The 1153433-nt window shown below is 41.2% G+C and overlaps 17 protein-coding genes, 12 long non-coding RNA genes and 1 pseudogene across 61 annotated transcripts in view; 13 read left to right on the top strand and 17 right to left on the bottom strand.

Annotated features, from left to right (window-relative positions):
• Positions 1-216269, bottom strand: part of PDE4B (phosphodiesterase 4B) — a 256742-nt gene extending 40473 nt beyond the window's left edge. The window contains exons 1-7 of one of the 4 annotated variants that reach the window (XM_083742993.1): positions 215970-216269; positions 176498-176611; positions 173128-173357; positions 15787-15981; positions 12422-12458; positions 11733-11803; positions 10121-10170 (exon numbers count right to left, since the gene is read on the bottom strand). In XM_083742993.1, coding sequence (XP_083599119.1) covers positions 10121-10170; positions 11733-11803; positions 12422-12458; positions 15787-15981; positions 173128-173357; positions 176498-176539 — 625 coding nt within the window. In that variant the 5' untranslated portion in view covers positions 176540-176611; positions 215970-216269. Of the gene's footprint in view, positions 1568-4588; positions 4784-10120; positions 10171-11732; positions 11804-12421; positions 12459-15786; positions 15982-148745; positions 149373-173127; positions 173358-176497; positions 176612-215969 lie in introns of those variants that run through there. The other 3 variants (XM_083742994.1, XM_083742997.1, XM_083742996.1) reach the window with 3 other exon arrangements.
• Positions 433-76888, top strand: LOC310846499. The gene is made up of 3 exons (XR_014565350.1): positions 433-563; positions 21957-22460; positions 76873-76888. It is a non-coding gene; the product is annotated as an uncharacterized lncRNA (long non-coding RNA).
• Positions 49944-51206, top strand: LOC310846519. The gene is made up of 2 exons (XR_014565376.1): positions 49944-50007; positions 51062-51206. It is a non-coding gene; the product is annotated as an uncharacterized lncRNA (long non-coding RNA).
• Positions 216217-280085, top strand: LOC310846498. 4 transcript variants are annotated; one of them, XR_014565349.1, is made up of 8 exons: positions 216309-216435; positions 217095-217162; positions 218801-218909; positions 222614-222770; positions 226297-226426; positions 229771-229938; positions 236172-236213; positions 279780-280085. It is a non-coding gene; the product is annotated as an uncharacterized lncRNA (long non-coding RNA). The 4 variants fall into 4 exon arrangements; XR_014565346.1 differs by lacking the exon at positions 222614-222770 and having other exon boundaries at positions 216217-216316; XR_014565348.1 differs by lacking the exon at positions 222614-222770.
• On the bottom strand, positions 226441-241329 carry LOC310846505. 2 transcript variants are annotated; one of them, XR_014565360.1, is made up of 4 exons: positions 239169-241329; positions 229732-230112; positions 228730-228855; positions 226441-226735 (listed from the first exon to the last, which is right to left on the bottom strand). It is a non-coding gene; the product is annotated as an uncharacterized lncRNA (long non-coding RNA). The 2 variants fall into 2 exon arrangements; XR_014565361.1 differs by lacking the exon at positions 239169-241329 and adding an exon at positions 237046-237177.
• On the bottom strand, positions 241339-245763 carry LOC310847707 (leptin receptor-like; the record flags this gene model as incomplete). Its single annotated transcript, XM_083745769.1, has 2 exons — positions 241339-244686; positions 245653-245763. 2 exons carry the CDS (start codon positions 245761-245763, stop codon positions 243871-243873), a joined length of 927 nt encoding a protein of 308 aa, XP_083601895.1. The 3' UTR covers positions 241339-243870.
• Positions 244700-305924, bottom strand: LEPR (leptin receptor). Of its 2 annotated transcripts, none has more exons than XM_083742951.1 (19): positions 305242-305924; positions 289151-289209; positions 287332-287640; positions 286408-286531; positions 279645-279850; positions 275427-275572; positions 274305-274449; positions 269978-270271; positions 269774-269891; positions 257676-257875; positions 255364-255512; positions 254339-254498; positions 254136-254218; positions 252815-253031; positions 252166-252348; positions 251418-251513; positions 250821-250923; positions 250318-250393; positions 244700-249278 (listed from the first exon to the last, which is right to left on the bottom strand). In XM_083742951.1, the coding sequence occupies exons 2-19, from the start codon at positions 289188-289190 to the stop codon at positions 249261-249263; spliced, it is 2667 nt and encodes an 888-aa protein (XP_083599077.1). In that variant the 5' UTR covers positions 289191-289209; positions 305242-305924; the 3' UTR covers positions 244700-249260. The 2 variants fall into 2 exon arrangements, with proteins under 2 accessions (XP_083599077.1, XP_083599078.1); XM_083742952.1 differs by lacking the exon at positions 305242-305924 and adding an exon at positions 305095-305118.
• On the top strand, positions 263439-265589 carry LOC310846484 (uncharacterized protein). Its single transcript, XM_083743130.1, has 2 exons — positions 263439-263553; positions 264577-265589. Exons 1-2 carry the CDS (start codon positions 263517-263519, stop codon positions 265455-265457), a joined length of 918 nt encoding a protein of 305 aa, XP_083599256.1. The 5' UTR covers positions 263439-263516; the 3' UTR covers positions 265458-265589.
• A 27940-nt stretch (positions 305925-333864) lies between the features above and the next one.
• Positions 333865-344272, bottom strand: LEPROT (leptin receptor overlapping transcript). Its single transcript, XM_083742888.1, has 4 exons — positions 343864-344272; positions 342059-342134; positions 340653-340839; positions 333865-335877 (listed from the first exon to the last, which is right to left on the bottom strand). The coding sequence occupies exons 1-4, from the start codon at positions 343877-343879 to the stop codon at positions 335761-335763; spliced, it is 396 nt and encodes a 131-aa protein (XP_083599014.1). The 5' UTR covers positions 343880-344272; the 3' UTR covers positions 333865-335760.
• Positions 344273-344405: 133 nt separating this feature from the next.
• Positions 344406-465142, top strand: LOC310846425. The gene is made up of 9 exons (XR_014565288.1): positions 344406-344706; positions 353035-353128; positions 425264-425330; positions 441516-441649; positions 443357-444630; positions 446805-446883; positions 451747-451855; positions 456752-456909; positions 462902-465142. It is a non-coding gene; the product is annotated as an uncharacterized lncRNA (long non-coding RNA).
• On the bottom strand, positions 346260-395954 carry DNAJC6 (DnaJ heat shock protein family (Hsp40) member C6). 6 transcript variants are annotated; one of them, XM_083742858.1, is made up of 20 exons: positions 395685-395954; positions 384401-384578; positions 373140-373290; positions 369656-369705; positions 369374-369522; positions 367182-367316; positions 366076-366209; positions 365014-365208; positions 364215-364332; positions 363085-363164; positions 361359-361552; positions 361169-361249; positions 360169-360615; positions 357705-357857; positions 356686-356757; positions 355505-355639; positions 351664-351930; positions 350695-350840; positions 349245-349421; positions 346260-348258 (listed from the first exon to the last, which is right to left on the bottom strand). In XM_083742858.1, exons 2-20 carry the CDS (start codon positions 384411-384413, stop codon positions 348157-348159), a joined length of 2799 nt encoding a protein of 932 aa, XP_083598984.1. In that variant the 5' UTR covers positions 384414-384578; positions 395685-395954; the 3' UTR covers positions 346260-348156. The 6 variants fall into 6 exon arrangements, with proteins under 6 accessions (XP_083598984.1, XP_083598985.1, XP_083598981.1 ...); XM_083742859.1 differs by having other exon boundaries at positions 367194-367316; positions 395685-395953; XM_083742855.1 differs by lacking the exon at positions 395685-395954 and having other exon boundaries at positions 357705-357854; positions 384401-384931.
• AK4 (adenylate kinase 4) lies at positions 401721-436182 on the bottom strand. Of its 5 annotated transcripts, XR_014565286.1 has the most exons (7): positions 435849-436168; positions 434869-435023; positions 414806-414925; positions 410733-410905; positions 409695-409813; positions 405330-408263; positions 401721-405219 (listed from the first exon to the last, which is right to left on the bottom strand). XR_014565286.1 is itself a non-coding variant. In XM_083742884.1 (6 exons), exons 2-6 carry the CDS (start codon positions 435011-435013, stop codon positions 408149-408151), a joined length of 672 nt encoding a protein of 223 aa, XP_083599010.1. In that variant the 5' UTR covers positions 435014-435023; positions 435849-436182; the 3' UTR covers positions 401721-408148. The 5 variants fall into 5 exon arrangements, 4 of the variants coding, with proteins under 4 accessions (XP_083599010.1, XP_083599011.1, XP_083599013.1 ...); XM_083742884.1 differs by having other exon boundaries at positions 401721-408263; positions 435849-436182; XM_083742885.1 differs by having other exon boundaries at positions 401721-408263; positions 435960-436162.
• Positions 465143-472769: 7627 nt separating the features above from the next.
• Positions 472770-474294, top strand: LOC310846430. Its single transcript, XR_014565293.1, has 2 exons — positions 472770-472816; positions 473941-474294. It is a non-coding gene; the product is annotated as an uncharacterized lncRNA (long non-coding RNA).
• A 2612-nt stretch (positions 474295-476906) lies between these two features.
• On the top strand, positions 476907-509562 carry JAK1 (Janus kinase 1). The gene is made up of 25 exons (XM_083742845.1): positions 476907-477221; positions 485139-485216; positions 486752-486950; positions 488525-488648; positions 490548-490701; positions 491445-491608; positions 493029-493368; positions 494253-494435; positions 495210-495367; positions 496086-496209; positions 496916-497105; positions 497384-497490; positions 498260-498400; positions 499182-499269; positions 499545-499672; positions 499952-500087; positions 501241-501392; positions 501748-501898; positions 502685-502779; positions 503742-503934; positions 504611-504735; positions 505721-505893; positions 506613-506730; positions 507906-508016; positions 508193-509562. The coding sequence occupies exons 2-25, from the start codon at positions 485211-485213 to the stop codon at positions 508292-508294; spliced, it is 3462 nt and encodes a 1153-aa protein (XP_083598971.1). The 5' UTR covers positions 476907-477221; positions 485139-485210; the 3' UTR covers positions 508295-509562.
• A 610-nt stretch (positions 509563-510172) lies between these two features.
• On the bottom strand, positions 510173-556118 carry RAVER2 (ribonucleoprotein, PTB binding 2). 4 transcript variants are annotated; one of them, XM_083742866.1, is made up of 14 exons: positions 555071-556118; positions 537364-537430; positions 533604-534073; positions 530963-531154; positions 527874-528000; positions 526020-526105; positions 522687-522785; positions 522328-522439; positions 520405-520670; positions 517893-518004; positions 516007-516155; positions 513800-513889; positions 512326-512451; positions 510173-511722 (listed from the first exon to the last, which is right to left on the bottom strand). In XM_083742866.1, the coding sequence occupies exons 1-14, from the start codon at positions 555503-555505 to the stop codon at positions 511576-511578; spliced, it is 2478 nt and encodes an 825-aa protein (XP_083598992.1). In that variant the 5' UTR covers positions 555506-556118; the 3' UTR covers positions 510173-511575. The 4 variants fall into 4 exon arrangements, with proteins under 4 accessions (XP_083598992.1, XP_083598989.1, XP_083598991.1 ...); XM_083742863.1 differs by having other exon boundaries at positions 526020-526102; positions 555071-555362; XM_083742865.1 differs by lacking the exon at positions 522687-522785 and having other exon boundaries at positions 526020-526102; positions 555071-555366.
• A 7432-nt stretch (positions 556119-563550) lies between these two features.
• Positions 563551-686300, bottom strand: CACHD1 (cache domain containing 1). The gene is made up of 27 exons (XM_083742844.1): positions 685439-686300; positions 642054-642116; positions 627236-627384; positions 621151-621257; positions 611783-611909; positions 608964-609108; positions 607853-608069; positions 604010-604159; positions 603535-603768; positions 599520-599669; positions 599129-599252; positions 596821-596938; positions 594170-594338; positions 591096-591238; positions 590153-590334; positions 588680-588790; positions 582845-582967; positions 581212-581311; positions 580939-581055; positions 579303-579463; positions 576433-576519; positions 576174-576290; positions 575689-575840; positions 574090-574251; positions 572818-572895; positions 571725-571826; positions 563551-565988 (listed from the first exon to the last, which is right to left on the bottom strand). Exons 1-27 carry the CDS (start codon positions 685679-685681, stop codon positions 565750-565752), a joined length of 3870 nt encoding a protein of 1289 aa, XP_083598970.1. The 5' UTR covers positions 685682-686300; the 3' UTR covers positions 563551-565749.
• Positions 591248-602142, top strand: LOC310846433. The gene is made up of 3 exons (XR_014565296.1): positions 591248-591727; positions 593197-593265; positions 601282-602142. It is a non-coding gene; the product is annotated as an uncharacterized lncRNA (long non-coding RNA).
• Positions 686301-700235: 13935 nt separating the features above from the next.
• On the bottom strand, positions 700236-700737 carry LOC310847481 (general transcription factor IIH subunit 5 pseudogene; annotated as a pseudogene). The gene has a single exon. The product of its transcript is annotated as a general transcription factor IIH subunit 5 pseudogene (transcript).
• A 12791-nt stretch (positions 700738-713528) lies between these two features.
• On the bottom strand, positions 713529-741522 carry UBE2U (ubiquitin conjugating enzyme E2 U). Of its 4 annotated transcripts, none has more exons than XM_083742881.1 (12): positions 741451-741522; positions 741075-741176; positions 737868-737949; positions 736200-736292; positions 734741-734838; positions 732978-733104; positions 731478-731547; positions 728352-728440; positions 727631-727712; positions 719568-719665; positions 717455-717597; positions 713529-716590 (listed from the first exon to the last, which is right to left on the bottom strand). In XM_083742881.1, exons 1-11 carry the CDS (start codon positions 741505-741507, stop codon positions 717470-717472), a joined length of 1026 nt encoding a protein of 341 aa, XP_083599007.1. In that variant the 5' UTR covers positions 741508-741522; the 3' UTR covers positions 713529-716590; positions 717455-717469. The 4 variants fall into 4 exon arrangements, with proteins under 4 accessions (XP_083599007.1, XP_083599006.1, XP_083599005.1 ...); XM_083742880.1 differs by having other exon boundaries at positions 713529-716587; XM_083742879.1 differs by lacking the exon at positions 713529-716590 and having other exon boundaries at positions 717451-717597.
• A 6389-nt stretch (positions 741523-747911) lies between these two features.
• ROR1 (receptor tyrosine kinase like orphan receptor 1) lies at positions 747912-910074 on the bottom strand. Of its 3 annotated transcripts, none has more exons than XM_083742860.1 (10): positions 909355-910074; positions 797914-797985; positions 784448-784735; positions 783261-783291; positions 761353-761480; positions 759529-759846; positions 758195-758440; positions 752826-753037; positions 749635-751424; positions 747912-748868 (listed from the first exon to the last, which is right to left on the bottom strand). In XM_083742860.1, the coding sequence occupies exons 1-9, from the start codon at positions 909458-909460 to the stop codon at positions 750000-750002; spliced, it is 2826 nt and encodes a 941-aa protein (XP_083598986.1). In that variant the 5' UTR covers positions 909461-910074; the 3' UTR covers positions 747912-748868; positions 749635-749999. The 3 variants fall into 3 exon arrangements, with proteins under 3 accessions (XP_083598986.1, XP_083598987.1, XP_083598988.1); XM_083742861.1 differs by lacking the exon at positions 909355-910074 and adding an exon at positions 862843-862954; XM_083742862.1 differs by lacking the exons at positions 783261-783291; positions 784448-784735; positions 797914-797985; positions 909355-910074 and adding an exon at positions 761737-771340 and having other exon boundaries at positions 761353-761658.
• On the top strand, positions 750736-753154 carry LOC310846424. Its single transcript, XR_014565287.1, has 2 exons — positions 750736-750847; positions 752797-753154. It is a non-coding gene; the product is annotated as an uncharacterized lncRNA (long non-coding RNA).
• A 686-nt stretch (positions 910075-910760) lies between the features above and the next one.
• On the top strand, positions 910761-930395 carry LOC310846426. Of its 2 annotated transcripts, none has more exons than XR_014565289.1 (3): positions 910761-910817; positions 912266-912338; positions 929850-930395. It is a non-coding gene; the product is annotated as an uncharacterized lncRNA (long non-coding RNA). The 2 variants fall into 2 exon arrangements; XR_014565290.1 differs by lacking the exon at positions 929850-930395 and adding an exon at positions 926113-927984.
• A 144-nt stretch (positions 930396-930539) lies between these two features.
• PGM1 (phosphoglucomutase 1) lies at positions 930540-963110 on the bottom strand. The gene is made up of 11 exons (XM_083742873.1): positions 962176-963110; positions 941174-941336; positions 940230-940376; positions 939376-939501; positions 938505-938695; positions 937303-937457; positions 935554-935669; positions 934331-934466; positions 933717-933900; positions 931846-931980; positions 930540-931232 (listed from the first exon to the last, which is right to left on the bottom strand). Exons 1-11 carry the CDS (start codon positions 962419-962421, stop codon positions 931143-931145), a joined length of 1689 nt encoding a protein of 562 aa, XP_083598999.1. The 5' UTR covers positions 962422-963110; the 3' UTR covers positions 930540-931142.
• LOC310846431 lies at positions 945251-991341 on the top strand. The gene is made up of 3 exons (XR_014565294.1): positions 945251-950710; positions 990021-990148; positions 991040-991341. It is a non-coding gene; the product is annotated as an uncharacterized lncRNA (long non-coding RNA).
• Positions 965154-999748, bottom strand: EFCAB7 (EF-hand calcium binding domain 7). 6 transcript variants are annotated; one of them, XR_014565282.1, is made up of 16 exons: positions 999255-999661; positions 998953-999053; positions 993591-993778; positions 989214-989425; positions 988933-989019; positions 986829-987024; positions 985831-985955; positions 982198-982339; positions 981625-981734; positions 980027-980178; positions 979731-979864; positions 975249-975397; positions 974242-974451; positions 971948-972055; positions 970320-970511; positions 965154-965224 (listed from the first exon to the last, which is right to left on the bottom strand). XR_014565282.1 is itself a non-coding variant. In XM_083742870.1 (15 exons), the coding sequence occupies exons 3-15, from the start codon at positions 993775-993777 to the stop codon at positions 970437-970439; spliced, it is 1887 nt and encodes a 628-aa protein (XP_083598996.1). In that variant the 5' UTR covers position 993778; positions 995382-995444; positions 999529-999746; the 3' UTR covers positions 969887-970436. The 6 variants fall into 6 exon arrangements, 5 of the variants coding, with proteins under 5 accessions (XP_083598996.1, XP_083598995.1, XP_083598997.1 ...); XM_083742870.1 differs by lacking the exons at positions 965154-965224; positions 998953-999053 and adding an exon at positions 995382-995444 and having other exon boundaries at positions 969887-970511; positions 999529-999746; XM_083742869.1 differs by lacking the exons at positions 965154-965224; positions 998953-999053 and having other exon boundaries at positions 969887-970511; positions 999529-999746.
• LOC310846434 lies at positions 975516-979724 on the bottom strand. The gene is made up of 2 exons (XR_014565297.1): positions 976469-979724; positions 975516-976165 (listed from the first exon to the last, which is right to left on the bottom strand). It is a non-coding gene; the product is annotated as an uncharacterized lncRNA (long non-coding RNA).
• ITGB3BP (integrin subunit beta 3 binding protein) lies at positions 997337-1030970 on the top strand. The gene is given in 11 exon segments (XM_083742883.1): positions 997337-997400; positions 997403-997430; positions 1005163-1005205; positions 1009169-1009304; positions 1012916-1012991; positions 1014099-1014177; positions 1015337-1015430; positions 1016641-1016694; positions 1020876-1020901; positions 1025632-1025685; positions 1029588-1030970. Coding segments are annotated over 11 exon segments (702 nt in total). The 5' UTR covers positions 997337-997351; the 3' UTR covers positions 1029651-1030970.
• A 3668-nt stretch (positions 1030971-1034638) lies between these two features.
• ALG6 (ALG6 alpha-1,3-glucosyltransferase) lies at positions 1034639-1060008 on the bottom strand. The gene is made up of 14 exons (XM_083742889.1): positions 1059907-1060008; positions 1055242-1055326; positions 1051391-1051480; positions 1049984-1050072; positions 1045857-1045939; positions 1044434-1044498; positions 1043232-1043417; positions 1042578-1042713; positions 1040775-1040860; positions 1040042-1040126; positions 1037958-1038028; positions 1036138-1036206; positions 1035812-1036010; positions 1034639-1035198 (listed from the first exon to the last, which is right to left on the bottom strand). The coding sequence occupies exons 1-14, from the start codon at positions 1059986-1059988 to the stop codon at positions 1035001-1035003; spliced, it is 1524 nt and encodes a 507-aa protein (XP_083599015.1). The 5' UTR covers positions 1059989-1060008; the 3' UTR covers positions 1034639-1035000.
• Positions 1060009-1078034: 18026 nt separating this feature from the next.
• FOXD3 (forkhead box D3) lies at positions 1078035-1081401 on the bottom strand. The gene has a single exon (XM_083742878.1). The coding sequence runs from the start codon at positions 1080152-1080154 to the stop codon at positions 1078802-1078804; it is 1353 nt and encodes a 450-aa protein (XP_083599004.1). The 5' UTR covers positions 1080155-1081401; the 3' UTR covers positions 1078035-1078801.
• Positions 1081402-1108119: 26718 nt separating this feature from the next.
• LOC310846428 lies at positions 1108120-1115570 on the top strand. The gene is made up of 4 exons (XR_014565291.1): positions 1108120-1108185; positions 1109413-1109880; positions 1113097-1113254; positions 1114182-1115570. It is a non-coding gene; the product is annotated as an uncharacterized lncRNA (long non-coding RNA).
• The last annotated feature ends 37863 nt before the right edge of the window (positions 1115571-1153433 follow it).

The following is a 1153433-nucleotide window of genomic DNA, read 5'->3' as shown; positions in this document are numbered from 1 at the left end:
GGTCGTCCACCACATGTTTAAGGGTGCCATATAATCCTCCGTTGTGGAGCTCTAAAAGGCCTTTTAAAGAAAACTCTTGCCTGTCAGATCCATTCTGTCTGGGACAGCTGCATATCCTGCACTATGTATCTAAAGAGGATGGGGCAGGCAGCTCTAGGATGTATGTATTGCCCTGGTTAACATAATGAATGAATCTGTCAGTCACTCTCGTCTTGGAAGAGTGCTTGCCTCCCCTCCTCCCCTCTGGAACCTCAGAAGGGTTCCTTGGCTACGCTCGGGGAGTCCCACTGACATCACTGTTGCTTGCTCAGCTGCCATAGATGGCAGTTGGACTGGGTGGAATGGCTGAGGGCATGATGGGTGTAGCACGTGTGGAATGCCTAACATGAGAGTCCACAGGTGTGGGTGACAGGGAACAGTTTACATCGGTTGCTATGGAACCGTGATTGGCTTACACATCTTCAGAGCCCACAGGAGGCTCGCTGAGGAGAAATGGCAGCGATTTTTTAATAGACTCCATGAAATCAATCCTTGAAGAACGTCTGGAGTCAAAGGCTAAAAAGGTTTGGCTGACTTAATGTTACATGATATATGTAAGCAAGTCCATCTACAAGAATGTAAAATTAGCGTTGCTTTTCAGTCGGAGCTGATCACAAGAAACTACTCTTTAAGTCTCTCATTTAAGGTTGTTTATGTACATAGTAACAGAATGGCAACCCCTGAGCAAATCTACCAACAATGAAAAACAACGAAATTTTCTAAAAGACGGAAGAGGGATTGTGAAGCAGAGAGACGTGAAGGGAGAAACGCTGCCTCTTATTTTTCTGAACTTCTAAAAAGAAAACCTGATGTTCTTCTTTTAAAACGTGTCTGCCTCTAGGTCTTTGGCACAAGCTTACTGCTGGGAGGGCCAGCAATCTATTTAATGACTGCATTGACGTCAATAGCATAACTGAAATACTTAGTAAGATGCATGATTCCAACTTTCAGGGGGTGTGTATTTCTAAGCAATGGGAAAATGAGAAGTGGATTCTCTGTGGGAATGAACTAGCCTTGCAGTGCAGGAAATGAAGCCACTACTGTAGCCAGGATCATTGGACACTAGTCAGTTAATTTGGGGTGGGGTGGGGGGAGTTTAAGTATTATCTGACAAAAGAACTATTCTTCATTTTCTCCAGCAGACTTCGTGTATATTTTAAAGATCGCAATATTTTCATTTACAATGCAAAATGACAGCTTATCTTGTTGGCTGTTCCCAGCTATTTGCAACAACATCAAGCTTCATTAGAAATTTACTTTTTATTTTTTAAAAAAGCTTTCACATTAAAAACAAAACAATTGAGAGGCACCGTTGAGTTTCCTAATTTAGATTTCTACCAGTAGGAATCTACTGTGTTATGTTTTCAAAAACACACAGTGTAATCTAGCCAGTCTAAATTCTTTTAAAGCCAGAGGAAGGACCATAGTTCAATGGAAGAGGCCATGCTTTTCATGCAAAAGATCCTGGGTTCAAAACCTGGCATTTTCACAAAGAAATAGCAGAGACTTGTCTGGAACCCTGAACAGCTGATGGCAGTAAGTATATATACAATAGTGAGCAAAATGGACTAATGGTTTAAGTTGGTATAAGGCAGTTTCCTATCTTTACCACCCATTTATTGGAAAGTGACCCCCTCTGAACTTTATCAGACAGTCTCATCTCTGAGTAGTCATGTTTAGGATTGTTGTGCAAGCCCAGACATTTCAGTGACACATGCTTAGCTTTCCTGTTGAATCGGGAATTGTGGGTAGGAAGGTGGAAATATCTAAATTAATGGTTCTTGTTAGCCTGAGTAGCACTGAGTTAGAAACAAAAGAGGAATGTAAATGGGTAAAATTGATGGTAATTGCAGCCAGACAGGTTATAGCGAGTAATTGGAAAAATGCAGAAGAGCTAGGGGTGAACCAATGGAGGGAAAAATAGAAAAATATTATAATCTTAGAATATCTAACTGTGAAGATATCGTAAAATGAAAGGGTTTAAGGTCAGTGAGAAGGAGGAGGATTGGTCTGAGAAAATATTGACTTATTTGGGCAGGTTTGAACAATTTGGGGCAATTAAAATGTTAAAAGTTAAATAAACCTTGTGGAGGGAGGAGTGTTAAGGTATATAGAACTGTACATATGGTTGATTTGAATATGTTATTATTGATTATGTATACCCAATGTATCAGCCACCTGGGAGTTTTCACTGTTTGTTTTCACTGTTTGTGTTTTGGTTGTTGGTAAAAAAAAAACACAACCGAAAAAAAAACTTTCCTATTGAAGTCTGTGTTACTTGCATGATCCCTCTTTACTTCTATCCCTCTTTACTTATGTGATGGTGATACTAGCCATTTTCCAAGTATGTGTTAAATTTAGATATTTAGCATGAAACCACCCTACTATAAATTCTATATTAACATTTTTATTTTTTACATCTGAACTGGTTTTCATAGAAGTAACGTAACTTCTGATCTTTAAAGTCTTTTTGTCACAAAGGCAGTAATTTCATATCCCTGTATTCCTAGTATAGAGCTGTCCTATTACTAGAGGTCAACTTAAATGGCTTCAATTTAGACCTACCAGGATACAGTGAGTAGTATATGGGTCTGAGAGATTTGGGTTCAAATCCTACACAGACTCATTCTGTGGCCTTAGGGAAATCACTGCTCTACCGTGATTCCTTTGTGCCTACCTCATAAGGTTATTTGTGCAAGAAAACCACAATGAAGACTATGAAGTACTCTGCAAGTGATATATGACAAACAGTTATAGTATTTTATCCTGCATAACTGAGTAGGTGCATGAATTAGCGTCTATATCCCAAAGCATCAGCATGCATACCCTGAGCTAGGTGAGAAAATCCTCAGAGATTGTCATGAGATTTGGGGCTATGATGGCAAATTCCTGCAGCTCATTTACTATATGCACATCCATAATCTATATGGATTAAAATAAAAAGTTCTCAAAATAGTTGTACAATTTGGCTACGATGACATTTTAGATAATTTACAACCTAGCCATTTATCTTTTTCTTTGGACTTTCATGCACAAGAAGACACCCATATAAAAAAGTACATTTGATTGTTCATGTAAAGGCATGTAAGGAGTTTAAGAAAAGGCCAGCTGATGCAGTAATAAAGGAAAAACAGCATTTCACACCTGCTCGTTACAGCAGAGCTTTTACTATACTTAAAACCCATGAGCCTTGGGAAACTATGCAATTTGTTGCACACACCGACAAGCTAATGTTGCAAAGCATAAAAGCCAGATTTTGTACTGTTGGGCATGTAATTCATTACCATGCTGCATTTATTTTCTTTTGAAAACACTTGAGGAGCTTTCTCTTTTTGTCTCTCTCACTCCCCACCCTCAATCTGTTTCTGTAACAATTCACTTTCATAATAAAATGATTCCATCCTTTAAAAATTATGCTACAGCCCCATCAGACTCAAGTAATACCTGCATAGTCCAATATTATATATGTCTACTCAGAAGTAAGAACTCCACTGTGTTCAGTGAGGCTCACTGACAGGAACTCATACTGGAGATGCCGATTTAATCTGTAAAATAATTCATCTCAGGGTGGTCTATAACGTAATTTAGCTTTCAGTTCAAGTAAAACATTTATACCTAATTTGTTTATTTAGAACTGTCCCCTTCTTTAAATAAACATTTATACAAAAGTTACATTACAGCTTTGTCTACTGCCAAAATATCACAGAATGATCACTCCAATATTCACAAGACAGTGATGCGGGATTGAGGATTTAGAACTATCCTAAACTTTCATTTTTCTTTCAACAGCAATGTTGATGATTAAAGAGTTTGCTTGTCCATTTGTACGAAAGGTCAAAATTGATTTTATTTTCTATAGTATTTTCACAGGTAAACATACTCCTTTTAAAAAAGAACGGATGCTAAGTCTTTTCCCCACTCCTTGTCCGTTTCACCTGAACTCCACCATACCTCCGGACTCATGGCATGGTTTAAGTTTCAAACATTTGGAATACCTTGATGGATTGTGTGTGTGTGTGTGAGAGAGTGACTTAAATTCACAAACTGTTCAACTATAACATAGGAAAGTGCCTTATACTTTGGTTTACCTAGTTCATTATTGTCTACAGTGACGTCCAGCATCTCCCAGTATTTGAGATACAGGTCTTTCCTAGTCATAGAAGGTGGTGTCATGGATGAAATCTGCAATCTTTTGCATGCAAAGCATTTGTTCAACCACTGACCTATGGTTCTTCCCCATGCTTCTTTGCCAGCACCCACACTTGAGGGGAAAAATACGTATTTACCTGGTGGAGGGTAGAAGAGCTAAAGGCACCATAGCAGCAAATAGCGCAAGGAGCTTGACTATAAGTTCCAGCGTTCTTGGCAGGCAAGGATGTGTAGAACAGGTCATTTCAAGGCAAGGAGAGATTCCAAAATGCTCAGCAGTACTGTGCTGAAATCTGTCCTGTTCAATTTCTCGAAATCGTTCTTCATATGCAAAAGAGGCTTCCATTTTTTCTACCTCATTGTTCAGGCAGCTTAGAATTTCTGTGGGTTTTGAGCTTACCTTATTCCTGCAAGGTGGCCAAGGATAGTATATCTGTTTGCCTTTCCAGTAAACATTTCTCCAGCACTCTGCGTGTCTCTGGCTGCTGTACTTCCTGAGCTGAAAAAGCCCTCTGGAAGGAAGTCTTCTCCTGGGCTTTGATTAAGTGCAGGCGCCCAGGAGGCAGCAAAGTCAGACCACCGGAGAGATGATTTGAGGAATGAAAGGTCACTCACAATTCCTTCTCGGCCACCGCAAAAGTAAGGCAAGCATGACAAAAACCCACAACTCATCCATGATAATTTCATTGAAAGTTTCTTTTGCCTTTGATTATTTTTTGAATACAATTTCTTTTCTCACTAGCTGCTGGAGAATGGCTGAAAAAAACATATAGAAGAAATGCTACATCATGTTACTACCACTCAGCTATAATGAATATGCCCCATGCATCTACAGTGGTACCTCGGATTAAGAACTTAATTCATTCCGGAGGTCTGTTCTTAACCTGAAACTGTTCTTAACCTTAACTTTAACTAATGGGGCCTCCCACTGCCGCCGTGCGATTTCTGTTCTCATCCTGAAGAAAAGTTCTTAACCCGAGGTACTATTTCTGGGTTAGCGGAGTCTGTAACCTGAAGTGTCTGTAACCTGAAGCATCTGTAACCCGAGGTACCACTGAATTCCCATCTGCATCCGAAGCTGACATAGCATGAGACTGCTTCCAGCTGATAGTGGAACTGCAACTTCTCAGAAGCATTAACAGCATGGAAGCAGCATGTAACTGTATGAATGCAGTGGTACATTTTTGCATATATATTTTTGCTGCCAAGGGTTGTGGTACAGCAACTTGGATCAGTAACAATATCTATTATATTACTGTTGCCTTGAACTAAAAGTTTTTCACACAGTTGCAGAACAGATGTTCCCACAAACTAGATTTATTTATTTGTCAAATACTTGCCTTTTTGACCCCTTAAGAGTCTTTTTAATTTGTGAAAACAGTTCTGTGTGTTCCTGTGGTCTGTAATTACAACAAAATTAAAGGAGGGGGGAGGAATCTGGCTGGATTTTAGGACAAAGCACAGGGTGTATTCCTAATGCATGTTATTCATCCTCTCTGTGGCTTTAAGACTAAGGAAAACATCTCATGACAAGACTGGACAGCTGTTTAAAAGAACATTAAATTAGTAGTATAGTGTAGTAACAGAATGTGAGCTGGGAAAACTCCAGTTCAAATCCTGCCCGAGCCACAAGCTCACTGAGTAGGCATAGGCAAGCCAGTATTTTTTCTGCCTCAGCTCCCCACTGGCAAAATGGAGATAGTAGCAAAGGCCTACCTTACAGGGTTGCCATAAAGTTTTCTGCCATGTTGTGCATGAAGCATTTTCAATATTAAAAATGCACTAAACATTATATCTGTGTTGAATATTACTCTGTCCTGTCCGAGAGATGGCTCCGTCGGTAGAGCGTGTGACTCTTCCTCTCAGGGTTGTGGGTTCAAATTTCACATTGGGCAAAATATTCCTGCATTGCAGGGCGTTGGGCTAGATTTATCTTTGTGGTCCCTTCAAACTCTACAATTCCACAATTCTACGATTCTATGCTCCGCTGTGGGGCAAAGAAACTCATTGTATAATCTTTTAAGAAAACATAATGAGTGAAGAATTGCCGTTTGCTTGCCAAGTTCTGGAAATTCTATTTAGTGCCAAGAAATGTGTTGTGTTCATTTCCAGTGCAAATGCTGAACGAGGTCTGCCTCCTTCACCAAGGAACATTACACTTGTCAGCTGGCTTTAAGCATTTTGTGCTTCTCATAGCAGGATACAAGTCACACTTCTAAAGCAAAGAGAACAATCTCCTCTGATTCAACTGATGTTAGTTGATTGTGTGTGTTCTATGATGATGTGAAGGGAGTACCTAGCCTTGTTAACAAGAGAAGCAACCCGTGATGGAAAATAATATTGATCTGCTAGGAAACACCACTCGTATACTTTAAATATCTGTGCATCTTTCTTAGACACTTGGACAAAATAAAAATAAATTTGCACCTAGTTTGTTACAGGCATGAGGAAACTGACCCTGCAGATGTTGCTGGACTACATGATTCCTGACCACTGGCCATGTTCTGGGGCTGATGGGAGTTCCTCACCCCTACTCTATATTGTTTCAAATAATGGGCAAGGTAAACATGTATCTCCACTAAAATAAAACTTAAAAGCAAAGTACCGTAATCTATAGTGTAGTTTGCACTAAAAAAAAAAAAAGATTACCAAATTAGTGCAATTAATATAAAGAGACATGGTCGTATCCAACCAAGATGTCCTTTTTGCTTGCACAATGCAAATTCCTCTCCCTCTTCTGTTCATGCTCCATACCCATTCCAGATGTGCTCCGGGGACCAGAAGAACCCCCAGAACAGATTATGGAGGCACACAGGGGGAAGAGTGGAAGTCCTTGCACAAATGGGGGGACCTTGTTGGAAACAACCCCACAGTAGATGAATGCATATATTGAACTGGTGGTTAAGGACACGTGAAATTCTGAAATTGCTATGAACACAGTGGGCAGCATTCAGGGGGGGAAAGGTACGCAAAGATCATTATTATCTCTTTAAACTACTGACTAGGATTAAATCTTAGGACTTATAATTGGGAAAATATTTTGAAGAGTCCAAGAATGTTTTCATGATTATCACAGCCTGAATTTTTATAGTCACAAGCCACATGAGTTGACACACCAGGGAATTATAACTTGGTGTGTATTGTTTTCACTAGGCATTGAACTGTTTCTATTATTTGTATTTTTTTTCTTCTCCCTGTGACTAAATATCATCATTTTGACCAGATATGTGTAGCAGGGATCTTTAAGGGGATCCTTTGATTGATATTTCCATTTTAAAAGAAAGCAGAAACAAAAAAGACCATATGTGAAATTATTGTCTTTCAAAGGAATACTTGTGAAATGATAAAAAGTAACATTGTGTTGGCATTTGGGGTGCATGGAAGAACTGGGAGCTTCTTCACTCATGATTACACAAGCAATATTCAGTATTGTTATACCTGAGCAGTCAAATGCCATACAACCATTGCTAAGGCATGAATGATGAGGATTGAACTGCATTTTTCAATGAGAAAAGATTGCTGTTTCAGCTTGAGGATGATTCAATACCCCGCCCCTCTGCACGAGAATCACAACAAAAAATGGGAAACAACACTGCTCCTTGTTTCTCAAACAACCGGAAAGTGTCAACAGAACCCCCACAGAGACGATAGTGTTTTGTTGGGTAAAATAATTTACTCTGCCATAGCATGAAACAGAAGCCAGAAGAAATAAATATATATAGATATAGATATGTATATATATATTGCTGACCCTACTGAAAAAAGTATTTAACTTCTTGATCTCTAGTCTTTCTTTTTTCTGAAAGCTGGCAAGAAATATGTCACATTTATCCAAACGAACAGAAACTCTCTTATTAAGTTTAATGGTTGCTGTCTGGGATTCTAAATGGCCATCTGTTTCCAAATTAATCACACTTCCTAAATTCGGGCATCATTTCCTCTCCCCGCCTTTTAGAGTAAACTAAACATTTAAAAATGTATGGATTTGCTTATGTACCATTGGGAGATAAGAACATATGTTGTTATTAGATGCATTATCCAAATATCAAGGCATGGTATTGATAGGAGCCCAATCACACAGAGGAATTGCTGAACGAAGTGTTGGCTTTAGAAGCATAGTGGTAAAGTTCTACAGCCAACAGAACTGGGGCCAGGACTGGCAGTCTTGTGTCCTGGAAGCATGAAGTGAGTACTGGCATGTATAAAGAGCTGAGATGATGGTGACCTATGCCAATGACAATGTGTCCTATGAAGGAAGTTGGAAGGAACAAAAGGATGAGTGACAAAAACCATGAGTAATTTCTAGAATTGTTAAGAGAAGCTGTCTTTGAGCTTCGTAGCAGTATCCTTGGTTCCAGCTGATGCCTCTTGCACAAGAAGACAACAAGGCATAGCACTTGCACCAGTATCCCAGCACTGATCATCAGTAAAGGGTTTTTGTTGTTCTTGTTGGCAGCCATCTGTCTCAAGAGACAATGGAGAATGCCTCCGGGGCTGAAGTCAAACGGCTGCGCTAGCAGCAGCTAAGTGACTTCTCCAGGGCACAAGCCTGGGCAGTGTGTATGGAGATACTAGGCTGCCCAGATGACAAGACCCCTCCCCCCGGCCTCACTGATGTAGTCCAAAGGAAAGCAGAGCAATATGTTTGACACCAGCTTGGCTGCAGGAGTTGCTGGAAGGAGGCATACAAGGTCCATCCAATCATCTTAGGGACTCCACTCCCAAAGATATCCCACAAGGCAGCAGAGGTTTAGGATCAGAGTTTTCCTTCTCCTAGATGGGCTACCTTCTCAGATTGACGAGACCCATCTGCCCTTCACTTCCCCCTACAGCACGTGCAGAAAACTGCCTTCTTGACTGTTGGGACCCACTAATGGTCTTGTCCACTCAATCCGCCAGAGCCTGTCTTTGCATGTAGGGAAAGTCCCTAACTCACTAAGGGTTTCTTGAATGAAGGCTTATGCTTAGGGCTCTTGCATGGCCCAAGAAGGCAAATACAGTTATGAGTAGGCCTGCTGCCTGAACTTTGAAAAGGCTTTTTCATAGTTCAAGATGACTTATGAATGATTAATGAAATGCAATACAGTATTTCAGCTTAAGAACACACTGCCAACAGTTAGGTACAGCCAACATGGGGTCACCAACTTGTTGCCTTGTGGTGCACCTATGGCTGCAAAAGTCTTCCCAGTTGTCCACATGACCCCCTTTCCCCTGCTGAAATTAGGCTTCAAAGAAGCATTGGAGCCAATGGAATGGGTTGCTCTGCATGTTTAGTTGCAGGATGTGTGTGCTGCCCGTGAGTTTCTTCTGTTTGCAAAAGTGCCCCCAAAAGTTAGTGACCCCTGCTGTATCTGCACAAAGAATTTAAGACAGTGAGATGCATCACTCTGCTACAGAAGTCTCTATGTAAAGTTGTATAACCAGGTTGGTCACAAATCAAGTGTAAAGCCACCACGGAATCTTTTCCTCTATCTCTTCTTTTCTATTACTGTTTCCCCCTTCTTCCAGCTAATGTGTTGCATGCATATCTTGCCATCTGCTGGATTTTCTGTATCCAGTTTTCTCAATGGACAGTCACTAATCTTTCCACAATAACAATCTTCTTAGTCACAAACCATTGCACATTTTTTAAAAAGTGCTTCTCCTGGATTACCCACTCGGGTTACAGTGATAGAATTGTCAAATAGTTTTCTATCCACCTCTCATGAATGACCAGAACAAATACAAAGAAACAAGGGGGAAGCACTGCAGTTCTGATTATATTCTGTACAATTATGACACAGATTTGCTCTATGCTGTAACTGTACCTAGCCCTGATGATTGAAATATTATATATCTAATGGGTTTTAATGGAATCAATAGTACTGTTAACTGTTTATTAAAATAAAAAATTATTGCCACTTAAACACTGTTCGTTCAACAGAATACATACCCTGAATGTTAACCCTGGAGACTGGTGGTTGATTTGCTGCCGGTGACCTCCTGTATAGGTATAAATAATGCATCGTGAGATTCATATTGCCAGGGCTGGTAGGTACCTGTTAATACAGTCAGAAGGGTTTTTTTCTTCTTCCCCATTTCACATGAACAATTGATGGTTATGTGAATTGTGTGAATGTAGAATATTTTCATATGGATCAGCTTTTAGCAATGTTTTTTCTTCTCTCCATGTATCCATAAGCAGCAAACTGGAATGTTTTGCATAGAGGATACAGCATATTGCTTGATCCATGTGGCACTTGCCACGTGGCGCAACTGCCACATAGATTCATTTGCAAGCAACTTCCACATGAGGGCAAGTTTAGGAAAAGTGAGGTTGCACTCTATGAAATCATGAGCTGAAAGAAGCAGTGCTTTTGATATGCATACTTATTGCATTGGGATGCCTTTACAAGTCTAGAGAAAGAGAGAGAGAGAGAGAGAGAGAGAGAGAGAGTACTAGTTTTATGTGACATTCTAGGTTGCTTTAATACCACTTAAAGCCTCTCCAAGGCCAACAAAAATAGACATCCTGTGAAAAAGCCAATTCTCTCAAATAACCATCAGTTTAAACTGGTTTCAAATGAGAATAAATTATAACGAATTCTGTTACAAGTGCCTCCATGACAGTAAAGAGATGATGGAGGTTTTGAAGTTATAGAAGGAATGCTTCATTTGCTTCAGACATAGCCATATGAGAAATAGCTATCTGATGTGACACTGTTTCACATCGTATAATGCAGAAGGGGCATGTAATGTCTGACTTCAATCTTTATTGAATTCAACACTTCTTAGCTTACAGCACAATCCTAACAATGTCTACTCAGAAGTCAGTCTTACTGAATTCAGTCAGGCTTACACCCAAGTGACAGTGGTTATGTTTGCAGCCTTTCCCCTGCAATCTAGAGGGCTAAGAAAGTAGACTAGAAGTTGGAAATTCTTAGTTTAACTTTCACCTCGGCATGAACCCGTTAGGTGGCTTGACACAAGCCACTATTTTTCTCAGCCGTGTCCTCGTCCCAACATTAGTATAATGACACTACTGTCTAATAATGGGCCATACTGATTGGGGCTGATGGGAGCTGGAGTCCAGCAACATCATATCTGCCTTATTACTGTTGTCATACAAACCTCAATAGAATACAATGTTTTAAGCAGTTGTGCCATTGGCCATGCTTAGGAGTGCCCGATTTATACCATACTGCTTTGCACTCACAAATAGTTCAACAGGCTAGGTAAAATTCCTGGACACATTTTAAACTATTAGTGACTAAAATCCAGTTTCATTAAAATCAGTTTGATTTGGTCATGAGTTCAATATGAGACAGGCTGCATGCATTACATTGGGCTTCATGCTTTTTCACTATAGCTCCCTCACTGAACAAAGTGTTAATCAGGTCCCAGCATTGGTAAAAATCAGTCTGAGATTGAAGATATGCCTTATGGTACAATTCTGGGCATATTTTGTCAAACCTAGATTTCAGTGGTCTTTCTCTTAGTAAGCATCCATAGGATGGGAGCTCAGTGAATTTTGTAGCACTTTTTTTTTAAAGGAGACAACTTACTTGTTTGATGCTCCTTGCAGATTTGTCAATAACGTGAAGTTATTTCTCACACTTCTCAAACTAGCCAAGACCTACAAAAAAATAAGGTCACACTAAATATTAAAACAAGTGCAAGCATTCAGAATGTACGTATAAACATTTAGAGAGTTAAATACTCTAAAGCTTCATTGATTTAAGTAGTGGGAGAGAACTAAACACATGATTGACACCTTCCCATTAAAACAATGGGATTTCACAGTACTGAATTTGACTGGATCGTGCCTAACAAGCAAAAAAGCCGCTAAGTATTCAACATCATTATACAATATACACAGCTGATCTCATACATCCTTAATCAGGACAGTTATTTGTAGGAAACAATTAGCACATGAAGCTGATGCAAAAGAAGTGATAACTATAATGCAACTATCACAATCTAGTAATGCCATGATATTTGGAACAGGATGCCTGGGTCAGGGTGGGGCCGGAATAGGAGGCTGTGATCAAGACATTATGGTTGACTATACAGTAAGACCTGTGAAGCCTGACAAATCAGAAGGCCAGATGCAGTGACGAAGGAGGAGGAATCACATGGGCCAGGATCCTTATGAAGCAAAAGTGCAATACTCATAAGTTCACTCTAGGCTCTCAAATGCCTCAGATAGGCCACCATCCACACTAGAATCAGTGTCACAATATTTGGAACATACCTGAGCAAAAGGTGTAACTATCAGGTCATCTCCATGTCTAGCAAGAAATGAAAAGAAAAAGAATCCCATACAGTATTTTAATAAACAACCACATAGTCAAGAAACATGATGCATTCTCATATTGTTTGAAATCTTTGGGCAACATCCCGTGTTACAGTTGCATACTCATGCTGTACATACAGATTAAGATGTGCACTGAAACACACATGTAGCAACTTTGAATCACTATGGAAATTCTGTTTCTTCACTGCTACACACAACCTTCCTAGTGTTGCATCTGATTTGGCCCTCGCTCCCTTGCCTTCTAACCCCCGTCTCTGTGACGCACATCCATCTTGCATCTCTTGGTCACGTATGACGTTTTCCACATCTCTTTCCTACCTCCTTAGTGTACCTCACTAAATGAGGTAAGTGATTATGAAAGGGTGGGCAGGCTGCAGATACCTTTTGGGTTGGTTGCAGACTACGTTTAGGCTGTAAAGTATATTTTGACACTATCTGCACTCATCACAAAGCCAAACCTGTTGAGAACTAGTCAGCCAATCTGTGGGTTCCTGGAGAGAAGATGGTGGTTACTTTGGTCCTCTTCTGATCCTGCTGCTACCCAGGGATAAGCTATGGCTGGACTAAGCTTTACATCTGAGCCCTTTCTTATAGCTTATGTTGCTGCAGAGAAAGCACAAACTGTAGGCAAGTTACTGCTCATGGTTTTTCTGGCTTCAGATGCAATGCTAAGCCAAACCAAACCATGGCTTTATTCACGGAAGGACCAGAGGAAGAGCAAAGAGCAAAGAAACAGTGATATTCTGTATGGGAACCTGAATTTTGTTCTTTTGCATTAAGCTTCGATTTGCATGGTTTGGCTTAGTGGTACATGCAAACAATGCCAGATGTGCATGTATATGTTAAGGGGAATGTAACCTGAATGGTTAATGTGCATAATAACTAGCCATTGTGCATATTCACCAGGCCTCATGAAGAATGTGCACAGAATCCGTCCATGAGGAGGGAACTGTGCACATTTCCCAGCCAAAATACATAATACCCAATGGGCATTGGGGGGAATGGGCATATAGTACATTGCATAATCTCCAACAGGCTTTGGGGTAGGTCCATTTCTTGAATGTATTTTGTATGTTCTTCGGACATATGCACATTATCAAATTAGTATGTGCAGTCTCCAAGAAACAAATCCTCTTCTTTATTTCTTGTTCAGAAGTCTGCAATCTGTACTCCCCAAGCTAGGCTGCTTCTGACCCACTGTGTAATGTTACATGGTCCACAAGATACCCTCACACTGATTGACCAAGAATCAGGAAGGGGGGGCTTGAAAGCTTATTAATTGATTGATTGATTGATTGATTGATTGATTGCATTTTCATCCCACCTTTCCTCTAAAGGAGCCCTTTTTCCTGCAATCCAGCACCCCTTTTAACCACTATCAGCTGTTTCCCAGACAGCTGAGTAGAACCTTCCACCCTCCTTCCAGGGTGTAGGGTGGTGGCATGTAAGATCAGATGTACTTTACACTTTCTCTCCCAGCTTTCTTTTACCTGCTGGGTAACCCTTCTTCAGGTGGTTACATCTTCTTTCCTTTCTGATTCCTATTAGGATTGGCCCTAGCTACTATAAAGAAACCCATTAGCTTAATAGCAGCACTGAAGGAGGGGAGCTTCCATGAGAAATGTGGGAAGGGGAGAGAAGTTGTAAAAGTTCCCTTTCTTGTTGCATAATATTGTACTGTATAATATTGCATAACATTGTATGCATAATAGCTGGAAACTGTACAAAATTCAGCCAAGATTTACAAATTCTCCAGGGCCTGTTGAAGATTGTGTATACTGAACTGAAAATGAGCACAAATCCCTCTTCATGGAAGGAATAAATGTACTTTCTCCATGAGGCCTGATGAATTTGCACAATGGCCAGTTATTATGCACATTAACCTAACCACTCAATTTACATTCCTATTAAGATATATATACAGTAAATCTGCAATTTACGCAGGGATTACGTTTCAGGGATTGCAGCTAAAGCCCAATCACATATAGCCAAAGGACACTGGGGTCCAAAGACATTGGGTTCTTTTTTCCTAGGGTCTGATCCCATTTTTTAAATAATTGCCAAACACATAAAGCTGAATGCACGCAAGATAAATGCACATACATTGTGGGCTTACTGTATCTATACCATTGCTTATATATATCTATATATTTATGCCAACCTCAACTTATTTATAAGCTGGAAAGATACTATGAAAGGATTATCTGCTTATGATAACATATATTCAATAAGAAACTCTTTACCACCTATACTATACCTACTATACCTCTGTTTTATGTATCCATACAAGGCTGCTTCTAATGTTCTCCAATTATAGTGTATATTCATAAGAAGAAAATAATCCGAGCAGGAACTACCACTCAGTTCTTGCAATACACGGCAATAAGAGCCAGGAAATTCAAAGTTAGGGCTGTATACTCCCTCTCAGCTGGAAAAAGAGCAAAGCCATCTGAGTAAAGGTCAACTTTAAATTTTCTGGCTTTCATTGGTTTTAATGCTATTTGCAGGGATTTTCAGTGGATTTTCAGCATGGTAGTTACAATGCATGGTAGAAAGGGCATTAAAATCTTTGGGGTTTTCATTAAATATATATTCTCATTTATAATCAACCATATACACGCTAAACATTGTATTAATTAAAAAAAACTTTATCCTTTTGACTTAGAAATGGCATGTTACAATTGTGCTGATGTGTTTATATTGCTCTGGATATTTTATTTATATATACTGTATACAATTAGAGATTATATTCTTTACTTTTTGTGCATTAGTTGTTTTACTTGCATCTCAAACAAAAAAACATTTTTTCAACAGTCCCTATCATAACTTAGCATTATAAATAAATCACACTAAAGACATAATGCCCTACCATTTGGTTTATGTTTTTAAAGACTTAAAATGAAATTCTATACTCAAAAGTAAACGACACTGAATTCTTTGAGATTTACTCCCAAGTAAGCATGTATAGGATTGCAACTTTAAATGCATAAGGAAAGAGGATGGAAAAGGTAGAGGAGGAGAACCATTTGATAATTCCAGAATAAGGAGGTAAGTTTTTGTTGAAAGCCAACTAAAGCCAAACTTATCTTCACCTATAAACCCTTAAATCTACAACACCAAGTAGTTTTAATAACATTGCTGCAGGACTGTACAACCACATATAGCTAATGTAAGACATGCTCAATAGAAACTAGTAGCCAAGGGCAATCAGAATTTACTGCTTAACCTAGGCCATCAAATTGTTAATATGCATTGGTACGGCACATGGTCCTACTAGAGTATATTGTGATATGTGTACTTACTGTTCACTTGGTAGAGAGGAATTCCTGGACATAGTCTTTGGTGAGAGGTCATAGTCACTGTCTGATCTATAAAGAAATGACTCTCTGCGCTGGCTGTGCCCTGGAAATGTGGTATGGAGCACAAGTCCCGACGAAGAGCCAGCCTGAGGGTCCAGTGGGCTGCGACCTGGTGAGGGGCCATTTTCCACATCAAAGCTGTGAATAAAGCAAGCATGGCTGTTACAGGATAGCATATTCTTCACCTTAGATCATTACTTTATTCAATGTGTTCAAATACAAACTATATCATTCACTCCTCCATGTTGCAACAGGGAAACGGAGATGCAGAAATGCAAAGCCACCAGAACAATATTTTCCATGGGCGGCTGCCATTGTACTTCTCTTTGTCTTTTTACTACCATTTAGTTTTCATTTTGTTAACAGCATCTCTTGTTAAAATCGTCCCACCATGTACTGCACACCATCATCTGCCTTTCCCAAACATTCTCTTCATGCATCATCTCCCCTAAAGCTCTCTGAGAAATCTATACATCCTTTATGTGAGCTTAAAGCCACCTTTGAATAACCTTTGAGAGCACTCACTGTGGACACAGAGAAAAGCAAATGAGATGTCAAAATGCAGAACACACAAGATTTGCAGTAAAACAGCAATTCTGTAAATTTATCTCCCAGATGAGATAAATAACAACAACAACAAAGGCAAAATCAACCAAACAAAGGTGATTTCAGATTTGTCTGTAAGAATTGGTTATTCTTGGCACCAGACGTTCAATGGTAGAGTGGTACCTTGGTTGTCAAAGTTAATCTATTCCGGGAGTCTGTTCAACTCCCGGAACCATTCAAAAACCAAGGCACGGCTTCTGATTGGCTGCAGGAGCTTCGGAAGCCACATCGGACATTCGGCTTCCAAAAAACATTCGCAAACCGGAACACTCACTTCCGGTTTGTGGCATTCAGGAGCTGATTTGTTTAGGAGCCAAGCTGTTTGAGAACCAAGGTACCACTGTATAATGCTTCATTATACAGCGGTTCGTCAGGAACAGTAGGCATAATCACATCATGTGGCTGTAAGCTGTTTGTGGCCAATGTGAAAAAGTATTCTCTTTTGTCTTCTCTGAAGGTCCTGGAAATTAACTGCACTGCAAGATGTACACCTGGACAAAACATGCATTTACTGAAGAATGCTGCTATATACAGAATCCTCAGAGCTCCAACCCTTACTCCAGAGTATAATGGATGGAGCCATTGCTACAAGAGCTCAGATAGCCTATCCATCAATTACAGCAATCTCTTTTTATAGGCCTGACACCAATGTCTTTAATTATTGTTCCCTCGAAGACAAAAGTGTAAGGGCTCCCTCACCCAAATCCCCTTTCTCCTCTAACCTCTCTTTGGAGGGTACCAACCTCTTAACGCTGTTCCCCTAAGCTGCAAGCAGGATAGAATGGATCCCAACAATCCTCTCCTTCTCTCAGCTTTTCCTCTTCCTACTTCTTCATTAAGCCCATGCCTCCCACAAAGCATTTCTGCTTTATCACTGCATGATGGGAGGAGCGCTGCGCTGATCAGCCTGATCTGGTTTATTGCCAGCGGAGGTTCCTGCAAAGACTCACACAGACATAACACTATTCATGTTTCCTCCTCACAGATGTACTGGAAATCTTGAGGGGGGATATTTTAGGAGAAATGCGTACTAAAATGTGTAGAATTTAAATGCTGGCATTTCATGTGTTCTTTAAAAAAGTTCTTTTTACACACAAAACAAAATAGAACTTACCTGTGATACATTTCCAGTGAAACTGAAAGAGGACAAACTCAGGCTGATCTGAGCAGCAGCCCTTGTGTTCATGGTTTACTGTTTAGAATATGAGCCAGCCTACTAGTCTCGAATGTTTCCAGATGTGAGCTGATTAAAAATTGAATATACTGAATCATTTGCAAGGGAATGCTAAAAATGTTCATTCATGCTGGAGAAAATAGTCTCATGAATCCACCATGAGGAGATACACACACACACACACAATGCTGCCATTTGTGATGCCTGATATTATACTTTGAATTTATACTGTGGAACTCTTGCGATGTCTTTTTCATAGGCCGTGAAACTTATTTTGGCTCATTACTCAATAGGGGAGATAAACGGCTTGAACTATAGTAACTTAGTTGACTATATAACTCAGTTGATTCATTAGTGTGAGGAGGGGGAGTTAATATTTTTTGTTTTCAAAACACTGTGTCTAACATTGCTGTTCTGAAGTCCTTATTTTGGAACTGATAAGGACTGCATCCTCCTATTTTCTTCTCAATATCAAGATACTCCTACCCTAATTACTGTTGAACAGATAAAAGTCATGCAGTATGAGATGCAATTAGTGCCTTAAGCTGTTTACATGTTCTGCACTTGAACTGTGTCTTGTGATGGCTAAAAGCAAGCAAGCTGAACACGAGAAAGTTGGAAAACATCTAATTTTCCTTGCTTAGTCATGTAGTTGGTTGTTTGCCATGGGCACCTTTGCAAACCAGAGAAACTGCTGTGGGTACCACGTGTTGCAGAACTCTCCCCTCCCCAGCTGTAACCCCCTGAAACTGCCCTCACACCATGATTAATCTTGAGAAGAGTGTTCTTTCAGCTAAAGAAGGCTTCTTTCATGCCGAACTTCAATGAGGAGATGTCAGCACTAAAGAACACCTCTGTAGGAACAGATGCACTTACAGGTGCCCATATTAGTGGATGGTGATATTGAATGGGGAAAGTATTCTCCTGTACCATACAGTTTCCTGACTAGTACCTTCTTTTTCTGCACCGTTTTTAGGTTATACAGTTCCAGGTACGTTTATGCAGCATGAAACATTCATTTGCACTTTCCATGAAGTGGTGGTGAAGGATTTCTTCTCTCCCCCTTTTAATTATGCATGTTTTGGTGTGTGAGGATTTATGCTCTATTGAGAAAGTGCACCGCAATATCCTTGCGGTTTTTCATGTGAAAGAGAGAACACTTTAATATATATATATATATATATATATATATATATATATATATATATATGCTTTCGTAGATTTTCACGGGTACAGGAATGCAGGTTTTGGTGTCCTCGGGTGTCTTCCCGTGTAAAAGTTGGGGTGTCTAGGCGACGTTTCGACGAGGTCTCACTCGTCATCTTCAGGCTGGTGCTTTCGGCTTCTTGTTACTGGAACAGAGCGGGATCTCAATGTTTGAGTTCCTATAAATACTGTAGAGGGGGTGTGGTGTCTAGCCTCCAATGTTCTGGGCAGAGAGGAAGTTCCCAGGCTAGTGTGCCTTTTCTTCTTTTGTTCCTTAATTACTTGAGAGATACCTTGAGTGATTTCTTGAGTGATATCCTGAGTACCACTTAGGTGGGTCATTAGGTGTGGATTAGTTGCTAAAGTCTTTGTGTCTTGACCTCTTGAACTTTGTGAAGAGTTTTCCTGAGAAGATGGCTGTATTGCACTTAGTTGTGCTTTGGCTTGGCTTCGTGTATAGGGGCGAGCTGTGGTTTTGTGGCTTGTGTCAGCCAGATCTGTGTAGGGATTGCAGGGGGGTGCAGCATCCGGAGGTGCCACCATGGATTGGCTACTGGATGGTGTCAGTAATTCATCTGTGGAGAGGGTCTGGGTTTGGGTCTGGTGTGGTTGATTGGTGTTGGCGTTCTGTGTGCCTCTGGATCTGGTGTCAGTTTTTGTGGAGAGGGCTAATTTCCAGATGTCTGGCAAGCGGGATGTGTCGTCACGCTTGTTCATGTTGTGAGGGTGTTTCTCTATCTCGATGGCTTCCATGATTATTCTCTTGTGGTGATGTTCCGTGTTAAAGAGCAATTTGGAATCTGCAAAATTAATTTCGTGTCCTGTTTCTTTCATGTGTTGGAAAAGAGAGGAAGTTTTTTCTTCTTTTTTGACGGCATTCTTGTGTTCTGCGATACGTGCATTTATTCGTCTGTTTGTTTGTCCAATGTACGTGGCTGGGCAGACTTTGCAGGGTATTTCATAGATCCCTTGGTTTTCCAACTGGATTTTATCCTTGGGGTTTCTGAGGATATTGGCTATTTTTTGGTTGGTGCAAAAGGCTGTTTTGATATTGTGTTTATGGAGGATTTTGCTAATTTTATCTGTAGTGCCCTTGATATAAGGAAGGAGGGCCATGCCATTGTTTTCTTCTGTGTCTTGGTTTTTGGGGGGTGTTTCCTTTTGGATTAGCTTCGTAATCCTGTTTTGCTGGTATCCATTGGCAATTAACACATTTGAGAGATTCTGTAACTCAGTTGTCAAGTGGTCTTTGCCTGGCTGACAAAGACCACTTGACAACTGAGTTACAGAATCTCTCAAATGTGTTAATTGCCAATGGATACCAGCAAAACAGGATTACGAAGCTAATCCAAAAGGAAACACCCCCCAAAAACCAAGACACAGAAGAAAACAATGGCATGGCCCTCCTTCCTTATATCAAGGGCACTACAGATAAAATTAGCAAAATCCTCCATAAACACAATATCAAAACAGCCTTTTGCACCAACCAAAAAATAGCCAATATCCTCAGAAACCCCAAGGATAAAATCCAGTTGGAAAACCAAGGGATCTATGAAATACCCTGCAAAGTCTGCCCAGCCACGTACATTGGACAAACAAACAGACGAATAAATGCACGTATCGCAGAACGCAAGAATGCCGTCAAAAAAGAAGAAAAAACTTCCTCTCTTTTCCAACACATGAAAGAAACAGGACACGAAATTAATTTTGCAGATTCCAAATTGCTCTTTAACACGGAACATCACCACAAGAGAATAATCATGGAAGCCATCGAGATAGAGAAACACCCTCACAACATGAACAAGCGTGACGACACATCCCGCTTGCCAGACATCTGGAAATTAGCCCTCTCCACAAAAACTGACACCAGATCCAGAGGCACACAGAACGCCAACACCAATCAACCACACCAGACCCAAACCCAGACCCTCTCCACAGATGAATTACTGACACCATCCAGTAGCCAATCCATGGTGGCACCTCCGGATGCTGCACCCCCCTGCAATCCCTACACAGATCTGGCTGACACAAGCCACAAAACCACAGCTCGCCCCTATACACGAAGCCAAGCCAAAGCACAACTAAGTGCAATACAGCCATCTTCTCAGGAAAACTCTTCACAAAGTTCAAGAGGTCAAGACACAAAGACTTTAGCAACTAATCCACACCTAATGACCCACCTAAGTGGTACTCAGGATATCACTCAAGAAATCACTCAAGGTATCTCTCAAGTAATTAAGGAACAAAAGAAGAAAAGGCACACTAGCCTGGGAACTTCCTCTCTGCCCAGAACATTGGAGGCTAGACACCACACCCCCTCTACAGTATTTATAGGAACTCAAACATTGAGATCCCGCTCTGTTCCAGTAACAAGAAGCCGAAAGCACCAGCCTGAAGATGACGAGTGAGACCTCGTCGAAACGTCGCCTAGACACCCCAACTTTTACACGGGAAGACACCCGAGGACACCAAAACCTGCATATATATATATATATACACACACACACACATGTATATATAGAGGGAAACCAGTGCAGAGATTACCATATTTAGTACGAACTTTACAATTTCTAAAACAATTGCGGCTCCAATCTGGTGGAACGCTCTGTCAGAAGAGACTAGGGCCCTGCGGGACCTGACATCTTTCCGCAGGGCCTGCAAGACAGAGCTGTTCCACCAGGCCTTTGTCAGGGCGCAGCCTGACTCTCTCCTCTGGCAATCTGTACAGAATTTTGCTTAACGGTTGCCATCAATTTGATTTTAATTATTTTTAGAATGAAATGTTTTTAGAATGTTGGATTATTTGATTGTTGTTAGCCGCCCTGAGCCTGGCTTCGGCTGGGGAGGGCGGGATATAAATAAAATTATTATTATTATTATTATTATTATTATTATTATTATTATTATTATTATTATCATCATCATGTATGTCCACATTATGTGCTTTTCCTGCCCCAGACTGAACTGTTTGCTACCCTTTGCTTTCTCTTTATAACATCAAATCACACTGCAGCTTTGATAGTGCGAAATGTTTACAAAATTGACTAATCCCAAACAATCACTCATGTTTAATTACTACAATTCTAATGTTTTTAGAAATTCAGCTATGTTTCATATCAATCCCCAGAAATTCCACTGCTAACCTGACAGACCAACAACAAGCATCTGGGTCTAATTTGCTCAAAGAGCATGTGGGATGAGATCTGAATCTCCGATGTGAGCCCAGCAGAGAATGTTTTCACAACTGCAAAATCTTTGAACCCAGAAGAACTCCTAACTCATCCACTAAGACTTTCTCTTTATTATCTCTTAAGGGAAAGGGTGGGAGACGAGTTTACTATACTGGGATATTAAACATGCATGGACAAACTCAAAATTGGTCTAAAAATCTCCTGGCAAACTTGCTGAATGCAAGACCCTGCACTTCCAACTTCACTTTCTGAAAGTTTGTGTAATACAGTGGTACCTCGGGTTACATACGCTTCAGGTTACACACTTCGCTAACCCAGAAATATTACCTCGGGTTAAGAACTTTGCTTCAGGATGAGAACAGAAATCGTGCAGCAGCGGCATGGCAGCAGCAGGAGGCCCCATTAGCTAAAGTGGTGCTTCAGGTTAAGAACAGTTTCAGGTTAAGAACAGACCTCCAGAACGAATTAAGTTCTTAACCCGAGGTACCACTGTACTTTTTTTTATTTTGTGAACCGCCCTGATATCTTATGATACAGGTCTAATAAATAAGTCTAATAAATAATATAATAAAATGAAATAATAAAATGAGTTAGTGTAGCCACTATAGTTTCCTAATAAATTCTGCAGAACTTCTAGCTTCAGCTATCTCATTTGCTTTACATTTACTCTAAAGCTGATATTTTTCCCGGCCCATTTATTTTGCCTTTCACAGAAGTGGCTTCCTACACTGCAGGAACATTTTCAGGCCTCCTCCCCATTCAGCAATACATGAGAAACTTTCCTCCCACAAGTTCTCTGGCACATGCAGAGAACCTCAGGGAGGGGGAATCAGTGTTGACTGCCAATTAGCGCTGGTAGTACGCCAAGCAAAACTTTGTGGAGCTCTGTGTGTGTGTCTTTTTAGATAGCTAGAGATATATAAACAGTTTAGCAGGACTGCACTAGCACTCTTGTGACTCAGAACAAAGAACTTGTATATCCATAACTGGATCTTCTCACATAATTTTATTTTCCAAAAAGCAGCTGTGGGAGGCCTGATTTGGATGGGGGCTGCAAAATAGAGCAGTGGGGAACCTAATCTTTTCTCCTCGTTTCAATTCTCTGCTGCAATACATTCCCCCTTCCAAACCGCCATTAACTGCCGACAGAAAACAAAGACAGGCACCCTCTGTGGCACGAATTCTAGCTTCCAAATATTGCAATTTTTAGACTTTCAAAATCAACATACACTAAGCAAAGAAAGCTAGTATACATGCCATTATCATGTATCATGTCAGCAAGATTGTGGCTGTCTCTGGCGAATACATGCGCACACCATAATGATCAGGAACCATTCACCTAATTTGCACCAGATTAATAAAGTGGCATTTAGAAGCCCATGGCATGTAGACAACACCTCTGTCATTTAAGAAATTATTTCCATGGAACTCAGAATTCCAATTCAAATGTCTCCCAAGTTCTCTTAGAATTCATATTCCCAGTCTTCAGAAGGTCAGCAATGTTTAAAATATTTTCATCTTATATATCTCATTTATTGTCCCTATTTGCAATCGCAAATACCATTAATTATCTACAAAAGATCTTATTTTGTAATCGTATCATGGCAGGAAAGTTACTCCATTGCAATTTATGATATTATGAGAGTACAAGGACAATTTGGGAGAACTTCATAATGATATCTCTTTCCTTTGTGGGGAAAAATGAAGGTATCTTAGAAGCTTCAGTTATAACTTATTTCATGTGTATTTGTTTCTAACCTGCTGCTTGATTCACAATTTATTCTCCTTTTCTTACACAGTCCGTGCGAGCCAAAACAGTCACACCCAGAATGTTAGCTTTTCAGGTAGAGTGTTAACTTTTCAGCAGCGTACTCAGTTGACGCTGAGTGATTAAGTTTATAAATTATGCTCACCATCCATTCACAAAACTAAGAAACAAAATCACATACAGAATGTCTCTAGATATTCCATTAAAACGTTATCTGTTTCATTTGAAATAGTCATTTGATTCAGATACCAGATCAATCCATGCATGCAAATACATTCCTCTGTCTCCTCAGCAACGTATAGCACACAACATGAGGGCAATAGCATGGTTCATGTGCATTCGCAGCTTTATTTAGGCCATCTGAAAGGTCAGTGTTACTCAACTGTCATTTCTCCTGTTTCGATACACTTTTAAATGTGTTTCACATGTAGAAACTCATCCGCTTCGTACAGATAAAAGGTAAATGGATGTGACATCACAATGATTTCTCCCTTAACTTCTGGTTAACAGCCACATTCTTATTCACACTTTTTCGTACTTGAATTAAAACTAAATCTCAGTGTAATCAGGAAGAGGATTGAATGGTGCCAGCAATATTTAATATGATCCATAGCTTGATGAAAAGTAAACAATGAGTTGAATCCAAGTAAGCTATATTTCAGTAAGTCACCTCTGAATAGGACGTAACTGGATTCAACACTATCTTCTTTCTTGTTAATTCTGAATACAGTGGTACCTTGGGTTACATACGCTTCAGGTTACAGACTCCGCTAACCCAGAAATAGTACCTCGGGTTAAGAACTTTGCTTCAGGATGAGAACAGAAATTGTGCTCCAGTAGCGCGGCAGCAGCAGGAGGCCCCATTAGCTAAAGTGGTGCTTCAGGTTAAGAACAGTTTCAGGTTAAGAACGGACCTCTGGAACGAATTAAGTACTTAACCCGAGGTACCACTGTATAGAAAGAGGCAAAAATAAAACCTTCTTTAAAAAAAATCAAACTCAAGCGATTACTGTAATATAATAATGATTGTGTCTTTGAAAGTATTATCCTCCTATTTCCTAGACCTGGAGTGGGGAACCTTTCTGCATTAGAGGGCCAAACTCCCTCTTGGGCAGGCTTTCAGGGGCCACATGCCTGTGCTGGAAAGGGCTAGAGGAAAAGTGGGTGGAACAAGGAATGCCCATGTTGTATTTGTACAGTAGGTTAGTTTCTACATGCATCTCTCTCTACTCTCTGTCCAGGCAAGCAAATTATTGGAGTTCAAGGACATATTCCAGCTGGGGAAGCACACTCAAGGAGGCCTGGGAAGAGGGGCTGTGGCTGAGGAGGGAGGGAACCTGTGGATAATTTTAAGGGTCAGATGGAGATGGTTGGTGGGCTGCATTTGGCTCCTTCCCCTGACCATTCTCATGCCTTTCATAGAGAGTATTAAAGTGTTGGGCGGAATCTTGAATGATAGCCTAGTGTGGCCACTCCTTAATGCCTTTTTGCTTACATTTCTGTAAACATATAAATGGCTGTACAGTGGAGCCTCGGTTTCCGAACGCCTCCGTTGTCGTACGTTTTGGTTCTCGAATGCCAAAAACCTGAAAGTAAATGCTTCTGTTTTCAAACATTTTTCAGAGCCTGAACGTGTAATGCAGCTTCCGCTGAGTGCAAAGAAGCTCTTGCAACCAATGGGAAGCTGCACCTCGGTTTTTGAATGTTTTGGAAGCCGAACAGGCTTCCGGAACGGATTTCGTTCAAGAACCAAGGTACCACTGTATTTGTCTTTCTCACTGATAAAGGAAAGCAATGGTTGGTTTCTACAACTGTAGGGTCCTTTAGATCACTACATTTTTAAAGAACACCCCAAAGGTGACACCAGGGGTCAGCAAACGTTTTCAGCAGGGCGCTGGTCCACTGTCCCTCAGACTTTGTGGGGGGCCAGGCTATATTTTTTTTGGGGTGGGGAATGAACGAATTCCCATGCCCCACAAATAACCCAGAGATGCATTTTAAATAAAAGCACACATTCTACTCATGTAAAAACATGCTGATTCCCTGACCCTTGTTATTTTAAGGAGGCAAAATGTAACACTGCAGTAGGCTCTCAAGATGGAGCAGTTTTGGGTAACAACTGACCTCAAAGTTAACCACTCAAAGATGAGATGATCACAAGCTCGATGGATGCTTCTGCAACCTCAGGCCTCTCCCTCTCCGCTTCATGTCCTGAGTCTGCATGGCTTCCAGCATCTGGCTCTTCTCTCTCAATCAAGCCTGTTGCTTCTTCAGCATCCAACCATTCTGTCCCCCTTCATCCTCAGACTTGTCCTCAGGGTCCCACCACCACTTCCCTGACTCTGAGCCTCCTCCTCTAGGGCTTCCCTAGGGCATTTTCTGGCTAGAGCTTCCCACCATTCTTCAACATCCAGCCAGTCCCTGAAATCAACTCACGCCATCATGATTTAAACTCTAAATACTGTAGATGTGTCAATAGTGAATACTATTAATTATCCCCATATTAGGAATCATAGCAAGCAGCTGCTATTCAGTGAGTGCCATCTACTGGAATACTGCATCCCAGCTGTAGTTCTAGTCATTGGCATCATAATTACTCAAAAAACCCACCCCATCTGAAGGCAGAGGTGGGCAACTGGATGAAGTTGGCAATACTATGTAGAACTATCTAGAGAAAACATGTTTAAATAATGGAGAAAGAGATGTACTGATCAGACTAGATTGTGACTCTTGCCTTTTTAAATATTGCTGGCTATCAGCTGCCACAAGGTCTAAGCACCAACTTGTCAGATTTTCTGTTCATGATGCCCACTAGGAAATGCCATTTCCAACACATCACCATTTGGTCTTTGAGCTCTTTATCACATTACCTTTAATTAATTTAGAATTAGAATTAACGTAGATCATTCTATAAATCACACCAGTACAGCATTGTAACTGTTATACCATAGTAACTTGCATTTTAGCCAGATTAGGAGATTTAGTGAAAATCCTATCTTTAACCACCTTATTTAACTTGAAATACAAGAATACATTCTTAAAAGAAAATAAGATAATAATCTTTCTGTAGTCTTTGGAGATCCATATTAATCTTTATCAGACAGAATGGAAAGGTACAACAGAAAGATCTCAGGTACAACAAATTACTACTGTGGAATATTATTTATAAAACACCATTCAAACAGTCCAAAGACCGCTTACAATGATAACCATACATACATACTATTGCATATATAAAAATGTTTTTATTACCTTTTTATTATAATTTTAGAGTGGCTGGGGAATAGAGGTGGTGTCTGACGGGACCTTGCCATTTCCCCAAATAAAACCCTGCCCCATAGTTGCCATTTGACCCATATTGTACTTGATGCTTTGCCATGTTAAGTAAAAACAAAAACAAAAACAAGGTGGGTTTGGGTTTTTTTTTAATGAGGGAAGTGACTTAATCAGCAAAATGGCACAGTGAAAATAGTTATTTCCCTTCCTTCCCCCCTTGCCCTGCACCTTAATTTGCTAATCTTCTGGGAATTGTTGAGGAGGGGATCCAACTGCATAACATGTAATGGGACTATTCAGAAAGCTAGCATATGTATTTGAGGCATGCTAGCAGAATAAGGAGTAGAAAACAATCCAAGAAGAACAAATTGCATTCGTTATTGCTAAAGCAGAAGTTATAAAACCAGCAAAAGCAAGATAAAAAATAAAGGAAAGTTTCCCTCCCCACCTCCTACTGCCTTCTAGATGTTAACCGAAGGCAGGGCAGTAGGTGGCTCTGTAGCATTACTTGTCAGCACCAAGTATTCTAAGTAGGAGGGAGGCATGCAAGCAAAATATTACAGATCTGTGTTACTGTATTAATTCACTGAAATATGCATTTTAGGAGATACCAAAGCACGACACATTGCGCACAATGCAAATACACATTGATTTGCTCCAGTATTAAGTGCAAAAGAACTCCGATGTGCGATTCTGTGAAAAATACTGTGGGTTAAACACACCCACCCACCCATCCCGAAACCACATTTTCTAGACTGTTACATAAGACCTAGACATTATTTTTTTGCCTCAGCTAAAAGTGCAGAGCTTTAACTATAGAGATGCTAAAAGAAAACTTCAAGCGTTATTTTTCTAAAGGAAGACCAATTTGATATTAATTGAAAGTGAGTGGCGAGAGGTGGACTAAGTTTGTCATTAGTGAAGGCTGCTTCTGCCTGCCATAAACCACCCTCCTTGCCCTGAGAGCTGAAAGGAAAACTATAAGGGGCTTTCTGGTCTTTTGAGTATGGGTAGAAAAGTTGGTGTGGGGACGTATTGCTTGTGACTATTACTGTCAGCAGCTTTAGAAATATTTTGAGCACAAACCTGTGGAAAATATGGTATATACCGTACTTTTCCATGTATAAGACAAGGTTTTCCCCCTCTAAATTTATGTTCAAAAATGTGCCTCATCTTATACATGGATAGTGAATGGGGTGGACAGGTGATTGGCTGCAGTTGTGGTCAGCGATGATTGTTGGCTGCTAGAAGGGCTGCTTTGGATTGGCTGCTGCTTCTCTAATTGGGTTGGCGATTGGTTTCTGCAGCAAACACTGCTGTGGATTGGCTGTCGCTGCCGCGATTGGCAGCTGCTGTTCTGGGACGCACGCGATTGCCAGCAGACAGGTTTTCTCAGTCAGGTAAGAGATTTTTTGCTGGGGAAGAGTCTATTTGCAATTGGCTATCGCTGTGGCAAGTGGACGATTGTCAGTGTTGATGCTGCGTGTGAGCGATTTTTGGCAATTTCTCCCCCTAAAACTGTAAGACTCAGGTCAACCCCCACCAAAAGCTAAACAACTCTGAGCCATCTCCCCCGCCCCATTTTCTTAAATTTGAGTCCCCCAAAATGGGGGGGGTCTTATACAAGGGGGCGTCTTATAGACGGAAAAGTATGGTAAATAAAATATGGCTATATTCATAAAACCTTGAGTTACAATACGCCCCACCATGAACGAGCTGTGCAATTCCTAATTACAGCAAAAATCAAGAGCTTGGACATTTTCTTACAACTTACCAGTAGGAAGTAAGTAGCTCTGACTGTTTCCTCTAAGGAAGACTGCTGAGCAGGTATAAATTATGATTGCCAGGCTCTTCACACATACTTTTTGGTCACAAACATTTTGATCCAGCAAGGAGTTCAGATAACTAGGAACTGGGGCCGTTTGACCAAATATCGGTTCAGAAATGCAAATATTGAAATGTAGTTGTCATTATTTTTATTAGGACCCATGGAAGGTATTGGGGGGGGGGGAGTCAGGAGATTCAGAGTAATCTCAGTATTTGGATTTTGAATTGTTGTTTGTTGTGTGTGTGTGTTTGTGTGTGTGTGTGTGTGTGTGTACACACACACACACACACACACACACATAAATAAAAAATACATTATTTAAAAAGAAAGAAAGGAATGCAAATATGTTTCCATCCCCATCCCCTAAGCCTTAGCGGCGTTAGTTCTTCAGTTCAATAAATATCATTGCAGTTGGCCTCTTTTCTAAATCCCAAATCTGAGATAGCCACAAGATTTAAAACCTCAGGTTTCATTTAAAATTAAAGTAAATCACGGCACAAGGCCTCAGGGAAGCAGAAATGGTTGAAAATAGGTCCCAGGCTCTGCAAATTAGTTTCACAGATGAAGGGGGAAATTATCAGAATAATATTCTGGTCAACAGCCTGGTTTTCTCTGGATCTCAAGGGATTATCAAATGGGTGTTAAAACAATATGCTACTGTCCTGCCTCATGGCCTAGTTCTACATTAGTTCAGAAATGTATCATGTGCAGCCACTCTCATTTGCACGCATGCTCCTCCTTCAGTTGCTGGCCGTGGTGCAACTAGTAATGACATGACTCCATGCCTTTCAAATTTCCAAGTTTATTAAGCCAATGCGGAGCCAGAGCAGGCAGCATGTCAACAACAGCAATGGCCCTGCCATTTGGCAGAATGAGGCAGCTGCCTAGGTCCAGTGATGCTGGAGAATGTGGCAGGGAGGGATCTTGAGAAGTCATCCAACCCAACCACAACCATGTAACAATGCTATAAAGCCAACAATGATCAAGATAAACTGATGGTCAAGTTGTATCACCTGATTCAGTAGTATGCCCTGATGCAGACATCCTGTTTGGATGTTGTCTTTATTGGACAAAACAAAGCACATGCAGAGATGTTAGAGAGTGTCCAAGGTGACAAACTCAAGAAAGGAACAAATTCTTGTTGCTGCTGATACATTTTACACAACACTCACCTGAAGTGGATTTAAAACACACACATACATCTATATTTAACTTCCCTCCCTGCAAGCACCTGTTATGGGGGAGAGAGAAACATAATCACAGGGCTAAAAAGGACCCATGTAGTCCTCTAATGAGGTCTCCTGGGCTTCACTATTTCCCACATGAACGGAATGTTCACGCAAAACTATATACAAGGCTCTCTTGTAGCTATATTCTGCAAGGCCAATAGTGCTGGGAAAACTGTCCTTCAGGGAAAGTTGTCCAGCATTGGCAATCTTTTAACTGAATAACATCTGCTAAGGTTTCTAAGGAATCCAGTGCTCCCCAGAAGATAGTGTGAAAGCCACAAGCCCAGATACACAATCCTTAGATTTTCATACTCCACAGTCCATTCAGATATTAGGTAAAAAGGTCAAGGTAAAGGACCCCTAGAGGGTTAAGTTTAGTCAAAGGCAACTGTGGGGTTGCGGTGCTAATCTTGCTTTCAGGCCGAGGGAACCGGTGTTTATCCATAGACAACTTTCTGGGTTATGTGGCCAGCATGACTAAACCTCTTCTGGTGCAATGGAACACCATGATGGAAACCAGAACGCGCGGAAACGCTGTTTACCTTCCCGCCGAAGCGGTACCTATTTATCTACTTGCACTGGCATGCTTCTGAACTGCTAGGTTGGCAAGAGCTGGGACAGAGCAATGGGAGCTAACAGTGTCCTGGGGAATCAAACCACCAACCTTCTGATCAGGAAGCCCAAGAGGCTCCATGGTTTAGACTACAGCGCCACCTGCGTTCCTATATCATCCAGATATTAGCACACCACTAACAGAGGAAGCAAGGTACACCCTGCCAGGTACTAGACAGTTGCAGCCAGTTGCTCACACAGTTGGACTAAGCCACATATTCTAATATACTTTACAAACAACCCCATGGATCACCAACCATTCTCACATGTATTTAAATACCAGCTTCTCATCGAATGTAAAATTGGTCCAAAACTGAGGACTGTGCATCTGCACATCTGCACATTTTTACATGTATGCATAAAGGGATTCACACATGTGCTCCACAGAGCAATTTCCAGTCCTGAAAGACCTTTCTGAAAAGTGCTTTAGCACTTAAGGCTGGATGATGTCCAAAACACCAATCAATCGTGAGACTAAGAGAATTATCTGTCTACCAGCCCCAGGGAAAGTCTGGTAAAGAGCAAGATCAAAAAAGCAAGAGAAATCTAGTGGGCATTGCCTTTATGCAACACCATGAAGGTCACATGCGACATACTCTATTAATCAGCCACATCAACCAAAAAGACTATTTGAGCAAGGTAAACAAAACAAAAATGGCCAATATTAGAGAGTCGCTGACACAGCTGAACCGAACAGAAAGGATGGCCAGCTCAAGTTGGACATGAAATGTGTTTAAATTTCACACATGAAATTTATAGTAAGGCTGCATTCTGCAAATTGAAAAAATATACTATTCCACAATGTTTTATTTTTCAGATACTGTCATCTAAATACAGCTAACTCGGGTATTTCACAGTAATCTGACTGTTCTGGAGCTTTCTCTCTCTATTTGCTTCACTTTATTTACTTCTGTTCTCTGAATATGGTTTATTGAGTGATCAGAATTACACAGATTCATGTGCAAGGAACTGATGTGTGTGTGTTATATGTCATTTGATGTTTACACATTCTCTCCTATTCCTCCAGCAATGCCTAGCCTCGTTCACATTTCATGCAAAGCCATGGTTTGTTTAAGCTGTGTGATATTCAACAAACCATGGCCTGTTTACTGAAGGCTTGGCTTGCTTTCTCCCTGCCTACTCTTCACTGCCTGCCAATATCCTAAGTAATTTTGCAGTGCCCTAACCTGGCATTACCAGACCCCTCTCCACTGGCTGCCTGTATGAAAGAGTTGAGATCTCCATCAAACTGTTTGGCTGATCGCAGCAGCAGCAGCAGCAGCAGCAGCAGCAGCAGCAGCAGCAGCAGAAGCGCCATACCAGCACCCCCTGCCTTCCCCTTTCAAAGGAACACCTGGCATTTCTCAAGTCAAGAAGCTCTTTAACCTTTTCCTTGTACTGCTCTGCTCAGAAATTTGTTTTTCGCTGTTTTGTAACTCCCCATCCACTTTTGGATAAAGTGAATTCCTGGGGGGGGGGGAAGGAGTCTTTGGGGTGGGATGGGGTAACCCAGTACAGGGCAGTTTTGAAATTCATCAACATTCCTGACATACCCTTGCCCCAAAAGAATGCCCTCACCATAGGATATCCCAACCTGGAAAGAAGTCCCCTATCAGTAATCGCCAACATTCTTGAAGCTACCAAACATTTGGGTTAAACCACAGAGCCTAGGACTTGCCGATCAGAAGGTCGGCGGTTCAAATCCCCGCAACGGGGTGAGCTCCCGTTGCTCGGTCCCTGCTCCTGCCAACCTAGCAGTTCAAAAGCACATCAAAGTGCAAGTAGATAAATAGGTACCGCTCTGGCAGGAAGGTAAACGGCGTTTCAGTGCGCTGCTCTGGTTCGCCAGAAGCGGCTTAGTCATGCTGGCCACATGACCCGGAAGCTGTAAGTCGGCTCCCTCGGACAATAAACCCCAGAGTCAGTCACGACTGGACCTAATGGTCAGGGGTCCCTTTACCTTAACCTTTAAACACCACAAACCCACAGGAAATGAGTCCACCTGTATGCCGTACTAATAATCAGTAAGCACTTTTAGAAGTTCAACCAGAAAGCCAAAAATCCTTTCCTCTGTCCACCTTGACTGTTCCCTTTCTGCCAATGAAGATACTTGTTTTCATGACGGATCATACTTTCTTCATCACGAAATTAGGAAAGCAAGCACCAAATCCTGTGACTGAATGCAAAACGGGGTAGTCTGGGAGGGAACGCATGCTTGAACAAGGCGGTGTGAGTAAAGGTCTGTGGTACAAGTCGGTAGTAACTTGAACTTTGGGGAAAGTGTGGGTTAGTGGTCCCAAATGAATTGGGATATGTCAGGCATGGGAAGGTTCAAGTTGCAGCTGCAAGGAAAGAGAGTGTGCTCCAAATTCTATCTTATGAACTTCAATTTGGAGGTTTCTGTGCACTTTTTTCTGTTGCTTCGCATGGTAAGTTAAACTGAGAGGTGGTCATTAGTCTAAAGATAACCAGTGAAGTTTCATGGCTGAATGAAGATTCGAACCTGGGCCTAGTTTCAGTGTTGCCCCCAACCTGCAGAAGATGACCATGGAGACGGAAATGCAAAATTTGTGTGTATGAATCCTAGCCCATAAGTACGCCCAATATGCAAGACCATTCAACATATTTAGGTAAAGGTAAAGGTACCCCTGCCCGTACGGGCCAGTCTTGACAGACTCTAGGGTTGTGCTCTCATCTCACTCTATAGGCCAGGAGCCAGCGCTGTCCGCAGACACTTCCGGGTCACGTGGCCAGCGTGACGAAGCTGCTCCGGCAAACCGGCACCAGAGCAGCACACGGAACGCCGTTTACCTTCCCTCTATAAAGTGGTACCTATTTATCTACTTGCACTTAATTGTGCTTTCGAACTGCTAGGTGGGCAGGAGCAGTTTAATATCCTTCTGATTTCTCTCTCCAGGTACTTACAAGCTCAAAGGTGCTCTTAAGAGAATGAATAGCTGTGTCAATGCTGTTTTGCCCTATCTTTTGAACATATATTTAATTAATGTTTACAATATCTAATATCGATTGTACAATTTTAGAAAAGTTTGAGTTAAGGGAAGAATTAAGGCTCTCCTAAATTCTCTCATGCTCCAAAAAGTGTGAAAATTGTATCTTAAAGCTTCCCCACTTAATTTAGTAAGCCCTAAATATGTTGAGGACATGGGTGGCGCTGTGGGTAAAACCTCAGCGCCTAGGACTTGCCAATTGCATGGTCGGCGGTTCGACGGGAGAGAGAAATCAGAAGGATATTAAACTGTGTAAAATATTTGCAAGTTTAATTCATTTTTTTATAAATTTATGCTGGCAAGCAGATTAGCATTTCACACAGTTCACCCTGTGTCCTTACGTTCACCCGATTATGTGAGCCTGCAGAAAGCCATTGCTCTGAAATCTTACTACGGAGTTCCACATGTTGTGAGGCAACACTATTTTAATATAACTTACTAACTGAAAAGTGGAGTAGAATTGGACATAGGTGAGTTGATTGGGGGGGGGACTACAGTGGTACCTCTGTTTACATATTTAATTCGTTCTGGAGGTCTGTTCTTAACCTGAAACTGTTCTTAACCTGAAGCACCACTTTAGCTAATGGGGCCTCCTGCTGCCACTGCGCTGCCAGAGCACGATTTCTGTTCTCATCCTGAAGCAAAGTTCTTAACCGAAGGTACTATTTCTGGGTTAGTGGAGTCTGTAACCTGAAGCGTATGTAACCTGAAGCGTATGTAACCCGAGGTACCACTGTATACTGCCATGCCCTAGGCTCCTTAGATCATCTTCAGAGATATTCATAGCCGCTTATTTTCTTCCTGTCAGGCCAGTGGGTTTTTCGGTAAAGCCGATCTTGTGCAATAAATTGTGCCAACTTAAGCTTGGACATACTGTCCAGCTTTGAAGGATAAAGTGAATTGTAAGGGGGGAGGGAGAGAAACTCCTCTTCTACACTATCTAAAAGAATCTGTGCCAATCTATTCTCCATGAAGATAAAGAACCCAAGCTGCAATCGTTAGTAGTGGAGCACCCCAGGATTGCTATTTGCCCAGGAGAGATGTCTAAATCTGACCAAAACATTGTCGACAAACTGGATTTACCAATAGCTACTCCCTTTATCAAAGCTCCAGGCTGCTCTGACTAGGCTTTTAACTTGCTCGCAACACAGCTCAAAATAGAACTTAACTTTGGTGGACATGTGAAACACCTCCTCTTCTTGATAGAACATCATCCACAGAGCAATGCACAATATGTAATTAGAAAAACCAAACTTCTGTCACATTTGAGCATTATTTATAACCCAGGTTTTCTGTTACTTACTTGAGAACATTTATATTTATAGCTGTATGTTCCAAGCTATATTAATTCATATTCTTCTTTCTGAATGTGTCTGCAATATTTCCTATGCTTTCAACTATTTTAAAAACATTTATTTTAAGGACAGATTGTTATTTAAGGTATGTACACCATACATTTAAACCCCACTACTCCCCACAGAAATCCTGTGAACTGTAGCTTACCCACCACAGAGCCACTATTCCCAGCACCCTTAACACACTACAGTTCCCAGGATCCTTTGGTAGGGTGAACTAATGCTCTTTAAATGTATGGTTCGTAAGTCAGCAGAAACCTAACTTTTGAACAGGTACAGGACCAGCATCTTCCCTCACGGGAATCTGTCTGCTAGTATATTTTATGCTGCTTCTGTTGCCCTTTTGGGCAGAAAAACAGCCTATACAGTGGTACCTTGGGTTACATACGCTTCAGGTTACAGACTCCGCTAACTCAGAAATAGTACCTTGGGTTAAGAACTTTGCTTCAGGATGAGAACAGAAATTGTGCTCCGGCGGCGCGGCAGCAGATGGAGGCCCCATCAGCTAAAGTGGAACCTCAGGTTAAGAACAGTTTCAGGTTAAGAACGGACCTCTGGAACGTATTAAGTACTTAACCCTGCGGTATCAGTGTACATCTAATTATAAACCAATAAGCAAACTCACGTTGAGGCTAATGACTTCTGTTCTAGATCAATCCAACTTTACTTTTTATATGAGAATACAGTACTGCATAGGCCGGAACCACACACCCACTGTTAGGCACTTCAGTCTCACTGAAGTAGGCTGCAAGATTGCAGCAAAAGATTGCTCAACTGAGATAACAACAGTGATGGAGCAAGCAATAAAAGAAACAGCCACTTCCTTCCCAGGAAAAATGTACTGTCTAAATACACCAAAATCCAGTTAATCTTTCAAAAATTTATGACAAGCATATAAAGGCATAGCCTTTTGCGCACAAAACTATTTCACACACTCATAAAAGTTGCTCTCCCAATAATTTTTTTATTCATTTTCTGCATTATATGTAACAAAAGGGTGAATTTTTATAAATAATGAAGTGCGAAAGGCTAGAGCGGAGCACTCTAGGTAGCTCCGAATAATACTTCAAAATGACAACTCCAAGAAAGGATAACTGCATGCCATTATCTGCTGGTGGTGCATTGTGATAGAGAAGCATTAGCCCCAACCAGCTGAGTGCTACTTTGTGTAACTACAGCATGTGCCAGACTGGCCTTTCAAAAACGTCTCCCCTTGGGAATTATATATATATATTAAAAACAGGAATTCAAAGTTACCCGCTGAAGTTCAACCATTCGGGGAAGAAAGCAACATGGACTAGACAGGCTTTGCACTTGCAGAGCTTAATCACGTTTAACTTCTATGGAGAGCTTAGGGGCTACTACTGCACTTAACTACAGAAGACAAATTTGGGCCTCAAACTTTCTCTACTCCAGCAAAATCTGGGCTTCGGAGCAAGTTATAATCTAAATATGGCAAGCCAAGGCAGAAAGGCTTAAATAGGGACCCAAAGATGGGGTGTAAACGTAAGGAACAAAATATGCGTATGTATCTAGAACGTTGTGTCTCTACTACAGCACTTCCCATGGCAGAAGAGAGTTTTAAACCACATTTAAAGCAGCACAGCAGCTTCTCTGTGCAGTGTTGAAAAAATGCAGCTGTGAAACTAGGAAATAAACTATATGCCCTCCACATATAAATATCATTCCCTTATTTGGATATTGATTCTACTTCTTACTATACAGATTATGATGATGATGGCTCAGCTCAGAGGCAACATTAAGCTGTGGTTAAGCAGGAGTGAGCACTCCCTTCCCTCTCATCCCCTGATGTTTGGTGCCAGGCCTGGTGTCAACACCTGGCACGGCGAGGCGAATTCTGGAGGAGCCCGTGAGCCCTGAGAGCTCACTGCAGCTGATGCTGGCCTCCTTTTAATAAAAGAAAAACGCAAACATAATTATGGCCTGGCACTATGACTAGAAGTACTAACATGTACTATGTTGGGGGGAGAGCCCACAGACACCGGACGTAATGAGGACGGCAGCAGTGGCTTCAGCTGCTTTGATCAGTGCTTCTCTTCACAGATTCAGGCTGAAGTAGTGCCAAGTAGGCTGGAGCCGTGTAGCTTTCAGCTGGAGCTGTCCATTCTGCTGCCCACTGCTGCCTGTCACCTTCACTCCCTTGTAAGCATGCAACATGCGGGTATGTGTTAACGTTAGGGAAGGAATGTAGGTGGCTGCTTTACATTAAGTCACACCAGTTTAATACCCAGCTCGATATTTTCTACACAAAATAGCAGTGGCTCTTCAGAGTTTCAGACAGGGGAAATTCCCAACGCCACCTGGAGAGGCCAGGAAGCTGGTGTTCTACCACTGAGCCACATGTATTTGGGTAACCCACTTTGCCCTGTGCCCCATCAAACCAGGTGCCAGTCCTGTCTGGCCTGGATGAAAGGAGAGCAGAAGTATAAACTATTAGGTTCCAAAGGAGTTTGTCCTTCTCAGATCTAGCGACAAACTCTAGTTCACTAAAAAATATGAAGCAGGTGCTTCCGATCTCCTCCTTGCAGCTTTGCTGGAGGAAAGGGAAAGGAGGACAGCATGAGCCCAAGTGTCAAGGTGCTACGAGTGGCTCCTGGCTGGTTGCCCAGGAAAGTATAAAGACAATGAAAAGTTCCTTACAGTCCTTTTTGATTTCAATCTTTAAAGAGATAGGCTATAGAACCCAGCCTCTTGGATAGTGGTCTTGGCCCGAGTGAATCTCTATCCCCCCTGTGTCTCTCTCACTTCCTCATTTGTCATCCTCATCACCTCCTCTATGGGTACTGCTAAGTGCCCTCTGTCTTTGAGCTCTTTGTTCTCCTACTTTTAAGGCTCACTGGGTTCTGGGAGATGGAGGGCCTGGAATGTTTTCAAAAGACAACGTGTCAGCCAGGTGTTGCTCTGGATCTCCCATGATTTCCTAGCTTTCCCCCTCATCTGCCTCCGAGCTGTGACCTCCCTCACACATACTGTCTTCCTCTTCCTCCTCCCTGGAAGGGTCAGGATGGGGAGGCGGTCTCCACCATTCCTCCTCTGCCCAGTCCCTGACACCAAAGCTCATTCACCTAATCCAGTGGGTTTAACATTATGCCCAAACTGAATGTCAGGAGCACTGCCAGGTCTGAGGGGAACCCAGGTATGACATCCTAAATGGGGTCTCCATACCATCATGGCCATTCTCACAAAAGAAGAAACCCTGTTTTCCCAAGGGGACTGTACCACTTGGTTTAGTTTAGTTTAGTTTGGTTCCAAAGCAGCTTACTCCTGAAAGCTGCTGAATGAGGCCCTGGATGGTCACTGAGGGAGCAGGATGCTGGATGGGACAGGCCTTGGGCTGATCCAGAAGGACTCTTATGTCCTCAGCTGCAGGGGGAGGGGGGCAGAATGCAATCAGTTCTGTAGCTCCAGTTAGGGAGGTTATTTTCCTGTTTTCTACCATGTGGAAGAAAGAAAGCAGAAAGGGTCATACCTCTGACTTGCTTCAAAATCCAGTAGTTGGGGGGGGGGAGATATTGGGAGACCTGGAACTGAAAATGATATGTTTCTTTTATTAGTTTTCAGATAGGGGATTCACAATACTGACTTCTTGCAATATACTGCAGGGTGTTGTTTTTCCTGGGGGAGCTATTTCTCCCGTGAGTCTTAACCCAGGTAGTGGTTTATACACTCCAATGAAGGGAATTTAAATAGAGTATCACATGCTGGAGAGTCTGCAGAAATGAGGAATTATGCATCAATATCAAGGAAGCGACATTATTACTTTTTTTAAAAAAAGCAGTAAGATTTAATCTTGCAGTTCTCCATTTAACTGTGAAGACTTAATTTCTAGATATAACCATGCTCTTATAATATTTTCATAATTACAAACTAATAAATAAAAATCATCCAGAAGGAATAATAACAATTTCTTGATGAGCTAACCACACGGTGCTTGGAAGAGAAGAGTAATAAATAGATTCTCTTATCATTACCTCTGCTGCAGTCGATGACTCAACACTGCTACTGGCATTATATCCCAGAATAGTCATGCTTCTTTTTGCACCAAATAAGAAATTAACTATGCTGGACTTTTCAGCAAACTCATTTTTTTGTAAATTGACAGGAAGGACCCTGTTTTAAAAGACAGAGGGGCTATTTTTGAATGTTTCTATTAAGCACATAACATGGTTTAAAGGATTGAATTAAGTCACTCGTTAATTGTTTCAAAACATTAGTATCTGCATTGTTGTTGTTTAGTCATTTAGTCGTGTCTAACTCTTCATGACCCCCTGGACCAGAGCACGCCAGGCTCTCCTGTCTTCCACTGCCTCCCGCAGTTTGTCAAACTCATGTTTGTAGCTAGTATCTGCATAGTGTTTTTTAAATTTATGTAGTTTCTTTTCATTGCATGTCTCAAAGCATCTTACAGAACAATAGAATACATATATGTTGCAATCTTTCTTCACAGGGGGGCTGCTCCACCCCCTTGATCATTTTTGACTGCCCTTTTTGAGCCTTTTCCAGATCTACGATAACCCTTTTGAGGCAAGGCAATATAGATTTGTACAGTGGCATTATGACATTGAAAATAAAACGGTCAGTCTCTTTCCCTGTGATCTCTGGCACGACATTCACCTTTTTCACTGATCAACAGCTTCAACATCTTGGCTATGCATGCACACCTCTGTGCTCCAGCTCAGCCACTGCCAGTTCAGACATCAGGAGCACATTTGTGTGCATCACTTCATACTTCCTTAAGCTGAATTGCATTTCCCTTTTTACTGCCCATTCACTCAGTTTGGAGAGACCTTTTGGGACCTCTTTGCAATCCACCCTTAATAATTTGACATCAAAAGCAAACCTAGCTACTGCTCACCCCTAATTATAGATCATTTATAGAAAGTACTACAACTCTCCTTTCTGATACGTGTGGCTCCACTTCCCATATCTCTCCAATGGCAGAACTATCCATTTATTCCTGCTCTGCTTCCAGTTTCTTAATCATTACTGATCTACAAGAGGACCTCACTTCTTATTCCATGATTGCTAAGCTTATGCAAGAGTCTTCAGCCAGTATGCTTCCTGATGCTCTCAGAAAACTCTATAAACAATTGGTGAGACAGGGTTTAACCTTGCAGAAGCTTCTTTCTAACTCACTGATTCTCCCCCTTAAATTGTACCCAGCTAAAATGTGTAGTTCCAGCTTTAGTATTTTCTCTTCATGAGTATAGATTAATAATTTTAAAGTCAACATAGACCTAGCCAACATTTGAGGGGCATTTCCAATATTTGTGTTCTCTTGTCTATTATCTGAGAAAGCAGGCTCCACAGGGACATGTCATACAACTGTCAAAAGAAATATTTTATCTAAAAATGTCTTACCTGGATATGTATTAATCTTTGTGTGTGTGTGTGTGTGTGTGTGTGTGTGTGTAAATGATTCTGTCACAGCACAGGGAATACAGCGAGTCCAGAAACAGCTAGGTGACAGATACTGCCCAGAAATTTGTGTCAGACTAAAAAATTTCACTAACTTTTGCAGACATTAGCAGTAAATCTTCAGAAGGAACACCCAACTTTTGAACTAGAAAAATGCCATGTCTTATATTGAGTGTTAGTGTTGGGAAAATCACATTTCCGGAGCTACACAATTCTGTATTGTATGGAGAGAACACTTTGGACACAGTTTTCTTTCCACAGCTCCATAAAACATTTTACCACAGCATTGAACTACAGCAGTAGCTTTCCTTACATTTCTATATCATCACCACTTCTTAGCCAGCCAGCTCCACGGGAACAGATTTGCATATGAGGCACATCATCCACAGAAACAATATGTTTTTCAGTTTAATAGGAAACCACTGAAGAAGATGGAGAACAATTGAACAATGCAACCTTAGTGCTGGACAGACTATTCAGCATGATGCATACATAATTATGCATGTATATTTCTACTAGAGTGTATGGGGTGTGAGGGGAGGGGTAGTACCTCTGGTGGGGCTCCTTCTGGGACAGTTTGTCCACCTTTGGTCCCAACCCTGCACTCAGCTCCCACCTGTGGCTCCTAGAAGCTGTCTGAATGCAACAGCGCCCACACCCCAGGAAATGGCTTCAACAGGTTGGGGTAGCTGATGGGTCTCAAACCTTGGTGAGTTAGGGACTTCCCCTGCATATGAAGACAGCCTCCAGTGGATTTTAGTGTACAAGACCAATAATAGGTCCAGTTGCTGGCTTGCCATATGTCCTCTTTTTCCAGGACACATCCTCTTTTTCATGTCTATGTAAAATGATAGTAGTCATAACAATCCATAGTTAAAAGTAGAAGTCGGTAAATGTGTTCTCTTTTTTGCTCTTCAAAATATGGCAACCCTAAATAACGCGGTTTCTGCATATGCTGTAAAGGGAAGTGAGGGGCAGGTGGGGCTTGTCAACCTGGGAAGGTGCCCATCTAGGAGAAAAAAAGCTCTGATCCTATCCCTCTTCTGCCTTGCGGCTAGACTCATTCATTAGAAAGACTTTAGAAATAAACCCCAAGGGACAATCTGTATCCACTGCCTTACAGGACATTTTTGGGAGAAGATAAAGCTAAGGCGTAAACTCTTCACAAATCCAGAGTGCAGCCCCGAAGATGGTTGGATAGTGCCTTGTACACCCCCTTCCAGCAACTCTTGGTGCCAAACATATTGCCCTGCTTCACTTTGGACCACATCAGTGAGGCCCCGAGGGAGGAGACTGTCTTCTGGGCAGCCCAGGACCTCCATACACGCTGCCCAGACTTGTGCCTTGGAGAGGTCACTTCAGTGCTGCTAATACAATACAGTAGACAGCAGTTCCCACTCTCTGCAGCCACAGCAGGCACTGTGATTCTCCAGCAGTTTGACTTCACCTCTGGAGGGATACTCCATTGTCTACCAAGGCAGATGGATACCAACAACAATATTTGTACTAATAAAGTACTAATAAAGTTATAAAAAACCAAACATCTGGAAGCAAGCAATGCTCAATACTTAAACAGGGGACAGGAACGGACATAATCAGATACATAGATAGATAGATAGATAGATGATAGATAGATAGATAGATAGATAGATAGATAGATAGATAGATAGATAGTATTTATACCGGGGTAGGCAACCTAAAGCCCGGGGGCCAGATACGGCCCAATCACCTTCTCAATCTGGCCTGCAGACGGTCTGGGAATCAGCGTGTTTTTACATGAGTAGAATGTGTCCTTTTATTTAAAATGCATCTCTGGGTTATTTGTGGGGCATAGGAATTTGTTCAACCCCCCCCAATATAGTCCGGCCCACCACATGGTCTGAGGGATGGTGGACTGACCCACAGCTGAAAAAGGTTGCTGACCCCTGATTTATACCCTGCACATCTGGCTGGGTTTCCCCAGCCACTCTGGGTGGCTCCCAACAGAATATTAAAACACCAAACATTAAAAACTTCCCTAAACAAGGCTGCCTTCAGATGTCTTCTAAAAGTCTGAGAGTTGTTTGTTTCCTTGACATCTGATGGGAGGGCATTCCACAGGGTGGGCGCCACTACTGAGAAGGCCCTCTTATTCCCCCATGTTTCTGCCTTGCCTGTCCCTGGCTCTTAAATACAACATAGTCCCTCTACACTTCATACACAAAGAACCATAAAATCTGGCTGCTTTACTTGCCTCCTTCCTACTCAAGAGCAAATTTATGAATCTTTATAGTGGGCAATTGCAACCAATGGGAAATTGATGTTTTCCAAAGACTAATTACAACATAAAGTATACTTAGAAGGTCTGTATTTACAGATAAAAATGGACCTTATCGTTCTAAAATAAGTGAAATTAAATCTATCACTTTTTACTCTATTGTTTTTCAACATTACTGCCTGTCACGAGGCAGCTTTGGAAAAGGAATATATTCCTGTTCTTTCTTCTCCCACCCCAAATAATCTATTTGCGGTCTTTGGAGAGGAGCTGCCCACATGTTAATTCTCCATCCTCATTGCCTTTTTCAACACTTCCCAAATTAGCATCATCTCTTGTATTAATTAACAGGCTGTTTCTCCTCATCGTTCACATCATTAATAAACAAGCTAAATTAAAGCAAACAGGAAAACTACTTTAATCAACCCACACATCTTCAGAATTTCAGTAGAATATCCGATATATTTCCATTTGTTTCTTCCTGCACAATTTTTATATGCAAGCTAAGTAAAACTTGGAAGCAAAATTTTACCCAAACAAATTTTCCTCTTGATTGGAAAGCTACAGTCAGTGGAGAGCAATTATAGCAAATTTGCCAACAAAGAATTGTCTGAGGCTCAGACAATAACGATCTCACTCAGAGAAGCGGTGGAAGTTTTGAAGTGGTGCCTGGAGCCACTTTTGGAATATGAACCGCTGGAAGCCTTGCTCTAGACGAGACAGAGGTACTATTAATTGAGAGTTGTTCCATTCCAGGAAATATTCGGCCCTTTTGGATAGGCCTGCACATCCTTTAAAAGTCAGGTTCCTAATTTAGGGTGCTCCAGTGGTGCCTGTCATTGTAGATGACTTGTACAAGTTTGTATATTAAGAGATATTCAGCAAAATGTTATGTGTCTTACAGAGGTAAGGAGCGAGTGCGAGGAGGGAGGGATAGAATGTTGGGGTATGCTGTGCTGATTGGCTGATGGTAAGGGCGTACACATGAGGGAAGCGAGAAGGGGAAGGGTGGCTGGTGTTGCTGCTGAAGAGTAGGGGAATAGGGCAGGGTTAGGATTTACATTAGGAATAGAGTTCTAAGCGCATGTTAGTTACGATGCACAAACACTGTATCCAAGCACTGTATTGAAAACAAACCGTATAAGCACATGCTATATTCAGCTGTTGCTACAATAATAAAGACTCGTTCATTCAAACTACGTCTCATATTTGGCCAAGCTATCAAGGCTGTGACAAAGTCAGCCAGAAATATTAGGTCTATATCGTGGCAGCAGAAAACCAGTAGTTAGGAGATTGCTTGAGGTATTGGAAGCCCAGAGTGTGAAGAGGTGTGTATGAATCTGAACTTACGATACGGTCCATCACTGTAGACCTTGGCATGAGTATAAGATTGACAATAAGCCTGATATGACAGTAGATCCTTCATGATGAGCTTTAGTGAGCTTTGAACAAGCCTGATTCCAGCCCTCTGCTGAAAGGCATTCAGGAATATCCCCGAGTTCCCAGACTTTTGACTTATAAGATGCACCACATGCAAATTTTATTCAACTTAGAGTAAACCAACTGAAATTAATGGACCAGAGTTCATTGTTTTAAATGGGCTTACTTTGAGTAGGACTAAAATTTGATACAAGCCTTTGAGCTGGATTCATTGTGATTTACAGTGTGCAGAGTTACCTTTGAAGAGAATTTGGAAACACTAATTGGTCCGTAACACAACTATCAGAATACTTCTTGGCAGTATCCAACTGAACAGTTGTGCAAGCACTTATGGCTACACAACCAAAATGCACCCCTCTCCTCTCGTGAGCCTCTATAAACCTGCTCCAAAGGGTGGGAAGAAACCTATAGCAGATTTAGGGAGTGCACAAGAGAGAGGAAATGAAGTTCTGTTCTACAGCCAAAAGTGCTTGTGGAACAGTATAGTTGGAAAGAGCCCAGAATGTTTCAAGAGCTGATTTTACCTATCTGCCTAATCCCAATTGCTTTGCTTCTACTCTACGTTTCACACATGAGAGGCAGGGTCCTTTCCTCTACGGGTGCCAAGAGACTGGCACATGTAGCCAAAGGATGTTTGCCCAGCCACTGATGGCAAGCAGCCCAGCCTTTTCTTATTAAGCAGGCTTTTAAATGTATTGCTTGTGAATCTTGATCTTTTAAACTATCATTTTAAATTTTACAATGTGACGAAGTAAATCATAAATAATACTGCATTTTATAATGGTTTTTTTGGTGTTCTAAATGTATTTTTGGGCCAACTTGAGTACTATTGTTACTGTTATTAGAAAGGTAGGATAGAAATGTTTGAAAATAAATAAAATAATCTACATACAATTAAGTTACCAAACGTTATCTAAAAATGCACTGTTGGTAGCCTTGAAGGTGAAGATAATTGCCTTTGAACTGCTGGAAAAAACTGAGCTTCCCTGCTGCCACAGACCTTTGCTCAGAGAGCCACCAGACAGCACAATCAAACTGACATTGGGCCCCAGGCTTGTTTCCTTTGCCCAGTTCTCCTAAAGAGCTACTTTATGTGGCTGACGTCAACTACATCATATTTTTAAAGGAGAGATGTGAAATTAACATGCACAAAGTATTTCTGCAGAAATTCCAGTTTAGGGTACACAGGCATATTCATTTTTTCTGGAAGGCCATCTCACATTCTCTGCTTGATTATCTATCAGGCTTGTTGCAAAATGGTTCAGCTTTCTTCAGAGAGTGCTTTTAGCTGTATTTGCAAGTATATTTGCTCAGTGAAAAATTAAAGGTTTCTTGTCTAGAGTAGTAATCCATGTGAGACTTATTGGCTCTGGAAGCCAATAAACCTCTTGATCCCACAGGATTTCTGCACCAACCCATACATCTACCAGAGTCCTATCAGCAGAATAAGAGCACTTGTTTCCTTTGCACCTGCACAAACCACAATCCAAACTCCAGTGATTTTCCCGCTGTGCTGCAGCAGTCCTGGCAACTTCCTGTGATATATAATCACAAGATGAACACTAAGGCTTTGTACCAGGTATTCTGTATGGATACAACACTGTGACCCAGCTTTATGTAAGAGATAGGGATTTAGATAGCAAATGGGATGAGAACTACATATTATTAGTATCATGTGAGATATCCACTTTTCAACAGAAAATGTTGTATGCAGCTATTATGGGAATCTTAGGGTCAGAAAGTGGAACTTAGCCCAGTGAGCTGCCAACATAGACTACGGGATTTGCATGAGCAAAACAGGCAGGGTTGTTTTTTCCAGGGGGAACTGACATAGTTCCAGCACCTCTCAGATGGGTTCAGGAACCCCTCAGTTGAGTTCCGGCACTTCTCAGGCGGGTGCGACTGCCATTCTAAGAGAAAGAGGGAGGCATTCATGGTGAGTTCTGACACCTATTTTTGTAGAAAAATTGCAATGAATCAAGATAAGGATATGCAACATCAGCCCATGCAATTGGCAGGCCAAATGAAGCCTCAAGATTGGGCAAGCCTCATACAAAATGCTGTAAGACTGGCCTATTTCATGTTTGAAAACTAAGGTTAAGAACTTGAAGGAGAAAGCCCCTTTACAGGGTCTTCCAGCAAATAAGTCTATTTAATTTCCCCAGTAATGTCTGGGATTTTAAATGCAGTATTTACGTCCCGGGGAAATTCTGAAAGGCAGAGTTTTGTCCTGGATCTTAGGCAAGTCAATTGAAAAATCATGGTTTTTGGCATTTTTTTTTAAAAAAAGCTCAGTTTTGGTGGTCTCCTCAAAAGAAGATCCATTTTGTGGTCCAGCCCCCCAAAAAAGCTCAACAAATTTTGGGGTGTCCTGGTTTTTACTTTTTGAAATATGGCATTCCTAACAGAATGGGCACCTTTGTGGAGACACAGTGCAGCACCATAGTGGCTGTTTGTCCTGCCTCTGTTTCTGTATTCTGGGAGCATGAATGATGGGAAGGAAGAAGAAAGCCTCTGAAAGGCACTGCAGTGTGAGGGAACAGAAGAGCCACAGGCATTTGCATGACATGAGGATGTGTTGGTACCAGGGAAAGTACTCCAGTGACTCAAAAGTGAGGACTTGAAGATGGTCCACATCTTCTGAAGCGCAACACAGGAGTTTTACTTGGTGTTACAGCGCCTCTCTTAACCTTCACAAAACGGGAAGAAGGGCATGAGGTGAAAATGTACAGGAGAAGAATCCAATACCTTAAGCTATAATACCATACCCACGCAGACTGTGATGTTGTCTATCTCACACAATCAAATTATGCTATAACCAATACTATGTTGTTGTTGTTCATCATACTGTACACATGCCCTCCAACATTTCTCTGATAAAAAAGGATGTCCTATTCCTAATAATAATAATAATAATAATAATAATGATAATTTTACTATTTATACCCCGCCCTTCTGACTGGGTTGCCCCAGCCACTCTGGGTGGCTTCCGACATATATAAAAACAAAAGAAAACATTAAACATTAAAAAAAACTTCCCTATACAGGGCTGCCTTCAGTTGGCTTGGAGGTCGGATAACTCCATACCTTCCAACATGTGGCTGATGAAAATAGGGACATCCTACCATACCCTCCGGCATTTCCATGTGCTGCGCTGGCTCGCCAGATGCAGCTTGTCACGCTGGCCACGTGACCCGGAAGTGTCTGCGGACAGCGCTGGCTCCCGGCCTCTAGAGTGAGATGAGCGCACAACCCTAGAGTCTATCAAGACTGGCCCGTACGGGCAGGGGTACCTTTACCCTTTACCATACCCTCGAATATTTATTCAATGAAAATTGGGATGTCCTCAGGAAAAGTGGTACATTCTGGGATCTAAACAGAAACTGTAATCTGGGACTGTCCCTGGAAAACAGGAACACTTGGAAGGTCGGCTGTACAAACTACAAACTTTAAGAAATATAAGATGAATTAACGTTTGCATTACTTCCCCCCCCCCCTTCAATGCAGACATTCAGCTGCCTGCAAAGCTCTAAATGGTTTATTTGGGCAACGTTGCTCCTTTTTAATAATGCACACTCCTAACACACTAATGCCTTTTGTATCATTACTAATGAACGCAAGTAATTTCAGTACTTTAAATCTGTAAAAAGCTACATCTAATCTGTAAAGATATTAGTGCAGTGCAAATAATGCTAACAACAACAACAACAAAATCCTTTTCACGTAGAGAAAATTCCCTAGTATGTATATTAGCAAGCAAAAGCATCTTATTTCAGCTGCTTATTTTACTCATTCTTTTAAAAAAAAAACTTCCACAGCTTTAAATGAATTAATTGCAGTTAAACTAGATAATTCTTTCTTGTTTTTACCCCCTCTCCCCACCCCAAAAAAACCTATAAATATGACATAAGCAGATTAATACTGAACACAATGGGTTGTTGGGAGGCAGAGGTGGCATTTTCGTTTTTTAAAAAGCCTTCCTACAATTGAAGCATCTTGTTTAAATCCTTATACACATTTACAAATTTCAGCCTTTCAAGGCTGAAAGATGCAGATAAGCAAAGCTCTGTCATTTTACATCTTTCTACATCTGCATTCTGCACTTGCCTTTTAAAAAGGCATCTCTCCACATCCTAGCTAACGAAATGTTTTGTTTTTAAAAGTGAAAAGAATCAATGTGGGAAATGAAACAAGCTAGAATGAGAAGAGACAATCCCTAACTTTTCCTGAGCAGTGGATTATAGAATCAGTGCATTTTTGTTCCATTTATGTGCAAGTTTACTAGGCGTCTTGGACTGGTTTGAAACCTCCGAATGACGTCAATGGGCCAGAGAAATTAGAGCTAAGCTAGACAGCTGCACTGCACTGAATCTACTGAGACTTTATTCTTTTCTCTCATGGTGACACCCGAGACAGATATTATCAATCAGGCACTCCTGGCTCAACACCAAAGCAGCAGTGTTTCAGCATTCTGAACCTTGCAATTGCAGCAATTAGAATAGCACAGAGCATCTTAGAAATATTATTGCCCAGCATGATTATTAATAATCCAAATAAAACATAAGGTTTCATATATAACTGCAGAGCCATTAAGTATGAAATCTGCTTACTGATCTGTAACATCCTTTAAGGGGGGAAATCCCAGTAGTAAAAACTGGGAAATCACATTAAAAGGTTTTAATTTACTTCCCTTAAAAGTTTTCTTTCTTTTCTGCAGTGAGGAATTATAAAACCAGCACAGCAGATGAAGCAGTAACACCTCTTTCATAATCTAAAGTAACCTGATCTCTCTCTCTCTCTCTCTCTCTCTCTCTCTCTCTCTCTCTCTCTCTCTCCCTCTCTCTCTCTCGTTCAGTAATACATAGCAATTATTCTAGTCTCCCTTGACTATTAAATATAACCAATAGACCTATATATAGAGACAAATATTTTCCCCTCCAGAACGCTTCGGTTATTTCTTTATGGCCTACTCTAACTTATATTGATTTTACAATATTCTCAGCTTTAGTACAGATTTCTTTCCAACAAATGCTGCGCTGCCTAAAAAGAGTCAGCAATGGAGGCGTGAAGACCGTCGCTGCCTTGGTGAGGAAAACCTCATGTTTCAGTGAAGAAACTGACACCTGTCTACAGCAATTGACAGGGTAGAAGGAATTTAACCTCCCAAGGTACCCCACAGTGGTAGGCCACCTCCAAAGAGAAATGGGATTATTCCTTTGGGTTGTCCCTCTTTGGAGTGCTGTGAGAGTGCCAAGCCTCCCACCCCCTGTCTTGGATTGCCCCTGGTCTGGGGGGTAGGGGGTCCCTCTGGAGGGGAGTGAGCTCCCTTGTGAGCCTCAGGGCTGTCTTAAGCATATACGGCGCCGGGGTGCAAAGATCCGCCCGGCGCCCCCCCCCCCCCGGTTGCCCAGTCCCAGGTGCACAGGAGAGCAGAGCCGGCCGCCCACCTCAGCATCTCACCGGCTTAGGCGCCCCCAAACTTGTGGCGCAGAGCCACCCACAGCTTTAAATTTCAAGGCAAACTGGCATGGAAGAGTATGTTTAAACCTCTTCCCTGTTGGCCAGTTCATACCATAATTCTTCCCAACCAGGCTTTTTGCATGGAGGGAAAAATATGGCTATCTGTATCTCTTTTCAGTTGAAAGAAAAACTGATCAGCAGGCAAAGTGTTAAGTTGCATTTTTTTTCTCCTCTCCCCTCCCGAGTTTGTTTGCAGAAATTGCCTGCTTCAAAGTGTGGTGACAAAAAGAAAAAAGCTAAGATAAAAGGTACATATAGGTAAGTGTAACATGTTGTTTGTCCCTGAACCTCACCCCAGGTTCATTTTCTACTCCAAAGCCTTTCAACTGCAGATTGGATTTGGTACTAGGGGGAAATATATGCTCTCTCATGCGCATCTTACAATTGTGGCCGCATGTGATGAGTTACAAAGAAGATAATTTGTGAGGAGCAACTATGATGAGAATGCTCACCCACGTTCCTAATTCTACTACTTTCCTAAACTAAGGAAATGAGTGTGGAGACGGCTGATAAAGAGTCAAGTTAATCAGTTTTGGGTCAGGCACTTTTCATTTAATCTGCATTGTGCTTTGTGTGCCAGTTGCAGAAAGGCAGGGCAGAAAGGAGAGTTTTGCAGACAGAGCATTATGCATGCCAGGGAACTGTGCTCAGTTTTTATAATCACCAGAGCTAGAAATACAGGCGTACAGCCCTCAGGAAGTGGAACTATTGAACAAAGCTTCCAACAGGGCTATGGGCAGACATGGCATTTGCCAGTGGCTTAGTGCCAGATTTACGTATAAGCTAAACAAGCTATAGCTTTGGGCCCCACTCTCTTGGAGGTCCCAAAAAAATTTAAAGGAAAAAAACCTGGATGTACATTTCCAAAATATAAGATAAAAAACAAATGAAATAAAACCTACATACAGCAACAGTGTTTTGTGCTGTGTAGGTGCCTATGATGTAAGTAATGGGCCCCGCCTGCTCCCTAAAATATCACTGGTTTGCTCATTTCTATATATAGGGTGCCTACATTCTGCATGGACTGGTTGCATGGCAACCTGTGCAAATGGCTTTAGATACCCATTAGGTCCATAAATCCCCATATATCATATATTGCACACACAAAACAGCAGCAATTTGTTGTTGACAAAGGACATATACAGGGCCCCATTATAGCTTAGGGTCTAATCAAACCTAAATCCGGCCCTGAGGTGGCTTATAGTTTTAAGAAATTTTAAAGTGCTGATAGCATTGCCTTCAGTTGCCTCTTCCTAGTAATTAGAGGGTACAGTTGCTAACATCACAGATGCAGTTTTATACAAACTTTCAGGAATCTGGCACCTGGGACTCATGATCATGAAGACTTTAAACCACATCACATCAGGAACACCCCGTGAAGTATGCTTTTAGATTCAAGCATGTGCACACATACTCAGATTTTCTTTATGGATTAGATTATAAATCCATATTTCATCTGCTGCTTGTGGGCTATGTTCTGTTAAGCTTGCAGCTGGAAGCTGATCCTACAGTTCACAGTGAGTAATTGCATATAAGCTATTGATGGCCATAGGGAAAGACTGCTGAAGGTTACTGTGCTAGCAAAGCTGTGATGATCTGATGTGTTTTCCAGTTCAGTCACAGTGAAATAGGCTTCACAATCATTATAGCACAAAGCCAGGCATCGCAAGTCCCATTCTTAACTCATTAAACCCCGCACTCAGTAGAAATCAATTGGAATTTCTGCTGAAGGAATACTGGGATACAAAAGAGGAAGAGACATGTAATCACTAGGATAGTGAAGTTTGCCAAATAACCTTTTTTTGTAAACAGCTTCCTGAATTGATTATATATAGACTACACAAACAGCTTCCTGAATTGATTATATATAGACTACACACACATTCCCAATTATGTGAATATAAACATGCCTGTATTTATGTTCTAAATCTCACACATTTGCAAACAAGGTCCATATTTAATATAGTCCCATATAAGACATTATTTAACTAGAAAATGTGACATCCATGAATATACCATGAGATGGACCAGAAATTTGAAATGTATTACATAAAAAAGGAAAACTTACAAGATAGGGGGGGAAACTAATGTCTCAATGTCAGGGTTTTTTTAGCAGTGATGAGTGGGATAAAAATAGGTAAGGTAAAGGTACCCCTGCACGTATGGGCCAGTCTTGACAGACTCTAGGGTTGTGCGCTCATCTCATTCTAGAGGCCGGGAGCCAGCGCTGTCCGCAGACACTTCCGGGTCAGGTGGCCAGCGTGACGGCACCAGAGCAGCACACGGAACGCCGTTTACCTTCCCGCTATAAAGCGGTACCTATTTATCTACTTGCACTTAAGGGTGCTTTTGAACTGCTAGGTGGGGAGGAGCTGGGACCAAACGACGGGAGCTCACCCCGCCGCGGGGATTCGAACCGCCGACCATGCGATCGGCAGCATGTTAATGAAATCTGTAGAATTAATCAAAATGGGAAGCAATAGTTGTATATATAGGATAAACCTCATGACCCAACGCTTCGCGTATACTGCATTCCCAAAGTGACTACTTTTAAAGCAAACCAATATCCTTTATACTATATTCTACCAACTGCCATGGATGCTTCAGTTGAGATTCCTGCATTTCAGGGGGTTGAGCTAGATGACCCTGAGGGTCCCTTCCAACTTCACAATTCTATGATTCTATGAAGACAATAGAAAGGGTAATGTAACCAACATCTTATTAGGATGGTAAAAACACACACAATCCCTATATTAAAAAAGCTCTGTGAGCAAGAAGAAGAAGCACTGAAGCACAATACTTTATTAACACAAACACGCCCCCCCCCCAATTGCTTCATCTCATGAAATTTTCTTAATCAAAACTATGGTTAAACAAAAAATTTTAAATTCGGAGCGAGCGGGGGAGGTGCAAAAAGGAAGTCCGTCTCCCCCCTGTCGTAGAGGATTTAAAGCAAAGGATTTAACAACTAAGATCGAGTGCTACATTATTTTGATAAAGTCATTAACTTCATGATGGAAAATTATAAGACTGGGCTGGAGGAGAAAAGTAGAATGTGAGCTAAAATGCAACCCCCCCCCCCCGGGAACCGGGAGCGATCCGCGAGAGCGCCGGGAGAGGAGAAACAGAGGCTTTGACAGCTGTCAAAGGAGCTGTCAAAGCTGAAGAATAAAAAGAGAACTTTGTTATGAGGACTTTGCCGGTTACATTTGTTACAAATTAGATATAAATTGTTTAAAACAAGGAATAACAAGTTACTTTGACTGTTGGGTGTGATCTGGAAGGAAACTGAGTTACTATAATCCCTCTAGAGGGGCTGTAGGACACTACAAGTATTGCTGGCATGGAATTTGAATTGGACTTTTTATCTCCTGGGAAACTGCAGAAATGGAACACTATTTTGTCTACAGAGGTCTCTACACTAAAGGAGACAATAGATTTATCTATTGAAGAATGTAAGGGACTTGACGTAAAGTTTTGTTCCTGAATAACAAAGCCTCTGTAGGGGATTTAGAAGCTTTTGGAATTGGAACATTTTTGCAGGAGAGCAGGAAAAGAAACTAGAGGAAAGTGAGGAGAGAGATTAATAAGAACAACATGAACAACAAGAATTGGACAAAGCTGGAAGTGGGAACATTTGGGACATCCAGATTTGAAAGGTCTAAAGAAACAAAATTGGAGTTTTTACTCTTAAATACAGAGATCTGGATGGAAAAAATGGACCTTTTTGAGATAGAGCTTTTCCAAGATTGGACGCTCGAAACTAAAGATGATCAAAAAGATGGCAAAGACTATTAAAAAGACGGCAAAGTGGACTTGTGAAGGATTTCGGCCTAGATGTGGGATCTCCAGGATGACAACAGGCATTGATGGACATTGGGGAACGCAACCGGGAAAGGGGGGAGGGAAATTTGGAATCCAAAGGGTGTTAAATTATACTTTATTCTTTTTTCTATTTTCTTTTATTTTGATCTGTTCTGCATATTAAAGAGGGGAACTCATGGAAGGGAGTGGGGTCGATTTTAGGGGATGGAAAAACATTCTTAACATTGGGTTAACTATAATAAGTTTAAAATTTGGGGTAAGAACTTGCTGAATCTATTTGAAGGAATTGGAATACAAGAGGGGGTGGGGTGGGGAAGTCCTGGCAAGATGCTAATGAAAATAAGGTTATAAAATGGATGTTTTATTTCTTTTCTTTTTTCTGTTATATTTGAAAATGTTCAATAAATATTATTAAAAACAAAAAACAAAACAAAACTATGGTTAAACAATGCATTCTTTGTCTTTATTTGACTGCAGTTTCTTGAGTATGTGAAAATATTTGTCTTTCCCATTTTCCATTGTGCTTACAGTCTCCTGCTATCTCTCTCCTAAATAGGAAATTTGAGAGAGTAGGAGACCAATTATAGCTTCCTTTAATGCCAAAATTTAAGAATTAATAATGTGCTAGTTCCAGCACATTCGGAGATGGAGTATTATGCTTTAAAAAAATCTGATTTAACTCCGGCATCAATAGCTGAATTTTATTCATGAGAAGTCAGAATGACTGCAATGTGGAAGTCTGCATTAGGGACCCTGAGATCTCCTGCTCCTGGTCTGTCACAAATTTCCTATTAAACCACACCTTCCATTGCCAAACACCCCCACTTCACTGCCTGATATATACAATAAAGCTAATGTGACCATCCATTTTTGCCTGTAGTATCCTTTGGATTTGTAATGTTCATTAATGGGAAAGAGATTGGAGTTACTGAAATTCCTTTTAAGCCTGCTAAAACATCCCATCCACTGAATATGCTAGAGACAGGCTTCTAGCACCACAGAGGCTCAGTCTTCACTGCAGACCTTACTCCTGTGTAATCGAAGACACAGACAAAGCAATCTAACCATCCAGTGCGAACAGTGGCAGGTTGTTGGCACAACCTTCTATTTATTAGGTAAAGGGTAAAGGGACCCCTGACTATTAGGGTCCAGTCGTGGCCGACTCTGGGGTTGCGGCGCTCATCTCGCTTTATTGGCCGAGGGAGCCGGCGTACAACTTCCAGGTCATGTGGCCAGCATGACTAAGCCACTTCTGGTGAACCAGAGCAGCGCACGGAAACGCCGTTTACCTTCCCGCTGGAGCGGTACCTATTTATCTACTTGCACTTTGACGTGCTTTCGAACTGCTAGGTTGGCAAGAGCAGGGACCGAGAAACGGGAGCTCACCCCGTCACGGGGATTCGAACCGCCGACCTTCTAATGGTTCTGTGGTTTAACATACAGTGTCACCCACATCCCTTCTATTTATTACATCCACATATATTACTGTACACTCCTCAGCCACTCACCCCGAGATACAGGCAAATGGCTCTTTAATCCACACTCCCCCAGTGCGAAAAACATAGGCTTGATGGAGTTCTCCTTTATGAACCTGAACAGCTATGCTCATACCCTCCTCCTTACCAAGCCAAGACTAGAGAAAAATACCTAAGAGGATGAGAGAGGAATTATTAGAGAGGCTGTGTTGCATTTTACTGATGAGGAAGGGGCTATTTGCCTGTGAGGTAGTGGGTCATGCCAGTCCTACAGCCCTTTCAATCTGTGTTTGGATTTTTTAAAGTATTATTTCCAAAACACAACAACAGAAAGCAAAATAAACAGAGTTGCATTATGTATTGCTGATACAGGGCAATCCGTTTAACATTACAGTATTTTTGGAAATGTTGTGCATACTGCATTTGTCTTTACTTAGCCTCTCAGTGCAGTTCAAAATATGCTTCCTTTTAAAAATTAGTTGCCAGCCAGGGCCACAGAAACCATATCAGAATATATGAACACACAAAAGCTCCTCTACAAACAAATCACATAAACAAAGCTTTTGGGAAGGCAGGGCTAAGTGATGGTGTTTGCTCAGATCAGAAATTTATAGTGAGATAATGCAACAGAGAGCTACACGGTTTTAGGACGTCCGCAGCACGGCTCTGGTTAGATTCAGTTCCATCATTACCTTCATTTCTCCTCCTCCTTCCCCCCTCATGTAATTACAGCTATGAGTCAACAGTGCAAAGTGATGGGAGCTTGAAGGTTGTGCAAAAAGTACTGGTTGCCTATATCTGTTAGGAAGACAGAGGTTTAGAAATAGAATTCAGGGGAAGAGGGCCCTGGTGGAGACTGGGGGGGGGGGGAGTTTTTGTGTGGGCAGAGGTGGGTGGCTCAGAGACTTGGAGTCAGAGAATGAGGGTTTGCATAAGCCTGGTGGAGAATGGGGGGCAGGAACTGGGAAGTTAGAGTTTTTGTACAGGCAGAGGCAGGTCAGTCAGAGAGAGGGAGTTCCGGTTCCCTCCTGTTTGGTGGAGAACTTTGAAGTCATTTCTGCACTAGGTAAAGTAATTTTCAGCCCCCCAATTCTCCCCTGACCTGTCCTTTATTTTGCCCAGCCAAAGGTGGCAACCTTACCTGCCCTATGCTCCTTAAGGTAGCTTCCTGCTTCCAGGTGCTAGTGTAGCAGAGAACAAGTCCCATCACCAATGTTAAATTAAGATTCAAATGCTGGTCTGTTTGCCTTCTACTGTGTATGTGGATGGGGGCCATGTTACCATCTTGCTCTGGATGGCTGTACTAAGTAGCATACCATTAATGAAGACACATCACCTAATGAATGCATCACCTAAAGAGGGCACAGCTTAGCATGTTAATTTAGATGTATAAATGCAAATACAGAAATAGTTATTATAATTTAAATAGAAATAGTCAGTCTCACCACAGGGGAGAATACTGACCAGGTGGCATGTGTGCAGCCTCCTGATTCAGGTGCTAACTGCTGATGGGGAACTTCAAGGCCCCTATTTCTAACTTCTTCTGGTTCTTTATCTTGAAACCACACTTGGACTGGACAGCCCTTGAAATACAGGCCATGTTCAAATAGAGAACTGCCCTCTGACAGCTTTTCAAATACAGGACTTTCCTCTGTAAAGCCACACTAGTACTCAGACTAGCTGAAATAACTAGGTAGAGGAGGTTCCTGCCTAATTTTTTCAAATACACAAACATTTGGACCACCCTTCACCTCTTCTTGGACAGTATAAAATGTCACTCTATGAGGTTCTTTGCACTTGGTTCCATGAAGGCACAGTTCTTGACTAATTGCTTAAAAAGGGGGGGGGGGGGTAGCATTGTTACTTGGACCTGCATTCTGGCCAACAGCCTTGCTGTAATACTTAACAGATTGGAAGTTATTCAAAGCAATTAATATGCCTGCTTCCCGGCATCAGTAACACAGCCTGAAGTTTCAAGAACCAGCTATGATTTAGGGTGGAGGAGGAAATAGATTAAGCCTTCAAACTTTGCCTGCATAGGTATTCCATTAATATTATTTATTACCTTTACACCTACACTGTCTTGAAAGTTCAATGCAACTGACAACAGCATATCCACATTTAATTAATCCTCAAAACAATTCCTGGAGGTAGGTCTGCATTATTTCCATATTGCACATTGGGAACTGAACAAAGAACCATCAGTTTACTCAAGGCCACTTGATGAGTGGATAGCTGATGAATGGAATTTGAACTTGTGATGTTGCCAAAATTCACTATATCAGCCTTCTGAATATGAATGGTAAGAATTGTGCTGCGTGAGATGTATTTTCTGTTTGGTTTTCGAAGCCCAATTACAAGTTTATCTTGGGGGCAAGGGGAGGGTTCACCCCATTACGTATTTCAATCCAGATTCAATTTTGGCTATCTAAACCTAGATTTAGTTCAGGGGCCCATTATTCATATGATTTGCAGAATCTGACAAGACAAAACATTAACACTTAAAGCAAAACTTCTATTTAAAAGTTCATAAATCCAAATGACAGTGCTTCAGTTATTTAAATAACAACAACAACAAAAGCTTAATAAGCTTTCATGAGAAATGACAGCTTTTGGTAATATTTAAAACGTCCAATCACTTCAGAAACTGTTGATTGAAATATTTTGAGTCTAATTTAAAAATTGCACGTGTCTCAAGCAGATAAAAAAGCATAGGACTTTATGTAGTGGCATTCCTTCTGCTCAAACACAACATAAACTATAATACATGATTATATATTACATTTTCAGGGTCCGAAACCTGCTGATCTTCCAGTTACACTCCTAGTAGACTGATAATAATGCTGGACACAAAGTTAAAACTATTGGGGTGAGTACTGACTACAAGAGACTGCCTGATTTGGGTCAAAATCTGAAAGTCTGAAGCTTTGTATCTAAAGGTAAAGGTACCCCTGCCCGTATGGGCCAGTCTTGACAGACTCTGGGGTTGTGCGCCCATCTCACTTAAGAGGCCAGGGGCCAGCGCTGTCCGGAGACACTTCCAGGTCACGTGGCCAGCGTGACATCGCTGCTCTGGTGAGCCAGAGCCGCACACGGAAACGCCGATTACCTTCCCACTGGTAAGCGGTCCCTATTTATCTACTTGCACCCGGAGGTGCTTTCGAACTGCTAGGTTGGCAGGCGCTGGGACCGAGCAGCGGGAGCGCACCCCGCCGCAGGGATTCGAACCGCCAACCTTTCGATCGGCAAGTCCTAGGCGCTGAGGCTTTAACCCACAGCGCCACCTGCGTCCCAGGTGTATCTACCCAGTCACTATTATGTGGAAATCAAGAAATAAATATAACTTGTTTTTTATTTGACAGAATTAGGTGAAATTTGCAACTTAGCAGCCTCTGCGGTGTGTGATATATGTTACTCTATGCAGAATGTTTCTCTGCTATTGTAGATTTAGTCTTTGCATAATCTGGAAGCAGCACTTGTGAGTCAGGAGATAATATTTTGTGTGATATGTAATAATCACACCACACTGGCTTATAAACTGTTGTAAATATTACCAGGGTACTCTGTAGTACAGAATTAGATCAACACTATTATGTGCAAATGCTCACACTGCCCAGTGCCTCCTTTATGCTAGAGCAGGCTGGAGTATTTCCTGAACATTTAAGCTTCTTGTGGCTCAAGAGGATTCATTCTGAGCAATCTAAAGCAAACCTTTTAACTCACCCCCAATGCGTTTGCACTGTGTGGAAAGTCAAAGGACTCTACAACATCTTCTGTAATCCTCTCATGCGTATGTTAGCCATGTCTCTCAATTCCCCAATATCCTATTTTAGGAAAGTACAGGTCTGTATCCAATGCTAATCTTTGTCAGAGTAGGCCCATTCAAATTAATGGATATAACAAAATTAGGTCCACTGATTTCACTGGGTCTATTCTGAGTAGGACTGGCAATAGATACAAACTACAGAACAGCCCAATAAACAAAATTAGGATGTACGTCAGCAGAACTCTGAATGGATGAGAAAAATTATTGTCAAAAACTTATTATTTATGCCACAGGGAAAGATTAAAGTAGCAAAAACAAAAACACGGGGGCCCTGTTAACTAAACTTTCAACACAGTGAGACCATGTCATTGTGCCACACTTTTTTGCAGATCCAGTGTCAATGTCAGATATATTTTAAGGGATGAGAAGCTTCGGAGGCAGAGGTTCTTAGAACTGGTAAGAATATGTGTGGTGGTATGGTCAAACGAGGTAAACCTGAAAGTGTCCAGTTCAAATTTCACATCAGACATGAATGAATTATGTGGTCTTAAGCTAGCCACTATCTTTTAGTCCCACTACTAGGAGGAACTGCCCCAAATTGCAGTTGTATACTAATGTAAGACTACTATCTGTATATCAACATAAAAAACCCCACCCTTTAATTCAAGAATTCACAAATGTATTCTATCTAAGAGGATGTATTTTTTGGAAACACCATTCTACCTCCAATTGCATTGCAATGGCTGAATTCAAACAACATTAATAAACATCTGCATTCAAAAAAAAAGCAGTTTGTATTTTAACATTGGCAAAGAAAACTGTATTGATAAAACTATGTCAAAAATGCAACACTTAAAATGTTAAACTGAAATTAAAAGCTACATGTTCACAGTCTATACCATTAATTCAAGTTGATTCATTTGTTGTGCAGTCCTTGTAAACAAGACACGTCGACTTAACTAGAACTTTATCCATAGGATCGGTAGTTCATGTCTATTTACAGCCATTTCCCGCAATCCTGTCAACAACATTTAAGGCAAATTTTGCTATCACACCACAAAGAGAGTATTGTACCAAAATTGAGGCGTACTGATGCAATGAACCACAAAACACCAGTAACATTTATGAAAATAATCACAAATTTTTCTTATCTTTCTTCCTGCCTTGCTGTATATTCTAATGCATGTTTATATAACACAATTGTGGGTTCAGTATATTTATAGCTATTTTTCACAAACATAAGTAAATTCATTGGTAAAACAAACTTACCATATCCATGAATGACGGCGACTGCAGAAATTATTAATATTTAACATCTTCCAATTTTTTGTTGTGTTCTTAAATTTAATCAGAAGCTGGTTTTCTAATTTCTCCATAATTTGCTTAACTTGCACACAGAGCGCTCCAAAAGGTTTTTATACTCTGTAATTGAGTATCAGCTTGCATTTCAGTTTGGATGTCATACATATACAAATATATATATGTATAAATGCAAATAATTTGCTATTCAAAATTCAAGGGTGCATTCAGAACATCTTCCGTGGCCTTCCATAGTTCCCTGCTTATATCAGAGAGAAACATCTATTCTTGGCAAAAAATATCTTGACTGCAGTTTCCTGTTTTCATTTATATAATCCTCCCCCAACGATAATGAAATCCAAAAATGAGAAGGATAAGCAGGAAGTTTATTCACTGTCCAACCATCAGCTTCAAAGTGAAGTCCACAGTGAAATCCAACATTTGTGGATATGTTTTTAAACTTCACTTACTCGTCATCAAGTTATTGAACTTCACATTACTCCTGCAGCTGCAGTACTTCTCATTTGACTAGCTCAACACTGCTTAGCATTTCTGAGTGAGCTGGAAGCAGTCCTAACACAGAAAATTGAATTTCGTCAGTGGCATAATACACTGGTAAAGCAGCAAAGGGTGAAAAGTGTTTAGAAAATATATTTCTCATCCTTAGCCATTGAAAGTAAAAAGAAAGAGACTGCTACTTATAGCATCAGCACTTACAGCTAAAGATACCAAGTGGACATTTTACAAGATTTCAAAGTCTGTAGCCTTTGAGCATGTGTGCGTGCGCACATGTGCAAATAGAGGCACAAGGAACTTTGTCTATCAACTTGTTAACTTTCAAATCAACAGCCCAGTCAGTGATAGCCAAGCATGAAGGGTCTACTTTTAACAGCTTTCCATGGTAGCTGCCTCCATGTAGCAAGCAGTTTTCCTGCCATGGTTCACTTTTTGTTATTGCTGCAAGCCTAAAAAAAATGCAGTTATGTGGACAACAATCCCATGTCTCACATTGGGGAGCTGTTGCAATTTAAGATGGGGTGGGGATGTGCTGGTTCCCAGGGCTTCTGAGAATGTAAGTTATGTTCTGGAATTACTAGAAGATTAAATTGAGTCCTGTGGGCCAAGTTAGTCAATACTTTAGGGTGTTATTTTTAATTATTTATAGATAACATTTGTATCCTGTATCTTCCATCCAAACAGGATGCCTCATGGCATAAAACAGTAAAAATAAAATAAAAATACAGTATCAAAAGGTAAATTAACAAGCAATCCCATATCAGCACAAAACCAGCAGGAAAATACATCAGCAGATAGTGCCATAAAGTACATGTTTTGACTTGATGTCTCAGTACACCCATTCAGGCAGATAGTGCCATAAAGTGCATGTTTTGACTTGATGTCTCAGTACACCCATTCAGGTCGAGGGAGACGGTGTTTGTCCAGACAGCTTTCCAGGTTATGTGGCCAGCCTGACTAAACCACTTCTGGCACAACAGAACACTGTGATGTAAGCCAGAGTGCTTGGAGATGCCATTTACCTTCCCACCACAGCGGTACCTATTTATCTACTTCCACTGGTGTGCTTTCAAACTGCTAGGTTGGCAGGAGATGGCACAGAGCAACAGGAGCTCACTCCGTTGTGGGGATTCAAATCACTGACCTTCTGATTGGCAAGGCCAAGAGGCTCAGTGGTTTAGACCACAGTGCCACCCGCATTGAAAAGGTGGCTGAATCTTCGGTCCTTGTTCTCCAAACCACATGTGAGTGAAGTGGCATATAACAGGGCATGTCCTGATGTCCGCAGCTAGTTGCCAGGTTCATGCAGGGAATATCCAGGTCCTTTTAAAGTGCTAAACAGTAAGCGCCAGGCAGGGGGCACATGTGGATAAGTGGAGTGTGTCAGTGCACGTTAACAAACTAGGTGGGAAAAAGCACACATAAAAGGTGTGAAAGGAGTCATACACCACTGACAGCTTTGCTAATTACTGAATATATATATATATATAGTATTTTTTAAAAGGCTGTTTTCAGGGGAAGCCCCATACAAATGGGCACAGGATTTCCATGTTCTTAATTGTTTTTAAAAATAGTAGAGGGGGGGGGGAGGCATTACATAGAAGCACAATTTTTGCAGGGAGCCCCTGATTACAAGGAGGCTTTCATCAGATTCAAAGGTAATTCTAAAAGATGTGTTATCACACCGTACAAAAGAAACGTAGGCAGCCTAGCAGCAGGCTAACAGCATGAATGCCACTGAAACAACCTCAGCTATCAGCTGAACAGCTAGCCGCTAGCTGCCAGCAGCATTTAACAATGAGTCACACATTGCTGCTGGAAGAATATCATTATTGGCCTGACTTTTGAAACCAGTGTTGGACAATAATGCCTGCACATTCAAGTGATGGGCATAAAGAAAAGAAAAATAAGCACTTACGCCATTTTATTAATTGTGGTTTTCAGCAAGAAAGTTTAAACCTTGTTTTAAAAAGGAAACACTGCTGCATATGAAACACTAAAACAAGTTTCAATGGATTAAAGAAAAATAAAATGCTGGCCAGAAACATCACGTGCCCTTTACAGTGGATTTCCCACCCTAGGAAGAAGTAGAATGCTTTATTTCATTGCCCTGACTGACATTTAAAATTAACCACTTTACCCACGTGACAGTACTGATGGTATAATTAGTGCTCATATAAGAGGACTCGTAGAAAGTTGTGGCTGCGCTTTGTATTTCCTATATCTTCTGTGTACCCATTCCCTTTTCATATACCCCATTTTCTTGCACACTGTATAGCTTTCCACCAACATGGCTATTGAGGCCTACTTGGCCCGCCTCAGTGGGTTTGCCTATGTCAATGCTACAGTACTAGGAGCTTAAGCTACAGAGCATTGTGATCAGTTCATACCAATGAGTTGTGAACGGATCAAAAGAGAACTCTGTAAATACAGCAGCGTGGATGAATGGGTGGTTCTTGAATTTCCAAGCACTGTGGATAGCACCAACAGCATCAGCGAAAGCTTTTATCAAAAGTTATAAAAAAGACTAAGTTGTTGTTCAGCATCACACGGGATCTTCTGACGCTCTTTGATTCTCAGTCCAGTGTTTCTACAGCAAACCTAAGCTGTCTACTTGGCTCCAGGAAGATGGGCTAAAGTGCATCCTGGAACTTTGCATGGATGCCTGCTTGGAAAGATAGAAACAAAGCATGTTAATGGTGACTTCTGCTGGTTTCAGTTGGAATGGATAGTCCCTGTGCATGCGGCCTCTCAGTAGGACCATCTATCTGGTGTGCTTGTTTCCTTCTCTTGTCCTCCAGCCCATATACTCTTCTCATCCCTTCCCCACGATGTGCTCATTTGATCCACTCCTCAAATGGCTGTTGACTCCCTCCCTCGGCAATCTTCACGGAGCTCTGGCCCAATGGTGGCCAGTGGCTTGAATTTAATTAATTTTATAATGAATTATTTTAGAATGTTGTTTGTGCTGCACTTATTGTTCTTAGCCGCCCTGAGCCCGGCTTCGGCTGGGGAGGGCGGGATATAAATAAAATTTATTATTATTATTATTTATTATTATAGGTGCAGCTGCTTCAATGAAGAGGATGCTAGTGGACTTAAATCCACATTTTGTTGTGACCTTTAGTCTTCAGTTCCTGCTTACTTCAGCTGAGCTGTTTCTGTTCATGGGCAGAGGACATATTTGGAGAGCTATAGAGATCTCTCTACCTATGGACAAAGAGCTTGGAGCCCTATCCCAGGATTTCTTTTGTTTTCTGATATCTCCTCAATGCATGTGGTGACAGGCAGCTTACTGCTGTATTAGCTGTCTGCAGGTTCCGTGCTTTTTTGTTATGATGGTCATAACATATGAATTGTGCATCGCTCATGCAAGGTTCCCACTTTTACGTGATGTCCCCCAGAGTGCAGCATCATGAGACAGAGTCCTTGGTGTTCAGTAGCCCCCTGACTTCCTTGAGAAGTTTTTTGAGGATGCATAGTGGAAGTGAATGATGAACAATGTTGGATACAATCTATGCACTCGCACACATGCAACAGCAGCAGAATTCTGGATGCAATTTATCACTTTCAAAATTCAATTACTTTTGCTCCTAGAAGTGAAATGGAGTTTTGGCCCATTTTCATGCTCTAGAAATTGCAGAGTCTGTTAGCCCACAGCATAAAAGGACGATATTAACATGCTTTGTATTGTTGTCCAGAAATGGCATGTATATTTTATGCTCAAGCAATGTGTCAGAAAAGAGGAAGTCTGAAAAAGATGCATGAGAAAGAAACTCCCACACACCCCAGCTAGATACTGGGTACATTATTATTGATTTTTGCTATTTCCTCCTGATACATAATACATATTTATGGACATGGCAGCTAATTTATTAATCCAATAAAATACTGACAATAAGGATAACTATAGAATCACAGGACTGAAAGGAACTCATGTATAATATCACCCCACTCTCTGTGTGCATGAAATTCAGCCACCATTCACCTCCTAACCATATCACCTAAATTATAGTAAGTCACAGAGAACAAAAGATCTCACACCTGAGATTTTTCGATGATGCAACTAATCAACTAGGCAAATCATCCGGACGGAACAACCAAAATTAGCCCTTAGCGTTTCTGTTAAACTACACAAAACTAAGAATATATTATTTGTTCCAATTTTTAAATATGAGCCCTACATTAAACAAAGCTTTATTAATTTCCAAATGAATCTGAATTACAGGTGTAATGGATATTTGACTTGCCTGAAGTGACCTGGGACACATCTGAGTCAACATCAAGGATCACTTAATGATTGTCTGGGAAAGCTTCTTTAGCATACAGATGCTGAGTGGCTCTAAGCAAGCCATAGACTGGTAAGAGGTAAAGTAAGAGGGCAGGGAGGAAGAGAGCAGGGGCTCTAAATTAGATGAACACAGACTTGTACAACTTTAGCAAAAGACAGAATTTTTTCCATGGAGCCTCTTTTATTCCAGGAATATCATCTGGATGAAGCAGAGTAAAGTGGAACATTTTTGGAAGCCTAGCTTCTTCACAGGAAGATGTAAATTATGAAACAGTTAAAGTTAAAGGTAAAGGTAAAGGTAAAGGGACCCCTGACCATTAGGTCCAGTCGTGGCCGACACTGGGGTTGCGGCGCTCATCTCGCTTTATTGGCCGAGGGTGCTGGCGTACAGCTTCCGGGTCATGTGGCCAGCATGACTAAGCCGCTTCTGGCGAGCTAGAGCAGCGCACGGAAACGCCGTTTACCTTCCCGCTGGAGCGGTACCTATTTATCTACTTGCATTCTGAGGTGCTTTCGAACTGCTAGGTTGGCAGGAGCAGGGACTGAGCAACGGGAGCTCACCCTGTTGCGGGGATTCAAACTGCCGACCTTCTGATCGGCAAGTCCTAGGCTCTGTGGTTTAACCCACAGTGCCACCTGCGTCCCTTATGAAACAGTTAAGCATCCAGCAAAACAATTCTCTTTATATATAAAAGGGTTGGGGAACCTGTAGCCCAGATGTTGCTGGACTACCCTCCTGTCATCATTGACCATTGGCCATGTTGGCTGGAAATGTTGGGGGCTGTAGTGCCATGAAACCTGTAGGACCGCATGTTCCCCATCCCTGCTATGTAATATGCACTGACAAGTCTACTGCCTCTGATAGCTCAGTCATTAGAGCACGAGACTCTTAATTTCAGGGCTGTGTGTTTGAGCCCCACATTGGGCAAAAGATTCCTGAATTGCAGGGGGTTGGACTACATGACCCTCGTGGTCCCTTCTAATTAACTGTGAAAGGTATGGGAGCCCAAATTTCGAAAGGCTGGCTGCCCCCAGTCAGTGATAGCTGTAGGACTATAAACAAAACATTACAATCTAATTTAATAACAAATATTGAAACGCTAAACTATAAAACTGGCAAGTCCTTTAGGCAAGAGAACCTGTTAATAGAAAGGCAGGCCACCGAATGGTTCTGCCCATTAAATTAACTTCCTCTTGCACACAATGTTCAGTAAACATACTTGGCTTCATTCAAAATCAGCTCAATATTTATGAGCTATCTCTGAAAGCATTCCAAAAACAGCTCATCTATGTTGGCAAGTTCTCTCCTGGCTTGTAATGATTGCTGATGCTCTTCTGTGCATGTGCCTATTGTATTGACTCTGGAAAAGGTAAAAAAAAGAAGAAGTGTGGAACTTAAATGCACATAACCCTGTGAAAACAAACACAACCTAAAAACTAGGAAATGTTTTAGAGCTAGATGGGAACATCACTGCTTAAAATGTTTACAAAATCAAGATAATTGACCTGAAGAGAGAGGGCACACCAAACAGAAACTTGCTTGACTGAATGGTCTGGTCAGCTAGTTCACAGAAAGTGATGAGAGTTTCACTGAGAGTAAGCTTACTGAAGAACACTTAGCACAGATGCCCACCTAGAAGCTAATGTGCAAAACTTCATTTTACACTGTGAGCCAGTGTCAGGCTTCAGGGGATCCGGTCCCCTTCCCTCACGGCTGGCAGCCAGAAATGGGGAAAAAAGAAGTTCTTACCATGGTATTTTATTCACTATTCACAGAGAGAGACGGATGATGGTGACTCTCAAACAATGGCATTGCTCCGAGTAAAGTCCCACCCCCTCCGTCTCTCCTATTCTACTTCATCCCTGCACTGGCTGATCTGTGCTTTCTGCCTCTGAGCTTTCTGTTCTACTAGAGTCGTACCTTGGTTTTTGAAAAGCTTAGTTCTCGAACGTTTTGGCTCCCGAACGCCACCAGTGACTATTCCGGTTTGCGAACTATTTTTGGAAGCCGAATGTCCGATGGGGCTTCCGTGGCTTCCGATTGGCTGCAAGAGCTTCCTGCAGCCAATCTGAAGCCGCGCTTTGGTTTCCAAATGTTTTGGAAGTCAAATGGACTTCTGGAACGGATTCTGTTCAACTTCCAAGGTACGACTGTACACTCAACGCATGCTGGGTCCTGGGAGAGGGAGGATTAGGAATGCTTTCCAAGGACACTAAGTCCTAGGTCTAGTCTCTGACAGCCAGAGAGGTTTTTATGGAAATATATCCAGGCAATATGTGTGGTAGAATTTGTATGTTGAATCGGGTAACTGTTATGCCTTGGGTGACATAACATATGTCTCCCCTTCCCCCAGGTATGTTCTTGTTAATGAGAATAGACTGACAGCTGTTCCACGGGAACAGGAAGTTTCGGGGGCACGTTTAATTCACTGAAAATAGTTCTAGTATCCTTCCCCACAAAAAAGGGACTTCTCGCAGGTATTTTAAAAACATGTCCACTTCTTTGTTTCATTCTGAGATGCCACAGGCACCAATTTCCCGGCATGATCATCATAACCAAACTGGAATGGGAAAGAACAGCTTTGGAAGCAATGCATGGCTGGCTGGCTGGCACCTCCTGTGATAAAACTTTTGCCACGCAAATTCAGTTCGGCAACCAAGTTTGTCTGCTACCCAAAGATACACAGGAATGCCAAAGAATGTGGAAATTCACAATTTACCAAAACCAAAGCAGTTTGTAGTCTATAATGCATAGCTCCCAACACCTAAGTGTCCTAGTTTAACTGCGGCTGACAAGGATTGGCTTAGATATGCCATTTTGGTTTGAATTCAAGTTGGACAGCAAAAGAAGAAAGGCAGAATCAGTAGCACAGCTTTTCTAGGTCCACCCCAATAGGAGGTGACTTACGAAAATCTTCTCTGTGTATGCATGGCAGCTGCAAGCACTTGAGAAGTACATCTAAAGCAGAACATGCTTTAGATGGGACAGGGATGACATGGGGATGGTGCTGTGTGTACAGTGCCCCCAAAACACATCTGTATCAGGCAGTGAATGCACATTATCATTAGGTGTGTACACACTCTAGAGTTGTTCATGTATGCCAAAAAGTAACCTGACTTAGCATAGTGGCTCAGAGGCAGAGCTGAGAAAGGAATCAGAAAGTACGCAGTTTGGATCTCACACCTGCCATGAAATTGCCACGTGGTTTTAGGCAAGCTCTACTCTTTCTCAGCCTCAGTCCTTTTCCCTGTCACCAGCTATATGGTGAGGAGGTTTACACAATGTTATGCCTATGCTTGGGGGGGAGGGGAGAATTCAGCCTTGGAAAAAATATCTCCCCCTCTTCAAGAGTTTCATTTTAACTTTTTTTATTTATTTACAAACCCTCGGAGGCTAATTTATGCAGCACAATAGCGCTGATTGATTTTTAAAAGGATGAAATTGCTTGTGGCTTCCAACAAATTACTCAGCTAGACCAAATCCATTCAACTCAGTCATTATCACTGACTATACTGCTTAATACTGCAGAAACTCTGATTTGCAATTCAAATTTCTATGTCTTCAACAGATAGCATGTCTGTAAGTGTGATCTGCACCCTGTAAAGTGGTAAACAGGGATCACACGCTGCCAGTTAAGCAAATCCTCGTGCAAGAAGAAGTAAAGAAAAATAAAATTTACTGGAGAAAACGAACTCAAAGAGCCAAATGTTTATGGCTAGTGCTAGTTCTATAAGTATATTGTTCTACATTTCATTATAATGTGATATGTTGTCAGTGTCAGAACTGCTACACATGGTCTAAACATGCTGATCAGGGATGCAGAATCACCCCACTGCTTTTGCAAGCATTCCAATCAAATGTTGTTGTGTGCTGGCGGGCGGGGTGGGGGGACATAATTAAGGGCTTTAAGAGTTTTCAATGCAGAATACAAAGACTTGCGCATCTACATCTTCCACCTTCCATTTCTTCAGTGCCAAGACCCAACCTGCCCCATGGCAGAAAATTACAGTGGTGGCGTGTGTGGCTTCTACGAAGGCCCCAGGGGAAGCTTCTTTTTCCACCAGGGCCTGCGATTACAGGTCCTAGAAATATATCAGTGCTAATAATAATATGTGCAATAGCTGTTTCACACTGGGGGTTCTGGGGCTTGAAGTCCTTGTTCTAGATGGGGAAAATAAATGCTCAGCTCCCTCGAAGTATCTACTGCCGCTGCTTCTACCTCTGTCTTTCCCTGCCTGTAGGTGAGTTTCTGCTCCTTGGAACATGGGGAACATGTAGAAAAGGATCGCAGATCAAGGCCAGCATAGTGTGGCAAGAACAACTGTGCTTGCCTTAATTCTGCTTGCAAGTGTTTGATCGGGGTGCTCAATTACACGAGGGCCTGCCCAAATGCTCATCACATCTCTATCGCAAAGAACCGGTGTTAAGAGATTGCTGCATTTTATTTAATATTTCTTTTAAAGCCTGTACTTGAAACAGAATATATTAGTCTCAAGTAGTTCTGTGTGCCCAAGGTTGCTTTGGGGTTTGGTTTCTCATGCAGTCTTCCTATCCCCTGCCCCTCAAATGCCGCATAAGAAACTACTTCTGAAACTAAGAGCATTGTTTTATAAAGAATATCATGTCAAAGGATGGGAGGAGTTAGAAATGGCATGCAGGTACTGTAAGGCACCTTTCCCCAACCTGGTGCTCTCCATATGTTTTGGACTACAAACTCCATGATCCTCAGCAAGCATCTGGAAAGTCCCTGGTTGGAAAAATACATGTAAAGTAGATCGTTGATCACAGCCATTTTTTCCGCACTAATTTCTAAAAACACTGAGAAATAATCCAGTTGTAAGAAGTCGTTGGGTTGCTGTTACAGATGTCATAATGCCAATTAATGTGTCAGAAAGTCATTTATTCTCTCACCTAACCAGAAAAAGCAAGATGAAATAGAAATCAGAAGCAAAATTTCTCTAGGGAAATCCCCAATGCTACATGTCTGAACAAGTGGGATGCATTTAATGTGGCATATTGGAACAACACTGTTAAACGGTGAAGGTTGGGGCAAATGGGGCAGGCCTCCCCCACCACAATCTTCATTCCTCCAAGCCAACCTGCCCACCTTTTTACTTATATCAAGTGCAGGGGTGGCCCTCACTGTCTGCTCCCTCCTCCTCCTCTGGCTGCTTAAAAACCATATTTTTAAAAGAGCCCCTCCCCCGGCAAAGAAATCCGGGAAATTGTAGTTTACCCTTCACAATTCCCAGCACCTTAACAAACTATTCTCCCAAGATTCATTGTATGGTGTAGATTCAACCTCGGTCATAGTTTTCACCTTGCAGAACTCAGCAGGGTGAAGGAGGACTACGAAGGTAGAAATAGTTGTTTCTGGTTCTGGCTCCCTCTTCTGTTGGTTTTCCTGCCTCCCGCCCCAAAAGTCCCCATGGCCACTAGCCACGCCTGCTTCTAAAGTATTGGAAAGAGGCAAAGAGTAAAACACCAAATGACACTTGGTGCTGTATTAAACTATCATGGGAACATTCTAGCTGAAGCTGTATTCTCTAACTAAATAATACTGAGCGGTTTTTAATAATAAAAAACCCTAAATAATGTATCACAAATAATCACTGAATGGCAGATATATTACAAAACGACATCTAGCTTTTATACATCTCCATTATAGATGATAGATGATAGATAGATAGATAGATAGATAGATAGAGAGACAGATAGATGATAGATAGATAGACAGATAGGTGATTGATAGATAGATAGATGATAGATAGATAGATAGATAGATAGATAGATGATAGATAGACAGATAGATAGATATAGCTATATGTTAAAAAAAAATACAAACAATTTTAAACCGAATGCAAGAATGTGTTCTGATAAATGCACATTAAAACACATCTCCATCTGAATTACATTTTGTATTTAAAAAATAGCTTAAGGGAGAGTTCATTACTCATTTCCCTTTGTATACATCTGAAGCTTTTAAAATATTTCACTACACCGGAGATCTGTAACTCAAGAGATATACCTTAAAGAGACTAAAATTATGAGTAAATGTAATCAAAAGGAAAACATGCACACACACACACACACACACACACACACTACACATCCGCCTTCTACATGAAATGACATTTATCAACCCTGCATACATGTCTGTATGGTTGCCTTTAACATTTACCAAGAAATGATGACATATGATTTTCTTCCAATTCTAATTTAAAAGAAATCTACCATTTGTATACTTCCATTTCAGGGCTATTTGGATTAATAAGTAAGGTTAGTTTGGGAAGATGTATTAGTTATTAATGGAAAACAATTATTATGATATACTGCAAATAATATCCAGTAGTGAACTTTCCCCTGCATACATTATACATCCTATTTCAGAATAAGTCAGTGCCAAACTATAACAGCCTTTCCTGGTTGCAAAACATTGCCACTATTTTTCTGACCTATGGATACTGCCTAGCAGTGTTATTCCAAGCACGCTGTACTGTACGTACCCCCTTCATCCCACAACAGGCAACAAGAAGCAGTGTTAGAAATGGAAAGATGAAAGCTAGGAGCTGAATGGCACCTTAAACCTGGGTCATGGACGCAAATAACAAGAATACAAAGCTGAAAATGAATGAACTGCAGCTAAAATCTTATATTCATTTTTACATGGTCTAGTCCTCATCTGAAGATTGCAAAAAAACAAAGCCATGCTTCCCCCTGCCTGCCCCCCTAATATTCTCAAGGGGGTCTCTTCTCCAGTCTTCAGAGAGTGGCTGGAAGTGGGAAGGCAGAAAAAGGTCCTCCTTTCCTTCCACTCTGCAGTTTTAACCTGAAATCTTAAGGCACAGATCTGTGCCCAGAGCCCAGAAACTGCTTGCACTCATGTAATTCCTTGTCGCAAAACGCACCTAGAGCAACGGGAGTTTCGAACACTGGCAAGTAGATATCTCTCTGGAGACTTTTGCTGAAAAGTGGCTTGTAAGTAACAATGGACAAAAAACAAACAAAACAGCAGCAGCAGCAGAGCCATCGTTTGTCTCTCAAAATAGCAGGCAAGAGCTTATTTGAACACAAGAACTCACAGAACTGAAAACCCCCTGGGTTCTCCCTACAGAATCCTCTAAAGCTCCGTAACAGAACTACAGGTTCAATTGTTTGCAACTGCAGCCAGGAAATAAGGAGGCATGATTCAGGGTGAAATTGGTTAAACATGGAGCACATTTATTGAACGAACCTAAAAAAAGATCTGCAGGGTGTGCTAAGTGATAACCAATCAGGCAAACCCAACCTGCAATGTGAAAAAAGGAGACACTATCCATTCCATTGGGACGCAGGTGGCGCTGTGGGTTAAAGCCTCAGCGCCTAGGACTTGCCGATCGAAAGGTCGGCGGTTCGAATCCCTGCGGCGGGGTGCACTCCCGCTGCTCGGTCCCAGCGCCTGCCAACCTAGCAGTTCGAAAGCACCTCCGGGTGCAAGTAGATAGATAGGGACCGCTTACCAGCGGGAAGGTAAACGGCGTTTCCGTGTGCGGCTCTGGCTCGCCAGAGCAGCGATGTCACGCTGGCCACGTGACCCGGAAGTGTCTCCGGACAGCGCTGGCCCCTGGCCTCTTGAGTGAGATGGGCGCACAACCCCAGAGTCTGTCTAGACTGGCCCGTACGGGCAGGGGTACCTTTACCTTTACCTTTATCCATTCCATTGGCCCATTCCAAAAAGGTGCCTTAGGATGCTCACCAAAACCTATCCTACCTGTTGAATTCCCGCACATACCCAGCAAAATGTGACCAAATCAACCTATTTTTACAAGCATCCAACCCAAAGGAGCAGGGCTGGGGGAGCAACAGAGAGAGAGACAGTAGATAGTGCAGAGTAGGGGGGCTCCTTGTTGACTGAGTCAATTAGCCCAAAAATCCTGCAAGGAATCTGTTACAGGTCCCACTTGGCTCCAAATACTACCAGATATTCCTGCAATGTGCTTAGGAAGGGTGGGTAGATGCCAAAGAAGTCTGAAGATGCCAGAGAGGGGGCAGAGGGGCTTCAAACAGTCCAGTAAGAGGTGCTCCCCCATGGCAACATTACGTGTTTGTACCTGCTAAGTGTTGTGAGGCTCACCAGTGCCCCTCCCTGGAAAAGCTGATGGACCAAGTGGTGAGCAAGATTCCTGGAAGGAAGGAAGGAAGGAAGGAAGGAAGGAAGGAAGGAAGGAAGGACAAGTCTCTAGTGTGGACAATAACATCAGCGATCTTGCATTTCTGAGAACTGAAATGCACGCAAGAATAACCAGTTCATCTCATCTACGACTTTTTAAAAGAATCACTTAGAAAACAGCACTGTGAAAACAGGCAAGGTTTGGGTGAATTCTGGAAGCTTAATGTCAGATTTTACAAGTGGGACCCGTAAAAAACATTGCACTGCATACTCCAAGATTCCAGCCAGCCATGCCCTCCCTCCAGGAGACTATTCCATCCCCACCCTTGTCTTGCATTTTTATTTTCTGACACACAACACTCCATTGCTACTGAGTATACTTGGTCCATGCTGGATTGTGCTTTGCCCCCTTGGGTTGTTTGTTTTTGGGGTTTTTTAAAGATACAAGTGCATTGGTGCTTTGCAAATCTCGAGTTTCTGCTTAGCAAGCAGGTCACCCCTGCCATTTCTCAGTTCTCCCATTTTAGCTCCAGTCCTGTCAGCATTCACCAGCTGAGTTTGCTGTTAGATGGAGTGATGGGTCTTCTAATGCTAAAATGATGGAGAACGAAGCAGAGGAATCCAGTCATTCATGAACAGTGTAGCCATGCACATTTTGGATTTAACGTCCCCAGGAGCATCAGCTTTACATCTATCTGACCACAGCACTAGCTGTTTGAACTAACAGCAAGAGAAGGCAGTTATTCTGAATGCTTATTTAAGAAGCAATTTACTGAGAAGCCAGAAGGGAAAGTAAACACATATGGGTACCACATTACTTCTTTTCTCAATACCATTTGACTTTTAATTTATGTTGACTTCAGACATATCTACACATACAAAATCAGAACTTTTTGCCCTTGCCTTCTTTTCCTCCTTTCAGTCACATTAACTAAAACCAGGAGGCCATGAGAAAAATAAAACTGTCCAGGATTCTTGTTAAAACTGCTTATACTCATAAATTGTGACTTTTAAAGCAGTGTTGTGGCATATTAATAATTGTGGCATCCTATCTGAAAACGTATCAGTCAAAACAACACAATTTGCTGTACAGATTGGCATGTCTAGTTTGCTAGATGTCGTGTATCTTGTTTAATTTGCCCCAATAGGAATATACCCGACTTAAATCTGTATTGCATGCCGCATAAAGGGATATAAATTATCAGCCGGAGTAACATGTTATATGTAATATAGGAAGCAGAATGGTAAATCAATCTATGGCATAATCATTACAGCCCAGGTAATTTTGGTCCCTGACAACATTCAGCAAGGAAAACAGCTTTGAAGATAGTGTTCAACTTCAATTATACCGCTGCTTCCACTGGGTTTCTTTGAATTACTTTCAGTCAGAGCTTTGGCTGTGCATTGCCTACATCCTAGCATCCTAGGGTCATGGGCTCTCCAAGTGTGAGTGGGCCTATGGAGATACAGGCTATTATTAGGATACACAGAAGATAAAAATGAAAGAGGAAAACAAAAAGCAAGTAGAGGAAGAATTGCATGAGAAGTAAGGGGAAAAACAGGCCGATTAGAAACAAAATTTATGGGGGTAGGGAAAATACAACTATCCTATCCACCTAAGTGCTAGGACCCTTCAATAATCAACTTAGCTTGTTCTCAAACACTTAATTCCCAGTTTCAAAAGCCTGATTTCATAGACTCATAGAACTGAAAGGGGATCCTGAGGGTCATCAAGTCCAACCCCCAGCAATGCAGGAATCTCAACTGGATCATACATGACGGGTGGCCATCCAATCTCTGCTTAAAAACCTCCAAAGAAGGAGAGTCCAACACCTCTCATCCCAATCATCCCTATAACTGCACATCCACAGTTTCCGACAAACACTTGGACCTTAACAAGTCTTCAAGAGATTTACTTCACTGTCAGGAAGACCTCTGTGTGTTTAACAGTTAAGCAAACGGAAGAGCTTTACCTGTTAGTTCCATGTGCCCCTCAGGTGTCCCATAGAGCTCTATATCTAGCCCGGCAAGTCTTAGGAAATACTTGGTATTTTGGTCAATAATATAGTGCCACTTCTTTTCTCTTTTTTGCAATATACAAAATGATTTTCATAGAGGGCTTGGTTTTTTTAATGGATTAACGAAGACAAATTTTAACAGAGCTAAAGACTATTGAACAGCATGTTTTCATACAAAAAAACTGCTCTATATTTCAACAAGGACTATATTTTGTATGATGAAATATGCTTTAAAATGTTCAAGTAGCTCTTTTTAAGAAACACTCGTTATTTTAGGAAAATACAAAATTAATTATACTTAGGAAATGTTTGAAAAATCTCATTAACTTTTTTCAAGCCTGGCTATAGAACACTGTTACAGCATTTTCCGCAATGAAAACTGAAGCATATTTGTTTCCTTGGAAACAAAGCCTTTCACCTTCCTTCACAGAACCTTAACCCAAAGAGAACTCGTTAATGAGGGCCAAGGTTTAGTTATTTTAAGCCAGAAAAAATGATAACACAAAGCTATATTTTTATCATTGGAACTTCAAAAAGGCCACTTAACCCAGCTGATTGAATGAACAAAATCTTCACATAATCTAAAGCAATTAAACCATTGAATTAAGCACAAATATATTATTTGTCTGAATGACTATAGTTTATTTGCATTTTAGTGTTCTGTTGAAACACACATGGTGAAATGATAGAGCAGTGGGATACACATTCAATCATGATTAAACACCTTGGGTTTTTTTCTAATCTTCACTAATAACAGGGGTCATATTTAGCTGGAAAAAAGTGAATTATTCTATGAACCCTGTGGAGCTATCATCAGAGAGTGAGGATCCTGAAGAGGTGGAGGCAAAGATAATTAATTGGAGCTAAATGACCTGGAGGAGAGCCTGCATAGGATGAGGGAGGTGGCATTGGTACCTCAAGAAATGCCAGTGCTGGTGGATGGAGCAGAGAGCAGGAGCTGGATCCCAGGAAAGTGGGATCAAGTGGGTTGTCAGAGAGCTGTTCCACCCCTGTGATTTCAGACACCTTTAGTCAGGCCATCCCCAGTCCATCCAGTCTGTCTGTAAGGAGCCTCTCACTCCTTACTCCTTACTCGAGGAGTTGTATGAGAGGAAATTGGATACTGAGTCCACTGCCAAGGGCATGGAAATTCCAGCACCAGCATGAATAAAACTCACACATTCCATGCCACTCACAGAAGTGCCCATTTGCTTTTCCAGAGCATTTGCCACATTAGGGCTTGCACCTGCCCACTCTTCAAACCGAGAAGGCACAGAGAATGCAGCTTGTTGGATCAATGTCTCAGATCCTGCTTAGCCTTGCCTTTCACCTGCTGTGCCTTTAACTCTAGTACTGCCAATGTGTCACTCAAATCTATGCACAGAAGAGCTTAGCAGAAACAGGCAGGTTTGTAGTTTGCCCTGCTTCCAAGACTTTCAGTTCCCATGTGTTTTGCTAGGGACCTTCTCTGCAGGTCTTGAGTTTTTCTGAGTGGGTAATGAATTCAGGGAAAATTGAACTGAAGGGAAGCGATATTGTTTATTTTGTAGAATATTAATCTGAGAAAATCAATTAATTTAAGATAACTATGTAGATATTATTGAGGGCAATTTAATCAGGGGTAATTAAAGAGAATACAGTGGTACCTCGGGTTACAGATGCTTCAGGTTACAGACTCCACTAACCCAGAAATAGTACCTTGGGTTAAGAACTTTGCTTCAGGATGAGAACAGAAATCGCGCAGCGGCAGTGGGAGGCCCCATTAGCTAAAGTGGTACCTCAGGACCTCCAGAACAAATTAAGTTCTTAACCTGAGGTACCACTGTATAACTGATTTGGAGCAAGATTTGTTGGAAAAATGAGTTAAATAGGAACTAATTTGGGATGATCTGGAGTGGAATACCAATTAATTGAGGCAATTATCTGGGATGGTTTGGATGGGAAATTAGTTGGTTTGCCCCCTGGGACATTTAAAGTCTAAATCTGCAACCATAAAGTAGAATTTGCAAATTGTATGCAATTAAAAAAATAATACATTTTTTAAAATAACACAGCCTCAATTTTGTAGTGCTTTTTAAGTTTGCGGAAAACTTTTCTTCTCTCTCAGGCCATCCCACATTTTATTTATGAAGTTTTTAATTCTTGTTGGTTTTTATGTTTTAATACTACTTTATGATTGATATTCTATTTCTGTACACTATGTACCTATGCATTTGAGATGTAAACTTATCGTGGTTTACTGTTATTATCTGTATATTTTTTCTCTTTTGTTTTCTCCACTTTAATTTTATTTTCCCCTTTTATTTTTTATTTTCCCTGTTAAATTTGCAGATAAAAAAAATTGCTTATTTCTTTACTTTAACTCTTTCAGTAGTTTACTGTCAATATTTTCCATAGAAAATACATTTTTTGGGAATCTGCATGTAAATATTTATGTGTATTAATGCACCATGTAACAGCAATGTTTAACAAATGAAATAATTTCAAATAGAAGGGAATATACCAATGCCTCGCTTGCTCTCAGACGAATGAATGAAGGAGAGCTGCCTGTCATGTGAAGTGCATCAATTTATTTTAAATTTCGGGCAACCATGCTGTTTAGTTGTACCTTCAGAACTGAACTAGGTCTGTTGATGAATGCTAATGAAGTGCCTAAGGCAGTACAGTACACCAGAGAGACAACCTTCACTGTTGGAGGTGACAAGCAAACCACAGACGTCAAGATGTCCTGACAGGTAATCAGGAAAAAAACGTTTGGAGTATTCAAAACACTGCCTGCACATAAACTCTATAATTAAATTACATTCTTTTGAAGTTGCTGTGAAAGGACTCCCAAACCTAGACTTAAGATAGTTTTAAGAGTTTGAACCTGTTAAAGGGATAAATCGTTAGTAAAGGATTCATTAGATCCCTGATGATTCTGCTCATCATGAGTGAGGCACATGAGTCAAACACTCCCTTGGCCACAAATACAGATACATGCTGAAGCTCCAGGATAGGAAGAGGGGCAGATAAGCATGCTAGATTTTACTAGTGTCTTCAAAACACATACAGTGGTGCCTCGCAAGACGAAAAGAATCCGTTCTGCGAGTCTCTTCGTCTAGCGGTTTTTTCGTCTTGCGAAGCAAACCCATTGACGGATTAGCGGATTAGCGCTTTTAGCGGCTTTTAGCGGCTTTTAGCGGCTTATTGGCTTAGCGGATAAGCGGCTTAGCGGCTTAGAAAAAGGGGGGGAAAGGGGGAAAAAACCGCAGGAACTCGCAAGACATTTTCGTCTTGCGAAGCAAGCCCAAAGGAAATTCGTTTTGCGAAGCACCTCCAAAATGGAAAACTCTTTTGTCTAGCGATTTTTCTGTCTTGCGAGGCATTCGTCTTGTGGGGCACCACTGTACAGTGGTTCCTCAGGTTAAGTACTTAATTCATTCCAGAGGTCCGTACTTAACCTGAAACTGTTCTTAACCTGAAGCACCAACTTTAGCTAATGGAGCCTCCTGCTGCCACCGCACCGCTGGAGCACGATTTCTGTTCTCATCCTGAAGCAAAGTTCTTAACCTGAAACACTATTTCTGGGTTAGTGGAGTCTGTAACCTGAAGCATATGTAACCTGAGGTACCACTGTAGTTGCTTGGGTAAGGAAAAGAAAAGCATGTAACCAGGGTAAAAAACAGGGAGAGAAACGCAGGACACTCTACATGAAGATATTGTTTTCTGGGACAATAAACCCTTCTAAAACAAAAGGAACTTCTGGTCTCGATAGCCTTGTTTTGTTCTGCCATTCCTGTGGTTCTGGCTTTCAGTAGCAGTTCCTGATGCCTGTGCCAACTTTTAACTTCGACTTAAAGATTAATAATAGTCTTTTAACTTAAATGTCACGGGCACCTTTAACTCCCTCTATCTTGCACTCTTCAATAAGCAATGCCAGCTACAAGGAGGCCAAATATATAGTTCGTCTTTAAAAAGCTAGTAGACTGCCAAACTTAAGGAAATACCAATTTGGTAATAGCGTGGAATGATATATTTCCTAAAGTGATCATTACAGTAATAGCTAGGGCAGATATATATGCACTTCAAAAAGCAGCTTCATTCCAGATGAATACTTTTCTGTATCAGACTATTACCTACTAAATACAGTGTCCAGAGACATTCTGTGCAGCTATCCACTACATATTCACTCCTTAGCTGAGCTGTAAAATTGCAGATAAAATGAAACAGCTACAGACTTAGCCTTTACAGTACCACTTCGTGCTTAGAATTTTGCATGCAAGTATAAGTAACAAACTACAAAAATATAATGCACCTCAGATAACAACATTTTACAAGGGCTAAAAATTCTTACTAGGGTTATAGTTACAAACATAACCCTAATAATAAATAAATAAATAAATAAATAAATAAATAAATAAATTATTCAATGTTTGCAATAAATAATAATATAGAAATGGGATCACTGTTGGTGGGAGAAATCCAATACTATTAACTGCAAACGGTTTCACACTAAAGGCTGCATACAAATTATGGAAAGTTTAGTTTGTTAAGGGTGCTAGGATCTGTAGCTCTGGGGGGGGGGTAAGCTACATTTCCCAGGATTCTTAAGGGGAAAGACGTGTGCTTTAAATATATGACCTTCATACAGCAAAAAAGTAGAAGCTTGATTTATACATTTGTTAAAACCTGGTATCACACAGGCATCCTTTAACTGGCTAGTGAGAATGATATGGGGAGTAAAGGGAAGATACTAGCTCTAAAATGGGATTTTACTCTCCTGGTATGCCCAACGGAGAGCCTCAAGGTCCATAAATAACAACACCCTAGTGGTCCCGGGCCCTAAGGAAGTTAGATTGGCTTCGACCAGAGCCAGGGCCTTTTCAACTCTGGCTCCAGCCTGGTGGAACGCTCTGCCTCATGAGACCAGGGCCCTGCAGGATCTGATTTCTTTCCGCAGGGCCTGTAAGACAGAGTTGTTCCACCTGGCCTTTGGCTTGGAGCCAGTTTGATTCCCTCCCTCCCCCCCCCCTCTCTTTTTTCCCCTTCTTTTCCTTCTCCTCCTGCGATGAGGCTACATTTTAATATTTTAATGTTCCATTATTTTAATTGTTGTGTTTTATTTTTGTTTTTAAGTTTGTAATCATTCATCTTGTTTTTATTATTGCTTGTAAGCCGCTCTGAGCCCAGCCTTGGCTGGGGAGGGCGGGGTATAAATAAAAAATTATTATTATTATTATTATTATTATTATTATTATTATTATTATTAGATCAAGCAAACTAAAACTTCACAAGCTATCAAAGCTCACTGTTACCATGCTGATGGTATGACTAAAAAAGTGGTGTACAGTCGTACCTTGGTTTTTGAACAGCTTAGTTCTTGAAAGTTTTGGCTCCCGAACGCCACAAACCTGGAAGTGACTGTTCTGGTTTGCGAACTATTTTTGGAAACCGAATGTCCGATGCGGCTTCCGCGGCTTCTGATTGGCTGCAGGAGGTTCCTGCAGCCAATCAGAAGCCACGCTTTGGTTTCCGAACATTTTGGAAGTTAAACGGACTTCCGGAACAGATTCCATTTGACTTCCAAGGTACAACTGTATATGCCTTTAGAAAAAGTTAACTCAATACGGCTGATCTTAAGACAGCAGCAAATTATACAGTGTAATAACACAGTCAAGAACACACCCTTGTATCCCACATTAAATAATCCAAACACCTCCAGTATCCATAGTCTGCAAATCAATCCTGCTTGTTATAATCCCTCTTCACCCATAAGGTTGATATCCAAGATTGCTTAATGCAAGCGAGTTACTCTTGCTTGCTCTCATTTTCATTTGCAACCTGCAGATGAGTGAACTATATGATCTGGGACCCTGGGAGTCCTCCTTTCCCCAATGGTGCTTCAAACCTGCAGGAGTTGAAGGGAGTGGGCAGGGGGGTGCATTGACAGTTGGAAGGCAACGCCCGGAGAGCAGGAGGAGAAATGCATCTGGAGCAAATAAGATATGCAGGCTTGACTGATAAGCGAAAGGAGTGCACTGCCAAAATGCTCTGGCAACACCCAATGAGGCCATAAGGCAAAGGGGGGAATATGATATGATAAGTTACTGGTGGTGGGGTGGTTGGGAGGTGCTGCGAGGGTATAAAAACTGCTTGCTTACGTGTATTAGGCCCTCCCAGCCTTTGGAAATAATTCCGCTGGTGGCCTCTGCGCAGATCACAATAAACTTTTTCTCCGAAGCAACTGAATCCCTGGTGCTTCTTTGTCACCTCTGCGTCCTGGGTAAGCGGGCAAATGGATCCCAAGTAATTAAGGCTTCAGAGTCTGTCTCTTTATAGCAAGACAATTTAACTGTGTGCACACAACATATTTTCAACATATACCAGTGGCTGAGGCATTGAAAGTTCCAGAACGTGGGATATCATGGAGAGCAAAAGGAAAGAGATCTGAGCAACAACCTTCGTAGCTGAGAATTTGGGAGAAATACCTTACAGGGTTTGTCTGTTTTCATTTTAACTATTTCAGCCCAATTCTATTCAGAGCCTAATCATTTTAATTAGCAAGGATTCTGGCATGTTTAACTTTGAATAGGATTGCATTGCAATGCTCCAAAAGTAAGCCCAATTACTTGGAATTAGGCCCCTCTTAAATCACTTTGCAAACATTGCAAACTAGCTGGCTGCCTACCTGCTAAGCATTATCCTGCAATGAGCTTCATTGTTTCTACCTTTTCAATTTATAATAATCTGACAGGCTCTCTACAAGATGCTTGCAACCACTGCAGAGATGGAGACCACCCAGCCAGCACCATAATCAATAGAGGAAAGCAACCTGTGGGTGGTTTCCCAAGATAGTCAGTTTCCAGAAATAGAGAGCTGAGACTTTGCAAAGAAACCAGCTCAGAATTGCTAAGCAGTCTCTTCAAGCCCTCTGTTCCCAACCCTTGACAATTCCACTTGAAGCTCCATAATGGCTGATTTTGTTTTTTTCTCCCCAGTCAGCAAGTTCCTTCCTTTTATTCTCTGTCCCCAGTTCTTCATGCACCTTCGAAGTGTTTTTAAGGGAGTGGCGAACTCAAGCCAGGCCAATGCATAAATTATTTAAACGGGATCCCAATTGCAGGAAAACTAGAAGCTCAATGTTCAGGACAAGCTATATTCTAAACTCCCCCTGCCCTGCTGCACAAGCAGCCAAGCACATTGCCCACCCCAAACTTCTTGTAACCCCAAATAAACATGGAAGAGGGAACAGAAAATAGGAATTAATAGAGAAAGAGACTGGAAGGAAGAAAATATAACAGAAATAAACTACCTAGTAAACTGACATAAACTACCTAGGAAACTTTCCTATAAGCAATCACTGATCACTTAGAAACTTCTTCGAAGACTAAAGAGCTTATAAAGTGTTTCACAATTAACATACAATTGCACGTCAATTTAAAGCAGAGCTGAGCCGAACCTTATTAGCTGAGCAGAAGGCTGTATTTTAAGAAAGTGTCTACTGTACTTCGCACTGTTTACATTTGCAATGGCAATTTTTGTTTCCAATTTCTCAATATTCCCACAACACACAAATATGAAATATCACAGAAGAGAAATAAAAAAAAAAACATGCAGCCTTCCATGTTTAGAATCTATTTTTGTAACCGTTAGTTTTCCACTGCTGCAAAACAATGCTGTTTACCTTCAAGTAAGTGAACAATTTGTTGCCTTGCATTTTAAATTAGCTGCAACAGGCTACATGGAAGCATTAAGTATCTAATGCTGCCCACAGATTTAAACAGGGGTGATGACAGAATAATTAGGGGACGAAGGGTGGTGCAGACAATTACTGGCAGAGAGGAGTTATGCATACCTCTGTACAGTAGTACCTCAGGTTACAGATGCTTCAGGTTACATACGCTTCAGGTTACAGACTCCGCTTAACCAGATGTAGTACCTCAGGTTAAGAACTTTGCTTCAGGATGAGAACAGAAATTGCGCGGCAGCAGCGGGAGGCCCCATTAGCTAAAGTGGTACCTCAGGTTAAGAACAGTTTCAGGTTAAGAACGGACCTCCAGAATGCATTAAGTTCTTAACCCAAGGTACCACTGTATAACAAAAACATACAATCATGGCAGTAACTTTTGTCTTCTAATTCAATTATGTGTGACTGTAGGTAGAAGCAGTGAATGGGACAATCAGATATGAGATATGGGGTCCCAGTGGACCATGACCACGTTATTCGTCAAAACAGGGTGAGATTTGAGTCGAGAGCATCAGACTGAGGTCTCTCACAGGCAAAAAGAGGAAGACTCTTCAGGTTCTATGATACTGTTTTGTAGCACCTGAAGCAGAGATGAGGATTCTTTCCTGACTAAGGGCCCGCACTCCCTTCTGGGCAAGCTTCCACCCTCCCAGTGGTGGGTGGGGCAGAGGCAAAAGTGGGTGGAACCATTAATGCAAATTTTACCTTGGTATGATAGGCTTAAAAAGTAGAGACATCACTTTGCCAACAAAGGTCCGTATAGTAAAAGCTATGGTTTTTCCAGTAGTGATGTATGGAAGTGAGAGCTGGACTATAAAGAAGGCTGATGCTTATGATGGTGCTGGAGGAGACTCTTGAGAGTCTCATGGACTGCAAGAAGATCAAACCTATCCATTCTGAAGGAAATCAGCCCTGAGTGCTCACTGGAAGGACAGATCGTGAAGCTGAGGCTCCAATACTTTGGCCAGCTCATGAGAAGAGAAGGCTTCCTGGAAAAGACCCTGATGTTGGGAAAGATAGAGGGCACAAGGAGAAGGGGATGACAGAGGACGAGATGGTTGGATACAAGAAAGAAGATTCCACCTAAACATTAGGAAGAACTTCCTGACAGTAAGAGCTGTTCGACAGTGGAATTTGCTGCCAAGGAGTGTGGTGGAGTCTCCTTCTTTGGAGGTCTTTAAGCAGAGACTTGACAACCATATGTCAGGAGTGCTCTGATGGTGTTTCCTGCTTGGCAGGGGGTTGGACTCGATGGCCCTTGTGGTCTCTTCCAACTCTATGATTCTATGATTCTATTCTATGATTCTATGATAGTGTTCTCAAAGCTACCAGCATGAGTTTGACCAAACTGCGGGAGGCAGTGGAAGACAGGAGTGCCTGGCGTGCTCTGGTCCATGGGGTCACAAAGAGTCGGACACGACTAAACGACTAAACAACAACAAAATGATAGGCTAGTTTCTATGCACATTCACGCTCCCCTCTTTGTTCTCTATCCAGGCAAGCAAGAGGCATTATCAGAATGCAAAGACACATTCCAACGAGGCAGAAACACTTGGGGAACATGCAGAACAGGGCTGAGGAGGCGGGTGTTGCCAAGGGAAAGTCCCATGAGCAAGATAGTGAGGCCTGAAGGACCACATTCAGCACCTGGGCCTTAAGTTCCACACCCCTAACCTGGAGTTGATTCCTCTCCTTTCTTCTGCCTGACATTGTGCTGCCTGGGTTGTGTGGCTGGAGGTCTGGCCCAACCCTGTTACCAGTGGCCCTTCACAGTCTGAGGTTTTGAACTTGAGACCAGATAGCTGCAGCCTTACCTTTATCAGTCACTAACAATGGACCTCCTCGGGTTCTGTAAAGCTTACCGTATTTTTCGCTCTATAAGACGCACCAGACCACAAGATGCACCTAGTTTTTGGAGGAGGAAAACAAGAAAAAAAATATTCTGAATATCAGAAGCCAGAACAGTAAGAGGGATCGCTGTGCAGTGAAAGCAGCAATCCCTCTTGCTGTTCTAGCTTCTGGGATAGCTGTGCAGCCTGCATTCGCTCCATAAGACGCACACACATTTCCCCTTACTTTTTAGGAGGGAAAAAGTGAATCTTATAGAGCAAAAAATACGGTAATATGGATATTTTTTGTCACATTAAGTTTAAAAAAAACACACACCACTGTGCATGTTTGAGATAAATTCTGAAGTCAAAAGGGTCCTTAGGCTGAAAATTTTAGGTGCAGGGGACACCACTCATTGTGCACCCTGTGAGCTAATTTTCCAGATCAAGTCATAAGTTCAGTCTGATTCCACTCTTCCAGATGACTTGCACATTGAGCATTCACCCTGATTTGTTTGTCTGGCTTTTTGTTTGCTCATTTCGGAATTGGGTTTGTTGCATAAGAACACCTAATCCACTTCAACTGAACAACCTAAATTTGCTGGTTTAGGATAGAATCATGCCTGCAAAATAGTCATAGCTTTCCTTGATAGGGAATAATAATAATATTAATATTTGTTGTTACTGCTTCTGTGTTACTAACCTCTACTCCTCATAGAGAAGCTGCTCAGGCTTTTATACTGCTTCTTTGGTACAACCACCACTGAAATAAATAGAGCTTATCCTTCCAACCCTCCACCAATAAAGTGTTTTGAGGATTTGTATCTAAAGCTGCAGCCCTGGGGCTATTTAGTCTAAGAGCGAACGACATTCTGACACATGCTGTGCTGCTGCTGTTATGAGCCATTTTGCTTACAAACAGGGACTCCAGAGAGTTGCAGCTTCCAAAAAGATTAAGGTCCCAACTATTAGTTTGGTATAGCCATTCCCAAAGTGATATTTATTGATACAGATGCTCTCTTGGAAGTCACACTGCCTATAGCTAATGAACATTTGTTATGCACCCATGACTTACAGAATCTAGGGGCAGAACAGAATTAAAATTGCTGAAAACATAAAACAATAAGGGTATTGCTGAGGAAATAACCACTAAACTTATTATTTCATAATTTTCCAGTTTGAATTAGTTTCTGGGAGTAAATAAAACAACCAAAAGAAAGCCAGTGCAGCTTTAGAATATGCGCCGTAAGAAAAACATTCACCTTTGCTATCAGAGCTAGAAAATCAAGTTATGATAAATGCACTGGGGAAATTCAAACACAAAACTAGTGGCTGAGAAACAGTGCTTCTTAGTTTAAAATAATTCATGGAAAAATCTGGCAGCATCTCATGCCATCTTGACTTTGTCACTGGAAATGAATAGAATATTCATGACTTCTTGACAGTGTAAGCAAACTTCTATGATGTGTCCCGCCCCCACCTTGCTGCATATCAGGATAGAGCCGTATGCTAACATGGGGAAGATTTAATATTCAGACCTGATTTTCCTGCTGTCATTCCTGTTTTTCTTGACTATAGTTAATGCCACATTTGGAAAAAAAAAGGGGGGGGGAACAGTGCACTTAACTTGAACATTCAGTGGTACAAAGCTGGTAAGGTTCTGAAGATGCTCTTTCATTAACTACTCACCAGCAACAAGAGGCCATATAAAAGAGATATAAGCACAGGGACCTGTGGCAGACACAGGTGCCAATTCTGTCCCCAAGCTTACTTTGTAAATGCAATTATAGGACTTAATAAGGCCATCCACAACATTAGAGGTCCATTCACCTGCTCACCCCCTAATGTGAGAAGCCATCATCTGCCAGCAATGTCCTTGTGCATTCTACACAGTGCAAGCAGGCCATTCTGTATATACAAAAGAAGGGACACAAATCTTCCATCAGAAATGGCAGTATCAAAAGCACAGTAGGGAAACATTTCAGCCTCCCAACACACTCTGCAACTGACCTTAAGGTGGCTACACTGGAACAAAGAACTTCAAAGGGTGTCTGCAAAACGATGCTGATGAAACCATCCAGAGAATACAGTGCTGTCACTTGTGGACTGAATCACATGTCAATTGGCTCAGCAATGCCAGGATGTTTACTGTTAATAAAATTATTATCACAGTCTGTCCTTTTCTGCATTTCTATTATTTACAAACTCATTTTGTACAAAGAAAAGTGTGTGTGTGTGTGTGTGTGTGTGTGTGTGTACACACCTAAAATTCAGGATAACACTTCATATATCTGATGAAGTGGACTACATCCACAATACATGTGTAAATCTTTAAGGTGCCACAAGGCTATTTGTTGTTTTTTTAGTTAAATATGCCACTTTTCTATGGCAAGTGTAAAAAAAAAAAAAATGCTTCAAACAATTTTAGAGAGACAGTGGGTTTTCAAGGAGAAAAAAGAAAAACAATGACTCACACACTTTCCACCTCTTGTAATCTTGCTAAATAAAGTAACAGGAGAACAAAGCTGGTATGCAGCCTCTGGCTACATTTGTGCATGCATCAAGCGAGATGGCACAGGATCAAGAAGCGAACAAGCCTATCTTGAAATCACCTTTGCACTGCTGCTGTTCAGCCTCAGTCATAGCCAAAGAGAAATGCAAGAGAGGGGCTTGAAATATTTCCTGGCAGCGCTACGACCTTCAGTAAACAACAAGCAATCGATTTTTGAATGAAAATAAAATGGTTAAAACCTATTTCCTAGCTATCCACTTTCTTTTTTATTGTTCTCCTTCCCTTTTTTCCACAACCTGGAGTTCATCCACAATTTACAATTGCTTCAGCAGCCTGGTAAGTCCAGATACTGCACCCCAAGAAAAGGCTGAAATGGGGATGTTAGCACTGACTAAGTCGATCTCTCAGACAAAATCAGAATTGCATCATATTTTTATTTTATTTTTAAATGTCGTTTTAGATGAAAACACACACTCCAATACCAACTACAATGTAAAAGCAACGATAAATACCCCAGCACGATGTGCATTTGTTATGAACATTGGCTCAGTCACATGGGAAGCAACCTCTAGATGACAGAATTTCCTGTATCCACCCCTTCATTTATTCCCATTTGCAGGTCATAGTCAGGAAAGGCATATTCCAAATATTATTTTGCATTGTGTTACTAACTCTACGGTGAACTATAGAATTTCATTGCCTCTTCCGAGAGACCAGTTGTCTTTAGTCATCCCTCAACTGTCACCTAAAAGCAGCCACTGCACAAAGCTGCTTGAAATATTCCCATCCCAGGTGGTTGGTGGTAAGAATGTTAACTTTAAGAGGTGGCCTAGTATTGATTTTGTAAGTTGCCCTGGGAGTCTTTTTGGTTTAAGAACAGAACAACAATGTTAAGCAAATAATATAACTAACAAGAGAGTAGCTGTATTAATCTACTACAGGAAGACACCACAAAAAGCCTTTTAACTCCTTAGGTCAAACTGTATGTGACACAGCCACCTTGTAAGGCGCAGAAGAGATGTAACATTCATCTTCTTCTTTTCTCACTATTTCCCAATTTCTAATCACCCAGACTCCTGTTGTCCCAATGCCACAGGATTTCAAATATATTTGCCCTCTCGAAGTATCCAAATTGTCCCACCGGAAGAATAGCAGCTCTGTAGTTAAACCCTATAGTTTTGTGTTGTCCCTTGCAATTATTTTGTTGTCCTCTCCTCTATCCTCAGGAAAACAATTCAGCAGGAATTTTAGGGAAGGCAACAGAGCTTGCCAAGAAAGGGGAAAGGACTGCAATAAATACTGGCCAGGGAAGCCAGCAGATAGCTGCTAAATTCCTTCTCAGTATTGACACTCAGGCCATGTGCTATTTGTCCTATTGGGGATCTGCTCTTGCCACTTGTCAGGGATCATTACTTCAGCATAAAAGACCTACACTTGCTGTGCCTGTGGTTATCTTATATTCTTGGTGTATTGTGCTGAGTGTATAGTATTATGGACTGATGAAGCTGTTGAGAAACCTGCTTAACATCCGGAGTACAGGTCTTCTGATCAATTGTACTACTTTTGCCGTGGGATGGTGAGGAGGTGCTCGTCTGCAACTACTACTTATGTATGACCCCTGCCTCTACATATGGCCATGTGAAGAACCCTTTCTTGAAACCGTTCCCACGTACATGACTTTGCGCTTCCAGTAGATAACTAACTGTAGAACGATTTGCTTGTTTCAACTGTGCTATGACACTATTATTATATACATTATTAGCAGAGTTGTGCCACTAGTTGACTGTATAAGTATCTCCAGGCTTTGATATGCACGTTGCACTTTAATTTGCTGAACTAAGTAAAATTGCCCTTTATATTTGCAAGCTGGTTTGGTGTTTTGGTTTTGTTGTATTACATAGAAAATAGAAACCATGCAAACCAGTGAACCAGAGAAATATTTTATGCAGCTTTTTTTTTTTTGAAGGCTCAGAGCCTGACATGTGAAAACTAAAGCAGAAATGCAAAGGCTATATTTTAGTTTAAGCATTACTGTTATTAAAACCATGATAAATAGTAATGTAACATTAAATGCAATATTGCACAGCAAGCCTCTCTTTCACTTACTACCAGTGTGACTTAAAATTAATCACATATTTTCTAAAAAGAGACAAGTGGCTGCAATTGGGTCATTGCAACCCATGGAGCAAATAATATGCCAATATAAGAAGTACAAATGTGTGCAGTATTCACCAGGTAACAAAGAACGGCTTAAACAACAAAAATTCCCATGGCGCATTGAAGCCTAACACATTCATTTTGCCATAACCTTTTGTGGACTAGAGCTCATTTTGTCAGTTGGCAGGCATGTTTACTCATTGGGATGAAGAGAAACAAGTTTGAAAACCGTGGTACAGTGATAAATACATTTTTGTATATAGTTGGAGCTACATCGAAATGTTGTGGGTCTACTGCTGCTGTTTGCATTACACAGGGCCACTGCTTATACCATTTCCCCTTCACTGTCAACTTAGGACACAAATCCATACATCTGACAACATGGAACCCTGTTGATTTTGCTATAAAAGACAGAATCAGCTATCCCTTTGGATTAGAATGGCTTCTATCCTTGGATCATAATGGATAAATAAAAAGTTTCCTAAAGAGTTCTTTAAACAGATAAAAGGCACACCGCTGAGGTACGAAGTTTTTGGCAGGCAGAGATATGAGAAGTTCTGTGGGACTCCATTTTCAAAACAACATTTGAATTGCACCCTATTGCCTTCAAGAGTTATGGACCTAAGAGACAGAAATAGACTCCACAGAAGTGACTTCCAGATTTGTATTAAAAACGTTTCTCAGATAAAACCACCTGCATATATTTTCCCCCATTCAGATAATGCCACCCATTAAAGTTGGAAAGTATACTTTTGGCAACTACAATGAAACTGAACGAAATAGGATTTTTGAAAACTTAGGAAAATGGGATGTGAAATACTTGCTCATTTTTTTGAGTTTGCTCAACTACAAGTGTAAATGCTGCAGACTTACGGTATCCCGTAAGAAACCAAGAGAACAATCATAAATCCATTAAAATGAATGCCGTCATCTAGATTAGATTACTTTGGATTGCGTTCTAATATTTATAGCAGGCTTAGGCAACTATTTGGCTTGTGCCAGTAGCTGTTGCTGATGGGACAGGTATGGCAGAAGGATACTCATCGGCAGCAAGGATACTCATCGCTAAGAGTTGGAAAACTCAAGATCTACCCACACTGGAAGAGTGGCAGATGCAGCTGATGGACTATATGCAACTGGCCGAGATGACTGGCAGAATCCGAGACCTGGGAGAAGAGAGGGTTGAAGAAGACTGAAAGAAATTTAAGATTTATTTACAAAAATATTGTAATTTGGTTGAATGTTAAGAAGGATGCTAGATCACAAATAAATGTCCACCACTGAATTAGATCTGAATTCGACGATAAGTGAGATTAAGGAAAATATAAATCTTTTGGAAAACTGTTAGATCCTATTTAAATGAGCGGATATAAGATTGTAAACAAGATGGTAATTTGCTTGGAAAATTTTTTTTTTAACGATGTAAGTGGGAGCGGGAGACGTGAGGGAGTCCAAAGAAGTGACGAAATTATGTTATGATATAAGTAATGTTGTTTATTATTTATGCATTTGTATTCAAAAACTTTAATAAATATTTATTAAAAAAAAAAGGAGGTACGGCAGAAGATAGGGAACACAAGAGTAGGCAAAGCCAATGGCAGGTGGAGTCCACTAGTTCTATCCTCCCCCCCCCTGCTGACTTGTACAATGGCAACACAGAGTTAAGATGAGGAAGCCAAGATGCAGTGTCTTCACCCCCTGGATTGGACATAAGAAGACAGGCAGGTGTGGGCAGGCTGAGGGTAGACTGAGGTTGGTGGGACACTGCTGTGTTTGCCCTAATGGACCAGTCTTCACCAAGTACACTGCAAATATTGGAAGTGGGAGAAGAGTCACTTCATTTCAATACATGGCTTTGGGAGACTAAGCGTACCCTAAGCATTTCAGTTGGGAAGGACCCATATCCTCCAGAGTGCTTTTCGGTGTACTGATCCAACTGTAAGTCAAATCATCTCAGATTTTATTGCTGATGGGAAACCAGAATCATGAATGATTCTCACATCTATTCACGGTTTGTGCTACTAATGTAATGAGTCAGCTCTTTAGGAGAAACCTACTCATAAGCAATGGAGGCCTATTTTTCTAGAATAATGGCTCAGCATGACTTGCTCAACGCCACACAATGGAAGAGAAATAATCAATCCAGTTCCAGTTATTTCAACAAACATGGATATTAAAAGGTAAGCCTCAACTGAGTTTAAAAGAGCTGAATTCCAGAGTGTGTTTAGAGAGGCAAATAGCTGCTGAGAGTTCCAAGACTGTCAGAAAAGCCACAAAATGTGAAGTAGAAAATGTTTTCTGAATTGTTAATAGAAGGTCATAACCTCCACACAGCTACCTGAATTAAAGAATTAAAGCTAAGAGCTGTTCCAAGTTGAGTTAAATACCCTTAACTGTCTCTTCCTGCTGTTGCTGGACCAGCACACAGTGTATTGCAAGCTAGCTAGCCTCTTACTGATAATCCTATGGTATGTGATAGCCTCTCCTATGCAGTATATGTTCTGCTGATTGTGCTAAATTATCCATGCTTCAGGTATCTCTCACCTCCACTTTGTGAAATTCTACATAAATGTGATATATACCATATTTTTCCGTGTATAAGACAATGCTTTTTTGCTAAAAAAAGGGCAAAAATTGGGTGTTGTCTTATACACGGATAGTAAATGCAGAGGGGGGATGTGCGATTAATGGCAGCAGCAAGCATAAGAATGGCAGCGGCAATTGGGCGGGTGATGGTGGCTGTGGCAAGGCCTGCTGGTGATTGACTGCAGCAATTGGGCAGGCGATTGGCGGCTGTGACGAGGCAGACAGGCAATTGGCAAGTGGGTGGGTGGGCTGTTGGTGGCGGCAAGCGGGCAGACAATTGGCGGCTACGAAGAGGTGTGCGATCGGCAGTGGCTGTGGCAAGTGATTGGCAGTGGCAGGCAGGCGGGTGAGAGATTGGCGGAAGTGACCTTCCCCCCTAGAATAAGTGCCCATATCTGTTCAATGTCTGAATGTCTGGAAGTGACGCAGGTTGTTCACTTCCTGGCTAATCTTGTGTTCATTGTACATGCATTTGTATATGTGTGAATAAGGCAACAAATGTGAGTGGGTGCTTCCTGCTCAAATCCCCCCAAATCTGGTGGGAACTACAAAAAATATTTCTTTTTGCTATTAGGAGATTGGCATTAATTGTACATACAGGTTAGTGAACATACATGAATGGATCTAAGCGATCAGTTTTTCTATGTGTTTCATCTGGTTTCTTTTGATAGTTTTATATCATAACCCTCTCAAGTGGCAGAAGGTTTGCACTCCTCTGGAATTTTAAGAAAGTTGCTTATGGTTTTGCAAAATACAGTTTAGTCTGCAACAGGAATCAGAAATTGTTAATCAGAAACTTTACACCATGGAAGCAGAATTTGTTTTTGACCCACTGAGAGCAACACTGCAGTTATATACTAACCTATGTAATGGAAACTCAACAGTCCTCACCCCACTGAAAAGCTACTTTGGGGGGGGGGCACTGAATCCTCTTCTGCGATTTAATGACTCCAAATTGCACCCCTTCAGCTGTTTTTATCCCCCATAATTTCAAATACACGTTTGCCCTTGCAAATAGGCAGCTAATGGAAGAGCCACTTTGAGAGCATGATCAGCAGCAGACAAGTGGTAGGCAGAGAAAGAATTAAACAATCTCTTCTACCTGATTGAAACATTTCATTTGTGCATTTGATTCCTTGTTTGTTGCAGACATATGCAGGTTATGGCCAATACTTTTGTTTCAATAAAATTACAAAAACCTAAAACTTGATGGTTCTGTGTACAGAAATAGTGGAATTAAATTAGCATAAACAAATAGCACACATCCTAAGTCAGGATCCTGACCATGGGGAGCATAGCACAAATAAAGTCAGCACTCCAGGCACCTGTGAATTGCTCTCTGTAGAGGCTTGCAGTTGCAAAGGACAGACATATTCAACATTTCCTGTGAAGGGAAAAACTAAATTATAATAGTCGTTTGCCTGGATGATAAGTCATAGGAAAATAAGAAGCTGCCTTATGCTGAGTCCCAGGTACTGGTCCATTTAGATCAGTATGGCCTACATTGAATGGCAGTGGCTTTCCAGGGTTTCAGCCCTAACAGGAGATGACAGCGACTGAACCTGGAACTGTCTACATGCTTTTCCTCTCCCAACCCCACCGTCACACTTGATATCCATGGCTGACTATAGGAAAGTGGGGCTTGACCTTGCCTTGAAACAGTGGACACTCTCTGTTCTTAAAAGACTTACCAAACTGAACAGAAAACTCTATAGATGTAGAAACCATAGTTACGATTTAAGGGTGATTTTTACAAAGTGCTGTAAGGAAAAGAAAAGGCACTCTATTTATTATAAGACAAAGCTGACCCAATCATATGCAAGCCATCTTCAGGGACAGCAATTATGGTCACTAATTTGTGAATGGGAACAATATCAAGTCTAGCAAGTAGCTAGAAAGGAACAGCTGCATGAATTGGTGAGCAGGGGGACAGGTTGTGTAGCCCTAGGCACAAAGAAGGAAGCAGAAGGAGGGATAACAAAAGGTCAGGAATGCATGAAAAAAACCTGATATTCTCAGTGCCAGATTTATGCACAAAGTATGGGTTTTGGGTCTCAGATTATGAGAAGCATCTAAATACAGATAAATGTCTAATCTCAAGTTTTACATAGAATAAGAAAATTGTAGAATTGAATAACAGATTTAAAAAGTTAATTTTTAGTTGCCTTGTCGCCTATGTACCAGTATATATGAAAATGTAAAACATTATTATTTATATTTTTTTATCATTTCTGTTAGAATAATGCATTTTTTTGTTGGTTAGTGCTATGGGCTTTCTTAAACTTGACATAGTTAAGAGTATCTGGAGGTTATTTAATATGTCACAAAACCGCTCACCTTCGCAGGAGGGCAGAGTTGTGGGCTGGCCATGAGCACTCCCCATGCACAGCGGGGGGGGGGGCATGGTGATGCCGCTCACGTCATTGGGAGTCCCTGCCACATCACGCCCCCACAGCCAACAAATCAGGTCGACTGTGGGGAGTGGCTTACTGGATTTAAACCTCCGCACGGCCGGTGCCCATTCTCCTTTTTCCCCTCCTGCATCAGATCTCCTGCCCTATTTTCATGCGTTTGTCATCTAGGCCTTGCTATGGACTACGGTTGGTCACCTGTTGAGGGGGCCAGGTAGGAATTTTCCTACTTGGCAAATTGGCACCAGCCATGTGGTTTTCTCCTGCCTTGTAGCAATCGTCACAACTTTGTAAAGTTTTGTGGTTAGGCATTGGTAAACCTAGTTTATGGGAGGGGAGGTTTTGAACTTCACCTGCCCCTCCTCTTTAAGGGTATTCCGTTAAAGGGATCCAGGGATGTGGATCTTGTCCAAAGCCCAGGTATGGGATAGGGCCATGCCACGACCCCATTGGGGACCCTGGGGGAGCTCACAGTTGATGTACATCAATAGAGCTCCCCATACTGGTGGGTGACCCTTATGGGACTACCTGCATGTCGGGCAGGAGTCAGATATAGTCGGTTCAGTTGCAGTGCCTCAGCCAATACCACTTACATCTGTAACCAATAAAGTTGTAGCCTTATTTATCCCATTAACCCAAAATATTGGTGTCCATGTGTTTCATTATCTAAGAAATGGGGTGGTGCTCAGGGCCTCGCCATGCAAAAAGACCAGCATAGTCATTAGCTACAGAAGCAAGTTAGTTCTCATGAAATTCTTCCATTTGCGCTTTCACTTTCGGGACTGAGCATGTCACAAAGATGATACTATACTCTTTGAAAGTAAGCCACTGGAGCCATGTGTCAGAATAGGTGAAATGACATTTAAGTCACTCATGGCACAGAGACGACTGAACTTCAAGTGTCCTAAGTGGAGAGGGACTATTTTAGAGGGCACTCAGTTATAGGTTACATACAGAGGTTTCCTTTTATGGTGAATTGCAATTCTCTGACTGCTCTTCTGCTCTTTCTTCTGGTACCGGCATCTTTTATGCTGAGAAGACAACCAAACAAACTAGGAAGCAGACATGGGGGCTGAGGTAATTACAGCTACATGACAAACTATCTGTAGGATTTATATTGCTTTCTAACCCCAGGACTAAAACATGCTCCCGACTATTAGCTAATCTATCTGAATAAAGGTATTTTTTGACCTTCTTTCCTTATTTCATCAATGTCTCTCAGTATTGTCTCATACTTGATTAAAAACATGACTACATCTTTTCTGCATGAAATTAATTAGAAAACCAGGACGTTCTGTTGCCATTCATTTCACCACGATCAAACGTCCCCTTTAAAAAGCATTTGGTGAGGTTTACTGTAATGTTGCAATATGTTCAGCTTTCACATGCTGATGTACAACTACTGTCCAACATGAAAAGTGTACAAACAAAATCTGCTGCTAAAGTAATCCAGATCAGTTAAGTAGTTTTAAAATTGTTGTTCTGCCTCCATTACCTGTGTGAAAATACTGTGTTCAGCGAGTCTTTACCAACTTCTTATTCCTTCTCTTATCCCTCAGATATTTTATTCTAACATTCAGCACTAGGATGTCATCCCAACACATGGTACACCCCCCTCCCTTTCACATGGTAATTCACATGGTGTTCATCCCAAGCGAGAACACTGTGCCTACGTGTTTGATTTACAAGGCCTTAACAACTTTGGCTCAGGGTACCTTAAGTACCACCTGATTCCTTTAACTGCTTCCTAGCCACTGAGGTCTTTGGGAAGCCACACACTTACTACTGTGCCTCCATCACCACCCCATGTCAAACTTCCAATGACTAGTAAGGCATTTTAAGAAAGTTGTCCAATTTTATGGTTCATTTTAACTGATTTTATCTTTATTGTTTCTTTTAACCTTACTATATTGCTACAGATATACAATGTATACTGTGTATGTAAACAGAAAATAAATAAGTCAATGCATTTCATATAAAAATATCCTGGAAGGATAAATTAGGCTTGAGGGAGCTTGAATTGTGAGGTCCTCCCTGAACTCTACAAGAAGGTTCCACTCTCTAGACACCTTTTCCCAGCGTTATATAGCTAAACAATGTTCAGGTTTGGGTCTAACATCCAGTCATGCACCACTGCCCTCAAATGCTATACAAAACAGTGGAAGAAGGCTCCAGAGAGGTGTCATGGAACATTTTTTTCATTTTCTCCTCCTCTATCCTGAAACATGTCGCTACAGAAGCCGTGCCACTTGTAGGATTCTCAAGACCAAAAAGTTGGTTTATGGGCATATCCACTCCGGTTTTATCTTTATTAATACATAGCAACTAAGGCAGCATGTTGAATCTAAGTGGTTGGTTTTACAGGTGTGAAAATCCTTCTTTCCACATGGCATTGTTGCACGCCACTCTAATCTTCAAGTGGTGCGAGATTCCAGACTTTCCAGGTCCTTACCCAGGGTTCATGTTTTCTTTTGGGAATGAGGCACAGCAGAAACTGTGGTGTCTTTAAGATATATGGCTTCTTTACACATATATAAAACCTGAGTGTTCTATGGAGATGCAGCATCACACTCTCTCTCGCTCTCTGCTTGCTGCTCTGCTTCTCAGTCATATCACCGCTAAACTCTCTGCTCTCAACTCTGGCTTTTGTCGTTCTCACGATCTACAAATTGAGGGAGGGGCCCCATCCATTTGCCACCTCCCACAAAGCCCTTTTCTTTGTTCTCCTTACACCTCACCATAATTACACCTCACCATAATTTCTTTTGAGTGCTTTGATTACAAGTTTACCAAAAGAGCAACTGTTCTTTCTGCCCAGCTGACACACAAAAAGTACCCCATCTCTTCCTTCCCACCTCTCATTTCGCTTTTATCCTCTTCCTTATTTTCCCATTTATTTGACTGAACACGGAAGATTAGATTTTCCATTACCTCTGCAAAGGCCCAAGACTGTAACAATAAGAACATAAATTAATTACGAAGCACCTCTGTTCTTTCCAACTGTTTTATATTTCCCAAAGGGACAATATATCTTCCCTCCTCTCAAAAGTTAGTTTCTGCAATCGAAATCTTAATCAAAATTATTCTCCATTTCTACTATCAATCTATATTTATTTTTACAAATAATGGAAAAGCTTAAAATTAGTGAAAGGAAAAAAATAATTGATTGAAAATTATTTTGTCAAACATTTCCTGTGTGCAAACCTATACCTGTGTGAACAATATCTCTGTGTTGAAAAATGTTATTGCCCCTCTGTTTCTAAATAAGCTCTTGCCCTATCATAGCTCTGGGTTTTCAAATAATTGAATAAAAATGGGACCAGGATACAACCTTGTTTTGTGCTGAAGTTCTTTGTTAAAAGGTTATTTGGGGGAAGATCTAAATCTGTAATAGACTTTTTAGTAAAAACAACAGATGGCAATCAAACTGGTGTTCAGTAATTAGTTCAAAGCAGACCTTTCTCAATGGTTGACATCACTGAAAAGAAGTTGCACTGGGCTAAAGAGGCATCTAGGTTGATGGTGACAGCATGACAGCAAACAAAGATTCCTTATAAACAGTCACATATTTGAAAACAACAAGGAAGAAGACAAAACCTATTGTCAGTGGTTCAGTATCCAGTGCTAAAACCTGCCCACAGCAGCCCATTACTTTCTTTAAGAAGGGAATAATAGTATGTAATTTGTAAACCATGTCAACTAAATGTAAAGGGAAGTGATTGGTGGGAAGCAATCTATCTCCTTTTTTAAAAAATAAATGAGATACTATCAAGCTCACATTCCAGCCCAAATAAAGTAATGAAATTAATTCATGAAATCAAAGAGCTTACAAATGACAGCAACCCACAAGGCCAGTGTTATTTTTTTGAAGATCTCATTGGGAATCTTGTTTTCGTTCGATACCTCATGGCTGGAAAGATGAGCAATTAATTTATCTGCATCTAAAACAGCTATCAAACTTACAAATAATCAGTACTGGTCCAGCGAATTTCTAAACCTTGGGCAACTTTAATATAGCAGCAAAACAAGCAAACAAATGTTGTTTCTAAGCCATATTTGAGATATTAACATGAAACAAACAGCTCCAATCCTAGCAATTGTTGCCAACATCTACAAGAAACGGATGTATTGAACAGAAATGTTTGAACAGGACCAAAATGGTATTTGTGTATATTGCTTTTTTGCCTTTATTTGTGTTCTAGAATCCCTTTTCTTTTAAGAATAAGAATATTTTTCTCATTTATACCCCACCCATCTGGCTGGGTTTCCCACCACTCTGGGCAGCTTACAATGTATCTAAAAACATAATAAACATAATAAATATATCAATCCTTAAAAACTTCCCCTAAACAGGGCTGCCTTCATATGTCCTCTAAAAGTCAGATAGTTGTTTATTTCCTTGACATCTGAAGGGAGGGCATTCCACAGGAAGAGTGCTACTACCGAGAAGGCCCTCTGCCTTGTTCCCTGTTACTTCACCTCTCGCAGTGAGGGAACCAGCAGAAGACCCTCGGAGCAGAATATCAGTGTCTGGGCTGAGCGATGGGGGTGGTGGTGTTAGAAACTTCAGAATCTAGACCAGAATGGAAAAATCCAGGCAGCAATATTTTTTAAAACACAAGTTTTATTGACTTTGGTTTAATTTGTCAGACAAATAAAGCAAAGGGGTGCATTCAGGAAAAATGAGAGAATGCCCCCGAACACCAGGGGCAGACAACTTTTATACCTTTTGGCAAAAGCACAGTTCAGCCCTTGACCCAGCCCTCAAGCATTCCCCTTTTTCCTATTCATTGAAGCTCAACCAATTAAAGAATTGATGGTGGCCCTTTGGTTCCAGGCTGCATTATCCACTAGGTGGCGCTGCGAGCTTATAATCCTCTTGACCTATTGGCAATTCCCGTAAATGCTCCTTGACCCCCGCCTCTTTCTGTGGTTTTTAACAAGTTCAGGCCTCAGTCTTCTTTTAGAACTTTGTGGTGGGCTAGACATCCTGCTTCTTGCTCTCTCTTCGGTGTTTACCAGAATTTTGGTCAGCAGCTAGCTACAGGTGTGAAATGTTCTGACCACACATGCTGCATTTGCAAAGAATGCTTTTGCAAACAGAAGAGAGATAGCTTTTAGCCTTTTTAGCTTGCTCCTTTTAAAATGGCGTTTTTGGATTATAAAATGGCTCCAGCCTGGCTCTCCAAAGTGGACCTCTGGTCTCCACTCCTTCATTCCCCCCTTTCCATCACGAAAATGCCGACCGTTACGGTCTCCATTTTCGTTTTGATGGATCTATAGGTCACTCGTGGCATCTGTTGGGGCCAAGGTGCATACCAGACATTCTGACTTATTGGCAGAATGGGCTACCATCTCAGCCATTTGTAACCTCCTATTGTAGGGGTTATGGACGCCCCATGGCCAATACACAGGTAGGTTCTCTAATTCTCCAACCAGATACGATATTGTTCATGCCAGCAAGAATACAGGAACGTCCAAAGAAATAGGGCAATACATACCACTCCTACCCACCAACCTCAATATTTCCATAGTTCCTCCCACCAATACTCGGGGCCATTCCTAATATTCTTTTACCACTGAAGGGCCCACTGATATTCATATTCAATAAACGCTTGGGCCTCTGGGGTCATTTTCCACCTTATTTCGGAAGCTCCTGCCACTTGGATCAACTTCCCAACTATTCCCGGTGGGTGGGGACCCCTGTGGTTTCCTGGGAGAGTACTATATCCAAAAGGGGCTTCTTCTTCCACGTAAATGATGTTGCACCCACAAGAATATATCCACCCCTGCAATGGCCTGACACACACAGGGTGACTATATCAAGGGGTTCTGGTCCCAATACCAAAAGTCCTAGTGGTGCCTCTAAATTTGCTGGAGAGCAAGTTTCTACGTTGGGGATGCTGCCCTCAGGCACCCCTCCCATCCAATTCTTCTGGAACTAGGTGCCCTGTCTGTCTACTGGGTGGCAACTCTTATGCAGCCACAAGAATACCCTGCCACATTCAAGGGTATTAGGTATGGAGTTACCAGGCCCAGTAGTTCAGGCAGTATTCTGGGATTTTGGGAGACTCGAGCCACCACGATAATCAGAGGTGGGGCGGCAGGATTTACAGACACCTGTTCGGCAATTTTAATGTGCACCTGATTCAGACACCCTCCCATGCAACACCCGGAGTAAGATTTGGGCCTGGTTTATCAAATGGGGTTGATATATTGCTTTACCATGCAACCAGCGGGCTATTCTCCCACAACCACAAGAGCAGTCTAGAACTCGATAGATTTCGACCGATCCTGCAGCTCTCCGGAGGAGCCACATCCAAGTGCGCTGGGCAATGCAGTGAATAAAGAGCCACAGTGGGAGAGTGGGATGCTGTACTGCGGCCGCCCTATTGAACCCTTGTTCCCAAGAGCCAACGAGTATGCCGTCTCTTACCACCGGCAAGACGAACCAGTCATAGCAGAGGCCAGCAGACCAATAGGGTTGGTATGGCTCGGTAGGGTCAGGGCAATAAGACATAGAGCAAGTCAATAAAGAAAATAAGAGAGAAAAGAGAAAGTCTTTGTGACTGTCCTTGTGATGAGTAGTCACAGGATCTCGTTGCCCGTGGCCCAACGCTTTTCCTGGTAGCGTCAGACACAAGGTGATGATCAGCTTCAGAGGGTCAGCAGGATTTCAGACGCGTGTGATGTACCCAGGGGATCACCTCGGCTACTTTCACTGCAGTAGGGGATGAGGGGGTCGCCAGACGCTGTCACCCAGAGGAACTGGTGAACCGGCTCAGCGAGACTGCCGCGGAACTGCACGATGTACGCTCGAGGGAATACCTGGAAAGGAAGCAAACACACACACGACAAACAAAGGGATTGTACTTGTCCTTGAGTGATGTGAATTTTTTCATCTGCCCCAAACTGGCGGGGATGTCTTGGACGAAAGGGGGTGGCCTGCCATACAAAAGTTCAAAGGGTAATAGTCTCAGTCTCTTGGTTGGCGCACAGGACACAATTTTGGGATGTAGCAGCAGTTAGTTATAGCAGCAGTTAGTTGTAGCAGGTTGGTGATGTAGAGTATTCTCCCAAGGTGTGCTTTAGCAGCTGGGCTTCCCAAATGGGTGGATTCGTGGCAATTCTTCACAATCACGCTGGCCAGATGCTGGGGCACCAAAAACACGGCTGTCTGGTCCTTCCTGGAGCGTTGCTCCTTCTTGACATGCCCACTGATGTTCATCAAGGGTGTAACGCTGTTCCACATCATCTGGAGTGAGTTCTGGGATTATTCTTTTGGCATAGCAGGCATTTCCTGGAAATCTGGGCTGCCAGTTGATAAAGGTTGGCTGTATAGACATACTTTTCCAGCTGCTTGGTTGTGGCATCTGGCCCCATGTGGGTGGACTCATAGTATCTGGTTTGTCAGCAGTACTTAAGATCACTTCTGGGACCACTGCTCCAATAACTGAGGCGGGGGCCGGTTCCCGGGCTGCTTCCTTGGCCACTCTGTCTGCCAATCGATTTCCTCTGGCCACTTCTCTTGGTCCAGTCTTATGTCCATAATCTCAATGCAATCGTGCGTCTGCTCCTCACCTTCTCCTACCGGCAACAGGGTAGCTGGGTTGAGGGCGGTGGTGCCCACTGGTGGAGGTCTCAGAGCTGCCTCACAAGCTGCATTATCTACTTTCCGGTTGCCTCTAGTGACCATGTCCCGACCTCTGCTATGGCCTTTGCAGTGCATCACATCAATCTCTTTGGGGGCCCATACAGCTTCTAGTAACGTCTCAACTTCTGGACCGTATTTCAGAGCTTTCCCGTGGGCTCCATTCAAGCCCCGCTCTTTCCATAGGGCGCCATGCGCATGCAGGGTTAAGAAGGCATATTTAGAATCAGTATAGATGTTAGCCTTGCATCCAGCTGCCAATTGCATGGCAATGCCTTTCGCTGTTGGACTTCACCTCAAAGGACAAATAACTCTTGGAGACTTTGGCCTCCTCAGAACTCTTGGAATGCTTGCCTGGCCTGCACCCCCACTTTTGGGTGCTCTATTGCCTGAGGAACAGCTTGCAACTGCCTTTTCAGCCTTTCTCCAACACACAGTCCATCACACAGATGCGTTGAACCGTAGAAACAACTTCCCAAAGCAGCCTCAGCCCCCTCTGGGCTTGGTACTCAGCCCCCTCTGGGCTTGGTACTCTTTCTGGGCATCCTCTAGGCCCCTCTGGGCTTTCTGGGCGTCCCACAGACCCTTCTGGGCTTCCAGATCCCTCTGGTCTGGCTTCTACTGCGGCCTGACATGCCGTCTTCAGTGCTTGCCACACAACCCAGGGCTTTCTCCCTTGTAGTATTGACAACAGCCAAGCACCAACGCTGGCTCTAAATGGCTAGCACCCTTTGGTCTCTCTCTAGAACATCAGCCACGTCTCCTTCACAAGCCTCCACTGCGCCTGTAAACTTCTTAATGGACTGGGCAAAGCCTGTTTCAGCCTGTGTACTTTCCCATAGCTGCTTTTCTGCCAGCCAATAGTACATGCATTTTGACCAGGCTTCCCAATTAGCTCCATGCAGCCTTTCACAGGGGTAACTCTCATGGCCTTGGTGTTGCTGAGCAGGCATCTTCCTCCCTGGCTGCGGGTCTCTGAATGGCTACAGCGGACCCCTCGGGTCCCTGGGCTGTGAGCCATTGCCGTGGCTATCACTGCTGCCTTTTCTTTCCTCCACTGCTTTTTCTCCCTCTTCTCAGCCTCTCCTCTTTGTTCAAACACCTTCTGGGCGATGGCCATGATCTGAGATCTGGACATGCCCTGGAACCCAGGCTGTTTTTGGATTTTGGTTCTAATGTCCTTTGCACATTGTCCTATGATAGGTACTTAGAGCATTGCGATTGTCCACATTATTTGGGTCCCACTGTGGGTTGGTTAAGGGATATCGTTGAGGCCACTCTGCCTCCTGAACCTGCTGTTCTTTTAGGTGTTCTAGAGCCTGTGTATTAATTCTCCTCCTTTCCTCTGAAGTAAAGAGAGTGTTCAGCAATTGCTGACAGTCTGTCCAGGTAGGCTCATGTGCTGCAAATATAGAGGACAGCAAGTCCACAATTGCCTGGGGCTTCTCAGCAAACGCAGGGGTGTGGGTCTGGTCTTCCAATTCATCAAATCAATGGTGGTGAAGGGGACATATTGAAGGGTGAATGTCCTAGGCTGCGGTGGCGGGGCAGGTGGGGCAGGGACATTTTGAGCACCGTCTTGCCCTGCCGGAGGTGCAGGGGGTGGAGGTGGTGGATTGTCAAAAACCACGCGAAGGGGGGTCAGGACTGCTGTCCCTGCCTCTACACTGGACGTGGGCTGATTGGATCTGCACTGTTTTAGGTACTTTCCAAAGGCTTTTTCTCGACCCCTGCGATAAGCGTCTGCAGCATCTCGATACATAGTGGTCGAACTTCTGTATTTGCTCATCTTTTCCCTCAATTCTTTAAGGTTGGGGTATATTTTATCCAGGATCTGGTTGCTGGGCTCTGCCTCGTCTACTTCTGGGGTGTCTGGCAGCCCCCCCTTTCCTGCTTCGGCTCCCGGGGCCGCATATCGGGGCAGCAGTGGAGCTTTGAGGATATGGGGCTGTCCCTGTCCTCCCAAGGGGGGCCACCACGGCACTTGGATCATATGGGGGTGGGGCCAGGACTTTTGCCTCGGATCCCTGGTAAATGGGCTTCTTGAGGCGTTTTCCTGCCTGTGCTCCTTAATTTTGCATTGATCAGTCTTATATTTCTTCAGCCAGGGGGTTGGGGGGGTTCTCTATTATCACGTGAACCTCTAGAACTTCATCCATGTTCACAAACTCATCCAAGTTAAATGGAGAAAGCTCTTCTTCCTCTTTTGGTTCTGTGCAGTTTTTTTTGTTTGTTTGTTTTTTAACTTCTAATATTTCTTCCAACAGACACCTGCCACATGGCTGCTCACACCCTGTGTCAGCTTCAGGTGTCCGGCTTGTTTCTTCATCTCTTCCTTCATCTTTTTCTGTGGCAACTAACTTGTCAACTGTGGTGGCCACAAAGATGCAGGTCCTCTCTTGAGGCTCCTCTGCCTGAGCCTCAAACTAGGGGTCTATTGCAGTGTTCTCTGAGACACACCTAAACACTGAGCCATCCAGCTGGTGCCTGGTTAAGGACACCAATTAAATTGCCCTCCCTGTCTCAACTGTAACTGCTATAGGTCTGAAACCATTTCGTATTTCCTAGCCATAGACCACCTCTCACTGGTCATCAGAGAAGCTAGGGGGCTGCTGGTGGTTTCCCTGATGTGTTCCAAACTGCCGCTGGTCACAGAGGTACCCAGCTCTTCCCTAACTAAGTTCTGGGATTTAGGTTGGCCTCCCTGGTCAAGCTGTAGTTACTATAGGGATCAAAACTATTGGAGGTCTGCAAGGCTCATGTGCTTCCCAGTTCAGTAATGGGCTTTGGAGAAACTAGGAGGCTTGCCTTACTACCAAAGCCACAGCTCAGCAGAGAATTCTCCAGCTCTGCCTGGCTGAACCCTTGCCTTCATTGAGGTCCAGAGATCTGAAACCTTTGTATACACTCTAGTTCTGTATACTAACTTGGATAACCTAAGGGATCTCTGGAGCGATCCCCTCCATCGCTCCCAAAGCTGAATCTGAGTCTGAAACTCTTCCCTAAATAGATACTCAGCCTCAAAGATACCCCTTGTTGCCCTGTCTCAGTTAGGGCCCCTATGTTACTTCCCAGTTCACACAGAGTGCGCAAGCATTCTGGCGTCATCACAACGCCATAGTCTCCGCTGAATCCTTTCTTGAAATTGTTCAGCATACACTGTAGGGGAGTTACCGGACCTTTTGAGCCACCCATCCCATATTTAATATGGCCCTTGTGCAGCGTCCCCAAACACCAAACACACAGACACGCAGTTCCCAACTTTCCTCGCCCAGTCGAGCTCGCGCTGCTGGGAAACGAAGTACTTATTGGTTCTACCCCAGGGGAATACCCTGGGGTTGCACACACACACGCACCAAGTGCCTCTTTCACTGGACGCTGTACCACACACTAGCCTCCCGGTCCCCCCCTTTTTCCTTTCTGCCTTCCTTTAAATCCTTAAGCGTGGGTGGGTATTAGGGGCCAATCCTTCCCTTACTGCCACCAAGCACGCTTGGACATGTGATCAAGATGTCCCTTCTCCTTAGAAAAGGAGGTTTCCTATGTCCTCAGGGCCCTTTGCCATGTACTCACCCCAGCCGGCTGGTTCCTCCTGCCCTGTCAACCTCGGTCCTTCAATCCGTTGTCTCCTCTCACAGGATCCAGCAGAAGGGTCAAATTGGCTTCGCCCTCCTCCGAAGAAAAACCTCGGTGGCGCCAGGAAAGCGGCCTATTGGCTCTTCCCCTGCGTCCTGCCTAGAAAAGGACAAGGGAGCTGCCTTCTGGTCTTTTTGAGGACTTAAGGTCCTTGATCCGAGTCACGGCACCAGAAATGTTAGAAACTTCAGAATCTAGACCAGAATGGAAAAATCCAGGCAGCAATATTTTTTAAAACACAAGTTTTATTGACTTTGGTTTAATTTGTCAGACAAATAAAGCAAAGGGGTGCATTCAGGAAAAATGAGAGAATGCCCCCGAACACCAGGGGCAGACAACTTTTATACCTTTTGGCAAAAGCACAGTTCAGCCCTTGACCCAGCCCTCAAACATTCCCCTTTTTCCTATTCATTGAAGCTCAACCAATTAAAGAATTGATGGTGGCCCTTTGGTTCCAGGCTGCATTATCCACTAGGTGGCGCTGCGAGCTTATAATCCTCTTGACCTATTGGCAATTCCCGTAAATGCTCCTTGACCCCCGCCTCTTTCTGTGGTTTTTAACAAGTTCAGGCCTCAGTCTTCTTTTAGAACTTTGTGGTGGGCTAGACATCCTGCTTCTTGCTCTCTCTTCGGTGTTTACCAGAATTTTGGTCAGCAGCTAGCTACAGGTGTGAAATGTTCTGACCACACATGCTGCATTTGCAAAGAATGCTTTTGCAAACAGAAGAGAGATAGCTTTTAGCCTTTTTAGCTTGCTCCTTTTAAAATGGCGTTTTTGGATTATAAAATGGCTCCAGCCTGGCTCTCCAAAGTGGACCTCTGGTCTCCACTCCTTCAGTGGTACTCCTTCAGGTATTCTGGGCCAAGGTCGTTTAGGGCTTTAAAGTTCAAAAATGTACTGGGAGCCAGTGAAGATCCTTTAGGACCTGTGTTGTATGGTCCTGGTGGCTACTCCCAGTCACCAGTCTAGCTGCCACATTCTGGATTAATTGTAGTTTCTGAGTCACCTTCAAAGGTAGCCCCACGTAGAGTGCATCATAGTACTCCAAGCAGGAGATAACCAGAGCATGCACCACTCTGGTGAGACAGTCTGCAGGCAAGTAGGGTCTCAGCCTGCATACCAGATGGAGCTGGTAAACAGCTGCCCTGGACACAGAATTGACCTGTGCCTCCATGGACAGCTGTGAGTACAAAACGACTCCCATGCTGTGCACCTGGTCTTTCAGGGGCATGGTTACCCCATTCAGGAGCAGGGAGTCCCCCACACCCACCCGCCCCCTGTCCCCAGAAAACTGTACTTCTGTCTTGAGAGGATTTAACCTCAATCTGTTAGCCACCATCCATCCACCAACTGTCTCCAGATTTAATAGCCAAATGGGAATCTTCCATTTCGATTTTTCTAACAACTTGATCAACAATTTCTGGCTTCATAACATTTGTGTTCAAAACAGGATGCAATTTTAGGTTTAATTGTAGGTAACGTAGTCATCACTACAAGAGTTGATTAAACTCTGTCAATTAACTAATCAAACAATACAGTATGAGGGGATATTATATTATTTTTAAAAAAATATTTTGCTTACTAAAGGTTCTGACTGTAATGCAGTCATAATAATTATTATTACAGTATTATCAATTCCCAATTATAAATATAATAATTATAATTAAGTAGTGAATAGGTTGAATATCATTTGGAAGCTTAGTGTTCACCATATAAGTATTAAACTTGGCCATGATTTGTATGAAAGGCCTTCAACATCTTCATCTATGACTGCATGTAACTATCAGACCTACACTGGAACAATGAGTTGAAAATCAGGTAAAATCCTATTTTCTAATCCAGGTGGCCCCTACCTTTTACAATTTAATGAAGTTATGTAAAAGCTGTTTTCAGCTGTTTTCCTGCTGAAACATCCTTAGGGTGTTTTAAAGAGGAAAATGTAGTCATTCATGTGAAGGCCCAGAATAGAAGCAATTAACTGGTCCTCATCTCTGTTCAAGCCTTAAATCTCCAACCAGCATAATAACGACATTTGCATAACTATTTCCTAACCATTCAAGGGGTGGACAGAGATCCAGCCACAAAGAATCATTATAGTATTGAGACCTGGGAGAAAAGATAGACATTAACCAGGAAGAAAGAAAAATAATTACCAGCCCAAACCCCAATCACAAAAATGGTGTAGGTATTCAAAAGTAGATACTTTCACTTTTAGGTCTCAGCTTCAAGCCCTTTTCTGTCTTAAATTTTATTCCACGGTACAGCTGCTTTATCCCACTTTCTGCATCCCTCTTCCTTGCTCTTTATATTCCAAGACCTTATGTGAAACAGCATTTTAAGACAGATTTTTATGTAGAATCACAAAACAATAGCAAGGGTGTCATACTGTTTTATGAGTTAATAATATAAATCCCACGTTGGGATGAACTCTTTGAATTTTGGCTCCCTACTCTGTGCTCCAGGGAACCTTGATATTGTTTCTCAATTTTATTATTCTTACGCTTCTATAGAAAACTTTTTCAGACATATGCTTAAGTACCCATGAGGGTCAAATGCAGTAAAATAAACTAAGAATACTAATTACAGAATAATTACAAGCATACAGAGATATTTTGTGGCTCAGATAATGAATAACTGACTTATGCTTGTGCGTTAAGACAGGAGAAATTAACACAAATGAAAATTAAGAAATAACATTTGCAAGTCCTGTGGGGTTAAATATACATTTCCTCTTCAAGGAACTTAATACACACAACGTAATACACATGAACCTTGCACCCAGAGTTTTAACACCCTGAGCCTTGATTAAATTCTAACACTTACATTCCATAAATTTAGGATCAGTGCCCACAAACTCATAACACTGTCTTTGCAGAGCGGTATGGGAAAATGCTGTATCCTTGAAATCCAGCAACACAAGATCACAGTTACCCAAAAGCAAAACAGTCCTTACAATACAACCTTGGGAAATATAAATTCAGCTTACCTTCGTGCTCAGCACAGCCTCAGGGAGAGGGTGGAGTAAGGGGGCCCATCATCCACGCAGCTACCAGTGGCCCCAGCTGGCCATAGGGGGCTCACAGGATGCTCTGCTCAAAATGGCCAATCATGGCAGGGGGTGGGGTGGGCAGGGAAAAAGCCAGTTTAAATGCCAGCTGTGTTTGAGCAGGCAGTGCAGTCAGCAACCAGAGTACCCAGCAGAAAAATGAATTGAGTTGGATCCATAGCCTATGTTCTGGAGTGGTGTCACCCATATCCCTCTTATCAGGATCAAAATTCAGGGCAGTAAAGGGTTCCAGAGGGAAGACTCTGTCCGACGGTCCAGACAGGAGCCATTGGGCCATAGAAAACCTAATGGCATCCTGGCAGGATCACCGCATTTTGATCTTTTTCATGGGCAGATCCCTAAACCCAGAATTGACCCTGAAGGAGTAATCAATCAGCAGATGGGTTGGTTGGTTTAGGACATATCCAGTTTCTAGACCAAAACCTACTACACCTGTATTCAATAAAGTTGTGGTCAATTTTTATTCCTACTTATTGTCTTGTCATCATTTCTGCTATTACATATCACCCCACCGGGGTCACTGTCCTGCTGTGCAAATGGCCCACAAATGGCTACCTCAAGAGAATTTATTTCAAGATTAATTCAGCAACTTGCAATTAAATAATAGATTATTTATCTTGTCAATCATGCTCTGATATGTTTTCATCTTTGTATAGCATATAAACATTATTTCAAATGACAAGAGAAATATACATTGAGAAAATTGGGATTACATAACACCACAGGTTTTAAAATACATTTAGAGACAATTTTAGAAGGAAGTTGAGTAGCATTTAATGGAGCAGGGAAATAAACTAGATCTATGGAACATTCAATTTTCCTTAAGAAAGTTTTACCCTTTCCTCTCATGCTATTAAAATTTTTTTTTTTTTTCTTTCCAGTTCTGGCTAGATTCATGGGAGGAAATGGGATGTTCATCAACTTTAGACTTGCCTCCAAATGTCACCTAAAACAATTTGAAATGAATGCGAGTGAAGGATGAGTGCATGTTGTGAAGAGAAGGACTGAGGCAAAATTTCTTTATAACCGCTGAGGAAAATAAAAAGAATTTGAGCCAGGTTAGCAACGTTTCTCAGAGTAGTTTTGCACATCTCTCATTTCAAGATAGAGACAGTTTGACAGAAACATGGAATACTCATAATATGTAATGCTGGGAAAGTTATGAAGTAAACAGTTTTTAATATTTATGTGGTGAGCACTAGGTCTCCCTCCCTTTCCCCTTCATTTAGTTTTTTCTTAGAAGCAGACTACATGCTACATCTAAATGATTATAACAAAGGTCCAGCAGCCTTTTTAAGAAGGAAGGAAGGAAGGAAGGAAGGAAGGAAGGAAGGAAAGAGGGGACAATGGAGGCATATAATTTGGATAAAAAAAAATGGCTTCCAGGTGGAAAAATCAAAATTGGAAACAGAACTGTTAGATTCCAAAACTAAGAATTTGTCAAGAATGTATAACTTGCTGTTGAAATGGAATACTCAGGATGAAACGGTGAAATCTGTTATGATTAAATGGGCACAAGATGTTGGACACAACATTACGATGGCTGACTGGGAACAGTTATGGACCACAGGTATGAAGTTCACGGCATGTAATGCCTTAAGAAAGAATATAATGAAAATGATATACAGGTGGTACATGACACCAGTCAAGCTTGCGAAAATTTATCATTTGCCCGATAATAAATGTTGGAAATGTAAAGCGACTAAAGGAACATTCTTTCACCTTTGGTGGACATGCCCAAGGATTAAGGCTTTCTGGGAGATGATCTACAACGAAATGAAAAAGGTTTTTAAATATACCTTTCTGAAGAAACCAGAGGCCTTTCTCCTGGGCATGGTCGGCCAATTGGTGCCAAAGAAGGATAGAACTTTCTTTATGTATGCAACAACAGCAGCAAGAATACTTATTGCAAAGCATTGGAAGACACAAGATCTACCCACCTTGGAAGAATGGCAGATGAAGGTGATGGACTACATGGAACTGGCGGAAATGACTGGCAGAATCTGAGACCAGGGAGAAGAGTCAGTGGAGGAAGATTGGAAGAAATTCAAAGACTATTTACAGAAAAATTGCAAGATTAATGAATGTTAGAATAATGTTGGAATGAATTTATGTGATTTTAGCAGAAATGTTACAAAGATTTAGGAAAAATAGACTGTTAATTGGTGAAAGGAGAGAAAGTAAAGTTATATTAATTTCAAGATAAATTTACAGGACAAAAATTTGAAAAGAGGGAAAGGATTTGCTGAAATGGATAATTGACTTAGAATACAAAAAAGGGAGGTGTGAGGAGGTCAGGGAACTAAGTTAATGAAAGACCAGTAATAGGAAGATTTGTGGTATTTTTTATGGATTTTTCTTTTTTGCTTAATGGATTGCAACTCTCTGTTTTATATTCTTTTTGATTTTTTTCTTCTTCTTTGTATTTTATCTTTTCTTGTTTAAAATGAGGTTGTTGGGTTTTTTTACTTTTCTTGTTGTATTTCCAAAAACTTAAATAAATATTTTATTAAAGAAAGAAAGAAAGAGGGGGACAATTTCAAGAGCGGGCAGTTTTGAGTGGAGTTTTGAGAGGTTCTGAAACCTTCTATTGTCAGCAAATTTTCTGCTCATGATCACTTACTGGCTTCCCTATCCTGTATGATCCAGAGGCATGATTACCATCTGGACCCAAAGAGCTGCACGGAGAGTTTCATCCACTAAAAGGAGCGTTGGACTTGTTTTTCTGAAAAAGCACGTCCTCTAATGCCACACAGCACCACCTCATTTTTCTACCTGGGCAAAAGACAAGATGGCGCTATTCCAGCCAACAAAAGCTGACTGAACTGTGAGATGAATCTTAATCTGGCAATGGAATAGAATCCTACAGTGCACCTGAAGGCAACGCAGGTGTGTTCAAGTAGTATGATGGACCTGTGGTATACACAGCAACTCTGATGCTACATGATAAAACTGATATATTGTGACATAACATGGGGATTTCATGTTCAAAAATGGAGGACAGAAGAGAAGGCAAACCTACCTCTGGGTGTGACTAAATTAGTTCCTTGCCTGGTGGGTTCATTGAATTTTGCCCACCCACAAAAGTATGCCCAGTAATCTCCATGGAGGGAGTAGGCCAGAGCACATATAATTTTACATACATAAACTCCCCAGGCCCACCATTGAAATGAATGAGGGAGCTTGAAAGAACTCCCTGTGCATGTCACAGAACACATTGGACTCTGGTATGGTATCTATAGCAAATCTTCATATTATTTACAAAGCAGCACTATTTCTGAGGCAAACCCATTTGAAAAATGGGCACATTTTTCGCTTTTGCTACCAAAATTGTTACTTTGAAATAATTTCCATATTAATTTTGAAGATAACCATATTTTCTGAAAACAGTAAGAATTTCATTAGCTAATTCTCTGTAGTGTAAAACACACACACACATCCTCAGACAAGTGAAAGGAATGAAGTTATTTTGAGTTGTGTAACTAGAGGAAAAGAAACAACAGACATTCTCTTATACTGCATTTCTCTAAATATCTATGTTTCCATGGCAACAAGCTCTATCCTTCTGTGTTTACTAATCTATTCTGCTCAATCAATACTTTATGGTAATTGTTTCCAGGGAAAATGTCTACTCTATTTTATAAGAATGCACACTGGCAAAATATAATTTCTAAAAGCAGTGTCTGTGCATTAATAAACAACAAACCTTTGAAAGCAAGTTAGAAATGTAACATTATATTATAAATGTAAAATTATGTTAGCTATGAAACTAATAACCTTGACTATGAGATGCATTATTAGATTGAACCTGCAAAATCAATATTCCTTAGCTCAATGCTTGATCCTCTTGGGAAATTTCTGCAATACGTCAGACTTTTGCAAACTATTTATCACCAAACCATGGATCTCACCACTGCCAAATCAGCAGGTGTCGACTCTGTCCTAATCTCCTTAACCTCTCCAGTGCAAATCCCCTTCATGCACTAGGGCTTCCATGAATATCCTCAGCTAATTCATCTTACTTGTCTTACTGTTTCCAAACAAGAAAGTTCTTCATCTGCATTCCTCTGCTCAGATAACATTCTTCAAGGGTCACTTGACTTTCCATCTCTCTCTCTCCTTGTATACTCTCTATACTCACCAACACCACCAGTTAATCACGAAAACTTGACTTTATCCTTCCTCACATTGGTACTCCTGATCATAGCACTTCGCCTTGTCTTATGTTGCAATAAATAAGACCCTTCTTCCATAATCCTTTTGACAAAATGATTCACACTTTAATTATCTGTAACTTCCTCCTCTCTGGCTTTCCATTCACACATCTTAGCTCTCTCACCTTTATCAATAATTCTGCCATCAGAATTGTTGAAGAGGCTATGGGGCACTCAAATATTCCTCCATTTATGTTGGGAGTGCCCACCTGTACAGGAATGCTGGTTAGAGGTAAATAACCTCCAGGAACCTACAGTTTTACCACAGTGTGAAACACAGCTCCCTTAGGAGTTTGTGAATATTTCATATTTCATATGTCTCTTAGTTCTGACTTTGTATCAATTTAGAAAGTCTGTACAATGTCCCTGCCCCGCCTTCATTGGGCATTATTGTATGGTGTGCATATATATAAACAAAACCTCCAAACTAACCAAATCAGTCATACTTGGATGATATATCCCTCTACAAATCCTTACAGTGCTTTCCTGTCCAACTATAGGCCTAACACAAATATTCAGAGCATGGCATTCCCCACTTTTCCCTTACATCCCAATATAACCTTGCCTGTGGCCTTCACTCCTCCAGCTGTGCCACTTTCAACCATGCATGACACCCCACCTCAAATCCTTATCGTTGAATTGTGCTGTACCATAACATCTGCATGATGTCACCTCTTAATTCTTCATTCTTCCTCAAAAATCACATCTAAGTACCTGTAAAATGTATGTGAGCATATTCATCTACTGTTTACTTTGCCTCCATTTATCTCCCCTCCCTCTATTTTCTGTGTCCGCTGTGGTGAATTTCAGATAGTAAGCTCCTCAGCCAGAGACTCTGGGTGTTTGTCATTATTCTGTAAAACACCATGCACATCAATGGGGCTGTATACATAAACAACAACTAATGGTGCAAATGTTTACTAAATATGGAAGACTTGAGTTGGCACATATCTGTGATATCTGTTTCCAGACATCCCCATTCAAATTTTTGATAGATAGGCCCAAAGAAAGGCAAACAGAAACATGGGACAATCAAAACAGAGGCTTATCTTTTTGGAAAAAGTCAGTCTCGTGGCATCCAGCAAAATACCAGCTCTTTGCAACTATAATTTCATTTTATGAACTTGTAAAATAAGGTTCTGCCTATACAAAAATATTACAAATTGCAACAAATGATGTAACGATTTCATAGGTCAAATATAATAACAAAGGATCAAATATGGTGAGTGAAAATTTAACACACAGAGGTCAATGGGAACTTCGCCGCTAAGCAGTAGTCCTGTATGCTAGAAGACATCTGTGTAATAACCAACGTGGATCAGATTTTGCAAGACTTGGCAGCACTGAAGTATGTACTAGCTGTGATAGAATCAGAAGCAAGCCAGTGGTTTCAAGGGAAAGACTCAGAAAATCCAATAGTTGGATGATGATAAATATATGCCAAGGTCAAAAATATGTAAACAATATCAGGAATGAAAACCAAGCAATAACTTCTAATGGTGCAGAAACAGAAGGGAAATGGAGGAGAAGCAGGTAACAGGCAGGAATATTCTGAAGCAAGGTTAAGCTAGGTTGCAGTTCAGAGGTAGAGCATCTGCTTTGTATGCAGAAAGCATCAGTTCAATTCTTGACTACGGGTGGGAACGAAGCTGATAAGAAAATGAGCAAGAGCTGCAGCTCACTGGGTTGTGAATGCAACCTGCCATTTCTCCTGTGTAAGCTCATGATTGGTACAGATTTTTAAAAACATATTTCACACATAATTCCCCCGACTGCTTTTGAATCCAGAGCATGTTTTTTTGTTCCCCAAAATGAAAATAAATCTTTTTTTAAATATCACCTTTCCCTCCTTCCCAATCAGCTGCCTGCTTTAAAGGTTCTGGATAGCTCTATGGTAAAAGTAATACACCTGTTTGTTTTAACAAATTCACCACTTGCTTGAAGGGTAAGCTGTGTTGAATTAAATGGAGCTTACTTCTGAGTAGGCAGATTTGGGACAGGAGAGTTGGAATCAATCAGAATTGCGCAACTCGCCATACTGGGCCCAGGCCATACAAATACTATGAAATGTGAACCAGTACAATCTAAGCTTAAGTGACAAAACCAGTCATCACTAAATATATAGGCATAGAAGCCAGTCTGATCTCTATCTTTCACATCTTCAGGTAGAGATAAGAATGTCACCAGTTTGAATCCCTGGAGAGCTGCTGCCTAATGCTGTAAAACAATATTGAGTTAGACCACAGACCAATGGCCTTACTCACTGTAATGTAGCTTCCTGTGTTCTTAACGTCCAGGTTAATCTGTGCAGACCCATTTATTCTCAATTACTGAACATTTCTGAAGGTCGGTGGTGGAATATCACATACCTAATAAGTGCAGCTTTTGAGGCCTGGTGTCATTCTCTTCCATATATGACATACTTCTTTTGTTGTTATGTTAAACATTTAATTTAATTTACTTCTCCCATTAACTACTTTGAATGTAGAATTCTCAGAATTTCTTCCAAACTCACATTATCATAATAATCCATTAAAAATGATTGTAATAAAAGAAAGAACTAATGTGGGGGGATGTTACTGATTAACCTGATGCTAGACAACGTTTAGATTCTTCAAGCAACGTACTTCTAAAAAATTAAAAGGAAATTAATTATTATGCTCTTATTTTGAATTTTGTAATAAATCATGCTAAACTTAATTACTGTTAACTACGAAGTTTGATTGAACATACGTTTAATGTACTGCTTTGGCACAGCTTAAAAGGTTGTGTCAAATGAAAAATGGAGCCTTATAGGGTTCATGCTGCAATATGGTAAATCTCAAATCAAAAGCTGAGCAGCAAGAGGAAGACAAAAGCAATCAGTTCTATGAAAGATAAAGGTAGGAAAAACAGAAAATAACCTGTCCCTTTCCAGTTAAGAAAAGGAAAAATACAAACCTGCTTGAAAATTTGCTAAGAGGAGAATTGATGAATGGGATTACTCCATCTGTTAGGTAAAGGTAAAGGTACCCCTGCCCGTACGGGCCAGTCGTGTCCGACTCTAGGGTTGTGCGCTCATCTCACTCTATAGGCTGGGGGCCAGCGCCGTCCGGAGACACTTCCGGGTCACGTGGCCAGCGTGACGAAGCTGCTCTGGCGAGCCTGCACCAGCGCAGCAGACGGAAACGCCATTTACCTTCCCGCTATAAAGCGGTACCTATTTATCTACTTGCACTTAGGGGTGCTTTCGAACTGCTAGGTGGGCAGGAGCTGGGACCGAAAGACGGGAGCTCACCCCGCCGTGGGGATTCGAACCGCGGACCATATGATCGGCAAGTCCTAGGCACTGAGGTTTTACCCACAGCACCACCCTGTTAGGAGTATCCTCTAAATCAGAACTTTCCAAACTGTGTGTCACTGCAGTGTGTTGGCTGCAGTGTGCAGGTGTGTCACACAGACACTCCCTGCACTCCTCTCGGGGCTGGAATGGGGTTAGTTTAACCTCCAGTTTGCTAGTAAACATTTTGTGTCACAAAATGTTGCATGTCTAAGAAGTGCGTCACCCAGTCCTATTTTTCTAGAAAAAGAGGTGCTGGAACTCAAAATGAATGCCTCCCTTGTTCTCTTAGAAATGCAATGGTGCCCACCTGAGATAACACGGAACTGAGTTCTGGCAAGTTCCAGCTGAAAAAAAAGTCCTGGTGTCACCAACATGGAAATTTTGGAAAACTCTGCTCTAAATTCTTGGAGGCTACCCTTTTCTACACACAGTAACTCAGTTGCTAAAACAATTTGGGCCCCTCCATTCCTCATCCAGACAAGTAGAAAAGTTGGTATCAGAAGCAAGCGCTTCCCATGTCTGAAGAATGTGCATTTGAATGGCATGAGCTTATCAATTGTGGGTTCAAGAAAACTATACTTATATGTAGTCAAAATGTTTCAATGGTAGTTGAACCTTTTCCCACTACAAATCTCTTACCACTCTTACCCCGACTCAGACTCTCAACTAACCTTTTGTTTAGACCCACCCCAATATTCGCTGCATGATTCTGTCATTTCTTTCTTAACAAATCTTGATCCAGAGGAAGGAAACCCATGAGTAAGTGCAGCCAAAGGGAGAAAAGTTATATTGGGGGGGGGGACCTTATGATATAGGAAAACACTAATTTTTAATAACTTTTTACCTTGTCTAAGACAAAGTTAAAACATAATCTCTAATGGCAAGAAACTGTCAAATATAATAAAATAGATCATTCAGCCTGTAGTGGCTATCTAAACTGTTCAATCATTAATCCTACCAAACGCTTCGACAAAAAAAAAAAAAAAAGTTCCATTCCCGCACCATAAAGGGGGCAAATACACAATTTTATCAATTAAGTTAGTGGTTATTCAAATTGCTGTTAAAAAGAGCACCCTCACCCTCAAAATAATGTGTCAAGCACTGTAACTTGCAAAACTTGGTTATTTGCAATAGTAAAACTGAGTTAGTACAGCAGTTGTGGATGAATCTACTGAAACAATAAGATTAAAATAATACACTTATTTTACATCTAACTTTCTGGTTTTCAATTTGAAGTAAAAACAGGCAAAGAAAAGTTTTCTGTAAATGTGGTGCCATACTATATTTAATTCTAGCAGAGGAGTATAATTTCTGAAAGTAGTTTATGGAACTGACATTTTACAAAAGACAAGATGCATAAACTTACCCATAAGATTTAAATAATTATAGATTGACAACACAAACTTTGCGGAGAGAACAAAATGAATTAGTTAGTTCTGCCATAAGGTTCAAATTACAGTCGTACCTTGGAAGTTGAACAGAATCCTTGCCGGAAGTCTGTTCGGCTTCTAAAACACGGCTTGTGATTGGCTGCAGGAAGCTCCTGCAGCCAATTGGAAGCCCCGTTGGATGTTCGGCTTCCAAAAGAATGTTCGAAAACTGGAACAATCACTTCCGGTTTTCAGTTGTTCAGGAGATGGAACGTTTGACTCCCAAGGCGTTCAGGAGCCAAAGTACAACTGTACAACACTCAAGTAAGGATGATTTTAAAGGGTGTGTGAAAACAGAATCACATAATGTACAGAATCAATTAGGCTAATGGTAGGACTGGCTCTGCTTTGTCTGGGCAAATGTGACTGATCTTCATATATTACACAACACACTGCTGACTGCGCATCACAAGGTATAGAAAGAATTTTTGACATATTAATTGCTTAGGCCAGGTCACTTTCCCTACAGTGGCCCAGGGTCAACAAGGCTGTTTATTCAGCTTAATGTGGCTGTTTTGATGTTATATTATCAGCATTGTGGTGCTTGAGTTGGGCATTGTTTCATTGTCCCAACTTTCTACACAAATGTCCAGTGCAGACCCATGGGTAAATGAGTATAGAGAAAATAAAATAACCCCAGGAAGAAAGTCTTTGTACAAGTAGGGTGAAACAGAGAGGGCACCTCAGCAGACCCCAAAATATAACATTTATTGTTATCGTTACACCCTGTAATGTTTCAACTTAAAAACTTCCATGTTGACCTGCAAGATCTGTGTCAAAAGAACTTGCCTGCAAAAGCTGAGTTTGAGTTCCCATGTTTCCTCAATCAAGGTGTTGCCTCTAAATCCCAAGTTTGGTATCTGTGTTTTCATTTAAACTGCAACGTCAGCTAGTTCAAATATTAAATCAATACGAAATCACAACAGTCAAAGGTAAAAATACACCTGGATCATGGGTTTAAATTCTTTACAATACAACATTTCAGAAAAGCAGCCAAGCAGATTTCATGAATGAATAAACAGAATGCACAAGTTGATTTAAGGGAAGGGAGAGGTTCATGACTCATGCTTTGCTAAAGGGGAAAGAACTGTGCTGCAATATTAAATGCATTGTGATTTTACTGTTATGAATACATTATAGCAGCATTGTATAACAGGTAATAGTTATGATACTGTACATAAATGGATCTGTTTCTCCTCTTGTTCTTCCTTCCTTCGTGGATATTCACCCCTCAACAAAACTAGCCATGTGGCATAAAAAGTAGATATCAATTAGAATATCTACTTTTTTCTAGATGCTGCTATATAGGAACCTATTTCTGCTGAACAAGAGGCATAACTTTAATAAGCCCATGCATTTCAGTGCTCCAAGTGTATTTGAGTCAATACTCCATGCTTTATGTCCTCAACTTCCAGGTTCGTAATGCAATTTAGGCTTCTGCGTCATCTTCCTACCGCTTGCTGTCAAAACTGAAAAATATTAACTGCACCATACTTAATTTCTCCCCAGCTACAATAATTTTCATATTATTTTTTTTAAAAAAACAACCACCACCAAATTGTCCCTTAAGCTCAACACCTTTTAAAAATGCCTTAGATCTTCTAATTTTATTGTAAAATATGGTTTGTTTCTGATGGTTGCATTTTAAAGTAATCCGATCTTTATTACAATCACAGATTACACCCTAAATCACAGTTTTCATTTTGTATTGTGCTTTAAATGGTTGTGATCCACTTTGATTTTTTAATAATATTTTTATTAGTTTTATATAATACAGAAAAAAGAATAAAGAACGTATTATAAAAGTAAAAAAGAAAGGTTACAAATTTTTCTTACTCCTTTTTCCAAATCTGTTGGACTTCCCCACGTCCTCCCAACCCTGCATTCTCTGTAATGCATAACGTCTGCAATTTGTTAACTTGTTTCAATACTTATTATATCTTCCTTTTTATCATGTTACCCAATTTCAAATGTATTATAACCCAAATCATGTACATTTTCATTTTAACACAATAAAGTTGTTTCATTATTCTATCTCTGACTCCTTGTACCTTAATTTCCATTTCTTTAATTTAACATTACTGAAGCTAGAATTTCCTAGAGGGTGCGTTTTTTAACATTCATACAACTTATAATGTTTTTCCAAATAGTCTTTAAATTTTCTCCAATCCTCCTCGAATGTTTCTTCTCCCAAGTCTCGGATTCTGCCAGTCATTTCGGCCAGTTCCATATAGTCCATCAACTGCGTGTGCCATTCCTCCAGTGTGGGTAAATCTTGTGTCTTCCAATATTTTGCAATCAGAATCCTTGCTGCTGTAGTAGCATACATAAAAAAAGTTCTGTCCTTCTTAAACACTCTCCGGTCCACCATGCCCAGAAGGAAGGCCTCTGGTTTCTTAGGTAAGGTAAATCTCAGTACCTTTTTTAGTTCATTATGGATCATTTCCCAGAAGGCCTTCACTTTCGGGCAGGTCCACCAGAGATGAAAGAATGTCCCTTCCGCCTCTTTACATTTCCAGCATTTATTATCAGACAGGTGATATATCTTAGCAAGCTTGACTGGGGTCATGTACCACCGGTATATCATTTTCATAATGTTTTCCTTCAAGGCACTACATGCCGTAAATTTCATTCCGGTGTTCCATAACCTTTCCCAGTCTTCAAACATAATGTTATGCCCCAAATCCTGCGCCCACTTTATCATGGCGGATTTGACTGTCTCATCCTGAGTATTCCATTTAAGCAGCAGGTTATACATTCTCGAAAGTAGTTTACTTTTTGGTTCTAACAATTCTGTCTCTAGTTTCGATTTTTCCACCTGGAATCCAACCTTCTTATCTACTTTGAAGACCTCTTGAATTTGTGCATAATGCAACCAATCTCGCACCTTGTTTTTTAGTTTTTCCAAGCTCTGCAACCTCCAATTGTCTCCAATCTTTTCAATGATTTCCCCATATTTAGGCCAATTGGCTTCCATATTAGGTCTCTTACGTTGTGATCCACTTTGAGAACATGTATGAGGGGCAAGATATAAATAAATTAAAAATCCAAATATACAGTACACATTTATCTGTAAGATGTACATGGAACAACATTCTCCGCCCCCCAACACCTTCTGAATGGTATTCCAGAAGCCATATTTGTGTCTCATTTTACACAGATCAAAAACATAAAGATGCTTAACATCAGTTTCACTATTTGAAATCCTTATTGAAGACAGGAAACATTTCTATGAATATTTTTCCATGAATTTAAACTGTTACTCTAAACAGGAGTTCAAAAGTCCAAAGTAGCAATTAATCTCCCTGTTCATCCATTTCATAATTATCTCTAGCATTTGTATATCCTCTAGGAAAATATATATATACCCAGCAGAGGAGAGTTACACAGCCTTTTGCAAATCCCAAGAGACATCATGTCAAGTTAGAGTATACAAAAGCCTTACTTATTGCATACTATTTACATTACTATTTTCATGCTCTGATGCCCATGACCTCCTATCCCAAACTTTATTGCAAATAAAGAAATGTTTATTTTGCTTGCATAGCAAGTATTATCAGCATTCTGCTTTAATCCTTACTTTATTATACTATTTTGAAGCAAATTGCAGGGTTTACATTGTCATTTTAAATAAAAACAGCAAACAAATTCAAAAGGAAGGAATGGACTTTCTGTGCCAAGTTGCAGCACCATTTGACTCACATGACAGCTGGAATTACTGTCTCTGGAACCCCTTTCTAAACACAGCACCATATCAGCCAATCTCCTGAAGTTAAAGCAGGAAATGAGTAGGACATTTCCCTTTCTTTTGAATAGCAAATAGTTGTTGACTAGAGAGAAAACACAACATTGCTGACTACTCAGCTGGGGGCTTGAACAAATCTTAGCGCGCTCACTGCCAATCAGTCTTGTGATGGACCACTCTGAGTCAGCTGAAGCACCTTAAACTTTTACTCCAAAAAGCTGCTCAGATTCATGCAAACACAGCAAACTATTTTTCTGTAAGGTAAGATGCAGCAGCAGCAGCAGAGCCAATTATCAGCAGCAACCTCAGTATTGGGAAGCCAGGGAAACCACACTGCCACCCCTCCCCCCGCAACTTCTGCTGGCTGCATGAGAAAGAACACAACCACATGGCTAGACAGATCACATGGACCTGCTCTGGATGCTTCAGTTGAGATTGCAGGGGTTGGACTAGATAACCCGTGGGATCCCTTCCAACTCTACAATTCTATGACCTTTCTATTAGCTTCCCAGTACTCTACAGATGCCTACACAGGAGATTCTTGCTAGAACAAAGGTGACTAATGCATGTACCTTGGGCTAGATATGGTTTTGAGTGGCCTCTGGTCCCCCTCCAGAGTTGGCCTATGTCAGGGCATTTTGTTTGTCGCTGCTAATGTGAGAACTGCTAGCAGTAGCTTCCATCGATCTGGGGAAAACTGGAGCCTCCAATATGGTGAGAACCCCCAACTGGCAGCACTTTATGGAACAAACCTAATGCCCCATCTCCTTCAAATCATTACAAGGTAGGGACAGGATTGTTCTCTTATTTCCTTACATTCCCTCCTCAAAACTCACATTTTCCAAGAAGCCTTTACATCAGAGGTCAGCAGGGACCAGTCCACTGTCCCTCAGACCTTGTGGGGGGCCGGACTATATATATATTTTTTTTGGGGGGGGGAATGAACGAATTCGTATGCCCCACAAATAACCCAGAGGTGCATTTTAAATAAAAGGACACATTCTACCCATGTAAAAACATGCTGATTCCTGGGCCAGATTGAGAAGGTGATTGGGCTGCATCCGGCCCCCGCGCCTTAGGTTGCCTACCCCTGCTTTACACCATCTCCCCTAATCACTATACCTTATTGTAACTAAGTCAAAGTATGTGTAATTGAAATAGCGTGTTGTTGCCAGCCTATCCACAATCAATTTTCCTCCTTCCCTGCTGTCTATTTTATATGCATATGCAATGAGGTAGGGACCTGTCATACCTCTGCTTTGTAAAGCACCATGCACACAGATGGCGACAGATATATATTCATCTATAGGAAACACGTGTATCAGATGGCTAACATGGTTCCCATGCAAGCATGATAAGCCCCAAACTACAGAGGTTCATAGAAATGCATGTAACAGAGCTCCAGATTTTGAGGTCTGCATGAGGCTGATGAGTAATGAGAATTGGATCAAAGCAGGTTTATCACTGATCCCTTCCTCATCTTTAAACCAACAATGGACACCTCACCCAGCAAGCTGGCTGAAATTACTTTGTCTACACTGGGATGTCAAACTTTTATTTTCTGGTCTAAGGGAAGATCTGTAGAACACGAGAGAATCCAATCTAAAAAGGGCAAGATTAGAAACATGAAGGTAAAGAATAGCGGAACAAATCAACGACACAGGCCTTGCAGACTTCAAGACTCCAGTTATTTTTCAGAGTTCCCTGCTTCAGCCCTTTCCATCATATACAGTATGTGTCTTTACCTACTTTTAAATGCATATACTTTTACCCAACACTTCATCCTTTTGTCTGCATTATGGTGGCTGTCACTTCCTCCTCCCTCTATGTTTATATACAACTTCTCCATCTCTCTGCTACAGTGACAATAGAAACTACTTTAATGGCTTCTCTAATGCATTAACTACTGTTATGTTATGCCACAGTCAGCTCCATTTTTTCATTAGGTCTCCCCCCACCTGCAGTTAAGAGTCAGGAATAAATAAAACTGAATGAGTCAGCAGAGTTGCCTCTCAGGAAAACCTGCTGAAAAGATTCTGTATTTCCAACCTCCTGCACTTGAGCCTTAGCTGAAGACAACTGTACAAGCAGATGGCAGCGATTAAAAAACACACCTGCCCATGCCCATTGTGCCAAATCTCACCCTCTTTCTCTAAAAAGGAACCCTTTCTCCCAAAATAAAACAACCATTGGGATTTTGGAAGGATTCTAAAGTGCAGTCTAAAAAACATCCAGTTCATTCAAAACAGCTACGAAGGCAAGAAGACTGCTTGCAGTCGATTTAAATCTAAAAAGTATACGTTTCCCTGCAGCAGCCATTTAGCAACGGGCCCTTGCACAGAGAATAGAGCAGCTCTAGCTTTGTTTCACAAATGGTTTGAATGACGTCATTAGTGTCATGGTTACAACATTGCTGCATAAAGCATTGGTCATGCTTCTTGCCACTGATATAATGGATCATTTCGAAGAGCAGAGCTGTTCGCAGATTCCCTCTCCAAATCTGTAAAATAAGGCTAATTCCTCCCTTGCAGGAATACAGGATTTGATATTCTCCCGTGAAGAAGGCTAAGGAAACATGTTCCAGTTTTCGCCTTATTGTTACTGTTCTACATAAATAGGGATTCAGTCTAAATCAATGCACCTGTGAATATTATCTGTATCTGCTTAGCAAAGTTACTTTTTCCATAGCCTGACTCATTTTTAGGCAATATCCACTGCCAAACATAACGAAGAGAATATGTTTTGGTTTTTTTTTTACAAATTTCATGTAGCCTGATGGTAACAGTCTTGTAGCCACAATTAGCAATTTGAAACATAAGAAAAGCAAAATAAATGAATACACTTGCAGACAGCAGGTGGACACGTGCTTTTTAAAAAGAGGAATTCACATACATAATAAATACAGAATTCATTCTTTTAATATAAGTCAGTATAACGGAGAGCTCCTGAAAGCTTCAGAAATCTCTTTTCTGAAACTGGTAGGTTCTCCAAGCCTGCACTACTTACAAAAGGAACTTAACAAAACTCCTTCTATTTTGATAAACATTTGAAACCACAAAATTAATTTATCAAGCACTAGGAATTCCACACAATCTACGGATGCATGAAAACATCGCCACAAAAAGAAAACAAGTTGTCTTTATAAGGTCCATTCAGGCTAATTGTTGTCAAATCACAACATCTCTCCACAATTCCAGCTGTTTTGAGATTATCGTTATTTTCCAGACCTTGGTATATTGTACTAAAAACATATTTCAACAGCCACAATGGACCACTTTAAAGCAACACTGATATACCATTGCAGTTTTAAGCAACTTTCCTGGGCCTCAGTTTTAAAATAAAAAGCCATTGCAATGCTACTCCTCACACCATTGGTGTATCATCAGAGGTCTCATACCATGCATGAGGAGTCCACGTTGTGTCTCTTTCCTACACCACTATCAACTCTTGAAAATTTGTTTAATTTAGGAAGGGCTGCAGTGTGGCCTCATCCCTGTCCTGACTGGACCCAGGTGTCTCATGTGATGCATGCAGCAGTAAGGAACTGAAGTGCTTGCAGCCCACATTCTGCTAAAGCAATAGTAAAATAATGTAATGGAAGAAGAAGAAGAAGAAGAGTTTGGATTTGATATCCCGCCTTTCACTCCCTTTAAGGAGTCTCAAAGCGGCTAACATTCTCCTTTCCCTTCCTCCCCCACAACAAACACTCTGTGAGGTGAGTGGGGCTGAGAGACTTCAAGGAAGTGTGACTGGCCCAAGGTCACCCAGCAGCTGCATGTGGAGGAGCGGAGACGCGAACCCGGTTCCCCAGGATTACGAGACTACCGCTCTTAACCACTACACCACACTGGCTCTCTGGGAATGTGATAGGCCAGTTTAGCAGGGGGTAAGTTTAATTTTGCCAATATTCCTGTAAAGCTGGAAAATTTAAGTTTGGAACTGAGACTGGAAGACAGCGACTTTCCTAGGGCCATCCAGTAAGTTCATAGCTCAACTAATGTCTCTAGGTTCAAACACAAAACCTCATGGGCTTTAAGACTACAATTCCCCACATCAACTGAGGTACATGAAGGGGCCTACTGCAGATGACAAAACCTTGATGGTAGAAAGCGAGGAGGAATTAAAATAACCTTTTAATGAGGGTGAAAGAGGAGAGCGCAAAATATGGTCTGAAGCTCAACATCAAAAAAACTAAAATCATGGCCACTGGTCCCATCCATAGCTGTCAACTTTTCACTTTTCTTGCGAGGAATCCTATTCGGAATAAGGGAATTTCCCTTTAAAAAAGGGAAACGTAGGCAGCTATGGTCCCACCACCTCTTGGCAAATAGAAGGGGAAGAAATGGAGGCAGCAAGAGATTTTACTTTATTGGGCTCCATGATCACTACAGATGGTGACAGCAGTGATGAAATTAAAAGACGCCTGCTTTTTGGGAGAAAAGCTATGACAAACCTAGACAGCATCTTAAAAAACAGAGACATCACCTTGCCAACAAAGGTCTGTAAAGTTAAAGCTATGGTTTTCCCAGTAGTGATGTATGGAGGTGAGAGCTGGACCATAAAGAAGGCTGATCCCTCAAAGAATTGATGCTTTTGAATTATGGTGCTGGAGGAGACTCTTGAGAGTCCCATAGACTGCAAGAAGATCAAACCTATCCATTCTGAAGGAAATCAGCCCTGAGTGCTCACTGGAAGGACAGATCCTGAAGCTGAGGCTCCAATACTTTGGCCATCTCATGAGAAGAGAAGACGCCCTGGAAAAGACCCTGATGTTGGGAAAGATTTGAGGGCAGAAGCAGAAGGGAACGACAGAGGACAAGATGGTTGGACAGTATTCTCGAAACTACTAACATGAGTTTGACCAAACTGCGGGAGACAGTGGAAGGCAGGAGTGCCTGGTGTGCTCTGGTCCATGGGCTCACGAAGAGTCAGACATGCCTAAACAACAACAACTGCATGATACATTGCAAGTCTAGCTTACTTCTCCTAAACCTTCCCCGCCTCCCAGCTTCTTTGAAACACTTTAGACAGTCCAGTATGATAACTGGTTATCTGCAAAGGATGGCTTTATTTCAGGACTGTTGCTTCACAGGCCAGCTTCTACCATGTCCAAAGTTACTCTCAACATGCCCTTCCGTAGGCCTCTTCTCTTGAGGTGCCTGAACTTGGCAGGCAGAGCTTAAGAATTCATATGGCTTCCTGTGCAGGAAGGGGACTAGGCAGATCTGGAATACAGCTATTTCCTCTTCAGCTCCACCCAATGGAGGTAAGGGAAGGTGCCTAAATAATGGACCCTGCTGGAGGAGTAAGGGCCAAGCCTCTCAACTTTGTGTGGGGAACTCTCATCCAGCCTATTCTCTGGACTTTAACTACTCTGCTTCCCCTTCTGTGGGGCTTTTTACTGCCTCCAAGTTTCCCCACCCCATCTGGCTGATGCCCTGCATCTGTATTCCTTCCATTCCATCAGTTAGATGAGGAGCACCCCACTCCACACATGCAGACCCTCCAGGCAATGGCCAGGTATGGTCTCCTCAGAAGTCAGTACCTGGTGGTTGTTGTTTGGTGATAGGGATTGGAGCCTACTTAAGGGCAAGGTGCCAGCAAAGGACTTCCAAGTCCCAGTGGCTCATCACAGGGACTTAAAAGCCTGACTAGGTAATTACATTTGCTGTAATGGAATAATCATTACAACAAAGATTGTATAACATACAGAATTGGACATCCCAGCATGCTTGGGAATGAGTCAGTGACTATTTAAGCATAGTTTAGCCTTAATATTTCTTCATACGAATTCCATTCAATACCTTTACAAAGATATAGACGGATAAAAAAATATACATGTAAGTGAGAAGGTTGTTGATATATTTCCATAAACTGGTGTTTGATTATGAACTCGGTGGAACCAAAAATTCAACAAAGCCATGCTGCAAACAAAATCGTTCTAACACAATTTGTAAGTCTGAAAGATTTCTAGCCATCTGTAATGATAATAATGGGATTCATCTTGATGTTATTAGGGCAGAAAATTGTAACTTAATAGGAAATTCACACGAGATGACAACCTTTAGTTTCCTATACTGTCTTTCCATTTCAAAGGAGCAGCTGGAGTGCATGAGTAAGATACACAAATGAATTAGGGCAAAGAATATCAACTCAAGCACTGAGCACCAGCTAGCAGCATAGAAGTGTAGCTGCATTGAGTCAGGAACTACAGACAAACCCAAGATTTGATTGGGTTAGGGTTCAGGTTCAGGTTCTTATAGGGCTTCTTCTAAATGCAATCTTCAATTGGATGCTCTGAAGCAAGGATCATCATCCAGTACAGATTTAATTAAAGCGATCAGAATCAGCAAATATGATGCAATGAATCAGACCTGATTCCTTTGCAATCTGAAAAAAATATGATTATGCTTTCACATAATCTCCCTTAGGCCTGGAAGTGGAACTCTGTCAATGTTCCCATAAAAGGAGTGGAATGAAAGCTATGGAGCTCTTATCTCAGTAGATGGGAGCTAAGTGACATTTGTGGTGGGTTGGGATAGAGGTGCAGAAGAATAAGGGAATAGGAATATCAGTTCAGGGAACTTGGCAGGATGCAAGCTGTCATGAGAAGATATTGCTGCTGGAAAGGCCAGAATAGCTTATCGCGCTTGCATGTCACAGCCTCTAAAAGGTGAGGAAGGCTGGTAAGGAAGACAAGAGAAGAGCTGGAATGCCAATGTGGGGGAAAAGAAGTGCTAGGGAGGTTTGGGCAAGTGAACCACCTCAGGAATGACTGGCAGCCACTTGTCTGCTAGGGCTCCCTTTGTTACTGGGAGGGATTTGGGACACAGCCCCTGGGAGTGTGATCTGTGGCAGAAACAGCTCGTTCTAAGGAAGGGACAGGTACCTTAAATGACGATACCAGAACACACAGAGAGACAAGTTTGAAGTCTCCAGTTGCAATAGGTATCCTGTTGCTTCTTGAGTAATACTCCTGTTTAATTGTCCTTCCCTCAAAACAGCTTCCATTCCATTTGAAAACAGAAGCTGCAATCAGGTGTGTACGCGTCAATGCACTAGAGTTCAGTGCAGGGAACCAAATCAGGTAATGGACACTGGGTGAAGACACCCCTGCCCACTCCTGGTGTGAACAGAAACATATAAACACAACTTGAAACACAGGGTGGGGGTGGGTGCAACCTTGCTGCATTTCCAGCCACTAATGTGTACATTTTCTACTATGGCTATCAAGCTGCTCCTTTTTGCTCTAGGCTCCTTTATGGGGCAAAGCTCTGCCCACAGATTAAAAATTGCTAGGCAATGTGTTTATTCCCCCAGGCCCCACCCTCCTATACAAGGCCCACATCACCTGGGCCACAATGGCCACCAATTCCTCAAAGTGGATCTAACTGCTGACCAAGAATCTACCTGCTTCTGGGAACGAGACTGCCAATCAACTATTCTCCTAAAGAGAGAGAGAGAGGACAATGATGCGTAAACATACACACAAAAATGCCAGCAGGGCTGCAGGCAAAAAGCATCCACTCTATTCTGTTGGACATCAATAATTCAATACTAAAGCAACTAACTCTCGCATCAAAATCTGTTCTTTACTGAAGTGCTCTGTCTCTAAACGCTAATATCAATACACAAAACTGAGATGTAGAAGATTCCAATGATGTTGGTTAATGGTTTAGAGTTTCACTGAATTTCGAGAGGGAGTAAAAGTCTATTGATTAATTACATTTCGTATTATGCGTGATTGTTTCATATAAACAAGTTTCAGAATTAATGCCTGTTACTGCAATCACCCATTCAGTACTATCACAGCTAACACTGAAAGCAAAAGTGAATCGTTTGAGCAGCTGGGCTCTTCAAAAGAAAGCAATATCTCTAAGAACTTTAATTGAGTAATAAGTCAATTATGCGACTCGGCTTGTGGAACTTCTAGTCTATGTTGCAATGAAGACTACATCTGTTAATGTTTATATATTCCTCGTCAGTGGCCAAGAAAAAGAAAGGAAGATACATCCCATAAAACAGCATCCTGTACATTATACAACCTGTTAGAGTATAACGACAACAGCAGCCATCTTTCACAGTGAACATTGCAAAAAGACCCTCTAATAAGCCAACAAAAACATAGGCCCATTACCAGCCAACTGATAAGTCCATTTTAAGCAGAGGGAGCTAGACTTCATACTGACTTATTACCCCATTAGCACACACACAAAAAGATGGGTTATCGCTTTTCCTGGCTGTTGATTAGCGAAATGGGCAAAGGTACAACGATGTTTGAACACAGCAGACCTACAAGTAATTGCATATAGAAAGCTCACCTCATTATAGTCACTTCCTCCCCAATTTCTGCTTATTTGATGATGTTGTCACTGAATAGGGCAGATATGATATAAATATTTTACCACATGACCCTGGAAAACTTGTTTACTTTGTATGATATATGAAGAAGCATTTCATAATTCAAGACTTTGTGTTATTGCCCCAACTCTATTCATTATTTTCATTGCCATGATGCTACACTTTGTCAAAGGGAAACTCCCCACCGGAGTAGAAATCATACATTGAACAGATGGAAAGCTCTTCAATCTGAGCAGGCTGAAAGCAAAGAGTAAGGTTACCGTAACTTCCGTCATAGAGCTTCAGTATGCTGATGACAACGTAGTGTTTGCATGCTCAGAGGATGACCTCCATCCTAAATATCTTTGAAGAAGCTTATGAAAAGTTTGGCCTATCGCTCAACATCCAAAAAAACAAAGTGCTGCACAAACAAGTACAAAATAATCCCTCTGCAGCACCACAAATCCAACTCAGTGGTGTAACGTGGGAAAATGTCAATCATTTCTCTTACCTGGGCAGTTATCTTTCCACAAGGGCCAACACTGATGCTGAAATCCAGCACCGCTTGAACTCTGCAAGTGCAGCTTTCTCCCGATTGAAGTGCAGAGTGTTTGAGGACTGGGACATTCGCAGGGAAACCAAAATGCTTGTTTACAAAGCTATTGTATGACCAACCTTACTGTATGTTTGTGAAACATGGACCACTTACAAACTCCATCTCCAACTCCTCGAAAGATTCCATCAAGGGTGTCTCTGAAAATTTTTACACATCACTTGGGAAGACAGGCAAACTAATACCAGTGTACTGAAAGAAGCAAAGATCACCAGTGTTGAAGCAATGATTCTTCAACATTAACTTCGTTGGACTGGTCATGTTGTGCGGATGCCTGAATATCGTCTTCCAAAGAAACTATTCTATTCCGAACTTAAAAATGGAAAGCTTAATGCTGGTGGTCAACAAAAGAGGTTTAAAGACTGTCTCAAGGCAAATCTTAAAAAACATAGTATAAACACTGACAACTGGGAAATACTGGCCTGTGAGCACTCCAGTTGGAAAACAGCCTTTACCAAAGGTGTCATGGGCTTTGAAGACACTTGAACTCAGGACACAAAGGAAAAACATGCTAAGAGGAAGGCATGCTTGGCAAATCCACACTGTGATCAACTCCCACCCTGAGACCAATGTCCCCACTGTGGAAAGACGTGTGGATGCAGAATTGGCCTCCACTGTCACTTACGGACTCATTGTTAAAACCGTGTTTATGGAAGACAATCTTACTCGGCTACGAGTGATTGCAAAAGAAGAAGAATCCAAGACTCATCTATAGAAAGAATGTGCAAATAAAAAATAACCGTTGTTTACTGGCTTGCTTTGGGCATGCATTCTTTGATGCTAGAAACAAAACAGTATGAATTATTGAAGATAAGAAGTCAGACACATTGTGGGATAATTTGTGGACACTTATTAATCTCTTTCAGACTTTGATAGGGATGAGAGAGAGAAAAAAGGTCATAGTGAATTCTAGTAAATCACTTCAGATATTCAGTGTAAGTTCTGCCTTGCCCAAACTCCAGAATTTGTTGACAACCTATTGTATACTAAGAAACTTGGTTCAGCTGGGACTCTTCACATACCTTAATCTGCGGTTTTTTATTTTACTTTAAGAGTAGTATAGAGGGCTATTGTGGTGGGCTGAGGAAGCATTGGAGAAAGTGGGAGCAAAGAGAAATCTTCACCTCAAGCAGGCAGCTGCTCCCTGACACAGTTAATTCCGAACTCAAATACCAGAGCCAAGGTGAAATGCCATGTATGTTTTGGCATAATCTGGTCAAGAACCTCCCACCAGCAGTAAAACTGAGGACCAGCAGCAAGCCTACCCACCCAATCTCAAATTAATTAAGAAGTTAGGGGGTTACATTCCGTGAGAAATTTTATCTCCTTCCTCTCTTGGTCTGTAAGAACATAAGAAGAGCTTGCTGGTACAGGCCAATGACCCATCTAGTTAAGCATCCTGTTCTTACCATGGCCAAACGGATACCTGTCAGTGAAGACACCCCCTCAGTGGAGACACATGTACAGAAAACCATTTGTGAGATGGCTATGTCTACTCCACTTCTATCTTCAAGGATGTGGAGGCGACAATGCCATTTGCACAAGTGGATCATGAATGCCCGGCCTCTATGGAGGAGTTCCTATTTGTTTGCCTGGTCCCAGATCTCAGGACAACAATCACGCAAAGAAGCTATGCCCACTCCGCTCTTCAGAAGGTGAGTGCTGGAGGAATGATCAAAGGCTTTGCTAGGCCTGGCCTAGCCTAGTACTCTGACATGCTTTACCTGGTTTGAACATATAGATCTGGAGGCCAGTGTTGGGAGGCTGCACTGACTTCGTAACATACAGACACAGCTAACAGTTCAAGTTCTGAGTATGAAGTGGCAGTATCAAAAGAACCTGGACATTTAATAAAACTTCTACTTTACAATACCTAGGCAAATCTTAACTGAGATTTCTATTTAATAGGAAAGTGCAAAAGCAAGTATGCAGATCCATTTTGTTTGTACTCTTTAAAAGCTTCATTCACAAGTAGATAATCAACTCACCTCTACTTTGGAATATGATATAGGTGCTAAATTGTGAAAATTGTATAGTCCTCTTGTTTGTTGCCAGTATAACTGTGGCCTCATCATGTAGCATGACCTAGATCCATAGCGCCTCAAACACCAATGGCTGCTAGGACAAGTATTTACATTGTCAAGCATGTTAAAAGGTTAATCAGAAGATGGCCAAAACTAAGTTTTATTAGCATACTGAGAATGTCAGGATTCTGCAAATGTTGTATAGATTTTCTTCAGGTGACAACAGCTTTCCATGAAACACCTGGCCTTTGGAAGGTTTTCTATATCTATCCTGTCTCAATCCTACCTGGCAGATGTAATTCTCACATCCAAACATATTAGTTATGTTTAGGAGAGGAATTGAAAATAATTGTGTCTGAAATGGACCTCTGGCATTTCTTTGTTCAATAGAACATTTTTTTCCTTTATGTACACTCTTGTGCCTTCATAGCATATGCTCAGTTAAAAATTAATCTCCCTTCTCTATCAGTTTCCCCCTCTATAACTAAGTAACAATTATCCCTAATTATCATAGCCACATCCTTTATTTTATTAGAACCAGATGCTACATAATTAATTTCCAAATCTATCCAGATCTTTAGTCTATGATCTGTTAGTAGGCACTTCTTTGGCTAGAATAGAAAAGACTGCATTTATTTATGAATGAAAGCTTTTCTCAGATTTTATTCTGCCTCTGATAAAAGAGTCCCAGCTCAAAACGCACATGGGATTAACTGGCGATACCTGTGGCTTTTGTTTCCCCACCTCTGGCACATTCAGAAGCAATAGAAATCTTACACTTAACACATTTAGCATTTGTTTCTTTTTCTAGGAAGAAGGGGGAAAATAATGCCTCAATGCCTTTCACTAAAAGAGTGGAATCTAACAAAAATATAGCTTGCATTGCACTGATGATAACAGGTGAATAATATGCAGTAGGATTCTATCTCAGTTTGTCTCACAGCAAATCAGTGTGTGAAGGACAGGAAAACTGAGAAATGTTTAGTGTGGGAAAAGGCTTAAAGATATAATGGCTGAATTTTGAGTTATCAAGGATGGTATTCTGTTTCTACATGGATTTTTTTTTTAATAAACAGTCTGCCCAATAGCAGCCTGTGATGGGATAATGAGCTGCTTGTGCGTAAAAGCTTGATCCCTCTGGGGTTTGGCTGGTCACCCAAACCTAGGCACTAACGGAGCCCCCAAAGCATGACTCCGTCAGTCGCTGGTAGAATCCGACAGTGGGCGTCTACGGAACTTACTCCAACATAAAAGCTGTTTGACGGACATGCGCCTCCTGGACTCTCTGCGTGACAGCTTCCGGCGAGGGGTGGGGGTTGCTAAAGGGGGCCTTGTTACCTCCTCACTGTTCTCACTAGAAGTATCCCAGAGCCTCTCCCCCGATTCCCTTTCCGCTGGAACTCCTGCTCTCCCCCTACTGGTTCCTTCTTCTGCTGTAGAGTCTCTCCTATTCTCCTGGAGCCTCTCCACCACCTGTCCCTCCGATGGCAGTTCCCTGACACAGCCTTCCCTGTACCCTCAAATGCTTTGAAGTGGTCCTCCATTGCAGTAGAATCTCATGTGGTGTGTGAGGTTGCCACCAGAAGGAAATCATGCCCTTGTTGTGTGTGTGTGTAAAAGCTGTCTGATAGCAATCTTTAATCCAAAGCTCCTCCATTCTTCTCAGGGATCCCAAAAGCAAGTTTCCAACTATGGCAAGCTTGTACCTGAGTTAGTTAATTCCAACCTACTAGTATCAAGGGGGGGGGGGGATTTTAGAAAAAAGGAAAGCTACCTGACAAAAAATAGGACAATATTGTTTTCTCCACCCTACTCAGGCCAGCACAAGCTGGCATTGGACGGTCACTTACCCAAACCCCACCAGTTAACTCTATCAGTTAACTCTATCAGTTAATAGATGGTTTATAATTATATAATTATTTAAAGTAATATTATTCATCTCTTCCTTCCCCCTCTTTCTTTTTACTCTATCAAGAAGTAATATTTAGTTTTACTACTAAAACTAGTAGTATATAGGTAGTATATGCTACCTATATATTATTGTGATCATACAGTATATACTGGTATGATATTGTTATAATTATGCTTTGGTGTGCCCCACCCACCCAATAAAACTTAGGAAACTTGGGAAATCCAGAGCTAAAGCCAACCCAAACCGGCAGCCTGTTGGTTCTCAAGTCATGGAGAACATCTGTTCCCCTCAACTCAGAACAAAATAAATAGCGGAATTCACAGTGAATATTGGCATAAATAGCATCTACAGTTAGAATATACAATTGAAACTTGCCAAGGATTTTGAGAAAGTGAGGCCTGGAACAAAATACCGTGGTACCTCGAGTTAAGTACTTAATTCATTCCGAAGGTCCATACTTAACCTAAAACTGTTCTTAACCTGAAGCACCACTTTAGCTAATGGGGCCTCCCGTGGCTGCTGCACCTTCGGAGCACAATTTCTGTTCTCATCCTGAAGCAAAGTTCTTAACCTGAAGCACTATTTCTGGGTTAGCCCAGTCTGTAACCTGAAGCGTATGTAACCCGAGGTACCACTGTATTGCAGCGTAGGAATGGGTTCTGCCCAGGGTTACAGCCAGCCACATCTTTTCATTCCATTCCATGCTCGCACTGCCCCCCTCGCCTGTTTTACCATTCCTTCATGGGAGCTGAGCATAGAATGGGGCTCATATATACAAGTTAAGGCACAGCCCATGTGTGAGTTTCCTGCGAATGATGCTGCTTGCTTAGCAAAGGCTAGCATGTAGAATTACCTGCAGTGCTGGTTTCCTGAAGCAGAAGGCTGACACAAACATCATAACAATGACCTTGGGCTGCAAGTAAGAAACCTGTCAAGTTGAAGGGGGACCTATGGCAGCCTGGACAGACAAGGAGAAATATTTTATTCAACTTTTGATACGCTCTTTCTTGCACAGTCTCACAAAAGGCTACTGTGAAATAATAATAAAAAATAGAATAGGGAATCCAAAGCCATCTACTTGGATAATGTGTTTAGAGATACTATTTCTCTGTATTTGTTAAGGCGCATAGTGGGAAAGAGTCAAAATTCAGCCAAGAAAAGTTGCATTATTATAACCTCAGAAGAGGTAAAGTCAATGATGTCCAGGGGATTATCTCTCTCTGTATATACAAGTGATTCTGAGAATAGCAGCACAGAGCCCAAACATGGCAAATCCATCTGCCCAGCTCAATTCTAGCAGTTTAGCAAACGGTTACCTGAAATAATGGATTTTTTTAAAAAAATCAAGCTTGCAAGAAATACAAAAAGGTTAATTAGAGATTTTCAAGGAGGGAGGGAGGGAAACATGTGCCAACAATAAAGAAAAACAAGATGAAAAATCTTGGGAGGTATGGGAAACTTATACATGCATAGAATCGTAGAGCTGCAGAGTTGGAAGGGACCACAAGGGTCATCTAGTAGTCCAACGTCTACAACCCTGAGATTAAGAGTCTCATGCTCTACCGACTGTTCTTATATTGTAAAAAGACAGAAACCAGCTTTAAATCATGCAAAACTGAGGTTTCAGGCAAAGTCAACAAGCAATAAAAATGTACATAATGTACAGCTGAAAACAAGATTAGCAATTTGCAGTATTTTAACAAAAAATGCAGTTTACGTTATATGTTAGTGCTCCTTGTAAGCAGTTGGATGCATGGATTGGGACCTGAGAACCATGGCATGCTGAGGCAGATCCCAAAGACACCTAGGCAGAATTTCGGAAGTGAGACTACCTGAACCTATCACAGAAGAGTAAATCCAAAGGAAGCAAGTTGATCCCAGGACCAGATCAAAATCCAAAGAGGAGAGGGGAGCAGAAAAAACCACAACAACTCTTGGACTAAAAAACCCAAGAACCAGAAAAAAGAACCACCAAGGACAAAATCTAGTTGTTATTAGAGTTGGATGGGGGGGGGGGGAGATTCATTTCTAAAAAGGGGAGAGGGGTGAGAGACGCATTTAAAGCTGACTTTATCAAATTCACACTTTTCAGAACAATATGTGAACCAAGATGCAACCATCCTTCAAAATTCACACATATCCAAATTTTGCAACATAGTTCTCCAACCAAACAGTGTTTACAAAAATGCATATATTAGGAGGAAGTATACAAAAAGAAAATAGAGGATAGTAGTGCAAATAACATACAAAGATGCATTCTACCAGGGAAAATTTTTCTTGCAGAAATGTGCACATTAGCCAAAGCTGCATATTAAAATGTGTTTCCTCACCAGGACTTTTGAAAATAAATAAATATACTGCAAATTGCTGTAAAATGTGTGTAACTGAATCTAAGATCGGAACAATGAAAAATGGAGAAAACGTAAATGGACAGATTCTTCCATCTGTCACTGTTACCTAGGCAAAGATCTAGGCCTGATCTTAGAAACATTGATAGTTGGACCATGGCAGAGATAACCAATCAGCCATAGTGTGACAGGCTGGGCTGGGGGATAGAACCAGGGAAGACAGTACTATCCCCTTTTCCTTCACCCTCCAGCCTTCTCCAGCCTGCTGCCCCATGATCTTTTGGACTACCACTTCCACTGGCAGAGGCTGATGGGAGTTGTAGTCAAAAACACCAGTTGGAGGAGGGCACCAGTTTGGGGAAGGCTGCTCTGTGCCACATCACAACCCTCCCTCATCCAGCATACATCAAATGTATTTTATCATGCTCAGTTACTAAACGACTGTGGTTTTATTCTCAGTTACTCTCTTTCAGCTTAGTCACTCCTATTCTCATTTATTATCTTCTTGCATGATTAAGTGTGGTGACTGACCTTTAGGGAATTTTGATGGGTCTCTTTTGTATGCCAGCATAGCTGTGGAATGGTTTTAATTATGGTACAATCATGATGCAACTGTGTAAGGAGCAAGCACTTCATTCAATATTTTATACAGTTCTGTGTTAATAAAAATGTGTAGTAAGAGTAGATTTGCAATTCATTAGTCTTTTCAGCTTAAACAAACGACATAGGAAATACTGCAGTGAAAATATACTACTTATCGAAAACAGCATAAAAGGTTTTTTAAAAAAGATTAAGTGGGTTCTTCAGGTTTTAAATAAAATAAATAAAAATAAACTTAGCTGAACTGCAATGTGCAATTCTCCAGTGATACATCTTGGGAGCATTTTGTTAAACTTAGTGTTCCTAGTCCTAACAAATTCAGAGATTCATAATAAGACACAATTCAGAATCTTTTAAGAGATCTCAGGTTTGAATTTTTTGAAAAAACAAACATTGGCCTTATCTCATTGCATAATTTCCCCACAGTGTGTAGGAACAGTATATCAAAACAGTGTTTGATCTTCCTCTGAATCAGGTTTATGCACAATTCTTATGGGAATATATTCCTGAACATAAAGTCTGTGTGTGAACTGCACAGCATTTGCTCCTGAAAAATGTCTACAGAGAAGTCTAGTACTTCTTGCTGGGTTCATGTGATCATAGCTACGCTTTAGCCTAAATGCCACAGTTTTACCAACCGAAGAGACTGAAGACAATGCAATGCGGGCACCTATGAATAATAGTCTCCAAAGAAGTTCTGTTAGAGCGAGGATTCCCATTTGTGAAACAGAACTTCCCCTCCCTCTCCTCTCCCTGTGTAGACCCTCCAAGTGTCCCTATTTTCCAGGGACGTCCCTGATTTAGAGAAGCTGTCCTGGTTTCTGATTTGATCCTGGAATGTCCCTTCCTTCGAATTTTTCCTTCGAATGTCCCTATTTTCATTGGAGAAATGTTGGAGGGTGTGGAGTTATCCGATCCCTGAGCCGTCTGAAGGTAATCCTGTATAGGGAAGGTTTTTTAAAAAAATGTTTAATGTTTTATTATGTTTTTATATATGTTGGAAGCTTCCCAGAGTGGCTGGGGCAACCCAATAAGATGTGTGGGGTATAAATAATAAAATCATCATTATGGAATAGGACATCCCTAGTTTCATCAGATAAATGTTGGAGGATATGCCTGTGTATCCTCCTAAAGTCTACTCCAGAAGGTTAGAGGACCTCCTGAACAGGTGTTTTTTTTAAACTGCCAAGCGTATAAAGCTGAACACACGTAAGTTAAATGTGTGTAACTTATGAGTTACCTGTATACAGGTTTTTTCTGTTTCCAGAAAGCTTCCAGAGAATTTCAAATTGAATGCCTATGTGAAGGAACAGCATTACTGAAATCCTGAACATATCTAAGCTTATTATCTCTGCAAAATAAAAAATAATATATGCAGTGTATTATTTGCTGCCTGAAATGCCATTTTAACTTTGCATCACTATCAGCAAAGTCCATGAAGATTACTAAGGCTAGATTTTAATTTGTTCATAAGGATTAACCACCACCACTTGTTTATGGATCACAATTACAAGGAAATCAGTTTACATCACAGAAGACTTAGAGTTAACACACACAAAAATCTGCATTCATTCTCCAGAAACAGAGTTTATAAATTAATTACTACTATGGGGTTATACTTGCAATATTGGTTTCCGTCATGTAGCAATTGTAAGATTGGATTTTGAAAATATATCAAGAAAAATTCTCAACTTTAGAGCCACCTACGGCAATTAAATATGTATTCTGCACTAATGAGCATCAGAGCTTAGACGCTGTAGTGAAAAGCTGAATGCAAGGCATGGTTTGATAAAGATGCTTTGACTATTATCCAGCAAAGTATCCCTAGGTGCTGTCTAGTACTCAGCATGGAAGTCTGACCCATTTATCCACATGCCTAAATAAGGATCTGACACTTACCTTGTACTGAATTTTAAGAGGTCACAATTTGCTCATTTTATCTGCACTCTGTGAAGCTTCAGTACTACCAACAAATTACCAATGGGAGGGTTTTGAACCTAAGCACAATGACACACCTTCCACAGAATTTATTAGCTTACTGAACTACTTACTGAACAAATATATTCTATTCTTTAAGCACACAATCTGTATAACAGTTTTGAGAACAAGGGCATTTAAAGGAAAAGCCAATGCGCCTGAACAGTCTTCCTCTCATAATTTTCCAAAATCAGAAATTATACATCATCTAAAACAGATGTTGGGAACCTCAGGCCTGGAGACAAATACAACCTCTCTGTCCCACGGGACTCACCCACAACCTTCCCTGGCCTTGCTTCACAACCTCCTTTGTGGTGTTTTTTGTTTTGTTTTTTTGTCTGTTTCTTTTTGCCTGGGTGGAATGTGCCTCTTGAATTCTTAATAATGGCTCTTGCTTGTCTGGATGAGGAGAAGGGAAGGGTTTGTGTAGAAGCTACTTTACAGTACAAAGGTCAAATTTACATTCATTTCTCTGCCCACTTTTGCCTCTGATCCTACCCATCACTGGCCCCCAAAAGGCTGCCCAAAAAAGGAATATGGCCCTTAGGCTTAAAAATGTTCCCTATCCATCTTCTAAGGCAATATAAAGTTCATTTCAAGGAGTTAATGGGTGGCAATATGCAAGGGTTATTAGGAACACATTTTCAAATATTACGTTTGTTTTAAATGTGTTTAAAAATTGTATGCTATGATTTGTGGTTTTGTGCATGCATTGGGATTTAATTGTTTCCCCTTCCAATGGCATTTTCATGGCCTCGTATGTAGCATGCCAGTCTGAGGAGTCCCTCAACATTAGTGAGTAGCTTTTCAGGGACATCAGGGAGACGGCAGTAGAAAGCAGGAAGTGAAATGCATTCGGGCAACCATGATGGACTGCACACAGTCTTTTGGTTCCCAGCATAGATCTTTGTCAGGATGCTGTCAGCAGCTCCCGCCTGTTTGCCAAGGAAAGTATAAAGACAAGGAAAAGTTTCTTACCGTCCTTTTCTATTCCAATAAAACCCAGCCTCTTGGATAATGGTGTTGCATCAACGCCTCCAGGGAACTGGGTTAGTCCATTCTTGCCAACTCATCCAGCAGGGTTTCACTCAGCCCTGCATGGTAAATAGCCATCAAAGCTTCCTGATTCCATGCTAGCTCCTGTGACAGCAAACTGAACTCTGTACTACTCCATTATTGAGTAATGAAAACATTGGGGCCTAATTTGAACAGTAGATTGCTTGGTATCTCATCACTGATTTCCACACTGTGGCTGCACACCAAATAATCTATCAGGAGAGCTGTGGCCTGGCCAGGATGCAGGCCTGTTATAGTTGCTGGGGTTGACCAGGCATGTGGGCTTCACCTGTCCTGAGCTTTCTCCAGCTGAGGAATCACACACACCCTCCCCAAGCTAACGAGCCCCATCTGGGCTATGGGTGCTTGCCTGCCTTCCCTCGGAACTGACAGTTGTAAGTTTTGGAATCCTGAGATCAGGGGTGGTATGTCCTATTTTATCACTTTATTGTCTTGCTTTGAAATCAGAACGGTTTTCTGATTCATCTGTCTGTTCGCTGTCAATTGTGCACAGTTGATATAAAGCTGAGTACAAGTGGTAAAGGTAAAGGTACCCCTGCCCGTACGGGCCAGTCTTGACAGACTCTGGGGTTGTGCGCCCATCTCACTCAAGAGGCCAGGGGCCAGCGCTGTCCGGAGACACTTCCGGGTCACGTGGCCAGCGTGACAAAGCTGCATCTGGCGAGCCAGAGCCGCACACGGAAACGCCGTTTACCTTCCCGCTGGTAAGCGGTCCCTGTTTACCTACTTGCACCCGGAGGTGCTTTCGAACTGCTAGGTTGGCAGGCGCTGGGACCGAGCAGCGGGAGCGCACCCTGCCGCAGGGATTCGAACCGCCGACCTTTCGATCAGCAAGTCCTAGGCGCTGAGGCTTTAACCCACAGCGCCACCTGCATCCCGAGTACAAGTGGGGTATGCAATAAAATATTGCAGTGTGGATCACTCCTGTTAAGGGTTCCAGGAAGGCATGCCCCTTTTCAAGCTACTCCATTCACCGACCATTTCCATATTTTTCTCCCACTCGAATAAACAGTTAGCATCTTGGGCCCACCAAACAAGATAAAGTTGTTTGGAGTTTAGTCTATTTTTTTGTTTTTTTTTAAAATGTATTTCTTGGGACTCCAAGACTGCTGATATCTCCCTAGTGTGTGTGCTTAAATGGTTCCATTTTGGTTGGATAAAGAAACACAGTTTGAAAATGAATCTTATAGCAATAATCCTGTTCAGGCATTTTCCATACATAGAACATAGACAGAACATTTCTACTGCAAAAGGAAGCAGTGGGACTGTGCCAGTTGATTTTCTTCCGACTTCTTGCAGGGCACACACAAGAGGCTGAAGGCAGGATTGGCAGCATGGTTCTTCGGCCTCCTTCTCCATGCCTGAACAATGCCTGGACAGAGCTAGTGTCAGGGAGGGTTGAGACTTGTCTCAGTGGTCTATAAATGCACATTTTGTAGACAGTAGTGGTCCAAGCATTAAATTTAAAAGAATTTTTTTTATAAATAGCGAGTAATTTGGAGATGAATTAAATGGATTTTGTATCAGCAGCACTTTAGCAGCATTTATTTTGAAATTTAGGAAATGAATATTATAACAGCACTCTGAGGATACTTGAATGAAAATGCCTTGAAGACCTCTTCAAGACAAGCACTATCACATTCTATTTATTCCTGAACATCCTTCACCTACTTTTCAAACTGATTTCTTTTTACTGAAGCCCTAAGCTTACCTTTAATTGCATCTACAATTACGCTGTGATACAACAGCTTTCAGTAGACAAGTTATATAAATAAGCAGCTATGCAAAATTCAGCCGCAATAGGAAAATTGGAAGCATCCATGTTTATGAGCACCCATGTTTGGAGGCATGAGCCTCTGAATGTCAAACACTGAATACAAACAATACAAACAGGTCTATTGCCTCCACTCCCTGTTTGGATACTTCCCTGCCCCTTATGCCTTTCAGCTGTTGGAAACAGTGCAGGGTGCTGGAATTATATATTTATTTTAGGCATTTATTTATTTTTATTTAAGGTATTTATAGACAACCCTTCGCTAACATTTCTCCCAGGACCCTTCATAGTGCAGAACAGCAGCAAACAGCAAGGTACATGAAACAAAATAATTAAAATGTACAACAACAATTAAATGTCCATTAAAGCAGCAGAGTGGAAATTTCATTTCCGGTGTTTAAAACACAGCATACTTCCAATACTTAAAATACAAAACCATTAAAATGCCCGAGAGAACAAAAACGTCTTAACCTGACAGATACCTAAAGGGTAACAGAGCAAGGGAAGGTGAGGTTGTTTGAGAATGGACTTCCACAACTGGGGCACCTTCAGACCTTGCTTTGACAACATGAGATTGCTCCTAAGTTCTTAAATCAAAGCTAGCTTCGATTTTTGTGCTTCGCTTTTTGGGGAACACTTGTAAGCAGGAAGGCATAACGTTCAGAAAAATGCTCATATTTTCGGTGTTCAGCTCCAGTCATGCTCAGTGACAGCAGAAGAATAGTGGAGAAAACTCTTTAGACTTTTTAACTGGAATAACTGTCATAGGCAGGCAAACAAATCGTATAGCACAGCTTCCAAAACCAACAGGATACTACTATCCTTGTACATGTCCCTTTGCAAAGAAACTATCCTTATAGGCTTCATGTCAACAGGATCTGGTATCTGAGCAGGAGATCCAACTTAATTCTGCCTTAGGCTGCAATCCTAAACATATCTATACTAAGCAATAAGTCCCACTGAGTTAAAGAGAGCTAACCTAGTAAACACATTTTCAAGTCTCAAGAGAGATCAGGCATGAAAAAGAATAATTAGAATGAAGGTACAAGTGGATTTGATTGGGAGTCATATGCTGAATGAAAAACTAATGAAAAACGTAAGACTAACCATATTTCATTAAACCTACTAATTTCTTAAATACTTTGAGCATAAGCAACTAATGAGAGCATATAGGCTGTTTGTAATTTGACTTAGACTATTGCTCTTCAGAACTAAGCAGCATGAAGTTCTGAATGAAGACTGTACTTTACTGTGGTGGGTAGGGAATAAAGATAAAACAACCCGTCTGGAAGTACGGTGTGGTATAGTATCAATTTATTATTGTTGTTATTATTTGCAGAATTTGGATAGATAAATTTTCAAGATGAGAGCAAGAGTTTCATGTGATACTGAGGACAGTCCTAGTTGCGATCCAGAAAATGCTGTTAGAACAGAACGCTGGAGAACACTCATTCAATTTGAGACCAGCAACAGGCCCAAGCAACTCTGTCAACTCTTACAAATATGGAAGTTCAGAAAACAGAAAGGCTTATTTGTGTAGATGAGAGGAGATGAGAGTTTGTTTGTCTCAAATTAGACCTAATATATATGAGATTACCTGGCAAAAGCAAGCTCACAACACTCATTGAGCTTGTATACATATTTAAGGTACATATATGGAAGAGTCATTTATTACTATATTTTGGGAATGATTCCAGCTCTTATGTAGCTGCATTGTTTCATACTTTCTGGATGACCCACGATCGTATTATAAAGTACTTGTGTTCTGTGTTATAAATCAAGCACTGCCAAGAGTTGCTTCTTTTTGTTTTCCAATGAATTTCTTATCAATAAAAAAAAAATAGTTGTGGTGTGAGCAAATGTTTATTCTGAAAGTGTTGTCCAGAGAAAAAAGCTGTAGAAACACTGTTCTAGCAGCACCAGTAGTTTGTTTTTTGGGTTTTTTTGACCCACACAAAATGACCACTTTGTCTTGCCATAAAAATCACAACAGCAAGCAATAAAGTAAAGCAAAGCAATTATTGTTGTAGCACACCTGGATATAAATTTCGGCAGCAGAAGGAACACAGCCTAACTTAAAGGATTTTGATGCTTTGTGGAATAAGTGTACAGATCTACAAAGGTATTCATCCTCCTCGCACCGTATTCTCACAGCTGCCCAAACAATGATATATTGTTATATTTTAATGGGTATATGCACATATATAATTGGCACATCAACCATACCTCATAACTACTAACGTTCTGGCATATATTCCTCCAGATTTCAAAAAAAGAGAAAAAGAAAAAGAGGGTTCAAATAATAAATGCATCGCCATGAGTCCACTGCATATCAATATAAGTAATTATTTACATTGCTAAGAAAAAATGGCACATGGGGGAACCTTGGAGGGGGAAAATCTTACACAACCAGCAACATGGTGGTTATTCTGTTAAAGGCAACCAACATTCCAATGAATGACAAGCGAGTGTAGGCAGATCATTTCATCTGATGTTCTTCTGTCTGTTGCGGTGTTACATGACAAAGCCTGAGATGACTCAGTATTATCTATTGCTTTTTAGTTGGATGTACTATTGGCAGGATGGGCCATTTCTGAGAGTGCAAGTGGAACCTGGCTCACAAGAGTTCACACCTTCACTTGGCTTCCCTTTAGTTAGTGTGGAGATCCTGGTTCTGTGCAAAGAAAAACTTCTCAGGAAAGTGGATTTGTTTTGCAATACGTTCAAGCATTATGGGCTGGGCAAATCTGCAGTCTGAGCCAGGGAATGACGAACTTTGGCAACATCAGTATGTGTTGCTTAGTGGATCACTTACTCAAAGAAGATAGTGGATCACTTACTCAAAGAAGATACTTTAAGCTTACAATGGCTATCCTCAAGCACAGGTTCTTCTTGACTGTGACATCTGTTGGATGTCTTCCCCAGGGAAGCTCACCTCGTGTATTTTAAAACCTTATTTTGCCAGAGCTTTTAAAACCTCGGGGACTTGAATCTGGTTTTATTTTATTTTACTGCTATAATTTTTAATGTTTTGCTTCTGCCACTATTGTTGTGATTACTTGAATTTATTGTTTTAATACTTTATATTATATTGTTTTAATACTTTATATTAAAACTTTTCTGCTCTTATACAGTATTTTGTTGGCTGTCCTTGGATCATTAGAGCTGAAAGACATCGCAAAAATAAAACACTGAAAGCCATGCTAGAGGCTGATGCAGCCATGAGGCTGAAATTTAATGTAAAAATCTGGATCCTTGTGATTCTACAAGCTTCACAAAACAACTTCCAAACCATTTGTTCTAGTGGGTGAGTAGGCAGAATTCTCTTATTTGCAAATACAAGTAGTACTACAGATTGTTTGGCAGATTAATAAATGTCATCATTTGTGTACATACAAATTCAGCGTTCACTAGGCTTGCAACGAACGCTAATACTATCAAAATACAGCAACCGTACTAATTAAACATCAAGCAAGACACTCAGACCCATCCAAAATGAAAGACAAAAGCACAGCATTTGTCCATTTTAAAAGATATTATGTTATGTTCCAAATGTCTGCCTCTGAAAGCAGGGACAAGGATAATGTAATTTGCAAGTACACGATTTACACATGTTTACAGTCTCCTCTCACAATATAAACACATGTAAAACAAAAAAGACATTTAAGTGTTTAAAGTTACTGCCATCTCTTTATAAAGCAGCTGCAAACCTGCATAAGCACACTCCTGAGTAATTATCAGGAGGTTAATGGAAATGTTTCTGTGAAAGCTATTGCAGTGCTACAGCTTATGCAACATTAAAATATGCCATCAACTATAACCAAAATCCTTTAAGTAGCCAAAAGAAGCAGCAGGAAACAGTTGGGCAGTCCAGAATAAGAAATAAGTTTATTAACAAATCTATTTATCTAGTAGTTTAGGACCACATTTTAAGAACAAGAAAAGTAACTCATATCATTAAATATTAGGCTCAACACAGCTTCCTACCCTGGCCCATGTGTAAAGGGCAGTGCACATAAGCCTCACTGCACACAACCAGTACCTGCACCAAGTCTCTTGAACTATACCATGGCTGCCCCAGTCACAGAACTCTATACCAGATATGGTGCTTCCATAGAAGGCTTGCCACACCCAGAAAGTGTCCAGATGTTTGGCCCTCTGTTAGCCTGCATACATAAGCTGCTCTGCTTGGACCCCACAAAGGATATGGACAGAAAAAGAAACAGCAACAGCAGAGAGGCAAGTATTTCACCTTTATTGAGATTCTTCTGCTTAGGAGGCTGCACCACAGAAACTGGAGAGGAACCTGAAATGGCTTCACAGGTCTTGCAACAAAACAGTAGTTGAAGGACCAAGGGTGCCAGTACCCAACAATCTAATCATGACAACCTCCCATATCGAATGAAGATTGGTTCATAGGTAGGGAACGAGTATAAGTAATGCAAAAAAACAATGGAAAATGGAAAATGCAACCCACTTTGCATTTGTTCGTACAAAGCCAGCAGGACAGGGGCTTTACAAACATCCTTCAGACGAGAGAGGTCCACAACTGCCATAGGGCTGCATAGAGTTCTGTAGGGCTGCTTACCGCAGAACAGCTCACACTCCCTGAAGGAAGGCCATTTCGATTCCCCATGAGATGAAATCCTCAGAAGAGTCATGTCAGAGAGTAACTGTTGCATGGGCTCATATGGAAGGAGACATCTGATGAGGTAATCAAAACTTTAGAGCCTTTAGGGCTTCAAAGTTAAGAACTAGCACTATGAATTATGTGCTGTGAGAGCCTTGGTCTATACTGGATAAACAGCTGGGTCAGCACATTTTGCTCTAGCTAAGGTTTCTGAACTGTCTTCAAGGGCAGTTCCACATGAAGTGTGTTACCACCATCTCACCTAGAAACCACCAAAACTTTAATGGCAGCAGCCTGGTCTCTATTTTCCAGCACCAGGCATAGCCAGTGAATCAGCTGGAACCAATCAAAAGTGCTCTTGGCACAGCTGTCACCTGGGATTCCAACAATACTGGTCAAGCAGTGTTGTTTCCCATTGGCCTTCTTTGTGGCCAACATATATCAGATGTAATAAAAATAAGGAACACTACCAAGTGCTCTGCTGCTTCTGCCAGATACAGAGAGATGAAGAGTGTACCATCTTTATTTTTATAACTCTGTCACTGTTTAACAATCTGAAGAGAAAACAAGTGGAAATCTTTTCCCAGAATCTATCTACAGTGCTATTAAATGCCCAGCTGCCCATATATCTGCTGACGTATTTGACTGACCTCTTTCTCATCATCCTTCCAATAACCCATTTGTACTGTCTCTAAGCCGGATAGTGTCTTCAGACCAAGTTAAACAAACCATACTCCAACTGCAGCACTGGCAAACGGATAGCTAAGATATTAGGACAGTGAACTACACAGAACTGACTCGTGCAGTTAATTTCGAACCATGAGAAAATTGAATTCTATGACATTTCTTTTTGGTATGGTAAGCCCCAAAGAAGGATACATTCCAAGATAATTTGATTTATAATAACATGCTGACTGAAATGTACTCCCATTGCTTTTCTCTATGGTATAGTCTATTATGAATATATTGGCTTCAATCTGTGGTCATGTGGCATCAGGCTTCCTTTTCCCAATGTACTTGTATTGGTCAATATTCAAAACAGCTGCTACAGCTGTTCATTTGCTATAAACAAATGCCAAAAAGAGAAGGAAAGCTCATTTTTAGCAAGTTATTGTTTTAATGCATCAGTAAGCATTTTCCTAACACAAATATAAACTAAAATATTTTAAATTATTCCCCCCTGCACTGTAAGTAGATGAAATTATCAAAGGGAATAGGTATATTTCATATATGTATACATACTTATATAGCACATACAATTTTTTGTCACCACCTAGCCCTCATCCTGCCTTAGTTTATAAATTAGGTATCAACAAATATGTTTATAGACATGAGAAAGGGGTTTTTTATTTTAAAAAACCCACACAATCAAGTTACAACATACTTGGGAATGTTAATCAAACATATACCTAAAAATGCGGGAACTAGGTGCATATCCATGAAACATATCCAGAGTTCATGTCAGGAAGAGAAAAGCCACAGCACAGATTAATCAAATCTAATCAGGTTCCTAATCCTTTATTATTTTCTCTCCCATGATCAATAGAACAATTTCCTACTTATTTTCTGTGATAACAAATTCCAGATCAGAGCGTCAGCTACATCACCACACAAAGGGCTGAAAAACCAAAAACTGTCAGTTTAAGAAAACTGGCTGCCAGCTAGACCTTTCTTGAAGATGCTTTGTGAGAGGGAGATTTTTGCCCTACAGTCAAATGACAGTCATGTCAAAATTCTAGCACATCACAGTCTTTTACATTGGAGCGTAAGGTTCCAAAAACAATCCATTGCAGGATAAGATTCTCAACACTGGGGGAGACTGCTTGGAAAAGATATATTCTGAAAGTCACATTTAGCAAAGCTTAACTAGAATCCTCATGAGCAACATATTGTTTGCTTTGAAAAACATTATGTGAAGGACAGTTGCAGAAATAATGTAAATATACATAATTTGACTATTGCAGCAGGTACTGTAAACAGATAACAGGCTTTCTTTTTTTAAAAAAAAAAGTGTAGAAAGCAAAGCCACAAACACCCTTTTAAATAGATATGAATATCAAGGTAGCCTTACCACGTATGTGCCACTGTAAAACGTCGCCGTTGACGGATGCTTTTATTCACCAGCAACTTTCTGAAAAAGCATGGAGAGTTCCTTGGAGAGCTGCGGGGGGATATTTTTGGAGAGGTGGGTCTGTTCCCTGGCACTCTGGGAAGCTCCAGTTCCAAATGCATTTGTTCTTTGAAAGTCTTTATGTAAATCTCCGTCTCTGGAGCAGCAAGTTCCTTAGAAGAATCTTTTGCTGTCATAGCTTGGATGTTGTGTTAGCTTTCACCATTCAGAAAACACAACAATAGCACAGCCCAGAGACATTGCTGCAGATTCAAATGCTGATAAATCGAGAACCTCCGTGCCAGTCATTCAGCCAGCTGAGGTCTGAATGAAAAGGCTGCCTAAAGCAACAGCAGCATAATCGAAGAACAGATAAGTCAATCCCTTCAGAAAAGAGCTTGATCAGTCCTGGCTTTCCCTCTGAAAATGCGCCAGAGTGCTTTCTGTGTCAGTAGCCTCCTTGTGGATGTGGTTTGTCTGCAAGCTACATGGTGTGACACTCGCTGAATTCATTCAGCTGCATATACCAGCTCATGAAAAATGCATAAGGACTCCCCATCAGTCCTTTCCCACATTATGTTAGGTTTAAAATATCTGATCAACACAAACTTTGCTTCCCTCCCCCCATTTCTGAAAAATGACACAGTATATTTTCCTGCTTGTTACAGGATGGCTGTTTGAAATCCAGCATGTTTTATTTTAAAGGGTTTTCATTCAGAATTATTTGCTCACAGCCCACACGGCAGTTGCTCCACCTACAACATGCTTATTGGTTCAACTTATTTTGACAAGTGGATGCAAGTCTGCCCTTCCTTATTCTATACATAAAGGGCACTTTATCAGTTGGAATCTTGGGCACACACACCAAGAGCCTCCAGCTCATGATCTCTAAACAAAAGCAAGGCTAGAATTGGCCATATTATTAGCAGAATGTAAAAATAAAGATCTTCATCCAAAGGCTCTACAGTCAATAGACAGCAAATTAAAACATTTTTTAAACCCGCAAGGGATGGGGGGAAGCAAAAGCAAAAAAATAGGTAGAGTTTTGCTCAATCTTATTTTCTATAAAAGTTTAAGAGCCTCCTGGGAAGTGGCAATCACTGCTATTGTGAAAAGCAAGAGCAGCAAGGTAAGATCACGCTCACTGTTGCTTTATGGTGAAATCGCACCTGAGCCCTAAACAAAAACGAGAGTTAAATAGTCACTATGAACTGTTTAGGAAGAAGGCGCTAATGCTACTGCTTCTTAAATTATCTATTTATAGAAGTATTTAAATACTGCTCTCTCATAAAACTTTGGGGCAGCATACAGAAATACAGAAGGAAATAAAATCTGGCAGAGGTAAGTTGAAAAGGCTACATAGCTTTAAAAATTATTAAAGGAGAACTTCAGGCAGATGAAAGGAAAGGTGAGTGTCCGGCTGATTCTGCAGCTTCTTAAATCTGGTATTTCTATTGCAATAGATCCTGGTCAACCTCATTCTCTTCTTTAGACCCTTTTAGAGTTTAGACCCTTATCTATACCCATTCTATTGTACCTTTGATTCTATTAGCGAGCACAAGCACCATAGGGCGCAGACAATGTTGGGCGGGATGCTTGCTGTTCACACAGGTTATTTCATTGTTTTGTACTTTCTATGCAGTTTGTGTTGTTCTTGCCATCAAATGCTTCCCTTGGCTGATGTGCACTTTTTAATTAAAACAACATTACAATCAGTGTTCTAATCACACTGCAGGAAGTTTCCCCTCCCCCTACACTGTGAAAGACACGTTACTGAATATTACCATATCCGTAAAGACCTGGTGTGTGGGTGTGTGGGTGTGTGGGTGTGTGGGTGGATGTCACACCATATCTTTCAAACACGCCATCCGGCTGTTGGTAGTTGCCATCTACTAGCGCAAGAAGATCTAACCTATCCATTCTGAAGGAAATCCTCCCTGAGTGCTCACTGGAAAGACAGATCCTGAAGCTGAGGTTCCAATACTTTGGCCACCTCATGAGAAGAGAAGACTCCCTGGAAAAGACCCTGATGTTGGGAAAGATTGAGGGCAGATGCAAAAGGAGACAACAGAGGACAAGATGGTTGGATAGTGTTCTCGAAGCTACTAACATGAGTTTGACCAAACTGCGGGAGGCAGTGGAAGACAGGAGTGCCTGGCGTGCTCTGGTCCATGGCCTCACGAAGATTCGGACATGACTAAACGACTAAACAACAACAAAGCAAAAACTGTATGCAGTTTTTGCTCAAACTTCACATAGCGTTATACGGACTTCACTCATTCCTGAAGCACAGACCAACAAAAACAAACTAGGCAGTGCTGCAAATGATGCTCCAACAGTTAGAGCCTGACAGAATATAGAGCAGCTCTCATAATCAGTCACTGGGGGGAGTGTCTTAGATGTCGGTTCAATGGTGTCAGCAACTTTTCCTCTTGTTGTTGGACTCTATGACAGGAATGGCCTCCCACACTACAATTCCCACCAACCCTGCCCATTGGCCATGTTGGCTGGGGCTCATGGGAGTTGGAGTCTAAGCGCAGATGGATGGCTACAAGTTCTCCACTCTGTTCCCAAATACAGTGGTACCTCTGCTCACACCCTGGGCAGAACGCAACCCGCGTCTGCGTGGGTCACGATTCGTGATTCGCAGCTTCTGCACATGTGTGTGACATCATTTTGAGCGTATGCGCATACGGTGAAACCCGGAAGTAACCTGTTCTGTTACTTCCAGGTCACTGCGGGACGCAACCTGAAAAGATTTAACCCAAAGCGTCTTTAACCTGAGGTATGACTGTACCTCCCACAAGGACGACCCAAGACAAAGATGAATAGCACCATCTTTTTCTGTATCTGTATCTAATTCCATTCCCCTCCCCAAACATTACACTGTGTAAAAAAAAGGAATGACATACTTTGTAATGAGAGATCCATACTTCTCAGCCTATATTATAATAATGCTACATGTCAGGGAGTGCACATTAGTAACCATAAAAATTGTAAAATAAAAATCAACTTTTTTCAGACGATTATTTAAATTTGAGTTCAATGAAGAAAATAAAAAATATGGAGGCAGCAGGAAACATGCAGAAGAAACATAAGTGTGCTTTCCTGAGCTGCCACTATTGTTGTATCTTTTCACCAGCAAAAGGTTTCTCACAGGGGGTATTTTTTGCATTATCAATGCATTTTTTACACCAATGGAAAATGAGTAGCTTTTTAGCTTGTTGAAAATGCAATATGTGGATCAATAGACAAACATTTACATTATTCTCTTCTTTCTGCCTCCACTGATAGCCAATGAAGGGCAAATGCGCTAAATTTGAATAAAGCTGGGGGGGTAGTTATTTAATGTATTGTGCAATATTACACTTAGAAAGAGTAATACCAACGTTTTACACATAATACACGTCTGACAGAAGAATAGCATTTTCAAACCAAGGCAAAACCTTAGGTAAAGGTAAAGGGACCCCTGACCATTAGGTCCAGTCATGGCGGACTCTGGGGTTGCGGCGCTCATCTCGCTTTATTGGCCGAGGGAGCCGGCGTACAGCTTCCGGGTCATGTGGCCAGCATGACTAAGCCACTTCTGGCGAACCAGAGCAGCGCACGGAAATGTCATTTACCTTCCTGCCGGAGTGGTACCTACTTGCACTTTGATGTGCTTTCGAACTGCTAGGTTGGCAGGAGCTGGGACCGAGCAACAGGAGCTCACCCCATCGCGGGGATTTGAACCGCTAACCTTCTGATTGGCAAGCCCTAGGCTCTGTGGTTTAACCCACATTCTTAAGGCATGGCCAAATTGTGCATGACTGCCCTACATTCAGTCTAGACACAAAGGAACAGTGTCCCAAATTCCTCACTGCTGCCTCCAATGGGGGATTTTGCAAAGATGCCACCACTAATCACTATTTGTGGTATTTGAAATCAGATAAAGTGACAACAAGACCTTCTTTGGCCACTACAATGAAGCCATCCATGAGTCACAGGAGATGCTCATCGCTCCCCTTCCAGCCCTTACTTAAACAATTTTAAAAAAAAATTCATTCCCCAAGGCTGAAGATTGATCATGCGGTGAGTCCTAGGACAGGAAGGGAGCACCTTTCTTGGACTCGTCTCCAGGCAACTCAGCTTAAAGGCTGAGCAGGAAGCTGCCCATCACTCTCATTCACCCACCCCAGCCAATCTGCATTCCACACACACTGACTTTCTCGCATATATCTGAGCCAGACCAAGCAGGAAGCAATGGTTTGATTTGCAAATAAGGGGTTAAACATGTGGCAGGGGAAGGGAGGAAATACTTATCTCAACCAACCTCCCCTTACATTTCACCTCTTCTTCCCAAACCACACATGAGAGCAGCATTGGGGGGGGGGGGATTGCTTTGGGAGAATTTGGAAGATCTGCAGTAAGCACCATATCACAGGGTCTCAGAAGTCAGGGGAGGAAGTAGAAGAACACAACTGGGAAGCTCAGAGGGTGTAAGAGAATCAGCTGAAGAAAACCATGCCCTCTCCAATGTTAGTCACCACTGCTGGCAAAATAGGAAGAAGGGTAGCCCTTTTCAAAAGCTTTGGTTGGGAGGGCCAGCAGTTCACCAGTCCTACCTTAAAGTGTGGGGTGGGGAGGAGAGAGGGATTAATTGTGTTTAGAGTGCTGAGGCTATAATACACACAAGACATTCATTCCCACATATGAGCTACATCTCAGACATAGCAGAACTAGGATACCATTCCCACCAGGCTTCTGATCTATCCATTTAACTCTTATAATCAGTGTAATCTCATTTCAGGGCTGTGTTTCAATTTAGAAGCAAACACCTAATTTTGCATATCTTTCTGGCGCTTCTCTATATAGTGGTGACTGTCACGGTTTTTAGTTCCCTCAGTCGTTCAGATCATGTTGAAAAAGCTATTATATTCCCAGCTTGTTACTTTTTCAGAAATGGGCATTAAAGCTTGTATCAAGAGAAAAAACAAACACCTATGTCATAATGTGTGAGTTGGTGGCTTATCTGTTTTGCAGATAAGGAAAGCATCGCCATGCCTTGAAAAGGAACAAATTAATTAGGTTACAACTGTTAATGCAACTCAGCAGAAAGGCTCCATGGTAAGGCCTTAATAATGCCACCTCCTAATTTTACTGATGAAAGAATCCATAAGGAAAAGAAAACAAGTAACTAGCTCACAAGACATTTTTTTCACAATGAAAGCAGAATAGTTTCTTCTTGCTCAGAAACTGGAATCTGTTTTAAAATAGTACTCAGATAATGGAGGCAGGAAAATGGTACCCTCTTTGGAGATGTTTCAGGAATACGATATTCTCAAATTCCTTTATAAATAGCATGGACCACATAGATCGAAATTAAAGGGTGGATCAGGACTGGCTTATTCACTTCTCCAAATGGTGCAACGCAGGTATCAGCAATTTAAAACCATCAAAATACACACGCATATTTTGTGAGGAAACATGCAGCCCAAGAAATTTTTTTTGAGAAGATTTAATTTTGCAGATTCATGTGGAATGGAATGGAATTATAGGCAAAAGTAGGAATGCAAATCAGATTTGGACACATCCTGAATCACAAGGTGAAGTGAGATCCCTCCTCAGTATTTTGGGTTTGTCAGAGGTGACGTGGGATCTCTACAAGGAAGCACAAGTAGAACCAGAAACAAGTAGAAGCAGTTTGTAGCTCCTCTGGAATCCAAAAAGAAAAACAATACTGCAGAGAAGTATCTTCTGCAAGGAAAATAGCATCTGTAAGCTTACCCTGATGCCAGGCTGAGATGATGGTGGAAGAGAGAGCAAACATCAGAATAGAGAGGGGGTGCAGAGGAAGAGCCCAGGTGGAATGTTTTTACCAGTACTCTCCAATCCCAGTGCTTTGGGAAGAGGGGGGAGTTCTGCAAGAGTGAAACGTCTGTTCTAAGCTTATGCCAAGACGCTCCCCATCCCAGGAGTGGCAGGGAGGGAGGGAGGATCTCCTTTGTACATGACAGCTCTAACTTATAATCAAAAGGAATTATTAGGCAAATTCCCATCCTACACACACCCTAACTACTTTAAATGTGCCCCACACAAAAGCCTCAGGACCTACTTATTTACAATTTAGCAGGTCTATTGCCCAGTGGTACCTCTCTCTCGTTTCTGCAATTTTCAGGCCGATTGCCTGCAAAACACTTCAGCTGTGTAAACACAACATTTAATCCTAGAACCAATGGATAAGCAGGACTTGTTTTTTTCTTGTCCCTAGTCTGCACACAATCTAGATCTATTGCACATTTCTCTCTCCTCCCCAACTGCCTCTTGAGAAACTGGTTTCACTCCCAAAAAACAAAATATTATTGTGAAACAGATGAAAACGGATGTAAGCAGTCTTGATGATGGCAAATGTGTGTGTATCTACACCTTCCTAATTACATTGTGGGTGGCCATACACCAAGTCCGCAATGCCACCTCATTCTTCATTAACCGAGGGCATGTGAAGAAGGAAAAAGTCTGCATAACCTAATCAATGGGAGGGTTTTCGGGTATCCACTTCAACCCCTGTGGATGATAAAATAAATCTAGACTGAATGTTGAGGACAAGTATGAACAATGCCAAATTAAAGTAAACTACCTTTTTGTGCTCACAATTAATTAGTGTATACATAGCCTAGAATAAATCCATTTTCATCCATCCTAAAACTATAACAAGCTATCCTTGTGGGAGAAACCACTGCAGTTACCCTTCTGATATTTCACAGGATTCGCATCTTCAAAAGCAACCAGCAAATTTCACAATAAAATTTGATCCAATTAGATTTTCATATTTTGGTTATTATCTCCATAGAATTATCAACAACTATGAATTCTACTTAAGATTCTCAACATTAAAAGCTCTCTCACTATCTGCATAGTTATAAGTCTAAAGTATCATGCTATATTGGTGTGGCAGAGCACAACATTGAAGTATTTTGTATGCCTTGCTGGGGAAAGATGGGAGGTTTCATTGACTCTTTACAATACTGATGGCAGAGTAATTGGGTGCTTCTCCCAGAAGGTACATTCCATGAAAGCACATTATTTGGATAAAATTAGTTACAAGGCTCCTCTTTCTGTCACTTAGGTCATTGTACCATCTAAAAGGGATTAGCAACAATGAGTCAAACTAAAAGAAAGGAAAACTTCATATAACAGCTGCTAGGAATCTTCTTAGCACAATGTTCTCTAAAAGCCAAAAGATAATGCTAACCCTGTCAACTAAAAAAAAGGGGTGATTTCAAACAAATTATAGATAAGATAACACTAGCTCCCCCACATCACCCAAACCCAGAAAGGAAGCTTTGGAAAATTCCATGCAAATGATGTTTCTATTTAGCAAAGCAATGCCAGCTTTTAGTACAAGCAATTGCTTGCAATGAACGCTGAGAGAAAATATGGCTGGAATTCAACCTGCACAGATTGGGTCCAGTATCTGGGCAGTCTTCAGCAAGTCAGCTCACAACCAGTGCTGTTACACTTCTCAAAGGTCTATGATGAAGATGAGAAAGACTGCGAGGCAGTTTGCAGAGTTATGATTATCATTACTGCGATCTTATACACTATCTGTCCTGAATAGGTGCTACCTATAATTATGTTTATAGGTGGAGAACCTACCTAGCTGTGTGGGCAGGAGGAACCCACCGATAGCATCTCTCTGATCAGTACATTTCTTCTGGGTATACAGTATGTGGAATAATATCTGCCTGCGGCGATAGCCAAAATTACATTTAGCTGCTGTTTACTTTCACTAGCCCAGCAGAGCCACTGCAATTAAGGTTAAGTGAATCAGATTCTGTGCCTTCTAAGGCAGCATAAAAATTGCCCTGCACTTCAATCAGTTTCTTGTTCAAACACTGGGGTGACAACTAGAGTATCTTGGGTACCATGGTAGACAATTATATATAGAAGGTTTTTTATTATTTCTGATGAAAAGGAAGATAAGCAGTTACCTGTGACAATCTAGCAGTTGGGGGAAAACCTGATAATGCAAACTTGAAACAAAGAAAATGCAAAGAAATCTCTGTATCCATCAGCTACAATATTATTCCTTAAAGGATGCCAGTAAATCAGAGGGAGTATTAGTAGATGGAAATTACCAATCCAGAACTGTGCATGTATGGCTTGCTTGGCATTGAGGACATATCAAAAATATTTACCAAGTGAATGAAGATAAGCACGGTTTTCTCAGCTTGGAGCGTCATTATGTGCAATCAAGAGGAAAAGAAATATGCTGTAGTTAAATTTCAGAACTGTGGGTGCTGACACTACAGAAGTGAAACAGTACTAATTCCAGGAGGAGGAGAAGGAGTAAGGCAGCTACAAATGCTTCTGCAGTTATAAAGGCTTACTGCACACTTTGGAGACAACCTTCACAGAAGCATGTATAGTTGGCTGGCAGCCCGTTCAGTTCTTTGTAATCAGCAGAGTGTGGTAAATCATCCTGCATTATTTCACAAAGCTTTGCAAGTGTCTGTGCTGTCATATATGAGTACCTCACATAAACATGATGATCAACCTTTTTCTAAAATGTGCAGGATGTCAACCATACTCTGCTACAATGCTATGGGTCCACAGAAGATAGAAATAACTAGGAGAGCCTTGTTAATTAGACAAAAAGCTGTACAACAAAATCTTTTTGGTGTACTTGGAATATTTCCTGTAGAATGTTTAATTCAGAGTAAGAAAAAGGGGTTGGTGCTGAGGACGGGGGGTGGTGGTGTAACTATGAGCAATATTATCCTGATGCAAATAGATTTTGGGTGAAGGAGGACTATTTGTAGAACAAGCGGAACCCATTTTCTTGTATTTTGTGAGAAAGAATTCTCCCACTCTCCTCATCCCACAGCTTGTTTGCAACATCTGCTACTTCACAGCTGAATGCTTCCAGAAGCCAGCCTCTGAAAAGCTCTTTTAAAAACAGGCAACATATTTTGAGGACCTTCCTCATCTTTTGCTTGACATTTCCAAGATGGTGGGCTAACCAAAAACTGCAGTACATGAATAGTTATAAACTGTATGATTCAGTGAAAACAAGGTTTGATTGCTCAAAAGGGAGAAATTATCAATCCATAAGAATGCAAATTATTATTCCCCACAGCAAACATTAGCCCACCACAGAACTGGGATTTCAAGTTGATTAAAGTACACATCCCACATAACTAATCCCACTCAACTCTTTGAAGTGTCTCTGATGGCTGGACAAAACTTCATGTTTATTTTAACAACCATGAAGATGCATCACTCTTTTAGTGGACATCTTCTAAGAACAGGCTGTTGCAGAAAAGATGTATGCCAAAATCAGGTAGTTGAACAGAAAATCCATTTGTTCTATCAACTCCCTTCTTATGACAAACTGAAGTTACTTTTAATTAAAGCATGAGTCTTTTAGATTTCATGAATCATGAGAATGATCAATGCTTTGCCCCTCAGGCAGCTGCTGTATGAAGAGTCAGGAAACTGAAGTCAAAAATTAAGTTTTGAAGCAAGTCAGATACAGCTGAGTGGTAAAGATTCAGCTTGAATCCAGGCCAGGGGGAACAAAATGACCAAGACATAAAAAACATCTCAAGAATCCATCTGACCCCTAATCCTGGATTTAATTTACCCTTTTGTTTTGTGTAGAATTGCCATCCTTTATTGATTCCCTTTCTACAGAATATCCAGGCCACGCCACTGTCAAATACTTGCATGTCTTTTCAGAGCTGATTTGTGGTGACTTTTTAGAATCTACAACACAACTGCAAAACCAGCCTGTACACTGTGGGCAGGTAAAATGACAGACATGCATCTCATTGCTTGGAGCAGTGCAAGAAGGGGTAGAAGAGAAAGGGACTGCGCAGTTAGCTGCTGAAGGAAACCAAAATGTTCAGTTTCATTTATACACAAGGTTCCACATGAGGAAAACTGGGAATCCTTAGGGACTGAACCATGCTACCCAGAAGCGTAAATAGTGTTGGCACCATCTCCCCTTAACCGCTACAATTTGCTGCTACTGAGGAAGGGAACAGCAGGCGCACAATGGCTAGCGATAATTTTTATTACTTGTTTTTACAAAAGTATGCAAATAAATGAGGATGAAAAAATGGTTGGGATTGACAATCCTTAAACAACTGAGAGCAGGGGCTTAAAGTATGCTAGTTCAGAAAAAGGAAAGGAAAGGCAATTTTAGCTATATAAGGAATGTTAAACTCCAACCACCAGGGAGACAATTGGTGATTAAAGGAAATAGTTCCAAATATACTTTCTAGAAAGTAGGGAGTTACTTCTCAGTAAAAAATGGCTTCAATCATTCCCGTTGTTGACAAGCATGGATCTGAGCTTCTGTTTTGTTATTTTGCATTAGTTGTTTGGGGGTTTTAATTTTTAAAAAACTAACCCATGGTTATAAGTACAAATAATAAATAGGTAAACAGCAAATATGAATGTAATTTATTGAGTGTAATGGTAAAAATGACAGTATATTATGTGCTGTATAGAACCAAGTTATAACTGCACTTCCAAATGGTCGCAGAATAGTAATACCTCAACTGCGCTAAAGGGTCCATGTCACTCACACAGACCTTGTTTCTTGGCCCCAGCCATTTCTGACAACTGGAGAAAGTTCATCTGAATTTCCACCATCCACCAGAACTTCTCCCATTCTGACCTGAATGGAAGTTGATCATGTACTGTAATTTCCATTGGTTGAAACAGGGAAGGGTAGAAGAAGTTTGCAGTGAATTGCGCTCACCATGTTCAATTTAATATGGTATTGACATAAAAATTATTCATGTGTGGATTCCTGTTTGTGGAAGGATCTGAAGTAAATTAGTGCACCCAGGATGGTATCCATTTCTTTCCTCGGTGCTCCCCTTTGCAACCTTAGAATGGAGGAGGGGTCTGCAACTCTTGCAGGAAACCTTGAGCAAAGAACTCTGGATCCTTCCTCCTCTGGCCTAGTTCCTGCGGTCCGTCTTCCTACATGGTTTCATATTCCTTGCTCAGTTATCTCAGATAGCTAGCTTTGCTTCTATGGTTGTGTATGCCAGCCATTGTCATAAGCCACATCACATCAAGTGACATATAAATTCAGGGTAGCTACCCAAAGGGATCCACTGTAGATCTTACCCATCACTTGCACTTAGAGGGGTTCCTTAGCGATATCAAATCCAGGCTTCTCCCTGGCTTCCTCTCATTTTACTTCCTTAAAAAAACAGAAGATGAAGAAGATAATGGGCTTAAATATATCTGGCATGCTGACATGGTGTGCCACAAAGTACACATGCACACCACTCCCCAACAGGTAACCTCAGGCCATGGAACAGAAACTAATACTAAATGCTATTATTGCACCAAGAATATTCTTCTGTATGGCAAAAACATATGCATGTGGTGGTGGTGTGTGTTTGTGTATGTAAATTACTATTTGAAGTATAAAGCAGGCAGGAGCTAATGTAATTGTAGCTGGTGTTCTCTCAATGAGAACTTCCTCAGCAAGTTTGAATCTAGTTGGTTTAGAATATTTATCAAAGAATATTTAACCGTCTGCTCTATTATTCATAATGGGTAATCACAGTTGGCAGGATGTGATGTGGGCTGCTTTGGGGATTCTCTTCTGAAGTGCACAGATGTATTTTTTACTAATGAATTCAAAATCCAAGCAAGCTTTCCACAGAGAAAAATATATACATGCAGACACACTTCAATAATTGGAGATTCTGATACAGCACCGGGGAGCAAGCAGAAAGCGGTTTGCATACATTGATGTGTCAATTTTGACTGCTGTTTCCATCCCTTAACTTGACCATTCCAAGCAACTCTCCTGTGATTGTCATCCAATAATGAGATACAAATGAAACAGCAACTTTGACAGATACATATCCATTACGTATCTAAAGTGAAATAGTTCCTGCCACTAAACAGTTCTCAAGTGTTAGTGGCTTCTGATCACTATGACCACATGTGTGTTTCAACTAACATCCTAGAAGAAGCTGAACCACAAATACCCAATACAATCTATTGTAATGTAGTTGAGTTTTTTGGGATAGATGTTCAGCCGTGGGCTTTTAGAAATGTTAATTGGGTTTTTACCGACATCTCAGGTAAGGCAGACAGATGAGGAAAGGGCACCTAGTGCAATATATATATATATATATGACCAAATACTTCTGGTATAGCAGCTTAAGTTATGCAGAACTCTTCTTCATGTAGAACAGAGTATTGTCTAGCATTATCTTCAGATGTACAATTCCAGATTATAGGAAGAGCAGATGAAGTACAGAACTGCTATGTACCTCCAGGCATCTGTTACCGGTTACATAAAAGCCATCGAAGCACCCTACAGATTCATTTGGGGGAATGGGCTAAAAAGTAGAAAGAAAGGCTAATGTTTGTGTCAAATACGGCTGCTAGAAAATCTGTCTGATTCATTATTTTTCAAATAATGTACTGGAAAGAGAAGCACATCAGGATTCCTTCATTTTTCTGTTTAAATTCTGCTATATATAGTTCAAATGCATAAGTAGTGCAATGCAGCAATGCTTTTAGGCATCACCATCTCCTCCGCAGCCTTACATTCCTAAATTCTGCAAGCCTTAAATTCAGTTAGAACCATGAACAGACTTGCTGAAAGGGACCACTTGGAGACTGTTTGCAGTAAGAAGGTTCAAATAAAGATTCAAACTAGAATTACATGCTTGTAACGACAGAATCCAGATGGAAGCTGAAAACAGGAATATAGATAGGGCATGTAGGGCCATAGGCCTTAAAAATAAAAAGCAGTGTAAGGAAGGTAGAGCTGGACCATAAAATGAATTGCAACTGAAAATAAGCTCTTTTAAGTGTTTAGATTTGAAAGTATATTTTGAAATGAGAATGTGGGAACAAAATATCAGTCAAGGCAGTGGCATTTGACGATGTTCATATGATGGTGGCTGAAATTTCTGGCCATAGCAATTTGGGGGGGAGACACAGGACAAGTCGTCTCAATAATTAACTAGTGTTTGAGGGTGGCTGCCTGCTAGACACAAGTTATGGCTGGCGGGTAGGCAGGGCTGGAGTTCCAAAAGAAGTTGAAATACCCATCATTAATGTCATTAGCCTGTATTTATCTGACCAAATGTGCATCTAGGGCCTCTCCAGGACTTTATGCTATTTGTTGATATGCAGTGGGCAATTGTGAGTGACTAAGACATGGTTCAGACACAACAATCTTGGGCTGATAAACTGTGGTATGTCTGATCCATGTTTCATATCCTGGTTTGTAAGCAGTGCTTAAACTACACTGCCGGCAGACAACTCAATTGGATAGGATATGATGCTGATAACACCAAGGTCATCGGCTCGAACCCCATAGGGGACAGCTTCATATTCCTGCATGCAGGGGGTTGGACTAGATGATCCACAGAGTCCCTCCCAACTCTACAATTATATGATCATGGGAAGCTGTGGTTTTAACAAGCCAGGCTAGGAAGAGGGGTAAGAAGAGAAGGAGAAAGGAGCATATGGGCTCATGGACTTTTTCTTCAGGCCAAGATAATTACATCTTAAATGAGGTGTAAAAGTTTTTTTGGGTTTTTTAGTATTAATTGACTTCTCCCAGAATGGTAGGACTGTCCACATGTTTGCAACCTCGTGAATAGAACCAAATGGTCCAAATGTCCTGGAAGGCCTATAAACACCATCTTGATAGTCAGGGGAATCATCGGTGCAAGCTGTAAAAGGAGATCCTATATGCTTATCTGCTTGCTTGAGCCTTTGCTTTTGGTTTAGTAAGCTGGGAGAGGGAATGGCAGTGGGGAACGAGCCTCTAAACCCGGAGTGGTTGATTGGGCTATTGTTGCAGCTTTTCTTTTAAGTAACCCATACATGACTAGCCCTTCACAGACAAAGTCATAATGCTTGGTGCTTCAGTGTCCATCCTGCAGCAGTGGCCAGGAACCCTGCATTGCATTGCTATGCATAAGTCTCTTGACAGATCTCTATAAATACAGCTCTAGAACTAAAAACTCTAGAATTTTGTTCTTCGGAATCCCTGCAACTAGGTTCTTTGGGGCATCAGTCAATCCTTTTCCCCAGCCTGTACTTGGACTCACGGAACAGAACATCTCAAGAGTAGAAAACTAATGATGTGTATTTTGTATCTGTGTAATTTTGTTTTAAGAACAAGTGTGCATATCTCATATCTATGTAAACATATTTTGAGTTACAGCCACTAAAAGAAATTATTTACATTTCAGGAGTGTTAGCCTTATTCTGCAAAAAACAAACAAAACAAAAAAAGATTTCCAATTGTGATAAAGCTTATAGTAATTTTGCTAACTTGACCACTACTGCATATTCATACAATTTAGCATCCGATTCTAAAATAGTGGGAACTGATGTTGTTTCTCATCATTAACATAAGATTGTCATGTAGCTATGACAAGATAGAAGATAATTTCCCACATACACTTTGGTATGAATATGCAGAAGATCATTTCTCATGGACACATTGCAAATTGATGGTATATATGCAAATGAAAGTGGCTAATACACAATCCCAACCCAAACAAGCCACAGTATGTTGGTTCACACAGATATAACTCTATTTTCTTGCATTTGACTATAATGGCTTAATTTATATGTTCTACTTCAACCAGTTTTTGGATGAGGATACAAGTTAATAAATACATGTTAGTGACTTCTCTATAAATTGTTATATGCACCAGATGTTTTAGGCTCACAACAGTTCATTCCCTAGAAAACTATCCCATGATTCAAACTTGCAATGTTATAAAATGTTTCCACTGTCCTCATTTCAGCTCAAAAAATTTCATTTCGATCACATTCTTTTCCCCTCTTTTTTTAAAGCATTTCCCCCTAAATATGGTTATTACTATTTTAGGATTTTGTGGGCTGCATCTAAGCACTGATTTTTTTCAGCAGCTCAATTCTTTTGCTAATTAGTCCTGCTGAAACAGCTCTCCCAGTTTTAGATACACTTCGAGCTGTCCCACTTTACTTTTGCTGGGAGTACATTACTGTAAGAGAATCATTAAAACATATTCTCTTCCTCTGCATGTGCAGCTACCTGTATCCAGAGCTTTCTGTATTTTCAGATACCTGCACTGCATCTTGGAATGATTTTCCGCAGCAATAACGAGCCTATTGCGTACCCAAACAATAAATTTCATTCCCAACGAAGACATAGCTGCCTTTGTCCAAACAAGCAGAATCATCTATTCACATTTTAAACCACAACCTGTAGTAAATAATCCCACAAGTGTTTCATGTGATTATATAAGGGGGTTATCGTCACGCTAAACGATAATAATCATACCATACTCATGCAGCTACCCTAAACAGAGAATATTCCTGCTGAGCTGAAAGATCCAAGATATTCATCTGTGACAGCAACTGATGAAAGCTAAATATAGACAGCCAAAACACTTCTCTGTATATTTTCAGTTAAAATGACTTTACTGATAAACCACAGACAGCACAAATTAACTCTTTGTCAATTAGTTTCTTGATATGATTCTATATGCTACAGTACCTGCAACATGCACTAGATTTAAGCACAGCTAAGAAATTCTGAAAAGAAAATGGCTGAAAACCAGGACTTAAGTCAATTTCTAAAGGACAGCCTTCCCAGGATCTTTAGTTGTTTTTGATTTCCATTAAAATAGGTAAAGGTAAAGGTACCCCTGACCATTAGGTCCAGTCGTGGCTGACTCTGGGGTTGCGGTGCTCATTTCGCTTTATTGGCCGAGGGAGCCGGTGTACAACTTCCGGGTCATGTAGCCAGCATGACTAAGCCGCTTCTGGTGAACCAGAGCAGCGCACGGAAACGCCATTTACCTTCCCGCCAGACCTATTTATCTACTTGCACTTTGATACTCCTGTGATATTTTGGTTTCTCTCAATTTCTCATTTTTCCATTCTTAGTTCTCCACAATTCTACACCTGTCGGCACTTAAAAAAAAACATTTTCACAAAAATTCATCAGCATTTTGCGAATTGCTTTCGATATACGTATCTTTGCAAGCAAATTTCCCTAATATAATGAGTTTTGTATGTTATTTTCACTAGTATATGCATTTTTATGAACACCTTCCCCTAATATACACATCTTGCTACATATGTGGTTGGAGAACTGCACTGGAAATTTTAAAATATGATAATTTTAAAGGATAACTGCACTTTGGTTCACATATTCATTCAGGAGTGCAAGTCAGAAATTTTTGCATTGAAGTGTAAACTGACCCGAATTTCTCATTTCTTTATTGAACCTTACAATTTAGAAATGGGCTATCCAAAATTCAGTTTAAGATGTATCTTATGAAATGTATCATAGATATAATAAAAACTTCTCTATTGTTTTCAATCACAATAAGACGCTAGTCTGAGTGGACAGGCAGATTTTTCCACTTCAAACTGCAATGTGCTCAAAAATGTGCAGATGAAAACTGACTATAATGGCTCTCATCTGTGGGCAGGACTTTTACATCCTTTCATCTTTATTTACCACCTTCCCACCTTTGTTTTAACTTACCTTGGCTCAAATGGTGGCTTAAGGTTTTGAATTTTCTTGATCATACTTTGTACGGGTACTCACAGTTAAAGACCAACAGTTGTGGGAAAACAACATGGATAATGTGAACAAAACTTATATTGCAAGCAAGCACAAAGCAGTATGTCCAATACCCTGTCCTAATATTTGGCTGAGCCACAGATGCTAGATCTAACTCATTTATTTCCTGCCTGGCATTATTAAATTCAAGTTCTCTCTCGTCCAAGAAAATAATTCCTGTTTTGGTCTGTTGGCTTTACAAAAAGCACAGTCATGGCAAGAAATTTATCACAAATATTTATTCTGAACACTTTCATAGAATAGAAATATGTTATTGCGGTGAGCTATGCCAAGCTAAATAGCAGTAAACATGACCAAAAGGCATATAACCTTTCACTTCAATATGCAAGGAATACTTTCCCATTTTGTTGGCATATTTCCATAGTTCAGTGGACATGCCTTTCAGATTTTTTTTTTAAAGAAGGCATAAATGACAAGAGAGAGTAATTGTGTTCAACACATATCAAGGTCTATGCTGAAACCAATAAGATTCCTAACCATTTGGGGCAAGGCTTCAGGGTAATCTCCATTTTAAGAAAAGAAGCCCCCAAAGCACACCGAAATATTTTTTCCTAGATGAAGTCTTCAAGTCTATATCCAGCTCTAAAACAATTCAACATTCACGATATCTACTTGGTTGTCAAGGAAACTTGCGATAATCATAGTAATTCTCTTTTCCAAACTAAGCTATCATTTATATTGTCCAGAAACAGTAGATTGTAATTAAAAACCATTTTCCTATGGAGTACATTAGATGTTACAAACAGCACATGATCTATTTTTTTCTTTTTAAGAAATGTCACCTTGTTCTAAAGAAAAACATGGCAGACATTGAAGGACAAAATGGTTTGTGTGTGTGTGCAGATATGTGCAAAATGAAAAATAAGCTTCCCTGTCATCCAAAACCAGCCTTTTCCAACTTGGTTCCCTCCAGATATTTTGAACTACAACTTCCATCAGCCCTTGTTAGTATGTCCATGAGAAGGGCTTGCTGGATCAGATGAGCGGCTCATCTAATCCAGCATTCTCTTCCCACAGCAGCAAAACCAGATGCCTATGGGAAGCCCAAATGCAGGACCTGAGCACAACAGCACTCTCCCCACCCCACATGCCCCAAACATCTGGAGGGAACCAGGTTGAGGAAGGCTTCTCTAAACCTTACCAAACAAGCATAGATCAAGACTAAAACATTAACTAATCTGTATGGACAATATCACTGAACTGGTATTAGAAAAATATTTGTCAGTATTTAAAAACCTATGCTATATTTATGTGGCACCATATAAATCAGTTCCACACACTCCTGGCTTATATAACATAATGCTAATTGCCTTCTTAGGAGTTCAAATGTTGGTAAGCAGCTGACATACAGTAATACCTCGGGTTGAATGTGCTTCAGGTTGAGCGCTTCGGGTTGCGCTCCGCAGCAACCCGGAAGTAACGGATAGCATTACTTCCGGGTTTCACCACTCACACATGCGCAGACGCTAAAAATGACATCACGCGCATGTGCGGAAGCCGCAAAACGTTATGCGCAGATGCACTGTCGCATCTTATGTTCTATTCAGGATGCGAACGGGGCTCCGGAACGGATCCCGTTCGCATCCTGAGGTACCACTGTACTCTCTACACTTTGTTCTTTATACTCCAGCATTTTGCTCATTTTAACCCACCCCTAACATTTTTTCATCACTGAATTCTGTTCCAACTTCTTCGATTTCTACAAAGAACTGGGGTAAGGAAGGAAGCTTTAACTACTGTTTAAATCCAGACCTCTTGTGTTTCCTTACTACAATTCTTGCACATGTAATAATTAACCAAAGCTTGCTGCTTCTCATCCCTCATGTTCCATAGGCTAACCAGAAAAAGCAAGGATAAAAACAACAACTTCTGCCCCATGAAGTCCTCGATTTTATATGGGCAACTGCAGCACCTCTAACAGAGATTCTTGAAGTGAGAGGATCATAACAAGCTCAATCTTAACAAAAAATACCCACTGAGGAACCTTGCTGGCAGGAAGCAGCAGCAACAGGTAACCTTTCTTGCAATCCAATTCTAGAAAGCCAAAGCAACCTTTGTCTGGCTCTTTGAGAGGCTCCTAACCCTTTACACCCTGGGTGACTAAATTATTTGGTTACTACCACAATATGTTTGGTCCCTTCTGCACTTCTATTAATTTAAAAAACCAAATATGTGAATTCTTTACTGGAATCATATCAGTTTCAATTCTAAACAGTACATAAAACGACCTTCAAACTTGGGGATTCCTTCAGATAATGCTGGATACAGGTAACTGCTGTGCAAGAAATAAGTGTGGCCCAGTTCACTCTGCCAGTGTCAGGCAACCATGTGTTAGATGTTAGTTTTGCATAGCAGCGGGTATATGAAACCTGATACTTGTTGGGTCTGATACGTGTCATAAATGGCCCTTGAAAATATGAAAAATGAGCACACAAACTGGGAGCAAACATTTTGAGTTCTGCTACATAGCATCTTTCCAAATGCTATCATTCATGTCTGGATGTCCTGAAGACAGGATAGGTATGGCCACTGAACAGCATGGGTGAAGCTCCTACACGTGGACTCATTCCTGTTGGACCTTTCTCTGAAGCAACCTCATATACCCAAACCAGATTCCTTGTTTTATTGAAAGTCAGGAATGCCAGATTAGGCCCTTATAAACTCCCTTTAGCAGAGATTTGCATACTTCCCAATAGAAGATCATCTCAATCTTTAATAATGTAAGAAATATTTTAAAATAAATAAATACCCTACTGCTATTCATCAAAAGGTCCCAGGGTGATGTACAAAACTATGAATCAAACTAATTCACACAACATAGAAAGACAATTTAAAACCAGCAAATAAACTTAACAAATACAGTAAGAGAAGAAGAAAAACAGAAAGAAACAAGCAGACAGCAGAGTAAGACAGAATTCCAAAATTTATCTAAGCTTCCCAAACAGGAAGCACCTGTTTTAAGCACCTTGTGTTTAAAAGCCTTTAATGTCATTGCCAGATGTGCTCCTTGGAAAGGGAATCCCAAAGTCATGACTCCAACACGGGGGGGGGGGGGCGGGTGAAACAACCCTCTCCATTAAGGAAAAACAATGTACATCTGCTGGTGATCTTAAGACCTTGGCAGGCTGGTATAGGAAGAGGTACTCCTTCAGGTATTGGGCCCCAAGCCCTTTTAAGACTTTACAGGTTTTGAGGGAAGATACAGTAGATCAACTGGAGACTATCCGATGGTTGATAAGAGAGTTGTAGTTAAGTTTCAGCACGATAGCTTTTGAAGCAACCTTCGTTGCTAAATCAGTGTAGAGGGAAACTGCAGCCGAGGTTCTGACCGAAGCCTGGCAGACTCCACAAGGAAGAAGTTGTGGATGTGACTGAGCAGTGCAAGTATGGTCCACGGTGCCTAGTTAATGAGTGATAACTGGGGGAGTGAAAGTGAGGTAGGAGCCTCATAGTGTAATAGACTTATCTTTTGTTAAGATGAGAAACTCCGACGCTCACTTCAGCATCTTCTTAAAGAGGCAGTGACCCTGTATTATGTTTGATATGCCATTAAAGTGAGTTACCTAGCAGCACATGCATTCTTATTTAAAGTAACTGCAACTAAGTTAACCATCTAGAATGAGATGTTGATCCTTTCACACTGTTTTCTTTCTTACCAATGCATAGAATGTACATAGACTACCAATTCAAGCATAGGGAAATATATTTTGTTAGCTCCAATTTATCTACGTGAGAGAAATAAGTATATATGTTTTGCACAATTTGTAAAAATATATGTTTTGATAATGATAATACATAAATTCATACTGGTGCCTAGACGGTGTTTTAAGGCAACACATAACAGGATAAAAATTGACCTGCAGTATCAGAAGTCACATGCCAGAAAGCTTGCCAGAATGATTAAAAACATGACTAATTGCCAAGAGATTTTCTGAAGATGTCAATGATTAATGAGTCACTTTGATGTAACTTTTGAAAAACCCAGTCAATATAAAATGTGAATGCCAGTTCCAAGAAATGCTAATGTTGCAGACAATATGCACAAGAAAGCTTTTCCACACACTCTTTCCTTCAACATTCTTGAGTATTTGGGGAGGGGTGTTAAGGGAGGGGTAGCACCTCTTGTGGGGGACATGCCATGCTCCTTCTGGAGTAGTTGGTCCAACACTAGCCCTTACCCTACACTCAGCTCTCACCTATGGCTCCTAGAAGCTGTCAGCAAGTGACAGCAGCCACAGGTGGGAAATGGCTTCTACCAGCCTGTTAAACCAGGTGAGTGTAGCCGATGGGTCTCAAACCCTCATCTGGCAGATTGAGTGGACAAGACCAACAATGGGTCCAATAGTCAAGAAGATAGTTACAGGGAAAGATGGACAGATGGAGCTCTTCAACCTGGGATGGTAGCCCATCTAGGAGAAGAAAAGCTCTGATCCTAAACATTCGCTGCCTTGAGGCAATACCCATTTCATGCTGTAGGTTTTGGGAGTAAGCCTTGAGGAAAAATCTGTACCCAATGCCTTGAGGGACATCTTCAGAAGAAGAAAAGGCTACGGTGTAAACCTTACACAAATCCTAAAACAGTTGCCTCCTTCTAGCAACTCCTGCAGCTTAGCCGGTGCCGAATGTATTGCTCTGCTTTCCTTTGGACCACATCAGTCATGCCAAGAGAGGGGGCTTCTAATCTGGGCAGCCCAGGACTTCCATACACACTGCCCAGGCTTGCACCCTGAAGAGGTCACTTTGGTGCTGCTAATGCAGCAAAAAAACAATGTAAGAGGCGGCAGCAGCTACAAGTTACCAGTCTCTGCAGCCATGGTAGGTGCTGTGATTCCCCAGCAGTTTGGCTTCACCCTCAGAAGTACACTCCACTGTCCCTTGAGACAGACGGATGCCAACAACAACTTGAGTCTTGATATGCATAGACAGTCCAATCTTATTTTTCACTTTGGCTATGGAGTAAGTGGACTGCATCACAGCATGAAGAGGTGTCTATTGTGAGGCAAGGACGCCACAATTTTCTAGCTGTACCCACCTGCCTCTGTTCCAATTTTATTTCATTTCACATTGTTTAGCAGAATTGAAGCATAGATAAACAGAAGAGCCTTCCCTTTCAAAATGCAGTGGCATCAAGAAATAAGAGTTTATGAATCTGCGTGGGGAGTTGAAAAGAAATTGTATAAGTTATCTCACGCATATCTCGAAATGTCCAAGCTCTTCCTCAGGTGCAGTTTCCCTTCACTACATCCATCCTCTGCAGGTGCTTGTCATTACAACCAGTGCACAAACAACTTAAAAAACACTTGGGGGTGTGCACTTATGTAATCACAGACAAATGAAGGGGTAAGCATTGCATCTCCAACACCCATCATGTAAACAGGTGCCGACGCTTGGGAATGAGAAGAGTGGAGAGGGTTTGGCTCACTGCTCCAAGGCAACTGTGCAGTATTTTACCGGAAAAGGTATTTGTGACACTACAGCAGACATTCTGTAATGACACTTAGGTTTAGGATTCTGCTGCACAATGCCTATTAAATCTGACATGACCTATACTGCCGTATATCAGAAACTTAAAATCCCCCCAAAAAACAAGCCAGTGCTAATTCAATAATACTTTTAAAACACAAATAAGGAGATATTTCATCCATGATGGCTGTAACCAGTTTGAAGATATTTTATTAAATGCATACTGTATCAGAAAAGAGGTGCAGCAATGCCCTCTTGTGTTGTAAAGAACTAATCACGAACCAGTAATTTCTGGTTGGACTTAGCTAAAACTAAACGAGAACCTGTTTTTAAGAAAAATGCACATGAACTTTGTTTATTACATCTTTTAAAGGAGAAAGTGTTAAAACTGTGCCAAATCTATAATCATAAGTGCGTAGAAGGACAACCATATGGGGCTTGCTCTTTCTGGAAATAGTATATTTTAAGGATGGAAATAGTTAAGTAGAACATATAACAAATTTGGTAAGACCGGAACACCTGCGTTTTATCTTTCACCCAATCCCACATACCGCATATTCATGGCAATCTATACACTTATTCAGGCTGCCAAAGCCAGCCTTGGATATTCATTTACTATCATTGTAAGGAGATGAATGAGAAATCAAATATAAGCAAAGATCAGCTAGATATTCAGATCAACACTGGTCTTGCCAATCTACACTTTCCCTTCAAATCAAATAAATGCAACCAAAGGAAAAACCTGAAGTAAACACCCTTGGCTCAGCTCCTCAGTTTGTATGGAATATTTATGACCAACTGTTCAAAAGTGAGAGGGGTTTTTTTGTGGGCAGGGTGTGAGTCTGTTAGCACATATGAGGCTGCGGAAAGGTTTTTCAGCTGGGAAGCGAGTAGACTGAACTATAAAACTGTTGAAATGATCATAGTCTGTTGGCGAACCATACAGCTGATGGGGGAAACACAGCTCCAGGCCTCTCTCTTTCTTTCAGAGGAAGAGGAATAACATCATCGTTCAGGGTGACAGGATAACTGATGGATGCTTCTTACTCCCATGAATGAAGTGAGGCCATAAATGGTTTAACTAGTCAAAGGCCTGGGAGAAGATAGGTGTTTTTTTACCTGGCATCTAAAGGTGCCAGCCAAACCTCCCTGAGAAGAATATCCCACAAGCATAGAGCCAAGGCAGAAAAAGCCTGTTCTTATGTTGCCACCCTCAAAACTTCTCATAGAGGAGGCACACAAATAAGGGCCTCAGATGATTGTTGCAGGGTCTGGGTTGGTTCATAAGGGGAGAGGCTGTCCTTACGGTATTGCAGTCCTGAGCCATTTAAGACTTTAAGTAACATACTTTAGACTGAACCTGTTCATTAATAGTGTTGGGATTTTGCAACATATCCAGGTTGGAAAAGTTTTAAGTTTTTAAAATAAATGTATGCAAAGGTAATAAGATCAAAGAATGTTTCATCTTTCTAAAGTAATAGAAAGCTATACATACAGATTAAAGGCAAACGGAGACAAGCTGTTCAAACATAATGCATTGGGTATGCTAAGAAAAGACACATGCCTTTTCCTTGCTATTCATTTTGGATTTGTGAAAGGAAACGGCTTCACGCCCCCCATGAATTTTTGTTGAACAAGGCATCACTAACATCCAACAGAATTCATTAAGTAGATCTTGCTGAAAGATACACATTCTGCTCATGCCCTCAAATATATTCTAATAGTCTCTGGAAAGTTTTCAGATAAAGTTTCCTTGAGAATATGGACTGCTATTCTTAAAACCTTTTGAAGATATTATAAAGGCAAAATACAGCAATACAGTAATTAAATTAGCATTAAGATTTCAAGCATATATATATTGCATCTTTATACTGGAAAAATATTTTACAAGTAGGACCTGCAACAAACTGTTAGAAGCTCTAGAAAGCCAATTCACCCTCACTACTCCTCAATTCTCTTTTACCCTCATCGTTTCAGCATTCCATGGCTCTAGATGTACACTTAACATGGTCAAAGGATCAAGGAATAAAGTTTCCTAAAATAGCAACTTTGTTTAAAATTCTAGAAGAGTGCGTGGTAAACTGCTTCACCTCTGAATGGTTTTTATAAAATGCACATGCCATGGAAATCCGGTCGGTTTTGAAACACGAGCATTTCTTGTTATGAAACAGTCTTTCTAACAAAAGAAAGGCCTTAAGATAATACGTAACAAACTTCCCAGATGTAATCTCTCTTCGAGAAACTTACCTATCCTGGTAAGTGGTAATGGCAATGCTGGGAAGGTTCAGTAGGGGCAAAGTCGTAGGTCTAGAAATGTTATCTGGTGTTCTTGCTCTTTCACTCTGCCTTTGGGACAGTGGTGGCAACTGCAAATTACCAGAGCAGCATCTTCTTCCTCTCCAGAGATCTATGCCAAGGGTGTTACTAGATGCGCTATAAGACTTGCTCAGGCCGCATTCTAAGTAATCTTTCACATTCTGTAAAAAAAATTAAAATAGAGATTTTTATTTATACAGGGATTCCATTTCATGAATTAGAATATCAATAATGTTTACAAATACAAAATGGAAATGTACACTGTTCATTCACATGAAAAACATATAAAATAGTTTCTTAACATATAGTGTGTGTGTGTGTGTGTGTATATATACAGATAAATAAGCATATTCAATTCTGCACTAATATATTTTGGCAAGCTGTGTGATTGGCTTCCAGCCTGTGACTACAACAGTGAAATTACAAAATAGCTGTAAATGAGTAAAAAGTCAGTTCAAAATGGTGTTGGGTGCAATTCACCCACCAGCCTAAACAGGTAACTTAAGCACATGCTAAACTTTTTCCTACTGAAATCAAAGGGGCATAATGGCCTGATTCATGTGTCATGCCAAGCCAAAGTTTAACTTCACACAGATATGCAGGCTTCCAGAGAGCAGAATGTCACACACCTCTGATCCTATTTGCTGCTTTGTTGCCATGAACCAAGCCAATGTATTGCTTAGTACAGAGGTGAGGAACCTTTGGCCCATGGGCCAGTTTGGGCATGTCAGAAGGTCCAAGCTGGCCCATAAGTCCGTTTTCCCCAAACCATACCTACCTGTCCACTAACTGATATGAATTATGATGTTATCAGGTGGGTAAGGTAGAATTCTGTGTTAACTGCATGCTCCTGTTCCCAGAAGGGAACGGGGTGCACAACCAAAGCAGCAGGATTTAACCCCTGCTCATCCAAGGACAAAACAGAGCCTGCTTAAAAAACAACAAACCCCTTCATTTCAGCAGCACCTGACATCATTGTGCCACTGGGTAATTGACAGGTCAGTGGCTATCTACCTGTTAAATATGGCCTGTGAGACTGATCCTGATAATGATCTAGGCCCATGGAGCCAGAAAAGTTCCCTACTCTTGACTTGGTGTGTCATCCAAACCCAGGCTTGTTCGTAAGCTCTTTCCAAATTAACCATGGGGTGTAACCAAGAAAAAACCTTGTTACAGGTGATGCTTAGTGAAGAAAAGGCTTGACCAACTGCACAATTTGTGAAGCCAAACAACAGACCAGAATACCATATCGGCCCAAATATAACCCGTACCCACAAATATGGCGCACCTTTAAAATTGAAGGGGGAGGAGAAAAAAAGAAAATCCCCGGGCTGCTTCCTGCCGGTGGTCTCCCTCCCCTTCCCCCTTCTTTCCAGAGGCTCAGGGGAGGCTTGGGAGCAGCGGGCAGGCTGTGCGCCATTGCTCCGCACTCCTGGCGGTTCTCGGGGGGGGGGAGCCGTGCCGCTTTGCCAACAGCCTCCCACCCCGACAGCTCGGAGGAGGCTTGGGAGCAGTGGGCAGGCTGCGTGCCATTGCCCCGCTGTCCTGGGCTGTTTCCTGGGTGGGGGACCTTTGCTGGTGGCATAAGGTCACAATGATAAGCCGCGCTTGAACTTTTCCCTGGCAGAATTTGGGGGGGGGGGACTGTGGCTTACATTCAAGCCAGTTTGGTAATACAAGAGCTTCTGAAAGCAATCTTAGTTCCATCACAATAGTTTAAACAATTGGGGAAAGGTAAATAGTTGACTAAAAATATTGAGTAGTAACTTCTTTCTTGTCACTAACATGGCACATTCTTGTAGCTAATAAACTTATATAGCTTTGCTACTTCCCTTTTTTAAAGGGTTGCAATCCACACAAAAGTAAAGTGGGGGAGAGGGGAATTTAGCAGCCTAGTTAAAGAATTTTTCTCTCCAACCTCTCATACTTTAAAACTAGTCCAGAACAAATGTGGAAAAAAGAGCACATCAGAGCATGAGAAATTCATGTGGACCTTTTGAACATTAAGAATGTTGGGGGCGGGGGATTCAAACATGATTTTTGCAGGGTGAGGTATCTCACCTTCCAGTGACCCGCATTTCCTCCCAGGGAAGAACTTGTTTTCATAAAGAAATATATATGCTCAATGTTTGAGGTTTGAGACAGAACTCAGCAAAGAGTCCTGGGTGGGGCCCTCCAGCTTTGCCAGTCTGGTGGTGGTGGCGGCAGCAGCACTGCGATCAGCACCAGAAAGCTTTGAGACATGGTTTGAAGTTCCCACACTTCTCTGGAGCAACACTAAGAACATAAGAAGAACTCTCTTCTGAAACAGATCAACACCCACAAAGAGGACATGAGGGCAATAGTACTCTTCCACTCATGTCCCCCATAAGTTGGTATTCATAGGCATCCTGGCTGTGATACTGAATATAATACAGTGGTACCTCAGGTTACAGATGCTTCAGGTTACAGATGCAGCTAACCCAGAAATAGTACCTCAGGTTAAGAACTTTGCTTCAGGATGAGAACAGAAATTGTGCGGTGGCGGCGCGGTGGCAGCAGGAGGCCCCATTAGCTAAAGTGGTATCTCAGGTTAAAAACAGACCTCCAGAACGAATTAAGTTCTTAACCCGAGGTACCACTGTATATAGTTATCGTGGCTAGTAGCCATTGATAGCCTTAAAGCAGGCATAGGCAAACTCGGCCCTCCAGATGTTTTTGGGACTACAACTCCCATCATCCCTAGCTAACAGGACCAGTGGTCAGGGATGATGGGAGTTATAGTCCCAAATCATCTGGAAGGCCGACTTTGCCTATGCCTGCCTTAGAGGCTTTGGGGGAAATTAAAACAGTAGGTACAAGCCTGCTGGCACAGGAGACTCAGGGAAGGTGCCAACACAGCAATGGGCATGGAGGCCAAAGATGCTGCATGATGCTACTGGGCCTGCCTTTCTCCCAATGCCATTTTCCTCTTAAGTGGGAGCAAATTCTGCACCCAATGGATCTAGCTTTATCTCAGCTATGAGCAAGCCAACTTTCAGTTCTCTATGCAGCCCAATATACTGTTTTTCTGCGAAATCATAAATCATGTGTCACAAAGGGCACTGTCACTTCTTGCTGATATATATTTAAAGCAGCAGGAAGTGTGTGACTGGCTGATGTTCTCAAAGAAATGCCTTAATGTAAGCGCCTGTATCTGTTGTGAATAAGAAGTCTTTTAAATAGGAGGCAAAGTAATACATATACAAACAACTGTGTCAACTAGAATGCGAATTAACTAGGTGAAGGTAGCCCCCTGTACATATATAAAGAACACACTTACACCATCTGTGGTGACTGTCATTACACTCCTGCTTTTCTTCATGATAGCGATCGAAAATTGTCCCAGTTATGTCAAGCACTCTTCTCAGTGGTGTTTTCCGCCAGACCAATAAACCTAGCAAAAGAGAAGATAATCATATTCTCGGTCCGTGCTGAAGGATCAATCACACATTTTTTTCCACAATTGACTCGGCCTTCATATGTGGATTTGTCATGAAAATACTTGGACACAGTAGAATTCCATAAATATAATTATTTTGCAAAATAATAATTGAGTTCAGTTTTGGGAAGATACATTCATACATACATACATACATACATACATACTTTTATGTGTATGCCACCTTTCCACAGTTCAAGCCATGCTCAAGACAGCTTACAAAATGAAAAGGAATACATAACTACAACATAGCAAAAGTACTCATAAACAATAAATAAAACATAAAAAATACAAAAACAAACTAAACAATTTCCTCATCAATCACAGCAAAATCTAAAATAAAAATACAAAAAACCAACAGCAACAACTTCCCCCACCACCAGTCAAACCCCCCAAACATCCCAGCTCCAGAATGCATTGTCACATTTTAGATTAAAAAGAAGCAGATGGATTATAAGTTCTTAATTTATCATTACACCATTAATCTATAAGGAAACCATGTGTGTATTTATCACTCTAGATGAGTGACTGTAAAAATACTAAGGACCCAAATAATCTTTACAGGTCAATCACCATGATTTTCCCTGTATAGAAGGATGGTGCTTAGAAACAATCCATTTCTCATTTTAATCATTTCCTGAAGCCATGCCAAGCCATGTCATTTTAGGACAATCACAAAAAGATTAATTCACACAATAGGAAGAACTTATAGCACCACAATAAAGCACATGCCTTGCACATAAATGGCTCTAGGTTTCAATCCCTGGCATTTCTAGTTAAAGCTAGCTGTGGTGAGAAAGATCTGCTGAGTCCTTGGAAACCTGTTGACAGAGCAAGCAGTACTGGGTAAGAAAGACCAATAGCGTGACACAGCATAACTCAGCTTCATTATCAATGAACCACCTGAAAGTTCCAGCTCTTTGCAGGATAGGAACTGAATAGTGCCTTCAATTTGTACAAGCACTATAAAACAGGTAAAAAGGTAAAAGATAAAGGACCCCTGGATGGTTAAGTCCAGTCAAAGGCGACTATGGGGTTGCGGTGCTCATCTCACTTTTAGGCAAGGGAGCCGGCGTTTGTCCACAGACAGTTTCCTGGGTCATGTGGCCAGCATGACTAAACCGCTACTGGCGCATGGAGGACCATGATGAGTACCAGAGCGCACAGAAACACTGTTTACCTTCCCACCACATTTATCTGCTTGCACTGGCATGCTTTCGAACTGCTACATTGGCAGGAGCTGGGACAGAGCTGGGACGCAGGTGGCGCTGTGGTCTAAACCACCGAGCCTCTTGGGCTTGCTGATCGGAAGGTTGTTGGTTTTAATCCCCACGATGGGGTGAACTTGGAAACTGGTAACTGATAATGTTGACTCTTTTGAGAGTTCCTGGGTTTCACAACTGTACAAAGAAACAGAAAATCAAAAAGTTTTCTAAAAGATAGAAAATCTGTAGACCTCAAGGTCCTTCTAGTGTTATGAGTTTGACGGGGAGGAAGTAGGCTGTAGGCAGAAACCCTTCATCCCCTGCATCCAGCAAGTGTTGAAATATAAGCTGGGCTAGCTTCCTGTTGAAGTGATTGTCTGGGTGATGGGCCATTAAGGAAAGCAAAGGGGCTCTGTGGGAGACAGCAAATGGGTGGGTCCCCTGCCCCAGCTCATGTTTATTTAAAAGGACGAAGCCAGAATCAGAGTTGAGTGGCAGTGATGTGAGCTAGAAGTAAAGCAGCAAGCTGGAGAGAGAATCAGAGCAATATGTGAGAGCAATGTTCGATTTCTGTTTGAATCCAAGACTGTGGCTGTGGAAGAAGCAATACCCTATTGGGTGTTAATGCTATGGGAGCCAGTGTGGTGTAGTGGTTAAGAGTTGTAGTCTCATAATCTGGTGAACCGGGTTTGCGTCCCCATTCCTCCACATGCAGCTGCTGGGTGACCTTGGGCCAGTCACACTTCTTTGAAGTCTCTCAGCCCCACTTACCTCACGGAGTGTTTGTTGTGGGGGAGGAAGGGAAAGGAGAATGTTAGCTGCTTTGAGACTCCTTCGGGTAGTGATAAAGTGGGATATCAAATCCAAACTCTTCTTCTTCTCTTCTATGAACCCCTCCATCATAGGCTCAGGTTGTATGTATGTGTAAAAAAACCAAACCATATATCATAAAGACACCACAGTCTCCGCTGTGCCTCATTCCCAAAAGAAAACATGAACGCTGGGCAAGTGCTGGAACTCCTAAACTGTCGTACCACTTGAAGATTGTGGTGGTGTGCAACACCATTTCTCATGAGAACTGGTGCAGCAGGAACATACATTTCTCCATAAATACCCTGCAGAACATCTCTTTCTTCTAGAAGCAATGTGCAGTGAAACAACAGTGTGGTCCCTCTTGACTTTCTACACATAACATATAAAACTGATTGAAGAAATGAATATGAATCCAATTATTGGATATCTGTGCCGAGGCAAACGTGGGCTATGAGTGCCCAACAGCAACATTCCACAGAGGCCCTTTGAGCTAACAAATCAATGCAGTATCTCAATGCTTACATAATTCCTTCAAGATATGAATATACATCCTCTGGATTCCCCCATACACACCTCTAACACAGAGTTCAGTAAACAAAAACAAAAACATCAAGTCAGGGATCTGGGTCACCATAAGAGATTGTGTTTATACCATTATGTTTTCACCAGGAACCAATGAAGCCCAGATATTCAAATGGCATGAGTAGTTCTCCCAATCTGCCATATTAAGCTTGAGATCATTATCTGATATTTTAACTGTAATAACTGTAATAATTTGGCTTAATTGCTCACATTATTCAAATTCTATGACTGGGCCCACATGGGCAGTGACCATTCCTATTGTGCTGCCTGATCATGTGATCCAGAGTAACCTTTTCATTTCTCACATTGCAAGACTGACCTATTTTTAGGTCTGGCAGCTACATCTAATGCCAAATAATTTCTTCATGGCTTATTTACTAGCAACTTATAGAGAGCAGCACTCTTTGGTGTGTGACATCACCATCAAATTTATGCTCCATATCTTGTGTACTTGGGGATATAAATCCCCAAATCTCAGGTATTGAAGAAAATGTATTTCAGCCATTCAGATAAAACAAGGGTCCTTGTATGCTCTCTAGAAACTCCAAAATATTAGTTACTTTCAGCACTCATATTACAGTTCATATTAGTTACTTTCAGCACTCTTTAAAAAAAACTGATCAGTCTACACTTAAAAACAGAAAGTATGGTAATTTCTTAACTCAATTTGATTTTAGAAAACAGCAATATAACCAGCTGATGAAAACAAGAGTGCAACACTGTCTTTTTAGTGTTTGTTAAAAAATAATAATCATAGTTTTCTGTTGCTAGAGGTCAGTACTCAGAACAAGATGACTCAATGTTCGTTACCTACCTCCTTTTCAACATGTCAAATTTCATTAATTCCAACAGAGAGAAACTATTATCCACACCTAGTTTTAAAGTAAGATTATTATCACCTCTAAATTATGGACAGCATGTTCAGAAGGACCAATTTACTGCAGTCATAATTGTTTTGTTTGGATTTTGTCTGAAGCAGATACACGATGACAGGATTGTAATTACAGAGACCAAACTGTATTTCTGATCCTATAAAGATTCCTATCTTTTTGGCGGGGGGGGGGGGACTACTGCCTATTCAACAGGTTAAAGAAGAGAGTTCTGTGGGGTTTTGGAGGGCATTCAACTTTAAAAAATAAATAATGGTGAGAAAAAACAAATATGCTTTTAGAAGGAAATGATACTGATCACTGCAACAAACTCTTACAGACAAACCAAAACAGATGATTTAGGGATAAAAAGCAGAGCCCTGAGAGTGAATTAAGAGGAAAAGCTTTTAGGAAGCAACAAATGAAAGAGATTATCCAGTCACACAGATGTAATTATATCACTTGTCAGCTGGGATCACACTGAAACCATCCAATTTCCTTAGCAATCAGCAGCACCTTAGGATCTGCTAGCAACTTTTAACAAAGAAGGCGGGTAGTATAGTTCAGGTTTCACTTTGACTGAAAATCTAAAATCACCTGCTTTGCACACATGGAAGAAGCAGGTTCTGCAGTGATCATGGTTCTCAGAAACTGTGCCTTCATGTAAAATTGCTGAAATTTTTAAAACTAAAGTACATCCAAAGTTATTTCAAACTTTTTTATATATAAACAAAACCCGTTTCTTTAATCCTATTCATAGTTTTAAAGGTTTGAACAATTATAAATTTGCTCAATAGCTCAAATAAGGAAAGTTGTGAATTAGACATAGGTTCCCTGCAGGATAGTAGCTGTTCACTGGGGAGGGGCAACAGCAGGCAGACACAGTCTCAAAACAGCACATAATCCTCATTTCATTATGCTAGACGACCAACATGGTGTTGGTACAAAGCTCCCAGATTTGCTTATTTTCCTCAGTCTGACCCAATTGTTAAGAGGGCAGGTCAACACATTTGGAAACAAAGATCTTACACATTTGACAAGCCTACATAGTACGACAGGCCTGTTTCATTTATGGCAATAGCCAGGCAAGTCATGTGATGCATTGCTATTGCAGGAAACAATGGTCTTATTTCAGTGCCAGGTGAAAATGTTCCTCTTCTTGTAGGCCTTTAGCTAATTAAACCATCTATGGCCTTTTAATGGTTGGACAGTGTTCTCGAAGCCACCAACATGAGTTTGACCAAACTGCGGGAGGCAGTGGAAGACAGGAGTGCCTGGCGTGCTCTGGTCCATGGGGTCACGAAGAGTCGGACGCAACTAAACAACTAAATAACAACAGACTTCCGGAGGCGGCGCGAAACAGCAATGGCGGTCCTCTTTGCGCTGGGAAGAGGGGCTCCGCGAAAAAGGGTCGTCCGCTGCGGCAAAGCGGAGACCCATTAAGAAAAACCGCAGGCAGAGCGAGCCTGCGGCCGTGGGACTCGGCGGGCGCCTGGAGCCCCCCCAGAAGCGGGGAAGGAGCCTCGTAAGAGGCTCCGGAACGTGAAAGGGGGAGCGGCGCTGTGAGTTCATGGCTCTTTTCGTGGAAGCAAAGCCGCGCTGCTGCTGCTGATGAGCGCTGACCTTTCTTCTTGAAATTATCGGAATTGGAGCAACATACCCGTGAGTAAGGGTCCTAAATTTTCCAACTAAATTGAAGAAATTCGGCCGAAAGCGGGAGGCGAGTAACAGGAAGTCCGCCTCCCGACTCTGCTAATTAGATCAAAGCAAGGGCTCGGAAACGAGCTGAAGTATTTAAAAAGGGATTGTAAAAGTGGAAGAAAGGGTGCATTGAGAGACTCTGTATTTTGAAGATAAAAAGGAAAGAACTGTGGGTTGTATAGACTTTTATTCTTTAGAACTATCCTCCAATTTCTGGGCTAAACGGGGCTGAAAGAGATAACCCCGTCACCGGGCTGCCAGTGCATAGAAAAAGAACTGTCAAACTGCTGTCAAACTGACGACATTGTTGCAGAGATCGAAATTGTTGCATAGACTGAGATACTAACATTAAACATTGTTGCATGGACCTGTATCGATACTTTATGGCTGGATTTTAAGAGATTAGAAGTTCTGGAAACCTTCCTTTTGTGTTTGGGAATTACAAAACTCAATATGGGGAATTGAGGAACTTCAATGGCGGAAAATAGTTCCTTTCTTTTTTGAAGCTTTGAAATACTCCCCCTATAGGACTGTGGAAATATAGTTGCATGGGAACTGAGTTTTATTGAAACCTTTTGTGGTTCTTTTTATTTATATTTGGGACTTGTTTTTCCCATGGGACAAAAGACCATTTGACCTTGAACAGAGGCAGGTGTGGAATGAGCGGCACAGGGAGAACAAGAGCAGCTAAAGCTAAAGATAAAGAAAAAGAGAAAAAATCTGGGCAACTTTTGCAAACAACTTTAACTCATCACCGCAGATCATCTGTCCCAACTGTGCTGACAGCACAGGAGGTGGAACTAGTGCAGCCTGCTGCAGAAGACATGGCAACTGGAGGATCTGAAACAGTTTTAAAACAAATTTTGGAACAATTGGCAGTCTTAAACCAAAAAGTGGACAATCAAACATCAAAGATTGACCAAGCTACATCCTCTATTGGCAAATTAACTGAACAGGTTTCGCAGCACACTCAGGCAATTGAGAAATTGCAAGGAGCTACGGCAGAAAATTATAAATTAGCTGTGGAAGCCAACCAAAAAGCAGAACAGGCGAACTTAAAGGTGGATGAAATCAAAGGAGAGGTAAGACCTTTGAGAAGGCAGGTAGGGGAACAACAAGCCTACCTGGCATTGGTTGAATTGAAAAGTAAAGATAGTAATCTCAGGATAAGGGCTATCCCGGAATTGGAACAAAATAATCTAGAGGGATTTTTGACACTTTTGTTCTCCAAATTCTGGGGAATTGAGGAAGAAAAGGACTTTAAAATTGTGACAGCCTTTAGACTGGGAAAATCAGTAAAGAAAGACAAGCCCAGAGACTGTTTGGTTGCTCTGAGATCAAGAGAAGAAAGGGATAAGATATTAGGCCTACATTTTAAGAAATCTTTGGAGGTAGAAGGTAAAAGGGCCGAAATTTACAGAGATATACCCAAATATCTCTTGGAACTTAGGACTACCTATATAGATTTGACCAAATTGTTGAGACACAACGGAATTCCTTACAGGTGGGAGTTTCCACAAGGACTTTCATTTACTTACAAAGGAAGGAAAATAAAGATTAAATCACCTGAAGACCAGCAGAAGTTCCTACACGACCACGAGGAGGACCTGCAAAAAGGAGCTGCAGCTTCTTGGCCTCCACCACCACCGGGACCATCTCCAAGAGTTATACCACCAGGACCAGGACCAGCATTACCTCCCCCGGGATCGGGAGGAAGCTTAGATACCCCATTGTAGAACCCGTCAATTGATTCAGGATGTCTCTACAGCTTCTTAGTTGGAACATAAATGGCGGAAACTCCCCGGAAAAAAGAAGGAAAGTCTTTCACATTTTGAAAAAGGAACAACTGGACGTTATCTGCCTACAGGAAACACATGTGACAAGGCTCCATAGAAAAGTGTTAATTAACAAAAGACTAGGCCAAGAATTTATTTCTTCAGACAAAGTTAAGAAGAGAGGAGTGGTGATTTACGCAAAGGAGAGCCTGTCACCGAAATTTTTATTCAAAGATGAATATGGCCGAATTTTGGCGATTGAAATACAGACGCAAGGAGAAAAAATTTTGATATTAGGAATATATGCTCCAAATGAGGGAAAGTCGGAATTCTTCAGGAAGCTGCATGAGACTATGCTGGATTATTTGGACTATAGTAACATCATTATGCTGGGTGATATGAATGGGGTTGTGTCTGTAAATATGGATAAGTCACAAAGTGCCAACATATCGAAAGACGGCAGACTACCCAAAACTTTTTTTGAAATGACAGACAATATGGACTTAGTAGACATTTGGAGGGTTAAGAACCCTCTAGGGAAAGAAGGGACTTTCTTTTCTGAAGCTCATCTGACATGGACACGAATCGACCAAATCTGGACAACTAGAGGACTGGCACCTAAGACTAGAAAAGTGGAAATCTGCCCAAAAACCTGCTCCGACCATAATGCTTTGAAAGTGGAATTGAGACTAAATACAACCGGATCCTTTAGATGGAAAATGAATGACACTATACTAAGAGATCAGGAGATTGTTAAGAAGGCCCAAAAAACTCTAAAGGACTATTTTGAGATAAATTTGAATACTACTGTGGAAAAAAGAACAATCTGGGACGCAAGTAAGGCAGTCATGAGAGGGTTTCTTATACAACAAAACACGATTAAGAAAAGGCTCTGGAATGAAAAGAAGGAGAAGATATTGGAGAGAATAAGAGAAGGAGAGAAAAAATTAAGATCTAGGCCTAAGTCGAAGGACGTGTTAAGAGAAGTGAAATTCTTCCAGGCGCAATATTCAAAACTGATAAACCAAGAGGTGGAATGGAAAATTAAACAAATGAAACAAAGATCCTTCGAATCGGCGAATAGGTGTGGGAAACTGCTAGCTTGGCAGTTGAAAAAGAGACAAAAGCTTAATACGGTTACAAATCTAGAGATCGAAGGGAGAATGGTTCAGAAACCCGAGGAAATCAGAAAGTGCTTCCAGAGGTATTTCAAAGAACTTTATACACAAGGGCCGCAAAAAGCCTCAGAGGTGGATCAATTTCTAAAAACTAATGGATTACAAAAAATACCCCTGGAAATGAGAACAAACCTGAACTGTAATATTACACAGCAAGAAATTGAAAGTGCCATTCAAAATCTTCAACTTGGCAAGTCCCCAGGCCCGGACGGCCTAACCTCCAAATATTATAAAGTTTTAAAGGACTATTTGATACAACCTTTGATGGAGGTTTGCAACCAGATAATGGAGGGAGGGAGGGCACCGGAAACGTGGAAAGAAGCTTTCATCACATTGGTACCTAAATCAGAGACTGAAAAGACCCAACTTAAGAACTACCGCCCCATCTCACTCCTAAATGTGGATTATAAAATTTTTGCAGATATTTTGGCAAATAGACTTAAAAAAGTACTAAATGAAGTGATTCATAAAGACCAGGCTGGCTTTCTCCCTGGTAGGCATTTGTTTGACAACACAAGAAACATTATTGACATTTTGGAACTTCTACAAACAAATTTGAACACCAGAGCGGTTTTGATTTTTGTTGATGCAGAGAAGGCCTTTGATAATATTTCTTGGATGTTTATGAAGAAAAATTTGGAAGGGATGGGAGTGGGGCGGGGGTTCGAAAATGGTATAGAAGCAATCTATACAGAACAAAAAGCTAAATTGATAGTAAACAATGTGGTGACAGAGGAGTTTAAAATTGAAAAAGGGACACGCCAGGGGTGCCCTCTATCCCCCCTATTGTTTATTTCAGTCCTGGAGGTGTTGCTAAATATGATTAGAAAGGACCGGTTGGTCCAGGGAATTGAGGTCGGAGTGAAACAATATAAATTGAAAGCATTTGCAGATGACTTGGTATTAACACTTCAGGAACCAGTCTCCAGCACTAAAAGAGTGTTAGAATTAATTTCTGATTTTGGTCGGGTGGCGGGGTTTAAATTAAATAAGCAAAAAACCAAGGTTTTAGCAAAAAATTTGACAGCTACAGAAACAGATGAGTTCTCCAAAGAAACGGATCTGAATGTGGTTAAAAAAGTAAAATACCTAGGGGTGTACTTGACCTCCAAAAATTTGAATTTGTTTAAAGATAATTATGAGAAATGCTGGTCAGAAATCAAAAGAGACTTGGATATATGGTCAAGATTGAAACTTTCCTTGTTAGGCCGAATAGCTGCTGTAAAGATGAATGTATTGCCGAAAATGTTATTTTTGTTTCAGGCCCTACAGATCGTGGACAAGGTGGAATGTTTTGGAAAGTGGCAGAAGGATATTTCTAAGTTTGTTTGGCAGGGCAAAAAGCCCCGAATAAAGTTTAAAATATTAACTGATGCGAAAGAAAGAGGGGGATTTGCCCTGCCAGACTTGAGGCTATATTATGAATCTGCAGCCTTCTGCTGGTTGAAAGATTGGATTTTATTGGAGAACACTGATGTCCTGGATCTGGAAGGGTTTGACAATGCGTTTGGGTGGCATGCATATCTGTGGTATGACAAGGCCAAAGTGCACAAATTGTTTAAAAACCATATTGTCAGAAGAGCAATTTGGAGGGTCTGGATAAAATACAAAGACTTATTGGAGAGTAAAACTCCGAGGTGGCTCTCACCGGTGGAGGCCAAGGCACGTAAGAGACCTAACATGGAGGCCCACTGGCCTAAATATTGGGAAATAATTGAAAAAACTGGAGACAATTGGAGGTTGCTAAGTTTGGAGAAATTGAAAACTAAGGTACGAGATTGGTTGCACTATGCGCAAATTCAAGAGGTATTTAAAATAGATTAAAAAGTTGGATTCCAGGTGGAAAAATCGAAACTAGAGACTGAATTGTTAGAGCCAAAAAGTAAACTACTTTCGAGAATGTATAACTTGCTGCTTAAGTGGAATACACAGGATGAGACAGTCAAATCCGCTATGATAAAATGGGCTCAGGATGTGGGGCATAACATTATGTTTGCAGACTGGGAAAGGTTATGGAACACCGGTTTGAAATTCACGGCATGTACTGCCTTGAAGGAAAATATTATGAAAATGGTATACCGGTGGTACATGACCCCAGTCAAGTTAGCCAAGATATATCATCTGTCTGACAACAAATGTTGGAAATGTGGAGAGGCGGAAGGGACATTCTTTCATCTCTGGTGGACCTGCCCGAAAGTGAAGGCCTTCTGGGAAATGATCCATAATGAACTAAAAAAGGTATTGAGATTTACCTTACCTAAAAAACCAGAGGCCTTCCTTCTGGGCATGGTGGACCAGAGAGTGCTTAAGAAGGACAGAACCTTTTTTATGTATGCTACCACAGCAGCAAGGATCCTGATTGCAAAATACTGGAAGACACAAGATTTACCCACGCTGGAGGAATGGCAATCGCAGTTGATGGACTATATGAAACTGGCTGAAATGACTGGCAGAATCCGAGACGTGGGAGAAGAAACAACTGAGGAGGATTGGGAAAAGTTTAAGGACTATTTGAAAAAACACTATAAGCTGTATGAATGTTAAAAAAAATGCACCTTTCAGGAAATTCTAGCTTCAGCAAATGTAAGTTATTGGAATGAAAATTAAGACACAAGAATTCAGAGGTAAAATAATGAAACAACTTTATTGTGTTTAATATAAAACGCACAAGAATTGAGTTACAGTATATTTGAAATCAGGGAACATGATAAAATGGAAGATACAATAAGTTTTGAAATAAGTTAACAAATTGCTGATGCTTTATAAGACAGAGAACGCAGGGTTCGGAGGATGTGGGGAAGTCCTATAGGTTAGATGGAAAAAGAATATGGAAATTTGTTATTTATATCTCTCTTTCTTATAACCACTCTTTATTCTTTTTTCTGTATTTCTGTACTTTTAAAAAAGCAATAAAAAACGTTTTAAAAAAAACAACAACTAAATAACAACAACAACAATGGTATTTTAAACTGGGGGGGGTATTGCTTTTGTTTGTTACTATGTTATGCATTTTTGTGCTTTTAGATTGTAAACCACCCTGAGATCCTTGGATGAAGGACGGTGGTAGCAACTACTACTACTACTACTACTACTACTACTACTACTACTTCATATCTATGGCTTCTCTCTCACACACACACACAATCAGCTTCCATTAGGGAGTCTCCTACTTTGATGTCACAATGGTTAGAGGACTGTAAAGATAAATCTCCCCCCTGCAGCCGGAATCAAATCATTAAAAATGAGTATAACATATTTAGTCTCCATTTAAAATTCCAGTAACTCTTTCGATCTGTCAGAGAAGGTACAATTATACTGCCATTGGTTTTCATTTTCTCCAAACATGATGGGAAAATCTATACTAATATAAACGTGTTACATTGCTTCTTGACACAAGGTTTAAATTTTTGTGCAGAGCTAAACTGAAAGTGCAAGTAATTCTTTCAGTATTCTGACAATGAAAGCATAACTCTACCGAGATTTTTTAAAAAACATTTACTTGTCAATGAGTTAAAATGCATGTCTAAGAGATAAAAGGTATTTTTAAAAAACTTTATAGATTTTGAGTATTGTGTTATTTATGAACTAGAAATGTGTATTATTAGTGATTTAAATGCTCTCCATTCTAAGAATGCCAAAGGTCAGTGGCTTCAACCCAGAGAGCCATGAGGGGAGTATTGTTTTCTCCTTCGTTCTGCAGGGAAAAGACTTTAAAATGTGCCTTTAAAGAACCACTTGAAGGTTGGGATACTGAGGACATTTACCCCATTGATACTGTAGATTAGTAGCTCCTCGTATGTGCCTTGATCCACACGACTTCACCTCAATCAGCACCCACCTCACTTCTTTTCAACAGTAAATTCTAATGTGCCATTTCATGAGATGATCTGAATTAGGAAAATAATCCAACCCCAAATTATATCTCATTCTGAAGCTGGACACAGTGCAGCAGGCTGTTATGTTGGGCAGTCAAGTCAAAACTTTCCTCCCTCCCTCCTCCTCTTCCCCACAGCCTCTGCTTCTTGCATTTCTCTCATTTGCTAAATTCATGCCCATTTTCCCCCTCCATTTTGCTCCATCTCTACTTTATTCAAACCTCTGTGTTGTTTAGAACCATTGTTTTCCTCTACTGCGGTGCAACCTGCTTTCTCTTTTTCTCCTCACCCTGATTTCATGATTTCATGCAAATCCAGGGCTGCGATGCAGGACTATAATTCCTCCAGTGGGGCTACATGATGACAGACTTACATTTTCATGTATATAGGAAGGAAGGAATAATGCTTTGCTACAGCTTTGGAATGGGGGGGGGGGTGCAGCATTGTTGCATTTGGACCTGAATGTGTAAATGGAAAGTTGCTGGTTATAATAATAAGAATTGCAAATTCCAACATTGTGCACTGGCAATTTCTATCTAGCTGGGTATAAAACATTTGGAGCTTACTCTCCACAGCTTTTAAACCATTACTTTCCCCCAAGACTGTAAGTCTCAATGAGTGCATGCATATTAATAGTAACCATTTCAGGACACTGCACAATTATCACACAGAAATAAGAAAAACTACCTTCGATTTCCAGAATATCCTTTCCTCATTCCAACATGCAAGTTACAGTGAAGGGTGTTGAGTAAAGAGTAACTGGAGTGCCATTTAATAAATTTCAAAAGGAGCATGTAGATGTTCTGGTAACCAAATCCTATTAGTAGCTACAGATATGATGTCAGACAAAGCAATTTGTGCCAAGAAGGATAAATTATGAAATAGCATCTATTTTAGGAGGATTTGTTGCTTTTCTCCCACCCACCTCCCAACGTTTATTTAGGGCACTTCCCTACATCAATTCCCCCACCAATGACAGCAGCAAATATGCTAAGACTAGAAGCAATTTGCTGAGAACAAGCTGATGGTTCGTGGTACACTGCCATGGTCACTCACACAAGCTGTGGGTGCTGCCCGTGTAACTAACTGGACGTCACATGAGGAAACAGGATGTCGCTGTGGGAGATTTCAACAGTAAAACATAACAAATCATGTTTGCTTGTTAGTATATGAAAGGATTAAGGACAACAGAGTTTTAAGTGCTACGGTAGGCTCAATTAGGTCACATACCCTCTTCTCCTGAGAGGAAACAAAGCCTATTTACTGTTTCCTCTCCCCCTCTTTGCTGCAATGACTTTTCTTAGCAGTCCTGGCCAACGTAAGTTCCCTTAGTTTTCTCTCTCTCTCTCCTCAACCAACGTTTTGTCTTACTTTTCAAACCACGGTACTCTCAGGTTTTCTCTTTCTGTCCCAGTTCCAAAGACGACACAAATGATAGCTTGGAAAGTGTAAGGGTGCCTATAGTACAGCCTATTTGCTCTTTATCGACCTATAGTAGAGCCTTTATTGGCCTATAGTAGAGCCTATTTGCTCTTTATCGACCAGGAATTCAGTGCAAAACTGCATAGTAGTGTCTATATCTGTGTCTTGGCAATTTCATGAGGCATGGATCTTTAAATTCATGATGCAGGAGTAACTTAATTGGCAAAGTAAAGGAAACTGTTGAAATAGCATTGAGTTATTAGAGACTCCCATATGCCAACTTTCAGGTTTCATGAAGGACAGGAATGAAGATGACGCTCTTTTAAAAAAAAAAAAGCCAATCACAGAGATAAAGCAATATCCCCACCCCCCACCCCCCCCAAAAAAATCAGTGGCAAATAGCTACCATTCATCACACCACCTACCTGCTATTTCTATTCACCAACAGGAAGTCAATTATTCTTTTATACAGATAGCCCTCAGCACTAAACATTCCTGCACTGAAGTGACTCATGAGAACAAATTACAAAGCTATTTCTGAAAAGAAAGAAAGAAAATGTGGCAATCTATGGCTGGGACTGACAAAACTATAAAAACCTGCAGATGTATCTTATACAAAAAAATAAACCACCATTCTCCCTGCAAGTGATCTATAGACTTGCTGGGAGTCTTGGCTGGCTAGTTACAGACTGTGTGACACCGTTAATTGAACGGAAAAGGACACTGTATTCCTAGGGGTGGGGAGAGCTGTTTCCTGGCGAACAGCTTCAAGCCTCACTCTGGACACAGCTCTCATTTTCCAGCAAAGCTTCACTGTGTAGGCCTACCTCATGCTGCATCTTTCTGTTCGCAACTTATACAAGATGGCAGCAGATGAACTGTGACCTTTACAAAATATAACTTCTCCCAAATACGTATAGCAATTAGCAGCTTTAAGTCACGGAACTTAGTTGGGAGCCTTTGGGACCTCTAGATTTCTCAAGCAGCGACCTAGCTCAGTGACAGAGTGTGGCTGAGAGGAATTTACTACTCCAAAGCTGAACATAGACCCTACCCTGATACTGGGAGCCCTAGATACCTATTGCAATTGTTGTTGGTTCTTTTCCCACTCAGTAGCAATCTGAAGGGGAAAGTATTGACTGTTGTTAATTGTTGTTGTTGCTGCTGCTGCTGTTTATTAAGTTATTAAATCCATAGATCTCAGGGTGGTTCAGAACATAAAACTGCAATATAAAAACCACAAAATACATAGTAAAAATAAGAACAACAACAAACCAATAATCCCCTTTCTCAAAGCACATTTAAAAGAGGACCGGATGCCAATCAGCCAAAGGCCTGGCCGAAGTGAACATTTTCGTCTAGCACCTGAAGACGAAAAGCATGCAAAGGGGGCGGAAGTGGAGACAGACCTAAAACTAGATAAAGATGGCATCAAGTTGCCTCCTTGAGGAGAGCATTCCCCAAGCAGGAGACCACTGTTCCCATGTTGTCATGAGAACTGTTGTCACTGTTCTCATGTTGTCACTCTCTGTACCTCACCAACAGGGCACTTTTTTTGCATGAAACAGATGGTTCTAGGTTCAATCTTTTGCATTTCCACTAAAACCAGTAACTCAGGTAGACTCCACGAAGGATCTTAACCCAATATCCTGTAAGCCACAAACAGCACTTAACTAGATGGATGAGTGGTTTGAATCGATATAAAAGAGCTTCTTGTATTTGTACAGCTACAGTGTGATCTCTCAGGTCAAAATACTGGTTACACAAGCCGACTGGTTACTTTTAACAAGCAGATTAAAAAAAAAAAAGCACCCCCAACTCACATTGCTTCTAATGGATTTCATAGCACAAATCATCTACATTTTACAGATAAGGGGAATTAGGGCAGAAAGAGATTAAGGAACTTGCCCAAGGTCACACATAAACAACCCCAATGGGGACTGTGCCAGTGAAGCACTATATAGAGATCAAACTGCCAATACCGGCTTCAGAAATGCTCATTAAAGAATAAATAAATAAATCTGAGACTATTACCAGTAAATAGATAAAAATGCCAACCAGAAATATGCAAATACGTATGAGAATGCATTCAGAAATTATCTCTACCCACCTATCTGTCTATCTATCTATCTGCTTAGAATACACAACATTCACCGGAAGATATGAAAACCATGTTCAGAAGAGCTGGTTTTCTTCATATTCGTTTTTTAAAGAAGGGAGAACACTATTAAAAATGTATTTTATTAGGGAGATGTTGAGAACACCCCATGGCATGCGTCCTCAGAACACCTGGGAAGCAATATTTTGTGTAATAGTCCTGATCAGTCTACGAGCGGGCAACTGAAAGTTCTCTGGTTTTCAAAAATTCTATGCATATCCATAGACAATATATATAGTGTTTGATCTGCAAAGGATACCATTTCGCCTCTCCTACCAAAAAGGTTTAGCACAGGAATAGCATCCCGATCTCTCACAAATGCTCCTTCATAGCAATAAAGCTTTGGACATGACATCTCTTTTATTCTTGTACTCCGTGTGAAACAAGCCAGATGGTAGCTTATAATCAGCAGCATCCTTAAGTGATATAAATATAGGACATTTATAAAGTTGTCTTTGTCTACAAAACTATCAGTTTTGTCTTGCTGCTTCACACTGTTCTTTTGTAGGTGTATTATTTATATGCTTTTGCAGACCTCTGCTCCAATTTCTTCCATTCAATATTCTTAAATAATAATAAAAAAACACCTTTGCATATGAATGGGGCTGTACAGGAAAGCACTTAAGGTCACACTGCAGCAAAGAATGGGAAGTACAGCAATGGGTGCACCGATGAATATGCACACAATGAACTGGGCAAATAATTCTAGAAGCATCAGATAAAAGCAAGGGCTTTTGCATTTCCAGTGCTTACATTATATCTCCATCGACACTCCAGCATGCTCTGCCATTAAGGATCTTTCCCCCACCCTCAACTAAGAGTACATGACTAGTAAGCCTCTCCACAGAAAAAAAATATTTCTAACAGTGCTGTTTCCTGAACTTGCGTGGGGGAACCCTGATCCCCTCCCAGTGAGGCTGAATGGAGCCACCAACACAGGCCTGTTGTGTATGGTGATGAGGCAGACTGCCACACCAGCCTGAAACTGATGCAATGACTGGGCCTTGGCTGAGTCTGATGTCATTCCTTGAAAGCAGCAGGGCCAACTAGGGATCAAATATACTGCTGGAATGTCCCATTTGGGGTTTTCCCAGTGACTGCCTCCAGTGGCGATCACATGGCCGGCAGTCCTACCCACTCCCACATTCTGCAGGCAGAAGGAGAGAGGCGACAATGGGATCAATCCACAGGCAGTAGTTGGTGAGAGGCTGGGAGGGCCGAGGTGGTAAGATAGCCTCCTCAAACTAACACACACACACAGAGAGAGAAAGAGAGGCATGAAAATAATTTGAATTACTCTACAAGTCTTTTTTTTTTATGGCAGAGGCAAATTTCTAAAACCTTCTCTAGCTTTATATCCTTTTTAAGGAAGCGAAGAAAAGATAAATTTTCAAAGACCAATCATTCAAATAAGCACAAGGACATCTTGTGTGTGGTTACAACTTTCTCCAGGTGGGTAAGCTATCACAGAGAAGGCCTTTTTGTTAGTAGCACCCCGGTTATGGAACAGTCTTCAAAGGAATTCTCGACGGATGCCATCTTTATGGGGTTTTGGCACCCGGTTCAATCAGGTCTTTTAAACAACTCATGTAGTCTGAGTTTCTTTTTCAAAATCTGTGTTTTGACTTTAGGAGGTGCCATGAGATTTGTTTTTTTTTTTTTGTATGTGTATTGATTTTATGTCTTACTTTGTATTAAATTATTGGGTTTTTTTACTTATTTTAAGTCTCTCAGAGAACTTTGCGTTATAGCATGGTGTACAAGTGCTATATATAAACAAATACATTTTACAGGGGCTCCAGGCAACAAGTTAGTTCGTTTATGTCCAAGATTAATCCATCACAGACTCTTTAGTATTTGCAGATAATCTTCTCTTACTCAAGGATCAAGCCTTGAATTACTTTGAGACTTAGGTTGTGGAGGATTTTACTCTCTACTAAAATCCTTTTCAAACAAATTGCCTTCACTTCCATGTACAATAGAATGCACCTACTTCAATAAACTATTCCCCATATATAATTCCCCATATATAATTATGTAGCCACTCCAAAAGTAGTACCAGATAGCATATTTTTGTGCCTTATAATTCAGTCATCTTTTTACCTCAGATAAGCCCTAAACCATCTTGACAGCCTGCAAAAAATCCCCAACTCTTTAATTGCTGCATGGTCTGGCAACAACTGAATAGTAAACCATCTCCCCAAAAGCTAGATTCATGCAATTTTTGTTCAGAGCCTCATGATCTTATTATTGAACATCTAGAAAGAGCAACAGGAGTTTTTGATGCTGACTTCAACAGGAGAGGAGCTGCATATAGTAACATACATGCAAAAAATAATAATCTGTAAACCCATTAAAAACTTTATAAATGTTTAGTTGTTATGTAAATACTTGAAGCAGCAATTACATTTGTAGCAGGCAGGGCCTGAGAAGCAGTTTAATGTTATAAGAACACCTGTGCCCCCAACTGTGTACTTGCCATGCTCAAATTACTATGAGAGTATGGGTTCTCTGGATGTTAGAGGTCTCTAGAACAGTGATGGGGGACATCTGGTCCTCCAGATGTTGCTGTACTGCAATTCCCATCATCCCAGGCTACCAGCTATAATGGCTGGAACAGGATAGAGTTGGAGTTCAACATATCTAGAGCAGGGTTTCCCAAACTTGGGAAACAACTTGGATTACAACTCCCATCATCCCTAGCTAGCAGGACCAGTGGTTAGGGATGATGCAAAACCAGCTGGAGACCCAAGTTTGGGAAACTCTGATCAAGAGCGTCATGAATTCCCCAATCCTGTTCTAAGGTGTTTCCTTATTTGATGTGGGGGGGGGGGGAATACACTCCTCAGATTTTATTCTACCCCTGCTACCAATTGGTATACATCTTGTTTTTCAAATTGCAAGGATTGAAACACTGCTCAAGAAAGCTAGCTCTTGCAGCTCAGTATAGAATCTTCAATTAATATTTCAGATGCAAAGAAACGTTATCAAGAAACTATCGTGCACAAGCCAACACACGAAATACTTCAGAAAGGGACCAGCATTAAATATGACAAACTTGCATTGCCAATCTATTTGCTTCTTAAGCTCTGGGAGTGGGAGGAGAAATAAAGAATTCTCTGATCTCCCCCCATGAAGTTATGTGAATAGCAGGGCAGGATAAAGACTGTCACATGTGCTATACAATTCAGACCAGGTAAGCTACTCCTACTGGGATTCTAGGAACTTTCAATGTAACATCATGAAAGACTCTTATTAAAATCCTTTCAGACAATAAATCACATCGGTTGGTATTGTATCATCAAAAACCTGCATTTATATTCCATTCTCTAAAGCACAGTGAAAATGTAAAGCTAGAAAAAGTGAAACCAGACGTGAGTATAAATGTGCTTCCTCTTATGCCTCCCCCCTCTTGCACCTAAATGGCTATGCTCCACTCGACTCAGGTTTGGCATCACTTTCCCTATTGCTAATCCTCATTAAAATGAGCCAAGGGATATTTATTATTTTTACTGTTTATTAAATTTGCATAATGCCCTTTGTCCAAAGATTATAGGGCAGTTCACAACATAAAAATACAAAATGAGAATACATAATACATAATACATAATAAAACAAAACACATTTAAAAGGCCCTAGAATGTTTAAATGGCCCAAGGCTTGGTTTTAGAGAAATGGTTTTGCCTGACTCCTAAAGATATGCAATAAAGGCACCAGGTGAGTCTTCCTGGGGAGAGCGTTCCACAAACGGGGAGCCACCACAGAAAAGGCCTGTTCACCACACCCTGGACCTCTCCCATAGGAGGCACACAAAGAAGGGCCTCAGGTGATGATTGCAAGGTCTGGGTTGGTTCATATGGGCAAATACAGTCCTGGGTTGGTTCATATGGACAAATACAGCCTTAAAGCTGTTAAGGCTTTATAAGTCTTGGGGCCAAACTATAAAAGGATCCACACTCCCTCGAAAAACTCTGTCGGACAGCACAATGAGGATATAATGGAGGCAGTTTAGGATATTCCTAAACTGCTTTTGTTAAGAGCCTATGTTATATCAGATGCATTAGTCACATCACAGCAATGGACCAGATGGTATGGAAAATACTTAGAATTTAATCAGAGCTGAATGACAGCCATACTAAGCTGTCCTTAGGAACAAAACAAAACAAAAAATGCTTTGAGATATAGAAGCCGCTTTTTAATTTTAAATGTTTAAATGTTTGGAGATACTGGTGTGAACTGGGGATATTCCTTGGTTGTATATCCTCTGGAAGTCTTTCAAGGCAATTGTTAAAAAATATTGCAGAACACAGTTATACCTTTAAACAAGAAAAGTACACTTATATTATAGCTGCAACACAAACACAGCAACTCAAGACCTTTTGTTTCTCAAACAGAACAACAATTTTCTTTAAACTGCTGGATTTTAAAGGTTAGCTTCTTGAAAACTACGTATTATTTCTGTTATGGTGAATTAAAAACCTTTAGATGCACAGCACCCTACAGTGAGGCAACAGTGTCAGCTAAATAATCCATAAGTCACAGTAGGACTCATTAAGGAATCACACATCAGAAGAAGCTGGCCCAGGTATTCCTGCCAGAAGCATTCCAAGAAAAGTAGCAGTTCTGCTTACTTAGAGACACAAACCTGAAACACACAAATTAAGTGTTCTGCATATTGACCTTCAAAGTGATACACTCTTTTAAATGCTATTGACTACTTCTGCTCTTCATATATACAGTCAAAACAAAAAAAATTCCTTCCAGTAGCACCTTAAAGACCAACTAAGTCAGTTCTTGGTATGAGCTTTCGTGTGCATGCACACTTCTTCAGATACACTCAGATACACTTCAGATACATCTGAAGAAGTGTGCATGCACACGAAAGCTCATACCAAGAACTGACTTAGTTGGTCTTTAAGGTGCTACTGGAAGGAATTTTTTTTTTGTTTTGACTATGGCAGACCAACACGGCTACCTATCTGTAACTGAAACATATATACAGTGTGAGTTCATGAAACACATTATCAATTTTTATCCTGGGAAAATGTCAAATTGCTTAAAGGTTGTTTCCAAGAAATGGTCTGAGGGCAGCCAGCACTTTTCTAGGGATGAGACGAAGCATCTCTGGTCCTTAAAACTGCATGGATGATGATCAACTGACTAGGGAGCATATATAACCACTCTTTGGAGGAAGAACATGTTAAAAGTGTAATAGATATATATTCTGCACAGCAGGAGCCCATGATATGCTTACAGCATTTTAAATTATATCTAAATTACCATTGAGAAAATGAGATAACCATGATTTGTAAGCCAATACATTATAACAGCCCAACCTGGTGCTCACCAAATGTATTGGACCAGCTGGGGGATGATGGTAATTCAAAACACTTGGAGGGCAGAAGGTTAGGGAAGTCTGGATTATTAGTACAGTAAGCCTGCAATTTGCGTACATTTAGATTTTGCACATGCGACAAAAATATTAAAAAGGGGACAGGGTTCCAGGGGAAATGACTTTGGGAATCCCATCCGCCATTGAACCCAATGGGTTTTGATTGTACACAATTTTGGTTTTACCTTTTTATGATCCCCAGAACATAATCCCCACATAAGTTGTGGACCTACTGTATGTATTAGAGAAAAGTGTGCAACTGGGGTGTTGTGCAAACGGGCCACTTAGTGAGGTGTTGGGTTTTGTTTTTAAGTGAGTAATTTCTCTTTATGCCCCAAAGCCATGTTTTCTCACCAGCAATAAAATAAAGCACTCTTTTCATTTTTGGACATTTAGCATCTCCCTCAATTTTGCTTGTCATCCGCAGTACAGATTAGTCACATTCAAAAAAGAATTTCATTTTGCATGAGTAATAGATGTTCAATGAAATCTCTATGTGGCCTTTAACGCATGTTGCACACTCATGCACATATTCCTGTAGGCGGATTTTTGCTGTGTGACTACAATAAATCTGTCTGTTTTCTACCAGGAGTAACATGTTAGCATACTAGTCTCTACTGATAAAGGTTCAAATGTGAAAAGTGGCTCATAAATGATGCACCGTCATAAACTATTGTAAGATTTTTTCATAATGAACATTCTTCACATTCTCTGTGATAATATCGCATAACCATCACCATTCCCTGCTCTGGAAAGCACAGTTGAGGAACATAGGCAGGGAGGATTAAGGCACAATTTTGTGAGCAAGGCTAGATAGCTCATGAAAACCTTAACCACGCTATGCCTTATGCAATCAGCCTCGTCACTTTTATAAGAATTTTAAAGTAACTGTTTTGCATTCCAAAGTGAATGTAAAACAAGCTGGTCTATATTTGTACTGGGTGCAGATGAGTAGAGATAGGTCTTTAGTTTGTGCCTTTGAACATTTAGCATCTCCTTGGCACAGCCACTAGGAGAAAACCAGAGACTTTTCCTTCCATTTTAAATTAACTGTGGTCAACTCTGGTATAAGGCAGGGGTGAGAAAGCCTGTGACCCTCCAGATAGTGTTGGACTACAACTCCCATGATCACTGGCCATGATGGCTACCGCTGATGATAATTAGAGATCAACAAAACTGTCAAGGTAAGGAAGTATCTCATCCCTGGTTTAAGGAAACAAGACAATATAAAATTGTGGTTTTCAAGCCTGACTCATTTCCCGAAATCATACTTAAGCTTATCCAGGTTTGTCTGGATTTGGACTTAATAAACTGCACTTAATAAAAAATGGACAGGAAAAAACTAAATGTACTAGAAAGGAGATAGGATCTGCTAGACCAAATAATTTCAGATGGTTTCTTAACCATTTTCATTTCAAAATATCTAATGAAACCAATTCTGCAGTTTGCCAGAGAATTTGTTCCTGAAAAGTTAGGAATTTTATCCTTGCTTGTATCTCTTTCACATCACCCCTATCTCAACATCAGTAGCAAATATCATGTATTCTACCTCCTTATTCAACTCCCATAATCTCATTGCCTTAACACTTTATTCTTTAGACCAAGCATCCTCCAAAATGTCTTGCATTTTCAGTAATTTTAAGAATTATATTAAAAACCGCAACCTATTGCAAAAAAAACAAGCACATCTGTATTATTGTTTTCAAAGTACCAGATTAAATGTTTTTGTTAGGTTACAATTATCCTAATACAACAGCAAGTCGTTGAAGACGTGTGATCAATTTGTGCTTCATTAAAATCTCCATGTCCTTCTGAATAGCCTGGCCACTTTACTATTTTTTTCAAAAAATTATATCCTGCCTTATCTTGTCAAAAGGCAACCCAAAATGGCTAACGCTATAGAATCACTGGAACAATGAAAGACATAAATCAACAGGGAAACAATATATAGAGGAAAAACAGGAAAAGCAAGAGCTACAGCAGCAATTAAAAAACAGCATAAATATAACAATATATAATAATCCAAGCAAACAACCCAACAGAACTGAAACAACAACAATCAAACAGTTTTAAATTTAACTCAGAGACGTTTTGAAACAGTTGGGATTTGGCCCAATGTCTGAAACAGTTTAGTGACCATATACTGTAGGTATAGGCCTTTCTGAGGAGGGTATTCCACAAAGTTGGTACCATAACTGAAAATGCCTTGCTGCTCACCTGGAACAAGGCCTCCAATATTAAGATTAAAACCAGCACCTTCAGTTATTACTAGAGACAAACAGGTGACCCAAGTACCGTATTTTTCGCTCTATAAGATGTACCAGACCACAAGACGCACCTAGTTTTTGGAGGAGGAAAACAAGAAAAAAAATATTCTGAATCTCAGAAGCCAGAACAGCAAGAGGGATCACTGTGCAGTGAAAGCAGCAATCCCTCTTGCTGTTCTGGCTCCTGGGATAGCTGTGCATCCTGCATTCCCCCCCTAAGACGCACACACATTTCCCCTTACTTTTTAGGAGGGAAAAAGTGAGTCTTATAGAGCAAAAAATACGGTAAATGGAATACGATTGTACTGATATGCCCCAATTAATTATGTCAGTAGCATGGTACCAGTGCCCAGATATTCATGGGCAGCCTCACATACAGTGTGTTACAGTAGTTGAGCCTGGAGGTAGAATCATAAACTCATAGACTTGTAGATTTGGAAGGGACCACAAGGGTCATCTAGTCCAACCCCCTGCATTTGTCCAACGTGGGGCTAGAACCCACAACCCTGAGATTAAGAGTCTCATGCTCTACCAACTGAGATGACTAGAGCATGACACGTGTGACTTCTCCAGGAAGGGCACAGAATGTTAAAAGGTAGTCACTACCATCTGCTGATCTTCCAAAAAGTAGCAACAAATGAAAAGGCACCCATACACTATAAGCCTGACCTTTCAATTGAAGGGTAGCCCCATTCAGAAATGGGCTGCACATCTCATCCCAATGCAGATGGACCATCAGCCTACCGTACTTCCGTCTTATATAAATTAAGTTTCTCTTGGTTCTGATTATTTCCCCATTTAAACTTGTGTATTTATTCTCTTTTCATATGGATAATACTTCTCACAAAATTGGAACCTGTATCTATGAAGACTTTTCTCCTGGTCCAATGTAGCCTGATTATTAGCATGATATTAATATATTTAATGAAGCAAACATCAGCTTATCTGCTTTCATAAAAATGTTGACAAGCGTCGGGGACAGATGCGTATAGGACCCTGCTTCTACTTTTCAGCTTCATGTTGATCTGGTGATAACATCTACTTGAACATGGCATTTTAATCACCAGGTTCCTGGCCAGACACAGCCTCACTTTTGCCTTCTGTCAGGGCACACAGGCCTTTTTTAAGTAGGTCCAGGGAAGGTAGGGATGGGGTTGCTACAACAATTATTTCAGGGCATTGAGAATTACTTCAAGAACTAGCCCTAGCCTCCCTGATGGCAGGCAAATATTCAGAAGCTCCAAGGAGGCGGGATTGACCCAACAAAGTATTTAATACCTTGGAACCAATATGTTAGTAAACCAGGTTGGTTTAAAGTTGAAACATCCAGGTTTCTATCAACATAATGCATTATTTGTCTGTGGGGTGTCTTTAGTAAGTCATTCAATTTCAAACTCACATATTGTTTTCTTGGAATACAGTCTCACAGTCTTTCAAACCCATTTAGAGTTCTAATGGCTGCAAGCTGATACTCACATAAATTGCCATGAACTTAGATAATATATTCCTGCTGTGCACTGCAATACAAAGTTTTCGACCGGTATAGTATTGTGCTCCACGCATCAGTTATAACTCAAGGAGAAGATAAAGCAGGGGTGGGAAACCCCTCCTGACTACAACTCTCATCATCCCTGACCATTGACTGTGCTATCTCAGGCTATGGAAGGTCGAACACCATAAAGACATGGGTTCCCCATCCCTGCTATAAAGGGGATAAAATCCTTACACTGCGGCATCTAAAAAGTTTTTTGTGATTTTTTTGGCCGTACTTTAAAAACCAAGCATTTACATAGTTGCACATTTGTTTTCCTATAGACATAAGCAGGAAAAATATAACTTAAGTATTCACTGAGCCATAAAGCATTGTTTTTACTCTGTTGAATTTAGATTGCTGTTTATTGTGAATTGGTTGTTGCCTTCTTTTTATTTTATGAGAAAATGCTGTTGTCTATAAAGAAGTGAGCATACAACTATGATCTAAAAGACTTTCTTAAATATAGAACTGCCATAAGACATTTCCATTGAGCCATTCACAGCCACAAGAGAGAGAAAATGTAGAGAGACTTTGAGTGATGCTTTCAATAACAAATCCAGCATAGACTGTGCAGAGTACAATTTAAATATTCCAGTTATGCAAACTGAATAATTATGTTCGTATAGCTATAGGATAAACTGCAGGGGTCACCAACCTATTTGGGTCAATCAGCACATTTGGAATTTTGAGGGGGTGTTGTGGAAACCCCCCGTCACTTCTCCCTCAGGCAGAAACCATCTGTGTGTGCACATATAGACACTGCCTCAAAGATGGATCCAGTAGGATTTAAACTGATTCTCTTTAATTTGCACAATTTTACAGTCTTTAAAAAAAAGAGCTATCAAATTAATATTCACATTGGTAGAGTGTGCAGTAAAAAAATCACATTTTTCTAGGCATGGATCCTTATGGATCTTCATGGGGTTTTTTTACATAGGATGTCAGTGAAACCACCAAAAAATCACAGAGCATATCCAGGTGGCCCATGATTTGATGGTGGTTTTGCAGGGATCTCTTTAATAATAACAACAACAACAACCAAGGTCCCTAAGGATCTGTACCTTAGATCCATGTTTTTGCACAATGGCAGTGCTGAAAAAGCACAAGAGCCATTATTTCTGTCACTGGAGACAGATGTGACCTGTACTTTGATGGCCGATGGCGGGCTGTCTCCTTTCACTCACTCTCATCTGACTCTGAAGCTCCTTACTTTCTCTCTTCCCATTTTCCCCTCCCCCATCCCACAAGATCGCTCCCCTTTCCTTCAACTGCTTTCTGTTCAACAGCTCAGGTTGCCCATCTGAGCCTTGAAAAGCACATAAAGTTGTGAGAGAAAGCATTGTTCTCCCAGCTTCTTCATTCAATTCTGTAGTATTGGAGGGGGGTAGCTAACCACCCTCACTACATCTCACCTAACAATACAACAAATGGGGGGGATGCTCAGAGGCTTCGCCGAGGTGTGTCCCCCCCAAATCGTGCCTTTTTGCCATGCTGACATCCCAAGGATTAAAGGATTATCTAACAGTAAGCGTTATAGAAACACTTTACTGATTTGGATTATCTTAGAAGACTGGCCCTACTATCAGAACTAAAAGAACACCAGCCTCTCTATAGGCCTGTAAGATCATTTCGATCATGGAATCACATCCTACAGAATATCATAGGCCAATGACTCCAAACCAGGCATTTGTCCATTGTCCCTCCCATGTGAAGCAGCAATCATCTTCTAAAAGCTGATCTTTTTGTCCAAGTTATCCCTGAGCTGTAAGATTGGACCCCAAACTATGTCCCTGAATCCCCCAAATCTCTGTTTTACTTGTTTTTTATAGATGTCTAATATGGTTTCAAATTGCATTTTTGTTTTGTTTTATATGGTACATAGTGCATACCACTTAAAAGAGATTTTTTTAAAAAATATAGGCAGTTTAGAAATGCTTTAAAAATAAATAAGGCAGAGTAATGCAGCTGATTTTGAGTATCAAGAAAGAGCAGTCGGCTGTTATAGTATTTAATTTAATGCTGTATTTTTATTGCCAAGGATTGAAGCAGGGAGAGACTTGTGGAATTTTCTGACTCAATTGGCAAAATTACTTCACCTGTCTTTGTTACAGTGCACCCTGTGCTTGGTTTATGTGTCATTTTACATAGTTGCTTTGTTCGATTGCCTCTTAAAACATTTTGTTCAGAAATGGATAGCTTCGCCACTTATACTTTTCATATCCCACAGCTCTTTGCTATTTATAGGGACCCTTAGAAACATGGCCATCACGTATAGCTCTTTATCAGTACAGTCTGTCATATTCTTGACAAGTGCTTTGCAAATTGTTATCCAGTTGAGAACGGATGCTGCTGCTTCCAGTTTCTTTTGTAACATGCTATGCATTTTCAGATGTGAGATTTCCATGCTGACGCAACAGCAATAAAGCACATCCATAATGCATTCAGACCAAACTAATCAACTGCCTAATGATTAACTATATTTCAACTGGAAAGACACCCCCCGCATCAGTACGGGGTCAAATTAAATGCAACAATAGATTGTCTCTTTCAGTTTTAGCAAATAGCCTTCTGAAAAGTTCAGCCTGGATTGGCACCATGGCACTGGGAGACAAATTTATAATCCTTCCCCTTATTGTCACATTCTTTTTTAAAAAAAAAACCACGACTCCCAGCTGCTATTTACCAACTTAAGGAAAACTAGCAAGTTCAGATGTTCAGTGGTAAAAGAAGTGCGGAAGAGTTAACTTTTTCTATGACTTTTCTATGCAATTATAGTGATTGCTATTTGGTTGTTCCTAGGCTGCTGGTGGTGGTAATGTTTTCTGTTCTTTTTGCGTAAGGGCAGTCATGATGGCCTCATCAATAGGATTTAGTAGCGATGGCATTCAAGGACATATTCGTCCTATATTGGACTGAGGCTTGGGAAGCTAGGAATGCAGGTAGCTTTGGCTGCTAAGCCTGGGTTTTTCTTTCTCTCTTTTTTCACAGCTTTCTTCCCCCAAAAAGATGTGGGTCATTGAGTATAGCTGCTTCTTGTACTGCATAGCAAGGCATACTGCTGCACATTGACATCTTGGAACCTTAGCAGAATGACTCATATCAAATGATTTAAAACCTGAGAGATGCTATGGCTTCTTTGTCCCCTGAGTTGATGGGCGTGTTGAAGTCCTGAGCCCCTGCTTATGTAACTGGTGATTAATTTGGGAAATAATGACTTGGGTTCAGTCTCAACTGGTTTACTGCCTCTCAAAAGTGATTGGGCATGACTGAGATACTGAAGCTTTGACTTTGTCTTAAGATCATGGCAAGGATCATGACAATGGGAAGTACTCCAGGGATGTGGGCAAGATATCCTACGGCCAAGAAGAGAGCTTCACTTAAATCAATTTCACTGAATTGCCAATGCAGTTTCTTAGTGGTGGTGGGTGTCGAAACAACAAGAAAAAGTTACGTAGGTACAACCACTTTACTGGTGTGATGAAATTCACCTTTCCTTCTTTCTTTCAAATCCATCTGACTAGGGATGAGACATTTTCTTCAAATATCATTTGATATCATGTCCTCTTTCATTGTTTATATTGAGTTGTTGTGGGATCTATGTTGGGGTTCTTGCTGTGTTTTGAGCTCTGGTTTGGAGATGGGGGGTGGAAGCCAAGCAAAAGAAGCCCCGTCTCTGGCAGGTGCACAAGTACTGTGACAGGTGGGCGAGCTGGTCCCCCTTCCTTGACCAAAAAGCAAGACAGCTTAATCTGGAACAGCTCAGAAGTAAGATGGCCTCTGGGGTCAAATGGCAGGGCAGTCATGGCAAGCCTCAGGGACATAGGCAATAAGGGCTCTGCTGGTAGTTTATTCAACAATGTTGTGGCCTGTTTTAAATCCATTCATTTCACCACCCAACCCATTCTTGTGGGACACTGCTTATAGATGCACACATATCAAAGACAAACATGCCATTTTGCAATTTCACTTTTTATTTCTTCCAGCATTTTTCTCAGTAGCTGATTTTAGTAGTTTCTTCTTTTTTTTAAAAAAAAAGAAACATTTTGCTATCTTAAATGATAACAGTTCTTTTCAAATTCCTGTACATTATTATACCAGATCCTTTCCCTCTCCCTTCTCCATATAGTCCTAACTTCATTTAATCACTTTTATTTGTTTTAAATCAGCTTGGAAACAAACTTGGAAATGTTGTGATGTTCTTTTTGAGACATCTCCTTTGAATACTTAAACTTTAACCTTACAAAGTATATTACCAATTCAGCAGATATAATAAAGGATCTGTTTCCACACAACTTTTCTCATTACTAAATGAGACTACAATACAAAAAAAAGAGCATGGTTGTACTGCTCATTAAGGCTGAAGACAATTTATGCGCAGATTTTCCCCCCAGAGGGGGACCCAAACCTGCTACAGGTCAAACCTCAAACAGACATGTATTTCATATCTGGAGAAAAGGGACTACAATGTAATCACTTATTAAGACACCAAGAAATGTATCTTCACCTTCTTGCTCTACTTTTCAATTGACATGAGGGGGAGATAATTTTCTTTTCTGCTGTCATGGGATACATTAACTGTATATGCAGTAATACACCATCTTCCTCCGTGCTTGTGTGTGTTCCGCAGTGAACATTTAGATAGTAAAGGGCCATGCCAAAACACCGAAAGCAACTGACTTACCCAACTTTTCCTCAGCCTTGTTTCTATGTGAATGCATTTTCAAAGATGGTGGTATAAAAATAGGACGTTGCCTCCTTGTTTATAGGGTTTGTTACAAGAAACATAAAAGAGACCTGCTGAATTAGACCAAAAGCCTATCTAATCCCAATTTCCCATTTCCTGAAGTTTCCAACTAGATGCCAACGAGAAGCCCATAGGCAGGGAACAGCAATAGTCCTCTGCTGCTGTTCTTCTGGTATTCAAAGGCATGTGGCCTCTTATTCTGGTGGCAATACATAGCCATTGTGACAAAATCATTGATAGTTTTATCCTTCATGAAATCATCCAATCCCCTTTAAAGTCCACAGCTTAAGTATGTACTGTGTGGAGAAGTGTGCCCTGAATCTTCTAGCATTCAGCTTCATTGAACAATTTCTAGTCTAGACAAATACTGTACCTCCTCCTGTCAAAGTTCACTTTGCCATGAATAATTCTGTGCACATCTATCATGACCCTGTTACTCACTTTTTCTTAAATGCCCTGCTGCACAGGAAAAGCAGCTGAGTGTCAACAGTACCAGAACCAAATTCAAAGGTAGTCAAAAGCGCAGAGACAGCACAAGAAATGGGGGCCCAAACACAGGGAGTCCAATGACTTGTCAGGGCTGCACACATGTAATTCTCACATTCTGTGCTTGAAACCTAAGGCTCTTAAGCCTGAGCCTTCAGAGTCCCACCCAGAGCACAGCTGCAGGACATCGGAGTCACCTGAGGATTTGGTCAGCTCACGAGGACTGCCTTACTCATGAGTATCTCATTTTCTTCTGAGGAGTCCTTGTTCCTTATGTGGGCACTCCAACATCCAGTGGTTGACTGAGCTTTCACCTTCAGGAACCTGCACTCCCTAGGACTCACATGTCCACTCAGCTTCTACCTCCGATACTGTGATGGGGCTGTACCTTGAGGAGAAGATTCGGCTGCCATGTTCCCTAAGCGCGACAGATCCTGCCAGATCTCTGAAGTCCCTTGATATGGGCAACTTCTCTATGATGTTTGTCTTTAGGAGCTTCAGGTCACTCTGCAAAGAGGATTCCTCCAGCAGGGGCATGACATCAAACTATAAAGTCCCCCAAGTTGGGATGTTTCCTCATAAGGGAGTTGCTACAGCCCAATGATCACGTTGGTTGTTCTTTTCTGCATCTTCTTGATCTCAACAATATCCTTTTTGAGATAAGGCGGCCAGAATGGTGTGCAATATCCCACGTGTGACTGCACGACAGATAAAGGCATTGACAAGTACAATATTGTGAGTTTTTCCTTTCTGTGCCTTTCTTAATGATTCCCAGCATGGAATTTGAGTTTTTCATAGCTGTTGTACGCTGGGTCAACATTTTCATTGAGTTTTCCACCACTGACCCAAGATCTCTTTCCAGATAAGTCACCATCAGTTCAGGTCCCATCAGTGAATTTGTAACGTTAGGATTTTTTAATTATTATTTTGCCCCAGTGTGCATTATTTGAAACTTACTTTCATTGTCCTGTGTAGTTTTCATAACTTGTTTATGAAAGGAAGTCACTTCAGCTACTGCAGCAGAATCAGAGATTTGCTTAACAGCAGTGAAAGATCTGGATAGACTATAAATCCACTCCCATTTGGTGCCATATTTGCCTGTATTTATCACCATGTAATAATTTGCAACACAGGCAAACAAATATGTGAATCTATCTCTCTTCTGTGTTTTCTAACAATTCTGAGTCTTTCTATGGACGGTATTGTTAATTAAAGAGATAGTCAACATGATGCCCTTCAGATGTTGCTGGACTACAACTCCTTTTATCCTTTACCATTGGCTGCAGCTGATACAAGTTGAAGTCCAAAAACAGGCATGTTGGCTACCCCTGGTTCGTTATCTGCAAAGGACCAATTTCAAAATAAAAATATCCATTCCAATATGAATCAAGTTAACTGAATTGCTTCTGGAAAATGCTCTATGCCTCTAAAGGTCCATGTCTATACTGCATGAAAAGTGATTTTTTGCTCATTTTCTTACATCAACCTATAGGATCCAAATTGTGAGATATATCCAATTAATTCGGATGTTTGCAGTACTCTAGCCAGAAAAGTAGCATGGCTTACCTCATGTCAAATTGTCTTGTCTTCAAAGAGACACACAGTCTCCTGAAAACACACAAATCTGATGGCATCAGAGAAAAGTGCCTCATTAATTTTGTTTGTGCAAATAAGAAACAATTTCATTTCAAGCTTTAAATGCAAAACAGAAGCTAGAAAGCATTTGGGAGGTCCTTCAACGCAGAACTGAACACCAAATATAGCACACAATATACTGTATGAACTAATCTATAGCAGCCCAACACTGCAGCTTTAGGCTGTACTACAGACATGTACAGGGACACAGTAGTGGTGGAACTTGGAACGAACGAACTGTTCAACAATACCCAGGGCTGTCCCTATCATTAGACAGAGTGAAGCAGCCATCTCAGGCACTGGCGGAGGAATGGGGGTGCAGAGGGAGTGGACCGCCCCTGGCACCACTATTCTGGTAGGGTGCCATTGCGGCGCCCCTCCCCCCCGGACAGCCGCCACACACACACCTGGTCACCATGCCCCCACAGTCGGCACATCATGCCCCCAGAACACGCACCATGCCCCTGCGGGCAGCGCCCTTGTGGGTTGTCTACACGCCCCCAGGATGTGCGTCACACCCCTGTGGGGGCGCCAGCCACATCCCCACCCGCTCTCCGACCCCGGTAGCGGAGCATGCGGCTTAGCCACTGATCTGAGGTAGCAGATGCAGGGGGCAGAGAGTGGCAGTGAGAGATTGGAAGACAGCTGTGTATGCCGCACAACCTGCCTTTTGACCAATTAAATAGCCTCCTGTCCTCAAGTGTTGTTTCATGGCTAGTGTTCAACCCTAGCTTCAACACTGTTCCACTGCTACTGTAGAAGTGAGATTCAGCTACCAGTCTGATCAGCTTAAGAACATGGAAATGTGGCTGAAGCACCCGAATGCCTTGGGCTGGCCTTGTACCCCATCTGAACCGATTCCACTTCAGAACTACATTTATAACGCTAAAACGTTACAGGATGTATAAATGTTAGGGTACAAATGGAAAAAGCTGGAATGAAAATCAAAGCACACTTTTCAAATATTAGATAGACAATGGGCAACAGTGCTGACAGTCTAACTGCAAAAAAAGGAAGTGTCAGGGGGGGAAGCAGCAGCCTTCTGAAAATGTTCTAAATATGATGACAATCAGCCTATGGTGGGATGATATCCCTCCTACACATCATGACTATTGCCAGATTTAGAACAGTTGCATAGGTACTAATAGTTCTTTTCCTAAATATACATAAGATTTCATAACTCAGAGCCTTTTTGCTCAGATGTTAAGTGAGGGGTAGTACCTCTGGTGGGGGACACACCATGCTCCTTCTGGTGTAGTTTGCCCACTTCAGTCCCTACCCTGCATTCAGCTCTCCTCTGTGGCTCCTAGAAGCTGTCAGCATGTGACAGTGGTCACATTCCGGGAAACGGCTTCAACTAGCCAGGTGAGGATAGCTGATGGGTCTCAGCCCCTTGGTTTGTTAGGGACTTCCCCCTGCATGTGAAGACAGGCTTTGGTGAATGGAAGGATGAGACTAATAGTGGGTCCAATGGTCAAAAAGATGGTTTCTGCAGGTGCTATAGAGGGAAGTTAGGGGCAGATGGGCCTCATCAACCTAGAAAGATAATCCATCTAAGAGGGGGAAAATTCTGACCCTAAACCTCTGCTGCCTTGCGGGATATCTACAGGAAAAGAAAAGGCTAAGGAGTAAACCCTACACAAATCCAGAGTATAGTCCCTAAGAGAGTTGGATGGCACCTTGTACGCCTCCTTTCAGCAACTCATGCAACCCAGCTGGTACCAAAGTATTGCTCTGTTTTCCTTTGGACCATGTCTGCAAGGCCAAGAGGGAGGTCTTGTCATCTGGGCAGCCCAGGATCTCCATACACACTTCCCAGGTTTACACCCGGGGGGGGGGGGGGGGTAATTTCAGTGCTGCTAATGCAGTGGTTTGACTTCACCCCCAGAGGCACATTCCATTGTCTCTCGAGACACATGGATGCCAGCAACAACTTTTTCACATGCAGGAAGATGGTGACTTGAGGATGCTATCAATGAGTGCTTCCCACATATGCATTCTGAGGGATAGTTGGGTAGAAGACTGTGTAATAAAGGTAAAAAGGTATACAAAGGACTGAATTAATTCCTAAATTGAAGCCTTGAGGACACACAGATAATACTATGTTCCACTGAGGATTTCTTTCAGGTAAAGACATTTAGAATTAGGTGTTCTGACTGCATTATACACTGCAGCTAATTGCAGCTTCCCATGCAGCCTTTTACCTGAACCCTAAGCATACACATTCATAAACATTACATTAACTGGGCTGTAATTGACAGGTAAGTAAAAGTGGGTTGTAATCTTAGGCTGGAATTTAAAAAGGCATAAATGCACCCTGTTTCATTTCAGTGCCATGTTGCCTCCATTTGCCTGCAAAAATTTGTACCCCTGACATCAGAAAACAGCTTGATTTTCAGTCACAAGTTTCTAAGGAGTTTCTAAGGAGAAATCAGGAGGAAAACAGAATTAATTTTTCCCCTTTGTAAAAAACCCCCACCAAAACCTAATATATATGAGTTTGCTTCAAAGCCCTAGTAATAAAAGTAAAGGGCTTTTTAGATTACAGTACAGTGGATAATCCTTAAGAACAAAATATACAATAACAAAATGTACTAATCAATATACCCAGAGAATTCAGATCATCTTCAAGTGAAAATGACTTTTCCACAAAATTTTCATCCAGATAACCAATTCTTGCAGCAGTGTGCTACACTGCTACCATTTTTATGCACAAGTTTTATTTTACCCAACATATTCTTGAACAGGACAACCTACAGCTATCATAGCTTTTTTTCCCTCACCATGCTAAAAAATCTGAGGACTAATATATATCACTCATCATCACTCAGTGTGTGTTAGGTGAATATGTGAATGGTCTCATTGAAAGAGTACTGTATTGTGTTTGAGGTAACATCAGCAAATATGAAACTTCAACACATGTTCTTTGACCTGAAACGGCTGTTTAACATTATACAAATAATCAAGAGATGAAAAACACGTATCTGAGCTCACCCTGAGATTATCTGGCTAAAATTTTAAGAAAATAGGCATAAGTGTACAAATAATATTTGTATACTTTATTAGCTGTGTAGATTATCATAAAAACAACTATGCTGAATAGCTTCCAAGCAGAGTGAAGCTAACAATAAAATCTTCATAAAGTGGTTGATGAAATGGAGATGAATTAAAATCATTTAAGATTTTCTAAACAGAAGACCTTCTAATTAACCCCCTAAAGGGTGCACCACTTTAGCAACAACTTCACTTTCAATGATAAACAGCACTTAGACATACAAGGTCCACCTATGCTACCCACGTGGCTCCCTTTTAACACCATATTATCCATGGGCAAACTGGAACAAGCCATCTTTAAGGAACTTGCCAACGAAGATGATACACTAAGTATATATTTGCAGTATGGACCAGTGGCATGGAAAGTGTGTGACAATTCAGGAACTGTATCAGTTCTGTTTATCCAGGAATCAATTTTTTATGCAATAGCACTACAGTGGTACCTTGGTTTGCAACCGCTTTGGATTACAACCGTTTTGGATTACAACCACGTCAAACCTGGAAGTGTTCCTTTTTTTGGATTACAACCAATTTTGGTTTTGCCCCATTGGCGAAAGCGCACCTTGGGTTACAACCTGTTTTGGTTTACAACCGGACCTCCAGAACGGATTATGGTTTGTAATCCAAGGTACCACTGTACTGAAAAAATGCACACACGTCTTTCATCAGGGTTCTCCTCACCAAACAAAACAAGATATCTATACACTGATATTCATATCTGCTGAAACTGGGATTCCTGCCATCCAAAAACAAATCAAGTGCTCACAAATATTAAAAAGAAGTATTCTGAATATGCCATTATCCATAAAAGCCACAAAGCATCTGTCTATCCAAACAATCCATCTACTGTAAACAGTGGCGTAGCGTGGGTTGTCAGCACCCGGGGCAAGGCAAGTAATTTGCGCCCCCTAACCCTAACCCCCAGATGTTGCGCCCGGTGCGGCCGGCCCCCCCTGCACCCCCACGCTACGCCACTGACTGTAAAGATGAAGAAGATACTAAGAAGGAGCACCCTAAGACTTGGGTGGCATACTTTTAATCTACTATCTCCTAAGTAAACCCCTTGCCAGCCACTTCACAATACCTTGAAAAAGCTAACAGAAAGCCTTCTTTCATTCCACAAGTCTCCAAATGTCTGCCATCAACCCAGGGTCATATCACTGTGAATCCAGTCATTGAAATACCTGTGTTCATCTTGAAGAAATTGTTGCTTTCAAAAGCAGAATGACTGGCAAGAAATTCAAGAGAACGTTGTATGTTGTAGAAGGCAGATGTCACTGCCACACGCAATGCATTGGAAAGACTACATAATTTTGCACCCATTTCAGAAATGGCAGGTCACCCATCACAACAAAGGAACTTGAATAACTGATAGAAAAGCATTTTAAACGTAGATACTACCTTTCAGACTTAGAAATATTTCCAATTGAGAGATCATCCAGTCATGACACCCCACTGGTCACACTAGAAGCAAGACATAACTCCTTAAGTCAGAGCATCCCAACATTCTATAGCCTTAATTTAAAGGACAACATTGGCAAGTGTATATGCTGTTTTGTTTCTAAAACATGATCTCCCTAAGAACTCTTTCTCTCCTTTGCATTCTTCGAATTATTACCTTGGTCCCCAGTATCTGGTCTGTTATGCAGATATATTATGCACAAAGTTGATCAAGTAAATATTAGTATATAGCATCAGATAAAAAAGTTTTGGCCTGCAATAACTTTTAATTTGTAATATTTTTAACTTTATCTGATGGTTATGTTTATCTTTCCTTTGTTAGACGCAACTCTTGAGTGTGTTTGCAGGAGTTAGATGTAAATAGCAAAGTATTGTTATTAATGTTCTTGTAATAACAAATACATTTGCCCTTAAGATGTAATGGGTGATTTTCTGCTTCTACATACTTAACTACCCTTTCAAACTAAATATACATAACACAAATCTTGCAGGTAACAAAATGAAAGAGGAAGGGAGAGAATTTTTGTTTTTTGTTTTCAGTTGCATGTATAACTAAAGCCAAAACTAACAACATTATTTAAATATGAAGTACAGTATTGATTTCTTTAGATATGTGACCCCCGGTAAAGATTGCGAAAATGTAAAAAGATCCTCTAATGTTGGAAATGTGAAGATAATGAAGGTACGTTTTTGCATATGTGGTGGACCTGTAAAAAGGCAAAAGACTTCTGGGAAATGATATATAATGAATTAAAAAAGATGTTTAAGAAAACTTTTCATAAAAAACCGGAAGACTTTTTGCTTGGAATAACGGGGGAAGAAATACCAAAGAATGTAAAGAGACTATTTATGTATGCTACAATGGCTGCTAGAATGCTATTTGCCCAAAAGTGGAAAGAGGAGGGTGTACCAACAAAGGAAGAATCGATAATTAAGATGATGGACTATGCCGAAATGAAAAACTTACCATGAAAATCAGACACCAAGACAAGAAGAAATTCGAGAGAGATTGGAAGAAAATTATAGACTATGTTAAACAACACTGTAAATATGTCAAAACATTAGCAGGATTGGCGTAGCATTTATGAACTAATTTGATATTTTACTTAAATATGAAGAAGCGAAAATTAATTGGGAAAGTAATTATATGCAAGGGAAAGAAATGAAAAAAATTGGAAACCGGGGGGGGGGGTGGCGGGAAGTCAAACAAGATGAATTTGGTGTTAAGATGAATGGGAAAATGTTGTTATTTTAAAAAAATATATTGGAAAATAAAAATATATTTTTTTAAAAAAAGATTTCTTAATAGTGCATATGGTTTAAAAACCCACTGTTACCCAACCAACGTATTAGGTATATTGGCTCCTAAATAGTATAGTTCCAGTAAAAGGATTTTCTTCTTCCATATAGATAATGACACCTTGAAATATATACAACTGCTGACAATGAACATGAAATAATACAACCTTCTAATTCAGCATTCACTAGCTTTTTCTGTAAATCTTATGCTTAATCTTCAAAGCAGTTACTTTATGGGACCCTCCATGAGTGTCCCTGCACAGCAACCGAATTGATTGCTCTCTTTTTCTTGTTCAGGAAATACATACAATGCTCCATCAATTCCATGCCACCTGTTACCCTCACTGTGAACTAACCTCCTAAAAACACAAATATGTCCTCCAAACAATATGTAAATCAAAAACGGAGGGACAGTTCTCTAGGTCTTCCTATACCCACAAGTCCCTCCACATCGCACTACATAAAAGAAAAACATTAACTTATATAAGAAGATGTAAAATAAAGCAAGGAAAATGGACCACACAATTATTGTTATTACAAGAAAAAATCTTGAACAGAGATAAACTTAGACTGATTCATTTTGTTTTTCTAAACATAATATATGATAGAAGGCAAAAATACCAAAATGTGTGGGCCAGTGTCCTGCCATTCCATTACAAATCTTATGAATGTGATAGCAACAGGTTAGAAAGAGCTGAGAACTTAAGGATTAATAACCGAAAATACTTTTCAAAAGGAAAAAAATGGATGAAGCATGCACACACACACTTTGCTTATTAGTGAGGATACCCATTTTTTTCACATGTCTCAATATTATATAAATGCAGCAGTAAAATTCAGAAATGATGCAGTCCTAATTAGATCTACTGTATAATGTGTAAACATTATGGCCAAAGAGATGCGAGTGTAACCTGAACACATCCACCATGTATGTATATCACCGGTGAACGAGTATGCTAAGGTAAAACCAATATTCCTTGATGCATCATATTAAAGATCAAAAGCAGACTAAGGGATACAACCGTAAGTAGAAGGCATGAACTAGTGTTGTCACAACCATTCAAATATCTCCCACAGTTCTGCAACCCATTTATCCATCCCCCCCACCCAGCCACCCCCCCAGAAAGTAGGTCAAAAAGAAAAGCAAGGAAATAATCACAGCGCAGCTATAAGCAAAACAGTGCAAATTGCCCTGCTTTCCACTGAACAGCTAACCCTCAGTTATGATACCACACACTCACTGCACGGTTTGGGCAGAGTTTTTGTTCCAGAGATTGTTTGGTGCAAGTTCAGAGGATCACCCGCCCGCCCCCCAACCTCCAACGGCCGGGTGCTTCGCCTCAGCTGTCAGCACAGGGAAGAGGCAGGCTAGTCTTAAGCTGTCGCCCCCTAGAAGTCTCCTCGACAGGCACCTTGGCACCCCGAAGTTCACCGGCGCTGTTCTTTCTGTGGGTGCTCTGGCGGCGAAAAGGCGCCAGGAGTTTGTCCTCGCCAGCGCGAGCCAGAGAGCCTTGCATATGTGCTGCACGTTCCAGAAGCCAGAACACCGTCGGCAAGCAGGCGGGGAGGCATTTTGGTCTCCCTTTGGGTGGTTTAAACTAATTTTAATACTATTTTTATATTTTAAAAAACCCTAAATGCCTCCTCCGCCCGTCTCCCCACCGCCATCCCGGTCATCTTTTGGTACCCCTCTGACGGGGAAGCGAGTGTGCTGCACACCTCCCCACACCGCCTAGGTAAACAACCCACGCCAGTACCCACGGGTTTTTTGGGTAAGGGCTGAGGGGCCGAAAACGTTGCTGCACCATCTCGGCGTCCCTTGGCTACTTGCCTCCCCCCCCCCCCCGCCCCGAAGTATCTTACCTTTGCCGCTATCCTTCCTAGCGGAGGCGGCAGTGGCAGCGGCGGCGGCGGCGGCGCGCGCTCCCTCTCCGCCTGCCCGCCCCGCGCGCCCCGAAACGAGGCTCCCTCGCTGCTTCCGCCGGAGAGGCGAAAAGGCGCTTTCTTTTCTGCGCCTCCCGACTAGCGCTCGTTGTTGCTCCTCCACCTGATGCTCCCCCAGCAGCGCCCAGCAGCAGCAGCAGCCGCCTCGGTCTCTCCTCTGCGGCGCCTCTTCGTGAGCAGCAGCGGCAACAGCGGCACCTAAGGCTGCCTTAGAGCTCTGCCAGGCTGCCCAAAGCAGCGCGCTGAACGGCAGCGTAACACAGTTGGTGTGTGTGTGAAGGAGGGGAGGGGGCGGGACACCACTTGTCGAGGCTGCTCTGCTCAGCCAGGCAGCTCCAGGCGCTGACAGACCCTCTCCAAACACGCAAACACCAGTTGCGCCCTGGTCAGTGGGGACGGCAGAGAGCTCGCGTTGCTCTGGGAGGAAGGGGTGGGGGAGGGAAATATTAAATCTCAGGCAGGAGGCTGAAAGATTAGCTTCAGAGATCCGTGGGGGCACAAATGATCTTCTACCCCTTCTTCAATGAGCAAGGGGCGTACTAGCCGTCAGGCAAGGGAAGTCATAAAATGCGGCCTACACGGGATGTTATATATATCGCAAAGTGGTCTGCACCGCTTTGTCAGACTTCAGTACTCGTCCTTACAAGCTGTTTAGAAGTTTCTCAAATAAGAAGTGTTTGTCTGTGGCCATATTTGCCCAAACTGATACTTCACTGCACATGACATTCCTGTGTTTTTCTCATAAAATTTGCACACCATCATTATTTGAACATTACCCATTTCCACCTGCAATTTCCTACAAGGAGGTGGTCTTGCCCAAACCTGGAATAGCCTGTATTTGCTTTACATAGTACAGTATTTTACATAGCACACATTTGCACAGTTGTTTCTTGCCACACACAAAATGTTTTACATGCACATATGGTATGTACTAAAGGTTTGAAACCAGATTGATTTCCTTATCTCGCCTTAGAAGCCCCACAGTTTTGTACAGTATGCAACAATTCTTAACTGGATATTCTTTGTCCCTTCATGTGACTACAGTTCTCCGGATTTATACTGATATGAGACAGAAACTGAATGAACATGTATTCCAGCTAGCAATAAAAGAGGTAAGGCAAAGCAGCATTTGACCATAAAACTGATAGGTCCAATCTCCTTCCACTCCTCCAAGAATACTACTTCTATAAACCATTTCCACAAGGGAAGAAGAGGGGCTGTTTGCACAACTGGCAAGGCTTGAGCAGGCCCTCTGCATAGGGCCAGTGGTGGCCACCACACATGCTGACCTAGGCCTCCATCAGGCACTACCACCCCCAGTTCTGCTCCTTAGTAGTGCTGCAGTTGCCAGTTACTCAGCCTATCCTGGACGGGATTACCTTGTAGTGTTTTGAGGGTGGAGGCCAGGGTATGCCATGTTATATCACCCAAAACATGGCTTGTGCAGACTGGAGCTGAGTGAGCCCTTGGCACCCATCGCAAAAGCTCTGGTGCCATCAAGTAAGCCCATTCAGGGTGAGTGGGTGAATCACTGGCAGTTCTGTGGCTGCAGCACTGCCTGTGGGAGCAAGAGTTGGTGGCCACTGGTAGCAACAGTGGTGGGTAAGCATTGATAAAGGCTGGTTCAGTGGGGGAAACAGGGTACTGCCCCACCAACCTCAGTCCACCTTCAGCCAGCTTCCAGACTTACAACAAATCTGGGTGATGGAACTGCTTGTCAGCTTCCTCATCCATTGTCTCAGAATCCAGCCACAGTATACATTGAAAGCAGTACCATACCACTTTAAATGCTTCCTAGGAACTGTTGTTTGTTAGGGGTGCTGAGGGTTGTTTGGACACTCCTATTCCCCTCAGAGAGTTATAATTCCCAGGGTTCCCTGGGAAGAGGGATTGATTGTTAAACCACTGTGGCAAAAATGTTGCGAGGTCTGTGGACTGAGCATGCTATGATGTCAGTGAAGCAAGGCATGAGATTCTACAAGGACCTACTTCACTGAAAGACAATATGATTGCAACTTTCAAGTGCTATTCACAGGGGAAAAAATCCTAAAGGGCCTGTCCATGGAATATAGAGGAATAATTACAAATACAGAATTCTCCATCTGAGAGGTGGATTGGGGATTATCTGATGTCTTTAATGGGAAACTGTGGTGAGAGTCCTAAGCAAAGGTGATCAAAGCCATCTGTTTGTTGTTGACAGAAGAGTGCCTCCCAGCGAAGACTGATGAAGAGGTGTTGTTGTTTTTAGCAGTTTATGCAATCAAACTGCTGTGAAACATGCTATGAATTTTTTTACCACTTTAAGTTCTTATGCACCTTATAGCATAGTAGTATTAATTGCTATTTATTTTACAATATATGATCAAGCTTCTAGGAACTATGAGCACAGTTCTTTTAGCCCCTATGAAAATTTGTTAATTTTGTACAATTTGGTTTAGTACTGCCATGCAGTGGCTGTTAGATATATTATAGTTGTCATGAGATTACATTAGGATGATCATTATATTTGTTATTAATTGATATGTTTTAACTGAAGGACAGTTTGTTTTATGATGATTTTAAGTGTTATTTATTTAACTTGAGTTATTTATTGATTTACTTATATTTGATACTGTAATGATGTATTGATTTGCATTTCTGCTGTAAGCCACTTTAAGCATATTTATATGGCAGGAAGAAACAAGAGATACAAATCCTTCTCCTTCCTGTTGCCCTCTCTCTCTCTCTTTGCTCTCTTTTTCAACCAACAGTTAAAGCAGACATGTCACTGCTTGCTTCAGCTCCAGGCTCAAAATATAAGTATTTTGCCTGTATAGCTTTTACTGCTGCCTTTGCTGTGAACCAATGCAAGACTATCAAGTAAGTAAATCATATTTTAAACTTACGTTACAAATTGTTTTTTGTTTTTGTTTTTTTGTTAAGTGAGATAAGAAGGGGGAAGCCAGCTTACTTCGTTAGCTGGACTTGCTCAAAAGGCAGGTTTTGCAGCCTAATTCCCAAAGCTTCTATTTTGCTGCCAAGGATGAGATTTTAAAACCCTCTTTAACCTACACACATGAAGAGAAAAATTGTAGTTAATATACCCTCTCATATTCATCAAACCCACCCCACAGAAGTCAAATTTAACTTCCTATAGTAGTCTGATAGCGACCATTTTACATGCGTCCAAAATTGATGCACAGTCACACACTTCTTGTTGCTGATCCGGAAGTTGCCCGAAAACAGGGGTGGGGCTGAACAGGGAAAGCTTATGTACACTTCGCCGAAACACACAGGGCAGGAATGGAACCCCTGTGCAAAATGGTCACCGCCTGTATAAGAAAGAAGTCCATAATTGCTAGAATGAAGAGGGATCTCAGAATCTGCTATTCATTTTTGAAAGCTGTTCATTTTTTTGCTCTGCATTTCTGCAGCTCTTAAGATATCATAACGAAATCATGCATAACGATTCCTAAAGTCAAGAAGCAGGGTTTCGTCTATGTTTTGATACAATTGGACACCATTTTGAATCAAGGTGGTGGACTGAAACTTAAAAATTGCACCAACTTTAACCACTGATTTTTAAAAATGCACTGATTTTCCCACCTTAGAATTCTGAGTAATGCTGGGTTTGAGGCTGCTAGTATCCTGAATAAAGAGAATAAAATGTTCTTTGGGAAATTATTTTAAAACATTGCTCCTGTGGATACTCTCAGAGCAATCACTTGCCAACAAGAGCAAAAAGCTACCATCCTTTTTGCACACTGATGGAACATCCATCATAGCCTACATTTGCTCAGGCTACACCACTCTGAAAAGAACAGATGATGCTACCAAGTCTGAAGGAGCCTTGGTCCAAGTGTCCGCTGCCCCCCTGCCCCATACTGCTGTGTTCCTGCTGCTACTTTCCCCACTGCAACACTGGTGACTTTGCTCCCACTCTGCTTACCAGGTGGCAGTGGGAAGAGGTCTCTCTTTAATATATATATTTACACCCATGGTTGGGTGGCTGGGCATGCTCAACAATAAAGTGCTGGTCAGTATTGGGGAATGAAGATGGTGGGCAGGCCAGGACAGTGATGCTTGAAAAATAATTAAAGTAGCAGGTCCTGCATTCATTAAAAAATAAATAAATGCATAATTAATATGACATGAAATATTCTGATGAAGACTGAAGCAATTATGTCGATGTGAACTGTCGTAGATTAAAAAAACACAAAGCAGGTAGGGTGATGGCAATGCCACAGAAGCAACTTGTCATCAGGGCACAAAACACCTCTTCTGCCTCTGCAGAAGTTTAATTGGAAGCTACAAAGCAGACTCTTGCTAATTCTCCCATATTAATTAGGAACCCTGCTGTGGATTTTCAGATTATGCACATTAGTGAATAAACAAACAAGCTTGAATCATCATTACAATCCAGGAAGTCATGCTACAGAGAGCATTTTGTGCTCATTTGGGTTAGTGTCAATTAGTGTTGTTTATGGGGGAAATGTGCTTATATATTGGTAAATAGGCATTAGGGATGATTTTTTTTTGTTTAAGTAATGGGCTCTCTAATCTCAGAATTTCAGTTGATGTAGTATTTTGTAGCAGTTTTGCAAACAGGATTTTATCTCTCTCTCTCTCTCTGTGTGTGTGTGTGTGTGTGTCTGTGTCCCTAAGTAGACTGCACCCATTAGAATTGGAGGACTGTATATATATTCCACCACAGAATTTGGTACCAGGGGCAAAATCCTCCATTCTGACAATCCCAGCTTCCATAATTATACAAAAGCAAGTTCTTAGCCACGAAGAAGAGCTTAAAGCCTGTGAGCAATGCTAAGGTGAAGTCTCCACATATAGAGTGGGATTCAGTATTTTTAGTGAATGTAAGAACAAACAGCAAGCTATGTAGTTAAGTAATTTTTGACTCTGAACAACTTGGAGATATCTTACTACCCTTTCCTATTACTGGATCATTTATGGGGGGAAATTGAATATCACTGATCCTGGTATATAGGTGCTCAGAAAAATTCTATTACTCAGTAGTTTTTTGTGTGTGACTTTAATCAATGTAATATCCACTGCGTTTCTGCCACCCACATGTGTGCTGATATTCTCAAAGAGTTGGTAGGAAGTGTTATTAAAGCTGGAATGATTAATCATGTGGGGAAAAAACCCAGTCTTGTAGAATAGGGATCTTAATTGCTTCTGCAAACAGGCATGCTGCTTTACTACTAAAAAAGGCCCTCCAATTGCAGAGGGGTGGACAAACAAAAAAAGGACTTCTGAATTTGGAGAAGAGGAGAGGTATCATTGGCAGAGGTCTGAGTCCCAGGCTATGTCCATGCAATACATTTTAGGCGCATGGCTTGGCCCCTCAAGCATCCTAAACTGTGTAGTTTGTTAAGGTTGCTGGAAATTAGAGTTCTTTGGGGAGTAAACTACAGTTACTAAGATTCTTTGTGGGACTGTGAGACATCACATGCTTAAAATGTATTATGAGGATGTGGCCTCGTCCTTGGTGCTGGGCTCTGGAACTGTTACTCCTTCCCCCTTTTAAACTTGTTTTTAAAATATCGACATGAAATTAATTTCATATCAAGTGACAGAAAATGCAGTGACCGAAGGGCTTTGCATTGTCTTTGCTATGTGCCCTACATCAGATAAATAGTTTAAAATAAAATAAGGAAATCTGATCAAAAGAGGATTTAGGGGTAAAAAAAGTATTGTTCTGCAAATTGATAGACGCACACAATTCAACATCAAGTTCAACTGCAGAAGCTGGAAATTAAAACTGGAAGCTGAATGTTGCATTTCAGGCCTAGTTTTAATTACCGTATTTTTCGCCCTATAGGACGCACCGTCCCATAAGGCGCACCTAGTTTTTTGGGGGGGAAATAAAGGGGGGGGAATTATTATTTTTTTCCCCAGGCTCGGGGCTGGGGTGGGGGAAGCCCGAGCTTCCCCCGACCCCAGCCCCCAAACAGGCAGCTCTCTGCAAGCCATGGAAGCCCAGCACTGGCTCCCGCTGCTTGCGGAGAGGTCCGCGAAGCCTGGACACGCTGAGCTCAGTGCGGGCAGGCTTCAGTATGCAGGCAACTCTCCGCAAGCAGCGGGAGCCCAGCGCTGGGCTCCCAGCTGCTTGCGGAGAGGTGCGCGAAGCCTGGTGAGCAAGAGGGGTTGGTGCGCACCGACCCCTCTCGCTCCCCAGGCTTCAGCGAAAGCCTGCATTCGCCCCATAGGACGCACACACATTTCCCTTTCATTTTTGGAGGGGAAAAAGTGCGTCCTATAGGGCGAAAAATACGGTATTTATTTTGGCAACATGAAAAAAAAAATCATGCAACACAGGCTGTGCTTTCTTCACCGCCAATGCATTTTCTTTAATGTGAACAGACCTGAATATTTATAGTTTTATTGATGGTAATTCCTTTGTAGTACAAACCTAGCCCAGAACTTCTTTGTTATGCTGTTTGTAGAAACCTAAAACTTGGATTGTCTCAGATGTTGTGATTCAAACTGCATGTCTAAATAAAAAGGATTTTTATTTAGAAGTAAATGACTGAAAGGAGCATATTAAGACGGGCTCTGTTTTTCAGTACAAGTGGGGTCCTACAGCAGAATCTTTGCAGTGTATCCCTAATCCATGCACAGAGTGTTCCTCTTCAGAAGTCCAGGTGGCCTCAGGCAAGAGCCTTTCCTGCTGTTCAGGCTTCTTCAGAAGAGAGGTTTTCCTGTGAATGACAGTGGGGTAAGGTACATCTCTGGAGACTGATGGGAAGCAGGCCCATGCAGAGCTTGTCTGAGGCCCAGGGTGGGAATTTTGTTAGAATGAAGTTATAAACTCAAAACAAAAAAACAGCCAGTCCCTATCAGGGTCCCCCTATTAGCTTAGCCTTCCGAGGCCTGAGACAAGTGTACCCAGCTGCCCCCCGCCCCTTTGCATGGGAAGAGTTCTTCCTCTTCTCCATTCTTCTCTCCTGAAACATCCCGCTTTACCGCAAGTAGGTATGGGGGAGAATTTTCAATTCTGTATGCATTTAAAAGCAAACCTACTTAATTTACATTTTCTTTTTTTCTTTTTTGAATATTTTTTATTAAGAATTTCAACATAGCAATTTATCAAAAACACATAATCTTCATTTCCCCCCATTCCCCCCTCCCCGAGAAAAAAAAGCCCAACCTTCCCAACCCACCCCAGACTTCCCTCAGCTCCTCTCTCTGGTTTTTCAGCACATGTTATTCTCTGCATATTATAAAATTGTAAAGATCCTTAATTTATCTATCTATATGTTACCAATAAAAAGTTTGTGTATGTTTATTCAAAACCTGCCAAGGAGTCCAGTTCATTTTGTTGTTTCTTTAAGTACTTTGTAAAAGGTTCCCATTCTTTAAAGTCACAGTTGTCCTTATCACGTAGTTTGTGTCTCAATTTTGCCAATTCCGCACAGTCCATCAGTTTCTCTTGCCACAGTTCTTTGGTCGGGATTTCTTCGTTCTTCCATCCTCGTGCTATTAAGACTCTTGCTGCCGTTGTCGCGTACATGAAGATGTTTTTCAATTTCCTTGGCAGGTCTTTTCCTACAATCCCTAACAAAAACACTTCAGGCTTTTTTACAAATGTCAATTGGAACATTTTCTTCAACTCATTGTATATCATTTCCCATATTTTTTTGATTTTACTACAATCCCACCACATATGGTAAAATACTTAATTTCCATTTTCTGAAACTCTGCCAATTGAAGCCATTTTTCTAAATTGTCACTTCTCTGAATTTTGCAAGGTACTTCTCCAGCCAGGGTATAACTTTCATATACTAGTTAGGGTGGTCCAACTTTTCATACCAAGTGGGCTTCAAGAGTGCTTTGACATGGAACCACCCCGTGCTAGGATATAACTGATTAAAAGTGCATAAAATAGTGAAAATGAAAGATTTGCTACTTCCGAAATGTAAGAAGGACAAGTTTTTTTAATATCATAGGATTTGTTTTGCTAGCCCTAACTCCCATCCGCTTTCTGGATACCCTTATAAACTGTAAGAAGCATGAGGTCAATTCATTCTTTTCCCTCTTCCTCCATAGATCTAGAGCACTCTTCAGCAGTCATGCCTTATCCCAAAGAATCCTGATAACTATAGTTTATGGAGGGTGCTATGAATTGTTGAGTGACTCCTCAGAGAAGAGAACATTTTGTTCCTTTCTCACCTGCTTGCAACCATAGCATTAACTGATAGACTCACACAAGCTGTCCAAAATCTAGTTATTTTAGACACCTTTTTTCCTCTCTGCGATAGAGCTGTTGCTTTTAGAAAACAGCAGAAAAACCCAGGAATTTAGTATGGCTGTGATTGGGCAGTTATATATCCTCTAGGTCTGGGCAATGTCCAGGGCCGACAGTATATTGTAGGTGCGGCTTGCCTGCCAATTTTGTTTTTTAATAACTTTATGTTATTATGTTATTATGCTAGGTACTGCCTTACCTCTGCTGCTTGGTTTTTAATGGAACGTTGGCAGCTACCTCGTGTGTGTGTGTGTGTGTGTGTGTGTGTGTGTGTGTGTTTGGTTTCATATAAAACTTTCAGTCTCCGCCATTTTGACAGTATTTCAGATGGAGCAACTAATGGAATGTTTAGGAGTATAATAAACAAACTTATGGGCAGGATATTTATTTTACAGTAGATTTTCTCCCATACCATGAGAGAGAGAAGAAATTCCAAAATTCCAGTTCTTTCTCCTACTCATGAAATAGCAATAGTAATCAATCAATCAATCAATCAATCATTCTTTACTCTATCTTCCAATTTATTTGTAACTCATATTCCCAAATATTTAATTCTATGTTCATTTCTCCATGGTATTTTGGTTATCCCTTGAACATCTTTTAAATTTTCATTCAAAACATTATAATGTAGCCACTGTGCTATCTTATAATTTATTTTATAGCCTGATATTTCGCTGTAACTAGATAATAACCTTATGACTTATTTATAAGATTTCTGGGAGTGAGACACAGGGATTATATTAGTATCCAAAGAGCCATATTGGATCCTATGAATGTGTATGCTTTCTGTTATTGCTATAGCCCAAGGTTAAATGATCAGAAGGTCTGCAGTTCGAATCCCCGCAATGGGGTGAGCTCCCGTTGTTCGGTCCCAGCTCCTGCCCACCTAGCAATTCGAAAGCACGTCAAAGTGCATGTAGATAAATAGGTACCACTCCAGCGGGAAAATAAACGGCGTTTCTGTGTGCTACTCTGGTTCGCCAGAAGCGGCTTAGTCATGCTAGCCACATGACCTGGAAGCTGTACGTGAACAAACACCGGCTCCCTCGGCCTATAGAGCGAGATGAGCGCGCAACCCCAGAGTCGTCTGTGACTGGACCTAACGGTCAGGGGTACCTTTACGGATAAATGACAGTAGCAAAGAGCAGAGGGTATAAAGGGCATCACTGTCTAGTTCCTCTAGATAAATTTCTTTACAAACCTATATACAACTGCATTCTGAGGGGCTCCCATTAATATGTAGAAACATTTAGCTTATTTTTGGATTGTCCTCTTAAAAACTGATACGTATTCAATCACCTGTTAATTATCAAAGATACTGTAATGATACTAAGGGCATCACATTTGTCTGCAATCTACTTGTTTCTTATTTATAGGACTCCATTTTATATTACTGGGATGTAGTTACAGTGCAACCAGTCAGGAGTATGGGAAGTACCTGTGAAAAATGTCAATATTTTCAACATCTCAGTCCTATACACATTTACCTGAAAATAAGTTCCACTGAACTCCATAAGTAAACAACTAAGGATGCGGAAGAAATTTGATTCAGTTCACATTCAAAGGTGAATCTATCAAATTCACACTTTCTGAAATATGTGAACCAAAGCACAGCTATCCTTCAAAATTCACATTTCCAAATTTCACGATACAGTTCTCATACAAACAGTGTTTAGAATTATGCACATATCAGGGGAAGTGTGTGTAAAAAGAAATATATTAGTCAAAATGACATACAAATTCCCTGCACAAATCTGTACATTGGTTAAAATTGCATGCAAAATGTCTTTATGAGGGGAAGATTTTTTAATAAATAAATAAATCACAAATTGCTGCAGAAATGTGGAGAATTAGATTTTAGACTGGAGAAACTGAGGTAACCAAAATCAACAGATCCTTTCATCGCTAACTGACAGCACTAAACCTGTTGTTAATGCTACTTGCTTGTAAATAAGGTATTGTTCAATTTTTCATTACAATTAGAATTATTTCATTTTTAAGGCAAATATTTGAAACTGAGAAGTGCTTCAAATTCTGGCTTGGATTTCACTCCTATATTGAAATACTTTTGATGGCAACGAATTCCAGAAGAGCATCCATGTTATTCTGCTGCAACACAAATGGACAACAGGTCTGTGCCACAGGACTTTTTATTGTTTCTGCAATACTTTTGGTGCCTTGTGCATTAAAGGCATTGACAGTAGCCTGGCTTTTTGTGTTTTTTAAAACTGTTGATTCCCGGATTTCGCCTCCACTAGACTATCATCTATGAAGAAACACTTATACCACCATTATCTCCAACTGTATTGAATTTGTAGCTCCACTCTAATGCAGTTATGGCCCTGCTAATGCAACCTTGCAAGAACAGATGTTTGGACCAGGATAGCTTCAAGGGTTTTTCATAATGTTCTTTTAGACAGGCTCCTGCCATTGATGAAGTCTGAAAAATGTTAGTTGTCAGAGACTGTGCTAGCAAAGCAGGATATATTACATATATTTGTAACCTTCGGAGGGTGTGCGTGGTTGCTGAGGGTGCAAAACCGAGGGAATCTGTGGGGTCACATAGGGTCCCCATCCACACTCAAAATCCTTCACCCTTTTTCAATAATAATAATAACCCAGCTATAATTTCCAGTTCCCAGGACTCCAGTAGGCTGCTTGTGTGCTTTAAATGTGTAGTGTGTGTAGCCATGGTGGTACATGTAAGAGTTCTAGCAGTGGAGGGGAGTGACCACATGGTAGGCCCAATGTTGTAGGGAAGGAAACTGTTCTGACTGAAAGCCCGCTGTTTGGATTTGGGCAGAAAAAAAGAGAGAGAGAAGAGAAAGCAGCAAGCTCCTATTTCAAGCTCAGCGGTGAAGAGCTAGTAATTTGAGTCAATGGTGCTGTCAGGACAGCACTCTGGAGCAGAAGTCAAGGGACTCACACAGCAGAATCAACAGCAAATGCAACAGGGCCTACTGAACCCCCATTCTGATGGAAGTGAAGTAAAACACAGGGACGGCTGTAAAGTCTGGGCCTACAAATTACTCAACAGCACCACAGAGTAGGGCACAATAGAAAGGGGATGACAGTGTTGCTCTTCTTTACTTAAAGAAGCTTCATGCCTTCCTTTGGGCCGCATTAGCAATTTAGAATCTTTGTTTCAGTGCCTCAAAAGTGTTACGTTTTGTTCCGAACTGTTGTGGTGGTGATCCATAGCCCTCCATTTTCCCACCTCCCTGGCAGCACCAACCCCTATTAACTCTTCACATTTAATGTGGGGTGCAGATTTCATTCTCTGCTCTCTTGGGCACATAAACAAATGGAGGAGATAGAGAGAGGAAGGGTCTTTTGAACTCTGCTGCTATTGGCATTACTGGAAGGGTGGAATGGATGGGAATTCTGACCAGAATCCCCTTTTGTCCTGGGTTGGGGCAACAACAGCAGAAAAGCAAGGGGGAAGAAGGGATAGACAGTACTTCACGTTCTCCCATACAGTGGTACCTCGGGTTAAGTACTTAATTCGTTCCGGAGGTCTGTTCTTAACCTGAAACTGTTCTTAACCTGAAGCACCACTTTAGCTAATAGGGCCTCCTGCTGCCGCCGCGCCGCTGGAGCACGATTTCTGTTCTCATCCTGAAGCAAAGTTCTTAACCCAAGGTACTATTTCAGAGTTAGTGGAGTCTGTAACCTGAAGCGTATGTGACCCGAGGTACCACTGTACTTGTTTTAATTCCAAACCTGCTGGCCACATTGAGGAGCTGCTACTGAGCTAGTCCAAGCTAGTACTGCACTAAAAAAAACTGAGGGCGGGATTCACTTCAGTAGATGCCCTGTGCAAGGACTCCCTGTTGCACAGTGGGACTTCCTCACCTCCTTTCCCATCCCCTGGCCCCCCAAATTGGTTTGAGGGGGTTCAGGAGAACCTCCAGAACAGCACATGGGGCAGGAGAGAAGGAATTATTCAATCTGGCAAGTTGAAAAAGTCTTACTGATGGAACGTTTAACATAGCACAGTGTTGAATTTCCTCCTTTATTTTAAAATATTTTCTTATTTGAGAAGAGTATCGTACCCTTAATTCTTGCACTTGTACAAAAGTGGTCTCTTCATGCCCTGTAGGTTGTGAGGGAACTCCAACTCTGAGCCAACCACTGAATGGGAAGATGGATTTAGCAGAGGGACAAATCTCTCCTTCAGCAATTGCTTATAGGCCCCCACATATTTTTAAAGAAGCAGTTGACAATTTAAACCATTATGTAACTGCTTAGATTAAAAAGAAGGTAGGAAATTGCTTCCAAAGCACCCATGGCTCTTTAAGTGGGGCGAGGGGAAGGGTGAGCAACAAATTGAATCCATTATAGCATTACGCTCCACATTCAGCATTGTTATCGGAAGTCATTATGCTATTAGGATAACTGGTTTGAATTGGATCATTTGGATTTAAGGTATACCTTGGTTCCCAGTTCATCCGGCATCATCTGGTTGTAACTTCAATTTGTGGCTGCAAAGGAAGGACTCAAGGTTTCTCTCCAAGTTGTTCAGGGTGGTATACAAAAACGGATGCATTTGGATTTTGCCTGCAAAGGAAGATTATGGGCTCATCTAGACTTCCTTTCGTGCTGTGTTTCTAGGCACAGGTCCACGTTTTCAAGCTCCGTGTCTGAGAGTTTTCTTTCTTGTTTTTTGTCATGACACTTTCCCCAGGAAAGCCTGTGTTTTACCATTGAATTGGAGCCAAGCGCAGTCGGGTTTTCCAAGGATTGCCATTTGCTCTGATTCAGTGGTAAAATGTGGGTTTTTCCAGGGAAAGCACTAGGATGAGAAACAAAAACTGCTCAGACATGGAGCCTTAAAGCACGGGCCTGTTCCTGGAAAGCATGTCGCAAAAGGAAGTCTGCATGAGCCCTTAGAGTACACTTCTGATTCTTCCTTTTTACAGCCACCCTGCCTTGAACTTTCCCATGTCTGAAATCATGTGGGTATGGCTTGCTAAAAATGGATTTGCAGGCCTGATTAGGCCAGAGGTTCTGCACCACTACACTAAATTGTGGTTTAGCATTATGTTCAAACAAATACATGATGTGGTCTCATCCGTGAATCACATGGGTTGGATGGCTGATCTTGTTACTTCCACTGCCAATATTGCCAGAGCAGACTGAACCCCATGGAAGCTGCCCTTGTCACAATGCAGTGGGAAAATTAGAGCATAAATCTCCCTTTCCCTCAAGGAACTGTGCAGACACATCAAGTTATTTATTAAGGAGCCTTCACATAGTGAGTCATGGGCACTCGGATTCATGGCAGGTATCAAGAAGTGGCCTATGCTGGCCATATAGAGCCATTCACTTTGAGAACCTTGGCTTGTGTTACTGAGCAATAGTCACTTTATAATTTGAGATGAATCATAACATCAAGGCACACTGACTCTCGCAACAAGTACGTAAGACATTCACCGGTAATTTTGTTCTGCCTCCTCCTCCTCTCTCTTACAGAGCCCTTCTGTCTTTCATACTTGAAAGATGAACCAGGCTCTTCACCACAGGGGTTGCTATCAAGAACGAACGTCTAGCAAAATTGAGCCTTCAGCCTCTCTGCCTTCAAGCAGTAGTGCATGTACTTTGCATGCAAAAAGTCCTAAGTTTAATCCCCATCATGTCCAGGTATGTTCCAGTCAAGAGTCCTGTTAGTCAACATGCACAGTACTGAGGTAGATGGACCAGTGATGTGACTCAGCATAAAGCATCTTCCTAAGTATCACTCATCACAAAGACATTTTGATGCCTTCTGAATAGTGGAGTATTTGATCTGGGCTGGTCTTTCGCAATAGTGTCTTCCTATGGAAATTAAAAGCAGGTTAATGAGTCAGGCAGATCAAGGTTTCCCGAGGAGCTGCTTTCAGCAGTTGACGCAGAGGAGGAGGCTGGGTAAGTGTTGATACTAAGCCTTCTTACATTTTGAGGCATATATGAGTGGGTTACAAAACAAATTACTAATCTAGGCTGAGACTTCACAGGGCTGATTGTTCAAGAAATGCTGCCGCGTTCTTGGTATGTGGGCTGGAAATGTCCCCTGACTGAAACCCTGGAGAGCTGCTGCCAATCAGTGTCAGCAACAATGAGATAGATCTGACTCAGTATAAGGCAATTTTCTATGTTCTTAATAAACTTTGGGAGCTATAATAATAATAATAGCAGAGGTGATGGTGATGGATGAATATTATGTGAGGGTTCTCTGCTCGCCTTCTATTTAGATGAGGTAGTCCAGGTTCACCCAGTTTGAAGTTTGATACTCCAACTACTTGCAACAAGCTTCCTATCTCATCCTAACACTATTTTAATGAAGGGAACCTACATGAAGTATCATTTTATAATAATTGCTCTCTTCCTCCCTCTGAAGTCTCCTTCTCTGTATTATATTCATGCACACATTTTATGTGAGCTCTACTTAACCACATAAATATGAAATGCCAGATAGAGTTTATTACATATTGCTTAAGCAGGCCTGGGATGAAATCTCTCGTTATTTGTGCCCCTTTATGCTGTTCATGTATGCATCTTTTGACCTTTTGTGGGTGGTGTTTTCCATTCCTTTCCCCTTTTTTGTGATACATGTACATATCCTCCAACTTATCAAAATAGGGATGCTTGTTTTTTGTCCCTGAGCTCTTGCAGGAGCCAGATCACTCAAGCGAGAGCGTTGGACCAAAAGCAGGACATTCTGGGATAGAATCGGAAGTCAGGATGGCTTCTGTAATTCTGGGGTGTCTCACTTAAAATTGGATGTTTGGGGGATATGCATGTGGCCACCCTGTGCATGTATGCAACTTTCCACTGGAGTAAATAAAAGTTTAAATATGAACATTTAGTACCGACTCAAGCTTGCCAGCCTACTGATTTTAGCTGGTTAGGCATATACTTTACTGTATATGTATGTGACCTAATTATAGTATACCGGTTTTGCTTACAATTTGCTTACAAAAGCATACTTGAAAATATTATGAATAGTTCCATAAAACGTCACAGGCTAGTAGACCTGTTCTGACAATGCATACTCTTTAAGCAAACTGCATGATTTTAAAAACTACTTACTTCCAACTATGAATGCTCAGCACTATAGCCCTAAGGGATACCGCCTACAAAACAAACAAACAAACAAACAAACAACGAAGGAAGGAAGACAAACTGTAATCTCTATGGAAGGTAACTTTTTCTTGAAAACAGACTATTAAAGGTATAATCCTATATTTTGGGAGTAAGCCACATTGAATTCTGAGTAAACATGCATAGTATTGTGCCTTAAGATATTTATGTTCTTTAGAAAATTAAAGCCTTGTTTTCTCCCAGTTGTAAACCTGTGTCTCAACTGTACCAGTTCTGTGGGACATTCCCCCCCACCCCCCACAAAAACAATCCTTTAAATAGAAAACCAGCTGGGCTAAAACCTTTATCTTTGTGTGTGTTTAGGGATTTAAAAATATATACCATTGGTGTGTTTGAAGGAATATTATGATATGCAAGTTCCCTGCTGTAGTCTACAACTCACTAATAGGGATGCCCAACACTGCAGTCCAATACATGTCAATGCAGAAATAAGTTCATGGAGTTCATGGGGCTTATCCAGGTAAGTGGGTACAGGATTGCAGCCTTAATCAGCCAGTGCACATACTGTAGTTTCACACAAACATTAATTCTGTTTTTCCTGTGCATTATTTAAAAAACTGAAGTTGTTTCCATTATCATCTAAATATAATGAGTTTCCTTACTAACTGAAGGCAAGTAGAAATTCAAACTTGCTTTAGAGTCCACAAGATGGCAGGCTACTGCAGCATAAGCCTTTGAGCATAGCAGGGAGGGGGAGAGAAGCTTTTTAGTTTGAAATTCAGAGGCAAGATAAATGCTACTTCAGATTAAAAAAAATTCTTAAGTGACTTTTGTATTGGAAGGAAGCCTTATATCATTTGGCCAAGGTATTCTTTTTAAAAAGAATGTAAAGCTCCCGCTGAGAGATAAAGCACATTTTGCTTTTTGTCCTGAGCACTGTATCTAATATCTGCTGTTAGTATGAGCTATGCCATTACAGAAATGTCACCACTTCCTTAAAGAACTTGGGGGGGGGGGAGAGTGGGAGCAAGGAATGGCCAAAGGAACAGCACACATGCCAGAAGAGAAAGTTAAAATACACACTATCAACTAAGTACTTTTTGTAGCCTATGTAGTTGAACATAAGACTACAGGATCCCTGTTGGATCAGAACAATGGTCCAATTATTCCAGAATTCTGTTTCCGTTGTGGCCAAGTGGGAAAGGCTATGGGAAGCCCACAAACAGGGCATGAATGCAAAAGCCCTCTGTTGTTTGCATTTCCCTGCAACTGGTATTCAGAGGCCCACTGCCTCAGAGACATTATATAACTATTGCAGTCACTGATTTCTTTATCCTCTATGAATTTATCTAAGCTCTTCTAAAAGCCATTTAAGTTGGTGGCTCTCACTGCATCTTGTGGCAGTGAATTCTATGGTTTAACTGTGCACTAAATCTGGATGACATTCAGAATATAAGAAGAGCCTGCTGGATCAGCCCAGTGGCCCATCTTAGTCCAGCATCCTGTTCTCACAGTGGCCAACCAGACACCTATGGGAATCCAGGAAGCAGGACCTGAATTCAACAGCACTGTCCTGAGGCTTCCAGCCACTGGTATTCAGAAGCGTATCTTCGAGAATGGAGATAGAACAAAGCCATGGATTTGTCTGTCCCGAATCTTTCAATAAAAGGTTCAGAGAATGTACTGAATCTGGCAGGAGGCTGACTTTCACAGTAAGGTCTTCACATGTGGCCTCTTGACATGTAAGCGGATCACTGGAAAGAGTGTCTGGAGATGTAAAATACAACTGGGTGGTGTTTTTCTCTAACATTCAAATGATCTCATTCAGCGCAAATGAGCCCAATAGAGCTCAAGTGCAGGTATTTTGTCTCTTAGCATGGCAGAAGACGCACATCTACAGCAGTCGTATCTTCCTGCAAGTTTCACTTCAGATCTTACAAATAGGCACTGCTGGTTTGTGTATGAGAAACTGCACATCTAGCTGGCATTGCTTCTGTAATGTCTGAAAATTATCTTTGGCACACACCCCTTTTCACCATGTCGGGTCGTTTGCAAGTCTCTGTGAACTTTGCCCTCTAAAACTAACCACTATGTTATGGTTTGAAAGATCTTTATTATTATTCTTTGTGCCAAGAATTGATAAAGAGTCAAGAACCACTGATCTTGGCTCCTTTGAAACATATATTTGCTCCTGAAATATGTAAGGAAGCCAGAGGTTTTTAATGAGCTTGGAGGTTAGCATCCCAGGACAACCCAACTGGGTCAATAGGCCTTCAAGGCAGTTCATGGTCTGTGTGTATGCAAGGACAGAGAAACCATGTGCCACACCACCACGAAGTGTGCATTGTGATGGTGGGTGGGGGAGAGACATGTACATAGATTGCTGAAATCCTTCCAGTTCAAGAAAGGCATGAAACAATCACAGGAATTGTCCATAATATACATACAAACTTGCCCTGGTTGTTGGTGGCATCTGTCTGTCTTGGGAGACAATGGAGGAGTACGCCTTTGGGGATGTAGTCATGTTACATCATGTTTAGGGAGGAGGGTGCACACACACACACACACACACACACATAAGTGTGCCCCTTGCTGTATTTGCACATGGACAAACAATAGAAGACTTATACCTGCTGCTCATGTAAAACCTTGCATTCATAACAAAGCTCCGGGAAATTAAGATACTTCCAAACCAGAATCTCCCATCAAGGTGCTAATCTTTTACTTCATCCCTACTTCATAACTGCATTTCAGTTTTGAATGTAATGAGTCACTTCAAGTGTAAATTCATTTCAGTGTCTTACCAAGAAAAAAAAACATGGCTTAGCCTTGAGCCAAGGGGCTAATTCTCAGAAATTGTTTTCAATGTCCAGGGCTTAGCTTCAAAACATATGAGGGAAAAATACAGAGTCATGTTCATATTGTTTTTCCTCACTATTGAATGAACCGGAAAACCTTCCTTCTTGTGAGTACATGACAGACTGTGTAATGACCAAGCAAACCTGAGTTCTGTCACCTGTCAGTTTTACTAATTATGCATAAAGAGAGTTAAAAGCATATATTGTAGCAAGGGGTGGTTGAAGTAACCATGCCAGCTAGTCTATCTAACTAAGCTGGTGAGATTTCGCTGTTTCTGACCCCCCAAATATAGTATCAGGTTTTGCATGGTGCCTGAAACAAAACCCAGTGAAGCCTTTTGAAAGGGCATGGGGGTGAGCAGGCCCAAACAGAGGCAGCGGGTAGGGGAGCCAATTGGCATGGGCCTATGATTTTCAGGAGGCCTACTCTGAGTCCCTTTGGTAGGATATTGTAAAGAGAGTCAAGGGGGAATCTTTTAACACAACATATTAATATTTTAAAGAAGATACATAAAACATTAATACAAGATAAAATATAGATAAGTAAAAGCAGAAATGGGGCCTTTATTTCCCATCTGGCCTGGGCCTGTTACCAGCTTTGCATGGCCCTGAGGGTGAGGGCACAAATGTTCTCTACCCAATAAGCTCTTTCCAGCTGTGGGTGCAGAAAAGGTACCAAAAGGGTGCAAATGAAGCATCAGAATAAAAATCCTGAAATGTCCTTCACAGAAAGCAATCAACATTAGACCACTCTTTTTGAAGCCATTTCTTGGATAAATAACACTGATGGCTCTGTTAATGCTTTTGGCCTCTGCTATTTTGAGCTGCGGAAGACAAAATGCATGAACACATGGTGTGCCAGTGAGGGAGGTCCTGACCCTGAACTACTTAGTGGCACAACTATAGCAGCACGACCTGCAAAAGTTGATCATGTTGGCGGCAGCACACAAGTTTCATCCTGATAACCATAGTTTTTACACAAATAGAAACTTCTTTGAGGGGGCGGGATTAGATGCAAAGAATCAGTCTGGAAAGAAAATTGGTTGTCCTTTATTTTTATGCTTATAGATTTGGGTGAAAACAGTTGTTTATGAAATCAGGATTTGGGACCCTGAGTCTCATCCAGCTCTAGTTGCACACAACTGAGTGGAACAATTAGTGGCTCTGGACAAACTGCACACATATTGATTTTAATGCTTAGTAGTACCTCTTAGCATATTGTCAGGTACATTGATCTTAATAGATGTGTGTACATCACTAAATGTCTCATCACTTCCTCGTTAAGTAGCTAAATGTGTGTGAACCTTCTGCTGAAAAGTGATCTGCCTGAGAGTTCGCCCAAAGGGCTGTTTGTGGGGTTTTATTTGTGCTGGTAGTGTTGTATATGCAGCCCACCACTAAACGCTGCAGTCACCAAACATACAGTGGTGCCCCGCAAGACGAACGCCTCGCAAGACGAAAAACCCGCTAGACGAAAGGGTTTTTCTGTTTTGGAGGCGCTTCGCAAAACGAATTTCCCTATGGGGTTGCTTCACAAGACGAAAAAATCTTGCGTCCCCCAGCGGTTTTTTTTTTGCTTTTTTTGCCCTTTTCCTAAGCCGCTAAGCCGCTTATCAGCTGTTCCGCTGATAAGCCGCTTAACAGCTGATCGCTGGAAGCCGCTTGACAGCTCTAGCACTAATCCGCTAAGCTGTCAATGGGCTTGCTTCGCAAGACGAAAAAACCGCTAGACGAAGAGAATCGCGGAACGGATTAATTTCGCCTAGCGAGGCACCACTGTATATGTGTGATTACCTAAGGAGGAAAAGCAAGTGGAAATCCCTCCCCTGCAAGCCAGTGGGCACAATAACAACAGCCATGTTATTTTAGCACCTGAGGCAGAAAATCCCACGGGTACCTTTGTTGACTGACAGGCCTACTTGTCATTATTTGCAGGACTCAAGCGTTAAGGAAAGAAGACTCTGCCTTCTTCAAAAGGTAATCTGAACATCCATTTTAAATCATTGTTAACCATTTCAGTTTGGCTTTTTATTTGCTTTTCCATGCATTCGAAAAGTGCTGAAGTTTTCTTGTAATTCGTTATACAGAGAATGGGTTTGCTGCTATAAAACAAAAGCACTCAGATTGTTAAATTTGTCATCATCTTTCTCTCAACTGAGAGCTGGAACCATGGGTGGGAGTTTTGCTGTCAAGGCAGGATGAACCACCCACTCTTTCTGCAGATATTTGGATGGTATTTTAACCTTTAAAGCTAAGCTGCTAAGTGACATTGTTTGAAAAGAGGTAGCCTTTCTGTTTCTGTTTTTTGTGTTGTTGTTTTTAAACTAGGGCACTAAAAAGAGGTTCACATTTCTCAGGTGTGCAGCTTCTCATGCCACAACTCTGCCTGAGTAAGGAAAGACTTCACCTGATCACCTGGCTTTTGCGAGCTCTAAAAGAGGCTGAAGCTGTTCCTCTCCTTTTGGGAACACACCTTTAATTAAAGAACACGTATAATTGCTGGAATATAACCCTAATGCATTCTGAGCTTGCATTTACCTTATGGTGTTGGAAAAGAGGCTAGAGCTAATGAAAAACAGGTGCATATGAATTTATCTCAAATCAAGGGGCCTTATGCACTCAATTAACAGCTCTAGTGGAGGGATAGGGAAGCATTTTCCAGCCAGTATTTTTGTTGATTTCTGGGCAATATGGCAGGGGTGGGGGGCAGGTACATGCCAGTGGTGAGAGAGAGAAAGTGGATAGAGCAAGTAATGTGAATTTTAGCTTGGCAAAGTACGCTAATTTCTACACACACTCACATACCCACCTCTGTAAAGCATTATCAGAATTATGGGCGACATGCCAGCCAGACACAAACACCCCAAAAGGATGCATGAAAATGAATGTAGCCTGGCACGAGTTCTGAAGGTAAGATGGAGAGGATCAGAGGGCCAACTTGGCACCCAGATCTGAGGTTCCCCATCAATTCAAAGAGTTGAGGATTTCAGTGGCATTTAAGAAGGTAAATGTTCTCTGGATTGCTCCCAATGTCTTTAGTCAGTTGCATTCTATAGCTGTTGCTCTCTGCTGCCACTGGGTGCCACTGGGTAGCAGAAGCATTAGAATCTGATACTATGCAGCAAACGTCCTGTCTTAGAAATGTCTGATCAACTACTATAAGTGTATTGGGAATGTCACCATTGTGCTGTTGGTGGATGTGGGGTTCACCGAAAGGCAAGTGACATGTGGCAAAAATATGTAAATACATATTTACAAAATACAAAAATATGTAAATACATAAGATCGTAAATATGTAGCCGCTTGAAACCTTCTAATTGCTGCACGCTTGGGCATCACTGCTCTTGCCCCATATTGTGGTCACTGAATTTCTTCACTGGGCTCCGTTTTGCAACTCTCCAGACACTTTGCGTCCCAAAAGTTAAACAAAGATTCCACACACAGAAGAGTACAAGGATGTTATTAAAATACAACCTCAACAGTAAACATTTTATTCACAAAAATAAATACAAAAGTACTCTGGCAAGTATTTTAAAGCATGAGCTCAAGAGATACCCCACAACTAAGAAATCGTGGTTCAAAGCCCAATTCAAGCCACAGTTTCGGCAGGAACAAAAACCCAGAACATTTTTACACTCAAATACCAAGGATAGTCAGACAGAGTGGCGTGAGAGGTTAACAAACCATAATTCTACAGACGTACAAAAGCAACGTGGTACTTTTTACTTATGCCACTCACAGGCCACAATTTGAAAAATATAGTTAGATTATCTATCATATAATCATATCTAGCTGCAAATGACCCGTAATAGTGAATAGCATATGTGAATTCAATCTGAGTTATTTTCTTGAAGGTTAACAGAAATGACTCATGGATGTATGGATGTTCCACCTGGATGTGTATTCAAGCGTAACCTGGATAAATAATTTATCACTCAGCAAAACTTACAACTATACTACCAAAGTTGTAAGAATCAACCCTGTTTTGCACTTAGCAGTGGCTGAGGTATATCGATAGGAAGGTGTTGGTTAAAAACTACCATTAGCACCTGTCCTGGATTCTTCCTGAACAAAAGCTATAAGTGCGGGTTTATGTGCAATTTGGGCACAGTACTACCCAATAACATGTGTCAGCATGCACTATGCTATAGAGTCTGTGGGCAGGACCCACTAATTCTGATGGGGTTCTCCTTGTCAACAGAAGGTATGTTACTCCTTCTGACTTTCCCTTCACATCCCTCTGTTCCTACAGCACCATGTGGTAGTGAACAGGCCTTCTACTTCAGGTTTTATAAGTAATATCAATAATCAGAGTTAATTAATACAGCTTGCTACTTTTTCACTTGAAAAAGTGTTGTAAGCTATGCTCCACGTTCATATAAACATATCACTCCTCTAATAAATATCTGCTACACAATGTGCGCATCACACACACTGTTGTTGAAAGTACTGGGAAGCTATTCATATGTTGCTCTCCAGGGCCAGTGTTCCACCAATTTAAATGACAAGAGTAAGAATCAAAGGATAATAATGATCATTTCTAAATACCTGTATAGATAGACCTGCATGGGCTTTGCTCACAGTGCGGCATTTAGCAGGTTGTAGGAGCTAGGATCATTTTGACAGCAACTGGGAGCATTTTGACAGCAAAATGTACGAAACATCCTCTTACCAACTCTGCTGCTAGAGCAATCCACAATGGTATGCAGTAAGCAAGGGTGATGCACAGAGCAGAGGTACCTGATGAGGAAATAGCTGTCATTGACTAAAACAAACCAGCTATGGCGATTAGCTATGGGTGAGGGCACTCCTTCTCCCAGCTCACTTCCACGGAGGACTGGGTGGAAACTATGCTTCACCTATGGTGGTTACCAAAGTGGTTCACCTATGGTGGTTACGCTTCACCTATCCATGTAATGCTCTGACTTTTACCAGATCGCAGATACTACCGTGTCAACCAAAGCACTGAGCTGCTGCTTGATTAGTCCTGTACCTAGGAAATGCAAAAGCACCCTAAGGCCATTGCAGTTTAATAAATCAGCATTGTGTTGGGAAGTGGGCCAATTTCGGCTGCCTGAGTACCTGCAATTGTCTTTATGGCATCAGAGTGCAACATGGAGTGCATGCAATAGCAGTAACCAGAAACATGAGAGCATTGGGGGTGGAGGGTGAGGAGGTAGCATACAAAGACTGCAAGTGATTGTCTTTGGGTCAGGATGTCTTCTGCTTTTTCAGGACAGGACTTTATCATGGATATCTTTGCATTCTTCCTATTATCTAGAACCCAAACATTTTCCCTAAACTTAGTTGCGGGGAGGGGGAATAGTGCTATGGAGAAACCACCAGTGATGTTCTGTTTACAATGAGAAAGGACCAGTGCTGGGATTGTGTATAAGGCCTCATTTTCTATTCCTAGCATAGCCTGGCTAAAACAGCTTCATGTAACAGATCAATAAAGGCTTTTGCTCAAAACCATGAAAGGTGCTGCCTGCCAGTATAGGCGGCCCTGGGCTAAATGAATCACTGACATGAACATAAAACATAGACCCTTATATTTTGACAGAACAGTGTAAAGTAGAAATAGCATCAGTGTAATGCTTAAAATTTCCCAGCCCCACCCCTCCGGTGTCTTTTTCATCTTTGTGTGGATAAACAGGGGAATATCAAGGGAGCACCTGTTCACTTCTAATCATATATCCAGTGTTTACATAACAGGAAAGAATTTGGGCAAAAAGCTGTGCATCTTGACCAAATTTACTGTGAGCATCAATACATGTACATCAGCCAAAGCAAATTTGGTTCTGCCTACCTAATCGTATCTCCCTCTTGGGACCTAGAGGAACATTTTACTGGTGACCTACATACATTCTAGTTCTTAGAATTTACAGATATTGTACAATAAGTGGACTGGGATAATGATAAAAACTTGCATGATGCAAATTCCTTGTCTTTTTATATTGGTCCATGAAGGTAAAAAGTATTCATATTTATTGGAACTGTTTATTTTCATGTCCTCTTGAATGTCCCAGGGCAATTCCGACTGGTGAGGCTGTATTTTGTTATTCACCTCCACCGCTCTCCAGGCAATTTGAACACTGAGATTTTACAAGTCTCATTACAGTGCTCTAAAGTAATGGAAATACTGAGAAAACAGACCATAGATTGAAGAATCACAAAAAGCAATCGTAAAATGAAGCATTATATAAGAGTTGCCCAGGCTTCTAATCTTCACTGTCGAAGGCCTTATTCCTAGGCATCATTAGCGTTAGCTACAGTAATTACTAAAGATTAGGCTGGGGCATAGATAGAACAGAGCAGATGGTAGATGCAGAATATGCAGATGTTGCCTCTTTTATAGGAGTTTATAGGAGTGCAAGACTGAATGTCATTTTGAGATTTTAATAGCAATTCTAGATAGTATATGTATGCACTCTGCTTGTCTATGTCACTGAAACTAAGACAAAGAATAAAGCTCCTGAAAACTTGGGAAATTTCTCTTCGTTGGTTACAGTTAAAAACATGAACCTATTTTTTTATAACTACTTAAAGAGCAGCAACTACCTGTGATTTTGCCTAGAATTGTGTGTATACTTTAGAAGTGGGTCACTACATCCTCCTAACCTGAATTTCAAAGTACGACAATTAGCTAAGCAGTATGAACAAACAGTAAGGCACAGCATTCAGAGTTCAGAGGCACAGCAAATAGAAAAGTTAAGGTGCTAATCAAGATTAGAGCTATGGTGAAAGAGCTGAGTGTTTTTTTGTTTTGCCTTGCTAACTCATCGTGGTAATGCTTCTTGCTTACAAAACCAACAAGAGTTTTCCCATACATTCAGATAAAACAGCAGGCCACTGATAAAACCAAACACACAATTCCTCCAGGGCTGATTTTGTTCCATGTACTGTACATTCATTAGACAGGTAGCAACTGTGGGTTCAGCTTCAGAAATTATGTAATAGATTTCAGTCTGCAGTGCTTTTGATACCTAAAATTAAGCTGAATGGTGAAATAGTTACAAATTATTGCCTTTTCTTACTAGGAAAGCTGTGGCTTGGTCCGGTCCTGTTACCAGAATCTTTGAAATGGACTAGGGTTGCTAGCATCAATTAATTAAATATATATTTAAAAACACACACACAAACGATGACTGGTTGGGGTAGCTATGGTAAAAGTCAATAAATTTGCTATCTCTTTGAATGCCTGTTCACAGTGCTGTCAAAAATGGGTTTTTCAGCTGTTTTGGATAGTGGGAACACTTTTGTGGTTGTGGCAAAAGTGTGACTTGCCACAACCAAATGAAAGCTTTCAAAACCCCCGTTGACCTGGGATATTGGAGACCTGGACATTTGTTAAACCAATTCAGTCCACCAAAATCCATGGAAGAAGCATGGCTCTTCTAAGCCAATTCCAATGAGTTATCTGCCCACCTAGAACAATACCTAGAGCATTTGTTCCCACCCTGCTTTTTGTGGACAGAGATGCATCACTTCTCTACAATTCTCTGCTGAAGAGCAACACTGGAATTGGAACACAGCCTATGCTACCTTTGTATCAGCTCCAATTCTAAACTCATTACTAGTGAGTGAGTCTCATTGGGCACACTGAGACTTAACCTCTGAGCACACACAAACTTAGGTTTGCACTGTCAATTTTCTATCCAAATTATGAAGGAAGGCATGCTGGTGTTTTAAGATCCATTGCTGAGGGCAACAGTATCTTACTCATTGACAAATCCACTTAAAAAAACAAAACAACGTTAGAACTTGATAGCCCTGTCCCTGTTACACTGGGTAAATGGATGAAAAATATCTTTGAAGATTTTAATCAGAGACTGGGCATATGCAAGTGTTGGTACTCATATACTCTTCAGGCATCCCCTCCATGCAATGTGGTCTGAATCATCATGATTACAGGTGTTGCTCAAGCATATCCGTGTTAACAGACTGGCACTGATCCCAAATGACAGGACAAGCTTTAGTGTTGAGAGATTAGATATTAGGAATATGCTTGCACCAATGCCACATCTAGTTGTTTAAGACAGCACACACACACACACAACCCCCCCATACCTATTCAACATTTTTTTCACATGTTCCAGGCTGGCCCACCCATGAGGCAAACGGAGGCAGATGCCTTAGGCAGCACCCCCTGACACTGTGTGCTCCTCCCCCCCCCCCCACTGCTGGAGAAGCAGTGGCAGTGGGGTTGGCCAGATCTCACTGCTGCTGCCGCGTCTCCTCTGATGCCACCGCACTCGCCTCCCAGCATAGAAGTGAGGAGAAGCCACTACCACCTCTCCTCACTGCTGGAAGCTGACGCAGCCAAACGGTAAGCCCCGTGACTCCGACTTTGAGGACGCGCAGCAGGGGCAGCAGCTGCGTGAGGTGGCACCTCCCCTTTTTGCTTCAGGTGGCAAAACAGTCTGGGCTGCCCCTGCCACCTTCTATTCAAGTCCTGGCTAGAAAATTGTATGAAAATACCCTTGACAACAGTGCTCTTTGGAGGAGAGCTATTACTAGTTGCTTTGCAGATAATGTGTTTCAGGACAACCGGCATTTGCCTGGCTGCTTTTCCCCAGAAAAGCCCATGGTTTAGTGCTGATTTGGAGCCAATGGCAATTGAGTTTTCCACAAATTGCTGTTTGTTCCAGTTTATAGCTGAAGAGTGTGTTTTCCAGGGGGAGGTGGTGGAGCAAAGGCAAAACCGCTTAGACCCATGTTTAGAAAGCACAGGACAACCAAAAAGCTGTTCGGAACCTTGTTTTCTAGCCACAGGACAAGCAGAAGAGTGGGTAAGTTCTGAGTCTACTTTGCAGCAAAGCACTTAGTTTGGTACTAAAAATAACATAAAACACCCTACACTCAGTATAAATCAATATATCTAATATAGGTGGACATTTTAAGGGTCTCTTCACTAGATCAAGCAGTATCCAGCCCTCACTTTATTCCCCATGCTCCCAGTCACCCATCCAGTTTCAGTTGTTCACTATATGCTCCCACATAACACATGCTGTGTGCGAGTGCATGTATCTGCCTTTCCGATAACAGATAGGCTTTCTCTTCTCTCCCAAGTTTCTAAAAATGTGAATATGGAAAAGCACACATGTCTTTTAAATGTTCATAAAATGGTGGGAGGAATATGGGGTGATATAATACAAGGCTCAGCGAGGTGTGTTTTTTTTAAAGGGTTTTTTGTTTGTTTGTTTTTGCAGTAGCGCCATACAGCAAGAGAGTCCTTTTCTGGTTTTGAAAGTTCTCAGAATGATGCAGTCATGGAGCAGATGGGGGACAGGGGAGGAAAGGATTTGTTCCTTTTGAATTTAGCAAGGCCACTATGGCATCCAAAAGATTTGGATTCAGCCACTTTTCACATAAAAGTTACAATGGAATTATCAGCCAGGGGGAGGGCAGCAAACACATTTTGCCAGGTACCTAATGCAGTTTCGTTGTTGTACCTGGAGAAAATGCAATATTCTTGCAACAGAAGTGCAACGTTGAATAAAATATGTGGGCTATGAGTTAAAAAATAAATAAATATGGGCCTGTTCGTTGAGGAAAAATGTGAATCACGAGGAGAGAAAAGAGGCCTTAATCAAGAGTACATCAAGAGTAGTACACTTCAATAGGTGGCATCTTAGACTTTACCACTGGCTGTCTCATGCAATTTAATTGCCATTGTCTGGAACTGTGGCATGTATGGTATGAAAGCTTGAACAGGGGTTTCACACTTGTTGATAAAGGGATTTAGATCACTGGTTATATCTTGAGGAAACTTCATGCCTCCAGCTAGAGCATTGGTGTGAAAGTGACAAACCCCATTGGAACTTTCTGTTAAAAAGATGTCATTTTCACTTTTGAGTGAGCTCATTCCTAAGTAGAACATGCTTCTCTTTGGACTGTCTTCCTCACTGAAAGTTCTACCCTGCTCTGAAGGTTCTGAGAAGCCCTCAGAAGAAACAACAGAAAGAGAGAGCTTTTGGGGGGACAGGTGTTCATCGCAATCAGGCAATAGCAGAAATGACTGATTTCCCATTGCCCAAGAACCGCCAGAGAAAGATGTTGGAACTAAGGAATCATGGCCTACAAAACCTCTTACAAAAGAACTGCTTAGATCCTTTGATGGCTCATAAAGCCCACTTGACATGGAGTTGGTTAAAATAGTTGCATATTTTATATTAGATTGTCCTGTCATTCCACCACGGGTTTCAGCATCATGGACATTCTCAGAGACACTATCACTATTGAAATGGCCACTAGAGCAAGCTGAGTCATGCTCCAAGTCTTGTGTGGTTGCAAACAGAGAGTCAATAGCTAGTAAGTCTTGTTTGTCTTCGTCTTTCATTGCTTTCTCAATACTGATATCTTCCAACACTATTTCTGACTCCAGAAGAAGAGGACCAAATGACAGTGCTTCAGGATGCTTGAGAAAGAGATGTTCAAAGGTTTCAGGCTAGAAGACAAGATACATTTTAATGCTCATTTATTAATTAATGACTTGAAATGAACAGAAAAGAAAGGTGGGGAAAAGGAAATACATTAAACCCTTCAATTTTATTATTCTTAATTTGGCACAACTTTAAAAGCCTGATGAATGTAATGGCATTCACATTTCATGAAGTTGTATGCTTTATTTTAAGTAATGTGCATAAGCATTATAACAAAAGAGAGATTAGTGCCAGAAATTTGTAACACGTTTACATTTATGATACCATTGGAGTTTGGATAATACTGAAGGTTCCATTTCAGGTCAGTCTCTGATGAGCTTATATAACAAAGGGAAACATAATTGTTCTGAACCAGATTTTCATTCTTGTCAATGAAGAGAAAGTATGCATGCATTACATTGGCAGTGCTGAAGCCCTGAGTCTTGCTCCCTATTTATGCCTTTGGAGTAGACTGGTAAGTTCCTACCCATTTCCACTTCGAAGGACTGGGCTATAGTGCACTTTGGCAGCAAACTGGTTCATACAACTAGCACAATGAGCACCCACCCACTTCAGGGGAAAGGGCCTCAAAATTTGTTAAAGCAATTGCTCTGAGCCAGTTTTTCATTCATGTCATTTAGGAGGAATTATGAGAATAATGGGGAGGGCAAAGTTTTGCAGCACTTAAAACCCACAAGTTAACAAGTAAAATCGGCTGTGGTCAACAATTACAGTCTCTGCAAATTATTAAAGTCCACCCAAAGCCATCCAGCCTGGGTAATTAAGGTTCACAAGTTTTATAGCCTATAGTATATGGAAGAAATGATCTACACCCCTTACTTCTCCAATCCGGTAGAAATAATGATGGATATACGTGTCATTGGTACAAGTGTTTATCAAGAGCAGCCAGTCCTTATCAACTTCAAGAATTTAGTCAAGTGCCATACCTAACAGGCTACTGTATCCTGATATCTGGTCAAGTTGCTCCCTACTCTGACGAGAAGTTTTCTGGGATCTGTTAAATCTGCATGGGGAATTATTCTGGCTTCTTGAAAAATCAAAACCGTTTCCTGCAAATTTGTATCCAGTGGTACTAAACCCATACTCCGATCAGATATTGATTAAAATGGAATGCCATTTTGCTTCCTTCCTACCTACTAGCTACCCAGCGCTAGTTCTAGAGTCATGGGATAAGGCTATGCATTCCAGGTTCATAGCTTCTCCTCTTACCCTGCTCAGGTAGGCAGTTTTTATAAGCCCAACAGAGAAGAAACTAAAGAAAAGTGGCTTATAAATCTATATGACTATCAAAATACCAAAAATTGCAGTAGCTAAAATAGGAGAAGAGAGACTGCTTATATAACACAGGGGTCCCTTGGGTGCTATAGAGATTTTCTGTACAGAGAGACATATGAGGCTCCCACAGATCACACAGTGATAGGGCTTGAATTTACCACTACAGCTTTCTAATGCAGCTCTCTGATACTTGACCTACAGAGTCAAATCAAGGACACAGATTGCATAAATCAAATAAGCCATATGTTAGCATGAATGAATATGAATTAGAATATGAATTAATATGAGTTAATATGAGTTAGATGTTGTAGGTACTGTTTCCTGGCAAAAAACACCCCACAATGCTACAATGATAAAATAGTTAAATGCAGAGTAAATTGCTTAAGCATTTGGCTGTTAAATATTTGCTCTTGAATATATGCATCAAATGGGAGTGCCAGGAAAACATTTTTTACAGCAATTTAAGCCTGTGAAAAGTAACATGAAGGGAGCATTCATAACTTCAGTAGCTGTCATATAAAATTTAGTTTGGCTTCAACTGCAAGATAACGAGAGAGTGCAAAATACAGTCACTTAAAGTCCTACATGCAATTTATTTGTATTCACGATATGAAAAAGTGATCCCACTGACTTCACTGGGGAAACTGTAACTTGGTAGTTTTAAAGGATAGGAGTGTGGCTGCAAAAAATAATGATTTTTCAATATTCTGTAGACATGAGGTTGTCTGAAACATTACTCCTACTCAAGAGTAGACCAACTAAGGTTAATGAAGATGACTAATTTAATTTTTACTGCATGCCCTTTGTTTATGTTGCATTTTTCTTTTGTAGAAAATCTCAATTACATTTTGGTATTTCTATGTTACCTTAGGGCATCCTTTCTGGTGTGGGCAGAATCTTATTTCTCTGTCTTCCCTCTCGTCCTGCTCCCTATCCCCAGCTCCCCATGCCTAAGTAATTAAGAATGGCTGGATGGTAGGTGTTCAAATACCTCCTGTCCCCTGCAATACCCTGGTGTGATGCCTGTGTTCTCACCTCTGCATGCATTTCAAGAGGTGAAAGTAGAAAAAGGCCTCCATTGAGCCATAGGTACAATGCCCTGTACTTACACTAGGAAGTATAGCCCCTTTAGTGTTTCCAATAATAAACTTTTTGTTCAAACATGTTCAATATTTTTAGGAGCTTCTTCTAAAACTGAACTTCTACACCAAGTGCACTGAGGTAAACAGAAATTGGAGGGAGGGCATGGAAAATCCTGTTGCTTTCAGAACTCATCCTCTGTTACATATATTGACATTGCTTTTTAAAATGCTAATACGCTATTTATATAGTCAAGTAAATACAATAAAGAAAGAAAAATGAGTTTAATAGACTAACTAGAAACTGTAATATGCATAACCACAGAGGACCCAGTCAGGGAATTAAGAAGGTTTTCAGAATTATGTTCATTTCAAAGGCAATTTGGAGATGTATACATCTATGACATGAAATTAAAGTGGAGTAGATGTGCATAGCTAAACAAACAAGTGGGATTTTCCATATATCTTGTTGTGTGACATTCAGTACTTGATGGACATGAACAGAAATCACATGTACTTCCGTAATAGTGTTGTCAGGCATCTCTTGTCTTTAAGAAAAGTCTCTTCATACAAAGAAGATCACAGACCCATAGAATCTAACAGCTTCTCATTAACACAGAGTGCCCTATTTTGAAAGATTTTGAACTGGGAGTTCAGTTTCTAAGGAAGTTCCTATTTCATATTCCAACTGATAACCTCAAAGTCAGTCGAAAGTTTAAAAGCCATAATGTCAGAGTAATTGGGTACTTTTCTTACTAATCAAATGAAGTAGAGAGGGTTTCTTCCTGAATAAAACTGTTTTAGATGTGGTTACTTATTCATGACAGTCTCTTCTTGCTTCCTGTTCAATTTATAGGCAATATTAGAGTAACTGGGAGGAGTTCAGGGCTGTGCCTCTACTGACTATGCTACTCAGCTACAGTGGTACATCTAGTTACAAACTTAATTCGTTCCAGAGGTTCGTTCTTAACCTGAAACTGTTCTTAACTAGAGGTGTGCTTTCGCTAATGGGGCCTCTTGCTGCTGCTTCGCCGCCGGCACTTGATTTCCATTCTCATCGTGGGGCAAAGTTCTCAACTTGAAGTAACCTTCAGGTTAGCAGAGTTTGTAACCTTAAGCATTTGTAACCTGAGGCGTTTGTAACTCGAGGTACCACTGTACATACGTAGAGCTCTATTGAAGCCACAGAATAATCATGTTCTAGGTGGTCAACACACTCAGCAGCACATACTGTGAAGTGTCGGTTCAACTAGCAAAGCATTTTAAAAGACCATTTATAAATAAATGGAAATATGGCAGAAAGATTGATGTTTCTAAGGCCATGGCATTCTGGACTCCTATTGCTATTGTTGTAAACCAAGGATGGGAAATATCAGGCTTAAATGCAAAATCAGGTTCCCTTCCCATTACGCCACCCCTCATTTAGTCAGCCATATACTACTGATGTTCTCTCTATGCATTCATGTCAGTTAAGGCTGGTTAACAGGAGTCTTGGGGAGTAAAGTGAGAATAGCATGGCACACATTGGTTGCATTCACACATTATGCTCACTTACAGTTGATTAAGGAACAAGCCAAGCATCTTCTTGAGCTCATATGCTCCTGTGTGGCAGAAGTTTCCTTTTTGCTTCACCAGACAGATGCCAGCAAACAGCAACAGTTTGCCATATCATTCAGTTATGGACTTGTCATCAACGTTAACTATGGTTAGTTTAAACAAGCCTGTTTCAGAAACTGCAGTTTGAAGTAAGTTTGTTTGTAACTAAACTTAGCCCATGTTAACCAAAGTTGCTGGTCTGGGTGACATGACAAACTGCAATAAACAAAAAGCTGAGCTAAAGGTGTCCAAACTCCTCCTCCCAGCCAAGCAAGAGAAAGAAAGGGATGAGGGTTGCTCTCAAGTGTAGGCTTGTTCCCATGTTATTAAATCATAGTGTAGCATGTCCTCCTAACTTCTATCTTGATATGTATGCTCCCTTTAAACCCAGCAAACCCTTTACCTGGTCTGAAATATAGAAAGTGTTCTCAAAACTGTATACCAGTAGTGCAACTTTTGAACAAAATCATTTCCAGCACTATTATGTATGAAAAAAATCAGCAGAATAATGAAATGATATGTAAGTAATTCTGTCTTCTGAATTCAAATAGATAATTCTTCTAACAACTCTGTATAGGAAGTCTGGGAGCTGTCACATTGGTTCAGCGGGCAGTGATCATGATTAGACTTCAAAGAATGTCCATTCTCTGTTTAAATGAAATGAAATAAAATTAACAATAAAGATGAGAAAATAAATATTTCACTGGGAATGAAAACTGAAATAACTTATAATGGGGGGGGGAATCTAATAAGCAAGCATTCTCCTTGATCATTAGGATATTTCTTGTACCCATCTCAATTTTTAATATAACATTTGTGATTCCAAGGTAAAATTATCTAATGGTAAACATTGTCATTTAAGCTACAACAGCTACACTAGCAGAGTCCAGTTTACCAATAAATGCACCAAAATCCTATAGAAATGTACCCATTCACTATGGGAATGCACCTGCTGTGCATTCAGAAGGTCCTAGGTTGAATCCTGGCATTTCCCAGTAGGATTTGGAAAGGTTACTGTGAAAACCCTGGAAAGCTCCTACCACTTAGTGTAAACTAGCCTTCCCCAACCTAGTGCCCTCTAGATGTTGTTGGACTCCTATCATTCCCAACCATTGCCTATGCTGGCTGGGGCTGATGGGATATTGAGTTGAACAACATCTGAAAGGGAACCAAGCTGGGGGAAGGTAGATACTGAGTGAAATGGTCTGACTCATTCTAAGAGCTTCCTATGCACCAACTGCATGCAGAATATTCTCTTCACATGGGCTACCTTATTATATTCAAAGGAGAAAGGAGAGCCTTGCACATATTTCTGTAAGCATGAGAGGTTGCTTCTTGTGATGAAGTGAAAGCCTTGAAGGAGAACAGTTTTCCATACACTAGAGTCTCCAGTTCACATAAAAGATCCCTGGATTAGGGCATTTTTTTGTTGGATGTGTACCTGTGGAACCCATGTAGAACCCAATTTCATCAATTTAATAGTAGGCATTGGCTTTCATTTCCAGAAAGCCCCGTTCATTCTAGTATTTAAGTTTGCATGAGAGTAGCAGGCACATGATTAAGTTTCATTTCTTTATTCATGGCCATTATTTACAGGGTTGTTAAAAAACTTGATGAGTAAATAAATTAGTTAAAAGCAAATAAAGCTCACAAATCACTGAAATGTATTTAAGTGGGGATCCATACCTTTTGGAAGTTAACTCCCTGTGCCCAAGAGCAATTCTTGGGGTTTGGAACATCATCCCAGAATAATTTCTTCATTCTGAAATATGCCGATAAGATATTGATTTGGCACAGTGAAGGATATAATCACTTTTCACTCTGAATACGTATTTCACAAATAAAGATTTATTCTTTTTAGAAGCCATCTTGAAACCAATAGCACCTACAGATGCTTTAAAAATGTCAACTGAATTTAAAAATTACCTAATGGCATAGCCATTATGGCACACCTGCCAATGTTCTTGCAAAACACAGATGTTCCTGTTTCCTTGCTCCTTTCACTCTCCTTCCCAGTAAACAGAGGTGGCACACTTGCGGGAGCTCAAGTAAGCGCCACTGTTGTCGTCGTCCCCCGCCCCTGCTGTCTACTACTGGAAATTGCCTTTCCAGGGATTAATCTATAACACCTTTCAAATTATTCATCTCAATCTAAACTTGCGAACAGATTCAATACAGGAAAGGTTTACCTTTGGTGCAAGACCAAAAGACCTCCAAGCAGCAAAACGGAGCATGAAATAACTAGGGGTAGAATCACATAGAAGTTCACATCATTCTGTTTTTCAATTCCAGCTGAAAATAAGACCCAGCAGTTTAAAACAGCTATCACTACAGAGAATATTTACAATGTAATCCTACAGAATGAACCTTACTCCCAATTAAGTGACCATAAGATTGCAGACTTGGTTGTTTGCAACAGCTCGTACGGTTGAACTTGATTTGTTATTCCATAAAGTTAAATGAGACTTGGATATATAGAGTTGTATCCAATGTTGTGTGAGTGGCATTCTGCTCATGCAATGGGACTTTCCCTTTCTCTTCTCTTGAAACCATGCAATTAAGTAAAAATAATGAAATGCTCATGTATGCTTTAAGTAGAGAGATTGGAATTGCTAACAGATCATTAAGATTATTCATTTAAAAATTATTGAATTTGCCTGGCATAATCAAGACTCGAGATGTGCCATGCCATTCCCAACGTATTATCTGATTTTTTTTCTCATTAAAAGTTAGAGCAAGAAATCTTGGTCTGAAGGAAAAGTCTACTAAAAATGCCAGTTGCTCACCTTTGGAGAATCCATATGTCACTGTGGGCTTTGTTACTCCTTCAGGAATTATTGGGAACAAACTAAATTTGTATTTCTCAATAAGAATGAAATTATCTGGAACAAAGACAACATAGCACATTTTTAATTTGGGCATACTAAAACTTCTTAACAATTCCTAATCTATAAAATCCGTAAAACATTGTGGGCCTTGCAATGCTGAAAGATGAGCATCTCTCTTGATTTCTATCATTAGGGTTAATGTGTTCCTTCATATGTTCCTCCCATCCAGCAAGTCCATTGTTTAGGCATAGTGGGAGCAGTTACCCAACAACATCTGTAGGGCCATGGGTTCTCCATCCCTGCTTTACAGCCTTTAGAAATTAGGGAAGAATAAAAAGTCACTACACATAACAATCCTCTGTAACTGTTCATCTCACACAGAGACCATTCAGTTACTGTATCAGTCTTGTCTTAAGAAGGATAATCCACAATAAATTTCAAAGATGAGCTGGGAAACACCATTTCTAACAGAGCAAATTGCACTATAAGAAACCAAGTATACCATTTATTACAGGGAAAGGAAAGGAAAACTGTACGCCAATGTTAAATAAAAGGCTATTGTGGAAACCTTTTGGAATTTATGTTAAATGTACAATAGTTGCTAGCCTCTACAGTTTTGCGGTAAATCTTTATCTATAATCAAATACTGGTGGGAAGATATTGAAACACAAGAGAAGCTGTAATAGATTTTTAAGTACAAACTCACCCAAAATGTGGTACTTCCTAACATTTGAGGGAATCATAATCCATTTAATCTGCTCTTCTTCGTTTAAGTTTGTCCATTCAATTACAAAAGATGTAATTATATAAGCCACAGGCGAAAGTGTCCAGGACACAATGACACAACTGCTGTTCACTGGGTAGGCACTGAGAGACTTCACAATGTTTACTGACAAAACAGAAAAACAGCATGTTGGTCATCAGGTACATTATCCCTTACAAATTAGGAGAGAACTCATCAGATGCTACAGAGAAGAGTGAAGTATATTTCAACTGCTGCTTTTAGACTGCAGGTTAAAAATTTGGAAAAGCTCACAAGAAAAGAAACCGGAGCACCATGAAGATTCTTCTTTTTTAGGCATGTGGAGGCACCTGATGAAAGTTGCATTCCCTACCCCCAACCCAAATTCCTGCCCAGATGGCAGGAACTATGTGGCCTAGCTTTCCCTGCCTCCTAATTTTCTGCTGGCAGCAGAAACTCATATGATTAAATAGGTAGAAGAGCAATAACATGGCCTCACCACTCAAATAACTACTTGTCTAAACATGAACACATTACAAAATGAGAACAGTTTATTATAAACTAGATTACTGAGCTAACAATACTTGAAGCTATCAAAAAATGTTTTTCTTACCTGTGCTGATTTGTTGTGATAGAGTTAAAATGAAATTGACTGAGGAAGTTCCAATTGAGTTGACAGCTAGTACCTTAATGGCATGTATATCCTCCGTCCATGAAAATGTGTAGGCAGTATCATGTTCTACATAGTCAGACCAAGTAATGTTTTCTGAAGTATTATGCTCAACCACATAGTCTAGCACACTGCATAAGGAAAGATTCTTCATCAGTGGCTGTAAGAAAAATTCAGATACATTAGGCAGTTCAATTGTGGATTGAGGCTGGTTTGGGCAGAGGTGTATGTTTTTTTAAGGAGCAATTGAGGGTTGGTATCTCATTTTTATGTTAGCAAAACTAAAAGCTACAGTTTATAATAATTACCATGCATCTGTCCATAACTGCCTATAACAGTCCACCTTCGATTACTTCTATATACGAATAAATATAAATTAAAATATTTAACACAGTTTGCCGGGCAAGCAATGTTGGGTTTAAAATAATCAAACTTAGGTTTTATAGTATGAAGTGTAGTGTAGCACAAAGAGAAGTATTTGGGTTTTTAATTGGTGAAATAAATTTTACATAAGAAACCTGATTTTAAACAGCCTTTTCCTTTGTGAATTAATGCTTGTCATTCAGAATCAGACACCTACCAAATCATCCTCCTTTCTTCCTATTTGATAAGTGATGTTAACAAATATGAGTGACCTGTGAATTGTTAAGGGAATGTCTGACATCCTGGCAAGCTGCGCAGTCAGGGTGCTTGAAATGCTATTAACTTAATTCAATTTCCCCTTTTGAATAATAATCTATGAATAGTTCTTACTTGCCAGGCCCCTGCTAGCTTTGGCCAACAGGGATTGGACTATGTCCAAAAACAGATTCTCTCATTCTTCATGAGAAAATGTTTCTGTTTATTAAAAAGGTGGCACTTGGAGATTCAAGAGGCTCTTTTCTTTGTTAGAGATCTTTTTCCTGTGCCTAATGGGAAACTTTCTGTCAGCCTAGAGTGGCGGGTCATCATCATGGGATGATCTTCATGGTAAGCTCTGACGTACAAGCCTAATTAGACAGACAACAATCCTAATTTGGCTTGCAAGGCCATTTTCTCCAAGCCATTACCACCTGCCCCACACCAAACATCATATTCTGATCTGTCACAGAGCTCTATTGTAAACCTATGTTTCACTGGTTTTGCTAACAGAAATTACCAGTGTCTTAGGTCTGGTATCCTTCAAAGCCAGCCAACACCCACAATATATATCATGAACATCGCACAAAAAAACAAACCTGAAATAGATTTCAAATATCTCATTTACCCTCCTCCATTGATTTACCTTCCAAAAAAGAGTAACATTTTTCTGGTTCCTTATTGAATCTTCATTAATGGTTCTCCAGAATTCAGGTCCTCTCAAGGGAGCTGGGGGGGGGGGGAATACAGTAAGAAGCAAACAACAGCCTATCTGGTTATAAATCTAGTAAAAAACAAAAAACCCCAACCCCAACAAACTGAAAGCATACAGGTAAGACACTGACTGACCTTTGATATCCTTAACAACTGTATAGGCGGGTCTGCTCCAATCACTCCAGTAGCCCACTCCATCAATCACACTACAGCGCACCTGAATGACGTATACTGCGCAGGGATCCTGCACCTTTGTGCTGGCAGAGCTAACTAATGGATCAGAAACCTCCTGCACCTGCAACAAAAAAGGATGTTTAAACTAGTAACAAACAAAATCATTTCTGAGTGACAGGCCGAGATCTTAAATCTTCAATAGGCTAACTGCTACTTAATCTTCATCCAATTTGTAGGGGCCAAAGCACTCTCCAGTGCATTTTTCATTGTGCAAGTCACACATAAGCTGACCTGAAGAACAGTTCTCCCTGGACACTGTCACAAATTGTCACCTGTAAAATATGCCCAAATTTCAGCCAGTTACCACTTTCCATTTTCCTTCTGAAAACAAACAAACAAACAAAAACTGCACCAGAAATGCAATGAATTTTGTCTTTGTGTGTGTTTTCTAAGCCAGCCAATGTTAACAGATTGGTGTAGTAAAACATCCCATCATTTTTTCATAGACAAATAGGCAGAAGGAGGTCAAGAAAGGTCATGAAGTTTATGGGGTGTCAGCAGATTGGCACAAACCATATTTGTCTAACCAAGGGCAATTTTCTACCAGGAGTTAGAAAAACACCCCACAAAACTATTAGCATTGGTTCTCAGTTGTAATAAAGTTGTGGGTTTTTCTTAAAGAAAGATTACAATATTTTCATTACATTTTACTTTAAAATATAGTTTTTGTTTGTAATTGTTCATAATTGAAAATAACCCATCATATAGTGGAAATCTCATTGGCGTGGAAAATACACCCCAGTTTCCCCCTCCCTCACACACAATGGATGAAAGTTGATCTACTGAAGATAGGCATGTCACAAATTTTATTTTGCTAGACAAACCAAATGCTGGAATCCACACATTTTTACAAACTAGCAGCAATATGCCATTGCACCCTTGCATCTCATGATGCACAGGATAATTTAGATTAAGTGTGGCCATACCTCCCAGGCAATTTCTGTTCCATTGACAGCATACCGAATCTGAAACTGGAGATCATTCTTTGGAAGTTCTGGGTTTTTCCAGCTCACATTCAACAGTCCCGCTTCCCCTGTAATTTCTGCTTTGACACTGGAGGGAGAAAACGGCTTCACTAGAAAGTTAAACAAAATAAATTTGACTGATTTATGAGGTCTCTAATAGAATCTATAAAGCTGTGTGTCAGTTCTTCCTTACCAAACTGGCATTAGAGCAATGTATTTTTTTATATATATTCATTATAGCTGTATCCTGTCTTCTTAACAATTCATTTATTACATTTTGTTAAAAATATTTATAGCTTGACCATCATCTATACACTGGTACCCAAAATGGTGCCCTACAAGTGTTACTGGACTCCAGCTCTCATCATCCTTAGGTGGCAAGGCCTGTGATCAGGGATGGTGTCAGTGTGGTCCATAAACATCTGAAGGACACCATGATGGCTCATTATGATGCCAGCTTGCTATACAGGGACATGGAACAAAGTGGGACAGGCCAAAATAATGCAGCAAAGCAAATAACATAGAAAGAAACAGGAACAGCCAAATCAGCAGAGTACTTCAAAAATCACAAGTATAAGACATTAAGATGCCTGGGTATATAGATAACTAGGAGCCAGAATTAGTGCAACACTGGCACCAGTTATGCTTCTATGAGGAGAACATTCTGCAGCTGTGGTGCCATCACAAAAGAGAGGCTGTCTTCCTCACCACAACATTAATAACTTGCACCGGCAATGGAACATAGAAAAGAGCCTCCTCTGAAGATCTTAAGAGAGCCTGATGTAGGGATGGCTGATGTATGAGGAGAGGCACTCCTTCATGCAAGAACTGTTTTGTATGTACTTCAGTAATTTTGATGTTTTTCAATACCAGTTTTAAAAAAGCAAGGCCAAGGATGGCCGTGGTGTGTGTGTGTCCGTGTGTGTGTATGTGTGTGTGTGTGTGTGTGAGAGAGAGAGAGAGAGAGAGAGAGAAATACAACTGGACTAAACAATGGTTTCAAGGGCTAAAATATATTGTGCAGCATTCAACTAAGTTTTACACAGAACAGATCCATTGAAACTAATGGACATAACTAAGTTAGGCCCATTAATTTCAGTGGGTCTCCTCTCAATAAAACCATCTCAATAAAACAATCTCAATCTCAATAAAACAATCCACTGAAGCAGAACTCTATGCTCTATAAAATGTAAAAACACAGGGAGAATAAAAATGTCTTCAATATCTTAATATAGGTACCAGGTGAGCCTCACTTTGGAGGGCATATTCCATAACTAGGGTGGTACCACCCCAGTTTAAAGCCATGAACATTTTGTTGTTATTAACAGCTTTTCTTTTCAAAATGTTCATAATTCCTTATGTTCTATTCCACATGCCATCTGAAATGTTGGGTATGATACTAAGCATATCATCACCAAGAAGCTGAGAATCCTTATGAACTGGGTGTAGTTTGGGGATAAACTCCCTATGAATGGTATATGTTCAGTTGGAGACAAGTTATAACAGGGGGGAAGTAACAAGGAAGTGATGGAAAATGGAAAAGGAGATGAGGAATATTGAAAATTAAAGCCATTGTTGGAAATATCTAGTTATTGCATGCCGTGGTAATTCATACACTTAATTTTCTTTCAGTTTTAATAAAACCAGCTGTCACTGGCCATCACACAAGCTCACCATCATTGACTGGATAATTTAAATACCATAAGAAAAACAAATGCTTAGAGAAGAGACCATAGTGTGTGTGTGTGTGTGTGTGTGTGTGTGTGTGTGTGTATGGGCTGGGGGAGATAAGGAACTGGAGGGGGCAGGCACAAAGGCACTTATGCGAGAAGGAAGCATATTATAGTTCTGTAATTTACAGTTTTCAAATTAAAGTCTGAATTACTGTGGGGTAGCTGGGATTTTCCATATTGTATGCATCTTGAAAGTGTGGCTAGGGTCCATAATCCCCCCTCCTCTTAAAAGCTATTGGTATTCTACAAAAGTGAAAAACTACTTTACAAACTACTTTTCCTTGGCAACATCATTTGAAAGAAACTCCTAATGAATTGGATAGCATGCCCAAGTCCCTTGAGAAAGGCAATATACTGCAACCTGTGGGTACAAAAGCACCAGGGGGAATGGCCATAGCTCAGTGGTAGGTAGAGTCATCTACCCTGCATGCAGAAGGTCCCAGGCAGGCCCAGATTTAAGCAACTGGAGGCCCTGGGCTAGGAGACCTTGGGAGGCCCAAACTTATCAATGATCCATTCTCAGAAAATGTTTTCACTTACCTACTTCTTTTGGAAGGATACACACTGGTGGTGATGTCACTGTCCCCAGTGAGTGCTTAATCTCGATCCACATTGTGTATCCAGACAGGAGATAAAAAGGCTGAAAAATGCACTCGTAAGAATTATTCCTCTGTGAAGTGCATTCTTTTACCTCCGAATCGGAAGGCATACTTGGAGATTCTGTACAATACACATCACTCCTTAAAAAGACATGAAAACATTGTTTTCAGTTTAGCTATGAGATTATATGCATCTAGAGATTAACAATGCAAAACTGTCATTTGTATATGCTGTAAAAAAACCTAATACAAATGAGAAAGCCCTCAAACACCATGTTTTTTACCCATCAATTTAACAAAAATTGTTTTTAAGAATTTCTCTCTGCCTACTCAGCTGAAATGGACTAAATATCTCTTTCAGAATCAGTCATTTAAAAATGGTTCCCAAAACCAAAACAATCCCTGTGAACACTGAAAAGGGAATAACAACTCATACATATAATTATTCTTTGCTGTTAAATTACCTTTTTCACCGACATATTTTTGCTTATGAAAGGTATCATGGTGCTAGATTTGCAAGCGGGACTGAATTCTCTTGCAAAACAGAAGTCGGGCTTATCCAAGGGAAATTCTTGTGATATTTTGAATGCAAAATAGATGAAGCAAGTGAAGGTTTATATCTCCCCACTGGCTACCTATAACCACTTTCCATGGCGGGGGGCAGGGGGATGTTACAACCTTCCAGGTCAGTGAATGGAACCTCAAAAAGGTAATGAGCTTATACTGACATTGCTGTGGGTTATTCTTTGCATTGAAATGGCACCCTCATATTAACATGCTTCAAGGCTTGGGCCTAGACTGAAGCCATTGCTATCCCCACCATGTTCTTTTACCTGTTCTCTGCATCACTGCCTTGTCCCACACTGCCTGAAGCCAGTGGTGCATTTAGGTAATTTTAATCTCCAGGTTTAATACTCTTACAGGGATCCCCTCTTCCGATGGTAATGTGTATTAATTCACTTTGAACCAGTGGTGTAGCGTGGGGGGTGCAGGGGGGGCCGGCCGCACCGGGCGCAACATCTGGGGGTTAGGGTTAGGGGGCGCAAATCCACGGGTTAGGGGGCGCAAATCCACGGGTTAGGGGGTGCAAATTACTTGCCTTGCCCCGGGTGCTGACAACCCACGCTATGCCACTGCTTTGAACTGCCTCATAGGGATTATGGGAACTGTAGTCCAACAACATCTGGTGGGTACCACATTGACTATCCCTTTGGTAAGTCTATTTAGATCTCAGTACCTCAATTTTAGAAATTAAGCACTATTGAGCTGTAGTCTAAGGAACTAACAAAACATTCAACCTGAGCAGGGCAAATTTTGCAGGAACACATCAGTTTGCAACCTTGGTCATTGTACTTTAGGCTAAGCAAGGCTGCTCTCCATTTCCATTTTAGGTCATGGCTACTCAAACAATCATTAAAAAAGGTTCTTAATCTACCTATTACAAGATAGATATAAATGCACAGACCTTGTGACAGATCCATATCCATCTCGCAAGCAGACACCTGTACAAACGTTCCCTACATTAATGTTTTACATCACAGATGTGATTTGCCCCACTTGACCAAGCCAAGAGTTTGAAGTCTTTCTGAAATTAAGATGTGCCCAGCTCCTATTCAGTTTCACATTAGTTATTCAGCAATGGGCAATGTATTGGCAATTTCACTAGAAAAAGAGCATGCCTTGCAGCTTGTTTAAGTCACTGGGAACCCTGCCACACAAAAAATAATAATAATAACTGGCTCTAATGTACATCTTGTTGGGAATATGAATGAATTATTCTAATACTGGCCTAAGAGTGTGTTGGAAAGCAGGGGTGGGTAATCTGGGGCCTTCCAGATGTTGTTGGACTTCAGTTCCCATCAGCTGAGCCAGCATGGTCAATGGTCAGGAATGATGGGAGCTGTAACCCATGAATACTTGGGGGATCCCAGGTTCCCCATTCCTGCTATAAAGAATCAAAACTACCAATTCTATCTGGAATCTCTCAAGGTAGATGGATAGCTCAAAATACAGATTCTTGAGTAATTTTTATAAAACATGAATCAGCTATACTATTCTCTTTGTACACTTTTTTGTGGGCTGTGGAAACTGGGGAAGAGACAAGTTTCTTAATTTCCTTCTCGCTCATTGGTAGCATATTTTCATTTGTGTGTGCACTCATGAACAAAAATTATTCAGGGCTATATGTTACCCTCAATTTTTAAATAAAACTTGTATTTATTTTTATAAAGCATTCTCGCACACAGAATACTTCACAATCCTTTTTCTTATTCTTCTTCACAATTACTGTGAAGTAGGTAAATAACAATTTCATTTTGAAGGTGGGGAACTAAGGTTCTGAGAGAGCCTACCCAGAGATCCCACAGCCAAGCAGCTTTGAGCCAAATCTAATTCTCCTTTCCCTGGCAGGAAACCTCAGAATTGACATGTTACTACTGCTGCTGCTGCTGCTGCTAATACTAATTTGTACTCTGCCCATCTGGCTGGATTGCCCCAACCACTCTGGCCGGCTTCTAGCATATATAAAACACAGTAAAACATTAAACCTTAAAAAGCTTCCCTATACAGGGCGGCCTTCAGATGTTTCCTAAATGTTATATAATTACTCATTTACTTAACATCTGAGGGCATTCCACGAGGTGGGTGCCACCACCAAGAAGGCCCTCTGCCTGGTTCCCGGTATCTTCACTTCTTGCAGCGTGGGAACCACCAGAAGGCTGTCAGTGCCAGATATCTGTGTCTGGGCTGAATGACATATGTATCCCTTCAATTCTAGGAGATGCTCAGATCTGGGTCTACAGCTGCAGAATAAACTTGAGAGTGAGTTAGGCTGAGAGGCTTTCCCAGATTTCCCATAAGAAGGGATTTGAACGGGTTTTCTCACATATGAGCCCAATACTCTAAGTACTGCACCACACTGGTTCATTTGACAAATTCTCAGCTCATAACAAATGGTAACAGTATGCTATTTGCAGTGGATCTTTGTGAAATGTTAGCAACCTGGTGTTATAGCTTCATTAAATCAAGTCCAACAGTGTTGCCTCTCACATGCTTCCCAAGTACAGTATGTGTTTTTGGGGTGGAACACCACTGTAATTTGAGAAACGCCCGGTGAATGAATGACTAGGATATACAGTGGAATATCTACTTATGGACATAATCAGTTCCAGAGGTCCATCCGTAAGTCAATCCGGTTGGTGGTAGAAGTGCCATTGTGCACAGGCGCATTTGGCGGCAGCACACTTCTGTGCATGGGCAAATTGCGGCAAACCAAGTATTTACTTCTGAGTTTGCCACAGTCGCAACTTGGATCAGGCCCAAGTAGAGGCAGTCATAAGTAGAGGTTCTACTATAAAGACACATTTGGCCTGCATTTTGACAGTACACTTAGAAGTAGGAATGTAAACACTGCCACGTTTGTATTTTGATAGGCAGGTTTACCTGGCAGCTTCCCAGCTCACTATGCCATAGATTGTCACTGCTAAACGCCATGCTTTGTGTTGGTTTCTGCTTCCTTCACTGTGCAGCGAAGTGCTTGTCACGACATAGGTGTTTACATTCCACAGTCAGTTGCTGTTGGGTTTTCCCACGGGAAAGGGAGACTGGATGTGACGTACACTGGTTTCCTGTTTTTCTCAGTTCTCTCTGTATTTCCGAAGAGAGAGGATGCTTCTCTGCTTGCAGCAGAAGCAAGATGCATGTATGTAATCTCTCAGCTTTGAAGTGTAAATAAAGTAATGTAGAGTATGTGGCACGTACTGCTCATTATTCCACTACGTAAAAGACTCTGCAAAAACAATATTTTTGGTCCTGGGCCCAGAAAAACGCGATCAATCTGACGGATGGACTCCTGAGGTCGAGTCGGAATTCCGGCAAAGGAACAGAGAAACGGACTGGTCTTATCTTCTCTGCGTCAAGTTGATTGATGAGAGGTATGTGCTCATGCTCCGGGCAGCCTGCCAGCTCCTAATTAATGGCTTTATGGCTGGACTTTGAACTTTTAGAGCCGTTTGCCGGGCACAGGCAAAGGCTCAAAGGCACAAGCTCCTAGGCTTGGGGGAAACCGAAAGTACCTTTTAAAAGTGCCTTTGGAATGAGGTTTGAAGCAGCAGAGACGCAGCTTGTATAAAGCAGCTTGATTTAAAGCAGCAGAGATGATGCAGAAGGCTAATGCCAGAGTCATGATGGCTAGCTGCAGAAGGCTGGCTGATGCAAGTGGGGAATCTGATGCCAATCAGCCACATGCTCAGCTCAGAGTAGCCTGTGATACTGCCGTGATTCAGAATGAAGCAGACCGCCAGGGTGATAGCTGCATGGGTAAGGGGGAGTCTTCACAGACGTCGTCCCAGAGTACAGTGGAACCACCAGATGGCGCCAAAGCTTTGAGGGCAGTGAAATGCTACTCGTGTGGATGTCTAGGCCATATGAAGAGGGAATGCAGATATCCCAGGGCCAAGACAGAGCAGCGCAGCGAAAGCTCATCGCGTGGAAAAGGCCAAAGCAAAGGCAAAGGTCCGGTGTCCAGGACAACGCAGCACAAGGCAATGGTCTCACGCTTCACTCCAAAGGTTGCAAAGGTCCAGAAGACGTCTAGATCTTTTTTCGTGGTGGATTCGGCTGCAACGCACCACATGTGCAACGATAAGCGACTGTTCGTGTCTTTTACACCGCAGGAAGGTGCGATTCACCAGGCGGATGACCACACAATCCCCAGTCAAGGCTACGGAACTGTTGTTCTTCACAGTTTGGACTTATCGATACGAGATGTACTTTATGTACCAGATGCCAAACATAATCTACTCAGCGTTGCGCAGCTGAATGAACGGAACATTGATGTTTCCTTCAAGAACAAGAAATGCATCATCACAAAGAAAAATGATTATGTATTGCATGCTGAATATGTTGATCATTTGTTTGTTTTGTATTTTGATGATGTTGTGCAGGATGAAACTTGTTGCATTGCAGGTACTAACAAAAGTTTGCATGCAGGATGTATTCACGATTTTCACCGGAAATTTGGTCATTTGCATTTTGAGGCAGTATCTAAAATGCCTGCCTTGGCTGAAGGTATGACTATTACACCCTGCAGGTACCACATGAAGTGCAAAGCATGCGCAGCAAACAAGGTGAAAATGGCTGCGAAAGGTAAGGTGTCTAGTAGGCAAGCTACAGAACCATACCAGGTTGTTCATGCTGATTTGGTTGGACCACTAGCGCCCTCTTTGGGTGGAAACAGGTACTTCATGGTTCTCATTGATGCATTTTCCAGGTATATTTATGTGTACAATCTCAAGCAGAAATCAGAGGCTTTTCCAAGGTTCAAGGAATTCTGTGCTTGGTTGGAAAATGTGCATGGTAAGAAGATAAAGACTCTTTTCACTGATCGCGGGGGGGAATTCACTTCTCAGCAATTTGAAGCTTTTCTGACTGAGAAAGAAATTCAACACGATTTGTCTAGTCCTCGCTCGCCATGGCAGAATGGACTTTGCGAGAGGGCAAATCAAACATTGCTTCAAGGGTTAAAAACCTTGCTGAATGAAGCAAATCTTCCAGAGAGTTATTGGGCCGAATCTCTCTCGTGTTTTGTTTACAGTTAAATCGCAGGTTATCTTCAGCGATTGGTTGTACCCCCTATGAGTAGATGTTTGGCAAGAAGCCATACATCAAACACATGAAAATTTTTGGTTCTGACATGTGGGTTCACTCACCACAAAGCTCCAAGTTAGACAAGCGTGAATTGCATGGTATCTTTCTAGGTTATCAGAAAGGGTCTTACAGAATAATGATGACTGACTCTAAGACAATTAAGCTCACGAGAAGTGTTGAGTACAATGCCAAGTGGGGGGAGAATGTTGGAATTTTCCAATGTTATCCTGATGACAGTGATGAGACTGAGGATAGCCAACAGCAAAAGCAGCCGCAACAACCCACACCCACTGATGAAAGTTCTGATTCTGAGTCTGAAACTGAATCGGATGATTCAGAGGATTTCAAGAGTGCGAAAGCCTCTATGCGACCCTCTGAAAGCTCTGATCAAGAATTGGAAGAACCATTGTTCACAATAGGCCACTTTTCTCCTAAGAAGGAAGAGGAAAGTGTTGAGGACTTAAGGCTAATTCGTAGGTCACAGAGAGCCACAAAAGGCAGACCTCCAAAGAGATTTGCTGATGAATTTGCTAAGATAGCAATAACAGCTGTTAAAAGCTCCAAGAAGGTATTTGAACCTTCAAGTTTCCAAGAAATCCAGGATTTGGATTCAAAGGAAGCTGAGCCATGGTTAAATGCCATGAAGGCTGAGCTTGATTCCTTAGAAAGGAACAAAACATGGGAGCTTGTTCCAGTAGTTCCAGGAATGAAACTGCTTGGAAGCAAATGGGTCTTCAAAGCGAAGACTGATCAAAATGGCAAGATAGTCAGACACAAAGCCAGATTGGTAGCCAGAGGTTTTGCACAGGTACCAGGTGAAGACTATCACGAGACCTACTCACCCACAGTGAGGTATGAGAGCATTAGGCTTATGCTCAAGCTAGCTGCAGAGGAAAATCTACACATTAGTCACCATGATGTGAATACAGCTTTTCTGTACGGATCTCTAGGTGAATCACTTTATATGCTTCCACCTGATGGCGTACAGGTAAAACAGGGATATGTTTGTGCTCTGAAAAAGTCCCTTTATGGTCTCAAACAAAGTGCATGGTGTTGGCACACGAAACTCACTGAAGTATTGTTTTCTCTAGGTTTTCAGCAAGGGAAAGCTGATCCATGTATATTTGTCAAAGAGGAGGGGCAAAAGAAACTGTATTGTTTGTTTTATGTTGATGATATCTTATTCTTTTGGGAAGATGTCACAATGTACAATAACGCCCTAGCTCAACTGAAAGAGCACTTTGACATGAAAGATCTTGGTGAGGTAAACAACTACCTATCTCTGGAAATAGAGAGAGATCAAGATGGTAACATTCTAGTACACCAATCACGGAAAATTGCTGATGTGTTAAGCAAACTAAATCTGATGGATGCTAACCCTGTAGACACACCGATGACAACAGGTTATCAGGTAGATGACACTGAAGAAGCATTTTCTGACACTACACTGTACAGAAGTGTGCTAGGCAAGTTAAACTTCATTGCCAGATGTTCAAGACCTGACATTGCTGTTAGCTGTAATATGCTAAGCAGACAAGTCAACAATCCTACTGTTAAGGATTGGAAAGCTCTGAAACGCATAGCGCGCTATTTGAAAGGCACTATGCATTACAGACTGAGATTTAACAATCAGAAGTCTGGTGGTATTGAGATATTTGCAGATGCAAGTTTTGGAAGTGATACTACAGACAGGAAAAGCACGTCTGGAGTTTGCTATATGTACAATCAGGGTCTATTTGATTGGTCATGCAAGAAGCAAACAACAGTTAGCTTAAGTACTTGTGAAGCTGAACTGAATGCACTGTCTTATTCACTTAAGGATTGTGAATGGTTGTTACAATTGTGCAAAGACATGAAAATTCCTGTCAAATGTCCAATCCAGGTTTACCAGGACAACAAAGCATGTTTGGCTTTGCTGAATTCTGAAGGTTGTAAGCAAAGCACGAAGCACTTGCAATTGAAGTTGCAACATGCTAGGGAACGTATTCAGAAGGGACTCGTAACGGTGTCCTATATGCCAGGTAATGAAATTCCTGCTGATGTATTGTCCAAGATTGTATCAAGGGATCAACACTGAACCTATGTGCAGAAGTTGGGTTTGTACTGATATTGTACGAACACGCTGCCCAGTGATGTTCACAGAAAGGGGGAGGATGTTGGTTTCTGCTTCCTTCACTGTGCAGCGAAGTGCTTGTCACGAGACAGGTGTTTACATTCCACAGTCAGTTGCTGTTGGGTTTTCCCACGGGAAAGGGAGACTGGATGTGACGTACACTGGTTTCCTGTTTTTCTCAGTTCTCTCTGTGTTTCCGAAGAGAGAGGATGCTTCTCTGCTCGCAGCAGAAGCAAGATGCATGTATGTAATCTCTCAGCTTTGAAGTGTAAATAAAGTAATGTACAGTATGTGGCATGTACTGCTCATTATTCCACTGCGTAAAAGACTCTGCAAAAACAACACTTTGTCTCCAAATGTACCACCGTTAAAAACATATTGACTCATAAGCAGGCATCCAAAGCACTGCAAATGGTTTTCTGCGTCTTCTAGTGGCATTACTTTGCTGTTCTCAATAGGTCAGAGGCTATTCCAGAGCAGCACACCAAAAGGCATGAGAGAATGGAGTTGTGGGGTGGGGTGAGGAATCTTCCCCACCACCCCCAGTGCAAGGTGAAGTGCTTTGCACATGCACATAGACATCTCTGGATATGACTGTCCCACAACAAGCTCCATATTGGTCTTTGATATTATAAAAGCACAGTTCCTTAGCATACACCCAGTGAAGCTGAGTAGCTGTCCAGACCTCCCACTTCGTCTTCTACACTCACATGGCTCTGTTTTGCCTCTCAGTATAGTCATAGCTTATTCAAAAACAAAACAAAACACTTGTGAGCTCCTGTTTACTCACTCCACTTTGGCAGTAAGTATATGTGCTCCCTTAGAATGACCCAGCTCATGCTTTGATAAACATTAGTCTATTTCATACTGCTTGCCTCTGGTTAGAAATATGTCCATTGTGCCCTGCAAGTGTTTTCAACCCACCTAGCAGGTTCACCCACTTCTGATCAAATAAGAATCCAAATGACTGTGGCCACAATTCCAACTAAGACTTCATAGCAAACCTATGTTCAGTGGCACACAGCAGATATAACCAAGTACTGAGCTAGTGTAAAAGGGGAGTTGGCACTCAGTGATATAAAATGTCCAACTGGGAACATAATAGGTAAGTTCATATGGGTCTCTGGAATCCTTCTGCAAACATCTGCTTTGAATGTTACATTTAAAAAATAGATAAAAAGAAACTATGGTTTAATGTGCATATTACTGAAAAGTTATCTGGCCCTGTCGCTGACATGAAACAATGCAAGCTTTGGCTTGCTGGGACCTTTGAACCTGAACTTGTGGTTGGTTGGTTGGTTGGTTGGTTGGTCATAACCAAACATAGCAAGGCGAAGGTCTACCAGGCTTGCGTTTTGAGCATGCTGCTTTATGGAAGTGGGTCGTGGGCAACTTACACCCAGCAGGAGCAATGCCTCAATGCCTTCCATATCTCTGTGTCAGGAAGATTTTAGGCATCACATGGCAGGGTGGAGTCTTAAACAAATGTGTGCTCTCCTAAGACCTCATTTCCAACATGTTCTCAGCGACATCTACTGTGGCTTGGTCGTGTCCACAGAATGGAAGATGGCAGGATCCCCAAGGGAGAGCAGATAGCTTCCACATTAGGGCTGTTAGCAGACCAACTCTGCATTACAAAGATGCCTGCAAACATGACATGAAGGCTGGCAACATTAACCTCGCCATACGGGAATCCCTTGCAGACTATTGCAGTCTGGAGACAGACAGGTTGTATATTCACAACAGTGACCAGAGGCGGAATGACTTTTGGAAGAAACACAGAGAGAAGAAACGCCATGTTGAACCTGTAGCAGCAAAACTAGATATCTTCATCTACACACCTACAATACAACATGTCTCTTCTGTATTGGTCTTCACAGCCACAAACACTGAAACTCTCCAACAATTCTACTTTACCCCTGAAGGTGTACTTTTCCATTATCTTCCAAGACAGATGAACATCAACAACTACATAAACAAAATTTGTTCTTGGGTGAAACAAACCATGAGCCCAGGTTCAGTGCTCATTATAAGCTGCACTCTGGCTTGTTTCCTGGAGCAGCAGGAGGGAGGAGTGCAGTGAGACCGTCTGACCAAGTGTACTATCCTGGTGCTCATTCACATTAAACCATAGTTAAAAACAAACTATGGTTTAATGTGATGTGTGAGCTGGGCCACCGGTTCTTAACCTTTAACCCACTACCAACCAAGTATGCACAGGCATAAGTAGCACTGTGGTTAGTAAAAGGAGAAATATGCATGGTGGTTATTGTATTCAACCCGGAGGAATGGAACTAGGGAGTTGCTTTGACAGAAGCACTATATATGGGTGAGTCTTAAATTGGCTGATTGGTTGTTGTTTTTTTAAAGTACTGAAAGTATATTCTATATTATTAGAATGGCCAGACATACCTGTGGCACATAAACCTTTCAAGCAGGCAGCTAGAAAGGAAATTGCTTATTTAATTGGCCCCTCAGTGGCATATTTAGCTGTATTTTCCCTCTTAATGTCAGACAAACAAATGCAGATTAAATCAGTACAATTCTCTCTGAAGATTTAGCACAGGATTTTATTTATTTTTTTATGAAAAGTATATTTCAACTACCAGCATCAAGGGAAGAATAAACATCAACTCATGACTGACCTCCGTTGGAAAAGCATTGCAGAATTTCACCTGCAAAATTTCAATCAGTGTAAAGATCACTTTGTTTTGCTTTGTTTGCTACACATTGTCTCTATCTGAACTATGTGCAGTGTTGCAGTGATACAAGATTATGGTGATTTAGAAACTATGGGCCAGTTCAGACATAATTCTGGCATGGCTTCACGTTACCTAAACATGCATGGATTAATCTTAGGCACATAGGAACATATGAAGCTGCTTTATACTAAATTGTACCATTGGTGCAACTAGTTCAGTATTGTCTACACCAGCCTAAGTGCTACCAGAGAGATATGCTCTACTCCCCTTCTATCCTGCCATGGCTGTGAGATCAGTCTTAAACTAACCACAGCTCCATGTTATGTCTGGGCTTAGATGACTGTTGTTAGTTGATACAATGGTTAGTGAAGAAGCCAGAATGATACACCATGGCTTGATTCTAGCTTGTTTGAACTAAGCATAGTTTAAAGTTGTTCTCATTGGTGAAATTGATGCATGAGATAAAAACAGTGGCCCAGATTTGACAGAACACTAGAACTATGACTTAGAGACAACTACTTACACATCTCCTGTAGAGAATTCCAGAGGTGACATGCTACTTAGAGAAGGCCCAACAACTTGTTACTTATAACTGTGCTTCCTGAAAAAAGGAGATAATAAACCAGGCCCCCTCAAGGCACAATAGGGAGTATATGGGTGGAAGTGTTCCTTCAACACTGGTCATTTTGGATTTTTAAACTGGACACCATCTGTTTTGAACTGATCCCCAAAACAATATCAGTAACCACTTTAGCTTCTAAAGCTTCTGTTATTCAAGACCTTCGGCCAGACATTTTCAGGAATCTAGCTGACGCAATCTTGACAATGAAAATTGTCAGTTACACACTCTTCAGAAGACAATGGCTTAAGTCCTACTATAAGCGATGGAAGGAGTGAGTAGCAACTACCAGTAATTTATGTCTCATTTTAATAGGACTTAGCAATAATTTTAGCTGGATTAAATCCTTTTACTGACTCCTGAACACAGAGTCAGTAATGTCCCTTCAGAGAGCTGATCACTTGATGCAAGTGATAATGGAGCATGGGAATGCCTGGATTTAGTCCCCTCCTCTAAGCAAGGTCTGATGTGATATAGCCAATAATATATTCACAATGAGTAAGTGTGCTCAGCAGTATCAGGAATGAAGTCTCTAGTGAATACGGTTGCCATACGTCTAGATTTTCTATGATATTACTGGTCAATTCCTTCCTAAAAAAAAGCTCAACAACTTTTGGGGTGTCCTGGTTTTTACTTTTTGAAATATGGCAACCCTATTAGTGAATCTCAAACCTGGGACCTCAGTATATGAGGTAAACATTTAGCCTGAACATTGCCATTAAGATCAAACCAGACTGGAAACAGGGGAAAGACTTATAAAAAAATAATTCCCAAACTAATCTTCCTGATTATAAGACTTTCCATCTCAGGCTTTCCTCTTTGATCTAGCAAATGTGGGCCTCAGACCTGATGCTTGACTGTCCTAGGCTCAACTACATTTATTTGCTTCATGCTTTTATCCACCACCATTTCCAATGTGGCACCTTTTCACAAAAAATCAGATTAAAATGAACATGTACCTGTAGTATCTCAACAGCAAAGTGCTCTCCGAAAGCAGTGGATCTGTGTTGGTGGACCATCTGCAAGTCATTTTTTGCAAGTTGCCGTATGTTTCACATGTGATGCTGATATTAACATCTGTTTAAAAGACAAACTTAATCAACAGAAAATCTAAGAAAAAATGGATTTACCAACATTAATTTAAAAATAAGCAGGGATCTTACCTATTATATATAATTCAGCATAACGGTGATTACATTCCTTGTTTTCATTACAACAGTATAAGGCATTAAAGAGGAAATTCCCTCCAGGCTTCATAGCATTTAAGTTGACAAGTGTTACTTTGCCAATGTAGTCATTCACAAGTGTGTACTGATGCCTAGGGATTTCTTTTGCTAAATTTAACCACCAGACTATCTTCTCCGATGAGATTACTTTATCTTTGGTTTTGTAAATACAATAAAAAGAAACATTTGTTCCAACACTTGCCAGGATTTTTGAAGGGAAATACATGACTTCTGTTACAAGAAACAAAGTGGAAAAAAGACAATAGAGACAAACATTATAAATTGGAAGAAAACAATCACATACCAAAATGTATGCAGTGCAGTAAACTTTCAATATATATATAATGAGTGCTAATGATAATTTACAATAGAAAACAATGAATATCCCTTTTCTTCTTAATTGTAGTGTTTAAGATTACTTATCCAACCTGTCACATGTGTTTTAGTCTGTTTTTAGCTTATTGTTGATTTTCATTTCTTTTTGAAATGAAATTTGTTGTCAAATCATCTTTCTTTAACTGTCTTTTATTGATAATTTCAGTCTTTTATTTTGTAGACCACTTCAAGGTTTTATTACAATCAAGTCGTATATAAATTTTGTTAAAGAAATGAATATATATATATATATATATATATATATATATATACAGTGATTTTTTTCTGGGAGGATGCAGGGGGATGCATACCCTAAACATTTTGTGACTCTTTGTACTTTTGTCCATTTACTGTATTTACTTTTCCCGATTTGAACTATAAAATGGTGATTTTCTTGAGTCAAAATGAGAGTACTTCCTCAACATTTTTTATAGAAAAAAACACTGTATGTGTGTGTAAAATTTTTAGCTACAGGTGGAAGGTTCAGTCAATTTAAGTATTCAGTGAAAGCATACATAGATACAGAGAACAGCAAACAAGAAATGGCATGCATATGTACTGGAAAAGGAGTCATACATTGAAAAAAGGGCTCAGAGTTTTCTGCATTGTATACCACTCTATGAAGGAGAAACCATTTTGTCAGTTTAAGAGGACCAGTGTGGTGTAGCGGCGAGGGTGTCAGACTAGGACCTAGGAAACCTGGGTTTAAATTCCCACTCTGCCATGAAGCTCACTGGGTGACCATAGGCTATTCACTCTCAAACTAATGTACCTCACAGGGTTGTTATAAAATGGGAAGGCAGGGAACTATTTACACCACTTTGAGATCCTTGGGGAAAAGTTGGGGTGTACATGAAATAGATAAATAGATAGATGATAGATGATAGATAGATAGATAGATAGATAGATAGATAGATAGATAGATAGATAGATGATAGATAGATAGATAGATGATAGATATAGATAGATAGATAGATAGATAGATAGATAGATAGATAGATAGATAGATGGATAGATGATAGATAGATAGATAGATAGATAGAGATAGATGATAGATAGATAGATAGATAGATAGATAGATAGATAGATAGATAGATAGATAGATAGATAGATGATATAGATAGATAGATAGATAGATAGATAGATAGATGATAGATTAGATAGATAGATGATAGATAGATAGATAGATGATGATAGATAGAGATAGATGATAGATAGATAGATAGATAGATAGATAGATAGATAGATATAGATAGATAGAGATAGATAGATAGATAGATAGATAGATAGATATAGATAGATATAGATAGATATAGATAGATGATAGATAGATAGATGAGAGATGATAGATAGATGATAGATAGATAGAGATAGATAGATAGATAGATAGATAGATAGATGATAGATAGATAGATAGATAGATGATGATAGATAGAGATAGATGATAGATAGATAGATAGATAGATAGATGATAGATAGATAGATAGATAGATAGATAGATGATAGATAGATAGATAGATAGATAGATAGATACAGATAGATAGATAGATAGATAGATAGATAGATAGATAGATAGATAGATAGATAGATGATAGATAGATAGATAGATATATGATGATAGATAGATAGATGATAGATAGATAGATGATAGATAGATAGATGATAGATAGGTAGATAGATGATAGATGATAGATAGATAGATGATAGATAGATAGATAGATAGATAGATAGATAGATAGATAAGGTTTTAGCAACTCATTGCCGCTTTGGTGCCCACAGCTATGCACATACTATTATTCAAGAGGACTCCAAAACAAACACACAAACACAGTGCAGATACAGAACATCATAATACAAGCAATCACTATAAGTGATCATAGTATGGAAACATTTAGGTCACATGTCCATATGCTGCAAACTCAGATTCTAGTACTCCCAGGTTAGGGTGCATGTCACACCAAAAAACAGTTAAATAATTGTATTGAGGCACAGTTGTCCCTAGTGTCCTAATCAGGGTTTATTTTTTGGAACTTAGTTCTGGCACTTCCCAGGTGGGTGCCATTGCCATCCTAAATGAATGATGGAGGTGTTCATGGTGAGTTCTGGCACCTCTTCTTGTGGAAAAATAGCACTGGTCTTAATCCTTTGGTAGGTGACAAAACACAGCTAGAGTAACCCAATTTGATCACTAATTGGCAAAATACTACAATGAAGTGTTTCACTATAAAGGGTTAGTTTGCTGACTCCTGCATAGTAACTCTTTAATGAAAGAATAAATTTCCAGTGCAGTTCAGTTCAGAGGGAGTTCCCACAAACCAGGCACTGCAATATGCAGCATTACCAATTTACACTAAGTACAGCCTTCAGTGTTAAATATAGGTCTGAACATAATTCTAATTAAATACATAAATATATGATTGTTTAGTTCCAGCATTTTGTACTTCTGGTGTTAATGCACTGAGGTGAATACAAAACAGCTTCTTTGCTGCCACAATTTCATTAATGGGTTAATTCTTTTTCTATTGGTTTAACACTAGAATTAGCCATTGAGAGAATAGCCCTATCTGAGTTCCCTGCAGGGAAGATATTACCCTTCCTAAGGTTCTCGTCATGCTCATCACAACATGGTATGTGACCAGTAAAGCACATGTTTGCTGAATATTAATATTTCATCTTATGCATTAGAGATTTATAATCCTTTACTACATCGTTTCCCATGCATTCTGTGTGCATTGCCAGAAACAGTTTCTTACAATATACTGGCAAATGGGATGGAGTCCGGAAAGCCAATTGCTAGAGGCAGACAAAGGAGTGGGTCCAGGACTATTTTTCCTTGACTGCACATCCAAACTGAACATACCCTTGAGACCTTGTAAAGAAACTGAAAAATGCTTTCCTATTCACAAGCACAGGAATTGTGTTTTCTCCTTCCTCACACCTGAACCTGATGCCAGAAATAAAGCATGAAAAAATTACAGCCCATCCTTCCGTCACCCTAAAAGTTTTTCTTTCCTTAGAAAATGGGAAAGAGACATGTCTTTCAGACACACTATGCACACTGATGCCTGTCAGTGGGGTTGGCCCACTCACCAGTGGAGAAGTTAAGCACTTTCTGTTTCCATAAAAAAGGTGTTCTCCAAGTGCTTTCCCCACACCATAATAATGGATAGCTATTTGCTCATAGAGGGAAAAGTCAAATTGGCCTCCTTCCTTCCTATGCCCTTTTAAAATGGGGGGTTTATTGGGGGGGTTATTGGGTTTATTTTAATTACGGATTTTGTGGTTTTATATTTTTATTCTGTTCTGTAGACCAGTGGATTTAGGGCAGTATATTAATAAATAAAATAATAGTAATAGTAATAGTACTGTAGATCCCCTGGAAGCATCCAGACTTGTGGGAGAGTTTCCCATCTTCTCAGTGGGATAAGGAACTCATGGGGGAATATCCCATTAAAAAAAGGATCCCTTGTATGTTTCTCCCACTCAGTGGTCACAGTGCCTATAACTGGGCTCTGCCCTCAGAGAACTAGAATCTGAGCTTGGAGGTGGGGGGAATGTATGTGCATAAAGCAGTTTCGCATAGTGACTGGATAAGTAAGAAATGGCCAGGAACTCTTTAATCATTTTGCTCTTTGAAAGTATGACTTGTTCTGTGGTTTCCAGATGCAGAACCATGCCACCCAGCCTGGCCTGGTGAAGAAAGTCCACACACATGTATTATTCCTATAACATATAACACCTTATAAATTAGGGATATGTTTTTCAAAACAGATAATGATCCTATGTTGAGATTCATAGGATTGTAGGGTTGGACAGCACCCCAAGGGTCACCTAGTCCATTCTTTGTCTTCCACAGTACTAGCAAATCAGATTTCCACCAGGGACAAACCTTTTAGATTCAAGTTATAAGGTGTGCTCCAATCACTCCAAAGGCCTGGTCCGTAAAGGCTTTTGCATCGAACTTGAACTACATATGAAGAATCAAATAGTGTATTGCTTATGATCAATGACGTTTCCATGGTCTTCTCAACCACCTATTAAATTACGTCAAAAACAAACAGAACAATACTATTAATGCCACTCTTGCAACACTTTAACTTGAAGCCAAAACATACATTAATTAGAGGAAAGCTCCCCCCCCCCCGGGGGGGTTACATCCAGATATGATGTGGGCTTATTATGGCCACAACGCAAAGAACTGCATGTAGGAGTTCCATGTACAACTAGAGGTTCTTCCAGATCTCCTTTTCAAGTCACCCTCCCCCCCCCCACAAGTAGTTTTTGGATTGATGTACATGGGGAACATCATTAGGTGGAATTGCCAACCCTAATGTGTTCACACAGAAGTGGTTTCTATTTGCTCACACATCTGTTTGGTTTTTGGCCCAAACTGTGCTTGCTTTGCATATGAGTTTAAAATGCATTCAAAGAGTGAGTTTTTACAAGTAGCTTGAGCTAGGCCAATGTTATGTGGTCCCATTAAAGGTGAATTTTGCCTTAATCTCACTTTAAAAAAAAACCAACCCCGAGTTGCATCAGTGCCCCTACAGCACAAACCATGTTAGTGCAACCCAGTAAAACTCAAGACATGAGTTTTAATCCCTTTGATCACTTTAATTCAATTGATTTCAATAGTACTTTGGCAGCAATGTTTACTGGACCATGCCATGATATGAAACTATCACTGGAGCATGCCATGATATGAAACCTTTGTAGTGCATTATTGATATTTTATTTTTTTTAACAAAATTCTCACAAATGAAATGTTCAGGCTGTTAATATTAAGACAAGGATTTCCTAGATCAGAACTTAACTTTCATCTTTGGCTTGCTTATGTCATAGAGTGAATTTTGTAGTGCATTATTGATATTTTATTTTTTTTAACAAAATTCTCACAAATGAAATGTTCAGGCTGTTAATATTAAGACAAGGATTTCTTAGATCAGAACTTAACTTTCATCTTTGGCTTGCTTATTTCATAGAGTGAATTTAGGAACAAGAAAAGCATCACCTGCCAAACATTTTCAGTTGAATTTGCAAAGCATTTTATTTCATACTGAAGTGGATATGATATTGATGCTGGGCGAGTCCAAGATATCTTTAACTGTCCTTCGTCTGTCATATCCATATGCAGATGTGATGGAGGTTCAGGCTTTACTGTAAAACATTATAATCAACAAGGTAGTTTAAACATGCTGGTTACTCTGAATAGCCACTTATATTCCCATTTTTATTTTATATTCATTTTTCATAATATATGCATATTATACATTAACATGCATACACACAATGATGCAAAACATCTTTCAAAGTGACACAGTAACTGGAGCATGCTTTTTAACCTTACGTGGCTTTAAGCTATGAAGGATAACCTACTGCCTCATGCCCCAGTTCACTGAAAGTATTTCAACATATTCATAAATGCTTTCCTGCGGTTGTGGTCTGGAAGAGCTGTGGTGGCAGCTTGTTCAGTTTCCAAAAGAAGAAAAAACAATTAATTCAAAATCCCTCTATCATTCAGCATTTGAAGGCTTGGAAGAGAGGCTTCATAGCTGGGATGTAACAATGAAATGGAACCTCAGCCTACAGTTGTAGTGGTGAAGCAATAAAAGTGAGGCGCTTCTTTCAGTGATGAAGAAGACAGTGCAAAAGGATGACATAATGTTTTCTAATTCTCAGGGTGACTAACAGCATTCCCTTAATTGTACAAAATCCAGAGGGGATGTTGTAGGGGACTTAATTGTCAATCCACAAACAGTTGTTAATTAAAAAAACCACAAACACTCAAGCCACGTATGTTAAATGCAAACATGCATTTGGTCCTTAGTCAATCCTATCTTGAATGCAAAATTCCATAAGCAGAGGCCCTTAGGGTGGGTGCTGTGGCCAAGTGTTTACCATGCCCTGGAAAGGTCAGTAGCCTCTGCTGGATGGACTTGCACTCCCTTTGAAGGAAACCTGTGCATAGTCTGGGCATCCTCCTAGCTCCATCTTTGTTACTCAAGTACAGGTGGCCTCAGTGGCTAGGAATGCCTTTTATCAACTTTGGCTGGTACAGCAGCTATGGCCATACTGGTTAGGGATAGCTTGGAGACAGTGGTCTGTGCACTGGTGGATGTCAAGATTGCTTTACTGCAATGCACTCTGTGGGGCTTTTGCCTTAAGGTTGGTCTGGAAGATGCAGCTGGTGCAGGATGCAGCTACTAAGCAGCTGACCTAAGAGACCTACCAACAGCATGTTGCACTGCACTGACTGCCAATGTGCTGCCAGGCTAATCCGTAAACATGGGCCCTGGCTTTCTGAGAGACTGTCTAACTTCCTCCATGGACCAATGCAGTCTCTACAATCCTCAGGAGGGCCATTCGTAGAGGTACCATCTGCTCCTGTATCTGTTTCCATGGTCACCTTTAGTGTTCTAGCACCAACCCTCTGGATTTCCATTTTGATGTTAGAGGAATGCTGGCAATGCTAGGCTTCTGAAACTTCAAGATGTTTTCTTTCAGATGAGTGATTCCAGACATACATACTGGTATTTTCTGTTCAGTGATTTTTATCTTTTTATGGTTCCAGCCTTGTACAGTATATTGGTTGGGTATTACAAACTGATAAACAGTGAATAAATACATCTAAGAAAACAATTAAAAGTTGCTATTGGGACTTAAAGTACAATTCAAGCATTTACTGAAAGCACAGTCCTATACATGTTTATTTAAAACTATGTCCCCCTGAGTTCAATGGGGGTTACTCCTAGGTACTATATATGGATGCAGGGTTGCAACCTTAACTGGATATAGTCAATGGCTGTGGTCCAGAGGACTGATTGTACACACAAGAGTATATTCCTTCAAGGCCTTACAGAGGATTTGATGTGAAATGAACTCCACCTAGTGCCATTTTTAATTCTAGATATAATTAAGCTAGATAGTACAGTTTTAAAGTAGCAGGCCACTCAGTGACATGATTTGAAAGAATCACTGTGGCATTATTCCTATAATCCCATCATCTTTCAAAAGCATTAACCTAATTTGTAAGCAACATGAAATGGTCATTCTAAAAGGTTTCAATTAATTACAAAAAAGATACTAAGAAAAATAGGCTACTGAAATGTTCTTTTCATTATGGTGAGAATGTTAAAACACTAAACAGTTCATAAATGGTCAAATGTTCATAAGGAGCTGCTTCTTCAGCCAGAAAGCAACAAAGCATTAAAAGCTTCCGCTATCTGATTGTACCATTTCCCATGACTTGATTAAAAAGCAGAAGCAAAGCTTTCACCTTTTTAAATGCTAAAATTCTAATTTTAAAAGAATCTGTACCTTGATTTTAAAACACCCATTAATAAGTAACCCTTTAGAACTTTATTGAGTCTCAGCGTCTTCTGAATGTACTAGAAACCCTTTTTCCCTCTTGTCTTTTTTCACTGAGCTGGAATGAAGAAGATTCTAGGGGTTGGAATGAGATTTTCCAATAATTTTTGATAGTGATGTCATCCTCAAGAATCCAGGCAGTTCATTTGAGTTAATGTATACATATTTATTTTTTCAAATCCACATTGTGCTGTGAAGATGCAACAGTTTAACGATTCCAATAAATGAATATTTATTTGCACATAGTATGCACGATCCAGCCAGAGTTAGGCATTTAAAAATTCCATGGATTTCAGGAAGGAGTCCTGGGTACAAAAATGATTATTTATGGAAAATACGTCAAATGGCTGTTTTCTTCAAGCTAGTAATTTTGGCAATTTTACCTGCTTTCAGATGAACATTTCCTCCATGCAAAACTTAAAGCCCATTCTTAACTTTGTGCTGGCAGTACACCTTCAACCATTAGGGGGGGAAGCTGGTTTTTGTTTCTGTGAAGCAGGTTCTAGGATCTTAACTATTGCCACATTAGATTTGACAGTGGCTGTTCTATGTTTACACTGCCCCAGCCATGCAGAAAGAGGGACAGCATCCATCCAATTATAAGAAGGGGGAAAGACTCACCTGGGAGGAAGGTAAGCAGGACACTCCTCCTGCCTGCAGATTCCCTACATGTCTCTTAGGGAATTCTTTCCCCCATGCACTCTTCTCCTCAGATGAGCTCCAGTACCAGAAGCAGCATAAGAGGAGCTACAGGGGGAGAAGTGTAGGGAGATTTCTGCACTTATTTATCCAGATGACACTTTTGCTTTTGGACCCTTACTTCCCTCTTTTTCTGTGTGACTGAGGCAGTTCAATATTCATACACACAGAACTTGCCACCATCTTGCGTAGTTCTGCCCTGTGCCACAACAACCACATTTTTAAAAATAAAATGAAAAGGATTTTGCAGGTATGGTTAAGAACTGTGCAGGATAATTCATTTCAATTCATTAGAAACTCCTCTCATTCAGGCTTCCAATGCCAGCCATGCAATGAACAGAACCGGCCTACCGAAGGGATCAAAGTTACTGTGCCAAGAATTTTCTTACTTCAGAAATGACAGTATGATTAAATCTTAAGGACACCATGACCTAATAAGCATTGCTCTTCATTTACCTTGTAGAAAAAATAAATGCTGCATAAAACTGAAAATACCAAGGGCGTGTCCAGGCTTACATTTATCCCATGCCTAGAAAAAGTTTCCCACTTGTCCCATGCTTTCTAGCCATAAGGTCCAAGTGGTTTTCTGTATGCTCCGCTACATTCCCCTGGAAAACCCGCTCTTGAGTTGTAGCAAACATAAATCCATTAAAATCCTGACTGACGTCTGCTCTGATTCAGCGATAAAAATCGAGTTTTCCCAAGGGAAAGCAGTCGTACAAATGGAAGTCTGGATGAGCCCTAAGATCCTGAACCGTTTCCACCATCAGTTTCATGTGGGGAAAGAATTATGTCGTTATTGTTATGAATTATGGCAGCTTCAAGAACAAGCTTAACATTGCTGGAATTACAATAGGATGAGATTTCATGTACAGTATCTTAGGGAATTCATTCAGGACTTACATCACTGATTTTACTTATTGTATTTTGCTATATAACTAAAGTATGTTGGGAAAAGCAAAAAATGGCTTGCAATACCAACATTTTATTCTACACTAGCTTATGTATTTGTGTGTTGCTTTGAGGGAGGGTGTTTTCCATAGAATTAAGTTCTGCCATAGTGTATACTCAGTGTATATTCTGGAATCATCATTTTGGAAGCTTCCTCAGACTCTTATTGTTATTCTGATTTTAACACTTTGGCCAATAAACTGAAACTTACCAATATCTGTAGGCTTGACTAACATTAGTGGTGACTGAAGCAATGTCATTCCATCTGTGATCTTGAGCCACATAATGTAAATATGCTTGAACTTTGCTGAAGTTATCCGGCATTTGTATTTTTGGTTTTTTACAGCATTGCAGTGAGTGACCGTGACATTGTCCTTTAGGGAACGTGTAGAGGTACTTCCCAATGATACATCTGTTCTGAATTGTAAAAGAAAAAGAAACCCATCAGTTGTGAATATTTTGTATGAAGTAGCATGTCTAAAGCATTTTACTAGATGTTGTTTTTAAGATGGGTTAATTATTTTAGATCAAGATTCTCTAGAAAGACTATGCTGAACATGCCAGAATGCCACTTTTACCCATACAAAGATAAGAGAAAGGTTGTGATCATTTTGTTTAATTTTTTTCCAATGCTTAGTCATATTAATCAAACAAAAAATGTCAAGACCCTGAGACCACCCCCTCACTGATGAATAAGACCAAGGACACGGATATTAGGTTAATGTTATTGGGCAAATTTAGGCCACAACTTTCTTGGTTACAGAATGTGAGCGGTATTGGCTTAGGTATTGGAATTGACCCAACTGTATCTGACTCCTGCCCATCACGCAGGGAGTCCAGTAAAGGTCAACCACCGGTAGGGGAGCCCCATTGATGCAAACCAACTCGAGCTCCCCCTGGGTTCCCGACGGGGTCGTGGCATGGCCCTAGTCCCGCCCCGGGCTTTGGACAAGATCCACATCCCCAGATTCCTTTAACGGAATACCTTTAAACTTGGGGGAGCAGGTGATGGCCACACCTCCCCTCCCCCATCATAAGATTAACCAATGCCTAACCACAAATCCTTACAAAGTTGTGACGACTGCTATGAGGTAGGTGAAAGCGAAATGGCCTATGCCAATTTGCCAAGTGGAAAAATTCCTACCAGGCCCCTCAAGGGCAACCAACCGAGGTCCATAGCAAGGCCAAATTTGAAACCTGAAAAATAGGGAGGGAGGGAGGGTGGGAGATCAAGGAAGCGAGTAAAGAGGAAGCTCTCCGGCTCGCACCTCAGTTTAAATGGGTCCCAGCCACGCCCCCAGCCAGTGGATTAGCTGGTTGGTGAATGACGTGACCAGGAACCTCCGGGTGATGCAGGACTTTGTCCTCCGCCCCCAGAGGGAAGTGGATGGCCATGTGGTCCACCGCAACACCCCCACTGGGAAGTGGAGGGGATTTGTAGCTTGACTGTGCAGCTATTATTCATCCAAAATTCTGAGGGGGAAAACCATATAGCAACATTTAGTCTTTTCTTAGGAACAACCTACACACTGCATATAAACTTAACATTTTCCAAGTGATTTCCCACATATGTTTGGGTATGGCTCTACCCTCAATCCAGCCTTAAAAACTGGCTATGCCAGCAAATGTCACATAGTTGGAAGTCCTACTGTGGGGATTAAAGGATGGTATTTGTGCAAGATAAAAGCCTCATTACGTATTTTAAAACATATCATAAAATGTTAAGTACAGTGCCAGAAAGCAAGAACATATTTTTACTCACTGGAATATGGTTTGAAAGGCAATATGAAATTAATTTTCAAATTGTGAGATTAAAGCCTTGAAACAAGTAGATAGACTTACACAATTAAAAAAAACTTTAAAAAGAATAATAAACGCAAATGCAATAAAAAGTCTAAAACTTTTAAACATAATTTCAAAACAAATCTGGGGCTGGAGAATGGACGATACAGACTGAAGGAACTGATGTTACAAACTGGGTAATAGATAACCATAGCTGTGATGCAAATTACAGCCTTTCGGTTGTAGCCAACTAAATTCTACTCAGAGTAGAACCAGCTGAAATTAATGGACCTAGTCCTGTCCATTAATTCAGTGGATCTTCTCTACTAACATTGGATACAACCCTTTGTCTCCTTTCTGGGGTGGAGGAATGGTGTTTTCTCAGTTTAGCCTGAATCTCACACAAAACAAGTCTGAACAGCGTACACATCAGGTCAGGGTGGTAAATAAGTCTACATTATAGGTATCAATGGCACTATCAAACTGCCTTCTCACTCTTACAGGGTTACATTTGTTTTCAGCAGAAATTTGTTGAAACCTGTTTATATTGAGACAATAGCATAGTTTCCACACAAAGCATACTTCAAAATTCATTAGTCTCAAGTAATCCTCTAATGTTAATTTCACAGAATTTGAGGGGGGGGGGAGGTTTTTGGATAATTTGCTTCTCCAATTCCAAGAAGAAGAAGAAGAAGAAGAAGAAGAAGAAGTCTCATTTAAACCCAGTCGCTCCTGCTATTGCTTTGGAATAAACCATGGAAAGTATTCATATTCTGGCTTTTTAGCATTCTGTTTTGTTCCTTCTGCAAAACTCAAATAAGCCCAAAATATCTTCGGTTGACCTCCCCAAATAAATTTGGTTTTATGCATTTTTCAATATATTGGAAAACTCCCATAGACTCAAGCAAAACTCTTATTGGAAAAAAATGTACTATTTAACTGAACTATCCAAAATGTAAAGCACAAACACTACAGTATGAAGTATGTAAGTTTAATGTGTATTAAAGACCTGCTGCAGAAAAATCAATCCTTCATTTAATTGTCTGTAATAGTTAATGCAAGTCTCACATTAGACCATCCACCATCCAGAGCACTGTGTAATTAACTCCACACACCAAATGGTGGTTTTAGCTTGCCTCGCACACAGCAGTCCAGCCAAATGACCCCTGTTTTGAAACACAGGTTTTTTTTTAATTTAAATTAATTCATCAGTGTATGAAATGTAAACACAGATGTTTCTATGTTTTTTATCTTAAACTTCTGTCACTTGTGCTGAGCCTTGGTGATAGTATGGCTATTAACTGAGATAAAGGACCTCCCAATCTGCAGAAAACACTGTTGAGGATACCCTGTGGCCAGGACCCAGATATGCAGCCAGGTCATTTGTTGTTATTTTGCTACAGATGTTCCCAGTGTCAAGGGGGAAACAAAGCCTCCAGCTGTAGCCTTGTTTTCTTCTGCACATGTGGAGCACTTCTTTGGATGATGACCCACAAATCTAAGTGAATGTGGAACATCCTGAAATTCATGAAAAAGTGACACGTAGTAGAGGATGGGGCAAATGGGGCGCTGTCCCACCAACCTGTCTGCATCAGCCAGCCCCCACTTGCCTGCTTTCTCTCTTAGAAGCAGCCCAGGAGATGGAATGGCTACCAGCATACTCTTCAGACTCAAGAGCTGCCCTTGTAGAACTCAGCAAGGAGGAGCATGGGACAAAAATTCGGATCCATTGATGCTACGTATCATTGGTTATGGCTCTACCGTCTGTTGGTCTCCTTGTCTTCCACCCTACCAGTTCCAACATGCACCAGCCACCACTGCCATTAAGTAAATGCTGAGTCCATGTGCCCACTGGACCACTTTGATCAGTGCAACTGGCACTACGACAGGTGCCACATCATACCCATTCCACATTTATAAGAGCTTGGTCATTTAGTTGTGGCAGCATCTGCACTTTGGAACTCCTTGCCTGTTGAGATCAAGCAGGCACCTTCACTGTACTCTTTTTGGGGCTTGCTGAAAAGTAGCACAAATGCACAGCCCCTTTTGAGACTGGTCAGATATGTGCCAATGTGCTGCGGGAGAGTCATACACTGACACTGCATGTTTGACACTTACAACTTAGTTACAGCTCAAGTAAGCACAGCCTATGTGACAGATGAGCACATAGATCAGCAATGTGCCAGAAGTACTGGGTTCACGCATCTCACAACATTCCCAATTTAAATCCTTTCAGTTCCTGCAATACTGAATGCAGTAGACACAAGTTGCCTTTTCTCCCAATCTTGAGGGGGGATATTAAAATTAGGATAAGGAAATTAATAACAAAAAAATGACAATTGTGCACAGTGAGAATAAATTCAGAAATATGAGAGAAGGCCAGTCTTCCAAATAATCCACTGAGCCCCCAAATGATCGTTTCTTCTAAAGCACTAAAAGGCAGTCTGGGGAAAGGGAATGCAAGCTTTGTTGTTGTTGTTTAGTCATTTAGTCGTGTTCGACTCCTCGTGACTCCATGGACCAGAGCATGCCAGGCACTCCTGTCTTCCACTGTCTCCTGCAGTTTGGTCAAACTCATGCTGGTAGCTTCAAGAACACTATCCAACCATCTCATCCTCTGTCGTCCCCTTCTCCTTGTGCCCTCCATCTTTCCCAACATCAGGGTCTTTTCCAGGGAGTCTTCTCTTCTCATGAGGTGGCCAAAGTATTGGAGTCTCAGCTTCAGGATCTGTCCTTCCAGCGAGCACTCAGGGCTGCTTTCCTTAAGAATGGATAGGTTTGATCTTCTTGCAAGCTTACTATGAGACAATCACAAACTTTATTGGTCTTTTTGGGTGGTGCTTACAGTTCACAAACCATGAAGAACTAACGTGAGGAGATAATGACAAAAGCTCACAGCAGCAAGGAATACTTCTCTTAGTTTTGCAACATGAAAGGTTAGTTCTTGAAACTGGCATGAAACTGCAGAACTTTATTTTTAAAGTTGTAAAATTAATGTTTTCCTGAACCACACTTCGGATAAACAGAGTGAAAAAATATATACTCTTTACGGTTTGGCTTCAGCTTACACTACACTACTTGAAAGTGGAAAGTCAGCATTGTTCCACTTGCCACTGTTTCCTTCTGTAGTTCTAAGAGAAACCAGCTGTGGTATTCATTGGCCACTGTTCTGTATTCTCTCTTTTTTTATATGTTACAGTTGCATTGTAATGTGATGGAAAATTCTTTGAAGCACTCAAGAAAAATGTTGTTTTAAAAAAAGCATTTGGCAAGGTTTCATTGTTGCCTATTATTCATATTAGAGTTTTGCAAAAAAAATATTGTACTCTAAAATCATCTGTGGAAAATATGTTTTGAGTATTTTTTTAAGGGAAGAATTTGAAATAACTGGGTATATTGGGAGTTTAAACAGCCTTTCAGTAATTTATTTTCAGCTACCATAGAGATCAATGTAAGAAGACATATGTTCATATTGCCAAAAGGTAGAAATGAGAGTTAGATATCAAATTTCTGAAGAAAGGTTCATTATATGAATTGGTTGTTTAGGAAATCTGTTCCACTGGAGGAAATATGCAGGTCAATTCCAGCTCATCCTACTGAACAGCGAAGGAGATGCTCTTGGCCAGAGTTAGAAACTGCCTGGCTACATCTGCATATTTGATGGTTATGATGGCACTTGTGACTGCATCCTGGCTATATATGTCTGTTAAGCTGTCTGTTAAGAGATATCATAAATCATGGACAGCTATTCAAAAGTTTGAGCAAAATTAATGCAGCTATTTTTCTCAGTAGATTTATATCCCAATAAATTCTTACACTGCTTGCATTGCAGTCAACATTCAGATACCCAAAAGACTCTGGAACAAGAACTCCTCACTCTGCATGCAGCCTAATTCCACCACCAAATTCCAAGAAATAATCCTTGGTTTCCCTTAGTTTAAGAGACTGATTTTAGAACCCTTGTTGCGGCACAAGAAAGTTAGAGTCACTCTGTTTAAAAAGGAGGCACATTATAATTATTTTTCTCTGCAGTTAACATAGCAATCTTTGAGAGAGCATGTTGTATTCTATAAATATGATGTGGGATGTGATGTTTGAATCTACTTGCTGATACATTTGCAGCCTAATTCTATGCTGATACATTTTTCAGCCAATTCTATTCTAACTCAGAAATAAGTTCCACTGAGATCAATAGGTCTAGGCTTGCAGCCTTCAGTAGAATATACTCAGCTCACTGTTCCCCACAGAGGTGAACGTCCAAGGCTGTAATAGCTATTACATATTTACAGAGAAGCCAGTGCTTTCATAAAATATGGGCAGCCCATATCAACAATTGTAGTATTCTTACAATAGGAGATTGGGAAAGACTGGAAACATGCTGGATGCTGTGTTATATGTTTTTGCACAGTAAGTTTACATTATAGGAGACAAAGATTTACTATAGTATCATGAGTGTCTGATGTTGTGTTTGTAGCTGAGAAGAACATGCCGGTAGTCCTTCTACAAGTCCTAACAGAAATGTGTACCATTCATATGAAAAGCAACATGCTTAGATCAATGCTATCATCAAAGTTAACCAAACATACACTTTTATGACTAAATTTTGCATTTAACATAAAGGACACCAGGTCATGTAAGCAAAACATCTAACTATTCAAAAGAACACATGGAATAGCAATAAAAAATTCCAAAGGGGCCGCGTGAAGGGTACTGCTTGAAAACACGCCAATAGTAACTGAAGAAATATAAAGTATCTGATGTCAACATGATGAGGCACACTAAGTACATCCTTTATGGCCAAACCATGAAATATTGCACAATAAGTATATTGACAGAAGAGACCTCTGATCTAAATAAAATGCTTTGTTGTTGTTTAGTCGTGTCTGACTCTTCGTGACCCCATGGACAAGAGCATGCCAGGCACTCCTGTCTTCCACTGCCTCCCGCAGTTTGGTCAAACTCATGTTAGTAGCAGTTTCATAAAAGGACAAAGATAGAGCAGGGCGGGGGAAATCCCAATGTTAACAATTTGCTTTTAAAGTTTGGTATATAGGGGCAGCTGGTAATTTCCTATACTCCTCTCCCAAACCCATTACCACCACTAGTACTAAAAAAGTAAAGCAGAATTAAAAAAATAAATCCTGAAAATTGTAAACTACATAAATTTCACATTTGACATAGATTATACTTACAATGTGTACAACAGATTCACTGAAAGGTCTTCATCCAGGTATGGTGACTTAGTAGATAATTCCACAAGACAAAATAATTCCTCTGTACTTTCTTTAGACCAAAACTGTAGATTCCATATTGAATCTAAATGGAAAATTTACATATTTTTCAGAACTTCATTGCAAGCCAAAACCACTGAAATAACATGTACCGGACAGAACACATTTCTAAGAAAGTTTCCAATCCCAAATAAATAATCAAGTGTTCTTAAATTATGGGGTGATCTTAATTCTTTTACTGGTACCAATACCAATAAATTCAAAACATCCTCTTACATTTTCTGCAGTGGCTCCCTGTTTGTGGCATGTTCTCTCGGGGGGGGGGGGGCGGGGTTGGTTGGTACCTTCACTTACACACCTACACACCTTCAGGTACAAGGCAAAAACGTTACTCTTCAACCAGGCCTTTGGTTGATTAACATCCTATACCAGGGGTCAGCAACCTTTTTCAGCCATGGGCCGGTATACCGTCCCTCAGACCATGTGGTGTGCCAGACTATATTGGGGGGGGGGGAGATGAACAAATTCCTATGCCCCACAAATAACCCAGAGATGCATTTTAAATAGATACATTCTACTCATGTAAAAACACGCTGATTCCTGCACCGTCCGTGGGCCGGATTGAGAAGGTGATTGGACCGCATCCAGCCCATGGGCCTTAGGTTGCCTACCCCTGTCCTATACCCTTTTAAATGTGTTTGTGGGAAGGGGTGGAGGTTATTAGTTTGTTTGCTTTTATTATGTATTTTGTGGTTTTTATCTTGTATTTTTATGTTCTGAACCACCATGGAAGATATATGGAAGAAGGGCTGTATACAAAACAACAACAACAATAACAATGATTTTCTACAATAATAATAATGATTGTACCTTCCCCAAGCATACCTATTTGTTGAGATGTAAAAGCACTGCTTTCTGAATACATAAATGCCTTGATTTCCATTTCTGAAGTATATACAAAACAGTTAATATGTGTATCACTCCACTGGCAACATAGGAAATGATCTTCAGTCACCAGTGATGTGACATTGGCTTTAATTGTACCATGTTCCTCATTTATGCTAGGACCATTCTCTGCAATTCCAGCAGGCAAAGAAATGTTAGAAGTCTTCTCTGATGGCACACATGGTAGCTGAAAGCTCTGTGGAGGAATCTGATATACCATGCAATAGGAAATTACCATTCGAAGAAAATCTGAGGGTACAGGGGGGAAAAGGATTAGTCTGAATACCTCATATAACTGAGAGCTAGAACATTTATTAGCACAAGAAAAAACAAATTCTGGGCAAAATTACTGAACACACACTTCCAAAGACATGCATAAAATCACAGAAATACATTCACTGATACTTAAATAATTTTTTGGCCACCAGCTTAATTCTGGGTTCCCCACCACCCCCATTATTTTATTCTGTCATTACTCATGAACAAAACATCTTCAGCAAGGAAGGGTATATATTATAAACGAATGTATTATAGAACAACATATTTATATTTAGTAAAATTTAGTTACAAAATTCAGGAGTACAAATTATTATTATTATTATTATTATTATTATTATTATTATTTACATTGTTTTATATTGTCAACTTTTTAAATTTTGCAACTGGTGTTTTTTGTCTTGATACTGGCCACCCCCACTGCCTAAAACCACTTGTACTTACTTTGCAAAAGTATGTCTCTGTACATATAAAGGCCTTGTGCAGTAGATCAGTGTATGAGGAGTGACAACTATTAGCCCCGCCCACAACATTATAGGCAATGTGCAGCCCTTCCCCCTGGAGCTCAAGGGAGCGGGCCTTCCATGTGACCTGGAACCCCCTGCACAGTTAAATGTCCTTTCCTCTTACAGTAAACAAAGCATCATTCATCTTCTTCATATCTTTTATGCCTAGGCCTTGCCCCATAAGACTGGACCCCGCAGTCACTGAATTCCTGCTCTCTATGTTGTATCACTGTTTTTATGATACTGTTTTGTTGTTTTCATGTTGTAATTCTGTCCACCACGCAGATATCTTTAAATATTGAACAGTTTAGAAATGCATTTAATTAAACAACCAAATCATTACCACGTGTTTCACAGGATTCCAGATCACGTGGAAACCTTCATCCACACAGCTGAACACACAAAGGCTCCCTGCTGCAGAAGCATGTATGGATGACAGCAACAACTGCTAGTGAGCACATGCAACATTGTTGGTGGTGTTAGCCAGCACAGCCCCACACATTGGTTCGACATGTGAAGGCAATATATAAAAGCCTAGTGGCTATTAACTTTAAGATGGCAATTCTGACCATATATTACGTATATTTTATAAGAAATCAACAGAACAGAATCATGTTGCTAATGTTGAGATAATATAGTGTTCCCTATCTTTTGAACATGCACCTGTGTATGTGGTCAAATTATAAAATTTGCAACCGGGTGGGGGTTTTTTGAATAATTTTGATTGCAACTGTATGCTTGGCTTGCTATACTATTACATTATCTAGAACAATTTCATCACAAAAATGTTTCCTCTGATATGATTTGAGCGATAATATTCGTCTGCCAATCTGTTACTAATTCTAGCATCAAATCTCTCAAAGATACAGAGAAATTCAGGGACACTGGCCAAGAAAGAAGTGCACCAAATAGACGACTAGCATCTTCTAAGATTATTTTCTTATGCTGTTGTTTAGAAAGAGTAGCCGGCAACTTACTCAGCTGTAGAAATCCAGTCAAAATATTATACCAGTTCATCTTGGTCTAAACAGCAGATCTGAGGGCAAAAACAATCAGGGGGAAATAATGTCACACTGGCATTTATAGAAGAATAAAGAATATTTACGACACAGCAAACCAACTCCTACTTAAGGCTGACTGAGAAGGACAGCCTTGGATCTGCTGGATCCAAAGTCCATTGCTTGCTAGTTCTGAGCTCCTATACTTATAGGAATTCCCCCTCCCACTGAAAGCAATGAAATGTGGGTTTTTTTAAAAAAATAAAAATAAAATACACCTCCCTCCCAAAGTGAACCAGCAACACTTTGGAAGTGATGGATTGACTTGCCACTTATCTCTTCTCCCACCCCCACTGCCTAATTAGGATTTCTGTGTTACTAAAATTGCAGTTCTTAGAGATCCTGTACATTTGTGGAAAAATAAAGAAACCTAGAATTCAAAGGCATTTTGTCAGAGGAGTTGATGCTTTCAGCTATGGTAACAACAGTTCTGTATTTGAACTGTAACAAGTTTAGTTATTCTCCCAACAAGGAAGTTTACATGGTCAAGCATTACAGCAATTTAAAAGGAGTGGTTATAACTGCTATTGTGCATTTGAGAATAACACCAATATAGAAGCCATTATGGTTATAACATGCTGCCAATGATATAGCAGAAAAACACAAGCAATGCATCTTAGAAAAAGTCAACAGAACTCACATATATTTAGCCTTTCCATTCATTTTTCTATGGCCTTGAGAGCCCCAATGCACACACAGCACTGACTAGACACCCACCATTCATTTCAGTTGAGAGAGAGCAGAGCTATTTGCACATTCTTTTTGAAGCACAGATCTGCTATTTCCATTTAAGTAAATGAAAAACGCCATACATTGTGCAAGAGGTCCCCCCCCCCACGTTAGAAGTCTACATTTTATATAACGCTCCAGTTATTTAATAGCATGTGAAAGAGAAAGAAAATAAAACAGAATATGGGTAGAATTGTCTTCTCACCAGAATAAGGAACATAGGAAGCTGCCTTCTACTCAGTCAGACCATTGTAGGATTTGAAGGTGCTCTTTCCCAGTCCTACAGTAACGAACGCTTCTGGTTACGCACGCTTTGGGTTATGAGCTCCGCTAACCTGGAAGTAGTTGCTGCTGCTGGTTGTGAACTTTGCCCCAGGATGTGAGCAGCAGCCACGCGCGCAGTGGGAGGCGCCGTTAGCAAAAGCGCACCTCAGGATAAGAACAGTTTCAGATTAAGATGGACTGCCGGAACAAATTAAGTATGTAACCAGAGGTACCACTGTATATCTCAACCTCTTCTGTAAAAGTAAACAGTATCCATTTCTTCTGCAGCCTGTAGTATATATTATCAACATTTACTAAACCGAAATAGCTTTGTCTGCTTAAAAGCCAAAGCCAGAATGTGATGTACCTTTATAGGAAAACTACTGCTTGAGTTATTAGCACAACAACAGCTGCAACCAGTTAAAGTCAGCTTCAAGAGTTTATAAATTGTCCTTCCCATACATCTGGAACAGGGAACCTCTGACCTAGTGGGTCTAACTAGGCCCACAAAGCCTCCACATTTTGTACATTAGGCCATTTTGGCTAAGCTACATCCACCTACCAATCACTCGACCTCATACATGACATCAGGTGTAGGCAGGTAAAAAGGTGGCCAGGTTGGTGCACCTGGTGCATCAAAGCACAGTGCAGAGCTCTTTACAAAGGGCTTCCAAAGAACCTTGCACAGAGCTTTAAAGTCTTGCTCATCTGAGCTTCAGAACACCATGAAGGGCTTTTTAGAAGCTTCTTGCAAAGAGTGCTTTGATGCCATGATAACCAGCTGATTGTTGGGACCTCAAAGTGCCGTCCAGGGATCCTTGCTTCATATTCTCTTTCACTATTAGCAAACCATAATTATGATGCATCTTACAATAACCTTAGAAGATACTCCTTTTGAGGAAATGAAAAATTTAGCTACCTCAGATCCATAGCAAACAATTAATTCAAGTAACCCAAATGGATTCTGCAAATTTAGATGTGGCTATTTGTTAAAAATTTGTCCGGGGGTTGGGTGGGTTCTATTTAGTAAACAGCAAGTGAACTGGTGCTTAGTCAGATCTGGACAATGGTAGGGTAGGGAGCTTTAATCCCTTAGCAGTCCAAAAAAGAATAAGCTCTCAGATCATACAAATCAATCCCCATAAAAGCCTGGGTGAACCACAACACTGTTTTCAGTCAACACGGAAATATTTCCAATGCTCATGCCACAAATTACTGTGCAGATTTGCATGTACATTCCCTTCTCTCTCAATATCTGCTCCCGTAAAGACATAGAAAGTGAGTGTTGAGGCAGCATGCCACTGTGGCAAACTGGGGGTGCAGAGTGATTCCTTAACATCCTGCTTAACTTCCCAGTTCTTTTCTGGGATTCCACAAGAAACATGGCACTAAATATGCCTGGATATACCTATATAAGAGCCAAAGGTTCAAGCAGTATATAGCTAGAACACCAGCATAGGTGTACTGAGCATGAAATATCCATGCCACATGGTTACAGCTAAATAGTAATGTTGAATTTATTTAGGGAAATCAAGGGTTTGACAACACTGAAAATAAGGGAAGGAAGGAACTTCTAAAATTGGCATCACAAACACACACAAACAGAGAGATCCAGATGTATTCCAGAAGAAGAAATACTGGCAGTGCTATTGTTCTGTAAACTGTTGCACAAGAGTCAGTGGAAGACCTCACACACTACGGACTTTCAGGGCCAGATTCAACTAGCAAGTCCCGCATGCCCCCAACATTGGCTCTGGGTAGGTCAAGAGAACCCCCAGAATAGCACAAGGGTGGAAGAGTAGGGAATCTTTCTATTTGGCAAGCAAAAATGCTTGCACCGATGGGACAATTGCCATAGTGCTACATTGATTTCCTCCCTTAGTTTATCTTTCACATGTGTGAGGTCGGGAAATGCTCTTCTGCTTGTGGAAAAGGTCTATTTGCAGAAAAGCATCTCTGAATCTCATCCACTGTATCTTAAGCTCTTTACTTCATTGTCAGACAATGTATTAATCTAGACAGGGTCCTTTAAACTTATTTGATTCCCAAAGTTCATTTGTTGCTCAAGGCATTTTCAAATTGAAGACAAGCTGGCTGTGTCTGGCACACACAAAAACCTACCTCATACTGGAAACTCTCTGGTCAATGTGGAAGCTGACTTTGAAATTTCCTGCAGAAGCAATCACATCTAGATGGGGTGGACTTTGGCCAGGGAAGATTTCCCACTGTCCCTGATGCAGATCGAAGTTTGGGAGTTTTAGCTAAGTACTGGGTGCTTTGGTGCATGCCACATCTGGTCTCACAGAAAGAGGAAGATGCTTTCAAACATTTAAAACCGAATTAGCATTATGTCACTGACAGAGGGAGGATAGGAAAGGCAGATTGCAGGTATCAGCTGCAGACTTTGATTCACAAAGGGTATATGGAGACACACATAGTCCCATCCCATTGCAATGTTAAAGGATTGCCCTGTGGAAGGCAGCTATTATTTTGCATGCATGCAGATACCACCAGCAACCATTTCCCAACCCTGGAAGCTGCAGATGGCAGTGGGGATGCTCACAATGTGTGGGCTCCTATCCACAAGGCAAGAACTTCTAATTTTAAATGTGGCATGTATAGCATTCACTACTTGAATGCCACTTTCAACAGCATTCCAACAACGAATGCAAGATCAGTCTTAAACGGGAGCTGCTTACATGGGGTGAACTTACGAAATCTGTAACATTATTTAGGAAGGAATTCAAATTTAATGTGATGCAGCCTCAGTGTCATTAAGTCTATCACTTTAAATCAGGAAATTAAACTGAAATTCATTATTCATATTCACAACTAGGCTAAAAATGAAATAAAAAGGGCTGCCCACTGTGAAAACACATTTTATTGTTTATAAAATAAGATAAAAATAAGAAAAATTGTTCTTTTCCATTCCCTAGAGTTTCACTTGGACATGGCAAGTCACAAATGTCCCATCAGTCATGGCTGCCAGTGACATATTGAAGACATTAGCACCAAGAGACCAAACAGGAAGCCAAGGCACAGGCCCAAGAGATGTGTGCTATGTTATTTTTCTGAATTGGAGGAATGTTATTTGCTTACCAAACCAGTTTTAGTGTTATTTACTACTTTGAAGGAATTGAATCTCTCAAACTATTTTATGGATTTAGCCAAGCAATTTGAAATAATAGGTAAAGTCTGCAAAAGCCACTGCAGTAATACACACTGCATTATGTTCAATCTCTCTCTGAATTACATAGTGCACACTTCTAATTAGCCAGGTTGACTGCAAAATTGTATGTGCTCAGTTCAAAAAATGTTGCAATTCTCAGCAGGGGTACAAGGAAAGCAGTCAAACGCCGCACACTGCCCAATCTAAAGCAAACCTATTGCAAGCATCTGTCTTGAAAGAATAAATAAAGCAGATGCCAACCTTCTTCTCAATGCTACAATAAAAAATAGAGGACCTAGAGAAGAACGGTGCAAGAACAGTGAAAATAATAGCCATGCATACTATTTCTAAAATTCAGAGGATGAGATGTTCTCTTAATAGCCCTCATACAGACTTCCTGCTTGTCAAACATTCTGTAATGAGGAAGCTCACCAATGGTGAACAAGTTGCTGGAAAGAAACAGTTCATCCACTAATACCAACATTCCCCCTCAATTGCCGAGCCAGAGGGACAGTTGGGCACATTCTCAGTTGTGTTTTTGTTTCACTTGTGCATGAAGTAATAGATATGATTTTTTTTTCCACAATTCAATTTCCAAAGTTTCATCAGTGTAACAACTTTGCCTCCATGTATCCATACTTTCCTGTACTCTTTCAGCCCCAATCTACTTTGTCTACAGGCTTTAGCCATAAAGCTGTTGTTGCCATGCTGCACCATAACTGTTTGTTGGCAGTGTTACCATGGATATTGTGACACTGGCTGTAAAAATTGTTACGTTCTCTCCAATTGTTCATGTGCTGAACAATTTGCATTTAGCTAAATGATTGATCAAAACAGGAAATTTGAAACATAATTTTAGGGATATGCAGCATCCCCCCCCCCCCCCGAACAAATCAGAAAAGATAGGTCCTCTGCAATATCCCTGAAGTTTTGACAGAATCAAAACTGCAAAACTTAGATACATTTTGAGCTAGCACAAATGCATTAGAAAATGCATGTGCGCAGCAACATGTGAGCTTGAAGACTCACAAGGGAAGACAGTCAAGAAGACAGGACCTTGGACAGCTCTAAATGGCCCTGCTAAACCAGCCACAGGAGATGCTACAACTGCAGGGAGTGTTAACTAAAGTGTTATGTAGCCTAACCAGACCGGAAGTGCTGTAAGCTCTGCTTCAGGAGCAGCTGGCTGGTCAGCCAAACAGCCCTTGCCTTATTTCGTAGCTTTTGAGTTCTGTGAGGCTGGGGAGGCAGGAGTACTGCAGAGGACCCACCCTCTGAATCACAGGATGGTGGCAATGGTCTACTTGAGAAAGTTGCTGTCATGAGTTCCACAGCGATGCCTTAAAGAGGGCAGTTGGGATGACAAGAAGGAGTGGGAGATGCTCGGAGAAGTCTGACCTCGGGAAAGGTCCTAGCAGGTTGGGGGGTGGAAATATGGGACCCTAGAAGGACTCTGGCCCAGGAGAGGGTCCCAACAGCTTGGAAGGTGGAGATCCAGAACCAAGGAAGAGGCCTAGCAAGGTAGCAAGAGAACAGCCTGCACCCCGCAACACAGGACACCCCAAGTGCAATGTCACAGGCCACTAAGCCAACTGGCACCTTTCCATGTCAGTGAAACACCTTCTGGGGAGGCACCTGGTGATAAGTCTGACAGCAAGTTAGCTCCGTCAGCGTCACTTCCATCTCCAAGGACATGGAGGTGACACCACAAAAAAACCATACAAGCCCAGCCTTGATGGAGGACTACCCATTTATTTATCCAGACCTGAGGCTTGGGACATCCGCTGCACAAATAGCTGTGCCTGTCCTGCTCTTCAAAAGGGGGCATGTCAAATGTTGCATCAACCTCTTAGCTAAGTCTACTCATGCACTGTCATGCTCTGCTGTGCTTTACTAGCTTGTAACCTGTAGACCCATTGGAATACTGTGCTGACTTTGTTAATACAGCCTTTAATACCTCCAGTCATGTTGACAGTTTGAGATCTGAGGAGGAGAGTCAGAGTTGGGACAGCTGCCTCAAGCTCATCAGAGCCTTCTGCTATCCACTGAAAGGTCCCTCAGTCACAACAATGGCACACAACTATAGCTGAAACTGAATTTCAAGTCAGCCACTCTTCATCTGAAATGTGGTAAGATTGTGCATTTGTTTTTAAATCAAGCCAGTGTTAAATTTTAGCAACCTCAGGATGTTTGACATACCATATTCATAAGAATTAAACATAAACCATGAAATTTAATACAGGAGTGTACATGATAGAATTGTAGCTAAAGCACAGCTGAAGTCCACAAAACAGCTAAAAAACCCCAAATACCCATAAAACCATTGTCATTAAAACACAGTTAAAAAGCAATAGAACTTTTGAAACAAGGTATAGACAACTAAATTACATGTTTAAAAAACATTTTTTCAACTGCAAAAGAGACTTTATATTTTCAGCCTAAAGCTATAATCCAATAACCATACATCAGTTTTGAATGAATGAATTTGTTGTTGTTTAGTCGTGTCCGACTCTTTGTGACCCCATGAACCAGAGCACGCAGTTTGGTCAAACTCATGTTCGTAGCTTCGAGAACACTGTCCAAGCATCTCGTCCTCTGTCATCCCCTTCTCCTTGTGCCCTCAATCTTTCCCAACATCAGGGTCTTTTCCAGGGAGTCTTCTCATCTCATGAGGTGGCCAAAGTATTGGAGCCTCAGCTTCAGGATCTGTCCTTCCAGTTTCCTTAAGAATGGATAGGTTTGATCTTCTTGTAGTCCATGGGACTCTCAAGAGTCTCCTTCAGCACCATAATTCAAAAGCATCAATACTTTGGTGATCCGCCTTCTTTATGGTCCAGCTCTCACTTCCATACATCACTACTAGGAAAACCATAGTTTAACTATACGGTCCTTTGTTGGTAAGGTGATGTCTCTGCTTTATAAGATGCTGTCTAGGATTGTAATCGCTATTCTCCCAAGAAGCAGGCATCTTTTAATTTCGTGACTGCTGTCACCATCTGCAGTGATCAAGGAGCCCAAGAAAGTAAAATCTCCCACTGCCTCCATTTCTTCCCCTTCTATTTGCCAGGAGGCGATGGGACCAGTGGCCATGATCTTAGTTTTTTTGATGTTGAGCTTCAAACCATATTTTGCTCTCTCCTCTTTCACCCTCATTAAGAGGTTCTTTAATTCCTCCTCCACACTTTCTGCCATCAAAGTTGTGTCATCTGTATATCTGAGGTTCTTGATGTTTCTTCCAGCAATCTTAATTCCGGTTTGGTTTCATCCAGTCCAGCCTTTCGCATGAAGAATTCTGCATATAAGTTAAATAAACAAGGAGACAATATATAGCCTTGTCTTACTCTTTTCCCAATTTTGAACCAATCTATTGTTCCATATCCAGTTCTAACTGTAGCTTCTTGTTCCATATAGAGATTTCTCAGGAGACAGATGAGGTGATCAGACCCTCCCATTTTTTTAAGAACTTGCCATAGTTTGCTGCGAATGAATAGAGAGATGGAAATGGAAGCAACTGTACCTCTGAAGGGAAGGCATTCCACAGATGAGATACCACCACAAAGAAGATGATACCCCTTCACAGTGGATCTGACATGAACCATAAATACTGTATGTGAATTTGTTTTTCATTATCAATATTCCGAGTGATATTTCCCAACAAACTTTTTTTTTTTAAAAAAAAAAACCCAACCACCATTAATGACATATCAGCATGTATGTAGCATTTCTTTAACATCAACAGGAACTGGAAACTTTTGATTAATTATGTTTTAAAATCCAGTCCATTCCTATGCTGAATTTGAAGAAATGGGGTGGCATCCAACTAGGTCATACTCAGAGCAGACCCACTGAAATCAATGGGTGAGTGAAGAAGTTATACTCTATTTCAGAACAGCCGTAGATGAAACAGCACTAAAATATAAGTGGGTCTTTCAGCAATAGTTCAAATATCAAATTAGTCACCAATGATCAAATGCAAACCATACAAGAGTGGGAACACATCCAATAGTTCTGGCACTAAATGGCAAGTGAAAACATAAACTTTGTTTTATTATTTATTTATTTATTTATACCCCCACACATCTGGCTGGGTCTTCTTCAATTTATCTATTAACAGGACAAAAAGCTTGTGAAATAAAAACATCAACAGCTGTTAGTTAACATGAAATGGGAACAGACTACTGTGCACACCCAAACTATCTTTAAAAATAAACAGCTGTTTTTGAATATTAAATAAATGCCTCCAAAGCATAACATCCTACTAATAATGCATATTGATATAGTGCATATGGCTATGTGTTCTGATTTTCATAACTAACTACATGGATCTCCTATTAATTTCTTGGAGAGCTAGAAGTCACTCCACACTCCTAAAAATTGGGTCCTCCATATAATTAGCTTTTTCTTAATTTGAAATGTGGCTGTATATTACAAAAAGTGTTCTGAAAGAAGTAAAGGCCTTAAAAACAAAGCAAGACTTCTGCTTGTAGCTTGATCCTTTCCCCCCCGGAAACAAATCCCACAATATTAAATGGGACTCACTCAAGACAAGTATGGATGACTGCACCCTTAACTTTAGAAAGCTATGTAATTTCCCCAATTATTCTCTAGATGCTCAGCAGAACACCGAGTTCCCCATTCTGTTGCTTTAAGAACTGCACAAGAATATGAGAGCGAGAGTGGGTCTTGTTAAAAATCATCTGCTGCAGGGTATTAGTATTTATTGTAAGCATGTAGTGGTATGTATTTTTGCTGTTGTGCCACATTTAGGAGGAAAAGTCGCATAGAAGTTAAAATAATAATAATACAAACAAAGCAAATATACATTCAAGATACCTCGGGGTTGCACCAATAAAAGTGAAGGAGTAACATACCGCAAAATGCTATACGTGTTTACTCAGAAGTATATCCCATTGTTTTCAGCAGGAATTACTCCCTAGTTTTCAGCATAGCAGCCTTACACTTCTATCAATAAGTATTATCCAACACCAATAGCAAGCCAACCTTGAATAGACTAAGGTAGATAGAGAAATTCTGTAAACTGTGAAACAAGGGAGCCACTTCCCTGGAATTGGAGTAATCGATTCACAGGTTTGTCACACATACATGATTACAGAGTTGCCACACACTTACCAAGAAACAACTATTTTCATGTTACAAAAGTAGTCCATGAAACTTCCATGGTTGCTTCCAGATGAGGTGTGCATTCATCCCAACTGGTTTCCACAAAGTTTGTGAAAGATTACATGATGTCCACCCTTTATTGATCATTCGTTCTTATTTGCTTGTGGGGATGTTACGAAACATCAGATCAAACAATTGTTATTCCACATTTTACAGTGCATTTCCCCATCACTTGTGACAAAAAAAGACTTGTATTTTCCCCCTCTCTGAAGTGGCTTCATTGCGCAAGAGCACCATATCCACTTTAAATGTACAACTTGAACTTACTGATATGCACTTTAATCCCATCCACAAATTAGCAACAGACTGGAAGCACCCCATGCTAAGATAATTTGGAGGGTTGGTTCACATTTAACATCCAAACATGGCTTGGCATCAACAGGCTCTATGCTCAGGGTTGGCAGGCTGAGAGAAAACTTCAGCACTTCCTCTTCCACCTGCATGCTATGTTTTAATCCATTATTTCCACTTTTGTGTAAAATGTGGTTTACTACTGGGTGACAAACCAGAAAACTGTGGTTTGTATAACTCCTCCAAACTAGTAGGAGAAATCATTGTTTGATCCTGATTTGCAATCCTAGTTTTGAGGTATTTTCCAATCCACAGTTCATGCTCATAGCTTTTTGGGTGCAACAAGTGTGGAATGATTTGGATTCTACATGGTCATGTTTGCATGTAACAGTAAGACAAAAACCTTAGCTTAAGAAACCAAACTGTGAGTTGTGTTCTGGTGCATGTATCCTGATCACTTCTGCTTTGCTCATCCCTCTTTGAGAAGCAAATAGATTAATGAACCCAGGATTACCAAACCCAGGGTTGTGATTTATTTCTCCCTAACAAACAAAAATCAGTCTTAAACCAAGTTCGTTGCTTGGTGGCAAATCCAGGCTTGTGCTGCAATATGTTTAATTCTTTATGGCACAAAATTACTATGCAAGCTTGTCAGGAAATAACACAGATTACAAAAAGAGAGATTTGATTCTTCAAATAACTTATTCAAACTGATTTTATTTCATTCCTAGTGATTCAAATCCTGATTTGAATCAATTATTTCAGTGAAGCCATCATGAATACATGTATAAATAATCAGCATATTAAGTCTCACCACGGGTTATTTTGATACTGTGGGCCATACCCAATGAAGTAGTTCTGACAACACAAGGTTGTGCAATAGAACTTACCCTCCTTCTCCTCTTCCTGCAACCCCAATTTGTTCTAGGGTTTCCCTCAACCCTCCAGAGCAGATTTTGAGAGCGTGTGGGGACAGGAGGTACATAGGGAGAAAGAGGGGAAGTTCCATTGTGCAAGCAGAAATCTTTGCACTAGTAGAAGCACTTCATATATATTTAATAGATCATCACATATCATAATGCCTTCAAACAAAGACAGTGACTCACAGAGGAACAGGCTGCATATCACATTTAGACATAAATATTTTTAACTGAGTAGGTTTTGTAGACACAAAAAGACAATACAGAAAGGACAAGGTCACTCCCCCACCCCCACCCTGCAAAACAAAACACTTATAAAACTCTACAGATTAAGAAGGTACTGCTGGCTGAATATTTATTTTCTGTATAGACATTTCAGTTTTCCAACTGTCTACAGGGAAGAAGTTGATGGAGCATATAAACGTTCCATTTTGGCAAGCTTCTAGAATTGGTCTGACAACTATGAAAAAGCTCCTCACTTTCAGGTCATTTGCTTCCTTAAGAAGTATCTTCTGGCACTAAGCAGAGAATACACAAAGTACAAAAAAGCCACAACTTCACTATGTCAGTCTACCACCACCATTAAGTTGCATTTACATTAAACACAACACACTACACTACACTTGATCTTAGTCAAAAGACTGAGAAGCAATTGATTGCAGACAAAAGGTAATCAAAGTTTTCTTGACATACATAATTGTCTTCATTGTGGACCTTAGTGATAATTTTTAACATGATGCCAATATTATACTGAAAGTAAATTTGTTTTACATAGAATTTTAAATCATAATTGTTATTTGCAATTGTGGACATTACTTTACGGCTTGTGGTTGGCACCCATCTGTCTTGGAAGACAATGGAAGAGTGCGCCTTTAGGGGTGAAGTCAAACTACTGGGGAGTTACAGCGCCTGATGTAGCTGTAGAGACTGATATGGGAGAGGCATGTTTTACTGCAACTGGGGCAGATGAAGACATCCAGTTGTGCTGCTGCAGATGCACCAGGGTGTTTCTTCTCTCTGCACTCCTCCCAATAGTCATTCCTTCTCTGGTCACTGCTACAGATGTGCGACTTGACTGTCTGTCTCCAGGCATTGCAATCATCTGCAAAGGATTTCCCACACAAGACTGATATTGCCAGCCTTCATGTCACATTTGCAGACATCTTTGTAACACAGAGTTAGTCTTTCAAATGGCCTGGTGCCTGAAGCCTGTTCCCTGTAGAGCACATCCTTGGGGAACCTGATCCTACCATCTTTTATTTGGTGGACATGGCCAAGCCAGCGTAGCTGTCCCTGAGACAAGAATGTGAGCATGATAAGAATATGGGCTTCAGAGAGAACATCTTTCTTTGAGATTCTGTCCTGCAATGTGATGCCCAAAATCTTCCTGACGCAGTGCATGTGGAAGGCATTGGGGCATTGTTCCTGGTGGTTGTAAGTTGCCCATGACTCACTTCTGTAAAGGATACACAATACACAAGCCTGGTACATCTCCAGCTTGGTATTGGACATTTCCCCATACCCTTTTGGAGAGGCGAGCCATTGCTGTAGCTGCCTTGCCAATAAATACATGTGTTCAGCTCAGCATCAATGAGGAGGCTGCTGGTTATGGTGGAACCCAGGTAGACAAAATCGTCTACCACCTCAAGCATGTAGTCATCACTGCTGATGCTTGGAGTGCTGGCAACATCCTGACCCAGGAAGTTGGTCTTCATCAGGCTGTCGGAAAGGCCAAACTCCTTGCAGACTTGGACAAATGATGAGTCTCTGCAGAGCTTCCACAGGCTGCATTATCTGGAAACAACATCTCTTGGATAAGGATCCACTGCACTTTTGTCTTGGTGCAGAGACCATACCAGGCCGAACAGACCCTTGTCGCTCCTCAAATGTAAGGTGACACCATTTTCAGTTGAGCTGAAGGTGTATGAGAGCACTGGGGAGAAGAATTTGCCAAAAAGAGTTGGGGCAAGCCCTGTTTCACGCTGTCATACTGCTCGGTGCTGCATTTGTTATCGCTGAAGGATATCATCATCTTGTGAAGCTTATACAAAATAAACTTAAACCAAAAATTGAAAGTTCTGTATAAAAATTCCTGCAGAACACAATTTTTATTTTAATTTTATTGATCTCTACACTAAACCTCATTCTCTTAATTCAAGGCAAGAATCCAATGGCTTAGCATGGAGAATAGGGTTTTTCAAAAACCTTTTTCTTTGAATAGCAGACCTCCATGCCATAGAAAACTGCTTGCAACTATTATTTATTTATTTATTTATTTATTTATTCCCCGCCCATCTGGCTGTGTTTCCCCAGCCACTCTGGGCAGCTCCCAATTGAGTGTTAAAAACCATACAGCATTAAATATTACAAACTTCCCTAAACAGAGCTTCCTTCAGATGTCTTTTAAAAATAATATAGCTGCTTATTTCCTTGACATCTGATGGGAGGGCGTTCCACAGGGCGGGCGCTACTACCGAGAAGGCCCTACTTTTCAAACTCCCCTCATTTTCGAACGTAGTTCACCATGTGACACAGGATTATGTTGTCAGGGGGCAGGGGACATAGCCCAAAGCTTCCTTACCTGTGCAGAACTAGTTATGTGGTACTATGGTCAATGTCTCTTAGTTTGATGCAAGGTCAGTTCTTGCCCTATTTGCTGTGGTCTCAAGGCATTCAAAGTGAATGTGTGATGAAAGCCACCACGTCTCATGGGCAAGCATTCCCCATAAATGTCGGAAGGGGACTTATAACTGTGTTCAGCTGAACATTCTTAGAACCATGCAGATATTTCCAACGTGGTTATTTAAATACTTCCTTTTCAGCACGGCAAAGGGCAAATTAGGGGTAGAATGCATGCGCCCGTGCCTCTGTCACACATTCTTCCCCACGCCATGCAGGACTTCTACCCCTCATAACTTTCAAATATCTGGAATTCACTATTTGCTGGTATTTGTTATTGTTTAGGGTTGCCATGTGTCCTCTTTTTCCAGGACAGGTCCTCTTTTTCACGGGTAAAATTTCTGTCTGGGCAGATTTTTAAAATTTGCCAAAATGTCTCTGACTATACTTTCTGGATGAGACATAGACATAACTAGTGGCTGAAGACTTGCTTTCCTCTTCTCTTCTCCTGCCCCCCCCCCCCCAGCAATATATCACAGCTTCTATAGCCTGCATATATTTGGGGTATTTAAAATTAGAGTCAGCATGGCATTCTCTTTTTTGCTCTTCAATATATGGCAACCCTATTGTTATTTATTAATGCTTCCTACTTTTTAACCTACTTTTATTAAATATTTTCTCTCAAATGTTTACAAATTAACTCTCTGCTATACAGATTTGCTACAGGAAGAAATCTTGTCTAGTCTTAATTGTACTTGTAGGCGCTGCAGTCAGGATCCAAAAAAATGTGAAACAAATGGAGCCATTCTTTGAAGCTTTTTTTTTTTCAAGCAGCACCTCTCATAATTTTATGCACACTGTGAGTAAGCTGTTCTGGACACAGTGCAAATTCTGAGTAAATCTATATGGGCTTGCTTTGTAGTAGGACTTTCAAAAGCAGTTTGTGATGTGGCATAGGGGTCAGCTATCCTATGAAAATGGGTTTTTAAAATCCACTGAGTGAGCAGAAACTCGAGGAAGCTGCTTGGATCTCATCTATGTAGATAATAAATAATAATTTCAGATAGCCACATGAATAGTTCCCCCTCTCTCTCTTTCATTACGTACACCTAAACACAAACCATGGAGCAGTTTGCATCTGCTCTCCAAAATATTAGAACAGCTAATATTTCAAAATAATTTAAAATTGTATTTATTAAGCAAACAACCAAAGGTCTCAATAAAATGACTCTTCACCCTGTTCTGTGTCGTGCGAATCCCACAAGGTTTGAAAATGAATGGAACGTTATTACACTAGGAAACAAAACAAGTGCCAATGAAAACACTTAAGTCCTAAACAGTCCCATTGCATAACCCTTAATTATGCTATCTTTTAATAGCTACTGCATCTTTACATGACTGTTACAAAGTTAATGCCAACAACACACTGCTTGTGTAATTTCAAGCAAAAGAATAGATAAGTTAGGAATGTGTTTCAAATCAATAAAACTGCCGCGCATGTGTGCGCGTGTGTGCAAAGGGTCCATGTTAGTACATAAGAAAATGAAAGGGAGGAAACCCCACAGCTGGGCAAGACTTTTATTAGTATCAACCAGCAGATTTTGGCTGTACAAAAGCTAACATTTCCCACCATTTTAAAACCTATTTCTGGAACCAATTCCAACTGATGTAAATACACATTGATACATTGTGGTAAGCCATAAGCCATGACCTGCTGTGAATGAGCAGCATGCTAGTGCACACTGCTGAATTGCTCCTACCTTTGTTCCTCCCTCCCTGGAGCCAGGAGGAACAAACCATGAGCCTTGGTTTACCCTGATATAGGAACCAGCACTTGTGGCTTTGTTTCCTTGGAGGAAGGCTAGGATGAAAATGTGGTAGATGTTGGGTCTTCCAACTGCATTACAGGAACTATGATAAACATGATGTGCAAAAATGCCACTGGTGGCAGATCGCTAAGAGAGTTGTAGGTTACAGCTCTGGTGAGATTTGCAAAGGAAAACCTTACCAACGCTCATTACAAGCTTCTCTTCTATTTGTTTTTTTCCCAGGCTTTTTGTTTTAGTTTGCAGTCCTTGTCGTGAAAACTTTTCAGAGAACAAGACAAATAGCTCGTTTAAGGTGGCCAAACTAACAAGGAGCTGAAAGCATCTTTGCCTCTCTTTTTCCAAAGGACAAAAGGAGCTTCACTGACATAGACTGAAGAGATCTGAAACATAACCTAGGAAACTCTACAATGATTACAACTTGCAGCTGTAAATGTCAACTCCGAGCGAGTTCCTCCTGTCCTCGGTGGTTCCGCTAAAACTGTTGCACGTCCCATTTGTCAGACGATGAGGACAACAAGACTGACGCGGGTGCGCAGTCTGGTCCGCGGCAGCGCAAACACAAGCCTGCCTTTATCGCCTGGCAAATCGTCTCCCAGGCAGTCGCAACACCTCACCCGCTCTTCGCTTTCCCCTCTCTGCGCAAACTTCAGCAGGTCCTTCCTGCAGCATCCTTTATGCAGTGCAGTCCTGGCCATGTTTACTCCGAAGTAAGCCCTCCCTGGCTTCAACGAGACTTACTCTCTGGCCAACCTGCCGTCCCAAGCACCTAGGAGCCACCCAAAGTTAACTGAAAGTAGCCCTACCCGACCAAAATAGTAACACCATATTAATACCAATACTAATAATACTAATAATAGCAACGATTAAAGCTCCTGCGAGCTGTGGTGGTTATAGCGGTGTGGCGCACCAAGGCACGCACTGACGCTTGCGCTCCCCAACGCAGCCAGTGCCAAAAGACCCTCAGCCAAAGCTAGCCAGGCAGAAGAAGGAGAAAAGGAAAACACGTACCTTTGCTGTGGCGACCAGCTGGAATCTCGGCCGCTCTTTTCACGCAGGGGGGGAAGAGAGAAGGGGGAAGGAAGAAGGAGAAACTGCTCCTGCCCCTCCTGCTCCTGTGAGGCGCGCGCCCTTTCCCCTCAAGCCCCACGCTCTTCACCCGGCTGGCAGTGGAACCATAGCTCCCTCTCCCTCTCCCCGCCTCCCCCCCCCCCCAGCCCCCTTCGGCCTTTATCCCAGCCAGCCGGTCAGCTCGGCGTCGGCGCCGTCTGCAGAGGAGCCTTGAGGCTGGCGGGCGCGCGGCGCTGGTGAGGACAAGCAGCGGGCGGGAAAATGCTGCAGCTTCTCGCTCGCTACCTGTGCGGCTACTAGCACTCCCTGCTGGGGACGCGGGAAGCGCCGGCTGGCCAGAGGCTGGGGCCAGCGTCACGTGGCGCCCGAGTCTCTCGCTACCAGGACTTATAACGCGCTCCTTCAGCCGTTGGTGCTGGTCGTGGGAACCTTGCTCGGCGTCTCCAGGGACGGCTTTGGCCACCTCCCGGCACCTGCCGCCAACACCTGCGCGGTTTCAGCGCCACCCAACGCCTCTGGCCTTTCCCGCCACTTGGGCACTATATGCTCGTGACAGCAGCCCAAGTTGTATTCGGTGGAGAGCAGCCAGGGCTCCGCACTAAGCTTTCAAAAAAGTTGTTGTCGTTTTCCAGAGCATAAATTAAGTACACATAATAGGAAGTAAAATTGCACAATACTTAGGAGCGTAAGGGGGGAAAGGACATTAGCAGTTTGGTACTATTCTTGGGGGACCTGACCATTTTGTTTCTTAGAAATTTCGCACGAAGGACAAATGTCCACTATAGGTTCACCACATAAACAAGAGTTCCATTTCCCCTAAAAAGCTGCCCCTGAGGTGACTGTAGGGACAAAGTAAGACATACAGTACAGTGGTCCCTTGGGTTCAGGTTACAGACTCCGCTAACCCAGAAATATTACCTCGGGTTAAGGACTTTGCTTCAGGATGAGAACAGAAATCATGCTCGGGAGGCACAGCAGCAGTGGGAGGCCCCATTAGCTAAAGTGGTACCTCAGGTTAAGAACAGTTTCAGGTTAAGAATGGACCTCCAGAACAAATTATGTTCTTAAACTGAGGTACCACTGTACTGTGTTCCATATTACTTATTCCTTCATTGGTAGTCGCCAAGCTTTTAAACATAAAAACATAAACCTACACTGATATTAAGGGACACAAAGAGAATAAACAGCAGATAGGCAGGAATGGTGGATTATTTGACTAATATTGCTTGCTGTGAGAACAAGGACAGAAGCTGGGACTAGGGCCTATCAGAGATCCAGTCCATTTCCATCTTTGGACACCCGGATTCACAACAAAACAAAAAATGAAGAGTCAACACACAAAAACAATGAAAGGCATTCCTCATTCAACAACCAAACGCTGCTTCCTCGATTAGTTAAGGTTCAGAGCAAAAAATAAAAATAATTGCCATGAATGCAAGACTGAGAAATAAATAAACAGATTGATTGGGAGAACTTTGCATATTATAAGCCGCTTGGATTCTCACTCCTAATCCCACTTTCCCATTGAATTCTATAGGACTTACTTCTTAGTAGACTTGGTTGCTGTGCAAGTGGCTTTTTAAAAAATATGATGGGGGGGCAGCGCTTTTAAAAAAGAAAATCTAGACCTGCCTAGCGCAGTATATGGTTATAATTTGTGTGCAATGCACACAATGCTATAGCACACCTCTCTGTTTCCCTCATGTGTGCATAAATGCTTGCTTGCTTAGTGTCGCATGGCATTTAGAAACTTGCACAGAGTGGTAGGAAATCCTCACAACTGGGACTTTGGCAGCACTTAATGCAGAGAGGTTTATAGCCAAGCTTTGCTCACGAGGCACCTTGGAAGAGGTCAATAAAGTTTTATTTGGAGTGAAAGATATTAAAAAAGAAGCCGCAGAAGCATGCACACTGTACTGCAGGCCTCAGCTCACACCTTCTTAGTACACAGACTATGAAAGAAACCATGGCCTAGCACAAAATAGCTGCCACCTTCAATAAAAACAGAAAAAGAAAAGGGACAGCAATATGAAATTGTACTAATAATGATGAGTAATACCTCGGGTTACATACGCTTCAGGTTACAGACACTTCAGGTTACAGACTCTGCTAATCCAGAAATAGTACCTCGGGCTAAGAACTTTGCTTCAGGATGAGAACAGAAATCGTGCACTGGTGGCACAGCGGCAGAGGGAAGCCCCATTAGCCAAAGTGGTGCTTCAGGTTAAGAACAGATCAGGATGATAATGATGCCTCTGCAATGCCCACCACAACTTTGGAACAATTCCTGCTACAGGGCAGGCAGCAGGAACAAGAAAAGGTTATCATATCCCCCCCCCCCCCCGCTAATGTTCAGCAGACGTCAATCTCAAGCAGTTGCTTCTTCCCCCACTGCTACATTTTTTAAAGTCCCTCAAGTAGCTGGCTGCTACTTGCTCAGCACAGCTGGCAGGCAGCAAAGCAAACACAGCAGTCCCTAGGCTTCTTTCCTCCACCCCCCTCCATTCTAACACACACATTATAAAAAGTTTCTCAGGTAGTTGTTTGATATGGCCAGCATGGAGCAGAGCAAATACAGCAACCAATGGCTGATCCCTGTGCTTGTTCCATCACTTCCAGCCCTGCATTTCCCTCCCATGGTCAGATCAGTTGCCCACTGCCTGCTCCACAAGGTCAGCAAAGGAAACAAGAGCTGAATGTGCTCCAGTGCTTCTTCTCCCTCCCCTCTTTTTCAAAAAGCCCACAGAAAGCATACCTTCTCCTATCCTCTTTTCCCCCTCCTAAAGCCCTTCCATGGGCAAAATAAAGAGATGGACAGCCCTGTTGCTCCCAACACCCTCCAAATAAATAAATAAAATGGGTAGCAATCATCCTAACTGGTTGCTTGCCTTGCAAGTCTCTCCTGGCATGAAGTGCAGCTGCCCTGACTTGTCCTTCGCTCCAAAGAAGAGAGGAGTTGACACCGCAACCAATTTCAGAGCAAGAACAGGCAGCAAAATAAATGCAGCAGCATATGGATTGACCTCTGTGCTTCATCTCTCCCAAAGCAAAATGCTAAACAGGCCCTAGCACTGCTTCTCTCCCCTTCTCTTTCTATAAAGCCCAGGAAAAAAAAGATTCAGATGGACAGAGAGGAGGTGTGCAGATCTGGTTCTTCCTCCACCTGGACATCATCTCAAAAATGAAAAGGAGAGCATGGCAGTTGAAAAAGAGACAAAAACTTAATACTGTTACAAATCTAGAGATTGAAGGGAGAATGGTTCAGAAACCCGAGGAAATTAGAAAGTGCTTCCAGAGATATTTCAAAGAACTTTATTCACAAGGGCCACAGAAAGATTCGGAGGTGGACCAATTTCTTAAAACCAACGGATTACAGAAAATACCTCAGGAAATGAGAACAACCCTGAATAGTAATATTACACAGCAAGAAATTGAAAGTGCCATTCAGAACCTACAATTAGGCAAATCTCCAGGCCCCGACGGACTTACCTCCAAATACTATAAGGTTTTGAAAGACTATTTGATACAGCCTTTGTTGGAGGTTTGTAACCAGATTATGGAGGGGAGGAAGGCACCGGAAACGTGGAAAGAAGCCTTCATCACATTGATACCCAAACTAGAAACTGAAAAGACTCAGCTGAAGAACTATCGCCCCATCTCACTCCTAAATGTGGATTACAAAATTTTTGCAGATATTTTGGCAAGTAGGTTTAAAAAAGTGCTTAATGAAGTGATCCATAAAGACCAGGCTGGCTTTCTCCCTGGTAGGCATTTGTTTGGCAACACAAGAAACATTATCGACATTTTGGAACTTTTACAAACAAATCTAAATACTAGAGCGGTGTTAATTTTTATTGATGCGGAGAAAGCCTTTGACAATATTTCCTGGATGTTTATGAAGAAAAATTTGGAAGGGATGGGAGTGGGGCGGGGGTTTGAAAATGGAATAGAAGCAATATATTCAGAACAAAAAGTGAAATTGATAGTAAACAATGTGGTGACAGAGGAGTTTAAAATTGAAAAAGGGACACGGCAGGGGTGCCCCCTATCCCCCCTATTGTTCATTTCAGTTCTGGAGGTGCTATTGAACATGATTAGAAAGGACCGGTTGGTACAGGGAATTGAGGTCGGAGTGAAACAATATAAATTGAAAGCATTTGCAGATGACCTGGTATTAACATTACAGGAGCCTGTCTCTAGTACTAAAAGAGTGTTAGAATTAATTTCGGACTTTGGTCGGGTGGCGGGATTTAAGCTGAACAAGCAAAAAACTAAGGTTATAGCAAAAAATTTGACAAGTACAGAAACAGATGAGTTTGTGAAAGAAACAGAATTAAATGTGGTTAAAAAAGTAAAATACCTAGGGGTGTATCTGACCTCCAAAAATTTGAATCTGTTTAAGGACAACTACGAGAAATGTTGGTTAAAAATCAAAAGAGATTTGGAAACATGGTCAAGATTGAAACTTTCCTTGTTGGGCCGAATAGCAGCTATAAAGATGAATGTATTGCCAAAAATGCTATTTCTGTTTCAGACCCTACAGGTCGTGGACAAGGTGGAATGCTTTGGAAAGTGGCAGAGGGATATTTCTAAGTTTGTTTGGCAGGGCAAAAAGCCCCGAATAAAGTTTAAGATACTAACTGATGCGAAAGAAAGAGGGGGATTTGCCCTGCCAGACTTGAGGTTATATTACGAAGCTGCAGCCTTCTGCTGGTTGAAAGATTGGATTTTACTGGAAAACACTGATGTCCTAGATCTGGAAGGGTTTGACAATGCTTTTGGGTGGCATGCATATTTGTGGTATGACAAGGTTAAAGTGCACAAATTGTTTAAAAACCACATTGTCAGGAGAGCAATTTTAATGGTCTGGACAAAATATAAAGACTTATTGGAGAGTAAGACTCCGAGGTGGCTCTCGCCGGTGGAGGCCAAGGCACGTAAGAGACCTAATATGGAAGCCAATTGGCCTAAATATGGGGAAATCATTGAAAAGATTGGAGACAATTGGAGGTTGCAGAGCTTGGAAAAACTAAAAAACAAGGTGCGAGATTGGTTGCATTATGCACAAATTCAAGAGGTCTTCAAAGTAGATAAGAAGGTTGGATTCCAGGTGGAAAAATCGAAACTAGAGACAGAATTGTTAGAACCAAAAAGTAAATTACTTTCGAGAATGTATAACCTGCTGCTTAAATGGAATACTCAGGATGAGACAGTCAAATCCGCCATGATAAAGTGGGCGCAGGATTTGGGGCATAACATTATGTTTGAAGACTGGGAAAGGTTATGGAACACCGGAATGAAATTTACGGCATGTAGTGCCTTGAAGGAAAACATTATGAAAATGATATACCGGTGGTACATGACCCCAGTCAAGCTTGCTAAGATATATCACCTGTCTGATAATAAATGCTGGAAATGTAAAGAGGCGGAAGGGACATTCTTTCACCTCTGGTGGACCTGCCCGAAAGTGAAGGCCTTCTGGGAAATGATTCATAATGAACTAAAAAAGGTACTGAGATTTACCTTACCTAAGAAACCAGAGGCCTTCCTTCTGGGCATGGTGGACCGGAGAGTGTTTAAGAAGGACAGAACTTTTTTTATGTATGCTACTACAGCAGCAAGGATTCTGATTGCAAAATATTGGAAGACACAAGATTTACCCACACTGGAGGAATGGCACACGCAGTTGATGGACTATATGGAACTGGCCGAAATGACTGGCAGAATCCGAGACTTGGGAGAAGAAACATTCGAGGAGGATTGGAGAAAGTTTAAAGACTATTTGCAAAAACATTATAAGTTGTATGAATGTTAAAAAACGCACCCTCTAGGAAATTCTAGTTTCAGTAATGTTAAATTAAAGAAATGGAAATTAAGGTACAAGGAGTCAGAGATAGAATAATGAAACAACTTTATTGTGTTAAAATGAAAATGTACATGATTTGGGTTATATTACATTTGAAATTGGGTAACATGATAAAAAAGAAGATATAATAAGTATTGAAACAAGTTAACAAATTGCAGACGTTATGCATCACAGAGAATGCAGGGTTGGGAGGACGTGGGGAAGTCCAACAGATTTGGAAAAAGGAGTAAGAAAAATTTGTAACCTTTCTTCTTTATTTTTGCAATACGTTCTTTATTCTTTTTTCTGTATTATATAAAACTAATAAAAAAATATTATAAAAAAAACAAAAATGAAAAGGAGAGGAGGAGGAGGAGGAGGAGTTTGGATTTGATATCCCGCTTTATCACTACCCTAAGGAGTCTCAAAGCGGCTAACATTCTCCTTTCCCTTCCTCCCCCACAACAAACACTCTGTGAGGTGAGTGGGGCTGAGAGACTTCTAAGAAGTGTGACTGGCCCAAGGTCACCCAGCAGCTGCAGGTGGAGGAGCGGAGACGCGAACCCGGTTACCCAGATTGCGAGTTTATCGCTCTTAACCACTACACCACACTGGCTCTCATCTTCTCACCAACCATCTTCTCACCATGAACATCTTCAGTGACTCAGCCTTTCCTCCGGAGAGGAAGGGGAGGCTGGCAGAAGTGGAGTGCTTTGCTAACTTGTTAACAGACTACCGGTTCCAGGAAAAAACAAATGCACCAATATAAGATGTGTGGGATGTAATCCACTGGGAGCAGTCAAATACAACATTCCTTGTTTTGCTAGAGTGGACATGCAAGGGAATGTTTGGTCCAGCCAGTTGAAACTTCCTGTTCCATATGGCCTGGAGCATCCTTCTTTGCATGTGACTAGTGGGTGGTGGGCATGATCTTTCCAGACCTGGTAAAAGGACAAGGCATCCTGCCACTCTCTCTCTTTTCCATCTTCCTTTCATCCTGTGAACCTCCCGGACTGCTAACTGCAGTCACTAGGTCAACCCACCTATGGGGTAAAACTGTTTTTATATTTAAGCCTTAAGCCTGCCTTCAGGGATCACACTGTGCTCTGCCTGATCATGAGTAAACTTTTTTTTATTGCTTATGAATAAGACTGTGGTGTCTTTATTCTTTTAGGAGGGATTCAAGGGGTCTTACCAGGAAAATATTAGAACACATTTCAATCTGGACACGCCAGAATGAATTGCGTATTGTCTTAAGAAACTCAAACGAGTTTGCAACTAGTTTTCTGCTGTGCATGAGAAGGGGAATGTAAACTCTGCTAAGTAAAGGAACTTGCTAGCACAAGTTAGGAAGGTTATTAATAAATAATATATCCTCTTCTGCCATTCTGAACATTCCCACGAGATGAATGATGTAACTACCTAGGGAGAAAGCTTATCAGGTTGTACCAGATAATAAACTGAACATTAGTCAACAATGTGATGCTGTGACTCAAAAGTCCTTAGTCATTTTAGATGCTTTCAATACACAGAAGGTATTAGTCATGATATGTGTAAGGCAATGCTTACAAAACACATCATTTGAGGAAGCTAGACGAATAACTTCATTTTCATGAAAAAATAACACAGTAGCAAACTCCTTGTGAATGGGAAACTCCTGACTATGCAGATACAGTTTAGGCTAGTGCCATCCAGTGATTAAACTATGTAACAACGCTATCCATGCTGTATGCTCAGCATTAGTAAGCAGACATGCTATTGCAGAATGGTGGAAAACATTAAACAAGGTCTGAACATCCCACTCTTAGCTGCATTCAGGATGAACAAAAATGCATTTAAGATTAATTCTAATTTTAAACCTATAACTATAAGCAGTGTTACTAATCCAACTGTAGCAGTCATGAATCCTCATCGTGCAACTTGCTAGGAAAATGGAATAGGGTCATAGGGACCACGCAGTGGTGTTAAGACCAGCAATGAATGTATTGCTTGCATTTGGGAATTTGTGGGTGTTGCCTTACAATATAGTAATTTTGACCTGACCCCTTAGGTAGGGAATCTTCAGCTCCAATGCCAGTCATGGCTCACCAGGGAGTCCATGTTGGCCCACAGGACCATTTCTCCCAAACCACACCTACCTGTCCATCAGCTGATGGCACTGGGTAATATCAGCTGATGGGCACCATGGCAGTGTTCAATTCCGCTTACAGAGCTGGCCTCTGTATCCCACAGGATTGAACACTCTTCTCATCAGCTGGTGAGCAGAGATTTCAATTTTGCTGGGTGTTGCTTTGTCCAATCCAATCTAAATAACTTTATTGTACTAGCCACTGGCCATGACAAACATGTTGTTTTGTCAGCACATTCCCTGAAGGAATAGGCAGACCTCTTCCCCAACCCCATGGGTTAACTTTAACAGATCTTGTCCACCTATCAGTCACCTAACACCATCATTATATATAATGATTGACAGGTGGGTGGCACTGTTCACCTGTCAAAGTTGACCACCACAGTTTGGAGGGGGAGAGATAAAGATTTGGTCCAGTGGGCCAAAAAGGTTCTACCCCTTGCTTTGGGGCAAGGCATGTGCTTTCGTTTAGTTTCACTTTGTGTTCCGTTAGTAATTTTTAGCTATGCCCAGGCACAAACCAGAAGCTGTTTTGCACTGGCTCTAATAAAATTCTCAACCCCATGAGCATCCACAGGAATTTGTGTAAGAGGAAGGGAGAAAATAAATACTCCAAGCAAATTAACAAGTTAAAGGCAGAGAGAACTATGTGTGCATAGCCTAGCAAAAAGAAGTAGAGAGATATAGGTTGAAGAGGTTCAACCATGTAAATGCACTTCAGAAAGAAGAGGAGCAACAATAGTTTATTCTATCCACTGAAAAGAGGTGCAGAAACAAAGACTGTAACCAAAGCAAATCATTTTACACGTCAAAAAGATTGTTCATGCCCAGTCCAGCTTTTATACTCTCTCATACATGCACACCCACACCCACCCACACCTGCCAAATAGCAACACTAACTCCAACTTCTGTGTCACATCACACAACTATTTCAAGTTTCAAAGCTGGTTGTGGCACTTTATCTTGTGAGGTAGAGCAGAGCAGGTCTAAATGAGTTAAGTACTAACTCAGAACAAAAAAGGAGGGAAACTTGTAGTATGGTGTGCTTCCAATGGTGTGCACACTAATGTATGTATGGTGTGCACACTAATGGTGTGCTTCAAGCAAGCATATTTGTAACTTTCCTACTGTTGAGACTGGAGGTGGTGGGGACAACTGACAGCACTCATCCATATGACCTTAGTGACTGAGTTGGGATACAAGGGTTCAGGCGGTCTGTAGGGTATCCTGGACCCAAGTTGTTTAGGGCTTTGTATATTAATAGGGGAACCTTGAACCTGGCCTGGTAGCATATGGGCAGCCCATGCAAATGTTTTGGCAGAGGTGCTGCAAGCTGTTAAGTGTCTGCTCCCATAAAAAATGTTAAAGCTTAGAATTCTAAATAAGCCATGGCTCTAGATCAGACACAACTTTGGCTTGTCCATACCTAGAAAGCATGGGTTCTGAGTGGTTTTTCTGCTTCTCCTGCACTTTCTAGGCATGGGTCTAAGTGGTTTTTGCCTTTGCCCAGCTGCATTTCCCCAGAAAAAAACACTCTTTGGTGCTAAATCAGAACAAATGGCATTCTACAGAAAACCCCATTGCTGTTTGTTCCAATTCAACGCTAAAGATCAGGTTTCCCTGGGGGAAAGCAGTGAGGCAAACACAGGTGTGGATAAGTCCTGAATCACACTAACTTTCTCTGAATTAGGACCTTTGAGAGCATTTTGGATTAATTAAAATTAATGGTTAAGCTTTTTTTATTGTTAATTGTTTTAAGTACTTTTTATATTTTTGTGAGTTTGAGTGTGTATGTGTGTGGAGTCTAATGGAGGATCCCATTGTTGAATTAGCCAGGCCAGGGCTACAACGGCCCTAAGTATGGGGTGTTAGTATAAGGAAGTTGCTTTGTGCCAGAGGGCAAATAGGTGGGCTGGTAGTTAGAAGGACAAAAGCCATAGTTGGGCTGGTGTGTGCTGAGCTAGAAGCAGACTGCTGGCAGAAACAGAGAATGAGAGCCATGCTTAATTTCTGCTTGAATCCAAGACTGTGGCTGTTATGTACTGAGTTGAATAGGATTCAGAATGCAGCAGTCTGATTGGTCCTAGAACAATAGGATTCAGAATGCAGCAGTCTGATTGGTCCTAGAACAATGCAGCAGTATGATTGGTCTGCAGGAGCCACCCAATCCAGCTCCAGGTGGAAGTGAATCCGCAACCTGATTGGCCTACAGGAGAATTCTGGGATTAACCAATCACGTGCGGCCCGTTGTGTAAATAATGTATATAAAGCAGATATTGTGGGGGAACTGTCATTCCTCCTCACCACTATGAGCTGAATAAAGAGCATGAAATCCACTTTCGACTCTGAGTATATTTTAGTGGCTATGGAAGGAGCAAGACCTTCTGGGGTGTTAATGCTGTGAGTCCCTCCATCTTAGGCTCAGGTTGCATGCATGTGTAAATAAACCTTATATCATAAAGATACCATCATCTCCGCTCTCCCTCAGTTCAAGAAAACCGAACCCCAGGTAAGTGCCTGGAACCCATGGAACCTCACACCACTCAGAGATTGGAGTGATGTGCAACAATATTTTATTTTTAAATTGTTGCAACCCACCCTGGTACATCATGGTGAAAGATGGGTAAGCGATCTAACATATAATGATGAGATGTGATTCAGGATTGCTTACCTGTGTTCTCCTCTGAAAATTATAAGAACGCAAACCAGACATTCGCATTTTCAGTTCTGGTAAGAAGCTGTACACAATTGTTATATTTTAATCTGCAATGGTGGGGAATTACTTTGCACCCATTCTTTATAGCAATAGCTGTTAAATACCTACAGCTATTATTTAAGTTGATTCATTTACCAGACTTAATTGCCGTGAGTAAATTAGTTTGCACTCTTATTCCAATAAAATGAATAAGAAATAATGTTACTCTATTGTAGCTGCCTCTTTCTTCATTGGAAGATTGTAAATGTTCACAGCAAGTGTTTGATATTAAAATATTCAATATCTTCAGTGTGCTTTGGCCACACAGTTCTCGTCTGAATTTATTCAAACAAGGGATCCACAAATGCTTACTAATAGGAAATAAGACGGCACAAATGCTTAAATGTTCAGTTTTGAAAGTCTCTTTCTCCCACTCAGTCAACATACCTGTCTGAAGTTCATTAACTCAGTTTTTATTTGCAATAATATCCAGAACTAAAACCAATGACAATTTTGTGTATTAACATAATGGCATAGAATACAATAAGTATATCTATCTCTTGTGAACGCATACCTTCTTATGCTCCTCTCTCCCCAAACAAGGCAGCCTGGTGGGAAGAAAAAACCTGGTTTGAAGCCATAGCAACATTTGTTAAGAAATTAAATGGTGTTCCATCCAAGTACTTTTGGCCATAGCTTTACAGTGCAATATGCCTAAATAACCACGTATTCACGTATTATAGTGTAGCAGAAAGAATTACAAAGCTGTGCCTCTCACTCACATCATGTCAATTTATAAAGTGATTCAGTATTCCTACTGGATTATGTTTTCCAAGGATGCTGAGTTTCAAGGAGACAAATATCAAAGATGCAGATTTTTCTTATATGCCACTCAAGTGGCATCATACCAGTAGAAGTGGGGGAAAGAGGTAGAGGACTTTTCCAGTGTAAAACTCATTTGTTTCAGTTTCTAAAAAAAACCTTTGGTGGATTGCCTATACATATGGTGGGTTGCCTATACATTCATACTGTACATATAGCGAGATTTGAGATGAGGACAGTTAGTTCCTTCTCTTGGTGTGCAGTCCTGGCCTAGATCTCGCAGGGCCAGCTTGGGACCTGAAATGGGGCGTTCTAGGTGTGGAGAGGTCTCAGCTGGTCCAGGATCAATTGGATCCCAAGCTAGCCCTGCCACTCTGTTAATCCCTGCTGGATAAAAGCTAACATTTGTATTGCAAATGAAATGCTCTGGATGTTTAAAATGTTCTGGGGCTTCTCCATTCAGTTAAAAAGTCGGATTGATCCATTCCTTTCTCCCCACCCACCCATTAATCATTTTTATAACAAGGAATCAAATAATTTTATCCTTGCACTCTTACCCAAACTCCCTGATATTTAATCAGCATAAGTATGTAAACGATTGTCTCTGATTTTCCAGACATATTCAGGGCTAATACAAACTCCAAAATAGCATTAATCTTCCTACAGTTCTTACACAATTCTTCCCCCATGCTAGACCACAACTTAAAATCAGGGAGATGATGATTGATTAGGTGCTCTCCTGATGCGAGCGGCTGCACATGGAGGAACTTAAATTACCGTAACTCACACGCCAAATAATCCATGGGGAAGTGCATCTCTTCATTTCTTCTTGTGGTAAGCAACCTCTGAGGAATTCAACAGAAAAATATTTTTGGGGAGGGGCAGGTACTTATCAGACTGAGTGCTAGTTTTTAACCCTGTAGCACTTCCATGTATTTACAAAATTATGACTTTGAAACTTTCGGACTGTGAAATGATATCCCCATGGTCCTGGGTGCACAGGTGATTGTATATATATTATCCCCAGCTCACCCTTCCCCAGTATCCACATTTTAAACATGAGCACAGGCTCCAATTTGCTCTATATCAAGATACAGAATTTCCCTGCAATGAGGATAAGTAATAAGACTGGGTGTCTTAATTGCTGCAAATATGTGTACCTCCAAGCAGCTAGAAGGTGGTCAAGAACTGTAACAAAACAACAATGATGATGGAAGCAAATGTCTCTCACCTGCCCTTAAAATAAGGTTACCAGATTTTTTTCAATGAATCTGGGGGACACATTTTTTTAATGAATCCGGGATTTCGTATGGGGACTAGTTTGTAAACCCGGGGACTATCCCCGGGAAAGGGGGACGTCTGGTAACCTTACCTTAAAAGGTGATGTTATTTGATCCAGTTCTTAGCTTTGGTGCGATAGCAACCTGCGTGCCCCAGAGCTGGCGGTAAAAAGGAGGTGGTGGTAGAACACTGGACAGGTCACATACATAACTAGTCTCACTCCTATGGCAGTTATATAGTAAGGGCAGGCATGTGCTTCATAGCTTTTGTTTAGCCCCAGTTCCATAATGCAACAGGTATTGCAGAGTAAATAGAATGTTAGAAATTGGAATAGAGTGCTAGCATGATAATCAGCAAAACTCCCTTGTAACACTGTAAATGCCATGTCTGAATGCAGCCTATAGAACTGCTTCTGGACTTGTCTACCTTAGAGGAAGTGAGGAGAGCTTAAATGTTCTTTTCATAGCTTCACTGAGACACACAGCATCAAATTAGCAAGACCATACTCATTTGTATTTCACAATGACTTTCAATTGTATTAAAAAATGTATTTCATTACAATGTGGCTTAATTTACATGGCTAACATATCCATAGTTCCATCTGCATGGCCAACAGACTTTCATTTTCTCAGGAACAGGACTTCAATTACTGCAGAAATGCAATTGAGAGATTTTCTTTCTTTCTTTAAGAAAAATAAAGGCAGTGTTATAGCTGAGGGAAAGGACTGACAATGAAGAGGTGTGAAAGGTGCACTATTTCCAAAAAACTCGGATGCATATTAACGTGTACTTCAAAGATCAGCATAAAAGGTTTTAATCTGTTTCTTCTGCAAGGTGGTACATCTCTAGCAAAACAAAACGCTTTCTGAGATCCGTATCCTTCTGTCCTCCCACCCCATTTTTCTTGCCTATTAGTATTGAACTTGTCTTGAAATGAGGTTGAGTTTCTTAAGCTCAAGCACTGCTCTGAGCAATCAGCAAACAAACAATCACCACGTATTTAACAGATGCTAGGCATCATCGCAAAGCAATTGAGAAGGCTTCAGTACAAGATACTTATGGTTCATAACAGCCTGACAACAAGAAGAGCTTGGCTTTAAGTAAAGGTTCCTTGATGGAATAAGGTCACAGAGCACTTTGCAAGATTCAGATCTGACGATGAAGCATAAACATAATTCCATACACCAATATGATCAAATCTTTCTGCACCAGTTTAAGGACTATTCATTATGGAGTAGGGTTTAATAACACCCAGGGTATATTAAGACATGAGCTTACTGGAGTTTTCCAGGTTTTTCCCTTCCTGGGTTTTAATAATATATTCACACCATGTGCTATTAAGCTGACTTTTCATTCTTCTTTCTTTCTTTCTTTCTTTCTTTCTTTCTTTCTTTCTTTCTTATTTCCGTTTAAAGACCACTTACTTTCAGAAGATCTCAAAGTGGCTTACAACAGATAAAAAGATACAGGGGGGAAATATATATAAACACAATGGAGCAGATTCAATGAACAAGTCCTGCTAGCAGATTCACAGCTGTCCATGGAGGCACAGGTCACTTCTGTGTTCAGGACAGCTGTCTACCAGCTCCATCTGGTACACTGGCTGAGACCCTACCTGCCCGTGCACTGTCTCACCAGAGTGGTACAGTTCTGGTTACCTCTCACTTGGACTCCTGCAATGTGCTCTACGTGGGACTACCTTTGAAAGTGACTTGGAAACCGCAACTAATCTAGAATATGGCAGCTAGACTGCTGACTGGGAGTGGCTGCTGGGGCCATATAACACCGGTCCTAAAGGATCTACACTGGCTCTCAGTACGTTTCTGAGCACAATTCAAAGTGTTGGTATTGACCTTTAAAGCCCTAAACAGCGTTGGCCCTATATACCTGAAGAAGCGTCTCCTCTCACATCTTTCTGCCTGGACACTAAAGTCCAGCTCCAAGGGCCTTCTGGCAGTTCCCTCACTGTGAGAAGTGAAGTTACAGGGAACTAGGCAGAGGGCCTTTTCGGCATCCCTGTGGATGCCCTCCCATCAGATGTTAAGGAGATAAAGAACTACACAACTTTTAGAAGACATCTGGAGGCACCCCTGTATCAGGAAGTTTTTGATGTTTTCTATATGTATTGGAAGCTGCCCAGAGTGGCTGGGGCAACTAGCTAGATGGACAGAGTATAAATACCGGTAATAAAATTATTATTATTAACCCTGTTCAAGGACTTCCACTAACACAACAGGGCTTTCCCTGCCCATCCTCTCACCCATCCCCAAAGTGGCTCTGGGAGGGGTCAGAAGAGGAGAACCACCCCCAGAGCAGTGTGCAGGTCAAGGAGAGGGGGACTGTTCAGTCTGGCAAGTCGAAATGCTCACAGAACAATTGCCATAGCTCTGCATTGAAAAGGTACAAGAAATTAAGGTACAAGAAGTACAAGCATCATGCTAGATGACTATCCTGCAAATGCACAATTCTGTGCATTTATTTATTTCACAAAATAATATACCTTTTGACTGTACTAAAACCTCAAAGCAGTTTGCAAATCATTTCGTACTTGACCTTGTTCCATCAACAAACCTTTTACTTTAACCCAACCAGGCTATTGTGAACCATAAATACCATGTACTGAAGCCACCGTCAACGGATTTGCAATGACGCCTAGCATCTGGATGCTTGAGGATGTTCCCTTTGTGGTCACAATACCTTGAGTTGTATGTCATGATCCAAGCATCCCATGACCAGTTGTAGCATTCTTAGATATTTCACTTCCATTTTAGGTTCGCAAGACGAAAGGGGTCATAGGGCAGCTGCTGAGGGGGCAGTGCAAGACCAACCCACTTTTCACTACTGGCGAGACTCAGACTTGCATGCTAGAAGGAGTATTTGAAAACATTGTGGGGGCAGGAAAGTGAGTAAGACATGTTTGTGGGAATCACTTGGTATGCCTTTTCAGTGCTAGATCCAAGCAGTGAACATCAATAGTAGTACTAGACCTTTGGTGCGTCTAAAGGAAACATCACAAAGTAGGGAGAAAATACTCAAGTTCACGCAAGTGGCGCTGTGGTCTAAACCACTGAGCCTAGGGCTTGCCAATCAGAAGGTCAGCAGTTTGAATCGCCGCGACAGGGTAAGCTCCCATTCCTCGGTCCCTGCTCCTGCCAACCTAGCAGTCTGAAAGCATGTCAAAGTGCAAGTAGATAGGTACCGCTCCGGCGGGAAGGTAAATGGCGAATCTGTGCGCTGCTCTGGTTCACCAGAAGCGGCTTAGTCATGGTGACCACATGACCCGGAAGCTGTACGCCTGCTCCCTCGGCCAATAAAGCGAGATGAGCACTGCAACCATAGAGTCGTCCGCGACTGGACCTAATGGTTAGGGGTCCCTTTAACTTTTACTCAAGTTCACAGGACTTATTCAGGCCATCTGCTGAGGGGGGAAAGGAGGATGGATGAAATAGTTGCAATAGTTGCGGGTTGCAATAGTTGTGCAGTCCAAACTTACACTTGGGATTTAGGCCTATTGTGTTCAGTTGCACTTGCTGCTGGACTTGTGTATGTAGAATTGTAGCCTTTTAAGAGAAGGTTATTTGCAGGCTTAACCTGAAATCACACTTAGTATTAAACTGAATCACAGCATGCTGGCTGGCTGTTTGGGTGCCACAAATTCTGTAGGCTCACCTTACTGGCTTTACAAAATATGGGGAAATTAATGCAAAAATATGGGCACTAGCTATTAAGAGGGAGAAGCCACACTTTCTCTCATCAATAAACAGGACCTCTAGCATCATGAAGTGGATTATATTGCCTTTAAACATATTATTTGTCCCTCTGGAGTGAAAGTGAAAGAACACCTTGGGAGGAAGGCTTGCCAAACTCTGTACTTTCACTTTCTACCATATGAACTCTACCAGTAAGGTGGTCTAAGTTGGATGCTCCAAGCTTCGATCGGGTGGCTTAAGCAAGCCATCCTTGTGTTTCTATACAAATAATTTGGAAACTCTCACCATTTTGGAGCCTAAGTTATACTGCCTGTATTTTCTTGCTGTCGTATGGAAAAGCACATGAATCTGGCCTTTGATGAGTTTGTAAGTAAACCATTTTTAACTTACCAAATGTGTAGTCTTTTTGTATGCTAAGGGAAGTTGGGAACTTTGGAAGCAACTTAGAAGGGATAGTTTGAAGGTCTAACAGCCTATATTTCCATGCTTTACTTTGCTGCATATTTTGTGATTTTAAGTCTCTGCTGGGGCTGTTCGACCAAAGAGTCCTTGCCCCCAAACCTGGATCTAGGCATCGAGGGAATTCTCTTTTTATTTCACGATATCTGTTTTTCTTTTTAACCAAACTAATCCAACACAGAATCCCTAGTCTGATCTATTTATAACAGAGCCAGAAGCAGAGTTTTGACAGACATGTCTAGCAGTGCGTTAATAAAGGCCAGAATGAAAACAACAAGGAAATATAACTTCTGGCAGAGTGGATAAGAAATGTCCCCAGGACAGTGATGAACCATGAAGACACCTATGAGATTAACATTTACTGAGCAGGACTGTAAGCAGCCACTCTGCTCTGTGTGTGAAAATGGCACAAAGGAGGAGAATGCTTTGGATGAGCCCAAATGTAGACTTCAGTGCAAACTTCAGTCACAGAATGGTATGAACATGCTGCAAAAAAAGAATTTTTTTAAAAAATTAATGTATTCATTGCATTACATAGATATGATGAAAAACCCTTGTTGAATTACCAGGGATAACATAATTAGATAACTGTCTGTGACTCGAGTCCAAAATAGGTTGACTCATGAATTGCAGTGTTGCCCCAGGTTTTATCATTCTTTCCCCTTTAATTAGTAACAGATATATGCAGTCACCACTGCACTGGTTTGCAATTACTCCCAAGTTGCGTTTTCACTTTGGCAAACTGGTATGCAGATTAGCAAGTACAAAACATATAGAAAAAGCCTTGTGGAACTTCTTAATGTGAACACACAGAGATACTTATTCAGGGGAAATATTTGGAAAACCTCTCAATTTCCAGAATAGGTGGACAATAAAGCTTTCAGCATAAATGGAAGACATCAAGCATACAACATAGCAAACCTTGCCCAAAGTAGGAGATGGATGCAGAAAATCTTGTATTAGTTGGACACACATGCTTCTTCCTGTTTCTTGGGATTTGATCTGCAGGATGAATAGCAGCAATGATATGTGTCCATATAAACAGAGAAAAAGGATAAAGCAAAAGGCAGTGGTTGAATTAAAAAAGACTGAGGCCTCTCTGTTCCTTCATGCTGCTGAAGCATCATCCAGGTAAAGGGTTTGGGGGCAGAATCCAGACCCCATCGCACTCTCAGTTGGGCTTGGAATTAACGAAGAAATGTTCTACTATTTGGGGGGAAATAGCATGATTAGCTGACCAGATTTCCAAACTGAATGGTGAGCAGGGGAAGTTGTGCACCATTAAGAAAAAAAAGTAAATAAGAAAGTGGCCTAGGCTGCACAGAGATACCTAGGGAACCTCAGGAGGCACTGAAACTCAAAATTATCCATTGCTCTTGGTCAGAGATCACCAAACTGTTTGGACCAGTTTCATAATTTTCAGAATGTGCAGTAGGCACCTGCCACAAAATAGCTGCTGTGGGGGGCATGGCATAACACAAAATTAGAAACTGCAGTCACTGTAGTGAAGCTTTTCTCACAATTGTTTTTCCATACCAGGAAAGGCTTCACTTGCTTGCTGAATTTCTGCCTGCCATACTGTTTTTAAAGGCACAAGAACCTTGTTTCCCTACCAAAACCAACCCTAAACCAAATCCTAGGCTACCATCTCTTACCTGGAAGTTACTGCCATTAAACTTCTGACTAGATATGAATACCATTGAACTGACAATTAACCATACAGCTAATTCTTAATGAGTGTGTGGTCTTTGGTTTCTGCAGGCAAGTCACAGCCCTAAGCCTCTTTGCAACGTTTTCACATTTCCCTTTGGCGGGGAGCGGAGGTTGTTTAACCCCCTTAGCTGTGTAGTGGTATTTGTGTAGCAGCATTCTAGGGACTACCTGCTGTCACATGAACCCATCACAGGAAAGATACATTCTATTTGCTAGGGGGGAATGCAAAGCCAACTATGGACATTTCTAGACCTTGTAATCTCCAAGATGGCAGGACAAAAGCAGGAAATGACCACTAAAGAGGATGGAGAAACAGCAGTCGTTTAGGACTCAAGGGACTCCTACTGCCTGGTGTCCAAACAGCTCACTTATCCATCACAACTCTGATTTCATTCATTGATTAAAAGCAGCAATAAGGAGGCTGGCTAATTTCACTGAAATCATAGAGATATGTACCTGCACATTTTCTAATTTTCTTTTTTAGAAGGGCTAGAGACTTACTCTACCCCCCCCCCAAAAAAAACCCTCCAAAAGCTTGGAGTCTGGAGTCCTTGCCCAGGTATGCCAGTGTCTTCCTAAAGATCCAGCCACTGGGGAGAGTACATAGGGAAGCATTATTTAAAAAAAAAAAATCTAATTTTTTTCAGAGAATACATTATCTTCACATTTCTGTCAACGGTGAACTGCCAAAAAAATAAGCCTTGGACATTTTCACTCTCTTCACACATGGAAGAACAGAGACAGGTCACATCCTTTGTAATAAACTCTAATCTAGCCTTCTCCTGTCCTTTTTTTTTTTACTCTAATACTGGTAACTAAGAAAAATAATAGGTATCAAGTGCCTTAATACAAAGTAAATATGCATATGTAGAAAAGTGCAAGGTAAATGTAAAGCCAGACAGTTGCACCTTATGAATGCGAAGCACACCTGTGTTCTGCAGGCTTGTTTATGGAGTTTAAATTGGAAAAAAGTAGTTTCTATAGTAACATTTGCATCACAGTGTGCACATGCTGCTGCTGATAGAGAAAGGCATTCTGACATGTGAACCTTTTGCATTTCTTCAGTGTTACAAAGAACAAGTCTGTGGTCCAACAAATACTGTATAAACTTCCCTCCTCAAGGTAGATGCCTTTCAATGTCAGTAAGCACATATCTGATCTGTATGCACGTTTTAAATGATTATGAGGGGAGAGGAAAGGGTACATCTTATCTCGAACAGCTGGAGATCTCCCTCTCTCTCTCTCTCTCTCACACACACACAGAGAGAGAGAGAGAGAGAGAGAGAGAGAGAGAGAGAGAGAGAGAGAGAGAGAATGAATGCTGGTTCTTTATATGTCTGGTTTTGTTTCCCTTAGAATTCTAATGGTTGCCAGTAGCTCATTTAAAGTGAACAGAGCTTTTCCTCTCTAGACTCACAGCAACTGCAGCAATGGAAAACCAGTACTGTAAAGGCAGGCTGTTAATTGACTAATTCTATTTGTCAATAAAATTGAAGCACACCACTGTGTTCTAATATGGATCTACAATGAGCGTATCTGTATATAATAATATGAAAGGCAGTGAACAAATCCACCCTTTTCCGGAAAAGGTATGTTTGGAGGACCTGGAGGAGTAGGTGAGGGCAGCTGAATTTTTGTCCTTAGAGCCATAAGCAACCTCTGTGGCTCAGAGTGCTGTTAACAGCTAAGACTGATACACCAAGTGCAGCCCTACTTGTTTACCGGGTTTACAGTCATCCGTGCCTTATTAAACTCCCTTCTAGACTCCTGTAATGCATTATTTGTATGGGCTGCCTTTGAAAATAATCCAGAGACTGCAGTTAGTGCAGTATATGGCGGCAAGTGAGATTATTGGGACTGGGCAATATGAGTCCATTATGCCAGTACTTTTAACATCTTCACTGCCTTCCAGTCCCTTTCCAGGCCCAAGTCTCTGCCCCACCTCCTGGCTGATCTAAAAACCCAAGAGAAAGGGAAGACATGCAGAATACTTGATAGGTATATCTATCCAGTGGTTCCAATTATCTGTGTCTCCAGGATAGCCCTTTCATTCAGTTTTTCAAGTGCAGTTGGCAACCACCAGTTTTCCTAAAATTACTTCCACCATTTCTTCGAATGAAAGCAAATTAAAATATCCCTTATGTAGTTTGCGGCACTAGTCTGGACAGAGACTGAAATTTGATAAGCACCTGAGTTTACTCTGTATATTGCAGGACACTCTAGACCAGGCACCCCCAAATTCAGCTCTCCAGATGTTTTGGGACTACAATTCCCAACATCCCTGACCACTGGTTCTGTTAGCTAGGGATGATGGGAGTTGTAGTCCCAAAACATCTGTACGGCTGAGTTTGGGGATGCCTGCTCTAGACACAGTTGCCAATACATATGGGAGGCACTAGATTAGCCAATTAATCAGCACATTTTGTTGGAGGAACTCATGTGTCTCTCTGGATATTAAACCTCCAGTAACATGGAAGGCCCAGCAGGATTATTTATGGTCCTCATGTCACAGTGCCATCAGGGGGCTGTGGACATAGCAGAGCAAGACTTCATTTCCTGAAGGACCCAAACCATCAGATGTTAATTCAATTCTTGGGAGTTTTGAATCGTAGGGGGATTATAGGATTCTTCATGTCTGACCCTAGCAGCACCAAGGACATGTTTCTTTCATGTATTTATCCCACATTGCTGCAAAAATTTTGCATGTTCAGTACAATGTGCATGTGCGTGCATGAAGGTGGGGTTGGGGGGGATTGTGCAGGTCCTTCCCATCTGATCAGCACCGCAGGATGAGACCTACTTTATGGTGCTATATACTACTTTATGATACTTTATAGGCATTCAAATATTATTGTAGTGTTATGGGATGAAGCCATAGAATAGCAACTCCTGTCACATAGTCACAGGCCTAGGATTTATTGTTCATTCTTAACCTGGAACTATCTCTTTTTTCAATACTTATTCTGACCAATGTGTTACCTTAGTTGTTCTATGAAAGCGGTTCTGTAATTATGGTTGGTAGGTCACTTGATACAATTCTTCATGCAACTATTATATTAAAAGCCAATTCAAAATAACCATGCTGTACACAAAATGTGCTTGATGCTTAATAGGATGTACGTGCTGAATAGAAAGATGTCTCAGAGGGGGAGGAAAGTGGAAGAGGAGTATGGAACAAATAAGCATGTCTTTTTTCACATATAATATGAAAAATTTCCGCATGTTCTAGCACTGCCAATAAAAAAAAAATGTCTCCAGAACCTGACATTAATTAGTTGCTGGACCATTTAACACAGCAGACACTATAATTCAATTAAAGAGAATATATGGCTTTCTAAAACTCCAGACAAAGAAGCCGAAGAACACTCCAATGTGCAATTTTGCATTTTCTTCTCCTTTTTCCTCTAAATGTATGACTTTATCATACACCATGTGGAAAACATAAATTGACCCTGCAATAGCACAGAATAAGGATATGCTGGTCCCAAAATGCTGATGGTGTCAAATGTGAGAGATGATGAGTCAGGGGCACCTAAAAACATCACTATCCACAAGTGGGTTCTGTAGTAATTCATAGTGAGGCAGCTGAAGGGAGGGGGACATTTAATATTTTCCTTCATCCTGACCTTTAACCAAATTGCTAAATGTGAAACGGGGGGGGGGGGGGAGGGTTGTTTGTCATTATGTTATGCATTTTTTGTGCTTTTATATTGTGAACTGCCCTGTCGTCCTTGAATGATGGGTGGTATGGAAATATAATTATCCTCTTAATCAACATCGTCATCATTTTGCATTTGGGCAGCAACATAGTTCTTACTCGGCTGGTTACAACATAATAGGGCCAGATTTGATGAAGTGAACATGCGTGAGGGTCGACCAAAGTTGTTGACCTTTTTTAAGGATTTTTACCCCAGGGAACAAACTGCCACAGGGGCCAGATTAAACTGGCTGATGTGCTGGATTAGGCCCCTGAAACGGACTTTGGACATGCCTGCAATATAACAATACCACTCAGTGCTGTCCCTGAGGTTACCCACTATGATTTCACACATATTGATCAGTTTCCTTAACCGAAAGGTCTTGCCATGAAACATGTCAAGCATGACCCAGCAATTTTGACAGACAGCTCTTCCCCTTGCAAAGGTTGCATCTAACATTATTCCAAACTGTATTCCCCCCCCCATCGATTATAAGACTGGAGTCTATTTTGTGTATACACCATCAACTAATGAAGCTAGTTGAACATAAAAGCTACATATAAAGTATGTTTTATTTAATCATAGCAACAACAAAAACAAACAAACAAACAAACAAACAAACAAACTTATGCCACGTGAACATTAAGAGATAAGATTTTTGAACCTTTATCCAAGAAGCAAACATACTGAAGTTACATTTAAATGCAGGTGCCACATTTTTGCCACAGTTGCTTGTAAACAGATTGATAAAAACACAATTAAATCAATCATTAAACCTTCTTAAAGACCGTAAAATGTAAAGAGCCATTAGATGCAAGAAAATATTCTCAATTTGTACCATTGTTCGAAAGCAGGCTAGGGAATCACTGGCCCAGGAAATAAGCCACATTGAAAAGCATAGGACTTACTTCTCAGTAAACATTCACATAATAGTGTTGTAAGAAGACAGTATGAATGAATGATCACTTGCTGAAACCTAAAAGTTTGCAAAAACCTGTGGAAAATGCTACAGAGTTAATGAAATTACCTGAAGTGCTACAGGGAAACCTACATTGACTGCTCCTAATAATGAGTTTAACTAGAAGACTTCCTCATTATCTACACATTACAAAAAAGATTTAGAGGTGGGAATAAAATTAGTTTCAACAACTTATAATACCTTACCTTACCTTGGTGGAGACGTGTGCTACAAAATGTCTATCTTGCTGTTAGAAGAACAAAACCAAAAACAAGCACAATCATTCAAGTTTGTCCTTTAACCTACTTGCATTAACAGTTTTTACAAAAGAAAAAACCTTTGGATAACTGATTTCATACCCTCCAATATTTCTACAATGAAAATAGGGACGTCCGATTCCATAATTTTATTTTTTATATTATTTATATCCCACACATCGTATTGGGTTGCCCCAGAGACTCTGGGCAGCTTCCAACATATATAAAACCATAATAAAACAGTAAACATTTTTTTAAAAAACTTCCCTGTACAGGATTGCCTTCAGACAACTCAGGGATTGTATAACTCCATACCCTCCCAACATTTCTGCAATGAAAATAGGGACATCTTAAGGAAAAGTGGGACATTCTGGGACCAAATTAGAAACTGGGATGGTTTCTCTAAATGAGGGACATCCCTGAAAAATAGGGACACTTGGAGGGCCAGCAACTGCTCTTCCCTCTACAATAAGCCAATTTCTCTTTATATTAATCAGGATGTAATAGAAATAAGAAAACAATTCTGTTTATCATCTTCCAATATATAGTAATATTATTTATGCGATGTGCAGGAATTACCAACCTTTTTGGACTAGTTGGCATATTTTGAATTTTGAGGTAGTGCTATGGCTGCCTGTCACAAAATGGCAGCCATTGGAAAGTGGCATAGCACAAAATGGCTGCCATGAGGGTCATGGCATTGCAGCTTCCCCCAAAGACAACCTCGTGCTAATTTTAGGAAGTCAGTTATTCCCTGAGCAGAACCTAGCTGCATACTGCATACTGCAAATATTTCCCACAAACAGTTTCTTTGGAACATAAACCCAATTGCTCACTGTGAGTACTACCCTTCTCTTTTTCTTCCCAGAAGAAATATACTGTAGCGAATGGAGATGTAATGCATTGATCAAATAATGAGTATAGCAATTGCTATTCCAGTAAATGGCCTCAGCTTGAAAACAAACTGCCGTTTGACTACCTTTTCAAATATTGCTCAATACAGCCAACATTCATTTCTGAGACTTGAAAACCTTGACACCAAAACCCAGCCAGTCTCATCTGACTGCTCTGTGTCCTAAAGTGTGTCCATCAGGTAAACACAATTTGATAGCTACATCAACCTCAATAAACTCACTCTACCAAGTCTGTTAATCCTGATTATAAATAATATGGTAAAACCTCAACAGGCATTGACTCATTTTTCAGACCAAGAAAAAAAACACAATTCATTCAATATTATTTCGTCTGAAAGTTACTGTAGGTTGAAACGTAATTAGAATTATGTGAGCATATGAAATTGATCATAGTTCTGAGTGTCCTTGTTCCACAAAAAGTCCTAGGGTAATGGATGGTAGCGGTCTATTAATCTCTCGTTGTTGAGCTCCCAATTAAAGCAACTTTCATATAACTCAGCCACTAATTTTCACACATACACATGTGCACACTTCTATCTTTTAAGGGAAGTTTCCCTACAAAACACCACTCACATAGGATGTGATGGTAATGTATCTCATTTCAGGACCTTGCGACAGCATTGCATCAACGAGTATGTCTTATGTTAAGATGTGCTTTGTGGCATATCGCTAGGAGGCAAGAAAAGTAACACCACTTAAACCTTAGATATGCATTTCCCCTCTGGGAGAAAAGAGAGTCGGCAGTTGTTATTCTGTTTCCAGCTGGCATAAAGCACAAAAGAGGGGAGAGAAATATTGCAGGATGTATTTGCCCTGTAAAATGTCACAGTGGTACACTAGTTTATTATTGTGAAGTTTTAAAAATGTCTCAATGACAATTACTTAAAAGATCTAGTCTTGAACATCAAGTTTTTTGGTGTTATTGTATTAATGCAGCCTTAACCAACCTAGGGTCCTCCAGTTGCTTTGAACAAAAAGTCCCATCAGCCCCAGCCAGCACATATCTCCTAAGCACTAGTGGGTAGAGTGGTAGAGCAGCAGCAGCAGCAGCAGCAGCACTCACCAGACCTCCTGCCAGTTGAATTTCTTACCCAGAAGGAGAGGAGAAAGGCAGTGGAGAGGTTGGCTTGGTGCAAACACAACAGCAGGAGCACTGAATTGGCATATGCACTACGTCAACCTTCCCACTGCTACTGAGTCTTAAGAAACAGAATTGGGGGAAACAATGGACCACGGATGAAGAATTCTGTTGACTAACCTCAGTAGAGAATCAAAGCTTCTTTCTAGAAGGCTTCATAGCCTTGGACAGGGTTGGAGAACCTCGGGGCCTATTTGGCCCTCAGGACTTTCGCAATGCCATTCACCGTCCCAGTTCTGCACATGCCTCGAGTGCCTTTTGTCCGGCTCAAATGTGTCCTTCAACTGTGATAATGCCTCTTGCTTGTTTCGATGTAGGGGAGTGTGTACATGGGATGGTGGTGTAGACATGTCTGTGTGACTGGCACGAAGCCAACAGTACAGAGGTAGGAATCACATCCACATGTGCCTTTGTCCCTGCCCACCACCGGGTGGAGGACCCTCTGGAACAGCATGGGAGCTGATGCAGGGTGAAGGCGAATCCAACCCAGAACTGCTACATATCTACCCAAACCGTTAGAATGCTGTAATTTGCAAAAGTTAGAAGCAACAACTGATTTTGTAAGCCCGGGCTCTTCCAAGGCTATATTAAATGCTGAAGGAAAATATGCATGCTTTTAGGGGTGTCAATTGCCAACCCCATCTAACCCCCTCACCAAGCCTCCCTAGATCTCACCCACCCACCCCCGCCACTAACCTTTGCTTGTCAAATCTGCCTAGCCTTCACGAAGCCTCCATGTACTGTGCCAACCCCAACTCCTAGACTTTGCCATCCTTCCAGTCCCCCCATTAATCTATTTGTCATTCTGGTTCCACCTCATGCCACCACTGCAGCCAAGTGGGACCACTAGCCCACCAGGAGGATCACTGCAGGAAACAGACCTGAAGTGGTGGCTAGCCAGTCTAGAGATCTGCTGTAGGCCAACTCTTCATTATAAATGGTGACAGTAATGACAGATTACCAGGCTAGCTAGCTAGCCACCACTTCCAATCACCTTCCTGTGCTATTCCTCCCGCTAGGCTGGCTCTTCATCCTAACTCGTGGCAGAAACAGTGGATCCCCAAGATGGCTGGGGCAAAGCAGTGTGCTCTAGCAGTGTGTCCCTCCACTGCTTCTTATCATGCTGCAGTTTGCAGTGTCACACACCTGTGGCCAAGCTTACTACAATGTGAGAACAACCTTACATTTTTATTATATGTATATAGAACAAAAGCTATCACTTATTTGAGAAACACTTAATTTAATCTGCTGAAAATAAGAAAATCTTAAATTGCATCTTCACTTGATTGTAGACCCAAATTTGCCATTAAATGTAATTAAAACCTGTTTGTGTTGCATTAAAGGCAAGTTTAGATAAACAGTTCTTATAAGGTTTCTCTTGTCAGAAGTGATAAGTGCCAAACATTATATAATGGGAAGTACTTTTAACTGAGCTTGTTATGCTTACTAGGCAAAAACTGCTGCCCACATTGGTAGAGCCATGTCTTTTGGGGAATTTCATTTTACTGCACTTACAGTAAGTTTTTTACCGTATTTTTCGCTCCATTGGACGCACCCAACCATAGGGCGCATCTAGTTTTTAGAGGAGGAAAACAAGAAAAAAATATTCTGAATCAAATGTTGTATAAACTACTGTATTTAATAAACAACCGGTATATCAGAATCATATTACAGCCATGTAAAGTGAACAGCAGTCAAAAATGGCATTAAGAACCATCATCACTGTCATTAACAAATGAAGAGAGACTTTAAGGTTTGAGTACTCTTCTAGTCTTCTGTTAACCCCAAGAACTCATCACTGCTAAAGTCAGAATTTATGAAGCTCAGTTGCTCACAATCACTGACATCACTTTCTTCGCTATCTTCATGTAAAATACCATCTTCATTTCCATCCAAAGCATTGCTAATGCCACATTTTTTCCTCTCAATCCTCTTCCTCCCCTATCTCAGCAAACAGCCTGCCCGCTGCTCGCAAACATTCCCTTTACTTGAATTACAGTCAAGAAACAGCTGAGCAGATCCTCTCAGCGGCAGGCTTGGGAGGCTTTCCTTTCCCCCACTTTTTTCTCCCCCACCCCCAAGCAGAACAGTCCCCTTTTCCAGCCTCCTCCTCTTCATCCCTTTCACCCAAACTCCTCAGGTGACGTCTGCAATTTCTCCCCATCACTGCTCCCTCTCCTTTGCCCTCTACCATGACTCTTCACTCATGGCAACCTATGGTACCTCCTCTCCCTTCACCCAGCTTCTTGGTCCCCCTCCTCTCCGTCCTCTTCCTTCCCTCTCTCGGTGAACAGCCTGCCCACTGATCCAAACCTTGAGGGGAAGGGCAGGCTGCTGGCAGAGCAGCACCCCCCACCCCCATTCAGCAGCCCAGGAGTGTGGGGCATGGGCGCACAGCCTGCCCGCTGCTCCAAACCTTGAGGGGAAGGGCAGGCTGCTGGCAGAGCAGCACCCCCACCCCCATTCAGCAGCCCAGGAGTGCGGGGCATGGGCGCACCGCCCTCCCCTTGCTCCAAAGCTTCCTGGGGCTGCAGAGGGAAGCCGAGGCTGCCGGCAGATGAGCGCGCCCCCAGCCCCCGCCCCCCCATTCAGCAGCCCAGGAGTGTGGGGCATGGGCGCACTGCCCTCCCCTTGCTCCAAAGCTTCCTGGGGCTGCAGGGGGAAGTCGGCAGACGATCGCGGCCACCACCACCACCAAAGAGCAGTCCAAGAGTGTGCCCACTCCGGCAATTTGGCTCCAGGGACCACACATTCGCTCCATAGGATGCACAGACATTTCCCCTTACTTTTTAAGAGTAAAAAAGTTTGTTTCAATGGAGCGAAAACTACGGTACTTGCATTTATATTTTACTTTCCACAGATCAAGGTCAGTGCAGTCCTTACTTCTTTTAATTTGTTATAAAATCAAAAGGGACACAATAATTCAGAAGACGCGACACAAAAAAGACTTTGAAGTAAAATTTTATTGAGTTTTTAAAAAATACATTCACAAATGTATTCTAATACTGTGCAATTCCAGTACTTCAAATGATATAAATTACAAAGGTTACAAAAGTTCATATATGCTGTATATGAAACATCGTCAACAAGAGAATGCAAAGCAATATTTATCAAATACATGCAGCATGGCTTTGATGCACATGCCTCCTGCAGAACACAATAATCTTGGAGAAAGGCACTTTGGAGTAAGATTACTATGAGTATTTAGGGTACCACAATACTTTTTTTTTTTTTAACTATATAATGAAAATCGCTAACATAAATGGTCACAGATACTGGCAGGATGACAAGCTTGGAGCCAAATAATATCAGGTTCACAGGAACCTTTATAACCCTTGCAATAACTCTTATTTCACACCACCACAAATAGCCATCTGAGTTTGCACATTAAATGGAGGGTGGGAACTTTCATCACCTATATCTCACCTATAAAATAACTTGTGTTCCCACTTTAAAGAGTAAAGCACCTTTTAGAACAGAGATGGCAAAACCTATCTCCTTTTGAAGGTCACACTCAGTCAAGGTGGGTGCGACCAAAGTCAGTTTTGGAGGGGCAGATCCCAAAGCAAGGCAAGGCACACTCTTTTGAATACCCATATTAAATCAGGTTGAAGGCCCTGTGAAATAAGGCCAGAGGCTGCAGGATACCCATCCCTGCGCCAGAAAGTGAACATTATCATTTGCCTTTATCGTGCCACCTTTAAAAAGGTGTATTCTGTATTATCTGAAAATGATGGTGAAAGACAGACTTTTGGAACACCAGGAAAAGAAGATCAAAGCTAAATTTCTATTCCTTCTCTCTTTTTTTGCTGCAGCATAATTTATAAGGCAACTTCACAACCTAACCCTATGCATGTTGACTCAGGAGTAAATCCCACTGTCTTCAGTAGAGTAAACTTGTGTCTGGGTTACTCCCAAGCAAACGTGTAGAGGAGGGCAGCGTTAATTTTTCATACCTCTACTCTTACCAGAGCTGAAACTACTTTTAAAATTAATTATCTCAAAACTTCCAGCAACACAGAATAGAGCTGTCAATGCATGAAATGCATCTGCAGGATTGTATCCCATTTTCTCACTCATGCAAAAGCTCTTCAAGACTGTATTCAAAGCATCACAAACCCTGAGTAATTTAAGAACCGAATAGTCTGAGTATTTTACAAACATTACCTTTAAAATGTCTTTGTGCTATTGTCACAAAGAAATGCTTACTACAGTTATTTCAGCACTTTGGCAAAATGAAACTCTTTTTTTGCATTTGATATACTTTCAATACCTTTTTTTCTGTACGTCAGGATTGTTTTGTTTTTAAAAAGCAAATGTTGTATCAAATTTAAGTGTTGAAACGAAACTCCACATCACTACAAATCCATCTAACCTGCAAGACAGACCCAATTTACAAAATGTAGGTTGCAGTCCAAAAAAATCTCACCAATTGCAGCAAGTTGCATGTATCCAACTAAATAGAAAGACTAGTACTTAAAAGGCAATACATTTACCCTGTGTTAGGCTGGCACCAGATACAAAAAGCGGACCCATATCCAATAGTGCATGGTTTCTCCCATTGGTTTTGGACTACAACTCCCATCATCCCTAGCTAGCAGGACCAGTGGTCAGGGATGATGGGAATTGTAGTCCAAAAACAGCTAGAGATCCAAGTTTGGGAAGCCTTGCAATAGTGTAAAGCTATTAATGCATGCAAATAATATATGTCATCATATGCGTATGCGTGTATACACATACATACATACATACATACATACAATGCACTCTAAGATCCGTGTCATAGTAAAGCTCCCTGTAAGCCCTAAAGTGCTGATCCATATGAAAATCCATAGTGAAGTCTACCACTGTTCCCAGGAAAAATCATCTCCTCTTCCAAATAGAACAAAAAAGCCTAAAATGGTAATGAAAATTACTGCATTTCCAGCCAGAACAAGGCAACAAGCTCCCCACTTGATCTGAAATACAAAGTGAATAAGAAGAAAGATTTACTCTCTATTCATTGATAGAAAATGCACCCTACTTTGAGCATTAGACACATACAAAGAAATACAACATCAGGATGCTAAAAGCGCTTACGATCAAACAGTAAATTTTGAGTACCAAGCAAACTAATGTAATCTGAAATTGTTACATACCTAAGTAGTCATTACAGGAACTAATTAAACATTTCGCTAAAATGCAGTGATATATATATATAAACAATTATTTGTCCTTTATGAGTAAAACTGGTCGAGATAGCAATTCATGAAAAGTTTACAAGATGTTCAGTGATAATTTTTCAAACTCATCCACAATGGAAGGGGAAAATAATTTAGGGTAATTTAGCGGCAGCCAGCCATAGTCTTCTCAAAAGAGCAAATTGAAAGTCTGCCCCCATTACTAGAACTATGAAGGCCTGGAAATCCCACTGTCCACACATTGCTTCTCTTTGCCACCTTGGCCAAACTAATATTTGGGTGAAACTGATAAAATAAAGACAAATATGACATCATTTATCTTTGAATTGTGAGTAAAATGGTTTTGAAAAGACAATGTTTTAAAATAATATTAAAAAGAATTTACACTTGTAAATCTCTTACAGCTAAAATAAATGCAAACTGTTATGTTATTATTCCATTGTTATTGCTCTAGATTACTAATAGGGCAATCCTCCATCTGTCTACTCAAAAATAAGTCCCATGAATTCAATAGTGCTTGCTCCCAGAAAAATGGGCATAGGATTACAGGTCCACCAAGCATTATTCTCAGAACTTGGTGCTGGAAAACTACTTTCAAATGCAAGTATATGCAACAACTCTGGTCAACCTGGGAACATTGAGTTCCTGCAACAAGGAAGGCAGAAAGACGTTTGGACAACACAGTCACTAATCTCTTGTGCTTCTCAATGAGCCTTCGATTCCTGATCTTGTGCATCAGGGGACGCAAACCAATATTGTTTGAAAACATGCAAACTATTAAGCAAAAAGCAGACATGGAAGATTGAGAACAATGATCCAAGGAAGCAGCCCATTTTTAAAAGTTGATGATATAAACTTTATAGTAACCCTGCTTGGCTCAATATACATATTAATGCTACTTCTTGATTATATTATAGGTTTTCTGCTTTCTAAAAATATGCAGGTTTTTTTAAAAAAATAAAAATAAAATGGTATTATTACTGCTAGCAGTCTTTTTTATATAAAAGCACCTAAAAAAGCTAGAAGCTGTAAAATGATTGTAGTAAACAAAATGTAGGTTTCATTACATGGTTTTATTATTTGTTAAAGTTATAGACCCATAACATAAACTCAATACATTCTACCACAGTATTTTATTTAAGTTTTCTCAACTAACAAAAACTAAGATATACCTAAATACCTTTGGAAGCAGTAACTTTCAAAATTCCATCTCTAGCACTGGCACTATTGAGAAATATTGTTTCAATACAATTGATGCTGCAAACCTATAAAGATCTACTGTACTTCGGAGCAAATAAGTCTCATAGAACTCTGTGCAGCTTACTTCAAAGCACTGTGCTGCGTAGTACTTATATTTTTACATTTCATAAATATGCCACATAGATCAGCAATTAAAATTCTATTGGCTTAGCCATTATTCACTTTAAGCTCTTCCAGTAAAGTAATTTTGGGTTTTATATGTATTGTACAGATTTTCTTTCACCAAAAACCTGTAAAAATGTTCCTCCCACCCATGGTTTCTGCTTTTCCAGATGTTTTACAATCTTCAGCCTTTAGCAAAACATTGTTTGGTAAGAAAAGGAATTAGAGCTCTCTCTAGTGGTCGGACTGTGTTATTTATTTATTCTTATTTAACATTCTTAACAAAGAGAAATGGACTAAGTATACAGAAGATGTATACAGTCATACCTCAGGTTACGAACGCTGCAGATTGTGCGTTTTCGGGTTGCGGACCGCGGCAAACCCGGAAGTACCAAGACCACGTCACTTCCGGGTTTCGGCACTCACGCAGAAACTCAAAATGGCACCACGTGTGTGCGCAGATGCGGCGCTGCGGGTTGTGAACGTGCCTCCCGCACAGATCATGTTTGTAAACCCAAGGTATGACTGTAGTACTACTACTGGAAAATAAATTAGATAAGATCTTGGAAAGGAGAATTCTAGAAATAACAAGTTTATGAAACCTCAACTAAGGGCTCGGGAGTAAGGAAACCAGGGAGAATACTAGTAGATATGAGAAAGATGTAAATATATCTTTACGTGCTTCTGTTCTGGTAACAAAGCACTGTGGCTTAATCATTAAGGCAAAGTCAAGTGCACTAACAAAAAACAAAAAAAAAGTTTGTTTATCTTAACCTGTCCTATTAAACTCCCAAAGTGAATGAGAGCAAACAGAACAGTAAACAAGATAGAAATATAAATTGGGTGAAACAGACTGTTCACCATTTGTGAATGGGAGGGATGTTTTAAGAACAGTGAGCTGGAGACTGGAGTTTCAAAGGATTTCTAACTGGACACTGCAAGCAAGACAGCCAGCATCACCAAGCATTCTGCTGCCCAGTATGACTGTCCTTAACCCAGTATGGTTGTCATTAGCCTATCTTGTCACAGGCAACCAACAGGGGAAGGAGAACAGAGCACAATAATAACATGCAAGGGCAGCAGCTCTCGCCTACTGATGCTGCTGAACTCACTCCTGCTGGTATGGAAGTGGATAGAGAGGAATACCTGAATGAAAGCCAAAACAGCATCTGTGATAGCTAACACAAACACCAAAAAATAATTCAGAAGTCAAGCATTAAAGCAGGTAATAGTTCGCTTTCTTAAAGCATGGAAGGTGAGCAACTGCAGATATCAGTAATCGCAACATGTAGCACCTCCTTCTACCTTCCTGCTCTCTGTGGATTTAGAAAAGTTGCCAAGCAGATAATGGAAAGCAGTATGAAGTCCTGCTATGCATACTTGCAAGCACAGGTGGGCATATAAAGGAGCTCCCGTCATCAAAGCCAGACAATGCAATCCGGTGTGTGTTAACTACACCTAAACCCCCGTAAGTTCAGCTAGGTGTTTAAGCTCCTCTAGACTGCAGTTAGAAAACATTTACTGCAGAGATTTCAGAATTCCACCCGCACAACCAGTGGTTTATTCACGTGAAAACCTTATTGCAAAATAAAGTTTTCAAAAGGAAATGAACCAGAATGCATGTAAACAATGCAAGAAGACCACTAAAATCTTATCAGTCTGCTTCAGTCTGAGGGCAAAATGGGGGTTCAGCCAAGTGCACTTAAGAAGCCCTCTTCAAGCCTTAACACTAAACACATGAAGGTCAGGAGTGAAGGAGCCGACATCTGTATTGTACATGTACATGTACACACCCACCCACACCCACAGCACAGCTCACTACAAACTATTTGCCCTCTCGTGTTCATGCTGGATTCCCAGAGACAATGTGAATAAGGAAGTTATTAGCATCTGTGTCTGCCTCACACCCAGCACTTTTTTTTCAACACTGGCTGGGTCAGCTACAACCACAGTCATTCACAGTACCTCTGGGCTCCATCCCCAGTGCATGTCAGGGTCTGAGTCCAGAGATATGGGGACTAAAGAAATTACCGTATTTTTCACCCTATAGGACACACGTTTTCCCCAGCTCTCCCATGGCTAGCAGAGAGCTTGCCTGCACCCAGAAGCTTGGGGCGCGCTGAGCTCAGCACGCCCCAAGCTTCGGGATTAGCGCAGAGCACCTGGGGGGGGGGGGGAATAAATTTTTCCCCTTTATTTCCCCCCAAAAAAACTAGGTGCGTCCTATGGGGCGAAAAATACGGTAATGGCAATAACAGCAACTTCCTCACTCAGAACTGTAACTGCAAGGGCAGGGCAAATCCAAGGCTGTTTGGCTTGGGCTACAAGTTCAAAGGGGGGCTTATATTTAGTCACTTGTTAATTTTTTGGCATTTGACAACTTGCTTTTATGCACACTGGACCTAAATGTGACACTATCACACAGCTGAAAATTTAAGCAAGAGGTGATTTGGTTAAAGGCAGATGTTAGAAGAAGCATTTGTTAAATAACTTATTTAACACTGCACTCTTTTTAGTGCTTTTTTTGTTTTCATGTATTGACATTTTTATATTATGGCTGGGCACCTCAAGAACCAGAAGCATCCAGGCCTCTCTGGATTCCTGAGAGTGCCTGGAAAAGTGTTGGGATAACTTTCTTTATCCTCAGTTACTCTGGGTCCTACACCTCAACTGAGAAGTTAGCAGTGGCTGCCTCACCCAGTATTTCTATTTACAGTGCTAAGCAATTATTATTTTTAATGTAAACTTTTCTTTAAAAAAAGGGGGGCAGCAGCATCACTCACAGTGACATTTGTGAAATTATGCTTGGTGCTGTGTCTGGTTTACTGTGAGCAGCAACTTAACCAGAAGACATTATTAAGATGACTCATTTTGTGAAGTGTTTATCTGCAAGGCAATGTGCCATACACCAGAAAAACAGGGCGTGGGACTTACCTAATGACTCTCATCAGAAGAAGCCCTGTGCAAGGACTTCTGCTTGAGCGCCAAGCTTCCTCCCCCCAAAAATTTGACTGAATGTGAGGGAACAGCATACAGGGGAAATATTTTTTTTGGGGGGGGGGTCCATTCCATCTGGCAAGCCGAAATGCTTGTGCTAATGGAGCAATCAGAAGAGTGGGATGTTGTATTTTGCCCAGGACTGTGAGGGGTCAAAAGGTGACATATAAACTTTTCTTGTGATAAGACCTTACCACTTCAACGCGTGCAAGGATAATAGGAAACGCAAAGGCAGAAACCACAATTCCAGTCGTGAAGAAACATGCCAGCTCCCTGCAGGCACTGCTTGCGGCATCAGTATCATCGCTTACTCTTTTTGTGATGAAGTGGGGAATAGGACTTATGAAGTAAAATATCAAAACAAATAAAGGCCAGTAGACGCTGCAGAATGACAAACACAAAAGATGAGAGAAGTTAATGCCGTTTAAAATGAATTTTATGCACAACCTATTATCATCCTCTGAAATCGTAACAGCTGAGCAGAGAAATATACACATAATTATATACAGTGGAACCTCGGGTTATGTACTGTCCCCTTTGCAAATACTTCAGGATACGCACGCGACAAACCCGGAAGTAACGGAAAGGTTTCCGCCGCCCGCATCTATGCAGAAGCGGGTTACGGTCACGGACGCCTGCGCAGAACAGGCGCCTCTGGATGCAAATGTTTCGGGGTAAGAATGGACCTCCGGAACGAATTAAATTCATATCCAGACGTACCAATGTACATAGGAAAAAGTCACTGAAGTATAAATCTAGGGCCGTATACATTTGTTCTTCCACTCACTTCAGGATACTCAGTTTTCCAGCCCAACTGCATTTTCTTCCTCCTCCCTTCTTTGCCCCTTGTTTTCTGCAGTTTCATCTCTTTAAAAAAAAGGGTAAAGGACCCCTGGATGGTTGAGTCCAGTCAAAGGTGACTATGGGGTTACGGCGCTCATCTCGCTTTCAGGCCAAGGGAGCCGGCGTTTGTCCACAGACAGCTTTCCAGGTCATGTGGCCAGCATGACTGCTTCTAGTGCAACAGGACACCGTGACGGAAAACAGAGCGCATGGAAACGCTGTTTACCTTCCCACTGCAGTGATACCCATTTATCTACTTGCACTGGCATGCTTTTGAACTGCAAGGCTGGCAGGAGCTGGGACAGAGCTCACCCTGTCGCAGGGATTCGAAACACCGACCTTCTGATCAGCAAGCCCAAGAGGCTCAGTGGTTTAGACCACAGCGCCACCCGCATCCCTTGTCATCTCCTATCTCCGTATCAGCTCAGATTCTAATCTGTGAACCTTTTAGCATTCTACTGCATCTTCTCTATCTGACATGCCAATTTCTATTCCTCAACACCCACTGCTTTAGCAAAGGTTTACCAAACTACCCTCATTTTCCTTCTCAGCTGTCAGACTGCTCTCCCACACATTAAGCCCGTTACAATCTCCGATGCCGCTCATTTCCCTCAATCATCTGAAAGGTGTAAGAATGAAAAAAGAATTCAAGCTGCGTTCATAAACCGCTTGCTTAAGGATTTCATTCCAAATAAGCATGCTTGGAACCATCACACAACATAGAACAGTGATATATCTCGTATTAATTCAGTCTTACCCGTAACTTTCCAGTGCACACCCCAATACAAGAAACGTCAGACCCATAGCTCCAGTGAACGATAAGCCAACCAGGGCTACACAAGTGGAAATAAAAAGAATGACATCACTAACACGCTTAACATTCATTTGTACAATCACAGTCTGTGCAGTTTAATTCACAAAGTGATCCAACATTGCAGTTAAAGGTGTAGCCTCCTGATACAGCAGATGTTCGCTCTCAAGAGGTGGTCAGAATTCAGGCTTGTTGGATCTACTTTGTTTTTTATTGGAACTCCAATCAGAGCCAATTAAAAACAAAAAAGTTAGAATTAAATACCAAAGTGCCTCCTGAACCTAGGAATTTCTTTCTAGTACCAGAACATAACTGAGCTCACAGTCATTTCATGTAAAAAAAATCCACTCCTGGCTTTCTTCATTTCAGCAGCCTACATGGGGATGGCGTGGAAATCACCTTGTTGCTGCCATTAGTAATCTAATGCATATCACCCAGAGATCTACCAGTATATTCTGATCTACCTTAAGAATATCAGGAGCCTGATGGATCAGACCAAAGCCCCAACATCCTCTTAGGTGGCCAATGGGATGCCTATGGGAAGCCCAGAACCTGGGTGCAAGAGTTCTCCCCGCCACCACCACCACTTGCTAGTATCCACTGACAGCCTTATCCTCCATGAATTTGTCTTCTCTTCCTTAAAAGTTATCCCAAATTGGTGGCGGTCACTACTTCTTGCATTTAGACAAGCCTATCTGGATGCAGAGAAAGGCGAGGTAATTTCAATGCTTTAGTATTTTAACTTTTGTGTGTTTTAAAGTAGGGTTTGTTGAATTTTCCTTGATTTTACTGTTTTGGTTTTTTTTGCAAACCACTTTGAAGATTGTTTGTTTTTACTATAAAGAGGTGTATAAATCTTATGAAGTAAGTAAATAACGTTTGTTTCACTTTCGACAGCCATACTTCCAGGATGGGACCCTCTTGCTGGAATTTCCTTTTTTTATGGGTTTCACTGATCACTTAAATTAGACTTCTGCAATTGGGATGGAGAGATTTTAAACTTAGTGAAGTACCACACTCTACACGAGCTGTATACTCATTGCCTTGGTGACTACAATAAACAAAAAGTCCAATAAACAAAAAGTTTGTCATAACCAGTGCTTTTTTTCTGGGGGGGACGGATACCCCTAAACATTTTGTGAATCTAAATTTGGCCTCCTTGAGCGGCAGTATTTCAATGAGTAGGAAAATGAGATTACCCATAAACATATTTTTTTTAGAAGAAAAGTACTGTTAAGAACTAAAGTGGGTTTCTCTTTTTTTGCTTTCGAATCAAAACCGATCGCATGTAAAACAATGGTTTGGGGTAGGTCACAGCAGCTGGGAAAACTCGTGAACTTTTAAATAGGCTTCAAGGGAAAGGAATTTTCAGCAAAATGTGACTGGCCAGAGCCCTTCTCGGCAGTTGCTCCAGAGAAAAGAGCCCTGCCCTCGCCGGCGCCTCCGGATTCCCCACCCCGCGTGCTTCACATCCACACCCTGGAAAAGGGCGTAGGAAGGAGGAGGAAGAGACCCAGCGCCGGCGCAGTGCAAAAAGTTACGCTGCCCCAGAGAGGAGTCTGTTGTTGGCGACAACCGAGAGGGGGCTGCACAGCGAAAGGCTCCTTTAGCCGTATTTGCAGAGGAACTTTCCCCGGCGAGGTAGCCATAGCGACGGCGGAGCGAGAGAGCCGCGCGGACGGGGAAAGCGGAGGGAGAGAGAAAGAGAGACAGAGGCCACCCGCCGCGCGAGGAGAGAAGCGGCCCGATACCTTTAATCCCCGCCATGTCTCCTTTTCTTTTGCGGGGCGCCTTTTTTGCTCGCTCTCTCTTTCTCGCTGGACGACGAAGCAGAGGAGGCGGAGAATAATGTGTCGACTTCTTCCGCCTTCTGCTCACGTGGCTCCTGCTCTAACCCTTCCCCTTCTCACAGGGGGAAGGGAACAACAACAAAAAAGCAGCACTTTCTTTTTTAAAAAAACGAAACTAAGACTCTTTTCACTCCTATGAACTGCCTCAGGGCGGCGCCAAGGCAGTCGAAGTGAGGGGAATTTCCCTCAGAAATGGCCCTCAGAAATTCCCTCAGAAATGGCTTAAAACGCTGGTCCTGGTCCTACTGCTGCTTGTGCCAGATGTTCAAACATCTTTTTGTGGATCCATCCACCCGCATTTCCCTTTGCCCTCCCAGAGCATATTCGGATTGCAAAGGCTTGGGCGGCCTCTTATCTCACTTTCAGGGTCAAGCATAGGCTCCACAGAGCAAAAACCTTGGTTTTGAGGTAGGGCATGTGCTCGTCTGATATTAACTCCATCTTAAAAACAAAAACAACAAAAAACTTTAACTTGCTGTTTAGTCTGGGCTGCCATCGCAGACACTTCCCTGGGAGTAAGTCCCATGCGGTTAGCGGGGCCTACTTCAGAGCAGACAGACGTAGTAGGATGGCCCTGTTAGTAAAGCAAAGACCTCAGCAAGTGAGCGCCGTCATGCCAGCCATGCACAATTCATCGCCTCAGTTTTGAAAGAAGTCAGTGGGATTTTGTGGGCGTGCTGTTTTTTTCGCCCAAATAAATCACACTTGTATGGATCCATTGATGTAGATTCATTTCCAGCGAGGGTAAGTCTTTTGACTGCACACACCCATGGATACTGTGGTACCTCGGGTTACATATGCTTCAGGTTACATATGCTTCAGGTTACAGACTCCGCTAACCCAGAAATAGTACCTCGGGTTAAGAACATTGCTTCAGGATGAGAACAGAAATTGTGCAGCCGCGGCGCAGAGGCAGCAGGAGGCCCCATTAGCTAAAGTGGTGCTTCAGGTTAAGAACAGTTTCAGGTTAAGAACGGACCTCCGGAACGAATTAAGTACTTAACCTGAGGTACCACTGTATTTAGAAATGTGGGTGTCATCTGTACAGCCAGGGGTTTCCATTACTTAAATCAAGCATTAAGCATTGTCTAATTAGTGCTCCTTGGGGTCCTCATGCATATTTATATACCCACACACCTTTCTACTGTTTCCTACTGCAATTTTCCCTGAAAGTGATTTCACCACAATGCCAATGTTTTGTATAAAGCAGATGCGCCAACCTGAATGAAATATTGTGGGGGCCCAGGTAAGCCCTGCACCGCATAATCAATCACATGACACTGTGCACCCCCCCCCATTTGAATAGGAATGCCCATCAACTTTGTGGGGGCCTGGCCCCCTCAAATATTTTATTGTGGGGGCTCCCAGGAGTTGACTTCTATGGTATAAAGCTGGGAGACATGGCAGCTAGAAGCATTTTTGCATTCAGTAAAACACATATTCTATAATGTTAGATGCAAGTTCAGAAAGAGGAGCAATAGTTTTAAGTTTATATAAGAATGAAGTCATTTGCTCCTCTCAGCATATAAAAATGACTTACAGCTGTATTGCTATCTATTCTTTCTTACCCAGGAGTAAGCTCCACTGAACTCAATGGGACTTACTCCTATGAAGACATATAGGATTGTACTGTAAGGTAACACAAGAGAGTACATTCAGGAACAGGTTATTCAGTCCCATGGAGTAGTGGGTTTATTTTCTTTCGCCTTCTGCTACAGCAGCCTCAGTATCAATATACTCAATAACATCCCCTTTGAAGGCGCTTTGTCTTCCTCTCTGCATAGGATAAAATACAAATAAAAAGGACTGAAAGTTCTTTCACCTTTTTAATATATATATACAAATGCTTTCAACCAGTCACAGTTCATTGAGTATACTGCATATTTACAAAAAAGAGAGATTATAATAGTGGTTTTAGTCAGAACAGTAAACCTGAACATTGACGAGCAGATAGGACCAAAAGGAAAAGGAAAAGCCCTTTTGAGTTCAGTAGTTTTGACACATAGGTCTCACTTTCATGCACCATTGAAAGCACTGCAGTTAGAGAAGGTGTTTAAGTTGGGTAAGTTTTTTTTCCTTTTTACTGAACTATTAAATGATATATTTATTTTGTTAAAATTTGAGTTTATCCTGGGCTTTTAAAAAAAGATCTATTAGTCTGATGCACAAAGCTAATGTTATTTTTGTAATTTCAAAAACTGATGCTACATTAACTGAATCCATTTATATTTCATAAGCATAATTCACACAATATCTACAGAAGTGAATGAAAGATTAAAACAAGTCACAGAACATGATTCACATTTCAAAATGTTTTTAATAGACAAGCACATACTTGATCAAAACATTTCATAATATGTTAATAAATAACATCCAGTTTGTTATAGTTGTTCAAACATCTTAATATTTTGTACATATAAAAAGGAGAGCTTGGTGTTTTGTTTCACATTGGCAGTAATGGCAATAAATAATGGATCAATACAACAAAAAGATGGCATTTAATATAAAAATAAACATAGGCTGGTGGACATGCTGTATCTGCAGAAAAGGGTTTCCCACTATAAAGAAAATAGAACAACAGAAAACAGATTGTCTTAAAACACCAATTTGACCAAGATTTTCACGTCATCTAGAGAGTTTTCCCTGCATGTGGAAACCTTTTTGTCCACCTGTTGAACATCAAAAAGGCAGGTGCATGTTACCATTTCCCCCCATACAGTGACTTTTGTAGCTACTATTCAACAGCTCCATGAAGAAATCGGCTGCATAATGGGATCCAATGTTTAATGGAGTCAGGTGGCACGATGCCTTCAACAGCCTGTAGATACTTGGTTTTCAAGAAATATATCGAATCAGCATCTATAAACACATTGGACCTCTATAAACAACCAAGTTTCACATGGCTGTTGCTGCACGTTGACTTAACTATCAACTGCTTAAAGGAGAGGAGACCAGATAATATTAATCTACCCCATGCAAGCCAGAGACCAGATTTCATTCAGGAAATGTCAATAAATAAAACTCCCATTATAAGTTTCTCTGCAAAAGGAGAAACAGTTCAAAGTGCTATGTAAAATTAGTTTCATTAGATGAGAGAACATACTTTTGTTTTATCATCAGATACCATAATGTGAATATATGAACATTATTGCTTACTGGGCCAATATAACTTTAGTAAGTAAGTAAATTTTCGTATTTTTTGCTCACCTCAGATCTTACAAAACTACATGAACATAGTAAGTTACCTATAGAAGTCCAGAAGTTGAGGCTACATGGTAACATTAGCTTGTGTTCACAAATGTTCTGGAAAAACTGGATATTTGATTCAATTTAAATATACAATTTGAATCAATTAAGAACATAACTTCACAATGCTGAAGAAGGCAGCAAAGTTTGTTTCAGAGGCAGGTTTCAAAGTGTTTTTTAACTGGGAATTTTTTTGCAAGGTATTCTTTCACCCTTACTTTAATAATAATGAACAGCAAACACCTTTAGTGGTCTGTTGATTTGGGATAATGCTTCAACAGGCTTTTGCATGTGAATAAATAAATAATAATTTAAAGACACTTCCCAAATTCTTTGTTGGTATAAAATGTCTAGCTGTCTGCTTGTCTGAAACACGAAATACAGTACTATGTTTAAGGCAGCAGTAAGGTGCCAAAGACATATCCAGTTGCCTAGCTGTCATATTAAAAAAAAAGAAACACTACAAGAAGTAATTGAAGGGTCAAATTATTATGAGAGTTTAGTGTACAGCAAATAACCACATATGAACATCCTTATGCTTTGTTTTGACAAAGCTTGTCCTGGATACAAACTTTCAAGACTAAGCCACATTCCTAGTGACACAGCATCTATTTGGTTTGTAGTGAGAGAGACCATTCATTTCACCTCAACTGTTCCAAGACAAGCAATCCCAGTTTTCTAGAATGCAACCTTACCTACCCTGTTTATACCTGAAAGAACACTATAAGATTAACTTCTAGAACTCCTCTCTTTGCATCTGTAATTCATGGCATACGTAAGGAGCAGCCTCCATACCTTCCCGCTCTTCATAGGAAAAGGTTTTAGTGTTAGGGCTAGTCTTATTTTTTTCCAAATTTCCAGCCAGATACTAATTCAGCTGTGAAAATCTTGTGGCAAGGAACTATATGAGCACTAGCACAGGTCTACAGCAATGTCTGAGGAAGTACGCTAATACAAGGGCTTTTGGCCTTGGTTTTCAAATTCTGACCAGGCATCATTGAGCTCCATAAAAATCATCTTTGCATATTGTTCATATGGCTGCCCCGTAGCCTACAAGAAAGCAAAACAAGATACATCACAAACATATTAAAATAAGCTTAAAGATGACACTGTTCATACAGAAAGTCAATAGCAGAGTGTAGGCATAATTTATGCTTATCATAGAAGAGCAAGCATGCTGTAAAGGGTGGCATGAAACCCTGAATTAACCCAGAATAGTTACGAGTTGACAAAAATATTTTCTAGCCTATATCCCCACATCTACTTATCAGGTATTTGTAGATTAAAAGAAACAGTCAACATAGTATAAAGTTTTCCTACCTAGCTGCCTAGAGGCAATTCTTACTCATAAAAGGCAAGCGTATCTTTGATCTGTGCATACATGGTTTTTTTGCAGCATTTACCCTGGGGTAATAGGGTATGTTTTAATGACACTATAGAAGTAGGTTGTGGTTGCTCCTGGTACATATTCACTTGCCTTTAGTGAAAAAGCTTTATTGCAATCTGTAGTTCTTATGGAGATAGACTTACAACTTCCAATAGGCCGGCGTAGTATTTACCTATTGATATAGTTTTGAGCTATAAAGTAATGTTGTTCACCATGACCTCACACCTTGCCCACACAATCTATCAAAATTTCCCCTTGTTTAATTTTTTTCGGACCCATCAGACTTTAATTCTTAGCCTAAGCATATCAGTTTTATGAACCACAGTTTTTATTTTAAAACTTTTTTTTGCTGCAAAACTCAAACCAGAAACATAATTAGTAAACATGCAAGGTCTTATTATTTTCATTCACTTGACTGAGCCATATCACATTTTCAGACTATTTCTGAAATTATCCCAATAAACTTTCCCTAAGCTCCCACACAACTGGTAATAATTGCTACACCAAAGATTTTCAGTGAACTGCAGTGACTCTTCGCTCCGTATTGTTTTAAAGTGATAATGGTGAAAGTAATTGCAGGGATGGATCAAGTAGGAATCATTAAACTAGTACATGAGGTAACAGATTAACATAAAATATTATTACATACTTTATCAGGATGCACAACAAGCACTGCTCTCCGGTAAACCTTCTTTACTTGCTCTGGAGTAACAAGATCTGCCATGCCCACAGGTTTCCATTTTGTCTCTCCTTCCCATAGTACTGTGTGCATTGTGGACAACAAGGCTCTTATGTTTCTCTCCTTTCCTTCAATCCATTCAAGGATCTGTGAAAATAGATAATGTAGTACTAAACCAAATTGCAAGAGAATATCTATACTAGCATGAATACTTATTTGATTGGAACAGTTCATAGTTTGTTTCTTCCCAGTTTGCTTTGAATCTCAGAAAGACAGGAGATAGATATCATCAAATGGAAATGTCAAATTGTTACCTCCAGGAACAGATACATAAAACTGCTTCTGAATATGGAGATTCAGCTAGTATTGTTCTGTAACTCTCCAAATTAGAATTGTGGGATACATGGATATAGCTAGTGACCAAGGAAATTAGTGTGAATCACATGCCCCAGGATTCAACAATATAAATAGAATAAACTTAGCAAAATAAATATTAGGTAACTTATATACATAATTCATAATCCTCCAAATGAAAGACTTGTACCGTTATTGGGACAGACCCTATTTAGTCCTTCATAAAAGATTAATGTCAGTTTAATTATAATAATTATTCATGAGTTTTTCTGGTAATCATTCCAACTAGTGATTAGTTAGAACCCACAGACCATATGAAGAGAGTTGGAGCAGAAGGCATAGTGTGTTTTGCACTTATCTTCCATCTAAACACCTTCATTTGCCATAGTGATCACGGACCTTTTCACCCCTTAAACAGTAATTAGAAAAGAGCAAAATGGGTTTAGAGACCCCCCATGGCCAAAGCCATTGCTGGGAGAAGCTGGACTAAGTGGGCTTAGCCACCCACCGCCACCGCCCCCCACACCTTGTTGAAGGGTTTGAAGCTGGCTGATTATGAAAAAGTGATGAGAGGGAATTAAGGTCTGAGGGAGCAGGCCAAAGGCCACCCTTTTTCCTGATCCAGTCCTTGCTCCCCACACAGGTCAAGACCTAGAACCTGCATGCTGTTCTCTACTGCCAGAGATATTTCCAGGTAGCCAACTTTCACCCACACAGAGCTTAGGAGAACGGAGATGGGGGAACTGTTTTAATCCTTCTCCCACACTATTTTCCTGCACAAATAGGGAGTCTCTACCATCAAGACAGAGTCTTACCTACATTTAGACACAGTCCATCCCCATCCATTCTCAGTTATGAACAATCAGTTCCCTTGTGTGGATACTGAAGCTTTCTAGAAAAATATAGGCATGCAAAACCCAAATACTGACAAGGTCCTGTTACTGATCTTGGTATCATGCTTGCATCGTAAAATATCTCTGAAGTATTAAACATTCAACTATTATACAATCCAGTCAAAGCAAAATCTTGAACAATTTGGAAATCAAATCCAAAGCATTCAGCTTACTTTTAATTTTTCAGGGTCCATCTCCTTGGCCATTTCTTCTTTCCTCATTTCTGCTATTGTTCTTGGTCCCTTTCTGTCTTTGTGAGCATTAAAACCTTGACCAGATAAGAGGTCTTCAAAATCAGCAGACACTTTTGGTTTGGATTCTTAATGGGAAAAAAGTATAGAGTGTTAAAAGGAAGTATTACTTGATTTAAGAAGATATAAATGTCACATTATTCTAAATACTTTACAAAATCATTCCGTACGATGCAGAGAAGTACATATGGGCATACCTGTATTTTTCCTCTGCAGCGCAAACAGAAGGAGTTTAAGCACTTTTATTCCCAACACCACCGTTGTGAGAAAGATAGCACATTCACCCCTCTGCTGAGTACAGGTCACTCTAAAAACACGTCACTTAGCACATCACCCTTTCTAAAGCATCCATGTACAAGCAGGATTTCCCAGTTGAATCTTACAAGTTTTGCTTGCCCATTTTGAACTTGAACTCACTCAGCAATTCAAACTGAATAAAATAGTGTGATAAATAGGAACTAGATGCCTTCTAACTATTTGCTCACGACATTTGTTAAATCTGACACCCATTAAGTTGATTCAGAACAAATTAGGCTGAAGCTGAACATTCTGGCAGATATGGGACTGCCACCAAATATGACAGCCCCTCTGAGTGAGTTTCTTTCTTCCTATCTTCCCAGTAGCATCTCATGCCAATGGCAAGATGCAAGGTCATAATGCTGCAGGTTTCCCCATCCCTATTCCACACTGATGACAACGGGCAGGGCATGACATCATGTCTGCAATAATATCTAGTTCTTCACTTAGAACCAGAATGTCTAAATTAATTTCAAAACACATCGCCTGTATTATAGCTGACTGAATATTTTCAGCTTGGAAATACTCCACCTCTAGGCCTTCAAAACTACAAAACCGCATCGGAAGACTAAAAAGATCAAAAAATCAATTTACCAGAACTGCCTGATCCTTTTCCACGGTCATTTTGGCCTCCAGGCGCTGCAGAAAAACTCACATTATAATTAGGCCTGTTCTGTGGAGAGGAATGTGGCATGCTTTGTTGGGGTTTTGTCTGTGATTGTGGCCAAGAGTATCCAGTGCCTTGTTGCCAGCTGCCTCCTCCCATTGGCTGAGGAGATGGTTTCTGTGGTGACCCCATAGGAGGAAATACTCCACCCATTCCTGTCGGTGTGCTGGGTTTGCTAGCGAAGGAAGGACAGCCTGAAACATGAAGCAAAGCATTTTGTGTTAATAATACTGCATGTGTAATAGGAAAGCAGAATTACCAGTTGATATCTGGTAATTTCCTTACTAAGATTCAAAGGACTGCAGGTGGACCTGGGTCCAAGCATTGAGGCTTCCACCCATCCCTTCTATGTCTGAAGGTTGGAGAAGTGTTGCAGTGCAGCACAAGAAGCAAAAATAAAAACTTCTCAAGTCAATAAAGTCTCCAGGAAGCACTTTAGATATGCACACATAAATGTTTGGATTTCACCTACGTCTATATATTCTTTTGTATACTTGTTAACGAAATCATTTAATATACAGATTTTTAAATAAATATATATAAACATTTAAAGAAGAATATTAGTAGCATTGGGTTATAGATATATATTCCAATGAAGCATAGGGCAGGTGGAAACGACATAGCTTATATTGAAATGTGCTGCACCAGAAAACAGCAAATAAGCATTTCTTGGAAGATTTGGCATAGATTAAACTTGTAAGTTCCTCAAGAGTGTAAATACTGAATATAATTGCATTCTGGAGCAGTCTACACAAATACAGATCACATATGATTACTCAACCTACTAATAATTGGGGGGGGCAAAGAGAGAGAAAGAGATTACGTGTCATTCTTTTTCTCCAAGCTATCAGCAATTTGAAGGCTAAACACAACATTGTGCAAAATAAGGATAATGGCATTTTCACTTACAGGCAGCAATTTCTGGATCAGAATGAAAATCCAATCAACACCAATGTCCTTAACAATTTTTTTTTTTAACAGAATTCAAAAGCTTCATCCATTTGTTATGGTAAAGTACCACCAGAACTTTACCATTTCCACCATTTGCTCTGATCACATAAATATAGTAGAAACTATAGATTATTTAAAAATTGCCTTTTTGTTGCTTGTGGGGTTTTTTTGGCTGCTTGTTTTTTTTTACTTCAGATATTACTATTCTGCATATTCAACTTCTTTTTACTTAAAATCATGGAACCCCTTCAGTACTGCAGACTTTTCTTTTTTTAAAAAAAGAAGAAATAGCCACAAGTTGTTGCACTACGTGACATCAGACACATTTTCTGTTTCTGATCCTGCAGAGCAGCAGAACACCAGCAGAGGGAAGCAGGACACCTAATTTCAGAACCAATGTGAGGTTTGGACACATGAAGTGGTAAACAACAGGGAGCGGAGGTAATGCAAGCTGTTATTGTTATGGTAGAAATTAGGGGGTCAAGGAGGGAAGACGGAAGGGAAGCCTATTTAGAAAAAGGAGGAAAGACGAAAGCATCCCTTGAAGAAGGTACTTGCAAACAAAGCAGTGACCTACATTTTACTCTCAGTTTTAGTACATTTTCATCCTTCCCACCCCCTCCCAGAATTTCCTACTTTGTTCCTCAACTGTATTTACTAAGCAAGGTTAACTTTTCACATACTGTTGTCAATGACAAGAAGTCAGTCCATGACTTTTAGGGTTGTGCTCCACATTTAAGTGATGCCCTATGCAAGCCACACATTGCATTGTTCACAGGACAGATCCATCTGTCTTGGATCTATCCAATTAATCATGATATATGGTTAAAATGGGTGGGGCAGGGAGAGGAAAGGCCACCTTCCCAGGGTATTTTTTTCATATATTAAAGCCTGTATTAGATATTGGAGGTTAAACCTTGAATTGCAAACACAAATATTTGTGTACAATAGCAGCCATGCACAAATTAGTGTAGCAGTTCCCTTTATCTTCCTATCACATATTAAATGTACTTAATTAGCCCAAGAGATCTTCAGTACTGCTCTTCATGTTTTGTTCAACTGACAAAAAGTTAGTGAGAATATAAGAAAAACCAAACTCAGTTCAACTTCTGCACTTTTTACTGGCTGCCTTTTTAGTTAGTTAGAAGGAGCATTATTCAGAAGTATCAGAGGAGAAAGGCTTTCTGTAAAAATAGTCAAAAAAGTACTATAGCCTTCTGGGGTTAATTGACATAATTTCTCTCAGATATATTGCTGTAAGGCCTACTTGCAAAGCTCTATGCATTCCTGTCCTGTGAACATGGATTTTTACTATATTGCCAAGTTTTTATTTCTGTAAACGTCACCTTGTAAATGTCTACTGTTCTGGAGAAGAACTATATAGCTCAGTGTTAGAACATCTGATTTGCAGGCAGAAGGTCCCTAGTTTAGTCTTTGGCAGGGGTAGGCAACCTAAGGCCCAATCGCCTTCTCAATTTGGCCCGCGGACGGTTCGGGAATCACCGTGTTTTTACATGAGTAGAATGTGTGCTTTTATTTAAAATGCATCTCTGGGTTATTTGTGAGGCATAGGAATTCATTCATCCCCCCCCCAAAAAAAAAAATAGTCTGGCCCACCACATGGTCTGAGGGATGGTGGACCAGCCCATGGCTGAAAAAGGTTGCTGACCCCTGTTCTTTGGCATCGCCAGATAGGGCTGGGAATACCTGCTGTCTGGTGAGTTGCTGCTAGTTGATATAGACCATGGTCTGACTCAGGTCACATGCCACAGCATACATTTAAAGCACACAACATCCTCCAAAGAATCCTGAAAAATGTAGCTTGACCCCCCACTGAGCTATAATTCCCAGCACCCTTAACAAATTACAGTTCCCAGGATTCTTTGGAGGAAGTTGTGTGCTGTAAATGTAAAGCATTTTTGGAGGGTAGGGGGACTGGTGAGAATTATAAAGCAATGCGGAAAGATCCAAATAAGCTGAAACAGATAGGCAGGCTTAGACAATTCCTTCAGTGCTCAACTGGTAATGTCTCTATGGCCTTCTTTACTTCAACACCCTTCCTGACCTGCTCTATCCTTGTTGTTTGCTAATCAAGACTGTAAAAGCCCAATGGGAGTTATTTATGCAAATGAAGGGTTTTTCAAATTCAATTGAACAGAACCATATTTAAGATACATAGCCAGTTTATCATGAGTCTCAGCAGATCCAACACAAATGTGTGTGTTTTAAAGCTTTGTTGTAGTACTGCTGAAACCATTGTTGAATGTGTAAAAGAGGTGAGAGCTTGAAAGCATAGCTTTACTTCATGCCATCCCACAATGTGGTTCTCTCATGGTAACTATGGTGGGATCAGGCAAAGGTAAATAGTAACCTTTCACGCATATTAAATACAACATTTTATTGAAAGTCTAATCAAGCTACCGATCTGTATTGACTCAAGAGATGGAGCAGATCCTGCCTTCTAAATCTGCCAGTCTTTGCGAACAGATTTTAAAGCTCTCCTCCACTGAATCTGCCTGCTTTTACCATCAGCCTGCCTTTTCTCTCTCTTTCTGCTTCATAAAAAGCATAACAAGTTGAATATGCAGCAATAATATGTCAGGATCACAGGATCAACCTATGTAGTTCTACAGCATTTGCTTGCCTGCCATGGATGGGTTTGCAAGGGCTATTCATTCCAGAGAAGCAGGCAAGTGGTTAATTGCTCCATTGTGCAATTCACTGTGGTCCCCCTTTCATTGCCTAATGTAAAAATGCACATCTGATTGAGTAGAATGGGTAGCCAAAAACATGGACAATGTTCAGGTTTAATCTAACCTGCCAGATTTGCACCAAGAGTTCCCAAGTCAGCAAAAGGATCCAGCGTTTGTGGTTTGGCTTGATGTGTAGGTGTGCTGTGTAGTGACCCTGTAGGGCTGGTAGCAGCTGATTTGCTCCCCATACGTAGACCACCTAAGAAGAAAAAAGAGAACGCTTATAAAATATAATTTAATGACCTCAGATACAAAATTAATATAAGATTGCTGCTTCTTATCAGTTGGTCAGCTCAACACACGGACACCTCAGCAGACGAGTAAATTAGAGATAAATGATAAGTACAAAATTCACACAAGAAGATACATTGAACAGAGCATTGAAGGTGTTCCTGCTGCGACCCAAATAACTTTTGGCAAAACTCACCAGTGGTGGCAATTTCTCAGGCTGCACCCTCATTAAATTTTGCCATCAAATGAACAAATACTAAAGAATTTTAACTTCGTTCATGTTCTATGAAGTGGCTTTTGACAATTGTGTAAATGTAGCTAGCAGTATGAATAATATGTCAGTTTTAATAGCATACAAGCCATTTGCCATGTTTAGGCATGCACAAAGAGAGTTGGGAATCTTTGTGTGTAAAAATGTTACATTTTGCTCAGACTTTTAAAACAAATTTGAGTAGTTCTTGCTTAAAGCTTAGACTAGTTTTTTCTGCGTTATGTGTTTTGTTTCTGAGGGCCAAGTTATAGACGATATCAAATTTATCATTGTATTTAATGTGCACATATTTAATGCAAATAGCAGCTTCTGTGGAGGGTGATGATTATTGGGATCACAACAGGTAGGGGAAAGGGAGGTTAAACCAATGGGGGATTTATTCCCAATGCAAACAGCAGCCACAGAAGGCATATGTTCATCAGGACAGCAAAAGGTGAGGAAAGGGTTAAATTCCTCTCCCCTGGTGTTTTTAATTATAATTATTATTGGACCAGAGGTACAATCTTCTTGGTATCTTTGGTTTGCATGTTTTATGTCCAAATAAGAACAAATGAATTTGATAAGTTTATTTAAGATAACCATTAGAGGTCTCCATTTGTGCAATTACCTCATCACATAGGTTCATTTTAATGTAAAGTGGACTATTTGGAAATTAGTGGAAAGTGTCACTGTTCATAGCCAATAGGAATGAACGTCACATAGCAAATCATCTTAAACAAGTTAGAAACTAGTTTCAGACAAACCTGATTTGCTAGGCCATTCCCAATCACCTGAAACATCTGGCTGAATGGAAACAGATGGTGTACTAGAAGAAGCTAAACAAGAAGAGAATTGCCTATTAACATACATTGTTTATCAAAATTAAGGAAATGTCCTTCCAGTAATTCTGGATGCACATTATTTCACTATATTCATAGTTTTGACAGAACACTGGGTGCATTGGTTACTCATTGTATGAGAAATTAGTACATGCTATTTTCCAAGCCTGGATATTAATACAGTGGTAACCTCTAGTTACGAACTTAATTCGTTCCAGAGGCCCTTTCTTAACCTGAAACTGTTCTTAACTAGAGGCGTGCTTTCACTAATGGGGCCTCTTGCTGCCACTGCGCCACCGGCACACAATTTCTGTTCTCATCCTGGTGCAAAGTTCTCAACTCGAGGTAACTCTTCCAGGTTAGTGCAGTTTGTAACCTAAAGCATTTGTAACCTGAAGCGTTTGTAACTCAAGGTACCACTGTATTAGATTAAGCTTGCAGCCTGCTGGAAAATTTAGATGCACTTATACTAAGCTTTAAAATGGAGAAAAGTTCTACTGTAGCCCTCAGAGAAACCCAGCCCATCTAGACCTACAGTTCATAATGACATGCTTTTTGATGCCACACAACCATATTCCATGTGTTCATTCTAAAGTAAGCACCACAGAGTTCAATGGTGTTTGTTCCTACATAAGTGTATATAGGATTTCAGTCTTTTTCAAATTTTATGGAAAAGAATACAGTCTCCCCAATAAACTTCCTCATATCAAACAATTTCATATTGTTTGGCATGTGAACAATTCGGAGCCCATGGCTGTCGCTGTTAACTTCAAAACATGAAAATCATATCTTAGTATTGTATATCTGAGGCCCACTAACCACTTAAGAAACTGGAAGAGAAACTATTTGACCTTATGAATAATCTGCAAGTGTATGAAGATATGCTTATCACCACTAAACTTCTATTCAAAAACAAAATAGTGGGCATTTGAAATGTTTCCTACCCATATTGAAAGGATCTCCTTGAACAGTAGGTGAAGGACTCCGTGCTCCTTGAAGAAAAGGATCAGCAGTGGCATTTGATGAACCAAGAAAAGAACCTAGAAGATCAGGGGCAGGCTTCTTGGGACTACTGCCAAATGGGTCAAAGGCAGCTGCTGCAAGAACAACATATTTGTTCTATTAAACGTGTATCCCATTCACCCCAAGTCCACTATTAAGCTGTGTTCCTTTGCTCCAGAGCAAACCCATATTACTCCTAACTGTTTTGTACATAAAAATAGGATACAATTACGGAAGAGATTAAGGATTTGCCATCAAATCAAGAACTATAGAAGACAAAGACCCGTGTAGAGGTATTGATTACATTGCTCCATCTTCTGGCGGAGGAAGGAGCAGGAGAGGCTGAAACGAGAATGACAACCTTCTTCCACACGCACGTGAAATTGAGAGTTTATGGGAGTGTGTTTAAATTTCAACTCGGGCAACCAAAAAAACAATCAAGAAGGCAATAACTCCTTGCAATAGGCAAGTTTGCTCTTGATTTGCATTTGGATCTTTCTCGTTATGTTCTGCAGCTCTCTCATTTATACCAACTGTTTCCTCCAGAATGTACATAAATTTCACTAGCACACAAGTTCAGTGAGTTCATTCACTTCTAGCATTTCAGTACTTTCTTCTCATGTTTCCTTTCTGTTTGTGTTCACTGTGAACTAAGATATTTCTTCTTATCTTCTAAATTTAGTTAAGAGGCTAGAAGGTTTAAGGAACAGCAATTCTGACACAAAAAGGAAGCATTTAAAATGCATGATGCCTCTTATGTACCCAGAAGGTGCCCCTGAGCTGTTGTGGTGCCATGTTCAGGTGTTCTGTCAGCTCAAGGTGAATGTGTCAGTAATGTCAGTGCACAGCAGGTTTTGTGACAGATGTTCAGAATCAGGTTGAATGGAAGAAAGTTTCACATAGGACCAAGAAACAGGAGGGGCTTTGTATCAGAAAATTTGGGATAGGCATAGTGCTAAAACGCAGGTGGCTAAAAAGCAGAGAAGAGAGCAGGAGTGGGATGGCAAGTGGGAGGTAACAGAAGCCTAGGAAAATGGGGAGTGGAGCCAGGTATAAAGAGAAGAAAATAGCAAGAGAATCTGTTAAAGGGACAGAAGCAAGTCTGTGAGGATAGCAAATAAACTTTGATAGAAGTATGGGCAGGGACTGAAATTCATGCATTTATTAGGACTATGCAGACATCTTTAACTGCATACCAATAGTTGTTTATCAAGGTTTTTCATTTTTAAGGACAGAATAATGTGATGAGTTTTAATAAAAACCAGCAAATTCTAAATGGTTCCTGTTGCAACGCACGTAAACGTGGAAAAATATGGCACATTCCCCCCCTGCAGTGCCCAGTTGCTATTGGATCAAAACACTGACAACAACAGCACTCAATCAGTGTTGGGGGTGGGGTGAGGGGATGACATATGACTGCTGCCAGCATGCGCTAAGGAAGGATAGGCATTTAGCATGCTGTCACAATCAGAAGCAAGCTGGCAGTTGTGATTACGTGCTAAAAACTCAGCATGTTCCACTGGCAGCCACAACATGCACTGCCTCCTTGGCATACACTATGGGGCTGAAACAGAATCAGGTAAACAATAAGCATGGCTGTTTTGTTAGGGGGATTTCAGAATTTCTTACAGAAAACAAGTGACCAGAATGACTTGAGATAATAAAGGATTTGTGACTGATACAACAAGAAATTTCTTGTTCTCATAAACAAAGGCTTGAGTTCTCACAACTGTGAATGGAAGGGAGTTCACAGAAGGGGACTTTTTCATTCTCCCATTACATCTCCAACTTCCTGCACCCAGCAAAAAGGTTCTCACCTGGGTCAGGAGACTTTCCTGAGAAGTGGGGGGTGGGACATCACAGGAGCACCAAGGGCAGGAGGAAATTTCCCAAATTTGAAAACACGCAGAAAGTTTTCTCCCATTAACAATTTTCAGAACCAAGCCAATGGTTACTCCAAGTTAATAATCATGAAATAATACTATCTGAATCTTGATTGTAAAAATTAGAAACTAAAATTGACAGCTTAGGCTACCGTGCTTCAGACAAGTAACTGTTAATATAAAACAGCATTTATCTTTCTTAGAATTCTGCAGTTGTTTAAGGGTTTGTTTGTACAATCTTAAGTTCACTTTGCCACATCAATTTGCATTTTTTAAAAGTCCTCATTAATATTTGCCATCCTTTTAGTTCACATTTCTCTTGTGATACTATTTTTGCACATTTCCCCTAGTGTCATGTATGTTATTGTTAACAATATATGCATGTGGTACGCATTTCAAATGTGAACTGAACTGAGTTTCTCCCCCATTCCTAGTAGAAAGAGAATCCTATTTAGAAATGATTGCCTAGAAATTTTTTTAGAAGGTTTTGGGTTTTTTAAGTGTCACAATTAGGAGTTTTTACCTTCTCCTACTCTTGGGGACAGAGATGGGGATGCTGAAGCTGCAGACCGTCGTGGGGTGGATTGTGTGGATCCAGTGCCACCCATCTGAAATACATCCTCAACAGCCGACTGTCCACCTTGATTTGGTCCTCCAGAGTTACCAACCCCAAAGATATCACTCAGCAAGTCTGAGTTTGAGGGCGGTGCGGCAGGTGCTGCTGGGAAGTTCTTGCTCATAGGACTGCCTTCCAAGCCTAAAAGATCAACATCCTCTGGGGGTGGTGGACCTGGTGGCTCTTGATGCTTCTTGGTATGCTTTGGTGCCCCGTGGATTTTGTCACTGCTGGTGTTACTATGCTGACTGGAGAGGGATAAGAGTTCATCATCTGACTGCTCACTTTCTTCATGCACCAGTGCTGCCCGGTCCTCAGAGCTGGGATGAGAGCTACTTCTCTCCAGTTTTTGATCTAAGTGGTCAAAAGAAGCTCAAGATTAGCTAGTAGTTCTGTTGATCCTTCAGTGCTAGATACAAAGGGGGGAAATACCCCTTCTCTCTCTCTCTCTCTCTCTCTCTCTCTCTCTCTCTCTCACACACACACACACACACACACACACACCCCACATGTGGAAGTAAACACTACCAGCAATAGCAACGTTTACACTTAACCCAAGTACTTTGGGTTAAACACACAATGGAAAACACAAAATTGTAAATGCACAGTGCTGACAGCACATTGATTTTCCAAGGGACATTATTACAGTCAACTGCAATGATGAGCAGAAAATAAGCCTGTCATGAGAACTTGGCCAGAAGCTCTATGAAGTGTGATGAGCCCATGAATACTATGCATGTCTATATGCTGGCCAGTTCTTTCCTATGAGTCAAGAAAATGCTTATGCCTTGCCATGGGGCCATGTGAACACAGCATTCCCGAGCTCCTTGGGGACAAGAAATGAGATAAGGGATAGAAGAAAACTAGTATGTGAATTATGAGTTCTGAAAAGATATGTTACCCATACCTTGCCAGCTGAGAGATGACAAGAATGCACCCTGCCCCACATTCTTCAGGTTATCTTGTGGCGCATCTACAGGACCTCTACCTATAATGTACAAAGCGTCAAGGCATACCAAAAATGTGTGAAATAAATGGCCAACTTTGGCATTTTCATTAAAGTCAAAACTGCAGCACTATAACTATAGAGCTTTTACCTGCCAAGGCAAGGGTGTCCTGGTGTTCCTGGTGTGATGAGAAAAGAATGCTGGGGTTGATATCTTTTGTTGTGAAATTTTCCCATGGAGGTGTTAGATCAGTCTGTCTATCAGCAGAATCTATTTCTATTTCCAACATGACATGGAACAGCTGGGGGTACTTGTCTGATGAGTCGCATGCATCCAATTCAGGTCTAAACATTGACAGAAAGTTCTTCAAATTAAAATAAAACAGTTTGAAGATATCCTGTTTAAAATCAAATATTGAGCCTGCATAGAATGAGCACAAAGAAGTACTTGATATGGCTGAAATATGTCGCATTCTATATATGTAAAGTAAGTTTTACAGAGTGTGACATCCTAGTGGACAGGAGCAATGACAAAATATTACCTTAGTGGATTTTTTTACTTTGTGCTCTCAATCTGAATTATTCAAAATCTCAGAAGAAATTTCTGATTGCAGATGAAGAGGATAGTTTGGATTTGTAATTCTAGTCCAAATGGGTTCAGGGAGTATTTAATAGTGATCCACAGGGACAGGACACCTACCTTTTATTTTAGAGCATGCAAAATGAAAGTTGATTCACATTTAACTTCCTCCCTGATAAAAAGCTATTTTAGTTCAAAACATGTTGTGCCTCAGTGAGCAGAGTTGTATTAAAGGGCTCCTTTCTGCTACTTCAGAAATCTTGAACCAGCTCTAACATGTATAGAAGCCTTGGGCTAGATGTAGCAGATAAAGTTCTTGCTGTTGCCATAGCCATCCCTGTTTTAGCCCATTTAGCAGGCATGCTACTGTTGCTACCAGTGTTTGTCTCCTTGCTCATCATAACAGAGGTTGGCTTCCTCAGGCAGCAGGCAAAACAAGAGAGCCGTGGCTGAAAGAACTGGCATTAGCTTCTATGGTGGCTTTGCAAAGATGAGAGCAGCTATCTGCTATGGCTCTCACATGCAGGGGCTGGTTCACAGGATGCTAATTTAACCTGCCTACTTTACAGACACCTGGAGTAATGTACCTTGCTTAGTCTTGCTGACCACTTGTGTTTTAAACATTCAAGTCATGATCTACATGACTTGTATGGATGGTCCTGCCCTGGAGCGGAGGGATAAATTTAGAGCATAATAGCCCCTTGGGCTTTATAATTAAGTACTATGGAGAGAAAGTTAAGAATTTTCACATATGAGTTTTAATCTCAGCCTTAACTTCAAACACATCCTATTTTGCTACTAGGAGAAGTGGAACATTTTCATGCCAGGGAACAGAACATCTTACTAGCAAAATTACAGTGTCTAGAAGGCAAGACTTCTCTGGTTTAATTTAGAATATTCCATAATTAAGGAGCATAATCTTGTTGCATTATTAGGTAGATCTATGACAACCAGTTAAGTATGCAGGCTTCTCTGTGGATTTTGTTTCTGGGCCTATGCAGACCTTCTGCTTGAAACAAAACTCCAATATGCCTGAAATCATGGGATGAAGCAGGAGAATGCCCAGTCTAGTATCTACAACCTTCGCTAAACAGATTTTAAAAGCATGCATTGCTTTTGCAATGAATTATATTAAGATAAATAGGGAACTACATGCTTCATTTACTCAAACTCCTGAGATTTCTATTGAAATAGGTGTCGCTTGATTGCATATCAACACTTATGGGTGTTGCTGCAATAATCCATATGCAGCTAACTACTCAGAACACAGCATCATTTCTAGTCATGAGATACTTACTTATTGAATTTTAATACCGTTGTTCCCAAGGCTATAAATCCAGTGTGAAACTGAATCTGGAATATTTGTGTGTTTGTCATCTAAAAGAAAACATTAAAACACAATTTTAAAATCAACCCTCCTCACAAAAATAAAATATTTGGCGTATAGTATGCAGGTATTAGTAAGTTAGTCTGTAGCAGGCTTAAACAGTTATTTTGCAAATTCAAATCCTTCATTATAACAAAGTATGAAAATGTTGCATTGATGAAGACATACTTTTGGATCAGGGTTAGAAAATATGTATCTTTCTATTGCATTCAATTCTTACAGTGGGGAGAGAAACAGAAACCCATTTGTCCTGCTTACCACAAGTACATAAAATATAATAGTATCTGAGTCATAAAACATGATGGCACTCCCTCCTAATATTCATGTGACTAAGACACAAATGAAACATACTGCTCATGGTATAGAATTATTCTGTACAATATAGAGTTATTATCGCTTCTATGTTATCAGCAATAATATAAATTCTTACTTAGTTCTGCATGATCTGTCCACTCCTTTTGGAAAGGGAATGGACTATGCATAATAAGAATTTGTGTGTTGTTGTCACCACATAGAGGGATATTACTTTGTGAAGACGGTTCAAGTTTCTCCATAAGTTTCTGAACTGGACTATAGTCTAAAGTGACATCAATACTTGTTCAGCTATATTATTAGACAAACTACCAAACATCTTTCAATAAGTAGCATCACTGCCTCGTTCTTATTTTGCTTCCATATCTCCCAGTTTTTTTAAAAAAAAAATGGGTGCAGAACTGCGTATTGCAGAAAGGGAACATCTGTTTTCTTTTTGGTCTGATTAGATGAGCTGAAAGGAGAGCAGTACCAAGCATTACCCCCCAAGTATTGGAATAAATTTCCCTTGATAAAGTGAATGTTTGGAAAAATATCAGAAAACTATTCTCTTTGTCAGCTGCCTCTTCCCTTTTGAAATTTGACTTCAGCAGCTGCTTTTGATCTTCTCATTGTGTCTTTAGATTTTGACACCCCACTGCTACCTCACCACAGTATTAAAGAATCTGGAGTTGGCTAACCACCCCCACTTGTTTAGCTTTACATTCAACAAATGCATCAAGTCATACTTTAGCTTGAAGTCGTCCCCCAATGGTTGATCGCATATGGTAGACAGAAACCACTACGTCGCCATGGACAGTGACTCCTAACGGAATTACAACTTTTCCTTCTTGAATACGGAATTCCCTAAAGAAAAGTAAAATAATTTTTACTTTACAACTCTTGTAATATTAATCAGAACTATCAAAACAAGATTCACAGTGACCTTACCCCACACCCAAGTACTGTACCACTCTACCCAGTAGAAGGAGTAGGTTGGGCCAATTAACAAAAAGGAAGTCTTGGTTTGGCTGGTTTGTTTACCTCCCTTCTCTCTCACAGCACAAGCTACAGCCTATGCCAACATCCACCAATATACTATATGCAGAAAATGCACAGAATTTGAAACAACCCATAGTACAAAAATCAAAACTTCAGAGGCAAAACATTATCCCTATTTAAGCATTATGTATCTGTAGGTGCCCAATGTGTGAAGGGCCCATCCAGAACATGGCCAATGTGTATGGTGGCAGCACTTCCCAGTTCATGTGTGATAAGAGTCAGTGTGAAGATAGGATGCCCCTACACACATATGCATTGGGAAATCCTGGTTCCCATCCAAATAGCCACAGCTGTATTGACACAGGCCCAAGCAGATACCCATACCTATATTTCAGACTGGTGTTGATCACGTATCAACCAGGGGATGCAACCAGCATGTTTACTGGTGCCTGGGGGCATAAGTAGCTTGTGTGCTCTAGATAGCTCCTTCCCCTGCTTTGTATGTATGGCTGCAGAAGTATTCTAAGTAAACACAGTGGCACTCACTTCATTCTTTCATACTCTTGGGAGGTTGTGAAGATTCTGGTTTCTCCAATAAGAATGTCACAGAAAGGCCGGCAGCCAGTTCTCTGCTTGTTGAAACAGGGCACTGGACTGAAGAGGACTGATTTGATAGTTAGAGGCTTGCAGTGAGGTTGAATAGGTTTGTCTGCTATTAGATCACAAATATATCCTACATACCTGCAATGAGAAAAATAATTAAGAGGGGTCCATTCATATTACTGCTTTGCTGAGGTTCTCTTCTGAGGGTCTTCTGCTGGTTGCCTCACTGAGAGAAGTGAAGTTGCAGGGAACCAGGTAGAGGGCCCTCTCGGTAGTGGCGCCCTCCCTGTGGAACGCCCTCCCTTCAGATGTCAAGGAGGTAAGGAATTACACTTTTAGAAGACATCTGAAGGCAGCCCTTTATCAGGCAGTTTTTAATGCTTGGTGTTTTTATTATTTTTTTGATATGCTATAAGATGCCCAGGGTGACTGGGGAAACCCAGCCAGATAGGCAGGGGATGATGATGATGATAGAATCCTTTAGCTCTATAAAAGTATTTGGGGTTCCTCAAGTTGCAGAATCTAGTATTTTCAATAGTAGAAATCCTGCTGTCAAGGAACTGGAATGCTATGTGGCCCTCCAAATGCTGCTGGATTACAGCTCCTCATTTGTGGTAGGGATACCACATTTTAAAGTCTTGATGCTCTTGTGATTGTCAAAAACCCAGGGCTTGAGATTACTAATGACTAAAAATTATTACTCCCACTTATACTGGAACAGTCTATACAGGACCAAAGCAATTTAGGAATACTAGTGTTTTGGAATGCAGCCTTAGGAACCCAGTGGGATCATTGAAGCCCTAGCTGAAAGCATTTGTTTTGCTGAACAATCTGCCTTCAACCAGTCAGTGACTAGATAAAATGAATTCCCACTGATTTCAGTGCAGATACATAGCTTTAAACAGACAGGAAGGGTGAAACTGAATAAAACCTGACTCCAAGAAATAAAGAAATGGAAAGTCACATTTCATGTGTTTAGACATTTGGTCCATCGGGAAAACTTACCTTCTGTGGGATGGCCAGAGTACTATTCCAGGTCTCTTTGAATTTAACAACTGAATGGCAGGAATTGGATTAGAGAAGAGATGACAGAAACAGAACATTGCACTGACCAGGATTGCTGATGCTACACGACCATCCTGTCAAATAAAACACAAGAGCATCTATCAGGCTAATTAGAGAAGAAGGTTTGCCGTTTTCTATTTAATGCATACATTATTTGATCAAGGTTCTCTCAAGTTAGAAGCTTCCTGGCTTTAAAACTAAAATTCATACAGTAGCAATTGAATGCAAATACCATTAATGCTCCCAAACCACTGTAAAGATACAACTCATAAGCCAGTGACATCCACACAATTAATTCTGAGGAGCAATACAGAGTCTATGAAAAACTGTTTCTATTAAATCAGCAGCAAACCTCTTACTGCATCTTCCAGCCTCCATACCAGCACTGCATTTCCCTAGCAACTACAGTAGTGGCTCTAGTGTGGAGACTCTCCATGCAATTGAGTAGGCAGATGTGGCAAGAAGCTTGTCAACATTGTAGCAATGCCACAATGAGACAGTTTTTATTTATCTCCACACTGGCTCAGTAACCCATGAATCAGCCTTCTGTTCAGCTGAGATTTACTCAGAAAGGTACTTCTGTGTCCCTGACAGGCTGGAATTGATACTCCTTTTTATTCCTCTTTTTGGCTTTGTTCTTGGGGTACAGCATCAAGCATATTAGTAAGACTGCGACTTTTAATCAATTAGGCTTACTAAAAAGTTATCCATAATTAATTGATCTTTAAAAATAAATGTATGCAGGCAGAATCCAACCAACAGATCCTGTCAGCACAAGGATTTACACTTGCACAACTCCCCCCCCCCCTTATCTCACTGTGTGCACCCTCCCCAAAACTGCTCCAGAAGGTTGAGGGAAGAACCACAAAATATTTAGGGCACCACAATCAAATAATTTCACTGACAACAAATGACTTAATTGGATACCTCCATACATACTTTATTGTACACCACCACGAGCTTTTAAAAATGAGTCAGCAGTTTCTCAGTTCCTCTATAAACAAGCTGTTTTGTGATCAGACTTTTCTTGAAAAGTGGTTACTTACTGCCTGACTTACCATACAGTGGATGACACAAACATTTTTGGGATTCTGCTGCAACCAGTTATGCATGTTCTTACATACAGCATAGAGGTTATGGAGACTTGGTGCTTGTCTAATTGGCCAGCTACATTCAGATACCTAAAGAAGTCATAAAGTAAGGAAAGGTTAATTTGAAATTTCATAGTAACATGTTAGGTCATCTGCTCCATTCATTTTAATGGACAAGCTGTCCCTTTAAGCACGTTTATCAAACATTTAACAAAGGGTTGCTTAGCAAACATAAAAATTCATGGTTTGGAAAGAAAAGATTCAAGTCTTTTCTGTAGTTTACCCCACACAGCTAAAATTCCCAGCACCCTAAACCAGGCATAGACAAACTCGGCCCTCCAGATGTTTTTTGGGACTACAACTCCCATCATTCCTGACCACTGGTCCTCTTAGCTAGGAATGATGGGAGTTGTAGTCCCAAAGCATCTGGAGGGCTGAGTCTGCCTATGCCTGCCCTAATCAAACAACAGTTCCCAGAATAATTTGGAAGAAGTTGTGGAAGTTCCTGTACTGATTTACAAGGCCCTCAGACCCTGGATACCTTAGGGGTTGACTGATACCTTAAGTTCCTGCCTAATCACTGAGGTCTTCAGAGGAGTCACTGTTAATGGTCCCCCAAGGCATGGATGCACAGCTTATATCTCTTAGGAGCTGTGCATTCAGTGTTGTGGGTCAAATTTTGTTTCAAATTTCCAGTTTAGGTCAGGCATCCATTGAAGACTTTTTTTTATTATTCCAGCAGGCATTTTAGTCGAAGTTTTTTTAAATAGTTTTTAAAATTTTGTTTTATTTAATCTTCTGCACACCACTTAGAGATGATTGTAAATTACACTGTATATAACTTGTTGAAACAACAACGATAATATTAATAATACTGTGCTTTAAATGTATAGTGTGTATGCATGCAGCCCCGGTGTTTTGAGGACTGTATCTACAGTCTGTGCTTGCATAGCACACAATAATTCAGCAGCTACCCAGTTAACAGTAACTATTTATTACAGAATTCAGGAATTGAAAACAAAATTTTCAGGCATGGCTTTTTTAAAAAAACCGATCATACTGCTTTGAAAATTACAATATATTTAATAAAGGGAGAGAGGTCAGCTAACCAAATGAAATTGATATAATTGCAAAGAGACCTGTGGCAACTAAGGACAATGGCTGCAATTCTGTGTACAACTGGGCTGCTTACATCTCACTGAAAGCCACAAGATTAAGGCAGCTTAAGCTAATACATGAGTTTCCATGAACAAGAACTTTCTTCTATTATTGAAGCACAACAATATAAGTGCCAGCCATTCTTTAGCACTGCAGCAAAAGAATTGTCTGTGCGAATTTAGATAACACCACATACAGAATAATGAACAGTGGAGAAGATACACTGGATGGGCATTTGCCCAGAAAAACTGCCTAAAACTATTTTAAATAATATTAATAATAATTAAATAATTTAAATAATAATTAAAGTAGCTCTTCTGAAATATGCATTACTTTTCCTGCATGCTTGACTAATAAGTGCTCTTTGTATCAAGTATACACTAGTCCCTAGTATTTTGTCCACAGTGTATTAAAAAATTCCAGCTTGCATGCACCCACATTCTTCCGTGGTAGTACACCTCATTAGTCTCAGTGGTATTTGTTTCTAGTAAGTGTATTTATCCAGCTTGGGGCAAGGCCCTGCCATTGTTCTTTAAGACTCAAAAGCTGCATTCACACGGCAGTTTATTCCATTTTCATGACACTTCCCTAAAATCTAATTTCCACATTATATAAAAGCAGCTTGATGTAAAAGCTACTTCCAGAACTATAGTGGATTATAGTAGAATACAGCACAAATTAAGCGCTCATTTCCATGTTATTTCCAAGGAGATTTATTAATGTCCTAACAATACACAAACTAGCCAAATATCAGTAAGACAGAACCATATAAATATCAGCAAATAACAAACAAAAACTTAGTACAGGCTCCATCCAAAAATATAAGTCCATCAGAATAACATGGTCTTATGATATTGGTTAAAAGCAAGGCAAAGAAGCACCTGTTTTGCATAGAGAAAGTTGTAAAGATAACATGCCTAATCTTACAGACAGAGCTAACACCCTGTGATAGTCTGGGTCAAATCACAGTACCAGCAGAAGTCACTTACTCTATTATGAAACCTGGTAGTACGATAAGACTTCGGTGACAAATTGAAAACTGTGTAGTGGTCAGGATGTCTTGTATCCAAGAACGTCCGTACATCATCAATATGATTCCTAAATCCTAGTTCAACTCCTTCACCAGGAAATGACATCACTATCAAGACATGAAAAATGTAAGTTTAAATTCTAAACCAGAAAAGATACAAGATTGACAATTAACAAGTCTAACATGGCTGCATTGCTACAAGGAGCACTGCTTCATTGTTTGAAGTAACTCACACACTTACCAATAATTCTTGAGGTAATGTAAGAAATATCTAGTTCTCCCTTGGTGTAGCTATTTTAAAAGACAGGAAAATAAATGCTGGTTAATACACACACCAAAATCAGCAGAAGTTTTATAGATGTTCCATGTCCCATTAAGGCCTATGCACAAGTCTTCCCTGTGTCTGTAAAGTAATAATCATATTCGCTCAGCAAAGAGACAACTGCAGCATCTTGTAATGCACAGCATTTCCCCATATTTTGGGGGTGCATTATGCTCCTGTGGTTCCTTTCCAATTGCTGCATTCATATTATTTCACTTCTGACTATGCAGCGGAATCTCTCTCTCGTGCAATTATGCAGATATTTCATGTCAATTAGCTATTGATTTTAAACTGGCCCTGCACCAGAATGCGTTAAGAGATGATGAACCAAATTTTTTTTTTATATGTATACCCCTCCTTTTCTTCTGTCATGGAACCAAAGGTGGTTTAAGAAATAGTTCCCATGAGCTTTCTCTCCCACTCTCGCTCTCACTCTCTTTCAGGTAACAATAAAGTATATGAGGGATGGGAAACCTGTGGCCTCAGATGTTCCTGGACTCCTTCTCCCATAAACACCAACCAGGAAGTACAATAGTCAGGGATTATTGAAGTTGTAGCCCAACCCCTGGGATGGCCACAGTTGCTTCAACCCTGAATTGGGATTCATTGCCTTTCACTCTCACGACTCTGTTGGAAATATCTAAAATCTCAAGCTATTTTGTAAAATTAGAAATTAGGTAGTTAAAAAAAACCAACAACTGCAAAGCTCATCCTGGGTCTTTATTTGTAGACAACTGCATATAATGCCAGCTAAATAATTCAATAGATAGTATCCAAGATTGTAGTTCTGTTAGGACAAGGATCATTGGGCTGCCAAGAAAACTTCCCCTCCCTCTTCTGTCCATGCATGCTCCCTAAATCTGTTCTGGGTTTTCCCCAAAACCTCTGGAGTAAATTTGGGGAGGGCAAGTTCCATTGTGCAAACAGAAATTCTTGCACTAAGGGAACTACTTTGTTGGATACCACCTATGGTGTCTACTCAGCTAATATTAAATGTTCCTTTACTGTTTCAGTACATTTGACTCAAAGAGCATAATGACAGAAGGGCCTCCCAGAGCAAGAAAATGGTGGCTGAACATTAGGAAAGAAGCTGCTTCATGAATTTGTGTTCATGGTTACCATTAGCCTGAATACTGAAGATCTCAGCCCTCAAACAAATCCCTTACTTTTCTGTCGAATTCCACACACTTTTAGACCAAGTTAAGAATGCAAGAAGAGCCTGCTGGATCAGGCCAGTGACCCATCTAGTCCAACACCTGTTCTCACAGTGGCCTAACAGATGACTATGGAAAGTCCATGAACAGGACCTGAGGACAACAGTGATTCCAGTAAAATGGCATTCGACAGCAAAGATAGAATAATAGCCATTGGGGTTAGCATCCACTGATAGCCTTAGCCTCCATGAACTTCTCTGATCCTCTTTTATAGCCGTCCAAATTGGTAGGCATCACTGCCTCTCATGGGAGTGTATTCCATAGTTTATGCACTGTGTGAAAAATTACGGTACTTTCTTTTGTCTGTCTGGAATCATCCAGTATTTAGCTTCATTGAAAAGCTTCTTTCTATATACTCTCTCCACACCATGCAAACTTTTATAAATTTTTGTCATGTCACCTCTTCTTGCCTTTTCTCTAATTTAAAAGCCCCAAATGCTGTAACCTTTCCTCACAGGGGATTTTTTCCCCTATCCGCTTGATCATTTTGGTTGCCCTTTTCTGAACCCTTTTCAGTTCTACACTAACCTTTTTGAGGATATTCATTTCCAAAAAGTGAATAATTTATGGATAGAGAGAAGTTCTTCTTCCTGTCTATAACTCAGGGTCTACCAGTGGTTTTGACTGACAGTACGTTCAGAGGAAACAAGCGGAAATAAAGCTTCACTCAGTACAGAGTTAATTTATGGGGTTCACTTCCACAAGACGGCTTCTAAAAGGAGGATTGCACAAATTCATGGAGGATAAGGCTATTGATAGCTAACTAGTTATGATGGCTAAAGGGAACTGTTTCATATCTAGAAGTATGCTCCTGAGTATCAGCTGGAGAAACAAGAGAAAAGGAAAGTTACCGTATTTTTCTCTCCATAACACTCTTTTTCTCTCCTAGAAAGTAAGGGGAAATGTCTGTGTGTTATGGAGCGAATGCCTACGGATAGCGGGGGGATCTGCTGCAGTCGTGAGCAGAGGATCCATGGTTCCCCTTCATTCCCTCCTCCGTGGCTCGCTTTGAAACAGCAAAGCAGGAGAGGAGCCACTTACACAGGTGTAAGCAGCTCCTGTCTGGTTGACTGTCTGGTTGAGAGGAGGGAGAGAAGCAGACGCTGCTTGTTTTAAAGGAGCAAAGCGGGAGAGCAGAGCAGCCGCTTACACGAGTGTAAGCAGCTCCTGTCCGGTTGGCTCCTTTAAATCAACCGTGCTCTCTGTCCCTCTCTTCTCCCCACTCAGCTCGCTAAATAGCAGCAAAGCTTTTTAGCGAGCCGAGCCGGGGAGGAGGGAGAGAAGCAGAGCCTGCTTGTTTTAAAGGAGCAAAGTGGGAGAGGAGAGGAGCCTTCTTCCCTTATACCCCTCTTCTGTATTATTAGCAGCATCCTTCTCCACACACCCCACGTGTGTTCCTTTTCTCCTTAAACCCCTCTTCTGCATTATTAGCAGCATCCTTCTCCACACACCCCACGTGTATTCCTTCTCCCCTTAAACCCTTCTTCTGCATTATTAACAGCATCCTTCTCCACACATCCCACGCGTGCTCCTTGTCCCTTGAATGCTTTTCCTTCCCTCCCCACTTAAAACGTGGTTACAAAGCACGGATCCACATGGATCCTCAGGATTTTTGCACTGAGTCACCCCAAATTCACCATCAGATCACATAGCATGTCCATGGCTACAGCATGCACCAAAAAAAACACGCACCCACTGTTTCATGGGGCCACAATGGTGCAAAAACATGGTTACAAAGCATGGATCCACATGGATGCTCAGGATTTTTGCATTGGGCTACCCCAAACTCACCTTCAGATCACATGTCTGTGGCCACAGCATGAACCACAAAAATCATACACCCACTGTTTTGTTTAGAATATATTTTTTTCTTGTTTTCCTCCTCTAAAAACTACGTGCTTGTTATGGTCAGGTGCATGTTATAGAGCAAAAAATACGGTAGTTGCTCCATGCCTTCCTTATAGGCTTCCTGGAGTTAGCCACAGCGGCTTGAGGGCCATCATAATATTATTCAAACTTCAGGCTTCTACAGCAACCTTTTCTGTTTCCCTCCTAAGATCTCACCAGGGTGCTAAATAATCCCTTTGTCAAAGCCTACTAAAATCTGATTATTTCCCTGTGACAGGGAAATAATTACTAAGCTTACTATTTTGCTAGCTGAGCTCTCCAGGGCTTTTGTTTCATAGTACCTTGCAACAGATTGCATAACTTTCGTAGAAGTGTCTTTAAGAGTGTCCTTCAAGTTATCCTTTAAGTTGCTGAACAGTCTCCCTGCTCCTCCTTTCATCATGTCTAACAGGCCTCCCCCATAGTTAGACTCTATGTCCGGAGACGAGGCACCTTAAAAGAAGAAAACCAGACATAAGACAACACACACATACATTGCTTTGCTGGAGATTTACCAACCACCACAAGCACCAGATCTTAGCACACATCAGCAGCAACAATGCAGCTTCCAGTTAGGAACGAGCAAATGGAGATGTAAATGCCAACCAAGTTAGTCACAATCTCTGGTAAACAACAGGATGCATCAGAGTTATTTAACTGTGGTAGTGACATAACCAAAGAATGTTACAATTTGGGGGGGGGGGGATGTAACAGATTTTTTTCCTGGAAAGCAATAAATCAGATTAAATGGTACAAAAAGACAGGCTACCAATGACTTCGCATGGTCACTACAAAACCAGGCACATATGAGGAGCACCAGTTCTGCAACAAACACTGTACTGTACTGTTCTGTACTGTTTTGCTCTGTTCCATGTCGGCTGTGGGCTGGACAGAATCAGAGGTGAATGTACCTGGAACAGAGAGAGACTAGCAACAGGAAACAGGGTATCACAGAAAGAAGCGTTTTTCAGATAGGAAAGCCTGTTTTCAGGTTGCTGCTCAGCAGGATGTACTGCAGGACCCGAGACAGCTTTCAGAGGCAGGTGTTGATGTGACAGAGCCCATCTGAGTCATTATATCACTAATGCACGGCTTGCTAAATACAGAGCCACATGTCTCAAGTAAAGTTGCAAGGCATTTAAAAGAATGGTGCTCTAGGTCTGTAGCTGTTTTACTTTTGATTTTTTAAAAAGGCATATGGAACAAAGGCATACTATCAACCATGCCCAACTCTGACAAATGCAAAAGAATTTCTGCTTATCAGTCCATTTTCCCTGGCCAGCCTAAGCCTGTTGCATCAGATATTTTCAGCATTTGAATAAACTACCCATTTAAAGATAATTTAACAGAATTACATTGCGAAATTCACACTCTGACATGTATCCAGACATTGGGTTCTTATGATCTGAAACCCAGTGGTGATAAATTCTGATAACAGGCGCAATGATATCCATGCACAGAGAGACCATTCTAACATCTCTCACTCTTCTTATGCAAGTTCCCCTACTTAAAAGCCCATTGCACAGCTCTCTTTGGACAATTTTGTCAATCTGCAATTTGTTTTGTGGAAGCTACACCACATATAGTGAGTGAATGACTGCATCAGCATTCCCATTCACTCCGAAGGAGGAAACAGATCCACAGAGTTGAATGGGCAATGGATCCTTGGAGTGGAGCATACATGAACACAAAAGAATAAAATAAAACAAAGGTGTGTTTGTAACAACACAGCTGCTAATTAAGAATGAGTGCAGATGTACACAGTAGTATGTGTAGGTGCCCTAATGGAGTGCTCGGTCCCCCACTGGGCCACTTTTGTTCTATTTATTCCAAGGCAGGTTCTTCTTCCACACCTCCTTTGCAAGCACCCAAAAGCTAACTGTTCTTGTGTTTCTGGGCAGTAGCCTCTTCATCAGGGGTCCACAGATTCCCCCTACAAATGCTTACAGGGAAGGTGCAGAGAGCCTGCCTTGGAATTAACATACTGGCCACAATGCTGTGCACCAGGCAGCACAGTGGCAACCTGGGGGTGGGAGTGTAAAGCTCTACTAAATACTAGGGCACCTCTCCATAACACTCTGTGTGCTTAGCATTGCAGCTACAGATTTGAAAGTGCTTTATCATAGCCAAGAATATAGCCGGGATCCAAAGAGCCTCTTGGGCATAGCTAGTGCATTTGGTTCTTCTTTCCACTTTTTCAAGAGACCACAAACAATTATGTAGTACATCAGTTATAATCTAGTTAACACTGAACTTTTTGGTAAAGAACTGCTACTTTGGTTGTGAAATAAGACTAGGATATTTGGTAACAGGCATGCTTTCCTAAGTCAGTTGCTAACATCTCATTGGAAGGATTTGTGTTTTTTTAATGAAATGCAGATGCTTGTGATAACTGCCTCTGTTAGTAGCCTTATCCACACCTTTATGAAAGTCTTAATTGCCTTGTACATTGTTGTTTTATTCTTCCATGGTTTACGGACCTCAATTAGATAACACAACAACAATAAATACTGTTCTGATTCTAATAGCCTTGATGGCAGAATAAGTTATAATCCTGCATGATTTCACCTACCATAGAAAAAGGGAGGGGGAATGTTTAACTTTTTCTCATTACCTTGACATTTCTATCAGCTTGTCACTTAAGCTTTATGTGAACTAAAATATTTTATTTATTTACTTTTTCAAAGTATTATCTCACTAGCAAAAAAAGCAATTAAATTTGTGCTTAGAACTGTCATTTAAACCATGACAATACGAAACACAGTCAAGGGCAAAACTGTGTAAAAACAAGCACTAATGATGCAATGGCAAAAGATGTGCAAGCAATCTGGTGGTCCTATTCAGTTCTTAGAAACAAAGAGGCTTATGAAATGGACTCTTCTGTTTTAAAAAAAGGAGAAAGACAGACCAGACATTGTCTAACAGATTGTTTTGGTTTATTTTGTTTTCACTGATACAGAGATATCTCTTGGCTTATTGAAAAGCAAATATAAAAAGACTAGAGATGTTAACTTCTAGAAATCAAAGAATACTTTGCTTACTTCAGCTGATCACTGCTAACTCTTGAGATTAATCTATGAGAAACCCAACTCCAAAGGTCTTATCTTCATTGACATTTCCTGGTCTGAAGATATTTTGGACTAATTGAATGGTCAGTGTTTTGTAAATGAATCTAGTTTTGTCAATCAAATAGAGGATGTTTGTTCTCATAGTCCACCCTGCAGCTATGAAGTTTCAGAAAGCAAATTTAAAGTGATATTTTGCATTTCCAGATTCATTTCAATTGGGGTTTAGGCTCGGTTTTGGCACAGAAATTGCTTTAGTCACCCTGTATGATAACCACCATTGGGAAAGAGACAACAGAAATGTGTCCCTATTACCGGTAATTCTCCTCAGCCTCTCAGTGGCTTTTGATACTATCAACAATGGTAACCTTCTGGAGCACCTGTCCAAGTTAGGGGTGGGTAGCACTGCTTTGCAATGGTTTTTTCCTACTTTGGTGATCATCTCCAGAGGACGCTGCTTGGGGAGTGCTCTTTGGCCCCATGGAACCTTCAATGTGGGGTTCTTCAGGGTTTGATTTTATCCCCCATGCTGTTTAACCTTCCTCATTCAGAGTTTTGGATTATGCTGTCAGCAATATGCTGGTGACACACAGCTCTACTTCTTCTTTACATTTGCAGGTATGGGAGTGGGTGTGCTAGACTTTTGTCTTGCCTTGCTAATAGGCTGGATGAGAGGCAACAAGCTGAAGCTCAATCCAGATGATTGAGACTGAGACACTGTGAGTGGGTGGTTCCATAGGCCAGATGGATAGGAGGTTGCCTGTTCTTGATGGTGTTAAACTCCCACTGAAGGAGTGGGTACACAGCTTGGGGGTACTCCTGAATCCATTGCTGTTGCTTAAGACTCAGGTGGAGTGCCTTCCATCAGCTTCAGCTGGTGGCCCAGCTGTGCCCATATCTGGACAGGAATAACATAACTTCTGCTGCCTGTACTCTGGTAACCTCTCGGCTAGATAACTTCAACACGTTATACATCAGGCTGCCTTTGAAGACAGTTCAGAAACTTCAGCTGGTGCAGAATTCAACAGCCAGGTTGCTCACCAGGGCAAGATGGTTTTGAGAATACTACACCAATCTTGGCCAATCTGCATTGGCTGCCAATTAGTTTCTGGGCCCAATTGAAAGCACTGGTTTTCACCTATAAGCCTTAAACAGCTCAGAACCATCTCAGAACCATAATATTTCAAGGACCACTTCTCCCCATATGAACTGACCCAGAACTTGTTATCATCATTTGAGGCCCTTCTTTGTGTGCCTCCTCTATGAGAGGCCCAGAGGGTGGCAACAAGAGAACAGGCCTTTCCTGCAGTGGCTCCTCATTTGTGGAATGCTCTTCCCAGAGAGGCTCAGCTGGTGCCTTCATTATATAGCTTTAGGCGCCAGGCAAAAATGTTGCTCTTCAACCATTACAAAAGATTGCCAATGTCCGCCCATAGGGCTTCATATAGCAATTATATTGAAATCACTACTACCAGCACCCCAAAAAAAAAAACAAAGCACACCATGGCAAAAAAAATATATCTGCTTATGGTCATCAGCACTGCTTTACGGAAATCAGGGGAAATGTTTTTTCATACCTGTTCAGAATCTGACAGGTGCTGATGGTAAAGAACTGTACAGTCTCCTACATACTCTCATTTGTCTAGTTATTACAACTGAATTATTAGAATTTTTAGCAAGGCCTGCAGAAGATGTATTGCTAGAAGTAATAAACTGGAAATATGCATGTGCCTTTATCATAAAAAGGAAGATAATTAAATTCATAGAAGTACTAGAACTGGTATGCAATGCCTATAAATTTCAGAGAGTAGCTCACCATAGACATTTTTAAAATTAGAATAGCTAAATGAATGAAAATAATAAAAATGAAGATATTCTCATGTATTTTTTTTTAAGCATGAAGGTTTGCAAGAATTGATAATAGCTTACAATGCAAAATCTTGAGAGCAGGGAAAATATATTATCCCAGGAGCAGTTTGGGGTCAGAAGCATTTTTGCTAGTGATCAATTGAACAATGCATCCACACATACCAGCTATTGCAGAACAAATGCAGCAGCTTAAACAACTGTATAATATTCACCACATGGCTTCTATATTCAAGCATAAATTGCTATCTGTTTTATGTAACATGCCTCTTTTCATTATCCTGGTGCATTCAGTTTGATTACTTTGATTACTTTGAAAGTATACTCACTATGCAGTATGCATACAGTAAATTTGAAACAGACATAATTGTAGTATGTTGGTCTTTTTTGATGTTTAGAAGTCCCTTAATACCCACTAATCATTAGGTATTGACCAAGCAGTTGAAGGATCTGATAGATGCTCACAGAACTGGTTTCCAGTAGTTCTTTGCATTCTGGGCTGAGTTCCCATCTTGCCTTTCTGCTAAAAGCAGGGAAGGGAGATGGAAAGACACAAGATACCTGGAGGGAACAAAACTCTTCATGGAGAGAAAGGAATCTGCAGCAGGCTAAGTCAGAGGCACTTTGGTTGAGACAATGGAAGCTACATAGAGGAAGTGGGTTTGGAAATTTCTGGCTGCAGTTGGGTTAATCTATCTCCTGCTAGGCCTACGTATGCATCACATGCAGCAGTTATAGTATTTTGTATGCACATAGAAATGTAGCCATGATGTATTAGAAGTGATATTAATGCCCTTACCATACTGCATAGGGGGAAATGTAACATAGATGGAGTTGTTCAGGACCTTATATGTTAGTAGTAGAACCTTAAAACTGGTTCAGTGATTAAAGGCAGCCAGCACATATCTTTTAGTACTAGTGTGATATGTGCTTGATGAGAGGCATCACTCACCACTGGGGTTGTGGCATTCTGCACCAGCTGCAGCCTCCAGACCAGCCACAAGGGAAGGCACACATAGTGGCCATATTATCCCTGTTCAGGAAAGGATATAGTTGATGTACCAGCCAAAGCTGGTGATAAGCACTCTTCACCATTGAGGTCACCTGAGTTTCTATGGACAAAAATGATCCCAAGAGCATTCCTAAGCTTCATACCTGTTCCTTCAGAGTGAATGTGACCCCATCTAGAACAGGCAACCCCCTCTCCTGATTCTTTGACCTGTTGCTTAGTATTGCACACTTTTAAAACTAAATAAATGCCAATTCAAAACAGTTGCAGTTTCATACAATGCATAGCATGGCAGGTTTGCCTCTCAATGGCAATGTTTTCTAGCAATATGTTACCCATGATCAAAACAGCAATATTACACCTACTTCCCTGGGAGAAAGTCTCACTGAATTCTATGGAACTTGCTTCCAAACCGAAGTATATGGGATGGCACTGTTAGAATCTGTACTGACAGCATCATTGTCCTCACAAGGCTTTTTAGCTTGGTAAAGAGGCAAAAAGAGGAGGCATATAGTGGTGTATAGAATTATGTCTGTAGAGAAAGTGGACAGAGAATTTTTATTGTTCTCTGAATAATATTAGAACTGGGTCGCTCGAAGAAGCTGAATGGCAGAAGACTAAGGACAGAGAAGGACTTCTTCCAGCAAGTAGTTAAATTATTAAATTCACTGTCACAAAATGTGGTAATGGCCTCCAACCTAGATTAAACAATTTCACAAAGGATAAAGCCTACTAGCCATGATGGCCGCATACCACTGATGACTATTTTATCTACTACTGTGTTTTAATTTTCTCAGTTGTTTACTGCTATTCAAGCCTTGAATTTTAATGTAGTTTATTGATCTCTTGTAAGCCATTTAAGGAAAATAAACACTCTAAACAGTGTACTAGAAATCTATCCAATAATTTTAAAAGAACCAAAATGACTACCTCCAAGATCAGAAGCAATGTGCTTCTGAACTCCTGTTGCTGAAGAACAGCATTGGGAATTGGTATTGCCCTCATGTCCCAGTTGTGGGCTTCCCATTGCCATCTGGTTTTTCACTGCTGGAAAAAAAGATGCTGGACTAGACAATCCTTTGGCCTGATCCAGAAGGGGTCTTCTGTTATTATTATTTGCCATTTAGAATGTTATGGTCTTGGGACAAAAAGGTATTAAAAGATTTCTGTAATGTTTTCCATCATAACTCAGCCATCTCAAGAATGCACAAGACAAAAAATATAACCAGCAAGGAGACACAGAAGTTCTCCCAAGGCTGGCCTGAAATTGCCAGCATATTCTAATAAGATGGAAGCATATATGTATTTTAATTTTAAAATCTTCTTTGGAAGCTTAGAGCTTATAGATCTGCAGAAATACGATTCCACCACGTCAATACAGACACATACATGCAATACTCAAAAACATTATACCTTACAGATATGTTTACCCATGGGCAGAGCACAGAAGAAAAAGAGTGTCTCTTCCTTAATGCAGGGAACACCAATTAATTTGTGGTGTTCTGATTGTGGCCTCAGAACCCAAAAGCATCAGATTTCAAAGCTGCAGATTCGGTATTTGAAAACTTTGCCCCCTGTGGCTTTCCTCTTTACTGTTTACCTAATTTCAGTGGCAAATGCTCTTAATGAAAAATTAGGCCAACTTTTGCATGGTTTCTCTTAAGTTTTCTAGGATTATATTATTAACATCATTATTACGTTTATTACCTGCCTTCACCAGCAAGTCACAGGGCAGGTTACAATAATTTAAAATTCTTTATTATTTTTAAATAAATTAAATAATATTTATTTAATTTATAAAATACAAATACTGGACTACATAGAACAACAAAGTAAGGGTAAGTTACACCTCCTCTCATTTTAAATGAGTCGATTCAATAGTGTTGATTATATCTGTTTTCAGATCTGGATATTCGGTAATAAAACCTGTTAAAACAAATTATAATCACAGGAATAGGATGTCTTCTGGAAACACACTTCTCAGTTGTCAAAGGTTAGAGTAAAGATGTATGTCTCCAGCATTCACTGAAAGCTTTATAGCAGGCTTCCTCAAACTTGGCGCTCCAGATGTTTTTTGGCCTACAACTCCCATGATCCCCAGCTAGCAGGACCAGTGGTCAGGGATGATGGGAATTGTAGTCTCAAAACATCTGGAGGGCCGAGTTTGAGTAAGCTTGCTTTATAGTGAAGGTGCCAGATACATCTCTGTGAGGAGGAAATTCCAAAACTCAGAGGCTATCACAGAGCATGTCTTCTCCCAGGGTGTCACCTGTTGAGATTCTGCGGATGGTGAAACAACCAAAAGGGTATCCTCTGGCAATATTAGAATGCTACAGGAAAGGAGTAAGCCTTTCAGGTATTTTTGGCCTGAGCCATGTAGGGTTTTCAACACTAATGTGAGCACCTTGAACTAGGCCCAGAAACAAAATGGCAACTAGTGCAGCTGTTTTAAAATAGGGGTTATACAAGAGTTCTAAGGAAAACCTTAGCCAGTAATCTGGTCACTGCATTTTGAACCAGCTGAAGTTTCTGAGTTGACTTCAAGGGCACACCAACATAGAGAGCACTGCAATAATCCAATCTGAAAGTTACCAGATCAAGGTGAAACCCACAATGTGTAGCTGACAAACCAGCTGGAGCTGGAAATAGGCACTCCTGGCCACAGAGGCTACCTGGGCCTCAGGTGACTTCACTGGGTTGAGGAGTACCCCCAAGCAGCAAGCCTGATCCTTCCAGGGGATTGCAACCCTGTACAGAACATCTTCAACAAGACTTGGAACACATAACACCTTTGTCCTTTCAGGCTTCAGTTTCCAATTGTTGGCCCACATCATTGCGTTCATTCCTCAGCCACCTCTCTTGATTCAGATGGAACAGAGAGATACAAGTGCTATCCACATATTGGTAACACTTCACTCCAAAACTGCTGGTGACAGTTCCCAGGGGCTTCATATAGGTGTTAAATAGCATGGGGGACAAGTTGGAATCCTGCAGAACACCACAGGAAAACTCCAATGGTGTCGGCGGCCTTCCATAAATGCTTTCTAGAAATGACCCTGGAGGTAGGAGCGGAACCACTGAAATACAGTGCCCTCAAACACCACCTCATTGAGCTGCTCCAGAAGGATGCCATGGTTAATGGTATGAAAAGCTTCTAAGAAGCAGGATTGCAGTCCCCTCCATCTCTCTTCTAACAAATGTATCAACCACTGTGATCAAGACAGTTTAGGGCCATGAATGGGCCTGAGGCTAGACTGAAATGGATCCAGACATTCATTTTCCTCCAAGCATGTCTGAAGCTCAATTGCAACAATCCTCTCAAGCACCTTCTCCAAAAAGAGGATGTTTGCCACTGAATTCCAGGTCTAGGGAGGTTCTCTTAAAGAGTGGACACACCACCACCTACTTCAAGACAAATGGTTCCTCACCCATTCCAATGAAGCACCAATCACTTCCTGGACCCTATTAATCTCCTATGGTTAGCTTTAAGAAGCCAAGATGAGCAAGGGTCAAGAGGGTTGAACTGTACCTGGAAAGTCCAGCACAATTTATGAGTTTGCACAGATCTAATTTCTCCTTCTATTCCAAGAGAAACCGAAGCTTTACCCCTTACATCCTTCTCTGATCAGTAACAGTTAGGGAAAAAGACTCCTTACCTCTACAAGACCAAGACAAAGTTTTCTTAGATCAAAGTTATTCCATTGTGGCTGCATACTAACACTAAACACACCTGTTTGTTTAAAACGAACTGATGCATGTAAACTGGGATTCGGCCTTTTGCTAATTACCAAGTGGAGGTAACGCAAGTGGAGGTAACGCATGACTATATTAGTCTTCCCCAGCCTGGTGTCCTCCAAGTACTTTATGTCACAACTCCCATCAGGCCTAGCCAGCACAGGCTACAATTTAACATCTGCTCAGCTCATTGGGTGAAGAGGAGTAATCCTAGCAGATAGTTTTGAAAAGAAGCATTAGTTCTTCTTCCACCATTTTGAAACCTGCATGGAGTCTATTTATTTTTTTAAATAAACCATTAGTTCAGTAGTATTGTATTATAAACTGTACTCCCAAATTCAGGTCATATGGTTCATCATGTGTATTGCTCTTATATCATGTAAAGCATCTGGAATTCTACCCCCAACCCTGAGATAGTGAATAAACCAGTTCTCAAGTCCAATCCTCTTTATATCAACCAAGTTAATCACACCACATAAATTCAAGGATGGGGACTAAGTACTTGTAGACTATCATTTTCTCACTCTAACAGTTGTGCTTTGGGATTCCACTTCACTGGATATGAGATTATATTTTTAAACGGACTGGCAGCACATCACTTTGTGGAAACTGCTTATACATCAAGAAGATGTTCTCTGGAGGAAAAAGGAAGCTAGCGTCAGAAATGAAACAGAGCTATGGATAAAATTGTTAGCAAACACAGCTGGCATCAATAGTATTGAAATACCTTTTTTATATATATAAAAAAAAGGAAGGAAGGAAGGAAGGAAGGAAGGAAGGAAGGAAGGAAGGAAGGAACACACCCATCCACACATTTCAGTACATAGTTGATAATCCATCAATAACTACTCTCCACAATCCAGGCCAATCTGAACCAGGACCCCTGAAGTGCATAGCTTCTCATTACCAATCCTGTGAGCCATCTGGCTATACAATTGGAAGATTTAGCAAGGGGTGGGGGTAGTTTCCCAACTCATGCAGCATGCCAGTCTAATTCCACTGGTCATGAAGAAAACATTCCAGCAAAATTACATTCAAGCTTTCCTTCCCTTTGCTATTGTGAAGGGGCACAACTTTATTTACCTGCCAACAAAGCAGTGTTTCCTAATTTATTCTTGTGTTGTTCCCTATCAATAGATCTAGAGACAATACTAGCAGGCTTGTTAGCGTTTACAGATAACAAAAGAACTATTTTGGCCAAGCCACTCAGGATAGTTGTTTGCAGAAATAAATGAGCCATTGTTTAGTAGCCTTCCAATACAACATCAACATTTATTCCACATCTGATATTCAGTTGTATTTTACCCCCATTAAACAATGACCCAAAGCACTTTTTCCACTGTTATAATGTTTTCCTTTTAAAACTGCTCTTAAGCATGTTTACCATAAGGTAAACTGGACATGGAACCAATACTTTCTGAAAAATACATTTTCCTTCTTCCAGTGATCACCCTGAGTTTACTATGATTTCTTCACTTATGTTAATAAGGCACACCACCAGCCAAGGAAACCTAAGCCATCTTCCCTCCATCACTCTCCTGCCCACTTAGCACACATCCTGAGAACAATACACTGACCTCAGCAGTTCCTTTGCATCTCTCCTCACTCCTTTCCCCATCAATTAAGAGAAGAGAGTGACAGCTGGGATACGTTTCCTCATTAGCTGGTCTTCAAAGCTCTTTAAATTTGCAACACCGGGCTCTCTTAGGTTTCCTTGCCTCAGAAACCGGAGGATGGCCTGGACCCCGGCCAGCCTTGCCATCCTCCCAGCACCAGAGCACGCCTGGGCCTCTCAGATCTTGCTGGGAAGCAAGGTGGGGCTGTAACCAGAGCCTCCCATCACCCACAGCCTCCTTCCCCTCCCCGGCCAAGAAGTTAAAGCCGCTACCTGAGCTGTCCATGGTGCTGCAGTCGAGCGGCTGGTGCTGCTGTCGCGCTGGGCTCCGGGCTGCTGCTGCTGCCGCCACCACCGCGGGGATCACCCCTTGTTTGCTGATGCTGCCGCCGCCTCCGCCGCCGCCGGTTCGCTCCCGGCTGCCGCAGAAGTCACCGTTGCTGTCCACGAGCTGCAAAGATTCATAGCCATCATTGTTGGTCTTTTTCCGGTAGCTCCCGAGGAGGCTCATGGGCTAGTCAGGCACAGAGGGTCTCCACTGGCATAAAGGAGGAAGCGGCAGGAGGAGGAGGAGGAAGAAAGGGAATCACAAGTGCATAACCTTCCCCGAGAGGCGGAGGCAGCCACACGCCCAGAAAGGGGGCTGCAGCCCCAGCAGGGCCTTCCTGGCGAGCGAGCTGGTGGGTGTATGCGAGCGCGGTGGCAGCCTACCCGCCTCCCTCCCGCCGTCCCCGCCTCTCTGCCTGGAAGCGATTGGAGCAGCCTGGGCAAGGCACGCCTCGCCTTCCACGGACGAGAGCCGGGGCCTGGCCATTAGGGAACACATCGCTTTCCAGAGATCTGGTGCCCGGAAGCAATCCGGGAGGCGCCTTAGCCGTGCCTCCGTTGCCATTGGGCTTCTCCTCTCCGCGCACAGAGCATCGCCAGCCATGCAACTGCCAATCTCAATGGTCATGCAGGAAGGGGACGGGGTGGCTCGACAGCAGGAGCAGCCCTACTGAATCCCGACGGTGAAAGCTGCAGAGCTCCGCGTTCCACAACCCAGGAGTGTTCCTCGGTTTTAAGTCAGCCGGCAGAATTCCACAAAAGCGGAAGTTTTTCCAGCTCCCTCCCACGCCCTGTGTGTGATGCATCCGCCACTCTTGACTCCAGCACTTTCTCACGTCCCAGATCTCCCATATTTATTTATTTTTAATTGCCGCCTCTTTCCCTTGTTTTAGGAAGGGGCGAGAAAGAGAGAGAGACAGAGAGAGAGAGACTACAACCAAAGGAAGGGGAAGGGAAGCCTAGAGCTACCCTGAGTTTGTAATCAGGATAACTGGGGTGTTAATGGAAAAGCGAAGTAGATGGGGATCTGTCCAACAATAGCATCGAGGTACATGTGGGTGTTAAGACACTGGATGCTATGTTAGTTAAAAAGTAAGTCTTACTGAGTTAAACAGGGTTTTGTGACTGCACAGATTTGCAGCCTAAAAGGTGGCAATAGGTGGCCCATCTGCAGAAAGAGAAAAGCAAAAACAGCCATATCACTGGAAGGAAGTGGCTCTAACTTGCTGAAATAAGTTGAGTTCCTTTGCATGCCCTAATGTGGTCCATTAAGAAACCTTTTCTGAAAGGAAAAGATAGTGCTGCAGAAACAGGCTCTGTCTGTTAAACCTGCCACCTATGGCTTGAGCCATTTTTTCTATAGCCTTACTACAGCTCTGTTTCCAAAGGCTGCAGTCCTAACCATACCACTAGGGTGCTTCATTTTCCAAGACTGTGGAGGCCTTACTTATTCAGTTTGGGAGTAACACAGAACTACAAATAACATCAACTCAATTTAAGCAGCTATAGAGCTCAATGCAGTTGACTTACAGTTGCTAACCTCTGTGACTTTTGCAAAAACTATTGGTGGGGTGAATATATGTATATAAATCTAATAAAAATATTATAAAAAACCAAAACCTGATGTTGGGGACAGCATGAGAAGCACAGTTACAAATGGACTTCTCTACCATCACGTTGCAGCCTGGGAAACTGGAAGGTCTTACTTGCTAGATAGGTAGCAGTAGATTCAGGTAAAATGTTGAGATGATAACTGATACAACGAAGTCACTATGGGGTGAAATGTTTTGAGAGTGGTGACTAGAGGGTTTACACCATTCCCTAGAACATTAACAAAAGCTGGGTCAACATGGAGGCAGGTTAATGATGATCAGCCAGCAGAACTGTGACACACAAAAACATCAAAGAGCAACTGGTCACCATGCCCAAAGTCACTAGGTTTAGGATGACCTTAATGATTCATCTGTTATTATAGCAAATCAAAAGAAGAGCAGTTATTTGAAGAAAAGAAAGAGTTGTTGGACTCCAAATTGCCTGGGAGCTGTACCCTGTCATTGAGAAGCTTTTACTCTTCCTTTGACCCACAAAAATCCCAGAGCCTAAGCCTGGCCATAATTATTCTATGATGTAAGAAAGCAACACATATCTTTTTTCAGCCAACATAGAAAAACAATCATAGGCAATATATATTTTATGAAATAGAGTGTCAGAAGTTTTTTTGCGTTCTCATGCTAATATTGTCCTAGCTTCATTAACCCAGATAGAGGCTAGGTTCTCCTCTCATTGGGTACAGTGATACAGAAGGACTATAGAACAAGGGTAGAGTGGCAGTGAAATTGAGTGATTTCAGTGCAAATTCATTAGAATCCCAATTAATCCTTTCTGGGCTCCTGAACAAATCCTGTCAGCCAGGCTATAGCACACAAGTACAATGAAGATGATTAGCTTATTAGAATGGATTAACATTTACAGATTGATCGTATCATACAAAAAGATGCTCCTCCGTTGCTCCTCCGCATAAGTTTGTTTATAAAATTGTGTTTCTAAACGCTATATAAGTTGCTGAACCTGTATAATATTCATACATATTGTTAGAATAGTCTATAGCAAACGCAAAAAAGGGTTTCGAAATGGACGATATTCTTACCAATATCTACACATTTCAGAGATCTATACAGTGGTCTGTGAACATGGAAAAAGCTTTCTGCTATGTCCCAGCTTCAATCCATGCACATTCTTCAGCACAAGATGCTGCTGCACTTTCATCTATGTGCAGAATGCTAAATGTTTGCAAGAGAATGCAACCAAGAACTACTGAGATAATTTGGATAAATGTAATGCTTTCTTTTATGCCTGCAGCTCACCAAAGTGCATCAAGATGTGTATTCATTACTAGTGCTTATATTCATTACTAGGACTTCCACTCAGTGGCCTGTTATTGATTGCATTTAGACCTCTATAAATTAAATCTGTGTATATTGTTATGCTCTCTCTGCTTGTCTGAACTGTGACAAGCTCCAGAGGTTTGTGTTTGCCTTTCAAATGAAGGATTACTGGAGGTTTATTGGATTTTGTAATATTTGCATTTATTTACAAATACACAGGTGAACTTAAAATATTCCAACTGACAGCCAAAGTCCACTGCTGCCACATTGGATCTCCAGAAAGAGGTAGCTGGCACCCCCAAAACACTGTTATGTAAAATGAAATTTGTTTGTTGCCACCTAGATTAGGAGTGCATAACTGGATCTGGCTGGTGAGCTAGAACCTTCCTACCCTTGTGGGACCACCTATCTGTCAATCACCTGACATTATTATGATGTCAGGTAACAAGTTTAAAGGGGCTGGCTCTGTGCACCAATCAGCTGATTAGTGAGCAGAGATATCCCTTCTGAAGTCCACTCATAAGCACTTTGTATTGAAACCACCCCATCCCAATGGGTAATGCAATCAAGCCCAGTGGGCTTCCCATCAATGGCAGTTGAGAAGCATACCTTCTGAAACATACAGCTGATGGAAGTCCCAAGCCACCTCCTTTTGCTGTCCAGCAAACTATTTATTCAGTCCCTCAAAAATGTCAAGACTTTCTTTACAAACTCTTCCTCTAACATTACTGGCATCCTGTTTAGTTTTGCTTGCCTTGTGCTTTTCTTCATTGACTCACCAAATAAAGCAGCCTTTCCCTTTTTATTGATTATTCTCCCAAGGCTTTCATTTCAGCAGTAGTTATCAAGCAATTTCAGTCTGTATGTCATTCTCTTGTTCCTTTCCTCATCCAAGAGAATGAATTTGATTTCATAAAGAATGTATGAAGTGGGAGGGCAGGTGGAAAGAGGGTGGGAGGCAATCAATGAATTCTTCCACAATTATTCAATGGAACAATGTCTGTTTCACTGTTGAATTGTCAAGGTGTTTGAGAAGTGGCAGACCTTTCATAGAAATGAATGAAAGGCATTAAACTTTCCAAGAGCAGTTGCCACAAAGTGTTGCTTTACAGAGGGTTTCCAGTGCCCAAATGTTTTTAAGCAACTTTTAAAGTGAGTCAGGGTCAATATGGCTGCTTACCCCTATGCACTGTGGCTTTTGATGAGAAGAAATAGATATGAAAAGACAGCACCAACATAGTTTAAAAAGATGGGTGGGAACATTAACAAAGCTAAACATTTCCCCCACTCCATCAGTAAGCAAACCACTCTTTTTAGAACACTTTGAGGAGCTGGATATGAAGAAGCAGCTCCTAGACTAACCACTTGCTCATGAGGAGTACAACCAGTAATCAGCCATGATGGGCTACAGGTGGATAAGGCTGGTGCTGACAATACAGGCTGCAAGCCTCCAGACATCTACTGATAATATATAAGCCTCAAGAGGGAGTCAGAAGGAAGAGTGAAAGCTTCTAAATGGGTTGTTTAGTGAGCAGTCATGCTTATATGTTTCTGAAGAAGCTACATGACATTGCAAGCGCTTGGCTGTTCTTTTGTGCTTTCCACTGCATTTCCCCTCTCACTTTTCCATACCCACCAACATTTCTCCGATAAAAAATAGGGACATCCTATTTGATAATAATAATAATAATAATAATAATAATAATAATAATAATAATAATAATATTTATACCGTGCCCAACTAACTGGGTTGCCCCAGCCACTCTGGGCAGCTTCCAACCTATAACAAAGCATAACAAAAACATTAAATGTTTTTTAAAAACCTTCTCTATACAGGGTAGCCTTCAGGTGTATTCTAAAGCTTGTATTGTTACTTATCTCCTTGGCTCGGGGGTCACATAGTGGCAAAAAGAAACACAATATGAAGATTGAAGCAGTATGGTGATCAAAGGAAAGGAGCAAAGCTTTTAGGGGGAAAATGGGGTCCCAAGTGCTCCAGCCATTTTTTCCACTCTTCCCCCACCCCAACCCCCAGGACTTTCTTTCTCCAGTCTGCTAACACACAAAAATGGGGAGGAGGCCTTTCCCTGACCATACATGAGAGATGTGTGTTTTAACTAGCTATCCAAATGCCCATTGGACAAATAACTTTTAATTTGGACTGAGAGAGCTTGAGATCATTTTTACTAGCACGCTCGCTCTTTCTTTTCTTAGATATTTCTAGTATTGCAGAATAGAGTCAGTTTATTTGCAATCAATGGATAATGCACTGGGGTGGGGATCCTGGCCTTGGGGCATACAGAGTATACGGGAGACCCTAAAGGGGGGAAGGAGAGACAGAGAGAAAGACCCCCTCAAGGAGCTTTTCCCGCCTGCTCATGGGCAGCTTACTGGGCACCGACATGCCACATGCCCAACATCTCGGACAGGTCTAGGTAGCAGCCTTGGATCCATCGGTGGATGATGAGCCCAGGCTAGCACCATAGAGAAAAGGTAAAGAGTAATCCTCGTGCGCACACTTCCTGGCTCTGCTGGCAGAGAAAGTCTTTGTACCGAGAACAGGCGTGTCTGTAGAGATAGGAAAAAGTAAAGAGTGATACTCGCGCGCACACTTCCTGGCTCTGTTTGCAAAAAAAAAATTTTTTTTTTGCGCCGATAGCCGCCACCAGCTCTGGCAGGGAAAGCGAGACATTCACGGATCCAGTCAGAATTCGGAATGGGATTCTGTAATCCGTGATGTCCCGCTAAAATAGGGACACTTGGAGGATCTGATCTATTCTGCTGTGAAGACAGATGAAAATAATTCATTCAGCAATCCTTATCTTCCTTCAGCACGCCTTTAACTCCCATATCACTTCTTCCCTATACTACTCCTTCTCCTACTGCTAATATATTTAAATATTTTGTTGGCAGTGATTGTCTTTATGTTTTTAGCAATGTGCTCCAAAAATATTATGTAATTTTAGCATCCCTTATTGTCTGCTTGCATTTCTTTTGCCAAATTTCTGTTCCTTTCTGTTCTCGGATGGACAAAACTTCCATTTTTAGGAAACCTTATTCTCTGCCTGTATACTGGCATATTCTTGGCCTTGGTGATACCTTTTCTGATCTGCAGTATGCATGGCAGTTCTAATTTTGTGTTTTTAAACAACTTCCAAGCATTTCAGGGAGATTTGACCCCCTTGGCTTTGCCTGTTAACTTCCTTTTTACCAATCTCTTCATTTGGGGTGGTTTCCTCTTTTGAAATAGATGTGACCTTATTGAGTTTTCTTAGCGATTTGCATGTATATTTAACATAATAGCTTTATGGCCACTGCTCTCAATTGGTTTGACAACACTTACATCTCATTACAGTGGTACCTCGGGTTAAGTACTTAATTCGTTCCGGAGGTCCGTTCTTAACCTGAAACTGTTCTTAACCTGAAGCACCACTTTAGCTATTGGGGCCTCCCACTGCCGCCGTGCCGCCGGAGCATGATTTCTGTTCTCATCCCAAAGCAAAGTTCTTAACCCGAGGTACTATTTCTGGGTTGGCGGAGTCTGTAACCTGAAGCGTATGTAACCTGAGGTACCACTGTATATCAATGCTGTCCTCTGAGACCAAGCACACCCGTTTGCCTATTTTGGCTCAGTAAAGAAAGGAGTTCAGAACACTCCTTCCACAGCACCCTGCCTTTTACCACCCAAAATATTAATCTTCTAGCTAGATTTACTTTCAAACTGGAGCCTGGCTGATGAAAATGTGATATTGGAGGAATGACTTGTTAGAAGTAAGCCTTGCAGTAGTGGTGGCGATGGGAGGGTGGGCAAGATTCCATAGTCCTGAAACATGCATTTTAGAATTGGGCGCACACAAATGATTGTGGTGGACCCACACTACCATTAGTTTGTCCTTATGAATAATATTTGAAATGATTATTAGTATTCTTTTTAGCATGGCCTACCATGTCCTAAGATCTGTCCGTGAGTGGTGTGGGGTTCACTGCAGTTTGTGCTTCTCCCGCTTTATTCAGATAATGTTGAGAAGATCTGGGCCACATAAGTGGTGCTCATAATAAAAACCAGTGTGGTATAGTGGCTGGAGTGCTAACCTAGAACCTTGGAGACTAGAGTTCAAATCCCCAATCAGCCATGAAGCTCACTGGGCGACCTTGGGCCAGTCACTCAGCTTAACCTACCTCATAGGGTTATTGTTTTGTTTTTTGTTTTGTTTTTAAAGGGTCAAGTAGCAGGTGTTGAGGAAAAGTCTGTATCTGAGAGCATGGAGAACTGTTTCCAGTTAGGGTAAACAGATATTTGATTAGATGTGAGATGCCAGAGAATACAAGATTTTGCTGCAAAACCAGTCATCAGACTAGTGCAAACAGGCCACAGACCTGCAGTTTAGTTCTTTAGATCTACGACTCTTTCTGAGGGTTGGTTCAACCATTGTACTTAGGAGGTTAACTGAGGGCTTGCTATTTGTTTGTTTGTTTGTTTGTTTGTTTGTTTGTTTCTGTAACAGTGCAAAGCTGCTTGGAGCAGCTTTAAGGCATCGTGCCTTAAGTAAAAACACTTTGAAAATTCTGCAGGAAGTGTGTAACTGTATGTACAAATGGGCAATGTATGTATGGAAAGTGGCATATACATAGTACTGGTATGTGCCTTATGCCACTTGTGGGGCATAATAACTGGGTACATGGTATCCTGTGCCATTCTGAAATAGCCATCAGTACATGGGATCAGTCATCTTGTTGTTCATAAAATGCACTTTGTACATACCATTACATGGGAAGTGGCATGCAGTAGCTTTCTGTACTATTTTTATAGTGTTTAAAGTACACGGTAGAGGTGCAATGGGATGAAATAAGTGTTGAAATAAGTGTTAAAATAAGAAAAAACAACACAAAGGAGAGAGTAGGCCTTGGTTTACCTCATAAGTACTCTGCATGTGTATGTGTTCTGTGAATGTTTTAAATACCTTTTTGAAGGATTTCTCCAGAGTTAACCTTTAAAAATCCACACAAGGATGGGGTAGGACGTACTTTAAAATGTCCATGTGTAGTACTAGGATAAGTGCAACTGTCGCCGCATCTGCACTATACATTTAAAGGAGTGTCATACCACTTTAAGCAGTTGTGTCTTCCTTCAAAGGATCCTGGGAAGTCTAGTTAGCTAAGGACGCTGAGTGTTCTTAGGAGATCCTTATTCCCCTCAAAGATTGTTAAACCACTCTGGAAATTGTTGCTGTGTGAGGCAACTAGGAGCAATGACATAGCTGTCAACTTTTCCCTTTTCTTGCGAGGAATCCTATTCTGAATAAGGGAATTTCCCTTAAAAAAAAGGGAAAGTTGACAGTTATGAGCAATGATTTTAAAACTATAAAAAATTAAAATGATCTGTAGTAAAACACTGTGTAAAACACAATATAAAATAGCAGTCAACAATTAACAGAAGCTGCCCCATCAAAATACTAAATACTAAAACTTTTTTTTGACAGTGACAGTTTCTATTATTTGGCTGCGCTAAAGAATTACAGAACTATGCTCAACTTGTAGAAAATGCAATGTAGCTTCAGGCACTGACAATGTAGTCCTATGCATGTTTACTCAGAAGTAAGTCCTGCTATGTTCAGTCGAGCTCAGAGTCCTGAGTAAGTATACTCTGCAGCCTGAGCTAGGATCTTCTATGTAGCCAGTCCAATTACTGGTTAACAAAGCACATCATGCATCTTGCACTGTGTGGCCAAAGTGCAGCAATAATAATTAAAAAGAGCACCAAGTCAGAGGTATCTTTAAAACAAGGGATGAGTTTACGTAATGCAGCCAGATGGCTTGAGAATGTGAGTCATAGAATCCAGGGAAAGTGCCCCTTTGACACTAACAAGCCAAATGAGTCATATTCTGAGATGGGAGAGAAACTTGACTCAGATCACATTTAAAGGCAAATCTAATGAATTTGTGAAACAAAATAGCCATGGTTCAAAAATTCGCACTTCTCAGAGTTTTGCAATGTACTTGTTTGCCAAGTGATGTGTAAAAAATTTTTTCCATATACTGAGGACAAGTGTGCATAAAATGCATATATTAGTAAAAAAATGAACATTTTTTTTAATTGGGGGAAATAGCTTTGCAACAATCTGTATTGGGCAAAATGGAAAACAGTACAAAGTGCGTATTAGGGGGGCTTAAAAAAACACTTGCAAACTATTGAGAACTGAAGTTTGGAAAACTGAAAGAAATAAAAAAAATGACAAATTTGTCTATCCCTAGTCATGTACCAATGAGGAGACTGGCCCTAATCACTTTGATCTATAGTCAGGAATGTTTTCTTTGTATCCCTAAATAATCTCACAGGGCACATGTTTATACATTCAGCAGAATTAAGTTAAAAAGATTTCCTGGGCTGTACAACAATAGGAGCAGGAGCATATTATATATTTCCCTTCATGTATAAAGCTAGCATGTAAGGGAGAATTAAGTCTCGAAACCTAGGAGCGTTCACCCTGGTACACCATTTTTCTGTATGTGCTGGGCAGCTTTATTTCTTAGTATAGGGGCTTTTGAAAGTGCACGTCCTCTGGCAGTGTGAAGTAGTACAGTCCCAGAAAAGCTTTACTGTTTGATTCAGCTAAAGGTACCAACTATTCTTCACCTTTTAATCCAAATGCTAATGTAATATTATGCAATATGCAATTCTCGTACAAAGGTATTTACACCTTGAAAGTAGAAGGTGAAGAAGTGAATATATACTGCAGCTTCTATATAATTCAATTGATAAGATGGTTTAATGTGTGCACATATGACTGGCTTACTATTTATTCAAAATAGTCTCTACAGATCTCCTTCATACGATTACCTCTTCTGTAATATATAATATCCTAGTCTATAGATTTTATGCTGCATGGGAAAATCCATGATGTTGTTTTTAACATGCCTGACTCTGCAACAACTCTAACTCCACTCTGAGTGGGAAACAGTGTATATAGACTTGAGGCCTAGGCTTTCTTTCCTACTCTGAGGATTAATCTGCAGCTGGGTAAAAGCCGTATGCAGAACAGATTAGGTCAGTCAGCAATTAAATGAGAGTGCTTATACTACCGTTGGCATGCAGTAAAAAAAAACCAAACACACACAACCATGAGTTTCAAGGGCAAAATAACCACCATGGTTTCTCCTTAAAGGTTAAAGAATTTGATAAATGCTGCACATATGAGCTTTGGGTTTCTTGGATCAGAAGGAAACAGATGCTGTCACAGCTGGCTAAATATAGTGCACCCCTGCATTGTCTTCAGGCTGCTATTGGTAGCATCTAAATTACATGAGCCGATAGAAAGAGGCTGTACCTCTCAGATGAAGCTGCGACTGAAATAAACAGCTCTTTCCTTCAAGGAGCATTGGAAGATGGAGGCCTCATCCCAAATTCGGCATCTGAATCTATACTGTTCACATTGATTTTTGCTAAATTGAAAGGACATTTGTATATAAATCAGAAACATGATAGGAAAGGCCAAACACTTCAGTGCAAAATTGTGGAATAAACCTACCTATAGCATCGAATAGTGGCAGTAATGTCACATCACTGTCTCAGCAACATTGTGACAAGCACATAGTTCAACCAATCTCCCTTCACTCCTTTGGGCAGCCTTAGTTTTGATAATTCAGCTTTCAAAGCAGAAATAATGTGACATAAATGTGAGGTGATTTGTAATGTAGATTTAAAAGTATTTTCCCCTAAAGGAGAAAATTATGTTCAGTTTTGCAATATCACTCTGATACAATTATGAAGGTCAAGTATCCTCAAATACTGGATACTTTTCATACACACACTGAAAGGAAGTAGAGGTCTGTTTATTTACTGTAGACCACAAGCTTCCATCAATATTTTAATGGGGAGACATCCCATTTCTTTTTGCTATTATCAATATTATCAGATAACATAACATCAAACATTAGGACTGCAATCCTGTATACAATGACCTGGGAATCAGTCCCATTGAGCTCAGTAAGGCTTGCTTCTGAGTAGACATGACTAGGGTTGCACTGTAAATATATACATTGGTATTTGAATAAAGCCTTGGTAATACAGTCATACTGTAAGACATACTGCATTCACAGCTATGAACTAACGAATTTGGCATCCTAATTTGTGCTTCAAATAAGAAGGAGATTTCATACAAAGTCTATCCCTTAGCATATTATATAACTGCATTTATTTTTAAACATGGCTTGTTTGCATTCAAGATGCATGATGCAGTTTTAAAATGGTTACTCAGCAGAATAGACTGTAAATAGTACCACATAAATGACTCAAGCATCATATGTTTATAACACTGTACATGTTTCTAGTTATAGGTTTTCCTTACCTTTATTTTCAGATTCTTTCATCCTCCCTTCCCTCTCCTTGCTGCAGCTCAGCAGGAAAAAAAAAAACCTCAGCTGATTTCTGAAACGCTGACTTTTGATTTGTCATTCACAGCCAGTCATAGGTCACGAAGGCTACGTTTCTCAGTCCGAGGCAGTGATGTGGTGATAATTTGTATGAAAACGGTGTATAATGCTGGGTTATAGTTCGGATTATACAAAATCAGAGGAAGGGTGAGGATGCAAGAAGACATAGCATATTTTATAAAATCTGGCATGGAACAGAGGATCTGGAGTCAAAATGTTTTTCCTCATTTCATTTCTACAGGCAATGTTTGTTCATTATTTTTTTTTTTAAAGATCCAGATCTTTCTGTTACTTTTTTCCAACAAGAAACAGGATGAAGGAAAAACAGCTAAAAGGTGTTCTTTGTGAAGTTAATGTTCACAATTCACATGTTATGCTAGATTCTAGCATGAAACCTAGAATCTGTGCGGTTTAGAAAACGGGATAGTTAATTTCCACATTTAGCTATTTTTGTCTTGAGAATTCATTCCAGAGTTTATCAGAATGCAGTTTCCTCCTTGTAATAAATACCCAAATTATATATCAAAAAAATGAAATAAACATATATAAAGTATACTGAGAGGAGAATAAATTATACTGACCTGTGTCATATAAATCTGTAAGTGGCTTTGATATTTTATAGACTGCAAAGTATGAGATTGTTTATAAAATTCCATTCTTCCTGCCATGGTATAACCTTACTAAAAAAAACAAAAACATGCCTGCACCTAACTGTTTTTTTCCATGGGGCAATTTCTTCTGGACCTCTGTTTTAGAACCAGCTCCAACTTAGCATTGGTTGGTCTGCAGCTATTAACAAAAATAATGATGGACAGGCACCATTTTTCACTGTGAAAAAAGTGAGTTCACTCTGTTTTCTTCATTGCAGCTGCTTCTCTCTCATAGGGCAATCCTATATGTGTGTACTCAGAAATAAGACCTAGTAGGTTATTCCCATTTAAGTGTATGTTTATAAATGCAGCCCTATTGTCTGATAAATTATTCTGGACTGGTGAAATTAACTGGACCAGATAAAATCATAGAACTGTACACTTGGAAGGGACCACAAGGATCATCTAGTCCAACTCCCGGCAATGTAGGAATCTCAACACATGGTATCCCATCCAATTTGAAACCATGTTGGACCCTGCTTAGCTTTGCAAGTGTGCTTGCAATTTTATTGTTACACCAAGCTTCTGGTCTAGTCAATTTGTAGTTGAGGTTTAGCAACTTTTCCTCTTTTTAAAGGGCTTGCTATATCTTGTTTTACACCTATTCTTTCACATACAGAAGTCTTTTAAAACAGTCTCAAAGTTGTGCCAGATACAGAAATTAGGATTTAAGTGTTGTATATACCCAACCCATAAATCAAATATACTCAGACCTTCAGCTAGCTAGATGCTGGGGTCGAGTTGGAGGACTCTTAGTGAACAGTCCTGGAGAGGAATATTCAAGGCCTTGGAGCTTTTCTGTTGGGTGGGGAACTGCCTCTCAAATCTTGTTCTAAGTGCAATTGTCCCATTTAGACTTTTCTTTTTCTCCCTGCATTCTGCTCAAGTACTCTGTGTTTGCTTCTCCTCTTGACCACCTAGCATTTTCAGGAATACATCACAAGCAGCCTGCCACAGCATGCATATTCCTGCAATATATAGCATGCTGTTACATGCCAGAGATACTATCAAATAGCTGCCAGTCATAGTCACACTAAAATGTAAACATGCCTATATATTTTTAAGCTACATTTATATCCCACCTTTCTTATAAGGACCTCAAGGCAGCATATGTTGTTGTTCTCAGGTGAGTGTTGTGGATTTGAATTCCAGTTTTTCCCCAGCCTTAGTCCAGTAACTATTACACCACACTGGTTCTCACTAGCTTAGATCACATTAATGTGGACTAGTGTCAGTCTTTACCATTCAGAGATTTTAGTGCTACAAAAATCCAGACCTTGCTGCAAAACCATGCCAAATTGGGCAGGATTCAACTAAGTTGTTGCATGTGTGGAACAAGGTCTACTCATGCAATGGATTTTCAAAAAGAAACGGGATAATAAATAGCAACCCATCACAAAGGTTAAAATGGATTTGTTTTGAGCTGTTGGGTTTGTTTGTTTGTTTTGAGCTGTTTGAGAGCCAGTGTGGTGTACTGGTTAAGAGCGGTGGACTCGTAATCTGGTGAACGGGGTTCGATTCCCCGCTCCTCCACATGCAGCTGCTGGGTAACCTTGGGCTAGCCACACTTCTCTGAAGTCTCTCAGCCCCACTCACCTCACAGAGTATTTGTTGTGGAGCAGGAAGGGAAAAAGAAGTAGTTAGCCGCTTTGAGACTCCTTAGGGTAGTGATAAAGTGGGATATAAAATCCAAACTCTTCTTCTTCTCTTCTTCTGTGACAGGTTTACTTGCCCACATCAAAATCCTGCCCCTTTAATAATAATAATAAAAGACCAAAAGACTTGCATTAAAGGCACCTGCACCTGTAGAGATTGTACTACTCTTCTGTTCTTCTGGGAGGAAAGGCAAATATTCTGTTGGTCTGAGAAAAGTTTTTTAAAACCCACAAGGGAAATGTAGGATGACATGCAATAGATGATAGCATTGTGTGGATGCCCCATAAAAAGTGAATAAGTTAAGCATAACATTAAATATCCCATATACTATATAATCATTAATATACATGATATGTTTCAGAGCACAAGAGGACAGATCCCTCCCTGAGGAGCTTATACAGGAAAAATGTAAAATCATTGCATATTTTACACAGGTCTACACTCATTATAAAAAATGTATGACTAGTAACACAGATGTCATGTGTTGCTGTCCCAACCAAGCTTACAAATAACTGACTTTGTGAATCACATGTTGCAATTTTTTTTGAAAGACAAAGACCAATGTAATATAATGTTGATATAGACCTTGGCTTCCCCTGCTGAGCCATAAGAAAAAGAAAATGGGTTGTAAATTTTTAGACATAATTTATTCATGGTCATTAAATTAAATGAGTCTACTCAGAGTAGGAAAAATGTTGGATGCAATCCAATAGGTTTGTTCTTATGACAGGTGATCTACTGATAGATATTTTATGTTGGATTGGCATGGATTTCTGTCCTCTAATCATTTAGTGACAACACTAATTTGTCCTGGCTGACCTTCTTTCTGTTGACTACTTATCTTTCCATCTCAGTGTTCTTCACTTGTAAAATAAGAGTAATAGTTGGTTTCCTTTGACTAGGTCTTTTTGCAGCTCAGTTGGCCTGTTGTAGAGCTTTGTGTTAGCATCCCTGATCTGTATTAAAAACTCAGGTGAATATTTGTCCTTGAACTTGCAGCTTATCCCAGGGAATGTGTTATGGGATGCACAAGATTATCGACTCCACCCAAGCCCCAACTCTGTATGCAGATTTTGCATCCAACTCTGTATGCAGATTCTTCTCGCACTGCTTTGGACCTTACTTCAGTTGGTGAATGTGGGGTTATAGTAAAACACAGTCCATTCCACAAGCCTGAAGTCCACCCCTATGCAAGGGGTGCTTGCTACTTAATTACCCTACAAGAAAACTGGATGGGATGATGCATCTGTGGCCCAGATTTTATTGATCTTTATCTCACTCATTTTCATCAAGGAGGCATAGATGTCCCTCTCATATTCTAACAAGGCAGTGAGAGTCTGGGTTAAGTCTATGTGTCTAACCTAGATCAATCCATGATTTGGAGAGGATTTGAGCTGAAGTCTCCTTAGTTAGTCTAACACTATCCCCTGCAGCATATTGGCTCTTGGCTCTGTAAGAGACATATATTGGGTTACTCTGAAGTCAGAGGGAATTTTAATAAAACATGTTGGAGGCTACATGTCGGAGTAAATGCCTCTATGGATCTCATGCGAAAGGCAATGCATATAGGCTACATTATCAGAGCTTTTTGGACACAGAACAATACGATAGAAGGGTAGAATGGCCATCTAGCATGCAAAGTTAGTTCCCTTTAATACACATATTATTATGCTGTGGGGCCTCCTAAATAGAGCCTGATCTTTGTGGAAGTGGGTTTGTCCAACAAGAGATTCAAATCAGTTTTAATTGCCAAGCCTGAGTTTCCTGGGGGCATGATTGAATCCCACCTGAAAATAGTGAGTCTAGAAGCAGACCCAGTGTAACAGAGTTCTTCATTCTAAATGTCTAAGCCCACAAACAAAATCCGATTTATGTAATAGCTCTGCAGAAATGTCTTTCCTCTAATCTATCACTTAGAACAAATATAATCCTCTTGTTAAATGCGGGTTTCCAGCACTTTATTTTTATTCCAGTTTTCCTCATAGTTGCATCCATGACTGTAATGTATATTTAAACAGAGCAAAAAAAAAATCAGCTAATTTAAGCTGTGCTGTTGGGCACATGATTTAGGACACAGGGCAGAATCCAACACTGCAAGAGTGCAACAGAATGCTTTCCTCTCCTCTCAGCAAAGGGTCCGCCCTCCACCTCCTGGAGCAGATTTTCAGGGTATGTAGGAGCTACAGAAGAGAACAGTGGAAGGTGAAGTCTGTTGCAAGAGAAGTCAGTTCCACTTATGCATGAACCAATTTTGATTCAACCAGCAATAAATAGTGGTCAAAGCTTAGCATTTTGCATAGGACTGGGAAGGAGGAGATTGGACATTAATTCAATCCAGAGGGAAGGGAGAGGATTGTCCTACTCAGATTTCTAGCAACAATTGCCACCTCCAATGGCTTATCGTGTAGGGCATGGAGAAGCAAGCAGGAAATGCAAGACCCAGCACTGGAACTGGGGTAATTTCTCCGCTCATCTTACCTTAGAGGTAGAGCCCATGATTTGCATGCAAATCAGTCCAGGCTTCAGGCCCTTGCATCTCCAGTGAGGATTAGAGAAAGCTTTTGACTGAAATGCTAAAGAGGTGGTGGTGAACATAGACACTAGGGTGAACAAATGGCAGATTGGGATCTACTGGTAGAACTGTGGGTGATTTGCAGTAGATAGCAAGAGTTCAATTCCCAACTGTTTAATAACAGCAAGAGCAAAACCATTCCACCTAAATAAGGCTGCTGAAATGAAGAAAGCTAACCAGAAGTGGTCTTGATATGAAAGGACTAAGAGCTCAGTTCAGTTCTGGGACTGAAAACAAATTTCTAAGCCCAGAATATGCTCAGGGGTGGCCTGCTGGTTAATTCTAATGGTGTGCTGATTGCATGTGGCTCTGGGTTGGTTCATCTTCGAATTCTAGTCAAAAACAAAGATTTCACAAGCTTGAAAATCACCTCTTTGTGCTCCAAACTCTGTAAATTCACAGTCCGTCCCTGCCTCACTGCTTTCTCTCACTCAAACACTCAAAGTGCAGATTACCTCATTAGCTCTTTTAAGTAATTTATGGTGCTATACACCACATGGGGGGGGGATGTAAGCTACATGTTTGTTTTTAACATATGCATAGTCAATCAATTGCTTATGAAGATGCTAGACTTGCATACAATGAAGTCTCCTTCTGGGTGAAATGAGATGAAGCCAACAAAGAATAGCAAGCCTGGTGCTGCAAGCCCCCTCCTCCACCCTCTAGAGCAGTTGTAGGGAACTTTTGGCCCTCCAATTGTTGTTGAACTACAACTCCAATCATCCCTGCCCATTGGCCATGCTTACTGGGGCTGCTTATCATGTGTGTGTGGAAATGGGACATCACATCACATTATGTTACTGCATACCACAGGAAAAACAGAAGTATGAACTCAACTCAGGATTGCTATTTTTGGCAGAAGTCCTGTGTTCTTTGTTCTGCTTATTTCCTCCCTTGCAGCACTATGCATGAAGGTAATAGTTTATTTTAACCTACCAAATACCACAAATTTAGAAAACTTGGATCTTCCCTTTCATAGTATAGAGAGGTGGAATCATCTTTATAATTTACAGAATTGGGTTTCACCAACAAATGTAGGTAATGGAATGAAACACATCTGAGAAGATGCAGAATAAGTTCAAAATAACTTTATTTACAAATATCAAATGGTTATACAGCTGTAGGATTTTATTGGGGGGAGGGGGAGAGACTATCAAAAAAACACACACCACACCTCCCTCAATTACAGTACATACAAAGACTGTTCCCTAGAACAACTAATACAGAACTCCCTCCCCACATACTGTCATTAGTACAAAACAGAACCATAACTTTAGAAAATACATCAGATTCACAGTAAAGTGCCAACATCATGAGGTGAAAATTGTGGTGCATTACAGAAGACTGTGATTCTGAGGAAAAGCTAAAAACCAAAGCAATAGAGAACATAGTATCTGGGTAGCTTCTAAATGGAGCGCTTTTGAAAGTACTCAGAGCAGCAACAATAATGTATTTTGATCCTGGAATAATTTTTACAAATTCTATAAAATTCACCTAGAAATATATTTTAATAATTAGACCACTCTTGCTTTGAATATGAGATTAATGAGTATGTAAAGTGAATCCATCACTTTGAACAAGTCAAATTTCTCAGAGCTGTTACATCCGAGTCAAAAGAGCACGCCCAAACTCCTTTATCTCCACACACCTGGCTCCCCCAGTTTCACATTTCCAGCTCTACCCTGGCTTATTTATAAAGGACTCGAAAATAAACCTTACTTAAAATTAAAAAAGCACAAACTGAGCTTTGCCAAAGGGCTTTACAACCTTGAAATAAAAACAAAGAATAACAGAAGTGGGTGGATTCTTTGTTATCTTTCTGCAATTCTTTCCCATCACTCTAAAGCCAAACAACATTTGTTAAATACATAGTTACAGTCTGGAAGCAGCCCAAGTCTCATACTCAATATATTCTGCTCACATAGGCCAGTTGCTCTTAATGCATAGATATACAAGCAGGTAAGAAAAGTTGGGGTGCTGAACAAGTAACCTCAACCATATTGTATTAAAATCCAATGTTGTGGATGACAGGAAGACAGAGTGCAAAATTCCTTGGCCAGTTTGGGGTTCCCTTCTTTCACTGCAGCCCCACCCACCTGCACAACTCTTTGGCGAGGACTTTTGTTGGGTCTACAGGGGAGAGCAGGTGAAAGAAGGTGATCCATTGCACAAACATTACTTCTGCTTCTGCAACCCTGGAGACAGCCCATGGCGAAGAAAAACCATGATAAAAATATAGAACTCAGTCAAGACATGAAACAAACCCATATATGTCTTCTCCCACCTGCCACAGGCTGAACAAAGAAGCCCCCTAGAAGGCAGCCATACCTTCCTGCCCCCTTGAAACTAGAGTGCTTTGAGTTTCAGTGAATGAAGATATCTCCCAATGTCCCTCCCATCACTTACGACACTTTCAGGAGATGGTTTCCTAAAAGAAGCTTCTCCTTGGAAGCCAGGGGAGGAGAGGGCACTTGGTGACCCATCTCCCTGCTTATTCTAGATATTGCTTTTTGTATAAAAATGAAGATCTAATAAAAAAATCCAAAGTGCATTCTATCACTGGTATCCAATTCTTTGTGTAAACATACATTTGTCACACATTTAATTATGTGCACCACATGGAAAATCACTTAAAAAACAAAACCAACAACATTATGACAATTCATGGACATCTGAGCCTTCTCTATATAATTGATGGCCTCATGTATACCTGGCCCACTCAGAAGTAGTCACAGTGAGAGGTAATGGATTTTTTGTTAAACTCTTTGGATTCTTTGTTATTAGCTTAAAATGTGCTCATCATTGTAGCCAATTACAGGGATACATAAACCCTTTGCATTCTTTCTGGAAACTCCCTGCATTAGATGTTATAGAGTTGCAGTGCTGGAGTCCTCAGTACATAGAATCAAAAACTGTAGAGCTGGAAGGGACCCTGAGGATTGTCTAGTCCAACCCCCTGCAAGACAGGTATATGCAGCTGTCCCTTATGGGGATCGAACTTGCAACCTTGGTGTTATCAGCACCACATGAGCCGTCTCAGGAGACAGTTGACCTTCAGAAGACCTTTAGTCTTTCTAAAGCACAAATATAGTAGTTGATTCATCTACAATGAATATCCAGATTGTCTTGATAAAAGTGCAACAAAGAAAAAAGCAGCAATGCTAGAGTCTAGTTCCTGGGATGCATCTTTGTATACGGAATGCTTTTTTGGGTGCCGGCAGAGACAGATAACAGCTTGCCATTCCCTGTCACTTTGCTCTACAGATAGCATGCTCCTCCTTCTCAAAAGGAAATACTTATCATGGACAGAGCCTTGTCTGTTAGGATGTGGATGTTCAGGAAAAAGTGCTTATCCACACTTTACATCCAAGTGTAGAGAAGAGAACTGAGAACCACCAACATTTCCACTGCACTAAAGGGGGATTTAGGGGAGCATAACTGGTTTGGTCTCACTGGGTGCTGCAGCTATGAATTAGAGTGGAGCAAGAGAAGCAAGGGGTGCCAAATTTTTGTGTCACACAGGGTGCCACTGAAATTTGAGACCCCCAAGGTTCACCATGGTTAAGACATGCTGCCAGGGCTTAGTGGGTTCAAACAGTTATGCACACAGCTATTGGGTAGAACAAACTCTAATATAGGTGTAAGATGGCATTAAGCTGTAGTCTTGCACTGCTGATTTTAAAATGTTATTTCATTTAGTTTGGCAGTTAATGCAGTAGCCCATTCTCAAATACTATAAAGCTTCTTGTATAATATGCTAGCCAGTGGGGAGGCGGGGAGCTTAAACAACATAATTTTATCATCAAACTAGCATAGGTCTCTTAGTGGTGGGGACTATAAAGCATAATTCAGAATAATTTCTCCCCTAAATACATTTCCCCCCACATTTTATATAAAATAAGGCAACTTGAGGACACACAGATCAAGTTATAGTTCCTGTCAAATATTACGCATCAAAATTACAGTATTTGCTTCCAGTTTAGGAAAGCTGCTATATGAACTCTGGTTATAGAAAAAAATACACAAAAATGGGTATGCACACACACATACACGTTTCTATACATTTATTAATTATGGGAACCTCCCAGGTTTTTTGTTTCGTCCATTTAAAGAGAAACTAGTTTTTGATTCTGGGGTGGAGATGGGTAATACCTGCAGGACTTCTCAGTCTGGTCCACTGGCCTTTCCCCAGCAGTGTTTCCCCCACTCCTGAGCTATAATCTCTCACCAGCTGAACAAGGCATGGGGCGAGTGCAGGGGGGAAAGTTCAACCACAGCCAGTGCTGCTGACTGGAGATTAAGCTCAGGAGCAGGAAAGATGGGGCGTGATTGAGACCACTGCTGATCTGCCCATGAACGGACAAATATTTCTTTGCCATGTGGTACAAAAGGAAGTCTGCTTTACTTCAATGCTGTGTAGCATGAAAACAATCTGTTCACGGAAAAGCATCACACTCTTTCTCCATGGATAGCAGCCTACATTTTTGTGCATTAATAGGAGACACACACCCACTTTAACCAATAACCTTTGACTATTTCATATACTACAGCAGGGGTATCCAACATGGTACCCTCCAGATGTTTAGCTACAACTCCCAACAGCCCCAGAAAGCCTTGTCGATGGTGAGGGACGATGGGGGTTGGAGTGCAGCAAACTCTGGAGGGCACCACATTGGCTATGCCTGTACTACAGGAAAGGAAATAGAAAAGTGGAGACAAAGTTAAGTTGCACTTACATCCTATTGATTTCAGTGGGGTACAAGTTACTTATCACTAACATATCACACTGAATTCAACAGGTCTTAAGTGCAAGTTATTTTGCTCTGGAGCCAATCCAACATGCAGGAAAGTGAAGAGAAAAGTTAAAGCACATTTGATTTGATTTGATTTGATTTGATTTGATTTGTTTAATCTGCAACAGTAGCTTTAAGACTGGTCTGGAGAACTCTGGCATTCCTTGCTACAGGTTCTACAGTGAGGAGATCTATAATGGCAGACCGGCTTTCCCATCACTACTGATCTGATTAAATGCGCTCTCTGAGGGAGTGTGTTGGAAATATTCTAGGGTACCATCTCCATTTTGCATGGGTCAACACCAAGAACCATGAATTATGGGTGGCCCATGCATGTACTGCAAGAGCCAAATCATAAGCTAAAATATAACCTAGAATCCTATGTTATGTTCAGGGAATCCTGGAATTTTTTAGAAGTAACAGCCATGCAGAATCTGGTTCTTTGAGGAAAGAAAATTTTGAAACAATTGCTCTAGAAAAATCAAGTGTTTTTGTTCAGCTTTTGGTCTAAAATTATTTGGTAGCAATCTGTTCAATGTTCAAGTCAGCTTAGCATACTTAGCAACACATTTCAAGAGCAACATTGCAAATGGCCAGCTATCAAGGAATACATGCATAGTAGACCATTTTGCTTCCATTCAGATCTGAGTGCTTACTTACCTTCATTTTCATTCAGATTCTAGTGAATGATGCAAAGAAGTGTTCAGAGAAAAGTACATTGGAACTAATAGATGAGATCTTAAGAGTTATGTGGACAAAGACCCCACTTAGAGGAAAGGGAAAATTGGTTCAAAACAGGCCAAACTCACACAGGGAAGAAATGACTTCAGTTAAAGACAGGTGGTTAAAACACACAGAGAGAGACCAACTGAAGTAAAGCTATGTACACATTACCATTGAATCTGGCTCTGGTTTGCTCCCACCAACTGGGTTTGAAGCCATGCATACGTGTCATTGGCCACAACTCACATCTATCCTGTAGTTTCTTGAGAAATACAGCTGTTTGATGTGTTCCCTTCAAACCAGCTTCCATCCAATTTGAAAACTCCACTCACATCCACTATGCAATTAAGCTAAGCTGTGTACATTTGAGATAGCCATTGCACATGCATAATGACCATGCACACACAATGACCACTTTATAAATAGGAGCTGATAGCAGGGTTGCAGGCATGGAAAAACTAAACAGGAAATGTGCATTGGGTAGGATATTCCTGTACCCTTTCTAGCGTGTACAGCAACATGCAAATGCAACTTCAAATGCAGTGGGAGAGAACAACCTCACTGTATTTTAACACGGCTAAAGTGTACATAGCCTAAGTCTTTGGTCCAGTACATAACTTTTTTTCCTTTTGCACCTGTGAGCCTTCACAACTGATTGTCTTTATATGAACAAGCCTAATAATCAAACCATTGATATATATTGGCAACAGTTTCCACATTTGTGACAGCATTTTTCCTAGACTGTGTGGTCATGAAGATTTGTTGCTTACTGTCCTGGTTCACGTGTCACAATAAACCACAGTTAAACTAAAGGACTTAAACATTTAATGTGAACACACAGCACGCTGGTGCATACTGCCAAAATTACAGGCATTTCACTCTTCCCCTGCTTTTGCCACTGCCCAGGAAAAAAGCAATGATCTGGCTTGCCATTACATCTGAACCTAGGGTTTATGGTTTGTTTCTGTCCAAATCACAAGCCGTAACCAAGATTTGCTCTTGGTTTCTTGATTGTGATTTGTTTATGGGAGGAAACAACAAGTCTCTGGTGTGGACAAAAGCAGCAGTAAAAGTGCATGCCATTTCAGTGGTTAAACTATGACTTAATGTGACTTGCAAACAAGTGACTTGTGAAGCAGCTCAATATAATAGTGATCATCTGGACAGGTCATTATGTTAAATCATATGATCACTTGTCTGGGAGGTAATTTGGGACAATTTTAAATGTGATAAAAAGAGAGCAGAAGCTCATTGGCAGTTAGTAACAGGCTGTAACACTGTATAATATTAAGGCTATAATAATACTATCCACGTTGTGCAACTTTTCTTGATAAAAAAATAGACCACCTTTATATCCTAGTATACAGGATGGCCTAAATCCACACCACTGAATTACAAACTAGTTCCATAAACATTACAGCAGCATTTTTATTATATATATATTATTCAATGTTGGTATTTTCCGCAAACCAACATGTTTTAAAACAACCATAATTTCCATTCCCCATTAATTGATACTCGAACACATTTTTTGTTATTTGAACTATATAATGCGTATATGCTCCACAGTGCTTGTTGCACTGCAGGTACATTTAGAGAAGTGTTTGTTTTTAAATTGCTGTGGAGTGTTAGATCAAGGAAAACAATTCCAAACATTCATGAAATGGCACATTGAATATGCAGAAGAACTAGCTGTGGCTAGATGGAACAGACAACAGGCTCTGTAAGCCTCCTAAGGTATATCTGTCTCTGCATAACAATTTAGCATTCCTTGGAAGTCCATGCACAAGTACTTAATATGCTGAGGACTAGGATTCCATATAGCATTTTCAGAGATGTTCTTAGCTATCACTATATTTCTGCAGCTATTCTCCAGTAAAACCAGGGAGACAGCTGCTATAAAGGCAGAGCACAGATACAGGACACCACAAACTTAATAGAAAATCAACTCTGGTTATATTAACTCTTGCTTGTTTTGGAAATGCTTAGTTTGCTTCTTTGGCCTGGAGTGGAGGAATTTTGCTGGACACCAGAGAATACACATAAGGCCATATTTTGTTGGTCTCTGTCCCAGAGAATGAGTGTAGGATTCCTCTGTTTCTGAAATAAAGAAATAAAAAAAAAAATGTAAATGAAGAAGCTTTACAAACCAACCAACCCTGGTATTGCAAGTTTAGTTACGATGCAATTATTATCTTATGATAGAGTGCTGATTCATATTCCCTTTTTTAGTGTGTATACTTGTATTCATACTTGTGACCAAGGAAGGCAATGTGTGAAATATTCCACAAGCCATGGGCACCGACAGAATAAAAGAGAAATGAAGGACTGTTATATATAAATGGCATGTTATTTCCCACATGGAAGAGCCTTGTGTGTTTGGATTTTGTGTGTTTGTCTAAACCTCTGGAGTGGATTTGCAGATTAGAACAGGGTGAAAAAAATATGTGTGTGGACGCACAGTACCTGTACTTCCACTTTCCATCACACTCGGTTCTCTCCAAGAATAGAACCCTTGCAAGGAGACCCATGGGCTTCACCAACATGTGGTAACCCTTGGGCATATGTTCTGTGTGCACATAACTATTTTCTAATACAGTGGTACCTCTGGTTACGAACGGGATCCATTCTGGAGGCCCGTTTGCAACATGAAAAGAGCACAACCCACAGCGGCACATCTGTGCACGTGTGGGTCGCAATTCGCCGCTTCTGCGCATGCGCATGACATCATTTTGCGCAACTATGCATGCGCAAGTGGCGAAACCCAGAAGTAACCCTTTCCAGTACTTCTGGGTCACCGCGGGACATAATCTGAAAGAATGTAACATGAAGCGGACGTAACCAGAGGTATGACAGTATAAGGTAGTATGTGTGTGTAATATATACGTGTGTGTGTGTGTGTGTGTGTGTGTGTGAGAGAGAGAGAGAGAGAGAGAGAGAGAGAGAGAGAGAGAGAGGAATGCCTGGCATGCTCTGGTCCCTGGGGTCACAAAGAGTCGGACATGACTAAGCGACTAAACAACAACATACATACATACACACACACACACACACACACACACATATATACATACATGCGCACACACACACACACACACACACACACATACATATATATATATATATATATACATAACATACATAACATATATATAGCCAATCATGCATGCTCCAAGTTCCAAAGCTTGCACTATCTGATTTTATCTCTTTTATTTTAAGAGTGGTGATCACCTTCCCAAACCAAAAATTTTGGTTTCCTAAATGATATGGAGACAAGATATCTCATTCCAAAGTTTAATCTAGATGCCCAGCTATGATTTCATTAGCCAAAGTTCAATAATATAGTGTACTAATAATGTACTAATAATTAATACAGTTTAGAGGATATTAAGTTGGCCAGCGAAACTGCTTCCAGAAATGTACGTGCCATGATTATGGCAGCAGAATTTTCATGAAAAATTCACGGCACACACACTGTATCTCTGTAACAATTAAATTTCGTCTTTGATGGAGCTTGAGCTTCCAACTTACTTGTACAATTCCATTACAGGCTTTGCAGCATCTTTGTATTTTCTAAGCCTAGCAGCAACAGCTTCAGGTTTATCATCTTCCCGTTGGATTAATGGCTCACCAGTAACGTCATCAACCCCCTGTTAACAAGAGTGGCATGACAAATCAACATGTTAGTATTACCAAGGGATATGATTATGCTGCGCTAAAAATAAAATTAATATTCAGGCAAAAAGGTGTCAATTTTTGGACTATCTTCACAGCCTTGGTTGTGGCAAGGAACTAGGGGCACAATATAGCCAAACACTTCAGACAGACACATGTGCTACTGGTATGCCAAATTATACACAGCCCTCACCCAAAAGAGCCACACCCAATGTGGAAAAAATGGGAACACAGGCCAAGCCAATTGGTGAGTACACAAAAATGCTAATACATTGGTACCTCGGGTTACATATGCTTCAAGTTACATACGCTTCAGGTTACAGACTCCGCTAAGCCAGAAATAGTACCTCTGGTTAAGAACTTTGCTTCAGGATGAGAACAGAAATTGTGCTCCGGCGGTGCAGCAGCAGCAGGAGGCCCATTCGCTAAAGTGGTGCTTCAGGTTAAGAACAGTTTCAGGTTAAGAACGGACCTCTGGAATGAATTAAGTACTTAACCCGAGGTACCACTGTAGTGTTAAGTAGCACCCAGTATTACAATATAGTTTTCAATGAATTTCCATGTTCCCACTGGGTTTTTGTTTTTTTGTTTTTTGCCAGGGAAAATCTCCTATGTACTACTTCTCACACACATATATTGTTCCTTCTCTTTACCATTTGGCAAGCACAGATGGAACTCACCTGACCTTCCTGTTTCAAAAAAGGTGCATGGAAGGAATTATTTGTGTGCCTGAGAAGCAGTGCATTGGAGAGTTCCCCTGAACGAAGACAACATCAAAACCCAAGGGCAACACACTGACAACTATTAAGATAATTCACCATTTTTACTGGCGGATGAATAGTCTATGGTTTCTCTTGCCAAGTCACTTTGTTTGGGCAGGACTAGTTATCTTACATGTACTTGAGGTGGGTTGAATTCCATATTATAGACTCTCCCACTTGCTGGGTGAATCCAACGAGCACTTAGGCGGTCTTTTAGGGACTCAAATGGGATGTTCAAGCTTATCACTAGATCCAGTTCACATATTGTGTCAAGTGCTTCAGCTTGACCCAGTGTCCTTGGAAAACCTATGTGCAAAAAGAGAACAAAAATTAATAACCCGTTACAAGAGTTTGCTGTGAATTTTGAATTAATCACATGCCTATCTACCTGTGTTGTGACTCCAGACTTGAAACAGTATCAGGATCTCAAGTGCAATAGGCTATAGGAGCGATCACATCAGGGATTGTTCGGACTGCTGCCCCACACAACATAATATGCTAGAATTAAGCTACTTTAATTACTACATGAGCTTTCGTTGCCAAACTTGTATAGGAAGGCATTTTATGTTTGATGTTTCATTATGTTTTTGTATATGCTGGAAGCTGCCCAGAGTGGCTGGGGCATCCCAGTCAGATGGACAGGGTACAAATACTATTATTATTATTATTATTATTATTATTATTATTATTATTATTATTTCAGTGTCACACCATACTAAGCTAGATGGACCAATGGACCAGCTCAGTAGAAGGCAGATTCCTATTACACAGGGCCTGATTGATAACCATATTTGTCCCCATTTCAGACTGTCCAACATCCCCCGAGGGGTGTTTTGCTTTGCTTTCCACCACAAGGTTTACCAAGCACTGAGTTAACAGAACAAATGGGTTTTTCTCTTTTTATAAATACACAGTGCTATCTTCTTGTACTGGCAGTCTTGACTAGATCTACACATGTTCTTTGCAACAGTGAGAATCACTGTAAGAGAGGATGGGAGTGTTAAAGATTTACTTCATGTCTTTATGTCTTTCGTTAGGAAACAACGTGATCTTTTACAGTACTGCAAGCCATGTGCATTAGTTCCTGGAGCTCTCAACCCACACTGGTTTCTTTATGTAGATGAACAGGAACATTTCAGAACCCGCAACAACTTATTTCTCTTTCTGAATACTGCAGTATTTCAGCAAGGACACATTTATTCAATCTAGTGGCTGTTTAAGTCTCATGCAAGCCACCTCTTTAATATTATAGAGATATAGATCTGGAACTTGGTCAAGGGGAAAAAATGGAGACAACTACTGAATAAATCATAAGTATGTTATAGTGAGCAAAATAGTGCATAATTTGTGGCTAGATTCCTGCCCCGAGCTTTCTCTGAAGCAACTTAGATAGAGCTCCTTCACTTTTATATCAGATGTATGTGCCTTATACCATCTCGAACTAATGCACACTTTGCACCAGCTTTCCCCAACCTGGTTCCCCCAGGATGCCTTGAACTGCAACTACTATCATCCCTGATCCATGCTGTTGTGACTGGTGGAAACATCTGGAGAGCCTCAGGTTGGGAAAAGTTGGTTAATGCCAAGTAGCAGCTGCATTTCAAGGCAGAAAGCCTTTATTGCTTTGCTACTCAAGGTTTGTTAGTAAACAAGTCCCTGGGCAGAAAAGAAAGTCTTTCTCATCTGATCTGCCAACTTGGCTGGAAGTCTCATTGTCCAGTGTGGCACTGTGGTCTAAAGTTCTAAACCACTGAGCTTCTTGGGCTTGCGATCAGAAGGGTTGGCGGTTCGAATCCGTGCAACAGGGTGAGCTCCCGTTGCTCTGTCCCAGCCCCTGCCAACCTAGCAGTTGGAAAGCACACCAGTGCAAGTAGATAAATAGGTACCACTGCTACGGGAAGGTAAACTGCGTTTCCGTGAGCTCTGGCTTCCATCACTGTGTTCCATGTACCAGTAGTGGTTTAGTTATGCTGGCCACATGACCTGGAAAGCTGTCTGTGGACAAACGCTGGCTTCCTCGGCCTGAAGTGAGATGAACGCCAAACCCCATAGTCGCCTTTGACCGGACTGAACTTTCCAGGGGTCCTTTACCTTTACACATTACTCAGTAATGTCTTAGAGAGAGATTGAGAGTGTTGAGGAGTTTTTATTATTATTTACAATAAGTTAAATTCAAGTATGCATGGGAAAGTACTGCTACCCCACCCACCCCCAAGTAGTATTTGTTCTATTTTTGACCTCTATCTTCCTGCTTTAGTATGGAGGCTGGGTTCAAAAATCCATATAATCAATTCTTCCCATAGTAATTTGTCATAAACTCAAGCTTCCTGAATTCAAAGAAACTTGCTTTTTTAAAAGAAAATGATTTTTGGATGAAGTATCTATTTTTTAATAAAAAAAACAGGATGCAAATTAGCATAAATGAGGCATTGCTAGCAATTGTTCATAGCACACAGATGATGTTGCTATTAGCAATTTATCTTGGCTCTATGCCTTCCTTCCCACCTACCAGTTGCTACTTGCCACACTTCAGACACACAGAGAAATCACTCTGTTTCATGCAACAGAAGGCCAATCCAGGAGCCTCACAGCTTAGTCATATCCCCAAGCACTTGAGGGTAACAAGACTCCTATGTGTCATTTTTCACTGGGAAGGATGGCAAAGCTAAAGCATGTGTTTTTCAGCCACTGCACAATTTCATTTCAGAAGGTCAAGACCAAGCTGAAACAACAGACAGCACCACTGCTGGTTTCAATGCACAATTCAACGTGTTGGTACTTGTCTTTGAACTCCTAGATGGCTTGGGGCCTAGTTACCAGAAGGACTGTAACATAAGCCTGGCCAAACCTGAACAGGACCCTGCAGGTGGAGCAGTGGAGGAAGAACACCCCCCCACACACACACTGCATAAGTAGACACCCCCTCAGGCTACATAGGATATTACCCATTAAACAGAAATAAAATTTCCATCTTATATTTTCAAAAATATAAGTTCCTAGTGCTTTTGCATTCATTGGCCATAGCAGCAGAAGTTGAGAGATAGTCTAATACAGGATATGAATGTAGCAGGGGTTGCCAATCATTTGGGGTCAGTGGGCACCACTCACCAAATAACACAAAATGGCATAACACAAAATAGCTGTTACATCTAAATAGCAGAAAAAGAGACAGGACCACAAAGTACTGTGGGCATACCCCATCAATGAAGGAAAAGATACCATCTTCAAAAAGAACTGCTAGGAACAGTTCTTTGTACCTCTCCTCTGTTCAGAACAAATGGGATGTTGGGTGTCTAATTGTGGCATCCAATGACACGTTTACATGTTCAAAGCTATGTGATTAGCGTAGGGTAAGCCGAGCAAACAGGCACTGAACAGGGAAAGCAGAAAGTCTTGAACATCCACACACTCTGGATTTTGAAAGGGATCTTTACAACGGTATTATGTTTTGTAGGCACCTGCTGGTGGGCACACTGGTCCCTGTGGGCACCACACTGATGACCTTAGGGAAAGATAATACCTCCTGCTTAGTATCCTGTATCTCCCACAATATTATCATAGTTCTTTTTCCTAAAAGAGTAGACCAGTCTTTTTCACCTTTTTCAGGTATTGAGGGGAAAGTGGCCGTTTTCTCTCTTGAACATAATTGTGTGCCGACGCAGAAAACAATAATAGCCAGTTGCAGGACACACTGCTCTAGGCATCATCAGTAACTTCCCAATTCATTCACCAAATGAACATTTGAGGCAAAATGAAACTGAATGTGTTGGGATGTTAGGAGCAGAGTAGTTCATATTAGTACTTGAAGATAATTCAGGCAAGTACGTAACTGTACTGAGCTGCCCCAAAAGAAATCCAAGGTGGCTTGGACTGTGGTCACCTTTCTTCAGTTGCTCAATAAATGCACTATTGTGAAAGAAACCCAGATATTTTCATCCCTTAGTTTCCATGTGTGGAATCATAGTTGCCAAAGGTTTAACTATGAATCCTCTGTCCTTAGAAGCTCTCAGGGTGTTCTCACTTACCTCCCCATTACACCACCAGTTGCTAAAAATACTGGAAAGGCTGTTTTCATGTTACATTACTTTTCCACAAATAGCATGTTATTTAAATCAAATTTAAAAGAGCCTGTAGAAGGAGGGAAGTGCAAAATGGTTTTTACTAGCACTCGAAATGTTTAAAGAAAAGGGGGGGGGGTCGACTTACCATCAAGTAACCAAGGCTGGGTCTGCATTTTTTCCAGTTCTGTTATCATTACTCGTGTGAATACATGATCTGGCACCAAAAGGCCTTTCTCAAGATACTGCTTTGCTAGTATGCCAACATCTGTTCAGGAATGGAAGAAGAAACAAAAACTTTTTATTGTTCTGCATATATATATATGTGTGTGTGTGTGTGTGTGTGTGTGTGTGTGTGTGTGTTCTGGACATATTCTGAATGAGTTATTCCCTCCTCTTGAACTGCTTCACTAACTCAGAAGAAAGAGGTACCAAACAGAATGCCTGGGGGAGCAGGAAAGAGCAAGAGAAAGAAACAGGCCATGTTTGAAACCTCCATTACTGTCTACCCCAAAGCAATGCCCCCCCTCCCCAATATCTCCCCATGCCCTATAGAACTACAGAGAAAGCCATGCAAAGAGACTGGCTGGCTATTCAGTGTTCCGTGCCTTTTGACACCACTAGTAATAAATAAATACATTATAATAATTCTAATTTTATTATTTGTACCCCACCCATCCGGCTGGGTTTCCCCAGCCACTCTGGGTAGGTTACAGCATATCTAAAAACATCAATCCTTAAAAACTTCCCTAAACAGGGAAACATACCTCTCATCTCATTAGCATAATTCCAACTCCCAGCATTATCTGCCAGGCTAAGATGAATCATTAAGTTGCCATGTACGTCAGCTTAGCCATCTTGCATCTGGCAGGCCAAAGACCAATTCTGAAACCTTAAGGGTGGAATTTCTCCCATGCTCAGTCTATATAGCTATAGCTATATCTGCAGCCATAAGGGAAGTACTTGCATGGACATGGGGAGGGGTGGTATTAGAGATATTGCTGCAACATACTCTTGAGCAGATTACCTATTTTGCTCTGCAAATGAGCATAAAGTCAGATAATGCAGAAATTGCTGTGGAAAGACAATACAAAGGAAACATGGGTCAGAGCCAAGTTGAAAGCGTAGGACAGGGGTAGCTAATCTGAGGCCTTTCCAGATGTTATTGGACTACAAGTCCCATCATACCTGACCATTGGTCATGCTGCCTGGGGCTGATGGGAGATGGAGTCCAACAGCATCTGGAGGACCACAGGTTAACCACTCCTGGTCCAGCAAGAAAAAGCAGGGAGCCATGGAAAAGGGGCCAGAAACTTCAAGAAGAAGGGCAGATTATGCATCAGCCCAAAACATAGCAGCTAAGGAAATCAGAGGTGGAAGAAGCAGTGAGTTTAAATAAAGATAACTGAGGAAAGTAAAAACCTGTGGGGAGAATTGTAGATCTAAGAGGGCTGGGAACAGTGGAGGCAAATGGGGACCCAACTTTAGAGCCACATCCCCAGTATTTAAGTTGCTAAATGATTTAGTTTAGTTTTAGACCTACAATCCCACACTATATCACCTGATAATTCATTTGCTTATTAACATATCTAGCTATGTTTTGAGTACAATCCACTGCATGTTTACTCAGAAGTAAATCCCACTGCCTATAAATGGGGCTTACTCCAGTCTGGGTTTCAGTATTTGTCTGCAGGTAGGTGGCTACCTTTCCCCACAATTCTGGTAAGAACATAAGAACAACCTGCTGGATCAGGGCAATGTCTCATCTGGTCCAGAGTCCTGTTCTCACTGCAGCCAACCAGGTGCCTGTGGAAAATCTGCAGGCAGGACTGGAGCACACAAACATTCTCCCCTCCTGTGGCTTCCAGTAACTGGTACTTAGAAACATTGCTGCTTCCCAATTGTGGAGGTAGAGCATGGGTAGGCAAACTAAGGCCCGGGGGCCGGATCCGGCCTAATCACCTTCTCAATCCAGCCCGCAGACAGTCCAGGAATCAGCATGTTTTTACATGAGTAGAATGTGTCCTTTTATTTAAAATGCATCTCTGGGTTATTTGTGGGGCCTGCCTAGTGTTTTTACATGAGTAGAATGTGTGCTTTCATTTAAAATGCATCTCTGGGTTCTTTGTGGGGCATAGGAATTTGTTCATTTTTCCCCTCCAAAATGTAGTCCGGCCCCCCACAAGGTCTAAGGGACAGTGGACCAGCCCCCTGCTGAAAAATTTTGCTGACCTCTGAGGTAGAGCAGAGCCACCATGACTAGAAACCATCAATAGTCCTCTCCTCCATTAATTTGTCTCAACTTTTAAAGTCAGCTAGGTTGGCGGTTCGAATCCCCGCAATGGGGTGAGCTCCTATTGCTCGGCCCCTGCTTCTGCCCACCTAGCAGTTCGAAAGCACATCAAAGTTCAAGTAGATAAATAGGTACCGCTCCAGCGGGAAGATAAACGGCATTTCCATGCGCTGCTGTGGTTCGCCAGAAGCGGCTTAGTCACTCTGGCCACATGACTCGGAAGCTGTACGCTGGCTCCCTCAGCCAATAAAGTGAGATGAGCGTCGCAACCCCAGAGTCGGTCACGACTGGACCTAATGGTCAGGGGTCCCTTTACCTTTTAGGCTGGTAGCTATTGCTGCCTCCTGTGGCATAGAGTTCCATAGTTTAATTATCTGCTGCTGGAATCGTCCCGAATAGTCTAACATTAGGCTTAACTGGATGTCCACGATTTCTAGTGTTATGAGAAAGGGATAAAAAACAGTCTCCCTGTATTCTCCATGCTATGAATAATTTGCCATGTAAGGAAGATTCAGATTAGAAGCTTCAGAGATGTAACTGGGGAGGGGGAGAGAGAGAAGAGGTAAAAGGAAACAATGCATGACAGACAACTTATCTGGCAAAGCAACTTCCTGACAGAGTAAACTGAGCTGTTACATTTCCAGGCATTCAATAGCTTGGGCATGTAACAACATGAACATTTCATTTTAGCTCTGAACAGAAATAAGACCTAAGCTCGAAAGAGTTCAAAACATTGAAAAGGAATTTAAGTGAGCACTCAATAAATACTCCGCCAGCAAACAAACAAAACACCTTACACTTTACCCCTGCTTTTTGTGCATGATGCAAAATAGCTATTAACACCCTGAACAGCTTTTCAGCAAGCTATTCGTATCTGAATGTTACTAAAGTAACATTTAGAATAGTGTTCTAGATCCTTGACAGTACACAAAATGCATTTTTAAAGTTGCTTTTTGATAGCATATGAGGTGACACCACAAGCATTGTTTTTAATTGAACTGTATTATTCAAAACAGGATAAAATGTACTTTCCACAAAAGCAGGTTATCTTGGTTTATAGAAGACCTAAAACAAGCATGTAATCAATCCACCTGCCTGTCAGAACAGGAACAGCAGCAGCCAGACAGCTGGTAAAATGAGATTAGAGTCCGGACAAGGGGAACAAAACATTCAAATGGGATGTGCATGTAGCGCCAGGTGATCGCTTCTGTGGGGTGGGGCTTGCCTGCCCTCCCATATTTTATTCAGGTTGGCACCCCTGCTTCCTACCCGCAGACCACACCCGTCACTAGTCCTGCTTCAACCCCCCCCCCCCAAACACACTTTTGCCTTACTGGAATGTGTCATTGAGCTCTGATGATGCCTTTGGCTTGCCTGGATAGAGGACAGATGTGTGGAAACTACTGTACAAAGGTAGAATTTACCAGCCAGATGGGCAGGGTCTAAATTATTTTATTTATTATTATTATTATTATTAGTTGCACTTTCCACTTTTGCCTCAGGCCCCACTCACCAATGGCATGTACCCCTCAGAAGGTTGTTTAGGAAAGGGTGTGGCCCTTGGTCTGAAAACACCCTCCCCCCCAAAAAAAAACCCCATAGAGGTTACAGGCGTATGATCAAAGACTCACAGAACTGTAGAGGTTTAATGAACCGTAAGATTCATCTAGTCCAACCCCTTGTAATGCAGGAATCTTTTGCCTAACAGGGGTTTCACACACAACCCTGAGATGAAGAGTCTCATGCTCTACTGACCAAACTATCCCAGGTCTGTTGGCTCTGCTAAGAGCTGATGAAGAGTAGAGAATCACAAATTTTCCATCACTCCTTCTGGTAAACCAACTTCCTTTGGCCTTCAGTTAACTATCATCTACCAGCAGCCATTCCATCAGGCTATCTGAACTGTTTCCATCCCAGTTGGCCATTAAAAGAACAGGATTTTTTAAGAACTGGTGTGTGAGCTTGCTCTTCTCTTCTTTACTCCCTACCCCCTACCCCTTTCCCTGTGCATAATGTTTTTCAGATTATAAACCCGAGGGCAGAAACTGTCTCACTACAGATTATTGTAAGCCATTCTGAGGCTTCAGTTAACAAGTGAGGTGAAAATGCTTTAAATAAATCATCTTCAGCTTGCCTGACTGGATTTTCTTTTTAGGGAAGGCTAACACAGAGACAGGTACAGTAGTACCTCAGGTTACATACGCTTCAGGTTACAGACTCCGCTAACCCAGAAATATTACCTCAGGTTAAGAACTTTGCTTGGACGAGAACAGAAATCGTGCTCCACTGGTGCAGCAGCAGCAGCAGCAGGAGGCCCCATTAGCTAAAGTGGTGCTTCAGGTTAAGAACAGTTTCAGGTTAAGAACGGACCTCCGGAATGAATTAAGTACTTAACCCGAGGTACCACTGTATAAGATGACAGAGACTTAAGATAGTATAAAAAGGTAAAGGACCCCTGACAGTTAAGTCTAGATGCGGCGCTCATCTCGCTTCACTGGCCAGGGAGCCGACGTTTGTGTGCAGACAGTTTTTCCGGGTCATGTGGCCAGCATGACTAAGCTGCTTCTGGCAAAAGAAGAGCAGCGCATGGAAACGCCATTTACCTTCCAGCCAGAGTGGTACCTATTTATCTGCTTGCACTTTGATGTGCTTTCAAACTGCTAGGTTGGCAGGAGCTGGGACCGAGCAATGGGAGCTCACCCCCTCGCGGGGATTCGAACCGCTGGCCTTCTGATCAGCATGCCCTAGACTCAGTGATTTAGACCATAGCGCAAACAAACAAACAAACAAACAAACAAACAAACAAATAGTTATTAGTTTATACAGACAACTTTATTCCAGAAAGATATTAAGTTGTTGTTATTATTATTATTATTATTATTATTATTATTATTATTATTATTATTATTTTTAAACAGGCACATTTATCCCCCAGTACTACAAATTCATATTAAGCCATCTTTTATCTGGTGATAATTTAGCCATTACATTACATATATGTTAAATTGTTAAACAATATATACAGCATGTTAAGATGCCTAAAGATTGAGTAACCTTTCACCCAGTCAAACTTCCTTTAGCTAACCCTTCCTCACCAATGCTCTCAGTTGACCAGTACCTTTACATATTAACTCAAGAATGCAGTGGAAAAGTCTGCAACTCATTTACTAGGTGAAAGGGAGCAGTCTAACCCTTTCCCTAAATATACTTTTATTAGTATATGACACAACAAAAGCTTTTTGATTTCTTCACAATAGTTTCTGCAAGAAAAGCTAGAACAACCTTTCTTCAGCAGACTGCATTGTTAGCTAAGTGAATGTTTGATTTCAGAGACAACAGATACAATATACTAGACAGAAAAACCAAATACCACGGCTTTTAAGTCTTCTCTGACAGGGAAGCAGTTCAAAATAAAGATGGATGGGACAGGAGATCACAGGTCTTGTAACAGAAATGCATGGCAGAGGATACAAATCCAGACCTGCCTTCCTACAGGGTTAATAGGGGAAAATATTTGTAACGCCAGCTCTGAGATTTGCTGCACCAGCTGTCAGTTCCAATTACTATTCATCATAGCAAAAGTCAAAATAACAGAAGAGAGTGTCAAGGCCTAATTCATACATACAGAATACATTTACCGACTCCATCCTAAAACATTGTTCCAGGTGATATGCATGCTTGCTATCACATCTATGGTATATGTTTCATACATGCAAACTATTGTTTGGCATGGCTGTTAGTAAGCAGTATACATACATGCAATGTGGCACGAGAGATACAAAGCAGGGATTCGGCTGGTGCACTACACTGCTCAGAAGTCTTCCTCACTGAGCTGGTGGAGGTGGTTTCTGGGGTACTGTTGGATAATCCCAGGATGCTGGTTCTGGGAGATTTCAATAAACAACCAAAAATCGCCTTGAATGGATTGGCTTGGTACATCATGACTAACATGGGCATGGGGTTGTCTCAAAACATTGTTGGTTCATTATACGAAGCAGGCCATACCCTAGATTTTTTTCTTCTTCAACTGGACAGCTGGTTAATAGTTATGGTGATAGCTACCATGTTGCCCTAGACCAACCATCTCCTGGTAACATTTGGACTGACTGCAGGGATAGAGGGACAATTAGGATGATCTACACAGAGCTGTAACACTGAGTAACTCCTTGTTTTGTTGTTGTTTAGTCGTTTAGTCGTGTCCAACTCTTTGTGACCTCATGGACCAGAGCAAGCCAGGCACTCCTGTCTTCCACTGCTTCCCGCAGTTTGGTCAGACTCATGTTTGTAGCTTCAAGAACACTGTCCAACCATATCGTCCTCTGTGGTCCCCTTCTCCTTGTGCCCTCAATCTTTCCCAACATCAGGTTCTTTTCCAGGGAGTCTTCTCTTCTCATGAGGTGGCCAAAGTATTGGAGCCTCAGCTTCACAATCTGTCCTTCCAGTGAGCACTCAGGGCTAATTTCCTTAAGAATGGATGTGTTTGATCTTCTTGCAGTCCATGGGACTCTCAAGAGTTTCCTCCAGCACCATAATTCAAACTCCTTACATGAACTCCTTACATGAACAGAAAGACTTCAGCTTGCACCATGGGACATTCTCCCTTCTCTCCTTGTGCTCCCCTAATCTGCTCTGAAGAACATTTGGGTGTGGTGCAGGGGACACATGGTGGGATGAGAAGGGGGAGGGTCCCACTGCTCAAGCAAGAGTAATTCCATTTGCACAGTTATATACTAGTTGGATACTGCCCAGTGATTTATGGAATCTGGGGGATTCCTGAAGGGGGTGGGTTTCCATGATTGGTGCCCCATCTTGGAATGGGGCAATGAAAAGGGACATAAACACAGCTTTTTCTAAATGCCCTCTAGGGCACTACAAACCCTGGATGTCCCAGGCATAAAAGAGAACTCTAGGGGATAAAACTTCTAGCTAAAGTGAATGCAGCATAAACCTTGTAGTGAATGGCAGGCACTTGGAAGCATTTCATAAAAGACTGCTGTTTAACTAGTGTTTGGCTCTCATACAAAACACTATTCTTTATACTAAGCTGATGTAAATTATTAATTATGGCACAACCAAAGCTCCTGTTCAGAAAAAAACCCAACTTTTTTTTTGAGGGGGGACACCATTGCTGCAAACAATCGAAACTGGGATGGGTATTCCATAACTTGGTTACCACTGAAACTCAGCACAGTAGTTAGGAACTCAACTAAAACACTTGTTTTAACTAAAACACTTATTACATCTTTGAATTACATTTTCTCTCACACTGGGTGTTTTAAAGGATGGTTCTGGCCATCAGTAGTTGCATCAGGCACTTTTGTTTATCAGGAGTATTTATTTACACTATTTGTATTCCACCTAATAACAAGTTATTTGAGCAGTTTAAAGTCAAAGAGCTGAGTGATGAGCTTTGGGGCTGAATACAGTCCCCCTTCAAGTTTCCCTTCAAGTAATTTTCCCTGCCTAGAGCATGTCCTTGAACTATTTTAATGCCTCTTGCTTGCTTGGAAGAAGAATGGAACACATGTGTGCATGCGCATGAGAGAGAGAGTGAGAGACTAACTTTTGCATTATGGGAATTGTAGCCAACTATACAAAGACGATAGTCACATTGCTAGCTCCACTGACCTCTGGCATGCACCCCTCAGAAAGTTACCCATGAGGGGATGCAGCCTTTGGGCTACTACTGCCCATAGAACCTGAACATAGAGCAAACATAGAACCAAAAGCCAATAAAAATAAGAGAAGAATAATTCCAAAGTAAAACCAGTGACAGGGAACAACCATAGTGCAAATGATCTTTAAAAACACTAAACATTTGAGACCTGGTGCCCAAAAGATCACAATGTAGACACCAAGTGATTCCACCCCCCCCCCCAAGAAGGGCTTTTGACAAACAGGCAGCACCACTGCGAACATTCTCTCTCTAGTAGGCAGCCACCTAATCTGTACCAAACACTTTTCATCCCATCACCTTCCCAGACACCTTTTCAATAACTCCCTACCACATCTTGGTGTTGTGGTCCAACTGAAGCTTTATTTTAAACGGCTGTATTATTGTGAATCAATTTTTGATGGTGTATTAATAAACAAAGAAGCAAAATAAATTTCAGCCCCAAATCAGCAAGCCCCAATAATATTTAGGACAATTCTGAGAGGTGTCAAGACAGTTCTGTGGCAGAGTCAGCTAGAAATCACCACAAACTGGGATACAGGAAGGTTCCCATTTTAATATGGAACTTAACACAAAGTCCTTCAGAAGGGGCAAGTAACTGTGCCAAGCAAATGGAGAAAGAAGATCTACAAATCATTAGCATTACCAGTGATAAAAGGTATACCAAAGTTTAAAAACTGTTAATTCACATCTTCATTGCTAGGAATGCTTTTTATAATACTTAATGGATATTTCTTTGCATTTCCCCACCGGAAGCATAAAGAAGTTGAATACACAGCATATTCCAGATAATCAACCTTATGTTGAAAAGTGAGCTCATTCATTATACTGTAAAGAAGATGAGTCACTGGTTAAAGCAAGGTATTTTACCTAAAGCAAGTTTAAATCAGATGGGGAGCACACATAGTGTCAGTGAAGATCAATTTTGATTTTCACTGAAGAGATTTTAGTATACAGACACATCGACATTCTTTCCACTCCTCACTGCAGCCTTGGCTAATGCTCCTTAAGAGAATTAGAAAAACACAAGTTATGAAACCAACCGTTGCAGATGACCTGTAATAACATCTCCTTGATTGCTTTTTTGTTTTAACAACCTTGCTAAAAGCTTGAGAATGCACTGTTGCTAGGAAAAGCCACTCCCCAACACAGTTGTTCGTGTGAGTTGGTTTGTGCGGCAATTCATTCACAGACTCAGGCTTGTTTTCAAAACCTCAGTGTCTTTATCTGGGGTGAGAGTAAGAGCTGTCTGCTCAAGTACAGCATCAAAGTGCTACCTTCACAAACACATCCCTAGAACTGTGAATGAATAACAATAAAGATGGAGTCACAAATTACCCTACACCTATTATTATAATTAAAAGGCACCTGCTCTTTTCACCACTGGCCAATAGTATCACAATGGAAAGCATTCCATTTCTATGAGAAAGATGACATATGCCTATCCTAGGAGCTGTAAGAGGTGGAGGAAGCAAACTATCCCTCAGCTGCTTTTCCAAGTCAGATGGCAAGAGACACTTCATGCAGGCAAGACCAGACATAGAAGAGCCACATCCATGGCTTGAATAGAAACAGGAAGATGGAATATGAACTGTCCTCCCTCCTTCCAAGTGCATCATTCAGGCACAAAGGTTGAACAAAGGCCCTGCCAATTGATGGGCCTAGCAATGCGAACATGGAATTGGTGAAAGATCATAACCAATTTCATCATAAAGTGAAGAGCCACATACATCAAAAGTTACATTATATAAAATTGGGGGGGGGGGAGATCTCTCTGCTCCCAACCCACAAGGCCTTGAACCAAAGCTTCATATTCTCAGAATATGCCTCAGTAACTATAAAGAAAGCCGAGAATTAAAGCAATACTTTATGAATATACAGTCCTTGGCCTTTCCAAGGAATGCTGGCACTTACGAGGCCAGCCCACATTTTCTTAGCTAGGAAAGGCCAATAAATCCTAAATTGAGATAACTAGCAGAAATCACTTATGGTGCTTGTGAAAAACCAGTGTTCTGATATTTGAAAGTCAGAAAATAATTAACTCTTTTTCCAGGAAAAAAATTCTATGCAAATCAGGGTAACTACCCACAGGGAAATTTGCTACGGGTAAACTTGCATTAGAATATTTTCAGTTTTCATGGTCAAAAATTTTGGTGCCCTAATTTAGCATGTTTATTTTACTTGCATTTAATAAGAAAAGCAATTAACATTTGCTCTTGGTTACTAATGAACTCTTCCTGCCAACCTAGCAGTTTGAAAGCACGTCAAAGTGCAAGTAGATAAATAGGTAAACGGCGTTTCCGTGTGCTGCTCTGGTTTGCCAAAAGCAGCTTAGTCATGCTGGCCACATAATCCGGAAGCTGTACGCCGGCTCCCTCGGCCAATAAAGCGAGATGAGCGCCGCAACCCCAGAGTTGCCCACGACTGGACCTAATGGTCAGGAGTCCCTTTACCTTTACTAATGAACTCAAGTGTGTACAGAGTGATGCCGAGTAAAGGAGCACTCTATATACCTTTATTATTGTGGAATAAAGAATAACCCTTTTAACATAAGTAGCATCTAGCAATCCTATAAGAGTTTTCTTGAGTAGGCATTAATAAGATGGCGCTTTAGTTTTATTTTCTGTTTTCACCAACAGGTTCCACAGCCCAATTCTATGAATGTGTCCTTAGAAATTCCCGTGAGTCCAATGGATCAACTCTCAAGTAAGTGTACATTGGCTGACAGCCTATTCCCATGTGTAAAATTGCCCTAAAAATGTGGAGGCACACCTTCCATTCTAAAAGCATACCCAATTCAACCTAAAAAGTGTCACTTCCATGTACACAGAACTTCACAGTACAGCTCACTTTAACTGGCCTCCTGCTGAAACAATCTGAGGGATTTTATATTATAAATCATATTTTTATTCCAATTCATCTTTGACATTCTCAATCATTAATACGCATCAGAATTACATCCACAGTTGGAATACTCTTTGGATGAATGGAAACAGCCAAATCTTTTACTATTCAAACATGCTTAAAAGCATGTCCTATGGAGTGATCAAGATGTAGTAACAGATTTGTCCACATTAGGAAATTATTCTTATAGCATGTGTGACTCTTTCCTTGCCGCCTAACTCAAATAAACATGTGAACAGCCTCCCCTGCAAGTATTCCAGTGAGACTGGCAAATGGTCCTCCTGGCTTAACCACAGTGCTCTTCTTTTGGTTACTGAAGCGAGTTCTAATCCCACGGAATTCTTGCGTTATACTTTAATTCATGCAACTTTCCCAAATCCCTATTAAATCAATAGTGCAATATAGCCAGTCTTGAGCCCTTTTAAGCACTTCTAATGAATATTTTTGCAGGTGGATTGCATTGGGGTGGCAAGCTCCCACCTCCAATGAATGTGTGTTCATTGAGAATATCTGTACACACAGAAAGCTCTTCTCCGTACTATTGGGAAGCTTGGAAAAGCAGAGGGTCTGAACATGCTGTGGTTTGAGTCCACTGCACATACATTTACACACTCAGGGGGTCTTTGCAGTCACTACAATGATTAGTACTGCTGCATGTGGTTCACACATGTGGTATATGTGTAAGGTATCTTCAAACAGCTCTTTAACTGCTTTCACTTGCCAAATGCACTCTATCCATCATGATCAAGGCCAAAATCCTCAAAACAAAACCTCTAGTTTTTCTTTAATTTAGCAAAAGGCTTTCATTAATGAGGAAGCATGCATATTTGCTGTAGTTAATCCTACACTAACCACAGTAAATTATGCACCAAGTTGATTAGAGTTCATCTATTAAGACCAGCTTCTTCCAATACCCAAAAGCCATTATAACAATCCTCAGTACTGTTCTGAAGCAATATGAACTTTAGCAAGGCAAAGGAAAAACCCATTGCTTTTATCATGGTATTTTGCATTTCATTGCATTGAAGACATTTCCTGAAGGCTCAGAACTAGATGGGAATTTGGGTTGGGGAAGAAAAAGACAAAATGTCATGGGCATTTAAAAAACCAAACAAGTTTGAAGGTAACAAATAAACATCCAAATAGAAAACAACCATTAAGTATAAAATAAAGCAGATGGAAAGTCCAATAAAATACATAAGGATTAGTTTTATAAAGAACTTCCATTTGCTACATTGGGTGAATTGTTATTTTAAAACCTACAATTGGTTTAAATTGCAGTCTCCTGGATTTGGTAAGATCCCCATAATTAACAAGGATTCCACACTCAGATTATGTTTCTTGTTTAATAAACTGTGACTGTTTATCGTAGAAGACTTGAAAGCATGTCAGATTATGATAAACCTATATGGGCTGGCAAGAAGTCAAGAGTGAATTTAGCAATGATACAAAAGAGCAGGGTGGAAAGGTATTGCTTTTGGAATATGCCTAGAAGTCTGAACAACAAGCGTTGCTTGGTCATTTGTTGTTCCACATCTTTATGACATGATGCAGAGCAGCACTGCATACTTACATGGCAGCAGCCCCTTAAAAAAAAATGCTAAAGACACAGGTATAATATAAAATTAAATCCCAATTTCCTATCCAGAAAATTCATGTGAAACAATTTGATCTCCATAAGGAATTAGAGAATTTTGACTTACGAAAAACCCACAGACACACTTTACAAACCTATGGACCTTATCCATGAGGGGGAAAGCCCTCCTTTGATTAAATTGCCTCAAAGAGATGAAAGCTGTATCAGCATCAGTATTGCTTGTGCCTCCCCAATGAATTATCGGGGAGATCAGAATGTAGGCACGGGTGTACCCAGGATTTATGTTAGGGGGCAGGCTTTATGTTATGAGGGGGCAGAACCTCAGTTAGTGGAATACTTTTTACTTAATTTAGGGGGGCAGTTCCCCCCGTCCCCCACCTTGGCTACACCCCTGGATGTAGGAGAGTCACCAACAAATCAGAGAGTGGGAGAAGTGAGGCTTAGGAGAAGGTAACACCATAAGGATTGTGCCTTTTGATCATAAAAACAATTATCAAGGTGACCCTTAACTTTGTTATTTGATTAACCATGTACTACCCAAGCACAGTTAAGAACTTAATTCGTTCCAGAGGTCAGTTCTTAACCTGAAACTGTTCTTAACCTGAAGCACCACTTTAGCTAATGGGGCTTCCTGCTACCTCTGCGCTGCGGCTGCGCGATTTCTGTTCTCATCCTGAAGCAAAGTTCTTAACCCGAGGTACTATTTCTGGGTTAGCAGAGTCTGTAACCTGAAGCTTATGTAACCCAAGGTACCACTGTACTAAAATTCATAATAATTTCAGATATCTTTTGGTAAAGAGTGAAGACCAGTCTTCTGCAACTAGTTGTCTAGCCTTAGGGCTCCCCCACTCTGCCACTTGTGCCGGGCCTAGAAAACATGGGTCTGAGCAGTTTTCTGCTTGATCTACTACTTTCCAAGGGAAAACCCGCCTGGGAATAAATGGCAATCTGGGAAAATGCTGAATTGCTGTTTGCTCCAAGTGAGCACTAAAGAGTGGTTTTTCCCGAGGGAAAGCAGAAGAACAAGAGGCAGTGTGGATAAACCCTTAGACAGGGTTTGCCATTAGAAGGAGACACGGTTTCAGCAAGCCCATAATAAACTGAAGTCAATTACTTTTCTTGCCTAGTGTTATAGTTGAGAATAGGAGCAAGAATTTAACCTGCGTGAGTGGCTTGCTGCCATAGGTGTGTAACAGAGCTTTACCCGGACCAGAAGGAGGCCACTTCAATTCACAATATTGTTCTCATTCAATAGTGGAAAAGATTTATAAATGTGCAAATCCTAACAGTTGAGTTTGGGATCTGGCCTTGCATTCAATCCCCCATCTCCCAAGAACGACTCAAAACAAAACAAAAATAGAAAACAACTATATAATTAAGTCTTTTCATTAAAAAAGCAAACCAAATTCTTTTTCTAGGACACTGAGTTCCTTTACCCAAGAAGGATTATCCTTGCACCATAACACCTTTCGTCCTGCAACCTTTTATTTCCTGCCCCGGTTTGAAAGTTTCAGTGTGCTTAGACTAATGCCCTGCTTTTAAAATATATATATCTGTCACTCTCTCCTTCAGAGGAACATAACATTAAATTACCCAAGTTCTCTTATCTGACATTGCATCTCCTAGGTAACCAATAAGAACAACACTTTTCTTTCAGATACTGAATTACTATTTGTCCAATATTTACCTAACTAGCTAAGAAGGACATGATAACAGAGCGACACAGATACTGTATCTGTGCAAAGAGGGTAATGCAGAAACAATGGAGTAAGAGAAAGATCAGAAAAAGAGCTTTGTTCTTGCTAACAAAGACATACACACCTGTCATGCTGAATTTTAATATCCAATGATGCAATCAACTCGAGTGCTATTCTATCCCTACTTAAGGGTGCAAGGGCCAGGCAAGTATAATCTTTCCATTCAAATCTTCACCAAACACAGCTGGGGTGACATTTACTAAAAAAAAACCAAAAAAAAAAACACCTTGCAACTCAAGGTTTATTAACATGCCACAGAAACTCGTCAAATAGGGTGTCTAAATGCCTCCAGGTGGAAAGAATTCAACCGCATACTTGGAAACTTAGGTTTGTGCAATTAAGATTATTGTTAATTGCCCAAATGATATGTAGAACTGAGTGAGCTCTGGTGGCAAACCTAGGACAGTATCCAAAGTATCTTGCTGACTCTTCATTTATAACAAGTTTTCAAACAATTGACTATGGGGCAATGGAAAAAGTACATTTAATATGATACCAGACACAGCTGTGTTTCTCTTGTAGAATCAAGGCACATATCATGTATTGGAATGGGATTATCCCATGGAGAAGCAGCCCACATCATTGTACAAATGAAGCCAAATATGGGAACATAGGGTGGGAATATTAAGGCCAGAAGTAGGACCTTTGATACTGAATTATTTCTTCTGGATATATTTATTCTGTCATTGTTTTCACATGAATGTAGCCTTGGTTTATTTTATATATGCTGCATTTTGTTATATTAACCATTCTGATATTTTGTGCTAAGCTGAATTGTTTTCTGTTTGTCATTTGCCTCTTTTGCCTTCCCTTGGGAAGGAAAAGGGGGATATAATCAGTAAATTAAACCATGGAAGTACTTCCCTGTTGCTGGGTTTTGGAGTCACTTAAGTGGGTAGATGCTGAAAGGCAGAACAAACCAGATCTAACACTATTGCCATTATTGAATGAGGGCACAGCAGACTCTATGCTGTCACTAGTGAATGACCAGCATTCAAAATTTCAAATATGCTCCATTCATCAGTATGCTGCATTTTTGTCCTCACGGCACTATCAGAATACATTCATCCAGGCTAGGGTAGGAAAACTTGTAATCCTTCAAGAGCCTGATGAACTTCCAGCTCCTATCAGCTCCAGCTTGCATGGCCAATACCAGTGACAATAGGAGCCAACAAGATATGGAGGTCCACAGGCTTCCAACCCTAGAGCTAGGCAGCACACTCCCCCCCACCCCACAACCTCTTGTCTTGTTATAATTACAAGGCATGAAGACATTTGCTTCCTGAAGCAGAGATGCAATTTGCTTTAATAAATGAGACAAGATGCAGTCCTGAATAATTTGTAGATAGTGGGTGAAATCCAATGGTGCTGTTCCATTAGTGAAATAGCTTTTGTTCCAGTAATGCTAACATAAGAAATGGTGAGCCTGTTTCTTCAAATTCCCCCTTCCCCTCCAGCTCCCTCCCCTCCCCTTCTGGACAGTGCCCTAAACCTTTGGAACAGAATTTTGGGGGTGCAGGGGGATTTGGATAAGATGTCCTTCCCTCCTCTTACACAGAAGCATTGGAGGGGGGAGAAGTTGCATTATCCTTAGGCCATGGGTCCACCTAGATCAGGATTGTCGATATCATCTAGCAGCATCTCTGCTGGATTTTCAAAAGGTCTCTCTCCCAGTCCTATCTGAGGATGGCAGATATTGAACCTGGGAAGTTCATTACTTGGCCTGGATAGCTCAGTTGATTAGAGCTTGGTGCTGATAACACCAAGGTTGCAGGTTTGATTCCTATATGGGACAGCTGCGTTCTCCTCCCTTGCAGGGTTTGAACTAGATGATCACCAGGGTCCCTTCCAACTCTACAGTTCTGTGATTCTGCATGCAAAGCAGATTGTCTCCTGCTGAGCCACAACCCTTCCCACTTTTACATTAGTGGAAGCATTTTTTGAATCAAAAACCATGAAATACTTCCATCCAGCATTTTAAAGGCTACATTCATCATAAATTAAAACATTAAAATAAAGTTACACTAAAGTTGAAAGCACTGTACTTTCTCATCCTCACAAGATGGGGGAAAATGAGAACATGTATCTGCTTGTTGCTGCTTATTTCCTGAAAGATACACTGAATATAAAGGGAAACAGCTTCATTATTTTCCCTTTTTGCTTTCAACAATATAACAATTCATGCATAAGGGGACAGAATACTTTCAGCATTTAAAGAAGCACTTAAGACATATTTTGAACTAATTTCTTCAGTACAATGGGCTTAAAGCCACCTGTTCCACAGAAACTCTGCCGGGCTGAAATAACCCGCCACCCACAGTTAGATATACCAAGTCCCATTTAAATAATTGGGATGCCAGCACGTTAACAGAGTGCTCAACAGCTGCAACTAGGTTCAGTAAGCCTGTCAAAATTGCTACTTAGGAAGGCTCAACATGAAGGCTATAAGCCTAAACCCATTTACTCAGAAATGAACTCCACTGAAATCAGTGCAACTTGTTTCCAAGGACTGTAGTTAGTATCAGGTTATATAATCACATGCTTCTTTGATACAGACAAGATCCATGGCATGATCCAGCCCATGCTAAGCAAGCAGGTTTGCCGCTGGTTTTAACAGGAGTGATAAAAGAGGGGAAAGTTTGCCCCAATTGATGAACCGATACTTATCATTCCTTCTCCATTATTAAGCAAACGTGCAATGTAAGTATAGTACAATATGTGGCTTGCATGCATCTGTTCACAATTTTGCAAAAAGCCATATAGAGGTTATGAGACTAAGTAATACAGCAATGCATAAGCGCAAACCAAATTGATAGTTTTTAGGCACAATTATTGATTCTGGATTCCACTGGATAATTACATAGTAGGAGAATGAAAAATAGCTACATAATTAAATGCCAAAGTTCAGTCCTGGGGAACTTGAGGCAAATTCTATCAACAAATGTTTAGAATAAGTCAATTCTGACATTGTGGCTATGGGTTCAAATTTCAGCTTCAAATGTGCCGCATGTACAAGGCAGTGATTAGATAGGCAGCTTGCTCCTACTCCCTTCTGCAGTTGTAGTGGAACAAACACCTATAAAACAAGATCTTATGCAATGCAAGGAAGAACAGCACAAAACTGCATCAGTGTTATAAACTGGCTGCCAGATTTAAAGATGTTAATGTATGCTATCCTCTTTAAAGGAAAAGTGGATTATTTAAAAAAGTATTCCTGTACCAAGTCAGGGTCTCCTTTTGGAAGCAGATGGCTGTCATTGTTTTGGCACAGGAATGGGGCCAGCTGTTGGTGCCAGCATCTGATCCTAAATTCTGTCCTGTGTCACATGCTTTCTAAATGCTACAGTCTAAATAAAAAATTTCCCATTTAGGGAGCTAAGTGACATTTTCATTTATCAAAACACTTGGTAACATGCATCATTTACAAGGCTCATCTTTGTTACATTTTTAACAAACTGATAAAATGGCAATGTTGGGGAATGAATAAGATATGACTAACAAAGCCAAAAATGTGCAATAAAGGCTGATATTTATACCAGAAAACTGCACATGCATAAAAAAGACTACAAGTGACTGGGAGCCAATGTGCTTAAGAGCATATCTGCAGCCTAACAAAGCTGATTGCAAAGAGCACATTTTTGGCAACATGTCAACACCCTATAGCATGGGTAGGCAAGCTAAGGCCCGGGGGCCAGATCCGACCTAATCGCCTTCTAAATCTGGCCTGCAGACGGTCCGGGAATCAGCGTGTTTTTACATGAGTAGAATGTGTGCTTTTATTTAAAATGCATCTCTGGGTTATTTGTAGGGCATAGGAATTCGTTCATTCTCCCCCCTCATATAATTCCCCCCCACGAGGTCTGAGGGACAGTGGACCGGCCCCCTGCTGAAAAGGTTTGCTGACCCCTGCCCTATATATAGGGTACTACTGTGAGTACATCCACCGCCACACCTGCATGTTTGTCATGAACATATTTCTGACAACATACTCCAAAACTCTAGATAACCCCACTTAGCAGTTTCATGTAAATGTTAAACAGCATGGGGGAGAAAATCAAACCCTGAATAACCCCACATGGAAACTCCATGGAACTGAAGAACACTCCCCAAGCATCACCCTCTGGTAATGATCACCCAAGGAGGAAGGGAACCGCCACAAAGCAGTGCCACCCACCCCAACTCAGACAGCTGCTACAGAAGGATACCACAGGATACCACAGTTGATGATATTGAAAGCCACTGAGAGCAGAGGCTGATTTAGGAGAGTGCGACTGATACAGTCACACTGGGCGCAGAGCCTCAGGGGGGCTGCAGGGGACACCACAACTAAGATGTAGAATGGAAGGCAAGGAGACCAAATTTTGGAGTTGCACAGGGCATTGCTGAAATCTGAGACTCCAAGGTCTGCCACAGCTGAGAGGTTGAGGAGAATTAACAGGAATAGATTTCTCCTCTCTCTCCTCCGACAGAAGTCATCATACAGGGCAATCAAAGGAGTTTCTGTCAGAGCCGTAGCTGGGGGGGGGGGGCTAGCCAGGATTTCCGCGCCCCCCAGTGAAGCCTCTAGAGGGGTGCCATTGAGGCTCCCAGCCTGTGTATATACACCAGTGGTTTTCAACCAGTGTGCTGTGGCACCCTGGGATGCCTTGAATTGTGGTCAGGGGTGCCGCGGGCAACTAGCCTCTGTCCCTCTTCCCTTCCCTGCTTCCTCTGATGGTGTCTCTGCTTCCCAAAGACTTGTGCAGCTGTTTGTTGCAGCAGCCCTGGCCACAAGTTCAGCAGGTGAATGGTGCCTCTGGGGCTGGCCAGGGGGTACTGCTGCCCGGAGCTGAGGTAGCCTCTAAGCAAGCAAGCAAGCAAGCAGGTAAGGAAGCCCAGCAAGCCAGTGTGCCAGCCCTTGCTGTTGGGAATGGACAGACAAGTCCCATGACCCTGTGGAGCAGTGTGAAGAGGCACCTCTCTTTGGAACAGGGGGGCAGCTCAAAGACCAGGGGCAGCGGTAGCAGCTGCCCAGAGGACTCCCAAGGAGAGGAGAGAGGAGGCTGAGGGAACACTCTACAAGGGAGCATGTTCAAAAAAGCATGAGAGGCTGCCAGCTCTGCAGGAAAGGGGTGACATGCGGTGCTGCAGAAAGAACACAGTTGGTCAAGGGAGCCTGGAATCAAAAAGGTTTAAAACCTCTGGCATACACAAATGTGCGTCTTTGACCTGGGAGAAATAATGCCTAGTTTCGCCCCGGTTTCTGCACCAAAACTGGGTTTAAACCCTGATTGAAATGAATCTAGAAAATCAGTTTCCTCCAAGAACTGTTCCCTTCCTGCTAATTTCTAATCAGCCAAGAGGGACAAGGGTCCAGAGCACACACAAGTGACCTATCCAAGCATCTTGTCCACAATCTCCAGCCTTAACTGAAATACAGAAGTGGTGGTGTTGAAATCTTACAGTGTAATCGTTTGCATGACTATTCAGAAGTATGCATCACCAAGTTATATAGGGCTTGCTTCGGGCAATACAGAATACTGTGTAGATATAGGATGGCAGGTCAAGCTTAGATTAAACAGAGGACTTGACAACCAGCTCTCAGAATACTGGGGGAAAGGCTGCTCTCTCCCTCCCATGTAACTGGTTCTAATCTTTGCCCTGCACCCATATTGCAGCTTTTGCACAAGTCCCTAAGACAGCATGGAGAGGGAAGGTGCAATGTTAAATCTTGTAGTCCTCTTCCCAAGTTAGTACTCCACATGAAGCCCTTTCCAAAGTGCAGGTTCCGATGATACATGCTACAGCCCCCTCCGAAAACAACACATGCCAATCTGTTCCTTTCCTAGAGGAACTGTGTACAGTCATTTTGAACAAATCACGAAAAAGAGCTGGAAGACAGCTGCTGCAACTGATCTGCTCCGTTCCGAATGTATCTTTTGCATGCAGCAAAGCACGTACTAGATCTCAAGCAGGAGGAGGACTCTCCTCCCTCCCCCCTACTTACCACTGTTTGCTCTGATGTTCTCCCTTAAAAACTGTCCACTGGAAAGATGATGGAGGCCAAAGCTCTTGGCGATCCTCTCGCACACGGTTCCTTTGCCGGAGCCCGGGGGACCCAAGACAACAGCTCGCAGAAGCTTGGAGGCCATTGGGCCCAATCTAGCAGAAGAAGCAAAGAGTCAAAACCGTGACGTCCAGTAAAACCTGCAAAGCAGAGCGCGGCTCCCATAACGCTCTGTCTTATCAGAGAATTGCATACGGTCCGGTCCTACGCTTCCTAACTGCCCTTGCTTCCGTGTCACAACACGCACACACCCCAGTACGGGGTGGGGGGGAGGACAGCCCAGATTTCAAATCATTCCAAGTCCGGAGCAAGCGCCACAGCAGTCGTTTCCGACCGTGTTGATCTAGCAAAACTTTCTCCCTCCCCGCCCATCACCTCCGGAGACGAGGCAGGAATGTTCCCCGCGAGGGGTGGAGAACGGAGAACTGAATGGTGGTTTGTCACTTCCAATCCCTTCCTCCCAGAGCCAGTTAAATAAATGCAGAGGCAGAGAAAGCAATATGGAACACACAATTGCAAAAGTTTGAACGAGAGCTATGCCCGTGTGCACTCTCCCTTCCCCACCTCTCCTTTTTTGCACGTGGACAAAGTCTCCCCAAACGCCTTTTAAGCGGCAGCAGTGATTCCACAGAAATCAATAATGAAACTTCCTTCGCGCCGTTATCAGTGAAAATTCAGCCCTGCCGTCCGCTACAGAAGCAGGCTAGAAAAAAAACAGAGAGAGCCCCAAACACCAACTTGGCTTAGAGACCCCTAGAAAACTCCCAGAAAACTTTTGAATCCTGAACGGAGAAGGGGGGGGGGGCGCAAGCAAGCAAGCAACGCGGTCCATTCTTTTATCCTAGTCGGGAAAACTGACCCACGCCCAGATTTAAACAAAAATAGCCTGTTAGGGTAAAGAGAAAGAAAAGTCAACTCACCACTTCTTTGGAGCGTTATAAAAGAGAGGAGGGCCGAGGGAACACCAGGAAAGCAAATAAACCCGCAAAATGGCGTTTTTAAAATGTTCAACTGATTGTTTCACATGTTACCTCTCTATCCTGACATCCAATGAAAAAATACAAGCTCGCAATGCACCCCCCTTGCTGTCCCGCTGCTCTGCCTGCGCCTTTAAGAAAAGAGAGTGAGCGCCTGCAAAGGCAAACTGCTGCTCTCAATTACTCATCCTGCCCGCGAAAGCAGCGGCGGCGGCGGCAGCAGCAGCCAGCCCAGCGCATCATTAAAGCAAAGAAATGCCAGTTGTATGTAGACAACAGCGAGGGGAACTCCGCCCCTTGTAGGAAGCAAAGAACTTCGGGATTTGTAGTACTGCATTTTTAAAAGCCTACCGTTCTTTAACCTCTGCCGCTCGGCTGGACTACGTATCCCAGCAGCCCAGTGGAAGTCGACCGTGTCCCGCCCTTCTCCACCCACCTTGCTTATAGGAAGACGCTGGAATGTAGGTGCAACTGGGCAATGTGTGATTTTTAAAATGGGGATTTTTGATACGTAGGCGCTGTTTCGTAATGTTCCAAAGGATGGCGGGCGGGACAGCTCGTGCAGGAAATGTTTTTAATCAGCAGCGAGTAGTCTAGAGGTAGAAGCAATCATTTTATCAAAAGCGTACTATTTGTTGTTAACTATTTGAAACCTGGAAGTTTGTTCCTCGGATGCGGAGTTTCTCCGTCCTCTTTGCTAATTTTAAGGGTTGGAAACACAGTAGAGAAAAAGGAAGGCAGCGGGTCCCCCTGCTGGCACCGAGCGAGTAGGGAACAATTATTTGCAGCCGGAATCCTGCTTACTCGGAAGTTGCCTTGATTTCTATTAGACGAGGCGGTATCATGCAGTTTGCCCAGTATGACTTTTTAAAACAAAAAACAAAAAAAGCACACCCACACATTAAGAAACAACCTTCTAACAAGACTGCTAATTGGTAGGTTTGCAACGTCTAGGAAGACGACAAGACACGTGGTGGAATTTTTAAAGAACAGCCACAATTTGGAGGCGGGGGAAGAAATTCTCGAAAATGCAGAGATCTATGGAACAATTTTTTTTCACTGAGATGGATATAAATATTACAATTAATGCAGCTACATTTTTTTTTACATAACTATCACTACTCATTGAATCGACAACATTCAACATTAAAAGTTTCTGTACCCAAGTTCTGAGGTCAAAACACCTCCTGCAGAATGTACAACCTGACACATACGCTGTATAACAAAAATACAAGCCACAAAGCTGAACTTGATACATGTCCGCTCAAAAAAAAGTACATTGCAGCCTTGAAGTACTAAGGCCCTGGGAGTCATTTTTATACCTGCTTTACTAAGGCCCTCACCTCCCAAATTAGGAAATGCATGCAACCCTCTCCTCATGCTGTGGATGCACAATCCCTAATAATAATTAAAATATGGACCAGAGACCCCTTTATGCTAGATTTATAAGGACAGGTGCCCAGTCTTATCCTTATACAATCCTTGGACTACCACAGGCAAAAACTAGAATTATAATGGAAATAATGTTTCAGACATCACATAATAACAAATTGAAAGGCAAGGAAGGAAAATAGAAACATTTAAGCAGTTTCTTGTGTTGGATCACAAACATCTACATATGAGCTTCATATGCAGCATCGCTCATCAGTCTCTGCTATCTTTAGAAGAAACATGTTTGCTTTCAATTTGGACGGGGGAATCTTAACTACAAAACTGCAAGCCGTTTTGTAACATTTTTTAAATTTAAAATGCAATTGGTTGCATAGCTACTCAGAAGCACGTCCTCTTGAGTTTGAAAGTATTTATCTAGTAACAATACTTACCAAGGAGTAAATTGCATTTACTTCAATGGTGCTTGCTTCTGAGTAAACCTGTTTTAAGATTGCACTGGTTGTTGATTATTCAAAGTTGATGAGAGGTCTAGAGGAGGCAACAAGAGCTTGTGGAATGCTTCCCACCCCCCACCCCCCGAACTTCAGCCAGCACCTTTGTTACATATCTTTAGGCAAAAACATTCCTCTTCTCCTAAGCCTTTGGCTAATTAAGCAGTCTATGGCCTTTTAAAGGGGGGGGGGTTGTTTGTTACTATGCAGTGCACTTCTGTGTTTTTATATTTTATATTATAAACTGTTCCGTGATCCTCAGAGGAATCACAGAATTGTAGAGTTGGAAGGGATGCAACATGTGGCCCCCTTTCCAAGCTGAAAGCATACTGGACCCTGCTTAGCTTTGCAAATGTGCTAGCAGTTTTATTGCTGCACCACAGAGTGGTATAGAATTTGAATAAATGAACACGCAACCCCAGAGTCTGTAAGCTAAGTACAAGTACAAATCTGAAATTTCACTCCATATTTTGTGGCTACTTGAGCATCCTTGACATACATACTCGTCCTCTTTAGGCTGTGTGTGTGTATTGAACGTAGAGAGATTCTCACACTCTCTTCACAGAAGGATGCTTCATAAAATAGTAATAAATCTGAGCACTGCTTTGAGTTTCTGACCACTTGGAGAATCATGGAACTGTTCGTTTCTGCAGCACAAGAAACCTGGGAGAAATATCCCATGAGGGATGTCTGAGAGGTCAAAGTGTGCTGTGGGCTATTCTGGCTGAACCTTTCTCAGCCACAGGACTGCACTTCCTTCTGGACAACCTTCTGCAGCCTGCATAATAGCGGTGGTCAGGGCTGGACGACTCTGGGATTGCATGCTCATCTCACTCTATAGGCCGAGGGAGTCTGTGCTTGTCCACCGACAGCTTCCAGATCATGTTTACCTTCCAGCCGAAGTGGTACCTATTTATCTACTTGCACATGGCATGCTTTCGAACTGCTAGGTGGGCGGGAACTGGGACCGAACAACGGGAGCTCACTCCATTGTGGGGATTTGAACCACTGATCGGCAAGCCCTAGGCTCTCTGGTTTAGACCACAGCACCACCCGCATCCCAATGTGAATGTTAGGTTCCTACAATAGGCTACTTTCCGTATTCAGTCCCTCTCTGCCTCTCTATGACAAGAGTGGTTTAACAATCAATTGTTCTTCCAAGAGAGCTTTTGGAATTGAAGCTCTGTGAGGCAAATTGTCTCCTAACAACTCCTAGGACCCTTGACAAATTACAATAGCCAGTATCCTTAAGGGGAGGTGATGACTGTTTAAAGTAGTGTTATACTGCTTCAAATATATAGTGCAGATGGAACCTATAGACAAGCAAAAAGCATTAGGAGAATTCAAAGACACATTCCAGGCCTGTGAGGGATGTGGCTTGGGGAGAATCCTGAACACAGGTTAGACAGGCCAGGAAGGCTGCATTTGACCCCTGGTCCAGAGGCTCTGCATTCCTGTTTTAATGGAAGGTTTCCGTTCTAATGGTGCTGTTCATACTGCTGTTATATGCTGCCTGAACTTTTATTGCTTTATTTACACCGCCTGAACTTTTATATTTTGTTTTATAAAATGCAATGTTGGCATTCGTCTGCCTCGGGAGACAATGTAGGAGTTCGCCTTTGGGGGCAAAGTCAAACTGTTGGAAGGTTGCAGTGCCTGCTGTGGCTGTAGAGGCTGATAAGGAAGAGACATGTTTGTTGCAGCTGGGGAAGATGGAGGCAACTTCAGATGCACCATGATGTTTCTTCTCTCTGAGCTCCTTCCAGCACAGAGGCAACAGCTTGCAAGGACAATGGGGGGGGGGGCAACATTATGCACATGGTGTTGTGCGTGCAATGGGAGGAGCCGGGGTGGAGCTGAATGCATCAGCAGCATAGTTTCAGTGGTCACTGGCTCCTCCTCCTCCTGCTGCTGCCACTGCCACTGGTGAAGGGCTCCTTTGGCCCTCCTTCCTCTCCACAGGAGAAGGAGAAGGAGGCAGCCACTGAAGCTGTGCCACGCTTGAGGGGCTTACAGTGAAGATGCCACATGAACTGTCGAAGGTCCAACATACACCATTATGCTATTTTGTGTGAATACTGGATCTATGAAAGTTCATGGCTCATGCCAATATTTAAAATAGTAAAGGAGGCTGCAGCCCTTATTTGCATGTGTAAAGCTGCCACCAGAAATTAAACAGCCACAGAACTGTACGTCACCTGCATCCGAATGCTTTTTCAATGCAGTCAATTCACACCCTTGGTTCTGAGCATGAATACCAATTGTGAGGCACCACCAGTGTGTGTGTGTGTGTGTGTGTGTGTGTGTGTGTGTGTACACATGTAAACTACCCTTAATCCCTGGCATTTCGGCTTATTATTGATGTTTTAAAAAGCAGGAAAAGAATCTTTACCATTGTGCTTCAAAACAGCAGCAGTTTCCGAAATCAAACAAAACCCAAGGGATAGTGTTTAGTATCCTTAATGCATTTTGGAAGTAAAATTAAATGCCTTGAGTTGGTTCCCCAAGATGTTATGTTGCAGAAAGCCCTTTCGGGTGCCAAGGATGGAGCGAAGCCAGTTTTGCTTTGATACCATCTGAACTGTCAGTGACTCCGGGTTAAGCGACGCCTGCCCTGCGCCGTGTGGTCCTGGTCGGACACTTTAGCCACCAGCTGATCGGGTGTGCAGGTTAGTAGCGATGCGCCATGTGTTTGCTGCCGCTCTGTCAGCTGAGACTCCCGCTTGGATAGGAGAGGGACCAAGACAAGGTGCCCACACATTCCCCAGAAGTTGTCTCCTTCCTTTCTTGTTTTGCTGCTTTCATTCTGGTCATGAGACCCGGAAGTGTGTGTGTGTGTGTGTCTTTCTCGGTGGTGTTTTTTTTTTTTTTTTAAATCTATCACATGGCAGTGAGAGAGATATATAATAAAAACAGAAAAATGGCGACAGTCACGTTGTGGCGAGTCTATGCTGCGTCATTAGATAATCTTCATGCAAAGATCGCTAAGAACAAAGAAAAAAAGAGAGAGGGGGTAGAAAACGCGGCTTGAAAGGTGGGTGGGCAGAAGGCAGCGGCTTGCGGGGAGCGGGGGTGGGACGGGATCAGGGAGGGGGCGGGCGGGCGTGTGTGTTTTTCCAGGGCATCGCAGCCAGGCAGCCCAACTCCCGAGCTGCCAGGTCTCCATTCACATTTCAGACTCTCCTGAAAAGCCCAGCTGCCGAGGTTGGTGCATGTTTCTACGGCGGAGAGGGGAGGGGTGTTTCTCGAGGGTGCGGGGTCTGAGGGGAGGAGTAGCGGGTCAGATTCGGGTTCCTTTCCCCCTTGTTTTCCCTTCCTATCCGCGATCGCCCGTGACTGCACGCCGCTGGAGACGCTGGGTTTTGTTTACAAGCGGGGCTCCCTAACAGCTGGCTAATTATTCTGCTCTAACCATCAGGCACGCCTACCGCAGGCGCACTTTTCGGGTACGGGAGCGAATGTTTTGCTTTGCTTTGGGGTTTCTTCCCCACCCCCGAGGGACGGGGAGGTGGGTAGGGGTGGGGTCCCATCTTCTCCCCGAACCCTTTGACGGAGCGGATGTTTAGAACGAGGCGAATTTTTCTGCCCTAGGGAGGGGAGACCTCCTCTTGCGCTGCGATTGTGGAGGTGGCACGCGGGGGGGGGGGGGCGCATGGCTAGTGAGCCCCCGAGGGCGGGTGCCTGGGTGGCTTTTTAAAAAACGTTGCGCACTCTTATTTTGCTTAAGAATCCTGGCGCTGCTCCCTTCCAGTCAAGCGATTGTAAATATAGCCTAGATGTTGTTTACATGAAACATCCAGAGGGAGGAGCCTCGGAAGCAGAAGGAAGAGGAAGACGGAGGAGGCTCCCAGGCTGGCTGGGGTGAGTATCCCGAAAGGAGGAGCTACAGCTGGGGCTGAAGGCTGTTGTCAAGCAGCCTTGGTACCGCGCGCTTTTGAGGGTCGCTCCTCGGACAAGTGCTGCTACTCGGATACCCCAAAGCTTGTTCCCTGTTGGAGATTCCGGGCTGGCAAAGAGCAGGCGAGCCGGTTGGTCTGGCCTGCTGCTGTTCTCAGTGCTGGGAATGTCTCCTGCCTCAAACCCTGGAGATGCCGCTGCCGTTCAGAGTAGACAGTAGGGGGCTAAATGGACCATTGGTGTGATTTGGTCTAAGGCAGCTTCCTGTAGAGTCGTGTTTCTCCAGGATGGGCACTTTTTGGTGCGCATCTTCTTTTATTTTCAGCTGGTAAGGTAGGGAGGGCCAGGGGTGCCTTCCAACATAAAGCTGAAGATGCACTGAAGGGGCAGCAGATTGTCAGTGACTCAGTGTAGTGTGCTCTGTTCTGTTTGTTTTACTGCAGAGTTTGGATTTTAAGCCGAAATGCTTTGAGGCTGTGCATGAAATGATCATCTTTTGAATCAAAGGGGGGGGGGGACGTTGTCAGCTCTTAGTCTCTATTGCCTGTCACTTTAAAAGTGAAGGAAGCTGCAGTTTTGTGCCACTTGCCCTATTCCACCACTAGCCCCTGTCACCCACCTTTCTCCTCTGCCGGCTGTAGGGCAAGATCAACTCCTGCTTGTTAAGGCAGCTGGATAGGAAACGCTGAAGGAATGGAAAGGGCAGCCTTGTGGCTGTGTCTTTGCTCTTGCTTCAGAGGTTTCAAAAGACCACACATGATCTCTAGCCTGTCAGGTGACAACACTAACTTTGGGGATCTTGTGTTTTTTGACAGCGAGATTTGGGGAGATGGAGCTTAGCCCCACCAGTACCGTGGTGAGGTGAGGTATGCAGTGGGTTGCAAGTTGCATCAGCTAAACTTCCCTCATCTGCACAACTAGGGCCCTGGGTGTTTAAAAGGCTGCCCCTATTATAAGCAGTCATAGCATGCACACCACATTTATCCTCTCTGAGAGAGAGTGACTTGCCCAAGGCCATACAGGACTTGTATGTCTCTTGTCAGAAGCCAGTAGTGTGTTACTGTCTCACACTGGCCCTGTAAGGCTTGAGTTTATCCCGAAACGGTGGTATGCCAACTGACCCTAGTCACGTTTACTCAGAAAGAAGGTCCATTTAGTTCATTGGGGCTGACTCCCAATTAAGCGTGCAGGACTTCAGCCTTAATCTCCATCTTGTTTTCAATTCCTGGCAATGCATGTAAGACTAGAGTGCCTCTGGGTATGGCCAGAGTGTCTTTCCATCACACACTGAGTCACTACCAGCCCTCTCCCACTCATCCTGAAAATTAACTACTGGGCCAGGTAAAGCCTGGGACATTCTGACCCTCAGATTCCAGCAATAAGCTCTGAAAATATGCAGTTAGGGAACAAATTTCAAATACATGACATCTAAAAAAAAAAATCAAGGATATCTGATAGTTCTAGGCATAACAAATCCCTATGAAGCTATTCCCGCAAGATCCAGGGGGCATTTCCTCTCTCTCTCTCCCTCCCTCCTGTTTTATTTTTATGTTGCAATTTAGCTGTTTCTGAACACGCTTGTGACAACTGGCTACTTGCCAGCCGAGCTTCAAGGTCTTCCTGCTCATCCAAAAGTACTAATTATTTATTTCTTATTCTCTCTTGCTCCAGAAGGCAGGGTGAAAATATCAGGGAAGCAGACCCCAGCTAAAGATTAGAAGTAGTAGGAGATATTTGACACAGAGGAACAGGCTGACCCTGGGAAGCAGCAGGCGCTCATGTTTAAGCAGAGACTGGGCAGCTTATCCTGCCAGGAATGCTGTAGTACCTTGAGCAAGAGGTTGGACTTGAAGTTCCTTCCCTAGGTCCCTTCTGCTTGTGTTACCTGAAACATTTTCATGCTACCAGACATCTTTTATTTCATTTCTGAACTGTGTACAATAAATAATTTTAACAAAAATAAAACTGAATAAAACGCTTAAAAAATTGACTTCCAGCAGATTAAAACAGCTGGGTAATAAAACACATTGTTGCCTAGTGCCAGCATTATTGTAAAGTCGGTGCTAGGCAAGCTTCTCTAAGGAAGATGTTCCATAGCTGGGGTGCCACCACTGAAAATGCCCTGTCTCTTGCTGCTGAGTGCTGTCCCTCTGATCAAGGAATTATCAGAAGGAGGGCTTCAGCAGAGCACCAAAAACATAAGTTGATAAGGAGAAGAGGTGGAGATACTACCAACCCCCAGTCTCACTTGCAGTTGGATCCTAGGTTTTTTTGCTTTGTAGGGGAGATAAGATCATTTAACTCTACTTGGCAAACCTAGGGATTTTCTAGGGCTAAGTTTATATATGAACAAACGGAATAGCCACTCCGTCAGAATGCTTGGATAAACCATTTGCTTCTTGGTGACTGACTGAGGTTATATTTTAACAAAATATAGGGATGTTTGCTCTCTTTGGCCAATAAGTGACAAAGGTCCAGGTCTATGGCCTTGGTTCCATGACTGCAGCATCCATGAATTTTGATAGGAATATAGGAAACTGCAGTATTTCTACTGAGTCAGACCATAGGTCCATTTAGCTAAGTATTGCCTACACTGACTGGCAGCAGCTTTCCAGAGTTTCAGACAGAAGTCCTTCCCAGACGTACCTGGAGACGCCAGGAATTGAACCTAAGACCTTCTGCATACTAAAACAGGTGTTCTGCCACTGATCTACAGCACACCTGAATATGACAGAGACATTCTAGAAATAACAGCTAGCTCTTCTCTTCCCTTTATTTCTGAGTGCTAATAAGGACTTTGGAAGCGATTGAATCTAAACTTCTTTGTGAGCAAAATTTGTCTCCATTTCACTTGATAATGGGAAGAGATGAAGACACTAACCTCACAGTTCTAACCAGGTCTGCTCGGAGGTAACACTACTGAATTCAGTGAGGCTTACTCCCAGGTAAGTGGGATTGCAGCCTTTGTCTTAGGAGACATAGGATCAATGCTGCCATAATGTTAACTGGATATCTTCCATTGTTCTTATAGAAGAGCACAGGTTTGGGAGTGCATATCTGAGGATTTTTGGAGAAGGTTGTTTGGTCCATGAGGCTTCCAGGGAAAAGAAAGAAAGACAGGATTACATGCCTGTGAATAATAGCTAATGCATAACTAATAAGACATTTTGGAGACTTATGTGTTGAATTATTCATTTGTTTGGTGCTCTGACAGCAAAAGTTGCCTTTCAGGGTGAGTGAGAATTCTCTTGTCATATGTAGACTCTCAAATAACAGATGTCTGTAAAGAAATGTGTGGTAGAAGGGAAAAGAGAAGAATGGACCAAAGAAAGGCAGTCAGAAGCCTTTTGATGACTGATGGCACACCTGAGATTTTGTTTGTCATTTGTGTGATTCTTGTGGACCATCGATGTTCAGTTCTTCTTAAGCCACAGACAACAGCCATTTAAGCCAATGGCTGGGGAACCTGCATAGGACTTGCCTGTGCCATATAGGTTTTCATTTGGTAGGATGTAACCTGGAGCCTCACCTAAGGTCTGTTCCTCTAGCAGCCACCACCTGCTAGAGGAAATAAAAAAAGACAGACAGACAGGGTGAGAAAGGAAGCAAGTGAGAGAAAGGAAGAGCTTAAAAGATAGAGCCATTTAGATGGATAATAGTAAGTTTACCCAGTGTTGAAGGTTGGGATTAAATCTGGGCCCTGACACACAAAAGGTTGGAGCCTGGTGCTTTAAAATATTCAAGGAAAGAGAACTCAAAAATAAAATATGGGGCAGAAGTCTTACTCATTAAACTTATTGGGAAATTGATTGATTTTAATGACAGTTTCAGAAGTATGGCTTTTCCGTTGCTGTGTCTACATTTTCCTTCCGTTAGTAATTCATTTGTTTCAAAAATATAGATTTTCTTCTTAGTAGCACCCAGAGCACTTGGAGCTCTGCTCTTATTGTAATTTCATACAGCATTGTCTGCTGGGAACCTTTCCTGCTCAAACCACATTGAAATGTGGCCCTGATTTCAATAGGCCTTGCATACAAGTTTCCCAGTGGATTGTACTTAATATTTCCCTTGATTAAAATATTAATTCTTGCTAATCGTGATTGTGATGCATTTCCTTCTTGTAGATGTAAATGCTGGGTAGTGTGGAGGCTATTAATGAAGCATATAGTGATATGGGGAAAATACATTTAGCAAAAGCTGAACTTTGATTGTCATTGCAGATTATATAATTAAAAAAATATTGTTGAAACAGTGCAGTGTGCTGTAGCTCAGTGGTACAACATATAGTTTACACCCTCCTTATAAACAGGCTGTATATTCCTGCATTGCAAGGGGTTGGACTACATGATCCTCTGGGTCCCTTCCAACTCTACAATTCCATGAGTCTGACTGCATAGCATGTGCTCTACCACTTGAGGCATGGCCCAGAACAATAGCTCTTTCTCCAAGGAGCACGGGAGTATATGTAATCATATGTATATTTAAAGAAATTGCACTTTTTTGTGCAGCATGAAAGGGAGTGACTTTTGCTAATTCTCAGTTTTCCTGCTTCCTCTTGATCCAAACCCCCACCTATTTTTATTACAGTATTTTCATGTGTAGATATTTTCTGGAGAGACCGGGTGCTGTTTTGGTCTAGCCTCTTTACCATTGGCAGTTCCTCTTGTTTAGTTCGTTCTGGAGAGCTAGCTGCACCTCAGTGTTCATTTTAAAAGAAAAGTGAAATGGAAAATAAGGTTTCACATTCCAATCTAATAGGCATTAAATGGCAAGATTCAAGACACTCACTTTTTCACGTTAGTTGCATTGTGCTTGTTTGGAATAAGAAGATTGGGAATAGCAGCAAACTCACTTTGTGGTTCAGTCACAACATGTACTTTATATATGGGAAGTACTTATACTTACTAGATGATGGGCATGTGAAGATAGGTAAGGAAGTTGAAGTCAGTTGCCTAGCTCTGTTCAGTTTCAGAGTCTGTTATTTCTTCACTTGGGGAATTTGATTAGCAGAGTATGTGAATTATACTGTAATGAGGACTCATTCAAATACTGCCTCCGACCTTTCTCCTCTCCCCAAAAAACCCCAAGGCAATATGTTATTTTGCTTTTCTTGCTGTAGGTCTCAAGTAAGAATGCCTCTTTCAACCCTGTTATTCAGCTTCTCCAACATCTGGCACCATCGTATCTGAAAATGACAGGTTTGTATTAAGAGGTCTGGATAAGTGTGAGTGCCAAGTCTGTACTTGGAAACAGCCATCTGTGTGTGAACTGCTCTTACGGCTGCTGGCCAGCACAAACACAAGGGGGAAAGCCCACATCCAACACCTGAAAGTGTCTCCCTCCCCAACAGGTGATCACTATCTGAACTAAATATCTTGCTCATCTGTTTTGTGGTGAGTGCAGGAAATCCTCACATCTTACATCTTGCAGCTTATGCACAGCTGTTTATACACAGTATGATCTCTGGATCTGGGGCTATTATGTTACATGCCTCTTTTCTTTTATACTGGCACAGGGGTTTGTGGGAGATACCCAGAAAATTTGGGTAAATAGGTTTGTCGGATCACTCCAGGTTTCAACTAACCAAGATCGGATGGCTGGGGCTTCATATCCCATTGTGTAAATATCTGTCTGCTGTTATGTAACATTTGCTTGGGATTTATTTTTAAGACGTTAAAAGTATTTTTCCAAGAAGTTTTTCTGTCTCTTTATTGCCCTCTTGTGTTTAACAAAGTATGCAAGATTTATTCTAATACTAATTCAGCCTAGCAATTTCTCTGTGCAATTGCTTGATGGCTTTATGATTCCCATCTTGTAATATGGAAACATTCATTGGCGTATACATAGTTAGTTTGGGAACTTAGATGCAGATTTATTTATTTGCAGTTCTGTTTCCTTTCATTTCTAGAGATACTGGTTTAACATTTTGTATTTTGGATCTAAATGTCAAGGAACATCGTAGCCTGAGGTTACAGTTCACGTCTCGCTGAAGTTAATGGCTAAGCAGCCATTGATTTGAGTGGCATCCTAAATCACCAGACTTATATAAGCCATCTTCTTATGTAATTTTTCATTAGCTTTTGTCTTCATATGGAAAATGTTGACATCTTTCTGCAGGTCGGCTTTTTTATTCTACTTGCATTCCAGTAATTGAGTGCAGTACTGTTTCTAGCAAAGGCAGGACTTGCTCTGGTTTCTTGCTATGTTTGTTAATACCCGTAAGAGTACAGTAAGAGGTTATGTCCCAGAGCTCCTTGGAATAACCAGAGGGCACTGAGGCTCAATTTTGACTACAAAAGTCCAAACTGGTGTGCAGCACCAAATGTAGCAGGAACCCTTTGTTGAAATCTTCTGTTCCATGGGGCTGGAGGAGTGGTTTAAGGCACATTAGTAAATAAGGTAAAGTTAAGCTTACCTGAGCAAAAAATCAAACTAGGGTTCCCTCTTTACAATTTTTTTTAAAAACGGCTTGTTTGCTTTCTGTTTATTCAGAACTATCAGTGAACATGATATTTAACAGAGAAATATAAGCAATACAGGGACACAGGTGGCGCTGTGGGTTAAACCACAGAGCCTAGGACTTGCTGATAAGGTCGGCGGTTCGAATCCCCGCAATGGGGTGAGCTCCCGTTGCTCGGTCCCTGCTCCTGCCAACTTAGCAGTTCAAAAGCACGTCAAAGTGCAAGTAGATAAATAGGTACCGCTCCGGCGGGAAGGTAAACAGTGTTTCCGTGCACTGCTCTGGTTCGCCAGAAGCAGCTTAGTCATGCTGGCCACATGACCCGGACGCTGTACGCTGGCTCCCTCGGCCAATAAAGCGAGATGAGCGCTGCAACCCCAGAGTCGGCCACGACTAGACCTAATGGTCAGGGGTCCCTTTACCTTTATAAGCAATACATAGTTCCCTGCCCCAACAAGCTTACAATCTAAATATAGAGGTGGAGACAGCAGAAGGAAGGATGTGGCGGTGGTGGGGGTGAAGATAAGCAATATAGTTTATATGTTTTTGTGTGTGGATGCAATTGGTGTATATGCATATTAATGCTGCCCAAAATCACCCTGCCTAATTAGAGACGGGCTGCCTGAATTGGGCAGGTGCTGAATTGGGATGAAACATTTTGAAATGCTTTGTGAAACAAAGTCCTTTTACCCTGCTTGTATAAACACTGGTGCAAATGGTGAGACATCAGTTGTAATATGTGTTTTTTTGATGTAACATGAGCATTTGAAACACAGTGATTTGCTGCTTCCACCTGTTTAAATGGCCACAGTGCTATTAGGTTCATTTAATCATTCGTCATTTGGCTAACATAAGGATGGCTGGCCTTTCAGCAAGAGGTCTTGTATATCTTTATCACAAGGAAATTTCATTGAGGGCTCCTTGCTATTTCAGAGTTCACATACCCAGGTTCTCACTCCTCACTAATGCAAAATTTGCAGTACCTATTTTTCAGATTGAAAGTGCACTGCAGCACCCAATATATTTTCTCAGCATTTTGTATTTTATTATTCAGGAACTTGGGCCTCATGATAAAGCATGAAGACTTGCTAGTAATATTTAGCACTTCTGCAGTGCCTTTTTCATATTCTGAGTGCTTTACCATACCTCATCTCAGTAACTGTTCTGGTAGACCTGTAATGTAGATCACATTCTTATCCCCCTGTTACTGAAAGGGGGTTGCAGTTTGCCTGAGGCTGCCTATTGCATTAACAGTCTCTTAGCCACTGGGCTAGAGTAGTCACCCCATCTCTGATCTCTCTCCTGAAATTTGAACTGGCAGGTTTCATAACAAATTCAACACACCAGCCACTGGATGGCACTGACTTTCCGTTAGGGAGTAACACTACTAGAGACAAGAGTTCTGTTGGGATCAGTTCCCGAGAGTTTTGCTGCATTGTTTTTGGAAAGATGTACTCACAGATGAGCCCTGGGTCCTGGAAATTCCTTTTTTGTGCCACAACAGTTATTAATGCTACAGTCACAAAAACCCTATTTAACCTAAGACTACAATCCTATACGCACAGACCCGGAAGTCCCATTGAACTCCATAAGACTTGCCTCTGTGTAGACTTGCCTTTGATTGTGCTGTTGGGCTATGATGAATAAAACACACAAAACAGCAAATGGTATGCAAACAGCAATTTACAGGTTTTGTACAGTATATCTTCTTTTATCTTGGTGGTGTTTTTTTTAATGTATTGATGAATGCTTTTTAAATAATGTTTTATTTCCCGAGCTGCTCAGAGAATGTTGCTGTTGGCATAAGTAATGTAAATTACCATATTTTTTGCTCTATAAGACTCACTTTTTCCCTCCTAAAAAGCAAGGGGGAATGTGTGTGTGTCTTATGGAGTGAATGCAGGCTGCGCAGCTATCCCAGAAGCCAGAACAGCAAGGGGGATTGCTGCTTTCACTGTGCAGCGATCCCCCTTGCTGTTCTGGCTTCTGAGATTCAGAATATTTTTTTTTCTTGTTTTCCTCCTCCAAAAACTAGGTGCATCTTGTGGTCTGGTGCATCTTATAGAGCAGAAAATACGGTAATAATGATTTTACCTTCTGGGACGGGTGTCAGATGTTGATGTGACTGGGTACCTCCAGTGGCTCACAATCTAGGGGTCCAGTCATGCCATAACCTCTAAGTACTGCTGCTCACATGTCCTTTGGATCAGAAGTGATGAGCAAGCAGGTGATGATAGTGAGAAGATGGGCAGAAGCAGCTGACAGGCCTCCCTTCTCACTATCTTATCTATTTGCTTTCTTCCTGGAGAGAGCAGGCAGCTGTAAGAAGAAACAGGAGGAGGAAGAAGGGCAGTGAGGGAGAGGTAGGCCAACTGAGGGCATCTTCCCTGCAGCCTCCCACCCCTCCACCCTCAAACCAGGCACTGCAAACCCAGAGGATCTTTAATGTTTGCTGACAGCAATTCTGCACTCTTCCTTCTTTATTCGGCACCTAGAAATTTAAACGTATTGTGGACAAAACAGTTTGGACCTCCCCGCCACCCACCACCACAGCTTAGATTTTAAAACTCTGAGACCTAGATTAGATTTATAGTCAAAACAAGACATAACAGCTCTGGTGGTCTTGGTGGTGTTTTTTAATTAGTTTATGATTTACCTTTCACATAGGTCCAGAGGTGATTTACAACCATACCATAAAAACCATTAAAAGCAGGTAAAAATTTTTACAAAAACAACAACAGCTAGATTTAAATATAAGCAAGCACCCAAGGCAGAAGCCTGAAATATTGCAGTTGCAACACCATTGCTATTCTACCTGTTCTGTTAGTAATGGTCCAATGGCACAATCCTAGGCATGTTTATGCAGAAGCAAGTTTAATGGAGTTGAATGGGATTCCCAGTTACATGAGTAACGTGATTTACAAACATACCGTAAAAACAGTACAAAACAACTACTGAAGATAGGTGAAAAACAATACAAAATGAACATCTAAGGTAGAGACCCTTTCATCCAGCTGGAAAAAGCTTGTTGAAACAAAAATATCTTCAGGAGTTTCCGGAAAGTACATGCTGGTGACGGAGCAAACAAACTGAGGTCCATTGGGTGATGTTTCTTCTTTCAGGATCTCCCCATTCCAAGTCTGAAAACTGCTTTTAAAAATAGGTATTGTGTAAAGCATGATTTCATGTGAAACGTTTCCTGAGGAAAGTGACATAATAAGGCCTAGTAGGAGTGCCAGTCTAATAATTACGCATCACTGAATCCTGACTCAACATTTCAGTTGGTTTCAGCAGCACTGTGAAAGACAAGCCATGCCATGTTTCCCCCCCGTGTGAACGGCTCTTCAACCACAGTGTTGTTCTTTTGCACAAATGGGAGTCTTTTGAGCATGATGCCAGTCTCTCTGGAATGACTCGGCCACCATTTTGTCAATAAATGCTGTACCAGTGATTTTTGTTGTTGTTGTTCTCTGAGCAGTTTGTATAAAAATACATCTAGTCATACCATGAACAATTAACTAGAGTGCCTGCAGCATGGTTGCTCAATTACTGAATAAGCTTCCAAGCAAATTTTCCTGTATATTTATTATGTGTGCATCAGATTCAGCGGGGACGAGAGTCAAGCATCAGTGCCCCCTGTGACCTTCATCTTTCTGTACATGCAGCTGAGGAGAAGTAAAGCTTTTGAGTCTTGGGGCCATCTGCTTCTGGTAAATGGAAGTCCAGTCATCCCAAGAACATGGGTAGGCAATGACTGACAGGCTGCCCTGGCTCAGTTATCACTGTGCTGATGCTGTCTATACAAAAGGTACAGTACTGTGATAACTGAAGGATGGCAGCCATCTTAGCGTCACAGGAACTCAGCAAGCGGTGATCAGAGAAGACTGTGTTCTGTCCTGAAAATCTGGCTGTATTATATTGATGAAAACCAAAGCCAGCAGCACGTACCAAAGCTGGAAAACACACATTCACCATTTTTGCAGCTTAACATTTCACTTCAAGATGGTACCTTCAATAAAATTTGAAAGCAAAAGTTTGCTTTTCTCATGTAACTCCTTTCTGTTATTTAGAGGTTCTCCCAAAAATTATAGACATTAGAGTAAAGAGTGACAGGTGGGTTTGGTGATCTCTCCAAAAAATGAAAATCAAACTTTGCTGCACAATCACCTTTTTAATGGAAGGACACTTTTAACATGACGCAGTTTGAAAACCTGAATCTGACAAATATCCGTCATTCATCCAAAGGTATAAGGAGCCTAGCAAAGCGTAACAGCACACCCACACAATCCAGTTAAAGCACTTGGATTCCACTGTCACAGTCATGGCTTTTGTCCAACAGATACTCGGAACTGTAGTTCGTCAAAGTGCAGAGAGTTGTTAGGAGACTCCAGACTACAGTTCCCAGGATTCCTTGGCAGAAGTCATGACTGGGAAAGTGGTAACAGAGTACTTTAACTGCTTTGTGTGTATGTGACACAAATCTTCCAATGTGACTTTTAAACATTTTAAATTGGCATTCAGAATTGATGGGTGAGTCCCTTTCCCAAGTTGTGGGAACAAAGACAAAAATCTATGGTCATGGTGAACGTTTCACTAGAAAACACAAACATAATGCTATCAGTTACATAGTCATTGTTGGACAATTTGAGCGAGAGAGAACTTTCCAAGCAATATTTTTGGAGCTATAAATTTCCTCTGACAGGCTTAAGCATGGTTAGCTATTTAGGGCCTGTATCCACTGGAGTTTACTGTATGTTTGCAGCTGTTTGCATTCCCATTTAATTTGCATAGTCCACAAGACATTGACCTCAAACAGTACCAATCTCCCATGTTTGTCGCTCTCCAGTAAATTTGAGTTTACTCTATATGGAGATAATTGGATGAGTTGGGGGGGGGAATTGGGCTCCAAAACTTGGTGCTTTGGAGTGGGTGGATCCATTGTCGCTTTCTCCTCCTCCCCTTTCTGGGCCCACTACTTCCTCTATGCTGTCATTTCTTTTCCAGCTGTGCTCATAAGTATTTCCTGGGTCCTCCCTCTTGATCTCTCAGATTTGCACAAATCCGGATAACTGCACAAGCAAACCACATTAAAAATTTCTGCACTAGACATATTGGGCACCAATCTGACCAAGGCCTTTGACACTGTAAATCATAATGCCCTATGGACTGTCCTCCTGAAAATTGGCTGCCCATATATATTTGTGAACACCCAACGGCTCCTCTGTGATAATATCACAGCAACAATCGCAGATGACAATGGCTCTCAATGTGAACCATTCACAGTAGGATCAGGTGTTAAACAGGGTGTTATTATCACCCCAACTATTATTTTCATTGCCATGATCCCACTTGATCCCACTGGGATAGAAATCATATATTGAACAGATGGAAAGATCTTTAATCTGAGTAGACTGAAAGCAACGAGTAAGGTTACCATAACATCCGTCATAGAGCTTCAGTATGCTGATGACAATGTAGTGTGTGCACATTCAGAGAATGACCTCCAAACCATCCTAAATATCTTTGTAGAAGCTTTCAAAAAGCTTGGCCTTTCATTCAACATCCAAAAAAACCAAAGTGTTGTACCAACAAGCACAAAACAACCCCTCTGCAGCACCACAAATGGAACTCAATGGTGTAACGTTGGAAAGTGTCAATCACTTCTCCTACATGGGCAGTTATCTTTCCATAAGGGCTGACATTAATGCTGAAATCTAGAATCGCCTGAGCTCTATGAGTGCAGCTTTCTCCCGATTGAAGTGCAGAGTGTTTGAAGACTGGGACATTTGCAGGGAAACCAAAATAATTGTTTATAAAGCTATTGTACGACCAACCTTCCTGTATGTTTGTGAAACATGGACCACTTATAAATGCCATCTTCAGCTCCTTGAAAGATTCCATCAAGGGTGTCACCGAAACATATCACTTGGGAGACAGGTGAACTAATGCCATTGTACTGGAAGAAGCAAAGATCATCAGTGTCAAAGCAATGATTCTTCAACATCAACTTCATTGGACTGGTCATGTTGTTCAGATGCCTGATTATCATCTGCCAAAGCAACTACTCTATTCCGAACTTAAAAATGAAAAGTGTAGTGCTGGTGGTCAACAAAAGAGGTTTAAAGACTCTCTCAATGCAAATCTAAAAAAATATAGTATAAACACCAACAACAGGGAAACACTGGCCTGCGAGTGCTCCAGTTGGAGAACAGCCTTTACCAAAGGTGTCATGGACTTTGAAGACACTCGAACTAAAATCAGGACAAAAGGGAGAAACGTGCTAAGAGGAAGGCATGTTTGGCAAACCCTCACCATGATCAACTCTCACCCGGAAACCTATGCCCCCACCGTGGAAGGAGGTGTGGATCCAGAATTGACCTCCACAGTCACTTACAGACTCACTGCTAAGACCGTGTTCATGAAAGACAATCTTACTCAGCTACAAGTGATCACCAAAGAAAAAGAAGAAAACGTCTACACTAGATATATTGGGCACCAATCTGAAAAGAGTGTGCTGAGAATTTACAATTCCTTTCTTTCCAGCATGGCAGTAAGAGTGTGCCAGGTGCTTGCCTTTTAATATACAGTACTTTATATATACTTTTCTCACATTTCCACAGAACCAGAAAGCTGCACAAGCAAATGACAATTGCTTGACACTGCTTTTGCACACTTCTTAAGCGGGGAATTAAAAACAAAACAAAACGTGAGCAGCTATATGTGATCATGCCCTGTCAGTACTTAACTTGCATAACAGAATCAACAAATTAGAAGGCAGGGACAAACACAAAAGAGATACCTACTGGTATAAATGGGAAAAACCAAAGTTGCTGTTCATACATGAATTTAAAAATGTGCAGGTGGGAACTATTCTGGGGATTGGGTTAACAGCTAAATAAGGCTCAGATGGGACAAGAGCCCTGTCAAAATCAACATTAACTATGTGCAGGACTAACCTAGGTTCTCCTTAACACGAGACCTGAAACCATACTTTGGAGCTAGCTTCAGATCCTAGATTAAGCAGACAACCTCAGTTTCTTCAGTAACTCTAATTCCCCTTGCTGCCAATTTAATTGTTAGTCATGGTTAAGCCTGGTGGAGGAATCTCTGCTTCATAATAGAGGGAAGGGAGAGTCTGATCACATGGCCTGTTCCTGATTGGGTATTTATTTTAAGCAATTCTACATTCTTCAGCCTCAAATCCCAGAATGGCTCACATACATAAAATCAATAAGCAAAAAACCCCACGATGGATCCTAGCTGCGGGCTTTTCATCTGAAAGACAACACAATAGGAAAAAGATGGGGACAGGAGATTTAAAAAAACCAAGCACCCAGGCACTGCCAGTTCTTGAAGCTACAAATTTGTTATCATGACCAGATTGAAAGGGAATTGCTACTAGCTTGCAAATGCAACACAGAGCCAAAGACCAATATTATATAATTTGGTTACTACCTTCACATTCTGACCCCTTACAGAGCCACTCCATGCTAATCAAGAGCAATCCGGGTTCACATCATTTTACACCCCCCTACTTGAGTGTTGAAAATGGGTGTAGGGAAGAAGATGAAATTTGTCTTCATAATGTTCATAATGGTCAGAAATGTTGATAGTTACCATATTAACAGTACTGGGCACTGAGAACCAGTGCACAGATGTGAGTCACACTGCCAAATTATTTGAGCTGTGTGAACTGGGGAGCTTAGCTTCATAGAAGATTTCTGATGGGTGACTTCAATGGTTGCCCAGTTGGGGGAATGGAACAGCCACCAAAACAAGAAGTGTGACTGAGTTGCACTTCCTGTTTTCCCACTGCTGCTCCTCTATGAAAACAAAACACACACACCTTGACTTTGGGGATGTATGCGTTCTGTCCTTCAAGAGATCGGGCAGGGGGGCAGTTATAGTTGGTGCATCTTCCATGGTACAGATAAAGCATAAAAACCAAAGTACTGCTTGATCACATTTCCATCAACATTTATTAAAACATCAGAAACTGCTCTCAAACTTGTATCAGGCTTTGTAAAACAGAAGCAATGCTGGAAGCAGCCCTTGAAAGTCTTGCATTATTGCTGTCTAAAGCTGCAAAATTAAGAACCGGACGCTAGAGGGTGCCAGAGTGTCTTGATATTTAGGTTTGCTGAAATTTTAAAACCTAGATTTTATGAACAGGGAGGAATCTAAAGAATGCTTAATCACTTCAGCTTGGCTCCAGTGTTATGAATTATTGGTTTCAGTAGGAATGGCAAACTCCAGATGTTGTTGAACTTCAGCTTCCATCACCCCTGACTGTTGGTCCTGTTGACTGGCACTGATGGCAACTGGAGTCCCACAAGAGCTGGGGAACCCCAGGTTCCCAATCCCTGGGCCACAGTCTTTGTACTATGCAAAACTGAGGATTTAAAAACAGAAATTAAAGCATATCCATTTTGTGCACATTTATAGGAGTTTACTTCTTGCTCTTCACCAAACAAGAGTGAAATAGAAGACCTTTTGCCTATCTGCCAGGCTTCCAAAGCTTTTTCCTTATTCTATAACTTGAGCCTCCTAGCTATCTACCAGTTTATGTACACTCTCCCTTGTCAATCACATATTCCTCCCCTCAGGTTACAGGCTCAAGGAAGTCTGGAGTCTTTTAACTTCAGAAGAGACGTGTCATCTCTTACATGTGCAATGGAGTTTTAACTACAGTGGAACCTCGGGTTACGTACTGTCCTCCTTACGAACACTTCGGGTTATGAGCTCCGCTAACCCAGAAGTAGGTGTTCTGGGTAGCAAACTTTCCTCGGGTATGAGTGGAAGTCCCACGGCGGCGGCAGGAGGCCCCATTAGCGAAAGCGCACCTCAGGTTAAGAATGGTTTCGGGCTAAGAACGGACCTCCGGAACTAATTAAGTCCGTAAATGGAGGTACCACTGTACGTACCTTGATACTTGAGTCTCAGAGTATTTGCTAGGTTTCTAAATTAACATTATACTCCCCAATGGATAATCAAGAATGATATCTTTACAAACAGGCGAAATATCCATGCCTCTATGATATGCAACAATCCATACAAGTAGCCGAAGGAAACAAAATCCAACCCCCCCCTTCAACCTCGCCCTCCTCACAGACCTTTTAAAGATGTGTCCCGTTTTTCTTTCACATTGGAAACGTTTGTGATTGTGCCTTACATCTTGAGTTTCTTTCTCCATTAGTATATCTGGCCATGGAATCTTACCTAGTATCTGAGCTTTTTAAAACTGGTCTTCCTGAAATCCACTATTCAATACTAAACTTTAGCTTTCCTAACGATAAGAATTCCAGTGTTGAATGGTCACCCCCCCCCCGCATGGTTCTTCCTGATTTAACCTCACTGACCAAACTACTGGTTATGATCAAATGGAGGGCAGCTAATCTCTTTAGTCCTTCCTCCAGCTTCTGCAAGAGGATGTTGTTCAGCAGTGCATGCCAGGAATGTGTTCGATATTCCATGCTTAGCGTTTGTCTAACAAGCAAACATCAGGGCAGTTGAATTTCTCTGTGACTTCTAATTCTTGCTTCTCTGAAACATGTGTTGCAGGAAGACACGATCCACATCCTCTCTTTGGTGTGGTGGCCTATAGTAGTAGACGCTGACCACAATGTTGTTTGGCTTTTTGGTTGAGGGGTTGCTCTATTTAGCCTTGCACAGATGCTCTCCACAGGCTGCAGAGTTCAGTCTCTTCGGATTTCTGTGCAGGTGAACAATACTATTTTATCTTGCACAGAGCCAGTAGCTCCCAGCAACTGAAATGACTATTCAAAAAACAATTAAAATCAGCAATAAACTACTAAAAAAACACACCAACCAGATTAAAACATGTCTTCATAGGCTTGCGTAAACAAAAAATGTTTTTAGCAAAAGCATTATTAAAGCCAAACCAGCATTTAAGATCTGGACATCATTCCAAAGTGCAGTCAGATGTTGCTTTGGGTGAATTTGTTTGTTGGTTTCTGTTGTATCCCATGCATCACAAACATGACGGACTCAGCCAAGTCTTGATCTTGGCTGAAGCTGCACACATCTGGTACTTGTTCTATCAAAGGGGAAATACAGGAGATATGAATGTGTTTTGAGTGGGGTAAACACTTTCTGGATTCAAAATACTGTGAACACCCAACATTACAAAACTTATTCTAAACAGAAACACAAAGCAAACTTCAAAGTCCAAAACACCCCTCTCCAGCACCTTTTATTATGCACAATAACAAAAAGAACAAGAATCAATTTATGATTGCTGTTTATGCAGCCATACAGAGATACCATTGCATGTTTTGTCTACTTTCTTTTTTAGAAGCTGAGCACTTCCTTCCTGCTCATATCCTGTGAAGCAAATAACCCCATAAGAGTTAGCTTTTTTCCATGCTGAATTAAGACTTTTATGTGCCACAAAATAAGTTCTGAATTATCCCTCCACCCCAATACGATTGAAATGAGATATTTGCCTTCTTTTTGCTAGGATAAGTTCTGAATGATCGCTGACCCCCATCCCAATATGATTGGAACAAGAGGTTTGCCTTCTGTTTTCTAGGAGGGATCCTGTGTTTTCAATAGCTTCACAACAAGCAGAAACCTCTTTGTGTTTAAACACATGCTGAAAAGTTTGATTGCTGTGAATATTTTTTTTAAAAAAACCAGGCCCTTTAAGTAATGCTTTGTGTGCTGCTCTAGGTTTGCATTTTTGGTTGATTTTGTATAGTGAGCTCAACTCTTCAGGTGTGGGTAATTCTCACTAGGGCTTATTGTTTCTTGCTTTTTCAAATATTAATCCTGCTCCTAGTGGTCCAGCAATAAAGCTGCTAGCACATTCACAAATCTAAGCAGGGTCCAGTATGGTTTCAGATTGGATGGGGGACGGCACGTTGAGATCCCTGCATTGCAGGGGGTTGGACTAAATGACCCTCAGCGGGTCTTCCAGTTTTCCTAGTTTCTTATTCCTTGCACCCAAAGGGCAGTTTGTCTTGTAAAAATCACATGCCTCAATAAAGCATAATCTATTTGCTATAAAATAAGGCTGCCTCTTTTTCCCCACCAGTCTCTGCTTCTCTCCCTTTTAACTGTAGCTTGATCTTCAGACAGGAGCAAGTGATAATGCTTATCTCCATGTTGCAAAATTTTCACCCACTGATCTCTCTGAAGATCCAGCTGCTGTTAAATTCTTTCTTTCTTTCTTTCTTTCTTTCTTTCTTTCTTTCTTTCTTTCTTTTGCTTTTCTTTCTTTTTCCTGCTTAGCAGTCCTGTAACAGGGCGGCAGTGCTGCGTTTGTTCAAGCCTTGTCACCTTTTTTAGTTAGTTTGTAGAGAGAGTGTTCATGTTTCCCGAGGAGACCCTTGTTACAGGACTTGCTGTGTGCTACATTTGGGCCTGCATCGCTGTGCTCACACGTCTCTTTACATTAAGGCATGTTTGCTTTGAACCCAGCGTTTGGTTGGGGCTTGTCAGTACCACTAAGGAAGTCTGTCAGTTACAATGCAGCCCACTTAGAGCATTTCTAGAAGGACATAGGAAGGTCGGGTGGTTTCCAGTTGTCGTCTTCCCAACGACCCTCTTGCTTTGCATCAAAGCTCAGTATTGACTGCCTTAATTAACTTTATAAGTTGACAGGAGATGCTAAATAATTCAAAAATGGACAGAGGGGTGGAGGTGTTCAAAGATTTACAGCAGAGCGATGTTCTTTTAGCTTTTAAAAATGCACAAAACGTCTGTGCAGAACAAACTGTGTTTCCCATGTAATAATAATAATATTAATAATAATAATAATAGAAAATTCAATAGGAATTTGAATGAGTCAGGGACAGAGCCTCCTTAGATAGATTTTATAGGAACTGTGTTGACTTCATTGGGCTGTGCCTCCCTGCATTTCTGCCACAGGCCATTGCCTGTTTACAAGTCGTATAACTTGCCTGGGCCAGAGTAATCTGAAGTACTATGGCGCTTCTGGTATTGACACCTGCCAAAATGTTTACAATGCAGCCATGTAGCACCTTCCTTAGGGAGCTCCAATGAGCTGATTGACACTTCAGAACGATGCAGCTCCCAGCGCTCAGATAACAGCCTGCAGTGATGCCCTGGCCTTCCCAGTGACAGGAAAGGATAGGTCCTCATGGCACAGTACAAAATGAAATCAGTTTGGCATTCAGAGAAGAAGAAAGCTCAAGTAAAGCAAACTTTGAGGTAAAACCGAGTGCACATTGGGTGGAGTTTTATAATTCACAACATAACACAAAATATAAGTAGTTAATATTTTTTTTAAAAAAAATCTGTATTTGCATAGAAAATGTGCTGTGGACAAGCATCAGTTAGTTATCCCACTGTTGTTGTTTATTGCATTCACTGTCTAGAAAACCTGAATGTGGGATCATATTTGCTTCTAACTGAGCAATTAAACAGTATATTGCTTGTGTGGCTTGTTTGTTGTTTTCATTTTCTCTCTCCCTTAATAAGACTTTTAAAATGAAGAGGCTAAGAGTTCAGGGAAGAAACCTGGAAAGATCATCAACATCATGGGTTTCCCTAGACTTTTGCCCCTCTCTGGCATTTACTGTGCTACTATACATGCCCTGTCTTATTCCAGCAGATCTGAGTCCAGTTTTTATAGGAAAAACTTCAATCCCAGCAACCAAGGTCTGTTAAGTTCTTTGCTTTTAGTTCTTGGCATGGCTGACTACCATTAGTGGGATTTTTTCTTTTCTTTTCCTGACAATCAGTAAAGAATCTTGTTTGAAACAGCCAAGTATCACAATAGTAAACATGCTCAAATCAGCAAACTATTATTTCCCAAAGGAACATTATTCTCTCTAAATGGAGCAGAGCAGAGACAGTTGCAAGCTAACCTGTGGGGGGGGGGGCGGGGAGCGGATTCAGGAAAACATGGTGTAACAAAAGTAGGATGCTGCTAATTAGACTGATTAATTAGACTGATCAGGGTGTGCAACCTAGAGAAAATGTCATATATTGAGTACAGCATAACATTTCCTATACAAAACTGAAGTTCACACTGTCCGAACAATACACCGTACCTTCCTGGGTACCACAACATGGTCCTAGCATGTTCTGAATTAAAAGCATTTCCAACATTACAATTGCCACATGACTGGCACAGGAAGAGCTTCTGTGTAGCAATGGCCACATGCAATATATTCTACGTGTTCTCACAGCTGCAGCTGTAAGCAGTGGCTGTGCAGAAAAAAATCCTGGTGCTTCTACGTATGTGTCAGCCATGATGTAAGAAAACTTTGAATGTAAGAAACCACCATATAAAGATAGTCCATAACATCTCCTGTCTCTTTGCCAGTCACCCTACAGTATGGTCCGTTTTGCTGCCAAAGCACTGACTCACTGAAGTCAGTGAGTGCTGCAGACAGTTCTTGATGCCAATTTTTGTTGTGAATTTCTGTATCCTTCATTTCTTAAATTTTATTTTTCCGAAGACATTAAAAATATTGTGCCAATATATAAATGTTTTCAAGATCTTTGATCCTTGGCCTCTTTCCCAAAATAGAGGCCAACTGTTATGGTGTTTGTATTGGCCATGTGTGTTCAATTAAATCTGCTACCCGCTTGACTAGCTGAAGTTGCTAAAGTTGCTCTAGTATTAAAGACCAGGGGCTGCCAACCTTTTCAGGCCAGAGGGCACATTTGGAAAGTTAAGGAAATGTCACAATTAAAATGCATTTTGCATTTTAAAATAGTTTTAGTAAGTGCTTGTTTACATTTGCTCTGCATTTCTAGGGATGGGTCCAGGCTTTCCAAGCCCTTCTCCAAGCACTTCTTATTTTTGCCCTGATGCTTTCCCTGTGAAAACCCTCTCTACTGCTGAATCAGAACAACAATCTGCAGAAAACCTGAATTGCAGTTTGCTCTGATTCAGCAGCAAAGAGTGGGTTTTTGTAGAATCATAGATTTGTTTTGAGTTGGAAGGGATCCTGAGGATCATCTAGTCCAACCCCCTGCAATGCAGGAATATGCAGCTGTCCCATATGGTGATCAAACCTGCAAACATGGTGTTATCTGTACCGTGCTCTAACCAACTGAGCTATCCACCAGTGCCTTTTTCCAGGGGGAAGTTGTGGGGTAATATTTATTTATTTATTTATTCATTCATTCATTCATACATACATACATACATACATACCCCACCCATCTGGCTGGGTTTCCCCAGCCACTCTGGGTGGCTTCCAGCAAAATATTAAAATACAATAATTCATCAAATATTAAAAGCTTCCCTAAACAGGGCTGCCTCCAGATAGTTGTTTATTTCTTTGACATCTAATGGGAGGGCGTTCCACAGGGCGGGTGCTACTACCAAGAAGGCCCTCTGCCTGGTTCCCTGTAACTTCACTTCTCACAGTGAGGGAACCGCCAGAAGGACCTTGGCTGTGGACCTCAGAGTCCGGGTTAAATGGCGGGGGTGGAGATGCTCCTTCAGATATACTGTACTGGAGTACTCAGACAGACTGAGATAGTGCAGTAAGTCAATGCTTGCTGGAGTCATTTATGTCCATGACATATTCTTTATTACATATACTGCTTTTAAAAAGCAACACATCTTAATTCCTTTCTGCCCTTTCATTTATTACATTTCTTTAATACAGTAGCTAGATTTAAAACTTGGTATAATAAAGCCCTGCAGATTCTCTATCAGTAACCTTAAAATCAAGCCTGGATGTTTTTAGCAACTGCTTAGCAACCACATATCAGAACAGATACATTTTCCAGAATGGTTTTTCTTACAGGGGCTGAAGAACAAGCTGGAGCAAGCTGGATTTTGCTACTTACTCTGGGCCTCTACAAACGGCTGTTCCCAGGCACGTGAAAATCCCAGGCCTGGATTTTGGCACTGGATTTTGGCAAAGGATAATGCTTTCACAATCTATGCCATTATGGTTCCTGGAACATGGGTCTTTGTTCTCTAAACTACAAGCCATTATAAAAGTGGTTCTTTCTCAGTGCTGATTTGGAGAAGGCAATTCAGGGAAGGCAACATAGCAAAAACCCAGAGGCAACATGGGGCTGCGGCTGCTTCCCTCAAAGCCTCACCTTTTCCCGTATTTGCTTGTTACAAGGAATCCCTGGCCAGAATCCTTTGGTATGTGTACCACCCCATTATTGGTATGTGTGTAATTAGGCTTAGGGACTATTCCCTGCACTCCATTGCAGTCTTTATTTTTTCCATGGTAACACTCTATAAGGGAGAGGACTCCATGGCTGTGTAAAAGTTTGGTTAGGAATAGAAAGGAGGGCAGACCCCAGCCAGGGAGTCTATGCAATAATTTGCAGCCAGCTGTTGCTGGGCTGAAGCATGCAAGCAGCATGTATAGGTCAGCCCTGGAGGTCAGGCAACCCAAAATATATCCTCTCAACAGCCACTACCATGTTTGTGGTGCTGCATCTTTCCTTGAACCTCGACTCTGTACAGAACAGAACAGAACAGAACAGAACAGAACAGAACAGAAGGTGGGTGTCCAGTTCTGGTATCCAATAAAATGTGGACATATTTTGGGGAACATGTTCAGTGCATGAGAGGCTGAGAATGTGCAAACAGAAATTGAGCAATAAGAATAAACAGACTCTCGTGCATTTTGATTTTCGAGGCAATATTTACTGAAAACTTTCATAGGCACCACATGAAGTGCTGGTGGGCTCACTGAACAAGTATAGTGGTGGCTGATGTAGGTATAACTTTTAACTAATGGGCAGCATGCCACACAATGTGGTCCTATATTCCTGCTCTGAACTGCTGGCCCAAAGGAGGGATTTTGTGAGTGGTTGGGTGCAGGGATACCAAAGAAGGATGTCAAAAGCATCAGAATGGCCAGTTCTAGTGCTTTATTAAAGATGGGTGTAGGTCTCCTAGACTTTACAAACGCAGGTTGAACACTGCACCAAAGAGATGGCTTGTCTGCACCTAAGCAAAAGTGCACATATTCTTTATACACAGAGCATCATAGGTCACTTTGTCTAGGACTTCCCATCACCTCACTTGACTAGATGGGGGCATAGGTGGCAAATACCAAAGTCTTACAGATAGTTCCCTTTTCTGAGCTCAGAGCCCAGCACCCTCAAGCCCACAAATAAGGGTACATATATATATAAACATATATGAGCTTATTGCTGCAGCAACTACCAATAATTGTGGGGTTATCTTTGATTACCAAGATGGTACTAGCAGAGCGTCCAGAACAGTTCATCTTTGGTTGAACACAATCCCCCTCTCACAAAAAAATTAGATGTAGAAGCCATTTTGTGTTATGCCATACCCCAAGAGCAGTCATTTTGTGGTGGGCACCCATAACAGTTTATCAAAATTCAAAAGTGGCCACTCACCCATGAAGGTTGGCAAACCCTGGTCTAATTTTCCAACCAGATAATTACCAACTCCTAATTTAGGTCCACAGCTAAGACAGTACTTTCTCATACACTATTACCCTGTTCCTACTCTTGTAAGTAAGGTTTGTTCCAGATTTTCACCATTATTTTAGTTTTTTGTTAGATACAGTGGTATCTCTGTTTAAGAACAGCCCTGTTTATGAACTATTTGGTTTAAGAACTCTTCAAAACCAGTAGTGTCCCGGTTTGCAAACTCTACCTCGGTCTAAGAACAGAAGCCAAACGGTGGAAGGGCACCGGCAGCGGGAGGCCTCATTAGGGAAAGTGTGCCTCGGTTTAAGAACAGTTTCGGTTTAAGAACGGACTTCCGGAACGGATTACATTCATAAACCGAGGTACCACTGTATATGGAAATAATGTATTGTATCCAACTAATATACACCCAGAGCAGACCCACAGAAATAAAGAGACCTTGGTCATGCCCATTAATTGTTGTAGTCCTCCTCTGAGTGTGACTAATATTGGTTATAACCCAAATACAAGTATGAATGTATTTTCATAATGATTAAATATACATTATATTGATAAATCTCAAATAGTATTATCAAACACCTGTCCTTTAAATAAAAATGTTTGGAAAGGCCTTATCACTTTTTGGTTTCCCAGAACAAATTATTTCAGCGCTGCCTGCTCCTAGGGGGAATATCTTCCCTGGAGGCATAAAAATTGCAAACAAACTCATTCCGAGCACAGAGTCTTCATTTCAGCCAGTTCTTTTAAAAGCTTCACATTCCTCATGGAGTAGAAGACTACATGAATGCTATTTCCATAAAGTATATTTTGTGCATTTGGCCTTCAGTTTCGCCTTCCATTTCATATGTTGGGGCAATATCCAAGTGGAATGGGGAAATATCTACTTGAACTGCAATCCTATGCACACATACCTGGAAGTAAAACTTACTGAACTCAATAGTACTTACTTCTGAGGAGGCATGTATAGGATTGCACTGGTAGAAAGGGGTTGAAAAAGTCTCACCTGGTTCTAAATCAACTTTATATTAAAAAAAAATTGGCCTGAGCCGTTAAAGCTGGGTTTTATCCTTTTAGGTATGGTTGCTTTACATCTTATCTGACTCAGTGTCAGTCCCATGGGCCAGGAGTCAGTAGCCTGAAGGGGGAGAAGGTGGAGTGACTCCACCTGCAGCTGATCAGCCTTCAAGGACACAGAGAAAGCACTGATAACCTGCTGGCTTCAGTCTTCTTACGCAGAGCTTCCAGCAGCAGTCAGATGCGGGTAACAACACTGGAAGTTCCTGGCCCTACCTTGCTGCTTCCTGCTCGTCTTAGGCCTTGGCCCTTGACTCCATGAACATTGGATTTCCTGACCCCTGGACCAACTGACCACGTGGACTGCTGTTCGCCCAAACCTAAGACTGGACCTGACTTCTGCCTCCAGGCAAGTACAGTCAAACCTCTGCTTACATATCACTCCGGTTACGTAAACTTTGGGATACGTAAGCGGTAAACCCAGAAGTATATTCCTGGGTTTTTGCTGCACGTGCATGTGCAGAAGTGTTCTACTGTCGCACGTACATGCGCAGAAGCTGTCCCTCCAGTTGTGGAAACCTCGGGATCCAACCAGAGCTCCAGAATGGATCCTGTCCGCAACCTGAGGTACCACTGTACACCTCAGAGATTCTTCTGGTTGGCTGGCTTCCCACTCCACTGAGCTCTGCACACTGTTGCTCAGCAATGAGACTATGACAGTCAGGAGCTGGAGTCAGGAGCAGGTCAACAATAAAACACAGTATCAGTGAAGTTAACTCTTTATTCAAATAAACCAAGACACCTCATGCCTAGTGATCACAGCAATTTTTCCCAGTAGGTCTTGCCCCAGTGGGGCAGTTGCCAGGACTGAAGGTTCTGTCCTTCCCACCACTCTCCATGACTGCTTTCCTGGGTCCTTCCCCAGCAACCTGAGATTTATTCATCTTGTCCTTCTTTGCTCTGCACTCTTCATTCCTTGTCTGGTTCTGGGAGATCGGGGCGGGGGGGGGGGAAGGAGCTGGTCGCAACAGGAGGGGGAGTCTCCCTGGCATCTTCAGCAGCCTGCCTGATCTCTGCCTCTTGATCTGCCCTTCTTTCCAGCCTCCACTCCTCTCTGCCTCGGATTCTGGACTGTTCTCTGGCACAGCCACTTCCTGCTCACTAAAACCCTGTTACCTCTTCACCTTCTGACACCTCCTCCTCCCAGTCTGCTCCCGCTTCTCCCTCTGACCACACATCACCATCCTAACACCAATCCCCTGTCTCTGAGTGTTTCCACCACCTTACATGCCTTACTTTTTCCCTCTCAGGAGAAGAGGGGGGGAGTGACATCAGTAAGCCTACTCTATAAATTTAGAACTCCGTGGTCCTTAACCCCTTCACATACTAACTGGCATTATTAGGTTTGATAGCAAATCTCCCACACAGATCTCCTTATGGTCCCCACAAGCACCCTTCTTGTGCTTCTACACCAAGTGGAAGATGGAGAGTGCACACACAACAGGTGGGGTGTAACTATGCTCTAGGACAGTAATGTGAACACACCCTTGAAGAATGATCTGAGAGTAAAAGGGTAAGAAAGAGAGCAGGTTTACCAAAGAAAATGGGACCTGATTGGGTTTGAAAGCAGAATATATGAGAGAGTGGGGGTTTGGTTTTGCAAGAGAGAGAGAGAAGGGGGAAGGGCTAATAACTTTCCATATGTCTACAAGGAGGTGGGTTTTTTGTGGTTGAGATGAGGGCACCTGTTCACCAACAGAAAGTGACAGAGGAGGAGGTGAGGCAGGGAGGAAAAGTCACATGTAAAGGAAATCAGGCCTCTTTGGGGACCCCAAAAGCAAAAAGCAACCATTTTATGACTAAGATAGGGCTTTAATTATTAAAAGGAGAGCAAATACTAAGAATCCCATTTTCCTGTCTTATCAAAGCTAGGATTAAGAGATTACAGTCTTAGTTAAAGGTTTTGTCTCTTCCTGAGCTAACAAAAGGAAGGTAAGAATTAACAGCCAATGCAACCATGCCTCTTGGTTACTTCTCAGTTGGAGACTTAATTTTCTTCCCCTCCCCCCAAGTAATTCCAAAAGGGAGCAAACAAAGCAAAAGAATTAGGCTGGAAACAAACAATGGGCATGCCACAGAGGTGTTTGCTTACCATGTGGGCAACAGTAAGTGTTCTGCCTGGGTTTTGGTTACGCATCATGCTTTTCCTAACCCTGCCTGTGGCTGCAATTTCAGCTGCCATTACCTGCACAGGCTATCTGTAATAAGTTGATCTCATATGACACAACAGATACAGCCCTCCTGGATAAAGGTTGAGAAGCCACCCAGAGATGAAAAGACTCTCTTGCTAAACAGCCAAGGGCCAGCAGTTGCAACATAAGTCTTATCATGCCCAAGGTCCACACAGTTATTTCCCTACATAGATACTGTCTTCAGCTACATTCCAAACCACAGCACTGGTCTTTACTTTTTTTACATTTGTAACTCCATATACCGTATTTTTTGCTCTATAAGACTCACTTTTTCCTTCCTAAAAAGTAAGGGGAAATGTGTGTGCGTCTTATGGAGCGAATGCAGGCTGCGCAGCTATCCCAGAAGCCAGAACAGCAAGAGGGATTGCTGCTTTCACTGCACAGTGATCCCTCTTGCTGTTCTGGCTTCTGAGATTCAGATTTTTTTTTCTTGTTTTCCTCCTCCAAAAACAAGGTGCGTCTTGTGGTCTGGTGCGTCTTATAGAGCGAAAAATACGGTAACTTTATATATGGAATCAGCCCTGCCATTGGAGCCCTTTTCAGTAGGATAAAAGTGCCTAACAACAACAACAACAGTCGAGCCTGCTGAATCAGGCCAATGGCCTGCCTAGCCTAGCATCCTGTTCTCACAATGGCTGACCAGATGCCTATAGGAAGCCTGCAAGCTGGACTTCAGTGCAGCACCACTCTCATGACCTGTGATTCCCATAAACTGGTATTCAGAAGTTAACTGTCTTTGACAGTGGAGGAAGGTGATGATGATGATGATAATAATAATAACAGCATAAACTCAAGTGTGTTGCCCTTAGGAAACAACAATTACATGCTCGTACAGAGTTGTCTTCTGTGCAGTTGTATAGATATGTATACCTATATTTGCAGACTCATCCAAAAGGTGAAAAGGGCAATTATTCATTTACCAGGTAAATAAAGACAGGCAAACTGCCCTGTTTTCCCTGGCCAGATATAGTATGCAGCTAGAAACAGATTAAAAGCTGATACAGCTAGGTATCATCTTTTTTTTTGTTAACCGTCTCATGTGACTTTTTAAAGGAACAGTCAATATGAAAAGTAGAATTTCTTGGTTTTTTGGGCGAGAAAGCCAGGTGAGACGAAGGAACAAATGCAGCTGCCTTCTACTGAGTCAGAGCACTGGTTTTCAGTACTGTGTGCCCTGGCTGGCTGTAGTTCTTTGCAGGTTTTGGGCAAGAGCCTTCTCCAGTCCAAACTGGAGATGGCAGGAATTAAGTGTGGGATATTTTGGATGCAAAGCCAGGGCTTTCCCATGGTTACAAAATTTCCCCCAAATACAAATAATTTAAACCTCCAACATACCAAATTATACGTTTCTGCAGTACTGTAATCTGCCCACTCAACAAACTAACTTCTTGCCAGGGACCAGTTTTGAAGTTCAAAGTCAGGACATAGCTTATGTTCTAAACAACAACAACAACAACATTGCCCTGTGTTCTGTTGTTCCTTTTTGAAATATATCAAAATGATCTAGTTGAAAAGAAAAGAAAAATCAAACTCAATTCAACCCTGGTGGTTTCATTTCCACATGACTTGGAGCTTTGAAATAATGCAAGAATACAGAAGGAAGCTATGTGTTGCTCTTGTTTTGGAAGTGGATGTCTTTTAGCCACTCTCTTCCTACAATCATTTGCTTGCTCATGCTGAGCCCAATCCCCACCATTTCTCAGAGAGGAAAGGCCAGATAAGGGAGTAAGAGGCAGCAGTTACCATCCCATAGCTTGATGGCATGACACTCTTTCTTTTTCTCTTTGCTTTGGTCACAAGCAGAGAGCCAGTAAGAAATGGCAAGAGCAGCAGCAATGGCATCGGGGCCCCTGGCCATTTTAGGTGTGGGCTTTGACAGGTGTTTGAGGATGACATACAGAGGAGACTGTGCTGTCTTTAGGATATATGGTTTATTTACACATATATACAACCTGAGCCTATGATGGAGGGGTTCACAGCATCAACACCCCAAAGAGTACTGTTTCTCCCATAGCCAAGCCTTGGATTCAAATGTTGCTCTGATTTTTTTCTCTAACTTGCTGCTTTACTTCTAGGTCACAAACTCTTAACTCCCAACTCTAGTTTTTGCCCTTCTTACTATGTGCAGTTTGAAGAATGGGCCCTGTTCATTTGCTGTCTTCCACAGAGCCCTTTTCTTTGTTCTCCTTATAGCTCCTTATACCACCCGGAGGCTAGCCTGGCTATTAATTTTAACACTTGGTGGATCCAGGGGTTCAGGAAGCTAGCCTGTCTTGATTAGATTTCAACACTTGCTTGATCCAGGGATTAGAGGGGTCTGGAACCTAGTCTGACAAATACACGCACCAAATTTATAACGAAACATTGATTCCCTCCCACACACATTGCCAACTAGGTTCAGTCAGGTTTTGCAACAATACCAAACCCTGCAAAGCCGGTTTGCTAGCAATGCAAATGAGGTATGTACAATTGACAAGCATCAATCTTTTTAAAACAGCCTTCAGCTCTCTAGGAAAAGCAAACAATCATCTGTTTCCACCTTGGAATTAAAGACCAAACATCAAGTTTACTGATGAGAAGCAGGGAATCATTTCCCTCTGTAGCAAAGGGGACCTTATGCCAAAGGAACATCCTAGCTCCAGTTTCCATATGGGTAGCATTTGAGCTATGTTGCCCTGTTGCAGTAAAAATAATCTTATGGCGCCTTAAAGACTAACCATTTTTTATGGCAGAAAGTCTTGTGGGTGCTATCCAGAGCACCTGATGAATGGACTGCAGTCCACAGAAGCTATGCCAGTGTAATTTTTTTATCCTATAAGGTGCTTAAGACTCTTTGTTGCTTCTTGCTCCAATTTCCAGATACTACTGTTTGTACCATGCTTTCTCTCTTAGGCTATGCTACTCACCTTCAGACATCATCGTAGTAAGTATATCTTAAGCAAGAGCTTATAAAACTTTCTCCCCATTGTTGCTTACTAGGCAACCTTTCCACACCTGATTTTGTCAGGAGGCAATATCAGGTTTGGCACTTTTTCATACCTTCAGGGTTCACTTTAGCTAATGCTATGGTATTCCCAGCTTTAATTATTATATACTGGAAAATACACATTTGCATCAAACTGAAAGTACACTTGAGCTGCTTCTGGAAATCTAGCAGAATCAAGCAGAAGTTTAGCACTCATCTCTGTGTTAATTGCTTCTAATTTTCAGCCCCATTAACCTAGAAAAATTGCAGGACAAAATTTGGGGTGGTATCCTGGCATACTGTGCTTTCCCACCATTTCCATAGGCAACTCATGGGGGAACAGAAGCACACATGCGCATAAAGGGTGTGTAGTGGTTGGTGACATGTCCAGTGACATCCTCTGCTGTGTCACACGCCAGCCAGTGATGTGGATGGAACTTAGCATGACATGGGAGTACATCAATTTAAAAAAGCCACAATTCCACAACACAGCAGGTAAAGCAGTGTAAAAGGAACACTGGAAATCAGGGCAGAAGCACCAACATAGTACTCAGAAAAACTAATGCCCCCCACATTGGAATGCATCCTATGTCAAAACAAAACTTATGTCTGGCTTCATTATTACAGAGGGAAACATAACAGGAAAGGTTGAATAATTGGGGGGGGGGGAGTAATCCCAAAAGACATCAGTTATACACTGATCATAGGTAATTCCCAGTTCTATGCAGGTGCAGAACCTTTGGAGTCTTATATGATCCCCACTGTAATCTCAAAGGGAGAAAGCTGGCTATCGATGGCACTTGGAACATAATGTATAAGGTATTAGGCTTGTGTTGACCTGTTCCAGCTTTGTTTCAGACTCAGTTTTGGCACTACAACAGCCTTGGTCAACCTGATTGATGACCTCTCTTGGGAGACAGATGGTGGAAATGAAACTACCTTGGTTCCTTTTGACCTCTCAATGGCTTTGGGCACTATTGACCATGGTGTTCTTCTACAGTGACTGGGGGAAGCGGGAGGTGGTTCTGCTCCTACCTGCATGGTTGCTACCAGAAATTACCACAGGGAAATTGTTGCTTGGCTCCATGGCTTTTTCTGCAGGGATGAGCAATATCCATTTCCATTAGATAAAAAGAAAGAAAAAGTATATTGCATTCTTGTGCAAGAAAATATCTCAGTGCGTGTACCGTGATCACAGCCTCTGCGGTAACCCCCCCCCCCACATGAACTCTATAACTAGGTTGTTGAAATTCAAATGCGACTTCAGCAAGAGACAATCAGTAAAAAATAAGCAAATATGCTTGAGGGCCACAGGAAACAAAATAGCTAGGCAGAGCTGAAGCGAGGAGCAAATTGAAGTCATGGTGTGCTGTTAGAGGACACCCACTGAAACATCACAAACTGGATACCCATAGTCCCACGTCCCACCTGAAAACCTGCACTAGTGAGCTTCCACACTAGCAGTGGCAGCAGATGTGTGTTATTTTTTACTTTTGTAAACTGCTTTGTTTTCTAAAATCAAGCCCTTTGTGAATGTTATGAAATAAATAAATACTTGGCATACACCCTACCCTTAAAGCACATTCCCTCCCTCCAGAGAATCCTGGGAACTGTTTGTTGTTGTTTTTAAGACTGCTGAGCGTTTAGCTCTGTGTGGAAGGTTAACTACAGTTCCGTGGAGGGAGGGGAGAGACGGATGATGAGCTCTGAATGTGCTATGAATGATGGTCTGGTGTGTGGATTTTCCGTGGTAAGAGCAAATGCGGAATAAATGTTTTTTTTTTAAAAAAAGTAGCAAAGGCTGGCATTTTAATGAAGGTGTTGTTGTTGACTCTACAATAACCGCAGCAACTTTGCTTGCATGAGCAGCACGCAGCTTTCTGAAAACGATTTCCATCTGCAATGGTGCGATTTATTGTAGCTCTTTTCGGCCATCGTTACTGCTCCAACCTTGACTTTCCAGGAAGAGCCGTGAGTAATGCTCGTTCCCGCACCTCGCGCGCACACCCCTCCCCTCCGGCGGCGAGAAGACGGCAGGGCTCAGGTCCTCGCGAAAGGTTAGCAAGCGCAGGATTGATCCCCACTCCAGCCTCTGAAAACCAGCAAAGGACTCGAGGCAAGCGGGGAGACACGACAAAGTTAGTGGCACGCATGAAACCTGATCTATTCATCTCACAACCAAATCAATACTTGATGGGAATTCCAGGATATCACATCCAAACCCCGCCAAGCGCAGTCCACTTTCGGTAAAGCCCTCTGTCCCCGCCTCCTCCGCCCACCTTCCACTTTCCAGCAGTGACGTCTCGGCGTACGCGCAGCACGGAGGGCTGCAAGGCTCCGCCCGGCCTCTTCCTCTTCTGGCTCACTGCAGCTGCCGGGTCCTAGGGCGCATCGTCTTCTCGCTGCGCTTGGCATCAGCAAGGGCCCAGGCCGGCTCTGCAACGCCCTGGCGGGAGAACAGACGGACCACCCGCCTGCAAGCGGTGCAACCGCGCTGGAGAGAGCGGGCCAAGCCGAAACGCAGAGGCGAAAAAACGAAACGAAAAGGACGCGCGTTTCTGCACGTGTTGTGCAGCTGAGGCGAAGACTATGGAACATAGGTGGAAAAAAACGAGGGAGAGAGGAGACTAGCTCCCGTTTCCTGTCCTAGAAAAGATGTGGATTACTCGGGTTTAGCATCTCCGCAGAGCGGCCTTCGTCAAGCTGGCGCCCTTCAGATGATGTTGGACTTAAGCTCCCATTAGTACCAGCCAGCGTGGCAGGTGGCCTGGAACAATTTGAGTTAGGGCCGATTAAATGTCCGAAGGGCACCAGAATCTGGGAGGCCGATTTCGACAGAGCTGTAGGATTCCTAAGCTTGGCCCAAGGCCTGAGGTGGGAGGGCAAGGTGGAGGTATATACTTCTAAATTCTAGTACCGCATTCTGCACACCTTATACCACAAGCATTGCTGTCTTCCTTTTCTGCTTGGTAAAATGCTCTTACACTACACAAACCCACACACCCCTTTTGCATCTGTTGAGTTTCTGCCAGTGCCAGTAGGTGTCATTTGCAGGAAAAAGGAGGAAATCTTACAGAACACTGCTAAACAATTCCCCTGCTGCTCAGTTTTGCCCTTCCCTTGTCTAGAAGATCTACCCTGTCCAAACATCTCTCTCTCTCTATGTGTTCTTACTTTACAGTGAAGACGTTAGACATCGCCTTCTTCAAAGTCTTCCCTGTTGTTTGATGATGAGCTGGGAACCAGGGACCAAATTCAACCTTGTAGCTCAAATGCAAAATGTCTCCTGCTCTGGATCCATACAGTTGGCTTGTTGTTGTTGTTTGACATAGAGATGGGAGCTGGCAATTTTTAGTTCTCATCAACTCTGGTGCTATAATGTTTTATGGCAAGACTGAGTCAAACCTTACCTCCCCCATTGTCTGTGGCTTATTTCCCCCAGCTGACCAACTCATTATCTCTTGAGACCCGCTGCAGGACAGAAAAGCAGCACATGAATAGCAATAATATATAAATACACAAAAACATAGACTGATTTGTGCAATCCATGCTATTCTGCCATTCGGTTACACATTTGGTTGCATACATGCCAGCTAAACTGGGTTTAAGATTTATCACTGGTTATAATATTTATCACTTCAGAAAGGATGCCATGGTACGTATGATTCCATAAATTCCCTATAGTATTCATTGATGCTTGAACTTCCTACCTGGGAATGCTAATCTTCATTTTCCATTTTACTTTTGAGTGCCTTCTTCAGGCAGTGATAGATGAATGCATATTTGTACATACTATCTCTTATCCCATTATAACTTCAGATTGTTTTATCTAATCTTTTTGGGAACTTTCAGCTTTAAGCAATCCTAACCCCACTTAATTCGGAGTGAGCCCCATTGAAGTCAGTAGGACTTACTTCTGAGTAGAAATGGTTAGGAACATGCTGTTAGCCAGTTATTTTGCTGCTTAAAATCTCTTATCCTTCATATTTGTTGAAGGGTCTCCATCAGCGAAGATGTTCCCCCCACCTGTATTTCAGGTCACATTTTTACATTACTGCACACACTGGATGCATGTGGATTGTGGCTAATGCTATGTGTACTTGGCTTCAAACACTACTGGAGCTGGAGTAAATGGTAATATATACACAGCCTCCGTTTATAGGATGAGAAAATCACTAGAAGTTCATTCTGAGTCAGTTAACCTCTAGGGTTGTTTATTCTAGATCAGCTTTCTAGTTTTTTTGTCACTCAAACAATGGCTGATTATAGAAAAATTCTATTAATTACACTGGGTCTGGCATCATTAGATAATTTCTCAAGATATACACTGATAAGAATCATTACAAATGCCTCCTCTTTGATCCATCTGTTTAAGAAAGTGGTGTTGTGTAACAATTGCACAAACATGCTCACTATTTAAAATGTGCAAGCTGTTATTAATAAAGGCAGAAGAGCTGTTAGGGTATGACTCTCAGCCAAGGGGGAATGGGGATCCTGCTCCGCTGGGTGTTAGTGGACAGAGGTTTAGGTTTTCAACTTTGAAGGAGGATGTTAGGGGGAGGTCCTAGGAGCAGAATGACAGGCTTGAACAAAGAGGCACAGGAGATGCCCCCTTTTTTGCTGTCCTTTGAATCCAATGCTGCTCCTTTGGTGGAAGCCAGACCTTCATAGGATGTGAATGCTCTGCAATCCCTCCATCAGCAGCATAGCTAGCTGCTTGGGCACTCAGGGTGGTGCAGGCACCGTTGCTTTTTCAAGCAGTGCAGAGTCCGCCCACCGCATCTCCCTCAACTGCATAGTGGCTGAGGGGGAGGCTTGCCCACACTGCTGTTTTGGGCAGCATGGCGCCTGCAGGCACCTGAGCCACCCCATCACTCCCAGGAAAGATGCATGGCTCTGGCGAGTGCCCTGTAGTGTGGCACTCAGTGCACCAGCCCCTCCCCCCCACTTACCACTCTGCCCTCCATCTAGGTGCAGATTGTAGACCAGATCCAGGTGCTATGGGAAGAAACTGATTTTCTGGATCAATTTCAATTGGGGTTTAGGCTGGTTTTGGCACAGAAATTGCTTTGGTCGCCCTGTAAGATGACCTCTGTCGAGAGAGACAAGGGAGACATGTCACTGTTAATTCTTCTCGACCTATCAACGGCTTTCAATACCATTAACCATGGTATCCTTCTGGAGTGACTGTCCGAACTAGGGGTGGGTGGCACCACTTTGCAGTGGTTCCAGTCCTGCTTGGGTGGTTGTTCCCAGATGGTGTTGCTTGGGGAATGCTTTTCAGCCCCGTGGAACCTTCAATGTGGAGTTCTGCAGGGTTCATTCCTATCCTGTATGTTGTTTAACATCTACACGAAACCACTGGGTGAGGTTATCATCCAGAGGTTTGGAGTACATCAGCTGATGACACTCAGCTCTGTTTCTCCTTTACATCTGCAGATGAGGCAATGGAAGTGCTGGACCAGTGTTCTGCCTCAGTAATGGACTGGATGAGAGCCAGCAAACTGAAACTCAATCCAGATGAGATAGGGGCACTGTTGGTGGGTGGTTCCCTAGACCAGATGGTTGGGAGATCCCTGCTGTTGATGGTGTTGCACTTCCTCTGAAGGAGCAGGCTCATAGCTTGGGGGTACTCTGCTATCGCTCAAGGTTCAGATGGCCTCAGTGGCCCAGCTACACCCCTATCTGGACACGGATAGCCTAACTACCGTTGTTTGTGCTCTGGCAAGCTCAATGTTAGATTGCTGCAGAGTGTTATACATAGGGCTGCCTCTGAAGAGTTCGGAAACTTCAGCTGGTGCAGAATTCAGCAGCCAGGTTGCTCACCAGAGCAGAACACTTTGAGCATATAACACTGATCCTGGTCCGACTGCACTGGCTACCAATTAGTTTCTGGGCCCAATTCAAAGTGCTGGTTTTGACCTGTGAAGCCTTAGGACGCAATACTTCAAGGACCGCCTCTTTCCTTATGAACCTACTCTGAGATCATCTTCTGGGGCCCTTCTTCGTGTGCCTCCTCCTGGAGAGGTTCTGAGGGTGGCAACACGAGAAAGGGACTCCAGCAACAGCCCCCCCCTGCAGAACAATACGTCACTTTAAAAAAAAACCACACACACACACATATATACACAAGGGGCTGGACAGACCGAAAACGTAGCGAAGGCTGAGGAAACTTCAGTGCGCCTGCGCTGGGCAACCCCCCGGCGCTTGCGCACTGGCTCGGCGGAGGTGGCTTCCTCACTCAGCCGTCGGCGAGAGGAGCGGAGGGGTTCAGTGGGTCCGTCGCCATCCTGCGTGGGCGGGAGCGGACCTCGACTCCCTTGGGGTCGGAGCCTGGAAAGCCCCGCGTTTCTCCCCCACCCTCCTTGCCCTGGCTGGAGAGGAAAGTATGTGGGGCAGAGAGTGAGGTCGGGCAGCAGTAGCGCGGAACCCCTTTCGCCCAAGGAGGCGCCCATGGAAGCGGTGAGTACGTCGAGGGGCGCAGGGCGAGAAAGGAGCCCTCTTTTCCTCCTACCCCGGGGCGCTGCGGGGTGAATGGTGTCCCCCCCCGGGGGTGACTCTTCCTTTGCCGTCTTAGAATCCTGGCCCGCCCAGCTTGGGGGTCGCTCTTGCCCGTTTTGCGGGGGTCTCCTGCCCACAAAGCTCTCCCCCCGCCCCCGCGGTGCTTTTCCAAGGGTGGGGACTCAGCGCAAGAGGCGGGACAGCCTTGGGAAGGGGAAACCCGCCATCCTCCCTCCCTCCGGGGAGTGGGGCAATGGCTGGAGCTCCCTGAAAGGGCTGCTGCTTTGGACGGTGCTTTCGATCCCCGGCGCCCTACAGGCAGGACTGGGGAAATTGAAACCCTCGAGAACTGCTGCTGCTGCCGGCCAGAGTAGGCGGCACCAAGCTCGGTAGGGGGTTGGTGGTGGGTTGGGGGGGGTCCCGCAGAAGCCAAGAAATTCGACTGTTGCCCACCCTCAAATAAAAGAGATAGAGGCAGGATGACGGGTGGACTTGTTGCTGGGGATGTGTACGAGACCAGAGGTTTGCAGAAAAAGAGAAGAGAGAGAGAGAGAAAGAAGCAAACCCGCTTCCTTCCCTTCTGCATACATAGCCAGCTCGCGTGTACAAGTCGTCGTTGCGCTTTGGTGACAAACAACCAGAAGTGGAGATGGCTGACATCCTGTTTATAATCGCACCAGAGGTGGTCTGTGTTCTTGAGACAGCTTGGTGTTAATAGTGAGGGGTGTGTGTGTGTGTGTGTGTGTGTTTGTGAGTGTGTTTGCTTGCTCAGTTCTCGATAACCAGATGACCCCGTCCACAAACATGCTACTATATGGTTTCTTTAAAACCAGAAAAGAGCTTGCAGCTGTTGCCGATCGCTGGGTTTTGTACGTTGAGCTACAGCATTCGAAGAAGGGCACGAATAGTCCTAATCTTGAATCATGGCACGGCTTCTGAAGAAAGCTGTAGCATCAGGAAGCTCCCTGTTTACTGTTTTGTGTTTTGCTTGGGGGAGGGCCAGAGAAATGAAGCTGTCCTTCTAGGACAAATGGTGTGGGAAGGGGAGGAAAGAGGAACCGACACAAGCACAATTAGCAATGTTGCACAAGGACATTGACTTCGTGTGAAAGAACAGTTCTGTGTCATAGAGAAAAATAGTAGCAGTTGTTTTGCTAAATGTACTTTTAAAAAGCCTATTTTGAACTGCTCAGTCTACTGTGTTTTATGTATACATCTTAGTATTCAGATTCTAGGAGTGATAAAGCAGCAATATGAGTACAGAATGAGCTTGATGAACTTGCACCAGGTGCAACTTACTTGCACCAGGTGAAACTTACTTGCACCAGGTGAAAAATGTGTTGCTGTTAATCAGCACTGATACTGGCTAAAATGTGATCAAAACACAAACTGTTAGGCTCTTTAGGGTAATAGAGCCAATTGTTACAATGTTAGAGTTTATAGTTTTGACAAAGTGAAGAAATATGGATGTGCCTCTTCTATGGCAATATAAAGCAACATTATGGATGAAATTACCATAATAAAGTTAGGTCAACCACTTTGTGCAATGGAAAACAGAATTTGAAATCATCTCTCCCCCGTACTAATGAACTCACTATTTGGTCATCTTAAAAATACCTGAAATAGACTGTGCATTTCCACCTATTTTATATTCATGTATGTCACTGTGTGGAGAGGGGGGGGTGCAATTTCCTCTAGAAATGATGAACTCCTTCATGATCTTGGACCATATACATATATAATTCTCTCTCAAAGGTCTCATACATACACCCTTTGGGGGGAGTGGGTCATGTTACATTAAATATAATCAGCTTTTTTTCCTAAATGTATTTTAGCAAATTCAGCATTTCTTCAGATAAGTAAAATCAAACCCCATCATTCAAAGGGGAAGTAGAAGCCAACTGGTGAAAAGTAGTGGTTAGGATGAGGAGAAGCAAAACTTTAAACAAAATAAACAGTTCTCTAACATCTGCATGTGGGTGAGGGAACAGGGTTAGCTACATCCCTAAAATATATCTGATGAGAGAGAGAGAATGGATTTTTCACTTGATGCCCTGAGAAGGTCTTCTTTTCCTTCTTAGGCAGTACACAACCAGTTGGCTGTTGCATCTTGACACCTTTCAGGCCCCCATTTTCTTGATTTTCCCCATACCTTGCTATAAATCATGTGTGTGGGGCAGAGGAAGGCTTCTCCTCCCTAGTCAGAAGAAATGTCTGGCCAATAGAATGTAGCTACCTTAGATAAGGATCCTAGAGGTACAGATATTTGACTAGACTCATCTTAAGGTTAGAACGGATCTGCTGAATTCCAGAGTAGCTCTGACTCATGTGTCTCCTTATGTGTCACTCCAAAAAGACTCCATGTACTATGAAGGGCTGCTTTCCTTCTCCCACACTTCCTGGAAACAGGAAATCAGGGGTAGGAAACCTGTGGCTCTGTGGAAGTTGTTGGACTGCAAGTCCCATAATTCCTGACCATGCTGGCTGGGGCTGATGGGATCTGGTGTTCAGCAACATCTGGAAGATCACAGGTTCTCTGTCACTGATTTAAATCATGGTTATTTAACAACAGACCCAACACTTAGCCAGATGATTAGTGCATGGGAATAGTTTGCGGAAGTAATTGAAAAGGATCCAGTGGTGGCCATACTTCATTGTATGCCCTTGTGCAAAGTATATTTCCCCCTCATCTTAATTTAGTTGGGTTATATAGCAGTATCCAATTGCATACCTTCTGATCGGAGATTAAACACTATGAGAAGAAATTTATTAAATCCAAAGAACATATCTTCAGAATTATAGTAAAGGTAAAGGTACCCCTGCCCGTACGGGCCAGTCTTGCCAGACTCTGGGGTTGTGCGCCCATCTCACTCAAGAGGCCGGGGGCCAGCGCTGTCCGGAGACACTTCCGGGTCATGTGGCCAGCGTGACATCGCTGCTCTGGCGAGCCAGCGCAGCACACAGAAACGCCGTTTACCTTCCCGCTGGTAAGCGGTCCCTATTTATCTACTTGCACCCGGAGGTGCTTTCGAACTGCTAGGTTGGCAGGCGCTGGGACCGAGCAGCGGGAGCGCACCCCGCCGCAGGGATTCGAACCGCCAACCTTTCGATCGGCAAGTCCTAGGCACTGAGGCTTTAACCCACAGCGCCACCTGCGTCCCTGCGCCACCTGCGTCCCTGTGCCACCTGCGTCAGAATTATAGATGCACCTTTATACCTAATCTTAACTGGCATGATGGTTACACCAAATGTGTCTGGGTTGTTTACAAGCATACCGTATAAACAGCTTAAATGCTTTTTAAAAGAGTACAGAAACTATGGAAGGTAGTTGTTTGCTTTGTATTGTTTCTAAAGCTTTGCATCCAGTTGAAAAACCTGGCCAAATGAAAATACAGTGGTACCTTACATACGCTTCAAGTTACATACGCTTCAGGTTACATACACTTCAGGTTACAGACTCTGCTAACCCAGAAATAGTTAAAACTTTGCTTCAGAATGAGAACAGAAATCGTGCTCTTGTGGCGCGGCAGCAGGAAGAGGCCCCATTAGCTAAAGTGGTGCTGCAGGTTAAGAACAGTTTCAGGTTAAGAACGGACCTCCAGAACGAATTAATTACTTAACCCAAGGTATTACTGTATCTTCAATAGTTTCTGGAAAGTACAGGTAGCGGGTGCCTGTCATATCTCAGCAGGGACGTGGTTTTATCCAACAGGGGCAACTACACTGATAGTCCTGCTCCGAGTTATTGTGGAGTAGGCTTCTGTCTTTTTTGAACTTGAAGGAGAAACTCCTGCAGAGTGCAGACGCCTCCTGGGCATATAAGGGATGAAGTGGTTTTTTGATAACCTGGTCCTGAATTGTATAGGGCCTTGTTAGTAGCACAACCTTGATTGTGAAATGGATATAAATTGATTCATTTATTTTGTGAATTAGTTTAATGCATATTCTTACATACTGCCCTGGAATATTGGATATCTCAGTTCATAGAGCATGAGACTTTGAATCTCAGGGCTGTAGGTTCTAGCTTCACATTGGGCAAAAGGTTCCTGCTTTGCAGGGAGTTTGACAAGATTGACCCTCGTGATCCCTTCCAACTCTACAATTCAATGATTTCAGTGAAGAAATATTTTCAATATGCCTATGTGTCATCTTTGTTCTTGAGCTTCCTGGTCAGTTTCGCCAATATGACAAAAACTTTAAGAAAGAATGGGGAAAATATATATAATATACTTAGGAGACCACTGTAAGCAGATGAAAACATTAGCAGGATTTTAATTACACTTGTAACGTAACAATTATTATGGACAGATACAAAATTTGGACTATGAAACAATATGCAGTTAAAAATGATGACAAATAAGTCCAGAGATTCAGAGAAATTTCAATGTGGGTATTTATTTGGTATTATTAAAATTTTACGCTTGTAAACTGATTTTTTTAAAGAAAATAATAATAAATAAGCAAGCAAGCCTATGTGGGATGTTCACCTTGTCCTGATGATAGGACAGTTTTTGGCATACATAATATTCTGGAGGGCTATAAGGTTTAGACTTTCATCTCAGAGGGACAGTAAGGTTTTCATTTCCCCTTTCCAAAATGAATGCTGCAAAAATGGTTAGTTCCTTGAGCATTTATGAATTTGATTGTTGCATGTTAGGAATAACATGCCTCATGCACATAAATACTTGATTTATTTAAGTATGGGATGTAGAACCTGTGACCAACCTTCTAGGAATTGTAGTCTAACTTTCATTGTCCTTGCACTGTTAGCTATGCTGGTTAGCGTAGCTGATGGCAGGTTGTAACCCAACCAATTGGTTCTATGCTGGCCTTCAGTGTTTTTTATGTTTATGAGTTTTTCTTTTTTTTAAAATGTGGTTTTAATGCTTGTATTGATAATGTGCAGGCTTCTGTTTTGATTGTGAGCTACTTTGAAAGAACCCCAGTCCTGAAAAGTGGCATAAAAGTCTTGTAATAAAAATTATCTGCTCTTGGTGCCCTTTGCTTAGAAGAGTAGGGTGCAAAAAATAATTGTTTGGTTTATTTATTTGCTGCCTTCCCCAAATCTGAACACCTCTTTAAAAGTGGCTGGGAAGATGAGTTGCAGCTATTCAAATTTACTATGAAATATTTGGGTAACAAGATAAAGATTCAATTGTGAAGGAACTGGTTTCCCTTCCTGTCCACGGAAGTTAACAGTGGAATCCTTTAATCTTTTCCTCCGTTAATATTCTTAAAAGTATTGTGATTTTAGTGGCTGTCCTTGCAATCTTCTTCCAATAGTGAAATACCTCCATTAGCAGTACATAGATATTATAATGGTGTTAATTTTTCATGTTGGCCATAGATTTCTGTAAACACTACCTAATGCCCTAAAGCTGCCTTCCAACATTAATATTTTAAGAGTAATTTTAAATTCCGGATTAGATGTCATATTATTTTCAGTAGCTAAATTAAGCTACTGCTTACGGGCAAACAATTGCTATTATAATATTAAGTTCTTAATGTCTAACACATCTACTGCTTCAAGTAGAGGAATAATTATTCATCAGTATATCCAGTATATTACGTGCTTTTTCACACCATCCAATGTTATTGGTCTTGCTTTAAGACAGCCTTTCTCAACCTGGGTCCCCAGATGTTGTTGAACTACAACTCCCATCACCCCTAGCTAGCAAGGCCAGAGCTCAGGGATGATGAGAGTTGTAGTCCAACAACATCTGGGGACCCACAGGTTGAGAACCGCTTGGAAGTCGAACGGAATCCATTCCGTAAGTCCGTTTGACTTCCAAAACATTCGGAAAACATTCGAATATATATTAATAGAACACCATAGAGCAGGGGTTCCCAAAGTGCAGTCAGCTTTGTCCCTGTGCTCTCTACAGCATGGACCACAGAATTAAAAAATGTAAAGCACCTAACACAGTGCATTACAATTGCTACAACAGCAGAAAAATCATTAAGCAGCCCACCAAAACCCTCAGTAATATTCAAGTGGTCTGTGGCCAGTCTGGGGTGTTTGGGGACCATTGCCATAGAGAGCAGACAACAACAAGCCAAAAGATGCAGTGAGGTTCCACCCCCACCTTACACAAATCCCTGCTGTAGGTGGTGGAAGAAACTGCTCTTTGCACCCTGGCCTGATTCTCCCAAAGCAGTAGAAATGCTTGAGAGCATACAAGGTATTGTTTGCGTGGATCATAAGTGTGGATTTCTGTTCCTTTCTTCTCAAATGATACAACTATATTAAGTGTCTAGATAAATGGTGTCATTTGTTGGATATGGAGTACTCAGCAACCAAGGTGAATATTGTGGATGACTATGTCCCACTGACTAGATTGTTGCTGAAGAGCTTTTTAAAAATAACAAATTAAAAAATACTACTGAATACAAGAATATGAGGACAGCTTTGCAGTAAGTACTTATTGACTGGGCATTGATTGTTTTGGCCCCTAGAAGATTATTGCAAAAGAATTGCACTCACTACTTTCTGTATTCCTGGAATAGTTGCTATAATTGGAGACTAGAGTTAAGGGTTAAGTGTAGCATAAAAGCAGTTCTCAAAAGCAATAGTTTTGACTTCAGTTGAGGTTTTCGGGAAAGCTGTAGGTTTTATTTTTCATCTTTAAATCTGTATTCTTCCTTGATAGTAGTTCTCACAAATGTTTCAGTGGTTGTGGTATAATCAATTTTCAAATGTATTGTTCCTCTATTAAGTTATTGGAAATGCCTTGTTTTTTTAATAATGAGTGTCTAGATTCTGTAGTCTTCAGGAGAAATTAATTTTGCTGTGAGACCCCATGGAGTGGAATACTAGGATGTACTAAAAGGGGTGTTAACATCATGTTCTGTGTTTGTAAAATAGGGGTGGGTCTTTCTCTCCATCCCTCAGGACTCTCCTTAGGCTACACCAGAGGTTTTTAACCTTTTTGAGTCCACAGCTCCCTTGACCCAGCTACATACTTTCTGCAGCACCCTTGTGGGGCTCAGGCGCTGGGTTATGTCACCCCTTTCCTGCAGAGCTGGCAGCCTTTCATCCATTTTCAAACACCTTCCATTGTGGAGTGTTCCCACAGCCTCCTCTCCTCTCCCCTCTCTTTGGGAGTCCCCCGGGCAGCCGTAGCTGCCACCCTGGTCTCTGAGCTCTCCCTTCTGCCCCAAAGAGAGGTGCCTCTTCACATTGCCCCACAGCGGCCTGAGAAGCATCCCTGGTCAGCCCCAGAGGCACCATTTGCCTGGGAAGCTTGTAGCCAGAGCTGCTGCAGCATCAAACAGCTGTGCAATCCTTTGGGAGGCAGAGACATGAGAGGGAATCAGAGGAGGAAGGAAAGAGGGACAGAGGCCAGTGTTGCTTGTGGCACTCCTGACTATCATTCAAGGCACACCAGGGTGCCACAGCACACTGGTTGAAAACCACTGGGCTACACCATTTGTCCCAGGCCACACCCCTGCCAATCCCGCTTTACCTTCTCGGATATTTTTGCCTATGATTGAAATGTAGCCATTGCTCCACCTCCTGATCCCACCACTTCTTAAATGTTGTTGTCCATGAGGACATGTGGCTCTCCAATGGAAAAAAGATTCCTTGCTGTTGTAAAATGATAACATGCGATGTTTCGAACATCAGTAGACATGGATGAGAGTTTTTGAAAAGTTGGCTTTGGCTCTGTATTTTAGCTATATTATATACAGAATGGACATCTCTCTCTCCCCACCTCAAATATATAGCCACTCTAGTTTAGAACATTTACATGATTAAAGTATCGTATTTTTAGAGCATTCCTAAAACCCTGTTCTGGTAAACTGAAAATTATCTTTGGCATTTTCCTGTGGCCTAAAATTTTGGGATTTGATACTATTTTCTGTTCTCTTGTTCAGGGTTGACTAAATTCTGGATTATCTTGAAGTCACATCTATTTAGCTGGCTTGGAAGTTCAAACAGCCATATAAATGCCGGTATGTATTTTAATGTAATTATAGTGTTAGCAAATTTAAGACCAAACCACACACCATTTCCTAAAAAATCAGTTTAGTCCTTGCTTCCTGCCAGTCAATAGCATATGTGGTATTGTGGCAACTTAAAGATTCAATTTTTTATAGTATAAGAATTGGTTAGCCAGAGCCCACTTTGTCAGTTGCTCAAAGTGGTACTTAGGTGGATAGGCATGTATGTCCTGAGTACAAAGAGAAAGGATTTTTTCTTCTTCAACAAAGTGAGATCACAAAGTCAAGCAGGAAACAATAGTGTGTGTCTCAATGCTATGCAGAGCACAAATGAATCCAGAATCCAGTTAGATTGATGCAACAACTCTTCCGCATGGGCGACCCTTTCTGAACTAGGGAGCCACTGGTGATACAGAGGTGAAGCATGATCTGTTAATTTCTGTGATGAGTGACAGTCCCAGAACTTGCTGAGTCCAAATTCAGCAGTGTCAGATTTGTGGTGTACTCCTTTTACTGTTGGAATACTATCTTGGTATTTATATCATTAGGAGTGTGTCCTGTTAGTAGTGGCTTGTGCCATGTGAGAGGGCATCTAGGTTCTAGCAAACATAGGACCAGAATCAGAGCTTGAGAGGGTGTAGGGCAGAGGAGAAACTACCATTTGACTTGCTCACTATCAGCATTCTAAAATTGGCCCCTCTCCATTGATCAAGACCTGTGCAGTGGTACCTCGGGTTACAGACGCTTCAGGTTACAGACTCTGCTAACCCAGAAATAGTACCTCGGGTTAAGAAATTTGTTTCAGGATGAGAACAGAAATTGTGCTCCGGCGGCACAGTGGCAGCGGGAGGCCCCATTAGCTAAAGTGGTGCTTCAGGTTAAGAACGGTTTTCAGGTTAAGAACGGACCTCCGGAACAAATTAAGTTCTTAACCCGAGGTACCACTGTACACTGGTATTGGATCTGTCAATAGCTGGAGCCACCTGTACAGCCTTCAGCCCGCTTGCTACCCTACACCCCTGAATTGCCCATAGCTGGCTGCTGCAGTGAGATATCTGGTATGTGCCACCCACCTTTGGAGGAAAGCACTATTTTAAAAACACTTCAGAGAAAGATGTACAGTGTCTACACACAGGAAACGGAATTAAGCCATCCATTTCACTAAGCAGGTGAAAGAGCAAAAGCAGTTCCAGATAAGATGACTTTCAGTGACAGTGCACTGAAACAGAATAGCTGATGTTAATTGCAATGAAAATCAAGAAAGTAATATTGATTGTCAGTCCCAGCCAAAAATGTTTGTGCCTTAAAAGCTGGATAGGATTCTTTGTTAGCACCTTACTGTTGCAAGAAAACCGTGTATCCAAAATTGACCATAGTTACTAGAGTCCTTATTTTTAATAGTATTTTCTGGAGTTTTTTCTCACATTGATTCCTATCCCCAGATGCCTACACAACCTTAGCTGCAAGACGAGAAGGAAATGGAAGTACAATCTAACTCTTCTGTGTACTGTTCTCTGGTTCTTCCCCTTTCATGTACCTGTATATAGTTTTTTAATGTAAGAGAAGACTGCAAAGCCATGGCTTTCTGTGCCAAACTGAGAAGTTCCAGGAAAAATGAAGTGAACACAGAAGCTCAAGAACCAGGCCTGGAAGTAGCATTCTATTTGCAAGAGAAGCCTTCTCTTAGGTATACGTCTGGCAGGTATACAGCAGAAGACCTCTGCATTGAAGCTGCCCGGAAATGCTGTGAGTTTTAGTTGTCTTCTATACCACTGTTTAACCTGAATGCCGATGCAGTTAACTTAGTCTGCTGTAGCCTAGTGTCTGCTGAAATTCCCTAAATAGGTTTTTTCTCCTCCTCCCCTTTTAATCTTGTTTGTGGGCCTTTGGAACACACTTTCTCTGTAGGTGATTCCCTTGAGAAAACTAGAGTTTGTTTTCCCTTAATGGATTTAGAGTTGGCCAAGAATTCATGGCTTCACTGTGTTATCCAGTGAAAGATTGGGTCCTCCAGGATGCTGCCGCAAAAATAATCATAATATTTATGAAGCTTAGTAGCTTTATAAAAGCTTTTCAGTGTGACTTACAAATATACAATGCAACATATAAAAAACAAAATAAGTAAAAATGAAACACAATCCCCAAAAGAAAATACCTCCAGTCGCCAACACTCAAACTCATTCTATTCCATTCTCAACTACCTTTTCTGGTTTAAATAGAATGATTTTCTGATTTATTTATTTTTAAATATCCCTTTAGATATTGTATTAGTTTTCCCCTCTTTTCATTCATAATTATTAGTTTAACAAATTCTCGGTTTTGCCTCTGCTTGTGTGGACACCATGTATAAATGTGACCCACTAAGTCCTCCTTAATATGTCCTGTTCCCTAATGTGTCGTCTTCCATCTTACCAAGGTGTGCACTGGTCACAATATTTGGTTTGTACCTTGCTTTGAAAAAAGAGCAACATTTGATCTGAAGCGATTCTGAGGCTGTCAGATTTGGTTTAGGGTGCAGACCTGTATCCTGATAACTGAAGAACAAAGCATCATGTCTCCCACACTCACTGTTATGGATATAATTTTTTTAAGTCCCTTTGCCAGAAGTACAGTAGATGGATTTTTTCCTGTGCAGACCAATATCCACCAAATTAAGGGGTTTTGTGTTAGATACCCTACTCCCCTCCCGAACAAAAAAAAGGAACAGGCAATAACTTTGCTATATTTTGGTTGAATTGAGTGATATTTGTAGGCATGGTAGTTCCTTCTGAGGGGATGCATCTCGTCAAATTTCAGAAGGGTAGGTGCAGTGGCATAATAATAATAATAATAATAATAATAATAATAATAATAATAATAATAATTTATACCCCACCCATCTGGCTGGGTTCCTCCAGCCACTCTGGGTAGCTTTCAACAGAATATTAAAATACAATGGTCTATTAAAAATTAAAAGCTTCCCTAAACAGGGCTGCCTTCATAAGGATGCTTTAATATCTCCTCTGTTCTTCTATTGACAACTTACGTTAAAACAGTTCCCACTTCTCTCATGATTGCTAACATGCAAACAGGGCTGAAGTTTCTGTATTTGTTTTATCCAACTTTGTCCTCACAAGTGTCTAGTACTGTGTAACACCCCCCCCCCCGATTGGCACACAGTGCTGACTGGCTGCTATTCACATGCAACGTGCCCTTTAGTTCTAGGTTTCTTGTGCTCCGCTCAGTTCCCTATCACCTCTTTCTTTTTAAGGACTTGTGCGAATACATTTTTATTGTGCTTTTCCCCAAGCTGATGAACTTACATTGTTTTCTTTTAACAGCTATATCTCCATTGTGCCACAACCTGTTTGCACTCTTTGACGAACACACAAAGCTGTGGTATGCCCCGAATCACGTCTTCCAAATAGATGACAAAACTATACTCCGAGTACATTATCGCATGAGGTACATGTAACAAGACTTTTATTCCATTGTTAAATCTTTTCAAATACCTGTGACTTTCTGTAGAATATGGCATTTAATTCAGTTTACTTTAAAATGCAACCAGCCCTCAGACTATAGCCTTGGATATCTCTTTCCAAGAGTCTGACTTGAAAGGTTTGAAAAGGTTTTAGTCTTACTGCTTATGACACAAAATGATTTTATTGTAACTTTTGTTATTTGATTGTTGCCTTGAGTTTCCAGGGGTGTTGAGAGAAGATTAGGTATAAGTTCAATGAATAGCTAAGCCATGCATAAAGTCATTATTATTTGGTTTGATGTAGTCTTATAATTAGGGTTGCCATATTTCAAACACTGATAATCTGGACAGAGCTCCCCTCCCCCTATTTGTTCAGCATTTTTTTTTTTTTTGGCAAAATCACTTTAAAAAATGCTGTTTTTGAACTATTTTTATGAAAAATTGACAAAAATGGCACTGCTGACATACACCTGAATTTTCATGGACATTCTGCCGATTTCCACCCAGACACTCCTGCCAGCCTCGGTATTCCGGATATGTCCGGAAAATTCTGGACGTATATCAACCCTACTTACTACAGGAGGATCTGAACTTCTTATAGTTTCTGTATATAAGAATTTAAACTTATATGAACTGTGGGTTTCTTGAAACGTGGTCTTTGAGGTGACGTTGATCTCCGACTGCCATTGGAACAATTGTTGCAGCATTTTGTAGCCTGCAAAAGTATATTCTTTGAACCCTGGCGGGGTTGTCCTATTTAGCACACAGAGAAATTGGCTACAGTCCAAAAAACAGCAAAGTAAAAACAGATACAAGATGCAAGATTGTATATGTGTTAAGGAACAAAAAAGCAAATTAAAGGCCGCTTTCTCATATTCATTTCCACACACCCTTTTTAGGATGGTTTGTATTTCCAGGCTACATAAAGTAAAGCAATCAGATGGATGAGAAGGTATACCTGCTGATCTGATGGAGATGTAGCCATTCCCAGACTCATGCATCATTTTTTTTTACCTAAAAGGCATGTGTGTGTGTGTGTGTGTGTGTGTGTATAAAAATAATGTATACAAACACACACACACACACACACACACACACACGGTCTAATTTTCTAGCTTTTAATTCCTGAGCATACATATTATACCACCCACCTCCCAGCTCTAATTTATCATCAGAATCCTCCTTTATTACTTACAATTCACAAAACCTAAAGCCACCTAGTAAATTCATGGGGAGGATTTGAACTGTGGACTTTCCAGTATACAGCTCACTCTTGCCCACTCTGCTCCAGAGATCCATGCGAACAGGATAGCACCACCTGTTTATCAGAATGCTCTTTTAAATTTACTCTGTTTTCATCGCTTCAGTGGCAGTATTGTTAGTGGCACAATTAAACTAAACAGTACTGTACCAGATATTAAATATGGTAAATTGAATTCACCCCCCCCCACAAGGTCACAAACCTGTTGGGTGGAGTTTAATGTTCTGTTTTGCCCAACCTTGTGTGGTCATTACTCTGAGTGATACTGGTGCCTAGCAGGAAGTAGTTGCTGGGATTAAGTCACGTGATGGGGAAATTCTGTGTTAAGGTTATACGGCCATCACTGGCTTGGGCTGCACAATGAGTTTGGGGGGCTTGGGAGGGAGCAGTATAAGGGACTAGGTAGATCAGCTGCAGATGGCTTTGCTAATCTTAAATTAGCAGCCTCAACTTGAGTGGTCATGAGCGAATTGCCATTCCTATTAGCTGAATGTTATTTTTGTTGACCAGGTTCTATTTTGGTATTTGCTGAGTCCTTATTTTCCAGTCTGATATTAAAAAGGTTAAATTTTGCACATGACATCACATAGTTTCCTTAAGTCCCGTTCTTTACTTCCTCAAGGTTTTACTTTACTAATTGGCATGGGACAAACGAAAGCGAACCCCCGGTCTGGCGACATTCTCCAAAGAAATCTAAGAGTGCTTATGAGAAGAAACTAGCACAAGAAGGAACACCTCTACTTGATGCAAGTTCACTAGAATATATCTTTGCACAGGTAAGTTAGAGGGTGATTTTATGTTTGGTGGTATAGCAGCAGCATCCTTTTTTAAAAAATAATCAGTACAATTTTGTATTTGTTTCTTCAGGAGGGGGTGGGCCTCATGATCATGTTCATGACCTGATCGATTATTTTTAAAATGATCCATATAAAATCCAGTTTAAGTTCTCCATTCGTACACTGTCTAAATGCAGTAGTGGTTAGTGAAGTGGTGTGAGCCACTGGTGGGCCACTGGTGCTTGCCAAGGGTAAGGGCACATGGAGCTTGGCCCAGTGTTGTGCATGGCAGTGGAGCCAATCTGATGCTTCCCACCTCTACATGCTGCACATTGCGCTCCCTGCACCTTGCCTCTCAATAAGTGACTCACTGTATTGGGAAGCAGGGGGAGCCATATTGCTCCACCCACACCACTGGCCGCTACTGACTAAATGTTAAACAATGTTATTTTAATAGATTCATTTTAATTTTATATTTCTTTAGATGCACATCTGCAGAAAAGTTACCTATAGATAATGCAATATAAGTAAATTAGGTTTGTGAACCTTTTCGCATCGTACACCTGAGCCTCTTGATCCTATATGTGTTAACTATTTATTTTTTGTCGTGAAGAAGTGGCCTTGCCCGCTTGCTGATTCCAGCTTTAAAATGTTTCACATAGTTTTCTTCATGGGTTTCTGGTGGTTGAAATGATACAGCCATGCCTTTAGCTAAAAACAGGTTTCTCCCGCTTTCTGATTAGGGACAAAATGATTTGATAAGATGCTTTGCACCTGTTCGGGATCCGAAAAATGACCAGGAGATTAATGAAATTGAAAATGAGTGTCTGGGGATGGCTGTGCTTGCAATCTCACACTATGCACTTAAAAAAGACCTGAAGTTGCCAGATGTTTCCAGGGACTTCAGGTGAGTCGGAATTGTTATTTTTAAAAAGTTTTTATGAAGTTGAAGGCATCCATAGTACAAATGTGCCATAGCGGGTCCTGAACCTTTATTGGTGTGAACTGTAATGACTTAAGTTGTCACTGAACTCAAAGCATGTTAATGGTGTGTCTCTCAGGAGTTGATGTGATTGAATTCTTGCCTTCTCCCTTCAGAATCCCAGACACAATTCCACACCACTCAGTTGTCTCCTGTTGTTTGCAAAGCAACAGTATGTGCCTGTGTTGTCTTGTTGATATTGCATGACTACAAGAGAGTAGTTTAGCCAGGGCTTTGCTGACTTGGAAATCTTCAGCCTGGTCTCAACTGTACCAATCAAGTAGCACATTTCTGCAGTTACCAGAAGCATTACCTTCTCCCTTTAGCTCCATTTATTTCACTGTTCCTTATTACTGTTGTCCAGAACACCAGTTTTATTAGCTAGTCATGACTAATATGGTAGCAGTTGGGCCCAGGTAAACTCTCTGACTTGTTCTTAAGAGCTCCTTTATGTCCCCAGAAGCATTAGCCCTTGGTCAAGGGAAGGTGTTCAGTGGCTGTTCCATCTGGACATGTGATTCGGGAAGGTCGTCTGTCTCTTGCTCGGCACATTTTGTGTAGAGTGTGGCAGTTGACCAAGCTATATGGTTCTTAATTGTATCTTTATTGCTGCTGATCTTTATTGCTAAGAGCCATAGACCACCACAATTCAATACATAAAGAAATAGAATCGAATATACTTCATCAAACAAAACATATATTCCATCAAGTCTGCAGTAACCATCAGACCTGAGCAATAAACTGCAATACAAGAAGCGATACAAATATAACTAAAAATAATATGAATATTCAGTGCAGTGGTTGTGCTGTCTCCCATCTTCAACCACAAATCCACACACACAGACTGCAGACCTCCTGCTGATTTGAATAAATCTTGTCAAACACTGATGATCTTCAGATCACAATTTGGGAATGCCTACTGTAGATCAAGGTTTCCCAACCAGCTGTTTTTGGACTACAGTTCCCATCATCGCTGACCACTAGGGCCCTGCAATGTAGGTATGATGGGAGTTGTAGTCCAAAAACAGCTGGAGACCCAAGTTTTGGAAACCATGCCTTCTGTCAGTGGTGGACACATCAAGGATATCAACCCTCTATTTCAAGAAGAGGTTTCTGAGCTGGAAGGGGAATAAATTGAACCACATATCTTTACATACATTGCACTCAAAAACAAATATGCTTTTATGTGTTTACGTATATGTATTCAGTATTTTTATCTGATATTTTGAAGGATTTTTTTTCTCTATATACATTGTTTTTCATGAAATATCCCCTTTGGCAGCTTAGAATAAATGAAACATTGACAGAAACAATGAATATGCATCTCTTCCCCACCCCTTCCCAGCTATAAACGGTATATTCCCGAAAGCCTGAGTAAGACCATAAGACAGAGGAATATCTTAACCAGAACACGGATAAACAACGTTTTCAAGGATTTCCTTAAGGAATTTAACAAGAAGACCATTTGCGACAGCAGCGTCTCTCCACATGATCTGAAGGTGAAATACTTGGCGACATTGGAAACGTTAACGCAACATTTTGGTGCAGAAATACTCGAGACTGCCTCATTGTTGATTTCATCAGAGAACGAGAAGATCTTTGACACGGGTTACTCCGAGATCATCCCATGTTATCAAGTGATGGTAACAGGCAATAATGGAATCCAGTGGCGGCTGAAACCAATTGTAAGTATCCTGATGGGCATAAGTGCCAGTTCCATTGCCTAGCTAAAAGTCCTTGCGCTAGAGGAATTGTTTCGTTGCATTTCACCTATTTATTTAAATAACATCTGTACAGCATTGTTAATTTCAGAAACTGCTATAATCAGGAATCTCATAGGTAAACCACCCAGCCTCTGAGGTCATGAAAGTTGCAGCCAGTCGGTAGCTATGGCTTAGATGTGTTTACTTATTTATAAACACACTTTGTACTGGTAGAAGTGTCTTCCTAAATAAGGTTTCATTAGAGCAAGACTGTACAACAGAAGGAAGTTCAAACAATGGACAGAGATCTTTTCAGTTATAGGACTTTTGAACTCTTTGTTTTATGGGAGTGAGATGATCAAGAATGAATGAAGGAGCAGGTGTTTGCATTGCAAACCTGCCCATATCATGGCTCAATACTAATGGGAAATCTTGCACTTCTAAAGCCTCATTTGGGGCTCATTCCACTTGCCACACCATTTTCTCTTGGGAAAACCCAGTGTTTTACTGTTGAATTGGAACCAACGGTTTTTCTGCAGATTGATGTTTGTTCCGATTTAGTGGTAAACAGTGGGTTTTCCTTGGGACAAATGAAAAACTGCTTGGACCCATGCTTTCTCATTATGGGACAAGCAGAAATGTGGACAAGCCCTGTAATTCAGTTATAATTGAAGAAATATAAAACTGGCTTTTTGTAAGCCAACACAATTGCCTACAATTAATTTGATTTCACTTTTATCATTCAGTGTTCTTTTATGTCTTTTCTGTGCAAGCACACGGCACAACACACAGTTCCAGAACTGTTCGGGTCCAGGGTTCTGCCCCTTTCTTTCTGCCCCTAATCTACATGTGTTTATGTCACACAGGTTACACAGAGCGAGAGAGAGAAGCACAAAACAAAGAGGAAAAGATCAGACGGCAAAGCCAAGAAAAACGAAGAAAAAAGTAAGAGAGAAGAATGGAATAGTTTTTGTTACTTTCCTGAAATTACTCACCTTGTGATCAAGGAATCCACGGTCTGCATTTACAAGCAAGATAACAAAAGGATGGTAAGAGCTCTAGATCCCATTACACATGTTCATACACTTTTCAATTCTGTGCAAATGATAACAAAATTACCATTCCTGAATTCTATGCCCTTTGGTAGAAAATCAAGTGTTGCCCTAAGGAGGTTATTCTATCAGTGTAAATTATTAACGAGAATTTTAGCATGTGACAAGGCTCCTCTTACCCTTTTTGCAGTAGCCTGCTGAACCTTATTTGAAATTGGAACTTTGTCCTATTTACACTGTCATCAAAGGACTGGAAAATACATGAGACTCGTCTAGCTCATATATATGTGTGTGATCATCCAAACCACTTGCGCAAGGTGTTGCAAAAGTACTGACAGAAACCCAACTGTTTATTGTTAATTAAGGTAGCAATCTATCCTATGCAAATTGTTTGATTGTGCATACAAGATCTGCTTCCCAGTAATGGGAAGCTGTGTCTGAGGTTAGGTAGATCTGAATCCAGAGGAGGCTGAATGTTTTTGTAGGGAAATGCCAAGATCTAGAGGAGGTGTTTCCTTTTTAATGGGTCTTCAGTTTATCCTCATCAGAGCAGGTGCTATGGATTTAAGCTGAAGATCCTTTTAACTAACTAACTAACTAACTAACTAACTAACTAACTAACTAAATTCCTCTCAAGTCCACTGTGTGTGATAGATACACATTTTACAACCTTCAAAATCCTAAGCAAACAAATGGATTCCTGAATGTTGATTACTCTTGTTTCTTAATTGAAGAGGAATAATTCTTCATGAAATTACTTTTCTGCTCTAGGAATTCAAGCTGTCTTCGTGTGAGGAAGCTTTGTCATTTGCCGCTTTGATAGATGGGTATTTCAGGCTTACTGCAGATGCTCATCATTATCTCTGCACTGATGTCGCACCGCCCTTGATAAAACACAACATTAAAAATGGCTGCCATGGTCCAATATGGTTAGTTGATATCCTTCAAATACTATACTTTGTAAAGTTTTGTTCACATAAACAACATGCACGTTATTTCTCGCCAATGCTACTTTGGACTCTGCAGAATAATTAAAACCAAAGTAAACGGCTACATTAAAGTGAAGAAACTGATAACAGATTCAACTGCTAAAGTTGTTCTTAAAGTATTCCATTCCCACATTCAGAGCCACTGGTTAACTTAATAATAATAATAATATGAACATCTAGAGAAGATACCTCCATATGGTGGTACTTTTGAATAAGCATGGTATTCTTGGTTGTGGAATGCTTTCTATGTGTTTAATAAGGATTTTGCAACTTGTGGGAACTGTATCTAAATAAAAGATAGTAGTAGTAGATTGTCTGTGCCTCTTTTTGAAACAACTTACCTCTTGGATACTTTGTTCAGTAATCTTAAAAAGGTTTTTTAAAAAACCAAATGTTAAGAAATATGAGTCACAGTCCAAAATTTGAACCTGCTCTTAAACTGCTGTCTACAGAATCTCCAAACTTTTAAGGTCATGAAAACTGAACTTCATATTCTGAATTTCTCACTCTTATTCTTATTTGGAATTCCTGATGGCCCCTACCTGAAATGTCTTCTGTGGTTATCCCGTATTTTTTTAAAAAATGGCTGTTTTGTTACATGACAGACTTGCTTTCAAGAGGCTTTTGAGTATAACTGCTCATTTTTGAACACTTCCAGCACAGATTATGCGATCAACAAGCTGAAGCAAGAAGGAAATGAGGAGGGGATGTATGTCTTGAGGTGGAGCTGTACAGATTTCCATAACATCCTCATGACTGTTATATGTAGTGAATACTCACAGGTACGATAAGAGTTATCATTTATATGCCCAATAGCTTTAGCTGTAAAGACTGTACTTTGATCTATAAAAAATAATTTATGGATTTAGGATTGAGAAAAGTCTTGCCTTTGCTAGTTTTATATGCTCATGAGACTCCAGCACAAGTGTGACATTTTGTTCCCACTTATTTCTGAGAGAGCCTGCAAGCTGAATCTAGCTGAGTCTATTTCTGCATGTGACAAATTTAAGCAGACTCCATACTATGTACCTTTCTACTATCTGGAAGGTAAACTAGAAACAGGGAGTGGTTGATTAAATAATAAGGTGTGGCGGTCCCTTCTCATCTGTAGTATTTCTACTACCGGTTGGAGTGTGATATATGTGTAGTTAAAGTATTAATCTGAAATTTTGGTGCCAATGAGTTCTGAAATCATCTGTCATTGCACCTCTCTGATCGACATGGCACTGTTAACTGATCAACTTACACTGGATGGCAAAGCTACATGTGATGTTTCCTGTCATTATCATACATGTGATGAATCATCCAGGACTCCTTTGTTGTGTCACAAGATAGGATGAAAATGCTTCATCAAATGCTTGATAAACAAACCTCTAGTATGATTTAACTGCATTTACTGGAATCTCCTCAGGAATACATTTAGACCTAATTATTATCTCCATGTTACTTGGGTTTACTTGATGATTTATTCTGTCTCCCTTCCCACAGCAAATGTTGACCCCTTCAAAACAGTACAAGAACTTCCAGATTGAAATGACTAAAGATGGATGTCGTTTACATGGATCTGATCGGTTATTTCTATCTCTGAAGGAGTTGATGGACCATTTAAAAGGACAGATGCTTAGGACAGACAATATAGTCTTCACACTAAAGAAGTGCTGTCAGCCAAAGCCAAGAGGTAGAGTCTTGAAGGGGGTCTTTCTGTACAGATACTTTACAGAAGTATATTTCTTACAGAAAATCTTTAACTTCAACTTGTGTTTCTCATAGAAAAAGTCCGTATCTCATCTAAGCTTTCTGTGTTTTAATCAGGGCAATGCTGAAGAGTACGTTCAGCATATTTTTTACCTACTACAGTAATACGCCAGTGCTGGCTAATTGCCACTGTTCTGGAAACATCACATGAAGTGGCAAATCTATTTGAAGTGTTTTAGTGAATGGTTTTTGTATTTCCAGAAATCTCCAATTTGCTGGTGGCGACAAAGAAATCCCTAGAATGGCAACCAGTCTGCCCGTTAGGACAGCTGAGCTTCCACCGAATCCTTAAAGAAGAAATAATACAAGTAAGTGATCATGACATTTAAACATTTTGTGTTTTATTACTCTTTGATAAATATTAATACCAATGTCTAAGAAAATGGAGGAAAACACTGATCACCTTATCCCAACCTCTGTCAGTCGTAAATGTTCAGATTACAATGCACCTTCATGTTTCTGTGGTAACAAAAAGGTTCATTTCCGCCTTCTTAAAATCCTGCAAGTTATTGTATGCACTGCTATTAATCTGTTGCAAAAAGGATATTCTAATCTATTTTTGGAGAGGGAGCTATGAGTCAAGCTGTTTTTAGGTGAAAGGTTACTCAGATCAGTTTGTTTTAAAGAGGAAGACTTCCTTAATGAGAAATGCATACCACACATGATTCTGTAAAGCATAAAGTAACTTTACTGCAATTTGCAGAACACTCTTGTGACGCCAGAATTCATTTGAGTACAAATAACTTATTATCAAACCTGTCCCATCAAACTGACTTGCAGCCTGAAGAAAAGATAGCAACCCAACTGGAATTACTTTTTAGGATTTCAAAATAATTGCATTCATATCTTGTTAGTTTGAAAAATAAGCCATTAGGCAATATTCTAATTATATCCATCATGTTGGACTCATTTGATACCAATGCAGAAGACTGATCTCTTATCTATCAAATGAGTATAGTACAATTAATATACCTCTTGATAATGAAAACCCAAAGTGATGTGATGGTCCTTGCAATACTAAAGCCAGTGGATAAGTATGGCACAATTTCTAACTGTTGGATTTAAACTATACTTTAGGGTGAACACCTTGGCAGAGGAACAAGAACGCAGATTTACTCTGGGGTCCTTAGGTATAAGGAAGATGAGAGCTATCAGGCTGAAAAGGCGATGAAGGTTCTCCTGAAAGTATTGGACCCCAGTCACAGGCACTTTTCTCTGGTATGTTTCACTTTATGAAATGGCTGCTGTCACTGCTGCTAAGTTTTTATAGGCAGTCTGGAATGCAAGACTATAAATGATTTGAAATTACAGTTTATAACCTGGGTGGGAGGTCATACAATTGTTTCTGAAGCCACATCAATGCATATTTCCACTTGGGAAGAGATAAAATACCCATTTATTAAAGGTATTTGTTGAACTGAAACTAGTCTCTTTGTGTGTGAAAGATCTGTCTCATGTTCCCAGTTAGGAATGGGGCGTCCCAAATTTCTGTTAGTAACTGACATATTTTATCAGGAAATCTTTCTTTCTTGCCTGGAGGGGAAGATGTGTGTTGCATAGGGGTTTCTCATTTCCTGCGTGTCATTATAGGGTAGAAACAGGTGCTGCATCTTAAGATACTGCTCCTCTAATGGTGCAGACCAGGAAGTGCTTCTTGGACGGCACATCATTGGAGCTTTAGAAATGCAGCAGACTGCTTCCCTTTATAAGTCATTAGAAACTGGCAACCTGTGTTTCTGCTACAACCACATGAATCACTCCAGGATCTTTCTGTGGCTGCAGGACTTTACATAAAACCTGTTACCTGGGCTGTTGTAATTGGCGAGGGGAATTTTGCTCATGGATAATAACAAACTCAAGCAGTAGTTTAAACATATGCGCATCACTGCACTTGACTATTGTTTAGGCACTGGCTGTCTGTAGACTTTTACTGTTGCTTCTTCCTTTCATAGTTTCGTTGATCTAAAATCTCTGCTCTGTCACCCTGTGTGTGTAATAGGCATTTTTTGAGACTGCAAGCATGATGAGGCAGATCTCCCACAAACACATCGTCCTCCTCCATGGAGTTTGTGTCCGTGATGTGGAAAGTAAGTGAAATCTTTTGAGTACTGCTTTTCAGAACAAAGTGGTAGTTGAATTCCTCATCTTAAAATGACATCTCTCTCTCTCTCTCTCTCTCTCTCTCTCTCTCTCTCTCTCTTTAAATAAAAAAATCAGTCTGGTGATGCATATGCTTCTAAATTAAACCTGCCTGAAATATGCCTTGCCTGCAATTTCCCTCTCAGTTAAAAATGCATTAAAGAGATTGAAGTATCTGTGCTCTTCCTACACCACTAATTTGTTTTTCCTGTGCTTGTTGCAGACATTATGGTAGAAGAGTTTGTTGAATTTGGACCTCTGGATCTCTTCATGCACCGCAAGAGCGATCTGCTTACTACTCCTTGGAAATTCAAAGTAGCAAAGCAATTGGCAAGTGCATTGAGCTACCTGGTAAGTCCCAGATGTCATCTACTGATAGCAAGTCTTTCTGCAAGTCTTCCATATCACAAAATGCAACTTGCATTGGCTATGCATTCTGATAAGCCAGTTATGCACACATAGGCTCAGTCAGTCTTGAAGTGAGTGGAAGCTTGCCTTCCGTGAACTTCAGTAGTGTTTTGTGAACTGTTGTTCTAAGCATGTTTTTCAGTTTATTCAAAAATGTTTTCAGTGCATTTGGATGCCATCGTATTAACACGCCAATTTTATGACATTCTCTTACAAATGCAGGAGGACAAGGATCTAGTTCACGGAAATGTTTGCACAAAAAATATACTCTTGGCAAGGGAAGGAATTGACAATGAGTATGGACCTTTCATAAAACTGAGCGACCCAGGAATTCCAATAACAGTGCTGTCTAGAAAAGGTATTCTTTTAGAAAATAGTTTTTATCATAATTGTAAAGAAAACAACCTTACTTGTTATTACCTGTATCATGCATCTGTATCTGTGTATCAGTGTGTATGTCTAGGGTGTGTTGGCACTAATTTTCCAAAGAGATGCACTGAGAATAGCTGGCATTGTCCATATCGCAACTAAAGCATCCATGACAGATGGCCATTCAACTTCTGCTTAAAAAGTCGAACTGCCCTTAATATTATAATTGGGTTAATATTAGAAGGACTAACTTGCCCACAGCATGGTACTGAATGCCATAACTTAATTGCACACTAGTTGCATTTACATGCTCATATCTAGGCTTTGACTCTCTGCTTGCAGTACTTTGTTCCTCCTTTTGTGTGAGCAAACAGACAAGCCAGTTAACTATAGTTTTTCATTTTGTTCAATGCTACTGAATGGTAGAAACTAGGGTTCTGAAGCAATTGACTAGCCCATGATATGAAGGCAACTTTGAACTTGTTTGTGTTAAAAAAAAGTGTTGGAATAACTCTTGATGATGTGCAGCCCTGAAATTTGGTATACATGGGTCCAAGAGGCCAAAATTACTGGTTTGGTTTTTTTTTTGAAAATGTGATATTTATACACCCTTCTTGCAATATAGGGCACTCAAAGGACACCTCAAAATGGGCAGATTGTTTACACATTAATTAAGAATGATGTGCGTATATAGATCAAGATCCCTTGAATACTAGAAAAGTAAAAAAACCAGATTTAGCAAGTTTCTCCCTAGAAACAAGAGGGCAATAAATGAATCTTTCAAGTGACTCAGGTAGTTCAAGGCTGTTCACACAGCTGAAATATGGCAGATACATAGAATTGTAGATTGGAAGCGACCACATGGACCATATTCAACCTTCTGCAATGCAGGGGGTTTTTTTGCCCGATGTGGGGTTCGAACCCACACCCATTTCATAACTGCTTCCAGATTCTTTCCTTCTGTGTATTTTCTCTATAGGAGTGGCTATTTCTATTAATAGTTCTGTGCTTACGTTAAAAGTGAGTCTCCTCAATGTACACCCCCCAAAAAAAAGTAGTTTAAAAAGGAACATGTATTTAAGCAACCAATACCATGACTCACTTCAAAACCATTTTCACCTCAATTTTTTGTTTCCTCCCAGAATGTGTTGAGCGCATCCCTTGGCTTGCACCAGAATGTGTAGAAGACTCAAAAAAATTAAGTGTGGCTGCTGATAAGTGGAGCTTTGGTACAACACTGTGGGAAATTTGCTACAATGGAGAAGTGCCACTTAAAGACAAGACATTAGCAGAGGTATGACCTGGGTGGCTGTGGCGTGGCGGCGTTAAGGTATCCCTTTCTTACTATATTTTGCCTTTTGTGGAAATACATTTTTAGCTCTCTCGTAGAAAGCGTGTAGGGCAAGTGGAGATGTCAGCCGAAGAACCTTTTCGTAGTGCGCAGTAGAGTTTTACAAACAGAAGCCACGTTCTGAGTAGCCTAAGTAAACCCCAGTGTGGTTTTGCAAAACCTCAGCCTTTTGTAGGGGAGCTCTTAGCAGTGGACTATTTCCTGCTGAAAGGCAGCCTCTTTTGAAACTTGGGGTGTGAAAGAAGGCATGTTTCCTAGCTCCAAGAATAACACAGGTGTCTCCCAACCAATCTTGCAGAAGGAGAGGTTTTATGAAGGGCATTTCACGCTTCCGGTCCCATCCTGCAAGGAGCTGGCTGACCTGATGAAGCAGTGCATGCACTATGACCCCAGCCAGAGACCATTCTTCAGAGCAATCATGCGAGACATCAACAAGCTAGAAGAACAAAGTAAGTAATCTATTTTGCTTATTTCCCCTCTTCATTGTCAGTTTTATTTTCTTTGCTCTGTGGGATACATGAACATTAATGAATTTGCAAACATCTTGATGGCAGTATAAAAAAGCCATATATAGTCCCCCGCAGGCACAGAAGGGATTTGCTGTTCAGAAAGTAAGATAGTTACCAAGATGGCTCTATACATGAAAATCCGCAACCTGACACTGTTTTGGATTGCCGTTGTCATGGAATATTGTTTGTGTTACAGTAGTTATGGAAGCATCCAGGGTGACGTAAGGGTAGAGCTGTCAAGCTCTGCCTCACCATCAGTTCCTGTGTATTAATGATTATTTTGCCAGTGTTAATACCCCTTCCATAGCCCTTAGTATACAAAGAGAGGTTGTGTGTAGTCTTATTTCCCACACCTTGTGCTATGATTCTACTTGCCTTGGTGAGAGGATGGTTGGCTCTTGGCTAGGAATAAGACTACAAGGTTTACTCTGAACGTTCAAATGGAGCGGCTGACTGCTAATCCCTGCCCTCAGATATTGCCAGCTTCCCTTTGCCAGTTTAACTCCCTCATTTCTAAAGCAGTTGTCCATCTTCTGGGAAGATTTTCACTGGGGCCAATGATTTAGAGGAAGATACACAAATGTTAGGAATCTGCAGTTTGACAGAACATTCAGCAAGGTGATGGGGTCTGTTGAAATGCAAAGTAAGCGTATGCAAAAATAGATTTGAAAATTTAAAGGGTAAAAGTACTCATTTGTACCACACTAATATTCTTACCTGTGTCAGATCCTGATATCGTCTCGGAGAAGAAGCCTAATGCAGAGATTGATCCTACCATTTTTGAGAAACGCTTCTTGAAGCGCATTCGTGACTTAGGCGAGGTATGTTTACTTCTATTGCTGCTGCTCAGTATTTTTTGAAGATTTGGCACTGAGGTGCTGTACAAGGTGCTCTTATTCCCCTTTTGCACCTGTAGTCATAGTGTGCTGAAACATAGATGGCTTGTATTTTTGTTGTCATCATTCAGCATTGTGTTCCTTCTATTGTTTTTAGAGACGGGAATAACGTATTAAGTCAGCCCATTTCTCTGTGCAGGTTAATGGATTTGTTCATATGTTTATAGAGCAAGTGAAGTGTGGAATATTCCCTTCTGACATAAGTAAATATGCATAGGGCTCCAAAAGCAGCACAGAGTACAAAGGGCAAGGTTTCTGTGTAGAGATATGCCTTAGCTCAAACCTGCCTGGGAGTCCCGCCTCCCTTGGTGTAAGTTCCAGGCCCCGTTTTACTTGTAGCAAACACTTCAGTGAGACAAAGCACGTCACACACGTTTTATAGACATTCTGTTTATTGCTTGACATCTATGGTAACTAAGTAACACCATCCGGAAGGCCACAACTCCCATTTGCCCCATCCAACATAGTCCAACGCCACCTGGAAGGCTACTGGTTAGCCACCCCCGCTAGATATGTTCTGGTATTTCAAAGAGGGACTGAAGCAGATACCCGGAAGCGCCCAGCATGGAGTGGTTTTTGGTCCATAAGGGTTAAGTGATTGTCCCAAGAACCACAGATCCACTAAGCAATAAAGCCAAAAGCAGATTCAAATGTCTGTAAAAGAAGCCTAGCAGGGATTTGGTTCCTATTCATTTTTCTTCTGTGGAACTTCTGAATAGTGGAGGTCACCCCGTTATTGCAGTGGTTTGCTGATCACAAATGCAGCCTATCACTGGGTATCATTGAAACATTCTCCTAAGTGAAGTAGCTGCCTCGTTTTCTCTTTCTCTTGCAAAGCAAGAGTGTGGGTGGCTGACCATGTTTTGTAATTTTATTTTTGAAATTAGGGCCATTTTGGAAAAGTTGAACTCTGCAGGTACGACCCTGAGGGTGATAATACTGGAGAACAAGTGGCAGTAAAGTCACTGAAACCTGACTGTGGTGGGAACCATATCGCTGAGCTAAAGAAAGAAATCGAAATCCTGAGGAAGCTTTATCATGAAAACATCGTGAAATACAAAGGAATCTGCACCGAAGATGGTAAGTCTTGGAAGTTCTGAAAATGGTTTCAGTTTTCCTGTTTGCTTTTAAATTATCCCTCTCCCCCCCCCCCCCAGATATCTTTAGGAAAAGACCAATTACTAAATTCTAGCAATACAATACACTTAATCCAATTGAACATATTTATTATGCATGTTACATCCCCTGGTTATGGCAGCTGGTGAAATGGACAAACTGACCTTTTTCCCAGTCATTGTGAATCATTCTTTTCCTTGGAACAGAAAGATATTAGGAGGGATGGAAAGGTGTTAGGAAAACACTGGATGAAATGGACCATGGAAAATACTTAAAAGTAATACTTGACTGCCCTGAGACCCCCAGGTATAGGGCAGTATATAAATAATAATAGTAGTAGTAGTAGTAGTAGTAATAATAATTTGGTCAAGGGTGTTGTGTATTGCATTTGCAGGCACAGCACGGTAGCAGAGCAGCCAGGAACTAATTAAGGGAGGTAGTGATTGCTTTTAATTAGCTGGGTTGGGTAGTCCTAGCCCAGGTGCCTATATATAGCAGCAGGGCTGGGGTTTTGTGTGTCTTTCTACTTGCTTGCTGCCATGAATAAAGATGTTACCATACTACCACTGGCTGGACTCACTATATAATAGGTGTTGACTCTGAAAACTGCTTGAGATAATTTTGGCTTTCTTGATCAAAGGTGGAAATGGAATTAAGCTGATCATGGAGTTTCTTCCTTCTGGAAGCCTAAAGGAATATCTTCCGCTAAACAAGAATAAAATCGGTCTGAAACAGCAATTGAAATACGCTGTACAAATCTGCAAGGTAATGCTGTACATATTTTTATATCTAGTTGTAGCAGTGTCTTGATGTTTAATTTTCAGCAATTGAAATACGCTGTACAAATCTGCAAGGTAATGCTGTACATATTTTTATATCTAGTTGTAGCAGTGTCTTGATGTTTAATTTTCATTCATGTGTTCAGAATTGAAATATCTGTTTAAAATCATAATGCATGAATATATGGGGGTGGGTTGTTAGCTTTTTGAAAAAAATAATTTATTCAACATTTCCATACCAGTTAAGACCAGCCTTTCAGTTGCAATAAAAATGGAAGAATAAACCAACTGAGCAAAAAGGCTAATAAAAGCTAATGGGACAACAGCCATAAGCAGCTTGGATAAATGCAAAAAGTATTTAGGGGTTGCTTAAAAGGCAAGTTCCTGGGGGAGGGACAGAGTCCACAAGTGTGGGGGCACCAGTTATTGACCTTGGTGATGGCAGGATACAGGTCCCCTGAATCCACTTTGGGGTATAAGGAGTTTTAAGGTGTGTGTAGCTGGTTCTTCATACAACCTGATACCAAACCATGTATATCCTTCACTTTATCTCTGCTCCAGGTTTCTTACCTTTAATGTGCCCCATGTTTTATGAGGTGAATGATTTCATTTATGAAAGTTGAAAAGGATGTTGAAAATGATAATACAGCCTTGTATTAAAGTGAGCTTTGTTGCTAATTTTCTCTCTGGCTAATTTATATGTAACCAAGCAGCAGCAGAAACAGAGGACTTTTTAGAAAAAGTAAAAAGAGCCTAAGGCCTAGGGATTCTTCACACTGCCATGTGCTTTAGTTCCAAAACTCTAGCTGGTTCTGTAGGAGGTTGAGACTATGAGCACTGAAAAGCTTACCAAACAGAAGGATTGGGTGTACAAATTCTAAAGAACATTGTTAGAGGTGCTTGAGGTAGAAAGCAATTAATTGCTAGAGAATGAAACAATACTTGAAATTTTGTGTGTCTTCAACCATCAGGGAATGGACTACTTGGGATCTCAACAGTATGTTCATCGAGACTTAGCTGCAAGGAATGTTCTAGTTGAAAATGAACAGAGAGTGAAGATTGGGGACTTCGGGCTAACCAAAGCAATTGAGACGGATAAGGAATATTACAAAGTCAATGATGAAAAAGACAGCCCTGTGTTCTGGTAAGGAAGAAAGAGAGATATATAGTGACAAGCTAGTAAGTTTTTGCTGCAAGAGATACTATTTTTAGCTGAAACTGCACTGTGTGTCACTACGGATTATCCTCATGGTAGGTGTTATCAATAAGTAATGGGAGTTTTAACTTGATAATGATCACTTGACCATAAGAAAGGGTTCTTGTATTGCATTTTCTAGTTCAAGAGCAGTCTGACAGGTGGTGGCATGAACATGTATTTATTGATGCATTTTATGCTTACATTTATGGTTAGGTATAGGAATTACTTGCAAAACTATAAAGTGCCTCATAGTTGTCTTTGCCTGAATCTGGATCTATACTGATCTGGAAAGCACTATTTAAAAAGTAGTATAAGCTCTCAATGCAATTTTACATTGACGATGGCTCACTGCTCTACAGCGCCTTCTGGTGTCACATTTTTATAACACGTTTCTAATGTTTTTAACTGACCAGTGTAGATTAGTCCTTACTTTGATATTTGTTTCTCTTTACAATCTTCTCCTACCTTTAATTATTTCAATATTTGTTTATTTCTTGTTATTGATGCATAATACTTTTGTGTGAAGCATATGGAGTCATCTTAGTAGTTTCTGTTGCAGCGGCAACATCACTATCCAGAATTCCACTATTTAATGATGCAAAGTGAGTTTTGGCTTTTGTGCCGCAGTTGTACCAAAAGTAATTGAAAGTGTTATATGGTTACAGGTATGCTCCTGAATGCTTACTGCAGAGCAAATTCTACATTGCTTCAGACGTTTGGTCTTTTGGAGTGACCCTCTATGAGCTACTGACCTACTGTGATCCTGCATGCAGTCCAATGGCAGTAAGTAGCTGTGAAAGGAAAAGTTCTTTCCCATATGCTTTCTTCCAAAATAAGAGTAAAGTGTGTGTAAGTGCTTTAAGGGGTCCTTCCCCCCCCCCCAATAATCTTTAAAAGTCCCAGATTTCAGGGCAGTTAAGTGTGTACATACATGGATAACACTGCATTTAGGGGAATGTTGTTCACCATCCCCGAAGCACTTATGAAACTCCTAAGCTTAAGTTGGGATGAAATGAAAGGATGAACATAGACCTTTTATTTGATGAGAATGATCATACTTTATAAAGATGGTCCCATGATTTCTGTTTGAAACTAGTTATTTATGTTCACAGGAGAACCATTACTACTTTTGGTTGTCTAGGGATCTTAAGAAAGCAATTTGATATATAGCCAGTGCTTTTTTTTTCTAGACAAATAGGTGCCAGTACTCACCATGAAGTTGTTACAGTTAAGGGTATAAACTACCTGCACCTCTTTGAGTACCTCCTGAAAAAAAAAGCACTGGATATAGGATATAGTCATTATAAAATTGGGTTACCAGTTCTTAAACTTCTCTTTGGGTGCCTTTAAAACTCTCCCAGCGCAGGCTCCCTGTACTTTAAAGTTGTGCTGAGCTTGACCTGGAGGACACTTGGTTCTTGTGTGACTAACACACACACACACACACACACACACACACCCTCACCCTCTCTATTTTGGGAAATTTCACTTTTAGGGGTCCATCCTTTGCAAAGATGTGAAACTGTTCCTAAGTGGTTGGGCGTCCCAATCCTTGGTTAGCTAGACACAACAGGTCAACAAAGAGGGAAGGAGGGGTTCATTGAATAAACTGAAGCCTGGGTTCTGCCAGTTTGACTTACTTGCTTTTGTTTGCATTCCATTTATCGTAACCCTCCACCCCAGTGCCCATGCTCCCTCCCCTTCTACCTATGTACAACCCAACATTGCTGGTCTTTGGAATGGCAGCTGTGCATGCATACATATCCCAACTATTCCCATCGTTAACCTCTCTTCACCCACCTCCACACCAATAGTCCAAGGTTCTGCTACCTATCTTTGGGCCCTTGTCATCAAGCAGGCACCACTCCTACCCTCTCCCTTGACTCTTGCACCCAGCCCAGCCGTACCCTCTTACTAATAGAGAAATGAGATTAAACGTGGGTTTTCATAACTTACAGGAATTCCTGAATATGATTGGACCAACTCAAGGCCAGATGACAGTGACACGGCTTGTGCGGGTATTAGGAGAAGGCAAACGTTTGCCATGTCCTAAAAATTGCCCACCAGAGGTAAGGCATTAAGAATTATTATGCATCGTCTTGTGTTGGGCAAATTCCCATCAGTTTGATGTTTATGAGCTTTCACAGGAAAAAGCTCTTTTAATCACAATTTGTATATGTGGACACAAACTTAATGTCCGAATCTTTCGATGTGTAAGCCATAACGTACCCTTTTCATTTACTAGGTTAACCAACTGATGGGGAAGTGTTGGGTTCAAGACCCAGGTGAGCGGACAAGCTTTCACAATCTGATTCAAGGATTTGAAGCACTTATCCAAAAAATGTAATCCATGCATTTTATACTTGCCACTTAAATGTTTTGAAAAGTGTACAAGGCCTTTTTATTACCTAGTGTAATTTTGTACTTTGGTAATGTTGTGTCTGAAAAGGGTTTTTCTGTTTGAGTAGCCAATAAGCAGCAGAGAACATTGCTGAACATTTTATATATCTGTGCCAACAGGTCTACCTGTAGGATCTCAGCTGCTGGGCCAAGTACTTTAGAGGGAGGGGGAAAAAATCTTTTAAGGCTACTTGTTAAGTGATATGTGCCTATACAAAGTTTGAATCATGTTGTATTAGAGAGCAAAAGATGATTTCCAAACAGTGTAGTGGCTGTCATTAAATGTTAATCATGGCAGATAAATAGAAATGTTCTTGACAGCATTCAAAAATGAATATTAAGGAGGTGTGCTAGATAACTTTGGTTGGAATCCAACACCAGTTTTGTCCTACACACAAAGGGACTTTGGATCTGTGCCACACATCCCAAGCTACTTTTTGAGCTTGCATCAACTCGCAAAAGTGGTTTGTGTTCAGCAAACCTGAAGTAACTCCTGTCATTGCAGCATTGTTTCTCCCTCTTGATATATATTTGTAGCATTTGCTTTTAGTATATTCATTAAAATCCAGACACCATTGGCACTTTGTCCTGGAGCATTCTGATCTAGTCCAAAATTTCTACATCACAGAAGTCAGTCCTTCTCATATTTTCCTTCTCTTTTAAAAGGAAAACTCTATAATCTTAGGGGTGCAAAAATAATGTCAGGGGAAAGACCACTGAAGCATGACAACATTTGGGGTTTTTATTGGGTAACAGATTGCAAGTGACAATTGAAGACATTTCTCCAGCAAGGCTGAATGGTGCCTGGATTTTAATGCATACTCTGTAAATGAAGATATTACAAGAGATAACATATGCCAAGCTGGAGTAGGGGGATGGATGTACATTATTCCTGCATTGTGCACTTGCTAGAAAAGAAGTAGGATTCAGTATGTTCTGCATTGAAGAGAGAGTCATGTACAAGCTCTGGGGCCAGAATGCATGCTTGCCCTACTCTGTGAATTTGCTTGTCTTGGAAGACTAATTTGGAGGCTGGTCTTTTTTCCTAAAGTCAGATATTGCTTTTCAGGAATTATTCAGAATTTGCAATAATGTAATGTGTAACAAATTAGAAATGCTATCAAGTAACCCTCTTGCAAATACTGCCTGTTCCCCCCCACTGTACTCTGTATGCACTTTGTTATTCTTATAAAAAATAAAGATTTTATCAATTAATATTAATGCATTGCCTTCATTCGTAGCTGAGACAACATTTCTCAAGGGGTGTTGCTGTCTTGAGTGCACCTCTCAAGGTGAAGTCAAACTGTTGGGAGAATCACAGCGCCAGCTATAACCTCACTGGCACTGGCAGCCAGTTTGCTGTGAAAATCTGGGCCCTTACTGTGCAAATAGGTTGGTACATAAGTACAACGTGAATTAAATAGAGCAGCGCTTCTAGGTCAGAGGTGAGGGGGTAACTATGGTGCCTGGAGGTTGCCCAGCCTGTCCTAGAAACTTAAAAAATTCAAGCAATATGACCTCCAGTCATGTTAACAATACCACACATACACTTTAGGCGATCACTGACTTTTCAAGAAAAGAGTTGTCATGTACTAGGGTTACAAATATTCAACTAGCTCAACAAATCAAGTTTTCAGAAAGGTAGCCCTGCTGATATTTGACATGGCTTGCTTTTTATAGCACCCTAAGTGTATTTAAAATGTGCCACAAGACTATGCATTCATAGGACACAACTCCTCCCCCTTTCTCAGCTTCACAACAGGCCTTTCCCCCCTCCCCAACATTCACAATGTACCTTCAGGAGCACACAATAAGCCACGCCAGCTTTATACTTCAGTGTAGCTTGCCAATTTATTTACAGAGAAATTGATTGCTCAGAAAAGATACATTCAATGTGAATAATACTAAACACAGAGAAGAAAAATCTCGCTATGACGTTCTGTTACTTCTGAATAATGTATATTAGTTTTATATAACAGCCTCCTAATCAAGAAACTTGTAAACTGCACCTAACTTTAAATCTGACTGGATTTCAATAGGCTTACCTTGATCTCTCTTCACTGGAGACAAGCTATGCTGCCTTCATTGATGTACATTTCTTCATAACCTCCCACTGCAGATTTTACCATTGCTGATGCTGGGCCTCATGCATTTTAAATCTTACTTCAGAAACAAAAACCTACAAATTGGGGTCACTATGGAAAATGGCAGCTGTATTGGTTATTTCAAACATGTTCCAAACAACAGGAAAGTAGCTTTCTGTGAATGTTAGTTAGAAATAAATTAAAAGCCAGCAAAAAGCATGAATACACCACATTCCACCCAGTTCCAGTGAACACAAATAATTGCCATGGTTATAAAGTGCAAGAAAAGATACTGAAGAATTTCCAAGGCGGCAGTGATTAATCAAGAGTACTGTAGTATAGACATAGGGTGTGGAGCAGATAGATCCTTAAACTAAATGCAAGTCAGTAAGATAGCTAAGCATTCAGTTCCACTGGATACTAAATGGAAATTCACATTATTTTTCCCCAAAGAAACCAATTAACAAGAAATAGACCTAGAAGCCTAAGACTATAAATGCACAGCTAGTATCAATTCTCTTCATGGAAATTTTGTCATGCACACTTGGTATTGCCAGCAACCATTTATTTTAATGAAGTGCGTTGGTATCTTCCTAGTGTACTTCCACTTTAGCAGCTACAACTGCTATTTTATTATTTTTTTAATCCAGAAAAGATCTGCCTACTTTGACTAGACTGTACTGCAATGATTATACTCAACCTAACCATTGTCTGGGCTGTAATCCAATATGCAAGCCCCATTAAAGCCAATAAAGGAATATTGCTATCAGGAATAAACATGAATTTAACCTTGCAGCCAAGAATCTAAATCTCTGAAGGAGGAAAAACCCAGCACAATTGTTTCTTTAAGACTACCACTGCAACTTTCTCAGCAAAGAACATTTCCTCTCACTGTTATTTTATTGCTTCGTGAGACATTCTCAAGGGGGCAAAGCTGCCATTTCTTTAAGAGCTTAAGAAATAACTTAATTGTCACTCAATGCATAGAAACTAGTCTGGAGGGTATCTGCCATTAGTAGCTCCCCACACACAAATTTACTCAGAGAAACTACATAGATTGGTTCTCCAGTATCTACAATACATATTAAAAGTGAAAGGTAAGGATGGCATGAATGTGGCTTTGACTCCAAGCAAGATGCTGATCTTAATAAACACGTTTTCTTTTAAGATACAATTCTGCATAATGTACTCCCGAGCCCTGAGTTTGCTGACCAACGTATTCCACTGGGCCATCTTCTGGAGTGGTGATGAGGTACGAAGAGCCCCGCTTTTCATTTCTTATTGGTGTCATCTAAACATCATAAAAGTCCATTATTACAGCAACGTGTGTGCAGTTATTTGAAAGAATACTGAATTATCCTTTCTATAAGCAAACTATACTGCTCTCTAAGGATGACCAACACTAGATCTAGTTACGTAAATAAAATAAGTGGACTAGGACAAACCATAAGGCTACTTGGAATGTTTTTCAATAGCAACGCAATGAAGTCAAAAGACTTTGTATAGCAGCCCTGACAAATTCTTAAGCTGCATTATGCGTTTACTGAACACTAGGTGGCAGCACAAGACATCAACCTAGCAACATGTAGGTGCCAACAGAGAAACAGACTAGTATGCAGAACTTTTCCAAATTGGTCTCTCTGCTTCACTCTCTCTATATATAATATAAAAATTTGACTACATTTCATATGTATGTGTGAAGCAATTCTAGCTTATTTATTTATTGCACTTTCACCCTACTCCACCACTGCATTTGGAAAGCTGTACCTAACGAAATTTCTCATTTGCATACTATTTAAAAATACATGAGAATGCTGAAAGGCTATCCATCACAGATGTGTAGTGTAATTTATCGGCTGCATCAGGAATAAGCGTGCCAACGCTTTCCTCTTACCTTCAGTGGGTTTTGAGGCGCCAGTGGCAAAATGCCTGGATGGAAGGACCCCTGGGTGGCAGCGTAATACGATGGCATGACTTGCAAGTAGCTACTGAAGTCCCCATACACTCCACTATCAGATTCCTACATGGAGAAAACACAGAAAGGGAAGCACTACGGTTGCTGGCCACTGAACAGAAAGAGAGACATATTTCTGGGAGAAACAATCATAAATTCTGTGACAGAAAGATGAGAGTGTCAATGTGCAGGCAACCCCCGATTTGCGCAGGGGTTGCACTCCAGGTCATGACGTGTGACAGCAAGAGGGTGCATAAGCCCATTCGACTGTGCCTGCTTTTCCTACCACTTCTGGGTCTCTGCAATGTGCACGTGTGCAGTCGCACCTCAAAGGGGCACACACAAATCTGTTGTTGTCTGTATTCAAAAGTAGTTAAGTTTCTTAAAGGCAAAGTATCTCTGAGAATCTCCCTTTACTGTTTGGTGAGAGTATATTTTTTTCTTAGATATCTGAGCCAGAAACATGGTCAGTACCAAACTTGGGAGATGTTTTACCCCAAACACCAATGAAAACCAGTTCATTCTATTTTTCAGATGCTGTAAACTATGCTACATAACCTTGTTAAAATGCTTCCCTAAAATTACAGGCGTTTTGACAATGGTATTGAGATTTTGCTAGAGCCCAATGAACAATTTTCTTGATTTCCTGTGCCCAGATCAGCTAAGGAAAACGCAGGCAATTACCGTATTTTTCGCCCTATAGGACACACTTTTTCCCCTCCAAAAATGAAGAGGAAATGTGTGTGCGTCCTATGGGGCGAATGCAGGCTTCGCACAGCTCTCCGCAAGCCGTGGGAGCCCAGCGCTGGGCTCCCACGGCTTGTGGAGAGCTGTCTGTTCTGGGGGCTAGGGTCGGGGGAAGCTTGGGCTTCCCCCGCCCCCGCCCCGTGCCTGGGGGGGGGAAAAATAATTCTCCCCCCTTTATTTCCCTCCCAAAAAACTAGGTGCGCCTTATGGGCCGGCGCGTCCTATGGGGCGAAAAATACGGTATAAATGCAGAACATAAACATTAGAGGAATGCACCTCATTCCATTAAAGGAATGTTTCTACTACCAACAAATACCTATCCTATAAAAACCCTGGATAATTTTCATTTACGAAAAGAATCCCGCAAATATGGAAATTCAGAATTCTATGGTTCACACTGCCTAGCCTATTTTTTTTCTCCTTTTAAGAAGGATAAGCTCAAGTTTGCAAAGAAAAAATAATAATTATTCAAATAGTGTTTGGTTACTTCATGGCACACAGGTGTCCTGAAGATTCTGAAATATGCTTACTGAAAGAACTTCAGGGAGAAAATTATAAGAAGTGCTATGTAATCTGTTACTTTGGTTGAATTTCAAAATCTAGCCTTGTTTACTGACAACCTTGACATAGGCTACTGGTGAAGCATACTCAATCATCATCCACTTACCTCTGAGCCACCATTTTCTAATTCCCCTACTCTAGTTTGGATGGTATGGTATGTCTGGGCATATTGTTGATACCACTGCTGGACTGAATCCTGCAAAAGACAAGGCAATTTTTAATTTATCAACTTCTGCAATTTTGCACCATGATTAATATGCTCGTTATGAGATATTAAAAGCACAAGCTTTGCAAAAACAAATACATATGCATGTTTTTGTTAATCTGGATCAATCTGCTCCATCTGAATGCAAGAGAAAGTTAAGGTGGTGCTTTCTCTGCTCCCTCTGACCTATTCTCTTTCATTTCCTATAGCAAATCACTCAGCAATATTTTGTGTTTTTATATGTGCTTACCTAGTTGATTCCTTGATTTATCAGCTTTAATCCCCCAACAATATCTAACAGGTTTATAACTTTAAGGTTTTTCAGGAAGTACAGTACTGGAAAGTGTTTAATACTCAGTGTCTTGAGATATTTTGACAATCATAATCCTATAATTTATACAGTAATTTGCACAGCTACAGGAGAATTAATAGATTGGCTCCATCTATTAGGCACATCCTTTAATTTAGAAAGAAACCAATACAGTCCCTGTGACAAGTATTTCAATTTGTGGAAAACAGCTCAAAGCATAAGAAAATTCTTGCCCATCTATTCCAGCATCCTGTTCTCAGGACCTTACTTAGTGTAACTGTTGTTGCAGTCATCCAAGTTTCTGCCCTTGCGTGCTTATCTATATTTCTCAAATGTAAAATCCTCTGTCTTGGCTGAAAGATAACTTTGAGTATTACAGCAAATAATGCTTCTTGGCTAACAGGTTGCAATGTCTTTATACACTTGGATGAGAATGTCAATGTGACACAAACTGACTTACACTCTGGCTTTTGAAAATATTTGCAAGACTAGTTTAAAACCAACCAGGCTGAAGTTGCCATGAGACCTATTTTTAATGACCTGTTGGCCTCTATTATGTATACTGACTGACTGTCCAGAAAAAAATAAAGAAGAGGATGAAAGGCCAACTAGAATTTGTGCAGGTTAGATAAACTGAGTTAAAACAGAAGACTAAATCCAAGTCTTGCCATCTGTTTAGCGACATTCATCACAAGCTAAGGTAGAATTTACTTAGAATTGCTTGTTATGTCAATTTTTATATGAATAAATTTATCTTTTATTACATTTTCTTTTATAAATGCTGTATTTGGTGAATTAATCGTTAGTTTTGCTGCACCCTGGCTTGCATAATCGATAACAAGCTAGTAGCTACAGTGTGTTTATTTGAGGGGGGCTGGTCTGGTAAAAGCTAATTCAGCCCCATGTTCACAGAGGAAAAGGCGGCTTTCCCAGCAACATTCACAGCTCAGCACTTTCGGCATGGATTAAATAAATTATGAGAAATGCCAGTGAGAAACTTAATCAAACCAGCTGATTAGCGAATGATCTTAATTCTCTCTTTCAGGATTCAATAAACTAAGCTGCTGTAGCACCTCAACTAGATCAACTTCCCCCAAGCCTTAAAACAGTGTTGTACATGTGTGTCTGCATGCCACAGCTACTTCTCATCAGTGTCAGAAACTTCCTGAATGGAAAACAGTGCTGGTGATCCCTCTCGAGTTGTACTGGGTCTACAGGACATACTTTGCCATGTGGTTCCAGGTGCACTATTAGCAGCACCTCACCAATTTAGAATCATCTGCCTCGCTTGCTTCCATATTAAATGGTGCCATTTGTTTCTACTCCCATTAAATGTATGAAAAGCTGTTGACAGCAGGATTGTCTGCCAGCAGAGACCTACAGAATCCTGCTGTCAACAGTTTCCACAATTAGCAGCGAAACACACAAGGCAGACCAGGCAAATTCACAAGAACTAAAAAAGTGGCAAAATGCAGACAGGTAATAGTTATACTTTTCCTCTCAATGTTCTATTCAAAACCGAGACATAAACAATTTTATTCACCTTTATCAGTTTCCTGCACAGAAAGGTTCATGACTCTGTGAATGGTATTCCAAAGCTTATACCATTCCTTACATCACACAAAACATTTACCAGCTAGAAATCTGACTCACTGTCTGATGCTTTTAATGCATGATAATTTATGGGTCTCCTTAAATGATCATCTGCCTAGAACCTAGTCATGCTTTTATAACAAACTCTGACCCAAACAAAACACACAGCCACCAGCTGCAATGAAACCATATTCAAGCCACATACCTGTGTGTAATCCTCATACTGCGGTGAATAGTTAAAATAGCTTTCCACCGGTTGTTGCGCTGTGGTTCCCTGAGCAGCTGCAGCACTGAGTGAGTTATTTGAAAGTCCGGCCTGCTGCTTAGTATTACTGGCTTTGCTGGCAACTGCTGCTGCTCAAAGAAGAAAAAAAGCATTCTTACATGTCCTATAAGATTGAAAACAAGGCTTCATCTAAAACAGAACATTCACCATCAATCCACAGCCCCAAAGGCCAAAGCTAGGCTGAAAAAGGAAGGAGTGATGTTGAGCACTTGGTTATCACCCTGATTGAAGATCTTATTCTTCATCGAAGTATAAAATTCATGAAATTCTGGCAGTAATACAGAACGGGGCAATTTTGCTGACTAACCATTGGCTTCTCTCTTAATTAATATCAGAATCTAGGCCTCGATTAGAAGCCTCTACCAACACTTGGGAAGAGATAGAGCAGGCATTTAAGTTTGTATAAATCTTTTCTGTCTTTTCACTACTATTCTGCCTTCTATTTATGCTTCTGTATCATCATGGTGCCCTAGGTTCCTGATTAAAAGGGGTAGGCTGTAGTCATTTACTTAAAGTTATAACTGGGAATCACAGTTCCTCAACTTCCGGTATCTAGGGAGCATGACAGAGAGGTGGTAAGGCACCAGGCCAGATCAAATGCAGAGGCTCAGAGGCTTTTTGTAGAGGAGAATCGGGGGGAAAGGAGCACCCCACCTTCTGATTAGCTCCTGCAAATGCTCTCTTAAGGCTGTTTTCTCCTGAGCCAGGAACCTAGCTGGGAGAAAATGAGCTAAAAATAACATAGAGCATTTGTGGTGAACAATCAGTGGAATACGCAAAGCACTAGGACTGCCAATTCTCACCATAAATGCCTCCCCACCTCTGCGCATTTGCACAAGGATGGAAACCCCTATGTTTGTCTCATAAGGGGTAGGCTCTGGCCTTAGGGCTAAACTGCATATTATGTTGGAGCTTTGCTTTTGGTGCTTCCAAGTAAATCCTTTCTGTAAAAACAGCTGTAGGGGACTCCCATTTTTAACTGGGACTATGGGCATTCAGTGAGGGTTGTCCCACTGTACCCTACCCTATTGCAGTTCTGAAACTCACACACACGCATAGTTGCAATTAGCTACAGAGGCAAAACTAGCAGAATTAAATTAAGACACACGTTTCCCCTTGCAACTAATAGCAGCTCATAGAGCGGAGGCTTTGGTGTGCAAAGAAAGGATTAAGATATACGCCCCCCACCCCCAACCGTGGGCCTAATCCAAAGTGGGTGGGCCCTGCTGTCACTTGGCAAGTCAACATATCATGTAGTATTTTGGCTTTCGTTATCAGCATTTTCTTGGAGTTAAATAGGTGGAACACTGACTGTTATGTCACACAGTTTAGTTAAGACACACAGTTTAGTTGAGACTGTGGATGAAATTAGATTAAGAAGGCAAAATCCAGTGAAGGTGAGTGGTGCATGCTCTAGTAATCTTCCACTTGGATTACTTCAATGCGCTCTACGTGGGGCTACCTTTGAAGGTGACCCAGAAACTACAATTAATCCAGAATGCAACTGGTGACTGGGAGCGGCCGCCGAGACCACATAACACCGTTCCTGAAAGAACTACATTGGCTCCCTGTACGTTTCCGGGCACAATTCAAAGTGTTGAAGCTGACCTTTAAAGCCCTAAACAGCCTCGGCCCAGTATACCTGATAATTTTTTCTTTTAATGGTGATCTTCTTAAAATGAAAGATTATTTTTAAATAATTTGAAATACCGCGGTCACTGGCATTATTTACAACTACAGTAACCACACTCCCCCTCTTGAGAAAACCCAAGGGTTGCCTTCAGAGGCACCGGTTACCTGCTTACCTGAAAGACAGACTGAAGGCAGCACACTTGCCAAGTTCAAGTAGGGATTGGTACTCAGGTGGATCTCCTTGGGAGGTTCCCCCAGCAGAGAGGTCTGGTTTTTTGAAGAACTCTGAAGTAAAAAGCGAATAAAATGTCGACACTTCTACTAAAGGTTGAACAACATAAAAAAATACATTTTGAACAGATATTGAAATTAAACATCCTATTAGGGAAATTTTACTTCTCATAATATAGACCCAAAGAGCTGAAGAGAGTCAGGCTGCAATTCTATAATCCTATATAAGGCAGGAAACAGTAAATCAGCAATATGGCAATCAGCTGTTTAGGGTGGGTGCCTATGTGCAGAGATGAAGAGAGAAAATGGGTATAGAAATAAACAAAAGCAAAAAAAGGGTCTAAGAATGATATTCAGCTGTGCTATCCTGTTTGTGCAGTGGACTTCTGCTTCTATAAATGGGATTTAACCCTTCCTCTCTTCCTCACCCTCCTTCATGGATCACTGCCTTGTCGTGGGAGAAAAGCAATGACAAACCTAGACAGCATCTTAAAAAGCAGAGACATCACCTTGCCAACAAAGGCCCGTATAGTAAAAGCTATGATTTTCCCAGTAGTGATGTATGGAAGTGAAAGCTGGACCATAAAGAAGGCTGATCGCCGAAGAATTGATGCTTTTGAATGATGGTGCTGGAGGAGACTCTTGAGAGTCCCATGGACTGCAAAAAGATCAAATGCACCCATTCTTAAGGAAATCAGCCCTGAGTGCTCACTGGAAGGACGGATCCTAAAGCTGAAGCTCCAATACTTTGGCCACCTCGTGAGAAGAGAAGACTCCCTGGAAAAGACCCTGATGTTGGGAAAGATGGAGGGCACAAGGAGAAGGGGACGACAGAGGACGAGATGGTTGCACAGTGTTCTCGAAGCTACAAACATAAGTTTGACCGAGCTGCGGGAGGCAGTGGAAGACAGGAGTGTCTGGCGTGCTCTGGTCCATGGGGTCACGAAGAGTCGGACAAGACTAAATGACAACAACTCTTCCTCACTACGTTATCCTCATTTATGCATTCTCTGGTGGGTTGGGAGACACACCCAGAGCAGATGTGAGCAGGACAGGGGAGAGGAGCAAGAGGAAGTTGTATTTCATTTACAGGCGCCATATTGAATCTTGCCCCCACTCTGAATTTTTATAAGTTGTATACGCATAAGGCGTGAATGGATAAGAATTGTATGACTCTTCCTCACTTTCCAGTCATTGTTTCTTGAAAGACAAAGGAAGAACCACGGGCCCAGTTTTTATCAACACAGCAAAAACATACATCTATTTACTCCTAGCGGACGCCTTGCAAACCACCACTTACATGGAAATTATGTTAATGCAAAAAGGCTCCAGTTAAAAATGTGTTTCCAAAGTACCCTGCATTTATTCCTTGCCCAAGAATAAATACTCTTCCCTCTCCATAACACTCTTGATATGACTGAAAGCAATTTAGATTTCAAATCTTGGTTAAGATTTTATGGGGGCTTTTGGTGGTGGTGTTGTAGTTGAAAGAGACCCTGAGGGTCATCTAGTTGAACCTCCTGGAATGCAGGAATCACAACAAAAGCATCCATGACCGATAGCCATATTCACGCATTCATTTGTTCGTTCGTTTATTTAAGCCTGTTTCAGATAACTGCAGTTAATGTCACTGGCAATGATAATGCAGTGTTGCACCGTGGTTAATACAGGCAGTGGAATTCAATGCAATCAATGTAAAGTGCTGATGATATCGTGACCTAACTCTTCTTAACTGCAGTTTAGAAAGCCCATTTAATTATCTCTGCACTGGTCCCAATGCACTGTTTTGAAATTTTAACTAAATATAATATACTTTACATCATAAAAGAAACATTGATTATCTATACATCAGATTCTGCTGCACAATAAAACCCCCACACAGAATAATTACAAATATAAAATTTCAGCTGGGTAGTTATTATTAAACAGCACTAACATGTCATCTCCTGCAAGAATAAGAAGTGGTTTTAAATCCATGTGAAATTAAGAATGAACAGTAATGGAAATATTACATGAAGGTGTTATTTCCTATGGACTTTAACAACACCAGCACCCGAATGGAACTGCAATACAGTCATACTTTGGATCCCAAACACCTTGGCACTCAAATGCTGCAAACCCGGAAGTGACTGTTCTGGTTTGCAAACGTTCTTTGGAACCTGAACGTCCAGTGGGGCTTCTGATTGGCTGCAGGAGCTTCCTGCAAGCAATCAGAAGCCATGCTTTGGTTTCCAAATGTTTTGGAATCCAAACAGACTTCCGGAATGGATTCCATTTGACTTCCAAGGTACGACTGTACTAAACTTACAAAATTTATACACCTCTTGAATGTAAATAGAAGCAAAATAAATTCGAAGCAGTTTACAACGATAATAAAACAAAGTTATCGGTAAAAAAACAAAACAAGTTTTGAAAACATTTTTTTTTTTTTAAATAATGTACTCAACTTCTTACCCCCAAGCTTGAATCTGGGCTCTTTGCCTGGCCTTGTTGCTTGAGATGTCCCGCCCGTAAGCCTCCAGCAGTGACATTTGGTAAGCTTTGCAGGTAACCCTGGGACCCTGAGCCACTGCCTTCTGTCAGTCCTACTGCGGTTGACAGCTTGTCCTGCGTGTTGTTTTGCCTTGGCACTGCTTGTCCAGATACATGCTGATTTGGAAAGAATGGCAGCATGCCAATCCCTGTTGCAACCGGCGTTTGAGCTGCAGTCCGATTAGATACTGCGCAGCCAACCATAAATGGAAAAAAAGGAAGCTATATTAGGCAAGAATTATTACTAGAACATCATGCTCATGTTGTTTATTATGTGAAAAGCACTGAGAAATCTATTTAAATGATCGCAGCAGAAAAGATAATTCTAGCAGCCGGCAAGGAAATACATTAAAACTCAAAAGACTCTCTAACTTTGCTATGTATACAACTGGTCTTACACCTTAACCATTGCTAGTGACTGAAAAGCGGGATCTTGTGCTTTAAAATTTCACAGAGAAGAATTAAAAGAAGATGCCTTAGGCAAGAAAGCATTAGGAAGAATCTTCTGTGGTGAAGGAGAAAGCTACGGCGCCTCATACCTGAAAACACCTGAATTGTCAAGTAATAGGAGGGCCACCATCTGCTAACAAGAGGAACATAAGACATAGACTCCTTCCAGAACTGCCATCACATACTGGCCATTCCAGCCCAGCAGTATGTCAGTCCACCTCCTCTTTATTACAGAGGAAACAATTTGGACCTACAATAAAATGGTGCCAGCCACGCTTTCCTTCAGGCCCTCCTGCCCCTGCCCCCGTTTCCTGTCCGTCTACCCCACCCCTGAGCCATGGGACTAGCCAAGGGGGCAGGGAGGGGCAGCTGCCACCCTAGATCAAGCAAAACGATAGAAATACTTAACTGACCAATCACGATGGTCCTGCCCCCCCCTCAAATCCTGGCTACGCCCATGCCCCCATTCCAAAGACATTCATTGTTCTGTAACTAAACAGGGAGTGACAGAGGAAGTGGGAAATGCAAAACATGGAAGCCTCTTGAAGGAACATGTGTAGAACTGGAGTAGAGCTTTCATTAAGACATTTTTTTAAAAAAATACATGGCGATATGCCCATTGTTTTTTTCTGCTGCCTTCTTCCACACATGCAAAGGTTGCGTATTCGATCCTTGTATGAGACAAACTGCATAGTTCTGCATTTGGTTTGGACTGGATGATACTCAGGGTCCCTTCTAACTCTGCAATTCTAGGACTATTTAACTTTATCCTATAACAGGATTGCAGTCCCTCTACCAGGTATTTGAAATCCGCCATGGCAAACAACCATAGCTACCCATAAACTGTCTTTGTTAAACATTCTCGTTTCTAACGCAGTTGCTAAAACAAAGCCAAGAGCATGCTATCTAAAGGGGCTGCTGTTCTTAATTATATATGCACTGTGGGAGGTCCTTTTTTTACCTCAAGGGCCACATTCCCTCATGGACAACCTTCCAAGGTCCACATGCAAAAGTGGGCGGAGCAACGACTATGGCTCTCTACCTTGGTTCAGTGGGCTGCATTGTACAACAGGCTACCACATAAAAAGTCAGAGGTATCTGCATGCACCCATACCCCTCCACACAAACATTGTTCAATTCAGGCAAGCAAGAGTTCAAAGACACATTCGAGACAGAGAAAAGCACTTGCGCAGCAGGTCCATTGTGGGTCATAACCCTGAAACAGAGGGTGATCCATGGCCAAGGAATATGCCCTGGGAAAGAGTCCCGAAAGCCAAGACTGAGGGGCCTGGAAAGCTGCATTAGGCTTCCAGGACTGAGGTTCACCACCTGAGTCAGAAGCATATTTTTGAAGCGGGCGTTTGCTACTATAACAGCAATCGAAATGTTACTTGCAATTGCGTGCTTCTCCGTGATTCCCCATGTCTGTGGTCACTGATGGCACAGCACCCATTCCTAACATTGTCTGAAGCAGCACACCTGGAGGCTCTCCAAGCAAGCCTGGTTTCTGCAAAGAAGTACAAAAGAATTGCATATGTTTAAGAGATGCCTTAGTAGACTTGTTTCTCAGCCTTTCAAATGCAGATAATTTATTTGAGTATACTACTGGATTAACAGAAGACCAAAGAAACAAGTGTGCAACAAGATAACATTCTCTAGGAGGAAGACTTCCCCACTTTTTATCTAATCCAGAAATACAGACTAAAGGAGATTAACTACAGGTTTATTATGGTCAGTCTAAGGTTTCAACTCACACTATTTGTCTGAATATTCTCAATCTTCGCTAGTTGTGCCAGCTGTAAATTGGAAAGGTTCTGTAGCAGCAAACTAGATGCATTTCCAAGAATTGGTCCCTGTCAGTTTAAAGTGGGAGGGGAGAAATGAGTTATATATGAAACCAGCATTATTCAGATACAGAAGAAGAAATATTTTCATATGTCTGTCAGAAAACTCTACAATCTCAGAAAAGTAAATTCAAGAGCTACATTAATTATCTGCTTTTGTCAATTCACAATTCTGTTAAGAGGTTATTTAAAGTTATTCAGGATAGTCTCCATTATAAATTGGAAGAACTTTCTATTCCCTTCTTTTTTTATACTACCTTAAGTCCCCTGCAGCAATCACTTTGAACCTCAAAGCATTTAATCTGCACCCCCCCCTCCCCTCAATGCTTGTTTCAATAGATGACCTTGGACTTATACATTCTTCAAACCAAACAACTTTATCAAAAACACATTTGGAAGTAAACTGCAGTATAACACAGATAAAGGGAGCTGCCAACTTTCTTCAACGAATTACATAAAAACAAAACCACTGGATTCTAAAGAAGCTGCGGCAATTTAAATTAGTCAGGAGTTAAGTATAAAAATAAATCTTTCAGCAATGATATCACAAGTATGGTGTTAAACAAAATATAGCTGATTATATGACAGTTTAATTCATCCTTCTGGGTCAAGTTTAATGACTCATTTAAACCATAATTCTTCCGTTAAGTAAAATCAGGGCATAATTCTGTTGCAAAGTAAAAGCACCTCCTTGTTTGGTCGTTGCATATCTAATCCAAGGCAGGATTCTCAAGCCTCATCATTCAGACTCTGACTACAGTCAAACATGCCTCCTCACTGTGATTTGAGGAAAGGCATTCCTGTTCCTTTGCAAAGTAGTTACATAATTGGCAAAGACCATAGAAATAAACACCAATGACATGTATTTGGGAAAGGGTTACTTTTTAAAATGAAACCATGCAACATGTGTTTCCAGCGATACTTCCAGAGAGTGGGGGAGCAATTTTCTTTGGGTATAAACCAAAGTCCTACATAATAGCTGTAACAGCTAACACCTACACAACTTTAGCAGTTACACTTCCAAATGCAGAAGTGTGATTGACCCTCTGATCTGCCAAGTGCGAATCAACTGCATATCACGTTATACCTATTCTCTCTCTCTCAATCTTCTGGTTTAGAAAACAAACAAAAGCAAAATCCTCATGATTCCGCGTTGTCAGAGCTGCCCCTAGGTCCCAGCTCACAGAGGACCAACGCCAGGCTGTCGTTATGTACAAAAGTCTTTATTGAAGTTCAGTTTCCATTTCAAAGCCGCAGCGCGCAGCTCTACGTCTTAACCCCTAGACCGGCGAAGCTCCGTCTGAATCTCCTCCCCTCTGACACCAGTTTAAGATCCTAGCCCTGCTCCACCTCTTCCTCTCCTCTCTCCTCCTCTGGGTCCTCCTGCCCGCTGGGGCATTCACCATTCTGGACTCTTCTGATGCTGAGTCGCCTGACTCCTCCCCCTGCCTCCTGCGGGCTTTAGGACCTGGTTCCCAATCCTCGTTCTCTGCTGTCCCGCGTTCCTGTACATTTGAACTTGGCTCGCGCGCCAACCCCGTGATCCTCCTCCTCCTCCTGACCGTTACACTGCTTCTATCACTGCTTCCTTCCTCCTGGAAGCTGGCTGGACGTGACCTCCCCTCCGTTGCCTGACTCTCCGATGTAGGCGTGGTCAACCCTGACTCATCTTCTCTCCCTGGTGGTGAACACGCTGGCCCCGATACCTGGGACTCCTCCCCCCCACTACGCTCTGGTGGGGAAGCTGGTCCTGATCTCCAACTGCTGCTCTGGGAGTCCCCGCTGGCCCCTTGTTTCTGGAGTGTCCCCCTTGGGGCCCCCCTTGCCCTGGTCACCGGCGCCTCCTTCTGTGAATCTTCCGATTCGCTGGAGAGGCTCATGGAATCTCTCGGGCTACTGTCATCTTCTCCTACGCTGCCCTCGGATTGCTCCCCCTCGCTCTCCATCTCCCCCCTTCCCTGTGCTCCCGCTCTAGAGTCCCTGACAAGCTTATTTCTAGAAAAGTGAAACAAGGCTTATTATCTTTAGATTCATGTTGCCTTATAGACAGTCTGTTAAGAGAACAGGTTGGAGGCTTAGCATGTGTTTTCCTTTAGCCATACAATAGAATTTTAAAGGGAAATGCTATATTCGCTTTATGGTTTATTCTTTACTTCTCCCTCCTCCAAACTTTAGAACAATCTGTCATTGTGGATCAAGTAAAAAATCCCAAGATTTCATGCTGTCTCAGACAGTTCAAAATGAGGTCATGCTTTGAACATTTCCCTAACTGAAAGATGCTTTATTTTAACAGATCCTTTTCTTTTTCTGCTGTTTAATGAATAAATCAATTATAGTTGGGCCTTTTCTCTCTCTTTTGAGAGTGTATTTAGGAAAGCAAGCATTATTGTATTGCCTTGTAAGATGATATACCATATATACTCGAGTATAAGCCGACCCAAATATAAACTGAGGCACCTAATTTTAGCACAAAAAACTGGGAAAACTTATTGACTTGAGTATTAGCCGGTTCACCACACCACAAACCTGGTGCTGGCAGCAGCGGCGGAGGAAGAACAAGCAGCCTGAAAGGGCTGCTTTTGGGCCGCTCGTCCCTCCGCCGCCGCCTGCCTCACTCGAGTATAAGCTGAGGTGGGCTTTTTCAGCATAAAAAATGTGCTGAAAAAGTTGGCTTATATTCGAGTAAGAATTCCAATGATATTTCAACGATATTCCATTCTGAAGTGTGGATCATATGATATATTATTGTTATTATATGAGATGTCAATGAAAACAGGTGGTATTCAACTAAAGCAGGCATAGGCAAACTTGGCCCTCCAGAAGTTTTGAGACTACGACTCCCATCATCCCTAGCTAACAGGAACAGTGGTCAGTGATGATGGGAGTTGTAGTCACAAAACATCTGGAGAGCCGAGTTTGGGGGTGCATGAACTAAAGAGCTGCACGAGCGAAATAAGATCCAGTTGCATAATGGAACTTCCTTCCTTTGTTGTCCATGTGCCATCCCCAAATCTGTTCTGCTGGGTTGGGGAAAATCCCGTAGCAGATCTGGTGGGGATGGGAAGAATGTTCCATTGCACAAGGAGAAATCTTTGCACTGAAGCAATGTTCCCCTTAATGCTATATTGACTACAACCCTGGAATACAATTGACATTGTTTGCACTAGCTGCATGTGAACTCTCACTGTGCATGTTGACTTAAATTACTACGCGAAAATATTTTATATCAGCTTACAGACATACCTGATGAACATTGTTGAAATGCAAAAAGGCTGGGTTGATTGATGGGTTTACAAGGTGGGGCACACTCATGGGAGCTCCAAGGACTGCTTTAGAGTAAACAGATTGTCATATTTATTATAAATCCACAGCACTTAATGCCTGTATATATAAACAGTATGAATAATTGCTATAAACGCCACAATTTCCTTGCTATTTTTTAATTGTTCTGCTAGATGTGTAAATAGCTAAGTCATCATCATTTGAACAAAATGCTAAATCATCCTTTTGCTGGAATGAACCCAAACAAAATCAAGGGCTCCTTTCCTCTCCTCTTCTCACATATTTAGTGTCCCAGAGAAGTTCAGCTTAGAATCTCTGCTTGTTGTTGCATACAAACCAGAGATTATGGCCTGTCACAAACTCTGGTTAGTTAACAAGGCTACCTTCAAAAGCTACGTTTTGAACATGTCTTATTTTGAAAATGACCAGTCTGTTTTAAACCAGAGATCTGGTTCACATGACACAAGCTAGGTGAAAAGTGAAACTCAGCATTTGTATAGTCTCACAGACACAGGAGAGAGGGAAGAGTGGAGCACTCAAGTTTAAGGCTTTGCTTAGGCTTGTCATTAGCTTTTGCACGTAGCAATAAACCATTGCATTACTTGCAAATTGGGCCAATGAAACTTCTTCATATGCCTTACAGTTGCTTGCACTTCACATTGGATTTGCTTTGGTACAGTCATACCTCGTGTTTCATCTTTTCGCGTTACATCCTACGGCAACCCGGAAGTAACGGAAGGGGTTACTTCCGGGTTTCGCTGCTCGCGCGTGCGCAGAAGTGCCAAATCGTGTTGCGCACCTGCTCAGACGCAGCGCTTCTAGTTGTGGGAATTTCATGTTACGGACGGGCCTCCGGAACGGATCCCGTCCATAACACGAGGTACCACTGTATTTAGTAGCATGCAGACAAAGCTGACAATTCCTCTTAGGTGCAAATTTTCCTATCTCCCACAAACCCTCCCCCTCCCCCCCCCCCCGATTTAATGACAATGTGAAGTCCTTGAATGCTGATAACAATGAACACGTCCTGGCAGTTTTTGTCCAGTTGGCCACAAAGAAGAAAACACAACCAATTAGAGAATGATACAGTTTAGAGTTACTTCTGCTGGTGAAAGACTATGGAAGCCAACGCAGAATCTGAAAGGGGTGAAACAAAATCTCCTTTTTGATTCTTAAGAACTGTACAGTTGCATTTAATTATGCACCAGCCATAGCTAATATAAAGGGAAAGCACACATGAGCTTTTGGAGGTAAAGCAGAGCAAGCCAGCTTTGCACACTCTGCTTGGCACAGAAATGAGTTTTCACTTGAGCAGCACACAACACAAAAAGCAAATATGCAGCAGTATGGCTATCGGGCTAATTCTTGATGTTCCAATTTTGAAAACATATTAAAGCTAGAATTAGTGAAACACAGAAAAACAAACCCTGCTGAGCAAAGTATCACCAAAGCTTTTGTGGGTATTCAGAAGAGTCAACCGGTATATCCCAAGGATGATCCCAGAAAGCATTTTTTACAAAGAAAAAGAAGAGGACAGGTACTCTTACAGATCTGCAACTGGTTCAAAGAGTCAGAACACAGGAATAAATTGATAGTTTCTATAAAGCAAGCAAACAGTGAGGTCCTCCAAGGATATGTGCATTAGGACCAATGCAATGCAAGGATCACAAGAATGTGGCCCCAGAACCTGTTTTTAATACAGTAAGTCTGTATTCAAAAGCCTTTACTAAGGTGGAGACTTTTCCCCACTTCAGATATACTGTAGATAGATAGAGACAGAGACAGACAGACAGATATATTAAAAAAAAATCTTACCAAGTTTATTAGAACATCCATGTAACTGGGGTTGCAACAACATTTGTAACATCGCTGGGGTATTTAAGCTTTTCATAATCTGCACTGCATTTGGTTCAGGAAGCAAACCTTTTCTGTTGTTCCTCATCTTGAATTATGAAGAAATAAGGAAAAAAATCAGATTCTCTCCCAAGATAGAAGAAAGTTCATTTTGTAAAGTTCACCTTTTGTAATCTCAGATAGTCTTTTACAAATAAGCCTCTCTCAAACTCGGGTTCCGAAATGTTTTTGGACTACTGCTCCTATCATCCCTGACTGCTGCCCCTGTTGCCTATGGATGATGGGAGTGGCAGTCCAACAAAATATGGAAACCCAAAGTTGAGAAAGGCTGTGATACTCAAAACTGGTCTAAGAAAATATTTAACCAAAGACAAAACTACCTATGTACTATCACAATAACATAAAGTCCCCTTAACTATTTCACTACTACTCTATGAATATAAAAAACCCCTACAATGTTGTTTATTGAAAATACATGTCAACCAATCAAATCACTAAATTATGTTACTCACATCTTTCTATATCTGCCAACACCACTGATATAGACACTTGTTAACTTTTCCTTCCTTCCACATCACTGTACTGTACCTTTCTTTGTTAATTCAGTACTTTTCAACAGGGCCCATTTTATATTTAATCCTTAACACAAGGCATAACCTTAAACCACACCAAATCATTGGTCCATCTGACTTAGTATTATCTAATTTTAATTGGCAGCAGTTCTCCAGGGTTCTAGACAACCCTATCTGGAGTTGCCAGAGATTAAAATTGGGACCATTTGGTATTAGAGAGCATTGAGTCATGTGACCTTAAACATTTACTTCCAAAGGAAGGAGGAACAATACTTGTGCATTAGGCACAGTTCAATTAGCACCAATTTCCACAAAGTATGGAAGCATAATTCCAACACAACTTTGACACACACAACCCAACTGTGTGTATTTGACATCAAAAGATGTCTAACCTGTCTAAAATTTCAAGAAAACAAGCAGCCAATATTTGCCCAACCCCTCCCCTCTTCTGGAACTAAGACTGATACCGGATTTTACTAGAGAATATCTTTTATCAGACAAGACCACCTGATTACTACCACCAATCTGAATTGCAGGTTAACACACTGCTTCTCTGCAACAGGCCATGGTCTCTCACAGTGAGAAGAGATCCCATTTTCAGATCAAGGTATTGAGCCTGACTGCCAGTGTGAAAGTGTTCCAGCTTGAGAAAGTTGGGCGTGTAAAACCATGGTTCTTTTTTATTCAGTGCACATTTATCTATTGATATCATTTTATTTTGAAGGAATCAATGTTTGTATGTGTGTAACTTCCTAGTGAACTCTTAACTGTTCCAACAAAATAGAGTCTTCATGAAAGGCCTGGTCACACAGCCAATTCTCCTCGTGAGAGGACTGTGAAATCAGAAACTGGAAAATTTCCAATTTTCCAATGGGTTACCAGTGGGTTACAAGAGCACACACATCCAAGAACAAAGGAGTTGAGATTTTAGCAGCCTGTTTCTCAGCATGTCAGCATTACATTCTAATCAAAAATAAAACTCTGTTTTTCTCATTTTGAGGTATTATTGGGCTGTGCTTCAGTGGTTTCATATGCAAAATGGAATCCCAAGGTTCTTTGTTTCATTTTGGAAAAAATCTGGCTGGCATCCTAGATGTAGGTGATATGCAAGGTTTTTGCACCAGGGTTCAGTATGTGGGTGCCAAAGTTGCTTTGCCCTACATGGCATCTTGCTCTTCTTTTGTTTATCAAGCCATATTCTACTCCACATTTCTCATTTCTGCTACCTATTGCTTTCATTCTTCCTTTTGATTGGCATGTCATACTGGCCATTGCCAGAAACTTCAAAACTAGGTGAGAGGGAAAAGAACATTATGTCCTAAGGAAGTTTGTGAGCCACTATTTCATACGCAGTGGGAATTCATTCTGATCTAAGGCTGCATACAAAAATCACAACTTCCAGTAATACCTCGCTACCCAACATTCCGAGAAATAATCTCTTATGACAAGCAAGGCAGGAAAGCCTCACTCCTCATCAAGCATGAAATTAAGCCAACTCCACTATCCTGAAATTGCTGTATACTTCTCTGCTTTTTGGTCAGTACCATGCCTACTAGCACTGCCTGTTTTTAAAATGGCATAGCACTCTCTCGCGGATGCAATTCTTTCCAAAATTGCTTAACTACAGGGCTCTGAAGCGTCAGACAAAGCTCAATAACTACCCCCTCTGGTCTTTGTCTTTTTAAATACCAAAGAGTTTAGACAAAATTAGGTAGCTAGACCTAATCCAGCAAGGGGAACGTTCTTGGGATATATACAGGTGCATTTGGCTCAAATTTCAGGAGAGATTTTATTGGCTTGTAGTTCAGCAAAAAATTGCAGGAATCACCATATCATATGCTAGTGATGCAAACAAGGTGGGAGAGAAAACCTGGGAAAACCACAGTGTTTATATCTAAGAACAGTTTTATCAGGAGCCCAGTTAAGAAGTAAACCAAATTGTGACTTAGCAAGAATGAGTAGCTGTGTGAGTTTCCATAGAGAAAACCACAACCACTTTACTCCTCCGCAACCTCTGTCGCTGCCATGCTACGCAGAACTAAGTAATTATTTGGTTTAGTTCTACACACAAATCTGGGCTCCCGAGTTGTCTCACTCTCAACAAACCATGAGCCTTAACCAAGGTTTGTTTGCGGCTCATCGTTCCTTTCTGGGAGACAAACTATGAGAACAAGTTCACACGTAATGCTAAGCCATAATTTTGGTAGCTAAATAGCAAAGCAGCCATGATTTGCTCCCAGAGTAGTCACATGCTCATTCATTCTTGCTAAGTCAAGAGTGGGTATCTGCATTCTTGTTCGTTCTTGCTAAATCATGACTTGGGTCAGCACTATGTATGAACAAAGCCACTAACTGCCTACCATGCCCAAAGATACAGCCATCATATAAATATATAATTCAGTTTTTTATGTCCAGTGTCCTAAATGCATTTGTCACATGGTTTTCCTTGGGGGTGTAGGGTGTGGTAGAGTCTCTTACCATGCGTTGGGCTGCTATGAGTGTAGCAAGAGTTCCACGCCCTGGAGCTCCCGGAGCACAATAAGATACATGCACTCTCTTCTCTCTGAAAGTCAAGCCATCTGTGCCTTGCTGGACTTCCTCTGCCTGCTCTGCTGTCTCATACTCAACGACTGCAAAGCCATCAACCGAGCTATCTTCATCCTGAGCAAGCTGAAGGGACATTTCACAACACAATGAATGAAGTACATGCTCTCTATATCAGTTTCCAGACAGCAGTATATCCTTCCACCTCAAGCACAAACCACCTGTGAAAAATACTAAGTAATGTGTTTCTAAGACCAGATTAACATTGCTGATTACTCCTCCCTCCAAGCTAAATTTAATACACAAATATTTTGCAGATGACAGCCACACAGAACTGCACTTGAATTACTGCTGCCCTGCCATCTAATCTCATGAAGAACTTGAGCTATGAAATAAATTTGACAGTTATTTTATGGAGCATTAAGGAACGGAATTAAACTGGGGATTATTTTGAAACCATGGGCACATCCCCCCCCCCCCCGCATTTCTTTCCTATGGGTGAGGAATACTAATTTTTTTCATGTACAGTTTTGCTGAAAAGTTTTGCATTTTAAATAATATGAAGAACTGCAGTGACGGCATCTGCAAAATTCAATGAAATTCTAGCTGGTGGTATATATTTAGTTTTGACACCTCAGTTATTGGCGGAGCTACAGGAAACCAACTGCTTTGCACACGTGCAAATGTTAGTTTTCTTGCTTCTTTGCAGGATTGCAGCAGTCTCCCGAAAACGCACCAGAAGCTGCCTTTTAAATAGCCATGTTACAAAAGCTGTTTGCGTTTCACTAGAGGTGAGAGTTATGCTGCACTAAAGGAGGAGGAGGAGGAGGGGTAAGACTTTGATATTTGGCCAGAGGAAAGAATTTGGCACATGTACCCTTCTGGATCACCACCAACAACTTAAGACTTATTTCAGTAGCTTTTACTGTCACATAAGTATTCCCTAGGAAGATATGGATGGCATCAGTTTTATGTAATTATCGAATCGACTAGTGAAAAGCAGGGATTATTTGTTGGATACAATGTCCAACCAGTGTTACAAAGCTTAGTAATACAATTAACATATGTTACAATGAAAATAGTAAAATGAATAAAAACTAGCTGCATTTCTATATATCTTGAAGGTTCCACATTGAACTAATTTACTTGTAGCCCATTTTCAAAACATCTAAAACAATTTTGTCTCACAGGAAATATAGAGCTCATCAGGGCTTATTTCATGCCAGCTGAAAGCTTCTGCCCTTTGATAAACATGCATCAGCTGTTTATTCTGTCTTATGGAATCACTCTGGAACAACATTAAAAACATAATAGGTATAATCAACTGGTGCAAACCCTATCAAAATGCATTGAAGGTTCATAATAAACCATGCCTATCAACCAAAAATATCCTAAAATATATCTTTAAGCCACAAAGGATGCTGTAAAAAAACCCAAACCTCAACATATTTATATATTTAGACAATAATATTGTGACAGGTCAAACAGATAGGAAGCAGTGTACATTCTTCCAAAACTACATGTAAACAAAACTGGAATAATGTTTAGAAAAAAATAACATCTGTGACTAAACAGCCCACAGCTGAAATAGTCTAAGACAAACGTATCTCCAACATATATTAAGAGAAGGGGCTAGTTTAAATTAGTTTAAAAGGAAGAGGTAGGGAAGAAAGAAAAATATTAAATATAAAGATGTTTCTCAGCACACTGGAAATAACTATGAACACATGGAACAGTCTTGTGGCATCTAGACCAGTATACTGATCACCGTGGTCTCAAGCAGAAGACCTTCTAAGTTCTGGCTTTCAATATATTTTTAACTGGAAATCCTGGAGCTTAAGTCTGGCACCTTCTCCATGCAAACATATACTCTACCCACTGAGCTATAGTCCCCTCTCCAATACTATAAAAAGCAGTATTAAATTGTCTAATCCCATTCACCCCCCTCAAAACAAAGGTGATGTTCTTGCCCCTGTCTTTTCTAGTATCCAAAGAGATTGCCAACTGAAGTCTATTGAAAGGGGGGGGGGGAACACTACGGAGAGTTTTCTGGAATCTTGAAGTCTAGCAGACTTCTTGCGGCACAAGCTTTCATGAATTAGAGACAACTTCATGAGATGTCTCAATTGCTTTCATCAGTTGGTAGGTTATCTTTACCAATTTACAGTAAATGATTTCTAAATTCCAATTTGGGGTTCTAAAATATAACATTTTTATATATACTGAGGGAGCTTTATTCTGTTGTTTCCGACTCCCCTCCCCTGAAATACCAGAAACTCTAAGATTTATAAGTGAAAGTTTAAAATGTTTCCCAGAATTGCTTCCTCAAACAGAAATTCTGTAAATGCAAGGAAGTGGCCTTTTACATAATTTTCAGGTGACTAATGCAGGCCAGCCATACCCAACCCTAATAAACCTTTATACTACTATTGGAGCTGTTACAAGCGTACTATAATCATTCACCAGCTTGAACATATTAAGCTAAAAATCAAACAAAGGAAAGTCCATGTAAGGTGAGTAGTCAAACCACACAGCCCCCAAAGACAAGAGCTGTGGCTTTAAAAGTCCTACATACCTGATAAAACACAGGGTTATATTTCGACGAAAAAGTTTGCATCAGATCCTCTGCATCTGTGTAGTCTGTAGGGAGGTTTTCCACACAAAGGCACTTTGAATGTATGAGTTCTGGAGTTAACTGATTGACATCCATCCACTGAGCAAAAAGGGCATTCCCACCTACTTGTTTCCCTAGAAGGTCCAACCTAGCTTTAGCTGCAGAATCCTTTTTCATGTATTCCACAAAACCATAGCCCTTCGAATACCCAGTGATTTCACTATAAATCAAAAAGTGTCTTTCAACATTGCCATAGGGCCGCACCAACTCTTCAAACTCTTGCAATGTATAGGAGCGTGGTAAGTTGGTAATGCAGAGCAGGGCATCAGTTGGCTGAAGCTGAACTGAGATTTCTTTTCCTCGAAGGGAGTATTGATGAAACAACCGTATTGCATTCTGAGCCTGCTCTCCATTCAGTAAAGTAACAAAAGCTGGAAGAGAGCAAAAACAGCAACAGATATTTACATAGTCTACCACAATTCATCTTCAGCAACAATGTTGGCTTGTCGGATGAGTCTCAGAGCAAGGAAAGTACCGGCATTTATTACGAAGTTGGTGGTTGACTTTTGTGATACCCCAAGATCACGACAGACATAAAACAATGTATAGTGTAAAATGTAAATCAGGGCCTATTGCTTTTTCTTCTTCTTCTTCCTGAATTCTGAATCAAAGGTAAGGGTTTGAGAATTCATGTTTACAGTTCTCTTCGCTCATAGAAAGTGGATGTTCCACTTTTACAAATGTAAGTCATATCCACATTACAGTGGTACCTCGAGTTAAGTACTTAATTTGTTCCGGAGGTCCGTACTTAACCTGAAACTGTTCTTAACGTGAAACACCACTTTAGCTAATGGGGCCTCCTGCTGCTGCGCCGCCGGAGCACAAATTCTGTTCTCATCCTGAAGCAAAGTTCTTAACCTGAAGCACTATTTCTGGGTTAGCGGAGTCTGTAACCTGAAGCATATGTAACCTGAAGCGTATGTAACCCGAGGTACCACTGTATATATTTAAAGCACACAACTTTCCCAAAGAATCCTGGGGGCTATAGTTTGTTAAGAATGCTAAGAATTACAGCTCTGCGGAAGATAAACTACAGTTCCCAGGATTCATTTTGGGGAAGCCATGTCCATTTCCCCATAATCCCCTATTTATAAATTTGAGGCCTTTCCTAAGGGTTCCCCAACCCTCCGGATGAGGCTTTTTAGGGGACTGTTGGGGTGGAAGATCCCCTTGCCACCACCCTAAGCATAGATAGTTCCCAGTTCTATAATAATATTGTTTATATACTAATCACAGTACAGTGGTACCTCGGGTTACATACACTTCAGGTTACATACGCTTCAGGTTACAGACTCCGCTAACCCAGAAATAGTACCTTGGGTTAAGAACTTTGCTTCAGGATGAGAACAGAAATTGTGCTCCGACGACATGGCAGCAGCAGGAGGCCCCTTTAGCTAAAGTGGTGCTTCAGGTTAAGAACAGTTTCAAGTAAAGAACGGACCTCCGGAACGAATTAAGTACTTAACCCGAGGTACCACTGTACAAGCAAGGCTTACTTAGAAAATATTCTTTGTCTTTACTATGTGAGGGCATACTTTAAATATTATTAGTAGCGTGGTTAACAGCTCAAAACAAACACAGCTGTATAATGTTAAATAAAAACCTAGTAACATGGGATGTACCTATTAATTCCGTGCCCCCTCCTCCCTCACCATGTTTTTTTTGTTAAAAATTGCCATGATGTGTCTGTGGGGGTGACTGTGCTGCCTCATGCGCTGTAACCTTTTAGAGTTATTGCTGACATATCATATTTCAATAGAGCCTTTTCCTGAAATTCAATTCCAGGAAGCTCTGGTTGCAAGATTATGGTTTAAAACAGAAAACATCTTTTATTCCAGATTGCCTATTAATCATCTGCTTCTACTGAACACCGAAGCTCAAGTAGAAGTGAAACTGAGTGGAAAGATGATACCACTGAGAATCAGGAATGCTAACATTTTCTTTCAAGCCTGAATAATCAGAGGTTACACTATCCTCAAGTCTAAAAGGTTTACTAAATAAATTATAAGCATAGTGACACTTTTTTTTCTAAGCAGGTTTAACTGAATTGTAGCTGGGACCATCTTATACTAATTAAGCACATACATAGATAGATTAGAGTAAGTATTACTGTATCATTAAGGCTTTGGTCTAGATACCAGCTATGCAAAGCTTTCTTATAACTTGCAATATGTTTTGTAATTGAAAGGAAACAGCTGTTTCCTCATAAAACTTCTGTATTGCACAATTTGACCTATCAGGATGTGTGATACCACCACCCTTATATATTCTGTTATTCATCTATAAATATTATTTATTTATTTATTATATATATATATATATATATATGAATAAATACAATTCACGTTCTAGAAAATATGTTAGCAATCAGTAGCGAAACTGAAACGAAGTAAGCGTGATGCTTATAAACTACTAATTCCTATTTTGCTCAAAGGAATTATATGATGATGCCTACAAACATCATAATATAATGCCGTTAAGATGTCTAACCACAGCATGGTGGGGGCAATTTAAATTTTTGGGAGGGGACAGTAAGACTTTCCTATATGCTGCCACCACCACTGCCCTGCCACCATTAGACTTAGGAGGCAAAGCTTCCATTGGTGCCAATTGAAGCTTTCAATCTAAGCCGAATTGCCCCATGGGGACAAGAGAAGGAGAGGGGCAAGAAAGGGAAGGAGAGCGGGGAGGAGGAGGAGGCAGAAAGAGAGGTCTTTGTGTATATGTGAATAGATTAATGCAAATGAGTGGTAGGGAGAGAGTTGATGGTGAATGGGTGATGACTGATGCAGTGCAAGCTTGTGTGGGAGAGAGAAAGAAGAGAAAAAGAGTTGGGCAGAGGGCCTTCTCGGTGGTAGCACCCACCCTCCCATCGAATGTCAAGGAAATGGACAACTATCTAACTTTTAGAAGACATCTGAAGACAGCCCTGTTTAGGGAAGTTTTTAATGTTTGATGTTTTATTGTGCTTTTAATACTCTGTTGGGAGCCACCCAGAGTGGCTGGGGAAACCCAGCCAGATGTGTGGGGTACAAATAATAAATTCTTATTCTTATTGGGGTGGCTCTGGCTTTACCCACTTTGGCTCTGGCCTCACTCACTGCTGGTCTTTAGTCCTTGAGTTAAACAGGAAGGAAGTCCTGCTTTTCGTACTAAATACATTGAGTTGTTGAACGTGAATCTAAGACCAATGAAAGACTTCTGATTAAACCAAAGGAAATTCAAGGCAGTTCTGATAAAATTGAAATAATTGAATCTGGCAACATTTCTGTACTCCTTACACACAAAGAGGTTCCAATGCACACGCTAAGTTCCCATGCAAACAATGGGATAACAGACATGGGGAGTGTCAGCTTCAGAATCCTTCAAGGCTCATTCATATAGCATTAAACCACAGCTTTGCATTATGTGTGAACAAGGGCACTGTAGTCACAGTTTAACTACAGGTGTGTCCTACAGACTTAACTAGCTCTGTATGCAAAATCTTACAGTCCTAGTTCTCTGCCATGGGCGTAAACTTTTTTTGTGTGTGTGTATATACACACACACACACACAGATAAATAGACACACACACACACGCATCACTTGTTTTTAACTGGTTTTTAAAGCTGTAAGCAATGTGTGGAAGGTGATTAATAAATAATACTTCTTGGTTCTTACCTGTTCTTTTATTTTTGTCCACATAACAGTACTTCAATTCAAAGTCTTTTAATAAATTATGGATTTCCTGGGGAGGTGGCAAAAGAAAAAAACAACACAATCCATCAGAAAAAACTCAGTGCACTGAACATTTTTATTTTAATGTTAAGGTTTTCGAATTGTTCCAAATAAAGAATTACTCCATAGACATACTGCTATACAAAACATTAATTAGGAATCAATATGAGTGAGCCCTCACTTCAACCACAAGCTCTGTCCTTTGAAAAGTGGAATTCCTAGAGTAGTTACTTTTTGCCTAATGAAAAAAAGAACTATAAAAGGCTGGCATACTGAGTTGCCAGATAAGTATGATGTAGAACACTGTTAATAATGCAACTCAACGGTATTTATTCTGCATTGTACAGCAAAACTCCTTCTGTTTAAAATGAAATCTCTTACTGAGATAGATTGCCTTGTTCTTCACAGAAATGAAATTTCAAAAATATAATTTTTGATCCAAACTTCAGTAGTCACATTTTATTGAAAGATACAGCATTAAACACCATGTCAATGAGTAGTCAGCAATGTCTAAAGTCATAGGGGAAAGTCTGCATTCTCCCAACATTTTACTGTCTGCTTCTACAACACACCAAGACTACATTCTGAAACTGTGCGTCTTACCATTGCAAACAAGGTCACAGAGAAGTATAATTAGAGAACACAATTATTTTCAGCATTTCAATGAACTTACACAGTACTACTCTTATAATGCATTTTCCCTCCTCTATAATTAGGCAATTCTGTGCACATCCCTGAGGAATTCAACAGCTAGCACCTGTTTCACAGGTGCTAAATGCTTCTTATTTTTTTCCAAGGGGTGTTGCATCCTCTTCCTGTTGTGTACTGAAAAGGAACATGTGCCTCTCCTCTCTTGTCAATGACTTAGAAAGTGGGTTGGGGGTCAATGGGAACTTTATAGACTCACCAGAGGGACAATAAACTCAGAGGTTTAGAGACAAGGCAATGTATATAGATACCATATTTGGGCTGGTAAAATCAAGATAGTTCCAGAAGGGACATGAGATTTTCCTCATTAAAGAAGAACATGCTAAGCCTGTTGGCATAACAGGCTTATTCCATAGTTAATGGTTGACGGTGAATGCATACCATTTTGGGCTGTTTTGCTTTCTCCCTGCAATTGCATAGGGGAAACTCACCACAACTCCTGGCTTAGTGCTATGGCTGCTCCCAATAAACCACAATCTGTAAACTAAGGTTTGTTTTACTATGGTATATGAACTGAGTCATTTTGTGGAGGGCTAATACAGAAAGTAAAGTTCACAGAAAGTTTACTTCAAGAAATGCAATGATGAGACAATGCTAAGATGTCTGAATTATATGACATTACAAAACTGTTAACCTGAGATTTAAAAGAAAAGGAAAATAGGTGATTATAGCCACAACAAACAGGGGCTGCAAAATCTCGTGCTTAAGGAAAGTACCGTATTTTTCGCTCCGTAAGATGCACCTGACCATAAGACGCACCTAGTTTTTAGAGGAGGAAAACAAGAAAAAAAATATACTGAACAAAACAGTGTATGTATGATTTTTGTGGTTCATGCTGTGGCCACAGATATGTGATTTGACAGTGAGTTTGTGGTAGCCCAGTGAAAAATCCTGAGAATCCTACACTTGATCTTAGCCAAAAGGTCGAAAAGCGATAAAAAATAAATAAATCCTGAGATCCATGTGGATCCATGCTTTGTAACCACGTTTTTGTACCATTACGGCCCCACGCAACAGTGGGTGCGTGATTTTTTGTGTGCACTCTGTAGCCATGGACATGCTATGTGATCTGATGTTGAATTTGGGGTGACCCAATGTAAAAATCCTGAGGATCCATGGCCTTTTACCTCCCCCGTCCCAGGCAGCCTCCTTTATCGCTAGCGTCCCTTATCTCCCTCCCGATCGCTTGCCGATCAACTGCTTCCTTTCAACACCCCCTTCCCTCGTTTGTCTTAGTGTCTTTTCCTTAGCTGGAGCAGTTTTTTGCTCCTCCTTTTCTTCTAATTTCTCTTCTCATTGCTTTAGTCTTCCTGTTTCCTCTCCTTGCAAGTTCGCTGTCTTTACCTCCCCCCTCCCAGGCAGTCTACTTTATTGCTAGCGTCCCTTATCTCCCTCCCAATCGCTTGTGGATCAGCGGCTTTGTTTCAACATCCACTTCCCTCTTTCAAAAAAAAAAAAAAGAGCATGATCTGCTTTTTGCCCCTGGGCAATTCAGCTCCAGGGATCACGCATTCACTCCATAAGACGCACAGACATTTCCCCTTACTTTTTAGGAAGAAAATTGTGTCTTATGGAGCGAAAAATACGATAGTTTAGAAGTGAAAGGAAAGGTGGCAAAAAGTAATGATGAAACAATAATGCAGTGGTACCTCGGGTTACAGACGCTTCAGGTTACAGACTCCGCTAACCCACAAATAGTACCTCGGGTTAAGAACTTTGCTTCAGGATGAAAACAGAAATCATGCTCCGGCGACATGGCGGCAGCATTAGCTAAAGTGGTGCTTCAGGTTAAGAACAGTTTCAGGTTAAGAAAGGACCTCCGGAACGAATTAAGTTCTTAACCCAAGGTACCACTGTAGTGGAATCCCACAGCACAGGAAGAGATACATAGATATTGATTATTATAAAAAGAATTAGGTCTACTTTGGGGGTGTAAACAAGCACTATTATTTAATTTATGAGTCTCTTCTTACAAAACAATTTACAACTAAAAACATTGGGTTGCATCCAGTGAAGTCATATAGCACAAGGACTTCATCCTGTGCATTGGAACTTCATATCCTCCCCCCCCCCCCCCATGCTTCACAGGGTTGTGTGGTGGGATGGAAGGCAGGACAGATTTGGGGGAGCTCACAGGAAAAGGAGAGAGGAAGTTCTCCAGCACAGGCAAAATTCCTTGTGCCAACTGGATACAACCATTATTAATATTTGTTTTTTGTTTCTTTTGTTTTGTTTTTTTGCTACTTTTGTTACAGCTTCCAAATAACAATCTATCCAAATCATAATCTAATGCTACTTTCATATTCATTGCCCATTTATGTTGCACTGTTCAGTTTATTTTGATTTCAGTTTATGGCTGGCATATCTTCTCCTGGTGTATCTAGTGTGCGAGGAGGGCCTGTATCAGAATTTCAACATGACTAGGAGTCGAACTGCACACTGCGGAACATTCTTTTCAATTAATGTGCAACTGGCTTGTCTCTTCCTTTTAAAAAGAGCATTTGGCATGGCCTCCCAATCTAGGTCAGGACTGCTGTGCTGGAGGAGAGTTTAACCATTTCCTGCTGGGCCATTTGCTACCAGAAATCACCCCTGATGTGGCTATTTGCCCTTCAAATAGCACCTTTGGAACAATAATCAGTTCCGTATGGAGATTTTGATTAGGAAAACTATACAGGGGAGGCCTGTGCTACCCTCCTAGTCTACCCGCAGATTTTTCTAAAGCAGGTATGGCTTACCTGTGATGCTCCAGATGTTGTTGGACTGTATGACCATGATTGATGGGAGATTAAGAACAACATCTGGAGGCCCCACAGGTCAGCCAGCACTGTTCTAAAGAAAGACGTAGCAAATTTTATTACTGATTAAATTTTTATTCCATCTTTCCTCACGAAACAACAAAACATAAAAGAACAATGCAAAAGGAATAAAATATCCTCACAGGTTAAAGAATTTCAAAGTTGCCAGGAACAGTATCTTTCAGCCACCAATGGCTGGTTGAACAGAAATGTTCTTTAAATTCCACATGTTAATAATAATGTAAATTATGAGCAAGACAGATGTACCTCACCAGGGAGAGGAACTGTGACCAAGAAGGCCCTGTTGTTGCATTAAAAACAATGAGTACTTTTGGCCCTAATCAGACCGATTATGATATATTTACACACTCACTCTGCCTTGTAGGTCTCCAATGAAACTGAATTTGTTACGACACATCCTTCTACTCTACAAAGTGTCCTAGATCACAACACACTCCCACCTTGCCAATCTGCTAATTCAATATACATAGCTTAGTGGGTAATAGGGGTTTGATCTGAATAGGATCAAGTGTATTCTTTTTAGTCAGATTGGATACTAGTCTCTTATTTCATCGGTTAACAGCTGTCAAATGCTGTGTTAATAAAACATGATGCTGCTCCTCAGGCTATCTACATACACTGATAGTATGTTATTGCTACTACTCAGCAATCCAATACATCTGCCTTATGGTGGGTTAAATGCAAGGGGGGGTGGAGTTGTGACCACAATGGGGATTCTGACTGGCATAGGGAGATGAGAGGAAGGCACATTTCTTTGAAGTCTTAAATCACCATCACTAAAGTGAAGGAATGGTCAGTACACAACCAACTTGTTATGTGTAAATATATATTTGATGTTTACAGAAGGTTGAAAGCATGCCTGAAACTCACACATGCATCTTCTGAAATTAGTCAGCACACATTATTCCCCTTGGAGTACCCATCAAATAAAAACAATCCCTAGCTGACACCTATAAAACAATATTTTAAAAAATGATTCACGCACTAAAATGATCGGCTAAGCCTGTCTCTATATATAGGAATTTGTTATACTTTCTGGCAAGTAGTACTGTACTTTAAACAATGGCCTAGCTAACCCGGCATGGCAAACCATATTCACAGCTGCTTTGCTCTTCCTCAGTCCTGTTTTACTGCCACTCTATGCTGAGCTAGAACAGCATGTTGCCTGAACACGGGCTTATACAGTAGTAACTCAGGTTACATACCCTTCAGGTTACATACGCTTCAGGTTACAGACTCCGCTAACCCAGAAATATTGCTTCAGGTTAAGAACTTTGCTTCAGGATGAGAACGGAAATCGTGCTCCGGCAGCATGGTGGCAGCAGGAGGCCCCATTAGCTAAAGTGGTGCTTCAGGTTAAGAACAGTTTCAGGTTAAGAACGGACCTCCGGAATGAATTAAGTACTTAACCCGAGGTACCACTGTATAAGATGACAGAGACTTAAGATAGTATAAAAAGGTAAAGGACCCCTGACAGTTAAGTCTAGATGCGGCGCTCATCTCGCTTCACTGGCCAGGGAGAATCATAGAATTAGAACGGACCATGAGGGTCATCTAGTTCAGCCCCCTGCAACAAAGGAATCTTTTGCCCAATGTGGGGCTCAAACCCGCAACCCCAAGATTAAAAGTCTCATGCTCTACTGACTGAGCTATTATGCTCAACTTCTCTCCTCAACTAACCACAAGCTGCAACCTAGAACAAACCTTGGCTTTGGTTAATGGTTCGAAAGGGGAGAGCTGAAACCATGAACCTAAGTTTGGGCAACACGCTAAGTAAAATGTGGCTTAGCTCAGTGTACCACGGAATTAATATGAGTACCAGGAAGGAGCAAAGTGGCTTCTCTGCAGGGGGCTGTGTGATTCCCCAAATGCATAGTTTGGCTTACTGCATCATGCAAACCAGGCCACTATTCTACAACAGGAGTAGGGAGCCTCCAGTCCATGGATATAATTAAGCCCGACAGGGGTTCTGTTGTTGTTGTTTAGTCGTTTAGTCGTGTCCGACTCTTCGTGACCCCATGGACCAGAGAACGCCAGGCACCTCTGTCCTCCACTGCCTCCCGCAGTTTGCTCAAACTCATGCTGGTAACCTCGAAAACACTATCCAACCATCTCGTCCTCTGCCGTCCCCTTCTCCTTGTGCCCTCCATCTTTCCCAACATCAGGGTCTTCTCCAGGGAGTCTTCTCTTCTCATGAGGTGGCCAAAGTACTGGAGCCTCAGCTTCACAATCTGTCCTTCCAGTGAGCACTCAGGGTTGATTTCCTTCAGTATGGAGAGGTTTGATCTTCTTGCAGTCCATGGGACTCTCAAGAGTCTCCTCCAGCACCATAATTCAAAAGCATCAATTCTTCGGCGATCAGCCTTCTTTATGGTCCAGCTCTCACTTCCATACATCACTACTGGGAAAACCATAGCTTTAACTATACGAACCTTTGTTGGCAAGGTGATGTCTCTACTTCTCAAGATGCTGTCTAGGCCTGTCATTGCCCTTCTCCCAAGAAGCAGGCGTCTTTTAATTTCATGGCTGCTGTCACCATCTGCAGTGATCATTGAGCCCAAGAAAGTAAAATCTCTCACTACCTCCATTTCTTCCCCTTCTATTTGCCAGGAGGTGATGGGACCAGTGGCCATGATCTTCGTTTTTTTGATGTTGAGCTTCAGGCCATATTTTGCGCTCTCCTCTTTCACCCTCATTAAAAGGTTCTTTAATTCCTCCTCACTTTCTGCCATCAAGGTTGTGTCATCTGCATATCTGAGGTTGTTGATATTTCTTCCGGCAATCTTGATTCCGGCTAGGGATTCATCCAGCCCAGCCTTTCGCATGATGAATTCTGCATATAAGTTAAATAAGCAGGGAGACAAAATACAGCCTTGTCGTACTCCTTTCCCAATTTTGAACCAATCAGTTGTTCCATATCCAGTTCTAACTGTAGCTTCTTGTCCCACATAGAGATTTCTCAGGAGACAGATGAGGTGATCTGGCACTCCCATTTCTTTAAGAACTTGCCATAGTTTGCCGTGGTCGACACAGTCAAAAGCTTTTGCATAGTCAATGAAGCAGAAGTAGATGTCTTTCTGGAACTCTCTAGCTTTCTCCATAATCCAGCGCATGTTTGCAATTTGGTCTCTGGTTCCTCTGCCTCTTCTAAATCCAGCTTGCACTTCTGGGAGTTCTCGGTCCACATACTGCTTGAGCCTTCCTTGTAGAATTTTAAGCATAACCTTGCTAGCATGTGAAATGAGTGCAATTGTGCGGTAGTTGGAGCATTCTTTGGCACTGCCCTTCTTTGGGATTGGGATGTAGACTGATCTTCTCCAATCCTCTGGCCACTGCTGAGTTTTCCAAACTTGCTGGCATATTGAGTGTAGCACCTTAACAGCATCATCTTTTAAAATTTTAAATAGTTCAGCTGGAATGCCATCACTTCCACTGGCCTTGTTATTTGCAGTGCTTTCTAAGGCCCATTTGACTTCACTTTCCAGGATGTCTGGCTCAAGGTCAGCAACCACACTACCTGGGGTATACGAGACATCCATTTCTTTCTGGTATAATTCCTCTGTGTATTCTTGCCACCTCTTCTTGATGTCTTCTGCTTCTGTTAGGTCCTTTCCACTTTTGTCCTTTATTGTGGAAATCTTTGTACGAAATGTTCCTTTCATATCTCCAATTTTCTTGAACAGATCTCTGGTTCTTCCCATTCTATTGCTTTCCTCTATTTCTTTGCATTGCTCGTTTAAGAAGGTCTTCTTGTCTCTCCTTGCTATTCTTTGGAAATCTGCATTCAATTTCCTGTATCTTTCACCATCTCCCTCGCATTTTGCTTGCCTTCTCTCCCCCGCTATTTGTAAGGCCTCATTGGACAGCCACTTTGCTTTCTTGTATTTCCTTTTCATTGGGATGGTTTTCGTTGCTGCCTCCTGTATAATGTTACGAGCCTCCATCCATAGTTCTTCAGGCATTCTGTCCACCAAATCTAAATCCTTAAACCTGTTCCTCACTTCCACTGTGTATTCATAAGGGATTTGACTTAGATTGTATCTTACCGGCCCAGTGGTTTTTCCTACTTTCTTCAGTTTAAGCTTGAATTTTGCTATAAGAAGCTGATGATCTGAGCCACAGTCAGCTCCAGGTCTTGTTTTTGCTGACTGTATAGAGCTTCTCCATCTTTGGCTGCAGAGAATATAATCAATCTGATTTCGATGCTGCCCATCTGGTGATGTCCATGTGTAGAGTCGTCTCTTGTGTTGCTGGAAAAGCGTGTTTGTGATGACCAGCTTGTTCTCTTGACAGAACTCTATTAGCCTTTGCCCTGCTTCGTTTTGATCTCCAAGGCCAAACTTGCCAGTTGTTCCTTTTATCTCTTGACTCCCTACTTTAGCATTCCAATCCCCTATAATGAGAAGAACATCCTTATTTGGTGTCACTTCTATAAGGTCTTGTAAGTCTTCATAGAATTGGTCAATTTCAGTTTCTTCAGCACAAGTAGTTGGTGCATAAACTTGGATTACTGTGATGTTAAAAGGTCTGCCTTGGATTCGTATCGAGATCATTCTATCATTTTTGAGATTGCATCCCAGTACAGCTTTCACCACTCTTTTGTTGACTATGAGGGCCACTCCATTTCTTTTATGGGTTTCTTGCCCACAGTAGTAGATATGATGGTCATCCGAACTGAATTCACCCATTCCCGTCCATTTTAGTTCACTGATGCCCAGGATGTCAATATTTATTCTTGCCATCTCATTTTTGACCACCTCCAACTTACCCAGGTTCATGGTTCTTACATTCCAGGTTCCTATGCAATATTTTTCTTTACAGCATTGGACTTTCCTTTCGCTTCCAGGCATATCCGCAACTGAGCGTCCTTTCGGCTTTGGCCCAGCCGCTTCATCAGCTCTGGATCTACTTGTACTTGCCCTCCGCTCTTCCCCAGTAGCATGTTGGACGCCTTCCGACCTGAGGGGCTCATCTTCCAGCGTCATATCTTTTATATGCCTGTTGTCTTTGTCCATGGAGTTTTCTTGGCAGGGATACTGGAGTGGCTTGCCGGTTCCTCCTCCAGGTGGATCACGTTTGGTCAAAACTCTCCACTATGACCTGTTCATCTTGGGTGCCCTGCTCGGCATAGTTCATAGCTTCTCTGAGTTCTTCAAGCCCCTTCGCCACGGCAAGGCAGTGATCCATGAAGGGGACAGGGGTTCTAGTTACCCATTAATCACATCCCCTTGACCCACACAACTAACATCACTCCCAAATGTGCATTAGCAAGGAATGCTGATTGGCAGTGAGCGTGAGACTGCTGGCATCAGCTGCACCACTGGGTTCTGCATGGGGAACTTGGCAGTGCAACTGTTGTTGTTGTTGTTGTTTAGTCGTTTAGTCGTGTCCGACTCTTCGTGACCCCATGGACCAGAGAACGCCAGGCACCTCTGTCCTCCACTGCCTCCCGCAGTTTGCTCAAACTCATGCTGGTAACCTCGAAAACACTATCCAACCATCTCGTCCTCTGCCGTCCCCTTCTCCTTGTGCCCTCCATCTTTCCCAACATCAGGGTCTTCTCCAGGGAGTCTTCTCTTCTCATGAGGTGGCCAAAGTACTGGAGCCTCAGCTTCACAATCTGTCCTTCCAGTGAGCACTCAGGGTTGATTTCCTTCAGTATGGAGAGGTTTGATCTTCTTGCAGTCCATGGGACTCTCAAGAGTCTCCTCCAGCACCATAATTCAAAAGCATCCCCTGCCCAAAGTGGGGCATGGGGAATTACAGCAGGCTTGAAGCTGCCACCTTTCAGCTGATAGGTGGCAACTTCAAGGTAGCTGACAGGCAGCAGCTTCAGGCCTTGCTTAGCTTGGATTTTCTTTTGCAATACGGCTTGCCACTCTCCACAGGGAAGAACTGGCCAGCTGATTTCAGAGTGATGCCAGGTGGGTTGGGCAAAGTTAAGAACCCAGGACTCAGGCTCCTGAAACCCAGTTCCCCATTCCTGCTGTACAACCTGACAATGTTAGCACACTTATAAATAGGGCTGCTAGAGTCTGCCTCCTGACCTGTGAAGTGTTTCTTTGAGAACTTCAAATAAGAAAGAAGATTCAGGAATGCTATTTTCCAAAAGGAATGCATATTCTCACATATGTCTTGGGAGCAAAATTATTGTCTTACTTGCAGTGCAACACTATTCAACAGTCATATTATTTATCATCCACATCTATCCCACTATTCTTTCAAGGAGTCTAGGAATCAATAGAGCTACCTAATTTTTCACCCTCGTAGCAACCCTGTGATCAGGATGGTGAGGTAGGAAGTTCTCCAGGGTCACTCAATTAGCTCTGCAGCTGAGTGAGGATTTTATCCATGGTCACCCCAATTCAAACCCCATACTCTACCCACACTCTGACCTCAGTTTTCATCTCAAATAGTACCTTCTTATTCACTACTGACAGCTAGATCACCAACCCACTACTACAAAGTACTTTCTGTTAAGTTAATTTATAACCTTTGACTTTAAGAGAACAAAATCAGCTTAACTCCCAATACACCAGCTTAACTAGCGTGGGAAAAGGCATCGGTCTCTTTTAGCTTCTTGACAGCCAGCTGTGCTGCCCACATTATTACAGAGAGAGAAAGTAGATAGCTATAATAAGACTTTCTTACTATCCCATGCTACAACGAGAGGATCCCATCTTTTTGTTTATTTCCTGCAAAGCTAAGCATAGCCTTCGGCCATTAGTTAGCATATGTACTTCTTCAGTCTGCTAGTTAGACAGCATAAGAGGCACCAGCAAAATCATAGCAGCATCCTTTATGAAAAGCAACCAGAATTAGAAGACTGCTCACTACAATGCCAGCAGATAAATAAAAGCTCGCACTGGTTCCCCATTTGCTATCAGGCCAGGTTCAAGGCCTTAACAATTTGGGTCCAGGTTGCCAAAAGAAGTGACTAATCCCTTATATCCCTGCCCAATCACTGGGGTCTTCATGTGAGCCTCTGTTAGTGGTCCCCCATGGCTCAGATGCATGGCTTATATCCACCAGAAGCCCTATGTTCAGTGTTTTGTAGAACTCTATTCCCGTTGAGGTCAGAGAGGCCCCCTCCCTCTTAAACATCCCGAACCTACTGAAGACTTTTTTAAAAAAATTAGTGGGCATTTGAACAACTGAAATTCTGATTTTGTAGCTTTAACTAACTTTTATCTTCATTGAATTGAGTTACTTGTACACCACTTAGAGATTATAGTAGTTAAGTGGTACAGAATATACATTTTTAAAATAAAATAAAATTACAATGAACAGGAAGTATAGTTCTGAGGCAAATGACTTTAACTATGAAAAATGCAGCTAGTGACACTAAGAAGAGATGCGAAAGTGCGCATGAATGTTTTTCATTTTATATTTTCTAACCTATCATATAAAGTCCACTTTTGCATGTTAACTCATAAAAATGCTAAATCATAGTCAGATTTCTAATGTACCAAGCAAGCTATGATACTTTCAAGAGCTTATGTGTTCTCACAATTTATTATTTCTAGGAAAAGGCAAATGCAGTCATGTTGAAGCAGCAGCAAAGATGAGTACCTGCTATTTTGTAGTCAGTTTGGGAGAAAAAGCTTGCTTTCTCATTTAAGGGACTTTTCTAATTGCAGCTGATTTTAATAAATATATTCCAGAACCAAAAGCTATGCTTCCACAAGACTAAAGATTAAGAGTTCCCCATTTTCAAATGCCAAGAAACAGAAGTATGTATCACTACAAAGCTACCAGAAAACATTTCCATAACAAGTGCAAATGATAAAATATGGCAATTTGGTTTCAAATGCATATATAAGGCATCATTCTCTCAACTAGCGAGTGTTGGTGGCTCAGTGCCTATCAGTGTGAAACACTCCCTGCCTCCAAATAAAGTATCAGTTTCTACATAAAGAAGAGAATGGACTCCATGTATCTAGAGGTTTCCCTAGAACAATCAGATGTCTGTAAAATTAAAAGTGTATATTTAAAAATAGACGGACAAGGATCTATGAGCTTCTAGGACTTATAGAATCTTGATGAAATCGAGTATAGAGACACAATGTTGGAATAACTCAAGCCAGTCCACTGCAAGCCAGCAGAAAGGACTCCAGTCTAAGTGCCCTTTCCCATTGGTTAGTCCAATAGTGATATATGAGTTTCAGTTGATGTGGTCTGAGGATGTAGATAAGGCTATGGATCTTTGCACCACTTGGCTTACGAAGTCTAGCAGGATGGGCCAGGGAGGCTCCAAATGCCTCATTATAAGAGGGAACAGTTTCTCCCTGCCTCAAGGAATGGAGGTGAATCCAATTCTAAAGAAACTTTCCCAGGACCAATAAAATACAAACAACTAAAAGCTGGTGCTGGGCGTTCCAACTTTTCATACCAGGTGGGCCGCAAAAGTACTTCGACATGGAACCTGCAGGCCACACACTGCCTTGTTGCGCAGGGGCAGTGAGCGAAGCCAAAAGTTGGCGCTGGCACGTGTGCATACACACACAGTCCTTGTGCTGCTTTCCCAAAGCTGGCTAAGTGAAGTGTTGTGCTTTAGAAAAGAGGCACAAGGCTCTACCAGGGTCACAGAGCCCTCTCAGCTCCTTCCCAAAGCTGGGGAAGTGCTAACTAGGATTTGTGATGGAGGCTGGAGGTCTCTAGGATCTTGCCAGAGCCCTCATGCCAGAGCCCCAAGCCCAGCGCTTCAATAACCCAGCTTCAGGAAGGCAGCATGAAGGCTACAGAGGGTGTCAAATATTGCTAAGGGCCGCCAAAAGAGGTAGTGAGGGCTGCATGCGGCCTGGACCGCCCTGGGCTAGTGGCAAATGCTCCCTCCCTGGGCAACGTCCTGAAGTGGCTGGTTGCTGAACTGATCCAGGTCATCTTGAAGAAACTGATTTTTTGTATAAATTTCAATAGCGGAACAGACCTGGTTCTGGCACCAAGACCGCATTGGTCACCTTTTGGATGACCTGTGACAGGAGGAACACAACCCCATCAGGTCTACTGGCCCTCTCAGTGACTTTCAGTACCATCATGCTTTGTGGTGGTTCTGCTCTTATTTGAGTGTTTGGAACCAGATAGTGGTGCTGGGGGGATTTTTCAGCTGCAAGGAGCTTGTCCTATAGGGTTTCACAGGAGCCAATTCTATTCCTTGTGCTGTTTAATATCTACATGAAACTGCTGAGAGGGACAATCTGTAGTTATGGAATGTGCTGTCACCAATATGCAGATGGCACACAACTTCATTTGTCCTTTTCATCAGCTGTGATGGTGGCAGCAGGTGTTCTTGGCAGGTGCCTCAACATAGGAATGGACTGGATGAGAGCCAATATATTCAGGTGTAATCCAGACAAAATGTTGGTGGGTCGTCTCTGAATCTTTATAACTGGGATTCAACCAGTTCTGGATGGGGTTGCACTTCCCCTGAAAGATGCAGCTCAAAGCTTGGGAGTACTGAAGCTTGGGAGTCACTGAAGGCACCTGTGGCCTCCATGGCACTATCTTGCATGGATATAACCTGGCATCAGGGATCTACAATCTGATCACCTCCTGTATGTATCACTGTGCTATTTGATGGTCTTCCCCTGAGCAAGGTCTGGAAACATCTGCCAGTGGAACATTAAGCAGTGGTGTTGCTTAACTGAGACCTGGCATCTTGAGCATATTTACATCAGTTTTTACTCTTTTGTAGTGGCTGCCAGCACATTTCTGGACCCAATTCAAAGGTTCTGCAAGCTCAACCTGTGTCCATTGTACAATATTTTTGACACAATGTGGAGACATTTCTTCCCTCCCCCATGCTTTTCAGTAATTTTAGTAGTTTTATTTATCTTAACATTCACCTGGTTTTAAGGGTTTTAGAGTTTTATTATTCTTTGCTAAAAGTTTTAAGTTGTTGCTTAGTGGAATTTTTATGTCGGTGATGTGGTATGGAGAATCTTCTGTATATATGTTTTGAAATACAGAGGGGCTTGGCTTATTCACATTTTGGGGACGTAATTAGGTATTATATATTTTTGTATTTCAGAATCAGTGTTTTCATAAGTCACCTGGAAGGACCAGTGCAGATGACACAAAAATCCAGAATGAATAATAATAAATAATTGATGAAGACTGGTTAATGGGCCAATTAAACAAAGACAGAGGTCATGTAAAGCAGGAACAAATGTTTGTTATTAGCTTATAAAGAATGAAACCCCAAACACTACAAGCTGAAGCTATAGTTCCCTAAAGGAAAACTACATTCAAGTACAGTCCAATCCTATGCCTCGTTACCTGAAGACCTACTGACCTAAACAGGACCTATAACTACAACCCATGTACAAACATCCCACTCAGTAAGAGAAGTTTACATGTGAATGTCCTTCTGGATCAGAAACCATGTATGCCGATTAGATGCACCGTGGTACATATCCAGAGACAAATCATTAGTTCTGTCTTGAAACGTGGATTTCTACACGCATATGTCCAGTAATTGTCTTCAGCCAGTACTTTCTCACAATACCTTCCTGTGCTTATCTCAGGCTTCATCCTTTTACATTTCATTCACATAACATAGTTAAAAAAATACAGTAAACAGCACTGAAGCACCATCCTTCACATAAAACAGAAGGTTTAAGGAGAATAAAGTCTATTGCTTTTTAAATTATCATCTAAATTATTCTTGTTCTGAGGCTGCAATATTTCCAAAAGCAAAATATATTTAGACACCATGTGTTTACTCCTATCTACGTGTAATCCAATATTCCGATGGATATCCAAGAAAGCCTGGATAAAGAATGAGCTTAAAGAATACTCAGACAGCATGGCTAATGAAAATGAAAACATCTTGGCAGTGAAATCCTTTTTTGGTAACAATCCCTGCAATCCTATTGCAAGTTTCTATTACAAGGACAATTTCCAAGAAGACGTATGTCCTAAAATTACTTTTCAGCACAGCATAGCAGCTTGACTCCCTCTTAGGGAAAAACACTTGAACCTGTTTTCCTGTCAGAAGGTACATAATTTTAAGGAATATTTTAATCTATTTCAAGCAATTATTCTTACAGGACAAGAAGCAGCCTGAATACATATTTGCCATCCTCTATCTATGCTATGCAGGAAACTCGTTCAGACAGTGTAGTTCCTTATGTGGCCAAAACAGCACTGACTATGAACAAGACAGAAGTATCAGCAGATTAGGGGAAAGTACAGAAATGTTTTTAAAGTATATATATGGGGGACTGGGGAGACAGCAACCCACCAAGAATGCTCAGTGAGCATGGAAAACAGAGTATTAGAGACAGAAAAGTTGAAGATAATGGAACAGAAACTTCTGAAAGAAGCTCTAACTAGCTGGCTGGAACCCCAACATTTTGTTGCAATATTTTGTTGCAGGTCTCACTTATTTTTAAATCAATTAATAATCTCCAGAATGCTAATTGGAAAGCTGAAACCTAAAATGGCTTACAGTATGATTCTACGCATGTTTGCTTAAGCAGCAAGTCCCACTGAGTTCAATGGACCTTACTTCAAAGTAAGTTGCTGTGACATTTTTAAGGCCTTCCTTGTATCCATATATGATCAGCATTATGTGTAATATCCAATGTTAACCATACTTAGATTTAAGTCAATTGATTTTTGGGTGGTCTGTTCAGGGAAAGAGTTAGTTAGATCTCACCCTGTAAGTTCCACTGAAACCAGAAAAATATGTACTTCAATTTGAGGCTGAAGGCAGACCATAGACAAGTTGCAGAAGCAATTCTTTCCCATGGTGCACACATATATTTCTTTTGTCTCATTGTCACTCCTGGTAAAACAGATTTTGAAAGTTCTTTTAAGTAGGGTGATGGTGGAAAGTGTATGGGGTTTACAATCGGCACACCTGCGATCTTAAAATCAGAATTGTCTATTGATGTCCACATTGAGTTGAGCTTTTGTATTTTAAATGCCTACACATCCACGCATAAGGCAAAATAGGAACACAACAGGTTTCAATGGGTTTTTTTATCATATCCACTTCACAGCAAATGAAAGGAACTGGCACAGTCTCTGCAAGAACTGTAAGATCTTAATCTGGTTTGATTTATGACCTGTTCTTAGTGTTCACCTTTCCTGTATTTTAACTTATTGCAAGTTGATATGAGACTTATTTTTAAAAAGCAATGAATACATTTAATAAAAAACAACAATAAATGGAACATTTTGCACTCTATTATAAAGATGCCAGACTTTGGAACTTTCTATGTGGTACTTGACAGAACAGAATATTATTGTCTTCTTTTTATCACTCATTTTCATTATCCACAGACTTATTCAGCGACATTTATTAGCTTGCTCATGATAGAATCTTTGCCTATAACTTGCCAATGCCTTACTATTTTAACAGTAATGCATTTCATTAGAAGTGTGTCCTTACCACTAGTAAACATTTTATGCATATCAATACAGTAATTTTCTGGGGACTAATAGCCTCTTTAAAACTCAATTCTGTATAACCTACCTCCACCCACTAAAGCAAAGCACATAGAGATTGTCACTGAACAAGGCAACTTGTTCAGCATTCAGGAACATAACAGGAGCTAGAAAGTCCTGGTTAATTTGCATGTTTTATTGCATGAGATTGACCACTTATAACTGGATATGGCATGGGTTTATTATATTTTTATTCCAAAACTGTAAATGTTAGAGGAACTTGAGTCTGCCTTTGCAAAAACCTCTTATCTTGAGTTGGAAATCTATGACAATTTAAAACAATAAAATTTAATCCCAGTTCTACTTTATTGTTTTCCCACACTTTCCCCAATTTTCAGATGCAACCTGCGCAATCATGAAGACTACAAATCTGTTACTTAATGGAAAACAATAATTTCTAACAGTGCCCAAAAGCCTGAAAAATATAACTCCGAAAACCTCCTATTGGCTATCCACGTCTGTATCTTCTCATTGAACAACTGTACAACCTTTGCAACAGAAAATAGCTATTCTACACAAGAGTTAGAAAAGCCAAGGGGGAAGAAAGAAAAACAGCTTCAGCTATCTATTCCAGTTAAATGTCACTGATGATAGCAATGGGAAGCAATTCAGAATGTGTAAGTTCTTTAGTCAATAAAATAAAACTCTTACAAAACTTTCCTCCACCTACCCTACAGGCATATATTCTTGGTGAGTGGATATGAAAAGTAAATAAAAATGATGGTCTCAGCAACAGTAAAAGACATGCAAAGCAATAAACAAATTGGGGAGGATGAGAACATACAAGTGTTTTTTCCAAAGGCAAAAACAAGGCACAGACAGGATGTTGAACAAAATCTCATCTGCTTTCCGAATAGTAGAACAAGAAGCAATGCCCATTTTGTTTTGCTTCTTTTCTCCTATTCTGGCTGCCTTTTGACTTTCTTTATTCAGGGATGGGAGTTCCTGCTGAGCTGCTGCTCATGCCACAAAGTGTAAGGTATAATCCCAACACAGAGCAACAAGCAAACTTCCTATCCACAGCACTGTATCCATTGCAATAAAGCGAAAGGCAACTCCGCATGTTTGCTGCTATGAAAGCGTGAGAGGAGTGTTCTTCCTTAACTCCCTCCAGCCCACAAGCCCTCCGAGAACTTTCAAGACTTAGGATTCTGTATGTGTTCCCTTTCAACCAATTATAGAGACGTCCCCTCTCTCCCACTATCGCAGGAGATGAATGACGATACCTACCCACCTGGGTCACCTATCATTACCTGCAAAGTTCTGGAATCTTATTACTCCCAACATTAAAGAGGGGCCCTTCCCCTTCTTCTTCCACTTTGGAGAGGATGTGCTTCTACAAGCCTCCCTCCCAGCCCAGTCGCCTCCGTTATCCCTGGCAAGTTCTAAATTACCTCTTCCCTGCCTAGAGACGATGCAACCCCGGGACATCTGTTCTCTCCCCACGGGTTCCCGTCACGCTCCTTGAGTGACCAACTCTGCGTGACCAAGCTCCTTCCACAGCTGCAAGCCATTAACTCTCGGCTCCAGCCGCGGGGAAAGCTGGGGGGACCCGTGGCTCGTCGTCCTCCTCCCCTCCCCCGCCGCCCCTCCGAGGGCTCTGCCCCGAGCTGCTGCACTCCCCACGCGCCTCGAGGGAAGGGGAGAAATGGGGGCGTTTCGCTCACCTGGCTGCTGCTCTCGGCGGGCAGGTTCCTCAGCAGGATCTTGCGCCTGTTGCTCAGCTCCCGCCTGGTTCCGCGCAGCCTGCGGGCGATCTCCTCGGGGGCCAGAGCGCGAGGCGTCCCCGCCGCCGCGCCCTCCGACTCCCCCAGAGTCCCGGGCAGCTCGGCGCCGCTGGACCCCGACGATGCCGCCATCTTGCCGGCCCGGACGCGAACGCAGCTCTCACACCGCCCGGGGGGTGGAGGCAGCGAGTGGGGGAAGAGAGCCAGTCGTGGCGGGCTGGGCTTGGGTCTGGGGCGGCGGCAGGGGGCGGGAGCCTGGGGAGGAGGGAGCTGGGCGCCACCCCGCGCGCAGGACCCAGTAGCCACGCTGCATACAAAGAGAGGAGAGGAGGACGGTCTCGCCCGCCTCCGCCTTCCCCTCGCGCCCTCCGACATGCCCCCTAACCTCTGAAGTACATCACTGCACTCTTGCTGCCTCTGTTTCGCCTCAGAATCACGCCCAACCACAGTCAGAGCGCTGTTTTGCGTGGTTGGGGTTTTTTTCCGGTCGAAAGAAATTGATAACACACTTTTGCTAGGTTGCTTAAAGAACAAACGCCGTTGTTTTCGGAAACAGGCGCGGCTGCTCTTATTTGGAACTGCAGCGCTGCGATCCGGGCGAGCACGACTAGCTAACAAGGCTGCTCTCCTTTCCCCTTTGCTAACCCTTTAATTAATAAATAGCCGGGTTTTCTACCTCCAGCAGCTGCGTAAGAGCGCGCGAAGTGGAAGGCAAAGGGCAATTCGCCAGCAGTCGAGATGCAACGGGGAGGTGGGCGGGGGGAGCAGTGCCTGTTGCGCTGCATATGCAGCTCGCAGAAAACGGTGCGAGTTGAAATGGAAGTGAGCTAGGCTACAGTCATATGCATACTTGTTTGGAAGTACGTCTCACTGAACTCCAAAAGACTTACTTCGAAGCAGGCAGGCATACAATGCACCGTTTGGCCAGAACGTGGTGTTACAATGGCACTCTAAAAGCCATTTCTCATGCGCGTTAGGAGTCGTGAGAGCTTCTGGAGTTCCTCACAGGAAGGGCGGAGTGTGAAAAGCAAATAAAACTTAGTTGCCGTTAGGGATCTTTCTTTTCTGCTTTTGCTTTGTGCTTGTTTTCCTATGGGGCATGGAGTTTGCATGAGCTTTCCAGACACTTATATTTAGCCACGTTTAACAGCCTCTGTAGAAAAAAACTAGGGGCATAAAATGTGAAACAAATCTTTGTGTTTTAGAAATATGGCCCTTTTGTATTTTGTTTAATAAATATTTCTTCATTTTTACTTTTTGCATTGCTCTGCTGCTTTGTTGCTTGCTGCCCTGCGCTCCTTTGGGACAGGATACAAATTTATTAAAAATAGAAATATTATTGTCGTTTAAAATGGCTTTCTTGGTTAACTAAATAAAAATAAAAAAACCCCGCAAAAATACGTTTAGAAATCATAGGAAAAGGAGAAAGAAACCAAACTGACCCAGAAGTTAAAAACACAAAGGACATAAAATCTTATTTGGTTTCAACAGCCACCAGGTCAGCTGGATAAAAATAAAATAAACAGATGGGGTCAGAATGAAGAACTGTTGAGTAGAGAAATTCCACCCCACCTTGTGACCCTCCCGTTCTAATTCGCCACCCACTAACAATGGAGGAACAGAAAGGTCACTCTGCCAGTGCAGGTACAAACATGTCCCTTGAAAGAGGGCTTGCCAGTAGAGTAGCTGCCAAGCAAATGGCCCTGAAACTTGGTGTTTTGGTGGTGGGGTCAGTCAACCCAGGGTCTTACTACCACCATGCAACAAATATCAGGCCCAATCACTGCTTCAGCAAGCTTACTGGCCAGTCTGCCTCCCACCTTATGGTCTAAAAATACCAACAAAACAATTCTATAGCAAAATCAATATTTCCCCTACCTTTCAATTAACTTATTCATGAAAGTTAATAACTAAAATTAATGTTAAGGATTCCCTGTACTCTTGGCTCTATATGAACAGCAGTTGTTAGCAGTATTTCCTGGGAAATCGTTAGTCACACATTGCAGCTGACTCCTTTAGTTAAAGGTTGCTGAATCCTCCATATTGGAATTGCTATAAATAAACCTGATTGCGCTTTACTTAAATGCCAGGCCTGGGCAATACAATCTATAACATCCCATCATAGACTGGTTGGTTCCACACTTAATTACCGCTTCACTTTCTACAGCTGCAAGTTGTATTTGGGCTGCATTTTTGTGTTTCCAGTTGCATTAAACATTGCACATCAGTAAAGACTGACACCTATTTGCAGGCTTTGTCTGACAAACCGGACCAATCAACTGTCTGATCCTGGGATTGGCTGCATGAGCAAGCCAGTATTTAAAGTAAGTAAAACTTAGAATATGGGGTGTTGCACTGAAATGATTGGTTAACCCAGGATAGGTGCACACTGTAGCTTAGTTGATGCTTGTATGAGTTGATGCTGCTGCTGCTACTGCAAGTGTGGCATGCATGGTTTAACTACTTCATGCAAAGTTTTTGCAAAGCTGATAGATTTCGGCAGAGGGCAAATAGAACTGGTGACCATTTCCTTTTGCGATAACCCAATGTCACTTTGTCAGCGCTTCTTGCATCTCAGATATTTGCCAGTTTCCTTTTGCAGCATGACTGCAGGTGACAATCAGCGTAACAGGAAAAACTTGCCCCACTTGTAAGTGCAGGACTCCGCTCCCTTGCAACTGACCAATGACTTCACTTATTTATGTGTCAATTGATATATCACTTAATTTTGATTGTCTCTAAGTGGTGTACAAGTAACTCAGTACAATGATGACAAATACGAGGAGCAAGACTGTAGCAGCATATCATAGGACTAGGACCATGAAGTCAAAACAGTCTCCCAACGCTACTGTCTGGACCAGGGGTAGGCCTTCTCAATCCGGTCTGTGGACGGTCTGGGAATCAGTGTGTTTTTACAGGAGTAGAATGTGTCCTTTTATTTAAAATGCATCTCTGGGTTATTTGTGGGGCCTGCCTGGTGTTTTTACATGAGTAGAATGTGTGCTTTTATTTAAAATGCATCTCTGGGTTATTTGTGGGGCATAGGAATTCGTTAATTTTTTTTCTTCAAAATATAGTCCAGCCCACGACATGGTCTGAGGGACGGTGGACCGGCCCACCGCTGAAAAAAGTTGCTGATCCCTGCTCTGGACAGAACCCTGTAGGTAAGAGTGAAGAAGCCACTGTAAAACAGTGCCTAATATCCAGTCCAGGAGGATACCATGGTTAAGGGTACCAAAAGCCACAAGAGACTGAGAAGCAGACCCACAGATGCATTACCTCTGTCCCACTCTCAACACAGTTAATCCATCAGGGTGACCAATTAGGGCACAACTATCAGAAGTCTTCTGCTGCTGCTCTCTCTTTTGCTATACAGTGGTACCTCGGGTTAAGTACTTAATTCGTTCCGGAGGTCCATACTTAACCTGAAACTATTCTTAACCAGAAGCACCACTTTAGCTAATGGGGCCTCCCGCTGCTGCCGTGCTGCCGGAGCACAATTTCTGTTCTCATCCTGAAGCAAAGTTCTTAAGCTGAAGCACTATTTCTGGGTTAGCGGAGTCTGTAACCTGAAGCGTATGTAACCCAAGGTACCACTCTATTTGTATAAAAGCCAAGAGACTTTGAGATACTACCCATCCATTATGGGCAAGACAAATAGAAGTACAGTTGAAATTATGTTCATCTCAGGACACAGTTGACTAAGAGATTTGAACGTATAAGAAATCTACTTTAAGAAAAAAAAATCTGTAATGTACTCACAACATATTAAGTTTGTAACCTGCAGGATCATTAAAATCTATGTTCGCGTGTATCCTGTGTCTTATTGTATAAACACACCTTATATAGCAACGTAACATCCTTCATCTTGTTAAATATGGGTTTGCTGTCGATTTAACAGCTAATGTTTTATAATTTTAAAACAGAGAGAATAAACCATTTTGTAAAACTAGTAGTTTAGTCTCCAGTGACCAAGTAAATATTTCTTTCCACCTTCTGTTAGCTGGTTTTACAATCTTTATGTAGGTATGGAAACGACTTCTGTTAAGATTCCAAAATGTCATAAAAGGTAAAGTAAATAGTCATTAAAAAGAATCAAAGAATGCAACAACACCTGCCCATTTCATGAGCTGCAGTGCTTGTCTGGACTGGTGAACTGCCATTAAATGGTTGAAGGACATTACTGTGAAATATTATGATTCTACTTCTACTCAACAGAAATCTTCAAATAAATGAATGGAAAACCAGAAGTGGTTCTTCTCTGGCTCAAATGATCTAGAATCATGGAGAATAAATTATTTGATTACTTCCCTGGAGTAGGGTGACCAGTTTAAAAATGGACTGCAGAGACTGAACTTCTTCTATAACAGTTGGCAACCCTGTTGAATAAGGGAAGGATGGAGAAACACTGAGAGGGAAAAAGAGGCCATTTTCAGTAGGGCAAGCAGTGTGGGATGGCCTTTTAAAACAAGGTGTGAGTACAGTGAGAAGGGAGTTCAGAAAGGCTCTGTTGAGCTAGCTTGTTGGTGTTAGCTTCTATGTTGTACCCACCTTTGCTATTCCTCCTTGTTAAACTGCTTGCTGCTGCTGCTTAAAAAAACACTCAGTGCCCCTCCAACACCATTTATTCAAACATATCGCTCTTCCATTTCTCAGCTACCTCCTGTGAGAGAGATAAAGGATATGGAATCCTCCAATATTCCATAGTGCCTTTACAGACTGTACTTCACTCCTGGTACCATGTGTTGTCTTCAACGTGAAGTTTCGGCTTCCACGTGGTAAATTATTAACAATCAAACACGCGTATACGGACAACACCCACTGCCTGAATTTCATCTTCTCCAACTGAACAAGCTGTCAGGCGTGCTCTTAAAGATATAAGAGCATAGATCATCATGGGATGTGTGCACAAAGGGAGCTGCAGAATAGGAAAAAGAATGGGGCATGGCAATTTGGGATAGGCTGTGTGCAAGAGAGAGTTGAGAAAAGCAAGGAGGAGGGCAAGGGGGGTGAATGTGATAATGGGGTTTGTATGCAAAGGGGGCTGCAGAAAAAGAAAGGGGGAGGCATGGAAATGGGGGTGAAGATAAAAGCAGATGCATGAAAATGCAGAATATATTCAGCTGTGTATTACACCCTTTTAGGGTGTAAAGAAATATTGCTATGCCTTGGTTTTCATATTGCTAGGCCTTTGGCTTTGGCCCAGAAAATTGTAAGCACATGGGCTTTTTATAGACAACTACAGGAAGTCAAAGATCCATTTCAGCACATTTCTTTTCACTTGATATATAATGATGAGCACCCTGTGGAACCCAGGTTTTCTGCATTATAGCAATTGCTTTTAATTCCTGGGCTAAAGCAAATCTACACTGTGTGTTTAGAAAACTCTCTTGTCTAGAGTTTAATACCAGCAAAGTTTCCCGCTCTAAATTTTCAATGCATAAATATCTCTTTTTAATCAGCATGAAGTCTGGGGGGGGGGGGATATTGTCTGCTATTGCTCATACTGAATGCACAGTAAAATTATCCTCTATCCTTTGATGCCGTAATACATAGTAGGGCAACTTATTTAATTGCACAAAATAATGAGTAATATCTTGAGTTCTGCAGATTAATCAGGCTGAGTGCTGAGTAAGGGGCTTGCTCCTGAAACCATTAAGAGTGCATTATTATTAAAATGGTGTGTAGAAGCACCTAGGCTCTTCTAGGTGCTGTGATTTCAGATTACACTCAAGGATGATAGGATGAAGAAACATGCAGAAATCAACTACTCAACTAAAAATAATAATAAAATCTAGGTACCTTCTAGATCTCAAGTAAAAAAAAGAGAGAGGATAATTTAACAGTAGTGACACAAAGTTAAATCTAGGTAAAGGTAAAGGTAAAGGTACCCCTGCCCGTACGGGCCAGTCTTGCCAGACTCTGGGGTTGTGCGCCCATCTCACTCAAGAGGCCAGGGGCCAGCGCTGTCCGGAGACACTTCCGGGTCACGTGGCCAGCGTGACATCGCTGCTCTGGCGAGCCAGAGCCGCACACGGAAACGCCGTTTACCTTCCCGCTGGTAAGCGGTCCCTATTTATCTGCTTGCACCCGGAGGTGCTTTCGAACTGCTAGGTTGGCAGGCGCTGGGACCGAGCAGCGGGAGCGCACCCCGCCGCAGGGATTCGAACCGCCGACCTTTCAATCGGCAAGTCCTAGGCGCTGAGGCTTTAACCCACAGCGCCACCTGCGTCCCAAGTTAAATCTAGTCATGCCTTTAATGCCCCTATGAAGTAGAAAAATCCCGAAACGTGCGTATTAATAGGACTTAATTGTCAGAAGTACAGATAGGCAGGCAGCAGATACCAGATAAAGAGCATGTGATCTTTAAAGTTAAAGCAGAGCCAGCAAAAGCCAAGGTTTTAATCCAGACTAATGAGTCCCCTTCTGTGACCTTGATCTGTAGCCAACATGGGTCTCCTTAGCCAACATGAAGGATAGCTCTTCAATTCAACCAATTCTGAAGATGAGAACAGAATGCCAGAAGTCTGTGGCATCGGCTACCCTGCAAGAAAAGTTAAAAGCACTTGTTTACTATTATTGTTACATGTTAACTGTGGGCGAACTGTAGTTAAGCACTACCAGTACTGGGATAAAACAGGTGATAATGTAGATCCATGGGGTAGGTGGGATTCAGAGTTCCTGTAAGTGGAATGTCACTCATGGGACATTCACACCAGAGGGAGGGAGGGAAAGGTGAGTTTCATCAAATTCTCCTCCTTTCTACAGGGCTCTGTAGCAACTGAAAGCCCAGGGCATAGGAAACAAGTCTTCTACTCAGACCACTGGGTCCCTTTAGTTACCGTAAGTATTGGCTCACATGAATTTCAGAGGACATTCCTAGTCCTACTTGGAGAGGCATGGGATTGAACCTGGGACTTTCTGCATGCAAACAATGTGTTCGACTACTGAGCTATGGCCTGCCCTTGCATGCACCATCTGAGAGATGCATGTGCCAACCCTCTAGCAGGGATGCTCCTTGTGACCAAATTCTATGCTGCTTTCTTCTGGGAAAAATTTCCTCAACCTGATCCCCTCTAGATAATTTTGACTACAAATCCCATCAGCCCGTCAGATGGTAGTTGAGTCTGAAACATTTGGAGGGCACCAAATCTGGGATATAAACACTGCTGGAGAAGTTGCAAGCTGTGCTATTACATCAACAATATGCAAGAACCAACCAGAACAAAGTCCATATTTGAACAGAGTCTGCAAACTGACCACATGGCTACATCAGCTTAATTTTGTTCTTCGTTCTCGTTACCCCCCTGCTTTGTGTAAAAGCTTATTTGATGAAGGGTACAGGAGAACTCAAAGGACTTCTGTGACATTCTGGTTGGTTAAAAAAAAATGATATTGTCCAATTGTGGGTTCTGAAGTACTTTAAAGTGTGTTGGTGTAACGAAAGCTTTGCACATGTGGCAGTGAGCATACTGTGCGTATCAAAATCTGTAGCTTTTGGATTGATGAGGACATGTGTAAAAAGTATAAAGCTGAGCAGCAGATGGATCAGGTGAACCAGAGCTGTTAAACCTAAGAGGCTGGCCAGAACACTTTCACCCTAATTCTTGGTACATCTCCTTCCCAACCTGCTTCAGATTTTCCGAGTTCACTGGCTTTCCCATCAATTCATTGGTACAAATTTATTCTTTTCCTTGGCTTATGCTCCCGAGTACCCTTTCTCCCCCTCCTCCCCCCCCCCAGGACACCCTAAGATTGCAATGCAGCTGCCCATGTGCGTTCCCTCTTTCCCTCGGTAACAGAAAAGAGTAAGGTCATTTCAAACTCTCTGTTGATGCACCATTGAAAAACTGCCCATGGAGAGGCTCAGCCTGCCCACTCAATAAAGGACTGATTTAGTCATTCTAACTGTTCTCACCCTTCTCAACTGCAATACCTGTTTCAGAGTTTAAAGTCTGAAAGATACACATATCCATCACTGTGGATAGCATACAGCATACAGCACAAGTGTAGGGTATACATTTCCAGGCTGTTTTTTTCACACACACACAAACACCAGTGTCAGGAGAGCCACAGCAGAGAGCAACATCAACAGAGGTTAGCTCTTTTGTCATGTGCCTCTGTTGTGCATTTGCCGCTGCGCTCCTTGCAAGGAGAGTCCACGTCAGTCCGTGTTACTGGATTCCTGTAAAGTCCACATGTATCAGAAAACAGTGCCTTCCACATGCACTTTCCACAGCGGTATTTCATGAAGTTTTGAGTTTGAAAAGTGAGACACGAAGATGACACAGTTGGGGGAAATGACCTAATGTTTGAAGACTCTACGCAATCTACTTCTGAGCTGAAATGAGAATTTGCTGAAACAAAGTTATGTCCAGTTATATCAAAAGGAACTGTTCCAAAGTGAACTCACAGACCCATACTTTATATACAGTTTATTCCACTAGAGGTTGTAATTTTATACATAGTATAAAGGGGATCCTGGTAGCACAAGCATCCTTACTTTACCATACTGCTTAAGAACCATTTTTTACATATTAAGTATTAGGTACCCTATCATTAAAACAATATCTAGAGATCTCGTAAAAAACCAAACCAAAACCCTACATATAAATGGATGTTTATCATAAGCACAGTGCAAGAACGTTTTAATAATATTTGAATCACAATGAACAAAATGCTGTGATTTAAAACTAATTGAAAATTATGGTGGCCCATGTGGCACCCAGCAGATGATGCTAATCACTAAAGCAGTATTAATTCCAGATAAAGGTGACAAGGGGCTCATCATTAGGGTTCCAAAATAAACCTTTCACAATGGCCCAAAACTTTACAAAGCCTCCCATCTACCTCCCCATGGGTTGACCTATCCATTTAGTGAATGTGAAAAGGGTCAGAAACAACAGACCATTGGGGTGGAAACCAGCTGGTGCCCTTACACTCAGCGAAGGGCTTTTGATCCAGCAGACATCTGCCGCAATAGAATCCCACCACCACCAAATCATCCTTACACCAACTTATAGGTAAAGGTAAAGGACCCCTGGGTGGTTAAGTCCAGTCAAAGGCGACTATGGGGTTGCGGCACTCATCTCACTTCAGACCAAGGGAGCCAGCGTTTGTCCACAGACAGCTTTCCAGGTCATGTGGCCAGTATGACTGAACCACTTCTGGCACAATGGAACACAGTGACGAAGCCAGAGCGCACGGAAATGCTATTTACCTTCCCGCCGGAGTGGTACCTATTTATCTACTTGCACTGGCATACTTTCGAACTGCTAAGTTGGCAGGAACTGGAACAGAGCAACAGGAGCTCATCCTGTCACGGGGATTCAAACCGGCGACCTTCTAATCGGCATGCCCAAGAGGCTCAGTGGTTTAGACCACAGCAGCACCCACGTCCCTATAACACCATCCTATACCCTGTTCTAGAGGGTTCCCCAACACACTAGAGCTAATTTCAGGGGTCACTAGGGCGGGGGGGGGGAGAGGGATTAGCAGAAATTGCTTCTCCTCTTCTTTCTCCAACCAGAGATGTCCACTGAATCACCATCCCTTCCACAAACATAAGGTCACCAAGTGAATTCAACCCATTATTGTTTTCTATTTCACCAGTTACGAATAGTGTTTAAACACTGCATTATCACTGCGCATGGAAGCAAATCCTGCCCAGGTCTAAGAATGAACAGGATGGAGTCTGGGGAGAGGATTCCTCAGTGCTTTAGCCAGGAGGCTTGATATCCCTCCTCCCCACATTAAAATATATATTTATATATAAAAATACTGTGTTATAAACCATCTTCAAAGTGTACAAAATGACCATGGAAACCAAACCTCATCATGTAAACAAATCAGCTCACAATTTCTTCATTTTCCCTTTATAGCATGGTGGTGGGGGAGCAGGAGGGGGAGGAGAATATCCCATTCAAAGGGGTGGCAAGTCTTCTTGAAAAGAACCACAACTTCACCAACACAAATAAAACATAGACTGCATTCATGGAGAGCATCTGATGCTTTTTTTATCTTCCTCTCCCTCAGAGTTCATGAATGTTTTGAGTTCAATAAATAGTACAAAAATAATCCTTTATTTAAAAAATCTTGAGATGCACTGTCCCAGGTCCCATACAGCAATTTGTAAGTGAAAGGAATGGTTTTTTTCCTCTTAAAAAAAACCAACAACCCACAAAAAAGCCTCAACAAATGGAAACCTTTTGGCAATGTCTATTTCTGGAACTGGCACTTTCTTTGTTTCTGGCTGCAAAGATTTCTGTTCTTCCAGTTAAGGAAATAAACTCTCTCTCTCTTTCTCTCTCTCCTTTGTCTGAGCACACTCTTTTCTTGGCTCAGACCAACAGGGTTCAAAAGGCTCCGTTTACTGTATAAACCTTCCTTCCTGTGTTTGGAGGCCGAACATTCCTACTATTCCATTTTATTGAATGTTATGGCAGGTTCATTCATCATGCTAATTTCTCTTCCACTTCAGAGCCAACCTTACATTTTGGAAATGTAAAGTTTTCATGTGAAACGAGTCCAATGAGGTTAGTCAAAACCATGCCTCGTAACGGTATAAACGTCAAGTCTCCTCTCAGCTGCGTTTTTTCCCCTCCCAAGGCCAGAGGTCATTAGCATTCCGCATCTACAGTATGTACTGTGACTGCAGCCTGTAAGTGGTGACTGTGATGAAGTGCTGGGTGATGCAACCTGTAGTGGTGGAACTTGTGACTCAAGAGGGCAGCAGTCTGAGGAGGAGTATCCAGGTCTAAATCTTCATCATGATTGCCCACGTCTACACCAGCTGACAATGGGTCGTTATTGCAGGGAGGGTTTTCGCTGTCTTCCTGAGGACTCATAGTACTGTAGCCTGGAAAATATAAAGCCATATTGGTAAGAAGCGATGACTGTATATAGGCAACAACAACAAACAACAACAAACTCAGAAATGTACACCACTAAAATAATGCACCCAAAATGCAGCAATCCTAAATGCCGCTTGGGTGTTGGTATTTATTATTTGTTAAATTTGTATGTCTCCCTGTACCCGCAGGTCTCAGGGCGGCTCACAAGATACAAATCTCCATATAAGGACACAAAATACATAATCAAAATAAAACAAAAACAACCCAATAATCCCCTTGTTTGCTTTCCTCCATACTCTCCCAGGTTTTTGCCTCTATAAAGCCTTGCACTGAAATTCCTGGTTTTCATACATGATTCAAATATTCATTCGAAAAGGCAACTTTATAATTATACTGCTTTAACTTCTTTGTCCAAGGAGGTCAACAGACCACACTCATGTATGTTTGGGGAAGTATCCATGACAAATCAAATCGGTCTTCAGCCTGAGCAGAACCTGCCAGTTTTGTATGTCAACATAAGTTACCTCAGAGTGGACTCCTAGACAGTTGCTCTACAGAAGTGTGGACCTAAACTAGTCAGATGTCACCATAAAAGGAAGGAGGGAAAACAGCCACCACAAATCCAGTAATCATAAAGATCTCCCTAACATGGCTACTCCATTTATCTTTTGTACTTAACCATTTGCAATGAAGTAAATGAAAACATGCCCAGAGCTACAATACAGCAATAGAAGGAACCTGTTTGGAGCCAGTATGATGTACTGAATCTCTCTTTGGATAGAAGACCCATCGTTGCCTGAGCAAATGCAATTTGTTCAATACCGTAACTCAGACACAATGGCATTATCTCTAAGAAAACAAAACCAAAATAAATAACAATTTAAGATCCCCTATGGGATCTCATTTGTGTTTCCTTTTATCTGCACTGATGCTTTGGGGCATTTATCTGCCTTTCAGTTACTGGCAACATTGATTGGAACCAGCACCATTAAAATCCACAGTTTGAGGGGATATTTCAGCTAATTTGTCTGGCTGCACTTAAGTGAGCTTTTGAAGTCCGCTACAAAGAGAGAGAGAAAAGCCCTAAAGATGATAGGGGGGAAGAGAAGAAGAGGGTGAGCAATGTCCACCCCAAAATATATGGAAATGTACACATACTCTGTAAATATGTGAACAGGCAAGAAATAGTTTTCAATAACAATACAATTTTTAAAATAATAGCATTAGGCAAAGAAGGTGCAACATATAATAATAATAATAAATTTTATTTATATCCCGCCCTTCCCAGCCGAAGCCGGGCTCAGGGCGGCTAACAACAGTAAAATGATAAAACATTCTAAAATCATTTCATTATAAAATTAATTCCAATCAAATTAATGGCAACCATTGGGCTAGAAGGTCTGTGAGGATTGCCAAAGGAGGGAGTCAGGCTGTGCCCTGGCCAAAGGCCTGATGGAACAGCTCTGTCTTGCAGGCCCTGCGGAAAGATGTCAAGTCCCGCAGGGCACTAGTCTCTTGTGACAGAGCGTTCAACCAGATTGGAGCTACAGCCGCAAAGGCCCTGGCTCTTGTTGAGGCCAGCCTAACCTCTCTGTGGCCTGGGACCTTCAAGATGTTTTTGTTTGAAGACCGTAAGTTCCTCTGTGGGACATACCAGGAGAGGCAGTCCCATAGGTACGAGGGTCCTAGGCCATATAGGGCTTTGAAGGTTAAAACCAGCACCTTAAACCTGATCCTATACTCCACTGGGAGCCAGTGCAGCTGGTATAGCACCGGGTGAATGTGATCTTACAGCGACGACCCCGTAAGGAGTCTCGTTGTGGCATTCTGCACCCGCTGTAGTTTATGGGACAGTCTCAAGGGCAGCCCCACGTAGAGCGAGTTACAATAATCCAGTATGGAGGTGACCGTCGCGTGGATCACAGTGGCTACTTGTTAGAAGTCTTCAGATTTTGTACTGAAAAATTTAATTGAGTGCAGTACCTTACAAATAAACTTGGATAGTGTGACATTTTGCATAAATCACCAACAACAAAAACAGATTCATACACCCAGAATACAGCACTCCCTCGTGAAAGATTTTTGTTATTACCAAAATCAGTGAGAAACAGTAATACACTCAACATGTAACAGTTCACTGGAATGAACTGGTCTTCCGCCTGCTTCCGAACAGTCCATGACCACAAAGCCACAAAAAGTGTTGCTAAATGGCCTGCTTACTCATTTATTTTTAAAAAGCTGTTTCTAGTTAAGCCAATCAGGCAAATATTTCCTCCAAAACTGTCAGCTTCTGACAGTCTCAAGGGCCACATAGAGGGGTCCGTAGGGTGGCACCAGGCAACCAAGCTTGAGATTTTCCCATCCCTGTTTTATGGCATCAATATTTTGGGTGATAAATGCAAGAAAGGCAAGGTTTATTTGCAACATTTGGTGACTGGGGGTGTCTTCCTGCTTGTGATTGTACTTAGGTAAAGGTAAAGGTAAAGGGGACCCCTGACCATTAGGTCCAGTCATGGCTGACTCTGGGGTTGCGGCGCTCATCTCGCTTTATTGGCCGAGGGAGCCGGCGTACAGCATGACTAAGCCACTTCTGGCGAACCAGAGCAGCGCATAGAAACACCGTTTACCTTCCCGCCAGAGCGGTACCTATTTATCTACTTGCACTTTTGATGTGCTTTCGAACTGCTAGGTTGGCAGGAGCTGGGACCGAGCAATGGGAGCTCACCCCATCGCAGGGATTCGAACCGCCGACCTTCTGATCAGCAAGTCCTAGGTTCTGTGATTTAACCCACAGTGGCTCCTGCATCCGTGACTGTACTTACTGTTATTCAATATATCACTCTCTCAAGTTGTTCTAGACTTGCTTCATTCTGCCTTGCTCCCCTTCAAACACAATACTACAATCTCCAACCCGTATTTAGTATTTTTGTTATGAAACAGCAGACACCTTAATATATCAGCATGACTCTTTGGAATCATTTTTCACATACTGGGTTATGAAACACATCTCATTTTAAAGGGGAGTTATCTTTAGAAGAGCTAGTGGACACTATAAATTGTCTGAAGTAAGGAATTACAGAGATCCGTTTGGAAGGTGGACACACTCTAATCTTGTGCCAGTCTCTCTGATTAAAAGGAAACAGGAGAAAGGGGAACGTCTGCCATGTAGATGCCCCAAGGATCCATTTCAGAGCAGCAAACAGGATGAGAAACGCAGATGACATGTTTACAGTCATAAAACGAGGCATCCCAAGTTGGACACACCCAAAGTCACAAGCTATTGTTCAAGGTCCTTGACTACTTTATGTTGCTTCTGGAAACAGACTGGTAAAAAGAAATTATGCAGTGTTTCAGGGCCACTAAACACACAGAATTTTTAGGGATAAACTTAAATACACGTTTGGGCATACACCTAAATAAAAAAAGCAAAAGTATTGTGGCAGATTTCACAAACTTATTATGGCAGAAGCATTTATGGACTACTGTCCAAAAGCAGCTTGCCAGGTGGGTCATAGCTGCCAGGCTACTTTTCCCAATCTGTTGCTCTTGCTTACGGAGGAGGTGGGGTGAGGAAATGGGGAGATCAGCATGATGCAAACACACCAGCAGAGCCAATCTGGTGCTCATGCCAGCGCATTTGCACTGTGGTGACCTCGCCGCCACCTCGCCATTCCTTCTCTCCTTCCCAGTATGCAGAAATGGTCCATCTGCTAGGAATTTAGTGTAGTGGCTCCACCCCACATGGCAAACCGCTTGTACACTCTACTTCATTAGATGCATGAAGTTTTATTGTGAATTACAGGAACGTGTACATGTGTGTGAGGCGGGAATTGTAAACGGTGAGGTCAGAGGAAAATGAAAGGCAGAAAGTGCATGGACAGTGATAGTTTCATAACTGACAGTGGTCATTCACAAAATAGTAGTTGGTGATAACACAAGGAGTCTGTCTGAGCAACAGCTACTGTTTTGTGATTTAGCACTATTCATGATGTAACAATCACTGTCTCTGAACTTTCTGTGTTTCATTTCCTTCTGACTTCATTGTTTCCCATCACCCTCAATACCTTATGTGTATGTATACCTGTAACTCAGGGTCTGGCTGCGTACCTGTAACCAACTGAACCCACTGTAATATGGAAACACTCATGCACTACAGTCCTCTCAAATACCTGTATTGCCTCAGAATACACACAGGGGACTAGCATTATACTTCCTATAGGATGTCAAATATACAACACAGGTTTACAATTTCCCCCCCTTTCCCTTTACTGAACATGTTCTATATTTTTAAAAATGTGCTAAAAAAAGTCTGTCTTTTAGTGTGACATTGCCATGTTTCCTCTTTCAAATTTTCAAATCTGATTTTGTCCACCAGGCACTGATAAAATGTGCCACATTCTTTTACCAGACTATTATTGCCATTGTCATTATTTACCACTTTTTGCCTTCAACCCGCAAGCACTGAAGAGGCATATGGATTCAAATACCTAGCAACAGTATATTGTTGCAAGCACAGAGATAGATGATATCTTTACCCTTGCTTGGTGGTGGGTAACTTTGGAGGTAAGTGAAAAGTGCTAGCACTCATGTGATACAGTCTTTCCCCATGACTGTACCACCTTCATTTACTGGTTTCCCTTCTTAGGTTCGACTTCTTCCTGAAACACATACTTTCCAGGTAGATACAGATTATAGTTGGAGGAACACAATCAAATAAGCAAGTGCCTCTTGTGTGTTCTGAGATGAGTATTCTGAGTCTTAATCATCTCTTCATTTCATGTACCGCATGGAAATGTTGTCATCTAGAAACATCCAAGGACTCCAAGAAATAAAATACAAACACAGTCCTCTCCCTGTCCCCACATTTAGCAACATAACATATCCGTATTTATAGTAAAAGTGACACGAAGATACAGCTGACAACGCTGGCAGAAACACTCGCTAAACTTCTATTAATCCTCTTAGTGGACTCATCAACTTGATACAGGTTTGAAGACTTAGAAACAGCTGCTCACTCTTGCTAGCTATTTCTCATAGGTCAATTATGTGGCAAAATCCATAGCCCAGCAACAAAGGGAATGCTAGAAAACCCAAATGCTATCAGAATAAACATCTTCCCTACCTATAGCCATATATGGTTGTATAGAATCAATATATTTTCTTGTGTGTCGCATGTTCTTTGCTCAAATATAATGCACAGCAGGAAGCCAAGACAGCATTCAACTTTTTTTTTTAAACAAAAACCTAACACAAGCTTAATTTAACCCAGCAACCAGGAAGCCCATGTTGCTAGAAATTAAAGGCTGTTTTTATAAAACTTGTGCAGTTCATTTCAAACGACACAAAGGAATGAAGAGTTTCTCCTCTTTTCTGGAGAATTCGAAAGACGTCAGGACTAGCAGGAGGCCAAAGGGGGAGGGAGTGTGAGATTAGTGGTGTCCTGCGCCTCTTGGAATGCTGAGAGGTTATGTAATAATGCTGGTGCTATCCATACGATTAAGATACTGAGCACAGACTTAAGCTAAAGGATTCATGTTGGAAGATCACCCTGATAAAAATAGCTTCCGACGCTGGATAAAGTCTTGCCCTGGAATGGGAAAGTGTCAAAATTGTTTTCAAGTATGGAAAAAACAAGGAGCAGCGCTGGGAACGATCTGTTTGATGATTTGTCCGCAATGCTGCCAAGAGGCAGAAGTAAGATGAGCGCATAATACAGACGTCAGCAACTTCCAAAGTCTTACCATGATCGCTTTCTGTTCCTGAGCGTCCCCAGTAACGGCGTCTACGTTCTGGGCTGTGCGCATGGCGCTCAATAACTGCTGCTATAAACCGGGTGTTGCTGACTAGGAGTGAGCCGAATAAGAAGGGGGGAGGAGGGAGAAAAAAGTTTACACTGAGCACACATTCTCAAATAAAGCATCCGTTTAGAAAAGATTTTATGAAAGAGATCGTTATAAGGTTGCTGTGGAATTCCAATATTGACCAAACTCCCCCCTCCCTTTTAAAAATCTATTGTTGTACTTTATATGCCCAGTGGAATTCATAATAGGAGCCATCTTCAGCCTTCGTCTGAACACATGAGGGTTAAAACTGTGTGGAGGGATGACGGCACATTGATCAAATTTCTGAATCTCACAACAAGGAGAGTAGCTGCTGGTTTTCTGTCGCAGGGTCAGCACTGTGTGTGCTTCATGACAAATCTGGAAGCAAATTATACCCACACCTGTCTTTAAGGCACCTTAAGTTACAGCGTTCGCTGTAAAAAATACCAGTGGCAGCTAAAACCTGGCAAGGCAACCACAGGAACCTGTTGAATAATAGCTGTGATTCAGTCTGCTACATTTATATCTATGTTTCAGGATCCTTGAAAGCTAGCAAGTCTAATTTAGATTCTTGGCGTCTAGCATACCGTCAGTGAGGGCACAGAAATCAGCAAGTTAAGATCAACTGCGGTTCATTAGCTGTTTGAACTAAGGGCTGCATTTATATTTGCCAGATTGTGTAAGAACTTTGAAAGAATGTAAGGAGGCAGGAGGTGGAGTGATACAATGAACAGAATGTTGGCCCAGCTTCAAATCACTGTTCAGCCAGTGGGTGGCTTTAGGGCAAGTCAATAATTTTCTATTGTTGCCTCCAGTCTGTAAGCAGGCAAATACTGCAGTGTCACTTGCAGGGTTGATGCGAGAATGATTGGGACCCAAAACCGTAAGGCACTTTTGTCATCCTGATGGTGATAAATGCTACGTGTTGGAAAGGCGTGCAGAAGAAACAGCACTGAGCCTCATCCCATAGTCTTCCCCACCTGCAACAACAGTGTGACTGCTTCATACTTACTGATCCCTCTGTCTTCGTGACTGTCGTCATCCCTCTCATCCCTCTCATTCTCCAGGTTGGACATGCGGACTGACATTTCTACACACCATTACAAACAGAGAATTGCAACTGTTAAGGGTGAAGATGTTGCATTAGACTGCAAAAGTGCCCAGCTTTGGAAATGGCTGTGAGATGCGCCTTTTTTTTTTGAGAACAAGACATCTGAGGTCCAGAAGCCTCACAGCCAACCATTTTAATATTTTGGTTAAAACTACGGGCAGCAAGTACCAAAAGGGCACATACCAATATTGAAAACAAGGGTGCAAACTTGCTAACCTCTTGCTTCCTTTTCTTGAGCCACTTCAGCAACAGTTAGTCACAAACTATGGGTGACTTATTTTGACTTGATGTAATTACTACTGAAGCAGTTGCCTATTAAAATTGCTATCGTGAAACTCAATTTTTTCAGCAACAGCGCCCTTAAAAATATTTTGCTTATCATGCTCATAGGGTCGGTTGTGAGTGTGCTAGCATAACAACCATTCATATTTGTCAGATAATGGGCTTTCTACAGTCTATGTTCAGAAGGTTATGCTCTTAAGTTTTTTATTGAATGGTGACTGTTTCTTAATTCCTGTGACTGCTTGTCCAGGACTAGCACACTGGCTGTCAACGTTCACGGGGCACACTATTTAGTTTAATTTTAGGAAATGGTATAATAAAATGAGGAATAATGCGCTTGTTTTTTTTTCATTTCATAAAGAGAAATTCCCTAATACCGGATACCCTTTCTCATTTGTGTTTCTGGTATAAGTCATCTTCTGTTCAGTTGGAACAGAAGAAAACGTCTAGGAAAAAGGAATTTCAGAAGCAGGAGGCATTCAAAAGTATCATGACAACATAACGCATGCATACTTATGCTGAAATCATTCACATCTGTAATGGTTAGGAGTCTAGACAGGAATGTAGAATCCTAAACTGATGAGAAATTGTATTTTCAAGAGCCTAGAAATAGGTGTGTTGCTATGTTTTTAGCTAGAACAGTCCAGCTTTAAATTCTGCATCCAGCAGAGGGCAGCAGGGCCCATTCTATGTCACAGCAGATAATGTGAAGTGAACATTCTGAGACGCATGATTACAATAAACCTTGGATTATCAGAAAAGTGCTAGGGCAACCCTCAAAGTAAGTTGTTTCAGCTGTTGTGGCCAGAAACTCTCAGAACAATTTGCATACTCTCTGCAACCCCCACCCTCCACAAAAAAGTGGTGTTTTTGTTTTTAAAAAGTTCTTACCTTGTGCTGCAAGTGGGGACATGTGCTGGTGGCTTCTGCGGTGAATCTGATGACGATAGGCATAGACTGCCAGAACTAGCACCATTATGCATCCCATAATACCTCCAGCAACAGGACCAACTGGAGCACTTTTAATCATATTTAAAGCTATCACCTCATCTCCTTTATTTCAGAGGGGGAGAGAGGGAAAATAAAGCTTATGTAAATGCTTTGCAAAAAGTTCAACCCACCCGAAACGTAAATTAGAAGCAAAAGAGAAAGTCACAACAATTACTGTATAATACAGTCGTACCTTGGTTGACGAATGCATTAGCAGTCGAATGTTTTGGCTCCCGAACGCCACAAACTCGGAAGTGAGTGTTCCAGTTTGCGAATGTTCTTTTGGAAGCCGGACATCCGCGGGGCTTCTGTGGCTTCCAATTGGCTGCAGGAAGCTCCTGCAGCCAATGGGAAGCTGCGCCTTGGAAGTCAAACTGACTTCCGGAACAGCTTCTGTTTGACTTCCAAGGTACGACTGTACTGATTGCACAAACTCCCAAAATTAAAATGTATCAGCCTTTAAAGGGACACACTGTAAGAATACAAATCTGTTGACTATTCTAGGTAACACGCACACAAGAGCGATATGCTGGAAGATTGGTACGAATGGATGCAAAATTCCCTGTTCAAGTTTGTTTGTTTGTTTTTTCTTAAAATATTTCTATACTGCCATATCATAAGATGTATCAAGGCATTGTATAGTATAAAACATAAAGCATCATTTTAAATATGTAAAAAAATAATACAGATATTCATCCAGGTGACTGACCAATCAAAAATAAATAGGTGCAAAGGCCCATCAGCACAAAAAAGATGTCTGGAAGTCAAAAGTGAGGATGCTTGCCAAATCTCTGCTTCAAGAGCGTTCCACGGTATGAGAACGGCAACACTAAATGTCCAAATTATCGTTGAGGCCAAGTTGGCCTCTATAACATGGGGAGCCACTAACAGCTCTCCTTTGGATGACCTCTGTGATCATACATTTAATAAAGGTTTAGGTGGTTTTTCAGGGTATCCTGGACCCAATTGTTGAGGGCTTTGTCAACAACGTTGTCCTCAAAGTGTCTGGCAAGCTGCTCACAGGTAGTCACCATGCACTCCAGGGATCCATCCCCTAAATCTGGGGTAATGAGTCTCTGGACCACATGAAACAATTCTGACAACGGACACCTTGAGGATGAAATGCTTGCAATACAGTATGGGTTGTTTCCTGCCTTCACTGCCATGTGATAGGCATGATTATGTGTCCTAAACACATCCTTTGTCCACTTTGGAAAGAGATTTCCACCACTTGCACCCCAGTGATTGCCCAGCCTGCTTCATCAACCGCAGCTTCTCAGAGTACCAGGGAGCAATGTGATCAACAAACACGCCGACAATGGCACTTCATCTTACAATGTGCAATGGCTGAAAATGCTGTATTTTAATGCAGGGGAAAGCCCCAAGATACTCTGTCGCAAGGATGTCCCAAGAGACTTGTACCATCTGTCCAGGTTTGACTTTATGACAGATGTGAATACATTCAATACATTGATGTTTGTCCACCACGACCATCCTTACCAATGGCTCCCATGTCATCCACGTAAGGGCTTTTGGCACCCACAATTCCACCAAAGCATTCCTTCTGAGGAGCGCAGTAGGATCTATCTAAATGGGTCTTTCCATCGCTGTCTACCATGCACCACTCACAGTCCAAGACACCAAAGCAATCCCTGGAAGACAAGGAAATGGCAGGGAGGATTATTAGAACTCTGCTGTCCCAAATCTCAGAAAACATACTACTGAAACTGTTCTCCACCCCCCCAAAGTTAAAGGCGTAATTTTCCTTAAAAGTGAAGCAAGACCATTTTGTTGCGCTGGCATGTTACGCTAAGCTTGTATAAGGCCACCTCCCCTCATTTCCCAGTGTCGCTGATTTTAAGTCAAGGGCAGTTTTGTGACAAAGCCCACTATGAAATTCAATCATGGTTTGCTGTTACCACACTACAGGTGTTTTATTTTAGATTCACTCGTGTGTGTGTATATGGAAAACCCATGAACTTCACCTGCTCTCCATCCTTTGATTGCACCGTGTATTGATACATTGAGGAAGAGCATCTTGTAGACTGGGATCAACTGCAATAAATGTCATAGGTTCTTGATGGACTTCACAACTAGGATTTCTAAAGTTTGGGAAAAGCACAGGGGGTGGGGATCAGTTACTAAGAGTTATGAGAAAATGTACCCTGATTTAGAACGTATAGTACGCTGTGCACCTATCAGCAAATATAACCCACCGAAAAAAATCATTATTGTGCTAGTTACCTGCTTTCTGCGTTGGTAAGGTTGCCAGTACACTCATTAACCTCTAGGGGGCACTCGCAAGGACATTCACATTCGTTCTGCTCCATTCTTCAGGAAGGAAGGAAAGAACAAATAAACAAGACAATGCTTATTAGAATCACATTTATTTCTAAATATCAGAAAGAAAGAGAGAGAGAGAGAGAGAGAGAGAGAGAGAGAGAGAGAGAGAGATATGTCTGCGAGGTCTCTTATCCTGGGTCAAATCTCTCTTTCACATGCACACTTTAACCCTGAAAGTCCACTTGGGCAAAGATGTCATATATAGTGGTACTTCGGGTTACAGACGCTTCAGGTTACAGGCTCCGCTCACCCAGAAATAGTACCTCAGGTTAAGAACTTTGCTTCAGGATGAGAACAGAAATCGTGCGTCGGTGACGCGGCAGCAGCGGGAGGCTCCATTAGCTAAAGTGGTACCTCAGGTTAAGAACAGTTTCAGGTTAAGAACAGACCTACAAAACGAATTAAGTTCTTAACCCAAGGTACCACTGTACTGCAGAATATCTCATAGTTTCAGTGCACTCTGTGTTGTACTGAGCATATTGCCTATGCATCTGCAGGACAAAGGGCCCTGCTGGCTCAGATCAAAGGGCTATCCAGACCAGCATTCTGCTTCCCACAGTGGCCAACCAGATGCCCAAAACCCTTCTCCATCTGTTGTTTCCCGTGGGCTGGTATCCTAAACTCTGCTGACTCTGATTCTGGAAGAAGCACTCCGTCAACTTGACTAATAAGGATATCCCCCATGAATTTGCCTAATTTCCTCTTAAAGCCACGCAAGTTGGTGGCTGTTAATTACATTTTGTGGTAGTAAATTCCAGAATTTTATTGTGTGCTGAATGAAAAACTACTTCCTTTTCTCTGTCCTGAATCTTCCACCAATCGCCATCATTAGATAACCCAGGTTCTGGTATTATATGTATATGTGTGTGTGTGTGTGAGAGAGAGAGAGAGAGGGGGGGGGGAATTTAGAAAGCCTCTAGACAAATAAGGGAAATTTATAAAATTATGCTTCATGTGGAAAACAGTACTTCCACATGAGGCACAATGTCAGAAATTTCAATTAATACTCCTCCTTATTTGCCTTCTTCTAAAGCAGCTCCAAATGTTTCTGCCTAGGAAAGGCCCTTAATTATTTTGGTTGCCCTTTTCTGCACCTTTTCCAGCTATCCAGTTACCATTTTTTAGTTGTGGCAACTAGATCTATACACAGTATTCCAAGTGTGGTTGCAGCAGAGGTTATAGATAATCTGGATGCATGAGGCAAAATCTAGCTGTTAAGTGAGGATTCAAAACACAACAGCTATTAAATGATAGATACAAATAAATAAAACTTTCATCAACCCTCAGAAACACATAAAGTTTTATGCTGAATGAGCATTTTCCTCTGAGTTAAACTGAACTGAGTTAGCCGGGTAGGTTAATTCACATAGTTAATGTGCACAAGACTGAAGAATACTAACAACCAGTTTTGTTCAAGAGAGCTTTTAACATGGCTGTTGGCTGCGGCAAGGATTTCTGTAGTGCAAAAATGGAAAGCATCACTTATTATTATGGTACAAAACTGTATGGAACTTAGCAAGTAACTCACAATCTGAAAGTCTCCAGTGGATCTGAAATCCAGAACACTTATGGCAGGATTTGAGTAATGCTTGTAATGTACGAAAAACTATGGTAAAAACGGATTATTTTTTAAAAATAGAGAAAATAAGGGAAGCAGCTGAATTTTTTTTGATAATGGTAACCATGGAAGGGCAAAGGGGAGTTGAAGGATTCAGGAAATCCTAAATGATGATGTTGATATTTAATGTTTGAATTTAAATTTGCAATGTAAAACTCAATTAAAATATTTTTTTTTAAAAAAAGAAATCCAGAACACTTCTACCCCATTGGTGGAATTTTATTTCATATGCTACTACTACAACGGGTACATATAATTATTTCTACAATTACCAATGTGTGAAATTTTGTCATGACAATGGTGCCTTATACACTGTTATTACTTATCTGTGTATTACCCACGTGGTTTGTTCTGTGCCTTTGTGTGTGTGTGTGTGTGTGTTTTGTGTCTTTTGTAACAATACACTCTCTCTCTAACAATACTAATGAAAGAGTCTGGATACTCAGAAGGTATCAGGGACAGGTAAGAATTCATAGGCACTAAGGAAGCTACACTGATGTAGAACCAAACTCTGCTTCATATTAAGAGGCAAATCTCATTCCTAAAAGATCACAGTGCTGACCCAGAGACTATACTCCCAAATTCCTCCGGAGTGTGCAAATATGTAGCAGTAAAGGGGAAAGCCTGGTTTCTTCCACATGCAGCTGAGCCTTCCCAGCAGGAAGCAGAGCTCAGATATGGCAATCCAGTGGCTACCTGCCCAGCGGGCAAGATTAAGTAGATGGCATTCCTGTTCCTTTGATGCAACAGGTGGGAATTCTACCTCCACAGTCAATATGACTAGGCTGCAGCTTTCGATGCTTGGGCAGGTGCAACAGTAAAGGTTCCATCATTTCTTAAATACATAGTTAGAGGGAATAGCAGCCACTGCTACTCTGGAAGGAAAAGGGAGACACAGCAACCAGGTATCCAGGGATACTTTCGCTTGTGTTTCAACAAATGCCTCAAACATGAGGCACTTAAAGTATTACAGTGCACAAAAATAAGAAGTGTGCAAAGCTTTTTACATAAACAAGATTTAAAATACTCCTCTGCAATTCACACATAGTTCATTCAATGACTTTTTTTCTTTAATGCACATTAGCTAAGGCCTCCACTTTGGATAAATCTAATCCAATCACTACAGCGGATGTAAAAAAAAAAAATCTCTTACCTGTGACAGTTCAGACAGAGCCTATCTACCATACTGCAGGCACAGAAGGCAAGCGAGTCACACGTTTCATTTACGATTCCAACAAAGGCATTGGTTCCAGGTATCCTTGTCAGCCTGTATTTGGAACAGTGGCTGCCATGCACGAGATTTGTCAGATCACCCTAAAGGAGAGGAAAACGCATCAGACATATGGCAGGGAACATGTCTCCTGGTGAGGTGAAGTGTTACTGCTACCACAAATGTTTCTGAAACAAAAAAGTCACCCTGCAATGAAAACCTACAGGGTTCGCTCTACTTAGGGTTGCGTAGTTCTTGTTACTGGCGCAGGAAAAGTGCTACCAACACACAAAGCCCCCTTCATATGCCACAAAGGGGTTGTTAAGGGATACACTTCTTGAAGATTTACTCACTCACCAATAAATACCGGTTAGTAAAGAAGACACCTGGAGTGTCTTCCTTTACTTCTTATAGAAAGGTTAAACAGGAGGTGGAAACAGAATCCACAATATCAAAATCTTTGTTTTCTGAGTACAGTGGTACCTCGGGTTACAGACGCTTCAGGTTACAGACTCCGCTAACCCAGAAATAGTACCTTGGGTTAAGAACTTTGCTTCAGGATGAGAACAGAAATCACGCAGCAGTGGCCCCATTAGCTAAAGTGGTGCTTCAGGTTAAGAACAGTTTCAGGTTAAGAATGGACCTCCAGAACGAATTAAGTTCTTAACCCGAGGTATCACTGTATTCATTTTAACCCTAAGTTGATTCCTACCCCCCACCCCCGTGAACTAAGTTTATACTATTTCCTCAGTTATCATGAAGGATTTAAAAGTATCCACTCAGCACCAAACTAGTTATCAGAACCCACCATTCATTTTAATCATTTAAAAAAGGGTTATTATAAGCAAAACCAAATTATGCAGTTTCTTTTTGAGAGCTGAGTTCAGTGGTGGCTGGACCTTGAGGGGTGACTAAGGGGGCACTGGAGGCTGGACCAGTTTGGTCTGGTTTTCTCCTCAACCTGCTTCTTTGCAAAGTTACTGTGGACGTTTAAGCCGTGAATCTAACTGAACTCAACACTGTGAGGGAGGTTAGGCTGGGAGACTCCTCCTCCTCCTCAAGTTCAACCCTGCCCTGCCCCCGCCAACCTAGAGGACAAGGATGATGGTTGGACCTGCTAGCCACAGTGATGCTTGTGACTGACTGTACTGTTCACAACTGTGATTGGCTAGTGGAGTTTATGGACAGGAATTATGGGAAGTTAATGAATATGAGTGTGTGCTGGAGGGGAGACAGCTTTGGATTTTGGGGTGCACACAAAAAGGTACTGTTCCTGAGTGACCAGCCACCTCTGTTCTGTTTTGTGTGTGTGTGTGTTTCAAGTTTTGTGACGCTACTGTAAAATTACAATACCCACCCCAGCCTCCCCAAATTGGTTGGAACAGAACAGCACACAGGGAGATGATAGGGGAGATCGCTCCTTTGGACAAGTAGCAACACTTGTGCCAACGGAACTGTCACTGTCACAGTAGTGCGGTATTGAATTCCACTCATGGTATTTTACTATTATCCAGCTGCAAGAAAACAAACTGCCAAAGAAAAACACACATACATCTCCCCTCCCACACGCCACACATACCGTCAGGCTGGTATTAAATTTATAAAACCTCTGGACTGTTCTGTCACTGAAACTGTTACAAAGGTTTTTCTTCACAAAGTTTGGATGGTTTAGAATATCATTTGCCACCAGAGGTTCCTGCACATAAAAGTAAAGATTTTATTTTATTTTACAAAGCAACAGCAGCTGCTAAATTAACATTTATAACTCTCTAGATAGATGATAGATAGATAGATAGATAGATAGATAGATAGATAGAGAGAGAGAGAGATAAGTACAATGACTTAGCCAAACCTTGTGTGTAATGTGTTGTTGTTCTACTGGAGCATGGCCTTTGGGGTCAATAAGAGTAGGGTGTGCCACAAGATATCCTCTGTCCTCCATAATAAAGCACCTGCCCAACAGGGTACAATAAAATGAAACCTAGGTCAGAATACCTATAAAAGTACATTTAGCATGTTGTATGTTGAGAGCAATTTTGCAGAAACAGCTGTGGAGACAAATACAAATCACAGACTTTGGTACGATGTGCATTCTGCACATTTCTGTTTGTTCACTGAAGCAGAGACTTTGTAGTCTTGCATGTCTGAAAATCATGAAAATCTGTCATGAAATATATGCAGCTAAATGGTAAGCGAAGTTTCTGAAGCCACTGGAAATTCAGTGCCCTACACTGCTTCTCCCCCATCACCACAACTAACACAAGCAAAATAAACAAATACATGAAAATGAGCTTAACTTTCATAACATACAGGTCACCAAAAATCTACTTTTCGCTGGTGTTTGGATTATAATGGTACAGAGTTTTAAATTTTCAAGAGCATTGCCCACAGAACTCTGCTTTTTGAGACTTTTGAGGGACCATTCTGAAGGTATTTAAGAGCCAGGTGTTGATAGCTGGTAGCCAGGACCCAATGGTAATCAGAATCCATGGGCAACAAGAGAGTAGAGTTAGAGAAAATGTCAGGAGTCAAGACCAAGAAGTAATCAGGATTGGAGAGCAAACCAGAAGGCAGGAGTAGAGAACGAGTCAAGATATGAATGGGCCTTCTGGGTGTGAACACAACACTTTTCCCCCACCTTTGTGCAAGGGAATGAACAACTCAGGAAATTTTCTATTAGCTATAGTCTTCTGTTTCATCCAAAGAGACAAACCATGGTTAATAGCTTCAGAACATGCCAGGATATTAAGCTATGATTTGGCTTAATATCCTGTTTTAATTCCTCAGTATGGATGAAACAGGAAACTGCAGTTAATTGAAGTCTTCCTGCCTTTTTTGCTGGCTCACATGAAGGGAGCAGAAAAGAAGCTGGGTAAGAGCACAAAAGGCTCATTCCTATCTCCTTTTATTAAGCAACTACAACTGTCCAAACACAATTTCTCTGATGGAGAGACCAGGTGTTTAGATACTTAACTTAGCATAATCTAAGATAGCAGCCAAAAAACAATAGGAGAGTGTTTGGGTGATCACATGTTGACTTAAGAAACCGCCAAACAAACCAGGAAATCTCCAATCAACTAGTTTTTTCTGTTTTGTCCAAGCTTAGAGACAAGGGTTAACATCTTTGGCGCAGGTCAACAATATTAAGCTGTTTGACAATAGTTTAATGTCATATATTAGATAACGAAGTTAGTGGTTTATGAAAGCACTTGTCACTGTTAACCAGTTAATCTCTGTGGTGCTCTGCATTCTATCTTCCCGCTACTACAGATTAAAATGGTTACTTTTTGTAGCAATTCAGCGGTTGAGAGCTTCACACATTCAACATGATTCTGCTTCTAGATTTCAACAGATTTGACAAGGATAATAAATTTAAGGTTGCAATGCAATGTGTTGGTTTTTTAAAAAAAGTGTTGCGTGAGAGACTTTATTGAACAGAATTCTAAAACAGGTAAAAGTGAAATATGCAACTAACACACATTTACCTTATTTTATTCCCTTCATCTTGGTTGCAAACAGGTAGCAGGTCCATTAGAACCTTGTAGAAATACCTCAGAGTGAAATCAATGCCCATCACAGCAACCGAATGGCCTGAAGACTTTTGTGAACTACAACAATAAAGAGGGGTGGAAAGGTCTTGAGAGACACGCTATCAAAAAAATAACCAAAACATTTTATATCTTATAGTTGTCATGGACATGTCAAATGAAAAGCAGACTATGGATTCTGAATCGGTGAGGAATCAGCCTGCTCCATGAGCTCATAAACCATGATAATGGCCTCTCACTAGATCACAGAGACAACCAATTCCCCCCTCAGAGTTAAGTAAAATACTTAACAGAAAGAGCAACTAACATACATATCTCAGGTAAATACACATGTGGTGGTAAACAATTCTACTCTATGAAATACCACAATTTTCAATGGGCAAAAACAGTAAACTTGCACGTCAGGGTAAGGAAGTAGTGCATTTGTAGGTGAGGCAATTAAGGGTCAGGTCTTTGTTTTTGCCCATTTCCTTCCAATTTTGACAGAAAACAATATCAGATATGAGAAAGCCATGAGGAACTTAAGTTTCTCGAGAATTGTGAACTTGAATCTCATTGGTCCATACCTGACTTTTTAAAAAAGACTTTAGCAAATTAAAATTTTGCACCTCCTATCACTTCCATCCTACAATATGCTTGGACAGCATAAGAGCAGCATAATAAATGACCAAAAGTAAAGTATGACACCATTCTCATTGTGATGTTCAGCACCTTAACAAATCATAGTGTTGAGTTCCACATTCATAAAGCTGGATTAAGATTCCTGCGAATCATGACTAATGTAACTCAGAATCTTCCATATCATTGATAAATATAAATATAAAAGTAGATAAAATGCAAGACAAGTAAGTAGGCAAGTAAGCTGATATGTGTCTTAATGGAATTTTCTAGAAGATTCTGATTGTTGAACTGAATGAATGTATGCATATGTTTAAAACACTTCCGCTCTTAATGGACAAGGAGTTACGAAAGCGAGCCAGGTGCAATTAACTTAATGAAAATTCTTGTGAGAATGGGCCATGCCTAAACATTAACAAACACCATTTTGTATCTATCTGGCAGCTAAGTCCAGAGGGTGAGGCAGCAACACTCAAAATCTGAACCACAATTTAGTTTGTATTCTTTGGCAGTATACAATGAACTGGAGCATTTCAGCATTCTTTGCATCTGAAAGTCACACACCAATTGTTTATAACATGTTGTTTTGCTTCAAAATATGATCTGTACCGAAACATTCTCCTTACGAAAGCACAGCGGAGCCACTACGTTAAAGTACCAAGGACACATAACAATCAGTCATAATTTTTATTTTTATTTTTGTATTTTTAATAATATCAGTGCTGGTTTTCATTAAAATACAGCAGTGCTAGATCAACTTTTTTAAAATCCTGAATGCTAAACAAAAAACCAACAACAAATCCCTTGGCTCATCACAGGCCTGCAGGTCCCCTGAAGCATTACAGAAGCTACAGAAATACTTCTGCCTTCTGTGGATAGATGCTGTTTAAAGGATCAGATTCCTTTCAGCTTCTGGGGAACTGCGTGGCCTTCAGACCTTCTGCTTATTAAAATTCTTCACAGCTTTTCACTTATCCTTCCATCATGAGAAAGGGAATATGAATTCCCTGTAAAGATGTTAAAATTCCAAGAAGCTGAAAGGTCATTTCCCCCCCATTAGAGTTTTCTCCTAATTCCCATTTGAAAGGTTTAGGTTTAAAATGAATATGGACACAGCGTGACCCACCATCTAGGTCAGAAAACTTGGACTTCAGCCTAAAATAAATCAGCTTACATTGAAGTGTTCCGACTTAACTGCTTTGTGGATAAATTATGTTTTCTGAAAAGACATTTTTATTTATTTTTTCTTGTAGCAGAAAAAATGTATGATTAATAAGAGCTGGGATGCAATAGTTACTTCATCGCTTATTGTTAAAAATCCATGAAATTAGCCCCTTTACTGCAAACTAATCCTTTCAGAAAGTATAATTTACCCACAAACCAGTTAAGTCGGAACACTTCAACGTAAGCAGGTTTCATGCTATAGTGTAAACTTGGATGTAATACTGTGCACCAAATGATCTGGCCCTGGATGAAACCAAGCAGCCTTTGAAATGGATAATAGAGCCGCACGGCAAAATTAGTATGGAGAGAAGCAGCTTGTCGATGGACAAACATTTCTCCCAAAGGGACCACTCCATCTGCGACCTCTTGATCTTTGTGTTAAGCATGAACCTCTAGATGAGGCACGCCGGGAATATGAAATTCATATCCACGGGGGATTTGTTACACTGCCAACTGAATATACATTTCGGTTTCTTGGCCCTCTGTTGGTTGCAAAGATTCCCACCTGTTTAGGCACAACCAGCATCTTTCTGGATTTGGTAGACACACCATCCTATGCTAACTGTGCTGCTGTTCATTCCAGCCAGCTTTTAAAAAACATTTATGGGAACACTCCAGCATGGGGCCAGGATGGACAGAATAAGACCTAAAGATCCTGGAGAATCAAGATCACAGGCTAGTCTTCTCAGTTTCTTCCCACTTCAGCGGTACCCACTGCCCAAGTGACAGTACTGCATTTATAACCCATCTTTCCTCCATGGAACTCAAGGTGGTATGTGTGGTTCTCCACCCCCATTTTACCTACTCAATAACCCTGTGAGCTTAAGCTTTAAGGCAACTGTTACTGTCTGCACTTTGTGTGCGACATTTACTTCCGATCTCATTATTTACCCTCCCACCCCCCTGTTCTACAATCACATGGATACATATCTGCCAGCTGATGATCACACTCCATGCATCTGATGAAGTGGTCTCTAGCTCATGAAAGTTTATGCCACAAATAATGTGTTGGGTTTTTAAGGTGCTACTCCTAGGAGGTTAAGCTAGGGTGAGAAATAAGTTTTTTAATGTAATTTTTGTTGAGTTTCAGAGCAAACACCAAAAAAATATACAGAACAAAACCATACTGTATTCAGAAGTCAAAACAGGATGAGAAATAGTGACTGGTCCAAGGTGACCCAGGGAGTTAAGTGGGGATCATTCCAGTCTGAGATTCTAACCATGATGCCAAACTGGCTCTCACATTATCCCTTTACAAATGTGACAAATGGGGGAGGGGGAGAGAGAAATGGGTCTCAAATTCTAGCCCACCATCAGATCTACTTCCCAGTAGTCTGAGAACGACTGACCAGCCACATGTGGTGCAAGTCCTGTAATTTCCCAACAGAAATGCATAATGTGAACCATAAATTTCAAAAAGGAAACAAACATTGTGCCAAGCACCTCCACCACTCCTTAAAAAACCCTGATTGTGTGGAACTGCCCTAGGTTAATTCAGTGCATCTTTTAGCATTCCACTACCTGAATTAAATACTGCCAATTTGCCAATATCTTCATCCAATGTGTCAATTATTCTGTTTTTCAATATTACCCCCACCCCAACAATGAGGAAGTGGGGTCCCCCCTTTTTAATGGAAGCTGGGGAATCTTACTTTATCAGAACAAAAACCCTCTAACACAAGAAAAATAAAATTTTGAGGACAGCCAACATTAGCTGGGCGCAATCATGATAATTTAAACTGGAGACAGTATGGTTATTTGGTATGTGTTGTGTATGTTAAAGCTTAAAAGATGCAGAAGTAGTAAGAGCCGCTGTGAATAAATGATAACATCTTGCCCATATGTGGAGGTCTGCTGATACCCCTATTTTGCTCCTCAGCTCAAGACTACATATTGTTGCCTTAGCAACTGACACATCAAAGGGCCATAAAACACAGTCTCCGAGAGCCTATACTGGCATATTTTTCACAATAATATTTAGGGGGGGGGACCATCTCCCTGTTCTCAGACATCTGGTACCATTTTCCCACCTGTACTATATATATGTTGTTTGTTTGTTTATGTACGTATTTATAATCCACACTTTTATGAAAAACATTTCAAGGGGGAGTACAATATATGAGAATAAAATCAGTAAAAGCTTCAAGATATCCTTTTGAGCTCCATGCAATCCCTTTTTGTTTTAACAACCTCGAGGCATCATCTGCAAACTTGGCCACCTTACTGCTGCCCCCTAAGCCCATATCATTTGTGAACACATGAATTTGATCCACAATATTTTTTACACCCTTTCCATTGGGAGAGCTGTCCATTTATTCCTATTCTCTGCTTCCTGTTTCTGAACCAGTTACTGATTCATAAGCAGGGGTGTTTGTTTGTTTATGTACGTATTTATAATCCACACTTTTATGAAAAACATTTCAAGGGGGAGTACAATATATGAGAATAAAATCAGTAAAAGCTTCAAGATATCCTTTTGAGCTCCATGCAATCCCTTTTTGTTTTAACAACCTCGAGGCATCATCTGCAAACTTGGCCACCTTACTGCTGCCCCCTAAGCCCATATCATTTGTGAACACATGAATTTGATCCACAATATTTTTTACACCCTTTCCATTGGGAGAGCTGTCCATTTATTCCTATTCTCTGCTTCCTGTTTCTGAACCAGTTACTGATTCATAAGCAGGGGTGCCAAATTGAATAAAATATTGGAAGGGAGGGGTGAGGTAAGCCCTACCTCGCATAATCAGTCATAAGACGTGGCACACACATACCATAGCTGTCAACCTTCCCTTTTTTTGCGGGAAATTCCCTTATCCAGCGCCATTTCCCGCTGCTTCCCGCTACTATCCAGGATTGTTAGATATCCCGTAGACTGTCCCTGGGATAGGTGAGGCTGCTGATCCCTTATTTTCAAGGCTGCTGAACCCTTATTTTCAAATCTGAAAGTTGACAGCTATAACACATAAACACCATTTGAATGGCAATACCCATCAACTTTGTGGGGGCCACCCCCTCAAATAATTTATGGGGGGGACTTCAGTCCTTAGGAGTTGGCTCCTATGTTCATAAGAGGATCTTCCCTCTTATTTCTAGGTTAGTGAGACAGGGCTTACCCTCGCACAAGCAATCCTGGATCTGCTTCAGCAAGATTATTCGCCTACATGCTTGGTAATTCAATGTTTAATAATGCTTTCCACAGCTTTCTCAGAACAGCCATTAAAAGCTAACCAACCTGTAATTATCCAGATCCTCCTTAGATCCCTTAAAAATGTTACTTTGCCCACTTTCCTATCCTCAGGTATGGAGACTGATTTTAGGCTCAAGTTACACAGCTTTGTTAGAAGATCAGCAGTTTCACATGTGAGTTCTTAAATAATTCTTGGGTAAAATTTCATGGCTGCATGAGGCTCTCCCTGACCAAAGTGTAACTCTCTGCCTACAATAACACACTAGCCTGTCACCAACTGCTACAATATGGCACCCTAACCACATGGAAGAAGCATCCATGCCATAGAAGTAGCAACTCATCTATTGGATAGGGGATGGGGAATGCAAACTTGTGCACACAACCTCTGTGCACCTTAACAAGTCTATAAACACAAAATTAACTAAATAGCTAGGTAAAAATTAAATTAAAACACACCACACTGGCACCAAGTTTCCACTGCCTCTTCTACTATTATTAGCTTCATCACCTCTTGCATTATATAGACTTGCTATACAAAAACTAAAGCGTTCAAAAAGTCTAATAGCCCATGTTTTCAGATGCCACCAAAATACACTCTGCATGGTTTAGTTCCCTTGAACTAGAGCTTGGATACATAGCTACTCCTCCAGGAAGTTGAATCTGAGGAGATTCTTACATAAAATATTAGCCAGGTTTAATTGTGGCTCAAGGACGTTGGTCACTACCAAAAACAAATCTACCTTGAAGAATGAACCGTATGACTGATGGTAACCACATAACCAGCTCCTCCAACATCTAAGTAGGGCCCAGTGAAAGTAATTAATCCCGGATTTGCCACAGCATGGAGGTACCTAAGAGAAAGGAAAATAAGCATATTTAAAGTAATCAAATAACTCTGCATGGCAACAATGAATGCTGGGATGGGGAGTTTGCAAAACACATGGAACCTGAATTTTGCTAAAAAACACACACACCTGAACTATGTGCAAAGTGAATTTAGCTTGCTTATGCTTTTCGGAGCCAATGTGCCTAAACTATATCAACATTTTTTTAAAGAGTAACTTCTAGTTACTGTTTTTTTTAAAAAAGGTTTTGCATGTGTACGTTGATTATACTTGAGAATGATAGGAAATAAATTCCAGAAATAAAATAAATGCAACGGGTGATGTATGTTATTGTTTCAGAGATTTGCTCTTGATGAACTTCTGCACTCAAAACATGAAGGGTATTTGCTGTTTAAATAAACCTTTCTGGAGGTATCTGCAGCTTTTACTTCCTGTGATATTTCTTGCTGCTGCAGGGACAGCCCCTTCAGGCCTGCTGCTTGGTTGTGAAATATACTGTAGGACTATCCAGCTAATTAAAACAAGGTTACTGTAACAAGCTTCTTAAGACAGACTCTTGTTGGGGAGGGGGAGAATGCAAACATTTGAGATGTAGAATAACAGGATAGCTGGAAAATGGTTATCTTATTTCTCCTGTATTTTGCTCACTGAGCAGATTTAAAAGAGAGCGAGAGGAAAACCGCGCCAGTAGACTTGACAGAAGTGATTGACAGTGTGAATAGCTTGAGGGGGAAACCCTGCATTTGGTATATAAACTAGTTTCTTGGTTGATTTGCAACCCCCACCTGGACGGCTTATTTCAACAGAGCATATGGAATGTAACACACTCAGGAGTTCCCTCATGTTTATTATCACATTTACTGTGTACACAAAACATTTTCTTAAACCATGCTTGTGCATAATTAATAAACTACTGTTAAAACTAGCATAATCTTATGTGTGGAATTAAGAGCATAAGACACCTCCAGATTCCGGGGGGGGGGGGATTTCTGTATGCAAGAGTGAGATTCAAGATTGCCACAAGAATATGAAATTCATAATGAGAACCTCACGAGATAAGCTTGGAAGGGATTTTATGAGGAAGGTGGATTTTAGTAACCATATGCAGATGCGTTCATTATTCATTGCTGCACAGAAGGGCAAGAAAAAGAAGCTATCTTGGAAAACGCAAGCATACAGTGCAATATCAACTACAGATTTAAAATACTGAATTCATCACTGTATACTATTTCACTAGAGAAGAATTCTGCTTGTTTAGTCCACGAAGACTTTTTACGAATCCAGCACAAAATATTCTCTCTCTCACATACAAAATTATCAACCTAGAAGTCTTTCTTAAACCTTTCATAATGGGATCCTAAAACTCACCATTGTCTCCTAGTGGGATCAAATGCTTTGTCCATGAGGGAACCAGGATAAATTCTGAGCACCCCATTGGGCGTTGCTATGTAACGGCGGACAATGTAACTGTTCAAGCTACTCATTTCCATTTGTGTCATCCATTCATCTGTGACGTGACTGGTAGCCATTACTTCATTTCTGACAGAGAACTGCAAAACAAAGGCAGACCTAGCAGGGTTCTTTTAAGACTTGCCTGAAAAGATAATAAGCTGCTTGCAGGGTTTCCTAAAGACTCATTGGAGATAATCTAAACCCAATTACTTCTTTAAAATCTTCTCACACCAGATGGACACAGCAAATTTCAAGAAATGAAAAAACAAATATACTAAGGAAATGCTTAGCATTTTTGTATTTTATGTTTTACTCTGGGTAGATCTAAATATTGTCTCCAGCTTTATATTCCATGCTCCCAAATACAAAGAGTGTTCTCCGTTCCTGGTGTTGTAACACTGATCTGATAACACCCACGTGATCCAACAAACCTTTATATTGTTTATTTTACTTGAGGACTCTTAAAATGGTTACACAGCATTATCTCACTATCTTTGGGAATCTACTTTTGAGTCCAAGTAGCTGTGTGTGTGTGTATTAACTCAGTTAACATTATTCTTTCCAGCCCGGGCAAAGAATCATTCTTACTCCTCATGTGCCAAGTTAATTCACTCCTTGTGTTGCTAAGTACAAAGTACTCCTGGCACTGAGGAAAGTGCAAAAATTGCAACCAAACCATCTATTTGATCTAGCAGAAAACCAAGGGATGCAGCCAAAGACTCCACCAGAGAAAGCAAAAACCCAGATGCTTCTTGAAAATCTGGAGCCAAGGAAACTCAAATAAATGTTTCAGCCAGACTTATCACGGTAACAAAAGAAGGTAAAAAGCCAAAAATGAAGGGCCAATGAAGCAACGTACTTTCAGACCAGGGTTGGCAATGAGGCGTGTGTTGTCGCTAAGATATGCCGTGTAGTGTTCCACCATCCTCTTCGTCTCAGGCTGGCTCAGATGCTCGTAAGGAGAAGAGAAGCTACCAGCAGACAGCATTACCGTCGGGCTTTCTGGAAAGGCAACATACATGCAATATACACAACATCAGAATATATCCCTGAAACCCAGCCATATGAAAATTCAGTGATGCAGTAACATACTGGAGCAACCCAACCCAAGATGAAAACGCAAAAATAATCCAAGAGATGCTTTTCAAACATCAGTGTTGCTACGTACGTGGCCACCAGGGGGTACTGTTGCAGCAACAGTACACTACTGAAGCTTTTCCTTCTTCCCTTTCCTCAATTGTAAAGGAAGGGAAAGAGCTTTCAATGTAGGAGAGAAACACCTGTTGTGCTTGAAGGATGTCATAGGGAAAAGGAACTTCTAGCAGCTACTAGAGGCAGGTCTTAGTGCCTGGGACCTTAAGGCGTACAGGAAAGGGTGAGAAAGACTTGGGTCTGCTGTTTTGGGGCACCCAGCAACTAGTTCCGTTTGGGGTGTCCACATCTGTCAGTCCATATGGACTTCCCAGAGTCTCCACCCACAGCAAGGCAGCGGTGGGTAGCCAGCCTCCTGCGTGTACATGAGTCAGCCTGAATACAGATTGCAGCCCAATGGTGTATAAGCAATGTCTGCCCTGATGTATCTATTCTGGAGTGAAAGCAGGCTTCTCAGACCACTTCAGGCAGCTGTCAAGGTTGCAGACGCCACCTGAAGACAGTAGTTTGCCTTGTTGTTGTTTAGTCGTTTAGCCGTGTCCGCCTCTTCGTGACCCCATGGACCAGAGCACCCCAGGCACTCCTGTCTTCCACTGCCTCCCACGGTTTGGTCAAACTCATGCTGGTAGCTTCGAGAACACTCTCCAACCATCTCCATCCATAGTTCTTCAGGCACTCTGTCCACTAAATCTAAATCCTTAAACCTGTCCCTCACTTGTACTGTATATTCATAAGGGATTTGATTTAGATTGTATCTTACCGGCCTTGTGGTTTTTCCTACTTTCTTCAGTTTAAGCTTGAATTTTGCTATAAGAAGCAAGGCTGAGAAAATTTGTGTGAACGGGTTCTTAGGCACTTAACAATGTTAGTTTTGCATTGAACACGCTTGAGTTAATATGACCGGATGGAAAATATGAATTAAAACTGTTCAGGATTGTTTTTCTCACAATTTTTTCAATCAGCCGAGTGAAATTTATTCCTAGATCTTTAAATAAGCAGCAGCAGCAACAGCAACAACAACAACAACGATAAAACTACTTTTGCTAATAGTTTTTAAACAAGTGTCTTAACTTCTTCCTTCCTTGGAGGTATTTAGGCAGAGGTTGGACGGCCATCTGTCATGGTTGCTTTACAGCTGAGATTCCTGCATTGTAGAGGGTTGGACTAAATGACCCTTGGGATCCCTTCCAACTCTTCTATTCTACAATTCTATAACTCTGTGATATCAAGAAGCTTACAAGACTGCCTACTTTCACTTGGTCTAGTCTTATTCAAAAGATGGCAGGGGAAGAAGGTCATTCCTCAGAGGGCACAAAGTGATAGAAGCTTTATGGGGCATATTCATTTTTAGGGGACAACATATAAGGAAGGGAAAAGCTGTTTCCACAAGGAACTGAACACTAATGTCAAAATAAATTGTCAAAAGTATTTTGCATAAAAATAATTGTTTATCCCCTCTCCAAGTTCTATTTTTCTATTGCAATATAACCTGGAGCAAATTTCTAAAATGAATGTGCTTTATTTTAATACACAAAACTTTAAAGGTACTTTTCAGAAAAGAAAAAAAAGATGCTCCACTGCATTCAGAAGTTTTACACAGTTTTTATAGTCTCTGAACTCACCAATTAAAAATATTTCAAAGTATATTCTCACCAGAGTTCTAACTTCTGGCTTCTTTCAGAGGGATTGATGGTATTAAATATTTATAGCTCGGAATAAAATCTGCATAATTCCAAAGTCAACAGGATACAGCATGACTGGCAAGAACTTCAATGTTTTCATGTTATTGCTAATGATTTATTTGACAGCAAGGAGAATCAAGCTCAGCTTTGAAAAACTGTAACAACACTACCCATACCCAACCTTTCTGACGAAAGGTAAATTATGCAGCTACCTGGTTCTGGTATACTTATTTCACGAGGGTTTCGGTTTTTTTAATGAAGCTGACAACCTCAAGACACGTCACTTTGTAGCATTTAACCACAGTGCCCATTAGATTTGGAGAATGCGGAGAGCAGCTGAAAGAAAGCAACACGCCGCAGTAGCAGCAAGGGCAGACATGCAGACTTTCGCTCTATTATTATCCTTTAAGAGTACCAAAGCCTTTGCTGGGCTGAGACAGGCAACCCCACTGAAAACAGAGGGTATCATGAGTTATCAGACAGCAAAGTTGGAAGGGTGAAACACAATTAGAAAGACAGGAAGCTGTTGTATACTGAATCATACCAGTGGCTCCACAAAGTTTCAGGCAGAGTAGATGCCAGGAACTAAACCTGAGACCTTCTGCATGCGAAACATGATGAGATTTCCCTTCTAAGCTTTAGGTCAGCTAAATAGGAGGGTGCTCCAGAGCTTGGTCAGATGAGCACAAAGACTGGGGCCCTTGTTCTCCTAGTTGTGCTATGGAACCACATAGTTCCCTGCAGTTTTAACTATCAGCCTTTGGAGGCTTTTGCACTGCTCTGTTTGGGCTGGGATTAGTCCCCAGGACTTGGGACACAAAGCCAATAATTCCTTTGGATTTTCATACACCTGAAAATGGGTATTTTGAAATCTTTCACTGAACATACAATCTCCAAGACAAAAAAGAAAACAGTTGCAAGAGTTCAGCATCTTCTTATCTAACATATGAAATGGACATCTTAGATGCTATTTATATAAATAACGATTGGATATGGATCAAACAGGGTTTCCCCGACTGGTGATTTGATAATGTATAACTATTTCAGCTTATAGCAATGGATTGGTGAATGGATGGATTTCAGAAAATAAATGCTTTACCTAAGGTTGCAAGTTGTTTGAAATGCAGGCAAGCATTGGGCTGGCCCAAGAGATCTAGTCGATGGTAAAGCAGCTTGCTACTGGGTACGGTGTTGAGATTTTTAAGTTGTCTAACAGGTATTTCTGGCTGTATCACAACAATACACAAAATGAATGATGTATCTTGAACCTAAAATAAAAACAACCACAAGATCGTCAAAGTTAATAAGGAAAGAATTTGTATTAAAATAAAATAAGAATCATTAAAATTAAATCAAATTTGGACAAGTTAGATCATTAGAGCACAAAGCCTTGTGGAAGGCAATTAATAATAACGTTTTAGAAGAGTACTTCTCAATGTGCGACTATTGAGACATGCAAAAAAAATTATTTAGGTTAGTTGCTCAGCATCTAAATATTTTCTTGTTTCTTAAAACAACAACAACCCAGAATGGCTATGACAAAGAAGTAGTACAGGCACAATTCAGTAGTTTAATGATGTGAACTACTGAGGGAAAACTACACAGCTCTGAGTTCACAAAGGTCGCCCCAGGAAGTCAGCAGTTATAGATCTGCCCCAAAAGATAATTCTGTACACTGTGTATGAGCATATAATCAATTTTTTTCTCTCTTGTCCTCACCATGGAGGCTGACAAGTTGTCAAAGCCACTCTGTGCTGCAACATGGAAAACTGTGCTGCAACTTGGAAGAGGCACAGGACACAAAACACCAAATAAATATTGCTTCTGTTGTCTTAACTGCTTGCTATCGTGTTGATTCAAAATGAAATGTTTTCAAAGCTGCAGCTAACTGTGTTACGTAATATTCATAAGATAATTGTTTTTTTCTAACTTTATGCATTTTCTAAAGATTACCATGCTACTGAATCATAGGAAAAGTAGAATCTAAATGCAAGGTAGTCCTTGGGTAATATTATTTCTCAATATTGCAAAAAGAGTATCAAGGGACATTCATACATAATACTTAGCCATCTTAGGTAATGGGCAGGGATAGTCAAACAATGTTAGGTGACCCAAGATTAAAGAATACTGTGCCAAATGATGAATATGTATAACCTCTTAAAAGTTTCTCAGAGTCAGTTTTGGAGACTGCAAGCTTAAACATATTTACTAGGGACAAAGCCCCAGTGAACACAATAACAGTAAATCATGGCTTGCTTAGATTGGCTGAGATCTGAGATGGAGGTACCTACACGTATTGCTGGACACTGAAGAAAACCTGGTTGTTGATGTGATTGTGCTGGGCTGCATAACATCCGCAATGTATTTCTCCTATAGAAACACTCCAGCCTCCCCATACAGAAGGCTGTGCTGCTTGCAGTCTGCATCACCTAGTGAATCCATTGGTTTGAAGCAGACAGCCTTCCATCAGACATGGACCATCAGAAAGAAGCATTATACTGAAACACTAGAGGTGAGTTCACCTGGGATGATTATCTCCACACTACCCATGGCCTTGAGATTGCTCTTGTACGCATACACTAAGAGAAGCCACTCTGAACCATCCATTTCATGCACTCAAATTTCTGACAGCTTTTCATGACTCTGTTATATAACCTGATCAAATGTATGCTAGAGAGGCTGCTGTTTGCAGATACAAACATACCCATGGAAAAGAAATGTTCATTTCATACAGTTTTACAGCTGGGAAATGCATGCTGATTTGCAGGTCAGGGGTTCTTTCCTGAGGCCTTGCTTTACTAGATGATTAGTAAAGCTGGAAGGTAGTCAGGTGACAACTTTAAAGGGCCTTACTATTAACACTTGGTGCTGTCAGTAGATTCCGCTTTTTCTGTTTGCAGTCACCATTTCAATTCAAAATAAAAAAGGGTCCCCCACCCCCTCTACAGACCAACAAAGCTGTCCATAAAGGTAAAGTGTTGATTTGCAGGCATGGTTTGAATCCAAACTACATCTGCAAACACACAACTTCACTCTCAATGAGCTCACTTGCTGAGGAACAACAGATTGTCTCTTGGTGGCCATGTCTTTACTGTTTCACATATGACGTCATATATGACCCCAGTGTGGAACAAGTTGGTAAACAGCCTCATGGAGCAAATCAGGACCCTTGTAAAGCACCACTGTTCTACATGATCCAATATTCTTAAAAGTCTAAACTTCCCACTCCTGAAATTTCTTTTCTTTGAAGTATAGTTGTGATGAATTAGGAACACTGGTTCCCATAATACTTCTTGCCACAGCACTAACATACATGCCAACAAGGAGGACTGACATATGTGACTACTCCCAAATAATACCAGACCTGAGCATGGCATTTTCATAGCTGAGGGTCAATTTAAATATTCAAAAATTTAACTTGTCATGTAACGATGCCAACTCCCACAAAATATTTCATCACAACAGTGTACTGTATCAATTTCAGAAAGTTGGAAGGAAACCTCACTCCTAAACTTTTGATGGTAGTATTTACATAGCGCTTAACAATTTACTAAGACTATAACTAAGGGTATAACAATTAACTGAGGGAATAACCTTCAGCATTGAGAGCTAGGCTTCTATGCGGATAACATGCAGCCCAAAGGCCATGCAACAGACTCAAAATTCTTGGAAATACCTGTTCTGCTGCAATTAAAATTCTCCTTCCGTGTCAATGCATTAGCATATTTTAAAGGGTGCTCTGTCACTTACCATCTTCCAAGCATAGCTCACATTGTAGGCTTCCTTCCCAATTTCTCGCAGTTTGTTGACATGCCAAGACAGTGAGGAGTTCACCGGGACAGTAATAAGCTGACTGCCTAGAGGGAGGCTAAGTTGGAAACAAACAATATCCATCACTTATTAAACAGGGAGAAAAACATTGATGCTTCTGTTTACTCTAAAATAAGATTGCTTAAAGAAGGGCTTTAAGGATTTTTTTCTTAATTAAAATGGAAGTGGAATGCTTTGCTACATCATAATTACCAGTTCCCCACCCAAAACATTGCTGGTTGTGGTATTACCACTCTGATCAGATATACTGGTTCTGGATGAGAGATCTTGGCCATAATATCACCAGTGGAATGAAATCACCAGAGGTATTGGTTTGTGTTTAGCAGCAGAGGTACAGTTAGCTGCTTGAATGCTCAACAGTACAAATGACAACACTTCTTATCAGCTGCTAAATTAATCTTTGCTTTGCTCAGAAATCTTTGCACTATGGAACAGTCTTTGTGCATCAGTGCACAGGGCAACCCTGAAAGATGGTGATTTTCTTCCACACCGGGTGTTCCCAGTATCTAGACAGACTGTGGTGGATAGCACTGCGCTGTCAATTTCCCCAGCTAAAGAATACTGGGGTTTTATTGTTGCCACCTCTCTCAAGCTTAAAGTGCCAGGAGGGGCATTTGGTTCAGAAGTCTACAAGGGTCCAGACAGACAGAAAGGATGGTGCCCTGGTACTTTGTGAGTAGGGAATGGAAGTGGGAAAAGATTATTAAGAAGCTGCAAGAGAAGACCAAACAGTGGGCGGATGAATGTATAAAAGCTATTTGCAAGACTATATAACACTGTCCAGTCCTTTGCAAGTTGATGTGTTTTGATAGCCTAGCATTTTTCTCTCAAAGTAACTGATGGTTTCCATGTCTGTTCTAAACCATGTAGTTCCTTTATGAGCCTATGTGGCAGAACACAGAACTAAAAGTGCAGGATGACATACAGCAAAACCAACAGAGTTGATTTCTGTGTTTATATATTTGCAGCCTCAGGTTTATTGTCTATGCTGTTTCATAAGTACAAGATAAATAAGCCTAAGAAAGGTAACACTTATTTATTTTAGAGTCAAGACTTATTTAGTAAAGCAATTTGAATTGTGAGTGGTCAAATATGTGGAGTATACCAAAGTTTATATAGCAAAGACAATATAGGTAGGGTTTAAAGATTAATGGCTAGCTGCAGCCTTGAAAACATGTAACAGCAATAATACAGAGACTGAAGTAGGCTGAAAAATCTGTTGTCATTACAATTGGGACACACCAGTAGAATTAATGTTTCCACTCTTGCCATCTCCACACAACTTCGTTAAATCCATTGGGGTACAGGTAGTCTGTAAAAATTATTAATGGCTGAATTGGGATGGGAATGATGTTTATATTGACTTACGAGTCATGATTTCAAGATCAGGATACAGTGGAATCTCGGTTTTTGAATGCAATCTGTTCCAGAAGACAGTTCGACTTCCGAAACGTTCAAAAACAGAGGCGCCAAGGGCTGTCAGCAAATTCAATTGAGAAAACTGAAAAACATGCAGCGGAAGCTGTTCAACTTCCAAGGTGTGTTCAAAAATGGAAGCATTTACTTCCAGGTTTTTGGCGTTTGGGTTCTGAAACGTTCGTCAACGGAGATGTTCAAGAACTGAGCTCCACTGTTTATACAAATTAACCTTGTTAAAATAAGAGCTAGTAGGATAGAAAAGTTATAACAATAATCTGCAGACATCTGAACAGAGGACAGGACTGTCCCTTGTCACCCCAGTGAACTTACCCAAGAATACCTGGATTTTAAAAATGGGAAATAAAATCCAGAATGAGTATCTGGTGGTTAGGTATTCAAAATGGTGAGACACATCCCCAGAAGAAATGGAAGAAAGTACCATTTGGCTATGGGATGATGGCCGGTGGACAATCCAATATTCTCCTGAGCAATGTTCCCAATGAAATGTTGGGAAACTGTAAGCAAGCTCACATGATTGTGTGCTGCCCCCATTAATTTCAATGGTACTTTTGCAGGAAGAGAATGTATTGCAGCCTTAAACTAAACTATGGCAACAGAACCTATGAGCACAATTCAAAACCATGAGATTTCCTATTGGACATATGGAGAATCTGCCCACTAAAAACACCAGTAAGACCACAAGTGAATAACAGCTGCTGAATTGTAATCATTGAGTACAGCATAATTTCCACTGAAGCTTAAGCATGCATGCAGCAACTATGTAAGAAGCATTAATTCAAAGTCTTACCTAAGGATGTTCTGTCGAACCAACTCAAATTTTGGAATATTCTCATAATGTATTATATCTGTGTGAAGCGGTGGTTCAGAAAGCAAGTAGGGTCTGGTAAGGGAGGGGTGCATAAGGGTATAGCCTAAAAATGAAAAGAAAAAGGAGTTGGCACACCTGTTTATCATCATATACAGGACACATTACATGCTATATAAAAATGTCCAAAGTATACACGTAACACTACACTGCATTCCCCTTTAAAACACCCAAAAACAGAATTTTGGAGTGCCAATAGGTAATTATTTACGAGCTAACCAAAACAAAAAGACAACCTGAATCAGAAAGTAAACAATACAGATTTGACTATTGACCTCTAAAACATGAAGTATTTTGATTGCCTTGAAGTTACCTTTATTATCTATTAGGAATGTGTAGGAAGCCAAAGAATCTTGGTAATAAGTGACATCTTCCAAAATATAGGCAAGATTAACATCTACTCCAACAATTCCTAGTAGTAGGTTTCCAAAATAGCAAGGTTTGCTTACAGTCATTATCAGACCTGTTAATAACAAGAAAAAGCACGCATACAGTTAGCAATAAGGAACTCTCTGGTACTTATATATGGAGATAGAAAAATGATTTGTGGCCCAATCTATTGCATGCAATGGGATTTACTTCCAAGAAGTTATGCACAGTATTGCAATCTAAATTACCTCTTTCGAGGGAGCAGGGTGGTTTCTATTAGCCATTGCAACAGACACTCTAGGTGAGTGTTCAGAATAACAATAATATTGTGAGGATAGCATTGTGGTCCCATGAGAACCTATGTTGCGAAACACCAGCAGACAGTTGTATGGGGTTTTATGGAATGAAGTACAATCCACCTAGAATCCATTGTAAAGTAATATATGCAGGGAAGTTATACACAGTTGTTTCAGTTTCACATGCTTGGGCTTACGTTATAGCCATGTTATGCACGGCCACTAGGGAGTTGTTTCAAGGTTTCACGAACACTGTGGTCTTTGAGGAGGGATTTGACAGAAGTCAGAAAGGTGGCATCACACATGTGTTCCTGGACGCAAGTCCAGGCTTACAAGGCAGAGAGAAGGGTAGAGTCTTTTGAGGAAGAAGGAGACCACTGGATGGTGGAGAGAACTCTAAGTTGGCTAACACCATAATATGAATTTCATTAATCAGTTACATTAGTACACAACTGTACATGAACCAACAATTGTTCTGAAAGGGAGCACCTTTCTTTGTGTTTAGATGTTGCCTGCAGATCTCGTTTTAGGAAAGGCAAGAGCCTTCCTGTGTGGCAAAGCACAGAACAACACTTTGTCTTGGAAATAATTTACTTAATTAAAACAATATATTGCCTGATTAATAGGGACACCTTTTTAATTGATTAAAATAAATTAATCGAACCAATTAACAGACTAAATGCTATAGCATTTTTCCTAAAGGAATTTAACTCATCATATTATCAGCAGTATTGATGTAACCTATGTGCCAATATTTTTTATTTTGGGTGGGGTAGAAGGAATAAAAAAAATAAAATTGCAACTGTCAGGAAGCATAAAGTGGATCAGCTATGCTGCTCCAATATACTTTTGTGGTTTGCTTGTTTTTTATTCCAGCAATTTGTATATTGTTTAATCACAGGCATCTTTAAACAGACATTTGGTGATTATGCATATCAGTAGGTTCAGGGTAAAAGAAAGCATTATAATTCTAAACATGAAAGCAGCAATGTTTATGCCCAGTGTAGCTGGATAAAAGAAAAATGCATGAATGTTTTCAAACACTTAAAGATGGGCATGATTAGTTTTTATGGTAATTTGAGGAATCATGTCCAGTAAATTCAATTCAGAGCTGGATACTGCCAAGTAGCACCGTCCCAAAATAAAGAAAAAAGGGATTTGAATTGCAAATGCATATTTAGCTCCTTTGAATAGTCGCACGAAATTATGCAAGTTTGGTGAACTATTCCTTCCTTTGCCCTTCAGGGTAGCATGGAGATCGATGATGGACTTCCCAAAATAATTTCAGCAAGAATCCCAGATAATAAATAGCACTATATATAAGTGGGAACAGAAGAGCTTAGGAAAAGAGAAGAAATAGTAATACACAATTATATTTATGGATTTATTTACATCCTGCCTTTTCTCCAGGGAGTTCAAAGCAGCAAACACAGGGTTCCCAGGCCGTTTCTCATCCAGGAACAGACCACACTCCAAGACCTGCTTAATTTCAGCAAGATCGCTGCTGCGCATCTCCATGCTTTGGAAAACCAGCTGTTATTTGCCCATAATATACGACACTTGTGTGTAATTCAAGTGCCAATTATGAACTGCATATTGTTTCTGTAGGTCTAAAGTCAGGACTGAGTACCGTGGGGCAAACGCTAGGGTCCAATGGGGTCCAGCACCACTGTTGCTGCAGCAGCCGAGATAGTAGCAATTGTGGCTCAGCTAGCTGGTGGTAGGGCCTGGGGATGGGATAGAGCAACCCTGTTATGCTGGTCCTGCTCGCAACATGCGTATGTCAGGGATGGGGGCAGCATTAAAGCATGTAAAAAATCCAAGGAGGTGGGGATCTAGGGACTTATTCTTGTTTACGGTTACAGCACTGAGGCTACTATATGCTGGAAAATGGTGTTTACAGATCCTACCGACAATAAATGAATAGGTGGGAAAACTGGGAACTGGCTGTTATGGTGAAACTGACACACTACCTAAGAACTAAAAAGGTGGGAGAGTCAATGACAGAATAATTTTGTTACAAGTTGGAATCCCTTTGTTGTACATTGTAGAAGGAACCATCTACTTCCTCATCTGAATGGTGGTTTCTTAATATATCGAGGCTTTTATGATATTTTTCATGTGATACAGCAAAGAGAATTTACTTTAAGAGCACCTAAAAGTACTCGGCAGAAGGAATTTGATCCAAATAAAATGCTTACAGCTCTACTCCTTGTGGAACTGTTATGTTTTGTTTTCTATTTTCCTCATAAGGCATGATGGCTAGGTTTCTCAAATACTCCAAATGAGGTTAAGCTTTAATCACAAATAAATAAAATAAAGATTTAATAAATAAATAAAGATTTCCAAGGACAGCCACCATGTTAACGTATATCGCAGAAGTCAATCCACAGAAGTGCGGAACAGCATCACAAGTTCTTTCTTCTTCTTCAGAAAAGAAGCACATACGTAGCAAATTGAGCTGACAAATCTAGCTCCTGGCCACTGCTGACACCAGTCTATCCAGCAGCTCTATGCAATCAACTTGATTGGAAGAAAAAATGCCACCCCACCTATTACAGGAATTAACCACCTTCTCCAAGCATGTAAATAACCTCTATCTTTTCTGGCCTGAATTTCAGCCTGCTTTAACCTCACCAGCTTGACCACAGACACTGGTCAAGATCCAGCTCTGTCTTCTGTTTTTATCTAAGCACCTAGCACTATCTTGGCTCGGATGAAGGGTGGTGTATAAATTTAATAAATAATAAACTAAAATGTCACACAGATAATTTTTTTGTGAAGAAGCAAGCAGAAGTGGTTACTTGAAGTCCCCTGTATGCCACAAGCCAATGTTCTTCCCCATGGATTACCAGACATGCATTTACTCTTACAAACATGAATCTGGAACTCGAGAGCAAAGAAAGCTAATGGTGGTGAGGGGGCCTCAATTCAAAAGCGGAAGCCATTTTTCCAATGAAAGCTTGCCTCCTCCTCATGTAACTTTTCTACAGCAAAAGCCGCCGTCAGAATTTTGTTAGGCCTTTGGGAATATGCAGCAATTGAAACAAGAGAAACCATTCTTGACAATGGCCTGGTTCACATGTCATTGTGGGCAACGGCTAATAATTTACCATAAATGTGGAGTCTCATTTCTGCTTCACTCTTTCCCTAGCAACAAACCATAATCCCTAGTTTAGCATTATGTACAGATTGTAGATTGTGGCTTGTTTCACTCACGTAAAAAAGATTGGTAAGCCAAGAACAAATACTTGTTTCACATTGTGGTTTGTCTGGAGCAAAACAAACCATACTCCTGGTTTGGATGTAAGGCTAGGCCAGGGATTGCAGTTTGCTGCTCTTGTTTACACTGGGGCAAAGCACAGTAAGCCATTAACTTTTGCTATGGTGTACTAGGACAAGCAAACCTACTTATAGCCTACTGCATCACCATCTTTGGACATCATGCTACACTGGCCTCGTTTTCCAAATAAGCCTCTTGTACTGTGGATGGAGGGTTTTTAGTACGATACCTCCAGGAACTCTCCTAATTTCATAGCTTCTGTAAGGTGCAGACATGTAAAAATGCCACCTACGAAGTTTGTTAGATACATAAGTCATTGTAAACCTTTCCATTTATTTATTTTTTAAGCATCTTCATTTTCAGGTCCCTGAAGCACTCACCATCTCCCATTTCATCTGAAAAGGGCAAACTGAACACTGCTTCATCAACCATGTGGTTTGGGAGATTTGTATAAAACCGACCAACTGTGGTTTCCAAATTGCTCAGCTGGTTCAGAACCATCATGCTCCCTTTTATCACAGGTAAAGCAGTTCGATCAGGTACTCCATATTTTGCCGAGTTTTGTTCTGCCAGATCTCGGAGAAATGCTAATTCTTTTAAACCTGTCACTCCCTCTGCAAAAGAAATGTTACAGTCAGATGAGAAGACGAAAGTCTCCAGCTTATTAAGCAATTCAGAAACATCATATATGCACAAATGTGGAAATATTTATAAACAGTGGAAAAGGCATCTCATTACCTACACAATGGGTTATTGGACTTCAGTTCCTATCATCTCTGACCATTGACCATATCAAAGCCCAAAGAACCTTAGAAGTTTAATTTCTCTTTTCTTTTTAAAAAGGTAACTTCTTACCATTCATGAGAGCATAGGTGAGGATCATTACAGAGTTGTTAAGAAAACCATTTTCTTCATTGATGACACGAAGTGTGGTCTTTTTACCATCTTCTGATGAATCCCTAGACGTTATTCCAGCCGACAAGTAAATTATGACCATATCTGTATCTGAGATATGTAAGATGGGAGCTTGTTAGACTAGAAAACATGTTACATTATGCTATGTATCTGCAACATTGGATTCCCAGCATCAAGACTCTTTGCAGTAAATGAAAATATAAAAACCACCACTGCAATAATGGGTAGTGGGTAGACTGGGCAGGAGAAGCTCTACTGCATCCTACAGAGCTTTCAAGCCAGAATCTAACATAAAAGAAACCTTTAATCCAAACACAATAACATTGATTTGTGCTGTTTGGGAGACTAGTTGTGTGTGGTGTACATCTTGGAGGGGATGGCAATGCGTGCATGTTGGCCAGGAGACTACAATATTTTATTCCTAAATTTGCAACAACATATAGGATTGTATACAGAGTAGACGAAATGAAATTAATGGACCTGAGTTAGTAGACTGGATCTAACCCATAGGATCTTATTTCACCCCTTTCAATATTGGAACTGGACGAGGCTGAAAGCATCTGAGCATAGCCACGTAAGGTACACATTGTGACACCCACCAAAAAAAGCAGACTCCCATCTATGTTTACTAGGTAAATAGGCATAACAAACGTAACACACATCTAGTTTGGCACTTTGGATGAAGGAAGTAGGAAATATAAGGAGAAATGAAAGCTGGTTTTCTGTATCATCACTCTTAACATGGCACTTCCAAACTAACTGCATCCCAACCATCTTGGGCTACTGGAAGGATGGCAGATGAAGTAGAAAATGCAATTTTCCATCCAGCAGTAGCAGAATATTACTGAGGTTTGTTTCCAAATCAACAGGCAGACAGTAGTTTACAGAATTGCATTATTCAATGGGCCAGTCAGTGCCTGGAAAACACTGAGTGTGGGGAATATCATTGACACCACTCACTTGTTCATAACATCATTCTTCTACTGTTAAAGAGGTCGTAGCAGTAACCTAATTTATTTTGCCGTTCTATAGCCCAAGCTACTGTTCTTCCTTACAATTTTAGGATCTTACTTTTCTATTGCATACTTAAACAAATTGCAGTGCAAGGTGCTCAAGTGTTTTTAAACCCTTGGCCATATATTTTCCATTGTCAACAGACTGTATTCCATCTGACTATTGGCACTTATTTTCTGTTTTTATCCTAGGTTACTGAATTGCCGTAACTGCTTTGTAAGGATTTATCATTTATGAAAGTGTTGTGAAACCCTCTGGAATGAAAGAACTGTAAGAATGTAAATTAATTAGAGGTGGCCACTGCTCTTTTGGAGACTAGCTGAAAGGTATGCAAACACCCATCCTTTCAGTATCATTCTTATCTCTCAAACCAGATATGCCTCAGTAATGTGCATTTCAAATCTCCATTTAAAAAAATAAATAAAAATACCGTGTGGCTTATTTGACATGCATGCAGAGCCTGCTGGGAGAGCAGGAAGTTAGAAACCTCACAACACACCAGAATAATATTTTTTTTTTCTGCTGGAAATGAAAACAAGCAAGACGATTGTTTACAAGGAAATGGAAGTACTTTGCACGTCCTATTTCTGAAATTATGGAGTGGTATGGCCCCTCCATTCTGTTGTTTGTGCACAATATACAATACCTCAGCTTTAAAGGCTAGTATACGCTCCCAGTGCCTATTTTAGAAAGGAACAAAAGTGATACACGAAGCTGTTTTTGAAAAAAAGGGTTTCCCACAGGAATAGAAAAACCATGTGTTTTTGAGACAAGGAAAAAATTACAACGAACTACAAAAATAAAGCTGAAACTGTAAAACAGCGTCGAAACCCTGAACACTGAAACAGAACCAAATAAAAGTTCATTATTGGATGCCACCTGCCCAATTTGTCTTTATCTGTCTGAATTGCAAGGAGTTTTATATAGATCTAAGTATTGTGCTCATACTTTATACCCCACCAGTTAGGGAGTTTGACGCTTCAGTAACTACAGTGGTACCTCCGGTAGCGCACGGGATCCATTCTGGAGTTCCGGTCGGATCCTGAGGAATTAGCAACCGGAGATGCCTATTCTGCGCATGCATGCAGCCAAAACCCGGAAAAATACTTCTGGGTTTGCCGCATGTATAACCCGAAGGATAGGCAACCAGGTATGCGTATCCAGAGGTACCACTGTATTATGTACTCTACATACTCTTGTTTAGCACTTATAACTATAAATATGGAGGTTTTGAATTCCTGCCATCTTATTTTTCGTCTTTTCAAACTGGATCGTTTACTCGTGTATAAAGGTAAAGGGAACCCTGACCATTAGGTCCATTCGTGACCGACTCTGGGGTTGAGTGCTCATCTCGCTCTATAGGCCGAGGGTGCTGGCGTTTGTCCACAGACAGCTTCCGGGTCATGTGGCCAGCATGACTAAGCTGCTTCTGGCGAACCAGAGCAGCGCACGGAAACGCCATTTACCTTCCTGCCGGAGCGGTCCCTATTTATCTACTTGCACTTTGACGTGCTTTCAAACTGCTAGGTTGGCAGGAGCAGGGACCAAGCAACGGGAGCTCACCCCGTCGCGGGGATTCGAACCGCCAACCTTCTGATCAGCAAGTCCTAGGCCCTGTGGTTTAACCCACAGCGCCACCCACGTCCCCACTCGTGTATACTATTATGTATATACAGGACTGTGTAGACAGCAAATGTTCGATAGAAGGTTTGTGAGAGACATGAGCCATCAGAATGTAACAAATTCTGGGCTTCAAGCAGGTCACAACAACTTTATTGGATTAGACTGCGATGGCATGCTCAAAAGCAACCCATGCAGAGATCAAACTGGTAGTTGTACAACTGCCCTCAGCACATGCTGTTGGAGCTGGAACGGTGCAAGGTGCTTGCTTTTCAGCAGCTGCTGCACACAAATGGTACTAGATTCCTTCAGTAAACTGTCAGGGGTCAAGACTGCCTGGAGAGGGCACCTTCTTTCTGCTCTGCAGTGGCTCCATGGTAGCAAACCCTGCATCTGCTCAGGAGCATTTTCATGTATTCAACTGTAAAATCGCCCACATTCTTCACTTATTTCAATGTTGAGGCCTGGTTTTGTGCACAGACACCAGGACAGAGTCTGAATATGCGCTGGCACAAGTGAAATTCTCAGCCCTTGTTTTTTACTAAACTAAAATTTATCTTGGGAATGAAATGCATTTTTTTGTTTTGTTTTGTTTGGATACAAAAAAACCTTTTGTGTGACATTAGTTACTTGACTTGTGGCAGACAGTGTGCTACCTTTATCTTACCTACAGCACATAACACCCTAGGCCTCAGGACTAGGTACTGGTGAAGCCCAAATTTGGAACTACATATATTTCATTATCTGGGCCATTCTGCACCAGTGGATGAAAACTCACTTATAGCAGTTCAGACATTAGTTGGATTCACAAAGGAATCACCTTATTTGCCCCATGAGATGATTCTGTGCAGAACATCTAGCTAACATGGCCTTGCAGATACTAAGGCATGTGAGGAAAGGAAAATTGGTAGAGATGAAGACAAAGATGCAACAACACCTTCTTTTGGCTTCTGTGCACCACATTCATTTAAAAACAAACTCTGTCATTTCAGGTAAAATAAAAATAAAAACTAGTACTTCAAAATGTTACAACCCTCTATAACCCCTGGTAAAAGGAGATAGTAAAATAAAAAAGGAAATGCAAGAAAGAAAGATGCAAGGGTAAGAGAGGGGGGAAACCCCATTAATACTGCATAATAATAGACTTACTTGCTTGGAGTTTTGTGCTATTGTTTGTATTTCGTATCAGCTGAAACGCTTTTTGAAATCCTGCCGCATGCTGGGTAGGGCTGTCAGATGACTTTATATTGCTAACGAAGGTGGACATTTTCCTTTTTGTCTCACTGGTGGCAGGAGACAGAAATGTCTTATAGCACTGATCCAAGGAACAGGTTCTCACTGTGTCTGCCACGGTTAACACAGAGATCTTAAGAGAGAGAAATACATATATTGGATTACCCTACCGTTTAGAATTCTTTATGTGCCGTATTATAGCACACCCCATGATAAGCCAACAGAAAAGTCTATGTGGGTTTAAGATTCAATTGTCTAAGAAAAGAACACTTGAGGTATAAATCTGTCAAACCTGAAAAGGGTTAGACTTGTGTGAGAGAGAGCTTTTGGCCTTTGTTTTGCGAAGGAATTATGACAGTTTCTGCTCATAGGTAAACCTTGCAGTTTCTGCCCATATGTAAACCTACTGAGTTTCTAGACTACCAGTAATGGGCATTAGGGCTACACCAGCATAGGATTTGAAGGAGAAAGGGATGTTATAGCCATGTATGAGACAACAGGAAGGGCTAGGGTCCTAACAAAATCACGTTTATGAGTCTTCTGAATAACCTGTGTGGGAACCACCACATTTGAAGTAGCCACAGAAGGAAGTTTTACTGAAGACTCATCTCTCCCCACCCCCATCCTTCCACAATATATTGCCAGCTGAGGTCCCCAAATTTGCAAACCACAGCAAACATCCATGTTCCATTGCACGGATCACTTGAGAAGCGGTGTATTATATGTACAATAGTTGCCCCATGCTCATCCTCTTCTTCTCCTGCAAAAATGCTGGGCTTCAGATGATCAGAGCACATTTGAAGCCAAGAATCACACAGAGGGGGGGGGGGGGAAAGCCTGAATTTCTTCAAAGCTAGAAAACTGGGGTGCACCAGACCAGGCTTTAGGGGCACTCTAAGCCTGCCTAAAACTATGACTGGAGGAAGTGCAGTACTGACACACTGGGCCTTGGAGGCTCCCCCCCCCCCAAACAAAAATGAATATTTAAAACCATAACATGTCACTTATCTTGCAAGAGTTAACTCACTTTATCATGTTCATCTATTGAGTTGAGAATAACTTGGGATGCATCCTTAGCAATTTGGAGTTGTGTCTCTGTAACGGAAGCCCCGTGGTCCACAATGACAACTATGTGTTTAGACTGAGGTCTAACTGTAGAGACGTAGACAGGCCTGAAATTGAAAAAGAAATCAGGAAGCTGCACAGAAACTTTGAACAAAACTGAAGGAGAATTCATTGGAAGGCATTGTAAATATTTATATATTTATTGCATTTACACCCCACCTTCCCCTTCCCCACAAGGAGCTCTCAAGGTGGTGTACATGGTTCTTCCTTTCCTCATTTAATCCGCACAACAACTCTGTGAGGTAGGTTAGGCTGAGAGGCAGTGACTGGCCAAAGGTCACCTAAGTGAACTTCATGGCCAAGTGAGGATTTGAACCTTGGTTTCCCAGGTCCTAGTCCCAACATTCTAATCACTACATCACACTGTGCAAAGAACTGCAAAAGGCACCATATTAAAGAGCTCTTAGACAATGATTGGAACATGTTTTGAGAGCTGATACAGATGATATCTTTACTTCTTTCATGTGCTTATTTTTGGTTAAGCAAATCCCAGTTTAGCGGCTGACTAGTTTGGCAGCCTTGGGCAAAATTCTCCCCAAATATTTATAAACACTGGAATAACAGTGACCTTACCTGATGAGACTTTTGAGAGGACAAAGCATGATAAAGATTTCAAGCATTAAAAGTGAATTAGCTTCCCCAGAGAGTCTGCTGTGCAACTGTGTGAATGGTACACAAACAGTGTGTGCAAGTCTAATTCTCAAATGCAACAGGAAAAATTATACTGGGTTATCTGAGTAAGCCTTAGGTATCCAATTTTAAATCCATCATTTAGTAATAGTCCAACCAATTATGATGTTTACATCATGCAGAACTTGTTTCAACAAAGAATCCCTGTTTTGCACTGAAAGCATGAGGTCTGAACCGGTTTACATCTATATCAGATGATGCAATGACTGCTAAGCAGCTGGAGAAATTATTACAGCACAGAATAGCTAGCATGTAGGGAAAAAGGCAAACTGTGTAAAATTGCATTAGTGCATTAGTCTTGGGTTTATGATCATCAGACAAAGTCTCTTGCCATGATAGTCTTTCCTATTAATGCCCTAGAATGTAATTCATTCATAAAGGTCAATAATCTGCAAGACTTTCTTATCTCTGCATACTATTAAAAGGAAGTCTTTGTCAGGTCTATTAAGGGAGCAGAGTATCTGCATGTTCAGAAGGTTTTGACTAAAACAAGGTTGTTGTTTTTTCCACTGAGGTTTGAAAATCTTGACAAAGGAATCCCGACAAAGGAAATTAAAAAGACAAAACAGGAACATACACACCCTGTTCCACCTCTCAATTTGTCAAGACCAAAGACTCTCTGGCATAAACAAAAGATCTTTGTGTCTAAATATTACTATATCAAAGACTCCCAGATAATTCTTATTACAGGAAAAAGGAATTCAGGAAAATATTCTACAAACATAAGATTATACTTGTTGGCATCATCAGCTCTTAATATTGAAACAACCTACAGCCATACACTGGTACAGTATTAACATCTAGGATCTTTAAAACACACAGTGGACATGCAAAGCTTACATGCAAAGGAAATGCTGACAAACATCCATTCAAATGAGTGGAATAAAAATGCCACAAATTCATGCCTTGTTTAATCACTGATACTTCTGAAGCAGCTCTGAAAATTACCTTTCTATTAATGGGACAAACCTATCTAAGAGGTAATTTGTATTCTCGTAGAACTACAATTCCCAGAATTCATGTGGTAAAGCAATAAAAGAGGCAAATTTTAAAACCACTGTAACGTCAAATGAAGTTTGTAACCATGGCAAGAACACTGAGCCGGAAGAAAAGTGCAGGGTCTAGACGGGCCACTTGGCTTGATCCAGCTTCATTCTTATGTTCGTATTGGTTACTTTTCTTCCCAATAAACTTCTCTTACATCCTTGCACATGGAATACAAGGAACCTGTTTCCGCACGTAGATAGCTTTTGCTGGATCAGGGCATTTGACTGCTGACAGACTTCTTAATCTAGAAATTGTCTTCAGTCCCTTCCAGCATTTGCAATTGAATACTTCCTCACTCATTCAACTTAATTGAATAATGGAACTTCACTTGCCACACCTTTCTGGTTTGGCAGCAGCCTATTACGCTTCTGCTATATAGCAATTTCAAAGCATGTGCTGTGTGTAGCAAGGAGATAACCGTCCTTTCTGGAAAGCTCTTTCAGCCTTCTTGATTTTAACACTTCTTGGAGAAAGCTCTGTTAATATTTTAGAGTGAGATTTTTATTTTTTAAGTGAAGATGTCAATGGGGAATGGTTCAAAAGACTGAACTATCATGTTGGCAATCGGGATTAAGTATACCAGTAAACTGTTTAGCTCACTGTGAAATAGCCATATGATTGTTTCACGAGCAACCAGAATGTGTCACCCTATTTGAAATCTTCAGTTCCACTGTAGAGCTGCAATCAGCTGAACATTGGCACACACTGAATGTCTGTTGAGCTAGAGTTTGAGCACCTGAGGCAGTAATCACGCTACAACTTCACCATATGCTGAAACCAACTTAAAATCCATATTTTCATCACGCCTGTTTGAGTGTATTAAAAGTTCACAGGGTATGGTCAGGTTATTATATTACCATCCTTACTGATAAAACATTCATAACTGAGGGCAGCCTACAAATTATATCAAATAAAATCACCCATGATATATTTTCTGTTCAGATTTTGTTTTTTAAAAATAAAAAAAAATCAGTAAAACCATACCTGCTGCGGTGCTCGTAATTGCCCTTACATCGAAATTTGTGAGCTGGAAACACAGTAAAAATGCCTTCTTCTGAACTAAAGTACTGCCATTTAATTCCTGGGTTGGACTTCAGATTGTCAGCAAGTACTATTTTTAAAAAAAGAGAAAGTGAATGAATGGTATTATAATCAGAAGAATGTTTTAAAATAACAGGTTAATTGATTCTTTAAAGTAACATTAATGTGACTGAAATCAAAAGAGAATGCTTTTTAACAGAGTATATAATTGTAAGAATGCTCACTATCAACACTCTACTGTATTTTCATTTTTTAACCAACATGTTTTCGGACACCTCCCCCAAAACCAGACATGTTTCACTCCTAACGCTTTAGGCAAATTTAGGCAAGGCTACATGCCACCCGCAATTCTGCAATGTGTCCACAAACCAGCAAAGTAAGCATCCCAGGCATTTTCTCAGACCTATGGTACTTGTTGAGATGAATAGCTGTGGAAGTGTTTGCAACATCTGATTTTTGTTACCTGCCAGGAAACCTTTGGGCCAAAGGGTAAAATAGGATATATATTTTTTCCTGAATGAAATAGCCTTGGTGGACTGTATACAGTAAATGTGCCTTACATTGTATATACCACTACAATAGGATTTCTACATATGGACTAACCATGAAGCTGTGCTATAGTAAAATAAGTGAAACATTAGAACTTAATAAACATTTCAAGGCAAATAGCCAAAAACAAATGTAGAAGTCAATGGTGATCCTACATAAGGAAGGAAGGGTCCCTTGGTCAGTCCCCACAAAAGCTTTCCAGAGCTGGGTGGCAGTTCGGCTTTTGAATGGGAGCCAAGCTCTGCTCCTTTCAGTGGTGGCTGCCCACCATTTTATGCTACCCAAAGTCTACTTCAGCCCCACAGAGCTATGAAATCTATAGTCCAGGTAGAACTACAGACCTATTGATTTTGAGTAATTTAAGATGGCGGGCAGTCAGCATGGCTGAAAGCAAAGCTTAACATCCATTCAAATGTCCCACTACCCATCCATCACTGAAGCTGTCTAGGAGCCCAGTGGAGTGTGGTAACTAGTGCCAAAGTCGAAGCAGCAACTGCATATTGCCCTAGTTGAGAGAAGGCCCTGTCCCCAAGGCTTGGTTCCAGCCCTGTCTTCCTGCCAGAACTCTCCGAAGGTGCTCATGACATCCTCCTTGGTCTGGCTCAGCAGACTCATTCCTGACCACTGACCATGCTGGTGATGGGAACTGGAATCTAACAATATCTTCTGGAAAGCCACAAGTTCCCCATCTCTGGTACAGAAGAAACATGGCTGACTGAAACCCTGACCAGAAGTTCTCGCCTGGTGTTTTTCGGGTGGGTGGGGGAAAGTTGTGAAGATATGCTGCAATGTTTTGTAGCAGGTCCCATTCCTTCACACTGTTTCCATGCTTCCCAGCACATGCAAGCCTCACTGTAAACTCAACTTGTTCTATTCCACTGAGTTAATTATATCATTTTAAGAGCGTGTTTACAACAATATATATTTTCACTGTATGACGCTTGTCTTCCTTTTCCTTCCTCTGCCACATTTTAATAGTTACCATGCTTGTTCTTTCCCTGAACACAAATCTTTCCCCAAAATTCACAGAACAGGACCTATGCTGCTCTTCCTTAAACCTCTTAGCTTTGCTTTTTCTGCAAAGGCGAACTTCCCTGCTCTAAGTAACTGGTTTTATTTCATGACTGTGAGCCTCAGCTTCAAACAATCCACAAATACTAAATGCTCTTTCTTTTATAGAATAAAAAAGTATTAATATTAGATAAGCCTGTGTAGTATGAAGAGAATAGTACTAATACGGTGCAGATACGAGGACTCCCCACCACGACTCCATTCAAAGCACCTTCACAAACGCACAGATGAGGCAGGATTGTTCTCATCTTACAAATATGGAGCTGTGTGCAGAGAAATGCAGTAACTTATCCAAAAGCTCAAAGTGAGTGAAGCAGCCAAGCAAGTAATATAAGCCTTGGGGAATTTGCTCCTAGCTGCAAGTTCAAGTTACTAGACTATGCTCACTTACTCTCCCAGACTGCACTTTCTTAATTATTCAAATAGACAGCTTTTCAAGTGCAGATTTTTAATTTATGGAGTGAGACTTGAAATTTTAAGGCGGTATTTAAGCTTGGAGAAGAAACAGCTGTTAGACACATTTTACCAAATAAGTCAGAACACCAGCTCTATGTCAGCTCCTTATGCTAAATTACATTTTTGGGGAATTTTTTTTAAAAAGAAAAATAGATTGGGAGGGAAACAGGAGAACTGCAGTATACCCCTGATAAGGCTGTTCCCAGCTAAACCTAAACAAACAAATCTACCAATACAAAGTTAACGCTACTGAATAGACTTTTTTTTTTAAGGGATAATGTACCAAGCGTCCTCGAATACAAATATCTCCAATGAAACTTGCAAACTCCAGGTGCCAGTTTTCAAAATGCAAATATAAAAATATAAAAACATAGGAACAATGATCTAGAGCTACACACATGCCCTGAAGGCTCTGAAAACTTTTATTATCTGTTAGGCAGTGGATGGGCATTGTTAAAGCTAATAGTAAGCAATGGACCAGTTTTTTTGGTCTGGTATCAGGCTTCCAAAGGGGAACCACAGAAGTGATCTTCACTGCTAGATGAGAACAGCAGGAGGCCAATATATAGCACCATCTCGATCATACAGTTCCAGGGCAGAAAGAAATCTGGGTAGTAGCTGCATTGTGCAGCCAATTCTGAAACTCTACATGACATCATTTGATGCTTCCTAGGCATTGTATTCAATGCAGTGCTAAGGAGGATGTTCCATGAGCTCAATGATATCTCATAGTGCTGTGGAACATTCTCCCTCTCTGCTCCCTCCTAAATTTGTTCTGGGGGTTCCCCCACCTTCCAGAGCAGATTGACTCCTATTGGCTAATATGCAACGTAAACTATTAAGCCTCATTTTTGCAAGTCAGCAGCCAGCTGAGAGCAAAACAGCTGACAGCATTGCCCTGGCACCTTACTCCCTGGACCACCACAGAGAGAGTTGCTGGCTGATCCTCTCTGCACAGCAGCTGGAAGGTATTCTGCAACTTGATGGCCCAGCTGGATCAGGGGATCTGGGCAATCAAAAGGAGCCCTGCTGGCCTTGCCCAATTGCTGACTCAGGATTTGCTCCCAACATTTAAGAAACCTGTCTGCTGGAGTAATTGCTCTGTGCTGAGCCTTGCCAGCAGATTTATCTTGCTGAAACTTTTGCACCACTCACTCACCAGCTTCCTGGCTGCCAGGCCAGCCAGGCACCAGCCCTGGTCATTAAGCGCGTAAACACAGGTTTTGCTCCCCAATACACCATAACATTTATTTACTAAGGGAGAGCACAGGGAGAAAGCTTCATTTGTGAACACTTGCCAGCTGTGAAAAGCACCTCACCTTTCAGTGAATTTTGAAGAAGTGGAAACAGGGGCGAAAATATTTTGTCCATTCAGAATGAGGGCAGGAAGCATTGCCCTCAATTGGAATTGGTTTTGTGGTAGTAACATGTAATCACATATATCATATGTGCATCATGTAATCACATATATCACATATATGTAATCACCATGATGCTACCAAGCTGATTATGTGTTCCAGTTTCTGGAATAATGTTGTATGCAAAAAGCCATGAGAAAAAACTCCTGCTGATTTGGGAAGAAATAGCAGAACAAGGGCAAACACAGCTAAGCAATCTGGGATATCAGGAGATATTTCAGGTACCAGAGGGATATTTTTTGCAGTAGAAATGCGAACATTCAATCCAGCTCTGATTATCAAAGCCAAGTAAACCTTTTGGTACATATGGGCCAGCTACATCTGCTCTGATTGACACTATCTCTACAGGGGCCTCCACAAAGGTCCTTCTCAGTTCTGCTATCTAAACACCTTCATAATTGGAGATGCCAAGAGATTGAATCAGGAACCGTACTCAATTCACTGCACTATGGAACTGCTTTAAATTAATAGACATGAAGCCAGGGTACATCTGCACAGTAGTCTCCATGCTCCCAACTTTAGGATTAAAGCACAAACATTGAAAAAAACTATGAAAATTAGGGAAGAACTGAGGCCCACATTACTATTGTCAGACACACAAACAATACTCCCAATTTGCATTTCAGCAAACAATCTGGGCAGAGAAAAGATGCAGTCATGAATAAAGTATCTTGCAGGCAAGAAAACAAATTGAAACTCTCCCCTAAGGTAAGGTTACCAGATTTTTTTCAATGAATCCGGGGACACTTTTCAACTTCAATGGATTTTGTATGGGGACTGATTTGTAAATCTGGGGACTGCCCCCGGGAAACGGGGATGTCTGTAACCTTACCCTAAGGGTCACCAGATTCACATACTGTATTGGCCCGAATATAAGCCGCACCTGAAAAATTGGAGGGGGGAAAATAAAAAAAAACACCTGAATATAAGTTGTCCTGGGTGCATACCGTAAGGTTGCGGATATAAGCTGCACTTTTCACAGTTGACATTTGTGGGGAAAGTGTGGCTTATATTCAGGTCAATATGGTACATCTCTTCTACTGCAATGAAAAGCTTGAAAAATTACAATGTATTTGTACTTGGCTAAAGCTAGTTATTATCTACAAGGCAACAACAACAACAAAAGTTTCACTTTAAGTCTGAACTTTTATTGTTTTTGCGTAGTTAGCAAAACTGACTGGGTCTGGTGCTATGATGAGCAACAATGATACTGAATTGTAATTGGGTCATACTTTCATATTGTTAGCTTTTTAGGCAGAGCTATATAGAGCTGTTAAAAAGACAATAAACACAGACTGATTTTCAAAAGGAGGCAAGCTTTGTCCAAACAACAGTGTGTGTCAATTGATGGCATGCACTATGCAATGATAAAAGACGATAAAATATTTTACAGTGGGAAGTCGTTATCACTAGCAGTAGTGAGAACACTTTTTAAATTTGCTGTTTTTATTACCTGAAATTTAACTGTACAATAAAAGAAGTTGCACTGCAAAACATTTGATCCAGATTGAGGCTTTTATCCCATCGTAATAATTTAATTATTTATATCCCACCCATCTGGCTGGTTGGGTCCCCCAACGCTTTCTTAAAGAACTTTAGATGTGCATTAAGTGACATTCCTGCCTCTCAACGCCCCATTCCTCAGGATGCCTAAAACACATAAGGCACAGTTGAGGAAACTGACATAAAGGGGGGGAGGGGAAGAGGTGAGAGAGAATCTATTTTTAGCTTCCAATAGAGGACTGCCATATTACATATATAATGTGGAAAGGGTGCTGCTTTCATTCTAGCCTAAGGCACTCAACTTTAATACTCAATATGTGACTTATTAAAGTAACTGTTACATAATGAGTAATCATGTTCCATTTTTAGTATGTTTGAAGATTAATTAGTTAATGATTCCAATATGCTTTATATCTTGCAAGTGTTATCCATAAGTGCCAAGCGTTATCATTTTGGCATTCTCTCTGAAGTTTTTTAAGGTTGTCTCCACAAGGGGCCCGTCTCCTGTTACGTGCTTCACGCCTTTAAGGTAATTTTTAATCAGGAAGAACTAATAAGGGCTTTGTGTGGGATTTTGCAACGCTGACAGCATTGCACCAAAGTCATGTATTGTCAGTATGCCTCTCTTAAATGTTCACACCCGTGCCTGTAGCTAAAATCTACTGGACACCCTGCACTTAAAGAGATGACCTCAGGATTTTGCCTTTTCACAGTGCCAAGATTCAACCCTGAATAAAGAGACGGCTACTGGGCATGTGGCAAATATTTTTACCTAACTCATGGGCAGGGGCAGGGACGGACGGACAAGGAAAGAGTTTTGTGGTGCCTAAGCTTTCACATATAAGCTTATTTTATCAAATGCACGAATGATCCTCGCTTAGCAGCTATATAAATACACATTGGTTAAAAAGGGGGGGGGGAGGGGAGAAAGATATAAACAGAGGAGCCAAAAAGTCATGAAAAGCAGGCTTGCAAATTCCAGGTGCTCCTAATCTTAGAAGTAAGGCACTTTTACTCTTCCAGAAAACCCAATTACCTCCACAAAACGTTTTTCAGGATCCCTTTTAAACAGCTCACTGCAACTCTGCAGGAAAAGCACCACAGCTCCAGAATGGCAGAATTTTACAAAAGTGATTGGTCATTCTTTCTAGGATAGGAGTTAGTAGGGGGAATGTGTTAGCAGGAATGTGCTTATTTTTTGCTAAACCAATACCTTGAGGAGATAAATGGAACAATGCATTATGGAACAATGCTACTGTGCTTTAAATAAATCTATCTGGGCACCAGAAACAAGAGAGATACCTGCTTACTTAAGTTTAAATGCTAGGATATATACAATGGATGCCATCTTAGCAAGCCTCACATAGGAACATGGCATAAAAGGAAAGCATTTTAAAGAGTAAAAGGCTTGGAATGAAGATAAAAGGAGACCCCCAAAGTACACCTCTTAAGGATTGTAGCAAGGAAGAAACTAAGAAATCTCAGCAGGGAATTCTTGCAGCTTTACTGGATGAAAAATAAAAGGATACCTGAAAGTGGGGGGGGGGGGGTTAGAAAGCTTATTTTTCCAGCTGAAGTAGTCCCTGCTTATCTCACAGAAGATTGTACACTGTGGTCATAGAAAAATAAGCATAGGGTTATGGCAAAATTGGCAGCTCTCCCTAGGGAAGGCAGAATGAACTAACAAGCTGGAGGAAAAGAACTATCAGAACTTTCTGAAGATGAAGATAAGGAAGAAAGGCTTTTGAGGCTACAGTCAACTGCAAACCTGTTTAGGTATCAGGAATAATCTGTCTATTTGGATAGAAACCACATTATTCAAGAGTTTCTACAGACCCAATCCCTTAACAAAACAGATCAATAATGATGAGTAGTTTTGTAATGTTTCGCCTTAATTTGCTGGAAGCTTTATTGTTTGTTTGTTTGTTTGTTTGTTTTTCCAGGAAGTGCAACGGATTATAGTCTAAACTCACAAAAAAGTGAGCTCCTACATGACACTCCCTGGCATATATAGGGAAGAGAATCATCAGCACCAGCATTCTTTTATAGCTATGCTGCAATTCCCTAAAGAACATTAGGGGCCTAAATTTAAAATCTGGCTGGGTGTTTTCTTTAATACCATATCTTCACTTATATGATTCCTGACTTATACTCAAAATAATAATTATTCATTGTAAATGGAAACCCACATGGCCCACAAGGGATAAATTAGACAGCCAGAAAAGGAAAAGGGAAGGGAAGGAAACCAGCCACATTTGCCTTTTATGTTTGTTAACATTCAACCACCTTTTCAGCTAAAAAGCTGTAGTGTATGTAGCATGGATGATTCCTGGGACAGCTGAAAGGCATTTCAAAAGGTACATAACCTCTCCTAGGATATCTCTTCCTGCATTCTACTATATTAAACCAACAAGAGGAGAACCAGATATAGCGGCCTATTATGGCAGTGACAGCAGCGATAGTTCTCCTTTGAGAATACACAGCCACCAACAGTGAAGAGTTGACCCGGGAAGGATCAGCTACATGGCAGTGGGTCCATGAAGAATCTCTATATCCACACAGCAGCAAATGAACTAAAGGTGAAGACAGATGTGAATTAAAATCAGAATTCATGGCAGATCTTTCCTGGCTTCTCAGTGGAATGGACAGGTGTTCATACCAGCAAGCTGAATACTTGTTCAAGCAATTGGTCATGCATCTCCCTGCACTCTGCCCTTTCTCTCACTACCATTGGTGCCACCTCCTCTACCTGGAAAAAGTTAATGAAATAAACACAAAAGAAGGCTGTGCTAGTTCCATCTCAGGCAGCCTGCTTCAGTGCACTGCTATCCCCGCCCCCGCTAGAGAAAGATGTAACAGCAGCAAGTGAGCGAGGGAAGGCCAATGGCTTGAATTAGTATTTGATATGCTGGTATCATAGAAATGTAGAGTTGGAAGAGACCCCCAAGTCATCTAATCCAAACCCCCACAAGGCCAGAAACCCCCACAAGGCCACCCACATTTTACCAGCTTCTCCACAAGAATATAATGGGGAACTTTGTCAAAAGCCTTGCTGAAATCAAGATACACTATATAAAAATACAAGTTTCACGAGTATATTCCTTCAGCTGTGAAGCCATGCCAGCATATACCATTTCACACACCAGGAAAAACTTTCTGACACTAAGAGCTGTTCTAGAGTGGAACAGACCCCCTTGGAAAGGTAGTGAAGTCTCCCTCCTTGGAGGTTTTTTAAGCAGAAGTTGGATGGCCATTTATCATGTATGATCTAGTTGAGATTCCTGCATTGCTGGATGTTGGACCAAATTGCACCTGTCATTACTCCAAGCTTTACAAAATCATCAGTTGTAGGACTGACAATGAGAGGAAATGGGTGGAGAAGAAGTAACAAGGAAAATAAAGTGTAATTGCTAACTGAAGAGTGATCCCTGCTTGTTACAATCACAGCAGCTTCTCCTGAGATGGTCCTTTTCTATTTAAAATGTAGGACAAAGTCCTCTCCAGTAAAAAAAATCACACACCTGCACCCCCTACATTACTGATATAATACAAACACACACACTCCTATGTCTGTACTTGACTGCACATCTCCTATAAACCCACACACACACCTTCGTTTTGACCTCTACAGCCCCTTAATCTGTACCTTTCATTTCGGGGGGGGGGGGCAAAGGAGTTTAAGTCAAATCAGAACCCTCCCATGCTATAAAAAAACCCCACCACATATACCGCTGGATGACAAAAGGTTTCTCCCCACCCCACCCCCTTTTCTAAACAGTAAAGCTAATTTATTTCCATTTGAAAACAATGCTAAGAAAGTAGTGTTAACCGAAGGCTCAATCTCTTGTGAAAAGTCTTGCAGTCTTAGACAGCAACCACACCTCCAGCTTTATAACGTGCCAAGCAAATGGGTCAATCCCCAGTATAGAAACCCCACAGCACATCAAAGAAACGAAGTATTTCAGGGCATCTTCATAAATCAGAGTTAATGCCAGTTTGCTGCAGAACCTCTACGTTAGATGAACTCAAAAGATCAAAGAGGCCCCTTTGTAATGTCACTATGAAGAACTGACATTACTGATGCCAGGGCAGATGGCTACACAGAAAACAAATTAAGTTTGATATAAAGTCCTATCAATTACATGGTATATTGGAATATCAACATATTCCATCAGGAAAACGTATTCCTCTCATTCAGTTCTGGAAATTAAAAACAGTGTGGCAGCATCAGATAAAACGTGGTTGCTGTGGCGCTGGATGCTGGTTTTCTGCAGCAAAAGGCAGAAGTTACATGCTCAAGTATGTATTACTTACCAGAGTTTAAGTCACGGCCAGGATTGAACGCTCGGCTATTCACAGTGGTAGACAGTCTATCGCAGCTGATTGTTCTAGACACATTAGTGTTAAAGTTTCCATCAAACCTAAAATGAATGCAATAGTAAAATTAATAAGACAAAAAAACTAGTTCTGTTGTTTAAATACGGACTCTTCCTTGAGCTTATATTAGGGGAAGAGCAGTTTACTGCAGTACATTGTACGTGGTGCTGCCTCTGAAGATGGTTCGGAAACTTCAGCAGATCAGAATTCAGTGGTCAGGTTGCTCAACAGAACAAGACAGTTTGAGCATATAACGCCAATCCTGGCCTGACTGCAAAAGCTGCCAATTAGTTTCTGGGTCCACTTCAAAGTGCTGGTTTTAACCTACAAAGCTTTAAACGGCTCAGGATCGCAATACTTCAAGGACGGTCTCCTCCATATGAATTGATGCGATCATCATCTGAGGCCCGACTTTGTGTGCCTCTTCTATGAGAAGTCCAAAGGGTGGCAACATGAGAATGGGCCTTTTCTATGGTGAGTCTCCCCTTGTGGAATGCTCTCCCCAAGAGAGGTTTACCTTTCACCTTTATTACATATCTTTTGGCAGGGGTGAAACTAGGCTTTATTTCACCTGGGGCCAAAGACCCAGTTTGGCATCCTCCATGTGCATTTGCGCGCACACACGGACACACACACACACACACACAGACACACACACACACACAGACGCATGTGGACACACACACACAATCTGGAAGCTGCAACAGCACCCCTCTGGAGGCTTCACCCAGGGCAAAATACCTAGCTAGCCAAGTTCACCCAAGACAAAAAAAACCTGGTAGCTATGGCACTGCTGTAGGCCTGTTAGCAACTTTGCACAGCCTTGATCAGGGGTAGGCAACCTAAGGCCCACGGCCCACAAGCAGCCCACAGAGGTTGTTTAACCAGCTCACGAGCCGCCCCCGAACCAAGCCGCCTGCTCAGCGAGTCCCTGTGCACTGCGCTAAACCGGCGCAATGTGGTGCGGGGACTCACTTCCGCTGTGCCGGTAATCGCGTCTGCGCATGCGCCGACGCCAGAAATTGTAGGCACGCGCAAGCAATCCGGCCCACGGAGGGATCTCCTCTGGAGTGAACCGGCCCAGGCGAGGAAAACCTTGCCCACCCCTGGCCTTGATGCTAATCCTTCTGTAAATTTTACACAGTACCTAAGTTAGCAGAAACCATCCAAACTAACTCATTTCTGCTCAAGTCTAAACATATCCAGGTCTGTTCCCAACATCTTGCATTACATTCTGCCTTCCAAATAAAAAAATCAGAAGGGATATGAATTACAGGAAAGGAAAATTTAAGGAAATTAGTATCATTTCATACAACCTTGTTAACTTTGTTTACTCAGATGTAAGTCCCACTGAGGTGCCCCCACTATAACTTAAGAATGAAAATGCACCAGATGAATACAGGGATTTTCCCCCCCATTGTGCATACCTTCCGCATAAAAGAAAATGGAGGATGTACTCATTGAAAGTTGCTGCATGGTGTCCATGGCTTACAACACCTCCATTAAAATCTAAAAGCAACTAATGTTATTAATGGTACTAATAATTGTTTCAGGCAATTTGGCAATTTCATGATTTTATTTTTCACCATCCTTAAAATGTATACAATAACAGCACTTAAACGTAAAACCTGACATGTTCCTAATGATTAAGATACTAATCACAAAAAATGTAAGATGAACTCTTGATCTCCAGACAAATAAAATATATAGGCACTCTAAATAGGGACTGGGGAGTTGTTTAACTAGTCCCTCCATCTTTTTCAAGCAAAAGAATGTAGATTAACTAATAAAAACTCTAGAAAAAAATGTATCTGTAACAAATCCCCAAACAATCCAGGGGTGGGGTGGGGGGGGGGTTTGGTGGAAAATAGTTTCTGCAATTAAAAATGATCAAAATGTGCTCTTAACTTCAGCTGCAAGAAAAAGTATCATTCATTCCCACTACCCAACCCTCTTCTTTCCCCCTTTCTTTTTCTATACTATATGAAAACCCTTCCTTCTGGATTCACTTTAATGAACAACTGATCGAAACTGCATCCAGAGGGAGAAAACAGAACTGTGACTCCCACTTTGATCTCTTCCCCATGGAGAAATTCGCTCCCTGCCTAGCTTGCAAGATGTTCATTTGATTGACGTTTGCTCTGATGTGCAAACTGCTTTGAACTTCAGACATTTAATTCCCATCAGGCAGCAGTCATTTTTATTCTCCTTCAACAGGATTTACAAGCAGAAGATCAGCAAATGTAGAAGATAAAATAAATTTGCAGAAGCTTTGAATCTTACATCAAAACAGTGTTCACGTAAGCTCCAATTGGATTGCATTCAGCCTCTATTCACAAAGTAAATCAACTTCTTCTATGCAGTTTCAGTTTTAGAAAATAGGGGGTGAAGAAAGAGAATGTGTATATAAAAATGACACTCATCTGTTGTTGTAACAAGACCTGTCCTTTTTTCCATTCTTTGTTTAAATTTCTATAAAGGTGTTTTCCCTGGGGTAAATGCAGCTACATTACAAACTAATTCAAAATTAACAATTTTATTTAAAATGCTAAAACTAGCTGTTGTTTTTTAACAGCAAGGCATATTCTTGTGATTAATATTTTATCTGCATATTTCAGTACAGTACTGAAATATTAAACATGGCTTTTATTTTAAAATAGTTATAATGAACTAATAATGGAGCTCTAATCCTGAAAGCACTTAAGCATGCACCTGTTTTTAAGGAATGCAAACACAGTAAACCATTATCCATTTGACTAACCTGGAGACTTTCCAATATGTCTGGATGAAACAAATGTTGTTTATCTGGTGTTATATTAACATGAATGGTGCTAAGTATAATCTCAAAGGCTTCTTAAATGCTTATTTATTTTTTAATAGTGAGAATAACTAGGAACTCAGGACAGAATTTTATGATAATGGGGAGGGGTTCTATTTTATTCTCTCAGCACTTAATTATACTAGAATTTAACTCACTGCAGCGATTTGTGACGGAAATAATAGTTTTGTCATTGTATGCCCTGATAATACTTGTGTTAGAAGGATTCTTTGTAGCCTATCCCATACTTGGATTCCTACAAATCAAATACTAATTTCCAATGAGTGCTTAAGAAATCTGTTTGTATAATACACATACTCCAAAACTGTAAGACTCAGTCCTTCCAAATCTCTACAGCCATCTTTGCACACTGTTGAAATTCCATTAAGCTGAGTCCAAATCCAGTTTAGTATTCTTGAAAATACAACTCCACCAGCAACTTGAAAGATCAGAATGGGAATCTCCTTATCTCACAACTTAACAGCCCATGAGAGGGCATGTAAACAGAAGAAAAGGCTGTGATAAAGCTGAACTGCAATAGCAAATATTTAAGCAGCTATTTTAAAAAGGTGAGCCAGACCACTTCTGAAGCAATTATCGCATTCATGAAGTAAATGATCTTCAAAAATAGATCTGTTGGTTTACCCATGTAAATATTACACTCATGAATCTAAGGTAGACTTGTCAAGTAATATGTTACAGTGATAAGAATTTCTCTCAGTGTACTGAGATAAAGAAAATGTCCTTTAATGATTTCTTTTAAAAAACAAAAACCCAGCATAATCAATTAAGGCACAAAGAACAAAAACTGAGTCAAATAATGTTGAGTTTAGTCAACATGATAAATCATGGTTCACCATGATGGAAGAAGCCTGTGCAAATCTTGGGTTTATGTGTTTCCGCCTCTCTCCAGTTTGCTTCTGGTTTAGATTACTTGCAATTTAGCCTTCTGTTCAACCCCTAAATGATGGTTAACCTTAACTATGGTTTATTGAAATAACTCAGCTTCATAACCCTTGGTTTGAAGTTGACTGATTTCAGACAAACCAGTTAACATTAACTATAGATTGCTGGGCTCCTGGACTCTGGCTGTACTCAGCTTCAGGCTAGAATAATAAAACCTGACTAAAGCAGCCCTCTATAAGTACCGTATTTTTCGCTCTATACGATACACCAGACCATGACGCACCTAGTTTTTGGAGGAGGAAAACAAGGAAAAAAATATTATGAATCTTAGAAACCAGAACAACAAGAGGGATCGCTGAGCAGCGAAAGCAGCGATCCCTCTTGCTGTTCTAGTTTCAGGGATAGCTGCGCAGCCTGCATTCGCTCCATAAGACGCACACACATTTCCCCTTACTTTTTAGGAGAGAAAAAGTGAGTCTTATAGAGCAAAAAATACGGTATCTCTGCCTACTTTGCCATTGTCCATGCCTGTGTCACATCCTCTCTTTAACGCAACTTTCCTTCCAGCTGGAAATCATTCTAGTCCAGTTACTAAGTGCAGGAGGGAGGAGAGGAGAGAATGCTAGAGTATTCCCCACAGGCCACTGGTTGGCCACTATATGCTGGACTAAATGAGCCACTGGCTGGATCTAGCAGGCTCTTCTTATGTCCTTATGGTTCCACAATGGAACCTTAACTCTGTTAAGTCTTCCACTGCTCTTTGTGATTTTGTGAAGAAGTGCTGGAGCTGCTCATCCAGTGGTATGTGAAAGAAAGGGCTGCAGTGTGTGTGGTTAAGGCTAACAGCTTCTTCTTCACACCTTTGTTGATTTGGAACGCATGGCTTGTGCCCACAGTATTTGTGAGCTGCCCACTCACAACTTAACTATATTCAGTGATCAATGCACAGCCCCTTTCAATGCTTCCAGTGTACTCTGTATGGAAACACCCAAATAGTAACTCCTGTAAGGAACAGCCCCCTGCTATTTCTGGCCTGGCTCAAAATAGGCTGGGCAAAGTGAGGTTGGTATGGGCAGAGAATGCGCTCAGAACTGCACTACATAATTAATTCTTCTAAAAATTAAAAGCCACACACAGCTAATGTACTTATCACTAAATCTGTAACTGTATTCCAACAAATGCCTTATCAGTGTAATTCAGGAAGTCCTGAGCTATTAAACAGAAGTATGCTTTTATAAGACCATATAAAAGCCATCTGTTTTTAGTAAACCTGCTTCCCACTGCCCGGTATTCACTGGGACTCTCAATAATTATTTGCAAGACACAATTGCAGCAAAGGTCACTATTTCCATAGCCAACTCTCTTTAGTAAAGGTAGAGAATAAATATAAAGATCATTTTATGTGCATTATATAACAGAAGTGATCCTGTTTCATATACTGTAATGCATTTTTATTATCTGTTTAGAGTCTTTTATGTCTGTTAATTAATATTGATCAGCCAACCAAAGCACTTTACATACAGTCCAAAAATGTGCAGCCTTTTCAACTTTCAGGCCAGCGATATTTTTTAAAAGCAGCATTAATCATGTTTTCCAAACAAGTCTTTCATATTTATAAATCAATTTTGAAATCTGACACATTAACCAATTTTCCTTCTGTAATGCCTTATTACAGCAAACTTTTTCTGTTTCTAACAGCACACTAGCAAAATTCAATAGCACCAAGTTCCCAAACCAAAGCACTAGGCTGAAACTTTCATGTAGTGGCTAAAAGCTGACCTGATAATGCAAGTACATCGTTCAACAGGTACCATTTAAACTGGACCACAAACAAAAAATCAGGGCAAATTCAAGGCCAAAGTCTTAGAGCCTCCTTCTCTATATCCTCTTTGCATGCTTCTGCCTGGGTAGAATTATGTCCATGAACACTGATAATGCTTATTGCTTTCACAGATGGAGGACAGAGAAGCACATGTGTCTATAGAAACACGCCTACTGTGTGAAGGTAACAGTCCACCCACTTTTTGCTTCTACCTCTGCACAACACTGGAAGGCTGTGAAGAAAGGATTGCAGTCCATGGAGTGAAAAGGTTTCACTGATACTGCCTTCACGGAACAACCTGATGCCCATAATTCCCATGGGATCAGTGTTCAACTTGAAACCATTTCAGACCGTCTGCTCCACCAAGCCTCTCTCACATGGGCCCTGCCCCAAGACCAGGTCAAGATGTCCCCAGACGAATGGGCTTACCCCAATTAATAAGGCAACTCTCAGTTGGGATCCTTTTGAATACTTACTCCATCATAGACGGCGGAATGGTGCAGCAGTCTTGAATTGCAGTCAGAGGCGATGTCAGATGAGCAGTGTATGAAGCTTCCACCACATGCTTGTTCCGATTTACCACATCCAAGTACCGGTTAAATTTTTCCCGGATCTTTTTTGCAAGCTAAACAATTTAAAGAAAATAAATAAATCAGTCAATCAAAGTTGCTTTTGGGTGAGCATATATTCTGGATACTTGTTATGAAATGCCCAAAAGAAAAGCCTAAAAGAAAGCAACATACCCAAGATCCCACCCACAATATTTACCATGAAGAAATGCTTCTTTATTTTGCTATTATGAACAGCTAGTGTTAATATGAACAGTTTAAAGACAAATGGTCAAAATTATGAAAAAGATGAAATAATCTGGGACGACACATATTGGGGGGGGGGGCGCGGCGGGAATATTCAGAGTTGTGCTAACGATATTACTCCATTAACACAAACATTTCTGCTTCCCTGATGGAAGGAGCCTCATCTCCTCCGCTCTCCCATTGTCCTGGGGGTTCTCCTCACACTCCAGAGCATGAATAGGCAAACTCGGCCCTCCAGATGTTTTGGGACTACAATTCCCATCACCCCTGACCACTGGTCCTGTTAGCTAGGGATCATAGGAATTGTCGGCCAAAAACATCTGGAGGGCCGAGTTTGCCTATGCCTGCTCCAGAGTGAATATGGTGGAAACACAGGAGGGAGAGAAGGAGGGAAGCTCCCCTGTGCTACCAAGAGTTATTGTGTTGGCTTCTGCTAAAGGAACCCAATCTGCTACAGAGCATTTAATATACATTTTTTTTGCACTGCATTGAGTTTTCATTTCTGAGGGGGCACCTGCACATTTTTCAATTCAGCTTTAACTCTAAAACCAGATCAAACTAATCAAAATCGAACATCCCAATACTGATATCAAAGGAACTAAACTTCCAATTAATACATATACAACTGGTTAACTGATTTTGGCCAATGTAGTACATGAGGGTGGCAGGGCTCTCATCTGACCTCCAACACCATATATGTGCCAGAACAAAGCAGTAGTTAAGCTACCCTATTGTATTCTAGTAGCATTGTAAATTTAGGCTGCTAAGATATCCTTTTGTCATGGTGGTAATAAAACTGAATTTTTCCACAAGCATGTTTACGGAGTCCCAAAAATGCACTCACCCACAATGAAAAAACTGATCTAGGAGACCTATATGTTATGGTCACTTGAAGGATGCATGATAGAGATTTGCTGAAAACCTACACATAATTCTAGTGCCATATTAACTGGGATGAAACGGTTTAGAAGTATAATAAGAGTTACATTCTAGGGGTCCCCAAACCAGATGTGTGTATAAATGTTCTCAATATGTCTTTACTATACATATTGAAAACCCATATGTAAATGTAGTTTTGCAATACACTGAATACAATTCTATTATCATGCTTGACACTCAGCTTATGCTCCAGGTAGTGTTTTTCTCGGCAATCAGTGCTATGAACCAGAGCACTATTCCCCTATGCTAATTTGCAGTAAGGGGACACATAGAGTAGCATCATCTGCATAAGTGGAATAGCTGCTGTTGTGCCAAAACGGAAACAGTAGCTCTTTACCCCTAAAACAGGATGTGCCTCTTCTTTAACTGGCTTCCTTTTACACATCCTGTTTTACATGGAGCCACATCTGTAAGCAACCTGTTAAAAAAAGGAATCAGAAACAGAAATCCCAAGATATTGTGTGTGCGTGGTTGTGTGTGTGTGTATAATTATATATCTATATTTGTGTATACATGTGTATGTGAGAGAGAGCATATTTCAAGTTTTCTTCATAATTCTTTCAAGAAGCTACCTCCAGCTTGCAGGCTAAATCAAGAAAGAGAATAATCTTTTAACAATTTGCAGCTCACAGCAAAATGTTCAATATCATATTTTAATGCATTCTTGCCTTCGGAGGCAGATAAAGTTCTTAAATTAGTAATGTCTAACTGGCTGCCTTTCAACACCCTCAATCACCCCTTACTTACACACACCATATTCCACCTAAAGGAACAACCTGAAAACACAACTCAATTTGTGTATGGATTCCTGAAATACATAATTGGCCTGTTCATTAGTCTCCGAGACTGACAAATGTCCTTCCTAACTATTAATAACAGGTCATTTCATCATGATTTACTTCCTTACATGAATAATGAGGCCTACACTGATAAGAGAAGTGACTTTGCCTCAATTGTTTTCATCAAATACCACAGCTCAATTACAGGTCTCCAAGGAACATAGTTTTTAACAGAATGTTGTTCAAATGAAATGACTTGTAGAATTATACCTAACTGGCATTGTAGAATGATTTATTACTAACACACCAGAGGACTGCTAATAGTCCCAACTAAGCTATGAGTCTAACACCATTAAATTGGTCTCAATTGTCAGTGAGGAGGTAATGCTAAGGAGGTTTCTCTGTTTCCCCCTCCACAAACCAATTGCTTTTGGGTGAGTTTTTCCCCTTTACACTATGAAATATAAAGTATTCCATCCTCCACATTTTATTGGAAAATACCGAAGCTGCAGAATCAGTTTTTCTCAGTAGGAAAATTGTCATATATATTAGTAGATCTGGCTGATAGCACCAACTTGGCATACATGCCAGATAAATCCATTAGCCCTCCTGACAATACAAATCATGCGGCCTTTATTAGAATAAACCAAACAATAAACTTAATAGCCCACCGCAACACATTACTCTAGTTTATATGATTCAAGCAGAAGATACAGCATATGACAGGTGCAACACTGCATTCAGAGCGCTGAACTCATTGTGTACCCCTTAAAATGGGCACGAGGGATTAGCAGAGGGGTGGCCATCTTTTGATATCGCCTAACAAAAAAAAGTGCTTTCCCATTCCTACTCTCTCCTCTATTCTTCCCCTTCCCCTTCCTGCTCCCAAAATATTAAGTCATGGCACATTCCTGCCAAGATGGCTGCTATCCCTTGCACTAACAATGGGATCTGGGAGCCAGAGTTTGGTTACTAAGCATACATGGATAACACCTGTTTGCATATTTATACCCATGTGTAAAAAGCACATCAAATGCTGCTGGTCCTATTGACAATATTTCTTCATAACATCAGTGAATCTCTCCATTTCCTCAGAGACAGCTTACTCATTTGCATATACCCCTTGAGCTTTAAAAGCTCCTTTTAATGCTAAACTCTCTCTGATGTTCTCTCCTCCACCCCACTCCTTGCCTCCTCACTGGTTGAGAATTAAAAAACGCTTCAGAGCATGCTTTATTGATGCCAGCTGTAAAATTTGTATGCTATAAAACTGTATTCAAAACATGCATAAATTAAGCCAACACTTATATAATGACACTTGATGTAGCAGGAGTTAAAACTGCATGATTCCAATAATAATAATAATAATAATAATAATAATAATAATAATAATAATAATAATAATTCATTTGTTAATTTAAAACAGCAGACTTTGGAGAGCTGCAAAGAATTTAGCACAACAAGAGACAAACATACCCTTCCAATCTATAGTCCTGGTTTGACATTCACAAAACTCTAATGAACATATCCTCTATTGTCACCCATAGCCTCCTAAGTGGCTTGATACTGCTAGCCATTGTCCTGTATAATTCAAACTAGGGAGTTTGCTACAATCACAGAAATTTTATTATATCCTCTCCAGAAACTATTTTGTATGTTCCATTGCCAAGCTGTATCTGATATCATCTCTTAACTCATAGTTGGATTTAGGAAGCAGCCTCATCCCCTATCTGATGACAGGTTGAATTACAAACAGGAGATCTATGGGAATGCCTGCTATCTATCAGCTGTTTCTTTCCATATGATACAATGCTAACACCTTCCTTAGAGCTACAGTTAAGCCTGCACTGGTGGCTTGTTTATACAACAGTGACACTTCCTGACCCTTCTCACAAGCAGACTTATACAAGTTGCTGCATGTAAAATTACTAAGAGCTACTTCTGAAATATGTATCAAAGAGGTTGCCCCTCTCAGTTATCTCTCCCTGCATATCCTAGCAAATCTTCAGCAAACAGATGAACTTGTGTATGTTGGGTTTTTTTAATGGGGCTGCACATTTAGCAACGTCCTACAGAAGAACTTTGCACCAAAGAGACACTATTTCCTCTGCAGCTTAAACCAAACGAAGGCCATCTGAAACTACAGGCAATGACCGATTTATATGTGTTCAACTGATGTGCTACCCTGCACTCATGCATCGTTGTGACCCAGAAGTGGAAGTGGAAGGAGCAACGCTGAGTCTCTTTATGCAGTTCCCTGCCGTGCCGCCATCTTGAATCATTGTTGCTGTTGTTTTTGTTCTATATAATTACATGTGAAGTCACTATTCTCTTGTATGCTTTAAGATAGTAGCTTTGATTCCCTTTTAATAGTAATTAATTAGAATGTCTCTTTTTAATGTGCCAATAATGTGCCTTCTTTTCCTGAACTATCTTGGTTTCTTTAACTATCCTTTGTTGACTTTTTTGTAGTTGAAAGGAAGTTCTTGCCTTCCACAAATCCTTGCTCAAAGGCGGGGGACATGCTACTAGTCCATATGGAACAGCAGAAATAAGTTTTGGGTTGAAAGTCACCTGTCAAGTAGCAAGACCAATGCCAGCTAACTCCCAATAGTGGATAATGTGTAAAGGGCAGCAGGCTGACCTAGATCCTAGATTGGCTTAAGAATCTTTAAACAGTCACCCCGGAAGTGATTAAAGTGATCAGCACATAGATGACACTCAAAGCTGTGGGTAAAGAGAGACTAGAAGACAACCAAGGCGAAAACCTCAAGGAACCTCAATAGATTTGGGGAAAGAAGATATAATGGAGATACGGAAAAGGTGATTGTCAGGATAAATTCCGGAGCAACAGTGAGAGATTCTTTGAGGAGCAATTCTTAGAGGAAGCAAGAGGAAGACAATGTTCATGCCACCGAGAGGAGTATTTACTCCAACAGTGGAAGTGAAAGGGAGCAGCTGGGGACAGAAGACAACTCTATGTCAGGGTCCACCGAGCAGCAGGAATGCAAGTTGTAAAAAGTTCAGATCCCCAAAGGTCAGGAGTGAGAAAGCCATTAGTGTAATGGGGCTAGAAGCAAGCAGCGCAATCTCTAGGACAAGTAAAAAATAAAAGAAAAAGCGAAGTTCCAGAGGCAACAGCTTATGAGCCAAATGTTAGAAGAAAGCAGCGCATCTTGAGGAAAGTAAACAGTCGCATTCCACAGGCAGAGTGTGGGATAAGTGTGGTGAGCAGGGCCTTTTTGCTGCGAGATGCTACACAGATTGAAAAACTGTCTCCAGAACTGAAGATTTATAGGACAAGGTGGAGCTGCATCTCCCTGAGTGTCCTAACCAGAGGCTTGTAATGTTGTCGATGCTCCACATTTGGATAGCACAATTCAGACTGTCATTCCTTCAGGAGACATGCTGCCTTGGTGGTACAAAAGGCAAAGTATTAGAGCCTAGGGTTCCATTTTTAAGACCCCTTACATTGTTTCAGAGAGTTTATCAACATGAATGTTGAAATCACCAGAAGCCAAGTGGGAATACTGTCAGAGAAGAAAACATCCCTAGCATATCAAGGTCTGATGCAGAAGCAGAGAGGAACTGGAAATACGGTAATATGAAAAGAGTCTTAGCTGGAGTAGAATAAATCAAGGTTATTTTCATGAAGGCTGTCAGAGAGTGGATATTAATTACATAGTTCTGCTGCTGCTGTATATTTTGAAAAGCAGAATTAACTTTCCTGACTTCAAGTCCTTCGCACCTCATCATATCATATATCATAACAAAATGTTTCATAATTACTTATTTTATATATGTTGCCAATAATACTCTTTTCCCCATCTCTCAAGCTTTGTATTATATTCTCTAGGCAGCAGAAACATGATTTCTCAGAGAATCTTTCTATTACTGGGTAAGCCCATCATTATTCCTTAAATCTCTCCCACAATACTGACTTTGCTCCCTACTATTAAAGAGGGGGAAGGACTTCGATGGAAATACCCTTCCAAATGACAGACAACTCTGAATTTTAAAGAATAAAGTCTAAGGTTTTAGTAAACAGTATTAAAATTTAACATAGTAATCATTTTTTTTAACTTTAAGCCACAGTTGTATTTTTTCACTTGTTTGGGTTGCAGAAAATTGGTACGTTTTCTACATTATAAAAACATGATTATGAAATCAGTAACCTACCAGAAACAATCTCTCGGCTGACAAACTGGCAATAAATGCTTTTAGAGTGTCAGTTAAGAAGTTAATGAACAATAAGAGGAATGGCTGATGGAGGATTAGGTTTGCTTACAATTTGTCTGCATTTGTTTTAATACGATCCATTTGTATATATTACCCTACACATAAACCTCCAGTACTCATGATTCATTAGCACTAAAGAGCCAAGTTATTATTAAAACAGAAGTGCTCACTTACTCTCTTGCTCTTTTCAATCCTGAGCTTTTATCCATGGTAGTTATACTCTATAGGGGCCTCATCTATCTTCTCTGACAGCTAAGTATTCATCACAATACTTAGAATGTTTAGACATTTATTTATATATTGTTAAGAGTTAATGTATGCATCTAGGGCCGTGGTGTAAGCAATATATATTGGAGGCTTTACCAGAAACCTTACCACCACCACCCCCTTCTTCTAAAACCCATTGTATAATTTAACCCATATGATTTTAAGTGGTGTGCAGACCACCCAGAAAATGGCAGTGAAAGGCATTATCCTTCAAATAAAGCCGATGAGACTGTCTCTGAAAGAATCAAGATGGTTTCAAAAGGCCTAGATTTTACAGTTACTTTGACAATAATCCTTTTAGCTCTCAAATTCACACAAAGTTTTCAACACGAAGGTTGTCTTGGCTACATTATGTGATCTGGGATGTACAGTGGTAAAAGTATCTCAGGATATTTAAATGTTTATTTTCATGCACATAGCATATTTTACCGTATTTATTATAGGTCTTTTTTAAAATGTCCTTCAATTAAATATTAAATTCCTAGAATGTATATTCTGTGACATTTTGTCACTGTACCAAAATCGGCAGCAATCCTGGGGCCATTCTTTATGGCAATAGAATTTTGTCTCCATAGGACGTACATTCAAATACAGAGTTTGTTTTGTTTTTGAAACATCACCTGGCTCCAGGAGGACTACTGACTTTACCATAAATTATAACTACTAGTAATAACCTTGACTTGTACAGTCCTAGTGTCAGAAATCAGATGTGAAGAAGCAAATTTGCAGTCTGGGAGTGCTCTTGAAACCAACTTTGTCACTGAAGACCCAGGTGGCCTTGGGGATTGGACAGCCTTTTACCAGCTTAGGCTAGTACATCAACTGTGACTGCTTCTGGGATAGCTTGATCACAGTCGTCCAGGCATTGGTAACTTCAAAGTTAGATTACTCAACACACTCTATGTGAACTTCCACTGTGGTTGGTCCAGAAACTGAATTACACAATGATGCTGCACCATTCTGCATGGGTAGGAGTGAGATCCTATCACATATTGCATCTCTGGTCAAAGTTCTGCATTGGCAGCCATTTTGCTACTTGGCCGAGTTCAAAGTTTTACTATTAACGTGTAAAGCCCTAAACGACTTGGAAGAGTTTATTTGAAGGGTCACCTTGTCTAATACATGCCTGCTTGACCACTTTGATCTGTGGAATATGCACTTCTACAAGTGTCATATACTGTTCATTCACATACTTGAGGAGCCACCTATGCTTTAGAACTGTCTGCCTATTGTCTGCCTTATAAGATATGGCAGAAACTCTGCTATACTAGCAGAACCAAATAAAACTGGTAGAAACTAAGTCACATCAGCACTACTGTGGTATGTGAGCAGTATGCCAGTATATCTGCTTCACCAGTGCCATTCTGCGGGCATAAAGCTACAGACTGGAGGAGTGGACAGGTTGGAGGAGGACTGAATCCTATACCCTTCAAACCTCCTTCTCACCTGCAACCACAGCTAAATGTTGTGCCATTCAGAGCCAGGGTAAAGAAAATGATCTCTCATAAGAATCAATGGAGCATCCTATGATGTATTTCCACAGTCAGATTCTGGCTACTAGTTATGTGGAATGTTACAATTCAATCTGAAATAACACACACTGGATACCGCTTTTAAGTAACAGAATAGACCTATTGTCCATTCTCTTTGTCAACTGACTACTTGATCAATAAACTTGAATTCATAGACTATCTACTCAAAAGGGTGAAACCAAACATAATAGCTTGGGATTAGGGAATTCATCTCTTTCCCAGAAGCATAGTTTGTAAACATCTTACCTAAATACATCCTTTGAAGTGCCCAGCATTAGTCACTTTTCAAGGACAGAGTACTCAAATGGAATGACAATTGCTATCATGCTAGTTTATGCTAGCCTCCCTAAACATGGAGGCCTCCAGATGTCCTGGGCTACAACTCCAAACAGTTCCTGCCAGAGCAGGCTGGTTTAAGAACATACCACTGACAAAGCAGCTCAATGTATCTAAGATAAGTGAATCACGGAAGGCAATCCACACCAAATGACAGCTAACTGTTTTCCATTTGCTTTTCATATTAAGATGTGCAGGCCTCAAACATTCCTCCAAGTGTCAGCTATGGGTTTTCTGTGCAGAATATTCCAACTACCTCCGTGTAGCTTGCCGGGATTGTTAAACCTTTCCTTGTGTGGCCCTGGTATTCTCTCTGGGAAAATAGTGGTTGTTTGCAGGCTACAACTTAGGCTTCCTGGGAATTTGGACTCCTACCTTAAGGTGTTTTCACATCATTCTTTGCTGCGCCTCTAGCATGCTCCCACCACAATTTTTTAAGACAGGTTCGCACAACGTTAACTGCAATCTATCTGCATTCTATTGCTTTTAGAGAAATATTTATCTTTGATGCACTCACACCAGGTTCCACATGATTTGATAATGGAAGCAGTCATTCCATTGTGGTGAACAGATCAGGGGGCTTTAGAGCATACACAGAAGACAGCAAGTGCACAGATAAAACCTTCTGCAACACTGGGGAAAGAAATCAGGTGAATGTGAACAGCAGTGGGAGATATAAACTTGGAAATGCAGCAGAGGGGAAACCTACTCACAGGGGTTCAAGCTGAGCACAGCCTCAGAGAGACCTTGTAGCTATAGGAGACATCACCTGTTCTGTAAAAGGTATTGATGCTGTGCTTGTGCATAAGAGAAGTGTATGTGCCATCACAAAACATGGGTAACCCATGGGCGTTATTGGGAGTGATGTGTAATTGATGGGTGATGACAGAATTGCTAGGGATCTTTTCAAATCGTCTTCACAGTTGTTATACTACATCTATCTCCCTCCCTGTAGCTATTGTGTTTTTAGATTGAGCAACAAAGGGTACCAGCTAGTTACACTGGTATAAATTCCACATAGTGGTTGCCATCTTAGCGGGACCACAGGAATGCCTAGCACATGTGATTAAAACACTGTCATACCCAAAAAAATGGGTTCCTATTGCAAAAAAATGGGTGTATAAAGAATTTGTATGTTTGCCAAAGGCTCACTGAGAAATGTAAAAAATCAAGTGTGCAGAAAGCAGAAAATAAATGATACCTTCTCTGGTATTTCCACAAAGGAACTTTACCACAGAGCAGTTTTGGATCTGTGTTTTTTTTTTTTTTTAAAAAGGAGCAAGCTTGTAGTCACTAAAAATATTTTACCCACAGCACCACACTAATCTATCAATGTTTTTCTTGATTTTTTTGTCAAATATATATTGGAGCTCGAAATTGTTGCCCAGTATTTCTAAGCTGTATCTTCCAAAAGCCAATCTTCACATTGAATATTGCCCTGAACAGTAATGGTTAACTAGAGAACTACTGAACTCGGAGAACTACTGAACAATGTCAACATGAGCCTAAGCATGACTAATGGTAATGTAATACACAGCACTTGGCTGATAGCAGTGTACTCCTTGAAGGGTATACCAATTATCTTGATACTCTTCGTGACACTATTATCAATTATCATGTTATCAGTTATCATAGCTCACTGCCACTTAGCCAGCAATGGAAGCCAAGGTGATAAACCTGTTAATTAAAATGAATATGTGAACACTCATTTATAGCCAGTTCATATGACCTGGTATTATCAACTGCTTCCTCTGACACTAAGTATGCTGAGATGGGTTCAAATAACAAGGAAGGGGATCTAGACTAAACACAACAGGAGGAGCATCCAGATGCTATGAGCGGAACAGCATTCAAACAGGCCTGCCTTGAGAAGGATGCATGAGAGGTTTAAGCAGAGACTAGATAGCCACCAATTAGAGATGGCATTGTAGAGGACTTGCTGCAGTGCCAGAAGGTTGCACCAGGAGACCTTTGAGGCCCCTTCCAATTCTATGACTCTAGGAGAACAAGAAGCTCACTGGAGATAAAAAATTGGTGGTAGCTGTTTTTATAACCAAGCAACTGAGAGGGTACTTGCAATTACTGTATCATCATCATCATTGTCACGTCAACTCTCCCTGACAGTATCTTATTTCAGTTTCTAAAATTTGGTCAGACAACTGATTTTTACAAGGCTGGTATAAGCAGCAAGCATTACTCAATAAGTCTCCAGCCATGACTACTTACACTGCCAGCCAGCCAAAATCACCCATTTGATAACTGAAAATACTTTTCCTCCCAGGAACTTGGGGACAGACACGTGTGTTTATTCCATTTAAAGCACAATTCTATACATGTCTATTCAGAAGTAAGCCTCAATGACTTTCAGGTACACGTACATATGAAGCAGTTTTAGAAGCTAGGTTAGAAAAGCTAGGAGCCAAATGGCTTTTGGGACCTGGGTTGTGAGCGCCAAAACAGAATGTCTTTTGTTAAGCATGAATTAATACACAATTAACGTTAAGTGACACATTGTTAATATCATATTTTTAGCAGAAATTGTCAATACAAATATATAAAAAATTGTCCAGTAGCACCTTAGAGACCAACTAAGTTTGTTCTTGGTATGAACTTTTTTTTTTATATAAGATATTTATTAAAGATTTTCTTAATACAATAGAAAAAAAAACACAAAATAACATATAACTTTACAATAGCCATATTTTCTTCGCTTCTTTGGACTTCCTCGCATCTCTCGTTCCTGCGTTCCAAGTTTATCAAACTTTACCCAGCAATTTATCACCTTGTTTCAATTCTTATTTTATAATTATCCAATATTGTGTCCCTAATTTTAGATATTTTTACCCAAACCTTAAAAGCTTAATTTTGACATAATATTTATCCAAAATTTATCTTTTCTTATATTTTCACTTATCTTCATATTCCTTTCAACTAACTTAATGGTGCCATATTGTTTATAATCTTACATCTTTCTTAACACTCATACAATTTACAATATTTTTGTAAATAGTCCTTAAATTTCTTCCAGTCCTCCTCCACAACCTCTTCTCCCAGGTCTCGGATTCTGCCAGTCATTTCTACTAGTTCCATATAGTCTATCAGTTGCATCTGCCATACTTCTAGTGTGGGCAAATCTTGGGTTTTCCAGTGCTTGGCGACAAGTATCCTTGCTGCTGTTGTTGCATACATAAAAAATGTTCGGTCCTTCTTTAACACCCTCTGGCTGACGATGCCTAAAAGAAAGGCCTCTGGTTTCTTAGGGAAGGTATACTTAAATACCTTTTTCAACTCATTATATATCATTTCCCAGAAAGCCTTAACTCTAGGGCAGGTCCACCAGAGGTGAAAGAACGTTCCTTCAGTTTCTTTACATTTCCAACATTTATTATCAGACAAATGGTATATTTTTGCGAGCTTGACTGGGGTCATGTACCACCTATATATCATTTTCATAATATTTTCTTTCAAGGCATTACATGCCGTGAATTTCAGACCGGTGGTCCATAACCTTTCCCAGTCAGCAAACATGATATTGTACCCAATGTCCTGTGCCCATTTTATCATAGCCGATTTGACCGTTTCATCTTGTGTATTCCATTTTAACAGCAAGTTATACATTCTTGAAAGTACCTTAGTCTTAGGTTCTAACAATTCCGTTTCCAACTTTGATTTTTCCACCTGGAATCCTATCTTTTTGTTCTTGGTATGAACTTTTATTGTGCATGCACACTTCTTCAGATACACTGAAGAAAAACTTGTTCATACAAGTTTAATTTGATGTTGACAATAAAAGTATTGGTACCATACTCCAGTTTTCAAAACACTCTACCCTTTATTGTTAAACTCCATATTGTCTATCCTTAACAATTACTTCAAGGCTTCAAAGCACATACATTTCAGTAATTCTTGTGTGTCAGCCGGGCTCAAAAACTGGTACCCAGACTTTTTAGGTGCTCGCAAATGGAGAATCTTTAGGTGCAAAATGCACCTGGCGCCTGCTAATTTTGAACCCTGATATGAAAGCAATGCCTCAAAATGACATGTGAAGCTGGTGAGGCCTAGCAAGTCCACCCAGGTGAGCACTGTGAAGACTCTGTTCTCCAGGCCTATGACAGTACTACTAGAACTTATTGGCTATCACTAAATAAACTCTGTTTTAAGTCTGCATGTAACAACAAAGAATTTTGGTGCCATTAAGATAAAAGACATTTTTGGGTCATGAACTTGGGGGTCAAATCCCACCTCTATAAACTTGGGGTTATCCTCAGTTGACATGAATATACACACTGCAAAGTGAGTCCAGAATGCAAGCAATGCACAAGACAGATAAGTCCTATTACTACGCAAAGCACAAATGTGAATGCAATCCAATCCAGAGAGCAAAAGATACTGAGATGCAAACACCTAACCAGAGTCAATTAATTTCTGCAGTAGTTTGTCTCTATTCAGCTCAAGTCTGATAGTGTCAAATCTACAAATGAATTCCAACACAGCTGCTTCATACAACTCTCCCTTCAAAACTTTGTGAGGTGTTTTTTTAAAGACGTATGACAACATTCTTGTCTCATTCAATGACCATGGAGACTTAAGTGTTTCCCCGCCAATTTCCATTTTTTTATGTTCATTTATTATGTTTTGAGAAAGCAGTCTGGTTGCCTAATGGTAATTAGGAAAGGCATGCTTGGAAACTTCTCAGTACACTGTCCGAGGGATTCTGGGAACACAAATTTTGGAAACACACTGGCTTAAGGAGTGAAAGGGATGGAAAAGGTATTGCGTTTTGCCTGACAACTGTCCACTTCTCCCACCGCCAAATATATGTCTCATCGTGCCTTAGTAACAATTACAATGGGGCACGTATTCCACATTTACATAGCCAGTGAGGCGTGGTTAGAGGATCCAGATAGGGCAAAGGAGACCCAGAGACAAATCTCTACTTTGGTATGAAGCTGTTTGGGCCATTCACTTTATCTGAGCCTAGCCTACTCTGCAAGGTTGTGGTAAGGATAAAATGAGGGTGGGGAAGAACCATGCACACAGCCCTGAACTCCTTAAAGAAAGGAGTTGGGTAGGATAAAACCATACTAAATAAAGAAACACTAAATTTACATTACCAGTAAAATATGGGATGAGAAATGAGGTAAAACTTTTAAATGTTGTTTTTGTTAGTTTGGAAATCAACCTGATAAGAAAGAAAGGGTGCTTGTTTTAGATTAAGATTCTAGCCTCTATTCCAGACACAAATGAGAATTAAGTGGCAGCATCTTTCCTTTCCCCACAGAATAATGGAAGATCGATCAACTCTATTTTCCCTTTTAAAAACACTTCTCTTCTCTTCACACTAATGGATAAGAGAGATTTCTCGTGGGGAAAGGAAGGAAAGGGCCTTCTTCTACCGCCAATCTTTTCCCAATAGCCACTAAACCAGTGGCTCTCTATCTGAGGAACTCTGGGGTTGCAGAGAAGCTTGCCAGAGTTCATCTGTGAGAAGATCAATTGTGGCAGACAAACACTGGAATGTCAGCTGGTCTGCAATCAGTACAGTTTCCCCAGAATGTTCAGCTGCATGTGAGATCCAAGTTTTCTAGAGAAAACGTGGTTCACATAGGTTGACACTTCAGCCCAAGAGGCCTAGCTGGAGTGCTATATGAAAGGAGTACACACCCTAGAACAAGCCCTAGCATGCTTTGGAACATACAGGGACGAGGGGAGTTTAAATGCTTTCTATAAGCATTTCAGAAAACAGAGGGCCCAATGACCTCCTTGCCAGCTCTAATCAGTGCAGTGTAGAAGGCCATGTAACCCGCCCCTTGTGTTTATCATCAGCACTGGGATAATTGACGCAGTTGCATCTTCTTTTTGTTTCTTCTGCGGGCTTTTTGCTTCCAAATGGTCCTTCTCTGTGGGCCCACATGGCCCAGCTCATTCCATCATCCTTTGATCTGTTTTCCTCCCCGCGGGCAGAGGACAAGCAAAAGTGCTTCCAGATGAACTGCCTTTGTTTTGTTTTGTCTTATTTACACTTCAGGAGGTTTGAATGCTGTTTTCCCCACTCAGAGAAACTTTACTAGAGAATCCTAGTCTAGTATGAATGCAGCCATCTACAGGAATCAAGGGGGAGAGAGATGCAGAATGACAGTCAAACCTCAATTATCTCTTTTTAAGGGGGGGGGACCATGCAATTCATGAAATAGTAAGCTGCGCTAAAATCTGCCAATGCCAAAATATATCAAACTTCAACTCCTACTTACATACAAAGATCATAACTTTAGACATATACGAAAGCAAACGTACAACAGAAACCAGCTACTGCAGATATAAAATTTTAGGTTGATTACTACTATAGTGTTACTGCCATATAATGCTGATCAGCAAAGGAATTCTTACCTGCTGAACTTCACCTTCTCCATTTGAAATTTTTTCTGTGTACACAAAGGAGTTGAATATCCGCTGTAATAAAATTAAGAAAGATTGATTAGACACATCGGTATAATATCAGTGACTGAGCATATTTAGGTGAAAAAAGCAGCTACATACGGAACAGGTAATATAAAAGAGAAGTTTAAGGATTAAAAGAATTATGGTAATAAGAGATGGAAAAACCACAGCAGTTTCATTAAAAACACATACGCTTCCATAATTAAATTAAACAGATGTTTGTGTTTTGTGGAAATATATAGGATATTGCATCCAGAGTGCCTAACATTGAGTGCAAGTGGTATGAATTTAAAATAGCTATGCTTCACATTTCAAACATGGCTTTCCCCAAATAAAGTAATTGTTTACATATACCATACATTTAATGCAATGCAGCTTTTTCAAAAAGGTTTTTTTTTTATTCTCATTCTAAATTCATTAGGAGCCTGTCTAGATTTCACTTATACTCAACGGGCTTCGCTTTGGGACTCCTGCGGTGGAAAAGGAGCAGCAGCATTCTGTACCTCCCTTTTCCCACTGTATACACACATGTTGTTGAAGGGAACGGCACAGAAAAAGTGAAGGCTCCTTACGGAGAGACAAAACTAAATTGTTTATATACCGGTATTACTCACACACATCAGCACACAAACCAGCTCCGCTCACACCCTCCCTTCTTGCTCGCATTCTCCAGTCTATGTCTTGCTGGTCTTCTCCTTTATCTTTCCTACATCTGGGTCAGCAGCAGTGAGGGAGCTAAGAGGTTTTAGAAGTGGATAACCCTTACCTACAAAGCAATAATCAAGGCTTCTACTGGGTTATTGAGAGGAAGCCTATCCAGCCTTAGCTCCCAGCCCAGAGGCAGACATCTGCTCAGTCTATCCTTGCCCCCAAAGATCTTAAGAAGGCTTGGCTTGGGCAGAAAGGAGACAGTACATAGCTTCCATTGAGCCAATGCCATCAAGGGCCTTCAGTAACCATCTCACTATTGGTGATGGGCTGTTCCCAAAGCAATAGGAAGGGGGATCTTGGACTCAGTGGATGCATGTAACAAGCCAAACATCTCCTGAGAACCATCTATCTTTCCTACTTTTGGGCTGATGGTGGAGAACTGAAGCTGCAGGCAAATATTGACAGGTGAGCAGGAATGCCTATCTGTCAATCACCTGTTGTTGTTGTTGTTGTACTTAATGGCAAAATAGGCTTTAAGCAGTTTAAATGTTTAAGGGAGGTTGCCAAAACTGCCAATTTGCTGATTGATGGTTACAGCAACCTCTTCTTAAGACACATTTACTGCACCAATCAGCTGGCTGACACTGCCAGCTCCAAAGGAGGTTGTTGTAACAGCTGATCAGCTAATTGGGAGTTACAAGGAGCCCCTTTGAAGTCTGTTTGGAGGAAATGGTTTAGAGTGCAAAGGAGCATCCCCCCCCCCCCGCAGACATCTGTATACAGAGATTGGTCAAATGAGCAAAGAGTTGTGTACAAAGCCAAAACAGAAATTTATTATTCTTATCAGCAGAGAAGTATAGGCAAAGTAACTACATTTGCATCACGACTGCTTTGCATAATACATATGTATTTTAAAAGAAAAAAAGATTACTTCCACAGAAAAAAGGTTATGATAATTTTCCCCATTTATTTTCTACACTTTCTAAACTTAGAATTTTGTTTTATTCTATAGGCTCATAAATTTATATTGTTAATATTCCTATATCATGTGACTAAATACCAATATGTACCATTTATTATTCTGCCAAATTATGAATATTCAAAACTACCAACAAAATAGCATGAATACTTATTTTTCATGTCATGTAGAAACACAGTTATTCAAAGAGCTACCATATAGCATGCTTAACCAAGAGTGTGGCTCTTGTCTTCACATAAGTGATAAGAGAATGCAAACCCAATCTGAATTACTTTCATTTTACAATGCTCCCACCTCCTTCTGTAGCTGGCAAGCTAGGAGTGGGGGACCTGTGGTCCTCCCGATGTCCTTGGACTCCAACTCACATCAACCCCAGACAGCATTGCCAATTGTCAGTGGTTAAGGAAGCTGGAGTCCAGCAGCAAATGGAGGGCTATGGGCTCCTCCTCTCTACTCTAAGCAGCTATAGTTATGTGGCACAAAAATACATCTGTGCTTCCTGGTCAGAGGTTTTAGATCAGGAGTTAGCAAGGTTTATCTTGCCTGGGCCAGATCAGTCCTGCAGAGATCCATCTGTGGGCTAGATTGTGCGCATGCATGAGTGCACGCGCCCCCAAATTCTAGCATCTGCACGTGTGCAGATGTGTTTTACGGCGCTGCGGAAGCAAGTCCCCGCGCCACGCTGGCTTAGCACAGCGCATGCGCAAGTGGGTGGCTCAGTTCGGGGCAGCTCATGGGCTAGTCAAATGACCTCCAAGCGCCGCTTCCGGCCTATGGTCTTTAGGTTGCTGACCCTTGTTTTAGATAATGCTTCTTGTATCACAAAAACTTCATTTACTTGCAGACCAATCTGTATTAACGGTTATCATAACTGTATAATATGCCCTATTCTGTTCAGGAAATAAATGAGTTACAAATTGGGAAACTCATATTAAATCAATGGTTTAAATCACGATTAAGCTCAACTACTTAAAAAATACATTTCAGTCATAGGCAATACCGACAATGAGTTATTTTAAAGAAATATGGGACCAAAGACAAATGGTAAAGAGCATTTTGGGGCGGGGAATGGAAAAGGAACAAACCAAGTACAGTACATTTAACTAAGGTGGGAGTGTAACCCACTGCCAAAGCACAGCAGTAATTTGATCCTAAGTGTGCCATATGTGTTAAGATTAAATTGCTTTCCAAGCATCTTATTCTAAAAGATAAAATGTATTGTTGACTACATCGAGCAACAACAGATTCAAAACATTTCATCATATTAATTTTGTTGTCCGGTTTAGTTCTTTGAGCGCCACACTTTGTGTGCAGTGCTTTACAGAGTTTTAGTTTATTAGCTTATTTAATTTATATACAGTGGTACCTCGGGTTACAGATGCTTTAGGTTACAGACACTTCAGGTTACAGACTCCGCTAACCTAGAAACAGTACCTTGGGTTAATAACTTTGCTTCAGGATGAGAACAGAAACTGTACAGCAGCGGTGGCGAGGCCCCATTAGCTAAAGTGGTACCTCAGGTTAAGAACAGTTTCAGGTTAAGAATGGATCTCCAGAACGAATTAAGTTCTTAACCTGAGGTACCACTGTACCACCCTCCATCCAAATATCACAGAGCTGTAGCAAAAAAGGCGATTCACAGCTAAGGATGCAAGTACCTTATCTGAACTAGATGTAGCATCTAAGCAAATAAAGATATAGGCAGCAGTTTGGCAGGTCAAATTCTATCCTCAGCACTCCTCTAGCCATCATTCAGGGAAGACATATCCTTGGTCACAGAAAACACTGTGGAATAATCTTACGTTTTGTTCCACTGAGCTTATGACTGTCACTTTCCCTTATTCCTTTCCCTCTTGGGGACTTCAGGAATTTAAGAAATTTGAACTCTTAATGCTAAGGCCACCCCTGGAGAGGGCGGCAGTAAATCTTCTGAGTTTACAAGTCCCAGTGAGCCTAAAAGGATTAAAAAGGCAAGATACAACTATTATGAAAAAGCCCAACACTGAAACTTCCTCTCATTCTATCCCCTTTATTAAAAGCTCTGATCAGTTTCTAAGACTACAAACAAACCTTTCCCACCCCACCCAATTTAGAGAAGCTAATTTAACATCAGAAGAAAATACATTAAAGGTGTCATTTTGATGTAAAATGAACTGCATTTTCTTTTCCACTCACAAATTGCTGAATATCGGGACATCAAAGGAAACAAAAAAATAGCCTCTTAGCTAACACTGAGGTTTCTACCCGTAATACGAAGCTAGCCCTTAACCTGAGCTTTTACAGATCTATGAAGAAGCATTAAAAATAATGAATATAGTTAGGAAAAAAGAATACCAATAATCGCTTGTTTGGTTACTTAGCTTATGTTTTCAAGTGAGAGTCTGAGTCGAAAAAATAAGTATAAAATCTTCCACTATGAAAATGTTTGCTTCAAATCTTAATTTTTGCTACCTAACAGCAGCACATGAATACTGTGATCATTGAAATGTTCTATCTTCTCTCCCCATGGTTCCTGTAATTAAATGAAGGAAAAATTGTGCGATTGCAAGCAGCATGATTGGAGTTATATGTAGTTGGGCCCTTTGATATGGATAATGCAGTGCAGTTCTGCATGCACTTTGCATCACACACTGTGAAAATGTGGCATACGTGAATTTTTCTATACTGTATGTGGAATATCTGACAAATTACCATCATTGATTCGTGTTTAAACATGAATGGCATATACAAAACTGCTGGGTTTATTTATAAATTTATCTGAAGTACTTCATTGAATATTGTCGATTCCAGAATGGGGAACAATGAAGTAAAATAATAATATACAGGGGAAAAGCAATAAACAGAAATTACAAAATCCATCAAAGTATGTCCAATAAACATCAAACAAATAAACAGCTCCATTATATAGCAAAAAAAACCTAAACTACAACAATTAGAATTTCCAATTTAACAAAATACATGGATGAAGAAAACAGGACATTCAATTCACTGAAGAACCAAATGGTCCTATCAACAGTTCCCACACCATTTCTTACTTGGTGCAACCCACTCACTCCCCCCCCCCCCCAATCAGAGAGAAGGCCCCACTCTGTGCTAACAGACTCTCCTTCTGTCTTTTGAGCACCTTCACTGCCACTCTTGAACCCATCCAGGTTCTCACCATGAGCAGCAAATTGTGAACTCTTAATATTATAACTAACTGTACCATGTGCTTTATCAAAATGTAAATCAGCCTAGCAACATAGTACATGGTCAATTAGTTTGTTGTTGACATTTAAAGCTGGAAACAACTTGGGACAAGGACATCTAACAGAACTATATCCCCTGATACAGACCAAGCTCAGCTGTAAGATTTTCTTACGGATGTAAGGTAAAGGTAAAGGTACCCCTGCCCGTACGGGCCAGTCTTGACAGACTCTGGGGTTGTGCGCCCATCTCACTTAAGAGGCCGGGGGCCAGCGCTGTCCGGAGACACTTCCGGGTCACGTGGCCAGCGTGACAAAGCTGCATCTGGCGAGCCAGAGCCGCACACGGAAACGCCGTTTACCTTCCTGCTGGTAAGCGGTCCCTATTTATCTACTTGCACCCGGGGGTGCTTTCGAACTGCTAGGTTGGCAGGCGCTGGGACCGAGCAGCGGGAGCGCACCCCGCCGCAGGGATTCGAACCGCCGACCTTTCGATTGGCAAGTCCTAGGTGCTGAGGCTTTAACCCACAGCGCCACCTGCGTCCCTTCTTACGGATGACCTACTGGTTATTTCACAACCAGCAGACTGTCCCTTGGGGACACAGCAAAAGTGGGCTCTCTCAGTGATGGCACCCAGTCTTTGGAATACCGACCCTGAGTCATGAAGTGGTCATCTTAAAATAACTCAATGCAAGTTTGCCTAGACTCTTACCAACTCCTACTTTCTAATTGTAGGCTCTTTTTAATATTTTAAAAGTAATGAATTTTTAATGCTCAGTTTTATTAAATGGGGTTCTGCTTTAATTACTTCTATGTAAACCACTTGGAGATGTTCATTACATTAAGCTGTATACAATTTTTATAACTAAATAAATCTGAGAATGCATACTGCTCCATGCATCTGTGCTGATTCTAGATCGCCATCCGTGCGGATGGGAGGAAAAGAGGAACAGCAGCTCCTAGCCTGACTAGGCTCATGGCCAAACTACATGTGATCAGATCTAACATTTATTTATTTTTACTTAAATGCAGCCCCAGTGATGCTATAATTTGCACTGTAGCAGCAAAGCTGGGGGTGGGGAGGAGTCAACCCTTTCCTATGACATTTTACAAAACTAAAGAAAGTACACAAACATACACACAGCTAGCCCTGCAGCAGAAACAATAAAATATTTTCCCAATACGGGGCAAAGCACTTCCCCTCCCAATTACAGTTGAAACGAGCAAAGTCTGACCACTCATACCATTCACTTTTCTGCCTTATCCCTTGAATACAGGAAGTGGAGATACCGTAAGTCCTTTTCTGTGCCAGTACTGTAATTAAGGCTCGTGCTCCCTAGAGAGGTCCTTCTTGGCACCTATATAACTTGGGCACCAACTGAAGACTGTTGTATTCTCTTTGGTTTTGGTCCAATTAGTTTTGATGCTTGCTTTTGCTGCTCTGAATTGTTATATTTGATCAAACTGTTGTTTTGTTGACTGGTTTTAGTTTTGGTTGATTGTAAAAAAAAAAGAGGCAGGTAGCACTGAGCAAATAAATGTGCTAGTTAGAACCCTTATTTCCACATCCACCTGTATGACTTGCTTTCTGTCTTTTGATGGGGGCCGGAGTTTGCTAAGGAACAGAGGAGGGAGGACAAAAGACAGGGAGCATCTTAACTAGGTGAAGAGGAATCCTGGAGAGGCAGCATGGCTGGCACACTGCAGCACTGCTTAAGAAAGCCTATATACCTGTATCTCATACAAGCCAGCATATTTAACCTAGCATCTTCATTAAACAGATTTTCAAACTCTTAGCTGGAATTAGAATTTGGGTGAGAATCTTAGAAACAAAACAAAAACAAAATGGACGGAAAGGAGACTTAGGGAAAGTTTCTCCAATTCTTAATACCTTTATTACATCAGTCCTTCACTTCCTTTTCGCAGTAACTTATGCCAATCAGACCCCTTGCCCAAACATCCCAAAAGGGTGAATAGCAAGTTATTATTATTATTAAACCACAGCAGGTTATACCAATGTAAGAGGCTGTTCCACTAGGCTCTATTTCTGAAAGAACCTGAGCTGGCAGAGGCTCTCTGCACTCTGCTTTATTTTATTTATAGACGTCAATGGGATAGTGTAATTGCTCAAAGCTATGCTCAGTTACTTGAAGACATCCAAACTGAGACCATTAAAAACGTAGGGGGAAAAGATTGAAGCCCCAACTGGGACACTGTATTTCTAGACATAACCTCTTCGAAACCCCTATTTACCTTGAGTAAAGAAGAGCTGGAAAACTACCAAAAATGTCATCAAGATCCTTTTTTTGAAGCCAAAGAAGGGGAGGGGGGAAGGAAAAAAATTAGTTCCACATGTTAAAACGATTCAGCATTTAGTCTATGTAATTTGACTAACGTTATACTCATGACAATGCGCATGGCAATCTTACAGAAAACTAAAATTGATGTTATGCAACCTCAGAATATAAAGCAGATGGTGGAAATAAACCTCCATACACTATTAATTTTCTTCATCTTGAGCCTGGGAGTAGGGGACAAGGGAAATATATTTACTGTAATCTACAATAATAGTAGATAATTATCCAGTGGATTCCTATATTCTCAATAGAGGTCAAGAACAGAATGACATAATGGGGTGGGGGGAAGAAGGGGAGAGCCACACTCAAGAGTCCAAAAATGCCATTATCAAATGGTACAGTGTCCAATTGTAAAAGATAGAAGAGCATTTCCAGTACAAAAGCAATTCTGAAATTTACAGTGGTACCTCTGGTTGCGAACAGGATCCGTTCTGGAGCCCCGTTCACAACCTGAAAGGAATGCAACCCGCGTCTGCGCACGCATGGCTCGCGATTCGCCACTTCTGTGCATATGCGTAACGTCATTTTGCACGTCTGCGCATGCACGAGCGGCGAAACCTGGAAGTAACCCTTTCCAGTACTTCTGGGTCGCCGTGGGATGCAACCCGAAAAGACTTAATCTGAAGCAAACGTAACAAGAGGTATGACTGTATAACAAATTAGCACAAAGTACAAATTAACAAATACATATAAATATTCTAAGTAGAATGCAATGGGCAGGTTCCCATGTAGTGTTAAGTCAAATCATGGCTTGTCATTAGCACGTTGGGTGCCCAGGAGGAGAGTGCAGCCGTGTTGATCCTCCCTAGTACTTTCAGGTCAATGTAGAGTGGCAGCTAAGCTTAGCATATTGCCCAAGCTCAGACTTGGTTAAGCTCTCTCCTCCTAGATCACAATCTAAAGCCAAGTTTTGTTCTTTTCTCTTTTGTCAGGCCCAGTCCCAGTGCCCAGTTGACGTTTCATAGATCTATAGGCTGGGGCATTTTGGGTAAATTAAGAAGGCAAGCAGCAGCCACCAATGGAAGTGAGGCTTCCCATCATGTGGCTCTGTCTTTAATTACCATATTGGCCTGAATATATTGGCCGTCAGGAGCACAGGGCAACGGCGCCCGTCACGTCCATGGCCCCCAAGCCTCCCCCAAGGCACCAAATCTTAAAGGTGATGCTTAAATTCAGGTGAGGCTTGTATTCGGGCCAATACGGTAATGTGTTTGTTTCTAGTAGTTATGGAACTAATAATAAGCACAAAGGGAGGCTACCTATGCTGCTCAGCCACCTGAAAGGCTGTTGCTACTGAGGCAAACCAAGGAAGGAAGAGACTCAGTTACATACAGTACTAGCAATTGCTGTGGGGTCACATACATGGAACAGCTGCAAAATGCAGGTGCCATCACCTGTACAATTGTTTGCAGAAACCAACACAGGTATAAAATTGAAGTATCTCATCTCCACCATCACGAAGCTGTAACTCCTGGTCACCAATGTCTTGCTTTGCACTAGCTGAGTAAGTTGCTTTGCACTAGCTGAGTAAGTTGACTTGCCAGTTAACTCACTTTTTCCCCCTCTGTTCCCAAAATATGAGCCAGGAGTAGCTGCTTCGTCATATGAGAAACCATTCTAATACAATTGGGGACTTCTGTTTTGTTCTTCATGGATATTTATTAAAAGACAGAAAACAGGAAAACCCTATCAGAATCTAAGAGGAATGTTGGCCTCAGAAGGATTATGTTCATGTCGAGAGAGTTTCGTTTCATTCTTGGCGCTGTGTTTCTCTATTTTACAGATCTATCAATCACAAGACAGGCAGCACACTCACAGCTCTAATGGCATGGGATAAGCCTGTGTAATTTCATACTCCACAAGAAAAAAAAGGTCCAATACATGCAATGCCGTATGCACTATAAATCTGTTCAGTACAGGCAAAGCTGGAAATATATAGTTTTCACATGCTGGGAGTGTAGTGCATGAGTACATTAAAGTTCTTGTGTTGTCATTGTTTACATAAATAAAAGTGAATCACCCTGAAAATAAGTTACTGAAGGACGACAAAGAACATTCATTCTATATTTAAGTGAACATTGCTAAAGGTGGCATGCTAAGAAAAGAAAATATAAGCAAAACATTGATGAAAATCAAAGGTTAAAATATAAAGAATTCACAAAATGAACAAATGAATGCTAACTTTGGATTCAAAGTTATACACTTTTAAACTTCAGCACTATCTGTTTTGCAATAACCCAAGCTAACAAGGAGTACCTTATAGGCTGCTTATATAGATGTATACGGCCCAAGAAGCAGCCTAGGCACAAGGTATTAGTCTCTGAACTTATGTAAGTGTCTTTCCACATACGAAAAATGACACCGCAGATTTACAATATTGGCAATAGCTATGTAGACACCTCAGAGTCAACCTGGAGTAGTTTCTATTGCACACCTTTGAAAACAAACACCTCATTATTTCCTTTAAAAAAATAAAAGCTCTCACCACCTTTCGAGTCTTGATATTAACAAAATTATGGTGGCACAGACAGAACAGGGGGAAATGCCTAGAAGTGAAAAAGTTTAAAATGTTTGGAATTCAGCTTCATAAAGAAGAATTTATAATATTCAGTGGGGTAACAGTGTAGTAGGCTGTTGCAACAAAACAAGACCAACAAGTTTATTATGGCACAAGTTTCAGACTACAGATACCCGGAATGTTATCCTAAGCTTAAAAACCAGCCACCCACAAGATAAAATTGCCACTTTCCACACAAGTAATATCTCCATCTAGCCCTTGGGAGGGTTTGTCTCCTGCTTTTTAACAAAACCATACACAAATCTTTAGCATGCGGTCAAAATTCCTGTGGTTTAGTACTGAAAGCCATCTATCGCCAGCTTTACGTCAAGAGCAGTTTATTTAACGGGTCATCCTAATTATTCTACCGCTTATACTGAATCACTGAAAAGGAGAAATCAAGTCTACTTTACAGCAACACTCCCCACACCGCCCTTTCCAACAACTATTACTGTTAGGTCTGGAGATAGTAGCTGCTGCAACACTCAAGGATACAAACTGAAGAAATGAAAAACCACATCCTCAAGCGGGGGGGGGGGGGTCCCATTTCCTTGCCTGCTCCACTAACATTGCAGTGCTACGTATGTCTACTCAGGAGTAAGCTGCACTGAGTTTAATGGGACACGCTCCCAGGTAAGCATGTTCAGTATTACATCCTAAGTAGCAAAAATCGCCCACTTGCAAAGGAAAGTGGTAAGGGCTTGCAAGGGTATTTTATTTAAGGTTTTAAAAAGAAAAAGAAAACATTCCTGACCCAGATTTGCAGATGATATGAAACCTGCAACGCTGGTGAGTAGATATATTTTTAAACTTATAAATTAGGAAGTGAAAGGCTGGGACTACTTCCCAGTAATTATCAATTATATCCAACTGCTTTCTCTCAGTCAGCTACCCTAAATTACGCAAGAACTACTGCTTTTGACAAATTGCTACAATTAAAACAATTTCTATTACAGATTGGGGTGGGTGTATAAATCACTTGTCACTTCACCTGTCTGATGAATTGCAACAACAAAAAAAGATTTATATATCTTTAGGAAAAGCATATCTGTTTATTCAAAGTGAACACTATAATGCAATTTCCTTCCAAACATCATATTTATATATTATTTTCATTATTTAGGATACCCCTATGCCAATCATGGGTGCAACATCTTATTAAACTGAAAGAAACTTGAATCGGCATCATACATTGATTCCTGAAATTACAGAATTTCCATTCTACTATAGAAGAGGAAGGTTTCCTTAAACTCATTCATACTTAATTTTTGAGGATGGTTCACTGCGCATAAAATATTTATTAGTCAGGTTTTTGAAATTGCAATGCTAAAATGTCGGTCTCCCTTTCAAAATAGTTTTCACTTTACTTAAGGTTATATGCAAGCCTCTCTTTTCTTGGCCATCTCTGAAGTAAGAAGGACACAGTTACAACATAATCTTGCTAATTTCAAAGCTAATTGCATAGAAAATGGATGAGAATAGATACTATTTCTTAGACAATTTTATAAGTCACAGTAATCTGATGATACATGTAAATGCAGAAGGAACCCCTGCCAAATTCAATGGAACTTGCCCCTATGAATATAGGATAGCTCCCTATTGCACCAGCTTTTTCATCAACCAGTAGTCTGATTCATCTCCTAAAATTTTTCATTTTAGTTTATAATCTATATAAACATGTAGCAACATTAATTCTTATTAAGCACTATTAATATAATCCATTCATTCATTTTCTTTTCTTTTCCACACTGAATTGCTATGAAAATTTTATGTGACTGATGTGCTTCGCACACCTGCTTATGACAAAGTCATCTAAAAGAAGGGAAACAGGCGTGACAGTGGCCAAAGGTACATTTTCCACACACAGCATCCGAGCCGGCTCATTACATGTACAGTTAGCACGACAGCAGTGCACCCTTCGAGGCCATCAATCACGACTGTGCTAGTATGCAAATTAGCAAATCATGTCGTAACTACATTTAGACGTGACAGGGCATGCATGGAACAACCAAGCGCTTTTTCCCATGGTCCCTGTCATGTCTGTAAATTCAGCCCTAAAGTGACAGTCCACTGGCCTCCCCAACACTCAAGCTATAATGAAATGTAAAATTAAGTGAATGGCTAGGGACTGTAACATCCTAAGCTGTTCTTGGCAAACTGTAGAAAAACAGCTAAGTGAAATCAAATTGAAACCAGATTTGTATCATCTCTTGCCTATCTTTATTGCTTTCTAGCTTGGTACTGGAATTCTCTGCCCCCAGACATCTGGTTAGCTCCCTCTTGCTGCTACGTTGGAAGGCCCCTTAACTCATTTGCTTGCTGTGGTTTTTTTCTAGATTGGTGGAACCATGTTCCCATCAACTTTCTTTCCGTTTCTCTGTTAAATTGCAAGCGACAGGGCCCTGCCTTGCTGTTTTAGAAGCACATAGGGAGAAACAGTGGAATCTGAGATATGAGTTTTTCAAAAGCTAAGTTCCTCATCATTTCTTGGTGTAGATGCACTAATGGATTCCTTATCTAATGAAACCTAACAGCTGGAATGTTTTATGAGACTTTTTTTATTGAGTTCCACTTGTGCCCACGATGCTCTTTTTGGTAAAGCTGTGACCTTTCTTCCAAGAACAATGGAAGAAACTGTGGCAGACCTTGACCATCTTGACCAATTCCTGGAAGTGCTGCTCCCTGCCTTGCAAGCCTGTTTCCCCCTGGCCTGGTTGGGTGGGGCCCTGACTGACTCCAGCTACAAAAGCTGAGGCTGGAACAGACTCTTGGGCTGCAATGTTGTTGGGGGGTTGCTGTTGGGTTTTTTTTGTATCTTGTGATTTATGTGGAAATTGTTCAGTCGATTTTTTTAAAAAAAATTTTACTTATTGTTTCTGATACTTTTGTTATGTTGTAGTTGCAGTTATGTATTTTTTCATGTTTGAACATGGTTTGAACTGTGGAAAAGAAGCATACAAATAAAATTATGTATGTATGTATGTATGTATGTATGTATGTAAAGAACCCCAAAACTGAAATCTGGGGGAGGGCAGATCTATTATACACAGAGAGAAGGAACATCTGAAGATGTTCAGAGCAGAACAATGATGTTTTGATATATGAATGCAGGCTATGTATTAAATGTATGAAGTATTCAAGCTTCAAGAAGTGAGAGTTGCATTAAATCCATGCCTGAAAGATTCTGAAGAGACTCTCACCACTGTTACTTAATGTGAAGGAGAAAAGATCTGCTTTGCTTGCCATTACTCAGGAATCCACAACTCTAACCATAGCCCTTACACAGCAGTTACAAACCTCAAAATCTAACTGGGTTGGAAACATGACCACAAACAAGTCCTTATTAGTGACAGACAGCAATTTACTCCCTGAAGAAGAAGAAGTATGAAAAACGTTTTGCCACCACTGCCACCTCTACGCTAGCGGAAAGAGACAGAGAGAGTTTGTTGCTTGATTGGCAGAGGCAGAACCAGCTGAAGTAGACCTCAGGAAATGTTTGCAGATGGCGAAACCAGTGCTATAGCTGATAGAGATGGACAGACAGACAGAAATACAGACTAGAATCAATGTGAAATTGGCCCAAATATAAGCCGAACCCACAAATAAGCTGCAACTTTAAAGTTCAAAGGGGGGGGGGGAGAAAAAAACACAATAGCCGAATATAAGCCGTTCCCTTAAAATTCCACAGGAACCCATATGTCTGTTTCAGCAACGATATCGTAAAAGCCATTTTTTGTACGGTTGAGAATTTAAGCCACACTTAAACTTTTCATGGTCAGAATTTGGGCGGGGTGGGGGGAGTGTGGCTTCTATTTGGGCCAATACGGTATTGGGAATTCTTAAAAGGCCACCTGCTAAGATTCTTGTCTGAGAAGTCCCCAATTCAAGCATATGGGAATTAATTCATCGCTAGATGATCTACCAAGTCACCACAATGTCCTTTGTACTGTATCCTATTGTATTCAGTGGGAGGTGACCCACTCATAAAAAAGAAAGGAGACTGTTTTGACAGTTTCCATTCCTACTGCAGCCTATTGCAGTAGTCCCCGAAAATCTGCGCTGAAGAGGTGGGGAACTCTCCAGAATAAGGTGAAAGGTGTCAAAAAAGATAATTATGTGCCCTCTCTAGAGCAAAAGCACTAGGAGACCAATTAGATTCCACCTATAGGAATTAAACACTTGTAATTATCTCAATACTTGAGAAGACTCAGTCCCAGTACACTGTATGTGGACTGAGCCCTTTGCTCCACTCACAAGAGGGCAAATATTTGCATAAAGTTGGCATACACTTCATGTCATGTGCAAATCTGTATCATCCTTTGCAGGTGGGAATCAGAGGCCACACAAATAAGATAGCAACAGGTCAAACTTTCTCCAGCATTTCCATACCTGAAATATGCTATATTACTATAATCAGTGCAGGACCAGAAGTGGTAGGGAATCATGGATCTTATTCTTCACTTCTGCCTCACTGTGTAGCAGCAAAAATCCTCAATAAGAAATTGGCTTAGTAACTTAAAGTGAAACTCTACCTGTATCTTTTAAAGCTGCAGTGTTGGGAGTAGTTTTCTTGGCACACAATTTTCAGGGTTTAATGCTGAAAAGTTAAAAACTGTATCTATACCAGTTTTTACCTAGTCTTGTAAAACTCTTGCCCTGTATTTCAGCTTATCAGTTTCTATGAGCAATGCTTAGCAGGTGATTAATCAAATCTCTTACCATTAGCAGTAACAGAAAAAAACAAAACAATATAAAAATAATTTTAAAAGGGCACCATTATTTTATGCTCAATTTGTTTAAATAAGAGCGCTTTGGGGTTTTTTGGTCACGATTTCTGAGCACAGAATACCCCTGGACTGAGCAAAAATTGCAGGTGAACTTTTTCCGGCTATGGAATCCTAGCCACAAAGTCTACTGCAAATATCAATACTTCATGGATATCCACTTACACAACATGCTTCTCCCCTCATCCATCTGCTGTGCCCTCCAATCTGCTCCAGAGATTCTCCAAACTTTCCAGAGCAAATTTTGAGAGTGGGAAGCAAAGGCTATAAAGTCCCATTGGGCAAGGAGAAGTCTGTTCTTCTCGTGAGAGAGCAACACTGGATGTCATCCCATACTCAGAACACTAGACTTAAACGGCATCAAGACTTGATTAACACATAGTGTTAACAGAATTTCATTCCATATACGGTTGTGTAACAGTGTTAAGGCCACATGTGCATGTACTTGCAATATATTCACTTGCCTACAAGCACAATACTCTACATGCTGTGACCCACTTTTTCCATTCATACTATTACAGTTTAAAAACACGAGTAAGCTTTATTTCAGAAAACTGGTTATAAGCGGAATGTCAGCAAAGTCTTATAGACGTGCAACTTTCAAGTAGTGAACATGGTACATTGGTTAGGCCCTCATTTTAAAATGTAGAATATATTTTGAAGAGATAAGGTCTTGTTTCATGGCTACCAACAAGTAAAGGACTTCCATCTACACACTTTCCTGCCCCTGGGGGCAGGGGAAGAGAGAGAGATTGAAAAATAGTTTTCCTCCATATCACCCCTCTAGTCTCACCTGAAACTGACAAACTATGGACTATGGTTAAATCTTAACTATGTTTTGTTTGGGGGGAAATTAACTACAAACCATGGTTTATGAACAAATCATAGTTAAGATCAAATGCAGGTTAGCGGGTCAACTGCAACACTAAACTATGGCCACTGGAAACTTTTCACTTTTGAGTTCCATCTCCTCCTTGCAGCACACAATGTCAGAATGTAGCCAATGTTTCAGTAATCTATAACTGCACAGTATCCTGGTGAGGAGACCAATTGTAAATGTTGGGTTTTTTTCCTGTGAGCACTATGACAGAAAGTAAGGTAATGATTATTATAGCAATGAAACATTATAATTTCCCTATTTTAGGACCTGGTTCACAGGACATAGTAAGCCAAACTATGGCTTAGCAAGACTTTGCAAATGTGTAGGTTCCCAGAGCAAAGCCAAATCAATCTAAGCTGATGTTTGGCTCAGCATGACATCCAATCTGGGACTCCTTGTTTAATCTCTCATCTCACTAACCAAAATAACAAACCTGGCTACAAGCTTGTGCTTAGTGAGGAGAAAATTCAACCATTAGTCCTAGCCCGGACAACACAGTAAGCCAAACCTTTGCTTTGCTGTGCTCTAGGTGGTCATACACTCACCAAACCATAGTTTGGCTAACTGTGTCTTGCGAATCAACTCAGTATGTCCAGTTCCAAAGTAATTATTCTTTAATAAATAAAATTTGTGGAAGATAGCATTAAATGGCAAACATATTTCTTATTTTTCAATTTACTGTTTCCAAAAAAACCCAAAACTTTAAAGAGAGAATTAAACTGCTTCCCACAAATTTACATAATAAAATCATTACACATGGAAAAAGTTCAAGTCATGAATTGCTATTAACTTCCTCCACTGCCACCTCTCTTCTGATTCTTTATTTTGTTCTTTTATGCTATTCTTTAAGAGATCTGACGAGGCAGAGTACTTAATTTTATCATAGCTGCAGTACACAGAAGGTTCATATTAAGGCATCTTTTTCCAACTCCCAGCTATCAGACAGCAGAGAGGGAAATGCCTTGGGGTAAGTAGGGCAGTCATATGGAACAGAGTCCATACGGCTCTTCAACATACACTTCTCTTCAGATCAAGGCTCTTTTTTATACTATCATATTTCCCTCTTTCACTGCACTCTGGTCAGATTTTTTTAAAAAAAATGAGTTCCTCTCTCCATAGCAATACAGTATGTTTTAGTATATTAAAGAGTTAGTACAGATTCTGGTCCACTCATGTTTGAAGTATGACTGTGTGAAATGTGAGTGAGTGTGTGTGTGTGTGTGTGTGTGTGTGTGAGAGAATGAGAACATGGTTTCTGCAAATCTAGTAAATGCAGCTTCCATTCTTTCACTAATGGAAGGTACAAACAGCGATTCTAAAAGAAACAAAAACAAAATAGCATTTTGTCAAAGCTGCAAGACTCTGTTCCACAAAGCTGTACTTTGTATATACTGTGCCATCACCATTTCTTGATTTCCTGTTTACTGCTGAATAAATTTAATAGAACAAAGCAGTATCCTCTTTCACTTTTCAACATGAGGGGAAAAAAGATAGAAACTGTAAGTACATCTCCTTGGAAATTAGGTTCCCAGTGAATGTGCTCAGGTTCATTTCTAAATGTAAGTTTGCTGAGTTATAATCTAGCTATCCATTAAATCTGTAATGTTTTGTATGTTACATTTATACTAAATCTTAGTTGTAAGGTGAAGTTTTCTACTGACAGCTTTGAAGTTTCCAAAGTCCAGAACCTCTTGGAACAAAGTGGAATTTGCAGATAATGACATTATCTAATAAAAACAAAATGTCCAGGGATACAACACCGAGGAATTAGGGAAATTCTACATATGCTATTAATTATGAGGTGGTGACCCTCACAGTAAATTATGAAAAAAGAAGAAGCAAATGCTAGCAAATTCCTCACATTTATTTACAGATGTTCAGTACAGCATCCAATCATAATTCTAAAAGTTAAGGTAATTTCAAAGCTACTGTATGTGACCCATGCATCAGCCACCTGTTGCATAAGCTGCTACAAAATGTCTTCAGAGTGTCTGTATCTAATTTTTGTTTATTCAAAACCATTATTCATACTATAAAAGCAAACAAACTGGGTTGTTGCATGTCTTATATAGCAAGCTGTTCTCTCATGCAGACGAAGAATAAGGGCCCCAGTATTTTCCTTTTAAAGTATGAAAAATCAGAGCAAAGCCTTTAGAATCTTTTTCAAAGCCAAGGCTTAATTTGCATGACAGTTTAGCAATTATGAGGGATTGGGGTTTTTTGTTTTGTTTTGTTTTGTTTTACTGGTAATACAATGAATGAGGTACAGGATAATTTCCAGATGGTGTCCTATTTTGCATTGATTTTTAGTCTTGTGCTGTCCTGGGAGCCTTAGTTTTATCCCCAAGTTTCACATGGCATCCCCACTTCAAAGTAAGCATTCTTTCCCCCCACTTTCCTCTAATTTATTAGTCCTTCTCTAAACATACAACAGCCTCCCCGCAAAAAGCCATAACCCATTATTCTGCACATGTTTCTAGAGAAGGGCCCCACCCAGTAATTATATCATCTTTACGTTCTTGACTTTCTGACAGGAAGAGCTGATCAATAGTGGAAAAAACTCCGTCCAAAGATAGTGGACTCTCCTTCCTTGAAGGTTTTTAAGCAGTTTGGATGGCCACCTGCCATGGATGTTTCAGTTGAGATTCCTGCATTGCAGAGGGTTCAACCAGAAGGCTCTTGGGTTCTCGTAGAGCACGTCTTTGGGGATCTGCCATCTTCCATTCTGTGGACATGACCAAGCCAGTGTAGACGTCACCAAGACAAGAGTGCAACCATGCTGGGAATGTGGGCTTGGGAAAGCACAGCTTGCCCACAACTCACTTCCATAAAGCAGTGTGTGCAACACACAAGCCTGATAGACCTTCATCTTGGTATTGAACATTAGCATCACAATCTCCAATACCCTTTTGGAGATGCAAGCTATTGCCATAGCTGCCATGCTGATATGCTTGTCTAGCTCAGTGTTGATTGAAAGGTTTCTGGTTATGGTGGAGCCTAAGTAGTCAAAATCATCTACCAGTTCAAGCATGTGGTCACCAAAGCTTATGTGTGGAGTGCTGGCAATGTCCTGACCCAGGATGTTGGTGTTCATCAGGCTGATAGTAAGGCCAAACTCCATGCAGGCTTGGGCAAAACAGCTGATGAGTCTATGTAGAGCTTCCTCTGAGTGGGTTGTCAAGGCTGTGCCATCTGCAAACAATATCTCTCAGATCAGGACCTGCCACACTTGGTGTGGGATTTGCCCGGTTGAATGCAAGTACACACCATCTTCAGTCAAGTTGAAGGCATATGAGAGCAACAGAGAGAAGAATATGCCAAAGAGAGTTGGGGCAAGAACATGGTCCTGTGTTGGGGAAGGCATCCGAGAATAAACCATCATACGAGACCAGGGTTTCCCAAACTTGGGTCTCTAGCTGTTTTTGGACTACAACTCCCATCATCCCAAGCTAGCAGGACCAGTGGTCAGGGATGATGGGAACTGTAGTTCAAAAGTGCTGGAGGCCCAAGTTTGGAAAACCCTGGGAAACTCTGTACTAGACGGTGTCGCGCATGTTCTTGTGGAAGGTCACAATAATTTTGTGAAGCTTAGGTGAGCATCCCATCTTACTGACTAGTGTAAAAATCCTTTCCTGCTGATGAGGTCAAAGGCCTTCATAAGGGACAGAGTCTATATTACAACATTCATCTGCTTTCAAGTTACAACTACAAAAACCTATATTAAAATATTCAGTATTTTAGCAAAACGCTAAAAACATGAGACTATCTCAACAGAAAAATCCATTCTGTGTTCAGCAGCAGATTTGATTCACGTGCACAACTAAGGACAGAGCTGATTGACAGACAGGTTTTGTGATCTTATGAGCAACGCTGCAATCTAAAAATGTAGAAAATGTTCTCTTGGAAAACCCTGGGGAAACACTGCCCTTCCCAACTGATGGCATGGCATTCTTTCCTCTTGAAATAATGAGCTGTGCAAGGCTTGTTTGGCTTTCACACCAAGGTAAGTCAGTCAGCATATTATCTGTCTTTTTGCGGTACCTTAGCAGATTACATTGCAAGTAAATAAACATAGGGTGCTTTCAGACCTGGGATTTACTGCACTACTTTTCCTGATTATAACGCTAGTGCTTCTATACTATTTTCTAATATCCCTTTCACACCTATTGCATTATGGAATAAGGGCTTTTTGACATATACCAGCATGTCGTGTTAAGAGTTCATTCACACCAGTGGGCGTGATGTGGCACAACTAACATCATTGGACAATGTCACTACTCCCCCACCCTTTCCACCCACGCTCCACCCACTTTCCATTTCATTTCCTCCATGATTCCTCCATGTATGCCTGTATACTTCCCCAAATTTTTGTCACTTCACTGCCACAATGTTCTGGGTTGATGCGGTTGCAAATGGATCCCCCCCCCCCGAAGCAATTCAGACAGAAGAAAATAGCTAAACTTCCACTATAGTCTGCAAGATTTCTAGAAGTGGCTTTTGCATTGTGTGAAAGCTGAAATATAACACAGAAATTAAGCATTAAGGAAATGGAATAAACTGCCATTTGAATGCAGCCATAGTGAAGTCACAGAATGTACATGCTTAATCTGCATTCTGAGAATCTGGAGTTGTTAAAACAGTGCTACTGCCACTAGAACAGTTGACAGAAGCAGGTTATGGAATCTCTTGCTCAATTATATATGAGAGTGTCACCCAAAAGATTCATTTAACAAGCTAGTATTCTTAATTTGGCCCTTAAAAATTCTAAGCATAGACAACTGGAAATTGCAGAGTTTGGAGAAAATGGAGGGTAAAGTGCGAGACTGGTTACATTACGCCCAGATTAAAGAAGTTTTTAAAAATGACAAAAAACTAGGGTTCCAGGTGGAGAAATCGAAGTTGGAGACAGAATTATTAGAACCAAAGACTAAGGTATTATCAAGAATGTATAACTTGCTGTTAAAATGGAACACACAAGACGAAATGGTTAAATCTGCTATGATAAAGTGGGCACAGGATATTGGGCATAACATTATGTTTGAGGACTGGGAAAGGTTGTGGACCACTGGGCTGAACTTCACTGCATGTAATGCTTTGAAGGAAAATGTAATGAAAATGATATACAGATGGTACATGACCCCAGTTAAACTTGCCAAAATATACCATTCGTCTGATAATAAATGCTGGAAATGTAAAGGAAATGAAGGAACATTCTTTCACCTCTGGTGGACTTGCCCTAAAGTGAAGGCCTTCTGGGAAATGATATATAACGAGTTGAAAAAGGTATTTAAGTATACCTTCACTAAGAAACCAGAGGCCTTCCTCCTGGGTATTGTCGGCCAGAAGGTGTTAAAGAAGGACCGAACATTTTTTATGTACGCAACAACGGCAGCAAGGATACTCATTGCCAAGAATTGGAAAACTCAAGATCTACCCACACTGGAAGAGTGGCAGATGCAGCTGATAGACTATATGCAACTGGTGGAGATGACGGGCAGAATCCGAGACCTGGGAGAAGAAAGGATTGAAGAAGATTGGAATAAATTTAAGATTTATTTACAAAAATATTGTAATTTGATTGAATGTTAAGAAGGATGCTTGATCATAAATAATTGGCCACCACTAAATTAGACTGGAATTTGATGATAAGTGAGATCAAGGAAAAGACAAACCCTTTGGGAGAACTATTAGACCATATTTAAATGAGTGGATATAGGATTGTAAACAAGATGATAATTTGCTTGAAAAAACTTTTCAACAATGTAAGTGGGAGCAGGAGACGCGAGGAAGTCTAAACAAGTTATGAAATTTTGTTATGATATAAGCAATGTTGTTTACTACTTATGTTTTTCTTTCACAAAAAATCTTAATAAATATTTATATATAAAAAAAAATTCTAAGCATAATGCTGCCCGCTGTTCAACTTGAATCTATCACCTGAAACCTAACATCTTTTCTTTCATTCTTTCCATGCACTTTAAAAATAATGCTCATTAAATATAGAATTATAGAGGACAGATAACCAGAGAAGATAAAAACTCCTGCACAGCCGCGAGAATTTCACTCGCATTTAGTGTCACTATGAAAAGAATCTTGGCTTGTCATTTGGTATAGACCAGAGATCTTGCCTTGTCACATACCAAACCAGACATTGTGGTTGAAAGCAATCTCTGGTCAGTTCCAAACAAGCCAACTTCAAAACAGTGGGTTATGAAACTGGTTTGTTTAACTAACCAGAGGTTTAAATCACTACCTCAGACTCATACATAACAAGCAAGGAATCTTTGAAAGTGAAACTAAATGCTGGAAAAATTCTCCTTCTGCTCAAAAGGAGGAGAGAAGAGAGGAGTGAAAAAGCCTAAGGCTTTGTTCAGGCCTATTTATTTATTTCATTAAATTTATAAACCCCATGACTGAAAACCACTCTGAAGAGTTTTTTAAAAACGAAACAAAAACAAATACTCTTTTTTTTGGTTCCTGCACCCAAAGCTAAACCCTGATTTAGTGTTATGAGTGAACAAAGCCAATGTTGAATTCTGACAATGTCCAAGGGTGGGGTTTTGGAGGCCCAGATCAAAGAATCCAGATTTTGGAAGCTGGAACAGGAGTTAGCATTTAAATGCTGAACATGACCTCTTCTAGCTTATCTACCACACAGATACTCTGCAAAACTATGGAAGGAGTGTGCTAGTGCAAATCTGGTAGATCATTTCAGATGACCTCCATTCCAAATACTGACAAGATTGCAAGCTTATGTTCTTGCATTAATTCTGTGATTAGAGTTGCTCATCCATTAAGTCTATGAATAGATGAAACAGGCCCACAGCTCCTGGTTGAATGGAACCAAGATGAGAAGAAGAAAAACATTTTTCTTTCGGCATGTGACATGTCAGTATCTCTGCTATGTAAGACAAAACAGAATCAAAAGAGATTGGGAAATGTTGTTAGATAATGGAAAGCATTTACTCTGCTAGAAGGATATCATAAAGTGAATTATGTTCTAACATCCTGGTCCAAATGCTCTGGGTGCCAGTTAGTTTCTCGGTCCAATTCAAAGTGCTGGTTTTGACCAACATAGCCTTAAATGGCTCAGAACTGCAATACCTGAAGGACTGCTCCTTTCCATATGAACCTACTCAGCCCCTGCGATCATCACCTGAGGCCCTTCTTCGTGTGCCTCCTCCGCGAGAGGTCCAGAGAGTGGCAACATGAGAACGGGCCTTTTCTGCAGTGGTTCCCCATTTGTGGAACGCTCTCCCCAGGGAGGTTTGCCTGGTGCCTTCATGATACACCTTTAGATGCCAGGCAAAAATGTTCCTCTTCAACTAGACCTTTGGCTGATTAACATCCTATACACTTTTAAATGTATTTGTGGGAAGGGAGGGTTGTTGTTGTTATGTATTTTGTGTTTTTATCTTGTATTTTTATGCTGTGACCCACCCTGAGATCGACGAATGAAGGGCAGTATACAGCTTTAATAAATAATAATAATAACAGTACTGAAAGTCTTCCCTGGGTGCTGCTCACCACTGAGCTTGTAAGGCTTAGCGCACAACACTTTATGTGCTGTTCAGAGGATCAATACAGGACACAACGTACATAAAATCTCCTTTGATTTCTGCAATCCGATGAAATACTCAAGTACAGGAGGAGACAAGACTGCAGTTGGCCATCAAAGCATAACCAAACAAAATTTAAACTACCATTGTCTACAGGAATCCAGTGCCCCAACAAGAACTTGGGCATTCATTGATTGGGGGAATTGTTTAAGTAACAATTGTTTAAGTTGGGGTGGGGAATGCAACAGCTGCTAATCTTATCAATATAGTGTCTTAAGCTCACGGGAGTAAACTGAATTTTATGCTCTTTTGTGTTAAACATGAAAGGACTTGTTCCTCAGTTGCTACACTTGGCAGATGTCAAGCTTGGACTCAAATCATTGAGGCTTGTGCCATTTTTATCATAAAAAATATAAAACTAACAGGGCCTGTGTTAAGTGGCATCTGGCAGCTTTAGTGGCAAGTATCAGCCTGGCCTATTGCCCAGTACTGTAAGCTACTGTGGTGTAGTTTTGACATTGCTATCAAAACTGAATGGCAGCATAGTTTAAAATGTTGGTATTTGATGTTTCGGGCATATGTATATTATTTCAAACTTGTTATAATTTGACAGGATGTTGGACTGAAATCTCTGGTCAACTAAAGGAGGATTTGTAAATCTTCTTTGCCTTCTAGAAGATATGATAAAAGCAATTAAAGATACATGGCATTTGCTTTGTTGCCTCAGTGTGATGATATTACAGAAAACAAGAACTCAACAAAATTCAAAATTATTCAGCTTCACTTAATATATAAATATAAGGAAGGATATAAATGGTCCTTTTATGCGACACCATAGAAAAAGGGGGGTTATTTGAAGTTTTGAAGATTTAATATTTAATTCCTTCAAATTGTTTTATTATTAGTGCCTTCCAAAAGGTGTGTATGACTTGCTGGTGGATTGCCAGGGGAGACTCCACCTTTCCCTTCCCAGATAATTGCCACTGAAACATTAGTATACCTCTGCAAAATCTTGGAAGACAAGAGAGTTGAACAAAGTACCAATAACTTTTTGTTCCATGGACGGACAAGACACCTCATCCCCTAGTTACCCAATGGAGACATCACAAACTCATAAAATTCATCAGAAGCGCAAAGTCTCTGATCTCAGGGACTTAAGGGAAGTGAGAAGACACTTGCAAAGTCTTTGTCAGTCCCCTCCCCTCCCCCTTTTAAGTCCCAGATCCCGCTCCTATCTTAAACAGGGGAGAGATATGAAGCTGGCCCCAATCCTATCACTTGACAACATCAGGCCCAAATGCTCTGCCAGCTACAGAGCAGGATTTTGCTTGCCACCTTGGGCATGAACAACAGGATTGTGGATGCAATGATACTCTGTCATGCCTCACCACTGTCTGGCCAGGGGCTGGTTTGCTCTTTCAGTTATCACTTTAAATCAGAATATACTTTATTGTTTAAAAAAGTAGTCCTGTGCATTCAGAGGCATTGGGTTTTTGTTTTTTGCATGCTCTAGGCTCTGTTAGGTCACCTTCTCTTTGGAACGTTGTAACTGAGGAGTATAAGTATATACACAAACACAGCTGTTCCACTTTTGCTCCATTTCATTTTATTTCTTTAAATTAAACCTTCCCCAATTTCAGCCATCCAATTAGTTTCTCTCTATCAAAAGACATCCTTTAGCCTTTCATCTTCTTGAAAACTGAACGCGACTGAAGGGTGTCATGGAAACCGTATCTCAGGTCATTTCCTGTTTCAATTGTTTTGCTACCCAGTAAATAAAATACACTGGTTGTGTGAGATGGAAACAAATGGATAATTGTTATTCCATCCTATGGTGTGAACAAAAATAATAATCCAAAACTCTGTTTCTCTGTAACATCTGAATCAGCTCTACTTCTGCATAACTTCTGAATCAAGAGAGGCTATGCAAGCCCCAAACCGCTGCCTTAATGCAGTGGAGGCCAGGAACAGGAGCAATAAACTTGAAGTAGAGGCTTTATGGGTAGGTAGTTTCCATGTCCAGAACATAGGCCAGTTGCCTGTTCTGGACAGGGCTGCACTCTATCTAAAGGGGCAGGTGCAGATACTCCTGGATACATCTTTATCACAGGGTTCGAAATTAGCAGGGTGCCAAAATTAGCATTTTGCGCCTAAAGATTCTCCACTTGCAAGCACCTCAAAAAGTCTGGGTGCCATTCTTTGCACCTGGCTGACACTCAAGGATTACTGAAATGTATGCACTTTGAAGCCTCAAAGTATATGTTAAGGACAGACAATATATCAAGGAGCTTAATCATAAAGAGTAGAATGTTCTGAAAATTGAAGTATGATGCCAGTATTTTTATTGCCAACACCAAATTAAACATGTATTAACAATTTTTGCTAAAAATGTGATATTAACTATGTGTCACTTATGTGAACAGCATATTAGTTCATGATTATCAAAATAATGAATAAAAAGTATTGCTGCCACCCTTCTCCCCCCACCCCAGTGGCAACTAAGACATTCTGTTTTGGCGCCCACAACCCAGGTCCCAGAAGCCATTTGGCTCCTAGCTTTTCTATCCCAGTTCCTAACCCTGCTTTATCATCAGAGCCCCAAGTGACCTCTGTGGCTAGGAATGCCTTTCACCATCTTTGTCATGTATGCCAGTTACAGATATATCTGAATCAGAATAACATGGCCACTGGAGTCCATACATTGGTAACCTTGAGATTGGATTACTGCTCTGTGTGAGGCTGGCCTTAGGTCTAGTGTGAAAACTCCAACTGGTTCAAAATGCAGTGGGTAAACTGCTGATGGGTGCAGGAAGCTGACAACATGTGACACCTCTGCTAAAGCATCGCAACTGGCTGCATATACCAGGCCAGGTCCAAGGTGTTGATTCACAAAGCCCTGAGCAACTTGGATCCAGGATCAGGACAGCCTGAGCTACACTAGAGCTCAATCACTGAGATCCAGAAGAACATTGCTAGTTTCCCCTTCCCACATAGTCCACCCATGTTTCAGATGCCCAACTAGCCTCACCTAGAAGTCAGGCATTTAGTGTTGCCTGTGCCGGGCAAGCCTCTTTTGTACAGTGGTACCTTGGGTTACAGATGCTTCAGGTTACAGACTCCGCTAACCCATAAATAGTACCTCGGGTTAAGAACTTTGCTTCAGGATGAGAACAGAAATTGTGCAACAGCAGCGTGGCGGCAGTGGGAGGCCCCATTAGCTAAAATGGTACCTCAGGTTAAGCGCAGTTTCAGGTTAAGAACGGACCTCCAGAACGAATTAAGTTCTTAACCCGAGGTACCACTATATTTAATGAACGTTTAACATCTTCTTGTGGAAAGAGATGGATCAATGTAAATACATAATAACTGATAACAAACACTGACTTACAGCATGCTTTCGCTTTAGAAGATGCCAAAACATTTACAAGGGGACTGGAGAGTCCAATATGAACTCCCTTGAATAAGAAGAAAATAGATCCTGCATATTCTAACAAAACATAAGCACCCTGCCTTTTTATTTTCCTTTAGACAGCATCATTTATTGCACCTCATGTAGAACAAACAGTTCTGTTGTTTCTTAATGGAGGAAGAAGAATTTATAAACATTCTGCCATTGCTAATCAATAATATATTTTCAAGACAAAATAACCCCTGTAATCTGTAAACTGTTCTTTTAAGTAATATAAACTAGAATATTAGCTAATAGGGAAAATAAGCACACACTACTGGTAGGACCTGAACCAACACATGGTCTGGATCTTATACCTATGACAAGATGTCTAAATCTGAATGAAATAAGAAAACCTTGCTTTCCCTTCACAGTCAGAATGCAAATGCAAAAGCTCCATTTGCAGGAGGATGAATGAAGAGTATTAAATGCTCACATCGCAAATGCCAATACCAATCCTTTACCAATTCCCATCCCCCAATCCCCATCCCTCTCTCCCTTTCCTCCACCTCCAATTATTCTCCATTCAAGCTTAAAATTAGAAGGGTTTTTTTTCCTCCTTCTTTTTTGCTCAGTCACAGGGACTTTGGAAGCTCCACAGGAACTGCCGAGAGATTCAGAAATGCACAATAGCTTCTATCCACAAAGCATTCTTTCATCCAGGCAGTACCTCTATTAAAAACATCCCTTTAATGTGCACACATTTTATAAAGAGATTGTGAAGCACAAGCTCACACACTAATTTACACGCATGATCAAGATTTTAATTTTCACACTAAGAGGAAAAATTCCAAGGCTTCGCAATTAGCATGTATGAGTATATAGAAATGGAACTGTTTACTCTTACATCACATAAAGGTAAAGGTAAAGGGACCCCTGACCATTAGGTCCAGTTGTGGCCGACTCTGGGGTTGCGGCACTCATCTCGCTTTATTGGCCGAGGGAGCCAGTGTACAGCTTCTGGGTCATGTGGCCAGCATGACTAAGCCTGCTTCTCACGAACCAGAGCAGCGCACAGAAACACCGTTTTACCTTCCCGCCGAAGCGGTACCTATTTATCTACTTGCACTTTGACATGCTTTCGAACTGCTACGTTGGCAGGAGCAGGAACTGAACAACGGGAGCTCACCCCATTGCGGGGATTCGAACCACCAACCTTCTAATTGGCAAGTCCTAGGCTCTGTGGTTTAACCCACAGCGCCACCCACGTCCCTTGCCTTACATCACATAGTTGGTTCCAAATGTATTACAAACACATTCAAATCCCACTTACCCAATTCCCATGCGTGAGGTTTATTAGAACCTCGCTATTCGGTGTGTCTTTTTAAAGCAGCCTCTCACTTAAGACTGCAATCCTACACACACCTACCTGAGAGTAAGTCCCACAGAACTAAAGGGAGGTTTCTTTCTGAGAAGGCACTTCACATCCTTCGGTGAATTTAGCAATTTTCGCAAAACATCGAAAACATTCTTGGTGAAGAAATAATTAAAAGTGTGCTAAATCATGTGTTCTCTTGTAAAATGCAAGTCACAGAGTCCATTCCAGAGCCGCTTCAGACACCCTTTTTATTGTGCATTCTTGATGATGTGTGTTCATGATGGCATTATACACAATCCCACTTTCAATACTGCATGTGCCTGCAAAGGTTTTAGTACATATATAATACTTTGTTTTTAAACAGTGCACATCCTGTAATGTCTTGATGAACTCCTATGACTTTTCATACCACAAATGTTATTGTTGGGTTTTTATACTCCTACTTTTGCTGCGTTATAGTGCAAGGTAAAGGTACCCCTAACCATTAGGTCCAGTTGTGGCCGACTCTGGGGTTGCGGTGCTCATCTCGCTTTACTGGCCGAGGGAGCAGGCATACAGCAGTCATGTGGCCAACATGACTAAGCCGCTTCTGGGGAACCAGAGCGGTGCACGGAAACGCCGTTTACCTTCCCGCCAGAGTGGTACCTATTTATCTACTTGCACTTTGATGTGCTTTCGAACTGCTAGGTTGGCAGGAGTTATAGTGTAAGAGTGCAGCATAAATGTGTGGATAGCAGAGTATAAATCCACCACCAAAGCATTATTATTGTATCAATGAAATGTTTCAGAATACACCTGGAGGTCTGAAGGAGGCCTTAAGTACTTCTGTCTGTTTCCAATATCATTTTAAGGTGCTGCTTATAGAACACTTAAAGCTCTCAGTCAAGAATGGGGAACAGGTGGCTGTCCAGTGGCAGCTGGACTCTATCCCTTAACCTCGGCCAGGACAATGGAAGTTTTAGCTGGAACAACATCTGGATAGACACCCTGCTCTAACTTGTCCAGTATAACGCCTACACACATATGGGAACGCCTACACACATATGAATCTCCCTTATCATTAATTTGCAGGAATCCACATTTGCATTAGGTCAAATGAATGTCTGACTTACAGAAAAAACTGCCTATAGGCTGACCTACTTACAATACTTATCGGTTTTAGAAAATTAGTAAAGACTCTCCTGTTCCACCAACCTTTATAAAAAGGGCTAGTAGTTTTAAAAAATTGGTTTGTGGGAGTTGTGGCTTGATCTTTTGCTACTCTTATTTGTTTCTGTTTGTTACTAAAGTGGTTTTATGTGACATTTTGATTTTCCCTTTGTATTCAACTTTTGGTATTTGCTGACAGAAAAGTTGTATAAACCACCAATAGCTATTGTTGAATACACACACACACTGTGGTATATGCACACACAAAAACCTTTCTTCAATAGTCTTCTTTAGCAACAATAGTCTTGTTTTTTAGTAACAATAATATATGATTCAGATATTTTCTAATTTCAGAGTGTTTTAGCAGTGCCTTGACTGTATGCAACAACAGAATTTGCCTAAAATTGTATCAGAATCAATACTGATTTATATCATGTAGAGAATTTGTAGAATATGCCTGTGCTGGTCTTGTACACACATGTACGCACCTACATGCACAGACCATCTGCTCTGTAGGTTGAAGAGGCCAGTGGCGTAGCGTGGGTTGTCAGCACCCGGGGCAAGGCAAGTAATTTGCGCCCCCTAACCCCCACGGGATTTTGCGCCCCCTAACCCGTGGAGCGTGCCCCCCCAGATGTTGCGCCCGGTGCGGCCGGCCCCCCTTGCACCCCCCACGCTACGCCACTGGAAGAGGCCATCTAGTCACTGATTTCACTGAAGAGAAAGGAAAATAGGAATGAGCTTAAAGGTAAAGGTAAAGGAACCCCTGACCATTAGGTCCAGTCACCAATGATTCTGGGACTGCCTCAAATTTACTGTGAGGGCAAAACAGAGAGACATGTATATTGCTATAGAGGGGGGGGAGTCCAAGAAAAAATAAATGAGCAAGCTATATTACACAATGGTACCTCTAGTTATGAACTTAATTCATTCCGGAGGTCCGTTCTTAACCTGAAACTGTTCTTAACTAGAGGCATGCTTTCACTAATGGGGCCTCTTGCTCCTTTCAAAAACCACTTATCTCCCTGAAACTAGAATGCAATTTCTTTGATTATTGGTGATTGCTATCTAAAGGCATGGTGCTATTTAAGGTAAAAGTCGCTCCATATACACATTACAAATTATTTATACACCCATCTCCACTTAATTTTCTGGGTGCTAAATCCAAGCAACTGTTACATTACAATAACAAGAGGAAACAGTCACCAAATGTGATGAAAGCCTTCTGCAACTAGCCATTATGAGAATATACTTTTCAAATTTATGGGACTAAAATGTACTATCATGAGTCATCCATGGGCGTAGCCAGGAATTTTTTTTTTGTGGGGGCAGGCCTCGGTTTGCTATGTACTATTACTGAATTGTATTGACTGGGGGGGGGCAGCTGCCCCCCCGCTGCACCCATGGAGTCATTTATAACATGAATGCCTTCAGTAAACATAGCCTACAGATGCATTGTACAACCATTCACACTTTATTTTAGTTTTCATTTATTTATTGAACACTGGATATACATTCACACGTTGCATGGCACTAGGGAAATGTACATCCTCTAAACACTTCGGATTACATGCACTAACCAAGTACAACTGCATATGTGTCCTCTGAGTTGGGAACTCCTTTGCACTTTAGGGCTGTTTCAGAGGTCATGAACTTGGTTTCATAAACTTTGGCTTATTAAGTCAAGAACAAGAATTGGGACTGCATATTTACCCCACTGCTGCTTTCCTCCCCTTGCACAACAGCTGTGGGGGCTTCTAGCATGAATAATGTCAACCACAGCATTTCAGGAGCAAAGGCGCACACGGTCCTGATGTCATTCTTGAGTTAACAAACTATAGTTTGTTGCATCAGAACTGGTCTTATATGTTTATCACAGCAAACACCAGTGAATCCCAGCACATAATAACTACAACTAGATCATACAAGAAGGTGGGCTCCTTCTCACCTACGTATGGCACAAATCCTCCCTCCCCTCTTCCAACCAGCCTTGCCACAGATGAAACTTTTATCAGCACTAACCTTATGGATGCTGAATGCTAAACTAAGCTTTGCTATTAACCTGAAACTTGCAATTAGCTTCAGACCATAGTTTCAAATCTAGTTAATGGTGAACCATAGGAGTGCGGGCATTAACCACCTAGTGAAGTCAGTTAAGCTCTTAAACCAAGTTCTGATCAGGCTTTCAAAGAACATGGAAGCGTATAAAGCTTGTAGGAGACCTCTGCTGAAGGTTCATTTCTGTACTTGTATGGTCCACCACGGAACTTCACACACTGAGCAGGAGCAACTAAAACTAAGAAACCAGCGAATTACTACCCCCACTTTCTTTCAAAATGTTTCAATAAAAAGGAGTGATATATTTATGGCATTCGTTGTCACAACACAACAGCCACTATCAGTTAGACATACAAGTTCATGAAGGACAGGACTGGCAATGGCTGTTAGTCATGAGAACTCTACATACGGTAACCTCCACATTCAAGAGACCGTCTATCACTGAATACCAGTTGCTGTGGTAAAGCAGGATACTGGACTGATCCAGTAATGCTGGATTACTTTGGGGTATCTTGATCCAGAAGGGTTCATTCAAAACTATGCCATACTACATTATTTGCTACAAAGTCTTGTTCAGACTAATGGATCCAAAGCAATTATTTTACTACACAGTAAAGGATTCATTATAGCCCATGCTATTTCCAGTTGACTAAATTAAAGTTTTGAGGGTTTTTTAATTAAAAAGGTGGCGGCGGCAGCTTGCGATATCATATACTGTACTCATTTTGTGTGCTCCCTTAACATACATCTTATCAGCCCTGCCACAGCTGAAGTGATTCCAGAAGTGTTTTATGGCATATTTGGATTTTCTCCCAGTTAATAATTCCAGCTTTCTCTTTTCCCCGACATGACTGGCAGGGTTCTTCAGCACAGCAGTAAAAATGGGACAGCTAATTATCTACAAATCCACCTTGCTGCACCACATTTGGCAACTTTTATCTGCACAGGACAGCTGCATTCTCTGTGTTTGAAGTGAAATGTCAGTCTCCGCTAATGCAACAAGACTTACATCACTAATGATGCCTTGACGCTTTGAAGAAACAACTAAAGCCTAATTAAAAATTCAGATTTTTTCCTCCTCCTAAGCATGACAACATTAACTGCCTTTCCACTAGGGCCTTGTTATATCTTTCCAAAATGTTTCATAAAAAAAGCAAGTGGAAGAGGAACATGATGAAAAATGCTGTAGTCCTGAGCATTCAGAGAGTCTCTTAAAACACTGTTATGATTGGAACCAAACCAACACACAATCATGTAAAACAGATGATATTTTACTTCACTGACTTCCACTCCAATTACAGTAGTATACACCATTTTTGAAGGGGAAATGGCCCCATAAAGCATTTATCAGCTTTAACATTAAAAAAAAAAAAGTTTGTCAGATATTTAAATAATCTACATCAACCAGAAGCTTAAAAAGAAGAAATACATTTGAGCTGTTAATCTGGTCAACTTTAGTTCTAGCAAGATGCTTATAATTAATGTAAACCGAGTATACACCAAAGTGTTATAACACAAAGCTTAATTCAGTTGGCAAAAGAGTTAATTTGCTCTATTGTTGAAATAAAAGTTTTACAACACAATCCCTTCAGATATATGTCCCACTGAGTTCAATAAGATGGACCCCCAGGTAAGTTGTGCATAGAACTGCAGTCTTATTTTGATGGGTTGTCTTGTTGGCATTGTCAGCACTCTGTATAGTATAAGACTGGCTGTAAGGACATGATGTACACCATAGTAGTTATGTAACCATAGTAGTTATGTAACAAAATCTGCAAAGGTCCTAATCAGCTGAAATATCTGTTTTTCATATAAAGTTCTCATATATATTCTGTTAGTTCTTTGTATTAACAGCTGGGAAGTATCCGCTTCCTGGTTCCTCCTTTGAACTCTTAATAACTGGAGAGGTTGCATTTATCCCAGACCAAGATATTTTCCATTTCTCTGCAGGTAAAAGACTGATAATATCTAAAGATATTCCTGGAATGTCTTCAGCATGCATAGCCTCATCTCAAACTATCAACCACATATTATGGCACCAGAGTTGTGCCGATTCTCCTCTAGAACTGGTAAGAAATGTTACTTGATGCCAATAGATATACACTTGACAGCATTGGAGAAAAGCTCTGATTCTCACATCTGGGAAACTGTTCCAATATCAACATCTTGATTTAAAATACCATTTAGTCCGTAACATCTGTCTTCAGGGTAGTATTTTTTATTGCTATTCAACTTGGCAGGCATACCAAACAGATGCAAATTGTTCTTCAGTGCCATGCAAATAAGGTGCCACTTTTGTTAACAAGCTGCTCCTCAAAAAGAGTTGCAACATTTTTGCGCATTCTCTGCACATAAACAGTTTCCATGAATGGATTCCACAACTCCCTGAAGTGGTCCTTCAATGCACTTTGCATATGACCTTAACTATAACTCTCCTACAGTCTCAGTATTGAAGAATCCTCCGTCAGTCCACTATTCTACCATCACCTTTGACAATGTCATTATTTTGTTCATGTACCTGGCAATTGCTGAGAAGAGGCAATTTGTTTTATAAACAAAGTGATATGAATGCATCAGGAATATCTAGCAATTTAATAGCTGCGTCCTGTCGTTCCTTGAGATGAACCGATAACCGGTGTGCACAGCAATAATTCTCAAAGAGACAAAACGCATGTCATCTTTCTTTTCTGATGGTCACAACATGGAAAGTAACAACCCTCTCTCTAAAGCAAACAGATGAAAATCAGCTTCAGACATCTCTTCCAGGGCATGAGGATAGGAGGCCCCTTGGCTCATGTGGAAGGTAACAGCCCAAACTCCATTCTCACTCTGTCTCAGTTCATTCAAAAGCAAGTGATGTGCCACAGCAGTTAGCTGGCAACTTCCTTTGGTAGCCTGCATTACATTTGGAACTACCAAATTCCAACACTCAAAGTCACATCTTTAAAACCACTTCCTTTCGTTCACTGACCAACAAATCGGAGGACATCTTGCTTCACAGGAATAGCACCAAACAATGAGAAATCTACTTTTCCCATGTAAGTCAGATCAACTCAGTTTAGTTTGCCTAGCTAACAGGAAAATTACTAGAACCTGAGTGCTGTTCTACACAGATCTTTACAGGAGATGAGCAAGGACCACTGTACAGGTATAGTTTCCATCTCACTATTTTATCCTACGGTGGGTTCCTTGACCATGATAGGGCATGGGTTTGCTGCAAGTCCTGCTTTACATGCTCTTTTCATGTGGCCTGGGTGGGTGGGGTACTGACTGAGGCTGCTAAAGAGGCCAGAGAGACTATATTTGATATGATTCCTGCAGGACCTGCTGCTCAGCATGCCTAGAGACTCTTGGGATTGGCATAGGGGTACTGTTTAGGAGTTTTGTTGGGGTCAATGTTTAATTTTGGACATGCTTAATTTTTGCATTTGATTAAAAATATGATTATTTTTTAATCTTTATTGCTAGATCTTATTATGTCTTATGTGGGAATTGCTTAACTACATTGAGATTTTAATTTATTGGTTATGATTATTTTTGTTATCATTTTGTAATGATGTAAATCTTTTTATGTTGCAAGCTGCCTAGCACATGGTTTATAGAGAGGCAGCATATAAATAAACCATAATGATGATGATTTGTGCACTATTGTTATTTTCTTCAATTTGTGTAGGTATGACATCAACTAGCACACCTAGTGAGGAAGACACTACACAACAACATGTTAATATTCAGCTCAAAAACCACAGAAACACCTTGATTCTCTCTCTCTCTCTCTCTCTCTCTCTCTCTCTCACACACACACACACACACATATATATTATATGTTATATCATATATATATATATATCATATCTTATTATATCATATATATATATATATATATATATATATATATATATATGAATGATATAATAAGATTTACATACAACTGAAACCAAATCAAACTGATATGTACAATCTGAAAAAGCAGATTTTTTTTTATCACGGTCTGTGGCCTCTGATTTTCAGAGCCTGTTTACTGCATGAAATATGGGAGTTTTTTGGGATGATAAGTAGCAACAACAGTTTGCACAAAAGCAGCTGAATGCCCCTATCTTAAGAGGAGGTTTTCATTACTGAAGTTGCACGTGGTTGGAAAGTCAAAGATACCTCAAAATACAGCAATGGTTATCGAGCTCCTCTTTTCTTCCTCACCATAGGGATGCCAAAGGCAGCTGACAGCAACAAGGTTCTCAGAACTACAGTCTAAAATATTACAATATTGCATGCCATTAGATTAGTGCAAAATATTACTAAAATATTACACCCATAAGGTAACGGTAAAGGTACCCCTGCCCGTACGGGCCAGTCTTGCCAGACTCTAGGTTTGTGCGCTCATCTCACTCTATAGGCCGGGAGCCAGTGCTGTCCGCAGACACTTCCGGGTCACGTGGCCAGTGTGACAAGCTGCATCTGGCGAGCCAGAGCTGCACACGGAAACGCCGTTTACCTTCCCACTGGTAAGCGGTCCCTATTTATCTACTTGCACCCAGAGGTGCTTTCGAACTGCTAGGTTGGCAGGCGCTGGGACCGAACGACGGGAGTGCACCCTGCCGCGGGGATTCGAACCGCCGACCATGCGATCGGCAAGTCCTAGGCGCTGAGGTTTTACCCACAGCGCCACCCGCGTCCCTTATTACACCCATAGAAAACCGTTAAATGTTGTTTAAAATAAAATTCACTTGTATTGCTTGCTAATTCATCAGGACTGACATGAAGCTTCTGGACTATTTGAGAAGAAAATGCCAACCTTGTAAACAGGCCCACAAAAGTTAATATTCTGCCAAAACAAAATTTCTAGCCTCCTTGCAGAGGAAGGACGGAGAACGATGTTGCTCTGGTGGCAGGCTGTCACATTTCCATGCTAGAGGAGGGAGTCTCCTTTCTCTACCAGGCTGCTTGGGTTTCCATGCTGGATGCAGAGCAAGGAAAGAGCACTCCAGCCAACACATTCTCCTGCATGGAATTTCTTGCCACCTATGGCCTAAACACACAGCTGCGCAACACTTTGGCACCCCTGGCCAATGTGAAAATGTCCTGCTCCAGCCCTTTCCAGTGGTATGAGGAGAGTAAGTGCCATCTCCCTTGCTGTTCTTGAAAAGGACAGGCTGACACCTATGAAGAGAGGCGTTCCAGCCTAAACTAGTCACTGACTCATCAAAACATTGATGATATCACTCTCATTAGTTAGCTTGCAGATCCTTGCTTATCCTTTGAGCACTGTGTTTCAGGTGAAGTTGCCTGTGGTGCAAGATCTGCAGGTGCCTATAAACAGATCCCTCCTTGATGCTCAGTCAATCTGCATATGAAACCCACAAGCATGGAGTATGTAGTCCATGTCCACCTTTTTGGATTGCAAAATTTAGATATACACTGGTATAGTCAAGTGTTCTCAACCATCTTTGCTTATAGGTTTGTCTCTTCCATACAATTGCAATTAGAATCCTCTGGTCATCTGAACTCCTGGCAGCATAAGTCTTCTATATACTATGAAGCAGACCACAGCAATGTGTGCCCCAGTGACACCAGATTATACATTTACACACCAGCAGAACAATTAACGTGTTTCTGTCAAACTTAGGGCTAATTAATATTTTAAATCTTGTTCTACATAATTAGAGCTGGGATCCCTTTGTCAATTGTTTTAACAAATCACATTTATTTGATCACTTTCCACCATCATGTCATAAGCCACAGACAAAGCCCGACTGTCTGGTGAAACTAGAATAATTTGACTTTTATACAAATGCTTTAATTCTCTGTAGGCCGAGTTATGCCAATAGATAATGTAGCCCAAAGCACTGCCAAAGACACAAAGCAGAGCAGAAGGAAGGGGAATTTTCTTCCCTCTCATGTTTCCTTTAGCTTCAACAATTTTCCAAGTGTGTAAATAATGCAATAAATAGTAAGGCAGAAGCCTTTAGGCAAAGATGGCCAAGCAAGACTATTTGCACCTTTAGTAGCTATAGAAGAGGAGAAACCTGCAGATGTTGCTTGCAGGTCAAGCAACACGTGCTAAAATTCCCTCTTCTGCAAAACTATTAATACATACAGGAATCCTATATTTTCTATCTGGTCGTCCTACTTTAGACTAGGGTAGCCAATGTAGCATTATCTCCCAGATGCTGCTCAACTCCAACTCCTTTCAATCCAAGCCAGCATGGCCAACTGTCAAATATGATGGAAGTTGTATTCCTGCAACATCTGGAGGGCAGCACATTGGCTACTCCTGCTTTAGCCTGAAGTACAATTAATGTGTGGTGTTCCTTGCGGTCAGACACATTCACTTTTATATAAGCAGTTCTGTGTTAAAACAATCTTGGGAATTTTTCTACTCGACAAAACAGCAGCTTTTCATATGCTAAACCTTCAGCTAGCACAATGCCTCATCCAATTACTAAGTACTCCCAATTTTGAAGTGATCCACTGACCCCTGCATATTTTAAGCCTGTTTTTGCTTCATTAAATACAAAACATGAGGATGTTTCGTGCTATGCAGAGCCAAGAAACCTCTTTGACCTTCCCCTCTCAGATCAGGGGTATGTAACAATAGAAACCTATCAAGAGCTGGGGTGATGATGATACACTTACTCTTCCTATTTTAATTATATGCTGTTTAGTGGCCAGAGTACAACAGCACTGTGGGCTGAATACAGAATTTCCCCTCTGCAGCTTTCCCAGGTGCCCACACGTCAATTAAAGTCCAGAGGGAGATATCCAGAGATGTCTTCCCCCATGGGCTTTTTCAGATCAGGAAGTGCAGGCAGCCTACAGATTTGTTTATTGAAAGGAAAACCAAACACAACTATCTTTGGCCACTTTCCAATAACAAGGAAAACTCAAAACCTACATAAATTATAATGTGTCCTAAGAATAAGAAAATTTTAAAACCTATTTCACAAACTTTTTTGTAAAATTGGGAGGGCAGATTTCAGCACAGTACTAATTATAATACACTAACATGATAAATATTTTGACATTTTGTAACTTATACTTGTTAGGGATGAGGGACAAAGACACATATCTCCAAATACTAAGGTACAGTGGATACATGATGGGGAATGAACAGAATTATCTTAGGAACAACTTGGATAATGCATAGAGAATGCATGTAATTGTCTCCTACTTTTCCATCCATCCAATTGGGTGTGTGTGGATTTTAAGCAGAACAATTAACATAACATAAAGAGAAGGCCTTCCTAACACAGTTTTCTATCAAAGCTGGAAGCCTCCCACACCTGATTTTCATAACAATGTGCTTTTTCATTTTATAAAAGCATCTCCCATGTAACACCTAGTTTGCATCTTACGAAAGGGTCAGATACATGCACATTACTCTATTAGCGATTAATCATCATCAACAGTACTTTTATATCCTCCAATACCAAATTCAAACACAATTATTATTCAGAGGAGACCATTTTATACTGTGAACTGCCCTGTGATCTTTGGTATAGAAATTTAATAAATAATAATGACAATTCACACTTTTTGGCCAAGTCTCTTGTATGTAAAATAAGTATTTAGTGTTCAAGTGACGTATACTGTACACATGCATGAACTAGCTTTTCCTTCTTCAAAGAATTCACAAATAGGAATGGCTAACAGTCTTATCCTATGCGTATTTACTCAGAAGGCAGTTTCACTGAGCTCAATGGGTTTCACTTCCAGCTAAAAGTACTTAAGGTTTCATTCCAATTCTGGTAAGGTTATTTCACTGGTCTATCAGGAAACAAATCCCCCAATAATGATATTGCTAGTCACTTCATATTTACCGGTATTCCAATTTCCCAGACACAAGCAAACAGTTCAGAACCAGCCTACCAGTACAGCCTGACAAAAAGTATAGCAAGATACTAAGATACCTTACAATTGTGGCCAAATTCCTATATACCAGGTATACCATTGAAGCCTTAGGATGTTACCTTACACATATTTTTTATTCAGAGTATACCCATTGAAATGAATTGAAAAATCATATCAATTTCAACAGGTCTACTCTGAGTATGACTAACACTGGATGTGACCCTAGGTATAATGTATTACCTTTTTCTGAGTCATAGCATTTCTCATTTATAAACCACAACACACCTTTTAGAGACTAGGTTAAGGAAAGTATAACTAGCTTTCAGTAAAATACTAAAAAAACCATTACTGATTAAACGTCTATATATTCTAGATTATTTATTCCAGCGAGTACCAGAATAAGACCAAATGGTCAAAATGAAGGATCCTTTAGACATTTTGTGTAATATTTGTAACCATGCAAATTCAGACCACACATTTGTTGGTTGTTTAACTTTTTTGATCAAAGACGAAACACATTCTTTGTAAAATGAAAGCCATGCCATTCCATTAGCAGTACAGTGGTACCTCGGGTTACATACGCTTCAGGTTATACTAAATGCAAATCAACACATCTATCTATATTAAAAGCCCTAAATCCACATTTCAGTTACAAGTAATTCTGTGTGCCATACAAAATGAAAAACAATCCTGATGTTTAGATCAATGCATTCCTGCTACTAACCTCACTCACTGCGCAACAGATGTGTGTTTTTCCCCACAACTATACATAGGTGCATGTCTCCATATCAAACATGCTTTGGAATGAATTTGTTACATTTATATAAGAACTTCAAGCATTTCACATTAAGGGATATTAGAACTGTAAGAATAAAACACAGAAGACGGAAACATATCAGCAGTAAACGAAAATCCGGGAACAGGAGCAAAAGAATGCTGTAGGAAATTCAGAAACACCTAACAAAAGTTCTGAATCTTATCATGCTCTCTACTGCACACAACCACCCACTACAGGGTCTTCTGAGGCCGATTGTCACATTGGTTACCCTTGGTTACCCTTCTCACCTTTCCTGCAGCTTCTTCAAGATTTAGAGCAGGGGTCTGCAACCCGCGGCTCCGGAGCCGCATGTGGCTCTTTTACACCTTTGCCGCGGCTCCGGGGCGGATACTAGCGAGGGGAGGAGGCGCATTGTGCGCCCTGACACTCCCCACTGTGACGGGCGCTGTACTGGCTGTGATGTCGCATGGGGGCGGTGCGTGCGTTAGTCACGCACTGTCCCGACGTCACCTTCCCACCCGCTGTCAGATCGCGGCTCTGGAGATATATTTGTTTTAAATGTCGCAATGGTTTTGCGGCTCCCAGTTTTTTTTCTTCTTCGGAAATGGGTCCAAGTGGCTCTTTTTGTCTTAAAGGTTGCAGACCCCTGATTTAGAGGTTTCCTTCATCCCTTCTCCCTTTGTGGGGACCATTTCTGTAGGCGATGGGGGACTGAGGCTGGTTGCTTCTGCAAACAGCCTTCATGGGCAATCTTAACTAATTCCCATAGATTAAAATATACTCAAGTCAATCTCTGACAAACATTTTTGATACGTCATCTCACTGCCACCCCACTCACAGGGAACAGAAATACTGTTTTGCCTTTCAAATCAACTGAAATACAGATAGCCCCTTCCATTCTCTCATCATTAGGTTTCACAAACCTGGGAGTGGCTACCCGCTTTCTTATTTTCACATTGTTCTGTGTGGTGTCACCTCCTTATACAGTCCTGTTACTCCAAACATAATGATGTGAACTATTCAAAGCCCAGAATCACCTATTCAGCTTCTCCACCCCCTTCTCTCTCCTTAACTTAATTGTCAGGGAGAACATTTCACTCTCCTTCAGTTCTTCTGATCAATCATTTAAGGCATTTGAAATCAAATTCTACCTCCTTACAATCACAACTTGCAGTCTCGCCCTGATTTACTGTATTCTCTCTTCTCTGGGCTTTGTCCTTGTCATTCCCCATATCTCCTTTAGTTGGTCTCTGAGTTTTTAGGTCTCCTTCCTGCTGTCTCCACTGCTAGATACCCACTCACAACAATTAGGATATGTAAAGGTCCTTCACTGTTCCTCTAGTTTCTTTTTTGACACATTCCCAATTACTATGGACACCCGATGATGTCAACAGGACCATAGGGAGATCTCCTATATTATACCAGATTTACGACTGCAGATATTTGAGACAACAAACACGCTTCAGTATCTACAGCTAAATTATACATAAAAGTCAACAAAATCACCATCTTCTGAATTAAGTATTTTTACACTAACTTCCTTCTGCAGTAAAGTCTCTGCAGAAACCATGGCAAGCTTGAAACAAATGAAAAACAACGAACTTTTTTTTTACCACTCTCTTTTTTACCAATCTCTGGCTTTACTGTCTTGATGGCATCTAGCTTCACCCGTCCCAGTTAACAGTAAGACAATATATTTAGTATGGGCATCAAACATTTCTTCTGGAAGCCAATAAACCTTTAAAAGCCACAATTCTTAGTGACAGATACTTAATCGCCCAACAAGCTAAAGAATTAACATGACAAATAATGCATGCAAATGCATTTTTTACATGCCCTGATGTAAAAAAGAAAGAAAGAAAAGACCACTTTACACAAACATAGGCATGTACCAGTAAGGGGGAAGTTCGTAAAATGAGAGCATCTCTTTTAATGGTATAGTAGCATTTTCCTTTAATGGTATTCCCAGAGTCTACAGATTACACACAGGGAGAGAAATGTGCCATCGGCTCTTGTGGGAGAAGGGAAGTGACTTCTAAATTCTCCATAGTTCAGTATATCAATAATTTACTACTATCTACCTTGTTAAGCATAGTCATTTTTAATGTGCTGTTTCTTACAATAAACGAGGGGGAAAGAAACTCTGACAAAAGCCCAAGAGCCCTAGGAGGGAGCCGAAACAATAATATTTCAAAAGATAGTAGAAAGGAGCCAGTTTGAAGAAGATAAAGGGCCATTTGGGCACAGACCCCTGCTGCTTCCACGAAGTGTCTCCTTTTCAATCTGGGAGGCTTTAAAACTGCCTTTGCCACTGACCCTACCTCGCATTTGCAGTGTGTTTGGGGATCCAATTTCACCTTTTGTCAGGGGAGGCTGCAGTTGGTTGCTGTAACACAGCTATTAGCCTCCTTTACAGAAAGCACAATAGTCAAACTGTCATTAATATGCAACCACAAAGGCAGAGATAGACTATAATTGCTAATCATCTCGCTCTTTCTGAACTGGGGCAAATTACCCAGTGCCAGGAAATGCATTTCAGGAGTTAAAATACTAAAAATTTGTTAAACTGCTTTTTGTGTTTTGTTTTTCGCAAAAAAAGAGAAAACTACACCAATCCTCTCAGCATTTCCATTTATATTTCTGATATATTTCTAGTATTTTTTCCTACCTAGCTGTTGGGTTGAAAATTGGGGGTGGGGAGGAAATTCTAAAATGTTAAATAAAAGTATTTCAACGAAGGAGCTCTCTCTTCCTCTACCCAGCAAAATTATTGAGCAATTTGGCAACTTTAAGAGAAAATGTTAATGATAGCTTTAGGATACACTCTTATCCTAATTTACTTGGGAAGAAGGCCCCCTGAACTCAATGAAACTTAATTCCAAGAAAACATGCATAGGATCATCGTCCTGCTAATGCATTTTCTTTTTAAAGAGAACTCTGCCACCACACACAAAAAGATCCAGGAGAAAGCAGTGCTAGTCAACAATCAAATCTCATTTTACTTGCTTCCAAGTAGTCTGGCTTTAGCTACTAATTACGACCCTAGCGTTAAGTGGCTGGAAGCATTCAAGCTTCTCAAATCTGCCCAAATTGGATTTGTCAAAGATAAGGATTTCCATAGCTACCTCAAAAATGAAGCAGGTCTTTGGGGCAACACACACACAACACACACAGACACAGTATGCAGAAAACCCAGTTCCAAGCCTCCTCCTTCAAGTATCTCTGCCCAGGGGGGCAACAGCCTGAAACCAGCGGATCATGTTTCAACATTCATCGATGCTCTTATATGAAAGGATTCAGCAGCCTGCTCTGATCAAAAGTCTGCAAACGGTAAGAAAACACAGGCTCTTTCTGCCTAACCCGCCCCCCGCCCCAACAACAACGGTGAGAGCCAGCGTGGTGCTCCAACATCGGAGATCTAGCAAGGGACGCCACTAAGCGGGTAAAACTCCAGTTCCCTGCAAGTTGAGGGGAGGGGTGCCACTTCCAAGCAAAATTTTAAGCAACAGAAAGGCAGAGGAGATAAACAAGCAGCAGCCCACTGGTGCGGGGGGGAGAGGAGAAGGGAGAAAAGGTAGAAGACAGGATTTAAAAAGAGAGCGGGGGGGGGGGTTGGAATGAGAGAAAAAAGAAAAGTGGGAGAAAAACAGGAAGGAAAGGATGAAGGGAAAGGGAAGAAAGAAAACCAGGAAGAAGGAAGCGAAGCTGAGAGAGAAAGAAAGGAGGAGGGGAAGAATTCAGGGGGAAGAATGGGAAAGAGCGCCGGGGAGAAGGGAAGCTTACCTGCATGGTGACAACCCCCAGCTCCTCCGTGGCCAGTTTCCTCATCTGAGTGGCTAAAACTTGCGCCTCGTCCAAAATGGAAAACTCCGAATCGGCGGCGCTAAGCCTCCAGAAAAGCGCCATGTAGATAACCCAGAAGGGCCGCTGGCCAACGCTGCCCCTTCGCAAAGGGGGAGCCGAGCCGCCGGAGGAGCGGCGAGCCGGCCGGGCGGCCTCTTCGCGCTCTGCCGGCCTGCTCGCCATGATGCGGGGGGCGACTTCTGGAGCGCCCTGCTGGGGACGGTGGCCACCGCCGTGCGTAAAGCGCGGCGCTCAAACTTTCCCGAGCGCCTCCCAAACTTCGGTGTGGGATTGCAGGCGGCGGAGGAGGAGGGCGCTACGCCTCGGGACTCCGGGGAGCAGCGGCCGACGCCTCCATGCAGGGGCCGCCGGGCGCACGAGCCCTCCGCGGACCTCTTTGCAGCCGGAATGGGTCGGCCGAGCAGAGCCGCGCGTCCGATTCCTCCCCGAGACGGGCAGCCAGTGGCTTGGCTCGCCTGCGCTCCAGCTCCGGGGACACTGGGAGCTCTGCCTCGGCTGCCGACTGAAAACAGCGGCGGCTGAGGAGAGCGGCAAACTGCGGAACAGAGAGAGGAGCAGGAGCGGCAGGGCCGGGATTGGAGTCACCGAGGGGGAAAGGGAGGTGTCTGGTGCCACCAAGCTGCGCGCAGGCTCTTGTGCACAACAATGTGTGGATTGGAATCGAGAGTCCGGGAAAGGCTCGCGCGCTCCCCGCTGACTGCTCCCCGCCCTCTAAGACATTCAGAAACTTTCCAGCAAACACATCCAATCCACATCATCGCCAGTGCAGTGCAAACTGCCAGTGCAGTTTGTGGAAAGCCGGGTCCTCTCAAAGCTTTTCCAGAGGCGAAGCGTTCACCTGTTGGGCTGCGAGAATCTGCAGAACATATCACAGCCCACTGTTCAGAAACTATTGAAAAGTGGGGAGGGAGAACCACCTTTGTTTACTAGCGAACGTAGGATATCATTTTGGATCCTTTGCACCAAACAAAGCTTATGCCAAAAATAAATAAGTTCATCTTTAAAGGATCACCCCATCATTTTTGGGAAATCACGGAGGCGGGCTGCTGGTGGTGGGGAGGGCAGCAGAACCTCAGTTTATTGAGTACTTTCAATACTTTTTAATAATATTTGTGGATCCCCCTGCCCCCCGCCTACGCCCTTGCACCCCATTGTTATTAAATCTTTCGCAGCACCCTTTGTGCAAGAATTCCTTCTAGGAACTTTCCCCTAACAACAGGATGCAAAAAATGGTGTTCCCTGTTCTTGCTTTAGCTGGGCGCATATGTATATATGTATATATATATGTATGTGTATATATATATATATGTGTGTGTGTGTGTGTGTGTGTGTGTGTATAGCCTGGAGCTATAAGCATAATAAATTTAGCTTTGTTTAAAACTATCACTGTTCTTTCTTCCATAAAAAATAACTGCCCTGTATATCAAACCTGGAAACTGGGATGTTTAATATTCTGTAAGCATATTTCATTTTTGAAAGGTGAACATTTTCAAATGCTTCACACATTTTCACAAGAGGTGGCCTACTCTTGAGAAAACATTTACAAAGCACCAGGAAAAAAAATACAGGCGTGCATGTAAAAGCCTAACTGATTTAGCAACAAACAGTGACAGCTTCTGTCTTGGGATGTGCAACTTGAATGAGAGAGAATGTGATAGGCCAAAACCTCGGTGGGGGGTGGAAACACCTCTTAGACATCCAAGTGGTAAAATACTCTCCTGGGATGTCAGAAAATAATTTGCAATAATGTAGAGCAGCCTCTTGTACAGTATCTACTCACTGGAGTAAATGCTGGCAGTAATAAATTACCCCACCCTACACCCCAAGCTAGTGTTTTTATAACCAAGTTTGGCACCCATTGCCCAGCAATAAAATAAATAAATAAAACAGGTTCCCAGTAGCTCTTTCTGAATGTAACACATTGAGTAAATAGTATTATTTACTCATCATAATTATTGTGTTGCTTTTTTTCATTGACCTTAAGAAACTCTCTGTGATTGTTTTGCGCAACCCTCCTGAAAGTTAGTTCAGCAGGACCACAGTTCTTAATTTTGTTTCATATTTTATATATAATATTTGGGTTATACTAAGCTCCTCCCTTACCAACTTTTAAGTTTATATTTCTGACTCATTTCAGCTTTCAAGTTGGTTATGAGAGTTCACTGAAAGCCATCCTTAACTCCCCCACCCCACCCCTGGGTTCTATGAGACTATAATCACAACAAAGTTCATCTGGATTTGGGCCAATGCTTATAACATAGGGATGGGCATGGTGATGAGAGGACACTTGCCTGTAGCTGCTCATTTGAGAACATTCCTTCAACAAAGAAATGTTTTGCTGTAATTTATTTCTATTGCAAACCACAATGTTACATAATTTCTAAGTATATGGAACTTAGGGTTGCCACCCATCCCTAGAAAATTGGGATCATCCCTTTTTTGGGACAAAAGTGCCCCTTGTTCCATTTGGACTTCAAATGGGACACCTTCTTCCCATTTTTGTGCTCCTCCTCCTCCAAACTGCAGGCAGTGGGTGGGTCCAGTGGGAGGAGGAGAGAAAGAACCTGAGCGGGAGTTTGAGAGAGCACATTTTTTCTGCAGGCAGAGAGTGGGTCTAGGAGAGCAAGAGAGGTCGTCTGCACTGCACGGGTCTGTTACGGTGGAGTCTTGGGTTTGCGTGGACAGGCGGATGGGTCACAGGGTGAGAGACGGGGTTTGCAGGAGCCTGTTCCATCCAGTGAAAGGTGGGGGAGGAAATAGTTTTTACTGTGGCAGAGGGGAGGGGAGGGTCAAAGAGCAAGAGAGAGGGGATTTGCACTTTGCATGGGCTATCTCCATCTTATCTGCATTCTGAGTAAACCTTACAATGTAAGTCTACCTTACATTCTCCTGAATGCCACTCCTTACTAACAACCAACTAATTGATAAACTTAGATCGAATTGTCTGATACCAGGAGCCGTTTTAGCTGTTTAACACATTCCCTCTCTACTAAGTTCGAATCCCTGCGGTGGGGTGCGCTCCCGCTGCTCGGTCCCAGCGCCTGCCAACCTAGCAGTTCGAAAGCACCTCCAGGTGCAAGTAGATAAATAGGGACCGCTTACCAGCGGGAAGGTAAACGGCGTTTCCGTGTGCGGCTCTGGCTCGCCAGAGCAGCGATGTCACGCTGGCCACGTGACCCGGAAGTGTCTCCGGACAGCGCTGGCCCCTGGCCTCTTAAGTGAGATGGGCGCACAACCCCAGAGTCTGTCAAGACTGGCCCGTACGGGCAGGGGTACCTTTACCTTTACCTCTCTACTAAGTACCCCTACACCTTTGTTTGATACATTCCCTCCCTGCTAAGCTCCCCTTTACCAAAGTCTCCTGAAGTGCATTCTAAGTTCCTGTAGTCATAAGCATAGATTTGTGAGATCTGTGTTTCCTTATTAAGCCGTAGTTGTGAAGAGTTACCGTAGCTGGAATCCTATCCTCTGTTTGGATAGAGCTCAGAGTCACCTTGGGGTTCTCCATTAATTTAATAAGAATGTTTTCACTTACACCACCTTTTCTTTTCTTTTTGGCATAATGTTGTGCCTTCACCAGCACAAACATGTCACTATGCCAACATAGATTCACAGGGCCAGTATATATTCTGCCTCTACGGTACAGGGGGATTTAGGAGTGATCCTATCCTCAGCCAGCAGGTGTAACTCAGGATTGAGCAGTAAGCAGTTTTGTGCCAGGAAAAATTGAAACCTTATTCCTTCTCTTCAAGATAGAATTGCCATTCCATGAGATCCAGACCAGACCCTGCTTAGAACATACTTCTTCTAAAAATAGGGGATATCTTATATCTGCATTAAAGGTACAGTGATATTTCATTAACAATGAACACAGTTGCATATGGCATCCCCTATCCCCCCCAACTCCCTTTGGTTAATTCTTGGTTAATTCTTTCAATTAGCAGTTCAGTTGATTGTTGCCAGATAATTAAAATGGCAATTCATTGATTATTACCACAGAATTAAAATTACAATTATATATGTATTTCAACAGACTTCTAAATTGCATAATATGGGCTCTTTTAGACTTAATTAAAACAACAAAGAGTTGCAAATGTAGATAGATCAATTCCCAGCTGGTTTTCTTTCCCTTCTCCCACAAATAGGATTAGAATACTTATCACTCACTCTCCAGTTCAGATTTTTATCACAGATTTTTAGTTTTGCTAGCTAATGAGAACATGAACTAATTATTTCTTCCTTAAACATACCTGGCCGTCCCCATTAAAAGTGAATGCAAAGCACAGCTTTCAGATGCCATATATAGACACATCTATATATTTAGATAGGCACAGAGGCACAGTTTGCAGATGTCATCCTCATTCACAGCTGCAATGAAAGACAAGGAATGAACCATGTAAGCTGCAAGGTGGGTCTTTTAAGGCTGCAATCTTCCTCCCATTTATCCAGGAATAAGAACCACTGAGCTAAATGGGATTTCTTTTGAATAGAAATATATAGGATTGCACTGTGAATATATACTTAGATTCAGTATGCATCAGGTAACACAAGGGTGAAGACAGTTACAGCATATAGAATGCAGGGGCTAGATTTAATGTTTTCCAGTGATACATGTCCAACCATTCTTCAAATCTGCCCTGATTCCCTAATCAGAGGAGGGTATTTTTGGTGATACAGACCAAATAACATCAGGCACAGCCAGCTTCTACTTTGAACTTGCGAAACCAACCCCACCCCTGGAGTTTAATAATGGAAAGCAATAATACAGTTCAGTTTTGGAGAGATTTTCTTTTCTTATTCTTTTCTTTTTTGCAAGTTACAAGACGACTTTGGCTGTGCCTGTTGCTAATTGGCTCACTTCCCTAATCCCCAAACAAGTTTTGCTTAAAAAAAGTGTTTAATTTGCTCCATTCGGTTTCTGATATGCCACATACCCTCCAAGTGTCCTGATTTTCCAGGGACAGTCCCGGAATTACGAAAGCCATCCTGGCTTCTGATTAGATCCCGGAATGTCCCTGTTTCCCCCGCCAGTGCCACTGCTGCCAAGCTCAGGGAGGAGAATGAGCCAGCGCTTGTCCTAAACGGCAACGATGGCAGTAGCAGTGGCTGTGAGGCAGCATCCTGTTGTCTCTCCATGACCCCCGCTGCCAGCCTCCTCCCTTGGACAGCTCATAGAAGCTGCTGGAGAGCGGGAAAGGAGGAGGTAAGGTTGCGGCCGCTACCGCCAAGGCCCAGCCCCAAGTGAGATGCCAGCTCTGAGAGGCAGAAAGAAAGGAGGAATCTCTTTTTTTTAATATTAAAAACACTTCCTGTGTCCGTGTCTAATCTTGCCCCTTTCTAAGATTCATTTACAGTGGTACCTCGGGTTACAGATGCTTCAGGTTACAGACTCCGCTAACCCAGAAATAGTACCTCGGGTTAAGAACTTTACCTCAGGATGAGAACAGAAATCGTGCGGTGGCAGTGGGAGACCCCATTAGCTAAAGTGGTGCTTCAGGTTAAGAACAGTTTCAGGTTAAGAACGGACCTCCAGAACGAATTAAGTTCTTAACCCGAGGTACCACTGTATTGGCGTGTGTTTTTCTTTTTGTATACCTACCAAAGAATAAAATAAAATAAAATTGGGATTAAGGGGTTTCCTCAAGACGGTGGAGGGCATGTTTGCTGTGCCTTGCTGGTGGTAGTGGCAGCGGCACTTGTACTTCTTCTGATAGGAAATGCTCCGCTGAAGGAGGGAACACAAAAATATGGGGACGAGGAGGAGTTGGAGGAGTGAGAAATAACTTTCATCTGAGGAATGTTACCGGGTATGTATGCCCATAATGTCTATGGTTATCGAGGATGTGGCCTGAAGGCACATGAAGCCACCAGCTAATTGAACTCAACAGGTCTACTGGTCAGTACTTGGAGAGATAACCTCATAGGAACCACAGGTATGCTACTCTGAGTTCAGTGATCACGCAAAGCTGGGAAATGAACACAAGGACATAAAAATGTGTGGGAGGCTTTTTTATGGCCAGGATCTCAAAATCCCCCATCTTGGCTTCAAGGCTGCTGGCGTCAATACAGAAAGACCTATACATTGTGCCACTCTCTAATGCCCTTTTCATGCCCTCTTTGTGAATACAGTACTTCTCTGATAATGGGAGCAGCTTCTAAGCCAAATATGGGGAGGGGGTATTGTTTTTGTTTATTACTATGGAATGTATTATTGTGTTTTTATACTGTAAACTGCCCTGTGATTCTTGGATGAAGGGTGGTATAGAAACGTTAATAATAATAAGCTGTTCATCAGCAATATCTACTATACAGTAAATGCAGGCTGGTTTTTGACTGTGCAACCAGAGAAGACAAAAGGAACGGCTACCAGCCTTGATGGCTATGCTTTGCTTCCACTGTCGGAGGCAGTATGCTTCCGAATACCAATTGCTAGGAATCTCAGGTAAAGAGAGTGCTGTCTGCACTCAGGTCCGGTTTGCAGGCTTCCTATGAGCCTCTGGTTGGCCAACTGTGAGAAGAGAGTGCTAGACTAGATGGAACCTTGACCTGATGGAGCGGGGATCTCCTTATGTGTGTTCCTAGAGAGCCGCAATAGTCCAATAATCATAAACAACTGTTAGAATTGCAGGACTTTGACCATTTTAAGAAATCAGGCTGTTCCTTGAGAGTATTGTTATAAACTGAATTTGATTGAGATGTGCAGCCATACCTCTCTTTTTGCTACAAACAAAGGGAAGAGAATAATGTGGGAACAGAAAGAAGGCTTGAAAGAAAATCTCTCGGCACATACCGAGTATGAATTACAATTAGCTTTTAGATGCTGTGTGAAGTTGCCTATGTTTTGCCCGTGCTATGTTTTTGGTTGATGTATTGTGCAGCAAGGACATAGAGTTACCTTTGAGTGTACTGAAAGATATTATCAAAGTCACACAGTTAAACTCCCTTAAGTCCTACTGATTTCAATTGGGAGAGGTTTAAACTTGTTTGACTCTTTTTCTGAAATTCGTGGGATGTAAAATTGTTTATATATTTTTTAAGCCCCACATAATTTAAAAGATGCCACATGTCTTTTTATACCCATTCCAACCTGGATGCTACCAAAAAGTCCCCCTAAAAAAACAGCAACACTGTAGGACTTGGGTTGAATGACAAGCAAAACAAAATTAGTATTATATGTGTACTAGTACATACTAGGTACTAGGGATGCAGATGGCGCTGTGGGTAAAACCTCAGGGCCTAGGGCTTGCTGATCGCATAGTCGGCAGTTCGAATCCCCGCGGCGGGGGGAGCTCCCGTCTTTCGGTCCCAGCTCCTGCCCACCTAGCAGTTCGAAAGCACCTCCAGGTGCAAGTAGATAAATAGGTACCGCTTTATAGCGGGAAGGTAAACGGCGTTTCCGTGTGCTGCGCTGGTGCTGGCTTGCCAGAGCAGCTTCGTCACGCTGGCCACATGACCCGGAAGTGTCTCCGGACAGCGCTGGCCCCCGGCCTCTTAAGTGAGATGGGCGCACAACCCTAGAGTCGGACACGACTGGCCCGTACAGGCAGGGGTACCTTTACCTAGTACACACTTTCTCCAAATCCCCACATTGTCTATTGGTACCATCAACACAGGCAGGAGAAAGTCCCAGCAGCTTGCACATATCAGGTGTACAGAATAAAGGTACTGGATACAAAACAGAGGCACCGCAGATTTGTGTCACGAAGACCAAGAAAGGCACACACAAATTCCCACGTTCTTCTCTAGATAATAATTATTAGCCAAAGCTACAGTGTTAGTCTTGGTGCTGTGCCAGATTACCACATACCGGTAGTTCAGAAAGGCATTACCAGCAATAACAATGACTTGCTTAGCAACTTCCTCCAGGAGGAGAAGGCTTTGAGTGGGTTAGCTGGTGAATGAATACCAAAGTTTGGTCAGGACTGGGCAGTCATAGCATTCTAAAAAGCTGCATTAGATCCCACCAACAATGATGACCACAATTCAGTTGTGTAAAGAGTAAACTTAATAATAAAAACAAAGGAGAAGTAAGACAATATTTTTGATGTGGCATGAATAAATTGTCTAGCATATATTATAAAATAAAAGTGTTTCATATTAAAAACTAATAAAAAATATTTTTAAAAAACGAAATATTTTAAAATATTTTATTTTAAATAAATAAATAAATACTAAATGATAACAACTAATCATTCACACAGTAAGACTAAAGGAAACTAAATTATTTGTTTCTAAATAACGGAAAGTGGACCATATTGTTCTTTTAAAACACAGTTTTTGGATTCAACACACATGTAATACAGAGCTACAAGCAGATTATATGCCTAATTTTAATGAATACAATAAAGACAAAATTATAATAAGACCAGGGTTTTCATCAGCCACAACTCGCCATTGCCATTCTAAGACACCAAGGGAGGTGTTTGTGGTGAGTTCTAGTAACTCTTTTTCTAGAAAAATAGCACTGAATAAGACAACATTATAAGACAAAATTAATTAGAACAAAATGTGTGTGCCTACCTGGTGAAAGTCTGCATACTGTAGTGATTGGTTTGTTGGGCTAGGACAAGAGAGACTCAGGTTAAAATATCTGCTCATGCATAAACTTTAGTTAGTGATCCTGGGTCTATCCCCAGGATGAAATGAGGTGGTTGTGAAAAGCATGGCAGTTTGGGATATAAAGGCCTGGGATATAAAGACCCTAAGCTGCAAACTAATTAATTCTTTAGAATTTTATGGAGAAAAGGACAGAAAATATAGTCCAGATCATCTCATATTCTTTTCTACTGGAATCCATGGAATTCATCTTTTTCTGTTTTGTGACTAATCAATATATTATGTAATAGGATTAACAGAGAACAGAACTGGAGTAAAAACAGATGGGATAACACAATTCTGAAACAGAAAGTTTATAGAAGCGAAAGACACAACAGGGCAGGTGGAAGCATGCCAAGACTGAGACACAGTGTGTCTGAAGAAAGAATGTCATACAATATATAGTTTGGCAAGCAGAGAAGAAATTGTTTGGATTGAAATAAAAAAGAGCAAAGGAATAATGATAGGAAACTATTCTGAGACCATCTGGCTCAGATAAAAAGATGTCCAAAGTATTTCCACAGATAAGAGAGACTACGAAGAGTTCAAGACAGGCAACAGACAATTTCGAGATCTGGACTGGGACGGCAATAACCTGTGATGTTTTCTTTTATTCCTCAGCAGTGTTGCCTCTGTAATGTTTTCCAGCTTTTCTACAATGCAAGTTATACAACCTTGGCAGTATTTTAAGGTTATAAAGATAGGCTGGCCCATCAGAAATGAAATGCTCCATTTTCTATGTTCTAGGAAGAAACACAAGAATGTGCACTGATAATCTCTTGTTCTTTTGGCTTGCTTCAGACAGATCTATATAGATACCTAACAATTCAAGCCCTCCCACCCCTGCCAACTATGGGGTTGGTCCATTCCAAAACAAGTTCTCCTGCACAACTCCAGTTTGAATGTTTGAGCCATATATGGTTCTGTCTTGGGTCCTTTCAACTTCAGGGGCCTTTAGTGCTAATTCACCACAAACAACTGGAAACAGATTTATTAAATGGTTTTCCAGTCTGCATTTTTAGGGCACATTGTTCTTGTAAAGAAGCTTACTATATATATCATCAAAACACAACACTACTATTTTAAAAAATACCATTTCAAAGTTCTAAATGATCAGCGGTTAATATTTCTCAGTACAACACATTAATTAACCAAAGAACATAACCATAAAATGCAAAATATAATTTTAAATTAAAAGCCTATACCAGTTAGTAAAAGAACATTTGGAAATATTTTTATTATAGTCCACGTTTAACTAATTTCCCATCCTGGGTTGGCGGGGAATAACTGGTATAGGCTTTTAATTTAAAATTGTGCACAGTACACAAGGCTATTCAAGTTATTTTGGCACCTGAGACAGAAAGCACACCTTTCCTTCTATGGAATTTTGTTTTAAAATACAATAAACAAATACATTACATTTTGCTGCCTTTCCATGACAACCAAAATCAGCTGACTGAGGTGACCAGTCTGTCTAATAGTAGGGCCGGATCTAATTAACCCAAAGGCTCATCTAGCCCAATATCTTGTTCTTACAGGGACAAACCAGATGTCTCTGGGAAGCCTGAAAGCAAGACCTGAGTGCAACAGCACACTCCTCACTTGTGGTTCCGAGCAATGGGTATTCAGAGGCATACTGCCTCTGACAGTGAAGGCAGAACAAAGCAACCATGTCTAGTAGCCACTGATAGCCCTGAATGTATTGGTTTGCTTCTGCTGTACTAGGAAAAATAAAATGGGAAGCCTAGGCAAAGCAATGCATCAGCAACCACATCATAAACTGCATCAGAGACCACTCATCATCTCAGGTGCATCAAGAGATCTTTGCTGGTCCACACAGGACAGGCTAATGCTACAAGTGCATATACTCAAGAAAAACTATCACAGGACTTAAGCAGTAACATAGAAAACCCTAGAACATAGTAGTTTGGCAGTGACACAGTGCCTGAAATCTTTGTGATAACAAAGAATAAATTATATCCAATCTAGAAAAAAATAGCTAGTAAAGAAGTAGTCTTACTTCCACAAAAGCCAGCTGATCATCATTTGATTACATCTTGTGATACCATTTAAAAGTTCTTAATGTTGTCTTTGTGAAGAATGGTTTGAAGGGTGCTTTTAAACCCAAGCTGAATAATCTGGGAGTGGGGAACAGCCGACTTATCACAACATGTATTACAAGAACATATGGTTTTTTCCCAGGCAAATAATACTACTATTTGCAGGAAGATGTGACTAAGAGAATGAGCAGGCTGCCAAGATCTTCAAGCATCGGAGCTGTTATGGCAAGCCACACATTTGTGTAGTGATAAGGACAAAAAACCAGTTCAGGAGTTGCATAATATTACTTGATAATTAAGTAGGCTTATGTAGCCAGGGCTCATTACATGATCTTGCCATACTTTCTCAGTTCCTCACAAAGCAGAATGAAATAGGTGGAAAAAAGCACTGAAGCAGGTAAGATAATCATAAGGTTTTCAACAAATAATATATGCGTGCATTTGCCACAGTAAATAAAGCTACAGTTTTAAGCTCTGGACCCTGTGCAATATTTTCCCACTACTATAAGTTAAATATGGTTGTGTAAAATATATTTTCTTGCTAGTTTTTTTGTTTCCATTCTTCACATATATCTACTACTTGCTCATGTATCTGTATCCAACATTGGACTGTATTCAACACTGGAGCTCTGCTTGTGCATCAGGACTTCCATGTGCATAAAAGATCTGCTGCTGTTGCTCTTGTCCCAGCTACACCCACATGCTCATGCATCTTAAAAAATCACCTTCAGACAGTTGTGGGGGCCCCTCCAGGGCAAAGTTTGGGGGGCACTCAGTGGAAGGAAAGGAAACTTCACACACTGAGTGTTTCCTTGGGGAATTGTCACACCATATCATTGAGAGGAGATACAAACAATGTTTATTGACAAGTGGAAAACACAACTGATTAGACATCTGGGTGTCTCTCCTGAATGAGATATATTGGGAGGGATGCATTGTAATCCCATGATTAATAACATTCAGGAAGGTCTAGAAACACAGAAGGAAGGAAGATACATTGGTTTGCAAAGATTTATTGAATGAAACTGCATATAATCTCCAGACCTCTGCTTTTATTCCACATTTGTGAATGATAATGCAGGAATGTAAGGTGAGAAAATGGCAAAAGGTTATGTTTTTTTGTAAAATGGAAAATGGCAAATGATTCAAGGGGAGAAAAACAATTTTAAAATAAGCAGAGTCAATTAGTTTTTCTGCAACTTAATAGTTATATTACTATGCAGCTCAATTATTAGACTTACTAGAGTGCATCAGACAAGATAATTAACACCACTATTATCTTTTGAACAGCAGACTATTAAAATGCCCCTGAACTATTTACCCTGGGCAAGAGAAAAAGAGCTGAAAGTATAATTGTACAGTAATGTTATAGTAAAAGTAAATCTGCATGTTTGGAATAAATCAAATCTCCTGCCTGGCAGCAGGATAGTGTAGTATAAAGGAGCGGATAGCAGTTTATGAACCTCTAAGGCACAGCCCTAATTGGAATAAATTGGAAGAGAAGCTAAAATATATCCATGGGAATCTTATAAGTTGGAGGAGATGGGAAGTACATTTGTTGATCACTGGGAGCTGTATAACTTGAGAAGACTACAGCATTAATCAAAACTAATTTAATTTACTTTTGGAAAATTAATAGAAATAAAAAATGAACAGAGATTATCCATTTTACGTACTGAACTGAAAGAACACTACAGAAATCAAACAAGCAAATACTGAGAAGAGGAGCAGTGTTTAAAATAGAGAGCAGCAGAGTCAGTAGGGATAAGTTATATAAAAATATTTAAAATTAATCATGGAATTTTCTTTTCAGTAAGATTATTACTGTTGAATGTAATGCAGACTCTCAAGAAAAATCTTCCAAGAAGTATGTGGAAATATATTTGGAAAGCAGGTGTCACCAGTGCATTATTAATCTGAGTGAGAACTACTTTAAAGGTGCTTGCTTATTGATACTGTGAGCATTGAGAAAAATCCTAGTGTTGCAATGCTGCAGTAGTCATTTGTACTGGTAGCTTATTTTTTAAAAGATGCGAGATGACTTATATAGAAATAAAAGTAGAATTAGTTAATGTTAAAGAGCTTGGATTTGAACAGAAAGTAGAACTAATATGTATTGTAATTTATTGGCAGCTGTTATTATTTTGGTTGCACAACTTTCTGAGGGTGGAGAGGGAGCAGAAAGCCAGACAGTCAAGAAAGTCAATGGAAAATATAACTTGGGTGATGATTAGCAGTGTGAAAGTAACATGCATGTTACATTACAGAAGATAAGAAATAAAGTAAACTGAGATCATGCAGGGGATGGTTTGCAGTTTACTTTGCTTATTCAGATAGAAACAATGGAAGTGGAACATTTGAACAGATATGCTGCAGCAATAAATAACTATGAAGAACAGATCAGAACTATGATAGTAGAGAGTGGTATATTTATGCACATCTCATATTATCTGATTAGATTATGGGTTGTATTTGGTGCTAGTTTTACTCAAGGTAAACTCCTTTAAAACCAATGAAACCAAGTTATTGTTTGTTTATTATCCACACTTCACCCTAAGGTCCCACGGCATGTTATAGCATTAGAACACAATATTAAAACAAAACAACTTACAATCATAAAAAGTAGGTCCCAGAACCTTGCACATTAATAGCAATAAAGAAATGGGCAGAGATTATCCATTTTAAGTATTGAACTAAGAGGAAAATCACAACAGTCATATACATTAATTTCAATGGTCTCTTCTGAGTAGGACTAGCATTAGATACAATCTGATGAGCCAAATTCAACTAAATAGTTGTGCCGGTGGGAACCAGCGCAATGATTCCCACTAACACAATGGAGCATCCACACTCTCTCCTCCACATACATGCCTCCTGCCCACCCCCCAAAATCAGCTCTGGGAGGTCAGGAAAACCTCCAGAGCAGCATATGGGGGAGGACAGGGGAAGATTGTTCCATCTGACAAACAGAAATGCTTGCACCAACGAAGCAATCAGAATAGCATGATGTGGGATTTCTCCCTAGATGTATTTAACATAGGGCTGCCATGCTTCTTGAATTTCCCAGACATAGCCAGGATTCGGCCCTCGGAAACAGAGTCTGGGTGAAAATTGCTGAAATGTCCGTGAAAATCCGGAAGTATGGCAACCCAGATTTTCACTTTTTGAAATATGGCAGCCCTAATTTACGCTTCAGGTTACATACACTTCAGGTTACAGACTCCGCTAACCCAGAAATAGTACCTCGGGTACTTTGCTTCAGGATGAGAACAGAAATTGTGCTCCGGTGGTGCGGCAGCAGCAGGAGGCCCCATTAGCTAAAGTGGTGCTTCAGGTTAAGAACAGTTTCAGGTTAAGAACGGACCTCCAGAACGAATTAAGTACTTAACCCGAGGTACCACTGTGTATATGTATTTTCTTTTGTAATTTTACGGTATAAAATAAAAAAGGATTAAACAAATTTATAGAAGATAAGGCTATCAATGACTTCTAGCCACAATGCTATGTTCTACCTCTACTGCTGGAGGCAGTAGGCCTCTAAATACCAGCTACTTGGAACTGCAAGAAGGGAGAGCACTGTTGAACTCTGGTGCTGCTTGCTATGACAGTAGGATGTTGGACAAGATGGGCTATTGAATTTTATTACATCATGGTTTAAAATTTTCATAAGCTGCCCACTGGCACTACATGAGTGGGAGAGAAATCACTAAACAAATACAGTGGTACCTCGGGTTACAGATGCTTCAGGTTATAGATGCTTCAGCTTACAGACTCCGCTAACTCAGAAATAGTACCTCAGGTTAAGAACTTTACTTCAAGATGAGAACAGAAATCACACAGCAGTGGGAGCCCCCATAACTAAAGTGGTACCTCAGGTTAAGAACAGTTTCAGATTAAGAACGGACCTCCAGAACAAATTAAGTTCTTAACCTGAGGTACCACTGTAAAATAAAATAAAATTACTTTACCTTTTGATAACTCCTGTTTTTCCTGGAACTGAAAAAAGACGGGTTAACTGCATCCTAGTGAGCCACCACAGATAGCTGCTAGATTTTGTTTGTCTTGATGGATCAGAAGTTTATGAAAGGCAGATTCAAAATACTTGATTTTCTTTTTTTAGACATTACTGATTGCAGTTCGATACAGACAATTTCAGTCTCATTTTCTATTTTTGTGTAATAGGGAAAGAGGTCTGGTCCATTAACTCTCCCATTCTCTCCTGCAGGAAGGAAACCATCTCAGCTAACACAAAGTCTTGTATGCTGAACTTCTCCCTTAGGGTATTTGACTCATCTAAGTACAGCAGAAACTGCTTCGTGGCTGAGTCACATTCTATAAGTATTCCTTTCAAAACACTCACCATCTTCCCAACAGATTTTCTGATTTGTTTTATATGACCAGCAACATTGCCTTTTGATATTTCTATGAGATGAACACTGATGCAGGATAACACAGGCTGTTAAAGGTCTTGGGGCACTTCTGTAACAGCAGAATGGGTTCTCTCCACACTGATTAACCAACCAAAATTTACCACTGCAATTCTCCTTGCTTAATGCTTCTTGAAATGCCTGCTGAAAGATCCATTCAGCATATGAGTTCTTCCTTCACATGCTGCTATTAACTGCTGTTGACTGACATGGGAGTGTCAAGCAGCAGCTGTGTTCCACCCCAAATTAGGTGATATTACTGTACGGGTAGATATTTTATATTATAATAAGCTTTTGTCAGGCCAATCTGGCAGGTGGGATATACTGTACACTTCAATTAGCTGACATTCTTTAAAAAAATTGCATTCCTATGGAAGATGCTAAAGGAGTATACATCTTTTAACCAAAAATAATACTTACTGTACAGTGGTACCTCGGGTTAAGTACTAAATTCGTTCCAGAGGTCCTACACACAAAAAATCTAAGACTAAGATTTCCTGCATTAACAGGGTAGGGGTAGCTCACCTCTGAATTGGGTACTCCTTCCTTTCAAACAGGCAATAAATGTTTTCTTAGAACTGGGTCCCACAACTGCAGAATCCCAAGCACAAGAACCGGCACTGTAAATATAAAATTATAAATACATAAGAATGGCAATATTGGTATTATTATCTTCCATTTTTCTTCTTCAAAAAAGCAAACGGGACTAAGCAAGAATTAATAAAAATGAAAACCCATGTTGCTCCCATCTAACTAGAAATGGAAAATAGGCACTACTCTATGAAACTTGTGGCAGATTAGAGCTAGAACAGAGCTAGCATGAGAGTTTTTAAAGGTCTGGAACAGATTAATCCATTTTGCATTACAGTGATACCTTGGGTTAAGAACCTAATTCGTTCTGGAGGTCCGTTCTTAACCTGAAACTGTTCTTAACCTGAGCTGCCACTTTAGCTAATGGGGCCTCCTGCTGCCGCAGCGCCACTGCAACACAATTTCTCTTCTCATCCTGAAGCAAAGGTTTTAATCCGAGGTAGTATTTCTGGGTTAATGGGGTCTGTAACCTGAAGAGTCTGTAACCTGAAGCATCTGTAACCCGAGGTACCACTGTACTTTCTATGGGAAAGCGCACCTTGGTTTTGGAATGCTTTGATTTTGGAACAGACTTCCAGAACGGATTAAGTTTGAGAACCCACTGTATACAATTATATTAGCATCTGCAAATCTTTTGTGAGTATGTGTCCTCTTTTGGGGTGCTGCGTTCCCTCTCCCTCTCTTTCTAGCAATTGGCCAACCTAGTCTGAGTTGCCACAGGCAAAGAAGAGAACATACAAAACGGCATGAGTGACAGCAGTGCTGGCCTCCAGCATAAGGTTTGGCATGTACTTTAATAGGGCACTGATCTTACCCTAGCCTTACAAATAGCAACCTAATTTGTCTGAAAAGAAAGAAAAGCAATAGAGGCAGTTAAGAATTTTTTATTTTTTTAAAAGGCTCTTAGTCTTATTAAACTAATTGCAACATGAATGCAGAGGAGGACATGAAGATGTGCACCCCCTCTGCTGGCCTCCTCTTGATATGCACATTAGCAACTTAAAAAAAAAATAAAAATAAAGGATGCACAAAGATGCAAAGGCGAACAAAGGCTCTTTTTCAGAGTGCATGATGAGCAACGAATCAGGATGCGGTAATGAGACATCCTATTAAACTCAGATGGAACTTTGTCTTTTGAAAATAAAAGAGTACAATACTGGCATATAAATGTGGTTTTTCTCAAAGACAAAAGGTGGGTGGTGTAAGTACGAGTACAAAATGAAAGAGCCATTCATCTGTGACCCACAACAGTCTACCTACGATCAAGTAATTGAGTATCTCCACTCCATTTATGTCTTAATGGGGGTGGGGAAGGTACGTCACAACCATCTGTTTAGGGCCATTGTGTGAAGATGCATTACAGGAGAAGATTGCACAAGGCAGCAAAGTTTACTGCCAAGACAATATGGGATTATTTGAGAATATGTCAGTGCTCTAACGTGAAAAAGGATCTGCTCCAAAAACCAGCCAGAGATCAGCAGAGAGGAAGCGTGGATATGTCTCAGACTATGAAATATCAAGCCACCCAGCATTTGAAACTCGAAATACTGTCCCAAGTGAATGTGATTTCTACACGCAGTCTGCTTTAGGCAGGCAAATTCATGTTAAAAGTAAACTCACAAGGTTCTATCCAGCTATGTCATACTCAGAGTGGACCCAGTGAACTTAAGTGAGTCAAGTGAGAGAGAGGACCCCCAAACCCCACTTTTTTTTAGGGCAAGATCTTGGCCTGAAATCACACGAGAGCAAGGAGCCCAAAATGGCCGTCATGCTCTTGTGGGGGAAAACAGGATGTCCCAGTTGACAGGTATGAAAATTATCCATATCTCAACCCTCCTTTGAAACTGGAAGATGTTAATTGTCCACTAGAGGATCATTCATGAGTGGATAAAAAGAGCACCCTGGCAGAAAGGAAGGACAGAGCACTGATGTAGCCTCTCTCCTGAGATTATTTATTACATTTGTATCCCATCTTTCCTCCAAGGATCACAAGGCATACACTCCCCATGTTTAGTCTCACAAACTCAATAAAGAAGCATATTTAACAAGGAAGCAAGCAGGTATTTGAAAGCATTCAAATATGACTACTAGAACATAGAAAAACATTTTGAGAGTATACAAGCCTTGACTAATGTCTTCCTGATAAATTCCAGCCTCCCTGAGCCACTTCAGGCCTGCCATGCTGTGACTAAGGTAATTAGGCACCCAATACTAAAAAACAAAACAAAACCCCAACCCCAATGTTGTAAAGGCTTTTTGCAGCACAATATTCCCAGAGTTGTCTTCACAGTCCAGAAGATGCTTCTGCTTTTCACACACTAAAGCAAGCTTCCTCAACCTTGGCCCTCCAGATGTTTTGAGGCTACAATTCCCATCATCCCTGACCACTGGTCCTGCTAGCTAGGGTTCATGGGAGTTGCGGGCCAATAACATCTGGAGGGCCAAGGTTGAGGAAGCCTGCACCAAAGCATCATTATCTCGTTTACTGCATTTTACCATGGAAGGAAATAAATTAAAAATAAAATAATAGAAGAGGGAGGAATAAGGACTGTGCGTTAGCCCTCTACAAGTGAAAAAAGAGGTATAGTGCTCTACACAGCTATGTGTAGGGGTAAATAGTATAGTGTGCTACTGAGGCTGTGAGGAGCCCAAGGAAAATCATATTGGGTGGAGTGGTTATATATTTATACCCAAATGGTTTAACTGCAGCAGAGCGAATGTGGAGGGCCAATCATATCGCCAGCCCTGAATGAAGTTGCGACAAAGGTGAAACAGTTCACTGGTAGAGCATGTGCCTTGCATGCAAATGGTTCTTAGTTCAATCCTTGCCATCTCCAGGTAGGTCTAGGAGAGACACTCATAACTAAAACACGCACAAAGAGATCTCGGATAGCTACAGTCAGTCAGTGTAGAAATACTGATCTAAAACGACCACTGATCTGATTGGATGAAAGGCAGCTTCCTATGTTCCATCCAGCAGACAGTGGGTAAGTGATTACATTCATGCTGGACCTTATCTGCAATGAGATTAGCCACATGCCCCCAACTCCTAGTTGCCAGGTTCCCTCTGTGTTTCTGAATTTCCCCAGAATTGGCCCTGTTAGATAATCTGTTGGGGCGGCTCCAGAGACTCAGCCACCCAGAACTCCAGAAGGAGAGAGGAGGGCCCACTAACACAAAAAAGAAATCCTTCTTTAATTAGTGCAGCCTGGGCTGTTGCTTCTGGCAAGTCCTGCCAATATGGCTGCCAACCAACCAGAAAAAAACAACAACACTTGGACTGGCTGGATTCTTTTGCTTTCCAGTCAGCTGGCAGAAAAGCAAAGGGTGGCCGTTTCCTCCCCCATTTTGCCCCACTCTTCCTTATCCTTTCGTCCTTATTTTTAAAGCTCCATACCTAGTAGAATAAAGCTGGAATACACACACTCACCTGGGAGAGTAAGGTATAGTGAACTCTATTGGACTTATTTCGGGTTAGATATGCACAGGTTTACACTAAGATTTTGTGCTGGCTACTGCCTCTGAATCCACCAGAAGCCACTCTTTATTTTATTGTAGAATAGCAAGGGGGAATCTGTGGCCCTACAGATGTAAGACTCCCAGCTCCTGCCAGTCATAGCCAGCATAGCCAATGGTCAGGGATGTATCTTTGGATCCAAGGTGGCATTCAAATGCTTTTAATCAACGCCTTGGGTGCAACTAGAGCCTGCCAAAACCTGCTCAGGCTACATTCCAGGATCTTTTCTTGGGCCAGCTCTTGATCTGTTCCAGGATCTGTCCAGGTACCAGTGTTGTTGTTGTTGTTTTTAAGTAAAGCAAAATACAAGCATTGGCCATCCTACTTGCCAAGTAGGAAGGGAAATCAGGACCAAACTGTGTTTGGAATTATGGGAAGGAGGAAGAAAAACCCTCCTTTCTTTTTTAACCTTGGTGCAATCTAGGTCACCTCCAGACTCTCAGTATTCTGTGGGATGGATTCAAGCACATGCCAGAAATTTTGGCTTGGCCAATTAAAGTGGATTAAAGCTCTCTCTTGCCCTGATATAACAAATCCACTTAAAAACAAGAAGTAACTTTTTGAAATTGGGATAGTGTCAGCGAAATAGACTGAAAAGTATGGAATGGATGATCGATCGATGGGAAGGTCTCTAACTATGTAAGCAAATCAGGATGCATTCAGAATGAATATTCCGAACAAATGCTCAATAAAACCAGACACTGCTTTTGAGATGTGTCTTTTTGGACCCATCCTATTTTCTTTAATGACTGTGTTCTTTCTTATTTTGAGTTTTTTAAATTTTATAAATATTGTTTATTAGATTGTTGTAACCTGCCCCGGGACCTTAAGGTAAAGGGTGGGTAAACAACAACAACAACAACAACAACAACAACAACAACAACAACAACAACAAGAAGAAGAAGAAGTCTATCATAAGGTTTGTGCAAGTGAATCAGAATGAATGCCTAATGAACAGGTTGTCTGGAGTCCCAATTTTTTATTCTTCTCTCAAGAACCTTCCCTTCCATGACAAAGAGTATGTGAAGCTAAAAGTAAGGCAAGAAGCTAGGAAGGCAGAGGGCTGATTTCTCCTCAAATACAAAGCTGTGGCTATGGGAGAAGCAAGGTCCTCTTGGGGTGTTAAGGTTGTGAACCCCTCCACTCTAGGCCCAGGTTGTATATCTCTGTGAATAAACCATACATCATAAAGACACCACTGTCTCTGCTGTGGTAATTGAACCCTGGGTAAGTGCCTGGAACCCCTGGAATCTCACATCACTCAGAGATTGCTTACAGTATGTTTACACAAATAAGACATGACTCACAAGTTTCATGATGAGGATGGCAACTGAGGAAATGTTAGGCTACATTGGGCACATCTGCTTGTTAAGAAACCATGGACAATATTCTCAGCCACATCCTTATGCTGTTCTCTGACCAAGGCATTAAACACTTCCAGTTTAACCAGGCAGGATGTAACAAGAGAGAGAGAGATTCATCAGCTATGATAGATTAAGATGGAATTAATTAGCTCTTTTTCAAAGTACATCTTCATCAATAGCAGTGCCACGCATGTCAACCATGACTATATACATGGGATGCAATGAGGGATGCCGAGAAGCTTATAATTACTTTGCATTAAATCAGATGGCAGGTCTAAATGTGCCTTTACCTCATTCTCAGACCTGATACAGCCTCCTCTTTCTAGTCTACCTCAGCACTTGTACAGTGGGAAGGGACCAAAACAGAAGGGACATTAGTCCAACCCCCTGCAACGGACTATGTGCTATACAAATTATCAGTCATAGTATAGTTATGACATTTTGGAATTAATGGTCCTATGTGGGAATAAGGGTCCTCTCTGGATCATAAAGTGTATTCCTTCCCTTCAAAATGTGATAAACTGGTGCATGCTGCACCTGACTACCCTTCTGCTGAATGGGGGTCCTGTATGTCTGCCCCAAAGCCCTGCCCTCACAGCACCACTGCTCCTCAGTGCCAGATATCCATAGCCTCCGAGTAGTCTTCATGAATCTTCCTGCTACTGTGAGAAAGGAGAAAGGGGTTATAGGGGCACTTCCCTGACCTGCAGGTCAGCTAGTGTCATAGTTTCCTGGGGCACATTTCCTCCCTCCCATAACCCTGCCTCCCTACTCATTTCCCTCATCTGTTAATCTGACCTCTTGGTGAGAAACAAATAGTAGTAGGATTTTAGCCAGCTACTCACTCTTCTCTTTCAGGCACCTCTTGCATTTTGAAGCACCAGTAAAAGCAATATAGGAACCAGCACACCAGCTGAAGATAGGATATGATCCCATGATGCAACAGCAGTACTGTTGTTTTTTTTTCACAGTACAAAAAAGAGGAGGGACCACATGAACTAGAGAAAACAGTGAAAACCATTCTGAAGTGGGGAGCATGATTCTGAAATCTATTTTGCTGAGGGTGTGTAAGTAAGAGGTCTGGTGATTCTGCATCCTTGTACTTCAAGCTGTGGAAGGATGGGATTACACTTTGTGCACAGTCTTTAATAATTATCCAACATTAAATCTCATTTGAGTCAATTTCCAGTGCTACAAGGGCACTTTAGGCACTTTGTGCTTATAGGAGGATTTGTTTCTATTTAGCATCAATCATTTGCCGGTCTCCATTATTTTCTATCTTTGCAAAAGTGGAAATGAGTTCCACATGGATGTTCATTGCGGAACTGGTGCTGTGCATTCACCCAAGTTTTTCATTCTGTTCATCAGATGTCACCATTATCAAAATAGCAGCCACCACCTTTCACTTCAACTACTAGAAAACCACAGTTTCTATCACTGTGGCTAGGGTGTAAGTTCAGGTTTAGCTATTACCGTACTTTTAAAAAATCTTTTTGAACATTATGAGGATTTAAAACAAAAAACAAAAAAACCAACCACATGCAATTCTATTTTTGGGGTTTTTAAATTATTGTAAATCCTCTTGAAGACCTTAGGATAGGGTGGAGAAAGAACTAATAATAATAATAATAATAATAATAATAATAATAATAATAATAAAGAGAGAGAGAGACTTGCAACATCCTGTATATTGTTATGGTTAAAATATGCAATGGATTTCACAATTTATTCTTAAAAAACAATGGTAATAAATTCCTCAGCCCTGGCAAAACATTGTTTCTTAACACAGATGGTCTCAGTTACGGTCACATGAAAAGCAGAAAGAATAAGCTCAGTTGTATTTGTTTATGTCTGGGGTGGGGTTCTGTGGCCCTGAATTCAAATCTTGCATTGGCAGCTAAACAAAACATTACCCTTTAAAGAACATTTTGATCTGCTCTGAGGAACCAGATTTAATATCCATGATGCTTTATGGAGCTACTTTGTCCTGGAATATGAAAACATTATACAGAAGGAGGGATGTCTGACAATATTATTCAGCACTATTTAGGATTACCCCTTGGGCCTAGCCTCACTCCTCCAATTTATAATAATCATTTAAAAGTGATGCACATTTTCTAGGGATGGATAAAAGCTGTGGCAAATAACCTTGTATGATTTATGCAGAGAAATTGAACTGTGTGCACCACAGTAGGATTATTCCCTTACCTTATCACAGTACTGATAATAGCTGTTAATATATGATAGCCTGTGGAAAGCCACGGGAATGTAGTCATGGAAGAGAAATGTGAGGTGATGCAACTGCAGGACACTTTTTCAGAGTGTAAGTGATGTGATCATTTGCCAGAGCACTTGAGCTGAGCATGGCATGCATGGGTATGGGGCACCCCACTTTATCCTCTTAATAAGAGCTCTGTGACATAGACTAGTCTCAAAGACTGGGCCAAGTTCAGCCAGTGAACTTCATGGCCAGCCAGGTCTTCCCAGCCAAAGTCCAACATGCAAAGTCCTTTTTTGCCAGTTTACCATTTTATGACTGCTAGCTGACCAGAATAAATTGGATATTAATCTAATTCTAAACATCTGAAGGGCACCAGATTGGAGAAGGTTGGACCACAAATTCCTTTGGCAAACCAGCAGGGATGTTGGAATTGTAGCCCAGAACATGTGATTGGGGATGACCATGCTATATACTGAACACAAATGTGCAACTTATATATTCATCTCCTACCCCCTCACATACACACACAAACACATGATCAGTGCATCTGTTTGCATTTTTTGAAAGGCTATGAACTCTCCCTGGAGGTGTTCATCCTGAAGATGCTCCTGCACTTCAAAATCTACCACTGCACCTCTGGCTAAACAGGTTTACGTGCTTTACTGCCCCAATGTCTGAAAGGGAGGTGTACATCAGTCAGTACTTGGACCCACTTCATGACAATTAAAGTGTCCACAGCACATTTGGAGATGTGTGTCTCCCTTCCACAGGGCACATGTAGAGTCAAGTGGCTCTGTCTGGACTGAGAGGTGAGCCCAGATAAGCTTTCCTTTAAAAAAAGTTGAGTTCAACCTCACATTTCCTAAGGATGGCTGGTAGTGCCCCCTTTCCATTTCCTGCTGCTGCTGCTGGCTGAAGGCTTGAGCTGTTTATCCTGCAGCCATTGGGACTGCTGCAGACAGCCTTTCTTCTTCTTGTGAAAACTTAATCATTTAATAATAACCCTGGCAGAGTTCAGCAGAGCTCTTCCTTTGCCAGCAGCTCTCTCCTCTTCCACACTCGTTTCCACCCTGCTGTGACACTTCAGACAAAGCAGCTGGCCTTTATTACTTGTTGAATCAAATGTCTGTAAGAAGTGGCACAGAAATGTCTCATTTGCTGGCTTCTCTCTCTCTCTCTTTCTCCTCGCCCTATTTTCCTTTAATAGTAGTTCTTATATAAAAAGTCACTTTAGATCATTGTGATGAAAGGTGCTATTAAGTGAAAATGAATCTGAATGGAAAGTATAATGAATGCAAACCTCAACCACCACCCCTCCAAAAAAACCTGGTCCTTTTTCACAGGAGCACATCAGCCAAGGAAGGAAGGAGTATCACTTCCAAGTCAGTCTGAAACCAGGAGCCCAGAGACACACACCATACTTCTCAAAGCAATGTGCCTGTTAAAACAAGGCAGACAGATGCTAAGATGATAGCTGTGGAATTTAGCTGATGCTTTCACCAGCAGCAAGGGAGTATGAGGTCCATTAGAAGTCAGTTATTGACTTATGACATGTACCTTGGTCAATGTGTGCCCTTTTTCATCACGCCTACCATGCAGTTAGGGTGGCCACTTATGTATCCCCATGAATCATTAAAAAAAAGGCAGAAAAGGAAAACATTTGTATCAAATTTGCATATGCTGATTCATACGCAGCGCTGCAAATTCAGAAATAAGTACAATAAATTGAAATAAATAAATTCCACAGATTTGGTGACCTGTGTACTGCCCAAGTGTTAACTGTTAGCAGGCAACGTGAAGACCTCTGCTCTCCAATCTTAATGGCTCTTCATCTTTAAGCTGGACTTCCAACTGGACAGCCCTTTAAATATAGCACTCCTCCAAATAAAGTCCACTGTATGGTAGGATATGTGGTCAGCCTAAATGTCATGTTTTGCCCTGTTCACACAATCAAATATAGGGGTAGGCATTCTGTAATATACGGATTGAACAAAGGTGAAGGCGCTTAATCATTCCGACAGACAGCCAAAACTTTCTGCTCCTACAAACAGATCTTCAGGGGAGAGACAGCGTCTCTGCAATGCTGTTAAGCTTACAGAGCCCAATAATCCACTTCTGTTCTCACAAAGATCCCCAGACTGCATCTGCTGGGAGGTGAGAAGATTCCCAAACACACATTATCTGAGCTACTGCTTATTATTCTGAATATTCTGCAACACTTCTGTATCAAAAAGTCACTGTCTAACCATTAGTACCTACGGAAACTTATCACCTAAACTTTTCTAAACAAAAGGATTTGTATGGAAACTTTGCCACGAGACAGGAAACGTTTACTACACCATACAGGAGGAGGGAAAGGTGTTGAAAGCAAACAAAGAGTCAGAGAGGGTTTCAAGTCAATTGAAGTCACATCAAATCAAGCCCAGTTTTCACTTTAGCTGCATGCATATTTTGAATGGGGAAGCCCACTCACTGCTTTCCCGCCAGACGCATCACCTTCAGGATGTGGGGAACTTGTTTCCTCTTGGTAGAAACTGGCTGTGCATAGCATTGACCGGTCAGAACTGATGACAACATCTCCAGCCCATTTCTTCCCTCAAGCATTTTGTGGTTGATTCTGCTTTTTAAAAGGGGTTGGAGGTACATTCAACTGTGAAGCACTTTCAAACCAGCAGGTGAACCCCAAGGAAAGAAGAAACCTGTGACACGTCTATCTATCCCCCTCACAGGGAACGCAGCTCGAAGTTGGACTTACCTCTGGAAGGAAACTCTGTTGTCGAGATACTGAGGGGTCTTGTATTAGGCCTTGTTCACAAACATTGGTTCTCTGAGGAATGGAGACTTCTGGGTAAAGAGGTGAGTGCAGGAGAGAGCAGTTTTTCTCTCAGCAAGTTGCTCTCACTGTTATTATTACACCTGTGTTACTTAGTCAGCACCAGGGCTTCAAGGCTAAGGAGGGCCAGTATGCTAATTGGGAAGAATTCCACAGCTGTGAAGTTACACTTACACCTGGAGTCACTCTCAGCTCAGGAAAATTGCAGCCAAGGCATCTTCTGATTGGCTGGAAAGAGTCAGGCTAGTCACTAGGTGCAAGAGTGTAAGTTATCCATATGCCAGTGTGTGAGGCCTCGCATTTTGTCTTTACTTCCTTGACTGGCAACTGCGTTCCATTTTAATGGGGTCATGAATTCAGTGGCAATGTATTAGGCAATAGTAATAATAATAATTTATTATTTATACCCCACCCATCCAGCTGCATTGCTTCAGCCACTCTGGGCAGCTTCCAACAGAAATAATAATAAATAATAATAATAATAATAATACATCAAACATTGATAGTAACAATCAGATCCTATATAAAAAGTCACAATAACTTTAAAATAAACAACTTACAACAAACAAATATCCAATATTCCACTAAAATCCAACAGTAAACGGCAAAATTAAACAATAGCAAATAATAATTGAACAGTTTACACTTATCAATTGCAATAAAGAATCACTAATCTATAATCAACAAAATAACAGCAAATCACAAGGCACAAAATACTGTACAACAAAACGTACAAAACAATGCAAAAGGATGCACAACTTATCAGGTTAGCTCCTCCTTCATATGTTTTCAAGCATTCCCCCTCTTTTTTCCCTTCACAGTCTGCTTCTATTCTGTTTATCTTGCCCTGAATCTAGTTTTGATGACTAGTGAGCCAGCTAAAGGTCAGAGCCCCCTTAGTGCCTGCTACATCGCCCTGCATGTGTGCACTTTCAAACACCCTCCGCATTCCTCAGCACTATCTGACCAAGGTACTTGGGTTTTCTTCAACAAACCTGCCATCATCATTAGTCACATCTTGTCAAGTTGTTATTAATCCTCACAGTATGCCTCTTCTCATCAGGTCATTATTACCGTGTCAAAACAGAAACACTCTCATAAATGTAGAATGGGGGAAGGAAGAGCTGAGTAGGAGGCTCTGCGTCTGTCAGATCTCGGAAGGGCTTTGCGGTAATCTTAAAAGAGGGTTACTCATATTGTTTCAATGAGCGCTGCCTCAAAATCTGTCCCCCCGTTTCTTGGAAGTTTTCTTCCTCTGTAAAAGAGCTTTCCATTTATCTGCCTCATTCTTGGGGCGTTTTAGAATATTGGTTGATATGCGAACTGGAACTTTCCTTATGGTTTTAAGCAGTGCTGTTTTAATGGCATTTTATTGTACATTTTATTTATGGGTGCTTATTTTAATGCTTTGATGAAACTGTTTTATTGTTTATTTTAATTATGTGGGGCCAATACTTTCATAACTGGTTTTTATACTTGTAAGCCTCTTAGAAGCCATTTTGGCAAGTAAGCAGTATATACAGTGGTACCTCTGGTTACGTACTTAATTCGTTCCAGAGGTCCGTTCTTAACCTGAATCTGTTCTTAACCTGAAGACCACTTTAGCTAATGAGGCCTCCCGCTGCCGCTGCACGATTGCTGTTCTCATCCTGAAGCAAAGTTCTTAACCCGAAGTACTATTTCTGGGTTAGCGGAGTCTGTAACCTGAAGTTTATGTAACCCGAAGTGTATGTAACCCAAGGTACTACTGTACATGGATTGGTTTGTTGAGAAGTCCCTAGTATGTGAGTTTGTTTTTGACATACGCTGTGCAGGGTGCAATCCTGAGCTGAAACAGAGGGAAGTTTTAGCACTGGCTATAGTGGGGGGTCAGGACTGCATTTAAAAGGGTGGGGAATGGAGCCACGAAGATTTAACACTAAATGCCTTTTTCTGTGAATAATGTTAACAATATCAGGTGAACCAACTTTTGTACCTTATGTCATCCAATTGAGAGACGTCAAAACTAAAAACACCAATCTCTTAAGAACTTCATGGGCTTTAATATGCTATGTCACATGGTGGACTTACTTTAAGTTACAAATTTTTAAGTATTTAAGTACAAGTGATTAAAAAAATTAATATGAGTTTAAAAATTCAAAAACTTTTTATTGATTATTTAACATTTCTAAGAGCTACCTGCAATATTTCATCTTGGGATCTCAATGGGATCACATTTTTTAAAAAATATTTTATACATACATGTCTGCCTTATTGGGTGCTATTTAGGATAAATGGGTCTTATTGGAGTAAAATATAACAGAATAAACAAGATTTCAACCTATAATATCAGTTACTTCAGGCATTTCTTTAGAAAGTCGTTGAATTAAAAAGTATCTGAAAAGCTAGCCAAGCTCTTTAAAAAAAACATGTTCCAAAGTAGAGTGTAAATTGGATCACTTGATATTGACCTGACTCAAATGTACGTCATTCAGTGATTTCATAGAGTCCTGATCACTGTGGTACATTTGTAGCTATGGGTGGGGGGCTGGCCAGGATTTTTTACCCCAGGTGAAGCCTCCCAGCCTATGTGTGTATGTACGCAAATGCACATGTGGGTGCCAGATTGGGTCTTTCACCTGGGTGAAATAAAGCCTGGTTTACCCTGGGTACCCTGTTCATTTCCCTTGCAACTTCCAGAGTGTTTCTCCTATTATGTATATGCTTTAAAAAATATTTTATTTAATAAAGACGTTAAATAACTTTTCAAATACCAAGTTTAGATGCCATAATTCTTCACAGGATTCAACACTTAACAATATTCTTTAGATGTATTTATGTGTGTGTGTTTTTAAAAAAATTGAGACGGTCCTTCACTTGTAAATTTCATCATACTGAACAAAACATCCTTTCCCACAAAAAGATGCACTGTATTGTGTTAAAATGATTTAAAAAACCTTTTATAATTAAGAGCAGGAAAACGATGATAAATGGCTTCAAATCAAGCAATTACAAATGGCTTATTTCCTAAGAGGAATAAAAAAAACCTGTTAATTTCACAGTGATATAGTGCCTTCTAGAGGACATTGAGCTGAAGAACACTACACTGCAATCCAGTTCTCACTGCAAAAGAAGATATAAGCCCATAAGTGATATCAGTGCATTTACACTGGTTTCCTTCATGAAGGGATTTCTTCATATTCTTTATCCATAAATAGTATTGCACCCAGCTGCACACCAATTTTGGTTTTTTACATGATTACTGTATGGGGCTCTATTCTAAGGTATGGGTGTCTATTCTCCAAGTAATGGTGAAACTTAAAACCACCATTTCTTTTTAAGCATGAGAAGCAGAATCATGTATGCTTTAGTGTGCCGGGTTTAGGAGGCCAGGCTAAGCTGCCTGCTCCTATAAGTTCACATAGGAGGGAGGGAGGTTGCTCTATGGGTCACAGAAATGTGGAGGTTCAGCTCATGGTCTCCATTTCCTTTAATGTAGTAGCAGCACTGTCAGAGCCAGCTGCTGCAAAGCAGTGAATTTGCGGGCATTTCCCCATTCAAACAGTACCTGCCAATATAGCACCCCTCCTCTTCACATACAAAACATTGCAGTCAAAACTCAACAGCGCACCAGTCAATATAACTGATCCAGTGTGAATCGCTTACGGTGTGATTCTGTGCAGATGTCTCTTTTTAGGAACAGGCTGTTAAAGTTACGGCATGAAACCTCATCAACTGGAGAGTATGAGAATGCTGAAATTGGCAAAATACCAGCATGCTTCACCACGTTTGTTCGTCCCCATGCTGAGGCAAGTCACAGTATCCAGGAGTGTCAGGTAAGCTCCACTGACTTACTCTTCTCACATTCACATTGCTGGGTTTCATTCGGCAGAGCTGCTACTTGCCTATAATCGGTTGGAGCACTTAAAAAAAACCCCACCACACGCACAAAGAATATGCTCTAAATGGTCCCAGATGTGCATGTGGAGCCCTGCTCAGCTTGACACTTTGTTCTTCCCACGTCCAAATCCTGGCTGTGTCCCCTCTTTAAGCCTCACGATCCCAGAACTCATAAAAAAGGCCTGCAGTAAAATAGTGCCTATAAAAATGCACAGAACGGAAAAGCCTGGTTCTGCTCACAGAGTTAATGATCATTTGCTTAAAGCCTATTTTTGATTAAGCACTCCCGATGTCTCTAGTACTTTGAATTGAGAAATCTGTGATAATACTATCTTTTAAATTTGGAACTATCAGCCCTGTACTTCAAGGTAATTATCGCAGCACAAGATGCACTCAATAAACAGGCCTTGCCTCGGACAAAGCACTTTGATGACCAAAGGCCCTAGCAAGCTGTTATTCTGAAAATATAATGTATTTATAGGGCTGTAGTTTCTGGTAATCCTGGCTGAGATCACAGCCCACCCAAATTAGGCACTGCACAAGCACATGGTGAGAGACAGACTGTGTTGTTGCCCATAGGAAGGGAGCAGTGCTGGAAAGCTTTCCACCACCCAAGTCACTGGGTGGGGACATTATGACCATGTGTGTCCAATCACGGCCATTCCTGCTGCGTACAGGAAAGACAAGGGTGGCCAGAACTGCCTGTGAATAACCTGACTCATTTCTCTCTCACTAGAAAGGATGAGGAAGAAGTGGTATATGCATATCCCTAGGAACCAGAGGCGAGAAGCGAAATTCAGTGGGCCCCCTAGTGATCAGTGAAGGATGCCTATCACTCCCAAAGGCATGTTGCACCAGGGTTGTTGTATCATATAATAATAATAATAATAATAATAATAATAATAATAATAATAATAATAATTTTCTTATTTATACTCCACCCATCTGGTTGGGTTTCCCCAGGCACTGTGGGCAGCTTACAGCACATATAAAAACAGTAAAATGTCAGACATTAAAAGCTTCCCCATCTTGTGATGCATGTCATCCTCTCACCCTTCTGTCTCCTTTCCAATGCTCATCAAATCACCCTGGGATCTCAGACACAAGCCTTAAGGCACAAGCCACCTGGACAAACCCGATCAAAATGAATGGAAGTGGCTAAGAGCAGTCAAGTGCAAAAGCACACCGACTCAGATTTTAAGGACAGAAAAAGTTGCCTTGGCTGTCATATGGTAGAGAAGTGGGGAAGGACACCAAGAGTCTGGTATCATGGCTGGCTGATGGGTGGCAAATGCAAAGGTTGATATATATTCTGTGTCTGGGGCTTGTGTGGCTGGTAAATGCTGTACCCAAATGTGTTATCCGGGCATCAGATTTTCAGGTGAAAGCAGAAAGAGGGCTGTGCCTCAGAGCACATGGGTTATATGAGGACAAGAAACAGAGACATGGAATAGTAAGAGAAATTATATTTTCTAACCATTAGTAGGGTCAGGAATAGCTAGTAAGTCATTATTAGATAAGGAAATATGTTGACAAGGGTACAGTGGAAGAAGCATGGATATCCTCAATTATGTTCTTGACCTGCTGAAGAAAAATAGTAGCAATGATGAAAATTTTTCTCACATATAGTGAGCTAATACTCCTTCATTTATGCTCACTAATATATGTTGATTTTTATATGGATGATATTATAAAAATAATAAGGCTGGACCTATGGCTGACATGATTTTAGACTGCTTTACACCAAAGTTGACTTCAGCTCAGTAAAACCCAACAACTTGATACCAAATATAGGGATTTTGCTGGAGTCACAGGGGCTGGAAGGTATTGTTGGAAGTTTGCCACAAGTGACCAGGTGCTACATGTTTTATCACCTATGGAGCAAAAGATTGCATAAGATGAAAACTGACTAATGTACTCAAAGCCGGAGGTTCCAGCTTGCTCCAAACTTTTAAGTCTTTGGAACATCCCCTTAGTCAGCATACTCCATTCTAACTAAGCTTAAGTACGTGCAGTTGAAACAATCCCATGCTCTTCCCCTTTCTATCTCTGCATTCATTTGCCTCCCCTTTCTCTGTCTTCACTTCATCAAGCATCCTGCACATAGTTATATGCCCAGGTATTAAAATAAATTGGTGCTAAAGTATGCACACTTCATTTGTAGTCTTTATCTATAATGAAACACTTAAAAATACCCCAACCAAGGCTTATGTGACCCACCATCAATCTCTGATCATCAATTTGTCAGTATTCACAGCCTTGTAATACAGAACTTTGGGGGCTGTGATTCAGGCAGAGGACCCTTGACTATGAGAACATGCCACCCACTTATTAAACTGCACAGTTAATATGCAGATGATCTCCCTCATATTAAACTGTACAGGGTCTGGTTAATGGCTGGACATTTGATCCTATTGCAACAACAATATTGCTCTCAACCTTGATTACATTAGTGATTGTAGTTTAATCCAATTTCATGTGCTCAAGACTTGCAGACCACATTACTAGATCTTCCGCTTCCTTCTCCCATTGCTCCTCGTCCTGGCTCCTGTTCTTAGACTCTCTACCAGAAGTATTCTGGGATCCAGATGCTTTCATAGTAGGAATTATGCAAAAGGAAACAAGAGAATAAATGATTTTTGTGTGTGTGTAAAACTGTAAGTAAATTGGAGCACAACATTTGTGGTTTTTTAAAATTTTAAAAAGTGGTATGCTATATTAACATATGTGCTAGATAATTTTTCTTATATTTCAAAGAACTCAAATGGTGTTTTAGTATATTAGGAGTAGGGTAGTTACTTTGAAGTGACTTTTTATGATCATTTTGAGAAATAATATGCTGTCAGAGCTGCCCTAGGTCCCAGCTCACAAAGGACCAACGCCAGTTCTTGTTATATACAAAAGTCTTTATTGAAGTTCGGTTTCGATTTCAAAGCCGCGGCGCGCAGCTCTACGTCTTGGACTCTAGACCGCTGCTCCACCTCTTCCTCTGCTCTTTCCTCCTCTGGGTCCGCCTGCCCGCTGGGGTCTTGCCCTTTCTGGACTCTTCTGACGCTGAGTCCCCTGAGTCTTCCCCCTGCCTCCGGCGGGCTTTAGGACCTGGTTCCCAATCCGGGTTTTCTGCTGTGCCGCGCGCCTGTACATTTGAACTTGGCGCCCGCGCCCAGCCGGCAACCTTCCTCCTGACCATTACACTGCTCCTGTCACTGCTTCCCCCTTCGGGGGGGCTAGCTGGGCCTGACCTCCCCTCCGTTCCCTCACTCTCCAACAGAGGCGTGGTCAGCCCTGACTCATCTTCTCTCCCTGCTGGAGGAGACGCTGGCCCTGATGCATGGGACTCTTCCCCCCCACTACGCTCCGGTGGGGGAGCTGGCCCTGATCTCTCGCTGCTGCTTTGGGAGTCCCCGCTGGCCCCTTGCTTCTGGTGCGTCCCCCCTGGGACCCCCCTTGCCCTGGCCATCGGCGCCCCCTTCTGGGAATCTTCTGATTCGCTGGAGAAGCTCATGGAATCTCTCGGGCCACTGTCATACTCCCCTACGCTGCCCTCCGATTCTTCCCCTTTCGCTCTCCTGTGCCTCTGCTCCTGAGCCCCTGACATATGCATATAATTATTTGTGTCTGGAAAATGGCTTAAGATGGTAGGACCTTTGATTTGGGTTAATATTTATTGTTTTAGGTATAAAATTTGTTTTGTTTATGCAAAAGTCCATCAGGTAGAGTGTATGCTCAAAATGTTTACATGTTGGGTTTTACAGAAAAAGTTAACACATTTTATAGAAATCTGCCCACCATGCAAATAGTACAAAAGAGGAAACCAGATATCTTTATGCTACAGAAGATATGATTAAAGGAGAGTACAATAACATTTTCCATATGTTGAAAATGTACTCACAGGGAAGATTGAGGTTCACCTTTGCCACACATGCAAGGACAAAAGGCAGCGTGGCAACAATGATTTAAGCCGCATATTATGGAAAGAATTCTGTCTTGCATTTCTGGGCCATAGACCTGACTGCCTAGGGAGAATGTGAAATCATCCTCTGGAGGTGTTACACGGAAGACTGATAAGCATTTGTCAGGGATGGATCATTAAGTTTTGGGAAATATCTTCAATCTGGCAGATCAATCTTCTCTCTGATGGCATACTGTTCCAAGCCAGGCTATGAGCCTTCCAAGCATTAAGCCACACCTGGAAGGTCTTCACTTGAGGTTCCTGGTGCAATCCAGAAAGGAATTGGAATGGCACTCTCCATCTTTGTGCAGCAGTAGTTTGGTGCAAAATAGGAGGATTTTGTCCTAGTCCTAATAGGACCCCCCCAAATGCTCTTCACAAAGAAGGAAGTGTGTAACACCTATAGACCTTTTCATTCATCTAAATGACATGATCTTCAACAATGAAAAGAGATGGCTATATTTTTATATAGTATATTATAAAATCAGTTTAGCTCTAAGTTCACAAGCAGCAGTCCCAATTACTTCAGGGAAAGTTGGCTATTTCTTCCGACTACACATGTCACTTCAAAGAAAGTAAAAAACAAAAATCTTGGAGTCTGAGAAGTACCTGGAGATGGGCTTGGCAGAGGATGATAACTTTTCTTGCTTTCTACCAATCTTTCTCTCTTTTGGTTTTTGATAAACTCAGAGATTAACAATTGATGCCTGAAATGATAAAGAACCAAAAAGGAAATGAGCACGGTTGAACGTAACTTGGGCCATGAACAGAAATATGGACTTGTTTGCTACAGTAAAGTCTTAGAAACCTAACTGATTTTCAGTTAATCTTATCTGCAGCAGATGGCTTTCAGGTTCGGGCTCCAGAATAGTTCAAAGTTAATTCTTATCTGAAAAAATACTTCAGCATGCATAAAAACAAAACAGCTGGGGGCAATGCTGGTACAAGAGATTGCATTGCTTGACTGAGTGGCCACAGCCTCCTCACCTCTGCCCAAACTCCTCCTCCTCCTTGCCAATAGTGCCACCTTTTCCTTATCTTCTTCCTCTAGCCCCTGACATGGCCACCTACTCCACTTCCTTCTCCCCCCACTTATCCTCTTCCTCCCTTCCCCGCCACCATGCTAATGGTGGAAGCACTGGCATTCTCTCCACCTCCTCCCTGCTCTGAGGAAGGGCCAAGGGGTCTTTTCTCAGAGCAAGGCATTCTGGGCAAGGTGACTGGGAGAGCCCCTGCACCACCACTGCTGCTTTGCTGCTGCGCCTAGATGTTGTACTTAAACCCACAAGGCAAGCAAGCAAGCAAGCAAGCAAGCAGAAGTCTTGGGGGCACCCATTTGCCACCCCCAGCTGAATGCGGCAATTAAAAGCTTGCCTCATGAAAGTGTGGGCAGGTCCTGACTGAGGCTTTGCTCTTCAAGATATTTAGCACTTTACCCAACTTTCAGCAAGATAACAAAGCAGGTTCTTATCTGCTAAGCATGAAAGAGACCCTTTGAAGTAGGATTGGCAGGATAACCCACATTCCCAGGCATGCACTTATGGACTCCTGCGGACAAGAATGCTTGTGCCTCAGCACCTCACATGCTCTCACTCACAACAGCAAACACAATTCCCAGAATTCATTTACTTTTAATGCTCTGCTCATATTGCTTCTTTGCATTTTGCGCCATTGTTTTCAGAGCAATAAACATTATTAACAAGATGCTTTTTGCTATACCAATTGCAGTTGTTCACACCAGAATCTGAGCAATGGACAGCATGTGATGTAAAGTTGAATACTTGAACACTGTATATATTCCAGTGGAATAACTCTAGTTATCTGCCTTGGCTGTGGCAGAGGGAAATATGCACCAGATGGAGTCAGCATGGTGCTCTCCAGATGCTCTGCAGATGGACTACAACTCACATCAGCTCCAGCCAGTATGAACAATAGTCAGGACCAATGGGAGTTGCTGCCTACAACATCTGTAGGGCATTTTGGCTATCCTTTAGCTGACTGTTGCAGCTAAAACAGACCTAACCTTGGAAAGAAATATTACAGCCCTGTAATATTAGAAAAGCTATACCCTTACACATCACAACAATATAGAAGAGTGGTAACATTAAAAAGACTAGACAAAACATGGAAAATGACACTTTGAAATCCAATCAGATCTCCCACAACATGTGTTGTTTGGTCCTTAAAAAGTAGATATGATGAATTATTCAGTTATCATTATTTTTTTACCTACCCACACAACCATACAGGTGGATTGCTCAGAGTACCAATACAGCCACAATGAAAGCAAATTTAAAACAATACCACCCCCAAATTCTGGAACCACGTTCACCCTTTCCTTAAAATTAGACAACATTACTAGATGCTCTCCAGTGCTACAGAGGGGGGCAAAGAGATCTTTCAATGGAAATATACTTTTTAAAAAAGTTAGCAAGAACTTAATTATTTGCAGAGCAATGCTGCAATGGGGAGGGTTAACCTTGAATTTTTCACTCTTTTAAATGGGTCACATAAACGCTTTAGTATTATTAGTCTTACAGGTTCCTCCCTTATTTTTTTTTAATGTAAAAGTATTGTTCAGGCATAGAGAGGGGATTGAGTCTTGTGACACTGTTAAACAGATGTCTATGACAATCACAAAAGTTAACACACACACACTAAATTCATATATTTTGACTTCAGTGGTTTCTGGTGGGAGGAAATCTGTTTTGTCCGGTGTGATTTGTGGTTTGCTTGCCACCATAACTCAAATTCTACTTCCTGACAATGCATAACCTAGAAGGAAATCAACCCAAGAGCCCCTTGATCTTCTGAAAAATGAAAAGTCTGTATAATCTCTTGATTTATCCATTCTCCTGCTCCCACTGACAAAACGGGCGTGGGGGGTGGGGGAGTGACTTTCAATTAAATGTAAACTTAATTTGGTTAAATGAATTCTCCTTTCAGCCACATGGGGGCATAAATGGTTTAGATTTCCACAAAGAATTGCAGGTAACGTTTCTTAAAAATGTATTACATGCTCAAAGTGTTTCAATGATCATTAAGCTGGTAAAATCCCTGTGCTCTCTCTCAATCTGTTAACTGAATTTAAGGCACCCTTCCCAATATTAAAAAAAACATAACCATTTCATCTTCATATGTACCTTTCTCGCTATTATTCACCACTGCTGTTTTATACAAATAGTTACAAACTACATTGCCTAGTGCATATGGATAAATCAAGGGGAAACAAACAAAATCTAAGCCTCACTTCGCTGCAACAAGAATTTAGTTTAATGTCCTAATCACCACCTGTTCCCCAAAGTGTCACCAACTGGAGCCAACTAACTTTGCCCCACAGTACTCAATGGGAGCTTATTAAAAAATGAGCCCACAGTTCCTTGTAAAACCTTATTCAGCATTTCTTGTTCCTGCTATGACCATGGGGCAGAAGCTGACATATATATGTGATATACTTCCTTGCGGAAAGTCCAGTTGCCTAACATAGGACCTTCTAAACTTGCAAAAGCTGCTCATGAATGTCACCTTCAGAATGTCAGAACACATGACAACACACTAGTGTTCTGGGGATATTACCCAGTCATTGCAGGAGATATCCCAGAAAGAAGAAATATTTAGGATCAATCACTATGGCTATGAAGCATTTTGGTGCATAATGTTGCTTACTAGGTCTAGCAAAATGAGACTTGTGATGTCAAAAAGAGAGCAGTTTTTGTAAGTGAAGCTAGCGACTGCTTTGAAGCTTTTTATTTTCAAACAACTCATTTTAATTGCAGAATTCAGAAGAACTCTGTACATAGCAGAAGCTTGCATTCTGCAGCAGAGAGACTAGTTCTGTAATAAGCATTGCCCTAAGTACTTTATGAAGTATCCGTGTGTGAAATCCGATGACCACTTAACATGTGCTTATCAACTTAAACCCACCCCCACCCCGCAAGGCAACTGTAATTGCACTGAGAGACAGTAATCTATAGGCTCCAACTATTTAGTGAGCTGAATAGTATTCTCATCCTGCCCAACAGCTATGGAAAGTCCACCAATGGCAAGGCTAAGCACACATGGCCTCCAGAAAATGAGGGCCTTCAGACAACTGTTTATTTACATCCTTCAAGTTGCTACAGGCAAAGTTTGCAGTGGTGCCCACAAAATAGGTGGCTGACCATTCTCACCACAGTTTGTAGGAACAAATGCTACATAAAAACAGCCTTATGTGCTGTTTTAAAATGTTTTATGAATTCAGTTTTAATCACAGAGATAAAATTACTGGTATATTTAGCGGAGCTGAAATTATGACTATCACTCTGCTCTTTTCTTCCTATCCAAATTTACATGTTAAAAAAGAAACTGCAAATGTTCAAACTTACTGTTCCCAACCCTAACCCTGCGGAAAGCCATCTAATTAGACTTTAATTTGATTTTGACCTGTTTTTAGGAGGTAATTTAATTATTGTTTGATTTTATACCAATGTTATATATCTGATGTTAGCCGCCCTGAGCCAGACTTTGGCTGGGGAGGGTGGGATATAAATAAAAGTTTGCTGTTGTTGTTATTTATTGTTTTGCACAGAGGAAACAGCACAAATCCAGGGCCACGTGCACGAGTATGTATTTGGGGAAATTCCCATTTCTGCATGTTAAGATGTGATCTGAATTGTCAGGGGAGTGCCTTATGTTCCTAAAAAAATATAAATCTAAAATCTTATTATATACATTATATACAAAATATTGTATAAAATTAATTTAGTCAATATACTAGCAAAACACTCAAAATACATGCTTGAGTGCTTCATCCTTGAGCAGAGCTTACTTAGAAGCCTGTACTGAATTATTGCTTTTAAGCACTTAGCTCAAGATGCCTATGACATATCTCTGCTCATGCTGAAGTGCTCCTCAGGCAGCCAATGCCACCTCAAGGCATTTCCTGCCTGAAGCGGAACCCAATTGGCACCTCCCTGCAAAAGACAACATTCTAAGATGCCTTGCTACACCATTCAGACGCCAATCTCTGCCTTCAGGTATGGCTTTATGCTGTGACACAACAGGGTCAGCCACGCAGACAACTTTTTCACTACAAGCAAAACTGGATTGCTGTCGTCCTCATCTGGACATGCAATAGTTAGGGGAATCAGCTTTTTGCCAACCAAACGAAGCAACAGATAAAAGGAGACCAGATTGGAAAGTGTCTGTCTGCTACCGCCAGATGGCAGTGGGAGGTGGCCATTTCACTCAGGCAAATTCAAACGGGTGGGGGGTTCATAGCAAGTTCCTTTCATGTTCCTATGAAGTTAACATGAGAAAGCTGCTCTGATTCACAGCAAATGCTGCTTTCTCAAACAGCTCCAGCCTGTTCATGCTGCATTTTTTTAAAAGTAAAAAATGGACAGATGGGTCAAAAAGGACGTTCCCAGTTTTTTGGAATGTTTTCTTGGGTCACGTAGGATGCTGTGGTGCTACATAATGAAGCAATTATCAAATGCATAACACAAAGAACTTCTGTTAAGGGAAATAAAACAAGGAAGTTGTGTCAAAGAAAAATTAACCCTATATTCCTCAAGTTTCTTCAGAAAGAAAAATAAACTCATTTAGTCCCATAGTTTGCTTTCCTTCAATTTGAACTTCAAATCAGATATTCATAGAGTTTCTGTGAGTTTGTGGGCAAAACTATCTGGTGAAGTGCCTTTCCCTGCCCTGTATATATAAACATATATATGAAATAATTAGTTGCAATCTTCTTCAGCATGTTTCAAAACATACATTAAATACATAGTGCAAGTCAGGTAAAATAGATTCTTCCATATGGGTATAATCTATTTTATAACCTTTAGACATTATAATCAGACTGACTGATTATTTGCTCTGGGGTCAGAGGGACAGGGGTGCACATGCTTCTCTGTCCCCAGAGCAAGTTCCAAATAAAATGGAATGATTGGGCTTTATAAGGGTGAGGACGCACTCCCCACACAGCCCCAGGACCAGCCCATTCTACATATTCTGTCATATGCAAGTACAGTGGTGCCTCGCAAGACGAAATTAATTTGTTCCGCAAGTCTTTTCGTCTTGCGAGTTTTTCGTCTTGCGAAGCACGGTTTCCCATAGGAATGCATTGAAAATCAATCAATGCGTTCCTATGGAAACCGCCTTCAGACCAGGTCCGGGGACAGTCTGTCCCCCAACCTCTTCTGAAGGCCGGCGGGGGGCGAAAGTCTTTGCTTCCCCCCGCCTGCCTTCCCGAGACAGCGGAGACTTCTCCGCTGTCCCGGGCGATCTTAAAATGCTGGCGGGCGGCAGCGAAAGCTTCGCTGCCGTCCCCCAGCATTTTAAAAACCCCGGGACATTGGAGGACTTCTCCGCTGTCCGCGGCAATCTTAAAATGCTGGCGGGCGGCAGCGCTGCCGCCCGCCAGCATTTTAAAATCGCCCCGGGACAGCGGAGGAATTCTCTGCTGTCCCGGGGCGATTTAAAAGCCCCCGGGAAGGCAGACAGGGGGGGATAAAGACCTCTTCTGAAGGCTGGCGGGGGGCAAAAGTCTTTGCTCCCCCCCGCCTGCCTTCAAAAGCCATCCGGGACAGCGGAGAGACGCGCTGCGTTTCTCCGCTCTCCCGGGAAGGCAGGCAGGCGGGAGCAAAGACCTTTGCCCCCCGCCGGCCTTCAGAAGAGGTCCAGGACCTCTTATGAAGGCGGGCGGGGGGGCAAAAGTCTTTGCTCCCCCCCCCGCCTGCCTTCAAAAGCCATCCGGGATAGCGGGAAGCGCTTCCCTGCTATCCCGGACTGCTTTTAAAATGCTGGCAGTGGGGAGCAAAGCCTTTCGGCCCCCGCCGGCCTTCCTGGACCTCTTCTGAAGGCCGGGGGGGGGGGGGAAAGGCTTTGCTCCCCACCACCAGCATTTAAAAGAGGTCCCTGGAGATTTCCCTATGGGCTTTCTTCTTGTGAAGCAAGCCCATAGGGAAATTCATTTTGCGAAGCGCCTCCAAAACGGAAAACCCTTTTGTCTAGCGGGTTTTTCGTCTTGCGAGGCGTTCGTCTTGCGGGGCACCACTGTATTGAAAATGACAGGGGAAAATAAGTAGCAGCTAAAGGAGGGCTGGTTGCAGTATTGGGGAAATCACAGGAATCCACTAGCAATCAACTTCCTTGTCCACTCCTCCTCTCCTTAATGAGACAAAATGTGAAATACTGCAAATTTACTTGGTTGAGTGCTGCATCCTGACCCTGATGATGCTCCTTGTGGAGATACAGAGGCACTAAGATCAGTGATTAGAGACAGAAAAGAAGCAGTAACTGTTATGTGTAACAAAGGAGGGCTGGGTGACAGGTAGAGTTATTGACAATTTATTTCTCAGATACTCAGTTGTTTGAAGGCAGCAAAACAATACTGTCCATTTAGTCCTCTGTGCCACCAAAAGCCATTTTCTATAGAGCCAGTGAACTAAAGGAACACTGAACTGAGTCACAAAAACAAATAAAGGCAAGATTATTTGGAGATCCATAGGGACAGGTATGGGCCTCCTGCAACTTGATAGTCTTCCACAAATAATTAAGAACATAAGAAGGGCCCAATCAGACCAAAGCCCTATGTAATTCAGCATTCTGTTCTCACGGTGGCCAACCAGATGCACATAGACCACAAACAGGACATGAGTATTATATCCCCAGTACCTGGTATCAGAGGCATACCTGAAATGCACGCCTCTTCTCCCAATCCCAAACAGACATAAAGAAGAGAAGATTTTAAATCTACCTAGGAGGCAGCAACCACACACATTGGATAAAATAATAAAGAGAATTGTCCCCAAAACTAATTCTGAGTCAAACATGTCATTTCAGGTTTTTTTGTTTGTTTGTTTTTTGCTTTTACTATTGTCAAAAGATGCCTATATTTTCAATGAGTTTTCAGCAGCCATTTGACATGAAGGAACCCTACCCTAAGAGTCTAACTAGGGTGACATGGACTAATGAAAGGGTTTACAGAAAGAAATTATAAGGAGACCCTGTGAAGGTTTTGCTCATTTGGACAGACAAATTAAAGGATTGCTGAGCTCCCTTGCTCCCAAGGCTGCCTCGAGATGTGCTGTAACTTAAGAACTGCATAGCTCCCTGGAACAGTAAAAAACAGCTTTCACACAACCCTTTCTGAGCTCTAATTAGCACCTAGGATTGGGATGAAAATAGAAATTAAATTTTGAAGAGCAGTTAAAAACTTACAGCTCATGCATATCCATAATCTCCTTTTATATTTTGACCCAGAGAAGACCTCTCAAGAAAACAATGCTGAATTCATAATACATCTGAGCATTATAAGCGAGACAAATTTGCATTCTGAACAACAGCATTACGAACTTTTGGGAACTCCTGCTTCAAACACCCCAGAAGTAAGTTTCTTTCTTTCTTTCTTTCTTTCTTTCTTTCTTTCTTTCTGCTGTTAAACTTTCACAAAAGAGACAGATGAACTCATTGCTGATGGAGACCTTATACCGTATTACTATTATTGCTACATGATTCTGTATTACTTGATCCTGTGGCTTCATAATTCAAAGCATACATTTTGATTTACTGCGGATACCCTCACAAAGACATTTTACATATATAATCAACTATAACACCAAATCCGAAATTTGGCACCATATTTTGATGCTTCTAGATGTGCACAATTTCAATTTTCATAAGGTACCTACGTAAGACTATCCCATTGTCCTTTGTCCACATTTTCTGCCCTCCATCCATAGCGGTTTCCTATAAAGTTTGGGTCTTCAAACACTAGAAAGAGAATTGCCAACAGTTTCAACAGGAGAGCAATTATGTTTAGTGGAAACAATAAGAGTCTGAACAACAAGCTTGATCCTTAAATACACTATGCCTTTCAGCACAGTATATGAAAGCTGAAGGAATGCTAAAGGGAAACTTCAGCGAGCAACATGAACCCTAAATAAAATCATATATAAAAAAGTGAATTTAAGACATGTTTCATAGTTTCTTCTATGGGTGTTTCTGCCAGATGACATTAGGAAGACAGCAACCAGCAAAACGACCTTCTCAGTGTTTGTGTCCCACTTGTAGAATGCCTTTCCTTGGCGAGTAACTGAGCCACCAACCTTTTATTATTCAAGAGAAAGGGTATAACTAATTTTCACAGACACTTTTTGGTGACTTCTATGCCTCGCTGTATTACTGCTGCTATTTTAAATTTTAATCACACAAAGTCATGAGCCAGCTTTCATTCAAAAACTTCCTTAGTGTATGGAATTGCTCCTGAAAGTTTGTGCGGCCTGACTTAAAACTGCAGCTGCCGTACTGGGAGGTCATGAGAATGAGCCCTTGAACTTACTCAAATCTAGCACAAGATCAGAATCAGGCTTGCTATCTTTAGTTTTTGCTAAACCAAAAGCATCAGCTTACCTGGGCTTTTAAACTCTTCTGCAGCTTTTGATGTGGCCAATTTATACCATGTCCAGTAATAGTCTTCATACGATATGGATGTAACATATCTGAAAACATACATTTGGGAGAAGGATGAGTTTTCAGAGAGGATTATGCAATTAGCTATCTGACACAAGTTTTCTGGCAGAATGTTCTACAAAGCAACAGAATCAGCAAGAAAATGGAAGAAAGGTGGCTTGAAAGGACCACATTTCTTACTACTCACTTTCCACACAAAGACAAACAGTATGACTTTAAGGAAACACAAGCCTACATATTTGCACCCAGTTTGAGTGAGCTGGATTGGTTATTTCCCAAATCCCTTTGTATGAATCTCCTGCCCCAAAACTAAGAAAAATGACCTTATAACTTGCTTAGGACAACATCAAGAGAAATAAGTCTTAAAAAATCATATTAGGGATGTGTTTAGCAAAGTAAGTTCACATATGAACCAACCATTTTTTCCTCAGTTTTTTTCCTCTCTACACAACTCACAAACCTCCGCGTGAGTCAGGCTGCTAGCAATCCAGACTTTTTTTTTAAAAAAAAAAGTGGTAGCATTTTTAAAATTTTGCAGGATGGCAATATCTATGGAAAATCTGATTCACATTCCTGCTTCTCAACATGATCCTGTCTGTAGAAAGAGATCACATAATAAAAGAAAAGCAGTTAACTTCCATCTGTGATCTGGTCTTTGTTTTTTTTTAAAAATCCAACACAATAAATACTGAATTCGTCTTAAATCAGAAACAATGGAAAGGATGTATTTTGAGTCATAGAACAGAACCAGTGTTGGAAAGGACCTTGGAGGCAATTTAGTCCCGCCACTTGCTCAATGCAGGATCCGTAATGGAGAATCTGTAATGCAGCATACAACCGAAGCTTCCCTGAGAGATGGCAGTCCAGTTTCTGTAAAGTGATGGACAGCCCACATGAAGTAGATGGTGCCACAAGATCAGGGCCAGCCTTACCGTTAGGCAAACTGAGGCAATCACCTCAGAAATGAGCATGGGAGGGGCAAGTTAGCATCCCACAGGCCTACCTAGATTTCCCCACCCCACCCCCCGCTTTGCTGAATTAAGGACCAAGAAGGTTCTTCCACAGAATGAAACATTATGGGTGCAATGGCTGTGAGATTGCCTGTGCTTTCTCTGTGAGTTGTTGTAGTGGTGATGATGCCAAAAATTAGTGTGGGAGGGGGAGTTTATAAAGATACTGAAACTTTACATTTTCACCCCTAATGATTGCATTTAAAGACCCCCAGAGCTGCACTGAAATTCCAACTGAAAGCTTTTCCCTCTTCCTCTGATAAAGTCGTCAGAAACACACCAACACACTTGGCTATAACACAGGGCAGGTTATGGCTTCTCAGAAATTCAGAAGCAAGCTATGCTGTGCTGTGTTTAAAGAAAAGTATAATTATGTCATTCAAACAAACAAACAGGTGAGAGCTAGGCAGCGGGCTTTTTCCTGACTTTCTGTCCGGTGCAAATGAAGAAAAAAGGATGGTCTCTCTCTCTCTCTCTGGCAGGGGGACACTATGAGAAAGCAGGCAGAGTTGTATGCAGCCTTTGTATAGCTTAGTGCCTAGGGTGTTCAGTGTTTTATTCACTGTTGGACATACTTCAATAAAATAGGCCTATCACCAAATCAAATGAATAATTAAAAATAAAAGCAGCAGCATAATTTTATAAATAAGCCAAACAGAGGGAGCCATGTATAGGAGCTCCAAAAAACCCTCTGGGCGTGTTACTACCACAGATATTTCAGCAGGCTTCAAAGAATTCAAGAGGAAGGAGACCAGCAACGTATTATGTTATAAAATGACAAGAATCTTGAGCACAAAGAACATCATTATTCTTGGTATATTTGATGTTCCTGCCCTGCTCTTTCCTCCACTTTTGTTTCTGCTGTCCTGTAAGATGTTAGCAGCTGCTCTTCAAAGACTTTATACTTCCCTCTTTATTTAAAGTTGTGAGAAACTGTTCAACTCTGAACCTTCTTCAGCCACTAACAACAAGGCTGACACCTCTATACTTTCCTAGTACCCTCAACTCTAAAGCTTTTTGCTCTCCTGCCCCATAAAACTGTCCCAATATTTTTCTACCACAGAAATTCTGGTGGGAATGGATGGAGTTCAAGAAGGGGCATGTTTGTAGCTTGAGGGTACTCCTGGAACCAATATTGTCACCTGAGGCCCAGCTGGCCTCAGTGGCTCGGCTGTTTCTAGATACATTTGGTTATTGGCAATGGCCCCCCAGGACAGAGATGACTTGGACACAGTATTCCAAATCCAAATTCCAAATTCCAAATCCAGTAATCAGACTGGATTATTGCAATACGTTCTATGTAGGGCTGCCCTTGAAGACAAATCAGAAACGTCAACTGGTTCAAAATGCAGTGACCAGGTTACTGGATAGGGTTGCCTTTAGAATTCGTATAAACCTTCCTCTAAAACAGCTGCATTGGCTGCCGGTTCATTTCTAACCTTAATTTAATGTGCTCACACTAGTGTTTAAAGCTCTAAATAACAGGTCCAAAGTATCTGAAAGCTCACCTTTCCTACAGACCCCCTTGTGTTTCCAGTTACTTTTGTAACAATATGTAGTGACAAGCAATGAATTGTGGAATGTGATACTGAATCACAGTTCAATCCTTCTCCCAGTCACATGGGACGAAGGGAGTGGGGAACATTGCAGCCTATGGCTTCACTTGGGCTTGCAGAGGCTCGTGTGTGTAACACTAAATCATGGTTTAGCTGTTACACACAAACTCAGGCATAATAAACAGTTATTATTATTATTATTATTATTATTATTATTATTATTATTATTAATGTTTTATCCATCCTGCTAAATATTTATGGTTTTGCTCTAATACTTCTTCCACTGTTTCAACTTATAGAGGTTTTATATCTTTATTGTTTCTATCATTTTATTGTTATCCTGATTTTCCCCCTGAAGGGTGGCTTACTAGTTTTCTAATTAACCAACCAACCAGAAATATACAAAATGAGTTAATTTATACAGTTACCCTAATTTGGATAGTTATAAAATTGGAAGCTTTTTGTGGCCCATTTACAGCCTCTTAATCATAATTTATTACCTTTCTTGGCCATATTCTTCATCTTCCTGGGGACGCCTGAATGTGCTGAGAGATCTTTCCAAACTGATAGCTATAAAAAGAGCAACTTTTAAAAATATGTGATTTGCTTATCCTTAATGTTCTGGGCACTTACAATCCTATCATGCCCCCCAAAGGGCACACTAATACATAGTTCAGATGCAGTTGAACCCAGTGCACAGGAATGTCAGTGGTCTCAAAACCTGGCCAAAACTACATGGATGCAATGGTTCTGTGAATTGGTGTTTGCAAGTGTGAGGTGGACATGCAACTGCTGCAGTTTGCACAATCACTGCAGCTTGAAGAAGTACTGCCATGACCATTCAAAGTGCAGTGGCAAATTGTCTACATACCATGTGCAACAAGTGCCTCATTTGATCCTGTCTGGCTTTTGAGGCTGCCCCATACTTAGTGCCAACCCGTAGGAAATTGTATGGGGTCAATGAAGACCTCAACGGATTCTAACTTGTCTGAACAAACCCATTCACATCACAGGTGCAGAATAAAAATGATGTCTTCACTCAGGAGGCCTGTTGTATAGTGATAATGCTACAACTACCCTAGTTGAGAACTGCATCCTCCAGTCAAACACAACCTCAAGGAAAGAATGCTCATATAGGGTCTTGCCATATGAAGACCAAACCACCCTTGTGCTCAGCCTTTTTTCATCTTGGGTCCCCCTATGTTCTTTAATTGCAATTCCCATCATCCTTGACCACTGGCCATGCTGGAACGAAATGACGCGAGTTGTAGTCAGTGCTATTTTTCTAAAAAAAGAGGTGCCAGAACTCACCATGAAGGCCTCCCTCGTTCTCTTAGAATGACTGGAGGTGCTGGAACCCACAAGAGAGGTGACAGAACTAAGTTCCAGTGAGTTCCCACTGAAAAAAAGACCTGGTTGTAGTCCAACAACATCTGGGGACCCAAGGTTGAGAAAGGCTGCTCTTGGAGGTCCAGTGAATGTGGCCTATAGCACATATTTTAACGTGTCTGAATTATATTACACCTTTGATCTGCTCAGGTGAGATCAGAATACAGGGAAGGTGCAGGATACATCTCAGTTCCAATGTCAATATTTACTTGGGCTCAAACCTTAATGTAAAGTAGTAGTAAAATAGTGGCATTGCTATGTGGTTACTTTTCATTGTGGGTGATGCTGTAGGGTAAATGTGGTATCTAAAGAAATCACTGGCTAACAACTCTAACTTTCTCCTATTCCAGTGTTGCCCTTGCTTCATTTCCCAGCTCATGACCTCTGCACAACCTCTGAACACTGCCTGGCAAATATGCTTTGTGAGATCATAGATCTGCCTAGAGAACCCGTACTCAAGTTACATTGCCAATCACACTAATTAAAATTTACTGCCTTGTGTAAAATAGTGGTTTTTTAAGAAAGCCATTTAAACGGGTTCTTCTAAAACTCCCCATGGTGCTCAAAGAATATATTTATGACTAAAAGCATAAAGCATGGAGGTTTATTACCTTCTAGGTGCTGGCTAGTTTTGACACACTGTATAACTTTTTTCCTATACAGGGGATAATTGTTCTTCAGCAAATTAGCTGCCTCCAAGTTCACTGGATTTTTCAAAACTGGAATAGACAGCAAAACCTGCAGGAAGATACATGTGCGTACCAGTTTATAAAGCTTTGTGAATCACCAGAATTCAGAGAAAGTAAAAGCATTTCATGACTGTAAAGAAGGATACAAACATTTGCTTCTTTGGCAAATCCTGCTCTATGTATGTATGGACAAGGAAAACAGTATGGTCAGCCTACACCTCCCACCGCTCTGCTCTGTTTGCCTCAACCATGCCACTCCTGACTGCCATGGCTGTGTGGCAGAAGTGGAGTAATTGGGGGGGGGCAGTGGAGTGAGCCAGATCTCTCTACGGCTAAACCAGTTAACAGGGAAGCGACTTTGCAGCCTCAACTTCCTTACAGCAGTGATTGCTGCCACTCCCACCACGAGAAAAATCTATGGGTGAATTCCTAATTTGCGTGTGCAGAGTGTTAGGCTGCACATACACCATACTTTTAAAGCACATCCAGCCCCAGATGGACTCCTGGTAACTGTAGTTTGTTAAGGGCAGCTTTGTGAGGGGTGCACTACAGTTCCCATGATTCTTTTTTTGGTTTGTGTGTGTGCTTTAAATGTATGGGGCGTGTGCAGCCTAATACTCTGCACACAGAAGATAGGAATTCACTCACAGCTTTTTCTCAGGGTTCCCCAACAAGATTCAGCTGGGTGTCTTTGCACGGCACCAAAGAAATGTAGGCACATTTTGTCCCAGAACACTCAAAAATTCATGATGGAAAGTTAGCCATGTTGATTACTTTGCCCACACTGGTTTGCTTGTGAAAGAGTGACAGAAAGAGCCTTAACATATGAAAGATAGAACTGGTAAAAGCTGCTGCTGGGCTATTCATGTTCACCATTAGAACTGTCTGAAGTTTTGTCTGAAACATAATTCACATACAAATTAAATTCTTATCCAAATTAAGAACTGTTGTTACTGCTACAGCTTTTAAAAGGTGGCCTTTTTCTGCTTTTATTTTATTGCTTCTCACAACAGTTTTGTCCAAGCTGTTTCAGACAAGGATAATAAGGAGCAAGTGAAGCACATGAGCAAAATGAGGTGAATTAACAAAAGATGAACAAAATGAAAATGTGAATTGAGTTTCACATTTCATAGCTTAATTGGAAAATGGGGTCAAAGAAATGAGTTTGTACAAAACTGCTGATATATTTCATCCAAAGCAACAACTACTTCTCGATTGAAACAGATTTCCTTTCTTTTTGGGTTCCATGTTTTGACTATGAAAATCAATAGCAAACTGCTATGGCGTTCAATGAAACAAATATATGAATAACGGTTCCTGCTTCGTACAAATACAATTTAGGTTTGAAATCAATACTGTGACTGGAATCCAAAAAACTGAGAAAACAATTCTTTGAAGCTGGTGCATGTGTGCTATACTTTTCCCCTTATAGGTCCTCTCTCCTACTAACCAGCAAGCTGATTCTGAAACTTGTAAAACTGAGGGAAGCTTCATAAACAGTTTGTGCTATGGGAGGGAGAGTGAACACATTTTCAAATGGTGAGCGGTGGCAGGGACTTCACTGGACTTATGGAAACCTATTACATGAACCTAAGTAAGCTATTTGGATCCTGGCATCAAATCCCAATTATCCTGATAACAAAAAAAAGTAAGATAAATTATTTTTTGCACAGTTCTTTCTTTACCTGGATACAAAGTAGGATACCAGTCATTGTAAGTTTGGTGTCCCACTTGGTAGGATCATCTAGAAAATCCAGACAAGGTCTTCCAGTCTTTGGGTCCACTTGCATGGAAGACAAATCATTAATGCTCAAAATGGAGGTTCATACACTTACATGCCAATAAGACAGTTGAAACTTTATATCATAATTATGCTAGATAGGTTATGATAAGTTTTATTCCCTACAGCTAGACAACGAAAGAAAGGTATCTAAAGATCTAACTGAGTTATTTTTCATTTAAAATTTGTATCTAGCTTTCTATTAAATGATTCAAAGCGACTAACAAAATTGTCATAGCAATGAACAAACAACATAATAAAGGCAAAAAAGTACACAACACCAGAAATAAAATAAAATTTGAAAGTGGTTGCAAATGTATCAGCAGAAGTAATCTATACAAAAAGAAGAAAGACAACAGAGTTACTGCACCTATGGCCTCCTTATCTAAAGGGAGGCAGTAATACTGGCCTGGGGATCCAGTTCTATGGAATCTGCTCTACTACAAAAAAGGATCTTCTCCTACACAGTAAGCAAACTTCAGCTTGTTGGGGTGGGAATGGAGCAGGACCTCAGATACTTAAAAAGTACACGAAAGAGTCCATATGGAAGAAAGCTATACTTAATGCATTAAGGTCCCAAAGCCATTTAGTGTTTTAAAAATGTGACCCATTACCTCCAGTTGAGCTTGACAACAAACAGGAAACAACCACAGACCTAGCAGTGTCTTTTTGTACTAGTTGAAATTTCTAGATGCGTTTAAAGAGCAGCACAATTTAGAGTGCACTATAGAAGCAGCAATCAAGTCTACTGGGTACTAGATCATGAATTATAGTGGCCAGGTCTGATTTGGAGGAAAGGGCAGAACTGTAGTACCAGCTGAAGCTCATAAAGGACAATCCTAGTCATCACTGCCAGTTTGGACTCTAAGAACTGTGCAGGATCAATGGCGACTCCCAAGCTGTGAAACTGAGTCTTCAGCAGGACTGCAACTGCATCTGATTCAACCTGTACACCTCTATCCAGATCAGACTGTCCACAAACCAACAATGTTTCTGCCTCATCTGGTTAGTGTACATATTCACAACACTTTTCTACACTAGAAGCTTAACTATCAAGTAGATAATTATTAGAAAACTATAACTGGTGTAATAACTACAGCTAGCTTTGGTTGGTTTTGGCAAGCCCACTTTATAGGGTTGTTTGAAGCTAAAATGCAGCTCTAAGGACCTGAGAGAAATGTAGCAAGTCAATAGATTCCTATCCTTAAGGAAAGGCTTTAGCATTTGAATTATGTGTAGCTGCTAAAAAGCACTTTGAAGTAGAACCACTCTGAAATCTAGGAGCATGACTGGGTCAAGGACACCTAACCTCTGCTGCTAAGCAATCACCATGGAAAGGATACCACCATCAATGCCAACCTTACCATTGGGATGGAACGGAATAGTGTTGAAAGTGATGCTTGGAGGGACTTTGTTGTAATCTTCAGTGTACCTTAATGATAGTTGGAGTTCAGCTCCTAGTACAAAAAATAAATAAATCAGAACATCTAAGTGCACGTGTAGCCCCAAACTGCATGCATTTACTTGGAAATAAGTCCTGCTGTCATCAGTATGCCTAACTTGCATGTAAGCTTGCACAGACTGTAGCCTTATATTGACATACTTTTAGAAATATTTATAGCTAGGGTTGCTACTTTGCAATGCAGACACCGGATGCAAACCTTTTAATCTAATGCAGCAGTGGGAGATAAGGCAGCTGCAGCTCCTCCCACCCACTCTCTTCCTGGTCTTGTTGCCCACTCCTTCCCTCTCCTGCTGTGGTGAACAGGACTTCAAATGTGTGAGCAGAAAGCAGATGACAGGAATAGAAAGAGAACGGGCAGAAGGAGCCTAAGGTGCATCAGGGGTTTTAGAGAGATGCATACAGTGTCACATTTAAACCTCTAAGATAGCCTTTTCTAACCTGGTGCCTATCTCTTCTGCCACAACCAGCATGGCCAATGGTGAAAGACAATGGCAGCTGCAGACCCAAACAACTAGACTGCATCAGGTTGGGGACGGTAGCTGTATGGATAGCCACCTCTGAATTAGCAAATAATAGAGCAATGAGCTCGAATTCATTGTGTTTAAAGTTTATATGCTATTCCACTCATTACATAAAGATATAGACATATTAATGCCTATGCTGTGATATTTCATAGTTGCAAAACATCTGCTTTTGAAAATTTGCAAAGCTATCAATACATGTGCAGTCATTTCAAAAGGTTACTGAAATCTTGTTTTTTTTTCTTCTTTCAATTTTTTTCTACATCACAAAACATTTCAGGGAGGTGACCTATTATTTCAAAGATTGAACTCACAATGCAATATATGAAAGCACAGGAGCAGTTATTTTCACATATATACTTGCACCGAGCGTGTGGACTTCATTCCACGTAATGGGAAAGTCTCTGGGTAGTGCTGGGAGTGTCCCTTGTCTGAAACCTGGAGAGCTACTAGCAGTCAACGCAGATAATACAGTACTGAGCTACATAGGACCAATGGTCCAACTGAATCTAAGGCAGCTTCCTATATTCCTATGTTACCTAACTGTAGTGAATCCACTGGCACTGTTCATGTAGTTAAGGACTGTCTACACACCTAATGACACTCATATATGCTTCAAATCTGTGTTGAGAAGCACTACATGACATAATAAAGCTATACACTGTATTCACAACCCAGTTTGAACTGTTCATTGGTGTTAAAATCAGACAAATATTTACAACAGGAATAAATATTTTATTGGATTGTAAAGAGTGAAAGGAGTAAAATTATTCTTGAAATGCTACTATTAAGGTATTGGACTGAGATCTGGAAGCCATTGATTCAAGTTCCACTTCCAGACTGACTGGGCAATATAATATAATCCCTCAATATACTGCAAGGTAATTGAAGAGAGAACAGAATAGAGACTGCAAAGCATTTATATGTAAAGGGTTATATATTTGGCAAGCAGTAGTAACGGTACATTAAAAACATTGCATTCGTAATTGTTTTGGCAGTGCAATATCACAGTGCAACACAACATTTATAGGAAACAGTATGGCTACCTTCCCATAAGGTATCCTTCAGGCCTTCAATTTCAGCTACCCATTCCATAAAGCTGTCTCCCACAGGAGCAACAGTAATGCCCTGAGAAAAGAAAAGAAAAGCATCCCAATTCAGACTTGATGGGACTATCACTTTACTTCTCCTTTCATGTGCTAGAGGAGATCATAAGCTTCTGATTTTAAAATAACCACAGTTCCCTGTGATGTTTGAACTTGGTGAACTGTGGTTTGATCAGATTATGACTAGTGACAACAAACTAGGATCTGAAACCACAGTTTAATTCTGGCTTATTCTCACTAACCCAGTTCCTTGGGTTCAGATGCAGTTAGTCTAAAATTAGAAGCAGAAGCTTCCCATCTCCTTCCCCATCACATGAAAGAGGAAGAGAAGATTGGGGTGGGGGTGCGCAAATCCAGCATTTGGACAAGCTCCATTCACAGACAGAATGCTGATAGCCTATGTAATGGTCACGTTAATAATTGTTTTGTATTGCTATTAATTATTATATGGCTGTACATTACCTGGATATATATATAGTGTGTGTGTGTGTGTGTGTGAGAGAGAGAGAGAGAGAGAGAGAGAGAGAGAGAGAGAGAGAGATGGTTTCCTGGTGTATCTGAATCACGTTAATGTGTACATTTTCATTCAAAGTATGTCTGTAAGTTGTTTTATTGCAGTTTTTATCTATCAGCATACCTTGTTTTATGCACACATAAATTCACCTAAATCACTCGTGAAATTAGTTATTATTTATAGATCCATTTGAGTTGATAGGGCATGCTCCCCTGTAGGCAAGGGGTGTTTACAATATTTTAAAAGTCTCCTATCATGTACATCTTTATTTGCCTCCTAATAAGGAAAGGATGGAATCCACATTCTTTGCAAGATCCATTCTTTCTATGAACAGATGTTTTAGATAAAATAATATTTCACACTATGCATTCTCCCACCATTTCCCTATATTCCTACTCAAGCAAAACAACTCATCAGCACAACTCACATACTGTATTTGGTTCATTCCTCTGTGTTCATCTTAACTCCAGATTGTTCCACAGTCCATTCCTTATTCTAAATTTATTACTTTAAGGACAGGTATGTAAATCATATTCTCAATATAACATTCTTACTCCCCCCCAGAAAAAACTAAAAGGGATATATAATAAAAACCCATACCTATAGCATATACCGTTACCTTGAACTAAGGAAATAATAATTGCTTGGCTACTACTGGGGGGAGATGGGGTTCATCAACCTGGAAAGGTAGCCCATCTAGGAGAAGGAAAACTCTGATCCTAAGCCTCTGCGGCCTTATGGGATATCTTTGAGAAAAGAAAAGGCTAAATAATAAACCCTACACAAATCCAGAGTGGAGTCCCTAAGGGGGCTGGATGACGCCTTGTATGCCTCCTTCTGGCGACTCCTGCAGCCAAGTTGGTGCCAAATGTATTGATCTGCTTTCCTTTGGACCACAACAGTGAGTGAGGCCAAGAGGAGGTCTTATCATCTGGGCAGCTGAGGACCTCCATACAAGCAGCCCAGGCTTGCACCCCGGGGAAGTCACTTCGGAGCTGCTAATGCAATGGTTTGACTTCACCCCCCGAGGTGCACTCCATTGTCTCTTGAGAGAGATATCTTCTAGAAAAGATTGCAGAACCTCAGGCCCAGGGACTGAATGTGGCCCTTGAGGACCCTCAATTTGGCTCTTGGGACTTTCAGCCAGTCATGTCCCCTTCCTTGACATCACCCCACAATGGTCCAGCTCTGTGACCTTCAAGTGATTTTCTCTGGTTGGATTTTTAAAAATTATTATTATTTTATTGCATTTATATTCCATTTTGCCTCCTAGAAGGAGCTCCAAGTGGTACACACACAGTTGTCCCCTTCCCCATTTTTTTCTTTATAACACCCTTGTGAAGTAGGCTAGGCTGAGAGAGACTGGCTCAAGGAACCTTATGCCTGAGGGGGGATTTGAACACGGGGCTCCCCAGTCAAGCCCAACACACTAACCACCACACTACACTGCAATGCCTCTTGCTTGCCTGGAGGAGAGAGGTGTGGGGAGGGAGAGGTGTATTCTGTACACTTTTGCCTCTGTCTCCTCTTACCACTGACATGGACCCCCTGGAAATGCAGCCCTTGAGCTGATAAAGATTAGTTGTCCCTGTATTAGAAGTTGTCCCCACACAAATGAAGGGTAGGTGGCTGCTACTGCTCTGGCATTGCTGGAAAACCCCTACATGGCAGCAGGGTCACTCTACGACTTTTTCACTTGGGGTTGGCACAGGTTAGCTCTCCTGTGTTTTTAACTGCTGAGTGACCACAGTGCAGAGGATCAACAGGCAAAACGTTCCTCGCCATCCCACTGCTGTGCTGCAAAAGGCTGTACCGGTAAGGTTTCTGTCTGTCGTGAAGTTTTTTAAGATGGCAACCTTATTCTTAGGAAATGGAGAAGGGAGGGCTGGTCTATTATGCACCACCCTAAGTACTTTAGCAGAGAAGCTTTGAGACGCTAGTAAACTAATTCCCAGCATTACAAGAAGTATGAGGAATAAAGTTAGGTCTTTTTCAGAGAAAAGTGGGAAAAGGGTCAGAAGCTCAAGTTCTGCAGGTAGGAGCACCCTGTGAGCCAGCAGAAATGGGGAGATGAGTTTCATTGACCTTATTTCTTCTCCCTGGAGCCCCTTTGCCCCTTAAAAAACTGTTCTAGGAAATTGGGGGACTCTTTGAACCACCATATGTGGCAGTATAGGAAGGAGAAATTGGCAAAAAAGGTGTCATGAGTGGGAGCGTCTGCTAGATCCTTCTGACCTCTACAAATGGAAGAATCTTCTCTATATGCAGAGGATCAGTTAGGATCCAAGTCAGAAACATTTTTCATCATTTGCTTACAAAATCAATGCACAACTCATTTTAAAAAAGAATCATAATAAACTGTCCTCTCTCTGTGTTTATTATTTAGAATATTTCTAGCCCACTTCATCCAGTTAGGCTCTTAAACATCACTTACCATGTGTAACATTAAAATAATAATAATAATAATAATTCTCTTGATTTATGGAACAGTAGAGAGGAGACATTACATCCCTTATTAACGATGAGGAGGGTTATGATGATGATGATGGATACAGTGTTATACTTCAGTCTTGATCTTGACCACTGTAAACAAAGTTGTAGGGGTTGGGGGTTGGGAATCCATCTTTACTCACAAAGATCTTGGCTTCTTCGTGTTCTATAAACTCTCTTTCCAGCAACAAGTAAGCTCTCGAGTGCATATTCATAGTACTCATGGCTCTCCCACAGAATCTGTCCTAAAGACCACAAAAATAAAAGGTTAGAACATTTTGCCTTTTCAAACTGTTGAATTGAATTGAGCTGCGATCTGCCAACACAAAGTTACCCTGGCAAAGCAATCCTGATATAGAAGAGCTTTTAAGCGGCAATTGTTTTAAATTTTTTTTTAAGACAGACAGACGACGTCAACCCTGATCCATTTCTTATTCTTAGATAGAAGGTCAGCTACTGGCACAGGTAGCACCCATAAGAAGGGGAAACTACAAAGGCAGAGCAAGAACTAGGCCATACTCTGTGTATGGAGTGTAACCTAGCAACAGCAGCGTGCCTTCCCTCGGCTTGGTTCATTAGTTTTCCCTCGCCCAACCAATCAGGACAAGCCTTTGTTTGCTCTTTTGTCCTACCTCCAATCAGAAGCAGGCTTTCATCCAGACCTTGAAACTACAGTTCTTCAACTTCTGCTGGGATCAGATTACAGAAGCGGGGAGGCTCTCCAAACGCAGCAAGTGTTAAAAAAGACAAGGGTGGGGCGGGGGGAGCAAGTGCTTTTAAAATGCTGTGGGGTGTGGAGGCAAAACGAAGGGGCTAAGCAGCCCATGCCATTCCCTTACTAACCCCCTTGGCCACATCCCTCAGAGGCCTGCTGCGGGGCAGAAGCACAGATTGGAGGAGGAGGAGGAGCCAAGGGGTTGGTTAAGGTCCAGCGCATCAAGAGCAGGCTTGGTGCCTCAGAGCAAGTCCTGGTACAGTTCCCAGGTGTGGGTTTGTCTGGAAGTCAGTGCTGGATTTATGTAAACAACTATAGCTTAGGGCCCCACTCTCTTGGGCCCCCCCAAAAAAAATTAAAGGGAAAAAACCTGGATGTACATTTCCAAAATATAAGATAAAAAACAAAATAAAACCTACATACAGCAGCAGTGTTTTTTGTGTTGTGTAGGCTCCTATGATGCAAGTCATGGGCCCCTCCTGCTAGCATGCTGCCTAATATAACACTGATTTGCTCATTTCTACATATAGGGTGCCTACATTCTGCATATGCAAATGGATTTAGATACCTATTAGGGCCATAAATTACCATATAGCATGTATTCAACACAAAAAACAGCGACAATTTGTTGTTGACAAAGGACAGCTGGACATACAGTGGTACCTTGGGCTACATATGCTTCAGGTTACAGACTCTGCTAACCCAGAAATAGTACCTCGGGTTAAGAACTTTGCTTCAGGATGAGAACAGAAATTGTGCACCGGCGGTGCGGCAGTAGCTAAAGTGGTGCTTCAGGTTAAGAACAGTTTCAGGTTAAGAACAGACACCCGGAACGAATTAAGTACTTAACCCGAGGTACCACTGTATAAAGGGCCCCATTACCTTCAGTAGCTTAGGACCTCAGCAAACTTAAATCTGGCCCTGATGGAAGTGTCTGTTAAGCAGAGCTTCATGGTGTAAAGCAACACACGAGGGCAAAATGGCAGAGGAGGCAAAAGTGCAACTGACACACCATGGCTTTCCCACACATAGATGACCCAAGGAAGAGATGGGCAAGATGCTCTATGCTTTCTGTGGTATTTTTGCACATATGTAGTCGAGGAATAGAAACTTTCATCTCCATTCTGTTGCGCCTTGTTGAACACAGAAGTGTGTGTGCATGTTGTGTGCATGAGAGTACTTGTGTTGTGCGTTTGAGCCTTGAGCTGCTTAAAAACACACCTGAGAGAATACAAGCACATGCATTGGTGTAAGGTAAAATATTTATACCTGAGTTGTGACAGAGTGTCAAAGCATGCATAACTGCATTTTTGGTATGGGCCACTGGCCAATTTAAAGTTTATAAATTGTGGCCTTCCCCCAGTTTTCAAAAGCTTTCACATTTCATCCTTGCTATGATTTCCCTCGCTTAGTAGTTTATTGTAGTTTTTGTCGTAAGCTAATGTTGAATGAAATGTTTGGATACAAGTGTGTCATCTCTACCCTAAAGGGGATGTAGTATTAGTCATAAAACAAGATAAAACTACTCCTGTAAGACTTGCTTCTTTAAATCATTCTACTGGCCATTAATTAAAGTAATTAAAGTCAGTGTGTGCCAGTAACATTTGCAAAACTATGTTCTCAACACTACAGCCTTTCTGCTTTAAAAGCATTTTTTGCAAATGCAGCACCAGAACGTGGGTGCTTTATTTCCATGGGACTGTGATGAAATCTGGATGCAATTTCCAGATAAGGAAAAGGATCCAAATTCTGAAGCTAAATCATATAACAGCCAGATTCTGGATATAAAATACTTTTGGGAGAGGTATGAACAGAGTGCAACTACACAGGGTGGGGGTGGGGAAGAGGCCAGCAATTCAACAATTCAAAAAACAAGATGTTGTCACAGGGCCTAAGCAAATATAGAGCTCCTGGGATTAACTTTGCAACAGACTTCTTTTGCAGATATCCCCACCTGCATGAGCTTGCTTTTACAGATCTAGTATATCCTCTATATCTCATGGTGGTTATACTCCCACATCAGTGGCAAGATCCTGCATGCTGTTCTGTGTTAGAGAAGCTTTTTTAAAAGCAAAGATGGAGAAGTGAAAATGAATTCAGACTTTTTTTCTGGACACCTAATATTTCAAATATTCTGCAGTTGCTGTTCAGAGGAATCTCTCAGGATTCAAACAGGAACATAAATTGTTCTGCTGGATTCCTCTACTTTAAAGGTCCCTTGTTAATTCACATCCAGATTCATGTAAAGGTTATATTTTATCTCACCAACCCTTAGCACAGCTGTGTGTGCAACAGCTCTTGTGTTTGTTTGGGGGGGGGGGGATTGCATTTGATTTTGTATGTAAAAGCTTTCATCTCACGTTTCTTTCATTGAAATTGCATTTGTTTTGCGTTTCCTTCATGTGCTCATTTTGTTATTCAGTATAGTTTCAAATCTCCATTGAAATTTTCCCTCCCCCTTTTTATTTATCTATTTATTTTGTCCATTGCTACACTAGAGCAGATATTGGAAGCCACCACCTAACCCCTCAGATGTCATCATGCAACATCATTCCGTTGCATTTTCAGCAAAAATTAGTAGCCACCAATGGAAAATGTGATAATTGCTGCAGCTGATGCCATTTTATCTTCCCAGGTATCCCAGAATTACCCTGTGTTGGAAGCTTCTGGGGAGATGGGAGGCTGCCAAGAGCAGCTACTGCTTTCTGCTCTGCTGCCAGCAAAAACATGTAATCCCCACCCACTGGAAACCTTTAACAGTGCTTCCATTCTTCCATGTTTCATCCTCTGAGCATTGGGATAAATGTGATCTGAACCACTAGTTGTTTAGTTTTCCATTCATCACAAAACATATGCACACCCCTAGATGCAATTCAACTGTAATCTGTCAGAACAGTTGAAATCCTGCTACTAAACACATGCATATTTAGCACTACTGGAATAAAATGGACAATTCCACTCAGAAATGAAATTGGTTTGAAATCAGTTGTCCCACTGCAGACATAAAGATTATTTTGATGATTCAAGGTTGTTCTTCTCAGAGACCAATTGAATACATAGTCTCAATGTGTAGTGTCTTGTATTTTCAGCATTTTTTACTACCTCAGTAATATAAATGTTCCTACTTTTTCAAGCTCAAACAAGAATATGATTGGGGTATATCGGCTGAATGAATCATCTACCCTCATAAAAATATGAAGTTATAAAAATTATTGCAGAAAGTTGCAGCTGCCCCATTGTGAAGTCAAAGGGTTTGTAGGCCCACAGAGAGACTGGGGTTTTGGTGAGTGATGATCCTTAGCGATTGAAGATCCAGCCAGAAGACAGACCTTTTCTGAGAATCAATGGCTGTGGTTTTATGAGTAAGAGCTGCATAACCGGTCTCCAATATCATTAAATCTTTATGCTAGCAGTGCTTTGCATGTGCAATGTAAGAGAATGTGACTGCTTTATTTCCTGTTGATGGAGGGAAATATTTGGAAAGGGGGGTGGGTAAATGTGCATACAGTGTTTTATTTATTTTTTCTTGCTCTGGGCATCACACGTATGTTCTAAATAGGCTCTTTAAGTTTTGTATTTGTTCATTGTTTCTGACACTTTCTTGAAGTTTCCTTAACCAGCTTGCAAAGCTGAAATGGTTGCTAAAAGTGGAATACCACTGAGCCAAGCAATTAGTATTTGTACAACCCACATAGTACTCTGGAAATTGTTGAATTCACCTTAGCCAGTCTTCGCCAGTATGGCCAATGGTCAGGGATGTTGGGAGTTACAGCCCAACAACAACTGGAGAGCACCGTACTGGCTATCCCTGCTCTAGGCTGTAGTCCACACTCCCAAGGACTTTCCGGTTCATGGGTCAGTTGGTTAGTCAGTGCATTGATCCACCTGAGCTATGTGAAGAAACAGCCTGCCAAAATAAATGTGCAGTTGGTAAAGTTGTTACTAGCGAGGATGCTGTTCACACATACCCATGAGTTTTGGAATGCACTGTTTCACTGTGTATGTAACATCAAGCCATAACCCCTGATTAAGCAAAAAGAGCCTGTGCATACAGCTTCCATTTTGTTCATTCCTCCAGTGAGCAAACAAACCACGTAGTGGCTGGCTTAGCATTAGTGGCTGGCCCAGGAATTGTTTCTCCCAAACAAGTTACAATTGAGATTTGGCTTTAGATTGTGGTTTGCTTGGAGCTAAACAAACCACAAGTGTTGGGTCAGATGTATGTAGTAACAACTAGCCACTCTGTGGTTTGTTTGCTCACTGGAGGAAAAGAAGTGCAATGCGGGAGACTTTGAGCTGCAAGCACCAGCACATAGCTTGTACACAGCATAATTTGCTTAGCCATAGCCTATGGCTCCGTGTTGCACCTGAATGTGGCCATAGTGTCCTCAATTTTATTGCCAGCAGCCTCATTGTTCCTTGGGGCACAACTGCATTGTATAGTGACTGGGCTGATAATATAGTGACTTGTGAAAGGTCACCCAGTGAGCTTCATGGTTGACCATCCAAACTTCTACTCACTGCATGAATTCTTTTCTTGAGCAACTCACAACATATGTGAGAACTCATAATTGTCTATTCAAGGGGTAGCTAACTTGTGGCCCTCAGGTCGCTGGAGTCCAGATCCCACCAGCCAGCATGACCATGGTGAACAGTGATGGGAGTTGATGTCAAGCTACATCTGAAGGCCCACAGATGCCCCATCCTTGTTTACCCCATTGAATGCTTAAATGCAGAACTGGTATAGCTCCAGGTCCAGCAAGAGATTTGGTCAGTAAGTGTACAAGTCTTCTTGTATTTCAAAAATAAAATCCTATTTTGCTGGTTTGTCAGATCCAAGAACCATGCAGTATTCAGACCTGTCACGTTCATTGTCATATATTTATTTTCAGTCCTTAACTCACTGCAGGACAATTCCCAGTTCCAGCTGTGATGCTTGCTTTGTAAAAGTGCCCCTCTATTGAATCTTTGTGAAAGGTAAGGAAACTATTAAACTGTGTGAGGTAACCTTTAAATTAGCTGCTTTTTTCTGTTAGCAGGATTAGACAGGATTTCGTCCTTTAATTTCGCTGCTTTTCTGAACTTGCATTTGCATCTCTCAAGCTTCATAAGGTATAGTTTAAAGTATTATATTTCATTTATTTGAAGAAAGACGAAATGATTATTTAAAGTGTGAAGGTTTGTGACATTTCTTCCTCTGTATGTCCAAGTTGCAGAAACCATATTTTTACCAGAGTTTGCAAAATGTTGATTCTTTAGCAAAGGTTCCCCCCACCCATATTATCCAACTGATAGTGTTGAACTGCTTTCTTGTCTTCATTAGCTCCTTTGTGAATTCCTGTTCCTTTTTAAGTGTTGTTGTTTTTTTTAAAAAGCACACAACCTGTACCTTGTGCAAGAAGAAAAAGATTTGATAGTTGGCATTAACAATTTTTTCTATTGCGCAAGACAACTGGCTCAGTTTTTCTTCAGAGCATGGTTTTCACTGCCAGTATTCTATATTTAAGAGACACACAATTGGCTTGCATTTTGAAGATGCTTAAAGCATCCACAAATTAAAATATAAGCAATTTGGCTTGTCATTCAGAATACATCTCATGAGAACTTTTGATCTGTTTAGCAATAGTGACTAGAACAGTAATAATAGCAGTAATAGAAGAGCCCAAGGGGGCTTTTGAATTGTTTTTCCTCAGACAGGAGTCTCTTTACCTCATTGCATGGCAAATAACTCTGGAAAATGACGGGGAAATTTTGTAGAGTCATGAAAGTAAGCAGTACACAGAAAAACATAAAATAGCCCACTTTGTGAGATTGACCTGGGGACGGTTTGGGAATGGATGATGATTAACAATAGTCTCAAATGACTAATAACAATAGTCTCAATTGACTTATTGTATAAGGCTAGCAGGATGTGGCACTTAATCCATTTGAGATTTTCAGAACATTGATTATCATTCCGAAAATATGCATGTTCTTCTTTAAAACTATGTTTTAATAACCAGCAGCATATAATAATCGAGTTTAATATCACTCTGGTGGTGTCTGAAATACAAAAATGCACTGAGCTTCTGCATAAAGTAGTCTGTGTTGCTACGTTTACATGCTTACCTTAGTGCAACATCCTCAATGAGTAGATTAATAAAGTAATACAGTAATCAAATGCATGCAATGAAAACAAAATATGTATTAAAACATTGTCTAAATGTCACCTTGTATATTTTAAAGACATATCCACGTAGTTAAAAAATGAGAAACAGACAAGAAATAAAAAGCAGGATGTATTTTTCACTTCTGCTATACAAAGACAACATTTTTGTGCAAAAGATTTTGAAAAAAAGTACTGTCAAGTGTCTGAAAGATTTGTGTATATAATCCATACAAAAATTATTTTAATAAAAAAGTCTGAGAGGTTGTAATTTACACAGTATTTTTTCAAACATTACAGTGGTTTCAAAATAATCCAGATTGATTACACCTGAATAAAATTCAGTAATAAAAATGCAATTTTCTAGTAAAAAGTTAATTCTAATTCACATTATTTGAAATGACATACAAAAGTTATCATAGAAAATTTCTAAAAAATTGTTGTGTACAACTGATGGAATGTAGGCTTCCCATTTCAGGGTTATCACTACAAAAGCTATTTATTTTACTTGAAATAATAAATATTCTTGGGAAAACTGATTGTCTGTTATAAAATAAGAATTTAGAGTTTTCTTTAATTAAAGGGTTGCATAGCAACAAAGGGATACAAAAATTCTATTGCAACTACAGATATAACGTCAAGAAGTATAATTTTCACTCACTTATCGTATGCAGTTCCAAGAGGGTTCTATCGCTTGTCCTAGTTTATGCATGAGTTTAGACGTATCACTAGACAGAAACCGTTTACATACTCAAAACTGAATATGTCTGAACAAAATCCTTGTCTAAAAAGGAATTGTCATTTTGATAATATGTTGCACATCCACTACACTTCTGATTTGTGGATGCTGTTTAACGGGGGGAAAGAATAAAAGTCAATGTCCAATGTGTGCCATTAGAATGAAATGCAAGCAAATTTATCATGGTGTTTGGTTTCACCCTATCTCTGGATCAGGTACTTGTGTCTTGTGGTGCTCTCAAACCACATTAGACCAAAAAAGAGTACAACTTCCATTCTACAGGAGCATATTTAATCGTCCTCAACATTTGTCTTAACCACATTCATTCATAAAAGTGACTGTCAGGACTGCCTCTAGGTCCCAGCTCACAGAGGACCAACGCCCGGTTGATGTAATGTACAAAAGTCTTTATTGAAGTTTAGTTTCCATTTCAAACCCCAGAGCGCGCAGCCCTACGTCTTGACTCTAGATCGGCGAAGTCCCCTCTGAGTCACTATCCCTTCCGCACCAGTTTAAGATCCTAGCCCGGCTCCACCTCCTGCGCTGTTCCTTCCTCCTCTGGGTCCTTCTGCCCCCTGGGGTTTCCCCCTTCCTGGACTCTTCTGATGCTGACCCCCCTGAGTCTTGCCCTTCCTTCCGGCGGGCTTTAGGACCTGGCTCCCTATCCGGGCTCCCTGCTGTGCCGCTCGCCTGTACATTTGAACTTGGCGCGCGCGCCCAGCCGGTAACCTTCCTCCTGACCGTTTCCCCGCTCTCCGATGTGGGCGTGGTCAAACCTGACTCATCTCCTCTCGCTGGTGGTGAGAACACTGGTCCCAATTCCTGGGACTCCCCCTCCCTACTGCGCTCTGGTGGGGAAGCTGGTCCTGATTTCCAACTGCTGCTCAGGGAGTCCCCGCTGGCCCCTTCCTCCTGGGGTTTTCCCCCTGGAGCCCCCCTTGCCCTGGCCATTGGCGCTCCCTTCTGTGAATCTTCCGATTCGCTGGAGAGGCTCGTGGAATGACTCTGGCCGCTGTCACTGCCCCCACCCCACTCGGATTCCTCCTCCTCGCTCTCCATTTGCTCCCCCTCCTGTGTCTCTGCTCCTGAACCCCTGACAGTGACCAATATTAAAATGGGTTTAGAATAATAAGATTGCTGAGACAGAAATTACGGAACTGTGATTAAATAAAACGTATCACAGTTAATTTTCTTTTTCACTCTCTCTCACACACACAAATTTATTTCTCCTTGGTAGCTGTAAAATAAGGGTTCACACAAGATATTGAGTGTAAACTCCATTTTTGAAAAATACGGTTGGCACCTCTTTATCCTGTTAAGCACAAATAAACTTCACAGAAGATACTTATTGCAAATATCTCTTTATACAGCCAGAAGAATCTCCAATAAAATATTTGAATATAAATCTCCTCTAAAAACGTTCTATATTCCATATTGTAAATAGGTTTATTTACAAAAGTCTTGTTTATTTACATCTCTGCTGAAATCACGGTCTCATTATGTCCATGAATACTGGAATCTCCTAATAGAGATGTCTGTTTGGAGTCAATTCTGTAGGGTTTTTGAGTTTTGTTTCCAAAAACGGTTATACTAATCCCACTTGGATGACTCTGCATAGACATATGAGACAGCAAAGGAATATTTGCATCCTGATTAGATCCTGAAGAGGGTAAGCTAGTCACGTGCCCAGTGCTGGTTGATCCACTTGCACTACTTGGCGAACGACTCTTTGGTGGAGGACAGTGCTGAATTACTCTGGGTGGGCCTGCAGGCTGGTAGTGAGCAGCTGGGAAAGCAGCATATCCAGGAGGAATTGGATATCCATTTATAGGAATAAATCGCTGGTTTTGAGGTATTGGTGGGCCAATAAATCCAGCAATTTGGCCTTGTGGTATACCCTGTGCTGGAAACATGTAGTTAGGGTACCTAGGGTTACTCAGGTTGCTAACTGGGCTTGCGCTGAGAGAAGTTGTCTGAGTGGTAGCATTTCCACCAGAAGGAGTAGTAGAACTAGTGTGACTTGACAGCCCCTCCCAAGAACGCAGCCTAGCATGGATATCTTTAAACCTTGGTCTCCGAGATGGCAGCTCATGCCAACATTCGGTCATTAAGCTGTACATTCTGGGAGGGCAGTCTTCAGAGCATGGCAAAAGTTGTCGCTTCCTAACCATTTCTATGACCTCTTGGTTACTAAATCCATAATAGGGCTGGAGACCAAAGCTGAAAATCTCCCACAGGACAACACCAAAGGACCAGATGTCTGAATCGGAAGAGAATTTGCCATACAGAATTGCCTCTGGGGGCATCCAACGAATGGGTAAGAGGGACTTGTTTTGAACTCTGAAATAATCTGCAGAGTAGATTTCTCTTGACAGTCCCAAATCAGAAATCTTCACGTGGAGCTGTTCTCCAATTAAAATATTTCGAGCAGCCAGATCCTTGTGAACAAAAAAATGACTTGATAAGTATTCCATCCCTGCTGCAATCTGGACTGCTACGTGCAGAAAATCTCCATGATCTAAGCTAGATTTTACAGTACCATCCTCATCACTGCTGCACCCAACATCTGAATGTGGTGATCGCATTATAAGAAATTCATGCAGGTCCCCTTGATTCATGTACTCAAAAAGCATGCAGACTGGCTGCTCTTGAGTCACAACGCCAAGAAGGCAAACAATGTTGGGATGATGCAGTTCTGCCATCAGAGAGGCTTCCTGCTGGAACTCTGCCCACTGTTGTGGATTGTTGCAGTCCTTTAGGGTCTTAATTGCAACCAGCTGAGCATGGTCCATGCCTGGTAGATAAAGGTGTCCCTTGTAGATTTTGCCAAAGGCACATTCACCCAACTCTTCCATAAAACGGACAGCAGATAGAGGCAGCTCTTTGGCTTTGCTCTGTTGGAAAGAAGACAACATGTCAACAATAAATTTGGATGGCTAAAATCTCAGTGCCATACGCCTGATACTGTAGGAGGATACTATAACAAGAGTGGTGTTGCAGTGGTTTTCAAGACACTCCTTCCCATTTCTTTACTTTATAGATACAGAGTTAAAAATAATTCCATCATAAAGCATGTGAACTTCAATATTTCCATTCATGAAGTAGGTGACAGTAATTGAGCGGGGAACTCAATGTTCAGGACCTTTCGGAAATTAAGTTTTCCTTTACTTGAGATCCTCGCTACTCTCACTCCAATTTTGCCAAAGCAGTATTGCAAACAAAAGAAGAAAAAGAAAAGGGGAGGAGCAGAAAGCCCCAATGCACTTTATTATCATTTGAAAGTGACACTCAGGACTGAATTCTAATTTTCCTAACCATTTACAAATTTTAGATAAATACTGTGTGAATTAATATATCGCAGAGGCATTTAAACAAGCAGCCAGTTGACTGTGCAGTGATGGCAGGAAATTAGCTGTATTGTTGAGACACAGATGGTTTATATTATACAAATCCTTTAGGCTAAAACTTGTTTAGGTCTGGCATATTGTAAATTATATTTTAGTAATGAAAGTGAAATGACCTCTGTCTGACCTCATGCAGGATTGTCTGTTTTAACCAACCTAGTGGAAAAGTATGAAAGAAAATGAAGTCATAAAGTTTTGGCAGGAAAGGGGTTCATTTTAAGTTAAGCAGTTATAAATCTGCTTAGTTTTTGTTTGACGGGTATTTGTCATATGGTGGTGTACAAAATGCAAAGAAGTGTAAAACACATATGAGGCACCATGCCAACGTAAACCAAGTACAAAGGGAATTTGTCAGGGGACACTTTATCTCTATCAGTTGCTTCTATTAAATGAATGACAAGAGTGGACACAATTTATGATATTATACTAAGCATGTAGCAAGTGCCTTGAGTTAGGAATTACTCTGTAGTAAATGTGCTTAGGATGGCAGCCTAACAGTGCAGTCTTATACATAGCCACTCACATGTAAGTCTCACCAAGTCCAATAGGACTAAGCTCTAAGTAAATGAGTACAGGATTTAGTCCCATGTACAAAACTGGGAATTTGGTTTACTTCTTGTTTTTATTGAATCAGTTAGCATATGTCCAAACTCAATACAATTTTATATTCACAGAAGAAAGAATATTTTATGGAGTGGAAACAATTGTAATATTGTCCTACTACTATTTGTGAAATGCAGTCAGCTGGGATTGACACATCATTAGGAAAACTAGTGCACCCAAAAGAGCTGGAAGAGACCAAAACAGCAAATGTTCTTTGAACTAGAATACTAAGTGGAAACATTTCTCTTTTATGACATAGGCATATAAAGTAGATTTCATCAACAATACCTTTGGTTTATATGCATTCAGCATAGACATCTCTACGTTCTGTCCTCTGACATGCTTAGGCTGCCTTTGCACTGGAGGCGAAGAAGACTTCTGGTTGTTGCGGCAAATACAGATGAAGAAAAATAGTAAGGCAATAGCCAGGGGAATTGTAACACTGGGCACCAATATATAGAGGATTTCCATTTTATTCTTTTCCTTGGAGTCTTTTGTGTCTAATTCAGAAAAAGAGGGGTGGGGAACAATGGGAAGAAAAGCATAAAATCTCATGCTAAAGAATGCAGTTTTGTACATGAAATAAAACACAAGTTTTGTGTGCCACATGAACTGTTTCTGATGACTGTTCTATTTCTTGACTGAGCAACAATAATACCAGATAAAGGTAAAGGGACCCCTGACCATTAGGTCCAGTCGTGACCGACTCTGGGGTTGCGGCGCTCATCTCGCTTTATTGGCCGAGGGAGCCCGCGTACAGCTTCCGGGTCATATGGCCAGCATGACTAAGCCGCTTCTGGCGAACCAGAGCAGCACACGGAAACGCCGTTTACCTTCCCGCCGGAGCGGTACCTATTTATCTACTTGCACTTTGACGTGCTTTCAAACTGCTAGGTTGGCAGGAGATAGTTGTGTGCTATTAAGTTTGAGTGCAGTTCATTTGAAGGCACTTCGAGCTTCCAGTGGATAGCCACAGATCCTATTTGGAAAAAAGCCAGCTAAATCCAAACCATTATCATAAGAATTTATTCAGAAACCATGGGGTATGAAGTGCACTTGGAGGAACATTTTTTAAATCCCCAACAAATAATTATATTCACATTAGTGTTGGATTTTATGCTTCTCTAAAAGGCCTGACACATGGCAAAGGTATTCTTTAGGAAAAACTTGATAGCAGATGACAAAGAGTTGAGATAACCTGGACCAAAAAGATAGATACCCACCCAAACTGGCTATGGTTGCCCTGTAATCGGATAGATTAGACATTAAGAAAAACAAGAGCTTAGTGCATAGTTAATTGTTTTTGTAATGGTGTATTTTGGCAGAGCAGCAGTTTTGCAGCTCAAAACTGCCTTAATGGGGTGAGGGGAACCAATTGTTTTCTCTGCGGAGAGTGGGTTTACGTAAGTAACATCACAAAAATGTCCATCTGTGGTGCCAATGCTATAACCCATAAATGGGCTACGTGCCTCTCAATGCCTTCCACACACACAAAAATTGGCTGAGACTTTTTGATTATACTGAAAAGTTGCCAACATATTTGGGAAGCCAGACAGGTATACAATGCCTTGGCCAAACCAAATGGGGTGGAATGTTTTCCATATCTTTTCAGAAAAAGCCACATAGATAATGTATACTATTTCAGAGAGCCAACAGATACTAGAGTTTAGAACCCTGAAGGAATGAGGCACTGCATTATCTTAACTGTGACATGAACTTCATTCCTAAAATTCAAGTGCAGGCTACTTCTCAAATTTCTTTTAAGTAGTTCTAATTGTGCTTTGGGTATGGGTAAAAGTACAACTCTTAATCTCTGGCTCTCTGATTCATTAGGATTTTTGTGTGCCATCCATTGGGTAATTAGTGGCACTGTTTGAATGTGACAAGTGCTGAGAAAGAATGGCATATAGGCTTCCATTGTATACATCGATAGGTTTATATCTCCCACTCTTGGGTGTGTTGTTCTTTTTAAAATATTTGAAAAAATGCCAAAGGTGTTGAGTAATATTCAGTGTAGAGTTCAGAAGACCCTAATGCTTCATGGTGAGAAAATGGAGCTGCTTTAGAAGGACGGAAGGAAGGAATGGAGGATGTGGGAGAGAGAGAGAGAGAGAGAAAGAGAGAAAGAGAGAGAGAGAAAATGAGACAGGTGACAAGAGTTGAGAGAGCCTACTGTTGTAGGTGGCATTTCGGACTTTCCAAGTGTCCAAGTGTGCCATAAAGCCCACTTAGAATAGGTCAGCCTGGTGCTCTCCTGTCTTTTGCAATTGAGTAAGCAAGCCATGCAACAGAGAGAGAGAGAGCCACTTACATCTGTTGTAGGCATTTTATGTCTTGCATACCAGGTATAAGGGCCAGATGAAGGAAGGGAACACCCTGAAAGATCCTCTGGGAAGGATGGTAGTGGTGTGTGAATGTTATTTTGCTGTTGTTTAGTCGTGTCCGACTCTTCGTGACCACATGGACCAGAGCACGCCAGGCACTCCATTTAGTTCTCAATTATTAATCTTGTGTTTTTATATGGCATATTTCCTTTTTGTTTCTGGTAGTCTCAACTCCTACCTGCCCCCCCAAAAAAAACCATTGGAAAGAAAGAGAGGTGCATGTAGCTATTATACTGTAATAGGAGGAGAGTTTCTCCTATTTGTTCTTGATCATGCACACGTTGGAGTGTGGTGGGGAGGAAGTTAATGGAAATTTCCCTCTCTTGTAAGATGCTTGTTTGCATAATACAAATGTATCTATTTCCATTTTTAAAAATGCCTAAGGCTGTGAGTTTTAATTTCTCCAATATTAAAAGATAACGGTCTTCTCCATTCTTGCAAGAACTTTAACTTCATGGGGACTACACATCACTCCTGGATTGCAAACAGCTGATCACTGCTGACACCCACCACCCACTCACTCCTGAAGCAGCCATAACAAATGCTGGCCACTAAGGCATGCTGCCAAAAGAATTGGGGGTTCCATCCAGAAAAACCAAATGCTGGTCTAGTTCAAGCCCTGCCCAGAGAGGTGAGTGGGAGCTTGAACATTAGGCTGACACATCTTGATAGTAAAGTCAGACAAGTCGGAAGAGAAGATGTGAACTACTAAATCAAAGAAGCCACATGTAGCAAAGTGATGAAAGATGAGAGAGACCAAGACCATCACAGCCATTTGATGAATCTTTCAAGGATAAGAAAAGAACAGAGACTCTGAATTTTTGGCAGCAAAACCTGTAGTAACATTTCACCTCTTTCCCTCCTTGTTTAATAACAGAAAGTACATGATAGGAGGCATATGCTGAAGCTCAAGGAAGTACATGTTTCGAAAGCATTTTAAGTTCAACTCTAGCTGTATTTGACATTCCCTTTTATTCTGCCCTGTCATATTTGAAGGTTTCAACAGAAGACGTCTGAAAAGTCTCAAGGACAGTGTTTCTGGAATGATACTACTGTTTCGTGATAGCCAATATTTTTCATCAGCCAATATTTTTCACAAGAATATGCAAATAAGATCCATGCTACGGATCAGTGCTCACTAGTAGAACTTTTAAAATACTTTCAGGGTTGCTTTAAGGGCTGTGGTGATTTTATCCTTTGGATAAATTATAACTGTAGGATCGGAAGTTTGTTAGACACATTCAGGAGTTTATCTTGTAGAGAAGTGTTCTGGAAACCTATTGTCCCAGTTTGAATGTAACGTTCTCAGTTCAGCAATCTGCGTTTTGATGGAGCAGAACTGAACTTCAGGGGAGGCTATCGAGGGCTACTAGTCATGATGGCTGTGTACTACTACCTCCAGTATCATAACTACGCATTGCTGGGGAATACAGGTGAGGACAATGCTGTTGTACTCATGCCCTGCTTGTGTGCATCTAGTTGGCCACTGTGAGAAAAGGATGCTGGACTGGACGAACCTTTGTTCTGATCCAGCAGGGATCTTACATTTGTATGAATTCCTGGTTTGTTAAACCATGGCTTGCAATAACATCTGGACCAAGAAACTGGTTTTAAGTGCTCACAACAAACCACAATTGCAAACCACAGTTCGATCTTGGTTTGTAGAGATCCCTTTAAGTGATAAGGCAGTTTCTCAGTTCAGAAGTCATGGGAAACTGTAATTTAATAAACCAGAAGTCAGAGGTGTGTGTGGTAGAGGTGCTCAAGTTCACTGCTTGTTCCTGCTTTAATAAATGTTTCTTCTTGGTCTGGCAACTTCATGTATGTCTTTAAAACACACATTAGTTTTATATATTTAGATGTAGTAATATATATCGGTATGACATGAAGGCGGGCAAAAGTATGTATGCCTGCTAAGCTTAGCTAATGTATGTAAAACATACATTTCTAGGTACGGGTTGATTAGAGAAAAATCACTCCTTATATTCTTGCTTTCCCTTTTTATATAACTTCACATCAGAAGGTGGCAGGCAGGAGCTGCTTATGGTTAAAATTAGCTAGTACTGGTAGATATAATCGTAACACTGTACCTTAGCTGGCAGCTTCACATCTATTTCACAACTTCTTGGGCCTACTAAGAAGAGTGGAACTATAAAAAAACTATAATACCGAGGGGGGGGTATTCTCCTCCCCTACCTGTCCTTGGTGGCTCTTTTCCTTAGGGAGGAAGCAGAAATTTTGGGAATACTTCTTCACCAACACAGTATCATAGTCATGTTTGCACCTTTGCAATCTAAAATATCTTACTCCTGCTATTGTACATCAGGAGTCTCCAGTCAAGATGAGATTATTTTAGTGTCCTTTCTTCTGAAGCTTCATGCACAAATTATTCACCAGTTATGTAGAATTATAATAATACCACAAAGCCTTGTTAGTTCTGAACAGATCTCAATCAAGTGAGTTTCCTTATTCAACCGGCACCAATTCTGAGTATTCTGTTTAGGGACATTACAGTCCTAAGATACGTCACACGTCAGTAAATGCTGAACAGTGCAACCATTAATTTGAAAATTCTCCAGTCCTAAGTAATATACTTTTCTGGAACAGAGAGGCTGCTTTGCATCTTACTTTTTACATAGCTATTTTTAGTAACATCCAAGCTGATAAAATAATAATTGAAGTCAGACACATGCACTATAGACCTGATGGGGAAATGGTATCAAGCTGCAGAATTCACAACAACATGGGTGGTAAAACTGGTGTGTCAGCAACAAGAAGCAATTTCAACACAGCCCATGGGCAACTGTAGAAAGTGAATATATTTCTTTGTATGTGTATGGGTCTCTTTTGATAAGCAGGCTGGTGTGGTTTCACAGTTCCCAGAACCTGCCAGCAGCTTCCATGGAGATCCAATATGTTTCCCATCAACGCAGGAATTGTGGATGCTGCTTAATATTAAGAAAGCTTCCCTGCCGCAAACTCTTTGAAGTCCAACAATGAGAAGATAGACATGATCCATCAGACACCTGTAATTATAATGAAGCCTGGATTGTCGCTTGCCTTCAGGCCTTTGTGTTCCTCATCCACACCTCTCCTGACTGTTGCTCACCAGCAGAATATGAGTCCTCCTCAACTCTCTGCACCTTATTCATCTTAGTTGTAGGGCTGAACAGCATGGCTCATCATTGTGTCAACTGTGGTTTTTGAGAATTCCTTTTGCTACACCCAGACTTGGGTTTCCCTTTCAAAATGGGAGAGTTCTAATACACTTACCACAGGCAGGGATGTCACAAAGCTCAGATTTAAAATTTTCATCTAAGGTGAAGCACCATGGAGCCTCCTTCTGATTCCCTGGGTTTCGACAATAGGAGTGTCCCCCATTCAGCTCTGGGTATCGCACAGCAGTGAACGTGTGCGTGTGGGGGTACTGAGAATTCCATGGCTGGCACTGTCGCCCAGACTTTGTGACACTCATTGTCCCTCGGTAGTCTGCTCCTGTGCTGTTGTAACATTTGTGATCTGTAAATGACAACAGCAGTTCAATTGTGGTGAATCAGAGGGGTATTGTGCACATACTGATTGGTGTAAGAACATGAAAGTGAGAGAAAGTATCATTTTGCTGACCCGTGTCCTTCAATTTAATTCAGGTTCTCAATTTGCAGAGGCCATAATGCTAGACTTGCTATTCATTCATATACTTGAGAACATACAAAGTTTAGGTTTCTGGAATTAAATAAAAAAACACTTATCCCAAATATTTTAGAATAAAAGACATATAAGAAATCAAAACTGCCCTGGAAACCTGAAATTAATCCCTTACTTTGGCATGAAAGTAAAGAGCAGCTGTGAGATCCAATTGTTGTTGCGCTATCTTAGAAATACAGCCATTTGATATTATGTTAATTCTAATCAGTCTGTGATCTAACATGAACTCTACTCAGTGTCTGGAGTCAGGCCTACTAATGTAGCAAAGAAGCACTGCATAGCAACCTTTGGCCCTTTAAGAAGTCTTTACTTACCATTAGTAGTGCCATTTACTTTAATGGAATGGCTAATGGGGATTTTAATGAGCAAGGCTTGGGATACCAGACACTAACTGGTGTAAGAATAGTACAAAAAGCAGTTCAAAATATAATAATGGTTAATTTATATTTTTAAATGCACTACAGTGGTACCCCGGGTTACAGACACTTCAGGTTACAGACTCCGCTAACCCAGAAATAGTACCTTGGGTTAAGAACTTTACCTCAGGATGAGAACAGAAATTGCGTGCTGGCGGCAGTGGGAGGCCCCATTAGCTAAAGTTGTACCTCAGGTTAAGAACAGTTTCAGGTTAAGAACGGACCTTCAGAATGAATTAAGTTCTTAACCCGAGGTACCACTGTATTCTAAATAATCAGCTTGCAAACTAAATCCAAACAAATGGGTGGGTGCATTGGAAGATGGATTCTGGAATAATGAGTGGGGCTTTCTACCAGGCTAGTAATTGAAAATATGAACTTCTGTGACCACAAAGCATATTACTAATTCTTATTGACATTTAGTCCTATCCACAGATGGGTAGGATATTTTGTATGCAGTACATCAAGTTTATAGTTATCACTCACTCTTGTTGATCGGATCTGCCATAGGGATGCCAATGCGGATACAATTTACAGCTTCTGGGCTATCAGGCTGTGGAAGATCTTCACAATTAGGCAGCTTTAAACGCATCAGAATCATTGGGTTGGATCTTGCAAAGATGTACTCAGTTTGGCAAAGGACATTTTCCAGAATTTCACACTCATCACGGCACAGATCCCGTGGCTTTGCAGCTGAAGAAGTCTCATCGCAGTATGGGAAAGCGTAATGGCAGAGTGAAGGAATGGCAAACTGGGAACATTTATCAGATAAATGACTGGAGGTTCCAATCATAGTGAAGGCAGCTGTAATATACACATACCAAAAAAGTTTAGGCAATACAACGTGAAGTGACATATTCAGCACCATAATGCTTGTTCATAGCCTAACCAGGGGTAAGCAAACTTTTTTCAGCAGGGGGCTGATCCACTGTCCCCAAGACCTTGTGGGGGGCCAGAATATATTTTGAAGGGGGGGAAAATGATGCAAGAGCACCATGAGCCCCGGTGGCTGCTTACCTGTGTCTTGCAAGTGGCAGGGGCTGGCGGTGGGGGGAAGATGAGCGGTGCACGATAGGGCTCCGGAGAGAGGCTGCTTAAAATGGTGGCTGCTCAAGCGCTGCTGCTGCTGGCACCAACAAAGCCCAGTCCCCTTCCTCCTCTAGGCAGAGCAGGGAGAAGCCAGGAGGAGAGAGGAGGCGCTGCCGCCGTGTGAGGGAGAGGGAAAGAACGCGTGCTGGCGGTCCACGCGGTGATTCCCAGACCGTCCATGGGCCGGATCCAGAAGGAAATTGGGCCTGACCCAGCTCCCAGGTCTTAGTTTGCTTACCCATGGCCTAACCACATCCAAAATAAGATACGTAATGGGAAGTCTATCTATGTGGAGATGAAAGTCTGTTTGAAATTTTCAAAAATTATTTCACATTGAATATTGACAACACTGCATTAATTGTGACCTGACCATGCTGAAGGTCGCGTGCTATAGACTCCGGTCTCCTTTTGCTGCATGTGTGGACCTGAAACAGGGTAGTTGTTAAGCAACTAGCAAGTTACAATGCAAGGCCTGAGTTTGATGGGCTGACTGACAAATTGTGAAGCCCTGCTTTAAGGGACACTGGTCTATAAAGCAGACATTGGGTGGAATCCAACTGATGGCCTTCACAGGGCTTTTGATACTGTGGTCACCTTCACTAACAAAAGAACCCTACAGCTGCTCCGTAGAAGGTTTTCTACACTGTTCTGAAGGTTTCTCCAACTCTCTGGAGCTGATGGGAGGGAGTTACTTGGGGCCTGCAGAGAGGAGGTGTAAGCAATAATAATCTCCCATCCTTTTCTATTAGCAGAGGTGTTCACAGGAGCAAAAGCCCTTTTGTAAGTGCAGGGGCACCAACTGGACTTCACCCCTAGTGACATTGAAGACCCCATTAATGCAGCTGGAGTTAAGTCATTATAAATTTACTATTCTGTTTTCAATAGAACTTAAGCACCACTAACTTTGTCTGTAGCCTTTGTATATATTATAAAGTGAAATGGTTGTAAAAATACACACACAGTTGATAAAGCTTAAAAATATATACAAATATATTTTCATTTTACATCTTTTTAAGCATCAGTTTCGTTTTCATGGTAGTGTTTCCAAAAGTTGTAATGTTTCTTTCCTTAAGAATATATTTACACAGAGCTAACCATATATTCTGCTGCCTATGAGTACATTAAACATACTAAATCCCAAGCAAGCTTGCTATAGTGTAGATTATGGTAAGGTCAAGAATGATGGCAATCTTGCTGAAAATAAAAGCAAACTTTACATACCAGTAATCTGATTTTCTATTTCACCCTGCATATGCAAGGACTCCATATAAATGGTTCGGTTTCCAATAAACCTTGCACATGCTATTCCTCTGTATGGCTGACAAAATCCATCTTCTTCATATTCATCACTAAAATCAAATAGGCACAACTTAATTACACTCTGATGAGCACTGTAGAGGCTGTTCTCAGTAAAGAAGTAGAGTGTCATGGAACCTTAAGGACCAGGAGAAACTAAGCAGCATATAGAAATTTACAGTGTGAGTAAACAATAATATTCAAAGATGGAAAGATCTACAGTTGAGGCAACTGTAGATCTTTCCATCTTTGAATATTATTGTTTACTCACACTGTAAACTCACTGTTACTCACACTGTTTACTCACACAAGCTTCGAGTGCCATAGAAAGTCTGGGAAACAGCATTTCACAGCAAGGTTTATTTCCGTTCTATGGAATCTCCAGCCTTTGCGACTAATTAGGCCCACCAGGCCTCCCCATTTGGCCTGCAGGACAGTTTTGGCCAAGCCACATTCACCTGTCGTACACCTGACATCAGATATGGGGCAAGTAAAACCCTGGGCATTTGGAAAGAAGTGTCTCCCTTAGGATCCCTTTAGAGGGATTCCCATTTTCCTGGAAGGGGGGCAGGTGGAGACTTCCAGCTTACCCCCCTCTGACCCTGACTAAGAATCCAACCCAATGTCTAATCTGCCAAAAGTTGTGACGATTGCTATGAGTTGGGCATACAAAAAGCCCAGACTCACCCAATTTTGTCTGGGGAGAAAATTCATCCTGGGCCCCAAATATGGCAACCAGATACTTCCATAGCAAAGTCATACCCTTGACTTGCCCCTTGGAGTCGCAGTCCTGCTGTACAGGAAGGGAGGGAGGGAGATCCAGCTCTAACTGAGGAGCTGGGTCCCATGGCTGCTGGAATTTATGGCTTGGAAGAGGACCTGAGTGAAGATTCCAGTCAGCCATGTCTGACTCCCACTTCCTGCTCCAGGGCTGCCTGCTATTGGTCCAATTTAAGGGTGGACCCAAATTCAAAAAATCTGTGGTTTCTGGGAAAGGATATGACATCTCCCATTGGCCATTTGGGAGATGGAAGAAGTGACCTGGAAATGGCAGTGAGATGCGCTAGGACGCAAAGGCTGCGTCATGCAAGAGAACGCAAGTGGGCTTTAAATTTAAAAGAAAAAAAAAATAGAAGGAACTTTGAGAATAAATGCATTCATTTGATTTACAAAACTGGAGATGAAACGGGTGGCAAAGAGTCTGTTCAATTGGGTAAGATTTTATGGGCTTTCAGATAGGTAATTTTAATGTTATATATAGCAGAACATACCAACACACATGTATTAGAACCATAAGATTTATTTTCATATTCTTAAACTCTCTGCCATATTCTGTAATGTTGTTCCAACTCTATGTGGAGTAAAATGTAAAAGCTTTTGCTTGGCAAGAAAACATTAATGCAAATGGATAAATAATATTCCGTCATACTTTCCAAAAGAGCACAAAATGGTTGTGTCCAACCTAAAATAAAATACATGCTCACTCTGTTTCATGACAAAAATTTGGAAATTCAGAGCTTATATTTTACTTTGGAAGGGGAGAGAGAAAATTATCTCAGATACTGTTTTTGTATTATTTGAAGTATGCTAGGGATTCTTTGAGAGGAATGGTGGGATATAAATCTAATAAACAAACAAATAATATTAAGGTGCAGTTCTGAAACTTAGGTTTTTGCTTTGTCCACTTATAAATTGATATTTCTAAAGCCTGCATGGAACTACATTGTCTGAATGCATGTTGTACCATGTACATTAGACAACACTTTTGTAAACTGCAAAAATGTATCTTTCTGAATGTGTGGTCGCTACCAAATCTACTGTCCACTGGAATCTTTTAGACAATGACACAATCCCATAAGTATCCCATTGTTATTGACTGAAGATGCAGGTAGTTATCACATGAGTTATCTGAAGCAAAAAGCAAAATAAAGTAATAAAACAGCTATAATAATGCTATGTTGATGTAATTTAATGGCTCATATGATACCTTAGAAGAAGAGATAATGAAAAATCCTATTTCTCCAGTGAACAAAGCAAGGTAATTTCACTGCTAAAGCACCCATGACAGATGGCCAACAACTAAATATGTTTATTTGAGATTCCTGCATTGCAGGGGGTTGGACTAGATGACAAAATCCCCTCTAAGTAACTGTTTTCAGGATAGTGCCTTGAATTCACAAATCTGGATGGAAGTTTAGTATATAAAAATATTTTGGGTATGCTCTTGGTCATACAGACGAGTGGGCTGTCCAGGTTTTCGTAAATACAAACAGCCCTCGCCACTCTGTAGCCATACAGCCAACAATTCTAGACAACAATCCCAGTGCTGGTAGTGAGAACGGGCCAAATCTAGCCCTCTGAAAATAACCTCCTTCTTTGTATATTAATGTTTTCCAGTAATCACTTCTTTCCAGAAGTGGTTTCCTTTCCAGCTCTGTATGGAGGCACAAAACTATGGTAGCTGCTGTCAGATCAACAGCAGCTGTTACTAGTTATGGAACAGCATTGATAACACTGCTTGGATCTTTCCTGGCAGCTTTCTTACATCATTTTTGAACGTGAACTACAGCTCGTAAGCTCACATTATGAAAATGGCAAGAAACACCTAGAATTTGCCTTTTTTGTTTGATGGAGCTATGCTGGTTTCCCTTGGAAAATGGCTAGCCTCCCAAACTTAGGATAAAGAAATCTGTACAACGGGGGTATTCAATGCTATCTCTACTCAGAGTAGATCTATTGACGTTAATGGACATAACACAGGTTCATCCACTTTTAATGGGTAGAATTCTAATGAGTATAATTTAGTTGGCTACAACTCCACACGAGGATTAGACAAATAGGCTATGGCTATCAATGCTGTGCACCGTGCATGCTACTGGATTTTGTATCTTGTACGAAAGTCTCTGTATTTCATGTGCTTGCTGCACCAGCACATGAACATTAGCTGCTGGGATAGCTCAGTCAGTACAGCATGAGGCTCTTAATCTCATTTGGCATCAGGCGCAGAAACTGATATTCTGAGAATCTCAGTTAAGATCTAAAAACAAACCAAAATCCAGAAAACCAAAACTACAATAAAAGCTAGAAACAAAACCTGAAAATTTCTAGTTCTTCTGATGGCCTGGATAACCTTGAAAACAGGTTGGGCAGTCAGGGCCGGCCCAAGTAATTTTGGTACCTGAGGAGAACCACAAGATGGCACACCCACCCACACCCTGCCAGGGAAGAAAAGAGTGAGTGAAGGTTTATATCAGGAACAAGAGCAGGGGGGATAAAGATCTACATCAGGAACTGCTGCCCCTGTGGATCCTGCTGCTTGAGGCAGTTGCCTCACCTTGCCTCATGGGTGGGCCAACCCTGTGGGCAGTATATCTGGCAACATCTTAGAAAGCCTAAACAGACTGGACTGGAGTTCTGGTTAGAGTGGAGCTTCAGTGCTCTGTAGAGCTCCTTGGCTGACAGAACCAGCATTATGCAAAAACAATCAGTTTGATTTGTTCGCACAATATATTCCAAGTGCAGAACTTAGGCTCCACTTGCTACAGTATTTGTAGCAAGAAAAACTCTTGCTCAGACAAATATTTTACTACTCTATAGCTGTCTTCACCTAGCTATATGGAACTCTCATAATTTGCTCTGTGGGTTACAATAAGAACCAATACCAGTCTTATGCTCAGTGTTCATTGATTTTGCAGCTACAGATAGTAAAAATGCAGCTGGATTTGGTGTTACTTATCACCGGATAATCACGCTCAGTTGTTAGCCCAGGAAGTCGAAGTTAAATCCCAATTAAATTGAAATGTGAGAGGAAAGAACTTCCCTTTTGGAACCAGCAAAGCTTTAGCCCTTAGGTTATTTTTAAAACTCTTGTTCTACCAAATTCCTTTTTAGCTGATACTTGATACCTTTTTAACATGAGCTTTATTAACAGTGATGAAGTGCAACAACTTCACAGTCAAGCAGTTGTATCTGTGCTGGCCACCCAGACAGCCACCCTTTCATGGCTTTGTTGTAGCTTTCTAGCATAAATAATATAGGTCTAATGTATCTGAGGTCCTGCTTAGTAAAACACTTCACTGTTTTTGCACATACAAAACCTATTTATCTGACACATTGGACCAGGAAGCTGAGATTCTCTAGAGGAATGTTGCACACATATATTCTTTGCCATAAGTAGGAATTATTATACGCACACTTTAACACAGTATGAGCCTTTAACTTCTTTTTTTACGCTTATGAGGTAGAGAACAGGATACTTTTTACCTCTTAGTATTTCTCCAGAATGATATACATGGCCATAAACATTGTGCCAAATCCCAAAGTAACTACTTAGATTCTATACAATCCTTAAGACAGAAGTGCTTTATACGTAAGATTTGGTCTACTGTTCTTTTTGCTGAATACCATGTATGTAATAAACTAGTTATAACTCTAAATACTGAAGATAATGATGGCATTAATGAGGCAAACTCGGCATATATGAACTGCTTTTCTTTTCATAGGCAAGCCAAGTGATCAATAACTGAGACAGCAACAAACTCATCCTCGATTACTTAAAAGGTCCCACGTCTCTTTAGCAAGTTCTTCTTGCGGAACTTGAGGCAATACATATGTTATTAAACATAAATCAATAAGTGTATTGTAAGCATATCAGTAAACCACATGCAAAACTATGCCTCTAGATATTAAGTTATATCCCATTTGCACAAGGAATTCTGTTTCCGCAGTGGAACTTCGCTTGCCTCTCCTCCCTCTGTCTCATACCCAAATCTGTTCTGGATTTCACCCCAACCTCCCAGAGCAGATTTGGCGGAGGTGGGCACAGTGTCATGCAGGAAGAGGAGAGGGAGGGGAAGTTCCGCTGCGCACACTGATCTCTACCACCAGCCCTGACTTCCTATCTAAAATAAATACATGTAGCTGCATTTAGAACATAATCTTGCTGATAATTACTTTTCAATCCATTTCTGATAGTGCCCACTTTGTAACTTGCACACTTGCTGGTCAAATATTTTGTATCACATGCTGGAGTCTGCACTTCATTATAAAATGCTCATATGCCTTGCTGTGCTATTAAAGTATTTAAATTACTTAACACTGGTATTTTGACAGAAACCTGACGACAATTTGATATAGGGTGAGGAGGAGAACTTTCCCCACTTCTGTCCCAAATGGCAACAACATCCTAGCCTACCCAAGCACTTGATGTGTCTCTGCTTTTCTGCATCACCAGATAGAAAAAGAGTGAAGGGCCCATAAGTAATCTAAAAGACGAGGAAGGACTGGTCCGGGTTTTTGTTTTGATCTGTTTGGCAAATAGCTCTTTGATTGTATGCTGAGAAGCGTAACAATCACATGTAACCATCAAGGGTTGATCAGGATACGATTTCCTCATATTCATTTGGAAGATCAGTAATTCAGCAATCACACTATGATGCTGATCATTATCTTGACTACAGAAATCCCTTATCTTACACAGGGGTTCAGTTCTAAGAGTTACACAAGTATACACAAAAATCACAGCCCATGGCTAATGGGAGAGGGAGGGAGCATCCCTAGCACTGCCAGAGATGATGTGCCAAGCTCAGCAAGCAAGGTGGAGAGCGTCAAAACTCTTTTTGTGCTTGGTCAACTTGGGTTACCTGTTGTGAAAACAGCTTTGAAGCGCTCTCGCAGACTCTGGAAGGCCAAGGATGCTCACATGAGATCTCATGGGAAGTCACATTGTCTCACAGGAAGATCCCAGAGCTTTCCAGAGTTGGTATGCTGATCAGGCCTTGCTCCACAAGCGATTTGGAGCTTAAAGGCTCTTTCCATAGCAGGGACAAAAAGCGTTTTTAAGCTCTCTCCTTTGTCTGGGACTTGACTTGCACAATTTCAACCAGCCCACCTTCATTGATGAATATTTGAAATTCCACAAGTCAAATGTGTGTAAGATGAGGGATTACTGTAAATACTATCCTGAGACTCCTCGTTTTCATCCTTAACTAGTAGAATTCCCTTTTCACCTATGAACAAGCAATGCAAAAATCTGTTGAGCACCAAAATGGTAACAGTCAACCTTTAATTCAACAGAAGAAAATGGGAAAGTGCATCTTCTTTAGGTGTTCACTGCAAATGTCAATTGAGGACAGCAGGAAGGTCGGAATGCATGGAGTGGTGGTTCCTGGAATGTGAGTGTCCTAGGCTTGTCTCCATGCTTAGCTGGCTGTGGATACCATACCTAGAAATGTGCCGTCTCAAAATAAAGAAAAGTATACAGAGTATAGTTTCACTACTTATTTCTTAAAGGTGGAGATTTATATTTATAAAGGTTTTCACTAACATTTCAATAGAATGATGACATACTATTTTAGTGGTGTCCCCAATTTTTATTAAAAAAATTTTTAGAAGAAAAGCCAAATTATCCCATGTTTTATAAACAAAGGCAGCTTATCCATGGAAACCAAACCTGTAAAAATAAACATACCTTTCTGTTCTAAGTTTTCTTCTGTTCCTGCCAAAAAGAGACTGCTTTAGTTATGAAGGATATGAATATCTGATTATGTCACTCTCCAGGGGATGTTCTCAGGGGCTAGGGTACTAGTTACAAAATATATAAGCTTGGTACTCCCAAGTACTACAAATAAGGACAGGGTTGCAGATTCAGCACATTTAAGGAAAACAAAGGTCAAGCACAGAAAATCAGTCTAGGTTCAAACATCATCCAGAAACAAGATGGACTTGGACTATTGTCCAAGGTCAGTACAACAGGGAGGTCAGGCAAGGTGCAGTAAAACAGAGAACCTAGATTTAGGAACAAGGAGCTAAATACCCATGTTGTTTCCAACAACTAGACAACTCAAGAGGGATGCCTTATATACTGCTAGCTGTGGAGTAACAGGTATGCCTTACTCACAAATAGATCCCTTACTTACAAGGAGGCTAACTACTCTGGGTCTGCAGACACATACTGCACCATTGTTCTTTGGCCTGGACCCGAATACTTTGGTGACCTTCCTCTTGATGAATGCAGGGTTGCTGCACCTTCTGCTCAGAGAGTTCGAGGGGTTCCTCATCAGGTACCAATCCAGAGAGCCCCTCAAGGGGATCCACACCATTAGACTTAGAGGACCTGTCCTGCTCTTCAAGGTCCTTGTCTTGGGGGTGGGGTATGCAGATTGTCATCGGAGGACTTCATATCAGGTCAGAACATGGAATGAAACCAGTGGTTTCATCTCTTAGAAAGAAAGCTCAGGCTGCAATCCTAACACTACGTATGTATGAGTAAGCCCCATTGAATTCAGCGGGACTTACTTTTTTGTAGACATGATTAAGCTGGCACCATCAGCATCACTAGTGCCCTGCCTTAAGGGGGAAAAACACATAGTATAATAATATATTACTACGGCTATATGTTTAAATAAATATTGCTCTTGGTGAGCCAATATTACAAATTTAAGCATGATGAAAAACAGACTGACCAGATCTAACTATTAAATGAAAAACAAAATACGCTAATTGACAAAACTTAAGATGTATATGTTGGCTGGTTTCTAATGTAATACATATTACTAATTGCAAAAAACCAAAAAAAAATACACTAACAATTCTAATTGAAGTCTACTGGAAAAACAGCTTTAAACTAACTCTTATTCTATGTCCCCTTAAAGTGTTTTCCCTGTGCCAAAAGTCTCTTTTTATACATAAAGATAGCTGCAGTGTACCAGCAAATCTCATTCTACTTGGTCTTCTCTAGAGGTTGGCCACCCACCACCTTCTCCCCCTCTCTTACTCCTGTTGATGAAGTGCCCAGAAACAAATGACCTGAGATGGAATAAAGTGTGCCTCTTCCATTTCATGTACTCAGTTGCAGAATCTTTCTTTTGGGGCATGCTTACCCACACCGCCAGTGCCTTTTTGCTCAGTTCCCCCCTGGTTGGTGAGGAGGGCTTAGAAAACCCATGTGGTCTCTAGTGCAGGTGGTTGTATGTCACCAGTAAGCAGCTCCTCTCATGTCTCTGTGCAGTCCCCTAGTACAAAATGGTTCACTGCCTTATATGGAGGGGGCTCCTGTTATTGTGACAAACTTTGTAGAACTTTTCATCCCAATGCAACCATCTGATTTGACTAGCAGACCTGGCACACAAGCAGCCCCTTTTCAGCTGTTCTTCCTCCCTCCTTTCCCAGCACAAATATTATCACATAAAGGGGAAAGCAGGGATGAAACTTACTGTTCCCGCAGGCCCCCAGATGTTGTCACCCCCCCGAATATCTGCAGTGGGCTGCCTGCTCTACCCAGGGTTCTAAATCACTGAAGTAGAGCAAGCTTCCTCAGTGCAGATGTTCAACCATCAACATGTGAAGGGCAGTGGGAGAAAGCAGGTCTAAAAGACTCACCACTGCACTAGGGCAAGGGAAAGAAAATAGGACTATGCTTTCATGAAGGCTGAGGCATGGTAGTCCAAGAACACTTTAGTACAGAGAAGGTACTATGGATGTAGGATTGTTTTTCTTCTTTGTGTATGTTGCCATAACTGGAGCAGAAATTTCACTCACTCTTCAAAACAAAGCAACTGCCACCAGGATTGCCATCTTGAGATAAAGATGCATAAGAATGAAGGTTGTATTCAGCTCAAACAGCTTCTCAATTGGGAGGGAGGGTGTAGTCGCGTGCAAACCTAAGCCATGCTCTTTTTTAGAGAGATGAGGCTTTCTCCTGGAAACCTTTCCAAACAAACCATACTTGTTCTGTCTTTTTCTAATTGTACTGTCATGAACCTTAACATTTAACATGCTAACTGAGGCCTGTAGAGCCTGACATGTAACTTTTGGTTTGTTTGTGTCTCTGAGCATTGCATGGTCTGACCTTGGGGTGAATTTGCTGGGACATCCACTCCTGAGAAGATTAACAACTGTCTTGAATGTTTTCCACTTTCGAATAATCTTTCTCACTGTAGAATGATAGACTTAAAATTGGTCGGAGGTGACCTTTCCCAGTTTCACAGGCAGCAATGCACTTGCTTATCTTTCCTCCTTGCTATAGTGTTAAAGCACACCTCAGTGATCCAGACCATCAAACTGCCAAAGGTTCAGTTTTTATAGAGGTGGGCACACTTGCTGATGATCAATTAAGCAAGGGTATTTTATTAACAGCCCCTGTCCACTACTTAGCCTCTTAATTCCTATGGAAGCAGTAAGAGTGTACTTAGTTTTTCACACATGATTTCTCCATCTTGGCTTTATTTCTGTTAAATAAATCATGACACGGTATGATATGTCATGTGTTGTTGTTCATCTGAGGTTGCATTTATCTATTTTAAGACCTGCTAAGGAACAAGTGATTGCTATTATGTCCTGATATGTAAAATCACAGAATTCAAATAGGGTGCACTTTATTTTCCCCATGGCTGTATGTGAAGGAGAAATGTCAACTTTGCTGCTGCTAAATTATCTGGGGTTTGTTTGGTTTAGAGCCTTGGCTTTCTAACATCATTTGGGGCAGCTGTTGAGTCCCAATGTCTTATATGCAGTTACTCTTAGTTAAAATAGATGAAGTGGTTTAACAACTGTGAAAACATTAGAAGTTCACATAACTTGTGCGCCTTTCATAAATTCCACTCCTGATAGACACGTATAAATAGAAGCTATCCTTTGGGGAATAACTGGTCAGCTTTAAGAATCTCAGGAGCTATATTAAAATGGTGTCGGAAAAAGTTGGAAAAGAGATTACTCTTGAGATAAGAAACTGATTCCTAAAGCAACAAACATCTATGGACACGTGCTCCATTGAAAATTAAGACCTGCCACTAACACATGCCGAAGAGTAGGCATTTTCTTCAAAATTACCAAATTATACTTCTATCACTTCTTGTGAGTCTATGAAGGTGTGGGAGTGTGGGGAAAGCAGAAGGTAACTCATCATTTTCGGGGACAGGGAAGACCACCACTATAGTAGGCACCCACAACAGCCCCCAAGTTGAAAGGTATTTCATTCTATGTCTCAATTAGAGGGGTTGGTTTTTTTTTTTTTTTGGTAAATGATGCTAGCTCCTGACTTTGGATTTTGGGATCTTGCTTCTTCATCAGCAAGGAAAAGTGAGTCTTATACTTTGAAGCAAGGTGAAAGTCAGCACCACAGACAGAAACTTCAAAACAAGCCAACAGCCACACACCCCTCCAAACACAAAGCCTAAAGATGGACATTTAAACAGCTCCTACGTATGTCAGCCCCGGCTTTATTTTAAAACTTTTGAATTTTTATATTTCAGGACAATGTTATTTTTAAAGACCATGAGCAGAAGTCACAATATTGCTAGTCATGTAGCCACATGCTGATTCCTTATTGAAACCTGGTGGAAATGTGGGGCCAGCCTGAATGGCTTGGTAGATGATATGAGTCAGGGGAATGGAAGGGGTGAAAGTTATCAAGTGCAACCTTTTCTTCCCCCATAATATGCCTGCACAGTCCCAATGCAGGGCCCTTAAAAGAGCAATGGCTCTTAACCAAAGTAAACTTAAATCCAAGCCATATTACAATCCATATTACAATTTCTGTCACAAGCATACAGTGAGAGTTTTGAAGAATATATACGTAAATACGCTAGTCAAATTGAACTTACAAAGATGTCAGTAGCACAAAAACAATTTTAAAATGTACCAGCAACTTGGAATATTTAATACTTTATTTTGGAAAAAAACACAAACCTTTTCTCTTAGCCAGCCATCTCTGTAGTTCCCTTATTTCTAGAATCTTGCCTAATTTCTTCTCTGCTTCCCAGGACACAACACTGCTATTCAAAATGTTAGAGATTCTATCATTTGATTGGCCTAAACAAACCTTTGGAGTCTTGGGCTACATAGAGTCAAATATACAATCACTGTGAAAATAACTCTGAAAGCCATTACCCAACATGGTGCTCACAGGTGTCCAGGATTTTTAATCCTAATTAATCTGTTTTTGTTGGCACCCCGTTATCATCTTAGACATGGGGATAAAATGTACTATACAGCACAGGAATAACAGCAGTGACCAGGTGACTAGTACAGCTTTGTTCAGTCCTGAACAGTCCTTTCTACTAGTCCTTTTCTCTTTCCCTACCTGTTTCCTCTGCACCCAATGGGCTGCCAGGGGAGGGCAAAATAACTGTTCTGTTCCATTTGCAAAGAGCTCTGGAAATTAGGCCAAAGGCTGCATACAATTAGGCCTAGGTTGCTGATCCTCTGAGTTAAGGAAACCATGTTTTTCTGCCTTGTCTTTGGTTATGAAAAAGTTGTATGGCACAGCATGTGTCCCCACCACACCACTGTCTAGCTTCCTTTGTCCCTCAGAAGATACCCCAAGACTTATTAGCTACAGTTGGATTTCACGTGAGTCTGTCCCTAGTATAATAGATGCAAAAGGTTTGAGGACGGCACAGTAATGTTTCCTCATTTTTTTAACATGTTATGTCAATATTTAAAGGTTTCTTTTAAAAATAGCAAGGACATCATCTAAAAAAAAAAGTAAACAGTATGGCTAATGTCCTTCTGTAAAACGTTTTATGACAAGGTCAATTTTAAATGATATTCTAAGTAATGCTACAGATAAACCTGTGTGCATTAATCATTTCATTTATCTGACTTATCGCTGAAAAATTATTACCTGAGGTTACAAAGATGTTTCAAAGAAGCTGTCTAAGACAACCCTGTTTTAATAAACTTGGCTATGGCATACTTGTGTTGTTTTACTTTATCAAGTCCAAAAACTGGAATCTAAGGCTGGCTAGAAAGCTGGTTTATATCAAGCAAAACTCTTATCATGAGCTTGGTAATAGAAAACATGCATTTTACAAATGCATTAAAAAAATAGCTTCAGCCAAGTATTGTTTAAAAAGATGCCTATATGCTACCAAAACAATGAAGCAATGTTAAATTTATGAGCAATATGCTTTGTATGTGACTCATAACATACAATGCCATGTCCACATCATTGGTTTTGTTAATGGACAGTTGCACTTGATTTTGGCATAGGTAGTATCAGCCTGTTCTCACAACAAAGGAGTTATCTAAATTAATACAAATATGGAACAATTCCAAATGATAATAGCTGTTCTGCCTTGACATGGGTAGTTTAATCTTTGACCTCTGGGTATAGGGCGGTATATAAATTCAATAAATAAAATAAAAAATCTCAAGTTCAAAACTAGGCAAGGCTGTCAGCGTATAATGTACACAGTGGAACTGGATGAGCCACTTTTGAAACCTGGGGGAATTTGAAAAGCTATTGCTGATGCAGTGCAAGGACCTGTTGTTGGAACTAAGAGAATAGCTCCCACCACTATGCAAGCTGAACAAAAATCTTTCAGAACAGGACATGAACCTGAATAAGGAAGGTGAAAGTAACTTGCCCCTGGAATTGCATGGGATATAAATGAAAACTGGTGGCATGGGCATTAGTCGACTCAGAACTGAAAAACCATCTAGATAACAAGGGAGTGGATAAATGTTTTGCTTTCCCACAGAAATAACCATGCACATTTTTTTGCTGTTAACAAGATCAATAAACTCGCCACATTGTGAAGTCAATGTTTAACCCCGTTTTACAGCAATTGACTTCTGATAGCAACTCCTACCATTACATTTCTGTCACTTTACTTACTTAGATATGGCCAGCACTGTAGCACTGTATATGGTTTTAATTTTCGGAATAAATGATGTAACACCTTATAATCTTTCTTCTGCACCCTTAATGATTTTGTGATGAAGTAATATAAGTTGCAAGTGACCTCTGTAACTACCACTCAAGACCATAATATACACACTGGCTATGCAAACTATATTATCTTTACCTCTAAAAGTCCTTTCTAAATGTTCTATGGTTTATAGCAGCAGTGAAAGGCAGTTCAGGTCACCAGGGATTTATTCCCCTTTTTAATGTTTTTACTAGACTGAATAAACACATTCCCAAAGATTGAGACCACTGGCTACTCCAAAGATCGGTGAAGCACAGGGTAAACTTGTTTAAGTTGAAGTCTGCAAGATTGACACTTCTTCACAACAATGGGCAGCTTTGTTAACTTTAAGTGGAACTGGTTTGGGCCACATAGCTTACAATGTGCCCTGTTCCATCGAAAGCAATAAATGAATCTGGCCTTACTGGCTTCATACTGAGTTTCAATGTCATCTTCTTCACAAAGCTGTCTGTTATAAAATGGTCTCATTAATACCATGAAGTCATCCTGCTCTGAGCCCCCAAAACATTGGTTGCAGTATAATGATTGTTTTCAGTTTCTGGTAGGCATCACAGAAGATATACACTTTGGCAATGAAGCCAGGCTAAGAAGAAGTCAGCAAACTTTTCTCCCATGGAAATAAAACTGGAATTCTTGTGGTATGGAGTGAGAAGAGTGTAGAGCATGTGGCTTTATCAGATCAGCCTCTCAGTTCCTGATATTCAATCACAGATAAAAGGAGCAAACCTCAGACTTTGCCTCAACTGGGTTGAATCAGCAATCGTTTTAAAAATTCAATAAAATCTCCCAACTCTTTCAAGTCCATGGTATATGCATGACAGAGTAGGATTAACACTGGACTTCTGGCATAGAAAACATCTTTCTTGTCATTTCTGCAGTTCTTTCCAAAACGGCCATCTGCATTAAGACACCCACAGTGGACTGAGTGGTTTTGTTTTGGGAGCTTTGGGGGCTTTGTTGCTGTGATTCCCCTCACTCCTATGAGGAGCTTGTTTGCTTGTTTTATAGCTCATCCCATTCTGAAAATTGTGAGTAGAAAACAAAATACAAATATCCTATTTTTATCTATCGATAAAATTCCACAGTTTGCAAACATGACCTGGCTTTTGAAGGTCTATCTGCCCACTGTGGGCAAGGCAGGATTTTGCTGTAATGGAAATTCAGATGTAATGATGCATTCACAGTTTCCGCCCTTCAGCCCTGTGGCTTTCTTGGCTACCCCCAAGTTTAAAAACTATGCATCATGAACCTATCAACTTTCCAGAAGGGAACACCCCAAATTGCTCAGCTTATTACTTCCTCCCACTCCCACACATTATTAATGAAATTCAGCCCTACAGTCTCAAGTGCTAAACCCTACATGAATTCTGCCAATCTGTTGAGTTCCTAGGATATCCAGATTTAACTCTTTTTGGCCAGTTGTTATTCAGCAACTCTTGCAGCGATTCAGTAACACAGAAATTGTGCAGTACTCAAGGCAAGCACATACAGATCTGGCTTCGATGTTCTGAGATGCTTGGCATACAGAAATTATTAACCTGTAACATCCTAGCTCACGGTTCATCCTCTTATCCATTGCAGCTACACAGCACTAGAGTGGGTTTTTTAATGCACGTAACTTTTTAGAAATGCTTCTAAATTTGAAATTGCACATGGTGGAGACATACAAGATTAAGAAACCTAACATTTCATTAAGAACATTTCATTAAGAAACCTAACATTGAGATTTTGTATTGGAGAGCCATTCTTAGTTTAATTTAGTTTAACTCTTAGTTTAATTCTATGGGCAGATATCTCTGTGTGTTCCTCTTAGTTACAGCAATGTAAAATCCTTCAAAGCTTTCAGTGAGCTTGCTTCTGATTTATACTGGTATAAGTGCACCATCAAGTCTAGGATAATGATATAAGAAGTGGAAAAGGAGAGGAAATGACATGAAGATGGAAAAGGCTAGAGTTTCAACCCATTTTCCCAGGCTAAAAGTATTTTCTCCCCTTTTAAGAAATCCTCTTATCTCTTGGAATCTGCTATGCCATGTCTGCAGCTGCTGCTGCTGTTGGAGCACCAGACTGTTCTATCTCTCTTCTGACTGCTGATCCATCATGGTAGCAGCCAAACAGCTTGAAGATTAAGGAAGTAGTACAGTTCTAAGGCCATTAAAAGAGTAGGCTGCTCTCTGGGTCATGGAAATTATCTCAGATTTCAATGCGTGGCAAATAATGGATTACTACTGGGATATGATTTTAACACTTTGGGGGTCAAGTCTATTTCTTGGTAGTTAGAAAGATGTGTCGGCATCATCATCATCATTATTTTTATTTTAAAAGGGCTGCCTTACAGTGAAAAAGACCAATGGTTATTCTACAGTGAAATCCTCTACATGTTCACTAGGAAGCAATCCCACTAAATCCAGTGATACTATTGGACTCTAACCTTAACCTAGAATTCAGGATACTGTGTTATAAATGTATCATCCCTATATTAGTACACCAGAGAAAGAAAGCAGGATCAAGTAAGGTATACTATGACAAACGTTGCTAGCAGCAGAATAGGAAAAGTAAAATGTTCCCATATTGGCTTCATAAGCAAATGAACCAAACATAACATACTGCTTGGGAAAGTCATATATTTCTACATGAGTAAAGGGCAATTGAGCCACACTGCGTGCCTGATACCAGTGTCATGCTCACTCTCCCAACCTGGCCCTCCAACCTCTGCATGTTGAGCACAAAGATGCCAGCTTCTTGACATAACTGAGGCAGCCCAACGCAATGCCTTGATCCAGGCAAGCAATTATATTTAAGATCGTTTTTTGTTATTTTTACTGTTATTTTAATATGTTTGTATTTTAACACTGTATGATATTTAAATCTTATTTTTGGCACAGTTGTCAGAGGGGTAGCCATATTAGTTTTTTTTTGTTTTTAGTCAAAAGCATCTTGGGGCACTCTGAAGAACAAGATGGCAAAAACTTCACTAGATTCCTGAAGTGTTATCTTCAATTAGCAAGAATACATATGCATGGTTTTAGGGCGTGTGTGGAATGTAGCCGGTGTGGTCAGAGGAAAATGAAATAGTACAAAAAAACTAGACAATAAGTAAAGATTAAATGTATGTAAAATAAGCACAGTGACCAGTCTTGAAGCATTTTGATGGTAACACAAACATCCTGCCATTGCTAGCTAATTAACACTGCAGTGGGATTTAAAAAAACTTGTTATCTCTCTTCAGCTGATAGAATTGAACTTGTCCATAAGTTGTTATTTCATTCTTCTTTCAAGAATTCTCACTTTAAGGTCACCAACAGAGTGTCCTGGGAGGCTGAAATGTTCTCCAACTGGGTTTTGTTAGTTGCTTTTATAAGATTGTTTTAGCACTAAAGAAAGGGAGAGGAATGGTGCTAAGTAGATCTTTCTGTCAGCATTTCTGCTTGTCTAACAGAAGGATCTCCAATCCCACCCAATTGCTTTGGGGGTTCTCCCAACCCTGTATAGTGAATTTGGGGCAGGCACAGAGTTTGTGCGGCAAGGAGGGGAGGGGGGAAAGCCCTGTTGTATAAGCAGGAATGGGTTAGTTCAAGCCAGCCCAATGATAAAAATGCTAACAATTCAATGCTGTCATAACATTTCTAGTCCTGTTCCTCTGTCATATATTTCTATTGCTGGTAAGTGGCATCACAATTTCTCCACTCAGCCAAAGGGAAACCATATAACTGTGCATTAATACATTTGTGCAAGCACTCTTGCAAACATTTAACACCAAGCAAGATTCAATGTACATATTACTTGTTGGATCAGAACCTACCAGCACAAACTAGATGCATATCAGGATATGGGCACTATCTAGTTCAACTGAATTACTTTCACTTGGATATCAGTTTTACCTGGGAAATCAGCCATATATCCAGGTCTATGGTAGGTTCTAGGTGTGCAGACCACATTCATATATTATGCCCTCATGAACAGCTGCTACTGTGGGAGGCAGAGCATGCATCTGGTGGGGATGGAGGTATTAAGGTTCTCTCTAGTTTCAACTCTTCATCACACATTTGGGGAGCTATCAGAAAAAGTACTGACTGATCTGCCACGTAACAATATCTAACTACTGCACTTTGGCTTTCTTTCTCTTAAAGCCATTTGAATGGGTACTTGTGGAAAGTAATACATCATGTTCATTACTACTGAAATCCATGATTCATTATGGCTTAACAAACCTCTCTCTTTCTAGCTTGAGACCTTGAGAGTTCAAGGACTTGGAATGAGGGCATTACAGTTTCTAACTTTGTTCCAGTCTGGACACTCAACTCCATATTTAGCACCGTTTCTTCCACACTTTACCCATTAGCCCAATAAGATATGTGACTGGATTCTCAGCATTTCCCTTAAATGAAGTGGTGGGGTGAGGTGAGGCTCTAAGCAAGACCAAGGAAGCAGCACAGGAGGTGGGGGTATTTAACCATTTCATCATGCACCCCAAGCACTACTATTTGCAACATTTTTGGGGGGAGATACAGTCATCATGCAGGTGTCTGCATTACAAATGCAGAGCAAATGGTAACCTGAGAGTGATGATGGGGGGGGGGGGGCGGGGAAGCAGACTAGAAAAGGGTTACATGTTATTAGCACTCACACTGCTCCCAGTGACAGATCTCCCTGTGCAATGTGTACTTTGGCCCACAGTTGCAGAGAGAGAAAGTGAGAAACCAACATTTATCAACTCTGTTATGCTGCAAATTCCAGAAGAAAACTTACTCAAGCAAAGTTTAAAAAAAACACCCCCCACATAACTCCCAACCTTTAGTTTAGTTTTACTCATTTTTCATGTTCCTTCCCACTATCAATCTACTGCACCTTGATTAACAGTAAAACTTAAAGTAGATGAAGGCAATGCATAGCATGACAGAAGTTGTGCCTCTTCTTACAAGTCTCTTCTGGATGGTCAAGGAAAGCAAGCATATACCGGCCATGGGATTTTTGTTCAAGGCCATAAAGCTAGAAGAAGGTATGCTACTAAGTAAAAAGAAAAGGCTTTAAGTAAATTGAATACTTTTATTTATTTGCTTGCCTAACACCTAAAGGTGCATTTTTGTGATTTTTCATTAGAAAGGATAGCAACATGTCACTTTCTTCTTTGACAGCCTTCCCCAGACTGACACAATTGTATTGCAATAGATAATAATAATAATAATAATAATAATAATAATAATAATAATTTATTATTTATACCCCGCCCATCTGGCTGAGTTTCCCCAGCCACTCTGGGCGGCTCCCAATCAGTGTTAAAAACAGTACAGCATTACATATTAAAAACTTCCCTGAACAGGGCTGCCTTAAGATGTCTTCTGAATGTCAGGTAATTCTTTATCTCTTTGACATCTGATGGGAGGGCGTTCCACAGGGTGGGCGCCACTACCGAGAAGGCCCTCTGTCTGGTTCCCTGTAGCCTCACTTCTCGCAATGAGGGAACCGCCAGAAGGCCCTTGGCGCTGGATCTCAGTGTCCGGGCTGAACGATGGGGGTGGAGACGCTCCTTCAGGTATACAGGACCGAGGCTGTTTAGGGCTTTAAAGGTCAGCACCAACACTTTGAATCGTGCTCGGAAACGTACTGGGAGCCAATGCAGATCTCTCAGAACCGGTATTATGTGGTCCCGGCGGCCACTCCCAGTCACCAGTCTAGCTGCCGCATTCTGGATTAATTGCAGTTTCCGGGTCACCTTCAAAAGTAGCCCCACGTAGAGTGCGTTGCAGTAGTCCAAGCGTGAGATAACTAGAGCATGCACCACTCTGGCGAGACAGTCCGCGGGGAGGTAGGGTCTTAGCCTGCGTACCAGGTGGAGCTGGTAGACAGCTGCCCTGGACACAGAGTTAACCTGCGCCTCCATGGACAGCTGTGAGTCCAAAATGACTCCCAGGCTGCGCACCTGGTCCTTCAGGGGCACAGTTACCCCATTCAGGACCAGGGAATCCTCCACACCTGCCCGCCTCCTGTCCCCCAAAAACAGTACTTCTGTCTTGTCAGGATTCAACCTCAATCTGTTAGCCGCCATCCAACCTCCAACCGCCTCCAGGCACTCACACAGGACCTTCACCGCCTTCACTGGTTCTGATTTAAAGGAGAGGTAGAGCTGGGTGTCATCTGCATACTGATGAACACCCAGTCCAAACCCCCTGATGATCTCTCCCAGCGGCTTCATATAGATATTAAAAAGCATGGGGGAGAGGACAGAACCCTGAGGCACCCCACAAGTGAGAGCCCAGGGGTCTGAACACTCACCCCCCACCACCACTTTCTGGACACGGCCCAGGAGGAAGGAGCGGAACCACTGTATGACAGTGCCCCCAGCTCCCAGCCCCTCTAGACGGTCCAGAAGGATGTTATGGTCGATGGTGTCAAAGGCCGCTGAGAGATCCAGCAGAACTAGGAAACAGCTCTCACCTTTGTCCCTAGCCCGCCGGAGATCATCAACCAGCGCGACCAAGGCAGTTTCAGTCCCATGGTGAGGCCTGAATCCCGATTGGAAGGGATCCAAATGGTCCGTTTCCTCCAGGCGTGCTTGGAGTTGTTCAGCAACCACCCGCTCAATCACCTTGCCCAAGAATGGCAGATTTGAGACTGGGCGATAGTTGGCCAAATTGGCCGGGTCTAAAGATGTTTTTTTAAGAAGCGGTTTAATGACCGCCTCTTTCAGCGGGTCTGGGAAGGCTCCCTCACAGAGGGAAGCATTCACCACCCCGCAGAGCCCATCGCCCAGCCCTTCCCGGCTCGCATTTATCAGCGAGGATGGGCAAGGATCAAGGAGACAGGTGGTCGGTTTCACTCGTCCAAGCAGCCTGTCCACATCCTCGGAGGTAACAGATTGGAATTGATCCCATGTAACAGGACCAGACAGAACTCTAGCACTCTCCCGTCCTGGCCCTGCTCCCACAGTGGAGTCTACCTCCTTCTGAATCTGAGCGATTTTATCTGCAAAAAACTTTGCAAAAGCATTGCAGGAGATCTTGGGGTCCCTACCAGGCCCCGGTGGTACAGGTGGTTCTGATAGATTGCGAACCACCTGAAAAAGTCTCCTGCTGCTGTTTTCAGCAGATCCTTGGTCCACTTTGCACAACACCACCTTTACTCAAAGGTAAGTCTCTTTGAGAATTGCAATCAAAACATTCCTTAGTCTCCACAATGTATTTAGCAGGCCTGACAGCATGAATTGTTTAATCACAGATTAAGAATGGGAATATTTAAAATCAGAGTTGTCCCACAGGAGATGCTGTTCAGGGCTAATTAACCATATATATTGCCTACTTCAAGCAAAACAATTTTATTTTCATGTTGCTAAAGAATTTAACAGCATCACATACTTTTTTAAAAAAAAGTGCTAAAAGGATTATCCACATTGCAGTATAGTAATATCATTATTAGTGTTACATCGTAAGTAAAGATAGAATTATTATGTGCAAAACCATCCAGCAATTAAAGCTGTAATCCTGTGCACACATAATTTGGAGTAAGCCCTATTGAGGTTTACTTCTGAGTAAACATGTTTAGGATTGAGCTGGAAGCTTAAGTGCAAATACACAAAACTAGGCTCTGTTAAAAATCAGCAGGAGTTCTTAGAGAGTTAAAGTGAATATGATGGCAAAACCATTGTAACAAAAGCTTTCAATCATGGACAGTTCCTTTTTTCTGCATCTTTTTTAGATTTTTAATCAAGTTGAGATTCCTTAATAGCATGAGTAGCTTAATTTTAGTGGTCAACCATAGCTGCCATAGTATAAACAGGACAGTCCATTTGAATCTTATGCAGGGGTTCAGGTCCAGGTCCATGCATATGCAAAAATATGTAAACTCAACCCCTCACCTTGGAACCACCTCTGTGTGAGCATCCCTAGCCTTCCAGAGCTGGTGCACTGAGTGAGCCTTGCTCCCCAAGCAAGGCAGAGAGCTTAAAAGCTCTTTTCATGCCAGGAAAACCCACCATGAAAAGAGCTTTTAACTCTCTGCCTTGCTTGCATTTAACTTGCTGGTTTTCAATGAGCCGGCCTGTAGCTTATTTGGAGTTTTGGACCATACTAGGTCCCTTGTCCCTCAATGATCATCAGAAAACCCTGCAGCTGAGTTCATTCTTAGGTCCTTCGGCTCAGGGCCTGTCAGGAAACCTAGATGGATTTCCTCAGGCACAGCAACAAGTGAAAGGTCAGGAATCAAAGCTTTGAACAACACATAGTGTGGTTAACAAGGGTGGCAGAGCTACCTGGTTCTGGATCCTCCAAGACGAAAGCTAGATCATTCCCCTCCCATTCATATTGAAGTTAGTTTTTTTGGGGGGGAACACATCAGAACACAGTATTTCACAAGAAGCAACAGGAGAAACAAGATAATATGGGTTGTGTACACCACTTGTCAAACCAGTAGTGGGAGTACACTGGATTCAGAGTCAGCAGGGAGCTGGGGGTTGTACACAGCCAAAGCCTTCCTCTCCTCTTGCATTTGACCAAGGCCAGTGTGATAGTAAACACTATGGGTGTTATTAAATTAAATAGTTGTGCAGACACAACAATCAGTACTAGCGCAAAAGGGTTTTCCTTCATGCACCCTGCAACATTCCCAAATCTGCTCTGGAGGACTGGGGGAACCCTCTGAACAGATTTAGAGGGTATGTAGTGGGAAGAGAGGGAGAGAATGTTCTGTTGCGACTTCAACTGAATATAATCCTGTGTCTATAGGATTGGATTCTAAAATGCTTTGAGATGTAGTCTACATTTTCCTTTGCCCGCAGCAAAGACTAAGAAAAAGCACAGTCTCTGCAAGCATCTGTCTAAAGTGGGTAACATCTCAGGTCTGTCATCTGCACTCTTTCCAAACATTCAGGAGAGTTAGGGTGGATTAAGGACCATGGAAGCAAGCAAACAATTTGATTTTACTGATGGAAGAAGCAGTGTCTAGCTTGGGCATGACCCACTGTACAACTAGTGTGTGCATGCATGTGTGAATATATACATATAATGAACTTAAAATGATACCACAAATCTATTCTTAATGTTGAATTCAGAGCAGAATACATACGAACTATAAAATTACTTTAAAAAAAAATTACAGAATTAACATAGTAAGTATTTAACAACTCACGATGTTCCTGGACTTGCTGTTGGCGGAGGACCTAGAAAAATGAGATTTTTTATAAAAAAAAATAAGAAGAGGAGTTAGTTTTTACTAAGTTTACAGCAGGGAATTTTTTGTTTTTGCTGAAGTCAATTTTAATCTATTTTATTGTTCCAAAATTCTAATACAAGATTCAAAGCTATTGCTATGTATTTCTCTGCTATCAATAGGTATACATTTTGCTCTTAAATCACTTAATATTTTAATGAGTGCATTCTATAAACAATGATAGACAGTGTGTGTTCGTGTGTGTGTTTAGTACAGTTTGGCTTTCACTCTGATCAGTATTGTAACCCCAGCATATGATATGAAGGCACATGAGGCCTTGCTAAACAGATTTAGGTCTGCTCAATGCCTGAATGGGTGATTGTCTGGGAACCATATGTAAGGCCAGCTTGGATTCCATTGTGGAAGAAAGGCAAGATATATAACAACAACAATAACAGATTACATGTTCTCATGTCCACTGGCCAGCAGTGCTAGGGGGGAAACAAAATGTGATGTTAAATGCATGCAAAAAGTTTAAGGGCACATTTTGAAATTACTATTTAAATCTAGCCTGCAGAGGTTGGGGCCTCAAAGCAGCATCAGGATGGACGTATCCTGGGATTTAATTCTTTTGCTGCATTTTGCATTTAGCCATGGGAGAAAAGCTTCCATTGGCACTAACAGCATCATATGTGGGAAATGGTTTCCCTGCCCAAGCAGGACAGCAGGAAAAGAAAACATTAAATCCCTGCACACCAATATCTCAGTGCTATCCTAGCCTGTGTGGCTAATATTTAAGTAATAAAAAATGCTTACACATTTAATATAACATGTAGTTTGGCTCTTAGTTATGCCTACCTCCAACACTGTTTGTTTAACAAGCTGTTTATAATGTAACAATATCACAAGATTCTCCATTGCAACGGCTTGTATTAACATCAATCAGATTGCAATGGCTTGTATTAACATCAATCAGATGTAATCTGAAAAGTAAATAATTGAATAAAGTGATAAATCTGCTTGCTTTGTTATTCTGAATGTGCAGTTTTGTTCAGCTACGTCCTGTGTTAACTTGGTTGGGCATGATGGGGAAACATTTATCTTTGCCTCCATTTTACCCAACTTTTCTTGAAAGAGGAACTTTTCCAGCAAGAGGGACTTCTTACCGAATTTCACAAACAGCACCCCAGTGGTAGAAACGGTTTTCTTGCCATTTGTTGCCACGCACTGAAAGTAGCCGGTGTCTGTGGTATCAAGGTTTCTGATTCGTAATCGAGATCCATAGTTTGTCGCACGGAAAGATATCCTTCTGGGTTCCTGTACGACGGGAGCATCATTTTTCAACCAACGTACAGTTGGAGGAGGATTCCCAGAAACCCTACAGTGCAGTTCTGCCGTCTGGCCTAAGGTAGTGGTGATATTGTTCATGGGCTCATCAAGCTTCAAGAAATAATCTGTAAAATACACAAGGAAGAGGGATTAGACAAAACAACTGCTCACTTGGCCACAGTTTTAAACAAATCAGTTTCTTGCACCCAAGAAATTCCTATTCAAACATAAATAATGTATTCTAGCATATCAACTGTGAATGAATCTCTTTTTCCTATGAAGAAAGATTAGTGGATGTATATCTATTGCTACATACAACACATACAAATATGTAAAGTAGTATAAGGGAAAGTGTCACAAATAATCTACTGAAGATGCTGTCTTCAGTACATTTAGATGTATACTCATAAAGCTGACTGTTGGAAGATCTGTTCTGTCTCTTTCACATTCCAAATGTGCTCATGGTTATGTTATTTAGACAATATAGATAACGGCTCTGCGTTGCCTTATATAATATTTAGCTACTTCTGTCACTGTTCACCCAGCACACTTATTTCATTTTATTGCTATATGATTATTATCAGATTTCTGAAAGTGGAAACAACTTGAAATCATTTGAAACTTACATTTGGTACTAAAGCTAAGCTTTTCTTCAGTAAGTTTAACAACCAACATATTGAGTATGCATTTATATCTATCTGTATTTTGGACATAAAATATTGTGTGAATTGTCTTCTTAGTCCAGCAGATGAGTTTCAGGTGAAGGCAGCTACCTAATTTGAAAAATTAATTGTCTTTTTTGTGTAGCTTTTTATACATACTCACCCTGTTTTACCTCTGTTATGGTAGCTTTATTTATCCAAGCAATGTTGTTGAAAAGGTAAGCTGCCTATGGGAAGCCACAGCTAAGTTTTCTAGACCAGATAAACCCAGCTCTCTAGCAAGTTATGCTAGCTTGACCTAGGGATGCGGGTAGTGCTGTGGTCTAAGCCACTGAGCCTCTTGGGCTTGCCGATTGGAAGGTTAGCATTCAAATCCGCGTGACAGGGTGAGCTCCCATGCTCTGTCCCAGCTTCTCCCAACCTAGAAGTTTGAAAGCATACAAGTGCAAGTAGATAAATGGGTGCCACTGTGGCAGGAAGGTAAATGGTGTTTCTGTGCGCTCTGGCACTTGTCATGGTCCTCCGTGTGCCAGTAGTGGTTGGTCGTGCTGGCCATGTGACCCAGAAAGCTGTCTGTGGACAAATGCTGGCTCCCTCATCCTGAAAAGTGGGATGAGTGCCGCACCCCATGGTCACCTGTGCCTGGACTTAACCGTCCAAGGGTCCTTTACTTTTTTTACCTTACAAGCTTGACCACTCATCTGTATATACATTAATATAATTTTATGGTAGCTGTAGGCCTTCACACATAAATGAGTAGCATGAAGTAACACTGGCACTTTAACAACATTTAGCAAGCACTTTAATATTCCCAATGTTCAGCTAAATAGGCACGTATCTCTGGATCTGGTCAGAAAACGGGTCTGTTGGTTCCTTTCAAGAATGAGTTTCTTAAAGAAAATAAACTTCTTCCCCCTCTTGAACTAGAAATCTACCCGCTTCTGATGTTGATGCATGTATTGGTTTCATTTCCACAAGACCTACATCCTCCATTTTTTCTAGCTTCTTTTTTTTGCATTGCATTAGGATTCAAATGTCCATTATTGGATCTATGTTCCATTTTTTGGCTATCAGTAGTGCCAATGTTTTTTTCCATGCAACACAACACCAACTGCTGCCTATCTCTATTAATTTCCTTCAAGTATGGCACGTTTACTCTTTAAATCCAAATTTAACCAGCTTCTCTCTTCAAAGGGCCACCTTTTCCTATCCAGATGTTCAGATTTGGTAGCCAATAGCAAATGCTGTTCCTGGACATCTTTACTAAAATCCAACCCACCTAAAAGTCAACTCTCAAAGTACAATTTTGTAAATATATGTGCTTCTTTCAATTACAGAGCTACTGCGGAACTGTAATTTAGAAGGCAAAGGAGGTGATTAAAGAGACCTAATTTTACAAGCTTTTAACACCTTAACACAATTTTGCCTATGTAAACTTTGGTTAGATGTTTAGCTTCATATCAAAGACATTGCAATATCATGAATACTGTGGGCAAAGAACCCACAAGGGGCTGGCAGTATATATGATCACCATTTTACTGAAGAAGGTATTATAGCAATGAAGACAGTTGACTACAATTTTACAAGTGAGCAAGGGGAAGTGGGTTCACCACTCACTTAGGGGTCCATATAATCTGGCATCATGCTTTGAACACTTAAAAGAAAACTCATTGTTAAAGTATAGCCTGAGTCAGATCATACATTCTTGAATTCCCACAAAAATCTGCATTTAATAAAATCATACTAATAGTGCACAGCTTCTGAGCAACCGCATTCAAATTTTAAGTATTAGATTTCTTTACAATGCTGAACTTGATTACACTTCAAAGAGAGTAATTTAGCTGCTTTACAGTGCAATAGAGTCAAAGAGGGAAATATTAATTTTTCTATGATCGTCATGCTGACAAGGATACAGAAAACTAACACAGAACATACAGTATTTCCAAAGAAGCACAGGTGAGGAACAATTAACAGGGTGCTGATTTGTTTCTGACACGTCGATAAATAATGGATAATTTAATATACACCGTTATAATATGGTTGCATCATCACAAAAACACAGATATAAATTTTACAGAGATGTAGCTGCATTCAGATGACCAGATATAGATAAAAGGAGATGTCATACGGAATCAGACCAATGCCTTACCTAGCCCTTTGTTGTGGAAGAAAATGGTTGCTTGCTGTACATCAGCAATGGGTAAGAACAAAACAGCAGGGATACCTATTTTTGTCACCCCCTTCTCTCTCACACTTTCATCATTCATTCATTCATTCATTCATTCATTCATTCATTCATTCATTCATTCTTACTTTCACACAAGCCCCCAACCCACAAGTCATCCATTCACACACCAAGTATACACCCCAGCCGTCCATCCATCATTCATTATCTTACTCTCTCACACACACATCCATTCATACACATTCTTAAGTTTCCCTCCCATCCTTTGTCTGCCTCTTATAGTTCCTGTAGTCTGAACTTATATAGGTTTACTTTGACATTAAGTCTCAAGGAGGCATTTCTGAAGCATCTTCCCAACACCATTGTAGAGTTTTCCCCGTTTCAGGACTGCACCAAGTAGTGTGGCAAAGCACAGGGTTCCCAGTGGAAATAAAATCTTCACAAGAGGAGCAAGAGGAGCTTCTGGATCACTATGTCACACCTGTGGTGTGTTGTGGGAGGCCATGAGAAGTCATCACAGAAGGCAGTAGCAAGGGTATCTTCCCTCTCCATGAAGTGTAGCAGCTAGAACATATTTCTAAAGGATGCTCTGTTAGGCTGAGTCTCCAAGCTCCAATGCCACTGCAGGGTTTATGGAAAGGAAGAGAGATCCCTGAGTGCTACCAGATGCTGCACACATAAGGCCATGGATTACCCACCTGATTACAGTGTCAGGAAGATGCATTTTCAAGTAAAAACAGGATTTCCCAATTGGTATGTGGAGGAAAGGGTGCGGCAGCACTGAGTAAACCTGAGTTTTGCTACCTAGGCCACTGTGTGCAGAGGGGGAGGGAGAACCATAGTATCAAGATGGATCCTCAGAAGGACAATTGTTTTATTACTGCTTCACCTGTTCTTGACATGAACACTGTCATTGAAAACAGGTTGCATAATATAAATCCTGACCCAAATTATATCATCAATCCTTTAATATTTTTTTGGCTATGGCACTCAAGCTAATTGCTACAGAATACACCAATTATATGTCTGAATTTAGGAGGATTTAAGGATTGTACCATAAATCAGTTAGCATTTTCTTCCTTTTTAAAAAACATATACCGGTATTCGCCTTTGTTTGATACCAAGCATGTATGACGACGCTTTCAGAAAATACTTTAATGTCAGAAATTTTGAGATGAAACCAGAAATCTAAAATTTAGACCACATATAATTTGATAACAAGTCAATTTTACTTTTCAATTTGTTAAAACAATCTGTTCCCAGTCTTAAATCCTAAATGCCAAGTTTCAACCCACAGAGACTTTTTTCTTTATGCTCAAGTTATAAACCACTGTAAAATGCTGACAGACCCTTACTGTAGCAGGCCTAGTGGGTGCCCTATAATGAACTTCTAAATTACTTGAGATAATATCTAGAAAGCTTGGCCTTAAATATGTTTCTGGTTTTGAGGCATTGCCAAAGAAAACACTGCACATCATAAGTCACCTTCATGAGTCTAAGAGTATAAACTGGAAACAAAGAATGCAAAAACTAAATATTAGGTGTCTTTATTCTGCAACTTTCCCCCTCATTTTTTCATTATGGAATAGTGCTTTAATACACAGTTAAGTTTAAGGAGTTCTGAAACCACAAAATGTGCATTGTAAGAAGAAATATGTGCATTGTTAAAACAGGAAAGCTTTCAGACTATTTACTACTTTAAGTGGTGGCGTCCAGGTGCGTTTTAAAGTAAAAGTGGCAAATTCTTGCAAAGGAATTTGAATCTTTGTAGGATTATTCTAACTTAAACTTAAGTAGCAACTTATTCTGATGAACATTTGGCATGCTAAGACAAAAGCAAAAAGTTCATTATCATTGCTAATGCTGCTGTTAGTACTACCAGGATGTCAGGCTAGAATCTGTTCCAAGCCATTCAGCTGCAAAAATAAGAATTGAATGCAAGTAAAGAACCTTAGTTCCTCTTTTCCTTTTCCTTGGGGTAATGAAGATGGCAGCAAAAGAGGATGCAGGAGTGTCTTTAAAATGAATCATTTCATCATATTGATTAATAAAAACAAGGAAAATGCAAATTGACATTTCAGACAACAGAATAATGCTTTTTTATTATTTGGCAACCCACATGAAGCATATCAAAAAGTTAAAAGAGATGTGAATGGAAATATTTGGTCATCAGCATTTCAAACAGGAAGCAAAGGCCAGCAACTCATTTTGCTCAGCCAGCTTGCTTTTATTTCACCAAAGTTCTCAATGAAGCATTCATAGAAAGCTTTATCCAAACACATAGTGCTGAATGGATTGTGTTTTCTCTTTATTGTTCCACTGCATATATTCCTTTCCGAGTTAATAATATACAGAAGCAGGCAATAGGCATTAGGGTGGATATTTTCTGAAAGCTTAGCCATTTTCTTTCTTCCTTTCTTCCTTTTTTTCTCCCTTCCCCTCTCTCTTACACACACACACACACACACACACCAGAAGCTAGACAGCTTCGCAGTGTCATAAACCTCTATCAGCCTTTCTGATTTATTTAGACTACCAACACTCAAGCCACAGAATGAAAAAGCAAAAGACAGTGTCCCTTTGCAGCCAGCATATCAGCTTCTGGGGTTCATTTATTATATTTTTGTCATCCTTCAATTTAGGAGCATAAGGTGGCATACATGGTTCCCTCCCTTCATTTTATCACAACCCTTTCATGTACATTAGACCAAGAGAGAGAGAGAGAGAGATGGGGACTGACTCATAGTCACCCAGTGAGCTTCATGGCCAAGTGGACAGTTGAATCTGTCTCCCTTGTCCTGGTCTGGCGCTCAAACCATATACTCTAATCTTACTGTATGTTTTGGGAGCAGAGAAACTTCCATATGAAGTTGTCCATTCTTTAAGTATAATATCTCCATTGGAAGCCCTGCTCTAAGTGCCCACACCTTCAGACGTTAGATAGGTGGCAACTCAGATCTGAATTTTCTCAGTGCTGGCATCCCAATAATGAAACTCTTCCTAGGAACTCTTCTGTTGCCTGCTCTCTGAACTTCAGGTACCAGATGAATACAGTTTCCTTCTTCAAAGCTTTAAATGGATAAGTTAATTTTGCCTTTTCCTGTCAACCACTATTGCTTCATTGAGTTTTGTTGTCCTGGATGATTTATGATGAAAATCAAGTTTAAGGAAATGTTTTAAATAAATAAATGTCATTATTTGAAACAGGAAAGGAAGCAGAATAAAATTTCATGAAACCCCAGTCTCTGGCCCCCACTGAAGGGAAAAGGCAGTAAAACAAGGGCAACAGTATTTTAATAGTGCATTCCAGACAGCACATTCCTAAATGTATTAATTCAATTCAATAATATCCCCTTAGCACACAGTCAATTGTATAGCAGCAGAGTAGCGGGCATGAGATGAACAGACACTGAAATTTATTTAAAAGTTAGAACAAATATATTTATATTTATTCCTAATTTTCATATAAGGGAAGTTAACAATATATGATGCCATATATGAATGGATGAATAATGACTCCTCACAAAAACAAAAATAAAAAAGCGGTTACTCTTAGAGTGACTACCATAAATGAGATTTCAAAAATGGAAGATGACCAAACTTTAATGACATTATTTATTAATTTATGTGGCATCTTTTAACTTGAGATTTACTCTAGAACGGCCTTCAATATTTTCGAAGATGGTAAGGAGAACAAGCAAACTTTTAGCTGTCAATACAAAGTGGATTTTCTATCTGACTATGCTCCTTTTGACAGTTTTCAATTCTGTGTTTTAGATTTTTTCATACTGCTTTGTTTCTGAATGCATTTTAAAATTTCCAAAGAGCTTTGGTGACAATTTTGATAAGTGAAAACTGGTGTGGAGGAATTACATTTTTCTTTACTTGAAATCTGGTTTATAAAACAAGCAGGAGGTCTACACACTTGTAACTAATTTATAAAATCTATCAGTTCCAAAATGGCCCAAAGCAAATGCACAAACTATAACAACAATTATGTTGTTAGAGGTACACACACACACACACACACACACACACACACACGTAGCATTTACAAATGTATGATTAAAGTAGCAGGTTCAACAACTGTATAAAAAAAGAAAAGGAAATCACAGTCTAGAAAAGCTATGTGCTACAAATTATTGTTTATAACAAATAAGTAATTTGTGACTAGCATACAAAAATCCATATCATCTTGTAACCTAAACTACTGAAAAACATCAAGGGATTTTGTTGTCGCTTTAGAAACCAAACTGTGTCTTATTCCAAACCTCAACTCACTAAAAGTATTTTATATTTTATTTTTGTTTTTAAGTTGTCATCATTCATCTTGTTTTTATTATTGCTTGTAAGCCGCTCTGAGCCCGGCCTTGGCTGGGGAGGGCGGGGTATAAATAAAAAATTATTATTATTATTATTATTATTATTATTATTATTATTATTATTATATATGTAGAGGTCTCCTCTATGCGTATATAGATCTATATTTGCATGTGTAGATATATCACACATACATAGAGGATGGAGAATAATGCAATGAAGCAGATTGTGTGTATATATAAATAAATGTATGTGCCTACCTATCTAACTGAATAAAATGGCTGAAGAGTAATGCTATGAAGTCAAAGATAAGCAGCTATTTTTGACATTTTGACATACAATCACATTAGAATCTGCTTCTTATTAGCCCTTCCTTTGCCTGTTAAAGGTCTATTTTTTAAACCCCAAATGTCAGGAAATCTGGAACAGAAATGTACAATAAAACACGTCCCTTGGCCCTCTGATCTATTAATCTTTCAAATAAACCGAGATAGCTGGATGAGCCAGGGCAAGGTTATTATATATAGCTACCTTGTGTGTAACGTCAGACATTCATTATACACACTGGGGTTTATTAGGGGAAAAACCCAACCAAAGTCTGAAATAAGTTACACATTTTCTGAAACAGTTTAGCAGACTGGTGAATGGTACTTAGGTCAATTTCTTTGGTAGCTTTTGTTGTATGACCTTCACATTTTATGTCCTATATTACCCATAAATGAGACATTCAAGAAACACAAATTCTCAAACAAAAACACACACTCTATCAGTGGAAAAGCAAACAAAAGAGCTAATGTGCTGTAACTAAAAAAATTCTCAAACAAAGTCATAGTAATTTACTGCCTCAGCTACTCATGGGACCCCACAAATAGAAAATACACACACACACACACACACACACACACACACACACACACGTCCCATAAGGGGCACTTGATTTACTGAATATCCCTGTATAGCAAGAGAAAATGAAAAGGTAAATTGTGCATGAATATGAAAGCTGTAATTTTACCTCTTTTCACCACATGAAGCAATTTCACATTTAAAGATTTTGTGAGGAGAATCATGGGTAATCTATGAACCACCACAGAAATGAGTGACCAAAAGCATTAGATTCAGTAGAATATTAGAGAATCTGAACACTGAGGATTTCGACCCTCTCAAAACCAACATTAACAGAGCCATCCTCAGCAGTACACCAAAGTAAGTGAGCATAGGATTCACGCATTCAACCAAAAATGAAAGGGAGCAAAAACTGCAGGGGGGGGGGGGGTTTGAACAGTGACAATGATTTTACAGAATCCCTGCTGCTACAGAATTTTTATATATTAAGGAGCAATCTATCAGCTCCAGTCATCTTTGGAAGACTTTTGAAGAATGCTTGCCTGAATAGCAAGGTTTTCAGAAAGGGTCTGAAACAACATGTTGCTGCTTGTCTAAGAGAATAGGCACTATCATCCTAAAAGCCCTACTCCTGATGATGGCGGAGGAGAAAACAGGGGCCATACTAACATGCCCTTCCTAACAACTGCAGTTATTGGACAGGATCATAAGCAGTTAGGCAGCCAGTTCCTAAGCCATGCTAATACCAAGTTGCCTATAGTTGGTATCCATCTGTCTCAAGAGACAATAGAGTGTGCTTCTAGGGGTGAAGTCAGATGCTGTATTAGCAACACCGAAGTGACCTTCCCAAGGGGCAAGCCCGGGCTGTGTATATGGAGGTTCTGAGCTGCTCAAACAACTGATGTGGTCCAAAGGAAAGGAAAGCAATATGTTTGGCACCAGCTTGGCTGCAGGAGTTGCCAGAAGATGCAAGATGAAATTCAACCATCTTAGGGACTCCACTCCAGATTTGTGTAGGGTTTGTACCTTAGCCTTTCCTTCTCCCAAATATATCCCGTAAAGCAGTGGAGCTTTAAGACCAGAGTTTTCCTTCTCCTAGATGGGCTACCTTCTTAGGTTGATGAGCTCCAGCTCCCCAGGTCTTTGTATATTAGCACAAGACACAAGAAACATAAACTTGGTCTGGAAGCATATTGGCAGCCAGTGCAAGTTCTTTCCTGCAAAGCCCCTTCAAGGATCAGCTGGCTACAGAGCTCCCCAAGGGGAATTAATAGTGAAGCTCATCCCAGTTGGCTCAATTTCATTGCCAATCAGCTGACTGGCAGTAACAGGAAGTCTCCCTTGCCAATACATAACAGTGTGTGTACTGTAAGGCTCCTGATTGTGCACTGGCAATCCCTGATTATGTCAGTTGTGTAGCATATGGGTGTGGTTTGGAAAAAATAACATTGTGGGCCAAATTGGGAACTGTACCATGCCAAATTAGGCATGTGTGCCGGAGGTCCCCCACCCCTGCTCTAGCCACGATTGACTTGTATATATGAACTGGTGCTCTGCAATCACAAGATCTTGTGTCTGTCCTCTCAGTAGTCCTAAGACAATCTATTGTTTCTTCATAACAAGACTCTATTTTCCCCAAAAGTCTGTAGACTCAGATTTCTAATGTGCAAATGCCCTTTTGACAACTGTTAAATTCAGCAGCAGCAACAACATAATAATCTCTTCTTTGTAACAAATGTCTGCTGAAAAGTAGGAAGAGAAACCAGGGTGGTAGGAAGAACTAGAAAAGCACTTGATGATCCGGAGATGCTTTTAAAAATGATTTTTTTTTATTTTAAAAATGCAGCATTTATTTATCTTTAAAGTTTTGGTGAGAAACCACCACCTCCCTGCTGCATCAATTGCTGCTTTCAACAGGTCTTCACGGGTGGTTGCGTCCCTTTTAAATTTCATTTCCTGATAAAAAGGATAAACAGGCAACTGTTTACTGCTGCCAATTTAGCTTATTTAATCAAAACTGAAAGTTGAATGAGTCTCAGTTGGTAGACAGTCACTGGAGAAGTAGTCAGGTTGAGGGCAGGGGAGACAGAATAACAAGTTTGTTGTTGTTTTTTAAAAAATACTCATTCAGTTTTACAATATTTTAATAAGAACATGAAAAACATACCCAATGAAACACTGAAGTGTATACATTTGTGGGGTTGTTGGGGGAGGGAGTGCTTCTGAAGAGTGGCAGGAACTGTGAAGGTCACTGAATAGGGACATCTGCTTAATTGGGAGTGCTGGCTGGGAACCAATTTACATGAGGCGTTTAACAAGCTTTAAAATCCGGTTTATATGGATGCTTCTGAGACCACATGCCAGCTCTTGTGGAAAACAGGTGGAAGTTGATTTCTTTAAGCTGTATGTTTGCATGACCTGTCATTTCTCAATGCACATTTAAAAACACTGGAAGTTCACTGTGGGTGAACTACTGACCTTGCTATTATATTTAATAAAACCATGGAGGCAAAGGCCCAGAACAAATTAAATATGGATACCAAATGGTTGAAATATTATGACTTATTAATAGAGGAAGAGGAAGGCTATAAATTAAGACCATTTGAGCAAATTAAAGGTAAGTTAAATTGGCTACATTACCACCAGATTAACGAATTGTATAAACTGGATAAGAAAAATGGTTTTGCCTTGGAAAAATCTAAGTTGGAGATGGAGTTGTTAGATACTGAAGGTAAAAACTTATCTAAAATGTACAAGCTTTTGCTGGACTGGCATACGAAAGATGAACAAGTTAAATCGGTGATGATAGATTGGGCAAGAGATTTAGGACATAACATAATGTTTGAGGACTGGGAAAGATTGTGGAAGAAAGGGGTGAAGTTCACCACATGTACTTTGTTAAAGGACAATATTATGAAAATGATGTATAGATGGTATTTGACCCCTATAAAATTAGCAAAGATGTATCATAATTGTGATAATACATGTTGGAAATGTAAAGAAAAGGAAGGAACATTCTTTCATATGTGGTGGACCTGCTCCAAGGTGAAAGACTTCTGGGAAAAGATTTATAATGAATTGAAAAAAATGTTGAAATATACTTTTATAAAGAAACCAGAGGCCTTTCTTCTTGGAATAACAGGTTCGGAATTGTCCAAGAAAGATGTTAATCTATTTTTGTATGCCACAACTACGGCTCGTATTTTGTTAGCTAAAATGTGGAAAACTCAAGAATTACCAACAGTAGAAGAATGGCAGATGAAGATGATGGATTGTATGGAGCTAGCCGATCTAACCGGAAGAGTCTGCGACCAGGAGGAGGAGGAACACCACGAAGAATGGAAGAAATTTAAAGATTATTTAGTTAAATTTGTTAAGCTAAAATAACTGGAAATAGCGTCCAGATACTTAAAGGCCTTAGGATTGTATCTATGTTAACTGATAAAATAATATGTTTAATACAAGAAGGAGAAGATTTAAAGATGTTAATGTTTAATTTAAAGAGTATTAAAATTGAGATTTGGAAAACCGTTATAAGGATATGCAATGAAATTCAACTAAGGGGAAACGAGGAAGTCGTTATTTTCAATAAGGTTATGATTTATGTTTGTTATGTTTTGTTTGTTTTATGTTTTTGTTTGTCATTGATATTGTAAAAACTAATAAATTTTTTTTAGTAAAAAATAAAATCATGTTTTGCAGTACTTTAAAGGCCAGATAAGAGATTGGCAATCCCACCCCAGAACTGACCATTGGAAACCCTCGATCCTATCGGGGTGGGATTGGAAAGCACATGTTCTGCATGTTTTAAACCTGGTTAAACTTTGTTTTTATAAAATATTTTAAAGAAAGGGCTAGGTAACAAGTGATGAGAAAGATCTCTGTCTGAGCCTTCCAGTAAGGGTGGACTGGAGAGGGACAAACTTTCCAACCCAGTATAGTGGTACCTCGGGTTACATATGCTTCAGGTTACATACGCTTCAGGTTACAGACTCTGCTAACCCAGAAATAGTACCTCGGGTTTAGAACTTTGCTTCAGGATGAGAACAGAAATTGTGCTCTGGCAACACGGTGGCAGCAGGAGGCCCCATTAGCTAAAGTGGTGCTTCAGGTTAAGAACAGTTTCAGGTTAAGAACGGACCTCTGGAATGAATTAAGTACTTAACCCGAGGTACCACTATATAAGGCAACTTCCTATTTTCTTCCCATCCCTTTGGAAGGGCTATAAGGCAACTTTCTCCTGACCAGAAAGTGAAAGAAAGAAGGGTATTTTAAGAGGCCAAGAATTCCACCTTCCATGATCATATTTCTAAGCAGTGGAAACACACTATCACCAAACAGAAAAAGAAAAAAGATGCTTTGCATGGGTGAAGCTAGATGAGAAGCAAGAGAAACAAGTGTCAATACATTTTTTCCCGGTGGAAGAAAATGACAGCTTTGGGAATGTGGGCAATATCTCTGTGTAGGACTGGAATGAACTCCTGTACATGGGTGTAGCCAGGATTTTTGTTAGGGGGGGAACCCACGCCAGATGTTTGGCTTCCAAAAATAATTCGAAAACCAGAACAATCACTTCCGGTTTCCGATCGTTCGGGAGCCAACACGTCCGAGTTTACAGGTGTTTGGTTTCTGAGATTCTACTGTATAGATTATACACATATCTCAGAAACTAACCGCCATTTGAAGACATGGAAAACAGGTATGCAAAAACAACTTCATGTTGTGTGTGCATGGGAGACTTGTTTCTCATGCAAGCACAAATGAAATTGCAGACCAACACATGCCCACTGTGTGTGTCTGTTCAACATCCTAATTCTCTGCATGCTGTATACAAATATTAAAAGATTTTTCATTCTTCCTCCCAGTCCAGCAACTAACTGATTGCCTCCAAATTTCATAGCAAAATGTGCATGCAAGGCTACTTAGACCAAAGCTTGTTAACATAGAGTCCAGGCAGGTAATATTGAATCCAGATTCCAAGAGGCACAGATGAAATGTCTGGTAGGTCATAAACTGCTATAATTCACATCTTGACATATTTTCTTAACATGTGGAACGTGTTACTTGAAGTAAGAAAGGGGAGGGAGTGAATCCCAACATTCTTCAGAAATCACAAACTGGGGTGTAATTGAATATCAAATGATTGCTTGGCATACAAAACAGGTCTCAATTCCTCCTTCTTGTGACTTTAACAGCAGATTTTGATATGATCAAGCACAAAACAAAGGAACTTTAAGAATGGCTTCTTAAAATCTAGGATGATTTTTAATTCCTCTTTCCCCCCTGCATTTACCTTTGTCTAGTTCACTTGACACATTCCATGATGATGTAGGCATTAAATCAGCAGCAGCCGACACATTCATTGCTGAAAGAAATCAGAGAGTGGGGAGAAAGAGTTAATACAAGCTGTAGCCTATGCCCTATGTAATACCATAGATGGTTTTGAAAAGCATTTGGTATTAAGATATCCTGAGCAGTGCCAGCATTGTTCTGAATGTAAAGACCAGCATTGTTCTGAAGCACAAGATTGTTCTGTTGAAAAAGCAGGAGTCATGATGATGATAAGCAGGGCTGACTTAAGACACTTTGTTGCCAGAGGTGAAGGACAAGATGCCACCCTCCCCCAAGGCACATACAGAAGCCTGTTGGATTGGCAGTTTAATCATACTCCAATACTGGTGAAAGGGAAATACGGTCATACCTCGGAAGTCAAACGGAATCCGTTTTGGAAGTCTGTTTGACTTCCCAAATGTCCAGAAACCAAGGTGCGGCTTCTGATTGGCTGCAGGAAGCTCCTGCAGCCAATCGGAAGCCGCAGAACCCATATTGGACATTCAGGTTCCAAATAACGTTTGCAAACTGGAACACTCACTTCCAGCTTTGCAGCGTTCGGGAGGTACAACTGTTTCTTCCACTGCACTTGAGGGCAGAAGGCCAACCTAGGGGGTACAAGGTAGGCCACATGGCACTCACAGATCTGCCTTCCCTGCCCCTCAGCACGTACCACCTGAGGCAGCTGCCTCACTCTGCCTTATCATAGAAGAAGAAGAGTTTGAATTTGTTATCCCGCTTTATCACTACCCTAAGGAGTCTCAAAGCAGCTAACAATCTCCTTTCCCTTCCACCCCTACAACAAACACTCTGTGAGGTGAGTGGGGCTGAGAGACTTCAGAGAAGTGTGACTAGCCCAAGGTCCCCCAGCAGCTGCAGGTGGAGGAGCGGAGACGCAAACCCGGTTCACCAGATAATGAGTCTATCGCTCTTAACCATTACACCACACCGGTGGTCAAAGGACTACCCCTGACTATGAGATTCCATACAAGCTAAATCTTCAGGGACTAATCAGGGTGTGTGTATGTGTTTTTGTAGCTTTTGAGGAGAAGATTATTGCAATGCCACACTCACACTCAGTAGTTTAACACTGTATGTAGAAATGTAGAACAGGATACAAACAAAATAAAAGTACAGTGGTACCTCAGGTTACAGGCGCTTCAGGTTACAGACTCCGCTAACCCAGAAATAGTACCTCGGGTTAGAAATTTGCTTCAGGATGAGAACAGAAATCGTGCTCTGGCGGTGCAGCGGCAGCAGGAGCTAAAGTGGTACCTCAGGTTAAGAACAGTTTCAGGTTAAGAACGGACCTCCAAAACGAATTAAGTTCTTAACCCGAGGAACCACTGTAATGTAACATAAGAGGTTTGGGCTCAGGTAGCCATATGGCAAGCTATACTCTTCTACCAGAGCTTCCAAGTCTCAAAGTCCCTTTCCACTTCCTACAGCGCATCCTCATGACTTGCCAAAATTTGAAAAATGTGATGTGATGTGCTTTCAAAGGTGTTGAATGTTAATACCAGTTTTAAGACCAAAATTTCACTGAAGACAAAAGCAGCTGTTCAAACTACACAGGCATCCATGCTTACTTGTGTGTGTATGAGCACAAACAAATTATTGGCACAGTTGACTTTGAAAATACTAGGAACTCCTGCTAGTGTAATTGGGCTTCTCAACCCAGCTTCCCAAATCTGCTTTGGGGGATTGAGAGAAGCCCTACGACAGCTTGGCAGTGGCAGGGTTGTGGGGGGAAAGACTGTTCTGTCAGCCAAGGAGTAATGTTTTTGCTCATTGTAGCACTGAATTCCACTCTTCTTGTATTAAAAAAGTTAGGTTTTAACTGAATCAGGTGTTTGTGTAAAGCAAATAAAGTCATGCATAGTAAGGACACTACACTCTCATTGTAAAAAAACCCCCCCACAAACACATGAACACACACACACACACACAAAAGGGGAAAAAAGTTCTCTTTCAAGCCCACCTGGTAGTAAAGTTTATTTAAAAGTCAGCCAAGTATTCCCAATGTAAACACAGAGGCTGAAAGCATTATAATTCATCCATAAATGTTTTCATGGAACCAGCTTTTAACATACATGGCACCATGAAGCCAAGAATTTTAAGGCAATATAAATGATATATTGTCTAAAAGAAGTACCATATAGTCAGGTAATCTGAATGCCAAAATTTCCATGAGATTTAGAAACAGGGAAATTGTCTCAGAATATTTTGTAGGATTAAAATTATATAAAAGTGTTTTGGATGGCCAGTTGGCTGTTGAAATAACTGAAAATATGCAAAAACAAAATGTTGTATGGATATTTATAAATATAAATGTAGATTCTGCTTATAAAACAATGCACATTTATGATGAAATATTTTTGTTTCTTGTCTATTGTTTGCTTTCTAGTAATAATAAGATAATACAGTTCTTTTGAGAGTCTGCCAATAATGTGTTGGATGCAGGCTTTGAGTTCCATGAATGGAAGAGCTTCTTATAAAGTTATTTTATCCAGTGGGGGCATCTTGCAACTTGCACTCACACAGAGAAATCTGCTCTGGAGATTTAACCTTCCTAAACAGATTATGGGATGACACAAGCAGCTGCAGGAGGCAAAGGAAAATCAGAAGAAGAAAAAACACCTCAGCACCACACACTCTTCTGAGCATCTCTCTCTACAAGGGATGCTTGATCCAAACCACATTGCTCATTCTGTTTTTTACTTTTGCTTCAGCTTTGGCCAAAGCCGTACTCCCATGTTTCTCATTGCATTGCTTCTGTTATTTATTTACTTTTTCAAATTAGAATTTCTTGGTCTGCAGAAAGGTTGCAGAACCTCCAAGAATATCTATACTTGATGCTGTACTTGTTTCATTTATTTTTCTGTTGACCGGGTCTATGGCATGGGGCACACGATTTTCATAGCATAGCCCTTGTGCTGTCTGCTAATTTCCCCCTAAAAATTTACCAGGTAAAGGAGCCCTTCTCAGCAGCCAGGCTTAAGGCCCATAATTCTCATAACAGGATAGTGGCTTTGATGACAATGCCAGTGCTAAAGAAAAAAAAATGTATTAGCATTTTTTAAAAGGTCCACAATTTTTTTTTTGAGAAGTACTGTGCTAGATTCCTTACAACAAGTTTCCAGTTAATTCTTTTAAAACAACGTTTTTATTTTATTTGCTTTCAGCTTCATAAATATCTTGGTATTGTTTAACACTTGCGTATATATTTTATATATCACTTTTTAAATTAAAGAAAATGATTGTAAAATACACACTGATCATTTTTTGATTAAGAATTATGGGTTGTATCTGACTACGGGTGGACCTACACACAGGAGGGGAAAACCCACTATTAATAAGTCAGAAATTAAATTGTTATAACAAAAGAAAAAGAAAGCTATGGAAGATTGCTCAGAATTATTATTATTATTATTATTATTATTATTATTATTATTATTATTATTATTATTATTATTATCCAGCGCCATCTGGTGTTGCATGTTTATAACATTCAAAACACTGTTTTTTTACTAATGTAGCTGAGTCTTACGTGATACTTAGACACTTAACCCATTGGGATCAATGGACCAAATTTAGTTACACACTTAAATTCAGTGATCGTAATGGGTCTATTCAAAGTTTACTTGGTCAGATACAAAGCTTCCTCACAGCATTCATAATAGAAAGTAGCATGCATTTATTCCAATGGTATTTGCTTTAGAGATAATTATATTATATATGCCTTTCAGTGGAAGTCTGGTTTTCAGTATGGATATAATTGTCACTGCAATGACAACTCAATTGGAGTCTTGGCACTGATGAAACCAAAAGTGTTCATCTTTCATCACCCAGCACTAGATACGCCACTCAAGTGAGTCATCTATCTGAGACTGTAAAGAAGATTATTCTTTTGTGGAGACACACTAAAGAGTTATATTGATCACTGTTGTGAGACCTTGAAATCTCTGTTTTATGAAGAAGCCAAGACAGAGATGTTACTCAGAAAGAATCAATGGCCTAGAATGAGATAAGAATCTGAAGAAACATTGGGAGGCAAGATCTTCCACCACTAGGTCTTCATAGAGTATTTATCGAATATCTTTCTCCCTGCACTGCAAACCATAACTTTATTACCTTTTCCCTCTGTATAGCCACAGTAATCACCAGGTTTCTGGGTTGAATAGGTGAGGAAAGCACTGAAAGCCCACATATTTAGTTGATGTTTTTTGCAAACTTCCCTGCATGTCTGATTACATATACATAGGTTCAAACACTGTAAAAAAAAATGGCATGGTGAACAAAGGCCTGACCCAGAATGGCACGTTGACAGGAACTGCTTCTTGGTAATAATTTGCATGTGCATGGCAAGTCAAAATTCTAAATCCAGTCCACATGCTCATGTAAATCAAGGCCAGGAAGGAATTCCTATCAGCGAGTTTGCACCTGCCCAGATGTTATTTCATCCCCATGTCATGTCCGCTGGGATACTCATGGTTGTACAGAATGTGAATTTGACCCTAGTCTTAGGTGTTTCAAACCCTCGTATGCATGCCCATTTCCTGAAGTATACAATTTCTTAGTCTAAACTTACCACTCAGCCAAATTCATGTATTACCTGCATGGGATATTTTCCGCTTCCTCTTGGTACAAGTTGCTCTAATAGAGTTTGAAGGCCAGAAAGTTGTGGCCAAGCAGCTCATAATGTTAGCACCACCCATGCTAGTGTGCCATCTTATCTAAACTGGCAACCCTGTCATAAGCAGTAGAAGTATTATCTGCCTGTTCTATAGAATTCTAACCTTCAAATATTACCAGGGTGATAAGTTAGTTGGAGGTAAACATCATACTTCACTGATAAAATAGCAAATCAACTGGGCCATCTTGAGAATAATTCTACATAGTCCAGTGGTGCTTCAGTTTGTAATACATAATGTGCCATTTCTTCAAGGTGAGAAGCAATTCATGAGCGCTGGGGAACCTGCAGCCCATGGGCCTAATTAGACCCACCAGGCCTTTACATTTGGCCACACCCACTGGTCCCAAACCTGATGTTCGTATATGGGGCAGGTGAAGATAGGATTGGACAAAAGAGGCTTTTGCAGGCAATGTCAATCAGCTGATTGGCAGTGCCTTCAAAGCCACTTGTGCAGCAATTCCCAAATGGTATCAGCTACATTTGGGAAGTCCTGTGCTCAGCACTTCTGTTATGCTCCACAGTGGTCAACTAACAGCTCACAGGGTTCACCCAACATCTTTGTGATGTCAGGTAACCGACAGGTAGGCAGAGCCTGAAGGGGTGTGTGGAGATAAGGATCTGGTCCACCTCCCAGATCCAGTCCCCACTCCTGCATTTCAGGGCTGGCCTTCTGTTCATTTAAGGGCCAGGCTTGCACTTCCCTGTAGTATCACAGAGAATAGGCAATAGCATGCAAATTTGATCTATTTGCATCTCTAAAACCCGAAGGGTCCGTTCTCTTGGGGCCACAATGTTTTCAAAGTGCAGTTCTCAGGAATCTTGATAGAAATCAGAATCAGTATTTTAGAAGAAGAAAAGAACTCTAATCAGGTTTGAGTTTTCACCAACTATTATGAAAAGCAGGCTAAGGTTATATTTTGCTTAGGCTTTTGTTTCAGATTGGAATTTTTAACCCAAGAGTGGGAACACACACAGAGAACTGGGCCTTTTAAACCTCACAAGCCTCCACAAAATGTGAGTAAGCTTGGGGATGTGCTGACTGGATAAATTCTGTCAGTCATTTATTCTTGACATATATAGAGAAAGGAACTTGGCAAAACAGTCCTGGTTAAACCTCACTGCCATTTCCTTAATCCATACCAGGTGTGAAGATATTAAAAATGCTTGGATGGGATATCAGAAAGCAAGTCACATAGTGGTATATATTTTGTGCTCTATTTATGCTTGTCCCATGTATCCCACCGTTATGGCTGCTGCGTCACTCAGGGGAGTAGGATGGGTTACCCATTCCTTTAAATTAATATAAGTTTTGGAACCAGTCATCTCACACTCAGCATAAACACTTCAGATTATAAATAAAGTTCTTGTTATAGGACGTCAATGCACCACTGAATGAACGTCTACTAAATCACATTGGGGAGAATACTGTTGATAGTTCGTAAAGGTTTTTGTTCTCAAAGAACCACCACCAAAATATTCATCATTTGGGGAAAACAAGGGTAGTTAGCGTTGTCAGATTTGACAATGCTGATCACTTTTAGAGAAGGGAGGGAGTGCCTGGAATTTGTCCCTCTACTTTCAAACTGACTGGTGTTTGATGCTATTACTGCTGACAGGCCACTTGTCTGTTTAGTGGTGTGTGCATGATAGATGCAAAATCTTCCCCCATAACAGAAGTGGACTTTTCCTATTCACAACATCCTCTAATGCATCCGATAGGGATGAAGCCTGTTTCTGAGTCTGGACTGCCAATGCAGAATATAAAAGCTACGATTATAAAATATAGACTATAAACTGCTGAACATTAAATATAAAATGGCCATTGGCTGTTAAATACCGGTATATAATGCTGTCAAATATCAAACAAGGGACACCAAATATTAAATCCCATTAGATATTGGATGTCAAATGCTAAACAAATACTCAACATCAGAATTTGTAAAGACAAATCCTTATGAAAATATATGGGGGGAAAGTTACTTTGAGGGAAAAGTTTAGTGGAAAGTATAGCAAATATATGTTTGGCTACTTCAAAACAGGTTGCCATTTAGGATTATATAGTTAGTACATCACTTATTTCTTACGCAGCTCAAGGAAAGCGATTTTTCTATGGAACAGAGAGAGAGAGAGACGTTCAAAGCTGGAATTGTTGTTTTAAAGTGATTTGCAGGAGGATTTGAGACTAGGTTTCTTTTTTACCTCAGAACAAAGAACATGAAAATGTCTTGTGCCACTGGAGATGTTAAGTAAATCTTCTAAACAAACACACTTTGCTTGGGGAATTTAAGGGATACTTAGTTTCAAATAAGCATGAATACTAACTAAACATCGCTAATTAAAAACCTAAAGAGCTTTTAGTGAACTGTGAAATAGGATAGAATGCCCATAAAAACAACTTTTATGTTTAAAGTGTGCCCATTCACCAGTGTGAAATAAAAAACTACCTTCCAGGGGCACCTTCAGATTTCAATGGGAGAAGGAAATATATTTTTAGCAAGGAGGAGTAAGCTCCAGCAAGGTCAAATCTGAGCTCTTGGACACATTCAAGGTTAAACAGCAAAGAAGCAGTGTGTTAAGGCAATTTTTATAAATATCAGAGTAGCTATAGAAACATTGCCAACACAGGACTGCCACACCTTTTTAAGAAGCCAATAATTTGAGCATTTGGCATGCATTCCTTAAATTGTACATAGCACATTTAATTGTTTTAACATAATGCACTTAATTGTTTTAACATGGTTGCTTTGTGTGAAGTTAGAACCACTGAGAAATAATCATGTGTGCAGCACTAAGGAGGGAAATCCCCCTCGCCCTCACTAATTGACACCCAGGGCTACCATTGCACAGTAGTTTTACACAAAATACTAACTGGATTTACAGACAGAATCTGGAACAGAGAAATATCTAGAAATATTCTTTGATGCCTTCTTTCAGAGATAATGCTTTAGAGTCCATTGTAACCAACACCAAATTTCAGATAACACCACCGGTAAGAAAATGCATAACACCTCAAACCAAACTCCACAAACCTCACAGATTGGAGGCTAAAGCCAAGGTCTTAACAGATGTGCACTGTGATCAGCAGTGATGCTATGCAATATCACAAAATGTGCTTGCTTACAACTTACACTCCAGGCATCCATGCTTTTCCTTTCAGCCCAAATTCCAAATGAGGAGGATGGAGTACTTAGGACAAATAAAGATGACTCATGTTGTCCTGGGCCTGTACTGCATTATGAAGCATCAGGACATTACTGTACTGGTAGGGGAATCATCCTGTGATTTCACCCATGCCTCTTTGCTGCTAGCCAGCAGGATGGGTTAAAGCAAGAGTCACCAACCTTTTAGGGCCAGTGGATGCATTTGGAATTTTGAGAAACTGCTGAAGGCTCCAGTCAAAAAATGATTGTCATGGGAGTGTGGTGTAACACAAAATGGCTGCTATGGAGACATGTAGAAGAAGATGAGCCAGTGCAAACAGGAATCTCATGCATTGTGGAAACCAAGACATTTCACAGCTGCTACAGGAGTTATTGGTGGGCACACAGGCAGCCACAAGCACTACATTGGCATCCCCCTGGGTTACAAAGTAGGAGATAGGGACTCCTTTGATACATTAGGAACAAGACTGTCACTGCTACCAATGACTCTGCATGTGGTGCTTTTTGCCCTGTTTCTTACCACCATTAACATTTGATGGTTGTATCATGTAAGTTTCAAAAATACCCCACTCATTTAATAGATTTTAAAGAGCCAACAAAAAAAGATGCATCTTGGCAGTATGGAGGTGGAGAACCCACACCGGTTCACACACATACTGAGATCTGCATCCTGCAACATAGGATTCTATAACACAAAAAAGTTATCCCATTCTGTTGTAAACGAGAATAAGCAACAAAAAGACAAAACTTTGAGGTTACAAGACATGACTTGACCAAGATGGCATCTCTCATTTTAGAGAACAGTCTTTAAGCCTGAGCTTCATGGGGTCAGAAAGCAGAACCTTCTATACAAACTTTAACTTCTGCCCCTCTGAGTGTTAGATCCCTGCCAAGAGAAGATAGCAAATGGCACAGCTGCTGAAAGAGTATTTATGCCAGGGTCTTCTCCACAATGGCACCACGGGTCTAGAATTTCATCCCTTGGCTTGGAAAATACATTCTACCCCTTGTGTCTCTTCTTTTTGATGGTCACTAATAAAGGACGCAGGTGGCGCTGTGGGTTAAAGCCTCAGCGCCTAGGACTTGCCGATTGAAAGGTCGGCGGTTCGAATCCCTGCGGCAGGGTGCGCTCCCGCTGCTCGGTCCCAGCGCCTGCCAACCTAGCAGTTCGAAAGCACCTCCGGGTGCAAGTAGATAAATAGGGACCGCTTACCAGTGGGAAGGTAAACGGCGTTTCCGTGTGCAGCTCTGGCTCGCCAGAGCAGCGATGTCACACTGGCCACGTGACCCGGAAGTGTCTCCGGACAGCGCTGGCCCCCGGCCTCTTGAGTGAGATGGGCGCACAACCCCAGAGTCTGTCAAGACTGGCCTGTACGGGCAGGGGTACCTTTACCTTTACCTAATAAAGGACACCATTTTCTGTATTTCGTCTTGAAGTTGCTGTGTTGCTCCCTGATTCTGTACTTTCACTGTTTTCTTATACAGTGGTACCTCTGGTTACGTACTTAATTCATTCCGGAGGTCTGTTCTTAACCTGAAACTGTTCTTAACCTAAAGCACCACTTTAGATAATGGGGCCTCCTGCTGCCGCTGTGCTGCCGCTGCACGATTTCTGTTCTCATCCTGAAGCGAAGTTCTTAACCCAAGGTAATATTTCTGGGTTAGTGGAGTCTGTAACCTGAAGCGTATGTAACCCGAGGTACCACTGTATTACAATTTAAAATAACATAAAAATTGCTTGGAATTGTTATTTCTAATTGTAATTGAATAAAATGCTATTCACCCTGTGGAAAAGGGTTTGTGTGTGGAAAAGTGGCATAAAACCCAAGAGGAATAAATGGAAACGACTAACAACAATACAGGAGTCCCTTTTAAACTAACAGACATCTTCCTCAAAATATTGGGTCAATTTGGGGCACATAAAGAAAAAAACACAGCTGTAATAGTATCCATGAAACAGAACTATGCCAATGTATAGAATTAAAGGAAGCTGTTGTGAGAAAAATGATGCTCTATCTGGAATTTACATTGTGAAGTCAAAACAGAAACCTGTGTGCCAGCCAATCCAGTTTCCAGTGGGAACTTGATCAAAAGTACTTCAGGGAAAACCTGTTCTTCCTATCAGACCAAAGCACCTCTTGTGCCTGACTGATTCAGTTAGTTAGCTATGCCTGTAGGCACACCAGCCATTTAAACAGAGTTATAAATGAGAACAGCAAAAGTACCATTCTCTATATTTAACCCTGCACATTAACAATCTGCATTCTGGTTTCCACAATCCACGAAATGAATTCAGAAATACTTTTAAATATGCCATGAAGTCCCTTTGTAGGATGCCAAGTCAATTAACTGAAAAACCAATTATTTCAATATCATGCGCTTCAATCTGAGCGACATCACTGAAACTATCTACATGAATGTGGTGGTTGTGCATTTAAGATACTTGTAAAGGAAAATATGAGATTAATATATAATATCGCTTAAACAATGACAGCTAATAATTCTGGTTTGAAAACAAAAGGAACTGAGAAATGCAATCTGTGGAATGCTTAACTCTTCAACATCTAGGATTTAGAACACAGTTTCCAAGTCAGTGTAAAAATAAACACCAGACACACTCCTTAGCTTTGCAAAACAACTCTGTGGCCCGGGCAACTGTTGTTTAAGAAACAGAAAATCCAAATATCCATTGGTAGCACAGAACTAGTTGCATGGTCCTTTGAATATCAGCCAAAATACCTACTTTATACACATTTAATGAAATATATGATGAGAAATTACTCTTGACTAATGAGGTAAAGGTAAAGGTACCCCTGCCCATACGGGCCAGTCTTGACAGACTCTGGGGTTGTGCGCCCATCTCACTTAAGAGGCCAGGGGCCAGCGCTGTCCGGAGACACTTCCGGGTCATGTGGCCAGCGTGACATCGCTGCTCTGGCGAGCCAGAGCCGCACATGGAAACGCCGTTTACCTTCCCGCCAGTAAGCGGTCCCTATTTATCTACTTGCACCCGGAGGTGCTTTCGAACTGCTAGGTTGGCAGGCGCTGGGACCGAGCAGCGGGAGCGCACCCCGCCGCAGGGATTCGAACCGCCGACCTTTCGATCGGCAAGTCCTAGGCGCTGAGGCTTTAACCCACAGTGCCACCTGCGTCCCATTGACTAATGAGACACAACTGTAATTAAATACTTCTTGGTAGTAAGCCAACTTAGTCACACACACACACACACACGAGAGAGAGAGAGAGAGAGAGAGAGAGAGAGAGAGAGAGAGAGAGAGAGAGAAGCTGGCTCATATCTAACTTTATTGATTTATTGCATATGCGACATAGGAGTTTCATGTGTGATCAAATCTGATGCAGCCTTTCATAATCAAACTATTTGTTGTATTGGTCTTCTCTCCCCCATCCCCACCCCAATAGCTACAAATTTACTGTCCCAGGTCAAAACAAGAGAGATGGGTCACAATCTAGACAAATCTGTACGCACACAGGTCAAGCAAGAACTTTTAAAAGCCTATTCATTTTTTAACATCAGCTCCAATACACATCATGCTACAACACAAACAGATTTTTTCAAATTCCCTGAGTTTCAAAACAGAAGCTTCAAACACTTCATGGAGTGTTTTCAGTGTGTGATGGGTGACTAAAAACTGTTGTTTAGTTCTCTGGATTGTGTTTCAGCATCTAATTCTCAAAAAAAAAAAATATTAATGTGTGATGGACTTGAGAACAGGTTCATCAATCTTCTGTGCTTGGTAACATGCACTGGGAACATCACATGCACTCAACACACAGAAATGTTAGAAGGGTATTAGAACTGCATCAAAGGAAGAACTGTCACATTAACTGTCTATCAACTGTCTTGGGTAGCATCTCCCCAGGTTCATTAAGCATCATACTGCCAACTCACTATGCATGCAGAAGCTGAGAAAGGGATGCGCTTTTTAGTGTGGTGTTATGTCCTATAAATCGAAACAAATGGTGAACACGTATACTTGTTGAACTGTCCATAATGAAGCACTGAACAGTCCATAATGTGCAACCTGCAAAGCCACCTGCTCAACCCATCATCTGCCTGCTGAAGTTCATCAAATGGAATCTCCCTCATGTGACTTTGGGAATAGGTCACTTTGGGAAGCCCAATCATCTCCCATTACAAGAGCTGGCATCAACCGGAGCCAAACGTAGATGAATTCACAACATACTGTACGTACTGCTGTTAGCCTTTGTTGTACGGCATGGCAAATGACTAAGCCCAGCTAGAAACTATGTTTCCATGGCAGATATGCCTCTCGCATGAAACATGGCCCTGGAATAGCTTGTACCAGAATGTTGCAGAGATTCAGAACTAGCTGATTACCCCTGCCCTAGAGGAACAACCTGAAGCACTTTGACCAAGAAACGAGCATAATGCATCCACTATGATATGTGCTACTCAAATATCACTTTGGTCTCAGATTGAAATCTGAACATGGACTTTCAAGACCTGAGTTCAAAACCAGCTCTGCCATGTTTCACTGTGTAGCTGCATCTGTAAACCCTTCTCCTCCTCCATCTATAAGGAGATGGGAATAATAGTGAGTTGTCTCATTCAATGAAATTTGGAAAACAATCTGCAATGGATGTGCTAATTTTTGTAACTCTAAAGGGTTTCCACTGCACTAATTTTGCGCTTTGAATTTCAAACAGGTTAGAGTGTCCAGGCTGCTGAAACAGTTAGTAGTGGTTTTAATAGAACTTTTCAATAAGAATTCACTGAAATAAACGGCATGAATACATATTGTTACCTTTGATCAATCAGGAACTGTTGTTATTATTGTTGTTGTTGTTGTTGTTGTTATTATTATTATTATTATTATTATTATTATTATTATTATTATTAACTTATACCCCACCCATCTGGCCAGTCCTCCCCAGCCACCCTGCAAGGCTCCCAACAGAATATTAAAAGCATGATAAAATATCAAACATTAAAAACTTCCCTAAACAGGGCTGCCTTCAGATGTCTTCTAAAAGTCAGATAGTTGTTTATTTCCTTGACATCTGATGGGAGGGTGTTCCACAGGGCGGGCACCACTACTGTTATCCCTGCTGTATAGCACTACATTGAAGTTCAGACAATTATTTATTTATTTTTTATTCATGGAAATATATACTGCTAATTAGTTTTTTAAAAAATATATCAGAGTGGTTTACAACAATTGTACCATTTCCCCTCAGGTTTCTGGATTTAATTTTACAGTTTATACATATCTTATAGACTTTATCTGCAGGGTACAATGGTACCTCAGTTTTCAAAAGTTTCCGTTGACGAATGTTTCGGAACTCAGCCACCATAAACCCAGAAGTAAATGCTTCCATTTTTGAACACGCCTCAGAAGTCAAACAGCTTTCGCTGAGTGTATATATTATTGTTTATAAATTTGCAGACCGCCCTTTGCGCCTCGGTTTTCGAACATTTCGGAACTCAAATGGTTGTCCGGAAGAGATTACGTTCGAAAACTGAGGTACCACTGTACTACGTACGGCACACAAGTAGAATCTATCAAAACACCACTTAGAGCCCACATCGTTAGCTAGCATTATAAGCTTCCTTCCCTGTGAATCTGAATGGCAGCAGACTCCCTATCTTAATTTCCAGAACAGGGACAAAGGCAGCAGTGCTATTAAAACCACCACTACTTACGGCACATCAGATTAAACTATCATTTTATCTTTGCCACTGGGGCTTTCACTTTCATGTACACACTAAGCGGTAACTCCATGCCACTCTTTGTTGTAGTAATGCCTAAAGCTACTGAGAGTGATGAATGAGGTGTGGAACTTGTTGATGATGAGACATCACAGACTGACTATCTAGGCTCAGCACTTGGGGGGTAGAATGGCAAGATACCAGAAGATTCTGGGCACACTGGTTTAATCTTTTGCAGGCCTGAGTTCTCATAAGGTTCTCTATTAAAGTCAGCAATATTATTATTAGACCAAGTAAAAATTAGTCTCAGAGATAGGACGTAATGATTACAGTGAATCCCGACAGAGCCAACACAACTCTAGTAGTATTTGCTCTGTGAATTTACCTTGGTCCAGGGATTACTTGATCAGGGTATATTCAGCCAAGATGTTAAGTGTCTAACTTAATAGAAAAAACAGTTGTCATACATGGCACACAAACAGAGGTGCTGTGAGAGCAAGTGAATCTTGATACACATTTAAGCAACTTTTTCATGAGTGGAATTCACACCTCATGATTTACTTATCTATTTTTAGCAGCTTGGTCTTTTAGTTAAGGTCAGATATAACATCAACTTTAAGTTCGAAAACACATCCTATCAGTGTAAACAACACTCTCTGGAAGGCAGACATAGCTAACATCTTTCTCATCTCTGCAACCGAAAAAGTTGCATAAGAAAAAAAATTATGCAGATCAACTGAAAGCTTTCAAAGGATATACTAAGTACATATATTTTCATATGACTTCATAAACTATGGAGCTTTGTTACAAACATCTTGCTGCAACAGAGCAATATTTCAAGTGATCCCCAAAATGTAACTAGTTCTTACTAGATGCTAGAGTACCCTAAAACATTGTTAAGGACTTTAAATGCCAAACACATTCACAAAGACCCAGAACCAATTTGGGGCTATTATAAGGCTACTTACTGCAAACATTTGGCAGCACACAACATTCAAAAAATGTTTGGTCTAGGACTTCATGAACCTATTGGTCTATAGCAAAAACCTGAGCCACTGCCAAACATGATTGACACTTCAGTTTGGAATGATTAAACATAAGCGGGGCAGGGGAAGAGAACAAAACAAATCAGTCAGCAGGTAACAGGTGTGTGTGTGTGTGTGTGTGCACGCACAGAGGAAATAGAGATAAAAAGCTCTCATCTTTGAGAAAGGTGCAAGCACTACAAAACCAGGCTTCATCTGCCATCTATGTTCCACAGGAAGGAAAAACCTTAAAGGGAGAGAAGATCAACATGAAGGAGTGAATCCAGGGATACTGCTAGAATGAGCAACCTGGTACTTGTACTAAATTAACCCAGTATCAATTTGCAGCCTTGATAACAAATGGACTTTTGATGACAAACACCCTAACTTGGGAGTAAGCCTCAATGGGCAACAGAAGAATAGCTCCAAGTAAACATTCATAGATGTACAGTTTTAATGTGTGTTTCATTAAATATTTAGTAACTTTAAAACATTGGTCAAAATCCAAAATAGAGCTAATCAATTTCAATAGGTTAAGCATAATTAATGTTGTGCTAGATTGTGGTCACTGTGTCCAATGGTGATGATTCTCAAATACATGACTAGCACCCAGAAGGAACTCTTTCTAGCATTGTGGCTGCAACTGAAACACAAACTCCTGATCATGTGAATGGAAATTTGCTAGTTTTTACTGACCTACATAGGAAGCAACATATTCCATGAATTCCAGTAATCAGAAGGTGTAGATAATTAAAAGTGGAACAATACAGAAGGTTCTCTATTAAACACAATCTAAAAAAGCTTTGTAAGAAATCAGGAGGGAGGGAGGTGGTTAATTTTCTTTGGACCTTCCTTTACAGACACCCAGGTGACCCCACGGAGACAGTGCATTTCAGATAGCTTAGCTCATATTTTTAGAAACCAGTCCACAGCGATAAGCAAGAGCATCACACTAATGTGACAGGGAGCACAAGTCAACATACCCAGTACACCCATGTTAAGATGTTTGTGAAACCTGATGCCCTGGCATCTGCCAGTGAAATTTTTGATATACTCCAGTCCTCTGTAGAGAAGGCTTCTCTTTTAGCAACTCATAACATGCAGAACATTTGACTTAATTCAACTGCTACAGAGGAGAATTACATAACTTTTAGAAATTTGCTTTGGCACAGACTAAGGACACAGTGGCACCGTTTGTGTATACTTAGCAATTTCAGCATCCAAGGATTTTTCAAGCTTGTTGGCAATCTAGCAAGAGAATGCGACATGTTCCTGGACTGGCAAAACGCAGCAGGAGAAAAAATGGCTACTTTTTCTTTTTTATTATTTAGGTTGCAGTCCTATATACCCTGTGAGGAAGTCCCACTGAACACAATGGGCTTCCTTCAGAGTAGATAGGCAGTTTTTAATGTTGGATGTTGGAAGCTGCCCAGAGTGGCTGGGGCCATCCAGTCAGATAGATAGATAGATAGATAGATAGATAGATAGATAGATAGATAGATAGATAGATAATTATTATTATTATTATTATTATTATTATTATTATTATTATTATTATTATTATTTTATTACTACTACTACTACAAAGTGACACCTGGGACGCAGGTGGCGCTGTGGGTTAAATCCTCAGCGCCTAGGACTTGCCGATCGAAAGGTCGGCGGTTCGAATCCCTGCGGCGGGGTGCGCTCCCGCTGCTCGGTCCCAGCGCCTGCCAACCTAGCAGTTCGAAAGCACCTCCGGGTGCAAGTAGATAAATAGGGACCGCTTACCAGCGGGAAGGTAAACGGCGTTTCCGTGTGCGGCTCTGGCTCGCCAGATGCAGCTTTGTCACGCTGGCCACGTGACCCGGAAGTGTCTCCGGACAGCGCTGGCCCCTGGCCTCTTGAGTGAGATGGGCGCACAACCCCAGAGTCTGTCAAGACTGGCCCGTACGGGCAGGGGTACCTTTACCTTTACCTTACTACAAAGTGACAGGAGGATGGAAAGTAGGTACGGGTGATGATGGCCCTCTATATCTCACCCCTTGTGACTCGGCCATACAGAATGACATTTTTGTGAACATTTCCCCAAATATAAGAATTGCTGCCAAACTGCTACTTGCCACTGCCTGGCTATTTTTGCCTAGTTAGAATGTGTGCTGGATCTCTGATGGTGCCTCTTGTTTGCCGAGATTGAATATAAAGATGTGAGTTTGTACAGAAACTAGCCTACTGCACAAAGGTAACATAAATTTTGCTTCTGACTATGTAGAACTTTGCTTCTGTCCCTGCTCACCATTGCCATGTGGCCCCTGGAAGGTTGCACAGAAAGGAGTGTGGTCCTAAGGTTATTTTTTAAAATTATTATTTTTAAATTTTTCTTTACACATAAGGGGCTTTCTTTTTAATTAAAAAGTGAAGAAAAGAAAAAGAAATAAAAGAATATAGTATACCACTGTAACAATTGTTAACAGTCAACAATTACATTTTTTAATCTGCTGCATTTTGTATAAATGATTTCTAAATTTCATTATACTTCTCCATGCGAAGTCTACTTCTATAAGCAATCTGCTCCTAGGTAGCAAGTACAGTCATGCCTTCAATCCTTTGAATAAATGGAACTGTAAATTTATCTTTCCAATGCAGGAATATCAGTCTTTTAGCCATAGTAAACTTTAAGATGGCTCCCCATTTCTGCTCTAGATAATTTAGACCTAATGAATCAATCTAGCATAACATGCTTGTAGCTAACTATCCAGCACAGTCTCTCAATGTGTGCATGTGCTATATGTACCTGGAGTATTTGTTTTTCTTTATTTTTTCTTTTTTTATTATTAAAAATTAAAACAAAACATATTATCCAGAAACATATCATCCTTATTCTCCCCCCATTTTTCCTCCCTCCCCCTACCCTCACACACAAAACCCACCCACTCCCACCCATCCCCACTTCCCTCAGTTCCATTCTTTGATTTCTCTGAGAATGCTGATTTCTGCATGTTACAAAGTTGTATAGATCCTCAAAGGGGTATTTGTTTTTCTACAGAATCAGCAGCCCTCCCACCCTAACCTCTACAGGCTAGTTTGTAAACAGCTTTTATAGGGCTGTCTATGGATCAGTTGTGAGGGTGGGTGACTCAATAAATGAACAAAAAACCTTGGATACACGCACATGTCTTGTGTACACACAATGCTCTTGACCATAGCTATGGATTCTGTTATCGGCCACATGTGGTTCTCTTTACTAAGGTCAAAAGAAGAAAGCACACTGAACGAAGACGTATTTGCAAAATTCTGATTGTTAACAGAATGATTTTAAAGAACAAGCGTGCCATCATTTTGTAATGCACAAAAACTAAAGCACCTAATCTCCTTTAAAGAGAACTCTGTCTACTGTAGCTGATGTGGAAAATGCCTGAATACTAAGTATGGGAGCATGTATTAAGGGTGCATTGTTGGAGTGTGTGTGTGTAAAAGTGTCTGGTCATGTAAGGCGATCCGAAGTATAGACTATTTGGGAGGATTAGAAATACAGGAGCTTGGTTTGCTTCCAAATAAGGAGATTAACGTTAGTATTTAAGAGAAAGACAAGCTGCTGGCTCAGAAAAGGAAACAAAAATTTCAGTCATTTGAAACAAAATACTAGTTCGCCTCTCTATGAAAGGATTTGTCAAGACTGCCTTTGATGCTCTTTTTTTGTTGGTGGTGGTGGTTGTCATATAACTGTGCCCTTTCCAAAACTTTGGGGCGGGTGGGGGAGAGACACAGTCTAAGCTACAGGGAGCGGTAAATAAGCAAGTCAGCATCTGAGCAAAAATCACGCTGTTCCTTTGTACAGGAGCTTTTGACTACTGAAACTGCATCAAATGGGCACAGCACTTTACAGAGCAACAGCTTAAAACCTTTAGTTTATGTTGGATGATAAAATCCAACGGGCCAGAGTTTAAGCCCACAAAGCTATAAACACTCATAGCCATTCAAGATGCCTTTTGCTGGTTGGCAAGTAATTTTCAGCATGGGCCATATTTTAAATGAGTTAGAGAGGATGGAACAGCAACACCGACATCATTCCCATTCAAGCAGAAAAAAACAAGCAATGCACCTCTTTTTGTTGTTGTGTTCCACTGCTCACGTCCTTTTAATCCCTTTCTAGTTCCACCCACCCCCATTTTTACATTGTCTCTTCGGATAAACTCATTAAACACCATGATTTTACCCATAAAGGGCTGCTTTAAAGCCCTTAGTTGAAAGTGTGGGGAACCTAGTTAGACCCACGAGGCTTCCCCATTTGGCCCTTAAAGCTGTTTCAGCCAAGTCATGCCCACTTGCCCTACAGGTAAAAAAACCCATTGTTTTTAGGTAATGCACATGTGTTACAGTTGGTACAAGAGGCATTTCTTCCAGTGCAATAAAAAAGAGAAATACTCCTCCTAAGAGACTCCTTGCCTTTATAAGCAATTGTATCCTGGTGTTTTTCTTATCTTTTAATAAACCACCCAATTAATCAGTGGCACTTTTTTTAGTCAATTAAAGGTTTTTAATTTATACATCAAATCAAGTAAACACTGGCGCCCTACTGATTTCCTGATCATAGTCACTCCCTACCTGCCTATTCTTTCTTTTATCTCTGTGATACAATCCAGCACACCCAAATTTAGCTTAAGAAAACTTCCTTTATCTAGCCCTACCTTTAGGCACAGGGATTGGACAACCTCAGGCAAATCTTTAGTTATTTAACTCATTACTTCTGTACTCCCCCCACCCCTAGAAAGAGATACAGAGGAGTGCTTGTGACAAACTGTCAGCACTTTGGAGAGATGCCATTTTTTGTTCTGCCTCAGTCAGCAAAATATTCTGGGCCAGCCCTTTCATGAATTGATGAGATCAGAACAAAACACAATATTTAATTAATCATTGCCCTGCATATAAATCCTGTGCAAATGCAACATAAAAAGTTTACACTGGTGCAACACCTAAGAAGTATCAACATCAAACTCTCATTCTTTTATCATGAAGGCAAGCATTCTAAATTATTAATAATATATCTTGCACTTCAGTGCCGGCTGTTCGCCGTCCCCGTCAGCACACCCACCCAATGCATGGATGAACATTGTGATTTCAGTAAAGCCGGAATACGAGTTATACTTTTTTGAATGTCATGCTGAACTATGCAGGCAATGATGCACGGCTTATTAGTAGATTTAGGATTACAGAGGTTTGGTGGGAATGCTCCCAAACTCAAGTATGCTTTCCTTGGCTTATATGTCCTATTAGATGCTATTTCCCCTGACATTTTAAGAATTGTTTTATGACTGCACTTTCTATAAGTAATATCCATAGAGGTCAAAAAGGAAATTACTGTTCCAGGAATACTCAGATAGTATCCACAGCAGCACAAAAACTCTTGAGTTAAATAGTAGCATTCTGACTAACCTGATGATGTGATGATTAAGAATCCTTTCTAACAGTCACCAGCCTGAGGCTGGGAATGTTCCCCACATGGCCTTTTCATCAAGCCAACTGGGTTTTGGGGGACATTTTTGTGGTTCAGCATCCCATAGGAAACAGCTTTTCCCAGTTGCTTTCCTTGTTGTACATCTATTTTCTTTTACATTTTATTCATCACTGCTTTGCATGAAAGAATTTGAATCCCTGGGCAAGAAAAGGGCCCAAATGCAAAACAAAAACCAACAAAAAAACAACAACCCCAAAGCTTCTCCTTCCCCCTTCTTAAATAGATGTTCTTACTTGAGATTTTGTAAGAACAATGAATGAATGTCATTCATGATTAGGAAACAGTTCACAATGAATTTGTGAGGTGAGAAGATTATGCCATAATAAGACACAAATGAATCATAGCAAAATTAAAACTAAGCTTCTCTAAAACCTGCTTTTATAATTTTCCCATTTTCCAAGTTCCAGTACTATTCTAATGTCTCAGCTAAGCTTTAGCAAAAGGAATTTGGGCCTAATATTCTTTGGAGTAATAACACCAGCAAAACAAAGGATAGAAATATTGAATAGCATAGTTACGTTTCCCATATTTTATGCTCCAGGATTACCGTATTTTGGATCTAGGGCATTTCTTTTAGGTAACATTTGCTTAGAGTGCAGCTTGAGGCCACAGTTGCACTATACAATTAAAGCAGCATCATATCACTTTAAACGGTCATGGCTTCCCCCAAAGAATCCTGGCAACTGTTGTTTGTCAAGGGTTTTGAGAATTGTTAGGCGACCTCTTTTCCCCTCACAGAAATGATCGTAGTTCATCAGCCAATGCCTCTTCCTAAGGAACTTTCTGAGGAACTGTAGTTCTGTGAGGGGAATATGGGTCTCCTAATAACTCTCAGCACTGTTAACAAACTACAGTTGCCAGGATTTTGAGGGGGCAAGACATGACTGTTAAAATGGTATAATAATGCTTCAAATGTATAGTGCAGATGGGGCCTGATCCACTTGTTCTGAGTAATGCAGAATGGTCTCTGTACCTATGTATGCTATGACCCAGGCTACGCTAGATGAATCATGGCAAGTTGGATTGTAATACGTTTGGTAATACGTTGGTTTGAGATCAATTGTTGTAGCCTTTTTATCCCCTGTGACACTCTTTATTCGGACTGGTCAAAGTCTTCAAAGAAATAGGTTCAAATGAGCCAGGTCAAGATCAAGATGACATTGCAACCAGGAGATGTTTTAATGAGGTTTGAGCTCAGTTATACCGTTAGATTTAATCTGGTCTTCTGCCAATTCTTATAGCAACTATTTTTGCTAGAAAATTGATATTCCTGGCTTTGTGCAAAGTATTTGCAGCAAACTGTATATGTGAAAAATATGAGCACTACAGTTTATCAAAGACCCAATGGACACCTAAGCACCCCTCTGATAAAGGATAAAACAGATCTCTTGCTTGTAAGGAAGTTTATAGGCTAAACAGATAAAACAGGCACAAAGAAAAGAAAAGGATTCAACACTTAAAGAATATGACCCAACTAGGCTCATGTTTTATTAACTGCATCATTTTCCGCATGGGTCTCATTTCCGTACCAAAGGGGGGGGGGGGGAAAGCTGCTCAATAATGTGTAATGCAGAGAAAGAGCGGAAATGACAAACAGATTTGAGGAAATAGTTTTTATATAAAGAGAGAGAATCAAGCGTGTGAAATGTAGTTATTTTAAAAACATTTTCTCTGCCTCTCATCTATTTCCCTTATCCTTTGCCCACCTCAAATCAGTATGCACGATCAAAACTAATTTCTCATGGATTCCCCCTTTGCATCACTAACCATTAGCTTGGAGAAAGGTTAACATTACAGATGTAAATAAATCACTTAACAAAATTACAAAGGAGGTTAATTCATCCCACCCATTCCGCCTGAAACTGCAGACACTGCAGACACTGGGGCAAGTTCTGCTTTTGTAAGTTTTAGTTTGTTTCTCTTGCATAGTCTTCAAGAGTACTTGCTACAATGAGGCCATTTTGTTCGCAAAAAGAGGTGCATTAAACTGCTGCTTATTGCAATTCCAATACAGTACCACTCCACTGGAAGTGGATTCCCCACCCCCCACACAGTAAAAGAAATACTGCAACCCTTTGCAACTTTGCTTCTATCACTGTAAACCACCCAGCCTGAAAAATATTAAATTTTCACCCCCCAAGTCTCTGAAAATACCTCCTTACTTTCATGGGATACAAATGGGCCCATGAAACTGGAAGAGAGAGGGCAGTTACTAATGTATGTCTCGATCGTGTGTTCATGTAGAGCACAGAACAGAACAGCCTACTGTGCTGAATTCACAATGAATAAAGCTTACTTTGTTGTTAAAGTCCAAAGTGTTCCTGTGTCCGTGATATAGCACTAATTCATTACAAAAGCCGACTATAATGTATCAGGTATAGTTTTCAGATATCATAATGCCCATAGGAAAGGCCTTTTTCATTTGCAGACCTGCCCTTGTCAGCCCACAACTGTACTCACTTGGCTTTATATGATACTGCTGGGTTGCAAATGATATTAGTGGCTATTGCTTCGGAAGTAGTGTCAATTCAGTATGATCCATTGCTGGAATATTTTGTATTGGCTTCCAACTGTAGCAAATAACACCTAGTCATGTAGTTATGATTCTATGGCAATGAGCGATACTCAGGTCTCAGTTTTGGCCTACTGCAACCTTTGCCAACCTCATACCATCCCAGTTTTTGTTTGGGATTATGACTTCCATCAAGGATGTGCTGACCAAGGATGATGAGAGTTGCATTCCAAAACATCTGAAAGGAGGCCATAACTGAGATTTGAAAATGTAAGAGTAGTTCAAGAACAATGACCTTCTTTCCTATCAGTAGGAAAGAAAACAAGGATGGAGAGATTATTTAAAAAAATCTAAAACATATGAGTTGGAATTCAACAGTGTTAAGGAGATTGTTTTTCTTGCAAGACAGAATTATCTGCCCTTTCCTCTCCCCCTACCTTCTGGTGCTGGTGTGCTATTCTAAAGATTCTCCTGACCCTCCGTGAATTTGGTGGAGGCCTAGTGGTGGCATGCAGGTAGGATGGGGGAAAGCCACTAGCGGCGGCAATCCTTGTGCTAGCTTTCACTTGCAGAACAGGTTAGTTGACCCTGTCTTATAATAACCCATAAGGGGCAGTTACTTTACATTTGTTTCACTCTCAGTTGAGTGAGCCAAATACCTTTCGTCCCAATGGTCCTGTAAGTTTTGCTTAAGCTATGGTGCATAACTTCACTTTGTAACATAGTGCCAGGCCTTATTCAAGTACCTGCAAATTCACAAAAACATTGCAAGTTGTCCTATTGAGTAACAGAAAAAGATTCTGACAAGTTTCTGGATTAGACAACAGTGCACAAACCAGAAGTCTTAATGATGGAATCATGAATACAGTTGTAAAACTCTGAAACACCACTAGTGGCTGTGTATGACAACCATACTTCACCTCCAATAGAGATCATAAAGGTTCAGCAGGTAGCTCAACAACTAAAGCAGGTACATGACAAGCCTAGATTACAATATAAAGAAGTACCTCCTAGTCTTATAAATTGCCAAGATGCAGCATGATGTTCATTTTGTAAAAAAATATATATAATCGTGAGAAAAGGAACATGTTGCAAATCACTTAGAGGTGGCTTTTATGATGCAATACATAAAGCTATACAAATTTATTTATTTATTTATTTACTTTAAAGTATTTAACTACTCTAGTTAAAAAGGCTCCCCCAGGGCAGCTTACAAAGACAGTGCCTGTCCTTGAGCTTACTTTTTAAAAGACATTACCTACAAGAAGATTGGGGTGGGAAAGGAGGAGGGTTAAAACAAGCTCAGGCACTAGGTCTTGAACTTGAAACAGTTCAGGTAGCTCAAGTCAATGGTTGCTGTGAAGTGGCAGCCGAGGGAGAGAGCACACTGTAGCTCATGAATCTGTTGGTTGTGCTGCATCTCTGCTGAATATCATTAGCATTGTTATCTGAAAGAAAGGTTTCAGGATTATTTGTTATTTGCTAAATGCCACAGGAAAATTAAATGCCCATGCTTACTGAATAAGAAACTCAATGAAAACAATTCGGCAAGATCTATATGTTATTTAGAGCACATGGTTACCACTAGGAACATAGGAAGTCAAACCCTTGGGTTCATCTCGCTCAGTATTATCTACACTGACTCACAGCAATGCTTGAGGCTTTCAAGCAGGGGACATTTTCGGTCCTACCTAGAGATGCTGGAGATTGGGGATTCTGTGTGGATGGCAGATGCTCTACCAGTGAGCTACAGCCCTTCCTCTGTGAGAACAGCCTCACATTCCCTTCTCATCTTCTACCCAATGGCATGCAGTGCTACAAAATGTGCAACACAATGTCATCACGTTTCAACATTTCCTGCCGCTCGCTCCAACTCACTGGCTGATATCATGGATGGGGAGTTCAAAGCATGGTGCCATCATGTAATGTATTTTGTGGCACTACAGGTTTTGACTGTTAGCATGTAACATGTAGGCACTGGTAGGGGTTGGTGGAAACTGTAGTCTAAAACATCTGGCGGGCACTAGGTTGGAGGGAGCTAACATAAGGCCTTGAATCCTATCAGGCAATTGATGCGAAGGATTGGCAAACTGACAAGGGAATATAAAAATGACTTAGTAGTAGCCACAGGAGTTTGGATGTTTTTGTAGATGTGCAGGTCTGGTTCATACATTATATTTCTGTAATCTTAACCTTGACTCATGCAAGTTTGCATCTGGGTACAAAACTGATGGAGAACCATGCTTTCCTTGTCTCTGACAAATCAAACATGATTATTATATATGTACGTCAGTTTGATGCTCAGAAAACAACTCAAGGTACATATATCTTGTTTGCATTTAACTTTTATTCAGATGAGACAAAGCCCCCAAGGTGCTATTTAGAATGAAATTCCATCCAGACACAGGAGGAAATGTTGGGGACCAGCATCCATACTGAACTTATTGCAAGAGACAATGAGAAATATGTTGAACAATTTTGTGCGATTCAGTTCAGGTCTTCTGCATAAAGAAATTGTTTATGTAAGCTGTTGCAAGATTGTTCTGTCAAAGGAACAGGATATAATAGGATTAAAAGACTACAACTGCATAGCTTGTCATAGAAGAAACTAATCATATCATAAGACCTTGTTTCTTTAAGCAGTTTTCAAACCTTCATCCTACATATCACAAATTCAGTCCATTTGCCAAGCTTTTTGTCTACTGTTCTGCTTTTGAACATAAATTACTGCAACAGTCACAAAAAGGGAAACCCATGGGCAAAAGTAGAATAAATGTTGCAGCATACAACTGTAACAAAAAATGTTAACATCAAGTAGTTGTACTGTGGCACTGCTTCATTCATCAAAATAAGCTCAGGTATATTCATGAGTTTACAGATAAACAAGAGAACATTTAGGGAAGTTAATATGTGGGCAGTAAAGATTTCCATGTAGTTTATTGGAGATTAAAAGTAATGTCAGCACTTTCACATTTTTCACTCCACAGTGCTTTATTAATTTGCTAAATTATTCACTAAGGGACTCTCTACTGCTTTTCATATTGAGAAGACAGATTTTTAAAAGACTTGTAAGTCACCCACAAAACTGTGGTGATGCAAAGCAAGTATAGCTACTGTTCCTATGCAAACAACAAAATTAATGAAGTATTTCAGCTTCTTTTAATTCAATTAAACAGCTGGCAAAGTAGTTGTAAAGATACCATGGTTCCTGGCCACTGAAGTCAATTGGCATCATAACAGCCTTTGGAAGAAATCAAATGTCTGTTGATCAGCCAAGACAAAAGTTGAAAAATCTCTGGATTAAATTAATTCCCCATATCTCTGTATGGCAGGAGGTTTTTTTAAAACTGAAAAAGCAAAAATTTATAACTCATATTTTCACAGAGAATTAAAAATTAAAAGTCTTGTTTTAAGACCAAGAAACACAATACCCATATAACAGGTTTTATTTTATGTTAAGAAAGAAAAAGAATCGAGACAGATATATTTATCTGATAGCTAGATCAGTAATTATAGGCAGGACTTTAGACATCTAACCTAGAGCTTAAAGTTAATGATATGTTGTAAAAGCAAAAGCAAAACATTGAGAGCAAAATCTGGCTTACCTTGACATGTAATTATTACTTCATTGTTTATGTTTGATCCTATTGTTAAGCAAACATCCATATTTAGAATATACAGGTTCATAAGAGGCACAAATCAGATCAGATAGGTACATAAGCACAATTGAATGCTTCGTACATGCAAATAAATATTATAGGTAAGATAGTTACATTAGGTGGGTCCACAGATCTCTAGAGGGGGAGCCAGGCAGCATTTCCAATACCAGAGATGGGTCAAGCAAACCTTCCAAGTGTTCCTATTTCCCAGGGACATCCCTGATTTAGAGAAGTTGTCCTGGTTTCTGATTTGATTCCAGAATGTCCCCTATTTTCATTGGGGAAATGTTGAAGGGTATGGATTTATCCAACCCCCGAGCCATCTGAAGGCAATCCTGCATAGAGAAGGTTTTTTTAAAAATGTGTAATGTTTTATTATGTTTTTTATGTATGTTGGAAGCTGCCCAGAGTGCTGAGGCAACCCAGTAAGATATGTGATGTATAAATAGAGAACTTATCATTATGGAATGGGATATCTCTATTTTCATTGGAGAAATGTTGGAGGGTATGGTCAAGGCCAGAGTGTGTTCCCACTTCCCAGGACTCAAGCATAGTGTCCTGTACACACATGTAACATGAAAACTGAAACTGGTGAGAAACTGTTTTTTTATTTCAGTTTTCACATTGTTTTCAGATAGGAGGCCCAGAACTACAATTGAATCCTTCTCCGGAATAGTCTATTCAAACTTCTAAGAAGGGGAAGAACTGACAAAGCTGTGAAACTGAAAATTCATGTCAGCTCTTTACTCAGAAACGAAGGAAGTATAAGTTCAAAGCTTCAAGAAGCCTCCAACAATCTGATGGTGTCTTGGACAAGTTCTCTTCACAACCATCCCACAATCATACAAACACCAAGTATTTTCTGTTTTAATAAACAACCAAAGTCTATCCACAATCAGTCTCTTCACAATCGACCCAACTAGAAAAATAGCACTGTTGATACGTACAGAACTGGGAAATTTTGTCTGAAACATGGCAGGTTTGATCCTTTGGAGGTGTAGCAGCATGACTGAAAACATCTGTAGCATTTACATAGAAAACATCAGAGTTATGAGCAGTGGAATAAAACACAGGGTGGGTCACCATCAAAAGTAATAGGAAGTTTATAGAATATATGGCCTTTCTGAACTGCATGTAAAATTGGCTCTCTTTGTCCAATCTGTTTGAAATTTATCAGGTTTTAGGTCTAAAGAGTGGGGGCAACAGAATGCCTGCAAATGCTGAAGGCCACAGGAAGGCAGGGTGGACATCTAATATTGTCCAGGGATGTTTCAAGCTATGCCCTTATCCTACAGCACCTCCACTCCCTGCACTGGAAGCTGCTGTTCATTTCCTAAGCACAGCTGAAACTCACCAGAGAAGACGAAGCCCTGGGCTTCCTCCAGAAATTTTTTCAGTCCCCATCAGAAACTGCAATTCTAGCCCAGATTTCAGTAGGGCAGTGCTCCAACCTATTAAAATTCACTTTGTATGTGGAACGACTACCACAGTCTGATTTTTGATGGTTAAGTGAAAACTATCTGCAATAACAACACAATCTTGTTATTATGGATGGATGGATATTCTGCCACCCTTCCCCTGTCTTAGTAGATAGACCCAATGCAGAATTTATATGGCCATATAATATTCCAGTGAAAGAACACACACCAATATTATATGAGAGGAAAAGGAGTAAAACAGATTCAGTATATTTGGCATTAGGAATGTATGAACAGAGTTATATGAACACTGGATGATAAATATCAGTGAGTTTTGGACAACTCTCCATGACTATGAATGGTACTTTACAACTCTTCCCTCTAAAGTGCTGAGCTTAGTGATTTTTTTTAATGAATCACAGCAGAGGGTTAAGAACAGACGGTTTCATATGAAATAAAGTCCAACAGAAAATCATATATGGAGATTTCCCCCATGTAATTTCCTAAGTTTTTTTTTTTTTTTAATTAACTAGACACATTAAGTATCAGCTATCCTGCCAACTGGATCTCATTTAATGAACACACAATACACATCCAATACTAATATTGATTACCATGTGCTATGAAAGTGTGCCCATCACTTTAAGAGAAGGAATGTCTTACAATGGGACGTAAGAACCAGAAGAGAAGGAAGTCGCAAGCTAGGAAAATTTGAATTTTAGAACAATTTAAATAAGACTGAGCATTTTTGCAGGAACTGTTGAGATTTTGTGAAGAGATACATCTGAAGAGCGTGCTACTTGAATTGCAATCCATCCCTGAGAAGAACTGTCCCACCCACCCACTTCCTCATCCAATGGCAACAGACAGGAAGGCAAGAGTTTCATACTTCCTCCTCCTCGGTCACCTTCCCTGGTACTTTGCATGCAGCTGCAGCAGTAGCAGCAGTATTTCAGGCACCCAGGAGAGTCAGAGCAGAGTCAAAAGGAAAAGGAAAAGATAGAGAAAGAGAAAAGAGAATTCCTTCCTCCTGTCATGGACCCAGCTAAAAACAATGCAGCTAGATATGTAGTTTTGGAGCTTCACACAAAGGGATGAAGGAGGAGTTCAGATCTTGTTTGACTTCTAGTGTAACCAGTGGCTCAAAATTAATGAAGCCAATTTCCAATTTTAGAGAAAATAATAGTTTGTCCAATTCAGAATTGAATCGAGTGGCAGGGTCCTGCCTCCCAGTCTGTCCTTCAATCCTGACTACTGGTTTTGTCCAACAGTTCCTTATTCCCAGTTCTCACACAACACAAGGCTGGGAGTGTGCAACTCTGACTTTCCTGTTGTCCATTGCCAATTTGTTGGTTAACAAATTGTCAGATTCACTGCTAGTTTCTCTAGTAGCGCAATGAAAGGTTGCAATGAAGTTTGGATTTAGAAATCAATACAGGTATGGGCTCAGAAGTAAGCAATTATTTGTTTATCTTTATATCTCACCCTTCTTCCCAAATAGAGCACAGGGCAGCAAAAAAACACACCCTAAAATGGTACTCCGCCCCACTCTGGGCAGCTTCCAACAAAGATTAAAAATACATTAAATGTCACACATTAAAAACTTCCCTAAACAGGGCTGCCTTCAGATGTCTTCTAAATGTCAGGTAGTTGTTTAGTTGTTTATCTCTTTGACATCTGATGGGAGGGCATTCCACAGGGTGGATGCCACTACCAAGAAGGCCCTCTGCCTGGTTCCCTGTAGCTTTGTTTCTTGCAGTGAGGGAACCGCCAGAAGGCCCTCAGCGCTGGACCTCAGTGTCCGGGCAGAAAGATGGGGGTGGAGACACTCCTTCAGGTATACTGGGTGAAGGCCATTTAGGGCTTTAAAGGTCAGCACCAACAGTTTGAATTGTGCTCGGAAACGGACTGGGAGCCAATGTAGGTCTTTCAGGACCAGTGTTATATGGTCTTGGCAGCTGCTCCCAGTCTAGCTGCCGCATTCTGGATTAGTTGTAGTTTCCGGGTCACCTTCAAAGGTAGCTCCACATAGAGCGCATTGCAGTAGTCTAAGTGGGAGATAACTAGAGCATGTACCACTCTGGTGAGACAGTCCACGGGCAGGTAGGGTCTCAGCCTGTGTACCAGATGGAACTGGTAGACAGCTGCCCTGGGTACAGAAATGACCTGTGCCTCCATGGGCAGCTGTGAGTCCAAAAGGACTCCCAGGCTGCGCACCTGGTCCTTCAGGGGCACAGTTACCCCATTCAAGACCAGGGAGTACTCCACACCAGCCCACCCCCTGTCCCCCAGGAACAGTACTTCTGTCTTGTAAGGATTCAACCTCAATCCATTAGCCGCCATCCATCCTCCAACCGCCTCCAGGCACTCACACAGGACCTTCACCACCTTCACTGGTTCCGATTTAAAAGAGAGGTAGATCCTCATCAATACAAATAGCAACAGATATCACCAGAACACCACATATTTCCAAAAGAACAAATACGTGAGGTATGTGCCTGAACATACCTAGAGTGGGAAACAACCTGGGAGTCCTCCTGGGAGGGACTACCATAAGCAGAATGCTGTCACCAAGAATGCCCCGTCTCGTATGTCTTCATCACCACCTTCACCAATGGGTCATACGTTCAGAGATTTGTTTATTAACAGAAAACACTGGTCTTCGTAAGTACAAATATGTGGCTGTGAAGCATTGACCGGGGTCACTAGTAGGGAGCCTTATGCTCCCCTAGCAATTGTGTCTTCCCTGCCCCCAAACTGTTTTCTCTGTGAGCCAGACAAACTTTACCACCACGTCCATTTTTGTCTCCTGCTGTTATCAGTTGCACAAAGGTGGTTGCATTTTACAGGGTGAAATGGGAAAGGGTTGTCAACCAATCCGCCCTTTGATCTTTAGGTCGGGAGGCCCATGCCATCCCCAGTACCTACAGAGGTTTTCCCCTGGACTATGAGCCCCTTCAGCTGCTCAAAGGCGAGCTCTGAGTGATGAAAACCTTTCAATTTTTTTATTGGCGCTCCAAAATAGCAATCAGACAACACCCTCAAGAATTAAGACTACTTAAGGAGTAAATTTATTTTAAAAGAGAAGGTAAAAAGTAGTTATTCCCCTTTAAAAATTCAATTCATCATGAATTATTCCTCCTGCTTTTAAAAAGAAACCTTTAAAATTAATGAGTACTCTGTGTACACCAATAAATTATTGCTTGGCTCCCTCCTTACCCTTTGATTTTGATTTTATGAAAAAACTAACTATGGGGCCTGGGCTAACTGCCCTTTAAATTGTCAAAATGCTTGAAAGGCATGCAGCTGTGCCTCCTATACAGCAATGTCAATAAGCCAGACTCTATCCCGCATGCCCCCAGGTCTTTTTAGAACCATACATCTCCATTTCAAAGGCTGGGTGGAAGATGTCTGCTAGTGTCCTGTTTAATCATGGATTCTTTTTCCAGGATAAAAATTCCACAGTTATTAGACCAGCCCAAAGTACTATTCCCCCCCCCCTTTATTCCAATTAGCCTAGATTTACAGCCATTAACAATGGTCACGTCATTATATGAAAACGCTCAAGACACAAATGGCTATCAAATAAGGCCTGGTTTAAACATGATGGCTCCCCCAAGGAAATGCCATGTCAATATCCATGTGACAGCTATGACAATTCAAAAATAAAATAAAATACAAGACTACTGTATATGTGTTGCCGCTAATAGACCCATACAAAACCACCATGCAGGCTCTGTATGCTAAGGGCCTGTGCAAGCTGTTAAAAGTATTTTAATTTACTACAACCCTCATGTGGAATGCCTTGCCACCACAAGGTAAGTAGTTTTGGTTGACCTCCATGTGGAAGTCGTCATGTTTAAACCACCCTTCAGGTTATTTTTTGAAACAGTAGCTACTGTGGAATTTACTGTGGGTTTTTATAGCTGAAGTGCCCATAATTTGGGGTGCTTTTCTACATTTCCCGCAATGAGCTTTAGACTACTGCAAGGAGGTCCCACACTAGTTCAAATCATTCCAAGCGAACTGCGTGTGAAAAGCACCAAACCCAGCCAGGAAAAGCAGCAGCAGCAGGACTCGGGGACCTGAGCCAGGCCAGCAATTATTTATCCATCCATCACAGCATCTTTTGTTCTGGCAACAGGTAGAGACACCATGCATGCCCTTGTACTGTCAAAGGATAAAAGAAACTGCTTCATCCCAGTAACATGAAATCTGTCACTGCAACCGTTCCTCATGAAAAAGAGGAGCAGGACCAATCCACCCACACATCCTGTATTGTCAGGAAAACCAGGTTAGTGATAGTAACAGATCAAGCTCTACACTTTCCTCCCACCGTGGAGGAAGGAAGGAAAGCAGGAAGGAAGGCAATTGCCTAACTGGATCCCACTCTGCTTCTCTTATTGCAGATACTTTTGTACTGTGCAATTATATCCAGGTTGTGTGGGGTGGTTTTTTTTAGCAGGATAGCAGCTACCAAGGATTTGATGAGATACCTCTTTCCCACATTAAGAGGAGTGAGGGGGCAGGGATAAGGAGATCATCGTCAGATTTCCCATTACTTGTCCTGACCAGCAGAAGACACCTTGTAATGCTGTCTTTATGGGGAATGTTCTGTTCCAGCGATCATGCTTCCTAGAAGGATACAGTATTCCCATATCTAAGCTACTGAAAAATGGCAAGAAGCTGTGTTCTTCTGGTGGCCAAACAAGCAGCAGCAGGGAATTGTACCTATTCTCAAAAGGTGAGTATAGAAACTGATCCCAGCTTCTGCTTTCCCAGGCATGAGGAGAAGACTACCCATATTCCCAAGGTGCCATTAATCGTTTGGCACAAAGGTATTTGGAATGCACTTTCCACAGACATGAATACCAGATGGGCCTGGGCAGTAGATTCATCTTGCATCCTTCTTCCTGCACAACATCTTAACCAGGACACTGTAGCCTGCCACATGATCTGCTAAATTCAGGTACGATTTCCCTACACTCCAAGAATGCCATCTAAACATTTAAACCATGCTTAGCTGAGACAAAATGGGCAGCAGTGGGCAGCTTCTTTAGAACTGGCTCAGCTCATCAAAGCCTCTAGAGCTGCTGACTCTGTGTGAAAACGTGATCTTGGTACAGCCAAGTTTAGACAAACCCTGAGTGCCACAGGCTCAAACACCTGTGCAAATGAACCTAAAATGCCTCAAGTGATAGTTAATCTGACATGGCACCCCTGGGTATCGAAGGCAATAACACAACTACTGAGAAAGTAATATTCTAATAGGCTGCACAAGAAAACCCAATTCAGCTATGTCTATATGATTGCTTTAATTCTGATATAAAATGGTGAGATAAATAAAAGAGGAGAAAAAGAATTAGGATTGAAGTATCTAACACTGATAATCTAGACAAGGTAGGAGAACATTAGACATATGCACAGTGCATGTGTATGCATATGTATGTACACGCTCACAGATTTTTTACCTTTGTGAGGAATATTTTCATCAAATTTCATATTAGTTTCTCTTCCCTTCTAAACAAAATCTTCAGAACATGCTAGAATTCAAGTCACTCACCTCTCTAATATTCCAACCCTTCCCCAAAAAAGTCTCTGTAAAATGTACAGAAAATTATTAGTGTGCCTCTGTAAATAAACTTGTGAACAGACATAAGAAAAACTAATTATAGGTTCAGAATTCAGAACAAGCATACAAAGCAAGCCTCTCACCTGGATATATAAACGAAGTCATCATAAAAGTTCTATGGGAAAGCAACACAAAAGAAAATGCTGATCATGTGGATTGTAATAACCTACAGATTAATAGAATGAGCAATAACTTGTTCAGGCAAAATGATCCTACATATTTAGTTTCCCCAGTGCCACCCTCACTCACTAGAGCAGAATACAAAAGGAACATTCATTCAGTCACACATTTCTCATCAGGGTCTAATAAATGCAGATGATAGAGGGGCACAAGCTTGTTGAGAGGAATTGAAAGGAGGGAGGGCTGACAAATGTTTAATAACATTGAAATGCGATAGCAACCTACAACATACTGTCTTGGACACGAACAATGGAATCTCAGAAATGGTTCTGATTTGCAAATAAATTCATTGTCATTTTTTAAAAAAAACACCAAGGTTTGATTTTTCAATTAAATAAATGGTCTTAGGTTTACAAGCCCAGAAAGAAAATTAATTTTGAGGACAGCCTGACTACAGTGTAGCTACTTTGACAAGATCCTCTTTGTCATGAATGAAACATACATTTACCCAGTCTATGCGAAGATAAACTGAAGTCAGTCGCTCATTACAACAAAAGCTTCCCCCTCGAATGCTCCCCGGATTTCACCCTCCAGCTCAGACATTTTGGTTGGGTTGTGGGCACTGAAAAGATATCCTGGCTACAAAATTACTCTTGGAGTCTGGTAATACCACTCACATCAATTATGTGAAGGCGTCTGATCCATATGAGATTTCTAGATATTTTGACTGTATGGTCTCATTTACTTACAGAGCTCCACCATCCACAGCATTCCCATTACATAGCAACTGTATCCAAATCTAACAATATAAATCCATAGGTAAAGGAACCCCTGACCGTTAGGTCCAGTCGCTGACGACTCTGGGGTTGCGGCGCTCATCTCGCTTTACTGGCCGAGGGAGCCGGCGTACAGCTTCTGGGTCATGTGGCCAGCATGACTAAGCCACTTCTGGCGAACCAGAGCAGCATACGGAAATGCTGTTTACCTTCCCACCAGAGCGGTATCTATTTATCTACTTGCACTTCATGCTTTTGAACTACTAGGTTGGCAGGAGCAGGGACCAAACAACGGGAGCTCACCCTGTCACGGGGATTCGAACCGCCAACCTTCTGATCGGCAAGCCCTAGGCTCTGTGGCTTAACCCACAGCACCACCCATGCCCCATTATATAAATCCCTATATAGCAGGTAACCTGTTAGCAAGTTACCTGTTCTGGATGGGGTGGCACTCCCTTTGAAGGAGCAAGTGAGTAACTGGGGGGTAACACCTGTATACATCTTTGTCACTAGAGGCCCAGGTGTCCTCTGTGGCTAGGAGTGCCTTTTACCAGCTTCATCTAGTTTGCCAATTATGATTGTTCCTGAACAAGGATAGCCTGGACAGGGTAACTTGTGGGGCTGCCCTTGGGTCTTGTTCAGAAGCTCCAGCTGGTACAGAATGCTGTGGCCAGATTGCTGATAGGAGCTTCTGGTCAAGAACAGCTGCACTAGCTACCCATCTGTTGCCAAGCCAGGTTCAAGGTTCTTGTGTTGATTTACAAAGCCTTGAACAACCCAGGATACCTCAGGGATCACCTGAACCCTAATATACCAGCTTGATCACTGAGATCATCTGCAGGAGCATCTTTGGTCATTCCCAGAGTTGGTGAGGTTTATTTGAGAAATTGATGCTTTAGTGTCAATGGCAGGCACCTTCTGTGCCAACTTTTAAACACCTGCTGAAAACCTTTTTGTTTCGCCAGGCCTATGCAGGCAATTAAGAGTACACACCACCCAATGGTCTACTGCTATTTGTTTTTCATTTCTTTTTGCTTTTAACCTGCTCTTAACTTTTTCTGATTTTATTGTTTGCTTCTCTCTATTGCATCAGGTTCCCATTATGTTCTACAAAACCAGTCACTCCAAGAGCCCATCTTGGGCCTGGGGGATTATAATATTGGCACATAAACACATACACATAGTGCTCCTCTCCATATGTCCCTGCTATCTGCATTTCCCTCTACAGATATTTGGTGTCTCTTTGTCCAGCAATCGTGTCCTACAGTGTGCTCTTTGCCTAATCCACTCTGACCCTATCAGATACATTTTACACTCATCCACTAGGGATGATTCATCCCAAGACAGATCCTCTCTAGCTCTTGCCAGCTTTGCTGCTCTGCAATCTTTTTGATATTAAGCATCAGCAGTCTTATTCAATTTGGGGTCCAATGGAGCCCTTGCCCTCTGTACAGTCCTGACTTGTCCTCACGGTACCCAACAAATCCAAATGCCACCATCTCAGTCATGTATTGACACTCTTCAGCTCTGCCTGTCTGGCTGACCCTGTGTATGGTAAAGGTAATGTTCCAGAGAAAGCTATGCTGGTAATTCTCGATTTCAGCTTCCTACCCAGCAACCTAAAATTTGCTTTCAGGAAGGTGCAGATACATCTTCCTAGGTCACTGGTGCTGATGTGCACCATGACCAACTGACTTCTCCCCATAACTGTTTTCCAACTTATCTAGACAGAGAATGGTATCCAGTACTTTCCCTTCATGCCCATCACAAACCCATCTACCCCGATTCTAATTAGCAAATTGTCTGCTACCAAGAGCCCCACTTCACCCCAATCTTTAAGTAGGCTGTTAACTGGCAAAATAACATTAAGTCAAACAAGGCAAGCAATTACATTAGAAATCTCAGAGGGTAAAAAACTTGCACCGCAGAATGAGTATGAGGCAGTCTCCTACTCTGCAGGGGCAGAGACATGCCCAATTTGTAAACAGCCACTTGGCTGATCACCTGCGGCAGGGGTGAGGAATCTTTTCCAGCCCAGATGCCTCTTTCTTTCCATCGCGGTACCTATTTATCTACTTGCACTGGTGTGCTTTCAAAGGTTGGTAGAAACTGGAACAGAGAAACGGGAGCTCACTCCATCATTCAAACTGCCGACCTTCCAATCAGCAAGCCCAAGAGGCTCAGTGGTTTAGACCACAGCGCCACCTGTGATTCTACACACTGTCATACACCCCTCTATCATTCATCCAGACAAGCTAGAAGTATTATCAGAGTTCAAGGACACATTCTAGCACAGCAAAAAATACTTGAGCTGTGGCTGAGGTGTGTGTGCCTGAACAGAGTCTTGAGGACCAAACAGAAAGGCCTGGTCCTGAGGTTCCTCACCCATTATCTATGGCATGTAAAATACCAGGCTAACAGGTGGGGGGTTTTTGTAGGTGTTGTGGTTTTTCTTTTAATCCTCAAACCACTAAACTAAATATGGGTGAGTGGGAAGGCATGTAAAACTTATTTGTGGACCAGTAACTCCTGTAGACTGGATGTGGCAACACCAACAATAATGGGTCCCACATGTTCACATATAAAGTGACTATTCCTTGTGGTATATTTTAATAAGAAAAGAAAGTGCATAGGAAGTACACACTGCTTTTCCCAATTGAGAGAAAATTATGCATCTACCACTGTCCACATCAGGCTTATTCCTTATTTGAAAGGTAACACTGTTATGTTACCCAAGATAAAGAGATAAAAGCAAGAAACCAGAATGGAAACAAAAGCAGGCAGCGCTCTAGTTACGTAGTTTGCTACACTGTCATTGGATTTACAAAATAATGCTTGATACTACTATGGTGGGGGAGAAATACAACTCAGTTCACATTTTAATGCAATATCACTCAATTTGCAAGTCCTGAAACAACATGCAAATCTGAACAGAGCTATCCCTTGAAATTTGCACCTTTCCAATTTTGTGATGCATTTCTTTAACCAAATAATGTGCAGAAAGATACACACACACACACACAGAGAGAGAGAGAGAGAGAGAGAGAGAGAGAGAGAGAGAGAGAGGGATTTGGAGCTGCTCAGGACAGCGTGTTGATTCTAAGCTGCACTTAGGTTCCATCTTTAATGAATAGGGCAAGTAAGTCATGATTTAAGTTCCATTCCTTGTTATGGGAACTAAGCTCAACTAACTTTCAGTCCAAAGCAAGCCTCACAAAGTTCTCCCACTGAGTAGTCTAAGGGATAAAATTGCAGCCCTAGACTGGATCCAACCCAGAAATGTTAAGTTCATAGAAATAACTTCATAGCTCTTGTGTTTTCTCTATTGTTTATTCATTACTACTTTATCTAAATCTTCTTTTGAGGGTTTCCTCATTATATTGTGTCCCAAAGCAATTTGCACTTAGCATGCCAAGGTCAGCCACTAAGAGCACAGTGCAACTGTTGCTCAAAAGGACTAAATCCATGGAACACACACATCTAGCTTTCCGCAGAACCATACAAATAAACTTCCTCTGTGCACTAACAAATCCATAAGAGAAACACTCCCTAATGCTGATATTATCAGATAATCAAATCTAGCAGCTGAGCATCTTTAGTAGCAGATGAGATGGGAGATACAAACCAAACAAGGACACAAGGACAAAACAAAGAACTGAAAATAATCAGGATAAACAGAACCACAACATGCCTTCTAAGAGCTGCTGAAAAAGCTACTGCAGCATCACAAAGACTGTGTGTGCTACAGGGAAAACATTTTCTACATTTGGAGTTCAATAATGGGCATAGATGCAATGCCAACGTTAATACAGAGCTGGGAGGTAATGCTTCTGTTGAATCACTGTTCCAAAACCAGACTTGTAGCAGCCAGAACCAATCCTATATGCAATTATTTCAATTTTGAAAGCCCTTAATGTGCTTTAACACCGCTTTTGTTATAAAAGAAAGGCAACTTAAGTAAGAAGGTGAAAAGAAGTGTGTGAAATAAATGTTACCATAGTACCCTTTACCTTTGCCAGAATGCCTTTGACTGCCCTACAGAGTGGGAAACCACTTCCTATGCAGAATGTATATAGTCAAATGCATTACAGAGAATGTTGAGTGTAACAGTGTAAGCCAAACATATATCCACCCAAATGACCTCCCTGAACTTGATCTCTGTTGAAATACACAGAGAGCTATTCTGGGGTTGACAATCCTTAGTTGAGGGTTTCCCCTTGATATTTTCTAAAGCCCAAAACTGGATTTGAATCCAGGCTGTTACCCCATGAACACTTATGTTGGAGTAAGCCCTACTGAACTTGCATCTAATTAAACTTGCACTGAATTGCACAGAGACTACATTTTGCAAAATGCTGAAAAATCCACTTCATGAAAGTGATACACCAATCGAAGCATTTTGCTGATCTGCTTTAATACCACAAGCTTCTGACCCTGCTGGAACATTAGGTTTAGGATTATTATTAGGCTTATTAAATGTTATACATCGTTTCCCACTGAAAAAAAGTCCCAAAGCAATTTGCAACCAAGGTTTGAGTATAGTTTTGATGAAGAATCATTTCCTTCAATAAAAATAGCCTTCTTCCTGTTATCATAGCATACAAGAAATGGTTCTCCCTATGTGATCATCTGTGGTATTTAAACTTTGTACCACTGACAATATGTTACCTCATGAACTTCACTTACTCATTTCTTTCACATATTAGAAACATTATTCTGCACATTTTATGGTGTTTTAAGATCTTTTATTCCCTACGCCTTCAAAAAACCATCTGCAATACATCTAACAAAGTCACATTCTGCAGCAGAGAGCCGAATACCCCCAATTGCTGCTGAGCTGGCAGAGAAGGGCTCAAATCCTTCTCACGCAGGGGTACAGATTTATTTATTTATTTATTTTGTGTCAAATTCTTATTCTGGGGATTCGTGTAAGCCTCCATTCACCTATCCAGTACTCTTCTTTTATGATATCCCCATGATCTCCCACCTCTGCTTCTCTTTACTGCCTTAAAAATAATAGTAATAATCTTTTCAACTCCAATATTGCACACTTTTCAAAGGGTAGCATTAAGTTGCCTTAACCTTCGCCTCAGTTTTAATATTTCTTCATGTCACCTCCTCCTCATGGATGGTTCTGGTGTTTATTTAGAGGGTTCTGAGGCTGCCAAGGGGATCTGTTGTATCTTCACCAATTCACACACTATTTATGCAACTGCTAATTTCAACGTTTTCGAAACTCACTAGTTCTCTGTTGGTACTTAATAAAAGTTCTGATACTTTCGGCTTACATTAGACTTGGTTTCAGGGTTTTTAAAAATACGATCTCCTTCACAGCCTTTGAAGTTTTGGAGCCCAGCAGTAGTGTTGCCCTAGGTCAGTGGTTCTCAACCTGTGGGTCCCCAGATGTTGTTGGATTACAACTCCCACCATTCCTAGCCAGCATGACCAGTGGTCAGGGATGATGGGAGTTGTAGTCCAACAACGTCTGGGGACCCACAGGTTGAGAACCACTGACCTAGGTAGACCCTAGTTTGTTGTTACTGGGCAAAAACTATGACAAATGTGGAACAAATATCCTTTGGCAGCATCCATCACTATAGACCTCCTATCATATGCATCCAGACTGTTATAAGTGTAGTGATGCATTTGACTAGCAATAGGGCCAGGTTGTCATGCTGGGTAAAGTAACATTCTATAAGTTCTGGAAATTCAGTGGTGCTTGTCAGGGCAGATATGCGGTTCTGCATACTTACAGATTACCTGAAGTATGTTGAAATTACTTACCTTACTGCTTCACTTCCAAACCGCTAGGCAGCAAATCAGTTAGCTTTGTTATTAGAAATAATTGATAGAGCATTATTAATTGTAACTTTATCTGGTTTGCAATCACAACCATATGGTGACGAGATTATTACTACCTTTTTATAGAAGAACTAAGTCTAAGAAAATGTGAATGGTCCGAGCAAGGCTAAGTAATGAACTCGTAACAGAGGTGAGACCCGACTTCCCAGTCCAGGTGGAACACACTAGCCCCTCAGCCACAATGGAAGTGACAACACATTGCTGAATATAATTCTTATGAAGCAGGGGCATCTTGTATTCAGAGGAAGCAGTACACAGAGATAAACTAAGACCACATAAGGAATCTCTAGGAAAGTAAGAAACTGAATCTTTTTTTAAAAAAAACATTTAATCAATTTTTTGATACAAACATCAGCCGCAAAAGACACATACAACAAAAACCATAATAACAATAATAACACAATTTGACAATTCAGATTTGGATACATTGATACACCTATGTCTCCAACTTTTTAAACAATATTTTCCCACCCCTCTCTCCTCCCTCTACTTCCCACCATTATTCGCCTCATCGCTTAAATATTCATTCCAGATTTCTTCATATTTATCCATTCTTATTTTGCATTGACATGCAATTCATTCATATGTAGCTAATCTGTCCATATTATCAATCCGTGTGCTCAATGGAATCTTTTTGCGGCTCTTCCAATTCATCAAAACAAGTTTTTTTGCTTCTAATATAGCACGGTATATCTATTTTTTTTGACCCCTTGAAATCTCCCACATTTCCAGAATATAATTTAGAATTAAATTCAGTTCCCCTAAATAGAAACTTCTTTTTATTACTCTTGCTATATATATCCTCACCTCGCACCAAAGTGATCTTATCACCCGACAGTTAATCAACATATGTATTAAGTTCGCATTTTTACTCCCACATCTCCAGCAATTGTCTGCACCTGTTATTTCTTCTGGTATAGTTTTGCTGGAGTCCAATGGACTCTGAATATTATTTTCTGTTGAATAAGTCTTAGTCTTAGATCCATAGAGCCTATTTCTGTTGATTTTATAATTGACTCCCATATATCATTTGTTATCTGTACCCCTAACTCTTCATTCCATTTTTGTCTATCATACTCTAAATTATATTTCTTTCTGTTGAGTAGAGTTTTATATAGAGTTTTTTGTTTTTGTTGCAGAGATTAAATCTTGTAGCAGCATGGGTGTTTCCGATGCTGCTATAGTGTCAGGGCCAAACTGCCTTTCCAACATATGTTTCAATTGGATGTATTGTCATTGTATAAGAAACCGAATCTTTATTTCTTACATTTCAGTCTAGTCAAGACCCATTTTCCTTCTCATTTAAGTTCAAACTGCTGAAGGCAAACTTGTTATGACTGATCTAAATAATCCTTCAAACAAAATAATGGAAGTATTGGGGGAGAGGGTTGGCAAATACAGAAAGATATCCAAAATTTGCCTACATCTTGCTGATAAGTTGCATACTTCTCTTCTTTCAACACCCCAGATTATTCCTGTATGCTCCAGAGACCATTGAGGAGGCCTATAAATATGATGAGCAGAATAATGCTCTTAAGCCTCTTGAAAGGTAACATTCTGTCAAGAAAGAAAGCAGTTTGGCTTATAGATGAAGAATTGCTTCTTCCCTAACTTGTCGACATGGGAATTTTGAGGTTTGGATATGTACAGTCTTGCACAACATGCAGATTAATTGCTATTCGTAGGATTTATGCCAACTTTTCTTTTTAAACTTTCTGAAACGTGTAATACACTTACAATATAAAACTCAAAGCAGTGCAGATAGTATCAATTACTTAGAAGAACCTCGGGGATAAAATGAGTGATTGGGCACAAGGATTAGGAATGTCACAAATGCTGGATTTCATTTATAAAAATACTATTTAGGCTAACTGATATAAAGACAAGACTTTTGTTGTCCTGCCTAAACATTTATTTTTTTCTGTTTTAGTTTGATCTTGTAACCAAATTCTGAATTCCATAGAGAACCTAAGACATATTGGTATTAAAAAAGCACATACAATAGTATTTTCTAAGGTATCCTAGATGGAGGGCTTAAATACTTATAATCAGCACCCATGATTGGGCCCTCTCATATTAATTAATTAATAAATTAATAATAATAATAATAATAATAATAATAATACATAGCTGCCTGAAGCAGTCAATTTGATCATGGAAGTAAACTGGTGTAAGGGAGTGTTAAATCTTTTCCTTGTGTGCCATTTTCCTGATCTAAATTACCACCGCTACTCCCTGCAGCTTCCATTAGCTAAACAGAGGTGGAAGATGCAGTCTTGAATTCAGCAATATAAAGTAATGTTTTTCATTTTTTTGATGTTTGACAATTTAAAATAGTGCATATTATTTTATGTAAATAACATGGCAGTATGCATGAAAACAAATTTTAGGAGATGCAGTATTACGCCACCTTATTTCAAAGTTATTTTAAAAATTACATTTCAGCAGCCAACAATGTAGCAAGCCATTTTTTTCTCTTCATTTGTGTTTATATATTACAAATTATCCATCACTTCAGGCTTTCAAATAGATGCCTCCTGTTTGAATCCATTAACACCTGAAATCTGTATAATAAATATCCAAGTTAGACATCCGTCCTTACTCTGACAGTGAGAAAACACAGATTCCTACCAGTAGTGCACTTATACAGGGCTTTTGAAGCAGAATGTGGAATGTTTCTTCCTCTGCACTTCAAGTAGTAGATCATTCTTAATATGGAGGTTTCCACACACAAAACCTAAGATGAAACAAAGTCCACCAATCTCTTGGTGTGGTTTATTGCTTTTACTAATGTATGCACCTGTGTGAGCTCAGAGCAGCAGTCCCTCAAGGCCCTACACCTGATTTATATACTCTTAACACTACTTAAACATTTTTGAAATGATGTATTTTGTCTCTGAGGCATCCGCCAATTTAATAGGAGCAACAACAACCAAAGACCGCATTCAAAAAGTCTGTTTATTCAATAACAATCAAAGACCACATTCAAAAAGTCTGTTTATTTATATGACACTGGTTTGATTTCTTAGACCAAGTGGGCGGGGGAATTGGCTCCACAGGTGCATTTTTAAAAAAATATTTAATTAATTAGTTTATTTAAATATTCATAAACTGCACTTTCACATAAAATACTACAGCGGGTACAAGAATTGGATGGTAAGCGTCACTTCCTCCTTTGGACGATAAATACTAATCGGCCTTCTGGAACTTAAAAATGGGTGTGTAATTTAACTTGTGGGCACACAAAACAAATAAAAGATTGATATATGGGGGACATCTCTGAGTCACAAATTCTTGGGTGCTCAACAGAGTCCTGTTTTTCCTCTTCTCCCTGCCTTACTGCATGCACTAAGGTACTGTTGCAAATGTTTCTTGATTTTATTATTTTATCTTTTTGTAAACTGCTTTGAGCTTTTTTTGTTCTGTTTTTTCAATCTATCAGTGTGTAAGTAAATAATATGCAGGAGGTGCAATCCTCTTGATTCATTATACTGCCTACAGATACATACACATGTCATTTGGGAGGATTGGGGGGTATAGGAGAAGTGGGACTCAGTTGAGCCCTATCTGTATCCTCCACACACAATTACTGCACATACAGTGCAAGTAGACCACAATCTTCTTTTAATTAATATGAAATAAGGATACAAATCCTCCATTTTTAAGCACTAAAATTACAACGACTTGGTACTACTATTACAGTGGTACCTCGGGTTTCATGCACTTCAGGTTACATACGCTTCAGGTTACAGACTCCGCTAAGCCAGAAATAGTGCTTCAGGTTAAGAACTTTGCTTCAGGATGAGAACAGAAATCGTGCTCCGGCGGCGCAGCAGCAGCAGGAGGCCCCATTAGCTAAAGGTTAAGAACAGTTTCAGGTTAAGTACGGACCTCCGGAACGAATTAAGTACTTAACCCGAGGTACCACTGTAATTTCATATGGTATACCTCATGAGCAATAGGGCTGATGATGGAAAAAAGAAAGTTGATTACTGGGGACTGTAACTCATACAAGGAGGCTCAGACAATAAGCAGTGGGTAATAATAATAATAATAATAATAATAACAATTATTATTATTATTATTATTATTATTATTATTATTAATAGCCCGCCCTCCCCAGCCAAAACCGGGCTCAGGATAAAATCCAATCAGATGGCAACTCGCAAATTAGGGTTGGGGACTTTAAATGCTCACCAGGCCCAACTGTTTGTGCTGAACTTATATAAGCCTGTGAGAAAAATTGGGAGGCCGCTTTCATTCACGTTCTTATGAAAGGGGAGGTGGAGTCAGACTGAATCCCGACCAAAGGCCTGGCGGAACATGGTAACATGTTTATCCATCTACTTCAGAAAGAGAAAGGAACTGGGGGGATGCAACTGTGCACTAAATTATTTCAAAGTATATTTTTCTCTGAAAGAAATGACACAAACACCTGCTTTTTTGTGTGTGTGTGTGTGTGTGTGTGTGTGTGCGTGCGTGCGTATATATATATATATATATATATATATATATATATTTCCTCAACCACTGTGGGGGGAAAATATGCACACCTTGACTGTGGCAATTTTACAGCACTATAAAGTTAGCAGTCTCCAATATCCAATTAACAGCTCACCATATAAAATTAAACCAAAGTCACATACCATTGTATTAGTAGGAGGCTGAGGTAATACGTCTGTCCTCAAGGTGACCTTCCACTGCACACTAGCTTATAAACCATTTTCCTCAGAGAACTTGAAAAAGGCCAGGGAAGATTTATCATCAAACAATAAGGAAAAGTTTCACACAGAAATAGGAATTCACTGCTGTAATAACCTACAATGTAATATGAGAAGGAACTAGAATGTTAAGGGTAACATTTGAAAAATAGTGTGCCGTGGAAGCTGCTTTTCACCCAACGTAGTTCCTATGCTGTTATGTGTTCAGTAGGGTTTATAATAGCCCTATTTAGGTATCCAATGCCAAGCACATGAAGGAGAAAGTGGGGCCACGTTTGCTGGCCCAGCCCCTCTGCTACATCCCCCTCCCTCTCCACACAATGGAGTTAAAACTCCATTCATGAAGGCAGTGTAGCATGAGCTGAGGAGATCTCTGTCTGTAGCCCCTTGACTACTCTGTTCAACAGAATGCCCAAACTATGCACACTCATGGTTACTTTTGGTCTTACTTGCAATCATTCAATTAATGACTATTGTTGGCCCAATGGATCATAATCAGCCAACCAGTTTTTTAAAAATTACACAGATAAAATGCTTTTCTCCCCAACGACCTCCCACAGAACTTTGTGATAGGTCTTGGCAGTCTGAATTGGATCCAATGGACTGTCTTTATGTGCCCCTCATTGATCCACAGCTCTCTGGTTCTAAATAATATCACTTAAGGTAGATTTAGCAGTTTTCCGTATGTTTCCCCATCACCACCACCTCAATGTGTTTTCTTTTACTAAGAGAGTAATTATTCATCTTGTTGTCATTTATCACCAACTGCCATAAAAGTTGAGTGTATTTTGCCAGTAAATATATAGTCTCAATTTACCGGAATATTGCCTGCTATGAAGGCAGTTTTGAAAAATATGTTGCTGATTCAAGCAACAGTCACTTGCTAACCTCACAAGTGAAGTGTTTTACTGATGCTATCCCTCTAGTAAACACACTCTCTCTCAAACACAAAAACTGAAACCTTCCCTTGGTGTCAGACAAATCCGTTACATCAGTCATCCCAGGTTATTTCAATCATATGGTGCCAGGCTCCCAAGTTATGGGATTAGATATGACAGCTAGAGCCAAGCTGATCGTGTTGCTTGTTACAAAATGACATGGCACTTCTGAGTTGGGTTCTTTGAGTTTAAGGTGCTTGGAAAAGGCATCCTCCGCTGTGAGACAGAGAAGGAAAAAATGCCTAACATCCATAGTTTGTGTAAGTTCCTGTACTGAAGATAATTTATATATTCAAGAACATGTTTGTTTGCTTAACTAGGGTTCACTTTTTTTATTAATTTAACCAACTAGTCAATTCAACACAGCAAATTTAATTAGTAACCGAGGCTTAAGATTTATTTTTATCTGTCTAGCTGTACTGGATCAGGATAAGAATATCCCTCAGTATTTGAAGCTGACCTCCATTGATGCTTGTACCACTCTCCTCTCCACATGCAAGTTACGAACACGAGATATCACATGCTTAAAGCCGCATAGCTAATAGAAGCACCAAATTCTTTTGCATGTAACACCAGAAATTCATGCTAATCTATTATTAACACTAATTGTGCTTTTGGCAAACAACTCTCAGTATATCCTCCAAATCATGATCAAGTAACATTGTACTTGGACCTCTGACAACTTTCAGGCCAAAAGGGAGAACGGGAAGGAAAGACATTTTTACCCTTGTATGAGATGGAAAAGGGGCCAGTTTCAAGTATCACTGTGAAGGGTCAGAGAAGGTTCAGGAATCTTTTACTGCAGCACAACCAGAAAGGGCCCCGTCTATGAAGCCAAAAACTAAGAGAGGTGAGTACCAGGGGCAATTATTCTTCCACATTGTATAAACATATGCACTAGTTACTTTGAAAAGACTAACTGCTATTTTTTAAAAAGCCAACAGCATCAATAGAATAATGCAATGAGTATTTAAAACTTGCATTATTGCCTTAGTATCTGGTATATGAACACATTTGATCAAGAAAACACTCTCTTATGAGCCACTATCCAGTGGGAATATTCAGTTTTTCACTTTAAATAGCAGGTGCTCACGCCATATTAAAAACTGTTTTGAAACTGAAGGTAAAATGCAGATTAAAAAAGAGAAAAAAATATAATGAGGATACTAATAATCTGTAATCTAATTAGAACACATATAAGCCCCTGCATTTAGTTCTGAACTTCCACTCAATACTGTAGCGTAATTGCATTATTCGTTAATTTCCTGCATAACAGTAGTCTAAAAGCTATTCAGGAAAGAAATAGAGCAATATGTCATCTTCTGCACTCTTTACTGGTCCTGTAGCAAAATTGGAGACTTTCCACAGGAACCTACAAATCTGTCATGGTCACACAAATTCAATGCCTAGGTTCCAAGGAGCCATCAATTTATTTTTTTTAAAAAAACCCTGCAAATGACAGATCCTCGTGTAATACAGTGGTACCTCGGGTTACATACGCTTCAGGGTACAGACTCTGCTAACCCAGAAATAGTGCTTCAGGTTAAGAACTTTGCTTCAGGATGAGAACAAAAATTGTGCTCTGGCGGCACGGCGGCAGCAGGAGGCCCCATTAGCTAAAGTGGTGCTTCAGGTTAAGAACAGTTTCAGGTTTACGGACCTCCGGAACGAATTAAGTTCTTAACCCGAGGTACCACTGTACTGCAAACTACTTTGGAACCTATCTTCATTTTGAAAGTTCAGTCAGTACAGAATAGCACTCTTAATCTCAGGGTTGTGGATTTGAGCCCCACATTGGGCAAAAGATTCCTGCACTGCAGAGGACTGGAATAGACAACCCTCATGGCCCCATCCAACTCTACAATTCTATGAATCTATGAGTACCGTATTTTTCGCACCATAGGGCGCACCCAGTTTTTAAGGGGGGGGGGAAATCAAGGAAAAAAACATTTCCCTCCCCCAGCCCCAAAGAGCAACGTACAGGCTGCACACAACCTCTCCCTGCCGGAGGGGTTGCGCGCAGCTGTGGAAGAAGGCAAGGCAGCGAGCGGGATGGATCCCGCTCACTGTTTTGGCTTCCCCTTTAGCCCCGTGCAGCCTCTCCCTCCCGAGAGAGGTTGCGTGGGGCTAAAGAATCCATAGCCCTGTGCAGCCTCTCCTTGCCGGAGGGGTTGCGCGCGGCTATGGCACAAGCCTGCATTCACTCCATAGGACGCACACACATTTCCCCTCAATTTTTGGAGGGGAAAAACTGCGTCCAATAGAGCGAAAAATACGGTAATTCCTTTGATGGGAAGAACGAGTAGCACATTTCTTTCATCTCTAAACCATAGGTGGGGAACTTGTGGGTCTTGGCTTAATTTCATGCAGGTGTAGGGAGCCTTGAGGGAGGGCAGGAGTGGGGAAGGGGTAGCCAAAACTGATAGAGCAATAGAAGACGGATAGGAAACCTTGCAAGAAACCAGTTCAAATTTCTAGCAAGGATGGAAGCCCAACTGAAAGGTAAGGGGAAAGCTCTTTTCACAGCATTAGTTCAAATGTTTGGCACAAGTCCAGGTAGCCCACTTGGAAGGAAGGAAGTGTGGCAAAAGAAGGAAAGAATGATAGGATAAGGGAGGTAAGGGAGGTCTCCTACACCTAATCTAAGTCAATGTGCATTATTCATGGGCTATGCAACATAACAATCATCTATTTTTCAGAATTTGAACCCAATGTGAAATAAGCAACTTTTCCCACCGGGGTGCCAGCTTGAATAAAATATTGTGGGGCCCAGGTAAGCCCTGCCTCACATAATCGATCACACGACACAGTGCACACACACCATTTGAATGCCCATCAACTTTGGGGGTCCCTGGCCCCCTCAAGTATTTTATTGTGGGGGCCAGGGACCCCCCGGCCCCTAGGAGTTGGCTCTTATGTTTTAACACACTTTATTCAAACACCTCTTTGCCACACAGCCAGCTGCAAAATATGCTATAACCCTGTAAAGGGTGAATTTTCAGTAACTGAAGGCATAAGTTTTGTCCTGGAAGTAAAAGTCTGGGTTTAAGGCAGTCTGAGTTTCATATCTGGATTTTAACATTGCTCTAAATAAAAATATACGTCTGTGTTTTAAGCTGAGGGGGTAATATTTTGGCCGCTAGACCTATTTTGACCACAATTTGCTGATTTATTAGTACAAGGAGATATGGAGCAAAGCCAACAGGATATACTACTCCGGGTTCTGATGGAAGAACCAGCCCACATGTGACTAACCACACAGCAGTAAGACAGAGAGCTGCATAGGACACAAGAAAGACAATATGTGCCTGTGAGTTTTATGCACACTTTATTTTTGAATAAAGTGTGTTTTATGCAGCCAACTACCACTGAGGAAAAGAATCAGCAAATATATCGAAACAGAAGTCTAGTAAGAAAAATGTATAGAAGGCAAATCTAATCCCCTTTGCCTGAAACCCTAAAGACGGAATAGCAATTAGGGGGGAGTGGCAACAGCGGAAAGAGGGGCATGACAAAGCTGTGGTTAAGCACAGATCTTTGCTCTGAGAGATCCCCTCCTGAAGCTGCTTTTGCCTTGCAGAAGTAACGTTGTGGTTTTGCTACACACGCTTGTGTGTAACTCTAATGCAAGCAATACAGACCTGAAAACACAGAGCTAAAAGCTAATACTATGAAAAAATACAAACCACAGAACAAGCGCAAGAGTCCTAGCTTGCAATTATGCATAACCATTCATGGAAAATCCAAGTTCCAGCTACTGAAAACTATTGAAGCATTTTCCAACAACATGGACTGAGGCATTAGAGCGCAATTCATTAAAATGAATTCTGAGGACCTTTTGGGAAAGTGAGACTCAAACCATTCATTTATTTTTTTTAAATAACTGCTTTGGGCATTTCCTTCACCCCCTTGTCCTCCTCAGCTCAGAGCTCTTGAAAGTATCTGTGTGTCAATGGCCTGCAAGTTTACAGGTGATTTGTCACAAGAGGGAGGCCTGTTTCCAATAAAATAGGGAACTTATTTTGTATTGTTTGAAAAAAGCTAGTGTTTATTTGGGGTCTCTTTCGAGTCAGTCTGTGCAGGAAAATGAGAAAAGCCAGACTTTCCTTCACACACACACACAAATTGTTCTCTTTCAAATATCTCTCTCCTCTCCCATTAGATTATTTTCTTGTGCATACACTTGGAAGTAAAAATTTCCTTAGTTTGGAATAATCCAGTATTCTTCAACAGCTAAGAATAGGAACTCATGATCTTTATTTATAAGGAAAGCATTTGACCGAAAGAGTAGAAAACTCTTGCTTCATCAAGTCCTAAGGTTAGATCCCTACCAGACGACGAGTCTCCAAACAGGCAGGGAGAAGCAGGTATATAGTACCAATTCGCAGCAGTGTATCATTGGTACGTGGTTTAAAGTCCTCCATGAGTTTGAGGGAAAGGTCTGCAGTGGGCAACTTTCTCTACGCATGGAGGCTCCTCATCCTTGTTGTGCAGGGTTCTCGGTCAGATGGATAGACTCCATGAGTAGATAAGCGTTCCCACTGCAGACCTTTGCCCTCAAATGTATGGAGGGCTCTAAACTATGCATAGATGGCATGCCAGAGGGGGCAGCGATTGGTAGTCCCACCCCACATTCCTCCTCATGTGTTTGTTTACACACAAAGAGAATCAATGTCCAAATAGGGCTACAGTCTCACGATTCAGCATTAAGGCTAAAGTAGGGTTCATGCTGCAAAAGAAGAAATGCCCTCAAGAACATAGCTGCAATGGTAAGCTTCCATTTCCCCATGTCTTCCCTTGCCTGAGTCACTTGCTCTCTCCTTGAATGTATCTGGGGTCACAAAAAGCACAAGTGATTTTGCATTTTGTTTTTTTTCTTCCTTCACTGTAATATGTCAAAATACACAAGTACAAAAAAAAAAAATTCCTGCAAGCAAAATGCCAAAAAAAAAAAAGCACAGAAGTGTAAAAACAATTGCAGGCTGATTTGTGCATCCTCTTTCTCTAGTGTGTCTAACACCCAAAACCACTCTTAGTTGAGCAGTCACCTCTTTTCTCAACAAAAAGGTGAACATTCTGTCAGCATGGTAGTTTCAAAGACCCTTGAAGATATGTATCTGAAGTGCAGACAATAAATTAGGTCATTGTTTGAGAAAGCCCATTAAAATAAATGGTTTGCATTAAGGGTTAGACATCTTAAATGGTCTTGTATATTTAGCTTGTTCTTGCTCCTTTCATAACTCTTATCCAAACAGACCTGACAGCTAAAGTTGCAAGACTTCTGCAAACACTGAGAAGGTAGACCAAGTATGGAGGGTGATGACAGAATCACAGATTGCTTGTGGCTACTGTAAGCACTTTTAATTCTTTTCAAATTTATAATAGGTGAATAATTAGATCAAAAATTTTCTGGATTGGCTCTGTACTCTTCCTTAAGAAAAAAAGATGAATGCTTAAGAAGTCTTTCCTGCCCAGGGCTAGATTAAGCCATTGTGGGATTTCTTTGTTAATCCACATTCAGAGTCCCACACCTTTGCCTGTTAATCACACTATGCCCTGTGCCAAGAGCCATGCAAAACATGTTCATAATATATTTTTCTTGAGTGCTCAAATCACTTCATATAAATCATCAGAGTACAGTTGCAACACTCCTGTGAAACAGGCTAGCAATTACAGTTTTCCATATTCAACATGGGAAGACTGTAAGATAGCAACTTGCCTACAAGGAGGAAGTCGGTCCTTTATCAGATTGAAATCTCAATTGGGACTACCAAGTCCATCAATTCATGCTTTTAACCACTAAGCCATAGCAGTGATATAGCAGGACCCTACACTGTAGCCAACATGTTAGCTGCTCACTGTTTTATACTACAGTACACACACAAAGGCATGTAATACTCAGATCTGAAATTCACTGTGTTGAACGGACTTTTTGACCATTTTGCACTTTAAACTGGGAATGCTCTAGGTAGTTATCATAGTTGAGAAGTTGGTCACATTATTTATTTAAATGCATTTATAGTCCACGATTCACTATGGACAGTTTACATACAGCTCAGTGCAACAATAAACCACGCAAGACGTGAACATATCATATCAACATGAGTTAGAAGGAGCAACAAAACTATGACAGGACAGATGTTCTGATGTTATCCTCCACCTGCCAAGATCTGTGTAAAAGGTTTATCTTGTCCTGATGTCAAAATGTATAAGCCAAGCAAATAGCTGACCCAGCATTATAAACTCAAATGACTCTTAGCTACTTTCCCATTGCCTCTCCTATACAAAAGCTGAAATCCTATGAAATGATTAAGGAATTTATCACAGGGCTTGTCCAAGCAGCAGTTTCCCTTGCAGCTGGCCTCATGTTGCAGTGCTAAAAAGAAAAGAAAAAGCCAATTCTGGTTTATCATTGTATTCCCTTCTTTCCATTTTAGTTCCGTACACAAATATTTACCATTTGATGTAGCACTGCTGGCTGTAGCATAGGACTAATTCTGCAAGTCCCCATGCGGACTACAGGTGTCAGGTGTGTTGACACTTAAAAAAAAAAACACCTTCCACCTGTGAAATAAGGATTTCAAACCCTTAAGTGCATCACTTTATACTTGTTTAAATTGAACACATTTGACACTTTACTGTCCATTCACCCTGTTTGAAGAGATCCCTCTGGAACTAATTTTTGTTTTAACCATCTTGAAGGATTTCTTGGCTAGCTCACGGCTCAACACAAACTTTTGATAATCAATGGACGTGATAAAAAGTAATAATGATCCTTGGGTAATTCCACTTTCTACATCTCTCCATTAGAGGAACTGGTATCAGTTTCCATTATGTATGGTACCAGATCCCTATTTTATTTTACTTTACTAAGGACACCTATCAAGGGACTCTTTTTTCCCCTAGATTGGGACATGCTGGTTTCAACCACATTACCAGGAACTGAACTACTCTTCTCTCCAAACCTACAGCTGTCACTTGGCTCAACCAGTTATGAGACACTCTTGGTGGAACCCAACCTATCATCTGGGAATTGTCCAGTTTTATATTACTTATCTGTAAGCTATTTCAGGCTGCTTCCGACTCCTGATATTTGTGTGGGGAATTCATCACTCCTTCACATGTCTGGCAAAGTCTTTCAGTTAAAGGGGCACTTACACAAAAGAAGTTATCCAGAGAGAACAAGGCAGGGCAAGTTTCCTTGATCTCACCAGTGCAGCACCGTTAACAAGGGACTCATAGTGAAAAATACTCACTGCACTTCCATCATTCCTTTTAAAAGCATTAGAAATGTCAAGCACGTTGAAGAGTGTAACATTTCAAGGCTGCCCAAAACTCTACTCCCTTTCCCTTCACACCTGCATGGTGATGAACATGTGGTATGTGTATCCAGACTGCCTGTGGGATTCAAAAACTGAACTGATTCTGCTCCAGTGGTTTAAAAATAGGCCTCTTGGGGTGGGCATGGAGGTGGAAGACAGGTTATTAGATTCCTTTTGGGCTACAGCTTTTCTTGTATGCATATATGTAAGAGTAAAATTGGTATTGGAAAACTTTAGGAAACATTTGTAAGACCACCTCCCCTTCATCTTTAGGTCAAGGGAGGGTTTGCAAGCTATTATTGCACAGAAAGGCTGGGCTGGATGAATCCCAAGCTGGAATTAAGATTGCTGGAAGAAATATCAACAACCTCAGATATTCAGATGACACAACCTTGATGGTAGAAAGTGAGGAGGAATTAAAGAACCTTTTAATGAGGGTGAAAGAGGAGAGTGCAAAATATGGTCTGAAGCTCAACATAAAAAAAAACGAAGATCCCCTGAGTGAGTGCCTGAGGGCCCTGCTCCTTCCTGCCACTTACCATCTGGCCTGGGGCGGGGCCTGAAGCCTCATAAGGACTGCGTGCTGCTTGCTGCCTGCTGCCCAGGAGGACTCCCCTGAGTGAGTGCCTGAGGGCCCTGCTCTTGCCACTTACCATCTGGCCCAGGGCGGGGCCTGAAGCCTCATAAGGACTGTGTGCTGCTTGCTGCCTGCTGCCCAGGAGGACTCCCCTGAGTGAGTGCTTGAGGGCCCTGCTCTTGCCACTTACCATCTGGCCCAGGGCGGGGCCTGACAAGCCTCACTAGGACAGTGTTACTGCAGGAGGGGCACAGAGTGTTTTTAAAATGTATTTTTAAAAATTTTCTTTTGGATTTTCTGTATGTGGGGGATGGGGGTGGGATGGATGTTTGGTTGGGTTTGGGGAATTTTTTTTTTATTATTTTATTTTGATGTTTTTGTAATTTTTACATTTTTTGTTTGTATTGTTTTATTGGTTTTGTTTGTTTGTATAAGTTGTTATTTTGTTCTTAGGGGGAGGGGTCAGGGCTGCCGGGGAGTGGGCCCCAGCCCACAAAATGGCTGGGGCATGTTCCACAGGGGGGAATGCACTGGGACAACCGATCTCAGTGATCACGGGTAGGAGGAGGAGTTACGCTAAGACCAGACCATGTCATTACAGAGGAGGCAGGTTTAGTCGTTGTCTGAGGACTATTCCTGCCTCCGGGTCTGGTCCTGACCGGATGGATACTAGAATCAGCAAGGGATACCCACATGACCTGAAGGTGCTGCTGTGCAATGCCAGGTCAATGATTCATAAGACCAATGCCATCCATGACTTGATCATGGATGGAGGACCTGACCTGGCATGTGTAACAGAGACTTGGTTGGATGAAGCAGATGGGCCTGTCCTTGCCGCTGCTTGTCCACCAGGTTTCTCTTACGCACAGCAACCCAGGTCATGTGGGCGGGGAGGGGGGGTTGCAGTGATTTTTAGAAAGTCATTAGTTTGCACCAGGCATCCTATTGGGAAGACCCAGTTTTCTGAGTGCATGTTCTGGAAGTTGGGCAATAGGGGCAGTACAGGATTCCTTTTGGTGTACCGACCTCCCCGCTGCACCAAGGATTCCCTGCCCGAATTGCTTCAGGTCGTGGCGGATGTTCTCCTGGAGACACCTAGCTTGGTTGTCCTAGGGGATTTTAACATCCATGCCGACACGACCTTACAAGGGGCAGCTCGGGACTTCATGGAAAGCATGGCCTCCATGGGGCTGTCCCTGAATAAGTCTGGCCCAACCCATAGCCGCGGACATGCCTTGGACCTGGTGTTTACCTCTATGGATGTTGGTGATCTGACACTAAGTAAAAGTGAAACAAAATAAGTGCCATGGTCAGATCACTTCCTGGTGCAACTGGACTTCTCTGTGACCCATCCCCTCTGCAGGGAGGTGGGACCAATTCGGATGGTCCGCCCCCGCCACTTAATGGATCCAAATGGTTTCCAGAGAGTGGTAGGGGATGCTTTATCCCATGTTGATGGCCTTTCAGCTGATTCCCTGGTGGCCCGCTGGAATGCGGAGTTAACCAGGGCTATTGACTGTTTGGCTCCGAAGCGCCCTCTCCGAACGCATGGAGCCCGGAGAGCCCCGTGGTTTTCCATGGATCTGAGGGCAATGAAACAATTGTTGAGACGGCTAGAGCGCCGGTGGCGGATAACTCATTCCAAATCTGACCGGACACAGGTTAGAGCTCAACGTCGAGCCTACCAAGTGGTGATAGCGACGGCGAAGAAGAATTTCTTCACCGCCTCTATTGCATCTGCAGAAAACAGCAGCAGGAGACTTTTTCAGGTGGTTCACAATTTAGCGGAACCACCTGTAACATCGGGGCCCAGTACGGGCCACATATTCTCCTGCAATGATTTTGCAAAGTTTTTTGCAGATAAAATCGCTCAGATTCGGGAAGAAGTAGATTCCACCGTGGGAGCAGGGCCGGGGCGGGAGAGTGCTAGAGTTCTGTCTAGTCAAGTTGAGTGGGATCAATTCCAATCTGTTACCTCCGAGGATGTGGACAGGCTGCTTGGACGAGTGAAACCAACCACCTGTCTCTTGGATCCTTGCCCATCCTAGCTTATAAAAGCTAGCCGGGAAGGACTGGGCGATGGGCTTCGTGGGGTGGTGAATGCTTCCCTCCGTGAGGGAGCCTTCCCAGACCCACTGAAAGAGGCGGTTATTAAACCGCTTCTTAAAAAACCATCTTTAGATGCGGCCACAATGGCCAACTATCGCCCAGTCTCAAATCTTCCATTCTTGGGCAAGGTGATAGAGCGAGCGGTTGCCGAACAACTCCAGGCACGCCTGGAAGAAGCGGACCATTTGGATCCCTTCCAGTCGGGATTCAGGCCTCATCATGGGACTGAAACTGCCTTGGTCGCACTGGTTGATGATCTCTGGCGGGCTAGGGACAAAGGTGAGAGCTGTTTCCTAGTTCTGCTGGATCTCTCAGCGGCGTCTGATACCATCGACCATAACATCCTTCTGGACCATCTTGAAGGGCTGGGAGCTGGGGGCACTGTCCTACAGTGGTTCCGCTCCTTCCTCCTGGGCCGTGTTCAGAAAGTGGTGGTGGGGGATGAGTGTTCAGACCCCTGGGCTCTCACTTGTGGGGTGCCTCAGGGTTCTGTCCTCTCCCCCATGCTTTTCAACATCTACATGCAGCCGCTGGGAGAGATCATCAGGAGGTTTGGGCTGGGTGTTCATCAGTATCAGCAGATGATACCCAGCTCTACCTCTCTTTTAAATCAGAACCAGTGAGGGCAGTGAAGGTCCTGTGTGAGTGTCTGGAGGCGGTTGGAGGATGGATGGCGGCTAACAGACTGAGGTTGAATCCTGACAAGACAGAAGTACTGTTTCTGGGGGACAGGAGGCAGGCAGGTGTGGAGGATTCCCTGGTCCTGAATGGGGTAACTGTGCCCCTGAAGGATCAGGTGCGCAGCCTGGGAGTCATTTTGGACTCACAGCTGTCCATGGAGGCACAGGTCAAATCTGTGTCCAGGGCAGCTGTTTACCAGCTCCATCTGGTACGTAGGCTGAGACCCTATCTGCCTGCGGACTGTCTCGCCAGAGTGGTGCATGCTCTGGTTATCTCCCGCTTGGACTACTGCAATGCACTCTACGTGGGGCTACCTTTGAAGGTGACTCGGAAACTACAACTAATCCAGAATGCGGCAGCTAGACTGGTGACTGGGAGCGGCCGCTGAGACCATATAACACCGGTCTTGAAAGACCTACATTGGCTCCCAGTATGTTTCCGAGCACAATTCAAAGTGTTGGTGCTGACCTTTAAAGCCCTAAACGGCCTCGGTCCAGTATACCTGAAGGAGCGTCTCCACCCCCATCATTCTGCCCGGACGCTGAGGTCCAGCGCCGAGGGCCTTCTGGCAGTTCCCTCATTGCGAGAAGCAAAGCTACAGGGAACCAGGCAGAGGGCCTTCTCGGCAGTGGCGCCCACCCTGTGGAACGCCCTTCCAGCAGATGTCAAAGCGATAAACAACTACCTGACATTCAGAAGACATCTTCAGGGAAGTTTTTAACGTGTGATATTTTATTGTATTTTTGGTTTTTATGGAAGCCGCCCAGAGTGGCTAGGGAGGCCCAGCCAGATGGGCGGGGTATAAATAATAAATTATTATTATTATTATTATTATTATTATTATTATTATTATTATTATCATCAAGGCCACTGGGCCCATCACCTCCTGGCAAATAGAAGGGGGAAAAATGGAGGCAGTGAGAGATTTTACTTTCTTCGGCTCCATGATCACTGCAGATGGACCATAAAGAAGGCTGATCACCGAAGAATTGATGCTTTTGAATTATGGTGCTGGAGGAGACTCTTGAGAGTCCCATGGACTGCAAGAAGATAAAACCTATCCATTCTTAAGGAAATCAGCCCTGAGTGCTCACTGGAAGGACAGATCGTGAAGCCGAGGCTCCAATAGTTTGGCCACCTCATGAGAAAAGATGACTCCCTGGAAAAGACCCTGATGTTGGGAAATATGGAGGGCACAAGGAGAAGGGGACGACAGAGGGCAAGATGGTTGGAGAGTGTTCTCGAAGCTACCAGCATGAGTTTGACCAAACTGCGGGAGGCAGTGGAAGACAGGAATGCCTGGCGTGCTCTGGTCCATGGGGTCATGAAGATTCGGACACGACTAAACGACTAAACAACAACAAAGCTTCCATCCCCAACTTCTTACTGAGGAGGGTCCCACAGCGCAAGGATCCTAGATACAGAGAGTGCCTAGCAAATTTGGGTACACTAGTTAATTTCACAATCTTTTCTGTTTCTAATTTGAATTGATTTGGCTTCACTTAGCCATTGAGTTTTTATAACAACCTTCTCTGCAAGAGCCTGTGAGCAGCCATTACTACAGAAGAAAAGAAAACGAGGGGATAATGATGATGATAAATTATGACATTGAAACTATCGTTTTAACATAAATGCATCTGGAAATTGCATCTTTTGCAATTTTTAAAAATATGGAATCAGCAAATCTGCATGTTATGGGTATTACTAATAATGCTTATATGGAAGCTTCTTATGGATAATCATGCAATGCTACATATTCATTTATCATTAAAATATGGATCTTAGACATATTTTTGTTCCAATAAGCAAAACATTATGAGGAAATGTTGGGGAATGAAATGTGGCAAATCCGTTTTTTGAAAAAGGAATAGCATTTTTGGTACTCAAGTTATTACATTTGCAGTACATAAACTTTAATATATATAATACAGTTATTACCACTGAAAAGAGGATGTCTCTGTGCCTGTCACTCTGATATGAAAATGTATAAGCTGAATGAGAAAATGGGATACAATCACCTTAGAATATGAATTTCAGTATCTGATCTGTGCATAGTAAAATTCCAAATATGTGTTTATATATAATTTGTTAACAGCAAGAACTGCAAATAAGGAAAAGAACTCCTAGACATGAGTTTGCAGTTGGGATTCTCAATCATGCTTGCCTTCTGCCTTCCAGAATATGGAAACTGCCAGTGCAGCAATATATTTAACATTGTCAGGATTTGTATTATGTCTTCCTCCCAAGAATTTCAGAGGGGAAAATTAAATGCATTCTCCAGAAACTGAATAGAGGCGTTGTTTTTGGACATGAACACAGAATCTGGCCTGAAATTCCATTTGGGGTATTGTTAGCTTTTCAACATGCTTGAATTAAGATAGTATCCTGCATCTGACATCCTTCCTATGTGTGCTTACCACCCTGGGCTCCTTTGAAAGTAAGGGCGGTGTCATCATCATCATCATCTGAGAGAAATCCAGTCCAAATCCAAAAAGCTGCTTAGGCTCACGCATACGGTTTGTGCCAACCAAGTGGAATTTTAAAGCCCCCCCCCCCTTTTAAGAGCTTATCCCTTTTAACATAACTGCTTTTGAAACTTCCTTTCGCTTCAAAAGTAGGTTGGCGTGTGAATCGTTCAACAATGACAACCCCATATTTGTTAACAGAGTGAGCTTCAATGTTCTTTGCAGAACCTTCAAAAGTTACAACAAGCCTTTCCATGACAAGGCTTCACTATGAAGCATATGATACCTTTAGACTAGAGTTGGAGCCCCTTCCAACTCCATGGGTCTATGATTATATCTGCTTCAGATGACTGGAAAAGAGAATTCTTTTTCATAATGGTGTATGATGTGGTGCTGCCTTATACCCCATTAGACTACTTCTCCAGCTAGTCTAATAATAACAGGATCAGGCACTTCTCATATTTCTCCCCACACCTCTCACCGACTTCTTCACATGCTCTGCTAGGTTTAGCGCCTCGTTCTTCCCTGCAGCTTTTCCAATTTTGGCTACTGCTGATTATTCTCAACTTGCTGTACCTATTATTTGTTCCAGCAATCAGTGTTTGAAGTCAGAAGGAAATGAGGTGTGGTAAGTGACAGGCAGATCCCACTGTGGGAGAAGGTAAGACAAACACAAACTCCACAGGTTTTTTTTTCTTCTGAAATTCAAAGTTCACCCACCCAGCTAACCATCTCTAGTCCGCAAGCCTTGAAGGGGGCGCTGGCTTAATGTGGTCTCAAACACTCTGGGTCATCATATACCTGACTTGGTATTTCTCTGTTTTCCTCATCAAGATTGGGAGAATAGGAGCCTGAACTTGGCAGCATCTTTTCATAGTTAAGGGGTGGTGCTTCTGCAACCCAAGAGAGAAGAATTTACCTGTCTTCCACAGTTGCTTGTCTAAATATTCAAAACTCTGCAATAAATGCAACATGTAACAAAAATATACATTATTATCTTCATTTTTCTGTTAACAGCCTTAGTATTCATTGAAGTTCTATCCAAACAGCAAAGATTTGATTCAGGCCAAACGAGAGAAAAACTGAAGGGTGTTAATGTATTTATTTGAACCGTGAACCTGCCATCAAAGAGCTCTACTCTCATATACATATTTTGTCACCAGAATGTTTTAGGCACAAAAAATAAATGATGAAGCAGCTGTTTCATTTTTAAACATAATTAATACTTATGCTGCTCAATTCAAATAAAAATGCAACTTTCTGGAGCCACGTGATTATATGAAAAGTGCTGATTTAATTAAAACAGAGGCTAATTTCAAACCCACACAGTTACAAAGCAAAGCTGGAACATACAACACAAGCCTGCCCTGAAGGCTGAGAAGTAAATGGCAAATTACAAAGAGCTTTTTAAAAGCCACGTGACTTTAAAGCTGATCTCATTATTTTGGACAGCAGACAATTTTATATGCATTGTCAGTACCGAGGCTGATCACATCCTAGTTTTAAGCACTGAACATTAAGTTTATCACAGTTGTTTTCAACTCACCTTTTGTAAGCTGCCCGGGTATTTTCTCTCTGACAATTAGTGCTTAGCGTCAAAGGCCCGAAGGAAAAGTGACTACTAGGCAAACTCCTACAATATTATAAGTATAGTCTATGATACAGCTGTATGTTTTGCTACGACAGGTCAAGCCATGGTTTACTGGGATGTGAATGCTCCTAAAGAACAGTTCACAGTTGGTTTGCTCCTCCCTCAGTCTATTTTACTCTCATACCATATGTGAGCTAACCCAAGATTTGGCTTAGTGGATGTCATCTGAAGCCAAGTTTGTGGTTAAGTTCTCTCCTCCTCAACCAAAAACTGTAGCCAGTGTTTATTTGTGAAGAGAGCACTATTGTACGCAGCTCCTGCTTGTGTTTCTCATAGCATCTGGCTGGCCACTGTGAAAGGAGAATGATAGACTTAATGGGAGTTTGGCTTGATCCAGCAGGGCTTTTCTCATGCTCTTGGCTAGAAAGCTTATATTTTCCAATTTACAAAGCATATGTTTTTCGGTATTCTTTTCTAAGCTCACCAAGTACCACTGCAGTCATTAATGTAGTTGTCCTAATATACATACACTCAAAGGTGGAGGTAGCCTACATTGTATATGTACATTCTCCAAACAGCAATCAAAGAGAAGAGCTGTATTAGAAGCTCAGATCAAAACAGGAGACTCGCTTGTTATTGGATGAAAGGAAAAGGAAGTAGCATCTGTCATCTTAAAGAATACAAAATAGGATCGGACCATTAGCGAAATAATTGGTGAAACGAACCTTTAAATTCACTAATCACAAATTCGTGACTTGTGAGCTGATGACATTACACTAAATAGTTTAATTCACTGCCTCTTGCAATGCATTTAGGATAATTCTTCAAGTAAATTATTCATTCATTCATTTAGCTTATCCATTCAAAATACACTTGCCATCATTAAATCTCCCAATATATATTTCCTGCACTGAGGTTGATTTATAGATTGATTTACTAACTAAATACTTAAAATCAAGGCAAATAAGAAACTAAGCGAAACCTTTAAACTCAATTGTGATAAGAAAACGAAAGTTAAAGCATGTGATGCATATTTCAAAGATAGAGAACGATGGTGAAATTTTAAGTTTAGAATATCCTTTGAAGTGAAAGGCAAGTTTCTGACACATTAAATTAGGCAGGATGATTAAGAAATGCTTTAAAAATTGCGTCATGCCAACCTACCCTGACCTTTACTACAAACCCTCAGGTCTCCAATAAGAGCTGGGTGCTTTGTCAAAGCAATTTACCAGACATCTTATTAGCTGTGTCAGGGGGTCTCACTCTTTAATTTGTTGAAACTGTTTGTGAAGGAGTTCTGTGCAGCCTTTGAAGACAATGTATGCAGATGAACTTTCTAATTCGTTTCCCCTCTGAACTAGAGAGTCATCTGTTTTCTCAGAAACAATAGCTTTTGCCAACTGTCTCTTGTGGCACTCTCAGAAAAACACAGGTGTTCCCTCTGGTCTTCAAGGAAGAGGAAATACCATACTGATTAAAAATTGGGACGCACTAACCAAGGGAGACTTGAGCTTCTTCCCCCACTTTCCCATCACCTAAATAAATGAGTAGATATGTGACATGTAGCCTGCAACAGGCTTATTCTCAGTGTTCAAACACATAATTGGATAACCCCATGTGGAAGCCAGAAAGATTATACCAAGGAGGCCAAGGAGGAAAGCTGTTCTATTCCACAGCAGCATATGCAGCAGCCTATAAAAATCATAGCCAACATGCTTCATATCCACATTCTAGTTTTTTCCTACAGGACTCTATTGCTTAATACCATTTAAAATGAAATGAAAAGCGGAGCCAAGAACACAAGGTGTAAGAGCCTAAGAGTTTTGCCACTGGCTTCCCTGGAATCAGAATTTTAGCCCTAGTTTTTATGCAGTTGCTTTTTTCTATTTTGATGAGCAGCACAGTTTTTTTGCACTCATACACTTACGTGTATTCCAGCATTGCCTCATTTCTTTCCATCTAGGCTGAAACACACCCTTGAGCATGTAACAGTGAACACACCCATGGCTCGTAAAAACACTTTCCAACTCTCCTCCCCAACTCCTTTAACTATGAATCATCTGTGCTGTTTACTACCAGGATCTACTAATGGAATTTTGCCTTCATGAATTCCTCTCCTGGATCTAGAAATCACTGTGACTTAGTACTTAGAGCCTCACTGTCCCCAGTGAATGCTACCTACAGCCAATGACTCATCATCAGGCTCTCAGTAAGTCTGTTGACTTGAGAATCACTGCTGCAGAGCTTGTGTCTTCAGAACTTCAGATATTCCTTGTCAGGATCAATCAATCAAAAGAAATGCAAAGTCATTTGTGCTAAATCTCTGTCGCTCTCACAGATCTTAAGAGGATGTTGAAATTTCATAGTGGTGAAATGTGTCCACCAGATGTCATCATCAGAAAATGAATCCATGAGCAATATCTACAGTACAAGATCCAGTCTGGACACGTGTAAGTGGTTTTTCATGCTTCCAGTACAACATATAAAGTAAGGACCCCTAATCTTGTTTCAGTGGGATGCACCTGTTGGCTTCACACTTGGCCTCAATGCATGTGCATGGATGGGCTCTCCAAGAATTAGCAAGTGGTTGTGCAAGGTGCTGCGTAAGTAGCCAATGCATGTGCAGTGATATATACATAGAAGCCTCTTGCACATTGTGGATTATTGGCTCAGAGTCTGGGAACACAGTTAGCAGATGTCGCCTTGATCCCCACCCCTCATATTCAGTGTATGTATTGAGGGAATTAGGAAGAGGCTTATGGCTGTAACTCAAATACACAAACTTAGCAGAATCATGTTATTTATCAGTCTGGAATCCTTGCATCTTGTAAACATCTGAATTGACTAGCCCACACTGCCAAAGAACCCAACTCCTTTTGAGCATCCTAAACACCTGAGTTCTCTTTTATTTTCAAATAAATGCCCAAGTAACCATGTTTAAGCAACACTATCCTCCATCAGTTGTTTTAAAGTACTGCCAAAAACTCTTGTTTGGAATCAAGGTTTTCGCCCTGGGCCCTTCCCAAATACCATAAAGTCTAAACTTCATCTTAGTGAACACTGTCATTCTGTTTCTCAAGGTTTCAGATGGGATTACAGTGTAAAAAACTCACATCTATATGGTGGTTTTGAAAAGGTCAGATGCACATCCAACCTCAAAACCTACACATGCCACCTTGGTCTTTCATGAGCCCCATCTATTCACAGCCAGAAATTACAGAGCCCATCAGCATGATATAATGCAGGTACTCCATACAAGAACAGAACTGATCTTTCCAGTGTTCCAGTCACTTCTTGCCCTTCCCATTCGGTGTTGGAGAACTCAGATTTTATTTTTCTGTTCTGCATGCCATCCATGTTTAGAAATAGTGTAAATAATTAAGTTATAACAGTGAGCCACCATAGCAATTAGAAAGGAGCAAATCACAGTCCTATCTTAATACAAGACTGAAGGAATACATGCCATTACCTGTTTCTTTGCCCTTTGATAAACCACATGAAGGGTAAAGCAAGTTAACAAATGCAGTTCACCAAGCCAGAGTTTGTGCAAGTGCATATTTCCATACTTTGTCTTCTATGAAAGAGAACGTTTCCACATGCCTGCCCACTGATACACAGACAGCAATGTCAAATACAGTATTTTTCAGTGAAAACTGCATCCCAAAAAAAGTCAGAGACCAAGCTGTGCACTGGGCCTATCAATGTTTCCTTTATGTGAGAGCCAAGTTAACATTCTTTGATAACAGTTCCATCTCTCAAGAAGTATAAATCACTATCTTATTAAAACCGTTTGAAATAAGGAAAGCATTTTGGGAGCCAAGCATTTATGTAATGTTAAGTGTCCTGCAACTGTTGATGGGATTCAAATGCCTCTCTTTTACTGGCTTTAATTTAGAACTACTACATGAAGCCTATCCAGCCTTAAACCAATTTGTTACTCGCATAAACATATTGAAACAAGTGCTGCATCTCACTTCAAAAAACCCCCCTGCAACTCTTTAAAGCTATATGAAAAAGGAATTGTTCAAGCACCCTTGCCTAGACTTTCCAGAATTTTGCTTCAGGATGAGAACAGAAATCGTGCTCCGGCAGCGCAGCGGCAGCAGGAGGCCCCATTAGCTAAAGTGGTGCTTCAAGTTAAGAACAGTTTCAGGTTAAGTATGGACCTCCAGAATGAATTAAGTACTTAACCTGAGGTACCACTGTACATAACAATGCTAAACACAGGGTCGAGAAAGGTTACCGACCCTATGAATATGTTAAATTCTGCTTCTTGACAGGTCATTTTGTATGGGCAGTAACAAAACAAAAACAATGCTTCCCCCCACCCACCCCCGGTTCCACAAGGCAAAAAAGAAATCCACGACATCTAAAGACAGACAAAATGCCACATCACTGTAAGACACTTGCAATTAAAGCTTTATGATGTAGAAAATATACCTGCCAGCATTTGTGTAGGCAGACACCTGCTATTCTCTGCCAGCACATCTTGCTTTCATTTCTCAGCTGCACAGCTCTGGAAGGCGGCAATCTGAGTGTTCAGCTCCCCATCCGACCTTCTAATTAACAGGCACCAACAGCTAATCTCTACTTGCAATCACTGTATTTGCCTTCACAGTGAAAGTTGCACCACAACTCCCTCAGGAGATCACTGGTTTCAACCCTTTCAGAAGCTGTAAACTCCACAAGGGCACCCCAGATTTAAGAATAGGGAGCTCCTGCAAAAAAATAAAAAAATAAAAAATGGACATGTGAACATAATTGTTTGTACCAAACAGGGAATAACAAAGCACCTTAGGCAGCCACCTCAGTTTTTCTCTAGGCATGAAGCATTCATACACTGTAGACCTGGGAAATCTGGGCTGAAGTCCCAACTCAGCCTTGAACTCACTGGGTGGCCTTTGCTAAGGCATTAAATCACAGGCTCTGAGTCTAAAACTAGAATAATAAATGATCAAGGTGTGGTTGTATAAATAAACATGATAAAAGATTACAAGGCACTAGTATGCTGATCAATAAAATTCTCTTGGAAGTTTGTGTTTATGATAACGCCACTGTGCACTGGCTCATTCCAGGTGAGCAAAACATGCTGAGGCACTTCTCACTCTGCCTAGGGTTTAGCTGTGAGTGATCTGTGCAGATCTGTGTGCAATATTTGTGCCCTGTCCGAATTAATGCTCCACTTGCAGGTTTTATGGCATGTTAACAAGCACTTTCTATATGGTGTCATGCGTTTTTTATGGTCTACCTCATCATTACTATTGCTCCAACATTTCACATTCATCGCCCCTATGTTAAAATATTCTTATGAATTGTGGGGGGCAGACTCCCACCCCCATAACCTCTGCATTCAGTGAAGGGTTAGAATGTGAGCAAACCCATAAATTCAAGAATTTAGCAAGGCCTGGAAATATTACCAGCTAGCTTTTTCATGAGGCCAGCCTTGCAACAGCTCGCTAGGGGTGGGTCACTGAAGAAACAGAAGGTTGATAACGGCCTGGTTTGTTTGATAATGGTAAGCCATCACAAGCATCTTACCACCATGCCTCATTCCAAAGGAACACAAACATTGGTTAAGTGCCAAGACCCCTGTAATCTTGCTTTGTTGTTGTTTAGTCGTGTCCGACTCTTCGTGACCCCATGGACCAGAGCACGCCAGGCACTCCTATCTTCCACTGCCTCCCGCAGTTTGGTCAGACTCATGTTTGTAGCTTCGAGAACGCTGTCTAACCATCTTGTCCTCTGTCCTCCCCTTCTTTTTGTGCCCTCAATCTTTCCCAACATCAGGGTCTTTTCCAGGGAGTCTTCTCATCTCATGAGGTGGCCAAAGTATTGGAGCCTCAGCTTCAGGATCTGTCCTTCCAGTGAGCACTAAGGGCTGATTTCCTTCAGAATGGGTAGGTTTGATCTTCTTGCAGTCCATGGGACTCTCAAGAGTCTCCTCCAGCACCACAGTTCAAAAGCATCAATTCTTCAGCGATCAGCCTTCTTTATGGTCCAGCTCTCACTTCCATACATCACTACAGGGAAAACCATGGCCTTTACTATATGGACCTTTGTTGGAAAGGTGATGTCTCTGCTTTTTAAGATGTTGTCTAGGTTTGCCATTGCCTTTCTCCCAAGGAGCAGGCGTCTTTTAATTTCGTGACTGCTGTCACCATCTGCAGTGATCATGGAGCCCAAGAAAGTAAAATCTCTCACTGCCTCTATTTCTTCCCCTTCTGTTTGCCAGGAGGTGATGGGCCCAGTGGCCATGATCTTCGTTTTTTTGATGTTGAGCTTCAGACCATATTTTGTGCTCTCCTCTTTCACCCTCATTAAAAGGTTCTTTAATTCCTCCTCACTTTCTGCCATCAAGGTTGTGTCATCTGCATATCTGAGGTTGTTGATATTTCTTCCGGCAATCTTAATTCCGGCTTTGGATTCATCCAGCCCTAACGTCCAATGGGGCTTCCACGGCTTCTGATTGGCTGCAGGAGCTTCCAGCAGCCAATCAGAAGTTGCACTTTGGTTTCCGAACGTTTTGGAAGTCGAACGGACTTCCGGAATGGATTCCATTCGACTTCAAAGGTACGACTGTACAGTGGTACCTCGAGTTAAGTACTTAATTCACTCCGGAGGTCCATTCTTAACCTGAAACTGTTCTTAACCTGAAGCACCACTTTAGCTAATGGGGACTCCTGCTGCTGCTGTGCCGCCGGAGCCCAATTTCTGTTCTTATCCTGAAGCAAAGTTCTTAACCTGAAGCACTATTTCTGGGTTAGCGGAGTGTGTAACCTGAAGCGTATGTAACCTGAGGTACCACTGTATAGGGAAATTTACTAATGTTTGATGTTTTATTATGCTTTACATCTCTTGGAAGCCACCCAGAGTGGGGCAACACATATATTATTATTGTTATTGTTCTTGTTATTCAGTTCCCAGAGTTCCCCAGAAAGAGGGATGGGTTATTAAACTATCCAGAAATAGGAGGAATGGGAAATTTCTAGTGTAGATGGGACCAGAGTGGCTAAAGAGACTTGAATGAAAACAAAGCTATCTGGTCTCCTTTTCCTCTGATATTCTTGTGGCAAAGAGGTTAGTAGTTTTGCAACAGCACTACTGCAACTGGTAGTTGCTGGTGTTGACTTCACCATAGTCAATGAAGGACAATCAATGAGGAGAAAGACTGCCCCAGTCTTCAAGGAAACCACGTAGAAGCTGAAACAATATTCATGCAAAGATCTGACTACAAGGGGATCAAATGCTAATGCAAATTGTTACCCCGTTACCTCTGCCTGCAAGGAGGAATCTGATCTCTTATCAGCAAATTGGACTAAGTTACACATTCTGTCTAGACCTAAGTGACATGTGGGTGCAAAACAAAATACAAAAAAAGGATTTGAAATGTACACCTTGTGGTTGCAGTGCTGTCAACTATTCCCTTCCTATTGTTTAACTATTTCCTTATGCAAGTGATAACAAGATACAGGCTTATTATTCAAAGCTTGCACCTTTACATAATTTAACATAATTGTTCACAACACTTATTTGGCTACTTGTGTCTACATGATGTTTATGGCATGTGAATTCCATCTTTTCATCCAAGGTCACCTTAATCTGATTTAGTATTTTAACTTTTGTACTTTTAAAGTAGGGGGTTGTAACTTCTTCTTGAATGTAGTGTTTTATATTTTGTAAACTGCTTTGAGGGTTGTTGGGGTTTTTACCATCAAGCGGTATTTAATTTTATGAAATTAGTAAACACAAAAATAAAACTAACATCTACTTTAAGGTGTATTGTTGTGTCTCTGATTTATGGTCATATTTTTGTAAATATTTATCCAATTTGGACATTCCCTGCATCTAATTTTTAAAAAATGAGTTGGTTAACAAATATGCCATGTGCTTGAAATAGCTGTGTGTGATTGTTACCATGTTTTGTAATTTCTGGCTTTTTTCTGACTAGACCCCTCTCAGCACTTCACCCATCAACATTCAGCAATGGGTACAAGCTTCACATTCCCATTGTACTGAAAGACAGGTGTAAAGATGAATGTGCATCCACGCCATAAAATATAAAAGGGGTTTTCACATTGCTTGATTAAAAGTACCCACGTGCAAACTACACCTACAAAGGCTACAGCTAGCAATTCAATCCTGATACGGAATAAAGGAAAAACATTTCAGGTGCTCTTTTATTAAGAGGCTTGAAGAAAGATAAATCATTTCATGCATCCCAAACACAGTCAGAATCCACATTCTGGAAAACTTGTTATTCTAGTAAACTTCTCTCTCTCTTATGCAATGTTTTGTGCCTATAAGGCACAATGGGTACATTTCAACTAGGTAAGCAATCTACAGCTTCTGGGTTACCTGGAGGTTCTTTGGAACTTAATTAGAATCCCAAGAAACTTCCCATGCTATTTGTATTCTTGGGGTATGTGTAGAGTTTGTGTGCCTTTTTTTCCAGGGGGGTGAGGGTTGTTTCCATGTGTTCCCAGTGTGTATTTGCTAAAAATGCATCATATGAAACAAATTTTAGATTTCCTATTTGACAGATGGGAAACATGGGCCTTGGCCATGCATGGCAATCCTTTAATAAAATCATATGGCATTGCAAGCAGCAACTGAACCCAAAAAAAAAAAAAAGTTACGGTAAATGTGAGTTTGCCTTTAATGGCGGCAAATGATTAAAAAAAATAGAACTTGACAGTTTTAAATCATTTGGGTCTGACAGGTTGTGCTTAGACACACAGGTGTTCCGCACTAGGCTGACCTTACTCTCAGGGTACATATGTGCCATAAATCATTGAGCATCTTGTAAAATCAATTACAAGGACAAGACATTGTGGATCTGCTCTTACAAGAGAAAGAAAGAAAAGAACCCTACACCTGTGCTGCTGAGAGCAGAATCAAACACACAATGATGACATTCTTCTACCTTCCATTTATCCTTCTGATTTATTCTTGTCATTGAAGAAAATTCCCCCATTGTTTCATATTAAAGAACAATGGTGGAAACCAATAGCTTGCAGAACCCCAAGTCTCATTCAAATTCTACTGCATTTGAGGCACTAGTTTCAATGAGCACTGCATAACACAAACAAACAAAACCCACAATATGAAATGAATGTCTGATTAAAAATCACGTGCCGAGGCCCAGGTTACTAAAAATGAAAGTATTGTTGTAATGAAGCAAGTTCAGAAAGCATCTTCAATTGGATTTGCTATTACAAAGGTATTGCTGTGCAATAAATATTTAATATTAACTTTCTGGATCAGTCTAGGCTGAACCAAACAGTGAACATGGAATATTTATGACTAGTCAGACTGCTGGCTCTTATGCACCTCTTAACTGACATGGGAAAGGCCTTTCTGGTCGTGACCCACATTCCATCTATGAAGAAACATGGTTGGACAATGGCCTTGGTTGGGCTGGGTTATAAATAAATTACTGAGATTGCAAAACAGTTACATTGGTCACATCTTTTAAAACACAATAAAAAGAAAGCATTTAAACTACCTGGGCATACTTCTTGATTAGGGAAGATCAAGCCAATTAACAAACAAACAGGTTTAATGTTATACATGGGTAGTGATGAGGGGTGTTTTCTTAATTTTGAGTACCCCAAAATAGGGGGCATCTTATACATGGGGGCATCTTATACACGGAAAAATACAGTATACATATATACCTATACATATCTATATTTTGCAGTCTTTCAAAAAGAGAGGGGCTGGAAACTAGTGTGTTGATATACTGATATGAAGAGGATACATATCAGTATACAGAAGCAGCTAAGTTACTATAAAAGGTAAAGGTACCCCTGCCCGTACGGGCCAGTCTTGCCAGACTCTAGGGTTGTGCGCTCATCTCACTCTATAGGCCGGGAGCCAGCGCTGTCCGCAGACACTTCCGGGTCACGTGGCCAGCGTGAGAAGCTGCATCTGGCGAGCCAGTGCAGCACACGGAACGCCATTTACCTTTCCGCTGGTAAGCGGTCCCTATTTATCTACTTGCACCCAGAGGTGCTTTCGAACTGCTAGGTAGGCAGGCGCTGGGACCGAACGGCGGGGGCGCACCCCGTCGCGAGGATTCGAACCGCCGACCATGCGATTGGCAAGTCCTAGGCGCTGAGGTTTTACCCACAGCACCACCCGCAGTTACTATACTGCTTCCTATTTCGCCTATTTCATTCATTGGCAAGTTAAATATGGTGAGGGGGAATGACACAGTCCTGCAATGTCAGCAGGTCTGCCCCAATAGAAAGTGACCTGAGAAAGCGCTCTCGGTGTACATATGCATGCAGGAAGCGCTTGAGAAGTGCATTTTCGTCACAAAAAGAATTATAACCATTCCAGCAGAATGCACTTTAGATTGAAAAATAATATAGGATGCGGATGACATGGCAATGATATCATTTGTACAGGGTTCCAAAAAGGTGCCTCCATTCTGCACTGAATGCTCTTCATCATACAGTGTGTACATGTGCCCTTAATCTGCCTCTGGTTCCTGCTAATAACAACAACAACAACAACAACAACAACAACAACAACAACAACAACAATAATACAAAGTAGAAGTCACAAATAGAGCTATCTTGCCAGGACCTGATAAGTTTTGCTTTAAAACAGTTGAAAACTTTTAAAGGGCCTCTTAAAACATGAAATGCCAGAATACCTTGATTTTCAGTTTTAGCTGTGCTAAGCTGCGCCGTCCAAATGTTTGTTTCTTTTTTAAAAAAAGTTTGGCGGGAAAGAGGAAAATGATAGATAGCTAAGAAAATTATGCAAATAATTTACAAATGGAAAAAGCAACAAAGAAATGTTGCTCCCAAGGGGAATTCAATTGAAACCTGGAAACTTGATTCAAGAGAGGATGACAAAACCAGTTCTATACATTGCCTTAAAATACTCTATACTTGTTTGGGGAAAGTCTTCTAGGGATTCCATCTACCCTAATGAACAAGAGATGTGGAAAAGAAGGCTGGATTTTCATGTACCGTATTTTTCGCCCTATAGGACGCACTTTTTCCCCTCTAAAAATGAAGGGGAAATGTGTGTGCATCCTATGGGGCGCATACAGGCTTTCGCTGAAGCCTGGAGAGCAAGAGGAGTCGGTGCGCACCGATCCCCCTCGCTCTCCAGGCTTCAGGAAGCTCTGCGCAACCCTCGGGAGACCGGCACGAAGCCGTGCCGGGCTCCCGAGGGTTGCGTGAAGCTGCCTGCGCTCCCGGGCTTGGCGCAGTTCCGCGCAACCCTCCGGAGCCCGGCGCAAAGCCACGCCGGGCTCCCGAGGGTTGCGCAGAGCTGCCTGCGCTCCAGGGCTTCCCGGAGAGCTGCCTGCATTCTGAAGCCTGGGGCGCGCTGAAAAGCGCACCTGGGCTTCACGCAGCTCTCCACAAGCCTGGGGAGACCGGCGCAGCTCGCTAGGCTTGCAGATAGCAGGCTGTTCTGGGGGCTGGGGTCGGGGGAAGCTCGGGCTTCCCTCACGCCAGCCCCGTGCCTGGGGGGGGGGATATATATGTTTTCTTTATTTCCCCCCCAAAAAAACTAGGTGCGTCCTATGGGGCGGTGCGTCCTATGGGGCGAAAAATACGGTATTCACACCCTTGCTTTAGAGTTGTTATCCTTTGCATACAATCAGGTTAGCCCCGGATGTGCAATATTTACAAGATATGTAAATCAGGATTCTCTTCACTAAATATTTTAGTTTAAAAATTTATGGGGGACAGCAATTTCATAATAATAAACAAGAATGGAATTTATTTTATGTTGATATAGACACTTGAGACATTTACACCACACACTGCAAAATAGTCACAGCATATTCATAAATGTCGGGGACTGGCAAAGCTCCGAAGCGTGTGTGGTAGAGGCTGGGGACCAGGAGAGTGACCCAGGAGAAGGCACAAGTAATTTATGGAGTGTGAAGCCACCCAAAAAGCAGGAGTCAGGGGGAGGAGGGAGAGTCAAGGCAGGAGGAAAGTACACAGGATGTGTTAGAGGAAGAAGGGATGGGTCATGTGAGGAACGGGCCAGTAGATCCCCCCTTTCCCCTTCCCCACTGTCTCCTAGAACCAGGAGTGGCTTGAAAAGGGAAGAGCAGTGAAGACTTCCATACAGGAGTAGTCTCAGGTTGTAAGCAGGCAACTCGACAGAGGAGGGTATATAAGCCAAAAGAGGGCAGGGGCCCTCTGTTGCTGCAACAGCTCCCTATGGCTAAGACCTGTGGACCGCTGCCTAGAGGCTAAAAGCGTGTGTGTATCTGGAGCACCGTGGAACCTGCTGAAGTGTTTTTCTTGCTGATAAAGAGTAAACTAACAGATGTGTGCTTTTTCCTTATCAGGGATGGGCCACGACATGATATGATATTCCATGATACGGAATACGAACATGAACCAAGTAGCAACCTGCTTAGCATAACCATTAATGATTTTGACAGTTCATTTGATGTAAGATGTAAAATTTGATGTAAAAATTTTTGCCACAACAGAAGTTAATTAACTTACATTTACAGAAATGTTGCTTGCAAACTCAGTTCCACCAAACTGAGATACTTTGAAGTAAAGTGACTGATTTGGCTCCAACTTTAAAATGACTATTGAATAAAACAGAGAGAGGCGGGAAGAAATTCAAACAAAGCCCAGCAAACCTAAGTGATTGCTTTGTTGTCCTGCGAGAAACATTGGCTTAGTTTGAACAATGTGAACACACCCCATTTTCATGCTGCCCCTTCTTTCCATCCATTTCAGCATGCTGCAATAAGCCAGAAAGTAGTCAACCAACCATAGTTTGCCATTTTGACCTAGCGATTATGGTAACCAGGTTTGGAACAAGCCAGTTTCCTGGTTGGATGGAATAGGAAACTATGGTAACTGCTGGGTTTAATTAAGGCATTTTTAGAAAGGAAGGAGGGAAGTACGGTATTATATGTGTAAGCAGAAGGCTCTTACATATATTGGTTTATAAAGCTGAGATATGATTTCCCAAATGCAAGTCCTGTTGACTCAAACTAAGTGACAGGCTGCCACAATAGGAAAAAGTATGAATTGTTGCCCTTCTTTCTGGCTTTCAAGTATGAGAATTTGGGATATCAGAAATAAACCCTTAGTGACATTTAATGGTTGATTTAAAACAAAAGCAACAACAACTCCAGCAGGATTTTCTAACAGACTGCAAACTCCAGTTGAGTTAATACAGATACTGATGTAATGCATAACAGGATTTAAGAACAGCTAGAAAAATGAAGCTGGGCAGAAGAGGGAGGCAGATTGAATAAATACATGATACCATAGTCTACTCTTAATCTCTTATGACATCCCAGTGTTAAATTAGCACTGATCCTAACAGCCTTCCTGCTATTATCATAAATTCTAGTAAGGATAACAAGCCTTTTACTGGACCAGTCCAGCTTCTTGTGAGACTATGCCATCAACAGCCAAGTCTGCATTGCCTTTGCCTTTTCTTTTTGTTGTAGACAAATTCATCAACTCAAACAATTAAAACTGCACTATGTTTACTTTTACTGCAACATAATCAGAGCATCCTTTTGTTTTTTCAGGACACTATCTAAAAAGGGAGAAAAGTTTTTAAGAGCAGCAAGGTATTGTTGTGTGTGCACTATACATAGAAAGCTGTGACCCTTGAAGTATGAAACTATGCAAACAGTTGACTTAGAGTATTTCCATCATAAACATTTTGACAGCAGGAAGTTTTAGGAAAGATAGCCCTGAAACAGCGTACTCTATGATTATACAAAAGGAAATTAGAACTTGTGTGTGCTTGGTTATAAGAAGAGCACGAAATAGTCACTAAAGTAAACCTTTCCTTCAGTAACAGTGTATAATAGAATCTACCTGGCATGTAACTAGTAGTGCAAAACAATTCATTATTCAACTATAAATTGTAATAAATAATTTCAGCTTGTTCCCAGCCCTAACAGTGGATCACACGCCCACCTTAAAAACAAAATGAAACACTCCTGTAAAGGAAATTAAGTTGTGAACCACCTAGTCCAATGAGAAGATACACAATTGAAGGTGTGAGGGTTGGACTGATGGCCCTACTCCTACTGTGTCAAACCTGGGCTACTCCATGACTGACGTACACACACTGAATAAGGAAGAGAAACCTCTACACCATGCCCTAACAAAAATACCTTCACTGAAGACCTTCCTCACTGTGACCCTGGGCTTCCAAGGTCAGCAAGAAGCATGACAATAAAGCCTTCATTGACTTTCAAAACCAACACAAGTTGTCTGAGGCCAAACTAGAAATGACACAATCCAAGCAATTTGGGTTGCTGTGTATTTGAATGGATTGTGATTGTTGGTAGGAGGGTAGGGGAACACTGACCCACCTATCAAAGTAATCTCATTCTTGATAGAGGGAGCCTTCCTCCTCATGCAAATAGCTGCCAAAAGCACATCAATCCAAATATTCAGTATGTAAATTTGGCAGGAGCATGACACCTGAGATCTGGGACACAATTCTCCATACTGCTCCCATCTTGAAGAAGGAGGGGGCTTCAGAAATATCATGGATTATCAGGAAACTAACAGTAGGTATTAAAACAATGCTTCGCAGCTGGTTAAGAGAAATTCACTTCAAAAAAGTCAGTGATTGAAAGAGGCCCACAAATAAAGACAGAATATTTCTGAACAGATTCCATAAGCAAGAGCTGCAAATCAATACTTGACACAATTTTGTGACATTTGCAGAAGGAACATATAGAATATGGTCCAAATCCAGTATCCAGCATTTATCCTGGCTTCCTTCTATTTAAGATGGAAGTATAACCAGCTAGGACCTGAGAACATTTTTATAGCTTCTTTGTTCAGTGCTTGAAGTAGTGAGGACAGTTTAAATGTTTAGTGAGGACATAAAACTAAAACAGTATCTCTGTGCAATTATTTCAAGTGTTTTGTACTACTTACTTTAAAAAGAAAGAAAATCAGTTAACTTTCAGAAAGTAAACAATGCAAAACTCCTTCAAATAACTCCTTAAAGCATTGCTCCAGAGTTTTAAACATCATTCCAGAACTCTGTTTTAGAAACCCTTTTATTTCTTGGTTTTTTCCCTCTCCTCAGCAACCCAATTTTCATGCCTGCAAATGGCATCAGTTGATGAAAAGCATTTGTTCCTTTTCAGTCCTAAGTAAAACCAGCCATGTTAAAACAGGTCAGGTAAAACACATACAGCTATTTGATGAGAAAGAAAAATGTTTTACTGTGCTAAGTTAGAGTGACAAGAGAAAATGTCTACCAGCTTGAGGCTACACTTCCTTTTAATAAAGCGTTCTGTATTTATTTAATTAAATAGACAGGAGTTTCCTTCATGGCACCTTACAAACTCATCTGAAAGGAAAGCAGTAATGATTTGAACTAAACTGTGTAGATGTTTTAGATACTTTGAAAAGTTCAGGTTTTTGGAAGCCACAGTCTCATCTCGCAATCCATTATTTTTACATATTTTTAGTTATTCAGTCACTCCAAGCAGGAAATCTAAGAGACTCTGAATAGTGCTTTTTGTTCCATATAGTAAGAATTTCAGCAATCTGCCCGCCCACTCAAGTATAGTTAGAAATTTAGTCCAGACGTGAAGAATTTCTCTGTCAGATCTTGTAAATGCCAGCAATTTAACATTTGAGGGCACTGAGAAAACATCTGTGGAGCCCTGAAGCAGACTAGGTTGGTAACTTCCCAGTTTTTATTTGTAACATGAAGGCGCTGAGGAGACATCAGTGTAGTCCTGCAGCACACAGGGTTGCTAACTTCCCCATTCCTGTGGGGGCACTGAGACCATCAGTAGAACCCTATAGCCCCCTAGGGACTTGTGACAAGGTTGTTAACTTCCCATTCCTTTTCCCCTACAGCAAAATAAGAAAGAGGTCGCTTAGAGAATAAAAAGCACATGTCCTTTAAAGCAAGACCTTAAATTGCCATGTCATATCATGTACCTCCAGCCCATTTCACATTTGAATATGAGAGCATTCAAAGCAGCTTGAAACAATATTTACTTTTCTTTTTTTCTTGAAACCTGATCATAGACTGAGCCAATTACTATTTCTTCTATATGATCTCGCACTGGGAGGGAGGGAAGGTCGCATATTTTGAAAGCATTACTGAAAGGAACTCTTATTCTCATCTCTATTAATACACGTTAAAAAAATGATGAGTTGTTCATCATTTTTTTAATTAATGGGAAAAGCAACAGACCAAGGCAGCAAGTGATTTATTCTCTTACTGTGTCTTTCCCAACACACAGCATTCTGGGACCTGAGAGCACTTTGCAAGTGAGAAAGGGCCACAAGGCCTTCATTACACATGGCTTCAATGTAATGCGTAGTGTGCCCCTCATTGTGCAAAGACCTGATATCAGGTTCTTAATGAAGATCACTTCTTCTCTGTGGACACAGTCAAAACAAATACAAAATAATACCACCATGTTATCACAGCTGGTCATACAAGTTACTCATCCCTCAATTTATTATGTGACTCCATCATTCTTCATGGAAAGAATCCTCGGGAGTCACCGACTGAAGTTGTGCATGTTTCTTATTTCATAAATTGTTCCATCTCAATCTATTCATCAAAGTAGGTAGTAACCATATATGAACCGAATCCCAATATAAAACAATTACAGGTTATTGAAATAATCCTTACTTATCTCTGGCAATTAAAGCCTATCAAAGTCTCCAAAAAGTGTTCAGACAGATTTTGGGAAACATTAAGAGAAAGAGTAAAAACGTAAGAAGATTCTTGCTGGATCAGGCTAAAGGCCCATCTACTGTGCTCAAGAGAAGTCTTGCATTTCCTGGCAACTGGTATTCAGAAGCATACAACCTACAATAGTGGAGGCAGAGTGTAGCCATTTGATAGCCCTGTGCTTCATGATTATCATAGAGCAAGGAAGCAACCACTTGTTGTTGTCTAGCTTATCATACGGATATTATACATGGGACAGGCAATGACTGAGAACAGAAACTGTGGAGCCAGGTAAATGAGCTGTGCCATTTAGGAGTCTGCAAATCAAAACAAGCATCTTGAATTGTACCTAGAACATAACAGGAAGGCCAGTGCACTCACTGGAGCACTTACATAGTGTACTCCCTTCCAGATATCCACCAGGAGCAACACTGTGATATTCTGCACTATCACTAAATCACACTGAGGCAGCATAGTCTTAAGAGGAGCCCTACTGGATCAGGCCAGAGGCCTAACTCACCAAGCATCATGTTATCCACAGTAGACAGCCTATGGGAAGTCACAAGAAGGACATGAGGACGACTCCCTTTTCCCGGGAGGCTGCAAAGCAGGCTGGGCAGAGTCTCACGGGCCAGTTAGAGGGTTCCATTTGGCAACTGGGCCTTAGGTTTCCCCACCCCTGGCTTATAACAAGGGAAACATCACAGCAATAGTCTGAGGGCACATATGTATGACAGCATATATAATGCAGCCCTTAAGAAGTCCATGTTGGCTGTGGCTGGAAGGTTACAGGTTAGCCACCTCAATATATAACATTCAGTGAACTGCTCAGGCATGCCTTCTTCTCCCATGAATTGGGGAGCAAAGCACGGAAATTATTATGCAGCTCTGAAGACCAACGCAGACATATGGTAATACTTAGAAATCGCTCTCATGCAAGGCAGTAGAAAAGACTGAAATAAAAGGATGGTATTGCACTTTTTATTTTACAAAAGCAATGTCTCTCACAACTATTTTGTGCTTGGTTCAATCCATGTGTGGCAAATTTAGTAGGCTGAAACACACTAGTGAATGTGCCAACATATGCACAGATTGCAACTTCTTTGGGGAAAAAAGCGTTTTAAATCAAAACATAACTACTTACCAACTAACCATCTCATCATGTATATCCGTTACTACAATCAACTTTTTTTACAATAGAGATGTTTTATTTCAAAGCTGAAAGTACTTGCATGTGCAATCAGTATTTGTAATGGGCATGCACAACCAGTGTTTGTTACAACACTACTGTGTTGGAGACACACTAAGATGGCATTTTCCCATTTGGGAAAAGTTGAAACTGCAAAAACATATTTATGATGTGGGAAGAAATCTATTCTTAATTTGTATGACAGTTATACTGAATAATTAATTCCCAGAGGAGAATTTAATATGGTTGTGAATGTAAAGGAATTCAAGTTCTCATAATCTCAGAACACAGCCAGCCAAACACCATGGAATTTGCTGAGAACGTAACTTTGGGTCCTATAGACTGCATCTTCAATTTTTAATAATGATGGTGGTGGTGATGATTTTTTTAAAAAAACAAAATACTTTTCCAGAATATACAAATTGTTTTTTAATGAAATGATTTTCATTCTAAACACATGCAAGTAAAAATAGATTACCAAAGCAAAAGAAGTGCTTCTATAGAATATTTCCCCATAAACCTAATGCTTAAAAGTCTCGTAACTCAAGATACCATCTCATCTCACAATGTACAATAGCAGGAAACTATTCCCATTCGGAGCCAGACTTTTTATTTAACAGAATTTGCATTAATCATAAAAACCTCTAAGCAGTTTACATAAAATATACATTAAAATTACTGATATTGTAAAAAAAAAAAAATGACCTAAACATTAAAATATAAATAAAATCAGCAATTAAAAATACACATTATAAAATAAAGTTACATTCACAGCATATTTACATATCTGGGTAGGCTTGCCTAAACAAAAAAGTTTTTTTGCAGGTGTCAAAAACAGTACAGCACCGGCCTAATGTCAATGGGCAGAGAATTCCACTTCTCCTTAGAGGTGCAGAACAAACATGTGCTGCTTGTAAAAGTTCTGGTTTTGCTACTGAAGTGGTCAAGTGAGATATGGGGGAAGACAATAATAAACTCTGCCCACTCCAATATATCAGAAATGTTCAGAAGCAGAACAATATCCATCAATCCGTCCATGATGGTCCCCTAAAGGTAAAGGTATCCCTGACCGTAAGGTCCAGTCGTGGATAACTCTGGGGTTGCGGCGCTCATCTCGCTTTATTGGCCAAGGGAGCCGGCGTACAGCTTCCAGGTCATGTGGCCAGCATAACTAAGCCACTTCTGGTAAACCAGAGCAGCGCACGGAAATGCCGTTTACCTTCCCGCCAGAGCAGTACCTATTTATCTACTTGTACTTTGACGTGCTTTTGAACTGCTAGGTGGGCAGGATCTGGGACTGAGCAACGGGAGCTCACCCCATCATGGGAATTTGAACCGCCGACCTTCCGATCGGCAAGCCCTAGGCTCAGTGGTTTAGACCACAGCGCCACACTACTAAAAGTGCTTACATAGAGATGCCCTCTGAAATCTGGGGGAGGGGGTGTTTCAGAGGACAGGGCTCTTGTATCATATGTGTTAAGAACAGTAAACCCACAACATGATTTACTTATGTGATTGCAGCTTTGCACAGGTGGCAGGAAAATAAAGAAATGGAGAATAGCAAGAAACAGCCGGAAGAGGCCATCCGAGATCTTGCGAGAGCTCATAAAGACCCCATGAGATTTCATGTGACCTTCCCAGAGCCTAGTAAGCAAGGTAGACCTTTGGAATGCTGTGGGTGGATCTCTCAGGAGCCACTGGCTTCCAGAGGCCTCGAACAACCTTCCCAGAGCCTGCTAAGGTTGGGAGTGGGCAATTCTGGGGTCTTCCTAGCTTTGTGTGATTTTTGCCTTTGCACATGAACCCCTGGAACATAACCCCACAAACATTTTAGCCTACTGTTCAGTTTGTGGTACTGGAATAAGAAATGTATCTGTCAAATACCCTGATCTACCTAGCAAGAAGTGCAGGAGCACTATTCCTTTTTAAAAAAATTGTCACTGTACCTGAAACTAAGAAAGCTAATTTTTTGCATAGATCTTGGTTAGGCTTGTGTTGGAATAGTCATTTGGAATATGGATACTATGCTCAAGAGTACTCTGTTGTTAATCTGGAATGTATGAAAACACAATATGCTGGAGCCATGGAACTAAGTGCAGAAAGGAAAAGGATGCAAATAACCATTTGACAAGCATCATAATACATGGGCTCTATAGCAGTTCTCTTAATGATACTTTTACAAGAGGTTGCACAAGCTCTTAAGCCAGTGGAAGGTCATATTTGGATTTTGTTTCATTTTTCCTCCCACAACAAGTTGGCATGAGTTGAGTGGAAGACACTTTCTGCATGCAGAAGAATACCTTGGATCCAACCCAATACTGCTGTGATAATTAAAAGATGTCTCCTGATAAAAGAGAATGTCACTGAGGCACTCTGCCATCAGAAAAAATATATATAATGTCTGAAAGCTATCAAAAGCATGGGGTAAAAAACCTTCGAAATATATCTGGATAAGTGAAGCGTTCACAGATTTCTTTCATTCCTTTTCAGTTCACTCCTGTGTAGAAACCTCACTATTACTACACAGAACAGAAGCAGATTCATCCCCAGCACAATTAACTTCTCTGTTTAAAGAAGTGCTAATGACACTAACGAAGTTTGCCAGCTCAGCCAGCTATCAATTAGCTACTGTGTCTGGGGACACAGTCATAAAACCATTAACACAGTGCCCACTTTAAGCTTTGAACTTCCTCTCTGCCACCCCCCTATCCAAACCCAGTAAGAGGGGAAAAAGAAATAGAAATATTACTTTCCTCAAAATGTGTGCCTAAAGTTACTGCACCCATATTGAACAGGTATCTAGGTTAAAGCCCTGCCCTTATCATAATTGTTATTTGGACTTCCAAGACCATTATTTAACCTATAGACGCAAAGGCTGCTTAATGTCCAAGACTCTGCTGATTATTAAAGGAACACTGCAATAGATAAAACCAGTTTGCTTATTTTCAAAAACATATTTACTTCAGCAGGCATGGGTATTACTAGCTTACTAAGCTCTCCTACATTCTACATAGCAATGGGCACACTTGTGTGTGTCATATAAATAAGGACCGCATAGCCAAGAAGTGGACGAATAATTTCCACAGTCGAATGGCTGTCAAAGAATTTTTGAAATATTAAGTTTAAAATATCCATGCGCAAACATTCTTTCACATATTCTAGAAAGTATGTACAATGGTTCATTTGTAATATAGAAATGCTTTCAAAATTCAGCAGATTTGAGCATAGTTATGTGATCAAGACAGGTAGAGCCGTCTGGAAGGCAAGTACTGTACAAGTACTGTAATAGGATTGCAAAGGGTGACCAGTGAAGGCTTACACAATTCCCCAGGGCAACTATGTATAGTAAAAATGTATAACAGTATCTAACACAAACAAACTTCATTTCAGGTGAACTAGTTTGCCAGCTGGATCCCAAAGCATGAGAGATGAGTTACCGGTACTTCGGTTTATGGCGGCAAAAGAGTAGATAAAACATTTGAGCAACAAAACTTTTTCCCAGGCTAAACAAGATGTAGATAACAATGTAAAGATTACGTAAACTGACTGATGAACTGTGTAGCACCACTACAGTTCTATAACATTAATCAACTTTATTTGTTTTAGATTTTCCAGCCCTGCCTTATATACTTCAGAGAGTTCTCAAGGTAGGCTACATAAATTACCTATGACACAGTGGGGAACCTTTGACCCGCCAGATGTTGCTGAACTACAACTCCCATCATCCCATTGGCTATGCTTGCTGGGGATGATAGGAGTTGTAGTTCAGCAACTCCTAGAAGGTCATAGGCTGCCCAATCCTGGCCTATGGAATAAAAACTATGATAGAAAGGCAAACTATGACAAAAAAAATAAAATAACTTAACATCAACCCACAGCAACATTCAAGTAGCTCAGATCAAGCAGGAAATATAAGCCCCCAGAAAAAACCCATATCAGATCCACTTAGGAAGCACATGCTACAATAAGGAGGCAGTCACCAAGGCAGCCTTGTGTGTTTCAGCCATCCATCTCACGCCTGAAAACTTGGCATTTTGATCCCTGTTTGTCCCACTGGGGACGAGCAGCTAATCATCAAATGGCACAGAATACTTCATGCCTTCCAACACTTCAATTTTAATTGACACTGCACAACGCCACATTTGTGACATTTTGGTGTCATCCAACTCTTTTGACATTTTCCTGCACCAAGACTTGGGAACTATCAGTTAGCAGCAGGCAGCCAAGTTAACTGGTGATTCCTAAAGGAACACAATATTCTTTATCATAAAGAGTATTTAAAAAGAAAGGGGGGGGGACATACACCAGAGCTGCCTCAAGGAGTCAGAGCTACAACAGATGAAGAACTCAACAGTAGCTGTGGTCTTTTCAGAGGCATGAACAAAAGTGACACATGGAGCCAGCAGGGGGCCTGTAGCATTTGATACACAACCAGTAAGAGAAGCATAAGAAAAGAAGCATAAGAAAAGCCTTGGTGCTTTGTTGCCAGAATCAATCTGCTGCCCCAGGACAGAGGAAATACTTTCCTTCTTTACAATGTTTTAACATCTATTGCAAGCTGGCTTAATGGCATCTTAAAAATAAAAAAGAAAAGATTCTTCTTCAAGTAATAAAAGTTTAATTTCATTTCGTCCCTTTAGTTTGGGTAATGCTTAATACAACTGAGAAGTAGCAAGTCAAACTGAATGAAAGCAGAGCAAACAACAACAATGAATGGTTCCAAGTGCCCTCTGTATCTCCTTTTTGGATTATCTGCTTTATATATATATAGTTTTCCACTACATAAGAGGCCTTAGCAAGTCCAACCACCCTCCTCTCCACAACTTACTTTTAACTCCTACATGCACAATTTTTGTGTTTTGTGTTTTTGTGTTTTGCTGCTGCTCAAAGTGCTACCAGAGGTCTCTGAGAAACCCAATAAGATTTTGGACACAATGATGGAAGGGGGGGATAGAACTCCCCCCCACACACTATTTCATTCCAAAGTAGAAACAGGAGACTCCCTGATCAGCAGATAGCTTATCATGTCTACAGAATACCTGCCTCCACTTAACCCTCTGGGGCTTTCTGCTTCAGCTGGTCCTTTCAAACAGGGTTTGTAGATCAACAGGTACTCTAAGTTCTTCAGAAACAAATACTCTCTCTTCCCTTCCCCCACTAAATAATGTCTTAGCTAACAACTTTCAGTTCTAATACAGGGCTTCCATCTGTAAGGCTTTTTTCCAAAAGGCTCCAAATGAGGGCTCACAGCAGAGTTGGAACAAGCCAGATTTGTTTCTGTCAGTTCAGATACCCTTTTTTAATCTACAGAAGGGTATCTGTGATGGGTCAAGAGTTACACAAATGTTCGAAGCACAAGACTCTGTTTGATGTTATGGATCCCTTTTATCATGGGCCTTCAAGGAAACCTGATGTTCCAGTCATGGATGTGTCTGCATTTTAGAGATTTTTCACAAGACTGTGAACAATAATATAAAGTTAAACCAACATATAACAGTAATTTTTTTAAAAGTGTTCCAATGAAACACAAAAAGTCATTTCAAAATAGTCATAGATAAAATAATAAAAGTCAGCAACTAATAAAACAAAGCACCAGTCCAAGATTACCAAGATATAGCGGAGCCAAACAGTAGAAACCAAAGCCACCAATTCAGCTCTCCTTCAAAGAGGAAAACTTTGAAAAAGGCAAGTCTTCAAATATTTCTGGTTTCAAGTATTCACTTCCTATTGTGTCCAGCATTCATTTTCTTTTTTAAAAAAAACCCAACATGCAGCACAATGCTTTCATTTGAAAAACAAAAAATTTGCACCATCAAACACACACATTATTTAGCAGCACACATTTTCATGTGATCTTCAAACCACCCACTGCATTTATCTAAGAGTCTGTGTATAGCCCCTGGAGATTAGCTGCCTCAGCACATTGGGACCAGTGAAGGAAAACATCAATAATTAACTGTATCAGTACAATGGCATTATGATGCCATCACAGGCAGAGGCACCAGCACTAATGTTAAGGCAATATATTAACACAGCTTCATGACTCTACATATGTGTATTGCCACTGTAGGTGCCAGCATTTGACTTGGATTTATTTTCTTAGCATGCAACAAGAATATTTTAAATCTCAGCTGCCTATGAATGTTTGAAAATTCACTTTCATTGTACTATATACATTAGTTAATGCCTTCTGAAACGCGCCAGCCCAAGTTTTGAAAGAAAGAAAAAACAGTAAAGGGAAGCAGTATAAATGCTGTGGGACGCAGGTGGCACTGTGGGTTAAAGCCTCAGCGCCTAGGACTTGCCGATCGAAAGGTCAGCGGTTCGAATCCCTGCGGCGGGGTGCGCTCCCGCTGCTCGGTCCCAGCGCCTGCCAACCTAGCAGTTCGAAAGCACCTCCGGGTGCAAGTAGATAAATAGGGACCGCTTACCAGCGGGAAGGTAAACGGCGTTTCCGTGTGCGGCTCTGGCTCGCCAGAGCAGCGATGTCACGCTGGCCACGTGACCCGGAAGTGTCTCCGGACAGCGCTGGCCCCTGGCCTCTTGAGTGAGATGGGCGCACAACCCCAGAGTCTGTCAAGACTGGCCCGTACGGGCAGGGGTACCTTTACCTTTACCTTTATAAATGCTGTTGCATAGAAACTGAATGTTTTCCAAGTCCCTTTCCCCCCTATTCTGACAGAAGACAGCATTATAGAAAGCTGGAATTAAAAGTACAAAAGGTAACAGAGCTTGGTGGGAAGTTAAGATGCTTGACTAGCCTGTTTAGAGTGAAGCAGAAAAGCTCTATTAGCGCCCTGCTGTTTCTGCCAACCAGGCCAATCGCCCTGTGGGAAGACTTATCATTGTTTACTTTCTTTGTGATGCATAACATTCAGTTTGCTGCAAGCTGAAAGGGTGCTCTAAGTGCAGAGTTTTAATCACTTTGAAATTAACCATTTATTTCAAGGCAAATAAACATGACTGTGCTAATATCAACCTAATGATATTTTAAATGCCCATAAAAGCTGTGTAGTTCTTGTACTATATAAGCCATTTTGAGCATTGGTATGTACAATTTTGGCACATTTCTGCTACACTCACCACTGAATTCAGTGGGGCTTACTTTTGAGAAAACATCTATGCAATTACATTGTTCTGATCATGTACTGCTTAAGAGCATGTACTGATTCGATTCCCTGAAGACCAGGATGTAGTGTCCTGTGTCCAGGAAGAGAAGTTAGAAGTTATCCTGTATTAATCAATGCTGTACAAGAGACTATCCATTATTTGACCCACCTAGTGCTTGTCTATAGAGATGAAGATGGAGGTCTGGCTGTCAGAGGTGCACTGCCTAGCAAATGCCCTTTGCGCATACAGCGTGGCAGAAAACATTCATCAACAGAACAGGGCTTGCATGTGAATGAACATTTACTTATGTGATGAGACAAAAATATAGAACTTAACCAGTGATGACATTAGCAGGTGACCATAGACATGAAAGTGAGGGCCTTATGAACATGGTGTATGAGGAAGTGGGAAAATGCATGACAAGGGTAGCTAAAGGTGTTGTTTAAGATCTGAATATATTCATAGTCACAGGATACATTGCTGAATTTTTGTAAAGTCATTGGCCTGTTTCACATATAACACTAATTTATGATTTGATCTGTCATGTATGCTTTACTTGAGATTCCTGCATTGCAGGAGGTTAGACCAGATGGCAGCTCTACAATTCTAGGATTCTATGGTTAAACCATAGTTTGGTACTATGAGTGAACCTTCCTAAGTATTGTCATTGTGGTACGTTTACTTCCAACAATGAACCTTGGTGTATTATGTACAAACCCAGCACCCTTTTTAAAACTGTGATTATTATTATTTTGGCTACTCCATCCTAAATGCTTATTGAATTATAAAGGCATTGGGCAAGACCACCTGGAAAACAAACTCTGGAGAGACAAGCTCTGGTTTGTATGATCTTCTGTGGGAGAACCCACGGATAAATTGTGATTTGTTGAACAGATCATGGCTTTGTATTATGTGCAAACCAGGCCACAGATCAGAATGCATAGACTGTTTGGCCGATACCATCATATTGTTTGAATTTCATTTAAAAAAATACATATTCCAGTATTCACTGGGCGGCGACTGGTGAAAATTTTTAAACTGCCGTCTGTTCTTGTTTCTCTCAGTGTTTGTATACTAATTTTTAAATCAACCTTGTTCTCAGAAAGAGTGGGAGGGTGAACCCTGAATCAGTTAGTGTCGACCTACATAATGTAAACAGTTTAATTTTAACAAGGATTTCAGTTTATATTTCATGGGTAGCAACTAATCTTTCCTTCTTCAGTTGGCAGTAACCACCTCTTCACAGGTTTGGTAATTTTTCCTCTCTGGCAGCATGACAGAGCTGTCTTTTGGCTGCAATTCCATCATCTGTTTATCTCCACCACCACCATCACGAAGTTCCAATGTAAGGCTTCTTTTACTGCAAAGTCCGAAAATTCAGACTCCACAGCACTCTATAACAGCCTCCCCCAACCTCGTGCCCTCCTCATCCCTGTTGGGAGCTGTAGCCTAAAACATATGAAGGGCAACAGTTTGGGGAAGACACTGTAGAACGTTTTTCAAATTTCCCTCTGTAGGGAGTTGTCTGCCAAGTAGCTCTTTTAGAGCTACTGAGGAATCCCTGGGTATTGAGTAGAGGGGTGTTTCTCAGTGGGGTATGAACCTTCCCCTCAACATGAACTGAGATTTTGATAACAGTGGGTGGGGGGAGGCTATGTCTGTATTTAAGAAAAAAGGAGTATGTAGCTGCTTGCCACACATCCGTGTGACATGTATTTTGAGCCTGAGAATTTCTGCTTGTGCAACAGCACATTCTCACCTTCTCCCCTACCCACCCCACCACAATCTGTTCTAGGGGTTCCTCCAACCCTCTGGGGCAGATTTAGAGTAGGCATGGTGTGTATATGGGGGGAAGTGGGGTAAGTCCCATTGTACGCTCATTGGCATAGTTATTAAAATACTGCCCTATATTTGACACACCTCTTACCTGTTGCTTATTGCAAATGTAATTCAGTGGCATGTTGCAATTAAAACAAATATAGCATACATAGTGCAATGGTACTAGAAAACAGGAAGGGAAACTACAAACAAATAAATTCCGGAACTAAATCTCAACATAAGCAGGTACATGCAACTCCCAATTTATGCAGGGATTACATTCCAAGGCATCATGCATTTAAGAAACATCAAGTATATTTGAAACACTATTGAGAAAGCTTGCAAAGAGCCTGTTCCGCTCCTTTTTGTGACGTTTTGTGGTGATTTCTAGGTTCAGTACAATGCACACATGTGTGTTCCTGAACATATCAGACACATCTAAAATGGTCGCTGCCTGTATTTAACCCTTGTCAAAAACTGAAAAGAGTAGGTGCCAACTGTATCCCAGAGGGAATGCAGTCGCAGAACTAGAAAGGCTCTCCCCCTGCTAAAGATGGCACAGCTAAGAGAGGCTCCCTGGCAGATCTTAGCAGATGTCCCAATATGCAAATAGTCACAGATAAGTTATTTGTTTAAAAATATGCAATTTAAATATGTTAAACAGCATAATTATTAATACCATTTTACCTAGAATTGAGTAATAACTGAATAAACATTTCTCCACAATTTGATGGTCAACAATTTTACAGCCTTGTTGTTATTTGTTTGTTATTAGGGTATTTTTTGTGTTTTTATATTATAAATCACCCTGTGATCCTTGGATGAATGGTGGTATAGAAATTTAATAATAATAAATGATTGTTTTGACAACTTTGCCAAGTATTATTTTTTTATAGCTTTCTCTGCTGAAAGTAGAAAGAAAAACACCCTACTAATTGTATTCACATTACACAATATCAGCCAAACCTGTTTCTGGATCTTTTCCAAGACCACCAACATGGTTCAAATTACTTTAAAGCATGCTAAAGCAAAGATAGCAATTGAAAAGTATTTAAAACATGTAAACAATAAACATAATGTATGGGGGGGGGGAATTAACAAAAGGGAAATTGGAAGTGTCCTACCTCAATAATTTATATTTTCATCCCCAAGGTAATAAAAGAACTGCTGAGAGCATATTTTGTTGATAGCTAGCAGCCTGAGTTATCCATTATCTGTTGTATATTATAAGTGGTTCCCATTGGAAAAATTCACATTATGAATGACCTGCACTCATATTTATGCAAAAGAAGATAAAGAAATGAGAAAAACACCTGTAGCTGTAGTTCTGCTTTACTACTTTCTGGTAATTAAAGACTATGAACAACCGCAGCAAGGCAGCCACCTAATCAGCTGTACCTTCTGGTTACAACTCAATTATATGTGTGTTTGATATTTTTGATAATGAACGTAGTGTATATTAATCTCCGGTGTGGTCTAGTATGTAGAACATAGCCTTGGACCAAAAAGCTCTGGATTCATTTGCCATCCACTGAGTAAAATAAAACAGGCTTCCTATCTCTCCCCTCTGTAACTGGATGTACAATTCAGGTCATAAACCCAGAGGCCAAACACTAGTTCAGGACAAAAACTTACGGATTGAGTGTTAAGAAAGCAAAAAAGAAAAGAAAAAAGGTGTACGCTGGCAGGATACTGATGACACTAGTCTCCAAACAGGTGTGTTAAACAATGGTGGCAACACTGCTAATCTCTGTGGGACATAACACAACACCTAAGTGAAGGAAATTAATTAACAGATCAATTCTAGATCTGTTCTTGGAATCTTGCAAAGTGCAACATGTGCTCTGCTAAAATCCAGTGGTCCACTATACATGCCAATATCCAAATCAAGGTAATCTGCCAGCCTCCATGCCATGTCCAAGGAAGATTGCAAAGGATCAAGCCAGGATGTATAATTTAATGGTGCCTGGAACTGTACTACAAGCACCACCTCAGTTATTCTACACATATATGGCTATTTGTGAATTAATGAGGAAACTTCATCGTGGGAGAAATCCAAGGGTAAAACTATCATGTCATGTGTTCCTGTTTATAAATTGTCATAGATGCCTTACATCTATTTTTGTACTTAAAAATAAATCCTGTACCACAGCAATCATTTATAGCATGTCAGTTATGAAGAGTACTCATGTGTGCAATTATAACCTTTGCACGCATGTTTGGAAGCAAGTTCCACTTTTGACAAATAATAGTTAAGAGTGGGCTGTTGGACAAAACCCAGTTCCCTAAGCACAGTTGTTGGAGCTGCAACTGATAGACTGTCAGTATTAACATTTCTTTCTGTACCTGTGGGTAATTTTTTTAAAATTACCTAAGGACTTCAGAGGTTTGCTTTTTTGCCAGGCTGATGATGTTCTGCTAACAACCAAACCTTTTCTTCTTTTTAAAATGTTCCTATTCCAGAAAGGTTTTTGCTTTGTTTGTTAACAATTAATCAAATCAGCCACTTGAAAATGATGACATATCAAAATATTGTAATAATCTCAGAAAGGGCTGAAAAAGAAATGCAGGTTTGTCTCATTGGCTTTTCGCTTGCTAAGAGAAACATTCAGTTGTTGTAAAAGCTTTGTAGTGCTGGAAATGTTTTAAGTCAAAATGACATCAATTATTCTGACCCCAAATGGAAATTAAAAAGATCCTCTCTCAAGCTTAAAAAGACACTGGATGATAATAGCCAGATAAGTACATATAGGTAAGCATTACAGGTAGAGGAGTTTCTGTGCTAAAAAAAATTACAAAGAAAAGCAGAATCCTGTTTTTTAATTAACTCTTCTTCACACCTTAACGTCTGCATCTCCTGTGGGGAAGAAGTGGAAGCTGAGAAACAGAGCTGATGCTATTATCTAAGAAGCAAAACATGCAGGAAACAAAAGAAGTTCTTTTTTTTTACTTCATTTAGTTGTATAGCCTCCAACTTGGATCCTAAAACTAATTATTTTGAAAGCAGGTCCAACTTATTTTTAAATGTAACTGATTTTGTTTGAGAATGCATATGATCACCATATAAAATTCTGCAAATGATGTAGCAAGCCTGAGGCTGTGTTTTGAAGTGTTGCTGAGAACATCTTTTTGTCTTGCACATTTTTGTTTGGAAGCTGTTTTCAGAATTTCTTCCAGAGGAGATAGTGCCAATTCACAGTTTATTCTAGAGTCTGTAGTGTAATTGTTTTTAAGATGTTTTAAATATGTTTTTACTTATTTATAACTTAATGTCTGCAATTGGGCTCTTCTAGGACAAAGGGCAGAATATAAATTTAATAATAAATAAAATAAACTATATCCATAATTACAAAGTAAACTATGAATTGTTGCCTCCTTATTTTAGGTTCAGTGTTATAGTTCAATCTTGTTAAAACAAAGTTAAAATCTTGCTACTGATATACTATCAATTTACTCACCCCAAATACATTTAAATGTATTTTCCCAAGTGTTCCACACTGATCTCAACTTCAATCTGTGCCGTCAACAGCAAAGCAAAAAGGGAGGGTAAATTAATATTCTTGTTATAGTTAATAGCTAGAGCTGGGTGATATATCAATATGATCAGAACAAGATGTAACTTTAAAAAAGGTTTTAGTGACTGCATGCAATTTGAAGTATTAATTGTTGGAACACGCCTGGGGGTCACACACAGACCCCGGAATGAGACAGACCTCTCCGGGCGTCTTCCTGATGAAGCGCAGCCTGGGACGTTCACGAAGCAGTCCTGGTGCGCACCAGCAACACATATCAAATGATATGTGCACGTTCAGCAGAGTATAGCAGAAACGATCGTGGAGCATGAGTGTGTGCATTCTAAGTATTTATTAAGCAATATATACAGGACAAAGCAATCATGGCGTCCTTTCACTTCTTCTCCAAGAGAGAGAGAGAGAGAGAGAGAGAGAGAGAGAGAGAGAGAGAGAGAGAGAAAAGTACAGAAGTACAGTACAGTGGAAGAGAGATAAGACCAGTTTCTGTTCTTACATTTTCCAAGCCTAGAAAGTATACACAGACATGTGATGTAACAATCACACATCCAGCAATGGAGGAGTGAAATGCTGACATTAATATCAACACTCCTTTGTGTAAAGCTGTCTTTCAGTTGTGCCTTAGCTACTGGCAAATCCAAGTTCTCATCTGTACCACAAGGATAGAACACTCTGATGCTCACTTGGTCAGATCATGCAAGTCAAGATTTTGGATCTCCACCCACCCAGGAAAAAATTGAGGGCAAGTGGCAGGCATTGTACTTCACCATATGTGGGCTCTTAAGTATGTCTGCTGTGTGCTCATGAATGTCTCCAAGGAGCAGAAACTCAGGGTTCCCAATTGTCTGGAGACAAATATACACACAGGCACATTAGAGATGTGGAGGGCTGGAAAGGAAATATAACGCCAGCCTCTATCAGCAGTTCTCAACCTGTGGGTCCCCAGATGTTGTTGGACTACAACTCCCATCATCCCTGAGCTCTGGCCTTGCTAGCTAGGGGTGATGGGAGTTGTAGTTCAACAACATCTGGGGACCCACAGGTTGAGAATGGCTGCATCTAGATGCATTCAATAAATATGTAGAGTAGAACCTGAGCTTCAAAAATAGCTCCCAAGTCTTGTACAGAGTCACACCCACAGGAGTGTCACATTAGTGATTCTTAAAGAGGTGAACTTTCTTGATAAGATAAGCATGTGAGACAATCTGAGTCTTAGACCTACAGTGTGGCGAATTACAGGATGCTGGAATTGAGAACCGATACACAACATGTTTTGAAAGTTGCTACAGACATTTGGTCTGTGAGCTCTGTCATGCTGTGTCAAAATGAAATCTAGAATCTTGGCCATGTAGTATTAATATCTCATTTAATTGGAAGGAAAAGCCAATAAAGATTAAAAATGATGTCATAACTTGGGGAAAGTAAGTTTTTTTAAAAAAATACACACATTGTCCTCACTTTGACTCCCTTATATTGTAGGAGAGCTTTATAAAATTCAGTCCTCAGTACTGATAGGACCCTTAATAAGTAAAGCCTCCAACAAACTACACAGCATGGTAATGATACCATAGACTCTTCTGGGACCTTGCCAAATTGTAAACAGCCTCAACATATGTAGACTTCCAACAGGAAATTAAATAACTGCCGTGCTGGAAATATAAACCAATTTACAGTGGTCAAATGTGAGCTTTCCAAAACACTGACAGCATTTAAAGAACATAAAGCTCTAAGAAAATCAGAAGGAAACTAAATTAATGATCAGCCTAAATCGTTCATACACATTTTGCACCACCCTCTAGATTAAGGCAATTAATGCATCATGAATCTTTATGAACAAATGCATAGGGTAGACATATAAAGTCATGATCTTTTCTGACGAATTAACAAGCCAGGCATGGGCAATTCTCTCTGCCAACATTTAGATTAATGTTTCAAATTCACCACAATGCAATATGTGACACTTATAAAGTCCAATTTCATATACCTGCATGAACCATTACAAACAGAACTCCAATGACCATTATAAGTATCATGTGTACACTTTATTAGTACAACTCTTTTTTCCATCTTTACAAATTTGGGCTTCCATCCTAAGCTCACTTAACTGGAACTCTACTTAATACAGTAGAACCACTTCCAAGTAAGCAGGTGTAGGACCAGTCAGAAAATTCATTTTAATGTCCTCATTCCACATGCACAATCCCTCCATCAAAATAAAATTATAATTTTAAGAGTAGTTAATCTTACCAACTGCATGCAAGTAAGTGCCTTCTCATTTGGGTGCTTGAAAGACGGTTAATTCTTCCAGCACTGATATAATGCATAGCATCTGCTAGAATCTAAACCTTATAGCAATAAGGAGTGAAAATACAACCTCAAGGTCCTAGCAAAGGCCAGCATGCCACACAATTTTAGTCACGTGTTTAGGATATTTATATGTATACATGAGCACATATATGCATTAGCTCCTTTGGGAAGAAGGGGAGAATATATATTGAACTAATAGTAATAATAATTATAATTAATGATTAAATAATAAATATGTGAGGCTAGTGAGATATATGCACATGCACAAACACACTGGCTTGGATCCTAACTTTCTATGAAAAGAACAAAATTCACATTAATGAAACACAGCTTTCCCCTTCCTGTGCCCCCACAAAAATCTGCTCCTAGGAGTTGGAAGATTCTCAAGAAAGGTGTAGGATACAGTGTGAGGAATTTGTAGAAATCACACATGTACTTTATGTAAAAGGAGAAGCAATTTAGGATCCAAGCATTCATCTTTTCTCTCTCAAAACACTCTCCTGCCCCGCTCAGTCAGCTGAACTTTTAATAAGTCTGCAGTACAGATCCTCCTCCTCCTCTAGAGAAAAATGTAAAAGACTTCTACTGATTGCTGGTCCATAATTTTTCATGGCCACTAAATCATGTAAAATAAATATTCAAAAGTAATAACGGGAGACAAGAAGAAACAGGATTTCCATCTATTTTGTTCATTTTTGCCCAGTTTAAACCTTTTCTCTTCCTTTACAAAGGCAAGACCATGTTGTTCTCTGCTAAAACATTTTGCCTATTTGCAAAATAAACTGTTAACCTGCCCCATATAGTCATTAAGTTTTTTCTCCATGTGAAATTATTAATAATGCTGCCTTGTGTTTCTTATACAGAAGCACCTTTCATAGATTCAAGGATGTGAAAGTGTGTTGCACAGGTGGATAAATATTATTAGTGCCCATTTTACAAATGAGGAAGCAAGAAACGTAGCCAAGGTCACATAGCAAGCCAATGACAGGCCTGGAAGGAGAACTCAGTTTGCCGGATTTCCAGTCCTCTACTGTAGATAATGAGGAATTAGATGGATGCATAAATGTTTTATCAGAGGGTTGTGTGTTGGATGCTATGAGTTAATGCACCAAGTGCCCTCACATCTGGAAGCCCACAAGAAGGATATGAGTGCAACAAAAACCTCCCCACTTGTGCTCTTCAGCAACTGGTATGCTGAGACATTCAACTTCCAGTACTGGACACAGTATACTGCCATCATCCCTAGCAGTTACTGACACTCAGCCCCTGCCATTACACAGCTTTGTAGTGCAAGAACTATGTCTAGTTTTCAAAGAGGTGCTAAATCTGTGTGGACCATACTACTTCAGGCAGACCCCATTCACACATTATAATAAACCAGAGTTAATGGTTTACCACAATCGAGCAACATGCTTTGGTCCTGTCCTGGCACAAGTGGAAGCAACAAGTCATGAAACTTAGCTGTATGTTACAACCAAACTGGGATGGCACTAACAAAGCACAACCACCAACAGCTATCCTTGGCTTCTTGCAACCACTGCTATAACACCCCTAATGGGAGGCATCTAGCGTTTCCTTAAAACCTATAAAGAAGCAGAGTCCACCACCTTTCAATGCATCCTGTTCCACTGTGAAACAATTCTTACCATTAGGAAGTTCTTCTGTTTAATCGAAATCCTCTTTTCTCATAATTTGAACACTTTGGCTTGGGTCCTACCTTCTGAAGCAACAGCAAACAAAGTATCTCCATCACATATTTGGCAGTCCTTTGAATATTTGAAGATGTCTATCATCTTACTTCTTAATTACCTGTTGGGGGTAACTGTACTCAAGCCTTTCAACCTTTCATCTTGTTCTCTTGACAACTCATCATCTTTGATACCCTGTTCTGGACACATTCCAGTTTTGTTAATATACGGTACTTCTTGAGCAGCTGTGTACTGCACACAGTACACCACGTGAGATGTGATAAAAAGCAGAATACAGTGGTACCTTGGGTTAAGAAATTAATTCGTTCTGGAGGTCCGTTCTTAACCTGAAACTGTTCTTAACCTGAGGTACCACTTTAGCTAATGGGGCCTCCCACTGCCGCCGCACCGCCGCTGTGTGATTTCAGTTCTCATCCTGAAGCAAATTTCTTAACCCAAGGTACTATTTCTGGGTTAGCGGAGTCTGTAACCTGAAGCGTCTGTAACCTGAAGTGTCTGTAACCCGAGGTACCACTGTATGGTATGATACCACTATGTTTCATGATCTGGATACTATACTTCTGTTGATGCAAGCCATAATCACATTTGCCTTTTTTATTTATTTATCTAGATAAAGGTAAAGGTAAAGGTACCCCTGCCCGTATGGGCCAGTCATGTCCGACTCTAGGGTTGTGCACCCATCTCACTTAAAGAGGCCGGGGGCCAGCGCTGTCTGGAGACACTTCCGGGTCACGTGGCCAGCGTAATGAAGCTGCTCTGACGAGCCAGCACCAGCGCAGCACACGGAAACGCCGTTTACCTTCCCGCTATAAAGCGGTACCTATTTATCTACTTGCACTTAGGGGTGCTTTCAAACTGCTAGGTGGGCAGGAGCTGGAAGCTGGGACCGAAAGATGGGAGCTCACCCTGCCGTGGGGATTCAAACCGCCGACCATGCGATCGGCAAGCCCTAGGCGCTGAGGTTTTACCCACAGCGCCACCCGCGTCCCACTTTTTATTTACAGCTTTGTTACAATAAATGAGTACAGCAGCCCAATACCGGTAAGTCCTTTCACATTTGCCTTTTTATCCTCTTTGTCACACAGACTTTGTTTTAGCTTGTAGTCTATTAAAAACAAAAGCCCCTGTATCTTTGCACATGTAATGAACTGTACAGACTACCTATAAGAGTGGGCTGCCCACTGCTAAATGCATAGCAGTGTCCTGCATAACTATGTGGAGGTCAACTTGGTGAATAGGCAGGACGATAAGGCATCCACTCTAACCTGGTATGGTTAGACCTCAGTTTTCTTTAGGACTCAAAAAGAAAAACCAGGGAAACATTGTTTGGGAATTCCAAGGGTGTGCGTGCTTAGATTTCAAAGAGCTTGAGCTCCCAAATAAAATGAAACACAAATTATCAGATGCAGTCATTTGTAGAAATACAAGATATCCAAAGTCAGTGTGATACACTGTTAGCACATCAGACTCACAGCCCGGTTTCATATCCCCACTCACCCATAGAGCTCACTGGGTGACCTTGCTGCCGGTCGTTATCTCTTGGCCCAACTAACCTATCTTTGCACAGTAGCTGTGAAAATAAAATGTTGCCTTGAGATCCTATTGTCTACTCAGAAGGAAGTAAAATCCCAATTGTAAACCTGTAAGTGTAGTATGTGTAAAGAGAGATATACTCTCTTTACTAAACCCCTTGTAACTATTCACCCCTCACAGAGGAAACAAAGCTTCAAAAGCAAAAACAAAACAAAACAAAATCCTGGCCAGGGATCAATGTTCATCTGGTGACCGCATGTTTCGGGCTCAGATGCATTACACAAGAAGATGAAAGCTTAGAAAACGGCTGCTGTTCTTCATCCGCCACAGCATAAAATATACATTATTGGCATGAAAGTTGTCACTTATGCTCAGCAAAGAAAGTCACAGTGATTTGGATAGCAATCCAACCCGAAACACACACTATGGAAGGATTCTCCCAGGGGCATATATTTTGCAAAATGGTTGACGGTGTCATAAAAGATGAGCAGTGACACAAAGGGGGAGGGGGGAGATATCTGGTTACAAAACAACCTAGAGATTTAACAGGCCTCAAAGTTAACATATTACTTTATTACACCTCAGCCTTCAGCATTTCCACTGCCATATCTGCCCATGACAGAAACATAATAGGAGACATTACAATGTCATCCAATGCGTGTTTACTCGGAAGATAGTCCTAATGTGTTACAGAAGCTTATTTCCAGGTAAGTGTAAATGCTATTTAGCCTTAGACTACAAAGATGATAATGGATTTACCTAGTTTTCAGTATACTCCTTCCAAAATACTATAAATTAAATCAGACAAAGGCTTCAAACATTCAAGATATCACATGAGATAGGCTCAAACATGCAACTTCTGCAGTGGGTCAACAGAGGTGCCACAATGGAAAATTCTATTAGCAAAGCATTGGTAACTTGGTGGTGAGGTCATGTCTGAAACTTGTGATTTGTTCGGTGTTGCTAGTAAGGGACACTGTAGGCCAAGGGCCTAACACAGACCTAACAAAGTTGTCAGAATATCTCATCACAGGTGTCCTAAGTTTCCCCCCGTCCACTGAGTTTCACATATCTTTAATAACTACAGTATTCCTTCAAAGTCTTGACAAATTGAAAAACATTAATCAGCTAAGTACCGCTTAACACAGGATCCTAAACATTGAATTTCACAGGACAGTTTGGTTCTCAGACAGGGACTACACATAAATTGTGCAATACTGTAAGAATAATCATCACTTTGAAACACAATAAAACCATTTTACTTTGAACAAAACCATGAAAACTCAAAAGGATGCAGAAATAACCTCAAGGCTATAGTCAACAAACACATTTTTGCGGACTAAAATGAATCTTTTCACTGAACAAATTGTGAGCAAGCCAGTATAAACAAAAAGGCCACACAGATAAAGCAAAGAAAGCAACCATTTCCCATTCAGGAGAGCAAATTCCCTGAATTAAAATAACTTGGGTTTGGTTTTTCTATCATTCCCCCCCCCTTTAAAGAATAAAGCACAATGACATTTAGAATACTATCCACTTGTTCCACCATAAATATGTGACTTATGAAATAATTTTTTAGTGATATTGGTCATTTTAATAAATACTTCTTCCAAGTTTGCATTAACTGTATGTTGTTTTAGTAGACATTATTTGGATATACTGTACAGACTGTATCTCCCTTACTGGACCAACCAGTACTTTAAAATGTTGAAAACCCAGATTTAAAACTAGACTGCATGTCTAGACTGATTATGGACACCTGGTTGACTCTGCTGTTCTTAGAACAGAGAAGACAAAATCTCAAACTGATTTTTTAAGGTAATATTTCTACAGAATGTGAACTCCCCTCTAGCAAGAGCAGAACAATTAAGGGGGAGGGAATTAAATAGGAGCTAAGGTGACTTTGGGGTAACTAGACTATATCCAGCCACTTCTTCCACGTTGCTCACTCCAAGTATTATTATTGACGGAAGTCAGGTGATAACTGTGCATGCAACATGTCTTTTATGATCATGGAATAAAAGCAAACAAACAGAAAAAGAAGGTGCAGTGGGTGAATTTAAGTTGAGGAGGTGAGAGCCGTGAGAGGGCCCTTTGGGTGGTGCCACCCCAATTGTTGCCTGCCTGCTCCAGAGCGGCTTGCCTGGCATTGGCCTTCTAGAATTGCTCCTTGGTATTCTGAGGAGCTGAAGACTTGGATCATGACTGCAGCACAGGCAGAATGGCTTTCATAGTGAATATCACTGAGCCAACATTGGATTTAGGGTGGTGTGGGGGCTTCCCCTGCAAAGAGCTCCAAGCTGAGGGGACACAGAACAGAAGGCAAGAGGGAGCAGAGCATGAAAATAATAGTTATTAGGGGTGCACCAAATTTTGTCCTCATTCAGGGTGACATATTACCAAAGTCCACCTACCCCAGTCATGAGTGTGTATAATCAAGCCTACTACATGGCAGCAGCAAAGAGAGCTTACTTTCCTGCTACCACTGCACCCTCAAGTTGACATCCGGCTGAACTTTTCAGAATAGTGAAGCAGCTGGTTGGTCCCAGTCTATCTTCTGGGACAACAGAACTTTCTGAGGTCAATTGTGACAAAAGCTGCAAGGAACTTTGAGGACAAAAGTTGCTCATATTTACTATTAACTTGATGGTGCTGGAGTTGCAATATGCAAAGTGTCCAAGGTCTTAGTACTGTACAAGGGATCAGTTTCAGTTCTTATGGCCAGATTATGTTGACAAGGCACTTGAAGGAGGTCAACCCACCCCTGCTCATCTTGGCTTCTACGAAGTAGCTTGAAGGGATTGACTGAGTATGGCCAGGGAATTGTAAATGCACCTTGCTTGCAGAAGGTGGTAATGATGACCTTGAAAGGGATGTTGGTATGCTAAAGCTCTCCCTGAACTGTCAGGAGCTGAACACCTATCATCCAGTGGTGAATATTCCCTTTTTGGGTCAAGTGGGGGAGAGGACAGTGGCTGTTAAATCATGCCTATCACCTAGTGAGCTTTGTAGGTGAGAAAGATTTTTGGGTTTCCCACGACTAAACTAACACTCTAAACATTACAAACATAAGAAATTAGTTCCCAGGATGAAAATTATACAGCACACAACTATTGAAATCTGGCCAGCTCATTAAGAGTCTCCACTGCAGTCCTTTCAAAGTATGAAAAAATGGGGAGGGGGAATTTAAATTTCACTTGACAAGGGGATAATATCAGATCTTTCCATTGCCAACTGAAAGGAAAGATTTCAAGATAAGTTAGCATCACATACTTAAGATCATGAGCAGTTTTTCCACTTCAACCATGTCTTTAAAGAGAGAGTTACATTTATATAAAAGCAGAACAAAAATAAGAGCTTTGAAGGTGTAACATATGCATTCTCTTAAAGATCCAAATAGTTCTAACGCTTGCTTTGACAGGTAACATGTGTAAGTTTAACCTCTTAAATAATTACATTTAATAGATACACCCGTAATCCCCTTACTTAGAAAGACAGGATTGTTACCCTTAGGTCTTTTTATCATCTTATGGGATTATCTGAAGTAATTCCAAGAGCAGCAGAACTGACAATAAGCCATGGTTTGAAAAATGGGCTCTTCACAGACTTGGCAATAAGCGGCGGGGTGGGGTGAGGGGTTGGATGCCATGTAGGCACACTGCTTGCAATCTCCCTCACTGGAAACCTGCTGTTCTTATTCTAAGCATTTTATTAGATTTGGCTCTAAAAATGGTTGAAATGGTCTTTTGGCACCATGTGAACCAATCTCAACCACTTTACCTTGCAACTGGCTTGGTATAATAGTTGCTTAGAAACAGCTGAACAAATTCAGTTGATCAAAGGATGTAACAAAGCTCATCTCTTCAGTTCAGCAAAGACAGTTTAAGTATTCATTTTGAAGTGGCCAGTTCTTAACTTATATATTTTTTATGCACAACCCTACATGAAACCTGAGGTGGTAAGGTCCCCTGTGCAAAAATTGTACAGTGGTATCTCAGGTTACATACGCTTCAGGTTACATACGCTTCAGGTTACATACGCTTCAGGTTACAGACTCTGCTAACCCAGAAAATAGTGCTTCAGGTTAAGAACTTTGCTTCAGGATGAGAACAGGAATCATGCTCCGGCGGTGCGGCGGCGGCAGGAGGCTGCATTAGCTAAAGTGCTGCTTCAGGTTAAGAACAGTTTCAGGTTAAGAACAGACCTCCGGAACGAATTAAGTACTTAACCCGAGGTACCACTGTACTGCCTCATTACTAGCCTACAGTGGCCTACGCCTAACGTAAGATAGCACAGGAGGAGGAAGAAAGAGGGTGGACATATTCCATGGGTACTCCTTAATTATGGAATTGTTTTCTTCTGGATTCTCAAAGTACAATACATTATTATACACATTAAGCTGTGAGGAAATGGTATGTTACACATCCTGACAATTTATAATCAGAACAAAAATGAACCCAAATATCTCCCCTAAGTATTCACTATGGGCACAAGAGTAATTCTTTGCAAGCAAGTAGACCATTGCATGAGCAGTTGAAATCCCAGAAACATCACCACTGTCCTCCACAGAATCCTAAGTGACTGAAGGGGAAGGCAGAACACCAAGAGCCAATATTAATAAGGATTAATGCTGCAGTTTCAGGGAGGGAGCCTATCCATTGTTCAGACAGCTGGTGAAGAAAACACATATGTAGTTCTCAGTGAAATGCATTTAGAGGATCAAAAGGTCTTGTAAAACACAAGAGAACTTGCAAAGCTAGCAATGAAAAATAGCTTCCAATGATAGCAGAAGTCAAAGCTATAACAAACAGTCATTATAGATAGTGTATGAGCCACACTGATCTCATGTAGCAACTCCGTAAGGTGGTAATATATCTTAGTAGGCCTACAGGTTCAAGCTATTACCAGTTTTGTCTCCTTAGAATTTACTGTAAATTTGTATCTCTTTATAAAAAGCCACAATATTTTAATGCAATATTAAATTCTATACAGACAAGCAACCTCTAACCTTAAATAAAACCCTCCAAGTTGTTGCAGCCAGCAGGAGGAAAGATTGGAATGCAACATACTTAACCTCATGGGGATTTGCTCAGTGAGGGTTTAATTCATCCAGGGTTTATCCAGATGTCTGCAATATCAGAGATTCCAGTGATTAGCAATTCTATAACATGCTTATATTTGCATAAAAATGCAGTGTGCAGACTGGCTTCTATTAGCCAATTATCATCCAATGTATAAGATTTCACAACAAAAGCTTCAGGAATGAAAGTAAGAGGGAACAAAAACAATCTGCTTTAACACCACAAGAATTGCTTCCTGCTGCAACCCCTTAGGCCACAGAACTGAGCTTCATTTCTCAGCTCTTTTCACCAGTCAAAGGAATCCAAGCTTCACTACACAAAAACCATTCTAAAGGACATCGCTGGTAAATTGCTGCTTTCTCCCTATACCCACACAAAGTTTTAATAGCCAAAGGGTGGGGAGAGTGGCTTAGAAAAGAGGCAGTGAATTATGAGGGTTGATCCCTAAACCTATAGTGGCTATAATGCAATACAGCCCAAGGGTTCCAGCATAATCCTAAGCAAGAAAAACTACGCACCTCTTCTGTAAGGATCATCCTGATGTATCACTTAGAGAAAAAGCACCAATGCAATACTGTATACCTTAGTAGGTCCTTCTCTCAATGGGATACCAGTTTTATTACAGAAGGATATGAACATCAGATATGAAACACAATTAGCACTTCTAGGCTTACAGTCCAGATTGCAGTCTCCAAGGTCATTCAAAAGCCCTGGGCTATCCAACATTAAGTCTGCTCTGAGGGAATATTGGCAGAGGGAAAGTGCACTGCAATGAATTTGAACTGCAGACATAAGAAATGAAAAAAGGAAAAATCAACGGCCTTGCCGAACAGTCAGGGGTCTGACTTAACTGGCATCACTGACATATGAAGGCGTGAGGCACATGACTGGAATACAAACCCAGAGTTTGGCAACAGCAGAAGGGGAGATGGTGGAGATTGCTTGCAAGCAGCAGATGCCTGATATGGTCAGCCACTTTCATTATTGTGATTGACATGAGAGTAGGGCCCTTCTCCTCCACACCACAGCTGCACCTAAACAGAACTCTTACCCCATGAGGTTCAGCTAATCCACTTTCTTATGATGTTTCACCATTTAGAAAAACATATTTTTGTTAAGAGAGACTTTTCCAATTTTTGTTTTTTATCTGATGCCTGCACGTGACTTTGTTTTTACTATATTGTTTTTGTTACATTATATTTGCAGAACATTGTTGTATTTCACAGTTTGTTTCCATTATTGTTAGTTGTCCTGATGGAGAATAAGGAGCATGATATAAATCTCCATAAGAAAGAAAAAATGAATGGATGGATAAATAAAATGTATATTTATCCTCATAAACTCTAAGCACCTGGGGAAGATACCAAGGGGAGAGGGAAAGGATGGCAGCTAAAGCGTTAAATGCTCTTTTCACATCATCACTTCTCAGCTTTAAATGCTCTCCAAATTACTTTGATGTCTGATTTCAAGTTTATAAAGGGTTGGAGTTTTGTTAAGGATAATATATCACATGATAAGCCCATGACACCTAGCTATATATAACATCATGACATTGGAATGCTATAATTCTATGCAAATTACTAATGTATGGGGAGGCTCCATGATGGGAAAGTATATTATTTGGGTGTGCTGGTGGGAAGAGTTCTTTATGAACCACATATTCAGCACTGAATCAAAGGGGGAGGGGGTTTGAAAGGGGGAATGTGTCCCAGACAGCAGTGCATTAAAACTACCAGACTGATAAAATTGAATTCATCATTTTACTTAATAACTGCCCTACAATAAACTGAATTCTGTTTAAGTCTCCCAAAATTCAATTAATATTTATTACAGTTTGTAGGAAATGGGGAATACCATAACGTCAATTTAAGTAACCCTCATTGTTAATTCTGATATAATTATTACATGCCCAAGGGGCTGGCCATCAATATGGTAGCACGTAAAAATAGACATGTTGCATATGCTTATGACCTAAATCACTGTCCAATCCACAATGAGAACCTTTGTGACCGAAGGGATGAGACTGAACGGAACCACCTGGTGGCAATCTCAGGGTCTAGGCCAGGCATGGCCTAACTTGGCCCTCCAGCTGTTTTGGGACTGCAACTCCCATCACCCCTAGCTTACAGGGCCAGTGGTCAGGGATGATGGGAATTGTAGTCCCAAAACAGCTGGAGGGCCAAATTTGGCCATGCCTGGTCTAAGCAAGCTTGCATGCAGCGGGGGCAGTCCACAAGGACTTGGGGTCCCAGGCCATGCAAGACTCTATAAGTCAAAGAGAGGCATAGCTATGGGTTGGCGAAGGCCTGGGCACCCCCACAAAAATCACCATATCAAACACTCCATACATGGAATGCATGATGTATGGGGGGGCACACCGCCACAGTCACAGCAAGATCAAAAGCTTCCCATACTTATCACACCGCAGCATGTGGGGTAAAGTGATATGAGAGGGGTGGGAGGCACCAATACATCTCCTTGCCAAGGGTACCCTAGGTTCACCTCTGAAGTAAAATCAGCCCTTTGAATACTGTATTTCAAAAGTTGTGGAGATTCCTAGCTCTGCCTGAAACATCACTTTCTATTTCAGCTGCTTTACAATACCAGAATATTTAAAATAGCTAAGTAAGTATATCCATAGCTTTTAAAGTGATAAAAATGCATTGTTTACCAGTTTTCTTAAGCAACGAGAACACACGACTTTGCTAACTCTGACAAGAGATATGTTTTATTCGACCGATTTCACAGTTATTTGTTTTTATTTTGCATTAGGCAGCTTTATAGATATTCCTGGAATGCAAGATAACATCTGTGCAACAAGCACCTGCTTTTAGTTAGAGGTTTTTGAATCATTTTCAACTGTGAGATTTTTAGGGTCTCAAATGGCCACTGCATTTCTCTGCCTGTCTCTAAAGAACAGTATCCAGTGTCACACCTCGGGGAAGGCATTTTTTCTCCAGGTTTATGTACTCACAAGTGATCTTCAGATGTCTAACTCTTGCTTGGGAAAGTTTAATTTAAGTTACCCAGACTTTTTTGTGAGTATATAAATCAGCACATACCTCCCAGAAGACATTTGTTAAAGTAACATGTGAAGATAATACTTCCTTAGGAACAGTTACTATTCCACCCCAATAGGTAGGGTAAAAATGGAACAAACAAGTTAGCTCAGTTGGTATAGCACGAGGCTCTTAATCTCAGGGTTAAGCCCCACATTGGGCAAGTTTCCTGCATTGCTAGGGGTAGGACAACATTGCCCTCATGGTCCCTTCCAACTCTATGATTTGATGATGGTAAACATAAAAGCAAGGTCAGGGGTCAGCAACCTTTTGCAGCCATGGGCCGGTCCACCGTCCCTCAGACCTTGTGGGGGGCCGGACTATATTTTGGAAGGGGAAAAAATGTACGAATTCCTGTGCCCCACAAATAACCCAGAGATGCATTTTAAATAAAAGGACACATTCAACTCATGTAAAAAACATGCTTATTCCCGGACCGTCCGTGGGCTGGATTTAGAAGGCGATTCAGCTGGATCCGTCCCCCGGGCCTTAGGTTGCCTACCCTTGAGCTAGGTCAGGGTTTGAACAAAAACATGCTGGGTAAAAAATCCAAATGCAACTTTTCACAGTCTTCTGGAGCTGCCTTGCTGTTAAGAACGTTACAGCTATGATTGTGGCCAGATCTGTCTTCCACTTTGCCACCATTAACAGTGCCCAAAATTTGTTGTGTAAAGTGACTTCACCACCATGCCTTATGCTCAGATAACCTCTGAGTCTGTTCCCATTTTCCCTTTGGTTGGCAACTATTAATGTAGATTCAGATGAGGACTGTACTACCTAAGAGACTGTCAAGGAGGCCCTGTAACACCTTTTTAAATTTCATTTTCTTATATAGGCACATCACCTTTGACACCAAAAACATTGCAAAGAAGAGACAGTGTACGTATTGGTCCACAGTCTGCACAGTTCTTTTCCTGAGGGTATGTTCCCCACTGTTAACTCTCAAAAGTCTCAAAATTTAGGGAAGACCTCCTTATTTCTTTATCCACTCCAGCGTGATAACTTTCTTCACATATTTCTGCCCTTGTTGTACAGCAAGTACAACATGATTTATCCCTTCTATATGGGTGGGGGGATTTTTTATTTTTTATTACAAGGCAAGGCAAATAATGCTCCAAACAGGATATAGGTTCAGAAAACTCCTGCAATGCAAAATGACTTTGTGTGGCCCATGCACAAGCCCCCTCAGTGTGCACCAAATATGTTCTTTTCATCATGGCAAACAAAAGCAAAACTAGGAGTTTAGATCCTTAACCACCATCGCGGCTGGTTGAACTAGGGTGGAATCTACACACATACAAAAAACATTCTGAAAATGCTTTTTTAAAAGGGTTTTTCAAAATACATTGGATTATCCATAAGGCTTACCATCGCCATCTAGTGTCACATTGTATATTGCACATAAAACACACTTAAAACGTTTTATTTGCAGCTCTCTATTTAACCAAGCAACAATTAAAAAACGTTTCTCCACCTAAGACAGTGAGGTCAAGTTGGTCAACTGGCATCTCAACACACCCACCTTTTCCACTGATTGTCTTCTTTCTCAAAGGATACGGATCAGAAATTGAACCCTACCACTAATATTAAGTGTTAAGTGTTAGCACCAGGAATCAAGCTGGTAAAAGCAAGAGAAATTGTAGAAAACCCTCTGCTGCACCAATCCTCAGGCCATCAAAGCTCAAAGAGGTGGGAATTTTGCGAGGTAGGTATTTTTACTTCCACATTAAATCCCCATCTTCACCCTGAAACTCCTTCTGAACAGCCTATGGATCTCACAATCTCCCTTGCAAAGCTGAGGCAGAGAGACTTGCACCAGCCAACACAAGCTGTTAAGATATTTGGGTTGCCTCCTTAAAGCATTTGACATGTGTCTACTTGTTTTCTTTTGTTCCGATCTACTTTCCAATAAATACATGTCCCCCCTGTAAAGTTTCCCCTTTTGAGGTTTCCTGTCAATGTCACCAGCAATTAAGGGAACTCAAGGTTTGCAAGATGAAATATATTTCTTTTTAAAAAAATGTAAACTATCTAAGCACAATCTTAAACTAGCATTCACTGTTGGTGCTTTAAGTTGTCTTCTATTTTCACCTTTAACAAGACACAAATGTGATCTGAATTAGCAGAACTATTAAAATACCATATCAGTTTATTGGCTTTACCCTTCACCTTGGGTCAAAGGGTGAGGAGCTCAGGGGTCAGGGACAGAGAGTTTCACAGATGGATTTTTAGGTCAACAGAAAGCATGTAAATCCACCTGTTTGGGATTTTGAAACACTGACAGGTATGCATCTATGGAACAGATGAAACTCTAAAGTTACGGAGGGAAAATGGGTCTGGGTCAACTCATGGAACCAATAAATGTTCATCACAAAAGGAGTATATTATGGCTACTTCCTTTCTGCATAGATAATAGCAAGCAGTCATATATGTACCACCATGTATAACAATTATATATACTTAGCTAAGCTGGAAAACTGCAGCTAACCCATCGCTCCTGTGTTCCTATCTCAGCTTACTAAACCATTACAGTGGTACCTCAGGTTAAGAACTTAACTTGTTCTGGAGGTCCATTCTTAACCTGAAACTGTTCTTAACCTGAAGCACCACTTTAGCTAATGGGGCCTCCTGCTGCTGCTGCGCCGCAGTTGCACAATTTCTGTTCTCATGCTGAAGCAAAGTTCTTAACCCGAGGTACTATTTCTGGGTTAGCAGAGTAACCTGAAGCGTATGTAACCCGAGGTACCACTGTACATATAAATGAGCTTTTTGCCTGTACATGGAACCCCTTTGCTTATCCCTTCACAGCACAAGCAAACCAGAAGTCTTCAGTTAACCATAGTTTCCTGGTTTCACACTGGTTACCTGCTTCAGAGCAAACCAGGGTATTAAACAAAATTCAAACCATGGTTTACTATCCTGGTTTGTTCCAAAACTGGTAACAAGAGCTTCACACTTTAATTAGAGGCCTCCTAGTTTAGTTATGGTTTGCCTGTGTGTGCAAGGAAAAGGCTTGTTCATAACTTGGCTGACGTGGAAGACACATGAACAAAGTGGAGAGAAGATTCACAAGCTTAGTGATATGGGAGTAACTTCAGAAGCAACAACTTCAAACTGCTAAGATATCACAGATGTCTTCTAAAAGTCAGATAGTTGTTTATTTCCTTGACATTTACTAATTGAGAAGTAAAATATTTTGTAATATCTTGTGCTGTATTTTCAGTGCTGTGGGTCTAGAATTATTTAAAAGATTTAATTTAAAGAACTACAATTAAATGTTTTTTTAAAACATCATATATATATAAATGAAAATCAAACTGGATAAACTTTATGTTACTACCTGTTGCAATTTCCTCCTGGCTAGAAATTTCACATGTGTAACATAAGAGCAAAGCTGCATCAGAGAAAAATAATTATTGACATTATTATCTCTGAGTCCTGCTCTGGTTCCAAAAGAATAACAATGCACCGTCTAACTTGGAATGATATTTTACAGAAGAAATATGAAGGAATGCTTGGAATCACAGGGAAACTCTCCAAATTTGTCTCTTAAGAGACAGCTTGGTTATAGTATTTTACAAGAAGAGTGATAGTGATGTGAAATGTAAAAACTCAGCAGAACATTATCTAAATACTGGATTAAATGTTTAAGCCTTCAGAAAGATAAATTATAGACTTAAAATTCCACAGAAGATATTCCTAAGAAAAAGATAAACACCCACTTATTAGCTTTTACATTTTTCTCTGCATAGTATTTTCCAAAATAAAGTGATATTTTACTCATTCTTCCACATTAAAAGATGCATATATAATCATATTAGATCAGTATTGCACATGGCCTCCCAAATAGGAAATTCTTTCTTACTCCCTAATGTAAAAATCTGTAGCAACTAAAGTTAGTTGCCAGCACACACTTCAGCTGAATCAGAGAACATTTGCAAGCAACTAGTCCCTTAAGAATATTTCTAGCTATCTACTTTGCTTATATATGGCTATTCCTGGACTATTTCCGGGCCGTGATAACCTCACATCTAGATTACTGTAACACACTCTACTTGGGGCTGTCCTTGAGGGCAGTTCAGAGGTTGCAGAATGCTCAGTTCCTGAGACTTTTTCACCTATTATCTGTGATCTGCACTGTCTGCCTTTTTGCTTCTGATTCTAGTTTGGATGTTTATATTTAAGCTCCTAAATAGCTTGGGACCCAAATACCTTCCTGAGTGCCTTAACCAATGTCCAGCCACTGATCCTTGGAGGTAGGCCATCTCTTGAGACTATCTCTATAGACAATGATGGTCTAAGTTAGAGCCTTCTTAGTGGTGGTGTCCTCTTTATGGAAAACCCTACCTCTGGAGATATGGCAGCTAGAGGTCAAACTTTTGCAGAGGGAAGCCTACTGTACTCAACTCCCTGCAAGTTTCAGAATCCTGATTTTCCATGTTTTGTGGAAAGAGCAAAGCCTGAAAAAAGTTCCAGCGATCAATGTTTTTGTTCGACACTACAAATTTAACACCACATACAGTGGTACCTCGGGTTACATACGCTTCAGGTTACAGACTCCACTAACCCAGAAATAGTACCTCGGGTTAAGAACTTTGCTTCAGGATGAGAACAGAAATTGGGCGGTGGCGGCGTGGCAGCAGCGGGAGGCCTCATTAGCTAAAGTGGTGCTTCAGGTTAAGAACAGTTTCAGGTTAAGAACAGACTTCCGAAATGAATTAAGTATGTAACCAGAGGTACCACTGTATAAGATTTTCACATGACCTAAGACAACCTCATGTGCAATGTTTTTCTAGTTCACACATTCAGCTGGCAATCATAAAGCATATAGCAATTAATTAATGCATGTGTGAAACACATATTATAACTATAGGGTCTAAGAATGTCTCATACAAAGCATATACATAAAATCACCCTCTTGTGCTCATCATTAACCCAGAAAAGATAACAATCCCAAGGTTGTCAATCACATTCAGTGGCATATAGTAGAAAGCCTTACTTCATCCATCAAGCATTCACAGAAAGGATTGACTGTGATTAGAAGAGTAGTTGGATATGGCTGAGGTAGTACTAACTGATTTCTGTTATTTATGCAGTGTTATCAAGTACATTGTCTTCTAACAGGGACAGAGGGAGAGAAGAAAATAGGTTCCTGCCTGCAATTATCAGACAGAAGAGACAAAGGATAGTGACCAAGGGCACATGCTTATATTTATGGGTGACACTCCTTATCAGGGGACCAAGCTATATATTTCCTCATGATCCAATTCCCCAGCTCAGCCAATGAGGCTTACTCCCAGGTAAATGGGGTCAGGACTGCAGCCTCAGTCACCTCTCTCAGCTTTTCACCTCCCCTCCTCCCATCCTTCAGGAACAGTTCCAATGAATCCACAGGAGCAAACCATCATCCCTTTCAATTATGTACCAGCCCAAAAAAGAAATAAAAGGAAGCCCTGAAATGCTTCCCACGGAGCCATTAGTAAGGCCTGGGCTTGCCTTATTAATTTAGCTTTAAATGTTGCCATTGTGCTTTCTCGTCTTTTCAGTGCCAATTCAGATAATGCTTAGGAATCCACAGATCAGCCTGACTAACCAAACAGTTACCATTAGGCTCTGCAGATGCTGTGCTGGCCTTTACAGATGCATGCACAGATCTCACTGAGCTCTGCTACAAAAGTGCGAAAACGGGTGAACAATAAAGTAAACAACTGCCGAGTTCCAGGCTTTTGTTTATTCAGATTCACGCATCGACCTCCAGTTTCATTCAACAAAATGCAAACTCTTGCAAAAGAGAGAGAGAGAGGATGGGGTTGAGGGGAGACACTCGGGTGGTTCCTGGCAAAGCTCTTCGAGAGGGCGAGAGAGCCAAACAAACGGAATAGGCGGGAAAAGTCGAAGGAACCCTGAAGAGCAGCGACTCCGAAGTGGAGAGACCCCACCAGGCAGACACGGTCCTCCAGCCTCAGATTTTGTTTTCAGCGCCTGCTGTTGGAAAATGTGAGTTGCTTCTGAGCATGTACAGAGTATCTCCACACACACACACACACACACACACACACACGGTCACTGAGTAAACACAACCACCCCAAACATATCTGATGTTGGGCAGAGGAGACTCTCAGCGAACTGGGGGCCCCGGGACCTCTTGTTTTGCAAGTTAAACATGGGGCAACGCCCACCCAATTCAGCTCCTGAGGAAAACAACTATAGGCACTCGGAGTTAGCAGGCACAACGTCAGCAACCGCGGAGGCACTTTGAACGAAGGAGCATCGTAGGAAAGGGAAGTATGTGCGTATAAAACGACTTATAGGTTCATTTTTGCAGTGACACATACCAGGACTCAAACCCTAGTTTTCGCTTCTCCCCACACTGGGAGAAACTGCTTTCTGCACATGTCCAGAGGCAACACTCCTGGCCCGGACAGGCTCTTATGCTCTAACACTCCGGGAGAGGCTGAATCCTTGCTCCCATAAACCCCAAGTTCTCAGAATCCGACCATCCATCACCCTCACCACACAACAGACTTATTTGGAGGGGCGCCCCACGAAAACCCCTTCCCCGTGCGAGCGCGCGTGGGTTCGCACCCTAATGCCGCTGTGAATTTCGTGTACCCGGGGGATCCCCTGTTCATCTGCACTGGATCCAAGCGGGATTGGCGGATCCAGCGCCTTACAGACTCCGGAATTTCTCCTGCAACCCGCAGCTTGGACAAACCGCCCCCTAACTCTCTCAGCAACAACTTGGAGGGACGGAGAGAAAGGAGCCAGGAGGTCAGGCAATTGCAGCGCCGCCGAGGCAAAGGCAGAGGAGGAGAAGCAAGAAAGGAGAAGAAGGGGAGGGTGGAAATCCCCAACCGGCGCATCCTCCAGCCCCGCCGAGAAAGAGGCGACGCCTGGGCGGTCGGGGGCCTGGCTTCTTCTTACCTTGGGCTGCGGGCTCCGCCAGGCTCCGCGTGTGCAGCAGCCACAAGAGCAGCTGGAGCAGGAAAGGGCTCCTCTCCCAGCCGCGCGGCCGGAGGTGCCGCTGCATCCCTGAGCCGGCTCTCCTCGCCTGCCCTCGCGCCCTCCACCATCCACGGGATCCTGAGCCGAGGTGCTGCTGCTGCTCCTGCTGGGACGGCGCTTAGGCTGCCCCGTCCCCGCTTCCCTGCCCTTCCCCTTCGTGGGGTTCTGCGTTGTGGAGCCGGTTGCCTCGAGGTGGCTGCCGCTTCCAGCGCGCTCTCTCGCTGCTCTCAGCCTCCTCCGCTTGTCACTTCCCCAAAGCGGCGCTCCAGGCCGACCCATCCCAGGCCGAGGCAGCCCCGTTGGCTGGAGGCGGCCGGAGAGGCAGCCCTTGTGCTCGGCTCACCAGCGGCCCCTGCTGGGTTAGCGCGGGAAAGCGGCGCGGGAAGTCCCAAGTCCCCCTGTCTGTGTGAGAAGGCCCAACTAGGCTCTGAAATACTTGGGAGTTTAACTTGTAAAGCACGCACACGTTCAAAATTAGTTTTAAGGCCGCACAGAAGGAAATAAAAATAATAAAAAAGGACAGCTCTCTAGTCGTGGTTTATGGGAAAGGCTGAGGCAACTAAGGGAAGGTCCTGCTATTAGGCAGAGGGAGGCGATGGATGGAGTAGATGAGGGGTAAGAACAGAGCTGGGTGCTCACAGCCTGCCCTGCGCCCCCTAAGCTAACCTGCTGCTCTGGGGAGCTGTGGGGGATGCTGTTCCCTCACCGAGCTGCCAGTCTGCTTGGCTTCTGTATGAGTAATGGGGGGGGGGGGCTTACGTGCGCCATATTGCCCTTTTGCCTCAGGCAGCAAAATGGCTTGAGCCAACCAGGAAAATAAATGAACGTAAGCTAACAGAAGACTGCACTTACCTAAAGTGGGTTTGTGGTTTTACCGGCCGAAGCAAGAGAAAAGTAGTCCGCTCCTGCTGAGGGGCATGGTGTTAAGTTTTGTTAGGAAGGCAGAACGAGGTACAGTATAATATGTGTATGGATAGCGTCATGGTCGCTCGATGGCACTGGGCTTTATTTGACTCTGGGTGGAGTCAAGACTTTCCTGTTTCCGCTTTGTTCTTGTTGGAGAGGAACAATAAAGTTCTTGTTTAGGTTCTTGGCTGGTATATCTTCTAAGTGTTCCCTGTCAGTAAGCTACTTTGAGCATGCCAATATGCCTACCAAACATTTTAGGCTGTGTTAATTGATTTAAGCTGCAATCCTATCCATACTTTGCAGCTCTCCTCCTCTCATTTTAGGAGTATGACATATTTTGGGGCCTCCTCAAATTATAATGTGACCCAGGGGTCCTATTCATTTTTAGTCTCATTCACATTCTGCCTCAGGATGAAACACATGGATAGAAAAGAAATAGAACTAGAAGCCGTTTCCTATTGGAAGTCTGTAAGGTGAGGAACCTTAGGCCTGGGGAACAAATGCAGCCCTAAAGGCCTCTTTCTAGCATTCAGGCCATACCTCTCACTGGTCATGCTTCTCTTTGAATGTCTTTATGGGTCTAAAATAACTCTGATAATGCCTCTTGCTTGCTTGGATGAAAGACAAGAAAGAAGTGTGTGTGTGTATGTGTGTGTGTGTGGTGTGTGTGTAGAAACTAGTCTACAAAAGTAAAATTCACATTAATTGCTCTGCCTACTTCCCTCTGGCCCTGCCCACCACCAGAATATGGCCCCCAGAAGGTTGTCTAAAATGGAATGCTGTTGTCAAACAGAAAAATATCTCCAACCCTGGTTTAGGCCTTATGCTTTGCTACAAATGGAGGCAACCTATGCTCCACAGAGGGGGGGGGGGGGACCTTTAACAGGGACCTAGTGGGTGGCAACAAAGGAGAAAACCCAATCCATTTCATTATGGCTCTGTATCTAGTATCACATTCTCAAAATCCTGCAGCTAAATCTGAGCTAGAATACTGTCTATTTATTGACACATCATTTTAAATAGATACAAGAGGATCAGGTTTACTCACCCATATCAGGATGTAAATTGAAGTAGAGGAACTTATTAGTACAGGAAAACATGTTTGAAATTGCTGACCGAAAACATTTCTGGTACTGGATGAGTCGCTTACCTAAGAAGAAGCAGCAGGGGACTGAACCCCTGAGCCAAGTCTGTCACATTTAGAGACAATTTTCCACTGCTGCATCAGGGGCAAGAAAAAGGACCAGATTCATGAAGGATATATGTCTGGAATTTCCTAGATAAAGCTGGGATTTGGCCGTCAGAAACAGTGTTTGGGCAAAATTGCTTAAATGTACAGGAAAATCTGGATGTATGCCAAAAGTGTAGATTTTGTTGAATTTCCTGTACAGTAGCTCAAAATCTTCTTCTTTTTTTTGAGATTCCCCCCCCCCCCCAAAAAAAAAAATTTCAACAACTTTTGTTTCCAGATTCTCACTTTATGATATATGGCAGCCCTAATATACATCCTTTTTTTTTAAAGGTACTGTTTTAACACTTTGCTAATTGCCGCCTAGGGGTCCTTTGGTAGGGATACACAACTATTATCATTACAGTGGTACCTTGAGTTACAAACGCCTCAGGTTACAAACGCTTCAGATTAATTTACAGTAATAAAACTCTTCCGCTAACCTGGAAGAGTTACCTCAAGCTAAGAACTTTGCCCCAGGATGAGAATGGAAATCGTGTGCCAGCGGCGCAGCGGCAGCAAGAGGCCCCATTAGCGAAAGCCTCTAGTTAAGAACAGTTTCAGGTTAAGAATGGACCTCCGGAGCGAATTAAGTTCATAACTAGAGGTACCGCTATATTATTATTTCACTCCTCCTCCTTATTTAGGAGTGTGCTCTTAGTGCTTCCTTTTAATTCTATTCTCTCTTAGCAGGGCCTGCCCAATACCTTTTGGCCCCTGAGGCATACCACAAAATGGTGCCTACCTCCCCACCAGGGAAGAACAGGTGAGTGAATATCTACATCAGGTAAAAGAAGGAAATAAAGATCTGCATTGGTATCTGCTGCCCCTGTGCATCCTGCTGCCTGAGGTGGTTACCTCACCTTGCCTCATGGGTGGGCTGGCCCTGTCTCTTAGTCATGAAAGATGGGGGGAGGGTGGATTGTGGAAATATATGCTATTAATTGGTTTAGCACAGAAAGTTGACTGGTGCCTTGATGACAACTCTGTTGGAAAGTACTGCAAAAGTGTAATGCAAAACTGATCGATAGATTAAATGCACCAGATATATTCTGTTTGAGAGGCGGAACAAAATAATTTACAGTAATAAAACATAAAAACATTATTTTTAGCTCCCCATCTGCCAAGTTGCCCACAATTAGCAAATGCAATATACTTCCTGGCCTACAGAATGTTCTTCAGAGCACATCAATGAAAGCTAAAACACATGCTTGGGGAATACATCTGCTCTTAATCTGCAGCATTCTGAAGTCAGCACAAATATTTTTGCTATTTTCCCCTTAACTCTCAACAATCAGAAAGCCTGTGGCATGCTACAGCGGAAGAGCTGAAAACCAAATGAGACTGCAATTCGATATACACTTACCTTGGAGGAAGATCCATTGAATTCAGTGTGTCTTACGGGAAGACAAGCCCAGTGAAGCAGTGCAGTGGCGTAGCGTGGGTTGTCAGCACCCGGGGCAAGGCAAGTAATTTGCGCCCCCTAACCCGTGGATTTGTGCCCCCTAACCTGTGGATTTGTGCCCCCTAACCCTAACCCCCAGATGTTGCGCCCGGTGCGGCCGGCCCCCCCTGCACCCTCACACTACGCCACTGAAGCAGTGTAAACCTGGGAAGTAGTAGAAAGTAACAAAACAAGACCCAGTTAAAAAAATAATGTTAATTATAATATCAGATATCCAAATAACTCTGTAATGATATAGAATAAGCAAGACTGAGACCCCACCTGAACTATACATTTAAAGCAGTCTCCTAACACTTTAAATCAGAGCTTTCCAAACCATGTGTCATGACAGGTTAGTGTGTCAGCCGCAGTGTGTAGGTGTGTCGTGTGAACGCTCCTTGGGCTCCTCCCAGAACGGATGCTAAACTGAATTACTGTGTGGCAAAATGATTCATGTCTAAAAAGTGTGTCACCAGCATGAAAAGTTTGGAAGGCTCTGCTAGTCATGACTTCCCTAAGGGATCCTGAAAACTGTAGTTGGTTAAGGGTGCTGAGCGTTTGTAGGAGACCCCTGTTCATCTTATAGAGCTACAATTCCCAGAGTCCCCTAGAAAGAGGGATTGGTGATTAAACTACTCTGAGAATTGTAGCTCTGTTAGACAGTCTCCTAACAATTTTTTGCACACTTCACAAACTAGAGTTCCTCCTTCCTGGGGCTCTTTGGTGGATGCCATGACTGTTTTAAATCATATGATATTGCCAGTGGCGTAGCGTGGGGGGTGCAGGGGGGGCCGGCCGCACCGGGCACAACATCTGGGGGTTAGGGTTAGGGGGTGCAAATTACTTGCCTTGCCCCGGGTGCTGACAACCCACGCTACGCCACTGGATATTGCTTTAAATGTATCAAAAAGATGGGGTCTCAGACAAAGGCAGACCCTGGTATAGCGGTTAAATTTCTCATATATAATTTACTGGAATTCACTGAGACCTTATAAAACTATCAGATGAAAAAAACTATGTAGGAAAAGCCTTAGAATTGTGTATTCCAACATTATTTTCTGAAACAACAAACGGTTTTGTAGTTGATCTCCTTAATTAATTCCAGTAAGAAAAATTATGCATGACAGACTACTTTTTAATTGTTTTTTTAAAAATGATGATAATAATAAGAATACTATCTGGGAATAATTTGTAAAGTGAATGTAACTATGTGGAAGCAAATGTTGCAATGTGAGAAATTGGCTTCGCATAGATGACATTGCACATTTGTTGGTCACATGGGCTTACAACCACATTGCAAGAATGTCTGTATATTCCTTCCAAAATATGCCTCCCGCTTCATACTTTCCAATTATACTAATAAATAGTGTAATTTATGGACATTTTCTCCAAAACATTTAGTACAGTGGTGTCCAAACTTTTTTCAAAGAGGGCCAGATTTGATAAAGTGAAGAGCCGTAAGGGCTGACCAAAGGGCCAACCAAAGTTGTTGACCTTTTTTTACCCCACAGTTGTTGAGCTTTGGACATGCCTGATTTAGTAGAAGAAAGATTCCTCATTCTTTGTCAAACATGCTTCTGGAACTGGAAGGAAAGGGAGAATAACCATGGAGGCAATGTGCAGCAAGAAAGAGTGCAGCTGCCAAATGTTTAAGGCTGTGCACATACCATGTGCAAAACAAAAAATAGAATTAAAAACTACGCTCTGTGCTATGAAACTTTAATAAAACACTATCATGTGGTGTACTGCTGCCCCTAAACTCCTACAAATAAAAACAATGTTGTAACACTTTAAGCATCCCATTTCGCCAAGCATGGCTATCGCACGAGCACCAGTGAGATACACGGAGCATTGCACCCTTTCCACACATACTCCATTACCATTTCTGGAACACTCACCACTCTGAAAGTAATGCTGTAAAAGAGATCACCATAATTCCTGCAAAACGGTGACTGGCTCAAGGCCATTGAATGAGCTACCCTCTCTTAAAAAGCAAGGCTAGCTACAACATTCACACACATATATTTTGGCCCTTGAGTCCAGTCCAAAATATTTATTCTGTAAGTTAAGATAATAATTACATCATTGTTCTATAGCTGGGTGAGACATGGGATACCATTCTTTCAAAAGTGGATTGGGGGGTGTGTGAAATTATTTCTATATTCATTATTGCCCCTTGAATGAGAAATGTTATTTCTGTTTATTAGCAGTGGAAACATGAGGTTTTCAGTTACAGTTGCAATCCAGAGATATCTGAGCTGATAACTTTTTACTTTTTTTTTTAATAAAAGGGTTTAAGTTATCACAAAGGCTTGCTATTTGATTTCTACAAGACTTGGAAGTTTTGCTCCCCGCTGTGTTTGAAGCCCTCAGGTACTGCTCTGTTTTGCAGCAGAAACGTCAGAGAGAATATATTCAGTCAGCCGCTGTAGACTGAATTTCATTTTGCTCTCCGAATGAATAAAGGCAAAAAGTGCAACGTCCGCTGGGTCATACACTCTGAAATGTGAGAGCCATCAACTTCTTAATTGAAGTTTATAAGAATGAAAAGGAAAAGCCTCTTCTAAAGAGTGGGGGGGGGGGCTTGCATCAAGCGGAAACAATGGAAGAAGTGTATAATCTTGAGGGCTTGGGATCTTAGAAACTGATGTGACCATTTGAAATAATGTTGGCTTTGCTGTGGTGAGATACAGTCAGTCATCTGGTGAGCAGCACTCAAGATTTATAAACAAGGAACAGAAATAAGGGATTGGGGGGGGGAAGCAGACTCTTTTTAATCCTCCATCCTCTCCTATTAATCCCTTTCCTGTTATTGTTCTCTGGATTATAAAAGGAGGAACGTTTTTTTAAAAATCCGTTCAGATGTACACTGACACCCTTCTCATTGGGAGACCCTCAAACTACTCAGAATTAGTAGTTTCTTCTCAGGTGATAATAAGCCAAATGTGAAGCTAGAAACATGTAAAGGTTAAATGATGCAATGGAGGTTATTAAATGGGGGGCGGGGAAGCATTATATAATGCTTCTTTAAACAGACTGAGAAATTCCCTCCCAACTTCCAGCACATGCATCACTTACCTTTCCATCCACTTTATACAGTATGTGACAAAGTGGCTTTCCAAAACTTTTGACTGTTCTTTAAATACACCTTATCTGTTGTCTGTTTGCAGTTTTTGTCCAAAAACACACACATTTGTTTTCTGAGGTCACAGTTTGCTTCAAAGGGGTATTCTAAAAAACGGAAAACTTTCCCCCTTAATCTGTTTTACTGCATACTCTTAGGCATTATTCTGGGCTTGGTGGTTCTGCTGGATATTCAATCCTCTCCCATATTTTGTTGTTTTCAAGTTGATGGTTGCGTTAAAAGGGCACAGGGAGCAATTTACACCTGAGTTAAAATGAATGGTGTGGGTGTGGGTGTGGGTGTGTGTGGAGAGAGAGAGAGAGAGAGAGAGAATGAGAAAGAAAGAAAGAAAGAAAGAAAGAAAGACCACATGCCTGCACTCTTGGGGTTTAAACTTTCATTCAAGTATTCCTTGCTCCAGTATTGAACAGCAGGGGCACAAGGAGCAACCCAACCCCTGGAATTGCATGCTCTTCCCCCACCATCTCTTGGGGCTCCCCAAACCACACCCCTCACTAGCTCAGCTTTACACCTATCTTAAGCACCTTTTGTTTTAGTGGAATGGGCCCCTGAATTATAATACTCTTGTTTGCCTGTATTGGGAGGTTTGTGTCCGTGGTAGCAACCTCTGACTTGTGTGGCTGGAACATAGCCTACTATACAAAGGTCAGAATCTCATGCATTACTCTGCCTACTTTTGCCTCTGGCCCTGCAGACATTATCATGCAGCCCCCTATATATTATCTATGGGGGAATGTGCTGGAAAAGACTCTCCTCTAAATCATCTTCTAAATTTTGATTAACATTTATTAAACTGCAACCTTCATTAGGGTGGAGAAGTGGTAACAACATTCCAATAAAAATATATTTTGAAATAAAACTAGCATATAGAAAAGAGTGCATTTTAATCCCCCTTTTTTCATATTTTATTTTGAAAGGAAATGCATGAAGACCAGCACCCTAATGTTAACTTCAAATGTTATCCAGCATAACAATTACACCCGAGCTACTAGCTGGTTTAGGCGAACAGTGACAGTCAACTTGGTTAGATTGTTTATCCAGGAGATTTCAAAATAGAACAGAGCAAAGAAAGTCATTTGGGATAATTAAAATGTGTCCAAAGAAGTCTTCCTTGCAGAATTGGAAAGCAGCATTTAAGTTCCATAAATCAGTTAGATTAAACAAGTGAGGTTGCTATTTTATAAGATTCCAGCCTTTAGAATAGCAGCTGTTAGGCGCTTTTGAAATGTGTCAGTAAAATTTAAGGACAAATGGTAAAGGTTTCTTACCAGTTGGGAGCAGCAAAAAATGTTTACAGTTTTTCCAAATGTTTGACTATTTCAATTACATCAGCACAATTCAGAAAAAAAAGCTTTTGCCTTCTACTACAGAGCAGAATTAAAAGCTCAGGGTTGTTTAGAATCATGTTCTTTCATTTTGTGCCATGGATTTTAATAGCTGAGAGTCAGAAAACTGCTATTATAAAACTTTCTTCTTTGAGGCATTATAATTACAGAGCAACTTAATGCTTGTAGCTTCACAGCATGTGGAGGGGTGTGTGTGTAAATTTGTAGTCACTGTCTCCTGATTTGCTTTCAGAGTAGAAGGTGTATGTATTAAATATTTGCAAACTTTAGATATGAATAATTTTCAACAAACTTTTCATTATGGTATTGCTGGGGGGGGTTCACCTTCCTTTGTTGGACCTTCATACACTAGATAGCCAATGTGGCCCACCACCTAATACACAGACCAGTGTTCAGAAAAGCCAAATAATTAAAACCTGCAAACAGCATTATTCAGCAGTGTGATCCTTTGCATATGTACTCAGAAGTAATTCCCATTAAGTTCAATGGGACCTACTCCCTAGTAAGTGGCTTACTACTTCTTCTTTTTTAATATTTATTAAAGATTTTCTTAATACAATAGAAAAAACAAACAAAATAACATATAATTTTTCAATAACCACATTTTCTTCACTTCTTTGGACTTCCTCGCATCTCTCGTTCCTGCGTTCCAAGTTTTTCGAGCTTTACCCAGCAATTTATCACCTTGTCTCAATTCTTATATTATAATTTTCCAGTATTGTGTCCCTAATTTTAGATAATTTTACCCAAAGCTTAAAAGCTTAATTTTAGCATAATATTTATCCAAAATTTATCTTTTCTTATATTTTCATTTATCTTCATATTCCTTTTAACTAGCTTAATGGTGCCCTATTGTTAATAATCTTACATCTTTCTTAACATTCATACAATTTACAATATTTTTGTAAATAGTCCTTAAATTTCTTCCAGTCCTCCTCCACAGCCTCTTCTCCCAGGTCTCGGATTCTGCCAGTCATTTCTGCTAGCTCCATATAGTCTATCAGTTGCATCTGCCATTCTTCCAGTGTGGGCAAATCTTGGGTTTTCCAGTGCTTGGCGACAAGTATCCTTGCTGCTGTTGTTGCATACATAAAAAATGTTCGGTCCTTCTTTAACACCCTCTGGCCGACGATGCCCAAAAGAAAGGCCTCTGGTTTCTTAGGGAAGGTATACTTAAATACCTTTTTCAATTCGTTATATATCATTTCCCAGAAAGTCTTAACTCTAGGGCAGGTCCACCAGAGGTGAAAGAACGTTCCTTCAGTTTCTTTACATTTCCAACATTTATTATCAGACAAATGGTATATTTTTGCAAGCTTGACTGGAGTCATGTACCACCTATATATCATTTTCATAATATTTTCTTTCAAGGCATTACATGCCGTGAATTTCAAACCGGTGGTCCATAACCTTTCCCAGTCAGCAAACATGATATTGTACCTAATGTCCTGTGCCCATTTTATCATAGCCGATTTGACCGTTTCATCTTGTGTATTCCATTTTAGCAGCAAATTATACATTCTTGAAAGTACCTTAGTCTTAGGTTCTAACAATTCCGTTTCTAACTTTGATTTTTCCACCTGGAATCCTATCTTTTTATCCAACTTGAAAACTTATTTGATCTGAGCATAATGTAACCAATCTCGCACTTTATCTTTTATTTTCTCCAAACTCTGCAACCTCCAATTATCTCCATCTTTTTCTATTATTTCCCAATATTTCGGCCATTTGGCCTCCATATTGAGTCTTTTCCGGGCCTTAGCTTCCATTGGTGATAACCACCTTGGGGTCCTACTTCTTAGTAAGCCTTAGTAAACATACAGTGTTGTTGTTTGTCCAAGATCCTTTCCATTTATATTTCAAAGCCTATCTTCTTGTTTCATCTGCTGCCTGGTACCCAAGTACACAGAGCAAAAGGGTAGCTCAGCTTCTCCTCAGGCTGATGCATTACCTCTGATAAACAGCCATACACACAATCTTCTAATTTCCCAGAGACCTGCTCATCATTTGCGCTTACTCAATATGGAGTGCTAAAGTCAGTGAAGAGTTTTTGCAGTTCAGCACAAATTAATTCAATTGCTAAAATAAAAAAATAAAATAAAATAAGCTTGTTTTGTCGAATATGCAGTTATCTGAAGAACTGAATTCAGACTAAGCCCAATCTTCAGCTATTGTCAGAGTAAGTTTTCAAACCAGCCTTAATCCAATTAACAGGGTAGAGCCAGAATCCTCTTGCAGATACAAATGGCTTTAGCACAAATTCATGCCACATGGGTTTCAACCGTAGTCTAGTTTATCTAGTCTTCTCCTCCAAAGATTGATGAAGGGCAGGACAGATAAGTCAAAATTCTGTAGTTGCTTCTGATCTCTTTTGTGGGGTTCAAGAAAACATACAAATTGCATCCTGGGATCCTATATTTAGATTTATGGGCAGGAGAAAATGACTTCAGTTATCACCGCAAGATTAACAGATGTTCTAAACTACCACTAATGGAACATCAAGGCATGTTGCTCCATCAGACGACTGCTATATCTGAACACTCTCTAAAAATCAGATTAATAAAGTGTTTAGTTAAGCATCGCCTCATCAGATGGTGGAATCTACTAACATCGCAGAATTTTTAAATTTATTTTGGGGCCATATATTGATTAACTGCTTTGTTAAGGATGAGAGCAAATGTGTTGCCTACACAAATGGATTTCCACAAATTAAGCCTTGTGGTCGTTCAGCTTTTTTGCCATACCAGTCAGATATATTAGGTGAAGTTGCAAAAGGGGGGCGGGGAGGAAGACAAACACAAACTCCCAAACATCTGGATCTAATTGGATTCTGGTAGGATGTGCAATAGCCGGTAAGGAAAGGAAAGTGTGGGAGGGATTGCTCAACTGCTCTTTTGCATAAGGAAATTAGGCCTTTGTGAAAATATTTATTGCTATCTCAAATCCAAACTGGGACTAAGTGTTGCATAAAACCAAAGATGCAGAACTCTATGCCATTCACTCATCACAAAAAAACTAACTTATAGCACAATGCATCTAGAGGCTGGGGCAGATGCAACCGGCCATTGGAATTAGCTTTCCCACAGCAGCTGCCCTTTCCCTTCACACCCCTCACTTGCACCATATAAGATTGCTCTACACATTAGTTGCACTTAACATGCATCAAAATCAATGGGACTTAAGTGGTGGCCAACTTTTCATGGTGATTTCACTTAGATCTTACTGCAACTAACCAACCCAAATAATCACACGATTCACTTTCAGGTTTTTTGTGGGAAAATGTCCTAATATGGGCTGTTCGATTTGTTTTCTTCGTTTTCAGTCTGCGCATTGCATTGCAATTTGCCACAACACTCTCCTGACTGACTGTCCAAGCTTTCTAAAATCAGATTGGTAGCTGCACAACTGTTTCCATTCAGGAAACAGTCAGTAGAGAAGCTATGCATTCTGTCCCCATTATTTTAAATGGCCAAGATACTTTCCCCCTACCCTGTGCTTCCATTTCCATAGCTGAGAATGGTATTGTAGGGCTCTTTGGTGCATGTTTCCCAGCTCTGAGTAGGCATCCCACTCCATTTGATTTACGTATTAATGCTGTGTGCTGCCAGTACAGTAGATCTGGTAGGCTGAGGCCACTGGTGACATAGTCATATGCTGCATATGTGACCACTCTAGCACAATGCACTGCTAGAGGGCAGTGGTGATGCAGCACTGCCCCCGGGATATGGCCCAAGGCATACCCTGTGAGACCCAAGGCATACTCAGGCAAGTCTGGGATGGGATAACTAGAGATGAGACCTAGGAACCACATGCATAGCTCATTGTGTTTCATGATGGAAGAAAGGTGGGACATAAATGTAAGGAAATGTAAATGTATTTGATTTAAATAGCACTTGAGCAAAACACTGCCTCTGCAAGAACTTGGTCATTTAGTGTGGCACCACTGACACTTTGGAACTCCCTGCGTATTGAAATCAGACAGTATTCACTGTATTCTTTTTGTTGCCTGATGAAGACATTCATATTTAAACAAACCTACCGAGATGTTTAGAAAGTTTATATGTGTTTTGTTCTGCTTTAGTCTATTCTATTGCAATTTTAACTTTCTGTATGTTTTAGATTATGGTTGTAAAAAAATTTAGTGATAATTTTATTGTTTTATCTTCTTTGTAAACCACGTTGAGGTTCCTTTTTTTCTTCTACAATTGAGCTATATAGCAATTTTATGAAACAAACACACACTAAGCTGCTGCTTTTGTCAAGGCATGTCAAAGGTTTTGTCATAGTGACTAAAACAGAGACAGAAGAAACTTCCTAAGTCTACTAAGGGTGTTTGCAAACAGTCAACAAGTTTGCCTATGATCTGTGTCAGCATGATGGGAATTGCTACGTTTTGTGAAATAATTTAAAATAAGCATGCAACGTGTGTCCAATGCAAAGGCTATGTGCAGCTTGAAAAGCATTCAGCTATTACTGACCCATTTCTGCCTATAGCAATCTTTCTTGCCCCATTCAGGCATCCAGACCGATTGACCTGAATTGCAGTAGTCAGTGGAAGCACAAATGACAAATTGTTTTTCTCTGCTCTCCCTCCCCCTTTGTTGTGTCAGCAAAGAAGTGAACATGTGGGCTATGTTAACTTTTGCCTCGCAGTGCTACAAGGGGAACTGGAAAGTAGTGTGTGTGTGTACCCTTAGCAACAAAATAACCAGCAGCACTAATTGCAATGCATATTTGCGCAGACTGAAAATGAAGAAAACAAATCGAACAGCCCATATTAGGACATTTTCCCACAAAAAAACTGAAAGTGTATCGTGTGATTATTTGGGTTGGTTAGTTGCAGTAAGATCTAAGTGAAATCACCATGAAAAGTTGGCCACCACTTAAGTCCCATTGATTTTGATGCATGTTAAGTGCAACTAATGTGTAGAGCAATCTTATTCATGCTAAGTCAAAAGAAAGGCCCAGTGTGTTGCTCCCAGATTTATGCATGGAGTTGTGGACTTGATCTGGATCTAACTCCAATATGTTCATATGTGACCACTGCTGATGCAGTATAGTGGCATGCAAAAGGGAGCTACTTTAAAATTCAAATGTATATTCCAGTTTATGTAGGTTATCAACATGGGGGTGCAAATAGCACAGAGATTGATGGATGGATTATATTTCTATTTTCATTCAGATGAATCCCAAATAGGCTTAAACAACAACAACAACATGATAGAACATCATACAACATCACATAAATCACATAGAATAATTAATAAATCATCCCTGAAACAATTATGATCTATAAAACACTATTAACAAAGCAGCAACTAACAAAATAAGCTAAACATCACACTTAAAGCAAAAGTCGTATTCTATGCTTAATAAATCACTACAGCATTTATAATCTATACAATAATATTAACAACGTCTAGCAACCAAAATCTAAACTAAGCGGCATTAAGTTCATACTCACAGCCTCCACACCATCATGACTCATCATCTTTTACTTTTTTCAGCTCATTAAAATACACGTCCACATAATGCCTATGGCAGCAACTCTCTTCTGAAGGTTCTTCAGGCTGGAGGTGGGGCATCGGAGGTGAAACAAGCCACCCACTGATGGCAAACAGAGCATCTTTCTCATCAGTTCTTCCCCTGGAAACAGGTCCCTTATGAAGGCACCTAGGGCTGGAGGGTGGGGCAAGGCAGGTGGGAAAAGCAATGACTTGCTGGCCAAGGTGAACACAGTGGGCAGGATTCACCTAACAAACTCCATCACAGCTTCCGTTTGCTCAACAGGGGTTCCCCCATCCTCCCACTGCACCTCTTCCATTGGCTCGAGGGAAGGGGGGGTGTCAGGAGAATCCCCAGAAAAGCATGTGGGGAGAGGGGGATAATTCCATCTGGCAAGCTGATATGCTTGCGCAGACATAATGTTGAATTCCACCCATAGTATTGAAAGTAGACTCAAAGCAGAATACTTCTGTATTCCCCAGACCCTGCATGTGTAGTGTGCAGGATTATTTTGGAAGATTTGACATGCTTGTTTAATGGGACAGTTCTTTGCTTGTCACCTTCACTAACCCCAAATCCTTCTTCACCACCACTTCCACTATGAGCCTCGCTGTTTGCACTGCTGACTTAATGATGTGTCAGTCGAAGAGGTACCTGCCTTTTGCAAGGATGTATCCCATTTCTGATGTGAACTAAAGAAGGGAGCCAACAAGGGAGCATCTCCCTTTTTCAAAAATCAGAACTGATTGCATTTTCTTTTTTAAAAAAGGAGGGTACCTGGATTTTACTTTTAGTTATAGAGTATTATAATTTCTAATCGTTTTGCATGTTGCTTCATATCAGCATGAGGCCTTTGGGACGGGAGATAAGTACAGAGAACAAAGCACTGAATTCAACAGCGAAATGAGTACATGCTGTCCTTCTGTTCTTCCGTACAATCTTCTACTGTTCAGCTGCTCAGAGGATAATGGCAAAACAATGCCAACTGCATATCCACAACAACTGGGGAACAGCTGTAACCACAAGGAAACTCATGAGCACCTGGGCCTCATACGTGTTAGCTTAACATCTTGCTGGCTGGGACTAGCAACTCATACATTTATAGGCAGGTTTGGTTTTGTCCTTTGCCTAAAACTAGACACACAGACACACCTAAGGTAGATTCAGTTGACAAGCATCTGGTTGCTTTAGATTCCACTGTATGGAAGGTTATTTTAGCCCTCTCTAGAGGTGCATTTTGACAGCAGCCATGCTTTTAACATAGTGACATTTTCAATTAAATGTCTCAACACATGAAAACTGAGGTCTACGCTAGATACTATAGGCAGAGGCGTGTAACATTATCAGGACAACAATTTCAAATATTGAAATGTGGCTTCCAGAGGGAACAACAGAGATCACAGAAGTGGCAGGGGAGGGGTTACATAATATTTTCCCACCTGCAACTCCCCCCGTGGATTTCTCTCTGCAGAATACCAAGTATGTGTTGTTATTTGGAATCCTGATCTATAAAGATCAGGAGAACCACTTTCATGCCCAATTTGGAATTCTGCAGGGGGAAGCTTGGTGAGTATGATCTGAAACAGGAAATAGTGGGGGGGGGGGGAGGGTTAAGTTCCCTGTTCTCCCCTGATCAGAGATTCTTGAACTTAGAAGTTGCTTACCACATACAGGGAGATTTTGGCCTCTTTACTCCCAGCACTGAGCTTCTTAAAGTCTGTCTATGCACATTAGTTTAGAGCAGGGTTGGTCCAAGACATTTTGGCACCTGAGACGAACTGCAAAATGGTTCCCCCTCTCCCCCGCCAGGGAAGGTCAGGGAAGATCTACATTGGGAATAAGAAGGGGAAGAAAGATCTACATACAGATCTGCTGCCCTTGTGCATCCTGAGGTGGCTGCCTCACCTGGTTTAGAGGGTTGATGGCTGTATTTCAGAGTTGTCAGTGATCATTGTTCAGTCATACCTTGCATCCCAAATGCCTTGCAAGCCAAAGGTTTTGGCTCCCGAATGCTGCAAGTGACTGTTCCGGTTTGCAAACTATTTTTGGAAGCCGAACGTCCGACGGGGCTTCCACGGCTTCCAATTGACTGCAGGAGCTTCCTGCAGCTAATCAGAAGCCATACTTTGGTTTCCAAACATTTCGGAAGTTGAATGGACTTCCGGAATGGACTCTGTTTGACTTCCAAGGTACGACTGTACTTACATTCACATTGTAAGTCCTGCCATCATCACAGGAAGAACTGGTTCTGGAAGTTTTTGCAGCACTTTAAATAAGTACTTTGAAAAAGCTGAAATCTAGTACCATAACCAGTATTGCAGCAGTGCTGATAATGGCTTTCAATAATACTCATGATAAGGAGTCCCCTTTCTTCAAGGTCCAGAGCACTTTTGGAACTATTTTTAGCTTTGCATAAGAGAAAATGGGTGCATATTTGCAAATTTGCTAAAGGAGCCCTTACAAAAGAAAACAAAAGTGCATTTTCCCCCTTAACAGTTCCATTGGCTAGACTAGGTGTTATTTGCAATCCTTTCTATTACCCTTTTATTTATTTGGGCTAGACAGAGAAGCTGAAATCAGGAATTAGACAAACTGAGTAAACAACTGCACCCCCCTCCGCCCCAAAGAAAAGTTCCCCTTCTTTCATCACAGTGGTTCCAGTGATCAAATTACTGACACTGGATCACAACGGTTGCCATGGAAGTGTTATTGGGGATGCTGCTTCTGTTTATTTAGAACACTGTTAGTCCCCAGGGGTCAAGAAATGTCTACTTACCAAAGTAACAAGATGTGTAAACATTTTGATCAAATCTACAATATGCCTCTTCTGCAGTGGCAACATTTTAGATTCCTGTATCATTATGCAACAAAACCTCATAGCTTTAATGGTCTTAACGAAATCAACTGCTCGGGTATATTAAATATACCTTTATCTCCTCTAAACAGAGTATATAGAGAAATAGTTGCCTGGACAAAGCTAAGATTCCTGGCAACTTTGAACATTCTGACTGCACAAACCCGGGAGGAAATGACCAGATTCTTACTGGAAGGAAATAATAATAGGTAAAAAGGTGGTAAAAGTGATCCGTGCTTTTTCCAGAAAGTAGAGAGAAACTCATTCAGGAAGAAGTTGCCCTGAAGAACTTACCTAAAGGTAGGGGAAGTCAAAGGATCCTTCATATATTTTTGTCTCCAGAAAGTTTTGAGTTTCTGACATGGACATCCATATGGAAGAGAGTTCTGTCTGTGCTGTGGAAGATGAGGTGAGGTGAATCTGAAGGAGGGGAGCTGTGCAAGTGAATAGGTGTACAGGCCTGCATTTGTGCAGGCTCTCTGTGTATTTGTGAATACTAGTCAAGTCAAGTAACTAGGAGGCAAGCAGAGTTATGGGTCAATGATGCATAGAGTCTAGCGCTACAACTTGTAATAGACTAATTGGTTTTAAAAACCCAGTAAAATAGTAACCCTGTTAGTTGTGAAATAGACTTTTATATTATTATTGCCTAGTGTATGCATAAAAGAGGCTGCTGGATCAGGCCAGTGGCCCATTTAGTCCAGCATCCTGTTCTCACAGTGCCAATGAAAAGCCCAGTATTTTATCATGGAAACAGTCGAGCTGCCAAGATGCTGCCTTGAAAAACTACCCTTGATGAAAGTTGAATCATTCAGTCAATTAAGAATCATAGCATTCATTGGCTTAGATTTATTTAATTGGCTGGCAGCTCTAAGTAAGAAGCCCATAATCTGCTTTAGCATAATGCTTTAATCCACTTCTGCCTGCCAGTCTCTCCTGTCTCTCAGGTGTCCTCCACAGCCTCTTGTAAATTTTGGCTCCTGGTTGCCAGTCAGTGCCCAGTCCCTGAGAGGCCACCAAAAGATGATGAGGAAAGATTACAATGCTTGGAGCTTTTGAGGTTTGCGGGGGTGGGAAGCTGAATAAGGAGGGATTTGATGGAGGTCTATAAAATGATGTGGGAGGGGGAGGAAAGTGGATGGAGAGAAGTTTTTCTTCTTTGCTCTCATAAGACTAGAGCCTGTGGTCATCCAATTAAGTTGAAAGGTGGGAGTTGCAGGACAGATAAAGGGAAATGCTTCTTCACACATCATATAGTTAATTTGTTACCACGAGGCCGCAACCAGCTGGGAAAGATTTTAAAGAGGGGATCAGTGAATTTGTGAAATATGGGTCTCTCAAGGACTACTTGTCACAGTGGCAATATATAAGTTGTTTTAAACTGTTTTCAGTACAGTGGTACCTCGGGTTACATACGCTTCAGGTTACAGACTCTGCTAACCCAGAAATATTACCTCGGGTTAAGAACTTTGCTTCAGGATGAGAACAGAAATCGTGCTCCGGCGGCGCGGCAGCAGCAGGAGGCCCCATTAGCTAAAGTGGTGCTTCAGGTTAAGAACAGTTTCAGGTTAAGAACAGACCTCCAGAACGAATTAAGTTCTTAATCCGAGGTACCACTGTATCGTGCTTTAATGTTGTAAGTAATTCACTCTGGACCCTAGAGTGTGGGCAAAATTAATAATAATAGTAATACATTGGCTCCAGTTTCAGAGACATATTAGTTGCTGGAAAACATGAGCAACTCTTGTGAAACTCTCCTACTTGTGAGCTTCCCATAAACAACTGGTTGGTCTTTGTGAATGTTGGACAAGAGCAGGACTTTTGTTCTTGTGTTCTTATAAAGTGTATCACATGCAAAGGCCTGAAATTCGAGTTCTTTAAGGACCACAGTGACCTCTACAGGCTATGAACCATGTTGGCAGCCTCTACTAAATGCATCTTTCTACAAAGTAGGGAATAAGGTGGAAGAGATGGAAATATTATTATTTTCGTATGAGCTAGAGAAAAGGGTGATACTCCTAACTGAAATTGCACTCCTCCTTTCCCCAGAGAATTTCACTTCTGTTAATTGTGGCTCACACTTTGGAATATGTTTTGATCTTGCTCAATAGAAACCTAAGCAAAACGTAGGCTGGATGTTGAAGCCTTGAGGTCTGCATTTAGATGAAGTCTGAAGATGAAGACTGAATTAGACTGCTGAGTGCTTGCAGGTATCAGGTTACATGTAGGATTCAGGGTTGAAGAAGCAATGGCTGATGCCCATTTTTAAAAACATACAGCTGTTGTTCAGAATGTTAGGTAAAAGTCATCCATAGAAACAGAGGCTGCATTCTACACACATTTACCTGGGAGTAAGTTCCATTGAACACAGCAGGAATTACATGAATAGCAATGGTCTTCCTCAAAACTCTGAAAGGATATAATCCTAAACATGGCTTCTAGGAAATAAGTTTCACTGGGAATTATTTTGGAATAGACATGCTAGAACTAAGCTAGAGAGGACTTACCCATATTTGCAGAGTAATTCCACCACAGAACTGCAATGGATACACCCAAACTGGCATGCTTTGACCAAAATAAGTTTAGCATGTATTTTAAAGAGGGGTGTTTTTAAAATGCACGCAGATAGTGTGTTGCAATCTAGATCAGGGCTTCTTTTCCTCAACATTACACCATTTGCTGCTATTCAGGATAAACAATGATATATATTTCACTATTAAAAGTTTGAACTTGTGTCACTGAATAAAAGCGAGAGCAAATATTTTCCTCCTTCCTGGGACTTGGTATTTAGAAGTTGTCATGTCCAATTATGATGGTAGTTTTCCCATTAAAAAGGGTAAGGGAGGGAAGGAGACACCCAAAAGTAATTTGGAGGCCTCATTACGTGCTCCATCTGGGCTCTTTTGGCTGTGGGGGTGGGGCTTGCAGCATGATTAGTCACAGCAACTGCTTACGTTAATGGTTCTTGACACTTGCAGGAAAAACTGTGCAGAGTAGATTATTGGGCTCCTCTGTTAGTGGCAAAGTTCAGGCAATTTGAATGCACAGCTATTAGAAGCCTTAGATGAAGGTCCTGATCTGTTTATCTCACTCTAACTTCATGTACATTTGGGACATGCTGTTAATGAAGATGGGGGAAGGAAACAGGGGTGCCTGTCAAAGAACAGCAGATAAAAAATGTAGTCTAGTTGGAAAACAGCTGCCAGAGATGCTTGAAAATATATCCTGATTTAATCACACAACTCCTAAGGCTTCTGTACTTTCTGATCATTAACACAAGACAAGCCTGCTGGATCTGCCACTGTCCTTGCTAGTCCAACATCCTGGTCTCACAGTGCCTAACTAGATGGCTGCAGGAAATCCACAAGCAGGACCCGAGCACAAGAGCACACTTTCCTCCTGCAATTTCCAGCAGCTAGTATTCAGAATCATACTGCCTCCAACTATAAACCTCTATGCAATTCAGGTGAGGAGATTGATAAATGATCTTTTTTAGGTTGGTTAAAAGTACGGAATTATTAGGTCTAGTCCAGTGGTTCCCACTTAGCTAAGAACTGCGGGCCCCAATTTTCAAAAGCCAAGCCATGGACTTTTGGAAATTTTGATTTCTCTATAGTAGCTTTTGATATGTGAATGGTGCCACGGACCACTGGGTGGGGGTGCCACAGACCCCCAATTGGAAACCACTGGTCTAATCTATTCCCTTGTGGTAGCAGGTCCCACACATATACTAGCACCCATCAGAACTTGGTGACTTCCCCAAGAAGAGAAACACCTGCCTGAGCATAAAGAGAAACATTTTTGAGAGAAGGGCTGATTTGCACTCAAGCTAGTTAGCCATCTCATTTATGTATGATGGCTCTTATGGAATAAATTCTTACATAGCTTAACCCTGTGTGAACTTTGTTGCACTGATTTCCAAGGGACTCACTTTGAAGTAAGGATACAATTGAATTTATGTTTTATATTGTCTTGGCCCTGAGGGTATGGATGTCTTCATTTCCCATCTATGATCCAGCTCGCAGCGCAGCTTCACAAGTGCTTTCCGATCCAGCTGAAGAACCTCTCCTGCAACGTTCCTTACTGAAATGTTGAAATGACAAGGGAAATCAAAGCAAGGACATTTGCAAACGTTAGAAGGGAATTGTAACTGCTACTTCCAGACTACCTGAAAGGAACTTCAGCTAGTGGTGGGGGCCACACCACCAGAGACATATTCTTGGCTTCCACAAGATCCTTTTCAGTGCCAGATCCTTTTCAATTCAAGAGTGTGGGCTGCGACAGCATTAAGAATTATGGTAGTTGGAGAGTGACAAAGGAAATGAGACACGGCTGAAAACCATGTCTCTCATCTAGCAAAGCATAGTGACAGAATTGAGAGTCTGTGGGCAGGAATGAGTGATGTCTTACACAAAACTGTACAGCGCCTAGAGCATTGACTTTGTGAATAATAAAATGATGAAGAAGATGACTGGAGCGAGTAGGGAGCTGGCATTCCAACAAGTATAATATAGAAATATATAGTAAAATGCTAATAATATCTTACCTAGTTTGGGGTTGGGGGGTTGTTTGTTTTTGCTCCACTTGCAGCAAGACTATATAAGATTGCTATATAAACCTCAGATAGCTGATAATAAAAATAATCCATAATAAATAAAACCACTCCACAGTGATACTGCTTCATTTCTTTAATCTCTTGTAACATTTGTATCAATGGTGAATTTTGTGCAGGGCTGGCAGTGCAATCTGTGTATCATGGGACAAAGTTCAATTGATTCTTTGGGGTTCTTGTTTTTCTTTTGGAAACAAGACATTCCATGGTGATTGGAAAGACAGCTGTTCACAGTGATTGTACATTTTGTTGCACAAAGCTAAAAAGAAAGCCTACACATTGCCAATAAAACCAAAGAAAACCACCTTTGTGCAGAGGATCTCCTGAGAAAGGAAGAGTAATCTTTTTCCAGGGTTTACTCCCATTGTTGTTTTTGTACAGCCACATCTTACAATTCCTGCTAAACCAAAAGGCAGTGTATACTAAGTAAGTCCATTGCACGAATGATAAAGATAACAGGTGACATTAAAAAGACAATGTATATCAGCATACACATAGTGTAAACTTTAAAAAAATATCACATCTATCCTTTTATAGGGCTTTTAAATACAGTGCTAGCATTTTTAGGAATAAACTTGATAACAGCAAGTAAAACTAGCTAATTCCAATTGACAGCTGCCAGTCACTCCATGAAACCTGTCCCAAATGGCTTCATGTGTTACATTTATGTGATGACTGTGGGGCCGGTGCGGCCTGTTCTCTCATGAAGCTGTGAAAGTTTCAGTGCAATGGAGATGAGGGGAGCCAACATGACCTGCAGTGAAGGGAAAGAGGCAAAAATTAGAGAAATAAGTCAAAATCCTAGAAACAGTGCAACGTTTATTATTTCATCCTATTCAGAAGCACTGCAAAGATGGATAAAGCTAGAGATCTAGAAACCTTCATGCAGTGGCAGACTTTGGGAGTTCAAATTTCAGTGGCACCCTGTGCAATGCCAAAATTTTTTGGGGGGCCCTTCCTACCTCTCACCTTCCATTCTACATCATTGTTGTGGTATCCCCTGAGGCATCTTCTCGACTCAGCACCCTAAATCTTCCTCTGCTTCATGGCTATAATCATCCTATGCAGTGCAGACTCAATATTGGTTTTAACATTACAAAATGAATGACAACTTTCTAGCACTCATAGTTCAGAAATATGCTAATATATATTAGCATCCCTGTTTCTTACTTTTCTGACCATGACAGCCTATGCTTCCTTTTTGCACCTCCCACAGTCTTCGCTACAAATAAATCAAACATTGAGCACATTTATGAAAATCTGTATCTGTTAGTCTAATAATGAGAATCTAAGCACTCCCACCCCAGGAAAGGAGTCTTAAGGACAGATGGAACAGAATGAGTCCTGAACGTGGCAATGAAACCTACCTGTGGATCTTCATATATTTTTGGTGCATCCTTTTCATAGCTATCAATATACAGTCGCACAGTTGCTCCAGCACTTCCTGTACCACTTAGTCTGAAGATGATGCGAGAACCATCAGCAAAGATCAGCCTCAAACCCTAGCAAGAGAAAAACACACAACAACAGTTTTCCGAAACTGACACGGGGACAAACAGAAGAAGACGCCTTCACCCCGGTATGGCTCCCCTTTATCACATACACAGCCCAACAGGACAACGACAATAATCCACCAACAGCATACAAATCAATATGGCTAACCTGATCCAAAACACCCACCCCACCTCACTCACACACGAAAACAAAGATCACCACAGCCAATCACAAGCAAACAATCACACCCTAAGCCAACCCCAACCTCTCTCACCACCAAAGGAACACAAGTGAACAACACAAGCAACGCTGACACCAAACTCTACATACATTAAACATAATAGAAACACCGCCACCCGACCCCACCCCCATCCATCCTCCCTCTCCCCACCCCCCCTTTCTTTTTTCTTTCTGTTTTCTTCTCCCCCTAATGCCTCAACAAATGAAACGGATTTGTAAAAACGTTACATGGAAGAAGAAGAAGAAAAAAAAAAACGAGGCACTACACTTCTGTAAAACAAGAAAATCCTTAATAAAATATTTTAAAGAAAGAAAAAACAACAACAACAACAGTTTTCCTGGAAGGCCACTCCTTTCAGATTGCAGAGATACAAAAAAGTGTGTATACGTTTAGAAAACCACATCCGACAGCTGTTGAACTATCCTCTTTGGTGATCCTTGATATATTGTTGTTTGGGGGACAAGAGTACCAATTTTTTTTTTTTTTGCTGAACAGAGCGACACATGCTAAAAAAGATGCATGAAAGAAATAATATTATGTATGCCATGAAGTTATATCTCTTGTAGTTCCTTTGTCCGTTAATTATTATCCAGCTAAATGAACTACTTAACTGTGTTTATAGGAAAACTCAGGGAAGGCAGACACCACACAAAATAGAACTGAACAAGAAAAGGGCAAAGAAACATTTAAAGAAGAGATTCTAGAGGGGCTAGTGTAAAGGCTGAGGCAGTGAAACCAGGGCAGGCAAATTATTTCCAAGTGAGCTTAACTGCACCCAAGCAGGACAGATGATTTCATAGTTCCTAGGGAAGCAACCCATTTTACTATTGTTCATTGAAACAGACAAGCATTGTGTCACTTTAGCTCTGAAGTATATTTGCCTTCAATATGAGAGAAGCTCATATTGAATCCTAGAATCATACAAATGTTGAGTTGGAAGGGTCCCCAAGGGTCATCTTGTCCAACCCTCTGCAATGCAGGAATCTCAATATGCAGTTCCCCATCCAATTTAAAACCAGACCAGACCCTGCTTAGCTTTGCAAATGTGCTAGCAGTTTTATTGCTGCACCACCAGGAGGATATGGCACTCTTTTTGCACAGTCTGCAACAACTATTTAGAATGATCAAGAGTCCAAAAGAAATGTTCTCTTGCTTTTCCAGATCAAGTCAAAAGGACCTCAGGAGATGGAGGGCAACATAAGAGACATTCATTCTTATGACATTTTCCAATAGAAATTGTGATTATAAGGCTCTAAATTGTGTGAGTTACTGTTTAGCATAATAGCTCCTTGTAGCCATGGGAAGAACAAAGAAGTCTAATATGGCTTCTATGCTTCCCACAGGTGACCAGGCATGGTATTACCATTACAAAATGGAACTAAATACAAAATTATTATTTTTTCTCAAGCTGTGTGCATGTCTAAGGGCATCATTATAAATTGATTTATAAGGCAAAGCATATCTTTCTAGGAATTTAAATCTACAAGTCCATCTTTATTCTACCTGGTTCCTTGAGATGCTTCCATCCACAGGATCACTGTACTCAAAATTATCAGCTTTCTCCACAGTGTAAGATTTGTCCCCCGCTGATAACTTCTTCCCCACAAAAGAACGGTCAAAGAACATCGTCTCTAGATCCTTCATCATCTTGTTGGCACCATCAGCATCCACTTCTTCATAGTCATACCTAGAAGTGTTCAGGGAGACTTTAATGAGACAGAGGGGCAAATATGACCAGTAACCACCACCATCCAGACATGCCGTTTCATGTTTAGCTTTTCATACAGTCTGTGCTGGGTGCTTTCCTAGTAAACCTTCTTGCGCTGGATTAAAAATAAGGGGCAGTAAGGAGAGCTCTCTTCTTTGGTTCCTACTCAGCCACCCCAGCTCCTGAATCCGTAAAGTGGCTTTTGGTCCCCCTTCCCAAGTGCCACATTCAAACAGGTTGTTTGATCAGTATTTTAACGTTTGGTGCAGAATTTGATTCTCCAAATTTGCATTTCAGTTCCTTTCATGGAATATGGGGCTATGGGAGTTCTGCCCGTTCCAGCTAACCACATATAAAATGTGTGACACTGCCATGACACAATTCTTAGGTGAAATGTGCTAATCCTCACCTTGTGAAGAAGTTCCGCCCATATTTTTGCCAGTGGTCTTTCAGGATCTCTTCCACACTCTGTTTACGGACAGCGATGATTGACAGCCATGCCAAGACTGCCCAGAGTCCATCTTTTTCACGGATATGGTCAGACCCTGAAGCACACACAAATCAGACAAATGGAAGAGCAGCACACCCAGAGAAAAACTTGGGTTAACCATAGTGGGGGAAAACAATGTCTAATCTGCAACTCACAAAACTTGCACCTTGCACAAAATACAGGTGGTTGGTAGATGGCTGCACTAAAAGCATAATAAAGAGTAGGCAATTGATGCTTCACTGACTGAGAAACTTGTGTTACGATCAGAGGGCTGAAACAAGTATTTTGCATACTAAGACCTCTCTCCGGTAAAAATGTTTGTTATCTACTGGTTTGTACAGAAAACATAGTCAACAATAAGTTTGGTTTATAAACTTATTATATTAAGGGTAGCATGCAAATTAATTTCCCCTTCTACAACTTCCTCCTCTTTGCTCCCCCCCCCAATCTGTTTTACCCTTAATCCTCCTGAACAAATAAGAGGATTCATGGAGGCTGCAGGTCGGAAATAGAGGAAGAGTAAATTATGTTGCCCCAGTGGAAGTCCACTTCCATTGATGGGTGGCCACAATTAGATGTCACCCTGAGAGTTTAAGAAAAGAAAAGCACAGGGTTCAATCCAGGCCTCTTACTCCTGCTAGCTCTAAGCTAGATTTCTCTGCTTTATAGCACAGTGATATGCATACCTACTCAGAAATAAGCCCCATCAAGGAGAATGTATCTTACTCATACATAAATATATATGGGATTAAGGCCTTCATGCTATGTCTGATGGAATGGTAGTTATAAAGCGTGCATACTTAGAATCATAGAGCCTCATCCTCTACCAATGGAGCTATCTTGTAGAGTGTCTTTTTAAGTGCTGAAATACTTTTGACTAAAGTATGCATGGTATTTTATAATCCCATTGATTTAATGTTTATGCATTTTGTATGGTGTCTTAACTGTTATCCCCTCTTAAGAACCGAATTTACATTTTATAGTAGCATTTTTATGTTTTAAACAATTTTTCATGTTGTTTGGATGTTGCTTTTTATATTATTGCAGTCAGTTTGGTATGTTGTGGTCTTCTGTTTACAATATATAAGGTGGGGTACAAAAACTGAAATAAAGCAACTGGATATTTGAGGCTGTTTACTTACCAGTACCAAAACTCTCTTCTCCGCACAGGGACAGTTTGCTTGCGTCCATCAGATTTCCAAAGAACTTCCAACCTGTCGGAGTTTCATACAAAGCAATCTTTGTCGCTTTGGCCACCCTGCGAAAGAGGAAAAGAGAGAATCACCAATGTTTTACTATAGAGAAGAACAGCTGTTATTGGGCATTCCACTTAATAAACCAGAGGTGCAAGGCTCATTTCGGAAGTCAGCCCTTTTGGGCCATAGCTCAGTGGCAGAACTATTTCGCATGAGGAAAGTTCCAGGTTCAGTCCCTGGCATCTCCAGGAAAGGGTAGGAATGTCCCCCATTTGAAAGAGCTGTTGCCAGTTGGTGTAGGCCAGAGGTCAGCAAGGTTTATCTTGCCTGGGCCGGATCGGCCCTGCGGAGATCCCTTCGTGGGCTGGATCGCTTGTGTAAGCGCACACACCTGCGATTTTCGGCGTCTACATCTGGGCAGGTGTGATTTTGGGTGTCTGTGCATGCAGACACGTGATTTTTGGCACTGTGGAAGCGGGTCCCTGCGCCACGCTGTGCCGGTTTAGCACAGCGTGCAAGTGGGCGGCTCGTGGGATGGTCAAACAACCTCTACGGCCCGCTTCCGACCCATGGGCCTTAGGTTGCTGACCCCTGGTGTAGACAATACTGAGCTAGATGGAGCAACGTATAAGACAGCTTCCTGAGCTTTTTAATAGCATGCTTATCTTTCTCAAGCATCAGCTAGGAATGGATGAGCTGGAAGTCATCAGATTCCAACTTTTTAGACAAAGGGGGCCTTGAGAGCAAGGCCAGGTCCCAAAGGTCCAATGCAACTTGATCTGTGTGCTGAAAGGGGCTCTTTGGATTTGGTTTCCCTAAATAAAAGCCCCTCATGCTACATGACAACACACTTTTAAAATGGGAGAAGAGTCCCAAAAGTAGCTTGCCTGGCAGATTGGTTGTTTATATAATAATATAGTAACAACAACCAGAACCTTACTAGGCATGTCAAGTATCTTGAATCCAAGCCAATACTGCTTGCACAACAACAATTAAAAATACACAACCCCCCCCCCCAAGAATTTCCTGTGTGTTCAAAAATTTTATCCTCCCCCTCAGCTAACAGACTGGTCACTGAAATGACACATACAATAAAGCCAATTAAAAACTGTTAAAAAACAAATCCATTTAATAGATGCTGTAATAAAAATCTAGCCAACAGTTAAGAACCACTATTTTAAAAGAACATGCATCAGTTAAGAAAGTACCATCTTAAAGAGGAATTAGGGATGCTATAAATCTGTTAATTTGGTTTCAAGTCCCATGACTCCAAAGGAACGTTCACTTCATGCGACCAGTTCTGTCTGCACACAGATCATCCTCACTCCCTGTTATTATATCATTCAATCCCTACAAGCATTCCCAAAGCACACAAAGGAAAAGCAGGTGGGCAGTGGCTCCCGGACATTTCATAGCTGCGGAGAAGAGTGAGTTTTCAACATGAGTAGTTCATCAATCAAGCCACATCAACTGAAATTTTCTCTTGTACAAAGCTATTAAGGGTGTCAGAGCCCTGTTCTCTTTTGCATCTGTCCACCCTAATAGGATACAATGTGAAAGTGTAAAACATATTCATTCCTAGTCATGGTTCACCCATAATTTACATGAACCATCCTTGATAGGCAACTGACAGAAAGGAGGAGCCATCCGAAGCAAATGAATCAAGCAGAAGGCCTTCCACATGTAGAATCCTACCTGTCAATTGCTCCACTTGTTGGCATGCTCCGGGCAAATCCCCGAACACCCGTCTGCTGAAAGTAAGGAATACTGAAGATATTTGCAGCGATAACAGCGACAGAGTCTGAGGGATTAACAAAGAACCCATGTTTTCCAAGTATCATGTTGCGATCCTAATGAAGACAGTAAAATAATAATAATAGTGGCGACAGGTTGTTACCTCGTTGATACAAATGGCTGGAAGAAAAAAATCAAAAGCGTACTCCGCATAAACTCTGAGAGTAAGATCAACTTTAAAACACATTGACAATACAGTCCAGGATTCCAAGAGAGAGAAGGTGAGAAATGAAAAGCACCTCGGAACCTGTCCTAGCTGGACTGTCCCTTCCCACCTCCAGGCCCCCAGCTGTCTTGTGGGAAGGACTGAGCACCTCTATAAACACTGATATTGTGGTTTTTAAAATGTGCATTTTGATGTTACTTGCATAACATGAGTGGAATGTTTATGCTCAGTTTAACACCTTGTTCACCTGGCGCTCTCCAGATATTATGCAGGAAGATTGCCATTATAGAGCTTTGCTCAAAAAATAAATACAAATTACAACCCTCTAACTTATAATTATTCTATAAGCAGCATACAGTCCTGAACAAGTTCCCCTTACAACTCCAGAACACAGCAATTAATTCATCCTAGTTTTCAATATACTGTATTTTTCGCTCTATAAAATGCACTTTCCCCCTCCTAAAAAGTAAGGGGAAATGTGTGTGTGTCTTATGGAGCGAATGCAGGCGGGAGGCTCTGCTCAGCGCTCCCTTTAAAGAGCTGTGTGGAGTGTGTGTGTGGCTCTTGGGGGCTTTTCCCCCAGAAAGCCGCACACAAGCTCTGCGCGCTCTTTAAAGGGAGTGCGGCTCTTGGAGGAGCCTTCATCCTGCTGCCTGAGAGAGGCTGCACGCGGCTATCCCATAAGCCAGGACAGCAAGAGGCTATCCCAGAAGCCAGATCCCTCTTGCTGTTCTGGCTTCTGGGATTCAGAATATTTTTTTTCTTGTTTTCCTCCTCCAAAAACTAGGTGCATCTTGTGTTCGGGTGCCTCTTATAGAGTGAAAAATACTGTAAGTTCTGCCAATGATAGGTCTAGTCTAATTCTTCATGTTCCACATGTTGTCAGGAACAGTCCTATCCTCTCTGAGAGAACCAGGAGGAAAATAGCTCCACATACCCCATCTCCATCAAAGGCTGCTCCAAAATCATATTCTCCTGTCTTCATGGTCTGGACCAGATCAGCAGCATAGGTTAAGTTTGGATCAGGATGGTGACCACCAAAGTCCTCGAGGGGTACGCAGTTCACAGCAGAATTTGCTGCTGCTCCAAGTTCTTCACAGAGGATCTTTTTTACATATGGGCCGACAACTGATTTAGCAATGAATGGTCAGATAAAACAGAGACACGTGTAAATTACTGGCAATCAAAAGTTTATTGTATTCCTTTAAAGATTTTGCTATAAAATGCATGTGGTTAAGGAATGGTTGACTGCTCATACCCGTTAAAAGAGGTATTGATACGCTTCACACAAGGTGTTTCAACAACATTTAAATGCACAAAATTGTTGAGGTACATGAAGTTCAAGAGCAGCACTGGAGCAAGACATTTTGCTGCCTGAGGCAAGATGGCGCTCTCCTCTTCTACCAAACAGAGGCCAACCAGACTAGAATTTTCCTTGAACACTAGCAATGGAACAGCTTCTTTCATTGCACCTGACAGCAGCAGGCTAACTCTGAGGGTGCAAGGCAGACACACAACTCCATTCACTGTGTGACCCTCAATACCTATCTCACTCTGCCTAATGGTAGTGGCAGCCCTGTTCAGGAGAACTTCACCTCAAGCTCATGGAACAAAGAAGAGGAAGGTGGAAACTTTGACAGTATTGTAACACAAGGCCTTTTTTAAATGGCTTCCTCAAGCTAGTGATGGTGCTTGGAAAAAAGTCTTTCTTCCTCTCCTTATCAGAATATGAAATATATCTTCAAGCAGTTATAGAGTAGAACATTTGTACTTTTTCAGTGGAAGTGTCCCTATTTAATCTTTCTTACCTCCGTGCATAGCATCTATCCGAATCTTTAGATGGTTTTGACCTGAGAGTAGTTCTTTCAGTGCACTAAAATCAAAAATATTCCTCAGCATGTTAGCATAAGCTTCTACTGAGTCCACAATTTCAACTGAAAAATAAAACAGAACAACCCACAATTATTTGAAGAACCTGATGATATAAAAGATACTACTAATTCAATACAAGTAGATACTTGGATGATCATTTGGCAACAGTAATAGGGGAAACGCCCAAGAGATGTGCTTCCTGTATACAAATACAGGTATGGAACATCTCCACTTTTGAGGGAAGAGTACAAAAGATGTGCAACTTCAGGAAACAATCCTCATCTTTCCAAACTTGTATGTACTAATATGACCCCAATGGAAAATAGTGTTTGAGATTTACAACTTGGTCCTTTGTGAAACTGCCCAACATTTTTGTGTACAAACCCACTAGCACAATGCCCCATGGCAATATTTCACAATTACCAAATTGTAAAAGTGGGATATGGACGTAAGAGGCAAACTTTGATAGATCAATTGGTAGTTCAAAATGGAACCAAACAAGTTAGCTTTTTACAAAACCAAAAACATACATGTCTTTGTCTTTGTTGCCTGGGCTGATTACATGTCCTCTCATTCAGGAGAATATGGGTTGGATCCAGAGTTTAGTCATGATTATTTGTAAGTCTACTCTAAGCAAGGAAATGAAGTAAGTCAAGCATGTCTGAACCCAGTCCAGTTAATGTTTCCTTTTGAGGCTTTCAAAGTTGAAATAATACTACAATATTTAAATTGCTAAGCTATTGCAAATGAGAACCTTCATTAATAAGAGGAGAAAATGGATTTTACTTGCCTGTAAATGGTTTAAACTTATTCTCCAAGTCAAACTGCTGCTTTCCAATGGTACTGAGGTCTACATTTAGATCTGGACATATAGCATACTCTTCAATAGTCTTGCTAATTTGGAAAATTTTATCAGTAATTCCTTCGGGAGCAGGCCCTAGGGGAAAACAGATTTTTATGGCAGACCACAAAAGATATGCTCAGATATGCTCTCAAAGTCAGAGATAGAAGAGTGTGCCTCTGGAGATAATGATATAAGGAGGTAGATTTAATATATGTGCTCAGAACATTAACACAAAACTGTTTGCATAATTCCCAGCACATAAGTGGTAAAAGAAAGCTACAACATCCTACAATACAAAAGGTATGTATGTATGTGCATGTGTGTGTACACACACAGAGAGAGAGAGTTTTGTATTTAAATGGACAAGTCACTCCTATCTTCATATAAAATGAGTATGTATTGGCAGTGTAGATCACAGAAGAAACAACACCTTAAATGGAGTTATATTATCATTGTTTTTATTTAAGGAAAACCTTGTTTGTTTTTTAACCCAAGCAAGATGTGTCTGGGTAAAAAAGTAGTAAATGCAGCATTATCTTAAAACAAGGGTAGCCAATGTGGTACCAATAATTACAACTCCCATCATCCCTAACTATTATCCATGCTTGCAGGGACTGATGGGAGTTGTAGTCCAACAACCTCTGGAGGGCACCTCATTGGCTATCCTTGCCTCAGAACAAGTGCTGTGGCATTGCTGGAACTAAGTGTAGCATTCTAACTGCACTGCTCAATTTCTGCAATTCCTTCCTGGTTTCCCCTTCAAACTGCCTCCCTCTCCCTTTTCCTCAACTTCTGCTCTACCCTGAAGCAGCCCACCCAATGGATTTAACAATAGTCAAGACGAAGGCAATCACAGTTGATGAGTGGGATTGGCGGTCAGAAGTACTCACCTCCATTTGAAGTATTGAATTTAATGCCAAAATCCCCATTAGGTCCACCAGGGTTATGGCTTGCTGTCAAAATGATGCCACCAATTGCTTTTATTTTTCTAATAATGCAGGACACAGCTGGGGTAGAAAGGATTCCATTCTGTCCAATGACTAAATGGCCAATCTGAAAGAACAATACAAGGGAAGGGGAAACAGCAGTGCATTAGAGACATACGGCTTATGAACATTTTTAAAAAATGGTTGCTATGCATCAGGATAGCGAACATAGTGCCCTGCAAAAGTAGGACTATAGTTCCCATCCTTGATGGGAGTTGGAGTCCAACAACATCTGCAGAGCATCATGCTGGCTAACTCTATATGAGCAAATCCTTTCAAAGATTCTTAGAAATACTGTGCTGCATTTTTTTTAAAGGCACTTTTCCATGCACTAAGTGGAGTGCAGCAAGTTTGTTTTGAGCTCTAATATTCCACCATAACTTTTTAAAGATAGGTTTTATTTATATGGAAGTTAAGATTATAAAAAATAAATACTTACAAATAATCAAAAAGAAAAAGAAAAATTTCTCCATAACTTATGACTTTGTTCTTAACTTAACTCATATATCTTTGTAGGGTCACATTCTATGTATTTGAAATGCCAAAAGACTTCTGATCACTTCTAGGTAGCCTCTATTGTATTACTGCACGTATTTAGGGCTTATCCACACCTCCTCTTGTCCTGGTGCTTTTCCTGGGGAAGGAGACTGCTCTTTAGCACTCAATTGAGCAAACAACAACTGGGTTTTCTGCAGATTGCAGTTTGTTCCTATTTAGAGTTAAACAATGCATTTTTGCTGGGACAGGAGCGGCCAAGGGGTAAACCACTTGAGGTGGTGCTTTCAAGGCAAGAAGAAGTGTAGACAAGCACTGAGTGTATCTTGAGTGTTTCTATGTTGCTTCAAGGAAGTGAAATTTAGCAGTTCTCACTGTACTTCTTTTCTATTAAATATTTTCCAACAGAAACTTTATTGTACCTGCTTTTCTTTTGCAACCAGTGGCCTTTCCCTTATAAAGTACCGTATTTTTCGCCCTATAGGACGCACTTTTTCCCCTCCAAAAATGAAGGGGAAATGCGTGTGCGTCCTATGGGGCGAATGCAGGCTTTCGCTGAAGCCTGGAGAGCGAGAGGGGTCGGTGCGCACCGACCCCTCTCACTCTCCAGGCTTCAGGAGAGCCGCAGCGCCAGTCCCACAAGGTCGGGGGACAGCGGAACGCCGCCATCCCGCTGTCTCCCGATGTGGTTTGGAGGCTGACGGCGGGGAGACGCGTGCTTCTCCCGGCCGCCAGCCCCACAAGCTCCGGGGACAGCTGGGAGGCTCAGCGCGTCCTCCCGCTGTCCCCAGACCTGATCTGCAGGCGGGCGGCGGGGAGAAGAGCGCTTCTCCCCGCTGCCTGCCCCGCAAGCTCCAGGGACAGTTGGGAGGCGCAGTGCGTCCTCCCTCTGTCCCCAGACCTGGTCTGCAGGCGGGCTGTGGGGAGAAGAGCCTTCTCCCTGCTGCCGGCCCCACAAGCACCTTGGGGGGAAATAAATTTTTTTTTCTTTATTTCCCCCCCAAAAAAACTTGGTGCGTCCTATGGGCCGGTGTGTCCTATGGGGCGAAAAATACGGTAAACTATACAGCTAAGTTTTGGTTTTCACTAATATATACTTTCTGTTCATGTCACTCAAGCCAACAAGTCAGCTCAGTTGGTTAGTGTGGTGCTGATAACGCCAAAGTCATGTGTTTGATCCCTGTATGGTTGCATATTCCTTGATTGTAAAACTTATCACAGAAATCCAGTATGGTTCATCAAGTTGCCTATCACTACCAATGAAGCCAAAGAGCCATTGTACTTTCTTCCACTAAATATGAATAAAATATGAGTTTGATCCAATCTTGCTCTTCCACAGACAGAACTCCAACTAGTTATGGGAAGGACTGCAATCCAGTGAGGGTCTCCACTGGAGGGATGCAAGCCATGTTCATGGATTCCCCTTATGCAACCCCTCCCACAGTTCAGGAGGATCACCCAACTCTATAGCAGATTTTCAGGAGAGAAAGGAAAAATTCGTGGAAAGTATCCCCTCCCCAATACATACAAACCTTTTCTCCAGGGGAAAGGTTTTGTGCATAGAACTTGTTCCCTGAAAGTCTTTATTCAACCCTTTGTATGTTCGCAAACATCTGCCGCCTTATCAAGACCTTGACCCATCAGAAATATTTGACCCATTTTCTCCCTGCCTCTGACACTCAAAAGTACCGTTATGTAAAAGAGGAAAGAGAAGGCATCTGCACCAGCCATGGGGACTTATAATGCTGGCTCCAGAGAACATCTGCCACAGATTCTTACCCAAGCATCCTGGGTCAGAGTCAGAAATCCTGAAGAGTGGAGGCATGTTAGCTACCCAAGATTGTCCAATGGTTTAGCAAGAATTATGCATGTAAAAGCATGGAACGAAAACTATGAATCTCATAAGGAGGAATCAGTCAGTAGGGCATGGGAGCAAGTGACAATAGTCATGTTAATAATAGCATTAAAGAAGCAGGGGGATTATAAAGAAAGACTGAAGAAATGGAGGTCAGTTGCGTAATATATAAGCAAGCAACTTTGAACAGCTGTGGGTGGGGCAGTTCAACTGCGTAGGGAATGGTGTAAGTGTAATACTTTAGCCTTCTCTAAAAGTTATGTTATTTAATATTTGTTATTAATTCTTTATATTCTATTTAAGACATCTGTATATGACTTATTTTAAATAATTGGAATCAATAGGAAATGCACTGGTAACATGAAAATAAATGCTGCTACTGTATATATAAATATATTGTAAAAATGAATTGTTTTAAATATTGTTCGCACAAAAAAGGGGCTAAAGGCTCAGCAGCTTTTACTGAGATCATGTGCTTTTGGGGCAATCTTTTGGCTCACGCCCCAATTCTGCTGTTAATGACCTATCGTTAACATACCTAGGGAATACCATGAACATGCCATCAATAGTAGTTAGCTATTTCGAGCTATGTCACTAACCTGGTTTAAGGATTAGGTACTAACTCTGACCCCTTTTCAAAACTAACAGGATCGTTTTTTTATCTTTTAACACAGAACAATGCAACTGATCTCATCAATACTCATCAACAATGCAAATCATCTCATCAACACACTTTCTCAAGTCCGGCAACATTCTGATGTTTTCTGCCTGCTTTTAAGATAAATAGGGCTGGTACTTTTCTCCCCACTTAGGTATTCTGGTGCTTTCCTATTAAGAGTGAAGAAGAGCTTTGTGTCTCTTTTCTGAGCCCTTGGGGTGAGAGCTATGTGAACTCTGACTTAGCTGGCCATATTCAGGAGCAGTAAGTATACTGATAGCTTGTTGTGACTCCTGTGTAAGTTCATAGGAACTTGCTCAATTAGGACGCGACTGAGAGGGAGGGAGAACGGGAGAGGGCAGAAATTGGTGTAAGTTACAACTCAAACATTAGACATGCACATTTCAATCTCATTTCCTGCAGCTATCCAAACAGCTCATTTGTACATCCCAAAGGTAAAGAATGTCCCTTAGCAGAACATAACCATGAAATCATCCATATATATATATATATGTATACTCAGTCTCTCTCTCTCTCTCTCTCTCTCTCTCTCTCTCTCACACACACACACACACACACACACACACCACTGACAAGTCACTACTATCTACATTATAGCATTTTCTAAGCTCCAAGAAGGAGGGTTCATCATGTACTACACAAGAGTTCTCTGTAGATCAAGGAAAAATGTTTAAGCAAAACATATTTCATCTGCTGCATTTCCTAAAGTGGAAAATAAATTGATTATTTGAAATACCAATTCAAAATAGATCCATTTATACAACCTGGATGGATTCTGTCATTTTAAATTGCATTGTGTTACCTATGTTCTTAATCAAATTCATGTCAGAGTACATCTCCATTTTTCTTTTCACATGGCTGGCTCTTGGGCCCTTAAATAGTAAAGATCAGATTCCCCAGTCAAGCTAGTTGCTGTCTGTAGTACCATTTTCTTCTTTAGAACATCTATATGACAGGAAGGAAACCGGAACGATACATCAGCAGTCTAAATGTGGCTTCTACGGCCCTGTAAACCATCCTATAATTACAAGTCCAATTATAGATATCACTGCCTAGGCATGCCAAGTCAGGGAGCTACTAACGTATTAATTTCCCTTAATTAAATTAAATCATCATGTAAAAAATGGAAAATACATTACTTAACTGACCAACCATTTACAGTAGTGTAGTCCCATAGGAGCCAGTGAAAAATAATCAGAATAAAAGGTAATGAATCACTTCTCAAGTATTTGTGGTCTTATTTGGAAATCCTTTGGATTCATCATTCCTAAAGAGGTAATTGTACCTGCCTCTATCACCTACCACTGCTCACACCTAAGACGTGATATGTTCATCTCATAAGAAGTTTATATTAGCAGATGTCCTTGGAAGCATATTTCATTTAACCCCCACAACTACTGATGAATGAAGGCCATAAATATATTACCAGATGTTGAAAAACATTTCACAGAAGTAAAAACATTTAATAACATTGTATTTAATGTATGACACTCACAAATAATGTGAGGTGATCCTGGTCTTAAATTCCATGACCTAAAACACTGCTAAATTAAGAGCTTTCTAGAACTAAAGCCACAAGTGTAGCAGCTGTGTACTAAATTACTTGCACAAAATAACCAGTTTCAATAGACTTTAAACAAGTGTGCTATGAACTAAATTGCAGTCTAGTTATCATTTGGATTAAAAAGTCCTGTTTTTGGTTTCTTTGTTCTGTTATAGTTGTAATTTTTGGCAGGGCTCTTTTTCAGCCAGAATTCAGTTACGGCGCCTCTCAGGTGGGCACCATTGCCATTATAAGAGAACAAGGGAGGTGTTCTTGGTGAGTTCTGGCACTTCTAAAACAGCACTGATTTTGGGTGAGATGGAAAAGTAACCCTTTTAAAAAAAATGTATCATGCTTTTTCAGTTGGAGGATACCGTATATAGGATTTTAGCCAATACTAGTCCGACTCAGAGGAGGCCATTGGAGTTCATACACATGACTAACTTAGGTTTATTACTTTCAATGGGTCTACTCTGAGTAGAACCTAGTTGGATACAACCCTGCAGGAGAAGTCAACATAACACTCTTCCAGTCGCAAGCATTTCAGTTCACCTGATGAAATGACCCCCCCCTCCTCTCCTTATCCCACATGCTGTTCTGGTGGTTCTCCAGACCAGCTGATAATCGGGGCTGACTAGGGGTCCCATTGCACTAGTGGGCCTTGTTGCCCTGGCTCCTGCAAGCACACCTACTTAACTGAATCCAGTCCATAATGGCCAGTGTGTGTAGGTCTACCAAGATAATTGGATCTGGGCTACTTTACTGACAGATTTGGAAGCTGAGCTCAAGAAAGTTAACACACCTAGTGGCCAATACCCTGAAAGAAAGACTAATAGTAAGCAGAAAGGGGCCCAAATGAACAAATGAGCAGAGCAGTGGCAAAGGTATAGAAGAAATGGCATGACAGTGATGGAGTAGAGGGCGGAGGGGGAGAGCTCTTCAACTTTAAGAATAAATCCCACAAGTACAAGACATTCTAAAATTTGTTGACAATTGGTGCCAACTGTAGCACAACAGAGAAAGGCCAAGTGTGGTTAAGTGAGGGAGTTTGTATCATCCAATGGCTACTGAACAATCTTTGTACAGCAAGCATAGGGTGCTTATCCCCAATCAGCTGCACAGAAGCACGGGATGTGGTGAAATAAACTGTACAAATTGTTGCGTCAGCACGGGACAGGCACGGGCTCTGGAATTCTCCACTAAACAAATTCCTGCCGTGGCAATCAGAATTAAGTACTCCTTCACACGTGAGTTTCCTACAGTCCTGTGGTCACTTTAAGGCTTGCTACAGAAGGTCTTAGATGACTGACATGCTCCCACGCTGAATAGCTTCATGTTACAATTTTACAGTAACTAATTTCTGCTCCATTTATTCTCTTGACCTATTTGGCCTTTGTAAATCAGTGCAGACTTGAGTGCACTTTAGTTCACTGGCTTAGATCTTCGCCAGGCTTGGAGTAGAACTCGGTAATTCCCATTTATTTCAATGGAGCTACTGAAAGCATGGCTAAATCTTGATCCAATCCATTGACTTTAACATGATTAAAACACACACACAAGCTGTTCACTGTGAACACATCCTATGCCCCATTTAAAATGTGTTTTTTTGGGGGGGGTGTTATTTGGTTGTTGTTTTTATTTTGATTATGTATTTTGTGGTTTTATATTCTGATTTTATTCTGTACGCTGCCCTAAGACCTGTGGGTATAGGGTGGTATATAAATTCAATAACATTAATGAAATGAAATGAAATAAATGCTCACAGCCTGTGGGTCTAAATTGTGAGAAGGAAACAACACACTTTCATCACTTATTTACTTTCCTAAACATTTTGAGATTCAAAGATGGGAGAGAGAGGGACAGCTGCAATTATTGAGTTTCTAACCATGGTTCCTCCATACTGCTGAAAACTTTAAGAGCGCCTGTTCCCTGCCCACCAACCTCTTTTGAAGCATAACAATCCTAAGAAGAGCCAGCTGGATCAGAACCATGGCCCATCCTGTTCTCACACACTGGCCAACCAAATGCCTATAGGAAGCCCACAAGCATTGTATCATGGAAGCTTTTGACCTGCTAAGATGTTGCCTTTAAGAACCACCCTTGGTAATAAATTGCCCTAATCTAAGATATCATTTGGACAACAATGTAAAGTTCATTTCCCTGATTTTGAGCAGATAATTCCAAAATATTTTAATTGGGTTATCCCTTCACACATCACATTGTTATACAGTACAGCATTCACTGCCACAAGACACAGTGATTGGTGCCAATCTAGACGGCTTTAAAAAAAGGGATTAGACACATTCATGAAGGATAAGACTATCAATGGCTACCAGGAATGATTGATGTATATTGCCTCCAGGATCATGCCTCTGAATACCAGTTGCTAGGAAATGACAGCAAAAGAGAACTATTCCTCTTGTTCTGTTTGCAGGCTTCCCAGAGGAATCTGGTTGGCCATTGTGAGAACAGAATGTTGGACTAGATACACCTTTGGAATGATCTTTCTACAATATACATACTCAGCCCCCCCCCCAAGTTTACATGTGGTTTAATAACCAGTTGCAATTGCCTGATCCTGAGAACTCTGAAGCCAAAACTGTCTGCATTAAAATGCAGTATTATATGAGAACCACCTCCACCCTCTTATGCCTTGGGAGGGGGCACAGAAGCCTGAGGCTCCCTGGGGCTTGTCATCAGCATGCTAAACTATGCTTGTGTATGATATCCAAACACAACCATTGTCTTCTACATGCCCTTATGAATTACTTGATATCAAATTCTGGTGAAAAACTATTAATTTTAAAATTGATTTAACCACCAATGCGAGTTTTCAGACATTCGTGTATGGAAAACCTCCATTGGCTAGAATGCATATTGATTTCTCTTTTGCGTTAACAATATTCACATGTACACACCAGAGGTTCAAATGCAATTTTAACATTATCCTTCCAAACTTACCAATCAAATCAAACGAATGATTTAACTGCCCTACACCAAATCAGTGTTTGAAACTCCCATTGTTCTAGGCGCATTTTGTGATAGGGAATTTCATTAGTGCGAGCTGTTTCTGAGCTCTGGGCACAGTACTGCACTTAAGATTTCAGATTAAAACTGCAGAGTGGAAGGAAAGGAGGACCTTTTTCTGCCTCTCCACTTCTAGCTACTCTGTGAAGATTGGAGAAGAGACCCTCTTAAGAATATTAGGGGGGTGGGCAGGGGAAGGAGTAGACCATGTGAAAAGTGAACATAATATTTTAGCTGCAGTTCATTCATTTTCAGCTTTGTATTCTTGTTTTTAAAAAAGCACGCCTAGAGATTCCGTTGTTGCGCCCATAACCCAGGTTTAAGGTGCCATTTAGCTCCTAGCTTTCATATCTCAGTTTCTAACACTGTACCAAATGATAGAAATAATTCTTAACATAAGGATTTAACTAGAATGGAGGCTGACTCTGCATCGCTCTAACTTATCCAACACCATGGTTTTACAGCAATTCTCATAACACAGCTATTTATATCCATTGAGAAACTGAAAACATGCTTTGTCGATTCATCTACTGAGTAGCTCGGAGAATGACAGAGCTTTGGCTACTCTAAGAAGAGCAGAGGAGGGAGATGATGACACAAAATCCTTCTCTCAAGCAATCATACACTTCTTACTATACTATACCACAATATTTGCACATGTTAATCTAACACTGAAATCTACCGAACAGCCAACCATTTGTTGTCGACAACACGGAAACAATAGGAAATATTTCTACGTTTCCATCAAAACCCAACTTTTCAAAGCTAGACTACAGAACAACATAAATTTATAGTTTCCAAGACTGCTAAGGCAACCCCACCCCCACATCCCACCAATCACCATATCTGACCCTAAGTAGTCAATCAGTAGCATCCAGATAAAAATGTGTTATTATTGCATTACAAAATGTTGAGAACTTTTAAGACGTAAATAGTCAGCACATCAGAGAGCTGTTAGGTATTAGAGATGCAATCACATTTATGATATACCAACCCCATTGGCAGCAGCCATCTGAACTATCAGTGTTATTGCAAGCTTATTAAAATATCTCCCATCTCCTCCAACTACCATAGTAGATCCTTGTCGATCTCTTAGGTCTATGGAGAAAAATATACTCTGGATAAAATTGTGCAGGTAGTTTAGGTTGGTCTGAAAAACATATGTCTTCTTCCGTAATCCACTAGTTCCTGGTTTCTGGTCATAGTAAGGTGCTGTTGGCAAAGTCAGGATTGGCAATGGACAGTCTTCCATGATCCTTTTTCATATAAATGCATTAAAAAATAAAGATAGAAAAATACAACAGTGAAAAAATATATTAGAATCAGCCTTGATACTGGTAATAGCAGATCTCTTGGTTAGAGGTTCAGTTAAGTAGCTCTGTACCCTAAAATAGCTCCTTGAACCTTCTGCTGAATGTGGTTTCTGTAACTGAAGAACTTTTCTTGCACTTGCTCTGAAAGATCACTGTCAGAGAGAATACATCTAATTCCACACTGCAGTCCCTGAGGAAAAATGGATGTTGTAGAAGTCTTTAAAGCCTTTTGATCGCGACAGCGGCAGGGCTCTGAGCTCCTGGTTGTCACCACAAGCGGGATTTAAACGCAATGAAATCTGTATGACATTCTTTTTTGGGTAGAGGAGATGGGGAGAGAAAGCTGTTTAGTAGGTCAGCTCCTCAGTCAGAAGCATTGATTGATTTGTCACCAGGCTGAGCTCTCTAAACCAATGCGAAGCTAGGATTGTTTCAGCCAGATAAGCAGGTTTATAAATTGACAGCCTGGTTTCCAGTTGTGGAGCCTACTTTAACATCGTCTTCATCAAGAGGCAAGTATGTGGAGAAGGTAAGCCCTGTTAGAAGTGTGGTAATGTAGTGCGAAAGTTATTTTGTGGAGTCTAGCATGTAAAAGGTCACTCTTAAAATGGAAGTCAGGACTTCTCAGTTACCTACAGTTTCCTTAGCCCTCTGTTATTTTAATAACTAGAAAACTCTCCAGTGTCAAAAAGGATTTGCTTCATACTGTAAGCTGAGCTAATATAACAAACAGAAGAGTTATTGGCAATGTCAAATTTTGCACCCAATTTTCAACCTTCCTTGGATAAAGTGCAGTATAATTGCTTTGATTTCAAACACTTCATTCCGGATACACCTAATTTTAAGCTGATCATAGCAACTTTATTAAAAATGCCATTTGCGTAACTACAATGCACATGACAATCTAAGCAACCCATGTGCTTTAACATTCGTATTACAAACAATTAAAAAAGAAAACACATCTCCATTTCATAGAATAAACCTGAAACATTGATCTTAAAAGACAGAAACACAATGCCTTTTAATGGGTTTTAGAGAGTTGTGTAAGGAGCTCAAAATATTTTGCACAAGGAATTAGGGCAACCCTGTAGCAGGTAAAGGTAATAATAATAATAATAATAATAATAATAATAATAATAATAATAATAAATTTATACCCTCCATCTGACTGCGTTTCCCCAGCCACTCTGGGCGGCTCCCAACAGAATATTAAAAATACAATAAAACATCAAACATTAAAAACTTCCCTAAATAGGGCTGCCTTCTGATATCTTCTAAAAGTTGTTTATTTCCTTGACATCTGATGGGAGGGCGTTCCACAGGGTGGGTGCCACTACCGAGAAGGGCCCCTGCCTAGTAAGTCCCTGTAGCACCACAACTTCAGTCCCTATATTCTGAACTGCTATGATAATTCGCCTTTCATGGAGTTTATTCCTCCCATTAGGGTTGACCAGACATGTGGCTCACAAGCCATGTATGACAATGGGCAGATGAAGTACAGTTTTGCAGGGGCAAAACTGGGGGAAAGGTAGAAAAGACTGAAGGAGTAGCTCCTAAAATAAACTGCCTGGGGGAAATGGGCCCTAAATCAGCACCAACTAAGCCAGAATTAGGTGAACGAGATGCCACAGCTAACAAATCCAACACATAATTCCCCAACAAATCCAGAGCATACATAAATTTAAAAGTCTTAGCCTGTTTTGATACCAGTGGGGGGCAGCACTCTTTTATAAGTGGATTTTACCATCTTTCTATCTCCTTTTAAGATGTATGCAAATCAGTAATTCTATCTCCAGGATGGAATTGTATATATTCCCTCACTGTAGCCTCACCCTTGGGAAAATGACCAGCCCAATATATAGCATGGAAAACATCAAGTTTTAGGTAAGGGAAGAAAGCAGTGTTTTGTTTTGTTTTTTTTGTAAAACCCTGTCTGTATTGAAAATCGTGGAACACATGCACTTGAACTTTGCAATGTGGTTAAATTCATAGGCAGAGGCTTTCCTCTTGTGGTACATACGTGCAAGTGCACGTCCCAAAGGGAAACTGTACATTCCTAACATAGAATAAGCTCTCCTTTCAGATTATTAAACAGCTAAGAATCTTGTGGCCACAAAAACTTGTGCCATAATAAATTTGTCAGTTTATAAGGTGTGACCAGACACTGTTGTTTCTGCCCTTCTGGAAACTATTTCTGGTTAATGTAGGCCAGAATTCAATTATGAAATCTTTGGTATGGTTGAAGCCAAAACTTTGGAAAAAGAAGTTTCCCCTACTATTTTCTATTAGCACTGGAATACTTTAAAAAAATCTTCTCTGTCACAAAGGACAGAATCAGCAATGACTGGAAGGAACAAAAGGAGAAAAATCTCTGCTTCTGTTTAGAAGAAGAAAAACTGTAGTTGCAATGTGTGTGTTTTTAAAAAAATAAACCTATTTTTCTGAAGTCACACTTTATTAAATTCTGTCACAACTTAACATTACTGCTGGCATTTCTGAGATTGGCTAGTCTGCATTAAACACTACGTCTGAAGTTAGGATGGCTGACAAGAAAAAGAAAGGCTAACATTAGGATCCTTAAAACAATTTCATTGCAATCCTCCAAGTCTGAAGGTGCAGAAGTGTTTATCTCACTAAAAATAATTTCCACTCACATTGGGTTATGTATTGCATCTATATGCTAACTGTTGCAGCAATCTGCATGTGTTCATAATCTCATTATTTTCATTTTTCAATAACTTGGTTCATTCTACAGCTCCAGAATTTTTTCTTTTTAAAAGTTCTTGGCCTTGCAGTTCAATTCCCACAATTTTTTATTTAAAAAAGAAAGAAAAGAAAGCAAGGAATCTGGAACATATGGCTTACTGTCGCTGTTGTCCCCACCTCCTACAGACGCCCCTGATTACTGATCCGGATACAGCTTTGCTTGATTCAGAAAAGCATCCTCATTCAACTTGTAGAATATAACTTGGCTCCCCCTGGTGGCAGTCCTAGGTGCTTTTTGAACAGGTCTCTCTTCTCTCAGCAGTAATGCAGTCAGGGTGAGTAATCTATCCTAATGGCTTTAAAGAGAGTTGTGGTGTCACTGGTTCCCACCCACTCCCTGGGTGGTTTAAAGCTTCCTGTGGTGTTTGAGGTAGTGGAAGTAGCTCTGCCTCTGTTGTTCCTGGGAAAAGGAAAGAGCAGCTCTCCTGAAGCAGCCTGCCAGGAAAGCCAACGTAGAGACCTTTGCTGTCCAAACATGGCACTAATTAATTTTACAAGGATATTCTTGGTTTATATTAAACATTACAAATAAAAGGGACTGAGGGGACACTGTGACATTTTAGGTAAGTTGTGATATTTATGGTTTAGCAGGTCAAGATCCTGCATCTTGAACTGTTCTGGTATTTAGTACATTTTACAAGCATTCAATATGTGCACAGCCACAAAATCAGCCCTAACAGAGAGGGCAAAACAGAGCAAAAACAGTGCTTGGAATCCAAGAAGCCTTTGCAAGTGCAATCCCAGGAGCCCTTGCACCAGCTGTTGATGTTTGTGGAGAGTTGGTGTTTGAGCAAGAAGGTTTGAAGAGAGTGATTGTGCTGTTTGCAGGCTTTTTCAATGGTGTTCCCAATATACACACTTACACTTAAGTACACGGTGCTTTGGAACACAACCCCAACATAAAATGGCCATTGCCTGTAATGCATGTAGATTCTGGAGCATGTGTTGTCAGTGCCCAACTACAGATTCTGCTTAGAATCAGTCAATGGATTCTGCAGAAGCTAAATTTCCCAAACAACTATCAAAGCCAGTGTCATATAGCATGCCATTAGCAATATCTGATCAAAACAGCTATGACTGTTAAACACCTAGTGGAACTAGTGAAAGGCATCCCTAGCCTTTAATTCTAGGCATAGTAATGAACCCAGACTCATTCTGCTATGAACTTCATTGATGAGTGGTGGTTTCCCACCTCACTGTAGGCCAATTTTGACAGGAGGGTGGGATTGCCCTCGTGGAAATCACATGACATCATTATGACATCAGATGACAAATTCAAAGGGGCTTGTTCCTTTGAAGGTATGCTGTCAGCACCAATCAGCAGAAAAAATATCTGTTTACGTCTGTAGAATGAATCCAAGCCATGTCTGTAGACAGACATCCATCCTCTCTGTTTACGGTTGCCTGCAAACAGTCTCTGACGGTGCACCGTCAGGCAAAGATCGTTGGTGCTTGCAAAGGCACGGGGCTTTGCAGGCACGGTTGATCAACACTGCTTTGTCCTGTCTTTACCCTCCCTACCACTGATGTGCCAGGTATGGAGGAGTTGGGCATGGCTTAGCAAAGGCAGCCTTGTGAGCTAAATGAAGAGGGAGGCTGGGCTTAATAGGCCCTCTGGGCAAAAGGTTTCCCAACACTGGTCTGTGCAGCCTTCGGCTACAATTCTTCCCTGGAATTAAGTTCTATGGAATTCAGTGGGGCTTCTTAGTAGGTATTACAGAGCTGCACTGTTAATACACAGCACTATATACGTCTACTCTGAATTCACACTGAGCACAATGGGATTTGTTCCTAGGTAAGTGGGTAAAGGACTGCAGCGTGAATTTATTTTCAGACACACTAACTGGACACAGATATCCCTTAGAAAAGCATGATCTGCCATGCGCAGAATGCTGATTGACACAGCCACTTTTTTACATAGTAAAGTTGCTTTAACTTTACCATTTCACTCATTTGGTATGCTGAAATCCTCCTGTGTATATTTCAACATGTGCCCAGTTCATGCCTCATTATGTACCAGTTTAGACTTTGAAGCATTTGGGAGCAACCCAACCTTGGATGCTATCAAAAAGTTGCATAAGGCCTGTTCAACACTAGAGACCCTGTGAACTATGCTCCCACATACTAAATTATAAGATTCATTTGAAGTCAGAGAGAAAACTTGTCTTAGATTTCAACAGTTCACAATTTGTTTTCGGGATGGTGGGAGATCTTTGCAAGCATAATACCAAAATCTGTGGATTGGCTAGAGGAAAACCATTTCTTTTTAAAAATGTAAAGTTATCTCTACTGCATATTCAGAAATGTGCATGTTTACTCAGATGTATGTTCAATGTAGCTTGAACAGAAATTGCTTCAACACACATTACAAAAAGAAGAAGACTAGGACTCTGTGTGACCTAATTTCTTACTCATCCTTTGCCACTTGGCATTCCTATGACATAAGCAGAGCCACTGCTATTGCTCAGTCTTCTGGAAACACGCCATGTTCCCTTAAGGTCCCCTGGGTATACTTCCAAAATCTGGACAAACCAGCCTTTATATTTAGCTGAAGCCAATCCTAATGCCTGCCCATTTGTGCCCTCCCTTCTTCAAACAGATCTGTATATACACTTCCCCGTGTTCTGAAAACTAATGTTTAAAATGAGTGCTGTGTTGTACTACTAATCCCTTTTCGTCTAAAATATTACTCTTTCCTTTCTAAAAACTTTATTCTAGAACAAGAGTGGGGAACACCCCCTCTCAAAAAAAAAAAAAAAAACCTGTGTAAGTCTGCATTCTCTCAGGGGCAATCTGCCAGGGGTGGACAAAGCCAGTGTTAGAAGCAGGTGGGGCAGCTTTTCCCTACTTTTCACCTACTTTCATCCACCTTCACCCCTCCTTAGTGCTCACATTAAATTAAACCAAAGGTGACATGAAAGCAGACTGCAGTTTGCTGACCCTGTTCTAAAGCTCTAATTCTGAAGGACCTCTACGGTTAAGGAATAACAAGTTTGCTGTAAGATCATTATACATCTGAGGGGGTGATTAAAATTTAAAGGACAGCACCCCACTTTTATGCTGTGGCTTCTTAATAAAATGCTATTGCTTTTGAGTGAGGGAGAAAAAAAGGGGAGGGAGTGAAGTAGCAGAAAGAGAGGAACAGGTGGCCTGCCCAGTTATCTTTTCTTCTGTGCCCACCACCTATTCAAGCTCTGCCCATCCCTGGTGTACAACTCCCAAATGAATACTGGCAAAGGAATGCAGTTGTTGGCATAGAAAGGGATCGCCACATCTATTGGATCTTCTACAGAAGGGGTGGAGCATCTCTGGCCCATGGACTCATCTTGGCCTGCCATAGGATCAAAGTTGGTCTCCAAGCCTGCTTCGCTCAAATCACAGCTACCTGTCCATCAGCTGACATCTGGCAGGGTTCAGCCATGCAGGACTCTGTTTTGCCAGCATGGATTGAATTCTCTGCTCATCAGACATGTAAGCACCACTGACGTAAATGGAACATACTCCCATGTAAGTAGCATACAATTGCAGCCAAAAAACTATTCATTTTGGTTTAAAATTTCCAAGTGCTAAGCAAACAATAAAGTTTGGCAGAACTAGGAAGCATACCTCCAAAGCTAACAAGGCAATTCACATTGGTTAAGATCTCTTTGATTAGTCCACCGAGGACAGACTAATCATGTGCTATAATTAAGTCAGGCAGAAAAAAAAACATCCAAAGCACAGGTAATCTTTATCAAGTTTCTTAGGGATACTTCGAATCTTGCACAGCGGACAATGCACATGATTAAACTTAAATGAATGTCTGTTACATGCATACATTGTGTGTGTGTGTGTGTGTGTGTACTCATATTCTGTAAAATAGGGCCACTTTACACCATTTTGGGAAGGTGCATGCATGAAGAGTGGCATATAAATGCCTAAAATAAAAACAACAGACATACAACATAAGAATATCCATCTGGATCAGGCCAATGCCCTCTCTTGTCTAACACCCTGTTCTCACAGTGGCCTACGGACAGCCAGCAAGCAGGACCTGAGTGCAGCAGCACATTCCCCACTTGTGATTCCTAGCAAATGGTATTTAGAGATATACTGCCTCTGACTGTGAAGGTAGAATGTAGCCATTGTGGCAAGCAGCCATTGATAGGCTTGCTACCAAATATTCTGTCAACAGTGAGTTTCTTGCTGAACACACCTGTAGGATCCATGTGCTTCCAAGCCCATACTTGTGACTTTCAAACTTTGGACTTAAAACATCCTAGGGGAGGGAGCAGCTAACCCCAAGTTGGGTGGGGACTGATCCAACCCCTCCAGTTTGTCTGCCCCTGCTGCCTGCTTCCAGCAATTTTGGCAGTAGTGGCAAGGGGAGTGGGGATGATGTAGATACAACACTGGGGTTGTAGATACAACACTGGAGCTCAGAACAACTATTATTATTATTATTATTATTATTATTATTATTATTATTATTTGTTAGCCACCATATCTTGCCCAAAGATATCTTTATCTCAAAGAGATAAAGAATTACCTGACGTTCAGAAGACATCTTAAGGCAGCCCTGTTCAGGGAAGTTTTTAATATGTAATGCTGTACTGTTTTTAACACTGATTGGGAGCCGCCCAGAGTGGCTGGGGAAACTCAGCCAGATGGGCAGGGTATAAATAATAAATTATTATTATTATTATTATTATTATTATTATTATTATTATTATTCCCATGGCAACCGTCCACCGATACATTAATACCAAGAGGAAAAAGAAATACATTAAAAACATCCCACCCACTTCTAAAAGGCCACAAAAAAAGCCAAAGGCCTTTGAAAGTCAGCAAATCATTCATTTGATGAGCAGAGTAGAGGCAGTAACCCTGGATCAGCTGAGGAGGAGGGGTTGTGTGCCTGTCTGACTACCCACTTTCGACCACACCCATCACTGGCATGAAGCCCCTGAAGGACTAACCAAGGGTTAAAGTGGTCCTCAGACCAAGAAATGGTAAGCACTCCTATTCTAAGGGCAGCACCTTAAAAAACATAGTACAAACTCAGAAGGGACCAGTTGGTTAAAGGTATACAAGTCGGAGCTAAACAGTACAAATTGAAAGCATTTGCCGATGATCTGGTATTGACATTACAGGAGCCAGAATCTAGTACTAAAAGAGTACTGGAACTGATCCAAGAATTCGGACAAGTAGCAGGATTTAAGTTGAATAAGATGAAAACTAAGGTTTTAGAGAAAAATCTAACAGTGACTGAGAGAGAGAGGTTTCAGAAGGAGACAGAATTAACACTGGTTAAGAAAGTGAAATACCTAGGGGTAAATATGACTGCCAAGAATGTGAATTTATTTAAGGATAATTATGAGAAATGTTGGATGGAAGTGAAAAAGGATTTAGAAATATGGTCAAATCTGAAGCTATCATTGCCAGGCCGAATTGCTGTGATAAAAATGAATGTATTGCCAAGGATGCTGTTTTTGTTTCAAACATTGCAAATTTTGGATAAAATGGATTGTTTCAAGAAGTGACAGAGAGATATTTCTAGATTTGTCTGGCAGGGCAAGAAGCCTCGAATAAAATTTAAGATATTAATTGATGCTAAAGAAAGAGGTGGATTTGCCCTGCCAGACTTAAAATTTTATTATGAATCAGCCGCTTTTTGCTGGCTGAGAGAATGGCTGCTTCTTGAAAACACTGACGTGCTGGACCTAGAAGGTTTTAACAATGTATTTGGGTGGCATGCATATTTGTGGTATGATAAGGTCAAAGCACATAAAGCATTTAAAAACCATATTGTCAGAAAAGCACTGTTTAATGTCTGGATAAGATATAAGGACTTGCTTGAAAATAAAACCCCAAGGTGGTGGTCACCAATGGAAGCGAAGGCTCAGAAAAAGCTCAATATGGAGGCCAAATGGCCGAAATATTGGGAAATTTTGGAACAAGAGGGAGACAGATTAAAACTGCAAAGTTTTGAAAAACTAAAAAATAGAGTGCGAGATTGGCTCCATTATTACCAGATAATGGAGGCATATAATTTGACCAAAAAAATGGCTTCCAGGTGGAAAAATCAAAATTGGAAACAGAACTGTTAGATCCCAAAATTAAGAACTTGTCAAGAATGTATAACTTGCTGTTGAAATGGAACACTGAGGATGAAACAGTGAAATCAGCTATGATTAAAGGGGAACAAGATGTTGGACATAATATTATGATGGCTGACTGGGAACAGTTATGGACCACAGGTATGAAGTTCACGGCATGTAATGCCTTAAGAGAGAATATAATGAAAATGATCTACAGGTGGTACATGACACCAGTCAAGCTCGCAAAAAATTATCATTTGCCCGATAATAAATGTTGGAAATGCAAAGAGACTGAAGGTACATTCTTTCACCTTTGGTGGACATGCCCAAGGATTAAGACTTTCTGGGAGATGATCTATAATGAAATGAAAAAGGTATTTAAATATACCTTTCTGAGGAAACCAGAGGCCTTTCTCCTGGGCATGGTCGGCCAAAGAAGGATAGAACTTTCTTTATGTATGCTACAACAGCAGCAAGAATACTCATCACGAAGTACTGGAAGACACAAGATTTACCCACCCGGGAAGAATGGCAGATGAAGTTGATGGACTACATGGAACTGGCGGAAATGACTGGCAGAATCTGAGACCAGGGAGAAGAGTTGGTGGAAGAAGATTGGAAAAAATTTAAAGTTTATTTACAGAAACGTTGTAAAATTAAGGAATGTTAGAAGGATGTTGGAATGAAGCTATGTGGTTTTAGCAGAAATGTTATAAAGGATTAAGAAAAAACAGACTGTTAATTGGTGAAAGGAGGGAAAGTAAAGTTACATTACATTAAGATAAATTACAGGACAAAAATTGGAAAAGATGGAAAGGATTTGCTGAAATAGCTAACCGAACTAGAATACAAAAAAGGGAGGTGTGAGGAGGTCAAGGAAACAAGCAAATGAAAGATAAGTTATGGGAAGATTTGCTGTGTTTTTTAAATTGTTTTTATTTTTCTGTTTTCTTCTTTTTCTTTTTTTCCCTTTTCCCTTATTGTGATGTGTTGTTTTATTTTTGTTTAATGTGGTGTTTTCGATTTTTTCTTTTTGTAACCTTTAAAACCTTAATAAATATTTTTTTTAAAAAATAGTACAAACTCAAATTTTGAGCCCAATCATTTTAAACCTTTGAAAAATTCTACAATTAGACCATTAAGACTATAAATAATGCAAGTACAGTAGGTATGTAAAGGGAGACAAGAGCAAATGGAGCACAAATGATAAGAGACTGAGCTACAAAACAGTAAATCTCCAGTTCAAATCCCGCTTCTGTAATGAACTCCTTAGATGGTCTTAGACATGCTACTCTCCCTCAGGCTCAACATTTACAAAGGGGGGGGGGGTAATAGGGCTGACTTACCTTAAAGGGTTGTTGTATTGCAACGTATGTGAAACATTTTGAAAGTGCCAAACAAATGTTATTATGTATTCTAGATTGGTTACAGGCATAGCTACACTTTGACTACTAAATGAAATCACCATAGACTAGAAATGCAAACCCATTACTTTGCAAGTGACACAACCCAGGAGTCATGCATAGTGTCCCATCAAGGGTTCATTTAACGCAGCAATACTGATTTCCTATCTGGGACTGGGAAACCACAAAGATTGTCAGGGTCTGTGAGGCTGCAATGCATGGCTGGTGAACTTTGCACAGGTTGCTAGGTCTCAGGTTGTGCAGGCTTAAGAAGCCCAGATATCAGTCTTACAAGTTTTATCCTTCTCCCTCGGAAAGATTACCTTTAAATAGTATTGGGCAATCTATTTACTTTCAAAGGGACAGAAAAACCTACTGATTTATTGCTCATGCCTCATTAGCATTTGTTTGAAATATGTACCTGAAGGATAGTTTCTTTCAATCTATGCTAATCATCATTTTAGTTCCTGGCTGGCGAGAGGCCAGCATTTTCGCTGCTAGGGAAGTGAGGCCTTTTTAGAACCATGCCAAGAGGCCTAGCAATGCACTTGGCATTAAAGCTGCCTTCGGGAGAGGGGGCAGGGGTGGAAATCAAGAGTTTTAAAAAATATAAGAAGTGGACTTTTAACTGTCGTGAGGTACATAACCACAAGCTTTTGCACAATCAAGGTCTTTGCAAAAGGTCACGCTTGTGCAAACATATTAAGAAGTAACTTAGGTCCATTTGCAAAGTTCCAAAAACCCTACCTTATTTTAAATTGAGGGTCACCTTTCAAGTGATTTGTTACGAGCTGCACGTACTCCTGCAGCAAAGCAAGAGAAACCATATCTCTAATGCCTGAAAGGTTAAGCTAAATGTCAGAGATTGCCGAGCCTTTTGCAGTAGGCAAGAGGAGTGCCATCACATACACCCCTCTCTAATGGCAACGGATGTGTGTGTAAAAATAATTAACTTACCTAAGCAGTACCTCAATCCCAACTTGCTCTAACTTTACTGGTGTTTCGTTCTCTGTTAGCAGTCGCTACAGTCACAAGAAACATTTTCATAAAGGGCACTCTGAACATATTTTTGCCTAGAGCACATCACTTGTGGTTGTCATTAAGGCAACACAAAACGGAAGAGAATGATAAAAAAAAACTCTGTAGGCAGGATAATTTTTTCCTTTGAATTTGATACTAGAAATTTGTATTTGTTTTGGGATTTAAGCTTCAGGTGTGGAATTAGTTTTCCCTTCCTACCAACTTAGACAAGGATTTTAAATTCTCCCATGGCTATTTCTCTTGCTTATGACAATGCAATGGCAGTCCCATTCACCAGCAAATCCTGACAACACTCCACTCAAAATAATGGGGAGGGGACGCATAAAAGGAAGATTAGGAAAAATGAAACTTTATAATGATGCATACAGCCACTAGCCTAGTGCACAGAGCCCATCAGAGCGCACAGAACACAACCCAAAGCCTGATTAGCAGGCCCAAAGATGACCAGGAAGCAAGGAGCATGGTTTGTGGTGGCAATGCCTGATCATTTCATTTTCCCTCGGGCAACGAGTTGTCCTGCGCGCCCAGCTTCATTTCACACGCCTGTGTTGCAGGACAGCCGCGGGGCCCGAGAACGCACGAAGGGAGGGCAGAGGAAGCCCCGAGCTGCGCGCCGAGAGGGAACCTCCGAAGCTCGCCAGTTCCTCCAGCGCGCTTGCCAGGGCGCCTAGAGAGCGAGACCCCCGCGCCTCCGGCCCCCTTACCCCGTTGGCGGCGGCGATGCGGATGATGAGCTGGATGGCCTCCTTCATGTAGAACCTGCCGTCTCCGCCGACCACCAAGGTGGCCCCCTGCCTCTCGGCGGGGTCGGTGGTGGAGATAATGCTCTGGATGAAATTCTCGGCGTAGTTGGCATTGCCCTGGAACACCTTGACGCGCTTGCGGAGGCCGCTGGTGCCGGGCTTCTGGTCGGGGTAGGCTTTGGTTTTGACGGTCACGATCTTCACCATGGTGCCGAGGGCTGGAGCTGGATCGGGCGGGCGGGCGGGCGCGCTTGGGGAGCTGGGCTGGCTGCAGGGTGACTCTGCCTTCGCCTCTCCGCCTCTAGTAGCAGCGGCGGGGCTGGACTTCTGCAGTCACCTCTCACACCGAGCAGCCAGCTCCGCCCTCTTAAAGCCGCAGGCGCCGGAGATGAGACTCCCCTTCCGGATCGCCCGCTGGAGCCCCATTCGGCGCTTCCCCTTCCCGGCTGGGTGCTGCGCCGACGAAGTCCGAGCCTGTGCTCACTGATTTCATACTGAAGCAGGTATGGATGTATAAGACGGCAGCAGCCCATAGCCAACAGCGGGAGTACGCACAGATTCGAGACATATTTCATTCATGACTATTTCACTTTGTTCAAACAAAATAAAAAAATCCCTTCCAGCAGCACCTTAGAGACCAACTATGTTTGTTATTGGTATGAGCTTTCGCGTGCATGCACACTTCTTCAGATACCAAAGGATAAATGGACATAAATCTGATATCAGGAATCACAAGACAGAGAAACCAGTAAGAGAAGACTTCAGTCTTCCAGGACATTCTATACAAGATCTCAAAGTAGCTGTCTTATTACAAAAGAATTTCAGAAATAGACTGGAAAGAGAAGTTGCTGAATTGCAACTTATTACCAAACTTAAAACCATGGAGAGACCTGGTCTGAATAGAAACATTGGATTCTTATCTCATTATACACGATAAAGCTATTTTTAGCCATCGCACCCCTTGCTTTTTCCTGTAAGACCAATTGCAGTCGTTAACAGTCAACAGGTTTAGCACACCTATCAGCCAATCACCCATTCCCACCACCCTTCTGAGTAATACCCCTCCCCACCCTCTCACTATATATAAGGGTCTGGTGACTTTTGTTTCAGTGTATCTGAAGAAGTGTGCATGCACGCGAAAGCTCATACCAATAACAAACATAGTTGGTCTCTAAGGTGCTACTGGAAGGATTTTTTAAATTTTATCATAGAAGAAGTTCAAGCTTTTATTTGTCCATTACCTTGCTCTTTGGGGGGCAAAACGGGGTCTTTGAGCTGTACATCAGCACTGCTAACAAATATATAATCATCAACTAGTTCTCTTGCATATGGGTTACCAATCCACCTTCTGCTAGTGATTTTATTTGCTCACCTCCTTGAAAAAAAATCATATCTGAAGTATGGTATAATCCCTTCATTCCAGTTTTAACTGTATCAAAGCATGGTTAAGTGAAACAATCCTATATTGCTTCCTTGCTTATCTGTCACCACCTCCCTCATTCCCTTATCCTCCATGGTATGCTGAATTTAAGATGGTAAGCTCCTCAGAAAGGGGCCAGCCCCCTTATACTTTAAAAAACACCATGTATGCTCACATACAATGTTAATTATAATCTATTTTATTCAATTAGGCCACAATTTTCAGAGAAGGGAAGTTGGCTGGGGGGGGGGGTTAGGTCAATAATAAAGTCAAGTGGTTAAAAACAAGGGATTGTAGCCAATGCTAAATCTACTCAGAGTAGATACATTGACATTAATAAGCACAACTTAGGTCCAGGAGTTCCAGTGGGTCTACTCTGATTGGACCTTAGTTGGATACAACCCATTCTATATTTTTTTTAAAGCTCAACAGTTCAAAGCATTCTAAAATAAACATGTGCCACACAAATTGCTTTTGGAGTTTATAGCTTTGGGTTACTGTACACTGATACGTTCTGAAGTGGAGCTTCTCAAACTGGTTACACTGAGCAACTGTTTCCTGAAGTTGCAGTATCTTGGATACAGTTTTTTCTGGATTAAAATCAGAAGCAAACTTCACTCCACTTTTAAAAAAGTGATTTCTTCATAATGGAACAATGAGCAGTCAGGTAGAAGATTAAATACTGCATATGCCCCAGTTATTTAAAGTATTTTTACCCCACTTATCAGTGGCAAAAAGGCTCCCAGAATGTAACATAAATATAGATATAAATATAAATAATAAGACAATCCTTGTCCTCAGGAATAAAATTAAAAATGCACAATATAAATGGAAAAAGGATTGGGATGGAAGAGGGGAAATAAGCCATTTTCATAATGGCTACTATTGGTAATGGAATGCTGCACTAAACAGACTTTAGTCTGACCCTGCAGAGCCAAGTCATATGCTCTTATGGTGATGCTCAATTGTGTGTAGTTTCTCCAGTTTTCTTAGTTTACGAAATGTAGCCACAGATGTAGCCTTCTGTGATGGAAGACTAAGTTGAGTGTGTGAGACAGGGGCTGCTTAACCCTTTCCCCCCAGATATTTCTCACAGTCTTCTCCAGCTGTTTTACCTTGCAATGGGGGGGGGGGTTATGGTTAGACAAAAAGAAACATGTACCTGTATTTTTGCCCCTCTGGAGGAGAGGGAAGAAAGGAGTTTTGTAAGGAACAATTTTAGCAGGGGTGACCCCTCTCCTTATTTGGCAGCTGACACTTTGGCAAATGCATTTTATAAAAGAAGAAACTCAGAGAATAAATACTTGGAATAATAATTTCCCCAAATGTGGGTGTTTTTAGACAATTGACACCTGGGAAAGGTGTTTAATAGGCAGACACACACAGACTTCTAAGGACTAAGCCCCTAGACATTACTTCATGCTCTCACATATGAAACATCTGGTTTGTGCAAAGTGAATGACTGCTTTAATCTAGCTTCAAATAGGCAAGTATTAGAAGAAGAAAAAACTCACTGTTTGGATAAAGGTCAGAGTTGCCTCATCTGAAGTCATGTAGAGACCTCTTGCAGGTTCTGCATGATGCTGTAACCTGCGGAGTGTGGCATGAGGATGGAGTTTGGAATTATCTAGCAAAGCATTTATGCATATTGTCATAATTTTATAAAAGTCTTTTTTTAAAAAAAACAACTTAATACCATCACCGCTTAAAATTAAATAATTCAGCATCCTACAAACCAAAGTATAAGCATGGTTTTGCAAATCCTATTTGACTTTCATGAAGCTTTATTTTACTTTAGAACAACAAAAAGCAGTTCTCATTATTTTGCTCTTAAAAATTAGCTTACCAGAGGCTGATGCTTTCAGCTACAGTACAGGGAGGCCCACACTGGCAAGCCCTCTGAAAACAAGAATTCTGCCTTGTCATTGGGTTATATAGATGGTAACTACCAACAATTGTACTAGATAATGTAGCCTTACTTTATGACGGAAGAGACGTACTTGTTTGGCTTTTTCAGTCCAATATAAAAAGGGAGATGGAAAATATCCATGGATAGTTTGGTTAGATAATGGTCTGGTAACACCAAGGTCACAGGCTCGATTCCCATATGGGACAGCAGCATATTCCTGCATTGCAAAGGGTTGGACTCGATGATCCTCAGGGTCCCTTCCAGCTCTACAGTTCTAAGATTCTGTGTGCACCGCCATAGACACCATGCATGGCAATATTTGGTAAATGGATGCCTTTATTCATGAGCAGCAAAAGGGATCAGTAGATGTTTGGTGATGGAAAAAATTGCATACACACAAAATCACACTATGCTTGCCCTGATAGAACAATTGCCAAGATTCTTAAGGTATACTGGTACAAGGTAATTTAGGACTTTAAAAATCAGTATCTTGATTTATTATTTTTACTTATCTCTCTATACTTTAGAGGCCTTCCTTATACTTTAGAATACATGGTTCATTTATTATTCCTTGTTTAAACATGTTGTTTTAGCTTCTCTGTTTAAAAATTACTTTCCAAACATGAAGTTTTCATTAGTTCTACAGTTTCTTCTATATATATATATATATATACACACACAAACAAACAAACATATACGGTATATGAGAACAGTTTTAGACAGACTTAAGCAGGCAGTTTCTGCACTCGACCAAGCATGGTTTAAATTTCATAACTGACATTTACTTGCTTAGTATCCTGTTACGGCATAAGAAGCCAGTCTACAAGAGTGGCTGTGATATAAATATAGCTTTTCAAGACTTATTGCACTTTCTTAGACAAGGTCATATCAATCTGATCTCTTATTTAAATTATAAGCCTGTTTTTAGTAGGCAGTTGTAACATTTCCTCATAGGCGTTTTGAAACTTTTTCAATTCTCCCTTTTGAAATGTGAAAACCAGAACTGTACACAGTACTCCAAGTGCAGTTGCACCAAAGATATGTATTAGCTCGGTTTTTCTCAATACTTTATCTAATTAACCCTGACATGGTAATCATTTTTTCCATAGGTGTCATACATTGTGTTGCCATTTTCATTGAACTATCCACCACTGCTCCTAGCCAGTAACTGCCAGTTCAAAACTTGAAAACATATACATCAAATTAGGATTTTTTTACCACAATGTACATCACTTTATACCTGCTTACATTCACTCACATTGGCTATTTTGATGCTCATTCATCCAGTTTGGAAGACTGCTTCTGGAGCTCCTTTCTGTTCTTACTGTCATAAACAATTTGGGATCGTCAGCAAACTTTGCTACCTTATTGCTCATTCCTAACTCTTGGCCATTTATAAACAAGTTTAAAAACAGCAATCCAAATAATGATCCTATTCTTATATCCCTTCTTTGTAAGAACTCTCCATTTATTCCTACTCTCTGCTTCCTGTTCTGTAGACACTTACTGGTTCCTAACAGGACCTGTCATTTCCCCTAACTGCCTATGAGTCTTTAATGGACATTGATGCACCAGATAAGCTCAGTATAAACTTAATATTGGATTTGTCTTCCCCATAGCAATGGTCACAACTTTGGCGGAGAAGCCATTGCATGAAATTCTTTAAGTTTAACATCAGGCGGGGGGTGCAGTGGTGCATCAACGCCACCACAGAACAGTGCAATAAGAAGGTACCCCTTAGAGGAGTCTAATTGGAAGTCTCTGTCCAAAAGCCTAGGTGTACGGCAGATGGGCCACAGAGCTTTCTTCAGTGGCTTGGGAGGGTCATCCGTGTAAACCTGTGTCTTGGGGGAGGACCCATTAATTCTAGGCTTGACTCTATCATGTGCCTGCCCTCCAATGCCTAAGCCAAATCCAACCTACACTGGGAATCAATAAAGTTGTGGCCTAATTTTAAATTCCAGAACATTGCCCTGTCCAGTTTGTTCAGGGCCACTGCATCAACTGAAATGCCCTCTGTGCACCAGATAAGCTCAATATAAACTTAATATGGCCATTATCTTGGTCGCACTGTTTTCTTCTCTCAGAGTCGATGGACAATATGGCGAAGAAGAAAAGACCCTGTATCCACAGGGTGGACATGATCTTTGAATCCTCTTTGAAATGCCCTCTGTGCACCAGATAAGCTCAATATAAACTTAAAATTGGATTGTGGTGTAAGCTGACAGCCTTTGCTTGAATCAGTATCTGAGCAAGCAAACAGCAGAGCAGTGGGAGCTGAAAGTGTTGGCAGCAGGGGTGCCAACTTGAATAACAATTGGGGGTCAGGTAAGCCCTTGCCCTGCATAATAGAACACATGACGCAGTACACACACACCATTATTTTTTCCCCTGCATCTGATGTCAAGTGGATGCAGCTTGGCAGAAATAGTCTTATGGGCTAAATTGGGGCTGAGGAGCCTAATTAGATCTGCAGCTGGAAATTCCTCACCACTGGCAAAATGACTTGCTAGCAATAGGGGTAGCAATGTGTAAACTTCCTGTTGGTTATTAGGAGGTTATTGGTTTGTTTTAGTTTTATTATATATTTTGTATTCTCATTTTCTGTTGTGAACCATCCTGGGATCTTTGAATGAAGGGTGGGATACTACACACACACCCCATACAATATCTACTGGATATGCTCAGTGTGTTATCATCTCAAAGATCTCTAAAAGGTTAGTTAGACAAGGCTTACCCCTTGCAGAACCCATGCTGTTTCTCCTTCAGCAAGACTTATTCTTCTATATGCTTGGCAATCCTAGCTATAACAATGATTTCCACCAGTTTTCCCATGACAGACATTAATTTCTCTCATGGATGGATGCCCTATGGATCAGCTGATTTTTTTAAAAAAAAATATTAAACAATTTCAACATAACAAATTATCATTCCAAATAGTCAATTACATTATTTCCCCTCTTTTTATCCTCCCCCCTCCCATTCCCCCCCCCACCAAGGACTTCCATCAGCTCCCCTCTGATTTCTTTGCACATATTGCTCATTGCATGTTATAAAATTGTACATATCCTTGCCTTATCTATCATGTGTTCAATTAATAAATTTGTGGATGTTTATTCAAAACCTGCCAAGGAGTCCAGATCATTTTGTTGTCTTTTTAGGTAATTTGTAAAATTATTTATTGTTGATCTTAATGCTTTAATGATGTGCTCCTTGAATTATTAATTTGCATCTTGGATTGTCTGCCTGATACTTTTTTCGTGTGTGTGTGTTTGTCAAAGTTTGCATTCCTGCATTCCTATATTACTCTTGGACCCAGTACTGCCACCCACAGGAATTCCATGAAGCAGTCTGCCCTATGGGGATTTCTAGTTTGCTTGACTCAACATCACTGAGGTACAGAGCAACACTACCTCCAGTGTGCCCTTCCCTATCCACTGTATAGTGTTCGTATCTCATACCATGCCTACCACATTTCCATTGTGCTCTCTGTATTCCTTGCTTTCCTTTAAAACCAAGCACTCCAGTCCACCCATCTTTATTCTAGCCAATCTCTAGCATGAGCATATAAACACCTATGCCAGCTCTCTTTTTCCAAATGCCTCTGGCACATGCCTTTCACCTTATGGCACTTGGTATCATCCTCTCACATTTGGACAATCAAACATTTTCACACACATCTCTTAGGGATGTTTTATCCTGAGCCAATACTTCTCAGCTCCTGTTGGCTTTCCCCAATCAGTTCAAAAGCCACTTTGCTACTTCTTTAGTTTAAGCACCAACAGTCTGGTCCCACCCTGAACGGAGGTACTCTTTAGAATGGAGGGGAAGAACTGATAAAAGTGCACACAGCCTGGTTTATTACAGCTCAGGTGAGCAAGCTTATGCCAGTTTACAATTCTCATACCCCAATCCAATTTAGAGCAAGGAATAGAGCTTGGAAAAAGCAACTTCTCATATATATATATATATATATTCCACATATTAAGACTGTCATAAAAACAGTCATGCTAAATATTGCTTATTGTTGTATTAATTCTCACCACCCAAAGCCAGAACAATTAAAATGTTTTCACATTGCTTCCAAAAGATGGCAAACTCAGGTTTTGGCTACTCTTCAAAAAATTAAGTTAATTTTTGTGGATGAGCCATTGCAAATATTGCTCTGTGAATTCATTCTATATACTCCTCACATACTTGCCATAATCAACTGGACCCTCTTGCTATATCTTAGACATTGTAATATGAGGGGTTAATATTTAAAATATCATGGATTTTAGCTATCTAGGGCTCTGTAGGCCAAGTCCATCACCTGCAGGAAGGATAGCACAGACAATGGATGCTACAGACAATGCACTGATTATATTATTCACAAGGCTGAGAATGAGGAGGACCTGCAGGTGCAGTTTTTGCAGAGTCTTCATGACCAGTTGTACACAAACATGCAGCAATAGTACAGGTTTAAGATTATGAATGCATGATTGACCATTTCAGACCCAAATCCCAGATAAAAGGCCATAGCCAGCTTTGCAATCACAGAAAGCTGCAGTTTTGAAAGTGGAGCGAAGAAACTTTGATGTGAGGCATCATCTTCATATTGCACTCTGATGTTTGTCTTTATGCACAGAAATGTCTAGGAATATTAGAACATGGTTTTTTGATCAGGCCACCTCTGTTAAGTCCCCTGCTTAGGTATGAAACTGTACAGAAAGGCAAAGGCTGAAGATTTGTGATAGATTCTTGAAAAGATAACCACAATAATCCAAAATGAGGAACAGATTCTTGGTTTTAAAAATGATGAGATAAATCAAGCCATCCATGTATCAACGTGTAGTGCAAGATTGAATCTTTTCTACAAGGACCAAGAGAATGCCATTTCCTACCTATGATAGCTTAAGGCAAGATAGAATAAACACAGTTGTATATCCATTCTTCTTGCTCATTCTGTGGCATCACATGCTGACAGACCTGCATACAAAAAGCAGAAAAAGGAAATAACAATTTCAAGAGAAAAATGATTTGTATTGTGTAAGGACTATGGAAAGTGTCGATAGTTACCTAGGATATATTAACACACACACCCCATTTATTTTTCTTGATTTGAATGTTTATCCCACACTTCCTCTGTAACTAGTTATAGAATTACATCTATGTTTTGACTTTTGTAAATACGCTAGAGATTTACCTCTAGAATTCTACATAATTACCATATTTTTGAGGAAGCATTGGGAACTGCTGGGGGGAGAAGGAAATCAGCAAAAATCACCCCATCCCTCCATTAGTGACACTTCCAACTAGAGCAAAAGCACAAGGAAGACCAAGTGGATTCCACCCACTGAGGATTACTGGCCAAGCATCCTTTCCTTCCATTATTACACATTGTGAAAACCCTGATCTACTATTGTGAAAAAGCCTAGACTTTTGGTTAATGAAAGGATGAGAAACATAACTGTTCTACAATATGTGACAAGCCATTCAAAATATACCTCTGCGGCTGCAATGTGTGAAATGGCGGGCTGTGCACTGCATGCTGCCTCAATGCTCATATGCATGTATTTAAGTGGATGTGCACTATGGGTAATATGCATTCATTCCCACAAAATGACTGAACTCTAGTGACTCCGTAAAGGGAGCAAAAGTCTGAAAAATGACAAGTCTGGCAACTTGTGCTAACAAAATTTCAAAAAGGGAACCCTCAAGGCAAAAACAGGGAGAATGCTTTATCAAGTATAGTTACCAAAAACTCAGTACTATACTTGGGAACTAGTGACAGCTGGGTCACATGTAATAGGGAAACAGAACAGAAAAAGGCACAGGCATGGACACTAGAGGCAGTTTCTCCATCAGCTGTTCTTGCACCAAAACATCCACATTTAGAGAACAGATTGGGGGTTTACTTTGGAGAGCTGTTCACTGGGGAAAACACTGAAAATTGTTATTGTGAGATCCATGTGTATAACTCTAGATCTAAGATGTGGTGAAATGAAGTTTATCCTGTACATTGTGCAAACTTGTAGAATAGGAAAACAAATCTATCAACAGCATGAAATAAATACTGTACACATTTGGCTATGATGAATGCCAATACCCAGCCATGGACACAAAATGTATTTTCAAAGTCTAGCCTATCACGTTGTCTAGACTTTCCTAAAAATTGACACTTTTTCTTTTCACGTGTTCAAGTCTGCAAGAAAATGTTTTTAAAGAACAGGACATAAATGGTTGTGTATAACGTTTTGTTTACAGCGTATTACTGCACAGCTTTAAACAGCATCAGTTTTGTCCCTGGTTTGTGGTATTGTTTTATTACATTTGCTGTTTTAAGCTGCCCTTTGGACCCTGACAGGTCAAAAGGCAGGTCCAAAGGCAGAATATACATATCTTAAATAAATAGATGCAATTACCATCATGGAGTTGGATGCTACTTCAATGGCAAAAGTATTGAGTCCTCTATTACTGACACAGTTTCTACTTTGCTCATTGTTGAGGTGAATTACTGTTTTGCTTTCAGACTGTTAAGAGAAAAGCAACTTTAGCATAAACACATTTAGAGCAGTATCAATCCACGGGATTAATCCACGGGATTAATATTAACTACAAGAAAAAGCAAGACCGTTAAGAAATTATCTAAATACTGTCCATTGAACAGATCATAAACCTAGTATTAGCTATGGGAGTTCTGCTTTTAACTCAATCTATACAGGGCAGTGATTTTCAACCCCCTTGAGGCCAAGGACCCATCTTTAAATTCAACCAGCAATATCAGATCAACTTATTTTTGTTTTGCTTCTTAAAAATTGTGTGTGGCTTTTTATGTCCCTATCTCTAGCCTTAAAAAACCCAGTAAGAAAAATAATAGTGGTTTTGACAGTGGTTTGTTCCAGTTGTGTCATGGTCTATCACCAGCAGTTCAGTACTCCCAAAGGCTGGTTTGGGAGTAGACTGTCCAAGGATATCATGAATGTTTGTGAATGTCATTATTGTGTCTATAGGCCAATAATTCTCAGGTGCCAGCGCTTATTAGTGGGCATCTGTGTATTTTTAGGTGTTTTGAAGAGATAGAAACTCACTGCAACAACTTAAGAGGAAAGCAAAGTTGAACTTTAAATTAAAAGTTGCTTGGTTCCTCAGTAGTGCCATGGCTGAAACAGAAATATCCAGGCATTAAACCATGTCATGCAGGGCAACCTGCATGGTGGTCATAATGACCCTGAATAACCAACAAGCATTACTATCATCATCATCAATATTGTTTGTTACATTTATTTCCTACCTTCCCTTCAAGGAGCTGAGGACAGCATACATGGTTATCCCCCACTCCATTTTCTACATATGTTCTTCACATCAACAGATTTAAAATAAAAAATGGACCAGATTTATAGCCTAAGGTGGGATTGTTGGCAACTAAGTGGTTAAAGCTGTTGTAGAGGGAAATATAGACAAGAGGACCTTTGTTATTTGGACTACTCGGGTTTAAATGGATTGCCATTTGGTATAGCATGTTTTAGTAAACAAAGTGCTTAGAAATATTTTATTATGGTAAGCATATTTTATCGTACACACAAGGTCCTTAAAGTTCATTTGCAAAGAACACTACAGAAAGTTTGGTCTATTTGCTTTTCTCTGTTACTGAGCTAATGTGATACTGATTAGCCTGGATAAATAATTAAGTATAGAGTACACTGAAGACTAGCTGTTTGCCATTTTCCTTTTTTATTTCTTAATATTTCATTGCTTATTTGGAATGGAATTTGTCGGCAATAAAATGTTTCACTAATATGGATACTGAATATATGAAAACTTGCAATAAGTTGAAATAAACCTAGTAAAGATAAATTGCAAAATATACAATGGAAATCCCCAATATACCAACTTTTCTAGTTCCTGAATATATACACAGAAATCAGGAAGGAGAAATGAAGAGTGTTCATTAGGCCGATTCACGTGATCCATTTGATCCTTAAATTCAAACCGCTTCCCTTTCTTTGCTCTAAACCTAGTATAAATCTGGATATGGTGAACTGGTCATTAGGCAGGCTCCCCACCACCCAAGCCCAGGTTGACAGCATGGTGACAACAATCATCATAGGGGAAAGCCTATCACAGGTTTGCTGACAATCTAGGCTACAAGTGGGGAACTTACCCTGCATCCTACCCAACTTTGAGATATAGCTGGGGTCAATCACCTGACAATATTAAGATGTCAGGCAACAACTTGAGAAGTGATCACCTATGAAATCCATTTACAAGTGGTTTCAATAACAAGCTGTTCTGCAAAGGGACTTCCAACTGATGCCTCTCTGGGCCCATCAGGTGACTGGAGCTGATTAGTAAACAGGTAAGAACACCCAGTTGTTTCCACTGGAGTGCCCATGCAGCTCTGACCTTGCCATCGCCTTGCCCAACCTTTATCCTGTAAACAGCAGTGACACAGTCAGGAAGGCAGCAACATAGCACTGTCCCGCTGAGCCAGTCACACCTCATTTCCTGGCTTTGCTTGGTCAGAATTTACTGCTTACTGCATGTCTGGCTTCAACGTGAGAGTCCAGCTCAAGTCATTGACAACAAAGACCCTTAACTAGAAGGGTTAGATTGGTCCCAGTCTGACTGTGATAAGTAAATGGTAAAAATACAAAAATAATTTGTAAGGAAATGCTTATGTAAGGGCTGTTCCTGTTATATATATTTCATACAATACCTTGTTTCCAATAACAGATGTGATCCGTGTATCACTTTTATAAGTGTAAATAACTATATTTTCACTGGCATCCATCGGCTTAGCGTCTCCTTTATTAGTCACACTCATACAAATGGCTGTCTTAAGTTGCTCACCACCTGCTTCCAGACAAACAGGTTGAATCCTGGGTTTGCATTTTTCTGCATAGACGCGAATGGAAAAGGGGCATGCCTATAAAGAGTGAGGGGGGACATTTGTTATATCTATCATTGTAGATATCATATTTTGATCCATTCAATGAAACCAAATTTAAATTTTTGGGTAGGGGAACCTGAAAATGACCTTAGACCTGTTCTATTTGATGACCTAAAACTGCAAGATAGGCACAACGTTGGTTTTAAAAGCCTTGAATGCTCCTTCCCTGGTTAGCTATGATTGTGACAATGCTACATAATGCTCCGCTACAGTTAATGCTAACAATGGAGCAGGGAGCAGCCAGTGCTCCTCTGATGACTGAAATGGACCGTTATCTTATTTCCAAGCTATAACTGGGAACTACTTATCCTTACATGGCCATGGACAATATCTGAAGAGGTAGCAAATGCATATGCATGCCAGAGAATATTCTGAGCTTCATTTTTTTCTTCATCTGAAAAGCTGCGCTTTGCCTCTTTGGCCAAAGGAACTGCTGCAGCAAGAACCACCACCAATTGCCAGCTGCACTGTTTTTGGATTCCATTCCATATTGTCAGTCTCATTAGTCCCTTTTACCTGCTGGACTGGATAAAGTTTTGGATACTTTCCCTTCGGATAACAGATGTGATGCCTTTACTTTGGGTATCTATATGACACATAAACTATTAATTAATTTGGGGTTCCTCCCAACTCTACAATTCTATGATTCTATGATAACATGCAAAGCTTGAAGCACATTCTTACATTACGACTTTGTAACTGGTTCAACTTAAGATCAGCAAAATTGCACATTGTGGCTACTTCCCCCTCACCTTGCCCAACATTGATCATACCTCAGTCAATTCCAATGCTTTGTTGTAGCCCATTGACCGCAAAGTCATCCAGAGACTGCTAAGATCCCTGCCTTGTTGACTGGCTTCCATGAGATTCAGATCCATAAATCCCTGTCTTGTGAGTTCATTGTTCTTCATATCAAAATTCTCTAAGAAAACATAAGGCAAATATTTTCACAGGCTACAGTGGAAACGATCAAAATTGCCTGTATTCAGGAGAAACAAACATTGGATTCCATCCCTTGGCCCTTCCCATCCCTCTTTTCATTTTGTTGTTTGCTACACTTGCTCCTCTCTTACTTCCTTTGTTCACATTGCCTCCTACTGTAAGCTCCTTTAGGCAGGCCTATGTCTTTTTGATTTGTGAAACTCTGTGAAGAACCGGCACTTTGATGGCAATGTTTGCATCAGCGGTGGAGAACCTATGGCCCTCCTAATGTTGTTGGACTGCAACTCCCATCATCCCCAGCCGTCAAGGAAATAATAAGGGAAGACAGGAGCTGTCATATATACCAGATTCCCCAGTCCTGGTATATATGTCAGTAATTATAAAGGTTTGATTTAGCATCCTTGTGTTTCAGAAAATTTGTTATGAAATGTATAAATGACAAAGTTATTTATTTGGCTTCACGGAAAACTCAACATGCAAGAAATGACAAATTAAATGAGTTTCTCTTGAAATTATTTGAGGCAGTGGGTGGAGTTTTATCAGCAAATCATTAAAAACCTTGGCCACAAATTGTGGTTCATTGCAAGGTCTCTTATGGCTTTCTTCTTCTCAGGGCAAGCAGGGAAGAGCAAACTGGCCAAGATGGGCATATTCATGGTAAAGTATTAACTATGATATACTGTGATGCATGAAAGAGGCTAATGGCCAATCCCCATTTTTGGAAACAGCAACCTAGATCAGTAGTAACCTAGATTTCTAACTTTTCTTTTTGGCTTTTATAACACGTTCTTTATTCTTTTTTCTGTACTTTATAAAACTAATAAAAAATATTATAAAAAAAAAAGGAACAGGCATGACTGTTGTGTGTCACATGCCTGTTTAAACTCCAGCACAGCTTGCTGGGAACTTCCGTTTGTGTATAGCTTTTGCTTATGTGCTGTTTGCTTGGACACGAAGGAGAGAAGACATGTTTTCCTTTTGTCCTGATGTATGCTGAATAAACTGCTTGTAAATATGCTCCAAAAAAAAAAAAAAAAAAAAAAGTAGTAACCTAGATTTCTTCAGCAACAAGAATAAACACAATATTGGCTTTTAAATCAATGGAAGACAAGGTATTGCAAAGTAAATGAATACAGTATATAAACAATGTCTACAGTCTTCTGCAGTGTATAATTGTGGAGGGGGAACCAAGCGGCAATCCTTGGTATGAGAATTGGATTGATACAAGAATGCCACTATTTGCATCTATGAAATTATCATTCACTTTCATCACTGAGAGAGGCTTTTATGTTATGGATGCTGTGAGCTCATATCTTAGATAAGTTTGATTTTTGAAAAGTAATATGGTTCCAATAATATTCAGCAAATTCTTCTAGCAAATTCTTGCTAGAAAACCAGGTCATCAAGCAAATACAAAATTAAAATGTTCTTAAAGCACAGAATATTTAAAAATGGATTTCTCATCTTCATTACAATGCTAATTCTTTACTATGTATTATTTAAAAGAGATTACCAAATGAATAAATCTAAGGGTTCAGGTGCTATTATAAACTGCTTGAACTTTGTTCTCAAGATTTATGAGGTTCATCTGAACCCTCCAGCTGATTAATTGCCAAGTAATCTATTCACAGCTTTTGCTGTTGCTTCCTTTTGACGGGCCGGCTAATGTCTTCTAAGTATTGTTGCTGTGTTTGTTCCAGAAAATGTAAGAATTAATGAGGAAGGGATATACATTCCCTTGTTCTCTGACTTGTGTCCCCTACTCTCAAATATATAAGAAACCAAATGCACAAAATGCAATGCCAAAGCTGAGAACTTTATGTCTGCCCAAAGGCTTGGGCATGTCCAGTGAGATTTTTATAATTCCCTTCTTTGAGCAACAGATTTTGAGATCTTCATGGAAGTCCCCTCAATTTCAATTTCCCTTGGGCATATGGAATTAGTCACATGGTCCTTTGGACTGAAGCCATCATATAAAGGATGTCTGAATTTGTGTTCCTTAATGAAAACATAAAAAGCTCTAAAGATTTTACAGAGTAATATGAAACAGGATCTGTCAAATGCTGAATATTTTAGCCGGAATTAACAAAGCACTGCAGCCTTTAAAATGTCTATTTAAACTGTTGCAAGCCTACTGGTACACCTCATTAATTCCAGTTTCTATTTTGTGCTGTAATAATAACGAAGTTTCTCATAAGCATTAATGAATTTACCTTCATATCATCCATGTGCGAGATCATTTATTCTTAGCATGCAATTCCTAATTTGTGATACTGAAGGCCAAATAAGAAGTGACAATAAATTGAACTATGTCTGTGGATTATGAATAGTTGAATGCTTAGATGAAAGTCTCAGAAGGCATGCACAGTCATAGTTTTATCAAACGTATTTACAATCTAAAAATTCAAAACTGAGAACATACAGCACTCTGGATGAGTAAGGGCTAATTCAATTCTCTTCCATGTCAGGAAATGCAATTCCTGCCATGCATGAACTCATTACACACTTCCCAACAGTAAGGAGAATGAGGTGGCATGCATTTGTGCATACATGCTGAACAGACATAGTTTTCAATGCAGTTACGTGAACCTCCTGAAGTTTTATTTGCAATGAAATATATCTACATATACAGGAACATTTATGCAGCCAGATTTTTCCAAAGGCGTGAACACGTTATAAAACTTTTTTTTTAAATGCAATTGACACGAATGAATGAATGATTATTATGATGACCAAGCAGCCAGCATAACATGGGCCCTTTCATGCAAACACAAATCTATTCTGTCTCCCTTCCCCCTCTGAGTGCCAATATCTGAATATTCTTTTTTATGTAATAGAACCTGTATAGCTCATTTGGTTAGAGCACAGGGCTGCTAATGCCAAGGTTGCAGGTTTGATTCCTACATGGGACAGCTGCATTGCAGAGGGTCCCTTCAAACTCTATAATTCTATGATTTTGCACCCATTTTCTTTCTAAAAGTGGAAGATACTTCAGCGCTGGATTTCAAAACATGGTCGACACTAGTAGCAGGACATTTATGTGAAGGAGGATGGTAGGTTATATGAACTCTCATTTTAACATGGAAAGCGCTGCCTGTATACCAGTCCAGAAGTAATTTAAAATAAAACAAGCTTTACAAAATAATGCAGGAAATGTGCTGGGAAGTATTTTGGTGAAGTCATGGACGTTAATCAATTGGTGCCTGTGACACAAAACCATATTTCTCCAGAGTCTGGAGTGGTGGCACAACAGATTTGACTCTTACCTTTGTACAGTAGACTACATTCCAGCCATGCAAAAGTAAGAGGCTTATTCTCTCTCTCTCTCTCTCTCTCTCTCTCTCTCTCTCTCCACATTCATACAAGCAAGGGGCATCATCACAATTCAAGCCAAACAACAACAGTTGATGAGGGTGCAAAACAAAGTCAGTAAGGGGATGTGATCTATGAAGGAAGCAAGGTCTGAGGAGTCTGAGGGCCACATTTGGTCCCTGGGCCTGTGCTTTCTACTCCTGCTCTGCACTGTAGAATATGTGCAGGAAAACATCACATTTTCCCATTAACAAAATATTGCTGCTTGAATGCTGGGGAAATGAAAAAGAAACATTACCTTAGGGCAAAGACATTTAGATCCCCTGCAACAAATGAATAACAACTGTACATTTACTGTGCAATAAAATGACCATCTGGAATGCCCCCCACAACTGACATGAGACTTACTGAAGCTGCAAGAGTAGAAGCCATGAGGAGATAAAGCAGTGGAGGGTTTGCCCCCTTTTTTTTGTTATTCTCCAACATAACCCCCTATTAGGGACATCTTACAGTCTGACCTCAGGCAAGAGCAAAATAAAGCAAAAGGAAATGGGAGAGCTTGCAGGGAGACTGAAAATGACAGTCAGGGGACTGAAGGAGCTGCCTTTGATATTACAGAGATGCACGCTAAAAGAAGAAAGAGGGAAAAAATGAATTTATGAAGTAATAGAAAGACCTCGTAACAACAGCACAAAGCAATAAGGGAGGGGGGAGATGACAAAGCAATATATGTCACACAGAGCTTAAGATGCTGAATTCTATGGTATATTTTCATTAGAAAAATAACGTTGCCCGTGAATACACCCAAACTACATTAACAGTTAGCGAACTATATTGTTCCTTCCATGTAGCCTCATGCTAATGAACTGTGAATCTATGTAATCAGCATTTCTATTTAATCATATGATTATCTGAATAATATTGCCAAAGGCATTCAGATAGATGACGCTGCACTTGGGCATAGAGAGGTTAAATTTGCATATAGATAATTTCAATGTTACCTTTGCATATGGCCCAAGCTTCTTCATCACACTTTTCTCCACTAGTTCTCATTTCAAAGAAGTTGTTCTCTTCCAGGCTGAGAAAGCCATTCCCATCCAAATCAATCATTTCAAATATTTCTGATAAGGCTGCTCTGAAAGGTTGAAGAGAAAAAGCAGCTCAACAGATTGTCTGCTTCCTTCATTTCATCCCTTGGACTCACTCATCAGTTCATTTCAGAAGACTGATTTCTTTGGGAGACAATTTTTTCAGCAACATGAAGAGCCTAAATTTCACAAAAGCTGGCCTGCCTTACCGGAACTCTTTGGTAGCTGTGAATTCTCCATCTCCATGTACAAGTTTGGCTTCTCTTCTAATTTGCTTTTTTGATTTTCTGAATCTACAGCCTGTGGTGAAAGGAATTACCCAATAGACACCACCTTCAAGTTCGCCTCTCCAACCAAAAACCTACCACAAAGGAAAAAAATAGATGCAGGATGCTTTAGATTTCTGACCACCATCATTCTTTCTCCTCATACAAGCCTAACAAGTATTTGAGTCCCTATCTTGTAGACCTTTCCCACATGTAGATAACATAGATTAAGGAACTAGAGATAATAAAGTAACTAGAGATAAAGGAACTGGAGATAATAAAGTAAGAGCCAATAAAGTGCACAGAATTGAGTTCTGGACTCAGAAAGGAGAAGCCTGTGCTCAAAAGCTCACACAGCACTGCTTCACCCTTTACAAGGCAACCTGGGTACACAAGTATTTGCTGTAATAAATGCATAAAACGTGGAGGAGAACTGCACATTCCCACTCTCTATAAAGTAGATTGGAATGCAGTGGATTTGGGCCCAGTTCCCTGACGTGTTTTCTGGAAGTGAGCATATTTTCATGTAAACAAACAAACAAATTTATTTTATTTTATATGTTTATGTACCATTATATACTTAATGCTTAAGGTAGTCTCTAAGTGGTTTACAAAGTAACAAATACAATATGTAAAACCTCGAAAACAGTGTGAGCATGGGGAATCTCTCTCACCAATTGTAGTTTTTCAAACACTGGAGAAGCAGGTTCAGAGCTAACTTTCAATGAGAAAATTATGTGTGGCCTTAGGATTAAACTCTATACTCTGGCAGTCCTTGTACTCCTGCAACTACTTTTTGTAAACAAAAGGATGTGGCCAGTCCAAATGTTTTTGAATCCTATCCTTAAAGTCACATATTGTTTGACTTAGATGAAAAGGGGTAATAATGGCATTATATCACATACAAAACAGAGTACGCCAAATGTGGGGAACACTGCAATGGCCCTCCAAAAGAAATGCTATATTGAGGGAAGACATCAGCACTCTGCACCAGAAGTGGGTTACATATGTATACTTATTGCACTAAATAAATAAATAAAATGATTGGACATAGAAGGCCTTGGACTCCTATTTACACTGGGTTTATAATAAGATAAGCCCTCCATTTGGATTGACTCATATCTGGTATAGGAGGAAATAAAAGTAATAAGTATTTGATTTATCTTAGTATTTCTACTACACTCACTTGAGGACAGTTTGGAAATTAAAATGAAAGTTCTGTTGCTTATTCAAGTCCACATTTATGTGTTGTGAAGGAAATCAACAGTCTTCTCAGGCCTAACCAACATAAGTAACTTTTTAAAGGGATTCTTCAGATTTTGGCTTTTATCATTTGTTCACAGGGGAAATATTTGGAAAGTATATAATTAACAGTGTATTAATTCTGTTAGGGATAATATTACGTTTCCTTGACTACTTCATTGATAATTTAGCTATTTTCTCAATGGCAAAGCACAAAGTACCAGCCATTTATAGATATCATCATTATTAATATGCTACATATATAAAGTCAGTAAAGGTAACTTTAAAATGTCTATGACCTCTTTATTTCGTAGCTCAGTGAAGCCGACAAGCTGTATGTTTTCTTCAGTTTCATTTTCTTTGAGTATGTACAAAGCTGTGTCCACCACTAACCAAGGAGAGGGTTTTCCTGTCAAAAAGCAAGCAAAATTGTACTAATAGTCACTAATCTGTCATTAACTGAGTGATGCAGCTGAATACAGTGGTACCAAAAGAATCCATCGTGTTTTGCCCATTATCATTGTAAGGTCTCACATGCAGTGAAAACAGTTGTCATGCATGTTTGTGATTGAATGCATGTTTGCAGCATACAATCTATCTATCTATCTATCTATCTATCTATCTATCTATCTATCTATCTTTATTGTGGTCAAAGACCAGAAAGCTGCTGCTGTTGCTGTTAACAACAGCAACATATGCCGCAAATATTAACAATTATGTTTTTGGTTTTTTTAAAAAAATGCTAGAACTAAGAATTTGCAATGACTACATTTTATCTTGGGCTGCTCCGTTAATCCTTTGTGCAGTTCTATTACAGGGACATCTCCCAGTTTTCAACCCCTAGTTTTTTTTTTAAAAAAAGGTATTCCTACCTTCCATTTGGCGAAGGTTCACAGGATTAATGGTAATGCATACTGTAGATCTCTGAGATAAAAACAACTTATATTTATGACTAATTATCTCTCCAGTTTCCTCTAAGAAGAAGCATCCTTTGGACTGTGCCTGTTGCCATTCCTAGAGACAAATCAAATAATTAATATAAAAGAAGTTACTTAATTCCTTGTAAGGCAGTGACTTTGTTAGTCACTCCTACCATCTGTTGGCCAAGCGATTCTTTAAGTCTTAAGTCTTTTGAAGGTTTATTTTCCAAACCTTATTTACTGCATAATTCTTTGGATAATTGGAAACTGGAACATTCCCCTTCAGAAAATTTGCTTGCGACAACAACGCATCTTCTGATACAACTTAGAACAGTACTGCTAACAACAGCAACAATAACACTTATAAATTATATGGCACTTGGAGTGTTGAGAGTATGCTATGTACATCATCTCAGTCATCCCTATAACAACGCTTTAAGGTTTACAGTTTTATCCCACATTATAGACGGGGTTGTTGCAGAGGATGAGAAAAGAGTAACTTGCTAGGGCAACCTTGTAAATTCTTAGCTAAGACAATGTTTCAATCAGGGACATCTCACTATTCACTCTTGTTGAGACTGCACTATATTGACTCCTAATATTTAAATGCCAGAGTGGATTTGTATGTCTCAAATAACAGAAAAAATCAGCTGCAATAATTCTGCAGAAAACACTGTCTATGTTGTGGAAAGGATTGAAAAACTCAGAAAAAACCCCTAACTCTAGCCTGTTATGCTTCTGAAGAGCATAAGGTGGTGCTACAGACCCTGTATCTACTTGTAAACCAAGATAATATAGCGTTCTTCAAACTGATATTTGCACATTGTATGGCTCATTTCAATTTGCAGTGCAGAGTGTGACATGGGAAAGAACAAAATGTTGAATAATAAGGAACATCCACACTCTGAAAACTAAGATTAAATGCTGAAAGTGTATTAGAGAAATGGCCATGGCTAAAAGCTTTGGCACAATCAAATAAGATAAACTGCCATTCATTTTGCCTAAAATTCCCCATATATGGTCCAGTGAATTGAACAAGGCTTGTGGCTACAAGCCTACTTACAGTTACTTTGGAGTAGGACTTGATACCAGGGGATAAAGCTGCATGATGCCACTGTGTTTGTTTAAGCATAGAATGGCTTTTTCTACATGCCTTGCTAATTGACACTGCAGATTTAAATCATAGGAATGGTTATACTCAAAAAAGTATACTTGTCTATGCCTAAATCCAAGAGAAAAGTTAACCCAAGTCAAGTGACAAATCATAAATGATGGCATCTACTGCTGTTTGCAATGAATTCTGGCATGGAATTCACCAAGTTTTCTGGTTTACAATATTTCAGATGGATTTTGCTTTTTTACATATTCTTCTACATTTACTTCATAACAGCCTATTCCTACATTCACTAGAACAGTTACCGTATAAGGGGGTCACAGGTTCTATTGCTCTTTTATATCATATTATTATGGAGTTGCCTATCTTCAGTACAGGACAGTTGACTAAGATGGATATTTTTGCAATTTATCACATACACTGCTCAACTTTATATAGCATAACTGGACAGTGGCGTAGCGTGGAGGGTGCAGGGGGGGCCGGCCGCACCAGGCGCAACATCTGGGGGTTAGGGGCGCAAATCCATGGGTTAGGGGGCGCAAATCCACGGGTTAGGGGGTGCAAATTACTTGCCTTGCCCCGGGTGCTGACAACCCACGCTACGCCACTGTAACTGGAAGGGCTCTCCCACGAATGCTTTGCTGTTATTCTTATGTGGTAGACTGGAGGCAGGGTGGGGTTATAAGCATATAGATGAATGTTCCTTGTAATTTATCAAGCTTTCCCAATTGTCAGGGATGTCCGCAATTAGAAACTGCAATGGCTTGGAAATTTATCATATATTCTTGATTTTTTTGATTTGCCACATAACCTGTGCATGCTGCAATAACCAGTGTAAAGTAGACATCCAAGTGTTATTTGGGTTTCAGCTTTCTGCTGCACCTTGTGATGGGAAAGGAAATTCACATATATCCCCTATTTGAAGCTGGGGACCACACAGTTCCCCATATGCGGCAAGAGTCTGCTTTTCTTCTTTGTGTATTACATGTAGTGGGGAAACAGTTGAAGTGGAACTGGTACCTAATGGTTTGAGGTAATTGTAGTGCTCAGAAAAATACTGGAAAATATCCAGACACCTCAGCTGATCCTGTACTTTCTAGCAGTGCCCACCTGTTAGGAAACCAAACCTTGTTTCGGAATACTCCTGTTCCACCTGCAAAAACACTTCATGCACAAATAGCTATCAGCAGAATACTATTAAGAGATACACAATGGGGTGCAAGTCAAAAGAACAACGATGAACTTTTATTAGCAAAAATTTAATAGAAACCTACTCAGAACACTAAACTCATCTTTGGGAACTTCACTATTTAAGCAGGCGGTGGATCACTCTTGTGATGAACAAACTGATCATTCGCTAACAGCTTAGAAAGCTAGTTTTCATTACCATCTAATAGGTTGTTGAAACTGAACCAATTACAACTAGTAGAAAACTACTGTATGTGTTTTTATAACCAACAACATATCATCTTTGAACATACTGGAATTACAGGCTAAATTGCATAGGGGTTTGGATACCTAAACACACAGAAAAAAATCCTTGGAGAGGATGCTTTTAAATTTTAATATAGAACAAATGTCACTGTCTAGCAATGTTAAAGATATAAAGGACTTCAGAGTTCAATAACAAATACAGAGTTGTTATTTGAAACAAAAATGTAACTCAAGAGAACAATCAGTTCAGTCTTCTAGCTGCAGTTATATTATGTGGTCATAACCATTCGTTCTCCCTTACACAGAGGTCTCAAGGTGCACATTTTTAATGTATCTTAGCAGTTTCCAGTTAATGTTTTATATTTCTCTAGCTATTATTTTCTGCTGAAAGAAAACTAGTAAAGGTTGAATCAGGAAAGGGAAAACAAAGGGAAAAGATCAATATTAACACTCTACAAATATTGACTTAGCAAAGTGACTTTGTTGTCTTTCTCCCTTAGGAATGGTTATTGAATGAATGACTTATTTAAAAGAAATTACTTGTAAAACTTATTAGTCTAAATAACAGTCAATATTTTCAGGCTACAGTGTATATTTACCAATTAATGTCTTCTGATCTGGGTACGTTTGAAGATATTTATTTCCAATTACCTTGCCTATAGAGGGTTGTGATATATAATCTTTCAGGCTACTTAAGCATTTAAAGTACTAATAAATTATTCAATTTTGCATTTCTCAAACAGTCATTAACAATTTTATCCAAGAGTGCTTTCCTTTATAGAAAAACATGTTTTGTTCTAGCAAACCTTCACACCTGAAAAATGATCCTAAATAACGGGATGTCAGCAAAACCAACATTATATAAAAATGTTTATAGTGTTTTGCAACCAGAAATCTCTGTGTGCTGTGTTGCTGCCCTTGACAAGCAGTTAATAAAACATAAGCTATAAAAGAGAGAAAAATTGCTTTCTATTTAAAATGCAATGTCTATACCTGGTGAGGGGGAGCAAGAGTCAAACTAAATTAACGAAGTCTACCTTTGCAGCATTTGCCTCAATGAGCTTCGAATGTTTGTTGCTGCTGGCACCCATACTGATAGTGGAAGAAACAGATGCTTTGCAACTTGGAGCTGAGGAACACTGTGAAGAAGTCTTGCAGTGACCTACAATTGCAGAGTTTTATTTATAGCACCTTATTTATGAATATTTACATTCATCAAGTGAGAAAATAGATACAGAATGATAAATATACCGTATAGTAGTTAATCTGGTCTGGTAAACTGATTTGTGTTTTGCTGGGCCACTATATGCACTGGAAAAATTTGGTATCTGCTTTGATTTGCACTGAACCTGCCAAGTCTACTGGTAATGAATCTCCAACCCAGCAGCTGCCAAGTGATATTTGCACTAAAAGATTAGAGAATCTATCAAATCTATTAATTCAAACATTAAATAACCCATATCACAAAGTTGGTGTCATATAATACTGTGCTAAATCTTATCAGGGTAAGGCCAAATTTAAATTGTAAACTGCCCTTTTATTAAATAGAGTGGACATTCTGCCAGCTTTCAGTGAACCAGCGACTCATAATGCAGGAAAAGTTCATTTGCCAAAACACAACATATGGAAGATCTCTGGTCAAAGGTTTGCTCTTAGCTTATTTGGAAAAAAACAAACTGCAAGTAAGGTTTAGAAGACATGAAAGCCAAACTGTAGCTTGCTTCTTCTGTGGCATTGCAACAGCAGCAGAAGAGTGCTATTGGGATATGCTGTGTGAATGGGGTCACTCAAACATTAATCAGCTAATGCTAGAGAAAGAAAAATGCTGAAGTGAGGGATGTAGCAAAACTTCTTCTGAGCCTAGGGCTTTGGAAATACCAGAGAGACATTTCTACCATTGATAAAGCAAATATTTTTAGTGAAATAAATGAACACACATTTCAAAAAAGAGAGAAAAAAATCTATATCCAAGGTGTCATGCAGAGGGGAAATGACACTCTATGAAGTAGAGCTTTCTTGTTTGAAAAATTATTACCTCTTTTTAGCATTGGTTTGGATTCTGTTTTCCTTGCAGTTTTTGGTATTGTTTTTGATATTGGTGATGTAGCCAGTTCTGATGAAGTCTCAAGCTGGCTTCCAAACTGCTGACGCTTCAGTTTACTGTCAACCTCCAGTTTCTCTAGTGCGTTCTTCAGACATTGCTCATTGGTTGTCATATACAATTTACAAAACTGTAAACAAAACACACACACACCTTAGTCTCTTAAGTATTTTAGAAGGAAAATAAACAAAGGCACTACTAAGCAAGGAATAGATCAACAGATAAAAAGTATTTCTTCTGTTAGTACAATCCTCATCTTGCTTTCATGAATCAAACTGACCACTCTCCAGTGGCACAATAAAATGGAGACATGATTCAATGAGGAGATCATACAACTGAGAGAAAATAAAAATGAAAGGTACCTGAAGATAAGATTTATATTGTCTACCAGACATATTTGTGGGCAGACTGGCTTTTTATGTCTAATTTTAAATGAAGGAATTTTCTTTTCTATGAGTCTGGATGGGAAACCTTAATGAACAACATAGTCATTTCAGATAAGGTAAACTCCAAGATTAACAAACTCCAGATAACATAAAATTAACAGTTGCATTTTTTAAAAGAACATTGCTTTAGCTACGGCCAGAAAGATAGTATTGTGATAGATGACACTGCATACTCGGGAAAGTATTTGGAAAGAACTGCCTTTAATCAACACTTATTTTACACATATACATTCCTTATCCTATTTTTCTTTGTTAAAAAAGGGATGTTCTTCTATATTCACTGTGAACTCTTATGAGAAAAAGGCATTGTCAATATAGCTCGATGGGATACTACTCCTGTTCTGACACTCTACACTCCTTCTATTTTTAAGTATTAAGCTTGATGTCTGCCATAAATATATAGTTGTATATAGGGTTGTGTCCAAAGGTTTATGTTTGCAAGCAGAACTGAATTCTGCTCACGCAATGGGATATTACCTGCCTCTCCTCCCCCTGCAGTCTACAAAATCTGCTTTGGAGGACTGGGCGGACCCTGCAGAGCAGATCTGGGGTGTGAGTGAAGTTTGCGGGGAGGAGAGGGGTGACTTACTGCATGAGCACAAGTCTGCCAGTGCAAGTTTGGATTTCACTGATACATGTATGATCTAGCTAAGATCCTTGCATTGCAGGGAGTTAGACTAGATGACCCTTGGGGTCCCTTCCAACTCTATATTTCTATTGTTCTAATACACTCAGGCTGACAGTGACTCTCCCTTTAGTAAAAAGCTTCTTCATTTCTAGCATATTGAAAGAGTGTCACATGACAGAAATGACTGCATATTCAGAGAAGCTCTTCCATTTGCACAAGTTCCTTCTCAAGAGATTCTTACAGCCGACTAGAGTTTCCATGCTACAGCATGTATCTTCCTTATTTATCATGGTTGTCATACTATAACACAACCTCTGATGTACTGTGGTGCCTCACTGTGAGAAGTCTTACACTCCCTTGCCAAGCAGCACATTGAATAGCACCAATACATTTTCTCCCTCCACTCCTGGTACTTTGCATCCAAGACACAGTGTGTGATAAGATATTTATAAGTACTAGCTACATTACCATATTAATAAGCATACTTCAAGGTTGCAAACCTATACCTTTACTTTGTCAAAGGCCAGCCACACTGAGCTCTATTGTTCATGTCTGCAACATGAAGAGCTGTTCTAATATATCACAACTAAAAACTTGCAATTTTTTAGTGCCTGACATACTTTTCTCTGAAAGCATGCACTGACAATCAGATCCTCTAACACCTATGTATCACATTCTGAACTGCTGTAACCTCCTTTGAAAGGATTACTAAAAGGTGACCAGAAAACTTTGACACCATGGAAATATCCTATTAGGCGTTTAAGAACCAAATCACTCTCACTTATTCAGCCTCACCTCTTTCTTGTTTAAGCCCCCTATTCCGACTCCCAGTCAAGACTGCACCACATTGAAGACCTTTCCTGAGGGTTTAGTGGGAAAGAGAGGGCAGGAAATCCCCAATACAAAAGCATATGTATGTTCAAGTAACTTTAGATACAAACCTATGTAGTCTTATCCACTATACCTTGTAATAATCAAACTTTCCATCACTGTTCACTTCCACCAATTCGGTGATTGCATTAACTTCATCATGGGTCATTTTTTCACCTCTCTGCAAAAAAACAAAAAAAACAAACAAAAAAAAGTCAGCTTCAGTTGCAAAGCAATGAAGGGAAAACACTGCAATATTTAGTTATTATGCCTCCCCACAAACAGTAATGATTTATTAAAGTTTAAACATATTTCCCCTGTGGTTTATATGAATTGTTAAAAGTATCAGTCCTAACTACCCTTTGAGGTACTTACAGTTGTAAGAAGTTTATACAGCTCATTATGTAAAATACAGCCCTCATTATTTATATCTATTTTTGCAAATGCTTTGAGCAACTCTGTTTTCCTAACAGGTTCTTCTTGTTTTAAGATGAAGCAAAAATCATCAAAATTCAGTGTGGTGGTTTGCAGTGTCCAGTATTTATTAACTGTCTTCTGAGATGGATTTCTTCCAGCTTGCTGAAGTACTGCAAAATAAAGCAAAAAAAAAAAAAAAAAAGCATTTAGTGACACTGACAAGACGGTGTATATATCATTTTCTTAAAACACTCTGTAAGTAGCTACTACTGAAAATTACTCTTTTCTACTCCTGTAACAAGGGACGCGGGTGGCGCTGTGGGTAAAACCTCAGCACCTAGGACTTGCCGATCGTATGGTCGGCAGTTCGAATCCCCGCGGCGGGGTGAGCTCCTGTCGTTCGGTCCCAGCTCCTGCCCACCTAGCAGTTCGAAAGCACCCTTAAGTGCAAGTAGATAAATAGGGACCGCTTACCAGCGGGAAGGTAAACGGAGTTTCCGTGTGCTGCGCTGGTGCAGGCTTGCCAGAGCAGCTTCGTCACACTGGCCACATGACCCAGAAGTGTCCTCGGACAGCGCTGGCCCCCGGCCTCTTAAGCGAGATGGGCGCGCAACCCCAGAGTCGGTCACGACTGGCCCATACAGGTAGGGGTACCCTTACCTTTAGCTTTACTCCTGTAACCCCACTGTGCATTAAAGGCCCACCAGTGCAATTCCAGGAGGTATTTAATAGCTAGTATTTGTGCAATCTTTCCTGATGCAGCAGGTGCTGGTGCAAGAACAATGTGACTACCAGGGCTGGTCCAAGACATTTTGGCACCTGAGAGTGAACTACAAAATAACCACTAGCAGGGGGAAAAGGAATGAATGAAGATCTACAACAGGAACAAGAGGGTAATAAGTATATATATTGGAAACAAGGGTGGGAGGAGACAAAGTATTGCCTCCGATTTGCCAAAACGCTGCTGTAGAGGCATCATGGGGGGGGGGGGCAGCTGTCAAGGAGGCAGCGCATCCAGCCTCCAAGGATGTTTTGCAGCTGTTGCTGATATTATGTTTAAGAGCTTGAAACTGCCTAATGGAACTTTCAGCTTCTTTCCCTTTCTAATAGCAAACCCCAATGATGAGTAACAAACTACTTTGGAATTCTGCCTATATTCAAAAACAGTTTGTCCGGAAGGCTTTTGTTTTAAAAGTGAAGTCTAAAGGCCTGTTGGGCATTTGAATCTAGTTGCATGGGTTGCTGAATTGTGGTAATTGCCTGCAAGGTACATTTTGCTATGCGGGTGGGTTTAGCTTCTTGGGAGGCAATTTGGCATCCCTCTTCAAGATGATATTCATTTTTTTAAATTATTTTTCTAAAAAACACTTTAAAACTCCAACTCTCTTGAAATATATTGTGAAATTCTGTTGGTTGGTATATTATTTATACTTACTGGGAACTCAGTACTTTCTGTGAACTGCTAACTAGTCTCCTCAGACTATTTTTATAAGAAGTTATTTTCTTGTACTCTTTAAATGTACCTGATAAAAAGACTTGGACTCTGATAAGTGTCTACAGAGACATTTTAGCTCAGGACATTACATTTCATAAAATAAGTACAACTCATATAAACAAGAGTTTGAAGAACCAGGTTGTAGATTACAAAGCAGAATCTGTGTTATTAATCAAACACCATATAACCAATGCCATTCTGGTGATTTTATTCCTAGCCAGAACTGAACTCTAAGCCTCGACACAAATCTGTAATGGGCTAAAACATGTTTGTTTGTTTTTTTCTAAAGATCCAGACATCTCGTTAAGAATATGGAAAGCTTGAACTCTCCGTTGTCTTTCCTAAACTGACCTTGAAGTGCACATGGCCAAACACATGCACTCTTCCCAAGTGACATATGGACAGAGATGAAAGAAATAGCATAAAAAAGAGCGAGTGAGCATTTGTTCACACCATTCATATTTAAAATCCAGATTATCTGATGCTAACAGATTTACAAACTGATTCTACTAGCCTGATATTAGAGTCACGTCATGTAAGGCTAATGTATAAGAACTTTGCCTCTGAAATCATCAGAGTATTCTGTAAAAATGTAGAAGGTGGGATGTAAAGTACAATGATCCTCTGATGTATATTGATGCCAATATATAACTAATTAATAGCATCAACTGCAAAGAAAGGACATTACAACAGGATGCAGTGTTTATCAAATTTTTTATACTTTAAAGCCTCAGCGCCTAGGACTTGCCGATCGAAAGGTCGGCGGTTCGAATCCCTGCGGCGGGGTGCGCTCCCGCTGCTCGGTCCCAGCGCCTGCCAACCTAGCAGTTCGAAAGCACCTCCGGGTGCAAGTAGATAAATAGGGACCGCTTACCAGCGGGAAGGTAAACGGCGTTTCCGTGTGCGGCTCTGGCTCGCCAGAGCAGCGATGTCACGCTGGCCACGTGACCCGGAAGTGTCTCCGGACAGCGCTGGCCCCTGGCCTCTTGAGTGAGATGGGCGCACAACCCCAGAGTCTGTCAAGACTGGCCCATACGGGCAGGGGTACCTTTACCTTTACCTTTAAACTTATGCTACCATCTATGTAACATTCCAATGCACCACCAATAATCTGTTCCACAGGTGAATTTGTGTACACAACCATGTCTTTACTGTCCTTTCTGTCTCCTATGTCATTTAGTTTCTATATGAAACCATTGGGAGCTGTCATCTGGGGATTTGGAACATGGTGTCGTAAGTATGCTGATGACATGTGACTTTATTTCTTCATTCCATTGGAATCAGGAAAGGCTGCAAAAGTGTTGGACGCGTATCTGGAGGTAGTGATGAACTGGATGGGGGCCAAAAAACTGAGGTTGAATCCTCATAAAATAGAATGCTGTAGATGGGTAGTTCCCATGTCTGGTCATTAAGTGTACATCCTGTTCTGAGCAGCGTTTTGCTACCCTTGAATATGAGGTTTGCAGTTTAGGAGTATTCCAACTTATCACTGGATTCCAACTTGTTAATGGAGTCTCAAATAGCTTCTGCATCTAGGAGCGCTTATGCCCAGATTAGGCTGGTTCATCAGCTACAGCTGCTCCTGGACTGGGACAGCTTGGTCTCAGTTGTCCATGCTATAGTGACCTCCTGCTAGGACCACTGTAATGTGCTCTATGTGTGGCTGTCCTTGAAGATGGTCCAGAAGCTGCATCTAGTACAGAATGTGGCAGCTAGGTAGATAAATGAGGCAGTCCAATGGGACCCCAGTCCTGAAAGGACTGCACTGACTACCAGGGAGTTACTGGGCTCAATTCAAGGCATTAGTACTACCATATAAAGCGCTAAATGGCTTCAGGCCCAAGTACTGAAAAGAGCATCTTCCCCAATACCAACCATATCAGACTATTATGATTGGCAAGTGAGGCCTCGCTGTTGGTGCCACCACTGGGAAATACTTGGTTGGCACTGAGCTGTTGCAGGGACTTTTCATTGGTGGTCCCTCAGTTGTGCCCTGCCTAGTAAGGTGTGCCTGTCTCTAACTTTCTGGATAAATTTGAAAACCTTCTGAGCCCCACACTGAGCAAAAGATTCCTGCATTGCAGTGGTTGGACAAGACGACCCCCATGAACCCTTCCAACTCTACAATTCTATTATTCTAGATCATGCTGGAATGATTTTTTTTTTAAAAAGAAACTGATGTCTTGGTTTATAATTGATATGCAACTTTTCCCATGAACAATAGAATTATACTGATTTATACAGCATAGCTATTAATCTATGCATGCAGAATGAGTAGGGTTGTGTCCTTTCTGTGTATCCATCAAAAACAATATGCAAAGTGGCTATTATTTTTGTCACTCAGTGGAAATAAACTTACTTCTCCTCACCTTTCATAGGGAGAATTGAGTTAGGTACAGATACTATTTTGATCACAGTAAGATGCTTGGCCTGATTTTCTTTCCTTGGGCCTCCCTAGCGTGTCCCCCCTAGTGTGCAGCAAGGGTAGGACATCTGGGGTTCTCCCTGAAGCACTTCAGTACAGTGGCGTAGCGTGGGTTGTCAGCACCCGGGACAAGGCAAGTAATTTGTGCCCCCTAACCCGTGGATTTGCGCCCCGTAGCCCATGGATTTGCGCCCCCTAACCCTAACCCCCAGATGTTGTGCCCGGTGCGGCCGGCCCCCCCTGCACCCCCCACGCTACGCCACTGCTTCAGTGAGTGTCCACCCAACAGTGCTTTGATTATAGAGAAATATGGCACATGAATCGTATCAAGGTTTCTTAGCACTCAAATATATTATCGACTGCTGGAATTCAAGATTTCTCCTAAACTGATCACAACTTTAAAAAATACACTCACCCAAACACAGTTGTTCTTTTGATTTAATGTTTTCTAAGCTGCTTTTGAAGACAGCTAAATAGGCTGCTCTGCAGTTCTTATAAAATGTCTCCTCTTCATAATTCTGGGATCTTTTTGCTTGAGAACTTTCCTGGGCGGGGGTCTGATCACTGAAGAGGGATGCATTGCTCTCCTGACTGCCAGCCATCCTGTGAATAATGCAAACATATCTAGAGCCTATTTCTTTTATTTGCATATTTCAGTATCACATCACCATCTGTCCATCCCTCTCAGGTGGGAGGGAGTGTTTACTGGACTTTGCTGTGAGCTTCTGCTTCTGCAAAAATGGGAATAGTCTGCAAATATGCTTTGACGTATATGTTTGCATTTCTTTTTAGAATATTTATTTACCTTTGATAGCCATCATTTTCAAAGCCATTCACAATAATAAAATCAGATTTGCAGGTGTCTCATATTGCCCTCACAATGATAGACCCAGCATACCACACACTGTCTAATCTACAAAATGATATCGTATGGCTCCTTGTTCTGTTTCTATCAAAAGCTGTGGCAACGAAGGGTGGTCTGTGGAGTGGAGTTGTTTTTCAAAGCCCCCTTTCCCCAGTCCCCGAGGTTTTCTGCAGCCCTGCGGAAAGTATCATTGGCTCCCAACTCTTAGAACTCTCCAGAGAAATGGAGGTTCTCTACCCAGCTCTCTTGCTGGAGTGGTGGTGGCTAAAGGAGGTCCTGGGGAGAAGCTATTTTAGAAAACCTGGAGTTCCTCTGAAACAGCTGGGAAATTCTCATTATTCTATAAAAGTTTACACATTACACTGTAACACAATATAGATGCAGTGGAGAATGAGGCATGAAGGTGGGATTATTATGGCAGGACATCCCATAATGACTAAGACTTGCTCTGCAACAAAGTATTTTTTACCTTATCTTTTTAAAATCCATCTCATGCCTGGCATGAGTGCATAGTAGGTGCAGGAAAAACACCCAAAATTCTTGTACTTGCAAGCTCCCTGAGTTGTGTGCATCTGCTGCCTCACACCAGAATCAGCTTTTGGCATACCACTGAAAATGCCATTTCCCCAGTATCTACCAATGTGCGTTGAAAGATGAATCCTGCATGTGGCTGGCAGGTGCACTTGACCAGCTGCCTGCGGGCGAGCAGCCAACATGTGCTGGATTGCCATGTGAATAGGCTTCTCATTCTATTGAAATGGATTTGATTAAACACAAATCCTGGCTTTGATGAAATGTATGAGAATTTCTGTCCCTAGCAAAGGCAACATTTCTACCTTAAGCTGATCTAAAACTGGTGGTTTATAAGGTAGTGGTTTCCAAACTTTTGACCTTCAAGGTACCATTTCCACAGCAACTCATCTGTCAAACAAGCCCTGAACATCCACCATGAAGCTCCCTGAATTCCAAGTGATTCTGAGGCATGTTCTAGAATAAGCTCAGCTAACACAATGCACTAGTTTACCTTACCATTGCCCCATGCCCTGTACCCTAAACACACTCAACACTTCCCTGTGGCTCTTTGTTGCAGGGAAAGATCTATTCTAGGAAGCTTGTTCACCACTGCCATTTTTTTCACCTAGGAAACCAGATTAACCTCAAAGGAAGCTCAAGGATTCTCCTAAGCATGATCTGAAAATCCAAGGTTTAAATATTAAGGTGTGCAACAGCAGAAGTGTGAACATCTTGAAAGGGAATGGGTAGAAACTACTTCATTAACCTTTACATTCAAGATTCTAACAGGACTCTTCTCCAGGTCAGCTGTGTAAATCAGGAATTCACCTGAATAAAGAAGGACAATCAGACTGGAACACAGTAAGTGTGTTTAGGTAGACAAGAAGAAATCTAGAACAGGCAAAGGGTAGGTTAATCAGGATTCAGGTGAGATAGGAGGCTCACCAAAAAAGAGCAACAGAATAAAATATATGCTGCTGCCACACACTGAGTCAGGCCGATGGGCCATCTAGTTCAGGTACCTGTTTTATTTCCTCCATAAGACTGATAGCATCTTTGTGGGGGGATTATTTAGATTAGAAAAGTTGTGATTTCAGAAACAGAGGAAATGTAGCACCTGATTCTATGTACAGCTGACTGAGTGATTAGGCTGCAATTTTATGCATGCTTATATGAAAGTAATGTCCACAGAAATTAATAATATTACTTTCTTCCAAATAAATGGGTTATAGGCATGAGGGTGGCAGTCTGATTGTCTTTGGGGCAGTTTATTTCAAAAGGGCCAAGTGGATTATATGCAAGTGTTCTAACTTAATGGGTTTGTGAATTGGGCAGCCCATCACATGCAGTAGCTGCCTGGATGAAGAACCTAATAGCGCAACAGAAGAAAATTGTATAGAATAAAAGGACCACATAAATGCATTTTCTTTTTAAATAATTGATATAATTCTGCACAGCCTTTCCTCACGTATGGTTAGTAAATGTCAATAGTAATTTTCTTCTATAACAAAGGTGATGAGGGTTTTTAGAAGGCCATCACAGAGGGGCATTAAATCGTGTGCTACTGTTGGTCTAACAGCCTGCAACATTATTTTATCCAGTGCTGACTTCTGAAAATATATTCCACTATAATAAATTGAATATTTCAAGTTCAATAACAAGACAACAACATAGGTAGGGTCCCCTTCAGGACTCATTGGAGCCTTACTCAGGAGGCCTAAATCACTCGCACCTTCTTGAGTTATATAGGCCTTTTACACTTGGGAAAGAAAGATAATAATCGCTTATCATGGATGAAGTACCCTATTTATAATGCACAGACCTCCTTGCCTGACAGTTTCATATTACAGTGGCATAAGAAGGACCCAACAGGGACACAGTCCAGTTACTGCAAACGGGTGTCACTATAATAATTAAGCACCAGTGTTAGCACACACAAAGGAAAGCGAGTTCTAGCCAATGAGGGAAAAGAGAATAAATGTTAATTTTCCAGTAACCAGTTTTATCAAATATGAACACTTGTTTATGCTCCTCAGTTCTCTCATTACTTAGCCATTTCTTATTTGGGCAGCTGTGCAGCACAGAGATGTTTCCAATATGTTACTCAACGTGCAGCATGCAAGAGTTATTTAGTAGAGGGAAGCTCTCTTGCTAAGGTTATTAAAATATAAACTTCACTGATAGTGCACTACAGAAATATAGACTAGGGAACAATTTTGTAGCATCTACTGTTGGTGGCTGTAGACAATCTGACTGAATTTTCAAATTCTAATTTCTGTTATTTCAACATAGAATAGATGGCATTAAAATCTCACACCTACATTTCCCCCCATTATTTATTTAAAATAACTGCCCTTTCCAATTGTACTTCTGTGCCAATGCAGCCAGACTGGAACACACCATACACTTCCAGAAGCCAGCCTCAATTTAAATTGAATGTACTTGGGAGTTAAAGCATGTCCAAATGATATTCTTCCTGGGACCTGAATGTACTAGATGCAGCACGTCCAGTTCCAACAAAGGAAGACTTTGCCAGTCCCCACACCTGTCCACACTTGTGGCATTACAGAATCAGGCAATGTTTTTTTACACAGAGGAATACTGAACAACACCTTCCACATACTATGTCCTTTTCTCAAACACTGCTTACTAAGTGCCTACTTCCAAACAGGGTAAACATTCCATAAATGCTTACTGGTATATTTATAAATAAGTTCAATTAAAATACTTGGGATTGAAGTATACTGCAAAAATATTCACTCTGAATAACCATTTCCTAGACTCCAAAGTCAAAATCGATGACCAGGAGCAAGACGCTAATTAGCCCTCAGTGCACACAGAGGAGAAGATGGGTGATGTGATGAACAGAAGAACAAAGTAATAGGCTGTATCCTAATTTTAATACATTAAATTTTATGGGTAAATGCTGCCAAAATTTGCTTGCATTATTGTGGAAAACTGGCTGCCTAAGAAGAACTCTCCCAATACTTACTGAAGGAAGAAGTTTTCCCTGCTAACACAACTCATTTGTGTGATACTATATTAAAGAAGTCCTGAAGACAAACAGTGTTTGGATTATTCTCAGCAGTACACTCCCTCTGTAAAAGCCATGGGTATAGCCAGGATATTGTTAGGGGGAAGGCTTTTGTTAGTGGGGCAGGCCTTTTGTTGGGGGGGGGGCAGGACGTCAGTTTGCTATGTATTTTTATTGATTTGGGGGGCTGCTGTCCCCCGCCTTGGCTACACCCATGTGAAGCCACATTCTTTCAAAAGGCCCTTACAGACCAATCCATGTTGACTCAGAAGTAAGCCCCATAATTCTATGTGATTTATTTTCAGATAATTAAGCACACAACTGTAAGCACACAAGTAAGCACACAACTGCATTCAAAATCCTCTGTGGAGATGTTAAAAATCTGCATAGAGTCAATGCAGCTAAGGTGGATCAAGCCTTCTATCCCTACCTCCAGCCTCCAGTGTACAAGTTATACATGCATGACTGCACGAGTTTAATGTACACAGGAAGTCAACACACAGGACACCAGGGGTGGTAAAGACAGGGAACAGGGCTTAAATCAGACGAGACACTGTCAACTGCACAGACAATTCCTTATTCTACCATGCAGACCAGCCCCTAAATCAGTGCGCGCAGTTGACAAGTAATGCGTGGTTTGGGAGGATGACATACTCAGTGGTGTAGCGTGGGGGGTGCAGGGGGGGCCGGCCGCACCGGGCGCAACATCTGGGGGTTAGGGTTAGGGGACGCAAATCCACGGGTTAGGGGGCGCAAATTACTTGCCTTGCCCCGGGTGCTGACAACCCACGCTACGCCACTGGACATACTGAATCATCTGATTCAAGGATTGTAAGGAAATTGTAACCCTAGAGCAGGCATGTCCAACAAGTAGATCTGGTAGATCGCAGGGTGTTCCTGGTAGATCCTGGTAGATCTCTGGCCCCTCAGTGACCTCCTTCCCCGCCCCCCCAAAAAAACCTCAACAACTCAGGCTTCCTAAAAAAGCTCAAGAACTTTGGTCCATCCAACGACAATGGGTAGATCACTGCCAGTGTTTTTATACTGTGAGTAGAACACAGTCTATTGGGAGTTGGACGTGCCTGCCCTAGAGTAAGGCACATCTAGTTTCGACTTCTCTACAGTTTCCTTGCCATGCACGGGAAATAAATATGCCTGATCAAAACCTGTAACCAAACCCCAGTGAACCAACTCCTACCATAATAAAAGATGTCACAACATTTTATGGTCCTTTTTGGGGGGGGTCATGTGAAGTGCCCTAATATCTTGTGATGAGGGGCGGAACATAAATGTAATTAATTAATTAATTAATTAATTATCACTAGTGCTATTTTTTTTAATAGAAAAAGAGGTGCAGGAGCTCACCAGGAACACTTCCCTTCTTCTTCTCTTGGGATAGCAATGGCGCTCACCTGAGAGGCGCCGGAACTGAGTTCCTGTGAGTTCCCTCTGGGGGGGGGGAAGCCCTGATAATAACGACGACAACAACAACAACAACAGGTCTTTAAACTTTGCCAGATGGAGCTCCAAAACCCAATGCCGAAGTCAGGGCTTGGGCTGTGATCTGCATAAGTGCATCTAGGCACCACCAAAAAAGCCTTTTCCTCATCTCTGCAGAGGAATAGCTTCCCAGCTACCCCCCCCCCCCCAAAAAAATAACATTTTACCTGAGAACATAAGAAAATGCACGCACTCCCAGTTTACCCCCCAAAAGCGGCAAACTACTTGACCGTGACTCTTTATTTGGACCAACCCGGATCTTAAATCCGAATTCCGTGACTTGAAGCCACTTCGCTTTTGCCAGTCTTTGACACGCTTGTGAGAACAGCCGTTATAACCATGGTGATAATGAGAGGGGCGGAGGTTGTGAGGGGGGGGGCGCAGAGAGAGAGAGAATATAAAGGACGATGAGACGAGAAGCAAATGAGAAGAAAGTCCGACCTGGCCTTGGGCGTTTTTTTGCGGCCCTGCCTTCTTTGTCGCCGTCGCCTAGTAACCCGCGACTGCCTTTGCCAGGCCGGGCCGAGACCCGGAGCTTCCAGGGCCCGCCTTCTTCTTCCACGCAGACTGGCCGTGTTTCTACCCGGAGCGCTTTGAGAGCTGCACGGCGGGAATCTCAGTTTCGGCGTCGAGGGCGGGGAAGGCGAAGAAGCGCGCCGGGCGCTGGACATGCCGTGAGTCGCGGGCGGGGTGAGGGGTAGCTGGATAGACGGGCAGGACCTCGTGGGCCCACGGGGCATTTCATCCCCCCAACAGCCGCCCCTTCCCTTCCTTATATGCATTTCATTTCAACTGGAGAGAGCCAGAGTTTAGCCTTATGTAGGTTTTTTGTATACCTGTTTAGGGAAGTTTTAAATGTTTGATGTTTTGTCGCTTTATTATTATTATTATTATTATTATTATTATTATTATTATTATTATTCTGTTGGGAGCTGCCCAGAGTGGGCGGGGTACATAGCTGTCAACATTTTCCTTTTTTTTAAGGGAAATTCCCTTATTCCGAATAGGATTCCTCGCAAGAAAAGGGAAAAGTTGACAGCTATGGCGGGATATAAATAATATATTATTATTATTATTATTATTATTATTATTATTATTATTATTATTTTATTATTCAAGGCTGAGGGCTTCCTTGCACGGGTCTTCGTCTACTACTCCAACAAGTTCTCGATGCAATCGGAGTACATTAGTAGTGCTTCGGTTTCTTTTGTGGTGCTTCTCCAATTAGGCTACCATATATCCCTGTTGATGTCTCTGAGCACATCAAAAGCAGGACAGAAATATAAGCAGGAACCGTTGTGGTGTGAAAAGCTGTTTTATTTCAGCTGCTGGTTGTTTACGGCGGTATACGCACGGGTTGGGAATGAAGCGGTGTGACTGCTGCCCCCACAAACTGCCATCTCATTGTGAATGCTCAATAAAAAGGACTCATGGAAGGGAACCTTAGGAAGAAACAGGGATGGCAGATGTGCATCCAAGCCAGAGCCAGCCCTGTCATTAGGCAGGGTGAAGCCACTGCCTCAGGTGGCAGAACACACACCCCGGTGCCCCATCGCCACCATTGGTGCCGATCGGGGGCAAGATCATGTCTATCTTGCCCCAAATTGGCAAGATCTTGCCCAGAGTTGGCGCCGATGGTGTGCCACTTCTGTCAGTGACAGATGTGACAAAGCTTGCAGCAGTGCAGGTAGCGATGGCAGGAGCAGGTAGGTGGTGTGGGAGTGGCAGGACAAGGTGGCACTTCCCATTTCTCTTCAAGTGGTGAAACAGGATGCAGCGCCCCTGCTCTGAGCATATGTAGAGTGTTTTCTGCTTACCAATACAAAGCTTAATCAGACCCTACAGTGTGTGGGATTGCTTGCTACAGAATAGGTGAAAATATATGCCTTCCAGGCACAAAGCCATTTTAAGTATGTTTGCTCAGTTGAAAATCCCACTAAGGACACAGTCCTGATCTCACTTTCCTTGGAGTTAGCCCCATTGAATACAGTCTGACTTACTTCAGACTAGATGTGGTTAGGATTGTGCTTTGAGTTTAATGAGACTTATCCTTAAGTGGGTTTAGGTCTGCAACATTGCCCAACACATTAAACACAAATGTTTGAAGATACAGAATTAAGAGTATGTAATAAAAATCCTGCTGTTCCATCCATTTTCGAAGTATTTTGTTGCATATTAGTGGTCATTGAAGCAGTACATAAATGTGTTTCTCTCATACATTAGTTTTGCTTGTGTGTTTATTATTGATACATGTAGCACCAGGCATTCTATATAGAGCTAGAAAGAAAGGTCCCTGTTCTGACAAGCTTATAGCCAGACAGAACAATTCAGGGAGCCTGTGGTGCAATGGGTCAGTGCATCTGACAGTTAACCAGAAGGTTGGTGGTTCAGGCCCACCCAGGGACAGCTGTGGGCAGGATTCCTGCATTGCAGGGGGTTGGACTAGATGACCCTGAGGGTCCCTTCTAACTCTACAATTCTATGTTTCTAACTGGGCAGATGCACTTGTGCATTTCTTGTGTGAGGTAGGCTACATCCTACCTGTTCCTGATTATGGGGGCTGGGGTGGCATTGTATACTTTCATTATCAGCCCTTCCATGGTCTCCAGTGAATCAGAATAAGGCAGCTGTGTATGTTCCTCTGAAGCAGGGCACCTTAAGATGATAGGAATTGGTAGAGTAGTGCATATGGAGGGGTCAATAGACATTTAAGGCATGCTATCTTTGAGTACAATCATGGAGATGACTGCTGATAGAAGAGTTGGTCATAACCTCTTCAGGGTATAGCATAGGCTTCTCAGAACACTGCTGACTATCTCTAAAGTGTGATGGGGTTTGATAGTTTCCTTTGTCATTAAAAATAGTGTTGGAGAGAAGAATAATGGGCCTCGCTTCTCCTCAAGTCCTACAATAGTTCAATACTAAATCTAAAGTAGCATATCATGGTTACGGAAGTTCTGATAAGAAGTATATGGAAGACAACTAGTGTTGCTGCGAGTAATCAATAAGCTATCGCAGAGCACACTCCTAACCAATCCCCTGATGCTGATGGCTGGAAGGAGTTAGGATTGTGGCTTGGTGTCTCTCTGTTGGCTTCTACCAGCAGAGAGGAGTGCTGCCAGTGCAGATGATCTCTGCCATGGTGGAGACCCCAGTTGCACCCAGGCAGGTGGATAGTGTTAAGCCTCAAAATGAGGCATTACAAGGGGAAGCACCAAATCCAAAGCCCCATGGAACTGGGTCCCTCAGCCACATGAGCCTGCAACTAGCATATCGAGAAAGGAAAAAAATGCCCTCCACCTTTGTCCCTGGTTGGTGTGTGCTGAGGTGGCAGGACTTATGATCCAGTGGTGGATATTGCACCCCACTCTTCTTTGAGCCCACTTAGGAGTGCTCTTTCACTCATTAGTTACCTCCCTTAAGTACATTGACAAATAGTGAGCATAACCAACTATAACTTATGAATGGACAGATGGGATGGAAGGACGAAGGCATTTCCCCAAAGGGTCCATCTGCCATACCATTCCATGGAACTGGTAAATAGAAGCATTTAGCTGTTGCTCTTCCTGGACTCCTAAGTTAAACTAACTTTGCATGCAGTCCTATACATATACTGTGTTTATTTGGGAATACATCTCATGGAACGCAATAGGACTGATTTATGCCTAGATATGCATAGGACTGCATTGTTAGTCTCTGTCCAACCCAGAGTCAATGATGACTAGAATTCACATTTTCATGCATTTCCTTTGTTAAACTGTGGCAGTCTAGTTTGAATGACAGGCTAGTCCATCTTAAATATAATTTATTTTCTGATACTGATATCCTATGAGGCATAAACAGTGATGTGAAATAAACAAATTCTTCTAATGCGACTTTTTTCATAGTGGAGCCTTGAATGAATTTCCCACCCTTTAAATTGGCACTAGTGCTCCTACCTGCCTCTGTTAGTGCATTGGGGAGGAAAGCATTTATGTTTGGCACAGTGGTAGTTGGTGCCTGTTTGGACTTGTATGGTGGAAGGCAAGGAGGCCACCACTAGGTGGAGCCAGAGCTAATGGCAGGTAGTGCCTACTACCGTAATTCTAGTTTTGTCCCCATCCTTTTTGCTGAGTTCCTGCTACTTTGTTTAGCTGCTGTGAAAAGTCACTGTTTTACTTGCAGGTTGTCCAACCCAAGCTTGTGGTTCAGCTTTCCCAGACAAACCCTAAGCTATGAACCACAGGACAATTTTTTATTATCGCTCATGGTTAATCTGCAGAGAGCTAAATCATGAGCCTACATGCAAAACCAAACCATGGTTTAGCCCAGCATGGAATAGCAGTAAAATGGCTGTAATCTCCTCTCCAGGAGCCCATGCATTGTGTGATGTCCAAACCAGGCCTATAACTACTACCAGCCAAAGTCACTGGAAGATTTTAAATAGCATAGTGCTTGACCATTCTGCCACTTTTTTTGTCAAGTCTTTTTTCTCCAGGTTGCTATAATTTAATGTGATTTTCATGTAGTTCTTCATTTATCCTAATCATAAAGCTACCTTGAGTCCAGATTCAGCTGTACTTTGGCTTCCAGCTTCCTCTGAAGTCCGTCATAAAAACTTCCATCATAGCATGCCTTAGTATAGCATGCAAATACATGGTCCCCTAGAGCACCTTTGCAGAGTGAATGTATTAGCGTATAAAATGTTTCTCTGCTGCCACTGGGGTGGAAGATGTAATGGAGTCTACATTCCTTAAGCAATATGAGGCACTATATTTAAAAAGAAACATGATGTTAAGAATTTTTGTCAAACTGTTTCAGCTTTGACTATCCCTTGGCAAGAATGTGGATGGCTTTTTAATATAAAAAAATGTAAATCTTGCACAGTATAGTTAGTCTGCTTTTTAAGACAAAAATGTTTTTCAGTGATCTATTTTCAACATAAGATGTTAAACTGGAACTAGCATAGTACAGTCATGTTTCAAATATGCTTTTAAACTTTCTTTCTATGGTTCACCTTGAAGAATGACAAGGTTACAAAAATGCATTGAGTGAAATCATTTCAGACTGTGGCCCTGCTGGAATGCCAAGCCATTTATGCTTGCAGAATCTGGGCTTTGTTAAACCTTATGAGCATTTTTAGCATTGAGATCTTGGTTACTAAATCAAAATGCCCTATTCCTAATATGGTGCCTGCGCCTTTTTTATTCTGAAATGAAATGTTTCTGCAAACCTTGTTTAATCTAAAATAATCTTCTGAAGCTTTTATTGGATGATTTTAAGGGTTTTTAGTTGCTTTATATAAAAAGGCCTTTAACTGTTGTTTAAGATTTAAGAATGTACTTTAAAAGTTGGAGTTGTCTCTGGGAAAAAATAGTCTTAATTTATGTTGACCTTTCCTTCCTTTGAGTATTTAGTCTGCATTCAATAAAATTTTGATGACTGCTCTTTAGAAGACAGCTGTACGATGTAAAGTATTATAAATATTCAGCTTTCCATTCCTAGTGTTGCCATTAACAGCTGGGCATCCAGTTCAGCAGAACAGATTTTACAGAGAAAGCTTGGCGTGTTCCTGAATCAGTATAGTGAAGAACACGAGAAAATAGTTTCGTATGGTTTAGGGACCTGTAAAGACATAGAGCATCTGTTCCCTAGTTAAGTCAAAGTCTAGTAGCATTGAATCATGTTAAGAGCTAAAATGATGAGAAGAACTACTTTTTTCACCTTGAATGTACTGGTGGTTAAATGCCTAGTACATTATTTCTGTGAACAGCAAAATAATTGCAACACCTACACAGAAGGTAAGTTGTTATGCACGTCCGTATAATCTCATTCTTTATCAGTTTTATATAAAAAGCAATTGTTTTTGTTGTTATTTTTTTGGTAGTGTGACATTGGGAGAGTGGACAGGTTGGGGGGGGGCAATCAGGATAGGATCAAATTTTCAAAGCGTGTTCAAAAACTATATGCCATGTATGAGGTTAGTTTTACTAGTGTAAAAAATGCTATATGTGGTCTGATAATCACTGATAAGGTTATCAATATAAACTTTGCTTTTGAAATATGATAATCCTTGCTCCCCCCTTTCTTTTCTAGTGCTAAGAAAGCTCTGAAGTTGGAAAGCCTTGCCATGGGAAAAGTAAGTGTGTGTTTGTGTGTGTGTGGCACCCACTGCGATTAAATTATTTTCTAGGATATACATAAATGATCAGCAGTTCAGTGAGACTATCATAAATTACTTGGCAATCTGCAGTAAAGCATTCCTGAATATGGAAAAGAATTGACTGCCAGACGTCTTTGGGAGAAAAACTATTCTTATATAATATTCGGACTTTGCCTACATGAAGCAATTGGCTATAACTGAGGAGACTGCAGTGGTTGTTTTTTATTATGTACACGCCTCTCTCAAATGAGTTAGGGACCTTTGTGAAATCATTTATTAGAAATTAGTTCCGTAATTTGTGAAGCAAATGCAGTGCCATCTCTCTGTACATATAACAATATGGGATTATGATAATGCCGTAATCTGCATATTATAAACTGCAAAATTGAAATGAAAACATTAAAGACATTTTTATGTTGAGAATATAATTACCTCTCTCAGCTAATCTAACATAATGAAACGATAAAGTACTAACACTGCAATAAATTTCCCCTACAGTTATCACAATAAAAATAAAATTGTACTGTTGCTGTCCCCCACCCCCACCCCATCTCTCTCTCTGATAAAATGTGGCCATTCCGTTTTTCCAGTGCCATCATGTCACGACATATGCCAGTTTATTATCTTCCAATACCAACTGTGGGCGTTGCTATGAACAATAATGCAGAGGAGTTCATTGGGCAGGTAGCCTTTAAGGAGGCAAAATTGGTGGGGGGAAATGTATACCTAAATGTTTGGTAAATAAAATGAGCCTCCTGTTTTGTTTCTACATACCAACAGTTTCTTTATAGATGGTAGTCTTCAGAGGTCTCAGTGGTACTTAGCAAAATTGGAAACTTGGCAGTGTTAAAAATCTTCTGTGTACTTTTTGTATTTAAACAAAGGTGACAAAATACAGCAGGGGCACTAACAAAAATCATTAGCAATTTAATTAGCAATTTAGTTTTCCATTACCCACCTTGTTGTGCTCTGAATACAGCTGTGACTGTAATTTTGCATCTGCTTCCTTGGTTGGAGTAGCATTTTTGGAGGCGAGCAGTCCAGCTTGAAATGATTCTGTTCCACCCTAAAGCTATTTTTCCTTCTGAAATGCAAATTAAAAGGGGGGAAATGTCTGTGTTGAGATTTAACTATTTAGGAAGTTTCTAGTGTCAAAATTTCTTCATTGAAAGCTTGAGGTTTCAGGTTTTCCAAAATTCATTGATGGAATTAATTTCTAAAGCTGTCTATGAAGCAGAATTATTATTATTGTTAGTATAAATGGTGTATCCTTATCCAGAGTTTTAAAATAATTGAAATAGTTATGTGAAAAAGAAAGAGGAAAGGGAGAAAATGGTTTATTATATGTTTCAGAAACACGCATAGGAGTTTACTATCAGTCATTTCCAGTTGAAACAAAGGTGGCTATTCTGCAGCTCTCCAGATGTTGTTGGACTACAACTCCCATAAGCCCCAGTCAGCATAGCCCGGGGTCAGAAGTGAAGGGAGTTGGAAGACAATAACATCTAGAGAGCCAAACGTTAGTCCTTCCTGCACTGAGAAATGTTAATTGTCACTCTTTACTTTTCCTAACTCTGTGTGTTTACTCAGAAGACAGTCCTACTTGGTTCAGTGAGGTCTCCTTCCAAGCAAATGAGTGTAGGATTACACCTTAATTATTCCTTTGGTTTCTTTACTTATGGCATCTGTATGCTGCCACATAACAATAAACTTCTTGGGCTGGGTTACAATAAATAAGTAAAATCCCTAACAACAATTTAAATACAACATAAAACCATAAAGTAAAAAATATTACAAAATCAAAACTCAGTGTACACACACACACACACACACACACACACACACGCGTACACACACCAAATGAAGACACAGGCTTAAAATTGAAGGGTCCACACTACATAAGTACCTGATGTTGAAAAGAGCCCAAAGATGGCTTCAGGCAAGCTTCCATGGGAAGGCTCCCAGGTACTCCAACTCCATAGTCCTGTGCAAACAGTACTCCAGTATACCTGAACTTGTGATTTTACAGCTGTCTGATCTATTTTTAGTGTTTTACCTGATTGTCTTGTTCCTAATAGTATATTTCTTTTAACTCAAGTTTGCTTTGGAAGATTTGTTTTAGAATCGGGTTATAAATAACACCAATCTATCAGTCTGCAAAATACTAAAATATATATTTTTAACTTACTCCAGGTGTAGCACATTTTCTGCATCTCATGCCATACTGTTGGCAGGGATTATTTTGATGAGCGGGTCATTTGGGAAGAGCCATGCCAATGCTGTACCCCTTTGGTGACTCATGGGGCTTAAAGTGGCTAGTTCCCAAGTGATTCTTTCATTCAGATTTTGCTGATGTGACGTAGGATCCAGTGCATGGGTGATGTTTACATTAGGCCTACATCTATGGAGTCACCCAAATAGGCCACAAGCAATTCAACAGAATATGGCTATATTGCAGCCTTATACATGAGACCACAGAAGTCACTAGTTTGCAGAAAAAAAGAAAAAAAGAAAAAAGTTTATTAGTCTGCTGGGGGTTGGCAGAGGAAGGAAGGCAAGCTCTTCCCTTCTTGCAGTAGCCCTGTACTAGTCATGAAAGAGGGGATTTTCTTCTCTGGCAGTCCACTTGGCATCTGTGCTCAGTGCAGAGGGAGTGATGAAGCTCTTCATCCTTTTTTCACCTGCTCACTTGTCTACATGCAGTTTCTTCCTGCCTATTACTTCTAGGCTAGTGGTTTAAATACGAGGCTGCTGTGTTATAAATTGAGGATTGGTAGGCTAATCCACTAATATTTTCACACCAAACCTAGTATTTATACAAAACATGTAAAGATCAAGGAGCCTTGGATGGTTAAGTTCAGTCAAAGGCGACTATGAAGTGCGGCACTCATCTTGCTTCAGGCTGAGGGAGCTGGCGTTTGTCCACAGACAGCTTTCTGGGTCATGTGGCCAGCATTATTAAACCGCTTCTGGCTCAACAGAACACTGTGATGGAAGCCAGAGCACACGGAAACACTGTTTACCTTTCTGCCGCAGCGGTACCTATTTACCTACTTGCACTGGCATGCTTTCGAACTGCTAGGTTGGCAGAAGCTGGGACAGAGCAACAGGAGCTCACCCCGTCACGTGGATTCAAACCAGCAACCTTCTGATCAGCAAGCCCAAGAGACTAGGTGGTTTAGACCACAGCGCCACCCGCTCTCAAAATTTGGAATCGCCGAGCATTTACAGTCATAGTTCTGGAGTATTAAGGAGCAGCAGTGTTTTACTGTAGGGCAAGGATGGGGAACCTGTGGTCTTCCAGATGTTCTTGGATCACAACTTATTTAATTATTGACCATTGGCCATTTGCACTTAGGCTGATGGGAGTTGGAGTTCAGCAACATCTGGAAGGCTTGCTATAAGGCAAGTTTTGTGCTATTTATATAGCTTCACCTTTCAGAGTCACCTTTCTAAAAGACCATTTCAGTTGGAACATGAGAGGTAGTTTGCTCATTTCATTTGATTGTTCTTTCCACTAATGTGATAGGTGGCCCTGAGTGTTGTAGCTATTTTCCTTCATCAGGAATTGTTAAACAAAAAGTTAACATCTTGTGTTAGTCCCTTGGAATAGATGGGTGGGCTTGAAAATCATTTGATTCTTTTTTGTTTGCATAAAGGACTAAACATGAAACTCATGTTACCAGCACAAGGACTAGAAACATAGTTTGTTCTAGGAACTTGAGCTTTGAAGTGTTAAAGTGTGTGGGATACCTAAAAATGCACCGAGAGGCATGATTCCCCACATCTGTTATAGGAGAATTCTATAGCCTGCCTTGACTAGAAATATAAAGGCAGAATTGGATATTGTCAAGGTTGAAAAGGAAAACATGAATGTGCTTTACACTGCATAATAATCCTGTACAGGTTGTTTTGTTACCATTATTTATTATTCTTTAGGTGTCTGCAACACCATTGCCAAGGAGTAAGAAGAATCTCAAGTCTTATTCACCAACAACAGGAACGTGCCCAATCAGTCCTTTTTCAACTCCCAGGAGCAGTAATGTACAAGAGCATGGAAATGGTCTATCAAATGGTTAGTTGAACATTCTCTCCTACTTATTGCAGAATTTTTCTGGTTATTGACCAAGTCAAATTCTTTATTTAGTAATTTATGTCTTCTTCGGTAATTCTGATTCCTTCCACCCACGAATATGAATTTGGATCTTTATGGTAAAGTCCAGCTTTTCTGCAGCCTTCACAAACCTCTTCAACAATTCTCCTCTGACTAGTTTTGCTTACTTTTGCTCGCTGAGGAGAATCAAGCAGTGGCATAACTAGCCGCTTCGGCGCCTGGGGCAGCATGTGCGTTCTGCGCATAGGGGGCATGGCAAGCTGTTGGCAGGGCAGGGCGTGCTGCCAGAGTCCTAGTTCCTGAGCTGCCGTGTTCTGTTTGGGCGCCCTGTGGGCCTGTGTTGCTTTTTCAAGCAGCGCAGAGCCTGCACAGAGTCTTCCCGCTGCCTCCCCCCGAGGCCGTTTAGGGCTTTAAAGGTCAGCACCAACACTTTGAATTGTGCTTGGAAACGTACTGGCCCAGTGTGACACCCCCCCCCCCCAGCTACACAACTGGAATCAGGCATTGAATTTAATGGAACCAAATTTCTCACTGTGTAGAGTGGGCAGAGTTTGTTAATCCAGCGAGTTTGTGCTGTTACTAGTTCCCTGCCCTTTGAAACTTGCTATGATAACATTTAACAGGTTTGGCATCTGTATTGGGGAAAGTAAAGAAGGTCTTACCTGCCCTGTACAATGGAACTGAGGGTGCTGCCTTGTGTATAGGGTGACCGTCGGTCTCCCTAGCTCAGTGGTGACTACACTGACTGGCAACAGATCTCCAAGGTTTCAGGCAGGGATCCCACCCAGCCCTGATAAGAAATGGTGAGGATTGAACCTGGGTCCTTCTGCATTCAAATTATATGCTCTGACACTGAGCCCTGTAATGATGGCTAATCATATTTTAATAATGCTGAACCCTGCATTAATTTGTCTGTGTGTCTGATCTTGTGCAAATCTTCTAACCTTTTACCGTCAGTCTACATCATCATACATGCACAATCTTTTTCAGGCTTATGCAAGTTCTTTACAGTGAACATTTGCAGTACAAGGTAGCACAAAGGTTTATACCTCAACTAAGTCATCATAGGAGGGAGCATCCGTTCCACTAATGAAGCACTTCTACCAGCAGAAGGGGAATAGTATGGTTCCCTCTTCTCCCCTCCACTTTTGTTTGTGGAAAATCTGCCCTGAAGGATCCTCCACTTGGGAATCTTTACTGGATCCCGCCTCTCTCTGTCAACAGAAGGCATCCTTCCATTTGCAGATGGCTAGTGGCTATCGAGTGCAATTTGCCTTAATATTGTTCTCCATGCATCTTGGTGTTCAACAAGGCATAATTTAAAAAAATAAAAAACACTTATCTCATAAGAAAATAAGAAGAGCCCTAGTGGATCAGACCAGTGGCCTGTTTTGTCCAGCATCCTTTTCCCACAGTGACCAACCAGATGCCAAAAGCAGGACAATATCTGATTTGCATTGTTGTTTTCCAGCAACTGGTATTAAGAGGCATGGGGCCTGGGATCATGGAGGCAGTATATAGCCATTGATAACCTTATCTTCCATCTGTTTTGGAACCTTTTTTGAAGTTGGTGGGTGTTACTACTTGCGCTAGTTAATTCCACAGTTTAACTTTATATCCCTTTGCTGGGAGAAGTGTCCATTTAACCTTACTCTCTGCTCCCTGTCCTTCGGAACCAAACACATTTTGCCAGTACTTGAAAACCTAACAGTCTTCTAGGTATACTAAAGTGTTGCTCCTGCTCTCAAATAATTTGGGTGTTGTTGTTTTAGCATGAGATGAGAAATGCATTGTGATTTAATTTCACAGAATAATACAAGAAAAGAGTTACTGTTGAGGTGAAGAAGAGGAAGCAGAGGACCTGGTTTAGGAATCCATATTACTTGATCTAGATACTTTTAGTGAGACGCTATCTGTATTTGATTGCATATCACAGGCCGTTTTGCAAAATGCAGCCATTTTACACAAAGCAGCCAGTTGCTTGTGGATAAAAAACACAATATGACCATTTGTGAAAGAACATCTTTGCTCTGCTGATTCTGCCCTGTTAACTGAAAACTGACTGACATTTTAAAGCAGTGAAGTGTACATACAACTTGAAAACTCCAAATGCTGTTATCTCCCCACTTCCCAAGCCAATCTTTTATTGATGATATTATATGAGTTTTGCTTTCGCTGTTCATATGTGATTCTGTGTTTGTGTGTGAGGGAGGAAAGGAAGGAGGGAGGGAGAAAGTGAAACAAGAAAAAAAATCTGTTGGATTTTTTTCACATGCCATTTCTGACAAAAAAAGGGGGAAATGCCTGAAGGAGTAAAACGCCTGTGTGCCGGGATGTCAAAGGCAAAGGTGAGTGTGTGCTATATTTCCATATTGTAATTAAATATGGGCATAAGGGAACAGTCCTTTTGCACATAAAAAGAGAGATCACGTGTCCGCAGCTGACATTTAGATGGATAATTATTCAGTAAAGTAGGAATAGCTTTCCTTTTCTAGTTTCACCAAGCTACAAAATGGTGGTAAGGACTTAGAATTCTGAGTTGTCTTCTATATATTTAATGTTTTCTTTTTATCTTGCAACAGTGTTAACACTGCTTTATTGTTGATAGATGTATAAGTGCAATTATACAAGTTGCACTTGTTATTACACTAAATGTATTTTGACCTGAAACACATACACACGCACATATATCCCCATATCCCTAAGGGCTTTTTCATTTACACTCTTTGTTTTGGTCTGTCCTCTATCCTTGAGCCTTCGCAATGAGATCGAATACAAAATCCAGTAAAATCTCATTCATATATATATATATATATAGTCTTGTTGAACATTGATATGTACAGAGAACAATATTAAGGCAAATTGCACTGCATAGCAACTAACCCTTTGCAAATGGAAGGGCTCATTCTGTTTGCAGGGAGCGCTGGGATCTATTGCAGCCCCCCACTAGCATATTGGGCAAGGATGGCATTTTCTGCTCCTCACTCTTTTCTCTTGCAACCCCTTGCACCATTCTCATGTCACTACGTAGGATCCTTCAGAGTAGTGTTTTCAATTGTTCTGTGTCTTTTGTGAGTTTGATCTTATGGGGCAGCTATATAACTTTGGTTAGTAAAGAAATAATTTCAAATGGAAATTATAGTGGCTATTGAGCATGTTCTTTCATATATTTTCATATACCTAGCATCCAAATTAATAATACATAATATATTGCATTTGCCAACAATCTTACATTGCTATGGAGTGAAATGAATGTTGGGAATTTTTTAACCTCTTAAATCTGTTAGTAGTAGTAGTAGTAGTAGTAGTAGTAGTAGTAGTAACTTTACCATTTCTATTTTTGTATTTGTAGCTTTCCTTTCTAACATAAGATGTTTATAGGAAAAGCTGTAATTGATTAAATGTCAAGTTAAAGTGCATTTGTAATGAAAAGGGGGTGGGTATAGAGAAAATAGTTAATGTTTACCTTTTGTGCAGAAGATGGTAAATCTTTATACTATTTTGATTTTTGTCTTCAACTACAGGATGGTTATAGTGTGTTAATTCTTATTTCTTGACTGTCTTATTCCTAGGAAACAGAGAGAAACGTAGTAACTTGCTAATCAGATCACCCAGAAGGGGGCATCCTGAAATGGAAGATTATGAAAAGTAATGTTACCTAATTCTATAGTTTAAACTAAGCATGGAGAGGCACAAATTTAATTGCAACAGAGCCTCTGGGAAAGCTGTTTCTGCTGTAGCAATATTGGGGAGTATTTTTTATTTAGTCCTTTTGCAATTATTAATTATCAACAAAACTGAGTTTTAAAAAACCCTAAGAAATGTTTGTTTTCTATCACAACGTTACACAGGTAAATGCAGATTAACATAAAATCACAAAAATTCTTCTAAAAAAATCAAAACCTACTTGAATTTGTTTTTGTGGGAGTTAATTATTTTCCTGACAATATTTTAGAAATGGCAGCCAGCTTTCCCAGAATTTATTGTATACAATTTGTCTGTCTATTCAATGAGCTGCCTGGTACTACGGCACTGCTTCAGTTCTTTCAGGCTTATGTCACTCCAATTAAAATCTGTTCTATAAGAGAACAAGTTACATTGCCAGTTAAGCAGCCTTCATCCTTTTGCTTTATTTATTCATGCAATCTTGTGCTTCTGGTGCACTCTCTAGCCTTTTGGATGATCCTACTGGTTTTTCCACTTCTCTCCTCCCCCCTTCCATTCCTGATCTGCTTTTTACTGTCTCCTAAAGCAGGGCTTCCCAAACTTGTGCTCCAGCCATTTTTGGACTACAATCCCCATCATCCTTGACCACTGGTACTGCTAACTAGAGATGATGGGAGTTGTAGTCCAAAGGCCTAGGTTTGGGAAACCCTGTCCTAAAGAGTCCCATGTGTAGGACTGGGCTGGGCTGGAAACTTGTGCAGGAGTATTGATGGGTTTCTTTGCACTATCAATGAGAAGTGGGTGGAACTGACTCCCTATGCTGGAGTTTAGGGAGGAGGTAAGATAATGATGGGAAATTAGTATAATTATACATGCTAGAAATGTGTGCATTTTGCTAGTGGTTGATGTACGATAAACCCTAGACTTATTTACCTGTTATATACCAACAAGTTACAGTATTTCACAGCCAGGGGAGGGATGTTGCCGGCAAAGCTATATCAGTGTTACTTGGTTTTTATTCATTTTTGTTCTTGTTTCAGAAATTATGCCATCAATTTAAAGAATTCCTTGTTTCCCTCTTTCCTTAAGACTATTAATACTGCAGTCTGAAGTTGAAGATTCTCTGGGCAGATTTATGAAAATCAGACAAAACCTAACCAATTTACAGGTCTGTTCTCCCCCATCTTGATCCTTGATTCATTCTTTCTTTCTTTCTTTCTTTCTTTCTTTCTTTCTTTCTTTCTTCTCAATTGTTGCAATCTTCATTATAGAGCAGGGGTGGGGAGCTTCTGGTCCACCGATCAAATTTGACTTGCAAGGCTGTTTTCCCTAGCCTACTTTTCATATGTGACATCATGTGCGGGGCAGGTAGAGATGCAGCTGGATCATCTGTGCAGCTGACAACATGATTGTGTAGCTTATGTCTGTAGAAAGCCCTTGCGCTGCAGTCCCCAGGCATCCGACAACCAGCTGGCAGATGGGCACTTGGAAAGTGTTATGCAAGAGACTTTGACAGGTGGGTGGAAGTTAGCCCACAGGACAGATAGCTAATTGGCCTACTGGGCCAAAAAGTTTGCCCACATCTAACAATACCTATAATTTTATTAGCTATTGTTCTCTCAGGTCAGTCTCCACCCTCTACCCAGAAAAATAGTTGGTTTTCTGATTCCACTGTGAGGATCAAACTAGGTGTGATTGTGGAGTTTGATCATGCATCTCCCACAGTTTTGTTTTTTAAAAAAAGCATGTTAACACTTTCCCTTATATCTGTTTCCTGATTTAAACTGCCCCTCTTCAGCTGCTATTTGCCCCACGAGGTCACACCTATGAGTATCCTAAGGGCACCTGTTTTGCCCGCCACTCTATACCTGAATCCTGGGTGGGGTCGTGTCCTAAGGGCTGGAAAGAAAGCAGAGGTGGTAGGCTGGGATGGATTCTGTGGTCCAGGCTAGAAGCCAAAGTCAGGGCAACACTTCCTTTGATTGAAAGGCATGGTTGGATACAGAGTAGTTGGGGTAAACTAGGGGAACTGACCGGGATTCAGGCAAACAAACAGCCTGAAAAGGCAAAGTGGCAGCCTGCTGTGTCCTTCAGCGATAATGTGCTCAGATTGTGAGGATGCGACAAGACTTCCAACTTCACACCTGTTGATCATACTGTGCATACAGAAGCATTCCATTTCTAATATCAAATGTTAGTAATATAGAATTTTTTTTCATCCATTTAAACTAATGATGCAGAAAGAGTGGGAGGTTTTAAGAGTTCTGTTTTGTTAGAAGATTCGGCATTAAGATTTAGCTTTTTTTTAAAAAAAATTTTTTTTTCAGGCTTTAGAGGGCACCAGAGAGCTTGAAAATATTATCGGTGTTTCAGAATCCGCTGGTAACTTGAAAGGCGAAGTGAGCAAAACCAGAAAGCTAAGTAAGAAGGACTTTTCATAATTTCTGTTTTTGTGAAAGAATTAATGTGCATCCTTTCACATATTTAATCTTTGTTTTACATGAGCATGCCTAGGTGTCCTAGAAATATTACGTATTGCAGAAATACAGATTAGTTTCCATATTGAGTACTTCATATTAAGCAACATAATTAAGCAAACAAATAATTGATAAGTGGTAACACTACTGATCACTCTTGGTATAACTCAAGTGAATTTATATTACGGGTCTCTATATCCAAGTTACTATAAGCAGGAGTAGGGAGCCTCAGGCCCAAGTGCCAAATGTGGCCCTCCAAGCCTCTGTCTGGCCCTCATGACTCTCCCAACACCATGCCCTTGCCCTTCAGCCTGTTTCACATCCTCTTTGAGTGTTTTGCTTGGCCTAGAACTGATAATTATGATAATTAAGTGATCAGTCTGTGAACACTTAGAAAAGGATGCTATGATTACTAAGACTCAGCATGGGCTTCTCAAAAACAAGTCATGCTGGACCAATTTCATTTCTTCTTTTTTTTTATGGCATTACAAGCTTGGTGGATCAGGGGAATGCTGTGGACGTAGCGTATCTTGATTTCAATAAGGCTTTTGACAAAGTCCCGCATAATAACATTGCAGAGAAGCTGCTAAAATGTGGGCTGGGCGAGGTAAGTGTTAGGTGGATTTGTAGCTGGTTGACTGACTAAACCAAAAGACTTCCACACTAATGGTTCCTCATCAACTTGGGTTAGAAGTTAGGTGCTACAGTGTTGTGTCCTGAGCCTGTTGTTCAATGAAGGTATTGAGGGATATCATTAGTTTTACTTTTGGCCTAACAATCTAGTGTGTCTTACTCAGAAGAAACTGTATTCAATGGGACTTGCTCCCTAGTATTGCACTCTGCTGCTAGCCATGTCCAAAAAGATTTAGCAGAACTTTTGTCTACAGAAGTGTGTGTGAGAAAAAGGGAGGTGATTGTTTTCTTCTGATTTTTCTGATGTACAAAGGTTTGCAGGGGAAAGGGAGAGCAGAGATCTGGGAGTGCCCTATTCTGGGAGTAGAACTCTGCTTGAGGAACTATGAATTCAATCCAGTATTTTCTTTAATTGAAAAATTTCCTGGAACGTTAGAGAAAAAACACATTTGTACCATTTTTCTATATTAGCATCACATGAGTAGAGTTGTCACAATATCTAAATATATTTTGTTCCTCAGTAAAGCAAGCAGGAAAGCTGCTAAGAAGAACCAATGCAAGACAGCCTGCCCAAGGTAACTCCCCCATATTATTTGTTTTGATGGCAAAGAGTTGTCAAAGGGGTCCATTTAGCAAATTTCTTCTGAAAGACTTGAAAAGGCCTTTTGCAGGAGACCATATCAGCTTTGTGTTCTTTTCAGCAAAATTAGGTCTCTTGCCCTCTCTTTGGTTGTATGACATTTAAGCTGTTGGCAAGATAAAGACTCCCCCCCCCACCCGCCACTTTCAGATTACAAAAATGCCTCACTGAACAAACTATGCATTTTAAAAATGCATTTATTTGAAATGTTTTTATATACCACCTTTTTACTGAAGTCTCCCGGTGGTGTTCATATTAAAAATACGCAAGATAAAAATGATAAACTATAAAAAGCACAACAGTATATAGGCTAAAATTCAGCTGCAGCAGGCGGGGGTGGGGAGTAAGAACAAAAAGTGGAATTGCACATCTTCAGAGTCCTGGTTAAATAAGTGTGGTTTAAAGAGATGCCGAAATAGAATAAAAGATGGTGCCTGCCTGCCCAAGTTCAGGAGGGAAATGATTCCATATAAAAGGTACAATTGCAGAAAAGGCATGGCTCCAAGGGGACTTCAGTTGCACTTCTGTTGGCTGTGACACCAGAAGGAGCTGCAGTGGAGGAGAACCAGCCGTCTGCCATAACGGGTGACAGATACATACCTCTCTATTTTGAAGTGTTTGCAAAAGATAGGAAACCACAATTGCTAAGTGATTTGCTTGCCTGCACACAAGGTGGAATGGACACCCGCATTTATCTTATGTTAAGGTGCTCATACAATGTCCCTAAGGGGTATTTATTAATTCGCCTTAGCTCAATGAAGCAGCTTTGTGGGCAGTTCACCAGCAACATACCTATTCTGTCTTTCTGGCCCAGAACCAAGAACAAATTCCCAAATCCAGATCCAGAGCATCCTGGCCTTGTGGTGAGAATGAAGGAACTCTTGTGGGTTATGTCAACTTTCCTCCCCTCGGTCTGTGTGGGTGCTGCACTCAGCTCCTGGGAGGCAGAGCTATCCATGCATGTTGGACAGAGTTATCCATGCAGTGGTTAGGAGAATGCACTCTGCAGATGCTCTGTTCTCTCCTTTTTTCACATGGTTTGGCCTCAGCTCTGGCTTTGGGGAAAGATTGAGCCCCATTTACTAGTCAGCCCCATTAAAAAAATTAAGGCTGCAGTTTTTTGCCCAGTCAGATTAACTCGTCAATCTGAGTTACTGGGCACAGGATTGTAGTCAGAACTGTTCTTGGTATTGGCATGTGAGCACCCTACCACTTTGAGAAGAACCTTTATTTAACTATCTGGATATGAACTGCCTTCATGTTTATTTTATTTTTTATTTTTTTACATTTTCTTCCTTATCCACATCACCTTGTCTTAGGGGTAGGCTTTTGAGTGAACTATAAAGCCTTGATGTATCTCAAGGCTTTAATAATGATAATAATATTTCTCTAGTGTCTATTACCGGAGGACCTGAGCGTACTTTGCAAACATTTATGAATACAGCCTTGCCACATCCCAGAGACATATGATCTCTATTTTACAAAGTCCCATTTCGGCGAGGTGCTTAAGAACATGCCTTGCATTAAACAGAGGAAGCGCATCATTGACGTCACGGCTTGTCTGATATGGGGCATAGGCATCTCTTGGAGAACAGGCACATTATAGTTTTGGTATTCTGCGAATGAGTGGCTTAGAATGAGCTTTCAAGCAGATTAAATATACCAGCTACTTCCATGAAATCCTGTGGAACACCCACCCCTTTGGCAGATTTTTTTTTAAGCTTTTAAATTAAACTTGACTGAGTTTCCAAAAACACTTTTCTAAATGCGCATTGTGTTATCATGCAACGCACCAGCCTTACAGATGAGTTTACATCATCCATGCCATTTTACTGTTCTGCAATGTATACCAGGGTCATGTAAGTCAGTGGCTCTCCCAGGAGGAATTATTCTTTCCTCTGTGCGAGTGGGTAATGCTGTCCCGTTGTAGCCTTTCCCCAAAATGTTCAGAAATGTAGTAACAAAGCTCTGTAGTAAAATGAGAGCTTTGGCACTGTGCCAGCTAGGTAAGCACATTTGGGGTATGAATATAGACCAGCCCATCAGCTGGTACAGAGAAGGTGCCTGTGTGTCTTTTACTACAAAGTTGTGGTTAAATGCTGAAAAGATGAGTGGCTTGTCTGCCCTCCCAGGTAAAGTATGAAATGAGACGACAGCTGACTCCTGGTCCTGTGCCTTAAACTCAAGGCAATACTTCCTCCTAAGCTTGAAGTCATTTAGCATTTATATCGATATGAAGTGAAATCTCTGTAGCTCAGCAGTGTGTTCTTGATGCCAGACAGGCAGCCACACATCTTGATCAAGTAGATTAATTTTCCCTTGTGGTTTATGATTTAGTTTTTAAAAGAAGCAGAATAAAGGACATTTTAACAATGAAGACTTAGCTTGCCAAGTGTCAGTTGTGTTGAGTGGTGTTTTCTCATTCTTTATCTTTAACATGGAGTAAACAAATGACTTTCTTTTCTTGGTTTCTCCCCACCTCCTTATTATGTACTTTTAAAAATTGCCTTGTATCAGTTCATAGGATCGTTGAAAAGAGCTGTTTCTCTCTTTAATGTAATATATAGACCTTAGTTATCGTCTTCTTTTTTTTAACTTTGAAGTTTAGAACATCACAGTGGCAGTTACTGCCTCTGAGTGGAACAGAGTTGAGTTTATGCAAGACTACAACTGGTTAGGGGAACAAAATTGCATTGGGCCACATACCAGGCCTACTTAATATCTGCTGGAATGGTGCCTGTGTATATAAACCAGAGCTATGAGATTATTGCTTTTAAAATCCAAGGTAACAATTGCACATATGGATCTAGGTGTGTAAATGATAGCACAGAGAAGCAGTACTTTCCCATCTCCATGTCTTTGTAATTTGAGGGGTAAGTCAGAATAAACATATACGGGTTAAATTCAAATCTTTTTAGATGAGTTGATCCAGTGAAAGAGAGGGGAAGACCATTTTGCTGATTTGCCCTGCAGCCCCAACTCTTTTTGGAGGATCCCCTAACTATCAGAGGGTGCAAGCAGAAAGAATAATCAACTCTCCAGTCCCCTCTCCAGGGCCGGCCCAGGACATTTTGGCACCTGAGGCGAAACACAAAATGGTGCTTCTCCCCTGCCAAGGAAGAAGAGATGAGTGAAGTGCATGGGAACAAGGAACGAGGGTGGGAGGAGACCAGCAGCACCTCCTATTCGCCAAGAGGCCACTGTAGAGAAGGCATTGGGGTGGGGTGGGGCTGCTGAGGAGGTGTCAGATCCAGCGTCCAAGGAGTATGCTCTATGTGTTGTTGCTGTAGCCACAGCAGTGGGCAATGCATTCCTTGGAGGCCGGGTCTACCCCTGTGGATCTTGCCACTTGAGGCAGTCACCTCATCTTGCTGTATGGGTGGGCCAGCCCTGCCTCTCTCCCACTTTCCCCAAGTGTCCCCAAGGAGAACTCCATGCAGGAGATGAGCTTGCTGATGGGAGCAAAGTCTGGATCCAAGCTACCGTCTGGAAACCAATCGCTAGAATATCCGTGACCAATTTTAAGCTGGGAAATCTAATCTTGGTCACATACAAGAATCCTTACAGCTGCAAGTTTAGAAAATCGGTCAAGTTGGGCTGCAGAAAACCAGGACAGAAGAGCGAGTTTGCTTAAGGAATTTTCATTTGGCGGAATTCTTACTCGTCCTGAAGTTGGTTTCGCTTACAAATTCTCCCACTCTCTTCTTAGCCTAATGAAGCCCACAGAAACCAGTGCCATAGTATACTAAGCATCTCTTTAGTTGCTTTCTAAGTAAAGCAACCATATAGCCTTATTTGTGCTCAAGAACAACAGTGAAACATGCTGCATCATAATGTTTCTTCCATTTGTAACACTAATGACCCAAGCAGTGAAAATTTAGTATGACTCTGAAATCATATGGGTCAAAATGACGCACTTTTAGCATGTTAACAATATAATAAATACTTCTTGAATGGGAACTTTGATCCCTTCTGCTGTCCTAATGAAAATAAAGGCTGGAGAAAGACTGTCTTCTTTATTTAGCTTTTTTACTTTTGGATGTGGTTTTCCATAATTATTTTTAATTAGTTACGCTCAGGACATGAAACCTATGACTATTCTTTGGCTTGATACAGATGGAATGTCACATTATCATCACATGGTAAGGCATGAAATTTATTTACTTTACATAAACAGCCTCTACTTAAAACAACTTAATTCAGAACATTCCTTTGTCAATGGGCAGCATTATGTGGATCTTAGTATATCATTCTGCATTAGCAACATAAAAAATGGCCCCATTGTTTGCCCATGACTAGCATTTACAGTAAACAAAATGTTTTTTGAAGAGAATGTAAGCAAACTTGAGAGCAGCTGCCAGGAGATGAAATCTAGTCATGTTGCTGCTGTCCAAAGCATGCTTTATGTGTGTGTAGGTTGCACTCTGCATATTTCAAAGGGGAACTTTTTAACAGTTTTAGCATTTTGTGGGAGTGAATACAAACAAAACGAACCTTTATCCTGCTGGTTCTTAGGGAGGGTTTCAGTAAATGCTAGATCTAAAAGAGACTTTTTACTCAACTCTTCCCCAATCAACCAGGATTGAAAGATTTGTTTACAAATGTTTTTGTTCAATGCAAGACAAAGCACCAAAGTTCTGCAGGCTTTAAAAAGTGCTGTTCTCTGTTACACAGCTTTGATGTACTGCTTCCAACCTGATTTGGTCCAGCTTGTCCAGTTTCCCATCATCACCCAGTGTAGATCAGAGGTGGGCAAATGAAGGCTAGCGGACTGTATCTGAGTCTACAGTTTGGGGTGGGGTGTCCAAGCTGCTGCAACCATGTAGTGACTTGGTTCCAGTCCAGTTGTCCCAGAAGATTAAAAAAGGAACAAAAGATTTTCAACGGGAAAAAATTGTGGGATGAATTGGGAAGATATTGCCTGACATTTAAAACGGTGAACAGAGCTAATAAGTGCTCTTGTCCTGTTAGTTACTACCTCATCCCTTGCACTTTTTAGGTGCTCTTTTGTGAAGAACAGAGGGATCTGCCTTATACTGGCTGTGTTATGATGACATGATAAACTATGGTTTGTTGTGATGGGGATGACCTTGAGCAAGCCTCAGGCTTTGTGTCCACTCCTCTTCCAGAGAGCTGTCTTTAACAGCTGTGTGGCAGGTCAAAATTCAACAGGTGAAGCCTTTTTCTGGTATGGAAAAAAGCTCTACCTGTTCACATTCAGTCTGTCAAACATTTTATTACTTGTGTGACCCTAATTTGTTTTGGGGTTGTCCAATCAAACTGTGCAAAATAGGATACAAAGCTTAAACCAATTTGTGTCCTCTTTTGCAAGAGGGGGCATAAGGCCTAATCCACATAGAGTGCATTGGACCCATTATACTGCTGGCACCCTGGACTTACTCGCAGGCAAGTGTGTAAGATTGCAGCCTTGGTTGCCTCAAAGTCTGTGCCACTCTTGAGATTATTTTGTAAGAGACAAAGTTTTGGCTGTATTGATTTTTGTGGGGTGTTTTTGCTTCAGGTGAGACTTTAATCTGTCTAGTAGAGAGATACTACTTATTGTGAAGAAAAATGGTCAGAACTCAGTTATTCATTTGACCTACAAATACTGCATGATTAGATCTTTTTCTCATCTCAACAAAAAAATGCTTTGTTTCCCCAAAGACACTTATGTTAATATGTGGCTGTAATTAGGGTGTGAATTTTAAAATACAGCTTTTGGCATGTTTAGCATCACAGGCCGGAGCTACAAGTGTGATAGATACTTGGGAGGCAAACTACAAACTTCTCCAATTATTTACTGTCCTATGCTATGTAGATGAAATATTAAGCTATTAACTTTGGTGGCACACAGAGAAATGCATATGAGACATATGACTATAAAGCTTCAGATATATATACACAACCAACCATACAGATGTGCACAAACATTCACTGACCTGTCAAACTGCATTCCTTATATGAAGGTCTACCATTCAGCCATTGTACATGAACTTTGATGCATTACTTTTACAACGTGTTTTTCTTGCAGATCTCTTCCTACAATGCTTTTTACAAAAAAACCAAACTCTGACATTAGATATCAGGTGAAATGAAATCTATTAATTATATAAGTGTTATGTATAGTAATTCGTACATTACTATAAATTCTCCTAAATATGTCTTCTTTGAGACGTACAATAGTTATTTTAAATAATAAAAAAGAAAAGGTGCATTGGTTTGGAGTCACTTAATAGCAATTACATTTTAAGAGGTGTAAATAACTTGCTATCCAGACATTACAAATATCCAGGTGCTCTGTATGTGCTGATGACAACAAAATTGAAAAGAAAGACTGCAATAATTCTGACTGGTTTTCTCTGCAGAAGATATTGATTATTTGTGTGTGGTGAGAGATTTGGAAAATTCAATTAAAGGAGTTGTGCAAAGGTTTCATAAATTTTCCTTATACAGCGTGTACACAGACACTGTTGCGTATTAAATCAATGCAGCACTTCACAATATATTTTCTTTGAAACATAAAAATAAATAACATTTAAACAGTTCTGCTTACTACAGAAACAAGTTTTATTTTCTGTGAAGCATTTAGTCATGTGCTATCACTGACTCATACACATTTGCCAGCTGTAACAAATTTTATAGACATTTTCTCCAGAGACATAGCTCATGTACTATGAATTTTTAAATGAGCAAATGGTGAAGAGGGGATGTCAGCAATATAAAAATTGATCAGTTAAAAGATAAAAGCATAAGTAAAGAGATTTGTATGGTAGTCTTAATAGGTTTTATTAAATAAAAATACTATAAAAGGACAGTAATGAATAGACTGAAGGTTTTAACTGTAGTTGAGGTGGAGAAAAATTATTCTGGCACATTTAAGAGAAGATTGGTTTTATATCACCAGACAGGTGGCCATTTTTTCCTCTCTCCCTCTCCACTTTAGAGCTGTTCATGGTTTAAAGCATTTAAACTTGCACACACATGCATAAAAGAGAGTAAACTTTCAACTAGATCATGACCTTTCACTGTGCTGGTGGATGGGTAGAGGAACAGAAGATTCTCCCCCACTTTGCACAAGCAGATTAGGGTGGTTCTCTAGAAAGACTTGTGTAACGCCCCTTGACCTGGGCAGGTCTCTTGAAGTTGAATGGCAAAGTTGATTAAGGTCTCTACACAGCATCACAGTTGATTCTGATTCAGCTCAGAGCCCCTGTGGTGCAGTGACCAGAATCTGTAAGAAGGGCTGTAGCTCAGTGGTAAGAGGGCATCCATAGCGTGGCCAGGGTCCCAGGCTGAATCCCTGGCATCTGCAGCTGGAGCTGGGAAAGAGTCCTGGCTGCTGGACAGTATTTACAACACTTACTTAGATGGGCCAACGGTCTGACTTGGTATAAGGAGCTTCCTATGTAACCCCAAATCCCCACTGACCATTGAACACTCTGTAAGACCCTGGGAAAGCCAGTATCTTGACTAACTTGTTGCATTGTTGGAGAAAGGGCAAAATGGAATGGTAAGAAGCCCACTGTGGGGCCTGATATTGTTACAATAAACACAGGACAAGACATAGACAAGAAGACTGGACCTTTGTTGGTGAGTCTCAGATCTCCTGCTTGTTCCTACACACACACTAATATATATATATATATATATATATATATATATATATATATATATATAATGATCACTGACTTTGCAGTGGGCACATCCCATAAGCAAAGTAGTGTTCCCCAGTACTACCATCTTCATTCTCCAGGGATGTTGTTGCTTAGTTGTGTCTTTGTGACCCCATGGACCGGAGCACGCCAGGCACTCCTGTCTTCCACTGCCTCCCGCAGTTTGGTCAAACTCATGTTAGTAGCTTCAAGAACACAAACTATCTCATCCTCTGTCATCCCCTTCTCCTTGTGCCCTCAATCTTTCCCAACATCAGGGTCTTTTCCAGGGACGACTCTCTTCTCATGAGGTGGCCAAAGTATTGGAGCCTCAGCTTCAGGATCTGTCCTTCCCGTGAGCACTCAGGGCTGATTTCCTTAAGAGTGGATAGGTTTGATCTTCTTGCAGTCCATGAGACTCTCAAGAGTCTCCTCCAGCACCATAATTCAAAAGCATCAATTCTTCAGCCTTCTTTATGGTCCAGCTCACTTCCATATATCACTACTGGGAAAACCATAGCTTTAACTATACGGGCCTTTGTTGGCAAGGTGATGTCTCTGCTTTTTAAGATGCTATCTAGGTTTGTCATTGCTTTTCTCCCAAGAAGCAATCTCCAGGGATACCTATACATATAAATTAGCTTGTGTCATGGGCCTCAGCCACAGGGCTGTTAAAGTAGCAAGCATCAAGTCCTCCCAATCTTATGTCCTTCAAATGCCTTGGACCTTGTAAGCTCTCATGATCTCTGATTGTGGCCTGTACTAGCTGGGGATTATAGGGGTTGTCGTCCAGAACATCTGTTGAGCAACACGTTGGGGTAAGGCTGACCTAGCAACATACCTGACAAAAGTGGCTTCCTGATGGTCAGCACAAGAATGTGTTGGTGGTAGGCTTGGAGCTCTTTCTTACCTCAGTTTTTAACTTGCCAAATCCTAAGAGCTTGAAGTTCTAACAACCCACTGAATCCTTTTGAGTAAGCCTCTGTTTTTGTCCCTATTGTTAAAATAGAATCTTCAACATTTGCATTAACTTGTGTTTAAAAGCAATTTGTGTTCCACAAGATAAATGCATCTCAATGAAAACAGTAGGCCCAACTACATGTTAGATTGTGTCCAGTGACTATGTTAGATTTTTCATTTTCTATACTGTAAGTATAAACTGCAACATATAATTGTATTGGTTTTCTTGTTATGCGAAAAAAATGTTCTTTGTTTTACAGACTATCTCCAACCTGCCAACAGCTTTGAGTACCTTAAGTCCCTCATCAACTGAGGTGAGCAGATCTTCATGTTTAAGAGACAGGATTGAAGTCTGTAATTGAAAGTACAATTAAAATATATGTGTTTATTGGAAGCTTTTTGAGGAATGGTAGATTTGTGGGACTTAATTTCTAGCACCCCTTGATTAATGGGGGGAAACTATTTTCAATGGTGTTCACTTAATTTGAATGTAAATGACTCTGAGAGTTGATTATTAATATTTTCTCTGCAAACTGATGATTCTTTAATTCCCAAAATGTGTATTAATCAATATGCTGGGCTAGTTCAGACATAATGTCTTTCAAAAGGCATTACTTAGCACACATGTGTAAGTTTATATGTCAGAATGTTTTCCAAAACAGATTTTTGTTTGTGTTTTCATTCATCCAAAGAAATATTTGCTGGGATGATACCACATGAAATGCGTTCTATTTTTGGCATGGCATCAAAGCAAACTTAGCAAGTATTTGAACCATTTTTGTTTCTTGCTAGCTCAGGAAATTCTAGTTTACTTGAGAGCTCATGAGATGTAATTTTACAATTGCTCAAAATAGGATGACTTCCAACTTTGACGAGGTTCCCTTGCACAAAGGCAAAATTCACTCTGAAGCTCTACTAAAATCATGCTGTTTTAATTGCCATTTTTTTCTCCAGGAATATGTGTGCTGAATCACGAGATGAGACAAGCTTCTCACTTTCGAGTACTGGCATTTCCAAAGCCCAGCTCATCTTAAAACATGCAGTTATGTGCAGTGGGACATGAACACCACGCCCTCCTCCAAGGGCCACCCCACATTCATAAGCTGCATGTGACAAAATGGTGTTTAATGCACCATTTAAATTGAGTAGGTCTGATTTGTGTGGTCTACTCTTTCCCCAACTATTTGAGCAGGAAAAACTATTGCATCAGCTGGGTCTGCATATACTGAACTTTCCTCCTGTAGACCTTTTCATTCCAGCATTTTATGCAACATGTGGCCCAGAGGATGGGTTGTGGGGGGCAGCAAGATCCTGTTCCTCGACTTAAAGTAGACAAGGAATGTGTGGTTAGGACACAAGTCCCCAGACAAACAAAATGAAATTATCTTGCTGCACAGAGCTATTCCATAGCATAATTTTTAGAAGAATGCCATCCTTTCTGAAACATAATGAAGATATTCCAGGTCTTGCCTTGCAGGCAAACATTAAGTTCATTGAGCCTGTCCAATATGTCAGCCAAGAACCCTAATCAAAGCTAGAAAATGTTTGTCAAGGAAATCACAAGCCCATCAAAATGTATGGCTCTTGTTTCTGAGTTTACAGACTCCTACAGATTGTCACTTTTTATAAAATCTGCAGTTTTTCACACATGTGGTAAGAACTACATTAGCTGCATTTAAATTTGTTTTTTGTAGCTAGTAGTACCTGGTCCTTTACCCATTCCACATGGCCAGTGTTGTGTCTGATAGGATGCCATCTCTTCCAAACACCTTCATTATATTATTAGCTGAATGAGAAGTTTTGAAAAAAGAATTGTTAGCAGTTCTTAATGTCAGTCAGTGATAAAATAAGGACTCCTGCTCAATCTCAGGTGACCCAGTCTCAGTGTAGCAAACATAAGCCATCCCTTGTGCATCCCTGGTGCTGTTTGCATTGTTATACACACACAGTGCAAAAAAAGGGACTTGGGTTCTGAGCATCAACTGCCATATTGGCAGTACTGCAGCAAATTCTGGTATTGGACAGTAAATACTTAGCTGTATGGTATACTACAGATGCTGCTATTTTTATTGCTGCAAAGCACCACAATTTTTTTGCTGAGGGAACAGACATGGCTGCTTTGTTCTTGCCACAGTACAAAAGACACCATCATGCCTCAAATAATCTAGAAGATGGAAATAAACTCCACTGAAGTTAGTGAGGCTTGCTTCTGAATATGCGTGCAATGAATTGTGCTGTTACAGAACTCCCTTTAAAAAAAGAAGTTGATTGCAGGATATCTTTTACCAAATGGCATTTTAATTAATGATTGCTCAATTATTTTAATCAATGGTTTCATACTATCATGATAGGATGGCAGTTTTGCTTGTAGACAAAGATGTGGCTGTTCTTTTGAAATCAGAATATAAATCCTCACCTCTCGCCAGACAGGCAGCTATTTCGTTGCCCTTCCAGCTTTCTCCCACTCAGATTCCTGTTTCTGGCCTTCTCCTCTACCCCCTTATTCCTGTTTCTCACCTTCTCTAAGTTCTAACCCTCATTTCCTAAACTGCTGCTAACCTTGGCCCACTAACCATTTAGATCAGGGTTTCCCAAACTTGGGTCTCCAGCTGTTTTTGGACTACAACTCCCATCATCCCTAGCTAGCAGGACCAGTAAAGGTAAAGGTAAAGGTACCCCTGCCCGTACGGGCCAGTCTTGACAGACTCTGGGGTTGTGCGCCCATCTCACTCAAGAGGCCAGGGGCCAGCGCTGTCCGAAGACACTTCCGGGTCACGTGGCCAGCGTGACATCGCTGCTCTGGCGAGCCAGAGCCGCACACGGAAACGCTGTTTACCTTCCCGCTGGTGAGCGGTCCCTATTTATCTACTTGCACCCGGAGGTGCTTTCGAACTGCTAGGTTGGCAGGCGCTGGGACTGAGCAGCGGGAGCGCACCCCGCCGCAGGGATTCGAACCGCCGACCTTTCGATCGGCAAGTCCTAGGCGCTGAGGCTTTAACCCACAGGACCAGTAGTCAGGGATAATGGGAATTTTAGTCAAAAAACAGCTGGAGACCCAAGTTCTGGAAGCCCTGATCTCCTACACCCACCAGTCTTCTTGGTTCATAATTTCAAAAGTACAGTGAGCCTTGAGAGAGTAGAGTGTCTTTCTGCAAGATACAGCGAGCAGAAGAACCCAGCTGTTGAAAGATCTATCAGTTTAGAATCACATCCCTCTGATTGGACCTATGACATGTACCTCCAGGTGAATGGAGGTGACTTGCAAAAAGATCCAGGAGTTGCCACTCCTGCAACACTGCTTAGGTGACCGTGCAGGTTTGCAGTAGCAGCCATGCTCCTCCAAGGGAAACGTTGGCGCTATGGCAGGCGGCAAGAATGTGAAAAGCAGTGCATTAATATGGCTTCTTGCTCCGTGGCATAAAATGCACCAAGGAGGCTTCAAACATAGCGAGCACAGCAATAGACTCTCTAGCATCTGTCACAAGCATCTAAAAGTAACGTGCTTATGTGTAGCATTTCCCCTCCCCACCCGGCTCCTGAGGGGCTACATGCACACTGAGGGTATGCACAGTCTCCTTTCGATGCTTGCTAATGGACACCACCCTGTAGGATGCTCAGGCCAGGAAAGCAAGCTGAAGTCTTAAGACTTGGTCGATGGAAGCCAAAATTGTAGCCAAAACAGCTAGCATAATGAGTTGATGAACTGCCAGTTACACAAAAGGCAAAGCATGCCTCTTAATTAGAAAAATCACCTCCCGTTATTCCAGAGCAGCTAGGAAAGAAACAGGAGTTTGCTGAAACAGAGAACATATTCAAACCCAAGGATGCTATGTAATATGTCTAAGTTTATTCTTCTTTATTCTAATCCTTTATAACCCTACTTTCAGGAAACAAATCCTTTCTAGGTTGAAGCTTTCTAAACTGGCTCTTGGTAATAGCAACCAGATCAATGTATTTGGGGTTTTTCATTATATATGTCCCTTGAAATATTAAGCTGACACATGAAGTTGCCCCGTGTTAAATTGTGAACTAAAATAATACTGGGAAGCATTTGTATTTTAACATCCAGGATGCTTTCAAGGAAGTGGGGTATTTTGTTTTCTAGGTGTTCTGTATATACACAGGAAAGCTAGAGCTAAACCACAAATAGTGTGTTCAAAGGGCAACATGGATGCCAAAATTGTCGTTTATTTTAATCATTTTTTAACCTACACAGGCCATATCTGAAGAATATATTCTGCTTGGCTGCAAGATTCTACAACTGCCTGATCCTACTTAAAAGGTTGAAAAGAAACGCCTGTAAATCTATCTCCCCAGCAAATACCAGCTAAGGATTGCTCAGTGCACTAGGCAGGTGCACATCTAGATACAGTTTCTTGCGTCTAATTTAAACTTTACAATCTGCACAACCAGATAATCTCAATGTAAATAATACACTTCTCCATAGCTCTTTTATGCAAATGGGTAATGGCACAAGCTGAATTTCTGCACCAGACCCTACGCTTGCCCTACCTTGGTAAAATGCCTCTGTGAACTTTCCCCTCATGTTTTGGGAAGAAGAGCTGTGCTTAAGGATGGACACTATTTCCCAGGCCTTCAAACAAACTGTAAATTTCACAGTAATGATATGCTCCATGCTTTCTCTGAAGGAGTGCCAGTTTGACCACAAACAATGAAAACTGCTTGCCAACATGCGGGGCATTGTTTATGCAACTTATCAGCACACCCAAAAGCAAGCAATTTTCCATCTATCTTTGGCTCGCTACCATCGTTTTGCTAGCAAAACCTTATGTGCCTCACATGCAACATTTGCAATGCCTTTTTAGTTACTTTGGTTTACAAAAGCACCACATAACTTTAGTTTTGCACTGCTAGCAAAGCTATCAGTATGTTCTTCTGCTTTGTGGTGCCTGAACTTATGCTGCAAAATCATTAAAAAGCAACACCATAGAGATTAATGTTTCTTTGCAATAGTACCTGCAGGGACAGGAATCAGTAAAACCTATCCTAGCATGTACTGAGATCCACAAATGATATCACGTTTCAGTCAAAATAAATGGTAACTATGCTGGAATGTTTAGAGGGCCAAGTACATCTTTAATAACTTTTTAACATAAAGATTATTTTTAATGGAAATTTAGGTGGTGGTGAAGCTGAGGCATGTACCTTCTCAGATGACAGACACTGAAATGCCAGCTTCACCATTTTGAGTGTAAGCAAAGAGTGGAGCCTTAAGAATGTGCTTGCTCATCTCTTCTGTATATATACCCTTTATGATGGTTTGAAGACACTACATAGGGAGGTTTTCCTTCTTGCTTTGCACTGGGTCCCCTTCTGATCCCCCAAAAGCCGCTCTTGAAAGTTAGAAGGCTCTATACAACAGGTTTGGGAGCTGCAGAAGGGGTGGGAGACAAACAGGTAGAAATTGTGGAGCCCTTGCTCCCAGTGTGGAATGTAAGTGCCTTCTGCCCATGCAAGCAGCTTTTTGCAACCAAGCAGACAGTAATAAGTCGCTCGGCATGTACCAATTTCAAAACTGAAGTTGTCAACTATAATTGGGTCACAATTCTTTTTATAGAATAAAACTTTTGAAGGATAATTTGGTGTTGACAATTTGTTTTTAAAAAGTGATTTGCTTAGACATTTCAGTGTAAAGAGTACAGGTTTCAGTTCAAGGTATTTCACTGCTATCAGTGCTAGTTACTTCAAATATATGCATATGCTTTTATGTAGGAAAAGGTTGAGGGACTTTTTCTTCTCAAGATGCTATTGCTAGTCAGTTTCACTTACACAGTTTGAGGGACTTTATTGGCGCAACATCATTGTTGCCTCTTCATTTGTTTGCGGCATCATAACTCGGTCCCAAGCATGTTTACTTACAAGTAAGTTCTACTGATTTCCTTGGGACTTGCTCCCTTGTAGGCTTCTTCAGAATTGCAGCCTAAGGCTATTAAAGTACTGCTTCTCAGCCACTTGTACTAAGCTTTTTCTCTTTTCAGAAACAGCTGGGTCTGTTAAGAACCATTTCCTAGTTCTACATAAGGTAGATCAGATAACTCGCACTTTATCACCCTTGAAGGCCATCTGAAGGACAAAGAAAAGAGATACACATAAAACTAATGTTTTTCTATGCTGGGGAATACTTGCTCCGGGCTTCTGATGACTACAAGCAGAAGAAATGGCTAATGGAAATGTGAGATCAGTGCTCTGTCAGCAAGAGCGACTGTTTCACACTCTCCTTCCCGGAGTGATTTTTGCAGTGCTTCAACATCTTAGAAATATTTTACCAAACTGTATTCAGGATGCGGGTAGTGCTGTGGTCTAAACCACTGAGCCTAGGGCTTGCCAATCAGAAGGTCGGTGGTTCGAATCCCCGTAACGGGGTGAGCTCCCGTTGCTCGGTCCCTGCTCCTGCCAACCTAGCAGTTCGAAAGCACGTCAAAGTGCAAGTAGATAAATAGGTACCGCTCCGGTGGGAAGGTAAACGGCGTTTCCGTGCGCTGCTCTGGTTTCGCCAGAAGCTGCTTAGTCATGCTGGCCACATGACCCGGAAAAGCTGTCTGCGGGCAAATGTCAGCTCCCTCGGCCAGTAAAGCAAGATGAACACCGCAACGCCAGAGTCGTTCACGACTGGACTTAACTGTCAGGGGTCCTTTACTTTACCTTTTTAACAAATTAATGAAGTAAATGAAAACCCACACAATTCTCGTTTTGGAGCAGTTCAGTTTCTGATAGCACTCTGATAGCACTCTAGAGACTGAATATGCCCACTTTTTCCCATCTGCGGCTCTAGACCCGAGGGAGGTGAGGCTGGCACTAGGCCCACGTTGCTCCATACTTTGAATTGGCTCTCCAGTGGTTGCGGTACCTATGCCTCTTGGGAGGAATAACTGTTATGAGAAAGGAGTAAAGTTAAGCTTGGTAGTATTTAATAAGGGAAATGTGGAAGTGATCCATAGATAAGATAGCCCTTTGATATGTGGAGGCTAGGAGGCTTAGTTTGGTCAGAACTGAGTATACACATGCAGAGTTAATGTTACATGCATTGCTTCTGGTAAATCAGTATCAGGGCTGTAAAAATTGTGTCCTGGGCTTTTTAGACTCCTGTATTATCTGAAACCATAGGAGTACATTGGTTGCCAGATTGGGGGGGGGGGGGTCAGCTCTCCTACCACACTTATAGCTTTAAGAATGGGGTAGAAACAGACTATTGTTAATGTCATCATTCAATAAAACATTGGGTTGGAACCAGACAACAGTTTGGAAAATTGAGATTTCCTACCTGGTCCATGAAACATCACCCAGCAATTCCCCTTACATAGCCCTGAGAATCCTAGAGGATAGCATGGGAACTGTTGCCATGAAGTGTGGAGGTTCTGCCAACTATCCCGACACACCAGTTCCCGCTGGTGCAAGGCATCTCTGAATCCAACTCCCTGCTTAGGATTTAACTTTCATTACCATGTGTGACAAGGCTGCACATTCAGCACATGCTATCCTCTTTAGTTCACAATAAATATATCCAAATTGCATAGGAACGCTGGGCCTCCACTCCAGGGGAAATTGCACACACCAGTGGGTTTCTTTGCACACATATTTGAGCAACAAGCCATCCAACAGATGGCCAACAGTGAAGGAAGTTTGGCTGGATTTGGGGCACACCCAAAAGAGAGGCAATTGCACCATCCAGGCTGACAGAGCCAACCATCTGTTTGGTATAATCTTTGATCCAATATTGGGAACCTGAAGTGCTTGATATAGACTGACAGGAACTAAACAAACATTTTATGCGTGCAGTTTCTTTCAGCACACTGGACCTTTGATGGATTGATATACAAAACTTTAAAGGATACCGTTTGAAAGTGTATACAGGTTTGTATACTTGAGACTTCGAAGGCTCACTTGGTGTAGGAAAAATACAAGTTTCATTGGTGTGAGATATCATTCCCTTTAATACAATAAATTATGTATTACTGCTCTGTGGCAACTTTACTTTTAATAATCTTCACATTCCAGTACAATGTTTTAATTTCAAGTCCCCATGATTGAACCTATGCTCTCAGCTTCTGTTCATTTTCATAGAGCATAGCAGGGCCATTAGAAAAATAGAGGGGAAGGACATCATTAGCATTTGTTTGCATAATAGATTGTAACTGTGCATGCAGAATTTTGGCTTCCTGGCACAAGATACTAGGCAGCTTGAGCTTTGTAAAGAGCTACATTCAGATTATGTTGCATTTTGTATGGCAGCAAACCAAACCATGTACTTGCAAACTGAAAATCTGTATCAGAAATATGTAGTACCACTTTATCCCATTTTGAGGGCTTTGTCTTATTGCTGTACATGTTTTCAGAACAGCAGAAAGGAATAAATTTGGGTGGAGCTGACATGCAATAGAAGCATGTGATGATAAGTGCATAGTGTCTTGTTGAATAAGGTGCTAAAATATGGCAACAAATCAAATTAAATCAGAGGCTAGTTGAATTTTGTATTTAAAATGAATACTCAAAGTCAATGTGTATTGAATGTAAGACTTTGGCTAGGAACAATGAACTAATTGTTCATGTCCATGATAAAGATGTGTCATATACAGCAGAAATGTCAAGTCTTCGTAAGTGGCTGCTAGAAATTGGTCTAATTCTTTATGCGCCATGTATACTTTTGTCAGTGTAGGCAGATGGCATTAAGACAACCATCAAGCACCAAAGAATTCCAAATGGATTTGAATTCTTGCAATAACTTAATTTTTAAAACCCAACAATATTTGAGTTGCAGGCTATTAAATATCAAGACTGTTACAAGAGAGTGCTACAGAAAAAGGACTTCGCACAATTTGAGTTCTTCGTGATCTGCTGCATTAGAATTCTAGAATTAGAATCTATATGACTAAAATGCTATTTTGGCTATAAAATTTGCATATCGCTGGGAGGTTTGCATGTTGATGTACATTAAAAATAATGTTGGCCACAACAGCGCCTTGGAATTCTTGTTATGGACTTTTAGCTAGTATAAAGGTTAATACTGAAATAAGACTGTCATGGAAGCATGAACCATGACACTGAGTCATGAATATTAGTTCAGTGGCCTTGATAATTTTAAGCATATCATAGAGAATAGTGAAATATTGTACAAGGCAGCTTAATGTATGTAATCAAATAGGCTAGAAGAGACAGCATTTAGTAGCAACAGACAAGATACGCCATAAAATATGGTTCTGCATCCCCAACACATTTCATTTGAAGTGCATTAAACTGAAACTCATACTATTAAATTAATTTGGAAATTTTATTCAAAATAAGCCAGTAAAGGTGGCCAAAATATTACTTAATTGTCTTCAAGGTACCAGTAGCTTTCCATCTTCAACAAATAATCAAGTATGATGTTTCCCTTTTATTGCATACAGAGGACAAAGAGTCCATTTCAAACCTCTCTTAATAATGGCTATTCACATTCCTGAAACAGCACAAATTGACATGTAAACATTTTTGTGTGGCTTTCCCCAGCAAATACATAAAATAAGAAAGCAATTTATACCTCACATTACATATGATTTAAGACATAGTTCTATGAAAATATTAAAAGGTTTCCCCTTGCTTTAGTCATTAGTTTTGCGGGTTGGCACTTTGACCTAATTGGTTTTTTTCTGATTTCGGCTATCTCTTGATTCCCATATTGCAATGACATTAAAATATAGCAAGAAGAATAGAAAGTGCAAGCAGGATACAGCAGAGACAGCTAGAGGAAATAAATCTGGTAGCCTTTGTGGAGGATCCAATGTAGCACTCATTAAAGTCAGGATGCCCATCAGAGTTATTGAGACAAGGAACTGAAAGGAGAGAGAAAAGGTACACTGGTTATCCCTGATTTACAATGTCCAATAAGTCGTTTCATTGCTTAGGTGCTCTGTTTTCATCATCCTTATGGAAGATATTTCAGAAAATACAATGTGTCTCTAACATGACATCTTATGTACCAATTGCCAGGGTTGATGCAAACTTGGTCACGTCCATATTAGGATGCTCAATCTAACCATAGTTTAGTGTGAGGTGAACAAGCCCAAATGAGCTGGATCAAACTTCCTACTCACATCCTTCCCTCTCCTCTTTTCTTGATGCTTGTTTCAATGTTAACCACAGTTGGTTGGTTTGAACATAATAGCCAAACTGCAGGGTTGTTGTTTTTAAATGCAATCCAAGGCATGCTGCAGCTTCTTCATGCCACACTAAAAGTGTCAGATGCTGCCCCAGATAACTGCTTAAAATGTTCCAGCAGTTTTCTCCACCAGCATCTGCACACGGTGGGAATCATGGCAGAGGTGTGACTGGGGACCTTGGCAGCTATACAGTAGCTTATGTTTAAAACACATAAACAAAAGGAAAGCATCTACCCCTTAGACAAATCAGTGCACAAAAGACAAGGTTTTTGTAAGAGTTACTTACTGAACTCCTAATAACCTTTGCGAATGTTCTGAACCATGGCATGCATCGTCTAATGGAAGTGGGGAAAAGCTTTAGCTGCATATCGTCTTCAGAAGTATTTTCAAATATTGAGAAAGAAGTTGCACACACTGTGAGAAAGGCCAGTGTTGTCACAATATATGGCAGGAGCAGGCCATCCTTCAGGAGAAGGGGGAGCATGCTGTGGAGAAAGAGACAAGTTAGTTCATGCCCTATCATGGTTATTTGCCCAACAATATATAAGGGGGTGGGGAGTCCTCAATAAACTCAAGTTAGAATTATTTAGAAATACTAATATTCAAACTCACCTGAAGGTTGAAACAAGTAGAAACCATGTAGACATAAAAGGAATTTCATGTATAACTAAGCAGACGGGTCTATGGGGGAAAGCAAATAAAACCTACATAAACATTGTCAAGGTAACATTTCAATTAGTTGATAGCGGAGCTGCTACATCATACATTTTTTTTTTGTTTTAACGAAAGTGACGCAAAACAAGAGTAAGGGGCATTTATTTAGAATACAGACCACAAGCACATTAATACACAATACATAACAATAATGGCCAAGCAGCCCATTAGGGCAACAGAGTAAAATAAATTGCACATGGAGATTGTTTATGCACCTTCCTATGGGGGTAAGTGAAGTGTTAACACCACTGAGTATGCACAGTAGCTACTGAATGTGGGATGTCAGGGGATGAGGCATTGGCAAAGGAACCAAAGCAAAATATAGTGAACCTAGAAAATGGAAGAAAGCTTGGATAGCTGGAATATTCAATACTGTCACCCCACAAGTCAACATTCTATTGCAAGTCCCACTCTTTGCTACTACTTGACTCATTTTTAACACAGGAAGCTGCCTTATACCAAATCAGACCATGAGGCCCATCTTGCTGAGTAATGTCAATGCTGACGGGCTCCAGCGTTTCTGGCAGGAACCTTTTCCAGCTCTAACTGGAGAGACCAGGAATTGAACCAGGGACATACTGCATGCAGATGTGTTCCATCATTCAGCCATATCCCTTTCCTTGTCAATAAGAGCAATTCTGACAGACCCATGCAAGCAAATACAGTGGTACCTTGGTTTACAACCATAATCTGTTCCGGAGGTCCATTTGTAAACCAAAACAGGTTGTAACCCAAGGGGCGCTTCTGCCAATGGGGCCTCCAAAAAAAAATAAATTAGTTTGTAATCCCCCCAAAATGGGTTGTAATCCAAAAAAAAGTTGCAAACCAGGACACGCACTTCCGGCTTTGAAGTGTTTGTAATCTAAAATGTATGCAAACCAAGAAGTATGCAAACCAAGGTACCACTGTATCTGAAAGTAGTAAACTGAAGGGCTTGATAATGAAGATAGACATACTGATAACATTTCAGTTTCAAAACAAGCCAGCTTTAAAATCATGGTTTCTGAAGCTGGCTGGTTTAACTACAGTTTGTCGGTCTGGATAAAACGAGACAATTTCCAAAGAAGCTGGGAAGTAAATACTAGAAACATCCTTCCAGCTATGCAGGAGGAAAGGAGTAGCATGCAAGCCTGAGTCTTGCTCAGGTTCATTTCAGCTGAAGCATGTAGCACTACACCATGGTTTAACATTCTGGGCAAACAGACCTACAGATGCAAAAACTGCTCTTCGGTCCCAAGTAAATCCCAAAATATCAGATTTGACATCACTGTGATATAGGAACATGGCTCTATGGTTCCTGCTGAGCATGTGACTTCAATGCATGTTCAGCATCTTGTGAACTTGGCAAAAGCCATCTCTGAAGCATGTAGATGCAGTTTTAAAGCTGTCACTTTTTCCACCTCCCCACACTTTAAAAATAAAAGAGGATGGAAGACAACAATGCATTCTAAAACATTTAGCTTTTCAAAAATAAGACATAGAAGGCACCTCCTTTGGCCAGGTATACTAAATACCCTTTCATGCATCCTGGGCTAAGGGAATGATGTTATTTGGTTGAACCAATTCTCTTGCGCTTCTGCACATTCAAGATTTACCCGTGCTGGAGCCCTATTCTAGATCAGATCCCATGATCCACTTCATCAGATGTGCTGTTTATTTACTTCCCATTTCAACAGATAATGATGCATTATATTTTTAAAGCAGAAAATACAACTTACATTGAAACTAGAAGAATAGATTTTTCATGCACTTGGAATGAGAACAGGAAGAAGGATAATGCACAGCTAACCTGTTAAAAACAAAGTTAACAAGTGTTAACACAGAGGCAACAAGTACTGTTGATATTTCCATCGACAGGAACGTGGAGAGGATGCTTTTGCTATTCAGGAACAGCTTACATGTATCCATAGAAGCAGGCTTCCCAACATGGTGTTCCAGATGTTTGGACTGCAATTTCCATTGCCAATGGTGAGGGAGATGTAGCCCAACAATATCTGGAGATCACCAGGTTACAGGATTCTGCTTGAAATGTCACTGTGCTTAAGACCACTTTTCCTTATTTTCAAGTACATTTAAAATGGGTATGTTACCATAACTAAGTGTATGAAATATTTTCAAGTTGCAGTATTCGAGAGAAAAGCACAGTTCCTTTTTAAAGTTATTGCAATAATTACTGTTATTTTTTATAAGTAATATTGATCTGGAAAAAAGCAAAATAAGAAGTGATCACTCATCCATACAAGGCTTTTTTCAGTGGTGGAACTTGAGGTCTCAAATTTCAGCGGCGGCCTGTGCAACACAAAAAATTATCCCCCACCCCGCCTTCCATTCTACATTATTGTAGAATGTGACACACACAGGACACTGTGCCCTGTGTTGCTGGACCAGTCACATTTGCTTAAATCCACCTCTGCTTTTTTGCGTGATGTTGTATTTTGAAGAAAAATTATAGAACAAAAAATTAAAGGCATTTCCCTTCCCTTCAGCAATTTGAAGAATACCACTTACGTATTGCTGGAGGACTGCTATAATCGTGTTTTGTTTAAAGTGTTTTAAGTAATTTTTAAGAAATACAAAGTAGCGCAACGGAGTAACTTTACTGATCCTTTTAAAAGTACTGTGTGACTTTTTAGGCAAAACTTCAGCATGCAATGACAGATAAACTTCAAAATTTAAGTCACGGAGACAAGGGTGGCTGTTTATCAGAGATTATTAACATAAGGCATAGGTCAAAAAAGAACCTTGAGCATCGCAATACAGTGGCTATTCTCCAAGCCCGAAATATTAGTCATCTGATTTATGAGTATTTTTGGGCAATTTGGACCAACAGGCCTACTAATGGGATTGCAGTTGTTTAGGTTACCACAAAATTGTTTAATTAATGAGGCTTCCTCATTCCCAGGAGGTGGAGTTGGTTCTCTTTAATCTAGATTAATATGTAATGATCCATGTGACATGAATAGATGAACTCCACTGCCCAAATAACTTTTAAGTGTACTACCTTGCACAAGTAGCATGACTGATCATGTATCATCCATCAGGTCTGATCTAGTTCAGATTCCTGCATTGCACAGGGTTGGACTAGATGATCCTTGGAACCTTTTCCAACCCTACAATTCTATAATTATATCTATGGTGAGAGGTTAGGAGTTGTGGTTCCAAGCTGGTCAGGAAATACCTAGCTACTTTAGGTGAGCTAGAAGTCTTTAGAACCAGATAAATTGCATCATAAGCTTTTAAACAAATTTGTTCTCTGCTGTCCCAAAGGGCAGAACAAGGGTGTAATAAGCATAACTTACAGGAGGATAGACTTCAGAAGTTTCTCAACAGAACCAATTACCTTGAGAGTAGTGGGCTCCCTTCACTAGAGGAATTCATGCGGAGGCAAGACAGTCATCTGCCAGGGTGACATTGCTCCAGATTTCCTGCATAGGCCAAATGGTCTATATAGCAATTTCTGTGCATATTTTGCCACCTCATCCTAATTTCCATTCTGTGATATATTTTCATCCTATATATGATTGTGTGTGCATGCATATGTACATATGTATTTGTGGGAGGAAAGCAATAAGCCTTTGGTGCGCAAACAAGAATAATGAGCGGTCGGACTGGTCTGAGATACAACACCTATGGTCACTCAGAATGGCCAGGTTTGGGGTTTCTTATTGGAAGAGATCATATGGTACATATATATGTTGTTCTATGAAACTGAACAAAGTGTGAATGGAGAAAGATATTTGTTTCTATTATAAAACATACAAACATTATATTAAATAAAATAAAAAGTTCATCAAACACTTACCAAAGCATATTTAAATCCTTTGATAGAAGGCTGCAGAGTTAGTTTTATGCAACTGGGAAGTGCAGTCAGGAATGTTAAGGCAAAGCTGAACATAAAATAATGTATTAAAAATGCTATCTCAGTAACAATGGATTCACCTTCTTAAAACTATGGATCAAACCTGATTTTTTCATACCTGCACTAAAAAACAAATAAGGTTCCTGTTTTGAATTTCCTAATTTTAAACTTACAAATTAAACAAGCAGAAAACATCCACATGACACTACTGTTTAAATCAACTCTGTTTCTATGCAGATGGTTGAACCAGTGCCAGAATCTGACATTTAATGTATTTATTATTTAAAAATATGTATAACCTGTCCTTCATCAATACAGATTCAAGAGTAAGGCACAGAACACAAAATGAAATAAATACCAACCAACCAAATAATAAAACAAACAATAAATTGTAAAAGAAACCATCAAAGCAGCTAGAAAAAACAAAGCAAGTTAAATAGCAATCAACTTGCAAAACTTAAAAATGCCTGGGCAGATATAAGTCTTCAGCTGGCATTGAAATGATAACAATGTTGGCACTACTCATAACCATAAGGGGAGGGCATTCCACAGACGTGGGAACCACCATAGAGAGGGCAATATTATTACATTGTTTTAAAATACTATCTTGTGATCCTACCAACAGTGTAACATAATTCAGACTTGAAAGTTGCTATGGACTTCTATTCTCACTTACCTTAGTTTAAGTTGTGTTTCTGCTGACAGCACTGCCTTTACTTTGAAAAAAACACTTACGGTGCACCAAACATTGGCCACTTTATCCTGAGAAGATATTTAAAGTGTTGCATTATTTTTTTGTTGATGGGCCTTATTTATACATTGAATGGCAGGGATCTTTTTGCATGGATGTATATTTGATGCCGAGATTAAATGCATCTGTGTGACCTTGGTTCAAAATAGTGGGCAATGTCATTTTGATTAAAACAAGCCTTTAATTAACAGAGAAGTACGTTACTGAGTACAAGAGCTTGTGTTAGAAAAATCTTTTATAACAATACTGTAGCATATTAAGTAAGAGAAATTTGAAACTTTTTTTTTGCAAATGTGATGCCACACTATATTTTGCCACATTCTGCTACTAGAACATATTTAGCTCTGCTTGCTAGTAGCTAGCAATGACAGAGTTAACCCTAATAAATCAAGAAGTCTAAAGACATTAGCAGTTGTGCTAGGATCACTTTCCAAATTAAATTTGTAACCACACAGCTAGCATGCTCATGAAACTCATCCCTAAACAGCTGCTTGAATCACAGCTGTGTAGACATAACAGCAAGAAAGCTACTACCAACAACTGAGACATCCATCCTTGTTCACTTACAAGTGTACAGAACACACACTGCAAATTTGCTGAAGGTGACAAGTGCTTGGCAGCACCCACAAACATATAAGATGCCTGTTTAATAGCCAGAGAAGTTTTACAACTATCAGCACTTGCAGGCATCTCTGTAAATGGGAACCAATTCAAAGAACCTGTCACAGGCAACCCAGTATAAACTTACCGTGCACTGCTTACGTAGACAGTTTCTCAGTTTATCCAGATTAATATCCAAATCAGTCACTCCTCTGCTCAGCTCAGAAAACATTTCAGCTAACATTAGATCAAAAATCCCTGAGCTATCCTGGATAAAATCGTGTGAAGTTTCTTCATTGTAAAACATCAGTGAAACCTAGCAATGTGTATCAAAAAAATACATATCCTGCCTCCCTAAAAATACACATGTAAACGCACCAAATTACTTGACAGTTCTTTGGCTTGTGAATTTCTATATACCTCACACTTCGTGTAAAATGTCAACATACAAGTGAGCCTAAATTTTTCTACCAATGTGCCAGCACCACTACCAGGGATGTTAATGGTTTTCAGAAGTAATTCCACTGATGAGTTGTATCACTATTTCTCACTCTCTCTTCCCCACACCCTCTCTCTGGTGCAAACCACTTAATAGAAGTCATATCTGTAATAAAATCATATACTTTATGCTCAACACCTTTAGGCCTTACTTTAGCAAAGCAAGATGGCACTTTCCAACACAGCAAATCAGGAATCTCAATGCCTTCTAAAGCATGTAACATTTTAGCATCAGTCCAATGACTATTTTAGAACAGTAAAAAAAAGAGAATCCAGTATGTATTCATTTTTTTAGACCCTCTAGATAAGATTGAGCAAGGACGCTGTTAATTACTATGGAATCTGGCCAAACGGAAAAATGTACGTCTGAGCTATAGATCTGACGATGGGATAAATGTTGTCTACTCATATAATATCCTGGAAGATGCCAGCTGAGCTAGGGGTTAAACGCTGGATTAAATAACTGGCAAGAAATGACGGTCAGAGAAGCCAGATCATATTACTAGCCTTCTGGTGTATCTTCCACATGAAATCCCTAAGGGTCAAAGTGAAGGTTTCTCAAGGGAGCTAAAAATATAAAACATTTACAAGAAGCTTGTCAGGGGGCAGGGCAGGGAAGATGAGGCATACCTCGAACAAACCTCGATCAACTGGAAAGAGCCTTCTGAGCACTTGCAAAATTTGTTCAACGTCTGTACAAAACGGGAGCCAACAGAGAGCAAAAGAAACACCTACGGTAAACCCCAGTTTCATTAACAGTAACAGCCTGTAAGAAAAAAAAATTAAAATAATCCAAGCCCTTAAGAAGAAGTGCTCATGTAAAAGAAAATAGTAATGTTTGTGTGCTCTCAAACATAAAGCTGACTTAAAGTACCGTGCATAACGGCAGACATTAAATAACCTAACGTGAGATAGCTAACAGGAGAAGAGATCAGGGATAAGAAAACTGTTAAATGTTAAAAAGATATGCTAAACTCTTATCTTCTAAATCTGGGTGTCCATTTGTGACCTGTGCTTAACTAATGACAGGTGTTGAAGAGAAAAGATAGTCGTGTGTATTTTGATACACTATGGACACTCTTAAAACTATTTAGTATGTTATTTAATGACTTAGGAGAAAATGTTCTTCTGGGGGAGGGGGGGGGAGTAAAGAATTATAATGACATGAATCCCTTCTCCAAAAGCTTAATCGAGAAATGAATGACATGCACAAATTCCCAAGGCAAGCCTGCCTAAGTGCATTCCAGGACCATTTTCTGGATGTCAACTTTTAAAGATACTCACCCCTTCCCCACCAGGCCTTTTTTGAAGCACTTTCCCAAGAGATAGCTGAAGAAGGGCAATGAATGGTACAGCTCCATTTGTTTGTAGTTTAGAGCCAAGCAGAATGCTATTGAGCCCAAGAGGTCAAAATCATAAGACAGGCAAAGCACTCCCCACAAAGCAAAGCCAAGGCTCACAGAATTATATATGTTTTTAATGTTAAGGACAAAACAGATTTAAAAAGTTAAGTTATAAATGAAATACTTCAGATGGTCTCCTCTTGCCACCATAATTGATTGCCCATGCCATAATGGGAGAGATTTAAGCAATTTGATTTGAGGTTTAATTAATCTTCCAGTTGAAATAAATGTGAATTCAAAGTGCTTACCTGTGAGGAGATTTTGCCCTGAGCTCTCAAACACCAATATGAAAGAACCTGAAGGAACGACATCATCTGTGTGTCTCTGTTCTGGCATTACCGGAAACTCAGAAGCAAGCAGAGCTGGGGAGCGGTTCATACACTTCTCAAATAACATAAAACAAGGACCCTGAAAAATTGTAGTTTGCCCATACTGGCTGCAACCATCATAATGATGTGCAGTTTTGTTACCTTTCCATTAAGATCCATGCAAAGTACATTCCTTGAGGATGCACAACAGAGCCTATGGATTGCCTCCACCGAGCTGCATTTTGAGATAACGACAGGTGACATCAAATTGTTATCTTTGCTGTTTAATCTCCAATGGCTGTTTCACACATACAACTTTTATTTCTGTCATCTTGAGATAAATATGCCTATGTGAACTCACCTTTGGGTATTTATACCACGTACTTCATACTGAACAAACGTGTATCCACACATTCAGCATAAGAGAAGAAACCCAGATTCCGCAATAACTGTTGTTTTAAATGTTTAGCTGCACCATTAATACCTAACAGCACAATCCTATGCATGTTTACATTGAGAGTTAGCTGCTCTTGTGTGCAAATGGGGCTTATTCTGAGGTAAGTGTGCAGTGGGCTGTATCCTTTATCTGTATCTTTTTCACTGCTCTTATAAACATCTTATGCAATGAACAGGAATTATTCCTCCCTGTTCACATACTTCCCCTAAACCATTACACCCCTTGTTGCTCTATATCAAAGAGATTGGTGTTGGGTTAAGAGGATCCATTGAATTAGTAAAGTGTAAAGAGATGACATCACAAAATAGGCAAGGATACTGAAAATGTCCGTAATCAATCAGAATGAGTCCTGGATAAAGCAGTATGCAGAGAGCACTAGAAATCTGGGAAAGAAAGACAGACATTCTGCATTAAAAGAAACACAAATAAGCTAATTTTGTAATAAGTCATCACATACTAGAACAAGGGTGGGGAACCCTCAGGCTTGGGGGCCGAGTGCAGCCTCCAAGCCTCTCTATGTGGCCCTCAGGCCCCTCTCCTCAGCAGCCCTGGTCTGCATCCTCATTAAGTATTTCTGCTTTGCTGGAATGAGGCTTTGAACTGTGATGGCACTTGCTTGCTTACTTGACTTGAGGACAGATGGAAAAGGGGTGTGTGACTTTTGCAAGGCTGGAATGTAGCCCTACTTGTAAGAATACAAAGGTAAGAGGCACATCCATTGCTCTTCTGCATTTTGCCCCTTGTCCTGCTGCCTACTGGTATGCTGCCCAGGCTGCCCATGAAAAAATGTTTTCATCCCCATGCAACCTCGAAAGAGTATGTGACCATAAACACATTTCACTTCTCCCAGCTGAAACAATGCATAGAAGGCAACAGAGAATCCACTGCATCACTCTACAAACGTATCTTGTTCTACTGGCCAAAACTGTGATTCAGCCAGCTATCCGTGGCTATTAAAAGGGCCAGTCTAAATGTTTAATGTGGGATTCAAAAGCATGAACTGAATTTACCCCCAGCACACACAAACATTTGACTGCAGTAAGATCTGTGACCTGCATTGGGCAGAGACATTGGAAGTGGGCGGGGGGCATCTAAAGTACAAGTAAGGCTAAAAAGAAAGTCTTTTCCAATGTGAGAAGGTACCTCTGAAGTAGAGGCTCTATGTGTCCTATCAACATCTGAGTGGTGTTTGGAGATGGCCTGGGAGAAGGCTTTTCCTGTGGCCATTACCAGATTGTTAAGAGCCTACCTAGAGAGGCCTTGGGCATTTTTAGTGGAAAAGCAGGGCAAAAGTATATAAGTATATAAGTATATTATATAAGTATATAATGAAGAACAGCAAGTCTACAATCCTATGCGATCTTACTTGGGACTAAATTCCACTGAAGTTAATGGGACCTACTTCTGAGTAAAAATATAATTTGCATTATGCTGCATACTATGTTTGTTTGTTTGTTTGTTTGTTTGTTTGTTTGTTTGTTTTTGCAATCCTTGTTTCTTAATTATACAAAAAAGGTCAACATTACTTGCAATACATTTTGTTTTTGCAAGGCTTTCCAGTAACTGAGGTCAATGTAACATTATTAACTATAAAACGATCTAGCAATTTGTGCTATCAATTTTATGTTAGCAGAAAATATTTTCTGATTTTGTAGGATTAAGTAGCCCCATCCTTGCCTTCCATTCTAGATGAAAAGTTTTCACTGTAAGTCCAAAAAAAATAAAAATAAATCATACCAACCTTCCTCTTAGCTGAAGTCTCTTTTAAATAACAACAGTACAAGATTACTGCAGGTATGTAAACTAGTATATCAGCAACAAAAACTGAAACATAGAAAATATATATATATGTATGAATCAAACTACTATTGTTTATTAGCCAACTGGTCTATTGATTATTCTGCTTCAAATATTGTATCCTAACTGTGACAATGCTATTATTCTTGGCCTTTCCCCAGAACCATTTCCCCATCACCTGCATCTGACATATATTTGAATTATTTAAAATATCAAAAGCAGCCATTATTAACTCTTATGTGCTATGGACACAATAATTCACTACACACATACAGTTGAACCAGATGCAAGTCTGCACATACACTCAAAACTGATTTAGGGATAATATCCTTTTCCAAGATTCTGTGGCCACAAGAAAATACAGGAATCATGCTGTGGTTGACAGATCCTCAACCTGAGAGAGTGTCCAGTCTACACCTTTAAATCAGGGATGAAGAATGCCTGGGACTGAATGTGGCCCTTCAGACATCTTTATATGGCCCTCGGAACTCTCCCCAGGCCACACCCCTCACTGTCTCTTCGTGCCCCAAGTGCTTTTGTCTGGCTGGAATGTGTCCCTGAATTCTATTGCTTGTCTAGATAGAAGACAGAGAAAAGTGAGAGACAGAAGAAACTAGGCTACTGCACAAAGGTAAAATTTATCTTCATAACTTTCCCACTTTTGCCCTGCCCACGTCTGGCCCCTGAAACCTAAATGCAGCTGAAAAAAGATCCCCATCTCTGCTTTTTTAAATGCTTTAAGGTGCTGAACAAGGACACAGTCAATATGTCTCTCACTTTGGTCTTCCTTTTCCACTCCTTTCCCCCCTGCCTGCAGGATGGTAAAACTGGACTCCTTGTGTGGTAGGCAGGGGGGAAAGGTATGTAAAGGAATCAATGGGGAAAACAACATAGAAGCTGTATCATCTCTTAGTGCTAGAGCTTCTAAGTGTAGAAACACCATCTCCAAGCGAGCCCCCGGCAAGCCTCATTTTCATACAGTAATGATATGTGCTTCAAGGAGCTACCTTAAAGCAGTTAATTTTTTTTTGGAGTCATGTCTTGTATATAAGGCATGAGCAGTTTCTGGGATTACTATTTTAAACATAAGTCATAATACTGTCAATATGGTAATATCAGAAACCAGCTAGCCTCAAGGCTAGGAAAACTCTACAAAATTTGATCCAGTGGCATCATAGGGCTGCTACTCCTAGCTGATAATGAGTTCTCATAAAACCAAGTGCTTCCTTCAGAAATGCTACCAAAGAGCTGCAAGAAGATCAGCCCAATGCCACTCTTTTCATTGAAATCTGCTTAAAGGTTTTATGACATGTTTAAAATAGTAATCCCAGAAGCTGTTCAAGCCATATATACATGAGTTCAAAGAATGAACTGCTTGCAGGGCAGTTCCTCGTAGCAGTTCTGAAATCAAAATGGATTTCTTTCTTTCTTTTTCTGACTCACTTCATTCAGTTACATTCAAAGAATGCCAGTAACATCCCTAAATGTTTAAAATTAAGCATTTATAATTAAAATGTCCTTGACAGAGTTAAAGCTGAACCCTTCAATCCTGCACACAGGCGACTTCAATTCGACTGAAGTCAATGAGATTAAAGATGACTTAACTCTACATAAGGACTGTAGCCCATGTGCTCAGAACCGTGTAAGACTAGAACCCCAAATTCCTCCAAGATGACAGAATATAACCTTGAAATTTCTTTTAAGATGTAGAACTGAAATGATACCTTTATTTGCACCCATTATATTCAAAATGCTAGAAGAGAGTGATACAGAACTCTTCTTTAGATTACAGGATTTCAAAGCAAAAAATTTAGGAAATAAACACACAAACACACCAGCCACCTGGAAAATGATGCTGGGGTGGTATAAACCCAGAGGTTTGGAGAGCTCTTCACAACATGGGCATTTTTGAACAGACTACTGTTAACTATTTCAAGCCAACTGGAATTGTCAGTAGTGGCACCCGCCCTGTGGAAAGCCCTCCCATCAGATATCCTATTTTTAAACGACATCTGAAGGCAGCCCTGTTTAGGGAAGTTCTAAATATTTAATGCTATATTGTTTTTAACACTCGATTGGGAGCCGCCCAGAGTGGCTGGGGAAACTGAGCCAGATGGGCAGGGTATTAATAATAATAATAATAATAATAATAATAATAATAATAATAGATCATTTAGAAGTATTGCCTTGCCTCAGAAGCTCTATACTATTTGTTCTGGAAGCCCAACACTAAAGAGTTATTCAGACAGAACAGTAAGCCATCCTGGTTCGTGGGCAATACCATAGTTTACCCAGATTGGGGGGGGGGGGGAATGGTAAACTATGGTGTGCCAGAAATGCGAAAGTAAAGGTGGGGACCACAACACAATAAGGGACAAAAGAGTGTCTGAGTTCAAGGCTCTTCAGGGTTCACTCATGAAATGCCACATCATGGTGTCTGAATGAGCTCCGGGACTCCTATGGTTTTAATTTATTTGGCAAAATCTGTTGTCTGTGCATGTGCTTCAGAAACAGAAAGAGAATCTTCTAAAACATCTAAAACTAATGGTCAACATTTAACTGTATTGAATTTTGTAACCCTGGTGCACTCATTTAATGGCAATTGTTAAAAAGAATGTCTATCCATTTTCTTAGTTTGTACATCAATGATTTGTCAAGCGTGTTGATTTGAGCATTATTAAAGACCATTTCAAGGGTAATTTGGTTCTAGTGATTTTAAAAATATAATCAATTACTAGAGACCAGATGGAAAGGTTTCTGGCCAGTGCAAGAGGTGGTGTGGAGGAGTGTCTGCTTCTGCCCAGGATAATCAGCAATAAGACAATGCTGACACGTCATAAGAGATTTTTACAGGACTTCAGTCAATCCTGTGAAACAGAGGAAGACTGAATATAAGCCAATAAATGCATTGTCTGGGCTGCCTGATACGCTACTCTTGTAACAATGCTGTCCATGTTTTTCTTCACTGACCACCACGTGAACTATCAATTGATATGCATCTGAGAATTATCATTGTCGCTATCCTCCATTTGGTTTAGCTGTAAAGGCAAATGAACACTGAACTTTTAGTTGTATATTGGAACTTTTTTGAAGCCTGGGAAAAGCTACTTTACTGTATAATGATTCACAGCACCTATAAGCATTTGATTTTGAACATGCGTAATAACACCTTCTTCATTCCAATGTTTCTTAAAAATATATAATTTCATTACTTCAATATTAAAAATCCCTGAGCATGACAGCCCTTCCAACCGCTAAATTTAAAAACTAACAGAAAAGAACTATGAAATTCTTTTTTTAAAAAAACAGATAAGCATAGGCTATAGTTAATAACTGACATGAACTTCAGAGTGCTATCAAAACTTAACCTTATATAGTAGGAATTGGCAAAACTATTATGTCAAATAGGTAACTTCTCAATAAACTGCCATTACTGTAGAATATTACCGTGTTACACTGTAGAACTAAGTTCATACAAGGCAGTTATACAGAAACAAAAAACCCTATAATGTCCAATTTCCAATAATATATAAAACCACAGATTAAAACAATTCACAGTCAGCAGCACACTGGCATATCTAAAGAATTAAAAACTATATTCTCCACAGATCACTAAATAGTTTAACATTCAGCCCAGCATATCAACTAAAAGCAGCCCCAAATGGTTGGATTTTTGAGACCCATTTTAAAAAGCATGAGCTAATGGAGCCATGAAGCACATATTCCATAGGTATGAGGTCACCACTGAAAAGATTCTGTCTCTTATGCTCTTCTAATTTATCCAATTTATCTGAAATATTGGGTCATGAGCAGTGGCTGTCAGTTGTACCCCTGACTACTCATTCATGGCCATGTAACCCATACCTTGAGCAATCTCTCCCACTATAGTCTTTTATCAGCATGAAATTGCTTTAGTGTTAGGGGGCTGAGGCCATTCCCAGTTAGAATTATTTATCTCCTTGCATCTTTACACCTTAAGAACACCCCTTGCACGGGTAATCTGCACTGCAAAAAATAGAATTGGAACAGGAACATTTTGAACTTATGTCGGGAAAAAAGGCTATTTTCTACCTGTTGCCCGCATGAATAGCTTGTGTGGCTGACTCTCATACCCACGAGATGTGTGCAGAGCAATCCAATCTGGATTGATTAACTTCGCTCTATAAAACAAAGTATCAAAACATTAAAAAGTAGACTATTCACACTGCTAATTGCTTCAGCTTAACAAATGCAGATGACACACATAGAACCATCATGAAGAAACTGCTTCAATTTCAATTATAATTAAGCACTTATCGGCAATACAGAGAACTGAAAATATTTTATCTTTTCACATACAGGCTACGTTTGTGCACCACAGAAAACCATATTTAATGTGTGTTGATGGCTCCCATTTCACTCCCCACCCTCCCAGTGTGAGCAGCAACAACAAACTACAAAATGTGCTTCAGTGTTTTGTCCAAAAAGACAATCATGGATAATTTTGCTCCAAACAAACCATAAATGCTGGTTCTTTGCTTCCTGATCATAGAATATGTAAAATAGACCACAATCTCTGCTTCAGGCATAACACTAAGGCAGAGGAAGTCATGCCACATCTTCTGGCACAATGCTGGGTATTTCCTTACCACATAATATAGGCAACTAACAATTTACATGTGTCCAACTGACGCACAATCGCACATGCGTGCATCGTGTGACTTTAAAAATGGCAAAAATAGCCCAGAAAGGGCAAAAAGTACAAAAACAACACCTAGCAATCCCATGAGCCTTTGCAGGTGCAATTCCAGGAGCGCTTGCACTGACCTTTGAGGCTTGTGGAACGTCTGAGTTTGAGAAAGGAGGTTTGGAGGGAGTGACCATGGTGGAGTTTGGCGTCTGGTAAGTGCTGCTGGTATTTTAAAGGGTTTTTTCAGGGAGTTTTAGAGGTTTAGAGGTTGTCTGCAGACTTTTACAATGGCGTTTCAAATATACGTGATTTCACGTAAACATGTGGTGCCTCGGAATGTAACCCCTGCGTAATTTGGGAGTTGCCTGTACATAGAAACTTTGTTGTTGTTGTTGTTGTTTTGTCGTGTCCGACTCTTCATGACCCCATGGACCAGAGCACACCAGGCACTCCTGTCTTCCACTGCCTCCCGCAATCTTATCTTCTCTTCTCTTCTCTTCTCTTCTCTTCTCTTCTCTTCTCTTCTCATGAGGTAGGCATAGAAACTTAGCCAACTACAAACCCCCTTTTATCCACTAAATAATCAGGAGAGACAGAGCTGCCTCATCTGTGATTGTTTACCACACAGGTAAGCACTCCCACGTGCTGCTTATGTGTACACGGTCATAAGTGCGTAATCACCACACTTATTGTGAATGGGGAATGCTGTAGTTGTGCATCAGAATTCCCATACCTGGATCAGCCTGCATTTTTCTATTTTTTCTAGCAAACAAAATGCATTTAAAATAATGCTCACATGTTTAACTTACACATAAGCACACAGAAGACTGTGATAAGCAGTAAGAGGTGGATAGTCAAGGCCCCAGTATTGCAAGTTATTGTCACTGGTGTTGAAGTACCTGAAAAAGAAAAGGAAACCCTGAAATAAATATGTCTTCAGAATGCAGCTCACACAGAATGCAGATCTTCCTCCTTCCCTTTCCCTGTTGCAGCAAGATCCCCCTGCTCAGTGCTCTCCAATTCCCCACTTGCACTGCAGCCCAGTAAACCACAGTCCTTACTGTTCAGAAGTGTCCCAAACCCTATTAGGAGGGGTTGCAAGGGATACAGAGTACTTCAGGAGGGAAGAAAGGACAAGACAGATTGGTTATACATGTTGCATTCCACCCAGGCAGCATTCTACTAGCACAACCAATGGTTGATACAACCCAGGGTCATGTTGGTTTTCTACGAAGCTGGACAGCTTCAGTACAATAGTAAAAAAAAAAAAAAATTAAAATATGGCTCTTACTGCATTTTTGTTGTAGATTCTTTTTAAAAATAAAACAAAGACTTGCCTGAGTTTTTGGATGCAGTTGTTGATGTTTGTGTTATGGCAGAATACAAGACATAAAGAATCTGAAGGATATAAAATTTGTGCCTGTAACCAGCTGATATTGTTCTGGGAAATACATTTTCATTTCTAGGAAACAAGGCTAGAATAATTCAAAAATCTACTGGGCTATGAAAGGTAATTATTGTTCCAATTGCCATGATTCACAAGATCTGATTCATCAGTGCCATTAATTTCACTTTTTCAATATATGTGAGCAGCTCCAAAAATACAAGGCTCTATTCCAGTCAGTCCTACATTCGTTGGACACTTTTCCCTAACCTGACCAGCCTTTCTCCTGAAACCTTCTGTAATCACCTTCAGCTGAAGATATGTACCCAAGGACCCACATCTAACAAAGTCCGTGGCTTTGACAAGATGGTGTTTTCTGAAGCGTCAACAGACAACTTAAAGAAAGTATTAAAGAAATACAGAGTTGCATATAAAAATGTTACAGTAATACAAACTTACTAATACAGTTACTGACACACTCTCCCTCTAAGGCTCCGGATTCTAACCCAGGGTTCAAACAAGCTCTCAGCTCACCCACAAAAGTGGTTAGAGCATTACAGCCTTCAAGGTTTTGCAGTCTTAAGCGTAATTTTATCTAAGGGATTCTAAGATCCAACACTAGTTCTCCAAAATCACAAACCCCAAACATCTGAGCTAAAAGAATGATTGGCAATTCTTGTGAGCTAACAAAGTACTGAACCCGAGCTGCTCCATATCAACAGTATCCAAATAGTACTGCTGGCTTTCACAAGAATTAGGAGGTGCTAAAAACTAAACTCTGCTTAATTACAACAGTACCAAGTTGTCAGCACAATAGATGACAAAGGTCATGATCCTGTTCAGTCATACCAATAACAACAAATTCAACAGGCCCTCTAAACTAGCTCAAGAAAGTAACCTCTAGAGGACAATAAGAAAGCGCAAAGATAAAGGAATTTCATTCATACGACTTTTCTGTACTTATGTTTCTGTGGAGAGCAGTCAGAATTTAGCCACATCTTCAAGATGAAAGGCAGAAGATTTTATTCAATGAAAATAAAAGTTACAAAAATAAGACATCAGAACCTTTAAATCTCAGTGAAACAGAGTGACTAGTATTTTATAATTGCCAAGGGGCAAGTTCTTAGCTTTCCCAGTCTATCCACTCAAATGCAGCCAATTTTTGACATTTATTACAATAAATGATATTTCTTGAATACCTTATGAGCAGCCTGAAGTATCTTATGAACAATTCATGATAAATCATATTTCTTAAAGCTGCATCTCTGCCCCTTATCCCACCATTTAAAATTTCTCATGCCAGGATAGTTTTAACTCCTTCATTTGGATATTGATGTCTTGCGATTTACTAGTAAATATCTCATTCAATTCCATGCTCTTATTTGAACTTAGATTCCAAAGAAAAAGTTTGTGTATAGGTGTGAAAAAAAGGTAAGAACTGTCACATTTCTAACATGCAATATCAGAAGAAAAAGATGCTGTCAAGATTGTCTTTGATAAATATGCATGGGCTCCAAAGAAAGATAGAGAAGGCAGAAATATTTAAATTTGTGCCTCTGGCTCAACTACATACAGGAAAACTACATACAAATCACATTTCTCATTTACTGCCTACCTTTTTTAATATACTTTTTTTCCAGAACAAAGGAAGTGAACATGGAGTACATGATAATACCATTTGAGCATACCTGAATAATAATAGTAATCATTGCCTTTTCAAAAGCAAAGACTTTAGGGGGCAAACATTCAAAAGATGCCACCTTGCACCCAGTACAGGGGATCACAAATTTGTTTGTTACCAAACAATGAAATCTCATCCCATTACACTGCTCACACTGTTATACTATACAGCAATATATGCAGAACAAATTGTAAGTTTCCAAATTTAAACTAAATTGGCTAATTGTAGTACAGTATTTGGTTTTGATGGCAGACAAGTGCAGATTTATTGGTTATCATTCCATTGGCTGTAAATCAACTTCTAAAAACAGCTAATTCTTAAGCAATCCTTTCCCCCTTTCTCACCAATACCAATACCAACCACACATTTTATGACAAATACATTCCTGCAATTAGGTCATGTTGCAAACAGTTTCTCTCTTTACACTCTCTCTCTCTCTACACACACACACACACATAGTAAAAAACCCAACATCATTACTATATACAGCAAGAGTATACTCAACTTATGAGCACATACAAAAGGTAAGTTATGACTTGACCATGTGGTAAGGAAGCATCTTCTGCACATCAGAGTGGTCAATTTATTACAACTGGAGGACACAATGTAATGACAAAATATGCTTTAAAAGACAATCTTGTAGGTAAACTGGTTCCAAGCTGTTAAGGGCTTTCTAACACCTTGAAGTTGGTCCAGTAGCAAATTGGCAACAAAACTAGAGGACCCAATGTGCACTGCAAAATAAGCCTCCTTCTTTTTTTGCAGCCTCACTGCCACATTATAGGCACGACTGTGTGTTCTTAGCAGTGTTCAGTTGGCTTCAGAATGAGACTTGCGCCACCTCACTCCAGTCTTCATCCGGACTGTTTTACAGTCTGGAGCTCCTGAGAGTACCAAGAACTCCTTGGGCTCGAAAATGCCAGAGAGAATGCTCAGCAGTGATTGTGTCTACTGCCCGTTTCCTCTCGCCACTCCATAGCGACGAGGTCTTTGACAGGATCACCTGCTTTCTCCACTGGAAAATTCCCCAGAGCATTCAAGAACATATCTGGTCCCATCAGTCTCTGAGAGCGGGCCATGTGAATGGGCTCACCACCTTTACAAGTTGAGAGGTGTGGAAACCAGGAATCTACTGCTTATGTCTGAACTCCAGTTTTCAGAGAATTTGTATCACTTACAAATCGGTACTGATAGTTGTAAAATATACTTAACTGGACAAATTGGAAAACATTTTTTTCAAATATTAATTTTGCTAAAATATTAAAATTGGTGGATCGCATCTTAAAGGCAGATGACAGGAATCATTATACGAAAAAAAAAATTTGTTACATGACTAAATTGTTCTAAAACATTTTAGATACAGGTATTATATAGATCTAAGTAGCTCTAGAATGAGATATTTCAAGGGAAACAAAAATAAGTAAAGGAAATGGTAATTGGCTGCAATGCTATGTACACCTAACTGGGGCTTACTACTTTGCAGCCTTATGTAGGGTTACACTGCAAAGGGCTGTGTAGGCAGGAAGGTTTTATGCACCCCAAGATTATAGTCTTTCCATAGAAAAGGGAATAAAAAAATTCAAAATTAGGCATACCACTGTTTTACTGGCAGATTGTAGGTAACTTCTTGCCAATGTCTTTGAGCTTCGTAGTCTCCATACATAGGTGGTTTTCCTGCACCTTAAAAGAAAGAAAAAAGATGGGAAACTATATTTATCAGTTGTTAATTCATGTATAAATTAATTTTGCTCTACTAATGCCTGCAATTCAATGCTTTGCCTGGAACTCTGTGAGGAAGAGAAGAGGTTCTTGGGGTAGTATTAGACGTAGGATACATTTCCATTTTCTGAATACATCTTTTATTAATATTCTTCTTAGTTCCCTATTCTTTCCTCCCCCCCCCCCTTTCTTCTCTCGTCAGAAATTCTTTGTTTTTTCCTGTAACTTTTTAAAATCAGTACAAAATTTGCATGAGTTTCTTCTTTATTGAATACTACAGAACAAGCCAATTGTGGCAGTATCACATTAAACAATTAGGCACACAGATTATTCATTTCCTGTCGTTCCTGATTAGCTATTGAGAGCACACACTTATTTCTATGGTATTGACTCTAACTTCATGGAGATTGAAGAGTTTCTTTTAAATATAGGAAAGCTATCTATAATTCTTTCATATGATCTATGTTTGAGCAATTCACACAAACAGCAGAGAAGGACATAATCTGTCCTTTTGCAACACTGAGAGCAGACAATTGCTACAAGAAGGATATTAAGAGGAAAGGGTTTCAGATAGGCCAGTGCTTCTACAAACAGAAGACACCTCTATGGACATTTGGGAAGAGAGTTAAGAATATGTGCCAAGCGACATGTGCAATAACTTCCTTCTGCCCATTTACCAACGTAATGGATGAATACAGGGAAATAGGATTGATTCAGCAAAAGAAAACATTCACATGGCAGCAGCCCATGCTCTAGGTACAGGGCACAACCAAAAGGATGGGAAACATTCCTACAAGGGTCCTACTGATTCCACAGAAAACAATAATGTCTGATGGAAATGCTTGATATTTGACCACTGCTGTCTTTTACTGCAGATCTATATCTATCACTATTATTTACAATGCTGGGAAGACCCTACAAAAATTACCAACCAGTGATAGCTTCTCCTAGGAGGAGTTTATGACAGTGTTCTTCTCACTACAAAACCAAAGAGGAGCTGACGTCCAAACAGCAAAATATATAATACAAGACCAGAATCAGTCAAAACTAGGCCCGTTAAAATTATCAACTTTGAGGCAGCAGTGAAAGTAAACAAAGCAAGGGCAAGCGTTTTAGCATCTGCTGTGCTTTGTTGTTGTTGTTTTCCAAAATGAACCAAGCAGAATGCACTGAAAAAAATTGGTACCCATTTTTAATTGTTTGGGGTTTATTTGTACACATGATGCAAAAGGATATAGGTTTACGTCGCAAGGCAAAGTAGTAGTGGTGAGTAATTAAATACCAAACTGATCAGCTAAACTATTTGGTCCTTTCTTTTTAGTTTTTGCACTTTATATTTTGCCTCGGGTTGCTATTCTGGGAAATTAGGCTGCAAAAGCACATTGTAATGAGTGAGCCTTAAACAGCATGTGTGCAGTATTGAAGCCATGGGCTGCAGGCAATGAACTGCTTCCAAAGGGGACATTTTAATTCCATACACCTTTTGCAAGGGAGACAAAAGCTGTAAAGTATAACATTTTAAAAGTTATTACTAAGCAGATCCTCAAAGCAGCATACAGTACTGCTTTATTATAGTGAACGAGATGTGTCTTTGAAGAACAAGAGGTTCCCAAATATAAAAAGTATAAAAAGTTGCCCTAAGATCAGTCAAAGAGCAGGACATTCTCCATAGCTTTTGATGCAACCCATATATAGAAGCAACTAAGACTTTGGGCAGCTTGATGACACAAACATAAATTTAGCACACACAAAAGCCCAAATTTAATTCCTCATATTAATAATTCTTCACCTTTACATTGTACTATATTATTCTTAACCATGAAAAAAATTGAACCAGTAGTGTTCAATGCCATTTGTTAGCCACATTCACTAATGCAGTGTTTCCCAACCTTGTGCCTCCAGATGTTTTTGGCCTACAACTCCCATCATCCCTGACCACTGGTCTTGCTAGCTAGGGATGATGGGAGTTGTAGGCCAAAAACATCTGGAGGCACAAGGTTGGGAAACACTGCACTAATGCTAACTAGTTCAGCAAACCCACCTGGAGGAAAATATATGGTGAGAAAAGCAAAAGCAAAGTAAAAAAAAAGCTTGATGCATCTAAAATATAGTGGACTCAGAGCAGAAATAACCTTCCTATATCTGGTCATCCACACCTTAAGTTGGAACTATGTTGATTTAGAACAGCTGATGTCAGCCTTTCGATCTCAACTGCCATTGCATTGGGCAGCACCTGCACACATTTTGAGGGTAACCAGCAAATTGGACACATAGTTGGATTTTATGAATGAACATTTGGGGTTTTGCATCCAAGTCTTCTACAATGGTTTATGCTACTACTGTACCTATTTAGAAAACATGTAATGTGGTTCATAAGCAGTTTGTATTAATACGGGTAACAAGTATAAAATGTAGATTCTCTCTACCATCATTTCATCACCACTTTCACCTGATATATGTACAAAAGAATTGCCACCCTAGCCAACTGTAAGGGAGAGGGAGTATATCTGTCCATCATAGTGCCTGATCTAACAAATTACTCAACTGCAAGGAATTGTTGTTTGTCCCCAGTGAGCGTCTAACAATACATACATTAAACAAAAAGTGAGCAGGTCAGCGCTATGCATTACAATACACAAGGCATACAGTACAAGTTGCAATATACACAACTACTAACAGCTTCAACTTAACTCTCCTTTGTATGTTGAAAGTTTGTTAAAGTGTTGGCCTTTTTTGTTTTTGTTTCTTAGTTCTTAGATGTTTCCGTCAGAATAGGACAGTAGTTGTAACTTAATATTCAGACACTATTGCATCTGGAAAGTTAATTTTGTTATACCAAAAAACATAACACATTAGACATAGCAGAATCTTAATTGCTTCCTCTTTGTTCTGTTAATTTGAACAGGTGAGGGTACAACCAGAATTAAATACCAATCTTCCCATTTTGACTTCCACATCATGGTAACTAGATTATAATAATGTGAAGGGAGACCAGAGTTGTGCTTTTTGGACCCACCTTCCATGTATTGTTGAGGAAAGGCTGAAGAAAGGAGCCTGTTCTTGTGTAGGCTCCCCAAGCAACATGATCAGAAGGATTCTAAGCTGCACATGTGTAAAGCAGGTTCCTAGAGTTGCAGCAAAGCAGGTGGGCCAGGAAGAATCATAGAATCATAGAGTTGGAAGAGACCACAAGGGCCATCGAGTCCAACCCCCTGCCAAGCAGGAAACACCACCAGAGCACTCCTGACATATGGTTATCAAGCCTCTGCTTAAAGACCTCCAAAGAAGGAGACTCCACCACACTCCTTGGCAGCAAATTCCACTGTCGAACAGCTCTTACTGTCAGGAAGTTCTTCCTAATGTTTAGGTGGAATCTTCTTTCTTGTAGTTTGGATCCATTGCTCCGTGTCCGCTTCTCTGGAGCAGCAGAAAACAACCTTTCTCCGTCCTCTATGTGACATCCTTTTATATATTTGAACATGGCTACCATATCCCCCCTTAACCTCCTCTTCTCCAGGCTAAACATGCCCAGCTCCCTTAGCCGTTCCTCATAAGGCATCGTTTCCAGGCCTTTGACCATTTTGGTTGCCCTCCTCTGGACACGTTCCAGTTTGTCAGTGTCCTTCTTGAACTGTGGTGCCCAGAACTGCTACTCTCACGTTCAATCATGTGAGAGGTCAACACCCAAACAGAGCTCAGAAGTTGTTTATCATAGTTGTGAAAAGAACCTAAGGTTCTAATCTTGTACTGTATAACTAAATGTTTTTCTAAATAACTACATTAGACAGCTACTGTTGTCACTACATTTGTGTGACAACAGTAATATTTTCTTCTGTTCTCTTTTGTATTTGGTTTAGATTTATAACAAGCTTAAATGATACAGATTTAATCTTCATCAAATTGAAAGTAAACATGAAGTGCTAAGATAGTTATGCGGAAGATGTGGCGGAAGAGGGAAAGGGAAGATAACACTACTTTATTCTAATAGTTATAGCTATGGTTGTAGTGCTGTCAGGAAATGAAGGAAATTCTTTATTGCATTTTAAATTTTATTACATGTGAAAATTCTTCAGTTTGGTTGTGTGCTTTTTGATGTGCTTTATTTATTGCTTATGACAACTTTTATGTTTTTAATTATGTAAATAGTTCTAGGCAGTGCTTTTTTCTTTAAAAATGTTTAGGGGTACTCTCATTTTCCTACTCATATTGAAATACTGCCCCTCAATGAGGCCAAACTTGGATTAACAAACTGTTTAGGGGTATGCATATCCCTACATCCCCCCCAGAAAAAAGCACTGCTTCTATGTTGTAAGCCGCCTTGAGCATAGTTTTAACTATGAAAAGGCAGCATATAAATAAAATAATAATGATGAAAGAGCAATAAAATACATTTTTTTAAAAAAAGAACAAGGCTATTCAGAGTTGAGAACATGATTATTATACACCTTTCATTTTTAACTACTATATACTTATTTCCTTTTAAGAAACTTCTAACAGTAATTTCACTACAATAGTTCATATACATTCAGAATATTTACTACCTGAGTAAGAACCAAGGGACACAGTCCAACGGACAAGAAGGCCTAGCAATGCAGTAATTGTCATTAAGCTCCATTTTTCCATAGCTGCTATTCCGAAATCACCTTGAAACAAGAACAGAAACAATGATGTCACAAAATTCTGGCTTCTGCCCCTAAAGTTTATATACAGGGATAAATCCACAGGTAGGACAGTGAGCAAATGCAGCCTTTTTGATTATGCTACTATGGGAAAGGCAAATCCAGGAAAGCCATTACTGCATCCAGCAAAGTAATCTTTAGAGCAAAGAATTCTCTAATGCTGCCAGGGATATCAGCAAAATCAAATCTTTACTCAGTCTCTGTTCACAAGGAGAATTTAGCTGGACGGATTAAATTGGCAAAAGTGCAGATGGGTATAGTTCCAGGAGATGTCAAAGAAAATGTAACTTCAGCCAATCATAAATTTTGAAAGTGTAATCAAAGTAACCAATCCAATTCTACAAGCTAAACCACCACTATTATTTGGGAAAAGGCCAATAGAATAGAGCTGGACTAAAGGAATCACAGCCATGATCTAAGTTCTATGCATGTTTACTTGTATGTTCCGCTGCTGATTTACTCATGCACAGAGCAACACTTATTCTCTTGGTTTAAGCAGATAGGGAGCTATAATCCCACATGGCCAGAAAAGATTGAAAGGTCCCACAGTTTACATTTGACAATCAAACATACAAAATTGCAAGCCTGTCCCCAGATATCCCCCTTTAGTTCTGTCTCATGCTAGGCCTTAATGATAGTCTAGAGTAGAGCATGAATAGGGAATCTGCAGGTCTCCAGGTGTTGTTGAACTCCAATTTCCATCAACTCCAACCAGCATACTCAAGGGTCAGGATTACAGGAGTTGTAGTCGAACAACCTCTGGAGGTCCACATGTTCTTCATCTGTGCTTGATAACAAGGGTAATGCCTGGTTGTCAATGGTCCAGCAGTGAAGAATTAAAATGACAACGTGGTACAATTCACAAACCATTGTGAAAACAAAAGCAAATCCTGACCTAGAAACTCAAAGTGTTTGTTTTTCTTTTCTGAGAATCTGACAGAAGCCAGAAATTATAAATGCATAAATCATGCATATCAGGAGCTGGAAAAGCTCAACCAAAATGATAAAGAGGATGGAGTAATTCCTCTCTGAGGCAAGGTTGTAACATTTAAGCGTATTTAATTTAGAGAAAATGCAAGAAAGAAGGGAGATGTATACAATTATGCATAGTCTAGAAAAAAACATCAAGATATCACATATATATCTCAATGATATCACATATTATTAGCACTCATGAACATCCAGTGTTACTGAATGTTAGAAGGTGCAGAACAGAAAAAAAGGAAATATTTCTCTGCATGATGCAGTTAAACCATGGAATTCACTCCCCAAGAGGTAGTGATGTCTGCCAGCCTGGATTCCTTTAAAGGAGAATTAGAAAAATTTGTGGAGAAGGCTATCAGTGGCTGACTGCCACAACAGCTATGTTCTATCTCCACTGTTGGAGGCGGTAAGGCTTTGAATAGCACTTGCTAGCAATCACAAGTGGGGAGCATGCTTTTGCACTCAGCTCAGGCTTGCTGGCTTCCCATAAACATCTGGTTGGCCACTTTGAGAACAGAATGCTGGACTAGATGGGGCACTGCCGTGATCCGGCAGGCTCTTCTTCAGGAGTTACAGTGCAATCCTATTCATATCTACTCAGAATTCTGCTGAGCTTAACCTACACCAAAACAGAAGTCAATTATTAGACCAAAACAGTTGGAAACTTTATCCTGTATTTTCCTGAACAATGGACATTCAAGGACTAGGTTTAATTTAATCTATCTGGTGCTCCTGATGTTCAATGGCAATAGTCAATACCATGTAATTAAGCCATAGTTTAATTCAGGTTTATAAATATTTAAAACTGAAGACTCTATTTGTCAATATTATTTCCTCTTATTCCATGCTGCAATTGCAGGTGTGTATAGGTCCCTGCTCCTGCCAACCTAGCAGTTCAAAAGCACGTCAAAGTGCAAGTAGATAAATAGGTACTGCTCCAGCGGGAAGGTAAACAGCATTTCCGTGTGCTGCTCTGGTTTGCCAGAAGTGGCTTAGTCATGTTGGCCACATGACCCAAAGTGTACGCCGGCTCCCTCGGCCAATAAAGCGAGATGAGCGCCGCAACCCCAGAGTCGGCCACGACTGGACCTAATGGTCAGGGGTACCTTTACCTCGATAGGTTTCAGCAATAAAAATAAAAATAGACAATGGAATAACTAAGCATAAATTACACACCAGACCTGCAATGTCTAATCTGTGAAATTGCCACTTGCGTGGAAATAGGGCAAACCTCTGTTGCTCTGCAGTTCTGTAGAGAAAGGGCTATCCCAAGAGGTTATTCCCCCCCACCAAAAAAAAAAAAAAAGCAGACCCAGAAGCGTTGTGGCAGACGCTTTTTCAAAAGCTCACTTGCCTACCAAAACACTCTCCACCTCCTGCCCCCGCGCGAGGGTAGGGATGCTCAATGGCTCAGCAGAGAAAGGGAAAGAAACTTTGCACACGCCTCCAGAACATGTTTCTTCAATAAAACTGACTACTTCACATAACTCAGGGCCGAAACGGGTTCTGCAGCAGCCGAGGCGCAGCAAATCATCTGAGAGGGCTGAGTAGGAGTAGGGTCGCCCCTTTTGCTGACAGGGACAACAAAACACAACCCCGAGAAGAGAAAGTCGTTGGAGTGACACCCTGTCCAAGGAAAAGGATGGGGGCGGTGGTTGGTGGTGGTGAAGCAGCGCCTCCTTCAAGGACGAGCCTCTCCCTTCCCTCCCTCGAGTCGGGCGCAGCTCAGAAAGCCCCCCTTTCGAGTTTCCAATAGAGGGTCCCGCCCGCTTCGCTCGTCACCTGCAACCCTCCTCCTACAACTGCTTCTGCCAGCCGGGAGACGCCGCGCGCCCGGCTCTGGCTCAGCTCAGGAGCGCGCTCCCGATGCAAAAGCCCGCCTTTTTTCTCTCCCTCGCTCAGCCCCCCCCCCCCCGCCAGTCCAACACGTGGCGTGTCCATTCCTTTCCGCGCGAGGCTCCCCTGCCTCGGACACTCTCGAACTCACCGAGACTGACAGGCGCGAAGAGGAAGTTGAATAGGCAGGCGCGCGCCCGACCTGCTTTTCCTCCCCGCCTTCGTTGGCCATGCACATGCGCAGAAAGTCCTCCTGACGCGGCAGCCGCGCGCACGTCGTGACGTTACCGTCCCGTCCCTTCCCTTTCCCCGGATAGGAGCGTTCGGCTCAGTCGTAGCCCTGAGGGGAAGTGTTGCCTCTCATTCGGAAGCGCGCCACGTCGACTGGGATGGTAGCCTAAGAACTAGGGCAATCTCTAGCAGAGCCAGGCTGGCTCTTAGGCGAGCCTTAGCCCTGCCCGAGGTCGAGTTTGAACACCGTGTGGGTTTGCAATTGCAGCTCTAGGTAGTTCCTTGGTAGGGCGTTTGTTACTAGAGAAATTGCAGCACCGTTGGCAGAGAAGAAGCAGGCTTGAATTCTGAGGGATGCTGCGCTGCCTACTTTCTAAACAAAGGCTGCCGTTGTAGCACCACAGAGTAACAAGGCCGCAAAAGTTGCTAAGCTGCAAAATACTTTTATAGGTGGCAGAAGCGAGAGGGAGCACGCTATATCAGGCAGCCTCACTTCGTTTCTGTGCTGGGCATAAAAGGTAAAGGACCCCTGTACGGCTAGTAAAGTACCTTTACCTGTGCTTGGCGTGAAGCCCTGATCTTCAACTGATTGCAACCTGACCCAAGGTGGGTTGCAACAGGAGCACTACCACCGTGGAAATGTATGGTAAAGGGTTAGGACATGGGTGCATGCAGGCAGTGGCGTAGCGTGGGGGGTGCAGGGGGGGCCGGCCGCACCAGGCGCAACATCTAGGGGTTAGGGTTAGAGGGCGCAAATCCATGGGTTAGGGGGCGCAAATCTATGGGTTAGGGGGTGCAAATGACTTGCCTTGCCCCGGGTGCTGACAACCCATGCTACGCCACTGCATGTAGGCCCTGTGCCTGAAAAGGTTCCCACTTCTGGCAGCCTGCTTGGTTTTCCATGCTGGGTGGAGCGTGCTGTGTCCCTCCTCCACCATCCCAGTTCTCTTGCCTGCAGGCAATTCCTTGCCTCCTCTGGCTACCAGGTGGGTGCTTAAATACAATGCTGGAAGGACATATACAGTGGTACCTCAGGTTAAGAACTTAATTCGTTTTGGAGGTCCGTTCTTAACCAGAGGTACCACTTTAGCTAATGGGGCCTCCTGCTGCCACCGCACTACCGCCACACAATTTCTGTTCTCATACTGAAGCAAAGTTCTTAACCCAAGGTACTATTTCTGGGTTAGTGGAGTCTGTAACCTGAAGTGTCTGTAACCCGAGGTACCACTGTATAAAGAAGACAGGTCCCTTCCCCAAGAAGATTGCAGTCTAGATTTTGAAAGTGTGGAGGCGATGGAAGGAAGTCTCCAGAAGAAGCAGGGTTTCAAAACGCTCTCAATCCCCGGGCTTGGCTCATTAAGAGAATTGATGGGCAAGGTTGTTGTGAGGATAAAATGGGGGTGAAGAGAACCATAGTATAAATGTGATGGATGGATAAATGAATAAAATAATGACTGTTTCAGCCAGTGAACTTCATGGCTGAAAGGGAATCTGCATATTTGTGGTCTTTTTCAGCTGCAGATAAAAAAACTCCCCCCCCCCATTTTGTTCTGCTGTTTTAATATTTTGCTTCTGTTTGTTTTATTTTAGCTTGGTGTTTTTTTATCCTACTCTTAACGCACCTTATTGTGCAGTGTACAACTATCACAAATAAATAAATAAATCCGTCCATGTTGGCTTAAAAGAAGCCCTCTCCATCCAGACACTAAACCTGCTTAGTTGCACCTAAGTTGTTATGTCATGAACCTTCAGGCTGCACCTTAGGATCAGGATATTTTATAGAATGGGAGCAGGATCTGCTTGTAGAATTCTGACGGCTTTGTAGTAGATTGGCAAGAAAAATGAAAAATCTGCCAGTGCCATGGCAGGTGTTGTACCTACCTCTCACTTACCTCTCAGCCTAAGTGTTCCTTGCCTGCAGAATATTAATTATTGATCAGATCCTTGGAAAGTTATGCAGGCCAGGTATAAAATGTTGCATTCAAGTCCCACCCTGATCAGTCATTCAGAATCAGATTTGTACTTGTACTATAATATGCAGGTTGTGCCCATGTGTTGCTCATGGAATGGGGCAGACAGTTGGTCCTGCCATCTACCACTATTTTGAACCTGGCTGTCAGTTTTTTCAAGCCCGCCCCTGTAGTAGAAGGAACTAACAGTGCAATATTAAGTACGTTTACTTAGAAGTAAATCCTATTGAATTCAGTGGGACGTACTCCCATCTTAGTAGGATTAGGGATTAGGATTGCAGAAGAGCTTTATAACTTGAGAATTTTCTCCCTAAATTTACACAATAGGCCTTGAAACTCAGAAACCAGCCTTTCCATTAGACTAGATGAAAGCATGGCAGACAGTCAATGCTGCTCACCTCTAGGAGGAAATGTGTACTTTGCATTGTCTCTTGTTAATATCATTAAAGTAAGTATCCTAAGCAACCTCCTGCACACTTTTAGTCTAAGAGCTCCTTCTAGTATCAGGCCAGCTAAATACAGAAAAGGAGAGAAACAGAAAGATAAACTGCCATGTCTTTAACAAATTGCTTGATTGGTTTTCATTTATAAGACATTTTAAATTAATAGAATTCAAATTCCTCCTCATTGAAATCCAATTTTAATTAGTGAAATCAATGCCTGGTATTCTTATTTTGAAAATAAGTGAGCCAAATGGTGAGCTCTGAATTAGTCTGCAGCCACCAGATGGTGACTACATATTGGGGTCAAGGTGTACATATTGATGCAGATGATGTTTGCATATAAACTCTGTTAATACAGTCTAATGTTGTTGATGGATGGATGCAGAGGTGGATGCAGAATTTGTTACTCCATGGAACTGCTCAATGTCTCCCAATTGTCCATGTTCTGTATACACATGTTCAGCACACTGATCCTAGGGACTTTTATGAAGTTCGGTTTTACTAGTCCTAAAACAGTTAGTGTTATGTACTTAAAAGATACAGAGCATTGGTATTACATCCACAGGAAGTATTTTAGTCAACGAGTGTGTAATGTAGCAGGTAGGCATGAATTTAGCACGTCTCTCCAGATAGAAAGGGGAACGGCCTCACCAACCATAAAATGCACTTAACAGTCTATTTAATAGTGGCAGGGTCCTTGAAAATGCAATATCCATGCTAATCCAGCCTATTCTAAATCAGAATTAGAATTATTATTTTTTAAAAATAATAATAAGCCAGTAAGGTAAAGCCTCCCTCCCTCACATTCAGTTCTGATATTTAAACAGCTTGAGTAAACTCGATTGATTCTGCAATTTGAAAATTAAAGAGGTGACACACACACATTTGATTGAGACAGGGAAAGGAGATGTAATTGAACTTAAAAGTTCAATTAAATCCCTTCTACCCCCTGAAAGGGGGCGGGGGACACACCAGAAGCAAAAGGAAACTTCTTTCAGTTAACACTGAATTAACTTCTATTCTTGTTGCAAAGGTGCCAAAATGTTACACACACACACACACACACACATTTTCTGGCTTTAAGATTTTACCACCAAGATCATTCACCCTCCCATTTAGTGGCAGTTAGCCGCAAACCACTACTGTAGTATAGTGGTTAGAGTGTTGGACTAGGACCTGGGAGACCTTGGGTCAGTCATGCACTCTCTCAGCCTAACCTACCTAACAGGATTGCTGTGGGAATAAGATGAGAAGTATGCCATCACCTTGAGCTCCTTGGAGATAAGGTGGGATATAAATGTAGTAAAATAAAACACTGTAAAAACTTTCTTACAGGTGAGGCTAGCAAGAGATTTGTTTCTCTCTCCATTATCAATGCATTTCTGTAGATGTAGAGGGGTACATCCTCTACATCTGGATGGTTGTTTCTTCAGAACCAAGGAGAGTGGGTGCCTGTAGCCAGGTTCTTGAGACTCAGGCTGCAGGACATGGAGGGCAGCCTGGGAGAGCCTAGTCTTTCAGTGATGAACTCTACATGTGTGAACTCCTTCTTTCTTAGACAATGTCAGATTTTCCTATTTGAGCGACGTATATTTGGCCTAAGAGAATTTAGCAGCATATTTAAATCATACATACATAGATATCAAATACATCTCACAGATACAGTCTAAGTAGTATTTTTGTGTCCTCATAGAATAGAATCCTGTGCATGTGTACTGAGAGGCAAGTTCCATTATGTTAAATCAGTCCTAACCCCAGTTAGATGGGAATAAGTCTCATTGAATTCAATGGTACTTCTTAGTAGACATGGTTAGGATTGCAGTCTTACTTCTTAGTAAGCATGTTTGAAACTGAACTCAGTGGGACCTGTTTCTAAGTAGACATAGGACTGAGCTATCAATGTGATGAGTTTATCATAGTTTTACCTGCCCCAGCCCTTCTTGATAAAAGAGTTTGCAAGTTATTTTTTTAATGCATTATCAAGTCTTCTAGTCTTTTGTTTGGGTCTAGTTTGGAGATTCTTTTTCATTTTAGCATGTCTTAAAATTCAGCAAAGTTAGTTGTGATAAAATCCCATCGAAAACAAATGAATGTGTGGGTCACAGGGTCAAGACCTGTTGCACCATTTCTGGACTGTTGCCTTTGAACAAACCTTTGAAGGAAGGGAGAAAAGTTGGCTGAGAAACCAAAGACACTGAGTAAGTAACTGCAGTGCCCTCCAGCGTCGCTAGACTACAGCCCCCATCAATCTTGACCATTGGCTGTGCTTGATGGGAGTTGGAGTCCACCACTGCCGGTCAACCGGTTGGCTAACCCTGCCGATCCTTTTGGGAGCTATTCACCATCGATTGCTTTCTATGTGCCTCAACCCCTAAATTAAGCACACATTTCATTGGGAGGAAGCCCCTTTTACACCGACGCGGGGCTTCCTTCCCAAGAAGAGCCTTAGGGGGCGCCAAGTCCTCCTTTCAGTCCGCCAGAAGGTCTAATGCTGTAATAAGCTCACCTAGAGGAAGGTCAAGCTAGGGCTCTTGCAACTGAAAGTAAGGCACATATGAGCGCTGCTTTAAAAAGCCACCACCATCATCACCCGTTTGGATTTCCAATTTCATTCTTTTGCACCCCTCAGCCCATAGACAACTCCTTTCTAATTCAGGGAAGAATTTAAAATGCTACCGATTTCTCTTCTCCCCGCAGCTCAGAAAAGATCTTGGTGTTTTTTTTCTGGCTTTCTGGTTTCTTACGGATCGTTTCATCCAGGGTTTTCATCATTGCCCTGGGCGGCAGGCCAGAGAAAGGAGCGGGTCCACAGAACCATCCAGCTCGCCAAGGGTTAACGTGAGGGTATTGATTCATAGACTTGTGCAGCCTGGAAGGGGGCACAGGGGTCATCTTGTCGAACCCCCTGCCACGCAGGAATCTTTTGCGCAAGGTGGGACTCGAACCCATGACTCTGAGATTAAGAATCTCATGCATACCCAGCCTTCCCACCTCCTCCCGGATCAGACTGGACCCGCCCAGCGTCCTTCCGCGCGTCCTTAACGCCTTTCCCAACCATTGATCTCATCAGAGCTGTCAAAGTCACGGCAGAAGCGAGAGCGTCACGGAAAGAGGCGCTCGACGGCGGGCGAGCCTTGGCTAGCGGAGCTCTCCAGGCAGCCCTCCTCTCCTGCTGCGGGCGCTGGAAACATTGCTAGCGCGCACTTGAACCAAGCGCCGTCGCAGCTTTGCAGCCTGGGACGGAGCAAATCACGGCAGGGTTTCCCTGCTGTTAGATGAGAATGAATTAGGGTAAGGCAAGGCTAGGGGAAGCCCCGCTCCTCCGCGTTTCCTGCCACCTCTCTGACTTGCAGCGCAGTCCTACTCGGAAGCAAGGCCCACTGCGTCTCATGGGGCCTCGCTCCCAGGAAGAAACGTGGAGTAGGATTGCGGCTGCAGTCGACGCATCAAGTCGAAGGGTTCCAGACTGCAACCCCTGCTACGCTCGGTTCTTAGGAAGCGAGTTCAGTTGAACTCGGTGGGTCTCTATCCTAGGCGTGCATAGGATTGCTAGCTTACTGCATTCATATCCCAACTTTTCTCCAGGGCGCTCAAGGTGGAGCACGGGAAAACTTCCTGACAGTAAGAATGGAACAATCTCCCTCGGGAGGTTGTGGACTCTCCTTCCTTGGAGGTTTTTAAGCAGAGGCTGGATGGTTATCTGTTGAATGGTCATCTGGATGCTTTAGCTGAGATTCCTGCATTGCAGGGGGTTGGACTGGATGACCCTTGGGGTCCCTTCCAACTACAATTCTATGATTTTATGATTCTTTGGTTCCCCAGCCCCTCTCCTCATTTAATCCCCACACAGCAACCCTGTGAGGTAGAGGCAGCAACTGGCACCCAATGAGCTTCATGGCTGTGCAGGGATTCAAACCCTGGTCTCCCAGGTGCTAGTCTGTGATGTTCTAACCGCTTTCCCACAATGGCTCACTTCGTTAGTCATCAACCAATTAATTGAGGGAAGGGGATCCCAATGCAGTGGATAGAGCATAAACTTTCCAAACAGATTTAATACCTGGTAAGGTAAAGGTAGCAGGGACGCAGGTGGCGCTGTGGGTAAAAGCCTCAGCGCCTAGGGCTTGCCGATCGAAAGGTCGGCGGTTCGAATCCCTGCGGCAGGGTGCGCTCCCGTCGTTCGGTCCCAGCGCCTGCCAACCTAGCAGTTCGAAAGCATCCCCGGGTGCAAGTAGATAAATAGGGACCGCTTACAAGCGGGAAGGTAAACGGCGTTTCCGTGTGCGGCTCTGGCTCGCCAGAGCAGCAATGTCACGCTGGCCACGTGACCCGGAAGTGTCTCAGGACAGCGCTGGCCCCCGGCCTCTTGAGTGAGATGGGCGCACAACCCTAGAGTCTGGCAAGACTGCCCTGTACGGGCAGGGGTACCTTTACCTTTAAAGGACCCCTGACAGTTAAGTCCAGTCGTGAACGACTCTGGGGTTGCGGCGCTCATCTCGCTTTAGTGGCCGAGCGAGCCGACGTTTGTCCACAGACAGTTTTTCTGGGTCATGTGGCCAGCATGACTAGGCTGCTTCTGGCAAAACCAGAGCAGCACACAGAAACACTGTTTGCCTTCCCGCTGGAGCAGTACCTATTTATCTACTTGCACTTTGACATGCTTTCAAACTGCTAGGTTGGCAGGAGCAGGGACCAAGCAACGGGATTTCCCCCCGTTGCGGGGATTCGAACTGCCGACCTTCTGATCAACAAGCCCAACAGGCTCCATGGTTTAGACCACAGCGCCACCCACATCCCTTTAATACCTGATACCTCCAGTTAAAAGGATCAGGAAAGGAAAGGCCACTTGCCTGCCAGTCAGAGTCGACCAGGTTTCCACCAACATGGGGCACTCCATCTGTTTTGGACCATAATTCCCATCACCTGAGCTGGGTGGAAGGGAGTTGTACTTCAGAGCCAGAGTGTGAATGTTGGGCTAGATAGCAAATAGTCTGACCTGGCTAGATAGCTCAGTTGGTTAGAGCTTGGTACTCATAATGCCAGGGTTGCAGGTTCGATCCTTGTATGGGGCAGCTGCACATTCCTGCATTGCAGGGGGGTTGGACTAGGCAATCCTCATTCTATAATATAAGGCAGCTTTCATGTATATCACCATGTATATCACCTCGTGGTTTGTGGCTGATACAGCTGACCATGCTGATACTGGGGGGAAAGTGTGCAAAAGTGTGCCCTAAGTAAAATAGGTTGGTGTAGCTCAGGGACCCAAGGATCAATGGGGCTTTGGATCAAGGGGACCCAAAATTATTGGTGCCCCACCCTTGAAAGCTCAGTTGGCAGTCTCTGTGCCCTACCCCCTGCAGGAACTTACCATCTATCATGGACTTTTATAATGGAAAGCAAACGGGTGTGGATAAGGTCTGAATGCAATCTTCCATTCAAGCCCTTGCTGCACCCACACCTCCAAAGCTGCAGCTAAACAAGCATAGTTCAAAGCACTATGATATCCTTTACTTCAGTAGTGGTTAAAACAGTCCTGTAAGGATGGCGAGTATTATTATTCCCCTTGTTGGAGAAATCAGTAGGTTAGCTGGTCAGTTGTGAAGTCAAACACATATGAAATCCAATGGGAGGAGAGAGGCAAGGGGAGTTGGAATGGAAAAGCAGTGGGTGGGAATGGGGTTAAGCACTCCTCTGCTGATTCTCTGCTACAACCCCACCTCCCCAAAGCCACCTTTCATTCACAAACAGGGCTATCAGGCTCTTAAGCACGTTCTTAGGTCCTAAAGTAGGGGTAATAAACTATTTTTGACCCAAGTGCTGCATTTACCCCAGTCCACCCACCCGCCACCTACCATGTGTGGATGTGGCTAAAAATGGGTGGTCACTCCACATACGCATGTGCACACAGGCAGATAACCCCCCCCACACACACAAACACAGCTGATCCACTTCCATTCATCAAATGATTAATCTGATGACTGAGGAGGGTGGCGATTTGTATCCCCATTAGGACACTTGGCTCAGCCTATCCCAAGGATTTACCTACCTTAATATTCTGTAGTGGGTTTTTTTGCTGCAGCCGCTCAAATTGGTTGAGTATTGGGGCTTGCAATATTGCAGGTGCACATATTAATATATTTTTGAACATATTTAGCATAGGAGGTAACTGCTTTAAACTGAATGCTTCTCTAAGCCTCTTGATAATTTCGCCTTCCTTTTCTGTACCTTTTCCAGCACTGCAATCGCCTTGTTGAGGTGGGACAACCAGATCTGTACAAAGTGTTCCAGATGTGGATGTGCCATCAATTTGCACAAGAGAATATCAGCACCGAGTTTTATTTTCCCTAAAGATCCCTTGCATGGACTTTGCCTTTTTCATAGGTACTTTTTCGTAGAGCCATGACCCAAATTGTTTAGTTCTGATTAGTTCATAGTTCGTAGCTAGTTCAAACACTATCAATGTATATATGTGAAATTCATGAGGGTTTTTTGCCCCAGTGTGATCCACTTATACCCAGCTTAAGTTGGCAATTCACCCAGTTTGGGGAAGATCCTTTTGCAGCGCTTCCTACCCCTTTTGATTTTTCAGACATTCAGGTATAAAATCCCTCCACCTGCAGCCTAAAGTGGTACAATCCAGGAAAGGTTTTTTCACTCGATTATGCAGATCGTATAGGCCAGGCTTTTAATATCTGGCAATACAAGCAAAAGATGTAACTTAACAGCTTGGGAAGAGGCTGGCTGTTGCTGTGGTAGACAGCATGTGCTCTGCATGAACGATAAGGTCCGAGGTTCAGCCCTGGCATCTCCAGGCACGGCTGAGAAAGGCCCCTTCCTGCCTTCCCAGAAGGCTGAGCTAGATGGACCAACAGAGCCAGTGTAGCGTAATGGTTAGAGTGCTGGACTAGGACATGGGAAACCAGGGTTCAAATCCCTGCTCAGCCCTGAAGTTCAATGGGTGATCTTGGGCTGGTCACCATTTCCTAGCCTAACCTACCTCACAGGGTGGTTGTGAGAATGAAATGGGAGGGGGGAACCGTGTTACACCCCCTTGATTTATTTGGAAGAAAAAGGTGGTATATAAATATAATAAACAAAAATAAATAAAATAGCCTGACTCAATATGAGGCTGCATATTGAGAAGACTGCACAGAAAAGGTGAGAGAGGTGGCTAAATGCGCCTTCCTTCTATGAATAGTGTGTTTCATTACAGTTAATGTTGGTTTTTTTAATGGAATAGCTGCATAAAACTGAGAATAATAAAGCCACCCCCTGTCCCAATTATTATTAGCAATAATTATTATTAGTATTGATTTCCCCCAACATGCATACACACACAACTCTATGAGTCTCTATATACAAGTTCCTCCACACACCAGCTGCCTCCGGGGGATTGACCCTAGAGATGTAGGGCAGCAATGACATTTTGCTTTCCATATACAGTACATACTAAGAGCTGAGGTGTATGTTCTTGGGTGGCATGGACTCTATGAAAAGTGCCATAGCTTCCCCATCAATTTGTCCCAAAGTTTGTACAGGTGGGGCAGCAATAGCCTCTTTCCAAAAATTACAAGCCCTCCAAAGAAGCCTCATCCTAATGTCTCTTTACTTCAGTTGCTGAGCCACCAGGTAAGGTCTTTCAGCTTCAGCGCAGGAGAATCCAAAAGGGAGAAATGACTAAGACACAATCCATCACCAATTGTTGGCCCAGCCAAACCTCCCCCCCCCCATTCACTATAATGTACAAAACCCTAAATGGCTTGGGAACAGGCTACCTGAAGCATTCGCTTCTCCTGATGAAATCTCCCGACTTTTCGACAGGTAAACCCCATATTATTTAAACAGATGTTTTGCCAGTGAAGTGATGTGTTTTTCTTCAATGCTCTATGGTTAATCTGCATCCTTGCTATAATTGTTTTATTTAACTGTGTCTGCCTTTCCTGTGAGAGTTATTGGGATGTTGCTGACTTATTACCTGTTTGGATTTTATTGTTAGCAAGATGATTCTTAATGGAAAAGGGGGATATACGTAACAAAATAATAATAATAATAATAATAATAATAAACAACTAAAAGGGTAGTGTTCAACTAAGTCTTACTCAGAGCAATCCCATTAAAATTAATGAACCTGCCTAAGTTAGGTCCATAAATTTCAATTGGTCTGATCTGAGTAAGACTTAGTTGAACACCACCCATTATCTTGTTACTTTGAAAATGCTCCAGAGGACAGAGTGTCATGTCTGGTTAAAACAGGCGTTTGTTTTAGTTGAACAGTTAGGTGTCTGGAGGATGGCAGAGAAGAGAAAATGGAAGAACAAGAAAATGAAAAATTCTGGTATTCTAATAATTTGGATCGTGGCATGGGCGTAGCCAGGATTTTTGTTAGGGGGGCTGGCCTTTTGTTAGGGGGCTGGTGGCGCTGCTGGAATTGGGAAGAATTTGCCTTCTCTTTTGCCGCCATAGTTCTGGGCAGGAAGGAACGGGCAAATCCTGGGAATGGGGTCCGAATCGTGACCAAGATACTACTGTCTCTATCGCCCCCTACACCCGCCTTTACTATACTGCAGCAACCAACGAAAAGAGCCGAATTGGGTTATTTTTGTTGCAACTACTGCTCTTTCACAGCACTTTTTTTTTGGGGGGGGAGGGTGTATCGTGATGCATCTACTCACCTAACATTCCTTCCCCAATTCAAACCAGATGAAACACAAACACCCAGGTGTCTATTCTGAAAAATATGATGCCCTTGTTGACATTGACTGACGCTTCAGAAGGGTCAGAAGGCAAACGGGCATATATTCTGCGAAATCAATGGCTAGCATTCGAGATCGATTATCTGTTCCCCAGAATTCCCCTCCCGCCTTTCTCTCGCCTGCCCCACTATATCCGCCTCCTCCCGTGTCTTGCACATCTCCCCAGTTATGCCGCGTAAGGATGACCGTCTTTGAATGATCACAACGATAGTCATCTTCTCGTGGCTTTCCCTGGGATTCTCCCCTAGTTTAGCCCCTAAAATGAAAAGTTCTCTTCCTCCTCTTGCCATGATATGACGACGCCCCAACCCAAGATTCAAGGATAAAATGAGGCATGTCTCTTTCTGTCCCAGTTTTCATTCAATGGGCCTGGAGGCTGGAAGGCAAAGATCCAAGAGAGCGGGAAAACTCTGCGCACGCTAAAAGCCCCCTAGAGGCGTCACTCTGCCACTACAAGGCTGTCATCCTTCTAGAGCCAGCTTCACCTGCCTGCCTCTTCTTCGGACGTTTTCCTCCCTGGCGTTAACATCAATGGCCGCCCTCTTCCCTTCCTTCCATCTCTCTCTCTCTCTTTCTCTCTTTCTCTCTCTCTCTCTCTCTCTCTCTCTCTCTCTCTCTCTCTCTCTCTCTCTCTCTCTCTCTCTCTCTCTCTCTCTCTCTCTCTCTCTCTCACACACACACACACACACCACCGCTCCTTATGCCTAACACTAATAATTCCAAATGCGCTTTCCTGTGGCCTTCAGCACAGGCACCAGCCATTGGAGGGGGGGGGTAGGTTTGCGAATGCAAATGCCTAGCTCTTAACTATTCCCAGCAGCTTGGACACAACCTAACTCCGTGGAGAAGGATTCAGTTTAACTCAAAGGATCCACCTCTGAGCTGGTCAGAGAGCGGGGATCCCCTTAAGAAGGAGAAGCGCCTCGATCTGGATCCCCGATCCTTCCTGCTCGGATCAAGGAGCTGCTCTGATACACGCAGAAGGAGAAAAACAGAGAGAATACTATAATTCCTGTTGAAACTGGAAATTCCCCCATCTCTACACCTTGGTGCCTGGTACCCAAGCAGCAATGTCCTTCCAGATTAGCATGCCCTATATATTCTCTTGCACGCTACGAGACAAAAAAAAAAAAAAAGGTCCAAGCAGAAAAGTCTCGATGTTTTCCTCTCCCCCCCCCTTTCCTTTCTGTCAAGCGGAGCCAATTGGGCAGAAAGTTGACGGCTCTCTTTCCCTTGCCCTCCCTCCTTCTCTTCTACCTCCAGATGATGCCCGGGGACGCCTTTGGGTGTATTGCGTGGACCTTATTCTACTTTAAACCAAAAGGCTTCTGGTGACCCTCAACACACACACACACGCAGCCTCCCTGCCCTCCGCAAGGGCCGCGAGGTATTGGAGCTATGCGCGGAAATATGAAGGGAGTAATTTTATAAGTAACAAAGGATCAGGGCTGGAATGAGCCCTCTGTTATCCAATGTCATGGCGAAGGCCTGGCTCAGCAACAACGGCGAGCCGGCCCCTGAATTCAAGAAGAGCCCCCTTCCTCTTTTCCCAGGGGTATCAGCTAAATATAGACCGGGGTTTTGCACAACCCACGGACCATTTGCTGTTTGTGTAAAAACCGATTAGCCAGACACAACTGTGAAACAACTTGTGACTTTTATAGCGGCAGCAGGAGGAGAGGCAGCAGCGCACCGAGCAAGTTAAATCCGTTTCTCTGGCCTTGGAAGAAAAAATAAATAAAAAGAAAAGAGAGAGAGAGACAGACAGACAAGCAGAGAGATTTTTTAAAAGGGAAAAGAGAGAGAGAGAGAGAGAGAGAGAGAGAGAGAGAGAGAGAGAGAGATTTTGGTAAGGGGGGGCAGAAGGGAGCGAAAATGGGAGGCCACGGCGGCCCGACGGGGGGACGGACGGGACACACACACACACACACACACACACACACACACACACACGGTGCTTCCATGTAGGGACCTGCTTGAAAAAGCGGCTGATACCTAATCGCCCGCTTGGATGAGCTGCTTGTTTGCCTCGGAGTGTCAAATGATTAGCAGGTCCTTATTTATAAAGTTCAAGCACTCGCTCTCCGCCTCCTCCCGCCGCCCCCCGTCACCAGGCAGCTTACTTTATTTTCGTCCACATATCCCGAGGTCTAAATGTTTACTTAGGGTGGAATAATATTTATGGTTTATCTGGAAAACAAATTGTGCACTAGGCAAGGACAGCGGCCCTCCTTCAAGGCGCATCCAGGCCAGTATCCGGCCTCTTGCCTGCGCTAAAGGAAACTGAGCAAGGCCCGTTCCTGACCAGGGACAGAGCAGAACGAAATCCTTGCCTTCCCGCAACTGACAAAGCGCATGTTTTGTTCCAAAGAGAGAGGGGTCATTTGCACTTCCACTGCCATGTGTATATATATATATATATATATATATATATATATATATATATATATATATATATATATAATACATAGATAGATAGAGATATCAGATAGATACCCGCGCGCGCGCCATACCCATATTTCCTACCCTTCGAAGCTTTCGGTTGTCTCCTTTCTTTCAGAATGCAAACAAATTCGCTCCAAAATGGTTATATCACGCCATAGGGTGGGATCTACATTCTCAGAAAGTCCAGGAGAAAGGCGCCCATTGAGTCAAATGGCTCCCCTCTCCACCTCCTCGCCAGGCTCTTCCGTGACTTAAAATATGACCCCAAATATCCCCATTTCTCTAGCCACAGATCTTTATCTACAAGGCTACGGATATATAGGAATAGCTATAGAGAAGTCTTTACCCGATCGGACACAGCAAAAAGGCACGATTTCCTGCTTCAAGACATTTTTTTTTCGTCGATGATCGGTTTGTAACGCACACCTTCTTTTTTCCATCGCGCCGCAACCTCACCGCGTAGCTGCTTGTTAAAAGAGGAGCTTTCATTCACAAAGGTGGGTGCCCTTTGATGCCAGATTCTGGGTTGTGTCCTATACCTTTGTTTCTATTTCAGGAAGGGGGAAAAAACCAAAAACCGTTCCAAGCCTTCAGTTCGAAAACCTGGAGTTAAACCTCAGTATTCCCAGACATCGCACAAAGCGACCCACACCTTCAGAGTCGAGCAGGTGAGAAGCCTGGCGCCTTTTCCTCTGCTGTAAAAGCGGGAGGAAATGCATCATTTGGGTGAGGAAAAGGAAACTTGGCGGAGAATTAAAGTTATCCGGTTATTGGATGAGAAAGGAAAACTTAATTTAATTTTTGTTAATGCTGATTCCGCATTTAATTCGATTTCCTCTCCTATAGCTTTGTGGGGGGATGTTGTCCTTTTACCACCACCACCACCGAGAAACAATTTGGCCTCAGCGAACCACCCTGGTCCAGCTTGCTTTATTAACGAAGGCATTTTCAGTAACCTGAGACCTTAAAATCTGTAAATAAGATCCTTTGCGAAATTAAAACTCGCGCTGCGTAATTTTGCAGGTATTTAAATGGGAAGTTGTCTCTATATGTTTTCCATCATCATCATCATCATCATCATCATCATTTTAAAAATGTTAAGGGCGATATTTTTCGTGGAATCTGTGATAGCTACCCTTCGCCTGTTCCGTTTTAAGGCATCGGAATGCCCACCTTTGCGGGGAAGCGAATCCCAGCGATTTAAACTGCATCTTCTTCCACCTGAGGGCCTCGACTTCCTACCAGAAGCCGCGAAATTGTTTTTCCACGGCTTTCCCTCTGCCTCGAGTGATTTCACACGCTCCCATCAGTAGGAAGTCAACAACCAAAAGCACCGTTTTAAAAATTTATTTACAAAGCTGTGTACAACACGAAGGGATAACATTTAGAATACATATATTCATTCATATATAAACAGACTTCTATAATAGAACGATAGGGGAATTCCCCTATTTCATTTTTTGCTCGATTTCTTTTTGTTCTTTTCTTTTTCTCCTATCCAAAATCAAAATGCCTCCCCTCATTATTCAGGTGCGTGTTCGGGCTTATTTTTCCCCTGCCGAAGGAAACGACCGAGGAGAATAAGAACCTTCAACAAAAGTGAAAGTTCGGGGCTCCCAATCCCTTGCTTGCGCGTGTGTGTTTCCTTTATTCCCCCCCCCCCAAATGTGGCTCATTTTAAAAAAATAAAAACCGCAAAAGGGAAGACAGTCTTTTGCCTCCCGCTTTCGCCCGAATACAAATATGTACAAATACTTTGCCGTGGGGTTTTTGAGCGTTAGGCTTTTTTTTTTACCTGCACAGACAGACACAGCATTCCTTTTTGTACGTGTGAGCGGGAGCGCGAGAGTTTTTAAGCGCTGGAGAAGCGTCCGTGCAACGGTTCGGCCTCCAAGAGGGCGCCGTCCAGGAACCAGCGACTGGAGTCCCAAGAAGTCCGTGGACTTTGCCGCGTTTGGTTCTTCTTCGAAGTCTCTGCTCTCTCCGGAGACGTCGGGTAGAAAATCTTTACGACCGTTTCTTATTATAAAAAAACCCAAGAGCCGCCCTAAGAGCAGGAGCGCGAGAGGGGAAGCATCCCGCGGGGGCCCCGTCGAGCCTACTGCGCCGGCCACTTGGCCTGCACGGGCGCGGCAGAGGCAGCGGGCTGCAAGAACTGTCCCGAGATAATGTTCGTGGGCACGCTGAGGATAGGCGCGATGGCCGCCGTGCTCCGCGCCAGCGAGAGCGGCTGGTGCGCTAGGAGGCCCGACTGGACGGTGACCGGCGGCCGCAGGAAAGTCTGCGCGCTGGCGGCCGACGAGGTAGCGGCCGGCCCGCCGACGCAGCCGATGATGTTCTCGATGCTGAACGACGGCCGACTGCTGGGCTCGGCTTTCACCCCCGACGAGGCGGCTGCGGCGGCGGCGGCGGCTGCAGCGGCTGCGGCGGCGGCTGCGGATCCGGCGGCGCTGAGTCCGCTGAGCTGGATCTGCAGGCTGGGGCTGAGCTGGGAGTTGAAGGCTTTCCGGCTGAGCTCGCTGGACGGCAGCAGCGGCACGGCGGGAGGCAGCATGGGCCCGACGGGGGGGATGTAGGGGTACTGGAGGGCGGCGGCCGGGTGCGGGTAGGCGCCGTGGGGCAGGCCGTAGGCTCTGCCGTAGGGCCCGGCGGCGGCGGCCGAGGCGGCGGCGGCGGCCAGGCTGTACGCGCCGAAGCTGTGCATCATGAGCGCCGTCTGTTCGCGCAGCTGCTCCTGCTGGTGGCGCTTGAAGCGCTTCCTCCGGCGCAGGAAGGAGCCGTTGTCGAACATGTCCTCGGACTGCGGGTCCAGCGTCCAGTAGTTGCCCTTGCCCGGGTTGCCCGGCTCGCGGGGGATCTTGACGAAGCAGTCGTTGAGCGACAGGTTGTGTCGGATGGAGTTCTGCCAGGCGGGGAACTTCTCCCGGTAGTAAGGGAAGCGGTTGCTGATGAACTCGCAGATGCCGCTCAGCGTCAGCTTCTTTTGCGGGCTCTGCAGGATGGCCATGGTGATGAGGGCGATGTACGAGTACGGAGGCTTCACTAAGCTGCTCTTGGGCTTGCCGCCGCTGGAGGCAGCAGCAGCGGCCGCGGCGGCCCCCGACGACGCTCCCCCCGACGGCGCTCCCTCCTCGCCTGCCAGCTTCTCCTCGACGGGGCTGCCGCCGTTGCTGCTGCCGCTGGTCGTCATCGTCTCCGCTGCTTCTTTGGCCAGCAGCAGCTCTGCAGCGGCCGCCTCGTCGAGGGCCAGCTGGACTGGCAAGCCCGACGACACGGCCAGTGCGCTGGGGCTGCAGCCGGCCTCGCCGTCGCTGACCCCTCCGCCGCCGCCGCAGCCTCTCTCCTCCAGGCCGTCGTCTCCCTCGCCCACCACGTCGATGTCCACATCTTCGGCCGTCAGCACCGCCTGGCCGGACATGTCGCTGGAGCTCAGGCTGCCGGACAGGGTCATCACCGCTGGCGGGAGGGTGGCGGGAGACGGAGAGCGGGGATTAATAATAATAATATCGCGGGTAATACTACTACTAATATTTTGTTTTTAAAAAGCAACACAAAACGAAGAAGGGTGGGGGCCAGCCAGGCGCCCGGGAGCCAATCCAGTCCCCCTCCTTCGAAGATCCGTCTCCAACAGGTAGCGGAGCTGGCAGAGGAAGAGGCTCCCCCCTCCCTCCTGCTCCTCCCCCCCCTTCTTCCTCCTCCTCTTCTTCCTCCTCCTCTAGCTGCCGGCCGCGGCGCCTTCTTCTCCCCGGGCAGGCATCTGGGAACAGCTCCAAGTCCTCTCGGAGCGATCTCTCAGCCGGGTCTCCCTCTTTCTCTCCGATCAAGGATCAGGATAGCGCTGGTAGCGGCGTCGGCGACGGCGAGGGACTCCCCCGCCAGCCCCTCCGTAAAGGACAGCGACGGCAGCAGCGACGGGGCGGCGGCGAGGAAGAGGAGGAGGCGAGGACGGTGGGGAGGGGGGGCGTCGGGTGGGAGGGGGAGGAGGAAGGCGGCTGAAGCTGCTCTCCGCTCCAACTCCTCGCCTGGCTCCTCTTCCGGGCTGGGATCACTTCAGGGGTTCTTCCTCGTCGGGGAATCGTCTCCGCAGGCGGCGGGAGAGCGCGCATCGGAGCGCCCGGGCGGCGAGGCTGTCCCCTGCCAGAGGGATCGCGCGATCTGCTGCTGCTGCTGCTGCTGCTCGCAAGTCATCGGAAGTGCCGCCGGCGCTGCAGGTTAGATCCCTGTCGAGCCGCTCTCCCCATCGCGGGGCTGGGAAGCTGCAGCCGCGGCTCCAGGCTTTGACTATAACCCCCCTACTTCTTAATAGACACCTCCTTTCCTCTCCTCTTTTTAGGATCTTTCTCCCTCTCTCTTTCCTGCCCTCTCCCTCCTTCTTTTCTTGCCCCCTCCCTCTAAAGGTTTAGGCTGGTGGTGTTGCGGGGGGGGGGAGGTGGTGTCTTTGTAGCCAAGAGAGAGAGAGAGAGAGAGGGAAGGAAGGAGGGCGGGGGAAGCGACGGGCGTGAGGAGGAACTCGTTGGCCACTTTGAAAGTCCCTTTTGAAAAAGGCTCGCCTGATAGATTACTTTGCCCGTGCAAGATATACTAGGAGGCGGGGCCACGTGGTTCCCTGACGTCAGCGCAGCCCCGCTGGCAAGCCAGGCAAAACTCAAGTTGTTGCGCGGAATTGTCAACAAAGGGACAACAGCGGCTCTCGCGCCCTCTTGATCAGTGCAGCCCCTTCAGGGAGGCTCTGGGGGTGGCGGGGTGAGGAAAGAGAGAGAGAGAGAGAGAGAGAAAGAAAAGAAAGAAAAGAAAGAAAGAAAGAAAGACCACCTTTGCCACGTGAAAAACACACAGAGACCCTCACAAGCCCCCTCTTCGCTCTGCTTTCATTTTAACAATCTCGTCCGGCAACTTTCTTCTGTTGGGAACGAAAGGAGCGCTAAAATTATTCCATCTACGCATCTGTCAATAGAATAAAAAATCAAAAGGGTGAAATTTTGAGAAAGGCGGAGGAGTTGCTCTTTTTTAAAAGTCCATGCTCTTTCTGCCAAAGTAAATAAGATAATATAAGATAAAAGGAGGGGGAGGAGTCTCCAGCTGTGCTAAACGGGCCGCGATCAAATTCTGAAGGGATCATCGCCAGGACCAAGGACCAGCCACTGGTTTATTAATTTATTTTAATTTATTTTGAGAACACGCGCACGCACTCTCTCTCTCTCTCTCTCTCACACACACACACCAACAGCCACCACCAGAACTACTTTTGGTCTGTGAAAATCACACCCCCGCCATTGTTTTTGTTTTTCCTTCCTTTCCTCCCCCAGCTTCCCAAACAACGGCAGCATCTGCTGGGAGCCGAAGATAAGAAAATAGCTATTGATTAATCTATTAGGTCAGTTGCAGAGAAGGAATAAAACAAAAAAAGACGTAAAATAAAAACAACAACAAACAGAGAAACAAAAACAAAAAGCGCACCACAAAAGAAAAAAAAATATGTAAATGCAGAAATCTTTAGCTGGTGTCTTTGTTGTGACTGGTATTATTTTGCGAGGTGCTAACGAAGTAGAAAGGATGGCACTTTAGCATATGCAAAAGTAGGAAATGGGGTAGGGGGGGTGGAAAGCTGTGTGCGAATGAAAAAGCTCCAATCAGCTCCGATCAAGGTGGTGTTTCTCCGGAGGAAGCAGAGAAGCTGGGGGGGGGGGGAGAGGAGGGAGTCGTCAAAGTTTGTTGCAAATTCCTATTTCCTTTTCTTGTGTCAGCGATGTCAATGGAGAGCAATAACTTCGGGTTTAGGTAGGAAACAGCCCGCTCGGTGGGTGGCTTTGTTTTGTGTTTGTTCATCCTGTGTATTGTTGCAATAATCGCCTGTGATTTGGGAGGCGATGTGGATAACAAACACCAACAACCGTCACAAAAAAAGGGGAATTGGATGATGGGGGAAAGGACAGCCTTCAAACAGTTCCAAATAAACCAGAAGGCGATATACAGACACAGATTTAATTTAGATACATAGAGATAGATAGATGATAGATAGATGATAGATAGATAAATAACTATAGCTATATAGTTATAGCTATATACATATTGTATATGAATATATACAAAATGTATATGAATATTATTTTGCAGACAAACCAAACGATTTCCGCCATATATATATATATATATATATATGGGTTTATATAACTCAGTGGCGTTACTTCTTCCAGCGCAGTATCTGTCATCCAGGTTAGCCTATAAAATGTGGGTCAGTCTTTGTAAGGACACGGGGAAGCTGCTACCGTGAAGGTGTCGCACTGGGGAACTAAACTGGGGAATAAAAAGATCGAGGGGAGAATATTACACGCGTGGCACTGGGAAAATACATGATTGATTTATTCCGTCCTCCCTCCTCCAACAAACCCAAAGAAACCGGGGAGGGGGGAAGCCATAGGAGTAAATCTAATTTTCGGTGTGTATGTTGCCTCTGAATTGTTTGTTCACACGAGAGGGGATAGGCGTTCGCTGTTCGGGAAACTGGGGCAATCACCTATTCGGGAAACTGGGGCAATCCGAAGTTTTCGAAACTGCTGAGCCCTTGGCTTGCGGGGAGGTGGGCCTGCTCTTCGGCCGCCTAAAAGGGGTCTCTCTCTCCCTCTCTCTCTCTCTCTCTCTCTCTCTCTCTCTCTCTCTCTTTCAGCGTATCTTGATCTGCTAAATGAACACGAAGGTAAAAAGAAGCCGAGCTGCAGGGCATAGCTGTCAACGTTTCCCTTTTTAAAAAAGGGAAATTCCCTTATTCCGAATAGGATTCCTCGCAAGAAAAGGGGAAAGTTGACAGCTATGCTTCAGGGTCCTTCTTTGTGTCTGGGTTTATTTTATTTTATTATTATTTTTGTTTCCCCCCCCCGCAAATCGCCCCCCCCAATTTCTGTAAAGGACAGGATTTAAAAGAAACTCCTCTGAAATAAGCCAGCACCCAGCCCACAAGCCCTCATCAGGTGCTTTTACTTCTTCTTTTTAATAAAGAGAACTCAAGTACGAACTTGCTCTCTGGGTCGCGGTGGGGAAAAGGACTGGACGTTAGTGTATTTCTAAGTATCGATCAAAAACAGTGGAGAAATGTTATCTTTTCGCTGAGGTGCAGATCAGGGCGGCGAGGTAATGAGATGCTTGCTTGGGGGAAATCCATAAGGGGGGCGGGTGCGCGTGAAAATCCGCCGTGCTTCGCCCAATTCCGCATATCCCTTTTCTTTTGGTGAGGATGACAGTCGTTTCTATTGATTTCCGTTTTTTGTGTATTTTTTTTTTTTTTTAATTTCCTTCAAATGATCCCAGTTTTAATGTTGTCAATCCGGTCCATAAACTCTCCCTTTTTTCTGCGAGGAATTGGAGTTAACCCATTTATGTTATAGCATCTGCGATCCAAACAACAGGATTCCTTTTAAAGAAAGGAATAATGAGCTCCTAAGTAGGATCTTCTCGTTCTCCTCCTTCTTCTTCCTGGGGTCTTTAAAATAAAAGTTGTCCCTTTGGCTGAGCTCTGCCCAGAGTCTGGATGACCTCTCTGAGCTGGGGATCTCCGGGAGAGAGATCCTCTCTTCCCGAAATCTCTCAGGGAAATGTAAACGGGGAGGGAGACTGGAACAAAACAAAATGCGCCCTGACCCGCGCTAAAAGCCTCGCTTTCATTTGTTGCGCTTTTTTCCCTTTCGACACAATAAAAGTCAAATTAATTGATTCATACCATTAATTACGGTGCTTAGCGTGAAAAGAAACGTTTCCCCTCGATTAGAGATCTATTGTGCTAATCTCTTGTTCAATCAGTGTTACCATCTGATGCGGGGGGGGGGGGAGAGAGAAGGCGCAGGAAAAGAGAGGAGGAGAAGGAGCGGGGGAGGGAAGAAAAGAAAAGATAAAACCCCCCTTTTGGACAGAAAGTTTGGGTCTCCCTTTGGCGTTGAAGGGAGCTCTGAGCGGGAAGGCTGGCCGCTGTCGTCCCAATCTCCTTTTGCCATTCATTTCCATCAAATGACTGTGGGGTTTGCGGGGGGGGGGGGGGGAGGCGGAGTGGAAAGGATTTGTCATCCGGACTACGGGTCACTCTGAATATGGTGGCCACGTTGGGGGCTGTCTTGCCCTCCTTGTCCAGCATGACAATACAATACAATAAAATAAAATAAATGGGGGAAAATGAAAAGCATTGCTTTAGAAAGCAGAAGCCTAAAACAGCACCCCACCCCCGCTACTCCAATAAGGGTGGAAATGGGTGATATGGTGGGTGGGGGTGGGTTGAGGTGTGTGGGGAGGGGAGGCGAGAAAAAGGAAGGTCACCGTCGAGAAAGCGCCTCTGCAACGGGCCAGTCCATCTGACAGTGCTCGGGTGTTAAGTAAATCCTGTTTTAAGCCTAATTGAAGTTTGCTCTTAAAACCCACACGTCTTCAATCATCAGCGCTAAGCTGAGCTGGGATGTCGGGCGGGCAGGAGGGGGCGAGAGCCAGGGAGGGAGTGGCGGGGGGGGGGGGAAGAGAAAGCCTTTTATAATAATAAGCAAACTTTCACAGGAGGTGTGTGGGGAGGGTACTGAGAGGCACCCAGTTTGGAAGAGTTTAGGGTGGCTGTCCAGCCCCTCTATCTATCTATCTATCTATCTATCTATCTATCTATCTATCTATCTATCTAATCTACCATATATATTGTGGTTGGGTGAAGTAGAGCTGTTGACCTTACTTGAGCTACCAGAAGTAGAAGAGGTTGTGTGCATGTGATATATACGCACACAAAAGATTTAGCAACGAGAGGCAAGGAAACTGTACAGCCTAGATCGATAAGGAGTCAGATAGAGACATAACCAGCATCAAAGCCGGGAGCCGAGGTTGCGGGTGGGGTGGGGGGGTGGAGAAGAGAGAGGAGCAACTTATGATGGAGAGGAGAAATTAATTCCCGTTCCCTTCGCTTCTAATGCGACCAAAGCGAGAGAGTATCTGGCCGGGGAAGCGAGTTGAAGATGAATCCGGAGACCAGGTGGGACGGGAGGTGGCGGCGGCGGGGGGGGGGGGGGACTAGAGCGAATCGCAACGCTGGACTCAGATCCTCTCTCTAATCTTTTTAAGGGAAAGGAGGGACCCAAGGTGTCCTCTTTCCTCTCCTTAACCCAATTACTTTCATTAATTAGGTATATACATCCCTGACCTGCATTATCGGGTGGCTGGTGGGGTTTGTAAGAAGGATGTACCTGCTGGGCTTTTAAAAATAAAGGCAAGGAAAACAGAAGAGGGGGATACTTTAAAATAAAACGGACACATATTTCCATTTGTTTCCAAAGAAGCATGTCGACCAATCGGAGTTGCGGGGGAAATTGAGAGTAGAAATTGGAAAGGACCAGACGTTCTGTTCTGGGCTGAAATCTTGGCTGGCTGCGTCGGAAGTGGCCCGGATTTGGTGCGGTGGAGGCGGCAGGAAATCGCCTCTTGTGAGCCCCCTTGGACCGTGTTTTTGACGCCACTTTCCCCAGGTTTCCTGCAAGGCCGGAGCGGGCTGGGAGAGGAGGTGATGGAGGCGCCCCTAAAAAGCGCCGTCCTGATCCAAGCGAGGCTCCTACATCCACCTCTCCCTGCAGCCACAACCTGGTGCGGCCCCAACCCTAAGCAGGTTTTAGAACAAAAGGGAACAAAACACCACTTTCATCTCAACACCTCTCTCTCGTTTTCATTCATATATAGGTGATAGATAGAAAAGGTTCCATAGAATCAGGATAATAATATTAATAATAAAAAGCAAATTCACGAAATAGCAGAAAAAGAAGCAAAAACCAAAAGAGCGAGTCCTGTTTCCAAAACTGGATATATTTGTCCTGGAAATGTACAAACATTCATTCTGCAAAAGGCAACACGTTTAATTAACGATGAGAGAGCAGTTAAGGGCAGAAAGCTAGTAAAATTGTGTGATAAATTTATGGCATTGTTAGCGTGCTTTTAATTATGGCTATTATGTTAATTATTTCACATTAGCATGGAGTTATCAGCAGCATGTCAGATTTAATCAAAACGGGCCTTTCTCTCGAAAATTGTTCTTTTCATCCGCCGTCAGGAAAAAGGGGAGGGGAAGGAGAGAGAGAGAGAGAGAGAGAGAGAGAGAGGAGGGAGGGAGGGAGGGAGGGAGGGAGAGAGGGAGAGAGAGAGAGAGAGAGAGAGAGAGAGAGAGAGAGAGAGAGAGAGAGAAGAGGACGCAGGAGAATCCCAGGCCAGAGCTGTCTCGATGACAAAACAAATGACTTCCCCTTTTGAAAGGAGCGGCTTGGACGTGATCCTGCGCCGACTCCTCTCTCTCTCTCTCTTTCCCCGCAGATCCCCTCCGGTCACAAAACGAAGAAAGGAAAGGAGCGCTTCGGTCTGTTTTTTAGGGATTCTCCATTTTCGCGACGCCCGCGCCCCCTCCCTCGGAGAAGGCGCTTCATCATCCTGGATCACTCTGTCAAACAATATGCTGTGGCTCATTTTTATCTGTCCCGTTTTACAAAGCCCCCTTTCACACACGCGGGAAAGCCGGCCAGGGCAACACTCAAGAAGCAGGGAACCGCGGAAACACAAACAAACAAATATCGGAAACCCAACCAAACGCGCAACGACCAGGGAGGAAAGATGGAGATGGGCAAATATATATCTGTTTTGAAAAGGGTTTTGTCTGTGTGTCGTCGTCGTCGTCCCTCCACCTACCAGAGATGGGTGCAGCCTTGAACTTGTCCCCTGATGTTAACCCTCAAACTGACTGGAAGTCAGTCCCAGGTTCAAATTCAGCCACCTCCTTCAGCCGCCAAGTCCCCTGCATGGCTTCGAAAAAGTTATTTTCTCTCTCTTTCTCGTAGTCCGGGTTATCTGACCCTCCCAGACTTAGTTATAGCAGAAATGAGATGGCTAAGCGTTTGTGGCACCGCCAGAGATGCTAACCAAAGAACCAGGATAGTGCCTCTTGCAGTGTTCTCAACAGCGAGGCTTAGAGAAGCTTCTTTCCATTCCTGGTCCTATTTTGTGGCTGGCGTAGCATACTCCCGCGTATTTGTTTGTTGCCTTTGTATTCCGCCTTTCCTCCGAGGAGCTCAAGGCGACTTACAGGGTTTCCCTGCCTTGTGACAACACCGTGAGGTCGGTCAGGCTGAGGTCACCCCGTGTGCTTCATGGCTTGAGCCGGGATGCAAGCCCTGGTCTCCCAGGTCCTGATCCAACCACAAACAGGTCCTCCCAGCGGAAGCTTATGTATGTAAATTCATTGTGTTTCAGTGGGGTTTACTTCCCATGTACAGGATCGCTGTTTTAGGGACCAAGGCTACAATCCTAACCCTACTTACCTGGGAGTAGCCGCCACTGAATTCAACAGGTCTTGCTTCTGCGCAGACACTCTTAAGATGCTTAGGAATGCAGCACAGCAGCGCAAACCCGGACACCTTTACTCGTAAGTAAGCTTACCTCAGGGCAAGTGTGCCTGGCACACTAATGTCAGAGGCTGACATTACAATCCTGTTCATGACTACACAGAAATAATAAACCCCATTCTTCAAGGGAGTTTAACCCCTAATAAGCGCGCTTGACATTACTGGTCTAGAAGTCCCGGATTCCAATTACGCCTTTGCCATGAGCTCAGGCGAGGGCGTTAGGGAGGTGGAAAAACCTCTCAGTCTCCACTGCCTGTGATATGATATAATAATACCGGGCCTACTTTGCAGGGTTGTTGCTGCTGTAAGACTAACTAACAAGATAATGTACGCACAATGTTTTCAAGACTAAAGCCTCTCTACAAATACACAATGATTATTATTATTATGATAATTCGTTAATTATATTTACTCTAGATTTGTAAACGGATTAGAGATCTTCCATCATCACTCTTTCAGGTCTGGCGTCCCCTAAGGCGGGACTGAAAACTCACCACGGCTTCAGGGCCAGGTTTTAAAGCCCTGTCCGGCCCTCTCAATTCAGGCTGAAGATCGGGCTGGCCTGATCCGCATCGGAAAAAAGAGAAGACCAGTACGTTTGTGTCAAGAAGGACACAAAGATTGCTTGATCCTTGATATGCTAGTTTTTCTATGTGGAGGGCTGTTCCTCTCCCCCTTTCTTTTAATAGGCGGTGGTCGTTCAGTCTTTGCGACCTCCCCCCCTTCCAGTTTAAAGTACAGTGGTGCCTCGGGTTAAGTACTTAATTCGTTCCGGAGGTCCGTTCTTAACCTGAAGCACCACTTTAGCTAATGGGGCCTCCTGCTGCCGCCGCGCCACCGGCGCACGATTTCTGTTCTCATCCTGAAGCAAGGTTCTTAACCTGAAGCACTATTTCTGGGTTAGCGGAGTCTGTAACCTGAAGCGTATGTAACCTGAAGCGTATGTAACCTGAGGTACTAATGTACTAAAGCAGGTTGGGGCGAACGCAGCCAGAAGAGCGAGGTTCAAGTTTCTAGTCCCTAACTGTCGACTGCTCCATATCCCTAAAACCTTCCCCGCGTTTGTGCCATTTAATGAAACGACTCGTCCATGGGGGGGGGGGAGGTCAGGCTTTTGTTTATTTTGACCTTGTTGGTCTATTTCTCTCTCCCCCCCCCCCCGTCCCGCGCACTATCTCGGACAGTCCCATTCCTCTGCTCAGCTAAGCACTCTGAATAAGGTCAGGTCGATACCAAATCCTCGTCTCGATATTCTGCGCTTAGATCCCATCCTGCAGCCCTTGACTTGGAATCAGACACCTTGAACTTCAATGGGACTAACCTCTTGGGCAGACACGCTCGGGATCGTGATGTTAATGCTTCTCGCTGAACCTCCTACCCCGGGATCCTAAACATAACACTTGCTCGGAAAGTCGATGCACATTTGATTTCTATGACACCCAAGGGAGCTGGGTATCCAAAACGAGCACTTTCAAACCCTCCTTCCGAGCTGCTCCATTTCAAGCTGGGTTTTTCTGAAAGCCCCCAAGCGAGCAGGTGGGCGAGGCGGTGAGCGACCCTCCATTTCCTCCCCGGGAGCCTGTCCAACCGAGTTCACGGCTGTGCGCATTGATCCGCACCCCTCCTCCTTTTATTTTGGAGCTAAACTTTGGAGAACCTGTTTTCTCCCCGGTTAAGAGGAGGTTAAGGATTAGGGGCAGCTGCTGGGTTATTTTTAGAGTGACCCCATTCCCCTTGTTTAAATTTAGGCTGATTGATTAATTCTTTAGACCAACACCCAGAGCCCTAAATTCACTCCCGGGGAAAGGCGGCCCATAGCTTTTCCACGGCAACCGCTTCCAAACGAAGTAGGGTGGCAAGTTTTTACGCAAGGCAATAGCAGCAATACGTCGAAGGAGACTAATCGTAGCGGGAAGCTCTTGCCCCGAATTCTTTTCTCTTGTCCCCGTCCTCTTGTAAGCCACTACCACGACCCAGCTTTACGGTGTTAAGAGAGTGGTGAAAAGCTGGGATTTAATTCCTCCCCTTTCCATGGGTGTTTATGGGAGAACTGGAGGTTTTAAATCAGGATTAGTAATTGTGACTATAGAACCGAAGGCGCCCTTAAATGTTATGTTATAAAAGCGAGACCTTATCCACGTGGCATCACCGAGATTTAAAAAAAGAGACTTCAGGGGGTGGGTTATTTCCCAGTTTTACACGCCTTGTATAGGGTCGGTTCTGCAATCCTATTGAAATGACAGGGTCTGATTCCTTTAAAAAAAATCCCTTCTTCAAGGCGAGGATTATAAAACGTCACTGCCTGGTCACTATGGATGCTGTTTGTGAGGACGGATGGGGTTTAGGCAGGAGGGTTCCCCCCCCCCCGCGCGTTGTAGACTTCACTTTTTTTGGGGGGGGAGGGAAATCACGATTTAGTCTGGTAGATGCTGGGTTCAAGAAACTGCTTGGTTATCCCTGAAAGGAAAGGAAGAACTCAATAGTAAGCAGCGTTTTCTTTTCCGAAACCTCACGGTTCCTCCAATTCCTTTGCTTGCAAGAATTGCAACGCTAACTTAGGCAGAAGATGCGCGGCGGACCCCCTTTAAAACAATGGGATGAGCTTGGAGGGTGGTTTCTTTGTACATAACTAAAAAATAAAAAATAAAAAAACCTTTTGAGCATAAAAATATGGGCAGTGCCAGATAGGTTGTTTCTGCGATCCTGTACACAGAAACCGTTCTGGGAGGCAGGATCCGAGTCCTGCAAGCAAAACAAACAAAAAAACAGAAACCAACTTTCAGTTTGGGAAACGAGGGGGGCAAAACTTCACTTTCCCCGCCCCTCCCTTCCTACTTCTCCCGGGAAATCGTATCGGGTTATACTGCTGAAAGAGGGAAATCCGTGGCTGTGCATCTCACGCGTGGCTGTTTTTCTCTGTCCTACTACCAGGAGGCAGCACCGGAGCCAAGCGTCCTCGCCGCAGCAGGGAAACGCGCTCCCCCCGGCAGCCCCGCCGCCACTCCAGGAGGTTCGGTTCGGTTGACAGGAGAACTTCGCTTCCTTGCAGGACAGGAAGAGGAGATTTCGTTGGAAGGCCCGGACATTGTGGGAATGCCAAGCACACCTGCTTGGGAATGCCAAGCACACATATTGATGATAGATAGATAGATATTCCAGTGGCTTCCAACGCAACTTTCTTCTGAACTGGAGGAAGGTCAATGTCTTCATAGCTCTTTAGGTTCTCTTTCCCATACGTTGCAGGATTCATCGCTTTTTTTCTTATAGCGTCGCAAAGTTGTCAGCATTTTCTTTCAAGTGTATTAGTTTTTTTAAAAAGAAAGAAAGAAAGAAAGAGAGAGAGAAGTTTTCTTTCTTTCTTTCTTTCTTTCTTTCTTTCTTTCTTTCTTTCTTTCTTTCTTTCAGTTGGTGCAGTTGGTAATTTTAGACACTGGATTGAATGAGGTACTTATTAAGCCCCGTCCTCTGTTTAGATGGCGATGCGTAGTGTTTCCCTTCAAAAGGTGGGGGGTCCTCCTGCTCATTCTGCCCCAGATTTCTGCTCCAAAGTCCTGCCGTGATGGCGCCAGTGCATGTCGCCATTGTGTGTGTGTGTGTGTGTGTGTGTGTGTGTGAAGACTCACGTCCCCGTGTGACTTTATTTTAACTCTATCCAGGATTAATGCCTCTTCGTTTGGGATTCTGCTCAGGATCATTTATTAGTCATTCCGCCTTAGCTGTCCAGCTTGCACTCAGGAGCCTAAAATGTGCTAAAACCACAGGCCAGTCCATCCATCCCTTCCCACGCTTTTGGAGCTCGGTCCTTCGTGGGTGAGTTGGGATTCTAAAACGCGCTTCTGGTTACGCGTAAAAAGAAGGGGGCGTGGCCGTTATCCCAGTCTAATTAACCTGGGCTATTAGGATATGCTTGGGCGGGTCTGGCCCCGCCCCGTTATTTTCCTCCTGTCTCTTCCCCCTCTGATCCCAAGGCTTAACGTTGAAGCCAGCAGTTAGAATCCCACGAAGGTTTGCTCAGTAGTCAGATCCACTGGATTCAATGGGACTTGTTCCTAGGCGCTCCACCCTGATCTTGCTGCTCCTGCTCCTAAAACTAACCAGATTCGCACGATTTCCCCTGAAATAAAAAGCAAGGAGGACCAAAAGAAGCAAAAGGCTTCCGGAGTCCATCACTCAGTCCTGCTTTTTAAGGGGTGCGGCCGGGGACAACTATGGATAGACCTAGGGGACAGCCGTTCCGAGCACACCTCTCCCAAAACGACATTTTAATGGCATATAATCCTAATTGTTTAACTTCAGGTTGGCTTTTTGGAAGGAAAATCGCTTTGATTTCTGCATTGCAGGGGGTTAGACTAGATGAGCTTCCGGGTCCCTTCCATAGCGGTCAACTTTCCCCCCTTTTTAAGGGAAATTCCCTAATTCCGAATAGGATTCCTCGCAATAAAAGGGAAAAGTTGACAGCTATGGTCCCTTCCATCTTAACACTTACACACTATGTCTGTGACTTAGCCATCCTCTCCTAGGCAGCGAGGGCTGTGCTGGGCTTATGGAAGTTGGCGAGTCCAAACCTGCAGAGGTCCCTACCGGGTTGAATAAGTGCCGGGGCTGGGAGTGATGACTAGGAAGGCAAAGCGAAGTGGCTAGACAGCCGGGAAGCGGTCAAGCACCTGCAGCGGGGAAGCAGCGGGTTTGTCTCCGGAGGGACCCTTCCTCAAAGGGTCCCAAGCAGCGCTTTGGAAACCCACCGCCCCAGGAGACTATGCGCCGGGTCCCTTTCCAGCAGGGTGGGGGAGAACAAAAAGTTTGAAAGGGGAAACGAAGTAATCCTTGATGTAGGCCAGTGTTTCCCAAACTTGGGTCTCCAGCTGTTTTGGGACTACAACTCCCATCATCCCTAGCTAGCAGGACCAGAGGTCAGGGATGATGGGAATTGTAGTCCAAAAAACTCCCAAATTTGGGAAACACTGGTGTAAGCAAAGTGTGATCTTTACATATGAAACACAAAAGGGACCAGCTTGGAGCACAAGGTCTGAGTTTTGGTGGACCTGCTTCCTTCCAGCCCATCCTGGCCATTCATGGCTCTTGGCTTACCCTCTTCCCCCAGCCTCCTCCCCTTGTTCACAGTTGCATTTCCACTCTGTCTTGCCAGCTGTTTTCAAAGGCGGCAGCAGGGATCAAAGCAGGGCTCTGTGCTCCTGCCGCCTTGCTTCAGCTGGCTCTCTGTGTATGACTTATCGCAAATCAGCAGCACAATTCATATTTGAATACCCAGCACCAGTTTTGCAGGGGCACAGAGTAATTCATGAAAAAATAATCAAGCCAGATTGAAGGGAGGCGATGACTTGTGAGGGTAGCCGCTACAGGAACAACTAAATCATTGATTGCAATTTATTTGCTCTCCTCCAACCTAAAAACTAGTAGATGGTCACAGATTCTTAAAAATAAAAATGAAGAGGGCAGGAGCTGCTCCACAACACTGTGAGAAGCTTATGCCCCAAAGTTATGAACAGACAAAAGAAATATTAGGAATAAGGCTGGTTTGAGGCTTGAGGCCTGTAACCCTACATTTTTTATAGTCCCAAATTCTTTTGATTAGGGCCTGACACTTAGGCTAGTCTTGTTGGAGTCAGTGTTGCTGTGCATTTTTGAGAGTTGCCCTCATTGAAAGCAGCAAATGCCACATATCAGCTCCCATGACAGTCACCTGGTCTGCAGAATCAGGAAATGAGGTGGAAAAAATGTTCCTAGATGCTACCACTTTAAAACTGCTGCAGGGAGGGAAATTGCCATAGAGAAGAAACTAGCATGTCAGAAAGGAGACTTGGATAGAATCCTTCTCCTATATTGTTTTTCATGGGTAGGAAGGTTTGTTTTTTTTAAATGCGGGGGGAGCATTCAATCATGCAACCTCTTCCTTTACTGCAATATAAAGTGATACAATCCAGGAGCAGTCTGATTTTTCTTGAAGCTGGCTTGTTGTTAGTTTGTTGACACAGATGTGGCCATGATGGACTAGTTATAGGTGAAGATAATTAGAACTATAAGCAACAGTTCTCCTTATCCTGGTTTATGGAAGTTGCCAGCAATGTGCAACATTTCATGCCATTCAGAAGACACTCTGTGTGTGCGTTTGGGCATTTATGAAAAAAAATAAGGGCTCTCATCAAATTAATAGCAAGCATGGATTTTCTGTATCTTCAGCGAAGAGGATAGAAATTATTGGAGAAAACTAATACATCAAGAATGGTCAGTTTAATTGCTGTAGTGACTCTACCCAAATTAGAGACATGACAATGACTGAAAATCTTTACAAACACACAAACAAAAAACAGCACTTTGGACAATTACTGGAAATATCTTAATGTTCCATCAACTTTTGAACTATTAAGGAAGGTTTTTGATTTGACAAACATGAACGGTCTGCCCACTGCCTTGATAAAACAAAGAATAGGGTTTCAATATACGTAAGTGGGATCCATTCATATATTTCCCCCCATATATGCAACAGAGGTATTCCAAGGTGGCAGATGTGATGTGACCATGGGAAAGATACTTAACTCTTTCCTTGCTGACATTTTCTCTGTTTTAACCCCCCTTACCCCCCCTTGGCTACAGCCATGCCTCCCTCCCTCTTCGTGAAGTTCCAAAGTGCTTTACTGTGCAATCCTAAAGCCCTGCTGGGAGTTCTGTGGGACTCACTTTAAGGTACTGAATGTGTGCCTAGGATTGTAGCCCCAAAGAGTGCTGTAGACCCTTCCTCTGTAAAAATTAATTACATTGTCGGTGTTCAGAGATCCTCATGATATTTCAAGATTGGCTTTAGCTGGCTTTCATCTCCCCTCCCCTCCTCACTGGCCCTTTTCCTATAGCCACCCCCCACTCCTGTCAGAAGCAGGAGGCCAAAGTTCCAATGCAGGCAGCTTTGCCCTTTCACATGTTCCCTTGTTTCCATGGGAGTCAAAGGAAGCTTTGTGTGTGTTTTTCCAAATACATTTTTTGAGCCTGTAGCAGTGCCACATGGACAACATCCTTGGTTGTTGGTTTTTTTATTGCTCAGAACAGAACATGTGTTGAAATGCTAAGTCCATAAATAGAAGGATTCTGAACATACACACAAACACAAAAGGGACACAATACGGTCAATATTAATTCATGCCGAGTAAAAAGATTTCCATGCACACAACATCAGCTCCAGGGCTGTGTCTCTCAAACTCTCACAACAAAGCTTCATTCAGAAATGCAGTCTGATCCTCTGCATGTTTACTCAGAGGTGTCCCATTGTGGTAACTGGGATGTATTTCCAGAAAAGTGTGCTTAGGACTTCTACAGTCCTAAGTTACTTTACTCAGGGGCCAATCGAGTGAAAGTCAGTTGAAGTCCTATTGAAACCATCCCTTAAATCACAGCAATCCTGTGAGCTTGTTCAATGCTTTCCTCAAGGCTATTTTCAACCCATTTCTGTGCATGTTCACTGGGAAGCCAGTCAGAACCAATTCAAGCACACTTGAGACGGATGGATGCCAGCAGTAAATTCCCCAGGAAATGTGCATACGATCACAGTCCTTATATTATTATTTTTAATAGGTTCCCACATCCAACCTATGCATATTCCTGGTCAGGAAGTATTTGTCCTCCTTTCAAATATTCTTAGGCTCTGATGGTAGGGACACGGGTGGTGCTGTGGTCTAAACCACTGAGCCTCTTGGGCTTGCTGATCAGAAGGTCGGCAGTTCGAATCCCCGCAAAGGGTTGAGCTCCCATTGCTCTGTCCCAGCTTCTGCCAACCTAGCAGTTTGAAAGTATGCTAGTACATATTTTAAAAAAAGAAAAGAAAGTATGCTAGTACAAGTATAAATAGGTACCGCTGTGGCGAGAAGGTAAACGGCATTTCTGTGCACTTTGGTTTCTGTCATGGTGTTCTGTTGCACCAGAAGCAGTTTAGTCATGCTGGCCACATGACCTGGAAAGCTGTCTGTGGACAAATGCTAGCTTCATTGGCCTGAAAAGCAAGTTAGTGCTGCACCCCATAGTCGCCTTTGACTGGACTTAACTGTCCAGGGATCCTTTACCTTTACCTTTTTACCTAGGCTTTGATGGCCATCAGGAATGAAAAATGGGTTCCAGAGATGTAGAGGAACCACTAAGGGTTGATTTTAGTAGTTGCAAAAGAGGGGATCAACTAGTGCCTGAGAGCTATTCCACATGTGCCTGGAAGTTTGCACGTAACTCTTTCAACAAATGATTCACAATATAGAGAGGTTTCTGAAGAAAGAGATACAGTGGTACCTCGAGTAACATACGCTTTAGGTTACAGACTCCGCTAACCCAGAAATATTACCTCGGGTTAAAAACTTTGCTTCAGGATGAGAACAGAAATTGTGCAGCAGTGGCAAGGCGGCAGTGGGAGGCCCCATTAGCTAAAGTGGTGCTTCAGGTTAAGTACAGTTTCAGGTTAAGAACAGACCTCCGGAACAAATTAAGTACTTAACCCGAGGTACCACTGTATAGGGATCGAGGCTCCTCTACCATAGATGGCTATCCTAGGCTGTTTCTGGATAACAGGACTGAAGTGTTGAAGGGATTCTGATCATTGGGTCCTGATAAGCAAAAGGGAATAATATCTGTCTGTGAAAACTGCAACTTACAGAGTTAAGGCACATTGTATTGTGGGAAATACTACTCTAGGGAATAAAGGGAGCTAGAAAGGGAGATTTGTTTTTGTTTTATTATGTATTTTGTATTCTCATTTTGTATTTTTCTGTTGTGAATCGCCCTGGGTTCTTTGGATGAAGGGCAGTATACAGATGATGATGATGATTAGTGCGGAAGTGGGGGGAAGTATTTTAGCTGCAGGTATTGCCCAGCTACCTCTGAGTCTGAATTTATTTTGAAAATAAATATTTATTCCTGAAAATGAAAGACCCTCTCCATCCCTGCCCACATTGTCACTTATTTTAAAAGTTTGTTGAAAACAATTAAGGGATGGTGTTCCAAAGCAGACCAGCTGCTGCGTTATGTCACATCCCACAAGTGGGAGCAGTGCCAGAGGAAACCATATCTGCAGTCCTGGCTTGATGAGAAGAAGGGCTGAAGCTCAGTGATGGAGCATCTTCTTTGCACACAAGCAGTCCCAAGGCCCTGGCATCTCCAGACAGGAAAGGCCCCTGCCTGAAACTGCAGAGAGTTGTGCTCAGTCTATGTAGACAATACTGAACTAGATGGTCCAAGAACCTGACTCAGGGTAAGGCCTTTTCCTGTGTTCCTAAGCACCTCCTCTTTCCACATCTGACAATTCCCTCAGGCCCAAACGCCCTGAGTGAGTGTAAGGGCAGTTTGTTGTTTATTAGTTTATTGCTATCTCTATTTTAATTTATCTCGGTCTGTGGTTTGTTTACAGTTTGGGTGACACAGCTTTATATACCCCTGACCAGCTGCCCCCTCTTGGTTGGCACTGCCTTTTGGTGTATTGAACTGGGAAATGGTGGTTTCATCTTGAATAAAGATGCTTCGATACTGTAAGAGAGGGACAGCGGCCATCCTAGAAACTAGGAATTTCACTAGAGCACTTGCATTCTGTGCTTGGATCTGCCTGCAGATGACCACAAAAAGTCTAGTGGGAATCAACCTGAGAGGCCCAAGAGCCTCTCACCCAGTCAGCTTAGTAGCTGTCTCTTAGCCTGGCCTACCTCAGAGTGTTGTTGTGAGACTGGAACACCATTGGGAAAGACATGATACAACTTCAGCAAATCACAATACTCAGTTCTAGTACTCCACCTGTAAAATGGGAATAATAAAACTATACAAATGATCGTTGTGGTTCCTCACCCCAATTTATGGTGTTAGATCTGTGTTGACACTATCACATATGTAAGCAATTACTTAATGATGCAGCTATCAAGTGCATGTGTATACCACTCTGAGTAACTTGGAAAAAAAGAAGCGTATGAATGCAATGCATGCATGCATAAAAGAATAAAAAATACATTTTCACCCTTGCTGATTGATTTCCCCCCTCTTTGCCGCCACACTTTTTCTCTACCATCCTTGATTCAGATACCCATACACAAATACTGTCATAGAAGAGCTCTGCCAGTGCAGTCTTTGAGATAATGCCACGTGAACCTCTAGAGATCAGTCCAAATTCTCCCCTGATTGCCAGCTTTTTGTCCTTACCTTGGCCTTGCGCACAGGTACAGCTTGATCTTGGGGCTACTCTGATGCCATTTGGGAAGACAGGGATCACCCCTGGGACCTTCCACATGCAAAGAACCATCCCTCTTGTGGAGAGCAGCAATATTGATTGATTGACTGATGCTTTAAATGAATAACAAAAACAAACAACCTACACACATGGTCTTGTGCATTACATAAGGTTATTCACATTGACCCAAATAAAGTTTGCTCATCATGGGCAACATGCTAATTTATTCTAAATACAAGGTGTCCGCAGTTTGGGTTGTATCATCATACCGCTCTGGAACAAGTCAGGAGTGTGCAGCAGGCTCTTGTGCCAGTTACACTGGAGTTGATAGAAGCAATAAATCAAAAGCACAACTGCCTATTGAAACCCAATCCTTTTCATAGCAGCATCCTAGCTGCTACAAGAAAAAAAAAAGGCAACAATTATTTTTGCAACACTTTAGGATTGGTAGATATGGGCAGGAAGGATATAGCAATTTTAACAACCAGATGTTAACAAGCAAAGATCTTCCTAGGTATAGAAGAGATTTTGGTCATGCTAGTTTGAGGAGTAGAAAAACAATAAGGTAGGGAAACTGTTAAATAAGTTTTAGTAATGATTGGATAAAACAACACTTAAGAAACGTTTTCAATTATTGTGTTATTGAAAGGCTTCCCTATTGGTATGAGATGATTTTTGCCATGTTTTTAAACAGGTTATCCATGGTTATCATACTGAGTTCTTGTTCTGTGGATGTTTCTGATTATCAAACTCAAATACACAACACATTGTAAAAGGGTGGTGTGCACAAAAGTTGATCCAATTTGTGTCGGTGTGATACAAAGGGGAAGCTGCAGTTCAATTTATAGTAAACTTTCCTTCACAATGGAATTGATGGGAAGAAGTGTTTCAACTTATCTAAATTTAAGTAGTCAGATTAAAGATAGATTCATCATGTCAATGTGATATGATTTGTGCCTATTATTGACTTATATGTCGAAATGCCAGGCAATCAGTCTGAACCTGAAAGGATATTTATTCCCTGCTTTCACATGAGACTTTATACGCCAGTCTCTGGGGGTCCTTTTCAGTTTGATCACTCCTCAGCTGTGTTTTGTAGCTCTTGGCCGGTTCTTACAGCAAACAGCTTATTGGCACAAGAGCAGGAGGATTTCTTTTTTTTGTTTTGTTATTTCCCATAGACAAAGTGACACTGCATTATTTTCAGATCAGTCAAGTAAGCCGGTGACTCTCACATAAGCTTTGCTTTTAAGTTTTTTTTACACAACTCAACGGTGAATGAAAAATAACAGAGGATGGAGGGCGTGTGTGTGTGTGTGTGTGTGTGTGTGTGTGTGTGTGTGTGGAACTCCCCAGGGGTGGAAAAGAAATAATTAACTTAGAACAGAAAAAGAGGAGATGCAAAGGATCAAACATGGGGGTCAGCAATCAAACAAATAGTGGGGACATAGAACTGATGATTTGCTGCTGAGTATTGATCAAATCAGGGACGCGGGCGGCGCTGTGGGTTAAACCACAGAGCCTAGGACTTGCAGATCAGAAGGTCAGTGGTTCGAATCCCCGCGACGGGGTGAGCTCCCGTTGCTTGGTCCCTGCTCCTGCCAACCTAGCAGTTTGAAAGCACGTCAAAGTGGTAGGAAGGTAAACGGCGTTTCCGTGCACTGTTCTGGTTAGCCAGAAGCAGCTTAGTCCTGTTGGCCACATGACCCGGAAGCTGTACGCGGCTCCCTCGGCCAATAAAGCGAGATGAGCGCCGCAACTCCAGAGTCGGTCACGACTGGACCTAATGGTCAGGGGTCCCTTTACCTTTACCTTATTGATCAAATCAAACAAAATAGAGAAACTGTTTGAGCAAAAGCCATCTTTTTCACAGCTATTTATTGTTATGATCTGGACCCCATCTTTCAATAAAAGGATCTTCAAGTTAGCTTACATGCAATATGGAATAACCGGGGGGGGGGGGGAAAGCAACAACCCCCAAATCATACTGACTTTTCCAAGTCCTCTGGCAGATGTTTGAGAACAGAGCATACCTTCCCTTAGGTTCTGAAGCCAGACTGTTTTGTGTCCTAGGCAAGGCTAACTATTTGCACTCCCCCGGCTAACTTCAATTTTCAAAAACAGATATCCTGTAGAAAAAACAAAAAGCACATCACTTGAAACTGCTGAACTTATTTTAAATTGCAGGAATAAGTGATTTTCACAATATGCGATGTTCTTCCTCAAATGCAAAAGAAAATGTTTTCACACACAAACAATTTTGAATAATCTTGTGAATTGTCACGTTGAAATTTAAAGTCTATTAAAAGATTCATTTTCAGGCACTTCAAAATCTCCTTTGCAAATTCCATCGCTGATTCCTTCAGAACAAGTGCTGGTGCTTAGGCATGTTCGACTGATGGAGCTGCCGAGCAAACTAGTCTCTTTTGAAACATTGCAGAGCGTATGTAACTTTTTATAAGTATGAACTTTGAGAAACTGCATTCAGAACTTGCCACTGACATGGGACGTGTGAGAAAGATCCTCACAGCAACAGAAACAAAAGGCACATTATCCAGGAATATTCGTTGTACGTAGTATGAAGATAAGCATGTGGTGGCATGGACTTTGGAAGTCTTTGAGCTATCACTATACGATCTTTAGCATCCATATCTTTGTTTCCATTGTGCATCAGTGATTTTTCCAAATTCTCGCAGGCCTTAAGTACATCTTCAGCAGATTTTTTGTTGTTGATACAGTAGATATATCATACAGAAAGTCATATAGGGAATTGAACTACCGTATTATAGCTGTTTGCTTTCAACAGATTGCATAGCCATGACTAAGACAGCAAAGTAGAAAGCTACTTTCGAATTTCAGCTTTGGATCTTGCACAGCCTCATACTCAAACTGCTGTTTCTTTCTCATTTTTTCTAACTTGTTCTGTCTCAAAGTTTGATAGCATTTCCAGCTCCTTTGCAAACTCAGTAGCATCTATCAAAACTTGTCTATTTCATAGATTCATTTTTTAAAAAATATTCTAATACATGGATTACTTCAAATATGATAAAATCATCAAAATATAAAATAAAAATAAAATATCAGAAATTTATAAGATATCACAAAAGCCAATCTGCATGAAACTGTGCCCCTCTGAGGTCTGCATCTTAGGTGGCTGCCAAGTTGGTCTAATGATAGCACTGGTCCATTTCAGAAGGCAACTGTGTTTCTTGGCAGCATGGTTGGCTGGGTGGGTGGGACTCCCGACTCCCTAGAGTTGCTCTTTTCAGGCTGATGGATGGATCTGGATTGATTTCCTTCTCGTGATGGGAGCCAGCGGATGTAGCCTCCCTGTGACAGTAAGTGGTCCTAGTGGTCACCAAAGTAAAACAGGCAAGGAAAGATTTGCAGCTAGGGTCACCTTCACACTCTACATCTAAAGCACATTGCTTCCCCCTCAAAAATCTTGGGAATGGTAGTTTCTTAAGGTTGCAGGGAATTCTAGATCTGAGGGGTAAAACTACAGTCCCCAGAATTCTTTGGGAGAAGCCATACGCTTTAAATGTGTGGTATGGAGGTGGCCTAGGCCTTCCTGGGCAACACTCTAGCCCAGAGCTTTCCAAACCTTTCATGTTGGCAACACACTTTTTAGACGCGCATCATTTCGTGACACCCTAATTCAGTTTTACTAGCAAACCAGAGATTAAACCGGGAGGAGCACAGGGAGTGTTTGTGTGACACACTGCAGCCAATATACAGCTTGGAAAGGTCTGCTCTAGCTACCATTCTGCAGTGACTCTCGCCAGTCTATGTTACTTCATGAAGACAGATGATGTCTTCCTACTTGCACAGGGAAACCTGGCTTCTCATCTTGCTGCACCACTACCACTCCATGCAGCCCACTGCATGCCTTCAAAATCTGCCCTTGCGGCTGCAATGGGGAGGAGAGGAAGGAGAAGCCCCACTGCAGAGCAGAGCCTGGTGCAGGTTTCATGGAAACCTGGGTGTTTTCATTACATAATAATCATGGATGAGAAACCCATGTAGGGTGAGCAGGCTTCCACTGACGACTAGAGAGGACTACATGAAGAGCCTGGGTTTCTTCCTGTGTCCTGGCCTTGCACAAGTATGTTTATTTCCCATCTTTCCCATCGCTCCCTGCTAAGTTTGGCTGAAACAGAACAAAAGAGTCTTTTGAGTGGCTTTCCTAAGCGATTCCCATTCTGCCGATTTGCAGGCTGGTCTGTTGTCCCTCTCATGGTACTAATCAGCCTGGAGATTGCTATTTGGGTTAACAAACTCTTAATTCCTGACACAGGTAACTGTCACCTTTTGTTTCATTGGAGGCTTTTATTTTTCCAAGCACCACAGCTGACCCCCGAACTCAATTTGCACTTGCCTATTGATGCATAAATATCTATAATATCACAGTAAATTAAATTCCATTTTAAAGGGTTTCTATTTAACACTCTGTCAGAACTTTCACAGCATTTGATTTCTGGTTTCCTCTGTCCACTGGCAGGTTTATCTCAATATGGTGTGATTAATGGAACCTTATATTTAGGGAAAGCATACCTATCATTACCATAATCTCTTAATGCTTGCTTAGGCAACATTGTCTTCTGCCAGCAGGGCTCCAAAAACTTCCAGCCTCTTTAGTTCTAGCAGAACAAGCAGGAAAGATTAGCCTGGCTCAGAGAATGTGCAGGATTGTAATGCATAGCTATCTGATGGCTTGCTAAATTATACAACTTTCCACTTCAATGGGACAGGCAAAGCACCTTGGAGGTGTTTGTGGGTTTTTATAAAAAGCCATCTCTCTCTCTCTCTCTCTCCCCCAAACAGCTAGGATGTTTAAGGGGGACAGGTCTTTTTCAAAGTTTAAGGAGTTGGCCCTGTCATTTTGAGGCAGAAAAAACAACAGAAACTTGTCTTGTATATGCAAACCTGCCAATGACTTGGATGCTACATCACGGCAGTGGAGTTTTGTCACTTTTTAATCAAGCATTGTGGTAACTTAGAAAGGGGTCACTTTGGAAACTGCAGGTAAACGGCCAATGTTAGTCCTGCTCAGAGCAAACCCATTGAAGTGAAGGAACATGACTCCCTTAGGTTCTTTAATTTCAATAGGTCTACCCTGAGTAGGACTAACATTGTCTACAGCCCAGGGCACTCACTGATGCAGCGCCGAAAAAGAGGAAATGCAGCCCCCCCCCCCCCGCTCCAAAAAGTGGACACAGGTTTGCATAAAATTCGTGTATTTCAATATATATCTGTATGGATGCAAATTTAGAAAGAATGATCACAATTTAAATAATGCATCTTACTATAGTGGGGAAGGCTCCTTGCTCCCTGCTATTGAGGTGCTAAGCATTGATGGGCCACTTCAAAGTCTCTGATCCACCTGTCTTAAGATCACTTATTCTTTCAACCAGACCAGGTCTGGCAGTCCTGCCAATTGAGGATTCATCTACATAAAGTAAGGCACCTGGTCACCCTATTTGGAAATGCCTTGGCATTGTCAATACACGGGCAGCTGGAATTCACAAATTACTCACTGTAAGCATTCAGGTTTAAGGTACAAGCTACACATTCCATGTACTCCTTCTTCTCAAATAGTTTGTCTTTTACAGATATTGTACAGAACAGGAACAATAGATGAGCTTCCTTTCACCCCCTGTGGTTGTTTTTCCTGATTTCAGGTCAAGAAGAGGATTGTTTGTGGTACTTGTGGTGTTGTGTGTGTGTGTGTGTGTGTGTGAGAGAGAGAGAGAGAGAGAGAGAGAGAGAGAGAGGTACTGTTAAAATATTTTCCTTACCAAGTCTTTAGCTCAAAATCAGGGTCCATTATTTTTTTAAGTAAGTAAGAAATCATGCTGGGACACCATATTTTTCACCCGTGGGTAGAAAAGATATGGAGAACAACTGATTATGAGGAGAAAAATGACCAGGAAGAAAAGGGGTTAAACAACTCCTTTCTCCCCTGCCAGTATTTTACTCAACAGGAAGCTACCAATAGCTGTTTTGTTTCCCCCTTGGATTAAGTATCTAAGTTTGTGGTTGGTGCTAATGTTCATTGAATATTTTGTGGTGGTGTTTTGTTCTTCTAATATTGCAATTTTTACTCTTTTGACACTTGAGATGTATATTTTTAGGACCCACTTTGTGTTTTTTTTTGTAATTTTGAGTTTTTTAAAACTCCTTTTTAAAATATTGTTCAGTACTGTGCTTTAATATGAATGTTGTGTTCTAGTTTTGGTAACCTACCATGGGACTTTAGAGTGAAGGGCAGGTAATAAATTGCAATCATCATTGTCATCCTCATCCTCATAAACAACCAAAACCACAGAACTATGTGAAATGTATAGTTTGGTCTGCAAAGCATCCTGAGGAGCACTAAAATGCCATACAGGGGGATTATAAAATCTTTAAAGATAAAAGAAAAGGATAAAGTCCATGATGTGTTAGAGGCCTTTTGTGAATATTTTGGGGTGTGTGTGTGTGTGTGTGTGTTATTCTCTTCAGTGCCTTAATAGTATGATAGAAATTGCTGAGTTACCAATGCTGAGAAGGGCACAAAGTGCAACAGGTGGCAAGTAGAGAGGGTTGTGTCACCTGTCATTAGTGACACACCGTCCAATAGCTGCCCATGGAACTGTGGAACTTGGTCAAGCCACAGTCCCTGGATCCCTCACAATGGTAATGGAGGCTTTGGTTGGGAAGTGGCGGCAGATAAATTGTATTTTGGTGATGGCATTCTGACGCAAGGACTTCCGCTAGCACAACGGGGCTTCTCCCACTTCCCCTGCATGCCCCAACACCACCCCAAATTAGCCGGCAGGTTGTGAAAGAAACCCCGGAACAGATTGTGGGAGGAAGAGAGGTCAGAACCTTCCACCAGGCAAGCAGAACTGTTTAATCATAGAAACATAGAATCGTAGAATTGTAGAGCTGGAAGTCATCTAGTCTGCCCCCTTTCAGTACAGGAATCTCAACTAGAACATACATGAAAGGTGGCCATCCAACCTCTGCTTAAAAGCCTCCAAGGATGAAAAGTCTGCCACCTCTTGTGCGAATCTGTTCCACTGTTGAACAGCTCTCATTGCATGACAAGGCCCCCCGGGCCCTGTAGTTCCCTTATATACACACACGGACACGGATGATTTAGGTTAATGGGCAAAAATAGGCCACAACTTTATTAGTTACAGATGTGAGCGGTTTGGCATTGGGTGAACCAGACTATATCCTGACTCCTGCCCGTCTGAAGGGAGTCTCCTAAGGGTAAACCACTGGTAGGGTGAGCCCTATGATATAGAGTGGTACTTTGGGTTACATACGCTTCAGGTTACAGACTCCGCTAACCCAGAAATATTACCTCGGGTTAAGAACTTTGCTTCAGGATGAGAACAGAAATCGTGCTTCGGCGGCAACAGTGGGAGGCCCCATTAGCTAAAGTGGTGCTTCAGGTGAAGAACAGTTTCAGGTTAAGAATGGACCTCCGGAACGAATTAAGTACTTAACCTGAGGTACCACTGTACATCAAATCAGGGCACTCCCAGGGTCCCAGGTGGGGTCATGGCATGGACGTAGCCCACGCTCAGGCTTTGGAAAGAATACACACCCCTGTATCCCTTTAACAGGATACCCTTGTCGAGGAGGGGCAGGCGGAGGCTACAACCACCTCTCCCATCACAAAGGCAATCTGGCAAGGAGGCGAAAAGGAGGCCGCCCCCTGGTCACACCACAGTTTAAATGTCCTGTGGCTATGCCCCCTGGATGCCCCGATTGGTTGGCTGGGGGGGGCGGTGGTGTGACGCAGCAGGGAGTCTCAGTGACATGGGCTGCATCCCTCTGCCCCCAATCCGGGTCACTGGGGAGTCCCAGATGCCAGTCTGCAACACCCCCCCCCCCAGGGAAGGGGAGGACCTGCCAGAAAGTTCTTCCTGGTTTTGTCTCTGGCCCCACCAAGCAGGGGAGGACTGGGGGCAGTGTGAGTGGTGTGGGGATATGCAGAGGGAGGGGATAAGCCCTGTTGTACTAGTGGAAGTCCTTTCATGGGCTTGTGCTGGTGGGGCCAGTTAGCTGGATCCCACCCAAGGTCTGCGTAATAGACTGTAATACTGAATAAACTATCCCAAGGTGACTACATCCATCCATGATATCTGATATACAAGACAGGCATTAAATATTTTGTATGTCCCTACAGTTATCCTGTTGGGAAAAAAACATGTAAGATTTTTTTTGGGGGGGCAGGTACATGCTACAATGCCCCCCTCCCCCAGGGAATCTGTGGTGTGTGAATTGACATTTACAATCAATAAAGTCAGTGTTCTTCAATATCAAGGCCATACAACAGCTGCCTCCATGCTATTAGATATCATATGGTATTTCACTAAAAAGAAAAAAAAGTTTTATGTTATTCTAGAAATAGTTAATTGCAGCAAAAAGGAACTACCTTCCTTTCCTGAAATAATTCCTGTGAAAAATATTGTGGCTATTCTCCAGCACGTTCCTGACTTTTGGGTTGTTTCCCACCCTGCTTTTTAACCTTCGCCAACAAATATTGTTGTATCATGAAGACAGCAAATCCAAACAATTACATATGTAGTCCAAAGGCATACCCGAGAAAAATCAATATTTGACATCTTTGCAACTCCTTCTTCAGAACAGTGTTCAATAGCCTTTATTCATTATACACTTATATCTCTTTCAGATTTGCCTTTGTCACTAGAAACCCATTTTTTCTCTCCTTTGACTTCCACATAACTTCTTTGCCCTGTACTTTTACAGATGCCTTCTGGCTATAAATACTAATGAAATCTCTTTGCTTAATTCAATTTTGCTGGTACACTTGCAGTTATGACCTAACTTTCCCACGAGAGAGAATGATTGAACATTCCAATACCTTATGGATGGGAGCAAACATTCTACAGAACTGGACTGACAATTTCCATAATTATAGAATTCACAGCCTAATGACCTTAAAAAACAATAAAAAGATCTCTTGTTAATTCCATTTCTGTTACTGACATTCAAGATATTTCATTTTTCACAGGACAACAAATTTACTTTTTACTTTCAAAAGAGCACTCTATCCTTTTACCCTAGATTAAATTTTCTGAATGTTGAAGGATTTCATTGAATATTTAGCATTTCTTTGTCTTTTAAAAGTTAGAATATTTATGATCCTTAGAATGCGTTTGACTGATTTATAGCAATCAATTATAAGAGTGCGTTTTCAAATAGCCCCTTTAAAAATGAAGAATAGAATAATTAAAAAGATCAGAAGTCCTCCTTTGCATATAATTATTTCATTATGTCATTACAGAGCAGAAATTGTTTTTGCTGACTGTGAACTATTTTAATTGAGCAAAAGCTGTAGTAATATACAGTAGCAGGCAGTTCTTTTTGAGAATTAAGATCACTAATTGCTTAATTTTTTATGCGGCACAGCTATCCACATTGCATATAAACCTAATGGCTAGGTTCCTTTCCCATGGTATAGACAGACTCAAAGCATAACCTTGCAGTACAGTTAATTGATTTCTTGAACAGGTTTATTGCTTTATTAAACATTCGTTTGGGTGATGATTCACAGTGTATCCACCACAGAGAGCAATCTATGACTACCACCCAAGCACAACATCCTCTCCCCTTGCTACATAAAACAGAATGGTAAAATTTCCAGATTGTAAACAGACTTCTGGGGTAGTACCTTACTTGTCTCTATGGACATTGTAACAAAATATCAGTGTCCTATTAACACACCTAGTATCTAATCTAATCTAATCTAATCTAATCTAATCTAATCTAATCTAATCTAATCTAATAATCTAATTTAATCTAGTCTATCCAATTAGTGGTACAGATGACTGAGTTATCCATAGCCATTACAAGACCAGGATCCGAAAAGTAAGTATAGTAAATGCAAGGTCAGGCTTGGCCGCAAGCTTATCCCATATTTTCACCTGAGAGATCTGCATCATGAAACACCAAGTTTAAAGGTCGAACTTCTTGGTAACACCTGAATCCAGGCACAATTCATCCATCCAAAAAGTAAGGAAGTGGGCATGGTGTGGAGCAGGAGTGCCAACTTGACCCCGTGACCATGGGTGCCCAGGGCTGTGGGTGTCATGCAGAATGCATGGCTCAGGCACCAAAATTTAAGGGTACCCGGCCCCTTCATGGGGAATTTTGTGAGTGCTTGGGCACCCAGGACACAGGATGTTGGCACCTATGGTGGGGAGGTCTAAAGAACAGAGACACAGAAAGACAAAAGCTTAAGCAAGCCTAGGATACAGGTGGGTAGGAGTTTAGGGAATATATATCCATGGGACAGCATTTTTGTGAAACCATAGGGTTATGCACGCAAGCAGGCCAGGTCAACATCAGCAACTGCCATCCTTAGGCAACTGCTGGAGCTCCAGAGGCCTGGCAGGGCCTACTACTGGTACTTGTTGTGAGTCCTGCTGTAAACATTTCCCCCTTCATCCTGGCACTCCGAGTAACACTAGTAGGCCAGTCTAGGTGGCTTCTCACAAAGCTGCGGCTGTAGTGCTGCTGTGGGGCATTGTGGGAAATTTAAATAGCATCTAGATCCGCCCATCTGCTGTTGTTTGGAGCACTGCCACCTTTGCCTTCAATGCTCACCATCATCATCTGGTAAGCCTTCCAGTGCCCGCTGATAGAACGGGGAGATCCACTATGGGGCTCTTTGCTCAGAACCCCTTCAGACTTGCACTGCAAGTAGGTAGAACTGAAATCACCGCAATTTCACGTGGACACTTATCTCCACTATGTCTATTCCCACCCATCACTTTATGCCCAGTGTGATGTGACCCTCTAGATGTTGATAGACTCCAGATCCCATCAGCCTCAGCCAGTATGGCTCATAGTCAAGGATGATGGGAGTTGGAGGTCTATAGCTCCCCTGCTCCTGTTTTATACCATAGAGAACCTGACTTGAGCTTGTGTCAAGTGATAGAACTCGAGACTGACCCACATCACTGACCTTTGGTCTACTAGAATGCTGGGATTTGCTTAGTCTGATGAGTGAATTCTGGGCAATGGGCTGTGTTGACTGAGCGCCATGTCAGGCGGAAGCTCACTTATACCTCTTCTTTTTGCTTTTCGTACAAGGAGCTGTAGGCTGTTGGTCTTGGAATCCTGCAAGGCATGTGGAGCCTCAGTTATACTCCAGTCTAATCTTTTGTGGTGCTAACCCCCCATTCCTGCCACCAGCAAACAATCCAGCCTTTCAGAAACGTTGGCATTTCTGCCTTGGTGTGCACTGCCAGGATTTCATCAGTGGCCAGGATCATCTCTACCAGGACCATTTCCTTGCAAGCTGTCACTCCTGGGACAGCTGTGGCCAGAGTGCCTATTACAAAGAGATTTAGCTGCCATCTGTGGCCTTTGTGCATGCCCAGAGCTTCTCTTCCCCAATGCCCTGGAAGATGGGGAAGCTTATTGGTCTCACGTGTGTTCCCTGCTGTCAGTGTTCTCTTCAATAGCCCTGCTGCCTGGCAAGTTTCTCATTCTCTAACTTCCCATTTTTAAAACAATCATGGAAAACAATTGTCACAATTATTTCTTTTAATACTTCAGGTGAGTACTTTCATTTGCTAAAGCACCTTACAATGTTGACCTTGTTTGCACTTCCAACAACTCTTATCATGTCCGCTCTATATGTACCACAGCAAAATAAGGGTGATGTGTGGCGAGTTCATAGCCATGCCAAGAAGTGTACACCCAGGTTGCAGGGCCAGGTTTTGAAGTCAGTAGTCTCAGCCTGCATAATTTTAAAATAAGTGACTTTTAGGGCCTGAGCATTATTTTGTCTAAACCATAGGTCCAATGCTTTCGATTAGTAACAGATATACATCTAAGGACAATAAATGCACAATATGTTTTGTGTAAGGATCAGTTATTCAGATGTATAGAAAGGATGTAGAGGCAAATCTTGACTTGTGTTAGACTGGACATATAGTCAACTACTGCAAGGGCAGCACAGTACATGGACTGTACCTCAGTGGTAGATGCAGAAGGTTGCAGGTTCAATAATGATGATGATGATGATGATGATAATAATAATAATAATAATTTTTTATTTATATCCCGCCCATCTGGTTGGGTTTCCCCAGGCACTGTGGGTGGCTTCCAACAGAACACCAATAACAATAATAAAAAAGCAACAACATCAAACACTAAAAACTTCCCTAAACAAAGCTGCCTTCAGATGTCTTCTAAAAGTCAGATAGTTGTTTATTTCCTTGACATCTGAAGGGAGGGTGTTCCACAGGGAGAGCGCCACTACCGAGAAGGCCCTCTGCCTGATTCCCTGCAGCTTCACTTCTTGCAGTGAGGGAACTCCCAGAAGGCCCTCGGTGCTGGACCTCAGTGTCTGGGTTGGACAATGGGGGTGGAAACGCTCCTTCAGGTATACTGAGCCGAGGCCATTTAGGGTTTTAAAGGTCAGCGCCAACACCTTGAATTGGGCTTGGAAGCATACTGGGAGCCAATGTAGGTCTCTGCCAATCTCTGGCATCTCCCAGTAGGGCTGGGAAAATGTCCTGCCTCAGAGCTGTTGCTACTAAGTGCAGACAGTACAGAGCTTGATAGGCTAATGTTCGGATGCAGCATTAGGCAACTTCATATTTTCCAGTGTACCCTTATCCCTTCCAACCAAAAGCCAGCACGAATAACGTCAGTCACTTGTGGGAACTGTGGGCATTATTCTTACTCCAGGTGTAATTTCAGTGGGGGTTGTATTCAACTAACTTCTACCCAGAGCTGAAATCAATAGCCATAACTAAGGTTCATTAATATCAGTGGGACTTCTCTGGGTGAAAGGTAGTTGAATGCAACCCAGTGAACCTTGAGCAGACCAACTTTTCAGAGGATTGTGTTTTTAAGCCCAACAATACTGTTTTATTGTTGTTTAGTCATGTCTGACTCTTCGTGACCCCCTGGACCAGAGCACACCAGGCACTCCTGTCTTCCACTGCCTCCCGCAGTTTGGTCAGACTCATGTTTGTAGCTTCGAGAACACTGTCCAACCACCTCGTCCTCTGTCGTCCCCTTCTCCTTGTGCCCTCCATCTTTCCCAACATCAGGGTCTTTTCCAGGGAGTCTTCTCTTCTCATGAGGTGGCCAAAGTATTGGAGTCTCAGCTTCACGATCTGTCCTTCCAGTGAGCACTCAGGTCTGATTTCCTTAAGAATGGATAGGTTTGATCTTCTTGCAGTCCATGGGACTCTCAAGAGTCTCCTCCAGCACCATAATTGCCTGTTTAGTAAAGGAGACCATTTAGTAAAGGGCTAGAGTCATGGTATTCACAATTGGCAGGGTAGATTTTATCGTTTTGGATGGTGCTTTGAGGCTGCTGTGTGGTCTCAGCAGCAACAACATCCTTGGAGTAGAGCGGACATCTCTCTCTCTCTCTCTCTCTCTCTCTCTCTCAGCGGATATCTCTGAGATATCATTAGCATGAGTAAACCAGTGCTGGGCTCTGCTCTGCAACTGTTGAAGCCTACCAGTTCCTGACTACTAAGCCTCAATGATGTGTGAAAAGAGCAACCGATTAGCAGGTCCTCAGTGGTGTTAGTGTCTGGTACACTGCTCTGGGGGCACCAGCCTGGCTCATTTTGAATGCAAATGGCTCCCTTCACCTCCGCTTTGTGAAAGCAGGCGGGTGGGCAGATTTCAGGAAGTGTGGCCTTTTTGCATCCCTGTTAGTCAAGTTTATTCTGTGGAGGGATATTTATTTATCAGTCACTTTTTTGCACTCAAATGCTTCTAAGTGACTTCCACAGGAAAAACAAAGGAACAAAGACATTAAAAGCATATGAAAACAGCAAGAAACAACATCCACACTAAAATACTCACCAGACAATGTATTTAAAAGGAGCAAATCCTACCCATCTCCACTGGAAGAAAGTTTGGACACAATACATACTGATATAAAAAGCTTGGAAATACTGTCTGGTTGTTTCAGGTGCAAATTAAATATTATTCATCATTTCTAATATCAACATGCATAATGTCTAAAGTGCATTATAACCTGTCTCTTCAAAATAATCTGTGAGGGAATAAATTATTGCTCAGCTTTTATCAAATGAGAGATTGAGGCTGAGAGACTGTTTGTCTCCTTAGACTAATCATATGTCCATGACTGAACAAAATGTTAAAAGCCAAGCTTCCCTTTTTGACTTTATTCAGGGATATCATGTGGAGTCACTAATTAGCAGGGGTGAGGTGTTTATCTACTGAGGAGAAATAAATTCAGCCCCAGTAAAGAGGTGCTAAATAATGGTGCCAATAGCTGTTCTGATCAGAGAATGACTAATGCCCTTGTCTGAACTTAAATGGATGACCCTCTGCAGGAACCAGGATGGGGGGGTGCCCCAAAGGCTAAAATGTCCCAGTCACCATCCCATATTGTTTGAAAACTATCCAAGAAAGTAAGAGTTTTTTTTAAAAAAAATACTGGGCAACAAAAACTGCTTTAAAAATTATTGACATCTTCAGTTCTGTGCATATAGTACAGTTCTGTATCTTAGGATATAAAGTGAAGATTTGTTATAAATACATTATTTAACTAGTTTAAATACTGGGGGAAAGCATAATGTCACTGAGTACTAATAAAAATGAGAAAGATTGAAATGAGAATCTCATACTTCCAGGGTGCTGAGAAACGTTGGGTGATTTATATCACACTTTACCTATGCTCTTATTATTTGCCACTGCACCTTGGTGTGAAAGATTCTTTGTGTGTGCTTCCACTTTATTTACATGATGAATTTCTTACTCCTCTTTTCTCAGCTGCAGTGAAATCTGGGCATTCCAGAGACCACTGGGATTCATGGTTCTCCACACGAGTGAAATCCATGACTCTGCCTTTTCCTCAATCCACTTGCGTTTCTGTGTAATGTGTGAACCTTCATTGAACAACTTTCCTATCTACAAGATGCCAGTTACTGGTGAATATCAAGCTATCGGTTGGGAAAAACTAGGCCAAGGAAATCGTTGTTGAAGAATTGTGTCTTAAATCCCCTTTGACCTAGGAGAATGTTTGACATGATGTTGAAGATCCATGATGAGGACCTATCATGTCTTTGACAGAAAAATAAATAGCAGGGAAGGTGAGGTGTGCAGTTCAAATTATGACAGTGAGTGGTACAGGGTGAGGGGTAAACCTGCTTTCCCAATTAAAATTTGCTATTTGCTCCATGGGGGGACGGGGACGGGGATGGGGATGGAGACGGGGACGATGACAACGATTTCAAATTATTCATATGAAATTCTCCCTTTCTCATTAAATAGCAGCAGTGGAAGTGATTTTAAGTGCGGAACAACCTCCTGCCCCAGTGTAGTTTAGTATTTAGTATTTAGTAGTTTAGTATTTAGAGCATTATTCTAGAAGTAGGGAAACCTGAGTCCACTTCCCCGGTCAGTTGCAAATCACAAGTACAATCTTAGCCAGCCATGACCTGTCTCTGTCTTCCTCACAAGGTTGTTGTGTGAATAAGAGGTGGGTACAGAAAATAAAAAATCATAGAATGAACATCTTACAAAGGAAAAGAAAATATCCTTTTTATAACAACATTTATGTGGGCCAAGCAATTGGTTGTAAAAATAAGAAGCAATCTGCATCCTTACTATGGAGTGTGAAATTGCAGAAACAAATCCTTTCAAAGTTACTAGTTTGTGCACTTTGTTGGAAAAAAAGAGAGAGAAGCTCTGTTGGAGAAATGTTTTATGCAAATAGTTTTTAATATTTAAATATATTTTACAGTGACAGTTTTATTACATAACCAACCAGGGGTTGGGAAAGGGGGGTGTTGTTTGATTATGTTGAGATGATACTCTATTATCTTATGATACAGGCTGTATCTTTTTTATAACAGAAAATGGAAACAACGGCGTCCTTGACCTTCAGAAGAAATTGGCTTGCCTAGCTTAACTATTCAAACAAACAACTGTATACTGTCTGCAATGCCGATGATGATCTTGATTTACTGTAAATGGGGTGACTTTAATGAACTAAATTACGTTATTGAAATGCATTTAGTGAATGATTCCACCATTCTCTCCTAAGCATTCTTTCTATGCTAAAGTGTGCCGTAAATGATATGATATGGAACATATGTGCTGTATTCATAATTTAACTGTTCTAGGGTATGCCTACTTAGGATGCTGTGAAGAACGAGTCTTTATTTACCTGCTGAAATGAAAGTGATTTTTCAGGAAATTTCTGTGACTCCCTGACCTTGACAGAATTACGGTTTTCACATGGATGAGCCGTTGGAATGATTTACAAAAAAACAAAACCTGAATGGCATAAACAGAGAGTATCCCTTAGCATCAGTCACATACTCTGTATCTTGACTCCCTCCTTGCTGTCTCCGTTGAACTAACATTTTGTAACACTGCTACAGAAATAATTTGCTTTTAACGATGGTCATCTTTGTCTGTCGTCAACAGTTGGGAGGGGGGAATCTGTGCCTCTCCAAATATTATGGGACTGCAGCTCCCAACATCATTGACCATTCTGGGAGAGCGTGAGGTTGTTGTGAGAACATCTGGATGCCAACAACATCTGGAGGGACACATGTTCCCCACTTCTGCTCTAAGAACTGGAATGCTGAGTCAAATACAGAGCAAGTAAATACGCATATTTACTCAGAGGGCAGTACCAGCCACTGAGCTTAATGAGTTGAATGTTTTTAAGATATTAGACTTAATATTTTGGAATTCAGCCTTTATGACTCCTAAATCCTTTCTTTACCCTTGTGGATCTATTTGAATAACATGGAGAGGCATGGGCAATTTCTTATTTTTTTCTACTGGAAATCAATCCCGTTTTCTATTGGGCAATTAACTGAACCAATGTAGGTGATATAGCTTTAAAGATTACTGTCTTAAAAGTTATTGCAGCTACCTTGGTTCAATTACCTGCCCAATAAGGAGGTATGAGAGAAAACCTTTCCATAGATGGACTGGATGTGGTCCAAATTGGAAGTCATATGGCTCTGGCAACTTTCAGAGATACTTCCCTATTCTTTTCTGCACTGGTTCTTGTGGAATTCTCTCCCCAGGGAGGCTCGCGGAGTGCCTTCATTGTACATCTTTAGGCGCCAGGCGAAAACTTTCCTCTTCAACCAGGCCTTTGGCTGATTAACATTCAATGTCCTTTTCCATGTGTTTGTGGGAGGGGGTGTTATGGGTTTGCTATGTTCTTGTTCTTGTTTTTATTATGTACTTGGTGCTTTTATTTTCTGTTTCTATGTTGTGAACTGCCCCGAGATCTATGGATCTACACATTTAATAAATAATAGTAATAGTAAATAAAATTAATTTCCTGATGTGGATTAACATGCTCCTTGCAATCTGACATTATAGATGTCTAAGGAAGATAGCTGTAATGGCCAATTAGCCATTGGTAAACCTACATGGAGCCTCCAGGTGTAGAACAAGTATACCTTTGAATACTAGAAGTTGGATTACTTCTTTGAGCCTTGCTTATGACCCCTTCTGGAGGCATTTGATTTCCTGATGCTGGAAACAGAATATTAGCTAAATGGAGATTGATCTGATCCCAGAAGAATTTATTATGTTCTTAAGTGTCAGTATTACTCAAAGGAAAGCCCTGTTGCCCCTCAATTGACAACAGCAGAAGTTCATGTTTCCACAGCATTGCTACCATTCAATATGTTGACTAAGATTTTGTAAAAGCAAGAATCTCTTCTTTTTTTAAAGAAGCGGCTTTTGGATAGTTGCTGTGCAGCTTATTGCCAGCCAGATCCTGCCCCAGAAATGTCAGTCCCTGCTTGGAGCAGACAGAATAAGCATAATTAGAGATACGCTGGCAGGATATTTTAACACTGATGGTGACAATGTTTAAATTTTTAATCAGGCATGTAACATAAAAAGCACATCACGTGAAACGGGCAAAGAAAATGGGCAAATACTGATGGGCTGTTTGACACTTTATTTCGCTGATGGAAACGAACGTCGATAAACATTATTTATCATAAATGACAGAAGAGGAGGTGAGTTACTAATAAAACCTACATAGTGAAAATGGTGATTCTTGGAAGCAGTGCTTCTGTTAAGGCAGTTTTGTGCAAATCAGCAAAGGGGGGAGCTTTTTCATGCTACTAGAATATGTATGTAGAAGATGTATTCAAGTGAGAGAGAAGCATGTACACATACTCTCTGTACACCCATTGAAATCAATGGATTTAAGTTAGGCATGTCTGAGAATGACTTTGTTGGATTCAACCCTCAGCTTGGATAGCTCAGTTGGTTAGAGCATGGTGCTGATAACACCTAGGTTGCAGGTTCAATCCCCATGTAGGACAGCTGCATTTGCCTGCATTGTAGGGGGTTGGACTAGATCAGGCATAGGCAAACTCAGCCCTCCAGATGTTTTCAGACCACAATTCTCATCATCCCTAGCTAACAGGACCAGTGGTCAGGGATGATGGGAATTGTAGTCTCAAAACATCTGGAGGGCCGAGTTTGCCTATGCCTGGACTAGATGATTCTCAGGGTCTCTTCCAACTCTATGATTCTACTCTTCTAGAAGTCTACTCAGAAGTAAGCTACACTGAGTTCAATGAGACTTACTCCCAGGTAAGCAAGTAAAGGATTGCAACTTATTCTTCCCCACCCCTTTTAATGCTCCAGCCAAATTCTGTACCCAAAAGCTTTAATCACTTCCTGAGATTAGGCCAAATTGCACAGACTAGATGTAATGGTGAATGTGCCTTTGCTTCTTTAATAAACAGAGTTTAGAATAATAAATATATCCACATTGGTTTACTGAACAAGAAGATGCTACTTAAAATAAGGGCAGCAGCATGATTACGAGAGGAAATAATCAAGTAAAGGCAGAGGATATTTGGGGAAAACTACAACTCCCACCAGCCACAGCCAGCATAGCTAATGGTCAGGGATGGTAGGAGTTGTAGTCCAAACCATATGGAGGGCACCAGATTGGGAAAAGTTGTCCTAAGGTTGCAATCCAGTGCCCATTTCCCTGAAAGTATATCTCACTGAAGTCAGTAGGACTTCAGAATCAACAGTGTATATCAGTGATGGGGAGTCTATAACCCTCTGGTTGTTGCTAGAGGACAGTTCCTGTAATCTTTGACAATTATCTGTGCTGGCCAGCGTTGGTGGTAGCTTGGGTCCAAAAGCATCTAGAGGACCACAGATTCTCCTGCCCTGCTGTTATCCTTTAGTAGACATTGACATCTCACCAAACCCAGGAGCATAAGAGGATTTCATGAACACAGTTGTAGGCTGAATTAAGAACTAACAAATCAAAGTTTAAACCAGACAAGGCAGATATGATGATAGTAGACTCACCTCAAGCAGATGGGGCTGTAATCTTGCCTGGTCAAGATGTATTACAAGATTCACAGTTTTGCGGAAATCTGTACTCTTTGGTGGTGGTTGAATTTCAAAGTACCTTTTGGTGAAATGCAGCAAACTGTAACATTTGGTAGAGAATTGCCACCTGAAACTCCCTACTCCCATACAAACCTGCCCAATCTTGAGATAGGCCTGTGAGGCCCTGCTCTCTAGTCTGTTCATATGTAAGATCTTGCAGATGGAAGCGAGAGACGGGGCTTTTTCGGTGGTTGCACCACAATCATACCACTTCTTTCCAGTGAAGATTCACCGGGCTCCATTCATCAGGCATTAAGTGTGATGAAAACATGTAAGGGGATGCAGTGGTGAGGTAGCCTGCATACATAGTTGTTCACATTGAACTTAACTCAAGGAGGGTAAAGGTGTTCAGCAGATAGTCTGTACTGGTGGAGGCTCTCCCCATGGTTCAGAACCCTGGAAAATCAGGGTTCTAAACCATATGGAGAGTCTCCATGAGGGTAGGAGTCTGCTGAGTTGAGTGTGATGGAAAAAAAATGATTGGTAGGGTGAAGCTAGTGTGCTTATCTCTGTTATCCTTCTCATGTGTTTTCATAACACTTAATGATAATCTCTGAACAGGACTCCTCTCTTCCCATCTTCTGATGAATGGTAACACTTTTAAAAATTTAGGCTAGCTTTTAATCAGTAGCCTGTTTTATGATGCTTGTGATGAAGTTTTAGTACTGCTGCCTCTTGATAGTTTACTACTGATGTCTTTCTATTGTTGCTCTCTTTTAATGATGCATTTTAAAATTGTTGTTTATTATGTGGTAATGTCTTTTTTTTAATTGTAAGCTGCTTGGTTATTATTTCAATGCACAAAACTGACTTCAGAGAGACACAGGGATGGTGAACATCTTTTGAAGTCTTGGAGTTCCACATTCCACAGCCCTGCAAAGGTTTTGAATCTTATGACTGTGTGATGTCAGAAACGAAGATTTCTGGAGGGCCAATTTTAGATGCTCTAACTTTATCTTGTTTTTGATGGCATTGAGAGGGATTGCTCTGGTTTCTTCAAAGAAACCACTTAGCATCACCATAACTATTGTGATCAGGAGATTCAGGATTACATTGCCCTTCTTCCCTAAGGGAAAGTTCAAAATTTTGCTTCTCTTACACTTATGAACCTCTGAGTTATCATTGTACCTTCCTTACCATTAAATTGTAGTTGCTACATAATCTTCCTCCAAATTGTCTAAGGTTTCCCCTACATTGAGATAAGATTTTTAATTTTAATTGCGACCTCAAAAGACTGCTTTGGAAGCTCATAATTAAAACACAAATTAACAAAGCACCCTGATGCATATCTGCTCAAAAGTAGGTGCCATTCCGTTCAATAAGGACTTACCGTACTTCCAAGTACAGTAATTATATATAAATTTCCAGGCTATGGCTGCAATCCTATACACTTACCTGTGAATAAGTCCCATTGAGCTCAATGGGGTTTATTATTTCTGAGTAGACATATTTAGGCTTCTCTGTAAATAACAGAATAGAATTGAAATCTATGACACCAAGATTACAAAGGCAAATGAATAATAAATTTATGCATCTAGAGAAAAATCCTGAACTAAACAGCAAACTTGATGCTGACAAAGTCTCAAAAAGATTAACACATAACGTATGAAATGAAGGATAAAAACCAAAACAACAAAATGGCTAAAAAAATCTCCACCTTATTGTACACTGTGTGCGCTTGTGTCCAAATCAATGTTCCTGAGCAGATTTGATATCCGATTCAGTGGCTCACTGAAAATTCATGTTCGGTTTAGAGGCAGTCTCATAGGGCTTGACCATGCCAAGTGTGTTTGCATATAGGCCACTTATTGAACTGAGGTCCATTTCCATGTGCAATCTTCAGGTCAGGCCTAGCCAGCTCATTGTAGAATCAGGCAGATACGGTGAGGGATTAGTGAAATCGTTAAATGAAGTTTTCCAATATATACTCAGAAACATTATTAATTTACTAGGACGAAGGCTGCGAGAATCTAATTTACAGTAGAGGCAGACAGCCCTTATTACAGCCCTTAGGGAGAAAAATAAAGTTTCGATCCCTCATAGCAGCAGAGGAATTCTAAAAATGTACCCATTTCATTTTCATTTTCGTTTCGTTTTGTTTTGTTCTAAAGATCTGGAAGATCAATTGGCCAAGATGGTTCATTTGGGTTTTGAGAGTTTAACACTCTGCATCCATTGAACATTTACATATGCAGCTGAAGAAAAAAACCCATGTTGGGGGAAATTAAAACAACAAAACTTGATTGCATATCATGATTTCATATTTTGCAGATGTTAATATTTAATCATATGCAGAGCCATTTAGCTTAAGTACATTAATGTAACTCATTTAAAAGAGACCCGTAATGGTCCCCTATTAACTCCCAGTCTGGATGTTATCCATGTTGCCCTGCTGGTGAGGCCAGAGGGAGTGTATCCTATTGGCACCCACTGAGATTGCTCTGATCTGTTGAAAATCCTGTTAAAATCTAATTACTCAAGAGAACCATCCAGGGAATAGCTAATGAGCTGCAGGAAACCCACCAAAAGAAATTCTCCTTTAATACAGAATGAAACGTCTTCTGTCTTTCAATTACAGTCATCCCACATGAACATAATTATGCTCTTATGGAATGTGACTCTTATTTGTTGTTTTTAATTACTGGTACATGCCACTGGTCACATGCAAAAAAAAAAAAAGATTTAATTTTCCCATCCTGGGTAAATGTTGGTGAAAAGCTTAATACTCAAGCGCGTTTGATAACGGTTTATAGTTATCTCTACCTTGTTGCATGACCAGATGTTAAGCACATCAAGGGGCATGGAAGGGAGAAGGAAGTGGAGAAAAAAGCCAGGCCCACAGCACATGGTTTTAAGGACGCTAGCCTTGATAATGACAGCCTTGGGAAAGGGTTTGTGGGAATATGATTTCTGTGGTTTTGCTGGATCATATATCAGCCTAAGTTTTCTGTGTGCAGTTATTAAAATATGACTTCACAAGAAAAGAAATGATGAATGTGAATTGTATATACTTGTGAAGAAGAGCAAGGAGATGTACAACATAAAACGCCTCACCCCAAATAAATCCAGTGTTTTTCTTCTTTTTTCTCCTGAAGGCAATTTTACATGACCAAAAGGCATGTTGCTGTTGTTGCTATTTACCTGCCCTCTACCCTAAGATTCAAGGGCAGATAACCACAGTTAAAACACAGTATTAAAAACAGTTTAAAACAACTTACAATAATGGAGTCAAGGTGGGTCTGCCTTAGGTATTGAGAGTCAGGGTAAAGAGTTGAATCTTCATGTTGCGCTTGTGGGTTTGAAGAATCTGTATGGATCTTGGTATCTAACAAAGTACAGAGCAGAAGTCCTTCAGCTGCCTCTGAAGATTGGCCTGCATTGACTCATGACATCATGGGCTTCCTTATGGCAGGAGTGGGGCAATACCTTCTTTGTGGACAACTTTCATGGGGCCACATTCCCTTGTGATAGGTAGAGTCATAAAGTGGGCGGGCAATGGATGTGACTCCTACCTTTGTAGAGCAGGCGTCATTCCAGCCCTGCATGATTTAGTCACACGCTCACCCACTCCCACTTCCATCCAAGGTAATCAAGAGGCATTATTATCACAGTGAAGAACATAGCCCACCCAGGCAAAAGCAATCAAGGAAGGCATGGAGCAGGGCCAGTGAGGGATGTGGTATGGTCAAGTGAGATTCCCAAGGGCCAGACAGAGTGGCCTGGAGCACTACATTTAGTGCCTAGCCATGTAGGTCTTCACCTCTGACCTATAGGAATAGAAGACTGTGTCTACACTGTGAAAAACCTGCCCAATCCCTTCTTCACTCCCGCCTCATTCAGTGATGCTGACTTTCTCCCTATACCAAGCCACTAACACCATAAAGGTAAAGGGACCCCTGACAATTAGGTCCAGTCCTGGCCGACTTCGGGGTTGTGGCACTCATCTCGCTTTATTGGCCAAGGGAGCCGGGGTACAGCTTCCGGGTCATGTGGCCAGCAGGACTAAGCCACTTCAGGCGAAGCAGAGCAGTGCACGGAAACATCGTTTACCTTCCCGCCAGAGCGGTACCTATTTATCTACTTGCACTTGATGTGCTTTCGAACTGCTAGGTTGGCAGGAGCAGGGAACGAGCAACGGGCGCTCACCCCGCAGCGGGGATTCAAACTGCCGACCTTCTCATCAGAAATCCTAGGCTTTGTGGTTTAACCCACAGCGCCACCTGCGTCCCTGGCTAACACCATAGTGTCAGTCAATGCATTGCTGCTAGCTGGCAGGACAGTGGCCAAGGATAAGGAGAGTCCATTGCTGCACTTGCTTCACAGCTGCTCCAGCTTTTAACTAAACCTATGTTTACCGTACTGGTCAAAGCTCCCTAAAGTGCATCCTAGTTCTCACAAACATAAGTTGTGGTGCAGGTTGCTATGCTAGACCACCATGCTGGGAGGGGATGGTTGGAGCAGTTTAAATTACTTAAAGAGCCACCATATGTAAACATTCTGTATATAAAACGTTGGCAAAAGAAGGCCCTTCTCCCTGGTATCTTTTATTTTTATGTGCAGTTACACGCCCCCCTCCCCAGATAAATGCCCACAAGTTACCACCCCATATGTTGTTTGTGAGAATTAGCATGAGCTCTAAAGACGCAGGTGGCGCTGTGGGTTAAAGCCTCAGCGCCTAGGACTTGCCGATCGAAAGGTTGGCGGTTCGAATCCCTGCGGCGGGGTGCGCTCCCGCTGCTCGGTCCCAGCGCCTGCCAACCTAGCAGTTCGAAAGCACCTCCGGGTGCAAGTAGATAAATAGGGACCGCTTACCAGCGGGAAGGTAAACGACGTTTCCGTGTGCAGCTCTGGCTCGCCAGATGCAGCTTTGTCACGCTGGCCACGTGACCCGGAAGTGTCTCCGGACAGCGCTGGCCCCTGGCCTCTTAAGTGAGATGGGCGCACAACCCCAGAGTCTGTCAAGACTGGCCCGTACGGGCAGGGGTACCTTTACCTTTACCTTTACCTAAAGAGTCACAGGAAATTTGGCTTATTGCATTGTGAAGCATTCACACAAGCGCACAACCACTTTACCCACATTCTTGGCATGCAAGCTTTGTCCTGTAAATGGGCTCTTAATTTTGTTTGTCAAGTTCTTCATCAGGCTAGACTTGGGTTACCTTAAGTAAAGTGACATTTTCGTTAAAAGGGCTGAGCTATTTAATCTGCTGATTACATAGCTCCACCCATGATTTGATATGATGTTCTTGCTAGCATTCAGTTTGGCTTAATAAAAATAAAAAAAATAAAAAATAAAATAAAATAAAATAAAATTAAGCAACTGGGCCCTATTAGCTGAATCTTGATTACTCGCATTGCTTAATGGTCTGAATTGTCTGTTTGCATCCCTTGTAGTTCTACACCAGTTGTAATCATATCTGATTAATCTCTTCTCTTCAGTGCTTTGATGATCAGAAAAATGTTTATCTTTCTCTACACCACTGAGAAAAATGAGGTTGTGTGCTACAAACTGTGGCTGTATCAAGAAAGGTCTGGTGCTATACACATACACTGCAGATTCTTACAATCAGAAATTGGATATGTAGGGTTTAGTCCAAACCACCACATGGCAAACCAACCACTTTATTGAGAGCAAACTCTGACACACATTAGGGATGAAAAAAGCCTACCAGAAATCTATCTTTGCAACTGCTCCTAGGTCTAGTCTGTGGAGCTCTATAAAACCTGGACTGGAATTGCTCCAGACTCTGGTGAACTGGAACACATAAAACATGGAGTGGATTATCTTAACATTCCAGGATGCTGTTGCCATGGTGACTTTGTTTAAAAACACTCATCTCACTTTATTGGCCGAGGGAGCCGGCGTACTAAGCCACTTCTGGCAAACCAGAGCAGTGCACGGAAATGCCGTTTACCTTCCCACCAGAGCGGTACCTATTTATCTACTTGCACTTTGACATGCTTTCGAACTGCTAGGTTGGCAGGAGCAGGGACCGAGCAATGGGAGCTCACCCCGTTGCGGGGATTCAAACCGCCGACCTTCTGATTTGCAAGCCCTAGGCTCTGTGGTTTAACCCACAGCGCCACCTGCATTGGGAATTACTTCCAAGTAAATACACGTGGGATTGCTAATTTTTGACAGTTTGGGTTTCATTTGGTTAAAGGAAATTTTTGACAGTTTGGGTTTCATTTGGTTAAAGGAAATTTGGCAAGCCCCTGAAAAGTGCGGGTGAAATTGGATCACAAGATGTGTCAGAATGCTTATTGTCAGAACTGCTAAGGGAGACAAAGGTGCTTCAATGGTCATGAAGCACCACACATTCTCTAAGACATTTTAAAAGATGTAAATATTCACAGGTGAAAGATGGCAGCCACATGGGTGGCAGATAGGTTGCCAACTTGCCAACTAGGTCTTATATCAAAAAGATTACAGCCTGGGCTTTAAGGCATTCATGTTGTTGCTATTGTATTTAGGACTAGGATGTAATGTTGAAGCGCAGGAGATCTTTTCCCTCATGCACAAAGAGAAGCACTCCATTAGAATAATGCATTAGGATCACCTGACAGTTACTGTATAGAATAATTGTGAGCTGGGGAAAGGGTTGTGTAGTGGCTAGTATACTGGAATCTAGCTGGCAAGACCAAGCCAGGGCTGGCTCAATACATTTGGACACCTGAGCCAAACCACAAAATGGTGTCCTCCTACCAGGGAAGAATGGGTGGGTGACGATCTACATTGTGGTAGTGGGTGATGCATTCCTTGGAAGCCAGATATGCTGGCCCTGTGGATCCTGCCTTGCCTCCTGCGTAGGCCAGCCCTGTGATCAGCCCTGTGGCATGACTGCAGATTCATATAGGATTATGTTTACAGTAGCGTAATAAAGTGATGATAAGGACAGACTGCTCTTTGCCATGCAGGTAGGATCAAAAATAATGGAAACAGACTTTATAGCACTGGATCTATAATCTTGGATCTCAATAAAGTTGCCTCGATTCTGTGACTAACAGGTTCTCTAATGTAATGCTTTCTTTCTTCTTCTTCTTATTTTTTTAAAAAAATACCTATTTATGTACTAGCCGAAGTAATTATAACATTAAAAAATAAATTGCTATCATACTCTTAGTACCATAAGGAACCTATAAAACTGACCTCAATGAATCCTAACAAATTAAAAGGTTTTATTAGTCTATAATTTGAAAATTATTGCTGCGATTATCGTAGGGATGATAATTACGCTGGAGGGAACAACTTAACTGGGTCAAAAGTGCCTCAAACTTTTACAGATTACAAAGGAATATGTGTGTTCAGTGTCAAGTCACAAGCCTAGGTTGGAAGACTCTAGGCAGAAGGACACCCTTTTCTGAGAAAGCAAGAAATCTGCCCTGTTGCATAGATGCCTTTCTCCGTTTTAAAACGTTTGATGGTTTCAGGAATCAGTGAGCTCCCACCTGCACATTAAGCACACAGAAAGTTCCTGTGTCTGCAGACCCCACCATGCTTTTCAAATCTGAGAGTAGCTCGGGACATGCATCTGTTTGTGCTCATGGTGGCTCAGCACCACTGAAATGAATCAAGATTTTTGTATGTATACATGTATGTATGTATGTATGTATGTATGTATATACACAGCTATATATGCCATCATGCACTTGCAAGCAAATAGTGAGACTGGGCCACCTGTGCATAGCAATAAACTTTTTACCTCTGATATTTCCTATCTGTCAAAGAGGCATTTGAGTTGTTCTTATATTAGATCTAATCTGCTAAGTTTTCCATATGCATTTATATTTCACTATGGTGGTGCCAGAGTCAACAGGAATCCCTGATTCCTTTTGTGTATTTCAGATCACTACTGTAGTTTTCATCGTGCATTGTTTCACATGGGTGGCTTCCTCAAATGTTTTCAAATTAACTCTGCTCTTTCTTCATTCTGGATTGCTAGGCATTGTTTGGTTTGGGCTTGTTCTATTTGTTAGACTAGGCAGGCACCATTTGTGGAGAAAACAACAACTTCATTCCATTTTACTATTTGAATCATGATCTCATAGACCATTCCTGGACCTTGGGCTACTGTGGTTTAAGAATTATTAGCTTAGGGCTGTAGGAAATGGATCCTACCAGTCCTCTGGAAACATGAAATTTCTGCTATCAAAATCTTGCCTCCATTCAATGAACAGAATGGAGAGGTTATTATCATGAATGGAGAGCGACCACACACCCTTTTTTTGGGTGCAGTTTCTTCTAGTTAGCTTTAGGATACAAACTCTGTGAACTGAATACGAAGCTGCCTTGAAGAATCTAGGTCTAGGATAATGTTGTGTGACCACCTACAGTAGGTGGAGGTGGAGGGGAAGGACAAAAGCTACCTGCCAGCTCATGCCTTAAATTGATCAGTTGCACATTTGACTGCAAGGGTTTCTTCACTGATTTCGCCCTCTGCTTCCTTGCAACTACCCACCTACACCCTGGACTGTCTACTTGAGCTGCTTGTGGTTTGCTGTTTTTCTTACTTGGACCATTGTTTTTCCTTTGTATGAACTGCATTTCTTAATGAAACTCAATATAATTAATGTTTGAAAAAGTTGTTATATTTAACATGACTATACTTCAAAGCAAAAACATAAAATAAAATTGCTGGTGTTGAGAAGCCTGGTCTGAGCTGAGACCATAGCAGCCACATCAAAAATGCCTTCAGTGGACCAACTTACAAGGTGGCTTCACCTCCAGGCTGAATACCTGTCATTGCCCATCTGGCACTGTTTAGGCCAGGCATGTCCAAAGTCCATTTCAGGGGCCTAATCCGGCCCGCTGGTTGATTAAATCCGGCCCCCGTGGCAGTATATGTCCAGGGGAAAACCCTAAAAAAGCTCAGCAAGTTGAATCCTAAATAAGTTCAACAACTTTGAGGTTAAATCCTAAAAAAAGTTCAACAACTTTGGCCCTCTTTGAAAAAAGTTTGGGCACCCCTGGTTTGGGTCCATCACAATGCTGCTGCTCCTCCTCTTTGCCACCCATCTCATCCGACTCACCCAATCACCCTTGCCCTCTAAACTACAAAGTGCAGCTGCAACAGTGAGCCATCTGACAAAATCACTGCTCAGTGGGCAGGTGACAGCTGTGGCCCTGTATACCTGGAGCATCTCCAACCTCATTACAATAGGAACCAATTCCTAGGGGCTGAAGTCCTTTCAGGGTGTCCCTGTGCTGTGTCATGTGATGCTGGGCGGGGCTTACTTGGGTTCCCCCAATATTTTATTTAAGTTGACACCCCTGCTCTTCGTTCAGCTCAGACACTAAGGTCCAGCTCCAAGGGCCTTCTGTCAGTTCCCTCAGTCACAGTGATAAGTAAATTTATAGGGAATCAGGCAGAAGGCCTTCTTGGTAGTTGCTCCAATCCTGTGTAACGCACTCCCATCAGAAGTCAAATAGAAAACAATTATATGACTTTCCATGGACATCTGATGGCAGCCCTGTATTGGGAAGCTTAAAATGTTTGATGTTTTGATGGGTTCTTTTATATTCTGTTAGAAGTGGTTGTGGCAACCCAGTCAAGTTGGGTGGGATGTAATAATAATAATAATAATAATAATAATAATAATAATAAGTAGTTCTCATTATTAGGTGAATGGTGGTTGATGTTCCTACTCACCTTTGCAGTTGGCTTCCAGGGGCTCAGTAAATGGTGGGATCCTGGCCAGTACTAGAGCCCTGGCAGATGCTTGATGACTTCTGCTAGTGAGCCTGATTTCAAATATACCCACAACTGTTTTGGGATTCCTTCTTTTTGTACAATGTCCGCAGGTATCTACACGGAAGCAACCCACCTCCATGTTCCTCCATGGCACAGCCAAGATAAGTGCAAACATTTTATGTCAGCCACTTAATTACAGACAATCCAGTTTCACTGATTGAAACTTAAAAGTGCTGATAAATTGTGCTCAAATTAATGATGTGTATACGTGCTGTGTATGTGCAGAAGTATTGTGTTCATTATAATACTTATTGCTTAATACCTGAGTGAATAATCACCCCTCATTTAAATTCTGGGTACCTTCCAGTTTTAATTTAGTTCCAAGAAAACCAGACAGAAAATGCAGATGTAAAATACAATAGTTAAATGTAAAACTGCAAATAAAGTACATATAGATAAAATTAGAGCTGTGAAGTGAGAGACTCATCAAAGTAAAAGTAACTGTGACTAAGGAGTATGAAAATAAAACGGGATTAACATATGTGGTGATGGGGTAATTAAATCCTTAGTGTTTTCACTGTAATGATTTTATAGCTTCTTCTTACGCTTGCCAGTTTGGAGGGTGCCAGTAAATATTTTCTTAATCACAAAAAGAGACAATATGTGCCCCACTGTTTCATTCATAACATTTGATTAACTTGAGAAGGCTACATTCTTACATTAAAGAACAAAGAGCTTGAAGTGGACATGTTATAGGTTTGAAAACGCATCCCTGGAACAAATGATTAACCAGAAATTTTACGGCAAGGAAGGATAAATGAGGGAAAGAAAGGAAAAGAGAGAAAGGAAAAGTCGACTTGTCTTGACAGAATAGCCTGATCCTGTAATAAACCTTCCCAAAGTCAACAGTTCATAAAGTCTTTTGTTCTAGTAAGAGGGTCTTTAATTTTTAACACAAACTCACACTTTGGGTATGCACGAGCTTAAGTAAAATTAGAAGACATGTATATAATAGGATTTAATGGATTATCATCTGCATTTTCCAAAGATGTCAGCTTCTCTCAGCTCTGATGGAGTAGCACTTAATGTAAATTTAATTTGAAGTGATGTATGGAAGGCTTGAGGTGATACTCTGTGATTCCCTAACTGCCTAGAGAGCCTCTGTGGGTAGCATCTGGATTTGGCGGCTCCACATGCCCAGCAGCATAGACTAACTAGGATTAATGAGATGGCCTGTTCACCAGTGATCCAAAGGAGGTATGCTACATTTACTCCCAACAATATGAAGGGGGCGAGTTTCCTTTGGGGGCACACACTGTTTGATGAAACTTAATGATGGTCTTGCAATAAAGTGCAATAAATACACAGTGTTGAAAGCTTTGCTGCTCAGTCCAATTTAAATGCCCTTTTCACCATGAAATCGTGTTTGGGATGGAAACTCTTTTTTAAATTTTTTTTTGGAGATCTGAATTATAATTACCAGTGGATTGTTGTTTTTGCATAGTTATGAAAATGTGATTTTTAAACGTAATTGTCCTAATTATGTAACAGATAATTGGTTTCTTTCAGGGGAATTTGCTGAGATGTAGACAAATTCTCAAGCTGCCTGTTTTGCAAAGTTACGGGGATTCCTTTGAGATTGTGGAAAGATTGGGGTGGGGGGAGAGAGATAAAAGAAACTCAGTCAACCTCCACATTATTAAGTGTATGTGTCTTTCTATTTTATCTAAACGAGTGGCTATTAAGTTAGACAAAACTTTTCCATGTGGCCTCAGCTTCATTTAGGCATTTGGATTGCATTTTGCCTTTGTATCTCACTGAAGCATTGAATGAAACCTCGGCTAATTTCAAATTCCCTTTGTCATCGTGGTTTCCAGCCAAAAGTCTATAATAAATGGTCAGAAGATGAGCTGAGACTGAATGAATAGTGAGTGGTATTCATCAGCCAAACATAGAGTCCAGATCCAATTATATGTATTCATTAAGTGATAATGATATCATGGTCTTTAACTAGGAAGAAAAGAGTGTAATTGAATAATAACAGTTGTACAATCCCAACGGAACACACTTTCCATCCCAGCACAGCGACCCTTGGGGATGATGCAGGATTGATGGAATTCTATTACTCTTTGATAGATTTATTATGAAGGGCTGAGTGGAGTTGCTGCCCCACTTTGTCACTCACACTAATCAGTATCGTAAGGCCCCGAGCGTGCAGGCTTTTGTATCCCTTTGACAAAGACAAGGTTAGGGGAGGCTGACAGACACCCAGACCTTTACAAACCCATACCGCAAGATGAAATGGGCCAGCTGAGCTCTGTGCTGGGACAGAATTTTAATTTGTTTATCAATGGCTCACATGGGCAACACCATAAGGATATTTGTCAGAGGAGTAACACTGAGGCTAAACTCTTTTGTTTGACAAGTGGAGCTTGGGAAAATATTTATTGAACTGTAAAAATCAGGGGGAAATGAAAGAAAGGGTTTTCTTTTTTTTTAAAAAAGAGGAAGAAGTCTGAGTGGAAAATAACTCACATTACTGTGCATGAAATTTAAAGATGTTGGTGTTTCTTTTCTCTCCCCTCCCCCACCTCCGTTAAAAGCTTTTATTTGCCACAGAAGGCAACTTTTACCCTATGCTTGTCACTTCTGTGCATTGCTAATTTAGATATTGTTCGGGACTTTAAAAACATGAATGGGAAAATAGGAGGGAGGAATTTTGGGATGTTTCTGAAGCCAAATTTTCAGTTCTAGTTTTCAGCCTGTTCTCAGTAAATTGAAAGAAAGAAAGAAAGAAAGAAAGAAAGAAAGAAAGAAAGAAAAGATGTCTTGTAGTTCTAGCAAGGAAATATGGCATTTGCCAACACAGCTTAAGATGCCTTCTCTGTGTGTGAATAACATGGTTCCCTCTCTCTCTTTTTCTCTCTTTCTCTCTCTGCTCCTCTGTTTTGAAATTCAAATACAAGCCATGGTCTTTGTCACTTTGGCCTCCATCTATCCTCAGCCCATATGAATCAGCAGAAGAGACAATTTGTTGTGCTTCTGATCAGAACAGGATCTGCAGCCATGATTGGCATAAACAAGGCCCCTGCAGCTGCCAGGGTTTGTTTTTTGTTCGTGTTGTTGAGTGATATATATTTGAATCCTCCTTTTCATGTTGGGTTACTTCCCAGCCTATTTGCAGATGAAGAAGAGGCTGACAGATTTGACTCTGGCTGCTGGAGGCTCAGTGTCTTCTGTGGCTGCTCTTAGACTGATCCATTCTCCAATGTGAATGGATTAATCCAGTCCTTCTGCAAACGGAACAGTCCACAGTGAGCCTGGCAGGTGTCAGCAAAATATTTTGCAGCAGGTTCAGTGGGGCAAGTTCTTGTGCAGTGTTGTGGTGAAAAGAGGGCAATGCAGCAGCTCCCTGGTTCAAACATCATCTGCATTACAAACTCACGAAGTAGGCAAGTGACCAAGCCTTGGTGTAGGGGTAGGCAACCTAAGGCCCATGGGCTGGATGCGGCCCAATCGCCTTCTAAATCCGGCCCATGGATGGTCCAGGAATCAGCGTGTTTTTACATGAGTAGAATGTGTCCTTTTATTTAAAATGCATCTCTGGGTTATTTGTGGGGCCTGCCTGGTGTTTTTACATGAGTAGAATGTGTGCTTTTATTTAAAATGCACCTCTGGGTTATTTGTGGGGTATAGGAACTCAATTCATTTCCCCCCCAAAAAAAATATAGTCCGGCCCACCACATGGTCTGAGGGACGGTGGACCGGCCCACGGCTGAAAAAGGTTGCTGACCCCTCCCTTGGTGCTTTGCAAGGTTGTTGAAAGAATTAGAATGTGTGTACCTGTGAAGTACTTGGAACATTCTATAGTGTGCTTTATAGATACTAAGGCTGTAATACTTAATCTTGGGAGTAAGGTCCATTGAACACAACAGGACTTACTTCTGAGCAAGCATGTACTCAGGATAGTAATGTAAGGCTGGGAGCAAGTCCTATAGACTTCAGTGGAATTTACTTCCAGGTATACATACTTATGGTTGGCCTGGATACAGGTAAAGGTAAAAAAGGTAAAGGACCCCTGGGTTTCTGATACAACAGAACACCATAAAGAAAAGAGCACAGAATGAGAAAAAAGATAAGATCCTGGAGAAAATTAAAGAATGTGAGAAGAAGTTAAGATCGAGACCGAAGTCAAAGGAGATTTTAAGAGAAATTAAACTCTACCAAGCACAATATTCTAAATTGATAAATCAGGAAGTGGAATGGAAAGTTAAGCTAATGAAACAAAGATTTTTTGAATCGGCAAATAAATGTGGAAAGCTGTTAGCATGGCAGCTGAAAAAGAGACAAAAATTGAACACGGTCACAAATTTAGAGATTGAAGGAAGAAATATTCAGAACCCAGTGGAGATTAGAAAGTGTTTCCAGAGATATTTTAAACAACTATATACACAAGGGCCGCAAAACGAGGTGGAGATAGATCAATTTTTGATAAAGAATGGTCTACCAAGGCTGTCTCAGGAAAATAGAACAATCCTGAACTATAAAATAACACAACAAGAAATTGAAGAAGCCATTCAGAACATGCAACTGGGCAAATCTCCAGGGCCAGATGGGCTTACCTCCAAATATTATAAGACATTGAAAGACAATTTGATACATCCATTAATGGAGTTTGCAATGAAATTATGGAGGGGAAGAAGGCACCGGAGTCGTGGAAAGAAGCTTTCATCACATTGATACCCAAACTAGAAACTGAAAAGACACAACTTAAGAACTACTGCCTCATCTCCCTCCTAAATGTGGATTACAAAATATTTGCAGACATTTTAGCAAGCAGATTTAAAAAAGTTTTAAATGAAGTAATTCACAAAGACCAGTCAGGCTTTCTCCCAGGCAGACATTTGTTTGCTAACACAAGGAACATTATTGACATTTTGGAACTTTTGCAAACAAATATCAATACAAAAGCAGTGTTAATATTTATAGATGCGGAGAAGGCCTTTGATAATATTTCATGGAAATTTATGAAGAAAAACTTGGAAGGGATGGGAGTGGGACGGGGATTTGAGAATGGGATAGATGCAATTTATTCAGAACAAAAGGCTAAATTGATAGTGAACAATGTGGTGACGGAAGAGATCAAAATTGAAAAAGGAACACGACAAGGTTGCCCTATTTCCCCTTTGCTATTTATTTCGGTCCTGGAGGTGCTCTTGAATATGATTAGAGGAGACCGGTTGGTGGAAGGAATTCAGGTCGGAGCGAAACAGTATAAACTTAAAGCATTTGCAGATGACCTAGTTTTGACCCTACAGGAGCCAGAGTCTAGTACGAAAAGGGTATTACAATTGATTCAGGAGTTTGGTCGGGTGGCGGGATTTAAACTTAACAAGCAGAAAACCAAGGTTTTGGGAAAAAAATTGACACCTTTAGAATCAGAAAGGTTTCAGAAAGAGACAGAGTTAAATGTGGTTAAAAAAGTAAGATACCTAGGGGTAAACATAACAGCGAAGAATATGAGTCTATTTAAGGATAACTATGAAAAGTGTTGGTCTGAAATTAAAAGGGATTTAGAAGTTTGGTCAAGATTGAAACTTTCCTTGTCAGGACGAATTGCTGCTATAAAGATGAATGTATTGCCAAAAATGCTGTTTTTGTTCCAGACTTTACAGATTGTGGATAAAATGGAGTGTTTTGGGAGGTGGCAAAGAGATATCTCCAAATTTGTCTGGCAGGGCAAAAAGCCCAGAATTAAGTTTAAGATACTAACTGATGCTAAAGAAAGAGGGGGCTTTGCCCTGCCAGACTTAAAGCTGTACTATGAATCAGCAGCTTTTTGCTGGTTGAAAGACTGGCTGCTTCTTGAAAACACTGATGTTTTAGATTTGGAAGGATTTAACAACGTTTTTGGATGGCATGCATATTTGTGGTATGACAAGGTTAAAATTCATAAGGCTTTCAAGAACCATATTGTCAGGAAAGCAGTGTTCAATGTCTGGATAAAATATAAAGACTTATTGGAAAATAAGACCCCAGGGACTGCTTCCGGCTGCTGCGATCTCAGTGCAAGGAGGGTTCTCACCGGGAGGGAGAACTCGAGCTATTTTGAAGGATTGGGGCAACTCTAGGGCGCGGAGACCCCCCAAAACTCTCTTGAAGGGTGTTCAGAGAGTCTAGTCCCCAGCACGGCCAGAGAAAGACCAAACCGGCTGCCAGGTAACCTCGGAAGAGGCGAAGAGCGTGGGCGGAGAGGTCTAGCGGTCGAGGGGGAGCCATTACTCACCTTCAGATAGCGAAGCCCTGAGCTTGCAGGGAGAGCAGTACGCTCTCAGAACAAAGAACTCCGACACTTGCAACTTTGTAATTAAGATAAAAAGAACAAGGAAGCCTCGGAGGGAGTAAAGAGGAACAAACGGAGTTCAGCTGATAGCCGAAATCAATTTAGACACGGAAAGACGCCAGTGCGGGGAAAAGAGAAAGGGAGTCGCCTTAGCGGTTACGCTGTTTCCCTTTCTGTATTCCTCCCTCCAAACAAGCCAAATAGAAGGAAAAGTACGCTGGAGAGGAAGAGGGAAGAAAGGGGGCCAGAGACAAAGCATTAGGACTTGGCGTTTTTGGTGAACTGGAGGTTGTGAAGAGGAGAAGGGGTGTTTCTCTATCTTAGCGTCAGAATTTAGGAGAATGAAGCCGGAAGAGAAACCCCCGCCGCCATTTGAGACTTTTTGTGCGTGAGTTTGTGAAAAGCAGAAAGAGGACAGTGATAATATCTATATTGGAGCTAATACGCATATTGTTCTCCATCTCTTTTCCCTTGGTTGGAGACTAGGGTTTTTGAACTTCTGGGAGCTCCTGGGAACACTTTGGGAACACGTTGGGAACTGGCGTCAGTGTATATTGGTTTGACGGCCTCTTGTGTTAAAATGAGGTTGGTGTGATCTGAGACTGGCCTCCGCTCCCCCTGCCCTTTTCTCCCCTCCTTTTTCTATTCACCACCCCCTATTTTAAGACCCCCCCGTATATCTACTATGGAACATGGACTAGCCTGATTGGAGGCGGGACAAACCCCCGACATTGGAGCATTCCGCCTTGAAGGAAGGGGACTGTACAGTAAGAACTTGACATCGATTTTATATATACGGACTTCGATACTGACTTTTGGGAAAATACATATATAAAGAATTGGGAATTCTGAACAGTAACACTAAAGAAAGAAAGAGGGTATTACAAAAACGGACAAAGCGGGCGGTATAAAGGAAATCATCTGAAACAAACTCAGGGGGCGAGAAATTATCGGGGACAAGGGGAGATAAAAGTGTATAAGTATTTAAGATGTCACATACAGGGAAAAAAGGAACGAATGGTGGGACCCCTGGGGATAGGAGGGGCTCTAAGCAAGAAGTAGACTTTAAGTCGGATATCTTGAAGATGTTTACAGAGATCAAACAAAGCCAAGCCAACTTAGAATATAAATTAGAGCAAGTGGATAACAGGATCGGGAAAATGGATAAAAAAATGGATGAGACTGTTAACGAACTTAAGGGCCAAATAAAAGAAATATTTAGGAGAACGCAGCTTACAGAGGAAGGGTTAAAGAAGACAAGGATAGAATTAAAGGATATTAAGAGGGATAAAGAAAGGATTAAAACTGAAATGATGGACTTAAATAAGGCTCAGGAAGAGATGAAGGACATTATTGCGATGAATGAACTGAGGCAGAGGGAGGTTAATCTGAAATTTAGAGCTGTGCCAGAGACCCAAAATGAAAATATTAAAGAGAGATTGACAATGGAGTTAGCAGAATGGATGGGTTTACCAGCGGAGGAAATGGCCAATAATATACAAAATGCATTCAGAATGCGCGTTAACACAACAAGAGGAAGGAAACTTATAGGTGATTGTCTGATTACATTCAAGGATAAAGAAATGAGAAATAGGATCCTTCAAAGGAATAGAGAAAAGAGGTTGAATATAGATGGGAATTATATAATTATTTTTAAAGATGTCCCGATCAGACTACTCAAACGAAGAGATCACTATAAATCCTTGGCGCAGGTACTGAGAAGAAATAAGATCGAATTTAGATGGGAATTCCCGGAAGGGATATCATTTGTATATAGAGGTAAGAGGCACAAGTTGTCAAGTCAAGAAGAAACCGGGAAGTTCTTGAGGAAGTACAAGGAACTTAAAGTGGAGGTAAATGGAACGGGGGCTGGAGGAGATGAGGGGGCCCCATCAGGAGAGTCAGGAGAAGGGGATGAGGAGGAGGAAGGAGGAAGTAGATCGGGCGAAGAGGCAGAGGAGGAAGCGGAGGACTCAGGGAATCCTTAAAGGAAAAGAAAATTTGAATAAAACTCAGGCGAAAACTTAATTTCCGAAGTGAAAGTTAAGCATCATGGGATTAAAAATTTGGAACTGGAATATTAATGGGATGAACGATAAAAATAAGAGGAATAAAATTGAGCAATATCTGAAAAAGAAAAATTTGGACATTAACTGTCTACAGGAAACGCACGTTGCTAGAAGGCATAGGAAAGTGTTAATTAACAAAAGGTTGGGAAAGGAATTTGAATCCTCAGATAAGGTAAAGAAAAGAGGTGTGGTACTGTATGTTAAAAATAATATAGAAGCTAAAACAATATTCAAGGATGAAGAGGGGAGGATGATAGGGGTCAGTATTAACTGGCAAGGTGAAAAGCTGATGGTAGTGGGGCTATACGCCCCAAATGGTAGTAAAACGGAATTCTTTAAAAGATTGGAAGAGAAGTTGACGGAATTTGTGGACCAAAAAATAATTTTAATGGGGGATATGAACGGGGTTGTTTCACTAGAAATGGATAGACAAAGAAAAGGAACAAACAAAGAAGGGAAGTTACCAAAAACCTTCTTCTCCATGGTAGAAAATTGTAATCTGGTGGACATCTGGCGTCTCAGACACCCGCTTGACAAACAATTCACCTTTCATTCTGAGCCTAACCAATCGCTGTCACGCATAGACCAGATATGGGTCTCAAAGGAACTGTGTCCAAGAGTTAAAGTAATTTCAGATCATAGCCCAACAGAGCTGGAACTGGAAAGCCTAGAGACAAGAACCTTCAGATGGAGATTAAAAGACCACCTTTTAGATGATCAGAAAGTTGTGGAAAAGGCACAGAAAAAACTGATAGACTATTTTAAAGATAATGGTGATAAAGGAACAAAGGATAGCGTTGTCTGGGATGCGAGTAAGGCTGTAATAAGAGGGTTTTTTATCCAACAGAATGCAATCAAAAATAGGAATAGAGAGAAAAACAAAGAGGAAATTCTAAAAAAGATAATGGTTAACAAACAAAAACTATCACAAAAACCAAATTGTCAAAAAGCGAAGGAAAGAATTAAAATTCTACAAGCCCAGTTTGCTATAATAATAAATAGAGAGGTGGAGTGGAACATTAAAAAACTAAGGCAAAAAAATTTTGAATTTGCGAATAAATCAGGCAAATGGCTTGCCTGGCAAATCAAAAAAAGGAAGGAGCAAGGTGTAATTAATAAAATAACAGTGGAGGGAGTAGAAAGAACCGACCCCAAAGGAATTAAGAGCGAATTCCTCAGCTATTACAGGAATTTGTATAAAGATCAAGAGAAAGTTGGTTTAAGGAGGATAGAGAAATTCTTGAAGGATAAAAGGGTGCAAAAAATCTCAATAGAGGAAAAGCAACGTTTGAATACACCAATTGGAAATGAGGAAATAGAGGAGGCAATTAAAGATTTAAAGAGGGGTAAGGCACCAGGCCCTGACGGATTCACAGCCGGCTACTACAAGGAAATGAAATCTATTTTGGTGGGACCTCTAAAAACGATTATGAAACCTTAATGTGATTCTTAGTGCCATCTTTTCACACATGCTCATGGTACTCTTTTACATTTGCAAGTAAAAACTGCTTTAAAAGTTAAACTTTAGGATAACATCAGGAACACAGGTGAAGCTCAAGCCATTATCGTGTGAGCAGTGCTTTCAGTTTATATGTACTATTTATTTAATTATGTTTCGACATGCCATGTTTTATTGGGTTTTATTATTTCACAAGTGATATGGCCCCAGATCCTTGGAGGCAGACTCCTCCGATGATGGCATCCCCGAGGAGAAGATGGATCCACTCCCTGTTCCACAAGGAGCCGAGGGCATCAGAGAACTGTATCCAAAACAGGATATTGTAGAGTTGGAAAACATTCAGAAAAAGGCAACCAAAATGATCAAGAGAAAAGTTTTTCTCCCTTTCCCCTGGCCCTAGAACTTGTGGAGATCCAGTGAAGCTAAATGTTGGAAGATTCGGGAGGAAGTCCTTCTTCATATGGCACATAAAACCATGGAACTCTCTCCCACTGAAGGCAGTGATGGCCAGAATCTTAGATGGCTTTAAAAGAGTATTAGATAAATTCATGGAGGAGAAGGCTATTGATGGTGTTAGCCATGATGGCTATGCTTTTTCTCAATGGTTAGAGGCAGCAGTGCTTCTGAACACCTGTTGCTGGAAACCGCAGAAGGGGAGAGTGCTTTTGTGCTCAGGTCCTGCTTGCAAGTTTCCCAAAGGCATCTGGTTGGACACTGGGGGACCAGGCTGCACCACTGGCCTGATCCAGTAGGTTCTTTGTAGGCTCTTATATGTTCTTATCACCTTTCTGGAACTCCAAGGAGATATTCCCAACACCAAACTCCATGGACTGCTCTACAGATTCATTGGAGGATCAGGAGATCCCTGGGGTGATATCCCCAAAGGCTGGAAGCCTAGAAGAAGGCAATGGCTATAGAGCCTTTTCGCTGGACAGATGCAGGATTCACTGGGTAGGACCTCTAGTCAGTGAATGCCTAGCCCAGGTTATAAAGTTCTGCCAATTGCTCCACAAAATGACCGATCCTGCCATGAGTGCTCCTGCTGCAAGGCCAATTTCTACTTGGCCTAGGGGGCAGGGCCCAGACTAACCCTGAAAGAGGCTCCTGGGAGGCCACTGGGACATTGCTGGAGCAACTCTTGGGTTTGGGCAACTGACTAAAATGTTTTACAATGTTTTAAATGGTTCTAATTTTGGTACCTCTGTTTTGTTTTTGTCGGGTTGGTGTTGGTTAAATGTTTAGCTGGAGTTGGTGGTTATTTTAATATATAACTGCAAACTGTTTATTATTATTGTCATTGTTGTTGTTATTATTACAGTAGTACCTCCGGTTGCAGATGGGATCTGTTCTGGAGGTCCGGTTGGATCCTGAGATTTCTGCAACCCGAGAACCACTTCTGCGCATGCACGCATGGCGGTGGACAGAAACGGTTTACCCCTTCTGTGCAAGTGCGCACGGTGAGACCCGATCAGATACTTCCGGGTTTGCCACTTTCATAACGTGAAGTTTACATAACCAGAGGGTTACTTAACCTGAGGTACTACTGTATTGTAGTTATTCTTGTTTCTATTGATTTATTGGTTGGTTTGTTGCTTATATAGGATTTTTTTAAAAAAAGTTTGATGGTTTACTATATTTTTATATATGTTCTAAGCCACCCAGAGTGGCTGCGGAAATCCAGCCAGATGGGCGGGATATAAATTAAAAAATATTATATTGTTATGATATTATGCCTCAGCTGCAGAGTTACTGTGGTCCTGAAATCCACACCATAGTCCCTCTCCAGGGTACTGATCCTGCCTTGCCTTCCTTTCTGCCTGGAACTATTGGTCTCCTCTTTGCTTGAGCCATCACCTGTCTGTGGTCCTGGTTATCTCCATGGCCTGGGCTGAGATGTATTATTGATGTTATTGCTGTACATAACTTCAGCTGCCTTTGAGAAGAGCAGTGGCCAATAATTAACTAACTTATACAACTTATACTTTACATTATCTCAGAGGCTCATGTTGCATATGACCACAACAGGACTGTTCCAATGTTCATCTGATCACTCACACAAAGTGGGGAGCTGCATTACTACCACTGGCTCTGCCCTCGCTTCAGTGCCGGATTTATGTATAGGCTAAGTAGGCTGAAGCCTAGGGCCTCTAAATTCAGGGGGCCTTGCCAGGCCGCCCACTCCCCAGCGGGCAGTCTCCCTTCTCCCAAAATTGCAAACCCAAGACTTCATGCGAGGGCAGGGCAACTCAGGCCCAGTAACTATGAGACTCAGGACTAGCCAGTGGGGTCCAATTTGAAGCAGTGGGGCGCAACTTTGTTGTTGTTTTTTTGTAGGGCCCCAATTCACAGCAAAAGTCTGCAAAATCTTATAAATAAAATCCATCTAGATTGCCCTAGTGTGGGCCCCCCCTTAGGAGCAGCACATGGGGCCCAATTTGGCCCAATTGCTTCAATTGCCTTAAGGTCAGCCCTGATGAGACTGTGCAGGGGTTGGACTGACAAGCCCTGCACCTTCTAGGTCCCTGGTGGCACTATTCAGAGTACAAACTCAAGAACTTGTTATGGAAATAAAGGGGGGGCACTTATTGGAAATCAGTTTTGTCACCTCTCCCACACCCCAGACCCTGAGACAATGAGCCCAGCCACCTTTTATTCACAGTCGCATAAGCACTACACTACAGCATGGCCATAAACCTGTACGTTCAGATCCTACACATGAACAAACCATATGCAACCTACTGTTCTGCTTTGGAACAGGACTGCCTTCTTCCTCTGCTTCCCTGTGAGCCTATGCCAGCTAAAGCAAATAATGGCAGCCCAGCAAGATAACTTCAGCAGAGCTTTCATAATTCCAGCAAATGTTCTAGGCAGTGCTGGATCCACCAACCCACATCCCTGGGTGGAGAATAAATCCTTATACTGACTCATTCTAAGTAGCTAAAGATGAAGTTGATCAAAGGCTTATATCTCAATGGTCGACTGCCTGCTTTTGAAGGCAGAAGAATCTCTGATATCTTCAGGCAGGGCTGTGAAAGACCCCTGTCTGAAGCCCTGGAGAGCAACTGCCCGTCAGCATCAATAATACTGAGCTAGGTTGTCTGACGTGGTACAAAGCAGCTTCTTGGATTCCTAAAATTTAATCAGATTGCTTTATAACTGAAGCAATCTGCAAAGTATATTTCCAGACATCTTTCCTACAAAGGTGAGGATTTAGATCTATCATGTCTTTTCACTACAATGAAACCTTTGAAAACCCAGACAATCACCACACTGAAACTCTGGAGATTGACAGAATAAGACTTTCTCAATGAAGATCTTCTTTTCAGCATGAGCCTTGCAGCTGTTCTCCTTGTGGTTCCTATAAGGACTGCAGTGCAGATGAAGGCAGAATCAATCACCTGTGAACTCAATGTGGATCCAATCTGATGCCAGATAAAGTATGAGTGATTGAGAGGTGCCCAGGCCAAACCCACACAGATGTGCACACTAGTAGGTTGGCTTTTTCCATGTGATTTGGTGTCCCTGGGCACTCAGTGGGAGAGGACAGCGTGGTGGAGTGATGCTGCTCATCTAGCCTCCAGGTGGTTACATCACTGATGGTTACTAGGAGGGAGAGGGTGAGATGGGCATGATGCAAACAAGCTGGCAGGAGCACTGGGTTGCTCTACTGGTGCATTTGCACCATACCAACCTAATCATCTCTTCCATTCCATGCAGCAACATGACCAACTAAAGTTGAGTGGGGACTGGTGCTGTCCCACCATGCTGTCTGCTACTGGCATATAGTTCATACATGCAAAAGCTCATTCAGACACTGTGCTCCAGAGGCAAAGGACAGGCTGGCATCCCTGAGCACCTGCAATCCTGCTCCTGTCTCTGCACATAGAATGACAGAAGCATTGAATTGTAGATTTGGAAGTCCAGCCCTCTGCAATGCAGAAATCTTTTGCCCAAAATGGGGATTGGACCCATGACCCTGAGATCATGACTCCTCATGATTTCTACCGACTGAGCTATCCCACATATGTTTATACAAATATCAGAGGGGTGCCATTAGTAAAATCTGCACGAGACAAAGCATGGCAAATGAAGGCATCAATCTAGCCTCTGTTTTGCTTAACAAAGGCCACCAAATGCCTCCTGAAGCAACATTTTTTAAAAAGTTCTGCATAACTCGCTATATCTGCTCTGGCTCAGGTTCTGGAAAATAGAAGCAAGCTGCATAAATGCGACGTGTACAGCAAAGCTACCTCTGTGCGAGTGTGCCTTTGATAGAGGTGATGCTGTGTGTTGACGATGCATTCTAGTTTCACAAGATTTGCGGCACACTGGCAGCCACCAATGCCTATCTGTTTCTGCTCTGTTGCCCTTGCCTCTTTTTCGAATGTACACAGGGTACATAATGGAGGTAGGGCCTGTGTTACCATTAGCCGCATAGAGAGCCACTTCTTGCAGAGCAGATGTCATTTGTAATGTTGCAGAGACTGCCCATGTAAACCCTGCCTCAGCTGGCCAAAGAGCTAACCAGCTTGGAGGAAGGATGCCTTACAAACAGATGGGCATGAATAAAGGCAGGCCAAAGGACCACACGAGAACATGAGGTGACGCTGTGGCCAGGAACATCAATGTGTCTTTCCAGGCTTTCCCTACCATGGCAAAGGCCCATGCAGAAAATAGGCAAGCATCGATTGGCGATGGATGTGGAATCAAGTGGAGATGCTGGCGGCAATCCTAAACTTACTTTATTTGGAAGCAAATCCCATTGAAATCAATAGGACATACTTCCAAGTAAACATGATTAGAATTGGGCTGCCTATCTAAAAGTAGAGACATGTTTATTTCTGTGCTTCCACCGTTGTCTGGCCATTCAGGTGAAAAACTGGTGGGAAGAGCCAGAACAACAGTGTTTGAGCCTGGCTGAGTTTAGAATGTTTTGGCCAGTTCTGAAACCTGTCCTATGCAGTTACTCAGGACACAATGACGCATATGCATACATCTCTAACTGAGCCAGTTTATAGGCAGAGGTTGTGGTCTCTAAGCCATTTACTGCTACTTGGAGGGAAATGTATTATGCAGCTGTTTACAAGAGGGAAAACTGATTTAACTTTTTTAAAATCCCACACAAAACAAATACAGTCTTGTTCTGGCTATGATATGGACCTTGCTCTTCCTTCCTATGCTTGCTAGTTTTTGTGCAGGACAATAAACAGCATTTCTAAAAGTTACTTTTCAAGTGCACTTATTATGAAACAAAAAAGCCACTTACTTTTTTTTAGTGCAAGAGTAAGAAGGTAAGAGGAACGCGGGTGGCGCTGCGGGTTAAACCACAGAGCCTAGGGCTTGCCGATCAGAAGGTTGGCAGTTCGAATCCCCACGACGGGGTGAGCTCCCGTTGCTCGGTCCCTGCTCCTGCCAACCTAGCAGTTTGAAAGCTCGTCAAAGTGCAAGTAGATAAATACGTACCGCTCCAGCGGGAAGGTAAACGGCATTTCCGTGTGCTGCTCTGGTTCGCCAGAAGCGGCTTAGTCATGCTGGCCACATGACCCGGAAGTGTACGCCGGCTCCCTTGGCCAATAAAGCGAGATGAGCGCTGCAACCCCAGAGTCGTCTGAGACTGGACCTAATGGTCAGGCGTCCCTTTACCTTTTTAAGAAGGTAAGAACATAAGAAAAGTCTGCTGGATCAGACCATTGGCCCATCTAGTCCACCTTCCTGTGGGAAAATCACAAGCAGGACCTGAGCACAAGAGTGTTCTCCCCTCCTGTGGTTTCCAGCAGTTGGTGTACACTGCAATCTTTCTTTATAGAGGAGTTATTTCATCCCCTTGATCATTCTGGTTGACCTTTTCTGAACCTACTCCATCTCTACAATATCATTTCTGAGGTGAGGTGGCCAGAGTTGTACACAGTAATACAAATGTGGTCACCCCATAAATAATCATATTATGATATCAGCTGTTTTATTTTCAGTTCCTTACCTAATAATCCCTAACATAGAATTTGCCATTCCCCACCCCCCACAGCTGCAGCACAATGGGTCAACATCTTCATTGAGCTACCTACTACAACCCCACGGTCTTGTTCCTAGTCTGTCACCGCCATTTCAGGCCCCATAAGCATATATGTGAAATTAAGATATTTTTGCCCCAATATGCACTGCGTTACACTTGTTTACATTGAATTGCACTTGCCATTTTACTGCCCATTCACTCAAATTGGAGAGGTCCAAATTTGGAATTCCTGCCTGCACCCCCTAGTCCCAGTATCTCTAAGTGGGTTTTGTGAACCCTGCCAATGAAGTACTGCTGGAGCTATTTCTTTGTGTATCCTGGGGATTTACTTCCCCTAAGACAGCAGAGTGTACACTAGCTGACTTATCTCTGAACCATGGCAACAGTTTGAAAAGGTAAAGCAGAGAGTACACCGAAGAGCCATTTGTCAAGAGCAATTGCAAGCAGTCCAAAAGTGCAGGCAGAGTATATGAATCATGATGTAAAAATGGTGAAAGGCAGGCACTTAGACCAGTTGTGGTAATACTGGGACAGAGCCTAGCTGTGGCATGATTTACTAAAATTGTGTGCAGAGGGACAAGTGCAATGGAAAAAGAATTAAAGTTTGCCTTTGTATCTCATGAGGCATAGGGAATTTAATTTGACAACACACACAATTCACAACTTTGGGTCGGAAGGAAATGGTGGCACAGCAATTGTAAGGCCCCCTCCCCACCCCATTCCTCCCAGCCCTGCAAATGAAACCTGTAACATGGACAAATTAGCAAAGTTATACCTACACTATTGGTTGGGGCAAAATGAAAGAGGGAAATGGGATCCCCTCCCCTTTCTGATTACTGTGTGCGCTCTCTCTCTCACCTCAAGTATGCCCAACAGGGATTGTTGTTGTTGTTGTTGTTGTTGTTTAGTCGTTTAGTCATGTCTGACTCTTCGTGACCCCATGGACCAGAGCAAGCCAGGCACTCCTGTCTTCCACTGCCTCCGGCAGTTTGGTCAAACTCATGTTGGTAGCTTCGAGAACACTCTCCAACCATCTCATCCTCTGCCGTCCCCTTCTCCTTGTGCCCTCCATCTTTCCCAACATCAGGGTCTTTTCCAGGGGGGTCTTCTCTTCTCATGAGGTGGCCAAAGTATTGGAGCCTCAGCTTCGGGTCAACAGGGATAGCTCAATACATTTTGCTGCCTGAGGCTCAGGATAAGATACAATGTACAGAAGTCAACTGGACTGGAAGTTGACTCTACATTACTGGTTCTGGAAAAGACCGGTCACTTGTCTGACAATTTTCTCAGGTGCCAGGCATGGGGAGCAGCACACTGGTGCTGCTCTGGGCACCCTGCTCCCTTACCTCATTGTCTGCCTGACCCTGTTGCTGAGGCCATTCCACACTCCTGGTGAGCACCTGAGCTACCACTCTTGCTAGCTTTGTTCTGTGACCTTTGAATGAAGAAAGTTCCTCTGCAAGCTTGATTTCAAAGGTGCAATTAGGTAATTTTAGACTCTAGACTTCATGGGTTTATGGGAGCCCCTTCTTAAGGTGGGCAATGTGCATTACCTCAGAATGTAGTAAGGCAGCCCTACTGCCCTGGAGGCGCCCCTCTTGCTCATTCTTCTGAGTAGAACCCTAGATGTCTGATCCAAGTCTTGCCCGGATAACACTGCACCATTGAGATGAATGGGAGCCACACAAGGATACCACTGTACACTTCCCATTTATTTCAATGAGGCTGCAGAAGAGTACATCCTGGTGGATTGTGCCCACTGCCATCTCAGCCTAATGTACAGTAAACAGCGGTTAGTCAAAGTGATTTGTTTATCCTAGCATTGAAATAGCGCCTCTTTTGTCGCAGTCAGTTTAAATTAAGTGACTCCAGTCCAGATTTAATTTTCAATTAATAAGAGTTATTACAGGATAATTAGATGCCAATTGATTAGTAAAAATGTTGCTGAAATATAACAACTTCAGTTATTATACTTCAACCAACATATTTTTATAATCAATTGGTATTTAGTCTTGTTACATGTAAATCAAAGCTATTTAAGACTGGGTGAACAAATATTCTGTTACATTCCATAAAACCATAATTGTTTTGCCTAATAGCCATTATGCTAAATAAATGTAATGGAGTGGATTTTCTGGGGCTTGGCTGTCAACAAATTTATTGATAGAGGTTCACGGCACAATTCTGTGTAAGCCTGCGTACGCAGTGCTGGCTTGAAATGCAGCTGTGCCATTCTTTTCCTCAACTTGGACAGAAGCTGGTTTTGGGGAAAATGCATGAAGAACATAGTATTTCATAAGAAAATACAGAATAGGTATGAATTGTGGCAATGTTGTGTGTACACCACTTCCCAAACCAGCAGTGGGAGTGCAGTGAAATGTGTACCCAGCTTACAAGTGCTCAGAAATAAGTACCACAGAATTCAGTGGTACTTACTTGGACTTTGTCCCATCTTCTTATGGGCTATGTTGGCTAAGTCTGATGGGAACTGGACTCCACTCATCTGGAGAGTCACTAGTTCCCCCATCTCTGCATTTCCTCCTGTAAAGAAAGACATGCCTATTCCATTTCTGCTTGCCAAGCAGCAGGTAAAGGGACCACATCTTTATTAGGAAACAAGGTGTGATTTGGTGATGCTCAAATGATGCAAAGTGGCTTTAATAAGGCAGGAATATTCAACACAGAAATTAATTTCCATCATCAGAAGAACAGGTTATAGAAGGGATGGGCTTCTGTTCCTTGTCTCTGAGGAAAGAAGTTCCACCAGTGACCCCTACCTACACCAATGGCCACTGGAGTCTTCCAGCACCATTTCTGAGCCTTGTCTGGCCTATGCATTATTAGATATAATGCAATTTTGGCAGTATTGCCAAAATGTTTTCTTAATTACAGATTCAGAGAGCATGCATGAGATATTAACAAGGAGTAAGATGTTGAGTCCTGGAAGAGGAAATCTTTTCCATATTCTCAGGAGGATCACTTTTCCCCCTTGAAATTTCATGGAGGTTTAAATGGCAGTTCTCTGTAGTTTCCAAGGCCTATAACACTTTCCCCTTCCATTTTATTTGAACAACTACAGTAAATCACCATTTGCTGTGACTGGAGCTGCAGGGTTTGTAAGTACCATAAAACTCTCTCTTTTTCCCCTGCCCAACAGAAAAAAGATCAGGGGAAAATCCAACACATATATCAAAAATAATCTTTTCTTTTCTTTTCTTTTCTTTTCTTTTCTTTTCTTTTCTTTTCTTTTCTTTTCTTCTTTCTTTCTTTCTTTCTTTCTTTCTTTCTTTCTTTCTTGTCAAGGTACGCTAATAAGGTGAGCTTAATGCTGAGGGAAATCACTGAAGTGATTTCAGAAGCAACCAAGTAAATAAGCCTCGATGATCTCAGTGACCCAGCTGTTCAATCCAAATCATGGGATAAAAACAGCTCTTTGCAACACTGCAAGCTAGTCTTTATTGTTATCGAAATGAAGGAACAGCTTTTGGGGGAGTCATAACAATAATCTTCCTTTTCAAGCTATGCTTTGCAGTTCTTCACAATCATTTGTTGCTGTTTTCAACCCAGGGCAGGGTGCTTTTTTAAAAAAAGAAAGACTGTCATTTAACTTCTGAATGAGATTTCTGTTTCAGCTTTTGAAGACGCTGTTGCCTTGTTTTTGAAAAATAACTCCTTCTGCATTGATTTAGGTAATGTTACTATTGAAATTTGTTGGTCACTTAATTCTCCATTGGCAATTTTCCACGTACAACAATAAATGGAAAACTTTCTTCCATTATTGTCTTGGGGAAACTCAAATAGTTGAGTGTCTTCTGGCCCATGTTCCACCAAAATTTGTTGTACACTATCATGGCATTTGTTCCCAAAATTAGGCCAAGTAGCAGGATACCCTTGCCTGTGCTGGATAGGGGAGCACACCCTTAAAGTAGCAGGTGTGCTTTGGAGATGCTCCAGGAGCCATCTTTGCCACATGAATTCCAGAGGCTAGGAGCACATTTTACCAGATTTGCCTGGTATGCCATTCACTATTGTTCCTTGACAGAGATAGCTTTGCCACTGTAACCAGTGGCAGACTTTGGGCTCTAAAATTCGGGGCCCACCACCTCTTGTCCTCCAGTCTAAAGCATTGTTTTGGTGCCCCTGCAGTATGGCAATGGCACTGGTCAAGCCAAGGGTGGGTCTACTATGAAACTAATGAAGCTTAAGCACAGGGTCCCTAATCCCATTTGGACCCCAGAAGTGGCCTCAGTCCACATTGCTTAAAATTTGGATCCAATCTGAGTCGCACGACTCAAGCTGATTACTTTTTTGTTATATATAGTTCAACAATTCCAAAGTCTGAGAGTCAGTAGCAGAGACGTTATAAAGTTGGAGTGTCACGGTAAGTTCACTGTTCTTCTGTGGCTAAGGTACCCCCCCTCTTTTTAACAGAGGTCAAGACCCTTGAGGAATAACAATGAGTTTTCAAAAGTACTTAAGTGAATACCCAAAAATGCAAACTCGTGGAAATTTGTGGTGAACTGTCGTGGAACAACCCCATTGAAGAAGATAACAGTGGTTACCCAGACCTCGCTGCTGGTCGTGAAGGGGCCCCCATGATAGTTCAAGCTTCAAGGCCCCCAAAATGTAAGTCCACCACTGGGTCACGCCACCCTAAAACCGCCTCTGCTGTTACTCTTCCACTGGTCACCTTGAGATTCCAATACTGCTCTGTGTGGGCCTGCCCTTAAAGCTGGTTCAGAAATTGCAGCTAGTACATAATGCAGAAGCCACCTACTCACTGTTTGTATATTACGCCACTTTTGAAGGAGCTGCAAATAAGCTACTGCATCAGATTAACATTTCAGTGTTAATTTATAAAGCCTTAAACAACTTGGGTGTAGTTTCCTGAAAAAAGCATCTTCACTTACTACCCTTAGTCACTGCAACCAGCTGATGAGACCCTCCTGGCTGTGCAACAGCTGACAGGACTTTGCTTGGCAACCACCAGGGGGAGGGCCTCCTTGGTGGTGGTGCCCTGAACCAGCTCATCTGTAAGCTCAGATGGGCCCCAACTTTAAAAGCTATTGTCAGGGGTTCAGAAGGAGAGACACAGGAGGGGGAGCAAATGGAGAGGGAGGAGGAGGAGTACGAGGGGGGCGCAGGCAGTGACAGTGGCCAGAGTTATTCCACAAGCCTCTCTAGCGAATCGGAGGACTCACAGAAGGGAGCGCCGGTGGCCAGAGCGAGGGGGGCTCCAGGGGGGAAGCCCCAGGAGGAAGGGGCTAGCGGGGAGTCCCTGAGCAGCAGTTGGAAATCAGGACCAGCTTCTCCACCAGAGCGCAGTGGGGAGGGGGAGTCCCAGGAGTCGGGACCAGTGTACTCACCACCAGAGGGAGGAGAGGAGTCAGGTTTGGCAACGCCCACATCAGGAAGTGGGGAAACGGTCAGAAGGAAAGTCACCGGCTGGGCGCGCGCGCCAAGTTCAAATGTACAGGAGCGCGGCACAGCGGGGAGCCCGGGAAGGGAGCCAGGTCCTAAAGCCCGCCGGAGGGAGGGACAAGACTCAGGGGGCTCAGCGTCAGAGGAGTCCAGGAAGGAGGAAACCCCAGAGGGCAGAAGGACCCAGCGAAGGAAAGAACAGCGTAAGAGGTGGAGCCGGGCTAGAATCTTAAACTGGTGTGGGTGGAGCAGTGAGTCAGAGGGGACTTAGCCGGTCTAGCGTCAAGACGTGGGTCTGCGCGCCCAGAGCTTGGAAATGGAAACTGAACTTTAATAAAGACTTTTGTATATAACATCCACCGGGCGTTGGTCCTCTGTGAGCTGGGACCTAGCGGCAGTCCTGACAGCTATGTACCACCCCAACACTTATTTTTGAATAAGAAAATTCACACATATACAGGGCTACACGTTTAATGTAATGTGTACTTTGGTCCTTAGACTAAGGACCAGGGCCAATAAAATGGCCGCCTCATGGAGACAGCCATCACATGGACCTATTCAAAATGGCTTCCATGAAGTGACTGGTTTGGGGGGGGCACTAGCCCTAACTGCTGTTGTTGCATCAGTAACCTAGACTTTGTGTACCAAGTCACAGGGGCAGGATGGCTCATAATGAATGCGGAATGCTTCTGTGATAGTTATTATAATGGTACTAATCTTATGGTTATATTAAAACATCCTTGTAAACCAGGTATCCAATTAAATAAATAGATCACAGCCACAAATCAAGTCACCCACTGTAACAATTCTAAATTGTACCTGGAATAAGAAAACAGTATGGATAAAAGTCATAAAAAGCGCACACTATTTGATTAGATTCAAGCCAGTGGAATCAACTGGCTTTGCTCATTTAACCTGTCTTCTGATTGCAGTACTGCCGTCATATCGCTGCAGGGTGGATGTGTTCATACTGAACTATTAATCTGTTTCAAAATGCCATAACATTTCCATGAAGAACTTCCTAATTTTTTTTCAGAAATTAAATGTCTGTTTAAAGTTCATTCCCTCCTGCTGCAACTAATTGAAATGAGATTTGGTTTATCTTTATGACATGAAAATGGGATAGAGTTTCATAATAATAACAATAATGATAACTCTATAGATTTTAGGACTAGTAGTTAATAATTATAGTAGATGCGAAGATTAGACAAGAGTAATGCAGCATAAACACACCGTCATTATTTGTTGGGAGGTGTGATTGGGTGTCGCTTCGTTAACGGCTGCTTCTTAATTTTTGTGCCTATTTTCAGCTCTCATCGAATTTTTATGGAATGCTTTAATTTATAGAGAGACAGTAGAAAAATAGTTTGGGAACCCGTTTGTCAAACCAGCAAGCATTGCCATGGGAAAAGAAGTAGGCTGAAAATGCCAATGTCCACACATAAAAAGGCCAAAACCCCAGGCGAGGACATAAAAAAACGTACTTATACCACTGTGCCTAGTTAGTAGGTGGAAGAGTTAATGTTGTAGATAGAAATCCCAAAGCTTCCTATTTCTCAACTGTTTTTACTCAGCTGATTCATTACTTGCTCCTCCCAGTTCCTTGTATACCTCTCCAGCAGGGGTCAATTATTTTTGACCTAACTTGCTAGATATGTTTACTGAGGTATCTAAGGTAGCAGGTAAATGTCAGCCTTTTAAGTGCCTTTTGAGAAAGGGGGACATTTAGTAGAGTCCTAGTAAAATGCAGAGAGAGGAGGTTCTCCCCCACCCTGCTATCTTCCTACCTTTGTTTGGTAAGGCTAAAAGCCTAGAACACCCTCTAGCAACCAGGCGTCATCTCCAAACACCTGGAGGGTCCTGGGTTGGCTGGCTTCAGAACTTTATTCCAAACTACTCAAATGGAAAATGCATGTACATTGCATCAATTGTGAATAATGAATGCAATATCCACAGCTTCTTCCATTCAAAGAAGACAGTTTTGTTCTAAGGGAGAAATAGGGCTTGCTGTTTCTATAAAAGGAAGGGAGAGATAGCAAATGGTGGACCCAGACAGTCTTCTCAAAGAATCAGCACACTTTAGACTTACTTGGGCAAACCCACACAAAGCAAGAGCGGGAGAAGTCCCCTGCTCTCAGTTGTGTGCCTAGGCAGCAGCTCTGCTTTTAATGGCTTATCTGTGTACTTAAATTTGTTTCCAATCACTGTTTTCCTTTCCGTATCTCCTCCGATAAAAGGACTGTGTTATCCCTAAGGCCTATGCATGGAGCAGCCCAAACACACAACTTTTGTTTGAAGGGGAAAGATTTGTTACTTGAGCAGTTTGGATGCTCATGAACCAGCTTAAGCAACCAGTGTAAGATGCTTTCCTGATGCAAGCGTGTAACAATACAGATTTCCATGCTAGCGTCAGCATGAAACCAAAGCAAAGAGAAGGAACTGCACGCTTGTCCCAATTGCATGAAGCTCCTGTTGATTGTCTAGGATTCTAAATAGTGTGGGGAGCCACATGCTTACAGGAGGGCTCCCATCTGCATTGAGTAACCCTTAAAAACACAAGAGGTGCATGGATAGGGTGACAAGGGCATGGCAGAGGGCCAAGAAGCATGGCTCAGCCCTCCCTTCCTTCCTTCCTTCCTTCCTTCCTTCCTTCCTTCCTTCCTTCCTTCCTTCCTTTCTTTTCCCCAAATCATTTTGAATCTAATTCTACAAATATGAATTTATAACCATTCAAATATACATCCATGTAAAGAGATTACTCTGAATCTCGGGACTTTCCCCCATCCTCTCCATGGGTCCTATGGTCAACATTTTGAACTGCATATTTTTACGTAATCTATATTTTATGTCTATCCATATTATCTATAGTATTTGTTACATTACAAGTAAGATTAAAAACTTGCTAATGTTTTCATCTGCTTACAGTGGTCTCCTAAATAAATTATAAACCTTTCCTGTTCTTTCTTGAATTTCTTGTCTTCTTGGTCTCTGAGTTTTCCGGTCAGTTTGCCATTTCAACGTAGTCTTAGTTTGACATTCCCCTCTGGCAGGGACTCTTTCTTCTTTCCATCTCTGGGCTACTAGCATCTGTGCTGCTGTTGTCGGTACACATAAAAAGTCTTTTCTGTTCCTTTGGGATGTTGGTACGTATAATTCCTAATAGAAAGGCTTCTGGTTTTTTGGGTTTGTCTTTTTTACAAAAGTTATTTTAAACATTTTTTTCCAGTTCATTATATATCATTTCCCAGAAAGCCTTTATTACCTTACATGACTACCACAGCTCAGCTCTTTCTTTTCATGTGACTGTAAATGCCTGACAGGGAGTAACAGAATATGGCTAGTATTTCTGAGTCTCCTTGGATCGCAAATAGATACATTCAGTTTACTTTGCACTTCAAGGATAGATTCCAATGATGGCTAAGTAGCAATGAGTAGCATAGCATTACACTTTTGAGGAGCGACCACATCTGTAATAATAATAATAATAATAATAATAATAATAATAATAATAATAATTTATTTATACCCCGCTCATCTGGCTGGGCTTCCCCAGCCACTCTGAGCGGCTTCCAACAAAATATTAAAATAGATATACTACAGTCCCCTCTCCTTCCAAAATCTCTGCAGCTTTCTGTTGATTTAGATTTTTCATCTCTAAGGTTCTTTTTGTTGTTTACATGCTCAGCCATCAAGAGAGAATTTCCTATGTCTTGTCCTGAAGGGCACAACAACTGTGAAGGAAAGGGACTTGAAGGAAGGAGGGGGTGGTGGAAAGGAAGCTAACTAGGGAATGAAGATGAAAAGAAGGTCTCCAAGAGAGATGAAGAAGGCCTTCACAGGAGAGAGGGGAAGGGGAGGGATTAGTTGACACAGTACACAATAGACAGTAATGGCTCTTTCAGCTGACTACTGTTTTATTGTGTAAATACATGCCTACAGGCTCTTTAAATTGCAGATTAGATACCTAGACACTGTATTTAGGAGGCATGGGTGAAAGAATAGCATTGGCTCCATGGATGGAACATAAATAATTTTTTTAAGAGCTTATGGTCCAGCATAGTAAGATGAACTGAGGTAATGTTCAAAGTGTGGATTCCTTCTACGCTTCTGTGATAGATCAGAGTTCGGAAAAAATATTGATGCACTTGTTACCCCACAGAGTCAAAATCCTTATGAGAAGTGCTTGTAATTCTCATATTAGTTCATCCCTTTCTGAAGAGCCTATCTCATCCCCAAATTTAGTGTTTGCTTGTTAGTTAGTTAGTAAGTAGGTGTTAATGCCTTTTTATTAAGCAGGAAGTCAGAGGAAGTTTGAGGCCTTCTGCCTTCCCTGAATTTTACCGAATCTCCGCTGACTTTGACTATTTGAGGGCATTTATAAAAACAGAGACGCTTACCTAAGTACCCATGTCTGATGTTATTTTATTGGACCAAGTGCAGCTAAATTCTGGTTTAGTTTTAACTTCTTGCTCTGCACTATTTCTTCAAATGTCTGCAAAAGAGGCAGGTATAAATAGTGCATACATAAACTAATATGATATCACAATTCAATCACTCAAAGAGACTATTCCAAACCTCAACGAAGTTGCTGCTAATCCTTGTTTCTCCTGCGACAGGAATGGGGAAACTGTGGCTCTTCAGATGTTGGAATCCAATTCCCATCATTCCTGAACATCAGCCATACAGACTGGAGCTGTTAGGAACT

This window comes from Podarcis gaigeae, assembly GCF_964106915.1.
Source record: "Podarcis gaigeae genome assembly, chromosome: 6".
NCBI classification, from domain to species: domain Eukaryota; kingdom Metazoa; phylum Chordata; class Lepidosauria; order Squamata; family Lacertidae; genus Podarcis; species Podarcis gaigeae.
This window is presented reverse-complemented; position numbering and strand designations above follow the sequence as displayed.

Coding starts and splice junctions, on each gene's coding strand:
- LOC310846484 (XM_083743130.1), top strand. CDS start 263,517: ATGATGACTGACTCTAAGACAATTAAGCTCACGAGAA. Junction 263,554..264,576: donor GACAATTAAGCTCACGAGAA/GTGTTGAGTACA, acceptor TCTTTTGGGAAG/ATGTCACAATGTACAATAAC.
- LEPR (XM_083742951.1), bottom strand. CDS start 289,190: ATGAACTGGTATAATATTTTGACTGGATTTCTACAGCTGA. Junction 254,499..255,363: donor GAACAGAAATTGCCTGGGAG/GTATGGCCACAC, acceptor TTTTTGTTGCAG/GTGCAGGAGGTTTCTGATCC. Junction 251,514..252,165: donor TAGGAAGTACCACATTTTGG/GTGAGTTTGTAC, acceptor TCTTTGTTCCAG/ATAATTTCATTCTTATTGAG.
- LEPROT (XM_083742888.1), bottom strand. Junction 340,840..342,058: donor TGTGCACTGGAAAGTTACGG/GTAAGACTGAAT, acceptor GTCATTCTGCAG/CGTCTACTGGCCTTTATTTG. Junction 335,878..340,652: donor TCCTTGCACGCGTTGAAGTG/GTAAGGTCTTAT, acceptor TTTGTATTTCAG/ATCAAGTGGGGAGCTTGTTG.
- DNAJC6 (XM_083742854.1), bottom strand. CDS start 384,638: ATGAGCCTCCTCGGGAGCTACCGGAAAAAGACCAACAATGATGGCTAT. Junction 369,706..373,139: donor GTTATGCAATCTGTTGCAAG/GTACTATGAAAC, acceptor CTTTTAAAATAG/CTACACCAAGGGAGAACTAG. Junction 360,616..361,168: donor GTCATCTCTCAGCTGGCAAG/GTATGGGTAACA, acceptor TTGACCACTTAG/ATCAAAAACTGGAGAGAAGT.
- AK4 (XM_083742884.1), bottom strand. CDS start 435,013: ATGGCCTCCAAGCTTCTGCGAGCTGTTGTCTTGGGTCCCCCGGGCTCC. Junction 414,926..434,868: donor GAACATCAGAGCAAACAGTG/GTAAGTAGGGGG, acceptor ATTCCTGAACAG/ATGTTGGCATACTAGCAAAG. Junction 408,264..409,694: donor CCTGTAATGGAATTGTACAA/GTAAGTTGGAAG, acceptor TCTTTATTTCAG/AAACAGAGGAATCCTACACT.
- JAK1 (XM_083742845.1), top strand. Junction 494,436..495,209: donor AGCAAGATAACAAAAGGATG/GTAAGAGCTCTA, acceptor TTTCTGCTCTAG/GAATTCAAGCTGTCTTCGTG. Junction 508,017..508,192: donor CTAAAAATTGCCCACCAGAG/GTAAGGCATTAA, acceptor TTCATTTACTAG/GTTAACCAACTGATGGGGAA.
- RAVER2 (XM_083742866.1), bottom strand. CDS start 555,505: ATGTCGGAGGGCGCGAGGGGAAGGCGGAGGCGGGCGAGACCGTCCTCC. Junction 537,431..555,070: donor CCGCCGAGAGCAGCAGCCAG/GTGAGCGAAACG, acceptor CCACCTCCCCAG/GAAATCCATAATTTATTAAA. Junction 516,156..517,892: donor GCCTTCAGTCTGTCTTTCAG/GTAAGCAGGTAA, acceptor TTCTTTGAGCAG/CAGCAGTTGCCAGCAAAGCC.
- CACHD1 (XM_083742844.1), bottom strand. CDS start 685,681: ATGGCGAGCAGGCCGGCAGAGCGCGAAGAGGCCGCCCGGCCGGCTCGC. Junction 611,910..621,150: donor TGGCCGTGACTTAAACTCTG/GTAAGTAATACA, acceptor TTTTAAAAATAG/TACTTGCTGACAATCTGAAG. Junction 581,312..582,844: donor GATGAAGGGAATAAAATAAG/GTAAATGTGTGT, acceptor CCTGTTGGGCAG/GTGCTTTATTATGGAGGACA.
- UBE2U (XM_083742881.1), bottom strand. CDS start 741,507: ATGAACCAAGCCGAGGGAAGGCACGCTGCTGTTGCTAGGTTACACTCC. Junction 736,293..737,867: donor GAAGGATACCTTATGGGAAG/GTAGCCATACTG, acceptor TTTTTGTACTAG/GAGCTGAACTCCAACTATCA. Junction 727,713..728,351: donor AGAAGAGTTTAAAAGCCCAG/GTAAGCTGATGC, acceptor TTCTCTTTCTAG/TGTTTGAAGACCCAAACTTT.
- ROR1 (XM_083742860.1), bottom strand. CDS start 909,460: ATGCAGCGGCACCTCCGGCCGCGCGGCTGGGAGAGGAGCCCTTTCCTG. Junction 784,736..797,913: donor GTCAAGTGAACTAGACAAAG/GTAAATGCAGGG, acceptor TGTATTTTACAG/ATTATTTCTTGAAGCTTGAT. Junction 758,441..759,528: donor GGCAGATCCGATCAACAAGA/GTGAGTGATAAC, acceptor TGTCATTTACAG/ATCACAAATGTTACAACAGC.
- PGM1 (XM_083742873.1), bottom strand. CDS start 962,421: ATGGTGAAGATCGTGACCGTCAAAACCAAAGCCTACCCCGACCAGAAG. Junction 940,377..941,173: donor ATTCAATACTTCAAATGGAG/GTGAGTACTTCT, acceptor GTTTTCCCCTAG/GGCCTGCTCCCGAAGGAATT. Junction 935,670..937,302: donor ACAAGTGGAGCAATTGACAG/GTAGGATTCTAC, acceptor CCTCTTTCGCAG/GGTGGCCAAAGCGACAAAGA.
- EFCAB7 (XM_083742868.1), bottom strand. CDS start 993,825: ATGCAAATAAAAGAAATAGGCTCTAGATATGTTTGCATTATTCACAGG. Junction 980,179..981,624: donor CTGAGCTACGAAATAAAGAG/GTCATAGACATT, acceptor CCTTTGTGGTAG/GTTTTTGGTTGGAGAGGCGA. Junction 970,512..971,947: donor TAGCATCCAACTCCATGATG/GTAATTGCATCT, acceptor TTTTGTATGCAG/GTCTGTCAGCATGTGATGCC.
- ALG6 (XM_083742889.1), bottom strand. CDS start 1,059,988: ATGGAAAAATGGAGCTTAATGACAATTACTGCATTGCTAGGCCTTCTT. Junction 1,044,499..1,045,856: donor AGACTTCAGCTAAGAGGAAG/GTTGGTATGATT, acceptor TTTCTTTCCCAG/ATTTCTAGTGCTCTCTGCAT. Junction 1,038,029..1,040,041: donor AAGGATTTAAATATGCTTTG/GTAAGTGTTTGA, acceptor TGTTTTTAACAG/GTTAGCTGTGCATTATCCTT.
- FOXD3 (XM_083742878.1), bottom strand. CDS start 1,080,154: ATGACCCTGTCCGGCAGCCTGAGCTCCAGCGACATGTCCGGCCAGGCG.